This window comes from Neovison vison, chromosome 9, assembly GCF_020171115.1.
Source record: "Neovison vison isolate M4711 chromosome 9, ASM_NN_V1, whole genome shotgun sequence".
Lineage (NCBI taxonomy): Eukaryota > Metazoa > Chordata > Mammalia > Carnivora > Mustelidae > Neogale > Neogale vison.
The window spans coordinates 84,719,902-85,873,334 of record NC_058099.1 but is presented as its reverse complement, the minus strand read 5'-3'; the positions used below and the strand labels follow the sequence as shown (position 1 = coordinate 85,873,334).

Genomic DNA, 1,153,433 nt, shown 5'->3' with positions numbered 1-1,153,433 from the left:
TGCCCCAGAGGCTGGAGAGTTAGAGAGAAAGAGAGAGATTTCATTAAGTAACTGCTGGACTGCATCCATGGATCATTTATTGGACCCAAATATCTCTCCTAAGGCCAAAATTTTTAATAATTTTAAAGTCACTCAATTAGAGAATTGATTCCACTTACAATAGCACAAAAAACCATAAGATACCTTGGAATAAACATAACCAAAGAGGTAAAGGATCTGTACCTAAGGACAATTGAGTGCAGGACAGAATACTCATGAAAGAAATTGAAGAAGACACAAAAAGATGGAAGACCATTCCATGCTCATGGATAGGAAGAATAAACATTGTCAAAATGTCTATACTGCCTTAAGCAATCTATACTTTCAATGCTATTCCAACCAAAATTCCACTGGCATTTTTCAAAGAGCTGGAACAAACAATCCTAAAATTTGTATGGAACCAGAAAAGACCCTGAATTGCTAAGGAAATGTTGAAAAAGAAAAACAAAACTGGGGGCATCACATTGCCTGATTTCAAGCTTTACTACAGAGCTGTGATCACCAAGACAGCGTGGTACTGGCTCAAAAACAGACACACAGACCAGTGGAACAGAGTAGAGAGCCCAGATATGGACCCTTAACTCTATGGTCGAATAATCTTTTGACAAAGCAGGAAAAAATATACAGTGGAAAAAAGACAGTCTCTTCAATAAACTGTGCTGGGAAAATTGGACAGCTACGTATAGAAGAATGAAATGACCATTCTCTTACATCATAGACAAAGATAAACTCAAAATGGATGAAAGACCTCAACGTGAGGGGCAGGAATCTATCAAGATCCTAGAGGAGAGCATAGGCAGCAACCTCTTCAACACTGGCCACCGCAACTTCTTTCAAGACACGTCTCCAGAGGCAAAGGAAACAAAAGCGAAATTGAACTTTTGGGTTTCATCAAAATCAAAAGCTTCTGCACAACAAAGGAAACAGTCAACAAAACAAAGAGGCAACCCACGGAATGGGAGAAGATATTCGCAAATGACAGTACAGACAAAGGGCTGATATCCAATATCTATAAAGAACTCCTCAAGCTCAACACTCACAAAACAGATAATCATGTCAAAAAATGGGCAGAAGACATGAACAGACACTTCTCCAAAGAAGATATACAAATGGATAGCAGACACAAGAAAAAAATGTTTGCCATCATTAGCCATCAGGGAGATTCAAATCAAAACCACATTGAGGGGGCACTTGGGTGGCTCAGTGGGTTAAAGCCTTCAGCTCAGGTCATGATTCCAGGGTCCTGGGATGAGCCCCGCATCGGGCTCTCTGCTCAGCAGGGAGCCTGCTTCCTCCTCTCTCTCTGCTTGCCTCTCTGCCTACCTGTGATTTCTGTCTGTCAAATAAATAAATAAAATCTTAAAAAAAAATAATAAACACACATTGAGATACCCCCTGATACCAGCTGGGGAACCCTCATACACTATTGTTGGGAATGTAAATTGGTGCAGCCACTTTGGAAAAGAGTGTGGAGATTCTTCAAAAAAAAAAAAAAAAAATTAGAGCTTCCCTGTAACCCAGCAATTGCACTACCAGGTATTTACCCCAAAGATACAGATGTAGTGAAATGAAGGGCCATATGTACCAATGTTCATAGCAGCAATGGCCACAATAACCAAACTGTGTAAAGAGCTGAAATGCCCTTCAACAGATGAATGGATAAAGAAGATGTGGTCCATATATACAATGGAATATTACTCAACCATCAGAAAGGATGAATACCCAACTTTTGGATCAGCATGGATGGGACTGGAGGAGATTATGCTGAGTCAAATAAGTCAAGCAGAGAAAGTCAATTATCATATATTTTTTTAAATTTTATTTTTCACTGTTCCAAAATGCATTGTTTCTGCACCACACCCAGTGCTCCATGCAATACGTGCCCTCCACAATACCCATCACCACCCTTCCAAAACCCTCAGTTTATCTCTCAGAGTCCATAGTCTCTTGTGGTTTGTCTCCCCCTCTGATTTCTTCCAACTCACTTCTCCTCACCATCTCCCAATGTCCTCCATGTTATTCCTTATGCTCCACAAGTAAGTGAAACCATATGATAATTGACTCTCTCTGCTTGACTTATTTCACTCAGCGTAATCTCTTCTAGTCCCGTCCATGTTGACACAAAAGTATTCATCCTTTCTGATGGAGCCTTAATACTCCATTGTATATATGGACCATATCTTATTTATCCATTCGTCTGTTGGAGGGCATCTTGGTTCTTTCCACAGTTTGGTGACAGCAGCCATTGCTGCTATGAACATGGGGTACAGATGACCTTTCTTTTCACTACATCTGCATCTTTGGGGTAAATACCTAGTAGTGCAATTGCAGGGTCATAGGGAAGCTCTATTTTTTTTTTAAGATTTTATTTATTTATTTGACAGAGAGATCACAAGTAGGCAGAGAGGCAGGCAGAGAGAGAGAGGAGGAAGCAGGCTCCCTGCCAAGCAGAGAGCCCAATGCGGGACTTGATCCCAGGACCTGAGATTATGACCTGAGCCAAAGGCACTGGCTTAATCCACTGAGCCACCAAGGTGCCCGGGAAGCTCTATTTTTAATTTCTTAAGGAATCTCCACGCTGTTTTCCAAAGTGGCTGCACCAACTTGCATTCCTACCAACAGTGTAAGAGGGTTCCCCCTTCTCCACATCCTCTCCAACACTTGTTGTTTACTGTCTTGTTGATTTTGGCCATTCTGACTGGTGTAAGGCGATATCTCAGTGTGGTTTTGATTTGAATCTCCCTGATGGCTAATGATGGCAAACATTTTTTTCTTGTGTCTGCTATCCATTTGTATATCTTCTTTGGAGAAGTGTCTGTTCATGTCTTCTGCCCATTTTTTGACATGATTATCTGTTTTGTGAGTGTTGAGCTTGAGGAGTTCTTTATAGATATTGGATATCAGCCCTTTGTCTGTACTGTCATTTGCGAATATCTTCTCCCATTCCGTGGGTTGCCTCTTTGTTTTGTTGACTGTTTCCTTTGTTGTGCAGAAGCTTTTGATTTTGATGAAACCCAAAAGTTCAATTTCGCTTTTGTTTCCTTTGCCTCTGGAGACGTGTCTTGAAAGAAGTTGCGGTGGCCAGTGTTGAAGAGGTTGCTGCCTATGCTCTCCTCTAGGATCTTGATAGATTCCTGCCCCTCACGTTGAGGTCTTTCATCCATTTTGAGTTTATCTTTGTCTATGATGTAAGAGAATGGTCATTTCATTCTTCTATACGTAGCTGTCCAATTTTCCCAGCACAGTTTATTGAAGAGACTGTCTTTTTTCCACTGTATATTTTTTCCTGCTTTGTCAAAAGATTATTCGACCATAGAGTTAAGGGTCCATATCTGGGCTCTCTACTCTGTTCCACTGGTCTGTGTGTCTGTTTTTGAGCCAGTACCACGCTGTCTTGGTGATCACAGCTCTGTAGTAAAGCTTGAAATCAGGCAATGTGATGCCCCCAGTTTTGTTTTTCTTTTTCAACATTTCCTTAGCAATTCAGGGTCTTTTCTGGTTCCATACAAATTTTAGGATTGTTTGTTCCAGCTCTTTGAAAAATGCCAGTGGAATTTTGGTTGGAATAGCATTGAAAGTATAGATTGCTTAAGGCAGTATAGACATTTTGACAATGTTTATTCTTCCTATCCATGAGCATGGAATGGTCTTCCATCTTTTTGTGTCTTCTTCAATTTCTTTCATGAGTATTCTGTCCTGCACTCAATTGTCCTTAGGTACAGATCCTTTACCTCTTTGGTTATGTTTATTCCAAGGTATCTTATGGTTTTTTGTGCTATAGTAAATGGAATAGATTCTCTTATATCCCTTTCTGTATTTTCATTGTTAGTGTATAAGAAAGCAACTGATATCTGTACACTGAATTTGTATCCTCCCACATTACTGAATTGCTGTATGAATTCTAATAGTTTGGGGGAAGAGTCTTTTAGGTTTTCCATATAAAGCATTATGTCATCTGCAAACAGAGAGGGTTTGACTTCTTCATTGCCAATTTGAATACCTTTTATTTCTCTTTGTTGTCTGATGGCTGTTGCTAGGACTTCTAATACTATGTTGAACAAGAGTGGTGAGAGTGGGCCTCCTTGTTGTGTTCCTGATCTCAAAGGGAAGGCTGTCAGCTTTTCCCCACTGAGAATGATATTCACTGTGGGTTTTTCATAGATAGATTTTATGAAGTTGAGGAATTTTTCCTCTAGCCCTATACTTTGAATAATTTTAATCAGGAACAGATGCTGTATCTTGTCAGATGCTTTTTCTGCATCAACTGAGAAGACCATGTGGTTCTTCTCTCTTCTCTTATTGATTTGTTCTATTGCATTAATTGATTCGTGAATGATGAACCACCCTTGTATCCCAGGGATAAATCTCACCTGGTCATGGTGGATAATCTTTTTAATGTCCTGTTGGATCCTATTAGCTAGGATCTTGTTGAGAATCTTAACATCCTTGTTCATCAGGGATATTGGTCTGAAATTCTCCTTTTTGATGGGGTCTTTGCCGGGTTTGGGAATCAGGGTAATGCTGGCTTCATAAAGAGAGAGTCTGGAAGTTTTCCTTCTGTTTCTATCTTTTGAAACAGGTTCAGGAGAATAAGTATTATTTCTTCTTTAAATATTTGGTAGAAATCCCCAGGGAATCGGTCAGGTCCTGGCCTCTTGTTTTTTGGGAGGTTTTTGATCCCTGCTTCAATCTTGTTACTTAGATCTTGGTCTATTCAGGTTGTCAGTTTCTTCCTGATTTAGTTTTGCAAGTTCATAGGTTTCCAGGAATGCATCCATTTAATCTAGCCTGCTTAACTTATTGGCATATAGCTGCTGTTAATAATTTCTGATGATTGTTTCTATTTCCCTGATGTTTTTACTTACTTGTGGAACATAAGAAATAACACAGAGGACATTGGGAGAAGGGAAGGAATATTGAATTGGGCTAAATCAGAAGGGGATACAAACTGTGAGATACTGTGGACTCTGAGAAACAAACTGTTTTAGAGAGGTTTTAGAGAGGAGGGAGGTAGGGGGATGGGTGAGCCCAGTGATTGATATTAAGGAGGGCAGGTATTGCATGGAACACTGTGTGTTATATTCAAACAATGAATTATGGAACACGACATCAAAAACTAATGATGTAGTGTATGGTGACTAACATAATAAAAAAATGTTTACAGATAAAAAAAGTATTTTTAATTGCCAAAAAAAATAATTTTAAAGTCACTAAAGTAAATATAATGTTGAAAATTGTACCTTTATTCTGACCACCACAAAACGTTTTTTCTATCACTTTTGTTATGTCCTCTTTCACTCTTTGAACACATATTTTATGTAGTTGTAATTATAGCAATCATAGTAACTTTATATTCTGCTTTTTCAGTTAATAGTACATCATAAATATTTTCCATGCTGTTACGTAGTATTCATAATTATTTTTAATGACTTTATAGTATTCTATGCTCTTAAACTACTAAATTGATTGAACTATTCCCCTATTGTTGGATTCACAAGTTCATTTAAATTCTATAGCCAGAGGTAATAATGGCAGTAAATATTTTAACATTTATAGCTTTATGCTGCATTTTGAATTACTGCCATACGATGAATTTCTAGAAGTGGGTCAGAAAGTAAAATGGCCCTCCCAATTGCTGCTGCCATGGCAATGACTGAGCCTGCCATTTTCCCCACAGCCTCACCAGCAATGGCAATTAGCTATTTCCAAGTAGGTGGGATAATTTAGAAGATTTTGATGCTATCTGAATGTGAGTTATGTATTTTTATTTCACTGATCATTTGAAGTATAGTTCATTTTAGAAATAACAAGGAATACTTTAAACAAATAAACAAACTTGTCCTCTACATCATTCAGTCTTCTACCCAGCCAATTCCCAACCTTAACACCTAAGCTGGGTCCTAAGAGTACTGAATTTGGTAGCGGATAAAGCAGTTTTCTTAGCTTTCTGCTGTCGTTAGAAAGTGATGCAGCACGTTCTGACCTTGGCTCAATGCCCTTGAAAGACCTGGGTGATGTTTTCATTGCCAAGATCTCAGTGCACCATTGAAAGACATCCTCTGCTTAAAAAAGTGGAGTAAGTGAGTAAGAACATGGCACAAAGATGAAAGCGGAGACTCATTATCCTTAACTCATTCTAATAAGAAAAGATGCAAACACAAGTCCAAATTCGCACTAAAGTGAAAATCTACACTTTCCTCTGTGGAAAACCATCACATTGATTTTGTTTTCTTGTGCCATTAAAGGTCAGAATGAAAAATACCTCGCCCATTAAGATTGTCCCATAAATAGGCTAGGTTTTGCTGAGAGTAAGAATTTTCCATAAACTCTAATATCTTATTCAGCTTCTCTCCTCTGCAAACATAAACAGCTTAAAACTCTATGAACAAGCCCACAACAAAGGGAGGACCACAGGGAGGGCCTTGACAATATAATTCATAGGGACAAAAATGCCTTGATATATAGTGTTTAGACTATGGGAATTATTGTATAAAGCTGATAGTTTTGTCATTTTGCTCAGCACACACATCACTTTACCTGAATTCCCTTTGTTTATAGGGCATAAATAAGATGTAAAATGACACCACTGAACATTGAAGGGCCCATTCAGGGATTGCATTATATAAGAGGAAACAGACAGATGAGACCTGAATCAATGCTCATGTTTCTTCTTCACGCACTAAATAAAGACATCACCAGAGCAGTTACTATGGGATACAATGCCATATTTTTTGTAATTAATGAGTAAAGTGCAAGGCCCAGAGAGAATTCTTGGGAATCTGAGTGATTCTAGAACCCTTCTGTGCCATAACTCACCACCTTACATTTTCAGGTGCCTTTGATGTTTCAAAAGTAGTATGTATACTGGGGTCCAGAGTTGATTTTTTTTTTCCTATATGAATTCTTGTTTTGTGGGTTGTAGTCTCTTAGAGTTGTGTTAGCCCAGAATAGCTTTTGTAGCAATAAAAGGTGATTTTATTGACGGTCTACTTTATTGCTACTGAACACAATGTATTTATTATCTCCCTTTATCTTCTCGGAGGAAAGTCTCAGAGAAAAAAGGAAATCCCTGCAAATCTCTGCATTCCAAGAGTACTTCAGTTCACTGAGAGCTCTGTGGATAGCACATTCATATTCATAGAGAATTTCGAGCTCTAGAATTGCCCAGTTTGAGTGGGTAATATTAATTTCCTTTTTTCGATAAAGACGGTATCCTTCAGCAAGGCAAAAGGATCATCCAGTTAATAAATAGTAGAAAGACTCACTGTTCCCTGTTCTTGTCTCTACAGCAGCATAGCTCCACTAGAAATAAAAGAGCATCTGAGACTACAAAGCAAGTTTGGGATAGAGGGTTACAATCCATTTCTCTCCATGTTCCACATATCACTTGTTGTTCTTCAAACGTCAGCTCTTCAAACGTCAGTCTATCTCTTTGTGGATAGATTCTTTCTGAATCTTTCCAGCTTCTCTTTCTACCCACCTTGGAATAGCAGGAGGTAGATAAAGGCTGCAGACCGAGTTCACAGGCAAGTTTTAATCACTGTTTTTGTATAACTGAAGGCGGGTGGCCAAATAGGTCATATTATAGTCAGTGAAAATGGGTAATTCCTAGAAAGAGTTCCCAAGACAGAAGGGCCAAGAAGGATTGGAATTTGCTTATATCCCTGCTGACTTAAGTCCATAGATTTGTTATAAAATGAGCATACTTTAAAAGCTCATTTTAATACTTTACCTGCAGAACAGAATTCACCATCATCCAGCTTTCTTTTGGATCTGGGTAAAGAGATTTATTTGCTAAATTGCCAAATGGACTCCATTAAAAGGACAATTCCTTGAATTTAGTGTCTTTTTTGATTTTCCCCAACCCCCTTTCACCACCTCTCACCCCTCATAATATTGCAAGAAAATGTCTATGTGTATAGGACATGAAGTTCAGGAAATTTCTCTAAGATATTTTTGTTCATTATTCTTTGCATAAAATGTACCACAAATGTCGTGAAAGAATTGAAATGACAGTATCATATATTATCAACCTTCAGTGTACAATGTCTCGCCTGTTTTCTGTGGGTCTCCTCTTTATTTTCTTCACATCGTTGAGTAAGGTGAAGGACAAAGGTGTGTCATTAGAGAAAACTTATCTTAGCAATTAGCAGTGGTAGAAAAGGAAATGTCAGGGAGAGAAGGAAAGTGCAATAACATTTAACAACTAGCAGCAACTTCTGGCAATATGAGACCAATTAAGCCCTTTAAGGGTCTGTCATTCTTTGGTCCCCACAGTTAGTTCTGCCCAGGCAAAAAGAAGGGGGCAGTTTAGGTAATTATATGGATAATGTAAAAACTCTCTTCAGCCTTTGATTTATTCCTTTGGGAGGGGGGAAATAAAAAGAAAAGTTGGTTTTTAACTTTTCCTTTCCACAAACATCCATATTGCTTGAGTGTGTGTGTGTGTGTGTGTGTGCATATTCATATAGACTGGGCATATCTAGTCCTCCCTGATATTAGGGGTAGGATGAGTAGTGTATATATTTGTGTTGGCCAAGCTGAGAATATCCTCCTCCTCCTCATCTATTACATCATCGTCATTTTTTTAAGAGGATGAGAGATCATGTGCATGAGTGGGGGGAGGGACAGAGGGGAAGGAGAGAGAGAATCGACCCCAGGCTTCATCCCAGGACCCTGAGGCCATGACCTGAGCCCAGATCAAGAGTCAGGAGTTTAACTGACTGCCCACCCACATGCTCCCAAGCTGAGCATATCATATACCAGCCCCCTTACCTACCATATGCATTTCCCTTCTGATATTGGAAGGAGGGAGTCGGTGACGACAAGGATGTCAGCAGTTATCCAAGAAGAGTAGCTAGAGCGGTTTAAGTTTTTTTCTTTTTTTCCCTTAAGCTGTTAAGACATCAGCCCATCCTTCAAAGATGGTGATTCTAAAGGTTTGATAATATAAAGGAATACAAGTCAGTTGCCTTTTCCAATTATTTTGAATAAATAAGTGTTAACAGAGTTCATAGCTCCCTCACAGCTTAAGCTTTTAGAGGCTTTGTTGACAACTCTGGAACAATTTGAGAAGAAAAAAAAAAAAAAACCAACTTTGTATTTCTTCAACAAAATAAGGAAGATGGACTCTATCTTCAGGGCCTGGGAAATACATACAGTATTTAGAGTAATGGATTTACTTCATGTGGGTGAGGATATTATTTTCTTGTTCTTATTTTTCCTGATTCTTAACTGCTGAGATAAATGCATGTTTCAGCATTATCATTCAACATGCCATAAATCATATTACATTATGTATGACTGGTTGGAATTATTGAATAATAATCAAAGTAGACACATCCAGAATGCCAGGCAGAAGCTTTCCAACCCAGCCTCTTATTTCCTGGAGCTTGTGTGGACTAGAAAAGGCAGCAGAAATGGACCAAAAAAAGCAAGATAAGTAGGGTCAATGAATAAACACCCCATGGGGGTAATGGTACATTCAAGGATTCATGATTTGTATTTCTTATGAAATTTTCAGCATAAAAAATTAATGTAGAAATGGTCATAACCTTGAAAAAGCATGAGCGTCTATGGAGGATGTGGGGAAAGCTCTCTTAGCTTCTCTCCTGTACACAGACCATTGTAATCTACCACTAAATGATGTAGTTGACCTGAAAATTCAACATAAATTAAACATCTAGGAGAGATTTCCAAGTAATAGAAATTTTGAAGGACCACTCTAAGTAGTGGACTCTAACCCTTGGCAATTTGTTTCGCTTGAACAGTTATGAATTTAAACTACTTGGTTTGACCTAGGCTGTTGTCTATGATGTTAAGCTTTTAAGATGACTTTCTGTGATCAACTCCTGGCCTGCCCTCTCTGGTGTGTGTTAGAAGATGGGTGTTCACCATAAACAAATGAGAAACCCAGGGTTATTTTATTAATAGCAGGGTAAGTGTTCAATGTCCTCTCATTGCCGGGATTTTCTGGCAAGTTGAACATGTGGCCTATTCCAGGAGACTCAGTGTCTCCTTTTCTGACCAGTGATATAGATAAGGATGGACAATCTGTCAGAGAACAGGATCTTCTATGCTTGACTCATGGAAAAAGAAACCGTCATATTATTGAGCACCTACTCTGCTCTAGGGTCTGGGGATAAAATGGCAAGCAAAAGAGGTCTTGTCCTTTACCACTGCACATCTTATAATCTGGGCAGGGCACACAGGATGGAAGTATCATTCTTGATGAACCACTGACCAGCAGGTTTGCTCCTGAGTACACAAGATATCAGAGTCATATGGTAGTTTTCTTAAATCGCCATAGAGATATTCCATGCTCTCTTCTTTCTCTGGATTCAATATTAAGCATGATCTACACCTGTAATTATCAAGATGATCCCTAGATCATAGCAGCAGCATCCTCTGGGAACTTGCTGGACGTGCCAATACTAGACCCCTACCCAGATTCACAGCATCAGAAATGCTGGGGTTAGCATAATGGAATTTGTCTTTAATAAGCCTTGCAGGCGATTCTGAAGCATGCTAAAGCTTGAGAAACACTGTTCTAGGCTAATGCTTCCCAAAATGAATGGGTGTATGAAACTCTCGTGGACCTCAGTAAAATGAAGACTGAGTTAGTAGAGGACTCTGAAGTTTGGAGGATTTCTAACATGTTCTTAGGTGATGCCAGTGTGGCTGGCCTGGGCAGCATACTGTGAATAGCAAGGCTTTGGGATCCTTGTTGCTATGGATATGTGTAGTTTGGGGAGTTTTAGCCTGGTGGTGAATGCCTTCCTTCCTGAAGAAGGAAACATTAATCTTCTTTCATCTGGGCACCTATAGACATTGGAATCTGCTTCTATTACATCAGTTGTTGTTTTCTACTGTAATTATTTGTGTATAGTTTTCATTGGTCCTTCAACTTGCTGAAGGCAGGAAGAATACCTTTGTTTGCAGCTGTAAGTGCCTAGCATAGGGAAGACCTCTGAGGATGGGTGATAGAGTGTGATTCTGGTATCTACATCCACTGGTCAATAGCTTGTCAATAAGACACGCATTAAAACTCTTCGCAAGTGACTTCTCTATTATTTATTTGGCAACCTTCTGACAGTTGTTTCCTTTCAGTTTATGAAAAGCTAGTTAAATCCACAAGGCTGAGATCTTCCAAGCACAGCCAAAGTAAGATGAACCTTTTTTGTCTTAAGTGGCTCTACGTCTACTGGAGAGTGGGAGTGACATAGAGCTGATTTTGGTCTGGCTCCTGGCGAACTCTGGCTAAGGGGTTGTCATTAGCTTTCCTTTTGAGTTAGAGATTGTCAGTCCCCAGGGGAAAACCTGGTTTCAGTATGGAGAGTTTAGCATTCTCTCAAAAAGACTACTCTCGTTTTACCCATGACAGAAGCTGGAATTCTTTTCTCCCTCTGTTCCGAATAATTTGGTGAATATTGTGGATTATCTCATTTATGGACTATTTGTCCTTAGTCAGTTCTTGATAAGGATAAATATTTTTGACTAGCTTGTGAAAATATCTACTATCATATTCTAAAGAACCCAGGCTAGGGAGGTCACCTCTCCATTGTACCATGTCTCTCATGTGCTCAGAGGAATTCCATCAAACAGTGTGAAGACAGATGTCATTGCGCTAATGGCACTGGGACAAGGCTAGGGATATCTGGTAATATGCAGTTCAAGCAATTTTCTCTTCACCCAAAGGGAAACCTAGTGGGAGGATTAGATCACTCATCTTTGGAGAAAGCAAGGTGCCCATTAAAAGGGGCCAGTTGCTAAGAATTTAGTGAAGAACATAAAGTAAAGCTAAGTGGTGTAAACTTACCGATCCCAAGTTAAATGCATGTTAAAGGCTTAAAAACATATCTTCGCTGATACAAATAGATATTTACTGCAGTTACACATCTCAATATATCTCATAAGGTTCTCTAACACTAAGAATGGTACCCACAGTACTATTTATCGAAAGACCTACATAAACACATCTTTCTTCCACGTACTGCAGGAGACAATAGGTCATATTGCATTTTCATTAGATGTTTAATTATCATAGACCTTCACAAAACATTTTATCTGTGACGTCTAAATTCATTTCACTTGGGATCACAGGAGTTTGTCTATTGGAACGATTTTTGGCGAACTCTGGCTTTAAATTAGGACCGTCTGGGTTTTATAGATCGAGTAGCAAGTAGGAAATCTATTGTGCCATCCAGACCACCAGGACCATAAATTGATTCAGAACTCTGGCCCCACGGAATGTATTCCTCTCTGGACAGCTATCCAGAGACTGCGATAAAGGGGCCAATTACCTTGTTTTGTAGCCCTTCTTTCTCATTGCCAAACATTTCTTGTTTAAGTTCATATTTTAAAACAAAATTTTTGCTCTTCATGTAAAAGAATCATCTGACAGAGCATGGTTGCCGTTGTCGAAGGATTATCTTGCTCCCGGGGGATTTATCGGTCAGGATCTGAACCTGAAAAAACAGATCTAAAATCCTGTTATCACCGTTTTCCTATCTTTACCCTCAAGGCAGGCAGCTGGGAACTGAAGAGGTAACCTTCTTTCTGGAGTTTCTAAGCAGGGTCTGGAGGCAGGAAGACTTCTCTTCCTTGAAAAATGTGTGCATCCTATGTCGTAGGAAAAGGCAAACTAACAACAAAGAGATAACACTTCACCGGAATAGTGATTGTGGTCAGTAGCCACTGACCACACCAAAGGCTGGCAAGGATGTGCTCTGAGAATAGTCTTTAAAATTTAAAAAAAAAAAATCTTTTTTTAAATCTATGATAATTTGATTTACAGCCCAGAGAATTAAGAACGTGTTTAATTATGAAACAAAAGGATACTAACTGCAGATCCTGCTTAGTCTTCAAAGGGTCAGAAAACAGGGTGATTAAGTTTTAGTTCTTAAAAATGATGGATCCTGAAGATGAATAGATATCCTGTTCTAACCTTTTCCAGAACAGGCTCCAGGCCAGATGGCTAAGTATTGGAGGGGCAAAGAAAGAGACGGCACTCAGTTCTGGAAGACATCCTCCATCCGTCCATTCATTCACTCATTCTGAGAGCTTCTGTTGAATCAACAAATGAAGGAGTGCCAGTTAGGGGGCGTAACCACATTCTGCAGGCCTGCTGAACACATCTCGAAGCAGCCTTTTCCATATGAGGGCACCTTAGCAAAAAACCTATCTAGCCTTTAGGGAAAACCAGGAAAGCTAGCAGCTGCTTCAATTTGGGCAGGCTCTGATGATTTATTCTGATGCAATAAGCAATGGAATCTAAATGAGGTAAGGGAGGCAAAGAAATCAGGAAAGAAAGTTTGGCATCTCTGCCTATCCGGAAGCCTCCTCTCATCGTTAGTGTGAGAAAAGGAAATGGTATTTTTATTTTCATTAAAATGCAACAAGCATCAAAGTCAGAAAATAGATCATCGTTTTCTCATGGCTAGAAGCATACAGAAGCAGATGAGTAGCTACATTCTGCTGGGTGTTACTGGGGCTCCTCTCACACACATCCACACCCTGCTGGGAGCTCAAACTTGCAGGGAGGAGGAGAGGAGGTTGAGGGCTGGCTTGGCCACTTTCCAAGCAGAACAGGCAAACACCCAGCTAATTCTGGAAGACACTTCCTTCCCCCTTCCTTCCTTCCTTCCTTCCTTCCTTCCTTCCTTCCTTCCTTCTATGAGTCTGTACTGAGTATCTTCTATGTACCAGGGCATTTATTAGCACTGGGGACAAGAAGGTGAGCAAGGTTTGGCAACACTTAGGTTGCTGACAATCTTATGGAGGGGACAGAGAATCAGTGGCCACATATAAGAGCTCTAAGAGTGTATTCAGGAGGGATGTTCACTTCCGACTTGGGGAGTTCAGGGAAGGTTTTGTACGGGAGGTGGAAACTAGGTTGATATTCAAAGGGTGAATAAGCCAGGTGACACCCCAGTTGTGTGGACAGAAGAGGGGAGCAGGGGAGCAGAGAGAAAGCCATGAATGATGGCACCGGAAGAGCTCACAGCATGTTCAGAAACTTGGAGGAGAAGGAGGAGGGAGCACATTGGGAAGGAACAGGGAGTGCAATGTGGCAGACACCTGTTCTGGGAGGAGGAAGATGAGGCTGAAGAGAGAAGGAAAAGACCCTTGTAATCATGGGAGGGTGTTTGAATTGTACCAAGGAGTCTCAAAGCCTCTGTTCCGGATGGGTTTAGAACATTTGCATTATGTGGATTCCATGGAAAAGAGGTCACACCACACATGTGGTACCTCTCCATTAGGCACCAAACTTTGTTTATATTTCCCTTCACCCCAAATCAATGATCAGTTTCTGAAGGGCAAAGAACAGGTTTTGTAAATCTATTTCCCAATAGAAAAGAACCTACTGGGGATTGCTATGTCGAGGCTGGAACCCAGGCAAAGACACCTAGGCAAAAACCTTAGTCACCTTAAAATAAGGCAACCACCAAACCTGCCAACTTTTTGTGGTTTCCAAACCATCAGCGGATAATAATCACAGTAGGTGAACAGTGCAGTAGTTGGTTCTTTGGACAAAGATGCACATTTCAAGGCATTTCACTGCCCTTTTGATACATTAATAAAAATAATGATGCTAGGGATTCCTGGGTGGCTCAGTCGGTTGAGTGTCTGTCTTTGGCTCAGGTCAAGATACTAGGGTCCTGGGATCAAATTCCACATCGGGCTCCCTGCTCAATGGGGGAGCCTACTTCTTCCTCTCTATCTGCCAGCTGCTCCCCCTCCTTTCACACACATACTTTCTCTGACAAATAAATAAATAAATCTTTAAAAAAATTATAACGATGCCAGTTACCAAAGCAATGTCAGTGCATCAATGCCAGCCTTTTTAGGACAAGGTAACCATTTTCCACCAAATGGCAAAATTACGAATCAATCCCTAGCAAAATTTTTAAAAGGTAACTGATGATGGTGAGGGATGGCAGCTGTGCTTGTGGTGAGTGTAGCATAACATGTAGGGAAGCTGAATCCCTGTTTTGTACACCTGATGCTAATGTGACTGTGTATGGCAACTCTACTCAAGTAAGAAAAATAAATAATAAAGAAGGTAACTGTGGGGGAACAGTTATAATTTAGAAATCATTGACTATCATGTAGGGAAAGGAAGGAGGATACATAGCAAAAGCCTTAAGAGAGCAGGAAGCTGTTTGCATGAAGGGTCAATCATGTGCTCGTTCAGACATTTATAAAAACCATTTGCACAGGTGATAAAGATATGAAGACCTATAAGGCACTGATGCTGCCCACCAGCATCTCACAGGATAGAGAGGTATGATGTGGGGGCGGGGCCAGGGAGGCCAGTCATTTCAACACAGTACAGTAAATGCCAAGGCAAACACAAGCCAGAGGTACGGAGAAAGCATGGGGGAGGTAAGTGAGGTAAGTGAAGGAGCCTGGGGTGTGTAGTAGGTTGGATGATGCCCCCCTCAAAGGTGTGTCCACCCAGAACCTTATTTGGAAAAACTCTTCCCAGATGTAATTAAGTTGAGGATCTGGGATGAGATCATCCTGGATTAAGGTTGGTCTTAATCCAATGACAGTGTGTCCCTAGGATGGACGGAAGAGGAGAAGATACAGACATGTGGGGAAAAGGACATGCAAAGATGGAGGCAGAGATTAGAGTCTTATTTCCAAAGCCAAGAAATGTCAACAGCCATCGGAGGAAGGACTGTCTTCTGGAGGTTCCAGAGGGCGCGTGCCCCTCCCAGCCCCTTGATTTCAGACTTCTGATCTCCAGAGCTCTGAGAGAATAAATTTCTGTTGCAATAAGACACCCAGTTGTTGGTGATTTGCTGCAGTCGCCTAGGAAACTAATACAGGGCGGAAGCTGGGAGACGTCAAGGAACACTTCTGGAAGAGATCATGTCTGAATGAAGTCCTGAAAGCGGAGCTGGAGTGAGCTGCTGAAATGAGCTGGGGGTGGGAACAGGAGGAAGATGGAAAAGCGGTAGGGGCGGAAGGGCACGTGATAAGGTGTTCAACGAAGGTCGGAAAAAATTAACGGAGGGATCTTGAAAGTATACTTCGTCCGATCATCTCATGGTTGAGCTGACATGGCCACAGAAAAAAAGGATTCTACCTACATATATGCCTCAAAACAGTTTCTGTGGATAAAGAAGTTTGAAAAATGATGTACGTACTACCTGTAATTTAGAGACCCAAAGTCCACCTAAACATATTGACAGCTCAGGGAAAGCCTGCACTCTCTTTCCCTTAGAGTTTCAGTCATCTTTGTCTTGGTGCATCTGTGTGTAAAATACCTACTAACAGCTCAGGCCAAAGGGTGCTTCCTGAGCATGTGCAGGAAACAATGATCGTGTCTGCGGGATGCTGGGGAGAGACCCTCCACCCTTTCCTCCTATAAAACCAAACTGTCAGGGCTCTTTTCCTTTTTTTTTTTTTTTCTTGTAATTTTAAAAATAATTTTGTAATTATGTGATTTGGGAGAGCTAACCATAAATAACACTGTAAGTTTTTGTACTTTGTAGTTATCATTTTGAAGGGTATTTCTTTGTAATGATTAGGAGACTAATCATTTGCTCTGGGGACGTTACCCTCCAAGCTGTGATTCCTCAATGACACCTTAGAAAGTGTGAAGAGCTGATCCTTTCTGCACATTGGGTTTAAATCAGGACTAGTGCAAGTCCAGAGAAGAGGGAGCGGAGCGGGTCAACCTCAAGGTAGTGATGTGGGGGATGGGAGGTGAGAATGTGGGCAGAGAAGTTCTATGAGAGCAATACTTCTCGAGTCTCCAGGGTCTGGCCTGGCTCCCAGACACCCACGTCATCGCTAAGTGCAGTTTGTCTTGTCGCTGTCTCTCTTCTGCCCTTTTATTTCTTCTTGTCCCTAATCTTCTGACTTAGGGCCACGCAGGCAGCCCCTTAAGGAGATCTGAGAGAGCCATCTCCATGACTAAGTCCTGGAGCAGAACACGTGCCTGGGTCCCGGCCATCTGCCCTGGCTGTTCCTAGGATACTGTGTTTTTCCCTCGGGGTGGCCACAGGAACACGAATGACTTTCAGAGGATGACCTTTTCGGCTAAGTTCTGTTTGACCAAAGCAAATTGCAAGCATGCATTGATTAAGCCAGAGATAATTGGGGGGAAGAAAGGTTTTATTTAAATAACAACAACAAAACCCCAAACCAAGGGGTGCCTGAAATCTACACTTTATGGTGGTGAGTTTAAGTGGCAATTCAGTGATGCCTGGCACCTGGGAGCCGCTCGTGAGCCCTCCCAGATCAGGCTCCCCAGTTTAGGTCACACTGGGGCTTCTGGAATCTTACCCAAAAGCAATATACAGGAAGAAATTTCTTCTGTGACTAACATTCAAAGCTATTACAATCTGATGTGTTCTCTTTCTCTCTCTCTCTCCTCTCTTTCTCTGGCTTCGCTTTAGCTCTGTGCTTGTTTGTTTTATAGATTAGGCCTGATTTTAAAGTATCTGTAAATCTTTCCCTAACTAAAGGACAGCTTGCTGATCTGTATGCAAATGATATACTCGCCTGCCTTAAAAATTTAAGATTGACTTTGAATTGACCCCGTGCTTTATCCCTCAGCGGAGAAAAATGAAAGGATATTTATAATACCTATGGACATTGTGTACGATACCAGTGGGAGTTTTCTTCAACAGTAGATGAATAACAGAAACATGGGCAGACTAAAATGGGGCAGATATATGCAAAAGGCAGATTGAAACTGATTTAGATAGCCGGGTATTACTTACCTTAGCTCTCGGTGGCTTCTCCTATGCAGATACTGAAAATTCTATAATTTTCTGTAAAAATAAAGAATATAAAACAGAAAAAAGCACACAGATAACATACCAGTCAAGCCCACAAAAGTTTATAGTACAAATTTCATTTTTTTTCTGCTAAATATATCGTAATTTTGAAGACAATGTAAGCAATTTTTCCAGTGACATTTTTCCCACCTGGGGGCAAGCCACAAAACTCTCACTCAGGTTGGAAATGAATGTGTTTCAAAATACATACTGCCCTGCTCATCCTTCCTCACCATTAACAGAGACTTTCTTTGTTTTATTTTTTGCACTTTTTTCCCCCCACATTGTCTTAAAAATTAAAACAGAGCAGAACATTGACCTGGGATGAAGTATGGATTTTTTTATGCTTCTCTCAAACTCAAATTTTATTAAGGTTATTGAAAATAAGATCACTTCACTTAAAAATGCCAAAGAAACCCAAAGGATAAAATTGCATGAGATTAACATACCTATTCTTATCCTACAACAAACATATTTCATTCCAAACCTCAGCGATTTCTTGGACCACACTATTTCAGAGCTGCATTTTTTAGTGTTTAGTTTTTATTTCCACGGTAGCCCAGTAACTGTCCTGTGCTCTCAGATGAGAATGTTGAAATTCTCCCAAGTCACTGCCGAAGTGGCTGGGGCCAGGGTCTTCATATCCTGAGGGTTGCATATTAAAGTTTTTCTCTAGGAGTTTTGGATTCGTTGGCTCACCGTGGAGTGATAGAAAGTCTGAGCCTGAACATCCCAACAGGACCCAAACTTCACAGAGGGAATGATGAAAGACAGTGCTCTCTTTTCTTTGCCCTTTGTCTCCCTCCATGACTTCCTGCTCGCTTCCCCTCCAGAGAGCTCTTTTCTCTTCCTTTTATTTATCAGGAAGCTCTCTGATAATCAGTTTCCTTCACTGGGGGGAGGCTCTCAATAAGTTTTTTGTTACTGAATGAATAAATGAATGAATGAATCTTTTTCTATATTAACATATAATGTATTATTTGCCCCAGGGGTACAGGTCTGTGAGTCGCCAGGTTTACAACTTCGCAGCTCTCACCGTAGCACATACCCTCCCCAATGTCCATAACCCCACCACTCTCTCCCTCCCCCCCTCCCCCGGGCAACCCTCAGTTTATTTTGTGAGATTAAGAGTCTCTTACGGTTTGTCTCCCTCCCAATCCCATCTTGTTTCATTTATTCTTTTTTATTCCAGTTCAGAGAGACAAATTGTAAAGAAAGATTAGAAAGGGTTAAATGGGTCATTCAGTATGAACAGATCTTTTTGGCAATAAAAGAATAAATAAATCACACTTTCATTTTTGCAACGCCAGTCTTTTCTTCATCAGGCAGGTGGGAAGAAAGTGGTTAAGTGAAATGGATACCTGTTTTAGGAGAAGAATAATGACTGGCGAGAGGAGAGAGATAGCTAGAACCTTCTGGTAGAAATCGAATTCCTTCAGTTCCTTCCCACCTGTTCTGGTCTGATGTCATTAGTGAGGGCAAAGGATGATTCAGGAGGGAAATTACTAGGGCATGATGATGTATTCTATAGCAGGAAGGAAAGAAGTCAAGGTGGTTCTTGGAAATTAAAAAGATCAGTTCATAGTATGCACAGAAGTAAAGGACAGGTCCCTAAATTTTGTGAGAGAAAGGTTCTGGGTTTGGCAAGCCTGTTGCATTTCCAGCCCACTCTGTACAGATCATGAAGCTACACTTCCTTGAGGTGGGAGCTTAGCCTCTTGGTTGAGCTAATTTGGACCCAGAATAGCCTTTCCTCTGTCTACTGGTGGTTTTCTCGAGGTAAATGGAAGAGAACAGGGAATCACCAAGGGGAACTAGGTCATCCTCTGTATGGGAAAGAACTTAGGATTCCTCTATCCATGTTGTGCTCAGTAAAGGAACATAAAATTCCTTTGTGCTTCCTTCTGGAATGATGATCCCAATTTGTTCTGTCTTGTGGGTCACCATGTCCTTATTGGGAGAGGTGAAAAGGTAAACAATGTGTTGCCTTTCCTCAGGGTATTTGTATTTTATGGCATTTCTTTCATTAGGAAGTGAGAGACTTTGATCTCTGTTAATGGGAATCTGGCATCATTATTGAAGCACAGAGAAATTAAGAGGTTTTACCAAGGCCTTCTTAGCTCTTCCCAAACAGAATCAGGGGGCCACCTTCCTACTCTGCCTGTGCATGGACTGTTAGGAATAGAAGGGTCGGGTTCAACCTAAAAGAGATCTAGAGGCTCTCACTGTGATTCTACATCTTTTAACCTTCAAGAAAGATAGGGAAAAAAACCACAACAAAACAGCAGACCCAAACATCCAGGAACCAATTTGATGGTCACAGCCAGGACTCAGTATTGTGAGACGCTGGCCTCGAGCTCACAGCCCTACTGTGTTGTTCTCCTGTAGGGACATACACCATCTCAATGAAATGCCAGCATGAGGCAAGTTCCCTTTCAGCCCATGATCCCATGAGAACATTCAAGACTTTGTAATTGTGTCAGATGCACAGAAAAATAAAATCACTGTGTAACTCACAAAATACCAACCATCCCCTCTGTTGGCTAATATGGGGAGCGGCCTCTTTTATACCAAGTACAGCTTGCTCGTCATTCTAGCCTGCCCTCCCTAGAGGTAAGAGGTATGTTTTGAGAGAGCCAACCGTAGAATTGTCGCCATTTTCAGATAGCCTCCAATCCTAAGAGAGCACCTGCTTCCTTAGTCTCTCCTTCAGGTGACCATAAGCCCTTTTTAACAGTCTCTTAGTGAGACACTCACAGTTTCTTGTGGTGTCCACTCTCCCTTGCGAAATAAACCCCTCAGCTTAGCCATCCCTAGGTGTGTTCTTGGTGGCCTTTGGTTGGAGTGAATTGACATTCCGCTGTTGCTGAATTAGAATAATTTTGTCTTTTGTGGAAGGCTTCAGGACTTCAGGCAGAGCCTTGCACATAGCTAGAGCTCATGACACAAACCAGATAGAAGACTGACACAGGCTATATATATATATATCAAGAGAGAATACTATATATAGATAAATATCTATATATAAATAAATGTATATTTATATTAAATGTATATTTAACATGAATATATATAAAATACTATATCTATAAAATACTAAATTTATATATATAATAAATACTATATTATAAGTGTATGTTTTATATATATCTATACATATATATATGTATAGATATATATATATGGACTCTGATTTGCAAATAAAAAATAACTCACTAAGGTAATAATATAAGGTGGGGAAAGTCATTATCTCATCTAATGAAAAATTCCAGGGATATGTCTGGCTTCAAGAAAATCTGTGTCGGAGACACCGGGGTGGGATAGTTGGTTGAGTGTCTGACTCTTGAGTTTGGTTCGGGTTGTGATCTTGGGGTCATGGGATTGAGCCCCATGTCAGCTCCACACTTAGTGCAGACTCTGCTAGAGATTCTCTCTCCCTCTCCTTCTGCCCCTCCTACTCATGCTCTCTCTCACTCACTCTCTTTCAAATAGATAAATCTTTTTTTTTAAAAAAAGAAAGCCTATGTGAATGAAGGATAACCTGACATTTGCAGCACCCTGGATAGACCTTGAGGATTTTATGCTAAGTAAAATCAGTCAGACAGAGAAAGAAAATACTGTATGGTATCAATTACACGTGGAATCTAAAAGAGCGGGCTTGTAAAAACAGAGAGTCAGTGGTGATTACCAGCAGGTAGGAGTGGGGATAGGAGAGATAGTGCTTACGGGTATAATCATGCAGTGAATAGTAAATAAATCCTACAGATCTAATTCACAGTGTAGTGAAAGTAAACAAAAATATTGTATTATAACCATCAAACTTGCTGAGAGACTAAAATTTAACGATCTAACCACTAAAAAGAAATGATAATGATATGACGTGATAGAGGTGCTAATGAGTACTACAAAGGCAGTCGTGTTGCAATATATAAATGTATTTATTTTATATAACTGTATACAAACATGTCGGATACCTTAAATTTTCACAGTGTTATGTGTCAAATATATATCAGTAAATCTGTATCAAGGCTCAAAACAACATAATGAGAAATTATTTCTCTCCGTCTCTGTCTTTTTTCTCCTACCTTGGAAATGTTCATCTTTTGGGTCGGTTCTCATAAGCTTGTCACAATGGATCAGGATGCTGCGTTGCTTACTTGGCAAGCCTAGGTCTTGGGCTCCACCCCTGTATCTCGGAACGATGGAGCAAGAGCTGAGGCGAGGGCAACTGCCAGGCTAATGCTCATTGCACATTAAGATCTTACAGGGGAGATTTGAGAGGCAGCAACTGAAATCTTAGGCAAAGAGGGTTTGTGGAAGGACAAGCCTTAGAAGCTGCCTTGGTTAAATGAAAACTCCAGTCTTGCCCACATCTGTATAGCACTGGTAGAAAGTAGAATTATAGAACTGGGGGAAAAAAACTTCAGGGAAGCTGTGGAATTTAAGAGCAAGGTTTTAATGATTCAAGTATAATTGTATGGAGCCAGTGTTTTCCACTGAGAAATGAATACACACACAGTAAAACAGATTCTGTGGCAGCAAGGAAAAGAGACCTAGCTTTTTTCTGCTGGCCTGCTCACCCTGCCACTCTCCACTGCTGTCTTAGTTCTTCTTGCATCCCAGCAAAAGATATATCCCCCGGGCAAGTCTTTCCTAATCCATTAAACTAGGTTAGAGTCCCTGTGCAATAAATGTCATCCTTTCCCTGTCTTGTATAGCATGTATCATAGTTTGAGTCTTAAATGTATTTACACGGTTGCTTGCTCCGTATGCCTTCCCTGTCAGACTGCAAGCTCCATGAGGGCAAGGTTTTTCCCACCCAGTGTCTTATTTGCTATGTATAAATTGGATATTGATTGATAAATAAATTCATAAGCACAAAATCCCCGATGGGGTGCTTTTCAATACTACTGTGCTCTTCTAATGAAGATTGTGTTATCTTCCTAAAGGTAATGGACGGTGAACAGGTGTTCATCCACATCAGAGAAATATGAGGCCTACATCATGACCTAAGAACAGAACAAAGCCCTCCAGCCTTAGGATTTGGAGAATCATTACGGAATGATTGGAGTTTCTGTTCTTGGCAACACCGTGATGTCTCAAGATACCTGAGTTCAAAGCTTGCATGTTCCATTTCAGGTCAGTTGAGCAAGAACCAAGTGAATATCATTGTTCTTATATGCATACTCAGCTTCTCATAGGTACTAATGGCTTTTGGACTGTTTGTAATCTCTAGTCCTAGTGACATAGTTCTATAAAGACAGACATCTTCTATGTAAAGTAAGACATCTTCTATAATGTGATTTTCAGACCATCGCGGGGGAAGTACAAGTTTCTGAATTTCCAAATTGTCAAAGAATATCTTTTAAAGTACAATAAACTAAAAGTAAACCGAAATAAACTATCTATATCTATCTTTATATCTATAAGCTTAAATTTTTTTTAGGTACAAAAAACATAAAATTACTTTGTCTGGTTGATAAAACAGAGTTTCTAGACACTCTCCACTGTGTATTTTTTCTGTTTTTCAGGCATTCTTACTTCTTCTATAACCAGTGTCTTCCTGTTTGCAGTGGCAGGCAAGTCTCAAGATGTGTATGACTCTTCTGGAAAACTATTGTCTCTCTCACCAAATGAGTCTGTGAAGGTAAGAAAATCAGTATTAGCAGAAAGCTTTCTATTTATACACCATAATTTGAGGCAGTAACAGACTTGTTACAGTTCAAGGACTCCACATAACTGTTCTTTAAAGTTTCTATCAAATATGAGATATTCAAAAATGCAATGAAAAGCACTAAAGAGACCTAAAAAGGAGTGTGAAATGAATTGTCACAATTTATATTTGATCATGTTTTCAAAAGCCATATCTGCTTTAAAAAATAAAAGACACATTTCTTTTAAATCCAGGACTTCCAGAACCATTACCCTCAAATGTAAGTAAAAAGAAATGGATTGACCAAAGCATTATCACCTATTACCCGCTTACAACAAATATCAGATCTTAAGAATGGTGGATGTGATAGTGTTAGTGATTTTGTTAACTTGTGACCATGATGACGGGACACTTCATTTCATATCATTGGGCTTTATAGATGAAATATACCATGGGGACGCAATCCGATTTCCTTTGACAGTCTGTAGAGAAGGAAGGATCTGTTGGAGAACTACATTTTCATAATTGTGAGATTAAAAAAACCACACATACAAACAGCGTCCAAGTTCTCTAGCACTGGGAGACTGTAAAACTTGATTATTGCAAAGGTGGATTGGCATATTAATTAAAAATAAGACTGACATTTGAAGCATATTTCGGATTTCATGGCAAATTTCATCATTCTAAATATAGGTTCAGATAATTATGACACATTTGGTGCTAAGCTATTTTAGAATTCAAAACACTTCCATCTTGGAATGGTTGCTGCAAATCAGGGTGTTTGATCAAGCCTGAAAGAAAAGAGAGCAGATTTAATATTCCAGGTCTCCTCATATTCTGCTTTTAGCTCTTATTTTCTGTGCAGGTTAAATTGGTAGAGTTATGCAAGGTGATGGCATTTTGAGTGCAAATGGATTTGACATTTTGAGTGTAAATAAGAATGGTTTGTCCTCTTGCAGTATAAGTCACTCCTCACCAGCAGTGAAAATAAAGTGAAAACCACAGAAATGTAGGGTTATTCATTTTCTTGCATATACACCAAGGAATTTTATATTCATTTATTACCATGAACATCATTTTACCCTTTGCTTTTCCAATTTATTGCCTCATTACAGGGATTGATAATGATATTTCTTCTGAATGACTATTATAGACAGACTTTTTCACCTATGGCTAGGAACTAGAGATATATTTCACCTTCCCTTAAGGTGGTTTTCAGGTGGCACTCTTGTTCTTCCTTAGGTACATAAAGATTGGAAAACTTTATGATTATTATTATTTTTTTACCCTCATGGTCTTATTGGAGTAGAGAGCAAAGTGCGTGTCATGCAACTTAATTTTCTCTTTCACTTTAAAATGAGACAGAAAGAGTTGGGGGTGGAGCCGGAGCAAACTGAGAAAAGAAGAGTCAGAAGTTCAGGGCTGGAAAGAACCCTGAAATCTAGGAATGCTACAATAATGCCATCCAGCCCCTCTCAACTCCTTGTACAGATATGGGCAGTGAAGGGCAGGGAAGGTAATGTAACTAGGTTCACCATGCTATTTGATTGTAGAGCTGGTCCTACAAAATAGGTCAAAACCAGATGAGTTGAATGTGTCATTTCGCTCTCCTGAACTTCAACTTCTCCATTTATAGAATTCAGCTGTTAGATAAAATAATCTCCAAAGACCCTGCCAGCATGAATGTTTTAAGAATTGAGTTGTGAGATGTGCAGTTTTAGGTCCTGGTTCTTCCTTTTTACAAGTGGAGTGATCAGGAGGAGGTTGCTCAAGGTTGCTAAGACTCAATTTCCTTGGCTCTAAGGTGCGGGCTGCAGAATTAATCCAACACATATTTGTTGAGTTTTTCTCTTGTGTTGAGTGATGAGAACCCTGGAATGGGCAAGGCAGAAATTGTCCCTATTGTTGTGGCATTTACATTCATCCATTAATTCATTCACTTATTCAAAAATGTCATTAAGTTCCTATCATCTGCAGCTAGTGTGGTAGGTCTGGGATGCATCAGCAAACATGTGTAGAGTTGGGGGCGGTTGGCCAAAAAGCCCCAGCAAACAGCAATAAGTATAACGAATGAAACAAACATGAAAATGAGAGAATAGTAAGTTAGGAGCGAGGTCCTTTATAAGGAACTCGGGGGAGGCTTTCTTATAAAAATGACACTTGTGCTCAATCTTAAAGACAAAATGAAAGTATGTAGAGAGGCAGAGAAGAGCCTAAGTGCATCTGAGTAACAGAAAGAAAGTCAATAGAGATAACGGTAGAATGAGATGACCACTGGGGAACTATTCAAAGGCCAGGCATGCAAGGCCCTTAGGTTTGGTTATTCTGAGTTCAAGCAAAAGCTACTGAACTTGACCTGATTTATGTCTAGAACATCTTCCCAGCCATTTGATGAAGCATGGATTGAGGGGCAGGAGTGCAAGAGGAAGGTCAGTCAATGGCATGTTGAGTGTCTCAGGCAAGAGGTCATGAGCCCTGGCCTACAGTGGAGGCAGGGAAAGCAGGGAGATACAACTGACTGGGAAGCATCTTGAAGGTAGGAAAAAGCGGAATTCACTAATGAACTCTCTGTGGGAATTGAAGGAAATGGCAAAATTAAGGATGTCCCCGTTGGGGACATAGGTTTAGGGACGAGTATCAGGAGTTCCATTTTGGCCACCCTGTACTAAGATGTCAGTAAAGCCACAAAGAAGAGTTGTCAAATAACAAGTTTAGAGCTCAAGGAGGAGGGCTGGCTGGAGACAAGTTAATATGGGCCCCATTAGGAAAGGTCACAAGAACAGGTGTGATCACTAGAGACAGAAGAAACAATAAAATGGTGTCGTTCTGAGTCCTAGGGAACTCCGTGACTGGGAAGTCACAAGAGTAGGTCCCACAGGAACAACCATCAGAAAAAGTCTGTAAGGGAAGGGGAAGTAAAGACATTGTGTTTTTTGGATCTATCAAAGGAGCGCAGCTCAGGAAGGAGGGGAATCAGCAGTGTCAACAGTTGTCAGAGGATCTTGGAAACAAGCGAGAAACATCCATGAGACCAGGCAACATGGTGTTTGCTGGTCATTTGAAACAGGGAAGATTGAAATTGGAGGAGAAACGCGCTCTGGAATAGAGAGAGTTATGCCACGGGAACCGAGGCAGTGGGAATAACACTTCTGAAAAGTTGGGCTAAGAAGGGAGCAAAACTGAGGCAGTAACAAGACAGATGGGAGCTCAAGGAAGGTTTCTTCTGCTTTCTAAAGCTGGAAGGTGTTACACACACAGTGTTGGTCTCCTGATGGTAAATGGCCAGTGGGCGTGGGGAGAGGGTGGTGGTGTGGAAACTGATGCTCTAAAACATAGAGCAGGGACCTGCGAGAAAGGAAGTCCCTGAGAAGGTGAGAAAGGGTGGGGTCCGGAGCACAGAGAAGCTTAGCCCTGAGTGAAGCACATGTTGAATGGCCAGAAAAGTAGGTACGGTAGATGGTGAAGGCTCTTTGGGGCTTTTCCTCATCTCTGTGTTGGCCTCGCAGGAGAGAAGACTCCTAGGAGTGTACAACAGAGCTGGGATCACCAGCTTTTAGGTTCAGTTATCAGTAGCTTCCTGAAGGTAAAACAGCAAATTTAGGGGAAAGCATTCTTGGCAAAGGAGATTTAACCACAAAGCCAGGCCGGACAGGGCAAAGAACTTTGTAAAGGACATCAGAAAAGAGTTCTCCTGTCTCTATCCCCCTCCCACTCCTTCCCAAACACTCTGCCACTCAAAACTATGTCTTCTCTTGAATGCTAAGAGGTGCAAACCCTTGGTGAAAATTTTGGCAATGCTTAACACAAGTTCATATGCATTTGCCTTTTTATAAAGCACCCCCCTCCTTTGGGAATTTTAGCCAGAAAATACACTCTGCCAACGTGGAAAAAAAAAACACCACACATGCAGAAGATTCATCCCTGTGGCATTGTTTATATAAACAAAATATTGGAAACAACATGTGTCCGTTCTTAAGAGATTAAGTGAATAAGTGGTAGGATGTTCACGAAATGGAGTACTCCGCAGTTGTGAGTGAGAATGAGGACGATCTCGCTGAGCTGATACAGTGATTTCCAGGATATGTTGATAAGTAAAATATAAATATGTATTTTTTTCTTGGTAAGAAGTTATACAAGATGTATAAGCCAGAAGCAAATGAAAATGACTATGGGAGGTGAGTGGGCACAAAGGCATAGAATTGGACTAAAAGTATGATCTCTTTGAGAATAGCCTTTTATTTACTTTTGACTGTTTAATTATGGAAATGTTTAAAATTTCTTTAAAAAATAATTATGCAATGGAAGGGAAGGAAGGAGATAGGAAGGAAGGTTGGGTATGGGGCAGTGTGAAGTTTGTAAAGTAAGACACAGCTGCAGTTTTTGTCAATTCTGATTGTGGATTCTCTTTCTTATAAATCAGTCCCCATAGCAAGTGCTCCAGGTATGTTCCTAATTTTCTTGGTTTAAAAATACTGGATCAGTATTGTCCTGCATCGTCCTGACCCAAAGAGCAATTTAGTTAGGCACAAAGTGTAGGCTGTCATTTATTGCCATATTTTACTATAAGTTAGTAGCATCACTATCTTAAACCATACCATATTAAGTAGCTCTCAACACTCTCTCGTAAGTGGCATTTGGCCTCCTGGGTCGGAGCCAAGCAATGACATGGTCTTTTCTGCCTCTGGTTTTCAGGGCAGCCTGAAAGAATGACCCTGGGAAAGGTTTCCAGATATTAGGGGGGACATGTAATTCTCTTAATCTAGAAGACCAAACTGTTTCTTTTCCTGAGTGCTGGAAATGGTCAGTCAGTGTGACAGACCTCCTCATTCATTCCAAAAGTAATTGTATCAACTTGACATAATGGCTTGGGAGGTGGGTCGACAGGAGAGTAATAGGATTTAAACTCCAATTCTTCTCAGCAGCTGGCTAGGATTAGCAAATAGAGATAAATAGAAGCCCTTTGCTATTTTTATAAATCACAGCTTTGATAAAGGTTTAGATTTGAAACATCTGAAATTTCTCCAGAGATGACATATAAAAACTACTAGAGGAAGGGTACAGAAAACTGAGATTGGGTTAAGGAATCTGACTCCCTTTCTCAGACAGCATTTGGGGAAATGATCTTCATAAGGTTTTATTATTACTGATCACTCTGTCTTTCTCTTTGGGCATTTGTCAACAAATTGCTCCAATAAAAGTACTTGTAATAAATCCCATGTGTTCTGTGGATTCATCATCTTATAAATGCCATCCTTCTTGGAGATACGCAGTTTGGTAATTTGTAATGACTGTAATTTCAACCGTGGCCAGCAGAAGGAAGGAGAGACATCCTCATCGTCTCAAAGTAATGACTTAAAGCTACTATCCTGAAGAGCTTCGTGGCTCTGTGGTCTCTATCTTGTTTCGGTGTTTATTAGAGTGTGCTCAAACTGGAGAGGGGATAGTTAAGTCCGAGAACTATCTCAAATCAAGAGCTGCTGAAGCAAAATTTTTAATTCATGTTGAAGAAGAAAAAAGTTAGGGGACACATGCTAAAAGTATTCAAATATTGGAAGAGAATATCATTAAGAAGAAACAGACAGATTGTATTTCCAACAAGGTTGAACTGTTAGTATTGGTGTGGGAGGTTACATGGGGGCAGACTTGAATTTAATAGAAAATGAATTTTCTAATATTGTCCAACAATGGAACAGATTTCCCAGAATTAAAAATATCCAAGTAGAGGCTAGAGTACTTTCTTTTTTCTTTTTTTTTTTTAAGGGAATTTTTTTTCCAATTTATTTATTTTCAGAAAAACAGTATTCATTAGAGGCTAGAGTACTTTCTGTTGAGGAAAGTAATTTTGTAATTTGTTGCTCTCCGATACCTCTTATCCATTTTGAGCCAATTAATTCATTAATTTATTCTACATTCATTCAAGTACTAATGATTATTAAGAATTATTGTAGAAATGATGACAATGACAATGGATATGGTACCTAACCTCACAGGCTGGCAGGGAGAGAGACAGTTACCAGATAATCCCACAATGAGTACTTGGGATGAGCGTCATGAAGGGAGGGATGTGGTCCAATAAGAGGGTATGAGAAAGGACACCTCCTGAACTTGGTGCTGGTGGAGTTGGCAGTTGTGAAGGTGTGCTGCTTGAGGAGAAAGTTGGAAGGTGAGTAAGAGTTAAGTCTGGTGTGATGGGAAGAGGGACAGGGAGAGAAAGGGAAGATGGAAGAGATTCCTAGGACTGTGAAAAACATTTGAAAAGCGCAGTGGAAGGAGAGATTATAGGTTGTATTTTTCAATCTTTCCTGACTGGAAGAATGACTTGAAACTCTTTTTAAGTATATCACTCTCTAGGCTCTTCCTGTTGAGGTATCATCTAGTGGGCTTGGAAATTTTAACTTATCTTATAACTTGAGTGATTCTTGTTATCAGGGAAGTTCAGACATGACATTAGTAGGGACCTAAAAGAAGGCCATTGTGGCCGTAGCATGAAGACTGAGGGCTTGTGGGATGTGGGGCAGCCTATGTCAGTGTGTTGGTCGTTATCCTGAGAACATTAGGGAGGTTTGTAGATTTGGTAACTAAAAATTGAGGGGATTTTTTTTCTTAGAACTTCCATTGTCTCCATGAAAGAAGGAACAAAGATGGCTGTTCACACATAGGGTATGGCTTTGTAGGCCTTATCCTCGGTTTTGGGAAAAATTGTGAAATGAGAGGGCCAGACCAGTTGGCTAGGAGAAATAGGTAGGATTGATGGGCACTGTTAAGGGCTCACTTGAGGCTAGTGATTATGGATTTATAATAATAACAATTTACTTTATGGTGTTCTTCCCCAGTAATTGTCAGATGTGTAAGTGTGAAAGCCTGACAGTGGGGTTGATCCCAGGTTGAATGTGACAAAATGCAAAGGCACAGAGGAATCTGAGATAACAATGAGAGTGGTTTTGTTTTGTTTTTAAAGATTTTATTTATTTCTTTGACAGACAGAGATCACAAGTAGGCAGAGAGAGAGAGGAAGAGAAGTAGGCTTCCCATTGAGCAAAGAGCCCGATGCGGGGCTTGATCCCAGGACCCTGGGATTATGACCTGAGCCAAAGGCAGAGGCTTCAACCCACTGAGCCACCCAGGCGCCCCAAGAGCGTGGTTTTGAAATAAAGGATTATAGCATGCAAATTGGAAAAGGAGGGAAGTGAAGAGATTAACAGACTGGAGGACTGCTTAGCAGAGAGGGGTCAGTAGACTGGAGGTTCTGGTAAATCCAAAGTGGGAATAGTTGGGAGTGTGCGGTCAGGGTCACAAGGTCATGTGCTTAGATTCATGATGTGAAGACAGAGTGGTCTTATATAACGTTGATATCCACAGTGTGATGGGGTGGAGATAGATTTCTTGGGGCTGAGTGGAGGAAATGTTATTGGGAAAGAGGCAGCCAAGTATATGCAAGCGAAAATCCTCTCATTCCTGGCACTATGATACAAGAAAATTAAGAAAGGAGGAGGGGATTTTGCTTTAAGACATGACTTGTTGATTACTTTCACTCCGCTAGGTAATGCCTGGGTAGCTACAGGTCAGGGAACTGTTAGGGTGATGAGGCTGCCTTAAGTCTTCACAAACCACAAGAAACTTAGGGGTCAAGATAGCAATGTATCAGACCTGAAAGCCAACAGAAGCCAGGAGGATATAAATACTAAAGAACAAAACATGGCAAGTGGCCAGAAGTTGATAGGGACGGTAAGCATCTAGAAGATCCATAGATACTGAGAAAAATCAAAAGAATGATTAAAAAATAAGCAGAAAGTCAAGCACAACCAGGAACTGAGGGGAAGACAAGATGATGGGGGAACAGATGCGGCACCACTGCAGTGAAGGAATCACCCTGCTCTATCTGAGTTGTGTTATTTCCCCGTGACCCTGAGACAAACCAGTTCAGGACGAGTCTGGCCTGCACATGGTCATAAGTGAAAACAGGTAGTTGCCGGGAATGCCTGGTTGAAAGAAATGCTTGAAAACACATGGCCCTTTGTCTTTGAAGATGGGTTAGGGTTAGGGTTAGGGTTGGGGTTAGGGACTATACATTGGGATTTCCAGTCAAAAAGAAGAGTTTCTCCCTATTGTCTCTTCCCTGGTGGTGGCTCATGAGCTGCCATTGCCATTGGAAAATAGAATTGTCGTGCTCACAAGTCCAGAAATAATAGGTCTTCAAGGATCCATCAGGTGGGAACTAAAAATCAAATCAGCACACTGGTTCTACCCTTGCACAAAACCAGTGGATCCAAAACTGGACTGCTGCATGAATTTTAGATGATTCATCTTGAGAAAATATGATGAAATGGCTAAGCAATATTTCATTTTGATGACCCAGGCAAGAGAGTGACCATATTTCAGAAAGCCTTATGGTAGGCCCTCATTTTGTGCCTTGTAGTGCAGGCTATAGTCCCTGCAGCCGATGTGGTAGGCCAGTCCAAAGATATACCCCCATTTTAGATCCTCCCCTGATATTTAGGACTCTGGAATTAATTAATTAATTAATTAATTAATTTAAAGATTTTGTTTATTTATTTGACAGAGAGAGATCACAAGTAGGCAGAGAAGCAGGCAGAGAGAGAGGGGGAAGCAGGCTCCCCACTGAGCAGAGAGCCCGATGCGGGGCTTGATCCCAGGACCCTGGGACCACGACCTGAGCTGAAGGCAGAGGCTTAAGCCACTGAGCCACCCAGGTGCCCCAGGACTCTAGAATTTCTATCTAAATGACCTTGACCCTATTTTCAGAGCCTGGGTAAGTCTATTCCTTTGGGCTTTGCTCCTAAGGGAAAAATGGTTCCCATGGTGGGTATAGCCTGGACTAAGTAGTGACTAAGGATGGCTGTTTGTGGAGACTGAGGCTGGCACTTACACACATGGCCTGGGTGTCCACATGTATGGGAGCAAGTTTGGAAAGGAATTGGCAAATAAAAAGGTGGGAAGAATGCCAAGGGCCTTGAACTGGGAGCCATTGGGTCTCAGAAGTCTGAGAATTCCAAACTCACACCTGGCCTTTCAGGTCTTACAAAGTTCTGTTTGTCACATGAGAAGAACAGAGTGTGTTTTATTTAGCAATCTGTTAGCTCGATTTATATATTTGAAATATTGAGGAAGAGGATACATGGACCGCCATTTGTACTCTGCTTAGGCTCCAAATATCTGGGAGAGGCTTAGGCTTGTGCGTACAAATCACTCCAACTTTTTATGGCCTCCCATTGTAACACTTCCTCCTATCTGTTTATGTATCCATATTTCCTTCTGGGCATTTGTTCCTCAAATCATGTCTTATTTATCTTATTTATTCCCAAGGCTGTAGCTGATTATCTCTTGGCACATAGTAAGCACCCAGTAAATATTTGTGGAATTCATCAACAAAGGATATGCAGTTATGGAAGTTCTGTGGCTTAAAGGCAATTTTCTGGTAAATCCTTTTTCTCTTCTCAAAATCCCAGGGTCCCATCCTCTTGCTTCATCCCTATGGACACTGCACAGTAAATATTTCCTACACAAAGCTTAGTATCTTGCTCTATGTTACATGTGAATCTGGGGGGTGTGGAAAGTTTATTCCTAACAGGTGGTACCAGAACTCCTCTTAGCAAGAAGAACTGTCTTCTTTTGGAAAGACACCATGAGAATCGACTTTGGTCTTTGCCAGAAAATGTATTAAAGACCCACCAGCTAGGGCAAAAGCGTGATAGGGAGAGGAAATCACTTTGTACAAGAGAAGTTGAGACATTTGGAGTTGTGGGGGCCAATCTGGCAAGGAGCGGGGGAAAAGAAGAGAACAGCCAGTAGAATGTTAGGCCCAAGATGATATAACCCCTTTGGGCACCCACCTTTACCCATCTGAGTAAAGATTTCTAGTTTTCCAAAAGCATGGTTAACTTGACTCCTCCTTCTCTACCCCGAAACTGAAGAGAGAACTACATTCTTTTTTTTTTTTTAATGGTTAACAATTTTTTTTAATTTTTAAAATTTTTAATATTTTTATTATCTTCACTTAGCCATCATATAGTACATCTGATGTGGTGTTCAATGATTCATTGACTGCATTCTCCGTTGCAGTGATATGGTAGAGAACAGAAGCAACATGCCAAAACGCAGAATCCCAGAGATCGGGATTACTCTGAGAATAGAATGTTAACATTCTTGAAAATGTACAGAACTGCCAGGGAGGGTTTTGAACTTCTGTGGGTTGTGGAAGGGGCAGGAGTTCCAGTCGTATCTAGATTGTGAGGTGTATTAACCACAGCTTGTATGTTCTGAGTTCTGATGCTCTGACATCCAAGGCTGTGCTGATTCCGGAGGGACTGCCTCTCCAAGAGCTAGCCAATTCCTAAAGGGAGTAAATAGGTTGCCCATAAGGGTATCTTTTATTTATTTTGTTAATGATTTTATTTATTTATTTGAGAGAGAGAGAAGGAGAACAAGTGGGGGCAGGCAGAGGGAGAGGGAGAAGTAGGCTCCAGGCTAAGTAGGGAGCCCAATGTGGGGCTCCATCCCAGAACCCTGAGATCATGACTTGAGCTGAAGACAGATGCTTAACCAACTGAGCCACCCAGGTGCCCCCATAAATGTGTCTTTTAAAGGTAAGCCACAATAAGGGCTCTTGCCAACAGATCCCCCCCCACCCTACCCCCACCGCCACCTCCAATCAATCCCGGTTCTTTCCATATGGGCCCCCCATGATGTGATATGCAAGCTCTTCTTGGGATCTATAATTATAACAGATTTCTTTTCAGTGTCAGTTGTCTCTTGATCTGATGGCCTTTTCATACATAAATAATAATAAATCATGGAGTAACTGGTACTTGAACCTCCCCCAGTGCAGTCCCTTTCTCCCCTATCAGGACTGCTCCCCACCTCCTTCTGGTGCTTCCCGGCAGTTTGCCATACACACAGCCCTCACCGTCCCAGGGAAAACTGCTCCTAGCTTGCCAAGAGGATTCCGGAGAAATTTATCTCCATCTCAGAGGACACTCCCAGTTCCCTAGATTTCTTTTGAAACCATCAGTACTTTTTACTTACAACAATACATGTTGCAAGAAAATTTTAGTTGCAGAATTTATAAAGTGAATGAATTAAAATATGCATATGAAACTAAATGCCGTGTTTATTACTTTATCACTGTATTTTAGGGTCTCCTGCATGAAAGCCACAGAAGTCTCCCCTGGCTAACTTAAAAGGAAAGAAGTTTATTGGAAAGAATTTTAAGGGATTGGATCTGTATGTCGGGGATGCACAAGAAAGGCCATTAAGGTAGTAAAGCGTATTTCTTCCTTTAGAAAGAATTGAAGCAAAGGTTGGAGAGCTAGGTGAAGATCTTTGGAAAAGACAGGGGTCAGTAGTTCTGCATTGTGGTAACAGGAGCCCAAGGAGTCTCTTCAGGATACTGTGACAGGCATGCATCTGCTCTGTCCCTTTTCAGGCTTGTGTTCACATCATTTGAGATCCAGACCCTTGGGAAAGCATCCAATTACTTTCACCTGACTCATGAACCGGCCTCTTGGCCAAGGCATCTTGACTGGAAAGGGGTAAGGGATGGTCTTCAGACAAAATATATTTCCATAGCCAGAATCTGAGGCAATGGGTTTGTAAAACAAAAACCTCAGGTACACGTTCTAACTTTTCATGCATGAGCATGTCATGGACCTTCTTTTATGGCGCCTGCAGATTTAGCCTTTAAATAAGGTGCAACAGTTTCTGAATATGGATGAAATAACTAGAGGTCAGAACCTCTCTTAGCAAGGAAAGTTATCTTGGACCTTCCTCTCATCTGTTTAGCCTAAGCTGATGCTAAAGTACAGGGTTTTTAGTCATCCCTTTGTTTCCACCTGTTCCGCAACCCCAGTCTCTAACCTGGCCCACGAGGCTTCAAGAGGCATAGCAAGCTGACCCCGCCCTCAAAACTACATTCTAATTTGGAGCCAACCTCTCCTGAAATAAAAATAGGTTTGCATCTGGGGGCCAGGGCTATGGAGTTTGCTTTCCGGGTACAGTTAGGGAGAGCTCAATCTGCAAACTTGCACCTGCTGGCTATTTCCATACTAATAACTCCTCTTTCTGAAGCCCCTTCCATGCATTAGGCACGTTACCTACTTGCTCTCTGTTCCTTCTAGCTACCCCGGGAGCTAGGTGCTGCTGTCCTCTAGAGACCTAGAAACTGAGGCTCAGCAAATGTTAACCACTTCCCCAGGGTCCCAGAAAAACTGAGCTGGGATAGGAAATCAGGTGCCTCCCCATGCCCAACCCCTGGGCTCTTTCCGCGCAGCTGTGCACGAAAACCTAGATTCAGCAGTCCCACTCAGGCATCTGTTTTTTAGTTTTCTCTTAGTGTTTGTGGACCTCTCTGTGTCCAAATTTATATTGAAAACACTTCTGAAAGTACAGAATGTTTTGTGATTATCTCTGAGCCTCTGAGGGCAATCATCATGGTGCTTGACATGAGGTAGATGTTCTCTCTCTCACTGTCGTATTCTCTCCTCTCTGTTTATAAACATGTGCACTGGCCTGCGTGCGCACACACACACACACACACACATGCACACACACAGATTGTTGGGGGGAAGTGAGTTGTTTTAGATGATATAAATGGTCGTTGAGTCTTTCCACTTTCTGAAGAGCCAATTTCTAAAACTTAATTACTCTGCCATCTCTTCCTGGAGCAACTATCCAAATGAAAAGACTGCAAAGCTGAATGACTCCTCTAAAAAGCATAGAGAACCAGACTTACAAATCTCTAAACTGACTACAAATGTTCCCTCTGTAGCTCATCTACATTGCTCAGGTTCAGGGGGCAAACCGATGTGGCTGAAAGTCTTGAAAGACAAACACTTAAGAGTACAGGAAGAGCATTTCAAGGAGCCAGGAAAAAAAAATTCTAATCTCTGCAGAGTAGAATAGGTCTGTGCAAATTAAAAATGAGGTGAGTGACCTTGGGCAGGAAGAGAAGTGTTAGTAAGAGCCAAAAAATGAGAAAAAGCTGAAATGTTCATGACTTCACTCAGTCAGGTAACAGAGGTTGAAAAGAGCCAATGAAGACTAAGGAGGCAGGAGACAGAATCATTTGAGCAGAAGTATGGGGCGGGGGGAAGTACCTTAAATGTATTTGAATTCTGGAGCATCTGAGTGGTTCAGTGGGTTAAGCCTCCAACTTTTAATTTCAGCTCAGGTCATGATCTCAGGGTCATGAGACCGAGACGTCAGGCTCCACACTCAGGGGGAGTCTGCTTGACATTCTTTCTCTCCTTCTGCCCCTCCCCCTGCTCACATGCTCTGTCTCTCCCCAATAAATAAATACATTTTTTAAGAAATGTACTTGAATTCTAATTTACAGTGCAACCTTTCACTTCTCACCAAGAAGGAATCTGAAATAATTTTGTTCTCTTTTTTTTTTTAACCCAAAAATTTGCACAGGAAAATAGAATATCAGAATTAAGGAAATTTTTTTCAATGACTCAGAGCCAAACCTTCACGTGATAAGAATAAAGGGATTTAAAAAAAAAAAAGAATAAAGGGATTTGAATTTGGGACAGAGGAAGAGAGGGAGGGAGATGGAATTATCCAACTTTTTTCCCACTCTCTGTTTGGATTTGTCCATAAAGATGCGTTATTGATAAATCCTATGGAAATAAGCCCACTTCAATACTTCAAAGGACAATTGTTGAAGAACCTTTATTTATATGAATTTGAGTTCATGTGTGCACTTAAATATATGGGCTTTTTAAAGTCTGTAACTTAAATGCCTGGTTTTCTTGATTTATCGGGATAAGTATATTTCATCTTGATTAAAAGACAGTTCCCAAACTGTCTCCCATTCAAAAACTAGCTGGGAGATTTTTTAAAATTGCAAATTCCCAGGCCTTCCCTCCCCCTCAGAGAGTCTAAATCATTTGGGTTGTGGTTTGATCCTAGATTCTGCACTTTGAAAATAATCCCAGATGCTTCAGATATAGGTTCCTAAAACTATACTTGAAAAGAATATTGGTTTATGTCAAAGCACCAATAATAGGAGGAATGACACATCCAGGTGTTAAGTATGTTTATAGCAAATTAATCTGTTTTCAAATTAATTTTTGGTCTTTGTAATTTGTGATTGTTGAATGGGCTGTGTTCATGGATATGGTATAATAAAATATAGGAAGAGGCATTTGCACCTTAAAACATAGTGTTCATGGCTTGGATAGCAGTAAAGAACCCACAGTTGGGACAGTCAGAGAGCTGTGGCCCAGTCCACTTGAAATGAGGGAAAGGAGGGCCCAACCATATCCCCTTCAATTTCTTGCACATTTTCACTTAATAATGACACAGTTAAATGATTCTCAGAGTGTTGATGGAAATATGTTTTCACTGGTAGACAGTGCTTCAATTTGTTTACAAACAGGTTCTTTTAGTTACAAGGAAAGTATTTTTTGTTTATGTGAAGGTAATCACAAATGTATAGGCTTATAGCTGAGAAACAATACCATCAAATGGACCAAATGAGATGTAAGTAAGGCTTATTAGGTATAGTCTGAGTAGAGGGTCTTTCACACTAAGAAAAATGGTCAAAATTTGCAGGGTAAATTCAAACTACAGGACAATTTTCACATTTTAGAAGAGAAGAAAGCACGATGGATTCTTATGATTTTTATTATCCTTACAGTGGATTGACCCACTTGGTGAAACCATTTTGTATGTTCTTCAAAAGGATTCTCTAATTAGTGGGAATGTTCCTTAACACTTGCATGGATTTTCTAAATAAAGTCAAGGTCACTATCATGCTAATCTAATCTTCTAAGTTACGAATCATAGTAAAAAACAATACTTAATACTAATGTACTACATAATTTAATGTAAGTATTTTAAAATTAGGTATTAAATTAGGTATTTTATCATGGTAAAACTAATAAAGTATATAATTACAAATGGATAAATCTATTGGTTCGGACTGAAAATCTGGTCACTCTTTTAAAGTCAAAACTAACTCAAACCAGTTCTAACTAACCTATACAATTACACTTTTAACCACTCAGTTACTTAACTGCCTCATCTCCCGTGACTTTTCATCAATGAACCTCATCCTAAATCTTGCCACCATGAAAAGTTGTATAGGCTCTGAAGTTTCCATGTCAAGCAAATCATTCTCGGACACCATGACTTATTCTTCCAGTTATTCCCAGTAGGTCCCTAACTGTAACAGTTCTTGCCTTGGTTGATACCTCTGCCCCTTTACTCCACTTCCTCTCCTCTAGCCCTCTTCCTGCTGTCTCTATTTTCCTCCTCATTCCATTTGGATTCCATCCTTAATCCCTCACTGTAGTTACTTCCTTAAAAACATCTTCTGTTCACTTCTCCTCACTCCCTCCCAATGTGTTCATGTAACAAAATCTCAACCTTGGTCAAACCCAGCTTTCTTCTTTTTTACTTCTATGTCTATCCTGAAGGAACAGGGTATTTGGGGGAAAATCACAATATGGCTGGCTGGCATCATCTCAAATCCATGACTAGAAATCCAAAATGGGTACTGCTTGGCACTCCTGTTACAATGCCTTCATGGAGCGTGGCAGGCTTAACGAATAGGCTTCTCTTCACAGGGACAAAGCAGAGAGCTTTTTAATTTCTCCAGCCACTGCTTTCCAACCTAGTAGGTAGGATCTATGTTCTCTACCCCCTGATCTCGGCTCAGGCATATTCTATGCTGTCTGACCACTTTCAGTCATAAGCAGACACATTCTCAGCTCAAAGGAAAAAGTGTAGTCCAGTCTAAATGACAACTCAAGCTTATCACTCGGTTCAGAGTTTCTCCTATTCCCCAGCTCAGGACGAACCCAAGCGTGTAGTTTTTCAGTGGGGAAGAAGAGCATAGTGTGCATTTTCAATGTCTCTTCACCCTGCTCTTCCATTTCTTTTCTCCCTGCCCTCACTCCCACCCCCAACTTGTCATGTTTCTTCTGGCTCCTGGAGACTCAAGATCAGGAGAGGATGAATGAATTGAAAATAGGGAAGGACCTTATCACTCAGCTCAGGCTAAAGGAAGTTGTTGCTTGTCTGCCAGTTGACCTCTGTTGGGTCAGGTCTTCAAATTGCCAGTTCTTCTGTTGTCTGTAATGACCCCTTCCCCCAGCAGAGGGAAACCCACCACCTCAGTCTACCACCTCAGTCTCAACACCCTACCACCTCCACTGCCTCCATGACAAGAGGTAAGAAAACAGCCTTTTATTTTTTTCTTTCTTTAAAGATTTTTAATAATTTATTTGAGAGAGAGAGAGAACAGGCACGAGCAAGGGGGAGGGGCAGAGGGAGAAACAGGCTCCCAGCTGAGCAGGGAGCCCAATGTAGGGCTCAATCCCATGACTCCTGCATCGAGACCTGAGCCAAAGGCAGACGCTTAACCAACTGAGCCACCCAGGAGTCCCTTTAAGCCTTAAGTGTCCTGTGCCTTAAAGGCAGAAAATTCTTTGAGCAAAAAATGCTATAAGATATTCATATCTGACCCCCCTCTATAGCAACCACTCATCTTCCAGACCAAGGTACCACCCTTGGTCTGCTGGATCAGCACATTTCAGGATGATCACTCTACTGAACTCTTCTCTTGTGCTCTCATCATGAATAGGTGAAAGCCAGAAGCAAGCACCTGCTCAAGACTTTTGGCTCTCTCTCTCTCTTTCTCTTTTTTTCTCTTTCTCTTTCTCTCTCTCTCTTTTTTTCCTTGAGACTCCATCTGATGGCTCCCTTGGGGCCCTACAAACCTTCTACTGCCTATGGGAAGGCAATAAAATTAACCTAAATTGATTAATTATAAACTCCTTTTCTCTAAATTCCCTTCCAAACAATCCTCCTTTGTGAATTTTTTGACCATGTTATATAGGCTGTATAACATGATGATTACTAGGCCATTTTGTTACTTCTCGTAAACCTTTCATACAAGTGTCTAGCAGACCCTCTCTCAGCTTTTGGGCTCTAAGTGAAACTCAGAAATAATAGGAAATATCCCATTTAAAATCCTTTTACCTCTGTAATTTATTTCCTTTAGTCCCTGAGATGACTATTTTATGCCTTTTCCTTTCACTTTGTATCTTGTACTCATTTTCTTTCATTCCCTCTCAGCTGTTGACTTTGTCTCACACTTTGTTGAAAGAATAAATATCATGATAAGAAAACTAAATAGGCAAATGTAGCCATATTCTCTGTTCTCCTCTTTGTTTCCAGGAAGAGGTCTGTCCTTTCAACTAGAGTTGATTGTGGTAAAATTTCTGAGGTTATCAGATTGGAGAAGAACTTTTGTAAAATTTGTCTTGGAAAACAAGAATCACAGTGAAAATAAAGGAAGAGTTACTGGAGCTGGAAACCCAGCCACCGAAATTTAGAAGACAAGATGATTTATATACAGATCTTTAAAAATACTCTTCTATTGTAATACAATGAAATTATTCCCAGCTTTATTTTTTATTTTCAGAAACATTAACACAGGCATATGTTTACTGATACCAGAAGATACAGAAAGATCCTCATCTGTTGCTATGCCTTGAGAATAAATAACAGTAGTCCCCAGCTCAACTAGTTGGAACAAAAAGGGAAATTTAATATGTCACATACAAACCATGTCAAGATAGGGCTGTCTAACCCACAGCTTGGTGATGTCATTCAGCACTCAGTTTCCTTCCAGGCCCTGCCATTCTGTGGCTGGTCGTCCCCTACCCCCAGACTAACTTCCTCTTATTCTTGAGATAACTGTATCAATCCAGGCATCAAATTCAGACATGTCAGCTTTGAGAGAATGAAGAAGATAGCAATCTCCTAAGAATCCTCCCTTCATATGTCATTGGGCATAATGGGACCACCTGACTCCCTCTAGTCCAATCACAGGCTAGCGGCATAGGATGATCATGATTGGTTGGACTAATGGGGATTTCCCCCTTACTCAGCCATAGATTGTATTCTCTCAGGAGTAGAAATCTGAATTCTGTTTGCAAGGAGAGAGGCACATGAATGGAACTCCTCCAGGTTTAGAAAGCACTTAAGCATCAGTATCAAAGTCCACCATCCCCTCCCCCCATTACTGCACATTATTCCCCAAATGCATTTGTTCAGCGATATTTATTATGTACAATAAGCCAGGTACTGTTCTAGGTACTGGGGACACAGTAAGAAATTTCAGTTTTTACTTCTCCTTGTGTTATTCCATATGCTAAATTATATGCTTATGGTACAGTTTCTTGATATATCAAATTTAGGCATTGTCTATTGACTTCCTGCCACGAATCATAAGGATTTAGCTATTTTATATCATTAGCCATCTCTCCTACCTCTCTCCATATATATATGGTACCTATTTTCCCCCCTATTTTCAAATAGGAATTTATTTTTTTCTTTTTCTTTCTTTGTTTTGTTTTTTGTTGTTGTTGTTGTTGTTGGGGTTTTTTGTTTGTTTCTTTTGTTTTTGTTTTTTGGTGGTTTGTTTGTTTGTTTGTTTGTCATCGTGGGTCTTGAACTCATGAACCTGAGATCAGGACCAGAGCTGAGATCAAGAGTAGGAAGCTTAACTGTCTGAGCCACCCAGTCTCCCCTCAAATAGGAATTTAAATCTGTTTTTTTGTTTCTTATTTAATAAACCACAGATTAACACTCATTCACATTCTCTCTCCTTCTCAGCATTTAGCATTTATTGGATTCCTAATAGCAATTTGGCAACAGAAATATGAAATCTGTCTCATGTCTTTGGGAGTTTTCCAATGCTCTTTTTAGTTGCTTTTAATTTTCACCCTTTGGTGCCTTGGGGTGGCACTCCTTTTCACATTGCTTGTTTCTCAGTGAAGGACATCGAAAGAGTGAAAGGCTTAATATTTCATGGAGACCCCAATAGCAGAAGCAGATGGCAGAAATCTGAGGGAAGGCTCTCTCTTTATGAACAGTATCTCTTGGCTCCCAAATTCATAAAATAAAATCATTAGTGCTCTCTCCATGATCCTCAGCCTCTTGTACCCCTACAGCCTCCATTGCTATGTCTTTCTTTTAATTATGGGTAATATTAAGAATATTTACATTTTATGCCCTTTCTCTTGATTTATCATTGTTGATTCTAAAAAGGTAAAAATCAATAAATAATATATTATGACTATGTAAATATGTTTTGCTGCAGACTCAAAGAGTGTGCCCAGATTTCACGTTTTTTCTCTATGAGTCAATGTCATTACAAGGCAATTATTCTGGTTCAAAGTTTGGATTCTCTCTCTTTTTAAAAATAAGCCATCAATTACCTTATTATATTATCAAGTCACACTAAGATGTTAATCACACAGTATAATTTAGAGCTTCCCAACGAATGATTTCATGAATGCATTCCAGGTCAGCCAGGTTCTCCATCCCTCAGCCCGCAGGTCAGCCAGGGGGACCCAAGGCTCAAGGTGTACAAAGAAGCTGGCTTCTATGGACATGTAGCCTTCTCCCTTTACTTCAGTGTATCTGATGTATATTACATATCATCATTTTTTTAATTCGTGGCATGATGTGAGAAAGGTTGAGAGGCACTGGACAACTTTTTTTTTTTTTTAAGATTTTATTTATTTATTTGACACACAGAGAGAGAGATCACAAGGAGGCAGAGAGAGAGGGGGAAACAGGCTCCCTGCTGAGCAGACAGCCCAATGTGGGGCTTGATCCCAGGACCCTGAGACCATGACCTGAGCTGAAAGCAGAGGCTTAACCCACGGAGCCACCCAGGCACCCCTGGACAACTTTTAACATTTTATTTCCCGCCACAGAGATCTCCTAGAATCAGAACTTTGCTCTATTTCTGTTGCAAAGTTACCACCTCAGGACTTCCCTTCTCTGGTCTCCTGGGTTAGATTGATCATTTTGCTGGATCTCATATTTTCTTCTTTCTGGGTTTGCTCTCTCATTTTTTCCAAGTGTGAAAGATGTTCTGAGGCAATTTCCAACGTGTGTGCATGGGTTGGGGGAGGGAGTAGTTTCCCACATATCACCAATGTACAATTCTCTGACACCTGCTGCGTGTACTACAAATCAACTCAATTTTGACACTGTCTACTCAGAGATAGTATCAGTTCCCACAGGTTAAGGGCTCAGCCCCACAAGCTGGCGCCCCACCCCATTTTCAGAAGTCAGTTGCAAGTTCAGCTTGTCACCTGGGCTTCTGACCAAGTGGCCATAGAGCAAAGGTTCCAACAGCCTTCTCCTGGGATTGGATTAATTTGCTATTATAGCTCCCAGAACTTGGAGAAATCTTTCATTTACTAGATTATCAGATTACTACAAAAGGATACAACTGGGGAATAAATCAATGGAAGAGATGCACAGAGCAAGATATGGGAGAAGCGTGTGGAGCTTCCATGCCCTCCCACCATGTGCCAGTCTCCCTAAATCTCCATATGCTCATTAACTTAGAAGTGGTCCAAACTTCTCTTTTTGTTTTTTTATGGAGACTTGAGCTTAAATCATAGGTCATTGGCAAATGATTTGCCCTCCAAAATGGTTTGACCCCCCTCTTCCTCCCCAGCAAAGTCAGTGGGATGGGACTGAAAGCCACAACCCTTTAATCACATGGTTGATTTTCCTGATGCCCAGCCCCCTTCCTTAAGTGCTTTCCAGAAGTCACTTCATTCACATAACAGAAGACACCTTTATGCTCTCATCATTTAGGTAATTTCAAGGGTTTTAGAAATCTGTGCCAGAAACAAAGACAAAGACCAAATATATATTTCTTATTATAAATCCCAATATCACAAGCATATCTTCAAATTACTACTAAGAGGGTAAGATTTGTCTATATATCTTTATACTAGAAGGTAGATTTGTCTATATCGTTATTCTGCCTTTGTACATGATTGATAGTTTGACTGAATATAGTCCTCTCAGAACATTGAGAATACTGCTTAGTTTTCTAGCATTTAATTGTTGATGGACTTTTTTTGTTTGTTTGTTTGTTTGTTGGCTGGTGGGGATTTGACCTGAAACCTTCTAAGGACCCTTTCTTTATTTTTGATCTTTTGAAATATCATGATGGCACATCTGTGGGTTTCTTCCTATTCATTTAGCTGGACACTCAAGAGGCCCATTCAATAAAGGTACCCTTATTCTTCTTTAGCTATAGAAAATTGACTTCTTCTATTTCTTTGAAATATTCTCTTCCATTTTCTCTAGTCAGTCTTTCTAGAACTTACATCAGATAGATATTAGGACCCCTAGATATATCCTTATTGTCATTTTTCTTTATTCTCCTACTTTTCTGTCTCTCTTTGTTCTGTATTCTTAGAAATTTTCTCAATATACTTTCTAAACATGGCTATTAAGACCCTAGAGCAAAATCCTTCTTATCTGAAATTTGGGAGTGTCCAAACATAAAAGCTGACTCCTTATCTGTTTAGCCTAAAGCAACACCTTCTAGCCGGCAAGCCCCACTCATGTACACAGAGCTTTTTCTAATTTTCTGGGAACTCCTTTTAAGCTATTTGTCAAAAATCACATGATATATTTTGAAAAGTTATTTTTAATGATCTACAATCCAACAACACAGTTTTGTATTTTCACTTTTTTTTGTTAAAGCATGCCTTGGAAACTACCCGATAGGCACACAAATTTGTTATTCAGCCATTTGGGTCACTCACTTTCCCAGTACTCTACCAACATTTTGAATTCATTTGGTGTCTTATGGGTTTTCACACCCTGGAGCAGTGCACCATATAGGATACGGTGGAATGTATGTCACTCTTCTGTAAAGTGGAAGAGGGCATTTGTAAATGGGATGGCTTGACTGTAATGTGTTCCCAGTCCATTCAATTTCAAGAATGAAAATATGTGAAGGGTGAAGATCCAACCTGATTCCCTTCAAACCATTCTATCCGTTGGGAAGTCTTGTGAACTCCCAGGGGTAACAGCAGTCCAGAACAGTGCTGAACTATGGGATCTCAGTTCCTTTTGAGCCTTTGATTTTCAGAACTACCAATGTTAGAAGCTTCAAAAACTTTAAAGAGGGTCTCAAAAAAGTAAGTGTAAACTGAAGACAAGAAAAATATCTGTGGTTAGGAAGCCTGATAGACTAAGAGGAGTCTGCACAAAAGTGAACCAAATAAAACCCAAAGTTCCAATCTGATTAAAAATGGAAATTGGAGGTTTTAATCTATGAGAGGACTATTTATTTTTGAGAGGGCTATTTTTGTGCAGATTGTCTTTTTCTGCTGAAATAGCAGGCTGATCTCTTATCTGAGCATCTTAAAATCATAATGAATTATCATTAAATTATAATTGTTTTTGGAAGATTCTGAATAAAGGTGGGCTGGCAGATGATTGTTTTGGGTCAGTGGCTTTCAATCTTTTTAAACACAACTCCCAGTAATACAATTTACAGTTCTATGATTGAAATGGGAGTTCTGTCAGAAAAGAAGAAAAAGAAGATTACACTTAGAATGTGAGATACTCTCTGATATTTTGTCTTCTCTCCTCCATTCTTCCCATCTTCTAAAAACAGTGCTGGTCAGGAATCACCAAATCATTTATTTCACAGTCCAATAATGAGGAATATCTGTAGTCTGGAAAACATTGCTGAAAGGTCCTCTGAAAAATAATCTTAGATCTTTGTATTAAACCTTTATTTTAAAACAATCTTATAAATAAAAGCACACATGTATTTAACTAATCTCTGCTTAGGAGAAACCAAGCTGTTCAGACTCCAAGGACAAAACCAAGATTCTTTTGGTGACACTCTTCAGTGACATTCTTTTGGACCCACTCCAAATGTAGGCAAAGCATCTAGGATGAAATAGCCTCTTGAATGCGATAAAACAACAGTAAATAAGAAAAAAAATAGCCTAATAGAGAATCAAAGTCTCTTAAGTCAACCTTTTAATTGATGTAAACCTTCTGTTCTAGGATGAAAGAAAGTAGGGGCGGGATGGGGTCGGAGGAGGCAGGGATTGGGAAGGAGCAAGATTTAAGAGAATGGGTGATGTAAGTGGAAAGTTACTGGATCTTCTTCACACAAATGATCTTCTCAATAGAGTGCTAGATTATCTATGTGTTCCACACATCTTGTAACTGATAGCTGTCCTCATTTGCCCTCTCTCTCTAAGAGGAGAAATATGCGAATTGAACAAAGACATCAACTTCCTAAGAATGTGCTATTGGAGTTGGCTGGAGCCTATGAGGGTAATGAGAGAACAAACACATCATTAGGACGCAATCCAAGCAGCCCAAGTAAATGAACACAACAGAAGAGGGCTGGGAAGACTGCTGAAGACAGGAAATGGTTTTTAAAAGAATGGGAAAATATAAATATCCAAACTACCTATTACTCCAAGAAAAGACTTTGAAAGTTTGTTTTGTTTTGTTTTAGCAGTAAGGATAAAAAGAAAAGTTAAAGGTAAATGGAACCAAAAAATTTCTGAGTTACATAATGCTATCACTTCCAAAGAGTTAAATGAGATTTATTACCTTGAAATGTTTCATGATTGAAAAAATACCCAGTGCCTAGGACTTTGAATTCTTACAACCCCTGGAACTATGAATAGAGAACTTATTGGTAGGATCAAAAATAAAAGAAATAAAGGAGAACATTATGCTAATATCCATGGGAGAACTGAAGTGACTCTAAATGAATTCCTGAAAGGAATTTCCTTGGGGGAGCTTTTAGACCACCCAAAACCAAAGTCTAATCCAGACCAATTAAATCAGAGTTTCTGGCAATGGGACCCAGGCGTCAGCATTGTTTAAAGCTAATGAGCAGTCTAAGTTGAGAACAATTGCTCTAGACCCTTCCTACTCTCAGTGTGGTCTGTGGACTAGCAGCAACAGTAGCCCCTGGAAATTTCTTAAAAATACAGAATTTCAAGCCCTCCCCTAGACCTGCAGAATCCAAATCTGCCATTTAACAGGGTCTGCAGATAATTCTTGTGCCTGTTAAATTTTGAAAATCACGGATTTCAAAGATACACGCTATTAAATTCTGGTGTCTCCTGCTTCCTTAATGTTTAACTGTTTCTTGTTTGGTGTTGACTTACGTCATAGTATTTGGAATGAGCCAAACAGCAGCACCTGCTTTTTTTGCTGTTTCAGACTTCTCTAATTGCTCAGCATTGGTGCTCTAATAGTTAAGACCTATAGTGCCAATTCCTGTCTTGATAATAATTATAAATATCTTCTGCAAGTGGGATTTGAATGTTGTTAGGATGCTACATAGAATCTAGTGTGCTTTGCAGACATCCATACTCTGAACAAATTTTAGTATGCTAATCCTATTTATTTCTTCTTTAGATTAAGCATCAATGTTAACATTAAGACCTTGCTCTTGCCTTCTGCCTCTCATGGTTTTCTCTTTTTGTTTCTATTGCTAGCTCTAAACAGAACCCTACTCTGAAACCAAAAGAATGGTTGTGGGGGCAGTTGGACTTTTTTACTTATGAGATTTCTCCTTCAAAAAGGTGGCAAGAGTTCTGAATCCATAGAAAGACCTGGATGATGATGTCACCCAACTGGTTCTGTTTACTGGCTTTCTCATATGTCTGAGTTTCCAATGCTTTTTTATTTCATCTGTCTATCAGTATACTGGAATGGACTGATAGCCATTAAAATAACTTCCAGAGTAGAAATCACCCTTCATTGCATGGCAGATGACCTTTACAGCAGCAGCTCTGCCTGTCTCAGAGTCCCTGTCTCTGGAATGGGACTTTATAAAGTCCCTGCTCTAGCCTTCCTTCCTTTCTTCCTAGCTGTATTTGATTGTATGTCACCCATAAAATTTCATGTGTCATGCCCAACTGAACTCCAACCCTATTCATATGGTAGATGGTCAAAGTATAGTCATCTCATGTTCATAAGAGTTGTAAGGAAATCTCAGAAGAATTCTGTATATAGGGACAAAGAAGCAAAAAGTGAAAGAAGAAAAAGCAAAAATGACCTTTACTAAAGCAGAGAAGTCTTTTCCACTCTATTTCTGGTGAACCTCGACTCATTCCTGGACATATTGTTGGATTGTCCTTGTGCAGACATACTTTGAAATCCTGGGGGAAACATCTCTGCAGGCGCTAGAAATGGAAGCCTTAAAGGATTCTACCATGACTTGCTCCTGTAGTCATAAAGTGAATTTAGGGACACGCACAACTCTGGCTCACTGAAGAAGAGTCAACTTCTGAAAGGGAAGATATGAAATTTCCCCAAAAAAGAACATAAAGATTCATATGGCATTCAAATCATAAGAACAAGATATGTAGTTGGTTTAGAGTCAGGAGCTTTTAAGCTGAACAGCTGTAACCCATTTGGGCAGTCATGCAAAACAGAAAGTTGGCAAACCAGATAGTCTTCTCAGACATTAAACACAAGATGCTTGGGGCCAAATCTTGTGATTAAGAAATCAAATGTTTTCTTTTTTCCCTTCCAACCTGTTCTCAGAGTGTGGAAAGTTATATGATTTTTCTTCTCTGACTCTGGTTTTGGTTATTGGGAACTGCCTATCTCTTCAGCCACTGGAGGTCGACTCAATCCAGTCTAGTCCAATCCACTCCACTCCAATCTAATCTAATCCAGTTTGACCTCGCCCACCTTTTTGGGGGGAAGACCTCTATGAACATCAAGAATTTAAGTGCACTGGGGGCTGATAGACCAGGTTGTCTGCAGCTCAGCTCATAAAGTATCATGGCACTGGTGCAATGCCTCTGCCCTTTTGCTTCCACTTAAGACCTAGAAATATGGTTTCTAGATAGTTTCCTGCATCCCGATAATGCTTTATAATTCCCAGATTCTGTAAATTACTGATTTTTCTAATCTACTCATGCATGACCTGTTGCCTGTACCAAGTAAGTGTAATCAACATAACCTGCTTTCCATCTCTTATCCTAAGCCTGCCTCCTGGCACCTGCCTCTACCTCTGTCCTTCATTTCAGCCTTTCAGGCTTCATTTTCTTCTCCCATGGCTTGGCCTGGTAGAGACTGCTTCCTTTAGAAGGTTTTTCTTTAAAGTACACAAGTAGAGATATGTATAAGCATCTGATGAAAGGCTTTTGTTCAACTTTAGCTCCCAGTGAAATATGGAGACAGATATTCAGAGCAAAAGAGAAAAAGGTAAGATTAATGAGAACAAACATCAGAGAAATGACTTCACATCTAATAAATATTGAGAACCTGCTTTGGCCACAGATGAACATTTGTGTATTTTGATTCCAATCTTTTTCTAGTCTACCTGGGGTAAACCAAACTCCCAAGAGGCCTGGAAGGAGAAAATAGGGGGTCGCAATGAAAAGTAGCTGCTGGTTCCTAGTTTTCATGAGGAAAGGGGTGAAACCAAAGACTCTAGTCAGCAGGCAACACCCAGGATGGTCCCACTGGTTGTTCAAATATGGGACTACTATCCTACTAACTGGTAAACAGCCATTGCCCCACTTCTTCCACCCACTCCTCTTCTTTGCCCTGGTGACCTGACTGCTTTCCCAGGTTCCTCTCTTGCCTGCAGTAACTAAAGGTCTAACATTTTGATTTGTGGGTCTTGAGCTCCATCTCTTGTTAAATATGGTGGAAACTTTTGGGGATGATCACTCTGACTTTAGTAGGAAATGAATGCTTAGAGGATCTTGGGAACAAATAGGAAAGAAAATAATCATTTTGGATCATCTTAGGAAGCACTGTGCTTATAATTTGCCTCCTGAGTTAAATTCCTTAGGGACTGCCCAGATTCATCCTACTTCTTTTTCATTACCCATTCTCCTCACTAATTTCGTATTTGACTATTTTTCTGGTGACCGAGTCTCCCTGTCCCTCTGTTCTCCTTGCCTGTCTTCATTAGTGACAGTATAAATTCCTTCTTTGATGTAGTGACCTCAGTCACTTTTCTGGACAAAAAATGATTGGTTCCAAGTCTGATGAATAGATTCTTCTCGAATGTTCCCTCCGTACCACCATGCAGTCATGTGCCGGTTTCTGTGCTGTAACCACCAGAAGCAATCACATGCCAGCAAAGCCCAGCACCTCCTTCCATTGTTCCCCACCCCAGATAGTATCGTGCTGGAAGAGAGAGGGAACTTTGGAATTAGATAGACCTGAGTTTGAAACCCAACTTTTCATACTACCTGAGTTACTTGAGCAAAGGGCTGAAATTATATGAGGCTGTTTTATTTTTATTTTTGGCTGTTTTTATTTTTGTTTTTTTTTAATCTATAAAATAAAAGTAAATCTACTTTATAAGGATGAGAAGAGGAATAAATGAAAGGATACTGTTGTAGTGATCTGCTAATTTTCTTGGTCTGCTGAGCATCTCTTTAGGGAATCACTCTTCCTGTTCTTATTCTATGTGACTTGGCAATAAGAATGACCTCATTACCTAAAGGGCCAGGGTTCTGTGTATGGGTGTATGACCCATGTTTAGTTCTGTGTATGGGTGTATGACCCATGTTTAGTTTAAAATCTTTCCTGAGAATCTGATGAAACAATCCACAAAAAGGAATTTTCTTTTCATCAGCATGCTTTAAATAGCCCATTGGAAAAAAGAATTATTTTTATGAGTTTTATCCAACGTGTTATGTATTTTGAGAATAATGGTTTTAGTTGTGTCCTGCTCCTTGTAACCTTGAATTTGGATATGCATAGAAAACTTCAAGTTTACATATAATGTCATATCAGTATATGATTTAGATCTCTAAAGCAGTTCTTGATAAATGGTAGCTGTATCAGATCATCTTAAAGTGGCATAGAAAAGTAGAATTTATAGGTTCATGTGTCATGGGGCTACGATGGGGCACTGAGATAAAGAACTGGTCTTGGAGATGCCGGGAACTCTGAGAGTGTTATCTCTGCTTCCCAAATACCCATTTGCTTTATGATCCCACTACAAGTAAGTGATTAAATGCGGACAAGGGTAAGACCAGAGGCAATGTAAAGCCTTTACAATCTCAGTTTAGCAACTCCAGAAGAAAGATAAAACATATTCTCCTCTCAGTGTCTGTGAAATGTCTTGCCCCGTCTTTGAAAGGCAAACCCCTACAACGTTAAGTTCTGGAAACTCAGGTCGGTCTACTTTGAGTCCCTTGATCATTGCTGAGCCAATTTGAGGTAGGTGAATATATATGCGTGTGTGTGAGTGTGGTGCACAGTGTGATTCATACATTCACTAAAACTGTAGGAGGAGAAAGATAGCAGCTCCCCAAAGATAGGATGTATAATTACCAAAAGAGGGGTGGGAAGGGAAGCTTGAGTAGACCAAACAGTCAGTATCTGCTACCGATAGTATCGTCATCATTGATGTCATGATCATGATCACCTTGATTCTTACATTATCTTTACTATTATTAGCCATCACAATCATCACTATGATTACTTTTGTCAGAAGTATATGCCTATCAGTGATTGGCTGCCACACTGACTTTCAGGGAAGGGGGACATTTGAAAGCAAAGGGAAATGGGCTTCCTACAAGGTAATGGTATTTCGCCCTTCGACAGTAAAAATTGAACGGCTGTCTCTGACAACAGCGTCTACAGTTGGCATCCCCCTTTTTAAGCAGGAAAAACCACCCTTGCTAACTTACGGCAAACATTATTACCAATTTAAAACTAGTGGTGTTGGGGTTGAAGCTTCATGAGAAAACATTTTGCTTTATTTTTAAAGATTCTATTTATTTATTTGAGAGAGGGAGCACAGACTGAGAGTGAGAGAAGTCCCCGCCACAAACAGAGCATGACATGGGGCTCAATCCCAGGACCCTGAGACCAAAGGCAGATGCTTAACTGACTAAGCCACCCAGGTGCCCCCAAAATCATTAGCTATGCAGAAATATCACGGGCCAAGTGCTCCTAGAAACCATGACTCACCTAAAAGACATTCACATCCCTGGTGCACTTTGTGGCTACTTAGCGAATATGAATTCAATATGATTCTTTAACTGGGAGAGCAAAGGCAATATCTTTTAATTGTTCATTTTCTCTATGTCATATCTTCAGTAATAAGGTACCAGAAGGGATATTTCTGGTTGTGGTTGGATAGTATTAATCCATGTACATTAGAAGACATTCTATGTCTATAGAAATAGAAATATCTCTATTTCTCCATTTTCAGCAGCAATGTTTATTTGATTTTATTTTGTAATTGGCTTTATTAAAAGTAAGAAAAAATAGAAAAATCTTTTGTAAAGTACATAAAAGTTGACATGACAACCAATTCTAGTATATTGTGGATTTGGTAATTCAATAAATGCAGACTTATACTTAGGCAAATTCACAAAGAATTTTATATAAATTAGAAAGTCATTTGGAGCTTTTATGGCTCTTGGTGATAAACTGTATTGAATCAGCTTTTGAAAAAATAGATTTTTGTTATTCTAAATTGCAAGCATTCGGGCCTTCATCATTTCGTATTAACATGCTATCCTTCTTACCAGATGCCTAGTACTTAATAACATTCATATTCCCTATTTTAAAGGGTCTGATTTTTTTTTTAAACTGGAGAGAGAAGTGGTAAAATTGCTAAAATTACATTCTGATTTTATTTTTAATTTTTATTTATTTTAAAGATTTTATGTATTGAGAGAGAGAGAATGAGCAAGAAAGAACATGAAGAGGGGAGGGACAGAGGGAGAGGGGGAAGCAGACACCCTGCTGAGCAGGGAGCCCAATGCAGCCTAGACTCCAGACCCTGGGATCACAGCCTGAGCTGAGCTAAAGGCAGCTGCTTAATCCACTGAGCCCCCCAGGCACCCCTACATTCTGATTTTAGAAACAGAGAAGACAGATATTGCCAAGTGCACGCCCTCCCTGTCTATCTTTGAATCCACCCTGTGGTAGCCTCACTAGATTTAGCAAATAAAAGTCTAGAATGTTCAATTAAAGTTGAATTTCAGATAAATAATGAATTTTTTGGTATAAGTATGTCCCATGCAATATTTGGGACAGACTTTTGCTAAAAAATTATTTGTTGTTTATCTAAAATTCAAATTTAGCTGGACATCTTACATTTTTAATTGCTAACTCTGGCAACCCCACAATAAAGGGCATTACCTGACTTCTCCAAAACTATGTGCCCTCCTATTCTTTTTAAATGTGTGTTCCTGCTAAAATACGCGCAAGGCACAAGATCCCAAACCCATTCATTCTAATGTATAAACCCCGATGCAGTCCTTATGGCCCATCTTAGCTGGCTGGTTTTCCCCCATAGGAACAGAAATCTGACTGGAAACCAGCATTTAAGGGAGGAAAATTTTTCCTGGCAGTCCCTTGAGGTTACATAGCACATCATACAATAAACCTGCTTCGAGAATGTCTTCTTTCCCCTGTGTCTCTCCCAACTCTGAAGAAGTTCTTCCCAAACTTGCTTTATCCCTCCCCCGGACCTCCCAACCCCCGTCCCACCCCAATTATGTTCAGTCATCTCCTCTTCTCCAGGCTCCTGCCTGTGGTGCCCTCACACGTATCCCAGGAGATCTGGAGAAAGGAGGAGGTAAAAGGGAGGAAACTCTATGGGTACTGGTTTATGTTAACATACCTTCACCCTTTATACATATACCAAACACTACTACAGATGAAATAGTGGTAATTATTTGATTTACCGGGAAGTCGGATGAAATGTCAACTTCTAACTTGTCCTCTAAAACTAAGATGATCTAAATTTCTTAAAATATACCACCCCTCAGCATTGTTTGCAATGATATTGTCCTTCAATGTCGTAAGTGATGATTTCTAATGTAACATATGAAGTGAGAGCTGCCTTCCTTCTTTTTCATGGGCAAGGTCATACCAGAAGCCCAGAAATTATTCCATGCAAGCAGTATTCCACCTTCTGCCCTCCCTCAGGATAAACTGAGCTTGTCTACAGTAATTTCTCGGCATTTTCATACCCACCCACTTATTCGGCTGCCATTGTCCAGCAGTGTTTCCCCCCACTCATCATCATAACAGCGTATCAGTATTTGATGGGATTCAACAGAGCCAACCCAGTTCTGTCATTTCATCCACTAAATTCATGAGTCCAGGCATCAGTATATAGTGATACAATATCCGGAAGCCCATTCTTGCTGGCTGTCATCTGTATGTTGCGTGGGTGGGTCAGCCCAGTTTTAAGCTTTGGAAACAGATAACACCCTATATAGCAAAGCAGATGAACTGTGATATTAATAGTGGATTCCTTTGCTCAAACTTGCCCCTGACATTTTTCTTTCTAAAGTTTTGTACAATCTGTGCCTGGTGGCAGTCAAGTACAGGCTTCAGAATAGCTATTAACCTTTCATTTGACCTGAATAAAAAAGGATTATTTCTGGGTGTGGAAAGAAAAAATGTTTACTTTATGTTCCTCACATTAAAACACCCACACCACAGCCATACCACAACAACCAAGGAAATGCAGGCTGGTAAGCATTTGTTGGGATGAATGATAACAGCAATAATGATAGTAATTTAATATTAGCAATCGTATACCCCATATTTGAAATTATTTGCCTAATGTATTTTTTCAATTTATTTATTTTCAGAAAAACAGTATTCATTATTTTTTCACCACACCCAGTGCTCCATGCAAGCCGTGCCCTCTATAATACCCACCACCTGGTACCCCAACCTCCTAATGTATTTTTTCTTTTTTTTAATTATGTTCGGTAGCCAACATGTAATACATCATTAGTTTTTGATGTAATGTTCAACAATTCATTAGTTGCGTATCACACCCAGTGCCCATCACAACACGTATCCTCCTCAATACCCACCACCCAGTTACCCCTTTCCCCAACCCTGCTCCCTTCTGTAGCCCTCAGTTGTTTCCCGGAGTCCAGAGTCTCTCGTGGTTTGTCTCCCTCTCTGATTTCTTCCAAGCCAGTTTTCCTTCCCTTCCCCTGTGGTCCTCCCTGCTATTCCTATGTTCCACATGAAATAAGTCAATCAAAGAGAGACAATTATCCTATGGTTTTGCTCATACTTCACATAATCTCCTCCAGTTCCATCCATGTTGATGCAAATTACATCCTTTCTGATGGCTGAGTAATATTCCATTGTATGCTGAGATGTCTTTCAACAGATGAATGGATAAAGAAGATGTATTTTATTTTACTTTTTTAAAGATTTTTAAATTTATTTAACAGAGAGAGAGAGAGAGAGATCACAAGCAGGCAGAGAGACAGGCAGAGAGAGGGGGGGAGGTAAACTCCCCGCTGTGCATTGATAGAGCCCAATGTGGGGCTCTATCCCAGGACCTTCGGATCATGACCTGAGCCGAAGGCAGAGGCTTAACCCACTGAGCCTCCAGGTGCCCCAAGAAAACGTATTTTAAACACTTGTAACAGAGGTGCCTAGCTGGCTCAGTCAGAAGAGCATGTGACTGATCTTGGGATTTTAAGTTCAACTCCCACATTAGGTATAAAGATTAATTCAAATGAAATTTTTAAAAATCCACAAAAAACAGTTGTAAACTAGAGAAAAATTTAAAAATGTCATTTTTAAAAATACTGTACTGCTAAAGGTGAGACTATCCATTTGGAGAATAAAAAGATGATTGACTGTAATTGAAAGTAGAAAGAAAGTTATCTCCTCCCTTATATGCAATTTCCCATTTTGTAAATGATGCAGTTCTAATTTTGTAAATGAAATAGGTACCATCTACAGAGTAGAAAAACATCCAGCTGAAAAAACTGCTAGCTTAGCCAAATAATATTTAAAAACACAGGATAGCATCAAAAAATGAATTCTTTTTATTTCATGGACCTCTTCCACATTCTCAATCAACTATTTCCCCAAAATAGTTTTATAGTTTAGTAGGTTTATCACAATTGGTTCTTCCTGCGGTTAAAAATACCTCTTAGGCTGGAATATATATTTTCATGGTGCAAAGATATTATTTGTCTATGCTGATTTTATCTTTCGGAAGTATTCTAGAAGGAGAATCTGATAGAATACTGAGCCATGTGTGGACTATATTGATGAGGCTCACATACTTTTGAAAAAATGTTAAGCCCTAAATTTAAAAATCCAGACCCCCCCAAAATGTGCATATTGATTACAACTACATAAAACTATTATACATATTAGCAAAGAATAAAAATATATTTAAGGGGTAATAATCTAATGTTCATTAAGAGTGTAGATATACGTATAAAGTTTGGCTTGCAACAGTTTTAAAAATAAAGCAGTTCTAGGAGGGAAAGTGCCAGGACAACACTTAAATTAAAATAAGGTTTTGGGGGCGCCTGGGTGGCTCAGTTGTTAAGCCTCTGCCTTCAGCTCAGGTCATGATCCCAGGGTCCTGGGATTGAGCCCCGCATCGAGATCGCTGCTCGGCAGGAAGCCTGCTTCTCCCTCTCCCACTCCCCCTGCTTGTGATCCCTCTCTCATTGTGTCTCTCTCTGTCAGATAAATAGAAAAATCTTAAAAATTAAATAAAATAAAGTTTCATACTATAAAAACATGCATATGTAGCTAGAACAATTCATTACTAGGGACATATTAGGGATCTAGTGTTTTTATTCTTTTTTTTAAAGCAACAGCACAAGATTAATATTTTAAATATTTCCTTAGAAACAAAACACCAGTGGCCTCCCAGATATCATGTGCCAATTTTCCCCTCTGAACCATTTTTACAGACAACTTACAACCTCCCTAAATTATGGGTTTACGTGGAAAAATAAGGGGTTGTTATATAATAAGGAAGCTGACAAATCTTTAACCATAACAGTACTAGTTATTGCTACTGTAATTTATGCATAGATACTGATTCTAATTAAGTAATAGCAGAGGTTGCCTTTGAATTTATGAGGCTATAATCAGCTCCCTTGTGCTCAGTAAATGCCACAGCTACAGTCTGTGGTGTTAATTTCACACTACAGTGGGAACTAGTGGTTGTTGCCAGATATACCCATAAGTCACAGGCAATTTGGATTATTACTAGAGTGTGTGCTGCATCGAAAAATGAACTAGTTCATAATCACTTTTTAAAGTCATTATTGAGTGTTTGTGTATGATAGGTCTTCTGACATTGATGAGGCATGGTGCGCTAACTTGTCTTTCCCTGAAATCGTCTCCAAGATAAAACAAATATGCTGACTCCTCTGGAAAATACTAATATAAGAAGCTCCCACTTCCTTGGCTCTCTAGCTGTTTCTCGTACACGAGAGCTGGAAATTGAGGACTTCTCCTATTAAACCGCCCCGCGTGTGGTGTTCTCCAGAGGAAAGCACCTGATACCAAAGTCATGAAATCCTCAAAGGGAGATGACCCTGATCTGATAGAGAAGATGTATTTTATTTTACTTTTTTAAAGATTTTTAAATTTATTTAACAGAGAGAGAGAGAGAGAGATCACAAGCAGGCAGAGAGACAGGCAGAGAGAGGGGGGGAGGTAAACTCCCCGCTGTGCATTGATAGAGCCCAATGTGGGGCTCTATCCCAGGACCTTCGGATCATGACCTGAGCCGAAGGCAGAGGCTCAAAGGGTCATCTCCCTTTGAGGATTTCATGACTTAATGTGATAGGATTTTCTAAATGCCACGAGCTTGCTGACAAAACTATGTTCTGTTCCCTTCCAATTTCCTGAAGCGGGTGTGAACCAGAGCATTCTCACTGTGAGGTTTAATGGTAGGCTTGCTTTCCTCAAAATACCACAAAAAAGACAAGAAGTGAACAAAAGAGCTCATATCAACACAGCCTCCCTTTCTTCCTTTTACCTTCTCCCTTCTAGTTCAGAGGAGTGACTCTTGGCAGTTGGGCTTTAAGAAATTCCACCCGGCACTGTACCCGACTCCAGACCTGACTGTTAAGTCCACAGCCCCGGCTTGGTTGTGATGGTCCCACAGAGAAGAGCTATTGACGATGGGGTCTTTGCGACGGAGTGCGGACTGTGTTCATCCCAGAGGCAGCATGCTCTGACTGGCTGCAGACCACAGATTTCAGTTTTACCTACGTTCACCTCATTTCCTAAGGGGCCCATTAGACTCCAGGGCAATGGACAACATAGTAGAGGACCATGTGTCCTTGTTACGGGACAGGCACACAGGGCAGGTGCCTCCCCGCGTGATGATGTTTTCTGCCTGCCACACAGTCAGGATGCCAGGAGACATTGAAACTAGTCAATGAGTTTCACTGCTTCATTGTATTCTTCCAAATAAAAGGACACAAAATATCAGACATATCCTGTACCGCTCCCCATTATTTGCCGAGAGAGGACTCTTCAATCGTCTGAGAGATCCTGAATTCCTGGAGTCGGAGGGGCTCCTTTGGTGAAGGGGCTTGCATGGGAAGTTGGTTTCTGAAACCAAGAGCCTGTGGAGGTAATAGGTGTTATAAAGAGGGTGTGTGTGTGTGTGTGTGTGTGTGTTTTCTGACCCCCTTTTTAACATCCCAGGGGCATAGTTTTTGGTCTCATAGCAGCACAAAATCACATTTCTTCACTTGACTTGTGACACAAAGGGAAAGCCTCTTTTCTAGTATTGTGTGGATCCCTCCCTACTCCAGATACACTAACAAAGCTCAGGCCCTCAGCTTTAAGAACAGAAAGGCTTTGAAGAGAAAAGGGCCTTTACTGGACCTTCTCCTCCTTCAGTGCAGGGCGGCAGCCTCGCTTTCCGGAAGGAAGATGCGATCTCTACTAAATCTTGCGTAGGAGCAGACCTGGAGTCACTGTCCATCTGTGGTGGCCGTGGCAGTCCGTCCCCAGGAGAATGTCCTGGGAGGAGCCCTTGGCTGACACTTTCCATAGCCCTAACTCTGCATCTGCCGTGGGCTTCGTGCCAAGGCCATGGTCTCCCAAGTGGCCAGGAGCAAGTGGCAGGCGCACCAGCCAGGGGCCTGACACAGGTCTGCTATGATGGGCAGCAGGTGCTCAGGGACTCCTCAGCTGTGGTCTGTGGCTCACCCAGCTCCGTCCACCTTCCTTTCCTCTCTTCTTTCACTGCTCTCAGACTTACAGCGGCGCCCTCTGAAGGCTCTCTCTTTCTACTCCCACTGCCCTGTCCTTCACTGGGCCTGTCTCCAGACATTGCCACCTGTCCCTTGAGAGGCCACATCTCCCCTGGACAAGGGCTGCGGGGCGTCAGATAAGAAAGCTTCCCTCTTGTTTGGGTGCCTCTGGGCTCCTGTGGCACTCGATTTCATTAAAGCCCCTTTTATGCCTGATTGTCACTGTTTAGCCATCAGGCTCCTACTAGTTTTTTTTTTTTTGTTTGTTTGTTTTTTAAGATTTTATTTATTTATTTGACAGAGAGATCACAAGTAGGCAGAGAGGCAGGCAGAGAGAGAGAGAGGAGGAAGCAGGCTCCCCACTGAGCAGAGAGCCCTATGTGGGACTCGATCCCAGGACCCTAGGATCATGACCTGAGCTGAAGGCAGAGGCTTTAACCCACTGAGCCACCCAGGCGCCCTGAGCTCCTACTAGTTTACAAGCTTCTCCAAAGGAGCTGTGTCGTTTTGGATCTGTGTGCAGGTGCTCATTTAAATGCTGCACCAGGGAAGAGAGGGAGAGAGGCAAGGAGCGAGGGCTGGAGAGGGAAGGAACACAAGATCAAGCAGTTAGGCAGCCAAGGGGGCAGGAGACAGTGACTCCAGGCTCCCTCCTTTTTTTGCTGACCTTAGAGGCTCACAGTGTTTGCGCCTGTGAGTGTGGTGCTTCCTAGTTGGTCGCTTCCCATCTTAGCGTTCCTGCATTCTTTATTTCTGTATTATTTGTTTGTTGAGGAACCCATTCATTTCTTGCAGTCTCACTATTGAAATCGTCTTTGTTTTTGGGTCTTCTCCTGGCCGCCTCTGCCCACACAGAAGCTTTCCAGGCAACAGCTGGTGGTCTGAGGTCCCTCCCCGTAGCTGACATTGACAGCAGTTTGTCCTTGAGAACGTGATCTCATGCGCCAGGGCGCTGCTCCAGAGGGCAAGAACGTCTTGTTTTGGATTAACAGAAAAATATATAAATATATCTTCCAAGTAATGCGTGGTCCCAGATGGAAAGGTAGATAGCAACACATCTAGCATGAATGTTGATGATGTCATCACCCACATGAGCCGTGGAAGAGCTAGGGTTCCAACCCCTTCCCTGCTCAGCTCTTCTGGGGGTGCTCAGCAGTGTTCCACGGACTTCCGCAGACCTTTGTGTGATATTTCTCTCACTGTAAAATAGACCTTGGAGATTTGGAAAGGGATTCATTTGCTTATTAAGATTATTTAAAACTCAGACTAGCAGGAATGAGAACGATGCTGGTAGGCATAGCAAAATTACACAAGTGCCTGTTTTGGCTCATCTGGCTCTCAAAACCTGCCTTCTTGTGGACTGCAAGAGTGAGCAGATACAGCCAGAGGCAGGGGGACTCTGCCGAGGCATCCACTAGGTGTTAACAACCACTCAAACCACCCGTGAAATCCTTCCTCTAAATTTTCTTCTTTTAAATCTCTTCCTCAGTTAGAGGTTTTTGCTAAGCTTAAATTTTTTTTTAAGATTTTATGTATTTATTAAAAAGAAAGCATGAGGTGGGGTGCAGGGAGGGTCCAAGGGAGCAGTCTTCCCACTGAGCAGTGAACCTGTTACAGGGCTCGGTCCCAGTACCCCAAGATCATGACCTGAGCTGAAGGCAGCCACACAGCCGACTCAGCCACCCAGATGACCCCGTCCCAGTTTTTTTTTTTTTAACTTCTAGAGTTCTTAGTCTTTCATATTTTTCATAGTCTGCATTAACAGCTAAAATTATCCTTTGCCATATATCTTTGACATTAAGGAACACTTTGCCACTGTCACCCAGATTGGAATTTTATGGAATCCTAAATTTGTAAGGGACGAATCAATTATTAAACTCGGTGGCTCCCAAATTTTAGTGAATAAAACATCCACAGAGGGAGCTTGTTAAAAATTCAGATTCTGATAAGGCCTAGGAATTTGAAAATTGGGGGATGAGTTATAACTCCCGTATAGTGCAATTCACTCCCCTGAGGTGTACTGTGTGATGAATTTTGGTGATTGTACACAGACATGTAATCCCACTGCAATCATAATGGACAACTGCTGCATTACCCCACCAAGTTTCTCCCTGCCCCTTTGCAATCCATCTCCCTCCCCCTCCCTCACCTTACCTGTAGCCCCTTTCTCTGCGACCAGCAGTCCGCTTTCTTTCCTGCAATTTCGCCTTTTCTGGAATTCCATATAAATGCAATCATGCCACAGCTAGCCTTTTGTGTTTAACTTTTCTCCTTTAGTATGATGTTTGAGATGGCAATTTACATAGAAATTCTAGAAGAGTCTGTGCAGGGTGTTTATGGCCATACTTTGAGAAACACTCGTCTGGTCCAAACTTCTTGTTTCATAGATAAGGAAACAGAGGTATAAATGTTGGTGGCTTATCTGAAGTGAAATATTACTGAGAAATTGTTAGAACTTATATCCTTGGAAAGCCTTCCTTGAATCAGTGTTCCTCTGCTTTCCTTGGATGAGATATTACATCTTGAGAAAGTACATTAACAATCACATCCTAAAATACTCTCCTTCTTTTGGATTCGCTCGACTAATGATATGATGTTCAATGCATGACTATCCTTTCAATTTTCTTCTGCATTAAAGGAAATTATTTCCAAGTCTTTCCTCAAATTAAGAAATATTTACCAAGAGATTATGATTTAGTAAAAAAATAACTTCACTATTCTTGAGAATAGTACATTTGCTTTTTGTACATAGTGAGATGCAATGAACAAGATTCCTAACTTCTCATAATTGAGAGCTCTTGGTTTTCAACTTGACCTCAAGTATCCGCAAGGTCCTCTAAAAGAATTGTCTGACTAAATAGACATTTCTCATCCACCTATTCCCATGTGTCTGGGTTGGAAACCTGTTGTGTTGATGTTGAGAGCTAGTTTTCTGGATCCCAGGCCCCTTTGGGGATGTGATGAAAGCCATGGAGTCTCCTGGGGGAAAGAGACAGAGGGACACACAGGCAGGTAATAGAGCAGCTAAGAAGAGGACCCAAGACCAGGCAAACCACAGTCAAGGAGAAAACTAGGAAGGTCCATCCAGGACTAGGTATAGCTCCATGGGATACTCCAAGACTTTCAAAGCTCTGTAAGGGTGTCCCTGCTGACTGAGTCCTTTGGTCTTGGAAATTCCAGTTCTACCCCATCAGAACTATGTACAGGCCTAATTTTACAGAAGAGGAAACCAATAATCTGTGAAGACAAAAATTTGCCTAGAGCCAGTGCCTAGCTTAGTCACACACCCAGTTCCTAGCTTAGCCATGAAGCCAGTATCTAGCTCATGACTTTCACTCAGTTGTACTCCATCACCCGTCTATGCTGCCTTCGCTGTTTTCTCTAGAACTGGATGTAAGAGACCGATCTTGGGTAGCACATCAGCAAGCGATTGTTTGTAGGCAGGATAAAAGTCTTCAGAGCCCTTATCATTTGATCATTTGTCCACAGGGCCATTTTAAAGGCCTAATGATAGTTTATGAGGCTATTTCCCTTTTTTGTTGCTTCTCTAAAAAATTGGAAGTGCAACCAGTGCCATAAAAATAAAATGAGTTAATCTTCCTTCGAAAGTAGTAAAAGAAAGAGGAAGCAACCAGAATATATCCTGTAGAGTAAGCAGATGATTCTAGAGATAATACTCTTGATTTTCATTTAAGACTTTCTTTTGCTAGTCTTCAGTACTCTAGAGTGGGCATTTATAATTTATTGATTCTGGACCAGAGTGCTCAGTCTTTGTCTTGCAGAGATCTGTGATCTCCTATCACACCCCCAGGTTGGAGGCAAGATGAATGATCTTATAATGACTTGCTCCTATAAAAATATTCTATAATCTCCTGGGAGCTAAAAAAGAAACGTGAATGCTAGGAAAATAACTCGAGGGTGTGAATTATCTTTATAATTCAGTTACACATTTATATATAAATTTGTACATTGCAATAAAGATTAAAAACGAGGAAGAATTTCTACACAAGACAAAACACATACTAAATGTATGTTAAAGTCCTCAAAATGATCAAGTTCATCTATAGTTCTTGGTCTTTCTGCTGAATCTCTCAGTGAGTGGCTCTGACTACATTCTTCCCTCTACTTTGAATTCCTTCCCTTTTCTTTTCATTTACAAAACTCTAAACAGTTCTCAAACTTTAATTTTAGTATCACCTGCCATGACTTCCTGAGCATGTTAAACAGTTCTCAAACTTTAATTTCAGTATCACCTGCCATGACTTCCTGAGCATGTTAAGTTGAATGTACTTAACTTCATTAAAGTACATACCTTTGGGCACCTCAGTGACTCAGTGGGTTAAGCCTCTGCCTTTGGCTCAGGTCATGATCTCAGGGTCCTGGGATCAAGCTTCACATCGGATTCTCTGCTCAACGGGGAGCCTGCTTTCCCCCCCCCCACGCTTGCTTCTCTGCCTACTTGTGATCTCGCTCTCTCTGTGTCAAATAAATAAAAATCTAAAAAGAAAATGCATACCTTATTGTATTATCACGTTGGCTTTCCTGTTTGTGCCCTTATTAGACTGTGGGGGGACTATCTTGCTCATCTTTGTGATCTTAGAATCTAGGACAGTGCCCAGCAAGCTGTTGATATTCAGTACCACTAAAGACCACAGAATGAATGCATGCTATCCCCTAGTCCTTCTTGTCACTGGGTCTACCAACCTCTAGTTCACTTTCCTACTTTCCCCGATAGCTTTGACATTTTGCATCTTTTCTTCATTTCACTTCCTCTTCTCTAATTATCACCCTGAGACACTTCCATGGGGTTGATACATCCAAGATCCTTGATATGCAGTCAAATGGAATTTTCATTCTAATTATATTTGATGAATTCATTCCCATGACTCAAGAATGGATCTTCGTTTTGCCAAAATGTCCCCCTTCCAAAACAGCAAATTCTAATAATGCTGTCTATGATCTCAATTTCATATCCTTCCATATTTATTCTTTCATTCCCATTATACCAGATTCCAAATATGTTAGGAATTCCAGTCCCTTTCTCTGACCTTTTTGGCTTATCCTTAAATACGATTCTTTCTTCACCATGTCCAAATTTATGATCAGTCACTTCAGCTCATTACTCACCCACAACTGCACCTCTTGTCACCTTCTACTAATCCTATCCCAGAAATCCTTAGTCTAAACTTTACAATGGACTTTTATTCTTCTTATGTTGGGTCCACTAAATGTTGTTGGAGAAAGTAACATAGCCTTGCAAAATTATTGCCTATGTGAATGTTGGTATCCTGTATGTCTTCAGAACTACCAAAGAATTTCTTGTTCATGAGGAGCTATTGATTTTTAAAGTCTTAGCATTATGTTAGCTTCTGGTTTTAGATACCTTTTACACAAAATGGCTAAAATTTCTTGGCCTAACCTTTCCTGTGGGCCCTCAACCACTTGTTTTACCCCAGATGCCACGCAAAGATCTGCTTTATTATGACTCTTTCCAAGTAATACTTCAATTGACATCTTCACATGGGCCCAGTAACTCACATCCTGTCCTGGGGCTTCTCTGGAGACCTGCTAGCATCCAGATATTCTTGAACCCAGAGTGCAGGGGAGGTAACACCCTCTGGGACAAAACTCTGACCAGTGAAGATAGGAGTTACTAGAAAAAAAAACCTTATCTCTTTATTCTCATTCCTTCCCTGGACTGTCCTCAGTAGCGCACATGGCCTTCAGCAGAGGGACCTCTGGTGTCACATAATCTGTTGCACTTGATGGTAAGCAGTCATCTCAGTAATGTGCCTTCTCATGCTTGTTCTTACTCCATCCCTGCCTCGCTTCCCTTCTTTTCCCTCCCACTTCCTTGGAATTGTGCCACATCACCCCCAGTAAAGTATTAGAAAAGAAGATTTTGCCCTAGGCTCCATGTACTGGATAAACTGGCTAGAAGACTTTCTATGTCCTATTACTTTCATTCTCAAAAGAAAACTTGCCGTCTATTTCATAGGGAGAATAGAGAATACTAAGTGTGAAAATTTTCAACTTTCTTTATATGTGTAAACTTAACGATCCATTCCCATGTGTTTGTCTCCAGTCTCAGAGAAAAGATATCCTTTCTCTAATAGATGTCTAAATTCTTTCACTGTGCTTTGGAGACTCCTTCCCCTTTCTCCAAGATCGAGATGTGACCCATTTACATTAGAATGTCCTCCTTTCTTTAATTTCATAATTTCAAGATCTCTTTTTCTAGAGATCCTTCTCTATATGTTCTGTCCTTACCACTTACATGAAACCATCCAAGCAAAGGCCACCAAATATTTCATCATTACCAACTCTAATGGACAGCTTTCAATATTAATTTCCCTCAGATTCTTATCTATTTAATTTATTTTATTTTTAGGTTTTTATTGCATTTTCAAGTTAATGAACATACAATGTAAGGATTTAATATTTTCAAATATCACCGCTGTTCATTACAAGTGCCCTCCTTAATCCCCATCACCTATTTCTCCCATCTCCCAACCTATTCCCCCTCTGCTAACCTAAGTTTGTTCTCTATAGATACAAGTCTCTTTTTTGGTTTATCTATCTCTTTCTTTTTTTACCCTTTGCTCATTTATTTTCTTTCTTAAATTCCACATGAGGGAAATCATATGGTATTCGTCTTTCTGTTACCAACTGATTTTGCTTAGCATAATAATTTCTAGCTCCATCCATGTCATTGCAAATGGCAAGATTTTATTCCTTTTAATGGCTAAATAATATTCCATAACATATATTCCTATATATATATATAAGAATATATATCACATTTTCTTCATCCATTCACCAGTCAGTGGACACTTGGGCCACTTCCATAGTTTGGCTATTGTAAATAATTCTGCTGTAAACATTGGGGTGCATGTGTCCCTTTGATTTAGCATTTTTATATTTATTGGGTAAATACCCAGTAATGCAATTGCACAGTCTAGGGTAGTTCTATTTTTAACTTACTGAGGAACCTCCATACTGTTTTCCAGAGTGGCTGCACCAGTTTGCATTACCAGCAACAGTGCAAGAGTATTCCTTTTTTCTCCACCTCCTTGCCAACATGTGTTGTTTCTTGTATTGTTGATTTTAGTCATTCTGACAGGTGTGAAGTGATGTTTCATTGTAGTCTAGGTTTGAATTTCCCTGATTATGAGTGATGTTGAACGTCTTTATGTGTCTGTTGGCCATCTGTTTCTGTTCTTTAGAAAATGTCTGTTTGTCCCTTCCTATTTTTTAATAAAATTATATGCTTTTGGGGGGTGTTCAGTTGTGTAAGTTCTTTATATATTTTGGATACTAACCCTTTATTGCATATGTCACTTGCAAATATCTTCTCCCATTCCATAGGTTGCCTTTTAGCTTTGTTGATTATTTCCTTTGCCGTCCAGAAGAATTTCATTTTGATGTAGTCCCAATAGTTTCTTTTTGGTTTGTTTTCCTTGCCTCAGGTGACCTATCTAGAAAAAATTTCACATTCTTTCATTCCTTAAACTCTTTCTTCTTTTAATTCCAGTACACTACTTTCCTAAATCCCAAACCTGATTTCTGGCTGTTCTTTCTGAGATACCTTTCTGGCATCATTTTTCTGACCACATTTAAAGCAGATTTGTGAAAGTTTTCATCATTCTCCCCAAATTCTTCCCATTCTCCATTGTCCTTCACTCTACAGACTTTTCCAACGGAATCACATCCACTGCCATGATTCTAACTGATGATTCTCAGTTCTCTTCTAACCCAAATGTGTGTGTCAAATACCAGGACTACATTTCCAACAGTATAATCAATGTCTTCATCTGTCAAATCAACTCAACATGGCAAACTTCTCATGTATATATTGTGTTCATTTTACCTACAGTGCTGTTCCCTGCAAGGTCTGCATGTCAAAATCCTTTTCACCCTTCAAAACCCACTTTAATGTCATCTTCTTCAAACCTTGCCCGGTTCTGTCTTTTGGCTCCACTCTGGTGAATTTCTTCCAAAAAACATTTATTGGTAATTTACTATATGTCAAGCGCCAGAGAAAGAAAAATGAAAGCAGCTCACACACCAGCAGAAAAATTCAAGTTCCCCTAGTAAAGGAGACACGAGAGCATCTGGTTAAGGCCATGGTTTTCCGAGTGTGATTTGTGGACTCCTGGCGGGGGGGATGGCAGAAGGCCCCCTGTTACTCTCTAAGGGGGTCCACAGGAGAAAGACTATTTTCATAATAACATTAAGACAGTATTTGCTTATCTACCATATTGATATTTGTACTAGTGATATAAAAGCGATTGTAGATAAATTTCATGATGCCTTACAACGAGCCAAGAAGAGTAGCAGTAAAGTAGTTGCCAGATTCTTCACTTCCACCCCCTCCCTGTAGAAGAAAATGTGAATTTCATTTGAGAAGTTCTTTTTGGAATAATAATTTTGTAATTATTAATTTTAAATCTCAACCCTTCAGCGTAAGTATTTTTAATAGTCTGTGTGAGAAAATGAGAAGTACACAGAAGGCACTTCTGCTGCATACTGAAGGATGATGGTTATCTTGAGGGAAAGCACTTGTGCAGCTGTTTGAGTTGTAAGCTGGAGTAGCCCCTTTCTGTGAAATGCCATTTTTACTTAAAAGCCTGACTGATGAGCAAACTGCAGTTATTGAAATGTTGTGGGTATTTGGCAAATATTTTTAAAAAATGACTGAGTGAGCTTGTCTCTTATGGAAAACAGCTGACTGTATTTCTTGCTAATGCTGAAATTCATGCTTGCAAGTGAAAATGAGAATTTTGGAACACATATTCACCTTTAAGTTTGACAGGTTCCTAATAGTCAAAGATTTTTTTTTTTTGGAATGGTGGTGATATTAACAATGTGATTTTTTAAAATATTACATGAGATGTATCAACGTTTGGAAGATCTGAGTAACTCAGGAAACCAGTGTTTTCCCAATGACCAATTCGTGATGTTAGCAAATCATTTATGGGTAAAAGATCCTTTCAAAGTCAAAGACAGACAAATGAATTTTTAATTTCAAAGAGTACAAAAGTTCATTGAAATGGTTTTAGATTCTGCATTGCAACTAACCTTTAAAAAACTACAAGTTGGCAAGCTTTGATAGAGTATTAACAAGAATACCCACAACTATCTGAAAAAGGTATTAAAATACTCCTTCCTCTTCCAACTACATATCTGTGTGAGGCCAGATTTTCTTCATACTTCAGCTAAAACAACATATCTATGGCAGATTGAATGCAGAAGCAGATTTGGGAAACCAGCTGCCCTCTATTGTGCCAGACATTAAAAAGATTTGCAAAAGTATAAAACTATTCTTCTCATAATTTTTTCTGGTTTTAGAAAATATACTTTGTTAAAAAATAATTTTCCAAAAAAGTGAAAATCATGACTTTCATACAGGTGTGGAAATGAACACAAGTTAGAGATCTTATTCTACTTATTAATCAATAAGGGATCCAGATAGATAGGACAAACACCTCAAAAAATAAGTTAAACTCTAATTTATATGGAGTAAATATATGTTGAATCGAATTGTAAATGGAAGCAAAATAGTTTTTTCAATCTAGTCCTTATCAGACAGGTCAGATTTTGCATGTCTACATAATTTACGCACTTATTAAATAGCTTTAAGAAAAATGTTTAGAGTTTGATAATCCAGAACAGATATCCTTTGGATAATGCATAGATTCATATTGAAATACATTTTTCTCAATAAATTAATATCCATTTAAAAATGTTAGTTGTATCATCAAGTGGGTTTGTTATTTTATTTTATTTTTTTTTAAAGATTTTATTTATTTATTTAACAGACAGAGATTACAAGTAGGCAAGAGAGGCAGGCAGGGAGAGAGAGGAGGAAGCAGGCTTTCTGCGGAGCCGAGAGCCCGATGTGGGGCTCGATCCCAGGACCCTGGGATCATGACCTGAGTCGAAGGCAGAGGCTTTAACCCACTGAGCCACCCAGGCACCCCATTGTTATTGTTATTTTAAAATAACACAATAAATCAATATTTAACCATTTTTCATTATAAATTTGCAATGTAAATAGATAAAATAGAGAGTTCCCATATAAACAAAATCTCTCTAGGGGACCTCAATAATTGTTAAGAGTATAAAAGGGTCTATGACCAAAAAAATTTGAGAACCACTTTGGTAAGAACTTAAGAAATTACTTAACCCTCACATCTGCATGCTTACTGGTATTAGGAATGCCTCAAAGGTCATTCAATCCTGTATCTCGTCTAACTTCTTCCAGAGAAAACTGAGCATGTTCCCTCCTCCCTATCCCTCCCTATCCTCCTCCATATCCCTTACTGTTTGCTGTAAGTCAGTCATTCCAGCCACTTAAGGCTAACCAAACCCATAATGCCTTGCACCTCTACAAAGGCTGTTGGTAAAATATATATTACTCTGGTCATCTTTCAGTCCAACTTTTCCCTAACCCCTCTATCTTAACCCTTTCTAATGTCCCCTAGGCTCATAGTGAATGAATTGTTCTCTTTTCTTGACCTCATCATTAAATATTTTCTCATGTCGTGTCCATGCTGACACCATACCTCCCCTCCAAGTGCTGCTTCCCTGGCAGCTTTATTGAGTGGTAGCTCATCATTCTCCACATAGCTTAGAGTCAGGAGGCAGCATGGGCATCCTCCAGACCATTAATCTACCCTTTTATGCACAAAACAGGTTTATTTGAAGCTAATACCATCCACCCTCTTCTCTCATTGCCATTAACCCCCACTTCTCATTTGTTCAAAGTTCCTGAACACTTGGTCATGGACCGAATCTTCTGATCTAATTTGTTATCATTTTCAATAAAAACCCCTTCCCGCTTTGTGAACTTTTCAAGTTTAAAGACCTCTACCCCATTTCCATGATTATATCCCCAAACTTGTCATCACCAGAAATGATTCCCCTCTAACCAAATCTCACACTTCCGATCTGTCACATAGTCTTCTCATTCCTTCAGTCTCTTTTTCTCCCCGAATCTGTTCTTCAGTTTCTTTGCCATCTCACCTCCCTGTTCCTTCAACTCTTCTCTTCACGTCATCTTCGGTCCCTCCAACCGTGAGGCAAATTATTTCAGTCACTCTCTTGCCAAAGTCTTTGATTCTCAGTTTCTCTTTTCATCTCTTACGTGCCCAGGAGATTCCTAATTTTACAGATTTCCAATGAGCTGCCTTTTCTTCTCCCACTCGCAGAGTGCTATAAGTGAAGGTTGGTACCACTGCAACTTCCTATTCTCTAATGTCATACAATCTCCAAAGATGTAGGTGTATACATTTTCTGAGTCAACATTCTCCAACTTCCACATGCTTCCAGACCTCTCCACCACTGCCTTTTCCTTCTGTGCATCAGGAGTGTGTTATGGCCTTCCTTTGTACATGCGCCGTAAGAAGAGGCCATCAGATGAAAACCCTGCATTTCCTGCCACTCCTCTCACAATTGCATCCATATATGTCTCTGCTTTCTCTTCTCTGGTCCTAGTGAAAGAGTCAGAAGGTGTTCTTTCTGAAGTTAATCTCTCTGCCTACAAGATGGGGCAGACAGGAGCAGTGCCTAGAATTGAAGGATGTAGCCAAACTCTAGTGATCCCACCAGGAAGAGTTCAGGAAGTAAAGTCCCTAATCTCACTTATTTTCTGTCCTTCTCTCTTACTAATGCTTCCTGTTGACAGAAGCCAGTTGAAAGCCAAAAGGCAAGGGACCTCATCCATGCAATCCATATAATGTCAATCTCCCAGGATACAAGGCAGAGGAGAGAAGCTAGAGAGTAAATCTAGAAGGTCAAAAGAAAATATCCAGCTATCCTCCTTCCTTAGGGCTGGGAACTGAGAAGGACCTTCTAGCATTTTGCACTTCAGTGGAATGTGATCCCCAGAACACAGCCAGAGATCCAACAAGTCAATGTGTAAGAGGTAGGAGAGCAGAGAAGGTTGAACTAGGACCCTTGTTCCACACTCTTCTTTCTTTTAAAATATTTTATTTATTCGTTTGATAGAGAGAGGGAACACAAGCAAGGGGAGTGGGAGAAGGAGAAGCAGGCTTTCCATGGAGCAGGAAGCCCAATTCAGGGCTTGATCCCAGGAACCTGGGATCATGATCTGAGCCAAAGGCAGATGCTTAAGGACTGAGCCACCCAGGTGCCCCATTCTTCTGTACATTAGGTTCTCTGGCTGGAAAAGAGTTTGATATTCTTTCAACAGTACCCCCAAAAGGGAAGACAGCACCCTCACACCTATCCCATTGTCTGCTTACCCAGAGCCCATGTGATGGACATCCTATGGATGTGTCACACATCCCTTTGCCTTAATCCACCCTTGGGATATGGAGACTTTTGCATTCCTCCATAAGAAGGAGGGCCCAGAGGATTCCACCTGTGGTTCAGAAGGTTCAAGTAGCAGTTGAGTAAAAAAAAATTATTTACCTAAGGGTTCTTTTTGAGACCACCTGCTCCCATCACCTACAGTAGACGGTTGGACTACATGTATAATGGATGAGTTCAGAGAAGTAAGATAATGAAATTTGCCTCTGGTTTCTATTATAGCGAATTTGACTCCACTAAGCTCTTCTTGCACCAGATCGCATTGAAGCAGCCCTAACTAGTGCAGCAAGAGATTGCTTTTGACATCAAGTGTATATGCTGCCATTTGTCATAAAAATTAATCTGTATTCAGTCACCGTGCATAAGATACTAAACCAGAAGGACTTCCAAGGTCTGTGCCTTGTCATAAATAACTATGTCCAGGCCATGTTAATGTCATACTTAACATTCTGTGATATGATTGAGAAGATGAGTATCTCCCTTTTTGATTTAGATTTGAGCTTAGATTGGGTAGGTTTGTGCCGGAATCTGCCAGATCTAGATTGCAAGCAAATCCCCTTCTCTGAGTTCAGAGCTAATCATGGGAAAGGGAATCACCCCGTGAAAATGAGCTGAGCCCCCTCCAAAAGGCCTCCTCGATGCTCCTGTTTCTATAGGCAAATTACCCACCCAGGTGGTTCCCAGGCCACGGAACCCCCCCCCTCAACGCTCACCTGCTGTTTTTGAGCCTGCGATTTATCACAACTCGAAATTTATTAAAAATGTACCGTCCGCTCTTCAGAGAACAAATATACGAAAATCTGGTTTCTGAAGATATCAGAACCATTTATTTTTGAAGTTGGCAGCACTGGCTGTGAACATTGCTCCAGGACCGATCTCTTGGGGGAAGGAGGAGTTATATATTTTTCAGAACAAGCTTTTCTCCTTTCATCCCCAAGAAACAATAAAATATTAACTATGATATGAAAAAATTAAAACATTTTGAAAAGGAAAGAGAAAGCCAATCCCATAGACTGGCTGGCGACCCTGGCAGGGAGCCTGTGTGATACTAGGGACAGGGTTGGGGGGTGGGGAGCTCTGTAATCACTGCTCCTGCTCCTTGCTCCCCTGCAGCATACCACCCCCCAAGCTGGGTGACTGCTCTAGATCCTCCCTGCCTGTACAAGGGACTGGAGCCAGTGGGGCATCTTTGAGGCTGCTGTCCCAGTCTGGCCAGCACCCTCTAATAGAGAACTAGCTGAAGAGTGAGAAAGTCAGTCACCCGGAACAGGTGGCTTAGTTCTACAAAGACTTAAGGGAGGGGGCACCTGGGCGGCTCAGTGGGTTAAGCCTCAGCCTTCGGCTCAGGTCATGATCTCAGGGTTCTGGGATCGAGCCCCACATCAGGCTCTCTGCTCAGCAGGGAGCCTGCTTCCTCCTCTCTCTCTGCCTGCCTCTCTACCTACTTGTGATCTCTATCTGTCAAATAAATAAATAAAATTTTTTAAAAAAGACTTAAGGGTCAACTGAGTTACTCACTGTGTGGACTTGGAAAAATTACTCATCTTCTCAGAGATCCATTTCCTCATCAGGAAAATGAGGATAATAATATCCACTCTCCATCTGGAGGGACTGACTGTAGTCATGAATATCAAGGACCTGGCTCATCATAATCCCAGTAGCAAACACTGATACATACTTTCTCTGGACCAGCTTTTCTCCCAAGCGCTTTAGGTATTAACTCATTTACTCCTAAGGTGACCATATGACATTGGTATGATTTTTATCACCGCTCAACAGATAGACTGAGGCACAACAAAGCTCAGTACCTTGCCCTTAAACACACTTATTAAACCCAGAATCAAGATTCAAACCCAGGGAGTCTGGTCCTGGCTGTCAGTTTCTAGATGGGTACTCTTCATGTTAGAAGAACCTTTCATGGTTTCATGCTCATTTCCCCCTCACTGTGGTGACAGCTGGGGTTTTCCTTCCCCTGGAAACGAAAGGGAGTTTTGCTTTTGTTATTTTTGTTTAGATGTGGCTCCCGCGAATTCGAGAGAGAACATCTTAGGACTCTGGATTTCTTTTTTGCAGAGAATGCCCTTTCTTTTCATAGTCTAAGAAATCCAACCCACCTAAGACTGACACTATTTAAGTCCACTGTTCCAGGAGAGACCTGCTGATTTAGTTACAGTGATGGCCGGACAACTGGCTGTTTAAGGACTGTCACTTTTCATCAGGTTGTCAGGGAAATTGTGGAGACGTTGTCAAGCTGGAGAATCACAGATCGTTAAGATGCAAACCCAGGGTTATGAGGCTGTCAATGAACTTAGACATCAATTGCCAATCAGCACCCTTTACTTCCCAAAAATGAGTCACTGTTACCTTTGTAGGTGACAACAAAGGGACACCATGTTAAATCAAGTCCTTGGCCTGTCCTGATTTACGTATGAGTCTTGTTCTATTAATTAATGTATTTTTGCAAATGTGAATGGGACAGTCATCAGTAAATATTTATGAGTGATTCAGAGAATTAACTGAAAACTGCATGGGAGATTAATTTTGTAAAGAAATTTAAATGATATTTTAAACTCACAGAGAAAAGTTTCTGCTTTGGAAAGTCGTTTTGTGTAATGAAGCTTTCTTATAGGATGGAAATATGTTCTGGTTAATGTACCTATTCAATATATTCAAGTTTTGGTATGATGAGGTTTCTTAAAATGAGTTATAAAGGAGGCACACATGCACCCATACACATATACATAAAAATTCATTATATTTATATAAATTATATATAAATATATTATATATTTTGTATAATATATGAATATGTATTATATTTTACATATGTATATGTATATGCATATATATGTGTGTGTGTGTATATATACATCTCTATATATAAAATCGGCAACGGTACACAAGGCATAAGTCTGAGCCCTGGAAGGGCACTGGGGCTGGAGAATGAAGTTCCCACGGGGCCTAGCAGTAGCTACCTGCGAGTGGTGGGCAATAATCCAACAGTAATCAGACACCATCTGTGATTGCCTTTCTGTTTAACATCAAAACCTTACTGAATATAAATACTCGCTTTCTCCCATCACCATTCCTTCCTTTGCCACACCAATCTCTCCCAGCAGACCCCAGAGTTGCTCTCTAATCAGCTCATTTCTACAAAAAAAAAAAAGAAAAAGAAAAAAAAAGAGGGCATGCAGGTAACAACTTAGAGGGAAGTTGAACTTTTCAAGTGTCTAATTGTAAACCGTACAATCACATATCAACAGTGATATAAGTAGGAGGTCAAGCAGACAAATCTTAAAGTCCTAAACTTTATGGGTTTATCAACAGTTCAGTCTGGTTACAATTTTTAATGCTTCTAATTGCAGCTCATGATGCAAACATCAGACCAACATATATAAACCATATGAGCATAGTGCATTTGAGAAAGCCCAAGGGTGATTTCTACCCACATGCATTTATTTCTCAGATGGTCCTGTCTGGCTAATATATGATTCAGATACTATATTCACTTGTGGTGTCTTATTTACATAAGGAAAAGAAACAAATGAGATGGGGTTGGGGCTTGATGAGAATGGCTGCGGAGTAGGACGGATTGGAATCGGTCTACTGGACTCGAAACTAATTTTAGGTCATAGAATATCTCCGTTTGGCAGCCAACCCTGAAAAGACATTTACAAATTCTTCTCTGTGACAAACACCATTTCTTTTCTTTCCTTTTCTTTTCTCTTCTCTTTTCTTTTTTCTTTCTTTCCTTTTTTTTTTTCAAGAAAGAGAAAGAGAGAAAGAGAGAGCGCGAGTGAGCAGGGGGAGGGGCAGAGGGAGAGGGAGAGGAAGGAAGAGAATCCAAAGCAGACTCCACGCCCAGTGTGGAGTCCACCACCGGACTCAATCTCACAACCCTGAGACCCTGACCTGAACCAAAACCAAGAGTCAGAAGCTTAACTGACTGAGCCACCCAGGCACCCCCACCATTTATTTACTTTAAATATTTAGCCAGCACACATTTCCTGTTCAGCTAAAGCATGAATTGTGTCCATCTATGTGGAGGAAAAAGGTATCACTGGGTAAGGATTGGTGATTCCTTTTCCCTTCCCCAGGTAGGAGTGCAGCCAGTGTTCCCTGTTACCATTTTCAGTCCTTTTATTTTCTGGGCGGAGACAAGGGAAAGCAAAAAATTCATTCATAAATAGAATAAAATAGACAGGAAGAACCGAGAGGCTTTGAGTGCCCATTGACTGTAAAGGCCAGAGCAAAGAAAAGTCAAACACATTAAAAAAAAAAAAAAAAAAGAGTCAAAGACTTGTGTGAAGTGTTTGATCTGAGTGGGGGTGGGTGGAACCTGTGGAAGGATCAAGGGGGCCAGTTATGGTGGGGAAGAGGATCTTCATGGGGAGTGAGTCCGTAGAGCTGAGCTTGGATTCGTGTAAATGAGGTACCAGTAGCACAGGGAAGGGGGAATGATGGGCAAGCACATGGAAACATGGGAAAATGGTGGGGGTATAGATGTGGGAACCCCCAGCACTTAATAAATCAATTTTGTTGGGTAATATCCTTGATGTTATCAGGTTTATCTAAATTAATGTACTTAAGAGAAAAAAGGAAAAGGATGTTCATTCCAAGAAAAAAAAGAAGAGGGAATGTGCATTCCAATTCAAGATAGACTGAATACAGATATCCCTCCACAAGCTACATTTACATGAATATAAAAACGTTTAAGGTGGGAAAGAGAATGAGGAGGAAGATACTAATAGATGGCAGACTTTGTGAGATTTCTAGAAGATGGAAAGTGGTTGGAAGCCTGTAGACTTCCAATGAAACAGAGGAGAAAATCCACATCCCAGAATGTACTATGAGGGTCTGCAGTGAAGGAACGCACCCCCCTGCCTGGAGGGGATACTGGCTTGGTCACAGGAATGATAATGACTTGGTCTCATGATGGGGTGAACAGAAGGAGAAGGTTGCATGAACCATGGCCATTGCTCTTTCTCTAGAGATACTAAGTAAACCAGGCAAAGCAAGGAGCTCTCCGGAGTGTTGACGTCTCAGCAGGAGATGTTTCTCATTCCCAGTCCTTTCAGGGAGCTCCATGCCCACTTAGCATAAAGCTGGTCTCCCAGCTTGCCCTGCCCTTAGACTCAGATCACTCAGAAGGATGCCCAGGCAAGAAGAGGTCTATGCAGGAAACAAATCTGCTTCCTGAGAGGAGGAGGAAGCACACACCTTCATTAGTAACATGTATCCTCTAAATCAAGCACGTGAGGAAAACAGTAACATGAAAGACAAAGGCCACAACAATCAGAGAAAATTGACATAATTCAGAACACAGGGGACTTTTACAAAACTTTCGAGTGCCCTCAAAGAAATCTGAGAAGACCCTGGTCCTAAAAAACAATTAAATAGCTGTTGAACAGAAACACAGAGTAAGTAGCAGTGCTCAGAAATTCTGTGTAATTCCTGGAAGATAAAGCAGAGGAAAGCTACAAACAGGCAGCAGAAAGACAAAAACAAGATAAAAATGAAAGAAAGTTGACAGAGAGGCTTCATTTAAGAAGTCTGTCTTCTGATTCGTGGAGGTTCAAGAACATAGGTCTTACCACAAGAAAGGTAAAAGTTCTTTTAAAAATTAATCGAAACCTGTCCCAGAGAGAAAGACAGACACACGTATTTAAATTGACAAGGCATAGTGAAGGGCAAGTGGGATGAATGGAAAAGAAAATTCCTACCTAGAGACATCCTCATGGAATTTCAGAAGAAGAGGTTTAAAGAAAAGTTCTTAAGCTTCCAGAGAGAATAAACTTGGACCTCAAAGGAAAGGGAATCAGACTGGCACAAGACTTCCTATCGTCACTTGCAGATGTTAGAGGACAATGAGGAAAAAGTTTCACTGTGCTGAAAGAAAACAATTATCAACCTAAATATTTCTCATGTGTTCCTTTTTTAAACTGATGTAATACTCGTGATGAGATACATGAATATTGAGTACGGAGCCTGATGATTTTATGTGTTACCATCATCCAGATCAAGGCATAGATGACTTCTATCCCCCCAGAACATGCCCCTCCCTGTCAATACACATCACCTCCTCCCTCAGATTATCAGTATTTGATTTCTATCACCAGAGATTTACCTTCCCTGTTCTTGAAAGTTACAGAAATTTAATCCTATCATATATACTTTTTAATGTCTAGCTTCTTTTAATCAACATATATTCTGTTGGGTATAACAGAAGTTCATTCTTTTCTATCTCTGAGGAATTAAATTCTATTGTATTATTATAGCATGGTTTACTTAACCCTTTTCCTTTTGGTGGCCATTGTACTGCTTTAGTTTGAAATCATTATAAATACAGCTATGACAAACCTTCCTACACAAGTTCTTGTGAACTGTTTGACCATTTCTCATGGGTTTATACCCAAGATTGAAATTTCTGGGTTCGTCATAGGTAAGTTTATTGGAAACCGCTATACAGTATATCAAAAAATTTTATCCCCCATCAGCAATATAGTTTGAAGTTCTGGATGCTCTACATCTTTGCCAATATTTGGTATTACCAATCTTCACTGTGACTTTGACTTTCCCTGATGAGCATCAATATTGATCAACTTCTCACATCCTTCTTAGCCATTTGGTTATCTTTTTTTTTGTGAAGTTCTTATTTAGCATTGGCCTATTTTTTAAGTTGGGTCGATTGTCTTTTTCTTACTTGTTTTTAGAAATTCTTTATGGATTCTGGATCTTTTTTTTTTAATATGTGTATTGCATTCTGTTTTTTTTTTTAAATATGTGTATTGCAATTATTTTTCCCTAGTGTGAAGCTTTATCCCTTCACTTCTTTATTTAACCTAGGATTCTGTATTTGGTCAAACTGTCCAGTTAGTATAGAAGGAAAAAAAAAACACCTTTTTTTAGATGTATATATCTCAGGATCTCCTATGATTTTTTTCTTATAAAGTTATTTAGGGATAATCTCTAAGAAGACAAGGGTGAAAAATTAAGAAAGAGAAGGAGGTAATATTTAAGAAACAGTAGATCCCAGGAAGACGGTGATAAGATGAAGATAAAATCTATACAATGGGCTTATTCAGCAACTACTTCTGACTGGAGAAGGAAAATTCAGAGTCCAGGGAAAGACATTTCTGTGGGGGGGGATAGATGAACTCCATATACTGGACAGCATGATTGATAATCTAGGTAAACCTGGGGATAAAGTGAAGTGCATCATTCTCCTATTAATAAGAAAAAAAGCAATTAGAAAGTTCAGGATGTATGCAAGAAATTACCATTCAGCTATTACAAAGTGAAATGTATAGTGATTTTCTGTGTGTGAGTGTGTGACATGTCATGATTTTAAGCATTTAATTGGTATGAGAACAGACAATTCGTTTGACTCAAACAATTGGAATATAAATATTCTCCTTTAGAAGGTATTTGCAAATGACATATCCTATAAAAGGTTAATATCCAAAATATATAAAGAACTTATTAAATTCAATACCCTAAAAATGGATAATCCAATTAAAAATGGGCAGAATACATGAACAGACATCTCTCCAAGGAACACATACAGATGGCAAACAGATATGAAAAGATGGTCAACATCGCTTATCATCAGAAAAATGCCAATCAAAATTACAATGAACTATCAATGGCTAAAATCAACAACACAAGAAACAACAGGTATTGGTGAGGATGTAGAGAAAAAGGAACACTCATGCACTCTTGGTGGTGGTGGGAATGCAAGCTTGTGCCATCACTGTGGAAGACAGCATGGAGGTGCCTCAAAAAGTTAAAAATAGAACTACTTTATGATTCAGCAATTGCACTACTAGATATTTACCCAAAGAATACAAAAACATTAATTCAAAGGAAAAGGAATACATGCATCCCTGTGTTTATAGAGGCATTATCTACAGTAGCTAAATTATGGAAACAGTATTACAATGGAATATTACTTAGCCATAAAAAGAATGAAATCTTGCCACTTGCAATGACATGGATGAAGCTAGAGGGTATTATGCTAAGCGAAATAAGTCAGTCAGAGAAAGCTAAATACCATATGATTTCACTCATATGTGGAATTTAAGGAGCAAAGGGGGGAAAAGAGAATGGGAAACACAAATCAAGAAACAGACTCTTAAATATAGAGAACGAACTTTTGGCCACCAGAAGAGAGGAGGTGGGGGGATGGGTGAAATAGGTGATGGGGATGAAGGAGTGCACCTGCTGTGATGAGTGCCCTGTGTTGTATGGAAGTGTTCAATCACTGTGTCGTACATCTGCAAGTAATAGTACACGTGTGTTAACTAACTGGAATTTAAATACAACTTAAAAAAATATTCTCCTTTAATTGGCTCGGGAGTTATGCCATTAGACTTTTGAGAGAAAAAAATATAATTCTAGCATATCGCTTGGCTCTGTAGTCATTGGCATTTACATAGTTATGATACCATAAATCCATTTAAAGATTTTATTTTTTACTTTTAGAATCAACCTACTTAGACAAAGAGTGGAAGACCTATTTATACTTGAAAACCATTGGAAACATTAAAAATCCTGATGTACAAAATAAAAGTATACCTATAAAAAAAGACTAGAACAACAATATTCTTATGTTTAAAAAGGAGTTAGAGATACTAACAAGGTTGATGAAACAGAGGTAGGCAAATGTGTTAGAATGTGAGCTTGTGAAGGCAGGAATCTTTCTTTTCTTATCTTTTTTATCTTTCTTCCTTTTTACCTTTTTTGGGGGGTGGGGGAGATCTCTTCACTGTTCTATGACTGGCATCTAGAGCCATGCTTCACACTTAATTTGCCCTTAGTACAAATTTGTTCAGAGGAACACATAATCCAGGTTAGGAATGTAACAATTAGAAAAACAAAAGTAGATGCTGCCTCATACTTGATTTCTACCTTATATTCCACTCCTTAAGAAGCTCAGCTTTGTGGTTCTTGACCTTGATCTAACCCCTGGGAAGACTTTTTCCCATGTCTCTCAGTTTCCATCTCTGTAGCCCACTGTCCCATCTCAGCTTCTGTCCTCACACATAGCCCAGCTCCATTCAATCACCAAGAATTCAGCCTCCTTGACAAGGGAGTTTGGGTAGAGGTCACCGCCCTACTCGAGGTCTCAGTTTTCAGTGAGACAGTGGCAGGACCTAGAGGCTGGATATATGCCCAGCGGCTAGCACCTGTACCATAAATAGGGCGTGACAAGTATTCAGGATAAAGCCTGTGCTTCTGAGGTGTTAATGTTGAAAGAGTCTATCTAATTGGAAAAAGAGAAATTGGCATCGGTTGAACCCATACCTTTGAGTTGCTAGACTACTTGCTATCGAGAAATGAGGAAAATAGCCAGAGTCTGCTTGGGCTGCTGTTACACACTACTTTGGATCAGGTGACTTAAAAAACAGATACCTATTTCTCCCTCGTGTGGAGGCTGAGAAGTTTCAGATCCGGATGCCAGCAGGATTGGGTTCTGGCTGTTGCTTTGCAGATTTCCACCTTCTCACCGTGTGCCCACATGTAGAAAGAGTGAGCTCCGGTCTCTTTGTCTTCTCATAAGTCTGCTCATGTCGCCTTGGGATCCACCTTCATGACCTCTTCTAAACTGAATTAATTCCCAAAGACCCCACCCCCAAATACCGTCATGTTGGAGGTTAGGAATTCAACATAGTACTTGTGGGAGGACACAAATATTCACTCCGCAACAGCTAGCAAATTGCAATGTGATTGCACTATCCTTTCCCTTTACCCTTGAGACAAGCTTGTTGCACTGATCAGTTTGAGACTTAAGGACGAGGTACGCATCTGCAAATCACTGGAAAATGTCAGACAAGAAATAGAATGTTTACGAAGGAGATTTCTAATTGTGGTTTTCCCTCATTTACAAAAATAATATAAAATTTAAATTTAAAAAAAAGGTAATAGGAAGCTGGAGATATTTGAGGACTTGGTTGTGTTATGGATGCTAAACAAGTTAGAATGAATAGATCCAAATCTACTTAAATCCTGGGCAAGCAGTCTTTCCAGTGTAATGCCATTTCCCTCATGTTGCCAGTGATCAGCCTTAGGTGGCCAGAGATAAAGTGTTTGATTTCCTTTGGCCAATTTATTTATTATTATTATTATTTTTAAAGATTTTATTTATTTATTTGACACAGAGAGACACAACTAGAGAGGGAACACAAGTAGGGGGAGTGGGAGAGGGATAAGCAGGCTTCCCACCGAGCAGGGAGCCCTGATATGGGGGTCAATCCCAGCACCCTGGGATCATGACCTGAGACGAAGGCAGACATTTAATGACTGAGCCACCCAGGTGCCACTCCCTTGGACAACTTAAAATAGAATCATGATTTTTGCCATTTCTATCTAGAAAACCTTAAAAAATTACTAAAATAATTTTAAAGAAAGTCAGGCTGATGAACATCACTGAGAAAGTGTCAAGATCATTGTGAGGACCTATTTAGAAACTGTCCCTGCTCCCCTTCCCCCAGGGGATTTACAGGTAACAAAGCCCAGATACAAAGGTGGGTCAGGCCAGGTGGAGACATCAATCAGTGGGGGGCATGCATACTGTCTCCCTGGTTACCAAGGAGTATGGGCGCGCCCTTTGGGAGCCCTTTTGGCGCCAATCCCAATCAAGGTGTAATAGGCTGGTTCAAATGTCTACTAGGGTAAATTTTAACTCAGTTGGTCACCTAGCATCACTGTGGAGTTTCCTATGTGTGTTACAATCTCATTGGCCACCTCTGCTTGGCCAGGCCCGACCGCATGTCCTTTGTCCTTAAAAGCTAGTCTGTGAAACCGAGAAGGGTCGCCCTCTCTTGTAAGAGGTGCGGCCCCGAACGTTCGGTTAGATTCTTGATGCTTGGCGTGAAATAAAGCTTTGCTTGACCTTCGCTTTGTATCAGACTTGCTCCTTTAATCACGGACCCATTATTGGGGCATAACAATCATAACAAAGCAGGGAAGAGAGAAAGCTACATTGATGGAAGGCACAATCTCATGAAAAATGAGGAGCAAGAGATAGTCTCACATTGTAATTCATCAAGTATGGGTTATTTAGGATGCATCTATATTTTTAAAAATTATTTTTAAGGGGGAGAGTTATTTAATAACACTCTACTACTTTTTTATTTTTTAAAGATTTTTTTTGGAGAGAGAGAGAGAGTGGGGGAGGGGCAGAGGGGGAGAGAATCTTAAAAAGATTCCCCACTGAGTGAGGGGGGGGTAGGTAGGGGGGAGAGAGGGAGGAAGTCCAACACAAGGTTCAATCCCAGGACCCTGAGATCATGACCTGACCCAAAGTCAGCCACTTAACCACCTGACCCACCCAGACACTGCAACACTCTGACTTCAAAAATAACTGGGTTGAAACCAGTAAAATAATCCATTTCATTGGGTTGTTCCAAAAAATTATCCATTTCACCAAATTCATTATCTTTTATTAAACCTCTTTGAGTGAACAAAGGAAAAAATCTCATATAAGAAACAAAAGAGGGGCGCCCAGTGGCTCAGTGGGTTAAAGCCTCTGCTTTTGGCTCAGGTCATGGTCTCAGGGTCCTGAGATCCAGCTGCACATGGGGCTCTCTGCTCAGCAGGGAGCCTGCTTCCTCCTCCCTCTCTGCCTACTTGTGATCTCTGTCAAATAAATAAATAAAATCTTTAAAAAAAAAAAAAAAAGAAACAAAAGAAAAGGCTACATACCTACATAGGGTATGCTTTTGTGTGCCATAGAATTCTGGAAGGCTCTGCAGAAAAGGGCCCCCAGGGCTGCCCCTAGGAAAGGGGAGAGGAATCACTGGGGAGAAGGCTGGGAAGCCAGCAGTTCATGCTATCTGCTCCTTGGAATTCTGTACCATGTGCATACATTACTTATCCCAAAACGCTGGGCATAAAATATATTTTTAAAATTAAAAAAACAAAAACAAAAAACAAATAACGAGTTGAGCTTTTTTGTTTGTTTGTTTTGTTGTTTTTTTTAAGTAAAAGTTAGAGAACACGGGAACCTGTGTTGCTGCTTCTCGGACTTGGATGCCTTCAGGTGTCCTGGTGAAATTTCTAGAGCCATTTGGTCCAAGCAGCTGAGAAGGAGAGCCCTGGCCCCCACTGTCACTATGCTGTTTGCTTTTTTACTTCCTGCAGCCTTGACCCGGCAGCGTGCAGAGCCCGAGAAGAGCATGCTGCCCCTTCTCGCGGGCGAAGTGCTGACTTGCGGAGTTTTGTTCTTGGTCCTGTTTTTTCAATAAAGAAACGGCTTCACGCTTCACACACACCCCCCCTTTTTTTGGAAGTCCACACAAATGTCAAAATTGTCTTCAAAATTCCAACTATAAAGTTAACACGACCGGCAAGAGGGGAAACCGTCTGCTTCCCAAGCCTTGCCCTGACTATGGATTTTTCAAGCATGAAGCATTTAATAAGGCTTCCGCGTGCAGGATTTCATTTCCTTCAGACCAGACGCTACCTCACGGCTTCCGCACGCCGTCCCCTTGGCTCCGAGCGGCTGCCTGCCGTGGGTAACCTGCCCAGGCTGGTGGCCGGCCTCCCCCCATGGCAGCTGGCATGTGTTAGAGAAGAGATACAGCCATTAAGCTTCTAAAAAGCGGCATGGGTAGCCGCTTCTCTCTAAAACCATCAAGCTGCGTGTTTATGCCATTAGGGACAGTAGCCCGGGACCTGCTCAGAGGTCCCCCCCCCTTCCCGCCCCCTAGATGTTGAGGAATGCTGCCGGTGGGAATTTTGAATTTTTGAATTTTGGCACTCCTGGAATAGCAAACATTTTCTTTTCCCTTTTCCGCTTTCTTTTTTTGGATCCCAAACAACAAATACTAGTTTTGGGGTTTTGTTCTGTTTTGTTTTCTTCTAGGAACCAGTCCAGAAGTTGGAGATGAACCTATGACCCTTTTGCCCATGTGTTTTGATGAAGTGTTGGATGGATGGTGGTGGAGGGTGGCCATTTCCAAAGACAACTCATCAGGAAAGGTGGTAACTCAGCGTTTTTGCAATTGACCATGAAAGCTTGAAAGGCACGTCTTTATATAATAGTGCCAGGAATTACAGGCTTTGCTCTAAATGCCCACAGGGGTACAGCTGAATGCAAGGAATCTCTCATTTCTTCTGGTTGTATCTTTCTTCTGTTTGGATGGGCCGCAGCTGGGCCCTGTACTGCCTGCATTATATCCAGGACCCATGCGGTCAAATGCATGGTCCAGAGTCAGAGGTATCTATCACTCTGCCGTTCCACCTACTGCTTCCCACGGTGTGGAGGGCGGGTGGAGGGGAGGAAGAACTTGACAGCTGCAAAATGTGGGCCCACCTGGGTGGGCAGCTGCGAAGAAAATGTAAGTCTGGTGCTGCTGGTGTGGGCAACTTTGTGTGTGGTTTTGACCCTTGCCACGATATCAGGGTTGGAGTCCGCTTGGGTGAGGCCTGACTTTGGTTCTTAAAATAAGCAGCAAAGTAGAAAGTTCAGAATATAAAGAGAGCAGAGACTCTGTGATTATCCAAAGGGTTTCCTGCTTCACTTTGTTTAGTTCTCTGCTTATAAGATGCTTTCCTCTATTCCTGTCATTTTCCTTTTATTTTTCATCACCTAAGATATAGACTGACCATCTTCTTTTGAGGGAAAAGAGAGGGTTTTGGCAACAAATTCGTATCTGTCTCAAAGTTAGGGTGGGTAAGAGGGGGGCCTTTTGTCGCCTTTTGTTTGCATTCCTTTTGGGGTGGAGATTGTTAAGGGTGGCAGTCATCCAGTGCTGTTGACTCTTTTTAATGTGGCTTTCCTGGGTGGGTCTCTGCTTTTTTTCAGCAGTAACAATAAACAATAACAAACCCTCAGTCTGAAAAGAGAAACCTCTCCCTGGGAATTTGCCACCATTCTACCCCTCCCCCACCGCCTCTGTTTATTCCAACATTGTAAAACTTACCTAAGTACAAGCAGATCTGCCTGTCCCTTTACTTAGCCAAAGATAATGGTTGCAATTTATAAGTCCCATTTGTTTCTCAAAAGAGAGGGAAAAAATCACTAGTTTTACAGCAAGTATCCCATATTTCATGGAATAGAATGTCAGTGACAATGGGAACCACCCTCACTTATAGATTGCTAAGAAAGAAAAAAAATGCTATCAATTAGATTTACATATCGTTTTTCTCTTGCTTAGAGTTTTTATTTTCTTCTTAGTGAAATCTGTTTTAGAGCTACTTAGACTTAGCTTATTATGATATAGCATAATAAGTGCATTTCATGTGCACTCGTAAAAAGGAGAACATAAGCAAATGAAATTGGTTAAGGCATTCCTAAAGCTTCTTGACATTCAGATGCTGTTTCTTCTGAGAACATTTTTACCCAAAGCCGCAGATACTGTGATTTTCCACATACTATTGTAATCTGTGGTATCAGACATGTTGGTGATGCCACATTTCTTCAAAACCATCCTCCATCGTCTCCACAAATTCTTCCAAACCCCTGATACCCACCCTGCTACTTTGGATACATCCGTGTATACCTTGGCTGCTTTCCCCCCAACTGCCTCCTGGCCCACAGAAATTAGGAGATTACCCGTTTTGAAGGCGTAAAACATGGGGGGGTGGGGGGATCGGTGTCTTGGAACTAACCCTTTGCCCAGTACATTAGGATATGTCAGAGATCTCTCAAGTATTATGATACATCGGGATGGACATGTAATGATCTTTTATATTTATATGCCATGATCGTACAAAGATGGTTAATATAGGGTCCTGGCCTTTATGAACCTTGCAACAAAGTTAAGAAACAGACTTAAATGCAGTAGTTACAATATGGTATGACCAGTGAGACAGCTGAGATATACATACTCTGTAGTTGTTACAAAAAAAATAACAAAGATCTCTGTTTGGGAGAGCTGAATAGAAAGGAGATGTACACCTCCTCTTGGGATGGGTCAAGGGCTTGCCTGGTGGAAGAAATAGCTTGCATTCTTTATTTTTTAATTTAAATTCAATTGCATTAACATGTAGTATATTATTAGTTTCAGGGGTAGAGCTTAGTGATTCATCAGTTGCATGTAACAGCACCCAGTGCTCGTTACAACGGTGCCTTCCTTAATGCCCATCACCCAGTTACCCCATCCCACTCACCTCCCCTCCAGCAACCTTCAGTTTGTTTCTTAAAGATAAGAGTCTCTTATGGTTTGCCTCCCTCTTCTTCTTTTTTTTTTTTAAGATTTTATTTATTTATTTATTAGAGAGAGAGCATGAGAGGGGAGAAGGTCGGAGAGAGAAGCAGACTCCCTGCTGAGCAGAGACCCAATGTAGGACCCGATCCCAGGACTCTGGGATCTTGACCTGAGCAGAAGGCTGTCGCTTAACCAACTGAGCCACCCAGACGCCCTCGCTCTTTGATTTTATCTTGCTTTATTTTTTCTTCCCTTCCCCTCTGTCCGTCTGTTTAAGTTCCTCATACAAGTGAAATCATATGGCATTTGTCTTTCTCTGACTTACTTTGCTTAGCATAATAAACCTCTAGTTCCATCTACATTGTTGCAAATGGCAAAACCTCATTCTTTTTGCTAGCTGAGTAATACCCATTGTATATATACCACATCTTTTTTTTTTTTTTAGTTTATTTATTTATTTGACAGAGAGAGATCACAAGTAGGCAGAGAGGCAGGCAGAGAGGGAGAGGGAAGCAGGGTCCCTGCTGAGCAGAGAGCCCAATGCGGGGCTCGATCCCAGGACCCTGAGATTATGACATGAGCCAAAGGCAGAGGCTTTAACCCACTGAGCCACCCAGGCGCCCCACACACCACATCTCCTTTATCCATTCACCTGACAATGGACATCTGGGCTCTTTCCATAGTTTGGCTATTGTAGACATTGCTGCTATAAGCATCAGGGTGCAGGTGTCCCTTTGAATCATTACGTTTATATCCTTTGGATAAATACCCAGTAGTGCAACTGCTGGGTCCTAGGGTAGCTCTATTTTTAATTCTTTTGAGGAAACTTTTTTTTTTTTTTTTTTTTTTTAAGGTGAGCCTCACACATGTCTTAGCCACACCGCACACAGGCAGAGGGCACAGCCTGAATAGAACCACCGCCGGCCCCCTCTGCCTGGTGCTCTTGGGTTGTTTACCATGGGAAGGCCATCACCTTTGCAGACCTCGGCAGTTTTGTGGGAACAGGAGGCACATTAGGACTTCACTAGCCGACCAGGAGGAATCAGAGGAAGCTGGAAACATGTGGGCCGGGCCAACAGGGCTATGTGCAGCTGGCCCTGAAATAAAGTAAGCCACAGTGCACGTGACATCAGCCCAAGGGTGTGGTGATCTTGGGGCTGACACTGAAGAGATGATGGTAATGTTTCCTGGCAGACATGCTGCTCTGCCTCGCCAGCAGCGGCATTGTCTTAGCAGTGAGGCCCCGTCAGCAAGTGCAAGGGAAACACGGGTTCTTCCTTTGAGCCACGAGAGGAGTCACACCATGGTGACGGAGGTTCCCACGTGAGAAAACTGGAACATACTTCAAGGATCAAGATAGAAGCCAGTCCTAGGGAATTCCTAGGAGGACTTCGACATGTTGTTCAATGGTCTCATTGAAGTCAATAGCTCGCCCCAGGCATACTGTCTTCATGCTGCATGACTAAGTCTAGAACTTTCTTCTGCATCCCACCCCATAGGGGATGAGAGACTTCTAAGAGATTGCCAGGCTTACTCAGGATTGGCCCAGAGAATTCCTTGAGTAAACCTATAGGGAGTATGTCTTTATCGCTCCCAGGGAGTGGGGAGACACATTTTGCAGAAGGGATATGAGATTCCAGGGTGATAGACAACTGCCAACATGTATCTGGCTTGAGGATGGTGATGGAGTCCTTGAGAACCCAGTGGTACCTGATAGGAAGGGGGACTCCTTCTCCCATAGACTTAACCTCAGAAGAAAACAGAATGTGTGCCACAGCTTCTTTTCCTCAGTCAGAGGCTTGCAGAAGGAACTATCTGTGGCTACAACTCAACTTCCTTCCCAGAAAGTTCCTCTCTCTCTCTACTTTTTGTTTGTTGGTTGGTTGGTTTGTTTGTTTTGGTCTGTGTCTGACTTTCATTGGATCATAGCTCACTAGTGGGTAGGGTTGTTGCATTGAGAATGGCTGAACACCAATGAGTGACTAATGTTTTCCTCTGCTTCTGATGGCAGTCTTCGCAGGGCAATCCCCTGCTCACATTTCTGTTTCCTGCCTTCTTCCCTGGGGCTCTCTCTTCTCAAATGGTAGGGTCATCTGGGCAGTGCTCCTGACCCACCTCACAGAGACATGTGGGAGCAGGGCTTTTCCGGTGTAGAAGGAACCCAAGGCCCCTCTCTTACTGCTTTTCATCACCAAGAGCCCTGGTTAGCAAGAATTTTCTGAGGTATCTGGGCATCTTTCCTTCTGTTTAATACATTTTGCAACCAACCTGGAGAACTAAAGAGATGAGAAATTGAATTTGAACCTTGACACATAAGCTCAGCCTTGAGACCTTAACACCATGGGCATCAACCTTGATCAGTGGTAGGTACTCAATAAATGTTTGATTTTATAAAGAAATTTAGGGGCCTGTGTATCATCACTGCATTTCTCCATCTGCAGAGCTAATTAATGTTCACATTTTCTCCTCAGTTAAGCCAAGGACCTCTTCCTTGTCCCAGCAACTAAGAGTTGCCATTTGGCAATGTTAATTCAGTCAACGTGTGCAGCGGCCATGTTTCAGACCATGCTACAGACTATTAGGAGTTATTTTCATTCACTAGAATCCAAGATAAATAGTGCATCTTCTGCCTTTTGACAGTAATTGTTTGTTTAGAAGAAAATTTTCTAGGCTAATGTGGCATGAAAATAAAATTTTAAATCAGAAAATTTTGCACACTAAGGAGGACTGGACAGTACGGAGTTGGAAGGGAGCAATGAGTCACCTGCCATTTGGGAAACAGTTCCCCTAAAGTGTACCAGTGCCATCTGATCATAATTTTGGTGCAATGTAACATTATCTTCTATGATTAGTGGGCTTCCTACTTGAAAGAAGTATCCTTTATATTAATTACATATAAAAAATGAGATCATTTTTTTAAAGGAAACAGAACACAGATTTTTGTTTGTTTGTTTGTTTGCTGTGACAGTGTCTTCCCAAGAGTGCCAAAAGGTTCCTTTCATTATAAAAAAATACCTCGAATTAAAGTTTGGGAGTCCGAAAGAAAGATTCCATTGGCTTGCGTCATCTACACATTACAAAGCTGTTAGACCAAATTGATGTTTCTAAAAAACTGCGAATAGTTGAAATCTACTGAGCAATCATTTTTCTTATTTGTCTGGGTGATAATAAATAACTGAAGATTTAACTCAACTTTGGATTTTTGACTCATCATTGGATGTTACGTAAACACAAGATTAATTAAGAGGAAAAAGGGTGGGTCTGTGAAATACTCTGAATATACAAATGGTTAATCTACTGTGTAGTTTTGGATAAGTCAATTAAATTTGCTAGGCCTTTGTTTCCTCATCTGTAAAATGAAGGGGGTAAACTAGAAGGCCTTATGGGAGGTCCATCTTTTGGTTTATTAGCCTTTCTTTACCTTCCTTTTCCCCTTACCTTACTTGGGAAAAGATGTCTGTAGGTCGTAATACTGCCAAAGAGTTGCAACTAGTGTATGCTTTCCTTTTATTCAGACATTTATTTCCATCCCTCTTATTTTATTGGCTCTAGTTTAGAGTAACAACAAAATGTAGATGAAGTGCTTCATGTGCATGAAATAACTTCAGCCAGAGCCTTACTGCTATTTAACATATGGTGTGTCTTTGCACAAGGAACTGGACTTAAGCATGACATAAGGGCTGGTAAAATGACATTTGCACACACTATGGAGAGGGAAAGAAGGAGCTGTGCACCATGGAAGATCCTGTTATTTTATCAGATGCTGTTGTGCCAACATGAAAACAATACAAAACTGAGTTCTCACACTGTTTGGCTAGGTACGCCGATCTGAATGTCCGTTCTTTTATATACCATTTCTGTGTCTATAATTACTGGTGAAGTGCCTTCTAAACATGTAGTTCTAGTTTGCATATTGTGGTAGTCGTCCTCTAGGGGGTCCCCCAATTGAGGGACCCCTCAATTGGGGGACCCCCGTCATCACCTCCCCCACTAAGCAGGGTTGACCAGTTGTAACCAACAGGAAACTGTAGTGGTGTATGACTTCTTAGGGTGAATGGTAGAAGACTTGTGTCCTCCACTGTATGTTCTCTGGAATTATTCACTAGGGAGGAAGTCAGCCACTGTGTCAGCAAACACTTCAGTAGCTTTATGAAAAATATACACGGTGTGATATTGAGTCCCGCCAACAGCTGGTACCAGCTGGCTGGTGGTTGGATGAACCATCTTGGAAGCATACCCTTCAACACTGGTTGGTCTTTCAGATGACTGCTATCCCAAGCATCATATTTATAGCAGCTACAAGAGACACTGATCAGAACAACCCAGCACTGAGCTGAACCCTCTAGAATTCCCGAGCCACAGAAACTGTGTGAAGTAAATATTTATGATTGTTTACAGATACCATCTTGGGGAGGGGTGATAGCCTGTCATAGATAACATAGATAACTAATATACAACTCAAAAGAAAAAGGTGGTAGGTATTATTTTTGTGGTCACTTACTCAGATGTGGAAAAGCAAAGAACGTTTCCGTATTTTTCCATAAGCCAATTTAATCTCTATCTTAAATTTCATTATGTCTGATTATGGGGAAAAAAATAACATGAATCCATTCTGGAATAATTCAGTAACTTTGGATCTTAACTCAATTAATTTAGGATTTTTCCTCACTCTCCCATCTGCCTAAGAGTGGCACCTGTGTCTGGGGGATAGTGACTTACCTAGTGTCATATGTCAGAAGTGTGTAGGGGTATCTTCTCCCTTATCTTTGTAATATGTCCTCAGGGGCATTCACTAAAATATTAATGAAACACTTAGGTGACTATAGGTGTATTACCAATAAGAAACACAAAAGTGGACTTCTCAGTAGTCTTTCAAGGTCAAATGCTCTTCACTGTTTTATTAGTTCTAATATTTCATTAAAATCCAGGGGAATTGTACAGAGCACAGAACAGACCAATAAAGTCTCACTTAAAATTCCGTGGCTTCTTGTGGAGTTAGAAGGCCAATGTTAATTTAAATGTGTCGACTCTTTCGAAAGTCCGTCCTTTGTTGGGTGTCATGGGCTCTCCATGAAGTTTTAGTAATACCCCGAAGCTGTTCTGGAAGTGTAGAAAGGAAAAGAAACTACTTCAACATTAGTTGGTTCTTTAAAGTGAATGATATTTTGGGGAGCTTTCTGCTGGATGCCTCAAGCTGCCTTCAATATTTTAAAACATTTTTTTTTTTTTGTTTTTTTACTTGCAACTCCTTGGAGTAATCTTCATTGTTCTCCCCTTCAGTCAGAAAGGAGTGAGTGTGTTGGATAAATGATGGGTAAAACATAGCAGGGACAGAAATGTGGGTTCTTAGCACCCAGGACCGGAGGTGCCATACAGCGACTCACATCCTTGGGTAGGTAACACTGCAAGACCCTTAAAAATAAATTACCTGTTGGTGGGAATGCAAGCTGGTGCAACCACTCTGGAAAACAGCATGGAGGTTCCTCAAAATGTTGAAAATAGAACTGCCCTATGACCCAGCAATTGCACTACTGGGAATTTACCCTAAAGATACAAACGTAGTGATCCAAAGGGGCACGTGCACCCGAATGTTTATAGCAGCAATGTCCACAATAGCCAAACTATGGAAAGAACCTAGATGTCCATCAACAGATGAATGGATCAAGAAGATGTGGTATATATACACAATGGAATACTATGCAGCCATCAAAAGAAACAAAATCTTGCCATTTGCGACAACATGGATGGAACTAGAGCGTATCATGCTTAGCGAAGTAAGTCAAGCGGAGAAAGACAAATATCATATGATCTCCCTGATATGAGGAAGTGGTGATGCAACATGGGGGCTTAAGTGGGTAGGAGCAGAATCCATGAAACAAGACGGGATAGGGAGGGAGACAAACCATAAGTGACTCTTAATCTCACGAAACAAACTGTGGGTTGCTGGGGGGAGGGGGGGTTGGGAGAAGGGGGGTAGGGTTATGGACATTGGGGAGGGTATGTGCTTTGGGGTAAATTGGAAGGGGTGGTGAACCATGAGAGACTATGGACTCTGAAAAACAATCTGAGGGGTTTGAAGTGGCGGGGGGGGTGGGAGGTTGGGGTACCAGGTGGTGGGTATTATAGAGGGCACAGCTTGCATGGAGCACTGGGTGTGGTGAAAAAATAATGAATACTGTTTTTCTGAAAATAAATAAATTGGAAAAAAAAATTACCTGTGACAGTTGATCAGGACAGATCCTGCCGTGTGGCATGTCCCTTCACCTGGTATACTCCAGAAATGAACACAGCCGACCCTTACATTACAGCTCATTTGAAGGCTTTCTCTTTATCTCCTAGCCTTTGTTTCTGTCCTAGAATTTAAACGACTTTCATCATGTTGCGTGTTCACTGGTCTCCCCGGGATGAGGTCCTTTCTTCGGAGGAACGACCTCAGACACGCTCCTGCCATGCAACTCCTCTTCTATTTTTTTTTTTTTTTTCCTGATCTTACATTATCTTCTGTTTTTATCCTGGAGCCAGCAATTCACTTGTTAGCCTCCATAATGCTCACATGAGCTGAAGGATAAATTAATACATCGAGGGGACATTAATGTGAGAGAGTCTCTCCTTTTGTAAGGGATAAAATTTCATGGTCCATTTGCTCTTTTGATTTTTCTTGCCACTTCCTAAGTTCAGGGTCACTGTTACTTGTGAAGAAGTCTGAGTCCTCAGACTGTATTTACCATGCAGGCTCTAACTGTATTTCTTTTTCTGCCTTGAGTATTTTGCTTTTTATTTATTTATCTATTTTGGAGTTGCTTTATCCTCTTACAGTATTGAGTCTGGATTCATTGCCTATATTTTGTATGTGAAAGCAAGTTATAAAGGAATGTCATAACATAGTACAGAAAGGGATGAAGGAGAGAACAATTATATCACACCCTGAAATGAGGATCAAATCAAAGAAGAAATGAAGAAAGACTGGTGTGATAGGAAGCGTTATAACAAAGACCTTAAAACGAGATGATTCATATTGTAGTTCGTGTCTAAAAAAAACAAATATAAATTCTGATGTTTAAGGCAAGCTGTAGAAGGCAAGGAATCTAAGGCGGACAGTGAATGGAATTACTGTGGTAACTGATGACATCCTGAATTCAGGGAGCCATCAATTATCTTGTCCCTTTGAATTTCCATTGCAGCATCAGGAGCTGTCGGTGAAATGTGTTCTTGGAGAGACAGGCTATTCTATTTAAAGTCAGAAAATTCTACTCCATGAACAAGGACATGCCCATTCCCCCCAAATAATGTTCACTGTTGTATTTCAGAAACATTATCTTGTTTTGAAAATATTTTTATTCTCTCTTGGCTGTATAGATACTATTTGGACCCATGTGGACTGGCTTTAAGTCAAGGGCCCATGATGGACTCTGTAATCAGAGATTTTTCTCTTATCTTCCAAACCAGAGTCTTAAAGTGGCATTTTTTTCCCACATAGAAAGACACTCTGTCAACTCTATTACTTTCATCCTCAATATCAAAAGTATCTGGGGGTGCCTGGATGACTCAGTTGGCTAAGTGACTGCCTTCAGCTCAGGTCATGATCCCGGAGTCCTGGGATTGAGTCCCACCCACATCAGGCTCCCAGCTCCATGGGGAGTCTGCTTCTCCCTCTGATCTCCCCTCTCATGCTCTTTCACTCTCTCTCTCTCAAATAAATAAATAAATAAAATCTTTAAAAAAATAAAAAAAGTATCTGCCGAGTAGCTATTAACTTTTTGTTGTCATACAAATCCTATAGTTAAACCAACAATACCTAGTCTGTAAAACATAGCCTGGTGGGTTGTTTATACCATGTTAGTGTTTGTATCTGTGTGTGTGTGTGTGTGAAAATAGATGGAAAAACCTAAACAAAATAATATTGAGCAAACATCAGTAGCACCTAAAGAAGCTATTACATGATGGATATAAATGAGTTGATCTCAGGAATGACAAGAGGGTTTTCAAATTAGAGAAATTATAAATGTAATTTACACATTAATGAATTATAGAAGAGAGGCCATATACTGATCTGAGAGCAGAAAAATCATTTGATAAAATACAGAAGATATTCAGGTTAAAAATACCTTAGCAATCTAGCAATAGAAGAAAATATTCCCAGCCTAATAAATATTATTTACAAATACCTAGAGAAAACTTCATTCTTAATGGAAAGATATTGGAAAGACTCCCTTTAAAATTAACACCAAAACAAGGATGCTTACTATCACCACATACATGCAATCATTTCCATAAGACAAGAAGAAAAAAAAAAAAAAAGGAATAAGACATGCATTATTTAAAGATTAATGATTTACGTTATTTATTAGAATAAACAAGAGACTGAGGCAAAATAGAAATACATAAGATCAAGATACAAACATTAATTGCATTTTTAAAATACCAGCTAACCGTTATTTTAAAAACTGCATGACATTTAAAATAGCAATGAAAACATATAAGATCCTTGGAAATCTAACCAAAATTGTGTAAAACCTGTCTGAAGAAATTAGAAAACTTCGTGGAAAGACATTAAAGAAGTCTTAAGTTGTGAAATTTATCAGGTAGATAGGTAGAAATTTCCAATATCAGAAAATTTTAATTCCTCCTAATTTGATCTATGGAGTCAGTGCATTCCAGTGTAAACAAAAAACAGAAACAAAAACAACCTCAATCGGATTTTTAGAGACACTTAAGAAGTTTCTAAAATGTATGTCAAAGAACAAAATTTCCAGAATACACAGTAAGGCAGGGGGAATTATCCCACACCACATCAATACTCGTCAGAAAGCTTTTCTAATTATGACATGTGGTACTATTGTATCTTCTGTTACAAACAGAAGAGAAAACCTAGAGAAGACACACACATACACACTTATCAATACTTTATATATTATAATGATATTATTTGATAATGTTGCGGAGACAGTTATCAACGTGGAAATAATAAAATCTTGTCCCTACCTCATACCATATACAAGGTCATGTATATACAAGATGCAGATGGGTTAAAGGCTTATATGTGAACGGCAAAACTGTGAAGTATTGCAAAGTAAATACAGGAAAATATCTGTTTGATTTTGGGATAAGGGAAAAACTTCTTAAACCAAAAAGCATTAACATCAAAGAAAAGACTGATATTTGCCTGTAAGAAAATTAAGAACTTTGGGGTGCCTGGGTGGCTCAGTTGATTAAGCATCAGACACAGGATTTCAGCTCAGGTCATGATCTCATGAATCATGAGAAGGAGCCCCCACCTCTGGCTCCATACTCAGCACAGAGCCTGCCCAATATTCTCTCTCTCTCTCTGCCTCTCACTGCCCTCCCCCTGCCGCACTCACTTGAGTGCTCTCTTTCTCAAACAAATACATAAATTTTTTAAAAAATCAAATTACGAACTTCTTTCAAGTATATGATAAAAAAGTGAAAAGATTAACAGAAAAATACTTGCAGTGAATATAAGCAATATTTAAAAAGATTTATACATTAAAAAAAGAAAAAAGAAACAATTAAGTAGAAAAATAGGTAAATGACAGGTATATCCCAGAAAAAACCTGAACAGCCAACAAATATTTCAGAAGGTGCCCAACCCCATTAGTAACCCAAAAAATGCAAACTAAGATCATGATGAAATGTAATTTTCCATCTACTCAATTTCCAAAAAGTAAGTCTGAAATACCAAGTGTTAGCAGGGATATGGATAAATGTATGTTTTTTTCTACTGCTGGTGGGAATGCAAATTAGTCAGCACTCTTTGCAAACCAATTTGGCATTATCTTGCAAAAATAAATGTTTCCATTGGTTCGCCATCCAGCAATTGTTCTCCTGGGTACATGTCTCTGGAGAAGCTTACCTATGTGAACCATGCTGGGAATAAGAGTGATCATGGCAGCACTATATATAAAAGAATGGACTGGAAACTTTGTAAGTGCCTCTCTACAAGAGAAGAGAATTAGGTCATAGTCACACAACAGACTATTATGCAACAAGATAGATGACTCTTTAAACATAATAGTGAGTGAAGAAAGAAGTTCTAGTAAATGATATAAATTCATAAATTTATTGCTATAAAGCAAATAAATAAAAAACCCTACACCAAACTAAACAATTTATAGTTTAGAAGGATGTATTTATGGTTATATTGTAAAACTTCTTCATACAAAACAAGGGAATGATAAATGCAAAACTCCAGCCAGTGTTTATCTCTGTCAGGATAGACAGTGAGTTGAGACAGCAGAGAAAAATATTGATAGAAGCAGTGATTCTGGAAAATTTCTGGTCTTTGGTGAGGTGGAAAGTTTAGAGGAGTTTATTTTATTATTATGTTTCCATGTGCCAAGTATTACAATTATAAAGTTTAGGGGTCATGCAAGAAAAAAAGATATAGGACAGTAACATTTATATACTCCTGATTATATTTTTTGAATTTTAAAAATGAAGAAAGATTATTTTGCAACAAAAAGATATGGTAAGAGTAGAAGAGCCTTAATGTAATTACTAAAAGAAAAAAGCCAATCTGAAAAGGCTGCCTACTGTATGAATCCAGAAAAGGTAAAAACAGTGGGGCCAGTAGAAAGTTCAGTGGTTGCCAGGGGCTAGAGGGGAGGGAGGGAAGAACAGGCAGAAAACAGAGACTTTTTAGGGTAGGGAAACTATTCTGTAAGTATATATAGTTATATATAAAAATATATACAATATATTATGGATTTATAGCATAGTATTATATGGGCTTTACTATTATAAGCTATATTATATATAGCTATATTATGGGCTATAGTATTATAAGCCCATAATACATTGTATGTAAAATATATGTATTTTTGAAACTATATATATATATATATATATTTGAAACTATGATGGTAGATACATGTCCTAGTACGTTTGTCTAAACCCACAGAATGTACAACACTAAGAGTGAACCCTAATGTAAACTATGGACTCTGGGTCTTAATGGTGTGTCTGTGCAGGTTCATTAGTTTTAACAAATGTATCACTCAGGGGAGGCATGTTGATAATGGGGAGGCTGTGGGTCTTTTAGGACAAAGGGTATCCTCTGTAATTCCCCTCAATTTTTCTGGGAACCTCAAACTCCTCTGAACCATAAAGTTTATTTATTTATTTATTTATTTATTTGCTTTTTTTATTGTTATGTTGTTAGTCACCATACAGTTCATCATTAATTTTTGATGTAGTGCTCCATGATTTATTGTTTACATATAATACCCACTGTTCCATGCAATCCATGCCCTCCTTAATACCCATCACTAGGTTAGCCCATACCGCCCACCCCCCCTTCCTTCTGAAACCCTCAGTTTGAAACCCTCAGTTTCCTGGAGTTCATATTCTCTCATGGTTTGTTTCCCTCTGATTTCTCCCCCCTCAGTTTTCCCTTCCTTCCCCCAAAGTCCTCCGTGTTATTGCTTATGTTCCATGTATGAGTGGAACCATAATTGACTCTCTCTGCTTGACTCATTTCACTCAGCATAATCTCCTCTAGTCCCATCCATGTTGATGCAGAAGTTGGGTATTCACCCTTTCTGACAGCTGAGTAATATTCCCTTATATATATGGACTACATCTTTTTTATCCATTTGTCTTTTGAAGGGCATCTCAGCTCCTTCTATTAAAAAGAAAAAAAAAAGAAGAAAGATTCTTGAAGGGAAATAAAGGGAGAAAATATCAAGTTGTCCTTAGACATCTCACAGTAGGACTCCCTGTCAGAGACAGTGCAGCAATAGCCGCATAGTCCTTTGTGAAAGAAACGTTTGGCTCAGTCATATTACCAGTCAAGTTCAAATACAAAAGGAATTCTCAAATATGAGAGAAGTCTAGAAACAGCACTCATGAGTAGGAAAAAAAAAGTTTACTGGATGCCAAAATCCAGCCAACCAGAGACGGAGTAAAGAATTCAGGTATGGGGGCCTGGGGAGGGGGGCACCTGACTGGGTCAGTCAGGAGAGCATATGACTCTTGATGTCAGGGTTTTGAATTCGAGCCTCCATGGGGTGTAGAGACTACCTAAGTATTAAAAAAAAAAAAAAAGAATTCAGGTATTGGGAAGTCATTGTAAAGAGCACTAAATCCATTTAATATGGAACTAGGAATAAGAATAATGGGAGGGGGGCCCTGGGTGGCTCAGTGGGTTAAGCCTCTGCCTTCGGCTCAGGTCATGATCTCGGGGTCCTGGGATCAAGCCCCGCATCAGGCTCTCTGCTCAGCGGGGAGCCTGCTTCCCCCTCTCTCTGCCTGCCTCTCTGCCTACTTGTGATCTCTCTCTCTCTGTCAAATAAATAAAATATTAAAAAAAAAAAAGAAGAATGGGAGGACCATGATCACAAAACATAAAGCTACTGTTAAAAGCTCTGCCCACCCTCCCTACCATTGCCAACAACCAATTGAAATGAAAAAACACAACGAACAACAAGTGCGATGAGGGAGGGTAGCAACAGCAATGCCCCCCACCCCACCCCATTTTCTAGCAGGGCTTTGTTAGCCATTAACTGGCTATACACACACACACACACACACACACACACACACACACACACCATGGTCTTCATGATGGGACTTCTTAATTAAAAGGATTTTTTAGGGGCGCCTGGGTGGCTCAGTGGGTTAAAGCTTCTGCCTTCAGCTCAGATCGTGATCCCAGGATCCTGGGATTGAGCCCCGCATCAGGCTCTCTCCTCCTCAGGGAGCCTGCTTCCTCCTCTCTCTGCCTGCCTCTCTGCCTACTTGTGGTCTCTGTCTGTCAAATAAATAAAATCCTTAAAAAAGGGGGGGGGATTTTTTTACAATTAATGCCCAGAGTAGTGAAGGAAGATTTCTTGGTAAAAATTAGCAATTCTTTTTGCTTTACCTCATATTCTTTTTATTCTTTGATCAAGGAAAACGAATCACTTCTCATTTTCAAAATTCCATGTATAGCCTTATCCCATTTTCATCAACCAAGTTCTTTTCCTCTGTCTTCTAATATATCTTCTGTGATTTCTTCTGTCTCTGTAGATGTTCACCCAGGAACACTGGTTATTTGTGGTGTTGGTATTCGAAGTGACTGGTTGCTTTCTTTTTTATACCTTTCTGTATTTGTTTGAATTATTTATGGCATAGGTTTCATTTTTTAAGATGATACTGAAGTAATTACTTGATTATAATTTGTTTTTGCTAAATGGAACAGTGAGCCATTTGAGGATTTTTCACTATAGTGGAATAATTTAGGGTTGTAATAATGTGTAAAATGGCAGTATCCTTGAAATAAAGAAGTGTGTCTGTATTATGTTTATATCCCTCATAACACCACATGCAGAACAAATGCTCAATAAATGTTTCTTAAACATAATGTTATATATTTTTTTCTATTTTTCCTTTAGATTTGAGAAGAGCCAGAGAGAAAACACCCCCAAGAAATCATCACATAAACACTCTCCTAAGGAGATTCTCTTTGAATTTCATTTGCTGTGTCTCCTCAAAGCACAGCTACAGTTTGTCCACAGGTAAATACTACACCGTCGTTAGTCGTCTTTTAGATCTACATGCAAACAATTATTTTATTTATTGTTCATTAAATGATTCAGCAAATAGTCACTGAGAACCTACTATGTGTAAGTACCTTTCTGTGTTACACATATAGCAATGAGTCAAAGGATGGATTATTTTAGTAAGAGAAGACGGGACAAGGGGCGCCTGGGTGGCTCAGTGGGTTAAGCCGCTGCCTTCGGCTCAGGTCATGATCTCAGGGTCCTGGGATCGAGTCCCGCGTCGGGCTCTCTGCTCAGCAGGGAGCCTGCTTCCTCCTCTCTCTCTGCCTGCCTCTCTGCCTACTTGTAATCTCTCTCTGTCAAATAAATAAATAAATAAATCTTTAAAAAAAAAAAAAAGAGAAGACGGGACAAGAAGCAAATCGATAAAAATATAACTTCTCATATGGTGATAATGCTATGAAAAATAGTATAGGTAAAAGGAGAAAAATGACAAGGTAGGGGATATAGGGTGTCCCAGAATCTTTCTCTGATAAGGTGACATTTGACCAGAGACATGAGTGACCTAGAGGAGTAAGGCACGTAGATGTCTTGGTGAGGATCCTTCCAGACAAATGTTGGTCAAGCGCAGAGTATGAGGCCTGATCACAGGTGCTGGCCTGAGCAACAGAATGAATGGGTAGGTTCAGGGAGATAAAGACAGCTTTGGTGGGATGGGTGGGGCAGGGGTGTATGGGAGGGAAGAGTTTGGTTTTAGATGTGTTTAGTTTGAGATGCCCTTTGGCCATCCAAATGGAAGGGGTGAGTAAACAATTGGGTGGATGAGTCTAGAAGCCAAAGCACATGTTGAGTGATACAGATTGAAGGTCAAAGTACATGTATAATTACATTAAAAATACGTACAAAGTCAATTAAAAGAGTCACCTTAATGCAACATAGATTAAAATAATAGTAAATGTTGCTCCCTAACAAATCACCTGCTGATTTTGAAATGTAATATGAATTGCCAGAGCAGTTTTTTTTCTAAGAAAGACTCTTTCAATTTGTGTTTACAAGAAGAAAGGCATTGTGTTCCGAGCTGTGCTGTGGTGGTTTTTCTGCCCATCATCTGAAACAGCAAAGCAGGGGCTTGTCAATGAGGCACCAGCTGAATGGAGGTAAGATCCTTTGCCTCACTGAATGCCGTGCTTGATGACCTGGCTTTGCACAGCGTCCTGGTGTCCTCACTGGTTTCCAGGCAGAAAGGTTGTTCAGGGTGAAGAACTCCTGCCTCGTGGGAGCCGTGAGGCTTTGACAAGCAGGTGGCTCCCCCATCAGACTTTCAATGGAGCCAGTATGCCAACAAGGAAATTCTGCCAGTTAGTAAATGATGGTGGGCTGTGGGGCAAGTCAGGACAGGACCCAGGAGTGGTTTCACCATCAGACCTGAACGTTCTATTCTCTCTTCCTTTTGCCTCATGGTCCTCAAATGCCAGTGTTTCATGTTGACCTTGGTTTCCAGTGGCTTTCCCCTGGCCCCGGCAAGGCCTTCCCCCTTCTCTCTGTCATTCAGTGTAGCTCACACTGAGGTTGGAGATCAATAAATTTCAGTTAGGCTCAATGTTCTGAAACCTGGCTCAAATCTGCTTCTAACAGCCACCTAAACTTGGGAACTTGTGCACACCCAAGCAACATGGCACCCTGAATTCAGAGTATGCTCTATTCTAAGTCTTCCTATTTAGAAAACGAGCATCATTTGCACGTCTCATAAAGATCCAGTGATATATGTCTCACGAAATTGTCATCACAAGGATGTGTAAGTAGAGGAGATAAATGATACATAAACATTACTCATTTGGAATTGAGAGGCTATACCTATGTCCCACATGCAGACTTTATAAGTAAAACCCAAGTGTAAATTGATGTATGAAAATCTCAACTCAAATTCAATGCCCCCTTCCCTCCCCACTCCATGGTGAGTGGCAGTCCCAAGTCTTTCTCCATGATTTCATGAGATCTTTGATTCCTCACGGTTTGCTCTAGCTCCCTTGGGTTCTGTCTCTCTTTCCCCCCACATCCATTCATACTCCCCAGCTGAATCCTTTCTCTGGTTTTCGCCAAAAAGGACTCACTCCCACAAAGCATCTGTGGGTCTGGTAGCTTTCCTAGAGAGTTCAAAGGGAAGGGGGAGGGGGGCCATGGTACGCTACACGATTTTGGTCATCTTACCAACTTTATCCCTCCTCTCTTTCCCTCCTGCACCTTGAAGGCCATACTCCGTCTTTACTGTGGTCATAACAAGGTTAGGTTCTCACTGAAAGCATGGCCTATGAGTACCTCCACTTTCACAGCATGTAACAAGTTTACCTTGTACATTCTTTGAGTCACAGTGAACTGTCCAATATCTACAGCTCACCAGGATTTTATGCCTATCGGTATTGCCATCATCACATGCAAATAGGGCTCACAGACGCACATATTCCACAAATGTGTGTCCTCTTTTCTTCCTGGACCTTACCGACAAAGCACAAGTTTGAAGACAATAAGTATTAAGAGTTTCAAGACTGCTTTAGCAGCACTCCAACTAAGTATGTGAACCCCTTCTGAGTGAGGTGTCCTTGACTACACAGATTGCAAGCCCACGAAACACGGGGCTGGAAGGGGCTCTCCCAGTCTGAGATGAGATTTCGAATTTCTGCAGCCCTGGGTGAGATCAAGCAGAACCCTACGGGACACCAAACCAGAAATAGTCTGCCACACCCCTCCTAGATATCTGGCCCACGGGGATTGTGAGATAATAAATATTTATTACACAGGAATAAATAACGGAATCAGAAACAGTAAAATGCAGACTCATAGATTCTAATTTGGGGTCAGGCTTTAGCTCAAAGTAAGCAATTTTAACCATAATCCCAACCATCAGGAAAGAGCAAATCAAAGCCACAGTGAGATACGAGTTCACACCCACTAGCTGGGCGACACTGAAAAAGATGCTAATAACAAGTGTTGGCAGGAATCAGAATCTTCATGTACCGCTGGCGGGAGGTTAAAATGGTGCAGTCACTTTGGAAGCACTCTCCAAGTCCATCAAAGTGTTACACCTAGAGTTACCAAAGGAGGCTGCAAGTCCCTTCCTTGATTTGTATCCAAGAGAATTAAAAGTAATGTCCACAAAAAATCTTGTATGTAATGTTCATGCCTGCATTATTATTCATAAAAGCCCCCAAAGGAAAACAACCCAAATGTCTATCAACTGATGAATGGATAAAAGATTCGATAGCTCTAAACAAAGGAATATTATTTGGCAATTAGAAGAAATGCAGGGATGCTTGGCCGGCTCAGTCAGTAGAGCACACAATCCTTGAGCACAGGGTTGTAAGTTCGAGCCCCACCCTTGGAGTGAGTTTACTTGGGAAAAAAAAAGAAAGAAAGAAATGCATTACTGGGGCACCTGGGTGGCTCAGTGGGTTAAGCTGCTGCCTTTGGCTCAGGTCATGATCTCAGGGTCCTGGGATCGAGCCCCGCATTGGGCTCTCTGCTCAGCAGGATGCCTGCTTCCTCCTCTCTCTCTCTCTCTGCCTGCCTCTCTGCCTACTTGTGATCTCTCTCTGTCAAATAAATAAATAAAATCTTTAAAAAAAATTTAAAGAAATGCATTACTGATACATGCTGCAACATAGCTCAACCTTGAAAACCATGAACTAAATGAAAGAACTCAGTCACAGAAGACCACATATTTTATGACTCTGATATATAAAATGTCCCAAATAAGCAAAATCATACAGAGAGTAGATTAATAGTAATTTTTGCTTGGAACTGAGGAGACTGGAGAGTGATCCTAGTGGGTAGGGGGTTTCTATTAGGAATGATGAAAGATGTAGAATTGATTGTATGATGGCCGTGTAACTCTAAGATGCTAAGAATTACTGAGTTGTGCTCCTTAAAGAGCTAAAACTAGGGGCGCCTGGGTGGCTCAGTCAGCTAAGCATATATCTTTGGCTCAGATCATAATCTCAGGGTCCTGGGATCAAGCCCCAAGTCAGGCTCCCTGCTCAGTGGGGAGTCTGCTCCTCCTCCTCCCTCTGTCTGCTGCTCCCCCACTTGTGCTCTCTTTCTCAAATAAATAGATAAAACTTAAAAAAAAGGCACTAAAATGTATGGTATGTGCATTATATCTCAATAAAGATGTATGATTTATATTTATATTATTTATAAAATTTATTAAATTATTATCTAAGATAATCATCCCTAGTAATTCTAATGCTGTCAGTCCAATTTTTCCCCCTCGAGAAGTGCCCCTTTTAAAGGCAATATTCATTTAAAACAAAAAAGCTTACCTGTAAGAGTCCTGAGTAATTTTCTCACGTTTACCGCTCCCAACTTTCTAAAGAGAAACAACAACATGAGACAAGTGAGGAAAAACTTGGGAGAAGACAGATCTTTAACGTCAAGTCTGAAATGACTTTTAAAATATCCATCTTTCTTGGCGGGGAAGAAAAATAGGGACAGCAGCAGTAAGGATTGAAATGAACTCTTGAGACGAGAACAAGGCTGTCAGAAACAGAAAAGCATTAATAGTTCCTCTTCAGAGTCTGTATAGAGGAACTTTAATTTCTCTATGAAGTGGTTCTTGTCCTTGTTCTTAAGGGGCCCTATCTGGGCCTGGCGGCTGAGAGTGTCGTTCATCTTGCTTTCTCTCTGAGGATCATTTGAGTCTCTTCTCGTAGCTGGGACAGGATGACAAAAACCAGGATGTACCTTATAATTTCTGTGAAAGCCGTTTTCATTCTAATTTTGTGTCTTGGATGCCTAGCATTTCGCTTTTTCTCTGCAGAGCTTGCAGACATAGTAATTATTTAATTGTTCCTGTCCTATTTGTCATAGACAGTATTCGAGCCCTGTGGCAGCTGAAGCTGAACCCGCCGAGAAAGAGAAAAGCAAGAGGGTCTCTGCTCCCAGGATCTTCCTTCCGTCTTGACGGATGCATAATCCTCCCTTTCTCTTATAAAATGGGGAAGATCAAACCATTGCTCTGTTTCCACTCTCTCTTCCTTAACCATAAGAGCTGAACTGTTAAAAAGAAAAAAAATAGTACGGTTTTTTAAAGAAATTTGACTTCTAAACATTTTTTTGACTTCTACGCAATGTATAGAAACACTTGAATATATGTCTGTGAGCATATATATGTACTTCTCACATAACTCATAAATTTAGAATGGAATAATTTGATGGAACTTCAAAGATTCCTTCTTAAGCATCTAAGGAGACCCTGAGCACCAGGAATGGAGGGACCGTGCAATATTTCTGTTAGCGTGAAGCTAGATTGTGCCACATTGCCTGGAACTTGGCTTGTGGTCAGTAAGTGCTGGAGTTTACAGAATTTCCTTGGGAGCTTCCCTGTTTCTCCTTTGGCACGTCTCTCTTTGTTCCTGTCCGTCCCAAGTCACTCCTCTCCAGGAGACTTTGAGGACTGCTTTGTGTGGCCTTGCCTGTAACCTAACTCCCTCCGTGGCCAGACGCTTTATAACAGAGTCTCACTACAGGTCTTTGAGCGCTGTGTGCCCTGAGTTGCAAGGTAGCAAGACTGTTTTTTTTAGGAGCAGCTCAAATGTACTGATTTTTCAAACTGTCTTGCTGGACGAGGTGGCAGATCTCTGCAGAGATCTGCTGGGTAACTGACATTGAGCTGCGGTGCCATTAATTGGAGGAAAATTCTTGGGTCCTTCCCTGTTCTGCTCCAGGAAGCTGGCCATCTGGAGCCCATGCGAGAGTCTAGTGGACATAGAAGGGGAGTAATAGTGAAGCCACAGAAAGGAAAGAGCCCCAGCCATCAGCATGAGAGTCCCAGGAACATGCCCTGTTAATTGGTTGGGTCTGCTGATGGAGCCAGGAGCGAGGCCGGGGGCTGTGAGGCTCCACGGAGCCCAACATGAGGAACTCCCCATCAATCTATGAACATTAGGTGCCTATAAGCCTGCAGGCGAAACTTTCCACTTAAAGACCTTTCATTCCCCATGAGGAGGAATTCCACAAATGGGTTTGTTCTAGAAATACACAAAAGACAAAGAAGGACAGAGCATGTTATGATCAGGAGCTAAGATTGGATTTTCTCTGCATCTGTTTCTTTTTTTCTTTCTTTCTTTCTTTCTTTTTTTTTGTCACAGAGAGAGAGAAAGCACACACAAGCAGGCAGAGTGACAGGCAGAGGCGGAGAGAGAAGCAGGTTCCCTGCCGAGCAAGGAGCCGAATGCTGGACTCAACCACAGGACCCTGGGATCATGACCTGAGCTGAAGGCAGACGCTTATCTGACTCAGCCACCCAGGTGTCCCTCTGTATCCGGAACTAAATGTGACCCTCAAGAGTTCTATTCCAGTTGGGAGAGGCCTGGTGATTGGCTGATTACCCATTTCCCGAGGTAGGGGGTGGTGTTAAATCTCTAGCAATGGAAAAAAGTACCACCACTTCCTAGTAGGGTAATCACGTGACTTGCCTTGGCCTTTTAAAGCCTTTCCTCTCTCTCTTAATTCAGGAAAACACACAGCATTTTTGCTGCTAAATTCTAGAGATAGTCTATTTGAATGATCAGGAAGAAATGAGCAGAGTTCATAACGGACAAAGATCACTTTGATTATAAGGGCACCTCAGAGCAAGCAAAAACAGCAACAAAGCATGTTTTTATCACCATAAGAGCACAGGCTCTGAGGGGCAAAAGATAGTCTAGTTTTTGCACGGATTTCCACACCATGCTTTGCACTGCACGAGGCTGGCTTCAATGTGTCCTTGTTTCTCTTCTGAGGAGCCCTTGATCTCTGGTTTTTCACTGAGACCCTGGAAGAATTTCCCTGATCCTGACTGAGGGAGTAAACAGAGCTGGATCATTTAAGACAACAAAATGGGCCCTGAGGGACCAAACTGCTTGACTAAACCAAGTCTTTGGCCTTGGTTTGAGGATGATGGTAATGTTACACTATTAGCTTCACTTTTCCAGTTCAGCTCTAATAACTTCCATTTCATCCATTCTTTGGAACACATTGTAAAGAACTGGGCTTTGAGGTCAGTAAATTGGGTTTAATCCCCATTGGACCCCTTCCAAATTGTGGGACCACTGACCACTGACCCTACCTTTCCAAGATTCAAATGACTTCTCCTACAAAAAAGCTATATGAATACGGTGGCAACAGTTCCAATGAAATAAGCTAGAAGCTGGTATAATGGACTGAGTTGTGTCCACATTAAAAGCCATAGGTTGATGTCACAACCTCCCCGCCCCCAAGCTCTGAATGCCATCATGTTGGGAGATAAGGTCTTTAAGGGGTTGACTAGGTTCACCGAGACCTCTTAGGTCAGGGCTTCCATCCAATCAGACGGAGCGTCCTTATAAGAAGAGGAAGAGACAGTAAGGAAGATCATGGGAGGACATGTCAAGAAGGCAGCTATCCCTAAGCCAGAAAGAGGCCCTTGGGAGAAATCAAACCATGGGAAGACAAATCTCTGCTATATAAGGTACCCACCTGAGCGAGCTTATAACGGCAGCCCTAGCAAATTAATACAACTCACTACAGCAACTGTACCTTAGTCCCTTTTAAATAAATAGTAGCAATTATTACCATTCACCAAACATTGATTGAACACCATGGTTGGGTGGGGGGAGGGGACAGTTTCTTTCCAAAGAAGCTCCTGGTCTGTAGGGAGATAATTATATTAACAATTAATATATTATAATGTGATTAATAAGGTAAAGAATATTCTTTACTTGTTCTACAGTTTTCCTCCTTTTCCAGACAACTTTACTTAATTTTATCAGGACATGCTACTGGTCCTAATTACTCTTTTCTTGCCGATTCTTTTCCCATTCCACTCTACCTGGACCCAGTACTCATTTCTTTACTTTCATTATTCAAATCTTATTGTTGTTGTCATTGTCGTAATTTTTAGACTCATCACTGTCATATGGCCAGATAATTCTAATTGTTCTGAGTAGCATCTGAGCCCATCTATGGATATGGCTAAGAGATGGCTTTCCTGGCCACTCACTTGCATCAGGTTTCCATGACAACCCAAGTTTCCATCAACAGTTTTAACTTCTGTAGCGCTAAATGCCAAGGTGCGTTTCCCCTCGCTTTCTCCATTACTCTACTTGAATGCGATATTTTACTGTGGGTTGCTCTGTAATTTTCTCTGTGCGGTTCCAAATGAAAGGTGTTTGGAATATGCAGGTGACATTCTTCTTAAACATTAAATTAATTTTACCTAGTATGGTCATTTCGATTCTTGACAACAGAAGACAGGTGTGCAGGAATTCACGAGCTGAAATTACCCTTTCTCTGGCTTTGCACACTCACAGGGTCACCTTCGCATCCAAGGATAATTGATGGGTGTGTCACAATATTCATTAAAATTATGACCCATCTTGTCACTTGGAAGGGTCTGACACATATCCGGGAACAAGCCTCTATTTTTGGCCCCGCATGCCTTGTCTATAAAAGAATTATTGTGGAACGAGAAGCCCAGAATGTCTCTTAGCTCAGAAACATTCTTATTCTGCTCGTTCTCTTTCTAAACTGAAGTATCAATTTTTAATTATTTCTTATTCTGGAAAGCTGGGAATGATCTTAGCTCAGTGGCTTCCCCAGGAAGTCCCACATGAATTCTGTAGCAATTTTTCCTCTTTGGAGTTTTCACATGTACTTTGTAGAACTACTGCCCGAGGGGAGGGTGAAAATTAAAAAATCAAAAGAGCAACTATATCGATTTTCGGGGTGAATAGAGGAACACAGGAGCTTAAAAAAAATAGCAAAGGTCTTGAAGCATGTCAAGAAAATGCAAGAGATCTCACTGGATTCCTTCTAGTAGCCATGCAGATAGAGGTATGAAGAGCTAGACCATAGAGGGGGCCGAAGAATTAAATCAAGGTTGACAAGAATCGGGGCTTGCCAGTGTGAAGATCTCCAAGGAATAGTTTCTGTGTTCCATGGCATTTTGTCTTCGTTGAGGATGGGACTGAGGCTTTGGAAAGAACTATGGGCTGTGAACTAAAAAGCAAACCACTCCGTCATGGGTTTGTCTCCTACCTGCATGAACAGAGCTCTGGAGTCTTCCCTCTATGTACATGTTTTGCCTCTACATCCATGTCATTGTATCTAGAATGTGCCAAAAATTGTAGCCAGTGTGCCAGGACTTTCTACGTGAGGTTGGAAAATGAGGCATCCTGAGAACCAGAAATAATGCAGACTTGTGACCCAAAGGTCAGGCACGTGACTGTATGTATGACAAAGATTTCAGAGGTAGGCAAGTCTAAACGGCTGACCTTCGCACCCAAGGGCCACCCAAGGGGGACTGTCTCATTTGGGGTTTGTTGCATTTGGTCCGTCAGCATCCTACTTTACCGCAAGCTACCAGTAACAAGGCTCCATCTCAGCTTCCGTTCTCATGGGACAGAAGGAATTCCTCCACTGGCTTTCCAACGAGGGGGCCAGGAGTGTCTTAAAAGAAGAGGGGAGGCCAAGAGAAGGCATGAAACCCTAGGTTGCGCCCCTTTCAGAGCACCTGTTCTGACTTGTGAAGATTAACTCCACTATCAATTCAAACGGATTCAACCCAAAGGAAAAGAGAATTTGGATGGAACCACTTGAATAGTCAAAAAAAATTCAGGAGTTGTTGCATGAATTTTAAAGGGAGCTTGAATTCCTTCAGCTCCTCTGAGGATTGCTTGGCTTTCTGATGCTGTTGCCCCAGCCCTTTGGAAGATAAAGTGAATGTTCTGGAGAGACGGTGTGTGTTCTAGTCTCTGAAAAGTTGGGTTTTATCTTTGTATCGCATACCGCTGTGCATGAGAATAAGGAAATCAGTCTTGCTGTTGTAGCTACAAATCAAGGAAAAGGTTGGACCACGCACCTCATCAAGAAAGATATTTATTATACCTGCTGCTCCTAACCAGTTACCCCGGGTGCATATCTAATCCTTTTGTAATTCTTTCTGCTCTTAGCGTCTAATTTTTTTCCTTTTGTAGATTTACACTGGATCCCTCCCTTGTGTTCTTGGAATGTTTCTTTGTGTGTTTATTTCTGAAGGACTCGTAAGGAGTGTGTGAAGTAAAGTCAGAATACTAATGCTGCTTATTCTATTTTTACTCAAACATAATTTTTATTCAGGCTGAGCCTTTGTATTTTGCTCATTTTTTTTTCCTCTCAAATTCACAGCTAAATCTGTTAATCTCTTTTGTGTGTGAATAGATCTCCTATGGGAGATTTAGTTACCAACTTGAGAAGGACTAAAGCTTTTAAAGTTCCGGTACCTCTTCATGGCTGTGAGTAGTCCTAGTGGATCTGCCAAAATTCCTAAGGAATTTCGAAGGTTGTTCGTTGCTTTTAGGACACCAACTTCAGGTGAAAATACACTTGACATTTTCATTCACTGGCTTCAAACTACATTATGAGGATCTCATTGGGACCCCATGATGATTGTGGATGGACAGTAACAGTGCAGTTGGGCACTGAACTTGGTCTCCTCCTGACTTTTTACATCACTGGCATCATCTTAATTATTCTCCCAAACTGGTTCTTTCATTATTTATTCTTTGCTAAAGAAGCCCAGTAGGAAGTGAAGGGATTTTTATCAACATCCATTCTTTTCTTCAACCAACTTCACCAAGGGTCATTTTTTCTCCTTCTGCACTTGTGGTCGCTCTTCACTTTAACTTTGAACACCACCCAACCGAAACATAGGCTTTTCCAGGCTGAGGACCCATAATTCAGGGCCAGTAGTACACAGCTCCCAGTCAGGAGACAACTCGGCGAGAGATGAATGGTCCAGCAGAAGGACAATTACCACTGAACAAAGGAAAAGGGGGCCGAACGAGTCGCTATTACGGCAGCATTAGATATATTAAATGAGGCAAGCTGTCTTGCAAGCATAGATCTTCCCTGGCATTTTTCTTTGATGATTTATGATATGGTTACATTGAGTGTCCTTGTGGTCTCATATGCAGTCGACATTACTTTTATTTTCTTTTTTTCCGAGCTTCATTTCATCCCACAGAGCGCAATCAAAGAAAGCCAGAGAGGTTCCTGTTCAGTGTGCTGTCCTCCATTTAAGCTAGGTCCCTTCTGGTTGTAAGAGAAAAGGGAATTTGGATTGGTAAATTTTATCTCATAGAACAATGATAAACAACATGAGACTATTCTCATCTTTACTTCAATACTACTCCTCAACCCCCAGTGTCATGTGATATTTTCTCTTTCATGTTGTTTTTCCCAACTCTAAAAACCAGAGTTGAACTAGGTATTGAAATCATTTTTGACTTCTTTATGTCTTTGACTGAGCCAAATACATCATTTTCAAATACATCATTGTATCATTTAAATTCCAATATCCCTAAGAGATAGATTTAATCACTAAATCCATTATAGAAACTTGCACACATCACATACTTAGTAACTGGCAAGATCAGAGTGCCAGCCGGAGCAGTTCAGATTAAGACTCAAAAGCCATATAATTTCCATTACATGATGCTGAATTCTTGCTGAGTTTTCTTATATAATACACCTCATTACTAAAAAGAAGATAGCTTCTATGCCAGTACCTCATCCTGGTCACTCTTCCTCTAAAAACTCAAAAACCAAATTAGATTTTTTTCTTTTCTCTCTGGCCCTTAAGCTCATTCTTTTCCCAATTGAAGGATTATAGCCAAGCATCAGGATAAAGCAGGTCATTTTAGGACAAAAAGGAAAGGACTGTGTTTATTTTAACTAATGTAGAAACATTTCATGTTCAATTACAAGTCACTATTTAAGCCAAAGGGAAAATAAAAGTTATTGTTTTGATGACCCTACAGTGACATTATGAAAGAAATCATCAAATCACTTGACTCACAAAGAAAATGGCATCCTTTCACCAGATGGATGGTAGCAGCATATAATCAGAATTCTGAGATCAGATTTTGCCCGACTCTGGAATGAAATTATGGGTTTGAGTCACGTTTGTTTTTAGTTTCTTTCTTCTTTCAACTTCAAAGATTCTTCTAGTCAGTGGCTCAACATCCAAAGTTTAGGAGTTTCTTTTTCATTGAGCAAAAGAGAACATTTTGTTTTGTTTATTGACTCAGTACTAACCACTCCAATTAGTGTTACATTTAATAGTATAGCTGGATTTTTCTCATGACTTAGGTCGGATTCTTCTAGAAGCAGACTGGGGGCGAGCATTTGAGAAGAAGGAGTTTATTTGGGAGATGAGCCCAGAAAACACCAGTAGGGAAGTGGAGAAGAGAGACAGGGAAGGAAATAAAGCCAATAAAGCCTGTGTTTATGAAACCAGTTACTAGAGTGAGCAACTGTAGCTGGTGTTACCTTATAAACCATTTGTGGCAATAAGTCACAGTAAGTCAACAGCAAGCCCAGAAGTTAAGATACAGACAGCATTTATAGGCTTTTCTAAGAAATATTTTATTTATTTATTTATTTTAGAGAGAGTTGTGGGGGGGTGTAGAAGGGGAGGGAGAGAGTGAATCTCAAGCAGATTCTGTGTTGGTTGCAGAGCCCAACGTGGGGCCCGATCTCACGACCCTGAGATCATGACCTGAGCTGAAACAAGAGGTGGACGCCTAACCAACTGAGCCACCCAGGTACTCGCAATATTCATAAGCTCTTATAGCAAGTTTACATTGCTGATATACATATAGTTTTTATTGCATTTTATAAGGACATGGGTCAGAAACAAGCAAAAAACTGGTACCTCACAACTTATGGGTTGAGAAGCTTCAGTAAAGAGCAGATGTTACCGAGTTAGCGCCCCAGGGCAAGGGAGCTGTGGTGTTTGTACACCCAGGGAAACCAGTCTTTTGGTGATGCTCCTGGAAGCTTTGATGACTCACTTTCCCCAGTCTGCTGTGTGTGGGCACAGGAGGCAAAGGAATGTGGGTGCTGGCTTATGTAGGCTGAATAGGGCACCAACCCCTGCTATTTTTTTTAAATTTGTACTGAAAGCACTTAGTAAATTATTCTAGAAGTAATAACATGGCTTGTGCATGGAAGGGAAATGGATCTGTGAGACTGATGTTTATTAGACATCCTTGAGAAGGATTCTTATTTTCCCTGCTCTTGACATTTTCTTACCACTCTCTGGGAAGACTCACACATTATTGATACGGTTATGACCTAACTTCTTACTCCCTTCCCTACCATACATTTACACCCTATTTCTAGGGATTATTTAGGACTTTAAGAGTGAGCCCCTAGGGGGTTCTACTTCCAGTACGATGAGGGGACGTCCTAATAGAACAGTCCCACACACTACACATGTGGGCAAAATACAACAACAACAACAACAACAAAGGCTCTAGAAAATGAAGCAAGGAAGGCAGACTTTGGAGAGGAGTTAACACTTGGGAAAAGACATAGGAGCATTTTCTGGTTTTACAGACTTACCCTCAGGCAGGCTGTGACTTGGTGCAGGGAAGCTGAGGTGAGACTGTTTTTAATCTGAATATAACCAACTCTTTCCACTAATTAACATTAATATAATAATACTAATTTTATAATATCAAATGTATTATTATTATTGTACTAATTATTTTTATTGTATTATTATATTAAGATAATATTTTGCTTTAGTATAATAACATAAATATATTAATTATTGTATTAATATTATATTAATATTAATAGTGGTGATAGTATATTGTAATATATCATGTATATTATATATAAAATATATTATATAATTATAACATAATTGTATATTATATTATAATATTAATATTATAACATAAATAATTAACATTATTCTGGAAAATATTACCAAGTCCATAGACTCCACAATATCACATCCATCATGTCCAGAACGTGACTCAAAATGATTAAACAACAAACCAACAAACCAACCAACCAACCAAGGAAGTGTCACCCATAAAAGGTTATTTATGGACAAACCGCAGGATACCCCAGATGTTGGAATTGTCAGGAAAGACTTTAAGTGAGCTCCTATAATTATGTCCAATGAGGCAAGGGAAAATATTCTCATAGTAAGAGAAAAGATAAGAATTCTCAGCATAGAAATAGAAAATAGAAAAGTAACCAAATGAAAATACTAGAACTGAAATAATGGAGTGTCGAGGTTTGTTTTTTTTTTTTTTAAATAATGGACTTAATTGGCAAAATGGAGAACTTGAATACATAAAAATAGAAATTAGCCAAAATTCCCATATTTGACGAAAGACAAAATTTACACATTCAAAAAGTTCAACACTGTCTAGTCACATCATAGTACATGGGTTTTTAAAAAGATTTTATTTATTTGAGAGAAAGAGCATATAAGGTGGCGGAGGGGCAGAGGGAGAGGTAGACTCCCTGCTGAGCAGGGAGCCCGACACAGGGTTTGAACCCAGGACCCTGAGGTCATGACTTGAGCTGAAGGCAGCTGCTCAACCCACTGAGTCACCCAGGCGCCCCAGTAAATGGATTTTAAAAAACAAGGAGAAAATCTCGAAAATAGGCAGAGTAAAAATAATACATATATAGAAGTACAGCAATTCTAATGAGCTCAAGCTATTCATCAGAAAACATAAAGACAAAAGACAATAGAATGGCATTTTAAAGTGTTGAAACAAAACAAAATAAAACAACACAAAACATGGAAATCCAGAGCTCAGTGTCCAACAAAAAGTGATTTTTCAATAAAGAAGATAAAATAACCCTTTCAGATTAAAGAAATCTAAGAGAGTTCACTGCTGACAGAACTTCAATACAACAAATGCTAACAGAATCTCTTTAGTCTGAAGGGAAATGATATAAGAAGAAAACATTGGTCTTTGGAAGGAATAGAGGATCAGATGGCCATGTCTTAGTAAACATAAAATATTATTTTTTCAATTTAATTTTTTAAAAATAAATAGGACTCTTTAAAACAAAACATCATAACGTTGTTTGTGGTTTTAAAATGCACTTAACTATTAAATGTACAAACACTGTGGCACAAAGTTTGCCAGGATTCAAAAAACTTATGTGATTTCAAAGTTTCTATGTTTTACGTGAAGTAGTTCAATAACTTTGAGAGTTAGGGATGTGTAGTAGTATGCCCAGAAAAACCACCAAAAGAATGTAGAGTTACAATGCCAGTGAGTCAAAATGGATTTTTTAAATAATTCAAGTAATTCCATTTATTGATGCCATCGAGGTCCGTTCGCGTCGTTTCAGTTGGCAGGATTCCCATCCCACCTTTCTCATGACCTCCTTCTTTCTCGTTACCAATGATTGGTTTCAAAAGGAAAATATGTGTTAAAATTTCCTAAAAATGGAGAGCAACATCAAATGCCTTGGAAACCAAAGAATATTTGCTTATTCATAATTTTGGGGAGAGCCTTCAATAAACTCATTTAATTTTGTTTTATTTTAGATATTTGTCCAGGATCTATGAAGTATATGTATTAAGCAAGGGTATTTTTTTTTTTTTTTTGGCAAAGTATCCCCTAGAACCAAATTGATTCAAAGATGGGACTAAAGATATTTCTTCTTATTATCTATACATTTTTAGTTTTACTGGAGGGGAGTAGAGTTGAATAATAGCTAATATTTTGAGCTGATGAAGTAGTTTGGGGGAAAGCAGAGCTTTCCTGTCTTTACATCCCAGATTTAAAAGGTTCTAAATATAAGCCTTAACAACCCTCTTGGACATCAGCATGAGCAAGATAAAGTGAGTGTCTTTATTTAGTAACTAAAGCTCCATCGTTTGGGTTTGAGCAAGTGACTTTTTGATATACTACAGTTTATTTTTGGATTTTAGATTTGATATTAGATGTAAAGTTGAAACTGCAGGTGCATGGTGCTTTATAATTTTTACACGGCGGCATCAGGAAACTCTTCTTTAGGACAAGAGATACCCAGATGTGGACCGTGTTACGATCCATCAGCTGTCAAGGGCAGTAGGATTTGAGGTCTCAGTGACTCTGGGGGTGCATTCGAATTCTCAAGTCAGGTGGTCATTAATTCCAAGTTTGTTTGACTCTAACATGGGGGTTTTCGTCATCACAGTAGGAGTGAGTTTTTCTCCACTGCCTTCCATTTCTCCTCCCCAAACACCCCTTCTCTTCAGGCCTGGTGGTCTCCGTCCCGGGGACATTTCATCAGCTGTCCCTTACTTCTCCCCAGCTCTTTTGTGTTCCCACGCTGGCCCTGTGGTAGACAGGCAAACCCAGACATGATTAGCAGAAGCAGCAGGAAGCAAGGGACATGTGCAGTGAGCAGTATATAAAAAGGACCTCCTTTACCTTTGAAATATATTGACTAAGGAAAGTGATAGCAGAAAGGTTCTGAAGGGGACACCAGGATCTTATACCCATATGTCAGTAATCACTGAATTGGGAGGAATCTATTTCCTGAATTCTAGTAGTCTGTCTTCTGCAAGGTTTTCTTTTACGCTTTGACCCTTCCTCCTTTTTTACTGACACTGCTTCCTCGTGTGAGTTTCATTCACAGACAAAACTTACATCTCCTATGTCCTCGTCCCTTGGAAGCCTATGTCTGGTGTTAGCTACCATGACAAAGAAATACCAGCAAAGAGTGTGTGTAGTTAATGTGTTAGGTTTTTCTCAAGTCAGTCTGCTCACAGGAGAGCAGACCATTGAAGGATTCATCTGGAAGCTTTCATGAACCTTGATTGTATCAGGGAAGAAGGTGCCCATCCTGTCTACTTTCAGGTGTTAGTTTGAGGACTTTCAGCTCCTCTTCCCACCTCTGCTTCTTTTGTCCTCTCCCAAGTAACACAACTACCCAGTATAGCAGCTGAAAGGGCAAGGGGAAGATGTGAGCTGTCAAGGGTGCCCTCTTCGGAGTGGGACTGACAGCAGATGCAATGGCAGAGGCAATCCGTGAACAATGTGAGAGTCCCGAGTCCTGCGAAGTGCAGGTCTGAGTTTACAGAGCTGGTGTTGGCTTGTGAACTTGAAGATTTACCAGGGGTGAAATCTGAAACTGAGGGCGCCTGGGTGGCTCAGTGGGTTAAGCCTCTGCCTTTGGCTCAGGTCATGAACTCAGGGTCCTGGGATCGAGGCCCACCTGGGGCTCTCTGCTCAGCAGGGAGCCTGCTTCCCTCCTCTCTCTCTCTGCCTGCGTCTCTGCCTACTTGTGGTCTCTCTCAAATAAATAAATAAAATCTTTAAAAAGAAAAAAAAAGAAATCTGAAACTGATCCTGTAAGAGAAGGATGGGGAGAGACCACCAAAAAAAGGGGCAGACCTCTCCGGATTGGTGGGTGATGGTTTTAAGAAGCAAGGGAATTTACATGTGAGGCTTATCTTGGGAGGCAGCAGGGTAAGTAGATCTCCACAACGGCCAACCAGAATCTTCAGAGTTTCTCTAAAGGCCTTACCAATGATCCAGTCATCTACACAGTTTTTTCCAGGTGGTCTCAACACTGCATTACTCACTCAAGGCTGCGTCTTTGGAAATGGTTCCCACTGGGGGAGCAGCATGCAGAACATATATTCCAAGGACAAGGGAGGGAGAAAAGAGCCTCCAGTTGCCAGGGTCTAGCACAAGCATCACCTGGTTGTCATGTTCTCTCAATGACCTCCTCCAATGGCAGGTAGGGGTTGAGTTCGGGTTCAAGGTTAAATCTGGAGATTGCCAACTACAATCCTCATAGCAGCAATGCATCTAGTTTTCCGTATTATTGAATTATTTTCTCTGAAAAAAAAAAAAAGGAAAAGGGTAAGGGGAGGGGGGATGATACCCAAAGAGAATGAGACTGGGGAGGGTTCTTGGCAAAGTAAGAAGGGGACATAAACAGAAGAACCTCTTGGACATTCATATTTCTCAGCAGACCGATAACCAGCATTGTTTTGGAGAGCAAACCTTGGCAGCTGAATTTCAGACTGGTAAGGAACATTGACTTTTCAGCTGTACCAAATGGAAACAACATACCCTCCAGTCCTCAGCAGTGGTCCAGCTGAAAGCAGGTGCAGTCCTCTGTCATCTTGTCTCCGTGTGTGAGAGGTCGCAAATGCCTCCAACACAAGACAGTGGTCTTCAGGGCTTTGTGAGAACAGACTTTCTGCTGTAAACAGGTTGGATCTCTCCCCACTTCTGTACTGAGCTAAAAATAAAACTACCTGACTTCTTTCAATCACTGGTGGCCAACTGCCTGCCGTCTCTTAGTGGAAAAGACTGGGTAGCAATACTGACAAGTGTTTCCTGTGTTTTTGATCAAAATGGCCTGGATTTAGATTTTCTTTTTTTTTCTTTTTTGAATTTTTTTCCAATTTATTTATTTTCAGAAAAACAGTATTCATTATTTTTTCACCACACCCAGTGCTCCATGCAAGCCGTGCCCTCTATAATACCCACCACCTGGTACCCCAACCTCCCACCCCTCCGCCACTTCAAACCCCTCAGATTGTTTTTCAGAGTCCATAGTCTCTCATGGTTCACCTCCCCTTCCAATTTACCCAAAAGCACATACCCTCCCCAATGTCCATAACCCTACTCCCCTTCTCCCAACACCCTCCCCCCAGCAACCCACAGATTGTTTCATGAGATTAAGAGTCACTTATGGTTTGTCTCTCTCCCTATCCCATCTTGTTTCATGGATTCTGCTTAGCGAAATAAGTCAAGCGGAGAAAGACAACTATCATATGATCTCCCTGATGTGAGGAAGTAGTGATGCAACATGGGGGCTTAAGTGGGTAGGAGAAGAATCCATGGATTTAGATTTTCAACTGAGTATTGTGCTTCTGTAACAGAGAGCTCTAAGCTCTCTCCTATCCTCCTGGATGTCTTCTGGATATTCCAAGCGAAGAGAAGAGAAGCACCAGGAATGGATTTATGGGGGATGGCTGTCACTATGACTTCAAAATGCAAGTAATTTACTAATGCCCTGTGGTCACGTGGGAGAGGGAAAGACGGGTGCTAAAGAACCACAGCGGGACTTGATTTCCCTTTCTCCTCTGGGAAGCTAGAAGCCCTCTCCCTTAGCATGGCTAAGAGGAAGTCCTTGACCAACTGGGCTTCTTGGTATGGATTCTGCCTATACCAGGTCAATACATCCTGTGTACGGTGTTGCTAAGACATCAAAAGTCTATTGATGGCCTTTAACCTGATCACATTGCTGACAGAGCCTGCCTGTGAGGTTCACCCAATTCACGTCTGTTGTTCTCCCTTCCCCTCCTGTCTCCTTACCTGCTCTCTTACCATTGGTCTGCTTACCAACCAACTGGCATGTTGGAGATAGTCCTGCCTCCAAACATTTGTTCACACCACCTCCCATCCGGACCGCCTCATTCATTCTCTTTGTTTCTCTCTTTTTCTCTGTATGTTCTCTGCTTCTCCCTATTCTACTCTCTCTCTCTCTCTTTTTCTTTTAAGGGTTCAATTCAATCCTCTCTTTCTGTGCCAAGCCTTGCTTTCCCTGGTCCTCTTTAACTTTGTTCCCAGAATGAGGTTCATGTTCTCACAGTATCGGCATCCTGTGAAAGTGTGTTAGAGTTGCAAATTCCCTGGCCCCACTCTAGCTCTACTGAATCAGTCTGCGGTTTAACAGGATCCCCAGATGATTCCTATGAACATTAATTTTGAGAGGCACAGTTTTAAAGCAGCTTCTGCCATTTGGTCATTTAGCAGCTGTCTTCCCAAATAGGTCCTAAGCTTCTAAAGAGAGTGACCATTGGTTCTTGTGTCCCAAGTTCTATGCTCACTGTCTGATGGTTGGTGGTCATATAGTCACTCAATAAAGTACAGCTAGGCACTCCGGGGATATTAATACAATTGGATCACTTCCTATTAAATGTTTTCTGATACAGCTTCCTACCTAAATTCTATTGCCCTCGGGTCTCTACACCAACTAAAGCAGTGGGCTTTGGTGTTTTCGAGGAAAGGGGGATTGCTCTTTGACTGGAAGACTGGAATATTTTCTGAGTATATTGCAAGATGATCAGTTAGAGTTTCTAAATTTCTTTACTTTCCCATTTGCACACAAGGCCTAGCTAGCTTAGTCATGGAACCCTACTATAAGCTATATAGTAGAGAAAATTGAAGGTACCATGTAAGGCAAAGGAACTCTGCCAGTTCCTTCCAGTCTCAATGGATTATGGGAAGAAGAAACTGTAAGTAGAGGAAGAGGTCCTGGAAAGGAAGGTATTTTAGGTAAATCAGGGGGAAATCTAAGAGCAGAGATGGCTTTATTACACTTCCTATTTGTGACTATGGAAGCAGGAAAGGCCACAAGGCCAATTTGCCCTGTAGGGTCAGAGACCAAATGGGGACTTACCACTCCAGGGCTAAGGAGGCTTCCACTAAGTAAGTGGAGATGTCTAGTATGGAGGAAATAGACCTTGAGGTACATGAGCAGTGGTGACTAAGAGGACATTCAGGGACAGTGTAAAAAAACAACTATAGATTTAAATAGGAGCTAATGCATTAGTCCATGGTCATCAAAGACTAAGGGTCCTTTTTAGCTTTCTGCTTTACCATCCATTGCTTCCTTCCATATGGTCCAAGATGGTTGCCCCAGCCCTAGTCATCATGTCTGCATTCCAGCCATTGGGAAGAAAAATTGAGGAGGGCAATTACGCACCCCTAATGATATACTCAAATGAAGTTAAGTGAGCAGCTATAATAAAAGGATTGTTGACAAGAGTGAGCAAAACCAGGAGGAAAGTAACTGGTTACCTGGGACTATCAATTGGGAGAGTTGTTACCATGGGTAGACTTGAAGGGACAGGGAGATGGAGGAGTAGGTATCTGCATATACAGAGAGAGCTTTAACTATCATGAAGGGCCATCATACAGAAGGCTTAAATACAGCATGCCCACTTATATCCTGGCACAAACAGAAGAATTTTTTTTTTCATATTACTTTAAGCCCAACTACTTTGAATGTAAATCTCTCATTGAATATATCCTGGAGACAAAAAGAGCTGCAAATTTGTCATTAATACATTTGATAATGTTAGAGTTATTAGTATCCCAAACTTTCTGCCCTCCCATCCTTGAAAGTCTCCTCTTGGTGTCTCCTTGGATGGGCCCAAATGGAAGTCAGAGATCAAGAGGGCCCATTGATGTATTCTATAGAATTCCATTTTCCAGGGAAGAAAGCGTGATGGAGAAGGGTGTAGAATTGATTTGGAGGAGAACAGAGCATACCCAGTGTATTTCCTCTCATTTCTATAGAACTCTGAGCTTTTCATGTCACTGGCTTGAATTAAGCCACGTGACACATGGAGAATATGTTTTTAAAATCAGGTTGGCTCTAATAACTGCTAAATGTTAGGGTTCTTATTTCCAAGGAAGAAGGTCAGAACAGATTTGAGGAACCAATAATCAGTTTCTGAAATATAGATTATTTCCTGATATGAAAATTATCATGGTACATATGTCTACCTGTGGCTCTTAAAGAAATCGACATTTTTTAATAGTGACAAATACTGTTTTGCTGTTAAAACCATGTGTGCTTTCCATTGGCTACTCAAGTATCCTGTTTTTGGATCTAACTAGTACCTTATTTTAGAGGCGGAGAAAAAGAATTAGGAAGCCATTTCCAGCTGAATGAGAAATACTCTTTGGTCTACTGGAAAGACACCGCTCTCCATCTGGCCCCCCTTGGTCATCAGAACTGCTTTTCAATGAGCCAATGAACTGGATGTCTCTGTGACCATCCATCATCTTTATTCAGCTGGAGATTACATATGGTGCAATGTGTATGGAACATAGAATTCCTCCCACATCTCATGAATTGTCTGCACTCTGTGCTGGCCCACACACCCATTTAGCATTCCCCTTCTCACACCATCAAGATAGTCTGGCTCATGTCTTTCTTCCTCTTCTACTGATACTCTCCATACATCTTCCTGTTTGTGACCTGAAAGGTTAATTTCGTACCTACCACAGGAAGAATCAGCAGGAAGATTTTAGGAAGAAACTTCATGCTCTGTGGGTGGAGGTTTTTGTTTCTGAATTTACCCACTGTGAGAAATAGGAGCTGGTGTTCCAAAGCCCTCCATTTGGAGTCATTGGTCTTGGGCACTTGACGATCATACACACTGTTATGTTGGAAATTCAGCCAGTAAAGCAGTTCTCCAAAGACCTTACCTGAAGAAGGTTTGATCTAATGTGATCTTAACAAGCATGAGGGAATTATTTAGCCATTTGATAAATTATTTCTCTATGTCCTTTTAAAAGATACATTTAGTAGATAGTCAGGCTTAACAATTAATTTCCTGTTAAATTAAAACTGCCACAAACCAGAACGTAATTCTTATCTTAAAAGGGCTTATGCATGCATTTGGAAAAAGGGAAAGGAGAAGATTTATAATAGGGTAGAAGTTGGGTTCACTGACAAAAAGTCAGCTAGATCTGAAACTTTTTAGACAAATTCAACTTGGTTCACGAGAGGTGCAGAAAACTCAGATCACTTATCTTTAGCTTTCCCAGTGTTTAGAGAGGAGCAAAGTCAGGAGTAAACATCCCAATGGTGTACGTGTGATGAAAATTGAGTCTCATTTTCACATGATGGCCGGTGTACATGCTGGAAATCAAACTGCGACACAAGCTCAAAGTCAGAAACAATAAACCAGCAGAGGTGAAAATAAATTGTTTGTCCTTTCTTATTTTCTCCCCGAGACTCTATAATAAGCCATTATTTTTCTTCATCCCATCTTCCCAATTTTTGTTCCTCATTATTTTCATAAATTAATAGAGGAACATACCAGCAGCATCTAAACTAATTTGATCTTACGGTTGCACAGAAGATAAATAGCCAACCGACGCAAGAGTGGTTCGAAGGCCATCCCGCCCCCTTCCTGTAGTCCCCAATGAATCATTTGATAAGATGCCACCAAACCAGCCAATTCAAGAGAAGAGTATTAGTGTGGACACAAAAGCAAGAAGTTCCGGGAAGACTATTAGCCAAAGCGGGTCTGCCTCCCACACAGTGAATGCCTCCATTTCAAACAGTTCTGAATTACATATGACATGCCGATATGAGGTTTAAAAATGGAAAAGATGAATTTAACTGGCCTCTTTCTAAAACCACACATACACACACACACACACACACACACACACACAATCAATCAATTGTATAGAACCTTATTTCAACCATACTCCTGTTTTTGCCAAGAATAGAAAAGGACTAGAAATAGAAAAGGGGGTAGGGCCCTATGGGACTGCAGATGGTAAAATGTCCTGAAAAATAAGGCAACAGCCCCTCCAAGGCCATCAAAAGAGAATAGGGAAGATGGAGAAAGGGTATTTCTAATCTACTTGATTTACTTGATTGGTTAAAAAAAAAAAATCTTAGAAACAAAGAAAATTATAAAATGACACCAGTTAACAAATCAAAGAAAGTGTCCTGACCACTGTGTAGGACATGTTAAATTTCTAAGGAAGTGCCTGGCAGCATCAGATGTAGCTGGGCTGGGGAAGTGGTTGTCTGGTTATTGCCAATAGACTCCACCTGACAGCTCTTAAATGTGGTGACGTAAGCACACTCTCAGTTTTATTTATTTTATTTTATTCAGTTTGAGTGTCAGAAACTCCAGGGATGCTGAGTCATCCAAACTAAACTCATAAATGCTGGTTCATTAGAAACATAATGATAATTTAAGAGCTTACAAAGAATAGAATAACTCTCACAAGGGGCAGAATTATTCATTTTAACCTGGAGGCCCATAGTCTTCCTAGTAAAAAACCATGTGAAGAGGCAAAGAAAATTCGAAGGGTTGTTTCATCTACATGGAACGTTAACTATGGAATACAGATGTTTAATGTCATTAGAAATTGGGACCCTCCAGCCTCCATACACACAACAAGGGTCAACTGCAAAAGTGGATGTCTTCTTGCTAGACACTGAGCTTTTTTGGACATCACTTTTCTGACTCTCAGAAGAGATGAGTAATTGTTGATTTTTTTGAACAATTTGTAATTGTACATCAACAATTTGTAGTTGTTGATGACTTCTTGCCCTCCCTTCCTACCTCTCCATCTCTCTTCTTACCTTTGCCTTTACAGTTGGGTTTAATTTAATATTGAAGTTAATCTCAGATATGATCTCTTCTCTACACTGGCCCACTATGTTTTGAATTTATATCTTATGTCTCAAAAGAGTATCTTCATTTCCAATGTCAGAGGCTTTTCCAACTGTTGAAACCAGAGAGACAAGCTCTCTGAAAACTGGGCTTGAAATGGTATCCCACAGCCCTAGCAGGGTACAGAAGACAGGCGACACACTTGAGACATCGCTGAGCTATAGCTCCATAACTGAATGAATAAACCTAAACTCCAGATACCTTTGGATTAGTCAGGATTCTACAAGTTGCAAGTTACAGAAAAGCATCTAAAAAGTTTAAAACCAACAGGAGAATTGTTGGTTCTCATCATGGCAAGCATTGAAGTTTATGTCATTGATGATACAGAGACCCAGGGCATCACGTCACCAGACTCTTGCTTGTTACCTGTCACCACAGCTCTACTGTCTCCCTCTGAGGATGACTGTCAGCACTTAGAAATTCAGCCCCTGGATAGCTTGCAGTCTGATCTGCTTGATAACACAAGACAAGTTCTGTTCCTATTACTTGAGAGACTGGGTTCTCATAAATATCTGATCAAAATTAACCTACTAATTCTATTACTGCTAGAGCCAGCTGTGGAAAGCTGAGGAACCAATTGTAAAGGACATTATTAAGGAAAAGACACAGAGGAAAGAGGTAGGGTTAGTGGATCTGGACTTGTCCTTTATTCACCTCCAAGGACTGGGGGACCCACCCAGCTCTGTGAATATGATTAGTGGTCATCCAGATAGACTGTCTCTTTTTCAATTAAGTGTTATCATCTTTATGCTACTTCAGTTTATAAGCCATTCATTATTTAGATTTCTTTTTTCAGCAGGAGCCAAATGCATAAAGCTAATATGGCCCCTCTAAATTGTTTACAATGTATTTAAGATTGAAAGCAAAGGGTTTTCTATAACTTTAGTCTATTATCTAGTCTATTATCGTATCATCATGGAGCTTGCTATATTGATGTTTGTGTGGAAGTCCCATGATAACGATTTTTACATATGTATGAAAACAAGAACAAACCACTTTGAGGGAGAAGCTTGTCAAGTTTAATCTTGTTTCCTATTTGGAGTGATGTCTCATTCAGGGACCATGAACTTGACAGTACTATTTCTTTATACAGAAAGCTTCAGAAGGAATCACATAATAAAAACCCCAATTTTATGAATAAAATTAAAATCAATCATCCTTGGAAGGCATTATTCAAACTGATTACTAATCAGAGCAAGTAAGGAAAATGGATCCCATGGTGGATAATGTTAATTTTTTTCTTTCTTTTCCCATCCCAGTCAAATACAGCTTGCTCTTAAAAGTATTTGTCTAAGATTAAGATGGAAGGTTAAACTCTGTTGTTGAGGGAAGACATTGATTTAGGGAACTATAACATTCCTTAATTTGTCAAAGTGATGCTATGCTCTGCCATCTTTGTGTTTGTCCTACAATAGGATAGAGATTCTTCCAGTTACAATTCAGAGGGAGTGAAAAGTGTCAGCTTTCCCTCAGGAGGGTAAGCAGTAGTCCTGGGCCTCCCTTAACCAAGGAAGGTGCTGGGGAAGTTCATCCTTTGAAGAGCACTCTTTAAAATTGACTGAACTCTTGGATATTCATGGGAACTGGCTATCCCACTAAAATAATACTGAAGATTATTTCCTGAGCATATATATGTCAATCAGAATATAAGAAGCAAATAGATGGTACACCCCAACTGAGTAATTTAAACAAAATTTAATAATGGAATGTTGGTTCACAACCTCCAGATGTAATTTGAAACTGGCTCCAATATGCAGAGGGCAGGAAAGACTGAAGAAAGGGGAAGGGTGCTTCAGATTGGTAAATGGCAGGTTTAAGAAAAAAGAGAACTTACATATGAGGCTTGTCTTGGTTGGCCATAAGATGAGTAGATCTCCACGTCTGCCCATCAAATCTTCAAAGTCTATGTAGCAGCCTCAACTAGGTTCGGTCAAGTATACCATGCAGATAGTCTCAATACCACATGACTATCTGAAAGCTATGTCCTTGCAGAAAGTTCTAGAAGTGGGGAATCCAACTGGAACCCACATTCCAAAGACAGAGGAAAGGGATGAGGAGCCTCCAATTGCCCAGATCCAACTCTTGGGTCAACTGGCAGTCAAGTCTTCTAGATGACTTCCTCCAAAATGGAAGTATTTACCTGGGAGTAAATGTCATGGAAATGGAGAGAGTACAATACTTTGAAGCTAGTAACAGCTTCCCTTTGCTTTCCCTTTGACTCTTCCACCCCAAATCCAGAAGACCTGTGTCACTTTGGAGGTGGGATTAAATACACTGACTGGTATTTCATCCATTTAGAGATCTGCTTGCTTAGTGTCAAAGATCAAAACCTTTTCTTTCAAGCTTGGAAGCAGAAGAAGGATGGGTTAATGTTTAAACACAATCTGTGCCTCTCCCCAACAATATATGTACTCATCACTCATTTCTGGATATCCCTAGTCTTACACTGAACCCCTAGTTAGTCAAGAGGATGATGGTTTGTTATGCTCAATCTATATACTTTCCCCCAGGAAGGTCCTTCCTGGCCGGACTGATCTTTAAACTATCATAGTGGAGAATCTAGAAAAAGGAAAAAAAGAAGAGAAAGGAAAGAGTACATAAAAAGAAGATTTGGAGGGATTTGGGAGGAATCCCAAGTGGAGGAAAGGAACTGTGGTATGTGAGGGCAGTGTTGAGAGCAGAAAAAAAAAAATGGGAGGTTTACATAAGTATGGCTGGAAATTGTGTCCTTTTTTTGGTGTTAAGAGAAACATATAAAGGACATGAGTTATTTTTAAATTGCTTTTGATCACATGAACTGTGCTCTTTTAACTCCAACTTCACTCTGAGACTGAACCACATGAATCACATCACATAAGCATTCCTTTCTCTTCTTGAAAAGGTATCTCTGTCTCTCTCTCCTCTCACTTCTTTCTTCTGACTTCTCCCCTTCTTCCTACCCAATTCATCAAAGTTTTTTTTTTAAGTAATTTTTATGGATTAATAGACTGTAGGCACTGGGATATTATTCTACCCACAAATTTAGACAATGGTGATGAAACACAGGCAATTTGTCAGATATCTGGTTTTAAACTTTTAGCTTTTGAGTATTAACTGCCATCTACTATGAGCTATCTACCACAGTCCTATCGAATTTTGCTAAATTTTTCCTGATTCTACCCCATTCTCTCCTCTATGAACCCACATACTCCAAGGCCCTTATTTCATCCTGAACTTATTTCCAGCCCCAGCCCCGACTGGACCGCATTGGCAGCCCTTCTTTAGACAGCATGAAGCATGCTTGCATTATAGTTTGCCTTCATTCCTAAGGCTGCCTTAGAAATCACCATAAAACAGACAGCTTAAAACAACAGAGATTGATTCTTTGAGCGTTCTGGAGGCTAGCAGTCCAATCAAGGAGTCAGCAGGGCCAGGGCCATGCTCCCTCTGATGGCTTTGGGGAAGACTCCTTCCTACCACTTCCCAGCTTCCTTTTGGTGCCAGCCATATTTGCTCTTCCTTGTCATTCCAACATCCGCCCCCATCTTCACATGGCCTTCTCCCCTCTGTGTGCATCTCCTCTTTGTCTCTCTTCATCTGCTCTCCCCCCACCTTTTTTTTTTTTTTAAGATTTCATTTATTTACTTGAGGGAGAGAGTGTGAGCTGTGGTAGGCACAGAGCTAGAGGGACAAGCTGACTCCACGTTGAGCACAGAGCCCAACCCAGGGCTTGATCTTACAAACCTGAGATCACGTTCCAAGTTGACATCAAAAGTTGGGTGCTTAACTGACGGAGCCACTCAGGTACCCCTTCTGTGTATCTGCTCTTATGAGGACACCAGTAATTAGATTTAGAGACACACTACACAGTTTCATACCATTCAACAAGCACATCCTTTCCCTTCACCCAGAGACCCCACACCAGCCCAAGATTGCCAGCTCCATTGAGTCTGTGGCCAAGAGTGGACAGAGAAGTTAGATTTGTGCAGTGACCCTCTGGGGTCAGTGTCAGGCTTTCAGCTGGCTCCAACATTTCAGCAGTGCCTTTTCCAGAAAGGCATTCATTGCATGGGCTGTGGGGACATATTTTGGTATGAGGGTGCAGCAATTTGACTTGGTTGCAATAATGGGTTTTAAAAGTCACTGAGATTATCCAAGTACTCAGACTGGGCATATCAACTCTAAGGCACAATCCAGTCCATCCTTTTATAAACACTTGAGAAAACATGGACAGATTTCCTTGAAAATGGTTTCAACACTTTGGTCCTAGGAGTAAAGGAAGAGCCTGGTTCTTCAAATCGCTTTGACTTGCTGACACCTTCCCGTTCTTAAGGCTGCCTTATAATGCAAATTTATGGAACTAGATTGAACTCTAACACAAAGCCAGAAAAAATGATCAAAGGGGGAAAATAGAACTTACCTCTTGCTATGTAGACCCTGAAATTGAAAGGGCAAGTATAATCCAAATTTTAAAAATTAATTTGCAAATCAAAACAGAAGAGCAATGCCCTAAGCATTTATTTTTATATAATAATTCACATCCTGTAGTTTTTTTCCCAATTTATTTATTTTCAGAAAAACATTATTCATTATTTTTTCACCACACCCAGTGCTCCATGCAAGCCGTGCCCTCTATAATACCCACCACCTGGTACCCCAACCTCCCACCCCCCCACCACTTCAAACCCCTCAGATTGTTTTTCAGAGTCCATAGTCTCTCATGGTTCACCTCCCCTTCCAATTTACCCAAATTCCCTTCTCCTCTCTAACGCCCCTTGTCCTCCATGCTATTTGTTATGCTCCACAAATAAGTGAAACCATATGATAATTGACTCTCTCTGCTTGACTTATTTCACTCAGCATAATCTCTTCCAGTCCCGTCCATGTTGCTACAAAAGTTGGGTATTCATCCTTTCTGATGGAGGCATAATACTCCATAGTGTATATGAGATCTTAACACGCCTCTTTCAGAATTAGACAGATCATCGAAGCAGAAAATAAATAAAGAAACAAGAGCATTGAATGACACACTGGACCAGATGGACCTCGTAGATATATACAGAACATTCCTCCCTAAAACAACAGAATACTCATTCTTCTCAAGTGCACACGGAACCTTCTCCAGAATAGACAACATACTGGGTCACAAATCAGGACTCAACCAATACCAAAAGACTGAGATGATTCCCTGCATATTCTCAGATCACAAATACATAGCCATCCAAGCCTCCCTCAAAAAAATTGAAAAATCTAGAACACACCAGCTGTCTCTACACCTTAAAGAACTGAAGAATCAACAACAAATCAAACCAACTCCACACATAAGAAGGGAAATCATCAAGATTAGAGCTGAGATCAATGAGGTAGAAACCAGAGATACAGTGGAACGTATCAATGAAACTAGAAGCTGGTTTTTTGAAAGAATCATTAAGATCAATAAGCCACTGGCCACACTAATCCAAAAGAAAAGAGAGAAAGCCCAAATTCATAAAATTATGAATGAAAAGGGAGAGATCACAACTAACACCAAGGAAGTAGAAACAATCATCAGAAGTTATTATCAACAGTTATATGCCAATAAGCTTAGCAACCTAGATGAAATGGATGCATTCCTGGAAAAATATAAACTACCAACATTGAACCAGGAAGAAATCGACAACCTGAATAGATCGATATCTAATAACGAGATTGAAGCAGTGATCAAAAACCTCCCAAAAAACAAGAGCCCAGGACCTGACGGATTCCCTGGGGAATTCTACCAAACCTTCAAAGAAGAAATAACACCTATTCTCCTAAAGCTGTTTCAAAAAATTGAAGCAGAAGGAAAACTTCCAGACTCTTTCTATGAAGCCAGCATTACCCTGATCCCCCAAACCAGGCAAGGACCCTACCAAAAAGGAGAATTTTAGACCAATATCACTGATGAATATGGATGCTAAGATTCTCAACAAGATCCTAGCCAACAGGATCCAACAGCACATCAAAAAGATTATGCACCATGATCAGGTGGGATTCATCCCTGGGCTACAAGGATGGTTCAACATTTGCAAATCAATCAATGTGATACAACAAATTAATATGAGAAGAGAGAAGAACCACATGGTCCTCTCAATTGATGCAGAAAAAGCATTTGACAAAATCCAGCATCCGTTCCTGATTAAAACACATCCTGTAGTTTTGAGTGAGACCAGAGATGTTTCTGGTTGCTGACTTGAGTTTCCTTGACATGTCACCATAGCCTGGCTTGGGGCCCATCTTGTTGGGATTTTGTCTTGATGGTTGCCTTGCAAAACCACTGGGAAGACGGAGATGTCCAATATAATCTGTATGGAGTAGTAACTAAAACTAGTAATCTCATAAATTTAAGGCAGGGATTGTAAAATATAATGTGTCTGAAGCACCAAGCAGGTAACGGAAATCCAAGAGGTGAGCAGGATGAGGGCTTTGGTGCTGGGGAACCCCGGCTTGGGGCAGCGGCTAATCATTTTCAGTGATGGTCACCCACATCAGAACGTGAGTTTCAGTACCAGTAGAGGCAGATACTAAAATTCTTTAAGGAAAACCAACCATTTCAACTTCCCTATAAAATTCCTGCTTTTCAAAACATAGGTGACTGGTTACAGTTTTTTTGTTTGTTTGTTTGTTTGTTTTTTTCCAATTTATTTATTTTCAGAAAAACAGTATTCATTATTTTTTCACCACACCCAGTGCTCCATGCAAGTCGTGCCCTCTATAATACCCACCACCTGGTACCCCAACCTCCCACCCACCTGCCAATTCAAACCCCTCAGATTGTTTTTCAGAGTCCATAGTCTCTCATGGTTCATCTCCCCTTCCAATTTACCCAAAAGCACATACCCTCCCCAATGTCCATAACCCTACCCCCCTTCTCCCAACCCCCCTCCCCCCAGCAACCCACAGTTTGTTTCGTGAGATTAAGAGTCACTTATGGTTTGTCTCCCTCCCTATCCCATCTTGTTTCATGGATTCTGCTCCTACCCACTTAAGCCCCCATGTTGCATCACCACTTCCTCATATCAGGGAGATCATATGATATTTGTCTTTCTCCGCTTGACTTATTTCGCTAAGCATGATACGCTCTAGTTCCATCCATGTTGGAAGACTGGTTACAGTTTTTTAAAAACACCGTCCAGGTAAAATGTTCATCATCACATCAGCTATAAAACCTCAATTACGCAAGCACCCACTGATTTTAAATTTTCATTCCGAGATTAAAGAGGAAATATCTTTCACTGGAGGAAAAAAAAATAAGCCCAATGAACTTTTTTATCAGGAAGTCTGTGTTTTAGACAAGGAGACTTAGTTTGTACTCAAAACTCTGTCACTCAGAAACTCAAAACCCTTGAGCAAGTCATTTTCACTCTTGGGACCTCCATTTTTTTATGTTGGACCGAATTTGCATGGTTCCATTGATTCTGTTTACTCTGCGATTCTTTGTTCAAGGACCTTGAGGACAAATACGGTGTCCCTTCCCCCCAATATCTCGCACAGTCCCTGGAGGGGAGTCGGCACTCAGTATTTGTTGCTCAAGGTAGGACTACATGTGTGAGTGAATAAATGACTGTTATCTCCATTTTTAAGATGAGTAAACTGAGTCCCAGAGATGCTGAGTAATGTGTCTAAGTTCTTCCTGTTAAATACGGTGGAGCCAGGACAGAGAGCCTTCTCATCTGCCCATAAGATAGTCAAAGGAGTAACACTGAATGCAGGACCTGAGGTCTGTACCAGATACAAGTCCCTCTTAGATTAGATCAGATGGCCAGCGTTCAGTTTGGTCCAGCTCCTTGCTACTGGTCCCTTTTTTCATAGTCTTTATTTATTATTATTAATATATACTTTACATGCAGTAAAATCACTTGGTATTAGTGTATGGTTTGGCAAATTATGAAAACATACAATCATACAACCATAAATCAAGATAGACAATAGTTCCATTAAAATTATACATGTATTAGGTGCACATAAAATCCTTCAACTGATGTTCACTATTTTTCAGATGTTTTCCTCTCCATGTTTCACTTTGGGTCATTTCTATGGCTGTATCTTTACATTTACAGATATTTTCTTCTTTACTATCTAAATAAAAGATAGTATCTTCTTTACTATCTTTTGATCCCATCCTGTGTCTGTTTCATCTCAAACTTTGTGTTTTTCTTTTTTCTTTATTTTTATTTAAATTCAATCAACTAATGTGTAATGTATTATTAGTTTCAGAGGTAGAGTTCAGTGATTCATCGGTCTTATATAACACCCAGGACTCATTATATCACGTGCCCTCCTTAATGTCCATCACCCAGTTACCCCATCCCCCTATGCCCCTCCCCCTCCAGCAACCCTCAGTTTGTTTCCTTCCCTCTCAGATTGCATCTTGTTTTATTTTTTCCTTTCTTCCCCTATGATCCTTTGTTTTGTTTCTTAAATTCCACATATGAGTGCAATCATATGGTAATTGTCTTTCTCTGATTGACTTATTTTGCTTAGCATAATACCCTCTAGTTCCATCCACATTGTTGCAAATGGAAAGGTTACTTCTTCCTCCTCTTCTCCTCCTCCTCCTCCTCCTCCTCCTCCTCCTCCTCCTCCTCCTCCTTCTTCTTCTTCTTCTTCCTCTTCTTCTTCTTCTCCTTCTTCTTTTTGACAGCTAGGTCGTATTTCATTGTACATATACACCACATCTTTACCATTCATCTGTCAATGGACATTCGGCTTCTTTCCATAGTTGGGCTATTGTGGACATTGCTGTGATCAACATTCGGGTGCAACTGTCCCTTCAGATCATTACATTTGTATCTTTGGGGTAAATGCCCAGTAGTGTGATTGCTGGTCATAAAGAGCTCTATCTTCAAATTTTGTTTTTTTCATACCAAAGTTAAATTTGTCTTTTTAAAAAAGATCTTCTATAGCTCTCCTTACCATGCTTACATTTTCTCTACCTTGTTGAGTATGTAAGTTTTAGTTGTAGTAACTGTTTTAATGTATTTGGTACTTATTTCATCCTCTTTGTTATTTATGGGTCAGTTTTGATAAGCTACTTTTTTCTTCTTATTATGGGTCACATTTTCCTTCTTTTTTGAATAATTGATAATTTTTGATTGGATGATAGATGTTTTTAATTTTATCAACCTGGGTGCTGGATATTCTTTAATTTAAAAACATACCCATGAACTTTGTGCTGGGATCCATGTAATTCAGTTGGAAATTCTTGAGTCTTTTTCAAGTTTGCTTTTGGGGGGTGCCGCATGCTTTATTGATGGCACATGACAAGATGGGGATCCTCAAGCCCCTCCTCTTTTTCAGAAGATCTAGGATGAATACTGTGTAGAGGTCCCAAGATTCTCAGTGTGTTGAGGAAAGTGTTGGGGCAGGGACTTCCCAGCAGCTGAGGGTTTCTCTCTTTCTCTTGCTCTCACTGGGGCTTGTGGTCTGGGGATTCTTACTCCTTGGAGGCCATGTAGACCATTAGGTCCACACCCCAGTTGCTATAGCCAAATTCATGGTCATACCCAGAAATGAGCTTGACAAATTGGGGGGCGATGCCAGCCCCAGCATCAAAGGTGGAAGAGTGCATGTCAGTCCTCAGTGTAGCTCAGAATGCCCTTGAGGGGACCCTCCGATGTCTGCTACATTGTCTTCTTGGTGTCATTGTGTTTGGCATCTTTCTCCAGGCAGCCGTGGGATCCATGATTGACACATTGTGGGTGGGGACATGGAAGGCCATGACAGTGAGCTTCACATTCAGCTCAGGGGTGACCTTGTTTATAGCCTTGGCAGTATCAGTAGAAGTCTTGCCTTGGTGTTGTCAGTAGAAGCAGGGATGATGTTTAGCCCTTCAGCCATCATGTTGAGGCTTGCTCTCCAAGCTTTATAGAGCGGGAGCAGAGGAGCCCTTGTCATAGGGCAGATTTTGCTCCACTATTAAGGCCAAGGCATCCTGAGCACTTGGCCCAACATCACATGAGTCACAAGGTTTCTACTCGGGTGGCAGGAGCAGACTCTATCCCAGATCTGTGTAAGCTTCGGGGTGGCTCCACCTACAAATTTTCTGTTAGTTTTTCCCCTGGCCTCACACAGTTTCCACACACACACACATAAACTGGTTAGAATGCCAATGTGCAGAGTTCATGTTCCACACTGTTCTGTGTTCTCTGATACCTGAGCTACAAACCTTAGCTGCCTGGACCTTCAGAAATGCCTCCTCAATCTCCCAATTCAGAAGGACTTCAAGACTCTACTTGGGGGGCACCTGGGTGGCTCAGTGGGTTAAGCCTCTGCCTTCAGCTCGGGTCATGATCTCAGGGTCCTGGGATCAAGTCCCACGTCGGGCTCTCTGTTCAGCGGGGAGCCTGCTTCCTCCTCTCTCTGCCTGCCTCTATGCCTACTTGTGAACTCTGTCTGTCAAATAAATAAATGAAATCTTTAAAAAAAAAAAAAAAGACTGTACTTGGGTTTTCCTTTCCCACAATGGGGCCTGGAAACTGTCTCCAGGCAGCAAGCTGGGGTAATAGCACAAGCACAACTCCCCTTCCTGTCTCCTCTCTCTCAGAGACCATTGTGCCACCCCGTGTGCTGTCTATAGTCTGAAAAACATCTTCCATAGATTTTTCTGGCTATTTATTGCTTAAGAGTGTGCATTCAGGAAAGGAATAGAAATCCAGTCCTCCTTATTCCATCTGGGCGGGAAGCAGGCCATTGGTCTCTTTTTGATTTTCCCAGCCTCTTGTTTAGCCCTTCATGAAGGGGATTCTTCAAATGTCTCTTCTTCTTCTCTTCCCTTAACAATGCCAACCTCAGATTTCCTTCCTGGTCACGTCGTCTCCAGTTCATAAATAAACAGGCAACGGGAATAACTTTATTATTTTATTTCTAGTCAATAACCATGGGTAATTCACTTTTTCAATTGATCTATGTTGCTTATAAATCCCCACATCAGCCCCTTCTTGAATTTTGTATCGATTTCTGGCACAAACACACATCTCCAGGAGCTGCCGGCCTGTCTCGGGTCCTGCTGTGCTCCCAGTGTTTGAACTTGCTTCTTGATGTCACCTGCTGCCCCATTCATCTCCAGGGGCTCTATATTGCTCACATTCATTCAGATTCATTCAAAAATTATTTTGGAGTGCTCACTGGTCCTGTGTCAGACCCTGGGAATACAGAGGTGAGCAAAGAAGCCATCGCTCCTGTCTTCATGAACTTTATAACAAAGGGCATAAACTATGATCAAATATCCATATGTTTATCTGTAACAATACAACTTTAAAGACTTGAAAATGCTGTCCAAAATTGTTTTTCAAGCACTTCTTTTTCAAACCATAGCTGAGTAGCTAAAAAAGAGAAAAAAATGACAGGCTTGATAGAAAGATGGTGGAATGGCTCTGGAAGAAGCTACCATAGGAATCAAGGCCCACAACCCTACTGTCATCAGAACTGGTTTTCATCAGGTCACAGGTGAAAGGGGGACAGAAAAATATACCTAGAGCTCAAGAAGGGGCTCAAGCAAGAGCTTCAGGTTAGGAAGTTTACAGACAGTGGACCCCAAGGAGTGAGCCTACAACATGAACCAGCCAAACAAGTCTCCTTCAGGCTCAGCCTTGGCTGGCTCTTCTGGAACAGGAAAACTAAAACGGGCTACTCTGAGAGGCATTATGACAGCCTCCAATTTCCTGATATTGGTGCTTGCATTTATTTTTTTAATAATTTTTTTATTATGATGTTCAGTTAGCCAACATAGAGTACATCATTAGTTTCTGATGTAATGTTCAATGATTCATTAGTTGCATACATCACCCAGTGCTCATCACAACACATGCTCTCCTTAGTGCCCATCAACTGGCTAACCCATTCCTCCCACCCGCCTTCCCTTCTGTAACTCTAAGTAACTGGAAGGAACCTAGATGTCCTTCAACAGACGAATGGATAAAGAAGACATGGTTCATACAAACAATATTACTCAGCCATAAGAAAGGATGAATACCCAACTTTTGCACTGGCATGGATGGAACTGAGGGGATTTTGCTGAGTGAAATAAGTCAAACAAAGAAAGACCATTATCATATGATTTCACTCATATGTGGACATGATGAATAGCATGGGTGCTTTCATTTAAATGTGAAAACAAAGATGCTCAGGCCAAAAATATAATTTGAAGTATAGCCAGAAGATTGTAGATAACATAAATACAAATGACTGCTTAACATAGGGCAAGATGATGAAAGATGATGAACTTTGGTCATAATATAGTTACACAGAGATAATGCTTTGTAGCTATTGCGTTGGTAAAGACACCAAAGTGCTTCCTTTTCCACTGCTGGTGAGGCTCTGGAGCAGCAGACATTGTCACAGACCACTGATGATCTGACAAAACACTTTGATCCTGCTGAAGGAGGATAGCTGGTAAAATTCACATCAATCCTGTTTGGGGGAATCTATTCCAAAGATATGTCAGGAAAGAAAGTACAAATTGATGTCAACACATGAGTAAAAGTTGCAGCTCAATTTGTAATAGAGAAAGACTAGAAACAACCTAAATGTTCGTAGAGCACTAGATGAATGAATGATTATAGGACAGTACTAAGAAGATAACTGAATATCAAAAAAAATTTGCTGTATGCTGTTTATAAGAAGTGTACCAGAAATATAAGAATTTAGAATGACTGAAAGTAAAGTGATAGCAAAAGATATATAAAGCTTGTACCCAAACCCACCAAGATGCCCTTCAACGAACGAATGGATAAGGAAGATGTGGTCCATATACACTGTGGAGTATTATGCCTCCATCAGAAAGGATGAATACCCAACTTTTGTAGCAACGTGGTCGGGACTGAAAGAGATTATGCTGAGTGAAATCAGTCAAGCAGAGAGAGTCAATTATCATATGGTTTCACTTATTTGTGGAGCATAACAAATAGCATGGAGGACATGGGGAGTTAGAGAGGAGAAGGGAATTTGGGTAAATTGGAAGGGGAGGTGAACCATGAGAGACTATGGACTCTAAAAAACGATCTGAGGGGTTTGAATTGGCAGGTGGGTGGGAGGTTGGGGTACCAGGTGGTGGGTATTATAGAGGGCATGGATTGCATGGAACACTGGGTGTGGTGAAAAAATAATAAATGCTGTTATGCCAAAAATAAGTAAAAAATAAATTTAAAAAAAAGATGTATAAAGCAAAAATCTAGGCCCAAGGAGGGAAATAAAAACATTAATTTTAGATAAAATAGAATTTGACAAACTCTTATAAGAGATAAAGATCACAGCATATTAATAAATGATTAGTTTCACTGGGAAGACATAACATGTTTAACTTTGTATACACCTAATACTATAGCTTAGAAGTATGTAAATCAAATGTACAGAACCCAAGGAGAAATTGACAAATCTACCAGCAGAGAACATTTTAAACAGCAGACACACTAACTACTAGATCAAACAGAGAAAAATCACAAGGATTGGGGCTGAGATAGGTACTTTCATTCTAGTATGTGGGCTTATTTTTCTTCGTTTAAATAGTCCTTTGCTATCCAGAGTAAGAACTATATTTCCCTACTTTCCCTGACACTCAGGTTCAGTCTTGTGACCAAGGTCTTGCTAATGGAGAAAGAACAGAAGTTGTAAGTACATCTTCTGGGTCCTACCCTTGGAAGGAAAGGGCCAACCACCCAGGTGCCTCTTTTTCTCCCACCAGCTGGCTGGAATGAAGATGTGAGGGCAAGAGCTTGAGATGGACCATGAGGCAAAGGTCATGTGTTGAAGGAAGAGCAACAAAATAGAAGGAGTGTGGGCCCTGGACACTGCAAACACCTCAGATGGCTTAAGTGACAACTGTCATTAACGAGGAAAGTAAACTCCTATCTGCTTTGAGCCACTGTTATTTGGGGTCTTTGATACCATATCTACACGATGACAAATACAGATTTGATCCCTGGAGGTGGAGCTGCAGAAACAGAATCTAGCTGACATGTGCTGGGAAGGCACACTGCAGGCTTGCGAGAATGAGCACATGGCAGGCTGAAAATGTGGGCCCTGGGGCAAATCACTTGGTAAATCTGTCTCCTCAGATACTTTGGCAGGTTTCTCACATGCTGACACAGCCTTCCCCCTCAGTTCCTTTATTTTGAGTGACTTCAAGGTAGCTGCCAATAAGTTGAAGCCGAGCAGGATTGGCAGAGCACAGAGATCATTAATAAAACTCCAGAACTGTAAAACTGCTCAGATTAGTGTTTTTTGACCTTGTTCACATCATGCGCTCAGAACATAATATAATATTTGTGTGGCCCAGAGGGGCACATGAATGAGGTTACTCAGAGCCAATGGTGACCAGTCTGCATACTCCCCTCATCCCAAACAGAGGCTCCGGGGAGCAACTTATTGGATGTGTTTGTAACCAAATTTGTGTCTAAACCGTATGCCCGGCACACTGCTTGAATAGCTCTGTGTTACATCAGATCTTTGACTGTGGTCATTCCAACATGGAACTGGCCAGAAGCAAGCAACCAAAAAAGCACAAGGGTATTTGGCCAAAGAACCTACAAACCCAGCCTTCAAATATCTGTGCTTGTGGACAATTCCACAATTTCCAAGGCAATTTCCAAGCATCTGTGCCTAGACAAGGAGGGATTGCCTGCAATAACATGGCCTAACCAAGAGGACACACTTCCCAGTAGCCGCTTCAATGTACCACTGGACACATTCATGACAATGCTTTATTGCTTCACCCCTGGATGGCAAACATTGTGAAAGGTTACCTTGTTATAAGTCTTTAAAATGTATTTCTATCATATATTCTTTTTATATGTATGATGCATTTCACAATGGAAAAAAATTTCATTTCATTAAAATAATTGGAAATTTGGAAGGGCTTTGAAAGTGGTTAAAGCTTCCATGGCGGGACAGGAGAAGAGTCATCAATTGTTCCTATCAGGCTTTCTGCAACTGTAACTGATACTCATCGTGGTCATTCATTGAGCACGTGAAGGATTTCCAAATAAATACTTTTCTTCTTTCTTAACATACAGTTCACTGGGTTAAGAAGAAGTCAGTTTGTCCTTGGAAGTGGTTCAGCAGCAACCAAAGCTGAGTTGAGCACCATCTTCTGCCCCAAAGCACATGTTGAGGTCATGTGACACCCACAAAGAAGCGGGCATTGGAAGAGCACCCCTCCCCTAATTTGGTTCCCAACTTCTTTGGTTAGTTACCCTGGAGTCATCTCCAAGAAGCAGATTTTTAGTCCCTAAAAATAATCAATGGTCAGAAGAAAGCACATGGGAAATCGCTGCCTTAAGCATCAAGGAAGGTAAAGTCCATTTGCTTGGTATCTCTCATCCAGTTATGACTCATTCGTGGAAAAGTTTAAAATCCCCAAATCATTTCTCATGCTCCTGTGGAATGGGGGCCCGGATGTTCTAGTTAGCTGAATGCAAAATTCTCTTATGGTGAGCTGGGCGGTGTGGTACCACTTACCATCCCTGGTGGAAGTTGGTAGATAAAGTGTGTTTACAGTGAGGGAACATATTCCTGGCCAGTCTGTTGACATGAAGAGCATGTCATTAAGACAGCAAAGAAAACAAGAAAAAAAACCTGTATTTTATGTGGTAATTCAATTGAATGTGGCCGTGGGCCTATGTACATGGGCCCATGTATGCGGACCCGGGCAATTACCGCCACAGCAAACTAAGACGATCTATCATTTATTAGGTGCCCACTCTGTGCCCAGAATGTTGTGAGGCACCAGAGCCACATTCTCTGTCATTTTTACAAATACTCTGTGGCAGAGGCTTTATTATCACCATCTGACGTAGATGGGTTCATAGATGGGTTCCGTATCTCTCCTAGATCTGAGGAACAACTCTAGCTTGAAGCAGAAAGGATAGAGCTGTGAGTTCCCACCCATCCTGGAGGGAGCACTCAAAGACCTTTGCTGTGATGGTGCTTTTTCCACCTGAGTCAAAAGGTAGTGTCTATTCCTAAGTATTCCTAAGTAACTTATCCAGCATCTTCATCAGCTTATAGGGTTGAAACTCTCCCTCATTCTTTCTGATGTGTCCCACTGTTGCCCTTCCCCACATCTCTTTGTTCTGTATTTGGTCCTCCTCTGTTGGGTCCCACTTCTCCTTGTACCTTAGGTCCAGCTGCAGGCTCCTTGCCTGAGTTTCTGCTGTCATTACCTTGGATGGTCCTTCACCTTCCGGATGGAGCTTTCTGGAAGCCCTTGTATATGGTCCTCAAAAGGATGGGCCTAGTGTCAAGGTCTTTGCTCCTTCCTCTCATCTCATTCTATACTAACAATCTAGAACTGCCCTAAAGGTAAAGTCCAAGCTCAAGATGGCTTATGTAGCATGAGAGTCCATTAGATATCACTTTATTGTCTTACATTACGTCTACTGTAGAGAACTCAAAAGAATGAAAAACTAAGCATTCTTTCCATTCCTCTTCTGAAAGGACAACCAAATGTTTGTCTTTTGGATTGCTTGTCCTATTAATAGTAGGGATTAAAAATCCCTTTGTTTCTCCAGAATGTTACCAAAAATACCCTTGAATGCCTTTGTCTGGAAGATTTGGGTCTATGTAAGAGAAAATAGAAATAGGTACTTTGAGAAAAAAAAATTGTGACATAATCCTAGAAAGAACCAATTCCAGCTTCTGTGAAGCTGGAAGTACAGGTGAGTTCTGGCTTCATGAATGGCAGGGACCAGAATTCTGGTCCATAGGGCATGGTAGGTCCTCAGATGTACATGTGTTCTGGAATATTAGGCCCTGAGAGTTGCCTCTCAGGTTCTATGGAAAATATCCCTGTCTCTGTAGCGTTCATCATGGGTTAGGGATGTTTATGGTATTTACATGGGAAGAACCTAAGCCAGAGAGCACTGAGAGCAGCAGCTAGGAGAGCTGAAACATCAGAGGTCCCTCATTGACTTTGCTAGAACATGAATATTCCAGAATATCTGTGCACAGGGGAAAGAAAGGAGCCTAGAAATGTGACTGAAAATAGCTATTCCTCAATCCTTAGCAGATCAAAACTAAGCCACCTTTTAAAATTTAGAGAATATAGAGAAATATGATTTTTCCTACATCTCTAGAGTCCAAATTTACCTCCTCAGTTTTACCTTATACATATAGGAAATTTTATTTTATCTTACTCTGGTTTAGTTAAAAATTTTCCAATTTTTCAAGCACACCATGAGTTTCCTTGATACTGAACCTTTGCATTTATCAGGACATCTACTTGAAACACTTCTCTTTCTTCCCACCCCCAAAAGATGCAAGTGTGTGTGCGTGCACACACACACACATATGCACACACTCACCAGTGTGCCTTTATCCTTAGGTGAACAGAAACTTGGAGTTGGACCATCTAACCCCAAGGACGATGGCAAGCCTGCCCATTTTGATCCATTTGTGTAACTGATGAGGGATTTGTACTTGCTTAATTTGGTCACTGCTAAATGCAGCATAGAAGACTTGCACAGAAAAAATAAAATTTTGTGTAGCCCTGATTTGGAAAGGAACAAAAGTGCTAGCAGAGTTAAAAGAATCTTACAGAGAAATATGTTTCCAATCAAAGCTGAGAAATACTGCAAACCAAAAGACTGTCACTTGCCTTTTATTATAAATCTGATACACTAGCAAAGGCCTTGAATTGCTCATCTCTGGTTACAAATCCATAAAATAGTCCTCTCTGAGGAGCTATTTCAACCTTTTTTATATAACACTCATTATAAATTAATTCTCCCTGACAACTAACTAGGGAAATATTTTAATCTAGATAGACAAAAATCATCCTCTTCTAAGAAGCTTCTGTAAATTCTATGTTGTGTTACTAGAAATGATTTCATTAAGGTTCAGGACTGATTTGCAAACTAATGTTGTTTTGATGCATCTAATATACAATATAGTTGCCGGGTTTATCTACTGAATTGGTTCCTCTTGGCACAAATTACATTGGGAGTAATCTTAGGAAATGATTGTGAAATTGAACCTTGTTTCATGTTTTGATTACCTGTATTGTTATGACTTTCTCCCCTGAAAGACTTGAACAAACAATTAAATTTTTCTTGGGAATATATTGAGAGCAAATATTATTCTGCTGGGCAGACCCATAAGCGTAAAATGACACAAATGCTTCCAAGAAAACAAAGACAACACTGCCCGCCGGAGGTCTGTCTTCTTGTCAGAAGCTTATAGATTAGGTTTGCTACATTAAAAGCAAATAATACATATTTCAGTCAAGGAGATATGGAAAGCAGAATTATATTTCTGTGTTCTGCACATAAAACATCAGCAAATAATTCAGTGGTTGCCAAAGAGTTGTTTCTTTGGGTAGGGATTTTGCCAGCGTGTTTTGTAGCTTTGCAATTCTCTTGAGCCAAGTGATAAAGGTGATAAATGTCTATTTTGAATTAACTCCTGTTACAGTGAAGTGCCTGTTGATCCGAGCCCTTTCAGTCATGACAATTCAAATGTATCTCATCCTTTTTATAAAAATCTGGGCAATCCCTTCTTGCATAGCTACAACTGACAGGAATTACACTTCCCTGGAGGTAAAAGACTGATGGGAATCATTGATTTCTGAAATACTGCTGTCAGATGGACACTCTGCAGTCATTCGGTTGCAAAGTGGCTCCCTGATTCCCCCCCAAGCCTGTCCCCACCCCCGTCCACCCCCCATCCCCCTCCACCCCCGGCTTTGTGTTCTCGCCATCCATTCTGTCTGAGGCTGTCTTTGGAATGTACCACAAAAGGAAAAACATGGATGTTTCTATCTTCCTGAATCTATTTATGAAATAGGTTTGTTTATAAATAGAATGTGACCATTATACTTTCCTAACAATATATTGTATCATAAAAATGCTTAAGAGTTAATAAAACAGGAAATAGCAAATGTTGGTGAGGATACGGAACAAGGGAAATCATCTTACACTGTTGGTGGACATGCAAGCTGGTACAGCCAACTCTGGAAAACAGTGTGGAGATGCCTCCAGATGTTAAGAATAGAGCTACCCAACCACCCAGCAATTGCACTACTAGGTGTTAACCCCAAAGATACAGACGTAGTGAAACAAAGGGGCACATGCACTCCAATCTCCACAATAGCCAAACTGGAAGGAGCCGAGATGCCCTTCAACAGACGAATGGATAAAGATATGATCCATATACACCATGAAATATTACGCAGCCATCAGAAAGGATGAATACCCACCATTTGCATTGACATGGATGGAACTGGAGGGGATTATGCTGAGTGAAATAAGTCAAGCAGAGAAGGACAATTATCATATTGTTTCACTCATATGTGGAATGCAAGCAATAGCATGGAGGACCATAGGGTAAGGCAGAGAAACCTGAAGGAGGAGGAATCAGAGAGAGAGACAAACCACAAGAGACTATGGACACTGGGAAACAAACCAAGGGTCTCAGAAGGATGGGGGCTGGGGGCTGGGGTAACAGGATGATGGATACTAAGGAGGGCACATGTGATGAGCACTGGGTGTTATAGGTAACTGAAGAATCGTTGAACATTATGTCAAAAAGTAATGATGTCCTAAACAGTGGCTAACTGAACATAATAAAAAATAATTTAAAAAAAAAGAAAAAAAAAGTAAAATTAAAAATGAACACATCAAAAACTAATGATGTACTATATGTTGGCTAATTGGACATTAAAAAAAAAAAGAGGAGAAAACCAAAAGATCATCTTTCCTTAAGTGTAGGTAAACTCTGGCCTTAGGAGGGGATGTGACTTGCCAGTTAGTAGATAGAAGAACCTAAATTGGAGCTTAGCATAATATGGGGTATACAGTAGGTGCTCCATCAGTTTTTGTTGAATTTAATTGACTTGGAATCTATTTTTTTAGGTCCTAGGTCAGCATAACGAAGATGAATTATCACTCTGGAGATGCTTCAGATGACCAGGAAAGTTTTCTTCATTCAGGAGAAGAGGTCATGTTCCTTGAATTTACACTATATGCCAAGCATTATGCTCAGGGCTTTACATGTAGATTTTATGCAGTTCAATCAGATATATTTTTTATCCTGTTTTTTTTTTTTCCTTTACTTGAGGACGCCAAGGATCAGGAAGATTAAGGAAGCTGGCCAAAATCATCAAGCTAGTGAAAAAATGAACTGGGATTCCAGCATGGGACTATCTAACTCCAGAGCTTTTCTTTTTTTCTTTTTAAACATTATGCTTTAATCAAGTGTTTTTATTAGCCAAGCTAAATAACTGAGTGTCCACAGAATGTCTCCAAGTAACACACATGATGAAATACAGATCTGATAATATGAAGAGCATTGAACTGAAAAATGCATATACAGTAGCCTAATTTGACTTCCAGTCCTAGCAACTTGGCAAAACAAACTAATTCATAACTCTCATGTACGGCTTGTTGGAGAGCTGTATGAGTTTATTTTTTAATGGGATAATCCCTGAGGCACTTAGGAAATCACATATAATCACGCAGGTGTGTGTGTGTGTGCACGTGCACACACACATCTGAAATTATGACCGAGATAGAAACCATTGAGAAATAGCAAGACCTGAAAAAAACAATAAGCAGGTATGAAGAGAAATCAAGCTAGAATTTCTCGAAATTAAAAACATAGTGGTTTCAGTGAAAACCCCAATCAACAGGCTAATTAGCAGATTACACCTTGCTGAAAAGAGATCTGGGCAATTTTCCAGACAGTGACTCAGAGATCTGAAGAGTTGGAACAAATGTAAGACAGTCAAAGCACCAGAGAGTATGTGGTGAGAAGGTCTGATGTTATCTACTAGGAGTTAAGGAGAGAACAGAGAGAATGAGTATTGCCAATCTCCAATAGAATATTTAATAACCAGTGGTTGGATACATTTCTAGAACAGATTAAAGACATATTTTCAGGTGGAATGCAGTCATAGGTTGTATAACTTCTAAATGAGTCTGGTAGAAATGGGAGGGAAGAGAACTCAAGCCAAAAGAAAAAGGCAAGACAGACAGCCAAGAAAAAAAAATTAGTCAAAAATACAAGATAATATGCAAGAGATAAATCCAGATATACCATTAATCACAGAAAATGTCGATGAGCTAACCTTGCTAGTTCTGACAGTCTCAGTTGGCATTAAAAAAGTACTGTTATATTCCATTTTTATAAATTCTTTTGCTATATTCTATTTAGAGAAGACATTGTGAAGATAGAAGATGACAAAAAGAAAAGCAAAAGGATATCCAGAGGAAGTGCTAAGCACATATTTTTATAGGGAGTGATGGTGCATGCCTTCACATGAACCACAGCCTAAGGCCATGGACCACATGGACAGCAGCTAAGCAGACAAAAAAATCAGAGTTGTCTCATCGACTTTTCTGGAAGGTCAGTACTTCACAATTTATGTATAAGAGAGAACAAGATCATTGTATTATTCCTTCTCCAACTTATTTTCTTGAGTTAGATGCTTAGCTCATTAATTTTCAATCTTCAAACTTTGTTTTCAAATATATACATATATATATTTATTTATTTGCTCTAAGTTTTTCTCTAAGTACTGTCACATCCCATTAATATTAATATGTAGTGTTTTATCGTCAGTTACTTCTAAACATCCTAATTTCCATTATGATTGTTTTTTTCTTTTGAGAAGTGCAAATTTCAATTCCCCAATATTTGGGTGTGGTTCTCTTCCCATTTTTAAATTATATTTTATATGGAGGTATAACTTACATATAGTGACAAAAGAGGCATAGTTCTTCATGAAATGTATATTCTAGTAAGGTGAACTAGGTAATATACAAATTTAAAAAATAAGGCAATTTCAGATCATAATGCATCTATAAAGCTGATAGAAATTTGAGATTCAATATATATATTAACAGATAAAAGGACATGCACAGGGGCACCTGGGTGGCTCAGTTGGTTAAGCTCTGATTTGGGCTCAGGTCATGATCTCAGGGTCCTGGGTTCGAGCCCTGCATCAGCATCTGCACACCAGGGAGTCTGCTTGTCCCTCTCTCTTTGCCCGTTCCCCTCTTGTGCTCTCACTCTCAAATAAAGAAAGAAAGAAAATCTTTTTTTTTTTTTTTTTTACAAAAAAAAGGATATGGAAAAATGTGCAGTTAAGCAACCTAGCTGTTATTGTTAGGTACTGCAAAGTTATTTAACCAGATGTCTGTTTATAATGTCGCACCAACTGCAGTGACACTATTGATACCCTGGCTTTATCTCCTCAAAACTCAAAAATTCCAGCAGGAGCCCATAACTACAAGCAGCTGAGAGCTTTCCCTTGCTCCATCGGTGAGAGAAAGGCTGGAAGTGCTGGGGGCTTAAGGATGCTAGATGTAGCCCTGCATCATGGATGGATGAGAGAGAGTCAAGACCCTAGCTTCCTTGCTCCTTGGGGGAGACACGGGATGGAAAGCATGTTCTTTAGTATCTCGAGGAGTGCCCCAGTGGGACCAAGCCACAACTGCTCATGGTGGAAACGTACTCTAACACACATGTTCTTTTTTTTTTTTCCAATTTATTTATTTTCAGAAAAACAGTATTCATTATTTTTTCACCACACCCAGTGCTCCATGCAAGCCGTGCCCTCTATAATACCCACCACCTGGTACCCCAACCTCCCACCCCTCCGCCACTTCAAACCCCTCAGATTGTTTTTCAGAGTCCATAGTCTCTCATGGTTCATCTCCCCTTCCAATTTACCCAAAAGCACATACCCTCCCCAATGTCCATAACCCTACCCCCCTTCTCCCAACCCCCCTCCCCCCAGCAACCCACAGTTTGTTTCGACTCTCTTTCCTCTCCCGTCTCATTTCCCCATCCTTTAATGGTGCTCCTAAGACTTCAACCGCGAACACCAATTAGCAGCTTGGAAGAGTCTAGTGTTCTGAAAGGAACAGCTTGAGGACAGGCTTCTTGAGCCATTGGGCTGCTGTCATAGTTTCATGACCTACTTTGCTTTTACCAGAGATTAGAGGAATTTATTCATATTCACAAAATGAAGAATGAGAGACAAGGCAAAAAACAAATTTTATCCCAGCAGAGACTTGATGGGCCCTCATGTTACTTTTGGAAAACCTGGAACATTTAAAAAAAAAAAAATAAATGTCTGTGGTCTATAAACCACCTAGTCTATGGTGTTGTTACAGGAGTCCAGACAAAGACAAGGGGTTTTCTCCATGGGTATTCAAGGGATTAGTGGTTAGAATTCAGAGTCCTTCAATTCACTTTGGAGATTAGATAGACAGATAGGGCTGGATCTAGGTAGATAGGCATCTATATATGTATATACCCTTATTTTCCTCAAACTGTAACTGAAATTTAACATTTCATTTAGTTGTAAATAGGCAACATACCACCCAGTAGAATTGGCAGCACCTGTGACTTTGTAACCTGTAAATACTGATGTTTCTTTGTATCACATTATAATTATTTTGCCTTAAGATATTTTCAGTCGGGATGCCTGGGTGGCTCAGTTGTTTGAGCAGCTGCCTTCGGCTCAGGTCATGATCCCAGCGTCCTGGGATCGAGTCCCACATCGGGCTCCTTTCTCGGTGGGGAGAAAGAGCTCTTTTTATCTAATAAGTTATATATATATAACATATGTAATAAATAGTATACTTATTTGTTTAAATATTTTTATAATTTTTTTGAGAGAGAAAGTGTGCACACACATGAGCAGTGTGGGAGTGTGGGGAAGGAAAGGAGGCAGAAGGAGAGAGAGAATTTTAAGCAGGTTCCCAGTGGGGAGCCCCACTCAGGGTTTGAGCTCCCTATCCTGAGATCATGACCTGAGTCAAAATCAAAGTCGGATGCTTAACCACTGAGCCGCCCCCACGCCACCATAACTGTTTTTTTGTTTTTTTTTTAAGCTTGTATTTGATGTCCTTTGGAGTCCTATGTATTTTATTTATGCATTTAAAGTATTTCTTTTCTGAGAAGGGAGCCATAGGCATCACCAGACTTCCCAGGAGTTCAAGGCGTAGAAAAGAATAATAATGCCTAATGGACACTGTTGTTACTCATTTCCCAGTTTGGGAAACTGAGGTACAGGAAGCCTAAGCAATTTGCCCAAAGTCAAAGGGCTGATAATGAGCAGAGCCAGGATGGCAACCCACGTAATCTGGCTCCAGAGTTCATGACCTTAACCAAGAAAGACCCTGTGGCTACTTCTCTGAGGTCCTAGCAGAGTCTCTCTACTAGCTTACGGAGGGACCGGGTCTACCCGCAAGGACTGTCCGCCCCCCACCCCCCCACCCCCCGCCGACAGAGCAGAGCAGTCAGGTGCGCAGTTGAACTTTTCATTGGCTTCACCTGTACCATCCTGCTTGTTCTGCCTTTGCCTAGTTCTGAGTCCCCCTCGGCCCTCTCAGTCCTCTGCTTTCCAGCCACGCTGCGTTCCTCCGCCCGACGCGTTTGAACTGTCTTTCCGCCTTGCTGGACTGCTCTTCCTTCATTTCCTTCTCTAGTCCTGGGACCTCCGGTTCCTGTTGCCGCCTTGCAGAGGGCTTTCGGGATTAGGTACCAGAGTAAGTTCCGATTTTCTTCATATATTTTATATGTCGACCCTTTGTTGGTGCTGGGTATTGCAAATGTTTTCTCGTAGTTTGGGGCTTATCTTTTCACCTACTTAACCTAATCATTCCGTAGGCAAAATTGTTAGTTTTATTTATTTTTTTTTTAAAGATTTTATTTATTTATTTGACAGACAGAGATCACAAGCAGGCAGACAGGCAGGCAGAGAGAGGGAGAGGAGGAAGCAGGCTCCCTGCAGAGCAGAGAGCCCGATGCGGGACTCGATCCCAGGACCCTGAGATCATGACCTGAGCCGAAGGCAGCGGCTTAACCCACTGAGCCACCCAGGCGCCCCAAAATTGTTAGTTTTAATGAGTGAAATTGATCACTTTTTCTTCATAGTTTGTGCTTTTTGTTTCTTAAGAAATCAACCATTCTCAGGGCACCTGGGTGGCTCGGTAGGTTAAGCCACTGCCTTTGGCTCAGGTCATAATCTCAGGGTCCTGGGATGGAGCCCCACATCCGGCTTTCTGCTCAGCAGGGAGCCTATTTCCCTCTCTTTCTCTGCCTGCCTCTCTGTTTACTTGTGATCTCTCTCTGTGTCAAATAGATAAGTAAAATCTTAAAAAAAAAAAAAATGCAATCAACCATGCTCTTCCTCCAAGGTCACAAAGATAATATTTTTGTGGTTCTTCCCAAAGGTTTTTATCTTTTGCCATTCACAGCTAAAGCCTTGATACACCTGAAATCAACTTTGGTGAAATTGCCAAGTAGGGATTCGATTTATTTTCTCTATAAATCTGAAACTTTTCTTTTTTTTTTCTTTTGCTTTTTTTAACATCTTAATTTTATTTTTTTTCAGTGTTCCAAGATTCATTCTTAAAAATTCTTTTGTTTTAGAATATTTAAATTACAGAATATTGTATTTCCTAGCAATAAAACACGGGGTGTTTAATAGCGAGAGAAACCCTGACATTCTCTGGGAAGAACACATCCTAGGTTGTGGTATAAGGGGATGAAGAAAGCACATTTCTATTTTATATTTTCACTAAGTACTTTCTATAGAAGTTCCAACTGACCAGTTAAGCACTTAAATTATAAACCCCTTAAAAAGGAAAAGATAAGCTATATGGAATTGGAGCCATGTCTCTCTGCTTTGGATACTATATCTTAGGGCAGTCTCACTTAGCATTATGTTCAACCACTTGACATTTAAGTTCCAGGAAGTGAAACTTCTGGGAGACAAAAGATCAGGAGGAATGCGTGGGCACGCCTGCGTGCATCAGTCCGTGTCTCTGTGTGTTTATGTTGGGATTTCTGTGTTTGCATATGTACGAAGTAAGGGAGCAAGTGCAGAAATGGCAGTGAGGCCCTTTGTCCTGAAAAAGGGACCTCCCCCTATGTCCCACACAATCGAGGAAGAGCGCTAGTATCAGTGCATGCTGAGATTGTTGCTTTTATAAACTCCATTAGTTCAGCAGGTCGCCCCAATTACTCATGTCAGGGTTAGGGAAAAGAAGGGAAGATGGAATGAAGTGGGCAACTGGTAGAAATTCCTGCTAGGGGATCTGCACGTACAACCTTGATAATTTGTGGGTAATTCTTGGCACACAGCAAGACGTGTTGGGGCCCTGACTGTGGACCCAGGAATCACTATAGATGAATAAAAAGTCACAGCTGAGCATCTAGAAAGATAACTGGCTCCTAGGAGTAGATGATTATAGCTGTAACCTCCCTACTGGAGAATCAATAGCACAAGTATTTTAGTCCCTTAATTGGGCTTTAATCTGAAAATGGCACAGCAAGACTTTACATTTCAAAAGAAACCCAGAGGGGGGAAAATCCCCTTTTTAGACTCCCAGGGAATGAAACAGGATGATTGCCACTCATTCTCTTATTAGGACTCCCTAGGTACTATGCCTGGGTCTAATTCTTAATAATACTGTAGGACAACAGTTAAGAGCTCAGACCCTGGGATTCCGTTCCTGTACCCCCAATTTGTTACTTGTTTATTCTTAACAAAAGACTTTATCTTTATGCCTGAGTTCCTTTATCTATCAAAATGAGGGAGTAAATCTACCTCGTGGAATTCTTCTAAGGGTTAGATGATTGAATATGTGTTCAATGCGTGATCAGAGCCTGATTAGTAATATTACAGCAAACTGAGTTAAGAAAGAAAATGCTAGCTGCTTTTCTTTCCTCCTTGCTACTTCACCTCCAGGAAAGGGACTTGACATTTTGTTTCTCTAAAATGTCCCCAGAGGGGGGAGTGTGGTAGATGGCACTTTTGTTCTCAATTCTTTGATGTTTCTCCCAGTGGGTAGTTTAGTTTTCCAGGCACCAAGTTGACCATGTGATGTGTTCCAGAAGGTACACTGTGATACATGCAGCTTCCAAGGAAACCTGAAGGGTCATGTCATGGTGTGAGGTTTTATGGCTCTTTTTCTCATGAAACCGGGTAGGGCCAGCCCCAACACCTGGGTAAAGAAGATAAGAATTAGAGCCATCTCCAACATGAAACTGACAAGAATCATGGTGAAGAAATAAACTTTTGTGTTTTGAGCCCCCTGAGAGTTTGTTGCTGCCATATAACTTGCTGCGTGAGAAAGAGGAGAAGGGGAAGAATGTAGTTTAGGTAGAAGCAGAAACAGTCAATCTGGCGGAGAAAGAAATTGTCCAACCCAGGAAAAAGGTGTTTTCTCAGGGACCCACACCTACTCCTACCCTGTCATTTCTCTGCCTTGAATAGAAGACCGACCTGAGAAAAACAAACAGCTTCATGCCTTTTAAGTAGGAAAAAATGTGAGTCTTATGAGCTTTCAGACTTCAGAAATGAGCACCCATTTTGAAGGCATCAGCCACATTTAGTTATCTACCTAACACCACAATGTGGTGGAAGACCGTCATAGATCTGAAACTGTTGGGGTCTCCCTGAAAGATCTAGACTGCATAAGCCCCTATTCCAGGGTTTTAGCCTAACCCTAATGGGAACAAGATTAGAAATTTGATTTAGAAGTCTGAACTAATGTGGTATATCTTGCATGCCGTTGTGGTAGTTATGGGTTCACACCTGCTGTGTGTTCTTGGTTCCAGAGACCTCACTGCTGTTTTAGGGACTTCTTTGGAAAAAGAGGAGTACTCATTAAAACATTAGCAAGTAGATCTACAGGATATTTAAGCAATAACTGAATTAGGGACCATGATGGCATAATCCCTGTGGTGATGAATTTCTAACATGGCAATTTATTACTTTGGATTAACATACAACTATTATTTTGTTGGCCGATATCTTTATCTCCTCCATTTTCTAGAGAATTCTTTGAATTATTGACCTATGTCTGCCCAACCTGAGGGGCTTGCTTTTTAATTTCTGAATTGTGTTTTATCATCTGCCAGGTTCTTTGCCTATTAAAATAATCCTAAATTCATTTATTCTGTGGAAAGCATTGAACTATTGGCTGTGTATGAGGATATTCCTGGTGAAATAGAATGTTAGTAGCAGAATTCGATAGTGGAGAAATCTCATTAACCAGAGCCAGTTCTCATCAGCAAAGAAGCACACTATTATTTTTTTCATCTTTTATCTCTCTGGTCTTATTTTAAAATACTTTTTTGACCCTGCTTCTGCTGAAAGCCACTGTACCATTTTGCTAACTTCCTTTACATCAAAGCACCTTCAGAAATGTGTTTATTCTTACTCTCTCCCGTTCTCTCACTCCTCAGTCCCACTGCCACCAGGCTTTTCCCTTTCGCCTGACTCCACCCAGCCGCTCTTAACAAAAGTCACTGATGGGGGTGCTGGGTGGCTCAGTTGGTTAAGCGTCAGACTCTTGATTTCAGCTCAGGTCATGATCTCAGGGTCATGAAATAGAGCCCCATGTCGGGCTCTGCACTGAATGTAAAGCCTGCTTGACCTTCTCTCTCATCTCTCTGTGCTCTTCCCACTGCTCCTCCCTCTATGGGCTTAAAAAAGGAAAGAAAGAAAGGGAAATTCCTGATGACCTTCATGTTGTTTGATCTGCTAAGGACCTCTTAGCCTCACCCAGCTTGACCATTACCTGGCTCCTTGAGAACCCATTCCCTTGGTTTTCCTTGTGTGAATTCCTCTCCCTCTTCTCTTGCCACTGGAATGCTGCCCATGAGGTCTTAGCCCATGAGTTTCTCCTCTCCCTTTGTGGACATAGCATCCAGTCTCAGAATTTCAGATAACCTCTTTACGCTGATGATTCCAAAATATTCATTGTCAGGCCCGGATTCTTCTCCTGCTTTGGACTTGTATATTTTAACCTCCTTCTTAAGATCTTCTGTTAGAACTCTTATACACATCTCCAATTTATCCAAAATCAAAATTCAGGTCTTTACCCATAAAACTGATACACCTATAATCTTTTCCATCTCATAAAAATGGAAATGCTCTTCTTCCAGTAACTGAGAACAAATACCTCAGAGTTTCCTCTGACTCCCTTCTGTCTCTTCCTGTATCTAATCCATCAGGAGATTCTGGTGGCTCTACCTTTAAAATATATCAAGAATCCATCTGTTTCCCATCACTGTGGTGATCTAGTCTCTCACCATCTATTGCTTAGAAAATCACTGTTGCTCTCTCTTTTTTTTTTTTTTTAAGATTTTATTTATTTATTTGACACAGAGGGAGAGATCACAAGTAGGCAGAGAGGCAGGCAGAGGGAAAGGGGGAAGCAGGCTCCTGGTTGAGCAGAGAGCCCCATGCAGTTCGATCCCAGGACCCTGGGATCATGACCGGAGCTGAAGGCAAAGGCTTTAATCCACTGAGCCACCCAAGTGCCCCTCACTGTTGCTTTCCAACCAGTCTTCCTACTCTCACATTTGCCCTTTCCTGTAGTCATCATCAACAAAGCAGCCCGAATGGTTCTGCTAAACTTAGAACAGATAATCTCACTCTTGTGCTCAAAATTGCATTGTGGCTCCTCATTTCCTTCAGAATTTAATCCGCAGTCTTGACAATACACAGCAAGTGCTGCCTGTGCTTCCTGATCTTTCTGACTGCATCCAGTGTCCCTCACTCCCTCATTCACTCTGATCTGCCACCTTGTCCTTTTCACTGCCTTCTAACCACATCAGACACATGTGTGCCTCAGGGCCTTTGTACTGACTGTCCTTGGTGTCTGGAATGCTTTTCCACTGAATATCTGCCTGGCTCACTCCACATTTCCCTCAAGTCCTTGCCCAAATGTCTTCTTCTCACTGAGGCTCACTGATCCTCATAAATCTCTACCCCTCCATCTCACAGTGTAGCTCTCTCTGTCATTCCTGGTTTCCCTTACCCCTTCTTTCTTTCTTTAGCCAGACTACTTCTCCCATTCTGACATACCATACTCTGTCTCAGTGATCATGTTTGTTTCTTATTGTTCACATTCCCTCCGGGGAATGGGAAGCCAGGAAATCCTGTCGATTTTGTTCGGTGAGCATAGTACCTGATACATATCAGATGCTCAGTGAGTATTTATTGAGTGAATTAGTAGGGAGTGAATGCAGTGCAGTGCAGTGGGCTCGTGGTCACAGGGCAGAGCCAAGTGGCACTCAGGTTTGACCCGTACTGTAGCAAGGTGGTGCCCTACAGTTAGCATGAGCGCTTGCACAATGTTGACAGTGACAGTAAATTAAATCAAATTTTGCACGTGAGGGGACTTGGTAACCCCACCTAGTGCTGGACCTGGACACGTGTGATAAAGTCTGTTCCTTAACTAAAAATACCTGAATAGAGAAGATGATAAAGAAACACCAAAGTGTATCTGAGTGAATTTAAAATTTCGTCCCCCATAAATGCAAGCACCCATTTTTTTTTCTTTTTTTCATACAGTGCCTTACTGATCATCACAGAAACAGGGAAACGAAATTATTTTCTTCTGGGGAAGGCAGGGTCTTTAGAAGAGAAGCACTGTAATTATCCTAATTTTTAAGGTTATTTAATGCACTGCAGACAAAGTGAAATCGTGCATTAATTTTTGGAAGAGATGGTGATAGAGTTATTTACTTGCTACAAGTTAGACTTTTACATTTAATTCCGTTCAGTTCAATTATTAACATTTTCCTTCGGAGAGATGCAAAGTCCCTTAGTTATCCAGGAAGCTCTTCCCAAGCTCTAAGAGTTAATGTTCTGAAGGCTGGCTGAGTGGCCACAGGCCCGTCATTCACGGGACATGAAACCCTATGGCAAACCTCTAGCTGGGATAAACTCTTTAATATTCAGATCATAGAGTTGCTGTCTGCTTGGCTTTGGATATGGAATTCACAGAAAAGGGCCCCAGAAGAATTCACAGTGTGACCCATTACCTCAACCATATCTACACTATTGCTCTCCGCTTCATAAAGAATTCCAGGGAGTAAAGGGAAGATTCTAGGTTTTCACACCTTCATTCGCTTATTTCCTGCTATGGTGGCAGTTCGGCAGAGATCTGGAAACTCAGTAAGGAGAAAGCTCGCTCTTGACCAAATTAAAAATTTTTCTGACTGCTTGAATGTGTGCGGTTTGATCTTCTTGCTTTTATTTAGGTCACTAACTGAAATTGGCATTTAAAATGTCATAATGTTATAATTAATGTTAATTATAATGATAATAACACAAGAGCCAAGAGTGGGACGGGAAGGAGTTCTGCCGTCCCCCTTTAGGACGCTCTCCTTAAAAGCAACCTGTCACATTCCTCCCCCGTAGCTGTGGCCGCAGTTCAGTTTGATCCAACAGTTAGCCGAAGTGGACACCTCTCATGGGCAGAGCTCTGAAGTCCTTTTTTCAACCCCAGTCCCTCATTAATAGGTAACCCCAGCAGCCAAAGAATGCATCTTTCTCTCCCTCTCTCCTGGCCTGCCACCTTTGACCAGGCATGAACTATTTCTGTCCTTTGCAAATGACATACTAGAGCCCTTGGCTCTGAAGAGATGGTGGGCGGTTGTTCTGTCATTGTTGTTGTTAAGTGTCTTCATGGAGAGGGTATCACAGAAAAAAGATCTGGCAGGAACATGTGTTTGTGGATGCTTTTTATAGCCCACATTGGGAAAAGGAGGAGAGCAATTCAGGATTGCAATTTACATCTGAATTATTTATTTATACGTTAAACACAAGACTCCCTGGAAGGAGCTTTGCTTACAACTCACACAATATGCCAAGATGGCCGAACCCATGCTAGCATGCTTTTCCTTTCAGCAGATGGTCAGGCCAGTGGGGTAGCCTCCTACTCAATCCCAGGTGCCAATTCCATTCCTTGAGTTTCTTAAGTGGATCCTAATCTTAACTACTCGCTGTGCCTGAGACACAGATCTGCAGTAAACTTGTCTGGATAGAGATTTGTTTGGCCACTTGCTAACTTCATGACTTTGGACACATGGCTTCATAACTCTAAATCTCAGTTTTCTCATCTGTAAAATAGGGGTCTTGATAACTCTTACTTCATAGGGTTTGTCTGGAGGACCAAATCTATTTGTGGAATCTGGTTCAGTGCTTGGCATAAATAAATCTATAAATACTAGCTCTTATGATTGTTTCTCATTGGTACCATGGAATAGCGACCTTGAGGTAATGTTCATAGAAAAAAATCCAGAGTTTGGGTATGTGCTGTAGATTTTCTGATGTCTGCTTCAGTTTGGGTTTACCCCAAAGTAGGATCTAAAGCCAAGATTGAAGTGCAAGTGACTTATTTGGGAGGATGATATCAGAAAATAGTGAGGAAGTAGGGGAGTGATACAGGTCTAAAAGCTGTTGAAAACAAAAATTTATTGTATAATATGCAACAGTGTAGATTACAGAATGTTATCTCTTGTTTCTCTGGAGAACCTTATCTAATACACCACCCTAATCGGGGCACCCAAGGTTAGTGTCACCAGTGATAAAATGTACTGACCTCATAAAACTCTTGACCCAATGCACTAGGAAGGACACAATGCCGTTTCTGGGGTATTCTTGCCCAAAATGCATAACCTCCTTCCAATGACGAGACCACAACAGACAAACTCAAGCTGACGTTCTTTCAACTTACAAGAGATAGTATCTCTGAGCCAGAAAAGCAAGGTTTTCTTTTGAGGTCCTCTAACCTCACTCCACAAATTCAGGATTTCTTATCCTGGTCCACGTATCATGCTTTTTATCTTCTGCCAGAAGGATCCCAGTCTGAGATGAACCTTTTCAAGGGAATCACTAGAAGGGGAGCCTCCATGCTACTGTCTCTTACCCTCCCTCCCCAGCACTGCACACAGTTTCAGGAGCCTTTGGCAAAGTAGGTCTGGGGTCGTCATTCTATACTATTGATGACCAACTATTATGGTTCAAACTCCGGTGCAACTCCTTCCCTAGAGACACAGAGCACCAGGTAAATGGGAAGAGGTCCAGACCTTCTACTCGGAGCCCACAGGAGCATGGGCCCTGTGATTAAGTCTAGCTCTTCCAACGAAATTTCCGCCTTCTGGGGCATGAGTTACATTGCAGACAAGATGACCTGTGTTTAGATTAAAAAAACTATGCCGCTACCATGCCATCTTTCATTCGATCAATGGTTTTTAGGAAGGTGAATCTTATCTCTAGAGGCAGCACTGAATTCCACTGAGACCTCTCAGCCCTATGGGTCAAACCTGGAGATTCAGACACAGCTACTGCACATTTTACTTGGCTATGTCACGAGCCCCTTCAAAATCACTATCAGCCTCCTAAAACATGCTTTTTTCCTGTTCCCTCCTCAAGGAATTGGAAATAGAAGAATCATTGACTGAGGGACTCAGGCTGGGAATGTCTCCATTCTCCTTGGACCATCCCCCCAAGCCCCTTACTCCTGTGTACACTCACTCACAGGTTCTGGTGTTTCTACTGTGTATATCTACTCCCCTCCACCCCCACTATCATTGTCCTTGTCCATATCTCACCTGAACTAGGAAAATAGCATCCCAGTGAAACTCTAGACAGTTCCTTCTTCAGTCCTCCTTCATTTATACATAGCCAGTTTGCTATGTTTCACACACAAACCTGATCAAACCTCTCTCCTGTTTCACACACAAACCTGATCAAACCTCTCTTCCGCTTGCAACCTCTTGGTGCCCACATTTCCAAAGATCTGGTATTGCTTACCTTCTAAGCCTCATTTGAGTCCATTCTTCCCCCAACAACCTGCCATTCAACTTGACCAAATTTCTTTCAGTTCCTTGAATGACTGAGGGTCTGTTTCACTTACAAGGTGTTGCACAAATATCTCCTCTGTCTGGAGTATCCCCACCCCCCCATTCTTCACCTGACCAACTGTTGTTCATCTTTGGATCTCTGTTCCGGTGGGACTTAAAGTCTGACCTTCAGATCTGAGTGGATTCTTTTCCTGTGCTCCTAGCTACTTTGCCTCCAGTTATCACTTTATTTGTCTATAACTCCCAGTAGATTAGGATCCCGAAGAGAGAAAAGCCCGAGTTGGCATCACTTTGTACAACGAGCTTAGAGCACAGTATCTACTGTGTGGTAAGGGTTCAACAAATATTTGCTGAATGAATAAATACACGAATTGCGAGAAGTCATTGTCCATAACTCCTGATTCCCTTTATCATTACCAAATAAACCTCCAGGCAGTCAACAATAGTATCAAGTCAAGTGCTGATTGCGGAAACCAAGTTTCTGAGCTGAGTTCTAGGGGAGATGACAGTTCTGTCCCTATTTTCCTCCCTTTCTTCTCCTGCTTGGTATTTCTGACATTCCTTGGGGCACCTGGGTGTCTCAGTCGGTTGAGTGACCGACTCTTGATTTTGACGCAGGTCATGATCTCGCAGTAGTAAGATCGGGCCCCAGGTTGGGCTCTGCACTCAATGTGGAGTGAGGTTGATATTCTTTGTCAGCCTTTGCCCCTCCTCCCTGTTTGCGTGTGTGTGCGCTCTATCAAAATAAATAAGTAAAATCTTAAAGGTACCGGTGCCTTTTTAATTATATATATAATCCTTTTAAATAAAGAAAATTGTTAATCCATGCACCCAAAACAACACTTTTCTCTAGACTTGTTTTTCCATCTATCACAGTTGTGATCACACTGTATTGTTTTTAAGAGTACTATTCATAAACAACATCTTAATGAACGTATCACGTTCTCTTATTTACCCTGAAACCATGAGCTGAAGTCATTCATCTTGTGATTCAATTGTTAAACTATCTTTCGGAACACTAAAGAAAATTTAACTGTAATTAATAGGAGCCTGAATTTTCCAAAGAAAGCTATCCTGTGCAATATATTGCTCTCAGCTAGGATATTTACTGAATTAATAGTTTCCTAGAACTGCTGACCAAAGAGTCCTCTAGAATTTTTAAAGAAACCAGAGTATTAGGTTCCAGACCTTTTCATTGCTGTAGAATTCCCCAAGATGGATGTGGGTTCTGTTGTGCCTTTATGTGTCTCATGAGATGCTAGAGTAGATGGGAGTCCCAGAGTCCAGAGTCTAGCCCTCTCTAAGTTACCCTGAATTACACAGTAATTGTTACACAGTAGCAACACTGCTTCCTATCTCTGAGCCTCACGTTTTCTTACCATAAAGTGCTGATTCTGTTTCCCGCGCTATCTACTCCAGGGGAATATTGACCAAGTTCAAGGCAAAAATAAATATATATGTCTGCCTGAAATTTACACAGCCCTACACCAATGTAAGGCATGATTAGTCTCAGATAAGGAGCACAGATCTATCATTCCTCTTTGTACGGTTTAATCAACAGCATCAGACTCTCCTTGCTCCTTTTTCAGTTACAAAGTTAAACCAATTGTAAATGCCTTTGAGTGAAATTTTAAATCAAACGGCGGTAACAACTCACAGTGTAGGCAAAGCCTTCTATTTTGATAAAGTCTCCGTTTTCTGTCTTCTGAAAATAACATTTTGGCAAATCACTAAAATCTGTGGGAAGACTGACGCCTCAGAAAGCAGGCAGGAGCTGGAAAATGGTAAGAGGCAGGCTGCCGGCAATCGGGAAATTCTGTGCTCCTCCGTTTGGATCCAGGGCTTTCTCGAATTCTCTCAAGCTACTTTTGCAGTGTTTGGAAAGATTAGCTGCTTTAACTTAAAGACAGTATTTAAGGACGCTGAATGTACTAAAAGTATGTAATGATCTAAGGAGTGCTTACGAGTTTTTCATACATTTCACCTAACATACCGACACAGGTTGGTAAGTAGAGTCAATCTGATAACCGTTCTACTCACCACTCTGTTTCTTAAGTATTTGCACATGAAAACTCGCTCTGGGATCAATATTTGATCATGGTTTTGAGTAAAACATTAAATACTAAATCTGTCCTGTGATATAACAGACAGGTGGAGGGAGGGAGTGAGTGATGGTACCATAAGACCTTGGAGGACCCTGCATTCTCGTGGGAGTGGGCAACGCATCATCGTGGAAAGAACATAGGATGGGGAGTTCACTAGACAAGGTTTGAAAGGTGGACTCTGCCCTTGCTCACTGCGGTGACTTCAGGCAAGAAGGTCCCACTCATCAGTATCCATTTTCTCATCTGTAGAATGGGAATAATAGCGCCTTGTCGGTGGAGTTGGGACAGACAGGGGAGATGAAGAGCTGGCCCGAGGCTGGTGTTCGCAACAGAGGAGTCATAGGAGCTGATGTTTCATGCCTCTCAAGGACCCTCTGACTTTACCGTCTGTCCCCGTGTGGCAACTTGTATCCTCTTTTGCAGATGTGCTGACAAGTTCAGGTGTCCCCTCCCCAACCTGCTTCACATAGCAAGCTTTTGTCTGGCACCCCACCTATCGCTGAGCTGTGATTGCATTTCCCTTCTGTTCACAGGGGGAAAGGAAAGGATTGTAAAATAGGTTCAGAGATCAAAAATAATAGTAAAAGTGCGCGTAGCATGGGTAAAAAGCAAATATCCATTCATGGAGCCCAGCAGAAGGAAAAGCGAGTCTGGCGCCTGGAATTCCATTGTCTGCTTCACCTCACCGCGTTTCGTGTGTTGAGGGTCTTCCAAATGTCCGAAATAGTGGACATTGTTTCTAGCACTACTCTTCCTTCACTGTCAGCATAATACTCCATTTAATTTTGTTTGGATTTTTTAAAAAAATATTTTTTTATTAGAGAGACACAGAATGTGTGTGTGCACACACGTGTGAGCGGGGGAGTGGAGGAGCAGCGGGGGAGACAAGCAGACTCCCTGTTGGGGGTGGGGAGCAGTTCCACGCCGGCCCCAGGGCCCTGAGATCATGAAACCTAGAGTCAGATGCTTAACCAGCCAAGCCACCCGGGCGCCCCTAATTTTGCTTGACTTGCTTTTCAGATCTAGCACCATTTCCTTGGCCAGAATTACCCTGCGTCTCTCCCCTCTCTCTCCTCCATCTGTTTCTATTCATTTCCCCCGGGCTATGACTTACATAATAACATCTGTGAAGGCTTCCGGCCTGCCCCAAACCCACTTGCTTGGTCATTCCTTCCTCTGCATGCCTCAATTTCCAAATCTGTGAAATGGAGGTGATAATTATACCTGTCGCATGATATAGTCCTGGAGACTTCATACTACAGCACATAGAAGTCATTTAGCAGAGTGCTCCTGCTTTAAATACATGGTGGTTTTAGTATTAATATTTTATCATGACCCCAGCATCACTGTTGACATTGTTATTACTTCTGGGTGCCTGTGGCATTTCTTTATATTTGGTGTTTGTTTTCTTCTGCCTGATCCTGGAGGAAACGACAGGTACATCTCCTCCAAGATGGTGTGTACTGCTTACAGAGAAAGACTCTTCCCTCACTGCAGACCCAGAGCCCTGTTGGTGCCTGGTGAAGAGTGGACACTTACTAGATACTGACCAGGGTGGGGGTGGGGGGCAGACAAGTCCGTTGTTTCCATAAAATTTTTTTTAAAAGCTGTCCTTGTTTGTGTAAATTTAGTTCTCACCAGGAAAGTTGTCTTGAGCATGCAATGTGATTAAAAGACGATTTTCCTTTTCCTTTTTTTTTCTTTTTTTTTAAAATCAAATGGTTAATGGTAAATTGGCTTTTCCTCTTGCAAGGCAGTTCCTGGAGACCGAGGATTTAGGGGGGGAAATGTGTGATTGTGCAAACTGGAAATAACTGGGCTCTTAGACCCCGAGCTATGTCTCACCATGGGGGTTAGAGGGGCACCTCAGGAAGCTCACTCAGGCATAGAGGTCCCTGAAGAACCAGGCAGCTGGGTGCTGTTGGACTCAGGGCTGAACAGTCTTAGAAAAAAAAATTGTTTGCCTGGACTTATTAAAACATCTCAGTCTTGAGAGTTTATCTTTAAAGAGATGGCACCATGGTTGGAGAAGTATTTCATGCACTAGATTGTATTTTTCCATGCAAGCCCAATTTGCAGGGGGAGCAAGTACAGTTTCAGCACATTTAGTAGTGAAGGCCTGAGCCATTCTTCATTGGCCACTTTTTCTTTGTTTGAAACTTGAGGGAGTCAGAAGAATCTGGCTCTGGCTGGAAGGGATGGTCTATTCAGGCTTCTAGTGGAGGGTGCTCTCTTCGGGGTTTTGCTGGAGACAGATCTACTGTTTGGATCTCAGGACTCTGGAATCTTATAGTTGGAAAACTTCCTTACAGAAACTACTAAGAAGGGCATTTTAAATTTGTGCCCTAAAAATCAATTGGGGTTTCAAAACTTGAATGGAAAAAATTGCTATCTCAAATTTTCAAGTGCTTTGAGAAGCTGGGGACTTAGATTAGCTTTTGGGGACAAATCATTCTTTCTACAAAGGCCATTTCTACAGACTTTTGGGGGTGAAAAGGAAAAGTAAAGCAAAAAAACAAAAACCCCAAAAAGTCTAATTCCATTAAAATACCAAATTTATCATAGTTGCAAAGCTTAACCTCTAGATATCACTTCCTTTAGGATTTCTTTTTCATAAATGTAGCTGAAGATTGGATTTCACCTGAAATTTGCTTTTGAAAGATGTTTTCATACATACACATGCACACACGTGTGTGTGTGTGGCATTTACCCACAAATAATTAGGATTGAAACCGTAAGATGATAGGAAGAATTCTGGGGCATAGTTTCATCTCATGCCCTTGGAAAAAGTGTAAAGACACTGGACTTTGCTGACACCCAGTAGAATCCTGTATTAAAGTTGTACGCCTCGACCGTGTGATTCCAAACCAAATTTCCTAGATATTGATGAATGTCCTGATCCTGAATATTTGTGATATGACAGAAAATCTGGAAGGGGCTCTAGAGCAAAGCCAAGGGTAACTACCAAGGAAGGGGGGATTGCTGCTTTATTTTTTAATGAAAGAAATGAGCATCCCCAAAGCCTATCATCTCATAAGGGAAGGGATCTGGGGTGCAAAGGGAGCTCCCAGAAAGCGGACCTGAAGCAACCATTGTGGCCTGGAACACCCCAGGGAGGAGGGGCTAGAACTTCTCTCCCTTTTTTACCCCCTCCCTCTTCCCCTCCCCTCTTCCACTCTTCCACCTCTTTCTTTCTCTTTCTCTTTCTGTTTCAGGAGCACGTGGCAGATTTTCTTTACATGGCAGCAGCTTCAGTGCTGGGCTGGGAAGCATCCCAGAAGGGTCATGTCTAGTAGCTGGGCTTGATTATATAGGAGATGTCATTCTTCCATTTTACTCAAGTTTTTGGTAATATTTTGCAAAGGGTTTTAGCTTGGTTTGGGCAGCACAGTGTGGAGTTAGCTGTGTCCATGCCTAGCGCGTGGTAAAGACAAAACGAGCCCCCCCATCCTCACTCCCACCCCTGTTCCTTCATCCTTTCTTTTTGAAACCATTGCTGTCGGCCGCTGTTCAAGGAAGAATTGGAGTCTCAGAACACCCATGAGGTGACTGGAAGCAAAATAAGAAGTGATCCATGGCAGAGGAGAGAGCAATGATCTGGAACCAGTCAACAATATAGGCACACCTGTTTCCCAACCAGATGGCAAGAAATCCTTACCAAATGGTTGAGAAGATTTGTTCAACTCAGTTTTGTCTTCGGATTATATTACCTTAGATGTTTCATCGGGCTATCAAAGAACTCTGCCTTTTATCTTCGACTCATGATTAACCAGATAACAGAGATAGTTTCTTCTATATGCATCTTAGACAAACACAGCTCTCAATAAGTTTTTTAAAGATTTTATTTATTTTTTTGTCATCGAGAGAGAGAGCACGTGCATGCCCACAACCAGGGGGAGTGGGAGGCAGAGGGAGAAGCAGTTTCCCTACAGAGGAGCCGAAGGCAGACACTTAACCAACTGAGACATCCAGGCATCCCAGTAATTTTTAATAGAGTTATCACTATGTGTCTAAGAATATGCTAGGATTTTGTGCACTAGAATGATATTGTAGATGAGAAGTATCATTCCTGTTGTTTTGGAATACGACTCAATACTAAAGTTGAAAACAAAAAGGACCGAGTGCCTCATAATAATTCCAGATAATTCCTCAAGTTTTGGCAATGAGACCTTATCCCATAGGTTTTCTTGAGAGACACCATTTTGGCAGAATGGATAGTGTAGCCACAGCCACAGCCAACCATGCAGTCAGTTGTGGAATGACTGGGAAGGTAAAAAACGTTTGGGGAAAGTGCAATATCTCCTTCTTCTTTCCTCTTCTTTCTTCTTCTTCTCCTGTCTTTCTTCTTCTTCCCATGGAGTATGAGAGAATCCTCAAAAGTGCCACCGCACCCTCCTTGAAGATAAGAGGAAGAACTTCCAAGATAACTGCTTTTGAATTTGGATAGTTGCTTCAGGAAAGGGGTACACCTTACTTCATGATGGTGTGTCTCTCGAACCGTGAGGACTAGCGATCTCTCCAGAGCAGTGGGAAGACCACTAGAGGGTGTGGGACTGTGGCATGGACACAAGCAGTGTCACCTGTCTTACTGCGGTTAGGGATGGAAATTATAAAATACTGCAGACTCAGAGACTTAAACAACAGGAATTGATTTTCTCACATTTCTAGAGTCTGGAGGTCCAAGGCCAATGTGTTGGCAGGGTTGGTCTCTTCTGAGGTCTCTCTCCTTGGCTTGCAGGTGGCCACCTTCTTGCTGTGTCCTTGTGTGTCTTTCCTCTGTGCACACATATCCCTGTTGTCTCTTCCTCTTCTTATAAGGACACCATCATGTTGAAGTAAAGCCCCACTTTTATGACCTCATTTAACCTTAATTACGTCTTTAAAGGTTCTGTCTCCAAAAACAGTCATCTTGGGGGGTGGGGCCTCAATGTATGAATTTTAGGGAAACCATTCAGTCCATAACCCCATTCCTTTTAGAGTTATATTCTCAAGAAGCATAAAAGATGAATCTTTCTTCCTTTGTGCTTTCTAAAATTGGGGCCACAGATTGATGAGCCTGGAGGCTCCGGACAACTCAGAATGTTCATAGTATAAAAAGGGAAGGTGCAGCTATCAGAAACCAATGACATAAGTCCACCAGCTGGACATCAGAGTTCTCAGGGGACCCCCGATCCCTAGAATAACTATTTGAGAATCGGTCCTTAGTGATCAAGATTTGTTAAAAAAAAAAAAAAGTCACTAAATCTTATAGAGTTTATAGACAGTGAGCTAGATCAACCATGACAATTATTAGAAAAGGAACATAAGTCTTGCCAGGACAGGCAAGTAAGGACTTTTTTTTTTAACCTTTATTACTCTTCTCCCTAACTATACATCTAAGAGTTGGTTCCCAGAACGGTAAAAGTACAGCCAGTGAGTCCAGATTGGTGTAACCTTAGGAATAATTGACTCTATGCCCAAGTGAATAGAATCCTTCATTAATAGCTCAGCAGAATATATTTTAAATTGTAAATGTATGAGTGTAAAATTTTGAGGCAAGAGCCCTAAATGACATGGAAATCAGCATTATTACTATAGAGCAGGGATTGGCAAACTACAATGCATAAGCCAACTCCAGCCAATTACCTCTTTTAACTTGTTAAAAAAATATATATATATGTATGTATGTGTGTGTATATATATATGTATATACATATTCACAGCCACAACAACAAAAAACATTTAAAGTTGCTGGAAGTTATCCTAAGGGTGTGGACCAAATGAATGAAGGTTTATTCAAGAAAATTAACTAAATCTCAATTAAAACAGCAAGAATTTGCAACACTTGAGCAGTGACCCACTCCCTCCTTCCTCACTCCAAGTTTAGCTTGAAGACATTTCACTCTGAGCAAGTATGACCAAGAGGACAGGGCTTCCTATTCCCTCATCAGTTAAGGAACACAATATCTTTCCAGGAGGTACAAGCCACCAGAATTGGTCATTACCTCTGGATCCAGGTTGCATGTACTAAATTCCTGGGAAGCGGGGCCAAGGGGTCAGGTCACTCTTTCTCCACCCGGTCCCCATTCACAGGACAGAGGCTCTGCCACAGGCATAGTATGCCATTTCACCCTTAAGCTACAGGTCCCACTCCATAAAGGACAAGTTGTCATCATGACTCAGAGCTCTGTTTGGAAAGCAAGAATGTTATTCCTGCCCCCAGCTCTGAAACAGTAGCTCTGAGTTTTGTGCAAGGAAAGAAGCAACCCTTAAGAACAGAGAACTCTGAAGCTCTCCTCAAAGGAACTGGCTTTATTTGAAACAGGGTGTGGAAAAAGTTTAAGTGGAAGGGTGCTCTTGAAAACAATGGAGACTTTGGTGGTACAGGACTAAGAGGCTGATAGCTCTGTTAGAGCAGCAAGTTAAACCAGAAGACTGCTAGTTTACCAGCGAGAACCAAGGAAAAATCTACCTAAGAAAAGCCCTGTTGGAATTGGAGCAAACCTCAAAGTCTGGCCTTAAAATCTGTCCCTGCAATGAACCCTGAATTTAATTGGATCAGACTGTGGAGCTGTTTATGCCAGGGGCATTGTCAAAGACGATAGGACGATCAGCTGGCAAGCCTAATAGCTGGGTGTGATACCAGACCAGGCCAACAGCTTAGCAGTAAGATCAAGAGAAGAGACAGTCCAAAACCATCAGAGGCTTCACACTGGGGTGGGGCGGGGGGGGGAGACAGACTTCCCTAAAATAGTCTAGCAAAATCACTAAAATAATAAACAAGCTAATGAGAAAAACAAGCCCTTGGGGAGATTAGTATCAAAAGTCACTATAATATATTACCCAAAATGTATAGTTTTCAACAAAATGATTTTCAGAATGAAAATAAACAGGATAGGGCACCTCGTGGGTTCAGTCGGTTAAGCATCTGCCTTCAGCTCGGGTCATGATCTCAGGATCCTGGAATGGGGCTCCCTGCTCAGTGGGGAGTCTGCTGCTCTCTCTCCCTCTGCCCCTCCCCCCTCTTGTGCATGTGCTCTCTCTCAAATAAAATCTTGAAACAAAAAGGATAAATGTATCAGAGGCAAATAATAAAATTATATTGTATTCTCTGCTAATTTCCTTACTCTTTAATGTAATTGAATGTTTTCCCAGGAATTTTTATTAGTATCAGTTATTTTATTCATTGGGATGTGCAAGAGGGTAAGTAAGGGGGAAAATGTCACTAACTTGACATTTAGATGAAATAATCTTATTGGCTATTTTCCATTTCAAGGCAAACTGTGTGGTAGAGAGAAAGGTTGCCTGACTTCATGTGGAAGCTGAAGTTACCTGCCTTTTCCCTTTTTGTTTTGAGAATGTAGCCTATTCATTTGAACATGGCTATCTCTCTTTTTCAGTGACTTTTTTGGGTATCATCAAATTAAAGTATCATTCATTTTTCCATGGAGATGATCAAATATTATCTGGCAGATCTCTAGCTTTCAGTCACAGATGTCTTCTTATGACAGAGGTGGTTCTGGGCCAATTTAAATATGTCATCTACTTGTGCTTCCATGTCAGTTCTACATCGGGGTAGAGCCACCAAGGAGAAGAAAAGGAAGGGATGAAATCTTTTCACACAAGTGCAGATATGGAAGATCTCTATGGCCAACACCAAATGCCAGATTATAAGGGAGAAGGAGGACACGCTGGACTCGTCTAAAATCTCAGGGTCTTAAAAACCATGTCCTCTTGTCAAAGACACATAGCGATAACAAAGGCATAGTTATAATAAATGGAGGTATACTAATAATTATATTTTCAAGGTCATGCTGCCAGCCAAAGGAAGAATTGGAAATGGATTTCTGACACTGACTATAATATCTCTTTTATTTACCTCAGAAAATTTTTTTTTCCTCCTCTGTGATGAATGAGGAAAGAGATAGAAACATGGGAAGGCTCATCGGAGGTTAAAAAACCCAGGAAGGACATACAAGATGAAAATCCTTCCTAGTGCAGCTGTGACAACAAGACATCTCTTCAAGTCAGTCCATAAAGAGCCTGTGATAATTCAGAGAAATTATTTAGCATTCGGGAAAACATTGCCATGGAATGATGGAGGGGTCTGGCAGGAGAAATTGTCAAAAGACTGGCATCAATCACAGTTAAGTGTGGCGTCTCGGCTGATTACGTGTACCCTGCAGCGAGCCTGCCAAAACAGATCTCTGACATAGCGGTGACACACTGATGGGCGTCTGAGAGAATGATTGATAGGGTGGCCCGCCAGCATCTGGGACTAGGAGTGGATTGATACTGCTGAGTGTTTTGAAAGCAGAATAATTCTTTGTGGTCCAGGCATTAATTCCTTGACGCTGAATGTGCACAGTGAGAAGGAGGAGACGTCCTAGGGCCTGGCTTTCTGTGTGTGAGCTTGTCCTCATTATGCTAGAGACACCAAGTTTTAGAATGGCCCAAGATTGGTCTAGAGCAGCCCAAGAATCCACAAAGAAAAGCCTTTGAGAATTTTTCTCCTCAAGGGCTATGAAATATTTATTATTTTCTTCATACTTGAAACTCAAGACTAACAGCAAGTACCACAGGTTTAGTGGCCTTCATATACTAAATTCATATATTATTTCAAATCTAACACCTAATAAGCCTAAGAGATTATGTAACAGCCAAAGGAGCAGTGATGATTTGGTTATGAACCCACTGTTTAGAACAATTTGGTTTTCTAAAAACTTGGAGACTCAGAAATAATAGTTGAATTGTAATATGGTCCTATTATAATAATAGTTCATCTATAATAGCTTGCTACCAACTCCATTCACTTCAGTCTTCCCATTATGGGGCCAAACTTCATTAGACCGTCCATGTCATGCACGTGTGGGGAAAAAATATTTATATGTATGAATTACTCACATACCTATTAACCGTTGGTCAAATTTTATCAGTCTAGATCACTACTATCCAAGAGAAATAGAATGGAAGTCACAAATACTAGTCATATAATGTAGTTCTACATTTTCTAGTAGCTATATCTTAAGGTAAAAAAAAAAAGATGGAATTTAATAGTAGGTTTTATTTAACCCAATGTATCTCAAGTTTATTTCAACACATGATCAGCATAAAAAAGGAATTACTCAATTTTTTGTCCTATGTCTTCGTATAGAACCACTCTATGTGGCCACATTTCAAGTGGTCAATAGCTGTTATGTGGCTAGTGGCTGCCATACTGGACAGCGTAGCTCTTGTGACTGAATGACTTGGCCTAACAGATCCAATTCCCTATATTCAGGCCACACATCTACTTTCTCAATTCATATGTCCATCTATTAACTGAATTCTTTATTTATACATGTTCTCAAAAAATTTGAGAGGAGCTCACATACCTTTAAATATCCACATCATCGGGGCGCCTGGGTGGCTCAGTGGGTTTAGCTGCTGCCTTCGGCTCAGGTCATGATCGCAGGGTCCTGGGATCAAGCCCCGCATTGGGCTTTCTGCTTAGCCGGGAGCCTGCTTCCTTCTCTCTCTCTCTCTGCCTGCTTGTGATCTCTCTCTGTCAAATAAATAAATAAAGTCTTTAAATAAATAAATAAATAAATATCCACAGTATCAACCTGTTCTTAGGCTGTGATAATCTCAAACTTCAGAAACCCTCGCTTCAACCTCAAGTTGAGACCCCTTCCCCTACTGGCTCCGACTATGTAGCATTGCCACAGTGATTCTGCACAGCCCTGAGAAAGTTGTTAGCTTCGTCCACTATTTTTACAATCATCTTACGATTCTCCAATCGTATGTGGCTGACTCAAAAAATTCTCACAAAGTGAGCTTACGATCTAGGTAACCATCCCCCAGATAAGAAACCTTCCAAACACCCAAACCCTCTTCACCATCCTCTAGTCACTGTCCCTCCAAGGTGACCACTATCCTGACTTCTAACACCACAGACTAATTTTGCCTGTTCTGAACATTACACATGGGAACTCTTCTAGGGCTTACTCTCTTCTATCCACTTTCTTTCAGTCACACTGTGTGTGTGAAATCCATCCACATTGTTGGACTTGGGTTCAGGGCTTCCATTCTCATTGATATAAAGTAGTCCATTGTCTGACTCTATCAGAGCTTATCCCTCTACTCTACTGTTGATGGATATCTGGACTGTTCGGTGACTGACTACTACAAATCATGCCACTATGAACATTTCTTCATGTGTCTTTTGGTAGAAAAAAAAAGTGTGTGTGTGTGTACATGTGTAGAGTTGCTGGATCATAGTACATGGTTCCTGTGGTAGGTAGAATAATGGCCCCCTGAAGATTCCAGGTCCTAATTCCTGAAACCTATACATTTTGCCTGTAAGGAAAAATTATCTTTCTGGGTATGACTAAGTGAAGGACCTTGAGATGGAGAGATTATTCATACACACCGGGGAGAAAGAGGGATGAAGACAAGCAGCGATTGGCATGATGTAACCACAAGGGGAAGAATGTGAGCAATCACCCCCTTCCCATCCCCCTACCCCTGCTGGAGGCTCTCTTCCAGAGCCTCCAGGGGAGATTGTAGCCCAGTGGTACTGATTTCAGACTTCTGGTCTTCAGATCAGTGAGAGAAGTCATTTCTGCTGTTTAAAACCACACAGTCTGTGGTAAAAAAAAAAAAAAAAAAAATTTTCAGGACACTGTTATGCTCAGTAGTTTTCCCAATTGATGATTTTTTGTTTGGGGGGGGGTCATAGTTTTCTAATTACCAACAATAGTAAAATGCAAAAAACAATCTTTATAGTGCAAGATTTAAGGGAAAAGAGTCTACCATTACCATCACCGTGGGGGTTTTTTGTTTGTTTGTTTTTTGTTTGTTTTTTAAATCAGAGGGTCCGGAAAAAAAAATACTCTAAATATAATATGCTAAAGGACACTGATGAAAATTTTGGTAAACTGTCTACCATCCTCTGTAGATTGTCACAAAAAATGGACTCTCTTAAAAGCAAACAAACAAAACGAAACAGACAGACTAGGTAAAAAACTGAGATGGATTAAATTCAGAATTGCAAGATAATCTGAATTGTGGCATGTTAAGTAAAATGGCAAATGGTTAGGTGGGAGCACTCTACCATCCTTTGCAACTTTTTATGTAAATATAAAACCACTCTAAAATAAAACATTTAGTTAAAACAATCAGGGAAATAGTAAACAGAAAATTTTAAATGCTGCTCTAACTGGTAGGAATATGAGAGATGGGATTATCGGTCAGCATACTGTCAAAAATACCAGCACTGTTAAGTCGGATATTACATTTGAGTATCCATTTTATCATGTTCAATATATAATCATTAAATATATCATTTTATGTCTTAAAAGTTCTAAGTAACAACCTTAAAACAGTACAAAATAGTAAAGCAGAATAAAAACACCCAGTTGATTCAGTGAAAACCAGATCTGATGCTGTAGAAGGAAAACTTGAATATGTTTCTGTGAAGTAAAATGAAGAAAAAAAGGTATGAAACATCCTACATACAGAAAATGAAGAGCTGGAACCTAGAATGAATGCAACAGCAAAAAGAAATCTTTCCTGTGTTAAGGGAAGGGTGATGTATTGAACAAGCTCACTCCAGGCAAAACTAAGAGACTTATTTCTAGATTCAGACTGAGAAAATTTTTGAGGTACAAGGGTAGAGACAAAATTCCTTACTGGTTAGTCAGGCTGAATTTTTTTAAAAAAAGACATTTCTAACAAAGAAATAATAATCCATTTATCATGAACCTCTTCTCAGTAACATGGCATTCCAGGAAATAATGAAGTAACACCTGGAGTCCTAGGAGAAATTCTGTGGCCCCCAAATTACATAATAAAAAATTGCCGTACTTAAACGAAGACAACAGACAGGCATCCTCAGATATTAAAATGTCCCATATAGGCTGCCCACATACCTATCTTGGGAAAAGAACTACTAAAGTAATACCGCAGTCAATGACATGAAGCAAAGCCAAGGACGCTAAAAAATGAGAAGTCATAGTGGGCAACGTTAATATTTAAAAATGTCTGAGTAGTGTAAAGCTGTTTAAAAAACTGAATGCAAAAACAAGATAATGATTTCAGGAAAAGCTCTATAATGTGTAAAAAACAATTTTATAACTATTACCTAGCTCTTAAAACCAAAATGTAAGATCTGGAGTTCAACCGTATACAGGTACATATACCAGTGCCTCCTAGTAATTTTCCCTGCTGCCATCCCTCACAGCACCAATGCCTGGAATCCACTCATCCCTCCCTACCAGTACAACCTCAACACCACCACCTGCCTCAAAGACCTTCAGAAATAATCTTTGGATGTTCTGTTCTCTATCTAAGTCACTTTAAGAAGCTCAAGTTAAGCTCATCTTTCTTCACCTGGATACTAATCCCCACACACCTGTGTAAATTCCATAGAACAATTCAATCTTCTATTCTCAACTCCGCAAAACCTTTCAGTGTCTCTCCATCCTTACCTACTCATCCAGCTATTTCCATAATGATTTGTTCACCTCTTTATTCAAAGACCTGATTCTCTCCTGGGGACACTGCTCCCTATCATCCCTCTTGAAGAGTAGTTATTTTCTCTCCCACACCTGTCAAGACCACTGGTGTCAGGGATATCTATCCTGATATCTTCATTCCTTGAAGAGTTCTTCTAACTGTCACCCTCTCCAGAATCAGTCTTGTCATACTCATTGATGGCATCAGTATCCGGATCTGTGCAGATCCGGTCAATAAACTTTCCTTTAATGTTGGAAATGTTTTATCTTCTCCACCATCTAATATAGTAGCCACTAGACCACAAGCACTTCACATGTTAAAAGTGCAACAGAGGAACTAAAGTTTTAGTTTTATTTAATTAGTTTAAATAACCACGGGTGCTAGCAACTGTCGTTTTCAACAGCACAGACATCAGTGATCATTTCAATAATCAAGGCTCTAACCTTAACCCTAACCTAACCCTAACTCCAGCACCTGCTTTCAAACTCTAGAACACATCATTATCAATAACTGTTCCTCCTCCAAAAACTTGATATCCCATTCACCAACCACCACTGTCTCTCTCTCTCCAGCTTATTTCCTCTGGTATACTCATTCCAACAACTGTACAAAGTCACTCGGGTGTGTATCTCCAGTGCCCTTGCCTCTTGCCATTTTACTGATCATACAGAGCACTGCCTCTAATTAAATTCAGTTCTCAGCCTATTCCCGCTGGCACTCGGGTGAACGTGGCTGGTGAAAACACACAACCACATGACCCGTCTCACTTTGATTCCATATCCACCAATCTCAAGAGGGCTTTTCCCTCTCTTGTAGTCTTCCCACGTTTCTGTAGTCCATTCTTTCTCACTCTCCAAGACAATAATGTCACGCCCTCTCCCAGCTCTGCCAACTTTCAACACCTCCTCTCACTATTTTGATTCCCATGGTGCTGAGAAAACAGAAGTAATGAACACAGAATTTCTATAATGCTTCCACCAACATCTCCCCCAGCCCACCTTCATCTGTCCCCAAATATTCTGCCCCTATCTCTAAGTTTCGTTGTGCCATGGATTTCAAACACTGATAGCAATCATCCCCCAGATCTCCTGCATCATTAATTTTTCCCTCTTTTCTGGATATTCTCCAGAGGATGCAAACAAGCTAGAAGACCTCTCACATTCAATAAATAAGTAAAAGCTTTGGCTACTATTTCCCTTCAGCTCTAATCACATTTCTCTGTTCTCTTTGACAGCAAGACACCATGATAGAATGGGTTGCACGTGCTGTCTTCACATCATCTTTCCAGTTCCCTCCTGAATCCATGTTCACCAGGCCTTTGTCTCTACTCTATTCACTAGGGGAGCTCATGTAAAGGTATATGGGGGCCTCAAGTAGCACAATTTGACTCTTACCCCCTTAGTTCTCCTCATTGTTCACTTACCAGCAACATTAACATAGCCTTCCTGCCTTCCTTCGGAACACTTTTCACTTGGCTTCTAGGAGTCCTCTCATTCTTGGTTCTCTTGCCCTAAACACTGGCCTCTTAGTCTGCTTGCTGGTCCCTCCTCATCCCCTCGACCTCTAAACACACAATTGCTGCAGAGTTGACTCTTCTGGTCTATTTATACTCATCTATCAACTGTCACTACAGTAGCACACAAATGTGGTATCATGACTTTAAATACATCCAGGTGTTGATGAATCCTCTAGTTTATTTTTCCAGCATAGAACTTTCCCCAGAAGTCTAGATTTGCATTTCCATGGCCTGTGTATCTGATTGCCTGTCCAGCATCTTCACGAGGATGCCTAACAGGCAGTCCATCTGTAACGCACTCAGCATTGTTCCTCCCATGGTGTGTACCAACTTAATGACAATACTTTCCTCTCCGTTGTTCAGGGGAAAATCCTGAGAGTAAGTCTTGAATCCTGTCGCTTTCTGTAGCCAAAACCCAAACCATCAGCAGATCCTATTTGCTGCTTTGCTTTCAAAGTTTGTCTTGAATCTAAGCATTTGCCATCTTTGCCACCACCCTCCTTTATCTAGATGACCGTGATAATGCCTGGCTGTCACTCTTGCCAGCCAAAATTCGCTCATAGACATAATTATACTTTTTCTTCCCCCCCCTTTCCTTCTTCCTTTCTCTCTCTCTCTCTCTTTCTTTCTTTCATTTCAATCCCTTTTATTTTACCCATTCTCCCACCCATCCCACCTCTGGTAACCACTAGTTTGTCTTTCGTATTTAAGTCTGGTTTTTTGACTCTTTTCTTCTTTGTTTCTTTGACATCATTATACTTTTTTAAAAAGATTTATTTATTTATTTGACAGACATCAAGAGGCAGGCAGAGAGAGGGGGCGGGGAAGCAGGCTCCCTGCTGGGCAGAGAGTCCAATGTAGGGCTCGATCCCAGGACCCTGAGATTATGACCCGAACCGAAGGCAGAGGCTTTAACCCACTGAGCCACCCAGGCACCCCAACATCATTATACTTTTAAAACAAAAGTCAGATCCAGTCACTGCTTGCTCACCTCAAATTCCACATGGCTCCTGTCTTACGCAGAGTAAAGATCTTTGGAATGACCTCGAAGGCCCCACTCCTGTCATCAGCTCTGACTTCATATTCTATAAGTATCCCCTCTCCTCTAGAGCCAGAGTATCTCTGTCTCCACTAGCTACCCTGGCTTCTAGCTGTTCTTCAACAAAAGTCTCTAACTTCAATGTTTGCTCATAATGCTCTTACCCACATGATTTTCTGCCTTTCTTCCCTCTGGCCCCTGCTTAAATGATGCTTTATTATAAGCCCTCCCTAACCACCTTTTAAGTCATTTCAGCAGCTCTCACCCCTTGACAATCTACACCCCTTTCATTCTGTGTTATCGTCCTTCATAACACATGTCACTCTGTATCTAGATCTTATGTGTATCTATATCTGAGAGAGGAGGAGGAAGGGAGGGAGAGAGAAATACTTAGTTCTAAACACTATATGTTTTATCATGCTCTGTTTCCTGACATTATTGGCAATCAGTGTATTTTGAATGAAGGAAAAGAAGCAATAAACAAAGAGAGAGAGAAAAAGAGAGAGAAAGAAAGAAGGAAAGAAGCTATAGAGAAAGAAGAAAGAGAGAAAGAAAAGAAAGCTAGCCAGGCTGAGACATGGTGGGGTAAAGGTCATATGGGGGGATGGAACAGAAAGCAAAACTTCTTAGTGACTTTTACTTTGATGTTGGCACTTTATACTTGATTCCTACAATGAGACAAATAATATTTTCAAATTGTATTTTTTTAAATATTGTTGTATACCTGACACTAATAACACATTATCAGCTACAACAAAAAATTAGTAGTAACCATTAGTAGAATCTAAGATAGACTACATATTTTTCATTGAAAAATATGAAAGCAAAAGAATAAAAGAGCCCAGATAGCAAAACAATTTTAATGAGATAAACTTTTTTATGAAGACAAAATAATCTCTCATCAAATAAATCCCATGATTGTTTTTTAAAGGAGAGACACACAAAATTCAGCTATGAAAATAAGATAGATGAAGGTCTATCAGCCAAATACCATTTTAAAAGCAGGTTTTATAATATTAATATTGGACAAAATTGAATTTAAAATAAAAGCATTAAACAGGGGAAAGAAAGTTCCTTCATGATGATAAATGACATGGTATCAGCTCTGTGATTAGGTGACTGAAGATGAGAGCTTCCGGGCTTCTGCGCTGGTGCTCTCTTTCGCTCTCCATCTCCAGCTCTCACATGTTCTCTCTGATGAAACAAGCTGCCCTCTTGTGAGATGCTTTGCAGAGAAGCCCAGATGGTGAGGAGGTCTAGGGGGGCCTCTGACCAGTAGCTTGCAAGGAACTGATCCTCCCCATTGGGTCCTTAAGATAACCGCAGCCTTGCGAAAGACCTAGAACCTGAAGACTAAGTCATACGCAAATGCATAGATTCTGTGAGATAAAAATGCTGGTGTTTTAAATCATTATATTTGGGGCTGCTTTGTCACACAGCAATAAATAATACTTGGGTCAGAAAGAAAAGACTATTTGAAATTAGTAACAATGAACATATTTTATATCAAAACTTATAGAATAATATACTCTGAACTAACTGGAATTTAAATTGAAACTTAGAAAAGAAAAAAGATAAAATAAAATTTCAACTTAGGATATTGAAAAAAACTTATGGAGTATAACTGTAACTACCCAGGGAAACATTTATAGTCTTAATTTTTTTTTGTTAAAACATGATAGAATGAGTGAAAATAAAGAACAAAGTATTAAACTCAGAAGTCCATTAAAAGAGCAAAAAGTAAACCTAAACAGGTAAACCATTTCCAAGGCTACTTGAGAGAAAAAAGATGTATATAGCATTAAGAATGAGAAAGGCAGGGGCACCTGGGTGGTTCAGTCAGTTAAGTGTCTGCCTTCAGCTTGGGTCATGATCCCAAGGTCCTGGAATCAAGTTCCACATCAGACTCCTTGCTTAGGGGGAAGCATGCTTTTCCCTCTCCCTCTGTTCCTTCTCTTTCTCAGAAAGAAAGAGAGAGAGAGAGGGAGGAAGGTGGGCAAGTTACAGTCACCTGGTGGCCTTAGCTGACACTGGAAACTCCTTCTGACCATTCCTTTCCAACATAAAGAAGTGGGGGGAGAAAGCATAGAAGCCAGATGCATGTAACAAATTAGGAAAGACCAAATCTGGAGTGCCTGGGTCATTAAGCATCAGCCTTCAGCTCAAGTCATGATCCCAGGATCCTGGGATCGAGCCCCCATCAGGCTCCCTGCTAACCAGGAAACCTGCTTCTCCCTCTCCCACTCCCCCTGCTTCTGTTCCCTCTCTCGCTGTGTCTCTCTCTATCAAATAAATAAATAACACCTTAAAAAAAGAGAGAGACCAAATCTCTCAATGTTATAAATGAAGAGGAAAGAAGATGGTGGCAAAAGCCAGATGGGTCACAGGGACAACAGAACCTAATACATGGACCAAATTCCTGAGGTTTCAATGCCTGCCTGGATGCAAGAGTCTAGTTTTAGGCTGAGCTTTCAGCAGGAAGACAGTACTGAACTTCCTGCATAAAATGAGGAATGCAAAAGGCCAGCCTTTCTATGAAAGTAAAGTATTTTACTTTACTTTCATTGAGTACCCCACAGGCTACTCAATGGGTATGACATGGAAACCTGTCATCCAGCCAAGTAGAAAAAGAATCTCATGCAAGGGATTGGAACTCTCAAGTTTTCTTTAAAAAAAAAAAAAAATGGGTGTAGGGGCATCTGGGTAGCTCACTCAGTTGAGCATCTACCTTCTGCTCAGGTCATGATCTCAGGGTCCTGGTATTGGTCCCCATGTGGGGCATCTGCTCAGTGGGGAACCAGCTTCTTCCTCCCCAGTTCTCCTTCTTCTCTCACTCTCTTAAATAAATAAAGTCTTTTAAAAAAAAATGGGCGTAGGAACAAGTTTGCACTCTACACAATGGGAGGGAATTCTGAACTAAGAAATGCACATAAAACTGGTCCAGAGAGGGAAACTATTTGGACCCCAGAAAAGGCAAACTCGAATGTCCCATAGTGACACTTATGTAAATTAAGTAAGATTCAATGGTCTATGCTACAAAACAACCCTTTTCCATAGCCTGAAGGGGACCTCACACGCAAAACTTTCAGAAGAACATCAGTAAACCATCCACTATAGCAAAAAGTTTATGGACAGAATAGATAAATCTAGACCTCAGGAACTATAGATAAGGGAACACTCTAAAAAACGTTTATACATACGTATATATTATATACAATTGTACCTGAAATTTCTATTTCTTGCTTTATCTCTCTATTTTAGAAATATGTGTGTGTCTATAAAATTAAGAATACACTGAGTATTTGCAAGTGACAAATCTGATAAAGGTTAGTACACAAAATATATTAAGAAAATATATTAAGAACTTAAACTATATTAAGAACAACTCAACACTCAAAAAATAATCCAATTAGGAAATGGGCAGAAGATATGAACAGACATTTCTCCAAAGAAGACATACAGATGGCCAAAAAACACATGAAAAGATGCTCAACATCACTGATCATCAGGAAAATTCAAATCAAAACCACAATGAGATATCTCCTCACATTTGTCAGAATTGCTAAAAATCAATGCAAGGAACAACAGGTGGTGGTGAGGTTGCAGAAAAGGGGACACCCTTGTGCACTGTTGGGGGAAATGTAAATTGGTGCCCCGACTCTGGGAAATGGTATAGAGATTCCTTAAAACGCTGAAAATAGAATTACGCTATAATCCAGCAATTGTATTACTGGGTATTTATCTAAAAACTACAAAAACTAACTCAAAGGAATTCATGAAACTCTATGTTTATTGTCACATCATTTATGGTGGCCAAGATATGGAAGCAGCCTATGTCCATTGATAAATGAACGGAGAAAGAAGATGTGGTATATGTATATATACATATATATATATGTATATATGTGTAATTATATGTGGGTATGTATATATATGTGTGTGTATATATGAAATATTTTTCATATATATTTATGAATTAATATATATTTAATATATATTAATTAAAATTTCTTAAAACAAATATTTTAAGAAATCATTTATGAATTCATATTATGAATTTATATTATGAATTATAAACTCATATATATGTATGTGTATATATATATATATATATATGAGAAATATTTTTTAAGTAGTCTCCATGCAGGGCTTGAACTCATGACCCTGAGATCAAGAGTCAGATGCCCAACTGATTGAGCCATGTAGGTGCCCCTATATGGAATATTATTCAGCCATAAAAAATGAAATCTTGCCATTTGCAACAACATGGATGGAGCTAGAAAGTATAATGTTAAGCGAAGTAAGTCAGAGAAAGACAAATACCATATGATTGTACTCCCATGGAATTTAAGAAACAAAACAAACGAAAAAAAGGAAGAAAAATACGGAAAGCCAAACCAAAAAAATAGACTCGTAACTTTAGAAAAGAGACAGATGGTTACCAGAGGGGAGGCGGGTGGGAAGACGGGTGGGTGAAATAGGTGATGGGGATTCAAGAGCGCGCCCGTTGTGATGAGCACAGGGTGGTGTACGGAAGCGGTACATCACCATATTGTACACCTGAAACAAATATAACACTGTAAGTGAATTATATTGGAATTAAAATTTTTATAAATAAACTTATGCATGGCTTGATATATAAAATATTCAGAAAGGAAGGAAGAAATAAAAACTACAAGGAATTTTTCCCTTTTTTTTTCTTTTTTACAAACAATTTTATAAACAATTCACAAACAGATGAAGACCATAGACTGGAAAAGAAGAAACCCTCATTATATGCGTTGAAGAGACGATTGGGCAGCTGAAGAGAATATTAATGAAACCATTGATAATTAGAAATCACCAGGAAGTCATAAGAGGTGTAGAGATCGAAATTATTAAAGAGAATAGAGCAAATAATAAGAAGCTTTACAATATACCTAAGGGAATTTCCAGAAAGAAAAACCAATGGAGAGGCAGTAATAAAGCAATAATATATGACTAAGAGCAAATCACCTCAGAGAAGAGCACACTTTCCAGATGGAAATCCACAGCAGATCCACAGAGGAGACACCAAACTCAAATCCTAGCAAAAACTTGGGAGGAAAAATATAAAGAGATGACTCATACGAACTATCAAGGGTAAAAGATTCATGATATAAACAAGAAAAATTATGAGATGGACAGCAGGCTTTTCATCAGTAAGTATAAAAGTCAGAAGTTAAAGCAAGGACATCTCCACAAATCTGAGCGGAAAATACTCAGCTATATCACATTCCCATCAGCCGTGTATGAAGGATTCTAATTTCTCCAGACCCTGATCAATGCCTACCTTGATTTAAAAAATATCATTAATGTATCTATCCTAGTGAGTGTGTAGAGTATCTGATTATCCTTTTGATTCATGTATCCATAATGACTTGGTGTAGAATATCTTTTCATGTACTGTTGGCCGTTTGCTTATCTTCTTTGGATAAATGTCTATTCAGATTATTGCCCAGTTTTAACCTGAATTATCTTTTTAGAAGATTTATTTATTTGAGAGAGAGAGCATCAGGCAGTTGGCAGAGGGAGAGGGAGAGAGAGAATCTCAAGCAGACTCCCCACTGAGCACAGACCCTGAAGCAGGGCTTGAGATCATGACCTGAGCCCAGATCAAGAGTCAGATGCTTAACCAGCTGAGCCACCCGGCCCCCCAAACTGAATTATCTTTTTATTATTGACTTGTTAGAGTGCTTCTATTTTTGTACAAGTCCCTTATTAGATTTACAGCCTGCATATATTTTCTCCCATTCTGTGAGTCTTTCTTGTTACTTTCTTCACAGTACCATTTGAAGCACAAATTTTCATTAAAAATTTTTATTTATTTATTTATTTAACTGACAAGAGATCACAAGTAGGCAGAGAGGCAAGTGGAGGGTGGCGGGGAAGCAGGCTCCCCGCTGAGCAGAAAGCCTGATGTGGGACTCGATCCCAGGACCCTAAGATCATGACCTGAGCTGAAGGCAGAGGCTTAACCCACGGAGCCACCCAGGTGCCCCTGAAGCACAAAATTTTTTAAGTTCAGAGGAAAATATAGTGTATTGATTTTTTCTTGTGCTTTTAGTATCATATTTATAAAATCGTTCTTAACCCGGCATCACAATGATTTACTCTTACATTTTGTACTAAGAGGTTATAGTTTTAGCTTTTACATTTAGGGGTTTGGTTCAGTTTGAGTTAATTTTTGTAACTGGTGTTAGTGGTCCAGCTTCAGGCTTTTGCATGTGGCTCTCCACCTGTCCCCACACTGGTCGTTGAAAAGACCATCCTTTCCCCTATTGAATTGTTTCGTTACCCACGTCAAAAATCAATTGACTGTAAAGGGTGAGGGTTTATTCCTGGATTCTCAGTTCTATTCCATTGATCTCTAGATCTGTCCTTACACCAGCGTGACACTGTCTTCATTGCTCTTCCTTTGTAGTAACTTTTGAAATTGGGGAGTATGATTTCTCCAGCTTTGTTTTTAAGATTTTTAGGATTGTTTTTTAATAATGTTTTAATAATGTTTAATAATGTTTTTAAGATTGTCTTGCCTATCTCATTCCCTTACATTTCCATATGAATTTTAGGGTTTGCTTTTTAATTTCTGCAGAGAAATTGTGTTAGAAATTACATCGAGTCTGTAGATCTCTGTGGGAAGTATTGCTGTTTGAAAAATATTAAAATTCCCGATTACTGAGCATGGAATGTCTCTTCACTTACGAAGGCTCTCAAGATTTCAGTGCACACATCTATACTTTTTTGTTGTTTATTCCTAAGTGTTTTATGATTTTTGATGGTTTTATAAATGACAGCTTATTAATTTCATTTTTAGATTGTTCACTGTGCATAGAATTACAATTGATTTTTTATATTCTGTATCCTATGGTATGATCTTATGGTAATGTATCCTATGATCTTATGGCAATAGTTTTTAGGGGATGCCTTAAGATTTTCTAAATGAAAAAAAAAAAACATGCCATTTGCACATAGGATCATTTTACTACTTCTTTTCCAATGTGGAAGCTTTTATTTCGTTTACTTAGTTGCTCTGACTAGAACATCCAACATAATGTTGAATAAAAGTAGGAGGAGCAAATGTTCTTGTCTTGTTCCTGATCTTAGGGGGAGAGCATCCAGTTTTCCACCAGTAAATATCATAGTTAGTTGGGAGTTTTAAATATATAATCTTCATGATTTTTATTAGATTAAGGAAGTTCATTTATATTCCCAGTTTGGATTTTCTCAAATGCTTTTTTCTGCATCTATGTTTTTCCCCTTTATTCTGATAATAGGGTATTATTATATTAATTGATTTTTGTACGTTGAGCTAATCTTACCTTTATGGGATAAATCTCATTTGGTAATGGTGTGTGATGCTTTCTATATGTTGCTGGATTCTTAACTGAGATTTAGACAATTTTCTTGAATGAAGATTTCCTCATTTGCTGTTTATACTAAGACAATTTCCAAGGACTTTAAATTTTTGTGTTTTATAATTTCCACTAAATTGTTTTACTGAGGAAAGGGTCCACCAGACTCCTTAGTCTGTCATTCTGAAAGATTCCATTTTAATCTTTTTTGTTTGTTTGTAGTATTCAGTTGTATGATATACTAAAACATTATGTGTGTTACTTTATGGATATTGGATTTGTTTCCAATTATTGTGGTTACTACAAATTTTCTGTTTATGTCTACTGAAGCAAATGTGCAAGAATTCTTAAGGGTATAAATATATATATTTACTTTCTCTAAGGCATATACATCTTTAGTTTTATGGAGTGAAGTCACATTACCCAATTTTAAGTGATTGTCATGAGAGATCTCGACATTACTCCCTTTCCCAGCACTGGGGATTGTGGGGCCTTCGTGAATTTTACCAATATGGTGGATGTGAAATGGCATTGTGTTACACTTTTTGTTTTATAGGTTGGAATGCTAGTGAGGTTAAGCATTTCTTTATGCATTTAATGAATGTTTTTACTTCTGTTTTTCTATCTACACACACTTTATTTTTCTATTGGGTAATTTGAATTGATTGATTTGTGTTTTCCATTTTGGAAGTCTTAAATCCTTCTCTACACCAAAGTCACAAATGTATGCTCATGTACCTGTTTCTATAACATAAGCTTTAAAATTTGACCTTCACATTAAAATCATTAAGCCACGCAGAATTAATTTTTGAACATGGTGTGAGTTAGGGATTCAATTTCTTTTTTTTTGTTTCCTGCTGTTTATTTTGTGTTTCTCCTTATGGATAATTCATTTTCTCAGAATTTATTAAATAATCATTTTTTAACCCAATGATCTGCAACACTGGCTTTGTGATACAGTGAGTTTACATATATACTTAGGTCTGTTTCTAGACCCTTTATCAGACACAGTTGGTCTATTTGTCTATCCTTAAACCAATATGACACTATATAAGTTATTATAAATTTATAATAAGGTCTTTATAATCTGGTAGGGCAAGTTCCTCTGCCTATTTATTCCTCAAAATTGATTTGGCTGTTCAATGAGACTTTTATAAATTATACAATCATGTTGAAAAGTTCTAAGAAAAATTCTTTTAAATTATGATTGAAGTTACATTCACTCTCTATATTGAGTTGGGATAATCACTTCTTCCTATGCATTAATACAATTTTCTCAATTTGTACATTTAAAAAATGTAACTTAGCAAAGTTTTTAATTTTATTTTTTACCTTTTGGAAATACTGTAAGTTTCTTCCTAAGTTTTTGCATTTTTGTTCTTTTTCCAAGTTGTATATTTTAAGTCTGTTTCCTAACTCTTTGTTACAAGTTAGAAATGTCATTGATTTTTAACATATTGATCTTTTATCTGTTAACTTTGCTAAACTGCTTTATTGGTTCTACTAATCAGTCTCTTTTGATTTGGGGGCACATAATTATGCCAGCAGGACTTAATTATAGATTCACTTTATTCTTTTTCAATCTTTATGCATTTTATTTCTTCCTCTCTATTTCCTTCACACTCCTATGAAGTGGTGATAGTGGGCATATCTCTATTCTTGATTTTAAGGAGAAATCTTTTATCTTTTCGTTATCAAGCATGATCTTTGCTGTGAAATAGTCATAGTTTTTCTTTTTCAATTTAGAAAGTTACCCCTGTTCCCAGTTTTCCTGCTGACCAAAGGATAAAACTGGGATTCTCAGAAGTGTTTCTCCTTGAATCTGCTAGTGTGGTGAATTACGTAACTTTTGTAATATTGAACTAATCATACTTTCTTGACATGAAACCAAGTTATTCATGATTTATTATCATTTTAATTTATTTCTGGGTTTTACTTGCTGGTATTTTTATTTCATCCACATTTCATGAGTGTGATTGGCCTGAAATTTTCATTTCTTGCATTATCCTCATGTCTGAAAATCATATCAAGTTTATAGCAGTCTCACAAAATTAAAGAAGTTTCCCTTTGTCCTATCCTCTAGAAGCATTTGTGTATATTTTCCATCCTTGACCCTACAAGATTTGTTAAAACTTGCCTATATAACTTCCTAATAAGGCTTTACATTTTTGAGTGTTCTTTTAATGATCAGAGCAATATTTTATATTTTATATTTCTTTTAGATCTTTTATGGATCTTTTATGGAAGTTGTACTTTCTCAGAATTTGACTATTATGCCAAAATTGTGTAACTTTATTTCTATAAAATTCTTCATAATATTATTTTCTTATTTTTTAAAATTCTGTTCGCTATGCAGTTGTGACCTTTTTCATTTCTTATTATCCTTGTTATTTTGTACTCCCTTTTCTTGATTACTCTTGCGGGATGTTAGCTAATCTTACTATACTTTTTGAAGATCTATTCTTTTCATAGATCTGTTAACTCTGTTCATCTTCTCTGTTCTGTCTTTTCTACTTCATTAACTTATGCTCTTATATTATCTTCTTTATTCTATACTTTTTGGTGTTAGTTTTGTTGTTCCCACTTTTTTTTGTAAGATTTTATTTATATATTTGACAGACAGAGATCACAAGTAGGCAGAGAGGCAGGCAGAGAGAGAGGGGAAGCAGGCTCCCTGCTTAGCAGAGAACCGATGTGAGACTCGATCCCAGGACCCTGGGATCATGACCTGAGCTGAAGGCAGAGGCTTAACCCACTGAGCCACCCAGGTGCCCCGCTGTTCCCATTTCTTAAGTAGAAGACTTAGCTTGTTAATTTTTAGTCTCTCTTAGTTTTTAATATAAGCTTTTAAGACCATCAGTTTCTAAGTTCCACTTTAGTAAAATATTTCAAATTGTTTATAAACAGAATATTCAATGTCATTCATTTTTAAGAACTTTTCATCTTCCATTGTGATCCAATGGATTTAAATTCCATTGAATTTAAATTTTTAAATTTCTAATTACAAGAGGTGTTTAAAGTTACTTAGATTCCTACTGGAAAAAGCCATCTTTCTCCTCACCCATCAAGGATAATCCTGTAGGAAATGCATGTCCTTTGTCCTTGAAGACTTCAGATCTTCCCCATTGCTGCTTCCCTTTGCTTTCTTTAGACTGGATAAAAAGGTATCTCTCTGCTGACTTCTCTCCTTTCTCAAATCCCCATCGCAGTCATGAGAGTGTATGTAACCACGTGTCTTGAGGTCCTCAAGGGTGTCTTTTTCACAATTTCTTATCTGTTCTCTACTGCCCAGTGTCACCATCACGGTCAAAAGCTATGCCAGAGCCTGAGAAGCTCTGGGCTTGTCCTGATGACCTTCCACCTTGCTTAATGGGTTGTACTCCCATCTTTTTATACTTTGAAAAGTTTTTCAACCTGCTGTGTTTTGTCCATTCTTCTACTGTGACTCTGTGGCTTGGATCCTGATTAGCTCAACCTCTCTAACTGCCTTCATTCTAGTTTGATATATAATTAGAAATGTCCGTCTGCCCTCTCACCCCCCACCCCACCAGTACATACTTTGCACTTTAATTTAGTTTTCACGGCTACTCACTAATCACATGCTTTCTGTGCTTCATCTTTAGTCTTGGTCCTAGGCTTCTATGGCTTATTCCTTGCAATTCTCCATAACTACATTCTTTTGTTCTTATTTTTTCCCTTTATTTTTATTCCTTTATTCTGCATGGCAACTAAGTGCTTGAATTTTAATTTTTTCTTAATTCTAGTTTGTACTATTAGGATGTGCTAAGCAGCACCTCAGCACTTTAAAAATATTTACTCAGTTAATATTTATTACTAATCCAGGTTATAGGTACTATTCCTATCATCCCCATTTTATAACTGCAGTAACTGAGGCAGGGTGAATAGATGGTTCAAGGAGAAATTGCTTATTAGGTAGTAGCACTGGGATTTGGGTACAAGTGTTCTGACTCTAATAGATCTGCTCTCGAATGTTACTTGATGGTGCCACAGTGAAGCGCTCTCTTGAACTCCCACTGAGACTTACTTGTCTTGCTACCATGGCACTTGAAGGAGGCTGCCTTGCTTTTAAGTTAATTTAGTGTGTATCTCCTCTACAACGTCATATGCTCCCCAAAGGCAGAGAATGTTCTCATTTTTTCTATTCCCAGAACAAACCGTCACTAATGAGGTTGTGCACAGAGTAACCATTCAGAAAGTGTTTATGGAGTAAAGGAAGACTTTCCATCAAGAGACCCCTCAGAACACAGCAACAGTACAGAGATAGAGCACAGGACTTTGATTCAGGAAAACAGTTAAAAATCTGGCTCTGGAGGCACCTGCATGGCTCAGTTAAGCGTCCAATTCTTGGTCATGATCTCAGGGTCCTGGGATTGAGACCCACCTCAAGCTCTGCGCTTATTTCAGAATCTGCTTCTCCCTCTTCCTCTGCCCCTCCCTCCGCTCACTCATTTACATGCACACGTGCTCTCTCTCTCTTTCTTGTCTGTCTAAAATAAATGGGTAAAATCCTTAAAAACAATATGGCTCTAGTATTTGATAGCTATGTGACCTTGGACAAGTCACCTTACCTCCCTATCTTTGATTCTCTTAATGAAAAACAGAAATAAATTCATCTCATTGATATGACCTCGACATTTGACTCAACCTATGTTTTACCTGAATTATTATATTCTTCATCTCTTATTCTTCCCTTTCCCTAAACTGTAGGTCCATGAGTCACTCCAACACTCTTCCCTCCGTAATTTTACACAGCTCTGCACTGTCACATGGACTTACTTCTTCACCTCTCCCACCTGGAACTTCATTACATGTGCCGGAAGTCCGTAAGCATCCCAGGAGCAGTGACTATTTCTGATGTGTCCAGTGTTGTATTGGACTCATGCTAGGCACCTTGGTTAGCCAAGGAATTGGGATCTCTTTCTCTTTTGGTGGCTGGTTAGAGTTGGCCACAGGAGAAACTTGCATGATATGTGGGGGACAAAATGAAGCAGCAGTCATTATTTTCAGAAAGACTTCTTTGCAGTCACTGTTGGGGAAGAATGCACAGAAACCCAGCAGTTCCCACCTTGTCCCGACTCTCCTCTGCTCTTCATCCAGTCCTTTCCTGGCCATGCTGGCAAAATGGTGGGCCAGCCCAGCCCCAGATGCTTGACTCAGAGGCAGTGGTGCTCCCTTACTCAGTCTCTTGTCAGCAACAGGATACGCTCAGCTTCCCTACAAGTTCTATCTTGTCTATGTCAGTCTCTAGGTGAATTCAATCGCTAATATTCCATCTGCTCCTTTCAGATGTTTGCTTTCCCAGCAATTCCCACATTTGAAGAAGGTCTAGATACACATGCAGTATCTCTAACTTGTCTGGGGTGGGGGGGTAGATGAGGGAAGGATGATACACAGCACAGAGTAGATGCCCCCCAAAATATCTGTTTGACCCCGAAGATCATGGATACATCTTAGGACTATATTAAATATCAATATATTTTACATGACTAAATTAGTATTTGTTAATTTTCAAAATGGAATAGGCAAGAACCAGAAATAATGGTGAACTCTGATAAAGAGATCAAAGGGACAAGCAAACATAGTCAATAAACTTTTATGTGACACAGTTGAGCCCCAGGAAAAGATAGCTAAAATCTACAGATTTCGATAAAAACATGGGAAAAATGCTCACTCCATAAAACTGGTGTAGGATACAATTAAGTCAAGCAACAACATCGTAAAGTGACACTTCCCTATTAATGCTTTCTGAATGATGTCAAAATAAAATTTCTGTGGAGGTCATATATGCATAGATTTCATGCCAAGAGGGTCAAACTGTGTCCCCTGTTTTCTTATATTCTTCTACCAGTGGATCACATGGAAGACAGATATCTGAAATAGGAGAATTCAGTACATTGATTCGTTATTCTACATGGTATAAGTCTTCTGCAAATTCTATTTTAAGACTTCACTGAAGACTTTCCTTCCCCTTTCTCTCTTTTTAAATTTTAACTGCAGTGATACCCACCCAGACGTTTGATCCCTGAACAAGTGTGATGTGTTCAGGAGGTACACTTAATTAAATGAGGATTTAACAGGAGTACTGGTGTGTGACTTTTCTTTTTGAACTACACAGAAAAGGGAAAGCCAAAACCTATGGTAATGTGACATTTAAGTTGCAAATTCAAACTGAAAAAAAAATTAGGAAATGCAAAAGTTATGGTTGTCATAGTAATTCTAGCTAAACCACAGTACACATAGTGTATTTCCTGTGACTCATTTACACTACAGAGTCTTCTATATTACCTCTTATATCATATAGTTTAATGTTACATGGTGCGTGATTCCTGCTAACATATGCATGGATAGGAACACAAAACAAGCTCTCTTTTTTTGTTTACATAGTTTGCTTTGGTTCACATACTAGAGACTGAATTTGAAGGCTGTGCCTAAATAGGTACTATAATTTACAATCGTGGGTATAGTTTATTTACCCTGTCTTCCTTTCCCATCACCTGAACTTGGTGTTTGGACTAATGCAGTCAACAATAGATGAGATGATCTCACTGGACTTCATCCGTATTCATGTCAAAGCCCTCCAAGGTGAAAATGGAATGTTAAAAAATAGACAAGTTGCCGAATTCTTTACCGCGGTTGACCCTTCCATCATTCCTACATCCCACTTACACGTGGCCTACCAGGGACTTGCAAGTCCCCTCCAGCCTGGATAGTGTATAATTCTATGATTCTCCCAAGTTACAGATTTCTTTCTCAAAAAACACCCCATCACTTCTCCAATCGCTGTTCCACTCTCCTCCTGATGAATACTTTTGAAATCTCATTTATTTTTGTAAGACAAGACAAAATTGAAACATCCCCTGGGCAACAAATAATAACATGCATATCCTGTCTTTTTTTCCCTCTGCTAAAAGTTGTTCATCTTGGGCCAAAACTTGATAGAAAAGCCTAGATTTTTAAGAATAACTTGAAGGAAAATTATTATAGTTCATACCTTCTGAGCTTCGAAGCATCTCAGCCAAGAAAGTGTGTAACCCTAAATACACAATTTGGGGTCCATTTTATCACACAGATCTAAGTGAGGGAAAGGATTTTTCAATTTCCCTGTTACTTTTAAGCATCGTTCCAATGAAACTTTCCCTTCTTCTTTTTTCTTTTTTTTTTTTTAAAGATTATTTATTTATTTGGCAGAGAGAGAGAAAGTGCACAAGCAGGGGGAGGGGCAGAGGGAGATGCTCCCTGCTGAGCAAGGAGCCAGACTCAGGCTCCATCTCAGGACAGCAGGATCACAACGCGAGCCAAAGGCAGACGCCAAATGACTGAACCACCCAGGCGCCCCAAACATTCCCCTCTTCTAACGGGATATAGATAAGAGGACAGGTGCTCCAGATTATACCAGATCCAGCCCATCTGCTGTTAACCTTGGCATCCTGTCCCTTCATATGACTTATTTCAGTGCATTACAGTCCTGTGTTTATTCATCTCTCCCCATGTAGAGCTCAGAATTCCGAATTTAGCCTGTTCCTCTGTTTTGCACACCATTGCCACATAGTAAGCAAGCAGATAAGTATTTGTGGAATAAATTCATTAACGATTTAGGATATGAGAAACCTCTATCTTCCCAGCGCAGTGGCTATTATTGAGTTCATGGTAAACACTTAGTAAATTTTTGATGAAGAAAAGGGGAAGGGAATTGGGACTGGAAGCCTCTAGCTGCTATCTGAGATGAGCAGAAAAGTTCTTGAAGACATCCAAGGGAGGAATGTGGCTCCAGAGGAAATCACAGCCATTAGCGACCACCAGATTGTTTGCTATTTTAAGAATGTAACGGATTTGGCACTGGTTTCTGATACACTGGTGCCTCACACCCCAATAGTCATGGCCATGTCTAAATCCAGTGTTTGCTCGTGCAGCGTTTTGCAAGTCTCAGCTGATAATTGGCAAGAAAAACCTGCTCGGATGTTGGGAAACGCCATTTGTCGTGTCCAGGTGTTGGCTCCATTGCAGCCATTTTGTTTTCATCTACCCCATGTTGGCTCTTAGTGAGATGTGCCACAAATTGAAAGAGCATTCCAGACAAAGAATATACTGAGTTACCATTGTCCCCAGTGACCTCGGACTGTGTTTGCAAGTGTTTGCAAATCAAGAGATAAAGAACATTTTTAAGAAACCTATTCTGCTTGGTGAGGGCTAGGGAGTCAAGCCAGGAGGTGGACACAGGTAGGGAGTTTATTCTTCTTCCTGTGAAAAAAATCCAGATGCAGTCTTGGCTTCATTCTAAGTTTGTTATAAATATATTAGATACTTCTTGAATTCCTCAGTGTTTCCTTGTACTTCCATTAACTCATTTGGTCCATATAACAGCATTACACGTCGGTAATACTGCTCTTTGCTTACAGAACATCCATCCCCACTTCCCCACTTTATTCTACAAAAATAATACATGGTTTCAGGGGAGGTGGCAGTGTGGCCAGCCAAATTAGTAAATGCCCCAGCCTCCTTTTCATAGTCATATGATGCATTTCTGTCCAATGAGATACAAACAAATTTTGGGATGGGCTTGCATGACCAAATGATAATAAGGTAGAACAATCTAAGAGAAGACTTTTATCCTTTACCTCTCTTCTTTTCCCTCATTCTGCATGAAATATGAGTATCTATAGGTACAGAAACTATCTTGAAGCCGTGAGATTAAAAGTCACCATGAGATTAAAAGTCACTTATTTGCTCTACATTGTTAAGGATGATGACACAAAACTAAGGAAAAAGTCTAGAAGACCGATGTTCTCCTGGAGCCATTGCTCCAGCCCTGGACTATCTACCTCTGACTTTTTGTTTCCCTCAAAAAATAAACACTATTCGAATAAGTCACTGAACTACTGAACTCACCCTGTTGTGTGTAGATGAACTCAAATCCCCAGTAACAATTGCAGGGTCATAGGGAAGCTCTATTTTTAATTTCTTAAGGAATCTCCACACTGTTCTCCAAAGTGGCTGCACCAACTTGCATTCCCACCAACAGTGTAAGAGGGTTCCCCTTTCTCCACATCCTCTCCAACACGTGTTGTTTCCTGTCTTGCTAATGTTGGCCATTCTAACTGGTATAAAGTGGTATCTCAATGTAGTTTTGATTTGAATCTCCTTGATTGCTAGTGATGATGAACATTTTTTCATGTGTCTGATAGCCAATTGTATGTCTTGATTGGAGAAGTGTCTGTTCATATCTTCTGTCCATTTTTTGATATGATTATCTGTTTTGTGTGTGTTGAGTTTGAGAAGTTCTTTATAGATCCTGGATACCAATCTTTTGTCTGTACTGTCATTTGAAAATATCTTCTCCCATTCCATGGGTTGCCTCTTTGGTTTTTTGACTGTTTCCTTTGCTATGCAGAATCTTTTGATCTTGATGAAGTCCCAAAAGTTCATTTTTACTTTTGTTCCCATTGCCTTTGGAGACATATCTTGAAAGAAGTTGCTGTGGCTGATATCGAAGAGATTACTACCTATGTTTTCCTCTAGGATTCTGATGGATTCCTGTCTCACGTTGAGGTCTTTTATCCATTTCAATTTTATCTCTGTGTATAGTGTAAGAAAATGGTCGAGCTTCATTCTTCTACATATAGCTGTCCAATTTTCCCAGCACCATTTATTGAAGAGACTGTCTTTTTTCCACTGTATATCTTTTCCTGCTTTGTCGAAGATTATTTGACCATAAAGTTGAGGGTCCAGTAACAGAGGTAGGTACTATTTAAAATCCTGTCTCTATAGTGCAGAAATTAGGCATAAGGTGGCTTAGTAACTTAGCCAAGATCTCTCAGGAGGTGGACAGACTAAGGTAGGAGCCCAAGCCAGTGGCTCCTGGACACTTGCTTCCAACATCTTGACCTGAGCTCATTCTGGCTTGGTTCCTACAGATCTCCAGGGCCTTTGCACATTCTTCAAACTTTCACCAATCACCCTACTTCCTTCATTCCAATGTAGTGAAAAACAAAAATGTCATTGTCTGCAACAGTCTTCACAGCATCTAACCTTAAGATAGAGGAAGCTATTTCAGAAAGAAAGCACTTGTGATGTTTCTCTCTTAGAGACGCATGAAAGCTTTAAACAAAGCCCTAAACTAACAGGCTGCATATCTGTCTTGCAATGGGTTTGGGCAAAATAAACTACAAGAATGAAAACGTCTTTCACTCTCAAGGGCTAAATCACTGTCTGTCATTAAGATGGTGTAGTTCTCGGGGACGCCTGGGTGGCGCAGTTGGTTGGACGACTGCCTTCGGCTCAGGGCGTGATCCTGGAGTCCCGGCATCGAGTCCCACATCAGGCTCCCAGCTCCATGGGGAGTCTGCTTCGCTCTCTGACCTTCTCCTCGCTCATTCTCTCTCACTGTCTCTCTCTCTCAAATAAATAAAATAAAATCTTTAAAAAAAAAAAAAAAAAAAAAAAAAAAAAGATGGTGTAGTTCTCAGGCAATGCCCAGAGACCTGAGGTTTAGCTGTCAATCTTCAACCCTCATGCTCTCAATCTTTTCTGTCGTAGCAGAGTTTTAAGTGGAGATGCATAGGTTCTGCCTCTTGATAAAAATTGTTTTAATTGCTTATTAAAATTTGAAATGTACAAGGCTGAAAAGAAGAATGCAAATGTTCTCTTAGCAGCCTTTCTTCCAAGAAAGCCCACAGCCCATATAGCGGTAACTTTATCAAACAGAACATGGGAGGGGGACAACAATGTGCTTAAAATCTGAAAATAGGCTTAATTCACCCACTGACCTTGAGAGGCATTCCAGAAAGTAGTCATTTGCCTATTTGAATGAGAGCCTTTACAATGCAAATTATTCTCCTATTCAGATAGAAAATTTCTGAGTACTGGGATGAAATTACAGGTGATTTTGTCAGAAGTACCTTAGAGCAGCATTTCTCAAAGGCTCTAATGGTCGGATTTAAGAAACACTACATTTTGAAGAGATTCACAATGTACATTTGCATATTGAAGTCTTTGGAAGTTTCTGCAACACAGTCAGGTTGAGCATTATTCAATCATTTAAATACGTTTGGGGGAAATATTAATCTACACAGAAATTGGGAACATCCCATCTTTACCTTCAGATTAATGATTATATTCACATTTCTTTAATCATCCTCCATACTCACCCCCACTCATAAAGCCTCTGGCTGTGCAGGCATGTTAAATCAAGTACTAAGGAATCGATCACAGTTTTTGCAGATTCTGGATTTGCAAGTCTGCCTAGTCACGGAAATTGATCTGTAATCCTCAAATCACACTACTCAGGCACTTTTGTGGTCATTTGCAGACACAGAGAGGAAAGAAAATGGTCACCCAATGTGTATGTCACCAGTTGAGGCAAATGATGCAGAGCTTTCCCTTCTTGTTTTAGTTCTGGTATTGTAAACAAGTGTCCTTTTTTTGGCCATATACTTAGCACTATATTTTTTTCATTCTTGTGCTTTTGTTGGTGACTTAGCTGTTTAAAACAGCCCCCACTATTATAATGCCAAAGGGATGTCTATTGTTCCTCAGGGCAAGAAGGCTGTGATGTGCCTTACAGAGAAAATATGCAGAGTGCTTCATTTAGCAGTTAGTTATAGTACTATTGGCCGATGCATAATACATAAGTATATATATTATAGATATAACAGTAACAAATCAGTAATGTATAACCAACTCTGTATTTCTCCTGTGAACAGTGGTTTTGGTATTCATTCACTCAGCGTTTATGAAAGCTTTATAGAACATACCTACGAGAAACAACCAGAGTCTGTAGAAGGTTCATAGTTCATCAATTTCTTTAAATTTTTTCAAGCATAAGAAGAGAAAATTAATAAAAGAACTTTATATGTGATGCTCCTCATCTCCAGAACATTTTTATTTAGGAAAAACAGTGATGGAAACAAAACTAGAACATTTACTGAGTACTTGCTCTATGCCAGGCACCATTTTCAGTGCTTTGCCTGTCTTACTTCCTGAATCCCCAGGACAACCTGGGGAATAGGAACACTTGGGAATCCATATTGAAGAAATAAAGCACAGAGAAACTAAGCAAACTGGCCATAGTATAACAGTAAAATAGCAGAGTTAGGATTTAAACCTGGGCCGACTCCAAAGCCATGCTTAGAAACATGATATTATGCAGACCGTGTAAAGCAAAGGAGGCAACGGGATGTATTTTGATCAAGATCTAGAACAAAATCATTTAAAAAAAAAAAAAAAAAAAACATTCTGTTCAAAATGGTGAATGCCTGCCTGAGGGTGAGAAGGAGCTGTTGACAAATGTTGGGGGGTACGATGGGTTTTTTTTGTGTTTCTTTTGTGTTCATTTCACTTGCACAGAAGCCTGATGGGAGCCCTGCAGTTGCCAGAGCAGGAGTGTAGAGAGTAAGGGAAACAAAATGTGCTTGGTAGCCGGGGGCTTGGGGAGAGGTGGAGAACCATGGAGAACCAACAAATGAAAAGCCCAAGAATGAAAAAGGAACCCGTTTAAGTAAAGCTTCTTATGGCCAACTTCGAATCTATTTCTCTCTTTACCCCACCTAATAAATTTCTGCCCTTCTTTGAAATTTAGCTAAAACTTATGTACTAATTGGTCTTTGTATGTCATCGCCCACCCAAATCCATCATTCTCTTTGTCTGCACTCCCCGTGGGCTGCACGTGTCTCCCCGGCAGCGTCGCGGTCCTGCCACTGAGGGAAGAGAGAGCTCAGGCATTTCTTGCCCACTCCCAGGGGACCAAAGTGTCCCAATTTGCCTGGGACTTTTCTGGTTTTAGCACAATTCCCCATCCTGGGAAACCCCTCAGCGCCAGACACACCTGTCTGGTTCAGTTGGTCACCCTGCCTACCCCTCCCTGCTTGGGCGTCGTGTCTCTGCAGTGACTGCGTGCTTCTGTGACTCAGCTCCCGACAGTATACCTTCCCCCACACCTCTCTGTTTCCAGTCTCACTGGGTTCTAGTTAATTTATTTCCTTTCCTCACCCTGGGACCCAGAGCCATGCTCTCCACTGTTTTTTTCCCCTAAACCCCGTCTGCACCCCCATCAGCCATCTTTCTGTGAAAGTCTCCATCTGAGCAATGGGGAGTGAATTCTGCTTCCACCATCAGGCGAGAGACACCTTCTCTCAAGACCTAATTCACAAGTGACTTCTCATCTCCTTTCCCTCCCCTCCTAGAGGGCTCTGTCATGCTAGATATGACCCAGCATTATACAGTGACTTGAAAATACTTGTTTGCACTGTGGATAGAGGCTATACCCAGCACACCTCTGTGGCCTCACAACACTTAGCACAGAGCTGGACATGTAGGGCCCAGTGGTTCAGCTTCCTTGTTGATAAGTGCATGTCTGATCGCAGGCGTGAAGGACCCACAGTGGGGTTTGCGATGGAGAACCACATTGGCGGCTCTTTGACTCCTGCATGGCTCTTTATTTTGTAGTCTTGATTAGGTTAAGATGTTTTCTTTCAAAATTGGCTATGACCCAGTAGAGAAATAGGAATTGAAGGTTGAAAGACAGTATTTATTGTAGAGGGTAGAATGATGATCCCCCTAAGAGGTCACGTCCTAACCCTCAGAACCTGTGAAAATATTATTCTTTGTGGCAAAGGAAAATTAAGATTCTAATGAGTTGACCTTGAGATGGGGAGATTATCCTGGATAATTCCAATGTTATCACAGGGTCCTTAAAAGTGAGAGAGAGAGGAGGCAGGACACAGTATCAGAGGCTGAAAGAGACTAGAAAATGCTACTCTCCTGGCTTTGAAGGTGGTGGGGGGAGGGGTACCACCCAAAAACTGTAGGGGACTTCTAGAAACTGGGGAAGGTAAGGAAATGCATTCTTCCCTTCAGCTTCCAGAAAAAACATGGTCTGACGGACACCTTGATTTCAGCCCCCTGAGACCCATTTTGGACCTCTCCCCTCCAGAACCAGAAGGTAATTAATTTGAATTATTTTAGGCCACTAAGTTTATGGTAATTTGTTATAGCAGCGTGGGACACTGATAAAGTCAGGTACCAAAAAGTAATTATGTTGTGTTAATGCATTTGATTTCATAGCCAAATCTTACAGAATTAAGGAAAAAACCCCAAACTTTCCCCATCATTTGAATTGTGTCTTTAACTCTATAATAGGCATAATCAGTAGTAATAATTTACATAGTCTAAATTCATAGTCTTTAAAAAAACAGTTGAGAAATAGCTGATGATTGTTACTGTTAGAACATCAGCTTTGTAGGATATTGTAAACAGTTTCCTATTTTTTGACCCATACATGGCTACCTAGTATCTCTCTTACAGATTTTTCCCACTTTAGCCTGAGTTGTTTTTGTCTTTGTTTTGTTTTGTTTTCCTGTAGCTCATTGCCAGTTAACTTGCTAATTGGGTCATTAACTACTCAATTCTCCCTGGGCCACAGGATGAAGTCCAAATTCTGGAAACTTATATTTAATCTGATCACCAGAGGTGTTGCTAAACATCCTACAGCAAAGAATTCTCTGACCCAAAATATCAAGAGTACTGAGGTTGAGAAACCCTGGTCTAGATCATTCACTGTGTTCTTTATTACTTATTCATTTGTCATTTTAAAACCAAACCTTTGGGAAAAAAAAAAAAAAAAAACAAAAACCTTTGCCGAGTATCTACTGTGCGCTAGACTCTGGGTAACACTGGATTCTAGGAACTTCGTCTTGTTGATGAGGCAGTCGTGTTAACAGTTAAAGTCACTAAAAATCATAGCATTGGTGTAGTTACTAAAATATAAGCTCTAAGTGGTCAAGGAAACCCATTGCTGATACATTCCTAGCACCTCATAAGTTCACAATATTTGTCATCTGAATTAAGTATTCAATATAGAAGAGCGATACAGAGGAATCTATGGGAATCAGCAAAAAGGATTTCTGTCCTAAACTTAGAGAGAGGGTCTAGAATAAGTATCCTGGAGAGGATTGTCCAGGCCAAGGGGTGGGACAGAGTGGTGGAGGGATAGCATACTTGTATTTATCTTATTTATCAAGCATATTTATAAATATACATAAAGTTATTTGCCATGCATATTTATCAATTTCTTAATCTACAAAATAGGAGAGTTCTGGGAGAAAAGAGAAAAAAGTATGTGCATTAAATTCTTATAAATTTCAAATTCTATCAAATAGCTTAAAAAGTAAAGAAACTAGCATAATTATTGGGCAATACACAATATTTTTGTGATGGTGAAATTTGTCCCCATATCCCAGATCTGCTTTTTATGCATAATTTAACTTCTATAGGTATCTAGAACTAGAAGCTTTATTTTTTTTTTAAAGATCTTATTTATTTATTTGACAGACAGAGATCACAAGTAGGCAGAGAGGCAGACAGAGAGGAGGAAGCAGGCTCCCCGCTGAGCAGAGAGCCCGATGTGGGGCTCGATCCTAGGACCCTGAGACCATGACCTGAGCCGAAGGCAGAGGCTTTAATCCACTGAGCCACCCAGGCGCTCCGAGAACTAGAAGCTTTAAAACAGAAAAGAAACATGAAAGAGATTCTGTGGCCGTGAGACAGTATTAGGCTGTGTAATTCATGCCTATATCTTGAATTCCCGAAGGAGAGGAGACAGAAAAGATTATTTGAGGAAGTCATAGTTGGAAATTTTTCAAATTTGGTGAAAACTAAACCCACCAATCAAGAACTCAGTGAATCTTAAGCAGGATAAACACAAAGGAAGAGATGCTAAGTAGTATTACAGTCAAATTGTGGAAAACTAGTGATAAGGAGAATCTTTTACTTGCTGGTCATCCATTTTCTTTCATCTGTAAAATGGGTACAATACCCAGCTTGTATTTTTAAAAGAATATTAGAAGTAAGGTGTGTAAAGTAAACAACATGTACTTAAGAAGTCCTCCATGACAGGGTGATTTTTCACAAAGGCTCAGGAATGACCTGAGCCCAAAACTCAGCTCTGCCAACTTTGCGATTTTGGACTACGATAACCTAAGTGCTATGTGCCTTCTTTTTCTCACTGGTAAAATGGGGTTATAACAATCCTACCCATACCTCATAGGAATGGGGGATTAAATGAGATTATAGCTATGAGATAAAACAATGCTTGAACATTGCTAGCATTCAATAAATGTCAGCTACTATTGTTCAATGAGAAGCAAGCAATCATGCTGTAGCCATAAAGTCATATCCTCATCCCTGCGCTGTGCCTGCTGCATCCCAAACCATGGGCCCTGCTCCAGGCTCCTGACTAGAACACACACTGTGCTTCAGGAGAGGGAAAAAAAAAAAAATCAAGCATCACCTTGGGGAATAAACTTGCAAGACCAGGCAGAATCTAGTTTCCCTTAGGATCTCCTGAAAGATGGTCTATTTTTGCATCCAGCAATTTTTTTTTTATGAGACTAGTCTTTTAATAAAGAGTTCTTTTTCTCCCTCAAAGAGTGCAGAAGAAGTTAAAAACTATAAAGTAATATTACTGCTGAAATAATGGATAAAACACCATCCCGTGGAACTTAGAGTCATCACTTTTGTCCTTGCCAGCTCTCAGAGTTTCTGAATTGTAGGTTTGCTTTGAGTTCTCTGTCAGTATTCATCCATTGGGATAAAATGCCCCATGTAAACAAACATACAGATAAAAGAGAATCAACATCCCTCTTTGCACAAGAAAAAAATGACGGCTAATTCACAAAAAGGGAGATCTGCCCATCACTCTGTCACCAAGATCCATCTTGCTTTGTTGGATTTGGCATCTTAATAAAGTCCTTTTATCTTAAAAAGACTAGGGTCTAATTCAGGAAGACCTTGTTTAGGGTGTCATTTCGAACTTATCATTTCATATCAGCATGGGGCAAAGGGGTTTGGATCAACATCTCTCTTCCCACTGATTTTACTGACAACATTGAGACTCTCATCTGAGAGGAAAGCAAGTAAGTGCATTTATTGACAGCATCTAAATAAGACAAGATTAGTGGTTTTGCTGGGGAAATGAAAACGACTCGACTTTCACAAAAGCCTTTTGGAAACTGACTGCTTGTAACTACATACACTTGACACTTGGAGTTATTCCATCTTCCTCCAAAGTATAGGCAAACTGTCTTAGTCAACATTCTTTTGACGGCAAGTAACTGACAGCAACCCAAATTTACTTGAGGGGAAAAGAAGTGCATTTGTTGGGAAGTTAGTGAGTTCTGCAGAATCCAGAAGAGACTGGGACCATCTGGTGACTACAGCCAGAAGTAGAAAATGAACAGGAATCCAGCTGTCTCTTCTCAGTTATCTCTGCTTCTCTCAGTATGTCTTTGTTCTTCTCTCTTGACTGGGCAGTGTTTCACCATCTCCTCGTACACAGTAGAAGGGGCCACACCTCCAGCTCCCTCACTTACAATCACATGGAGTCCTGTCCACGGGCAGAAATTAATGAGTTACCTCTGAATCCCACCTTTGACTAACTCGGAGTCAAACCTCCATGTGGAGCTCAGAACAGATGTCTTCTGGCCATCTGATAAGCAGGGTGCATGTGGGGACATAGCTTGGGGGACAGGATTATATGGCATAAGCATGGGTATCTGGACTTCATTTCTATAAGGAGTGAGCGGGTAGGTCTCAGAGAAAGGAGATATTTAACAGATATCCCTGCAAACATGGGAAGAACTGGGTTTTGTTTTATTTTACATATAATAGCTGTAAAAGAAGATCATGTCTTCTCTGTAAAGAATTCAGCTTATAGGGGCACCTGGGTGGCTCAGTCGGTTGAACATCTGACCTGATTTCAGCTCAGGTCATGTTTCCGGGTGGTGGGACCAAGCCCCGCATGAGGCTTCATGCTCAGCCAGGTGTCTGCTTGATATTCTCTCCCTTGATCTCTCTCTGTTCCTCCCTGAGCTCATGAGTACACTCTAAATAAATAAACAAACAAATAAAATCTTAAAAAAAAAAAGAAAGAATTCAACTCTTTTTTTTTTTTTTTTAATAAAGAGAGAGCACAAGTAGGCAGAGAGGTAGGTAGAGAGAGAGGGGGAAGCAGGCTCCCCACCAAGCAAAGAGCCTGATATGGGGCTCGATCCCAAGACCCTGAGATCATGACCTGAGCCAAAGGCAGAGGATTAACCCACTGAGCCACCCAGGTGCCCTAACTCTTTTATTTTCCTAAAAATCACAGCATGTAAGGGAGAAGACCTTACCATCCACACTGGCCCAGCCTGAGTGAGGCCTTTGTGTGTGGACAGGTGACGTGAAAGAGGACAGGGCTAAGATCCTTAGGAAAAGACAACTTGCTCTCTCTGGGTATCCTGATTGTCCTTTTCAATTGCCAAACAGCACAGAATTTTTTTTTTAAACAAAATTCTTTCTGCAGTTACTGGGAATTTGAGTCCAAACCTAAATATTAGCAAAGATAAAATTTTATCTAGAACTTTGTACTGTTTATTTTTTAAAGCATTAAAATTTATAGCTGAGCCAAAGTTGGTTTAAAGTGTAATAAAACATGGGTTATTCCCTTGAGATAATACCTTGGGAATATACAAAGCAGTTGATAAAGCCTGAAGGCATTTTCCATCTTGATGTGTTGACTTAATGGTGAATTTAAACTTTCCCCACAGTATTTTTCAGAATTTTATTATGTATTTCTTGGAATTATGTATCATCTGCCTCCCTCTCAGATTTTTATCCTAAACTCATTCAGTTCCCTTATAACTTTCCATTTTCCATAGCATCTATGATGATTCCCAGTCTCTCCTTTATGTAAATATCATTTATATGATTTATGTAATATCATTTATGTAAAAAAAAAAAACCCTACATTTTAGAGACATAGATTGAAGTCTGGTGGGATAAAATTGCCTGATGTCTGAGGTCTTCCTTTAAATACTTCAGCAGAGAAAAGCAAAAATCAAAAACGTATTGATGAAGCTAATGTGGCTAGGCTTAAATAATAGGTATACAGAGGTGTATTGCACTATTTCCTCTGCTTTTGCCGATATTGAAAATTTTTGACAATAGTAAAAAACATCATGATCTACTTTAGTCATTTTTCTGCTGTTAGAATTCCTCCATGACATTCCTGACGATGTGTTGTTAACCTCCTGTTTCAAAGTCACCAGATGAGGGGATTCATTATTCGCTAAAGCAACCCATTCCATGTTGGGACAACATGTTTTGCACTGTGTTAACATTAACTGAGCTGAAGGATCTCTTACCCAACACTTTTACTACCAGCACTGGAAAAAAGTGGTCAACATCAGCTTTTTTAGAACTTTAGAAATTAATGAAAGGCTTATAACAACCCAGGGATAGTTTATTCAAGGAAAAATAGTTGAATATCAGTAAGAACAAGCTCTGTGACATTTTAACTGGCTTTCTCCTCCTTTCCCCTCGTTGGTTTCACAGCAGCCTTGAAAACCAAAAATTCTACAGGCATGTAAATTCAGACCAGTAGCCTAGAAGCCTCTGGAGGTGACAGAAAGGTATTGAAAGTGCTCCAAAGCCCTACTTCCAGGGAATTGTCATTTTTGGCTCTTCCCTGGAAAACTATACTTGAGTGGCTTGTCTTTATTTGACCTGACTCAGAGCTCTGCCCATTAACAATAGAACAGACTTTCCCCTAGTGGTGACAACTGTTTACCATTCAGCGGCATGAGGTAGGGATAACAGTTGGGGCAAACAGCAAGCTGACTGAAGACAGTTGAGAAACTGGAGAATAAGATGTCTATAAAGAGGTTTGAAAATCCCCCACGTATTCTCTGGAATCTAGAAGGTCACACCCATGTGTAGGGCCGTGCACACATGCCCCACATGCAAACCCATGAAGGACCTGAGAGCTTGGTGCATGCTCAGGAAGGACCCAAGAAGGCTTTAAGCACTCACACATATGGCTGACTGTGGGACTCTTCGGGCACTGAGTGAAGGGTGAGGCAGAGTGGTTAACAACTTGGGGACTGAAACATACCCTGATATATACAATGAACCCCTCGGCAATGGCTGGGAGGCTTGTGGATCGCAGGCCTTTAAGGAAATTTCTATCCAAATATTAGTTGGACCACTAAGGCAGCTGACCATTGCTGCCACCAAGCAGAGATCTCAGCAACCACAGAGCACAAAGAGCAAAGACTTCACAGAACTATTCCAGAAAAGTCACTGAGCGATAGCAATGGCAGCAATTATGACAACAAACTCAGGGGTGGTAGCTGAGAGCATCCAGTTTTCGACAACAAATTTTGAGATAAACAAGAAAGTATGGCACCACAGCGTTGGGAGATCAGTCAATAGAAAGCATCCCTGAGGAGGTCCAGAAATTGGACTTACTGGTCAAAGACACTAGGTTAGCTATTATAAATATGTTCAAACAAAACTCTAATGGAAAAAAAATTCTTGAAATGAATTGGAAGGGAGCTGGGATTAGCTTACAAAGTCCTATTCCTCCCTTATTCTTTGTTTCACTTGCATAAATTCATTGCTTGACTTTAAAAAACAAAATGGGACTGTCACGGTAAACATGTGCAGGCAACAGTTTGTTAAGTTGTTATCTGCCACGAGAAATAAAATACTTCTGAAACAAACATAAAGCATAACATGAAAATTTGCAAGATTTAAAAAGATGAATGTGAATTACTTACCATTCAGCAAATTAAAAAACCCTCTCTCTCCATTGGGCATGTCATCCTTCTGCCCAATAAAGAATTTTGCAGTCCACATTTCATACTTCAGTATTTGGAAGCTTGAGAGCTCCTGGCTGAATACACCCTTTGAGGGGCAAAAAGTGTCTAGATAATAAATAAATAAATCCATAGGAGACATAGAAAAAATAACATCCGCTTGGAAAGAATATCCAAAATTAAGAACATCTCCCATATTGCGAAGTCTAGGAACTATTACTGCACTAACTTCTAGGGAGTTGTGTTAAATGTCAGGGTGCCCATGTGCTGAGGCAGTTTAGGTTTTTTTTTTTATTACTTGAGAATTCTCATTTCCATATACAGCAAGCCAGGGAAATAAATACAGCGTTGATTGATTTTTCCAGGAAAGAATGTGCAATATGGTGTAAGCACATTTCTTGTTTTTCTTTTCCTGAATGGAGTAGTTCTGAGAAAGCCACAAGGAGCTAGAGGGAGTTAGGGGAGTTGCTTTGTAATTCCCCTGTGTGAGCCTCAGGACTCATTAGAATGGAGAGTGTCCTTGCTGCCTCCCACCTGTGCTCTTTGAGATGGAAGGTGTTCCTTTCAGTCTCTCCAGCGATCACTCCTTCCACTGAAAATTTAACAGATAAGCTTTCTCCAGTGAATTGCCACCTAGCTCACTGAGATCAAAATTGAAAACTACAAAAACGGTATTGCATCCTGAACTTAATATGCCCAAAACAGAATTACTGATTTCTACCCCCTGTCAAACCTGTTCCTCCCCCAGTTTTCTCCATCTTGGTAAATGTCACCACAAAGCATCTAACTGCTTCGACCAAAACCCAGGCGATGTCTTTATTCCTCCCTTTCACCTCCAATATCCAACCCATCCTGGAGGCTTATTGGCACCAGTTTCCAAACATCCCTGGCATCCATCTATTTCTCCCTCGACCCATAGCTACATCTGAGTACAAGCTGTTACTTTGTCTGCAGTGGCCTCCTATCCTAACTAGTCTTCTTGATTCTACAACTGCCCCACTGTGGTACCCTCTCCTGAGCTTCTAGATAGGTCTCAGCAGCCCATAGCATTTTACTACACAAACCCAACTCCCTAGAAGCATCCTATAGCTATAAAGTATCCTGTATGTATAAAGTAAAATCCAGTCCGCTCACAGAGCCCCATTTCCTTAGATTCCCTGCCCTCCTGCCCTGCAACTGCCCATCACTCACTAGCTAGCAGCCTTCTTTCTATTCCTCTAACACACCAAGTTCATTCCTACTTTAGATCACTGCATTCCTGAAACATTCTAGTCATGCAGGTCTCAGCTTAAAAATCACCTTCTTGGATTATCCTTAGTGGTGACTAGTCTACCTTTCCCATCGCCTTGTATTTTAATCACAGTACTTATCTTTATTTAAAATGTTCTTACATTTTTATCTCTGTGAAATGTAAGCTCCCCAAGAGATAGCTTTGTTTTGTTCCTCACTGTATCTTCAGATCCTAGAAGACTGCCTGGCGTATAGTAGGAACTCCATAAATATTTGTTTAGTGGTTAAATGAATTTCAGGATTGCATTTACTGGGTGGTGCAGAGTTTCTTAAAAGCTGCTCACCTCTTTTCCACAAGCATTTTTTTCAACGCCTCATTACATGCTAGGTGTGATGCCAGGAGCTAGTGGCATAAAGCCTAAAATTCAACATTTGCATACCTTGTGCTCAGGGTTGGCCAACTGGGAGCCCTCAGGAGATTATGATTGATATCAAATGTTCAATTTATTATGCCCAGATGAGATTACTACAGGGAATATTTAATATTTTGACAGTTCTATCAATATGGGGGTAGAGACTATTCACGTATTTAAACACAGAATTGCAGTGAAAGAAAATGTCAGGTCATTAATAATAATATATCAGTGTATTATTATAGTTCATATAATGATGAAGAAAATAGACTCAGCACAGACCATTCCTAAACTGATGGTGACCCACCATGACAGGAAAGCAGCTGGTGGCCTAGTGAATGTCCCACTCACTGGGATACCAACTGTCAGCTACTGTGGCATTGACTCAGTCCTAAGGACTGACTCCAGGCCAGATCCTGCTGTTTGAGATCTAGAACCTTGACCAACCTGTGCAGTGGGCTGTGTCAGGCAAAGGTCTATACCAGGTTACAGGCTATGATATGGAATCAAGGCATTTCACTGAATATTTCTGCCCACAAGTATGGACACCTACAGAGCACCAGACACTCCGCAAGGCATGGGAGATACAGACCTAGCTAAAACTTAAGTCTGGTGAAGCTGAACTATGGTTTATCTAGTGAAACCCAGCGCTTAACTCTCTTAATGATGCTTCAACATTCTTTGAGGACTAATTTCAAAGTACTTTCGTAATAACTTTATAAATTATTAAACATTTAATTCATTTAAACTTCATTTAATCTTTTTCGATTTTAATTCAAGTGTAGTTAACATACAGTGTTACACTAGTTTCAGGTGTGCAATATAGTGACTGAGCAGTTCCCTACACTACTCAGTGCTCATCAGGAAAAGTAAACTCTTAACGCCCTTCACTTACTTCACCCCCTCCCCCAACCCCCTCCCCGCCAGTTGTAGTTAAGAGTCTATCTTTTTTTCTTTGTCTTGTTTCTTAAACTTCACGTATGAGTGAAATAGTATCTGTTTTTCTTTGACAGGCTTATTTCACTTAGCATACAAGTCTCTAGCTCCATCCATGTTGTTGCAAATGGCAAGATTTCATTCTTTTAACTGGTGAATAATATTCCATATACATATATATACACACTATGTATATATATATATGCATATATATAGCATATATATATGTGTGTGTGTGTGTGTGTGTGTGTGTGTATCACATCTTCTTTAGTCATTCATTTAGCCATGGACACTTGGGCCGCTTCCATAGTTTGGCCATTGTAAATAATGCTACAGTGAACATAGGTGTGCATGTGTCCCTTTGAATTATTAGTACTTTCGTATTCTTTGGGTAAATACACAGTGATTGCTGGATCATAGGGTAGTTCTACTCTTAATTTTTTGAGGAACCTTCACACAGCCTCCCACAGTGTCTGCACCAGTTTTCCTTTTTCTCCACGTCTTTGCCAACACTTCTTGTTTCTTGTGTTTTTTTTATTTTAGCCATTCTGACAAGCGTGAGGTGGGAGCTCCCTGTGGTTTTCATTTGCATTTCCCTGAGGATGAGTGATGCTGAGCATCTTTCGACGTGCCTAATGGCCACTGGATGTCTTCTTTGACAAAATGTTTGTTCATGTCTTCTGCCCATTTTCAAACTGGAATCTTTGTTTTGGGGATGTCCAGTTTTATAAGTTCTTTATATATTTTGGATACTGACTCTTTATTGGATATGTCATTTGCAAACATCTTCTCCCATTCTGTCGGTCACCTTTTAGTTTTGTTGGTTGTTCCTTTGCTGTGCAAAAGCTTTTTGTTTTGATGTAGTCCCAATAGATAATGTTTGCTTCTCTTTCCCTTGCCTTGGGAGACATATCTAGAAAGATGTTATTATGGCTCATGTCAGAGAAATTACTGCCTGTGATGTCTTCTAGGGTATTTTTGATTTCAGGCCTCACGTTTAGGTGTTTAATCCATTTTGAGTTTACTTTTGTGTAGTTTCATTCTTTCTATGTGGCTGTCCAGTTTTCCCAACATGATTTGTTGAAGAGACTTTTTCCCATTGTATACTCTTGCCTACTTTGTTAAAGATTGATTGTATAATTGTAGGTTTATTTCGGGCTTTCTATTCTGTTCCACTGGCTTGTGTGTCCATTTTTTTTCCCAATTTATTTATTTTCAGAAAAACAGTATTCATTATTTTTTCACCACACCCAGTGCTCCATGCAAGCCGTGCCCTCTATAATACCCACCACCTGGTACCCCAACCTCCCACCCCCCGCCACTTCAAACCCCTCAGACTGTTTTTCAGAGTCCATAGTCTCTCATGGTTCACCTCCCCTTCCAATTTACCCAAATTCCCTACTCCTCTCTAACGCCCCTTGTCCTCCATGCTATTTGTTATGCTCCACAAATAAGTGAAACCATATGATAATTGACTCTTTCTGCTTGACTTATTTCACTCAGCATAATCTCCATTTTTTTTTATCTGTACCATACTATTTTGATTACTACAGCTTTGTAGTATGTCTTGAAATCTGGGTTTGTGATACCTTCAGTTTTTCTCTTCTTCTTTTCTTTTCTTTTTTCAGTAGGCTCCATGCTGAGTAGGGCTCACACTCAATGTGAGGCTTGAATTCACACCCCTAAGTTCAAGACCTGGGCAGAGATCAAGTCAGATGCTTAACTGACTGAGCCACCCAAGCACCCTTGTTTATCTTCTCCAAGATTGCTTTGGCTATTTGGGGTCATTTGTGGTTTCATACCAATTTTTTTTCTAGTTCTGTGAAAAATATTGTTGGTATTTTGGTAGACATTGCATTAAATCTATAGATTGCTTTGGGTATTTGTTTAATCTTTACAAAATCTCTGTGAAATTGTCATTATTGTCATCCCCATTTTAAGTGTTCAGGATGCTGAGATACAGGGAGATGAAGTTACCAGCCCAAGGTGATACATCTACTAAATGGAAGTGTTTTGTTCAACACCACCAGCATCTCTGTCTGACTCAGTCCCCCACCTCTTCTCTGTGAATCCCAATCATGCATCTCACCCTGGATCTGGACTTCCATGTCTGGAAGTTGACCTCTTTGACCTGGTATCCTTATAACTTTCTCCTCTGCTTGTTGCTTTGGGTAACATCTCAACCCTTTCTTGCCAGGAGTCTGAACTAACTTTGATTTGTATACAACAATCCTCCTCCACCCCCAGTGCCAATTTTCATCCACAGCAACTATCCATGGGCTCTGAAGACTCGCCAGATGGTCTGGTTGTTTTCCATTCAGTCATTCAACAAAAATCTGGGATGCTGTGCCCTGAGAATGTATCTTAGACAATGCATTCGTATAGAAAATAAAGTCAGCTCTACAATCATGGACAAGTATTTTCAGTCTCTGCAAACAAGCTGTAATTGAAATGCAAGACTATCGTCTTCTCCAATAACTTAAATTGCCAAAGGGATACCATTCCCAGCACAGCGGAGGTGAGAGCAGCTCTGGAAACAGACAGCACTCTACAGTGTGGGCCAGTTGGGGGGCAATTGCAATTGGTCTTCTCAAATTTTTAACACTCTTCTACTCCATTGCCCTCCAGTCTTTTTAACGAGGTATTTGTGCATATTTGCAAGTATGTGTCTGTGTTTTCTTTTTACATTTAAAGGAAATGGCTATGTACACTTGTATTTGTGACAAATAGGAAAGTCAGTCGGCAAGTGATTAAGAGCCCCATAATGAGTCATAAATATTACATTTCTCATGAAACATTTGGCACTCTGCAATGTTGTTTCCCAGATAATGCGCACATTACCCAAGGCCTTACCAGCTTATGAACCACAGGTTAAGACTGCAGTAATGGTTGATCCCTAAGTCCTCCCAGATTATAACCTCCTGTCTCCCAAGGGACAAACACTCAGAGCGCCCCTCTCCCCGGTATTGTACCTAGCTGACAGTCTCACAGGAGAGAGGCACAAGAGGTGCCTGCATGCACCTTGCTGTCCTTATGATCCAGCTCTACCCTTGCCATTGTTCTGACCTGTTTTCTAATCATTTGGCTTGGAGTGGGAGTGCTTCCTCAACTCTCCTGGGGCTCCTTACCACAGAATCACTGACCTAACCTTTGTCTCCGTGCCCTTGCAACATGTCTTCTCACCGCTGTTGCCACCTGGAACCTTGCATGTCTGTGAATCTCCCTTACCAAATGTCACCTGTCATGGTTCTTCTTGAGGCCAAAATCCTGTTGGGCTGCCCACATGGTATCCCTGATCTGTTTTTCAGCTCTGCTACTCATGTCTCAGCTGTCAGGGGAAACTGTTTACTGCCTCCAGTGTCCCTGTTTGGAAAGTGAGGGTCTGCATGTGTGTGGGGGGGGGAGTATTTTTTCAGAACAGTTACTTGAGCACACTAATGTTGTATTCCAGTTGTTTTATTTTACAACTTTATTTTACATCAGAGACTTGGAACCCCCAAGGTGTTGGGACAAGGTGGGTCAAATATAACATCATTCCATACCTTGAATCAGTACTCTCCTTGGCTTATGCCCTATTGCTGAATCTGGTGCAACCTGTAATCTACCACCTGTTCACCTTCTCCAAAGCATCCAACACACCTGAAAGCATCCAACTCTAATCACAGAGTATCCAAATATTTTCCAACACCCCAGGGAGATTTTATCACAGTATTTAACACAAGGTCACTCTCCTTTGCCAACTTGTGACTGGGCAAATTAAAAAAGCATAGGATTTTAAAAAAATGGTTTTGATAGTAGGGAAAAGAAGGCTGGATATGGAGTGGGATAGCCAGTGCTGAGAGGCCAGAAAAAAAAAAAAAAAAAAAGGAAATAATTACTCCCTCCAGCAGGCCAGTGAGGAGACTGGAAGAAACACCTAGGCCAGAAATTAAAGCAAATGTAAAACTAAAGGGCCAGGCCTTAGTAGATCAAAATCTTGGACAGCCAAGATAAAATATGGCTCAAGGGCAGAGCAAAATGGAGGTCCAAAGCCAACTCACATGGTTGGCATGGAGGATATATTCTTTTTTTTTTTTAAGGTTTTATTTATTTATTTGACAGAGATCACAAGTAGACAGAGAGGCAGGCAGAGGGAGAGGGGGAAGCAGCCCCCACCCCCAACTGAGCAGAGGTCCTGGGCTCGATCCAAAACCCCGAGATCATGACCTGAGTCGAAGGCAGAGGCTTAACCCACTGAGCCACCCAGGCACCCCTGGAGGATATATTCTAAAAGACAAGAAAATCTGCACACAATGACAATATAGCAGAATAAAAATAGCAATAGCAGCATCAGGAAAGGGTCTGGGGACCAAGGCAGTCAACTTTCTCAGACCAAACTGTCTCTATTCTCTTGCTCAGTTGAAAGCTAATCTCAAGGAAGCCTGACCTGAAGACCTGTGGGGGAATGGTATCAGCAGATAGCAAGGGGCAGGATGAAGGCTGTTATCGAAGAGGTAATTCCTTTAAAAGAACCATGACATCAAGGAAGATAGAGAGGTGTGCATGTGTGTGTGTGTATGTGTGTGTGTGTGTGTGTGTATTACAGAAACCCCATAAGCTCGTGAACAAGTTAGGTTCAGGAAATTCCTAAATCCAGGGACTCCCTAGGCTCTTCTTGAATCCACTTAATCTGAATCCACATCCAAAGGGACAATATACATGTGACATCCAAAGGGACAATATACATGTGACCACTGTCATTATCTATTATTGGTGAACAGAGTAGATAAAATTTTTCTCTGGTTTGCCTCCATAAAATTCCCAGGTCGAAAATCCCTAAATAGACAAACTGCTTCATGAACAAAAGCAGAGTGTGGATGGACAAAAGCCTTGCCTAGAAAGTGAGTGATTTGAGCATTTGGGTCTTTCTTTCCTTTCTAAAGACACCATTGTTTAGCTTTTGTGCATCAATCACATTCAGCAAGCATTTACTGAGGGCTCATGATGAGCCAGACTCTGTGCTAAGCAGCCCGGGAGAGAGGAAAAATAGGTCAAACCCTACTTTCAAGGAGCATCCAATCAAGTAGGGGAATCAGTCAAGTCATTGTTTTGCAAATAATTGTCTTCCATATTATAGGTACCCCAGTAGGATCTAAGAGTCTTGAAGGATGATTTGGTTTGCCAATTTGAGAAACAGTTAGAGAAAGCATTTGAAACAATACATGAGAAATGCATAGAACAGAGACTTTGAGATAAAGATGGCTGATTGATTACATGCACTTAGTTTCACTCCCCCCTAAAACCTTCTAAAATTGCACAGAAGAGATTTTTAAGGCATACACCCACAAGAACAAAAGAGAATGGGGGAGGAGACATCACTCACAGAACTTTGGAATCTGGAAAGCAGATAAGTACAGCTAAGAATACTAAATCTTAAGCTGGAAGTGGGGAAGCCGAAAGAAAACCGATTTCTTCCACGAGACCTACTGAAGGTGCTCGAACTGATTGCCGCAAGTACCTCGGGAACTAGGCATGGTTGGTGGTACAAAAAGCCAGAGAAAAGCTTGTTTAAGAAGGGAGTCTGATCCTTCCTCCCACTCTGTACCGTCAAGTACTAGCCCTCCCCCATCCTGTTCCTAGTGAGCATCAACTGGAAAGTTTCTAACTGGGAGATACCAAGCAGAGTCAAGGGTGAAGGTACTGACTCACCGAATATTGAAAAACCCAACCCTCTTCTTTCGGTTAATTTCAAGAAAGTCATCAGACACATTGAGTCAGTCCTACAGGATGCTAGAGCATTTCTCTGTGAAATCTGTCTGGCCCCAAGGAAAAACCTGGTGATGATGACACGGTATCTTTCTAGCCATAGCCCCAGACAGGAAGGTCTACACTCTACTGGCCTCACAGCCATGCCCAGACAGTCCGGCGAGCTGGATAGTGCCTCAGTCTGTCGATGTGAACACTCCCAACTCTATGACCAAGAGAAATAAAAACACACATCCTCACAAATGCTACTACATGGATGTTCATAGCAACATTATTCCTAATAACCAAATAGTGGAAACCACCCAAATATCTATCAACTGATGAGCGGATACATAAGATGTGGTATATCCATATACTGGAATATTGTTCAGAAATAGGCTAAAGAATGCAGTAGTGACACAAGCTACAACATGAATGAACCCTGAAGACGTTACGCAAAGTGAGACATCAAGTCACAAAAGGCTGCATATTGTGTAATCCCATGTATAGGAAATGTCCAGAATAGGTACATTCATAGAAAAAGAAAATAGATTCATGGTTTCCAGGTATTAGAGGGAGATGGGAATGGGGAGTGGATTGTTAATGGGTAAAAGGGTTTATTTCTTTGGGAATGTAAATGTTTTATTATTTGATAGTGACAATCACACAACTCTGAGTATACTAAAAGTTACTGAAGGGTATGTTAGGGCTCATGAGTTCTATCTCAATAAGCCTGGTATAAATACATATGCACACACTCCACATACATGAACAAAACCAGAATTGCCAGACATCTGAGAAAGGACCTAATGTAGGACTTCCCAATTAGATATATAATACAAACTACTTATGCACCTTAAAATTTTCTGGTAGCCACAATAAGTAAAAATTAATTTGAATATATTTTATGTATTTCAGTATATTTCAAATATTATTTCAACATGTAAGGAATATAAAAATATTAAAAAGATATTTCCATCCTTTCTTGCATTCTAAGTTTTCAAAGTCCAGACTATTTTTCACATGTACAGCACGTTGGATTTTGGATTTCCATTGCTCAATAATTCATATGTGTTCTGGCTACCATAGTAGAGAGGATGAGGCTCCCATGAATCATATAGACCAAAATAAATGAACAGAAATAGAATAAAAACCTTAGAAAAAAAACCTTAGAAACTACAGGAAGAAGATGTTTAGAAATAAACTACCATGGGGCATCTGACTGGCTCCGTCAGTTAAACATCTGACTCTTGATTTCGGCTCAGGTCCTGATCTCAGGGTCTTGAGATCCAACCACCACCCGCTTCACACTCAGCATGGAGTCCGCTTGGGATTGTCTCTCCCTCTCCTTCTGCCCCGCCCTCCTGCTCTCACACACCTGTGTGCATTCTGTCTCTAAATAAATAAATAAATAAATAAAATCCTAAAAAAATCCCCTCAAACTATCATTAAGCTCAGGGAGGTAAGGGATTTGGGTTCCTTAAACAAAAAGTACAATTAAAAAAGAAAAAAAGGACAAAACAAAGACTCTTGGAAGTTTTAAATATGATAGCAGAAATTAAATATAAATGCTTAAAGATAAAATTAAGGAAAAATCCCTTATGGTGGAACAAGAGAACAGAGCTCAAACATTAAAAAAAGTAAGAAAATTAGAAAACTCATCATGGAGGAGAAATTAAAGGAATAATTCAAAAATATTTCCCAGACTAAAGAATTAGAGTGTCCTGATTGAAAGAAAATAGTAATTATATATAAATACACAATATGCAAATATACATCTACATGTGTGTATACATATATAGACTATATTTAAAATTTTAAAGTGATTTCATTTCCTATGACCTTAATTAAATCTTCATGTGATCACGACCTTTCTAGAATGAGTTATCATTATAATTATTATTTTAAAATATTTGAGCTAAACAGCATTTTTATTTTACAAATTTTAATAAGTAAATATATAAGAAATCAAGTTTAAATACAAATGTTCTCCAATGAGATAACTTAGGTTGTTTTTTCTCAATTAGTTCATGTATCTATGGATAAGAAATGGCTTAATGCCCAAATGAAATAAGGGTTGCCATTGATTCTGTACCCATTTTTTACCATGTTCACAGAACTATATGAAATGGACTTTTCTTTTTAAGCTATGTCACTTTATTTTTTGAACTCCTTCCTGGTTATAAACCAAAGTTCATGCAATCTTCTAACATCAAAAGTTTTTTTTTTAAATGATGTACCAGCTAGAAATTTAATTGACTCCTTTAATTTTGTGAAATGTAAAAAACTGGAAATCTGAATTGCAAAAAATAAAATTTACAAGTTAGACACTTGCGTTAGCCATACACTGGCTAATATTTCAGGAAATAGTCTTCATCCAAACATTGAAAATTATAATTTATTACAATTAATTATTATACTTATTAACTAATATCATTATTAGTTATAATATTAATTATAATATAATTACAATATATAATTATAATATATTAATTATACTTGTTACTCTTCAAATTAAAGCCAAATTGTTTAACTATGGAAAGAATTGAGTAAAATCAAAGCACTGTAGTTTTGCACACTTTCACAATTGCATTATTTTTGATAAAATAGCTTTATTTCATCGTGAGCTTTAAATATACCTTCACCAAAACCCTGAGCTATAGATTTTGCTTATTCAGATTATGGGAATTCTCTACCAGGTAACTTGTTTAAGAAGGCTGACTTTTATTTTCTACTCAACAGCCATATAAGACCTATTTTCCATCAGAAAAAGGGTGGTCCTGTTTTTTACCTGCAGTAAGTGTAGTATTAAGGTCTTTAGGGAATGTTTTTTAATAAGCAAAGAATAATAGACCACATCTTGCAAAATACATTACCAAAATATTCAAGATTAAATCATTATAGACCTAATGTAATTAATACATCTATAAGTTTTTAAGATAATAAATCAATATCTATTACTCATTTTCTACTTAGAATATAAAATATTGCTAAAATTATGTTATTTATGAATCAAGAAGTATGATAAAAAGGCATAGAATTTAGTGAGTATTTTTTGCTACTTGGCTTTTAGGAGTGATTTAAATAAGAATCAAATTTTAAAAATTAGAAATAATACCATTTACATACTAGGTACTACAGTCAAACTTTTATATACTTAATAAAAGAGCATATATTGCTAAAAATTGTTGATTGGCTAGCATATACTTTTTTTAATAGGAAATGGAAATACTAAATATTTTGGGGGGTAGAGTAAAATAAAGATTTACTGTATTTGAAGTAAATATTTCAAAACACTTTTGTTTTGTTTTGTTTTTTTCAGCATTTTTTTTCAATTTATTTATTTTTAGAAAAACAGTATTCATTATTTTTTCACCACACCCAGTGCTCCCTGCAATCCGTGCCCTCTATAATACCCACCACCTGGTACCCCAACCTCCCACCCCCCCGCCACTTCAAACCCCTCAGATTGTTTTTCAGAGTCCATAGTCTCTCGTCGTTCACCTCCCCTTCCAATTAACCCCAACTCCCTTCTCCTCTCTAACACCCCTTGTCCTCCATGCTATTTGTTATGCTCCACAAATAAGTGAAACCATATGATAATTGACTCTCTCTGCTTGACTTATTTCACTCAGCATAATCTCTTCCAGTCCTGTCCATGCTGCTACAAAAGTTGAGTATTCATCCTTTCTGATGGAGGCATAATACTCCATAGTGTATATGGACCACATCTTCCTTATCCATTCATCCGTTGAAGGGCATCTTGGTTCTTTCCATAGTTTGGCGACCGTGGCCATTGCTGCTATAAACATTGGGGTACAGATGGCCCTTCTTTTCACGACATCTGTGTCTTTGGGGTAAATACCCAGGAGTGAAATTGCAGGGTCATAGGGAAGCTCTATTTTTAATTTCTTGAGGAATCTCCACACAGTTCTCCAAAGAGTGGTAATTACTACTAAAAGAACACCTCACAATTTTTTAAAAATTTCTTTTCAGCGTAACAGTATTTATTGTTTTTGTACCACACCCAGTGCTCCATGCAATACATGCCCTCCATAATACCCACCACCTGGTTCCCCCAAATTTCCACCCCCCACCCCTTCAAAACCCTCAGGTTGTTTTTCAGAGTCCATAGTCTCTCATGGTTCACCTCCCCTTCCAATTTCCCTCAACACCTCACAATTTTAAAGAAATTACATAAAACTTTCATTCAAGTTTTACCCACTGTATCTTGAAAATTTGCATGGTATTAGGAAATATTGGTGGTATGAAGAGAATCAATAATACCAATCTGTCCTGCCTCAGCTGTTGGAAGGTGCTCATTGTTTTCAGCTCATTATATGTTGTAAGGATAAGTATGGAGAAGACTTGAAGCAAATTTGATTTTAATGATTTTTTAAGCTGTTTTCAGTGTTCAGTACTTTCTGCCTCTTTGCTTTGCTCTTATGGGACCTTCCCTCAGAGCTACTCAGTTTCCAAGAACAAGCCTTACCCGGAAGAGCAAAATGTGTAAGACAGGAAGTCCTCCCAGGCAGCGATGCCTAGATTGGTAGTAAACAGAGTCTCCTCCTTTACTTGGTCCTCTTGAGGTTCCCAACCCAGGGAATGTTTATGGATGGATGAGAAGAAATGCTTTTATTGTGTCAAACGGGAGAAGAGTTTTTGGGAACTCAGATGCAATTTCACCTACTGAAATTTTAGGAACTTGAAGGACTAAAACTGAAAATCTAATTCTGTGCCTGCACAGCCCTTGGGTGTCTGAATTTGAGGTCCACTGGCCTCCTCCAGTGTACCTTAGTGATGTCTAAGTTCAGGTAATGGTTCTCCGTGTAACGTTGGCTATTTGTATGGCACGTGACGCACAGGGATCCCCTCACTTCTTAACTTACCTGAGGTTTCCTCCAAGAACTCTTCCAGAGGACCTCTTGAAGGCTTGACCCTGAAAGTCGCAGTAAGCAGTGATGGGTTTCAAACTTGGTCTAATCAGTCTTCAGAAGCCTGCACTAAGTTGTCTCTGTTAAGGTACAGGAAAGGGTAGGGCCTTTCAAGCTCGTTTGGTCACAGTCACTTCCTGATTAGCGCATGAGCTGAAAAAGGACCCATTGTGAAGTGCCAGGATCACACTTCCTGTGTAACACAATTAGCAAGCCCTCCAAGGAGGTCATTGTGACGTCCTAACCCCATCTTGATCACTGTTCCATGGACTTCATTTACAACCTCAGAAAACGCTGTTAAAGATGTTAGTATAGGTAGTTTGAATTATTTTGCAACCTTAATCATAATTTTCAAATAATCAGAAATTTAATATAAGATATTCTACTTTTTATGTCTTCAACTTTAAAAAGGAACATTTAGCATTGTTTCCATTCATTGATTCAACACATATTTAGTAAATTCTTGTGTACCTGGCACTCATAGTAAGACATGTGGTTGCAAAGGTGAAAAGAAGATAGGATTGTAAACTGTAGAGTTGGAAATCAAATTAGTGGTTGCCAGGGAACAGGGACAGGGGTGTGTGTGGGGGGGTGCATGCCACCCTAAAAGGGTAGCACAAGGGAGTTCTTGTGGTAGTAGAACAGTTCTCCCTCCAAAGATATTTATAAAACAAAGGTTGGCACATTTATTCTGTAAAGGACCAGATAGTAAATATTTTAAGGAAGTTATATTTAGACAAACAGTATCAGAAACCAAAATTGTTTGTTTAGTCTAAGAAAATCTGAAGAGCTCTATAGCTATGCACAGAATCTTTAGCTCTGAATCTACCATCCTAGAATTGGAACTGGGTCCCTGGTAATAGGCAAAGTAGTACACAAGTCTGTGAGAAATGTCAAAGAGGAGGAAAAGGAGGGAGAACAGAAAGAGTCCAGCAGAAGTGAACTCTGAATAGGCTGACACAATAGGAAAAGGAATGATTTACATTAGGAATGGCAAACTATGGCTTATGGGGCAATTTGGCCCACTGTTTGCTTTTGTAAATAAAGTTTTATTGGAACAGAGCCACATTCATTCATTTGTGTATAGTCAGTGGCTGTATTGGCACCAAAACAGCAGACTTAAGTAGTTGTAACTAAGATCATATGGTCCACAGAGCCTAAAATATGATCTGGTTCTTTTAAAAAAAGTTTGCTGACCCCTGTTTGACTTTGACCTTGGACTCTGCAGCTTTCAGACATTATATATCATTATGATGTCATTATATGTACTTATATGCTCTCTCAGATATCATAAGCATAACATGGGAGTTATATAGAGTTCATTCATTCAGCAGTTTACTGCAACTGTTAAAATTTTATATAAATTATATCTGAAATAGAGAATGTAAAAACTAATCAATATGATACAATTAAAGAAAAGTAATTGGCAGAAGAATAAATGTAGCCAAAAGCCCTATAAAATACAAATACTTCCGTATGCTTATAAAAGAAAATACACATTTTTTAATACTTACAGAATAGAGGCCATTGATATGGGCAAAGCTATAGGGCATTATCACCTGCTGATTTTTACCTTTCTGTTTTATTCTGATTTTGTGCAAAGTGTGTTGTTTGGTGATTAGAGAAAAAGAGCTCCTGAGAAAATAAACAAATATCATCAAATATTGACCATCTGGGTGTGAGGGGATGACTCAAAAGAGGTGAGCAAGGAATTAGGCAGCACAATAAGGTTATGCTAAATTCTGAAAGTTGTGTGGTGGGAGGCTTGAGTGTTCCAAGGCAGCTGGGCATGTTGGAATGGAAAGTAGAGGAAAGAGTGAGTGGAGATTATGGATTATTAGGCTGGAGGAAAAGAAGAATCACTAGGTGACTTTATAGACCCAGTGAATATAAAGAAAAATAAATTTCAACAAATAAGATAATAAGTCTTTAAAATATGTTGACGTATCAAGTAATTGCTATATAATATTGGACCTGAGTAAAATTTGACAGCTTTACTTAATCATCAGTTTCTGAAATAACAAGATTGCAGCTTACTCATTTTTCTTTTGTTTTAATGAACTCAGTTGGCTTCCAAGACAATATGCACATTTGATTTAAATAGTAACTTATTCTTTTGACTGAATTATTCTCTTCAGTACCTTGCTAAGCAGAGTTTCTTGAAATGCCCCTTACAGATTAAGAGTGAGGCTAATTGACACTGACATTAAGGCCAATGTCAAGAGAATTATTTCTTAAGCCACTGTTGACTTTTGTATGTGTTGCATTCATTTTCATTACCAATCCTTGCCTTGTTTCTGTAAGAAAAGTTGTTCTACTTTTTTATTGACCTATAAAGTTGAAATAGACTTCAAAATTAGTGACTAAATTAGTGCTGAAAGTCAAAATTTCACTCGGTTATGTTGGTGGTGGGTATCATCAATGGGGAGCTCACCATGTAACGATTGTAGATTTGGTCTAGCAGCTCATAAACTTGCACATGTTTCCAGTGTGATCAATTAAGAGAATAAAAGCACTGAACTGACCTGTAATACATTAGAAAGAGACTATTCTTTAAGAAAAATATAGTTATTTTAATCCAGATAAATTTCTTGAGATCAAATTTTTAAAAATTTCTTTTCAGCCACACTCCAGTCTTTAAGATTGGTAAGCTGTGAGCTTTAAAAATTGATACAGTCAAATATAGACATGTTAACCACTTAGAATTTCTTATAATTTAAAGACAGACTGGTTAAAACTTAATATAACATTCTATATGAAGAAACTCGAAGAGAAAGAAAATTAAATGGCCAAGAAGTCAAATTATCTCTTCTAGTTACAACCTTAGGCAAAACACTTGATTTTCTGAAATTCAGTTTCCTTATCTGAAAACACCTGAAGGATATATTCCTCATTCTTCCTCAACTGTGTGAAGGGCAAGATAATAATATGTGTGGAAGCACTATACAAATGTCAGGCTTTCTCAACTTTCTGCATTGATCATGCTGAAAGGTATTCAAAATAGAATCATGCAATGGAAAACTCCATACCTATTTTCCAAACTATAGAATAATGAAATTTTGGAGCTAGATGCCATCTTAGATATCATACAGTGTTTTCTCTTCACTGTTTGAAAATGCTCCTCCATTCTTTGCTTCCAAGTCACCACTGTCCTGATTTTCCTCCTACTATTCTGATATTCCTTCTTCTCAGGCTCCTTTGCCTGCACATCCTCTAGGATCAGACTTTTTAACATTAGAGTTCATCCAGATGCATCCCCGGCCCCTCTTCTCTTACATTACGCCCTTTCCTGAGCCCTGGTTTCTGTCTCCATCTGCATGCAGGTGTTTTCTCAGATTCTATCTCAAGGCCACACCTTCACCAGCACCAACCCAATTAGCCAATTGCTTGCTCTGTTACCTCAACTAGACATTTCCAACAGTTCAAAAAACCTTTCCAAAACTGACCTCGTCGTCTCCCAGTCCATCTGTTCTCCAGATTCAGCCCTCTTTTGACATGCTTATCTCAGTGTATTTCAAGCCAGGGTTACCAGTTGTACAAATCAGAACCCTGGGTGTGATCTTGGTGATTTCTCTCTCCGTTACTTCATATCCAAGAATGCGCTTTCAGCCCCGTATACTTTGCCTTTAAAACCTATCTGCAGGGGGGCGCCTGGGTGGCTCAGTGGTTTAAGTCTCTGCCTTCGGCCTGGGTCGTGGTCTCAGGGTCCTGGGATCAAGCCCCGCATCGGGCTCTCTGCTCAGTGGGGACCCTGCTTCTCCCCCTCTCTCTCTGCCTGCCTCTCTGCCTACTTGTGATCTCTGTCTATCAAATAAATAAATAAAAATCTTGTAAAAATAAATAAATAAATAAAACCTATCTGGGATCGGTTTGCTCCTCTCCATCTCCACCCAGTTCCATAAGACTCTCCTCTTTTACCTGAACTACTGTATGAGCCACCTCCCTCTTCTCTTTTAACCCGTCTTCCCACTGCATCCCAAATGATACCTATAATGACTCTCATGTCAAGCCTCTCATTAAGATCCTCCCACGGCCCCTTTGGCTAAAGACAAAAATCCACCCCTGTAGGGTAGGTTCTACGTCATCCGTCTCATCTACCTGCGGAGTGCCATAGTATTTCCTTTTCTCTCTAACCATCTGCCCTTCAGCCATTTGACCTCCTTTTGAAATGCCAGTCCTGGGACACCTGGGTAGCTCAGTTGGTTAAGCGTCTGAGTCTTGATTTTGGTTCAGGTCATGATCTCAGAGTCCTGAGATGGAGCCTCACATTGAGTTCCATGCTGGGTGTGGACTTTGCTTAAGCTTCTCTCACCCTCTGCCCCTGATTGCACTCTCAAAAGAAGGAAGGAAAGAAGGAAGGGGGAAGGGAGGGACGAAGTGGGGGAGGGAGGGAGAACTGCCACTCTCTTTCCAGCCTTTGGGACTATGAATAGACGTTCTCTTTGCCTTGTACTGCTGTATCCCACCAATTTACCCAGAAAATTCTTATTTAGTCAGCAGATGTAGATTGACCGTAATTTCCTAATGGAAGTCTTCCTATAGGTACTGATTAGCTCTATTTGTCCTTCAGAGCATTCATCATGGGTTGTATTATATGTTTAGTGTGTGTGTGTGTGTGTGTGTATATATATATATATATATATATATATATATATAAAATACACATGCTTTTTGTTGTTTCATATCAGTAATTGCTGGACTGGAGATATGCAGAACCATGTCTGTTTTGTGTTCAGTGTAAGCATAGTGTGTGGTACTCTGGAAATATTTCTTCAGTGAGTGAAAGAGCGCTTAGTTCCTAATCAATCTAAACTTCCCTGGCCCTTTTTTTGATGATGATCATTCCATGTATGGTTAAAAAATATCGCATGGCAGGACATTTCACTTTTGAACCCTAATAATTGCAGAGTTTTAAAAGTAATAAAACCTGTCTCCCCAACTTCTACCAAAGAGTTACAGTTCTTCCCAGCAGGATAGGAATAAACAAGCTTACCCTCTTCTTATCATTCTCCCTGAGCTATTGGACAATATTAACTGTGAATTATTTATTTTTAGATTAGATCTCCTTTATTTTTTAATGATTCCTTTTGGACAGGATTCCTGGGCCTCTCATAACTCTGACTGGCCTCATCTCTGGAATGGTTAAGAAAATGGATTCCTGAGTCATATTCATGTTTGAATCTTGGTGCTGCCCTTTATTAACTAAAGAAAGTTCAGCAAATTTCACAGCTTTTCCGTGTTTCCATTTCTTCACTTATAAATGGAAATAATAATAGTATTTACTTCATAGGACTGCTAGGTGGAATAAATGAATGATTGTATGTAAAGCTCTTAGAATGGTGCCTGGTAAAGAATTAGCACTCTTCAGATACATAACAATAATAATAGCCACCGACAAGATAGTGTCATTTACGATTGTTAAAAAGTTGACTCAGGCTTTGAGTGAGTAGACAGATATGAGCTGTGAGATATAGAAATTAACATAAGACTTACATGATTGTGGGAGGAGCCAGGAAATGAAGGTCCAAGGAGCTGTTGGGAAATTAGAGGAGTCACATATCCATCTAAGACCCAGATCACCTGACTGCCCGAAGGAGTGTCACCGAGAGGGAGCTGTGGAAACACCTACGGAGGGGATGGTGGATCAACATTCCAGCCTCTGGTGATGGGCTGGCACCACCACTGCTCAGCAGGGTCAGTAGTCAGGAAAAAGAACTAAATGCAGAGCAGGAAACAAGGACAACCAGTCATCCCTAAGTCTCCCACCACATCCAACACCACAAACTTCAGAGAGCAATGGCTGTTTCTTGGTTTATACCATTCAGATCTAGAAACAACTTTTTTGGCCAACTCTAATCATGCAGTGAAGAGAATGTTGGAAACTGTGTTCTGTCATACTCCAGTTGACAATAAATGACAGCACAGTCCACGGAATTGCTGTGGTTTTACAAATTCCCTCTTAAATCCCCGCCAACAGTAGAACCCAAATAGGACACAACAGCAGAGCTGTAAAAGTGGAACTCCTAGAGCCACCAAATTTACACGTCAGTCACGTGTACATGTACATGTCAGTCACGACACAATAGTTTGTTAAAGTCATTTTGTATCTTGATTCTGAGATGTAAATATTAGCTTGCCCTCCTATATTTGTTCCATATGCAAACTAATACGCATATATTGCATGATGGGGGAATGGAAGGAGGAAGACCCTGATTAGAATACATCTCTATAGCATTTCTTAAAGCGATGTTCTACGGAACATTAATTCACAAGACTTTTAGGCCAAATATTATATGTAATATTTTCTTCTTCATACCTCACTAAATAACTTAGGGAAGCAATGAATTTAACAAAATATACAGATTGCTTTGGTTCTGATGATCCCAGAGACTCTCCAGGTAATGCATATTATAAAGCTCCCCATTCACCTGCTTTTCCTTGTTCTAGGGAACTGAGACTTGGGCACCAAGCAAGGGTATCATAATTCTGGCATTTGCATTAGCAACCAGGCTTAATTTTTGGTCTCTCACTCACCCAAACACATAGACACCTACCTCTAGCTCAGTTTATCCACCAGAGCATCTTGCTTGGGACCTACCTGATCTACTCTGAAGTGTGTGTGTGTCTGTGTGTCTGTGTGTCTGTGTGTGCATGAATATATATGTATATATGTATATGTATGTGCATGTATATGTGTGTATATGGATATGTATGTATATGAATATATGGGAAATAAGGCTAGGATTTATCCCTTCTTCCTCAGAAAACTTTGAACTTCTAGGTAAATTGGGCCATCTCCTCCCAGAACCAGCTTTGTATACCAAGGACCTAGAGATGTGTCAGTATTAGTCAAGTAAAAAAATGAAAAGCACCTTAATACTGTGATTTGTAAAACTAAGGGACCACTTACGTAGCTGTATTCTGAATAAAAAGGTCTTTTCCGATGGCTTGTCCCTTCTCCACCCATAGACAAAGGAGAGGCTGGGATTCTTGGTATCTCTCTCAATCCTATTTAATCTCTGCTTTGACCATGGCCCACTTATTTACTTCCTAGGATTTCGAGGATCCTTAAGTGAAATAATCTACATTAAGTTATGTACTATGGTTAGCATAGTTTGTGGAAGGGAATAAGTGCTCCATAAAGGGGGGCTATTATCATGACTGATTATTTTAATCTTCCTAATTACCTTTAAGCATCATAAGGACAGGGACTAAGTCTTACGCTTCTTTTTATCCTCCTAACAATTAACACAGCATCTGGCTCATAGTTGCCTTTATAGATATTTATTGAAGACATGAAGTTGCTTATTTCACAGTTTTTATTTTCCTGCGTACGCCCTTGTATCCCCTCAGTCCCATTTGGCTAAAGAAACCATTGCAATTTGAAACAAACCTGTATCATCCTCAATCCAAATTCCTCTGAAAAAACCCACCCAAAGTAGGCAAAAGAAGAGTCTGAAAATCCCTCTTAGTTATGGCTACTGTCTTGGAAGACCAATTCCAAGACTCAGTGGGACAGCTGCTTAGAAAACTCATCTCTTTGTCTGCTCTGTCACATCAACTTGACGTTAGTGCCTTGATGGTTTCAGTGAATCCTATCAATTTCAGGTTCAACTGCAGCCTTTTCCAAAGACAGCTCGTATTGCCCTAGGCTGCTTCTCCTCACTGTCGAATGATGCTTTGATAAGGAAAGGTTCGTCCTAAATGGCATCTGATAGCAGTGAAGATCACAATCCCACTTTGGAGCCCAGAGCATACCTGCTGACATCCAGCGCTGTTGTCAAGCAGGCAGTATGGGAATTGGAATGGCAGAAGAGAAGTGCAAGCCTTTGAAGGAGGCTGGGGTGTCTCTTCAAGACAGTGCTGTCCAGTAGAACTTTTTTTTTCTTTTTTTGTGACAGACAGAGATCACAAGTAGGCAGAGAGCAGGCAGAGAGAGGGGAGGAAGCAGGCTCCCCGCCAAGCAGAGAGCCTCGATCCCAGGACCCTGGGATCACGACCTGAGCTGAAGGCAGAGGCTTTAATCCACTGAGCCACCCAGGCACCCCTCCAGTAGAACTTTTTACAATGATGGAAATGCTCCCTGTCGGTCCTGCCCAACAAGGTAGCCACTACCCACATGTGACAATTGAGTCTTTGAAATGTGACTGTCACAACAGAGGAATTGAACTTTTAATTTTATTCAGTATTGACTAACTTTGATTTAAATTTAAACAGCCACAAGAGGGTTTGGCTACCCGTTTGGACCCAGCAACACTGAGCTATAGGATGTAGCCCTTCAAAGGATAAGTAAACCTTCCCCGCTGCTCTGTGCAAAGGCCTCAATTCCTTCTTCATCCGAAAAATGAAAGCGATGAAACTAATCTGTTATGTCACAAGATTTTTGAAGAGCAAATGAGCTAACAAATGGGAAAAGGAAAGTCCTCTGGCAAAAATGATTTAAAAAATTTGATGGTGATAAAAATAAAATCTTCTGCCAATGCAAGGCATAGATAGATCATATCTATCATATATCAGAGATGGATGGGTGACAGCTACATAGGTAAAAGACATGTACAGTGGAAGAAAGCCTAAAAGGCAATTGTTATTTTTACAAATTTGGACTTCCTGCTTCCTGTAAGCCTTCTTTTACAGGGGGGAGTTCATGTTCTTCTGAAGTGGCCGCTTTCAGCCGGAACCTGGAAGTTCTCCCAAATTAGAAAAAGAAGTAGTTTGTATCACATTGTTCGATATGAGGTCTGATTGCCTGTTTCTGGGAACTAAGGAAGAACCTTTCAAAACCTCACACAGCCGCGGTAGGGGAATGAGGCAGGAAAGGCAGCAGGGAGCGCGGTGGGCGCGGAGCCTGGCATGGGGCCGGCGTGTGAGGCGCAGGTGTTCGAGCACGACTGTGGGAACTTGGACGTGGAGCCAACATGGCAGAATGGGGGCGGGGTGGGGCTGGGAGGCAGGTGCCCACGAGAGAACGCTAGAACACACGGGAACAAACGCGGGAAATCTCACACCAGAAAATGTATGTGCACACTTCCCATTTCAGTGAGTACGGATTATAGGCTTGGCCTGCGAAAGCCAGAAAACCGAGAGCCGTGACCTACTCACACCTCAACCACAGAAGGGCAATTCAGACGCTCTATGGCATTTTATCTAGACTGGCTGACCAGTGTGGTAGTGAAAAGGCATAGGTGACCCTAGAGCACTTGAGTTCAAGTGCTGGTTTGAAGTGAAGTGGGCCACGGGTATAAAATGTCTACCGCATCCCAAAGGCTCAGCGCGAAATATAATGCAGGATACGTCATTCACGATCTCTAACACTGATTACATGTTGCAGTAACATTTTCAGTATATTGAGGTAAACACAATATTTTATTGTGTTTATTCTCCAACAGCCCTGAAGTCCAGTATTCATCTTCTAAGACTAAAATCGAGGTGCACGCAGGGTTGCATCCTTCTGGAAGCGCCAAGGGAGAACCTGTTCCTTGCCTCTCCAGTTTCTAGAGGCTGCCAGCTCTCCGGAGTGTCACACGTCATTCCCGGGCTTACAGCCACATCACACTAGTCTCTTCCTTTCATCATCACATCTATTCCATAGTCACACCTCCCCTGCTTGCCTTTCTAAGGACACCTGTGATTACCGGAATCATCCAGATTATCTCCCATTTTAAGACTCTTAATCACACGCACAAAATTCCTTTTGCCATATAAGGTAGCATCTTCATTCAGACTCCCACAAATAAACACCACCAGAAAAATATCACCTATTTAATTGGTGTTATCCATAATTTCTAACTCCCCATTCAGTGTTATCACTGTTAATTCATTTCTCCGTGTGCTATTGAGAAGGTGGCAATTTGACAGAATTTGGAACTAGTGACATACGAACAGTTTCCAGAGCAAATGACATTCTTCTGGGTGTAATCTCATTTCCTCATGTACTATAGACTTGAAATTTTCAAGAGCAGGGCAAGGTGGCAAGCGCTGTCTGTCTTTCTCTTGTGAAATGCATCCAATTATCCTCATTTGTAGGTGAGATGACTCTCTGTTAATAAAAAAATACAAATTATCTTAATAAATTGGAAAATTTCACAAGTTGAGAAATGTCACGCCATGCGCGATATTTCGGATATTCTTTGACCCCTGCAAACCTCAGCAGGTGACTAGGAACGAAGCCCAAGTTCATCTGCATATAAAATGTGCACATGGATTTAAATATCCCAGGCAAGCAATAAACACTTCCTTCAGATAAAGTAGATTTGGAAGTTTTCTAATGAGTCTGGCCCACTCATTTTATAGATTAAGAAAGTTGATCTAAGATCACAGGACTGCAAAGCACTCTTAGGTGTTTTTTATTTTTATTTTTTTATTTTTTTAAAAGATTTTTATTTATTTATTTATTTGACAGACAGAGATCACAAGTAGGCAGAGAGAGAGAGAGAGGAGGAAGCAGTCTCCCCACTGAGCAGAGAGCCCGATTCGGGGCTAGAGCCAGATTCGGGGCTCGATCCCAGGACCCTGCGATCATGACCTGAGCAGAGGCTTTAACCCACTGAGCCACCCAGGTGCTCCTCTTAGGTGTTTTTTAATCTTTGGAGCTGTGGAAGATATTTGAGTGTGGACCCACAGATGAGAATGCATTGTTTGCTCTGTAGATGGGAGATTTTGCCCTAAATACCCACAACCCCCCCGCCCTGGGTGTCTTGTATATAGGCTCTCGCATCCACTTACACTGTCCTTCTGCAGGGCCCCTGAGTCCTGCAGAGATGATGGGGACAGGCACTAGACACACTAAGGGGAACAGAGGAAAGGCAGCCTGGATGAGTCCTACCACAAGATCCAGCCTGCAGTGAGATCAAATGGGGACTTTACGAATGGGCCTCTTCCTTTTGAAGACAAGATCAGAGAAGTCTCTTAGAGTGATGGACCCAGGTCCCCTAAGTAGTTTGCAACAGCAAGAAGCAGAGCCACAGACTGCTTTCCAAGCCAGGACTCTGCCGAGGCTATATCCATTTCTCAAGGCTTATGGTTTGCTAATAAATGAAGATCTCTAAAGCAGAATCACAGAAATTATGTGATTTCCTATAGGTTGACATCAAAGAATCAACATAAAAAAAGTTATAAGGTTCTTCTCAAGATAAGTACAGGATTTCTATATATCTAATTATAATTCTATGTATATCATATATAAGACCCATAATGTGTTATAAATCATATGTATATTATAATATTATACATGTGATATATAATAATATGACAATACAGGAAGTCTTTAATATATATTAAGTATGTGTTGGTTCTTACCATCGTAGTCTGGGAAGGAGTCACAGTTTTTATTTTATTTATTTTTTAAAGGCAGTTTATTTTAGTTATTTTTTAAAAGATTTATTTATTTAATTATTTGAGAGGGGGAGGTAGGCAGTGCAGAGAGAGTCTTAAGTAGACTCTGTGGTAAATTCAGAGTCCGACACAGGGCTCGATCTCATCACCCTGAGATCATGACCTGAGCCGAAACCAAAAATCAGACCCTTAACTGACTGTACCACCGAGGTGCCCCAGGAGTCACATAATTTTAAATTATGTGATGATAGTCTTCTAGTCATACCATCACTGTAATTTTGTGACAGTGCATATAACTTCGGGTATTGTCAAAATTTCACTATCTTCCATGAGAGGCCATAGTTAGAATCAGGGCCATAAGACTTTTGAAAACACTATACAATACACAGAAAAAGGTCTTAAAGAGAAACGCATCAAGCTGCTTAGTGTGGGTGACCTCTGAGGGGGGAAGTGGGACCTGAGGTTGGGCATACCTGCTGGTTTCTCTCTTCATATTCCCTGAATTTCTTTTCTACAATCAGTATAATCCTATATCCCATGTATAAAATTTTTTTTTAGTTCAGAAACCATCTTATCTCATGTATACTCAAAAGTACGGCAGAACCTAAGTCTTGCTAGGGTGGAATCATACAGAAGATTGATATGCTGCGGACACCAGGGAAGGAAATAAAAGGTCATCATTGCACCATACGAAATAAAAGGCAAGGCATAAAACGTGCCACATTTTCTTTATTGAAAGATTCAATACATAAAAATTAGGATGAAGTTCATTTCTACCTTGTGCTAAATCCAGCCTCTCAAATAAGTAAGTGAAAAGATTTAAAAACACAACAGTTTATTAACAGCATGGTAGAAACGAGCCTCGGGGAAGATGTGGAACGCTCCCGTTTCCTAGCTCCAAGGCCTCTGTTGGAAAGCCGTTCTGGAATGCAAACCAGTGCTGTAGTTAGGACTAGATCAAGTCACTCAGCCCATCGGTGGATGGAGACATCCCAATCCAACTGTCAGTCCTACACTCACCAGTCAACTGAGGTTGGGCAATTTCCAGATCATAAGCCTTCTGAGAGGAAAAGCATGGGGCGAGAGGAGTGGGAAAACGGGGTGAGAAGAAGACGGGGGTGAGGGACACCTAGGCTCAGCTATGCTTTGTGAATTTTGACAAAACCACACCACACCTCCCCTGCTTTCCTCACAGATTCGTTAAGGGGGAAGGAGTGGGATCATGTGGGGATGTCACACTGCAAATTCTGGAAGCATTCTGTAAATATGTTTAAAAATGTTCACCTCCTTTCCCACTTTCTGTAGTTGAAATTGGTTTCAATTGTGTTATTCTCTACAGAGCTTGGTAACCTACTCTTTCCTGAATAAGATAAAAGTTTTCTGAAGATAGTATATTTTGTCCCCAGATCCTGCCACCAAGAAGGACAAGCTGTTATCTGGTGAAAGGGGAAAAGGAGACAGAGGGGAAAAGAGCACAGTTTGGGACCTGAAGGGAAGGCCTCGGGTTCAACCCCTAGTGTTGTCAGGTTAGACAGCTCCGGGCAGCTTCCTCTGAACCACAGCGTCCGTGAAAGAGTTGGCACAGTAATGGTTAAATGGAGCAATAAGCAAAGGTCCAGTAGGTGCCTGGGAAATGTTTGTTTCCATCCCCATTTAAGAATCTGGTGACTTAGGAAATCTCCTAGACAATCATAGAAAGACAAAGCACGTGACCCAACAGTGGCTTCACAGCGTGGGCTTTGCATACCAGAGCAGCACTCAACACGTAGACTCCAAGCTCCAGAATGACCAACAGGAGCCATCACGGGCCACAGCCCTGGCAGCTTCCAAGGCTCTTCTTCTTTTGGACAAGCACTCTATCTTCTTGAGTTTAATTATGCACAGTTTTGGCTCTCCTGTAAAAGACAATAAACAGATATTGGATTCACTCTTTTCGAAGAACAAAGCTATACATCTCTGCAGGAACTAAGAAAGAATTAAAAAGGAGAAATAATTTTTAAAAATTGGGAGCTTGTCTCTTTTCCTACCCCAAATCATATTAGACAATTTGGTCGTATAGTCAATAATACTGTAATAACGTCGTCTGGTGACAGATGGTGAGCACCGTATAACACAGAGAATCACATGGTCACCATGATGCACACCTGAAACTCATGTAACACTGTTGGCCAACTGGACTTCAATTTAAAAACCTCCAAACAAAAAAACGAGTGAATGAGACTCGTAGGCATTGCCAGCCAGTACATTTCCTCTCAAATCTCTCAGCATCTTGTAGAAAGAAAAGATGGTTTAAGGTGGCCTGGAGAGTGTGTGAAAGTCCAGGAAATGGGGTCAGGAGACCCAGGCTCTGGACATCAACACACTGTGACTCTGGACCACAGCTTTCTCAACCAACCATGACAGTCAGTCTTCAATTTGTAGATTCAAAGATACGCAGGTCCTGTCCTCACTATCCCTTCAAAAAAAAAGTTTGGTTTTTTTTGTTTTGTTTTGTTTTTTTGAAGGTGCTTTCTCATCTCTTCCCTTGATTACACCCAAGGCTGTCTTACACTGTGGTTTAAGCTTTGGCTGGGGCAGAATTTACCTTCTGGGAGTCTTAGAAAATTAGGTAATCCCTCTTAGCCTTGGTTTTATCACCTCTAATAAAGCAAAAGTAATACTACAGAGTTCACAGAGGTACTGTAAAGTTTAATAAGTCAATTAATATAAAGGCCTATGTAGTGCATGGCAAATAGTAAACAAACATTAGCTATGATTTGCCATTCATATTAATTCTCCAAAATATTCCTTGGAATTTCTCTTTTCTTATGACTTCATTTCTGCACACATGGCCTGACTCAGCTGTTTAGGAATATAAAACAGCTTTTCCTGTTTCAAAATTTAAAATGAAATATTTTTAAATGTGTATTTTGTTAGTCGGGTTTCAGGAAAAGTGTCTGCCCCATATGTCACATTTGCCCCCTTGTTGGCTGAATTTTGACCATGTAGAATAGTGCTTTCTGAGCTATATAGCATAGATAGGTGATTGGTTCTGTAGTGTTTCAACACTCTGATTCTAATCTTTTTTTCAACGGCATTACAAGCACAGAGTGAAGAAACGTGGTTGTTTTTCTTCCATAAAACGGGATCACTTGACATAATGGTCCGTGACTTTAGCTTTCCAGCTCTAAAATATCTGGGCATACTGCTGTTAAAATAGATGTCAGCTAGGTAGGGTCTCGAACCTGAGCCCTACCGAGGAGGCTTTGCCCTGGTGGGAATGGGCTTGTCTTGGGTTTCACCTGAAGAAACAACCAAACAGGAAGGTAGCCTGTATTTCTCACAATTCCAGGTTACTTCTTTGGGGGTAGAGGGTAAGATTGGGTTGAGGAGACTCTTTGATGTATCTTTCTTTGTGACAATTGGCAGAAGATGAAAAGAAGAGCCATGCAGTTTCTCTCAACTCATTGGTCAAAGACTGATCCTAAATGGAGAAGGATGAGCTCAGAGATCCATTCTGTCCGCCAACTACCAACCTTTGGGGAAATGTCTAACTGAGTCTATTCCAGCCCCTCCAGCTTAGTCCCTGCCTCCTTTATGAAGTCTTCCTGGTCCCATACTCAATTTAGTCCTTATTTATTGTCTTTAATAGTTGGCTTTACCAGTCTCAGTAAATAGTAAGCTCCTTGGGCGGAAAGGAGCTTCTCTCTCTCCATTGTGACAAGCATGGTCCAGACTGTACAGTCAGTGCTCCAAACTGATCTGCTCTGACGTCACAGCCTGTGAACCCAGACTCCGTACTTTCTTAGCCCAACCCAGAGCAGTGCTTGACACAGTACACAGGCAATAAATAGTTGCAAATTCTCTTCTTTTTGAATAGAATTTTCCAGATTACCTTTGCCAAAAGCTTTCCTTCCCCCTTCCCAAACACCACATTGAGATAGATCTCTGCTTGTTGTCTCTCCTTTGCTTCTGGATTCCCAAGTTCTACAGAAGCTTATCAAAGGCTGAGAACTCAAGGGAGTGCTTTGGGTCAGGAGTGGTCACAGGACAGGGTCACATTCTGCCTGCTAGCAGCGTTTTGTAAATAAAGTTTTACAGAAACACAGTGGTGCCCATTGTTAGGTAGTGTACAAAGCTACTCTCCAGCTACAGAGACAAGGTGGAGTAATGGAACCATGTGGCCTATAAAGCCCCAAATATTCACTGTCTGGCATGTTATAGAGCAAGCTTGCCAACCCCTGCTTGAGTTGAAACTATAGAACCTTTCAGTTGTTTATCAGTTTTGAAAAGGATAAGGAAGAGAAGCTCTGGAAATTGCCAGGTACAGAAAATAATAATATTTAACGACAGTTTCATAATAACGGGAACGCTGGTTGGCATATATTGCAATAGATGCATATATACATACGTAAATATGGATTTATAAAATTCTTTCTTGTATGTAATCTCATTTGATTCTATTAGCCTCCAGATGAGCTAGATAGGGCAATCATGTCCCCATTTCACACAAGAAGAAATAAACGATGTGTTCTCGGGGGTAAAATCATTTTAAAAAATTGGTGCCCAGGGCGCCTGGGTGGCTCAGTGGGTTAAGCCGCTGCCTTCGGCTCAGGTCATGATCTCAGGGTCCTGGGATCGAGTCCCGCATCGGGCTCTCTGCTCAGCAGGGAGCCTGCTTCCTCCTCCTCTCTCTCTCTCTGCCTGCCTCTCTGCCTACTTGTGATCTTTCTCTGTCAAATAAATAAATAAAATCTTTAAAAAAAAAAAAAAAAAATTGGTGCCCAGTTGGGTCTTTCTGTCATACCCAACAGCAACAACAACAATAATAATAGCAGCAGTGCTTTCCAGCCTTATTCCTTCTTCCCTATTGAGCTGGTACTGGATGATCTCCAACGCTGGGCGCTGGGGGGTGTTGCTTCATCCAGTACCCCAGCTGGAGCACCCCAGATCCTACTACACAAGCGGAGTTGACTCTGTGGGCCCCATTGTCTGAGGTGGCGCCGCCCATGCTCCAAAAAATACTTGTAGAATGAACAAAGGGTCGTGAATTTCCGTGTTTCCCCTGGAATTTTCTCAGTTTCGGTGTTTTCCTATCGGAAGAGTGGGTATCAGCTGGCATTTCCTTCATGTTTTTTTCCAAAGGTACCCCAATTCAGTGTTTTATTACAGAAGATTTATGACTTTGGGTGGTGTCATAGCTTCCCACAAGGAGTACATACCAAAGGTGTCATGCTTCCATCTCTGTATGTGAAAACAGAAGGGGGCCAGAACAAAGCGAGGACAGATGTTATCACTATGTCCTCCTCAGTGAGTTATGAAAATCTGAATGATCCCATTCCAGGAACTGTCAATGCCACCCACCCAGCCCCCCCCCCCCGCCATTGACTAGCTAATGGCTCCTAGCGGTATCTTAGCCAGGAAAAAGGCTGATTAGCAGAATATATATATATATATATATTTATATATCTGATATTGTGCAGAGCAAGGGATTCCTAACTGTTCCCTAGAACGTGAGGTCTGTTTTGCAGGTAGAATTAAACTTTGGACATTTCTGTGAAGTTAGAGCATGCTTCAAGACCCTGTTTACAGCAAGTCTTCTTTCCCAAATTAAATGCCTTTCTTGCTTTCCTTTCTTTTCTTCCTCTCCCTCCTGCCTTCTTCCTTTCCCCTTGTAAACTCAAGTTTACCCTTTCATCATCCCCCATCTGCTGTGAATCTGTGATTAACGCTTTGGAGAGTTTAGGGCCTGAAGACAGATTGGAAAGTCAAGGACCTTGGACTCCAGTTTGGGCTGGGGTTTTAAAAAGCTGTGGGGTGTTCAGCAGGTCACAGATTATTTCTTGGCCTCAGCTTCCTCTGTTTCAAAACAATGGGGCTGCCCTCGAGGACCTTCCAGGTCCCTTGGAACTCTCAAAGACTCCGCTATGTTAAATGCAGTCGGAAGCACACCAGAAGCAGTAATACGGGTGCTGCCACCTTTGGGTGGAAAACATTAACTAACCGCACCAGACACGACTGTGAAACCAAAGATATTTTATGGAAACGCTCCTGGACGGCAGTCCCAAGCCCAGTGACTAGTTCCTTTTTTTTTTTTTTTTTAAGATTTTATTTATTTATTTGCGAGAGAGAGAGAGAGAGAAAGTGAGAGAAAACACGAGAGGGGAGAAAGTCACTGGGAGAAACAGACTCCCCGCAGATCTGGGATCCTGATGCAGGACTCGATCCCTGGGCTCCCAGAGCATGACCTGAGCTGAAGGCAGTTGCTCAACCAACTGAGCCACCCAGGCACCCAGCCCAGTGACTATTTCTTCCATGTGATTCCAGGTCATACAGGCCTCCACCCTTTAATGTAGAATTTCTGGCATAAACCAGTACAAATTTGATTTTTGATGTCATTTCCTTACATATATTAAAGCTTTTCACCCTGATTAATGTTCTATGGATTTTCTTTTTCATGGTACAAAAGTTTCCATAGTTTCAGAAAGCTTGGAGTACTTTGGTTTATAATGCATTCTAATTAAATGATTGATTAGCGAGTAATTGACCAACCCCAAAAATCCATTATAGAGAAACAGAACAAAACTGTTGGCATTGGAATAAAATTAAGTCTGGATTTAAGGTTTTGGGGTCATCCTACTTTCTAACTGTGCTCTCTGGGAAGTCACTTAACTCTTCTGTGCCTTCCCATCATTGTTGAGGGGTTAAAAAATATAGTGTTGTAAAGTCCTCTAGCAAGGTTGCTGATGCTTGGGAAATAGTCATTATACAGGAGATAGAAATGGCCGTTGGTGGCAGTCTGTGATGTTGAAATCAAAATGGGCTTTGAAGCCAGAAGATTGGTTTCAATCTCTAGCTCACCCACCTCTCGGTTTCGTGACCTGGCATGGTTCACTGGACATTTCTAAGCTCGTTTCCTTCTCTGAATAACAGGAATCAAGACCTTCTGGAGTTAGATGAGGTTTATAGGATATTACTGTGGATTGAATTGTATTGCCCTACCTAAAATTTGTATGCTGAAGACCTAATGCCCAATGCAGATATATTTGGAGATATATAGAAGCTAATTTGGAGATATATAGAAGCTTCTTTAGAAGCTAATTACAGTTAAAGGAGGTCATAAAGGTGAGAGTCTGATCTGATAATATTAGTGTTGATATAAGAAAAGACACTAGAAAGCACTCATATTCTTTTGCTTTCCTCCCTCCCCCACACCCTTCCCCTGCCTCTCTCTGGTGCATATGCACTGAGGAAGGGCCAATGTCAGCAGAGAGAGGTATCATCTACAACTGAAGAGAGCTCTCACTAAACACCAGCCCTGCTGGCACCTTCTGGAGACTGGTTTGGTTTTGCTCCTATCTGTAGAACAGGGATAATAACGGTATCTACCTATTTGGTTTGTCGTTCAGGTTAAGGGAGGTGATCTATGTAAATTAGAAAGTGTTCTAAGTTACTTTCTACTTCGCTTCTAAATCACTTTGGTATATTACTTCTTTCAACCTGTGGTTTCACTAGGAATAAGAACTCTAGTGGATTAATCTTATTAATGGCCTGGCACAAAGAAGGCATCAACTTATTAAGTAATTAATTCATTTAAAAACAAGCGTTGATCACTTACTATGTCTTGGCACCGTTCCATATGTGAGAGGCACATCAGGGAATAGGAACACTAAGTGGGGGGGGGGCGCCCAGAACACTAACCTTAAATTTATTTATTTTTTCTCTTTTTGAGGAGACAAAAAGCAGGATTTGGGGATTCAAATTTGGGAAAAGCATTTATGCAATTTGAACTCAAACGGTAAATCAATATATCACAGGAAATTCAGGATTATTTCACTTAGTGTTTAACTTGTTCAAAACAATCTTCTTTCCTTCACTCTTGGGTATAGAGGAAAAAGTAGGTTATGTCATATTTAAGCTTTTTTTTTTCTAAATTGAGACTCAGGTTGATTTAGGTGACCCACAACTTTCTCATTTATTCAGAAATTCTGTGCATCGGCAATTTTCCTTATCCAAGCCAGTCTCCCCCCACACAGTCTTCAGCTCGCTGCGCACGGAGCATGAATTCAACTTTTGCCAGGAGACAAGTCTCCTGGTTCATTTTGGTTGGCAGACTCCACCCCTCGCCAGGCTTTGGCATCTGGCGCGGGTAGGAAAGGTCTCAGCATTGTGAGTGTAGGAAGGGTGGGGGCCCCCAGTGACCTCACCCTTTCATTGAATGAATAGATCTTTCCCAGATAACAACTGCTCTGAAACATGCCAGCCGGAAGGGAAGGGCCAGTTTCCGAAAATCAGCAGTGCCAATACCCATTCATTCAATCAGGGGCCTCGGTGCCCTGAGAAAATCGTCTTCTCCACCATGGCTTGTGCTGCTTTCTACTTTGTCACCTCCCTGAGAGACGTCTGGAAAGACGGAAACACGGACATGGTTATAATCCAAATGAGCAGAGCCATGAGTCAAAGGAGATTTGTTTTCGTGTTCCTTGACACGGCTCTGTATGAAAGAGACAACAGCAATGCTCAAATACTATGGTCTTTGCTTCTCCTTGCTGGGATCCTATTGCCAGTTTAATTTCCTCTCTGTGTTTATTTTTGACTAACTCAATCAGCAGCGCAAAACAGAAGCAACAGTAAGCATAACGCTTTGTAAATGCAAAGGCTCTGGGGTGGGGGGAGCCACTCGCCTTCTGGTATCACGTGAGCCAAAAGAAAGTAAAGGTGGCCCGTGTGTTAGAATCCTTGTTTGTTTTCTCATCCTGGGAACCGTCTTCCCCACCATTTCCAAGATTACGTTTCCAAACAGAGTCGACTTTACAAACAAGCCCGGCAGCTAGATGGACTCAAAGATTGTTATCTAATCAACTTGAAATGTATCCATTCAATTTTTAAGGAAATGGAGTGGATCGGTGGTAGAGCACATCCGGTTCCAGACTTCAGACAGACCTCGGGGTCAGACGTTGTCAGCCTCAAGTTCAATAACTATTTGCTCAACCTTTAAACCAGGGGGAGAAGCTAGGACCGCAGGGCTCCAGGGCCAGCGTCATAAAAAAAGAGTTGCATTTTCCCACCTCCATGTACAGTCGGGCACATATAATTAGACAGGAGAAGAAGCTTCCCGCAGTCACCAGCTCTGTTTTCCAAAAATAAAGGCATAACTTTCTATGAACAAAAAGAATGTGCTCCCAGTGAAACATCTTTGTATTGACAGAGATCTGCAGATGGAGGCAGAAGTAAGGCAGGCAACAGAGGGAAGCATTCTAATGTAAAATAAGCTTTATGTTATTAAAATCATCCATTTCTCTAGCTACGTCATGAATATTCATTGATTCCCTACCCTTTCTGGTACTCGAAATGAGCTGCTGCACAGTTGCTGTTGAAGGAACACAGTCTCTTCCAAATCTAGAAGTTTCAGGATCCAAAAGGCAGCTCTGTGAAGGGGGGCTCCCCATAGTGAGAGCGGCAGTGAGGGGGTTTGAGGGTATGGAGTGAGGGGTCCACCTCTGGGTCATCTCTGGGCTTGACCCCGCCCCCACCTCCAAGAATTTACTTGGAAGATGTCCCTCCAGGCTCCTAAGAAGAGGCCGAGTTTGAGCTCCCTGTCTTTCCACCCCAAAGGATCCTCCCCTTCCCAATGTTTATTTCCGCAACTCCTTGTTTGGGGACGGAAGCCCCTCTTACCAATTAGAGATCAGTGGAAAAATGCAACAACTGCCTGATTGTGGCCTGTGCTTTACCTCCAGTGCAAATCAGTTTGTCAACAGACCAGGGAGAAAGACTTCTCTATCGCTTGATCAGCTCTTCCTGGGGACACTGGTGTTTCTGAAACCAAAACACCATGCTTACCCCCAAACCACCTGCCCGATGCTGCACACAGAGTTCCACCTCTCTGAATTTCCATTTTCCCATCTACTGAAACAGCTGCCCCCCCCCTCCTCTGAGGCTGGGAATGAAATCACAAGGGGCAAAGCGCTTTGGAAGAAGTCACATAGGGTGCGACCCCAGGGATGAGCCCCAGTGACAGTGATTACGAAGAGCAGGTGCCTCCACTCTGCCCCCGCAGGGCTTGGTACCCTCAGACAAGGCATGGCTGTCTGTCCAGCTCCTCAGCCCATTAGAACTGAGTCTAGGTGGCTCAGTCGGCTAAGGGTCTGAAGCTTGATTTCAGCTCAGGGTCAGTCAGGGTCCTGATCTCAGTCAGGGTCCTGAGATGGAGCCCCGAGCCAGGCTGGGTGTGGAGTCTGCTTACAGTCCACTCTCTCCCTCTGTCCCTCCCTTTAATTAACTAGTTAATTAGTTAATTTTTAAAAAAAGAACTTACGCTCCAGGAAAGCCCATTCTTTATGTTGTCGCCGTATCACTGGGCACCCAAGGACTCTTTGTTGGAGAAATAAAAAGAGTGAAGTAAAGGTTCAGACATGCTGCCAAACTGTTTTCCTGTTTGCTTAGTATTTAATAACAACAGCCTAAGGCATTTCGTGTGCCAAAACCCTTACCGAAATTTAGTGGGAAAACTTTTCTGCTAACTCTTAAGAGTGTACCTTTGAAAAATTATTCTTTGCCATGCTGTGTTTTCATGGGAGTAGAGACATTATATGATAAGCATATAAACTTCAAAAAACCAGAAACAGTGCACAAAGGTCAACCTTGTGTTGCTGTTCTGCAGGGGAGAACACGTGCCCCTGGTACAGTAATGGCGGCATCCGTAGGCTGGCAATGGTATGCTTTGCCTCTAGGCAACACTACCTCGGTCTTCTCTTGGTGGACCTGCTGCATGCCTGCATGCCCCCTGCCATTCTGACTTTTGCTGAACAAGGAAGGCTTTCTCTGTGGAGCCACTTAAGTGGGTGTTGTCATGTCACCCTCTAGTGGCTTCTGTCAAAGCTCCAAGAATAGGGAAGAAGAGGAAATACACAGGGATTGGGGTCCTAGAGCTGGAAACTTGACCAGACATGAAGGTAGGAAGTACTTACATGCCATAGGAAACCAACAGAGCAGTCCCTTATATGCATTTAGGAAATATCGAGCATCTACTGTGTGCAGGACTGGGGACACGAGGATGATCACCACCAAGCTGGCGGTTGGGTAAAGAGATACTATTGTCGGGGGAACAGAATGAATTAGGAGGTGGGAATTTACTTTAGCTGGATTGTTTCGCCTTCAACCAGTTTGTAGCTCTAACCAGGTCCTGAAGGTATAACTGTTAATAAATGGGTACTATTTTATGGCTAATATCAGCCTTATATATATATATATAATTTCCAACTGGGTATCTCCACCATCACTAATATATCTAAAACCAAATTTTCTTCCCAATCTCCCCTTCTTCTTTTATGTTCTGTCTCCAAAATACGCCCAGTGGTCCGACCCAGGGGCCTGCAAGTCAGCCTGGACTTGCTCTCACTCAGCCCTCAGCCCGACATCCAACCAGTCACTGAGTCCTAGAGCTAATGCCCCTGCTCTTTCCCACCACCTCTGGCCCTCTCCCCCTTCTCCCTTCTTTCTTAGCTTCAGTGGTAAAAGGGATTCCTAACTCCTACCTCCCTGCCTTTAGGTTTCTTTCTCTCTCTCTCTCTTTTTTTTTTTTCTCAATGCATCCTCCACAATGTTGTTAGAGCAATCATTCCGAAATGCATATTTAATAATATCACTTCTCTGCTCAAAGCCCATTGATGGTTCACCCTGAATTTCAGTTTAACTTTCAAAGGCACTAATTTAACAAGCAGGGCCTTTCCTGATCTGGACCATGACTGCCTATCGTCACTTACCCGCTGGCCCCCCTCCTTTTCCCACCACTCCCTACGCACAGCACATATGCGCTGTTTGCTCTTTGACCTGTCCAAATTGATTTAGTTCTGTTCTCTGAACAGATTCTGCTGTTTTATGTTCCTGGACATATCACATGTAGTTCTTCTGCTCCAAGTATGCGCTGATCCCTTTGGGTAATTAAAGATCACCTAGTGATCTTTGCCAGCCCAGTCAGGCTGGTCTCTAAGGAGTCTTCCTGGGCAAGCAGTCTTATGGAGCTGCCTCTCTTCCGGTGCCAGGGAGCACTGTGCTTCTAGGTCCTGGGAGTGATCACACCGTCCTGGTCTGTTTCCCACACGGGGTTATGAGTTCCTTGAGGGAAGGAACCATGCTTTAGCCAGCTTTCAATCACTAGGTCTGGCACAATGTTTAGAACAGAGGGAGTTCTCATTAAATATTTGCAGAATTCATCAATTATAAAATGAACAAATGTATAATAAATAGAAGTTTTCTATTTTAGAAAGTTAACTTTAAAATCTAAGGGACATTGGTTTCGACAATGCACTAGGATTGTGTACATGTTCTTGTTGGAAAAGCTGGATGGAAGGTATACAGGTACCCATTGTACTATTTTTTATAACTTCTTATGAATCTTAAAATATTGAAAATAAAACAGTATTTTTTTAAAAAAATCTAAGGAAAATAACAACTCCACACAGCATTTAACTTCCTATGAATTATTCAAAAATCAACACACTTTTAAAAAATTAAAATTAGTTCTATTTTCTCCTAAAGAAGAATGGGCAGCATCTCTGAGAGTCTCAGGAAAACCTAGAAGGCATTTTGGTCATTGTCACCTACTCTTCCCCTCCTCCAGCCAGCCAGAGGCTTTGGTAAATGTTTTGTTCAGAGACAGCTAATGATACAAAAAGACTTCTCTCTCTTGTCATCTGAGGACAAGAACCAGGCTCAAAAAAAATATGTGTGCTTTACCAACCGAATGTGGCTATGTACTGGGTACGCCATTGACAGCAACATTAGCTTTGAAGCTTTCCAGAGGTGGGAGCCTGTGCATGTTTTTTACTTATCCCCCAGACCCCTGTCCCAAGGGCTACACTGGGGTCCTTGGTCAGAACTTTGCTCTCGGATATAAAAGGGTTTTATTGGGCTCAAAGAGGAGACCCTGGAAGCAGGGAAATTAGGTGGGACTGGAAGCAGGGGTCGGATGACATTTTCACATGGTTACATGCTGGCTTACATCACAGCTGTCTGAGTCAGCTGCGACTGCTCTAACAAATCCCATAGAGTGGGTGGCTTAGGCTCTGAAGGTTTATTTCTCACAGTTCTGGAAGTTGGGATGTTCAAGTTCAAGGTGACTGCAGATTCAGTGTCTCCTGAGGACCTGCTTTCCATTTGCAGATGGCTGCCTTCTTGCTCTCTCCGCACAGGGTGAGAGAGAGCGTCCCTCTCCCGTCTTCTTACGAGGGCACTAATCCCATTCAAGAGGGCTCCACCCTCCCGACCTCCTTACCTCCCAAAGGCCCCGCCTCCAAAGACCACTGCATTGAGGATTAGGACTTCAACATGGGGATTTGGGAGGGACCCAAACATGCGGTCCACAGCAATGATCTTGCCTTCCCCTGTAATGACACGTGAAAACTGCATAGAGAGAACCGCAGCGCAGAGCAAAGCAGAAGGCAGCCCTGAGAACGGAAGCATGGTGAGAACAGTTGAAGGGAAGCATGCTCTTCCAGGAACATTTGGCTTATCCTCCCGGCTAAGTCCTACGAGATGGTTAGGTTATTAACCTCATCCCAGGAGCTCTTCCTGGTCCCCTGGCATCCACTATGCACACAGAGACTGGGTGCAAACCCTTGCTTGCACGTGCCCAAGCACGTGCTCCCCCAGCACCAAGCATTTGCTCTCCTGGTGGGATCTGTGGCACGTGTGGATTAGAGTCAGTGGCTCGCCTGCCTGTCTGCCCGCTCAGCTGCGATCACACCTGTTGAGGACAGGGACGCCATGTTGTATGGCCAGTGCTCTCTGACACAGAAATAGCTTCTGCGTAAACAAAATGCTGTGGCCGTGGTGGGGATTCAAGGGACCAGGCTCTTCTAAAACTAACAATTCTATCTGTGACCCTGCATTTTCCTGTCACTTGTATATTTTCCACAGAACTAAAGCGAACTGTTTGGGTTGGCAATATGAAATCCAACGTGTGCATTGAATCCACTGAATGTTTACCTAAAACGCTACCTCTCCCCCCAAAATAATAATCACTGCTGGAGGTTTTGATAATTCTGTATGATTTCACCGGAAGAACACTTACCTGTTGGCAATGTGCAGTGACTGGCCAACCAGCCTACGCTTCTGATGGCCTTGGACAATTATCAGGCATTTTTCCACCGGGGATGGTTCCACTGTTCAATACAGAGAGATAACATCGAGCACACTTTGGAATTCATGATTTCCCATGCCAAGCATAACCTACATCGCTAGTATGTTCTTTATCTCCCTCTTGAAGATGAAAGCTGCTTCTGTGATGTGCACCTACACAGAGCAGATGTTCCCGCTGGCTTTACATAAACAAACAATTCTCCCAAATCAAGACCTGTTCCCACCAGTGCTGTTAATTCATCTCTCCGTTAATCAACAAATGTCTATTGGAGACCAGGCACCCTTCCAAAAACTGAGAATACAGCAGTGAACAAAACAGAGAGCCCTGCCTTCAAGGAGCTGATACAATGCAAGGAGTAGGATTGCACTGGTTGAGAAGCATACAAATAAAATTATAAGAAATATCCAAGGTAATAGAGAAAGGATTTCCTGCCTGAAGGAAGTAACAGTTGGGGCTTTGCTTTATTGAGTGACTGGCTCAAGGCCAGAGAAAGCACTAGTTGTGAGGATTATTATTGGAAAGAATTTGTTGTAATTAGGTAAACCAAGTACTATTAACTCGGAGCTACAGGGATATGGAAATAGAGAACTTTATTTGAAATGGCATTGGCAGCTATGGGATTTTGCCTAGGGGCTGCGATGGGATTTAACATAAAACTGTATTATTTGGCACAAAAGGAATTTTCCCCTCTCCCCTGTTTGTCTCCAAGGAGCAATAGGAGTTATTTAATATATGTAATGAAGTAAAAACTTGACTAGTTGAAAGAAAATTAGGGCACATTTGTTTTTCTGTGTCAGCCTGAATAAAGTAACTCATTAGTGGTCAATCCTATCCTAGAACCAGTACACAAAGGTGAGAACTTGCCACAGAGTCAAAGGTCGAGCTAGGTGTTCACTATCAAGGCCCTCTACCTCCCGGTACCATCTGTATAATATTTGCCTTGTCTGCACACCGCCTATACTATCACTGACAAAAGGCTCTTCTTTAAGTCAACTCACATTTTTACTTAAATTTTTCTTAAGGCAAATTCGATGTCACCATGGGTAGAAAACCAATATCATTGCCATACATGGAATACTATCATAAAAAACAATAGAATCAATCAAGCAGCACCATTATATTCTAGCTAGATAGTGTTGTCTAGCTAGACAGTGAAGACTCTGATTCTTGAGGTCTTCTCTTACATGGTTAAAATGAGAAATTGGCAACGGTTAGACCAGCTTCAGAAGCATCAGCCTGAGACTGAGGGATCTTCCTTGAGGCCATTAGAAGGAAGGCCTGAGAACTGAAAGGGAGTATCTCTTCTCCTTCTGTCATCCAATGTTATTATCATTGTCCATGCATAAGCTAAAACGATATCTTCATTCTATGAATTCAAGACTCTTTGAACTTTGGGAACTGTTGAACTTGATGACCTTGAGAAGGCCTTCCAGCACAGTTCTTGGAGACACACTTTCTAGTCAAAGGCAGGGCGGAGAGATGGCATCTGAAGCCCGCCGGTTCAGTCTGCTGTTTCCTCTCCCAGCCTAGCCAAAATGTCACGGCCCATGTTCTGTCCTCTGACTCGGGGAGGCATCTCAACCACCTTCAGCCCGGAAGGCTCTCTTTAACAAGACAGAAAGATAGAGAAAAGATGAGAGAAAAAAGGGTGCAATCACTTACCAGGATCTGGGTGATCCAGGACAGATGGAGAAAACTCAGATCTGCTGCTGGACCTTGAGTTCACCGGACACCCAACATCCAGGTATCTGAGAACGTCTCTTGTGGAGGCAGTATGGTGAAATTCAATGAAGTATTTCACTCTCCAGGCAGATGTTTGGAATTCTATAAACCGTGCTCCCCCTCCCCCATTGCCTTCTGCACCAGATTACTCTTGGCCAGAATTACTTGTTGTCACGTACACGCCTTGAGTCCTATATATAGTCCCAGGCACATACAACTCTATCCCAGGGCCAGGTCACCCTTAAGATTGCCAGGCTGTAAAGAAGAAAAGAACCACCGAACAGGCCTTGAATTCTTAATGAAGCTGAGCAGGGAAGTTAGGACCATTCTTTTTTGTTATATTTGTAGGCTCTCCATCAGTGTTTTTGTTGACTGCCCCCGTTCAGTCTAAATAGTCTCCTGTTTTGCTTCGTTCCAGCAAGGAATTAGTCTTGATTTAATCTCAGCTTAAAAAATTAATGACCCTTTTAATCTATCTTAATTGTTTATGTAAGACCGTTTAGTTTGGGGTGCTCAAATATTATGGTTTGCCTAAAGCATTTCTTTAAGACAATACATGGAATCTCTGGGATTTCAGAAAGAGAACTCCCTCTTGTGGCAAGAGCAGGTTTTGCAACCAATTCTAGAGCGTCTGAGCTGGATGCTGAAGAGCTGGAAGATCTCATCACCTCCTCACTCCACAGCTGGGGTAACCGAAGTCCAGTGAGGACAAGTAACTTGTCAGTGTTTCTGTCTGGTTGGTGACTGATGCAGAACCAGTACCCAGGTCTCCTGTCTCCTGATCAAGAGCTTTTCCTCTCTATTTTAGAAGTTGACAGAATACCATCACTGGTGTGATTTCTTCCCCCCCAGGCTTCGCTTCCTGCTGCCTCTGGATGGAGCCGGAGGAGAGGCAGTTCTCGGTTTGGGTGGGAATTGTTCTCCTCCACGTGACAGCTGTTTCCTGCTGAACTTTCTCTGTGAGGCAATTACCCATTTCTCAGAGATGACCTAGAGGCTCTGTCCCTTACAGCGGACACTGGTTTGGCTCCTAAGACAAGGACTCTCTCCATCTCTCTGGAAACAGCTATCACTGTGACCAGGCGGAGGCTGCTGCTTGTCTAGTTGTCTTTCATAGGTTTCTGGCATGTTGTGGCCAACGGGAAGGGGCAACACGGCCCTAACGGACATAGAACGACACCACCACAACCCCCCTTCCAATAAGGGATAACATTTGTAAGGACTAGAAACATGATGGAACTCTCTGGAGCCTTGCTACTCAAATTGTCTTGGTTTTTTGTTTGTTTGTTTGTTTTTCTTTTGTTTTGTTTTGTTTTTAAAAAAGCACATTCTGACTGAGTAGACCTGGGACACAAATTCCGCATTTCTCACAAGCTCTCAGGAGATGTCAGGGCTGCGGGCTCATAAACCACATGCTGATAAGCAGGGCTGGAGTAAATGAAGTTACCTACCAAGTTGTAAAACACAGGTCACAGCCCTCTTTTGTTCTGTGACTGGATGCAACTTGAAAGTCACTTATCAAAGTGAAGAAAATTACAACCTCTTGGGGCCCATAAACTAGTGAAGAGAGAGCCGTCCCCGACATAGCCGAATCCATACAGATTTTAGTCACCACTGAGTGGAAAGCAGGACATTAATTCTTGGATCCCCAAATACACTTCTTCTCCCCATGCTTCTTACTTCAAAGTCTATCATGTAACCTCAAGTCTACAAATCAGAGAGTTTCTGCTTAGAAGAAGGCCAAGTCTGGCAGATCTACACCCTCAGGCACTACTCTCTCCTGTGACTACCTTGTTAGGTTTCCATGAACAAGAGATCTGTTCCTCACAGGCCTTCCCAGTAAGAGCTTCCATCGGGCTCTGTCTGTATTGCCCACGAGGCAAAGAAAAGCCAGGAAGTGAAGATCTGGAAAAGGAACAAAGCAGCATCTGAGGACCTTAAGGGATACCCACTGGGGAAAGAGGAAGCTGACCAGTCCAAAAAATACCCGGATATCACACAACGATTCTGGCGACATCAGAGAAAAAGAGCATCTGTAGTTGTTCACCATTACTTTTCCTTTGACTGACTCGCCACATGGAGATAAATATTTCTCAGACTTATAATATTTTGCATACATTAATTATGGATCATAGTCTTGAGTTTTCCATCTATTATAACTAGGAGAAATGATGAGACTTCTGGAAAAGCAGCTCTAATCTAGTTCTGAGTTGATTTTGTAAATAATCGCTTGGAGCAAAGCAAATGCCAAGACTTCTTGTCCCCCCCGAGGCAGATGGGTAGCCCTCCGGCTGGGCAGCATGCCAGCGAAGCCTCCATTACTGTCCCGGTCAGGGGCGCTGGGGAACAGCCTCCAGGGTGGAGATTTCCAGGGAACAGGTTCACTGGGGAAGGCTATGCAGACCGTCTCCGTAAGGGAGTTGCAAAGCATTGGGAAGCAGGTTCAGTGGAGGGAGAATTGAGCTGCAACTTAGTTACACCAGAGGTTCAGCTGATCCCATGTGGGGCACAGAAGCAGGGAGAGCCCTTCAGAGATGTTCCAGATTAGAGCGAAGGGACCATGCCTTTCTACCTGCGCAGACTGGATATAGACCACCCTTGGGGAGGGCACCCCTGGATGGGGCAGCTTCCTTGGGTTGAGGTAATTCCTAGGAAGGAATCGGGTATGAAGGGAGCCTAAAGGAGCCAACAGTCTTGAAAGGACACTCAGAGAATGAGCGACTTGGTCCCGGAGGGGTGGGGTGGGGACAATCTGAGCAGCACACCACACCATCGGCTCTAGTGACCAGTTGCAAAATTTCCCCTTCTCATTTATGAAGGCTACTGATGTCTGGGGGCTGCTATCTTTCAGCTTTGGTGGGGCGGCGGGGGGAGGGACAGGCAAGGGATTGGTCTAACAAAGTAGAATCATCTGGGGCAACTTTTCAAAATGTCTATGGCCAATTCCCACTCTCTGGATCAACTGATTTCTTTTTTAAAGATTTTATTTATTCATTTGACGAAGAGATCACAAGTAGGCAGAGATGCAGGCAGTGGGCAGGGGGGAGGGAAGCAGGCTCCCTGCTGAGCGGAGAGCCCGATGTGGGGCTCAATCCCAGGACCCTAGGATCGTGACCTGAGCCGAAGGTAGAGGCTTAACCTACTGAGCCACCCAGGCAGCCCCGGTTGAACTGATTTTAAGGTTCACACAGAGTAGAGACCTCTCGACCTCATAGATTAGACAGTTATTCTTAAATCTGAAGGGCGATAATGTCCCTTCACACGTACGTGCAGTGGCTCAGGATTACGTCTGGCTGGCAAGACCATGAGCTGTGAATTCCAGCCACTGCCGCTCCAAAGGGATTAATTAGAGATGTCTAAGGTGTGTAGGGGAACGAAGCGGCCAACATAAACGTGAAGGCTGCCACCACAGCCATGGTGCCATCCCCCAGCACTTTGCAGATGAGTTTTATTGGCAAGATTTTAAAGGTTTGAAGCTTATAGTTTGTTTCTTTTTCGTTCTGTAGCTCGGAGTTTGTTTCTCTTTCTTTTTATTTTTGGTTCAATGTCTGCCTTTGGGTCCTTGTATAAAGGAGACTTTTATCCACCTCGCTCTTGTAATCCCACCAGTTTTGGCCAAAGTACAGTGGTAGTTAGCCTTTCATAGCAGAACAAACTATACTTGGACCTCATTCAGATCATATTTCCCCAAACGTAGCAGTTATGTGCTACAAAAATAAAATTCCAGCAATATATGCTCTCCTTTAAGATACCAACTTTATAAAGCCAGTGTTCTTAGGATGTGCTTTCATGTGGTGTGTTCGTGGTTGTGTGTGTTTACTATATATATAATAGTTATTTTGTTTCATGAAAATTTTCGAATACAAAATTGAAATTTTCCAATAGAAATGTAGATAGAATAGCTCATTTGACTTTTCCTTATTTATCACCTAGCCTTGACGGTTATCAATACATTGTTTTTTTTTTTTTTTCATTTATACTTACAATTTCCATCACCACTCCCTGGCACCCCCCCCAAAATAAAACCCTAGATTCTTTTGAGGCATATCCGAAGCAGATCATTCCATTCACAAAACCTTAAAAAGAGACATACTTTTAAAATTCCTATCAATATTACTTTTATCTGCACATCTCCCAGAATTGATGTGAGCCATCAGTCTGCTCCGGAAATGAAAGACTACAGAATTATTCATGCAACAGGCAGATACTAGGCACCTAACACAGGCGTGTTACTTAGGATAGAAAAGAGAATTGGACATGCTGTTTGCCTTCAGGAGTTTAAGATCAGTGCGTGTATGTGCACGCGCACTCTTGGCGCACGCGTGTGCATGTGTGCGCGCATGCGCGTGTGAGTAGGTGGGCGTGTGGATGGGTAGCTGGAGGGAGAGGCAGAAATAGAAGGTGTAGGGTTGGCTACAGTGTGGTTTGTTGCAGGCAAGGGAGGACACGGTTTGGGGAAAGGCTTTTTACGAAAACGGATTCCTTGTGTGAATCTTGAAAGTTTATCTCAAAGTAATGATGCAAAGGGTGAAGGAAATTCCAAGTAGTGGGAAGAACACTGTGAACATCCTGACTTGTACAACATGCGAAATGCCTACTTGCCCATCTGTTGAAATGGCTCTATCCAATCAGCTCCCCAAAGGGGCCGTTTGGCATCACTCTGACGTTGGCTACAGCCAACCACTCCTTTCTCCAGAAGGACCCTCTGAAATGAATCTAGTCTCAAAGAGAGGGCAGGTTTACTCATCTGTGACTTCTGACAGCATGCACTAGGATTTGTATCTTAGATCTCTTCGCTCACCTAGAAAAATTCTCAGTAGATACAACATGGAAGGGGACATATGTGCATCTGGGCAAATCAGAAATCATCAACTACGGAAGGTGACTCTGTGCCATAATCCCTGCATGATATTACCCAATGGGTCTATTGGATTTGAGTATTTGTGGTGGAACGTGGCAGTAGATAAATGTTGGTTGGCATGCTAACAAAATCAATGAAATCGTCTCTAAATGTTGACTTGTTCTTTTCTCTTATGTGCGCCAATGAAAAATTGTTAAAAATACTTGCAGGGACAAATTGGAATACCACTGGATGGTATGTATTTAGAGGTATTTTGGTCTATGTAAGTATTACATAGACTATGATATTAATAAAAATATCATCTACTCCTAATCCCTATTAAGAAACCACTATGTGAAATAACTTGCTAAATCCCTTTTTATAAATGATTTAATCATGCATCTGCTATAGACTTATGAAATAGATCCTAGAACTATACCCATTTTACAGATAAAGATACAGACAGAAAAAGTTTCAGGAATTTACTCAAGATCATAGAAGCAGTAAATTTGGTGTTAGCACCTAGGCAGTGTGATTTCAGAATCCACAGTGTTAACACCATGAAATATACCTTCATTATGAATTTTTTGACATTTTATGATTTCCATGTAGAGTCAGGCTATGCCATGGATCATTATGGGACTGTGAAATTTTCTCTGTGAAAATCACTTGATTTTGATAACTTATGACCAAAAAGATGTACCTGTATACATATGTTAATACAGTATTATCTGTAATATAGTCCCAAATTGGAAATGGCTTAGATTGTCCGCAATAGAATAATGGTTATGTGGTGTGTATATACTGTATGTGTGTTGTGTGTGTGTGTGTGTGTGTGTATGTGTAATGTATCCATATGATAGATCTTAGTAGCCATGAAAAGGTATATTGAAAAAAAATAAATGGGGAAATAGAATATAATGGATAGAATGGAATATAAAATAGAATATAGAAATATGGAAGTAAAAATAAATTAAAGTAACTAAAAATGTTAAATTTGGATAGAACTGCAGGTGTGTATATATATATATGTGTGTGTATGTATATATATGTGTGTGTGTAAGACACATAGGTAATTTAATATATATTGGATATTATCTATATCTATACACATTACATCTATATCTATCTGTTTATTTATCAAGAGAGGAAGATAAAGAGAGAAGACGGGATTAAGACGCACATATGCCAAGATAGTGATTAGTAGTGTTTTAGGATGGGGAGGTTATGGCATACTTTTATTTATTTTACTGTTTTCTACAATAAACTTATACTGATCCATTCAGAGAAAATTTTTATTCATGAGGATGTCTACCTCTACCCTTGAGGTATTTAAACTTTTGGTTGAAAATGCGTCCTAAATATAAGAGAATCATACATTTTACAAACCATACTTGTGTTCCAATGCAACTGACATTCCATTTTGTTTTGGGAGGAAGAGTCAAAGAAATCTTAATATTTAAATGTTGTGATCAGCATTTCTAGTCTTGCCTTCATCTTGGCCCGTTTCTAAAGGATCTTAATAGAAAAGAATGATATATTTTCACTTATGTCACCCCTCTTCAAGCTCCGAAGGTCTTTTCCTCATTGATAGTTATCTGTCATAGTGAGCAGCATGATCATATTGGCAGGAGGAAACATTAAAACAAAAGATGATTAGAGACTGCAAAATATTCTGTACTAAATAGCACACTGCTGCGAAATATTACCCAGCTTCCTTCAATTTTACATGGAGTCATACTTCCTTCATGCCTCCTGCAACCTCAGAACCGTCTTCTTTAAATAATGCAGTGAGGAAATTAAATAATTAAAGCTGCAGACAAGAAGTATTAAAGACTTTACCAGAAAAGGAGGGAAAAGGACAAAGAAAGAAGTTCAAGTTCTCAGAGAAAACACTTGAAACTTTCAAAGCATCTGCTATTTAAAGAGAAAGCCCGTGTGAAGGAGACCTGAAGGGTTAGGGGAAGTGGCTTTTATTTATTTTTTTTGGTTAGGCAGGAAATTGGTGATTTTTGTTGATTGTCTCATTTGAGTCAGGCCTCTGGTGTTATTGATTAGATTGCAGAGTTTCGAGTAAATTTTAAATTACAGACCCATCAAGCATCCTTCCGGATGCTGGGACTCATTGGAAACATGTCCTTGTTCTCTGGTTATTATAGAAGCCAAAAGCTGACTTTGGGCGATATTGCTGGCAGACTGGCAACCTTTATGGGCAAAGCTCATGGTATTCCATTTTCCTACCCAAGCTTTTCTCCATATATTAAGAACTAGATTACTTTTAATGGATTTTACATGTCTCAGAGAACTGACCCATTTTCCCTAATTTGATCGAGAATCTAGATCCTCATACTTTGCTCAGAAATTGACTTTTATATTTAAGGGAAGACACAAAGTCATAAAGAGTCTCATTGACTGAAGAGGGATTATTTGGTGCTTTTCAGCTTGGAGAGTTGGAAAACTTCAGTCAAAGGTATAGAAAAATTCTCAAGATACCCAGTGGCACTGAGAAGTGTACCAATGACCAGAATCCTGTGTTAAAATTGACCTCAAACTCTGTTTTCTCCCTGAAATCACCTAGACCACTCCAGTAGCATCTTCCGAATTCCCTCAACACCTCTTAGCATCAGCACTTAACGCTGACAGTCAAGCAAATTAAATAATAACAATTCACCAAATGGTTTAGAGCTTTGTGAAATTGTGGCTTCTCTATTAGTCATTGATCACGGCACCTCAGCCAGTGTTAAAAATAAAAAATCTGCTGAGTAAATTTATAGATCTTATTGGCTTTATTCATCGATTTATGAATTGGGGAGCATCCAACCTAGCAGATAGGAAAAAAGCTCTGAGGGGCTGTACAAAATTAGAGATATTTATAGGCAAAAGGGAGAAGGAACAAGGTAGTCGTAAGAGACAAATAGTGGTTGGTTATTGCAAGGTCATTTTCCTTTAGGGGACGGCAGGGGTTTATTAGGCAGATGACGTAACTAATGCTGATAGGGCGATTCTTAATTGGTTTAAGATTTCATTTCTGGGAGACCTGAACCTGTAATTAAGTCTCAGTTTGTTGATGTGGGGCTTGGCTTAGCAACGTCATTTTGGACCTGTTGTCTTTAACATCAGTATAGACTGACTGATAGGCGGACAGAAGTATGGGTGGATGAACAGATAGATGACTGGATGGATGGACAGATGGAAGCATCAATATTGTTAGTCAGGGCAGTAGATTTGGGGAATGCTGTCAGAGCTGAGATAAAAACTAACTTATTCACTGTACTTACCAAACCACTTCACTTGTTTAAATTACATGCCTGGTTCCTGTAGAGTTTGTGGCTACAAACCATTCCCTAATTTTTGGAATACGGGAGACTGAATGGATGTTAATCCATCCTAAGGAAAAAAAAAATCTAAAACACACACAGCCTTTATTCACGAAGATATTCTCTGCAGTACTGTTTACACCAAGGAAAAATTGGAAACAATTTAAGTGTCTTATACTAGAATATAGTAAATTATGAGGCATCAACCCAATGTAGCATCATCATTAAAATGCTAATAACAAAGACCATAGAGATATATTTATAGAATACATTATGTGAAAAATGCAGAATGTAAAAGTGGGTATGTATCGTGTTTTTAACTGAATAAAGATACAATTTTCAGACCAATATGAGGAGGGAATGCCTAAATATGAAAACAGCTACGTTTCAGCCATGGAAACGTTACTATATTTTTCCTGTTTCCAAACCACTCTAAATGTCTTTCTATTGTTATTATTTATGAAGAGCACAGTGATGGAAAGTAACATGTCATGAGTAGACAAAGTGGGAGAGAACTTGGAACGAGAGAGCTATGGGAAGAGGAAGGGATACCATGGGGTGAAGAAGTGAAATTTGCCATGCAGGAAAGAAGGAGATTCAGTTCATGCTGCCCGTGGTGAATTTCACTGTGGTATCAGACCCCTAGCCAGTTACTTTTGCAAGCATCTTTGTCTGTGGCTCTCAGAGTCCTACTAATAATTATGTGTGTTGCCTGTATGTGTGGTAGGAGAACACAAATGTTTGAAACCGCTTTACACGTACAATTGATGTAAGGAGAGGGAGGGTCCACTTTTACAAATTCACCTTTGGCCATCTGGTGATTGCTGACTGAACCACTTATGAGACAAGCCTAAGCTGGGATCCTTACAAGGATCCATTATAAGCAGACATTTTTTTTTTTAAGATTTTATTTATTTATTTGACAGACTGAGATCACAAGTAGGCAGATGGCGGTGGCGGGTGGGGGGAAGCAGGCTCCCTGCTGAGCAGAGAGCCCGATGTGGGGCTCGATCCCAGGACCCTGAGATCATGACCTGAGCTGAAGGCAGCGGCTTAACTCACTGAGCCACCCAGGCGCCCCTGCAAGCAGACTCTTATCATGAATTCCAATAAGACCTAGCAACCGCTTCTGATAAAAATGATGACATTTCATCATGAGTGCATCGCCATTACTCACCTCTGTAGTTTGTAGGATATGGATAATTAGCAAGTGAAAAGAAGAGTTCTGAATTCAGTCTGGAAAGGAGTAAAGGCTTTGGAGACACAACCCATCATACATACACGTGCTTCCTAGAAACTTATGGGGCAGTGTTGATTCGGATCTGCATCTGGGGACGGGACTGAGGAGTGATTGGACTTTGAGGTGAAGAGAGGTGAGGGGGGTGGAGAGAGGTCACTGCAGCTTGATGATGAACTCAGGAAGCCCTGGAGGAAGGCCCTTGGCTTTGAATTCTCTAGTCTCTCTTCTCCATGATCACACAATTTTCCACGGCAAAGTGACTGACAAATGCACAGGGACAGAAGTGTATCTATTGGAGGGCTCACCCCTGGAGAGACCTTGCTGTGCCTCTGGGAAGGGTGAACTTGGCCGGATCTGGAACACCTGGATTCAGCCCACGTGCTCCCACTGACTAGCGGAGTGCAGCTGGGACAGCATTTCAACTCCACGGTGTTAAGATCGTGACCACGTCACTTGGCGTGTCACCGTGAGGAATGAACATGATAATAACTAGAAGGACCTTTGGAAAGGCTATGCAAAGCCTGTAGCAGTAAGGCTGTTTTAACAGTGGTCACCACAATCACCTTCTAGGGCACAGTTCATCCTACTGATGCGGTGGGATTACTTTACCCTTACTATAGAGATTTGCCAATTTCCTCGTTTCCTTTTGATCCAGATGTTTTCAGGGCATTTCACTTTGAATTTGGAGAAAGGAAAAGGCCTGTTCCTGTCTAGACTCCGTTTGGCAGAGAGTTTATCATTAAACATACAGAGGGCATGACTAACAGGAAAATCGCGGCTCTTCAGGCCCAGTGTAAGTACAGGGCTATTGGATAATAGAATATTGATTAGATTATTTGCTCCAGAGTCATTAATTTCCACACATAACTGAAGCACGTCTGGAACTTCACATCTCGCAAATCACAGGACTCCATCGGCTAAACTCAGAGCTCCCCCCCACCGCGCACACACAGACTTAGGTAGTAAAAGTGTCTTCCAAAGTACCCTCATTAAATGCAAAATGAATTCTGGGTGGATCCAATTCTTTCAGTTCGCCCAGGATTTGGCCTTGAGTATTTCACTGACCTTTGGGTGGTCAGTTTTTTGAGTTTTAACTTTCCTCCTCCATCTAGCGCCCAGCAACGGGTTCTTTTGTACCTAGAAGTCTTACCTTCCCCCAACCCTTAGGATTTTTTTCCTGATAATGGCTTAGCCCAGTTTTACAGAACGTCACTAAGTTTTGCATTGCTGACATTTTCTGCAAAATTCTTTTATTTTTCGTTTTGCTGCCAAAATGTCAAGATGCAAATATCCTATGAATTTGTCAAGTTGTATCTGTATGGGCACACACACACACACAAATGTATGACAAAGACTAGAATAAGAAATGATTAATGATACCAAATATATTGCCTGTTCTTTCTACACAGGATTCAGTCTGCGCTCACCCTTCACCAGAGCTCAAACCAATGCTCTGATTATTTTCTTAAATAAACAGCAATACAATAGTATAGAGAAAGATATTTTCCTTACCCCCAACTCTATGATGCATAGTCTTTTCATAAACTGGGTCCCATCATCACTCACAGAAGGCGATATTTAGCATTTACATGGGAAATTTATATTATAGTCTTACTGAGTACATCTCTGAAACAGGCTTTCACTGTTCAGATTTGGAGAAAATTGAAGAGAGAAGCCTGCCTCAGGGTCTCCAGTGATGTAGTGGACTCTCGATGCTTGATTTTCTGGGGAAGCCAACTAAGTCATAGGACTTAAAAGAGTAGCACTTGCCAGAGTTCAAATAAGAGTCAGCTTTTTCTTTATTCAGTCTCTGGCTTTGAGCTGTCACAGGGAAATTGTAAACACAGAGCCAAGGAAATCTTACACTTTTTAAAATTGGAAAGCCCTGAAAAGCTTCCTATTGAATTGTATTCCACCGCCTTTAGAAAAACAAAATTTTTATCAATGAATTATTTGTGAGTATAAAATAACCTTTTTGAAAATGGAACGTTGCTGTCATTCTATATACAGAGTAGGAAAGACTAGGGGCGGCTCATTGGCATACGTTGAAACTGAACTCCTTCTGTTCCTGGTAAATTATGGCAGTGAGGTTGCGCCCTAGACTAGCTCACTGAGAACTACCTTTACCATGCATCTAAGGGTTAAGGTGAGAAAAGATATGTTTCTTTCCAGTACATTACTAAAATCTGAAATAGGGACAGGGAAGCTTGTTAGGGAGGTGCTTGAATGATTAGGTCCACAATGGTTTTGTAGTACCTGCATCCTGCATATGCCATGGGAAGAATGAAGTTGTGTCATGCATAGTGACTTGGACATACAATTTCTGGAAATGGTGGAATGTAATAAGCATGAAGTATGTACTTATGCAAGAGATTTGTGAAATAATTTTATCATAATTTATCTTGCTTCAGATAAACAAGTAAAAGTCATACTGAATATGTTTTGAATTACAATGTATCATTTGGCATCAACAAATTAGAGCTACTGCCCAGACTCCAAAAAAAAAAAAAAAATTAAATTCATAGGGTCCATTTAACTTGGTCTTTTAAAGCAAGATCATATTATTAAGCCGGTAGTTGTTTAACTCCTGATGCTCTGAGAGGTTTAAGAATAAAAATAAAAGCCAAGAAAATGTTTTGGGAAAAAAGGGTCTAGAGGCACCCCAAAAAGATCAAGTCTTAATACTTGGAGGAGGGGCTTCTACCGTCGATATAGGATTGATTCCTTTTGGTGGGGGAGAAGTTCCAAGACCCTAGGCTGCGTTTTTTATTTTCTCCCCACCCTTTCTGTACTGGCTTTTCTCGGGATTAGTGTCTAAGGCGAGAAGTGACATCACATCCATCCATCAGCTCCATCCTGGAGGGGCCCTGCTCTGGGATCGGGGCAGAGGCTAGAAAGTGATAGACAGTTGGTGTCACTTTAAGCTTTGCTTTCAGCTGACAGCCTTTGGGAACCAGCTTGTCATTGCAGGATGTAAATGTCTACAGAAGAGGGCCAACTACACCCATGGAAATCCACTTCAAACAGGTCAAAGAAGCCTCCTGAAATCTGCCGGGTATTAGCACCCCATTAGCTACGTATTTCGCCATCAAGACAAAATTTAGTCCCGAGTTAACTCCCTGTTGTGGCTCCTGTGTGTCGCGGATGACATTGTTTAGTGGTGGTGGTGGAACACCTATGAAATTGGAGACATTAAGTCAAGTTTTCATTCTATTGAAAGTTATTTTATTAACCCTGGTGTGCCAGTCGGATCAAAGTCAAACCCAGGTTCGCTTTTGGTCCTCGCGGCCCTTCCTTTGTTTTATTTATATTATTTCATGCATTGCAAACTTATTTTCCCATGATAGGATTGCTGTCTTCCAATTTAGTTTTATATTGGCCTCAGTTTTCTTCTTTATTAAATAAAGAACTTAGATTCTCTGATATGTAGGTTCTCTTTCAGCTCTGATGCTCTAGGAATGAGATTAAGGCCTGAAATGTGTTTGGCTCAGTGCCTGGCATATTACTAGTCCTTAATAAATGGTAGTTATTATTACCATTTATTATTATCATTAAATCTGACAAATTTTCGCTGCCAACCCTGAATCTGATATACTGGAAAACGGATTAGAATCTCCATAAATTTGGTGATTCTTCTCCCAGGCAGCGAAATTCCCAGCGGCATTTTCCCCCCCTTCTCAGTCAGCTCCCAACTGTCCATTACCAATTTATTATTGATTCACAGAATCTCAGATTAGAAGAGCCCTTAAAGGTCAATTTCCAGCCCAAGGATGTAGCAGAGGAAGAAATGAGGTGTCTCATCAGGCAAGCTCTTCCCAGAATAATTCTCGTTCGTAGCGTTTCAGGATGAATCCTTACAGGGTTCTTGTTCACCTCTCCTACGAAACTGCCTGGATTTCTGTTCATCGCCTTTCACGGCAATTTTGCTTTAAAGCCGTGAGGGACCTTGGCGGAGAGGCCAAACACTAGTGGGCCCTCATTATCAAGTAATATGTTGTTAAGTATAAGGCAGAGTTAAACTTAGAACTGCCTGATTTCCTGCTATATGGCACACTTGGGGGGAAGAGTCGAGGGTCAGACTTGTGGAGCTACTCCTTGCATACAAAAAAATCTTGGATTTAGCTTCTTTGCCAACCTTAGGGATGGTTTCGCACGAACCGGTTCTATTGTATTAGTTCCTTGTTGCTTTGGCTACTGAAGCGTTGCGAGCAGAGTCAACTGTGAGAACCAGCAGAGCCGAACGTCCTGAAAGATGATGGTTTTTTTTTTTCCTGTAGCTCCTGATCCTTATCTGGAAGATTCTGGCTCTAATCAAGGAGGCTAATGAGTTCATGAAGGCAGATCCCAAAGCCTTGGCATGAATTGCAGCGGGGCTTCTTGGGTCTCACTGAAGTCTAAGAATCACACTCTTTGTAAGTGAACTTAGCGAAGGGAGCTACAAAAGTGATGGAGAAGACGATGAATGAGTCTACGCTCAGGAGTTTGAGTTGACAGATGTATGGGGTCCCAGATCTTGTTTATTTCTGGAACAGAGCTGGGGTTTTCCCTTCCAAATACATACGCTTCCAAACGAAAGAATATACCCTTTGAGCAAAGCTAAAATGCTGGCCCAGGGATCGGTTTACAAAGCAGAAAAGAGGTTTGCCTGTTTCCTACCTCATTTTCCAATTCTGTCTCACGTTCAACGCAGTGAATGCTGTGTGCGTGTGCCAAGCTGGGCATGAGTGTTCATTGGAAAGAAAAAGGGAAAGACACCACGGAGAAAAAAATAGCAAGGAGTAATTTTGCTACTCGGAGGAAACAACACCCAGGCCTCAGGAGACCAGGCTCAGGGATTCCCTCTTCATTTTATTCAAAAGTGGAAGCCCAGGGGGCAACATGGCTTTCAAAGAGAAGCATTTTGGAAGGCAGCTATGCTCACCACTATACCACCAACGCCTAAAGAAGAATGGCACCAGAGTCCCTGAGAAAACCACAGGCCATGCTTCCAGCTTGACTCCTGGTGTACCTTGTGAGGTCCTCACAGGGGCCACCCTCCTGGGGATCATCCCCAGACGGGCTCTCCCTACCCTCTGACAGCTAATGTCCCCAGTTCCGAAGGGATGACTGACTGATGTACATTGAGATTTGGATTTTGATTGAGCTCTTCCCATCCCAGAGGCTTCTGGAAGAATCATCCAAAGCCTGGGGTTGGATGCAGGTGGCCTGGGAGGCAATGAACAGTGATCTAATAGATTGTACACTTTCTGGATTCCAGACCGGGAATGGAGAAAGCGGTGTGAGCAGAGGGACCGGCGGGTAGCAAGACCATACTGAAACCGGAAAGCCCTGGCATAGAACTCATGCTTTTCTGCCTGTAAATAACAGTGACAACAATAGTAATAAACCACATCCAGAGTTATTCAGAGCCTGAATTCTGCTAATCCTTTGTGCTCCATTTACTCTCCCTCCTCCCCTTTCTCCAAAGTCTAGCACAATGCCTGGCAAGTTCTAGGTGCTCAAGAGATGTGCCAAATCAGTCAAACAAACAGAATAAACTCTATGTCTTTCTGCAAAATGTTTGAGCTTTTCTGACCTTCCACTTCATCGGTTAAGGAGGGGGTAATGCTATTTGGTGAGTCTGGTTTCAGGATCCGATAACATGGCATTCCTTATGTGATGTGTAAATTGTCCTAAAGTGGTAATGAGTTACAAACTGATGAGTTACGAATTTCACTTTTTGAATTTGATGAACTTTACATTTATGAATTTGAGTTTGCTGGTATGGTTCAGCTGAAGGGAGAAGAGAAGAAAGTGAAGCCCTAGGCAGATAAAAGAATCATTACCCACAGCTAGAGATGGGGATTGGTTAATTAATCTCAGATACATTTAACCAGTGCTTAAGAAGAAAAATGTTGGTGGGTTGGGAAAAGGAGGTGGAAAAAGGAGGTGGGTGGGAGTTAGGGTATGGTGAATACTGGAAGCCAATTGAGCTATTTACAGAAAGCATACATTTCCTTTTTCACGTGAAATCATCTTGTGGCACCAAATGAGGCAGGGAGGTTGTTCAGCAGAATCAGGGTTAATCCGAGCTCACTCCAGCCCACTTCAGTCACAGCGCTGGAGAGAGCCATGGAGCCGACGCGGGCCCATATTTCATCTGAACTTCCTCTGTGGTCCTTTTTATATTGAAGTCTCTCACTGTTACAGGGCCGCGCTTGGAAAAGTTGGAAAACTTTTGCCTTGGTGGAGAAAAAGCCGCCCTCATCAGACTCAGTGGAACGAATGAATGAAGTTATTCCCTTGGCCCAACGTCTCCATCCGCTTTCATACCAAATATTCTTAGAAACATCTTTGCTCAATTCCGGGACTGGAATTTTACTCTCCCGTGGCGTTGCCTCGTATCAGATGCACAGATTTCGAAAGTCAGCAGGCAACAGACTTGGCTTGGGAGGCACCGGGGTTGGCTTTCAAGAGTCGATGCGTCTTACGGACCTGTGTGGTCGCTTCTCCCGGGAGCAGAGCGAATAAAATAAACAGTTGCTGAAAAGCATGAAGAATTAACGAAGTGAAAAGCTCGGGTTATTTGTTCGGCAGTTGGCATGCCAGTGACCTTCCTAAATACTTCGTTGTTTAAGGAGGTTCAGAGCTAGGATGAATGAATCCTGGGGCGCTTGACTCGCACCAACGGGTAGATCTCCTAAATCTTTCAGGAAGGGGCGGCAAATCGATTCAAATCCAAGGAGGAAAGGAAGAGAACGGGGCAGAGCGGCGACACCGGGAGCTCTGCTCCCAGCGCTTCGGAAAGACTCGCTTTTGCAGCCCGAGACCCTTGGAGGTTCCAGCCCCGAGAACCCGGCGGCGCTAGGACCTGGTTGGTGCCTGGCTGCGGCCGCTCTCCGGCGGGCGGAGAAGGGAGAGGAGGAGGGGGCTGTGAGAGAGGAGGGGTGTTAGGGGGGCGGGGGGAGTCATTTATGCAGAGCAGGCGCTGCTGCCATTGCCACTCACACTCCCCGCGCGCCGCTCGGAGCTGGAGGGAGCGCAGGGAGCGAGCTAGCGAGCGCTCGGAGCCCAGGCCAGCAGAGGGGGCGCCCGGCCACCGTCTGCACCGCCGCCTCCGCCGCGCTCCGGGGCCCGGGGAGGAGCGAGGGAGACTCGAGAGCCCAGCCGGCGAGACCTAACTGCGGGAGGGCGCCCGCCCCACTCCGCCGCCTCCTGCGCGCGAGCCGGGGAGCCCCCGCCGATCGCCCCGCGGGCCGGAGGGCAGGGAGCACAGGTCCCCGGAGCCCCAGGGATGGTCTAGGAGCCGGCGCGAGGCTCGCCGTCTGCTCCCAGCCGGGGCTCGCCGCCTGCTGCGGATCGGCCAGGGGCTGCCGGGGTCTGCGCGCCGCGCCGGCCCAGGCCGGAGAAGTTAGTTGTGCGCGCCGCTCCGGCGCGGAGTCCGCGAGCGAGCGAGGGAGGCGGAGAGGCGCCGCGGCCATGGGCTGGGGGAGCCGCTGGGGCTGCCCGGGACGCCTGGACCTGCTGTGCGTGCTGGCGCTGCTCGGGGGCTGCCTGCTGCCCGTTTGCCGGACGCGAGTCTACACCAACCACTGGGCAGTCAAAATCGCCGGCGGCTTCGCGGAGGCCAACCGCATCGCCAGCAAGTACGGATTCATCAACATAGGACAGGTAACGGCAGGCTGGCCCGGTCCTCGGCCCTGAAGCCGCCGGGGCTGGGGGGAGGCCCGCGCGACCTCGCGCTTCTGGCCCCCTCCTTGTCAACCCCCTTCCCCCTCTTCCAGATGTGCTCTTGCAGCTGTTGCCCTAACTCCTGCCCGATTTTTTTTCTCTCTCTTTCATACATACATACATACACACACACGCACACACACACACACACACGCACACACTCCCCAAAGTTACCGGGGGTGGTTTTGTTTACTTGCTGGTTTTTTTGTTTGTTTGTTTGTTTGTTTTGGCTTTGGTTTTGGTTTTTTTGCAAGCCACAAGGCACAGGTAGGGTTTCTGGAGAACTCCGGAGGATGCATTCCCTGGTGGTGGTTTCAGACCCGACCGGATCTTTTGGGCTGCGAAGTCCGGGAACCCTGGTAGCCTGAGCCCTTTCGGGGGGTAGGGGGGTGAGCGCGCTCCTTGCGGTTCCTGAGAGCCAGGGTGAGGACAAGGCGAGGAAGGGAAACCTTTCCTGCTCAGACCTGAATTTAGCCCAGAAAGTAGTTTGCTGCTGTTGGGGAGGAGAACCGCTGGGCTCGGGAGGCACGGGACGCGCGGGGACTGGAGCGGGGACTGGAGGAGGGAGGCGGAGCGAGGGGAAGAGAGGGCCGGACCCGGCGTGAGCGCAGATCTGGGGGGAGACCTCCCGGCTTCCTTGTCTCTCTCAGGGGATCCGCGTGGGGGGCTCTCGGATCCGGGTCGAAAAAGGAGATGGGAAACTTCCAAGGCCCGCTGACTGGGTTCTGCTCTGGGGGAACTGGAAGCCTCCCCGCGGATAGGAACGTGCGGGGCCCAGAGGTGACGGCGTGGGGCGAGAGTTGGACCGGCCGCTGGGCGCGGGGTTTTTGCAGGGTACCGCTCCCGGGCTTTCGGCAGGGCTGCCCGGCTGGGGAACAATGAATTAAATGGGATTATGAGTATGACTGGAAAAGGAACAGATTTAGAGGTCCTTCCGAGCTAAGCGGTGTTGGCTTCCCCGCTCTGCTTCCTGTAAGAAATGGGAGCGGAGAGGGCTGCGTACCCGGGTCCCAGAAAGTGACCCGATCATCCCGCACCAGCTCCGTACCCACACCCCTTTCACTCATTTCTCTAGGCTTGGCTGGAGGCCGGGGCTCTGGCCAGACCTTGGCCTGACTCTGCCTGGGGGTGGAAGGCGAGGGTGATGGGGCACCTTCGAAGCCGACCGGCTCTCGAGACAGCTCCGGATGCACGTGCCCTGCGTGCTCTGCCAGGGCGAAGGGAGGGGAGGGTGCTGCTCGTGCCCCGGGGCCAAGAAGGCACAGATGCGTTCTGATGCCATCGCGCTCCTTGGCCAGGAACCAGAGCCCTGGAGCACTGCAACCGTCGGCTGCCTGGGGTATGCAGCACTGAGCCTGGCGGCAGGGCTGCCGTCACTACATCTGGAAGGAGATAGGGAGCGCTGGAGGGTTCAACGGAGCAGGAGCCTGAGGTTTGGGGCTTGGCGGGTCCAGAGGGAGGATGTGTTCCTGAGAAGCCAGTCCTGTGGAGGGCTGAAACCAGGGCAAGGGGCAAGGTCCTTATCTACCTCCACCACGCCCCCTACACCCCCCCCCCCAAGGTCTGTATCTCTCTCTCTCTCTTTCTCTCTCTCTCTGACACACACACACACCCCTGAGGTCTGTATCTCACATACACGCCCTGAAGGAAGTAAAGGAAACCAGCCAGATTTTGTTGCCTGAGTGCCCAGCAGAGTTCATCCCGATGGTGTGTTAGGATTCTCCTAGCTTCTTACTTTGTCAGAAGAAAATAGAGTATCTTCCTTCTTTTACAGGAGCTTCAAGCTGAGTGCTGGGTTGTGTCCCTGGTCTGGAACTGGGAACCCTAACAATGAATGTGGTCTCGTTAGTAATCTTTCTAGAGAAGCATCTCTCAGGTCCAACGAACAGGAAGCATCTCCCATATATGAGACATAGTTAGAAAATAAGGTCTTGGATATACACTTTTTTGGTAATGGGCAAAATGAGCATTTGGGGTGGCTGTTCCCCAACATCCAAGACCGTGGAGAAGTTGACCCGCTCAGGATCACCCAGCTAGGGGGCAAAACCATGATTCAGACCTAGGACTCTCAGGCCCAGTCCTTCTCCTGCATGAATCCCCCTTTTAGGGTATCTCCCCAGCCCACAGGAGGAAGGAGGCACAAAGTAACATTCTGAATTCTGATTTAGTGACTCAATAGATGGGGAGCAAACATTCAGTTTTAATTCACAGACGCTTAGTTCAAACAGACCTGTACTTGGTGACTCTAAGAAGCTTCATGACCAGCAAACGCAGAAGTACCTGTTTCTTAATGAACTCATTCAATAGAACTTGGATACTGCAGAACCCAGCAGAGTGAGAGAGGAGGTTCTGTCCCTGAACCCACTTTGAACAAGCAGACACTGTAGGGTCTCGTAACTTCACCTGACTGTGTTTTCAGGGGGCCCTCCAATGAAGAGCTGCGGCTTTTTATCTAAAAAGTAACGTGAAGAAACTTTCCATGCAGATGACCCCAACACTATTTATTGTGGTTTTTACAAGGCCAGTGAAGAAATTTAGTGCTTCCAGAGGTTACGGAGGACCCTTGAACTGATGCCATAACCAGGGTAAAAAGGTCAGCAAGTCTTACAGTGTGAAGCATTTTCTCTGTAGATCAAAGGGGAGTAACCCTATGCTAAGTCTTCGGGGCATAAATTGAGTTCACACCTGCTCTATCCATAGACTGTTAGGTCCAAACTAATACCTTATTCTTCCTTTACTGTTTTGACCTTTTAACCCTTTAGACATCCTCTTGTTATTCTTTCTTTCCATCAGTAAACCCGTTGAGGTTCCATGGAGGCTAGTGACTTATTTGCAAATGTCTCTGGAATGTCCTCCTGGTTTTACCCATTTGGGCTTGGGGGTACCCACCTCATGGGTCACAAATTGGGACTGAGACCTCTTTTTGTGACCGATGTCATTCAATATCTTGGTGGTGTAAATTAAAAGCTTTAGTGTAATCTTTCGGGGGATAAGGTAGTGAATTTTTGACCACCATAAAGGTACAGTTCTTACTACTCAGAATTTCTGTGTGATGTTTTCTATAACATCTTAGCACTTAGAACGGCCAGAGGTAAAATGTCTGGCCTTGAGATTTCTACAGAAAAAAAATAGGTGTGCCTCTTGTGCTCATGAAAAATAGAATATGTGGGGTAACATGAGGGCAAGCAAGCAAACAGGTAAGAAGGGCTCACTCCACTTCCCGGAAGGGAAGAAGAATGAGCCTTATCTTGTTGGCTGCAGAGATAGCATTATGTTTTGGGAGGTTTTCCGCCCAACGTTAGTACTTGTGAATGGTGATGCCTTGAAAATCTGAAATGATGTCATAATCAGTAGTAGTAGTTGTCATCACATAGGTGTGTATCAAGTTTCACTCAGTGATTGATTTGCTAGAATGCCCTGCCTTTCTTCCCCTGCAGACCCTAACTGCCAGCCTTCCTAGGCTCCAGTAGGCCCTGCCTGTTGGCCTCACACAGAGGGAAGGCAAGCCTTGGTCCCCCCTCCCAGATGGCTGACCTAACTCTTTGAACTAGCAGTATCGTGGGCAGAGGGTAGCAGTGACAGAAAGGAATGAAGACCTGACATCAAATTAATTGTGAACCTTTGTGTGGACTAACTCTACCAACCATGGGGCTTAATTTCTGGTTGTTTGAACTCAGGGGGAAGGTCCCTCATGAAGGTTGTTTGCAGTGGGCAAGAGCTGTTTATCCTTCTGTGAATTGCATACAATCCTGGATCCCAAGCTGAGATTATCAGTAGTGAAAAGCTCTCTTCAAACTGTGTGACTTACCTTGAGCAAGATTCCAGAAGGATAAAGCCAGATGCAAGTAATACTGGGGAAATATTTTACCTGGAGTTCCCATTGGAAGCAGAGACTTGGAAACTCCAGGAATGCCCCTTGCAAGGTCTTTGAAAGCAGCAAAGTCCGTGAACTTAATGGAGCCCCTCTTCCTCCATCTGTAAAATGATGAATCTGTAGACGGTAGGCTGAGTTGACTCTGCATCACTCAGTGCCTAGGTAGGTTTGCAGCAAAAGATTTTTTGAATTGGAGTTTGAAATCAGTGAGACTCAAACTTTATTTAGGTAGGGCGAAAAGAAGACTTTTTTTTTTTTTTTTTTTAAATGGGAGATGCAAAATGTGACGATCAGGAAAATAAATTTTTAATGGTTGAGTAAAAAGAGCTAAATCAGAGCTTTGTAGACAGGGAAAATGGTTTTCCATTTCAACTAACAATATAAAATACTTAAAAAATAGTTTCTGTTGTACTCTAAACAATTCTGGCTGATTTCCCATGGTGGTGGCTTCCTCCCTGGTTGATCCTTTTTGTAGCCCATTAAATGTTATAGGATAAGATCGCTGGAGATGGAAGACAGGGGAGAAAAATATCTGAAGACTGATTATTTTAGAAAGCACGTTACCTTGGTACATTATGTGAGATTGTATCTGAATTTGAATTTGCATTTTACTTCTGAATGTAGTTTGTATGAGGAAAGTTAGAAGCAGCGTTTCCCAGATATCTTCAGCAGGAAGGGCTTTGTTCAGAGCTCTGTGGAAGGCCTCCCTCTCTGATGTTTAATTCTGACCCGCGGATAACATGGGATGATTGAAATGTTGGTAAACAGCGGCCGGTGGGTTCTGGGTGCATACGGATGGCATTGCAAGCAGGGACACGGCCCGCCTGCCTGGCCGAATGGGAGCGGACCATGCTCCCCCTAGTTGAGTTTTTAGGCACATTGTAAACAGCCAAAGAAATTGAGGTGGGAATCCCTCTGGATTTGCACGGGGCGGCCCTTCACACCCAAGAACTTCAGCCCTGACCTCCGCTAGCAGCTATCATGTGCTTCGTTCTCATAAGCAGGAGAACCTTTACTGGAGGAGGAAAAAAAAAAAAAAAAGCAATTCAGAGAGCTTCGCCCGATGATGGTGGTTCTGTTGCATTAACCTCATAGGCCAGGAATGGCTCGTATGTGGCCCTTGGGATTTTCAGGATCTATTGGAAATGAAAAACTGCATTTTTGTGCACCCAAAGGCAGCTGAATTTGCCTTATCACAGTCTTTCATGAGCTGCTATCCAGAGGTCCTAACCTTAAAGGTCAGCCAGAAAAGCAGGGTAGTGTGCTGGGAAAATGGCCAGCCATGTCTGACTCTTTGGTTAAGGGAGGGAGTCCTGACCCAGAAAGCTCCCCTGGGCAGGGAGGGGTATTTGCCCTGTCTGTTCCACTTATGTGAAGCAGTGTCTGGGTTTTTCCCCGAGGCTGAAGTATCTCCAGGCATCGCTGTGCCTTGAGACTTGATCACTCGGCTAATTCAGGTTGGAATCAATGATAGAGAAGGCTTTGGCTTCCTGGATGGGAAAAATGAATGCTTACAGACCTTCATGCATGCAAAAAGATAGTATGCAGATATCCGGACACGTGCATATCCATATGAATGTATATATCTTAATTTTTATTTTTACCCAAGTAAATATGCACATCACTAGAATGGAATTGCTCATGCGGTATTTGTCCAGTTTGAACAGATTAGATGTCTACATCTAAAGGTAACGAGAAAGGACAATCAGTGCCCATAAACTCTTCGCTGTGGGTTAATCCCTGCAGGGCAATGAGGTCAGGAGGAAAACATGAGTGGGAGTCAGCGAGTTGGAGGGCTCTTTCTCTCATTAACCAACTCGACTCTCATTGCCTCCTTTTTCAAAGAGGGGACCCTGACCCTAATACCTGCTCCAGCCAGCCGGCGGGGTTGCTGAGAGATCACGTGCCTAATAAGGAACACGGATATACAAAGGAAATAAGACCAGGAAGCATCAGGTAGTTTGCAGGGCCTCGAAGGAGATGCAGAAGCTGCTCGAAGGAAAGTAAGAGCTTGTGGTTGATGCAGGGCTCTGTAAGTGGAGTGACTGGTGATTTTTTAGATTCTTGAGCTTGCCCCTAGGGATCTAGTGGGGGCTGCAAGGAGATGGGGTCAGTGTTGGTCCTGAGCCTCCCTTGAAAGGACAGTGATAGCTGTACTTTGTCCCTGAGAGCCATGGACAGAGGTATAGGGCGGGGAGAACAGACTAGAAATTCAGCCCGCTAAGGTCCTCCATTTCTAGGTTGGGCAGCTTTGTCTATAAGGTACAGACCGCATGGAAGAAGCGGAAAAGTCAAAGCACGGTCTTTTTTTCTTATTGAAGTATAATTAGCATACGATGTTCTAGTTGTTTCAGATTTACAACATGTTGATCCAACAATTCTGTCCGGCGGTCAGTGGTCCCCCGGATAGGTGTGGTCACTGTCCGTCAGCATACGACATTATTACAATATTACTGACTATATTCCCTGTGCTATCCTTTTGCGTTTGACTCAGATGTGAGTACACATGGAGGAGTAATGGAAAATAAAATTGAAATATAGGAATATGGGAATACAGATGGGACTCTCGTAGGTGCCACTGTTGAAAACCCAATCTCCTGCTGCAGGAAATAATACTAATAAACAATCAGATAAGGAAACAGACTGTTGGTTTACACAGATCTGCGTGCCATTGGATGTGGTTCTGAAAACAGCAGCTGAGCCCTGGGTGCAGATTACCTGATGAGTGCTTTCTTCATGGCAAAACCTATCCCGACCTAAACTGGCATTAATGAGAGCATCAATTTGTTGTTGTTGTTGTTGCAGAAATACATTAATGAGTTTGTTTATGAGAATGGTGTCCTTGAGGCTGGCGGAGGCGTATATAATACGCCTATGGGCCCTATTGTACATGTCTCACCTGGAGAGTTCTGAATTCTGAAACATTCCAGATCCAAGAGTTTGTAAAAGGTGCTCGTGAGTCTGTCCAGCTGCAAGTCCAGAGGTAGTGCTGATACACAGGCCCTTTCCCCAAAGACAGCAAAGCTCCTACGATTCTTACGATCTCCCTTACCTGCTGTTGAAATTAACCCTGAAGAAGACTCTAGTTCTTCCTGAAATGGTCATCTCTCTACTCAGAGGCCACAGACTTTGTCCACCGGGATGGCCATATGGGGGTGAGTCACCTTGGATCATGTCTTCACCCTTGAAGTGAGGGAGATTTTGACCATTGATGGGAGGGACAGTTCCCCAAGGGAAAAGGGGGCGTACTTTTTCTGGGGAATAAGGGAAAGCGGATGCAGGACGTGAAAACTTCCCCCTTCAGATCGGGTTCTATAAGGCTTTAAATGCTTACGCTAGGGAGTTTCAAGTTCATCACATCATCACGTAGGATAAAGAGTTGGGTTGAAATTCCCTGAGAAGAGGCAATAACCTGCCGCCTCAACCAACGTGGGAGTCCCCCGTGTAATATGTGAGACGTTCTGTGCTTTCCAGGAAGCAGGACATTTTTACTCACAGCTGTCATGCAGCGGAGGACGGATATGAGTGGGGTCACAGGCCGCACGTATGGGCAAAGGCTGTTGGCCGTGATGCAGAAGCTGGAACAATGGGAAGAGAACAGCCGTGGATCCTTGCAGGGTCGGACTCAGTATGGCTCGGGAACTAAGCGGAAGTGGAGGATGAGGAGGAGGGTGAAGGTGAAGGTAACTGTCAAGTTGATGGTCACGGGACCAGGAGGACTGGTTTATGGGGTCGAGGCGGTCTGCAGGAGCGCTCGAGAACCAAAGGATGGGTTCAAGCTCAACGTTGTCATTCCAGAGAAGGGCACGCAGGTAGAATGGGATTGCTAAGGGCTACAGCATGAGGAGTGGAGGGTCGAGGGGGCGGCAGACAGAACTTTATGGGAATATCTCCTCTTAGGGGTAAAGGGATAAAGGGATATTGAGGGTCATGGGGTCCCCAAAAGTACAGCCCAGAAGCCACGAGAACAGGTATTCCCTTTCTAGGCTGTGCACTAGTGGGAAGAGCTGTAGAGAGAATCTGGCCTATGGGACCTGAAAAGTGGCTTAAAGGTTTGGTGATGAGGAGGTTAACTTGATCCTGGTGCCCAAGCTTGGTTGAATGATGAGGGGGAACTTGAGGATGTGGGACAGGAGAGGAAATGAGTATAGAAGTTTCTTATTACATCTGCCTCCATACCTGTGTTCTTGCCCTGTCTCTGTCTCATGGATGCCCCGGGGTAGCTAGGTCACAGGTCTAGTACCAGATGGGTTTGAGTCCTAACACTGCTGCTTCCAAGCTGGGAGACCGTAGGCAAGTGCTTTAAGCTCTTCATGCCTCAGTTTGTTCGTGTGTGAAAAAGATCCGATAGTATTTCCGTCGTAGAATCGTTGAGAGGATTAGCTAAAAGCAACTGACGGCAGTGCCCGGTCCATACTATGCGCTCGGTGGATGTCCCTCATTATATCTTGCTTTTTGTTCTTCACCAAGTGATGCTCAGTCTCTATATATGGTTTCATCCTGTTGTTCTCACTTAACATTATATTGTGAGCCTTTCCCAGGGTTACTAAATAATTTTAGACAAATTTTAATGGCTCCATAGTTGAAGGTATCCTACCATGTTGTAGTTAGTGTGACGGTACCTCCTGTTTTTCCTGGGATGGTCCTGGCTTATGCATTTACCTCCATTAAGTCTTTTCTAATATCCCCTTTTCCTTTCAGACATGTCTGAGTTTGGAAGAGAAATGATATGGTGACCCTAATTGTGTGCATATTTGTGTGTATGTGTGTGTGTGTGTGTGTGCATGTGTAATTGCACATCTTTTCACTAGCTGGGAGCCGGAGCCATGCCCCGGTCCCGTTTGTGTCCCCAGCACCTAGCGCGGTGTGCACGTGGGATAGGAAGGGCCACGCAGGAGCAATAGGTTTGGAAGACAAGAGGAGCTCAGCCCTCCCTGTGCCTCGAGACTAAGGAGGACCGCAGGCTGAGTGGAAGACGCAGGGCAGTTCGAGTTGAGGAGGAAGGGAACTATGTGTTGAATAGCTCAATCTTCTAAGTCACTTCTGAGGTGAGGGCCACTGGCAGAGACCGGGAAGAGCTGGGGGACGTTGGTGCCCAGCAGCCCCTGTGCTTCGAGGCATGGTGCAGAAATTCTGGTAAGAAGCCATTAAAAAAAGGATCAGATCGCGCCATTTGTGACAGTGGGGGTGGACGTAGAGGTATCCTGCTAAGGGAAGTGAGTCCAGCGGAGAAAGACAAAAACCATATGACTCCCTCGTATATGGAATTAAAAAAACACCAATGAAGAAACAAACAAAAAAGCAGAAGCAGAGTTATGAATACAGAGAACAAACCGGTGGTGGTTGCCAGAGGGGAGGGGAGAGGGATGGGCAGGATGGGTGAAGGGGAGCGGGCGGTGCCGGCTTCTAGGGGCGAAGTGAAGAAGTCACAGAGGCGAAAGGCACAGCATGGGGAACAGCATCAGTGGTGTCGCACCAGTGTTGCACGGTGTGACACCTAGACGAGCCCAGTCCCTACCCCATGCCCCTGAAACTAATGGAACCCCGTGTCTCCACCATGCTCAAACTCAAAAAGAGTCATCAATGAAGAGTGACTATGAAAAGATGAGCCGAATCGCCCAAGAGCAATGAGGGTATTTGCTGCTTGTACTTAGTCACGGCTCGGAAAGTAGCGGTTGACTATGACTAGTGAACAAAGGAAGCAGTCCTTACTGTTCTGGGCTTTTGTCTCTCAGAAACCTGAGATCGGGAAAGGACAGAACAGGGAATAAGCGTTTGCCCGTGTGAGGGAGAAGGGAGGACATCGGCGGGAAGCTGCGGGTGGGGTCGGTACCGGGGACAGAATCCAAGGGCTCTTGGATAGGAGCGGGAGCACGTTTGACATGGTGCAGCGCAGTGTCTAGGCTTTGAGCAGGGCGGAGGGGACCAAATAGGCCACTGGGTTAGACAGAATCAGCTGGGATAGGCTGGGATGCTGGAAGTCTTACAAGTTGGCATAAGATGAGGATTCCAGGTCATCTTGCCGGCATACTCCCGAGGCGGGGAAACATGGGGTTTGCCCCACACTGCAATTCTCCTTCAATAAACTTAGGTATTATCTCTATTCTACCCATCCGTGTGCTATTATTTACACTGGAGGTCCTGTATCAACTTAAGGGATAAAAGACAGACACCTGGGTGATTGCTTTCAACTCCCAAATGAGTCTTCCTGTATTTGATTTTAAAACTGAAGATTGCATTGAATGTCGACTATAGAGGGAAGAGTGTCAATGGGAAATGTGAAACCAGAAGTAATATTTAAGGATAATTTTAAGATGGCATATACTTGGTTACATTTTATTTTTGCCTCCACCTTAAGTTGTCATGTAGCCACTTCCATTATAATAAATAATTATACCTATAACTTATTCACATGTCATGGATTCTGCCCTTTTAATATATAGAGTATAACAAAGCTGTGTTCTGAACATGTCTTTTATTTATTCTTAGTCCACACTTTATTGCCCTAGAGGAATAGACATATATTTTTAAATATGTTTTAAAAAATTATTTATAGATTGTTCTCTAATATATAATATTTTTAGATTGTTCTATGTAGTGTTAGATTAATCATGTTTGTATTCTTACATAACCTGATCATTAATTTGGGGTTAGCATCACAAAGGAAGCATTAAATTTCTATTTAAATCCATGCATTATCTAAGAGGTTAACTCTGTCTTGGAAAGATCACAATGTGGGTCCCCTACCAGCATTGGAACTAGTTAAGTTTTATTAAAACCAAGTCCTTTCCATATATATATGATATACATCTATATTTGTACTAAGTACTTAAGATCTGATATTTTTGCAATAAGTGCTTCAGGTCTGGTATTTCTCTACTCTGAGAAGCTCTTCCAGCTGTACAAATATCCCAGTTCCCTCCATGTCACTGTTCCCAGGCTTGTACCTTGTTTTTACTAGTTGATGTTTCTCAACCAAAATAAAACTGGGCAGTGCTCTCTAGCTCAAATGCAGTGCAGGGAGGGAGACCCTTCTAGCGCCTTTAATCTTGTAAGCAGATATCCAGAACTATAAGTTTAGACATTTACTGCATACTCGTTGGCCTGTTGTACTTACTTGCGTTTAACTAATACCTTTTTTTTTCCTGTGTGTATGCAACCCCATTCATCAACTTCAGAGTTTTCCAAGAGAAAACTGAATTGTAGGCTGTTTAGGATTTATTACAGCCTATCTCCCAGCAAATCCTTTTTTCTTTCCTTTTGCTTTTCCTTTTCCTTTTTTTTTTTTTTTTTTTTTAAACTCTGGGGCATCTCTCTGTTTGGTTAGTGCTCTTCAGCCAATTTGCCAAATGCTACATTCCTTGAATTATCGTAGGATGATGTCATTGCTTGTGGGACGGATGGACACTGTTCTGAGAACCAGTAAGTGAAACCCAAGACAGAAGACAGGTGACCTGCATTCCCCTCGAAGTCCCGTCCTACCACTAATTTGCCATACACTTATGGGCTGGTCTGAGGCTTTCTCTGCCCTAAAGAGTTGGTTTTATTCATGGCTTTATTTAAAAAATTGTTACTGAAGGACACACCCGAGGAAGTGAAAAGGCAGACCACACAATGGGAGAAAATATCTGCAAAGCATACCTCATAAGAAAGTTCGATCCAGAAGATGCGCTCAGTAATAGAAAGGCAAATAGCCCAATTAAAACATGGGCATAAAGGATCTGAATGGACATTTGTCCCCAGAACATCTACAAATGGGCAATAAGCATGTGAACTGTATATAACATCAGGGAAATGCAAATCAAAACCACAGTGAGGTACTAGTTTACACTCGGATGGCCTTGACAGATAATCACAAGTGTGTGCAAGGATGTGAAGCCATCAGAACCCTTGTACATGCTGGTAGAAACATAAAGTGGTAGAATCAATGTTGGAAAACAGTCTAGCGGTTCCTCAAAAGGTCAAACGTAGAGTTACCAAGTGACCCAGCAATTCCACTCCTAGCTCTATACCCCAAAGAAGTGAAAACCTTTGTTCCCACAAAAACACTCCCAAGTGGAAACAACCCAGATTCTATCAACTGATGAACGGTTAAACAAAATAAACAGAACTTTATTTTGCAATAAAAACGAATGAGGTCCTGATCCATGCTATAATATGGATGAACCTTGAAAGGACTATGCTACATGAAAAGGGCCAGTCATAAAAGGCCACAGACAGGGGCACCGGGGTGGCTCAGTGGGTTAAGCCTCTGCCTTCAGCTCAGGTCATCATCTCAGGATCCTGGGATTGAGCCCCACATTGGGCTCTTTGCTCGGTGGGGAGCCTGCTTTCCTCTCTCTCTCTGCCTGCCTCTCTGCCTACTTGTGATCTCTCTCTGTCAAATAAATAAATAAAATCTTAAAAAAAAAAAGCCACAGACAATGTGGTTCTGTTTTTATGACATGTCCAGAATAGGCAAATCCAAAGAGATGGAAGGTCTATTAGTGGTCCTATCGGGCTGGAAGGGTTGATGAAGATCGGGTAATGGCGGGGGAGGGTATAGGATTTCTTTTGAGGTTGAGAAAAAAATGTTCTAAAATGAGTTGTGGTCATTTTCACACAACTCTGAAAATAACAGAAATATTGGGCAGTGAATTTTAAATAGGCGAAATCTATAGCATGTGAAATAGGTCTCGATACAGCTGTTAAAGATTGTTACAGAGTGCCTGTTGCTTATCACCCAATCTCAGAGGCTCGGTGCTGCTGTCTTTGCCACTGATAAAGTACCTGCTCATGGGGAGCTTATGGGAAAGTGAGGGGAGACATATAAGCCAGTGGTGAAATGAGTAGAACGATATCAATTATGGTAAGTGTTGTTGGAAAGCAAAACGCAGTGGTAGGGGCAGGGAGGCGTTCTGTAGACCCGGCCGGTCAGGGGGGCTCCATGGGGAGGAGACTCTTGAGGCAGAGACCTGAATAGTAAGAAGGAACCGACTACCTGGAAGTCGGGGTTGCGGCCCTGGCCCTGCAGAGGAGACGGCCAGGGCCAAGACTCCTGAGGAACAGAAAGCTGCTAGTATCAGGAGAGTCTAGTTAACAAGTGGATGAGCTCGAGGTTGGAGAGAATGATCTTAAAGCTTATTTAGGGGATGCCTTGTCCCCGTTGAGAAGCCACCAGCAGCTCCCGTCTCCTGCTGTGTTCAAACAGTTTTCTTCTCTGGGCTTTTCAAGGCCTCTACCCACTTGTCTGAGATCCTTTTTTTTTTTTTTTAATCATCTTTCTTGTTCTGTCCCTTAATACAGCCAACCTGGACTTCCCAGTGTTCCCCAGGTATGATGCTCAATGCTTTCCTGTGTCTGTGCCAGTCTTTCCACGTGGAATATTCACCTGGCCTCCTTGCTCTTCTGGAAATCCTATCTCCTCTTCTTGTTCTCTCTCTCTCTTTTTTTTAAAGATATTATTTATTTATTTGTCAGAGAGGGTAGAGCGTGTACAAGAAGGCCAAAGAGCAGGCAGAGGCGGAGAGAGAAGCGGGCTCCCTGCTGAGCTGAGAGCCCCGTGCAGGACCCGATCCCAGGACCCTGGGATCACAATGAGAGCCAAAGGCAGTCAGTTACCAACTGAGCCACCCAGGTGCTTCGGCAAGCCAGGTGCCCCGTTCCCAGAGGAAGGCACATCTCCGTGTCATCTCTTTGTTATACCTTGCTCTGAAAGTATAGGTAAAATGTAGATAGAGTTTGCCTAAAATTCTCTTAGGGAATTTAGTATAGTTTTTCTTTCTTTTGCCCCTCCACTCTTTTGGGGGATTTAATTATTATCCTGTATCATGCCAAGTGGTCTCATTGTGTATAAATAATCATTAAATACCCGTTGAATCCTGAAATATTTTATAGACATGCAATACATATAAAGTGAAAAATAAATCTGAACTGGAGAAAAATTACAGAAGAATTCTAGCCAATCGATAAAGATGGCTCACAGCGTATGGTATAGTCTAGGAAGGACGATGAGTAGAGAGTGGTGATCTAGGATTGATGAGTCATTTGTGTGTGGATTCTAAAGTCCTGGGCTTCCTGGGAACTACCCTAAACCTTATCTTTAAGGGTTTCAGACCGTAGCACCATCAGCCGGGTCATTGCTTGTGACCTTGGCTTCCGTGAAGATTCTTGGTGTGGGAATCAGAGTACACTGTGTGACGTTGTCCACTCAGAGCTGAGTCTCAGATCATCCTACGACTGCTTCCCCATGGATCCCAGGGAACCTCAAGAACCCTGCCAGCTGTGCTCATCTTCCTGGGGGAGGCGATTGAAGTCCTGGGAACCTCAAGAACCTGCCAGCTGTGATCATCTTCCTGGGGGAGGCGATTGAAGTCCTGGGTCTCTTGGAACGGGGAGAACAAACCAGAAAGTTCCCCCAGGGGAAAAAGGGGGTCTGTCCTTAAAAGGCCATTTCAGATCGCAGGCAAACTGTACTGTTCGTGTGGAATTGGTGGACAGTAGCAAAAATAGGCAGATTTGGTGCATAGGAGTGTCCTAAAGCTCAGGATAATGTAAGCAGTAGAATCTTTTGATGGCCAACGTCTCATGGCAGGGCTCACCTGGATTGGCCATTTTGAAGGACCAAAATGCCAAGCGAAATTGGCATGGGAGATCTCAGGCTCTGCGACAAAGAGGCATAAAATTAAGCCCTGCAGCTTAGTCCTTAAGGAGTGGCTTCAAAAATATCCTTGGAGGCAGGATGTAAGCTCAAGACAAATAGAGCAAATATCCATTGGGAATTAATCCCATTGTAAAAGGAGCACTCCCTTGTCCGGATGGCATGGCCAGAAGCCAGTCTCTCCATCGGAGATGGGTCTCCCTTTCTGACCTTTTCACTCTGATAAGATCTAAGCCTCAAATGACCGGTCCCTCAGGCCTACATAGAGGGAAAGGTGAGTTGTATTTTCTGGGTCAGATGAAAGGGAAATGGGAAAGTGCAGTGTTCTCATGCTGTTTATACAGTCCTAGGGTGGCACTCTTCTCTCCTCTCAGTTGGGATGGTCTCCTGTAGCTGGGCCCCTTGTTACTTCTTGTTGGTACTATTGCACCAGTCCTACCCTGTCCCCATTGTCTTCTCCTTCAAAGCTTTGCACAATTGGCAGAGTCATTTTCTTAGCACCCAATCTGGTCAAAAAGATTACTTCTTCCTCTTCTTCCTTCTCCTCCTCCCCTATTTGAAACATAATTCAGCCTGCATACTTCGTCGTTCTTTGCACATGAACTGCTACACCTTACTCTTCTGTCCCAACTCATGTCATTCCTGCTGCCTGGACATCCTCCTGTGCAGTGCTCGCTCTGCAAAGCCCTTCTCAGATGGAATCAACTGGAGTAAAACTGCCTGTGGCTAGAACCTCCTTCCTTTAAATGCTCACTGAAATTTGTTTGTTGCTTTCCCCTGGCATTTGACATATTTAGATTGCACTCACTGTGTTTATGTGAGCATGCATGCGCATGTGCTAGATAGCCATCTCCTTAAAGACAGAATTTTTTTTTCTAGTTTATCTTTGTTTTGCATATGGCACCTGGAAGAGCCCACACTACCGTTAAAATACCCTCAGAAAAATATTCTGAAATGGATAAATGGCGGTGTGTAAATAAAGGGGGAGGATAAATCGAAAGTGTAGCAGACATGAATATGGTCCATTGAATGTTTCTGTCGCTCCTCCTAGCCATGTGATAAGATTGTACTTCCCTATTTTTGGTGGCAAGGCAAGGCCGGGGGCAGGGGGCAGTGTAACCTCTGCTGGCCAACACTGAAATGTCGGAAATGGGAGCAGACGTGACATGTTTCCCTTCTTTCACAGTGTGTGCATGATTTGCTGTGATCTGCAAAGCTCCAGGTGGTGGATGCCCCATTAGCCAAGGGTCCTTATGGGATCTGATGAACAGCACTTCGCCAATGCCTGGTGGACATGTAATATGAACCTGAAACAAGCCTTTGTTGTTTTAAGTCACTGAGATGCATGGGTTCATTTGTTCCGTGCTGCGGAACCTTGCCCACTCCAACTAATGCAAAAATTCAATAGCTTTTCTCCTTAGCCTTGCACACAGCATAGGCTACTATGGAGGAAGGAAAAAAGATAGTGATCGTTTGGATAAGATCCCTGTGACTCACTGGGAAGACCTCAGTGGTCTCGTCTACATTTTCCTCATTATGCAAGTGATAATTAGATGGGTTAAAAAAAAAATCAGAAGCCAGCTATTAGGTTTTTCCAAATGTATGTGTGTGCTTCTGTTGCTTAGAGATTTGCACTTCCAGAAAGAAACCCTAAAGGTACCAGAGCTTAATTGCACCGGCTTGCTTCTGTCTGGCCTCGCCAGCTCTCTGGATGAAACTCGTTCCGTGGGTTCAGATGTCCTGGAAGGCTCTTTAGAAAACGGAGGGTTTGTTCTCTTCCAAGAAGATGGAAACTTTGCGTATTACCGTTCGTCTTTAATCTTTCCCCGTGACATGAAAACAATGTGCTACCTTTGTAGCTCAAATGATTGTTTAATAGGGAACGTGCTTTCTGCTGGCCAGTTGCGCTTGCTTCTGCCTTCTTGGGGGGCCACACTGTGCCTTCAGAATTCTGACACCCACTGCTTAAGAGTCCACTTAAATTTGCCTCCCCGTTCTGCTGGCCGGGATGCCTCAGTTGTCAGAGAACTGACCTCACCAACGTGGGTATCTCTGTGCTTCCTGATTACGTGATGTGGACACAGCGGGGAACATCTGATGTTCCCCGAATTTTCCAACTGTTGAAACGGATCCAAAGCAGCAGATTTTTCTTCTTTGGCAAGACAGAATTGAAGCACCATGCAGCGATTTGGTTCGCCGATTTGCGAGCTGTTAAAAATCAGAATAACTTACGACGAGGAGAGTAAGGTCTGCATAACGTGAAAAATATTCTAAAGGTCACATGGTTGTTCGGTCTCAGACAAGTGAAACCCCATGACACTGGGATGATTTTGAATGTATTTGAAACACCACATGTGGACACGTGAATTTTTTTTTTTTTAATTTTTGCTCAAGTAGTCTGTTACCAAAGTAGTCAGAATCTTACTTAGTTCACTCCACCTTGGAAGAGACCAAGGTTATCATGACCCCAGAAGGTCCTTCTTCTCCTGCCTTCTAATCTCTCAGCCATGGAGGTCATCCCTGGCATTCACTTCCTTCATTTGTCATTGTTCCCTTTGCCATCAGTCCGGCTTTTAACACTCAGTCGCAGATATTTCAGAATAACCTCCCTATGCTAAGTACTCTTCTAAGCCCTGGAGATGTAGCTCGGCACAAAAATCTCTACTTGCTGGAATTTCAGTACTCCTAGGAGGAGTGTACAGTCATATGTGAGCTTGTGAATGGACTGGTAGGTTCAGCTGCTGGGTCAGCTAGAGCCTGGCTGGTCTCAGATGCCGTCACTCCCATTCCTGGTGACCGATGCTGGTTGCTGGCTTGGATTGGGGAGTGGATAACTGGCCACATGCCTCCCATTATTCATCCCAGGCTGGCTTGGGCTGCTTCTTCCCATGAGGACAGTTAGGTCCCCCAGTAGCCAGAGAGGGGGAATCCTTACAGTGTGAGCCCTTTGCAAATTTCTGCCTGTGTCTTCTGTACGACCATCCCTGAAGTCAAAACAAGCCATGTGACCAAGCCGAGCTTCAAGAGGTGGAGAATTAAAGTTCACTCCTTCCCAGGGAGAGATGCAAAGAATGTGGCCATATTTTGCAATCTACCCCAGGGAGATTGATAAACAGCTGAAAAGAAAAGCATAAGTATGTCCATTGGCAGCAAGTGCTGTGGACAGAAAGCAGGGAAGGGGGAATGTCTGGACGTTTCTTTTTTTTTTTTTTCCCACTTGTAAACAGAATGCCTAGGGAAGGTTTTCATGGAGAAGGTGATGTAAGAAAGTGATGTGAGTAAGGAGCCAGAAGAGGTGAGGTAAAGAAATGAGCCTTACATATATCTGGGGGAAACACAGTCTGGTAGAGGACCCAGCCAGTGCAAAGGCCCTGGACACAAGAGAGCCTGTAGGAACACCAGTGCTCCCCTGAGTCAGGTAGCAGGTGGACTGGGAAGTCATGGGTTGGGGAGTGGGCTGGAGAGTGGAGATGGATCCTATACATTGGTGCTTCTCACATCTTAATGTGCATGGAAGTCCCTTGGGGATCTTGTTAAAAATGAGGATTCTGATTTAGTAAGTTTGGGATGGGCACCGAGGTTCTGTGCTTCTAAAGGGCTCTTGTCATTCCTCATGGCTGCTGTCCCTGGCCCGAGGACCACACTTTGAGGAGCGAGCCTGCAGGTTTTTGCAGGCCAAGCATAGTAAGCAGTAGGTTTTCTCTTAGGGGATAGGAGGGCTGTCAGGCAGATTTGAGCAGAGCTCTGACCCGTTCTCTACTACTTGATAGGAGAAGGAAATGTTTACATACAGACAGTGCTGGGAGATGGAGGTGTCATTCAACCCAGTGTGGAGGAGAACATTGTCTGAATTTAGCTTACTATAGGTTCAGTCATCTGAATGTCCTTCCCTCTTCAGGGCTACGTCCTGACACTCCATTGGTAAGTAAGTAAGCAAGAGCTCTATCTCCGGACGCCTCTTACCCTATCCCACTCCCGTACCAGATCTGTTCTAGAATGACCAGGCTGTCTCCTGAGAGTCACCCAGATTCTGATCACTGGAGCCGTTCTTACGTGGCCATTTCTTTCCCTGATTCTCAACCCTGTTGACTCTGGTTCTCATTTGCTGGCCACACATTCTGGTCACCTGGGAGCCTTTGCTGATCTCTAACTGGCCTTAAGTGGGGTCTGGGCGTCGGTATTCTTAAGTATGCAGCCAGGGTTGAGAACAAGCCCTGGGCTCACTTCTTCCTGGGCACCTGACACATGGGCGGATTCCCCACAGCTCACTCAGGGCCTCTCTTTCCCTCAGAGATCCATTCTCTACCTGCCCCCCTCCGCTGCCCCTGCCCCCAACCCCCAACTCTGGCCTCAGCCTTCGATTTTCTCATTACCATCAAAACACGTGAAACATTAGCCCATTTTCAACCCCATTGCATTTTGATGATTCCAGCCTCACTGCTCATATTTTGTTAAATTACAATCTATCTGTGTTCAGAAAGGGGGATGATCTTTGTATAGACACACATATACGTAGTTTCCACAGTGCCCATTTTTGTGCTTTTTTTTTTTTTTTTTCCATATAATGGCTCTCAAAGGCAATAGGCACATCACAGACCTTTAAGTGAACTCTAGAATCTTACCCAAGGAACAGGATCCCAGGAACATGGGCCAGAAGATCATTTGACTCCAGGTTTGATGTTTAAAAAATAACCCCCAATGAGCTTATGCATACAGTTTTGTGCTCTGGCTGAACTGAAATACAATGTCCATTTGAAACCTTCCATCTCGCGTCTCATTCCTGCACTGTTCATGAGACGTATACTCCTAATGAATGTGCATTGCCCATTCTAAAACTATCCGGTGAATTGCATAGTTAGATTTTTGTATTAAGTAAATATGCTCCATATTTTAGCATTTTCTTTATCTTATAATACAACAGGCAGCTCAAAATATGGAAGTGGCCCAGGGTCTATCTTAGCCTTTGCGAGGTCCTTCTGAAACCCGATGGGATTCCTGAGAATGCTTTTTCCCTCCCCTTTGAATTCAGTAGTGTATATGTCTTATTTGAAGGTCCTGCTTGTTCTTTAATGACTCCGTTTTCTAATCAGAGTAGGAAATAAGGAAAAATGAAAGGCACTGCAAAATATTATCTGTAAATTGTATCCCAAACTCGCTGTATCATCATGTACCCAAGAATGACTTGTCTGTGCATCATTAACTTGTAACCGATTTAAACTAATTATTAACTCAACCAGATGGGTTTACTTGAGTGTTATCATAAAGGGCTCTGTGATGTGAGAGGATGGCAAAGTTCCATAAAATTTATTGCTTGAATCTTGCTGGAACCAGTGTTCCACTAAGGCACTGCCTTTGTCCTCACATCACCGTATCGTATCTGATTATTCCTTATAGTTGGGAAGGAAGTGCGTGTGAGGGGCATAGGGGTGTATTAATTAATGGTAATTTGCCTTGAAGGAAATGCCACTCCAACATTCTGTGACTTGAGAAGGGTCCGAATAACGTCCCCTAAAAACTGTAAATGCCCCTTACGTAGTCAGAACCATTGGATTGTAGAATTGTGGGCAGTGGTGTCATGCACACCTCACTCCCTCCCCCTTACAAAGAGGAAAGAAACTGAAACCCAAAGAGAAGAGGCTTGGATAAGCAGGGCACTTGGTGTTTAGCAGACCTGGGTTCTAGTGTCTTTAAACTCCGGTTATAAAAGTGACCCCGCGAGAGTTGCCTTATTCATTATGTAGAGAAGGTTTTCTAGTCATCTTTTGTAGGATATATAGAAATTTCTTTAAATGATTATTGCTAAAAAATTTTATATTTATCAGGGACTCTAGGAGAGAGAGAGAGAGGCATGTGGGAGAATTTTGTTAAGGGAATTAGAATATAGACATATGTGGGGTATGAGCAAATAAGTCGATTTGGGGGTCACTCTTTTCTCTCTAGTTCTGTGAAAACCTGACTATCAAACCCTTTTTATTAAACTACAGTGAAGGGAAATACTAACTATTTTTTCATGCCTTTGATACAGCAGAATGTCAATTTTACCATTGAGTAGGAAGGGAAATGATTGATCTAATGGTTAAACTAAAGCATGAACGTTCTCAGTGGGTCCCTGGAACCAGAGAACTCTTTGCTGAGGAAAGTCGGAAGGCTCATTTGGGGAAAGGTACGTGTAGTCATCACTTTTGCAAGTAGGAATATGGCCAGCTTATAATGGGGGTGCCTTTACCCGTGACTGCTGGCTAAACTCAGTGTTCCTTGGCTGATCTTGACTGCCTTACGGGATTTTATTAAACTGTGCAATGAGGGGTAAATTGCTTCATCCATCGTGGTGAGCATATAAGTTCCTTTTATAGATCTCTGGAAGTTATGCAGTAACAAAAACAACAGAATAGAGACGTGCCAGCCTATCTAGTGGGGCCATGGTAAGAATTGAAATTAACACGATACATTTGAAGTGGGAGTAAATGGTTGTGGCCACCCAGAACCGTTCTCCACCCTGAGTCTTTATCACTTTAGTTTATTGGGGCTTTAAACCTATTTCACAACTTAGCTACAAAATGTTGCCATGTTGGAACTAAGAGGGAGGAAAACCATGAAGCCCTGTTCTTCTTCTAAATTGCCTGCATCTGTTTGAGGGATACAAATGTAGCGAATCAGGCAGTATCCAGTGTTCGGAATAGTAAAATAATTCATGGATTAATTTTCAGTCGTTTAGAAGCCTCAGATAGAAGGTGAATATATATTAAATACACTTTTTCTTCGTTTATCCAGATATGAGGTATTTGTCCAGATAAGTGTATGTCTTCAGTTACTGCAAAAATCTGTAAACATTGCAATGATTCTTCCGGCAAAACACTGTTTTGGGTTTATCTTTTATGTCAACAGTAAGTACTTAGGAATGATAGAAGAGAGATAACTTAAAAGTCAATCTACTGCAACGAGTACATTTTCTTAAACATCACTTCTACCTTTCTATTTTATGGATACAAACATTTACTTGGTAGGCATAATAGTTATTTCAACTCTCTTTTTGGGTTTATTGGACATACATTTAAGACCCAGCAGGCTGCCGAGATAAAGGTCAATGGACGTTTTATGGTAAGAAAAAAAAAAATTAAAAGCTTGGCACATTAGCCAGACTCAGGGATTGTTGAGGTAAATATATTAATCCTAAAATTAATCAGGTTGGTGTTGAACCTTTAATAAAAATTGAAAATATGACTCCTAGTACAAATTATGATATTCTTTAAACTACTTGGGTTTGGTATAGAATAGTGAAAACGGCACTGAGCTTGGCATCACAAAAACCTGGTTTCCATCACTTGCCTGTAGTAAAAAGTTGGGTAAATCCCTGAATTTAGCTGGGCCTCTGTTGTATTGTTTGAAAAATGAGGATAGTAATTCTAATTTCACGGTTTTCATTCACACACTCACTCATTCATTTTGTAAGTGCTTAATGGGCCCACTGTGTGCCAAGCACTGTGATGGGTGTGGGCAATATTGCAATATTTTAAAAAGTTAGTAAAGAAATAAGCAACTTGACCAGAGAGAGAAACTGGGAAGGTCACTCAGTAGGGAGCATAGAGAAGACTTTTTCTGATGAACTGTTGTTGGAGCTAAGATCTAAAAGACAAGAAAGGATTAGACAATAGGAGATTGGAAAAAAGGGAATCCCAGGGAGATGGGGTAGCAGGTGCAAATGTCCTGAGGCTAAGTAGGAGAAGGCTAGTAAATGAAGAGGAGGTGTTAGGAAATGGTGTTAGAAAGGTAGACAGGAGGCAGATCTGATAGCTCCTCATGGGCCAAACAAGGACATTTTTTATTTTACTATGAAAGTAACAAGAAGTAACTGGCCAGTTTTACCAAGGGGTATGACATTATCTTAATTACCCATATAAAACGATGTACGGAAAAGTACTTTAAAGATGGAAACAGCATGTGAATATAAGCAATTAGTGTTACCTGGGATGGAATGAGACAAAAATATGTGACCCAGTGAATTATTTATCCTGTTTACAAGGTTGTAAAATTCTTCAAGTGGGCAGTGGGGCTAAAGCATGCAGATAATCCAAAACACCAGCATTCTTTTTTACATGTTTCAGGACCAAGTGTGTGTGTGGAGGTGAGAGGCAGTAGATCTACCCTTGTAGTATTTAGCTTAAGGCAGTGTTTAGATTTTGTTACCTGTGACCCGTGTATCAACTGGTGAACTAGATGTCAACTGAGAACAAACAGTGTAGGAAATATTTTACCCCAAGTTGATTGAAAGGCTAGATGGTCCGTGTATGCAAAATTATGAATTTGTAGTTTTTTTTTTTAAAGATTTTATTTATTTATTTGAGAGAGATTTATTGAGAGAGATCACAAGCAGGCAGAGAGGCAGGCAGAGAGAGAGGAGGAAGCAGACTCCGTGCTGAGCAGAGAGCCCGATGTGGGACTCGATCCCAGGACTCCAAGTTCATGACCTGAGCCGAAGGCAGTGGCTTAACCCGCTGAGCCACCCAGGCGCCCCAAATTTGTAGTTTTTTAATATCATGGACAGATAGTGTTAATAAAAGAGGATTCCCAAGAGGAGATGTTGACAATTTAATGGAAATAAAGCCTTGTTTTATAAACGGAGCAGATCTGTGGATATAATTGGCCATATTGGGGACAACTTTATCCTCTTCTCTGTGCTTAATGAACCTTTATTCGGATTGCTGGAAGTAACATTTTGCTACAAAGACATCCGTGGAGATAGCAAAACCCTTTACTTGAGGAGAAAGAAAGACCTGATCTTTGTGCCTGAAACATGTACTGAAAATTTAGAAATCATTGTTGATCTTCCTGTTTGGAAAGCAGAAGCTAAGGAGAGAGTGTCCATGGAAAGCAGAATATGACAGGACCTAATGGTTATTGTCGGACAACTTTTAATTTTTAATAGTTATAATTATTAACATGTATATCACCTGTGAAATTTTAGTTCCAAAACGTTACTCACTTGGCTCTGAAATGAACTGATCTATCACAGATAACTACACCTCTCTTAGTGCTGTGAACATTATTAATGTTTTTAATTATCTCCCAGAATTGAGGTTGGATAAAATTCTACTTAAAATCCAATTTTATTGTAAACTGAAATTGGGCACCTCACATTATAAAAGGGTGAAACCTAGAATTAACCCCCTTTTTAACTATAGAGGTTGTGCAGGCTTGTGGAAGGCTAGGTTTGGCTTTATCTTGACTGCGCATGTCAAGAGAGACAACAATGTGCTCATGTCCTATTTCAAATGTTGCTTCATCATTAGGGGCCCCTGGGTGGCTCAGTAGGTTGTACCTCTGACTCTTGATTTTTGCTCTGCTCATGATCTCAAGATTGTGAGATCGAGCCCCATGTCAGGCTCTATGCTCAGCGTGGAGTCTGCTTGAGGATTCTCTCTCCCTCCCCATCCCTCCCCCACTAGCACATGCACAAGTACTCTCTCTAAATAAATAATAAATAAATAAAACCTTTAATAAAAAATGTTGAATCAGTCATGCATGGTGGCCATTTCCTCGTCTCTTCCTCTTGAGTTGGTTGAACAGGGTGATGACTGGATTCTGCTTCAGGTTGGGGGTGGGGCACGTCAGTCTGCCTTTGTACTAGATTTACAGGTGACACCAGTCCCACTGCTTTGATGCTTCGAGTCCCAGAGCCACACTTGGAGAATCACTGATTCATAGATTTTTGCTTGCTTTCCAACTGTGTATTTTAAGGGTGTGGTTAATAGCGCTCAGGAGACCCCTCTGAGCCATTTATGTGTCCTTATCTTTGTTTCAAAATCACCAGCCATATTTTCAGAGGTTACAGTCATAGTTCATTTAGCACAGTCTGTCATGTTCTGTTGTGACTGAGTTCATCGTGTTAGTGGAAAGCAGTACTTGACTAAGAAATGTCAAAATACTTCATCCCTTTGATAAAGCTTTGTATCTTCTGAATGATTCTTAGGGTTGCTATAGGTGTTGTGTAATTTCAAGAGTGGAAATGGCTGCTGTAGTTTTAGGAAAGCCTCTCAATTGAGGAAAGTCAATTTGATCATATATTTCTACCCAAACAGCTTCTTAACTTTTTGCTTTTTCATTTGTATCACCTTTCCAGTAAACACATTTTGATGTCTGAGCTTTTCCTTATGGACTTTAAAGAAAAATGGGACCAGGTTTCCTGAGATGTCATTGCATACAGTAAAATTCAAGTACAGCCCTGTAATTTTTGACAAATGAATGTAGTCATGTAATCATCTTCATAATAGAGAACTATTTTGTCACCTCAAAAAAGACTTTTGTCGTACTCCTTTGTAATCGGCCTCTTTCCATTACCTCTAACTCCTGGCAGCCATTAATGTAATCTCTGGTCTATATGGCCTTTTCTAGAATGTCCTATAAATAGAATAATATAGTATTCAACCTTTTGAGCCTGGCTTCTTTCCCTTGCTATAATGTGTTTGAGTTCATTCCTGATTAATTAATCAGTAGGTTGGCCCTTTTTATTGATGAAAAATATTATGTCGTGTGGATATACAAGTTTGTTTGTCTCTTCTCCAGTTGTAAGACATTGAGTTGTCCTACTTGCTGGTGATTATCACTACAGACACTACAAATATTCAGGTACAAGTTTTCGTGTAAACGTAAGGTTTTGTTTTCCTTGGGGACAACATGTAAGAGTGGGGTTTCTGGGTCATCTAGTAAGGGAATGTTTACTATTTTATGAAACTACCAAACTGTTTGTCAAGGGTTCCCAGTAACCATGTATGAGCCCTCCATTTACTCACATCCTCACTGTCGCTTGGTATTGGCATTTTTCCTCTTATTTTCTCTATTTTAACAGATGTGTATCTGTGGCATCTTTTAATTCATATGACCTGTCCACAGGGGCAGAGTCTCATGAGCTATAAAAATAGGACCTAGTCTCTGCATCTGCCAAATGCAGAACTTCTCGTCTGGCTGGAAACCATACTTACTTTCCCTCTGCCATTATGTTATAGGTGACAGTCATTTATCACCTGCTCTGTGCCCAGTTTGGGGGTCACTACCGTGTAAGTGCTACCTCTGTTAATCCCTGAGGAGGACCAAGATGGTGACAAAGCATCCATGAGAAGCCATTACAAAGATATGAGGGAGCTTATCCTCCTAATAATTTTTTTTTAATAACTGGAAGTTTGTAACTCTTCATTCCCCTTATCTATGTCACCCACCCCACACATACATCCCTTCCAGCAACTGCCCATTTGTTCTGTGTATTTAAGAGTTTGTTTGTTTGCTTTTTAGATTCCACAAGTAAGTGAAATCATATGGTATGTGTCTTTCTCTGTCTTTCTTATTTCACTTTGCGTAACACCTTCCAGTTCCATCATGTTGTAGCAACGGCAGGATCTTATTCATTCTTCCGGCACATCTTTATCCATTCATCCATCAGTGAACACTTGGGTTACTTCCGTATCTTGGCCATTGTAAATAAGAATGCAGTGACCGTGGGGGTGCACCTATTTTTTCAAGGTAGTGTCTTTGTTTCCTTCAGATAAATAATCAGAAGCAAAATTGCTGGATCATATGGGGTACTATGTTTAATTTTCTGAGGAACCTCCATACTGTTTTCCACAGTGATTGCACCAATTTACATTCCTACCAAGAGTGCAGAGAGGGTCCCTTTTCTCCATATTCTGCTTACATGTGTTATTTCTTGTGCCTTTGATGCTGTGCATTCTGACCGGTATGGGGTGATCTCTCTTGGTGGTTTTGATTTGCATTTCCCTGATGATGAGTGATGATGAACTCCTTTCCACATGTCTTTTGGCCATCTGTATGTCTTCTTTGGAAAGAATGTCTCTTCGGGTCCTCTACCCATTTTTTAAAATTGGATTTTTTTGTGTGTGTGTGTGTTTAGCTGTATAAGTCCTTTATTTATTTTGGATATTAGCCCCTTATCAGACACATCATTTGCAAATTCAGTAGGTTGCCTTTTTGTTTTGTGGAGGGTTTCCTTCACTGCGCAAAAGCTTTTTATTTTGATGTAATCCCGATAGTTTATTTTTGCTTTTGTTTCCTTTGCCTGAGGAGACATATCCAGAAATATGTTGCTAAAACTGATGTCCAAGAGATTACTGCCTATGTTTTCTTTTAGTAGTTTTATGGCTTCAGGTCTTCAATCCATATTGAATTTATTTTTGTGTATGGTGTAAGAAAGTGGTCCAATTCCATTCTTTTACGTATAGCTGTCTAGTTCTCCCAGCACCATTTGTTGAAGGGAGATTGTCTTTTCCCCCTTGTATGTTCTCACTTCCTTTGTCATAGGTTAATTGACCATATAGTTGTGGGTTTATTTCTGGGATCTCTGTTATGTTCCATTGATCTGTGTGTCTTTTTTCAAGCCAGCACCATACTGTGTTGATTTGTAGTATGTCTTGAAATCTGGGATAGTGACACTTCCTAGTAAGTTTGTTTTGTTGTCTTTTTTTTTTTTTTAATTTTTAAATTAAGGATGACAAAGCCATTAACTGTCCTGAATACACTTAGGCTCTATCACACGCGTTTTGAATGCTCACAGCTTTTACACCCAGAATCTTCCCTTTTATGAGTAAACTATACCCTTTAAAATGCTGTAAAGCTCAAAATAGACTCTATTTACCAATATGATAAGATGTTAGGATTTCTAAATCTGGTTATACTAAATTCATTTTTCCAATTTTTTTTGAAGATGAGGAGGGCTTTTAAAATAATTAAAGAAATGAATTAAAAGAGCAAAGCATGCCAGTTACACTAGGACTAAAGTGAAATTAGAGATTTTTCTCATTTAAATGTATTTTAATTAATTAGATAGAAATATCTGAATGGGGATTGCCAAACTCAGAGTAAATTGTTCTGTTTCTGCAGAATCTGATGATTGGGTTAGAACAGTAATTCTTCACCTTGGTTTGTGTATTAGAATGACCTAGAAAGCTCTTTAAAAAAATACCGAGACCCTGGCCTTAATTCAGACACTTAAGTCAGAAGCTCTGGGATGGGTGTGGGAGGGGCAAACATGAGTATTTTATTTAGGGCCCATATAATTCCAATGTATGGCTGGAGTTGAGAGTCATTGTATCTAAAGAGAAGATTTACCATTCCAGGAGTAATTCCAGAAACGTTTCCACCTATCAAAATACGTACTCTTCTCTGTTTGTTTCCATATATGTGGAAAGGCTTCAAGTTGTGCAGGTGGTCAGTAATAAAAAGAAACCAGACCTAAAGGCAGGCTACGTGTGCTCCCTCTCCCTCAGCCTCTCTTGGATGATTTCCTTTGTGGGCGTACGATGTGTGTCTTAAAGCAGGTGGAAGAGCTTAAATATTAAACAATAACTTCTTTTAGTTTCTCCAGAAATTACTTACAGATGGGTTTTGAAGAACTTCATAGAAAAATAGCTGATTATAAATAGCAGTAATGGATGTTCTTATCTGAGGAATGTACAAGGACTATTTTACATGAAGGACGTAATTATTCATTGTGGGCAAAAAGGGACTGGAGAACATAAAAGCCTGATGCCGTTTACAGCTCATTCTTAAAGAACTGTTAAAAACATCATATATGTTGGATGCTGAACCCAGTTGTGATCTCTAATCTACTAATAGGAAAAACTGAGTTTCTTTGGGGGAAAGTACTCTGAATACAGAAGACGTAACTCTCAGACTTGCAGTTGACACAGTGAGGTTGTCGGAGTCAAGTCAGAAAGTTCTCTACAGGGCTGTCTGGGTGGCTCAGTCATTAAGAGTCTGCTTTCGGCTCAGGTCATGGTCCCAAGGTCCTGGGATCAAGCCCCACGTTGGGCTCCCTGCTCAGCAGGGAGTCTGCTTCTCCCTCTGCCTCTGCCTGCTGCTCCCCCGGCTTGTGCTTTCTCTCTCTCTCTCTCTCTCTCTCTCTCTCTGTCAAATACATAAATAAAATCCTAAAAAAAAAAAAAAGTTCTGCATTTTAGCAGAGGCTTTGTTTTGTTTGCTCTGTCGGCAGCATCTTCGGATTGGTGCTTGGCATCTCATACACACTCAGTAAATACTTAATGTCTCAGCAGGCTGTGAAAGTACAGAGTAGAATATAGAAAATGACATTTAATATTCACATTGACACTGACACTTAAGAAATTAAAAATAGAGACTGGAGGAGAATCACATTAAAAAGGGTTTCTGAGGACTTGTTTATTGACCAAGTTCATTCTGCTACGAACAGTTCAATTTTAAGTGACTTTTCAGTTAGAAGAACATCACCAAGAGAAGTCACGGGGTCATGGACTGCATCTGGGGTCCAGCATAACCTGGAATTAACATGTGTTCTCTTCTGGGCTCCAAACTTTCTGGGGAGGTGTTATACATGTTGACTTGTCTAGGAAAAGCAAGACCTGGGAAGACTTCTTGCATGAGGTGGAAAAAAAAAAAGGAAAGACTTGGATGTTCAGCCAAGAACAGGGAAGACTGAATAGGGATGTGTTGTCTGTCTGGCTTGGACTGGAGAGTTTGACCCTTCTGGGTTGGCTCCACAGGTTAGAACCAGGAGTAGTAAGTGGAGTCAGGCCAATTATCTGGGAGAAGTTTCTGACAAATGGGCTACCCCAGGAAATGCAGTGCAGCAGACCAGTCTGAAGAATGATTTCTACATGCAACGGAGTGAGTCAGATTAAAATCCTGCTAAGGTTATTTTTTGTTTTGTTTTGTTTGTCTTGTTTTGTTTTGTTTTTCCAATTCTGATATTCTGTGATTTATTTTGAGGCAAGTCTCATGTCCCATGTGAATAGCGGGGCGGACTGCAGATTTCTCACTTGAAGTTGGGAAAAGTTGTTGCTTACTCTGTTTTCTCTCGCTTGCATTTCCTTGGTGAAATTGTATCTGTTTCTTGCTTGCTTGGGATTTGGAATAGAATGTTTTTGATAACTCCCTCTTAAGGTGAACTACAGGGACTGAGAGTCTCCCACACTCTGCTGATCGGGTAGCTGTAGAATGAAATAATGAGGCCTCGTATTACTGAGGGCAAGGAGGTGGGATGGGGTGGGAATACTTGAGTATGCCTATTGAATCACATATGGTAAATCAAAAGTCTTTGAAATACATTTTAAGCAGAAGTCAAAGTGTTATAGAAAAGGATTAGATATTTGGAGTCAGACTCAGCTACTTTTTCATTTGGGCACATAACTTACCTTTTCTCGTGTTTGGACTCCATTTCCTTCTCCCTAAAATTAAAATACTTCTTCCTTTGTTGGAAAGATTGGAGATAATGTAGGAAAGCTTCAGTAAGTGGTAGCTTTGGTTATTAGTAGTGTTAATTACATGATGGCTTAGAAGAAATAAGTCGTTTGCTAATTCTCTTTTGTTGGGCAAATATCCTGGTTTTCGGGTTTTTTGTTTTGTTTTGCTTTTGAGCATTAAACTTGATAATGCTAAAATAGGACTTACCAGAGTGCTGGGGCAATATTCAACACTGTTATTATATTGGTATAGTTATTTGGAAATTGGTCATTGAATGCCCAGAGGGTCCCGAAAATAATGAAATATAAATTGGCCCCAAATATGAATAGTCCAACTTTATTTTCTTTGCTTCTCATGGATGTTTACTGAGGTGCTAGTTGTACCATCTAGTAGTTCCTTGTTGCTCCCATAACAAATAACCACCCACTTAGTGGCTTCCAACAACACAAACCCACTATCTTAGAGTCCTGGTGGCTGGAAGTGCTAACCTACAATGAAGATGTCCTCAGAGCTGCGTTCCTTCTGGAGAGTCTAGAGAAGACCCATTTCCTTGCCTTTCCAGCCTCCAGAGGCCAACCACATTCCCTGGTTTGTGGTTCCTTCTTCCACCTTCAGAACCAGCAGCATAGCCTTTTCAAATCACTCCCTCTCTCTTTTCCTCTCTTTATTTCTCCCCCTGACCCCGCATCTCTGCTCTGCGCTTCCATCTCTCTGTCTGACCTCTGCTTCCACGATCGCATCTTCTCTGACTTTGCTGCCTTCCTCTTATAAGGACCCCTGTGATTACACTGCATCCACCCAGATAATCCAGGATAATCTCCCCATCTCAAAATCCTCAATCACAGCTGCAAAGTTCTTTTGCCATATCCAGTGACGTAGTCCTAGATTCTGGGTATTGGGATGTGAACAAATTGGTGGGCGTGGGGGGGTAGGGTATCACTGTTCAACCCATCACTTGCCTGCAAATCTCAGAACACAGATTGTACATCTTCCTTGAGCACCCTGATTTAAGGAAACAATTGTCATAGGGCTCTGCCTATGATTCATATACTCTGATGCCATTCTCTGAAGACCTCTCCAAAGAGCTCAAATGCGGAGCCCAAACTGTAAGGAATTCAGGAAGAAATCAGAAGTATGCTCTGAACGATTGATCGAAACTCAAGTGTAGGAAAGATAGTCTTGATGTAATTTTGTGGCAGTCTATGGCCCAGTGCAATGATATCTAAGATGTGTGGGGCCAAGTAGTACTTGTGTAATGTGAAATTCCCTTTGAACTTACAAAGATATGTCTTAAATGGAGATATGTCTCACATGGAGACACGAATGTAAGTCTCTTCTGCATATGCTCCCAAGTCGATAGAACTATCCCTAGAAAACATCCGCTCTATGTACAGCTCTTAGGAATATAGTTTTCTGGGTCTCCCATCCAAGTACTAGCCAGGCCTGACCCGGCTTAGCTTCCGAGATCAGACGAGATTGGGCACGTTCAGGGTGGTATGGCTGTAGCCTAGTTTTCTGGATAATTGAGATCTCTGGGTAGCTGTGGTTTTATGTATTATTTATTTACTTAAGATTTCAGTCATTGTAGAGAGAGCACACACGTGCAAGTGGGAGGGGCAGAGGGAAAGGGAGAGAGACTCCCAAGCAGACTCCACGCTCAGCAGGGAGGCCGACTCAGGGCTTGAGATCATGACCTGAGCAGAAACCAAGAATCAGATGCTTAACCGACTGTGCCACCCAGGCACCCCTGGTTACCTGTGGTTTTAAATTCATCCTTAGAAACCTTTTATTTCAAACATCTCTTAGAGTAGTTAAGAACATATGCTCTAGAGTTAGGTTACCTGGGATCCTCCTTTGCAAGCTGTGTGGGCCAAGGCAAACTTAAACTTTGTGAGCTTCTGCTTTCTTGCATGTAACATGGCCATCATGATACTTATTTCCTGCTGTTGTGTGATGAGGACACTGTACAGTAATGCTGGCACTTAGTCTGTGCTCTGTAAATATTAGCAGTTCATCACGTATCTGCTTTTACTTGCCTTCTCATTTACTATTTAATGAATTCAACAGCCTTGTTATAAATACCACTTTCGTTGAGTGATTCCAAGAGGTCATTGACTATGAAGGGACAAGGGAGGGAACTAAGAAACATAAAAGTAGATTTTGGTGAGTAAGTGGTTGTTGGTGGTCGGTTCTTGAATTTTGGACATGTTTACATATGGTGACTTAATTCATTCAATGTTTAATAAGCACAAAGTGTCTGTTACATTATCTGTTAAAGTTATGTCTCAGGAAGGGTCATAAAGAAATGAACAAGAAACTTTCCCAAAGGTTTAGAGATGTGCTCACTATTGTGTTAATTTCCCCCAGGGCAGAGGCCATTCACTCATTCTGCACCTTTGTTGGGTAAGCCTGTCTCCGTTAAGAGGAGCTAAAGCTAATCCATCTGTGAGTCAAATAAAAATCCTTGCCCTTAGGGAGCTAACATTCTAATGGGGGAAGACCAATAATAAGTGGGATAAATAAAAAGAATATATAATATGTTCATGGTGAGAAGTGTTACAGGGAGAAATAAATCAGGGAAGGGAGTGTGATATGCAGGACATGATGGCAGTTTTAAGTTGGGAGAGGGTCAGTGAAAGCCTCCATGAGAAGGAGACATTTGACCGAAGATCTGAAAGCAGAGAGAGCGTGAGTCATAGAAATTTTAAAGAGTATTTCAGGCAGAGGAAAAGCAGGGACAGAGACCCTAAGGTTGGAGTGTTCTTGGTGACTTTGAGGCAAGCATTCATGGCCAACCTCTCTTTGGTTCTTTTTTGAATGTTATAGAGTCTGGGACACAGAAGGGAAATGACTATAGTGGTTTTAATATTCTTAGGAAAGCACAGAAGATACATCACAGTCAGTATTTAAAACAAAGAGAAGCAATTTATCCAGGTGCTGTGTCTACAAGCACAAATGGAATTCAGCAAGTTAAAGTTTCCGACTTTTCTACGTTGGGCTTCGGAAGAGGTTAGTCTGCAAGAACGGTGGCCTTAGTGACTTGGTTCTTCCCCATCCCACCCAAGGGGGTGGGACAAGGTGCAAGCTGGGAGGTAAATTCTAGCCCCAGGTAACTGGGTTCTTGAGTTTTCCAGTCTGTCAGTCTACAGAATGACAGTAGAGGGGAATTTATAACTTTCCAAATCACCATTATTGATGTTTAATTTACCTACCTCCGAATGCAGCCATTTTCGTAGAAGGCCGGATGAGTGTTGAACAATGTCTGTACTCCATGGTGTGCTGATGAAATGAAAAGTAACGTGTCAGGAGGGAAAGAAGCCTTTATTTGTAAACTTTGCCAATTTGTTTGATAGGTTAATATTTCCATCATTGTTGATTTCAAGTCATCAGGGTGATGTCATTGGACAGGGTGTTGGGAAGATAAGAAATTGGATCTTGTAAGTCTACGATGAGCTGGTTCCAGCTCTTGGAAGCACTCATTACCCAGTAATTACCACTATAAGAAAGATACTGAATATTCCCAACATTCCAGATTTCTCCAGGTTTTCCCAGTCAATCCCTACTCCACACCCAGCTGGTCACTCATCTGTCTTCTATCATCATAGATCCCCTGTCCTAGGATTTCACACCAGTGGAACTATACCATGTGCGTTCTTCTGCGTCAGCATCATGTTTTGATTGTCGTGTTGTCACGTTTATCAACAGTTTGTTCCTCTTTATTGCAGCTTGTTCCACTGTATGGATATACCACGATCTATTTCTCCAACTACCTATTGATTGACATCTGCATTGTTTCCAGGGCAGGAGTGTTACTAAGAAAGCTGGTGTAAACATTTGTGTATGAGTTTTGTTTCAAAGCAGGGTTTCCTTTTTGGGGGGGTAAATATGTAGAAATGAATTGTTTGGGTCATGAGGAGGATGTGTGTTTCATAAGAAATTACCAAACGATTTTCCAAAGAGGTTGAACCATTTTATACTTCCGCTGGCAATGTGTGAGAGCTCCAGTGCTCTAGTATCTCATCAGAACTTGGCATTGTCTGTCCTTTAACCTTAGCCATTCGGGGGCGTGTACATGCTTTTATGATTTTAATTTGCACTTAAGCATCTTTTTTACATGCTTATTGGCTGTTTGTATATCTCCTTTTGTGAAATATCTTTTCAAATTTTGCCCATTTAAAAATATTTCTGGAGTGGAGATAAATAGCTTTTCAAAAGGGAGTTTGGAATTTGGATAAATATATAAATATAGGGCAGGAGGGAGAACAAGGCAGACAAGTTTTATGGAGGTGGCCACAGGGCCCTTGACCTTGCTGCTTCATAATTAGGGTGATCGAATTTGATGGGGACTGCTCAGTTTAAGTATTGAAAAGTTCTGTATGTCTCTGGAAATACTTCAGCCCTGGGAAAACCGACATGGTTGGTCACCCTATAGAACAATGTGTGAAAGATTTTCCAGCTATATACCTGGAGTCATTAGACTAGAAGGGATTTTAGTCACAAGCATGGGTGAGACGGTTGGTGGTGAATGTATTCAGAAAGGCCACACAGCTTCTCATTGGGGTCAAAGCCATTGTAAGTCTTCTGGCTCCTAACGTGGCTCAGAATTCAATAGCTCCCTTGTGATGTAAGAATTCAGGTACACAGAGAAGGTTCCCTCTTCCTAGCAGAAAAGCAAAAACCCTCCCATAATTGTTTTCTGACAGTGATTGTTGTTGGAAATTAGAAACACAGTGGTCTCATTTATTTGGCTTAAGTTTTAATTTTCTTATCAAATGCAGTTGTTCCTGAAAGAACGGAGACATTGAGTTTTAACCAGTCATTTACACTTTAGTACAAAATAATTCATTAAAAAAAAAAAAAACTTTTCTAAGAAGAGTTTGGTTTGCAAAAGGGTCATGATAGGAAAACCCTGGGCACAAGGGTGGGAGGCGGCCACTAAGGAAGAAAAGGCACAAACGCTTGACAGAATTGGGAACAAAAGATGAAATTTATCAGCTTACTGTTGTATAGAATCGTGTTGTGCTGATTGGCAGGGAAGAGTGTTTTGTGTGTGATTATAGAGAAAAGGAGCTTAAGAGGGTCAAGAGGGAAAGAATTATTCTCCTTCCTTTATGTGGAATTAAGAATAAGGTTCAGTTTAGGCCATTCTCCTATTGATTTTGTACTTCATATATGCTAATGGCTTCTGATTTATTTATAAAACCCCCCTATGTTAGTTACAAATTGCTTCTTGTTTTAGCCCTTGTTGGTATTAGGTAACATACAAACACAGTCATCTTTTGTTTTACATTACCCTGGAGGAGCTGGGTGGAATGTCAGGTTATAGATAATATTACTGCTTTGTTTTCATACACTGTCTTTCTTTTGAATAGCTCTCAACATGTTATGACATTTTTCTTCCTAATGTTTATTAAATGCCCTCAGCGTGCTCAGTGCTGTTGAAAGAATATGAAAGACACAATTCTCACCAATAAGGGACATGCATGTTAATAGACAAGAGACATAAACACGCTTTTAAATATATATATTTAGATTAAAAAGTGTGTATAACTCCACAAGGTGACAGATTATTTTGTTTGAATGATGTAGAATGATGGAGCTAACATGTGCTACCCTTAAGCTGTTGTCTTGCAGCAAAAAGGAAAAAAAAGACTTAGGCAAAGCATGTAGGAGAGTTCTTGGCATAGCATTGATGTTGATATGATATTATTATTCTGATTTACTTCAGAAACTATAATATTAAGTAATATTCAATGTTAACTATTACTGTTTCTTTTCAGAACAGAGGGAAGCCCCTAGAAATTTTAGACAGGAGTATGACCGGATTTGCATTTTCTGGCCTTTTTCTGGCTGTGGTGTAGAAAACAGATTTGAAAGAGGAGGTTGGTGCATACGGCTCTGAGAGGGCTGGAAACAAGTGTGTTCATTTAACAGGGGGTCAGAGCACAGTGAGTCACCCGGGTGCCTGGGCCTCACTGGTGCCCATAAGTATTCATGACTCAGGGGGTACCTAACTTGGAGGGTCTCTAAGTTGTATGAGATTGTGTAAATGAGCAGCTACTTTTCCGGAAGTTTTGATCTCTCCAATTTTAGATTTAGTAGGGAGCCTTCTGCAGAATCCACTTAGTCATTCTACTTTGGAAGGCATTCAGTATAGACTATTAAATAGCCTGTAGAATCATTCGAGAAGACAAAGCTTTCAGAAGTGTTCCCCAATGCCACCTGACAGAATAGGCCTCCCCAAGAGTTGCTGCTTCATCCCCAACAAAAAAACCGAGGCAGGAGGAAGCTACTCTGTTGCCCCCATAGCTCTTCTGTGATCTCTTACCAATTTATCAACAAAACAGGATGTTGCAAAACAAATGCGCAGAAAGCTATCTGCCGGCATGAAGACCTCTGCCAGCACAACCGCTGAACACATAAGGGCCCCCAAGAGCCCGCCCCAGGATGCTTTAGTCTGCCTTTGATTGGCAGAACCTTAATCACATCAGAACCCTGGCTGCGTAGAGTGGAGCCCTTTAGCTCTGCAGTGCAGAGAAGCTCACGGAAGGTTGCTGGACCGAGCCCACCTGTGGGATACACCACGCAGCAGCAGCGTAAGCTCATGTGCTGGCTAGCCATTCAAGCAGGGATTTACATCCCCCCCTCCCCCGCCCCCAGCCCGCCCCTTACCGTCCTAGCTGTGTAGGTGTGGGCACTCCCCGAGCTCCCACAACCTCATTGATCAGAGTGGAGGTGACGATCGTTATCTTCTAGGGCTCCTGGGAGAATTCAGCTAAATACAATCACCTGCAGAAGAGCTGGGCGATGCCTGGCACATGGTAGGCCTTTAGTCAATGAGCCGTCACTCAGTCTCTGACTCTGTAGAGGAAACAGGACCCCTGCAAGGTGGAGGTAAAGTAGAGCTTCCTGCTGGAGGGATCTCACGGCCTGGAGAAAGGTGGCCCTGGTACCAGTCACCCAGACGTTGGGAAGTGAATTTGCCCCCCGGAAGAGTAGGTGCCACCTGTGGGTGCACGCTATTTCATTTCGTTGCTACATCTTTCATTTTTAATTAGTTTTTTAAATTTAAGAAATAATACATACACATAAACAATGAAAAGAAATGCTCTCTGTAGTTCAAGTATTCTTCTTGAGATATCCTGTGCATATAAGCATATATGTAGTACAGATTCTTTCTTTGTTCTCCTACGTAAACGGGGTCGTATTTTCTCCCTCCCTCCCTCCTTTTCTCTATTTCTCTCTCTCCTTCCTTCCTCCCTCCCCCATCCGTCCTTCCTTCCTTCCTTTTTTCTTTCCTTCCTTCCTTTGAGATCAATTCTTTCAGCTCATATAGATCCAAACACCTACTGATTATAGCTAGTTGTTTGAATTATTTTGCTTTACAGAATTTCTCCAACATCCATTCTTATACATAAATAACTGTATCTGTATAATTACTGGAAGTGGAAAAGCTGGGTCAAAGGTTGGGTACAGTTTATAATTTTACTGATATTACCGAATGACTTTCGAAACAGTTGTCCCAAGGAGTGCTCTTTCCCAGTCCTACGTATGCTGCGTTTGTGCCTACGTCCTCGCCAACTGTGTATCATCAGACTTTTTGACGTTGGCCAGTTAAGATGAGGAAAGTCAAGAGGTGATACTAGGTAGGGCACACCAAGAGGAATTCTGACCAAGGGATAGAGGTAGGGGATTGCAGGACAAGAGGTGAGAGAAAGTAGGACTGAAACTTAAATTTAGAAGGGAAACCGATAATCGCAAACTGCATACCCAGCAAGGCCTTGACCAGGCAGTGCACCTGTTACGCTGCTCAGTCCTTATAACCACACTCATCCGTACACATTTTTATCCCTCATCTGACTCTGATACCCAGTGTCCGTCCACTGTGCCTGCTATGTTCTTATTTTACAGGAACCAAAGCCCAACATAGTTCAGTGATGTATCCAACATCCCAAAGCATGTTAAGTCAGGATGAGGGTTCTGTTTTCCAGCTTCGTACACACTATGTAAGTCCAGGATTCCAGTCTTTACCAAAGAGGCCACAAAGGATCAGAATTAAATCTTCAGGACATATTTCATCCACATTTGAGTTTAATGGTTCAGTTGAATTCAACTATTTCCTATCATCGAAGAGGTTCCATTGTAGTTGCATGGGCATGGTCTGAAACTCATGGACCATTTGCACACTGGTGATAGGTTCTGTATAAAGTTCTTCCCCAAAGATTTTATGTCCCTTTCCACAGAAACTACTGTGTTTACCCAAGGAGCACTCTTGACAAAAGCTACATGAGATGAAAGCTCTAAGCTCCTTGGGATTTTAAGATTTTCGTATAAAGGATTACACAGCCCATTGTGAATTCTACCCTTAGTCCTCTGGAATCTTAAAATTGGCCTGTAAATCCCTCCTTGAAACCCTCTTGGACACTGAGGCTATCTGTGGACATATGTGTCTTCTTCCTCATTGTTTGCTGCTGTTTCCGAGTTCCCGATCTTTTCTGTGTATATCTGGGCAGTTTCCACTTGAGTTAAAAATGTGTGACTTCAGACTGTCCTATCCAATGATAATTTGAGTCATTCATTTAGAGTGTAAAGTCCCAGGTAGGGGGTGACTCTTCAATGGCACAGAAGCTGGGTCAGTCATCCTCACTGGAGAGATAGAATGATGCTCGAGAATCGATGGAAAGAAGGGAATTAAAAAAATAAACATGTTATTTGGAAAAATGAAGCTGGGCCATTGAGTTTTTTTTCTTTTTCTTTTAATTAAGAAAGCCAACTTTTGTATGGTCCCCATTGGAAACCATCCTGTTGATGGTCATTCTTTTAGGGCAGAGCCATGGTGTTCTGGAGAAATAGCCCATTTGATGTATTTGGGCAAAGCAAAGAAGGGGAAAAAAAGTGTCATTGTCAAAGAGTAGAATTTGATGGAATTTGAGGGCTGCAGTGATCTTAGAAGTTAACCAGCCCAGGGGTACCTGGGTGGCTCAGTGGTTTAAAGCCTCTGCATTCGGCTCAGGTCTTGATCCCAGGGTCCTGGAAGCGAGCCCCCCATTGGGCTCTCTGCTCAATAGGGTGCCTGCTTCCCTTCCTCTCTCTCTGCTGCCTCTCTGCCTACTTGTGATCTCTGTCTGTCAAATAAATAAATAAACTCTTAAAAAAAAAAAAAGATGTTAACCAGCCCAACACCTGGTTTTATAGGAATGGAAATGGAGGCATAGTAAGTACATGGGATTTAGCTAAGAAGCCAGTTCTGAGCAGTGTCACCCCGAGCGAGAACTAGGCTCTTCTGTCTTCATTTGCTGTCTTGTTCCATTTCCATGTATGTGACCCACATCTGATAATCTGCTGAGAGAACCTGATTATCTGGGCTTTTGTTTGTTTTCTGAAAGTGCCAGTGACTTATTTTCAAAGCTATCCTGAGCAGACTGAACTGTTTTCAACAAAAGGGAGGGGTACGCAGGTGAGCAGATGAGTGTGTTGAAAGAAGTGGTTGTGATCCACGGGCTTGCGCTGGCTTTCCCCAGGTGGCTTAGCTGGTAGCTCGGGTATGCCATCTTCGTCTGGTTCCAGATACCGCCGCCCACTTGTAGTTTGTAATAAACGGACAACTGCGATGTCGTTATACTGCCGACTGAAGGCAGGAAACAAAGCAGTGTTTCCTTTGTGAATGACCAACTGCTCAGGACTTATTTCAAATTGATGATATAAATAATCTAACGAGGTCCTTCATTGTACATTTCTCGAAGCAAACAGAATGCAGCGTGTTTTTATAACCAGATCGCTATTTGATTTTTTTTTTCTCTTTCCCACATTTGGATATAAATGGATATAGAATTACTTAAAATGCTGCATATAAATTAAACATTAAAAGGGAGATACAGAGAGCTAAGCTGTCCCATTATAATCTTGAGTTCCGCAGTCACTGCCTCAAGGACACTCCATTTCATGTCACATGTCCTTCTTTGGAAAAGTGATCACCAAGGTTCAAGTAACATTTAAGCATAGAGGCAACTGCATAATTTATGGACCTTTTGGGTTTTTTTGTTTTGTTTTGTTTTGTGTTCTTATTTTCATGCAACACAGGAACACAGAAGACTCTTTAATTCCGACTAACTCCCTTTGCGCTTCTCCTCCTGTCTTTGTAGATCGGGGCCCTGAAGGACTACTACCACTTCTACCATAGCAGGACGATTAAAAGGTCAGTTCTCTCGAGCAGAGGAACCCACAGTTTCATTTCAATGGAACCAAAGGTAAGAAGAACCAGCTGGCGGGGCAGGGGGTGGACCAAGAGGCAAAAGCTTCTGCATTTTTCATTGGTAATAGCACACCAGCAACTGATGACCAGCACGAAGACTCACGTTTCGGGAGCCGTCCTGTTATTCTTGGATCTAGTGTCTTGGCTTCCGCTTCAGACCAAAATAGATGAGGGCTTGATTTTCACCAAAATGCCATTATCATTCCACTGGTATGACAGCCCAGGGGGATCATGAGTATGGGTTCTCATGGAGAAGGGAGGAGTGTGTGGAAGGGGAGATATCGATTGATTCGGATGTGTTGAAATAATCAGAATACCACACCATGTACTGATTTGCGTGTAGATCTGAGGGTCTAGCCGAACTCCATAGAGGGGTCCCTAACAGAACCCTTAGGTCAGGTGTCAGGTCACCCCGGATCCTTGCAATCTCAGCGGATGCTGGTAGAGCCATGCCTCTGGCAGCCCGAGGACTAGATCATGTCGGGGACGGGAGGGATACTGAGCACAGAAGGAATGGAAGCTGGCTCCTGATCTCGAGGTAGGGCTCATCAGGTCACTTTCTTGCACATTGTCTTTACTCCTTGCCTTTGGGGTTATATAAACAACATCCCCTTGGGAGTCCCTAGAAGGAGATGTGATACATCTACCTTCTCCCACTTCTTTCTAGAGAGGCGGGGCAGCTTCAAACTGGGAGATAGGAAGCGGAAGGGTGTTGTTAGGGACAGATCAACCAGTAGCTAGCAGCTAACGCTCAGGGCGAGTTACACCCCTGTCCTTGTCAAGTTAGAGGAGGGCACTGACTCTGAGGGGGAGCTAGTTGGCCCCCCAGTTGTCGCAAGTAAAATGGAGAGCAAGGCAGCTGTACCAGCCTGCCCCAGTTCTTCTGTGGGCTCACTGGTGATTACTTATTCATTGGGAAGGGATTTTTCCCCCCACCCCCATTATGTTTTGGATTTGCCATATGAACTCATTTTCAGATAAATTGGTGAACAAGTCCCTACAAGTGAGCACAGCAATCTCACCTAGAGATACCACGAAAATTGTATTCCTCATTAAAGCAAAAAGTCCTTCTTTGCATTAATATGCAAATCAGGTTTGCCATTTGGAGTCCTGCCCTCTCTTATGTGCCATGGTTGGCCTTGTTTAATTTGTTTCTGGAATATTATCACATGGTGTTCATGATTGTGAACTTGGATCTCGGTGATTCGAGAAAGCACATTGCTTGTAGGTCCCAATTTTCTATAACCCAGTTTTGGGTTATAGGAACATCCCCTAAGACTTACACTCCGGTAGCCTGAGGATCCCCCCCACCACCCTCCTTCATCTCTATTCAGACTTGAATGTCTCTAGAAAAGCAATCTGTTGGAATGTTCTTGAATTAGCTGAATTTTTGAAGCAAAGTCACGTTTTTCATCTGCTAAACAACTTATTTCAAAGCTTTCTTGAACTTTGGTAATTAAAATGATTCCAATTTCATACCTCATGTGTGTAGTCAGTGTGAATTTGAGAAACCAAGTGCTAGTCGGTTTGGGAGGTAAGAACAGAATGTAATGAGGTATTGTGTTCGTAATGAAGTATTTACTGCTGACTAGGGAGCTGTTTCAGTCTTTAATGTCATCTTGGGGAATCTTGGTCTACTTGTCCTCCTCCTCCTCCCTTTCTTCTTCTTCTTTTATATTTTTATTGATTTTTTGGGGGGTGCAGAGGCAGAGAACCTTCAAGCAGCCTCTTCGCTGAGCATGGAGCCCGACACTGGGCTCGATCCCATGACCCATGAGATCTCGACCTGAGCTGAAACCAGGAGTCAGACACTTAACTGACTGAGCCACTCAGGGGGCTCTCCCTGGTCTTCATTTCTGTTCCTCTCGGTGCATCAGATGCTTATGCGGGATCCCCCAGAGACCTTGGGCACTGGCGCACATCATACCCGGAATGTATGCCCTCCCTCCCCCAGTCCAGAGAGTAGGGCCGTTTCAGGACAACTCTAGGGCACATGCTCAGTTACCATTCCTCCTCAATAAAGAGACTACCCCTTGGGAGAACCATATCTTACTCTTTATTCGGATGCCTCCTGCCCTTCATTCCCACCTAGCCATTTATACAATGCCATAATCTACCAACTTGGCGGCTGGAGCACCCTAGTGGGGGCTGTCCCTGGTTTCTCTCAGATACTTCTTATGGCTCATTCACTCATTGACCATTTCTTGAGCCGTCAGTATATGGCAGGCCCTGTACTAGGCTCTGGGGCTCTGGAGACGTAGCGGTGCCCTGGGCGAGCTCACCACAGGCTTCCAAAGTGGCTGTCAGGGAAACCAACAACAATCCGGTGCTTCTCAGGTGTTGGGGATGGGGGAGCAGATGGGATGGAGATGCACTATATTCCTCCTCCTTCTCCAGCTCCGTCCTTGGAAAGCTCAGACCCACTTGGGTCATTATTACTGTTTTTTAATCTTGAAAAGATTTTTACTTGGAGAAGTCATGGAAATGTTGTAAGGAATCCCTATGTAAGCTTCCCACATTCCCCAAATGTTAATGTTTGTGTTTTACATGTTACCATGCTTATTTGATCATATTCTCTCTCTCCTCTCTAGACACACACCCACACCCACACCCACGCACATGTACATGTGTGTGTACAAATCTATGTACATAAGTTTTTTTTTTTTTTCTGAAAATGTGGGAGCAAGTTACACACATGATGCCCCTATGACTTTATGGATTTCACTGTGTATTTACTCAAACCAAGAACATTCTGTTATTATAAGCACAAGTACAGACAGTTAACATTCTGTAAAAATCTGGATATTAACAATGATTTAATATTATTATCCAGTCTACAGATTTCATTCAAGTTTTGCCAGGTGTCTCTTTTCTGGGCGAAGAACACATTTAGCCGTCAATTTGTTTGATGTCCCCTTTGTAGACTGTGTCAGACTTCTTCTCCTTTTCTTTTCTTTCTTTTTTTTCCTTTCAACAACTAACACTTTTTTACTTTTAAAGATTATTTGAGAGAGAGAGAGACAGCATGCACACATGCAAGTGGGGGGAAGGGCAGAGGGAGAGAATCTCAAGGATATTCCCGGCTGAGTGTGGGCCCATCACACGGCTTCATCCTGGGACCCTGAGATTATGACCTGAGCCGAAATCAAAAGTCAGATGCTTAACCGACTGAGCCACCCAGGCGCTCAAACAGCTAGCAGTCTTTCTGAAGGTTACAGGCCTGGTATTTTGTAGATTACCTAATGACGTGTTTAATTCAGGTTTAGCAAGACCACCAGAGGAGCGCTGGGTTCTAAGCACATCAGATCAGGAAGTGCGTGATGCCAACTTGGTTCGTTACTCGTGATTTTAACTTTGGTCCCTTGGTGGTGACACATGTAGCGTCTGCCAGTCTTCTCTACATTAAAATGACTGGTTTCCCCTTTCTATGAGTAAGTGTTTGATGGGGAGATACTTTGAGACCACGTGAATGTGTGTGGGCTGACTTTGTATGTTTCACTCCCGGCGGATCCCACGGGGGGTGTAAAGCTAGTGTCTGTGTGACTTGCTTTCTTCGGAAGGTCTTCTTTTCTCGATTGTTGGGTGGGTGTATGGTGGATGGTTAGTGTGCCAGAGTAGAGACGCGTGCGTGATTTGGGTGGTGGGACCGTGTGGAGTGGCTTGGTGGCAAACATTGGTGGTACGGCGAAGTTATTTTTGATTGTCCTTTTCTTAAGAAGGGGCATAGGGCATACCAGTGAATTGCAGGGAATACACACGCTAAACGGATCCTGGCTTTTACTTGCCGTAGTAAATTGCACGTTTGTTTGGTTTTATCCTCTGCTTTTGTTTTTATTTAGAGGGTTCTAAAGAAGGAAATGCAGAAGTGGCCAGAAGGGTTGTAAGACCAACCCTTCTGGTGCTAAGAAAATTCTGTGGTCAGTGGGGGCACATGAGCCTGGAGAACAAGAATAGCCTGGCTTCCATATGTTAACATTATGTTATGATTAGCTTTTTAAATGACAGAGATGCACAGACTTCTAAGACAGCGTCACTACTACAGTAATAACAGTTTTGCAGAAAATGTTGGTGCCGTGTTACAGCGACTCGACCAGTGAGTCTACAGTATTCGTATCCATACCTTTCTTTTTAACTGGCCAGCTTTTTTCTCCAAGAGACCCAAGCTATATCTTAGAAACAATGGTTTTGAGTTAATAGTCTCAGAAGCCTCTCATTAATCTGTTTAGAAATCTTTGCCAGCCCTGTGGGATTTGGTCAAAGAGGCTGTCATCTGTGGATGGAAGTTCTTTTTTTTTTTTTTTTTAAGATTTAGTTATTTATTTAAGAGAGAGAGGGAGGGTACGCGTGTGAGCAGGGGGAGGGGGTGCCGGGAGAAGAGAATTTCAGGCTGACCCCCCCACTGAGTGTAGAGCCAGATGTTGGAGCTTCATCTCATGGCCTGAGATCACGACCTGAGCCGCAATCAAGATTTGGACACTTGACTAACTGAGCCCCCCAGGTGTCCCAGAATGGAAATTTTTTATAGTTTTTGTGTTGCTCTTGCAGACATGGGCACAGGGTGGAGGTGATATTTTTCATTTTCTTCCTTACCCAGAGTAGAAAAGCCAGAATCTGAATTTTCCTATTAGAGTAAGCATTTAAAATTTTTTAAAAGTAAAAAAAAAAAAAAAAAAACCAAAAGCCAAACAATAACAACAACAACAAAAACCCATGCCACTAAGTTCGGTCCTCATGTCCTGTCCATGTGTAATTTACAAGTATAGCTCCCTTTGCCCATTGGATTTGATCCTGAAAGCTCTGTCCTTTCAGTCTTATTATTTTTTCCAGCCATTTATCTGAGTTCAGGTCTGTTGACTGGTCAGTTTTTGTCCAAATCCAGGTTAGAATCACCCTCTGCTATGGAGTAAGGAATATCCACCTCTCCTGTCTAGTTTTTCCCTGAAGCTCATATTTGTTCAGCTGCCCCATTGCATGGCTGTACGACTATGTATGTTATTGTGGAAAGACTATTCCTATGATACTATTTACTGCAGAATTGTAGGATCTTTAGATTGAGACTTCTCTCTTTCCTAGCCAGTGTGGGCGTCCCTTCCAGTGTGCTGCGAAGAGAGATTTTGTTCAGATCTTTTAAACATGCCCAGTGACGGGCTTCAGTACTAGACAAAGCAAACACCGCTATAATTGAAGAGATTTAACTTGGTGAATTCTAATCGGCTTGCCTGTAACATCTACCCGTTGGATCTTTTTTTTTTTGCCTTCTGGACGTGTATATAACAGTTCAGTAAATATCAGAAGCCCTTTGCTTCTTCTCCAGGAGCAGCAATTGTGCCCCTGTAAATGTGGCCCAGAGTTAAGTGCAAACCTTTAGCTCACAGAGCAAGCGCCTATTCATGACTTTCATCCATAAGCCATTTCGTCTGAGAGAACTTTCCAGCAAAGCGTTCAGGCATTATATAGCAACAAAAAAAAAGGGGGTCTGAGGAAGGAGTGCTTGGATGTAGTTAGCAAGATTAGAGGGAAATCAGCCCTGGGCAAGAAGACCGGGAAGCTGAGTTTCCTCACTAACCCAGGCTGGTACCTCTTGTGCCCAGGACTTGGTTTTCCGATGACTGGCATTTTCCTCTTGTTGCCTCAAGAGTGAAAGACCTGCAGTCCCATGATGGAGGAAGGGTCCAGAAGGACCTCCTTCCGCCTGGCTGCCATGTTCCTGAGGCGCTGCACAAATGCACTTCTCAGTCAAACCCCATCTCCCCCATGGACCCACTTTGTAATTTTGGAATATTCTAGCTCCACTTCTGATTGATCTTTAATTGATCCATGGAGACCAGGGCACCTGCCTTCCCTCCTGCTCTTCGCTCGGAGCCAACCCAGTTAGAAGTCATTCACATGCACCCGATCTCCTAGCGGAGCCTCGGAAGGAAAGAAACCTCATTTACTGAGAAATAGATGCTCAGAAGTGTCTGACCTCTGCCTTCCCTGGCTCCAGGCGTGAATCGCAGCCACACCTTTTTACCGAGAAGATTCCATCGGGCCTGACGCAGCTGTGGGATTTGCCTTCACCTGAGTTCCGGTGCTTCCTGTGGGGGCCACGCTCCACTTCCTCCCGCCCCGCCTGCCCTCATTCCGCTGCTTCTCCTGCGAGCTGTTTGCTTTGGCAGGTTAATTTTCCACTCTTTGCTTTTAAATGTGATAATAACTTAATGCTTGGACTTTCTTTTGTGAAGTGCGGTTTTACCATCTCACGTTCCTGGGTGGGTGCTCGCTCAGCCGTGTGGGATGACCCCCGGCGTGTGGACGTAGAATGACGGTAGCTGTTGTCTCAGGCAGGCCCCCGAGGCCTCGTGTTCTCAGCATATGTCATAACCGTGATCATTGCACGTATGCCCCTCGGGATCTCAGTCCTGGGCACAAGAGGTACCAGCCCGGTGAATGACAGTCACCAAGTATCCTGAGAATGGATTCTTCCAGAAGCAGCACAAGCAGCGTGGGCTCACATCCAGCAATGCCCGGGGAGGACACGGACATGGCAGTCAAGGGGGCACAACTGGGGACTGTCTTGTTCCAAACTGTCTTCTCTTCACCACCTTTCCAGCTGTGTCATGTAACCATTATAGCGAAGTCCCATCTGGTTTTTGGTAGCATTTCTTTATCTTTGAAAACCCTACTAGGGTGCATATATATTCTTGGCAGAAGCGTTCCAGTTCGCAATCTTTGGCACATTCATGATGATGAGATGGCCAGGAATTTGAGGAAGGCAGAAGGGGGTAGGGGGGTGCAGAGTGGACTATGTTCCCCACTGGCCCTCCTTTCCCGTCTTGTTTCCAGGTCTTCCAGAGGCCTGGATTGTCAGAAAACCAGGGAGTCAGAGTGTATGCTGCTGGGTCATCTGATGCAAAAGTTTCGGTCAAGACCCAAATCCCTTATAGGCAGGAGTGAATTAAAAAAATAAATAAAATTCTCAGCTACTTTGGAAATGTTGCCAAATCTTTATTAGAGAGTGCTTGGCAGGACTTCGTTTTCAAAGGTTATAAACTCACATGCCTACGGTGGGAGTGCAGATCATAAGAATGAGTGAGATGGGCCAGATAGAAAGTACTGGGGCAAACAGCAAAGCAGAGAACCCTTGCTGTGGGGGGAGGGAGCAGGTGCCTCTCTGCTAGGGCCGCTAGTCACTTGGGCAGGCTGGTTTGGTTCTGCCCCTTCCGAAGAACTGGCCAGTCTGGATGGCGGCGTCACATTTCCCGATTTTAAAGGTTGACAAATAATTGGAAAGTTTGAAAATATTTGTGTGGGCCAAAGACAACGTGACCGAGAGGCATCCTAACTTGTGACCCCTTGAATAGGCTGTGTTGGGAGAAAGGGACGTCACAGGACGAAGGCATGGAAGATTCCAGCACTTTTGTAACTTTGCCTGGGTCTTACTCTCACCTGAACACCAGCATTTGTTCTGTTGGTCATGCTCCCCTGAGTGGCTCACATGTGATTTTTCTTAGTGTCTTCCTCTCCAAGTTGTAATATGAGGATCTTTTGGGCATAAGGTCACTCAAGCTCTGTAGCAAAGGGTCCTACCACCGAGGACAGGGTAGAGGGCTCGTTCTAGCTTCGCCTGAGCTTTGCCCCCTTTTCCACTGACACCTGTAACGTGCTGGGAGAAACAGTCTTTTTTTTTTTTTTTTAAAGATTTTTATTTATTTATTTGATAGACAGAGAGAGATCACAAGTAGGCAGAGAGGCAGGCAGAGAGAGAGGGGGAAGCGGGCTCCCCGCTGAGCAGAGAGCCCGATGCAGGGCTCGATCCCAGGACCCTGAGACCATGACCTGAGCCGAAGGCAGAAGCTTAAACCACTGAGCCACCCAGGCGCCCCCGGGAGAAACAGTCTTAACAGGGAATGAAGGTTGCGGAAACAGGGTAAGTCGAAGAAAAGAACTAATGAAAGTGATGGCCGTGGGAAAATAGTAAGAGAGATTTGACAGAGCAGAGGAGGGTCGCTATGGATTTTGCGTAAGTCACGTCAGCCGCTTGAAGGAAGGGTACCATATATAAAATCTTTATTATTTTCTTAGATGAGATAGTATTTCCAGATGTCCGAATCTAAAGAAGTAGATGCTGGGTCTAGAATACGGGAGGTGATGACAACATTCTGAATTTCTAATATTGGGCGGTCTTACCTTTGTTCTGGTTGCTTCGTTAATAGGATACCAGAGTCTGGGTGGCTTATAAACAGCAGAAATGTATTTCTTTTAGCCTTGGAGCTGGCAAGTCCAAGATTGAGGTGCCGGTCAACTGGGTGTCTGGTGAGAACTCACTTCCTGGTTCACAGAGAACCGTCCTCTGGTTGTGTCCTTACCCGGCAGAGGGGTCAGGGGAGCTTTCTGGGCTCTCCTTTATAAGGGCGCTCGTCCTATCCCTGTGAGCTCCAGCCTTGTGACCTGTTCACCTCCCAAAGGCCCCACCTCCTAATACCAACACATCGGATATTAGGGGTTTCAACGTTTGAAGTTTGGGGGTCGCAAATGGGTTTTCAGAAGGGAATTTTGGAGCCACAGGACATGCAAACCTAAGGGGTAAGTGAAAGCAGTAAACAAGAAACAAAAGCAAGCAGCAAAAACACAACCCAGAACCATTTTAATTGCCTGGCTTAGAAGGGAAATCATACTGGTCCATGTATTTATTTTAATGAATGCAAGAGTGAGTAAGAAATCTAATTAGAAGATCAGCATTGAAAAGATCTGATTTGTTAATAAGTGCTTGTAAATTTTGTTTCTGTGCTCAGTTCTGCCAAATGTCAATCAATTCTCACAACACTGAAGGAGGCAATATGGTGTAACAGAAAGACTCTTTGAGTTTTTGGTTCCAGCTCTGATCTCTGTAGGGTCATCCCTTAGTTGTCTGATTCTCCCCCACATTAGAACATCCATCATTGTCCCTGAATGCACACAAACAGAACACTTGAGAAGTATAGTGTCCAACACAGTATAATGAATTATACAGCACAAGGAGAGATCAAAGGTATGGGTTAAATCCTTGTAACAAAGTAGTAAGTAGCCAATAAAGTGATGTTCTAAGTCTGTACGTACTGATAAGGAAAGTTCTTCAAAATGAGCCATATAAAAAGAACATCTAAGAGGTGTTCTCATTTATGTTTTAGGTTCAAAGGACAAAAAAAGGACCTGTGTGTATGTGGGTATAATTCCATGCAAGGTAGTTTTGGAAATGACTGAAAATGACTTCCACACCGTATGCTTTTTTTTTTAAGCTTTTATTTAGTATTTATTTGACAGAGATCACAAGTAGGCGGAGAGGCAGACAGAAAGAGAGGAAGGGAAGCAGGACCCTGGGATCATGACCTGAGCTGAAGGCAGAGGTTTTAACCCACTGAGCCACCCAGGTGCCCCACTGTATGTTTTTAAAAAAAACTATAGTGTATCTGCTTTTGTTGACATTCACAGTGCTTTGATATCTCAAATCCCATGGGTGTATCTCTAGCCTCATCTGAGCCTACCTTTCCTTTGACATGGTCAGGCATTTGCTCCTTCTTGAAAAAAAGGACTCAGTTTCTTTCTTTTTTTTTTTTTTAAAGATTTTATGTATTTATTTGACAGAGAGAAATCACAAGTAGATGGAGAGGCAGGCAGAGAGAGAGAGAGGGAAGTGGGCTCCCCGCTGAGCAGAGAGCCCAATGCGGGACTCGATCCCAAGACCTTGAGATCATGACCTGAGCAGCGGCTTAACCCACTGAGCCACCCAGGCGTCCCAAAAGGACTCAGTTTTTTGAGGCTACCTTCTTTCAGTTTTTTTCTTGCCTCTCCTGCACCTTTCATCTTTGTCATTGATGGCATCCCTTCCACCTCACCTACCAATTTTGGAGAGCCCAGGGCTCACTTTTATGCTGGTGTCTTTGCTTCAAATTTATATCTCCTTCTCTCATCCACCTGACAACCCAAATTAAATGTCTAGTAAGCATCTAAAACAGAGTATGACACAGACGATACTTTTCATTCCTACACATCACCTTAACCCTCAGCTCTTTTCTTTCCAGCGAATGGCGATTTATCCAGTTGCTCAAGCAAAAACAGAGCGGTCTGCAAATCTGTGGACTTTCCTCTCCTGCACCACCATGGGTCTGGTCAGTCCTACTGTCATCTTTGATCTGGACCACAGCAAAGGGCTCCATTTCCACTCTTGCTCTTCTCCGCAGTCCTAGTCCACCGAGAGTATGCCTCCTAAGATACACAAAGATCAAATATTTCAATGACTTGCTATTGATTTGAGATTAAAATCTAGTTTTTTTGTAATGATCTTCAAAGGCCATCCTGATCTGGGCTCTTCCTACCTCTTCCTACCTCCCTGAGCTAGTTTTTGAAATGCCTCCCTTTTGCTTATTACGCTTAAGTATCTTAGCCTCTCTACCTCTCAAAACACTGAACTATTTCTCTTTTTCCCTTTGCCTGGAGTGCATTTCCTTTGGGCTTTTCCTGATGGTTATCTCCTGACCTTTTACACACCAAAGCAAAGGTCACCTCCCTTGAAGAACCTTCCCCAGTCCCCCTTCCTAAAGTAGACCTTCAATCTCATCTACCCACCAACTGTCTAGTTATGTCTTGACATGCCTTGACATGTGGCTTTCTTCTTTGTTACCTACCAGAATGCAAAACCATAGCTGCTTTATTTGGTTGTTGTTGGTTTTCCCCTTCCAGGATATAAACTCAGTGGAGGCGGGAGCCCCAGGTATCTTGTTAGTTGTGGTAATTTCTTGACAGTATAGTATCTGGCTCATGAAAGATGATCAGTAGAAGAATGAATGGATGGATGATATTTGAATATTAATTTTTATGACAGATCAATGATGGAGACAATAATAAAGCTATAATCTGTGGTTTTTCTCTTAATTTTGCTAGAACCTAAATCCTCTTATGCTGGCATGCACAGTACTGGCTCATTTTGCTGCAGACCTGGGAGCAACCAATTGGACCGGCTATCTGTTATCAGAGCCATTGGCCAGGCTTGTGATATTTGGATTCTGGTCTTGGCTTTCCTGCTAGCTCAGAGTTGCTATTAGCTTGTCACTCCTCATTGAGCTTATCTCACTTATAAAATCACGAAGCAGATGAGCTACTTTCTAATGTTCATTCCGATCCATTAATTACCATCTTGAACCAATGTCACTTATGATTTTACTGCTGGTCCTCAGTGCCCACTATGTGCCCTTCTCATATTCTCTTTCTAGTGTCTTTCCAAACTTTCTTCCTCTTCATTTCTCCCCAGGATTTAGAATATTTCTTAGCATGTTTAGCTTTCCTCCAAGACACCGTTTTACCTGGAAGAGCTGATTGTGCAGTGAGACTTGAGATGAACCTTGAGGTTAGACTTAAGGCAACACACATGATAAATGAGGAACAAATAACGTTGCTTCTTTGTGGTCATCGTACACGTGGGTCACTGATATAAGAGTTTGATAACGGGAATGATCAGGATCATTGCTGATGTACATGGATTTCAGAAGAAGGCCATATCGAACCGCAAAACGTGGTACTTCATACAAGTTCTTCTAAAGGAAAATGGGATACCTTCTGGAATGACAACACCATAGAACAAATCTTTAAAAGCCCGGCCGCACAAATGATAAATGAGCAGTATCTTCGGAGGGTGGTCGTAGGGGTATGGGTAGGAGGTGGAAAATAGTAGAGGCCAAAAATAAGATCAGATTGAGTCAAGGGTGGGCCCAGTTAATGAAAATTGTTGGTGGATACGTAGATTCTTTTTTTTAATACACTGGCAAAGCTAAGTAAGCATTTTCATATCTGAGCTGTCAGGCCCAAGCTGCCATTCCAGGGGAAAAAAAAAAAAATGAACAAAACACTTAAAAAAAAAAATGAACAAAACAAAAAACAAGTGTAGAAGACCAGCAAAGCTAGTAGCTGAGTAACAAGACTGTGTCCTTAGTACGGACTTGCTCGGCCCCAGCTCAAGGGCAGCCTTTGCTCTAGGTGGAATGTTTCAGTAACTTGTCTTAAGATGGAGACAAGCTTGGGCCGCCTGGGTGGTTCAGTCTTTTCCGCATCTGCCTGCAGCTCAGGTCATGATCTCAGCGTCTGGAATCGAACCCCTGCATCCAGCTCCTTGCTCAGTGGGGAACCTGCTTCTCTCTCTCCTTCTGCCTCTGCCCCCTGTGCTTGTGTTATCTCTCTCTCTCTCTCTCTCTCTCTCTCTCTCTCTCTCTCACAAATAAATATGAAATCTTAAAAGAAAATAAAAAAAGATATAGACATGCTTTTCAGATTTACCTTTGAACCAGTGGGAAACCCCTTTTCAACCCATCTGTGCACAGAGAGAAAATGACACAGTTGGAGCTTTCTTGAAAGATCGGGGGAAAAAATGTGGTGATTCCTTAACACAGGGAAACCTGAAGTCCCCCGGGAATGAGGCAGCATGAGAGAGAGATCAGACATCACCCATTCATTTGCTTTCCCCATAGATGGTTTTGAGAGCTTATTGTGTACAAGGTGCTGGGCCAGACATCAGAGATAAAACGGAAAAAGCAGAGGTAGTTCTTGCCCTCGGGGAGCTTACCATCTAGTAAACCTGGAGCCCAGGTCTGAGGCCAAAAACCTAGCTTTCAACCTCAGTTTTGATCCCCATATGCTGGCAACTGTGGAAAGCTGAGACTTTTGACAGCATCATTTAACATATTTTAAAAGCTTTTCACTAACTCATATCAAGTTTATATTTACACCTCGGGCTGCCAGAATGAAAAGAACACATTTTAACATGAGCGTGACCCAAATACTGCATGGGCCATATCTACACTAAAATAAATTATTCGTTGTGTCATTGAAACTCAAATTTAACTGAGTATTTCGTGTTATTATTTAGTTATTCCAGCAACCCTAGTTTATACCTAAATAATCTTGAGATTACATTTAGGAAAAAACCTAGTGGTTCTGAGACAAGAACACATAGTGAGGCACAGCTAAGATTGGCAGAGACTGACCAAAATCCCAGTACACGTTCCCCTCGTAGCTAAAAGTGGAGCGTTCCGAGGAACAAAATGGCATAAAGCGAAGGACCAGTGAGCATTCATTTATATGGGGGGAAAAAAAACACTGAGCATTTCCAGACCCCAAAAGTAACCCTTCATACGCTTTTCTGATGCTTTGGGCAATGTCTTGCTAATAGATGCGCAGAGTAAATGGAGATACAGGTGCTCCCAGACCTCGTTCAAAGCTGCGGTGGCCAGCTTGAGGCAGAGGTGCTGAGTGTGGGTCCCCGGGAAGGAGCTCGGCGGTGCTGGGCTTATGGCTTGGGGGGTGCTCTGCCTTTATAATGGCTTGCTGCAAAATCACCACGTAGCTCTAGGTTTGTTTTTTGTTTTTTTTTTTTATAAAAGTGAAGATACTCTTTGGATTTCTTCCAATTGGCAAAAACAGGTATGAATGTAGGTCTTTTGCAAAAGCAAAGGGGAATGGTGCAAACTTTTGAAAAGTCGGGGGTACCTGTATCTCGTGACCGTAGTATGTTGGGGCATTTTGATTGGTTTCCCAGCTTATAATAGTACCTGTAATCCAGCCCTCAAATTCTCCCTGCTGCCCCGGCCCAGTGATTGCTTCTTTGTTGTTTAGTAGAAAGGCAAAACCTCTATAAGAGAGAGAGAGAGTGTGTGTGTGTGTGTGTACACACGCGCGAGTGTGTGTGTGGGGTCGAGCGTCGCTATGACTAACCTGGGAGCCGTCACTACAAGGGCATTCTAACTGAGAGCATCAGCCTGATCAGCTCTCCGCTTTTGGGCTGTGTGATTGTAAACAAAGCAACACAATTTGTAGATTTCTAGATTTTGGAAATTTCAAAGCAATGTCGTTGTAGCACTGTGCCTGCATGGGGACAGTTCCAACTTCATAGGCATAAGCTCTAACCGGGGTATGAAATTAACTGATAGGAACAGGGTCAGAAGTCCAGCCTGGCACAAATCTGAGAATGCTGAATTATCCCGAGAGAGCAAAGGCTCCCCGTGTAGACCTGATAGCAAGATGAATCACCAGTCAATAAGTTGGCCTTTTTCTCTTTGATGATTCCATAGCTCAGAGCATGGGGAGCACTGGGATTACATCACTGAGCATAAAATTATAGACCCCTCTTCCCTCTACACCAGTTCCTGCATCATGAGTGAATTCGGTGGCAGGGAATTAGGATTCTGTAAGGGTTGGTTTTCTCCTATCATCAGTGGATAAGTAGAGCCCATGCTCAGCCTTGTGTGTCTAATTCAAGTTTGTCGTGGAACAGACCCTGTGAAGTGACAGGCACAGCTGTGCATTTGTGGCAACATTTACAAGCTTTGAATCTGAATAATACAAAATAGGATGGGCGTGGAGTCATAAGAAAAATGATAGCTCACATCTTTCCAAGAGTTGATGGCATATATTGTTATTAAGTCTTTAAAAATCCTCATTAGATGGCATGTATATTTTAGTTCTTTAGAATGGATTTTTTCTGATGTCATGACCACAGTTTTCAAGCGCACAGCAAAATTAGAGAATTCAAAGTGCACACCCCTCTCCTTAGCATCTAGATCCACGATTACCATTACTTCCTTCATCATGTGTCTCCACACCTGCCCGTCTTTATTCATCTGTTAATCCATCTCATTTCTCGAGGCATTTGAAAGTACGTTGTAGACATCTGCCTCTTCCTCCTAAATACTTCAGGGGGCATGTCATTAATAGGCTTGTTTTTGGTTTCTTTTCTGTTGATATAAAATCTGCATATGGTGAAACTTACAGGTGTTAAACACAGAGTCTTCAAGGTGTGACCAGTGCGTACACGTACGCAACCGGAACCTCTGGTAAGATGGGATTATTCCCATCACCCCATAAGCTTCTCTCCAACCCCTTTCCTTCTAGTCAGTTGTCTTCCCCCAGAGGCTACCACTGTTTGGTTTTTTTCCCCCACCATCAATTAGTTTTGAAGGGCTTTTTAAATTAAGGCACAATATACAGAGAGTAAAATTTGTCTTTTATAGGGTGCAGTACTGTGAGTTTTGATAAACGTATAAAGTCGTGTCACCATGAAGTCAAGATCTAGAACACTGAAAAATTGTCACCATCAAAAATTTTCTTAGGTTCCTTTATAGTCAATCCCTCCCCCTATCCCCAGCTCTGACAAGCACTCATCTGTTCTCTGTCCTATAGTTGCCCTTTCTAGAACATTCTATGAATGGACTAATATAATATGTAGCTTTTCGAGTCTGGTTACTTTGACATAACCTGATGCATTTGAGAGTGTGTGTCAGTGTTTGTCAGTGGTTTGTTCTGTTTTTTTATACTGAGTATGAGTACGATGGAATACTGCGTAGTATTCCATTGTGGGGACAAATCCCAGTTTATCCATTCACCAGATGAAGGACATCTGGGTTATAACAGGTTTCAACGATTACGAGTAAAGCTATTACCAACTGAATGGAGTATGTTTTTAAGTCTGGAACAAGGCAAATTTGCCACTATGTAGGTTTTGTATTTACTTGTTAATTCTTAGTCCACTCCCAGAAATAAGACGAATGCACAGTCTGGGTTGCTGGAAGTGTGCACTGTATGACTTGGAAGGAAATTCAGTTCTCTCGCTCCCATGCAATTTGCAGATTGTAAACCCAGGTCATCAGTATGCATTACATTTGCCATTTTGACTCTGGGAACCTGAATAACATTTCAGTAACTCTTTGAATTTCATAGTTTAAAATGTCTGTCTCGTGGGTGTTTTTTAGTGTGTTTTTTTTTTTTTCTTTCTTTCTTTTTTCCAAGGGGGTTTTGCATATTTTTCTTTGCTGGCAGGGAAAATGTTTTGATTTAACAGTTTCATCTCAGGAACAAGAATGTATAATCCAGGGGTACCTGGGTGGCTCAGTGAGTGAAGCCTCTGCCTTCAGCTCAGGTCATGATCTTAGGGTCCTGGGATCGAGTCCCGCATCAGGGTCTCTGCTTAGCGGGGAACCTGCTTCCCCCTCTCTCTCTGCCTGCCTCTCTGCCAACTTGTGATCTCTGTCTGTCCAATAAATAAATACAATCTTAAAAAAAAATTAATGTATAATCCACCCTTCTGTTTCGAGCACCAAAGGTAAAGTTTTGAGGGTGAGGAGGCAAGAAAAGCGAGACTGGGGAAAAGGCGTATGAGAGAGGGGAGGGCTTCAAGAAGCATTAACAAGCACCAATAAATATTTTATCGAGTCGCTATGTGGCAGTGGTTATACCAGGTCAAATTGCCTAACAGTAAGTCAGGTGGGTGCAGGGTTTAGTGAGCTGAGTGGAGGTTGAAGGGATGTATTTCACTGTAGGACTGCGCTTGAGTTTTGGCCCGAAATCTGGAGCCAAAAGTGAGAAGCCGCTGCCAGGTGCCTGCTGGGATGAGACCTGTCTGTCTCTTCTTGCTTCTCGAATTTTCTGTGAAAGCAGAAACAGCATGGTAGTTTTATTTACATGCATGCGCATGCATGTGTGTATGTACAGACACCCATTTATAATAGAGTTGGGGATAATAAAAGAAAATATTTGCTTTGTTCATTTACTCAATTATTGAACAGAAATGGATAAGCATCTGTCAAATCCCCACACTCTGGAAACTGTAAGTCAGAATAATCAGATCTTAATAAAAGAAAAAAGATGTGGTGTTATCACTGTGGTAAGAGTTAAGGGTAGAGATGGAATTTTACTCAAGAGCTTTTGTAAAACCCTGTGGGATGGGAAGCTTCCTTCTCCTCTTTAAACCAAGGGTAGGAAAGTTCCTGAGTCAGTCTCATAAACCGAAGGTAGGAGAAGGAGATGGTGATGCAGAAAATACTTTTCAGCATTGCACGGGAGGGTATTAAAATGATAAACTTCAAATGGTAACATAGTGACATTATAGAGCATCTGAATGGTGTGGCTAAAAGATCCACCGAAGCATAGAAAACCAAGTGATGGTGCAACATACCTGGTATATTGTTTCTAAAAAGAGGCCGGATTTCTTTTTTTCTCCCATGTAAGAGTTTGTGTGAGCGTTCTGAAATTATCATCACAGAAGCATTTTTCTTTTTATGTCCATTATTGTTCAGATTAGGTTCATCAGTCACTTTAACATGCAACTGACATCAATCATCTGTCTTTGTGTTTGTAAACCGTTTTGTGGCTTATGAATTTATAAGCACATAAGTTGGTTAATGAGCCTCCTGGGAGGGAGGGGCGATGCATCCTTGAACGTCTCCCTCCCCCACTTTCTGGTGTCCAAGAAAGCTGATGAAGCACTGGGGAAAACACTGTGGCACTTTATCCTTATTAGAACGATAGCTTTGTTACAAAGTTATTGAGTTACTGTGCCTTGGCTTCTTTCAAGATCAAATTTACTCATAATTGCAGCTGGTACAATGGCAATTTGTTACACTTAAAATGCTTGGCTCTCCAGAACATCACTATTAAGGAGAGTTAAGTGGGGGGTTGGCTGCAGGATCAAGTGGATTTAGCACTCAGGAAGACGGAAGGGGAGTGCAGGGTACCACTCGGGAGTGCGCAGCTGCAGACTCAAGCCACCTCACAGGGAGTGTGGCCTCAAAAGATGCCCTACCCTTTTGCTCTGGAGCTTTCTTGACAGGAGACCTGATGGGTACAGCCCTGTCCATGGAGAAAGGAAAATTATGAGAGGACACACTTTACTTAGTACTTTACATAGTTCTATACTCAGTACTGGCTGACTACACATCTTTGAAATGCTGTCTATTTGCACATTCTATCAGAAATTCCTTCCTTCCTTCCCTCCATCCTCCATCTCTCCCTTCCTCCCTTCTCTCTATAGACATCTTTCTTCCAAATATTTTTAAAATTCTACACTAAATATTGACTGCATCCTAAGGCAAAACTCCACTGTATGGTTCATAGTAATTCAAAATACATAATTGGAAGGAAAAACTACCATGTGTGAAGCCCTGATGCTGTGCTGAGCTCTGGGTTATGCAGTTCCTGAGCGCTGTCATTTGATGCTCTTCACAAACTTGTGAGAAAGGGGCGCTTCTTTCCAGGGAGCAGACCCAGAAAGACTAGGTCACTAGTCTTACCAAAGCATAGGCTGTTTTCCTGCACCAGCTTTCTCTTGCCTTTGTCTTTCTTCTTTCTGACAAAGATACAAAGTATGAGGGTAAAAAGTAACTGTTAAGGAAAATTGACGTACTTTTGGCTGGAACTCTCAGGCATGGCTGAAAATCAGCTTCCCTTCTCCCAGCCTTGAAAGCCTTTTTCACCAACACCCATTCTTAAAAGTCATTTTTAATGATTTAAATAATGTTAAATAGGTTAAAACACTTCAACTTTAGTCGCAAACTGTAGCTTCCAATCAATTTAACAATAGCATTTAACTGGAGCTGGGGTACCACGGCTCTAAAATTCAGAATAAAAATCATCACAATAGATAATTCCTGTGTACTTATTACATGTTATATATACTAACTCAGTGTTTCTCAATCTTTGTTTCATTACTGCCCTGCTAAGGAGAAAATTTTAATTTAATTTAAAATGAATGAAATTAAGTTGAATTTGAATTACATTTAATTTCTCCATAATGAGAAAAATTAAATATTAAGAGGTACATTTTTGTCAGGCAAGGTTGGGCTTTAGAGGATCACAGGCCGTTATAATTTTCTAAGATTTTTTTCACCATCTAAGCTAATATCCCTCTTGTCAAAAATGCGTGCACTCACTCAAATCATTTGATGCTCTGATCACCCTGAGAGTTCGGTGCTCTTAATTAGTCTTTCCATTTTACAGATGAGAAAACAAAGACCCAGAGAGGTTAAGTAACTTGCTCAGGGCGGATTCACTAACAAGTTGCCAAAGCTTTCAATTTATGTCCTTAAGCACTGCAACCTCTTACCTCTGACTCCCCGGTCATGCATAAGGCAGTGATGTCATCAGCAAACACGTTTTATACAGTTGTTTCCCCCGATCCACCGGAAATATGTTCCCAGACCCCCATCAGTGGCCGCCTGAGATTGCAGATTGTATCAAACCCTGTATTTACTGTGTTTCTTAATATAGGTACACTCCGGTGATAAAGTTTAACTGATGAATGGGGCATAGTAAGAGATGAACAATAACCAACAATAAAATAGAACAGTGCAACAATGTATTAGAATGAAAATTACTTGATTGTGGTCTCTCTCTCAGAAGGTTTGGTTGGATCATACTTCCCTTCCTTGTGCTGATATGAGATGATAAAATGCCCATCTGGTGAACGGAAGTGAGGGGAATGACACAGGCATTGTGGCTTAGCATGAGGCTACCGCTAACCTTCTGACAATTTCTCAGAAGGGGGAGCATCTGCTTCTGGACCCCCGCTACCTGTGGGTGACCAAAACTGGGGAAAGCAAAACCACGGGCAAGCGGGGACAGCCGTATTTACAAAGCAGTAATATGTGATCTCAGTATGTATCTGCGTGTGTCCTTCCTGGTTAACATAGAGTCAGATTCTGGCCTTGGCATACTTTGTGATTCTCCATATGAACCCTTTCCTCCTTACCCTGCCTCAGCCCTTTCTTAAGTTCCTCGCAATGTTCTCTGCTTCAATCTTCCTGATACCTGTGGAGCGGTGAGGGCTGTCACTCTCGTTTTACAGAGACGTCAGTGAGCTTCGGGAAGCTGCCCACAGTCGCGGCCGGGAAACTCCTGGCCTGGGCAAACCATCCAGACTGGTCATGTTCCCAGGCCCATGTGTCTCCTCGGTCCTTTCTGGACCATCTTCCAGGGCAGCCTCGGCTCTGTGCTCATCACACATTTGAAAAGACGTTAATGTCCCTCAAATGTTTCTTTGAGATAATTCTAGATGCATGGAGGAAACAGTGTGGCTCAAACTGAAGCTTCTGTGAAAGTCAAGCGATTCATAGTAACAATCGTGCATAACTGAAGGTACAGACTGCAGAGAAGTATTGGAACTCCCGGTTGCAGGCATGGCCGTCTGGAGCTCAGTTAGAGAGGAAAGCAAAACACTTTGGAACTTGGGCAGGATTACAACATAGATGCAGTGGTTTGTTTTTTTTTTTTTTTCCCCTTGGTGGCCTGCCTCCCGTTGGTCTCCCCTCCGTCCTTTGCCTTTCCGTCTTTCTGTTCTCCGCGCTCGCATCGTCTTCCCACCCTCTCGGATGGGCTTTGGAAGCCTTCGTTCACAAGAAGCTGTGACAGGCCACTCATAGCTTAGGCAGAAATGAAAGCTTAGGGGTTAAAATATGAAGGGGACAGTTGAGACTCGGAGCAGGGAAACTCCTCGGAGGGCCTCACTGAGCCCCTGGCATCCTACCCAATGGCTGATGTCCACAGACTCGCCCTAGGGCTGTTCCTCGGGTTCTGAGTCACACTGAGTGTTGGTTTCATGGGATTTCCTGTACCCCCACCTTGCCCGAGACCCGCGCGCCTGTGCTCAGGGAGGCCCACCTTCCTCTTCCGGTTACGGGGCCTCATTTGATCCCGAATCTTGATTCAGTCCCAGCAGAAGGATGTGGGCCGAGTGATGAGCGATGCGGCTCCTGCTCTTGGCTTCTCGGGGTGACTGTGTTGGTGGTCTTGTGTGCCTTAGTTTCTCCATCTGTTTCCGTGGAAAGGATCATCACATTCTTGGAGATCCCAGAATGGAATGTGCTGTATAAACATCCGGCAGTGTTGTTACAATAAATAGCAAATTAGTGACTCTAGCTTAGATTTCCTATACTTGATGATTTGTGGGTGGACCAAAGAATCAGAAATTGTTGCTGGAAGGAAAAAAAAAAAAGTACCCTCCCTCCTATCTTCTCACAGAAATAGAATTGGAGGATTTTGGCTACCATATGCTGAGAAACACAGTCCTGCTTCTCCCTATGGAAGGCTGACATGGTGTTTCCAGTCGAGTCTAGAATCCTGCTAATTATCTGGCTTGTTGATATCTGCCTCAAAGGTTCTAAACTGTCTAGCTTGTTGGTTTTCTCCTTCTAATTTTTACAAATCTCATTTTTTAACTTAAAATATTCTATTCAAATACATTCTAATAGTAATGCTCGTAACATTTTCCATTAGGCAAGAAGAGCGGAGACTCTGTTTAATGGTCTGGTTTCCTCATGGAAACAGTCATATACATAGAGAGTAATGATTGTTTGCTGGTGGCTGTATGGTGAGACGGTCTCTCTCAGGTAATTTTGTTTTGAGAGATTCTGTTCCCATTGAGCGTCTCACCAAGGATCTGGGAGCGGGCGAGCCTCCTCCTCTCTTACCTGACAGGGAGAGTTTATGAAGCCAAAGAAAGAACAGTGACTTCCTCCCTGAATTCCAGATCTTAGATTTCCCTCATGCTATATGTGGTCATTTATTAGGAATACTAATATCTGCCCTGTCTGTCTAAGTGGGTTGTTGTGGCTTTCTAATGATATTTAAAACTGCTTGGTAAATTCGAGAAGATTATGTAAAAGCAACACATTATCGGTGATTAAGTGTAAGGTCTACATTGGAAAGCCCTACTTTGCTTTCTGCGATGCCTGAGCAAGAACAAGCCCCTTGTTCTAGAATCAATTAGCCTTTGCCCCGGTCCAGGCTCCACGGTGCTCAGGACCTGCCCGTTGCTTGCTTCTGCCCCAATGGGGATACGGGGAGATTCGGGAGTGGGAACCGGACACAATTTATGAGGACGTTTTCAGCAGACTTTACACTTAAAAGTGGTCTGTCCAGCCTGACCGTGAATGACTGCTGGAAGAAATTCTGCTTTCTGAGTATGAGTACCCATGTGTATCTACCAAGCACGCAGCTTGGAGACACGTTGTTCAGGAGAAAGGCATGAGCTTCAGAGGCCAAAAACTTGTGGCTACCCCCTAGGTAAGTGTCATGAGCTTCAATCTGTGCCTCAGTTTATTCTGTCTCACAGGGTTGTTTTGTAGATGAATTGAGATCATGTCCATGGAATTTTCTTCTTTCCATGGGAGACTGGACCCTTGATTTGGAGTCAGAAGAACTAATTCTATTGATCGCTCCATTGCACTGACAAAGAACACTGGGGTAAATGACTTTAGCTCTAGGAGCGAAAGTTTCCTTCTGTATAAAATGGAAATGGTAATAAGATCTCCCAGTGGTAGGAGGATTGCAGGTTAATTTCTTTTTTTTTTTTTTTAAGATTTTATTTATTTATTTGACAGAGAGATCACAAGTAGGCAGATAGGCAGGCAGAGAGAGAGAGGAGGAAGCAGGCTCCCCACTGAGCAGAGAACCCGATGTGGGGCTCGATCCCAGGAACCTGAGATCATGACCTGAGCCGAAGGCAGAGGCTTAACCCACTGAGCCACCCAGGCGCCCCTGCAGAGGTTAATTTCTGCAAAAGGCCTGTTGTAAACTTGAAAGCGGTATGCTAATTCATTTGTTGATCCAGTCCACACTGCACGTCTCCTTTGGAGTCTGGCTCACAAGGAGTTAGCAATCTAGAGGCCAGAGAGTGACAACAAGGATGCCGTTAGGCCCCTCATAGAGGTATGTCCACAACAAGGAGGAACATGGAGAGAAGAGTTGGGGATTCTGCAATAGCTTCTCAAGGGAGGGGCGACCCTGGAGCCAACCCTTACGAGATAGAAGTTGGCTGGTGGACAAGAAAATTTCAGTGGTACAAGGACATTCTAAGGGAGAAGACGGGCAGAGTTTCAGATGTGTGACCAGAAAGGTCATTATTTAGGCCGCATCTCATTTTGGCTAGAGATTAGGCATGTGTGTATAGGGCGAGTGGGGTGGGGAGGGGAAGGGGTGGATAAGGCAGGTGCTCTAGGGACGAGGTCTCAAATCGCTGCTCATTCAGGGCTGAAGAACTTAGGCTTCATCTTGCATGCTGTGGGGTGTCCTTTTGTATATCTGCGACTCTAGAATTCCATGTTCTTATAGGAGGTGATGCTGCTGAGTCACCACGAGCTGTGTGTGCAATCTGCTACCCTCCTACCGACCGAAGGATTTGCATTCACCTGGTTAAGTTTTTGTTTGGCATTCCATGTCCAGCTGTGGTACACATTCCAGTGTGGCTGGTCTTGGGGCCAGCTTGGTGGCCATGGACAGACTGAACTATTTGCCAGGTGAAACTTAAGAAACCTGATGAGAGTCCTCCCCCACTGATGTCATATGCAACAATAAACATTCAGCTTGGAAGCTCATTCATTGGGCACTTGGTGTGTGCATGACTTAGCACTGGGCTAAGTGCAGGGGAGAAAAAAGAATGAGTAAGACAAGGTTAAAGACCTATAGGAATGATACTAGCCTTTTATGGGGCACTCAGTATGGGTCTGGTGTGGTTGTAAGTACTTCACTTGTATTAACTCATTTCAACATTCCAAAGCCCTCTGAGAAGTGTATTGTATTCCCTATTCTCTATAGGTTGAAATGAGGGCTTTTGTATACACGGTCCATTTTTTTTTTTAAGATTTTATTTATTTATTTGACAGAGAAATCATAAGTAGCAGAGAGGCAGGCAGAGAGAGAGGGAGGAGGAAGCAGGCTCCCCACCAAGTAGAGAGCCCAATGTGGGAATTGATCCCAGGACCCTGAGATCACGACCCAAGCCGTAGGCAGAGGCTTAACCCACTGAGCCACCCAGGTGCTCCACACAGTCCATCTGTAGAGGAGCTGAGATTTGGACTCACACGTCCAGCCGCAAAGGGCGTGCTCCTGCTCCTACTTCTGGTGGGCCATGGACACGTGTATACAACCAACTCTATGGGAGGCAAAGACTGAGATGGAGGGAGATTGTAGGAAAAAATTATATAGGCTAGAGCTAGGGTCCTTTTTCAACTGTAAAATCAGAATCACGCTGACAAATCTTTGTTTTGCCCTCATTTCTTAAATCAGGTCAGAAGACTCAATCAGAGCAATTGTCACATTCTAACAAGCTAGCGAATTGGGAGAAATGGAGGGGTGGGGCGGGGAGGAACGGGATTAGTCTGAAACAACCAGAGGTCAGGGAAGCTCAGTAGACCAGATTTATGTGGGATTGAAAAATCTGAGAGATCTCCCAAAGCCCTGTGGGCAGCTAATCACCGAAAGGAAATGGAAAAAGAAGAAGGAGTGGGGAAAAAAAAAAAAAAAGCGCATCAAGGCAATAGAGAGAAAGTATCAGAGAAAAATGTTAATATTCAGGGGAAATAAAGGGCATGTGATCATGGGGGAAAGATATGATTAAGGAAAGACTGCAGCAGAGCAAAGGGAAATTTAAAACGCCCAAGACTGTAAATTGAATTCTGTTCGTAGAAAGGCCAGTTTAGGCTTTTTATATCTCACAGGGTTCTGTTTGTGTGTTGTTCCCCCAAGTTGGATTTAGAGAGGAGAAGGTCAGAGGCAAGCATCAGGTGCACTCGGGACTCCAGCCGTGCTCTGCTCATTAATATCCAACAGCTGTTTCCCAGGTGCCTGCGAGGAGCTTGGTTCTCTGGAAGCTTCCATGACACATTAGAACCTTCCAGAATTTTGAGAGTGGAAAGAGATGCAGATGACATCAGGACCCGAGGTTTGAACCGCAATTGTGCCGGTCCTGATGATGAATAATTTTAAAACTTAGCCTTGACTCCGTGACTAGGAGATGTGTACCTGTGTTTGATACAATTTGGATCCTTTAAAGGATCGGTTTTATGGAATCTAAATACAAATCAGGTATTTGCAGTGGAGATTTGGTATCCATGTCGAGACATGTTGTGTGAAGCACATACCCGATTTCAAGGCCTTGGAACCGAAACACAGAACGTAAAACGGCTCCTTGATAATTTCTCTTTTGCTTACATGATGAAGTGGTAACAGCTTGGATGAACCGGGCTGAAGCAGAGTATTACAATTTATTTCACCTGTTTCTTTTTGCGTCTTTAATGTGGCCCCTAGTGAATTTAATCTCAGCAAGCACGTGGCTTGCATTCTCTTTATATTGGCTCGCCCTGGTTCGGGCTGTGTTTGCCACAGACAACAAGCATGGAGGCCGTGAGGTTATGGCCTCAGCAGAGCACAGGGGGTTCCTGTGGGAAGATGGACGGGGAAGAGATTCACAGAAATAATCAGCCTGCATTCGGACTGTGGTAAGTCCTGGGAAGTGGATAGGCAGGGGTTGTATGGGTCTGGGAGGGGGCGGGAGATGCCATGTTTAGAGAGTGCGGGGGAGGGGGTGGTGGGAGGGGGGGAAAGGGGGTGCTTCTAAAGGAATAATTGAGCCTGGAAGCCTGAAGGAGAGCCAGGAGAGATCATGAGTGTTCTTAAAAGAGGTCTTTGCTCAGGGCCTTGAAGGGTGGGCCTCTCCCGTGCTTCCCTGCCCTCATTCAGAAACCCTCCTTGGGCTCCCGGGTCAAAAGGAGGATGTAGAGAAAGCCGCTGGCTTGTGACCAGGCCTGGCAAGTCGGGAGGCTCAGGTCCAGCTGGGCCAGGGGCCGGGCAGGCAGCCAGCACGTGGGCCGAGAGTCTGTTGGCAGATTCGTCATCCGGGAGCCTGCTGGATGTTCAGGGCTCGGAATGTGACAGGGTGGCTGTTCCTTAGGAATCAAAACCCTTCCCGTCCTGACTGCTGGGTATTCATGGCAGAATTCCTAGCAGGTTTAAGTGGGGGTTGTGTGTGTGTGTGGGGGGATGTCTGGCTCAACTTGGGTAAGGGGTGGGGCACCCAAGGACACATCCTTGTTGTTCTCTGCTCCTGGAGGTCTCAGTGGAGATCTGGAAGTGGATGGAGAAGCAGCGCTGGGGATGGGCCCACGGGATCTGCCCCATGTGTAGAGAGGGGCTCTATCAGCAGGTGCCAGGGAGCTGGGAAGACCTCACCCCCGAGGTGGCTGAGCCTGAAAAAGGGACCAACAGAGGCGATGAGTAGCAACCGAGTTCTGAATGAGCCTCTTGACAGATCCGGCTCGGGTCCTGCCTCGCTTTGTGTGAAACAGGGTGTGTAGGCATTCATTCAGTGGGTCCTGGAGGCAGATCTGGTCGGAATCCTGGCTTTGCCAATTCCCGGCGGCAGGAACCTGGGCAAAGCACTGAACCTTGCTGAGTCCCAGTTTCCTGGCTTCCACGAGGCCAGCCAACTTACTAGGACTGTTATGGGGATTACATGATGGGATTTATAGACCGCGTCTTACTCATAGAAGGTGCCCGGTAAATTGTGGCTGTCGTTATTGGCACTGTTTTCATTATTCACCTTTCTCTTTTTCTGAAAACACGACCGTATAAAAACAAAGTTTAAAGTGACGGTGAGGCCGTGGCTCACAGGTTAGCGTTTGGGGAAACTCGATCTGACACAAGAAATCGCCCTGCTAACACCACTCTGGGGGAAAAATCCTTTAATCCTGGCTCTTCTGGGCCGCAGACTTTGGCAAACCCACAGAAATCACAGCTTTCCTCTGCGCTCATTCTCACATTTCTAGTTCTAACAATTGACAGTGAAAATCTAAGGCGCTTTTGTGTTTATTGGAGGAGGAACTGTAGAGGGGCATCCTTACCTGAATCGTTTTGTTGACAATGTCTGCTGCACGGGGCGTCCTGACATTTACTTCCCGTGGTCCTTAGCCAACATAAAGAAGCATAGCCTGGGTGCCAGGCTGGGGAGGGGCGGCTCGTGTAAGCGTTTGCTTGAGTTCGTTTTTACTTTTGGTTAAAGAGTAATTCAGCGATCGTGTATCATCTAGTGGAAAAGCACGGGCTTTTCAGTTGACATCCCAGCTCTCGTATCCATGTGGGTAAGTTGGGACAGTTCGCTGGGCGTTTGGAATCTTCAGTGTTCAGTCTGAGAGATGGGCATAACATGCAGCCTTTTGTTAAGAGGATTAGAGGTGAGGGGCGCCTGGGTGGCTCAGTGGGTTGAGCCGCTGCCTTCGGCTCAGGTCATGATCTCAGGGTCCTGGGATCGAGTCCCGCATCGGGCTCTCTGCCCAGCAGAGAGCCTGCTTCCCTCTCTCTCTCTCTGCCTGCCTCTCCATCTACTTGTGATTTCTCTCTGTCAAATAAATAAATAAATAATCTTTAAAAAAAAAAAAAGGATTAGGGGTGAGGTAGGTCGAGTGCCTGGAACTGTTAACTGTGGATCTTGGCAAGCAAATGAGAGGACACTGGGGGCTGTTGTTCTCCTCTCTCGAGGGAACACGCTTAATGGTGCCTACGGTGGGATGCTGTGGGCCAGGATACCAGAAAAGTCTTAAATTCCGTACCCAGGAAGGTCACCTCGTAACGGGGGAACGTCCTCTGGCAAGAATACCAACAGGCCAGGGCTCTAAGAACTTCTATCGCAGTGTTTTTCTTTTTCTTGATATTTTTTACCTCAAGAGAGTGAACGTTTATTGCTCAGCTAATGTGTTTGAGAACATTGAGACCATTCTCCGAACACTCTGCCTGACATTATCTCAGTGTGCCTGAATATTTTACACCCATCTTGAGAAAAAAACAGTGACCTAACACTTGTGTTGAGAACACGAGTTGGGGAAAAAAAATGCCAACATTGGAGTGAGTTCTTGGGTGGGTAGTGTCACCCCGCCAAAAATTGGCTTCACTAAGCCCGGAACCTGGCTTGTTTGTCCCTGATATTGGGTGGTTACTAGGTGTGTGCATGTTTACGAGTGATTGACGGAATACGGCCCACAAATACCAGTGCGTGACTAATAACAGTAGAATTTCAGTTTGATGAATGCCATTATTAATTCATGGTTCATTTCAACTTCACATATTAAGCCCTCACCACATACTTAGTGTCCGTAACAAGGCAATTTCCTTGTAGGCCCATATTCCGAATCAGTACTTCATTGCCAGATTATATAAAGCTAAAAGTTTGTTTTAAAGAGCACCTTTGACATTGGGGAAGGTATGTGCTATGGTGAGTGCTGTGAAGTGTGTAAACCTGGTGATTCACAGACCTGTACCCCTGGGGATAATAATACATTGTATGTTAATTAAAAAAATAAAAAATTATAAAAAATAAAAGTAAAATAAAGAGCAACTTTGTCTCTCCTTGCCCGTATTTGGGGAGTGGGGGAGGGTGTCCTCCGTATTGGTTCAGTGATCCTACAGGCCAAGCATCCAGTGTTGGGCTGTGTAATGGTGGTGAAAAGGCAGGCCTAAGAGGAGAAGGACCTTTCTTATCACACAAAACAAGGATAACCTTGCTTGGATTCAAGTTCCTCATTTGTAAAATGAAGGATTTGAGCTTGATGATCTCTAAGATCCCTGCCCAAATGGTCAAGGACCCATGGCAGAACACAAGAAGTGAACTAAAGAAAGCCTACCGTTGGCCTTTGTCTTGTGTTTATTGGCGACTTCTTTGGTAAGGCTATTTTCCCCATCCTTAGATGTATGAATCAAAGACTAAAAGGTGTAGAAATCTAGCTGTTTGCTTTTTTTCAGTCATGGATTCCAGAATAGGAGGGAATTCTTGGGAAGAACGGTAACCTGAACTTCCCAGCTGCCTCCCGAGGGCCCTGGAGTCCCAACACTGATGCGGTTTGCAGTTAGGGAGCAGACTGCAGCATGTTGAGGCATGGAGGACTTGTTGGAGAGACACGGCAGGGCGTACATGAAGTACAGAAACAAGAGCCAGGGCTTGCCCTGTGAGGCCATGTTGGCTGCCCTGGGCCCTAGTATCCGCTAGTGCATCTAGAAGTTACTCTAAGGTAATGCTTTGGGGGCATATCAGCCAGTCCTGGGGCAGGACTGGAACGGCCATGGTTTCTCACCCTGGAGAGACAGAAAGGAGGAATTTCTCTAGAGTTCTTTATGGAAGTCAGCCTCAGCAGGCGGTTTACCAACTGGGAACTGGCCACAGCGCCTGTCGGGCATTGTGGTAGGGGTGATTGGGGAAAAAAACTCTAACTATCGAATCCTATTCTGGAGAGTATGGGGTAGCTCAGAGGTGAAACATGACCTCACACTTGTCACTCCCCTAGACCGTGGTTTTTAAATACTTACTTAAAATGGGGTATTTATTGAGTACACCACCCCGAACCAGAAAACGCTCCATCCTAACCTTGTGGGAATGTGCTCTTGAAAAATCTCCTTTCTTGCTCTAGAGACTGTTACGTTCGTAGTGGCTTTATGGATTTCCAGACAATTCAGTGAATTGCAGGTGGACCGACCCATGTTTCAACTCCCAGCGTGTCCTCCTGACCTGTCGCTAAACACAAGACAGTTTTGCCCCAGACTGATGGGGGTGAGGGTGTGGGTTGGAAAGGAAATATTTTCTATCATCCCTACTGTGTGCCTTGCACATTGGGTCATAAGAAGATGAGGTGAGATGGGTCTAGGCCCTCTGGCAGGTGACAAAGAAAGTGTTGCTTCCTAGAATTAAATCTAGAGCCATCTAGTTTTGTCACCCCTATTTCTTCACAACAAATACTGGGAAACCACTCATGGCTGCAATTTCTTTTATGTAAAGGAAAACTAGTCCTGTCCCTACCTGGCTTCTGGTCCTCTTGGTCTGCGTCCTAGCCCGCCTCAGTAGACAGGAAAACTCCAAAGGGAAGGGGGTATTTCCCCTTGAGTCTTGCTATACCTCTAAGGTGACAAGTGTGAGCCACAGCCCTGAAGCAACTAAGAGGTGCTTAGATGGACAGATTTTACCAACAGCACTTGAGGATGAGGATTCCGGGTTTCTGTAGGGTCGACGCACTTCCCAGAGCGCAGTGTGAGAATATGCTGAAGCCTTGAAAAGGTCACAGGAACGGACATTTGAGAGAAAGAAGGGACCGAGGGGAATCTTCTGTTGCTAAGACATGTGCCCCTGGGTGTTAGAATAAGCCCACCCACTGGGCTGTGAGCGATGGAGGGCAGAGACCAGCCTTCCAGTTAATTGTCAGCAATTAACTAAATTGTCTTCCCTGTTCCGGGAAGGCAGAGGCTTGCTGGTGGAGTGACTGATAAACCTGTGCCAGGCGCGTGACAGGTGCTCAGTGAAGGAGCGTTGAACCAAACTGATTTGAAAGTTGAGCAAGGATTACCTGTATCATCAAGGGTTGAAGTCAGTTCTAGGAACTAGACCAGTTCCCCGGAAGAGGCCTTGACTGCCAGTCTAAGTATGGTACAAAGTCCTCTGTAGGAATAGACAGATTAATTCACTTAGCAGGCACTTCACATCCCTGGTCCGCCAGGTGACCTGCCAAATGCCAGGGACAGCGATACGGAAAGTATGGTCTCTTGCTTCTAGGAATGTGTGCTCTCATGGAGAAAGCCGGCAAATAATTAAAATGCTTCTTAATTGTAGTTGTGGGAGAGAGAACCAGGTGCTCAGAAAATACCATAGAAGGAAAGATGCCCCCACCAAGCAAGGTGCTGAGATGAAGGGATTTACTTACTGAGGTCCTCTGTCAAGTGCTTGGAAGGTGTAAGAAACAAGGGCCAAACTTGATAGAAATCCCAACAGGAGGATTCGGGATCTCAGTAAGCAAGAGAAGACAAAGTAAGGGTCTAAGTTAGGCTTAATGGCTAAGGAAATGCTGGAAGTGGTCCGATCTGATTTTCTCACGGAGACGGACTTACCAGCTCTCTTGTCAGTGGTTGGGACCATGTGGAATAGTTTGTGGAATCCTTTGTGACCTTCTTTGTTGTGAGCTTATTTACTTACTTATATTACCGCAGACCTCTTACGTACATTGCTTCTTTGAACTTGGCTTTGGAATATTCGAAGACATCAGTGTTCATTAGGATTCTTCTTTGAAGGATCTTGAAATCTACTTTGATGAGAAACATCCTGGCTGCCCTCCGTGGACTTCTGACATCAACATAGCTTTCCTTGGCTCCAGTCTTCAAGGCTACTGCTGATGACTCCGTCAGAAGAAAAAAAAAAAAAAAAAAAGTTGAAAATTGATCTGCATAAAACAATGAAAATTCCTAAAACAGCTTTAATTATTATTTTTTTAATGATCTGGTTGCCAGCTCTTGAAGGTTAATGCAGATCATCCTAACACTAGACAAAATATAGGTCTAAAAATTTCAGAGACTGCATAGAATTTTACTAACCAAAGGATCTCCAGTCCTTTGAGAGTCTTCTTGGGTTACTATATTCGAGACATGGCCCACTTTGGAAGGTAGAGAGGAGTGGGCCTAGAGCACTGATTGGAGCCATTGCTTAACACCTCCTTCCCCCTTTGCTGGACTTGGTGGCAACTTTCTCACCCCTCGGGTCAAATCCCTCCTCTGATTTTAACCTGTAAACTCGTAGGGAAGGAAAGTGAAATCAAAGAGGTATAGGGCGGGATAAGAGCAGATCTCCTGACTTCTGGTCCGGTGTGCCTTTATAAAACTTCATGCTCAGTGTCACACTTGGTCATATGGGACTAAATCGAAGCCTGCAGCTCTTGGGCTAATGAAAGAATTCCACTCCTCAGGGAGCTTCATTTGGCACAGCAATGCCTTGGTTGCATGGTGGGTATTCCCGTGCCGGGAACTGTGCTAAGCATTTGACGTGAAATCAACTCATTTACTCTTTGGATCCAATTACCTTCCCCATTTGAGGTCCAAAGGTTAAGGAACTTGTCTGAGGTTAGCCTGCTTTTCAAGGGATGAGCAAGAATTCTGAAACACGGGCTCCTTGGACTGTAGAGATCCAACTTATTTATTTATTTATTTATTTATTTTAAGATTTTACTTATTTATTTGACAGAGGAAGAGAGATCACAAGTAGGCAGAGAGGCAGGCAGAGAGAGGAGAGGAAGCAGACTCCCCGCTGAGCAGAGAGCCCAATGCGGGGGCTCCATCCCAGGACCCTAGGATCATGACCCGAGCCGAAGGCAGAGGCTTAACCCACTGAGCCACCCAGGCGCCCCCCGAGACCCAACTTTTAATCAGTAACCATCACGTCTCCCTTTGTCTCATGTCATCTTGTGAATTCTGTTTAATTCAGAGCAGCGGGGTAACTAAGGCTTTTAGTCGCGATGAGTTGTTTTTGTTCTTGTTTGTTTGGTTTTTTAATTTGGGAAATTTTCAGACCTTGAACTTCATGTGCTCTTAAATTATAAGTCAGAAGGTGCCCTTGAGGGGGAAAAAGAGGATTTTTGTCATCATTGCCAGTACTGGGCTAAGAATTCTCTTCCTGATCCAGATTTTTTATTTTTCACGCATTAGATACTTCAACTGCCATTTGCAGACTCAGTGCATGTCTTAACCCATTTTACAGTGCTTCTAGCTGAGTCACTGAAGACCTCTGCAAAATTCCTTGGGTGGGTCATAAAAGCTCCAACATGACTCTGTTTTCTATCCTCTTTCCCCTCCTTCCCTCACCCTTCACCCAGGACGACCTCTAGTATAATAATGGGATCAGCTTTGACTAAGCTCCAGGCATAGAAATGTTGTGACAGCCTAAAGGAAAGAGAAGAAGATGTGCCCCCAATGTCTTCCATCAGCCATATACTTCAGAAGGGAGCTGCTGTGCTTGGTGGAAACAGACCAGGGCATGGGTTTACTTCATCAGAATGGTTTCGGGTCCCTTACTATCCAGTGACTCGACTTCCCTGTGCCTCAGGATCCCCACTGGTTAAATGATGATCTTTTCTTGGGACATGTGGGTGGTCTAAAGAAACAGTAGGTAGACCCTATTTTGTACAGAACACGAACAAAAGATCAAGTAGTTGTGCTTCCCAAATCATTGTCGCCAATGATTTTCGAGACCCATTGGAAATCAAAGGACTGGAAAAACCTACCACTGTCTGTGTGATTTACCCCTTCGCTCAGCACACAATCCCTTCCTCGGTTTCTCCTGAGCCTAATCCTGTCTGAAAATGTCATAAAATTGTTTCCTTCCTCTTTCCAGTAAGAGTAACTGAGGGCTTGCTTTTCTGGTTTCCTTTACATATGTGGGGCTGGGCCAGCAATGATTCCTGTAAGAGCCATGAATACAGTCCTTCCTCTCTAAACCCCATGTGGGGCCCACTCTGGGCAAGGCACCGCGTGGCTGCTGTGGGGGTCGAAGATGGTCTGAGGCTGCCCTGGCCCTCTTGGACCTTCAAGCAATCACGGCGTAATCCTCAAACTCTCTCTGGCTCGGAGGATCGCAGTTGATCCTCTGCCTTCCCTCACCGGGACACCGAGCTGCTAAGTGTCACACTCAGCGAAGTCCCAGGAGTGCGCTCGGGTGCGACAGTTTTGATGGCCCGTTCCCCGGTAGCCAAGACTCGGTAGGGTTGCTGGGAACTGTGGCCCAGGCCGGCTGCCGCTCCGGTGCCGAGAGCCTGAACGTGCCAGAGTGGAGCTCGGCGGAGGTGGGGCCGGGGGGTGCCTAGAGATGATTGCTGACAGCCCCCGGGTGCGGTCAGTGCATCACGTTTCCATGAACATTGACACAACAGACTCCGGGGTGATGCATCCAAAACACACAGCGGGGAAGAAGGAGGCTGGATGGGGGAGAGCCTCTGCTCCTGGGTCTTCACGCTGAAAATGTGTCAGGTTTGATGACAGTGATGAAAATGTGTTTTCTCTCTCCTTCCTCGAGCCTCAGCCCCGGGGCTCCTGTAACTGACTGTGGTGGGTATGAATTACGAGCTCAGGGAGAGGGAGGCCCGTTGGAGTGACTTAGCACTCCTCTGCCACGTCAGCGGGCCACCGGGGAGCTGGGAGCCGGCTCTGCCTCGCCTTCGCGGGGGGCAGGTGGAACCCCCAGCCCGTGCCCTCCTGGATCACATCCCGTGCCAGATTTTTAGGGGCTCTGACCTGCAGGTTTTGTCAAGTACCACCTCACTGGAAGCCTCCTTGGTGGTTTCTGAGGTGAGAGAATGACCCTGAAATTGAGAAAACATTTGGTTTGCTTTGGGCAACGGGATCTAGGTGGGAATATGCCAATTCCTTTCCCGTTGGGCCTGGGGATTTTGGACCGTGTTTTCCCCTGAGGCTCAAAGGCAGGCTTCTCCCCTACCCTGACCAAAGTAGCTGTTTGCTAAATATTTCAGGGGGAGATGAGGGTATAGAAGATCTGCCACAATTCCAGTGCTTTTGTTGCAAAATACCCCTGCCCTCCCTGCCAAGTATAAGGTTAAGAGTTCTGGGGGCGGGGGGGATGAATATAATAGAAACCCAAGTCAGACACCCGCTCCAAAGACAGACCTTTCTCATTTCTCTGTGCTGTTGGGTGGGTGGGGGGGCCACCGTGGGGGTCTTGATCCAGACTTCTCCCGACCTGTGACTTCATACTACTTACTTACTTATGGATTTTTGAGCTCATTTTAGGTTTAAAAAATGTAGATGAACCTCCAAAGAACATAGAACATTTAAGCAGACCTCATGCATTTGCCCCTAAAATTACATATTTATCTTCTAGCAGCAGGGGGAAGAAAAGACATCGACTTTTAATCCAACCCCCCGTTTGATTCATAGCTAGAGCTCGCCAACATAACAATTGGTACTTTCTTGATTTCCGAGATTTGAAACCTTGACAATGAAGAGATTTAAAGAGAAAGATTAAAAATCGGAAGCGACCGGAATATTGAGAATGCCTCACATTGAAAAAAGGAATTCAGTGGATGAAATGAAAACTTGGGGTACCCAACGGTGAAGTTAGGGGGCTCACCCTCCCACGCCCTACTCCGAATCTTTCCAGTATGGTCCCAATCCTAGAAACAGCGTTCATGGAAATTTAGAAACAAATGCCATTGTTATTTATATTTAAATAGCTAGGAAAACAAGTCATTCTGTGCAGTGGAGCTGCATTAGTCACTGGGGAAGAGTTTTTCTCCCCGCGTGAATAAAACTTTCAGGATCCTTGTTTGTGAGCCATGGAATGAAGAAGCAAGACGCTGACATACTTTGGAGACTAAGCAGATCACCCCGTGTCCTCTGCATGGAGAAATAATGACTCCCTTTCCTTTGCCAGATTTTGCCTCTTTTTTGACTAATCTCAGCTGAATCGAACAATTTCTCCACTCTGTGCAAAATAATGCTCGTCTTTGTATTCACTTGATAGGCAAGGGCATTCAGTCTTCGTAAATGCGGTCTGGGAATATCCTGACTGATTGATACAGAGTTGCAGGATCGGTCAAAGAGAACCAAAATCCGTCAAGTGATTAACACTTGGTGGTAAGGCAAAATTGTCACTCTTTCAGGTGTCCCCACCTTCCCATGTGCTAAGGACATGAGAATGTCCTAAGAATGAGATGTAACTTGTCATGTCAAATAGGTTTTATTCCATTGCCTTGGCTTTCAGATTGCTTAGAGGATGATTATTCAAAAAAACAAATACATGGAGAATGAAGTCATGCCACTGTATTTTTAGTGCAGTGATAATCTTGATCCTAGAGTGAAGCTGGAGGGAATTATGTGCTGTCCCAGTTTAATCCCGGAATTAAGATTGCATTTAATCAAAAGTGTGAATTTAACCCCAGGTGGCATTCAGACAAGTAGGATTAATTTTAGATACTTTAGAATTCTATTTCCTTGTAATACTTTTAAGCAATCAAAATTGTTTTCAAATTGCTTAAATTAATTGTCCTAAAGTTCCAAATAGAAGAAACTGAAATCCAAGTTAGAATATGCAAGATTCTGGGTGCCTCGGGGGCTCAGTTGTTAAGTGTCTGCCTTCGGCTCGGGTCATGATCCCAGAGTCCTGGGATGGAGTCCCACATCGGGCTCCCTGCTTGGCGGGAAGCCTGCTTCTCCCTCTCCTGCTCCCCCTGCTTGTGTTCCCTCTCTCGCGGTCTCTCTATCAAATACATAAATAAAATCTTAGAAAAAAAAAAAGAATATGCAAGATTCTTTTGAAATAATTTTGCCATTCAACAAGTCCTCTACTGAAATCACATCACCGCATGCTCGGTTTATCTGTACGTTTATCTGGGTTTATCTGTGAGTGCGTACACACACACACACACACGCGCGCGCGCGCCTTTTTTTAAATTTTTTTAACAAATTCTGTTTTACCCATTAGAGAGCATTTTGGTATGACTAGGAATAGGAAGCTTTTTTTTTCTTTTTGTTTTTCTTTGAGAGGGCAAATTAAACTTGTCTCAAGAAACAAGTGCATTACATTTGAGACAGATATAGAAGTATCTTGCCTTCAGGGGATTTTAATAATGTTTAAAGGAGGGACACATCAATGAGGAAATGAACCTGAAATGTTCTGAGATTATCTTTCCTAGAAAGGTAAAGGTAAAACAAATACAATATGTTATCATTGGAAGTCGGCAAGAAGCTATTGACGATGTTGCTGTTGATATTATTACTGGTGACCAGGATGGGCAAAGCCTTAAATATTAATGTTTAAAAATAAGCTTTCTTTAAAGAAATAGGTCCTAACATTTTGTTTTCTTATCAGTTTCTTACCTCTTATCACTTATCTTTGAGTTGGTTTCAAGTCATTGCCTTCATCTTTGTATTTCTCCCTCCATAAATACTTTTAAAGATTTTATTTATTAGAGAATGAGAACACGAACCAGAAGGGGCAGGGGCTGGAGGGAGAGGGAGAGAGGGAATCAAGCAGACTCTGTGTTGCGCATGGAGCCTGATGTGGGGCTCGATCTCATGACCTGAACTTAAAATCAAGAGTCAGATGCTTAATCAGTTGAGCCACCCAGGCGCCCCCATAAATGCTTGTAAAATCACACTTTGTCTGCTGAGTGATCTGACTGTGGACTAGTCCATGCCCACTAAAATGTGGGAGACTTACTTTATCACTGGGAGAAAGTATCACTAGCGCTCTGGACCCATCAAATTTATTTAATCTTTGGGTCTTTCTTGCAGGTTGCGGGATGATGACTGGTATCCTCAGTAATGTTCCAGGTTCTTGACCTTTGTCAGCAACTACTTAACTCTTTTAATTGTGGACCCTTTTTTTGTTGCTTCTGAGATTTAGACTGGGGGTGGGGGGATGATCCCATCTCAAAAGATCAAAGTCTATAGAGCAGTAGGTTCCAAGCTGGGGGTGGGGGTGGTTGTCAAACCAGGAAGGGTCCCATGATACATTAAAAATACATGGAATTTGCATGTCAAGCCTGGTTTTTCTCAATATACCTTTAAAGGTTTTTACATTGTTCCATATCTGGTCAAGTTGAGATTTTTAAGAACCTCACTTTTAATTTGTAATAAAATTTTACAACTTTTTTTTTCAAAAAAAGTCAATAAATAGCAAGCACCCATTAATAAAGTTCTTAATAATTTAAAAAAATGGAATTATATATAGAAAGAACACATCCTTCATTAATGCCTTAACATCTTCTTCATTCCTGGCAGCATAATCATTCCTGTGCTACCACCTAACTGTTGAAAAACAAAATATCCTATTATACTTGGTAGGATTAAGCAGATAAACCTTTTTTTGTACTCTCTCCAGTTTAAAATTTCTGGATTTTTTTAAAATAACTAGAAAACTTAGATATACTGAAAAATGTATTCATGCCATGTGAAAATACAGTCCCTCCATCTCCTACTGCTAAACCTTGCCCTTCGTACTAGGGATACTAAGACCTAGTTCCTTTCTTCCAAGGAAATGGGAGGAAACGTGCCATTTTAAGTCCTGCAGAGCCTCCATTTGTAACACTTACTATTTTGAGTCACACAACAATTTTAAGACCTTTTACCTACGAAAATAGAGAATGCCAGAGTTTATTGTGATTTGTCCCGAGTGGCCAGGCTAATGACGGGTGGGTCTACCAAGAACTCATGTGGCCTGTTTTCCCATCTCGGGTCCCTGCACTGCTGATCTGTGGCATAATCTAGTTAGTGCAGCTCTACCCACTGCATGTGTAAAGAACACACACTAGATACTTCTACGGAGAGCCCCAGCAATATTACTTTGCTTTTAATGTAATCTGCTTCAGTGTTAAATTGTTTTTGCAAGGTTTGTCCAACAGATAGGATGTCCTTTTTCAGAGTTGCAGAGGTGCTTGCTGATAATGGCTGAGGTGGCCAGATTAAGTAACTGTGTCTTCTGATACCTCATATGATGTTCTAAACCTGCTCCTACACCAAATACCATTTTCTGCCTCCTGCCCTTCCCCTGTACTTGAATAGCTCATACTTGGGACACTTTCTGCCTTAGAAATCATTTAATAGTTTTTCTGCTGTTTAGAGGACATCGAACTTGTGACTTTTTACTGTACGATGGAAAGAAAGGTCAGAATCTGCCTTACAGCCCCTTATTGGATGGGTTTATTGTGATGAGCATCCCAAGCGTACAGTCCATAGATGTGGGCAAGGGTGTCCCCTGATGACTTTCTTTAGGCTTCTTTCAGCTGAATTTGTTCCCATCAGCTGAAAAGGTGGTGAGTCTTCAAGGACATGCCTACCTTGAACCTGTGTCACTTCTAGATCCTATTTTGTTGTCCAGAACCCCAGAACTAGTTGATCCGATGTCTGGGAATCCGCTTCCATGACCTGTGAGAGCCTCATTCTTTATCCACTGGAGGGCGCAGTGCACTGCTGGTATACTTGCCCCTGGGCCCGGATGGATGGCCATGGGCATCTGTGGCCTGTGGATAAGCTGTAGACAAAAACACAGACTTCGGGTCATTCCAAGTCTTTTGCATGAATGACTCCTGTTGCCTGTAGTATTTTCTTTGGAGCCATTTGTATGACTGGGTTCTTACTCAGAATTCTATTAAAATTCTATTAAAATCCTTTCTCGACCACCTTCGCTGTAATATCGCCCTCCTTGACAGTCGCCAGCACTGTATGCTAATTACTTTTTGTCCTATGAAAGTCTGTTACATAATCTTTTATTTATTTATGTGCTTATGCTTACCTTTCATTAGAATGGAAACTGCCCGAAAGTGGGAAATTGGTTATTTTGTTCGGTGCCATACTATAGCAGTAGCTACTTTATATAGTATTTTTGGAGTGAATAGACAAAGGGTCTAGAAGGTGAGAGCAAATTTTACTACTTTAATTGGATGCAACGTTTATATTTTTGTTCCACGTGTCCTCTTATCAGAAGTGGGGAGGGGAAAAAAACTGGAAACAAGTTAGGAAATAAAATGTTGAGAAGCATGTGCGCGTTAGTGGAATCACTTAAGGCGCAAAGTAGGATTCCGATTCCCTGAAAGTAAGTAACGTGGTTAGACCAAGGAGGCAATGAGTTTTCCACTAAACAAAGAGTGCGGTGAAATTGATGACCCACTTCTGAAAGTTTGGTGCTGTTGGAGGAAGCCAGCTAATTGGAAAATGTTACAGCAGTTAAAGTTTCTCACTTGGGCCTGTATTGTCTTCAATTACACTCTTCTGAATGCACATGCAGTGTTTATTTCACAACTTTCTTCTCAACGACCTTCCAAAAATGGTGTGATTCCTCGTATTCCCAGCTAGATGGTTCTCTAATATAAGACTCTGATGTTCACAGTCATTAAATGGGTTTCAAAGTGCCTATCTCAAGCACATCAAGTAAAATCCTCCCTTTTGTTCACAAGTAGCTCTCTAAAATAAGCAGGCTCCAAGCAATTGGTTTGTTTTTTTTGTTTTTGTTTTTGTTTTTAAAGTATGGCTCGAATGAAATACCGATGTCAATATTGAGTAACTTGCTAATTACTGGGTAGGTACTAACTGGGTTAAGGCTTAAAAACCACAATACCCTCGTTTAAGCACATACTTTTATTAGATTCTTTGCTTCTTTTACTGGTTAACTCTGAATTCATGCCATGTTTAAGAGTTTTAGAAAAATTTCGGAATATGCTGGCTTCAGATTTTAGGGTTTGGGAGTGACTTGTCAGTACTAAGTTGTCTTCATCGACCATTCTCTTTCACAGTGAACAAGTACAGCCCTCGTGCACTTAACTGATATATGTATATATATTTTAATCAAGGCAACTCTGTATATTTTGTTCTCAAACTCAAAGAAGAAAAAGGAGGGGAGAGATCAGTACATGCTCTTTTTTTTGCACCCTGTTTTGTCAGTGGTACTCAAAGAAGGGTACAAACTATGGAATCCTACATATTTTATTTCCTGACAACTGCTTCATCAGATCATGAAAGGAATAATATAATTTACTACACTCCTTTCTAAATATTAATCTCATATCTTCACAGAATGACTTAAGATCATTTATCACCTGAAGCACCTATGTACCTTTATTGCATTTTGCACAAAATTTTATTCCCAGTCAAATTGTAGAATAGAATATATAGATAAAATTTCAAAGCTAGAAGGAGACTAGAGGGCATATTTTGTCTGTCTTCTCTCATTTTACAGATAAAAGAGTCCAAGAAGATTTTTGCAAGGTCACACAGGTGGCCGGTGGCAAATCTCACAGTAGAAGCCAGTTTCCCCAAATTCCAACCACTTTTTTTTGTTATTTATCTACATTTTCCCAATACGCACCATCTTAAAACATTATACAAAGTCATTTGAGATGTTTTTTATATACTATTTTTCTCAGGCCTTCAAAAAAATATGTTGTAATTCATACATTTGGTCACATTTGAGACCATCGGACTATATGAGAGTAATCAACCAATACAATGTGTGTGTGTGTGTGTGTGTGTGTGTGTACACAGACATAAATACATATTTGGTGGGCAGCAAAGCAAAGTTTATTGCACGATAATATGAAGCTCCTGAAGAGGGTTGCCCCCATGGAACTTATTAACTCAAAAGAAATTTTAAGTTGTTTTTGTAGCTAACATATTCACGTAGTCCAAAGGTAACAAAGTATTAAAGGGCATGTACTTAAGGTTTCCCTTCTATACCGAGGGGTTTTGTGTGTAATTACCGGAGAAATGTAAAGATTGTAGTGTTTTTCATAGACTGTGTCTGTCTCTCTCTTTTTTTTTTTTTAAAGATTTTATTTATTTATTTATTTGACAGAGATCACAAGCAGGCAGAGATGCAGGCAGAGGGAGAGGAAGGGAAGCAGGCTCCCTGCTGAGCAGAGAGCCCAATGTGGGGCTGGATCCCAGGACTCTGGGATTATGACCTGAGCCCAAGGCAGAGGCTTTTAACCCACTGAGCCACCCAGGCACCCCTGTGTCTTTCCTTTCATTTCAGGTTGTATCATGGAGACTGTTTTCTGCCAGTACATAACTTAGTTACATTGTCTTTTATGGTTGCAGTGTACTCTAATGTATTGCTATGTCGTGATTGATTAATCTCTTTCAGCATACATTCAGGTTGTTTACAACTTGCATTTACTACTAACAGCGCTTTAGTAAATAGCCTTGCATGTTTACATGTGCAAATAAATATGTAGGATAAATTCCTAAAAGTAGAAGGACTTCTTGTAAAACTTTTTTAGATCTTGTCCAATTACATTCCAAAGAGCTGGACAGATCTACATTCCCATCATCCTTACATGAGCGTGATTGTTATATCGTGCCCTCACTAGTAGGATGTTATTTCTTTATATTGTTTTATCTGAAAGGTAGAAAAGTGATGATCTTGGTGCAGTTTTCATTTACTTTTGTCTTTATCTGTGTGAGGCTGGGCATATTTTTATATGAATAGTTTAGTTTAAGAAACTATCTTTTCAGAGATGACTGTACTCCTATCCTTTGCTTGTTTTCCTCCTGAATTTTTGTCTTACTGATTGCATAAACTCTTTATATATGACAGAAATAGCCTTTTGTCCATAGTACAGGCTGGAAACTTTCCCCATTTGTCTTTTCAGAGATTACTGTGTTCCTATCCTTTGCCTGTGTTCTTACTGAATTTTTCTCTTATTGATTATAGTAACTCTTTATATATTAGGGAAATCACCTTTTGTCTGTAGTAGGAGCTAGAAACACTTCCTGTTTGTCATCTGCCTCGCTTTTGAGTTTTTCTTGGCCATGCCATGTTTAATTTTTTACGTTCTTAAATGGATCACTTTTTCTCAATCACTTTTTAAATTCGCATTATACTTCAACAAGCATCTTGCACTCTAAGATGATTTTTTCTAAATCTCCCATGTTTTTCAGGATACTTTGATGATTTTATTTGTTTAGTTTTACATTTCAATATCATTCATTTGGAATTCGTCCTAATGTAAGATGGTAGCATGATTTCAATTTTTATTTTTCCCTCCCGTGGCTTCTTGTTGCAACATCACTTATGAAGTAATCTGTTTCTCCCCACATGATTTAGGACAGCTCCCTTATCATGTACTATATTTTCATATATTTGGGGTCAGTTTCTTGACTTTCCACTCCATTAAAATCTATTGACGTTTGCTACCAGTATAAGTTTTAATCATTAGTTTTAATATATTTCCATATCCAAAGGGCTGCCTCCTCCCTACTACAAGGTACACTTTTAAAGTGGCACCTTTTTAAAAAAAATTCAGCCTTATTGAGGCATAATCAACATAGAAAATTTTAAGATATTTAAAGTGTATATTGTAATTATTATATATGATCATATATGTATATAAATATATATACATTTATATGTATAAAATATAAGGATTTCCTCCATCTAGTTAATTGACGTTTATCACCGTGTGTGTGTGTGTAGATATATACTAATTATTATTATTTTTTTTAATTTGGTGAGAACATTTAGGTTCTACTTCCTTGCAGATTTCAATTATAGGACCCAGTGTTATCGACTCTCATCAGCATTCAGTCTTCAGTCATACACTAGATCCTGAAAAATGACTCCCCTTCCTGTTGAATGTTTATACCCTTTTACCAACCTGCTCCTGTTTCTCCCACCCCTCAACCTCTGGCAAATCCCTTTCTTACTCTTTCTACAAGTCTGGATTTTTTTTTTTTTTTAAAGAGTCTGCATATAAGTGATGCCATGCAGTATTTGTCTTTTTTTGTGCTATCACAATTTGTTTTCCAAATATATTTATATAATAACTTCCATAATCTGTATTCCTAGAACCTCTTTTTTATCCTATTTCAGAAAGTTGTTAAGTTGCAAAATAATGGGATAGGAGCTCAACTGAAATGGTTGGGGGAGGTTAGGTTTCCCAGAAGGATCACTTAATGTGCTTTGCTTGACACATGAAATCTGATGAAAGAGAACCCCTTTCGACAAAGATTCTGGTGAGGTGGATGCCCGCTGTTCACTTGGGTCATATGGGGAGGAGAGCTGTATTGGTAGAGGGAGGGAGTGTCCTTAAAACCATGGAGCGCACGTATGTTGAAGTTCATGGAAGATACACTGATGACTTCAGAGGTCCTGTGGTTTTTATGGTCTGGATTAACCGTAGTTCCTTCATATACAAGAAATAGAACCTTCCGAAGTTAAACCAGTGGGGGAAAGGACACAATTTTCATATTTTCCTGGGCTGGCCCTAGTTTTATGAAGATGAATTTCTAAGCATCTTTTCTATGCATTGGGGCTTCTTGGCAAAAAGCGAAATCTGTGTAATGCATTACCTCTGAGCTTTTTCTTAAAGGGCTCGAGGACAGACATATGGATAATGGCTTAAAAATAGAAAGCTAGTCTTTCCAGTCATAGAAATCTTCCGATCCAAGAGGTGCTTTTCCCACTTTCCAAAATGTGTAGGGCCGTATACTTACACTCATAAAGCCCCAAGACAAAATACATGATATCTGACACTTAAAAAAAAAAAAAAACCCAGAAAAAAAACACTGTACTTTTCTTGACTATTTCAGCCCTGTGATCAGACGGAGTGACTTGTAGTCAGATCTAGATGCCAACGTACGTACCACCTTCCAGCCACCAAGCCTGTAACTAAGCACTTTTGCTTGGCTAAATTACAGAAGGGATGCTGTTCTGTAAGATATTTTGTTCTATTTTTGAACCTGCAGTTCATCTCGGAAAATGGCTGTCACTTGGTTTTCTCACATACTTATCCCACATTTGTCTGTGTGTACATGTGTGCTTCTGGGAAGCGCCGACTTCCAGGGTTGTTGCCGAAACAATGATACACCACGAGACGCACCCCTACCCGCCACCCCAGCAGAGACTTGTTCTGCTCTCCAGCACTCTCTTTGGAGTTTCTGGTTTCTGGTTTAGGTGCACATCTAGGTGGCGATTCAGAATTTATGGAGGCTCCGCTAGGAAAAGCCACTGCCAACGTAGGAGTAGTTCGGAAAGCGTTCCATCTACACAGATCTGAAGGCTTCTTTTACCACGCGCGCAGTCATGTACAAGTTGAATCTCAATTGGGATACGCCTCAGACGGCAACGTAAGGATTGCACGTAGAATCCGCCTGGTCAAAATCTTCACAAATGCTCGAATTAATAGAGCGAATTAATAGAGTGATTCATGATGATAACTACATTTTTACGAAGTGGAGAATTGTGAAATATTCGCTAAATCTTTTTTTATTTTTTTAAGATTTATTTATTTATTTATTTGACAGAGTGAGATCACAAGTTAGGCAGAGAGAGGGGGGGACGCAGGCTCCCCGCTGAGCAGAGAGCCCAACTCGGGGCTCGATCCCAGGACCCTGAGATCCCAACCCGAGCTGAAGGCAGAGGCTTAACCCACTGAGCCACCCAGGTGCCCCAGGAATATTCGCTAAATCTTTCTTGGTAAAATGTTAAGTCCTTCAAAGCCAAAGACTATTTTTGTTCGTCTTCATATTCCCAGCACAGTGTCGATGCCGAAGACACACTTAATGCTCATTGAATGAGTAAGTGGGCGAATGAAACTCCTTCCATAGCAAGATTATTTGAAAGGAAGAGATTAAAATGTTCCTGGAAATAGAAAAAGCGCATGCATGCCCGTGCGTGCCGCTCCACTTTGAGAAAGAAACTGATTTTTTTTGCCTGTATTTTTAGAAGCCTGGTCACTTAAACATCACCCTCTTCATTGAGAAAAAATTTTACACGCACTGTTAATGCCACATTAGTCTTGATGTGATTTCTAAAGAGCAGTCTCTCGAGTCCAAGGAAAAAAATGAGATCCTTCTTTGCTTCCCTCACAACTGTGGCCCAGTGGTTCAAAGAAAGATACACAATCCCTTCCCCCCGGTGTGCACAGGTGTCTGTGTTGGGGGTGGAGGTGTGGAGAATGGTTCAGTGCTAGGGAGTCCCTTAATTCACATTAATTAAAACAGGAGCAGAAGCAGCTTTCATTTTCCTAGAATATTATTTTTCATTTATTGGCTTTTTTGCTGTCCTGATAATGTTGCCTAAATTACCTGTTGCAGAAGGCACATAGATGATGCTTAGCTGCGATCCTAATCATAAATGGATTTTTTATTTATTTAGGAGGCCGTGTGATTCCATTTGCTTTGTTAGTGCTATAACTAGGAATTGGCTATTTAAATTCGTCTTGCGTACCAGAAGTCGCGTTGAATATATTTCCCGATATGAGAATCCGAGGAATTTATTAGCTTGGCTTTTGGCCTTAGTACCTTGTGTCGAGCAGTGCATTTCGAGCCCGTTAAATCCTCCAGCGATCTTTTATCAAGTGGGCAAAAGTGGTTTGGAGACTTTGACTCCATGGGTGGATGTGGAATCGCTAGTGCACTACAAAATCTCCCTGCCCTCAATTTTTAATCCCTTTGTGTAGAGGCAGGATAAATGGTGGAACAGAACATTTTAGAGTATTCTGGCGAAAATGGCAGGAGCGATCGAACACAGAAAAGAACTTAGAAACAAATTATAGAAGGCCACCAGGGCTAATAGGTCATTTCAGAGGCACCGGTCAAAATAGAACATGCTTGGGGCACCTGGGTGGCTCAGTCAGTTAAGCCTCTGCCTTTGGCTCAGGTCATGATCCCAGGATCCTGGGCTCGAGTCCGGCATCCGGCTCCCTGCTCAATGAGGACAGAGAGGCCTGCATCTCCCTCTCCCTCTGCCTGCTGTTCCCCCTGCGTGTGCTCTTTCCTCTCTCTTTCTGACAAATAAATAAAATCTTAACAACAACAACAAAAAAGAACATGCTTAGTTTTATGTTGCCATGGTAATGACCTGTTTTTTAAAAAGTGCCCCCATATGTAGCCCTAACGTTTAGGTTACAATTTGGTATTAAACTCAGAAGTGCTCAATTGCTTTGCTTCAGCCAAATTTGTGGCTAAATATTCTGACTTGCTCAAGGGTGGTAGGTTTGAATTTGAGCTGGCACAGAGCCTTTGGCTCCGGCAATTGAGTGATTTCTCCTATTTTGTGCCAGAGACAGTCTAGGGCTTTGGGGCTTTGGTTGTCTTATTCCCCAAATATTGCTGTTTCCCCCACACCATGTTGTAGAAAGCCATTTCTTTAAAAAAAAAAAAAAGTGATCCTAGAGCATTTGATCCCAGGATAGGTTTAAAATTTGCTGTGTAATCCCAGAACATTAAAAAAAAAAAAATGGGTGTAGTATAAGGCAAAGGTCATAAACTGTGGCTCATGGGCCACATCCAGGCTGTCCTTTGCTTCTCTAAGTAAACTTACTGGAATGTCGTCCCATCTGTTCATTTATGTGTGTCTGTGCTGTAGGACAGCAGAGATCCTATGACCTGCAAAGCCTAAAGCATTTTTGACCGGGACCTTTCTAGAAAAAAGTATGTTGATCCTTCATAGAAGATAAAGGGAAAAAAAATAGTATAAAAATTAACATGATCAGTTGCCTGGGTGGCTCAGTGGGTTAAAGCCTCTGCTTTTGGCTCAGGTCATGATCCCAGGGTCCTGGGATGGTGGAGCCCCGCATCGGGCTCTTTGCTCAGCAGGGAGCCTGCTTCCCTTCCTCTCTCTCTGCCTACTTATGATCTTTGTCTGTCAAATACATAAATAAAATCTTAAAAAAAAATTAACATGATCAATTTGCAACAAATTTTGAATAAAATACACTTTCTGAAGAAGCTAAAAAGTTAGCATGTTGTTGAGGGATAGGGATGACCTGTCATTAAAGACTAGAAAGTCGACCTGTGTTGAGAATAAAGGCGAAGGAGGTCTCCGGAGACTCGGAGCCCCTAGATGAGCATCGAGCTGCCGGCCCGAAGTCTGTGACTTGAACAGCCTTGGCTCAGGAGGGGACCTGCCCCCGACTGTCATTTGTGTTGTGCGAACCCTGGTGGAACTTGAACACTCACCACATGTCCTTCTTCTTGGCAGGTGGAGTGGATCCAACAGCAAGTGGTAAAAAAACGGACAAAGAGGGATTATGACTTCAGCCGTGCCCAGCCGACTTACTTCAACGATCCCAAGTGGCCGAGCATGTGGTATATGGTGAGGCCTGGCGGGGGGGCAGGGTCATGCAGGGGACGTCTTTGGGGTCTGGGAGGACACAGAAGCAGTTCGAGGGGACGTTTTCCTGTTTCCCGACCCATCCCATGAGATTGCTTGATGGCTCATGCTGTTTTCTGGATCTTTTTGGAACTTAGCTCTTTGGTTCTAAGAAGGAAGAGAAGGGATTTGGGACTTACAGAACTTCTGTTTGAGAGCTTACTCTGTGTGGCTTTCTAAATCTGAGCCAGGGGATAGAAGGATATACTGAGGTGCAGAGAGACACCCTCAGACCTACCAACAATCCCGTTCTTCTCTGATACCCATTTTCTCTGCCTTGAAACCAGGCTGGGTAGTGGATACCGGCTCCTTGGATTTATTGAAATGACCTTGCCTGTAAGTAGCAGATTCTTGACTTAGGTCATCTGATAGGTGCCTGCCCACTGGAGATGATCGTTGATAAAAGCTAGGGAGAATAATATTTTAAACTAAGGATCAAATGAGTTGGAAAGTGAGTGTTCAGTGGTTCAAGCAAAAACCATCAGTGAGGGGAACGTCCCTAAGTGTGGGGAAGAGCAGTCCGCCTGTCCACTTGACCTTGCCTCCTTTGAAGACCTATGTCTTTAGTCTCAGGGTTTTATGGTCACGGTCACGGAGAACTACGTTACTTCTTCATGAGATCCCCATGTCTCCAGTTTGCGCTGAATTTATGTTTTGTGGAAGTCTTGATGGCTCATTATTGCCAGGGATTTCTCCCCTCATGTATTTTAGTTTTTGAAGTCCCGTCTCTCCTTCCCTGCAAATCCATAGCATTGTGTGAACCTGTCTTATGCTTTCCTGCCTTCACCCTTTTCATTCCGTCTGCCAGGGGGGCTCTTCCTGCCCTTCCCCACCACCTTAGCGGGCACTGGCCCATTCTTCAGGACACGCCCGAGGCCCCCGGCTCCCAGTCTCCGTTGTCCTCCCCCGTCTGCTCTTTCCTTCCTCGGCTGTCCTGGGCCTTCTGTCTCTGCTGCACATGGCATCCTTCCCTTGGCTCTTTGTTTCCTAGCTGTCAATATTTTAATCGTACTCCTCTGTTACACTGGGCGAGGGCTGGGGTCTTCTATCCCCCAGATAACCTGACCCAGCACCTGGCAATGCCAGGAATTTGTGCTTATTGTGAGATGGGGGTGAAAGTGGCCAGTTTCTCCCCATTCCCCTTTTCTCACTCTTACCTAGAAGTGGAGGGTTGTGGCAACGTTTGGGACCCAAAGAGAATTTTACATAGAAGACTCTTTCAGACATAACAGAAAAAAAGAGAGGAGGGAAAGACAGAGAGTTCCCTAAAGCTAAGTTCAAAGGGACGTGGGACTCCAAATAGCCTTTGAGTAGAAATCACCTGAGGGGACAGTAGGACACTTGACAGCTCGTTAGCTCCAACACCAAGGAAGGGTGTGCCGCATGGGAAGGCATCAGAATGACCGTTGTCCAGGCTGACAAATGCTAAGAGTGCAGTGGGATTAAGAGGCAGGATGGAAGCGAAGTCCCTGTCCACTTCTGTTCATCAGGCCAGGGAGAGGCAGACTGTCCTCACCTTCCATTTCTTCTTGCAAGGAAGAGCCAGACGGGACATTTGCACATGTCCCACTGGATGGTTCACACGGACGGCAGCTTTCCCTGACCCTCTCATCACTCCAGAAGGGCAGCCTGGGATCTGGTAGGAACCATGGTCAAGGCATAACATGCTGACCAGCCCATAGAGTGAAATCTCTACCCACTCCCCAAGAACCATTGCTCTTTCTTTGGAAGTATGAGAAAAGGTTGAGGGAAGAGCTTTTGCCTGGGCATTTCAAATGCTCGGTGTTTTTCAACACCTATTTAGTAATTCAAGTAGGTCACATTTTTATGGAGCCCTTCTTGTGTGCCAAGCAGATGTGCTCCTACTTTGAATATGTTTGTAATGCAGTGTGAACAAAAGTATGTGTATGAATATTGGTCGTTTTCAGAGTGAGGAATCGGTAGCTCCTGAAATTTAGACAACTTGCCTAAAATCACACAGCCTGAAAGTGGCAGAGCAGAGCTGCCAGACCTTTAGGCAGGTGGACAGTGTCTGTGGGATCGACACGGCCTCCTTCCCTCATGCTCTGCTACTGACGAGCACTATCAGAAGAAAGACCCTCTGTTCCAGCCTTCCAGGAACTTCTATCCATAGAGAAATGGCTGAAATTCAAGACGGAAGGGGGTGGGTGCCATGGCAGGTGGACAAAGTCTCTTGGAACAACTCAAGGGTTAAAAAGTTTCCTATTAAGTAGTTGCTTTTCCCTTAACAAAAGGGATGGGAAATCAATCACACACCTTAGGTTTATCTGTCGGGAGTAAGGGGGCAGAATGAGAACCAGAACTTCAAATCCGCCAACCTGGATGCAGATCCCCATTGCTTCACCCACTGTGTCCATGAGTGAATCTCTTTAACTCGCCTCAACTATAAAATAAGCGTAACTGGTGCTTACGTATTGGTTAGCTATCGCTGTGTAACAAATCACAGAACATAGTTTTTGAAACAATCGCCTCATGGGTTCTGCGGGTCAGGCACTCAGACAGGGCCCAGCAGTGATGGCTTCTCTTTCTGGTGTGTCTGGGGCTTGAGCTGGGTGACTCAAAGGCTTGGCCACCGCTGGAGGATTCACTCGTGAGTGGCCTAGTTATTGGTGTCACCACACGGCAGCCCTGGTGTCCTCCTGAGGTGGTGCTGGCTTCCTCCAGGACAGGTGTTCCGAGAGATCATGTTAGAAGTGGTGACATCTTCTTTCATCTAAGCTCAGAAGTCACAGACTGTTTCTTCTGGAATTTTCTATCGGTCGCATGTGCCAGCTCTGACTCAGTGTGTGAGGGGAGTGTGTGGTGAGGGCGTGTATGCTAGAAGGTGTGAGGACTGTTTGGGAAGCTGGTCACCACAATTAAATGAAGAGAAGCCCTTAGCACAGTGCCTCTTTGGACACTAGAAAGCCATCAATAAATCTTAACTGCTATTGCTCTCTGACCTTTTAAAGTAAGACATGCTGTTTCCTTTTGTCTGTTGTTTAAACTGCCGCTAGTCAAGGAAGCGGGGGGATCCTGTGTCCAATGGGAACTCTTCAGAGCATTCTGGTGACCTATCAGTGACCCAGCTGAGGCAAGGTGCTGATTTTCTTCTTCCTTTTGCTGAGCCCTGGGCCCTACTGCTGTGTTTCCGAGGGCTGCTTGGCGAGTCTCCATAGGGTCCTGCCTTCTACTCATTAGCCTGGGCCTGGACCTGTCATTCTCTATTTATCACAGGAGAGTGGAGATTAAAGAATGGCATGAAGTGTGCCTGAGTGTCTCTTTTAATTAATTTAAAAGCTTTGCTCCTGTTGCTCCTCCCCTTGGAAACCGGTGTGTGAAACCATTATGTCTGGCCTTGGGGCTTGGGCAATTTATGCAGGGAAGTGCACATCTACATCTATAGGAGTTGGTTACAGAGGAGACGATGGCTGTATAATTACTCCTCTGTCCTGAAACACGGTGCTCAGGATTCCCGGAGCTGGGAGGGCCCGATCCTAAAAACAGCACTCATGCTTGTTACACTGATAGACTTCCTTCCGTACCACTCTTTGTCTGGCAAAGGGGGCAAGCCCTGAGGATTGAGAAAAACAGGATTTGTGCTTCCTATGAAGGTCAGTAAAGCTGGAGAGGAATATATAAGCCCAAAGGAAGCTTGCTGGGCAAAGCACCCCTTCCAGAAGTTTCTCTGGGATCATGTACATACATGCAGCCTCTGCTCCTTGGACTTGGAGCTGTAATTCTTGCTTACAGGTCTGCTACTTCCTTTGGAAGAAACTAAAACTTCCTGAGTAGCTTTTTCTAACTTATCCAAGCTTGGGGCCACCCATCGGAGATCCTTGATGTTTTTGGAAGTAGGCTCCAGTGGTGGGATTTCAGTCAGGACGGAGACGCGCGGTAGCTAGGTCAAAATGCTGTGTTACTCAATGCCTGGAATCTGGTTTGTAGGAAATGCTCAATAAATGCTAAGTAAATCAACAGTTGAGTAAACTGAACTAAAAGCAAATCTTCGATGATCTCCATAGCAGAGAAGTAATGGCTCACGCTCATTGAGTGCTTAGTATGTGGTAAGCATATTGCCAAACCTTTGCGTGTATCCTCTTACCACCAGTGTTCCGGTGAGCTAGGGATGAGTACTGTCCTTATTTTACAGCTGAGGAAATTAAAGAAGAGACAAATTAAGTAACTTGTCCAAAGTCACCCTATTTACCAGGGATAGGCCCTGGTAGGCAAACCCCCTGACCACAGAGGCTAGACTTCTAACCTTGACATCCAGTTTGCCCACTGGCAGGGGTCAGAATCATCTGGAGGGATTGCTGCCCAACTCTCCCACACTCCTTAGCCCAAATCTGGAAATTTGTGTTTCTAACAGATTCCCAATGTTTGCTGACATTAGAGACCCGGGACCCCTTTGAGACCTCTTTGGTCTCCCCTACCTCAAACATGAGTGTTATACGAACACAGCTGGCTTCTGTCTTCCCGTCCTCAGCTGGGGTAAGGAGGGGGTTTCACACTTAGGGGCACTTTAAAGCACACTTGGTCAATTCAATTTGTTTTTTCTTGATCTACCTTTTTTGTACAACATTTTCTATTTGGGAAGCCAACAGCTTGAAAATACTCTTGGCTTATATATTCTTTCAAGATGCTCCACAGACAAAAAGGTTATCTGACAGGAAAGGTCATGAAGATCTGGCCAAGTCGTTCAGAATTCAGTATAACAGAATATCTATCTATCTATGATTTTATTTATTTGTCAGAGAGAGCACGTGAATGCACAAGCAGGGGGAGTGGCCAGCAGAGGGAGAAGCAGGCTCCATGCTGAGCAGGGAGCTCAACTAGGAACTTGATCCCAGGACCCCAGGATCATGGCCTGAGCCAAGTTAGACACTTAACCGACTGAGCTGCCCAGGCACCCGAGAAATGCTTTTAATGTACCCATTTGGTACAATGGATCATTTTGATCCTACTAAAGAAAATTCAGTGGGGCTCTAGAGACAACAGGCTAAGTAAGGATGCCCCCCTCAGGAGTCTAGAAATGCCTATCAAACCCATCCAGGGGGTTAAATATTTTTTAACTTATTGTAAAGTATTTCTGATACACAGAAATTGTAAAGAATACCACAAGTGCCTAACCACCCATTCCCGAACTAAGGACTAGAACATGATACTGTCGAAGCCCCTTGTGAGCCGGGTCCTGAATAGTATGCCTTTGCCCCCCATGGAGTGAGCGCAGATGCTCGATTTGAAGTACGTGGGGGCGATTCCCCTTGTGGGCAGCTGCTTCTCTCTGTGGGAAGAAGATTCAATTTGCAGCAGATTAGCATTATTGGAAATCATCCTAAAACACCCATTCGTGGATAGAATTCGACACTTGGGCTCTTGATGACTAGTCCCCAGAAGACTACCTTTCTGTGAAACTTGGGTGAAAACTTAAGTTTGATAGAAAAGGTCTTTGGTTCATTTTTGTCATGTAAATGTTTTATTATGTCAAGAAATTGATGTTGCATTGTAGGATATCTCTTGTCTGACTTCTGGAACTATTAATCTGAAAAGAAGAGAAAAAAAAAAGAAATAATAATGATTTTAGACAAGCCCGTAGTAAATAGCGTAAATTTTTATTTTTTTATTTATATTTACCTTTTTTGCTTCTGCTTTATGGAAAGCAGGCTCAGTTCAAAAGAGAAAAGTAAAGAAGGGCTTGTGAAATCTTGCTCTTTGACTTTCAGACTCCAGTCATTAGTATGACTGATATTCTGAACTCGTCATGTTAGTTAGCACAGTAGAATTTTATGTGATGACTCTGGGGTGGCCTATTTAATATGCATTTTTCAAGCCAGGCTGTAATAAATGGGCTCACTTTTTTGATGTACCACCTCAAGATTTCCTGAAAGCTTGCTGGGTGGCTTTTCTGAGGCAGGGGTGGGGGGGATTATATTTGTCGATCAGCGGAGTGAAAATTAGCTGAGTTTGACTATGCATGTGGGGCAGATCTGCCAAAAATGATGAACTAGCTAGGATAGTAATTGTGAAAAATGATTTTAAGCCACATGATTCGTTCTCAGCCAACTGGATGGTATTCAGTACTCCAAGAGTTTGGGACATTGCTGTTTCTGTGGTTGGCACACATTTTCCTAATGATTTATACTGTCATTTGACTCTAATAAAATCTGGTGGAGTTTGTGGCATTATTGTCCTGGCAGCTTGGAAATCATCCTTTTAAAACACCCCATTTAGCGGGTTTAATTGAAAATGCAACATGGTGCATATCGGCGACCATGTGGTGCGTCTTGCTGCAAACAGGAGGTCTTCTGAGAAAGGACGGACTCCAGCCAAGCAACAAATGAGGTCCTGATAGGAACTAGTGGGGGCTGCGACACAATTTTGGTACTTAAATTATTTCTAACTCGCTCTGTGGCCTGCAGAAAGGTATTTTAGATCAACCTTAGTCCATCTGAAAAAATGAGCCATGTGGACTAGATCTGTTTTCTTCAGTTCATTCTTGCTTGAACGTTCTCCAGTTCCACACGGCAAATTGAGCTGACTCCTGGGTGAAGGGAGACCACACACCACCCATGGGCCCATGTCTTGATTTACAGCTCAGATGAATCCCGTGAACTCCCAGTTATTACGGACGATGCCTTGGTTTCCATGATGACTTCAGATTCACTCTGTCCCCTCTGTTGGGGGTTCCGCAAGACCACCCCAGGTTTGGTGATTCATGAGGAAGACTCTCATGATTCAGCATATAGTCTCACTGATGGCTGTAATTTATTTCAGTGAAAGGGTACGATACAGAATCATGAAAAAAAAAAAAAAAAGCCACATGGAGCAAAGTCCAGAGGAAACCAAGCCTAAGCTTCCAAGAGACTTATTTCAGTGGAGTCATCCAGGAAGCACTTAATTCCTCCAGCAATGAATTGTGACATGACTTGGGAGATGTTGCCCACCACAGAAACTTATTAGGAACTCACATCGAGGAGTTTTTATTGGGGGCGGTTGTATAGAAATTCAGCGCCTCCCATGTACCCAAATTCCATGTTCTCAGAAGCTATGTAGCGTAGACCATATCGTTTGCATAAACACTTTAGGCACAATGAAACATTTTGTTGAAGGAGCAGGGAGAACTCTACCCAAATCCAAGTTCCCAGATGCCAACCAAGGATATTTAGGGGGCCAAGCACACAAGTGGATGGGTCAAAGAGTAGCTCCAGCTTTATTAAAACTTTGTGTTCGGGCGCCTGGGTGGCTCAGTGGGTTAAGCCTTTGCCTTTGGCTCAGGTCATGATCCCAGGGTCCTGGGATCAAGCCTTGGCTCCAGCTCTCTGCTCGGCAGGGAGCCGGCTTCCCCCCACCCCCACCCCGCCCCCTGCCCTCCGCCTGCCTCTCTGCCTACTTGTGATCTCTCTCTCTGTCAAATAAATAAATAAAATCTTTTAAAAAGTGTTTATAAAACTTCGTGTTCACTGAAAAATAAATTAACACTAAAGAAAAAGACTCCTAAGTATTCCTTCCCAAAAAGCCACCTAAATCCCGAGTTTGGTCCGTACTTACTTTACGGACTGGAAAATCCAGCTGAATCAAAGTTCTTGTAGTTATTCATTCATTGACTCATTGATTCAGTCATTCCGATTTAGCAGAGATACACTTTCCTCCCAGCACTTAAAATAATTCCAACACCAAGGATAAAATGGTAAATAAGGTGGCCACTTTAATGCCTTCTTTAATGAAGAGTAAGTGCAGTGTTTTATGGGTAGAAATTTGGATTATTTTACTTGGCCTCATCAATTGATGGTAGTCTGCAGAGATTGACATAGCAGAACTCTGTTGCTTCCTTATTATCGTGACAATTCAGGGGACTTCATGTGATGTCACCATCCCCCGTGATGGTTGTGATGGAAGTTCCTCTATTAGGAATAGGCAGTTAACCTATAATAACTGGTCATAGTGCTTCTAGAAGAGGCCAGTAATTGATCATGATCCCCTTGGGAGAGAAAAATGTTTCAGCTAATCTTCATTCTTGGCAGGTGCAAAATATGACAATCTTGATGAATTTCCTTGAGTAAGTTAGAACTTAGCCTGTACTGGTCACTTATCTTCTCCGCTTTATTTTAGAAGAGTAAAAATACGTGGGTAGTCTGTTCCTGCGGGCCCCACTCTAAGGTGATGAAGGGTCTGTTCACAGAAACAAAGTTGTGTTTATCAAGATTTTAGGCAAACCCTTTCTTTAATTAGTAACTCATTTTCTGTTAGAGAGCAGATAGTCACCGACCCTTGAGCTCACCTAATCTGTGGTTGTCTTCTTAATGGGTTGAAGACAGCTTGTTTTATCAAACTGTTTTCTCTGGATTCCTCCCTTCTCGTTTACTTTTCACCCCGTGGTAGAGCTCATGCCAGTAATTAAAGCATACTTTTGGCCTATTTTACTCCTCTCTCTGCCAATAAGTAGGATTCTCTTAATAAGTACTCAATAAATGTCGTTAGAAAGTGAGGAGAGGGTCAGTGGTTCAGCCTTCATCTGAAATTTTCCAAATTCATAGGACGGAGCTGGCTCTTCCTAAAAGATGATGATGATGTCTTCAAATGTCCGTGTTGAGCAGTCAAATGCTACAATTATCTGAGGCATCTGGAATGCTGTTTTTCCTTCATTTTGGTTAGCAGTGAACTTGGCCTGGAAATTAGAAGAGTAAAGAAATAATTCTTAGCATTGCAGGGATGAGAAGAATCAAAACGCCCCAGCTGCCTGGGGAAGAGGAAAGTAATAACTGTCTTCAAATAGAATACACATGCACATCAATGTGATTTTTCCAGTTTCTCAAGTGTGAGAAAATCCTTGGTAGACTGTCTCAGCCCATGGGATAGGATTCTGGGCTAGCAGTGGATAATCCAATATGGATATGGTACAGGCCGAGAGACTCACTGCCCAACAGATGAAGGCAAATCACAGGGAGAGCGGTAGATTGTACCTAGAGATTCCAGAAAGAGGATTTGATTACTTAATCGCGTAGGTCAGAGTCAAAATTTGGTTCGACCAAGGAAAGAATGCGTTCAATGATTAATCTTTCCTTGATTAAAAGGAGAAGGAGAAGAACCTGGTAGATAATTTCTTCCTTTATGCTAAGAAAAAAAAAAAGTCAGTTTGGATGGTGTCTATTCAAATCCTTAGTATAAATTTACAGGATAGTCTTTAACAACTACTTGAAAGAAATGTAGCTTTTTTTTTGGGTCTGTCTTTTTTGGTTTCCTGGTGAGTCGACTTGACCCTTGTAAAAACCCTACTGGGATGCAAGTTCTGATCTAAACAGACTAAATTAGCATGTCTGAAGTAAAGAAAATTATGCCCAGGTAGCTCAGGATTGAGTTCGTTTAATGATCTCTTTGCGTGGTTTCCGGAAACCGAGTTAAATGAGTGTTTCAAAGCCTGATGTTTGGGGTTGTTACCTAGTGATAGAGAAACCATTTTTATTTTTCAGGGAACTAAAAGGAATTCACCAGGGCTCCCAGCAGCCCTAAGTTAAGCATAGCAGGGCTACGTAAATGTGGTTTTAGATCATTCCTGTTCTGCTGAAATGTTTTCTATGCCTGTTCTCATTTTTCTTTTGTGCCTATGCCCCGAATCCCAGGCCCTTCTGCTTCACATCCGTGCACACGACCTACATAAGCGCACAGAGACCAGTGCTGTGCATGTTTTTGCAATTAGGAGTCTGAGTCAGGTGGTCTTTAAGAAGATGCGGGGGGTCGGGAGGGGAGTTCACAGACCCCCACATTGGAATGAATCTGAAAAATAACTCGATTCAGCTCATGTTCAATACCCACTTTGTATATTTTCACTAGCCAGAAGAGTACGCTCCTCAGCTAGCCCTTTCTTCCCATAATGAACAATTTAGTTCAACAACACTTCCTTGCACTCAATCAGAAACTGACGTCCCTGTCCCTTTCCGCACTCCTAAATTCCAGGTCGAAATTTCAGGTTGGGGATCACATCTGATTCCTATTTCCCTAGCTTTCACTGCAAACGGTACAGACACTTGGTGGAAATTAAAAGCAAAAGTGGAGAGAATGATACAATGAACACCGTGTCCCCATCACCAGTTGCAATGATGATCAACTCAAGACCAATGTCCATTCATTTATTGTCCCCGCTACTCGATTATCTTAGAGCAGTTCATACACTTCATTTCATCCCTGAATATTATAGCATGTATCTCTGTAAGATAATGGCCATTGTTTCCCCACAATACAATCATCCTATCATTATCACTTTCAACAATAATTTCTTCATGTTCTCAAACACCCCATCTGTTTCGAATTTTCTATGTGGCCTCCTAAGTTTTTGCTTTGTAATTTGCTGGAGTCAGGATCCAAATAGGGCTCATGCCTTGTGAGGGGTTGGTACTTCTCTTGAATTTCTTTGATTCTACAGTTTACCTCCCTTTTGAAAATTTGGGGTGGGGGAGGAAGAATGTAGGTTATTTAGAAGCCAGTGTGGCCGAGATTTTGTGGGTTGCGTTTTCGTGGGGTCCTTGAGCATGTTCTGTTGCTAATCTAACCCCTAACTTGCTAAGGAGTAAGAGGGAAGTAAAGGCTCGATCAGATTCAAGTTCAAATCTATTTTTGAGAGGGTGAACGTGAGACTGAGCATGACCTCATTGGTGTGTGTGTCCCCTCAGCAGGTGCAGGGTGTCTGCCTGTGATCTTAGCAGCACTGTTGCCTAGATCCTTCCGTTCTTTCTTAGGGTTTGCAAAATAGTGATCTTCCCTTTCCATGATCCCTTCTTCACTTAATTGGCCGCAGTGCTTTCATGGAGTGGGATGACTCCTCAATTCTTTGGCATCATGACCTATAGTTCCTACAATTCTTTCATTATTGGAGATGACTTTCCTAATGTTTGCTGAAAGCTACCAGTAAGTCTTTTTTTTTTTTTTTTAAGTTTCATCACAAATGTGTGGATATAAATATATGTCATGGGTTTTATTTCATGGACATTATAAACCTTGTTCTTGCTGAAGGTGCCCCATCTTTGGTCAGTGAGAGCCTATCAAGTTAGCTCCTAGGTCCTTTTGACATGATCCCGGTAATCTTTTTGTGTGGTATGACAAGCTGTTCCATACTCAGCTTGTGTGTTTCCTGTTCTAGACATGGAATCAACCATTTCTCCAAAGACCTCGTGCTGCCCCCTTTTCTTATCTTTTATTTTATTTTTTTAAGATTTTATTTATCTGAGAGAGATCACAGAGGGAGAGGGAGAAGCAGGCTTCCCGCTGAGCACAGAGCCCGATGAGGGGCTTGATCCCAGGATTCTGGGATCATGACCTGAACCGAAGGCAGACATTTAACCGACTAAGCCGCCCAGGTTCCCCACCTATTTTTAATTAAATTGATATTTAGAGACCACAATATGATTCTGAGATTCTTACTAGGAAATGTGCATTTTTATGTGTAAAATATACCCTGAGTTTATACAGATAGATCTGATTTGAAAGCCATTCTACAGAGTTTATTTACCCCCATGAGTCTTACATCTGTATCTTTTCCTGGGCTGACAATTCTGTTCTCCGTGACGCCAACCGAATTCCCCACAGCTTTAAATCTATTCTACCATCGTAGTAGTTACTTTTTTTATTAACATGTTTTAGTTTATTTCACATTCTGTCTTGCCATTGGAAGAATAGGAAATATTACAAAGACATGCATTTCTCTAGCTTGTACAGGCAATAGATGGAGAGGAGTAAAACCATCTGTTCCAGCAACCTGATGTCTGGGAATTAATATTCTATTTTGAAGGAATGAAATTAATTTTACTATGTCTATGCACAATAGCGTATAATTATTTCCCCTAATGTGCCTACTTTAGAAAAGAGTATATTAAACGTGCCATTCTTTATTAGTTTGAAAGAGGAAGTAAAACAGGACTAGAAACATTTCTAATTGTAGAAGTTTGTCCAAGGAAATGAAAGATTAAAGAGATCCGTAATGATCAAACCTGATTCAATCTGGACAAGAAAAAGGGAATGTGCAATGAACAAATCATTTAAACTGTTGTACACACTAATGAACATTGAATTAGTTCTGTCCTCCTAGGACTTAAGAACGGGGAGTTACCACGGACTGTTCAATAAAAGCATTAATTCAGTGTGAAACAGAAGGGAAAATGAAGGAAGGGAACAGGAAAAGTAATTCCCACAGAAAAAAGTAAATTGGTAATGATTTTATTCATTCAACAGCATTTATTGAGCTCCTCCTATGTACCAGCCATAATTCAACCTGCGGGGGATCCAAGTATGAAAAGATTGTGTGCTCTGCTCCGTGGCCAGGTCATCAGCAGACGAAGCAATCGCTAAATTTCTGTGCTAACAGTATAGGACAGGCACGCATGAATACTGTGGGGACCCCTCCAGGTATATTTAAGCTCTTTGATATTGAGTTACAATCTTCCATTTCAGTACCTAGGTCTCAAATTTCTAGTGTGGAAATGAAGTGATTGAGATTAAGTGATGGCACACAATAGGATTTCTTTTTCAGGCAAATGAATAATTGCCACGGTCATTATAAACCTTATTTCTGATGGAACACAGCTTTTAAGGGTGGCTGATATTTATCTCCAAAGTCAAGTGGTCTGGGACACCCTGGTCTGAACAAACTTAAAAATGTTTCTTTACTGCAGGACTTCTCAGAGCTTTTATTATCCTAATACATTTGTGAGTTGGTAAGAGAGGGATGTAGATGTAAATAAATAGTTGTTTCTCTAATTTATTTGACCCACGAAAATATTTATATATATATTTTAAAGATTTTATCTATTTGACATAGAGAGAGAGATCACAAGTAGGCAGAGAGGCAGGCAGAGAGAGAGGAGGAAGCAGGCTCCCCGCTGCGCAGAGATTCCCAACATGGGGCTCGATCCCAGGACCCTGAGATCATGACCTGAGCCGAAGGCAGAGGCTTTAACCCACTGAGCCACCCAGGTGCCCCCCACGAAAATATATTTTAATGAAATGTTTCATTTGCTATATTGTTTAAACTGTAAGTTATCAGAAAATTCAGTCCAGGCTGAGGGAAGGAAAAGTAATAGAAAAGAAGGAATTGATGGGCTCATGTAACTTCAGACTGACACGCCTCCCGTAATCCAGGAGCTAAAGCTGCTATCTAGGACTCTGGTTCTTCCTGCCACTCAGTGTAGCTCTGCTCTCTCCACTTGTTGGTTTCATTCTCCACCAAGCTTTCTGCTCATGGTTACAAGATAGCTGTCAGTAACTCTCAGTTCAGATCTATTGGAACAATGAGAGCTTTTGCTCTGATAATTCTGAGAAAAGTTCTTGGGGGCACACACCTTCTTGTCCATCTCTCCTTTCCGTCTCTCCCCCTTCCCTAGTCTATTCTTGTTTTCTGACCAGTGAGCCTTGTCTGCTCGTTGGACACCTTTGGGACAATGTGACTTAGAGGGAGAGCAGAAACTAAACAGCAAGAATAAAAAATGTGACGCTCTAGGAAGGAGGTCTCTCCACCATGTCCAAAATCATGGGGCATGGGTGGGCATCCTTGTCATGCATGTTCCATACCCAAGTGAAGGCAGCTGTTGATACAAATCCCTCACCCAACAGCTTAAAGAAGAGACAGCTGGCATGCCTCCTCAGCGAGGGCGCAGCATCTGAGGGCAGTGGGTGGTCTGCGGGACACTTGGCATCACAGCCACTTGCCTCCTGGTACTGCCAGATGCCAGCTGCCTCTCCCTGGATCTTCTCGAAGTCTGTCATTATGGCAGGAACTCCTTGCTTTATGCCCTTTGGAGCTTCACAATTAAAAAAAAAAATTGTGCCTGTAGTACTTTCTCCCCAGTGGTTCACTTTGATAAATTTGAAAGCTACACATAAGTTGAATGACTAGTAGGAATGTGTACATTTCATTCACCTTGATTATTACCAGAAGTTAACGGTCTGTCTCTCTTCATACACACATGCACACATTTTCCCTGAATTCTGAAAGTTGCAGACATTATAAAAACATACCCCTTAATATTTCAAAGAGCCTTTCCTAAGACTACTTTCCCATATAACCACAATATCATTCTTCTCACTTCTATGAAAGTGATCTTACCCAATTTACTATCTTCAGATCTCCCCAGTGGTCACAAAATATATTTTTGTCAATCTATTCCTTTTGATCCAGAACTTAGAATCCTATATTCCCATTATTCATTCCATGTCTTTGTTTCTTGTAATCTAGAAGGTTCCCCTCCCTTTACTGGGGGTGGGGAGTCTTTCATACTGATGGTTTTGATGAGTCCATGTTAGTGATTGTAGAATAAGTCACACTTTGGATTTGTTTGGGTGTTTTGTTTTGTTTTGTTTTTCAGGACATCAGGGAGGCTTGACCATTTTTGGTACAAAAATTATCCGGTGAAATTATACCCTTTTCAGTGCTTTGTGTCAGAAGGGTAAAAGTTCTATTTTTGGTAGTGGTAAATTTATTTACTTGGTTGGTGGAGGTCTCTGCTAGATTTCTCCATTGTAAATGTATATTTTGTCTCTTTAATCACAATTTTGGGCAGTACTATTTCAGGTCTTGTGAATATCATGTTGCCAGTCAACTTCTCCCCAAGACTTTAACATCCACTGAAGATTCCTGCCTAAATTGATCACTAGGTCAGTGGTTGCAAGATGAGCCTTTTCTAATTCTGTAACCCCTTCTTCATTACTCTTCCTTTTCAATATTGTTAGGAGCGCATGGATTCTTTCTTTTTTCTTTTTTTAAAGAAAAATCTTTTTTAAAGATTTTATTTTATTTGACAGAGAAACAGGCAGAGAGAGGGAGAAGCAGGCTCCCTTCTGAGCAGGGAGCCCGATGCGGGACTCGATCCCAGGACCCTGAGATCATGACCTGAGCCGAAGGCAGAGGCTTTAACCCACTGAGCCACCCAGGTGCCCCAGATTCTTTCGAAATTTAATGACTCATTACTGACATGATTTCTTTTTGGTTCTTAAAGTGTGCCAAGTTTGAGGAGCGGGTGACTTTTCCCGTTGACTCCTGTGTCGTTTGGGAAGTCCCCACTCCGGTTTGCAGTGCTTTCTTCCTCTGGAATGGAACAACAAAATGTTCACTTTGTATTTTCTCTACCTCCGACCTAGAGAGACCCATTTCTTCAAGTAGATGGTTTCTCTAATTGAAGAATGGTATTTTCAAGTCCAGATTTGGGTAGTAAGGGGGTCCTTCATTCTAGGCCCCTCATCAATGGGCAGGGCCTAGAGATCTGTATCTGGAGTGTCCTCGTTCTACCCCAGGCTTGATACAGTAGCACATATGCACCCACTGTGGGCCAGTTTTAGATTCTGTCCCCTCTGTCCCGCAGGGAGAATTTTGGTTCTCATCAGTATAATAAATGTACTACTGTACACAGAAATGGTACTGAAATTACGTTACTGATAACACTGCCAACAACAGACTTAAGTAAAATTCAAGATTTCTTTTTGTTGTTAGAATAAATCCCATAGAAACAACACAGTCAGGCTACTGGAATCCAAAGTTGCTTGAATAAATACTTTCCTCCTCTATGATTTGATCATTAATTTGAGATAGAGCTAGGTTAATCTGTTTCTGTTTTGTTCCATTTTAGAGCTCTCTCCCCCATCTTTGTAGATTTCATTTTATTTCTTTTCTTTTGGAACATGTAAAACATATGGTTCAAAGTAAAATGCATAGGATACTGTACATGCATTTTTTTTTCTTTTTGCTTTTATCAATTCATATACCCTAGAAATCACTCTGTATTAGTTCATAGAGATCTTTTTGTTTCCTTACAGCTGTATTGCAGAAGAGTTACCATAATTTATTTAACTAGACATCAATGAATGCAGTTCAGTTCTTTGCAATATTTCGTTTTTATAAGTAACTCCATACTGGGTAACCTTGCGCGTAAGCTATTAGAGTTTTATTTTCAGAGTAAATTCCTAGTTATGGGAGTGCTCAGTCAAAAGGCAGAAGCAAGTGTGCCTGGTGGCTCAGTCGGTTAAGCATCTGCCTTCCGCTCAGGTCATGGTTCCAGGGTGCTGGGATTGAACCCCACTTCGGGCTCTCTGCTCCTCAGGAAGCCTGCTTCTCCCTCTCCCACACCCCCTGCTTGTGTCCCCTCTCTCGCTGTCTCCCTCTGTGTTAAATAAGTAAATAAAATCTTTTAAAAAAAGGCAGAAGCAGGGGTTAGAGTTTGCCTAACCAGCTCTCCCTCCCCCACCAGCATCCAAGCCGGAACTAGAAGACTTTACATCACCGTCAGTTCTATTTAGGAGGACCTGCTCCCCTTATCTGACTGTGCTGTCACTCATGATCTGAGCTAATTTGGGAAGTGAGATTTCTGTGTATGTTATCTGATTTTAGGATTACAGTGCCTGCCTTGGCCATTCCTTATTCTTTTTTTTTAATTTTTTTTATTTTTTTTTATTTATTTAACAGATAGAGATCACAAGTAGGCGGAGAGGCAGGCAGAGAGAGAGGGGGAGGCAGGCAGAGAGAGAGGGGGAACCAGGCTCCCTGCTCAGCAGAGAGCCCGATGCAGGGCTCGATCCCAGGACTCTGGGACCATGACCTGAGCCGAAGGCAGAGGCTTAACCCACTGAGCCACCCAGGTGCCCCCGGCCATTCCTTATTCTTAAACATTGGAAATACTCTGTTTTAGGAGTTAGATTCTGTCTTATGAGCCAATTTGAACATATTTTTTAGTGGTGACCTTTAAGCTCATTGACATTTTTAAATATGACCAAAAAGTCTCAACTCCTTTATAGTACTTTATATATATCTCTATCTATATAGACATCTATAACATACATATGTGTTTTATATGCATATACATTTTATATACATACACAAATATATATTTAAGGCACATATATGTTTTACACATACATTTTATATACATATATGTATGTTACTTTATTATATTATTATATTCATATATGTGTATTTAATCTGTAATGTGTTATTTTTACTGTGTTTCCTTGTATGGTTTTTGCTCTTGTAAAATAGCTTCTGGTTTGGGGGAATGTTTCTATTATTTTAGGGATTATTACAAATAACATTTATGTGCTCTCAGTTCCTGTTTTCCTCCTTTAGGCTCCTGTGTTTGGATTGTCAACTTTAAAGGATATTCTTCAGCTCTTACGTATCCAATGATTCATTAGTTTATTCTGTTTTATCATTTCTATTTTTTTCTTCTTCCATTTCAGTTCATTTCTCCTGCTTTGTCAGAGCACGCACCATAAACTTACTTTTCTTCCATCCTTGTTCCTACTGTTGCTTTTGGTGTAAGATTTACAATTAAATATATTTCATGCTCATTGTCAGTTCTTTTGCCTATTGTGTTTTGGTTGGATAAAGCATACCCTTTGCTACACTACCTAGAAAGCGCTTATTAATGTCATACTCCCTAAGTTCTTAATTATATAAAATAGTTTTTGTAGACTTGATACTTGAAAGATACCTTGATTGATTGTTTTTTACCTTGCTAGTGACTGTTTTCTCTCTCTCCCTCTTTCTCTCTCTCTCTTTTTGATCCAGAGACACAATTTTATTTTTCTTTTAGAGTAGTGTTAAAAATTAGACACAGTTGTAAGTATATTGGATCTTCTTTGCCTATTTTCTTTATTAGTTATTTGCCCTTGGGTCCTTTTGACCTCTACTATGCTGTATGTTTTATTCTTTTTATACAATTATGTGTTTCCTCAGTGCTCCTGATTATAGCTTCAGTTGAATCCATTTTCTGCTGAGTTTTTTTTTTTTCCTATCCGTATGCTTTTAAATTTTTAATTAGAGCTATATTCTCATATCTGCAGGTTCAGGTGTTACAGTTTTGTTCTGTTGAAGATTTATGAGCAGGATTTCACTAAGCTGGAATATTTTGATTCCCTTCATATTTTGTTCTGTAGAAACCTCGTGTGGATATTTGTCTACTGGTTTCCATTCATTTTGAACTGTTTCATTTTCTGAGACCATTAGTAGCAGCTGTGTGTAGGAAGTGGGAGTTCGGACAGCTAGTTAAGTTCTACAGTTCAAGAGCACACTGGCCTTTGGCAGGCTTTGTTCACCTGTTTTGATCAAAGTTTTTAAGAGGAGATGATCTTCTGACGTTCTTTATTTTTTTTTACTTCTTTCTATCTTTTTCTTATCATCTCCTTCTCCATCAAGTCCTCAAAGAGTGCCCCTTCCCACAAGGTGCTCCCTAGTACCCGTAAGTTATGCCTTCCAAGACAGCCATCTCTGCTCCTTTGCATTTTGAACCCTAGCCAGGCTTCAGATCTGTTGTTTCCATTCCTCTACTGAAGATGAAGCTTTCTGGTTACGTGGTACTTGCATCTGTGTTCTACCACCATTGGGATCCTGCTGCCTCCTTACTCCACATAGGTGCTTTTTGAAGGAGCTGTGAAGAGATTACAATTTAGGTGGTTTTCATCATCTTAGTCAAGCCAGCATTAGATTCTTGGAGCCTATTCTGGGTATGAAGAAAATGGAACACTCTGTTTTTTCTTCTCTATGCATTCCTACTCTGGCAATCTTAATTCTTCTCTAGGAAACACAGAGGCAATTGGTTGAACTAGGAGACATCATAATCAATAATAGACAATTATTATCATCCTACAAAGTTTCCTTCTTTCAGAGTTGTGGTACTAAAGGTTGCCAGATTTAGCTAATAAAAATATAGGAAACCTAGTGAAATTTGATAAATAGTAATTCAGATAAATAATGAATAATTTTTTAGTATGTCAGGTTAAGGATGGGTCTGATACTGATGGGCTTCTTCCTCTTGTGAGGAAAAGCTTGTTGTGACTTCCTCCTTCCTTCGGCATGGGATATTGGTGAGATATGTCAGATGTGAAGCTGTAGCAGTTTTCTTGCAACCAGGAGGCACTTTAAGGGGGCAGAGGTCAGCTAAGCATGGTGGCTGAAGAGGCAAGATCCTGGTTCCATAGTGATACCATTAAGCTGCTGTGCCAAACTTGGAATCCCCTAGTACCTGATTTCTTGAGTTATAATTAAGTACCTTTCTGACTATGATTCATTAGGTCTTCTTTTCTTTGTAGCTGAAAACATTTCAAGTTAATAGAAACTCATTCCAACTAGAAAGTAACTGCAGAAATTTTAAAGGTTAAACCCATCTTTTTATAGGAAGTTTTATTTTTTGTTTGTTTTAGTTCTCAGGCTCTTGGGAACCGTGACCTTTCACTTTATCATTTATTGGCCTTTTCTTCCCTCCTACTAAAAATATGGAGAAGAGTAGGTTTTCTGTCCTAGCCATCAAGAAGCCATTTGAATCTCTTTAACACCGACTTAACATCTTTCAAGATCCTTCTCCACTTTCTCAATGTTGGAAATTTCTCCCCTAAATCAAAGGTGGAAACATAACCGCTGTTAGACATCGGGGTGTTTGGGACCATGACCAACTGTGCAGTACTTATATTAGTTCTCTATGAAGAGCCTCCTAACTGAGTAGATAGATATGACAACAGATGTTTGGGAAACTGTGTTGTAAGATACATAGTGTAGTCCTGGCGTGTGTGTCCATGGAAAGTGCAAACATTAGTGTAGAATTTAACTGATGAAACATTCCTCCCATTAGTAAATGGAGGGGGAGAAAGTGACCTGTGTTACAGGAGCAGTGTTCTAAGAGTTTACCCTGTGGTGGGAGTTGCCACAGAGAAGGTCTGGTGTCCACGCCCTGAAAATGAAGTTGTCTTACTATGTTTGTATAGTGCTTTCCTGGAATTACTATGTTTCTCCTAGCAAAGAAATTCTGCACGATGCTCTTAAAGCAAGTTGTTTGGTTAGATTCTTTAAAGGATTTAACTTTTTTTTTGTTTGTTGTTGTTGTTTTGTGAGAAGAACATTTGCAATTACCCTTCCTAGTGTAGGATAAAAATGACTTTGTTTTCTTCCTCATTATACTTCTGGGTCTGGGGAGAATCTTCACCCGGTCGAAGAAGCAATCTTTTCTGTGGGCTCCTTTATTGAGTAGCTCATCAAATGTATTATGGAATCCTTCATCTTTTCTGCAGCATCTACTGCTTGTGCCATAGTGGAGGAAGCACTAGATTTATTATTGGCCTGTCCAAGCAAAGTGTTTCCTGGTCCTTACAAACAACTTTGTAGATTTTATTCTAGTTGGCGTCTTTAAGTAAACATTGAAAGCAACGATGTCAGGTAGATTTGGACAATTATTTTGACTCGGTCTAGAGGGAACAATATTAAAATGGGCTTTTCGGTAGCTATCTGAATTGATTTTGTTGATTGTCAAAGGCGAGATTGTTTTTGCTTGGCGGTAAAAATAGATTTATTTTTCTCTGGACCCATCACAGTAATAGCACATTTCACACTCTACGTTGCTGGGGGTTCTTTGACTTGGGAAATTTTTTGTTCTTAAATTTGTATTTGGAATGGTTTTTGTTTTGCTTTCGTTTTCATTTTAAATGGCATGGGTCCGGAACATCAATTTTGCTCTGGCATACTCTTCTCGGGCTGGGGTTTATTGCCTCCTCCTCATAAAGATCTCTTTTCAAAATGAAGTTTCTGTGTTCATTGAGTAAAGGTCAGCTTAGTAATAGCAAAATGGTTGAAAAACTCGATGTATACATTTAATAACACATTTCCCTTGATGTTTTCCAAAATCTCTTTTGTTTCTTCTGTAACTAAGACCATAATCTCTCATTATACTGTGTGTCTCATTTATCTGTTTATAATCTGTCTACACCAACTTGAATAGAAACTTGGTGAAGGCCAGACCCTGTTTTCTCATTCCCTGGTGAAGACTCAACCTCCAGAAAACCGTTGAATTAGTATTGCTTGGGAAGTTAAAAACAAACTTATAGAACTTAAGTGAATGAAAGAAATGTCTTGACAGTTAACAGCTGTAGAGAAATGGTATAATATAATTGCCATTCCTCTGGCTATTATGGGATAGCATCCTTATACAATAGATACATGTCCTTTGGAAGGACTTGGAGATCACTCAACCGGGACAAATAGATCTTAATAACTAGTTGTTACACATAAGGTTGAAGATTCTCCAGCTGTTCACGTGAATAAAGAAGCCATTGTAAATTTCCACATCTGTCGAGCCTTCAGGGACCTACAGCCCCAGGGATGTCTGGCGGCATCTGAATGGGAGGCCCCAGTTAGAGCCACCCACCCAGCAGACCCTCATGGAGCACAGCACTACAAGCCATAGTAGTTGGGTTTTGGGCCATTAAATTTTGGGGTAGTTGGTTTACACTGTGTAGGAAAGAGAGAAAGTGGACAATACAACCTGCATTTATTGATACTAATGACTTTCCTCTTTCTAAGCGGCATACTTTTTTGGTTCCATTGTACATACCAAGCCTATTCCTTGATCATATAAAAACATAAGGACTAGATGACACTTGGAGAATTCATGTTACTAGGAAAAAGAAAAGATGTGTAGGTGTCAACACAGTCTCTTTGGCTTGGTGGGAAAGTGTAGGGGAATTGCGATTTGGTCTGCAACTGGTTATGACTCTATGGGTCTTGACCACACTTTCTCTCCAGATACAATTGCTTGATTTTTAAGAATAAGAATTTGACACACTGATATTATTATTCCATCATTTGGGAGTTTCTATACAATTACTGCAGGTTTCTTATAGAAATAAATGTATTTGAGGTAATGACTTATTAAAGTGTGTGGTGAAACCCTTCAGAGACTTGAGAGTGTTCAGAAAGTTGAGTCAGTAATCTATCCAGAGAGAAACAAAGCTAAAAATCCAAAAGGCTGTTTGAAATTCCACGTCCCATTAGTTTTTATATATAATTCCAACAGACCACCAAATCTTACTTGTCCTTTAATGGTATCCACTTCAGTGCCTTTCCTTGAGACAAAAATTAGGGCAACGAGCCACTGTTAAAGTTTAAGGCCAAACTTGTGCTGGTCTGTATGTTAAATTTTGACAAGTTAAGCTTATGGTTTTTTTGTTTTGTTTTGTTTTGTTTTATTTTTTATTTATTTTCAGCATAACAGTATTCATTATTTTTGCACCACACCCAGTGGTCCATGCAATCCGTGCCCTCTATAATACCCACCACCTGGTACCCCAACCTCCCACCCCCCCCGCCCCTTCAAAACCCTCAGATTATTTTTCAGCGTCCATAGTCTCTCATGGTTCACCTCCCCTTCCAATTTCCCCCAAGTCCCTTATCCTCTTTATGAGGAAAGTTCAAGTGGTTTTTACTCTGGAAGGGGAGGAGCTTATATAATAGTTCTAGACATCGCTTGAATACGGGAGGCTTCACTAGTCTCTCTTTTTCTTCCATTCCTCTGTATCCTCTTCCACGTACATATCATGTGACTCGGTCTCGATTGACAACTTCCTTTCGGAGCATCCAATCTGTGGAAATTTGGGGAGGCAACTTAGTGAAGCTGAAGTAGCTTTTATTGTTCCGAAGTTCTGCGGAATTCTAGAAAGGGGCGCATCCTTCATTAAAACTTTGACAAAAGTCAAAGCGTGGTAGGACTTGTAAGGTTACCTGCATGTATTACTTATTTGTTTTCTGTCTGTCCATCTGTACATCCACACATCTATTTAAGAGAAACCATTGATGTGGTCAAACCTCACCACAGAACAACGGAGGTTTTGGGAGGATCTTGTATAATTTTGTCCCTGTTCTTTATTAGTTTTTGTTTTTGTTTTTGATTGAAAAATGGATTTTTTTCTCACCTTAAAAATAGCTGCCACTACCATTATTTTTCAAGACAATATTGCCAGTTTTAAAATAATATATATGAAGAGACATGACCCTTTAAATATCTTCAAATGATACTCAGATTCTTTCTCCCTGACCTTAAATGTCTCCAGTATTAGAAATAATTGTTTTCTGTTTTTCCTCCAAATTTCTTTTGTGATTTTGAAAAGATAGGGGCGCTTGAGTTGTGAAGTCAGTTGTTACACTTACCCGAACCATACTACATTTTGCTCCTGGCAGGGGGAAAGTCCTGCAATCTCTTAACTCCTCTTCCTGGGATCTCAGGAAAAAAAGTAGAAAAATTTTCTGAGCCAGATTTGTGCATAGAGACCCAGAAGGTGAAGAGTTCCATGCCAGCAGAATTGTGTACACAATGTAAACAAAGAAATTACATTTTAGAAAGAATAAGGCTCCCTGCTTATTGATGTTCACATAACTATTAAATAATGCTACTCCATTGCTTCTAAAATTCATTTTCATGAGCTCCAACATAGAAATTGTTTCTTGGCTTTATAGGCGCTTAGGGAAAACATTTTAATTGAGATCATCCTTAAGTAAACACAACTTAACTAATTTACTAATTGCTCCATTTGAGGCAGGAGGAGTGCATTACAAATTCTAGGTTCTTGATTCACAGTCAGCCAGAAAGAAAGGCATTTAGTAAAACTGAGTTTTGCCTCAACTCGTAGAAGAGTTTACCTCCTGACCAGAAGGCAAGACCATATTAAAAGTGAGCCACTGACCCAAGACTGGAGAAGAGTCAAGAAGTGCTTACATCCGTTGTGCCATGTGTTGGTAAAGGAAACAGACCTGTACCCTGAGCTTCTCTCTGGCCTGGCGAGATCTCCCATCAGGACTGTAAGGGAATAACAGCGCGTCTGTCCCTGTGTTGTATCTCTTCTGAGTTCTTCTGCCAGAACTACTTACTGAACGCCATCAGTGGCCCATTAGCATAATCAGGACCCTCAAGTGAATGTCTTCTTTTCTTCTCCCATAATTCTTTGTGAAGTCTTCAGTCCCTGCACATTTCCTATGTGGTTTCTTGAATCTTCTCACTGGCAAAGTTGAATCAGCAGGTGCACCCTATTAGGAGTCCATGTGTGGAAGACCAAGATTTCTAGATCCCACTTGAACATTTTCTATTACCTGTTACCTGCATAACGTGTCTTAACTATGTAGATTACCTTCTGCATTTTACCCAGTTTACTTCTGCCTTCTCTGTTCAATAAATACAATCTTAACAATGATTGAGTATTTCTACCGTGAACTCTAGAGGTTACAAAGACACAGAATACAGACGCTAGTTCTTCAAGAGTCTTGTCATTTCATTGTGAAAATAAAACCCATATATCATCAGAGATTTCTGGTGTGAGTGCTCAGTGGGGGAAGCAGGGAAAGCCGGGCTCTCTGAAGGAAAGGTTCGAACAAATGCACAGCGATCCCAGAATTCACCTTAGAATCCCATATGTGATGCATTTACGTATCCTCGTGGCTGTTCCTCTGTGATGTGTCTGTGATGACACAGACAACCCTTCTCTTCCACGTAAGTTCTGCCAACCGAATGCTCTGGTTTTTTCCTACGTTTCTGGGTTCAGCCTACTTCCTTCAGACAGATAACCTCATATGCCCGTTAGCTTTTGCTGTCTAAAAACCACTCTCAAAACGTTGTGCTTTAGAAACACAGACATTTATTGTTTTTATGATTCTTCACGTCCTCCGTTGGGGCTGAGCTCAGCTGAGCCACTCTCTGGTTTCTTATGGGGTCACTCATGACTCCGTGCACCATTCTGGGTCTGCTGGGGACTCAAGAGTCCAGCGTGGCTTTAGCTGGCGCAGCTTTCCTCTCTTCAGTGGGGTCACTCATCTTGTAACAGGCCCCCTTCTCTTGCTCATATGGCCACCGGGAGGGGTGACAAGAGAGAGAGCGTGGGAGGTGTGGGACTGGAACGCTGTCACTTCTGTTACGTTTTTAGGGGCCAAAGCAAGGCGCCAAGCCAGCCGGAAATCGAGGAGGAAGGAATACCCTCATAGTTTGATGGGAGGAATTCCAAGTGCCACAGGTGTGGGGGAGCGGTGGAGAATTATGTCCATTTTAGCTTCAAACACATCTGATGATTACCCCAAATTTTGCTAAGACCATCCCATTTACACAGTATATGCTGCCTTTAGGCATTGTTTAACTTTGAGGCAACAAACAGCACTAGTGTGCTCACTGCCAGATGATGAAGTGACTTGAGGGGCGAAGATGTTAACGTTTTATAGACATGAACAGATTTGAGATGGGAAATAGCCCAATGCCAGAATTGTAGGAAGAAATCACTTGTGGATCTGAACAGAAACTTGAGATCCACGTATCCGATTGTTACAGGCTACTGCTAGGGGGGTGTCACTGTAATTTCCATATTTCTAGAACAGAAGTCGGTATTTTCATTCCCTAACCAAACTTGATCCCGTGCTGCTTTTCTCAGGAAATGATCCTACCATTTTCTATGTAGCCCAAGCCACCCATCTGATGATTCTTGGGTTTTCTCTCTCTCACCATATTCAGTCATTGTTACTAACAGTAACTCTTTGGGATACCTATTTAGTAAAACATGCTGGAGTGTTTCCTATCTCCGCTAATCTCGGCCACTGTCCTCTCTCCCTCAGTAGAGCTGTCTCCCAAGTAAATGGTCTCCATGCTCTCCTTCATGTTCTGTAGGACCCACTGTGACTTCTTAAAACTAAATGTTCATCCAGTTGGCATCCAATGACTGAGTTTTTACTATGTATTAGACTCTGTGGATACAGAAATCAAGGCAAAGTGACTGCCTCTGGGAGTCTATAATCTGGTGTGGGAGATGTGATAGAGACAAGTTGATAGATGACACAGTAATTAGGAGTGCTGTGAAGAAAATGAAATCAGCGTCAAGAGTAGAGAGTGACACAATGCTATTTCCCATCGCTGGGTTAGGGAAAGCCTCTCTCCGGAAGTGATCGTTGAACATCAGAGAGGGAACTGTGTGGATACCTGAGTCAGTGTCAACAAATAGCAAGATTTCCAAACCTTGGGAAAGGAGTAGGGTTGGGATGGAAAAGGATAGTTAGTGGAACTGAATGAGTAATAGGGCCGGGGAATGGCTTCCCATCAGTCCGTGGAATGGATTTGGTATATTACTGGAACTGTGAGGGGAGGGGTACCTGGGTGTCTCAGTGGGTTAAAGCCTCTGCCTTCGGCTCAGGTCATGATCCTAGGGTCCTGGGATCAAGCCCTGCATCAGGCTCTCTGCTCAGTGGGGAACCTGCTTCCTCCTCTCTCTCTCTGCCTGCCTCTCTGCCTACTTGGGATCTCTGTCTGTCAAATAAATAAATAAAATCTTTAAGAAACTGTGAGGGCAAAGTCAGTGGAACTGGAGAATGATTGGCCATGTTTATTGAGAATCACTCTGACTTCGTTTACGGCCACTTACAACGACCACTGCTGCATGGAAAAGAAGCTATAGAGGAATAAGAGGTTATAGTAGCTTGAATCAGTGTGTGGCCATGAAGATGGTGGGAAGAGGTCAGGTTTCAGAGTTCTTTTGAAGGATCTGCTGACGGGCGTTTGCAAGGAAGGCAAGGAGGCCCAGATGGTGTAAGCTGGCATGGGGAGCATGGAAAATCCTGGGTACGAATGGTTTTGCAGGAGCCAGAAGGAGAAATCAAGTGGTTTTCTTGGAATTCGGTTTGACATACATTTTTTTAAATTTATTTTAAGATTTTTATTTACGAGAGAGAAAGCATGGGGAGGAGCAGAGGTAGAGGGACAACCAGACTCTGCACTGAGAACAGAGCCTGATACGGGGCTCGATCCCAGGACCCTGAGATCAGGACCTGACCCGAAACTAAGAGTCAGACACTCCAGTGACGGAGCCACCCAGCGCCCCGCAGTTTGAGATGCACTTCAGACATCCAAACTACATGAATCCCTGTCTTAAAACCCTTAAGTGATTTTACACTGAATTGTGGTAGAACTTCAACTATAACGAACAAACAAACATGGCTTGTAAGAGCATGTACAGCCTGGCCCCCGTGTCTCTGCCATCTCATCTCATTCTACTTGCTCTCCTCCCTCGCTTCTCTTTCATCTGTACGTGGCCGTGGTACCGGGTTTCTTTCAGTTCCTTTACTGCTGGAGTCTCTCTTTGATTGTTCTCTCCCCTTCCCCCGGATGAGCACCTCCTCTCCATCCCTTACCCCCCCACCCCAGTCAGCTCCTCTTTGGTAGCTCCGCTGAAATGTCACTTTCTCCAGGAAGTGCGCTCAGCCTCTCCTCACCTCCCCCGGACTAAGCTCCATGTTCCCACGTCTTCAGGCAACCCTCATTCCGGTGCCAGGCAGGTGTTTTTGTGAAATTGCTTGGTGGTCACACAGATAAGACTTGAAGGACTTGAGCACAGGCACAGTGTCCGAGCCCCCGTAGAGCGACCAGAATGTAGTGAGAGCTTGATACAAATATTTTTTAGATGACAGGGAAATAGATGGAAAGCCTAAGGTTGGTTAGGGAGGTAGAAGGTCCTGGATCGGGGCCAACAGCCTACACTTCAAGACCCTGTGAACCCTGGGGGGCACTGCGGCAGAACTAGAGGAAGAAAAGAGGAAGGGGCAGAGGTTTCAGACCCAGGCTTCCAAAATCCGAGTGTTTTTAGACCTGCCGCATTCGAGAGCGGTGTGAATCCTGGCCGTGCAGCGGGCTGTGCATATCAAGTGAAGCTCGGTCTCAGGGTCTCAGAAACGTCCAGTGAGTTTTAGGGCTTTCGGGTTACCCTTTAGCAACAATGCTGGGTGACGCAGCTCAGACCCGTTCTCTGAACACGACGACGGGACATGTAGGCGTTCTGGGAAGGAGAAAAGATTTGTTTGTTGGCTTCTTGGATTTCACTTCGATACGTATCTTTAGGACGGGAAGTTTCTAATTCAAGATGCGTCAGGGGCGACCAGATGCAAAGAGGATCCCACAGTTCACACATGAGAGAAACGGCCGCTCACCTAAATGCACAGACTGTCCAGTGATCCTTTGGCAGTTCTGCCTCAATGCTGCTTCTTCTTCTTTTTTTTTTTTTTCCCCAAGACCACATATTTTTTTTTTCCACAGTGGTTTCAGCTTCACAGTAAACTTGAGAGGAAGGTATAGAGATTTCCCCTATGCCTCCTGCACCAACACCTGTGTAGCTGCCCACATTCTCACCGCCCCCCATCAGGGTGGCCCCTTTCTTGTACTCGATGAACTTACACTGATGCGTAATCACCCCAAGTCCATGGTTTGCATTAGGGTCGCCCTTGGGATTGTACCTTCTGTGGTTTGGGACCAACATGTAATGACCTGTATCCAGCACGGGAGTATCCCGGACAGCATTTGCACAACTCTGAAAATTCTCGGTGCTCCCCTTACCCTTCCTCTCCTCCCCAATCCCCAGCAACCACTGATCTTTCTACCGTCTTCATAGTTTCGCCTCTTTCCACAGTGTTCTATAGTTGGAATCTTTCGGGGTGTAGCCTTTTCAGATCAGCTCCTTTCACTGAGTAATTTAAATTTCCTCCATGGCTTTTCATGGCTTGAGAGCTCATTTCTTTCTAGCACTGAGTAATGTTCCACTGTCTGGAACACAGACAGTGAACCACAGTTTGTGCATTCACCTGCTGAAAGCCATCTTGAGTTTCTGAAAGCTTCTGAGTTCTGGCATGTGTGAATAAAGGTGCTGTAAATAAGCACCCGTTTGCAGTGTTTTGGTGTATGGATATGTGTGTTCAACTCCTTGTAGTAAATGCCAAGGAGTATAACAGTTATATGGCAAGAGTCTGTTTAGTTTTGTAAGATGCTGCCGAACCGTCGCCCAGTGTGGCTGCCATTGCCTTCCTGCCGTGAATGAAAGTTCCTGTCGCTCCACAGCCTTACCAGTGTTTGACAGGGTCCGTGTTCTGGATTTTGGCCATTCTAATAGTTGTGTGGTGGTATCTGATTTTTTTTTTAAGATTTTATTTATTTATTTGACAGAAAGATCGCAAGTAGACAGAGAAGCAGGAAGGGGGTTGGTGGGATTCATGCTCCCTGCTGAGCAGAGAGCCCAATGCAGGGCTCGATCCCAGGACCCTGAGGTCATGACCTGAGCCGAAGGCAGAAGCTTAACCCACTGAGCCACCCAGGTGCCCCTGGTATCTCATTTTTATTTGCATTTTTCTGCTGACCAATGACATGGAACATCTTTTCATAAACTTATTTGCCCTCTGTATCTCTTCTTTGGTGAGGTGTCTGTTAGGGTCTTTGGCCCATTTTTTGAAAAGATTGTTTGCTTCTTTATTGTTGAATTTAAGAGTTCTTTGTATGTTTTGGACATATCCTGTTTTAGATGTGTCTTTTGCAAATATTTTCTCCTAGTCTGTGGATCATCTTCTCAATGTGTTGATATTATCTTTCACAGAGCAGAAGTTTTTAATTTTAATGAAGTTCAGCTTTTCAATTATTTCTTTCACAGAATGTGCCTCTGGTGTTGTATCTAAAAAGGCATCCTCATACCCAAGGTCATCTAGCTTTTCTCCTGTGTTATCTTCCAGGAATTTTAGTTTTGCATTTTACATTGAGGCCTCAGATCCAGTTTGAGTGAATTTTTGTGAAGGATGTAGGGTCTGTGTCTAGATGGACATTGTTCCAGCACCATTATTATCTTCGGTCCGTTGTAGGGCCCTTGCTCCTTTGTCAAAGATGGGTTGGCTATACTGCCTCAATTTCTTGATCCCCAGTTACCAGTAGAATTTTTGGAACTAATTTTTTCTCTCATGTTCCTCTGTCTAGGCATGTTTTGTACCCCCATAGCCTTTCTTCTTCTTAAGTTCGCTGTTTTCTGATGTTTCTTGGGTGTTATGTGGGACATCCTTGAGATTTTGTAACTGAGAAATGATCCTCTGTCAAAATGGTATTATCGTAAATGTGAACCATGGTTCTGGATGGGTTGGAATACTGGTATAAATGTGTGGAGTTTAAAAAAAAAAATGTGTGATGATTCATAGGAGGCCAGCTGACCCATGTAACAAGGAGGAGTTGGACGCTGTTTTCTACTCGCACGTCTCATCCCTAGTCTCTAGACCTGCAGCCACAAATGTAAAATAATCAGGTCATCCCAGCTAATCTTACAAAGGATCAAGTGCCCCCCAAAAATGAAAAGAAAAGAAAACAAAAACAAAAGCAAACAAAACAAACAAAAAAGAATCAAGTGCCCTTCAAGTTTGTCTGACCTGCCTTTCCAGACAATGAAGAAAACCGTTATCGTATTATTTTTGTAGTAATCTCTCTCTGTCTCCACAATTAGTGTTCTTTTCTAAACTATCGGGTACACTCCTGCCTCCTATGACTGTGTTCTCATCAACAAAGGATTGTAGTAACAGCAGCCATTTCTTATGTACTTTATCTTCTTTAATCTTTATGGCAATTCTCTACATTCAAACTATAGGTCAGGTTTTAAGAATGTAGGGAACTTAACAAACTCATGTAGCTGGAAAGTGGTGGAGGTGGGATTTAATTTTTCTGATAACCTCAGCTGTAGTAGTTAGTTGCTATGCTGAGTTTCATGTCATTAAAATAGACTGGGCTTCTTTGGAATTTCTGGAAAATCTACAAATTGAGTAATACTCCTTGAATAATTGGTTGTTAGAACTGTTTTGGCCAGGGACAGCTTTTTTTTTTTTTGCCCCCATATGTGTGGTAAGAAAGGACTTCAAGTCCATCAAATTGAACCATAAACTGAATAGTACATGTCGCAGGGCTCTAACTTAATAGAGATTTCAAAAATCTATGAAGTCATCCTTGGTTTTGGAGTTATAGAATTTCTACTTCATGTATCCCAAGAAGAACCCATCAGTTTATGGCCTCACAAAAGTCCAAAGTCCAATATCTCTAGCTCACCCTGAGAAAGAAGTCAAGGAAAGACCTTTTCCAAATAGATGCATGAAGAAGTAAAATGATTGTCTGAAACTGTGAAGGGGACAGCTAGACATAGGTACTTACCAGTACCATCTGAGAAGCAGATGTCAGATCCATTGGAAGGGACACTTTCATCTTAAAGGGAGCAAGGCTAACAGTGGAGTGAGCCATTTCCTGTGGTGTTTTGGATATGCCTTCTGAGAGCTCATGTGAACTTACTGTTGCAGATTCAGGAATTTTGTGGAGTGTGATAGTTTAAAACTCAACATGATGTGGGTATTTACACCATGGAAATTGGCAAACACTACAAATAAGGGATTTTTTTTTAAAGTTTATTTAGTTTTTTTAGTAATCTCTATGTCAAATATGGCGCTCGAACTCACAACCCCAAGATCAAGGTCATATGCTCTTCTGATGAGGCAGCCTAGACCCAAAGGAATTTTCTTTCTTTCTTTCTTTCTTTCTTTCTTTCTTTCTTTCTTTTTTTTTTTTTAAAGATTTTATTTATTTGACAGACAGAGATCACAAGTAGGCAGAGAGGCAGGCAGAGACAGAGGAGGAAGCAGACTTCCTGCCAAGCAGAGAGCCCGATGCGGGGCTCAATCCCAGGATCCTGGGATCATGACCTGAGCCAAAGGCAGAGGCTTTAACCCACTGAACCACCCTGGAACCCCCCCCTTTTTTTTTAATGAATCAAGAGGTACATGGGTGGCTCAGTCCATAGAGCCTCGAATTCTTGATTTTAGCTCAGGATCCTGATCTCAAGGTCATGAGATGGAGTCCCATGTTGGGCTCTGCACTCAGTGCAGAATCTGCTTTGGATTCTCTTTCTCTCTCTCTGTCCCTTCTCTTTCTCTCTCTCTCTCTCTCTCTCTTCTGTCTCTCTCTCTCTCAGTGAATGAATGGATGAATGAATTAAATAAAATCTTTTAAAAACTGATTTGCCAGCACAATCTTTGGCTATTTAGCAAAGAAGTGAGCTCTCTGTCACTGCAACTAAGAAAATAGAAACTTCACGATTTCCTGAAAGATATGTTGGAATATGTGGAATTAGGGAAAAATTAGGTCCCTGTGGTCTTACTCAGCTGTGTTCTACCTTATCCCTTGAACGCACTGATCACAGCGCTAAGGCAAGTGAGATTTGTGATTTGAATGCCTTTACCGATGCTCTCTTGTCCAGCACCCACTCCTAACCTACCCCTGGCTTCACACATGTTTCGCCTTCCGCTAAGCCCCTTCTGTTTTAACTTCTAACAGAAGAGTTTCCATAACCCTGTGGTCTGGTGTCAGACTGTTTCCTTTTGAATCCTAATTTTAATATTGACTAGCTGTGTGAACTCTGGAAGGCTACTGAGTCTGATTAAGCACCCCCCCTTTTTTAATCTGTTAAAAGTAAATGGTAGGAATACCTCCTTCAAACTGTTGTTCCGAGTCTTAAATGAAGTAATTAGTCCAATGCTTGGCCATGATAAGACTCTTGTAGGTGTCAGTTCTATTTCCCCTAAGGGAGTATCGATTCTGGGTTTTGTTTTTTTGTTTTGCTTGCTTTTTTTTCTTTAAATTTCTTACACCTCTTGGACTGCAGCTTCTACGAAGACTTTCAAGTATATATACACTGTACTAGGTTGACTAGCTATGTTTTTGAATTTGTCTATAAAACAGAATTTTTATGTATTCTGCATTCTCACAAAGCATGTATTCTCAGAAATGCAGTCTGTGGAGCCACTGTATTAATAATAACAAGAGATGTTTTCAATGTTAGTGCATGAGCTGTTGGCAGCATATAAATTGGCAGTCCTTTGAAGACCCTCAGAACTTGGAGAAGTTTAAAAAGAATGACATTGAGAGTCACCCCCCATCCTCCCCCCAAGAAAAGGACGGCAAAAACTTAACAAAAGTGTTTATTTTTAGTAGAAACTGTTCTTTCATTGAGCAAACACTGTGATGTGTTCATGAAAACACAAGAAAAGCAGACACACCCAGAGTGATTTATTTTTTTTTATTTTTTATTATTATGTTCAGTTAGCCAACATAGAGTACATCATTGGTTTTTAGTGTAGTGTTCAGTGGTCCCTTAGTTGTATATAACACCAATGCTCATCACAACACGTGCCCTCCTTAATGCCCATCACCTGGTTACCCCGTCCCCCCCCCCTGCCCTCCTCCCTTCTTTAACCCATAGTTTGTTTCCCAAAGTCCAGAGTCTCTCATGGTTTGCCTCCCTCTCTGATATCTTTGTCTTCAGTTTTCCCTCCCTTCCCCTATGGTCCTGTGCGCTGGTCCTTAAGCAGAACAGCTCATAACCCGGGTATGGAAAAGGTCATTTCTAGAGCCCACAGAGCAAACTCTTTCAAATTGCATTCCCAAATAAAAGCTTTTATGGATAAGGAAGTGAGAGACGCAGGTGGCAAGCATCGTTCCTATTTTCCATTTTGTGTCATTTCTCTAAATATTTAGTCACTTGTGCATAGGCCATCATTGAAAATACAGTACATTATTCAGAAACGAAGGTGCATACATTTACTGTAAGTATTTATATATACTGAGCGTATATGTGGTTTGCATCATCTTCAGAGATCCTGGAGGCTCTGAGTGGACTCTTTTTGGATACCGGTCTATAGACCACATATGTGGGGACACCTTTCTGGAAACTAGCCTTGAGTTCATCTCTGGCCAAGATCTTCTCAACATTGATTGACTATGTCTGAGGAAATTCGAACTAACCTATGTTCTTTTTGCCTTCGGGTGATGCTATAGCATAGATTCCTGTCAAGGAAATAGAGCCCAGTTTAGAGACCATTTCAGTGAGGCAGTTAAGGAAGTGATTAATTCATTCTCCTCTTGGGTCATTGTTGACTGGCACCAGTATATTCCATAGTCTTTGCTCTCTGGATACCTTAGGTGTGTGAAACAACCACATCAGAAACATGTTTGGAAGGCTCGACCACTGGAAATGTGTGTTTAAAAAAAAAAAAAAAATCAAAAGAAACAGACTCATAGATACCGAGAGCATAACTGTCTGCTGGTCGCCAGGGGGGAGAGTTTGGAGGGGATGTTATTAAAAGGTATAAACTTTGAGTGATAAAATAAATAAGACACAGGGATACAATGTATAGCATAGGAAATATAGTTAATAATATGTAACAATTTTGTATGGTGACAGATAATAGCTAGATTTGTTATGATGATTGCTTTGCAATATATATAAATGTTGAATTACTATGTTTTATTGTATTGAAACTAATACAATATTGTATGTCAACTGTACCTCAATAAAATTAGGAAAGAGAAGATACTGTGTCCATCCTGACACCAAAAGGTCAGTAGACGGTGAAACTGAAAAAAAATAAAAAAAAATTTAAAAAAAATCTAAAGATCACATTCAGAATTTAGGATTCTGATTTAAGGGTCCTCTGACCTTATTACTCATTTGCAGGAAACACCCCAGGCCCTGATTTCTTTTTCTTTTGACATGTTGGCCACTTGCTATATTAGATGATCTGAATGAATTGGCTATTTCCCCTCCTTCCCTTTCCACGTTGGCAGATGAAAAGAAAAAAAGATGGTACAAAAATATTTAATCTGTTAAAGTCGGTTTCAACAGGGGCAGAGGTGGAAGAAAGAAACCTAATTGCTTCACTTTTAACACACATGTTTTCCATAGACGGCTGGTTTTCTTCAATTTTCATAATTACAATTTCAGGCAGCATCCCTTCACTCCAGGATGGCTATCCCATTTGTGGGTTACCCATTTCCTGCACATTTCCTTCCTCCAGCCCACCTCTTGGCCACATTAACATTGCTTCATGTCACAAACGATACCACAGGTGGCCAGAACAGGTTCTGAGACAGGGAAAATGACGTGGAAACCTGTCAAGGTTGTTTTCTGTTACATTAAAGTGTTTGGTGAGGAGAAGCCCACACTCTTGGCCAGAAGGAGACTTCTGGAAAACGTAGACATTTCGGAAATCATTTCTTTCATGATTATCTCCATTAAGTAAGCATTAGCTGGCTAGGCATCCCTGACAAGGGATGGAGCAGCGAGCATCACAGCAGCTGTGAACTTGGAAATGAGGTTGAGGATATGCCCTCACTTCTGGCATGTGATCTGTCAGCCCAATATTTACCACAGTCCTAGGTTAGACTTGGTTTAATGCATAGTCTTAGGGGGCTTACAGTCAATAAGACAAAATTCACATACAAGATCCAATAGTCAAGAGCAGTTCAGAATTTATTAAGGGGGTGGATTTATTAGGGGGTTGGATTGTATAGGACAGAATGTGTGTGTCTGTGTCTGTCTGTCTGTCTATATCCTTGAGTTCAGGGATAGGATAGAGACCAATGAGTCGGCTGAAGTCCATGAGAAGTCTTTGTGAGAAGAGGTGTAGGAGCTGGGCTACGCCTGGAAAACTGGGGGGAGGTGGAGAGAGTGGAATCTGGGTCAGTGTCGTAGTAGAGTGAATGTGTGGGTGTGTGCAGAGCCTCAAATGCCAGAAATAAGTCAAGAAGGTGAGGAAAAGATACAGATGTTCCAAAAATATATAAGCCCTCATCCTCCATGAAATTGCTATTACCTGCGGTGAAAAGTGGGTACACCCTTTGTGAAAATGAATCCTTGAAACTGTCAAGTGTGTTGATAACATTGGATGAGAGGCAGTCTCATTTGGAGAAAAAATTTACAAATTCTTATCAGAGGCTGTTAGAGGCATCTGTCTCTCATTAGCACCAGATTTTGATGGATGACGTTCGGAAAGAGATGAGCTTCCATTGATTTAGGTTGTTGTTGGAATAAAAGCCCAGTCATGTCTACAAAGCCCTGGATGGTCTGACCTCTCTTCTGCTTCTGACTGGTTGTCTTCCAGACCATTCTGTCCCTCATTCCCTGAGCTTCAGCCATATACCACCTTCTTTCTCTTTCTTCGGTGTGCTAAGCAATTTCCCACCTTATGTTACCCTGGCATTGACCGTGTTCTCTCCCGAGAAGAGACGAATGTCTAGGCTCTTGGGCAGAGCAGCTCCTTCTCACCATTAATGCATCAGCTCTGATTTCACTTCCTGAGACCAAAGAGTCGTGTGCCCTGGTCCCCTGGCATTAGTCACCATATCACCCTCTTTCATTCCTTTAAAATCGAAGGAGGGCTCTGAATGGTATCTCTCCATTAGAAGGCTCATTAGGACAGGAACCTTACATACCTGCTTCCCGCCATACCCCAGCGGGTAGCAGGTGCTCAGGAAACTGAGTCAGGGGCAGTGGGGTCTCCATTATACTCAGAGCCTATAAAGCTGGCATTCTTTCCCACTCCCGAAGAGCTGGACTGTTACAAAGGCAGCAAGAAAATGGAGAATGGTAAGGTCCGGGGTGGCCCATGTCATGACAGCATTAGGTTACAGCACGTTTTTTCTCCTTTGTTCCTCTGTGAAGTCTTAGGAACCTGGGAAACCATACCCCTTAGGGATATTTCAAAGAGGTGGACTTGGAGGGGTCATTGTGTGGATTGGATGAACGTTTGTCTAACAGAAAAAGCTGCTGGTTTCATGCATTTCTTACTATGTTTATACGTTGTAGCCACTGTGGAACCAAATAACTCTGAACCTAATGAGCTAAAACCCGATGTTTCTCCATACCGCTGGCCAAGTGTGCCCGCCCCCTACCTGACAGCTCTGGTTAATTCTGTAAAAGGGATATGACGGGTCTGTTACTTTGTTTCTCGTTCATGGGTTTCTGACTGAAGCCTCTCTCTGGCTGACACCGTCCAAAAGCGACCCGAGTTCTTAGCTTTGGCTTGTTTGGCTTCCAGGCGCCTGGTTAAGAAAGGATCAATTGGGTGTGCTACCCTTGCCTAGTTTGGGTTTATGAATGAAATGTTACAATGTGGGCGTCTGGATGGCTCAGTGGGTTAAAGCCTCTGCCTTCCACTCAGATCATGATCCCAGAGTCCTAGGATTGAGCCCCACATCGGGCTCTCTGCTCCATGGGGAGCCTGTCCCCCCGCCCCCTGCCTGCCCCTCTGCCTACTTGTGATCTCTGTCAAATAAATAAAAATCTTAAAAAAAAACACAAAACAGAAATGTTACAATGCCTTTTTACGTGCCATTAATACGTGCTACGATAAAATGACACACCCCCAATTGTGCCACTGGGATGTAATTTATTTGACTCTATTTTTTCTAAAGGATCTATGGCATTAGGACAGGGCAGAGCTGGCAGAAGATTTCTGTCCCACTTGCCTTTTCCACATCTACCCTTCCCACCTTCTCCTGTTACTATGCTAGAGACCCGTGCTCCTGCTCCGTAGGCCACCTCCGCATTTCCATTAACGCGCTCCATTACCTCCACACGGAGGTGATTTTCCCATCTTCCGATGATTAGTCCTCCATGCTAACTCTTCCTCCTTCTTCCTCAGCACTGCAGTGACAACACACATCCCTGCCAATCAGACATGAACATCGAAGGAGCCTGGAAGAGAGGCTACACGGGAAAGAACATCGTGGTGACCATCCTGGATGACGGCATTGAGAGAACCCACCCGGATCTGATGCAGAACTATGTGAGTGTGAGCTGTGGTCGGAACCCCTTCCCTCCTGGGAAATAAGGGTGCATGAGTGATGATGGTCAGGAAATAAGGATACTACTGAAAATCTCAGCTAACGGAGTAGGCTCTGCATATTGCTTCGTCTTATGAAAAGACGTGCCCTCTGAGTACAGGGAGCACGAGCTACTGCTTTCAACTTTCCAATGCCTTTGATGTTCTGATGACACAAAGCAGGGGATAAGGCGGCAGAAACCCCACCCCATCACCCTCTGCTCCCAGTAATGACGGCTCTTCTCAAAGCCTCAGCCTCGCAGCCATGCAACGGGCTCTGTTTCTCTTAGGGAGGAAAACGTACTTAGAACATTTCTCAAGTTTTTCTACTGGCCTTTCTCTCTCTTTTTTTTAAAATTCTTCTTTTTCAAAGGATAATAGTGATCAGCCTCCTACTTGTCCTAGAAGCAGTCACTTCCCTTTCTTAAGAAGGAAGTGTGATTCCAGGACTCCAAGAGAACGTAGGATGAGCCCAAGACCACAGAGCAAGGAAAGTGCTGACACTCAGTACTTTGACTGAAAATCCTGGTTTTGATACCCAGGGCCCATGGAACATTGGGGTCAATTTCTGTCCCTTGGGTCTCTGGGTCCCCTCTACCACCATTGATATCTACTGCCCAGAAGAAATGTGTCCATGATCTCTCTAAACTCTACGCTCTAAGCTCATTCCTTCCATTGGCTTCTGCTTTCTAAGTTCAGTTAAGAGTGCCATAATTATCTCTCAGTATGCCATTCTCTGTCGGCTCCAAATTTATTTCCTGACACCTTAGTGTTCTGTCTAAAATACAGAGCATGGGGACACCTGAGGCCTCAGTCGGTTAAGCAGCTGCCTTCAGCTCAGGTCATGGTCCCAAGGTCCTGGAGTCAAGTCCTGCATCGGGCTCCTTGCTCAGTGGGGAGCCCGTTTCTCTCTCTGCCTCTGCCTGCCACTCTGCCTACTTGGGCTTTCTCTCTGACAAATAATAAAATCTTAAAAAAAAATAAAAAGTAAAATATAGAGCATGCAACAATCCCCTGTTATCTGCAAATATAACTCTGATTCCCATGACGGCTTGGCAGAAAATCCCGTGGGTCCTACTCACACCCATGTTTTCTGACTTCCCCTCAGACCTCTTATGACAGCTGTTTCCACCCAGAAACACTGATATCACTGAATGCCACTTTAACAATCCCCTCACCCCGCCTTCCTTCCTGATTCCAAAATCTGGGCTGTGTCAAGTGTCCCTAAATTATATTTCATGTTGATACTGAAAAAATTTCTCTTAAAATTGGTGATTTTCTAGCCAATTAAAGTTTCCTCTCCTATTCCTGGAAATACAAGCAGCTCTAAATCATGGTGAAGTCTACTTTGCTACCCTTTACAGGAGTCTTACTGACCCCAAAGGAGGAAAGTCACAGATCGGGGTGGGAAGCTTTGCCCCGTGTTTATGGAGGGGACCCATAAGGAATCCTGAGCTACATGATTGGGAGGACCCTGTCTCTGCAGATTTTTGTCTTCTATATTGCCGTTCATGGTCATTAAAGGAGTGACTTCAGCCAGCCCAACCCACCACCCTGTGCCTGAGCTGGCAGAGAATGGTGAGGCAGGCCCTGCCCCGTGGTTCCCCCTGCCCAGCGGCACAGACGACTTCCCATCCTGGCAAGCTTGCTGCCTCGGTGGACACAGAGCAGCCCTGGGGGATGTTGTCCTGGGCTCACTCAGAACGGACCTAACTTTCCTCAAGGCCAAGTTTCAGAGACAGGGATATGATGCCTCCTTGAAATCTAATATCTCTCCTCATCTCCATCTCCCTCAGCATGAGAAGGTTTAGTTTCTGGGCACCACGGGTATCCCCTCCATGTCTGCTCTGGCCCCACTCCCTCTGCCTCTCCCTCTCTTTCTCTCTCTCACCTACCGCTCCAGCTTCTCAAACCATTTAGAGAGAGCTCCGCCATATTGTTTCCAATGTTCCTTTCTCATTCGCTCAGGCTCACTTCTTTCAAGATACTGACTCTCAAATTAATTTTCCTGAAGAGACTCCACTTTATCTTTGCAAATAAAACACCTCCAAGCCACTTCTTTGGTGCCCGAGAAACTCCACTGGCTCACAGTGACCCATATTTCTGACCCACAGAGACCTTCCTCCACACGAACCCCCAGCGTCCCCTCACACTTGAATCTTTCCTCACAGTCTTCCATCCTGTCAGCTGTTTCGTGTCAAACATTCAGCCAAGAAACTTCACAAATTAATTTTTTACAATGACATACTGAAACAATTTCCGCTAAATTAGATGATTTTTCCCTAAGGTTAAAAAGAGAGAAAGAAGGAACTGCAAATTCATTTCCTTCTCATTTGAACAAAATGTTTGAGTGGCTGCTCTCACCCTGCCTCCAAGCACACACAGGCATCCACAGCGTAGAATTTGAGAGCTAAAAAGAAATTTCTGTTCGTCTCCTCTCTTGATAACAGTAGAAGCTGGGGCCTGACGGCTGCAGTGAGTGAGGCCAGGTCGAATAAAGAACAGAATTGTGGGGACCTCTCTCCCAGCAGAGAAGTCTTTCTGGTCATACACAGTGTCGGTTTTTTAGGGGTGTTCCTGCCCCCACCCCCAACGAGCTAGGAATGTATTTAATGAAACACAGACAGCTTTAACCTAATTGTGATTGCATTCTTTGCCCCTTTCATTTTTATCCTCCCTTGAAACAGAATTCTCTAGAACATATCTGTATGGTGAGCAGTACCAATGATTGTCAGTTGTCCCGTGTTGGATCTGGTGAAGTGTAGAGAAAAGCACATTGGATGGGGTCAGGGGCACATGGCCTGGGCTTGAGTCTTGGTTCCACAGGCTGGTATGCTTCATGCCTTTGGCCAAGTTATTTAGCCTGTCTTAAGCCTCTCTTTCCTTGCAAGTAAAATTAGTCGGTTACACTTGATACCATTCATGCTCTAGTGACCAGTATGGCAGGGTGGGGGGTGGCCTGTGGGGCCACCTTTGTATGAGAAGCAGGGACTTACCTACCACCTTTGTATGTCCAGTGGATTTTGCATAATTTCTCCCACTATCAGACTCTTCGGTACTACACATTATTTCGAGAAACCAGAGCCTTTGATAAAGCTAGAAAACAAGGATAGCATTAACTTTCACTAAAACTGAAATCAGGAGTTACCCTAAAGCGTCAGAAAATACAAAACTTTCTAAATTAGTCCTACCTACTGTGATTTAAATTGGAGTAAAAGTATAAGCCAGTAATTTGTTTTTGGAAATGTAGAAAATCGAAAGAAAGAAATGTGGGAATCTAGAGATGTTTCACAATCACTTTTAAAAGCAGACAGACCCAGCTTTGGCTTCACAGATGCTTTTGCCTCATTCCGAAGCCTTGACCTACAATAAAACTGTGTTCTTTATTTTGGTTGGGGCAGAGGGTCACTGGTTATTAGTAAAAAGTCTGAATTACAGACTCTTCTATAATAGTTACAACATCTGGAACCAGACAACTCTTGCCTGATGGAGATACGACGATAACCCAATATAATAAATTTCTAATACTGATTTTTAATTGGCTGGCCAGTTATTTGTGAATTATCTTCCAAAATCTTTGAATTACCAGGAATTTACACACTCCAGAAATGAAGCAAGGAACAGAGAGAGAATCCCTGGAAAATAAATCACTTGGCTTCTAGAGAGTCCAAGAATACTTGGTGGTCCCTGGGGACCTCTTCAGAGGAACTGGGTGAGAGGTCAGTTCCAGAGATGAGGGAAAATGTGTTGGCAACAAGCGTCTGGGTTCTTCCTTGGTCTGTGGAGAGTATGTCTTCACCTTAAGGAAAAAAATACAACAGTGATTATTACTGAACAAGGCATCCTGACACCATCGAACCATGAATGTATTATTTAATCTAATTACTCTCTTGCAGAAATGTGTTTAAGAATGCATGAGCCTTCAGGTTAATGGCTAATTACTAAATGTCTGTCTCCTCCTCTTGTTCTCTCCTCTGTGGCTGTAGGATGCCCTGGCAAGTTGTGACGTGAATGGGAATGATCTGGACCCAATGCCTCGATACGATGCAAGCAACGAGAACAAGTAAGGCCCAGCTGAAGGGTGGGTGGCTGCCAAGGAGTTTTGTTTTCTACTCTTGCCGAGGGAAGGATTTCCTTAGAAAGCCGTGGTAACAAATGATCTGTAAATTTGCTCCAACGTGAACAGGGGTCTTTCCACGGAAGCTTCTGGGTAATCAAAAGGGGTGGTCTCCATGTCACAGAGATCCCTGGGGAATGACTCAGCATTTCCATATCTTGAGGGCACAGCTGGGGAATACTGCCTCTCATGAGGTAATTGGCCCCTGAACGGTTTTGGGGGATGGGGTCTAAAGGGAAAGGCAAAACAAAGTATACCCCCCAAAAGTTACTTTATTGGGTTAAATTCAACAAATTGGGTTGACTCCTTTGCTTGAGGTCTCTGCCAGGGGCTTTCTTATTAGCTGCTCTGTTCTTCTATTCTGTAGTGATTGTGTTTTCCACTAATAGATGTGAAATACCTACAAGGTTCACCATGTACAGAACCCTTTCTTATCTTCACATTCAAGAGTCCTAGAAACCCATTTGAGCACTTTTCCTCTCTCCAATCAGTACAGTAGTGCTTGTGAGAGCAGATGAAAACACACATCCATTTGATACCATGGAATATCTTAACATTCTTCAGAAAGTAAATGGGAATGGTTTTTCTTGCTTAAGATGACCCAGATTCTTTAAAGGATTAGTAGATATTTCTAATCTCTAGATCACATTAGCTTTTTTCCTTTTACTGCAAACCTCCTCCAGGATAATGCTATGATTGAAATGCAATCATTTTGATTTTTATTTCCATGTTTTAGTCTGGAATCTCAGAAGTAGCAAAAAGGGGTGTTTTGCCCATTTTTTACATACGATTTCCAGCCTGTGTTTTTCTTCAGGAAAAAATTTCTCAGCAAGTATGATCTGATTAACTAACTCAATAAGTTTAGCTAAAATCATCTGACCTAGATAATTGTGACTGCACGTGGGTTTCTTCTTTGTCTTTTTTTCCTCTTTTCACCATCTCCAAAGAAGCCTCAAGAAAGTTACTGTGGAAAGCGTGCCGTTTGCTAATCATTCAGTAAATGTTACAGATCAGATTCAGCGGTAAAAGCATTAGTGCATAAATTGATTTTGATAGAATTTTTCAGAGCCTTCTAAACAAAAAAGCAAAGGAGTCTGAATTAAACTGGATAGCTTTCTCTCAGTCCTGGCCATTGCTGTCCAGATTACACTGTTTAAAGTTAATAGTGACTGTCACACCAAGGGTTATAATGTGAGTCAATGTGAACTAATGTATTTAACCTAATTTGTGAACTAGCCTGAAACAAAAAGAAGCTTGAAGCTTCTTTTTTTGTCGTTTTTTAAGATTTTATTTATTTATTTGACAGAGATCACAAGTAGTCAGAGAGTCAGGCAGAGAGAGAGAGAGGAGGAAACAGGCTCCCCACTGAGCAGAGAGCCCAACATAGGGCTCGATCTCAGGACCCTGAGACCATGACCTGAGTTGAAGGCAGAGGCTTTAACCCACTGAGCCACCCAGGTGCCCCAAAGCTTGAAGTTTCAATACCAAAAAGTCACCACTGATAAGTTTCGCTATACAGATCATTCTGCTGTTATGAATAACAGCAGGCCTCCCTAAACAATACTTGCGCTCTGCAAACATAGGCCTCCCTAAAAATACTTGTGCTCTGCAAAATCTAAAACCGCCAAGTAATAAGACTGTGAAATTTGAGCTCAGCCCTCAAAGACTTCATTGGTGATGCACACACAAAAAATGGTAGGGACCTATTGAAAAAAAAAAAAAAACTTGGTTGTACCCATGTTAAATGGTTATGAGATATGTAAAATTATAATAAATGCACCACTTTATTTAGAAAAACACCTGAAGTTTGCTTGTGGAAGTGTGTGCACAGTCCGTCTGATCCTACTCCCACGGCTGCTGCTTTATGTGCAAGAGAAAAAAAGGAGGGGGGAAAAGAGATGAAAATTTTGAAAAAGAACGAAGAATAGGGAGAAAAATTAATCCATTGTGAGGAGAGGGGAAAATGAAACAAAGTGGAGGACACCCCCTCCTGCCGCCCCCCCCCCCAGCAGCCTTGGGAATCATGGCAACTTACCAGTCACCCTAAGGTGGAAGGTGAGGTCCTTGAAACCAGGAAGTAGCAGCTTCAAGTGTGGACAAGTGTGGAGCACGGCGCTGCTCGGGTGTGTAGTTGTGCGAGTCTGTATTCCCAGGGCGATGCGTTTTCTACATTCACTGAGAGTTTCTAGGACCAAATTGTGCGTCGCCCCATGTAAATTTCACACGACGCTTACGCTGCTCTCCAGTACCTCAGTGGTATCGGGAGAAATCTGTGTTTCCGAGGCAAGCCTTAAGGAGAACTGTACGATACTATATCCATGAGTTTGCTTTATTCCACCAACATTTCTAGAGAGCAAAGAGGGACAGGAAAGCTACAGGAAAGACTCGATCATGTTCACACCCAGGGTATTTTGGGGCAGGAGATTGAGGGGCAAGAGCCGCTACAGGTAGAAACCAGAAACAAATCATATCCTATGGGCCATCTTGTCTGAATTCACATGGGGCGAGTTTTTGCATTGAAACTCTCTGTGGTGATGGTGACTGTTTCCCAGGGTGTGTCAGACGTGTGACGAACATGGCGAACCACAGAGGCTCTGCTTCACAGAGACCGCTCTTGGAGTGTTGACTTGGATGGCTTTTTACAGGCTGCCTTTGAAAAAGAGTATCCTTTGCAAGGATTCCTTTCAAACTTGGCCCTCTCCAAGACCTGTTCTCAAGAAGCAGGCCATGGTTCTGCTCGCTCTGGCTTACTCTGGTGTGCCCTGTTTTAACCCCTTCCAAGTATGGTCCAAGGTTCATTGAGTACGGCGTGGGTTTGGTTCTCGGAGCACACGGGCATTGCTCCTGATATGGGCTTGCCTTTGTAGTCTTGACAGTGAAATATGGCATTTCCAGAGGTACCCCACCAGCATTCCCTACCTCTGTTTTAGGAGCGTGACCTGGGACAACAGATGTCCCTTTACCTCCTCTCAGGAGTGCCCCCTGATTTTTTCTTGGCCAAATGCAAGCCATGTATTCTGGCATTTGGGGTTAAGATATCCTCTCTGCTCATTAGACCATAATTATAGGTGTGATTGATGGGTCTGTCTTTAAGCTAGATAATTCTGTTGGAATAGAAGTCACTTGGCACCAGGAAATTAGCAGTGACTTTGTAGTTCAGAAGAGCTGACGTTTAGTTTAAGGTCTCCTGAATCAGCTTTATAATCTTTGGGCCTGAGTCCTCTGAGCTTTCCTCCTTTTTGTTGTTGTTGTTTTTAATCTCTTAAATTATTATAATAATACTTCCCCAGTTTAGCAGTAAAATACCTAAAACACCAGATGTACAACTGACTACGTATTAGGCGCTAGATAATTTATAATTATGATTATGGCTGTTACTATAAATTATGTGTTCTATTCCTCTATCTAGTTCTTGATAAATAATTGATTGAAAATCACGGTCACCTCAAAATATATGTACCTATGAATATTTCAGATTTAATGTAAGACTTAGAGGTCGCTATCTCCGAGGTTAGTGGTTTCAGTAGGTTTTTCTGCTGCTTTAGGTGGCAAGGGCAGGGACTCACTCAGTCTACAGTAAATCTGCTTTTCTGTCGTTCCATTTCCCCACCTCCTAGAGCAGAGCATGAGTCTTTGAATCTGGTGCCAGATAGCGAAGGGGAGAAATTTCTAATCGTCGTCAGAATGAAGTGGTTCAGGCATCTGCTGTGTGAACACCTCCTCTTTGTGCGATCTGACCAGTAGGATTCAGAGCGTATCTGGAATAATTTCCTGCTTAGCTACATCTGTTCATTCATTCCATGGCACTCCGCGAGATCCTGCTTTGTGAAGGGCTCTGTGTTACAAGCTTAGGGGTTACGGGATGAAAAAACTTGGGCTCCGACCTAATGGATTTAATGGGGAGATGACTTGAGAAGCCCTAATGCCAGATGGGTTTTAGTACAACGAGAGAAAGCACCCTCAAAGCTCCATGCCAGTCATCTCTTTTAGACTGACAGGATTCCATTTCTAGGGCTAAAGCTATTTATTGGGTGACGGAAATCACTGCAGAAGTACAAAAGTTATAAAAATTCCTTTTTTGTCACTCTTTCACATCTCCCATAGAGGTGCATAAAGAAATAGCCTCAGCAGAGGAGACCATAAAAGCTGTCCTTCCGTTCAGCTTTGCCTGCGTTCGTATTAGCTTGTCGAATAAAGGTGACTGTATTGTTCTAGGCTTAAAATAGAAAATGCCTCCCTACAAATGAAAGAGTCTCCTGGCATTTCATACCACTACTCCTATTTCTGATAAATGAATTATTGATGTCTGTGTTAGATCTTCCCTTCCCTAGGTTGCTTCTTGTTAAATGTTCCCTCCATTTAAAAGTCATAGCAACATATTTAGTGGGAGGTGAGAGCACACATTGTATCTTGAATGGGTAATATGTGGGCCCAGAATCTAATTCCTTTTGAAAATGAACCAATCCATAGGTAGAAGACTCATTTTTTAAAAGGACTTAATCTTTTTTTCATTTTTCTTTCTGATCTCTATTTTCAGGAAGATTTAAGCAGAGCAGATGGAAGCACATTTTTTCTGGTTCTTTAGTCTCCTTGTACATGTCCTTTCTGGTTTTAAGAATGTCACCATGTGGTAGAAACCAAAGTGCGCGTGGCCTTCTCTTCCTCTTACCTGCAGATGAGGACTGTTTTCAGGAGACCGTGTTCCCAAGCAAAGCCAATGAATGTAACCAGTGTTTTCTAAATATAAAGGAAATATTTTAACTCCATTCTAGAGGGGAAAGAAACTAGATCTATGACCTTATCTTTCCATCTATAACCTTAACAGTTAGAAGCATTTTTATTTATGTAAATTTTTTTAAATTCAAGTACAATTAACATACAGTGTTAAGTTAGTTTCTGGTGTACACTTTAACGACTCAACAGTAGAAGCGCGTTCTTAAGTCCCTTTATCTCTTTGGCCCATCGCCTTTACCTGCCTCCCCTTTGGCAACCACCAGTTTGTTTTCCGTATGTAAGAGTCCGGCTTCTTGTCTCTTTTTTTTTCTTTGTTCTTTTGTTTGTTAAATTCCACATGAGGGAAATCATAAGGTATTTTTCTTCCTCCGACTTAATTCCCTTATTAGCATAATACTCTCCAGGTCCATCTAAGTTGTTGCAAATTGTAAGGTTTCATTCTTTTTTATGGCTGAATAATATTCCTGTGTGTGTCTATGTGTGTGTGTGGGTGTGTGTGTGCGCGCGCATGCACGTCTTTGTGACATCTTCTTCATCCATCTGTCAGTGGACACTTGTACTACTTCCATATTTTGGCTATTGTGGATAATGCTTCAGTGAACATAGAGGTACGTGTATCTTTTCGAATTAGTGCTTTCATTTTCTTTAGGTAAATACCCAGATGTGCAATTACGGGATCATATGGTAATTCTATTTTTAATTGTTTGAGGAATCTCCATACTGTCTTCCACAGTGGCTGGCCCAGTTTGCATTCCCACCAGTAGTTCACAAGGGTTCCTGTTTCTCCGCATCCTCGCCAACACTTGGTATTTCTTGTCTTTCTGATTTTAGCCGTCCTGACAGGTACAAAGTGATATTTCACTGTTTTGAATGTGTATTTCCCCAATGATTTGTGATGGTGAATATGTTTTATCTTTTGGCTGTATCTATGTCTTCTCAAAGCAATCTTCAGATTTAATGCCATCCCTATCAAAATACTAACATTTTTCACAGAACTAAAACAAATAATCCTAAAATTTGCAACGAACTAAGAACAACGACAACAACCACCAAAAAACCCAAAGAGCCAAAGCAATCCTTGAAAAAGAACAAAGCTGGAGGTTCACAATCTGAAATTTCAAGACATACTACAAAGCTATAGTCATCAAAACACTATTGCCCTGTCACAGAAATAGACACCGAGAACAATGGAACCGAACCCAAGAGCCTAGAAATAAACACACGCTTTTATGGTCAGTTAACCTATGACCTAGGCACCAAGAATATACAGTGGGAAAAAGACAGTCTCTTCAACAAATGGTAAGGGAGAAACTCAACAGCCACATGCAAAAGAGTGAAACACAAAAATTAACTCGAAATGGACCCACATGTGGGACCTGAGACCATAAAATTCCTAGACAAAAACCTGTTAAACAATTTGTCTGACATCGACCTTAGTGACATTTTTCTAGGTGTGTCTCCTAAGGCAAAGGAAACAAAAGCAAAATTAAACTATTGGGACTATCCCAAAATAAAAAATTCTGCAAAGCAAAGGAAACCATCCACAAAACAAAAAAGCAGGCTATTTATAAAAAGCAGGGAAGATATTTGCAAATGCTGTATCCATTCAGGGGTAAATATAAAAAAAATATAAAGAACTTACACAACTCAACCAAACAACTAAAAAACAATGAATGGAATTAAAAAAAAAAATAGAGTACCTGAAGAAACATTTTTCCATAGGAGCCTTATTCCTTTATACCCAGGATTTAGCCAAACACTTCAGATAAAATTATATTATAGCTAAATAGTTCAGAAAAAAATCTGCCAAAGATGAGCAAAGCCAGTATCAGTGGCCGATTTATTTTTCCAAACATTTCCAATATTTTTCCTCTAGTCTTTTTGCAAAAGAGCTCTATAATAGACTACACAGTAGTTACTTAATCTGTGATTATCAAGTGAATTCACATGACATTGACTACAATTGTACATGCTAGAGGCTTAATGTACCTAAAGCAGATAGTTGTGAAAAATACCTGACCCTTTTTTTTTTTTTGTAAGCATACACTCTATGTCCAGGAAGGAACACACTGTAAATATTTTAGAAAATCTGTTTGTCACGTGGCGTCATGATGCAATACTTTGAGATCAGTAGAATTTTTGACCTATCTTCTCGATTCTGGAAAGTGGCTGGGTCTGGGGCCTCACAAAAAGTTGGAATAGAGCCGGTAAAGGCTTCTCTCAGCCAAGAAAGCAGCCCACCCTCACCAGCCGTCGGTCACCAGCCCTGCTTTCCTCAGCATGTTAGTCCTCCTCTTCAGTATCTTGCCCAAGACTCACACGCCTCCATCCCTCCCTCCACTCAAGCTGTCTGTTGGTTTGTCCCTTCTCCCACCTGCCTCCTTGTAAAATCTCCTCAATGGTTTCCCTGTCTCTAGGTTCACCCCAACCCGCTCTATAAGTAATTTATAAATATAAAATATACATTATAAAAATAAATTATTTTTATAAATAAATAATTTATAAAAATATTTTCTATATTCTAAAAATAATATATAATTACATAAATTAAAAATAAATAAAAATAAATAAAAATATATAAATATATAGATTTTTAAAAAATTCTTTAATGTCTTGACATTTTTTTGAAAGTACAAGACATTCTGTCCCCCACTCCACCCTCATTAGTAAGCCTGCTCTGCCCCATGTGTCCCTTCCTCTCCTAATGTATTTATCATCCCTGCAGGACTTGTGGAGTTCCCTTCATGTGCTGCAACAATACAGCCTTCTACCCATCTGCACCTGTGTGATCCCTCCTCCCCCTCTGGCTCCTGTGACTTCCCCATGATGCCTTCTCTCACCTCCCTCATCTGAGCTAGATACCCTCCTGTGCATTGTCAAAGCACCTGTGAATTTACTGCTTTTATGAAACCCTGCACGTTATAAGTTGGGTTGCCTTTACCAAGATAGAGAAGCAAGAGGCAAGAAGAGATATGGAGATTTCCAGTGTAGTTTGGGGTATAAAATATTTGTTAGGGGGCGTCTGGGTGGCTCAGTGGGTTAAGCCTCTGCCTTTGGCCCAGATCATGATCTCAGGGTCCTGGGATGGAGCCCCTCATCATGAGGCTCTTTGTTCAGCAGGGAGCCTGCTTCCCCCTCTCTCTCTGTCTGCCTCTCTGCCTACTTGTGATCTCTGTCTGTCAAATAAATAAATCTTAAAAGATCTATATCTGCTACGTCTTACAGTAATTAGAAGATTATCAACCTTGATTGCTTATATAGATGAATTAGTGAAATGTATCCCAAAATAGTAACTATTAAAAAGGTGATACACACACACACACACACACACACACACTGGCTTTTGTGCTGAGTTCTTCTTCTTCTTTTTTTTTTTTTTGACCCTCCTCCCTGCTATGTATCCCAGAAACCTGACCTCTAAGGACTGTATCAACAGACTCCCTTGTCCTCTGGCTTCCCATTGGATTAGGCCAATGGAAGTTTCAAGTAGGAGATCATTGAGATACTAAAGAGTAAAGAAGGAGTATTTCTTCTCTGTGTCCTCCTCACTGGACCGCTGGGGACTAGCTAAATGCCTGAAGATCCTAGCTAGTGACCATAAGACTGACTTCCTGAGGATTGTCCTTTATGGGCATCAGTACCCACTGATTCCCCACAACCCCTTAGATCTAGGGGTTTCTGGGGCACCTGGGTGGCTCAGTGGGTTGGGGCCTCTGCCTTTAGCTCAGGTCATGATCCCGGGGTCCTGGGATTGAGCCCCGCCTTGGGCTCTCTGCTCAGCGGGGAGTCTGCTTCCTCCTCTCTTTCTCTGCCTGCCTCTCTACCTACTTGTGATAGCTCTCTCTGTCAAATAAATAAATTAAAAAAAAAAAAAAAAGATCTAGGGGTTTCTAATTCAGAACACTGCACTATTCCCTATTGGTTTCTCCAAGTCCTGCCTGCCTCTTTATGTGAAGTCCCTTGAGTAAATTATTCTCACATTACCCAGTGTAAAAATGCCCAGTGTTTCCTGATCAGCCCTGACTGACACAGGTATCTGAGTTTTTTTAGCCTGGTATCCTTGGTCGACTAAGAGAAATAATGTCCAGGCATTTCCAGGAAAGAAAAGAACTAGATTCGCAGGAGGTGTGTAAAGGGCTATGGATTTTTTAATGAGAACTAATAAATACAAAAAATAGTTATCTAATCTAGAACTCCTCTATACCTATCACTTGAAGTATAAGTATTAATTTTTATAAAACAATGCAGTAATTATTCTAGGGATTAGAACTGTTATAAGGCAGGATTCAGATCCCTTTGTTCTTTGTCGATTTCAGTGTGTTCTCCTCCAGGATTTGGAGATATGGTCTCTTGGGGTTCTCAGTAACAGTTTCAATAAAGAGGCTGATTGATGCTATAGGTTAAAATGAGGTTTGGGTATAATTTATGCAAACATGAATAATTGACATGAATAATTGATAGTTGCTTCAATTTAAATTTCTTATTTAAAAAAACAAACTCACAAATTCCTGAGGCCTCTAAAGCAGATGGAAATTGCTGTAAGGGAAAGATAAGTATCCTTTTTAAATAATGGATTAAGAATTTGAGCAGGGTTCCCAGACAGGTGTATTTATCTATCTTTCTCTTTTCCTTTTCTCCTCTGACCTCCACCTTGGATCTTTCTATTTTCTCTTCTTTCTTTAAACCCTGAAATATGTAAAATTGAGAATACGAAGACCTTGAGAGGTCACTGTGAGCCATGCATTACGTGTCTTATTCAGAGCCCTGGCGAAGTCATCCAAGACGCTCCAAGTGCGTTTAGCCAATGGACACTCGTGTTAGATGCTGAAAAAGAAGGCAAACTCTGGATTAAAAAGAGCCATGACCTGCTTATCTCACTCCATGTATGGATACTAGAAGAGACTGAAAATGTTGTCAAGCTGCAGAGTGGCTAATTGTTCATTTTAGTATTAACAAGATATTATTTAAATATTGATCATCTTCCAATTCAGATCAAATGCTTTCTAAGTTAAGGACTCAAGTTAGAATTTCTTCCTTTTCTTTTTTTTGTTTTCTTTTTTCTTTCTTTCTATTTTTTTTACTAACTGAAAGGGATGTCGTAATTTTTATGTTTGAGCAATTCGGCTAATTATAGTCGAAGCCTATTGTTCCGATGGCCTTAGGTATGTGTGTTTGATATCAGCAGTCAGGTGTGTATTTCAATTACAATCCTCAATAAAAGGTGGAAAGGCAGAAAATAGATCTTTAAGGTCAGAATATATTTGATTTGTTCTCATAAAATAGGTCACCAATGAAGGCAAGGTGAGAGAGATTAAAAAAATAATAATAATAAAATAAAAGTCCTGCTTTTAGATGGACTTGGAGAAGCATCCCTATCAGAGACTCCCTTGCCCACATCAGGATGTCAATGTCCCTGGCCGACTCAACCAAAAAAAAAAGATCTGAACGTCTGCGGGGTTGCTCCTTGACTATATTTGAACGTGGTATAAGCAACTGCTCATAAAATTAACACACCTGGTTGCTCTCTCAGTGACTGTTCACTGCAGCCCGTGTTCAGAGCGAAAGTCGAGAGAGATGGAGTAAAATGCCTAATGTCACCCGGTGACAGTCAGAATTCGAGCTCATTTATTCCTGCAGCATCTATTTACCTGTGTAGCTTAATTAATCTGTGGTCAAGTAGGTGAGAAATTAATTCCCGTGTTGAGCCTGTGCTTCAGTAACTTTACTACTTTGGGAAAACTGTCATCACTGGAATGCTGCACTACGGCGCTCCGTAAATATTCAGGAGCTTGGCTCTCCCAAGTCCTGGTATTCTGAGCCCTTTCTCCGCAGAGAGGGGATTGGGCCACGAAGGTCATCTTGTGTACATAAGTCTTGGAACAAGGGACAGAGATAGTTTATTACAGATCATGATTGTATAAGCCTGACTTTACATTGGATTTGTTCTATGGAAATAAATGAAGGCCACTTAAATGAATCTGGGGGCTATTTAGTCACAGCTTGCTATAGCGAGGGACTCAGCCACCATCCCTTGAAGGGACACAAGGGCAGACACATGACTGGGAAAGCTTTATCTTTGAAAGAAAAGGAAAGAAAGGGGGAAAAGGAAGGTTTCAGATATGTTCTGATCAGGGTTTGGCATGGAGAAGACACAGCTAGAATCTCAAGCAATTTTAGTTCTCAAACAATTCTGGTGTATATTGATAGCTTTGAAGGAAAATTGAATGAGACCCAGGTGGTAATAATGTAAATAAATGTTTTGGGAAATTAGATGAAATTGTCAAAGGTATGGGTGTTCCTAATATTATTAAGGTGGTAAATAAGTAAGAAATAAGGTAAAATCTTAGTCTAATTCACAGAGGGCAGGAGTTAATTTTCACATCTCTCTATATGGACTCTTTGAGGTTGGAATCACGTAACTAACAGACACTTTCCTGAAATTTTTGTATTTAAATGACAGCCCCAAGAGAGTGCTCTGGAAATGTGGGCTGTGCAAGATTCTCTGTAGGAGGGCAAGACTGAGCCCAAGTATATCAGAAGTCTTCTCCTGCCTTAAGAAGGGTGTGGGGTCTCGAGGATGTGTCCTGCTTTGGGGAATTGTGGTGAATCATTTTGCACCTAAAAATAGCTTGAAGAAATTGAGAAGAACGGTTGACGACTGGAGGTTTTCCAGCAAATTCCCCTGAATCCCCGTTTTCTCTGCAGCATGTTCTCATCACAAGCTGCCATCTCATGAATTTTAAAAAAGACTGACCTTTGTTAGGAGAGTTTACCTCTTCCTATTTTTAGATATCCCCACACCATCTGCATATAATTTACATATGCTAGTAAATGCATTTGAATTTGCATGAATTGCAGATAAAATACCTTGTGGTGACACCCTGGGCAGAGATCAGCTGACTGCTAAGGATTTTCTATGACCTTTTTGCTCTTGGTTGGTTATGCTCCTTCTGAGGTTCATCCTGACAGGGTCACACTCCCTCCCACCCCCATCCCCAGTACCAAATAGAGACTCATCCCCCCCACCTCCCCCCCCCCCGCAGTCCCACCTCTATCAGGCTGTAATAGATCCCTTTCTTTTCTCACCATCCTGATACCTTGGTCTTCCCATAGGCACCCCGCATGATGCTGTCTCCATACGGAGGAGGCATACATCTGCCTCGAGCAATGGCCCCAGTCTTGGCACCAATTTTATAGTTTGTACTGGAGGTGACTCGACTTGTGAACTTAAGCTGTTCGGTAATCTTAATTGCAACCCTTGTTGTTACTTTTATTGAACATCAACTCTTCCATAAAATTTATTTATTTTTCTTCGTAACAGAATGATAAGTCCCTTTCATGATTTTCAAAGGAGTGGCAGTATAGGACGCAAAAACACTTGGTTGTGTTTTGTTTCTTATCCATCCATCTCGTGCCTCATGTGGGAAGTATCGGGGTGATGCAGCAGAGCTTCTGAGAAGGAGATGTGGTTTGAGTTGAGAAGAGCAAAGAGTTAGAGCCCTTGGGTTTGTTGACATTGAATTCAAATGGAGACAAATGGGGTCTTCAAGTGAGGGGCGATCTCAGAAGCAGCTCCATTAACAACCGTGCATTTGCCTGATCATCCACACTTCGAGGTATATCGTTCTTGGGGCAGTAGAGGCCCCAGTTGTGATTAGAATATTTCCCACTATGGAGATGCCACAGCAGCTGTGGACGAACTCTTCTGAGGGTTGAATTTTTATCAGATTCTTTGGTTCCCTGTGGGGAGTAATATTAGTTGCATTATCATAGTGGAACCAAGTTCCATAGTCTGGCAATATGGAACAAGAGCCTTTTCAGTAGTGTATTTATAGGAGTGTTCATTCAAATTTGTTGAAGTCTTTGTAGCTCAAATGCACTGAGATGGTACTCAGGGAAGCCATTGCAAATTATGTGAATGTCCATTCTTTCATGTTGTATGATCTCGCATACTATTTTACATCCATTGATTCCATTTATCCTCATCCAACTTTCTCATTGTGTTTCTATGAGCTTTTGTTAGAATCCCCATTGTAAAACTGATTTCAGTTATAGGGGATACTAGCTCATGTTTAATCCATCCTGGTTGGAAAAAAAATACTTATAACTGTTATGTTTTATCTTTGTCTTTGATTAGGGAGATTCTTCTTATGCTAAGTAAACTTTGTGAAGGATCCGTACTCCTATTCACCTATTCACCTGTTTTTCTTACAAGATTTATGGGTTTCTGAAGTCTATGAGAATATAACACATTTAGATTTCTAAGATGTATATGTGGAGTGAAACAGGACTATGTATATGGGGAGGGAGGTCCAAGTAACTGCTTGCTAGGTAAGCTGTTTAATAAAATAGAATAATCCTTTTATCCACTGAGAGGGTATTTTGAGCAAATAACCTGTAGAACTGAGCCTGTGCACACATGGACAGATTATACATGTGGTTCATACTGGAAAAATTTCTGTTGTTATTATCATAATTTTAAAATTATTTGGCTTTCTGTGAGCAGTTCTATAGCTTTGAGAAGTTTGGTACATGATTTGCGTGGGGGATGCGGAGAACAACTCCGTCTCCCTAGAAACCCTTGACTTGTTGTGCCTTGGGCTAGAAATTCAGCAAATTCTAAGTCGAGTTCAGTGGGGGTCACTATATGTTTTCCATGAGAGAATGAGAAAAAAGAGGAGGTTTTCTAGGTCCCTCAAATGACATTAATCCTTCCGAGTCATCTCAGAGCTCATTGTCTCGAATACAGAGGAGTCGCCTATAAAAATAATTACTTATCTAGAGCTTTATAGTTCACAAAGCATGCCTACACATAGTCTCGCTTGACTTGTAAAGTTTTCATGTCAGAGAAATAGTAGGTAATTGTTTTGGAGCCCCGGTATCTGAATTCTTTACATAGGAAGAATTCTCTGTCTCAGTGGAGAGCAAAAACTATTTTTCTAGCATGGCAGCTGAAAATGGCGGATGCTATTAACTTGGTCAACCTTCCTTGCTCTATTCTAGGGTCCAGGCCAAGGGATATTAATTCTAAATCAGTACCAGCTGTGCAGGCCAGTGACCTCAAGGCCAGGGAAGCTCTCAGTCATTTACCTGGGTTCTTCTCCCTGTCCGTCCCTCTCTCTCTGAGCAGAGCAGCTGGGTTTTTCTTCACCCTTATCCTCCATCTTGGTTACTTTGTTCTCCTAACAATTCTGAGCTTCCCAATATCTTTTTAATAAACTACTTTTCTCCTTCACTCAGCCAGTTACAGTAAAGACGCTGTAATTAAATCTCATTATGGTTGCCCCTCCTTCCAGAGGAAGAAAGTGAAATTCGAGGTAGATTCACATAACTTGTGAAAGTGAGTCTGGCTTCGAAACTTATGTTCTCTGTATCACATAATATACTCTAATTTGGAGCGTGGTACTAGATGTTCTTTTTTTGAATACAGTATTCATAAACAATAGACACTTTTTAATTCATGTAAATGTAGTAAGTTGAGAATTTAGTGCTTATTTTGTGGCATATAATTTCATTCAGAAAAGACTTTTTGAATACTTAATGGGAGAATAGCATTTTGCTTTGGTTATTTCTTAAAAATCAAACTAGTGACGTAGTGATGGTATGTAGACATTGAACATTGATCCATCACTTAACGAATAAGGTACAATAGGTAATCCAGTAGCCACGATGTGGACTGGAGACCACTGGTCTTTGAAAAGTATTTCATGGAAGCCTAGATTCTGTTGATGAATCTCTCAGATTGCCCAAGTGTCACTCAGGTGACTATATGGAATGAGTAGAGCCCTCTGTTCCTCAACCAAGTCACACCCCTTTTTAAAATCTACACCAAAATCTATTTTGGGTTGTTGGATTTCTCCTAAGGTTATATTTGAAGTAACAAGCTCTGTTTATACAAAACAAACCATGGTAAACCAGTGCTACAGGCCAGAGGAGTGGGTTTGGAGGGAGTGTTACTGGAGGGAAGCAAAAATTATAGAGAGGGCTTCTAGAGGGGGTAGCATTTGACGTGGGCTTTGGAAAAGGACTGATCGAAAGTAGTAATCATTACTGAGAGAATGTCTCTAATGGCCGAAAATGTCTCGGTATTAGTGAGCTCCTTACAAGCTTTGGGATAAAAGGCATCCTCTTGTTTGGCCATTTTGGGTTTGGTTGTTTTTTTGTTTTTTTTTTTCTTTTTTGTTAAAAGAAAAATCCACACATTTTTCATTTTCCCTAGAGCCTTTCTTTTCTCTAAAACTCAAATCTGAACATGTTTTCCCTCTACCTTCAAACCCTTTATGACCAGGTCTTTAGGTGTGTGCAGAGAATTTATAATAGATCCATTGTCTCTTAGCCTCACCACCTAACACTGCATAGCGCTCTCGTTTTAACTAATCTTTTCACAGCTCTCTGGAAAGAGCATGCTTCATTTGTACTGGAGACTGGTGACTCATAAGTGGTTATGTTGTTAGCATCCTACCATGCTTATCGGTTGTTAAATAGATGTAATCTTGATGTGCATTGTGGCCATTACTGGTTTAACCCAGTTAGACGCTGAGAATTGCTGTGTCCCGGCTCTGTGGTGGGCTCACTGTCCCCTTTTCACCTGAGAAGATAGGGAAGCAGAAAAGGCCAAGAAATGTAAAACACCATACTTTATGGTTAAAGAATCTAAAACCAGTGTCCGAGATAAAGTTTTGAGTGAAATTGAATATGTTCTTATCCTTATAATCCAAATTATTATGCAAAATTGCCCTGCCATTTTTGGGTTTGTTTCTATTTGTTTTAAATAACTATAAATAACTAATTGTTTCAGTAACAGGGAAAACCCTCTTTATACCAAGTACTTGTTGCAGGTATTTTCTGTGGCTAAAATTAAGAAGCTTCTGTTTAGACTTAAAAAACAGAGTGCTGTTTGCAGGGAAATAAAATATTGCAGATTACCTGAGGCAGTGTTTATTAACATCAACTGATTCTTATTCTTAGCCAACAGAAAGGAAATTATAAATTAATTAAACTTTGATTTAGGTTTTAATTTTCTTTCAGGTGTTGTGTGCAGGCCTTTCTTGAAATAAGGAGGTAAATCAAGTAGTAGAACCTTTAAAAAATGTTTTTACTAAGTAAGTTTAGGATGAGAAGGTAAAAATGGGCCATGCATATAATTACTGATAAGCAAAACTTCTAAGATAATTCTTCGACAGATTCGAAACTTAGTGAAAATCAATTTCTTTCTCCTTCTGTCTCCTTACATATACACAACAAACACACACATGCACACCCCTACTTTCTTACTAAAATTGCATTCTCATTAGCTGTAATGTGGATCTTAAAAATTAAGGTCAAAACCTTAAATATTTAGCATAAGTAGGAAAGCAGTCAGAAATAATTGAACCACTTAAGGAACACCTTCAGCTCTAAAAGTTAGCTGAAAACTTAGAAATAATAATAATCATGAATGAATTGTGCATACTCGAAAAATAGCAGTGGTTGAGGTCAGGCATTTCTGCATATATTTATCTTGTACTAATATGAGAAGATTAGAATTGAGGAGATTAGAAATAGACATAGTGATATTTTTTAATTGGGGTTACAAACTGGAAATAGGAAAGTGTGTCTGGGCAGGAGGATTATGAACATCAAAGTCTGAAACAGGTAAATACGCTCAGTGATTGTAGGGATGACTTTGGCCAAGACTTTTGGCCACTGGGAGACCTAATTGTCTTCTGCATATAAAATGAGGACGAAAGGAGCTGCTTGGAGTTTGCTTTGAGAATTGGAGATAATGCTTTCTGAATGTTGAGGATACCATGAGCCCAGCTAACCTTCATACCAACTGATGGTATTAGAGTTAATGTAAAGATTTTGTCACCAGGAATGCCTAGTGACAGAGCTGCAAGTCAGATGAATCATCGACACTTTTCATCCTGTTATTTGTCTGGAGGAAATTATTTCCACCCAATTTAGAACATTTATATTCTACATGTGCAAACAGTGGGAGTGGAATCTGGATTTTTTTTCTGGCAGAGGAGGACATGGGTCTGAAATTCTCCTGGAAAGATTACATGGACCTAAGAGTTTCAGAGATCATCTCTGCTCTGTTACTGTTGGCTAGCTCAGTGGTCTTTTCAAAGTGAGGTTTTTTATTGCGGGGTTCCAAAAAAATGGAATACTCCTTCTAAGGAAAGAAAATGGACTACAGTACACTCATTCTCTGTAAATCTCCATATCCTGCCTCATGTGTTTGGTAAGAGAAGATAGAAGAGGAACATGATCGTAAATTTTGAAAAGAGTTATTAGATCTAGTGGATTACTCCAAACTTTTCTTAATAAACACCCTTTAAAACTCATTCGATATTCACATTTTATTATAGTAGTCATCTATGGGACTTACTGCAATTCATCCTCTAAGGAGTGACCCAAAAAACACAAATAAATACTGTAATTACTGTGATATGGGAAGAGTCGCACCAGTAAACCAGTGCTGAACTGCATGCCCACCCAGACATCTCTGCGTGTTCTTGAGCTTAAACTACGCTCTTTGTCCGGATGCAAGAGAAAAGTTTTAAAAGAGTGATTATTTCAACATTCTTGTTCAAAAATTTGATCTACCTTGTTTTCACCAGTTGGTGACTAGTTTCCATGGAAATAGAAATGGAATAAGCATTCCTCATTTTAGATTCTCAGCTGCCCTATGCCAACTGAGAGCTGTAAATGCCATTTGGTTAACAGCAAGGATCCAGAATTCTTCCATTTTAAAGTGGCAGAGGGAGAGGAAAAGAAAATGTTTGCCAAGTCATTTTGCTTTTCTTCCTCTGAAAAGGACACAATTTGATGATCGTCTGAGATATTGACTGACAGTTATCAGACACTTACAAGGTCTGGTAGTGCCTCTTCTGGCTAATCAATTTAAATGTCTTTTCTACCCTTCACAGAGTTCCTTACCTCATTATGATTTAACTGGCCTGGGGTTGCCTTCCTGGTTGTCCACCTGCTGTTCCAGAGATGGGCCCTGAATAGGAAAGTGGTCAAAATGTCAGAAAGAGTTCAGTGTTCAGTGTTCTCCACGATCTATGACCTGAAGGGGCAAAAAAAAAAAAAGAAAAGAAAAAGAAAAAGAAAAATATCTATTGGTAGGAGGAGTGAGTAGGACACAATTCACAAAATCCTCCCTCATGAGAGAATGTCAGTTCATTTTGCCATTAGGATTCTCCATCTCTGAGCAATTGTCACCTATGCTACGTGTTCTGGAACTTTTCCATGAGGGAGATAGTGGAGAATATTATAACAGAGGCTTTCACATAAAATGTTTGCCTATCAATACAGTTGTTTTCTTTTGTCTTGTTTTTTTGGAGCCTGAAAAGTTGAATCAGTGTAAATGCTACAATAAAACTTTAATAACCTTAACCCATGATATTTTCTTTTCTATTTTAAGATGTTTAGATAAAAAATGGAGCAGCGCTGAGACTCTAGCTGTTCAACATCACCCAGCATGGTTCTATGAGCACACTTCTCTTGGGGCATAGAAGGAGTTTCTCTGTGTCCCGAAGTCTAAATTTAATAAAGGAAACCAGACATAATGGCTTCCAGCCATGGGCTGCCCCTGCATCTCTAAGTGTGGTCTCACACCTAGCCAAAGCAAGTAATGTGTCAACTAAGGAAATACGATCCTTATCCGAGGCTTGCGAAACTGCATGAATACTGCGGGGGGAAATTGCCCAGATGCTAGGCATGCAGTTCAGGGCCTGACATCTTCTATTATCACATTGTGTTCATGGGGGGATATCACCGCGAGAAGTGTTTTGGCATAAACAGCTTGTGTGCTCCAATGTCTTGGGAAAGAAGCATTTAGGGTACAGAAAGGAGCCTGCTTAGAATATACATTGAAGTTCAGGATTACAAGCCAAAAGGGATATGACAGGGACTGCGTCACCTCTGTGACTGCTTCTGCTTCCCAGGATAGGGGAGCCGGTTCCTGGATCTCTTACTTAATCCACAGCTTTCCTGCACTGGAGAAGCCATGCGGGGAGGGGCTCAGTACAGAGATAAATGGGAGATGGGGGAGAAAACATTAAAAGATGAATCCACTCAAATTGAGGCCAGAGTCTTGTAATGAGTGATGAAAATGGTGTTTTATTTTAAACAATAAAACCCAAATGATGAAAATACATGGAGTTTATTACCAACAGCATATGTAGCTATAGCCACTCTTATGTCAAACAAAAATGAATCATGTTTAAAGTTGTAGTCTTTCTGTAATACTACAAAATTCGAATTTTAGTAGTCATAAATGGACTCATTTATAAAAATGTTTATCAGTTTTCTAAGGGCCATTTGGAATCATTTTATTGACAAATCATTCTCATTTAAAGCCACTGTCCCATTGCCAGCCTTGTTCCATTTTTACTAAATCTCGCTCTTCTGGATTATTCTTCGACACAGCTTTCAGTGCGATTAAGGCTGCTCTGAAACTCACTGATTGCATGAAATCCTGTGTCTTTTGAAAGTTCATTAGGCAATTGATTTGCTTGATTTGCCTTGTATTGTTTGTTTGCATTTTATGTTTACGCAGAGAGAGAAAATTCTGGCACTGGGAGAGGATAGGGCTGCTTGAGTCAGCAGTAATTTCATTAGTGATGGGGTCGGTCGTGAGTTATCTTTTTTACTTATTTAGTTAGGAACCTAGTAATTATGATACCCTTTAAAAAAAAAAAAAAACCTCATGGGCAGTGATCCAAAAAGCTTCAAAGATGCAACTTCTGAGCCTTCTTCTCAGGAAGGGTCTCAAGTCATCTTTATTTTGTTCTACCCCACTAAGTATATGCATGCCAGAGGACGTATGTGTGTCCTTCTGTAAACATAGGGTGACTTCACTGTTGCAGAAACACTAGGACTCAGTATTGGGGGATTTGGGTTCATGTTCTTTGGCAGTACGCTGGCTCTATTACCTTGGTGAAGCCATTTACCCATAAGAATTTCTATTTCCTTACCTCTGATGTGTGGATAAAGGTACATATGCAAGATTATTGGAGAGAGCAAATGAAATATGCAAACCTAGGCAAGTAAAACTACCTGGCAAGTAATTAATAAGTCATCGTTATCACCTTTATTGATTTGATGTTTGTTTTGAGAGAGAGAGTATATGTGGGCACATGAGCAGGTTTGGAGGGGTTGCAGAGCAAGAGGGGGAAAGAGAGAATCTTAAGCAGGCTTCTTGGAGCCTGTCGCGGGGCTCGATCTCATGACCCTGAGATCATGACCTGAGCAGAAATGAAGAAGCAGACGCTTAACTGGCTGAGCCACCCAGGCGCCCCCTGACTTGCTGTTTCAGTTGCTCATTGGATTATGCGTTCTTTCAGATGGAAATTATTACATCAGTGGAGATGAACCAATAATAAGTTATATTTGTTAAGGTGATTAATTTACATAAAACAGCATTCAGTGTGAATATCAAATCAAAGGAAGTGGAGTTAGAGAAGGCAGAAGCATATGTTTCTTGGTTCCCCAGAACTCATAAGGAGCGAGGACTATATTTACCCTTCATGCCTAGAAACCACAGGTTAGCAAACTACTGGCTGTGCGTCAGATCTGCCCGGTGACTCTGAGAACGTTTTTTATTTCTTCAAAGGATTAAAAAAAGGGTGGGGGGAGGCGGATTATGTGATGGAGACTGTATTTGGCCTTGTAAAGCCTAGAATATTTACTATTTGGCCCATTACAGATGTTTGCCAACCCCCACTGACATACTCAGGCAAACACCATCATCATAAAAACCCACTCTTTGTGTCACGCCCAAGTAAAAGGTTAAATCGATAATTAGGGATGTGCTAAATCTACGCTTTGGGAGGGAGGCATTCCTTTATTGTTGTTTTTGTAGTACCCTAATTTTGAGAACCTTCCAGTGTGTAAGGACATGACTCGGGTGAGCTCTGCAAGGAAAACCAGGAGCAGCTATCAGTGAATGGAAGGGCTGGCAGCCGCTTGATGTAGCTGAGCTGAAATGAGGTCAGCTCAGTGAATATAAGGGGTGTAAGTTTCCTGTCTTTACTTGAGGACCCATTTCTCAAAGTGCCAAGAACCCCGGGACCACGGGCCACCAGACTTCTCAGAACCCTGAGTGTGCTGCAAGAAGGAAGACCAAGGGAGCCCTCTTGGATCCTTATTCTGGAGCCACAGTTTACCTATATTTCAGACAAATAGGATTATGTAATAATCACTTCTTTAAGATCCTTCGTCCCTGCAAAGGAACGCTAAAGTCTTCAGAAGTGTTTCGACAGTCTCGAGCTAACTGAAGTCAAACACTTACAGAATCACCTTTTGCTATCAGTCAGTCAGGAACAGATTCTGAGTAAAACAGCAAACCTTTTTAGCCTGTTTTACAGTGTATAGTTATTGAATGATATCTTTACCAGAATAATTGAGGAAAAACAAATAGAAGCAGAACCGTTAAATTGATTACCGCTAGGTGAACGGAGACTTGTGAATTATTGCCTCTTATTCAGGATTTCCAGGCCATGGAATACATTGAAACTGTATTATATCATGCCTATTTTTCTCACTATTGATTCCTTAGTGACTATTTCATTCCTCAGCATGTGGTAGGTACTCAATAAATATTTGCTGAATGAATGATTCAGAAAAGTTAATTAATTATGGGCCAGTATATGGGAATAGTCTCATTATGTCTAGTTAACTAGGTCATTATAAGAATAGTCATAAAAATGGAAGTTTACCTATATATAGGAAGGTGTCAAGTTGAAATATTGTCTAGGTAGAGCAATATTCTAGCATTTTGGTCTCTGATTTTTAGGATTATAGGGATGAGATGGCTCTCGGCATACATTTGGAGAAGAGAAATATGTATGGAAAGAACTAGACCACAAGAAAATCAAAATTATAATTTGATACAGGCCATTATTTCTTTCATTATCTTTATAGATCTTTCTCTAGTCTCTCAGCGTATACACTCAGTATATACTTCATATTTCATGCTTTGGTGAGTTCTAATTATGAAATTTCCTTTTAATTATGATGCTGCAAAATTATAGGAAAATCAGTTCAGGTGGAAGGAGGAGAAAGTTGTTTAGATTGCATACCAAGCATTTTCACAAACACCAACTTCAAGCCAGAACCCTTGGAGCATAAATTCCTATAACACTTTGTCCATAAACCTTGATTAGCATGGACCTCGGTACTTGGTTAATTACTTGCATAAATCTTACGACACCCCCATCCGTGGTCATAGGTTCAATTGGTAGTCAGTTGAACTCCTAGACTATTAGTGGTCATTAGGAAGATAAGAATATAATGTACCTGTGGGCTAACATCAGCTGTACTTCTCTAGCAAGGGTGTTCACCAGTCCCCAGACTATTTTCTATTCCTCTTCTTTCCCCTCGATGCCCAAATGACACCTCAGTTGTACAAAAAGAGCCATGCGAGTGGGTAGAAAAGTCACTTTGCCTTAAAAGCCCTATGCTATTAGGAACAATGCTGTTCCTATAAATAGCCTATGGGATCCAAGGAAAGCCATATCCAATTTCTAGAGTCTCCTCTTGGAAGCCCAAAGCCCAAGACTTCTTTTTTTTTTTTTTTTTAAAGATTTATTTATTTATTTGGCAGACAGAAATCACAAGTAGGCAGAGAGGCAGGCAGAGAGAGAGAGGAGGAAGCAGGCTCCCTGCTGAGCAGAGAGCCCGATGCGCGACTCGATCCCAGGACCCTGAGATCATGACCTGAGCAGAAAGCAGCGGCTTAACCCACTGAGCCACCCAGGAGCCCAAGCCCAAGACTTCTCATCATGTATCCAGCATCCTGGCCACAGACCTCTCAGTGCATGGTCATTCACCAAACAGGGTTCCTTTTTACCATGAGCAGTGATCCTTGGTAGCTGGTATCTCATCTTTGCCCAATATCAAGGGGGACAGAGCTAGAAAGTTGAACCAAAGTAGTTTTCCCATAGAAAAGGAAAAGAGGTTTTGTTTGTCCTTTACTCAGAATCTTCTCCACCAAGACCATGAGCACCACAGCTGCAGATGATTCAACTGCATGTATCCCTGGCTTAGAAAATGCTTGGGACATAGGATGTGAATTATCTGGGCTTGAGAAAGGAAGGAAGGAGTGAGGAAGGGACTAATATTGTTAACTAGAATCTTTCTTGGGAGGTACTTTGATAATTTTCAAGAAAACATTCCTGACTGAGTTTATTCTTTCCATAAAAAGAACGTGTTACAGTTCTGTTTTCCAGAATTATAGGTAGTACTTAACCCAGGAAATTAGACAGATGTCCAGTGGAAAAGATCGGCATCACGTTGTACCCTCTGGTTCTGAGGAAGAGTTGGAAGCTCCAGATCCACATTTATGAACTTGGAAGAGAAAACACTTGACTCCATGCTCACTGAGAACAAACCTAAAATGAATCAGCAGGAATGACTAATTTCTGTCTATTCATAGTCAAAGGGTAAGGGAGACAGTTTTGCAGTCTTCCATTTGTGGTAGAAAATGAAAGCAAGCTGTTCCCAAAGTTCTAACTACATAGAGTGAAAACTAGTAGATCTGAGTTTCAGACAGTAAACAGAGCCCTCTCGTAGAAGTTAGCCTGGAGAGTAGGGTTGTCAGCTCTTAATAGACCCAGTGGAGGAGAAGTAGCAGCATGCAATCACCCGGGAGTATAAATAAACACAGACAATCTGAATTCATAGAAAAAATTTCATGTATGTCAAGAAAAACTAATCATTAAAATTTTAAAAAGAACTGAAAAGCATGCTAGGTAAATCTATAGAGAACTAGTGAGCCGAGAAAAAGGGCGTCATTCCCTCATAATTAGTAGATTTCATCAACAAGGATCTCATACCCTGTGGCTTTGATGATGGTGTTGATCTTTAAGACAAGGGTAGGAAGAGAGTTATGCTAATATGAAGGTGACTGAGATCTTGGTCGGGACTAGATACATACACTTGTATGTGCTTGTCGTGGGTCTTAATGTACTTCAGTCCATGCAACTTTATATTTGAGAAAGCAGAAGTGAGGTAACAAACTAGATTTTCCGACAAACCAAGCTATTTTCTCTTTGATATACAGGCTGCCATAGTTAACAATGAATTCAGGTAGTAATGAATAAGCTGTTTTCCTAGGCTGGGGCAGACAGAAGGAGGAGGGGGAAAGAAAAGATGTCAAAGGTCTGGGCTGGAAGAGGGTAAAGAAGAGGGGACGTGGCAGAGGTAAGAGAACACTTTTAAAGCCGCATTTTGACAAGTACAATAAGTATCTAAACTGCAAAGGAAGACATAAAAGTTTCACTATCTGCTGATGATGTGATACTCTATAGAGAAAATTCTGGAGACTCTGCCAGTAAATACTAGAACTGATAAATGAATTCAGTAAAGTCTCACAACACAAAAGTAATATAGAGAAATCTGTTTCATTTATATGCACTAATAACGAAGGGGATAGAAAAAGAAATTAAGAAAACAATTATAATTGTACCAAAAATAATAAAATAGCTAAGAATAAACTTAAATAAGGAGGTAAAAGACCTGTACTCTGAAAATGATAAAAAACTAATGGAAGAAATTTGAAGATGACACAAACCAATGGAAAGATATGCCATACTTGTAGATTGGAAGAACCTGTGTTGTTAAAATGTTCATACGGCCCAAAGCAATTTACAGATCTAAAGCAATCCCTATGATAATACCAATGTTTTTCACAGAACTGGAGCAAATAGTTCTAGAATTTATATGGGACCACTAAAGTCTCTAAGTAGCCAAAGCAATCTTGAGAAAGAACAACAAAGCTGGAGATATCGCAGTCCCAAATTTCAAGATACACTATAAAGCTGTAGTAATCAAAAGAGTATGGTACTGGCACAAAAATAGAGATCAGTGGAACAGAATAGAGAGCCCACAAATAATAAACCAATGCTTATATGGTCAATTAATCTATAACAAAAGAGGAAAGGATAGAAGATGGGGAGAAGACAGTCTTTTCAACAAATGGTAGTAGGAAAACTGGACCATTTTCTCACACTATAAACATGAATAAACTCAAAATGGATTAAAGACCTAAATGTGTGTCCCAAAACCATAAACTTCCTAGAAGAAAACATAGTAATTTCTTTGACATTGGCCTTAGCAACATTTTTCTAGCTATGTCTCCTAAGGCAAGAGAAACCAAAGTAAAAATAAACGTTGAGACCACACCAAGGCAAAAAGCTTTTGCACAGCAAAGGAAACCACCAACAAAATGACAAGGCAATTTACTGAACAGGAGAAGATATTTGCAAGTGATATATCTGATAAGGGGTTCATATCCAAAATATGTAAAGAACTTAACACCAATAAGCAAATAACCCCCCAAAAATAGAGGACCTGAATAGACATTTCTCCAAAGAAGACATACAGATGGCCAATGCACACATGAAGAGATGCTCAAAATCACCAATCAGGGAAATGCAAATCAAAACCACAGTGTGACATCCCCTCATACCTGTCAGAATGGCTAAAATCAAAAAAGACAAGAAACAGCATATGTTGGCAAGGATGTGGAGAAAAAGGAACCCTCGCGCTCTGTTGGTGGGAATGCAAGCGGGTGCAGCCACTGTGGAAGACATTATGGAGGTTGTTAAAAATTAACAATGAAATTACCATATGATCCAGTGATTTCACTGCTGGGTATTTACCCAAAGGAAGTAAAACACAAATTCAAAAGGATACAAACACCACTATGTTTATTGCAGTATTATTTATAATAGCCAAGATATGGAAGCAACCCAATGGTCCATCAATAGATGGATGGATGGAGATGTGGTGTACACACACACACAATGGAATTCTATTCAGCTATAAAAAAGAAAGAAATCTTACCCTTTGCAACAATATGGTTGGACTTAGAGGGTATTATGCTAAGTGAAATAAGTCAGAGAAAGACAAATACCATTTGATTTCACTCCTATATGTAGTTTAAGAAACAAAAGAACAAAAGAAAAAGAGACAAAAAACAGACTTAAATCTGGAGAACAAACATGGTTGCCAGAAGAAGAGTAGGAATGAATGAAATAGATAAAAGGGATTGAGCGTGCACTTATCGTGAGCATGGAGAAATGTATAGAATTGTTAAATCATTATTTTGTACACCTGAAACTAGTATAACATTGTGTTACTTACACTTCAATTTTAAAAAAATGAAATAATTTTAAAAATTTATGAAAAATCAAAAAAAATGTTAAAAAGTCAGTATACTGACCACTAGGGTTTTATTTATTTTATCGTCAGTATTTTGTGTTCTGACTAAAATACCCATCTTGGATTATAGCCAGTATTTCAAATAACTATAGATTCTTCAGACCTACAATCATTTTTAAGTTTAAAAGGATTACAAATCTCAAGAGATTGTGAAAAGAGTACAAGACCCCCATACCCCTTCATCTAGATTCCCCCACTGATGACAACTTATGCAATTACAGTGAAATACCAAAACCAGGAAACTGGTATTAATACACTCTGCAGACCATGTTCAGATTTCACCAGTTTCTGTGTGTACTTGATGTGTGCCTGTGTATGTATGTGTCAAACTAACAGTACATTTAAACCTCTCAAAAAAATCTGCTTTTTAAAATCCTTTGCTGGTCATTGACCTGTGATATATCTGATGCCTTTTAGTAGTGGCCTATTACTAGTTAATATTATAAAATGTATTTTTTATTCTCTTGCCCATAACATATCTGTTCCAACTTTGGAACAGTTGAGGAATGCTAACGTTTATTAATTTCTTTAACTATTATGTATCTCTCCTTGAAGACAGAGGAAGATTCACAATGTCTTTAGCTAAGTATAAAGGCTGTGATCGTTTAAAGTTTATGCTGAAGATTCTTCCAGTATTAGGCGATCAGAGTGTCTCTGAATATCTTGTTTTATGTAGCTCTTGGTTATTGTCTTAGTTGAAGCTGCGATAATGGAGTCCCATAGAGGGGGTGGCTGAAATAGTAAATACTTATTTTTCACAGTTCTGGAAGCTGGACAGTCCAAGATTCAGTTTCCAAGGAGGGCTCTCTCCGGGCTTGCAGAAATGTGCGCACACAGGATGGAAAGAAAGAAAGGAAGTTTGTTCTCTGCTGTTTGTAATCCTAACATGAGGCCTCCACCCGTGTGAGGACCTAAAAGCCTCCCCAAGGCCCCAGCTCCAGAGACCAACACACTGGGATTAGGGTTTCAACATATGAATGGAGGGTGGGGATGGGCACAAACATTCAGCCCTTAGCAATTATTTTGAATGAGTTTTTCTGAATTCCTTCCTTGTATTAAAAAAAAAAAAAAAGTAATATTATGGAAGCCTCAGGGACTGCGTATAATTGTAGTCACATCAGAAGCTAGGATTTTAATTGTCTCACAAAAACCCATCACCAAAAAATGGAATGGATAATTTCTTTTTTACTTTTTAAAAGTTTTAATTTACCTTTACTTTTTTTTTTTTTCTAACATGTTTCGTGAGCTTTAGTAAAGCTTTTTGCTAAAGACAGGGCCGTAATCTGTTTTCTGTTCTTTTCCATTCTTCTTAAGTTTTCATTTTTAAGATTCCTGGCATTTCCTCCTTCTCACTCAAGGTGAATAATTTATTAGGGAGATTCTATAAAATATACTGTCAAATATCCTGTCATCAATAGTAACGAAGGAATAAAGTCGCCACTATGGCATGGAATAAATAGGAGAGCCAACAAAGAAGTCGTGAAATCTTGGCAGCCATTCAAAGGCAGGACCGTGGGCCCTTCTGACTTCTGCTGGAACCACGGAAGGACCTCACATAAGGATTCAGGAGAGCTGGATCTAGTCTTTGCCCTGCCATGGTTTGTACCTTCCAGTCCCCATCTGACTGCTGGAATTTTCTCATTTGTCAAACTAGAGAAGTGATACCTGTTTTGCTTCAGAGGGTTGAGGTGAGAATCCATTGAAGTTCAAATACTTAGAAATGGATGGCGTGACGTAAGCACAAGGTGGGAATATTATCAAGAACAATGCGAGCAGTCAGAAACAGCAGTTCGAAGTGATAGTTTGGAGAACACATCAAATACATCATTATTTCTTGCTCTCCCTTTCTAAGGGAGCCTTTGAAATGGAAAGTTTTCACTTCCATTTAAGCAAAACCAAAATACACCAAAGAGAATGGGCACACCAGATGTCAAAAGGGAATTTCTATTCAGTGAGGGGGTAGACCGAATCCATGAACAGCTGAAGATGTTTGTTTCAAGAAGGAAATGGAATAGAAAGTCTTTAAAAAAAAAATAGTTTTTCTCCAACTTGTTGTTGCTCAATTCAGACAAGTGTAATTTTGACTTGTGAGCAATGAGGAAGCAACGTAGGGGTAGACATTTTCCATGTGTCCTGATGTCTCAGATTCGTTGCTGAGCTGACTTGCATCTTCACATCTACAGTAAAGCTCAAGTACGTTAATATTTTCATCCCCACTCATTTATACAGAAGAAACAAAGTTCACAAAGCAATGGGACTTTGTGACTAGTCTGGAGCTAGGAGAAAGCAAGAGAATACACGTAGGCAGTATTTTGGGGTCAACTACAAGTTCATATTCTGTACTCACTTCACTTCACTTGTTCGAGTTCACGATATTATAGAAATGAATTAGCAGGCACTCTCTGATCTCATTTTCCTTGTTTTCAATCACAGAGCCCAGGTAAAACTTCTAAGATCTTTAATTGCAGTGGTTTATTGTTGGGAACAGATGATGTAATAGATGAGAAGAATTGGAATGGTAGAACAAGGACTCTCATGATCTGTCAGTAAGATGCTCTTTAAGAGCCAAACAGTTTATTCAAATAAAAATTATGTGACAGAGCATTCTGTGACTTGCTAGGGCCCTGGCAGCAATGCCAATATGCTTAAGAGAATTGGAGAAGCGGTGCATTTTTCACTTCCTAGTTTGTGTGCATCTCCTTTTTTTTTTTTTTTTTTTCTAATAATGTCTAACTTACTTTGCCACTTGTCTAAATATCCATTATAATTTACATCATTGGGTTATCTTCTGGGGTCTCAGAAAAGAATGTGTCTTAGCAGTAGCATAAACATATACAAAGAAGCTAAACAGCTAACTAACTAATTTTCCAAGGGGTGTTAATGTAGAAGTTGGCTAGTAAATTCCTATCCAGGTGCATGCAGGTCAGAATGTAATAGAATGAGCCTATCGTTTTTTGGACTAAGATCTACTGAAATGGTCCTACTTATACTGAAAATACTCTAAATGCTCATCCTCTATTGTCTCTGAAGAAAAATACATCTGAAGCAAAGATGTTTGTCTATTTTGTGACTTTTATAATTAATGGACATCACGAATACACTTAATGCTGACCACCCTTATTCTTTAAGGAAGAAACTGAATCTTGTTCCTACACTTGAACAGGTCTTGATGATATCCATTGTTCGATGATCTGTTTTAAATCCATCAAAACACTGAATCCAACTAAAGTACAAAAATAAAAAGATAACTAGTACTTTCCTTGGAGTAATGATCATGGTCATCTGAAGAGAGTGGGCTATTTAAATGTAGTTGAGTTAGCAATTTGGACCCTCAGTTACAGCATGTTACAGTCTATTAGTTTAGTGATATTTAAAATATATACATCAGCAATAGAGTGATAACTCCCCTGTTTTCCAAAGATGGTTCATCATTGGTCATGATATAGAGCGGTATACAGAAATCTTTGCAAGAAATGTTTTTATAAGGAAATAGTCACTCTTTCTCTTCACATAGGAGAATTCACTATATATTAATGATGCACATAATATGTGGTTTTATTCAATTTTAGGAATACAGAGCCAAGTTACTTCTTATGTTTTAAAAATATTATGGTAGAAAAGATATTTAATTAAATCTCTCCTACCATAGTACATCTAAAACTCCTGGGAAAAAAAAATTTTTTTTTAAGATTTTATTTATTTATTTGACAGAGAGAGATCACAAGTAGGCAGAGAGGCAGGCAGAGAGAGAGAGGAGGAGGCAGGCTCCCTGCTGAGCAGAGAGCCCGATGCGGGGCTCGATCCCAGGACCCTGAGATCATGACCTGAGCCCAAGGCAGCGGCTTAAACCACTGAGCCACCCAGGCGCCCGGGAAAATATTAAAGAATTTTTTAGTGCATGGTGGGGCTAATGGGACACACAGAGTATTTCTCTGTGAAAGCTTGGATCTGTAAAGGGCGTAGGCAATAGGTGGACACTAGGAATTTTCCAGAGTGATCAGCTAAACCCAGCCAGCCTGGAGCTGGATTTTTAAAAGCACAAGGATGGCAGTGAAGTGAGAAAACACTTGTATAAAACAGAACCCTTGATGCATCATCTAGTCCAGCCTCAAAGAATTTACAAAGATAAAAGCAAACAACATGACCACCTAAATGGACTGTTCACCCACCACATGGGGAAAACATCACCATGAAAATAATCCAGCAGCAAAAAGAACAGAAGTAGATTGAAATGTTTGAGAATTATTACATATAATTCATATATATCAAGAAATGTATGTTTCAGTACACAGAATTGAACAGGTTTTTTTTTTTGGAGAAACTATTCAAATTAACCAGGTGGGTTTGAAAAAGAACTTCAAAAAAAAGTAAATGAAACATATAACACTTAACACGAATAATGCAATGATGGGCTAAATAGCAGGTTAGGCAAGGCTGAAGATAAGTGAAATACAGAACTGAGCAGATTATGGGGAGAACAGCCTAAGGAGAGAAAGCTATGGGAAATCTGAAGGTGAAATGGAAGATTAAGATAGCTTTCAAAGGTAGCAGCTGAGACTCTTGATGATTTAAGCATTAAATCACAGGTCTAGGAATTCTAAGAATTTTTAAAAATTCAAACATTCAATGTCTTATGAATTTTCAGAGTAGAAAAGACAAAGAGAAGATCTGAAAAGTGCCCAGAGAGAAATAGAATGCCAAGATGGCTGATTTCTCATCAGAAACAACAGAAGCTTGAAGATAGTGGAATGGCATTTTTGAAGGGTCATTAATCTAGATTGCTATGCCCCAGTATAATTATTTTTAAAAAACAACAGTAAAAGTCAATTTCTAAGGCCACCAAGAGACTCCCTGATCGATGCATTTATACAATATTCTTCAGAAAAAAAAAAAAAAAACCCGCGATCCTAGAAGGAGTTCTAACTAAAAAAACAAATAGAGCAAAGAATATTTGTATATCTAAACAAACGTTGATTATTCAGATTAATGACACTAATGGGTTAGTTTCCAAAGTCAAAAATTCCAATGTATAACTGTAATCATGGGGATTTCATGTGCTAAAGAGTAATCACATTTAAAACATTCTAGTCTGTGGGACACTGGGGTGATTTAATCAGTTAAGCATCCGCCTTCGGCTCAGGTCCTGATCCCAGGGGCCTGGGATCAAGTCTTACATCGGGCTTCTTGCTCAGTGGGGAGCCTGCTTCTCCCCCTGCTTGTGCTCTCTGTCTCTCTGACAAATATATAAAGTCTTTTAAATAAATAAATAAAACATTCTAGTCTGTATCGTTTGGAAAAAATTGAAAAACGTATTGATGACTTTTAGACTTTGTGAAGTTAGGTATCCTTAAGCAAATAGCAAATAGCTACAGTAAGCATTAATGTAACAATGGGATTTAGTCTCTGTAAATGGACCTATTCTTTGGTTAAAGACAAAGGTAGCCTAGCTTCAACAAAATGTAATTATATTCTATTTATAAGAGATATAAGGGGCGCCTGGGTGGCTCAGTTGGTTAAGCAACTGCCTTCGGCTCAGGTCATGATCCCAGAGTCCTGGGATTGAGTCCCACATCAGGCTCCCTGCTCAGCGGCGACCCTGCTTCTCCCTCTGACCTCTTCCCTCTCATGCTATCTTTCCCATTCTCCTCTCTCATTCAAATAAATAAATAAAATCTCTTGGAAAAAAAAAAAAATACTCAAAATTTTGGGGCACCTGGGTGGCTTAGTTGGTTAAGTGGCTGCCTTTGGCTCAGGTCATGTTCCCAGGGTCCTGAGATCAAGCCCTGCATTGAGCTCCCTGCTCAGCGGGGAGCCAGCTTCTCCCTCTCCCTCTACCTGCTGTTCTGCCTACTTGTGGTCTCTCTCTCTGTGTATCAAATAAAAAAAAAAAAAAAAAAAAAAAAAGAGGGAGGTATAACTGATAAGAACACAGAATGCTTAATAGTAAAGGGGACAAAGAGGTATGCAATTTAATTATTAGCCCGGTTATTAGCCTGGTTTCTTTAACTTTTGTTTTGTTTTGTTTTTACTGCAGGAATCCCAGAGTTTTACTGCATTTTCATAAATAGTTTCACTAGGAAGATTTAATCATTCCATTCTAAATAAAATAAAAATTGACAGAACTGCAGAAAACAATATCAAATCCACAATACAATGAACAAACTTGTCATAACAGACTCAAATAACAATTGGAGAAGGAGAATCAGATCCTTATGATCCTGTAGCACTTTTCTTAGTTAATGATGGATATAGTGAAGTTTAAGAACAATGGACTCATAAAGGGAATTTGACATGTGAAGAAAAACTAACTTACACCATGAAATGATATGTAATCAGAGACTAATGAAGAATCATAGTAAATACTTGCTGAGCTCAGGGGTACAATTAGTAGTTCAGCTTGTAATTTACAAAAGAAATCTTTTTTTTTTCTTTTAAAAATGGATCATTTTTTTTTGATGATGAAAGGGGTATGACCAGATATCAGTAGGGCAAAATAATTACGAGTGCATCAGAATTAATTGCTGTGTGGAACACCCTAAACTTGTCATAAGTACAATTGCTATGTTCCAAATAACACATATGGAAATGTATATACAATAGCTATGATGGGAAAACCATAAGAAATTTTGGGCAAAAGACATAAACGATTATTTTCAAAGCAAGAAATAGAAATAGCTAATAAATATTTGAAAAGATGGACAATAACAAATGTAATCTGAGGGGATAAAAAGAGAAGCAACAGTGAGATAACATTTTTCATGTCAGATTGGCAAGGATGAAAAGATTAAAAAACTCATACCTAGGGATTTATAGACATGGGTCTGTTCAGATATTTTCTCCATTCTTCATAATGTCATATGAGTAGGCTTATGGTCTTTTTTTTTTTTTTTGGTCATGCATAAAAATATGTTTTTTAATAATATTTATCCGTCTTGCAAAGGTTTTTTTTTTTTGAGGTTTGGTTTTATTACTTTAATCTTCCATTAACAACTTGACAATATATTCTGCGCTCTTTGATCCAGTCATTCCACTTGTAGAATTTATCCCAAGTTATCAAAGTATATACATTTTTCATAGCCTTGTTACTCTCAGTGAAAAACTGGGTCAATTTCCAAAAATCAAGCACATGAGAAATAGATTATAGGTGGGGTACCGTTTAAAAGATGACAGGGGTAATAGCTTTTAAACAACATACAGGCTAATATTGACATAGTAAGATAAGTATGACATTAGTAAGTGGACTAAGCAGAACATATATTTCTGTTATATGAACTTGCATGTGTACCTATTTGTAAGCAGTCACTCATTTACAGTTGTACAGATGGTAGTCCCTGCCCATGACAAGCATGGTCTATGCTGTAAAATAAAAAATAATGACATAGTATTTGGGGGACCTGAGTCTTAGTCACTGTTAGGCTGATTTCACTCTATCTCTTTATATCTTAGGGCCTCCTTAAGCATCCCCATCTCTAAAAATGAGGGTGAGGGATTGAGCCTTGGACTTCATTAGCAATGACTAATACACCTGTAGCGGTTGTCATATGCCTCATATCCCTGTTTCTGCATCCAGGGCAGATAGTAGCCACTAGCCCTAGTCTCCTTTTCCTGGGCTCAGCCAGACCTCGGGATTCTTCTCAACAGAGCGTTAGTTAAACATTTCTAAACAGATTGTACTTTGCACTTGGAACTTCTTTGCTATCCTTGCATGTGATGGTCTTAGAAGTCCTTTCAACAAAAGGATTTTTTCTGAGGAACAAAGTCGCTGTGATGTGAAATAAAAGGAATGTTTTCTAGAAAAAGGCGTCTGCTTTTCTGGTAGCCGCATTTTTAGTGGTGGAAACAGGTGAAATAAATACTAATGATACATTTTATTAAATAACAGATTTCATGTCATTTATATAAAACAAGTACCATGGACTATTTCACGTTGTTTGCTCGTACAAAATCTTAGAAATCCAGTATATAGTTACAGCACATCATATTTTAGATGACATTTCACTGCAGATACTTGATCTCTACTTGAATTTACAGTAAGAAGCAGATTCGCATATACTGACTCTCTTAAATTTCGTAATAATCGAATTGAGTGCCAGTTCCTTAATTAAAATTAAAGTTGAGATAAGGTCACCTAAGCAGCACTTAGTACTCAATAACCACAGATGGTTGGTAGTTACCATATTGGACAATGGAAGTTTAGAGAATACAAAGAAACACACTATTCGAGTTTAACTTTCAAGGAGATTTCCTGATTGGGAAATCAAGGTATGAGGAATATATATATCAAGCAGAATCCGAAACAGAATATAATTAAAAGTTGGCAGTGGGTAGGCTAAGGGCTTCTTGGGTAGAAGTTCCAGAAATATCCACAGCTTGATGCAGGCTTCATGCCGTTGGAGTCCAGCTGGTGGAGATGACGTGGCGCGTTGGGAAGAATGGAGTGTCTTACTTGAACACGTGTGTGTGTTCTCCCTGCAGGCATGGGACCCGCTGTGCTGGAGAAGTGGCAGCCGCAGCAAACAACTCTCACTGCACGGTCGGAATTGCTTTCAATGCCAAGATCGGAGGTACGGGAAACACATGTGGGTAGATGGAGAACTCTTTAGAGCTCAAGGCAGGGCTGCGTTGGCCAAGCCGCGTTCAACTCCTGCCGAAAATGACCATCTTCACTTGTGTTATTAAATAACGTTCAGGGCTTTTGAAGCAGTACCCCTCTGGGGGTGCGAGCACAGATGTTTCTTGATTTAAAACAGGCATGAAGAACATGTCCAGTCCTGAATTTGGGGTCATTGACATCTGTCCCAATCTATCCAGTGGCTGCCTGGGTCGGAAAGAACTGATCACCTTAATATCAGCCCATAGTGTCTCTATGGAGAGAGACATTCTGAAAGTAGTGTCAGAACAGAAAATCCTTTTTTTTTCCTTTTTCCTTAAGTTTTACCGAAAGTTCCTTTTTAATGGAAATTAAAGTGGGAAATGCTATAATCCCCTTTTGTAGACCCATAATAGAGCAATAGAGTTGTTGTTGTTAATCCCAGATTATGTATGTACATTACACACACATGCACAAACTCAGATGTGAGTATGCCTACCACAAGGACCTGACTAAGGGAGTATCAGCGTAGGGTAGGCCTTGACAGAAGCAAACGCCTTCATATTTGTAATCATCCTTGTCAGCTGTCACCTGATACCACAGGCACATGGTAAGAGACAGGATAGATCCTAGTGGCTCGAAGGTGTCCCCTAGGAGGTTTTTCTAACCAGTGTTGCAGATGAATGACCTTCCTGGTAACTAGACTGACATCTTCATTTCCAGTACACTATTGTTGCCAAGTGGTATATAGAATTGGACTTGAAATAAAAATAATTGTCCTTCCTAGAGTAAATGTAGAGATCTCGTAACGTGACATATTGAGGGTATTTAGTAACGGTGCTAAGAAAAGGTTCCTGACACTACCTCAAATATCAGTGCTCAGTGCATTTGACCTCTTTTTGTCCTTTATTTCACACTGAATTCTTAGAGTATGGCAGCTTGTTAACCAGTAATTAGCTGTACTCTGAGACCATCTGCTGTGCGTCAAGGGGAAGTTCATGAGGGAGCTAAGGAAAGGAGACAGAAACTTCCCCTGAAGAACGATGAGGGTGCCGGACACCCTTGATAGTCTCAAGAGTGTCCAGTGACCATGGTAGCTGCTAATCAACCCTGCTTGCTGTCCCAGACACAATACACAGAGTCCCTCACATGTACCAACACACGTCCATGTCCGCGTCCTCCCTCTCCCGTGCTAACCCAGCATTCACTGACCTTGAGGGACTGAAGGAACAAAATCACAGACAAGCTGCCGATCTCGCCAAATAGGGCTTCAATAAGAAAATGAACGGATGGCAGTGACTCACCAATGTTCTGTCATCCCCCAAACAGGAACCTTCTGAATTATAAATTAATCGCTCCCCCCCTCCCGGTCCCAAAGCATGAAGGCGTACAGTCAGATAAAGAAAAATGGACCTTCCATCTTAAAACTTGAGGAAACAAAAATAATTACTTGTTAATATTTGGTCAGAAAAGGAATATTACCCTCTAGATATAATTTCATCAAGCTTTTTTTTTTTTTTTCCCCAGACTTCCATCAGTTGCGTGATCTAGAAATTACACCTAAATATTGTGTAACTACTCTGTGTTGGTGTTTGGAATTTCCAGTTAGGTTTTTTCAGGCAGTGGTACAACCCAGTGTTTATTTCTTTGCACCGATAAAATACAGTTGATCCTTAAACAGCACAGGTTTGAACTGCATGTGTCCACTAAAATACATTTTTTTTAGTATATATGATACAGTACTATAAGTGGACTATGCTCTCCATAAGATTTTCTTAATAACCTTTTCTTTTCTCGAACTTACTTTATTGTAAGAATATAATCTGTCATGCACATATCATATAAAATATGTGTTCATCAACTGTGTATGTTATCAGGAAGGCTTCCAGGCAATAGTAGGTTATTAGTAGTTACGTGTTTGGGGAGTCAAGGTTGTATGTGGATTTTTAACTGCATGGTGTTGTGGGAGGGTTAGCGCATCTAACCCTGAGTTGTTGAAGGGTCAACTGTAGCTCCATTTTATCCTTTGAAATAGCAAGAAGTAAAAATGGAGGGCATACGAAATAGTTCTTGTTTTCAGTAAAAACCGTGCAGATGAATTTTGAATATTCATGTCAAATTAAACCAAACCAGTGGCTGCTTACGACCCAGTACACACAAAGAGTATCCAGCTGGACATTCTACTTCCCTAAAACAGAGTGCTGAAAAGCCTTCTAAGTACAGTTTCCTTTTGGTAATTTTAAAGTAATGTATTTATAACCCTTATGATCCACGTCACTTGTCTATACATCGCCTTTAAAAATCCAGAGGTCTCAAGGAAATGACAGTCAAGAGATATTACAAGCAAGCGCAGTGTCTTTAGGGGCGCTTGGAGGAAATGTAATGTGTCCCGAGTGTTGGCTTCCACTGTTCTTTTAGAAGTAATTATTCAAGGGTATAGTGACCTATCTGTCATGTAGCTGAGAAAGGTTCCCCTGGAAATATGGCAGAATGTCACCAGTTAAGTGTCGTCTGTCTCTGGCCTCATGGTCATTTTTTCTGTTTTGTATGTTTGCAAATTTTAGAGTTTAAAGTTAAACATTTTTTTAAAGCACAAAGAAGGTGTAATCTTTTCAAGAATTTGTTGATTTTTCCACTAGAAGTCCCACCTCAAACCTCCTAGTATCAAAGCTGCCTGACTAGGGGTTTTATTATTTAAGCCCCATGTGTCGGTGGCCAGAAAAACTTGAAATCCCGCTAGAGAACAAGATTTTTCTAAGGAGGAAACTTGAGCCGTAAAGATAGTATTGTAAAATAATACAGCATCTCAGTGGTGCTTTTTAGCTTAAGCTGAAGGAGATCTATGTTTACTTCACAATTAGATGTTTCATTGTTGTTCAGAGTCTCCAGAATAGAAGGCAGAGAGAAGGCCTGACATTTGACGTGTAATTTATTCTTGAGTGTCTGTGTCTATTTTTTTCCTGTTAAGGTTAATAACAAATCCCTGTCTGTCTGGCGGGAATATACGTAAATGAAGATTAATGACCAAACATGGTTAAAACACTTTGAGAAATAATTGATGTGTTACATGCACAGAGAGCATTCTCATTTATTATTTGACTTATAAATAACTTGGCAAAGAAATAATATATTAAGTCACATCAGTCTCACAGATTAGGAGATAATATTGAGAGAGGAAATTAGACCAACCTAACTTGGCAGCTTTCCAAATTTTGTCAACCCGCTAAGGTCAGAATGCTTTATACCAATTATGAACACAAGTTACCTAATAAAGAGAAATTTAGGGAAGATGGATTGCTTGAGGCTCTCTGTCAAGTACTCTCTGAAGACAGGGATAAAGAGAAGGGAGAGATTGTGGGATCTTTAAAAAAAAGAGAATAATGGATTAAAAAAAAAAAAGGTTTTAAAGAAGTTTTGTTCTCTCATGTACGACGCAACTTACTTTCTCTCCAAGAAAATTTTGGAAGAGTCTGCATTATCTTTTTCAGGGGGGAGAAGGTGCTCTCTTAAGTGTTGATTAAATGTTGATTCTTTGCCCCCCAATTGCTGTAATTGGAATATGTCTTGAGCTGTCTGGGGGTTCTATACTGAATGCTCTATTCAAGCTAATTCCCTTCTGTCTGGAAGGGGTTCGGATGCTGGATGGAGATGTCACGGACATGGTTGAAGCGAAATCGGTTAGCTTCAATCCCCAGCACGTGCATATCTACAGTGCAAGCTGGGGCCCGGATGATGATGGCAAGACCGTGGATGGACCAGCTCCCCTCACCCGCCAAGCCTTTGAAAACGGCGTTAGAATGGTAGGTTTTCAAAGCACCGTGGTTCATACTTTGGCCTTCGGTGATGGTTCTTGTGGGAAACCGTCTCCGCAACTGTGGGTTCCAGTTCTTGGGTCTAGAGGAATGGACAGAGTCCACAGCTGAGCCAGAAGACAGGTTTATAGAAAGAGGGACTGAACCCTTAGTATTGTGTGTTGCATCCGTTCTGCAAATGAGCTAAGAGCTAGAGTTTCCCCTGACAAGAAAAGAGGTGTATTTGGCTGCTTAGGTTTGCTCAAAGGAAATGCATCCGTTCATATGTGAATCTTGCTTTTGATGCAGTAAATTCTTAGCTCTGTGAGATGGAAGAGAAATGAAAATACTGAATCTCTCCAGCTGAGGTCATCCAGCAGTGCCCTTCTGGGCCTCTCCCTTTCACACACCCTTCCCAGGTTTCACTTCTCTCCCAGGACAGTATTCTTGTTATCCTGGCTCCCAAGTTCCCAAACCAGGCGACTCATCAGCATTTTTCTTCATTTCACTGAGAAATTCACACACCCCTCCTCCCCTCAAAAACTGACCAGGTAATCTACTGTAATAGAATTTCTCCTTCAAATTACCGCTCTTAAAAAAATCCCATTTTATTTTCATTAAATAAAAAATAAGGTCACCCTCTACTTGTAATCACGGAAGGAGGAGCGCTCCGTCCGAAGAACTCCTTTCTGTTTCTTACTTGTGAATGAAACCTTGGGTGATTTAAAGCATGCATTTTAATCGTGATCTGGGCCCTTCCTCCCTTTCCTTCATCATCTCTTTCTACGTTTTCTGTAATGGAAGCGCAGTCGGCTCTTCCTATCCTTTACCGTGTACCGTTTTCCCAGCCTCATCCCTATGCTCTACGATTATACAGCCCATTCTCTTCCACCAGCAAGCCTCCGTTAAAATGCTGCCTCTCCCCAGAAGCCTCGTCCCTGCCCGAACTAGAACCAAGCGCCAGCAATCCCTACCCTGCACCCACCAAACTGCGTATTCTTCCTGGTGTCACACAAAGTCATGATCATAGTGTGCTTTATGTCCGTTATTCTGGTCTGTGTCTTCCTCATTAAATTCTGTGTCCTGGGATAGCAGGGCTTATGCCCATCTTGAGAGGCTTCGCAAAACCCACAGAGTGCACGGAACTCTAGGGAGTGCTCAGTAAATGTTTGTTGAATTTCATTTAATTTACTACAAATTACGCCAGCCACGGGACGGTTGTGCATTTAGCCCAGATCTGGGGTGATGGAGTGTGTGCAGCAGGTTAATGCAGTGTTGGCACTGCATTAGTAACCCTGCTGCTTCCACCCTGGTGGGATTGGTGCTGGGGTGAACTCACAAGACTAAGCCAAGCTGTCTCCCGGTTCTTTCTTTCTTTCTTTTTTTTTTTTTTTTTTTTAAGATTTTATTTATTTATTTGACAGAGAGAAATCACAAATAGGTAGAGAGGCAGGCAGAGAAAGAGGAGGAAGCAGGCTCCCTGCCGAGCAGAGAGCCTGATACGGGACTGGATCCCAGGACCCTGAGATCATGACCTGAGCTAAAGGCAGAGGCTTAACCCACTGAGCCACCCAGGCGCCCTCCCAGTTCTTTTGAAACAGACTGGAAGGGAAGCTTACACACTCGTTCAGAATATACTTCCTAACTGAAAGATAGTTCAGGCTTGGTTAAGACATCCTTTCTAGTTCTGTCCATTTTTAGGTACTCGAGAGCCCTTTAAAGCTATAGAATAGTGTTTTAAATTGCTTTGCCTAGAATTTTCCTTTCAAGGTGTCTGAACATCAAATGAATGTGCTCTAAGTAATCTGGAGATTTCATTACCAAAGCCCTAGACTGCAGAGTAGTATTCTCTCCAGGCCATCCACAGAATGGTCATTCAAGTGAAAGAGATCAAACTTAGTTCATACTTAGTTTTTGGATCGTATGTGTATGGCTTTTGATAAAATAAAAAGAGTAGGCTGGGATTTCTCATTGGTATAATGTATTAGTAATTAGTAATTACTAATCTCAGTAGCATACATATTGAGATAATGGGGACCGATGTTTTTCAAGTTTTTGCTAAGAACCCTCATTCAGTGGTAATCTCATCTGGAACTTCAAGGTGTAAAACAAAAATCTGGTACTTCGGTAGGAGGAGGAAAGGGTTAAGAAAGATCATCTGAGGAAGCTGTTCAAACTTATGGGAAGATTATATTTAGAAACCGTTGTGAAAAAAAATTACTCTATATTCATTATTAAGTACTAAAGTAACTCATGATTATGAAAATAAATCCTACTACAAAGATGAAATTAAAAACAGATTCCCCACACAAATAGATAACCATTGTTTTTGGTGGTTTTTTAAAAGATTTTATTTATTTATTTGTCAGAGAGAGAGAGAGAGAGAAGTGAGAGAGAGAGAGACTGGGCATAAGCAGGGGGAGCGGCAAGCAGAGGGAGAGGGAGAAACAGGCTCCCCATTGAGCAAAGAGCCCAATGCGGGGCTTGATCCCATAACCTGAGCTGAAGGCAGACACCTAACCGACTGAGCCACCAAGGCATCCCCTAGATAACCATTATTAAGAGTATGGATTCCACCTTTCCCTACTTCCATGTGCATTTCCACAGCAAACAGGGACCACTTGCCTCTATGTTGCTGTTTTTACTTAACTGTGTGTGACAGGCATTCTTCCAGGGTAATTCATGATGATAGAACTCTTTTGTATTATAATGTTTCACCCTCTTTGGAATATGGTAATACCATAATTTATTCAACATTTCGCTGAAGATCTTTCAAGGTTTTAATCTAAAAAAGGTGAGGGGGCATTTAGCTATTCATTTTTTAGAGTTAAGGTAGTAACAAAAGAAATAACTTTTGAAAAACAATAGACTATTCTCTAGCTGCTGTCATGGCACATACAATTATGGAAGACCAGCAGCGACCCATTTAAATGTGTTTAGATTATTGGAAAAAAAAATTAAAAAAAAAATGTGTTTAGATTAACAGGATAGAGGTTTAGTGTGTTTACACGTAGGCTTCGAACTCAACCAGCCAGAGTTCCGGATCTGTCATTTACTGCTTTCTGACCTGAAACAAATCAAACTACCTCTGCTCCCATTTCCTCATCTAAAGTAAGGCAATAAAAGTTCTCCCAGAGATGTTATGAGTGTTAGATGATAATGCTGCTAAAGCTATTGACAGAATCCCTGGAATATAATAGGTGCTTAAGAAATACACTTTATAGGTATCTGTGCATGTAAATATACATATTTTTTTTCAGAGAAGAGATCATGTCCTTTCAAAAAACTTTCTAGTTCTCCTCAGTCCCCGAACCTTGTGTACCGTTTCTGTACTACAGAATTCTAGATGATCCCATAGAGTTACTTGTAGTGGTGGTAGTTAAGTATAGAGAAATCAGCATAGACTTCCTGTGTTCTTGCCTGTCATAGGCTTTTTTCTTTCTATGTCTGTACTCACCTTCAATTTCATTTGCCCTTAAAGCACCTCTTCCATTTCGAGGTAACCTCCTGATACACAAATTCATTCTACTTATCTATGTTCGTCGTCTTGAATTTAATTTATATTTTCCCAAGGGAAGTTTCTCTAAATATCTATGAATATATAATTTAACATTTTTAAAGCAGTATATTAGCTTTCCAGAAGAAAGAAACGTTCCACTTCTTTATTATCGAGCACCAGATGGCACAGTACATTCTATAGTCTTCGAGATTTTATTCTAATTCGTGTTCTTTATATAATTGTCAAACATATAGAAAATGATAGGATGAAAACTTTATACAAAGTTAGATTATAAAGTGCAACTAAGAAATGAGTGATTTATTGGCTGCATGACTTAAGGAATGAGGGAATAAATAACTACTAAAATAAGTCCCTCAGGTAGCTGGGTAAAACCCTGTGTGATCGCTTAAAGTCACTCTGGCCTGTTAGGGTTTTAACTACATCACTTACAAAAATACAGGAATTTGACATTTATATATTCTTTCTATAAAATGTAGTGAGCTCCCACTTCCTGTACCACATGGATAAAGCAATGAAGGCAACATCTAAGTTTTATATGCAACACATGAAACTCTGGACATTCTAGCAGCAAGACAGGAAACAAACATCGACACCATCAAGATGATAAGCTAATGATAAGTGTTAGAAATGGGAAGAATGGGTGAGGGGGCAGGACAGAATTGTTCAGGAGGATAGAGAGTCCTTTCTGAAGAGGGGGGCACATGCATTGGGACACAGATTGTAAGAGGCTAGTCCTGTCGAAGGAATGAGTTCTGCAGAAGGAACAGCAAGAGGAAAACACCCCGAGGGGAGGGTGATTGGGGTGTGTTCGTGGAACAACATGCGGATTCAGGTGATGGGAGCAATGTGGGCGGAAAGCGGGCGGTAGGAGATGGTTTGGAGAGGGGCGGAAAGCGGGCGGTAGGAGATGGTTTGGAGAGGGGCGGAAAGCGGGCGGTAGGAGATGGTTTGGAGAGGTAGTTCAGGGCCGGCTCCGCAGGGCTTTGTAAACCATGGAGGGTGTTTGCGATCTATTCCATTGCGGAAAACGCTCCGAGGTTTTCCAAGTAGTGGCCCGTTGGGACCCAAAATTTTCAAAGGTCAGTGCCGTACAGGGAATGGACTCTGTGGGAGAGGGACAGGGAGGCGGGAGCGGAAGACTGAAGTGGTCCAGGAAAGAGGTGATCGTGAGCCGGACTTGGGGGGAGGGGGCAGCAGCGTCAGGACAAGTGGGGGGGGGGGTGGCAAGCAGGAGAAGCCTACATATCACACAGATTTTCACAAAGGAAATATATTTTGTTCAGGGGATCCAAGTATTGATCACATCCACTCCTTCTGCTTGCTAATCAGAAAATGTAGCAAATATTGGATTTCAAAATGCTCCCTGCTTGTTTTTCTATAACACAAGTATTGGGTTCAGTAGAATGTAACGCTCTTCAAAGACTAACAGAATCAGAATTGATTCAATTTACAGCCTGAGACAAAACTGTGTTGAACAAATCAAGTTACAATTGACAACTTGCTCTTTTCCCCAGAGACTGTATTTTAGTTGATGCTAAGGAGCTGTAAAATTAAATGCAGGAATTAGAGGTTCATAATTTGAGTTATGTACGATTAATAACGATGAGGATACCAGTAGTGGTAGTCATCCTAATAGTAATGATCCTAAAACACTCAACTTTTGTCAGTCTGTTAGCATATGGCCAGTCCTCTGAGCCCCAAAATAGATACCACGTTTTTTTCAGTTTTGTTTTTTTTCAATGTTCCAAAATTCATTGTTTATGCACCACACCCACTGCTCCATGCAATACGTGTCCTCCTGAATACCCACCACCAGGTCCCCCCCCCCGCCCCCCTCAAAACCCTCAGTTTGTCTCTCAGAGTCCACAATCTCTCATGGTTTTTCTCCCCCTCTGGTTTCCCCCAACTCACTTCTCATTTTTAATCTTCACAGTGGTCACCCAAGATAGGTCCTATTCTCCCCAGTTTTACAGAAAATAGATACTCAGCAGGGCTAAACAAGTCAGAATGCGGGCCTCAAAGCAATCGAATAAATTATTTTGTGTGTCATCATTTCCGCTTTATTCAGCACAACCGACCTCCTTGTACCATCCGTGACCGCATAGCAGAGCTTTTCCCCTGTTACTGTGGTGAATGAATTTCTCACCTTCTGCCTAATTCTACCTCCTCCATTTCTTCAGCGGATGCCTCAGCCTCTCGCCTCCACTGAAGACGCGTTTCAATCAGTCCTGTCTTCTTTCATCATCGAAACGTCCCTCCCCTGTGTGCTACTGTTGTCCACATCCTGTCTGTTCTTTCTCAGAAGACAGAGGGGAGGCTCTCTCTGTGGTTTTCTTCTATTTTTCCAATTACTCATTTCCAGAAGCCATTGTCCATACTTGTCCTCTACAAGCTCTTTTTCCACTGTCCCTTGAAGCCACTCATCAGAACCCTGACCCCTCACTGCACCGCGACTGTTCTTGTCAGGGCCACCGTGACCTTCCTCTGTGAAACCCAGGGCTCCTCTCTGATCCATTGTGTCATTTGTCCTGGTAAGGAGGCCTGCCTGCTTCTTCTGGTCCGCAATAAAATACACACGCTCCAACCCTTCACACCCCTTTTCTCCTTCTATTTAGTATATTTCCTTCTCTTGATGATGAATTGTCCCCCACCCCCCATAAAGGCTCGGAGACAGAATGTTTTGTTCTGTGCTAGATCCCAAGGACCCGCAAGAGGGTCTGTTGAGTGATAGGTGAGCAAACTTGGGTGAATTCCATGCCCATTTGCTGTACATACTGAATGAATTTATTTAAGGATCACACTTGCACTGGTTTTCTTTTTTTAATTAATAATATGGAAATGAGTTACTAATATACATGGTATATTCTGGTGATTAATACGCGCAGACCATGGATTTAGACCTCTCCGGTGGGTTCCAGTATGTTCTTAAGCATGTTCAAGTTAATTAGCCTCTCTGAGGATCAGTTTGTTCCTCTATAAAATGGAGCTAACTGCTAGTAATCACTTTATAGAACTGTTGTGAGGATTGTATGATTAATGCCTGTAAAATACACAGCAGAGTTTCTGGAACAAGTGAAGTCTATAATTATGTTATGAGTCTTCATCACTATCACTTCTGAAAAGGCCAGGGTAATAAACGTGAAATGCCAGTGATTGTGCAGAATACTGTAAAAAGCCTTAGTTGTCCAAAATCTCTGGGTTAGTGGATTAATTCATTTCATATTTCTGAGTGATCCTTAAAGAAGGTAAATATGACTCTTGAGAGTATTATTAAGGAATGACTAAAATAAATGGGACAGAATAGCCAAGAGATTTTTTCTGAATTCTATTCCACAAAACACTAATTAATGAAATACCTCAAAGAGGGGTGGGAGTGGGTGAAGGATTTTGCTATCAAATAGGCTCAAGAAACACTTATTTCCTCCCTTTCAAAACTTGAAAGATATAAAAGGCTCTGAGAAGTTCCGCAGTAGAGATGTGTGTAACTTGATTTACTCAACGTTCTAAACTTTACCCCAAAGCTTTTATTTTTGTGACTTGTTTTGAATTGGTGTTAAATTTAATTTCATTTTACATTGTTTGGAACTGCTTCACAAAGATTCAGCGAAATCCATTAGACCTTAAGAAACAGAACATTAGAACTGGAAACAGTTTGAGTGGCGGAATTGTTCTTACCAACATTTGTATGTTTGTTTCCTGGTAGATGTCACTCCGGTTCACTCCATCTACCTTCCTAAAATGTGTGATTTCTTCTTTTCTTCATCCAGTAAGTCTTTCTTTCCTATCTTCCTGAAAGTCTATGGAATGTGTCCTCTTGTCCTCACAATTAGAACCAGAATCTCTCAGATGGCCTTGAGCCCACAACATCCTTCCAAAGCTTCCATCCTCCTCGCTTGAGCTCCAACTTTCAATTCAGCATGAGCATTGCAGCCAAAGAAGTATTTTTTGGTATGTAAATCTTGTCCTTTGTCTTCTCTTTAAAACTCACTTCTCCCTAGGATTGATGAAGAATATTCTAAGCTTCTTAGAAGGCCACAAAGGTCTCTCACCATCTTTCCAGGGGTCTCAGAATCGAAATCTTAAGTGTCATCAAAGGGAAGGACCATTGAAATGTTACTCTTGTTCAAACTGACAGAATTCCACGTACCACGGTGAACCTTTGGCCTGCCTCCTCAGCATGCTTGGCAAAGACTTCCTTCAGGGGAAACGCTTTGCTTTGTCCACCCAGAAGGTTCTAAATAGGAAAATGGTTTTATAACATGAATGAGTCCGTTGACAGTGTTTCAGATATAAGTGACCCGAGTCTTGGTATCAGAATAAGAAGCTAACTGCCTGAGCTTTTCTTGGATAGGCTCTCTATTCATTCATGTATTCCTGATTGCATTCAGGAGACATCCACCTTGGGTGATTATCAATATTCCCGGTACTTTGTGAGCTGGTAGTGAAAGAAGAATAGCACCAAGCTGTTGCCTTTGGGAAGCTCACCATGTAATGTGGAATAAATGTTTTAAATAAAGTGTAAAGCAAATTCCCCAAGTCCCTTCAGTGGCTAGAATCTTGTAAACGATGAGGAGGACAGATTACACAGCACATAATTACAAAACTTTTTGTGTTCAGTCTAGTTGCCTTGCAGTCATTTTTCTTTTTTTCCCCCCATTTGGGTTATTAAATTTATTAATACTTGGTACCTTTTTACATTTGTCAGCAGATATCTCGCACACTGACAGCTTTTCAAGATTTCCTGACAAGGGTATTTAATAACATCCTTTAGAAAACAAGCAAAAAATTAGAACTGAATCTCTTGCTTTTTTCATAATCACACAACCCTTTATTCAGATTAGCAGTACTTCCCTTATTGTCTTAATCAAGAAATCGTTCTCGAGTCCCCATTACATACCAAGCACTGATTTGGCATTTATCTTACTCAGAGCTGGAGAAATCATGTGGTTCATTGCACATATTCTAGAAGCATAGAGTCTAGATTTCACTTAATTACACTATCTACAAGTATACTTTCAATTCCAGATCCTTTTTCTTTGGGATTATCCATGAAAGCCTTCCAGGGCATTCATAACAGAATCAATGTCAAGGGTGGGGAAACAAAATCGGGGGAAATCCAGATGACTGGCCCCTAATCTCCCTTCATGCCATCCTCTCTGTTTTCCAGATGGAAAGCAGGACATTTGATGAGCATCTATTACTACATGCCTGGCTGATGAGCCTCTTATGAAATCTCTGGTTAATGTATCCCTTTCCCATCATCAATTTCCTTTTCACTTTACCAGATAAGACACCTGATTGGATATTTGGAATATTTGCTGAAAACACAGAGTTTCTTTACAAGACCCTGACCCTTATATGCTCATACGTGCACATACACACGTTTCCCCACCCTTAAATTAAAGGCATATGTTCACCAGAAGAGGAGAGAAGTATAATGAGCTCGTATAATAAACGCAGTAATAATAATCATAATAAAATTAACCAATTCCACTTGGGAAGAATATATTTTTATCTGATACACATCTAGCTGTAGCAGGCTTGGTACCAGTTTGGATTTTAATAAATGACAGATTGCTGTTAAATTAGTTGGCAAATGTTTTAAAACTTTGGAACAGTCTGTGGATAGGCAAAGATAGACAAGAGTTTATTTAATACTGGCTCCACGTAATCAAAATTGACTTTAACTGGGGTTTGTTTTAAAAATCCTCCATTAGTATTTAACTGTATCCTGGTGGAAACTCTGTTTCTTTAGGACTGTAACAAAGCTAAGAAGGGATTTGCCAAATGGACCCAACCTAAGGTTTTCCGCTTTGGAAACAAAGAATCGTTTGTCTCTGTAAATACATATGTGGTTTCACATTCTGTAATCTTGACCAAGTTATCTGTTATCCAAGGATCAGATTTCGATTCCTATGTTATTGTGACCTATATATACTGACATATAGGGAAGGATGTGAAGCCCTTATCATAGGCATCATCCTACTATAGTCTGGATGTAGGAACTTACAGGGAAAATACAAAAATCATACAGGGATTGGATTAGGGTAAATTGAGGTCCAGACCAGTCCTGAATTTCTGTGATTCAAAGCATAAATTTAAGAAAGGTAATTGAAATTTTCTTTAACAAAACTTGGAAGTAGTTGGGATTAAAAAAAAAAAAAAAAAGCCACTGTGAAATAAACAAGGATGAATTGGACTGGGTTGATAATAACAAATGATTTTAAAGTACATAGAACTTTTTTTTAACAGATTTTGTTCATTTGCCCTGAGCTTATGGTTCTCCTCTTTTAAGAGGAAGACAATCAGACTTTAATATTCAGGGTTGTAAATGTTATGAAGACTTAATTCTGAGAACCACTTGGGTTAGGAATAAGGATGCTCTTCATGTGACCTCACCAGTTTATAGACTTGGAAACTAAGTCTTAGCAAAGTAGGCAACCTGACCATTATGAAGCATGAGTGTGGCCCTGACTCGGTCTGTCGTCTTCACCACCATGTTGTGTGAATCCATTGCTGTCGGGTGTGTCATATGGGCCTGTCTGTGTCCATTCTTTCTGTCAATGGTAGCTGTCATTATGGTCATGGAAGTGGACGCTACCACAGGGACCTCTCGCTTTCCTGAAGACCTGGGAAGCATGGTTGGGACAAATTGACTTGGCATATTCTCAACTTCATTGTATTGTCTCTTTCTCGTCCTCCCCGGAGACAAGCTGTGACAATGTAGAAAGTACTGACCTTCAAGTCACAGAGAGGTTGAAATCTTCTTGGTTTCCCTCCAGTGTTTTGACCCGGGTTAAGTTACTAAGTTATCAGAGCGTCTGCTTTCCTAAGGAAAAAAAAACTATGAAAATGCCCCTTTGTGAGCCCTCATAAGACTGGCTGAGACCACACATATGCAGTGTTCAGACATACTGCTTGTCTTCTCCTCAGAGGAGAGGCCATGTTTGATGAATCTTTAAGGACCTCAGTATCTACCACAGAATCTTGTAAATAATAGAAGCTTAGTATCAAGTGTCATCTTTTCAGAAGTGTGATTTGCTTTCACTGATATCAGGATTGTGTTTATGGGAAGAAACTATGAAGGGCTGATTTTCTGTGTTTCAGAAATGTTATGGGCTGCTTCACAAAGACTGAGGCTGTGACCTTCAAACCCCCTGGTGGGCTTTGCGGAGGGGTCAGGGGACAGCTTGCTTTCCCTTTCCCAAGCTGGGAGTTGGGACCAGTCCACCATGGTCAAGCGTTCTGTAACTTAACATAGAGAAGAGTAGAAACCCTTCATTACAGCTAGAGTTTCCCTCTGTCTTCCTTTCCAAATAACTTCCCAAACATTTGCAATAAATTCCTTTCATTCCTCTGTTGATAGTAAATACTTCTTTATTCTCTTTGAAAGGAATCTTTCAAATTTAACTCGTTTAATAGAAATTTAAAGGTATGGTATCTTCCTGGGCAGTTTCATAATAGGTACCTAATATTAATATTGGAAATGTCTTTCTCCATTTCATAAACCTGTCTCTGCTAAAACAATGCTGAGCATGATTTTGCCTTTGCTCTGGGATGGTCCAAGATACAGAAACTTTTCTCACATATGCTGTCTTTTTCTCCCCAAAATGGGAATGCGGGAATGATGGGTGTACCCAGAACGGCTGCATGGGTCTGATGGGGCGCCTGGGTGGTTCAGTTGGTTAGACGGCTGCCTTCCATTCAGGTCATGATCTAGGGGTCCTGGGATCAAGCCCTGTGTCAGGTCCGCTGGTCAGCAGGGAATCTGCTTCTCCATCTCCCTCTGCCTCTCCCCACCACTCATACTCTCTTTCAAATAAATAAATAAAATCTTTTTAAAAATTATTTAAAAAATTATTGTGATTAGTTCAGAGAGCATATAAGATTCACAGGTATTGTTATAGCGGGTTGGAATGAGGAATTGAGAAACATAATTTGCATGTTCCTCCTCCGAGCCAGCTTTTGAGGCACCCCCAGCCATGGGAAAACAGCTTCAGCAGGGCTTAAATCTTGGAGGCTGTGGGAGTGACCAGAAGTAAATAATAACCTGGATTCGCTGAGTTTCATTGAGTCCGATGAGAAAAACAAGGCCTGAGAAAAAATGGAGGATTGACCATTATGAGTTGACCATAGAAAAAATATTAATAGCAGACAATTATTTGGGAATTTTTGATTTGGCAAATGGGAGAAGGCAGGAAGAGAAAGGAGTTTTGTTTTGTCCAATCCACTACCGTTCAGCAGGTTTCCCTAAACCATATTATTACGCACTTTTAGGAACACTCCCGTTGCATTCCTAGTCAGTGGGGACCAGCATTTCAGTCGAGGTGGGAGTGGACCCATCTAGTTCTGACTCTGCCAGCTTCGTTTCCTTCATTTTCCAATGTAGGAATTTAAAATTTCGATGGATGAACCTCTCATGGGTCCAATTTTAAGTAATATCTATAGCACATGATTCAGCTCCAAATTTTCATTATATAAAGTTACTAAATGTACAGACTATCTAAAGGATCATAGGAATACAATTCTTTGCATGAAAACATATGTATTTCCATTAGTAAACACACCTGGTTTTTATTTCCAGGTAGGTAGATCCAGAAAAGGTAGCTCTTCTACCTTTTCTCCATGAAAGACTGATTTTCTTTTTCCAGTTATACTTCACAAATAAAGCGAAAGAAGTCCACACTGTTGTAATACTGTTGTTGGAAGCCAAGGACCACACTATTGTGCACTTTGGTGATAAACTGTCAAAAGCTATATTATGTGTGCAAACCCTCAGTGTTAACATTCTGAGGAAGAGGCAGCTCTAGGACAGGGTTGGTCCTACCAAGCCTTTAATGAGTGGATGTTCTACTAAATTTATACTCTGGCAGATAGGGTGGATAAGCAACTCACTTTTTAAAAAAATTTTTTTTCTATTCACATGATAAACATAAATGTAGCCTTTTATCAGGAACCTGAGTCTGGGGAAGTTATGAATTTATAGAATTAACTAATTTTTATGTTTATTTTGACCATTTTTTCCAAAATTCCAATTTTTCCAAATTCCTTTTATAAAACTGAGCTAAAGTCACCTTTAGATTCCCTGAGTTGAGGACATCAAGCTGCTCGTTCAGGTACTAGAATGTGAACAATGTTGTAAAAAGATGTAGCTTCTAAGTATAAATGAATTTATCATTTCACCAGAAATGCTTGCAAATACCATCACCAATAGTCAATTCCACAGTCACAAATTGAGTTCTCTATTCCTTATAAAGGGAATTTGTCTACCTTTGGTGTGTTTAGAAAACATATAAGAGGGCTTTTTGTTAAAATAATATGATTGCTAATAACTGCATCTAATATTTTCAACATACAAAGCCTACAAAACATTTAGAAAATGCTTAGTATTCACAGATGAGCCACCCATCATGTACACAGCAAATGAGAAGAGAGAAAACCTGACTAGGGGTGGAAAAGATGGGAGAGGTTGAGATGAAGGGGAAGAGAGGCTGAAGTCCTATCACACAAGAAAAGCTAGGAAGACAAAAAATGGGGAGAAACAGCTTACATTCACAAAAGCCTCCTTCACGTCACTTTTAGTACTTTAAAACTGCATTAATGACTGCATATGTATTTTCAGTATTTTTCAATCATCAATCATGCTTGGACAGGGTAAATAGCATAGAATGAGAAGAGTGAGGACCCACCCCCAGAGTGTTTTTTGTAAGTCAGTCTGTCGATGTTTCGACAGTCCTTCCGCCAAATTGGATTTAGGGCTACATGGCAGCCTGGGGTGTGGACATGCTAAAGTGGGTATGAATAGATTAAGAATAGCAGTTGGGGGGCGCCTGGGTGGCTCAGTGGGTAAAGCCTCTGCCTTCGGTTCAGGTCATGATCTCAGGGTCCTGGGATCGAGTCCCGCATCGGGCTCTCTGTGCGGTGGGGAGCCTGCTTCCCTCTCTCTCTCTCTGCCTGCCTCTCTGTCTACTTGTGATCTCTGTCTGTCAAATAAACAAATAAAATCTTTAAAAAAAAAAAAAAGGAATAGCAGTTGGGTTAGGCACTGGGGCCCAGAGAAGGTTGAACATCAGCAGGTGTTGGCTATCAGTTGAAATCGTCTTTGGGAAGAGTTGCTATGCATTTTCAATCCTAGAACGTTTGCTTGGAAATGAGTGGAATTAGTGAGCTGCTGGCTGCAGTCCAATTACCAAATAAACCATCATTGATGACAGTTTGGTTTTTCCTGGAAGTAGTTCTTCTGTTTCACTTAATGATTCTGAGAGCACAAGAATGAAATATTCTGAGAGTGGAAGTAGAATCCCAATGACACCTGTATACTCTCTACATCAGGCACTCTGACTCAAGGAGTGAGTAAATCATACAAATAAGGGTTGCGCTTGTGTGTTTTCTGGGTGAGGGAAGACAATGCAGTAGAGTCCTCACTCTAACAAATTTAGGACTCTGGCACAGTATAGACAAAGCAGCACTTAACCTTCAGATTCCTCACCCTCAGAGGACCCTCTTTTTACTCTTTAAGAACATCTCATTATCTGTCACCTTGGATTCCCTTATGTTTTGGTGGGGAGTGACCCACTGTCTTCCCTGGATCCAGATGAGTCTTACCCGGAGCTGCCCCTTGAACAATGTGGAGATGAGGGACACTGTTCTCCTACACAATCCAAAATCCATGTGTGATTTTGAACTCCCCCAAAACTTAACTACTTGATCAGTAGTCTTATTGATAGCACTGTCAATTAACATGCATTGTGTATGTTATATGTGTTACATACTGTCTTCTTATAATAAAGTAGGCTAGAGAAAAGAAAATGTTATTAAGAAAATCATAAGGAAGGGAAGATAAATTTACACTGCTATACTGTATTTATTTTAAAAATTAACATATGAGTGGATTCGTACAGTTCAAACCCAAGTTATTCAAGGGTCAACTGTAATTAATTTTCCTACCCTAATCCCCATCCTACTTCAAGGAACTGATCGAAGAAACAAGTCACAGGGTTTAGTCTTTCCCAAAGACGTCTTACTGAATCTGTATCATGACTACATTTTCTTGCTGCATTCCCAAAGAAGACTTTGTCCCACCAAGTTCCACCAAAGTTTTCTCCAGGCATTGAGTGACTATCTGCTCCTGCCATGTCCTCAATTATGGCTTGTATTTCTTCTTGGATTACTTTTTAGGTCACTGTTAAGATGCTTTTGTTTTCATGTGAATCATCTGTTCTACAGGTGATAATGATTCAAAGGATTATTAACTATTAATTTTAAGAAGTAATACATATTTTAGAATTCTGGGACATTTCATGTGAGAACTAGAAAAACCTTTCGGAAGTGTGTTGTCATCTTGCCTTTATATTATGTTTCTAGATCAGACCTATTTTTGTTAGTGAACCTGCTCTGTTGAGGAGCCAGACTGATTTTGTTAAAAAGATGATTGATTTTGTTTAAAAAAGATAAACAGTTCTTCATATCTCAGCTACCACATATTATAGTTGTCCTTGTTGTTCCTGTGCCTCTTCTGGTCTCAAGCCCCTTTATCTCTTATCCGAGTGTAGAAGAGCTTCCTGGAGGGTGATACTCTTTTCTCATTGAGAGAACGAACACCCAAAAAAGATGGCAAGTGGAATGGTAAAGGGCTTTAGTAATTGGGTACGCAGGCTATGCTTGGAAGATGTCACAGATAAAGGAAATTTCCTTATCATGTGTTGTATCATCTTGTCGCTTTGTGTTGACACATACAGATCTGCGCCTTCTGATCAGTGTCCTTGGGACCTCCATCCTCTGTCTCTATCACATTCTGGTGATATGACGGCTTACCTATTACTTAGTGTTACTTGGTTTTCTAATCTGTAAAATACATATCTGACTTGCTGGAATTGCTCTAAATTAACTAATATTTGTGAAAGTACCAGCACAATGTCCAGCCACATTTTTTTTCTTTTTCTTTTTTTTTTTTTTTTTGTATTTCAGAAGTCTCTGGTCACTTATTCATGCCCCTGCAAGAATTTTTTTTCACTTATTCATGCCCCTTCAAGAATATTTTCTAAGTGATAGGGGAAAGAAAGTAATATTAAAATTCCAAATAAAATCTAACTGCATTGGCTGGAAAATTATCACAGCATTTTAAAGAAATGTGGTTCTCTCAACTCTAGATTTCAAAACCTGGCTTGGGACATAGGACTTAATTGGTAACACAGCATAAAGTAGCCTTTTCTGATCTCCAGAAACACAAGAAATTCAGTTCCTATCTAGCCTTTAGTAATAAAACTATGGGCATTGTAAATTGATGTTTGTAGGGCATACATGAGAAGAAACACATGCAGAATTAAATACGCAATGAAAAAGTATAGAGTTTGGCCAAATGGGTCTTTTATGGATTTCACAATATATTTTGCCTTGAGTTTACTTTTAACTTAGTACTCAACTAAACTGGAAGATTTTTTTTTTTTCACCCAAAGCCATATTTAAATACCCAGTTGCAATCACAATACTTGAAAATTTCATTTCCTACACTTCAGGAAAATATGTGTCTTAAGACTCTTTACTGTTTATTCTACTCTGCCCACCTTCCTTTCTTCCTACGTCCCACATTAGGATTTAATTCTTCAATTACTCTGAATTTTGGAGAAATGTCTAGATTCTCTTTTGCCACATATGTTTTGATTTTCTGAATATTGCACTCTAATGGGAATCTGCTGTGCATCTGTAGTAAATAAATCTTTGAATTGCTAATTGTTTCAGATTAACCCCATAGATCTTTAGCACAGATCTTTATGGCATTTTCAGCCCACAAATTAGCCCGTTTATTTCTGGGACTTTAATCAGAAACCCTACACACATGCACAAGGGTCAGAATGCCCGGTGGATAGTGTAGCAGTGGTGTCTATATATTCTGTTGCTTCCTTGCGGGGCAGGCCACCCTCTATCTCCCCCTCCCCTCTTGTGTGAGTCAGCTTGCAATGCCATAACAGAATACTGCAGACCGGGTTGCTTAACAACAGAAATGTATTTTCTCGAAGTCTGGAGGCTAGAAATCTGGAAGTCCATGATTTCAGGGTGCCAGCAGAGTTGGGTTCTGGTGATAACCTCTCTCCTCAGCTTAAGAGACAGCCACCTTCTTGCTTGTCTCCACTGTATTTAATATAGTCACACTGGGGGTTATAGTGTCACCAAATGAATTTGAAGGGGAGGGGACGCAACTCACTCCATAACATACCTTAAGGACAATGCCAGTTGTCTCCCATGGGATTTTCCAGATGCTCTCTCCCCATCTCTCCACAAACTCTGTGCTCAGGGAAAATGATCCATATGACTTCCCAGGTCCTCTGGTTTCTGGGAGAAAGATGGGAGAGAAGAAAGAGATAAGGGTCTCAGTACATATTCCCCTGGTCCCCTCCCAGCAGGGTCAGCAGGGGTTGGTATGTCCCCTCGTCATGTCTCAACTCCTGTTAGCCCTTCTGTTTCCAGTTCCCATGACAACCCCTCCCCACCACTCCCCAGCTTTCTATCCTATGGGGGGTTGGGATAGTTATTGATCTCATACTGTCCTTTGATGTTTCCTTTCACCATACCCAGTTATAAAGTAATTCCCTCAAATTATCTTTGATAGAGGGATATCACTTCTTATCTGTAAAGGGCATTTTCAGGGCAGTGGCAACCCACTGTTCTTTCAGCCATTCATTCTGTCAACCCAGCCAATCTCCAGAGGACTCCATAATAAGTCCTGTTTCCTTTACAGTGGTGTCCCCTCTGGATGCCGCCATGATGGAATAACTTGTGGTCCTACTTCTGAGGGAGCTCCAATCACGTTGGGATTTCTAGGCAGAATTTTGCAGCTGAAACTATGTCCTTTTCCTTAGAATGCTCAGGACCATACATGCCTCCTTTCTTATCATTTTAATCCTGCAACCAATCTGGAAAGAGGTTCGAGGGCTGGTCTGCTCTTAGGTTTGAAAGCCAGACTTCAATGAAGAGATTGGAGCTTTGGCTAAAAATAATACAGCAACCACCAACCAGCCTTCTTTTTGCCCAAAAGAAGACCGTTGTTGAGGGTGAAGAGCACAGGCTTTAGCTCTAGTTGGATTTCAAGGTCTGGCCCTAGCATTCATGAACATTTCTAAGCCCCAGTTTACCCATCTGTGAAATGATATAGACTTAAATCGTGCAGAATAATGTTTGTATCATGCTTGGCGCATAATAAATGTCTATAAATGTTAGTCTCTTTAGTGCACAATGAACCTTCTGTGTGTAAAACCTCTTGTGATCATAAAGTAAAAATTATCTTTTAAGAATTGGCCCTGTGTTTCCCCTCGTAAGAGGGGAATAAATGCATTTGTTTCTGTTTATAAAAATTGCATGTGGTCATGGAAGGATGGTATGAAGAAGAAAGAAAAAAAAATCCTTCCTAATCTTACCAAACAGAATTAAGTTCTGTTATATTGTCACTTTATGGTAACTTTATGCATTTAACTTTATACACATTAACTTTTTAAACACACCACACACACACACACACACACACACACACATAGAGGCACACATACATTCTTCTTCTAAACTGAGACCATATTACATCATTTTGTGTCCTCCATTTGTAATTACATTGTCAAAACTACCTTCTAAATATTTTCTTATTAAATATTCTTTTAAAACTGAGTACGTTTTTAAAGATCTTTTCAGTGAATTTTACACAAAGGCACCCAGTCATGATTTTGAATGTGTGTGTGTGTGTGTGTATGTGTGCACGTGTGTGCGCACACCAGACGTGCTTTTTCGTGGTTTTGTGGTTCTTAATCTATTATCTGTCCCAGTGCTGTTTAAACCAGGAGTGGTTTTTGCTCATGTCTTACATTCTGTGGACCTGTCAGATAAAGCTACAGTGTGACCACGTCTTTGCCAGCAACACAGGCCCTCAGTCTGTGATAGAGAGGTTCTATATTGGTGATGAATTGGACCCTTCCTTCTCTGGCTATGATGTTCTCTCTCTGAGGTGAGGGTATGAGTCAGTCACTAGAGTTTCTCAGTCTGGCTATCCACACCATAGTGAGCAGTAATTCCTTCTAGAGATTTACAAAGCATTGAACAAAATCCCTCATTTATGATGGCTGAAAAAATTTTGCATCCTTCTGTACATTTCCTGAATAGTCTGATGACAGCCTGAAGGATGGTAAACCAGACCCAGCTGTCAAGTGGCAGTAGTATCCAGAACTTTGTCTCCCTCTCTCTTCACAAATTTTTCCCATTCCTGTGCGATCATATTGCATTTTTCCACATTGAAAGACGAAAAGAAATCCACGTTCAGGTCAACCATGTCATAAATATTCTGTTTCTTGAGATTTTGAGGTCAGAGACAGTTTATCAAGGATATTTCAAATTCTTTCTCGTCTCTCTTTCTTTGGCTCTTTTACCAAAAATTCCAATACCACATCCCAAGCTACTTTCCTTCCACCTGAAACCATAAAAGCCAGGGCCTGGAAGCAAAAAAGAGTGTCTGCCATCACCAGCTAGTGATTTTGGTTCCACTCCCTAATTACCAAATGATAGATTTGGCCTGTGTGTCCTTCAGGGTGACTTCCAGTTTTAAAAAGGTAAAATTTCTGAGGGATTCCATTCTACCTATTCAGAAAGATACACATCACTTTGGCCAACTTCTCTCTTTTCTTCTGAAGATCTTATCTTACGGAACTAACTAGTCCTTATGCTTCGGTACATCTATGTTCTACTTTGCTTCTTCTCCTTAATTATTTTATAACCTCAGGAAACACTGTGGACGGATGCCACATTTTGACATGAAGACTATAACCCCATCTCCTAGCTTTGTAAGAAAAATTTCACGGATTGGGTGGAAGAAAGTATCCTACCATCAAATATGTTTGGGGAAAAAAGCATTGGATAATATCTCCCATAGAGTTTTGCAAAGAACAATCACTGAGTTCTACAGTAGGGGAATCTGTTTCATTTTGCTTAACTTAGAATTTCCCAAACATACTTAATCTTGAAAAATTTTTTTTTCATCTCGGGAAGCATCCATTAACATCTTTCATAATTAGTGTCCATTGCATACATAGGGGAGGCACAGCTCTGGAAGGCTCATTGTCCCTAGTTCTGCTCCTCACCAAGAGTGTGACCTAAGGATAGATCACACTACCTCTCCACTCCTCATGTTGCTCATATGTTGACTGAGGGAGCAGAAGAGCACCATTTCATGTGGAAGGAGACTCATAGCCCTAGTATAGGTCTGTAGTAATCACAGCTAATGACGTGCCCACTCTGTGGTCTGGCTGGGGGGTTCAGATTTTGTCTTTCCACTTCTAGCTAGATGACCTTGGGAACATTTCTTAATTTCTGTAGCTCAAGTCTTTATCTGTGTACTAAGGACAAAATCATACCATTCCCACAGGGTTATTGGAAGAGTTGAGTCTGATTCATGTAAAGCAATTACAATTGTGCCTGGTCCGTGGTGGGACCTCTTATTGTCATTGGTACTTTTGTGACCTCTATGACTGTGGCATGTGAAAAGGATTATTTTAGGGTTTTTGTTGGGATGTAATTGACATGTAACATTATATTCAAGCATACAAAATGCTGCTTTGGTATTTGTATATATTGGGAAATGAATACCACAGTGAGTCTAGTACCATAGTCTTTCACGATGCCGAGTTATATATTTTTTTCCAGTGTTGAGAATTTTTAAGATCTACTCTCTTATTTTTATTTTTATCTTATTTTTATCTCTTTATTACGTATAAACAATACAGGATTATTAACTGGAGTCCCTGGGCTATACATTACATACAGATTACATACAGATTTTAGTTTCTGAAAGCAACTCCTCTTGGGTCACCTGGGTGGGTGAGTAGTTAAGTGTCCAGCTCTTAATTTCAGCTCAGGTTGTGATCTCAGAGTCATGAGATCGAGCCCTGGGTCAGGCTCCACGCTCATCACAGGGTCTACTTAAGATTCTCCCCATCTGCCTCTCCCCACCACCCCTGCCACAGGCTCATGCTCTCTTTCTCTCTTTAAAAAAAAAAAAATATATATATATATATATATATATAAATATAAATATAAATATAAAATATATATATATATGATAAAAAGCAATTCTTCTGACCTCAAAAAACAGCCTACATCCAGTGCATTACTAAAATAGCATCACACCCCTCCTACAACTATTTGATGTGTCCTGTTGCTATTGCTCTCTGCACTTAGAGTCTGTGATCTGTGTCTTCTGTCATTTAACTTTTTCTGTTCGTGAACAGGGGCGGAGAGGCCTCGGCTCTGTTTTTGTCTGGGCCTCAGGAAACGGTGGAAGGAGCAAAGACCACTGTTCCTGTGACGGCTACACCAACAGCATCTACACCATCTCCATCAGCAGCACGGCTGAGAGCGGGAAGAAGCCTTGGTACCTGGAAGAGTGTTCGTCCACACTGGCCACCACATACAGCAGCGGAGAGTCGTACGACAAGAAAATAGTACGTAACATTTGAGTGTCCGTCATGACTTATTCATTTATCTTTCCCGGTGAAAGACCAAGGAAGAACCATAAACTCATCTGCACAAGCAGTATACAGAAATAGACAAGTAATATGTGGCAGTCAGCTGCAGGCTCAACCCAAGTATTAAGTGTTCTCATTCCATCACCTGTTCATTGGTAACTCGCTTGAGGAAGGTTCTGGCTTTTCGGGTGCGTCTGATGGAAAATTTCAAACACCTTTGCTCTTGATCATAGTTTTATAAACTGTCTCAGGGTTTGTCTTTCTAACGTGGAGCTAGGCTGCTTCCCTTGATACTTTTCAGCCGTGGCTGAGACCCTGCTCTCAAGTCTTAGAGATTCATGCAAATCTGGGTCACCTCTGACTTTCGCACAGCGGTGGAGAGACAGGTGATATGGTACAACTTGCTTTGTGTAGTGCTTCCTTCACATCCTTCTAGTTCTTCTTGATTCCTGGTTCTATGTAACTGTCATGTGTGACTTCTCAGCTATCTTTTTTTTTTTTAAAGATTTTATTTATTAATTTGACAGAGAGAAATCACAAGTAGACGGAGAGGCAGGCAAAGAGAGAGAGAGAGAGAGGGAAGCAGGCTCCCTGCTGAGCAGAGAGCCCGATGCGGGACTCGATCCCAGGATCCTGAGATCATGACCCGAGCCGAAGGCAGTGGCTTAACCCACTGAACCACTAGTTGCATATTTTTGATTGATTGAAGTAGAAAGTGCCTACCTGTATGCATATCCCATTACCCCTATCTTTCCCTAATTCCTCCCCAATAACTGGATTCAAAAACATGCATTGGGAATGCCTGGGTGGCTCAGTCATTCAAGCATCTGCTTTTAGCTCAGATCATGATCCCAGAGTCCTGGGATCGAGTCCTGCCTCGGGAGGTCCCTGCTCAGTTGGGAGCCTCCTCCTCCCTCTGCTTGTTCTCTCTCTCTCTCTCAAATAAATAAATACAGTCTTAAGAAAAAAAAAAAAAACCCACATGCATGAGTCCACCTTTAAGTACCTCCATCATTCATTAGTGAACATGACTCTGCAGTACAAAGTTAAATGTAAAAGGAGAAAATATGGTGACAAGTTTCACAGTGTCCTGGCTTTTGTAATGAAAAGTGACATTCCATGTTTTACCTTCATTATGAAAATGTTATAATCCAGGAGTACCCCTTATGCTCTCAGATATGCTGGGTTCTCAGTACTTAGGGTCACGGTCCTCTAAATCTGAGTGGCATCCGTCAGTTCTGCATCATAAAAATCCTGATGGAACTCTCTGGAGTAAGGGTTCTCTTCCAGTACCTCTCAGGTCTGAAGGCAAACTTGCCATTGCTTCAAAGCAAATATGCTCATTGACTCTTGTTTTTGCTTGTGGGCTGGTTGCCATGGAGGGGGAATTGTGAAGTTCATAAAGGCCTTTCTTAAGAGAAATGTACAATCCAGCGGGCAAAATCTCCAAGGAGAAGGAAGCGTTTTCTGGGTCCTGGATGGGAGAACGCAGTAGGGACAGAGGGACCTCAAAATCCTTATGTGAGATTTGCTCCCCAGCCCTGACCTTCCTGGGCCCCCATTGTGCTAGGATCCTGTGATCGCTGCCTCCGCGACGACAGATGGTCATTTAAGATTTTCCTGAGAAAGGACAGAGTGATCCAGTCACTGGGTGAATCCAGTCCGTCATAATAGACTTCACTTTCTTTTTTTTTAAAAGATTTTATTTATTTATTTGACAGAGAGATCACAAGTAGGCAGAGAGGCAGGCAGAGAGAGCGGGGGAAGCAGGCTCCCTGCTGAGCAAAGAGCCCGATGCGGGGCTTGATCCCAGGACCCTGAGATCATGACCTGAGCCGAAGGCAGCGGCTTAACCCACTGAGCCACCCAGGCGCCCCAGACTTCACTTTCTCCGGACTTGCTACTTCTGATACCAAAACCTTTACGGACTCACTCTATATATTTAACTTAAACCTGTTTCTACCTTCTGTTCCATCTCTTTCTCCCATGTTCATCACAGCAATCTGTTAGTAATTTTTCTCCATCCGGTTCTTAGAGTCTCTTTATTTTGTGAGACTCCCCAGATCACCATAAATTGGAGAGGAAGTTTGATAGTTCTTCCAAGCTAGAGTCTCTGGCTTCAGACATGTCTCAGTGGCTCAGTGAACCTCACTGAGTCTTGGTTACGCCATCTGTAGAATGCAGGCAAAACCCTTGCCAGCCTCATTGATTTTGGGGGAAGATGAGGTGCTGGACATAAGGGACTCACGCCGCACTGGCGCAATGAACCACTCAGGAGTGGCCGGGGCCACTGTCCCCTAGCACAGTGTCTCATTCTGAATCCTGGGAAGCGAGGCTGGCCGTTTTTCCAACTGTTGTTAATCAGGGCTCTCGTGGCACCTCTGTTTTTCCAATCTACAGAATACTGCGATCTGCACCACCTACCCCGTAAAGAAAGGCACTTTGAACATGAACATGTTAACGGTTTGAACATGAGTAGTTGGCAACGATGTCAGGCTTTTCGGGTCCAGCTGACCCCTTTTCCTCCTAGATGTCAGGATGACAAATAATCCTGCATTGTGCCTGAGACCTTTTCTCCAGCAGGCTTTGAACCAGATGCCCGCTTCCTGGCCACGGCATTGTGATTGAGTGTTGCAGAAATGGCGGCGTCTGTCTCCCTTTGTTCTGGAGCTCCCCCCCCCCCCGCTATCCATTTCCTCGTGCCATTGGCAGCCTCTTCGGGAGAGCACGCTTGTCATGTCTTATTTGTAGAGCACCTTTGTGATTTGACCCAGGCAAATGCCAAGGATTCAGAAGAGAGGAAAGATCTCTCTGCTTCTGGAAAAGCACTTTGAGTAAATTTCACTTGCCTTCAACAGAATGTCTTGTCATGGTATGTAAGCAGGAAAACCTTGCCCTGGGTTTCCAAACAGCCAGATCTCTGTCTCTTGGTGTCCTGCCCCTGTTATTTGTACAGTCGTGGACCTTGGTATTTCATTCATGCTTTAACAGATCCACATCAGTCATGGCCTTATGTCTCTTTACAGCGAGGGAAGCATCCAAAATACCAAGACAACTACAACAAGAAACTCCCCATAAGCTAAACAGAAATCTTTTGAAATGCCCGGCTATTGTAAAGCCATGTGATCAAATAATATGGTTTTATTAATAATAATGCATACATCTTATTCCATGTTGAATACATCATACATTGACCGTGATGTTAAAATGCCATAAATATGCAATTTTGGTTATTCCTCCAATTAGTAGCAGGTATGGCACTGTGCATATTAAATGGACCATCTCCTAGTATCCTCAGAACTCTGCCCAGGATGACCAGGTGCCGTCCTGCCTTTAAAGATGAAGAAGAAACTAGTGCCAGAAAGGGTGAAAGAAAGCCAGGCAGGACGTGGTAGAGCCTGGGTTTCTAGCCACGTCAGGATGGACACCCATGTCTTGTCGCCGGCACAGGGTCATGCTCTGTGTTCTTTCAAAGGACGCCTGCTCTGGCGGCGTCCACTAGCAATGGCGCTGCTCTGGCCCACGTGGGGTTCTTTTCACAGTGACAAAATACACACACACACACACGTATGTATGTATATGTGTGTGTATGTATATCTGTGTATATATCCGGAGAGAATAGGTAGTTATCTGTTCTTTTTCACTACTGGGCGGATTTATTTTAATTCTCATGTTGTAAGACCCTCTCACAATCCCCTCAGACCGTCCGTCCTCTTGCAAAAGCCTGCAGCTCTTCGCCAGTCTGGATAGCTGGGTCCTGGGGCAGGATGTCAGCACTGAACTCCTCCAGGTTACGCCTTTTGTGTGACCTCCACGCCAGGGCTCTCTGTCTTGCGGCGAGGGTCCTCTGTTCAGGCACCGTTCCCCCCAGATAGCCCTTAATTTATGCCTCTTCTAGAGCATCAGCTCAAGGAGGATTTTCTTTCCCACCTCCCTTAAAATCAGGGCACTCCCATCCCCGACTCAAATTTTTATCTGTTCGATTTTCTTCCTCGTGTCCTTGGAACAATTTAGGACGTTGCACGTTTTCTTGCTATCTGTTTTGGAAAAACAGATTGGAAACTGTTTGTGAAACACTAGATTGGAAACTACGTGAGGTTGAAGACTTTGCCTTGTTCCTTCCCAGAGCCTGAGCTGAGTAAATATTGGTGCATAAATCACCATCAGACACTAGGAAGGATGGGACCTTCCCGAGTTGTTTGTATAGCTACAGGAAGACAGGAAGATGTTCTGTTTCTTTAAGAGAAACTCCTTCTGGTGGGTTGGTGAAAGGCAAGCGGTATTTGACGGTAAAATATTTGGCATAGGAAATGGCCCACAGGACTCTTGCTACGTGATAAAGCTGTACCTACAACCTTTGTTCGGGTCAAAGGGCATCAAAGGTCCCGTCTGTCACCCTTCACTGCGTCCTGAAATCTCTCCCTGGTTCTGTTTGGGGACTAAAGCTTCCCTCTCTCCCCAGCCCCTCCTGTCATGAAATGATCTCTTTCTTCGGGGACTCGTTCAACCTCTGCCCTTTTTCCTCTAGTAATTTGTCTTAGGGCTTGGCATGTGGCAGGGTTCGGGTTCCTCCTGGGAGGGGTCTTGTGAGCCAAGGGTTGAGAATATAGGCTGCGCTCAGCCCTCTCCTGACGTCATGTTATTTTTTTGTGTTCAAAACAAACTTGCCGCCTGGAGTATCTCAGGCTTGGACTGAGCGACCAACTCCATGTGGAGGAATGCTCTTATTGCTCTCAGGGCGCCTAAGCAGCTACGCGTTTTCTTTTTTTGCAGAAACATCTCGCTCCCCACTCCCGCCCTCCCCCGCCACCCCAGTCGTCATTCCGTTACAGCTGCCGTTCGCGCTGGGGTTGATTTCTATCATCTCTCTGTTTCTTCTTTCGATTTGAGAAATGTTATTATTTTTCAAGCAGAAGACGAGCAAACCCAGATATCTGTAGTGCGTTTGGAAAGTTGGACACGTCATCTCTAGCGAATGTTAAAAAGAAGAAAGGACAGGGGCACCTGGGTGGCTCAGTGGGTTAAGCGTCGGCCTTTGGCTCAGATCGTGATCCCAGGGTCCTGGGTTTGAGCCCCACATCAGGCTCTCTGCTCAGTGCAGAGTCGACTTCCCTCTCTCCCTCTCCTGCTCATGCTTGCTTTCTCTCATTTAGTTTCTCTCTCAAAAAATAAAATCTTAAAAAAAAAATTAAAAAATAGGAAAGGACAGTTTGTTCCTCAAAAGTTCTAATTTCCACTGTGGCCCGAAGGAGAGCGTCGATGCCACTTGCTGATGGGAACTGGATCTCAAGGTCAGTTCCACTGCCATGGCCGCTGGTGGTCTGGAGCGGCCATCTTGGCTTTCACGGACGGCTACCCCCTGCGACTCAACCTTTCCTTTTGGGGCCGTGTCAGGATTTTATCCTCTCCCACTTACCCATCTCTTTAGTAGCTACGCCTCCTTGAGCAAGTTGTTCCCTCTGAGCCTCCCACTTCCTGAGTTAATAGTGTACCTAGTGTGCAGAGGTCCTGTGGCTTTAAATGTAGTTTTATGCACACACATGCGTATGCACACATGTAAACACCTGTTGTGTGTCTTCCCCCCTTGTCGCAAGTGGTGATGGTTTTCTAAGCCATCCAGCATGAGGTAGCAACAGCGGTGGTGAAGAAGAGCTCTACTTTAGGCCCTGGATTACACGTACACACACCTACTCTTTTGTAGGTGGCTTCTAAGTGTATGTGAGCTTTATTTGGAGATTTGACCAAAACAAACAAACAAACAAACAAAAAACCCAACAACAACAAAATCTTAAAGTCTTTCTTAATAATTGAAGGGCCTTCAAGTAGAGTCTGAGGGAGCTTGATGTTAATAATTCAGCTTAGCCGATAAATACTGAGCTTCTGCTCCCTACCTAGCACAGAGCTGAACATGATGGAAATGCAAAAATCATCGAGGATGGCAGACTTCTCCAGCGACAGTGGCCTCACCTTTGTAAGCAGAACCTCCCATTTGCATGTCTCCCCTCCAGATTCCCCTAGCAACACGGGGCTGGAGTGCTGTGTGGCCTCTCCTCAGTCAGGACTGCGTTTTAGACCAGACTTTGGTTGAACCCAGGGAGCATGAATTGGTCCTCCATTGCATTTTATTTTGCCGTGCTTAATAAATCAGCTTCTTCTGTTTTATTCATTGACACATTGAAGATTTATTTTCTGCCTTCATTCCCCCATCGCTGTGTTTGAAACAGCTTTTCTGGCACATTCCTCATCCAAATCAAACTCCACACCAGAAACAAATTCAACGTAACAGACAGTAGAATCATTTCATGTTTTAAAAATATCTGCTCGGTTGCTCTTTTAACAGCTAGGAGACAATATGGCCCCTTCAAAATAAAACCGATCGCAAGATATCAGGGAGATAGAAACTCTTAACTTCAGGGTTGCTATTAAGACTCGTCACTCATGGCCAAAGTCCGCCTGAGCTGAGGTTCCCTGGAGAATTTCCTCAACAGGCTGGAATAAAAGAACCAATCAGCCCAGCTAATGAAATGTGAAATATTAGGAAATAAGAGCTTAGGATGAGAAAAGGCCAGGGTTCTGCTCAGAGGGAGTGAGCCTAGATCTGAACGACGCCCACTCCTTCTCACCAAACACCGAGGACATCCCTAACGCGCTGGCGTTCCCCAGACCGTCTGCTCTTCATCCTGAGACAGGCCAAACATCTAATTTGCTCACCAGGATAGCTTTGATCTGGCTTGAGGCCTGGTGTCCTCTCCCGTTTCCCCCACTCTGACAGACAGGGAGGATATTTTCTTGAGCAATCTGAGAAGTTGCGCAGAGGAGAATTCTGTTTCTGATTTGGTAGTGAACTGGGGAACCTGGAGCGCGCGAGATGCATCTCCCGGGATCAAAACCAAATTCCGAGACTTGCTTTAAAATGGAATCGAAACTTCCAGGCTTTCATTTTCCGTTCTCACACGTAGAGCCTCCAGCCTCCGTGACGCGGGCCGACTGTTCCACGCAACTTGGCTTTTAAATTATGCTGTCAGGGTTTGCGTGCACGCGTTGTGATTAATGGGGTCCCCCATGTGGTTCCAGTTTTGGGGACATCATTTTTCTTTGAGACTGCGTTCTCCTTGGTGGTCTTTGCCTTTTCGTTCTAAAGAGAGACCTCCAAATTCCCTGATACTGTGACTTCTCTTAATGATGAAAAGCCTGCCTTAGATTAATTTACGCCTAAATATTTCCACCAGGGACAGTAACTTCCTCTTGAAATGACCCAGCTGGAATTTCCCCTGAAAGCAGGGTGAGAAGAAGGGAGGGAGGGAGACTGCTTTTGTTTCTTTCCTCTCCGTTCCTTTTTCTCTTCCACCCTCCCCGGCCTTCATACCTCACCCCCTTTTCGCTCTTTTTTTTACTTCTTAGGTTTCCTTTAGATAAAGTGCTTGGAAAATAAGTAAATAAAGGAGAGCCCAGCACCGGTTGGGAATTCCACAAGCGTGGCCATACTGAGAGCATGTAACATGTGGTTGGTGTTTGTCTAGAAAAGTAAGGGGCGGCTTTTTATTTACGCATACAGCATGTACATCTCTCCCTGGGGATTCTGTAGGGATGAGCCTTCTTCCTGTTGTGGACCTGACATCCCCAAATTTTTATCATTCATATTGGACGTTGGTGGGAAGTGGCGCTCTATTCGACTCAAAAACGTTACACACACTTGGGGTGTTTATCCTGGACGGGTTTCTGTGACGGCAAGGGTCTGGTACAGCTGAAGGACAAGCAAAAGGAGCCAAGTGGGAAGACTTCGTGAAAAATCTTGAATCCAGGCACAAGTCATTGAAAAGAAAGAGAATTTGGCCAAGGAATGTGACCATGAGGGTGAGGTAAAATGAGAAGAATGCAGGCAGGGCCATCTCTCAACAACAGAGGATCTGGAGGCTCGGAAACAGACTGTTTCTGGGGTGTTTATGCCTTGACGTACAGACCAGGACTTTGGAAAACAAGGCTGCGCGTTGACCAGCAATTTCAAATGAAGTAGACGTCCCTTTAATGGCCCAGTAGTCCCGCTTCTGGTCACGTAGTCAAAAGAATTGAAAACAGGATTGTGAAGAGATGTCTGCTTCCCCGTGCTCTTGGCAGCATTATTCACAAGAGCCAAGAGACGGAAGGCACCCAAATGTCCACGGACGAAGAAAGAAAATGTGTAAATACATACAATGAAATATTATACAGCCTAAAAAGAAGGAAATCCTGCCATGTACTACAACAAAACGAGACTTGAGGACATTATTCTGAGTGAAATAAGCCAGAACTCACTCTCTCTCTCTCTCACACACACACACACACACACACACACGTGTGCGCATGCACACGCAAAGACAAATACATACAATTATGTTTATATGAGGTACCTTAGAATAGTTAAACTCATAGCAACAGAGAGTAAAATGGTGGTTACCAAAGGCTGGGAGGAGGGGAGAATGGAGAGTTGTTTAGTGGGTGGAGTTTTTTATTCATACAAGATAAAAATGTGCTAGAGAGATCTTTTGTACAACAGCGTGCATATAGTTAACAATACTATACCCGACCCTTAAAAAGTTGTTGAAATGGTAAATTTGTGTTACATGCTTTTTTACCTCAACAAAAAAACAAACAAACAAACAAAAAAATAAAAATACCTTTTTAAAGTCAATGAATAAAGATTCAGAAAGTTTCTTATGCAGGAGTGGGTAGGGCTCTGTTTACCCAAACATCTTATAAGCATCCAACACGAAGGTTCAGAAGATGGCTAGTTAACCATGTCTGTTCATCAGGAAACAACCTCCCTGGCTTGCCAGACACACTGTGGGGGCTCTCGGCCACCATTCACTTACTTAAGAAAAGACGGTTAGGCTTACCTCCTCTTTCCCACCACCATGTCTATGGCTCTCTATATTTTTGTTCATTCTGCCACTCCTTGGGTATCGGTGCCTCTCTGGTATGGATGGTCTGGTGACATTGAAAGTGTCAAAAGGAACAAAGAAAAGAGAACTGTTGGCCCTGTGTGAAACTAGGTTAGCTAGCTTGTCAACATAGAGCTATACCAGATAATTAAAGAGTCCATTCATACATCCTCAGGGGACTCTGAGGAAACTATTAAGGGAAGGCTCATTTCTGAAGACTTAGGCAGCACTTTCTTCCTGTGAAGATCAGATTTCTTTCCAAATCAACCAATCTCCACACTCCTCTGGAAGGATACACCTTAGAACCACAGGACCTTCAACTACCTTTGTCCCCCCACACCTTTCTGATGAACTTTCACCTCAGTTATCCTATTTGTCTTGATGCCAAACAAAGCTTAACCGCTGTCTTCCAGTAACTTCGAGATGGGCTCCAGCTCACCTCACGAGGCTTGTGCATTCCTGGCAAGAGCAATGCCTGCCCCAAGGAGGCAAAAGTAGACAGTTATTGGGGAGGAAGGGTTTTTTAAATCTTAGCTATTTCACAGGTTTGCAAAATCTTAACCCAGCATGTTTCATTTGTCTTGTGAAGGAGAATCTCACTTCAGCTTTTTCTCCCTGAGTGAAATGATCATGAAGGGGAGGTTTAAAAGCAGGGCTCTTGCTGATAGGAATGTTATTCAGCCGCAGCTGAAGTAAACTGGATTCAAACCAAGAGGAAAAAAATGATCCAGTTCTCACATTCTGATTTCAAAAATGGAGAAATGGCGAAATCTCCTTCTGTAATATACCGCCAGGCCCTCAGTGGGGTAACTTCCCCTCAGGCACCCTGGGTTCAACCTTGTTTTGGGTATTCGCGTTAAATCTTTGAGGAGGTCTTGGCTCTTCCCTGCATCATTTCTGTGGTTGCCAAAAACCCACGTTCCATCGATGGCAGAGCACGCCTTTGCTTAAAACCCTTGCTTCTCCCAAGGTATCTGTTCTGGAAGGGCAAGGCCAGACCATGTGCTTTCATGCTTCCAATGCCTACCTCAGCGTCTGGTGGTTGCTTCAACATATCTGATCATGAAAAATGTTGGGGTCATGAAAGAAATTTAGTTTTAACTAGAGCTGGATCTGGGGTGAAGCAAGCGGCAAGCGGGGGTTTGGGGGGGAAAATGGAAGGGCGCACAGGCATAACCCCTATGTTCTAAGCCAAAGACTCGCCCTAGTCCTGACCCCGGTTTTAACAGAAGTGGAGTCTGATTTCCAAATGCTTCTCTTTTCAAAGTTGATTTGCACAGGCGATTCTCTAGAAGTGATACAGTCACGGAAGTACAGGAACAAGGAATTTAAAACAACTGTTTCAACACCCCCCTCCGTTCTACTTTTATGAGGGAATTTCATTCTACTTGCAAGTGACTCCCATGGCCCCAGAACCCTAAATTTTTCATTTCTGTCTTCTAGATTACTACAGATCTGAGGCAGCGCTGCACGGACAACCACACTGGGACCTCGGCCTCGGCCCCCATGGCCGCGGGCATTATCGCACTGGCCCTGGAAGCCAAGTAAGCCTTTATCTCCCTATGTCTCCACTGATGACAGCCCCTCATCTCAAGGACCACTTACCCATCCCCTACAATAGAATCCCTAGCACCAGAACCCAGAATAGAAGAACCTTCTAAGTCCCACCTTTAAAACGCCAAAGATGAGGGTTTTAGCAAGAATTGTTTTCCCTATATTAAGAAGAAAAAAAAAAAAAACTTTTTTTTTTGGTTTTTATATCCTTAAAAAATCAAACTGTGTAATTACTTTATTATGGAGTCATAGCGTAAGCGTGCCAGTTGGCTCTGACACTCTTGCCTTGTTGAGGTTTTTATTCTAGTCTGGGAATGTTCCTGGGAGTCTCAGAGCAGTCGGGGCCCCTTTCCCTGAGGAACAGTGAGGCAGCTCAAATTACAGGACAATAGCGCTCCCCCTGGGGGACAGACTGTGTCCAGGTCTTATGACAGAAGCGCAGGGACAGGAAGAACCCATTTACCTTCAGTCCTATTCAACACGGTCAAATTCTGTGTCTGAAAGACCCGTTTGAAGAGGCCCCTTGGATGATGTGCGGTCGGTCTCACCTTTCTCTAAACACCAACAGATTTTTCTCTCTTAACTCTTTTGGAATTACTGACCTTAATTCTTTTAAAACCTCATACAGTTCTACACTCGCTTAAAATCCAAAACGTCCAGAAAACTGGAAGCTCTTTGCACATTTGACACACAATGTCCTCTCATGGCAAAGCTTGCCCTGAACTGGTGTGAGGCCTTTTACAGTCTTTGTTGTGGAAAATTCCTACATTTTACCGCAGAAATATGAATGTATTTGATTACAAGGTGCTGGCTCAGACCCCCCCACCACCACCTCCATTGGAAGTTTTGTGTAATAGGTGCTCTGGATGCCATATCTGAAAAAATTTTTGAATTCCAAGCACAACAGGTCCAAAGATTTTAGAAAAGGGACTGTGGGCCTACACTCTGACCCCTCCTACAAGGGGACCATAAAAGCAACTGAAGTAATAACATAAGTGTTTTTCCAAAAATAGCCTTGCACCTCTGCCTGAGGGAGGAAGGGAAAGATCCTTCGATTTAGTCCTACCCTGACATACAGCAATAGTAGGTGACCGGAAAAGAACGCAAAAATCATGACAAGACTCGGTACTTCAATAAGAAAGGTTCTGGCTTGTTCTCAGTACCTTTACAGCTGCTGCTTTTTAAGGCAGGGACTGGGTGAAGGCTCTCGGGCCTTAAAGTAATATGGAAAGTGTACATTATAAACCATGGAAAGCCTTGGGGTAAGACAGGCAGAAAAACAGAGCTTTGGTTGTGGGCTGCTGTATCTGTTCAGACCACTATCACAAAATACCATAAATGAGGTAGCTTATAAACCACAGACAATTTTTTCTGCTTTTGCTGGAGGTGTGGAAATCTAAAATTGAGATACAGGCAGATTCAGTGTCTGGTGAAGGTCCATTTCCTAAGTGGGTCCCATGGTAGCAAGAAAGGGTGAGACAAGGGAGCTCTCTGGGGTCTCTTAAAAGGCTACTAATATCACTCATGAAGTCTCCACCCTCCTGACCTAATCACCTCCCAAAGGCCGCACGTCCTAGTACGATCATGGTGGGCAATAGGTGTCTACATATGAATTTTGTGGGGACAGAAACATTCCGGACATGGCAGGTGTCGTATCTCTTCTTAGCCTCTTGCCTAAGCATTGGTGCTAAGGGAAGCCTAGCTTCCCACAGATGTTCGGTTTTCTTCCTTTTGGATGAGGTTAAATATTAGTCATTTCCGCATATTCTGTCTTTTAAAGATTTTATTGATTGATTGATTGATTGATTTGTCAGAGGGAGAGAGAGAGAGCACCCAAGCAGGTGGAATATTCTGTCTTTTAACGTGGTGGAAGTTCAGGTGTAGCAAAGAACTTGCACTTACCCTGTTACATTTTACTGGGCAGTTCTGGCCCCAAAAGTCTCCATTAACGGTCTGTTTTTAAGATGGTCACTGTTGGATTTTTGAAAATATATTATCTTCATCCTGAAATTCTGGGGTGTTTCTCGGGAGTATTTCCCGAGGCACAAAATACCGAAGGGAAAGAAAAGTCTGCATCTCCCCGCTGCCCCCCTCAAAATGGTTGTCATCTCAAACTCCGCATCCAAGGGTCCTGTCTGTGACTGTGCACTTGTAGACGTGATACTCGGTTCCTCGGGATGCTGCTATAACACTAATATTTCAACAATTCTTTTGAGCACTATTTAAGCTCAGATGGAAAATCCTTAACATTTATGCCCCAAACAGCCCACTCAGTTAGAGAAGTTCACTTTGGGGCTGGGAACACTCTGAAATTCTTAGTCTTTTTTCTCTTTATCTGCATTTTGAGCATCTTTAAAGACTCATTTTTGCCACAACTGTGATGGGTGGAAGGAAGTTTGCAGGATATACTCTACCTGGCAAAATCGACTGTAGGTTAAGATTTTAAGCGGTTCAGTTTGATCGTGGGGCCAAAGTAGATGGCCAGTAATCTGATGAAATAAGAAAGGATTGGCCTTGCTCTTAACTCCGTTGGCTTGTTCTACAGGCCAGTCTTTGCCTCCGAGTGAAGGTGGAGGCTAGGAGAAAGCCGTCTGAGGATTAAATGAAAGGGTCAGACATGATTGACCTACAGGGATCCATAATTTCCTCCCACATAAGGAAAATGTACCTGGAACTAAAAAATGGGAGCCAGGAGCTCCGCCAACCTCACCCACTCCGCAGCCCCCACACCCTTTCCCCAAGATCTCCTCTATCCTAGTACTTTCTTTTTTTTTTTTTTTTAAGATTTTATTTTATTTATTTGAGAGAGAGAGACAGTGAGAGAGAGCATGAGCGAGGAGAAGGTCAGAGGGAGAAGCAGACTCCCCATGGAGCTGGGAGCCTGATGTGGGACTCGATCCTGGGACTCCAGGATCACGCCCTGAGCCGGAGGCAGTCGTCCAACCAACTGCGCCACCCAGGCGTCCCTATCCTAGTACTTTCTAGCAATACTTGGACCTTGGTATCTGGAGAGTCTGCCTCTCCTCGCACAAGCTGAAAAGCCTCATCCACAAGATAGTCCCCTGTAAGAAGAGAGGAGAAAAAGGCAGAGTGAGGCAGTTATGCCCCAGGACACTGCCGCACCGCAGACACGCATCCCCTGCGCAGGTCAGTGAGGAACGAGACTCAGGGCTGGGATGAAGAGCCACGGCACGGGCTTCGGTCCCTGTTGACTGGCATCGCCCAACCTTCCATGTCCTGGAGGGAAGCAGCTTCATTTCTCCGAAGGTCACTAGACTGCAGTATCTACTCAGGGAAAGCTCCCACCTCCCTGCTCCCCGCAGTCTGATTTCTCCGCACCTGCAGGTACCTGCCTGCATCAGAGCAGTAGATCTCCCTTTGGAGCCCCTTGAAGCGTTGGGCTCTCTGCCTTTCGGATTCTTCCTGCTCCTCTCCCCTTGGAGATTTTCCCAAAAACCAAATGAACAGAACCCCCCCCCCAAAAAAAAAACACCTTGTTAGGAATCTAAGAGGAGAGAAGACAAAAACAGATGCAAACCACAGAAACAGACAAGCTTCCAGGGCACAGATCTCTTACCCCAGCCCGACAAAAGCTGGGTCATGAGTTAACTCGGCTGTGAGGGTTCACAGGACAGACACCCCTCCCCCAACCCCCGGCCCAGGCCATCCTTTTCCCATGAATGTGTAGGAACATGTGTCGTAATAGACTCCCCCATAGCACACTCCAGATCTCAGGAAAAGTGAATCCTCCCAAGACAGGAGGGATTTGGAATGGCTCTAAAACTCTGCCGCCTTTCCTGCTCTTTCTGGGTTTGAGCTCTCCTGCCTCTGACGCCTGATCTCCAACTTTGCCTTTCTAGTAAACAAGGTAGTTTCCTTCCCTCCCAAGGACACGGCCTGGGTGCCAAAAGTTGTATATTTCTTAGCTTTCTAGAAATCGTAAGCAATTTCAGAATGAGAGATAAAACTGCACTCTCTAAAGAGAGGGGAGAAAACGTCTTGTGTTGGGGTGCTCTTGTCCTGTGTTAGTTCAGTGGTTTATGATATTTCAGTTATTTGGGTTTTGTGGCGTTGGAAGGAATTTTCAGGTTTTTCAGCAGAGTGTGAATATGTAATCAGTGATTAGGAGTGAACTAATGATCATTTGGGCTGTTGCTGCTTCGAGTAATGTCTTTTTGTACAGTGTAACTCGGAAAGTTCTGGTAAAATGAGTGTTCTTAAATGAAGAAAGTAGTGAAACATGACTAATGGTTTTAGGGGAGCAGCCTAGAAGAACACCAGGTCACATGTAAAAGCAGCCTTGCATCTTGACACAAATATATATATATATATTGCTGGTCCTCTAGCCTCTGGGAAGAGAAAGACAGTTGTTAGTATATGATGTTTCCTACCAAATGGTTTATAAAATAAAAATTGAAATAATTGATGTTCATAAAAAGATACTGTTTTTAAAGACTTTATTTGATAGAGAGAGAGAGAGAGAGAGAGAGAATATGAATGGGGGAAGGGCAGAGAGAATGAGAGAAGCGGACTCCCCGCTGAGTATAGAGCCCAACATGGGGCTCGATCCCAGAACCTCAAGATTATGACCTGAGCAAAAGGTAGAGCTTAATGAACTGAGCCACCAAGGTGCCCCTACTATTCAGTTTCTTATACTATGTTTTACTGAAAGTTTCCCTGATCTGAGTCTGTAAGTATTAGCAAAGAGAAGCTAGTTTACTGGAGTCTTTTATATGTTCAATTACCAGCATTAGCTCGGGACATTCAGAATTTAAGTTTACTAAAGAGGGCGCCTGCTTCCCTCTCTCTCTCTGCCTGCCTCTCTGCCTACTTGTGATCTCTGTCTGTCAAATAAATAAATAAATAAATAAATCTTTAAAAAAAAAGAAAGAAAGAAATCTTTTGGCCTTAAGTTGCAAATAGGTCTCTCATTAGAAATTTGAATAATATATATTCAGCAATCAAGAACTGTTGCACAATGAATGGTCAATAAAAGGGACTGAGTTGGGTAGAAATTTCTCAAATTATTTAGGACTCTGAGAAGGAGTATAACTGACACACAGAACATTCCACTAATCCTTGTTTTAAGTGACCCGGAAGCATTTTCCTCAGATTTCAGATCTCAGGGGCCTCAGGAATACCTTCCTTTGAGAACATCTCATCTCACATATCTGGACCTAACTTCAGAGAATACACAGATTAGGGTGGCAGAAAATACACAAATTCTGTACTAGAAATATACCTGAAGTGTATGAAGCATTTGCTGCGTCTGGTACGCTAGCTTCACGGGCACACAGACACATGTCTTCTTATAACCTGTTTGTTCTCTCCTAGTTCAGACGTCCCACTGGAACATATCATAGACATATTTGTAGAACACAGGTTCTAGAATGTATCGAGAGAGGATATAGCATTAGGTAACTTAGTTAATTTGTTGTTGTACGACAGATGTTTTTATATGAATTCTCTTCCAAATGAGGCTTAAACCCCTTGAGAAGAAGGGTTGTACCTTTCGGTCTTGATTTATATACATAAAACAAATATCTGATAGATACTTAAAAAAAAAAAAAGCATCATGCTACACGCTAAGTGAATTAGGCAGGACATAATTCAGGTATTTGCAAAACCTGTTGCTTGCTTTCAAAGGGAAGCAGATGTACACTAACATATATGCATGAATTGTTTACAAAAGCCAGTGCAATCATTTTGGGGGAGTGTGCAGGATTTGGCGGAAAACAGAAATGGCCAGCCTCCATGATCCAATTTGGAACTTTGGCTCCACGACGCTTTCATATCCTCCGTGACATCTAAGCACAGTGTTTTGCAAAAGGTCATTTCCGAACAAACATTAGATCAATCCATCTAGTCCAGCCTTCTTATTTTTTGTACCCGGGAAATGAGGTGAGCAGCATTGCTCAATTTCACATATTCATTGTTTTTATCTTTTAGTTCCTCTCATTGGTGTTGATTAAGTGACTTCTCCCCACCCCACATCAACTCATCCCTTACCCAGTTCACTGATTGTTCCTTAGAACTGGGCTTAACACGGGTAAAATAAAGGCATGATGTTATTCCCTCCCTTCGCTTCCAAGAAAAGTCCCTCTACCTTTGATCTTTAGTGAAAGGGATAATGGAAGACACAGAAAGGTCAGTGTGTGAAGAATTAGAGATGTGTTGAGCCACAAGATGATTCACACCATATGCTGTTGATTGCAGAAAAACCATTCTGAAAATTCTCTTCTCGGGAAATTCAACTTACCATCTGCATTTCTTATAAACCTACAAAGTCCATCTATATAAATGTTATGCCGTTCCTACTGATCAACCACTTTATGCCTTTGCTCTGCCTTTCATTATAACCTCTGTCTTACCTATGTATGTTTCCAATGGAGGAAAAATATGAGGGAATGCCCTCAAATATTTGCGATTCAATTACTGAAAGAAATCCATACCTGGGACCGTTGAGATGGTGCCTGGAGTTTTTAACAAGCTGAGTTAAAGTAACTAATGGAGGGGCTTCAAAGTTCTAGAACTGACCATTGTGCAGGGAGCCCACATAAGAAGGACTTGATAGACATAAACATTTCTAATTATTGGGGTTAGCATCTTAGGCCTGATATCTTATAAACTCTTCTTCTTTTATTTTTTAAATTAAAAACATATTTCAGTATAAAATGTTTCATCAGAAATTCTCCTAAGGGCCACATTCCCCTGTACAAAATTCTGCAGCGGGCAGGAAGGCAAATGCATTTGGTTATTGAGGTAAAACAGCAGAGAACGTATCAACTCTTAGCTTTTAGGAGGATTTTCTTATTTCACTTGGAACTTCAGATTCACATGTACAAAGAGTGAGACTACGGGCCAGGAGCCCCGATTCTGTAGAATGACATCCTTACAGGGTAAGGATGGAGTTAACACGCTCTCCCGCTTCCCCCACACTCAGAGTTTCTGGAGTACTATAATGTTGTAGTTTGGGCTTAGCATTTAGCCGAGGTTTCTGGCAGGAAGGGTTGGGATCGGAGCATGAGGAGGGTGGGGAGACTTAAAATAAGATCAGGGGAGAGAGCTGAAAAGGTTTGTGAGGTAAAAACCGCGCACATTTCCACTTGAGGCCCAGCGGACAGAGAAGCAATGCACAGTCCTGGATGATTCCCTATAGTGAAATAATTGTAACCAGACCCACAGAGCAGTTACCGCGGGCCTTCTGCCAGCACTGTGCTTGAAAATAGCTTTGTTATGTCTACACACACACAGACAATACACTGTGTCCTCTAGCACTTTTCTAGTTCAAATTATGTGGAAGCCAATTTTCGCCGGTCTCAGCTCTGTACCTACCTAGTGGTTAATGGCTTAAAACAATGCAACTTCCAGGGGTGTCCTGTATTGCAGGGAAAGCCCTGGCCAGGAGGCTTCTTCAGCCTGTATTGTCTTGAGATTAAGCCTGATATTTTCTGTCCCCTTCCTGAGATGAGGACACGGGGGAGGGATGGATAGTTGAGTCACCCAGAGACTGAACTGAAGACAGAGAAATCATCAGGTGATGGTTAGCTGCTGCTTTTGCTTATATTTTCAAAATTGTAGGATTCACTGAACGTATTTTGCTCTTATCGCTGTAATAGTGAAGATTGCTTCTTAAGAAGAGTAGTTCTTGGTTCAGTTGCGATCGCCAGCATTTTTCCTTGCCAGGTGTCATATGTTACGTTAGAAGTGTCTCATGTTGTAAGTATCTGATTTGTGATTTAACCTAAGCAGGATCGCTTTAAGATTGAAGGTAGGGGGCGCCTGGGTGGCTCAGTGGGATAAGCCGCTGCCTTCGGCTCAGGTCATGATCTCAGGGTCCTGGGATCGAGTCCCGCATCGGGCTCTCTGCTCAGCAGGGAGCCTGCTTCCTCCTCTCTCTCTCTGCCTGCCTCTCTGCCTACTTGTAATCTCTCTCTGTCAAATAAATAAATAAAATCTTTAAAAAAAAAAAAGATTGAAGGTAGGAAAGACCTTTATGGTGTCTTCTGGGACTTGACTCATTTTATAATAATTATATCTATATCTTATATCTTATATGCCAGGCTCTCCACTATCTTGACAAGAATTCCATCCCAAAGGACCCTATGCCTGAGAATTCTATAAATATTGATACCACTTTGAGAAAATAGCAATGTAGAAAGCTTCTCTTGGTTGAAGCCTAGGGTGGGGGCAATGGGGTGGAATGTGTGAGAAGGGATTTTGAAAGGAAACTTCTAATATCATTTTTCTCATCTCTGAAAGGTGTGTAAAGAGAACGGGGGTATTGGTATCATTGAGCTTAGATGGAATCATCCATTCATTCTGTAGACCTATATCAATGGTCTACTCATACGTTCCTACACTAGACATTGTGAATTGAATGGTGGGCTGGCAAACATGGAATTTTGTCTTCTTTGGCAAAGCAGTCTATAACAAACAAATATAATAAACTTATAGATGATAAGTACTAAGAACAACACAAACAGAGTAGAATAGTGGAGAGTAATTTGATGAAGGGAACCATTTTATCTAGAGTGATCTTGGAGAGACCTTTTGGAGAAGTGATGTTTTAGCTGAGACCTGAAATATATGAAGGCTCACTGGTAGAGAACTGGATGGACCATTGCAGGGAGAGGGAGGAGCAAGTTGGGAAGACCGTGTAGTTGGAACAAGGTTTCTGGGTTTGAGAAATGGGAAGATAAGTATGGACACTGTGAGCTGAAGGTTTGGAAGAGTCCAGATCCCAGAAGGCATCATAACAAATAAGCATGACTGAGATCTATGGAGCCTTTTAAGGATGGAGAAATGATTTGATTAAAATTTTTAAAGATCATTCCAGCTTCTCCATGAAGAACTCTTGGTGTAGGAGCAAAGCAGGTACCATTTTGGAAGCTAGTACCATAGTTCAGGAGAGATTAGGGTAGCCTGGTCAAGGTGATGATGATGGAGACAGAAAGAAGTGGATAGATCTAATGTTCATTCTGCAGGTACAGCAAACAGGGAATGAATTAGAATAATGTGCTTTGGGGGAAAAGAAAAACTCAAGGCTGAGGTCTAGTTTCTTAGCGGAGCTCTTGGGTAGATTATATACCATTTATTGAAATAGAGACCCTTTATTCTTTCCATGGGATTCTGAGAATTAAAAGAAGCATAAATACCCATGGGACTAGATCTCTGGGCCTCCGGGTCTTGCAACGAGACCCATAGCCAGTAGCCAGTTTCTCTTACAATTACTGACTGCACTTTGGTGCATCGGCTCCCCCAGCAATTTATTTCTTCTTAGAAAATGCTTTTCACTAAGATCATGGTGGCTATAAAGGACTGAAACCATTTGCATTTTTAAAAAGAGAGAAAATAAAGAATATGGATTTATTTACATTATAAATTGCTCATCTACTGCTCTATCCTTTAATTTTAAAAGGGTGATAATAGCAAATTGACTTTTATGCAGTTACCCCATTAGATTGCTTAGAAAACCTAATGAGCTAGTGGGTTATTCAAGAAATATCTAAAATTCAGTATTTAAATTTAATCCCTTAAAGGTTTGTGGATTTTATTCATTGTCAGGAAATTTTTATTCTTGATAATGTCTATGGTAACACCCTAAATACTATCAAATATAATTTTTCTTACTAAGAATAAGAGTAGCTCCCTTCCCCCCAACCCAGGATCCATTATAGTTTCATACCATAGTTTGCTAACTTAATCACTTTAATCAAAGCATATTTCAGTTCATTCTGCAAAGTGACTTACTGTATGGCTTCATCAAATATAACTCTCTTTGTATTTGAACATTCTCAGATATATTCCTAAACTCTATATTGAAACCCAGTTAGAATTCAACGCTATTTTTATATTGGGTCTTCTTGAGTTTTGAATCGGTCTTGTATACAGTCACATTGTCGTAGCCTATAATTTTTTACTTCTAGGGTATTTTTGTGTCATTTGTTCAGAAGAGAATAATTGTTCCTAGTGACACTATTGTTATTCTGTGTTTAGCTGATCCCAGCATTCTTTTTACTCTGTTTTTGTAGAATCATAGTACATTTTGCCATCCGTAGGACAGAAATGTAGAGAAGTAGAAACGACAGACTGGAAAGCATGTCATTTCACTAGCATACAAGATTTATGCATTCTGACCTCAACAAGTCAGTGATGGTATTTGATTTGTCAAGAGCTCAAAGCAACAAACTCACAGTGAAATCTGGGATACTAGAATGCAACCTGCACACAAAGAGAAAGATATTTTGTGTGTCGAAGACTGGCTAATTTCTGGCCATCTTGGATTTTCTTTTCTCCATTTGTGATGATTCTGAACCTTACTGAGTAACCATATGGGTGACCAAGGCAAAGTAAACTTCTATGATCTTTGCATATCCTGGAAAAACAAAATTCTGTGAAGCCTGGTAGTGTCTTTCTAACCCATAAAGACATAGTACATTTGAACGTGACATGCTGCATAGGAGACAGAAGTTTCTTGTTGCCTCAGTTGAGTGTGGAAATAGTGCATCAGAGTGCAAAAAGGTAAAATCAAAAAATAAAATGATGAAAAATAAAAACAGCAGACAGCTTTCACCGATTGCTTGTTCTGTGCCAAGTACGGGGTGGTGATCTTTTATGGGTTACCTCACTTAGTCCTCAAACCAGTGCTGTAGGTAGGCTATTTCAGATGTGGGAAGAGGCTTAGAAGTTTATCCAGGTGAAAGGGGTAGATCTAGAGATGGAATTCAAGGTGACGTGACACCAGAACACACTATTATACCACATCACCTTTCCGCTGTAAGAGCTATAACAAGATATGCTTTATTGCAAATGGCTGCTGGGCAATACGAGGGCCATGAGTACGGAGAAGGATGTCAAAACTTTGAATAGGGATGATTTAGGAGGACTTTATAGAAAAAAAGGAATTCAAACTATACTCTGAAGATTATTTTTTCAGTTTTAGTATGTACGAGTCATACAGAATCTTGTTTAAAAATGTAGATTTTGAGGTCACCTGGCTGGCTCAGTTGGGAGAGCATGTGACTCTTGATCTCAGGACTGTGAGTTCAAGCCCCAGGTTGGGTATCAAGATTACTTAAAAATAAAATCCTTTTTTAAAAAGCAGATTTTGAAGCTCTCAATATAGTTTGGGTGATTCGATTACAAGGGGTCCATAGACCACAGGAAGAAACCATCCCCCTGGCCCGTCAGCTGTCTTGAAAGTGAAGATGTGCAGTAGCCCCAACAGAACCAAGAATAATATTGGGCACATAGTAGGCAATCGAATATTCATTTAATGAGGGAATGAATCCGTGGAGAGAAGGAAGTCTCCCTTTAGTTATTGAAAAGTATGAATTAGGTATCTGTTAAGGTAGCTGTAGATAGTAGGGTATCCATGCCAACAAATTTAGTTTTAATTCCAAATGTTGATTGACTGATTCAAGAAATACTTAGAGTCATGCTTGTTACCATCATCTCTATTTTGAAACACCTTCTTCCCCATCTTGGAAGCTGAAATACACATATAGTCCTTGTTGGAATCTTTGGCATCAGAATTCTGATGTGACTCCATGTGTGTCTGGCACCGTGCGTAGAACTAGAATACATCTGTGAGCAAAACCTGGATGTTCCATGCGAATCTCCCAGAAATGGTACTAGGTTTATCCCAAATGCATGTGATGCTTTGAACCTGGCTCCCAGAGAACATGCATTCCAGCAAAGGGAGGCATACAAATTAATTACATCTGACAGTAGGTGCTATGAAAGAAAAAAATGAAAGATGATATTGTGATAGGATGTGCTGATGGGCTAAGGGTAGGGAAGGGTCATAATGGCAAATAAGGGAAGGATTAGGGAGGGCCACCAATGAGATGACAGTATTTTTGCTGAAAGTGAAGTCATAAATGTGATCCAACTTACACTTGGTTTTTTTTTTTAGTTTTCCTGATTATTGTTTGATTGTAGCATTAACTGAGTTTCACCCTTTCTTATCCAATGCTGCTTGACATCATGACCAAGACTTAGATAACAGAAGTCCAAACGAAGAAGAGAAATAATCCATATTTTTTATTTCTACCAATATTTAGAAATATGCTTGTACATGATTGAAAACTGGACATCCCTTCAAAGTTTAAAATTATTCATCCAGAATCCAGTGAAGGCTTTAATTTGTCTTTTTAAAAGACAGTTAGTAATCTGTTTTTGACAATTGTCTTTTTTAATTTAATTTTTTTTTTTTTAAGAGGGTGGGTAGGGACAGAGAGAAGGGGAGAGAATCTTAAGCAGGCTCCATGCCCAGTATGGAGCCAAATGCAGAGCTTGATCTCAGAACCCTGAGATCATGACCTGAGCCAAAAATCAAGAGTTGGATGCTTAACTGACTGAACCACCCAGATACCCCTCAATTTTCTATTTTTGGTGGGCATGACAGTTTATCTGAAAAAATTGATACACAACCAGGGTATTTTGGGAGGAGGGAAGAGAATTGAGGGAAATTTAAGGCAGGCTCTCAGAGGAGTCTGCTTGTTATTTGGCCATTGGAAACCTTTTTTATAACCGACTTGAAAGAATATAAGAGGGAGATTCCTAGAGAGAGTATGATCTGGGAGTGATCATATTAGTCAAGCTGTATTCTTATTCATCGCTCTGAATTTAGGTGCCATTGGAGTTGACATCTAATAGCCTCATTACCATAGCAGATGTATTCCATTTTATAATTTTCATTGTGCTAAAATTCTCCGTTATAGGTAATACCTTACCTGAAATATAAAATACTTGTGATCAGTTTGTCTGAGAAATCATAACATTGGAAGGTTGCCCAGAGCCCATCTGGTCTGTAGAGATGCTATTTAGTGAGAACGTTCAAGGATCACTAGGCAAAGGAGAATAATACTGGTAATGTAAAGTAAGTTATTTTAAAAATAAAGGGCTTTTTTTTTTTTTTTTAGTTTAAAAAAAATTAAGTGGCTTATTTGGAAATTAAGCACTATTTTGGTATAAAATTTTCTTAATTGTATGAAATGATGCTGTCCTTATTCAGCGAAATTAAGTTACCAGCCTTCCACTGATTTCATTTGCACTAAAATATTGAACACTGAAAGATCCCAGAAGAGCAAACCTATCTCCACCAATATTGCTAGCAATAGAACCATTTAAAAAAAAGATAGATTGTTATTACTAAAATAATACATACCTGTTGTAAAAAAGAGACTATAAAGAGCATAGAAATATAGAAGCAAAAATCAAAACTCTCCCTACACAACTTTGAACAACTCAGCAACTTTTTTATGCTTGAATAGTAAAGTAACTCCATAATACTATGATGCCCATTACAAATATTCTTAATGTATACAATGTATTTTTTGCAACAGTATTTCCTACTTTATTGTCTTCAATCTGCCTGTCACCTTCCCTTCAGATCCTGTGTTCATTTTGTCTTCCTTCTTCCATTAGTTTTTGTTGTTTTTTGTTTTTTTGTTTTTTTTGTTTTTACCATCTGTTTTACCTACCTAATGCTTTGTCCAACATAAGCAAGCTTAGAATCAAGAAGATTTTAGGTCATTGTGGATGTCTATGGCTACTTGTTGGAAATTGGGTACTGAGAAATTCCTGAATTCTAGGAACTAAAGTTCAAATTGAGTTACAAAAACATGGTTCCAAGCCACTCAAAACGGATGTGATGCTGTGAATCCTCTATAAATCACGTACCAATTTTTTTGTTAATATTTTTCTTATCAGTATATGCTCTATATATTACCTCTGGCCATAGTTATTACAAATACTTTATCAATTTGTCATTTGCTTCAAGTTTGCTTCAGATTGTTTTGACAGATGGGACTTTTTTCTTTGTTCTTTCATTATTATTAGTCAATTCTCTGTGTCCTTGATAAATTCTTCAGTTAGTCATGACTCATCTTTTTGTACCTCCTGAAGAATGTTACATATGCTTATAAAAACTATGTATGCTTTCCCCCTAAAATGATCCCAAACATATCTATAGCAGAGGATATGCTGTACCCCAGGGTAATCCATGGATCCCAAGTTAAGAGCTCATGTTAGAAAGTCCTTTCCTATCTCAATTACCAACTTCTATTTTTCATCTAGGGTTTTCTCATTTCATTTTTCAGTAGAATTTATTTTGGCATTCAGTATGAGGATCTAAGTTGAATTTTTATAGAGATCCATTTACTCGATGCCATTTCTTATGTAATCCATCTCCAAAAACAATTTGTTTTGAATTCCAGTCATTGAATTTATCAAGGTCTCCCTTGAGTTTTCTGTTTATTATTCTGTCAGTTCTTTTGACATTTCAGTTTCATTCCACTTTTTTAAATTTTTCTTTAAGCGTTTTTACCTATTTATTTTTCCAGGAAAAATTTAGAACCCTTTTGCCATGTTGCCCAAAACAGTCTGAGTGACAATTTATGACAACTGTGTGAATCTGGGCTTCTTTGTAACAGTTGGTTTTCGCATTCAAGAATATCTGCCTCTGAATTATTCAGATCTCTCTTTTATTGGCAAAATAACATTTCAGGCTTGTCTTTCGTTCCATACTTTTTGGGTTAGACTTATCTTCGGAATGGCAAATATTTGTATGCTTTGCTCTTACCATTTTGCCCTTAACTAGTTATTGCTCATGTTTAACACATACAATTTTTTTGTATATTTTTCTTTTCTCTAGCCCCTTTAATTCACAGTACGTTGTAACTGATTATCTTGTTTTTTGGTGTATGTGGGGAGGGTTATATACATGGCTTCTGGCTATAGTAATACTTATCTCTGTTCATTTGAGGGTTTTTGGTGTTTGTCTTTATTGTACAAAGTAGTCATTATGACTTCAGGTTTTGGAGTAGGCTGGCTTCTGTTCGACCCTTCCTCCACCTCATTACTACCTAGGTAACCTTCAACAAGTGAAAATTGTGTTTCTTGACCTGTTAAATTTCGGTTTCTTCACCTGAAATTTGGGGTAATTACCCAGAATCACCAGATTGTTGCCAAGATGAAATAAATTTGGGCATTTCTAAAGTATTACAAATAGGGAAGCTGATATAATTATGATTAGTGTTTCTATTATATTAGTTAACCATTTAAAATATTAAGTATTAAGAATGACAATAAGCTTTCATGTCTAGGTCCTGGTTTTCTCTGGATTTTATTTAACCTTTGTTTCACTTTTTGTTGATGTGTGCTTTTCTTCACATGGCTCTGGAACATTTTTGGTTTTACTGAGGTTTTGTTAAATATGGAATTTGGGTCTTTTCTCAGTATCTGTTGAGATTTTTAGTATCTAGATTCTCATACTGAAATCATTTATGGGATTTGTTAGAATAATAGATTTTAAAATATTATTTCTGTTTATATTATGAATGAAATTTGGCTTCTTTAGTATGCTATTGGTTTAGTATTAGAATATTTTATATATGGCTTTGTGTTTATTTTCCTGAGTGACATTTATAGTTTAACTGAATAATGTGTGTGTGGGCGTGTGTGTGTATGTGTGTGTTCTGTATTGTTACAACAGCTAGCTAATATTAATTGTGTACTGATGGAATATAAAGAGAATCTTGTAAAGTATTCTTTATTTTTTTCCCATTTATCCCTCAAGTATATGGTAGCATAAGTAGTAAACGAAGAGGGAAGCTTCCTAATTCAGATTGACTTGACCTGTCTGTACTCTGCCTCTATCTCTGCCAGATTTTTGTTTTTTTGTTTTTGTTTTTGTTCTAATATATCAAGTGATGTTAAATTCACAAACCAACTGTGAAATTTTGTATCTATTCTTTTCTCTGGAGACACTTGTGATCACTATCCTTGTAAATTTGAATGAAACCATCTGTCCCTAACTCTGAGAGGTAATTCTTTGATACATTTTTCAGTTTTAATTCTTTCTACCTATATTCTCTAAAACTGTGTCCATTTCATAAGATGTTCAAATGTGTTAATTAATAATTGTATATAATGATAATGATAACTATGATATAATGGCATATTTTGATACTTATAGCATAATATATTTTAATATATCTAATATTAATATACATATTATATATTATTTTCTTTGTTAGATGTTTTGTTGCTATTATTTTTTTCAAAAGGCCAGTTCTTGAATTTGTTCATGAGTAATGCTGTTTTTCTTTTGTCCTTTTTTTTTTATTGTGTAAATATCTTTTCTGTTTTCCTTAGGATCGCTTTTCATTCTCTTGTTAATCTTACTGGATGAATCATGGTTCATTTATTTCTCCTTTTATATTAGTATGATTTTTTTCAAAACTGCATATTTACCTCTGAAGACACTTTTGGCTGACTGTCATTACTTTCTAAGGATATTTGGGCTACCTCCTTGGTAGAATGACAATTGAGAATAGTACTTTCAACTGTTTAACAAACTTTGTTTCTCTTGTTATTGACCTTTTTCTCCATTGTATGCTGGTCAGATAATGAAGCTAGATAATCAACCACACTAGTGGTGTGTAAGGTATTGTTTTTCCTTAGGGCAGTTGAGATTTCCTTTTGGCTCAGTGTATCAGCAACTTTTTCAAGGCTCTTTGGTGGATCCATGAATTCTTAAGAAAAAGAAATAACTCTTTGTAGGAGATATGTTTTAATATTATTAAATTATATCTACTATATAAACAAATCCTTTATAGTCTTTCCCCTGAAATAAGTGGATTAAATTACCTGAATAGTAAACTGGGTCCCTCTGTTACTTCTTTTTTCTTATGGTCTTTGATCCATACATTTTGATGAAAACATTTCATCCTGTTAGATAGTTATTGTAGATACTACATTATCTTTTAGCCAAATTGTACTTCCTTGTTCTTTTCAGTATTTTTATGTCCAGTATTTTTATGTCTAAAATGTTACATCATTTGCAACTAATCTTTCCATGCATACATTCACGTGTGTGTTGTGGAAAAATCTGTGCCCTATCTTTTTTTGTTTATACATTTTATTTTCTTAGGTTAAAAAATGATTTTAAAATAATGTCAATAAGTTTTAGATACCATTTTTAAATAAAGCTGCTATTTAAAAATAAATATATCTTGTAATTAGGGACTTACCCCTTTGACTCCTTGCTATATGAACTTGGTTTAAATTTACTTTACTTGCCCCACCTGTACTTATTTCTGCATGTTTAATAGCATAATCTGGATTTATGCAACACGCTGTTTTAATTAATTTATTTCTTACTATTATTTTTTATTTTCTTTTTTGAAGAATTGTGTTAAAAGACTTATTAAGTCTCCCCTTTGTGTTTGATTTTTGAACCCTTAGAAGGTCTTTCGTAACAACAACATATTGTAGGGTTTTTAATTTTGATTTATGTATTCATCAGCTGAAACAGATCTTGAAGTTATCTGTTTGCTTTATTTTGGTTTTCAGAGCATGTGTTTGTAGAGAGGTAGGTTAGTTGACTTAGTCAGTCCTACCAATGTGTGTTTCTGCACTTACTCATAAAGGACAAGAGCATAGTAGAAAATTCTTGGGCTTGTTTCCCTTCAGTGGTTTTAACTGTCCTTTTTCATTGTCTCCTGTAATAAGCTTTGCAGGGAGTCCTAAGACAGAAATTCTGTTTTGTTTTAATTCCTAAATTGCTTTAAGGATACTTCTCATTTGTGTTTGAAATTACCTATCTGCACACAGACACATACATACACTCATACGTATCAGGATGAGTGTCGGGGATGCAATTCTTAGTATTTCCTGAAACCTACCAAGTCCTTTGAGCCTCCCTTGGGCATTTTTAATCAAGTAAGATTTTGATGACTAACAAAGCATACCACGGGCTTCAGAGCTCAAGCCCTGGAGCCTGAGACACCCGGATGCAGAGCCGTGTTCTTGCTCTCACTGTGACATGACTTTAGGAAAGCCTCAGCTTCCACATCTGTAAGAAGAAAATAGTAAGTTGTTGCCCTCATGGGGTGATTTTGTGTGCATTACTGCAAAGCACCAGTAGAACAGCTGGAAAGAGGTAGTAAAGACAGTGCCTATTGGTCCTCAGGGGCAGACAAAGCTCGTCTCTTGAAGTGGGTTTCTGTTTCCTGGCCTCCAGATCTGACATCTTGTCTTTCCTTGTCATCACTTCATTACTTTCCTTGAAAACAAACAAACAAACAAACAAAACTGGGGGGATATTCTTCCATTTGTAGTCCGTATCATTAACCCCATTTTCCACACTTTCAGTTCCACAGGAACAGTGGACTCTGTTATCAGTGGACTCCCTCTCCTGCAAACTTCGCTTTTCCTGATACTACTGTATGTTCTTTCTAGTACTTCTTTCTCTCAGCTTCTATTTTGTCATCTACACTTACCTTCTGTACTGATGTATTCCCTTTTTGTTCACTCTCTTTTCCATGGGCTCTATATTATTTTTCTTCTTTTCCTTTCCCTTTTCTTCATTTTCTTGTCCCTGTACTTCCTTCTTACGTTTCTTTTCTTTTTTTTTTTTTTTTCTTTTTCCTTCCCTTGGTTCTTCCTTGGTTCCTATTTTTGCCCTTTTTAAAATTACTCTCAATGAGAAACTCTGGCTTCAGAAAAGCTGTGCTGCTATCCCTGCTCTATTTACCACCCAAGTACAGACCTATGCAAACTTGCCCTTGAAGGATGGGGTGATAGACAAGACCCAGTGGTCAATTCCCAGGTCCTGGTGGAGATCCATCCAGTGAGGAATGCCTGGGGAGGACAGGATCTAGGCAGAGGCTTGCCGGCAGCGCTCATTGGCTTTTCCCCCCTGTGGTCCCTCCTCCAGTCAAAGTGGGCGGAGCTGGAGTGGAGAAGAACCAGGCTCTGGAGTCAGCCCTAGCTAATCCTATGACCCTGAGCAGGATTCCAATACTTTCTGTGCTTTGATGTCCTTATTTGGGTGATAAAAGTAATAGCATCTCCTTGGATTGCCAGGAAGAATAAATGAAATCACGAATATAGTACTTCTCACAGTGTGCCTGGCACACAGTGAACACGCAATAAGTGCCATGTAGTACTCGATAGTTTTGGAGATATATATGTTAGGAATTACATTCGGTACCAAGAAAGTATAGTGGGTACAGCAGGAAATCCACAAGACCTTGGTTCAGAAACTCAAAGCTACCAAAGCTGAATCTGCATTATTCTCTCAATATGTATATATGTATGTATGTGTTTACTTATTTATTTTAAGGATTTCCTAAAAATTTGAGAGAGCATGTACAAGTGGGGAAAGGGGCAGAGGGAGAGGGGGAAACAGACTCCCCACTGAGCCACCCCAGGCACCCTTCTTTCCGTCTTTTCTTAATGGCTGCTGCAGCTCTAGCCATCATTCATTTTTTTTTTTTTTTAAGATTTTATTTATATGAGAGAGAGAGAGAGTGCAAGGAACTAGCAAACTGTCCAGTGATCAGGGAGCCCAATGTAGGTCTTGATCCTGGGACCTGAGCCAAAGGCAGTCGCCTAGCCAAATGAGCCCCCTCACATCCACATTCAGGTAAAAGTTGGAAGGAAGGAATGAAGGATAATTGGAGAATGCCCGTAGGAAGAAAGACAAGGCTTTCTCAGAAATACCCAATGGACTCTTACTTATGCTTTATTACTCATAACTCTATTTCTTGTGTATCCCCTCCCTACTGGGGAGTCTGGGGGACATGATTTTGGCATCTCACATGAGGGATAAGGGAAGCTATAAAAAAGAAACTTGGAATTTCTAGGACTTGAGAGTCTAACAATAGGGACAGGAGAGGTAGAGTTAATGCTTGAGCTGCCTTGAAATTTTAAAAAGGAGTACAGGTCTAGTAGAGAACCATGTGTGTACTTTTTTAGGCCATGAGTATCTTGGGTCTTTAATTCAAGAGCTAGATGGGGAAACAAGGGTTAACTTTTGGAGTGTGTTTTGTCATTTCTCCCCACCCCCCTCCTTCAGGTGATAAGTCAGCTCTGTTTTCTTAATGTAAAGTATGGAAACGTTAAACAATAAACATCAGCCATAAGGTTACTTGAAATAAATTTCTGTTATAGATTTCCGTTAATCTTAGTTGATCTTTCCCTCAGTGTGTGTGTGCCGTGCATAAAACTTTTAAAAAATATTTTCTGTCATGGTTGACATCTAATAATTAGAAAGACTGCTAGGAGTTGACATGATAAACCAGGAGTTTCTAAAATAGAATAACATTTACTTAAAATTCTAGACAAAATGCATACTGATTTTCATTGAAGTTTAAAATGCAGGTGAGCATTGAGAATCCCTATTTTAACATATGCTTTTTTGATAAGCAGGTAGAAAGGCATCACTTTAATCCCTTGTATTCAAAAGGGAAAAAAATGAGAGAAAATGCTGTAATTTAGGTTAATAGTGGTAACAGAGATGCAGCCGAGTATTTATGACGCCTGTCCAAGGGTTCGACTTCTGGCTTTTGTGGCAGGAACTCTGCAAATCCCTGAACTCTGGTAGAAAAGTTTCAAAAACACTGCCATCCTGCAGTTCAGTTAAGCAAATGCGTATGTGCAGTCTTTCATCCTAACATTTGGTACCATACATCACACCAATATTCCCTGAAGAACCTTCCACCCTCCTCTACAACACCTCAGTGGCCAACCGTCAAGAGGAAAGATGTTTCCACAAATAGGATTTGTTACAGTCACGCTGGGTCCAGGTTCTTGTTTCCCTAACCAGTCAGCTTGCGGCCTACACCACGGGCTCATTACAACCAGATGCTTCTGTCAGATCTTAGTGGCGTTGCTGGTTCACTAAGCGCAAGTAGACCAATGTGTCAAAAATGCTATTTTGCTCACTTGCTCATTACAAGAACTAAAAAATGTACCATCCAAATTTAGGAATAGAAGAAAACAGCTTAATTAAATGGATCTTCATCAAATGGTAGGATAGACTTCAGGTGGTCCTTCTGAATCGTTTTAAGATGAGAGATTGTGTGTCTCAGTCCATTGTGATGACTGTTGTCTTTGGGAGTCTGTCATGTACCAGGCACTCTGTATTCATTACCTTGAGTCCTCGTAAACAGCCTGTAGAGTGTGTGTTACTGTTGAGAAAACAGAGTCCCTAAGAGTGTCAGTACATCATCTAGCGTTCCAGAAGACTTAGGTAGCAGGTATGATTTACCCGAAGATTTCCTGACTCTAAAGCATCATATTCATGTGTCTACGAGCTATGTTTCTTATTATTTTTGAGAACAAATTTAAATGAGAAATAAAAATGTGGGTGACAATGTCTTCCTGCAGAATTAGGTCAGTTGACTTGGAACTGTATATTTATTCATGCTGAGTGCTGGACAACCTGCAAAACTAGCAGAAAAGGGAAAGTGAGTGCTGTCCTCCAGCTTCCTTCCCAGGCTTGGGTTGCTCACACCTTGACTTGGGAGGAAGCTCTCATCTTGTCACATTTTATCTACTTCAAAACATTTCAAAGCTTGGAGATGAAAATGAGGGTCACACTTGGATTTGAGGCTGCAGGGTACATGAAGAGAGAGAGGATTTTAGAATGGCCAGGATTTACAGCCTCACTGTTGGAGGGAATTGAGTGTACTTACACCTTCCTGTTGGAGGGAATTGAGTGTACAGGGAGTAGGACGGAGTTCCACTATTGTGGAACTCTCAGTCTATGTGACCTCAAGTTAGCGTACCTTTGTGTGACCATTCGTCAAATCATATTCCCTAAGAGTTTAGGTAGCGAAGTATTTCAGGGAAAGGATTATTGAGCTGCAGAAAACTTAATTGATGTGTTTTTGGTGTAATGACAAATCCTGAAGATAAGCCGAGATATATAAAGGAAAGAAGACAATTCAATTTCAGTGGCAGCATATTCTTTGTCAGTTAGGGACTTCCTTCCCTAAAGTGTGTTCAGAGACCCAGTTTCTGTACCTTTGGTTTATACTCACTTGAGGTAATCCGTGAATGATGTATATGAAAGAGTATAATATAAATTTGACTTGGATAGTCCTCAACCCATCTTCTCTTTTCTTGTATCTTTTCTATCTCAGTTCAGGTATCGATGGATCATAGGTAGGTGTCTCAGTGATAACAGGAGAAGTCATATTTCCATATTTGGATGGAGTATTAACTGTTTTCTGTTAGCACACACAATTTTAGGCCTGGAGCTTTTGAATTCACATAGAGTACAGGGTCTAGCACAACACAACAGAACAAAAACACGTTCCCATTAGCAGGACCTACTCCTCTTTGCAGTGGGACTAATGGTCTGATGGTCCTTTTGGTGGATTCATTACCTGGCGAAAGAAGACTGGTTTCCTTTGTTGGATGGTCAGTATTTTATTCTAGAACCATCATTGGCATGCACTCGGTATAGTTCCGAATAATGTTTTTACCAACCTCCATGGGCTTCAAACACTTTCTGTCTCATCTTTCTTTTTCCAGCTCACAATGACTCTTTCCCCATGATTGCTGATTTATTTAGCATCCGTACAGTGACATTAATTTTCTGGCTACTTGTTCTGGCTACATTTCTATTTTACACCATCTTAAGGAACAAAAAACGAGACTGTTTTTTGTCTTGGATTTTTTTGTTGAATATTTAGTCAATTGGATGATGGCTGATGGGTCGTACAGTTTCCCCATAGGACTGGTTCATGAAGTTGCTCATCACTCATTAGACAGAATCACTCTTCTGTGTAGAGAAGATTGCCGCATTCAGGAAATAGTTTTCATTTTCTGGATTTGCTGTTGCTGCTCGAGTTGACAAATTCTCTTTCTGTACCAAGATGTGTATGTGTTGTACTTTTCATCAGTTACCTCTTAACTGCCTGTGATGATAGGTCCATCTGGGGGGCTGGGGGGTGGGGGAAGATTATTTCTTGTTTCTTTTTAGTAAACGCAGGTGAGTCAGTCACGGAGGCTCCAAAATTGGTCCTTTTTTTTAAGCACCTCCAAGTATAGATTTGATTTCGGACAGTTCACACATGTGTGGAATTAGCTGAGAAAACTCATGGGGAGAAAATTTGTTTTGTTTTCATTTAAGTGCTAGCAGTTGAACTTAGGAGCCCAACAAGAAGCACTGGACAAAGTGTCTTTCTTGGGATGTGTCTTCCTTCTTCTACATGTGCTGTTGGGGCCATGAATACTTCTGAATACGCTCAGAATGAAAATAGAACACCAGGTAGCAGTCGTGTCACTAATAATCCTGTTTTTGCTGCTGGAAACTAGAAGTGTTTGAGATGGGGTTCAGATGAGCTCCCCGACTGGAGGAGTATTACCCAACCAGACTATAAACCACATCAAAGTGTGAGCATGTCAAAGAAGGTGGCAAGTTCATAACCATAATGTTAAATGATACAATGTTGTAACTTATAGTAGAAACGTGTGATACTGTTATCAGAATAATCTGATATGTCCCACTTTGTTATCTTTCCATTTACTTTAGAAAGAATGGGCCAAAGTTAAGGTTCCCAACCTAAAACCCAGATTAAGACTCGAGGATCTCCTGAATTTGGTGGCAAACGAAAATCCGCCAACTGAGTTGAGAGAGGCGGTGCAGTTATAACCATATGTGACCACGAGGACATGACATGCTGCACTCGGCTTCCTGATCTGGTTGTCAGAGAGCCACCCAAGGCACCGTTCCACATTGGGAGTTGGGGGGAGGGTTCCATCTGGAAATGGCGTTAAATAGTAAGTGAGACCAGAGGATCCCCAGCCCACCAAGTGCAGCTGGTTTGAATGGTAGCCCTACCACCAACTACTGTGTGTAACTCTGAGTCTCCATTTTGCTATCTGTGAAATGGGAATGAAAGCATAATCTCTGTTCATTGGATGTTTAAGATTACACAGTAATAATGCGTGTAGAACATGCACGACCTGGCCCTGGCCAAGTGCTCATTGAATGTTGGTTATTAACTGGAAGCCCCTGAAGGGGGCTAGCCAAGATTTGCAGGCATTTATAAACGTTACCCTTCTAGTATATATTGTGGTTTAAAGGTAATTGTCAATAATTCCAGGGAGGAAGCCTAAGGGGTGGGGGGGTATGTGGCCTAAGTCCTGTGGTTTTTAATGGGCTCAGGCTCAGAATTGAGAGGACCTGCTCCTTTCCTCCTGGTTATACTTGTGGCCTCTTGATTTTCATTTGCCCCCAAAGCTCTTGGCGCTCCATCTTCTGTTCTTGGTGGTGAGAGAGGTCTTGGTGTTCAGAAGTCAGGGTAGTGTGCCTCCAGGGTAATTGGCAGAAGGGGGGCCATTTTAGGGGTTCCTACTTCACCATTGTGGCCTGGAAAGTTCCCCACACAAGGCATACAGCCTTCTCTTTGCTTTCACTCAGCTCAGTATATGACATTCTAGAAGTTTCCTAGTCTGACTTCACTTCTACGAATCCCTGAAAGCATAAATACAAATAGGTCATAAAATAGAAATCAGACTTCCCCCTAAATACAAGCCCTCTCAGGATACCAACAAATTAACCTATGGCTATTTCCTGAGCCACTAATTAGTTACCCTCCCACGGGTAGAAACACCATGGAGGCAAAAATTCCTTGGTTTCCTGTATTAACTTCCTTGCTTTTGGCGAAATTCAGGAAATTTTGAAATTAAATGATTTTTGAAGTTGTGCATTATCAAATGTCAGAGTAAAATTACCTGAATTACACCGTTTCCGTTTCCGGATGTTGATTTCTTCCTTCTAATTACAAGTACTCCAAGAAGAGCTAGTTTTTATAACCCAGCATGAGAGCAAGTAACTCGCGTTTCTTCAGGCTGATTTCCTGAATCGGCCTGAATACAACTGCTTAAGGCTCGAGATAAATGGTCCCTGTTCTGTCATCGTCGTCATCATCATTATATTTTACGTGCTAAGTGTCACTAGGGAAATGGTCTCCTGATGGTCAGACCTTGTGCTTGATCTTTCCAAAGGAATCTTTCCCTGCTGATAGGTAACATAGGAAACTTGTTTCATTTCTTTTTCTTTTTCTTTTCCTTTTTTTTTTTTCGTGGTTTTCCATAAAGAGTAATATTTACAATGAGGATGTTTTATCTATGTGTTAAATGTTATTTTAAACTCATTCAGTTGGTTTAGACATATTTATCAAATCCAAGTGTACTTTTAGGTATCTTGCTGTTTGCTCATGAGAAAAAACAAAAAAAATATGCTTGTCCATTTGAGAGGATTATGCTGTACCATAAATAAGTGGCTGGAAAGTCTTTTGAGACAGCTTTTTTGTTGTTGATTTTTGCCCCTCTCCCAAATAACTACCCTGGGAAAGAGAAAGGAGATGAGATTTACATCTCCGGCAGATCAGGGAAAAAATCTTAATGTGACCCTAGCTTTCAGAATTATCCCTTGACTGTTTTCCTAATTTTTCTGACCATGGTACATGGTCTCTACTGAATGATTATGAGGGTTCAGTATCAATCAGCAAAGGGCCAAATCATGCTATTGGTTTTTAGAAGCAAAACTTATCCACCTCCTGGGCCCCATCCCACAACCTCCCTCCCTTTCTCTAGAGTCGGTGCATTGTCAGGTTCTGAACTTGGTTCCTAACAAGTGTTGTGTAAAACAAAACAAATAAGTCTGTTTCCCTTGTTCTTATATTTTTAAAATTCATAAGGTTGGGCTTCAATTTCCTTGTATAAGTTACGTTATGAAAGCAACCTCACATCCAGTCTTGCTCCCTCTTTGGAAATGGCGGTAGTGTCTCTCTTATTTTTAATCTGGGGGCAGAGCAAAATGATATCCAACTCTATCATACTTTTTTCTCTCCCCATCTCCTTTATGTTCAGGCCACCACATGGGAACTCAAAACTAAGTGGCTCAAAACTTAGCAGAATGTTGTACTGTCCACCACTTCTTGATGGCTTATTTCGCACCAAGAACTAGGTTAAGTACGCGCCATCACTTTCATTTCATCAGTACAATGAAGTAAAGTAGATATTAGCATCTGTGTGCTAAACAGGGAATCTGAAACTTTGAGAGGTCAATTTCACATAAGTAGGAAATGAAAAGTCCAGAATCTGATCACTGGGCCCCCACTCTCAAAAACACGAACGTGGTAAATGTGATGGGAAAACATAGTAGAAAATAAAGCAGTGTCCTGCTCCATCACCGAAAATCAGCTGTAACTCAGATACCAGGTTTCCCCTCCTCCTGGGAGATGCCAGCGTCCATCTGCGCGCATAGGAGGGCTCATAGGGATTACCACGTGCTCCTGTCACACCTCAAGGAAGATAGCAAATCATCATCCCCCTCCCTTCAATGTTCTGACCCAGCCCTGGCAAAAGGCCTTCTAAAATGAAAGTGGAGGATGAGAAGCAGAGTAACTATCCAGCTGCGTGATAACTGCCATATTTCCCAGTTAAGTAAAACATTGTCACCCTGACATTCAAGACTGAAATGAAGAGGCGTCATGATGCGAATTTCATGCATGCTTTGAGTCAGATGCCTTCCAGTGTGTACGTACTCTTTGAAAGAGAACAGGAGTCCCTGCACCTATACCTGCATTTGCTTTCTGTATGTTTAGGAGTGGTATTGTGGTTCTCCAATGAAAGCGACTTCTGCTCCAGGTCTTTGGGCTCTTGGGCTAACAATCACAAGAAGTAGGTATCCAATAACTTAATACAATAACTACTTATTGCAGATTAAGTGTACTCCCATAGCTGTGTCTTGGAGCCCAGCTTTGGGCTCTGTACCGAATTCTTTCTTTGAGAGCATTGACACCTGGGGACTCGGTTCCATTGAGGTTTTTTCCTATATCCCATACATCCATGCAGAATACTAAGTTCTTCATTAAATTACAAATCAATTGCCTGGCGATATAGCTGGACAAGGAATGTTCCAGAAGACTTTGGTTTTTGACTTTAGCTGATAGTAATTTTCAGATGACGATGCAAGCTTCCACACAATGTACGACCAGGCCAGAATTGGGAGCCATTTTGTTGAGGAAACTAAAAATCCTCACCCTTTTAAAAGACTGAGTGACAGCGACTAATCCCACATTATTTCCTAAATTCAAGGTTACGTTTTCTGCCTCCCCCAGACTAACGTCACTTCTCCACGTTGAGAAAGAACCGCAGCGGCATTTGGCTTCTGTTGACCCTCCCGCCCCCAAACCCAAATCACTGACCCTTTGTTTTTAGTACTTTGCCATTTTGCTTTTGCTTTTTTAATTTGCTTGTGACTCTCTGCTTCCCCCATCTTTTTTTTTTTTTTGGTACAATGATTCTTACCTTGTCTTTCCCCAGTCCGTTTCTGACCTGGAGAGACGTGCAGCATGTTATTGTCAGGACTTCCCGTGCGGGACATTTGAACGCTAATGACTGGAAAACCAATGCTGCTGGTTTTAAGGGTGAGAATTTCTTTCATATTCTGTCACAGGCAAAATATTTTTATTTTTCCCCCATTTTAAATGGAGAGCTGGAAGTAGAATCCCTCCAGAGAAACTTGAAATTGTGTGCTGACACACAGAGAGCTGGCCCTTGGAGGAACTAAAAGGCAGATGGATTTTTTTTTTTTTTTTTAAATTCAGACAACACAGAAAAGGCAGATTTCCTTGGCTTCCCACATCATAGGTCAATTTCTTAAGAGACAACTAACTTCCAAGTGTAGTCGACCTGTGGGGCTTCTAGTTAGTTTGGGGTTGCTGTCATTGGTTACCTGAGTGGTGTTTGTAACAATGTATGTGAAACATCCTCCTCTTCTATAGTGATAACTTCCGTTTCAGTAAAGACTGGTATATTTTGTTCACTGTTCGTTTCTAGGCCATGCTTGCTCTGTTTTTGATTTTGTTTTCTTAAACTTCCACCAACAGCTAACTCTAAGACATTACTTTATGCCAATGAAAAGTGCTTATGCAACTTTGTAACATACAGTCTTTATACAATTATACACATCATATCACAAGTGCTGTTTTTCCGGTGGTTGAGGATTATAGTTCCCTCGAACTGTCTTACTAATGGTGGGCAGTTTGTCATCACCCATAATAAGCGTTATAACAAAAAGAAAATAATCACGTAAGGCAGATGTCCTAAAGTTTCACGTGACTTAAATTTTAATCCACTAATATGTTATAGCAAAGATTACTCTCAGTCATATCTGCAGACTTAAATTTACTCCCAAATAATGTTGGTATCATTATATATCCCTGTGGATGAAAACTAGTATCCCATACCATGGGGGATATCGGCTCAATAATTGAAGTTCTGGTCTTCAGGTCTTTGGTAACGTGTCAAATAATTCTGGGCAAGTCATTTAAGTACTTTGGGCCCTTACTTCCCCATCTTGAATATTTTAGAAGCTGAATAATATTACCTACATACGATTTCTTAAATATGATTTTAATATATCTTCAGTGAGTTATATCCAATGTATGCAAATATCCATGCTGTAAATGTAAAATGTAATTTTAAAAATTACTTGTATTTATAGTCTCATGTTTAGCCAAATGCACCAGATAACCAGTGTCCTATAAAGTATTTCTTTGCTTAATATCTTCACTGAAGACGTCACTCCATGTTTAGAAAAAGAAGAATATCCCTCTGTTTTTGAGTAGTAGGAGACACCTCTCCTTACTCTTAAACTATATAATGTAGCAGTGTTCAGTGAGCTTTTAATCTAAAGAGTTGTAAATCCTTGTTGGAATCACATTGTCTGAAGCTCAGATCATGATACTAGATCCCAAAATAGCAATTGCTTCACGTGGCATCAAAAACATGTGAGATTTCAGTTGTTGAAGAAAATCCAGGATGTGCTTTGCCATAGGATGTTTCTTTTTGACGAGCGTCCGCCCCCTCCCAAGCTCTTACTTTCTAAATCCTTGAGGCTGAGAGGGAAGAAGGAAGAAGGGACCAAAACATAACTTAGGCTGGTTCAGGGCTCTGCAGTGAACTTTTTAGAAGAAGGTCACAGACGAAGCACATTGACCTCCATGAAGCTGAGGAATCAACTTTAACCCAAATAAAAGTCTTAGTTTTACTTATTCCTTTTTGGCAAGTTAAAAAGAGCAAATGGTTCTAATAAGAAACGTAGCTCTTTTGAAAACCTCTGTTGGTTTTGGAGAGGGGGAAACAGGATTCAGACTAACTCCCCAGATCCAAACCTGAGTCTGAAGGGGGCTCTACAGTGCTCTGGCAAGGAGGAAAGAGCATTTTACTATTGCACGTGGCAATATTTAGTATACGGTTTCACCCTTCTCTTAGCTTGCTGCCAAGAGTAACAATTAAAGTTCGCTTTTTCATAGATGAATTACCCTGAACGGTCTGGACTCCCAGTGGAATTGTTTTGTAATTTTGTTGATGGCAAGCCCCATATTTCATCTAAACATGATCAGAATAATTTTTTAAAGAGCTATATTCTTCCCTATCCTAAGCATTACCATCCCCTCCCTGGTGTCCCACAAATAAAAGTGATTAAGGCAGAGGCTCGCAGGAGAAGCCACGTGCTTTGGGGAAGGAAAGGATGCAGGTCATTGGGATAGAACAAAGATGGGCGACTTTTTATGAAATAAGAACTGAACAAACCAAAAAAAATAGCTAATGCTTGGAAGGGCTTTATGCAATGAGAGCTTCATGAGAGCTCGTATTTTAAATGAGGTCAGCTAGTTTTTGCAGCTTAGCAGGAACACATGGCCACACATTTCTCCTTAGACGGGAGAAGCCCAGAAGTTCCCTGCAAACAGGAGCCTGTGGCCACTGGCTGCTCTTCTCTGTGCCACTTAAGTCCTGATGCAGAGTGAGGTGTGTGCCTGAAAGGCATCCAAACACATCTGTGCTCCCCGGGGCTTGCTTTTGTTCCCTTAATGTTGAGCAATTTAAGTTGTTTGAAGAGTGTTTAAAAAACAAAAGCAAACGTGGAAAGATAGAAAAAAAGTGGGGGGGGGGACGTGAGAAGAGTTTCAGGGATGGCTTGGTAGGTGCACGTCCGCACTGGGGATGTCAATATCAACTTGAGAACTTCCTTCTGCCGCTGAGAGTAGCAACCAATTCGGTGTGGGGGTCTTGTCATCGATACACTCGATAGTCATCACTGATCATTTCAGAGAAGCCAACACCCTAAAGAACAATTCCTCACCAGACCCTGCCAAGTCCTGACATTTCTGCATGCAGGGTCCTTACATTTCTTCAGACAGAGCCATATGTAAGACAGCCCAGGCAGAGAGCAGAACCAGATGATCGAGCAGCTGGTTGGTGTGGGCCTCTCTGCCAGGCAGGCTTCATGCATTCTAATCCACATGTGCTACGGACCTGGAAAATGCAGCTGCTGGCTTCCTTTTGACGGGCACAAGGGAGGAGGTTAGCCTTGAAAAACCAAGAAATGTGGCTCTCTGCTGACTCATCTGTATGTTTCTCCAAGAGTGGGATTACCCTGAAGTTACATGCTGATGAGTTAGATACACAGAGTTTCCTCCTCCTTTTTCTGTGTTCTCTTTATAGGAACATGCTATAAACCATCAGATAGATTAGCTCACAGCTTGAGGGAACACCTCAAGCTGTAAGTTACTCATCAGTATTTTTACGCTAATTGTATCTTAATTTTTAACAATTTTAAGCGAACTAAGATGATTCTTTCTGCTTTGTAAATAATAATAATCACTTATAGTTTAATTAAAAGGTCTTTTGCACATGATCTGTTTTTCTAAGTAATTGTAGTCCAAGGAATGCATACCTATGGAAACTGACTAAACATTATTTGGATGGTTCATTGTGTGAATAATTTTAGCTAAATTTCATACACATTCTGACTTTAAACTTCCTCCAGAGATAGTTGCCTTAAAAATGAATAAATACCATGCACTTATCAAAGAATCTCCTTGAGGTTATTCATGAGGGTAGGAAAGTATTTGTATGAGGCCAGATGAACAGATGTGATATTTGCCACTAGAAAACTGAAATCCGAATTCCCGTATTCTGCTACTGATCAGCATTTGCAATGCCAGGAGATGGCTTTAGCATTAAATCATTTATTCGGGTTCCCACCTCCCCCCCCCCAGTGTTATTTCCTTTTTCTTTGATGCCTTCCTTTCCCTCTTATGAAAAGTCTTCTCTAGTTTTTTGGTGTTTTGTTTTGTTTTGTTTTTTCTTTTCCATGCTTTTTAATACCCCGTCCATGCTCCTTAAAATGCACAAATCAGCTGTAGAAGCAAGGGCTTTTTGCCATTTGAGCGGTTTTCTTCACAGGACTTAATTCATGCAGTCTCTTCATGTATTTATTTACAAATACTTGCTGAGTACCTTCAGCACACCAGCCCAACACATGAGGTACACCCAGAAAGAGGAAGCAAGCGGAAATGTCCAGGGGGACCCGTGGCATTGTCTAATCCGATCTGGCCACAGAATGACTTACGAACAGAAACAGAAATTACGCTGCACTTTTCTTCCCTTCCGTCAAGCCCTGATGATCTGCCAGGTCATGTTTATAAGTAAAAAGAGTCAATGCAAACTTCCCTGGTCATCAAAAAATGCAGCCTAACCTCCCCAGGAAAAGGCATCTGATGTAGCGACTATTCGTGGCAAGTCACAGATATTTTGACCAGCTCTGTTTGTGCATAGAGGATCCATGGACCAAGCCCAGCATTCGCATTCTTCTAGAATGGCTCCTGTGATTTCAGGAAGCACTTAGCTCTTTGTTCTACCGCTTTAAGCTGTGGAACTTGCAAACCCACCTCTCCCATCTCCCTCAGTTGCCTGGGCTGTGCCCAGCAGGCTGATCCTCCCCTGCCTCCTCTCCCTTCCCCCACCTTCAGACCTGTGGTTTGTGGATACTCTTACTTACAAGACCATTGAATGCATGCAACACTGGTGCTCTAGTTATTTTCAAAGTGTCTGTATTTGGATTATATGACTGTATACAGTTAAACTCTCTTAAATTTAGGAACAGGAATAGACATCAGATAATAAATTAGGACCTTCTGTCATCTTTACTAGGCGAAAGAATGAAAAAAATGTCATTGAAAATCAAAAATGACAACTAAGTGAGCGAGGTTACCACGCCTTCCATTTCACTGCCCTCCCAGACTATGTAAGTCTCTCTTTTTCTACCAGCATGTTGCTGAAACCTCCTCATCCCCACTGACTCTTTCTTTGACCACCACTAAACTACTAGACTTTTTTTTTTTTTTTCATTTCTAACTGATTTTTCCCACCATGGGAAAACAATTGACAGTCTAACATGACTTCTTAGCCTCCAAGGCCCTAACTTTTAATAACCTTTATTACCTTTAATTGCCACATTTTATTTCCACTGGCAGGGCTGGTAATTTTAAGATGTTCCAATATATTTTTAATACCTACCTGTCTTGCTTTCAGTTTGTAACACTTATTAAAAAGAATTAGCCGTGCTGAAACCATTAAGCATGCCATGTGTTGAATTGAAACTAAAGGTTTTGAAATGTGTTCTTTTTGGAGGGTGTGAAGTGATTTCTGATGGATTACCGTTTGAAAGGGTAAAGCTATATTTTATGTTATTATTTCACTGCACAAATAATAGTTCATCTTTGCCACTTAGCACGTTCGGGAGATGTTGGTTGTGATGAATAAAGCTACATAATGCGCCTTAATTGGTAATCTGCACATCACGTTTTTGAAGAAAGGTCAAAGTGAAATGTTACTCACCTGGTCAGTGTCAGGGGTGGTATTAGAATCAGATACTTGATTCCAGTCCCCATCCAACCCACAGAAATAAGTCATTGAGGTCTTCTCTTCTAATGCAAAGAAAAACAAGAGTAAATACATTTGATTCTATGGAATAAAATGTGCTCATTGGAAATACCCCCTGATTTTCTTTCAAGATTCCATGTTTTATACTGTTGTACTCTGTGAACTCAATTTCATTTAATATGATTAATTAATATGATTCATTTAATATGAATAATTGAAGACTTTCCTTTTCCTGTTTACTGACCATTGAATACATGAGCTTATCTTCTCGCTCATTCACCAAAAATAAGATGTGAAACCCGTAATTTCGGGATTTTTTCTTTAGCCATTTGTCTGGTAGATGATTTACCTAAATATCTACCTGAGAACAGCAATACAGAACACCTGACAGGAAACTGTTTGATCACTGCTTAATCTAGAGTCCTGTATCCAAAATATCCACTTGTCCCCTCAGAGGGTTCCACTCATGCTTCCTAAACATGGTAGGTTTAAAAACGCCCTCGACCAATGAAAAATGGTGTTTTCTCCATGTTGATCTTGGAGCGGTGGCATTAGGTTTGTTAGACTTTGGGGACGTTTTGTTCACTTGTGTTTTGCTTTCTCATCTCGAAGTACGTAAGTTTTAAATGCATGTGGTTTCACACTTAAAATCTGTCTTCAAAATGGAATTAAAGTGATGGTTGCTCTAAGTGACTATTATCTCTCTACCAGATATAATTAGTTAATGAAGGGAATTATGTGTGGAGTAGTTTTGTGGCTTTGCCACAGTCTTAAGAACCTTTAAATTCTAGTAGACAGTCTGTTATTGATATTTTCTGTGGCCTTTGAGGAAGCCAATTAAAGTTTCTGTATCTTGGTTTTGTAGAATGTGGGTAGCTCATACCAAACATAATGAGAAGGCTGAGTTGAATAAGAAGTGCTTTGAAAATGGAAAACACCAAACATAAAAAGAGTCCTTTAAAAAGGGGGGGGGGGGGTCTTAAGTATATATTTTCACATGTCACAGCTTCCTGCTCCTTGAAATGAGGATACAAATATAGAACTATGTTGTGAATCAGAATGCTCGGTTGAGGTTGAAATTAATTAAATTACCTTGAGTGGGACGAGAGAAAAAATGAATTAAGGACTTTGTAATAAAATCATCACTAATACATCATATACTTTTTAATCCCATAATCACATATCAATATGACTGTAGTATAATCATATATCAAACACAGCTACACTTAAGTTCTTTTTTGCAAATGAACTTTAATGTTTAAATGTCACCTTGGCTTCAACCTACTAAATCTTAACAGTTGTAATTAATTGCTTCAACATAGGAACTAGTGATAGAAAACTGATTGTGGCCATCAATGTCCTACTGACTCTTGAGTCATTAACATACAGTATGCAAGCTGTGAGCATAAAATATTATTTGTTAACAATATGCAAAAGCTTGTACACTCAGAGAGAGTCGATGTCCCTTTTTGTGTCATCACCTGATGAAAATCAATTTCACTAATTCTAATGAGGCTGGAGTTCCTCAGGTATTTTTCAGAGTCTTCCTTCAGTGTATAAGTTTGGCTATTAATGGCCTCCAATCTTGGTATTTTGTGGTTACAACTGATATTCCAGGCAAAGATAAAAATCATCAAGTCCTAAACCTGATGATCAAAATGCCATCAACCAGGGCCAAAGCTATTTTCAAGCCAAAAGTGTGTTGTGACTAAAAAGTAATGAAATGGATTTCTGTGAAGCGCTAATAATTGGATTCTGACTCCAGTTACAAAAAAAGATACCCATAAAGGATTTAAGCCAAGACTGTCTTATCAGAATACATATACCCACACAGACACATTCTCTTAGAAAAGTTTTGTTGTTGTTGTTTTTTGTTTGTTTAGAAAGGCTTTTAAAATTCAACAACCGTTTTCTTAGTTGGAGTTTGGTGTTTGTTTAAAACAAAGCAAAAAGCTCACTCAATAGAGTGCTTCAGAACCTGGGCTCCCAAGTCAGACAGCCTGGGAATGGTTCTCAGCTATCTAGACAAATAAATAGTATATCTGGTCATCTGTATACATTCTTAAACCACATTATTAGAGTAAGTTTACATATAATAAAAAGCACTATTTTAGGGCACCTGGGTGGCTCATTCGGTTAAGTATCTGCCTTCAGCTCAGGTCATGATCCCGGGGTCCTGGATGGAGCCCCCCATCAGGCTCCCTGCTCAGCAAGGAGTCTGCTTCTCCCTCTCTTCTGCCCCTCCCCCTCACATGTTCTCTCTTGCTCTGGTCCCTCGCTCTCTTTCAAATAAATAATCTTAAACCACACACATGCCATTTTAAGTATACACATGTGTATGCCCATGTACCTCTCACTGGAATCAAGGATAGAACATTTCCATCACCCCAGAAAGGTCATTCGTGCTCTTTCTAGTCGCCTACCCAGCCCCCCATCCTGCCCGAAGCAACTGGTATCCTTTCTGTCACTAGAGATTATGTTGTTTTTTGTAGACTTTTATATAAGTAGAATTATTCAGACATGGTTCCTTCCTCTCTGTATAGTATTTTTGAAGTTCCTCTGAATTATTAGTTATATAAGGAGTTAATTCCTTTCTATTGCTAAGTGATTGCCTATGGTGGAAATGTACCACAGTTTATTTACTCGTTGAGTTTTCATGGATGACTTTGTGGTTTCCAGTCCAGGGTTGTGCACTGAGCTGGTATGAGTATCTACATACAGGTCTAGGGTGTGGAGAGACACAGCTTTGTAAACGTGAGACAGTCAGAAAAACTCTAGTTTAAACAATGACCCTGAGGAGGGAGCTGCGCACGTGTTTCTAACCAGCTATGTAAAGCTTCAGACAAGGCAGGCAACTTAGACAAAGATTTGGTCAAGGAAAAAGTAGGAGGCCGTCAGAGCTGGCATGTGTGGCAAAGGGAAGGCTGAAGAAAACAGTATCATAGACAGAATTTGGCACAGTTCTTCATTCGTAGTTTGCACGGAGCTAGAACTGCCATCTGTAGGTCAGGCATCGTTCTCATGTTTAATATTGAATTAATAAACATTAATTTTCTGTTAAGACTTTTGTATGATAAAAAATTGAGCATAGAATGTGTGGACGTGCGTCAAGCTGTGGCCATTGAAATGAGGTGGGGGTAGCTTAGCGATGCAGTGAGCTCCCCTCCCACTTTCACATATTACACACCCTGCTTTATATTCGTTTTTTTCTTGTAACTCATCGGTTCTCTCGCCACATATCTTTTTAGTCTGATTTGAGTTATGGTTTTCATTTGTCAGTGATTTTAGTGGATGATTCCGGATGAAGGGTTAACTTCCTTGTTTGTGTGCTCTGTTTTTCTCTGACTACTTGGATTTCAATAAATGGGCTTGAATATTTTGAGAATATTTTGAAAAAAAAAATAACCTGCTGATCGCTAATGAATTGTATTAATGACACATTTATAAACTCGATCAGAGACATAAATAACTATAATTAGAGGGCAGAAGCCTCTGGAGCACTTGACTTACCATTGGCAACTGAAGCTGGTCTGAAATAGGTTCTGGGGTGGCTACATGTTTTGTTTGTTTGCATTTCTCCGAGGATTGGGATTAAACATGGATGAGACCTCCACGGGGAAAATAACAGTCACGGGGAGAAGGGAGAGGGACCAGTGTGTATAAAGGGGCAGATGAGGTGTGATGAGGAAAGGAATTGAAAGGAAACTGACAGCAAAGCTACTTGAGTCCCACAGTTAGGAGTTCTTGTTTCATTTGAAGAACATTTTGGAGACATTGCAAAGTTTTGAGAAAGTGAGTTGGTCATAGTAATGACGCCCAAGCAAGCTGATTCTAGTTGCTTGTCTGATGTCAGAAAGAGTTTTATTTCTTAAACTGATGGTATAAATCCATTGGTCCTACGATATGTCCTACAAAATAGCAGGTTAGGTAAGAAACCGATTTGCTAAAATGGGTGTGAATTCTCTCGCGGCAATCATTTTTTATTATTTTAGTATGCGATTGTATATTCCTGACCTTCAAGGCTGTGACATTCATTGAAATTTTTGATCATCTCTTGCCTTCCTTCTAAATGAGGGGAGTTCTAGAGTTGAGATATATAATCATCTTGGCTAATTTTTTTTTTTTTTTTTTTAAAGAAGGGGAAGAAATTCTTTTTGAAGTGACTCTTTAATAAACCCAGGGCAAAATGTGTGAGGACAAGATGGCTCCTTGAAAAATGTCAGGCCAGTAATTGTGCTTCCAGAAAGCCTCACACATCCTCTTTGACCAGAATCTTTTCTCGGGTCATCCTCGTTCACCGTGACCTTCCGAAAGCCACTTAACTTCCAATATTCAAATTATTTTTCATAAGCAGCTATAGTCTTTGTATTCACCATGTGACTTTGCAGAAATTTAAAGCAAGCAAGCAAGCAACATAATTCTGGGCTAGCCTCTTGAGTTGCTCTAAGACGGGTGCAGGTTGTGTGACAGAAGCAGTGACAGTTTATAAATGACTTTTGCTTAAGGTTTACATGCATATATTTTTTCTTTGCCATGAAGCAAATTTAGAATCATTGTCTTTGATCCTAGGAAACTGCATTGCTCATTTGAACCCACCAGAGGCTACCACTATATACTTTCTTAATGTACTCTGCGAGATGGTTCTGTCTGGAAATCATTTGCTTCTTTTCATGTTGTAGCCTCAGAAGTATCCTCCGAGCCATGACAGAAGATCTGCGTTCAGCTTGGTTGTAGAATTTAATATCGTGCATCTCAGAATTCCCTGTCGAATTCCAAGCCACATTTGGCTAAGGAATCAAAGCAGATAGACAAAAATGTAAGAAATATCTGGGGTTGTCTGATGGGCTGCCATCGTTGGTTGCACAGGTTATTAACTGCACTAGGGAACCAAACTTGAGTAGAGATGGAAATCCAGCCTGTGACCCAGTCACCAAGCTGTGTGTCCCAGAGGGGGATGATGTCCACCTAGAGAAAGAATTATCTTTCTCTAGTTCATGGAGATCCCACATGGCCAGCCATATTGCACAGAATTCCACTGTAATTCCTCTCAGAATTGTTGGAGGCATGAATATCTTTTAAAAGATACTGACCCAGAGATGGTTTTGTTCCTTCTCACCTTCAGCTGTTGCTTCAACCTTGACATTGACAAAACCACCAATAGCAAACTAACTCAGTGTTGCTAGAGTCAAATAGAGCCTTCCAGTGCCCGTGATGATTTCATCAGAGCTCTCTAGACAAAGTTCGAAGTAAAATTTTAGAATTTTAAGTGAGTGTGAGTGCTAAGTACAAATCCTTTATTCTTTTCATGGTCTTTTTACCTTCTTTCATTTTTGTGACCAAAAATGATTGATGCTTCATGAATTCAAATGTATAATCACTTTCATTTGGGGTCAGTAGAAGATTCATATTCAGGGTGAAGCGTCCTTTTGAATATTGACAGACAGGGTCTGCCTGAGCATAGACATAAAGCAGTGGCGAAGGCTTTCTTCGAAGCTTCTGTGATTATCATCCAGCTGTCATGTGAAGGTGCTCGCCACGGACCCTCTTGTCTCCCGTCTGTGAAATAGAGTTTTAAATGTGAAAGGAGCCATGTGATTGAGGCACGCGGGAGAAACTCTGGTAGGAACTTGTACATATCAGCTTGGACGCCGATGTCAGTCTTCCCAGCGTAAAGGGCAGCACCGGTTCTCTGCCCCGAATCCGACTTGCCTGGGACCACACTACGTTGGTGGTAAATAGGCACTGCATTAGCTGTGAAGACCGGTTCAGGATCCATAAGGGAGCCTGAGTAAATAAGAGGAAAAAAGGGCCTTCTGATGACTCTTTTTAAAAGATTTTATTTATTTATTTGAGAGAGAGAGAGACAGTGAGAGAGAGCATGAGCGAGGAGAAGGTCAGAGAGCGAAGCAGACTATGGTTTTAGTAAAGATGGCATAGCCCATCCTTCCCCCCTCCCCAAGAGATCTTTATGTCGGTGCCAGTGCCTGCAAAACAAACCAGACCCAAAGACTCAAGGAAATCCTGAAAATGAATCCTGCCCTCTCTGTACAGGGTAACTTCCTTAGGCCAGGGCATCCGGCAAGGTATGGTTACGTGCCGGGCGACGGCTTTGCAGAACCCATCTGGATACATCTGTGAAATAAACAGATCCAGACTTTTTTTTTTTTTTCTCCCCTTAAAATCTCAATTCAGACTCTTTACACATGTTCACATCTTGCTAGCCTTAGGCATTTCAAAGCAATTAAACTTGTATCGCACATCCCGATAATGGCTTCAACAGGCTTCGTTTTATGGTGTTAGAGCAGAAGACATGGTACATCCAGAGTCTTCCTTGCAAAAGCCAGAGAAAAAGGGTGTTGTGATCGCTGCTGGATGTTAACAAATGTGAAGTCGTTCTTTGCTACTTGGTGCTGTTCTGCCACCTGCGCGTGCCTGGCTAGCTCTAATTTGGGAAAAAGAAAAAAAAAAGTTTAGGCTTGACTATAAAATAAAGGATCTTTTCCGTGTTAGTAATATCTTCACCCTCAGAGAAAATCCCTCATAGACACGACTGAAGGAGGTCATCCTCAGGAAGATCAGGGGAAGGGGGTGTGGGCCAGATGTTAACTTTCCCCCCAATCCCCACATACATCTTTTTCTGCCCAGGATATTTTACGAGCTTTGAAGAAGAGAGCCGTTTTCATGCTGCTGACTTGCAGAAGGCAAAGAGGGTAAAAATGTTCCTGTGTGTGTTTGTGGTAGACAGAGAGAGTTGTGACAGAGAAAGCTGTGAGATTCTCTACCCTCTTTGCCACCTTGTCATTCTGAGGATGATGCTAGATTTGAGAAATGAGTTGCAAGAAATACTATATGTCTTATAGACACGTAGTCTGCCGTCATCGACAGATATGTATGTGATGCAAAGATTCTGAACACTTGGGATTGAGTCCGTGTGACTTTGGGCAAGTTCTTTTAATGTTTATGAGGCTTACTTTTTCAGCTGTAAAATGTGAATAGTACTATCTTGCCAATAGGACTGTTGTAAAGATTTCATTAGTTAATATGTAATAAAAAGCATATGTGAGATATTATTTTTACCTCCCATATAAAATTTCTTCTGGGCATCTTATTTTGGGAAGCATGCTTGATACATTAAATGTTCTTCAACTATAGAGAAGGGAAGATTAGTTAAAATAGCGAGATTTAAATGCATTAAATAGAACCTTTAGAGCATTTACTATTTTTCAGCATTGTTACTGAGCTTGGTGTTGTATCTCTATTCTGTCAAGCCCAGATTCTGGCCTGGGAATGAACAGAGTTTAACTCCTTGAGTGATGTGCCTCCGAAGAAGGAACTATGTAGAGCAACCCATGCTCAATGAGTGAGGGATATCTATAGGTTAATTAAGGGAACTTATTTCCCTAAAATATCTCTATAAGGGAAGCCAAAATATGTGTAGTAACCCATATGAAAAGACATTAGCATGATTTACCATAGAGTCAACCTTCATTTCTTGTGCTGCTAGCTTGAGGGGAAGGATATTAGGAACGCTGTCCCCAGAGACTCGGACCCCGTGTTGGAGATTAGCCTAATTAACCAGACTTTATTAACTGGGGTTCCAGGAGAGATGCTGGCCCTAAGACCCTCAGGGAGTGGCTCTCAGGACCAACATCAACTTTATCTGGGAACTGGTTAGAATCTAATGCAAATTCTGGACCTTAATCTCTTCGTTGTTGGTTTTTTGTTTGTGTTTTTTTTTTTTTAATTTGTATTTAAGTAGAGCTGACACACAGTGTTACATTTGTTTCAGATACACAACAAGTGATTCAACTTCTCAATACATTATGCTCTGTTCACAAGTGTATCTGCCGCCATATGCAATTACGTTATCACTGAGCGTGCTCCCGGTGCCATGCCCTTTGCTCCTGTGACTTATTCATTCCCTCTCTGGAAGCCTGAGCTCCCACTCCCTTTCCTCCCCCCTCCCTCTATCACCCATCAGTTTGTTCTTTGTATTTATAGGTCCAATTCCACTTTCTGTTTATCCATTTGTTTTTTATACTCTGCATATGAATGAAACTATATGGTATTTGTTTTTCTCAGTCTGATTTATGTCACTTGGCATGTTGACACAGATGGCAAGAGCTCATCCTTTTTTATGGCTGTGTAATATTCCAGTGTGTGTGTGTGTGTGTGTCTGTGTGTGTCTGTGTGTGTCTGTGTACCACATCTTCCTTAGCCAGTCATATATCTGTGGACACTTGGGTTTCTTCTATAATTTGGTTATTGTAAATAATGCTGCGATAAACATATGGGCACGTATGTTTTTCTAAATTAGTGTTTTTCCTTTCTTTGGGTAAATACACAGTCGTGGAATTCCTGGATCATGTGGTATTTCTATTTTTTAAATTTTTTTAGGAACCTCCCTACTGTTTTCCACAGTGGCAGCACCAATTTCCCATCCCACCAGTATGTCACAAGGGTTTCTTTTTTTGCCACCTCCTGGCCACCACTTGTTGTTTTTTGTGTTTTTTTACTTTAGCCAATCTGACAGGTGTAAGGTGATCTCATTGTGGTTTTGTTTTGCATTTCCCCAGTGATGAGTCACGTTGAGCGTCTTTCCACGTGTCTCTTGGCCATTTGTATGTCTTCTTTGGAAAAAATGTCTATTCAGGTCCTCTGTTCATTTTTTAATCAGATTGTTAGGGATTTTTTGGTGTTGAGTTGCAGAAGTTCCTTATATTGGACATGACTTTAAAACCACTAATCAGTGGGACCCTGCAGTGTGGGCTTCCCCAAGTCCTCTGGGTGATTCTGATGCTCACGCTAGTCTGGGAACCACTGACCCAAGTCCTCCCCTGCACATAGTGAATCACCTTTTTTTCCTGCACGTCTAAATGCTACCAGTCCGGCGCTGCCCTTAGAAGACATGAAAACAGAAGGTCTCAAATCATTTCTTTTTCCAGAGTTTGGATAGGGAATCCTAAATCTGAAAAGTGCCTTTTGTACCCAACTGCACTTATGCTTTTTTTTTTTTTTTTTTTGCCAATTGGACTGTAACCCTCTGTTTTCAAATTTTTTATCTGCCCCCCCCACCCTTGGAAGAAAAACAAAAACAAATAAACCTTTTCCATCATCCTACTGCCTTCATTTGGTCCTCCCTTATACAACTAAAAATTCCCAGCAAGTCCTCTGAATTAGCTGCTTCCTTACTGGTGAGCCCCTCTGTAATTCTCTGCAATCTTGTTTCCCCTTCCACCTTTGAAGTGAAATTACTCTGTGAGACTTTCAGCCATCTCCTGCTTGCCAGATCAGAAGCCTCTTGTTTTTCTGTGAGGTATCCTGCTTTTGATCTACCCAATCCACATCGCTTCTCTTGCCTATTGTGATGCAAAGCCAGAGCCCTTGCTCTCAGACACTATTGATGCCTTTCTCTCCCTTCCTTTACCTTTGCCATTCCCTAAAGTCTGTGGCTTGGAGAGTTCTGGAGGGAACAGTGCACACTCTCCCCGCCTCCTCTCCATCCCCCCCCCCACCTCTTAGTTCCTCAGCTTTTCTCCCCCCATCTCTGCCTTCCTTTCAGTTACAAGGATCACCTCCTTATTAGTGACTTTCAGTTCTACGTCGTCAACGTTGTCTCCATCCGACCAATCTAAACTCTCTCCACAGGGCTCCCCCTATGTCATTGCAAACTCAAAACTCCAGACACAGGATCTTTCAGTCATCTTTTACAAAACAACTTCTCCCCCAAAATGTACCTCGGTCATCAGCGGGGACTCTTCTCTAGATCACCCTGTTCACCATCTTCCCTCTGCCTCTCCTCAGTCTGCCACGATGTGGGCATTGTGACATTTCATTGCCTCCTCCTAAGTTGACCTCTTGTTTCGGTCACTGTGTCCATAACCGGCTTTATGATCCCTTATACCTGCCCCCTTGAAATAACCAGTTTCCTGCTTCCTTCCTTCTAGCCTTTCATATCCTATATACCAATGCCAGATCACTCCTTCTAGAATATATGTTGAATTAATGTCATTTCCTTGATCATTGGCTACTCACTGCCTGAGGTCAAAATCCATCCGTGGGTTTTCAGGGCCACACAGCTTTCTTGAGGAAGCCACCATTCCAGATAACCTGCTTTCATTACCTAGCCCCAAAGATACCTCCATGAATCCACATCTTACTTCAGGACTGAAGAACCATCTCAAATCTTTTTCTTCTAAGAGAAGAGACAGTCCTCATTAATGGCCTATTTTTTTTTTTTTTTTGAGAGTTCACAGGCATTTCCATGTTACTGTCCCTAAAAATGATTTGAGTCTTATGTAAATGAAAAGGAATGTTCAGGAGAAGCCTTACATAGTACTTGAAACTTAGAAAGGTAAGTGGTAGCTTTCTTCCTAATGAGATGGTGACAATCCCAATCGCAAGGAATAACCTCTTCTTTGTTGTTCCTCTGCTTTGTGTTTTGCAACCATCAAAGCAATAGTGGAAAAAAAAAAAAAAAAAAAAACAAGCAACAGTGAGTAATGGCTCAGTATCACAGGAACCATGGATGAAATAACCCTGTCTTTACAACCACTGTTAACCACTACCTGTAAAAAGGCACTCACCGGAAATAAACATCAACCAGAATTTCTGTTCCTTCCTTTTATGAGACTGTAAGGACAAAGCAAATATAAAGGAAAATTACATGAAGAATTACCTAAAAATAATATGTAAATGATTCACAAATATGAATTTTGGCTGCCCATTCACCAAGATCTTAGGGTGGTAACTGTTGGCTTAAGTTACACACCAAGAAGATCTAGGCTGGTGAGCTAATAAAGGGTCAGTCTAGTCTTCAATAAGCTTTTACCCGAAGACTTGTGGAGTACATTTTAGATCTTGTTTTCGTCTCTGTCCAAATGATCTTAGTTTTTGAAAACAAGCACAGTTGTGATCCACGTGGACCCTGGGATACATGGCTAGCTCTCTCCAAGCTGCTAGAACATTTTCCTACCTCCGTTTGAGAAAGACTGGTCAATTATCTTAAGCAAATGACTTGCTTATTATAACCACATTGGAAGCAAATTAAAAGGGAATGGCCAAAGAAAAGAAAATAATTAGACTTTTTTCTCAAAATAGAAAAGGGCCCTTGAGAGAAGGCTGGCATATCTCCATAACTCTGTAAATTAAAAAAAAAAAAAAAAAACTAATAGATATTTTTACATATGCATATGTGACAGAATACTTCATGTGTCTATACACCGCATGTAATTAAGTCCATTGCACATGGAGAAGGGCTCACCAGTGTTTTCCTCAACCCTTCTTACTCCGTGTCTGTGCAGTGAGGAGCCTGTCAGACTCCTGCAGCTGCTGACCCAACCCATCCCTCGGGAAGCTTTGAAGGGCAGACCCCGCAGGCAGCCAGGTAGCAGTGTCTGGAAACTTCCCACATGCAAGGCCTCTGCAGCGCCAGTGACGGCTGGCATGTTTGGAGCTGGCTGGAGTTGTTAGTAGAGCCTGAGATTTTAGGAAGAGCGAGGGAAAGATAAAAACAAGCCGTGCGGGGCGCCTGGGTGGCTCAGTGGGTTAAGCCGCTGCCTTTGGCTCAGGTCATGATCTCAGGGTCCTGGGATCGAGCCCCGCATCGGTCCTGGGATCGAGCAGGGAGCCTGCTTCCCTCTCTCTCTCTCTGCCTGTCTCTCTGCCTACTTGTGATCTCTCTCTGTCAGGTGAATACATAAATCTTTTAAAAAAAAAAAAAAAAAACTGCGCACAATAAGGCAGGTGTCGCTCCTGCTCCTCCCCCCCCCCCCCCCCCCCCCGCAGTCTGCATTTTGCGCCACGGGACAGAAGAAAGCGCTGTAACTGTCGCTCCGGCTTTCTAAGAAGCTTAGGTACCTTTCACCCTGAAATCTTTTAAAACAGTATGAAAGGAAGAGACTGATGTCGGAGAAAGGGATTAAGGAAAGGGATATTGTGGGTAATTCTGGAAGCGTCCTTCCATCTGTCTGCGATATTTAGGTGTCGAAATGCTGATAGAGGACTGAGGAGCTTTGCTTCCCACCTTTTTATCCTCAGGAATCTTATACTTGATGTTTTCCTATTTTGCTATTTATTTTTACTTGAAAAGGGCAGTCCTTCAGCGGCCACCTAAGGCAAGTGAAGTGTCATGGGTCCTCTCCTGTTTCACCCCCTCCCCCCTATTTCGCACATTTGGCTTGGTTTGATTAACTGGCTCCAAGGCGGGAGGTGGGTGGGGGGTGGCTCTGGAGGGGGTGGGGGGGGGGGGGGGGAGTCCCTGGTGGGAGCAGTCACCTCAGAGCAGGTGGTTCAGCACAGGGAGGATCAAAGAACCCAAAGGTGCGAGGCCTCCAAGAGCTGCGGGGCCTCTTTGATCCCAGGGTGGAGGCTCCCCCCACACAGATCAAGCAGTGCCCCTCAAGACAGGAATTTGCGGAACTCCCTTTCAGTCTGGGGGTTTACTTATAGGTAGAAGAGAACCGCAGCAGCCCGAGGGCGAGGACACCCCCCCCATCATGGTTGGCTCTCAGCTCCCCCCCGCAGTCTGTTCTCACCCCCCCTTATTTCCTGCCCTGTGTTTACCACGAACGCCCATCCCCTTCTGACCACCCACCCCACACACCGCCCACTCTGGGCTTGCTGGTTTCCTCCTCGCCCTAGGAAGCCCCATGCAGACCTGGCCATCATTTTGTCCAGGAGGCTGCGTTCTGGCCCCTGGAATGTCCTCCCTGTATCTCCACCTGGTTGAAAAGTTACCAGGTGACAAAGCGCAATCCAAATACCACCTTCCCCTCCTGGGTCACCTTCCTGACTCCAAATTTCAGCTCACGTGTATCCAGCACTTTCTCTGCACCAGGCTCTATCAGGTTCCTTCATCGCCATTGTTCGTTCCTTTGTTTTTAACCCATGGATTTTGTGCGCTTTTCAAGTCTTGTTACTCAGTCGGTGCATTTGTCTGTCTCATGGTGAAATCGTTAAGTTGCCCTTATCTCGTGCCTGCCTAAGAATACGTATCATTTTTTCTGTTTCTTCTGGGCCCTCACCGAGGTGACTATCGAGTAGTTGCCTTACACACACGAGTGTTACGGTAACTAATCAGATCAGTTATTTGGATGTATTGAAACTGACCCTTTCTCATAATCAAATAAGGGAACCTAATTGACCAACTGTGTTTCATATCTTGGTGATCATGTGCATCGTAACCAATATAAATAGGGTCCAACATGCCCGTTTACCCTCCGGTCACTCAATTATTGGTATTAAAAGATAGGAAAGCTCAAAAGCTTAAAAAGCAAAAAATGTTTTTTAACCAACCACATCCTTCTAAATATATCTAAACGTAAATATAAATAATAAATCGTTATTTATTTATTACTAAATATAAATAACTAAATCGTTATTTTTAGAGTCAGCATGAACTTTCCATTTGGTATAATATTAAAAAAAAAAAGAAAGAAGGAAAGATAAAGCTTCAAAATAACTCACTCCACTGGGTGGCTCAATCAGTTAAGCAACTGCCTTCTGCTTGGGTCATGATCCCGGGAGTCCTGGGATTGAGCCCTGCCTCAGGCTCCCTGCCCAGATGGGCGTCTGCTTCCCCCTCTCCCTCTGCTGCTCCTCTTGCTCATCCTCTCTGCTCTGCCAAATAAGTAAATTTTTTAAAATCTTTTTAAAAAAGATCTTTTTTGTCCTTCCTGGCTCCAGGAAGGACACTCCACCAAAAAGACATAAAAGTATCCCAAGGTTCACTCACTGGTTATAGCTTCCTGTGCTCTGGAACTTTCCCTCCCCCCCCCCCGCCCCCCGCACCCCACCCCCCCCCGGAGCTTTCTAGCTTTTCTCTGGAATTGTTAAGGCCTCCTAGCTAGAGCTGTTGTTTCAGCTAAGTGTATCTGCTTCCAAACTGTGCAGTCATTTCCTTATGTGCTTAACGATTAGCTTCCCTCAGCACTTCTGGTCTCATCAGAAAGTGGAAACACACCTGCTGGAGGACATTATCTATTTTCTTGCCTTCTCTCGTTCATCTAGCTGGTGCAAGCAAGGGGAGCCTTCAGATTCCTTGGAATAAAAACTAGCTATGCTTGGGGCACAAGACAATTCCACTCTTCTTGACTTATCTGCATAAACAGTCGTGCAGCCTAATGAGGCAAATAGAATGTTTTTCAAGTATTGCAGATTCCCTTTTTTTCAGCTTGCCCGGCATCATTCTGCTTTGTGAAATCTACCTCAATAACTTTGCCTCAAGATCTTTAATTATTCTGTAAACATGCTTTGTTCCCTCGATAGCTTTCTAAATATTGATTTTTGAATCTTAATTAATGTTCTAACTATTAATTGAATGTTTGCTGCCCACACTCGTAGAAATGAAAAATGCAGTTTGAGCTGCTTGGATTCCTCCTCACACCATTATAGTATCTAACTTTATAGAGTTTTGCATTTTACACAAAGCTTGCCCAGAGACAGCTCTGCTTGATCATCATAAAGTGATTTTCAGGCTCAGGTTTTACTCTGAGCTTGGCATGAGAAACACGTGCAAATAAAACTAATTTCAGTACGAATGGCCATAGCACTGCAAGTTATTCTCCTGGTATATTTACTATGATCATAATTTTTTTTAAATGTGAATATTGGTTCTATACTTAAATAAATATGGTGTGTTAATGATGACTTTACAGAAGTCGGTGATAAAAAGAACAAAGCTCTAGATTCCCCTTAAAATTCTCACGTAAACACTTTATGCCGCTTAGTAAATTAAATAAAATTTCTCCTCTATCAGTTGAGTTCCTTCACTTCACAAGTATGCATAGAAGCTCTCCTCTAAGCACAGGTGCTCTGCAGACACTGGTGGCTGTTCCCAGTAATGGTGTGATGGCCAACTAACTTGATCCAGGTAGTCACCCAAAAAAGATCTGTTTTGGGGGTACCTGGGTAGCTCAGTCAGTTGGGCATCTGCCTTCAGCTCAGGTCATGATCTCAGGGTCCTGGGATCGAGCCCCGTGTGGGGCTCCTTGCTCAGCTGGGAGTCTGTTCTCTCTCTCCCTCTGCCCCTCCTTCCCATGCTCTCTCTTAAATAAATCCATAAAATCTTTAAAAATTTTTTAAAAAAAGATCTGTTTCTGGATTTACAGGTCATTTTAAAGTATGAAAACTCTGTATTCTATTTTTTAAATTGTGTCAGTTATAATCATATCTTTAAAAAAAAATTAATGCTTCCGAACTACTTAATAGCTATTTCCCTGGTTAACATCATGCTTTAAAAGAGTTTATCCGCCAACATGTTCTTTGTGCGATTATTTTCTCATTAGTATTTACTGAAAACCAAACAAGTAATTGCCAATAGAATACATGGAGTTGGTATATAGCCAACATCACAACCCCTCTTAAAAAGATACACATTTATTTTCTTTTTTTCTTAGGCTAGGTATCATGACTGTGGACAAATACATGATTTCCAGTATTTTAAAATACAAAACATCTCCATGACCAAATAGGCTTTACCGATCTAATGGAATTCCTTCATTTATTAATATTCTATTAATAGGATTTTTTTTTCACTTCACCTGCCAGTTTGTAGTTGGACTGGAACTAGCCAGCCTCTTTTCTGAACATCTACTTGGGATAGATGTATGAATGGACATTGTCTCTGGAGGGTAGGAATAGACTCAGAAAAGGAAACAAATTTAGAGCCTTTATAAAGACTCAAGGTGCTTTTCTACTTAACTCAAGTTTGTTTCTCCGGCTTGAAGCATTTGTCGTATTTGATGACTCTGGGTGTTAATTTAGGTCCTAAGGGTTGTTAGGCTGACAGTTACTGGGGACGGGGATGGGGGGAGGCAGCAAGAGCCCCTAAGCCAGAGTGCAGGCAGTCCCCAACCCTCCCCAGTTCCTACCCAACCTCTTCCCCTCTCCGCTCATGCCAATCAAGTCTTTCATCTTTTTTCCCTAAACTGAGATCAAATGATAAGTTGCGCTACTTTAAAACCGCTTGATACGATCATGGGGATATTTGGGTACTGGGCAGAGTCAGAGAGCCTTGCATGGCAATGTTCGTTTGGCAATAATTTCAGTCCCTTTAGGGGAAACAATGCCTTGAATGTTCACGATGAAATGATATAGATCGTTGCCTGTATCGATGGTTAAGTGATAAGTGAGAATCTGGGATATCCATGAACTTGCATAAGAAATGTCCACAATTCGGTTTCCTTAAGCCCACACTTGACATTCCTCCTATAAAGCATGGATCACTCTGACTCTGTTTTAGTGAAGGAGGTGAGATCGCCTCATGTCATGTCCTGTAACTGAAACTAAGTTGTTGATTACAGACCTGCTAATACACAGTTACCAATCTGTCATAAAGTTATTGATGAGTTTTTGCTTTCTTCATTCTTTTCTGGCTGTATTTCCAGGTTTTTACAATACATATACATTTCTTTTTAATCAAGAAATAGTCATTTATAATAGCAGTTACAAAAGTACATGTATGAGAATCCCACAAATATTCTTGCTATCCCTAGGTCAGTTTATTCAGTTTCCTTCAGTATGTCCTGTCCAGCTGAGTACCTGATATTATAATAGCCCTTACATTTGTATAGGTCTTGATGAAGAGTTTCTCACGTGGGACAAATAGCAGTACTTAATCAACTCAGTAATGGTGACAGGATAGACAATCATATCACAAGGAGATTGTGGGTTAGCTGTTTTTTTTTGCCAAGAATTATGTAATTAGCAAATTGCAAGGATAAAGCAGTATTTCCTAATCCTAACACAGTTTTCCTTTTTTATATGCAGTCATTTCTTTTTTTTTCCATATGTATAAATTTCTGCTAAGTCCCATGAAGCATATGAAGAAATATAAGTCCTAGCTCCTGTCATCAAGCAGTTTGCAGTGTAGTTGGGGTACAAAAACATTTGCTCATGGAATTAGCCGTTCAATTAATAAGACATAAGTAAAAAGTGCAGTGTGTAAGACAGTGTCTGGCACATAGAAGGCACTCAAGAAATGTTGGATGGATGCATGAATGGGTGGCTGGATGGCTAGCTGGGCAGAAGCTCAGACAGACGGACAAATTTATTAGAGTTATAGGGACTAGTAAAGAGAAAAGTTCCTTCATGACAGATGGCTGAGTTTCAGTAAACGTCTATTGACTTTCATTGATCAGAGGATATTTTAAGGAGAAGATAGGCTAGCGAAGCCTTCTAGAACTTGGAAGTAGAGTGTGACCCTGCAGAGAGCGGGAGGGAGGGAATTCCAGGCCAGGGTCTCAGCATAAGCCAAAGCAGTGAGGCAGAAAAAGCAAGGTATGACTGGGAACGGTAAAGGAATGACCTTCCTAAGCATAGATTTTGGTGAAGAGGTTGTTTTGCAAGTAGAATGGGACTCATCATAGAGTGTCTTGAATTTCAAGTGCAAGTACTGAAATAATCCATAAGCATGGGCAGCAACAGATATTTTCGTGTAAAATAATATTATACAGAAAATGCCTTATAGGCAACAAATCTGGCAGCAATAGGACTTTGTGTTAAATATAAAGATAAGAGATGGTTTGATACCGGGTGGAGATTTTTAAGTATTGGCTGGGATTTTAGAGTATTTTTTAGAAAGAACTACACATGTGGATATTGCTGTATCATCATTAAAATATTCCTATATGCAGGAAACAGAGGGTCACTGGAGGGATGGGGTGGGGGTAACAATAAATTAATTTTAAAAATATTCGTGTATGTGACTGAAATTTCTGAGACCATTATGTCAAATGCAGATTTAGATCAATAGGTATTCTTACTGAGAACCAAAAGATTACGACATTGGAAGACACATCTAGAGGCCTCCAAATATTGCATGCATAAACTTTAATCCATTTTCCCTATGCTGGAGGAAAGGTAATAATTGTTGTCTTCCGAGATGTCCGGCCTTACTCCTGGATATGTCAGAAAACTGGCATTTCTTGCATGTTCATTCTTAGTGTGCCAAGAGAAGGTGTAGACACTGTCCTTTTTCCTTAAACCTATTCATTATGTTACAAAATTGATGAGGTCATCGCTTAAAGTGGTTACCAGGTAAGGCCTTGGAGCAAAAGTCAGTGGGTTAGAATCCAGCTCAACCACAGCTGCTTGGTCTTGGTTCTCTCTCTGTTCCTCAGTGTCCTTGTACCATGAATGACGATCACAATAGCACCAGCATCTTAACATCTTAACATCTCCATGATGTTAAGTTACATGGAAAAAGACAGGCTAGTGCCTGCCACATGGTAATAATCCATACACGATAGTCCTGTTACGAGTCCTAATACATCATCGCTGAATAATCAACATCCATTTTATGACCTTGTTAGGTTTGTTCACATGTGTTGTTACATTTGTTTTTTGCTTCTTTTTTTTTATCATGGCTAGAAAGAATGCTAAGATCCCATGGGGATATGTCTAGGCTCTTGGCCGGAACTCAGTATAGACAGCCTAGGTTGATTCTAACTTCCGTGAAGCTGACCAGCCTCTTGCCTCCCCTAGTGAGCCACCTGTATGGATTTGGACTGATGGATGCGGAAGCCATGGTGACAGAAGCCGAGAAGTGGACCACCGTTCCCCAGCAGCACGTGTGTGTGGAGAGCACAGACCGGCAAATCAAGTAATACTCATGGCAAGCAGTCAGCATAGCAATTTCCTGAAAGGGATCAGGCTGGCCCGAGTGCTCTAGACAGCCTTTGTTGTCTATGGAAGCCGAAATCTTGTGTTGTGTGTGTGGTTTTTTTTTTCCTAGCGTAATTATAAAATTCTCATAGAATGTCTAGGATGCTAAGCTGTTAAATCCACATAATAGGATCCAAGGATCCTTAAAAGCATCTTGCAACAGGGGATTTGGAGGACCCTTACAAATGGGCATTCTTAAGGTTTCTACTCGGCCAGTATTTCTATTTCAGGGTGCAAATGTTCTCCCTAAATCAGTGTACTCCAAAATCCTAAAGTTGATATTCTGGAAACTGAACTCTATAACATATAATTACAAATTATATTTTCAGTATAGTATATAAAGATAACAATAGGTTGGAAGTAAAATGGATAGAAAATAAGAAGTAGGGGGCATATCTTTCCTATGGTTCAATGACCGCCTCTGAGACAGAGAGTGAAATTCAAGCTTTGACCATGAAGGAAGAGGAAGAGTCCCCATAGGAAGAACAGCCAAAAACAAACAAACTTCAGGCACAGTCTCAGGAATCACCCCCAACTTGAACTGTTGTCAGTGTGACCAGAGCCCCGTGTTCAGGGGGAACAGTGGCACAGGAGAAAGCTAGTGAAGAAGCCAGGCACGTTCAGGCCAGAGGAAAGGTGTGCCCTGTGAGTTATAGAGCAAGGAAGTGGTAGACCAGGGATTTGAACCAAGGTCATGGTAACCCCCGAGCCTTCCCCATATCGCCATGCCCTCTAGCAGTAGTCCGAAAAGTATATTCCACAGATCGGCAACATCACTGTCACCTGGGATCTTGTGAGAAATGCACGTTCTTGGAGCCCCCTAAGCCCCACTCAATCACATATTGCAGGCAGAGGCTCGGTTCTCTGCGTTTCAACAAGGGGATACCCTCAAGTTTGATAGCCCTCCCTGCATGAAGATAAAAGAACCCCACTTCCCCCATTTTCTCTCACTGGCATCTTTCCCACTCTCTGATAACCAGAGTTAATCCTTGAAGGGACCTTGGGTGATGGCACTGCGTCCTTTAGAAATCAGCCACCACCGGCTCATGTGATGTGGCGTCATCATTCCGGGCCCACAGTTCTACGCAGCCCAGCCCCTCCAGTGCTCTGCTCACACTCAGTCTTTCTCTGTTGCAGGACCATTCGCCCCAACAGTGCGGTGCGCTCCATCTACAAAGCTTCAGGCTGCTCCGATAACCCCAACCACCACGTCAACTACCTGGAGCACGTCGTTGTGCGCATAACCATCACCCATCCCAGGAGGGGAGACCTGGCCATCTACCTGACCTCGCCCTCGGGAACCAGGTCCCAGCTTCTGGCCAACAGGTATGGTGATGGCCTCTGGCCACTGGTGCATACAGGTGACACCAACACTCCGCTGTTTTGGAAGGTAGAGAGCGTCACCTGCTCTTGACTCAACCCTAAGAACCAGCTTAGGGGGCACTTAGATATCAAGATGGCACAGTCAGAGCTTTCACTGCCCATACATAAATGAAGGAGTATGGGGTGCCGGGGTTGTGGTGGTGTCCAACTCTTGATTTCCACTCAGGTCATGATCTCAGGGTCCTGAGATCAAGTCACATGTTGGGCTCTGCACTCAGCAGGGAGTCTGCTGGAGATTCTCTCTCTGCCCCTCTCCCTTCACCCCTCCACCCCCCAAAATAAATAAATAGAATCTTTTTTTTTAAATAAGGGATGAAAAACTGCCTAGAATCTGTAGGAATGGGACAGTGTAACATTTAATACTTGGATAATATTGCAGTGATGCCACAAAAAGAAGGTCACCTGTTGTTTTTCCTAACAAAGAATTGCAGAGCACTACCTCCTTAGGCCTTTGAGATTGTCTCCCCTGCCCTTAAACATCTACTGGCGTTTGTTACAGATTAACTGAATTCTCTGGCCCAGTCCTTGTCCAAGGTTAAAGGAAATTCCATGTGATTGATTGATAAGATTTAATTTTTGTTTTTTGGGGTTTTTTCCCCCTAAGATTTTATTTATTTATTTGACAGAGATCACAAGTAGGCAGAGAGGCAGGCAGAGAGAGAAAAGGGGAAGCAGGCTCCCCATCAAGCAGAGAGCCCAGCACAGGGCTCAACCCCAGGACCCTGGGATCATGACCTAAGCCGAAGGCAGAGACTTTAACCCACTGAGCCACCCAGGCGCCCCATTCCATGTGTTTTAAAACAGGTGTGGGCAAATTTTTTTTCTGCAAGGAGCCAGTTAGTAAATGTTTTGAGCTTTGCAGGACATGTTTCTGTGGCAACTGTTCAACTCTGCCTCAGAGCAAAAAAGCACCTAGGCCATGTGAATGAATGGGTGTGGCTGTTTTCCAATAAAGCCTTATTTACAGAAAAAATAAACAGGCAGCAGGCTGGATCTGGCTTGAAGACTGACTGTAAAGGTTAGCCCTTTAATCGTGATTGCCCAAGAGGGTACTCAGTTTCTTGTCTTAGCCTCTTGCCTTTTCCCTGCTCCCTCCAAACACTGATCCAGGAGGTAATTGCACTGCCACGATCCTGCCCAAATTCCAGAATGTTCGAGCAACCAGTTTTCTTTTGCTGCATAGGTTTTTGAATGGTTGGGAGCATGGGTAGCAGGTGCTTATCAAAAAGCGGGACGCCTGGGTGGCTCAGTTGGTTGAGCGGCTGCCTTTGGCTCAGGTCATGATCCCAGCGTGCTGGGATGGAGTCCCGCATGGGGCTCCCTGCTCAGCGGGGAGCCTGCTTCTCCCTCTGCCTCTGCCTGCCACCTGTCTGCCTGTGCTCACTCTCTCTGACAAATAAATAAATAAAATCTTTAAAAAAAAAAAAGTGGGACCTGAATGGGGACAAGTCAGGTTGTCTTATACACTTTGTTCCCTCTGTGGTTCTAAAATATAAACCACAGCTTCTTTAATTTGATCTTTTTTCCTCTGAGACGAATACTTAATGGGAGCAGAAATCTTATCCTGAATGGCATATATTTGAGAGCCAGTCTTTCATGCAGACATAGCCCCTGCCCACATAGCCAGGTGACCGTGGCAGGGGTGGTCTTTGTTAGGGCTGACCATAGGCCAGCGGGGTTGAGAGGCTGGGGCTGATGCAGTCCTACAGAACCTAAAGCGAGATTGAGCAAGTGCCAGTTGCTTTGCAAAATCCCCAAATTCATCTGCTCTAGGACTGTGAGAACGAGAGCAGTAGCAGTTCTGGATGATAATATCTGGGCGTACAGAATCCGAAATCTTCAATTACATTTTGCATCTGTGCTTGGCAGACTTGTCTTCTTTAAAACTTCACATCCTCCATCAGTGCACGGGGAAACGTGGGCTTAGGGCTTGATGCAGCGCAGCTTTGCCAGAATGAGGGGATGCAGGTGCAAAGAGGGGCAGGCTGCTCTGGACTCAGATCCCTGGACGTGCCACCCGTGCCCTCCTCCCACCGCAAACCCGGGTCTCAGCTGCTGCCTGCCAGATGCTTCTTTCCAGTGGGCGAGGCCTTCCCGTGCATGGTTCCGTGATCAGGAGGTCACACCAGCTGCTGCTACTGAAGCGAGGGAAGACCTTTTCCCCTGTTTTTCTTTTTTTCTCTTTGCCTTTATTCGTCTGCGTTAAACTTGAACGAGTACGCAGGTGAAACACGGGGGCGCAAAGGTTTGCTTCACGCATGTGCGGCTGAGACGCCTCCAACCTCCTCTGTCGAAGAGAAAACAGCCCCTTCATGGTCGCTGTGGGCTTGGAAAATTCAGACTTTCTGGGCCTTTCCTGCTTCTGCCGTTATTTCTAGTTGGCCTCAGCCCGGATGACTTCAGTGTGGAGGCTGATAAGCCAAGGAGCTGTGGACCCCATCACTGCCTTTGGCGGATTATCCTGCGCAGGCGCAGGCTTCTGTCCAGCACGCATGCGCAGGCTTCAGTCCTGCACGCATGCGCAGCGGTGGAGCCCCTTGCTTTGCCCTTTGCAAAGTGCAGAACCCAACACTGCTGCTTGGCTTATGTGGGAAGGAAAAAAAGCAGGTGTTTCAGATACTCAGTGACCAGCAGTGGGGAAGTTGACCTCAGTTTTCCCCATCAAAACTCCTGGGAATGCAGTTGCTACTCGACGTGGATCTTCTGTGTCTGGAACGTTGTCTCCAAGGGCTGGTCTTTTGTGTGTGTGCCATCTCGTTGCTGAAAGGAAGGAGGTGGATGGACCCGGGGGCCAGAGGGCCTGGAGACACCCCAGAGATGTAAAAGATGTTATGAGTTCATTTGTCCGCGGTTCCTCGATCACATCACTCTGAGCAGCTGATCCCTGAAGCGTAAAACAGTGGCACCCAGTCCCAGAAGCACGTCCGGTCTCTGAGGCCAGACTCCCCTGCCCTTGCTGTGCTTGATGCCTGCAGCATTCCTTCAACTGAAGTAGCTATGGAGAGAGAGGTCTTTGTGGCATTTTCTTTCCTTCCTGGCATGTTCTGAAGCTCTCCTTTTATGAGACGAAGTGTCTACTCAGAACCTTTTAGTCTCTGACCTACGGGCCGGAGTCCTTGTCCCCTCACCTTGGCCCTGTTTCAAGGCCCATTCCCTGGATTGGTTGCTGAGGACAAGCAGCATAGGAGAGGGGTAGGGACGGGCCAAAGGGAAGGCCTGCTCCCCTCCTGGTGGCCTTCACGTTGGCCTGCAAGGCAACAATACTTCTACAAGGAAAGGGGGCTAGGTCAAGTTTTGGAAGGAAATTGTGTGTCAGAGGTTATTAATGAGAGCAATAAATGGTACCCCAGTTGGACACTTAGCTTTCTTTCAAAGAAGTCAAGATTTCTAAGGAGGACCACGTTAAAGCAAAGAATGGCATGTATCTGAAAGAGACCTCTTAAAGGTCACAACAGGAAGTTTCTGGAGTGAGGGGTCCCTTGAGACGAAGAGGCAGAGCTAAGGTGACCCAGAGCCATCCCCGCGTGTTTCAGTGCTGTTTATCCCCACCACACAGCAATTCCTTGGGCATCGATTTTCTGCGAGGTCACTGAGCACTTGCCCATGTGGGCCGTCTGGAACCCCTCAGTGCCTCCCCCGTCCCGGCTGACGGGCACTTGCTAGAACTCCCGTGGAGAACAGCTGTTGGAGGAAGAACACTTACCCAAGCACCTGCAGGCAGCAGCGTTCAAAACTAGTCCAACGTGAGCGTGCCCCATTAGCCCAGCATGTGAGCACCCCTGGCAAGCCAGGTTGATAATTTAGGGGGTGGGAGCGATGAGTACACAGAGCAGGCCTGGAGTGGGCAAATGGTTAGTTTCTTCTAATCCCTTTGTTTTCTCCTGCCCTCCCACCCTCCCGGTCCTCCTCTTGGCCTGTGCACCCTGCCTCGCAAAAAGTCGCCCTGAATAATCACAAATGATTTATTTCAGGGGAGAATCTGGAGGTCTTGAATTGGGGGGTGGGGGGATCTAAGTGGGCTTGGGCTCCTTTAACATGTTTTTAGACAAGCATAACTTTAGATTAGCCTTTTTTTTTAATACCACCACATATTCAAATTCTGCCTTGCAAAAGTTTTGCCAGCTTCATGAGATTCTTCCTTCAGCTGCATTTGTTAGAATTATGAAAAGCGGTCTTTCTCCCCGTAAGTATCCCCTTCCCCCCAAGTCAGTGAGTTGGAGATTTAGTGTAGCTGTATTGGCCCTCTGTTCCAAATTTTGGCTTCTGACTGAAAGCTGAAACTTTGCCTTTCTTTCTAAATTTGATTACAGACGAATATCTCTGCTTCTAATTATGGTCTTAAGTAGAGAGAAGGTACACTTTCGAGTCTGCAAAGCCTATAAGCTTCTATAATTAACTGTGTTTAAATGTGGTGTTTATATTTGAGTCATTTCTGTTGCTGCCCAAATGTTCAATGACAGACTATTGACATTCGTAAAGGATCACGCCATGGAAGTGCATTTGTGGCTTGCAGTAAAAATTACACTTTGGCAGTGGAAATTTTGCATTCCAGTAAGGCCTCCCCATAAGAATCCTCTTCGTTGCTCCAAAAGAAGGTACAGCCTTTGGAGTTAGAGCTGGGCTTGTCTGGATTTCACCAATTTCTATGTTTGACTTTGAAAAGTGAGTCTCTCCACTAGAAAACAGATGCCAAGGTTAGGGTCCACCTCACACGGTTGTCACAAGTGTTGAGTAAGATCACTCACAGCAAGTCCTTAGCACCACTCCTGGAACACACAGTAAGCACTTAGTGAGTGCTAACCCTGATTTACACTGCCCAAAAGTGCCCAAAAGTGCTGCCCAAAGCACCTGATGGAGGACTCCATCAGACACAGATGGCTGGGCCCCTCTCCCAGAGTCTGATCCTGTACGTCTGGGTGAGGTCCATGCATCTGCATTTCTAAGAATCTTCCAGGTGATGTGGAAGTTGCCTGTCCACAGACCACATTTTCAATAGTACTGGTTTAAAAGATCACCCAGCTTTTCATACAACATTCTTGTTATGTTCGTGTCCTCAAAAGACTTGCAGGCAGAACGCTGCTGGGTGCTGTGTGAGTAATTTACAAAGGCGTCTGTAATCAGAAACAGATACTTAGATAAAAGCTATCCACTCTTAAATGGAATAAATCTGCAAGATTACAAGCATACATCATAGATCCACAACAAGGCATGCGTGTTGGGCCCGGTCCTAATAGTATGCAGGTTGAAAGTCTTTTTTCTTAAAAACTCATCTTTTTAGTGTTTCAGGTCTCTAGAACTAGTCCCTTTCTCTCTCAGCCTTTCTTAAAGAAGTAATTTCGATGAGGAGAGACAGAAAAACTCAATAGTGTATTTTAAACACCCTATTTCAGAAGCAAATCATTTAAAACTTGCAAAAGCCAAACAGCTAACGAAAATAAAAAAACACATGACAATTAAGCCAAATGAGTGCTTCGAGCACTCTGTAAGTCCTACGTGAAGTTGCGATAAAGCACTAAAAAGAAAATAATAATTAAGTAATTTCAGGGACAGAGAAAGAAAAAAAGGAAACTTCTAAAAATATCTGTCTAAAGTCTAATTCTGTAGTGAACATAAATACTGTTTGGGGAGTAGTAGATGATTCTGAAATTAAGATCCATTTATAACTTGGGCAATAATTATATGATAACACATAGCTGTCAGTACTTATAAAATGTCTTGTTATTTAGTTGCCACAACAGCACTGAAGAATGTTGTAGCCTTGACACATTGGCTAGACTCTTTAGCGAAAGGGGGAAGAAAGCTTACACTAATTATATGAGTTATTTCCTGAGTTAATTCCTCAAAAGGATGTACTATACTTAATGGCAGTCTTTTCTACCAGCCTTCATCCAAAGTAATTTATTTGAAAGCCACTCACAGGGATCGGGCTGTGGGGCACCATTTTAATAACTGGATGCGTAACTTGTGCTGCCACAGGTGTATATCATTTCATAGAGCACACGATTATGAAGTCAACTTCGATGGATAGGCCACGGGGGTAATTAGTCCAGGCTTCTGCACACTGGTCCTGCTTTGTGGACATTTCATCCATGCTGATAACGTTGGCATGTGTTGGGTTTCTTCACTGTTGGCCCGGCACAGACATTCAGACTGGGCATTGGACTTTTTAGCTGATAAGTGGAGACCACACAATTAGAATCTCTTTAGCTGGTGTCCAGTGTGGTTGGACGCTTGCTTGTCTTGAGCAAGTGTGTTGTTTGCAACACAAATCGGATCTACTACCAGCGTTACCTTTTGTTACACACAGATGAAGCTGTGTTGTTCACTGTCACAATGCCAAAAATTGGGACAAGTTTAAGTGCTGAATCGGAAGAAAATAAAGAACGGGGTGAGACTAGAAACATGAATGGTCAGGCTAGTCTATCCAACAGCAGTCATCAGTGTCTCTATTTCTTTCCCCATCAACTCTTTCAGCAAAATGCAATGATCGTGTTTGGCTGCATTTTTAATTCCTCTCCTCAACTTTTATGTCCACATGAAATTAATGGGCATTCAGCTCTGTATAAAGGGAAGAGACTGGGGTGGGAAACCGCTTAGCCCGATAGACAAAAGCCCATTTATATTCTGGCTTTGAAACACTTATTTGAATGCTGATTATGGGTATTTCTTCTTGGCACCCAGTTTATATTTAATTTGGGTTCCAAATGTGATTTAAAAGTGATTGGCAGCAATGGAATGATTTTCAAAGGTGGACAGGAAAGGGTGGAAGGGGAGAAGCACAGGGTCTGCTAATCCAGCAGTCAAATAATTGACCCGTGAGTAATTAGAAGTTGGCTGGGGTTGTGGAAACAAGACTGCCCTTCATGTGATGGTAGCCTCAAGTCTCCTTTGTAGTTTTGGACGTGCGGCAGTGAGCCAAATGCTCTGTCTAAACTGTTTGGGAATTGCTTTTAAGTTTGGCACTCTTGGAAAGGTATTATGTGACAAGTTGTTGCTCCAGTGCCCTCAAACGGCACAATGGCTTCAGCGATCTCAAGCCTAAACTCTGTGGGCTGAGAAGTGGTTCTAGTCTGGTTTCTGCTTCCACACATTTCTACATCAACACACTCCCTTTTGTAACATAAGTCTGAGAGGAGAGGCGATTTGAAAAGCCTCCTCCTTCCCCACCGCTGTTTCTCCTTTTCATCCAGCCTACCCCCCCCCCCTTAGGTTTATGTGAAGGGCTCTCTGTATGTAAGTCAGTTATATAATGGGCCAGCAATTTCTTCCTGGCCAAGTCTAGTTTTAAGCCATCCGCTTATGAAGCAGGCCCTGTGGTGGTAGTGCATACATTATAGGATCTCCACAAAATGTACCATCCCTAATCTAGTGAAGCTCTTTAATAGATCTTTCATACTAGGAAGATATTCATCTAAGGAGCCACTATTTCCATGCCTGTTACCATGAGGGTAAGCCACCACATTCAATATGGCTCTCATTGAAATGCCACTCCTCTCTTCAGAACTAACCCTTACACATAGTCTACAGATATTCTAAAAAGAAAAAAAGGGGACTCTCACTCTTAGAAGCTTTGAAAATCACTTCCTACTGTGAACCCCATTATGGAAATGAACAAAACATATCTGAACATCCCAGACATCTGGGATATTCTCCAGTAAAGAGATCTGTTGGACCCTGCCTCAGCCTTTCTCAGATTTTCCCCAGTTTTCTGACCACGAGACACTTTGAGAATGCTGATAAGTACTTGCCTTTTTTCTTCTTCTAAGTTCTGAGGAACACATGGAGGTGATTTTTCCCATTTATCATGTTTCTCTAGAGAAAACTGCCAAGTGTCCGCCAATTACATGATATGCTCCTGTTATGCCAACTACCCCTTCAGTTTCAGGATCCAGTTGTCATTTTAGAGGGATCCTCAAACATATTGAAAGAATGCTTTTGTATGTAAAGAATTAGAATTCTAGTATATTAAATTATAAGGAGATTAAACTGGTTGTTTTTGGTTTCAGAAGGGCACTTTTTCTCCCAATGGGAAGATATACATAGCATGCAGATTATACCCACCAATTCCCTTGGTGAGCATGAAATCAAACTGAGGAGAGTTGATTGCATGTTCTGAATAGCCATCGACATCCAGTTGCCATGAACTTTGTCTCCATGGAAGGACAGATATGTCCCCAAAACAGGACCTGGCTGCTCCTAAGACCATACTAAAGATACTCTTGCTTCCCTATTTGCCTCTCTAGCTCTCGAGTTCTTTCTCTAGACACACATAATTTTTTAAGCTTTATAAAAAAATTTTTTTAAAAACTGTGTCTTGCCCTGTCTTTAACTTTTTAACCTTCTATTGTCCCATCTCTATAGAAATCTTTTTCTAAAAGTAGGTTGTACACTCCACACAGGGCTTGAACTCATGACCCCAAGATCATGTTCCAATGACTGACCCAGCCAGGCACCCCCTATAGAAATCTTCTTAATATTTCTTTGGGTCATCAATTCTATATAATGTTGCCTAGATAAGTGACATGCCTCTTTCTTCACGTGCTTGTTTTATACATTATCTATTGACGTTTCTTTATTCTTAATGAGGATTCTGTTTTCTTCTTTTCCTTCATGTTTTGTATCCCTCAGGATTACATCACAGGAAATAATGCTATTTCATATAGCTAATATAGGGAATTTAGAGCTTAGAAAATCATTAGAAGAGCTAGAAGAGCGGAATGTAGGCTGAACTTACAGGCAGGACTCCTTCACTGGTTAAGAACCACTGGTTAAGACCCTGAACAGGGTCTTTTTACTGAGTCCTAATTTATGAACAATACAGTTCACTTTTTAATGTGAGTAATTTAGTGATGAATAATGCTCTATATCTATACACCATTATTTTCAAGATATAAAACAATTCCGTCACTCCTGGAACTTCCACTATGCCCCTTCTTCCCTCCCACCCCCTGGCACCCACTGATCTGTTTCTGTTTATGTTGCCTGTTCTAGAATGTCCTAGAAATTGAATCCTACAGCACGTAGTCTTTTATGTCTGACTTTTTTCATTTAGCTTCAATGCTTTTGAAATTAATTCATGTTGTTGCATTTATTAGTAGTTCAATAGTTTTTATTGCTGGGTACTATTTTGTCATATGAATATACCAGAACTTGATTACCCATTCACTAGTTGAGAGACATCTGAGTTGTTAACAGTTTTCAAGAATTACAAATAAAGCTGCTGTGAACATTCATGTGGAATTCTTTGTATGAACATATGTTTTCACTTCTTGGGTAAATGTCTGGGAGGGGGATTGTTGAGTTACACGGTAAGAGCTACCAAACTGTTTTCAGAACAGCTGTTCTGTTTGGCATTCCCATCAGCAGTGTAAGAGAGTTTCAGTTGTCCCACACCTTTAATACTTGGTATTATCACTCTTATGGGTAGAGTCATAACCTGGTTTTCCCGATACCCAAATGTTTACCCCTTCCAGAGTTGCTATTACAAGGCCACCACTGTGTCTGTTCTGCCTGTGGTAGAATGATGACACGCATTTGGGTCTACTCATTATCAATGTCCAAGAGGAAAATGGCCTCTAGTATTGAGCTGAACCTGCTGATGGGTACAAAAAGATCACTGATCATGGTCTTGCCTTGACCTTCACTGGATTCTAAATAATATAGAAAACAATGCTTTCTGGTTATCTCACAGGCTTTTTGATCATTCTATGGAAGGATTTAAAAACTGGGAGTTCATGACCATTCATTGCTGGGGAGAGCGAGCCACTGGTGACTGGATCCTTGAAGTTTATGATACCCCCTCCCAGCTGAGGAACTTCAAGACTCCAGGTAGGAACTCCCTTTTCTATCATTTGGTTTACTCTGCAGAAACAAGTGATGGAATCTATTTTGGCCTGGAAGGTTTTTGCATTTATATATCAACATCATCCTTTCTCATGTGATCCTATAGTTGGAGTATCTGTACATATTCCAGTTCTCAGTATTACCATTTGAGGGGTAATGATTGAAGGCTCAAAGAATAAATGTTTTGATCTAAGTACAAGATAAAATGTGACAGCTATTGATTGACACTTCAGAATCTATGCTCCATCTAACCAGCTTCCCCCAGAAGCAAGCTTGCCTCATCTAGAGATGGTTTCCTTAATTATCTGTTCCTTTGAATTTGTTCTAAAATTAATTTTTAGTATACACAAGACATTGAGCTTGGCCTGTGCAAGCTATGCTGGTTACCAGTAAAGAAAAATGAATGTTGGTATTCTGCCTCATGTGAGCCTAAGAGCTAAGGGAAAGGAATACTTTCTAGATGAGTAAAATGTAGAAATCATGATGTTAACAGAAACACATGGCCTGCCTACATCTTCCTGCTAAAATATGAAGCTTGTTTGTAACACAAAGTAAGGGAAAGTACAAATGTAGTTTGGGGCGGGAGACTGAAGATTTTCACAGCACCTCTGTCGTCCACAATGGAGCCCTACGTAGTACTTGGTTCGGGGACAGGTGATCTGTTTCACAATCACCCCAGCTCCCACCCAGCTGTGGACGCATCTGCAGTCATCTAAGAAATCCATGCTTCCCAGTGCTCTCTCTGTGCAGCCCATCTCAAGAAGATCCAGGCCTGAGGGCTTGTTTGGACTAATGGGTATCCAGTTCTAGCCCTCTCCCAGTTGCAGAAGAAATTAACCCAGACATTCCGTAATTCATTGTAAGGGTGTGTGTTACTCAGGGAATTGTGTGCTGCATAGGGCAAAGGAGACACACAGCAGAACAGAGGAATGGAGCAGCCATTTGCCTTACTTTTGCCCACCGGTCAGGGAAAGGTACTCATTCTGAGAGATCCATTTTTGGCCATGCATTTGGCAATCTCTTCTCCTTAATTCTGTGATGGGGTTCCTCTGTGTTGCCCCAGAAGACCCACACTCAGGTGGCAAGGTCACAACGAATCGGGATATAAGATTTATTAAAGGGTATCCAGTTCCAGCTCTCTTCCAGCATGCGTCATGAATAGAATGCTGCCAAAGTGTGATCGAGAAAGCAAATGTTGGTCAACAAGGCAGGATTGAAGGAAACCATTAAAATAAACTAGCCCCTGGTTTCTAGATGCTTTCATTGGTTCCTAACCTACTTAGTCCCCAGGAAATTTCTTTCCCCTCCCTTCCTCCTTCTGGGCCTTGCTCAGTGTTCATGTGATAGAGATACACTGGGTTGTGGCATTCAGGGGCAATGTGGCTTGGTGACTTGGCTGTGCTGCCCGACCCCAGTGGATCCATTGGCAGGTGACATTTGAGGGCTCTTACGTCTCAAGAGATCCCAGGGAAATCATCACTGTCCAAATACGATAGCTGTGTACCAAGGGCAGTGAAGCCTTAAGGCACAGACATAGGGGTACACTATCGAGAATATAAGACTGAAAGTGACAGTTCTTTACTGTCACAACTCTAAAGAATGTTGGTGATAAAATGCTTCTCCCACAGCAGCAAACACCCCCTAGGGGCGCACACTCCTGGTAGACCTGGTATTTATGTGCAAGGGTCAGCGGCTGTGAATGTAAACCTCTCTGCCTTCCAGGAGTTCAGACTTCCTCCAGAGTTGGTGACGATCATCTGTGCTAGAGGCTCTCAGCAGTAGCTAGATAACCTAGAGTTGTCTCTTTCCCAGCACTGGCTTCCTCTTAAACCGTTTAAGTGTTCGTGTGTACTTCTAGTCACCTCTAGGCATTTTACTGATATTCTTTTCTGCCGGAAGAGAGATAGCCTAATGCTATTACTGACCTGGAGTCAGGAGGCTTTAATAAATTCACACAGTCTTTGGATATCCTTCCTTTAACCAACCTTCGTGTTTAGGATTAGTCACAATATTGAAAAGGGACTTGTACTTCTATGTGTGGACATGTATTTCTTTCCGTGTGTGGGCATCATTGTTTCTCTGGTGTACAGTCCTAGGGAAGGCTTCTCTAATTAGTGAGGGTTTTTTTTTAGTAAGCTGATAGAAATTCAGTTAGAGCCTTAGAATTTTCTAGCCCAATTAAATGGTAGAAATCATTCCCAAGTACATAGGTTCCTAATTCCGAACTGAGCTTCTATCTCTTTGTTTCTTCCCACTTGCTTATTATTAAAGCACATATTAAGGATTTTTTTTTTAATTGAAATGTATTTGACACACAACTTTACATTAGTTCCGGGTGTACAACATGGTGACTCGACAAGTCTGTGTTAGCTCGGCTCACACAGGTGTGGCTACCACCTGCACCACACAGCGCTATTACAGGACCCTTGACTCTTGTTTCCCGTGCTGTGCCCTTCGTCCCTGTGACCCATTCATTCCATAACGGTAAGCCTGTACCTCCTACTCTCCTTCTCTGATGTTGCTTCCTTCCCTTTCCTCTCTGGCAACCACCAGTTTGTTCTCTGTGTTTATGAATGAAATCGTATGGTATTTGCATTTCTCTGTTTCAGTTTTCTCATTTAGCATAATCCCTTCTGGATTCGTCCATGTTGTTACAGATGGCAAGATCTCATTCCTTTTTATGGTTGAGTAGTACTCCACTGTGTGTGTGTGTGCGTGCGTGCGTGCACAGGTGTGTGAGCAACTATGTACATACAGCATATCTTCTTTATCCATCCATCTCTCAGTGGACACATAAGTTGCTTCTACATCTTGGCTATTGTAAATAATGCTGCAATAAACATAAGGGTGCATGTATCTTTTTTAAAAAGATTTATTTATGTACTAGAGAGAGAGCACACTACTGTGGGGACAGTCAGAAGAAAGAGAGCAACTCAAGCAGACTTCCCGTTGAACATGGAGCCCAATACAGGGCTTGATCCCAGGACCCTGACATCATGACTCAAGCCAAAATTAAGAGTCAAATGCTCAACCAGCTAGGCCACCCTGGCGCCCCTGCATCTGTCTTTTTGAATCTGTGTTCTTGGTTTTGTGGGTAAATATCCAGTAATGAAATTTCTGGATCCTTCGGTATTTCTGTTTTTAATTTTCTGAGGAACCCCCATCCTGTTTCCCAGAGTGCAGACTGCTCCGGTTTGCATTCCCACCACCAGTGTATGAGGCTTCCTTTTTCTCCACATCCTCGGCAACACTTGTATCTTGTCTCTTTTATTTTAGCCAATCTGAGTGGCGTGCAGTGATACCTCATTGTAGTTTTGATTTGCGTTTCCATGATGATTAGTGATGTTGAGCATCTTTTCGTGTGTCTGTTGGTCATATCTGCGTCTTTGGAAAAATATCTATCTCTCCAGGTTCTCTGCTCATTTTTCATCAGATTTTTTTGTGTGTGTGTGCCAGGCTGCGTAAGTTCTGATACATTTTGGATATTAACCCCTTATCAGATATTTCATTTGCAAGTATCTTCTATCCACTAGGTTGTTTTGTTTTATTGTTGGTTTCCTTTACTGTGCAAAAGCTTTTTAGTTTCGTGTAGTCCCAATAGTATATTTTTGCTGTTGTTTCTTTTTCCTAAAGAGACATATCCACAAGTATGTTACTAAGGGCAATGTTTGAGAAATTACTGGCTGTGTTTTCTTTTAGGAGTTTTATGGTTTCAGGTCTCATATTTTATGTCTTTCATCTTTTTGCGGTTTATTTTGGTGTCTGGCGTAAGAAAGTGACCCAGTTTCATTCTTTAGCATGCAGCTGTCCACTTATCCCAATACCATTTATTGAAGAGACCATTTTTACCCCATTATATATTCTTGACTTCTTTGTTGTAGATTAATTGACTATAGAAGTGTGGGTTTATTTCTAGGCCCTCTATTATCTTCCACTGATGGATGTGTCTGTTTTTGTGCCAGGACCGTAGTGTTTTGATTACTCCAGTTTTGTAGTAGATCTTGAAATCTGGCATTGTGATACCTCCAGCTTTGTTGTTCTTTTCTCAAGACTGCTTTGGCTGTTCGGGGCCTTCAGTAGTTTCACACCAGTTTTAGTATTATCTTTCTGGACACTTTAACAATATTAATTCTTCTAATCTATGAGCGTGGACTCTTTTCCCATTTGTTCTGTTGTCTTCAATTTCTTTCATCAGTGTTCTACTTTTTAGACTCTAAGTCTTCCACCTCCTTGGTTACGTTTATCCCTAGGTGTTTTAATTTGGTGCAATTGTCAGTGGGATTGTTTTCTTAATTTCTTACTGCTACTTCATCGTTAATGTATAGAAATGCAGCAGATTTCCAAATATTAATTTTGTATCCTGCAACATTACTGAATTCATTTATTCTAGAGTTTTGATGGAGTCTTTAGGGTTTTGTATTTATAATGTCATGTCATCTGCAAATAGTGACACTTTTACTTCTTCCTTACCAATTTGTATGTCTTTTATTTCTTTTTAGTGTCTGTTTGCTACAGCTAAAACATCCCAGTACCATGTGTTGACTAAAAATGGCAAGAGTGGGCATCTTTGTCTTATTTCTGATCTTAAAGGAAAAGCTCTCAGTTTTTCACCATTGAGTATGACATTAGCTATGGGTTTGTCATATATGGCCTTTATTATGTTGAGGTATGTCCTTCTAACCCCACTTTGTTGAGAGTTTTTATTATGAATGGATGTTGAATTTTGTCAAATGCTTGTTCTGCATTACTGAGACAATCCTGTGATTCTTATGTTATTATTGTGGTATAGAACAGTGATTGATTTACAGATACTAAACCACGGTTGTATCCATAGATTCAATATCCCCATGAATGTCCTTTCACTGTATTGTTGAATTTGGTTTCCTAGTATTTTATTGAGGATTTTTACATCTGTGTTCATCAGGGATTTAGGCCTGTAGTTTTCCTTTTTTGTAGTGCCTTTGGTTTTGGTATCAGGGTAGGATACATAGGATGTATTTAGAAGCTTTCCTTCCTCCTCTTCTTTTTTTTTAATAGTTTGAGGAAAATAGGTATTAACTCTTGTTTGGTGGAATTCACCTGTGAATCCATCTAGTCCTGAACTTTTGTTGTTGGGAGATTTTTTTTTTTAATTGCTGATTCGATTTCTTTACTACTAATTAGTCTGTTCAGATTTTCTATTTCTTCCTGACTCCATTTTGAAAGAGCATATGATTCTAGGAATTTATCCATTTTATCTAGGTTCTCCGATTTATTGACCTGTACTTTTTTGTAGTAGTCTCCTGTAATCATTTGTATTTCTGTGATGTCAGTTGTTACTTCTCTTTTATTTCTGATTTTATTTATTTGGGCCCTCTCTTCATTTTTCTTGACAAGGATGGCTAAAAGTATCAATTTTGTTTATCCTTTCAGGGAACCATCTCTTGGTTTCACTGATCTTTTTATTGTGTTTTAGTCTCTATTTCATTTATTTATACCATGATTTTTATTATTTCCTTCCTTCTACTAACTCTGGGCTTTTTTGTTCTTCTTTGTATATTTCCTTTTGGTGTAAGGTTAGATTGTGTATTTGATATTTTTCTTGTTTGTTGAAGTAGACCTATATTGCTATAAAATTCCCTCTATGAACTGCTTTGTTTCCCAAAGATATGGAACCACTGTGCTTTCATTTACATTTGTCTCAGTGTATTTTTTTGTTAACCCATTGGTTGACAAGTAGCATGTTGTTTAGCCTCTAGGTGTTTGTGGTTTTTTCACACTTTTCTTCTTGTAATTGGTCTCTAGTTTCATACTATTGTGGTCAGAAACACAGGATGTGATCCATCCTGGAGAATGTTCTGTGTACACTTGGAAAGGATGTATATTCTGTTGGTTTTGGACAGACTACTCTATACATCTCTTAGGTCCATCCGGTCTAAGGTGTCATTCAAGGCCACTGTTTCCTTATTGATTCTCTGTTTGAATGATCTGTCCATTGGTGTATGTCTGGTGTTGAAGGCCCTTACTATTGTTGTATTACTGTCAATTTCTTCTTTTATATCATTTTCTGTGAATTTTGTTGCTCCATTGTACATAGTTATTTACAAGTATTATATCCTCTTGTCCTCTTGTTATAGTTTTGTGTTAAAGTCTATTTTGTCTGATATACATATTTTTACCTTGGCTGTTTTTATTTTGTTTTTTTCCTGCTCTCATTTTCATGGAATATCTTTTTGCATTTCTTCACTTTCAGTCTATATATCCCTTTAGGTCTCAAGTGAGTCTCCTGTGGGCAACATAAAGATGGGTCTTGTTTTTTTATTCATTCCACTACCCTCTATCTTCTGATTGGAGTATTTAGACCATTTACATTTAAAGTAATTTATTAATAGGTATATACTCATTGCCATTTTGTTCATTGTTTTCTGCTTGTTTCTGTAGTTCTTGTCTCTTTTCTCTTGCTCTGTTTTCTTGTGATTGATGACTCTTTAGAGTGTTATGCTTGACTTTGTCTTTACTTCCTATGTATCTCTTAAAGGTTTTTAGTGGGTGTGTACCATAGGGTTCATATATAACATCTGAAGTATATAGCAATCTATATTGAAAATAGCTTGTTTGAACACATTCTAAAAGAGTTTCATTTTTACTACCCCCTTCCACATTTAACATATATGCTGCCATATTTTACATCTCTTTATTTTGTGATTCCCCTTCACTAATTTTTTTTAACATACAATTGACTTTACTACCTCTGTCTTTTATCCTCTATACTGGCTCCATAAGTGATGGTTCTACTACCTTTATTGTATGTTTATTTCTACTCATGAAATTTTTCCCTTTCATAATTTTCTTCTGATTATGGCCTTTTCAACTAAAATGTCCCTTTTAACATTTCTTGTAAGACTGGCTTAATGGCTATGTTTTGTTTGGGGAAACTCTATCTCACTTTCATTTCTAATGATAATCTTGCTAGGTAGAGTACTTCTGGATGTGGAGTTTTGTTTTGCACTTCAGATATACCATGCCACTCTATTCTGGCATGCGATTTTCTGCTGAAAATCAGCTGAAAGCCTTATGAGGTTTACCTTTTGCATAACTAATTATTTCTCTCTTGCTGCTTTTAATATTCTCTATCTTTAATCTTTGCCATTTTAATTGTTATCTTAGTGTAAATCTCATTGATTTCCTCTTGTTTTGAACTCTCTCTGCTTCTTAAACCTAGATATCTGCTTCCTTCCCAAGGCTAGGGAGTTTTCAGATATTATTTCTTCAAATGAGTTTGCTGTCCCTTTCTCTCTCTCTTTTCCCTCTAGGATCCCTATAATGTGAATGATTGATTGCTTTATGTTTTCCTAGAGTTCCCTTAGCCTATCCTCATTCTTAAGCTTTTGTTTTCTATTTGCTGTTCAGCTCAGATGCTTTCTGTTACCCTGTCTTCCAGATCACTGATCCATTCTTCTGTATCCTCTAATCTACTATTGATTCCTTATAGTGTATTTTTAATTTCAGTTAGTGTTCTTCAACTGATTGATTTTTCTATATATTTCCTGCCTCTTTGTTGAAGTTCTGAGCTCTTCCACTCCTCTTTAGTCCCCTGAGCATCTTTATGACCATTATTTTGAACTGTTTATCAAGCATATTGCTTATGTACATTTCACTTTGTTATTTTTATGAGGCTTGTCTGGTCTTTCACTCTTTTCATTTGTCTTCTCATTTTGTTTGGGTTTCTGCATTTGTTTCTAAGAATTAGACAGAAGAGCTACTTACCCTAAACTAGAAGGACTGATCTTGTGTATGGTCATCTGCTTTGCAGACTGTATGTGCCTGGTGACTTTAGCTGGCGGCTGGAAGTCCCAGGTCACTCCAGGCTGGGACCACCCTAGTGGACTGGCCTGAGCTGTGTCAGGGTGGTCCTGAGGCAATCTGTGCAGGAGGCACCACAGTCTAATAGCTGAAGCTGAAATGGGTACCAGCCTGGGGATCATAACACTCTGTGCAGAGGGTATCCTGGCAAGATAGCTAATACTGAAGTGGACATGGGCTGGGGTAGTCCCAGTTCTCTCCACACAGAGAGTGCTCCAACAGAGCAGAGGAAACTAAAGTACATGTAAGCTGAGGGGGGGTCACACTCTTTGAGCAGAGAAGCTGAAGTGGCTACAAGCTATCGGGTCCCAGGGGTCCTTATGCTGAGGGGCACCTTGGGAGGACAGTTGAAGCGAAAGTAGATCCAAGCTCCATCTGAAGCCCAGAAGGCTCAGACCAGGAGATCATGGGGCACCCTGCATCAGGGAAGTCCTGGCAAGTTGTAAGCCAACTTGTGGGGCTAGAGTATTCCTGGCTACTTGGCACATGTGTCACCTTGGTGAGATGGCTAGAGCTATCGTGAGCACTGATCCAGGTATCCCAGTGTGCACCATGCTGGGACTGCCTTGGTGGGACAGCTGGGGCTGATGTGGGCTAGCGGTTTGGGGTTTATGGAGGTAGTAACTGACAAGGGCATCCAAACCATGTTCCTGTCTATGCTATCAAGGTGGAAGAGGAATGCAGACCATGGCACTCACCAGCCTCTCTGAGCCAGAGGGAGTTCCAGCAGCTCCCACAATTTGGCTGAGTTTCAGCTGGATCCTTTATATTCCAGTTCCTCTTTTAAATGTTTAAAAGTGTGGGCTAAGGGCCCAAAGCTCACTAAGGCAGTAGAACAGCATTGGCTCTAGACCCTGCTCCTCTCTGTGCTATCACGGTGGAGGTGGGAATGCAAACCGTGTCACTCACCAGCCCCTCCAACCTGGAGATACTTCCACAACTGCCCCTGCGTTTGGTGGAGTTCTAGGGCTGGATCTTACATGTTCTAGTTGCCCTTTTAAACTGCTGCAATTCATGGTGTTGGGGGAGGGCAAAGTCCCTTCATGACTCTGTCTGCATCTTTCTTGCCATTCTCTTTGTGGTCTATCTTTTCTTGTATGGAACGTGTTCAGTCAGCACTTAGTTCTACTTCAGGAGGAAGAGATTGAGTGTGTCTGTGGAGCTGGTGAATTCAGGGTCTTCCCACATCTTGAATTAGAAGTCCATAGGAAGGATTTTTTTTTAATCATTGTCTTTGTTTTATTAGACATTAGACCTATCTTGGGTTTTCATCCTTGGGCAGACTGCACTTTTATACAACATGTACAATAGATTTTTCTCATTCTGTATTTACACAGTGATTTCTTAACAGAAAGTTGCATCATCAACTGCAAAATCTCCTGAGTAATTTAGCAAATGGAAAACATTGTGATAAGGGAAACATGATGGCCCAAATATGGCAATATCTGATGTGAACTGTGCTAGATTCTAAGGAAATAAGATTACATAATAAGTGAAACATAAAGGGATGAATTGCCCAACAAGTATGTCCCCAGTGGGCTTACAAGACATTTCAGAAAGGACACAAATGGAAATAATCAATTATGAGTCAGCATTCTTACAAGTATTATACAAGGGTAAATTTTAGATCCAAACTGATCTTAAGTTAAATGAGCCAGGTTTTAGGGTGACTGGTGGATTGGATTTCCGATAGTGTCCTTGCATTATATGCTCCATTTGTATACCTAAGAGTTGCCAAAGAAAAATGTGTTCTCTTTTGCATTGCTATGTAAAAGCAAGCGGGTCATGAATTTCAGTTAGACATTCATTTCTTGCCACTACTTAATGTATAACACTTGGAATTCTGAGACTGAATGGCATCCTAATTATGAAAAGCATAGTCATTAACATGTAAGTCCAAGGAAAAGCTGGCAGAAGGCAAACACTTATAAACCAATGGTCTGGCCCAGTGCAAATGTCAAACAACAATGAATGTGGCATAGAGTATGTTGATTTTTAAACTTAAAGGTTCTAAACTCTTGGAAATAAACAGGAAGTTTGTTTCATATAATGGTTTAAGAACGCTGCATTTGGGGCACCTGAGTAGCTCAGTCAGTTAGGCATTTGACTCTTAATTTCAGTGCAGGTCATGATCTCAGGGTCATGAGATCAAGTCCCACTTTGGGCTCCTCACTGGGCATGCAGCCTGCTTAAGATTCTCTCTCCCTCTCTCCCCTCCACCACCCACCCCTACTCGTGTACTCAGTCTTTCTAACAACAACAAAAAAAACAGCATTTGGCTTCTGAATGGCTTTTCTTTTTTTTAAATTGAGATATAACTGATATGTAACATTTTATTAGTTTCAGGCATACAACCTAATAATTTGATATTCATACGTATTGCAAAATGATCACCACAATAATTCTGGGTTTTCTTTAGATTCAGCATACAAGTGAGATCATATAGTATTGTCTTTGACATTTCAATTCACAGAAGGCCCTCAAGATCCATCCATGTTTTCACAAATGGCAATATTTCCTTCCTTTTTATGAATATGATTCTACCTTATTATTACCACTGATAAAAATACCACATTTTTATTATTTATCCATCAATGGACACCTAGGTTGTTTCCATATCTTGACTATTTTGAATAACATGGGAGTACATATACTTTTACAAGTTAATGCTTTTGTTTTCTTCAGATATACCCAGAAGTGGAATAACTGAATCATATGGTAGTTCTATTGTTAATGTTTTGAAAAACTTCCATATTGGTTTCCATCACAGCTGCACTGATTGACGTGTCCACCAAGAGTGCACAAGGGCTCCCTTTGCTCCACATCTTCACTAACACTTGCTAGATCTTGTCTTTTTAGTAATAGCCATTTTAATAGGGGCAAATTGTGGTTTTCATTTGTATTTCCTTAAGTGGTGATGTTGAACATCTCTTCACATACCTGCTGGCCTCATGTATGTCATCTTTGGAAAAATGTCTATTCATATTCCCAACCCATGTTTTAATCAGATTATTTTTCTGATACTGAGTTGTAGGAGTTCTTTATATGTTTTGGGTAGTGACTTCTCATGAGATAACATGATTTACAGATATTCTCTCCCATTCAGTAGGCTGGTTGCCTTTTCATCTTGATGGCTTCCTTTGCCATGCAGAGCTTTTTAGTTTAATATAGTCTGACTTATTTTCCTTTTTCTGGTTTTGCATTTGGTCAGATCCGAAAAAATTATCACCAAGACCGATGGCAAGGAGCTTATGACCTTTTATTATCATTATCATTATTATTATTATTACTGATTCCATTTCTTTACTAGTAATTTCTGATTAGATTTTCTGTTCCTTAATGCTTCAGTCTTAGTGGGTTATATAAGTCTAAAAATGTACCCATTTCTTCTAGGTTGTTCATTTCGTTGGTGTGTAATTGATGATAGTCTAATACTTTACATTTTCATGGTTTTTATTTTTATTTTGGTTATAACTTCGCATCTTTTTTGTTTTTTTAGAGAGAGTGTATGACCTGGGGGGTAGGGCAGAGAGAGAGAGAGAAAATCTTAAGCAAGGTCCATGCTCAGCATGAAGCCCAAAGTGGGGCTTGATCCTACCATCCTGAGATCATGACCTGAGCTGAAATCAAGACTTAAATGCTTTTGATTCTCTCTCTTCTGGGTGAGCTGAAGTATAGATCTGTCCATTTTGTTTACAGTCCTATGTTACCAGTAAACATAAGTCCTGCTGGCCACCAGTGCCAGCAACCAAGAGGTGTCCCCTGGCAGGCAGCCATAAAAATTTGGGTCCCAGATGAGTACAGGTTCCTTCTGGGAGATAATAGTGAGTTGGAGCAAGACTGAGGGAGAGAGCCAAGATGGTGCCCACTGGAGAGTATTTCAGTAGGACCCTAGCTGTATGTAAAGATAACCAAATAAGCCTCTTTCACAGAAAGCCGTGCTTTTCAATTGGCTGCCTCTGCCTTGAGCCTTGGAACTGGTGGGTCCACACAGGCAAGCTCTTTAAAAACTAGTCCATTCACTATAGCCTTGTGGGTCTCAAGCCCTATTTGTTTTCAAAGCTCGAGGTCTTGGGGACTCATCTCCGGTGCAGATCTTAAAAATTATGGTGGCTGATATGGGATTCAAACCTTCTTGCTTCTTGCAGAGAAACTTTGTGGGGTTTTGAGTCCTGATTGTGGGTCACGATGCCTGGGGTGGGGTTTATTGCAAGATTGTGTCTTGTCCTCTCTTACCTGCTTTCATGTGGGTTTTTTGTTTGCCTCTTATGTGGGAGCCACTCAGCCTGTTGGTTTTGTTTTCTTTTTCAGAGATTGTTCCCTATATAGCTGTAGTCTTGGTGAGTCTGTAGGAAGAGGTGCCTTCAGGATCTTTCTACACTGTCATCTGAAACTGGAACCCCCAGATGGGTTTTAATAGCCATCTGTACTCCAAGTGCCTTTGAGAAAATTATCAGCCTCTATGCCTGTTTCCTCATCTCTGTACTGGGAATTCAAGTGCCTACCTCCCAATTGTTGTGAACATTGAATGGATTCAAACTTAAGTTCACCAGTCTTGGGGCTGTGGCAGAACCCCATCCCCCACCATGCCTGGATTCTCTGTATCTGGCTGAGTGGAGGAGGGACCTTCAGGGAGGTCCTGCTTCCTCCTAGCACTCTTCCATGTTTTTAATGGTTTTTGTCTTAATCACTTTGGCTTATGGTTGATTCTTTATGTGAATCTTATTAAGCTTAGTGACCTGTAAGCAGTTTTTAAAAGAAGTAAGGACTAAAGCAAAATGTTCCTTGAGAACCGTCTCTGCAAAGGAGTTAAAACCTGTGGCTCCTGTCTCAAGGCACTCTTGACCAGAAAATGGTTCATTGCAGCACTGTCTGCTAGAACATTCTGCAGTGGTGGAAATACCTGTCTTTGCGCTATCCATTGTAGTGGCCATTGGCCACATATGGCTGTTGAGCGCTTAAAATGTGGTATGACCAATAAACTAAATTTTTAAATTTTAAGTAGCCTAATGTCTAGAGGGTATCAGTGGACAGCTCAGGTCTATAGCTTAGTATAGTGAAGTATTATTAAGATTAAATGACTAATTCAGTTAAATGGAACAAAGTTGTTTTGTCTTTTCTATAAAATTTTTTTAAAAATTTAAATATGGTATTTATATGTAGAAAGACAAAGTCCTCTGTAAAAATCTGGGGTTCTCTTTTAAAACACCCATAATTTGAAATCAGCCATTGGTCCAGCTATCTGAGAGGCATTCACTTCTCAGTCTTATAAATGCTGATTAAATGAAGGCTTATCCTATAGTCAGTACGTATGTGATATGTCAGTTATTCTTCAACTGGTGGAAAATGTGCAATCCTAGCTATGCACCTCATGCTAGGATTCATATGAAAATGCTTAGTACAACTCTTTTGCTTTTTCTTAATGAGAAGGAATGAAATTGTAAAGCTCAAGAGTGAGTATGGGGTCATGCTATGATTTCATTTTTGTTTCTCAAGGCAAATTGAAAGAATGGTCTTTGGTCCTCTATGGTACCTCCGTGCAGCCATACTCACCAACCAACGAGTTTCCTAAAGTAGAACGTGTCCGCTACAGCCGAGTCGAAGACCCCACCGATGACTACGGCACAGACGATTATGCAGGTGAGCTGGCTTCCAGCGGGGACAGAGGCTAAGGAAATAACTCTCGTACATCACCCCAGCATGCACAGATCAGCTTCTAGCGATACTCTGATATATTTTCTTCCATCTTCTTTTCTAGTCCTCCCCAAATATTTGCACGTGTATATTCACACAGCACTGTTGTTTTCTTCAAAGCAAGAAGCACACTATAGAAAGTTTTCATATTCTTTTTCTTTCTCTTGTGGTTATTAAGAGCATATTTCCCTGGTGTCACATATCCTCACAACAAATATTTAAGACAGCATAACAGTCCATCCCACGATTGTACTACATTTAATACATAATCTGGGATGTGTAGTTTGCCGGGAGTTTTACATTCTTTTAAATAAGGTTTAGATGAACATCATTATTTTATCAGTCCTTGTTTATATCTTTAATGATTTTCTTAGAATGGAGTTCTGAGAATTACTGCATCAAAGGGAATAATCGGTTTGCGAGCTTGGATACATTTTATCACATTCCTTTCCAGACAAGATGTACCAGTCTATGCTGGGACCAGCTGTGCCTTTATTATACTCCTTCCTGCCAAAATGGAGAAGAAAAAAGTAAAAAACAAAACAAAAAACCAGAACATTTTAAAAGTTTTATAGCTTTATTAGTAAATCATTTTTCTTCCTTAGTTCTAGGAATTAAACATAATTGTATTGTACCCATTTTTCTATTTAAATTGGCACCAGTTTTCTTATGTCTCACATTTTTCCATACAGTAGTTCCCCCTTATTTGTTGTTTCCTAGTAGTAATACCACTACTACTAAGTAGTATCCCATTACTAATGGTCAGGAAGCCGATGATCTTCTGGTCAGTAATAGCTTTATGCTACATTACCCTGCCTGTACCAGTGCCCTGACTTCATTTCATCATGCAGGCATTGTATCATCTCACATTGTCACAAGAAGATGGATAAATACAAGATTTTATAGCATATTGATATAATTGTTCTCAGTTTCTCACTGTGCCTAATTTAAAAATTTAATGATATCACGGGTTTGGATGTATAGGAAAAAAGCATGGTATATATAGGGATTGGTACTATCCTTGGTTTCAGGCATCCACTGGGGGGCTTAGAAGCTATCCCCTGCAGATAAGTGGGGGGAGGAACTATTATATTTCCTGAAAACATTTCCTCAGTTATTGCTTGCTTCCAAAATGTAGTTTTTGTTTAGTGTTCTTTTGTTTTGACCAAAAAAAAAAAAAAAAAAATTGGAGGGTAAGGTTTATAGTTTCAGATCCCACTTGTATTTTTTTAAAGATGTTTTAATCTTTAAAATCAACTGAATATCCACATCCATTTTTTTCTAATCTCTGCTTTTTACATTTGGCCATTAATTCATCTGGAACTTATTTTGGTTTATGATATATAGTATGAGATAAAATTGTCTTTATTTTCCACATAGACTAACATTATTGGCTGGGTTATCATCCCATTTTTAAATATTTATTGGAGAGGGACAAGCAAACTCCCCACTGAGCAAGGAGCCCGACCCTGGGCTCAATCCCAGGACCCTGAGATCATGACCTGAGCTGAAGACAGATGCTTAACTGAGCCACCCAGGCACTCCAGGGTCTTTCCTTTATAATAGTAGAATAAATTCTTAAACCAGGGTCTTTTCTGGCACCCCTGTTTCTGATTTTTTAATCTTAATCCAGTAACACCCATGCTATATTTTACTTTCTGTTGAAATATTTTGTTTTCATAGTAATTCTTAAGTCCATCTCTAAAGATTCCATTGGAATTTAATGTGAATTTACATGCAATCCCATGGGAAGAATTGTTTAGGTAAGAATTACTTTTATAATATACAAGTTTTTCCATCCAAAACACAGACCGTGTCCCATTTTACCAAAATTTTTTAATTTTATGTTCTATTCTTCTTTTTAGTGTTATTCCTACATATTTTGGGGGTCTTGTTGCTGTTATAATGGAAAAGATGCCATATTCTCTAACTAGTATCTGCTGGTATCTAGGAAATCTATTGGCCATTGCATATTTATCTTCTATCAGGCCATTCTGCTCAACTTTTATTAATTATGTTTTAGAGTTGATTTTCCGGGGCAGTTATAGGTATTAGAGCCATTTCATCTGTATTTTTTTTTTTTAAAGATTTGATGTATTTGAGAGTGGGAGCACAAAGCAGACTCCCCGCTGAGCAGGGAGCCCCACGTGGAGCGCGGTCCCAGGACCCATGAGATCATAGTCTGAGCCGAAGGCAGACACTAAACCAACTGAGCCACCCAGGCGCCCCTCTGATTTCTGTCTTGCTGCACTGACTGCCATTTAAAGGAGCATTCAGTGCTCCTGGGATATGACATAAAACTTAATGAACTAAAGATAGAAGTACTTCATTAATCACCTTAGCAGAATATCGTAAACATGCACATAGTTCCTTTTATTCTCAATAGGTACTATCCCAGAGTCCATCATAAGCTGGAATAATTCAAGCAAGCTGAGCTAACCGGAGCTCGGTCGTGTTAGATTATCTCATTTTGTTTTGAGCTTGTAGCATTACTATTCCCGTGATAACTAGCAAACCATTTCATCTTTTCTGTTAGGAGAAAGGACATCCAAAAACATAAACTGAGCCTAATAACCTGTTGCTATATGCCTCCTGGTAGGTTTCCAATTCACATTCTGGGAATCTCAAAATTCTGAACAAATGGTTCTCTATCTCTGTGGTTTTTCTCATTACCTCTCCGAAATATCCACACTGGCACTTGAGAGAGAACAAAGACAATTATTTCATTATTACCCTGCAACCTAAAATGCTAAACTGCATCTGGGACAGTTTAAGATTACAAAAGAAACAGCACAGCCTGTGAACTGGCCATACAGAGCCCTTTGGCACGTATAAAGCGTAAGTTTAGTGGGGGGCTGGTTAATTGCAGAAATCATCTGGTGAAAATTTAGGGCCACCCATGTTTCCTTTTCTTCAGAGCTGTGACTTTCACCTTCATGAAGAAGTCATCCTGGCTAAAGGCACAGATGGCATTATCATAACCAGATCCCTAGTACTGTTTCATCAAATTCCAGGGGCTGTAGGACCCACAGCTGGCTGAGTTCCAATCCTTACGTAGAGACACTCTCTCCTGCTGTATCATAGCAGAGAGCTCATAGGTCCTAAGTTACACTAGCTCTAGAATTCAATTTAGAGATCAGTTTTAAGGCTTGGGAGAACACAGGGGAGCTGGATTAAGAAGGCGGACCCATGTTGATAATGTTGGACAAGCCACTCTAATTCTTAAAAAGTCTGTTTTCTCACCAGGTAAATGAGGGTGTTTGAATACTAGATTTTTCTCTGTCATTCCTCCGAGGTTCTAACATTTCAGTAACCGTAGACCAGATCCTGTAATGACCAAAGGAGATCAAGGTTCAACAGTAAATCCTTTTGATTTAAATAAGTATGGTTCAGATATTTCTGACCTATCAACTTACTAGTTAAAATCATGTGAATTTTTAACTAGAAAGGACTTGAAGATTACAAGCCCAAATGTCCTAAAGTACGGACAACAAGGAAAAAGGGGGTTCATTCAAGCAAGCAAAAGGTCTAGCTTAGGTCATTAGGAAGCTTTTCATCAGTTATAAAAATCTCCCATCTTTTTGGCATTTTTTCTTCCTGTGAATTCTAACTCTAGACCAAAGAATAGGTCATGAAAGATTAGTAACCTTCATCCTAGGTCTGGAATTCTTTAAGCTTGCTTGCATTTTTTAAAATGTATGTCTAGTTTTCTTTTGTTGAGTCGCCCACCCGCCTGTGGGTAGGACACAATTTTAAATCTGGGCCTTAAGTACCTGCTTAGTAATCCCAGACCAGACACTGATAACCTCGCACCAGATGCCATATGATGTTTCTTGCTGGCTACAGCATCTCAGAGGTATTTCGTGATTTTAATGACCATGGGCAAGCCAGACAATCTGGTCCAGGCGTGGAATAATCAGCTTTTTTTCTTTTTTCTGTCAACAGCTTAACTTCTCATTTTTCTGTAAATCCAACATTTTTATCATGATGCATATTTAATTGCCATCAGCTCTCTTCCAGTTGCCACAATGACATTGATCATTGGAATTCTGAGATACGTGTTCTCTCCCACAAGGCAGCCATATGTGCTTTTTTGAAGCCCAGGCCATGACTGGATTTTCATTCCTGATACTTAGGTAATTGAGGTTTCCCCCCTAAAACACCAGGAGTTCATCTCCATGCACAGAGCCATAGTACACATTATTCCTCCTCCTTAAAAGCTCTCACTGCATAAGGAAGAAGAAAAGTCTCCTTTTATACCAAATTCAAGGTAAAACAGACCTGTTTTAAAATCATGTTTTCCGAGTTTTTTTTTTTTTTTTTTTTTTTCTTCTAAAGGTCCCTGTGACCCTGAGTGCAGTGAGGTGGGCTGTGACGGGCCAGGACCGGACCACTGCAATGACTGCTTAAACTACTATTACAAGCTGAAAAACAACACGAGGTAAGAAGCAGCCTGAGTCGGATCCCCCTGCTGTGTGCTCCCAGCGGTCCCACGGGCTGCCCTGTAGCCACGTCTGCTGATGTTCTCCTCCCAGGACCCAAGCTCAGAACAGAGGCCGCTGCCCTAGCCACCGCCTCCTGGTCTCATTCCAAACGCTGAAACCCATACTAAGTGTCCCTGTATGCTGTCCAGCTGCAAAGGTCTGTACTCACATTTGGAAGGGCCGTAGGGGAGCGGCTAGCTCCACACAGGACTGCTCTTCCCTCTAGACCTTTCTGTCCATGGACGTCTGACGCTAGAGCTCTGTTGGCCCTTCCTGAAAGCGCCAGCGTGCGGCCCAACAGACGCTTTCCCGCCTTCCTGTGTGGCGGAGGGGCCGGGCCCTGCTCATCCCTCCCTATTCCACTCCGGGCACTGAGGCGGACCTGCTTGGTTACTGGAACTCTGAGCCCCCAGTTTCTGCTTGAGTTGTGCAGATCTGTCCACAGGGAGGCTCCTGGGGCAGTGATGGCCCGTCAGAGGCTATCTGCTTCAGAGCCTTGCCCCCCTTTCCCTCCTCCTTCAGGGAAGACTTACTACAGGAGCTGACTTGCCCTGAGTCCACACTTCAGCCATCCAGACAGACCCAGACACGTTCTAGCTCGTGTGGACGCGCATGCTGGCATTTCAGTTCCTTAAAGGAAGGGCCCTTGGCTACTGCAGGACCTCTCATTGCTGAGACCAGCAAAATGCCTGACATTTTACTTGGTACTCAGTAGTAAATATTTGTTGAATGAATAAACAAAGAGCTATCCTTCAGTTAAGGAAGTTTTTTTTTTACTGTATCATAACCAACCAAGTTTAAATATATTAATGTAGACAATAACCCACAGCCACTGCCCCTAGCTCAGAGGATCCATAGGACAGCACACACGAACAGAAGTAACCCCTTATTAGCAACCTTTTTTGTATAAAATGGTGGTTCCCACATAGTTTCCCTCAACCCCATGCCATGACCTTCCTCTTGAGCCTGTAGTTTCTAACCATCATCCCCTTTAAAGAGCTAGTCCTGAACCTGAAAATGGTTTGGACCCAGACATGCCTTCCTTAGCGGACTTGGTATTGGGAGGCTGCCTTGCTGCCTGAGCACCCTACACAGGAAAGAGCTTCGACCAGCAGAATTTGGCTCTTTGGATATGGTGTTACCGTTGTGTTTTAAAAAGGATTTTTGAGATCCAGGCAGCTGCTGGTTGAGCATCTCCCAGAGTGCCTAGGACTCCGTCTCTGATGATGCCGCCCTTCTTTCCTATCCTCCCACAATGCAGGATCTGTGTCTCCAGCTGCCCCTCTGGCCACTACCATGCTGACAAGAAGCGATGCAGAAAGTGCGCCCCCAACTGTGAGTCCTGCTTTGGGAGCCACGGTGACCAATGCCTGTCCTGTAAATACGGATACTTCCTAAATGAAGAAATCAACAGCTGTGTTCTCCACTGCCCCGATGGATCATACCCGGACCCCAGTGAGTTGATTTCAAATATTTGGGTTTCAGAGAGGAAATAGAAGGTTTTCATTTGAATGACATTAAGAGGGAAATTGAGGCCTCGCTTATATATAATAGGATCTAACCAGGTTTTAAGAGAACACGTTAGAGTTGTAAAAAAAAAAAAAAAAAATTTGTGTAAAAATGCTTATAACTAACTGTCAGGAAGTCCTCAGGCCCCTCCCCTGATTCAGTGATTTGCTAGGAACACCCACAAGACTTACCATGTAGTTGTACCCACGAGCTCATAGTTACCATGTAAGATCAGGAAGAGGTACATAGGACAACGGACACAGAAAACCAGCACTAGCTTCTGAGTTTTCTCCGAGGATGGATTTAAATCCCCCAGCAACAACGGGTTACAACATGTGTGAAATGTAGGCTACCTTTCAGTGTGGGAACCTCCTTAGAGCCTCATGCCCCGGGCTGTCGTCACGAAGACACGGTCTAGCTGGCACATACCCAAATTCCAGGCTCCTTCAAGGAAAGCAGATGTTCAGCATAAACCATATTGTTTGTACAGTTTACGCACCCTGAGCCACTCTTACCAGTTAGGATGGTGGAAACCCTCCTGAAACCCAACTCCTAGATGCTAGCCATGGGCCAGCTTCAGATGCAGGCTTTCAAAAGATAGCAGACGAGCCTGCTCTTTTCTATACGGTAACCAAAGGAACCAGGCCGGTATGGTATCAGTGTTATATTTCAGAAAGTTTAGAATTAGACATGTGTCAAAAACTACTAATGAAGGGCCATTAAGAAGGAACCCTTTAAAGTAATAAATGGAGTCAAATGCTATCAGGTATCCCAGCCCACTAGGAAAGGCAAAATGAAATCCATTTGCTGACAAAACTGAAGAATTTCCAGAGCGAGTAGAGTAGGAGGATCCTGAACTCACCTTGTCCCTCAGAGATAACAACTACATTTGTTCACCTAATTGAAAGGCACGTGGAGTCTGGCAGACCAGACTGGCTACAGTTAACGGTAGAGAGAAGGCCACCTTGAAAAGGGTAGGCAGGATGGAGACATAGTTGGAAATCACACCCCGGGGGCCACTAACTACAAACAGGATGGGACATCACGAGTGTGGGATCTGACTCCACACCGGGCATGCCCAGCCCTAGGAAGAGGAGTCCCCCCTCCCACCACGTCTGGCTTTAGAAACCAGGAGAGCTGAACTCTAGTGGGCCTTAGTTCCAGGAGAGCCTGAAGGCAATAGGAAATGGAGTCTGCATCATCCTTAAAGATCCAGCATACTAAACAACTCAGCCCAGACAGCACAGCAGAAGCAGTTTGAGAAGTGCCTGCGGTTATAAGTGAAGGAGATACATTGACTAATCTGTCCTGAGTGGATGAGTCTGTCCCCGGGCAGGGAGGCACAGATTATTTCTCTAGAAAGTGCTGGTAGATGGCCTTCCTGTCCCCAAGGCCTAGCCAGCTGGATGTTGGTGAAGGTAGCGCTGACACGCTCTGTCTGCTTTGCTACAGCGCTGTGCGCTCTTCCCCATCCACACCAACGGGCAGTCCTCCCTTCAGAGTCCTCCTGCCCCACCATACCCACTGGGAGGTGCCACTCCACACGGCCTCACGCCCTGGGCGGTGGAGAGAAGCCGCTCTCACAGCGCCCTTGCAGCCCCCGCAGTGGAGCTCACCGCGGGCTGCGTAAGAAACAAGCCCTGCCCGCGAGTGTAGCCGTCACGGAGCCAGAGGGACTACGTGCAGACAGCTAGGCTCCCTGCTGGCCCAACTCACCAAGCCTGTCGCTGGTTTAGACCGCCCTCAGCCCTTCCTGGACACTGAGAGCAGGCAAAGGGCATCACTGCGGCGGGCTGGGCTGAAGGCAGTTGCAATTAGCCACGATAAGGAGGCGCACAGAGCCCACACAGAGGACACCCCTGGAATGCCTGGTTTTCTGGGAACCAGGGTGTGGCTGCACTATAGGCACCACGGGAGTTCTTTTGAAAACAAGGCCACTACTTTCAAGACCAAGAGACATAGCTGACCATCCTACTACATTAAAAACAAACACCCAGAGACAAAATGAGATGGAGGAATATGTCCCAGATGAAAAAGAGACAAAATCACAGTAAAACTGCCAAATGAAATGGAAATACACAATATGTGTGACAAAGGATTCAAAATAATTATCACTGGGATACTCACTAAACTTGAGAAAAGAGCCAAGGATCTCAGTGAGACCTTTAAGAAAGAGACAGAAAATGTAAAAAAACAAAAACAAAAACAAAAAAACAGAGCTGATAAATTTAATAACTGAAATAAAAATACACTAAATGGCATGCACAGTAGCTCAGAAGATGCAAAGGAGAGATCAGTGGTATGGAAGATGGTAATGGAAAACAACCCAGCTGACAACAAGAAAAAAGAATAAAAAATGAGAAAAGGTTAAGGGAACTCTGTGGTGTCATCAAGCATAATAACATGCACATTTTGGGGATCCCAGAAGGAGAAGAGAGAAGAAGGGGCAAAAAACTTTTTTGAAGAAGTAATAGCTGAAAACCTTCTTTCCCGAACCTGGGGAAAGAAGCAACATCCAGGTCCAGGAAGAAGAACCCCTACCAAAATGAACCCCCAGAGGTCCACAGCAAGACACACAGTAATTAAAATGGCAAAAAGTAATGATATAAGGGAAGGCAAATAAGGGTATCAGCTGACTTTCAGCAGAAACTCTGTAGGCCAGAGAGGAGTGGCATGCTTTATTCAAAGTGCTAAAACAAACAAAAAAACCTACAACCAAGAATACTCTACCCAGAAAGTACAGAATTCAAAACAGAAGGAGAGAACAGTGTTTTCCTGAAGAAGAAAAGTTAAAGGAGTTCATCCCACTAAATCAGGCTTACAAGAAATGTTAAAGGGAATTCCTTAAATGGACAGAATAGGCCATCGTGTAAAGAAAAAATTATAAAAGCAGAAAAATTTTTGAGGTAAAAGCTAATCAGAGTAAAAATAATCACTTATAAAGCCACTGTGGAGTTTAAAACACAAAGTAGTACAATCCATATCTAGAAAAATTAGACAACGGAGATAGAAAATAAAACCTCACATAAAACATGGAAGTGGGAGTTAATTTTAGTAGTTTTACAATGTGTTGAACTCGAGCAACCCTCAACTCAATATAGAACCCAGTGGAAACCACAACTCAGAAACCTGTGATATACACAAAGAAACAGAGAAAGAATCCAACAATATCACTAAGGAAAACTGTCAACTCACAAGGAAAGTAAGCAAGGGAAAAAGGAAGGAATCAGGAAGAACTCCAAAAACTACTTTCAATGTAAGTAAACTAAATACTTCAATCAAAAGACATACAGTGAATGAATAAGAATGAATAAGAAAATATTACTCCTCTATATGCTGCCTACAAGAGACTCACTTCACACGTAATGACACATACTACAAGTGAAGAGAAGAGAAAACATAAGCAGTGCAAATTGAAGTGGAAAAAAGAACTCAGGGTAGCAATACATTCTTTTCAAGTGCACATGAAACATTCTCTGGTATATATAACATGTTAAGCCATAAAACAAGTCTCACTGTATTTAAGAAGACTGAAATCATATCAAGCATATTTCCCAACTTAAATGGTATGAAAATAGAAAGCAATTTTACAAGAGAAAAATGGAAGGAGAAAAAAAAAAACACAAATACATGGAGGTTAAACAACATGCTAATTAACCAAAGTCAATGGAAAAAAAAAAGATGAAGTCAAAAATGCATGGAAAAAAAATGAAAAGACAATAGTCTAAACTCTTTGGGAATTAGCAAAAGCAGTTCTGAGAGGGAAATTTATAGTGCTATTAGGGGACTCAAAAAAAACGAGAAAAATATCATGTAAAGAACCTAACCTTAGGCCTAAAGGAACTAGAAAAAGGAGAAAGGAACTAGAAAAAGAACAAATTCCAACACCAGTAGAAGGAAATAATAAAGATTAGAGCAGATTTAAAAGAAATAGAGACCAAAAAAAAAGAAAAGATAAATGAAACCAAGACCTGGTTCTTCAGGAAGAAAACAAAACTGATAAATCTTTAAACAGACTTATCAAGAAAAGAGAGAAGACTCAAAGTCAGAAATGAAGGAGGAGAAATAATATCACAGAAATACAAAGAATTATAAGAAAACATTGAAAAATTATCTGCCAAACAATTGGACAATCTAGAAGAAATGGATAAATTCCCAGAAACCTACAATTTTCCAAAACTAAATCAGGAAGAAATAGAAAATTGGAGGAGACCAATTACTAGTAATGAAATTGAATCAACAGTCAAAAACTCCCAACAAACAAAAATTAAGGACCAGATGAATTCACAGGTGAATTCTACAAAACATTTAAACAAGAGTTAATACCTATTCTCAAATGATTCCAAAAAACAGAAATGGAAGTAAAACTTCTAAAATCATCTATGAGGCCAGCATTCCCTTGATCCCAGAACCAGACAAAGACATTATATAAAAAGAAAACTATGGGCCAGTATCTCTGATGAGAACAGATGCAAAAATCCTTAACAAAAGAATAACAAACCAAGTTGAATAGTACATTTAAAGAAAAACATTTAGGATGATCAAGTGGGATCTATTCCAGAGAGGGAAGTGTGGTTCAATATCCACTAATCAATATGACATCACATAAATGAGGAAGAATAAAAAAAATATGATCATCTCAACAGATGCAGAAAAAGGATCTGACAAGATACAACATGCATTCGTGTTAAAACTTCTCAAAAATGTGGGGTTCAGGGGAACATACCTCAACATAATAAAAGCTGTATTTGATGAACCCACAACTGACATCATACTCAAAAATGAAAACTGAGAACTCTTCCTCTCTAACACAAAAACAAGACAAGGATGTCCACTCTCACCACTTTTATTCAACATAATATTGGAAATTCTAGCTGCAGCAGACAAGGAAAAGAAATCAAAGACATATGAATTGGTAAGGAGGAAGTAAAACTGTGACTATTTGCAGATAACATGATACTATACATAGAAAATGCTTAAAGACTTCACCAAAATACTACTGGAACTGATAAATGAATTCAGTGAAGTTTCAGGATACAAAATAATGAAGTAGCAAAGAGAAATGAAGGTAACAATCCCATTTGTCAATTGCACCAGAAAGAATAAGATAACATGGAAATAAATTTAATCAAGGAGGTAAAAGACCTGTATTCTGAAAACTGTAAGACACTGATAAAAGAAATTGAAGATGACACGATCAAGTAGATAGATACACCATGCTCATGGATTGGAAGAATATTGTTAAAATATTCATACTACCGAAAGCAATCTACAGATTCATTGCAATCTCTATCAAAATACCAAAAGCATTTTTCACAGAACTACAGCAAATAATCCTAAATTCTGTATAGAACCACTAAAAACTTTGAGTAGCCAAAACAATAGTGAGAGAGAAGAACAAAGCTGAAGGTATCACAATCCCAGATTTCAAGATCATCTACAAAGGTATAGTAATCAAAACAGCATAGTGCTGGCACAAAAATTAGACACAGATCAATGGAGCAAGATAGAAACCCCGGAAATAAACAACATCTATTTAGTCAATTACTCTATGACAAAGGAAGCAAGAATACACAATGGAGAAAAGATGGTCTCTTCAGTACATGGTGCTGGGAAAACTGGCTGAATGCAAGAGAAGGAAACGGCACTACTTCCTTACCCCATACGCAAAAATAAATTCAAAATGGAATAAACACCTAAATGGGAGACCTGAAACCATAAAAGTCGTAAAAGAAAGCATAGGCCGTAATTTCTGGAACACTGCCCTTAGCAACATATGTATGAATAGGTCTCTTCAGGCCCAGGAAGCAACAGCCATTATATAGGAACTTCACCAAAATGAAAAGCTTTTTCACACTAAAGAAAACCATCAACAAAATAAAAAAGCAACCTAGTGAATGGGAGAAGATACTTGCAAATGATGTATCTGATAAGGGGTTAATATCTAAAACCTATAAAGAATGTATATGACTCAACACCCAAAATACAATGCCATAAAAAAAAAATGAGCAGAGGATATGAATAGAAGTTTTTCCAAAGAAGATACACAGATGGCCAACAGACATATGAGAAGATGTTTAGCACCACTCATCATCGGGGAAGTGCAAATCAAAACCACAATGAGAGACCCCTCACACATTTTAGAATAGCTCTCAAGAAAGGACACTAGACAGTATCAAGAAACAAATTGCAACAAGTGTTGGCAAGGATGGAAAGAAAAGAGAACCTTTATGCACTGCAGTGGGAATGTAAACTGGTACGGCCACTGTGGAAAACAGGGTGGCAGCTCCTCAAAAGATTCAAATCAAACACTGTAAAATCCGGGAATCCCACTATGGGAATTTGCCCAAAGAATACAAAAATGCCAATTAAAAATAATATATGCACCCCTATGTTTATTGCAACATTATTTACAATAGGCAAGGTGTGCAAGGAACCCAAGTGTTCACTGATGGATAAAGGATTATCCATTCATCATACACACACATACACACAATGGAATAGTCAGCCATGAAAAAGAATGAAACTTTGCCATTTGCAACAACAGGCATGAAGCTAGAGAGTATAATGCTCAGTCAGAGAAAGAGAAACACCCCAGGATTTCACTCTAAGAAGCAAAACAAATGATCCAAGGGAAAAGAGACAAACCCAAGAAGCAGACTCTTGACTATAGAGAGCAACGTGAGAGTTACCAGAGGGGGTGTGAGGAAGAGTGAAACAGGTGATGGGGATTAGGGATATACTTGTCCTGATGAGCACTGGGAGGTATACGGAGGGGCTGAATCACTGTATTCTACACCTGAAACTAATATCATACTATTAACTACACTGGAGTTAAAAACTTGTAAAAAAAAAAAAATGTGACATACACACACACACAGTGGAATATTACCCAGCCATATAGGAGAGTGAGATTTTGCCATTTGTGACAACATGGATGGAGCTATAGGGTATTATGCTAAGTGAAATAAATCAGACTGAGAAAGACAAATACCGTAGGATTTCACTTGTATGTGGAAGCAAACAAACAAAAATAAAGACCCTTAAATACGGAGAACTACTGGTGGTGGCCAGAGCAGAGGTGGATGGAGAGATAGGCAGAAAAGATAAAGGGGAGGTACGAAGTTCCAGTTATCAAATAAGGAAGTCACGAGGTGAAAAGTACAGCTAGGCAGTATCGTCCATAATACAGTGACAGATGGGGACTGCAGTTACCGTGGTCAACAGTGAATAATATATGGAATCATCAAATCAGTCTATTCTATATCTGCAACTAATATAACATTGTTAATTATACTTCAATTAAGAAATGAATAATTTCCTACCAGGCAATACAAATCGAATTTGAGGGGCTTCTTCCACACAGAAATCTTTTGCAACAAACAAAAATCTGTAAATGAACACATCACTTCACTTCAGGAGTCTGGGCCCTAATCAGTCATCATTAGGAAACAAACAAAGGTACATTCACCGGAGAATTAAGTAATCCTTGGGCTTTCCTACCTATTAGTGCTCCGGTAGCGCCCTTCTGCTTTATTTCTGAATTCTTGGTAACTAACAAGCGTGTCACACCATGGTGCATGACGACGCTGATTATCTCCTGTTTCTGCACGGCCTAAGAAAGAAGAAGACCCAAGTGTAAATGAGTGTAAATGAATAAGAGTTGTGTTTCAGAAATCAGGCAACAGTTTTCTTAAGAAGTCAGAGTCCCTTGACTCAAAGGCAAGCATTTTTTCCAGAAGGCAAATGGAGTCTCACCTTACCCTATAGAATGGTGGGTAGGATTTCCGCGTAGTTCCTTTTCTCCCAAATTTGGAACATGAGCGTCATCCTGATAGAGAAAGGAAAAATAAGAGTGGGGAGGGGAGTGTGAGGGATCCCCAGAAATAAGCAGTATTTCTTGTTGAAAAAATTCAAAATTCTATCTAGAAGGCAGAATCTTGGCAAAGAAATTTGGTCTGAGATGGTGCATAACAAGATAGAGATAACTGAGAGTCAGTCGTGTCCCCAGAGCCTGGGCCGTTTGTAGTGAAGGAAGACTGTTCAGACAGCGGCTTTGCTCATACGAGTGGTCTCTGCTTCCCTCTCCTTCTGTGTAACTGACTTTTGTTATATTTTCCTCCTCAAGACATAGTGATCAGATATGATCATGACTGGTAATAATTACTGCCGACACATTTACAGTGCTTTCCAATTCATATAGTTCCCCTGAGTAATTTCATTATCCCCTCAAGATAGTTACCTGAAAGGTCAACATCACTGTAATGTCTGTGGAACAGAGACCCTGAACTTGCCCACCGGAAATACTAAAAGCAGAATTCAAATCTAGGTCCTTGGACTTCAGATCCTGTGCCATGTCCAGGAATCTCAACAGCAGAGTTAAGGGAAGACCATGTGGGGACTACCATAAGATTATAAAGCACTTCGTATTTCATGGGGAAGGGGAAGGGAGGCTCAGACTCGAGAAAGGAAGTGGACCTTCAGGAGGTCATTATAGGAATCCATTAAAGTAATATTCCTCCATGGAACCTTGAAGAACACCAACATTTAAGGAGTAGGTGGAGGACAAAAAGCCTGTGAATAAAGCTCATTCAATCCTACACATACACGTGGTTATAATTCACTTGCAGCTCAGAGATGGTATTGAGAATCACTGTTTTTCACTATTGCATAAGCATACATTTGCCATTTTTTTCCAATGGGGATTGATCGGTCTTTGGGATTAAATAGGAAAACCATATTCATGGTGTATTTGCTCTAATCCAGTAGATTTCCGTTCTCCAGAACGGAGACGTATCTGAACTATAATAACATATCAATGTCACAGCCACTATGAAGTATGCAACACTATTCTAGACAATACAAGAAATACATCATCAACCCTTATCACCCTGCCATCTTTAACGCAGATTCCCTTTTCTGGTGGCATTCTTCAGAGTGGTCCTACACACTGTGAGCATGGGGGTCCACCTTTCCATCCCACAGCCCCAAACACTGCTTCTCAACCCTCATCCTAGCGTTGCCCCAGGGTCTTCGTTAGTGCGCTTGTCATTGTCAGAAATTAGGCAACTTTTGTAGCAACATGGACGGGATTGGAAGAGATTATGCTGAGTGAAATAAGTCAAGCAGAGAGAGTCAATTATCCTATGGTTTCACTTATTTGTGGAGCATAACAAATAGCATGGAGGACAAGGGGAGATGGAGAGGAGAAGGGAGTTGAGGGAAATTGGAAGGGGAGGTGAACCATGAGAGACTATGGACTCTGCAAAACAATCTGAGGGTTTTGAAGGGGCGGGGGTGGGAGGTTGGGGGAACCAGGTGGTGGGTATTATAGAGGGCACGGATTGCATGGAGCACAGGGTGTGGTGCAAAAACAATGAATACTGTTATGCTGAAAAGAAATTAATAAATATATAGAAATAAAAAAGAAGAAGAAGTTAGGAAACCCCACTTGGGGGAGAGAAAAAGAAGAGGGGAAAAGCCAATCAGCTTTTCAACTAAGAAGTCAATGGGCTGTGGTTCCTTTGTCTGCAAAATGGCAGACGTGAGGCATGTCCCATCCTGCATTTTCCTACCTTTGTTCGCTTTGCCGGAAAGTGAGAGCAAACGTCCAGTGTGGGGCTGTTCATGAAATATTCGGCTCAAGGCCATGTATGTGTACTGTCTTGTACATTAGCAAACATCAGAACGCCTCCACCTGCTTTTATGGAGTCCAATGACCAATTGATTTATAACTGTTACTTTTGTGTGTATGTGTTGTGTTGTTTTGTTCTGTTTTTAACAGAGAAAAATCTTTGCCGGAAATGCAGTGAAAACTGCAGGACATGTACTGAATTCCACAACTGTACAGACTGCAGGGATGGGTTAAGGTAAGAGAGTGGAGGATCTTGTTAAGTCACACAGCCCAAGGGGTTTCTCAGAATAAACACAATATGTACAAAAGTAACCCTCTTACCATCACCCTTGGTTTGACTCCCATTCAAACACCTGATTTGCTATTTGCATTATCTTTACCAATATATGTGACAAATTGGATGCCATCTTCACTAAGGGAGGTTCACACACCAAGGAAAGTTCTCTTCAGAAAAGATGGCTCTGATACACATAAATAAAAACGGCTTTTTGAGAGGCTTTCTCCGTGCTTTTTGGCCAGCACAGCGCCCCCGTCAAGGATTAATGTGTAGGTAATACCAATGAATTATATTTAATCCTCCTGATTCATTCCTTTGAGGGTCAGAAACTCTTCCCTTATCTGTATTATTCTCTCCATATAGCCAATCATGCTCTTATCTTAAGTACCTCAGGCTTGGTTCCATTATGCTCCGGTATGCACATAGATTTAACACCTGGCGATGTTTTTCTGAACTGGATGACTTGCTCATTGCTAAAGCCAGATATCTGATAGCTTCCGCAAGAGAACAAGACACAGCTCACAGCTTCTTCCTAGTTCCTTGTTGTAGGAACTAGGTAGCCCCTGGATTTCCACAGAGAAGGTCAGACCATCCTCTGCTGGGTAAGGAGTTAGACCCTGAGTTTATAGAGTACCTGAGATCTGCTGCATGCAGATCTTTTTTAAGTATTGAGAATACCTCTGTTTCTGTCATTAATTGGCGAGTGAACTCAGCAGGCTCCGAGCAGGTGATTCTTTATATTTAATATCAGAGCATCGGGGCACACGGATGGCTCAGTCAGTTAAGCATCTGCCTTCAGCTCAGGTCATGACCTTGGGGGTCCTGGGGTTGAACCAGAGGAGTCTGCTTCTCCTTCTCCCTCTGTCCCTCCCCACACTCCTGCTCTGTCTCTTTCTCAAATAAATAAATGAAACCTTAATCTAAATAAAAATGATATTCTAATATATATATTTTTTAACTCTGGGGTTTTTTTCATAAACGCATTCAGTAGTAATTGGCTTAGTACCTTTCATCTCAAGACTTCAGGCCTTGAGAAATATCAGTCTAGTCAGCCCCCTAATTCTTTTTGGACAAGGAGCAGAGACAAGAAGGGAGACAAGGTCGATGTGGCTCAAACCCTCTTCAATTAGTCAGCTGTGGGATCCTGGCCAAGTCTCCGAGCCACTCGGAACTTTAGCTTTGTCATCTATAAAATGAGATACTAAACCCTACATTGCTGAATGATGAAAAGCATCAACTGTGATAATATTTGTGAAATACTTATTCCAGTAACAGACACGTAATTGGTCCGTGAGAAATAAAAGATTATTTACGATTATTTTCTATACAGTTGACCCTTGCACAACTCAGGGATTAGGGGCCCCAACCTCATGCAGATGAAAACCTCATATAAGTCTTAAGTCCTTAAGTTAGTTACTCTTAACTACATAACTACCAATTACTACGGTTGAAAAGAAATCTTACAAATAACAGTTAATTAACACATTTGTGTTCTATGTATTCTACACTGTACTCTTATAAGAAAGTAAGCCAAGAGAAGAGAAATGTTAGGAAAATTATAAAGAAAATACATTGGAAGGGGAGGTGAACCATGAGAGACTATGGACTCTGAAAAACAACCTGAGGGTTTTGAAGGGGCAGGGGTTGGAGGTTGGGGGAACCGGGTGGTGGGTATTAGGAGCATGGAGCACTGGGTGTGGTGCAAAAACAATGAATACTGTTATGCTGAAAAGAAATTTAAGAAATAAATAAATAAATTACCAAGTGGTTAAAAAAGAAGAAGAAGAAGAAAATACATTTAGAGTACTGTATTGTATTTATAAAAAAAAAATCCAGTTAGAAGTGGGCTCGTGCAGTTCAAACCCATGTTGCTCAAGAGTTCAGTCAACTGTGGTTCTTAGGGAACATTTTACAGAGTTCATTACCCAGCGCTCTCCAGTGGAAATACGAGAGCCTTTTATGTTCATTTCATTTCATATATGCCCGTAGCCACATTAAAGGAAGTAAAAAAATATGGGTAACATTTAAAAAAATATTAATCAAATCCAAAATATTACTGTTTCAATATGTAATCAATAGAAAAGACCTAGCGAGATGTTTTGCATTCTTTTTTGTTGTTATACCAAAATCTGGGGTGCATTTGATCCCGGAAAGTACAATGCACATCTCAACTTGGACAGTAATTTTTTATGAGAAATACTTGCTCTGTACTTGGATTTTACAAAATTTAGTCAAAGGATATTTTATATAGCCAGCTTTGTGCCAAACTTATTCAGTTTTGCCAGTAACTGAACCGAGGGCCAATTTGTAAAACGTAGACTGAAATTAACTAAAAATAAATAAAGTTTAAAGTCCCATTCCTGGGCCATACTAACCACATTTTTAAGTGCTCGGAAGCCACAGGCACTGAAGCATGTGGGACAGCAGGCTTCCAACCCAGCTAATGGATCACAGAAAGAAGCCAGGTGTCCCCTGTACCAGGCAGGTTAGCCACACCACCACTGTATTTTGGAAGCACCAGAGAGCTTCGGGGTACACACAGTACCTGCTCTCTATTGCACAGCCCACTTCCACTCATTCCCTCCTCACACAACGCAGCCTCTCTCTCAACACACGCCAACCTCAGAAGGAATGCCCTTTACTAGAAAAATGAGACAGCTTTTTTTTTTTTTTCCAACTTTGGTAAGTTTTTTGGTGGTCCTATTGCCTCCCACAAAAGGATACATTTGATACAATGTCCTTTTTTCCAGTTCCATGGGAAGGGCAGAGATTTTCTCTTACTGGCTCTTTAAATGACATGGCTCCCTGGCCAGTCAGGTCTGTGAAAGGAGTACACTTTGAGTTACGCTGCCCTCTGTGTCCTTGAGACTCCCTGCCCTTTCCTTAGAGGCTTTGAGGGTTGACCATTTTGCCTCAAGAGACCTATTATTTAAATTATTATTACTATCATCATTGTTTAAAGAGTGGCTAAGAACAAATAGAAATACATACACATAAAATACTGGAAGGAAGTGGATTAAAATGTTAACAGGACTGTTTGGGATCTGTTTTTTATCTGTTTTTGTTCATTCCAATAGAGAAAAATAAATTCTACTTTTCCAAATTAGTGTGATTCAAATACAAAGCACAGTCAACTAAGGTGTGCACTGGAACAATATAGAGTCTCGGAGAGTAAAAACCATTTGAACCTGTTGCTTAGATAAAAACCATTGAACCTGTTGCTTAGATACCCATCTTGTAGGATCATCTCTTTGGTGACATAGGATTACAGGTGCTAATCTGTAGCTGCAATCACACTATTGATTCAGTGAGCAATATTTGTAGATTAAAGGTCCTAAATTCTGTTTTTTTTTTAAATTTTAAGAACTGATCTATTGACTATGAAAGCTATCATAATCAATATTAGAAAAGAGAAAAAAATACGCATTCCTCATTCAACATTCTGGCAACTGTAATAGATACCAAGAGCACCAGAAAGAAAAATAGGGTAGAGAGAACACCTGGAAACAATAATACAATTAAGAAAAGTTGGGATGTTTGGGGAATCAACTGTACAGGCAGGTCATTTTACAACGTTATTCATTAGCATTTAAAATAAATCAGGAAATAGAGGCAAAGTGTATTGCAGTCATGTGGTTCTGATGGGAACCAGTAGAAGAACTAAAACCAGAAATAGAAACAAAAGTAGCTACTCCCAGGAGACAGGCTAGCTAGAGATCACTGTGCCCTTTATTCAGTTGGAACTCATGTTACCCCGTGTTCCTACTGCATTTTATAATAACAAAACAACTTTTAAGTTTATTACATCATAGGGCTGGCTATCAGAGTTGTCAGACGTATTGCTAGGTAATGAGTTTTGTGAGTAAGATCCTTTTAAGCACCCCCAGGGTGGGGGTATTTAAGGTGCAGAGCAAAGAAGGGAGGCGCCGGCCAGCCTGACGATGGAGAGAACGGTCCACGGAGCTCGGAGCACGCATACAGGCTCGGGACATCGTCATAGGCGCAGAGAAGCAGGATAGGCATCGGGAAGGAGAACAGAAGGGGTGCGCAGTGATTTCCCCTGCTTGGAAGCTTGGCCAAGCCATGGGTCTCGGGGAGGTGCGGCAGCATTGCACGGGGACCTGGGGCGTCATGACCTCGTTGCTTCGATCACAGCGTCCTTGTGTCTGTCTTCAGCCTGCAGGGGTCCCAGTGCTCCGTCGCCTGCGAGGACGGCCAGTACTTCAACGGCCACGACTGCCAGCCCTGTCACCGCTTCTGTGCCTCCTGTGCTGGTATCTTGTCCCCTGTCCTGTGGTTTATTCCTCTGGCTCTGGCTTGGCGCCTGTTGCCCTGGCGTCAGCCGTCGCTCCCGCAGCCCCACCGGATAGTGTTAAGGCAAATGCCGGAGAAACGCGGTTCTCCTCCAGGACTCCTGCCCGGATTCTCAGAACGCCAGCCGCGGGCAGTCCCTCCCTGGCGCTACCCGGACGCATGCCGGGGAGACCGCCGCCTCCTCCGAGGGCATTTGATGGTTTTGGCAAATGGGTTCAATTTAAACGGGGAGTGAGTGCTGTTTTGTTTTCTCCCCACAGAATGTGAGGGAAAGCACAATACGAAATTGCGACTCTTAAAATAACATCCGTGCCCTTGTCACCAACCACGCAGGCCACAGCCCACCGTGCGAGCTGTTCTGAGATTTTGTCTGTTTCCCGCCTCTGTCTTGCTTTCAAGGGCCGGGCGCGGACGCGTGTGGCAGCTGCGCCGAAGCCTACTTCATGGAGGACGGGCGCTGCGTGCAGACCTGTAGCCTCGGCTACTACTTGGACCGCTCGGCAGAGAACGGACACAAATCCTGCAAGAAGTAAGTGCCCCGCGCCTTCCGCCCAGCCCGGCAAGGACCCAAATCGTTACTATGCTGATAGGACTTCCCAGGTTCGTCCTGCGGCCTCTGTCCTGCAGCTTTCACCCAGCTTCTCTCGAATGCTTCGTTTCTGTCCCAGGAGCACTTTAAAACCTTTAAAGTTGGGGCACCGGGGTGGCTTAGTGGGTTAAAGCCCTCTCGGCTCGGGTCATGATCTCACGGTCCTGGGATCCAGCCCCTCACAGGGCTCTGCTCAGCGGGGAGCCTGCTTTCACCCCCCCCCCACCCCCGCCTGCCTCTCTGCCTACTTGTGGTCTCTGTCAAATAAATAAATAAACTCTTTTTTAAAAAAACTAAAATAAAACCTTTAAAGTAATATTTCGGTTTCAAGTACAGTGCATTCTTCCATTTAAAATCCGTCTACCTGCTGGGCTTTAATGTCGGCAAAGGTAGCAATTACGGTAACCAGATGCTTCTGGGCCATCTTCCAAGGGGGAATTGAGTTTAAAACGTCCGTAAGAGGTGGGTGGCAAACATCTTTTCTGGAGCCTGACGTGAAAGCACGACCTGTACGTTTCCCCCTAGATGTGATGCTAGCTGCCTGACATGCAACGGTCCGGGCTTCAAGAACTGTACGAGCTGCCTCAGCGGGTATCTCTTAGACTTAGGGACGTGTCAGATGGGAGCCATCTGCAAGGACGGTGAGTACAGACTGTTCCTTTCCAGCCTCGTTTTCTGTTGAGATCCAGTATATTTCCACATAAACTCTCAAGCATGAGTCAGCTAGAATGTGCCCAATGTCTTGCTGGCATTCATTCATCTTGAATTCATACCCTCGGTGGGTTTTGGTTTGGGTTTATTTTTTTTTAATTAAAAGAAGTCACCTTAGTTCCACTGGCCAAGATGGCCCTAGTTATGTTTGTTTTGCTTGTTTAATTAGCAAACTTTGTGGGTTTAACTTTAGAGTTTTAGGGGTCACAGCAAAATTGAGCAGCAAGTACAGAGATCTCCTCTATATGCCAGCTGACCCCCTGCAGCACACACACACACACACCCTCCCCCACTATTAGCGTCCTACACCAGACTAGTTACATTTGTTGTAATCAGTGAACCTTCACTGACACCCCATTATCACCCAAAGCTCATGGTTCACATCAAGGTTCCCTCTTGGTGATGTACATTCTATGAGTTTGGACAAATGAAGAAGGATACATATCCACCACTGTAATAATCATACAGGACACTTTCACGGCCCTAAAAAGCCTATGTGCTCCGCCTTTCCCTCCCTCCCATCCACCCACCCCAGAACCTACTAATTTTTTTTACTGTCTCCATAGATTTACCTTTTCCACAATGCTATATCCTTGGAATATAATAGGCAATATTTTCTAATTAGCTTTTTCATGTATGTCTCACCATATGTACTTTTGACCAGATGTTTTAAAATACCATGTACATGGAGGTTTGTATCCTGCTTTTTGTACTAAGTGTTAGACATAAACATCATCCTATGTTTAAAAAGTCCTCAGAACCTTCATTTTTAATTACAGCATAAAATTCTATCATGTGAAGATGCCAGTTTATTGCCACTCCTTTTTGGATTAAATTTTTGACAAGTAAATTATAATCAAATGGTACCTGAATCTTTTATTCAACCTGAGAGGCAAGGAATTAATGATAGACCCAATGTAGAACTTAAGACTTCTAAGTGTTGGTCCATTTTTTTTTTCTTTGCATATGTGGTTCTCAACTAAAAATGCCAGGACCACACACCTTTCCTGAAGATTCCTGGGAAATTGGTCTGAGGGTGCTATCTAAGTATGGATATTTTTAGAAACTTCTCAAGTGTTTCTGATGTGCAGCCAGATTTGGGAATCTCTGGCTTACTCCATTCCCCCTGACAACCCAACAAATGCCAAGTTCTCTCAGTTTTCTAGCCTCAGCTTCCTGAATGAAGCTAAATTATTCCAACTTTAACATTCTGTGAACTTTGAGTCTCGGTATAATTCACATAGAGGGGGCCCTAAAATTTGAGTCTGGACTTTATGCAGACACACATCTCAGTGACCTAGAAAGGCATCATTTTGAACCACTGTTATTTTTAAGTACCTTCAGATTGTTTGAAAATAGAATAATAAAAAACTCTGTACTTGGAATAGTCTTCCCGGACAAGGGCATTTCCCTTGTTTTATTCTCCGCCTTCCTTTGAATGGGCCCTCTTCTAGAAATTTTACAAGAGGTAGAACAGTGCTGTAGTTGGGAGAGTATGGATTCAAGAGTCAGAATACGGTCATTCCTTTCTGGGCTCCAGGTCTTGGGCAAGTGATAAACTTCTCTGGGCCTCGCTTCCCTCGCCTGCAAAAATGAGGCGGCTAATACCATTGACCTTGTATGGTCATTCTAAAACTTCCTATGAGGAATTTCAAAAAGACATCCGAAAGAACGCGGCACGTGAGGAGACGTGTTAGAGCATCATCAACGGGCTCATTTCCACAGAGCATTATAGGTGACTTTGTGTCTTCATGGCTTCTTGGCCATAGGATTAATCCAGCAGGGACAGGCCAGACCCACTCAGGCTCTGTGATCTCACCACACAGCGCAGGGATACAGGGTTGGGGTGATGGCACTTTACTTTAAGTAAAAAGTATCACTTTTTACTTAAAAACATGGTACCATACCTGGATCTGACCAGAATTTTGAAGTTGGTGACAGGAAATAGGAAGATTTTCTGGACTCAAAAGATCCACAGACACTTGAATTTTCATCCACAGCACGCTGCCAGGCATGGCCACGTCTGTGATGCTTTAACTGCCTTCTCTCAACCATGCTAAACCTGGGATAAGTTATGCCAGATGGCACGCCAGTAGAAGGGGTGCGTTCGGGATTGTGGGAAAGAGTAGAAAATGAAGAACCGTCTCTTGTAATGAGCCCATTTTCGGTCAGCTAAATCACAAAATCACCGATGGCTCACCAGGCTTTTCAAATCACGTAGCAATTGCATTTATGAGTTTGTGATTTATTCTCTTTCAACTGTCATATTTCAATGATTCTAAGACATACTTTTTTTTTCTTAACATTTTAACATCCCTGAAATCAGATGCATCTTATAATTTATGGCAGCTTGCAGCCACTTTTGTCTGCTAGGTTGATGTGACACAGCTGTCCTTGCCTGTGACTTTGTCACGGACTTAGGTACATGGTTACTACTACTTGTGTTGAACTGAACTATAGTTTGGAATAGTTTCAAATAATTGTTTAATAATCAAAGGAAGAGTTTCTTTATAAGCACAGCAACAAAACAGCCTGTCATAAAACGAATATTTAACTAATATTTCCATAAGCATAACATTAATATTCTAAATGAGGAGGCTCTTGGGTCACCATGTAGTAAGATGCATGAAGCACGTTCTTTTCTCGATAGTACGTAAAATAATGGTGCATCTTAAATCCAGTGTCTTGGACTCAATGAAATATAGTATAAATGACTGTATACTCTCTGCTCTAGGTAATTCTGAGAAGACAAATTCCTTGCTTATATTGTTATTGATTTCTAATTTATTCTTTTTTTCGAATCCTTTTTTTTTTTTTTCCTTTTATAAATGGACACCAATCACATTCACCACTGGACCGCAATCTCTCTCCTTGAAAAACAATGCTGTTGACTGAAATCACTTTGCGTGGACCCAATTTCCTCCTTGTTGACTGCTCCTCAATGATCTCTTGCAATCCCCCATCTGCCTCTCTGGCCGATCAAAACCTTCTTCCACGTGTACATCATGCTGCCCTCGTCCTCACCTCCCCCTCTGTCTTGCTGACTTCCTGGAAAAGCAACGGAAGAGTCCTGGGCCGAAGGAGGCTTCTGTATGCTAGTGAGAAAGAACAATCTGTGCCAGAGGAAGGTTCTTCAACAACTTTGCTGCAAAACATGTACATTCCAAGGCTGAGCGGCCATCTTAGATTTCTCTGTTCCTGTAGACTTATAGATTACTCCATATTATTATTAAAAAGAAAAAAAAAGAAAAAAAAAAAGCAAGCCACCTCTCTCTTTTTCGCTCTCTTTTTCTCTCTCTCTCAAATTTGTGCAGGGAGATGGTGAACTGTTTTGTCAGAACTTAAATGGAAAAAAAAAAATAAACCTACAACAAGCCTACCTTTTATACCTGGGTGTTTAGTGCTAAACAGCCAGAACCACAGAGACAGTATTGTATGACCAAAGCATTTGATGCCAAAATTTGACGTTAAAGTAATGATTTGATTTCCTGCCCTGGTTTTGAAGGTCCATTTTTTTTTTTCCCTTTGCATTTACTTGCTTGTTTCCCCTTTGAGACACCTAAAAATACCTTCCAAAAACATCACAAGAGCAGACATAGATCAAAATCAAAGAGAAAGCTCTTACATCTGTCATTTTTCATGCTTGAGTCCACCATTGGGGGAAATGACAGCAAAGCGGACCTAAGGGCATTAAGAACATCCCTCAGAGTTGTATTCAATGTCGTTTGTCTTAGTTTTTCACAGTTGAACATTGATCCTTTCCACACATAATTTACTTCATGCATTACGTGCTGGTTTTGGCATTATACTCACTTGAGAAGTCTGCTGCACTGGTTTCATCAGATAGACTTGCTGCTATTGGCCTTGGCTTTGCAGATTGGGTTATTTTACACACAGCTGGTCAAATGGGATCACTCCGCATAGTCAGATTGGTGATGGACACAATGCAAAATTACACAAAATAGCTGGGCCTCATCCAGCTCCCCTGAAATCTGGAGTGTTCACTTTGTAGACCCTGCACAATCTCCTGGTGCTATATGGCCATTATCCCCATAGCATTTTTTTTTTTTTAAGTCCATCAGAAATTCCATTTGTTGTGATGGGAAGCATTTTGGATATGATGCGGGAAATTTCTTCCTGGAGTCAAGTTTCTAAAAGGTCCTGTATTTTTTAAGAAATGGAATTATTTAAATAATATTTAAGCTCGTGCCCAAGTCGGCCGGGCAACGTTTTTCAATGGTGCTTATTAGAAGTTTTATCATTTTGTCATTTTCATAAAATAAAACTGGAAATTGAAGATGGGTGGCATGATTGTACCCTTCTGGTTCTGTTCCTTCCCATTCCTCTGTCCCTCTATGACCGTGCTATGATACATCTGTCCACTGGATGTCAATGAGATCGTCTGTTTTCTTGGAAATATCCTCACCGGTTTTCTACAACTCTTAAGTACATCCTGGAATCTAGCAGACTGAATTATGTGAAAACTATTTTGGATCAGTGGTTAGAAATGATGCCTGATCTTTTTACCGATTCTGAGTTTCTCTGTTTAGGGAAGGATAGACTCATATCAGTTTTCTTCACTTTTCCTATCAAAACTCCATTGGTGACCTCATTTTCTTTGGGAGTGACCAGCCATCTTGCAGGCTTGATGCTGTGAGAGCCTCACTTCCCAGATGTCACTGGCTTCACAGCTGAGAACAGGGATGATATCAACAGGAATTATTGGGGGAAGAAGCTGGGAAGTGGATGCTGAGATCCCCACCCAAACAACAAGCTAGGGAAAAGCCTACCTTGAAAATATTCATTCCTAGGCATCAAAGTTAAAGTCTAATCTAAGGTGAATAATTTGAGTCTAATGACCCTCCCTAATAGCAATATAGTAACACTGAGTCACAGAATGATTCATCAGTAGGGACTCCATTGATTTTGCTGAGCAACTTTCATTTTCCTAACACTGCAGGTCCTTCTGACCTGAAGAAAGTAAGTTAATCCAGGGGATGGCAGATAGAGTCTCACACTTCAAGTCACAGTCTCTAAATGGACAAATCTAAGCGCAAGCCGAAAGCAAAGTCAAGCAGATGGCAAGACCAGATTTGCCTGCAAAGGAATCCATTTGATTGAACCAGCCCGTTCTAGATGAGGCACAAAGTTACTACGATAGGAAAGATAAAAAATGATGTCTGTGTTCTTAGACAAATAACCATCAACAATGTCAGCCAAATTCACTGAGGTCCACCAATGTGTGTTCCATTCCCACCGACCATGCAGGCGCACATCATGGAAATACTGGGTTAACTACTAGTGTGTTACTGCCTCGTTATTAACTAGGACATAATGCTTTCAAAGTTTAAGTTAATGTTATATATTATGTATAAATATATATATTCATAATGAGATATATGTAATGGATAGTACAAAGTTTGGAGACTTAACAAATGCTCTAACCTTCTGGAGACAAAAGTCCTATCTTCTGTTTTCTTTTGTCTTTTTTATTCTTAATTAGTGATCCACTGTTAAATCCAAATCCACTTTTACTGAAAAATACTGTACATGTGTAAAATGTTCAGTTGTTTTTTTGTAAAATATAGTAGAATGGTTGTAATTGATACTGGCCAAAATCAATGTTATTCCATATTTTATTTTTTCTATTAAATTAACCTAAGTTCCTGTTTATCTGATCTGTTCCTACCCATGTGTAAACATCTCTGAAAGGGTAAGAGAAGGAGAACCTTCTGTTTTCACACAGAAGCCGAATACGAAGGAAAGGATGGAAGGGAATGGAGCATCTAAATAAAGTTGGAAAGGCAGGGGTGAGCAGAGGACGCAGTGGAAAAGGAGAGACAAAGTAAGAGCAGTCTAAGAAAGGAAGAGGTTAGACTTGGTCCTGAGTGAAGGTTATCTCCCATTTTTAGAAAGCAAGTGGAGAGAAAGATCTCTAAAAGCTTGGCACACTGGTTAGCAGATCCTACAGAAGCCAGCCCCAGGATCTGGGCCATCTGGGCTCTTGGCCTGCGCTTCCCCCAGGATATGGACCGCTGCACACTCACTAGTGGGTGTCTGGAGAGGTGGGGACCAAGGGACTGTGCATGAGGTGGTGGGGGTGGAGCATGAAAGCTGTTGAAAGGGGAAAAGACTTTGTTCAATTTGCTGATATCCTGTGTGAAACTGACAGTGGTGTAGCCCCAGCTGCGTCGAAGCTAACTTGGTCTAAGATCTCCAGTCCGTGCCATGGCGTGGGACTGTGTAGTTGGCAAAGACCCATCGTGGATTACAGATCTTTGCGAACCCTGCCTGTGAAGCAGGCACTAGCTCTGAAGGTTCAGTGCCCTGCCTTTTGGGAAGAGAAATGAGATATCAGTGCAAGCGACATGGAAATTGAACTCCAAAGAGGTTTAGAGATCTAGGGCTACAAGATGGGGGAGAGAGCCCCTGCTGTCATGAAATCGCATTATGAGGATGGGCGGCGGGGACTCATTGTACTGAACTCTTACTATGTACAGCACAAAGAGGGAATATAGAGTATACGCATACTGATGTAAATTCTCTTAATTCTCACAAAAACTCTAAAGTAAAATATGCTCAGTTTGCAAACTATCACTACCTTCTGTTTACAAACCGAAAAGCTGAGGCAGATGGGCTTGAAATAGGTTGACTGGGATTACACAGCCAGACAGAACAATAAAAACAAAGCTTAGCAGTAAGACCATTAACATTCGTGAATTCTAAGTCTGAGATGAATGGGACACTAACTTGTCAGGTTCAGGTGGCAGAAATTCCTTTGAACTGAACTGGTCAAGGCAAGTTTCGTAAGGTAAGTGGACCTAGGACGGGTTCTGGAGCTAGGCAGCCAAGACCTGACTAAGGAGATGGGACTGGGTTCTGGAGCTAGGCAGCCAAGGCCTGACTAAGGAGATGGGACGAAAGCAGGAGGAACATCACTAGTGAACTTCCTACGGAAGAGAGGGTTCAGGGAAGCAAGTCAACTGTCTTAATGGTTTAATCTAATTGCTACGAAGAACAGTGACTCAACATCCAACGGATTAGTCAGGAAAGATGTACATTTCCACGCTTTCCAAAAAATAAGTAGCGTGCCCATCCTCAGCCCCCATACCCACGGCAGACCCTGCCAGTCACCAGTGTCCAACCACCAGTGTCCACCACGGATGGATCAGACCTGCCTCGCTTTTCACCCCAGCGTTGGGGGCTTCCCATCATGCTGCTGAGCTCTTCTATCGGACTCACCATTTGCCACTCAACACTCTACCCTTCATTATGAGGAACCTGCCAGTTGTGTGCAAGCGAATTTCAGGTAGTGAAAGTAGAAGTAGGCATGTATCCTTAACTCTTTTCCTGTCACCCTTCAGCTTCACGCCAAGAGAAATGACAGACGGCAGCCTGATGCATTTGGAGAAAAGTGGAGGCAACGTTACACTACGGCCTGCCTAGCGCAACCCTCCCTCCTCCTGCCACCCTCTAACCCAGAATGGTAGAGGGAACGTGAAGGCCAGCGGCAACTGGGCCCTGGGCCCCAAATCAGTATACGTCAAAGACACAAAGCAATAACCTGCTTCTGGCTGACTGCCATGTCCAAATGTTATTTTTGTGGCAAATCCATAAAATCCAAAGTTCTCGGTAGGATACTCCAGAGCCACTGACAACTTTAGAAGGGCACAGCCAAGCGGGACTGAATGTAGCTGTGGCTCATGGGAGCTGCTGGGCACTAGAAGCGGGGCTGTGACGCATACTGTCATGTCTCCTCCTCATGGGAGGCGGACATCTGGCCCAGAGTCAACTCGTGGGCAAGAAGGATGCATTGGGCAGCATCACCGAGTCTCAGAGGGCCAGTCTGGGACCTGGAAATGCCAGCAGCTGCTTTCCACTCTAACTGCAAAGAACTTAGAGGGATGTTTGTCTTCTTTCTGACTCATTTTCTCACAAGATCTTCCCTCCACCTGAGACAAATCTGAGGGCCCAATTGTTGCCTTTTCAAAGCCAGGGATCAGGCAACAAAAGATATGTTGCATCCCCGCTTTGAAAAATTCCCAGAAACATTTCCTGGGGCCTAAAGTGTATGATCTTTTTTTATTATTATTATTTTTGGAATGAATACATGATTTTAAGAATCTAATATTTTAAGGCAGATGGAGTTTTACTGAAATTGCTTTGATTTGGCCCAAAGACACTCAGAAGCCAATGGAGATTAACTTCCTGATGCAAGATTCACAGCTAGTGAAGGGTGTGGTTGGGAATGGATCCCACATCAACCTGCACAGAGCTGCCTCCTTGCCAAGAATGCCAGAGGAAAACACTACGTCCATATTACATATACTGCGAGGCAGGGGTTAAGAGCCCTTTCTTGACTACAGGTAGAAGACCCACTGGCTCCCCTGACTTGGCTTTTTCCTCTTTATGAGCTCAGCTTAATTGCTTCCAAGAACAGGAAGTACCTGTCATATACAAGCTATGAGGTCCTTCTTGCCCTCTACAAGCTGATAGCCTAATGGGGGGCACAGACCCAAAAACACATCATGGTAATAGGAAGCTATTTAAGTGCCTTTAAAAGGGCATAAAAATATCATGGGGGCCGTCTAGTCGAGCAAGCTCACTTTCCCAATTAAGTGCTAAATGTTCCCTACCCTTGCATGAGAAGTTTCTAAGGGCTTCCAAAAATAGCATGCTCCATTAAAAATACAGTTACCTCTGAAATGTGCAAAAGCAGATGAGGTTTTAACTAAAGGTCTACTAAATGCAACATGTCAAACTAGTCAGTTGCAACTCAGCTCTTGAGGAACCACATAGAATTAAACTTAATGTAGGATAAAGGTGAATTTTAATATGTATGACATGATACAGGACCTACAGAGGCAGGAGAACCTAGGAACTGTTGGGATCTTAATATAACCCTGCAAAGGAGGTAAAAATTCACTATTCATGCTGGGGGTGGGGAATTCTATATACACATATTTTTTATATATATATATATATATATGTATATATATATATATATACATATATATATATATATATATTCCTGCTCACTTCCCTCAGATTTCTACCTGTAGTTCCAAATAGCTATGGGACATTCCCCTTCAGATAGCTAACAGGCATCTCAAAATTAACATGTCCAAAGCAGACTTCAGACTGCTCAATCTCCCAAATATTATTATCTCCAAATGTCTCCCACCGCACAAATGGCATTACAACCCATTATTACAACAGTTGCTCAAATCCAAAACCTAGTAAGTCTTTTTTTTTTTTTTTTTTTGCCCCCAAATCCAATCTGTTAGTAGAGCCCCAATAACCGCACCTTCGCCATAAATCTCTCAATGGCCCACAGTTGCCATTCTGGGTCAACCTCTCCCTCTAGGACTACTGCAGAAGCCTCCCAACTGGGCTTCCTGCTCCTTTCCCCTCCTTTCTTTTTCTGTCCTGTCCCAGCCCCTCTGCACAGAGCCAGCAGCGCTATCACCAACACAAAATCTGAGTTCTCCCCTTTCTTCCAATTTGCTCAGGATCAAATCTGAGCTCCTTACTCGAGATCTTTCTCATCTCTTCTCGTACCTCTTCTCCCTTGCTAATCTGTTCCAGCCATAACAACTTTTCTGTTCTTCCAACAAAACTAACATGTTTGTGCATGAAGACCCCTGCCCTTCACTGGGCTGGTTTCTTCTCACCCAGCAGGTCTTAGTTAAAAATGGCTCCCTTGGAAAGCAGCTCCCCCTGCCCACCTTTTCTGGTCTTTCCATAGCACTTATCACAACATGACATTCTGTGGTTCATTTACTTGTGTACTTGCAGCCTCTCCCACTAAGACGTCAGCACCGTGAAAGCTGGGGCTTTGTCTGTCGTATTTGCAGCCCTAGCCGGTATGTGTAACACAGTGCCTTGCTTGATAAATGTCTGCAGATTGAATGAATAAAAAGGCTTAAGTGAGAAATGACATTTGACCCGAGTCTTGGAAGATAAGCAGGAATTTGTAAGTCAATGAAGGTGAGGATGTTGAAGAAGGATTCGCTGGCCAGAGAACTGGTTCAAGGACACAAAACCATTAAAAGGGTCTGGGGGCAGGGCAACAGGTAGGCAGGGTAGGCAGCAGGAGGGTGGGGATAGAAAGATCACAGAGGTCAACTTACAAAAGCCGTGGATGGGTTATTGCCCTCCTTCTGGATCCTTGACAGAGTCATCACCCCTCTTTCCAGAGAGGCTAAATGACTTACTCAAGGACCCCATCCCGTCAACTCATGGCCTCCTGCCAACATACTTGGAGAACATTCGTTCAGACAAAATGCTAAGGAGATCATATTTGCTTCAGTCCCCAGAGGACTAGCTACACTGAGCCAGGTAATAAAGGGACAGGGAGCTAAGCAGAGCTCAGCTGTCAGAATAGCTCACATGAGAGGAGGCAGCCTATAGCCTCTTTTCACTGTGACGTCCATGGTCAGATCAAGAAATTTGTTATGGTTTGTAAGACTATATTTGGGGATAAGGGTCTGCTCAGAATCCTCTTCTCATTCTAAGAAAAAAACAAAACAAAAACAAAGAACTTTTCCCTCTAAATTACCTCCTTGTCAAGAATGCCAGAGGAAAAAACTAAGCCCATATTACACATACTGCAAGGCAGGGGTTAAGGCCCCTCCTTGACTGCAGGTAGAAGAGCAAAAGGGAAGAGAGCAGTGTGCTGGCACCTTTCTTCCCTAATGATGAAGATAACAACAATAACCCCCACATACAGAGTGCGTCCTATGTGCTAAGTTCTGTGCTGTTTGCTTTGAATGGGTTATTCCACCAATTCCTACCAATAGCCTGATTTTCTTCTCTTTTTACAAGTGGGAAAGCAGGAGGAGGTCAATGCCTAAGGCATCCCATTGATAAATGGAAGATCTGGGATTAATTCAAACCCAGACAATCCAACATCAGAGACTCCAGGAAAAGTACAAGAGCCAAAGAAGATGTCTGTCAAACCTTCCTTCAGGTTATGACCATGAAGCTTACATGAGGATTATTTATTTTCACTGGGGATGTCTGATTCAGGACCCCCTGCTGTCTCCTATGAACAGAGCAACATTCTACCCAAGACTACACACATGGCCACACAGCATTTTGTGTGAGCCAAGTCGGGAGTGGATATCAATATCATGATGAGAATTACTAGCGACCAATGGGCCATGTGGGCAAAAGAAATTAGACTGGACCTAAGGGAAATGAGGCAGTGGCTGTTAAGAAATGAGGACATGCAGTCTCCTTTCATGCTAATTTTTCTCTGTCTGGGAAGCCATCATTAGCATTTTCTAGTCCCAGATGAAATGACAAAGAAATAGAATGGAGATATGGGGAACAGAGTAAAACAAGACAACGTTGAAATCATCACATAATACAAATTCCCTGAGCTCCTTCGACAAATTTGGTAAAACAAATTCCTTCCAGGTGGTATTACACAAGACTTTCTTGCCACCTGAATCTTAACTGTTATCATAGCACCTAAACTATTCAGAAAATGTGAACTTTCTGTTATGTGTAAGAAGATGATCTGTAACTGACCTGTGTCAATGAGAAGAGCCACAAACATGATGGAAACCGGGAATCATCTCGACCATCTCTCGCAGCTCCCCCATCTGTCCCATCAGCAAGACAACTCTCCCTCCAAAATATGGTTCAGATTCATTTTCTCCTTTCACTTTTACTGCCCCCAACCTAATCAAGCTACTTCGAGGCGAAGCTACTTCTTACCCGGACTATTGCAAAACTTCCTTTCTAGCTTCATCTAATGCACCCCCTGTGTCTATACTCCCCCATGTTCCTACTTTCTTCTAATCTATTCCACAGAGCAGCCAGAGTGCCCTTTTTAAAAATACGAAGTTCACACAAGGCTCTACTGCTTAAAACCCTCCCATGGCTTCCCATTCCACCTTAGATAAAGAAGAAATACCTTCCTATGGCCATCAAGTCCGTGGTCAATCTGAGCTACCCGACTTCTCTAAATCTCCTGCCATTCCCTCCCTCCCATTGTATTTTCCAGCCACACTCACTTTCCCTTGTTTTTCTATTCTGCTTCGTGGCTCCGATCTTTCCCACATGCCATTCCCCCCACTTCAATGGTAGCCCATTCCTAATCATCTATACTAGTACTTACATAGTAAGTACTAGGCTAGTACTTACGTATTTGGGCCTCAATTTAAAAGGTCACTTCTTCATCTTCTGAAGATCTCCTCATTATAAGCTCTCATGGAAGCCTCTACTTTTCTTTCCTATCAATTACACATACCTCCTTATTGTAGGAGCATCTGCTTGATGTATGTAATGCTCACTACAAAGTTTGTTCCATGAGGGCAACGTCTGTAAATGCCTCATAGAGCATAAAGCTAGCAAAATGTCTAGCATAGGGTAGGTGTTTGATACCTCTTTGGTCAACAGATGAATAAGCCAATGAATGAATAAATAGGAGAATAATTGAGTAAATGACAGGGACGCAACCGTCCTGGCCCAGAAACTGAGACAACCAAGTTCTAATCTTGAATTACATCAGTGTAGCTCTCCATGTGTCCATACCTCAGTTTTTCCCATATTCATCCCTACCCTGTGAGCTGTTCCAACCCTTCTATTCAATAGGAAAGGGAAATCCCAGGAGATTTCATGGAGATTCTGTCGCTGGCCCTAAAACACATGTAACATCTCAGGCACACACTCAATAAAGCTAATGATTTGGGACCTTGCCACCAAAGGCATACACTGCAACAGAAGCTGTGAGTTGGCTAGAATGGTAGCAGGGCTCTGAGGTGTCCCCCCCCCCCAAGATTCCTGTCCGCTTGTTATTCACTGCTATGAAGGTACTTTGCAGCTGGAATTAAAGGTGACTATCAACTAACTTTATAATAAGGAAATTATCCTGAATTATCCGTGAGGGCCTAAGGTAAAGTCAGTCAGAGGGATACAGTCAAGGGAAGCCAAGAAGGCAGAGGAAAGAATTTGATTCAAGATGTGAGAAGGAAGTGACCTACAGTCACTGGCTTTGAAGATGCAGGAAGGAAGCCATAAGATAAGAAATACATGCAGCTTCTGGAAATGGAGAGTTAATTCCCAGCCAGTGGGTGGCAAGGAAACAGGGATCTCAGTCCTAAATTCTGCCACTGACACTGACACGAATGAACTCAGAGCAGACACATTCCCAGAGCTCCCAGAAAGAATGCCACCTATGACACCTTGTTTCCAACCTTGTAAAACCAGAGCAGGGAAGGAGTTGAGCAGCTGTGCCCAGACTGCTGCCCTACAGAACTGAGAGATAATAAATGGTGTTGTGTTAAGCCATGACAAAATGGTCACTTGTCATAGCAGCAATCAAAAACTCGTACATATTTGTGTATCTTCATAGCTGAGGTCTGAGGGGCAGGTTTCTGGTTTGTCACACATTTAGGGACCTACTTAGATGCACTCCTGGGACAGAGGCTAGTGGATGTCATCTTTGCATTCTCCCTCTGCCTTGCTTCAGATGGCTGGTATCTCCTGGAAAGGAATCTGTACACTCGTCTGGTGCCCTGATTTTTATAACTGCTGCCCAGGGGATACCTCTAGATCATGTGGCTCTGGTAGCCAGTGGCACTTACTCTTACATTCTCAAAAGACTGTATATATTTGCATAATTTAAAAGTTGCTGCCTGAGGGTCTGACTTTCAATCAATATGTGCTGACTGAGATTCTCCCCTTTGGGATCCTGACAGCTATTGGCACACCCTCAACAACTGAGGCTTAGTTTCTAATTAAGAGTCTGTTTATATATAAAAACAGCCTATAAAATAGGCTGTTTGGACCATCACAAAGGTTTGAGAAACAGCAAAAATCTAGGGCAGACTTGAATGATAAGTTTCATCTGCTACACAAGACCACTTCTTCAAGAATAGGAGAGGTGACTGCTTTATCTTACGCAGAGAAACTAGCATGCAAAGTCAAGTCAATGAAAAAACAGAGGAGTACATTCCCAATTAAAGAATAGGATAAGGAGTACCTGGGTGGCTCAGTGGGTTAAGCCTCTGCCTTCGGCTCGGGTCATGGTCTCGGGGTCCTAGGATTGAGTCCCACATTGGGCTCTCTGCTCAGCGGAGAGCCTGCTTCCTCCTCTCTCTCTCTCTCTGTCTCTCTCTCTGCCTGCCTCTCTGCCTACTTGTGATCTCTCTCTCTGTCAAATAAATAAATAAATAAATTTTTTAAAAAAATTTAAAAAAAGAATAGGATAAAATTTCAGAAAAAATCCCTAACAAAATGGAGATAAGTGATTTAACTGATAATAGAGTTCAAAACAATAGTTCCCAAACTGGAAGAATGGATGAACACAGTGAGATCTTCAGTAAATATATGAGATTACCAAAAAGGAAGTCACAGAGCTAAGGAATATAATAACTGAACTAAAAAATGCAACAGAAGTTTTCAACAGCAGACTCTAAAGCAGAAGATGAAGCAGGAGAAACAATCAGTGATCTCAAAGGGCAGTGGAACTCATTCAATTAAAGCAGCAAAATGAAAAACACACTAAAAAAGTGAGGCTAGCTTAAGGAACTCATAGGACACCATCAAACAGACCAACATTTGCATCACAGGACTCCCAGAAGAAGAGAGCGAGCAAGAGCCAAAAAACATATTTCCCAAAAAAAAAAGTGGCTGAAAACATCCCTAATCTGAAGAAGGAAACAGACATCCAGATCTAGGAAGCTTAGAGAGTTTCAAATAAGATGAACTCAAAGAGATCCACACTGAGATGCATTACAATTAATGAGTCAAACGTAAAGGGAAGGTAAGAATCTTAAAAACAGCAAGAGAAAAACAAGGGACATGCCAGGGAATCTCATAAGACCATCAGCAGATTTTTCAGCAGAACAGAGTGGCATAATAAATTCGGAGTACTGGAAGAAAATAAAACTTCCAACCAAGGGGCGCCTGGGAGGCTCAGTGGGTTAAAGCCTCTGCCTTCGGCTCAGGTCATGATCTCAGGGTCCTGGGATCAAGACCTACATCGACCTCTCTGCTCAGCAGGGAGCCTGCTTCCTCACTCCTCTGATTCCCTCTCAGCATGCTCGTGAGCTCTGTCAAATAAATAAATAAAATCTTTAAAAAACAAAACAAAAAACCTTCCAACCAAAAATACTCCACCCAGCAATGTTTTCACAATTTAAAAAGCAATAAAGAGTTTTCTGGATAAGAAAAACCTAAAGAAGTGTCTCAGCACTAAATTGATCTTAAAAGAAATGTTAAAGGGACTTTATTAAACTGAAAATAAAGGGCATTAATTAGAAACAGAAAAACCTATAAAAGTATAAATCTCATTGGTAAAGATAAATATATGGTAAAATTTAGAATAATCTAGTGTCACAAAGATGGTGTATTAATCACTTATAAATCTAGGATGAAGGTTAAAAGACAAAAGTAGTAAAAAAAAAAAAAGACAACTATAACAAAAATAATCACTTAAGGGATACACAAGATAAAAATATCTAAATTGTGACATCAGGGCTCCTGGGTGGCTCAGTGGGTTAAAGCCTCTGCCTTCCACGCGGGTCATGATCCCAGGGTCCTGGGATCGAGCCCCGCATTGCGCTCTCTGCTCAACAGAGAGTCTGCTTCCCCCTCTCTCTCTGCCTGCCTCTCTGCCTACTTGTGATGTCTGTCAAATAAAAAAAAAATTGTGACATCAAAAACAAATCATGGGAGGGACGGAGATAGAATATAGAGTTTAGGATGTTTAAACTTAAGTTTCTGTCAGTTTAAAATACAGTATTATAAATATATGTTATTATATATAAGCTTCATGAAATCAAACATTTATAATATAAACACAAAAGACAGAAAAGGACCTAAGCATACTACTACAGAAAATTATCAAATCATACAAGAAAAGAGCAAGAGAAGAAAAGAACAGAAGAATTACAGAAGAGTCAGAAAACAACAAAATGTCAATGCATATACAATTACTCTAAATATATACAGACTAATTTCTCCAATCAAAAGTCAGAGAGTGACTGAGTGGAGAAGAAAACAAGACAAACTCTATGCTACCTACAAGAAACTCACTTCAGATAAGAGGACACATACAGAAAGTGAAGTGATAGAAAAAGATATTCCAGGGGCACCTGAATGGCTCAGTCAGTTAAGCATCTGCCTTCTACTCAGGTCATGATCCCCGGGTCCTGGGATTGAGCCCTACTTCGGGCTCCCTGCTTCTCTCTCCTCTCCCCTTACCCCTATCCCTGCTCATGCTGTCTCTCTCTCTCTCAAATAAATAAAATATTCTTAAAAAACATATTCCATGCAAATAGACACCATAAAAAAGCTAGGGTTGCTACATTTATATCAGAGAAAACGGATTTTAAAAGACTGTAAGAAGAGACAAAGGAGACCTCTACATAATGATAAAGGAGTGAATCCAACAAGAGGATATAACATTTGTAAATATTTGTGTACCCAAAAGAGCATTTAAATATATAAAGCAAAAATTAGCAGACCTAAAATAAGAAATAGTGATAACACTAATAATGGAGGAGAGCAAAAGATCATAGGAGATTACTATGAACAATTATACACCAACAAATTGGGCAAACTATAAGATATGGAAAAATTCTTAGAAACATACAACTATCAAGATTAAATCATGAAACAGAAGATCTGAACAGACCAATTACTAGCACGGAGAGTGAATCAGTTCTCAAACACCTCCCTACAAAACAAACTAAATGACCAGACTGCTTCACAGATGAATTCTACCAAATGTTTAAAGATTTAATAATAATCCTTCTCTAACTCTTCCCAAAAGCAGAAGAGGGATTACTTCCAAACTCGGGTTATAAAACCAGCTGATAACAAATCAGACAAGGAATCCATAGAAAAGAAACTTGCAAGCTAATATCCCTGATGGCTACAGATGCAAAAATCTTCAACAAACTATTAGCAAACTGAATTCAACAACGCATTAAAAGGATCATACACCATGATCAAGTGGGATTTATTTTAAGGATGCAAGTATGACTTAACATCTCCAAGTCAATTGATGTGATTCACCACATTAACAAAACAAAGAATTCAAAAAATCATATCATCTCAATATCTGTATAAAAAGCATTTGACAAAATTCAACATGCATTCTTGATAAAAACTCTACAAAGTGAGTATAGAAGGAAGATACCTCAACATAATAAAGTTCATATATGATAAGCTCTCAGCTAACATCATATACAATGTTGCAAAGCTGAAAACTTTTTCTCAAAAATCAGGAATAAGACAGGATACCCACTCTCATCACTTTTATCCAACATGGTATTGGAAATCCTAGCCAGAGCAATTAGGCAAGAAAAATACTTAACATGTATTCAACTGGAAAGAAAGAAGTAAAACTGCCACTATTTTCAGATGACATATTATATACTGAAAACCCTAAAGACTCCATGCCAAAAAACTTTCAGAACTAAGAGCCAAATTCAGTAACGTGTGATATACAAAATCAGTATACATAAATATATTGATTATACACTCATAGTGAAGTGCTGGAAAAATTAAGAAAACAATCCTATTTATAACAGCCTCAAAAAGAATAAAACCCTTAGGAGTAAATTCAACCAAGCCTTATATGCTGAAAACTATAAGACATTGATGAAAGAAATTGAAGATGGCACAAATAGGAAGAATTAATGTTGTTAAGCTGACCATGCTACCCAAAGCAATGTATAGATTCAATGTAATCCCTATCAAATTCCATTGGCACTTTACACAGAACTAGAACAAACCATCCTAAAATTGTTAAGGAAACACCAAAGACCCCAAATAGACAAAGCAATCCTAAGAAAGAACACAGCTGGAGGCATCATGCTCCCTGATTTGAAACCATATAGTATTTATACAAAACTATAGTAATTAAATAGTATAGTAATTAAAACAGTATGGTATTTCCATAAAAAGCAGATATATGGATCAATGGAACCCAGAAATAAACCTACACATATAGGATCAATAATATTCTCACAAGAGGCCAAAGAATATGCAATGGTGAAAAGATAGTCCCCCTCAATAAATAATGTTGGGAAAATGAGGTAGCCACATTAAAAAAACAAAAAACAAAAAACTGGACCACTATCTTACACCATATAAAAAACTCAAAATAGATTAAAGATTTTAATGAATTTAAGACCTAAAACAATAAAACTCCAAGAAGAATTGCTAAGCTCCTCGCTAATGGTCTGGGCAATGATTTTTTAATCTAACACCAAAGTAAAGGAAACAAAAGCAAAAAATAAATGGGACATCAAATTAAAAATCTGCACAGCAAAGAAAACCTCAACGAAATGAAAAGACAATGTACTAAATGAGAGAAAATATTTATCAACTATATATGTGATAAGGGGTTAATAAAGTATATATGTGATAAGGAGTTAATATATATATAACGTATAAAGAACTTATATAACTCAAAAGCAAAACCCACAAATCCAATTTAAAAATGGGCAGAGGGGGTGCCTGGGCGGCTCGGTCATTTAATTGTCCAACTCTTAATTTTGGCTCAGGTCATGATCTCAGGGTTGTGAGACTGAGCCCTGCATTGGGCTCCACACTGGGGGTGTGGAGCCTACTTAAGTTTCTCTATCTCCCTCTGCCCCTCCTCTCCCCAAAATGGGCAGAGGACATGATTAGATATATCTCCAAAGACATACAGATAGCCAAAAGGTACAAATAAAGGCACTCAACATCACTAATCATCACGAAAATGCAAATGAGAACCACAAGAAGATATAATCTCACATCTGTTGGAATAGCTTATCAGAAAGACAAGAAATAGCAAGTATTGGTGAAGAGGTAGAGAGAAGGGAATCCCTACGCACTGTTAGCGGGACTGTAAATTGGTGCTGCTACTATGGAAAACAGTATGGATGTGCCTCAAAAAATTAAAACTAGAACTATCCTATGACCCAGCAATTCCATTCCTGGGTATATAACTGAAAGAAATAAAATCATGGGTCACCTGGGTGGCTCAGTGGGTTAAGCCTCTGCCTTTGGCTCCGGTCATGATCTCAGGGTCCTGGGATGGAGCCCCACATTGGGCTTTCTACTCGGTGGGGGGCCTGGTTCTCCCTCTCTCTCTGCCTGCCTCTCTGCCTACTTGTGATCTCTCTTTGTCAAATAAAGAAATAAAATCTTAAAAAAGAAATAAAATCACTATCTCAAAGAGATATATGCACCCTCATGTTCATTTCAGCATTATTTAAAATAGCCAAGGTATGAAAGACACCAAAGTGTCCACTGATCGATGAAATGGATATAAGAACCATGGTGTAATATACAATGGAATGTTATTTAACATAAAAAAGAAGAAAATCCTGCCATTTGTAACAACATGTGTGGACTTCTAGGGCATTGTACTAAGTGAAGTAAGTCAGATATAAAAAGACAAATACTGCATACTCTTTTAAGAATTTATTTGTTAATTTGACAGAAAGAGCAAGCGCACACATGCACGCATGCACAAGCAGGGGGAACAACAGGCAGAGAGAGAAGCAGGCTCCCCACTGGGCAGGGAGCCAGATGCAGGGCTTGATCCCAGGATCCTGGGACTATGACCTGAGCCAAAGGCAGACATCCAACTGACTTGAGCCATCCAGGCTTCCCCAAATACTACATATTCTCACTTAAATATGGAAAACCAAAAAGAGAGAGAGAGAGAGACTGAGCACTTAGATGTGGAGAACAAATTGGTGATTCCCCGGGGGTGGGGGGTGGACTAAATGAAGGGGGTCAAAAGGTACAAACTTCCAGTTAGAAAATAAGTCAAGGGGATGTAATGTACAGCATGGGGACTATAACTAATAATACTCTAGTGCACACTGGAAAGTTGCTAAGAGCACATCTTAAAAGTTCTCATCACAAGAAACAAAAGTTTTGTAACTCTGTATGCTGATGGGTACTAGACTTATTGTGGCGATCATTTTGCAATAAATACAGATATCAAATCATTATATTGTATACCTGAAGCTAATTTTATGGTTTTTTTAAAAGATTTTGTTTATTTGACAGAGAGATCACAAGTAGGCAGAGAGGCAGGCAGAGAGAGAGGGGGAAGCAGGCTCCCCGCTGAGCAGAGAGCCCGACGTGGGGCTTGATCCCAGGACCCTGAGATCATGACCAGAGCCCAAGGCAGAGGCTTTAACCCACTGAACCACCCAGGTGCCCCCTAATTTTATGTTGATTAAAACTTCAAAATTGTAATTATAAAAAATAATTTTTAATTGTAAAAATTAAATTAAATTAAAATTTTAAAAATTTAATTAAAAATTAAATTATAAAAATTAATTGCATTTTAATTGTAAAAAATAAAACTAATACCATTAGACCAGACCTCTCAATCAAAATATGCACTTTTGCAAGATCCCAAGATGATTAGCAAGCACATCGAAGTTTAGGAAGCCCTGTCACAGATGGATACTGAATTTGAGAAGCTTTCTCTTGATTTACTGAGAGCCACTACTGCAAACTTCATGTTCTTAAATAGTGGACACCCAGGAATTAGGCAGTTGAGTATCCGTCTTTGGCTGGCCACTAACTGAGAGAGCTGAGGCAAGTCAGCGGCTCTTTAAAAATTTTTTTAAATTAACTAAGGCTGATCCCCAGCCTGTAAGCCTGATCAACCAGAGCTATTAGGCTGAAGATGTGAATTAGCAATTTGTTTATAGGGGCCCCAAACTGGCTTTCAGCAGTTGATCAGGTAACAAAGTCTGTCCAGACATGAGTAAACTACCCAGCCATTTCTCGACACAATATTAACAAACTGAATTCAACAATACATTAAAAGGATCACACACCATGATCAAGTAGGATTAGTTCCAGGGATGGAAGGATGGTTCAATATCACAAATCAATCAACATGACACACACATTAACGAAAATAAGGATAAAAATCACATGCAATAACAGAAATTGGTAAAATTCAACATCTGTTCATAATAAAAACAATGTGGATATAGAAGGACAATTTCTCAACACAAAAAAGGCCATATATAATAAAACCACAGCTAACATTATACTTAACAGTGAAAAGCTAAAGCTGTTCCTCTAAGATCAAGAACAAGACAAGAATGCTTACTCTTACCACTTTTATTCAATATAGTATTAGAAGTCCTTGCCACAGCCATCAGACAAGAAGTTAAAGGCATTCAAATTGGAAAAGTAGTAGTAAAACAGTCACTATTTGCAAATGACATAATAGGATATATAGGAAACCCTAAAGACTCCACCAAAAAAACCTCTAAGAACTAATAAATAAATTCACTAAAGTTGCAGGATATAAAATTAATAATCAGAAGTTTGCCGCATTTCTAAATGGTAATAATAAAGTAGCAGGAGAAATTAAGAAAACAATCCCATTATTAAGAACTGAACTAGTGTGATGAGCACTGGGTGTTGTATGGAAGTGTTCGATCACTATATTATACACCACAATCTAATTTACACTATATGTTACCTTATTGAAATGAAAATAAAGACTTAAAGAATAAAATCCCATTTACAACTGCATCAAACAGATAAAATACCTGAAAATAAATTTAACTATGGAATAAAAGACCTATACTCTGAAAACTGTAAAACACTAATGAAAGACACAATAAGTGAAAGGATATACCATGTTCATGGATTGAAAGAATTAATATTGTTAAAATGTCGATACTATCCAAAGCAATCTATGATTTAAAAGCAATCCCTAACAAAATACCCATGGCATTTTTCACAGAACTAGAACAAATAATCCTAAAATTTGTATGGAACCATGAAAGACTCTGAATAGCCAAAGCAATCTTGAGACAGAACAACAAAGCTGGATCTCCTCTCCCTGCCTGCCACTCTGCCTACTTGTGCACACTCTCTCCCTCTCTATCAAATAAATAAAATCTTAAAGCAAAGGGGGCACCTGGGTGGCTCAGTAGGTTAAATGTCTGGCCTCAGTTCAGGTCATGATCCAAGTGTCCTGGAATTGAGCCCTGCATAAGGCTCTCTGCCCAAGAGGGGGCCCGCTTCTCCCTCTGCCTGCCACTCTGACTCGTGTGTACATGTTCTCTCCTGTCAAGTAAACAAAATCTTTTTTTTTTTTAGAAGTTTATTTACTTATTTGACAGAGAGAAAGAGACAGCAAGCGAGGGTATACAGCAGGGGGAGTAGGAGAGGGAGAAGCAGGCTTCCCACCAAGCAGGGAGCCCAAAGCAGGGCTTGATCCCAGGACCCTGGGATCACAACCCTAGCCAAAGGCAAACACTTAATGACTGAGCCATTCAGGCATCCCTCAAATAAATAAAATCTTAAAAAAAAAAAAAAAAGTAGAACAACAATGCCAGAGGGATCAAACTTCCTGATTTCAAGCTATACTATAAAGTTATAGTACTCAAACGATATGGTATTAGCACAAAAACAGACTCACAAATCAATGGAATGGAACTGAAAGTCCAGAAATCCACACTTAATACAGCTGATTAACCAAAGACAAAGGGAGCAAGCATATATAATGAGAAAAAGACAGTCTCTCTAACAAATGGTGTTGGGAAAACTGGACAGCTACATGAAAAAGAATAAAACTAGACCACTTTCTTATACCATATACAAAAGTAAATTCAAAATGGATTGAACACTTAAACGCAAGACCAGAAATCATAAACCTCCTAGAAGAAGACACAGGCATAAGCTCTTTGACATCAGTCTTAGTAATATATATATATTTTTTGGTTGGGTCTCCTCAGGCAAAGACAACAAAAGCAAAAATAAATGGAACTACATCAAACTAAAAAGCCTTTACAAAGTGAAGGAAGCCATCATCATCATCAAGAACAACAAACCAGCCTGCTTAATGGGAGAAGATATTTGCAAATAGCCTAACCAATAAGGGGTTAATATCCAAAATATATAAAGAATCCGTTAAAAAATCAATAGCCTCCCCCACAAAAAAAATCCAATTTAAAAATGGCCAGAGGATGTGGACAGACATTTCTCCAAAAAAGAAATCATAGATGGCCAGCACATGAAAGCATGCTCAACATCACTAATCATCAAGGATATGCAAATCAAAACTATAATGAAATGTACCTCACACCTGCCAGAATGGCTATTATCAAAAAGACAATAAATAACAAGTATTAGTGAGGATATGGACAAAAAGGAACCCCATGCGGTACTGATGGGAATGCAAAACGGAACAGTCGCTATGGAAAACAGTATGAAGTTTCCTCAAAAATTAAAAATACAACTACCATTTGATCCAGCAATTCCACTTCTGGGTCTTCATCTCAAGAATGGGGAAACACTAATTTGAAAAGATATAGGCACCCCTATGTTTATGACAGCATTATTTAAAATAACCAAGATAGGAAACCAATGTAAGTTTCCACCAGTGGGGACACCTGGGTGGTTCAGTGGGTTAAAGCCTCTGTCTTCAGCTCAGGTCATGATCCAGGGTCCTGGGACTGAGTCCCACATGGGGCTCTTTGCTCTGCAGGGAGCCTTCCTCCTTCCCTCTCTGCCTGCCTCTCTGCCTACTTGTCATCTCTGTCTGTCAAATAAATAAATAAAATCTTTAAAAAAAGTTTCCACCAGTGGATAAATGGATAAAGAAAATGTAGTATACATATACAATAAAATATTACTCAGCCATAAAAAAGAAAGAAATCTTGCCATTTGAAACCGCAGGGATGGACTAGAGGGAATTATGCAAAGTGAAATAAGTTAGAGAAAAACAAACACTTTTGATTTCACTTACATGTGCAATCTAAAAATCAAACAAAACAAAAGAGACTCAAATACAGAAAACGATCCAGTGGTGGCCAGAGGGAAAGGAGGGTGGAGATGGGTAAAATAGGGGAAGAGGACTAAAAGGTACAAACTTCCAGTTACAAAATAAGTCAGTCACAGGGATGTAATGAACAGCATAGGGAATGTAACAACTTTGTACAGGGATAGATGGCAGCTACATGTACTGAAACTAATATGATATTGTATGTCAACTACATTTCAGTCAAAAAAAAAAAAAAGAAAGAAAGAAAGAAAAGAAAAGAAACAGCCAGCTCACCAGCAAGCTCTGCCTTAGTACCATTGGTGCTCACTGAAATCAAGGCACTCTCTCCTTATGACCATTTTCCATGCCTATTCTCTTCAACAAGTGCTCCCATTAACCATATTTTTGAAAGATGGACAAGTATGAGCCATATCCTTCTCTGCTTCCCTTACTGCAGATTCAAATTTATCACTGGAGGTCATGGTGACGAATGGCACAGCATAGGGAATGACACCCTAATGACCTCAATGACACCCTAATAGGGTTGTAGGGCAACAAATGGTAGCTACACTTCCTGTGGGCACAGCATAACCTATGATCTTGTGGAATCACCACACTGTACCCCTGAACTAATGGAACACTGCGTGTCAACTCTACCTCAATTAAAAAAGAGAATACGTATCATTTACTGATCACCTACTTCAGGTCAGGCCCTGAACTACGCCTGCTGGGTCCATTATTTAGCAATTCAGCGGGGTTGCCCCCCTCTTCAAGGTCAGGAATCAGAGGACTAGAGTGTCAATTGCTCCCTTCCCATCACGTGATTAATCACACCTCTGGCTCTGATTCCATCCCCCTTCCTCTAGCAGCACAGCTGCCCTGTTCCTGTTCTTTCCACATCCCAGGCGTCCAAATCCTTCCAGCCAGGCAGATCTCCCACTGTCCCTGCTCTTTAATGTAGTTAAGAGTGGATACTGGGCTGAACCTAGGTTAATTTACTAAGTAAGTTTCCATCCATGTCTGTCTAAAGGAGTCTCTCTTCATTTTTTTTTGTTGTTGTTGTTTGTGTGGTTTTTTTTTAATTTTCAGAAAAACAGTATTTATTATTTTTTCACCACACCCAGTGCTCCATGCAATCCATGCCCTCTATAATACCCACCGCCTGGTACCCCAACCTCCCACACCCCCGCCACTTCAATCCCCTCAGATTGTTTTTTTTTTCCAAGAGATAGTTCAGTGTTACAATGTTAATTTACAATGTTAAGAGATAGTTACAATCACAGAACCCAGAGGGAGACTACCTAGATTCAAATCATGATACTGTCAGTTACTAGCTGTGTGATCTAAGGAAATACACTTAATCTCTCTGTGCCGCTGATTCCCCATTTGTAAATAAGGATAACAACCGTATTTCTCGTCTAGGGACGTTGTGAAGACTGACTTACAATGACTAAAGCACTCAGAAGAGTGTCTGTATGTATTAGACCCAGTACTTGTCATTATTATTGCCTAAGCTGAAACTGGACTCATCCTTGATCCTACCCTCTTGTTCTAGAACTATCACCAAATCCTGATCCTTGTACTTCTTCAAACAGATCTGCCCTCCATCCTTTCCACTAACACACAATGTTAGCTACCATCACCACTTGCCGAAAGCAATCTGCGAACAATTCTCCTGTACCCTCTTTAGCCTCCGGCTTTCCAAAGAAGCCAAAATGGTATTTTCAAAATGCAGATCTGATCACAACACTCTCCTGCTGAAATCTGTTGCCTTTTGGATAAAGACGGGACCCTTTAAGGTCTATAACACCCCGAAAGTTCTGCCACACACCCCTCATTCTCAATTTCTTCTCCCTCTCCTGGTCCTCTTTCCTCCTTCCCCTCCCCCTCCCTCCCTTCTTCTCCCTCTCCCTCTTTCCCCCTCCCCCCTCCCTCCTTCTCCCTCCTTTCCCCTCCCCCTCCTCCCTCTCCCTTTTCCCTTCATCTCTCCCCCTCTGTCCCCTCCGTGCACTCTGGCCTCTCCGTCCTTCACATTTCCAAGTCTCTTTTTACACCAGTCTCCGCAGGAATTCCGTCCCCACTCCCACCCTCCATACCCTCCTCGCCCAGTTAACTCCTCCCCTGGCACTGCCGGTGTCACAGTTTTACATTTGCTTCTGTGATTATTAGTATCTCCTGAGCCACCTGGGTGGCTCAGTCCATTAAGCCCCCAACTCTTGCTTCCAGCTAGGGCCATGATCTCGGGGTCCTGAGAAGGAGCCCCAGGTCTGCACCCAGCAGGGAATCTGCTTGAGGTCCTCCCCCTCTCCCTCTGCGCCCCCCACTCATGCTCTCTCTCTCAAATGTCCGGCTCCCACCCCAGACTGTAAACTCCATGAGGGCAGGAAGGACATTTGCTTTTTCTCACCCATTGTATCCCTCACACTTAGCACAGTTACTGGCCCATAATACTCGCTTCCTAATTAGTTTCCGAATGAGTCGAAGAATGAATGGACGGATGACAGCACTGAGGCACAACGGTAAAGGCGGGATAAGTAAGGCTTTGGTGCCTCCGTGGGTTTGACTCCAGCTTGAGGACAGAGAGGATAGGATTACATGAGGTAAGACCAAAAACTTCAGTCCCTGGCTGGGTAACTGTCAAGCAGATGTACCCTTTGCCGGCACATTGCGAACTATGTTGGAAGCAGCTGAGTGAGCCCAGAGGAACAAATGGCCGCAAACAGTCTTTCTCCATTCGCCCGACTCACTGTTATTTCTTTAGGGCTACTTCCAAGAAAGATTTCATCTTGAGATTCTTTTCCTCCCATCAAAATATGTACACCTCAGTTTACTACTATCTCATGACTAGGTTAGACCTTGCTGTTCCTTTGCTTTTAAGCAGCCCGCCACCTCCCCCTCTAGCTCTGGGGGAATCAAACACGCTGAGTTAGAATGGAGACCCATGTACACTGCTCCCACAGAACACAGCGTGAGGAGGTGGCCAGACATCTACAGGCCAGGAGAGCTTTCTAGGGGTGGACTGGGGCAACGTGACCTCTAATATCTGTACCAGAAAAGAACCTCAAAGATAGATCATCCAAGAATGTCCAAGGTTGCCAAGTGAGGCTGGGAGAACACAGAGGCCTGAAACCCTCATCCGGAATCTAACTCAGGCCCTGCCCATGCTGTGATGGGTGTCCTCCAGGCTTCTCATCATTAAAGTTCATTCTCTGGTGCGTAAGCTCCAAGAACACAGGGACCCTATCTAGCCCCCAGAATTCCAGATACAAGCAGGTGCTTTAAATATGCAGCTATGATGTCAGCAGAAACGTCAGTTTCCTTTTGTTGCCTGAGGCTAGCTAACAGACAACCTGAAAACAGAAGACAGCTGATGGGTATTGAGTCTTACCAAGGGTTTCAGGTCAAAGTCACTCTAGGCAGTCAGAATTTCTCAATCTGTGCTGGATTCCTCCTCCTCTCTCCAAAGCCCTCCATCAAAACACCTTATACCTTAGCCACTGTTCAGGATGGCAAATCTGGAACGTTCCTGTACCCTGTACATTGGCCAATTTCTACTGCTTGTGCTAAGTGGTGACTTAGAGAAGCAAGTGGCCTGAGCCTGGGCCAACATGGCCATCATCCTTCCCAAGGACACCAAGAAGAAGAGCAGAGAGAAGTGGCTTCCAGCTACCTCTCTCTGGAAGTGTCCTACCTACAAGGGCAATCCTGAGGTAAGCATCGGGGCCCCTCAGCCCACCTTACAAAAAGGTAACAAGGGTATTGCATGATACTATTCCCGCAAATTGGGTCCCACGTGGCTTTCTGCCCTGAGACTAAGAAGTTAAATGAGACTCATCCAAAACCACACAGCTCCTAATGGCAGAGCTCCCAGGTCAAGACAATACATCTTCTATTCCCGACTGACATTTGGAATCTCAGTTTATTAGTTTCTTTAGCTGCTATAACAAATGACTACAATGTTTGGCTTAAAGCAATACATATGTATTGTTCTGGAAGTCAGAAGTGAGCAATGGGTCTCATTGGGTAGAAACTGTGGGGTCAGTCGGACCCCTCTCCCAAGAGTAAGAGAACATTTCCTTTTTTCCCAGTTTCTAGCACTGTCTGCCTTGCATTACTTGGCTTGTGGCCCCTTCCTCCATCTTCAAAGCCAACATTTGCATCTGTAGATAGATAGGTCTCTACTGAGGTCATTACTTGCCTTCTTCTGCAGTAAAGTCTCCCTTTACCTCCCATTTTTAAGGATATTTGGGTCTACCTTGATAATCCAAGGTTATCTCCCCATCTCTCATGATCTTTAGCTTAATCATATCTGCAAAAAATCCCTTTTACCATGTAGAATGTGACATGCGTAGGTCCCAAGGCTGAGGACCTGGCTATCTTTGGGACCCCTTATTCAGTTTAACACCCTCACATAGACTGCCTAACCCTCTGAGCCATCATTAGAAAAGTAGAAATAATAATACAGCTTTGTGAGAAGATTGCTATGTGGTACATTTTAAATTACTAAAGAAATGTACACTGGATTGATAAATGGTTCCTGCTACTCTTTTGTTACACTAATTCATCAGCTCTATTCATCTACTCAGGTTTTCTTGAACACTTACTATATGCCAAGTCGTGCTTTAGGCACATGGGATGTAATGTAATGAGGAACTTTGCCTTTATGAGTTTTATAACATGACCAAGACAGATAATGCTACAGGAAAATGCCCTGATGTGCTATGAAAAGAAACGCAAGGAAATGCTCTATACACATGTCACGGAGTGGGTAGTCAGTCCTCAGGACAGGAGGCAGGAATCAAAGGATACAGCTGCAATAAGGGACTGGAAAGGGACAGGAAGGTGCAAAATAGCCTAGAACACCTGGAAAGTTCCAGGAGTTTCTCCCTACTGGAGCCTGAGTGCGAGGAGCTGAGGCACAGTGGGAGAGATGAGCTAATAGTGCAGCCCAGGGTTGAGTGTGAATGCACCATGTAAGGATCTGGATGTTATCATGTGCGCAGGGAGCCCTAAAAATTATAATCAGCCCCCTTGGCATCCCATCTCTTGTGGATGTGGGGGCTTCTAGCTGGACACCCTGATGGCTCTAGCTTCCTGACAGACACCAAACTTGGCAGCGTTCTCTGCAACGCAGTACTGGTTGAAGGGCCTCTTGCCTGTCCTTCCTTCCCAAGATCCTTTGTGGACAGATTTTCAGATTTTTATTTTTAGAGCTTCTTGTTACGGTGAGCCATTATCTCCCCTAGAATCTCTGCCAGCCTATTGAGATCGTCAATTCCTAAAATTCTTCTTATACCCCTGGATCCCATTTAACCCCCTACTCTGTGATTCTTTTGGAGAAAGTTCAAAAGATAAATTCATTGTATTATTAGTATATTAAGCACAGCGCAATCACTGTGATCACCCATGCAATGTTGTTCCTTTCAACCCAAATGGTTTTGCTGATAAAGGAGATGTGAATTGAGCGAAGAATGTCTGCTTTCCTCCATGCAGAAGCCCCAGTCTCCTTCACCCCTCCATCCTATCTCAAGCCTAACACCCCTCACTAATATGCTTTTGTCTACTGGTGGCCTTTTCTCCACAAACTTTAATAAACTGGCAGGCACTTCTGTGCTGGAAAGACAGTTTGCATTAAAAACTGGATTCACAGCAGGCAATCTGCCTGGGGAGCACATGTCTAGGAAAGCAGTCATTTTTAACTAAGGATGTTACAAGCCTGGATAGAATAGGGCTTGTGTACTTGAAGCACCAATGTCTATCCTACTGGAGGCAAGATCACTGTACTGCATGTTGGTAATTAACCTTGTCAACTAACCTTCAGAACGACTCCAGCCTAATCACACTCTTCCGGCGTTCTACTGCTGTGGGTTCTGGATCCTATTACACTCAACTACTTACAACCTACAACCTGCATTCCCATTCCCGCTCCTTGCCGGCACCTTCCTTTGCTTGTTCTCTTCCGCCTCCTTCGCCTATGGCTTATATTAGCTTCTAACCACACTAACTATGCAAAATGTGCCAGTTTATTGCATTTATCATGCACTATCTCCTGTGCTGTAATGTCAGCTCCACCAGAAAGGAAACCCGTGTTTTGCCCAGTATCGTATCTCAAATATATGGGATAGTGCCTGGTGTGTGGTAGGCACTCAAGAACCATGTTGACTGTAGGACACCTGGGTGGCTCACTGGGTTGGGCAGCCGACTCCTGATTTCGACTCGGATCATGATCTCAGAGCCCTGGGATCCAGCCCTGTGCCAGGCTCCCCCCACAGCAGGGTATCTGCTTGGGGATTCCTCCTTCCTCTGACCCTCCTCCCACTCACACGGTCTCTATAAATCTTTTAAAAATAAATACATAACCATGTTGAATGTTCATGAATATATTCCCATGGAGCTATCAGCTACCAGATAACTCGTATGCATTCCCAACTCCAAATGTATCCATCTATTAATGCACCAAAATGTTGTAATCACTTTTTCACATAGCAACTAGTGGTCCAGATCGTGAGAAATTATTCTTGATCTCAGAGAACACCTAGCTCCAAGGAGGAGACACATGTGGGCAGAAATATCAGTTGATATGTAGAATAAATTACAAATATGTATAAAGCACTAGAGAGCACAGGAAAAAAATTTAGCTGTGTAATAGCATGGAACAAAAGATTCAGAGAAAGCTCATAGTGGAGGCAGCTTTGGGTTTTAAAGGAGTAGAAGTTTTCTGGGAGAATAGAGAAGGGAGTAGAAACAAACAAAAGGGATATTCTAAGTGGGAATGTACATGATGGGTGTGGAGAATTAGAAGTTCCATGGGAATGCCAGAGCCTAGAGATATACCTCAGTTATATGTCTCACACTTGAGACAAAGACTCAAGTACAGAGGTTTATTTGGGAGGTGAACAAAAATGCCAAGGGTAGGGGTGTCTAGGTGGCTCACTGGGTTAAGCCTCTGCCTTCAGCTCAGGTCATGATCCCAGGGTCCTGGGATCGAGCCCCGCATCGCGCTCTCTGCTCAGCAGGGAGACTACTTCCCTCTTTCTCTGCCTGCCTCTCTGCCTACTTGTGATCTCTGTCAAGTGAATAAATAAAATCTTTAAAAAAAAACATGCCAAGGGTAGAGTGAGAAAGTGAGAGCAGAAAGGAACAATAGCCGATGAAAGTTACGTTGTCAAGCTAGCTACCACAGGGGTGACAAGAACTCAGTTCTCAAGGGAAACTCTGGAAAATGGTATGGAACACAGGCCTCTGTTATCTCACTGGAGGGGCAATGGAGCTGTGGACTCCAATCACCAAATCCCCATCACCAGCTGAGAAAAACTTCTAGGCATCAGCAACCTGGTTGTTCTAGCCGGCCATGTGGACTCATCAGAGCAGGCTTCTGGGGCACTGGAGAAGGTCTCACACTCTTCCAAGCAGGTGCTCTTCCCGGAAGCTGGTTTCTGCACACTAACATGGTAGAGCCCTGTGTGTTGGGCACCAAAAGAGTCTGCTGCAGCTTACAAGGGGAAAAGCAGGAGGCCTGGGTGGCTCAGTTGCTTGGGCATCTGCCTTCAGCTCCGGTCACAATCACAGGGTCCTGGGCTCAAGCCCCACATCAGGCTCCCCACTTGACACAGAGTCTGTTTCTCCCTCCCCCTTTCTCATGCTCTTGTGTTCACGCTCTCTAGTAAATAAAATCTCTCTTTTTTTTTTTTTTTAAATGAGAGCAGCAGGGGAGAGGCTAGAAACTGAAGCAAGAGCCAAAATTTGAAGACACTCATTCTTTGGGGCTTTATTCTGTACTGAGGGAGCAGCACTGGAAAATCTTGGGTGGGAGATTGGTATTAAGTTTGAATTGGTGAAAAATCATTCTGGTTACAGAATGGGGGTGAGATGGGTAGAGCAGATAACAAGCCAACATGGAAGAGAAATCCCCCATTTGAGATAGGATTCATGCAGTGGTGCTGGACACAGGGAAGAGAGGACAGAACTCAAGATGTTCATAAGACAGAGTAGACAGAAATTGTGAGATTTGATGTAGGGAAGGTTGCAGCAGAGAAGTTCCCTACGCCGGCTTTCCTGAGTAGATGGTTGGAAACGCTCCCTGAGATGGGGAGTGGAGTAGGGATACGGGTCCCGGAGTAGGGATACGGGTACCGGAGTAAGATGCTTCGTCTTGTGGGGCATGTGGAGTTAGAGATACCTGCAAAGAATACATGTACAGAGGCTGATGGGCCATGGATACAGAATTATTGAACTCAGGAGACAGAGCTGGACTGTGAAGAGCTTGCCAGGTATTTCCACTTTATGGAAGATAATTCGGACACAGGGAAGCAGAAGACGTTTTGGAATAGAGAACTAGGCATTTACCTATGGGAGAAGAGTTCATTGAATATTACAATATCCTTCTAATAGCAAGTCCTTTCCCCACCTAGAAATGGCATCATCGATGGTATCTGGGTATAGCTTTGCCATTATTTTTTGCATCGTCTCACAATGATGGTCCCCCCCCCCGCGCCCACCGCACCTCAGGATAGTTGGATAGGAAGAAAGAATAAGACAAATTGTGTGATTTGGGGTAAATTGTATAAACGCTATGGTTGGCTTATTCATTGGGGAAAGGGGACCTCCTGGGTGGAGATCTGCTTGTCTGAAGAAACTTTCAAGGACTTTCCAAACCTTGCTCTTGCTCCTGAACATTAGAAGTTATCAAACTCAAGCCCTTACCTCACTAGGCACTTAGCCTGGTTGGTAGAAGACACTCCCCCTGGAAGAGGGAAGCACTGCCCCCCACTAGCATGCACTTTTACCCTGATCATACTACTTCCTCCTTTATGAAAGACTTGGTTACCGACTGAAAACCACCTTTTAGTAAGATCACAAAATCCAGATAAGCAACTGAAACCACTGGGATATACGCCCCTTGTGACAATTTACCTTCCTTCTGCATGGGTTTTCTGTCTGAGTGTCTATAGATGCATGACTTTTCTGCAAAACAGTCATCCTGGCCACGAATGGGATGGCCCCTCCATAGGAATGCATAGGTGATGACATTTCTTTCACTCTTTTGGCATCTCAACAGGACACTCTATCTGGTAACAATGCAACAAGCTCCCGCTGGTTTATGGCATGGCTGTAGGCGGAATGGGCTGTGAACGCGCGCACTATATTTGAGTTCATCAACTCTCATTACGCGGGTGTCACAGAGGGAGCCCAGCCGCTTGATATGGAGCAGGCCCAAAAAACAGCCACTGTCAAGAGAGTGCCTGTGGCATGTGTATAAACATAAGAGCCATGCCAGGAGTTGCAGTTTCAAAACATCTGCCAGACCGTCACAATCAGCTTCCCTCCCATTCTCAGACCATCAATACTACCATGGTCTCTTTAGCCACTCAGGTTCAAGTCCATGGACTGCACTCCGCTTCTTTCGTCTCCTATATGCAGTCATCATGTAATCAATAATAGTAAGAGTATTGATTCATCATTTATTATAGGTCAGACAGACCCTGAGCTACGTGCTTGCAAATGCCTGATCAGATTTGGTTGTCACAACTTCCCGAGGTAGGGCTGTATTTGTGCCATTTTGCAGCTGTGGAAAGGAGGGTCAGAACAGGAAGCCCAATCACAGTGCCGGAAAGTGGCAGAGCTGGAATTTGGATCCCGCTTTCTCTGCCACTCAACTGTACTCCATTCCCTTCCATGGAACATTAAAAGTCTTATGTCCCTTTCTTTGATGAGGCACTTTGAAGATTCTAAAACACTGTCACAAGCCATATTGACCATCCAAACAGACCAGAGTACAAAACAGGACATGGACTGTCACCACTGTTGCAGATGTAGGACTCAGTTTACCTGACTTGCTCAAACCCATCCTGGTTGAGCCTTGGACACGGTTTCTGACTTGTTTTTCTATTCCCACAAATACTGTGCTTTTCACTTTGAGCAGCTGTTACTTTCTTTTGAAATGACCAACGTATGAAATTCCCTAGAAGGACAGTTTTGGCCTTATACGGAGACGTTTCTGATGCAGTTCTCCAAGAGCGGAAGAAGCAGTAGTGAGTTCTCCATGCCTCTCCATTTTCACCCAAACACTGGGAAATCACTAGACTAGAAGGTTATTGAGACAATTAAGCCTGATCCCTGGGAGGGAGGGGAAAGGAGGCCGCTAGAGCAGATGTGCTCCAAAGCTCAGCCCTCCCTGAGATCCTGGGACTATGTTCTGTGGGAACCACCGTGTCATGGCCATTTTGGTTACTCTAGCTCCATCCCCTCACTCTGGCCTACTGAAGCCATCTCCTAGCCGAATTCCCAGGGGTCCCTTCCCATTCATCCAACTTCACTTCACCAGGGTGATCTTCCACCAAATGTATTCCCATCACTGACTCTTTTCTAACATGGCCAATGACTCTCTTCGGCCAACCACACCCACTTGATGCATCTTTGTCTGATGTTCCATGGCCTATCTCCATCCTCCCTCCAAACTCATTTTCCATTTGCTCAAACTCTATTTCTGCTTGTCAATACAATCCCTGGCCTGGGTCAGAGACATCATGCTTATTTCCACCTCCAATCCTTTGTTCTACTCTCCTAAAATATTTTCTACTTTCCCCTTGTCCGCCTAACCATATCCACTTTTTTTCAGGCCCAAGTCAATTTTGTTTCAGTACAGAGAACTTTAATGAATTTCGCCCCCCTAAACACAAATCAAGTCTAGGAACAATTTTCTACTCATGTAGCAAAGCCATGGGGACCCCCAAAAGAACTAGAAATGGCTGCGTCCTCTGGGAAGACTGCAATCAGAACCAGCTGCTCTGTGCAGCCATTAGATTTTGAACACTTGATTCTACATCAGCTTATGTTCCTCGATATGTGAGCCGAATCTGTCGGTCTCATGAAGCGTACACGCGGAGCTCTTCTGACACAGCTTCCAGAAAATAACAAGCAAACAAGCTACGGGTTGCATGAGGGAGAGGTCTAGGTCGGCCTATTCTGAACTTATCCTGCAGTCACTCAGACACACACACACACACACCCCAATTATTTGGATTTCCAGCATAGTGGAAAGTACACACGACACCTGAAGTCAGACAGACCTGGAATGAAACCCCATCGCCACCACTTTCTGGGGAAAAGAAGTGGAGCAAAACCCCAGTTAGACGGGTAGAGCGTGACCTTGAGAGGTTAGGTCCCAGCTCTGCCACAAGAATCATCATTCATCTAGTAACTCGTTGCCTCAACTTTTACAACAGAAAAATGAGGCCCACGGTGATCCACAATGCAGCCCATGGGGTTATTATTGTAAGGAGAGAGGGCATCTGTGTAAAGCGTTCAGGACAATTCATAGCATATGGGAGACACGAAGTGCTAGCTATTCTGATTAGCACTAATTCAGTGACCTTGGGCCGATGAGCTAATTTTCCGAACCTCAGTCTTCTCATCCTTATGAGAACAGTTCTCATCACTCTAAGCTGTCTGGAAACATGGAAACACCAAGGGCACCTTCGTGGCTCAGTGGGTTAAACCACTGCCTTTGGCTCAGGTCATGATCCCAGGGTCCTGGAATTGAATCCCACATAAGGCTCCCTGTTTCAAGGGGAACCTGCTCTTCCCTCTGCCTCTCTCTCTGTCTGTCTCTCATGAATAAATAAATTATTTTTAAAAATGTGGAAGCACCAAGAAACCACCTAGCTTTCCCAAAGAAGATTCCCTTATCTCTGACTCAAGGCCTGAGCTTCTAATCACCCAGCACCACAAGGAGATCTTCTTGGCAACCGTATCTTTCCATCATTCATGCTACCGTAGAAAGCGCTTGTTTTCATCCCATAGAAAATGTGGGCCTCTCACAAATTCATCTTTAGAAAATTACAACCTCATTACACTGAAAGATTGCATAAGCAAAAGACCATTCAAGCTCTCCTGAGCCCGCAGGCAGCTCTTCCGCAGCCCATCCCTGCCCATCTCTGCAACGGGAGAGAGGAATGAGCCCTCTCTGGGAAAGGTTTGGGGCCCCAGGCACATCACACCGTGTAAAATCAGGTTAAGATGAGTATCAGGAACAATGTTGAAAGCAAAAAGGAGTCAAAGCAGGTCAGACAGCCCCTGCGGGGAGTTTGGGAAGGGGAGGAGTGCCTGACTCACCACTTCTGCCTGCACAGATCATGGGAGCTGGGTTGCCAGGGAGCCTCAGACTTCTGAGCTCTGGACACTGAACCCCGCCTTGCTGCCTGGCAGCTGTGGACCTGAGCCAAGGGCTGGGCCCTAAGGCCCTAAAAAGGGGGCCCAGATCTCTGCCTTGACTACCTGTTCCCTACAAGTGTTGAAGAGCCCCCAACCCCTGGACAGCAACGTAACCAGAGCAGGAAGGTGCTATGGTCCGTTGGGGAGATGCCAGAAGTCTGCTCGGGGTGAGCCAGGCGAAAGAGAGTGGAGGTTAGGCCAAAGGGGCAAGACTTCGAACTTACCTTAAATACTGAGGTGTCTGCCTTCCAGCCAATCTGGTTCTTTCCCCAGGGGAGCTGAATTGTTCTGGAGGCTCCTATAGACTTCCTCGAGCTGTTGGTCTCTGGTGGAATGCAAGGGGTTTTTGCGAGGTCCTCCTCTCTTCTCTATAGGACTTCTGTATGAGTAGGTTGAGAAGGCAAGTTCTCGGGTCTAAATGGTGGAGGGATGCAGGGCTTAATTCACTGCAGAGCCAGGCTCTCTGTGGCATGACTGGGTGCAGAAATGCACACTGGGCACCTAGAGGAGATAGCAAGGCATTAAGGCACAAGGTTAGAAAAGAGCACACTGAGTCATAATATTTTGGAATTTTCTGGTAGGGTCAGAACTGTCTCATATTAATAATGCTTGGGGTGCCTGGGTGGCTCAGTGGTTAAGCCTCTGCCTTCGGCTCAGGTCAGGATCTCAGAGTCTTGGGATCAAGCCCCACATCGGGCTCTCTGCTCAGCAGGGAGCCTGCTTTTCTCTCACTCTCTCGCTCTGCCTGCCTCTCTGCCTACTTGTCAAATAAACAAGTAAAATTTTTTAAAAATAATAATAATGCCTAAGAGACATCTCTCGGGTTTATGTTGAAGTTGTGCAAATTAATTCATAACCAATTCCTGACCACTGTGTTAAAAGCAGAGTAAAGACCAGTTAAAGTCACAATTCTATGTTATTCCTAAGCAATGTCACCAAAAGGCAAGGAGGGATAATCCTGGGCAGAGGAAGAGCTGACCTGCCTTTTCTGTCAAATATTGGTTTGGGGTGCCCACAATTTTTTTTTACTAAGCTAATAGTTCTAGAATTGTGGACTTGGGGTGGAGAATGAAAGGACAGAGGGTTGCCATTTTCTTGGCTAGAACAGACTGCACTTTGGTCCTAATCGTACAGGACCACACCTGTTGAGTTGTTAAAAGTTAACAAAACGGTCGATCCAATTGGAGTCCATTCTTCTAAGTGACCCCTGAACCGTGGGAGAGGAAGAAAATCTTTTCGAGATATTTATGTATTTATCATGCAGTTCTAAGCCAATCAGAGTAGAAGGCAGGACATGATCACCTGCTCTTAGGCAGGTAAAGAACAGGGAGCTACGAAGTTTGGGGCAGCTGAACTTGCTTTATAAAGCTGGAGAAAAGATAAATAAATTTTTCAAAGCCACCCATACAGTAAGAAGGGAGTGGAGTCTTGGTGCTCTCTCAAGGTTTTTTGTTTGTTTGTTTGTTTGTTTGTTTTTTAAATTCTCTTGTGCTGCTGATACTAAAGGACCTGGTTGTGCTCAGAGTAGTTGCAACAGCTAACTTTTCCTGAGCACTTACTGTGGGCTGGTAGCTTTCAAAGCACATTTTTTTACATATTAGCCAATTTAAAGCTTTGGACAATTTTATGACACAGCTGTGATTATTTCCAGTTGAGTGACGGAGATTAGATTGCTTTGCAAGCTTACAGGACTAGCACGAGGAAGCCCTTAAGATTTACATCGAGGACAGCTGGTTCCAGGTACATGCACTTCACCTGTGTCGTGTTTCTCCCCAGGGCAGGCAGAGCACGACCCACAGTCATCTAAGCACGTGGGAGGGAGGTGGGGTGGAGAGGCAGCATTCAGTGATAGGGCCCAGGGAGGTTTCAGTCCCAGATTCCATGCTCCGGACAGAACCTAAAGTTCTAATGGGATGCAAACCATGTAGAAGGAGGTCGCTAGGCAGGAAGCACCTGGGACTCTGTCTCCTACACCTGGGGATTTGGGACCTCCTGCCTCACGGCTCCTCCACCCACCCCCTCCCCGCTCACAGAACACACACACTCACAACCAAACAACACTGCCCGTTTTCATTTTCACCTGCTTATGTGCTCCCCTCTCACTGAGGGGAGGAAACTGCAGCTTGTCCCAATGCCCCCCCTCCCACCCAAGTGAGGAAGCGCGGTCCATCCTGGGACACTCACCTAAAGGAGAAGCAGGTAGTCAGTCCAAGCATGGTACCAGCTCCGCAGTGGGGCCAAGAACCCCGTGTCCTGCACTTGACTCGGTGTAACTCCGCCAGGAGGAAGGAAGCCCCTTGTGTCCCAGCTCACAGAGGCTCACCTACGTCTCTGACCGAGTCGTACCTCAGCAGCCTGGAAAGGGCGCTGCCGGGGCTCCAGAGGGCAGGAAACGCTGCCTCTCCGGGCTCTGGTGCAGGGAGGCTAGTGCGGAAGGGCTGCTTATAAAGACGAGCTTGCGTGGGTGGTAACTTGCAGCTGAGCTGCATTGAGAGGTCGTGGCTCTCCATCCACAGGGTCAATAACAGTGGTTGCCCCCGTTGCTATCACCAAAGGCAGCCAGTACAGTTTTCCAGTCCCTGCAGGGGGGTGAGGTAAGGCACAATTTGGGATCCAAGCAGACCAGGGTTTGAACGATGTTCTGAGAGAGAACATTTTGATGCCTAAGTTGCTTATTTGGTCCAAAGGGAGTGGACAGCCCTCCCCCACCTTATTATTGGAGGCTCATGAGAGACCATCGAGTACCTGATAATTATCACTAATACTCTGAAACCCACTGTGCTAGGTGCTCAGGTCCATTTTCTCACTTGATCCTCACCACATTCTCTAAGACAGGATCCATGGTACAGGAAGAAGGATGTCAGGGAACTCTGTGACTTCATTACCATCAGACAGCTGGAGGAGGAAGCCCAAATCAAACTCGGAGTGGGGATGTTCCAAAATGTGTGTATTTTCCCAGCCCAGTGCTTCCTACAATGCTGGTACCCAGTGGGCACCTGAAAACTTAGTTTCCTTTTTTTATGTCCACACTTGGGCTTTTTAAAAAAGCACAGTTTGGTTACTCTCAATAAAACATATGGCATCCCGATAATCAAATGCTTGCTCAGTCACTAAGGGGCTGAGGGGTTCTGGGTGCCTTGCTCATTCAGACCTGTCACTAGGCAAACCAACAGAGCTCCTAGAAGGCAGCTTCCACTGCCTGTGAGTGGGCAGCGTTCATGATGACCCAATAAAACACTGAATGTCAATTACCAGCTACAGTCAATTACCAGCTAAGGGCAGAGGGAGCCCTAGGTCTCGGAATGCAAATTCCCTGTCTTTCCAGGAGCTTCTCTTTTCTCTTAATTAGCATTTAGGCTGCACTGTTTTAGACCCGCAGGCTGGCTGTGAGGAAAGACTAAGGGAGTGTGGGAGAAGAAACACGAAGCCAGCTCTTCCAGCAGCGTGTGGCTACAGTGGTAGAGCAGAACGGTAATTTGAGGATGTTCTCTCCCCTGGGGTCCTGGCAGAGGGGAAGGGACAGCAGCTACTTTGAAAGGTTTAAGAGCAAGTAATAAATGAGGGCTAGGGAGGCTCTTTTGGTCACCATAGAAGTGAAAGTGGGTGGTAACGAGTCCCATCCTTATGCCTGTGTTTCAGGATTCCCTCCACCACAGGGAACATTTTGAAGGTTTTAAGCTCCTCGGGAAGGCCTTTGGGCTTTAACCAATCTGATCTACTTGCTGGGACCTTGTTCAAGCATGTCTGGAATGCCCAAGGGTCCTATAGTCACCTGCCATCCTTCATCGTTTCTAGAGGAGGATGTGAGATAGCGCTTCGGGCTCCACAGCACAGTGCTCACGGGGGTGCACACAAGAGCTCTGCCCATGGCCTGATCTTCCAAGTCATTTGCTTTCTCAGTTAGTGTGCTTCAGTGCCTCTCACCCGAGGGTGACCTCCCTCAGGTTATTAGCAATGTTTTCCAGAAAGTAAACGAGTTTTTTTTTTTCAAAAGATGGTCACCTACTTCTGTGTATTGAACCCCCAAATCCTCTCACTGTGTGAATGCATCAGATACTGTACAGTTTCCCCCAGGAGAGTGGTCCCGCAGCAGCCACAAATGGCGGGAGCACTGGGGGATAACATCACACCCAAGGTGTAGGGGGATTGAGTGCACTAGAGAACCTGCAGAAATTCTAGGCTCACTTGCAGGAATAATGAAGACAGCCCATCAAATAAAGACTGGCAAGACATTTACACACCTCAGATGGGTATAAATGGACTCTGTCTACCATACCATGCTCACGGGGAAGTACTCATGATTCTACAGACTGGATGATGGGCTTTATTTTGTTTAATTGCAGTTAATAATCACACTCACGCCATTTGTCCCTCTCGTCTGGTTTTGCAACCAACTGTTCAGTGTTTTAATTTTGTCATCCTTAAGCTAGGATTTGGATGGACTTTCCATAAACATAGAGGCAATGCAAAATTCTCTTAGTGGAGGAACAGATCTACAGGAACTAATCCATCTATACTAGATTTTCATATAAATTGGAGGACCTGAGAGAGGTTGCTATAATTCTGGTTATAAGCTATTTCTGAGGAGACAGTTTATTTTGTTTTGGGACAGCAGTTAAGCAGTACAGAAAATCCCTGTGCAGAGCTCCCACAAACTATTTTACCCACTCCAAAAAAAAAAAAAAACATCTTTTGGTTTCCTCATAGGAGCTTCAAACCTAGTGGACAGAAAAAAACTGCTTGTAAAATCTCAATCCAATAAATAGAATTGCCTCTTAATAAATAGTGACCATTTTATCAGAGGAAATAAATTCGGAGGGCATATTCAATCATTTAGTAAACCTGCTTTGTGCACTGTGCCTGCTCTAAGTTCATTTGTTTTCACAGTGAATTCCTTTTTTTTTTTTGGTCCCACAGTGAATTCCTTTTTGATACCCTTACCTCACCAAGTGGTTTAGATGAGGTTTGTGCTCAAGTTCTTTCTTTTTATAAATAGCAAAACCTACTTGGAAAACCAAAAAGGGAAATGAATCTGTACCAGGAAAACACTGGAGAGAGGGCATGGCCTCAGGCTCAGACCCACCTGGGTCACAGCCCAACTCTGTCCCTTACCTTGCTGCATTAATTTACGCAAGATATGGCATCTCTCCGAGCCTCAGTTTCTCATTGATAAAAGGGCTGTTGTCTGGATTAAACATCCCATAAGAATGGCACTCGTAATAGGGTAGTTGTCGATGGATGGGAGCCTGTGTGAGCGCTGTATCACCACTGTAGTCAGGTATGTGGGCCAAGACTTCACTTGGGATGCATTTTTTTTAGCAGCCTGACTGTGGTCAGGGCCCAAACAATGGTGGACATGCAAAGGATCAGCTCTTAATTTCTTGCTCCTCAGACAATGTGCAGGCTAAAGGAAATCAAACGTTTGCAAGTGTGTTGGATCCACAATTTAGGATCCATTCCTTTTTGCAAGTGTCAACCCATGGTAGGGCAGGGGCCAGAGTAGCATTTAGAACATCCGCAAAACCATGCAGGTGAACACCAGCATCTAAGAATAAAAGGAAAAATAAAAAAGCAATGGGACTAGGAAGGATAATTTCTGTCCATCAGAAAAGCCTGTGGGGGAGGGAAAGCAGAAATCACAGTTGAGAGGACAAAATAGAAAAGCGGTGGCCCCAGACATCTCCGGGCTGTGGAAACAGCCTTCTAGCTGCTTAATGTTTATTCTGCATTTGTTTCCCCAAGGGAAAACAAAAAACCAAAAACCAAAACAAAACAAGAAAGAAACAACAGTGTTCCATCAACCGCGTGTCTCCATTCTGATGGATTTACCCATGTATCCATTGATCGTCATTATCACAAGACATCTCCCAAGATTCAGTTCAACAAACTGGCTCCCCCAGGTGGTTGGTGCTCTTTGGACTCATCCCCAAAGGGCAGACAATCCTGAGGTTTTTGGTTAAAATTAAGTATTGACCTTGTAAGGAACAAACTCAGTGTGCAGACTTCTGTGTGTGTGTTGGGGAGGAGGGGAAATATACATAAGAGATAAAATTTACTGTTTTAACCCTTATTGTGTGGTTCTGTGCCATTAATTGCGCTGACATCATAATGAAACCAACACCACCATTCCTCTGTCTCCAGAAGGTTTCCGTCTTCCCCAACCGAAACCATGTACGCATTAAGCAACAACTCCATTCTCCCCCTCCCCTTAGCCCCTTCCAACCCCCATTCTACTTTCTGTCACTCTGAATCTGATTACTCTATGCAACTTATATAAATGGAATCATACAACATTTGTTCTTTTGGGACAGGTTTATGTCACTTAGCGAATATTTTCAAGATTCATCCACGTTGCTGCACATGTCAGAATTTCCTTCCTTTTTAAGGCTGAATAATTGTGTAGACTTATAAGTAAAGCCTCTGCGGTCTCACTTTATGGCCTCATATTTTGAGACTTGCTGTAAAATGTCACACTCAACAAGGCTTTAAAAACTGAATTATTTCATTAGTATATAACTTGAAATTACTACTGAGTATTTATTATAGCTGGTGAAAAGTAATAAATGCATGGATTTCTTTTCATGAGAACTGTCTTCACACAGCAGCATCTTAAGTTGGAAACTGGGTATTGGCATCCTTGCAAAGAAATAGTGTTACTTGATTAGTGCCTGTAGCTGTAGAGTCACGAAAGTCACACACTGTGATTCCAGGCATCTGAGTGAGAAAACACATACACAGAAGCCTACAGGTAATTCAGTATCCAAGGTGGCTCACCAAAATCACCAGCTCAAAACCACACACGGCTGATTTCTCATCAGATGCTCTTCCCATTTTCTCTTATTAATCACCCTTGCTAAAAAATTGTTCTCCACTAATATCATTATCTACTTCTGTGTTTATTCATTTGTGTGTGTGTGTATGTATTTGCCCAAATATTATAACATATGTGGCCCTAATCCAAAAAAGATATTACAAAGTGCAAAAGAAAGCCTAGCATTTCTGCAGGAGAAATGGAAGTTCTCCTGGTCACGTCTGCCTAAAAATTATTATTATAATGAGTCGTGATCATGTTTGGACTTAGATTTGCAAACACAAACATGTTGTTCAATGTTATCAGGAGGAGAAACAAGCACAGCAAGCCACTTACTCATAAATTTTTCAATGGACAAGTATTAATTCCTAAACTGTGTCTTCAGTTTTTGGGACATCACCTCTTTCCCCATGAGACATCACTTCTTCCATGTCCTTTGAACTATTATAGGATGGGATGAGAAAGGGATGATTTTTTTTTTTAATCACAGTAGAAAGATAATTTGGACTGAATAATAGATGAAGACACCAGAAGGAAGAGCTTGTAGGATGAAGTGGAGAACAAAATATTGGCCCTTGAAGTCTGTGCTAAAAGTGATTTTTTCCAAGAATTTTGTATATCACGCCTGTCATAAACATTTAGTTTCATTGTGCAATGAAGACAGATGACAAGAATTTGCTGCTCCAGCAACCCAAAAAAAAAAAAAAAAGAGAGAGAGAGAGAGAGAGAGAGAAAGCAACTTCACTATGTCCTTGGAATCTGCCTTTTTTTGGTTTCAAATGTGCAGTGGAAAACTTGGGCCTGGAAGGGCTGGGGCTGGGGACAGTTGTTTATGTAAGTAATTGGACATCTACATAATTATGGAAATCAGGACAAGTCCCTCTGTTCTCATCTGTTCCAAAGCCAGGACTTGCTCTAAAGTTAAGAGGCATGCAGGCTTGAGAGAAATACACAGCTTAGCTGTCCTATGCTGACTCACGTAAACTTCAAGGTTATGAGGGTTTTTTTCATTTTGTGTCCAAATGGTAGAAGGGGAAAACATGTCTTCAGAATCAGTTATCTGGGAAGAAAGGTGCTTGGGCAGTTCTTAGGTTAGGGAGAATTTTTGTAGATCAGAGGATGATGGGAGATGTGAAGAAATGATTGAAGACAGAGGGGGAGAAGCATCCTCAAGAAAGGTCCAGAGCACTAGATGGACAGCTGACAATGGCGAGGAGCAACATACCTTCCACAGAGAGAAAAGACAAGTGAACAGACAAAAGGCTGATATACAAGATCTATAAAGGACTCCTCAAACTCAACACACACAGAACAGATGATCATGTCAAAAAATGGGCAGAAGACATGAACAGACACTTCTCCAAAGAAGACATACAAACTGGCTAGCAGACATAGAAAAAATGTTCATCATCATTATCCATCAGGGAGATTCAAATCAAAACCACATTGAGATACCACCAGTTAGAATGGCCAAAATCAACAAGAAAGGAAACAACAAGTGTTGGAGAGGATGTGGAGAAAGGGGAACCCTCTTATACTGCTGGTGGGAATGCAAGTTGGTGCAGCCACTTTGGAAAACAGTGTGGAGATTCCTTAAGAAATTAAAAATAGAGCTACCGAATGACCTGCAATTGCACTACTGGGTATTTACCCCAAAGATACAGATGTAGTAAAAAGATGGGCCACCTGTACCCCAATTTCATAGCAGCAGTGGCCACAGTCACCAAACCGTGGAAAGAGCCAAGATGTCCTTCAACGGACGAATGGATAAAGAGGATATGGTCCATATATACAATGGAGTATTACACCTCCATCAGAAAGGATGAATACCGGGGCGCCTGGGTGGCTCAGTGGGTTAAAGCCTCTGCCTTTGACTCAGGTCATGGTCTCAGGGTCCTGGGATCGAGCCCCGCGTCAGGCTCTCTGCTCAGCGGGGAGCCTGCTTCCCCCTATCTCTCTCTCTCTCTGCCTGCCTCTCTGCCTATTGTGATCTCTGTCTGTCAAATGAATGGATAAAATCTTAAAAAAAAAAAAAAAAAGGATGAATACCCAACCTTTATGTCAACATGACAGGAATGGAAGAGATTATGCTGAGCGAAAAAAAGTCAAGCAGAGAGAGTCAATTATCATATGGTTTCACTTACTTGTGGAATAAGGAATAACATGGGAGATGGAGAGGAGAAGTGAGTTAGGGGAAATCGGAGTGGGAGATGAACCATGAAAGACTGTGGACTCTGAGAAACAAACTGAGGGTTTTTGAGGCGAGAAGGGTGGAGGGCTGGGTGAGCCTGGTGGTGGGTATTAAGGAGAGCATGTATTACATGGAGCACTAGGTGTGGTGCATAAACAATGAATCTTGGAACACTGAAAAAAAATAAAATTACAAAAAAAAATACAAGTGAACAATCACAGAAAAGATAGAGAGGGATTTTGGCATCGAGAAAAAGGATCCTAGAGAATCTCAGTATCTTATCAGCAAATGAGGTAGTGAGGTCACCTTCTGAGAAAGAGTGAGAAGAACTTGGGTCTTGGGAAGTTTTGGCCTAGCCCCAGTAAAAAATGCAAGGGGCTACTGGACAGATGAATGGAAGAGTGATCAAGCAGGTAAGCTAGAGTCATAGTGGGTCATTAGAAGGGTGTTCTGGAGAGGTTATTTGAGATCTCGGAGACAGGGTGATTTGAAGTGACGATTGTATCTAAGGTGGCACTTTTTGAATGCCAATCAAGGCCATTCCAGCTGAGCAGATCAAGTACAAAGCCAAGGTATCAGTGCCACCTACTGGCTTATGGAAACCAACGAGGAGGCAAATGAGAGATCTAGAGAATTCTAAATTTTCACAGTACTCTCTGAAAAACACTCGCTTGACCTAGCCATGTATCCTCTGTAATTAGAAAGGATGCTTTGGGCATAGATATGGAATAACTCCCAGAACCATCTAAATAGCATTTGATTTAGCAGAGCAAGGTGCATTTAGCTTGAACTCCTACCCTAGCAGTGGATCTAAGACACCATGGAGATTAAGGTGGATGGATTTCAGGAATTAGGAAAACCAATCGCTGTGTTGGTTCCTACAGGCATGGATGCCGAGGCAAAATAACAGCCGTTGCCTCTAGGTCTAGCAGAGTCCAGTGTAAGCCTTGCTCTTCTGTTCCAATCTAGTCTGTCTAAGGAAGTAAAAAAGTCTCCTGGCTAGCATTTGAATTATAACTATCTCTTTACAAATAATTCTCCTCAAAAATCTTTGAGAACCCAAGAGCAGGTTCTTTTCATTTTGTATATCTCTAAATTTCACCTAATACCTAGCACCTAGATGTTCAAAGAATATCCACAGAATGAATGAATGAATGAAGAATCTATGATCCTACATTTCTCTAAGAATACACTTTCTTTGGGTTTAGAAGCCTCTGGGAAATCCATCCCTCATTGTTGTTCCATTCAGGGCACACTTCTGAAATATGTGTAGCTACCATTCAACTCCATAAACACAAATGACAAGCATTGGCAAGGTAGGCAAGACCTACTTCTTCCTAGCAGGTCTGTCCTAGATCCTCTGCTCACTTTCCTGCTAGCGTCTGGACTGATAATTACTGCTCAGTTAGTTGTGGCAAAGGTCACACTATGCCAAAAGTAGAAGAGATTATAGCAAGGACAGTAATTAAGAAGTGGGATGGGGAACCTGAATACATAAAAGGCCGCATAAATATGCTGCCTCCATTGAGTGAGATAGTCTCAACTTGAAATCACCCACTCCTACAAGACAGAAGTCCCAGCCTTTTTTTTGCTTTGGAAACCAAGTTTTCTTCCTGATGGCCAAGAATGCAACTAGTCCATTCTAATATCTCTGTGTGAATTAGTAAAAGGCATCTCCTGCAGAGGCAGAAGCAGCGAACACCAGAGTGCATGGTTTGATGAGATGAACTTGGGCTGGATGTCTGTGCACTTCTCTGGGGCAGTCACCTTGTGCAATGAATGAACTGCATGTTTACATCCTTTGCCCCAATTAGGGATGCACTGTTTCGGGCTTCCGGCTCCTAGGAGTCACTCCCGAGTTAAGAACCATGGCTCCATCCTAAAAGTTATATACCAAATTCCTTGGCAACAACTGGAAGACAAAGAGAAGAGCAAAGTCTAAGATGGGAAGGGTGTGCCGATGTTAGATAATTGCACTGCTCTGTATATGTCCTTTCCCCTTTAGTTAACAAAACTAAGAGACTACCTCTACATCAAAAGACAAACCCTACCTACTCTTCATTTTCATTTTTGTGGTCTGGTGTAACGGAAAGAATTATGTACGTAAGGTTTACCTCTCCCAACTGCATTAATTCAGTAAAGCTATGGGGCAATGCAGAGGGGTGGACTTTCCTCCATTCTCACCAGTCAAGTCTGTGTTTCCAAGGCTTCAAAGCAAATACAATAAATCAGGCAGCAAACCTCAGAGTTTCAGTAAGACGACTTGGTTAAACCATGCATGAGTAACTGGTACCTCACTATTCTGGCTGAAGCCTAGGTCAACAATGTTCAGATATATTTACAGGGGGTGGGGTGATTCTGCTGAAATCTGAAACTATATTTTCTGAGCATGATCAATTTCCAAACAATATCAAGTAGTTCTTTGGATCAGACTGAAGAAATTTGTCGATTTCTTTTAGGACAACGGGAGGGGAGGACGTGTGTAGCGTTGAGTAGAGGACTGAATTCAATGAGCAGAGACCCATCATTGGTTTATCACTAGGTTATCACCTCCAAAGAAGTTAGTCTGTCTCCACCATCTTTACTAGGACAGTAATTTCTTAAATGGTCATAAGGAGTTTGTAAGGTTGGACTTGCTTCTGTAGAAAGTCCTCCTATGTGTTTTTCCTTGGGAGAGATAAACTTTCCAATTAAATGAAGAATTCTCTGGCTATCTCTTCACTGTTACTCTTTCAGGGTGAGATGCAGCTCACATCTGTCAGACGTTAGCCAAGCCTCAACTCCCCTTCTTAACCAGTTACCGCAACACCCCCAGAATGGCGGGTGGGTCCTGCTTGTTGCTTGACTTGAACCAAGGCTGTAAGTGGGTTCTCTGGGGTCCAGGAACCTTCAGCCTTTAAGAGAAAAGTCAGAAAGGGATCAGTAAAGGGGTCCTGTGAGAAGCCCCCCTTGGCTTCTCTCTACTCATAAAATATGTAACACGTGTTGACTAGATCCAAAATTATGTCATTGCCTCATAAGTTTTTGAGGTTCCAACTTCCAAGGCCCTTGGGAGAGGAGCAGTTGTTATTGTAAGGTCAGGATTTAGGAGCGGCAACTGAAGCCATTCAAGGTCTCCTTGCCGTGTTGTTTCCATTGCTTTTAGGCAGCCACAGAGAGATCTGGCTGCTCTCAGACTGACAGCCCAGGCAGCACTGCCATGTAGGAATGAGATAAACAATTGGATTTTTTTCCCCTAGGAGAATATATTGATGAGCATGGCCACTGCCAAGTCTGTGAAGCCTCGTGTGCCAAGTGCTGGGGGCCAACTCGGGAAGAGTGCACTGACTGCCCCATCACAAGGTGAGTGACCTCCCAGTATCTTCTGTGGTTGGGAGCCCATGGGTGGCAGGATGGGGAGAGAAGGTGTTTACCACCTTAAAGTCACCCCTTGGGTCTACAGGAAAAAGAACCAAACTCCTTCTCATGATACAAAATCCCTCCATGGTCTGGCCATAGAGCCAGCTCTGTAGCATCTTCTTCCCATGATGCCCTGCTCCCTGTGTAAGAAACAGTTACTTGGACACTAAAAGGGCTTTCCCATCAATGAAAATGGTGTCTTTGATGGCTGCAATTGCATCCCCTTCTGCACACCCATCGTCTCCATCTGCTGATCAAACAGCTCCTCATATTTCTAGAGTCAGTTCAAGGATGAACTGTTCCATGAAGGCATTTTGACCACTTTCCAGAATTGACTTCTCCTCCTCAAGTTCCTCTGGGCTCTGTATAAACTTCCATGAGCACCTGCGACATTTTAAGACATTAATTTACAAATCTCTATCTCTCTATAGAGGGGCTGTATTTCGAGAAGCCCCATGAAATACTCATTTTGTATCTCCATTACCTATCACAGGGCAAGAAAAATAGTAGGCACTCAATTAATGTTCGGTAGCTGAATGAATGGGGAAATAACAAGCATCTGAACGGAATGAGAATCTGCTAATACACTGGGAATTTCTAGCATAGAGCGTTGGAAGACTGTTGTGTTTTTAGTCAATGCTCCTCTGATTGGAGCCCTTAATACTTGTTGGCTGACTGAGTGTTTGAATGCGTAGCCCCATCACTGCTCTACTAAGTGCCTAGGAAGCAGGATCTCTCCAGACCAGTATGATGAGGCTGCTTTGGCGGCAGATAAGTCCCCAGGATGGACATTCCCTCTGCTTCATACAACAGTCATTTCACCTAATTCTTCCTCAAGACTATAATCCCCTGAGCAGGAATTGTGGTTGTATTTATCTCCCTAGTCCCCCCGCCCAGTGATCAACACACAGGAATGATTCAAGAAATAATAAAGTGTATAATCAATATCATGGGCTTGGCTGTCCAGATAGCTTCCTTTGGAAGAGAAAAAAGGAAGGGGGGGTGGAGGGAGGCAGGGAGACAAACACCAAAGAAGTCTTAAGAATTGTCATTGCTCACTATGGCAACATTTTCCAAGTGTCTCTTTTAGATATCTATGCCTCTACATATTGGATTTGCTTTCAAGCAGCTTCAGGACACACTCTTGGTTACAGACATCATTCTGAGTACGGGTCCTGCTTCTCCTAACTCCTCACCATATCAACAGTCAAGCCCTACTGCATGTTTGGACATCTTTGAACTAAAGGAACTTACTAGCATTTGTTTACTAGGGCTATTACCATCCTCCGGTGTATACTGCAAAAGTCAGGATTGTCCCAGGTTCATCAAAAGTCAGGGAAAAACAACAACAACAACTCTACTACCATAAATAGCCATGAAAAATACTGCAGCCCATTGGTACATTAAGATCAGAGATACAGTTCCTGGGACATTGGGGTAGCACAACTGGCAATAAGCAGCCCATGGTTTAGCTTTTAAAGAAAGAAAAGCATGCTCATGGATCTTGAACTCTTATGTGTTCTCCTACAGAAATCTTGTTTCCCAGGAAGAGTTTTCTTCTCCTCTCCCTGAGCACTCCATTTCACTCATCTCTCTTCCTTGATAAAAATTACTTGCAAATATGTCCAAGAGAGGGCATCATATCATGGCAATGAACTAATTGACTTTTTTTAATCTGCATTTTACTAGAAGAGGGTTGAGACGATGAGGAGATAAAAACTATTTGGAAAGATGTTGATGTTGACTGAGTTGTTCTTAAAAGACAAAAAGTATTTTTCTTAAGTATCTTCCAAAGCATTTTCTTGAGTGGAATCAGATCCCTTCAAGATGGTCTTGAGCACCTGATCTATGTCCAGCTCTGAGTTAGGTCCATGAAATCTCAGAGGTAGCTCAGGAGGTCAAAGTCAAGGGTTGGTGAAGTGCTCAGGGGCCAGCTTTAACACTCTAGACCTGAAGCAAAAGCTGCAACCGTGGCGGGTTGGGGGGGCTAGCTTGATAGAAAGTAGGGCTGTAGGGGACATGGCCACTCCAGAACCATGGAAGGAGGAAGCAGAGCTACAGCTCCGGGGGGGAATAAATACCCCCAATCTCTCTCTCCTCCCACCCATAGATCTGCTGGTGACTTCCCTTGTCTGGAATTAAGTGGAGGCCAATGGGAAACACCACTTACAAATGGGAGGAGTGAGCCTGGGGAGGTAGGGTCTAGTTGACATACTTCCAGAACATGGCACGACAAATAATGACAAAAAATGGATCTGAGGCAAGGGTAAGGAGAGAAACAGAATACCCAGGACAGTTGATCTGTCCAAGTTTCTTCCTGGTCTTAAGCTTTTAGATATCTCTAGTCCTGGCAGAAAAAAATCATCCCTAAGGATGTCTGTTTTTTTTAAGTTTTTTTTTTTTTTTTTAACTTATTTGAGAGAAAAAGAGAAGACAGGAGCAGGAGGGAGGAGCAGAGGGAGAACGAGAAGCAGACTCCCCACTGAGCAGGGGGCCTGAGGCAGGGCTTGATCCCGGGACCCTGAGATCATGACCTGAGCTGAAGACAGATGCCCTAATGAGCCACCCAGGCACCCCCCAAAGGAGTTTTTATCTAGGAAAGAAGTATTCATATTGAAGTTATAGGTTTGCTTCAAAATGGTATAGGAGGGAAGTAAACCGATGGGGATATAAATAAGATTGGCCATGCAGTGAAACTGTTGCAGCTGAGAGATGAATACAGAGGAAAGGGTACTTTTATGTCTTGTATATGTGTTTATTTTATATATATTTAATTTATTTCCTTAGTAAAGTTTTTAAAAATAACATAACCCCAAATGTTTTACAGAAAACCAAACTTTTGGAAGCCCTCTCTTTGTATTCTAGGTCTCTCTTTACATTTCCATTAACTCTTGGGCTTAGCTCCTTGGAGAGGATTGAAAACTTGGGAGGCAGGAAGAGCCTCCTCTGGCACTGCTATCTAACATGCAGAGCCCCCAGTGCCATGGCCCTCATGGCCCTCCTGGTCCTCCTGGCTCAAGCTGGCTTCCCAACCCAGTCCTGAAGGAGTCATAGAGTCAATGAACCAATTAAAAACATTAAAAGTTACCTCTGTTCTGATCTACCCTCAAATGCTTTATTTGATCTGTTTCAATGAATTCGTTGCGGGGGGGGGGGTGCGGAGAGACTTTTTGCCAGATTTCATTTTGTTTTAACATTATCTCTCTGTCCCTCTGCCCCTCGCCCCGTTCACTCTCTTTCCCTCTCAAGTAAATAAAACCTTAAGAAAAAAAAATTAAAGTACCAAGAAAGTAGATTAAATGCCCTTGTGACGACGTACTTGGGCCAAACCAACAATCAGCAGAGGATCCACTAAACCTGATTTACCATCTCATCTCTTCTAGTTTGTATCACACACACACACACACACACACACACACACACACACCCCGGATGTCGGAAAATGTAGTGCCAATATGGAGAACGTTACCTCTGCCCAGCTCACTAACACTCGGTTCTGCCGACTTCTTCTTTCCATAAGCCCTGGAATGGTTCACTGGTTATGAAAAGGCTAAAAGCACTCATGAGTTGGGGAAGAAATGCCTTCCCTGCAGAGATTAGCTTGCCCAGTTGTCTCAGACATCCAGAGTGGGTGACGGGCGGTCCCAGAAAGGACTTGAGTTGGCTTTACAGGAAATTGTCTTCAGCCCCACAGAGCCCAGAGCAAGGTCATCTGTTCTCCACTGGGGAAAATTGTTAGTGTCAGTGGAAATCTGAGCCACCTGAGCTGGTTCTTTTCTCAAGTTCCTTAGCAGTTTTCCTTGAAGGGGGTTGGCTTGCAGGAGATGGTGTAATTCAGTGCCTTTATCTAAACGTGACTGTTTTCCTTCTCTGTTTTGATCTCTAGAAAGAATCACATTCTTACAAAAAACTGTACTTCACCTTCGCTTTCCTTAGAGTAGACACGAAGGGAGATGGTTTAAAGCACCATTATGTGCTTGGTACTTTCTTAAAATTAAGCACTCAAGTCAGAAAGGCTGCCCCATGCATATATTAAGATGAAAGTATTACACCCTCGGCTTCACCCCCAAGTCTGCTGCCCCCACTTTCTGGATGCTTCTAAACGGTTCCCATCATTGAGAGTATTAGATCACTCATCCCAAGAGAAATTATTTCCCCCTAAATAAGTTCATCAGCTCTTTCTATAAAAGGCAAAAATGATGACATACTTTTCATTCCCTTTGCAGCGGAATTCAGAAGGAAAAAAAAAAAGAACCCTCACTAATAAACATTCCCATTCTCCCTTCTGCAGAGTATCTAGCAGCTTCCTTGTTTAAAAACCTCAGAAAGCTCTTACACAGTTTTTCTTAAAGGGAGGTTTTGGGTTTTTAACTAGTCACATCCAAATGATTCCTTGAAAAATCTAGCTCAGATGCCAGAGCCGGGGTGGGGCTGGGATATTCCCAGTCGGCACGAGCGCCATCAACTGAAAGTCTGGGCTGGTAGCGCAGCCTTCTCATCAGACCCCATGGCACAGGGGATCTATTTTGACATAGACAACCAGATGTGCATACGCGTCTGCTCGGGGCTGGGACTCCATGCCCTGCAGTGGGCCACAGGCCTTGTTCACTCCAGCAGTGCTCAGTATGGTGACCAGAAACCAAATGGCGGAGAATGCAAGAACGAGGTGGCTGTCTGTCTTATGATGTTGGCGCTAATCCCACTGTTGCCAACAGATGCAAATGACGCAGACTTTCAGGGTGTGGAGACGAGATGGAAGATGTCAAGCAACACCCTACTCAGGTTGCCTTGCTCCCCTGCCGACCTCCACAACCCTGTGACTGAAATGGCCCATCCCCGGCTCAGGGATGGCTCTAGCTGTGAAACAGTGGGACTTAGTCACGCCAGTGCACCCCAGGCCTACGCCTGCCCTTCCATGGGAGGTCCGGGTTGGGAGGTGGGGGGCGGAGAGAGGCAGCAGAAGGAGAAAGGAGCCCTAGCTTTGCGGACAGGCCCTCCGCTCTCTCCGGTGGGGATGCCAATGTTATACCATCGGGGATAAGTGTGTGCTGCATGGTGAGTTAACCTCCCAACTGAGACAGTAACTACTGCTGGGAAGAAACTTGAACTGATCCAATTGGACACCACCTGTGTTAACTTAGGGCTCATTTAGCAAATTCCACAGTCATCCCTACTACCAGCAGCTCTCAAACCGTGGTCCCTAGACCAGCGGCATGCGCATCGCCCCGGAGCTTAACAAATACAAATTCTCAGCTCTTTCCCCCATACTGATTTAGAAAGACTTACTGATTTAGAAACTCCGGGGGCGGAGCCCCACGGCTCACTTCATCAATCCACATTACCTATCTGACTCTTGCCCTTGCTAAACATTTTGTATTTTTCTGAGCAAAATTTCTGGATATGATTTACTTCATCCTGTTTGCTCTTGGGATTACTTTGCCAAGGAAGAAAAGAAGCAAAACTATGAAAATATCAACAGTGACATTATGATATGTATTTTATGTGTATAAAATCAAAGATTTTAGGAGCCCCCATTCTAACTCATTCGTGGTGCCCATGTAGGTGTTTGCAAACAAGATGAAAAAAAAGCCGGTACATTAGGCATCAGGAAGCCCTTGCAAAAATGGTGTGCAAAATCAGAGTTCATCGATTACTTTGCCTTGTGCATGGATCAAGTTTATAAGTAGCACGTAAGCTATGGGACCATGCTTCGTTCTACCCCTTTGAGAGCCCTTGATGTTGGCATTTCCCTTAGAAAGTGTGCACATGCTGATAACCAAAGGAAGAGTATTTTCTCCAAGGCCTCTGGATGCAGAGGCCCATTTAGTGTCTTGAAATTTTAAAGACCTCCATGTGACTGTTGACTGGGTTTGGCTGGGGCCCACAGTATGGGTTTAATCCCTGCAGGCACCGGTTAGCTTATTTGGAACCAGACTCAGGACTGCATCCTGAGCCAGTTTCCAGCATGCCTGCTGTTGGGTCCAAACCTTGGGCCAAGGATGGGTACGTGACTAATATTCCCCATGTTCTAAGATGATCAATCCCAGGCATCCCCCTTGTTTCTGGAACAATGAAACCAAGTCTGTGCAGTGAAACATGAACGCCACATGTTCTCATACTTAGAGCCGTTCCAGAAAGTCACCCTTATAAACTCTGAAATCTGTTCTTCCTCTAGGACTTTTGACAATGGCCGCTGCGTTTTCAAATGTCCCTCAGGGACATTTGAATTTCAGAACCAATGTCATCTATGCCACCACACCTGCCAAGAATGCCAAGGAAATGAGCCTTCCAACTGTACTTCCTGTGGAGTAGGTGAGGAAGTCTGGCTGTTCTCTTCTTCCTTTCTTCAAACCTGTTCTCCCCCTGGTTTGACTCAGAAGCTTCAACTCTGGGGACAAGGGGTTGATCTCAGAAAGCTGTTCGCTGGGGAGCGCATACAACCTTGAAGTTTCTGCTTCTTGTCAGGAAACGAATTCACATTATCATAGACACAGACTCACTGTCCCTAAGGAGATGAGAGAGAAGCTAAGACATGTCTTTCCGGAGAAGGAGAAAGGTCATTCAGACATGATGTCAGACATGAGACCGTCAGGAAAGCTAAGATTTGTTGCGGTGAAAGTGAAAAGTGAGGATGTTAAGGGAGACACATTCAGTCTTCAAGAGAAATATTGAAATAGAGGCTGTGTCAAGGTTTCCTCAGCCTTGAGCTATTTTATTGAGAAGTTGTCAGAGCCCTACTGTAGGAACAAAGGAATTTTTTCAACAAAAATATTGTTTTGTCTCAGCTTTAACAGTTCAAGTTTCCGCTGTCATTGGATTATATTTCATGATATCAAAGGTCCTCTGCAGTTTGCTCTTGACTCCTTTCCAACTTCCCCTCATATGTCTGTCCCCCACTTTTACCTCATGTGGGCCAGATTCGTATTTTATTTGACCTTTCAACATTTCAGCCAAATTTAAAAATTGGGAAATTTCAAAGAAAACCTTGGTAGTTTGTTTTGTTTGTTTTATTTGGTTTTGTTTTGGTTTGTTTTCTCTGAAAACTTGGAGCACAACACTGGGCAGCACTTGGCCTACATTTGCCAAAGGACTGGCGGGAGGCTGCTCTCCCCACCACTCCCTAGTGTCTCACTGATCCCAAGGCCATCAGTTACCACCACCTTCACGCTCACACGTTGTTGTTTTTTTCCTGGTGGAAAAGAACTATTTATCTTTATTAAAATAACCAAGAAATATGAAGACTGAATTGAGAGTATCATGCATTTGTAGGAAAATGGGAGATAACACATTTCTCTGTGTAAACTAAAATTGTTTTTTTGTGTTTGTCATGTAAACAAGGTAGAGCTATGTCAAATTTTCTCTCTGGTCTGCTCCTTCTGTTTCTTTCCTCATCTATAAGATGATGATAATGGTTTTCTACTTTTAAGATAATGAAAATAAAATGAGGTTAAATGAGATAAAATAACAAAGCACTTAAACAGGGCTGGGCACATATGAAGTACTCAATAAATACTAAATTCTACCCTTACTATCACCACTACTACCACGCACTCTTATTGTTTGTACCTACTTACTCCTGTGGGCATGCCAATTTCCCTCGCTGTTCAAAGACTTCACTGGAGATGTTCCTCACTGTTATCTGCCTGACCTCTATTTATTTTGTAGGTTTCAACATCATTTCCTCAATGAGGGCTGTCCCAATTTCCTTGTCTCGGATGGGACCTTTCTATAGGTGCATCCTTGGAGCTTCTGCTTACCCCTTCACAGGCATCCTCAATCTCGATAGCTATCTTGTCCATGAGACTCTATGTCCTATAAAAGCAGTGAATGGTTTCTACCTGAGCACTAGCTTTGAGCACTGGGACAGCACGCAGCGTGCACAGTATAACTGAATAAATGAATGGTTCAGTAGCAGGTCAGTACTAGCAACCAGAGTAACTGGTTTCTAGTTCCTAATTTGTGACTAATGAACTAGAAGACATTAATCCTGATTCTTCACCTCTTTGAGTCTCTCTTTGTTAATTAAAAAGAAATGGGGCTAGGGGTGACACATAGGCAAGACAACATCTAAAAAATTCCCTTTCACATTTAAAACACAGTGACTCTTCATGTATAGTCCAAAATTAAGGATTCCCTTGAATACTGAACAAATGTCTAGAATGTTCTATGCATCCTACAGTTACTTGGGCCAATCCACACAAAAGATGCTTTGACACTTCTCTGTTGTTTTTTGTTTGTTTGTTTGTTTGTTTGTTTGTTTAAAAGTCTATGTTTACTCCCTATCTTAATAAAAGTTCACCTGTGGAAGTTACTACACATAGTGGTCATGGGACAAGACAATAAATGGTTGTATGATGCTTGTCTTCAAGGAGTTGACAGCCTAACAGAGGGATCTGTGCTAATAATGGATTATAAACACAAGAAAATATTAAAGACCAAAGGAAGGAAGGAATCCTACCACAAGTCAGAGAAGAAACATCCCCTTCAGCTCTCATGAGAGGGAAGGCCTTGCCAGAGGGGGCATTGTTGAGTGGCTCTGATTTCCCTCCTCTGCAGAGCATGTCGTCCCTAGGACATATCTGAGCACCGCCAATACAGGAAACAGTGGTAAAGACAAGGGATCTCTGACCTGAGGCAGTTCCATACCAACAGGCTTTGATACTGAGGGACGCTTAGGTGGCTCAGTCAGTTGGGCCTCAAACTCTTGGTTTTGGCTCAGGTCATGATCTCAGGGAGTTGCGGGCTCAAGCCCCGTGACAAGCTCCACATTGGGCACAGAGTCTGCTTGAAATTCTTCCCCCCTCCCTCTCCTTTCCCCTCTGCTCCTCCCCTTGCTCTCTCTCTCTCTTTCTTTCAGATAAATACATAAGTTAAATCGTTAAAAAAAAATTAAAAGGCTGAAATCCTCTGGCTACAGGGTGCCGCCTACATGTGAGTGCCTCCCAGCAGTTCACAGAAATTTCACCTTTGCTTAATTGTAATTTTGTTAAGATTTAGGTCTGAATCCTTTTTGGAAATACAGACCTCCAGCCCTGGGAGTGAAGATTGCCTCTAATGTTCTTGTCCAGATTTGTCCTCTACGAAATGGAACCCAAAACTAAATTTGACCAATCACATAACAGCTACAGTAAGAAAAATGTAAATTTGACCAATCACATAACAGCTACAGTAAGAAAAATGTTGAAGTAAACTTTATAAAGTTTATTTTCAGAATCTCTCAGCCTTTTTTTTTTTTTTTTAAGATTAGGATTTTATTTATTTCTCTGAGAGAGAGAGAGCATGAGCAGGGGGTAGGTGCAGAAGGGAGGGAGAAGCAGACGCCCCGCTGAGCAGGGAGTGCATCGTGAAACTCAATCCCAGGACCCTGGATCTGACCTGAGTTGAAGGCGAACACTTAACCGACTGAGCCATCCAGCGGTTCCCTCAGCCGTGTTCACAGGGGTCCACATTCTCTTCTAGTGAAATTAGCCGCTCTAGAAAGAACTAATTGCTCTTAAGTATAAATGAAAGCCAAGCTCAGAGTTCCCTGCACTTTCACTCTTGTCTCCTATTATCACATGAAAGGTTTGCACCTAACAAAAATATCAGCCCTTCTGTTACTAGAACCAGCTTCTCTTACATACTGTCACAATAATTTAAATTCTGAGACTCTAGTCAAGTAGCCAAAAATGTATGCATGGTAATTTAAATCCGTGGGACATCCAAATTACCAGTGAAAACTAAAACTGCCACACTACCCAGGCTATTAGAAATTTGAGCACATCTTGGGGTAATTTTAGACCAAACCTTGGGAAAATCTGCCCATGATCAAGGCATTTAAGTTAACTCCTTTACAGGGTCCGTGTATTTTAAATACCAAGACCATCCAGATCTGTTTTATTTTTTTTTTTAAATCAAATGGTAATACCCAAAGTGGTTAAAATAACAAAGCCATGTCTGAACAATACAAATGGGATTGGAGAACATTTTCCTCTGGTATTGAAACCCATCACTGTTAATTTTTATTTTTAAGATTATTGATCCAGTCGGTTACGTTAGAAAAATGGGAATATTGCTACATATTAATGCACTTAGCTACTCAATCATTCCTACAACAAATACATACTTAGAACTCGGTATATGCCAGGCTGTCCCCAAAGCCTCTGGATCCTGAGGTTACGTCATGTAAGGGTGTAGGGGACGGACAGCAATGGCTGAATGGAGGAGGGAGTAACTTCTCACTGTTCTCCTCAGATCTTCCTAACTATATCTCAGAAGTTTGGCCCTTTGAAAAACAGGATCTTTTCTGAATGAGTCTTGGTGGAAATGGGGTTTGCTAGGGTTTCATAAGGTGTCTGAGAAGAACATAGCTTGGAATGTTCGCCCTTTTGTGGTGTCAAGATTCCACGTTCTACCAGGTCAGGGGTTTGGGCTCCCTGTCAATCCCCAAAGGCACATGACATCCCCCCAAACACTCTTCTTCCCTTAGAGGAGAATGTTCTTCCAACTCAAACTTGGAGAGGGCTGACACTTTGTTGCACCCCCCTAAGGAAGTCCTCTTTATTGCCTTTGTCCCATGGGAACCAGCAGACTTCCGGTTGGAAATCACAAACACTACAGAGCCCATAATCCAAGGGTGTGATTTTTAAACTAGATTTGAACTAGGGATTTAGTTAAGGACAAAACACTGGGTTAGATTATTTGAGAGTGCCATGTTTAGGGAAATACTTGAAATACAGTATGTTTAGGGAAATACAGAAATACTTGAATGCTGGCAAGGACTATTACACTGATGTTAAGATTCTGCTCTTGCAACATGGGGAGAGTGATATCTTTAGCCACAGATTCAGCAGCCTTGCACCTTGAAGGTCAATGGTTCTGGATCTCCACGTAGAGTATCACGAGTGAACACTAGCCCTGGTTATTTGGGGAAACACAAGTCAGCTGTTCTGCAGAAGCAGGAGCATATGGGAGACTTGATCCAGAGAAGACAGATCCCTACACACATTCAGCACAAAAAAAAAAAAAAACTCCAGGAGGGCGAGGGCAGGGGACCTCCAGGCACATTTCGTTCATCTTGCTTTATGTGTATATAAACTGATTCTAACACTTTGTCATTCAGTGTGAGTTTATAATTGGTTCAAATTTTCTATTCCCTCCAAAAGCAACTTCCCGTAGTCTCGTATTAGACATACTGCTAATTCTTTCCATGTAGACTCCAATGTTGACAGAAGCTCAGGACACCCAGAAATCCATTTAAGGAGTCAAAAAGGTGACCGTCATCCTACGCTGTCATCGTAGGAACTGGCAGCCGTGCAAAAATTCAGACTTTTGGACAGTTAATACAAGTGTGTGATTTTGATAACTGAATTCATAATTATTCTAAAAATCGGGACTCTCACAGAAACCGTTCTATCAGGAAGCCTTTTTTTTTTTTTTTTTTTTTTTTTTTTTAGGAAGCCTTTTTTTATTCTCATAGGATCCCCATAGCTCCCAAGTCTGAGACCCTCCACAGAAACCAAAAGGAGCCCTTGGGAAAGTTAAACACTTTCTGATTCATAGTTACTCACAGAGTGTGGCTTCTGCTTTTGCAATGACATCCCAGATAGTAGTCCCGACTCATTCAAATGTATAAAATACTGAAAAATTATTCCCTGCAATGAAAACTTCTCGACCATAAGCATATAGATTTTGAACTTTTCATTAAATGCATTCTTATACTCCTGGTCCCCTAGAAGCCAAAGTACTCAGTTACATCTTTCTTTTAAAATGGGGCACCTAGGTGGCTCAATGGGTTAAAGCCTCTGCCTTCGGCTTAGGTCATGATTTCAGGGTCCTGGGATCGAGCCCTGCATCAGGCTCTCTGCTCAGCAGGAGGCCTGCTTCCCTTCCCCTCTCTCTGCCTGCCTCTCTGCCTACCTGTGATCTCTGTCAAATAAATAAATAAAATCTTTAAAAAAAATTTTTTTAGGGTGCCTGGGTGGCTCAGTGGGTTAAGCCTCTGCCTTCGGCTCAGGTCGTGATTTCAAGTCCTGGAATCGAGCCCCACATTGGGCTCTCTGTTCAGCAGGAAGCCTGCTTCCCCCTCTCTCTCTGCCTGCCTCTCTGCCTACTTGTGATCTCTGTCTGTCAAATAAATGAATAAAGTATTTTTTAAAAAATTTAAATCTTAGGTTATATTAGTTTCACAGTTAATTTTGTACATTTTTCTTCTTTTTGGTTGCCCCTCCATCTGTTCAGATAAGCACGGCCAGAAGCGCTTCCTGTATCAGGGGGAGTGTTGGGAGAGCTGCCCAGCAGGCCACTATCCCGCCGAGGGGCACACGTGCCTGCCCTGCTCAGACAACTGTGAACTTTGTCACAGTGCACACATCTGCACACGATGCATGGATGGCTACTTCATAGTGCCCAGCAACCACACCTGCCAGAAGTTGGAGTGTGGACCAGGTAAGGCTGCTCTGGGCCAGTCTTACACCAGGAGGCAGCATGAGGAGCTCTACCTCGGGATGGCTCTGAGATTTGAATTGACCTCCTGGCTTTAATGTTGGCACCTGGGATGACTCTGTGTGACTGTATGTCCAGTGGGGACACTGATGGCTGCTCCTCCCTCTTCCTCTACACACCTTTCTCTGGATCTCTTCAGACACATTCCAGAGACACAGTAATGCAGCTGATCACAGAGACACTGATATTGAATCAAGGGTTTGTGGGTGGGGTATAATGGAGAGGAAATCAAATCAGAATTTGAAGGTCCTGACCAACAATTTTCTCCTTTCCTATTACTAGTTATGAGACCCTGCGCAAAATCAGTCTAATTTCTCTATGCCTTTTATTCTTCGTGTGGGAAAGGGTGACCATTGCATCAAGATGGTTGCTGTGAGAAGCTGATGAGAATAAGCTTACCTAAAGCTACTTGAAAATATGAAATGTCCTATAAATCATATGTGTTATTGCTACCGCCCAATTTTGTATCTTACATGGGAAGGAGATTAAAAAACAGAACTTAAATTTTTTGTTCTTGGGGCGCCTGGGTGGCTCAGTGGATTAAGCCTCTGCCTTCAGCTCAGGTCATGGTCTCAGGGTCCTGGGATCAAGCCCCGCATCGGCCTCTCTGCTTAGCAGGGAGCCTGATTCCTCCTCTCTCTCTGCCTGCCTCTCTGCCTACTTGTGATTTCTATCTGTCAAATAAATAAACAAAATATTTTTAAAAAAAATTTTTTTTGTTCTTTTCCATGTAAGAATGTTACAGATTTTCTCTGCTCTGTATAAGAATTATGCCTGGTCTGGTGCTAAAAAGAGCTCCAAGATGTTTCTAGAATAATTAAGGCATTCATTCCTTTTTCTGCTGTATGTTCACTAATGTAGTATAGGATTTAAGTCTTGAAAAAATAATTTGGGAAGGCAGATTTTTTTAAAGACAGAGTCTGTTCACTTATATACCCAATTCCATATTCCCAGAAATGGAACTTATTTTTTTAATAAATAAAATCTACCATCTTTATGTCAAAACTAGTTGCATGGCATACAGCCTGACTTACTCTGTTTGTACCAATCAATCTGATCCAATCTATTAAATGAATGGAAAGAGATTAGAAGGGGGATTCAGGGTGGGAGTGTAAAAAGACTTTGAACTCATCTCTTTCTACAGATACTATAATTTTATGGCTACATGCCGAATAATTTTCCTCCAAAAAGAACCTGAGAACTAGATAAACAGCACCTCTAAAACTAAAGATAAAAGAGACACATCAAGGGGAACCTAGGTGATTCAGTCAGTTAAGCACCGAACTCTTGGTTTTAGCTCAGGTCATGATCTCACAGTCATGAGATCAGGCTCTGTGATGAGTGGGGAGTCTGCTTCAGATTCTCTCTGCTTCTCCCTCTTTGCTCCTCTCCCAACTCACTTGCACTCTCTCTCTCTAAAATAAATGAAATCTTTTTTAAAAAGAAAGAAAGACACAACAAGACACAGAAGAAATATTCAAAGAAATAATGGTTAGAAACTTCTCTAACCTGTGGAAGAAAACAGACATCTAGGCCCAGGAATCCCAGAGAATTCCAAATAAGATGAACCCAAAGAGAACCACACCAAGACACATAATTAAAATGGTAAGAGTTAAGAGAGAGAATCTAAAAAGAGGTGCAGAAAAAAGATTTATTTAATGTACAAAAAAACCTCATATGCCTATTAGAAAAATTTTCAGCAGAAATTTTATAGGCCAGAAGGGAGTAGCAGATTCAAAGTGGTGAAAGAAAAAAATTCCAACCAAAAATTGTCTACTTGCAAAGGTTATCCTTCAGAATGAAGGAGAGGTTAGGAGTTTTCCAGATAAGCAAAATCTAAAGGAGATCATTACCACTAAAACAGCTTTACAAGAAACAGTAAGGAGATTTTTCTAAACTAAAAAGAAAAGACACTAATAATATGAAAACATATGAAAGTATTAATCTTACTGGAAAAGGTAAATACATGATATAGGTAGTAAATAGTGAATCTATCACTTACAAAGCAAGTTTAAGGTTAAAAGACAAAAATAGTAAAATTAATTAAAATTAAAATAATTATGGATGCATAAAATTAAAAGATGTAATATATGTCATCAAAATTATAAAATGTGGAGCTTTGGAATGTGTTCAAAATTAAGATGCTGTCAACTTTAAAAAACCTCTTATATACATGGGATATTATATGCAGACCTCATGGTAACCACAAAGGAAAAAGACCATAGCAAATATTCAAAAGAAAACGAGGACACTAAAGAAGGCCACCAGACCACAAGGGAAGAGAGGGAAAAAAGAAACAGAGAGGAACTTCAAAAACAGCCAGGAGACAATTATCAAAATGACAGTAAGTATATACTTACCAATAATTACTTTATATGTAAATGGACTAAATTCACCATTCAAAAGATACTATATAACCAGAGCTATCTTGAGAAAGAAGAACAAAGCTGGAGATATCATATTCCCTTCCTTCAAACTGTACTACAAAGCTACAGTATTCAAAACAATATGGTGCTGACACACCAAAAAAAGAAAAAAAAAGAAAAAGCAAATAGACATGTAAGTTGATAGAACAGAACTGAGAGCCCAGAAATAGACACATGCATATATGGGCAATTGATTACGAAGAAAGAACCAAGAACATACAAAGGAGAAAAGAGTCTTTTCGATAAATGTTGCCAAGAGAACTGGTGAGCTACATGCAAAAGAATGAATGTGCACCACTTCATTGTACCATACACAAAAATTAACTAAAATGGACTAAAGACTCATCTAAAGAAGACAAACTGATGGCCAATGAGCACATAAAAAGATGTTCAGCATCACTAGTTTTTAGGGAAACACAAATCAAAACCACAATGAGATACCACCTCATACCCATTAGAATGGCTATTATCAAAAGACAAGAAATCACAAGTGTCAGAAGAATGCAAAGAAAAGGAAACCCTCATACACTGTTAGTGGGAATGTAATTTGATGTAGTCCCTGTGGAAAACATATGGATATTCCTCAAAAAATTAAGAATAAAACTACCACATGATTCAGTTACAACACTACTGGGTTTTTATCCAAAAAACAAGAAAACACAAATTTGAAAATATATACTCATCCCTGTGTTCATTATGGCATTTACTATAGCCAAAAACCTGAAAATAGCTAAATGTTCACCAGTAGATGAATGGATAAAGTTGATGCATTAAAAAAAAAGAATAAAATGTTGCCATTAACAATATGGATGGGTCATGAGGGTATTATGCTAGTGGAATAAATCAGAAGAAAGACAAATACTGTATGATTTCACTCATATGTAGAATCTAAGAAAGAAAACAAAACTGATAGATACAGAGAACAGACTCATGGTTACCAGAGAGAAGAGGGTGTGGGCTGGGAGAAAGGGCTGAAGGGGGGCAACTATAGGGTGATGGATGGTAATTGGATTTTGAGGGTGATCACTCTGTGATATATACAGATATCAAATTATACTATAGACCTGAAATACATAATTTAAAAAATACATTAAGAAATACTCAGAAAATAAAAATGTGATCTTGGAATTTTTTTTTTTAAATTATAGAAGAAAGTGGGGGGACACCAGGGTGGCTCAGGTGATTAGGCATCAGACTGTAGGTTTTGGTTCAAGTCATGATCTCATGGATAGTGAGATCAAGCCCCACACTGGGCTTCATGCTCAGTGGAGAGTCTGAGATTCTCTCCCTCTGCCCTCCCCCAATTTATGCACACAGATGAGTGGCAGGGGTGGGGGGGCTCTCTCTGTCTCAAATAAATAAATCTTTAAAAACAACTATAGTGGGGCACCTGGGTGGCTCAGTTAGTTAAGCATCTGCCTTCAGCTCAGGTCACAATCTCCAGGTCCTGGGATCAAACCCTCCATCAGGCTCCCTGCTCAGCGGGGAATCTGCTTCTCTCTCTCTCACTCTCTGTACCTCTGTCCCACCCCTGCTTGTTCTCTCTCTCTCAACTGAATAAGTAAAATCTTTTAAAAAAATTTTTCAAAAAATTTTTCAAAAATCAATTATAGAAGAATGGAAATGAAGGGGGGAAAGGATTTTTTAAAAACGTTAAAATCACTGAGACAGTAGAACTAAAATAAAAAGTAAAAGTACAAAATAGAGAAGAGGGAAGAAAAATTCAGGGTCAACCCAGGAATTCAAATAATTTAGGTTTTTAAATAGTAAACAGCAAAAACAGAATAGAGAACATTAACAAAGAAAAATTTCAGAAAATTACCCCAGAACTGAAAGGCATGAATTTCCAGATTGAACAAGCCTTCTGCATAACAGATTTTAAAAAGACACACACCAAGGCACATTATTGTAAGAATTTGGAAAATGGATTTCTATTTTTGGCAAAAGGAAAACCCTATAAACTCTTATGAGTAAAAAAGCAGGTCATACAAGAAGGATTGGCTATCAGAATGACAACTTCTCAACAATACTGGAAACTAAAACATAAAAATGGAACAAAAACTTCAAACTTCTGAGAAAAGAAATCATTTCTCTTTTTAATCCTAAATTCAGTCAAGCCATGAGTCATGTGTGAGGGTTAAAAAAAAAAGTATTGTCATGCAAGTTTTCCAAAACTTTACCTTCCATGCATCCTCTCTTGGGATAATTACTTGTAAAGCGTACATTCCACAAAAAAAAATAGCACAGGAATTTGAAAATATAAGGTCCAGAAAATGGGGCATCAAAGGAAGACAGGGATGAAAGGAATCCTCAGGATGACAGTAAAAAGATACAAATACAAAGGAAACAGTGAACAAAACAAAAAGGCAACCCACGGAATGGAGAAAATATTCACAAATGACACTACAGTCAAAGGGCTGATATCTGGGATGCCTGGGTGGCTCAGTTGGTTAAGCAGCTGCCTTCGGCTCAGGTCATGATCCCAGCGTCCTGGGATCGAGTCCCACATTGGGCTCCTTGCTCAGCGGGGAGCCTGCTTCTCCCTCTGCCTCTGCCTGCCTCTCTGTCTGCCTGTGCTCGCTCTCTTTCCCTCTCTCTCTCTCTGACAAATAAGTAAAATCTTTAAAAAAAAGGGGGGGGGCTGATATCCAAAATCTGTAAAGAACTTCTCAAACTCAACACCCAAAAACAGATAATCAAGTCAAAAAATGGACAGAAGACAAGAACAGACACTTCTCCAAAGAAGACAAACAAATGGCTAGCAGACACATGAAAAAATGCTCATCATCATTAGCCATCTAGGAAATTCAAATCAAAATAAATTTATTATTTATATTATTATTTGTTATTTAAATAATATGGATGTGGAGAAAGGGGGACCCTCTTACACTGTTGGTGGGAATGCAAGTTGGTGCAGTCATTTTGGAAAACAGTGTGGAGATTCCTCAAAAAATTAAAAATAGAGCTATCCTATGACCTGGCAATTGCACTACTGGCTATTTACCCCAAAGATACAGATGTAGTGAAAAGAAGGGCCATCTGTACCCCAATGTTCATAGCAGCAATGGCCACCGTCACCAAACTGTGGAAAGAGCCAAGATGCCCTTCAAAAGACGAATGGATAAAGAAGATGTGGTCCATATACACTATGGAGTATTACGCCTCCATCAGAAAGGATGAATACCCATCTTTTGTATCAGCATGGATGAGACTGGAAGAGATTTTGCTGAGTGAAATAAGTCAAGCAGAGAGAGTCAATTATCATATGGTTTCACTTACATGTGGAACATAAGGAATAACATGAAGGAAATGAGGAGAAGGAAATGAAAAGTGAAGCGGGGGCAATTAAAGAGGGAGACAAACCATGAGAGACTGTGGACTCTGAGAAACAAACTGAGGATTTAAGAGGGGAGGAGGTGGGGAGACAGGTGAGCCTGGTGGTGAGTATTAAGGAGGACACATACTGTATGAAGCACTGGGTGTTATACAAAAACAATGAATCTTGGAACACTACATCAAGAACTAATGCTATATAGTGACTAACAAAACACAATAAAAAAAATTTAAAAAACAAACAAAATAAACTAAGCAAGAGCTGGGAGATTTCTACTTGTACAGTTGAGGATGAATTAAGGACAGATACTGTAAAAATACAAAAGAAGCCAGAAAAATAGCAGCATAAGAGAAAACAAAAAGGTATACAAGAGCCCAAATATCATCAAAATATGAATAGTATAATCATACTATAAATATTACAAACACTATAAATACTGAATATTAATCAAGCAAAATTTATCATTTGGGAGGATGGAAAGTATGTCTATGTCTGTTGGAATTGTGGTGAAACAAAGCTAGTCTTTACCACTACAGGTAATGCCTAAGAATAAAATCAAGAGGTAGGTAGCATCATAATCATGTCATTTAGACATTTGGAGGTTAAAAACAAAGAAGCAGCTAAACGAATTAAAATTCATTGTCTCTGAGAAAAGGAAAGGGCAGAAAACAAGTTACATGCCAACATATTTTCATAGCAATGAATGCATCACCACTCAGCAAGAATGAATCGTTATTTCTCACTCTTCCTATATAGGTGAAGTTCAAGACCCAGACTATGAAGAATGTGTGCCTTGTGAAGAAGGATGTCTGGGATGCAGCTTGGGTATGCCACATTGTTTTTGTTGCCTTAAGAGTTGACATAGTTTTTTTTTTTCTCTCTTTTTTTCCACACCTCTTAATTTTTTCAGCAGGAATGTCATTGTTACCACCAGTAAACCCAAGCTTAAGGAAAGGACAGGCATCTTTTCCTCTGGTCGTTAGCTGTCTGGCAAGGGATACCTTCAGCAACCATGTTTCTGGCCACATAGGATGTGGCCTCTCCTTGGCTTCTCAGGGTCACAAATAAAGAGATGAACCATGGTGGGAGAAAGAAACTCAAGCAAAGAAGTGCCTAATTAATCTAAGTTATTTGGCATGTTATTCACAAACCCCCAAGTTTGGGGGTTTTCCTTTGCGGAAATGACTCCATTGGCTGAAGCCTAAGACAACTCTTTGAGAAGAAAGCAATGCGGTGACTGAGTTGAAACCCCCACCATACAATGAACAGTCCTCAGTCTTCTGTATCATTCTCTAATTCAAATCGCTGATCCCTTTCTCCCCATGCATGCCTGGTTTTCCTGTGGCAAGGAGGAGACGGACAGTCTGTACAACACAGAACCATTGTAATGGATATAAAATGAAATATATGGAGGCCACCAAATTCCAGGAATGTATCTTAATGTAAATTTAATCAAGATACTGAAAATTATTAATGCTTGGGTCTGTAGATCTTTGGGAGGAAACCCAAGCTAAATTAAAGACAGAGTAATTTCTGTTCATGGAGTTTCTCTATGACTGGCTAACTCCTCCTTCTAAAACTTTAATGTGCACACAAATCGCATAGGGGATTTGTCAAAATGCAAATTCTGATTCACAGGTCTGGGTCGGGCCTGAGAATTACCTTTCTAATAAGCTGCCTCGCGAAGCCAAGGTTTCAACAAACACTCATGAGGTTGCAAGAGGTCCGGCTGTGCCAGGATTAAGTAGACTTTTTATCAACTTTACCTAAAGGATTTCCTTGAATTCTTAAATATTATACATGAATTATAATTTATCTGATGGCTGTCACAGATTCTCTCTGCCCTCAATGGAAAGATGCATTTTTCTAATATCATAATGAAACAGAGATTTTAGAAACTTGAATGCCATTCTCCCATTACTTTCCATTATGAAGGGGGGCATATGTTATTGGAAAATAAAATCTAATAATGAAATCACACTTAGGAAGGGGTTAACATTTAGAGCAAGAGATTTAAAGGCAAAAGTGCTAATTTTCTGGGAAGCAAAAATAGACCTAAACAGACGTAATAAAAGTACTAAAATTGAAAAGATAAGCAAATTCCAGAGTTATCTTGTGAAGTGACAGGAGGCGGTCTTCCTGGGGGCAGGGATAAATGTCCTGACTATCTTGAGTTCCCATTTGGCCTATTCCAAACTATATTCGTCCATTAGATTTCATATTCCAGCTAATTTTTGTGGTTTCCTTTTGCACCTTTGTTGTTATTGTATGTTGTGTGAACATGCCAGCATCTTTGTGTATCACAGAGAGAGGTGTGATTGTGTGTGTGTGTGTGTGTGTGTGTGTGCGCGCCTACCGTAAAATCCCCAAACTGGGAAACAGTGACAACCACAGTCACTAGGGATCTACATTACACCCACCCTTTGCTTAGCTGATGTAGCTCCAGACAAGACCAAGTTCAGCAAGTGGAAAATAAAATCCTTATTAGACGTAGGCCACTTGGGGACTTAAAATCCAAAAAAATCAACTTGCAAAAAGAGGTAAGTTAGAAAGTTTGATTCACTCTGCAAAGTGCTACTGAAACATTTAGTTCATTTACTCTTTTACAAAAATTTAATGGCTTAAAATGTGTTGAGTGCTCCCTGCAGCACCGGGAATTCCGAATTGAGATGGTTGTGATCCCACTGTAAGGCCCTCTCTGGCTGGGCCATGTAACCTGGAACTAAATCTTGTACAAGGCAAGCTGCCAGAATACAGAGAGGTACAGTGTTCTGTGGGATCACAGGAGAGTGCCTACGACATTCTAAACGCTGCTAAATTCTCATTTTAAATTAGAAATTTTCTCTTATGTAGTCTCTATACGTTGGACCTTGTGAATTTTTAGGTTGCCCTGGCTGAATTCGATTATCACCTTATTTGCGGAGTCTTTGTCACTTTTTGTACTTGGGTTAAATCTCTTTTCTTGCTTCCCATTGTTTCTAGGCCAGCAATAATATTTTTTACAGCTGATCTGTATAATATTTGGTGCATACATACCCTTCTGCCTCACTAAACTACTTAGCATAAGCTCTATGACTTATACACTGTGCTACGAAAAGAGCTAGCAGCAGGCCTAGGATATAATAAAGGTACAATAAATTTATCATGTACAATGTTTGTTGAACTGAATTTAGAGTTGCCAAAACTTAAAGTGGAGATGCATGGCTCAGGATATCAAGGGATCTAGAAATGAGGTTTTCTCTATTCAAACTTTGTGGGCCAAGAAGGGGAAATAAATCATATGATAAAGAAATAAATCGTTTTTCATAAAATATTAGAACTATAAGGGAGATTTGAAGGGGACACAGCTTATCAAATTTCATTATTTTAAGATACAAATATGAATTTTAAAAGATATGAATAATTTACCTTAGATTTTCCCAAGAGTCTTCTTGTGAGAAGGGATATCACCCTTTAGAAAGAAAGAGCTCCGTTTTCTTCCATTTTAATAGATTCATCTTTGAACCTGAGCTAGACAATCTCTAGAAGAGTTACAGAAAAGTAAAATCAGTTGCTTTGAGACATTTCTTCTATATCATGTAAAGGTGAGTTGTTGGAGATGGTGGAATTTTTTTTCTGAGTTTTTTATTCTTTTTCAGATCTTTGGTGCAACTATAGATTAAGATTTTTAACACCCAATATAAAAGAACTCAAATTCCAGACTGACTCTGATTTTGTCTAGTTCCTGGGTGGGGATATTTATTATTTCAAGGGAAGATTACCAGAAAGAGAAGAGAAAAGGAAACATGATCAAAAGCGGCTATTGTATTTTAAGGAAAATATTGAATTTGCTTTTCTAGGAAAAAACAGGGGTGTTTTTATTATTATGGGGTTAGATTTCTCTTCTTCTTTGAGATATAACTGACATAGAAAATTATATTCATTTCAGGTGTACAAATGATTCAAAATTTATTTACATGTGCAGCGATCACCACAATAAGTCTAGTTAATAGTTGTCACCTTAGAGTTACAGACTTTTTTTCCTGTGATGAGAATTTTTACAATCTACCATCTTAACAACTCTCAAATATACAGTGCACTGTTATTAACTATAGTCCTCATGCTACACATTACATCCCAGGATTTATTTATTTTATAAGTAGAAGTTTGTACCTTTTGACATCCTTCACTCTCTGCTTCTGGCAACCGCCAATCTGTTCTCCCTTAGACTTCTCTTCTTGATTAGGCTGAAAGCAAAGAGAGCATTTTATATAACACCATCATGCTCCGAGATGATTGGATGAGAAATTCTGTCTTTCTAGCTAGTATCTTGAATGGAAATTTTAAGATAAATCAAAGTTTTCTAAATTATATTTCTTCATTAATTTGAGAGAATAAGTAAAAGGAGTCATTTTTACTTAATACTTAAGGTGTGGGGTTTTTTTTGTTTGCTTTAATTTAGGGGCTATAGTAATAGGTATGACACTTGACTATAACCTAAGATTTGGGGTCCATACTTATAACCCTCTGACTTAATAATTGATCTTAATCCAGTCACTAAGATCTGTTTGCTTCCTTACCTTGTCAATAAAATAGACATCAGTGTGCCTTTATTTTGGCTTAGAAGTAGGTGATAAAAATCCCTTCATTTTCACCCATTTAAATGGCTTTAGTCCCTACTCTTGGGGGAAAATATACACAAATTTAAATTTTTTAAGTGCTTGTAATACAAGAAAAAGGCTATAAGGATAAAACTGTTCCAAAAACAGAAGAGGAAGGAAAGCTCCCAAATTCATTCTATGAGACCAGCATTGCCCTAATACCCAAACCAGACAATAAACTACAAAAAGCAAAAAAAGAAAGCTATAGGTCATTATCAGGTCGTTATCCCTAATAAAGTACCTACAGAAGTCCTCAATGAAGTTGTAGCAAACTGAACTCAACAATATTTTCCTTTATTTTATTTATTTGACAGGCAGAAATCCCAAGTAGGCAGAGAGGCAGGCAGAGAGAGGGTGGGGAAGCAGGCTCCCTGCTGAGCAGAGAGTCGGATGTGGGGCTCCATCCCAAGACTCGAAATCATGACCTGAGCCGAAGGCAGAGGCTTAACCCACTGAGCCACCCAGGCGCCCCTGAACTCAACAATATTTTCAAAGGATCAAGTGGGATTTATTCTGAGAATACAAGAATAGTTCAATATTCATAAATCAATCAACTTGATAATCACATTAACAAAGTAAAGGATTAAAAAACATATGATCATCTCAAGAGATAAGAAAAAGTATGAGACAAAATTCAACATTCATTTGTGATAAAAACTCTCAACAGAATGGGTTTATAGGGAACATACTTCAACATAATAAAGGCCATATATGAAAAACCCACAGCTAATAGCATACTCAATGGTGAAAACTGAAAGCTTTTCCTCTAAGATCAAGAACAAGAAAAGAATGTCTACTCTTAACACTTTTCTTCAACATAGTACTGGAAATCCTAGCCCCAACAATTAGGAAAGAAAAAGAAATAAAATGTATCCAAATCAGAAATGAAGATGTAAAACCATCACTATTTGCAGAGGACATGATGCTAGATATATAGAAAACTCTAAAGATTCTACCAAAAAATCTGATATAATAAATGAATTCAGTAAAGACTCAGGATATAAAATCGATATACAGACATGGGTTGCATTTTTATACGCTAATAACAAAGTAGCTGAAAGAATTTAAGAAAACAATCCAATTTATGACTGCATCAAAAAATTAAATACCTAGGAATAAATTTAACCCAATAGGTGAAAGACCTGTACTCTGCAAACTATAAGACAGTGATGAAATAAAGTGAAGATAACGTAAATAAATGGAAAGATATTCCATGCTCATGGACTGGAAAACTTAATATCGTTAAATGTCCATACCACACATAATACTCTATAGATTCAGTGAGATCACTTTCAAAATACCAACAGTATTTTTAGTAAAACTAAAACAAATAATCCTAAAATTTCTATGGAACCACCAAAGAACACAAATAGCCAAAGTAATCATGAGAGAAAACAAAGCCGCAGGTATCGTGCTTCCTGATCTCAAGATATACCAGAAAGCTATAATAATCAAAACCGTATGGTACTGGCACAAAAAGAGACACAGAGAGCAACAGAACAGAATAGAGAGCCCAGGAAAAGACTAACACCTAGATAGGCAATTAGTGTATGACATAGGAGGCAAAAATACACAATAAGGAAGACTCTTCAACAAACAGTGCTAGGAGATCTAAAGCTCCATGCAAAAGAATCAGAGTGGCCACTTTTGTACACTATACATAAAAATAAACTCCAAATGGTTAAAGACCTGAAACCATCAAGCTCCCAAAAGAAAATATAGGCAGTAGTCTTTTTGACACTAGCTTTAGCAAAATATTTATGGATATATCTCCTCAAGCAAGGGGTACAAAAGCAAAAATAAACCACCGGCACTACACCAAAATAAAAAGGTTTTGCAGAGCGAAGAAAGCCATCAACAAAATGAAAATGCAACCTGCTGAATGGGAGAAGGTATTTGCCAATCATACACATCCAATAAAGTGTTAAAATCCAAAATACATAAAGAACTTATACAACTCAATGCCCAAAAAACCCTCAAACAATCCAGTCGAAAAAATGGCCAGAGGACATGAGTAGACATTTTTCTTAAGAAGACATACAGATGGCAAACAGACACATGAAAATATGTTCACCATCACTAAGAGAAGCAAATTAAAACTAGAAGGAGCTATTATCTTACACCTGTCAGAATGGCTACAATCGGAAAGACAAGAAGTAACAAATGTTGAAGAGGATGTGGAGAAAAAGGAACCCCTGTGCACTGTTGGTAGGACTGTAAATTGGTAGAGCCACTGTGGAAAACAGTACAAAGTTGCTTCTAAAAATTAAAAACAGAACTAGGATACAATCCAGTAATTCCACTATTATTTATCCAAAGAAGATGAAAATACTAAATGTAAAGATATAAGCACCCTGATGTTTACTGCAGTATTATTTACTAATAGCCAAAATAGGGAAGCCATCCAAGTCCATCAGTAGATGAATGGATAAAGATGGTGTGATGTGTACACACACACACATACACACACACAGGAATATTATACAGCCATAAAATGAGCCTTTGCCATTTGTGACAACACAGATGGACCTAGAGGATATGACACTAAGTGAAAAAAGTCAGAGACAAATACCATATGATTTTAATTATACATGGAATCTAAAAAACAAAACAAAACAAAAACAGACTCATAAATACAGAGAACAAATCAGTGGTTGGCAGAGAGGAGAGGGTTGTGGAGTAGGCAAAACAGGTGAAGGGGATAAGAGGTACAAACTTCCAGTTCTACAATAAATAGGTCACAGAGAGAGAATGTACAGTAGGGAGTATAGTCAATCATAGTGTAATAACACTGTAGAGGGACAGACGGTGACCACCTTTGTATCATTGTGTGCATCGTGTAATGTATAGAATTGTTAAATCACTGAGTTGTGCCCCTCAACTAATATAACACTGTATATCAACTATACTTAAATAATAAATATTTTTTACAAGATAAAGCTCATAAAAATCCAGTGCCAAATAAGGGGACAGACATTCATAGCAACAGAATCTAGAAGAGGAGGGAATATCTGGGCCCTGAAGTGGTCAAGGAATGCTTCCAAGAGGATGGGAGTGGGAGTTTGCATGGAATTTAAACAGCTAATAAGGCAGAGCTGCATTAGGGAGGTGATTTCAAACTGGAAAGCAGTGGAAAAAGGTCTGGAGGGGAGAATTTTTGCCATGGATTTTAGGACAACGAATGTACCAATTTTGCAGAAGGAATACAATATAGCTGCCCCCCACCCCCAGCCACAGATTCACATTCCATGGTTTCAGTTTTTCGCAGTCAACTGGGGTCCAGAAGCACACGATCCCCCTTCTGACGTGTTGCCAGAAGGTCAGGGGTCACCTAACGCTACGTCACGATGCCTCTGTCATTCTCTTCACTTCCTCTCACCACATCGTACTTTATCAGAAAGGGGGAGTATGGACCAGTAAGCTATTTTTAAGAGAGAGAAAGACCACATTCACATAGCTTCTATGATAGCACATTATTATAATTATTCTATTCTATTCTTAGTGTTAATCTCTTATGATGCCTCATTTATAAATTAAACTTTATCCTAGGTATGTACACCTAGGAAAAAACATAGTACACCTAGTGTTTGGTTTTACCCATGGTTTCAGGCATCCACAGGAGTCTTGGAACATATACTCCACAGATAAGTTGGCGGGGGGCGGGGGTGGTTACTGTTAAGTAAATATAAGAGAATAAACAAAGAGAAGTTTACAGAAGTGGTAGAAAACCGTATCTTGAATTCTGGATTAATGAGTTTAAAACTATTCTGTGGCTAAAGGGACCAATTAAAAGTTCTTTAAAAAGAGATAGAGAATGTTTTGCAGAAGTGTCTTAAGAAGATTAACGTGGTAACATGTTAACTGTGTTCAGGATAACTGAAAGGGAGAATGACAGTAGGCAGAGAAATCAGCAGAAGATTATTTCAGAAATCTGGGTAGTAAGTCACAGGAGCCTGATCTAGGGTAACAGCCAGGAAATGAAGGAGAAAGAAGTAGGTTCTAAAAATCATGTGCAACAAATTGCCCTTAAGCATAAAAAGAGATGCTTAACCTCATTCATTTTACAGGAAATGCAAAGTAAAACTACCATGACATACCATTTCTCACATGTCAGCTTGGCAAAAAGTCATAAGCTTACAATGCTTTATACAGGCAAGGCTGTAGGAAAACAAACGCTCTGGTTTATTACTGGTAGGAAGAATATTACAACAACTGTGGCAGGAGATTTGGCAGTCTAGAACACAATTACTTATGCATTTATCCTTTCCCTACAGCATCTCTTCTGAGAATTTACCCTGAGGATACACATCCACAAATTCATAACAGGATATTCACATGTAAACTCTCTGTGGCATCATCTGTGGTAGTAAACTATTTGAAACATCCTAAATGTTCAAGCATGGAGGGCTGGTTTCATAAAGTAAGGTACACATGCACTAGGGAGGGCTGTGTGGCCATAGAAAGAGCAAAGAAGGTCTGTATGAACTGACTGTGATTTCACTAGGTACTGTTAAGTGGAAGGCAAGGTACAAAAAACATACACAGTAAACTACCTTTTGAATAGACATGTGTGCTCATATACATTTTTAACTACTTTTTGAATAAGAAATACAGAAAGAATAAACCAGAAAGGGATGCCTGGGTGGCTCAGTTGGTTGGGTGTCTGCTTTTGGCTCAGGTCATGATCCCAGAGTCCTGGGATCAAGTCACACATTGGGCTTCTTGCTCAGCAGGGAGCCTGCTTTTCCTTCTGCCTGCCACCACCCCTGCTAGTTCTCTTTCTCTCTCTGACAAATAAATAATTTAAAACACTTTTTAATTAAAAAAAAAGAATAAACCAGAATACCAATGAAAATGTTACCTATACAGAAAGAGGTGAAGGAGATGGAAGGCAAGCTACTCTAGGTATATCTTTGTATAGAGTTTTCATTTGAATCATTGTAACTAGTTTACATATTCATAGGAAATGACAGAGAAATTAGTGTGAATGGTTCCCACTGGCCAATTTGGGATAATTGGATCATCAAAACATAAGGATGATGAAGAATCACAATTCAATTAATACAATAATCTATGCAGCAAAATAATATTTAAAGAAGAGAGAAAGGAAGATTTAGGGAAAATAAAGGGGAAGGCTCTTTACAAGAGTTTCAGCTGGCTTGTATGCAAGGAAAGAAGTAGAAAATTATCATTTTACATGCCCTAGTGTATTGACTCAAAAGAGAGTCATCAGTGGATGCTAAAATCATTAGATGAAAAACGAAACAGGATGATTGTAGAGAGTCCAAGTACTTCTACAGTTAATTACAATGGAGGGATTTGCTGGTTACCAACTTAAGTTATTATACTTGGTATGGTAAGTTCCACCCAACTTGATACCATGTATTTCCTGCTGTGATACATTAAGGGTACACAGCATTACCTAGTATCCTTGACAACATTACACAACATTACTTAGTATCCTAGTATCCTTGTCTAGACCAATGCTTCTCAACTGGAGGCGACTTCGACCCCAGGGACATTTGTCAATGTTTTGAGACATTTTTGGTCGTCATGACTGGGGCGTTGTTACTGGCATCTAGTTACGAGCATCAATGATGTTTTTAAACCTTCTATAATGCACAGGACTGGCCCCAACAACAAAGAATCATCTGGTCCAAAATGTCAATGCTGAGGTTGAGAAACCCTTACTTCACTTGAAGATCACTAGCCTGAAGATAAATCCAGAATGTGGGATAGTGATAAGGCAACTGACCCACACTCTTAAAAAACAAAACAAAACAAAACAACAACAAAAACCACAACAGAATGAAAAAACAGAAAGGGGATTAATCCAGAGAATAAACAGCCAAAACAACTAAGAAAATGTGTAAATATTTATCGGAGCCTGGATTTTTAAAGTTTTTTATTAAATGATTTTATTTATTTATTTGACAGAGAAAGAGATCACAAGTAGGCAGAGAGGCAGATGGAGGGGGGCACAAGGAAGCAGGCTCCCTGCTGAGCAGAGAGCCGAATGCAGGGCTCCATCCCAGGACCCTGAGATCATGACCTGAGCCGAAGGCACTGGCTCAACCCACTAAGCCAACCAGGTGCCCTGGATTTTTTTTTTTAAAGATTTTATGTATTTATTTGACAGAGAGAAATCACAAGTAGATGGAGAGGCAGGCAGAGAGAGAGAGAGGGAAGCAGGCTCCCTGCTGAGCAGAGAGCCCTATGCGGGACTCGATCTCAGGACCCTGAGATCATGACCTGAGCTGAAGGCAGTGGCTTAACCCACTGAGCCACCCAGGTGCCCTGCCCTGGATTTTTAAAGTTTAAAAAAATATATTTGGGGGACCATTAAGAATATCTGAATATAATTGAATAATACTGAATTAATATTTCCTCAGCTGTGGCCATTGTGTTGTATTACATAAGATCTGGTTCTTTGTGTAAGAGACAGATGAAAAGGTATTTAGGGATAAAATGTCATGATGTCTACAAATTATTTTCAAATGGTTCGGGGGGAAGATCTAGCTAAAGTACATAAAATTATTCATTGCACTATTTCAGCCATTCTGTAGCTTAAGAAAACCATTTTTTTGGTTTGTTTTTTTTTTTTTTAAGTTGGAGGAATTAAAGTACTCCATGCTCTGTCAGCTGAAAGGATGTAGAAACTAAGACATCTGAGTAGCAATGAGCACATTACGGGTCCAGATTTTGATTTCCTAATACCAATCTCCAAAAAAGGACATTGAGGCTCATGGAGAACTGGCTGATTCTGGGTCTGGGCAGGAAATATACAAGATGAACCTGCAGCATCTTGTAGTGATAGAAAATGAGGAAGTCCTCCAAGAAAGAAGGACTCCACAGTGCTGGGGGGTATCTCAAAGGGACATAGGGAAGACCTGAAAGAGTTCCCAAGAGCCAAAGTGGGAATAATTTGAGCAATGATTAGAGTAGTATTAGCTTATAAACCAAAGTATAAAATAAAAATTCATGAATTTTATCAATATAAATAAATAAATGGTTGAATAAATAAGTAAATGGAGAAGAAGGGACAAATCTTCAGGGCAAAAGAATTCCAAGTAACTTATTTGGCACTCCTCCCTCCAGGAAGTGGGGCATAACTCTCCATCCCCTAAGTGTAGATGTCACACAGTGACTTCCTTCCAAGAATGTAGCAGGGAAGGGAGGAGGGGAGAACTTTATAGTGGAAATACCTGGCAAGCATTACCTCATCCTTGGGATCAGGTCAACAACAATAGTGTAAGATTAAGGGTGCCTGGGTGGCTCAGTGGATTAAGCCGCTGCCTTCAGCTCGGGTCATGATCTCAGGGTCCTGGGATCGAGTCCTGCATCGGGTTCTCTGCTCAGCGGGGAGCCTGCTTCCTCTTCTCTCTCTCTCTCTCTGCCTGCCTCTCTGCCTACTTGTGATCTCTCTCTGTCAAATAAATAAATAAAATCTTTAAAAAAAAAAATAGTGTAAGATTAATAGCACACACCCAGTGCGCCTGGGTGGCTCAGTCGGTAAAGCATCCAACTCTTGCCTTCCGCTCAGGTCATGATCTCAGGGGCAGGGGATCGAGCCCTTCGTCAGGCTCCATGCTGAGTGCCAAGTCTGCTTGCCTTCTCCCTCTGCTCCTCCCTCTGCCTGCACACTCTCTTGCCCTGTGTCAAATAAATAAATAGATAAAATCTTTAGAAAAAAATTAGTATATACCTTTGATATGATGCCATGAGAATGGCACTTCACCTCTGTGGTCTTCTACCCCAAAACCCACACCCCCAGTTTGATCATGAAAAAAACATGACAAAGCCCAATAGAGAGGTCTTTTGTCAAATACCCAGATGGGTACTTCTTAAAATCTGTAAAGGTCATCAAAAGGTCAAGTCTGAGAAACTGTCACAGTCAAGAAAAGCCCAAGGAGACAAGACAGTTGTATGCAATATGGTGTCCTGGAGGGCATCCTGGGATAGACAAAGACCCGAAGTAAAAACTAAGGAAATCTGAGGACATTATGGACTTCAGTTCATAATAACCATGCCATCATCATAAAGGGTAGGAGACAACTATTTGACATGTTGGAAATGTCCTATGTCTTGATTATCAGGGGTGATTATATGACCACACATTTACCAAAATTCATACAAAGGGCAAATGTTACATTACAAAAATATTTCAATAAATCTGACATAAAAAGCACAAGGTTAGAGTAAACCTATTAATCCCCCTCTTTCCTGTCCCTCCATGGCCTAACTGTAACAGTAAGCTAATTGCTATAGCATTTATAGTATGCTTACCTAATGTTCCAGGTACTATACTAAATTCCTTAAGCATATTTCCTCTTTTAACTCTAAAGAGTAGATGTCATCGTTGTTCACATTTTACAGATGAACAAATTTAGCTTTGAACAGTCAAGCAACTTGTGTAAGGTCATGGGGCTGGTAACTGATAAACCAGGAATTGATTCTGCAAAGCCCGAGACCCAATCCCATGTGTTTCACAACTCTTCCACCCATACCACCAAATGCTCTTCTCTTCTAATTCTAGAGAAAAGCATATTAGTATTGGGCTCTATGGAATCATAAAAAGATAAAAGGAAACCTTACTCCCTGCCCCCTCCCTCAGTTCTACACACAACAACCATGGTACTTCACTGGGCTACAGCGTTACACCCAATGACATGAGTGAATGTCCCAGTCAAACAGTGAAACTGTTGATTATAGCTGTGGAAATTGAAGTGGGGTCGTTGTTCACCTGAAACTGTCAGCTCTGAGGACCTACATATGGAATGTTCTGACACTGGGCAGAGCAGACAGGGGAATCCATAACTGAAAGTAGGCAGGCATGCTCTCAGTTAGCTCCAGATTCTTCTGCTGCCCTTAACCTCCACAGTTTTATTCACCTCCACAGAAACTCCTTCGCTCTTTGACAAAACTAGGTTCCAGGAGGATACAACCCTCTCTCCTCCACATGAATATGAAGTGTGCTCTCTCCACCCTTTCCCAGATTAAATTCAAACCTCAGGTCCAGGAATTAGAGAACCAATCTCATTTGCCCTTGCTACTTTATCTTTCAATGAAGGAGTGATACCTCATTCATAGAAGAAACAAATGTCTGAGACAAGAAGTTCAAGTTCTAGTTTTCCAATGAGGCACACATATGGGGTTTTTCAAATCAGATACCGTGATCACGGATCTCTAGTTCACTTGTACCCATATCGCCCATTGGACCTCTTCCAAAAATGTTCATGGAGAAAAATACAGTATCAAACACTTTGAGTACCTTCCAAACCAAAGGCACCACCCACTGTCCGGCCAACCTTAGTGCATGTGCTTCCTAGATCAGCTCCATGGCTAGTCCAGGATGGCTCTGGTCTTTAAAAGGCCAAACACAGTCCAGCTTCAGAAGATGGACTGGAATCTAAAAGCACTGTCACCAGTTTGCTGACAAAAAGAGAAATGAGCCAACTCCATTAGACAGTCCTGCCTTTAAAAAAAAAAAAAGCATAAACTGCTTGTTTTTATTTTTCATGAGAGCCTCCCTCTCCCCACATTTTCTAAATAATACCTCCTTTCAGAAATGAGGGTTTTGAAAAAAAAAGAACCTTAGAGGCACAGGTTGAGCACCTGACTCCTGATTTCAGCTCAGGTGACGATCTCAGGGTCGTGAGATCGAGCCCCCCGTCGGGCTCCACGCTCAGCATGCAGTCTGTTTATCCTTCTCCCTCCCTGTCTGCTTCTTCCCCTCCCCTCCATCAAATGAATCAATAAAATCTTAAAAAAGAAAAACCTTAAAAAAGAGAGAACCCAATGTTGGAAGAATTTGCAGCAGTTCCTAAGTGCCCTCATCTCTTACTCATCCCACCTTTCCGCACTAATTCAATTAGCAAATATTCATCGCACAGTTCTGTGATCACTGCTGTCCTATCCCTTGCTCCGTTTATCCCACAAAAAATAGGGCCATACACCCTAGTGTTTATCAAGCTCCATCACCATTTAGCGCACCGCTAAACCCTTAATGTTAGCTGATGTGTTCTCACATCTATGATCTGTGATTTCTTCAGATGCAGAAACTGAGGAGTGGGGAGGTGTTGAAACTTGACCCATTTTATGCCTGTAGAAAGTCAGAGCAGTTAGATAGCCCCAAGCAACCCGTGCATAACTTTGTTTTACTCTGTTGGCTTAGAAACGCTTTGTCGCAAGCACAAGCTAGGATAGGCAGGGTTGTGCCCTGATCACAGAGGACCCCCAAATCTCAAGAACTTAAAGCAACAATGGTGTTTTTCACTCGTGCCGCCTCCCCATTGTGGGTCAGCTGGGAGCTCCGCTCCTCACGGTCGTGAACCCAGGACTTGGGTTGGTGGAGTACTCACTACCTTGTCATGGCAAAAGAAAGTATACCGGCTCTTAATGCTGTCCCCAAGATGTGGCACTTGTAACGTCTGTTCACATATATTTTGGCCAAAGCAAGTCACGAGACCATGCCTGAGCTCACGGGATGGGGAGTCCCCATCTTGCCATGTACCTGCCAAAAAGACAAACACTAACACAGCGAACACCCTGGTGATGACGGGGACCGTGGCTGGTGTGTGCTGAGGTCTCACATCATGTGTTTGTGCACGAAATTGTCCCCAACATGTGCCTGCTGTGTTTTCCTGATTTCTCTCTTCTGTCCCTCTGGCCTTGCCTATTATCTTCCCTTGGCAGGGTCTGTCTTTCTCCTTCTATCAAAGGAATTCTTTTGAAGGAGTTGCTATTTCTTTTTTAGCTGATGGAGTCTCTTAAAAGTATTCTGCTCTCACTTCTCTGATCCCTTGGCAACTGAAGAGTCAAAAAAAGGTCCAGTGATGAGTGACATGTGGTCAGTGGGTGGTGAACTGTCTGCTGAAAGGAACTTGACCTTTCTTTACCCCAGTCTTTCAAATCCCCCGTGTGAGAATAACAATGGGCTAGTACCCTTGCCTTTATCTGCTGCCCAAGGAATGTGTCCATATGAGCCCAGTCTTGGGGATTTGGACAACTTTCTTTCATTTTTAAAAATCTGGTTCAAGAAATATTTGCTGAGCATCTACATCAGGCTAAGATGGGGATATGAAAAAGCGTAAAGCATGTTCTCTGCTCTCAAAGGGCTCGCACGTAGATGGGGAAGGCCAGTGGCTCTCAGCCCTAAATGAACATTCGAATTGCCCGGGGAGCTGTAAAATGCAATGTTGGGACCGGCTCCCAATGTTTCTGATTTCATCGGTCTAGGGTAAGTCGCAGGCAACAGTGTTTTTTGGAAACTCCCCAAGCGATTCCAATAGGCAATCAGAGTTGATTAAGATGGGGATATACACCCGCTGATGAAGACGGGCATAGAAATATATTATTTCAACATGCTTAGAATGCTTTGCTGAGAATGGAAGCTGGAGCAGAGGCAAATACACTGTAATAATTATAACTTATTGTCAACCTCATGCCAGGTGCTCAGCTATGTGGGCACTTTGCAAGCACGATATTTATTTAATCCTCTGCACAATCCTCTCTGTTTGAAATCCTTCTCTCCCTTTTAGAGAAGAGAGCACCGAGACCCAGGAAGTTGATGTCACTTGCCCAAGGTCACAGATCAAGCCAGTTTTAGAGCCAAAATCAAACTTGGGACTATATAGCTCCAAACTCACAGACACCCAAATATTTGCTCTTTTTCCAAAGTAGACTGCACTCAGACACCGTGTTCCGAAAGAACATAATGACAGCCACGGAAAGGTCCACAACCTGCCATATTTGTTTCGTTCCCGGTTATACTCCTTTGTTCCTCAGCTGCGCCCCCAGAAGTTTCCCCCTGCTCCCTGCCCTATGTTCAAGTTCACATTCTTCTACTTATGAGGAACAAGAAAATAGTGGCGAGGTATTCTAAGTTCAATTCTAGAGCCATGAGCTCATCATCTTGGCTCTTGGTGTTATTACGCTGTTTTCCCCCAGAGCCGGGTATAATCAAAATTCCTCCTACTTGTTGTGTAACTGACCTGCAAAGTCGAGCTGCAAGCCAAGGCTGTCTGGATCACGTATGCTTGCACAAAGAGAATGGAGCCAAGCACTTCTAAAACAAACCTAGCGGAAAAAAAGCACAGAGTGTGGCCGAGCACAATATACAGGGCGGAGGGTTTCGGAAGACAATCTACCATTCCTGAGAGCTATGTGGGGTTCGTGGCATTAGACTTCCAATGACTGGGGGTCTGGGCAGTTGGGATGACAGAATGGATTTCACCCTTCCAGAAGTATCTAGAAACCAATGAGAGTGTCTCTTTTGCATGTTTAATCGTAACAAGTTGGAAAGTGTTGTCAAATTACTTTCTTTTGGTGAAATACGTTTGATTTTTCTAAAATCCTTTAGCAGTCAGGATCTCAGCCTACGTCTCTATCAAGTTCAAAACAAAAGGAAAAGAGACCTGCAGTAATGACTAGAACTTTGGAAGGTTGGGTCTCACTTGATTTTATAAAAATGTGGAAAATGGAATCTGAAATCTTAGGATCTTTTTAGCTCCATCTTTCCCCTACCACAAAATCTTTAGGCAAGCCGTATACTCTTTGGTTTCTTAATCCCATTCTGTTTTACGAAAGAAACCATCTGTAAGTTGCCCACCTGCTACCTTCTCATAAGGCCATAGAGATTATAATGAAAACTAAAAGGGTATCATGACCCAAGTTCTTCAAAAGAGAGAAACCAAGAAATACCAAAGTAAATTTTATTTGCTTTCTCTCCATTTCTGCCTACTGTCTTTCCTATCATATCTGCCACCCTGCAGGGGCCACACCTCTAACCTGTGTGTTGCTGGGTCATAAGCACTTAGAGTAGTGCCTGTCACTGGGTGGGCACAGCGCAACAACGTGGCTTCGGTGCCTGTTGTTAGGGCTCCTCGCTTCACCCCATGTCCCATCTCCCTATGCCACTGCCCCTTAGCCATTTCAAGTCCTTTACCAGATGGTAGCAAGAGCTTCAAGCTCCACTGGTTAAGGAGAAAAAAATCAATTTAAGCCACAAAGCAGACACCGGAATAGCGAGAAGCCGAGTGTGGGTGAGGCAGGAGCATCTGCATATTGGTACCCAGCTGAAAGGCAAGTCTCCAACCAAGAGTGAGGCCAACAGTGAATGTCAGTGAATTGCCTCCGCACCTCTAGAGTCTGAGATTCCAGCCTTCCAAAAGTCAACGGGAGTGTAATTTGGTACAAGTCCAGACTCATCCTTTCCATGAAGTCTCCCTGCAACTCCCACCAGACAAACCTTGGCTGCAGCCCTACCGACAGCCTGCAGCTCGGCTTCCAGCACCATGGGCCAACCCAGGGCGTGAGCAGCAGAATGGGGACCAAACAGCACAGCATGCCGGAGGAGGCAGCAGGCTCAGGGATGGGGTCTGGGCAGGGCCATGCTTCATTTACCAGCCCTTGGCTAAGTACCCAAAGGCAGAGTATGGGAAGGCAGGGGGTATCCAGGCTGACATCTCCAAATACTAGTCATGTTCCCACTGGTGATGTTGCTGGGTCAGTCAAGCCTTTTTACCTCCTAGCTGTGCCCATGGCCCTCTGTAGAAGCCAAGGTATTTCGGGTTTCTTTTTTTCCAATTTTTTTCCCCATTAAAAACAATATTCTATCTATCTGTAAACAACCTACCACTAGGTGAGACACGTGAATGTTGTTTTGTATGAAACAGGCAGGCAATGCGGAGAGATGCCTGCCCCGGGCCATCAGGGACTGGGAGGTCCATGAGGGCCCTTGGGGAGCAGCATTTCCACCTGAGGAGCCCACCACCTGCAAGGAAATAGATCACCAGAAAATCCAAGGGCAAGTGTTGCCTCCAGAGGGGTAACATGTATTCTAGAGATCCAGAGGGTGGAATATTAGAGTAGAAAACTTTCTCAATCTCTCCAATGTCTAATTTGAACCAGAAAAGAGCTGACAGCTTGATTTACCATCATGATAGAACTTCATGCCCTAAAATAATTGCTAGAAACCTGGATGTTCCACCAGAAAAATGAATCAAGCTAAACTGTGATCTCCATATTACTGTGTCCTCTACAATTCAGTGTTGACATTGAGCCTTTGGGTGAGGTCGGAAGGTGAGCCCTGAAAGAAAGAGGAGGCTGTCTGGAAGGGGTGGTCATTGGAAAGCTCAGGACAATCGTGCTAGCTGTCCAAGCCAATTGTAAAATTGCAGATTTATTATGTTTAGCAGAATGCAGCCTGTACATTTGAAATATTATCCCAATGACCTGGCTTCCACTTAGAAATCTTCTATGAATTGAAACAAGTGAATTAGGGAGGCCTCTTGCCTTTAGCCCTGAGGGTCTGTGGGAGGTGAGTCAAGAACCATTTATAGTAGTGATAAAATACTATATTTGAGGCTGTAAAAATTTGGCATACAAGGTCTCGGTTCAGAAGTAAATTCGTTTTATGTGTTCAGCAAAGGAGTAACTGAAAAGTTTTATAAATGGGAAGTTTGACCTACTGAGATTTCAAAATAAAATCTGCCGATTACTCCTCGGGACAAGGTATAGTGAGTACCGCCCTTGAATGTTAAAATGCAAATCAGACCCATGACGTCAGTAAGAGCATAACTTTACCATGGTACGCATGGCCAATGGCAGTTACCCAAAGCCATCGTCCAACTGTCCCATTACATGCCCAAATGGGCATCAGTGGGATGGGTCATTTGGGAATTTAGCAAGTAACCAGGAAAAAGCTTTAGAACCCCATCCAAAGAGCAAATACAAAATCTGATGGGTCATCAAGCTTTTGCTTTTCCAAGAAGCCCGTGATCCTATACTTGGGAATTCTATGGCTCCAGCTAGAACTGGTAGATAATGCTTGACACTCAACAGATGTGTGCTTTACTCAAAGAAGCCTTACAGATTTCATCTCCTCCACATCTCTGACCTCGTCACTACTGATCTCTCCCTGTCACTCTCCAGACACACAGGCGGGTCCTGATCCGGATTGCTTCTTGCTGATTCCTGCTCCCAGACCCTTCACGAGCTGTTTCTCCTTGACCTAAATTGCTCTTCTCAAGATATTAATGTGGCTGGTTCCTTCCCATTGTCCCGTTGCAGTTCAAATATCACCTTTAAGAGGTTTCCCTCCAGTGCCCAGTCTAAAGACAACAGCATCTCTCTCTCCTTCCCTTCCTCCTCCTCCCCTGACCCCCAGGCCCCCCATCCCTGCTCCCCAATATGTCAATCACCTTATTTTAATTCTGGCACATCATGCACAATTAGGTGATATTTTAATTTTTTTTTTTTGTTTACTTGTAAAACTTGCTCTATTTCTTTCTTCACTAAAATGTAACTCCTGGGCAGACAGAAACTGTTCTATTTCTGTATAACTCCTAATCCTAATCCTGCCTGCCCCACGTAGACGCTCAGTACATGACCTGTGACCCCATAAATGAGCAGACTCCTCCCAGGTACACTGTGGCCCACAGTTTGAAAGAGCTTGTGGAGGGCAGAGGAGCCCAGTCCCTAGTCCCAGAGCTCACTTTAGGCAAGTCATTCCCACTCCTCTCTGGACCTCACATACTCGTCTAGAAGCAGAGGGACTGGACAGGATTTGTGGTCTGGCACCTCCATGCCATGAAGCTCTCTCTCCCCTCTCACCCACTACCCCAAATTTAGCCCGAGAGACTTGGCTGTCATCTTCAATAAACATTTAAATCCTCAAGTTAGTTAAACCCCATGACGATGAATATGTTCCCTTAACCACAAAAGGAACTTAAAGATGCGATTAAGGTTAGAGATCTTAAGAGGGATATTGTCCTGGGCTATCGAGGTGAGCCAGAGCTAAGCAGATGGATCCTTGAAAGCGGAGAAGTTTTCCAGCTGCAGTCAGACAGAAATGAGAGAGCAGAAACCTACCATTGCAGTTTTAGGCTCCCTCCCCTAAAACGAATGCAGGTGGCATCAAAAAGCCAGATGTGGCCCTCTGTGGACAGCCCGCCAAGGCATGGATCTCAGTCCTACAACCACAAGGAAATGAATCCTGCCAACAGCTCGAATGACCAAAGAAACTGATCTTTGGCGAAAGTCCCCCAGAAAGGAACCCAGTCTTGCAGCGACTCTGATTCTAGCCCAGCGAGTTCCATTGGGAACTTCTGACCCACAGAACTGTTCTACAGCACATCTGCAATGTTTTAAGCTGCTGTGTGGTAATCTGTTCTAATAGCAATAGAAAACTGTTACACTCTTAAAACACATAACCAAGTGAATGGCACATGGCCAGGCTTAACAAACACCAGCATTTCTTATGAATATTATTAACGGCATAATTATCAATATTGTTTTACTATCTCAAGAATCTCTTTCTGCCTTGATGCTGAGCTCTGAATTCTGAAACTTCTCATCCTGTCTCTCCTGGAATAGCTTCCTTTTAGTTTTTTGGGGAACTGGTCACCAGCTTCACAAGCTGCGTGTTGTGCTAGAATTGAAGTGAGAGCAAATTTCCTGAAAGATGAAGGCAGTAGTGCGGATTAGACTCCCCAAAGATATCTGGGTAGGGGCTACTTCGGGATAGGATGCCTTGAAAAGGACACCATGTGACCTATGAGTAGTTTGACTGGGAACACTTAACCTGAGTGTAGACAGGAGGAAATATCAAGCAAATGCCAAAGGAGAAACACGTTATAAAAAAAAAAAAAAAAAGGACATGTTGCCTTTTTAAAATGTCAGTGTCACAAAAGACAAAGACGAGCCAAGGACTCGTTCCAGATTAGAGAAGACTAAACAGACAAGGGGGCTAAATGCAATATGTGATCCTAGAATTGGGCCAATTGAAAAACAAAAATGGAATATAGACGGCAGATTACATAAGAGTATTTAGTAACATTAAATTTCTGGAAGTTGATGGCTGCACTGTGGTTATATAAGAGAATGTTCTTAGTATTGAGAAATAGGCACTGAAATATTCAGGGGGAAAGAGCCACAATGGGTGCGTCTGACTTTGAATCAATCAGAAAGAAAGAAAGAAAGAAAAGAAAAAAATAAAATAAAAACCCATGCAGAGTGACAGCAAGTGAGCAAATGATACAGCAAACAGGATGAAAAAGTAATTAGTGAATGTGAATAAGGGTTAAGGGTTTTATTCTTCTAACTTTTCTGTAAGTGTGAAGTTATCATCAAATGAAGTGATAAAAGAGAAACCAGTCAATTTTGCTGCCCAGTAAAAAGAGAAGGAATCATTAACAATAGTGCCCATTTGAGCCACATTTTCTTTTGATTTTTCCTTCCAGCTGCACCTCTCTTATTACGACTGCCTGTTTTTTCAGACATTTCAAATGTGTAGCTTCCAAAATTAGCCTAAGACTGAAAATTTCCTCAAGCTTCCCTTTAGGCATATTAAATGTATGGCCTGGTCAAAGAAAGTACAATTTTCAAATAATCCGCTACTTTAAGACGGGATAGTTCTGAGACCCTGGAACGCCAGCTTAGAACAGCTTAGTACAGGGAAATATTCCTATCGTAGACCCAATAGACATGTTTCCCCAAAAAGGTGGCCAGGCTGTCAGCAAAAATGTTAGATGAATGAAGTAAACAGCCGATCGCCAAGAGCAACTGCACGTACTGACACGTAGACATAATTGACTATAATGGGTCCGAAGGAGGGAGTGCCCTGGCTTGCATAAATCACAGGTATGTCTCAATGTTCCTAAATTGTGTGTCTATTTCATTCTCATTGAAAATAAGCCCTCCCATCTTTTACAGTGTTGGTAAAGCCCAATGTTTTTGTAGAAACTGAATCCCATTCTCCTCTATTCACGTAACCAAAGTATGTGAGCGTTTGAGCCTCCTGTGGTCATGCCAGTCTCCCTACCATCAGCGCCGAAATTTTTAGAAAATGCCAGAGATTCCCAAAACGTGTCAGTGCTTGGGAAAATTGCCTCATCACCCGCAATGAACACTCCCGCACTTAGGCACGCACGTGCACATCTAGCATTTGATAATGTCTCGTTCAATAGCGTCTCAAGAACCAGGAATGAAAATGACCGCGGCTCTTCTACAAGGTTGGTGGCTTCTCTCACGGCGAAGAAAGAAACCCACAGCATGCTCATCTGTGTAATTGGTGACCATTAGAAAAATTGGGAGACCCTCTTTCATTGCATCCCTTGGCCGAACAACGTAGCCCATCTGGAGCATAAAAGCTCTAAACCTAGAGAAAAGAAACAGCACAGACGAGCAGCTTCCGTGCACTTTCTCCATTCAGTGGGGGCTAATAAGGAAAAATGCTGAATTACGATGATTACCCGTGCCTTGAAAATAGCTTATCACCTGCCAATATGAATGGAGGGCCCCTGCAGGGCTGCAAAATGACAGCAAGAACAATGGCCTTGGGGACAGAATCTGTGGAGCGTCTGCTTTGTGGTCAGCCTGACCAAATGGAGCTCTTATTCTAAGTGGCCCCTGCAGACTGGTCCTCAGGGGTTCCTCTCCACGGAGAAGAAAAATAGAGGAGTTCCGCCGAACAATCAGACCCATAAAATGTGAAAGAAAGGAAAGACGGAGCCAACAATTATCCAAAGAATCAGACGAGATACACAGCCAATCTAAGTTATTTCATGGTGGGACCGAGAGCTCCCCAAATTTGACAGATAATCGTCAACCTGCTTGTTACTTGTGTTATTGTGTAGACTTAATCATACTGTGAAATCTCTCTTGTTTTCAGACCTAAGTGCCGCTGGAATGCTGTTCAAGTGGTCACATGAGGTTCATTAGGAAGAAGAGCTTGGCTTTGCGGGGACTGGGTGTTGGGCTGTTCCGAGGAATCTTTTCTCTGTCAGCACAAAGCTCCTGTGGGAAGACCACTGTAGACGCCCCGGTAGAGCGTTTCCAGCCCTGCGAGCCCGAAGCCCCCCAGACATAATGTCTCAGTGGTGGCCTGCCTCACTGGCAGGTGCCAAGCTTTTATTTTTATTATAATAATGGCTTCATTTCCCCATGAATCATTTAGATTAAGTATTACCACTGCCTGAGTTCTCTTTTATGGACAACTTTTTGCTTTCCTTCCGGCAGCATCAAAACCACCAGGATTTATCTTTTGTTCTCTTTGAGAATGGCTACTAGAAGAAAGGGCTCTCAAAAATTTGAAGAGTATTACCTTTTTCCCAGTAATTTATTGCCCACCCTCACCAAACCTACGTACACGCTTATGGGTACACACACACACACGCTTACACCACAGGCGTAGCATTGTTCTAACATGGGACTGGAGGGGTGGATAGAGTCCCTTTGTGCTGGAGACAAGGACACGTGCCATTTATTACTTGGAGGGGGGCAAGGAACATAAAAATGTTTCTAATGTTTCACTACCTTCTAGGTAAATCAGTGTTGGGCTCATAGTACTGCTTCTAACATTCTTCCATCTTGTTCTTAATTTCTAGCTCTCAGATCAGTCTACTCCATTTGAAGCATCTTGAAAAGCTGCGACTTTTGGAGAATGTACTCTGAGGGTCTCTCCCTTCTTCTTGCCCATCCCATCCCCCCACACACACACACACTCTGCACTTGGCAATATGTTTCTCTATCCCTAAAATTAATGCCCTTCTTATTTGAAGTAGCACACAGGGTGTTTTTCAAAAAGCTCGTAATGACAGAAGTTGGTATAACATTCACCTGTATGGGTCTGTCCAGTCCTGGGTCATAGTAGAAAACATATTTCCTGAGTACTGAGTGTGTACTCCATTCTGCAGGAGACAAAGAAGCCATAAAACATAGTTTTTTTTTCCCAATTTATTTATTTTCAGAAAAACAGTATTCATTATTTTTTCACCACACCCAGTGAAACATAGTTTTCATCTTCAGAGAACTTAAAACACCAGACTAGTGGTCAGTAAATTGGATTTAGTTTTCGAGCTACCACTAAAGATTTTTTGGTTTTGGTCAAGTCCTGAAAACCCTAGATCTCAAAATCTGTTTAGAAAGAAAAAAAAACAAAAATGGGAGGAAGTGGAAATTGAACAACATCAAGGGTCCTAAATTCAAATACCTACTGGGGCCAGCCAGGGATTCAACGCCACAGGGGATACCCATCCAGAAGCCATCTATAACTCAGCCCACCAAGTGCGGCAGGCAGAACCTCAAGTATCCAGACTGCCATGAGAAGTCTTCTGACTTCTTTGAATCAGGTATGGGTCAACGTTGTGCTCGCCAACAAAACATTTCTGCAAACCAGTTAGCAGTTACAGGCAGAAGACCTTCCAGGTCCTTCTTTCTTGTTTTATATGATGTTTGGAGTCATCCAACAACTGGCATGCAAACCAAGTATTCAGAAGGGCAAATGGACCACAGGAAAGATGGTCACTGGGTCCCTTGGGCCATCAAATGATTACAAATTGTGCTCATCATTCATCACTGTTTCAGCAGCTCCAAGTGTTACTAATGAAAATCCAGATGGGACTGCTGCCTTTTGAGGAGGAGAAAGAGGAAGAACAACGAAAGGAAACAAAAGGGAATTTTTAAGAGTAAAGCAGCCCTTCCGGGTGATGGTGTGTGTAAGGAAGAGGAAGAGGAAGGGTTCTGTAGAATCTACCCCCTGACTCTGGAGATTCAGCAACTCCCCTCCCCCACAGCTGTTAGAAGGGAAAACATAGAAGTAAAGAGAAAGGAGCCATCGAAACACACCTCGTGGTCCAGAGAAGCCATCCAATCACATAGGAGAGAAAACAGAGCAGTGAGGAACACACCAAACATAGTGAAACTCTCAGATCAAGGGCAACATTTTTGAAGACAATGATTTGCAACATCTGTGAAGTTTTAAAAAGGTAGTATCAGAGGCAGAGTCTCCAAATCTAGGGGGAAGGAGAGATTCTCTGGTTGGTGCCTCCTGATTAATGAGTAAAAAGTGATCCAGTTGCCATAGTAACTGGAAGATACACAAAAGAAAACATCTCCTCTTTAAAATAGTCCTGATGATGAATAGTCAGAGTCTTTAAAAATATCTTTTTTTTAAAATGTAAGAGGCTGTTTTCTCTTCCCCCCTGTAAAAGCATATCACAGAGGATGGGGCTGTGTTTGTTTCCCCAGATAACAGGACTTGCTTACACAAGCCTGAGTTTGCTTACACAAACCAGCAATTTGGGCAAAAAGTAATGACCAGAAAATATGTCTGTTGGAGAATAAATTGTTTTTCAGCAGTTTTGTTTCTGTTTAGGCAGCAAGGGAGACAAATGTTTGTTGTCTTGGCTTTCCTTTTTCCTAACAATACGTTTCATTGGAGTTTCCTTGGATGCTGAGAATGTGAAATGCACCTAAGCAGAGTCAGGAAATGAAGGGTTAGGCTTTCTGTAACCTTCTCTTGTTGTCTAAATGGAGAAGTAATAAAAAATATGACTTCGGTGGGACTGCACGCTGAGTCCCTTTGCCTTCTCCAGCTTGGCTCCCGCTGTCCTGGACACTTATTTCAGGATCCAAAGCATTGTTCTGTTTTGCTCCAGGCTGCTCAACTTTGGCAGAATATCCAGAGTAGATTGGAGAGTCCAAGCAAGGTCTTGAAATGAAAAATGTAATGATAAAATATCCTGGGGACCCTTTTCTGTAGGCTGTGGAAGGCTCTTAATTGAATGATTTGGGTAAACGGTTGGTGCAAAGCCCAGCTAAGTGTCCCAAGCCCATGGCCTCGATAGTCTTTAGCTGATGATGTGATAAGGCTTGTACTAACCAGTAGAGGGGTCAATGGACTTGAGTAGCATGGCAAGGCTGCATAATATGGTCTTTTAGAGAGGGTGTATATATATTTTAAGCAAGGATATGTAATCTTAACTAGACACAGTGTGGAGGAGGCTAAGAAATCATTTGGAGTTCAAAGGAATGGAAGTTTCCAAATCTGCATTTGTTCTGTAGGACCATGGACAAGGGACTGAGGTCCCCTAGGGCTCAGCTTACTCATCCTTAACATGAGGAAGTGGGACTACTGTCAGGTCAGAAAACATATGCTACATGTTGTCATCTCCCACCTGTGTCTTCAACACTCCTGACTCCTAAGTGATACGGCTCAGAATATAGCATCATCAGCTGCTCAAGCCAAAATTCTAGGAAACTCCGTTTCTCCCTCTCCCTCTGGGCTTGTTAAAAAAATAACTCTTTCCAAGACTGAGAACCAATGAGCACTAAGACAGGGAAAGGGGGGAGCAGGCTGGCACATAGAGAAAAAGATCAAAGTATCGACTTGAGTACTTATGAAGCTAAAATGGTGAATTCAATCTCTGAACAGTGAGCTTCCGACCCTCCCGGCCCTCCCTGCCCTCCCTGCCCTGCAATAAACTTGCCATCTCACTCAGGCATGGAAAGTTCCTTCTCTCAAATTCACGAATCATGGAAAATAAAGCATTCCTCTTTCCATTAAAAAGAAGCAGGTGAATGAGATGGCTACCTAGCTGAGTTCCTGGGACCAGACGAAACTAAGGTCTCCTACTCCTCTGCCATCTTGATTTCCAGAATCCAGAAGTAGGTGAATGAGAAAGGAATGGTAGTTATTTTCCAAGTATTTCAAGAATCCAAACAGAAACAGAGGGGGAAATGCTGTTTGTAAAATATTTGTTGTATCACTGTATTAGTTTCCCAAGGCTCCAGTAACAAAGTACCCCAAAGTGGCTTAAAACAATAAACATATTTCTATTTCTTGGTGTTCCAGAGGTCAGAAGTCCACACTTAAGTAGTCAGCAGGATTGATTGCTTCTGGAGGCTCTGAGGGAGGATCCTTCCCCACCTCTGCCTAGCTTCTGGTGGTTGCCAGCAAGCCCAGGCATTCTTTGGCTTGTGGCTGCATCACTCCAATCTCTGTCCTGATGGTCTCATTACATCTTCCTTCTGTGTCTATGTGTCTGTCTTCATACGACCTTCTTCTATGGACATCAGTCATTGGATTTAGCCACCCCAACCCCAATCCAGTGTGACCTCATCTTAACTTCATTATACCTGCAAAGACCCTATTACCAGGTAAGGTCACATTCATGGCTACCAGAGGTTAGAACTTGAACATACTGTTTTGGGGGACATAACTGAACCCTCAACAGTCACCAAATCATTTCCACTTCTCACATATTTTCCCTTCTGTCCCCTTGGAACCATCTCCACTGCTACACTTGAGGCCACCCACATAGCTTACCTGGATAATGCAATCATCTTCTCACTGATCTCCTCTGGTCTTTTTCTTCTCTTTCACTCTTGAAATCCATTCTCTATGCCACTACTACCATGTTCTTTCTAAAATTTAAACCTGATCATTTACAACCATCTACAAATCTAAGTGATTTCTCATGATTCTGGGCAAAGTCTGTCCTCCCAAGCATGGCATAGAAGCTTCTTCATAACCCAGCTTCTTATCTTTTCTGTCTTCCCTTCCCTGTTTCTTCTTGCTTCCTCATTACTCTAGCTACCCTAAACCCTTGGCAACCCACTTTGTATCTTTCCTATTCCTTTATTTTAATTCCTGTGTGTTTTTAAGGTCAGGGCAACCATGCTGTATTCTGACAAGATCTTGTCCCTCCCTCTGAGTTGCTTCAAGGGGGTATCTAATGAGCCCTTTTACTAGAGGAATCATCCCCAGAGATTTAGTTCTCTCTGCTTTCAGGTCTTCCCAGATGGAAAGAATTTACTCTCTCTCCCTCAAACTCATTTTTGAAGTTCACTAAACCTTCATTTCCTTAAGGAACCATTCTGCAACTGCACTCTGCTCCCCATAAAATCCTGGTTTAGGTATCACCGTATTTCTTCTTAATCAGTAGTTCCCAATCCCATTAGTAACACTATATAGCTTTCGTGGGAATATTCTTTGCCTTGCTGAATTCCTCTGTCCCCTGAGCTCCCTATTGTAGTAGGAATTAGTCATCACTTTAGCCCTAGCAAAAGTAGGACTCAAAATATATTTGTGAAAGAAACCATAGCGTGTGGGCATAACACATAGGACTAGGACTGCTGAGATGAGTAAGATATATTTCCTGACCACGGCAGATCACTCACCATTTACCATACCCCAACATGACCAGAGCTGCAGCGGCAACACAAATTTTACCAGAAGCTCAAACAAAGCAAAACAAGAAAACATGGATTCTTCCAGAAGAACTACAGAACTCAAAAGAAACAAATATGGGTGACTGGGTGGCTCAGTCAGTTTAGCGTCTCCCTTCAGCCCAGGTCATGTTCTCCCAGGCTCAGGTCATGATCCCTGAGATTGAGCCCCACATTGGGCTTCCTGTTTAGTGGGGAGTCTGCCTCTCCTTCTCCCTCTGCCCCTTCTCCAACACTCATGCTCTCCCTCACTCTCTCTCTCAAATAAATAAAATCTTCTTAAAAATTCTTCATATTCTTATGGCATCTAAGCTAAGCCTAAGCCTAAGTTCCCTTCTGGCTCTTATATTTTATGATTTCAGGTCCTTCCTCAGAATTCTGAAGAACTTTCTGCCACTGTTTTAGTGTCCTTTTGAAACGACTGATGCTGCTTGATACAACAAATTTCCAAGTCCTCTTCTCACAGTATTTTCCTTCTTACATACTATGACTATGCCTCTTTATCCTTCTTCACAACCTAAGAGCTGTCTGATTTTTTTGGTTATTCTGCTATTTCACTATGATCAATCTTCTTGTAGATTAAAAAATAATAATATATGTTTATGCTTATATATGTTTAATGTATGTTTAATAATACATATGGTTAGTTCTTGGGACCAATGATTGGTATCTTTTAATAATTCTGGAAAATTCTCAGGCATTCTTTTTTTCTTTCTTTCTTTCTTTTTTTTTTTTAAAGATTTTATTTATTTATTTGACAGAGAGAGATTACATGTAGGCAGAGAGGCAGGCAGAGAGAGAGAGGAGGAAGCAGGCTCCCTGCTGAGCAGAGAGCCCGATGTGGGACTCGATTCCAGAACTCTGGGATCATGACCTGAGCTGAAGGCAGTGGCCTAATCCACTGAGCCACCGAGGCACCCCATCTTTCTTTCTTTTTCTTAAATACACCTCTTCCCTATTCTATTATTTCTTTTTGGAACTTTGACATGTTAATTTTTCCCATCCTAACTTCCTTGTCTCTTACTGCTCTTTCCTGTTTTCTACCTTTTTGTCTCTCTGAATTTTCTATCTTTTCTTTGTATCTATCTTTGAGACCACTGATTCTCCTTCTGCTGTGCCTAATCAATTGTTTAATATGTCCATTCAGTTTTAATTTTGAATTTTTATGTCTTCCACTTATAAAGGTTATATTTGCTTCTTTTCCAAACTGGTAACTTTTCTGTTTTCAAGATGTTCTTTTGTTTCTTTAAAAATATTAAATGTTTGGGGGTGCCTGGATGGCTCAGTTGGTTAAGCATCTTCCTTCAGCTCAGGTCAGGATCACAGGGTCCTAGAATCAAGCCCCATGTCAGGCTCCCTTCTCAATGGGGAATCTTCTTCTCCCTCTCTCTCTGCCCCCCAATGTTTTCTCTTTCACTATCTCAAATAAATAAAATCTTTTAAAAATATTAAACATTTTTTATTTTTATAATCTGTGTCAGATCATTTCAAGATTAGTGGTCTCTGTGGTCTGATTCTGATGTCTGTTATTTCTGCCAACTTTCTCTCAGAATGCCTAATTTCCTTGCTTTTAAACTGTGACCAATTTCCTTTAAAATTTACCTGTGAAAATACTTTGTGATCAGAATTGAGATTACATTTCTCTAGGGAGAATTTGCATTTGCTGCCACCAATTGCCTTGGGATGCTATCTACTTAGGACTACTTTAAATTGAATTTACCTTTTGAGATGTTCCCAAACACACAGATAACATGAATTCAGATAGCCCAAGTGAGATCCAGGTTATAGTTATAGATTCTTAGAGAAGTTTTGTTGTTAGCTTTTAATCTACTCAATGTCAAGGCTAAGACTAAGATGATGTTTTTCGCTGTCCCCTTCTCCAGACAATTTTATTCTTCATTCATCCTTACAGAGAAACTATAGTCCTTTGGTTCCCATTTCAGTCTTATATTTTATCTGGCAACCTTAACTATAATAAAAATGCTCCGAATTTTTCTATTCAAAAAGAGAGATAAAGGCTAATTAAGTGGTAAGAGAGAAAGAGAATCATAACTTGGTTTCTTTCAGGCCCCAAGCAAATATTTCTGTGGTATACTAGATTAGAGGTTTATCTATTCTGTATTTTGCCACACTGCGGTTTCTTCTCTAATTAGCTTTGCTAATTACTGTCTCCTCAACAAATTCCTTGAGGGCGGGGATTGCCTTTCTTGTCTGTATATACTCCTCATAATCACCAAAGCAGCGTATGGACCTTCCTACAGGATCAGCTAAGTATTTGTTCATTGCTCCTACACCCATCCGCCTGTTGACTCTTCCTCCTTTCCATCCACCCAAGTACTCAAGCCAGAGCCAGGGAGCCATCCCACTTCCTCACCTCCCACATCATATCATCTGATCTTCTCAATTTTTATCTTTTTAGTTGCTCTCAAATCTGATTTATCTTCATTACTGCAGCCACCGTCTGAGTTTACACCTAACCATTTCTCCTGCAGTATATTCCTTAAAAGAGTGTTTCTCAAATGTGTTACATGGAATCTGAGTTTTGCAAGATTTAATGGATATAACCATTTCCAGAGTTAAAGAAGTCATTTTCCATGCAGCACCCACGGTGATCATTTTAAGACATTCAGATCACATCGGATATTTTTTATAATGTTCCTCATTACTTTTAGGTTGAATGTAAACCTCTTAAGCCTGGCCTATAAGACGACATTTGATCTGACCCTGCCTATGACTTTAACCTTATCTCCTGACTCTCTCCCTCTCTTTATCCACTGTAGCCCCACTGACATTTTCCATGTTCCTTGAACAGATGAAGCTTTCTTAGCCTCTGTCTGAAACACTGCCCTCAGAACCCATATGGCTATCTCCTTGTTACCATGCCCATCTCCACTCAAAGGTCAATTCCTGAGAAGCTCTCTCTCCAACAAGCCTATCTAAATCAAGACCTCTCATTGCCATTCTCATCTCATCACTCTCTAAGTCTTTATCTGATTTTCTGTACTTATTTATATGTTTTTCTTCTTCATTCATGTGTATTTTTGGAGCTTCTGCTATGTGCGAGGCAAATACTCATGGTACCAAGGTACAGGAAAACAAAATGAAACGACCTGTCCTCATGGAGCTTGCATTTTAGTAGCTGTTTCATGCATTTATTGAAGATCTGCATCTTATTTACATTATGATAATTATCTAATTTTCCTTCTTTTGTCTATTTTCCCTCCAAAATATAAGCTCCAGAATGAAGGAATGAGTGAACAAAGAGCTGTAGTGAGCAGTCCTCATAGGCACTCAGCTGTGTAATTCAGCCGTCACCTCCACCTGTTAGTTGGTTGAGAAAAGAATGGGAATCCAGAAACAGCTTTCCTATTAGGATATTCCATTGTTGGAACCAAAGGACTTGGTAAAGACTAGAGCCCAATAGAGAACAGAGCCCTCTTTTTAGCCAACATTTGTAGACAATGATTTAGATTATTTATTCTGGTCTCTCTACTACTGTGTCCCTCCAGGGGGTTATGCCCCATTGTCAGCTGTACTATTTAGATTATTGCCAATTCAAATATTTATTCATTGTCCTTGGACACCAGGGAGGACAAAATGATTGAAAATCATCAACAGTCTCCCTCACCAAGTACTTTGTATCCTAGCACCATTGAACCTTCCAGAAAAATCTTCTGTTTTGGCAAAGCTGGTCAAAGGGTCTGTTCTGTATGTGAGTGTTAATTACTTGAAGCAGTTCTGAGTACCAGGCCTATCTGAATTACATACTTTTTAGTGCTCTTTGGGGCCTCTAACTAGTTGCACTCTGTGGGCCTATAAATCTCTTACCCAGTCATTATTTTTGTGTGGAATGAAGACTGTCAGTGTCTCTCTTACAGATTTGTACGGCGTCATCCAATAACTAGTACATATTTACTCTGGGAAATATGCATTATTGACAACGTGCTTAATTAACTCCCCAAACAATTTAAGTATTGGCTGCTTGTAATATTGTCTCTCCCTTCAAGGGAACAGTAGTACATCTTAGTAGGGGATGGACACTCTACTGACATTCCAACAAGGCCATGGATGCCCATAAAAAGAATTGCTTAAGAGCGCTTGGCCCAATGACAGTGCCTCATCCAGTTGGCAAGTCTTGGGGCAGAGCCAAGAATAAGCTCATTTCCTAATGATCTGCCTCCTTTACGGAATCCTATCAGAAAAATATTTCAAATTAAAGGTGAATTTTTAAAAAGGAGTTTGTATAAACATCTGCCATGGTTTTAACCAAGCCCCATGGAAGATCTGTCTTGCCCTGGTGATGGAGCATTAGGAATTGCTAAGAAACAAAATGGAAAGATGAGAAAATGGAAGCATGCAGAAAAGCAAGAGGAAATGAAGAGTGTGACCAAAAGTCCAGGTCTTTGGGAAGAAGGGTCTGTGGAGAAGCCCATTTCCAGAAGTGTGGCACAAATGATGCTTGGAGCTCATAACCTGAGTGTGCACATTCTTTCCTTAATAGAATTTTTTTTCTAAGTCCATAGCACACATTTATTAATATGGAAATATGTACATGTACACATAAATAAAGTCAGAAATAACTACTACAACATGCTAGCTTTTTTTTCTGATTTTTGATAGTCCTCTCTGTACATACAGATCGATATGCATACATAATATATGCATATCTAGATATGGATTACCTTCCCTATTCACATAGCCTGTCATGAAAATGTTTCCATGTCATTAAATATTCTTGAGAAACAAAATTCCAGTGTATGAATGTACCATATTCATACCAGATGAACTTTCACGTTGTCTTTCTTAGCGACAATCACTGGTTATTTCAATCCAGAAAGTTTTCTCCGGGGAACACATTAACATACTAGAGCTCTAGAGGGTCACGGAAGGATGAGAAAAATGGAATCAAGCCACATCATTCAAATGAGTTCATTAATATCTATATTTTAACTTATCTGCCGACCCCCCCCAAAATGCCAGGTGAACAAGTTAATTGGAATCATAAAGTTTGTCTATAAATATAGAAGGGATGGAAGCTAAGCACAGGAAGTCCTTATATACATGCAGATGTGTGAGCCCATCAGAGAACCAGTCCTTCCAGTTACAACTTTAAGCGATCAAATATAAAACATATTTCTGGAAATTTAGTATATGAATTTATAACCTCAGAGCTGGCATTGTGTTTGGTATGGCTTAAGTTACTCATCTCCCAAAAGAAGTATGCAAGACGACCCACTGGCCTGGAGAAAAAGAACTTTTATTTGCAATCATTTTATTATCAAATTTTCTACTTATCTTTCTACCATATATTTTTAAAATGTAAAATGTTCATGCACTAGCACACATAAATAATTCACACACACACATACATGCATTGCAGGCACGTACTAAATTTTCAAACCCATGGGGTGATGAATCGTAACAGTATGGACATTGCTACTTTAGATTCTGTAATTAGGGAGCTTATAGAATATTTGGGGCTAGAAACCTATAAAGAAGGGGCAATACTCTGCCTAAGTTGGGAAGCACTGGGAAAGCATATATATCCCCAAACCTGGTTGAGCCTAAAATATAGGTGATTGGAACTGGGAAGGTAAATGAGCCAAAAGGTTGAAGTCATGGGAAAAGCCAACACCTAGGGCATGATGAATTTTATGGAACATTTAATGGATGTGGCCTAAGAGGTCAAAGCAAAAGGAGCCTAATGAGTCAGTGCCGAGGAGGGACTGAGGTAGGGGAGAACCCAGGAGCCTCCGAAGAGGGTAAGTTTAACCCGCCCGTTAGTCTAGCGCCCTAGGCACTAACTAGTAGGTCTGTGCAGTAAAGGACCATAGAACACATCAGTTTCAACAGGCAGTGGTAGAGGGAGGCCTGGGGTATGGAAGAAAGTTCTAGAAACCTAAAAATGAATCTTGAAAGACATACCACTCTGACATTAACTTTTCCCCCATGGTTTTGCAAAGAGGCCATTCTGCTTTAACAATATACCTGATCCCTGGCTAATTCTGGCCAATCTAGATTATTATATGATAAAGCATTATTCTTTAAAAAACCAAGTCTTTCGTCGCCTTCAGATGAAAAATAAACATACAGTAAGATTTTAGAAAAAGCAAATTAGAGTCATTTTAGCTTATCTGTATCTTTAATTGTGTGGCTCCAAGTTTATGTTAACCATAAACAACAAATTCTTTTTCTCTACACATGTTGGAAATTTGGTTCCATTTCAGGCTTAAAAATCTGTCTTTTCTGGTGCGTTTTGTAAGTTACATGTCCATAACCCCTAATGTGGCCTGGTCCATCCGCATGCAGTGGTGAAGGCTACAGGAATTACTAAGAACAGAATAACACGGCACCGAATGTCAGGTGCCCACTGAAGGCGGAGTTGAGAGCAGCCGTCAACACCTCCATGACAAGAGTGAGTTTCGCACGAGCCCCAGCTCTGATAAAACTAAGGAAACCATGGAAAAGTGACACAGAGGATCACAAAGACAGAGGGGACACCGTGGTCCCGCCCACCCCACCCCACAGAAAGGACACGATAGACATGGGTTTCCTGAAGAAAGGCAGGCTGTCCCGTCATCTTGACGAGGCATCTTCACACACATTCTCCTTGGGGGGGATGTGAGCCGCCGCCAGAAACCAGTAACTGTTTCTGAAGGCTTTTTTTTTTTTTTTTCCAAATGTGTGAGGCTGTCTCTGACTTCTGACTGATCTTGCCCCATGCCCTCTCGAACTATGTTCTCTCAGCTCTAAAGTTTAACAACACCAAGTAAGCAGATGCGTTTAAACACCCCACTTGGAACACCACCTTCTGAGACAGAGCTCTACGATTCTAGCTTGTTTGGACTCTTCTACCCCGAACCCCCAACACACACAACACACACACACACACACACACACACTCAAACACACACACACTGGAAGAGCCTGGAAAATTCACCTTTCTCCTTAAGCCAACGCTCCTTACCATTCAAATGCCAACTTGACTTAGAGTCAACTTCTAGGTTTGCGACCCTTACCTTTCCTTAATCCCCAAACAGCTGCCTCGCAGTGGTCAAGCTAAATCCCTTTAGCTTATGTCTGACTTGTGTATCTTCTGGGGTGGAAAATTTTTAAAAATAATTCTTATTCTTTGGAATAACCAGTAATAATGAGAAAGACTAATGGGCATTCATAAGCTGTTCTAAGACATATTTCCTGTTCTATGCATTATTCATTTATGCAAACTACAGTAAAGGTACCAAACTCGCCGTGCATCTGGGCTGGAAAGGTCCCCGGACTCAAGACTACATTGGTATGCACGTTTCCGAGGCTTGCTTCTGTTTAACATTTTCATCACTGACCTGCTTAAGGGAGCAGAGAGCAAACTCATTAAATTCCTAGATGGGAGGGATGGCCAGAACGTTAGAGAACAGGATTAGAATTTCCCCAGCCCTTGACAAATTAGCAAAACTGTCAGAGTCAAATATGTTCATCAGAGGCAGGCAGGGAAAAGTAAGCCGCCCAACGTGAGCTAAGTAGTAGCCGCTTATTTAGGAACAGAATGGAAAAGGATACAGATGCAAACACAGATGCACAGCAGGAAATAAACTTATACAGTGGAAGCCCTAGTGTTCTCCAGGGCCTTTGCATACCCCCTTAAAATGGCCTGTGGAGACATAAAGGCCCATCTGCAAAAGTTCTAAGAATTTCTGTGAGCTTTTCTTTCTCAAGGCACCTCTGGTTTCAGATTCCTTCTATCATGCAGCCAGCCTGCTTTGTGGTTCATTTCCCTGTTCGGCTCTGGTCTGGTCACCCTGTAACAAACCGTGTCCTCACACAACAGACACAAAAACCATTTCCCTACTGTGAGCAAATCCTGGCCTCCTACAGAAGGGTCTGGCTCTGTCCTTGGCGGTCTTGACTCTTGTTCAATGCCTCCTGCGGCAGGGCATGGCTGAATCCGGCCCAAGAGTGGGTCATACCTTGCCAGCCCCTGCCAGACTCGGTTTCGGAATTTTTACCTTTTGAAGAGTCTTAGCAACCACCTTCTCCAACCGCATCATTTTACACCTGCAGAAATCAGAACCCAGAAGGCAGAGCAACATTCATGCAAGTTCACAAGGCGGTTAAGCCAGGGTTAAAACCCCAAACTAGAAACTAGAGCCAAGTTCCCAGGCCAATACTCTGTCTGCTGCATTATCACGAGGCTATCTCCAGAAGGTTCTGTCAATGTCTGATTAAATGGTAGAGCCTCTTACAGAAATTTTTCCATAATAACTTTCGGTGTAAGGCATCAGCCACATAATGTGTAATACACCGTCGTGTTGTCTTGTAACACCCCTCGGAGAGCCCAGGATGAACATCTGGCTAACGAGCTGAGCAAGGGGGCAAACTTTGTGAAAACCAAAATAGAGCCTAGAGTAAATGAGAAAGGAAGGCTGTGCACAAAGTTCAAAGGACAAAATTTTGTTTCGTTTAAATAAAGTTAAAGGTCACATACAATCCTCATGTACAAGAGGAACATTCTCAAGAGGAGCGGTTGGTTGTCCATCTCCTCTAAGAATGACGAGAACAGAACTGGAGTAGGACAGACACCTTGCTGGAGGTCGCTCTGTGAGTCACCGGAATTGCCAGCCAGCAGGAATCATAGAATTCCCTTAACAACTGGATCCGGGAACCGGCATCTTTCAGGGAGGGTTACGAGGAAAGGAAATTGACTGAGTGATTCGCAAAGCCCTTGCGCTCTCATGAAGTCCTTCTCGGAGCCAACAGGGACACATTGAATCATTGTACTTAATGAGAACAGGACAGTATCTTCAAGAGGTTTGTGAAGTACCCAAAACAAAGCAGACTCTGTATTGGGGGAAAAAAATTGTCCAGATTTCAAAGGAGCCTCCCAGAAGACACTCCTTCACACTGGCCGGCATTTGGGGTAGCTCACGGAAAACCTGCCATTCAAGGTCAGGAGCCCGCTGCCCCTTCCAAATATGCCTTTGTAGATACGCTTGGTGCCTCTCCCTCGGTAAAGGGCAGGAGGGGCTTAATGTGGATGCTTTTCAATCCGCAGTTTGAAGACCAAAGAGCTTGGGACTCTACTTCCTTGAAAATCAGAATCAACCATTCCTGAGACTCTTAGGCTACTAGCTTTGAGAAAACTAAATCACAGCATACGTCATGCTATTAATTAAAAATGGTATAATCTGGAGGCGCCTGGGTGGCTCAGTGGGTTAAAGCCTCTGCCTTTGGCTCAGGTCATGATCTCAGGGTCCTGGGATTGAGCCCCGCATCGGGCTCTCTGCTCAGCGGGGAGCCTGCTTTCTCCTCTCTCTCTCTGCCTGCCTCTCTGCCTACTTGTGATATCTGTCTGTCAAATAAATACATAAAATCTTTTTTTAAAAAATGTTATAATCACCTGGCGATTCATAGACCTGTACCCCTGGGGATAAAAATATATGTTTATAAAAAATAAAAAATTTTTAAAAAATGTTATAATCCGTGCAAATGTCATTTCCAGAGGTTCCCTTTCATGAAACACCTCCAAAACATTATTTGTCTCAAGCCACAAATTTTCCAGAGCCCATTTGCCAAACGATGAACTCTTGGTAATTAGTATGTCTCATTATTATAATTTTCTTCCAGATAATCCAGGAACCTGTACATCATGCACTACGGGGTATTACATGTAAGTCTGGCATTTATTTTTTCATGGCACTAACTTTTCTGCAGTTTAAGCAATACTGACTTAATCCTCAATCCAGTGATTAAAGCAAAGAGGCCGGGCAGCCAGAAGCGATTGTGCCCTGTCAGGCTATTAATGAACAATTCTTGGATTTAGCAATAAGAGCCCAGCTGTTTTCTTGCCTCCAAAGGAGGCCCTCTTTTTCTTGGTCCTGGAAGTCACCCAACCTGACACTGGTGTCTAGGAATCTCGCCATGGGTTACCAGTTTTCAGACCCTGCAGTTCATGGACAAACCTTAATGATAGACCTGATCCCAAGCAAGCTATTTCCAAACATCTGCATAGAGACCTTGGCCTTAATGGGAGTCAGAAAATCCAGGATGAAGCCAGGTACTTTATGAGCTCTGAATCACCCCCTGGGTAACGAGAGACACAGAGCACTAGGTTAAATGAAACACAGATGAGCAGACACTCCCAAAGTTCTCCAATTCAACACTACAAGTCAAAGACGGGAGGTCTCCATGCCGCCTCCCCTTCCTTTCTTAGTTGGCCTCCTGGGGCACACTGGTTCCTATCTTGGAAGAAAAGCAAAGAAGGTAGGGGAGAAGAAAAAGAAGGCCCGGATAATACATAAACTATGTAATTCTTCCCTGTGACACTAAGAACCGGGTGATGGCCTCACCCACCCCCAGTTCTTCTCTTCACCTTTCCACAAACTCTCTTGCCAGGGACATGAGATTGACGTTACTCTCCAGAGGAAGAGATTGAAGGTCAGAGAGGCTGTGGGTTTCCTCACCCTACACCACAAGCCAGCGGGGGCGCGGGGGTGGGGGAAGGGCATCCAGGTTCAGGTCACCGCAACTTAAGTGGGCTGGTTCCTCCTGTTACCACACTGCCTTTCGCCTCTAGCACCTTTGAGGGATGGTCGTGGGTAGAAAAGATGCTGACAGAGGTCAGGAGCTTGGGAGGGAAAGGGGAGCCCAGAAAGCTGAAGCTTATCACAAAGAACCAGCTAGCCTTATCATTACCTAAGCTTATTGTTTTCATTCAACTCTGGTAGAGTAGCCTGATGCTCTCTATCCGAACTCTGTCTGTGTCTCCACATTCCCGACCCTCTGATTTAAATTACTGCTCCATGAACAGGGGAGGAGGGATGGAGAAGAGGCCCCAGACATGATTGCTGCAGGGTAGAGCAGACGAGTAAAGGAGCAGAAAGCCATCTGTCAGCATGTTCATAGCTGGCCTTTACCCACAACACAGCCCGCCACAGACCACCCCAGGCAGAGACGAACAGCAGACATGCAAACACTCTTTGGTGAGGACACATGGTCGGGGGCACAGAATGTTCCTCGAAGAACCGAGGAAGGAGAACTTACTCAAATAACCACCATGCAGAAGTGGGTGAGGGGGGGGGAAAGGCGTAGGTGAGGAATTCTCCTCATTCTCTGCGTCTCTCTGGTGTAATTGCATCCTTCCTCAAGCTGACAAGACAGCGCAGCCCTCCACCTGCACCTGCTTCCCCGGTCCCGACCCTGTTCCACCTTGTAGCCAGTCCGATGAGCCGCGCCTGCGCACCGCTGGCCACTGATGAGCGGGTCCCATAAAACCCTTGGAGAAACAAATACAGGAAGGAACAAGCCCAGTACCCCTGGGGGTAAAGGACACCATGTTTGTTTCCAGAAACACACAAGTATAACCCTATAGAATGTTTTGTAACTTTGAAGATAGTGAATAAAACATTTTATCATAGAAGGTGCTAATGAAGAAATACAAAGCTTTCCGTGGCTACTTCATTGATGCTAGGAAGTTCCCCAAAGGGCAAAGGTCAGCCCCTTCAAACGGGCCCCTAATTCAGTGGAGTCTGGAATACAAAATTTGGGGTGGCTGACTGGCTCAGTGAGCTAAGCGTCTGCTTCGGCTCAGGTCCTGACCCCTAGGTCCTGAGATCAAGAGTGTCACATTGGGCTCCCTGCTCAGCTGGGGGGGGTAGGGCAGGGGGGTTGGGGGGGGTTCTTCTCACTCTGCTCCTCCCCCACTTTGTGCATGCTCTCTCTCAAAAATAAATACATAAATAAAAATTAAAATTAAAAAATAAGTTTAAAAAAATGAGATACAACATTCTATTGTAGAATGAGAAGGGACAATATCCTTAAAAATATAAATACATAAAACCTAAGCCACTTCATTCTTAATATTAACAATCTAGCTTTTTAAAACAAAATAATTAAAAAAAAAATCTAGTAGACATTTTGGTAAGTTACTTGAACTCAACACTGAGCTGTTTCCAAACGTCCATGTGGAGACCATGTCCTTAATGGAAGTGAGAAAATCCAGGATGAAGCCAGGTACTTTGTGAGCTCTGAATCACTCCCTGGGTAATGAGAGACACAGAGCACTAGGGTAAATGAAACACAGATTAACAGACACTCCCAAAGCTCTCCAATTCAGCTCTACAAGTCAGAGATGGGAGGTCTCCACGTCACCTCCCCTTCCCATTGCCATGTGACGGAACGAACAGATGTTCAAATCCCAGGCCTGACTTTGACTATGTATGGGACTCTGAGCCTGTTACCTCGAGACTCAGTTCCCCTATCTAGAAATTAAAGACATAATAGCTACCATGTGGGAATCGCATGGAGGCTAAAATGAGGACTTCACGCACCATCAGTACTCCATAAACACTGGGACCCTTTTCCTACTCCTCTGCTCTTGACAGCTGCCCTGATGTTGGGTCCTCGGGGTCCAGAGGGAAGTGGCCAATGACGTGTTTGGTGAGCACACAAAGACCAAGCTTTTGTCCTTGACACCCAAATATCTACACCTGTTAAAAATGACATGTAGACAGATGTCAGGATATTAAATTCTGGTGGTAAAGATAAACAACATCGATGTACCTCGTGGAGGAAACTCTGCCTCCTCTCCTACGCCCTAGGTTTGAACAGCACTGCTACAAGACCTGTCCTGAGAAGACCTACAGAGAGGGATCCGAATGCAAAGCGTGTGAGACCAACTGCGGCAACTGTGACCAGCGTCAGTGCTACTGGTGTGAAGAGGGCTTCTTTCTCCTGGGTAAGCCTCAGGTACCACCCGAGTGGTGGTACACAGGAAGGACAAGGCTCCCGAGCCCCACCCAGGAATGAGAGCACTCGCTTGACCGGTTTCACACTCTTCCTGTGCCTCTTGTCCAAGGATGGATTTTAATTGGGTTTGAAAATGAACATTAGCAATGTATTAGCAATACCTCCATCTGCTTCTAGTACTGAAGTAGAGTGCCTGTCGCTCATTACTGTCCGACATCGCCAAGCTGATGGATGCAAGAGTGAGGGGGGCAGGGGCGTGGTACGTTGAAGGTAAATGCCTTAGAACGAATCACCTAGAATATTCAGAACCATGACTCTTTCCTGGGGACTTAATCCACACTATATATCCCTAAGCACTGTTAAAGATCAACAAGATCCTTTTGTCTTCAGTTTGGGTCTGACGGTTGTGAAAGAAGCACTCTAGGGGTCTTCCAGGGGAAGGAATACCGGCCAGAGGCTCCCGAATTTTTGCTGGATCAGCCCCCACTGACCTCCGTGGTTCTATACGGAGATTTGTTTGATTCGTGCTTCTCCAAGGCCCTGAGAATCCAAAGTTCTTTACTCAATGCCCTTCACGCCTTCACCCCTGGAGCAAACTTACATGCTTGGTTAAAAGCAGACTGACGTGTTGGATTGAAGACATGTTTCTTGGTGGAAATAAGCTGATGCCAGTTTGGTTTCTTTAAAAACAAATGCAAACAAAGACTGTTCCTGAGTTTCCCCTTGGCCTGTTTAGAACCCAGCCTTGCACAGGGCGCCCAGCCGAGCCCGCCAGGCGCCCGCCCCCCTGCTCCCTCTCTGTGTTCTCCCGCAGACGGCTCTTGTGTCCGGAGATGTGGCCCTGGCTTCTACGGCGACCCGGAGCTGGGACAGTGTGAGCGCTGCCACCCGGCCTGTGAGACGTGCACCGGCTTTGGACACCAGCAGTGCAGCAGCTGCAGGGGAGGACAGCAGCTGCGGCAGGGGACGTGTGCGGGGCCGGCCCGGATCCAGGTGGAAGGGAGATTCTGGAATGGTATGTGCAGGAGAGAGAGAGAGAGAGAGAGAGGAGGTGTCCAGCCACCTTCTCTGCCTGTCTCCTTCCCTTCCTCTTTAACCCTTGCCTTTGGGATATCCTGAATGAGATGAAGGCACGACTGTGAACCAAAGCTTGGAGTCGGAGAGGGGAGGAGGCTGTGGTTGGTGGGTGTCTGACTTGGAGGGAAACCCGAAGTGCAACTTAATGGTTGGTGTGGCCCATGAGTTCCTGTTTGGTGGGGGAGAGCTCGGAGCAGGTAAACGGAGTCATGGAGGAGAATGGTCCAACGGCCATTGTCTCAAAGATCCAGAATAGCTTCTACCTAAGGCAAAGGAGAAAGACTGGCAAAGGTGGGCTTTTTCAGTCACACAAGGAAGAATGACCCTTAAGAATTAGAACTTAAGCTGAGCCAGCCCATCTTTCCAGCTGCTGCTTAGAACTTAGCATCATTCAAGCTTGCCTTTTAAAAGTCCCCCTCCAGGGGCACCTGGGCAGCTCTCTCAGTTAAGCAATGGACTCTCGATTTCGGCTCAGGTCATGATCTCCACGTTGGGAAATCGAGCCTGGAGTCCAGCTCCCTGCTAAGTGGGGAATCTGCTTGAGATTTTTCCTCCCCCTCCCCCAGGAGCTCATGCTGCCTCTCAAGTAAAATAAAATAAAAGTCCCCCTCCAGCTGCAGATGGGGAAAGTGGGGATTTTGATGGGGGCAGGAGGGAGGGTGTGGGAGCTTCCTGTCTAACACTAAAGGTTTGCATCTGCTCATCCCTACCTGCGTCTTCTGTATGGACTTCCTCACACTGGAGCCAAAGTCACAAACTTCCTTGCAAGGTAGTTGCAAGCTCCAATGACCTCTCTGTGTCTCCAGGGGTTAAAACACAAAACCCTCTTCCTACTGGAAAAATCTGACTCACATTCTATGAAGAGATGCTCACGAAAACAAGAGATGCGCTCCGTTTGATTTCGAGGCAAGGATTTATTAAAAAGGTCATTTCAGTACAGCAACAGTGGAGGTCTGCTCAGGATACGACTTCGAAGGGCCTGGGGCAGGAGAGAGGCTCTCGCTGGGTCCACGGAGGGACATCCATGGCGACCGTCCACCATGACCGTGGCACATATGAGACTTAAAGGAAAAGCAGCTCAGGGACCATCACAAACCCAGCAGCCAAAGGACACGGAGAACACGGGCCAATTTCAGAGACATAGCTGGGAAGAAAATCATTCACTCCAGACTGGGATATCTTCCGTGAATTATAGCTGGACCCAAAGGCTGAACACGGGTTTGTCTGGCATTCAGGCATTTAAGAGGCAGTGTAAGCCAAGAGGAAAGTCATCTGGTGCTGTGCTCCTAGCTCAGAACATCTGTATTTTATCTGGCATCCAGATGATGAAAAGGGCCGGAGAGCCAAGAGTCAGAGAAGATTTGATTCCCCAAATGATTACACGTCCCTTTCAACTGGACTACGCGCTCTACAAGCAGAAATCAGGACTTGATTGTTCCCCTCTGTCAGAGAACCACACCCAGCCCTCTGCATTTTCTACTATCAAAATATACTGTTTTTGAAGAAGAGAAGGAATTAGTCCATTTGGGGATTCAGCACTAATAAGGCATTCGGGAAGCAGATGCGAATGCTTCTCATGGCCGGACAAAAGCAATCAAGTCAATGGCATGGCCGCACCTTTCTATGATCTAGGAAATCAGACCTGCAGACTACTCACAGGGAAGAAGGACTCATTCTTCACGGAGCAAGGTACGGCTGGAGCTCAGCTTCCCAGGCAGAGTTTAGACACCACTGAGGTAGACAGTAAGTGAGAAATGGACTCCATAAAGTCCCAGACTCGAGTATTGGAGCCAATGCCTACAACTGTACCCTGACTTCTAGCTCTTAAAACAGGAAGCAAAACAAACAAACAAAACAAGATTGGGTGTATAATAGGTGGGCAGAAGTTTCCAGAAAACAGTCGCTAATTAGCCATCCCTTTACGATGATGCTAAGCAGGTTGCAGTCATCCTGAGTCAACTCTGTGGGAGCCCAGACAATGTACAGAAGGATTTGAAAAGAACAGAGCTGCCTAGGGGCTCTCAGCAAGGTGGTGCTGTGCTTTTCAACATGGTCTTGGAAACACATAAGGAAGGTAAAATGGGACAAACTTCAGTTCACCCACACCACCCCCCAGCAGAAACAATCAGCTTTTCTTTGCCTCCAAAGACTACGACTGCCCCCATTGCCTTTGCCAGCATGTGGGGAGGAAATAGCCTTAAAATAAAAATCCAACTGGACTTCACTGAACCCCTCTCTTAATAAGGTGGCTGCTCAGAATGAGAGGACCATCATTCTTTGCTAATTATGCACACGGTGGGACCACCTCCTGCCCCAGTCTGAGGATGGCGAGTTCCCTACACGTTGGACCATGCCCGGCAAGTCCTTCAGCCCAGGCTGAGTAATGTCCAAAGATGGCGGCCCAGCTCTGCTCTTCCTGCCAGCAAAGAATCACTCGCACCAGAGTACGGATCCCTCCCAGATCCCCTGTTCTAGTCAGTAATATCCTCTGGAGATTCCTAGTCCAATAACCCCACGTGGCAGCCACAGACCCAATGTGAAACAGGCCACTAATGGCTTCCACAGTGACCCGGGCATCACAGGGTGACCGTGGGTGAAAATGTTGGGGCATTCAGCTGCCTTCCTGAAACCACTGTTGGGAATGGAAACGGTTTACTCTATGACTGTTAAATCATTTGGATTCTCTTAAGTGGTTTTCCCCCTGGTGGTGCCGGAAAGTCCTAGGAATAACTCCCGCACATTTCCCCTACCCACCTCTTTCCATCATCGATGAAAACCGTGTTTGTAGCAGGCTCTAATGACATAGTCCGAGGGTAGTTTAATCTACAAAGCGCAGATGCGGGGAATTAACTTTTTATCTTTGACCACATCCTAACAATTTCTCACCAGCCTGTCTTTTGATCTTGATTCCTGTGCCCTGAGGAAGCCTGGACTCCCAGAGTCCCTCACAAACACTGAGCCATGTGCAAAAAATAAATCTCAGCGGTGGGGAGATACACTGCCTGTGTGTAACTGAATCTTCGAGAGCTTTAAAGATGCCACGAAAATCTGATTTTCAGAAGGACTTTGTAGATATATACAGTTGCCTCGCTTATAAATGAGGACCTCATTTTTATTTAATTATCCAATCAGAACTCAGTGAAGAAAACCCGGGACTCTGGATGAGGAAATGACTAAACCTTTGGCCCACAGGATCCCTGAAGGAACCACACATCTGAACTTGCCTTGATTGTAAAATACCCAGAAATTTCGATAGGGGATCATTAAACCATTGGCTATGATGGGCGTATTTACCACGGAAATCAGCAAACACTACAAGTCAAGTTTTTTGTCTTATGTTCCAAAAAGCCATTTTACCGGTACACCACTGCTTTGACCTCAACCAAACTATTTTAAAATCCAAATTAATTACAAAAAGTCTCTCTAGTGGATATAGGCTTTAGAGATAAGCATACCAGGATTCAAACCCTGGCTCTGCTCTCTACTAGCTGTGTGACCTTGAACAAGTTACTCATTCTGTCCGAAACTTAATTCCCTCGACCATAAAATAAGAACATGGAACTACTTCAGCCAAGGTCATTCTGAGAATCAAATGCGAGAACACACATAAAGCTCCCAGGACTGAAGAGGACACAATAAAAGTTAAACTACTCCCCAGCCCTTTAACCTGACCCAGTTTTAACGCAGGAAACACTAGTTCACTTTCAAAACAGTCTTCCTTGCCAAAATCAAGTATTTTGGGGGGTGTGCTAGATTGGGGAAGAATAGTCCCGAAAAGAAGGCAGCAAAGAGTGGTAGCTGAGATGCCTAGGAGCCAAGCAAGGTCCTTTATATCCTGTGTATAAAGATGTCCATAGCAGCTCCATTTATAACAACCCCCCAAAATTAAGTGGATTTTGTTTCATCCAAATACATCACCCATTTAAAATAGTGTATACAAAGACATTTAGGAGCAAGAGAATATGACTATAAAATTTATAATATCAAATTCAGGGGTGCCTGGTGGCTCAGTCGGTTACGCATCTGCCTTCAGCTCAGGTCGTGATCCCAGGGTCCTAGGATCGAGTCCCACATGGGGCTTCCTCTCCCTCTGCCAGCCGCTCCCCACCCCCTGCTTCTGTGCTCTCTGTCAAATAAATAAATAAAATCTTTTTAAAAAATGCAAAATGTAGGATCGGTACTATATACAGAGAAGACGTAAACGATTTCACACACAAACACAGACATGATTCTACTCCCACATTCAATATGAAGATGGGAAATCCACGTGCTCATGTCCACCCCACATTTCTGGGTGATAGGCAACAGTAACCTTCTTTATCTTTCTTGCATTAAAAAAATGAAATGCTTTTTTTTTTTTTTTTTTTTAATAAAAAAGAGCCCGGGCCCACTGAAAGCCCATCTTCGGCGAGGAGCCTTCCACAGAAGCGACGGCGGAAGTTTCAAATCAAAAGAGGTAACAGGGAAAAAGGGAAAAGACCATCACACCACATCAAAAGCCTCTGTGACCTAGAAACCAACCAGAGAAGCTGAGCTATAAGGAGCAAATAGGGGTGCAGAAGTCCTCAGACAAAAACAGGAGGAAGGTGGTAACCACAACTTGGTGCTCAGAGGCCAGAGACTGGGAGGAAATTCAGCCGTGAAGCTTTCTGGAACATGTAAGGGCGTTCCTGATGTGCTGACTGGTTATATCTGGAGAGGCGCTCAAGAAAAGCCTCTGTCCTTGCAGATCTGTAATAGCCTGGAAAAGCACCTTTGGCCTTCCCGGTCACTGCTGTAGTATTTGAAATAGCAGAGATTGGGGGGAAAAAAACCCAAAAACAAAAACTAAATGGTCACCAACGGTTACCAGTTAGAAAAATGAAGTTTGATATACCCATGCAATGGAATGCTGTGGAGTCACAAACAAGAATGAGGGGGTTCTTTATGTGCCATGGCCCCCAAATACATTATTACCAGAAACAAAACAAATGTGATAAACAAGGTGAATAAATACAGTTTATATAGAAATGATGGAGGGATGCTTTATGATATATTCCCTTTCTTCAGTTTTGGGTTTTTTTTTTTAACTGTGTGAGTATTGCTTATTTTAAAGTTTGCTTTAAATAAAACTCCTGTTTTATATTGTTTAGCTATAGTCATTTCTAAAGGACAGACACTACATTTTCTTGATCAAGGTGTTTTGTTTTTTTTCCCTTTGAGGTCTTGTCCAGTCCAGAATTTCTGGAGTGGAAAAAAAAGAAAAACTATGATCAAAGTCAAGTACTTGTGATTAAGTCACTAATCTTTTAGGATAAAAACCTGTGGCTGGCAATGATCCCTTGCCCACACTTAATTGCTGTTAACTGTGTACAGAGCACCCTCTGGTGGACATACCCTGACATTACAGAATCTTTGTATCTAGTGTGTCCCAGTAAAATCTCAAGCTGCCAGAATGTGAGAGATGCGTAATTATAAATACATGTGTAGATATATTACAAAAATGTGAGAAAAGTCATTAAAACTCATTTCTAAATAAAAAACTTTAGTATAAAAATGATAAAATCGGGGTGCCTGGGTGGCTCAGTTAAATGTTTGCCACCTCTTGCTCAGGTCATGATCCCAGGGTCCTAGGATAGAGCCCCACTTCTGGCTCCCCTGTATGGGGAACCTGCTTCTCCCTCTTCCTCCGCCCCTCCCCTCCCCTCTACTCTTGTGTGCTCAGTCATGTGCTTTCTCCCTGTCTCAAATAAATAAATAAAATCTTCAGGGCGCCTGGGTGGCTCAGTGGGTTAAAGCCTCTGCCTTTGGCTCAGGTCATGATCCCAGGGTCCTGGGATGGAGCCCCGCATCGGGCTCTCTGCGCAGTGGGGAACTTGCTCCCCCCAACCCCGCTTCTCTCTGCCTGCCTCTCTGCCTACTTGTGATCTTTGTCTGTCAAATAAATAACAAAAATCTTTAAATAAATAAAATTTTAAAAAAAAAGATAAAACAAAAAGTTTCAAACCCTGAGTCAAAAAAAAATTCAACCCCTGGCCTAGACATATAATAATATTAAAGACTGTCAAGGTGTCTGGTAAATATTATTTTGCTATTATTTTTTAAGAACTGCTCTCAGCCATTATGTTTTTTCAGTTCCATTGAAATACAACTGACATGTAACATTGTCACACTTAACGAATATAATGTGATGGTTTGATATATGTATATATTGCAGAATGATTACTACCATAAGGTTAACACACCCACCAACCCCAGTTACCTTGTGTGTGTGTGTGTGTGTGGCGAGAACTTTTAAGAGCTAGTCTCTTAGCAACTTCCCCAGATACAACAGTATTAGCTGTAGACACCATGTACTTAATCGTCTTACAACTGGAAATTTGTACCTTTTGGTCCCCTTTCACCCATTCCCCCACCCCACCCCAATCCCTGGCAACCACCAATCTATTGTAAGAGTTTGGTTTCCTTGTAGGTCCACGTATAAGTGAGATCGCAGAGTATTTGTCTTTTTCTCTCTGATATATTTCGCTTAGCCTAATGCTCAAGACTTATCCATTTGTTGCAAATGGCAACATTTCCTTCCTTTTTATGGCCAAGTGGTGCTCCTTTATACACATACAGCACATCTTGATCCATTCACCCATCTATGGACACTTCACTGGTTTCTGTATCTCAGCTCTTGTAAGCAAGGCTGCAATGAACATGGGAGAACAGGCGTCTCTTCAAGACAGTGATTCCATTTCCTTCAGTTACATACACAGCGTGGAATGGCTGGATCGTGGGGTAGCTCCATTTTTCATCTTCTGAGGACCCTCCGCACTGTTTGCCACAGTGGCTCTCCCCACCTCCAGCCCCACCCCTCACTTGTGACCGGTGCACAAGCGTCCCCTTTCCTCCACGTCCTCACCGACGCTGGCTATGTCTTCTCCAGCCTCGCCCGGCTGATGGGTGAGAGATGCTCTCACACTGCAGTTTTGATCCGCATCTCTCTGGGGATTAGCGAGGACTGATGTTGGCAAGGGACCTGTTGCTCACTCTGCCGCCTTCTCTTTTGGATTAAGTGAGGCTGTCAGGTTAAAAAGGCCTTCGGGGAGACAGTTGGTCTTGTGGAGCCTCCTGTTGTCTTTTGCGGGAATCCTGCGCTGGGCTCTGCTCTGCCCAAGGCTAACTGAGCTCTTAACAGCTCTGCCCAGGTAGAGTGCAGCAGTGAGTCAGTCTCCTGGAAAACCAAGGCATGTTTCTCCTTCCAGACTAGGAAGAGAACTGCCACTTAGCGTGGCAGGATGATCCTTTATGTCTATACATGTGTATCCACCTCCATGCCAATCTGTCTACCTCCCTACCTGGGGATCTAGTCTCCTCAGTAGCTAATCTCAGCAGCTTATTCACCATGGCACCTTCGGAGAAACCAAGCACTGCCTCCCAGGGCCACTCCAGGTATGGAACAGGGGAAGAAAAGAGAGAACTAAAGCCGAAGCTTGGGAAATGGGGAGGTATGTACCCAAGGAGGAAACTGGGAAGAAGGAAGCAGGAGGTCTAGCATTTACTGAGCCGCTGTGTATGTGTGTTATACAGTTTCCTTTCGTCCCACGACAGTTCTATAAGGGAACGATCATTGGCTCTCATACTAGAGACGTGGAAAATAGGATTCTCTGAGTTTAATTCCCGTATCCATGGTTACTCTCCCAGAAGTGGCACAGCTGGGCTCTGAAGGCAGGTGTGCCTACAGGACCCACTTTGTCAGACCGACTCTCGGAAGGGCTGGAAGGAGCCAGAAGCAGGGGAGGGGGCAGTCATAAGATGCCAACAGTCGACTGGGGGTCCAGATCATTCCTATCCCACATCCTGAGCTAGGTCTTTTTTTTCTAATTGTCCCCCGTGAGACTCGTGCTGATTCCCAAGCAGCTCCTGAGGTTTGGTCAAGATCTCATGTCCTCATGGAGTGATGTCAACAAGGCTGTTCTGTAGGTCTTTGAAATTGTCCCGCGGACTTGCTGACTCTCGGGAAAAGCCTGGTCATCGAAGGAGTGCTCTTGGGGGGAAATGGAGAGAGAAACACCTCCCATGTTTCCCAGGTGGATGGGTATTGAGCGGGGATGGCCTGCTTACCACCCGACCAACCAGAAAACTCGCAGGTGGCTCCATTAGTGAATGTTTAATGATGATTTGAGAGATCAATTTAGGTTTGCATTCCACAGTGGTCACTCTGAAGAACACAGAAACCCAAACATTGACGGATTTTGAAACCTAGTTCCAAAGAACAAAAAAAAAAAAAAAAAAAAAGGAAAGAGAGGAGGGAAGGAAGGAAGGGAGGGAGGAAGGAAAAGAAAAAAAGAAAAAGTTACTCCACAAAGACACAATGAATTCTGTTATCATCTTGGAGTGAAGAGAAATGGTCATCTAAGACTCTTGGGGAAAGAAGTGATGACCTTTAACTAGAAAATTCTTTCATGACGCATGCCCACAAGCCCATACTCCCACAGATTTTTAATATGTGAAAGAAGGAACACCTGTTAGATTAAACAACCCCATTGCATTTAAGGCTATCCTGTCACTGGAAGTTTGCAAACCATGTCTTAATGATCAATTGAAAGGAAGAGAAAAAAAGAATGAAATACATGAATAAATGAATAAAGTCCACCGCACGGGTGATGAGTGGGCACCAGAGTTTAGCCAATGCAAAACTGAAGGGATTCTATTCTGGGCAGGAAGATGAGATGACGCATGAGATCCTTTCCAACGCTGTAACACTGACTTCGGGTTTCTGTCCCTACACAGACATTTTGAGAGGACACCAGCCTTGTCATCCTTCTTGTAAAACCTGCAATGAGTCTGCGACGCTGTGCACTTCATGTCCAAAAGGTCAGTGTGGAATATGACAGGAGGTGGCCGTGGCCCAGACACTTCACTGTCACTCATGTGACATCTTTATGTAAAAGCTTTGCAGGACTTGATCCAGTTCTCACTGTTCCTATCACAATGGCTCCTCTGGGAAAATGCCAGGACCCAGACAGTGACCTCTAAAAAAATTGGTATTCAGGGGCACACGGCGGGTTCAGTTGGTAGAACAAGAGACCCTTGATCTCGGGGTTGTAAGTTTGAGTCCCATGTTGCATATAAAGATTACTTAAAAATAAAATCTTAAACACACAAACACACACAAAACTAGCTTTCAAAGGACCAAATAAGAAAGAGAGAGAGAGAAAAGAAAAACACCAGTGTTCTTATCCAAAGGTATGATGAAGTTATCTGTTGATCTGGCCACAGAATTTTCTGGGTCTCTGGGTATCGGACATTTCTAGAGGTTCCATTACTCTTGAAAGTACATTAGCCAAAACAAGAGAACTGAGGGTAGAGATTCTGGGGGAGGGTAAGTACCCTACTTCTTCTTTCCTTCTTCATTTCTGAATTTAGGGGAGAAAAAAACCCAAGAACGACTTTTTTTTTTTTTTTTAAGGTTTGTTTAGTTGACAGAGAGCGTGAGAGAGCGGGGGGGGGGGAGGGGCAGATGGAGAGGGATAAACGGGCTCCCCGCTGAGCAAGAAGCCTGATGCGGGGCTCAATCCCAGGACCCTGGGATCATGACCTGAGCCGGAGACAGACGCCCAACTGACTGAGCCACCCAGGTGCCCCATCCAAAATACAACAACTTAACAGGTCAACAGATGCACTGCTTCATCGTCCGTAATAACAAAACATCAGAAATAGCAACTCCCCTGAATTCGGGGGATATTTTATGAACATGGTTCATTAACAGTGAGAATTTAAGAATTACAAGTGACCATGAAAGCAGTCTTGGTGTTGGAAGGCGCAGTGTTCATCGTGAGATGGGATGCAAACTTTAATATTTCAGGTGTGCCCTGACTCTACCCCTATGAAATATAAACGTTTACAACCAAAAACTGAAGGAATTTTCTTGGGATTTGGGAATGGAGAGTGATTTTTACAAAAGTTTTCTTCAATAATGATGCTATCTGATTTTTTTCAATTAAAAATAAGTAAACAGACCGTCCACGCCAGGTGGTGCTGGATGGAAGAGTTGCCACTGGGTTAGCGGCCTAGCAGGAGAGGCTTCCAGAAGCAGAAAAATATACTCTAGAGGGCTGCACGTGTGCCTTACATGTGGACAAAGGTGTTAACAGACCAACTGGACAGAAGGAAGCCCCCTCGAGATCTGCACCAGTATCAGTAGGAGAGTAAAAGGCAAGAGGGCACCTGGGTGGCTCAGTCAGATAAGTATCTGTCTTCAACTTGGGTCATGATCTGGGGTCCTGGGATCAAGTCCCACTGCCTCTCCCTCTCCCTCGGCTCCTCCCCACCCCCATTGTGCGCGCTCGCTCTCTCTCTCTCTCTCAAATAAATGCGAAAAACAGAAAGAAAGAAACGGGCAAAACCTCTGTTGTTGATTTCCTTTCTGGTGATCAAACTGAATGCGGGAGACCAAAAATCACTCATAAGTACTTGCGATTGTCAGAAATAGTCAACATCCTTGGGTCTTTGCAGAGGCTCCAAAAAGGAGTTTGGGCTGCTGTGGGTCATCCGTCCTTTGTGCAGACACAAGTGCCCTTGGACCAGACACAGGATGACCTTCTGTCCACTCTGCCTTCTTCCCCGGGTTTCTAGGCACATATCTGCTGGCCCAGGCCTGTGTCTCCTCCTGTCCCGAAGGCACGTGGCCCTCGGCGAGGAGTGGAAGCTGCGAGAACTGTACAGAGGACTGTGTCTCCTGCTCTGGAGCCGATCTCTGCAGAAAGTGCCAGACATCACCAGACTTCCCTCTCGTCCTCCACAAAGGCAGGTGCTACACCAGGTGCCCTGAGTAAGTGTCCCTCTGTCTTTCTCGTCCGGCTCTGGTGCATTCCCCTATGGCATTTGGAGGGCAATTCCTTCTTGGACCAGGAACACCTCCCCATCCCCGGTGACAGAGCCTAGGGATGTGTCCCCCTGGACTCTGAATGACATCACTATTGGCCATAGCAGCCAAATAGGGCTGCAAATACAGGAATCTCTTCTTAAATGTTTGCAGTAGGTGAGGTGTGAGGTATAAATAATAAATACAGAATCAGACCTGCTAAATTATTTATTGATTCCTTATGGTTTCCTCAGTCCTTTATAATCCCTTTTCTCTCCCCATCAATGGTTCCACCTCCAGGATGTAAAAAGGAAGTGGAAACGGCACTTGGAAAACTCCATCTGGGAACTTCCAGTGACGAGCAACATAAATTCTAAGTAGAATGACTGAGACAGTGTGGGGTTTTTCATTGCATGAACCAAAAAGCTTAAAATCCAGCACTGGTTACCTCAGCGACCGACACTTCGTTAAAGACCCACAATCTTTCCATTTTGTTCTTGTATCTTCTTCAGCGTGCCATCCCCTGAGCCCCTGAGCCACGCTGTCTGCCCCATGTCCAAACCTCACCACCCTACACAGCAACAACCAGAGACAGAAAAGGGCACGTTTCCCCTCCTCCATCTCTTTTCCAAAGGAAAGAAAACCGACTTCCCTTCACATCTCATTAGCCAGAATGCATCCCTTCCATGCTCCAAAAATGATCTCTGGCCAGAAGGATGGAAATAGAAGGATCAGTTTCGGCTACACAAGATCACCCCGAACACCCAAATAAAATCAAACACTGACAGCCCGGAGGACTGGAAAGAGGGAGGCGAGGAAGGAGTCTGGGGGAGTGACCAACAGAATCTATTTGGACGAATTAGAAATTTCCCACTGTTTAAAGGAACTTGATGCTAGAGTTACAAGACCTATGATAGAAGTAGCTCATTAGTTTCTGGATCCGCTAGTGAGGCAGATCCTGTAGGTGCAAACACCAGTCAGGGTACTCGAGAAGCCTCCAGGCTAGTGGAGAAGCCAAGCATATTCAATTCTGTTCTGCAGATAAATAGTTCGCATCTGCTAGATGTAAGAATTGACAGTAGAAGCTTAGTTATAATCAACTGAAGGTTCTCCATGTGGTCCCAGAAAGCTAAGATACTACTGTATAAGGGAGTCTGGTCTTAGCTTTCATCCGGATACAATTTGGTTCCCTCTCTTCTATTGAACTACTACTTCTCCGATTTTTCTTCTGTAAAACTACATAAGATAGGTAAACTTGATTCACCCCTGTCCTATTTCTTCCTGAAACATTCAGTACATTTTTGTTTCCTGAATAAATACAAGAAGGGCTGAAGGAATGAGGAAACAGATGTGAATGAGTTCATTAAAACGTCAGGTCAAGAGGCCGTATAGGATGCCTCATGGGCACTGATTCAAAAAGGACTCTAGTAGATGAGTTATTTGCTACAATTCTTCACCCTTCCATGGACCTATGGCCTCTACTTATCACTTTGCAGCAACTTCCACAGACATTGAATGGACTGCCTTGATCTTGACTTCGGGCAAGTTCATTTGCTTTGGCCAACGGGTTGTTAGCTGAAGGGAAGCAGAGCTTTACAACCTGTTTGCTTGGATGAACTTGCCCTCTTGTTCTCTGTCATGGCTAAGAGAAGAATGTGCCCCAGGAGGTCCCTGTGCCAGGGAAGATAAAGAGACAGGAAGACCAGAATTGAGGGTTACCTCGGGGTGCAGCCTCTGTCCCCCAGAGTACACGCCTGAGTAGCACGTACCGAGAAGCACACAGGCTTCCCCTACAATGACATATGCCTCTTTGAAAACAAGCTCAGCCTAGATCTGCCCTCCCACAGACACACGGGTGATGAGTTTGGGGGTATTTTGCACTATTATAGCAACAGCTGACAAAACAGAATGAAAACTGTAGAAAACACCTGTAATCGATACCTAGGACATCGAAGTCCATATCCTCTACACTGGTTTGTGATTTTCCCGCTTCTGCATGTTCCAGCTCTTTCCTCCAGCTTTTTTCTTCCAAGGAATTGTCTATATTTTCCTCATCTTCCAAATCTATTTGAAAAGTTTGAGGTTTTCATACTTCCTGTGTTCACCAGTCAGTATTAATCTATGGCACGATAATGTAATCACCAAGAGGTCTAATATATACAGACACCAGACTCCACCTGAAAGAAAGTCAGTCATAGAAATATATATATTTATATATATATATATATGTATATTTGTAGGATATGTTTGTGCTGTAAATATCTTTGACACTGTGTTCAAACATTCTACACGTGTGTTTGGAAGAAGCCCCTGGAGACTGGCTGAGAGCAGCCGAAAACAAAAGTGGTTCTAATTTTATAGGGCATTAAACCTGAGCTTTTTAAAAGTAACTTTTTAACTTAATTATAAATGAACATTTTATATTAAAGACTAAATTCAGTAATTTAGTAAATGAAATTTTTTCATTAAAAATGTATTGGATAAAAAGCATTTTCTACTCTAACATAAGGCTCTAATTTTTAAAAAAGGAATAAAGAATAAAAACCAGGGGTGCCTGGGTGGCTCAGTGGGTTAAGCCTCTGCCTTAGGCTCAGGTCATGATCTCAGTCAGGGTCCTGGAATCAAGCCCTGCATCGGGCTCTCTGCTCGGCCTGCTTCCCTCTCTTTCGCTGCCTGCTTCTCTGCCTGCTTGTGATCTCTCTGTCAAATAAACAAATAAAATCTCTAAAAAAAAATAAAAAGGGACGCCTGGGTGGCGCAGTTGGTTGGACGACTGCCTTCGGCTCAGGGCGTGATCCTGGAGCCCCGGGATCGAGTCCCACATCAGGCTCCCAGCTCCATGGGGAGTCTGCTTCACTCTCTGACCTTCTCCTCGCTCATGCTCTCTCTCACACTCTCTCTCTCTCAAATAAATAAATAAAATCTTTAAAAAAAAAAAAAAAAAAAGATCTCGTTGTTAAAAAAATAAAAATAAAAATAAAAATAAAAATAAAAATTGGGAGACAAAATAGGGAAACCAGAAGGTGGCTGAACTATGCACACATTAACAAAAGTAGCTTTCGGGCGCCTGGGTGGTTCAGTGGGTTAAAGCCTCTGCCTTCAGCTCGGGTCATGATCCCAGCGTTCTGGGATTGAGCCCCGCATGGGGCTCTCTGCTCGGCAGGGAGCCTGCTTCCCCCCTCTCTTTCTGCCTGCCTCTCTGCCTACTTGTGATCTCTGTCAAATAAATAAAATCAATCTTTAAAAAAAAAAAAGTGGCTTTCAAACCAACCACATTCACAAGGACAATACCGATCCTATTCATCTTTCTTTTCCCAGATGTGACTTCTGACACCTCCTTCCTCCGTAAATCTGACCGCCTCGTTCTGCCCCACCGTGGCAGCCGCCCTCCCAGCGTCTACAGTCACAAGCCCTCTGCCAGCAGGCATGACTCATTTCCCCAGCTGGAAAGTGTCTCCAGTTGTGCTCTGTCTTCCCCACAGGGGCTTCTACGCAGAAGACAGCACATGTAAGCCCTGCAGCTCTCCTTGCAGAACCTGCGAAGGAAATGCCACCAACTGCCACTCTTGCCAAGGAAGCCTCACCCTGCACCAGGGAGCATGCCGGGAAGCCTGCCCCGAGAGGCACGTGGCCGTGGAGGGGGTGTGCAAGGCTTGCCCTGAGATGTGTCAGGACTGCATCCATGAGAAGACGTGCAAAGGTATGTGGGAGCATCCCAGGGGAGTGTGGCTCTCCCAAGCCACCGCTCCTGGGGACCGACTATGGGGATGGGGGAGGAGGTGTCCATGCAAAATGGAGGGAACCAGTCTCCTTACCTTTACTGAAATAGATCCACCTCCCTGCCCATCACTGAGGAAATCAAGGTTGTGATTAAAGCCTCGCCATTACAGATGCTTCAAGCAAAGACAAATGAAAGCCCTGCTTCTGTGGGATTTCTCCCACACAAGGGTCCTGAGCACTTAGGGGTCATCTCAGCTGCTGGAAATCCAGACAAGAGCCCGTAGTTCCTGCCTCTTTGCGCGCAAAATCTCATAGGGAGGCTGATATTAAGGAAACAGAGGGAGCTAGAGAATTGCAACTGTTATAAAAGGTAGGAAAGAGAAGTTCAGGCGAAGACAGTCAGACTCGGGAGAGCACTCTGGCTAGGAATTCTTTCTCGAGAATTACCTCCAAGACGGGCTGATCTCCTCCCCAGAGTAAGACCCATTGAATGATGCTGTTCCATCAAAGGGATTCTCTTGGTGTGACCCAAAGTGTTTTCTTGGTTTTCCCCCCCAAATAAGAGAATGAAGACAAATGAAAGAAACCCACAATGCATTCCTCCCACTGAGTGATTATGTGTATGTCGCCGGTCTACCCTACCAGGGAATGAAAGCGTAACTAATGCAAGAATGTTGAAACTGCTTTTGCACTGAATACAGCCCGCATTTCAGGTTTTCACCAAAACCTCCAGCATCTCTTCCATAGCTGGTCTACCCCATCACTGCAATTTTTTTACACCTCTAAGGGGCAGATCATTTCGGGCTGTAAATCCAACACCAGGCCACCATATATGGTCTTCTCTCCCAAAGCTTAGAGACATGAGGCTTGGCACGGGGCACACACATGGGACACGGAACACTCTAGTAGGAGTCAGTGGGGTCTGGACAGGCTGGCCCACTCCAGAAGGAAGGAATTCCTCTTTCCCGTGCCCGAGGGGGTAACTTGCTGCTTCCAACTCCCTGCAGAGTGTATGCCTGCGTCCTTCCTGTACCAGGATGTGTGTCATCAGTCCTGTCCCCGCGGCTTCTACGAGGACACACGCGAGTGCATCCCCTGCCACGAAGACTGTCTGGAGTGTAGTGGCCCCTCGGCAGATGACTGTGACCTCTGTGCCGAGCCATCCCTGGTTCTCTATGATGGACGGTGTTTGGACGAGTGTCCAGTGGGAACCTACTATGAGAAGGAGACTAAGGACTGCCGAGGTAAAGGCTTGCACGAGTCTGACCAGGCATCCCCAGGGCACCCGCCACGACAGGGGTGTCTGCTGAGACAAAGCACGTGTTGGGGTCTGCGGGGTTCCAGCCCCAGAGCTGTCATCCCACCCGTTTCCCTCCGGCTCAAGAAAGCAGACTTTTGAATCTGCTCTAATTCATTATTAATTTTAAATGACTCGTTCATCAGCTTTGACCAGGTAACTTTTCTTGAGAACAAGTCAGGCTGACCCTCCTCCCAACACAGGCTCTGATCCGAGATCAAAAAGAACTCCCGCGTGAAGCTTCGCAGCAGACACGAGCCTTCACAAGTCACCCACAATGGAAGTGTCTTGGTTTTTTTTCTTTAAAGATTTTATTTATTTGACAGACAGAGATCACAAGTAGGCAAAGAGGGAGGCAGAGAGGGAGGGGGAAGCAGGCTCCCTGCTCAGCTAAGAGCCCGATGCGGAGCTCAATCCCAGGACCCTGGCTGGGATCATGACCTGAGCTGAAGGTGGAGGCTTTAACCCACTGAGCCACCCAGGCGCCCCTGGTTATTTTTCTTAAACCTTGAAGCTGCTAAGGGGCGACAGCAGCATAGGGAAAGCTGTGCCTCGGGGGGCGGGGGGGGGGTGTTCTTGGTGCCTCTTGGATCCCTCATCAGTTTGCTCCCTGTGGTGACCCTCCTTGGTTCCTCACCTGCTTCAGCAGGTCCTGCCCTGGGACACCTGCCACACTCAGCGCATCAACCCCAACCCGTTCAAGGCGGGATCTGCTCTCATTGATGCCTCCTTATGTTTTCCCTAGGTATCAACGGTTGGCCACAGAACAGGAAAAATAAATGGTCTATCATTAGAATTCTCCATTAAATGAATGTCCTGGGCTAACCCCTCCAGAGTCCCAGCGATTCGCTCCCGCTAGGCAGCCAGGGCTAACTTGGCCCATGTCGCCACCAAGCAGGCACTGTTAGGCAGCTCTGCAGAGGTGGTCCCAACAGCAGCAGGAGCTTGAGGGTGAGCGCCTGGGGCAGGAGAAACCCGGGGCAGCCATGTTCTAGAACACACTCAGAAGAAAGATTTCCATGTCACAGGACGTGGGGATAGAGCCGACTCCTGACAGCTTCCTGCTCCAGCCCTGGGATCTGGATCCACCTCGTTGTGGGTTTGCTGTAAGGCACCCTTTAGTGTCCGTGCCCCCCCAGGAAAGACCATGGACTAGAACACGGTAGAAGACGGGGCGGGAGAGAGGTTGGGGCCAGTTTCCTAGAGAAGTTCAGCAACTCAGCCAAAGGCTGCCATGCCATCGTTCATGCCTGTTCCTGGACAGGAACTGAGGCTCAATTTATGGCCTTTCTCTGGCGTTCAATAATACTGGTGATTTGCCATACAGAGAACTTTGTGGGCCTCATTTACTTGACTTACCTGACTTAATTTTCTCATTGAGAAAGGCCCTTGGCTCCCATCCCTAGTTGCCCATTAGAATTACCAGGGGAGCTTAAAAAAAAAAATACACACACATATATATATATTTATATATTATATAATAAATATATTAGTTATATTTAATAATATGGTTATTATATATTTTGTTATATATAATATATATTTATGTTATATATACTATATAAAGTAAAATATATTTTATAATATATTTATATATTATACAGTAAAATATATATTTATATATTTTAATATAGAATATTTTTATATTTATATTTAAATTATATATAATATGTATATAAGTATAAATTATATTTAAATACATATTAATTATATATAAAAAATAAATATTTTCTATTTCATATATATATGGATGTCTGGGCTCCCCTCAGACCAACTCAACTGTTGGGAACTAACTTGAAGGCTCTTCCTGCAAGGCAATGACTCCTTCCACCAGTCCCAAGTCAGGCTGAGGGAAGCTGGTACTAGAAGAAATAGAGTGACCACCGGACTTTCCAGAGAGAAGAAATAAAGGACCTGACCTGAAAACTTAAGATTTAGGTAGATGTGGAGAAGCATCCAGAAGTAAGAAGGATCTCCTCCAAGAACCACAGGACTTGGGATCCATTTGGATCCCCCAAATTATCCTCTATGAGACAGCAGAGGCACCTCTAAGAATCCCACACCTATCCCAAGGCACTGGGGCAAAAATAGCAGGAGCTCTGATTAAGCTCCCCAGTTCAACTCCTAACCCCGTCCATTTCCAGCCAAGTGACTTGGTACCTTCAGCTTCAATGTCCTGCTCTAGGTGTCTATTCTATTCAGTAAACACTCATTGGGGGCCTCCCATGTGCTTTGAGCACATGGAAGACAGACCCTAAAAAATAAGTCAAAAGGAAAAGTTAGGGCAGGGGAACAGGAAGTTGGGCAGGATGGAGTTGAAATTAGAGCAAAGGCAGCCTGAAGATATCCAAATATGTATCGAGAAGAACCACTCAGATACTCTAGGCAGAGGGAACAGCAATGGCTAAAACCCCAAGGTAGGAATGAACCGTTTTGATTTTAACTAACAAAAAGTTACTGAGTGCCTGTTACAAGCTAAGTCCTCTCACTGGAATACAAGAGGCCTTTTTTTTTGATCCACAGGTTATTACAATACATCCCAACAACTGTTGTTCGTGATAAGCGCAGGGTGTTCTGGAAGGATTAATGGAGGACGGCAGTTAGAGTTATGGGGTGAGCAGGCCACAGACCGGAGTGTGACCACACCCTACAGAACTGCTTATTATTCTGTTGCAGTTCTGGTAACTACACTGAGTCTAATATTTCTGGATTTGGCAAGCAGGGGTTCTCTAGATACTACAGAGATGAAACAGCCATTTTTCTTCTCATTTGACAAGAATGCTCTACCCAGAGTCCAAGGGCTCTACCCAACTTGGTGGTGCCCCATGCCCTAGTCCAGAGTCCTAGAAATCTCTGAAAGGAAGGAGGAAGAAGTGTGAACACGCCTTCCAGGTACACCCTGATCCTCTCCCCCTTGGTCTTGTGCCCACAGACTGTCACAAGTCCTGCCAGACCTGCTCATCCCCCGGGACCTGTGTGACCTGTCAGGAAGGTCTTCTGGTCAACCACCACGGGGACTGTGTGCCTCACAAGCAATGCGCTCCCTCTGAGTACTGGGACGGAGAGGCTCCAGGATGCAAGCCCTGCCATGCCAAGTGCTTCCACTGCACGGGGCCTGCCGAGGACCAGTGTCACGCCTGCCTAAGGGACCATCTTCTTCTCAGTGAGTCACGTGTCCTCTGAGGCGGGCTCTCTCCTCCCCTGCATCTGGGAAACTACCTTCCATATCACCTGGCACCCAGTAGATGTTTGGTGTCTTTCTAATTTTTCACTTCCTATTTGGAAAATTCTCAAAACTACAGAAAAGACAAAAGTACAAAGAACACCACACATGTGCCCTTCACCCGCCTCGCCCACTGCTAATCAGATACCCCGTATGCTTCATCATTTGTGAGCTCGCTTTCATCTCTTTCAACGTGTGTGCCTACATCATCCACAATAAATTTCTTCCCGACCATCTGGGGATGTGATACACAGAGCGTGGCTCCTTTCGCATAAATACTTTAATATGTATTTCCTACAACTAGGGATGCTTTTTGACATAGCAATGGTATGGCTGTCGATGCAAGTGAATTTAACTTCAGTACTTCACTATATCACCTGTTTTATAATTTTGGCAATTTCCCCTGAGAACAGGATCCCGTCTCCAATCAGGTATTGCTTTCAGTTCCTGGGCCTCTGTAGCCCCCTTTAATCTGAATCATTTCCACAGACATTTTTTTCTATAGAATACTGATGATTTATTTTATTATTTTTTGAAGATTTTATTTATTTATTTGACAGACAGAGATCACAATTAGGCAGAGAGGCAGGCAGAGAGAGAGGGGAAGCAGGTTCTCTGCTGAGCAGAGCCCGATGCAGGGCCCGATCCCAGGACCCTGAGGTCATGACCTGAGCTAAAGGCAGAGGCCCAACCTACTGAGCCACCCAGGAGCCCCTAGAATATTGACATTTTAGAAGAATACGGTCCCTATCCCTCTATGGGAGTCTGTGTGAGGTTTCCCATGACTAGATGGAGATGATGCTTTCTCAGCCAGAATACTCCACAGGTGATGTCATGTCCCCGTGGAGACCCAGGATGTCACCTGCCCCTCACCCGTGATGCTGTGGTCACCTGTTCAGAGTGCTGGCCAGGGTCTCTGCTGCTTAGTTACTGTTTTCCGTTGCGAGTAACAAGCAGTGTGTGGAAAGACACTTTACAATCATGCAGATAAGCAGCCCCTCATCAAAACTTCCCCTGGGTTTTGCATCCAGAGATAAATGACTCTTCTGAAATCTGGTGTGGTCTGAGGTTAGCTACCTCCAGCAGATCATACTGGAAGGTTATCACTGATGTGAATCAATGCCCTCAGGTTTCCAGGTGACTGGGCTGACACACGTATGCAAGAAAGAAAATGAAACAAAGTTCACTCAGCTAGAAGAAGGAGCAGTGGAGGGGTGTGGGAGAGAGGGAAGGAAGAGATGAATGTATTGATGACCTAGAAAGGGTTAGCATCTGTCTCCCTAACCCAGGAAACCTGAGAAGCAAGACACTCTCAACGACATTGTCTCACTCTTCCTGCATCCTCCCCTCCTGCCATGGTGAACCATGGCGAGCACAGAGGAGGTTTTGCAGACATGCGACATACTTGATACCAAAACAGACTCTTTTCCTTCCTTGGCAGACACGACCTGTGTGCAGGACTGTCCCGAGGGCTACTACGCTGATGAGGACAGCCACCGATGTATCCCCTGCCACAGCTCTTGTAGGACGTGTGAAGGGAGACACAGCACACAGTGCCTCTCCTGCCACCCAGGCTCATTCCAGCTGGAAAAGGAGTGCCTGCTGCAGTGCAGGGAAGGGTAAGGCGCTCAACACATGCTTCCCTCGTTTAACCCTAAAACCACTCCAGGCAGCACTACCAGCAAACCCATTTTGCAGATGAGGAAGCTAAGTTATATAACACCGGGTTGAAGTCTTAGTGCTAGGAAGAAATAAAGATGAGAGCCCACCCAAGATCTACTGATCTCTAAAGGCTTTCAGCTAGAAAGGCACCTGGCTGGCTCAGTCCATACGGCATTTGACTCCTGATCTTAGGTTCACGAGTTTAAGCCTCATGTTGGGTGCAGAGATTACTTAAATAAATAAATATCTTTAAAAAAAAAAGATTTCAGCTAGTTCATAGTAATGGACGAGGACACGGGAGAGGCAGAGTGACCCAGTGAGATAACATGAAGGGTCGATCATCAAGTTAGAATCACGGGTCACACATCGTTACCAATTTGAAGGTAAAGGCAGAGGCAAAGCATTCTTCCCTTAGAGAAGTCTGAAACCATAAATATAGGTTCTTCTTCTTCTGCATTAGGATTTGTTCTGATCAGATTTAGGTGAGATCTAACCCAGGTATGCGGAACACCAATTTTACAAAGGGAAAATTTTCAATTAAATATTCCCACTTACACGCCACAAATGCTCCAACCTCCTACACCCCCATAAATCTACAACGTACAGGTTTAGGTGCCCTAAGCAACCCAGACACATAGATGTATCCTCCTAAAAGCACGTCACAAATAAGAACTCTATAATTTTTTTGCTAGGAGAAACTTTAAGTGTATTTATCAGAAGGTCTGATTCCAGCATATTTGAAAGAGGATTTGACGGGAGTCCTCCTTTTTCTGCCCCTAGGAATCTCCAGTACAGAGAAAGATGTAGATTACAGGCCCATTGCTGATTCTTCCTTCCCAGTCAGTCACCTAAGGCACTGAGGGTTTTCAGACCCAAACTGAAAGGCTATCCCCTTGGACTTTCCCCAATGCTTCTGCCCAGATGAGACCTCACACTTCTTTCCTTCAGCTCTACAGCAATTCCTGCCTGCACTGTGTGCTGAACCCTGCCCTCATCCATTCACTCATTCATTCCACACATGTTTGATGAAGAACACCTTGGATGTAAAATACAAAGATTTTGACCTTCCAGAATTGATCCTTCCTGGGGCGTCTGGGCGGCTCAGTCAGTTAAGTGTCTGCCTTCGGTTCAGGTCATGATCCTGGGGTCCTGGGATTGAGCCCCGCATCAGGCTCCCTGCTCAGTGGGAAGCCTGCTTCTCCCTCTCCCTCTGCCCCTCCACTCCTACTCATGCACGTGCTCTCTCTCTCTCTCTCAAATAAATAAATCTTTAAAAAAAAAAAAGAATTGATTCTTCCTATATATTTCTTACCAAGAAAATTACAAACCTGGGGAAAAAAATCTCTTATTTTTACACATATTACTACAATACTCAGCACAAAGTCACACACTTCAGCCCTCAAAAACACCAGCCGTACGGATCCATGAACAAAAGGCCGTACCAGACAAGAGCAGGGAGGGGGCCACCTGGCTTGGCCTTTCCTCTTCATTACAGAAAGTGCCTGAAAAAATCTGGATCCAATGAAAGGAATCTCCATCTCCCTCAAACCAAGTCATTAAACATTTTTATGCACAAAAGGGTATAATCCTGTCATCTAAATAGTTGTAGACCATCAAATTAAGAAGATAATTGTTCTGTTGTGAAGTATGTGAAGTTACCCACTGGGAAGAGAGGCACGAGTTGCCATAAATTTCTCTAATGAGGAATGAATGGGATATTAATGAGGTATAAGTGGAAATATTTAACAGAAATGGTTCCTTGTACAAAATCAGTGTTCCACACACATTGGCTCAACCTCATATTAAATCTCTTTGCCTTGGAAAGGCAGGTATATGATCCTCTGAACCCTTTACCCACACACATGATTTTTTGTGTGTTTAACCTCAGAACAGGTTTTTTTTTTTAAAAATATTGTATTTATTACTTTTGAGAGAGAGAGAGAGAGAGAGAGAGCACAGACAAGTGGGAGGGAGGGGCAGAGGGAGAAGCAGACACCCTGCTGAGCAGTGAGCCCCTCATGGGGCTCGATCCCAGGATGCTGGGATTATGACCCAAGACGAAAGCAGACACGTTACGCCACCCAGGCACTCCGGTGCTTTTCATCTTAGAAACAACCTATCGACATTTCTAATATTAGTAAAGAATATATATGCTGCTTTGAAGTTTACAAAGTATTTCTACTCAGAATAAATTTTTATACTATGATCTGGTTCTCCAACAATACTCAGAGATTGACTTATTCTCCCCATTTTACAGATGAGAAAATAGAGGCTCAAAGATGTTAAGTGACTTGCTGAATGTCACAAGGCTACTAATACACAGTGGGGCCAAGACAAGACGTCAGATCTTCTGACTTCAAGTCCCTGTATTGTCTGTGTGGGAAAGCGTGGGTTTCACCTTTTCCCGTGGCTTTCCCTTCCCATCTTCTGTGGCCTTTATTGGCTCTTCAGTTCCTGGCTGATGCTTTCTCTGTCCTCCCTTCATCACTTGGTCTCACCCAGGCTCCCTGACTGACTCGGCTGCAATTTTCTTCACCTGATGGCAGAAGGTAAAACAAGGCCTGATTTGCTACAGGCTGGGCCACAGAGATACAAATGTCCTCACTCAGGTCAGGGACAGGTGGCAAGAGAGAGGCGGACTCGCACTACCTTGCCCTGGATTTAGTTTCCAACGACTTTCGTGGAACTGAAATAAACTTTAGGGAACCCAGTGTGGCAAAGAGTCTCAGGTCAGAGAAGCCAAGGGCAAACCGCTGAAGTTTCTAGAATAGCTTCAATGTGCCCGTGTCCAGAGATACCAAGAAGGGTCAGAGGATGTCTAGAAGTTCACCTTTGTCAATGATTTCTTTTCTCTCTTCTATCTTACTCGAAATTTTTTATTTACTTAGCCCTGCTTTGTTAGAGTGGTGAACAGGTAGGTTCAAATCACATGAGCCCACTTCACGAGCAGTCTGACATTAAGCCAATTGTCTGAATTCTCTGAGCCTCAGTTTCTACTTACACAAAATAGAGATGCTGATATCTAAATCATAAGGTTTGTTTTGAGATGTAATCATACGATTCATAATTATCACAAATATGTGTGATTCATGATGTGCCACGCGCTACCCTAACAATTTTCTTGACAATAACTTGTTTAATTTTAGCTAGTAACATTGTCCCATATTACAGACCTGAGACAAGAGATGGTGTGGGACTTGCCCAAGGTTGCACAGCTCGAGTGGAATTGCTTGGCTTTGACCCCATGCAGTTTGTTCCAGAATTCGGGCTCTAGCATCTTACTTTTAGGTTCAATGAGGTGAAATAACGCCTATGAAGTCCCGAGAGAACTACCATGTACTTAGTAAAAAGTTAATGAACAGTGATTATGGCTATATTTAGCCTCCAAAAATTTTTTTCAGAGGTTACATCTATTATGATGTAAACACTAGCATCACTCACGTCATTTTCTATTTTAAGATAGATTTTTTTAAAAAGATTTTACTTATTTATTTGTCAGAGAGAGAGAGAGAGAAAGAGCATGTGCATACGCAAGGGGAGAAGGGGAAGCAGACCCCCGGCTGAGCAGAGAGCCCGATGAGGGGCACGATCCCAGGATCCTGGGATCATGACCTGAGCCAAAGGCAGACACTTAGCTGACTGAGCCACCTACGCGTCCCTAAAGATAGGAGATGTTTTTTTAAAATTATGAAAGCAGAAGAATCACTCAGAGGGACACTGAAAACATCTTCCCTACGCTGATACCATTCAACAAAACTTGAAGCTTGAATTTTCGGGTGGAGAAGCATATGGTTATAGAGAAGGCAAAAGTAGTGAAAAATCATTGCAGTTCAAAAGAACTAAGATAAGTTCTTGTGTGTGTGTTACCGAATTTAATACAAACAGCAGGGGAGGGACTGTAGTGCCCCATTTAAAGATAAGAAAACTGACTTATACTGTTGTACCCCATTTAAAGATAAGAAAACTGAGTCATCAGATTTATTAGTCTCATTACAGGCACACCTTGGAGATCCCACAGTTCACTTCTAGACCCCTGCAATAACATGAATATTGCAAGAGAGCAAGTCAAATGAAGTTCTCGGATTCCTGGGGCACATATGTAAAAGTTAGGCTTACGCACTACTGTAGTCCATTAAGTGTACAACAGCATTACGTCTAAAAGAGCAATCCACATACCTAAATGAAAAAACACTTGATTGCGAAATAAGGCTAACCGTCGCCTGAGCTTTCGGCAACCACTGATCACGGATGACCATAAGAAATATAGTAATAATGAAAAAGTTGCAAGGATTACCAAAATGGAACAGAGACAGGAAGTGAGCAATTGGTATTGGAAAAAACAGCGCCCAAAGACTTGCCCCAAAGCACCCGCAAAGCATGACAAAATGAGGTGTGCCTACAGTAACCTGTCCACTGAGGAACGTTAACGAGTAGTCTTAAGTCACACAACTCGGAAATGAACACTGTGTGACTAACCCGGCTGTTTCTACCACGCCCAGGTTAAGAGCAAAGCCTAGTATTGAGTGTTCCGTGTGCCCGCTTGGTTCCAGGTATTACGCAGAAATCTCCACGCGGCGGTGTGAGCGGTGCAGCAAGAGCTGCAGGACGTGCCAGGGCCCGCGGCCCACCGACTGCCTGTCTTGCGACACGTTTTTCTTCCTGCTCCGCTCCAAGGGAGAGTGTCTTCGCACCTGCCCTGAGCATTACTATGGGGAGCAAAACACACGGACGTGGACGTGTGAGAGATGCCACCCGACCTGCGACAAATGCAAAGGTGAGGGTGTGTCTGTCATTTTGCATGGGTGAGTTTGGGAAGATGAGGATTCCTCTGGGCCTGGCCCCTCTCTTCTCATCGCCTGGAGAGCGCCGTCCTGCTGTCTCTTCGGACCCTCCCATCCTTCCAGGTCCAGATACAGGCATCGTCTCCCCCAGGAGGGGATTCCCACCCGCTCTGCCCTCCTCTGCTTGTTGAACTTGGAATCTGCCTAGGGAGTTTTATTTTTATTATTTCAACAACTGCTTAAGACGTCTGTCTCCAGCTAGCCCAAGCTCCGTTCTAACCTCCCTGAGACTTCTCTGTCCCAGAGAACCCTAGAATCAATGTGTCCCAGAGTAAACACAATCTAGGCTTCCTCTAGTAGTCACTCTTGCTGTTAATGGACCCAATGTCCAACCAATACCTTAACGACATCCTTCCCTTGCCTCCTGCTGACCCACCTGCTTCCCAACAAAGGTAAACGTCAAGGTCTGCTGATTTTCTCTCCGAAGCATTTATGTACTCGGATCTCTTTTTCATTTTTACTCTCCTCATTTTCCATTCTCAGCATCTCTCAGCCGACTTTCTGAAGTACCACAATGTGACTTGGACTCTGGTTTTGCCACCCCCCTTCCCCAGGTCACCCTACACAGTAATTCCAGACCGATTGAAAATTCCCGTCTGCTGGGTGTGGAAAGATAATCAGGATGTATTGCTCTCAACATTGAAGAAATACCTCTTACAATGTTTTAATTGTTTAAACCTATTAGGTTAATATTGGTAGTTGGCCCAGTGTATTTCCGCTATCCTTTACAAAATTATCTTGGCTATTTCCAGCCCCTTTTCTATATAAATTTTATACTCAGTCACATTTTATTTAAAAAAAATCCCTTGGATATTAATTGGCTTTACACTGAATTTATTTGGGGGGAGGGGAATGCATCATTATGATCCTGAGTCATCACATTTATGAACATGGTCTATTCAGCAATCTATACATTTACTTGTTGTCCTTCAATAAATCCAATTTTTTTTTTTTATTTTTAAAAGGTGATTCAAGTTTTTCCCCAGCCAGTCATTTTAGCTTAGGACCTTGCCTCTCCTTCCATGTATTATAGAACCTAGAGCCACTCAGCGCCACCAAACACGTCATACTTCCATGCCTCTGCACCTTTTGTCTACGTGCTTCCTCTTCCTGGAGAACAACGCTGTAGGGCATGCTCAACTTCGAACACCCAGTTTGGGCGTCATCTACTCTGGGAAGCTTTTCCTTTTGGAGTTGGGGGGGCTTTTCTTAATCCTCTCAGAAATGCTCTTCCTTACTCTTGATTCTGTAACAGACTGTTCTGTAACAAGACGGTTTTATCATAGCTCTTTTTACATTAATTTTAATCATGTCCATCTCTCCTATTAATTGTGTGACCCTCAGGGCTGGGACTGTGCCACATTTATTTTGTATACTCTGTTCTAGTCTAGACTGTAACACATAGTAAACGCTCATTTACTGTTTGCTGAAAGAACACAAAACAAACACATCCTGCAGTCTTTTTGCAAATTGGAAAATTTGCTATTATTAGAGATCCAAATGTTGTGTCTCCGCCCTTTCCTCTGATCTCCTTCTTGGGAATTCCTTATTTAATGTCACCCAAACTTTCCTGATCTCTATGTTTCCCACCTACTATTTCATATTTTTATTTCTTTGACTCTCTGTGGTTCATACTAGGTTAATTCCTCAGTACTTCATTCCATCCCTCCAATTTGTTCTCTGTATTTAGTTTGAAGTTCAGCTCATCTATTATTTTAGGGTTTTTTAAATTTAAATACCTTACTTTAAACTTTTAAAAATATTTCTTCTTTATACCCATCTCTCTTTTTTTTTAAGATTTTTTATTTATTATTTGACAGAGAAAGAAAGATAGCGAAAGAGGGAACACACAAGCAGGGGGAGTGGGAGAGGAAGAAGCAGGCTTCCTGCTGAGCAGGAAACCTGATGCGGGGCTGGACCCCAGGACCCTAGGATCATGACCTGAGCCGAAAGCAGACGCTTAATGACTGAGCCACCCAGGCGCCCCTATACCCATCTCTTTTTGTTTCATTCATGTTTGTGTTTCCTAATTTATCCTTTCTTTGTCGATATTATGTCTTTTTATTCTTTTACTATCTTTAATATACTGATTTTTAAAACTTTGTCAAAATTCTCTATAAAATTGGTATTATTTTAAGTAAACTCATGTTCTAATTGTCGATTGTGTTTGTCATCTTAATGTTCATTTTCTCCATATATTTTGGATATTTGGTCTTGAGATCCTTTTGAATGGGAAATTTCATCCTTCATCCACCCCCTTTATCCCTACTCCTCTCAGCCTAGTAGTTTTTTGGTTAACTCGGCCCCTGCCCCCCACCCTCAAACTGAGTCCAGAGATAGGACATCCCAGCCTTCCTGAAGGGGATGCGGAGGACAGGGCAGATCCCATCAGCAACCCAGCTGGCATCCCTGGGGAGTTCCTGGTCTGGAGGTGAGGTCTTCAGGGGCAGTGTCCCCCTCTCACTCTTGTTTTAAGATCTCAGCCTGGGTTTTGGCCCACATCTAACAGGAAGCACTTTTTAGTTCCTATTATGATAGAAAAGTTAAACTCACAGACACCATCCCTCCATTAGTCTCAGAGCAAAGCAGACGGGCGGCATCAGTCAGACAACTATTATGTATTTATATTCCTTTTCTGGTCCAAAGTGATTTCATCTTATTTTTGAGCCCATCTAACCTTTTATTTATTTGTTTGTTTGTTTGTTTATTTTTGGTTCTGTTTATATTTATTCTACTATTTCAGTCCGTGGAGTGTACGGGTTAGGCCAGAAGCTGAATTCACATGTGATTTTTTTGATGTAGGTGTGTTACTAATGGACAATCAGATTCTTGGAAGAGCACCATGCCCTAAACTATCCTTCTGCTATACAAATGCCTAGGGGTCGGGTATAGTTAGAGTGTTTGTTTTGGTTTTTGGTACTTAGTACTGTTAGATGAAACAAGCAAATGCCAGCCTGTTACAGTCTGCTTCTACTCTTGCTTCTTTTCCCTTCCAAAATGATTCATCTCGGAGCAGTTAGTTGACCCCATAGAAACATCAAGAATGGAGATGAGAAATTCAGCTCCTTCCCCACCCTGGGAGAAGACCGTCAGCCACCCTTACTGTCTACCCACAAAACTGACCTTCCTAAGTACTATCTTGATGATATTTTATTTTATAATAACTTCTCCCCAGGTGCTTCCCAAGTACATAGGAATATAGTCTTCTCCAGACTGAAGGTGGCTTCCATTATCACTATGCCTTAATGCCCCCCCAAATCTACTTCTCCTTCCCAAATGGTTTTCCTGAACTCTAGTTCCATACATCCAGTTGCTTGCTAATGAGCTGCTCCACATTTCAAACTTGAAATGTAAATGCAGTTTTCTCCAGCCCCCTCACCCCATCTCGACCCCTCACGAACACCTTCGCTCATGCTCTTGATGAACGGTTCCACCACCTACCCAGTTGCCTGAGGCAGTAACCTGGTCAGATTACCCTCTGATCCCCCTGTCTCAACCCTCACATTCGGTTTGTCCTCAACTCCTGTCCATCTACGCCTATCTCTTAACTCCCTCTCCCTCTCTTCGCTTTGTAGTATCAGTGCCTTAGTTCAGACTCGTATCTCCTCTAAGTTATTCACCAATCTCTAACTGGCCCTCCTGCTTCCAGTATTAGCCACTGTATACCAACCAGTCCTCCATTATGTTCTCAGATTGATCTTTCTATGTGACAAATACCATAATAATACTTATCCGCTTAAAACTGACTCTCCCTCGGCAGTGCCTGCGTGGCTCAGTTAGTGTCCAATTCTTAGTTTTGGCTCAGGCCCTGATCCTGATCAGGGTCCTGGGATCACGCCCTGCATCAGGCTCTGCACTCAGCGAAGAGTCTCCTTGTCTCTCTCCCGCTGCTCCTCCCCCATGCTCGCTAGCATTGTATGTCTCTCTCTCAAATAAATGATAACATCTTTTTAAAAAATGACTCTCCATGGATTCTAGGATAGAATCTTAACTTAGTTAACTCTGAAAATGAGGTTCGTCGTCTTGGGCCTCACCTCACCCCTCACCACCTCCTCCACCACCCTCTAAATCCAGATGTAGTCAGTTTCTGTAAACCTGAGCCAACCTTGCCCTTTCTCTTTCCGCAATACTTTCCCCAGTCTGCTGTGCCTTTCTAACCCATTACAGTCAATATTTCCTCTACAAAGCCTTCCTTAATCCCTCTATTGTGTTCCTTTAGTACTCTACATTCATCCATCTGCTTAGTTATCCAACCAATGTTTCTCCCAGTATGGCCCAGACAAAGGTTCATGCCCTGGAGCCCAGAGGGCATATTTTATGTTATTTATTCTTTTTCTCTGTCTCTTTAAACTGAGATCCTCAAAGGCAAAGATTAATACATCTCATTTGCCTTTGCTTTTTGTTTGTTTTTGTCTTTAATCAATTTATTTACTTCTTAGACAGAGAGAGAGATAGAAAGCAGAAGCAGGGGCAGAAGGAGAGGGACAAGCAGACTCCCCGCCGAGCAATGAGTCATGCACGGGGCTCGATCCCAGGACTCTGAGATCATGACCTGAGCAGCCACTTAACCGACTGAACAACCCACCCCCCCATCTCACTTACCTTTGTATGTCCAGCACTCAGCACGGTCATAGAGATGGGCAGGGACAGCGGCCAGTGGCTCCAAGGGCACTTCAAGCAAACGGTGATGGTGCCGGGCAGGGAGGCCAAGCTTGCTGGGCTAAGGCCACCTCTAGAACAGTCCATGGACACATATGAGACAGAGGAGCTCTGTCCTCTGTAGGCCTCTATTTCCAGCCCACCATGAAGGTGACCATCAGAGTGGCCCTCCAAGGCTGAAGCAGCAGGGGAAGTCCATCTCCAGCAGGCAGGGGCTGGAAAGACTTAAGGCCATGGTGCACAATCTCCAGTTCTCCACTCTGCGATTTCCAAGGACACCATGGACCTCATCTGCTTGGAGGGCAAATTAGGCAAAAATTGGCTCACGTCTTTCCTGGCCTGCCTCCATGGCAAGGTCATTAAGCTTGGCAGCTTCCCTCAAGTCCGCAAGGTGCACGCCGCCAAGTTCAAAACCAATTTCCCCACATGCCAGGGGATTCTTTCTCCCATGACACAAAATTAGAGAATGAAATGCTGCCGGAAGGGCGGCCGGGCACGAGTCACCCGGAGGGGCCGCCCTGCAAAATGCCTAAGAGTTGGCCCAGAGAGCAGGTCATGGTCAAGGTGCTTGAGAAGGTGGGGAGATAGGGGAACATGGACATCCCCGTGCTGGACCCACAATAGGAGGAGATGACAGGCCGGAACTTCCACACCTTCAATTTCGGGGACACCTGAACCCCCAGGCCAAGGCGCATGCCGCGAGTACGCCTGTGGGCTTCATCCAAGCGCTGGGCCGCCTGAACCTCCCGTGGAAAGGCGAGAAGTGCCAGGCCACCGCCTGCTCCAGAAGGTTCCTCTGGATTCCGAACACCTGAGTGACGCGTCGCCGAAGAAACAGCAGCTCGAGGCGCAGGAACTTTAGGAGCTGGAGGAGCAAAGACAATAAAAGCACCAAGAGAAAGAGGCCGAGGAGAGGCACAGAGCCAAGGAAAGACAAGGGGAGAGAGAAAGAAAAAGAGAGGAGACGCTTCCCAAGAGGAACAGAAACAGAGCGGCCGTGAACTCCGCCCGAGTCAGAAAAAGCTCGGGAAGCTACAAGCGGAGAAATTAAGAAATTGGCAGAGCGGAAGCGACGCTCGGCGGAAGCCGCGTGGGCCGACGGTCGGACCAATCGCAGAGCTGCTAGGCCGAGCCCGGCACCGCCCACGGGGCGTGGCTGATATCTGCAGCTCGGAGCCACATGTCTGGCTCTGGGCTGCCACCTGCGTGTTTTTCTGAACCGTGGGGTCAATGTCACAGCCCCCCGCCCCACCGCTTTGTTTGGGCTGCTTGCAACCATACCTCCTCCCCCCAAAAATAAGTCTTAATACGAAGAAGGATGGCAACAACAACTTGGAATATGCAATAATTTTTAAGTTATCTTGGAGTGACTACCAGTAACATAAACATTAAATTAATCTTAGCTACAAAGTGCTTAGACTGGTGGACATCTAAACTAGCCTGGGACTGGTCACGTGCTATCCATACCAGGCCTGGAATTTCTTTTAAGTAACTCACAACGCGGTGTATCAGCACTATCCAAATAAAACGTAACACAAGCCATACATACATTTTTAATTTTTTTTAAAGATTTTATTGATTTATTTGTCAGAGAGAGAGCAGAAGTACAGAAAGCATCAGGCAGAACAGGGACAGTAGGCAGAGGGAGAAGCAGGCTCCCCGCTGAGCAAGGAGCCCAATGTGGGACTCGATCCCAAGACTCTGGGATCATGACCTGAGCTGAAGGCAGACACCTAACCAGCTGAGACACCCAGGTGTTCCCATATGCACATTTTCAAATGTTTCAGTGCTCACATTTTAAAGAATAAAAATAAATGGGTAAAATTAATTTTAATAATATATGTATTTAGTTAACATATCCAAAATATAATCATTTCAACCTGTAATCGATGTAAAAATTGAGAATTTTATCTGCGAAGTCTCCACAATCTGATGTTTCTTTTGCACTTATAGCAAAGCTCAAGTTGTCCTAGCCACATTTCCAGGGCTCGGTAGGGCTCAGTAGCGCAAGGGGTTAGTGGCTACCATACTGGCCAACACAGTCTAATTTAGAATAATGGTTTCAGATGGTATTTTGGTGGGAGACCATCTTCTTCAGAGGAAATCTTGGGCTGGATCCTACGATGCAAATGGACCTGAGCAGAGCCACTCAGATTGGAGTGGGGAGCCCAGGCAAGAGCCCCAGAATGCCCTCCTCTGCCCCTCATACCACTCCCAGGCAGTTCTGGAGGCAAGTCCATGAAAACTCTGCCATGCTGTAGCTCCCACCTTCCCCTATCTGCAGCTGACTCCCATCTTTGAAAGAACTGGCCTTCTGAACACACTTGCATTAAGTCACCATTCATTTGTATTCTCTTATTTTCATTCCAGAGACACCTATAGTCACTGCTCAAAACTTCCAGTTAGAATAAGTAAGTGAGGGTATACATTAAATTGGGGGTACGGTGGGAGGGTGGTGGAAAGTTGGCATTATCCCTAGCCATATCATAGTAAATATGGTGCTGGCTTTCCATTAGATTTTCTGATACTGCCATTACTGGATGTGTGGGCCTTTATTCTAACTAGGATTGCCAGATAAAACCCTATATCCTGATGTGCTACATCTGACAACCCTGATTCCAATGTCCTAGGGCATTGCAGTGGGCTAGAGCCCTTGGGTTTTTCGTCAAGACCAGGCAACAATCATTAGGTTATTTAATGTCTCAACCTTAGCCAACCAAAACAGAACACTAGCTTTTTAAGAAAAAAAAAAAATTGGGGGGGGGGGATTGTAGAAATTATTAGTGATCTTGTAAGCACAGTCTGAAAACCTATAAATATCTTTAATTGGGTTTGAGATTTCCTCAGTGGATTAAGGATGATGGTTCTGAAGATTCCCGGTCTCAAAAGTTCATCAGCACATCCAGAACATGAAATACTATTCAGAGCCAAAAAGGGAGAGCAATTAAGCCACAACAAGACACAGAGGAAGCATAAATGCATATTACTGTGTGAAGGAAGCCAATCTGAAAAGTCTATAGATTATAGGATTCCAACTGTGTGAGATTTTGGAAAAGGCAAAACTATGGTGGAAACAGTAGAAGGCCAGCGGATGGTTGCTAGGGGTGATGGGCAGAGAGAGATGAAGAGACAAAGCACAGAGGATTTTAAGGCAGTGAATAGACTCTGTATGACAGTCTCATGATGGATATGTATTCTTATACATTGGTCCAAACCCACAGGATGTACAACAGCAAGAGAGAACCCTAAGGTAAACTAGAGACTTTGGGTGAAAATGATATGTCTGTATAGGTTTATCTTTGGGTAAGAAAAAAAAAAAAGTACCATGCTAGTGAGTGTTGATAACAGGGGACCCTATGCACATGGTAGGAGCAAAGTCCACAGGAAATCTCTGTGCCTTCCCCTCTATTTCGCTGTAAACTTAAAATTCCTTTAAAAAAATAGTCTTACAAAAGAAGTTCATCAACACATTCTACCTGATAATGTACGCAAAGGATGGCTGATCCTAGCTGGGTGCATCTTGCAGCTGTTCTAAGGCCTCCTCCTCCTGTATTTGACTTGAACCCTAGATGGGCCTGCTGGAAGGCTTCCATGTGTGGGGCTCACTGTATGTACCATCCTACGCTCACCGTGCCGCACACAGCTGGGGCTGCTTAGTGAATCTTCCAGTTTTGCAAGATCTAGATTACAAAACTGGGGGACAGGTTTGCTCCTGGGTTATAAACTGGGTGAAAAAAAAGGATGGATTCCAAGGTACCTCCCTAAAACACTAGCTGTCATACTACGAAATGAGGAGACACAAAAATTACAGGGAAAATTTTGTAACCTAAATAAGCAATTTACCAACTGGATTGCATTCATTCAAAGTTGACTGCCCAGTGGTATCTATCAGAGTCGTAAAAAAAATATGCCAAAGCACTGGACAGGGTATGGGTAGGTGACAGATAGTCCCCCAAGGCCTTATATTACCTTTGTATGCAGTTGGTTCCTCCATAATTATCTCATTCTTTACCTTTACGCATTTAACTTTTTATTTATCCTCCTCGCAAAATTGTTTGAAATAAAAATCCATGTTGGTAGCCAAAACCAATGTAGTCTTTCCAGCTTCCTCTTCCTCTGTGGAATAACACCATGGATGTCCCCAGGGGTTGCTCTGTGTTGCTGAACTCATCCTGTGGGGGTCAGTCCAAGGCAAAGCTAGTAGTGAGTTCTGAATTCTAAGGAAATCTCAAAGCCATCTTTATAGGTCCCACAGTTGCTGCAGATTCTTAGAAGCAATGACAAATGTAGGTTGTTAAACTTGGAAACAATAGGAAAACAATCTGGAAATTAACAAAATGCCTTTGGCAAAAGACTCTGCATACCCAGGGTGTATGGATTGTGCAATAAATCAATATAAGGAGATATAACTGGTGACAGGAAGTGCCTTTGGGATCGCCCAGGTATATATATCCAATAAGGGGTTAATATCCAAAATATATAAAGAACTCATACAACTTAACGAAAAAAAAAACCTGATTGCAAAACAGGAAGAAGTCTGGAATAGACATTTTTCCTAAGAAGACATGCAAATTACCTACAGTCAATGAAAAGACATTCAACATTACTCATCAGAGAAATGCAAATCAAAACCACAATGAGATTTCTACCTTAGACTGGTCAGAATGACTAATACCAAAGAGACAAGAAATGGCAGGTATTGGTGATAATGTAGAGAAAAAGAAACCCTTGTACACTATTTGGTAGGAATGTAAATTGGTACAGCCACTACGGAAAACAGTATGGAGATTTGTCAAAAATTAAAAATAAAAATACGGTATGATCCATTTTACTCAAAGAAAATACAAACACTAATGTGAAAAGATATATGCATCTTAAGTTTCTAGCACATTCCTTACAATAGCCAAATTACAGTAGCAGCCCAAGTGTCCACTGATAGATGAATGGTTGAAGACGATGTGGTATGCATATAATGGAATGTTCCTCATCCATAAAAAAAGAATGAAATCTTACCATTCATGACAACATGGATGGATTTAGAGCATACAATGTTGAATGAAATAAGTCAGACAAAGAAAGACCAATACCATATGATTTCACTTCTACATGGAAGCCAAAAAAAAAAAGATAAATGAACAAACAAGTAGATTTGTAACTACAGAGAACAAACTGGTGGTTGCCAGAGGGGCAGGGGGTGGAGTGGGAGGACGGGTACAATAGTGAAAGGGATTTGGAGGTATAAACTTCCAGTTATAAAATAAGTAAGTCACAGGGATGGAAAGTACAGCTTAGGGAATATAGTTAATAATATTGGAATAACGTTGTATGATGGCCAATGGGACAATACTTGGCGTGGTGGACATTTCATAATGTACATAATTGTTGAATCACTGTTGTACACCTGAAACTCATATAATATTGTATGTCAACTACACTTCAATTGAAAACTTAAAAATAATAAAATGGCTTTGAATTGGTGTCACTACAGGCAGCCCCCACACTAAGAAGCTACTGGATAATAAAGATTTATTCTCTAAACTGTTGTTCAGAGCTCAGAATTTTTCTCCATAGAAACACTATATGATGGAGCTCACTGATCAGACATGAAAGTTGATTTAACTACTAGTGATTGTGAAGGACAGGACTCAAGGATCTACTTCAAATTCAACTAACCACTCTGTACAGTATTCTTCTCGTGGGAAGACCTATATCAAGTTCCAACTCACAATGTCAGGCACATTCCATGTCCCCCATCCACCTCCTTGCTCGTTTTTGAAATTCTCAGCAAAAACTCCAGGACCTTCCTAATGGAATGAATGAGAATTCAGGTCTCCTGTCTCCAAATCCTTTTTGGAAGTTATCCCTTAATATCTGAACAAAAGGTAATGCTTGGGCCAGTCATTCTTAGAGTCTCTGAATTAGGAGAGTAGGGTGTTACCTCCACAAAAACGGAGCCTGTAGATTCTGACCTCCTCTACTTGGTGGGTCATAAGGGGCTAAGGCAGAGAGTATGATTGAAAGAACATTTACTATAGGTCAACAAGTGTGAATTTGAATCTTGACCATTATCTATGTACACTTGAATGAATGACTTAACATATCTGGGTCTTACTTTTCATTTATTTTAAAAAATAATAAATAGGGGAACCTGAGTCCTCAGTCAGGCAAACATCTGACTCTTGATTTCAGCTCAGGTTATATCGGGCTTGCGAGATCCAACCCTGTGTCAGTCTCCACACTGGGCGTGGATCCTGCTTGGGGTTTTTTCTCTTTCTTTCCCTCTGCCCCTCTCCCTATCTGTCTGTCTGTCTCTCTCGAATTAATTAATTAATAATAGTAATAAATAAATAGCATGCCAAATTTTTGGAAAGAAAGCTTTTAGCTTTCAATAGAACTTCTAAGGAATCCATCCTTCCCAAATTAAGAACAAGTGGTCAAAAGGATCTGCTAAATTCTTTTAGCCCTGCCTTTTAAATTCTAAGTCTAGTCTTTCTTAGAAGCTGCCTGACCATGATTTCCTCACCAACTGAGTATCAGGACCCTCCAAACTATCTGCTATCATTCTCCTCCTTCATATTAGTTAAACAATAAGCAGAATGACAAAAGTTTTATACCCTTTCTACATGATTTCCCATTCTCCAAAAATCTTTCTTTTTGCTGTCATCAAAGATCTATCACTTGGCAACCCTCCATTTCCAAATGAGCATTTACATTGACTGGACTTCTAGGTCTTCACTTGGTGTCTTGCAGAATTTCCCACCCCCACCATCTCCTCAATCAATCCATCCTTCTACTTCAATTTGCTTGACATGTTCCTTGCTCCTAAGAGTTTTGGACCCAAGATTGGTTGAAATCTAAGGTCAGCCCTCATAATTTAGGATCACTTTATTTTTTTTTTCCTTTCAGGAAAAGGAGCACTTAATTGCTTATCCTGTGTGTGGAGCTACCATCTAGCTGGAGGAATCTGCGCCTCGGACTGTCTGGTGGGAGAATACAGAGTGGGAGAGGTACTGAGAGTTGGGCAGGCTGTGCCCTCCTCCATTTCTGCAGAGGTGTGGGAGGTCTTTCTGGGAAAATCAGGAAGTCTTACAATTCCCATGCTTGCTCTAGTTTTATAACCTTCTACCACCGCATCACAGAAGGGTGCTACCCACCTGTAGCCTTCATCTCCAAGTAACTGAGATGGCTTAAGATAAATAATGGGGAAGTTAGATAATGAGGACCTCAGATTTATCTCTACATTCATTGCTCATGATCTTAAAAGTTTCCACGCCACCTAAGAATATCATATCAGAGATTTAAAAAATATTAGGGTGCCTGGGGGCTCAATCGGTTGAGCATTGGACTCTTGATTTTGGCTCAGGGTCATCATCTCAGGGTCCTGGGATCAAGCCCCAGGTCAGGTTCTACGTTCAGTGTGAAGTCTGCTTGAGATGCTCTTTCCTTTTCCCTCTGGTCCTTCCCCACTCAAGCCCCCCCCCCAATAAATAAATCTTAAAAGAAAGAAGAAATATCTTCTCTCCTACTGCTCTGCTATCTCACCTGAAATGCCTGAATAATGTCAAAACTACACAACTGCTGCGGGCCTTCCATTTCCTCCACCCTGCATAGTGTATTAAGAGAGATATATTTCATTTCCTTGCCTAGAAGCCAGGGAAATTCTGAATTCACTAACTTCTTGTGCTTCCAGTAGAAACTAAGCAAATCTCTCCATGGTGAAATTAACATGACCCAACATATTCACATAGGAGTTCTCTTTACATCCTTCCACCTTGGAGAAACTCCTCAGTTTCAGAGAGATTAGATAATTTGCGAACGATCACCTGGGTAGTTAAGTAACAACTTGGGATATTGAACCCAGGGGTCCTGACAGCTAACCCAGGATTTGGTAAGACAATCACAGCTGAGACAGGACCTTATCAGCACCTGAAATGTGCTCAAAGATTCAACAAAGGAAATTTCCATTCCTTTCTTTTCTACCATACCACCCTTCCAAAGCACGGAAATAAAACAGGAAGACATCGACATTTTTAGCACCACTGAAGCAGCCTCTTTTCAGGAGGGAAGCCACTTTCTCCTTATCTCTTAGTTCACTGTTTTAGCTAAACAGTCACAAATATTATGATGGGGCAGGGTCACACGCGGCATCTAACAGCACAGAGGCCAAGTGGACTAATGAGTGCAGGTGTCGGGTCAAAGAAAACCCCAGGGCAGATCTGATGAAACGTGGAATTTGATGGGTCACCTGTGTTGGTGACATTGGAGCAAGGTGCTGGGGATTCTCTCAACTAGGACAGCACAAAAAGAGGGTCCCTGCCCCTCAGCTGTCTGGGATGTTGCCATGTGGGAGTGATGACCATGTTGACAGTCTTTAAAGAGAAACTAGGAACTGATTTACAAGTGAAATATCCCAGTTTTGAAATGTGGGCAATGAACTGAAAATTTTATAAAGGGTGAAGGTCCATTTCGTAATGAGCCAGACACAACTTGTCCTTGACCAGGTACAGCACATGAGCTGTCTGTTCTGTAACTTGAGCAGTTCTAGAAGCCTGTTCTCTCACTGTTGTTACCAGAGGATCTCAGATGCAGAGACCCAGCAGTGGTTTCCCCCAAGTGCAGCCAGGTGGGTCTTTCACCTTAAACCGTGAAAGTGGACCCAGAACAAGCTGTCTTTCTTCTGTCCCCTACATGCCTCCCTTCCTCATGGAGACAAGATGGAACTCCCACCTGAGAACTCCAGTGCCTTGTTGATTCCTCCACACTCAAAAAGAATCTCCCAATTGTTCTTACCAGGGGGAGAAGTTTAACTGTGAAAAATGTGATGGGAGCTGCGTGGAATGCAAGGGACCTGGCACTAAGAACTGTACGGTGTGCCCTGCCAACCTCGTGCTGTTTGTGGATGACGGCCGTTGCCTACACTGCTGTAATGGGTCCAATTCCTCTAATGCCCAGGACTGCTGTGACTGCCGGAACACCACAGGTGAGCTGAGAGGAAGAGCAGCCTGCAGAGGAAGGGCCTAGACTCCAGAAGGGGATGAGAGCACAGGGGAGAGAGGATAGAAAGTTCTGGAGAACAAATAGAGCGATCTTTTTATTGAATGTCTGCTGTGTGCTTACCATCCCCAAAACTTTCTGTCCATCAACTCATAGAAGTAGATCCTTTTAAAACTTTTTTAAAACATTTATTTATTTCAGAAAGAGAGTGTGAGAGCACAAGTAGGGGAGGGACAAAAGAAGAGGAAGAGAGAATCTTCAAGCAGACTGCCTGCTGAGTATGGAACCCAACTCGGGGCTTGATCCAAAGACCCAGAGGTCATGATCTGAGCTGAAATCAAGAGTCAGCCAGTTAACCAACTAAGCCATCCAAGTGCCTCTAAGTATATTTTTTGAAAGGAATCTCTACACCCAACCTGGGGCTCCAACTCATGACCCCAAGAGTCTCGTGCTCTATCTACTGAGCCAGCCAGGCACGCCTATAAGTAGGTATTCCTAATCCCCTTTTGTAGATGAGGAGACCAAGATTCAAAGGGTTTGATTAGCATGTACAAGTCCACAGCAATGTTAAGGGATCATCTGGAGTTAGACTGTTGGTCCTTCAGACTGCAAAGCCTGCATTCTTTCCTCTACCGTGCCGCCTCTAAGACAACTCGAGTTGGTCTAGAATCTCATCTTTTAAAAAAGATTTTATTCTACAGAAGAGAGAAAGCGCGCACACACACACATGGGCACGTGAATGAGGGGAGAGGGAGAGGGAGAATCTCATGCAGACCCCTCACTGGCGTGGAAGCAGACTCAGAGCTCAATCTTATGACCCTGAGATGATGACCTGAGCAGACAACAAGAGTCAGACCCTTAACAGACTGAGCCACCCAGGTGCCCCTAGAGTCCCTTCTTTATAAACTTACTATCTTCTTTTTCATTCTTCTCTCCTGGGGGGCAGGGGAAGGAAAAGAATCAACTAGCAAAGAAGCTGATGTCAGTGTTACCTTGATTCTGCTATAGACTCATTCTATGGAAGTTAGCCCAAATCTGGGGCTCCCCTTAGAGACTTAAAGCATTTTATTTATTTTTTTTAAAGATTTTATTTATTTGACAGACAGAGATCACAAGTAGGCAGAAAGGCAGGCAGAGAGAGAGGAGGAAGCAGGCTCCCCGCCGAGCAGAGAGCCCGATGCGGGGCTCGATCCCAGGACCCTGAGATCATGACCTAGCCAAAGGCAGAGGCTTTAACCCACTGAGCCACCCAGGCACCCCGACTTAAAGCATTTTAAAAATGAACATTCGACAAAGGCTAAAAGGAAACAAAATTCCTTTTACCAATTCCCAGGTCCTCAACTGCCTCCTTCTACCAACCCCATCCATATGTATATATGGGTACTTGGGCTTCACAGGCCACAAACTCAGAAAGATCCCAAATGGAGTGATTCCTTCTTAAATAAATAAATAAATAAATATTTAGTTAGTTAGTTAGTTATAAAATATTTGTATTTATGTGTTTATTATTATATATTTTTCTTCTTAAAATACATTATCTTGGGACGCCTGGGTGGCTCAGTCAGTTGGACGACTGCCTTCGGCTCAGGGCGTGATCCTGGAGTCCCGGGATCGAGTCCCGCATCGGGCTCCCAGCTCCATGGGGAGTCTGCTTCGCTCTCTGACCTTCTCCTCGCTCGTGCTCTCTCTCACTGTCTCTCTCTCTCTCAAATAAATAAATAAAATCTTAAAAAAAAAAATACATTATCTTGTCCAGAAGCAGATCATTCCCTTGGGGTTCAGATGTATCCTGGCCTGACAAAAAGACATCAAATTTACATGAACCTGTCCATGTATAAGTGAAGAAAAACTCGGACCCATACTGCTACTGGCCATTTTTTAAAAAATTTTCTTGTTAGCTTTTTCAATTAAATTCTAAAATCATCTTTCCCAAAACGAATGATTTCCTTGTTTTAGCTTTCCTACCCCCACAAACACCTGGTCTCTACAGCCTCTCATACATAACCACCGTCAGGGCCTGATTGCCTAATATCCACGTTACGTCAGCTAAGAGTAATAACCCTCATTACATCAGTGGCTTTAAATGAAACCAGAAGTGGGTGCACACTGGATGCAGAGTTTCTCCAAGACTGTTCCAACTAACAGCAGTTTAGTCAGCCTTCCTGGGCTTTCTGTGGCACTTGAAGATCCCCCTGGGACAACTCTACAAAAGTCTAAATACTCTTGATTACCTGCTCATTTTTTTTTTACGGAGACACTCTGCTCCTTCAAAGAAACCAGATCACAGAAGCTGACCCTGACTCTGCAGACTTGAGCCTGGAGAAGAGAAAGACAGGACTGCATATGGCGCCCCAGTACCTGAAACAATCTCGAAATATCTTTTATTGATTCTCCTGCCCTAGGCCATATTTCTCTCCAAGCACCACACACAGATTGCTTATCCATCCCTCTGGTGCTTTAATATTTCCTCCAGGGAAAAATTCTGTGCTGATATTGTTAATGTCAAAGGCAATTATGATAGTGCTATTATGTTAGAAGAGGAAATTCTGTTCGATGGGAAAAATCCCATGAGGATGAAAGTTTGGACAAAACAGGCAACTTATTTATCAGTAGCAAAAAGAAAGGGAGGGGTGCCTGAGTGGCTCAGTGGGTTAAGACCTCTGCCTTCAGCTCAGGTCATGATCCCAGGGTCTGGGATCGAGACCCGCATCGGGCTCTCTGCTCAGCGGGGAGCCTGCTTCCCCCTCCCCTCCGCCACCTGCTGCTTTGCCTACTTGTGATCTCTGTCTGTCAGATAAATAAATAAATAAATAAATAAATAAAGATAAATACACAGTGGTGGTGAATCAGACCTAATTGACCAGTACGTAATAAGCAAAAATAATGGCCCCTCAAATAACTGGCAGCAGAATTACATCCATTAAGCTAGTGTATATTATACACCTAGAATCTCATAAAAGAATCCTGGGGGCAGACTCTGGTGGTTCAAAAACCACTTACGGAAAACTTACCCTGTATTTCAACTTGCACATCCAACAGAGCCTGCTAGTTTTTTCCCCAGTTCTCTCATACTCTTTCACTGGTGGATGAACAACAGGGGGACCACAGGGGACAGGGTTCTCAACTTTAGAAATCGTCGTTATGATACAAGAGTCTCCTACCCTCAACTTGGTTGTCAGAATTTTAAGAAGTTACGTCTCTTCCTATCAGAGTAGGGCTACAGAATGCATGACCCCAAAAACACAGTTGTCAGAGTGTATGCCCAAATGTCTCTGGTCCCTAGCATGCAATCTGGATTCCTGGGTTCAAATGTTAATTGCTCCACAAACAAGCTTTTACCTCTGGCAGGCAACAATTCAATCCTCTCTGTGGGTCTCAGTTTCCTCAACTGCCAAGCAACAGACTGACCTAATTTTTTTTTTTTTTGTATCATCACATTGCGTTCTACTGACTGACTAGAGTCATTCAACTTGGTATTTATTTTTTTTTAAAGATTTTATTTATTTATTTGACAGACAAGAGATCACAAGTAGGCAGAGAAGCAGGCAGAGAAAGAAGAGGAAGCAGGCTCCCCACAGAGCAGAGAAACCAATGTGGGGCTCGATCCCAGGACCCTGGGATCACAACCTGAGCAGAAGGCAGAGGCTTTAACCCACTGAGCCACCGAGGCACCCCTCAACTTGGTATTTAAAACAAATCTCCAGGGGTCCCTGCGTGGCTCAGTTGGTTGAGCGTCAGAATCTTGGTAATTAGCTCAGGTCTTGATCTCAGGGTCATGAGTTCAAGCCCCATGTTGATTTCCACACTGGGCACATGGAGCCTACTTTAAAAAATAATAATAAATAATAAAACAAATCCTATTCTCCAGCTGATTTACCTTTTCTCTATATTTAGCTGTGAAGAGTCTGTCCTGCCAGTCTTCAGGTCATTTCCTGGGTTACTTACATTAATGTGGATGTTATCTAGATGGGATACTCCACCATCTTCTCCAGAAGTCTCACCTAATTAATTTCTAAGGCCCCCCCACAACTCTAAAAGTCAATGGTTTGGGGGCACCTGACTGGCTCAGTTAGGTAGAACAAGTGATTCTTGATCTCAGGATTGTGAATTTGAGCCCCATGTTAGGCATAGAGAATACTTTAAAAAAAAAAGTCAATGGTTTTATAATCTTCTCTGCCCTTGAATATTGGACCAGGTTGAAGGGTACCTGAGGAAAGGAATCAGTCTTAGAGAAAGTCAGAGGTGAAACAAAAAACAGAGCATTTAGCCGTAACTGAAGCACGGCCCAAGATGGAGTATTTTATTAAGAAGGAAATAGAAGAATCAATTGGTCAGGTTAGATAGCTGGTGACTGACTCATTAGGTGTGAGGGGACTCTATGTCTCAAACTGATCTTCAGCCTAGAAGGGTTTGTTGAACTCGTCCGACACAAATAGGGACTCTCAGGAGGTACATGGTAAAATTCTGTAGAGTGTTGTGCCCTCTAGGAAAATCAGAGGTAATGATTCTGCCATTTTAGTTTTCAAAAATAAAGCAAAGCTTTTTACTTCAGAAGCTAGTTTTCCTCATTGCTTTTCTTCTCTCCCATGCTTCTCCACTCTGCTCTTTCTCTGGGGTCTTCTTCCAACAGAGGAGTGTATCTTTCAAGCAAGTGACATTGGGCCTGCCAGTGAACATACCAAGATAACCCTGCTCATCACCTCCTCCATTATGCTGGTGCTTCTGCTCGGGGCAGCTGTGATCGTCTGGAGGAAATCGCGGGGCCAAGTCCAGCCAGTGGTGAAGGCCGGCTATGAGAAGCTGGCCAACCCTAGCAAGTCCTATGTTTCCTATAAGAGCAGCCATAGTGAGAACACCAGCTTTGAAGAGGATCAGGTGATTGAGTACAGAGACCGGGACTATGATGAGGATGATGATGATGACATCGTCTACATGGGCCAAGATGGCACTGTTTACCGGAAATTTAAGTATGGGCTTCTAGATGATGATGATGAGGATGAGTTGGAATACGATGATGAGAGTTACTCCTACCAGTAGACAAGAGCCCCCCACCCCAATCCTGCCCCATTCCACTCACAGGCATGCATGTGAGTGTTCTAGTTTGGGGGTTTTATCCCCATACAGTGGGCTGATGTGTGGGTGTTTGTCTTGTCTCTTAACCATGAGTCCAACTAGAGTATGTAAGAGTATGTTAAGAATGCTGAAATAATTTGTTCTTCTTTTGAGTGGTTAAACTCAGTTAACTATAACTGAGGAACAAGGAAAAAATTCAGAGAGATTTCCCTCAAAATAATAAATCAAAATACAGGAAGTTTAAAAACAAGTGTGATTTGTACATTTCATGAGATTAAAAAAAAGTGGACCTTTTTTTTCTGTTAGGAATTCTGTTTCTCAGCTATCCTATGTAGATACTTGCTGTCTTCTAGGATTCTGGTATTTCTTTAAATGATTTGGGGGGTTGGGGATGGGGAGACAAAAGAGTTGTTTGTCTTAGGGAATCTTCCTCCCCTGTTAGTGTCATCTTTAGGCAAAGGTTGGTTCTTTTTGGGTCATCTAAAGAGGGTCCTCCTCCTGCTACTTATCACTCCCCTCCAGACTGCCCCTGAGGAGAAGATGATACTACCTGTGCTAAGGGGGTTCCCAACCTACTTAGAGATGAGGAAAGAAAAGGGAGTCAGCATCAGAGCCAAGGAGGCCTGTGCTCGCTGGGCTCTGGTTCTTCTGCAGGAATCCACAGCCAGTCTGTTCTAGGGACGAGCAAGTTCGGGCAGAACATAGGTAGCAGCAAGCCAGCAGGACAGAAATCATTACATTTCCAAGAATTGCAGCATTACACCCTCATAGTTTTCTAAGAGCTTCTGCGGTGGGAAACACCCACTAAGACATCAAGTAATAGGAAAAATGGTAGAGTTAACCTAACATAAATGGGGCTAAAATGACAAGAACTGCATCCACTCTGGAAAAACAAACAAACAACTTTTTAGCTTTCATTGACAGCCTGTCATGGACCTGAGAACTCACGGTAGAAAAAGTTGGAAGGGATTCTAACATGGAAAATCCCAACGCCCTGCTCACAAGTGTTATCCCAACCTTCTAGCACTCTCTACCGCTAGGATCCATTTCTAGACATTCTAGGCTCTCCTTGGTCCACCCTCTTGTCAAGTACAGGTTCAGGTTTGTGCACTGGGCCATTTTCTACCAACAGTAACACAAAGAGAGGGGCTCTTACCATGTGAAATTACATAAACCAGGTTTTACGGATTTTCTTGTCCAAGCAGAAGTTACAGGCAGTGCTGGGAGGGGATCACAAAAAAAAGAATGACATTTTCAGACGACAACGCTGCTCATAAAAACATTTATCACACACCTCCTATAGGTATCGAGATAATTCCTTTAAGAAAAAAGTCACTTCACTTAGTATCAGGACTTCATGGGGTTGGTACTGTTACTACCCTATTTTTATAGGAAACCTAAGGCTTTTGAGAGGTTAAGTAAATAGCCCAAGGTCACAGAAGGCTAATCGGGATTCCAGCAAAAAGAATGACCCTAATGGCATATACTTAATAGCTATGCTATACTGGCATAAAATAAGAAGCAACCTAAATATAGTATAAAAGGGTGGTTATTATTTTATTTCATGATATGGCCACTATATTATCTTTACTAAATTCATGCATTTTTCTTTTCTTTTAACATAATGTATCACTGACACAGGAAATCTCAGTGAAGAAGCCTTCAGAGTACTGAAGGCCTCCATGTTTCTTAGGGGAGTGCTCTTAAAACAAAGGTTGGCAAACTTTTCTCTGGAAAGGGCCAGATAGTAAATACTTAAGGCTTTGCACAATGATCAGCTCGGCCATACGGCACCAATGCAGCCAATCCAGAACAAATAAGTGGGCCACATTCCAATTAAACTTTATTTATGGGTGCTGAAATTTGGATTTAAGGCAATTTCCACAAATCATGAAATACTGTTCTTTGATTTTTTTTTTCTTCCAGAACTTATAAAGGTAAAACCATTCTTAGCTCGGGGAAGTTAAAAATCAGGTAATGGGCCAGAGTGGCCAACAGCCTACAGACTGCTGACCTCATCTTTTAAAAAAAATCCTTCAAAGAAAATCCTTAAGAACCCATATGTATTTATACACACATGATATGTTTCCAACAGTTTGATCATTTAAAATCATCCCTTCCAAATCTATCATCTGAAGTTCTGATAGTGCCCTTTTTGATTCTTAGAAAATAAAAATGGATGTAGGATAGCCATCATATCAATAAGAGACTTCTTTATCCCTTCCTGTGTAATTACAGAATGTAGACTAAGCAAGAGTAATTTTGTTCATTCTGTGTTGGTTTTCTTCCCTGGTAATTCTGAAGCCCTGATAGACTGAATTGTACATTTCTTTGTATAGCCTGGAAACGGTTTTCCAAGAAAAATCTGTGTTTATGATACACAGTTAAAGATTAAGTTAGGTCGAAATGACCTTGAATACCAAGAAAAACTGTGTTGTTACCTTGTGTGAGCCCCAAAAAAAAAAAAAAAAGGCCTGTGCTGTGTGTTGGTCCAGTTTAACATCTTTCCTTCCTTGTTCTTGGTCATACCACCTTATCCCGGGGCTTCTTTTGAACTGTGCTAACAACTATCTAAAAGATAAATATGTGGTTGGAAACAAACTCACTTTTTGGTTTTCTGTTTGCAAATAACTTGGAAATATTGAAAGGATCCTTATAGACTGGAAATGCACCAAGAGGCTGAACAAGGGCTTGGAAAGTTCCAGTTCATAGACAGCAATTTTTAAAATTGGACCCCAAATTAAATCAAGACCAGATAAATGCAATGGGGACTGGCTTATTCACAGCCTATTTCTGAGCCCATTGTGGGCCTGGTATTCTGATTTACCAAGTAAGAGACACAAAACAATGCTGTTTGTTTTAAAGATTTTTATTTATTTATTTATTTGACAGACAGAGATCACAAGTAGGCAGAGAGGCAGGCAGAGAAAGAGAGAGGGAGGCAGGCTCCCTGCTGAGCAGAGAGTCCAATGCAGGGCTCAGTCCCAGGACCCTGGGATCATGACCTGAGCCAAAGGCGGAGGCTTTAACGCACTGAGTCACCCAGGCGCCCCAACAATGCTGTTTGTTAAGAGTGCTGTTTTTCCTTTTTATCCATCTACCTCCAGTGACTGGAGCTAGTCATAGCTGTTATGAAACTTCTTCCTGAAGAGCAGTCCAAACCATCTGTCAGCCCCACCATCACTGACTCAGTTAGGTTCCCAGTCTCTCTCATCTGGACCTTTCCTGCTTCCTCTTTCAGGAATTTCAGCCTTTTTTTCTCTCAATTTACCCCCTATCCCTTTAGCAAAGATCCACCAGATCTCTGGTCCACCAGGCCATTACCTCCAGAGCTCCCCACCATTCATGCTGACTTTGACCTTCAAAACATTGCAAGACAGCCACTGCTCTCTCACCAACCAGTGCCCACCCCTCCTTATTTCTCAGATTCCCCATCTGTCCTGAATTGCTTCTGAGTTCGCCAGGACCACATCCTAGCACTTCCTGTCCTTGGGAACACATGGTTCACTCTCCTTAGCATATTCTTCCCTCACCTTGACCAATTGGAAGTTTCCAACCCTCCTTTAAAATCATGTTCCCTTCTTAAAACCTCTCTTGGGCAGTCTCCCTTGACCACCTTGAAGATGAATCCCAGTCTCACCTCTCTGCCACCTAGATGCTCCGTGTGTATAGCTTTTCATTTCATGTATCAGTATCTACTACTCAATTCTGTGAGGCGGCTACACTTCCCATTCCAGAACCTAGCACAGTGCCCAGAACTTGGTAAGCAATCAGGAGCTCTTGGTGGAGTGGAGCTTTAGGAAGACAGGACTCACATATATGAAACAACTGGACATTGATGATGGTATTGAGGGCAGGGTTAAGTGGGAAGGGGGAGGAGAGGTGGTGTCGGTTAAGCAGGAGGAGTACAAGGTAACTGCAAATTAGAGCCTGTGGGGGAGTGTTTCAAGGGAGAGATGTGTGCTTTGACTTGATTTGAAAAAGAGAATGTAGAAGGTCTCCCTCAAAATATTCACTGGAGTTAATAAGTAGCTTGTCTGACTTTCCTGATGATAGTAGTGATAAGATTAATTTACCAAGTATACATTAAGAATCGACCATGGGGTGCCTGGGTGGCTCAGCTGGTTAAGCATCTGCCTTTGGCTCTGGTCATGATCTTAGGGTCATTGGATTGAATCCCGGATCAGGCTCTCTGCTCAGTGGGGAGCCTGATTCTCCCTCTCCCTCTGCCTGCCACTCCCCCTGCTTGTGCTCTCTCTGTCAAATAAATAAAATCTCTTAAAAAAGAAAAAAAGAATCGACGACGTGCCCAACATTGTTCTAGATGCTGGGAAACATCTAGATGCTGGGAAACACCAGCAAGTGGAACCCATCAGATCTTGGGTCTTAAGGAACTTGCGATATAGCTGGGGAGAAAATAATTAATCATAACAATACAACTATCATTTTTGATGCCTTCTATGTGCCAGGCATGGTCATAGGCACTTTTTTCATTTGATCTTAATTAATTTTTACAGCACAACGACTGGAGAGCAGTAATACGATCCCCCTTTCCAAAGGACACTCAAGGGGCCATCAGTGTGTCTGTGAGTGGTCCAACTGGGTGGGATCTGAGTTGAGGACTTTCCAGTCCCTATTTTTTTCTGCTCTACCACTCTGCTTGTAAGGGAATCAATCCTTGGATCTCTCCTATTTGGAGATTCATTTTAACTGCATGGAATTTGCCAAAACGACAACTCACCCGATGGTAATGCCAGAGAAGTATGAAGGAGAGTCCGCAGCTCAGGGGCATCATCTCACCCAGAGGCGCTGTGAGCATCAAGGAGGAAAGAGATTATTTTAGGTAATCGTACACATTAACTATATATAAGTCAACACATTAAACTCAAGATAAAGACTTGGGTCTTTACTGCATACATTTGACACTGAAAGAGACATTGCAACATCTGTTCAGAGTTGAGGAGGTCTGCTTCAGAGTTCATGAAAAAAGAAACTGAAGCGTCTTACCCAAACTTAGATGCCATCAGTTGAAATAAACAGTGGTCGGCATTTTGCACCAAAATGTAATACATGTAAATAGACTGCGTTTCAGAGAGAAACATAAGAATTCTGTCAATGTGACTGGCACAGGCTTTGATTCTAACTGATGATCATCACATATAAACAACATCTGGTAATAAATCAATATGACCAAAATTTAAGGATGTATTTGAGGTTTCACACTTAAAGCTACCTATGTCCACCCTGCATTGCTCTCAACACAGGCCAAAAAAAAAAAAAAAAAAAAAAAAGGCGGGTGGGAGAGGTCAAAAACCAGTCATAAAGATGAGAAAAGATAAAAGGAATGACGTCTATTTTGTTTATTCTATTGTCTTAGTGCCCAACACACCCAGTGATACAAAGGCAAATATTCACTGAGTGCTTCCTGGTATAAAAATAATTACATATGTTTGGGCCTTCTGGACTCAGAGTACACACCAGAACTGGGTCCTGTGGCCACATTCAGCTGTAAGGAAGGCTTGAAAGCAAAACTCAGATCAAGAGTAATGAGATCCATTACCTTGTTGGGTTTAGAAAACTCATGACTCATCTTCTGGGACTTTGCTATCCACAGTGAAAGTTTCCCCTTATCAAGGAAGAGGAGAATAGGGCAGTGGGGCTGTTAGATAACCTAATAAGAGCGTCTCCCACTCTAACAAAGGAGTACGTGGAAAAGAGCTGATCCCAGCCGCCAAGGGAAATGATAGAAGGCTAATGAAATCATTCTGTGGAGCAAACATGTGTCTGTAAAACAATGAGAATGCCAGAGCCCAACAAGATGGAGGTTGGGAGGATTCCCCTCTCTCTACATTATGGTAATCAGTGGAGCCTCCTCTCTGGCTAGGAGAGGGATTCTGCACCAAATAGAAATTCTGCTGTATCCTTGAGGCTGCTTTCAGTTAAAAATTACAGAAGGGTCAACCCAAACTGGCTTCAACTCCAAAAGAAATTAGTGGCTCATTTAATCAAAAAGCCTAGGGTTTACCCCAAAGATACAGATGTCGTGAAAAGAAGGGCCATCTGTACCCCAATGTTTATAGCAGCAATGGCCACAGTCGCCAAACTATGGAAAGAACCAAGATGCCCTTCAACGGATGAATGGATAAGGAAGATGTGGTCCATATACACTATGGAGTATTATGCCTCCATCAGAAAGGATGAATACCCAACTTTTGTAGCAACATGGACGGGACTGGAAGAGATTATGCTGAGTGAAATAAGTCAAGCAGAGAGAGTCAATTATCATATGGTTTCACTTATTTGTGGAGCATAACAAATAGAATGGAGGACAAGGGGCGTTAGAGAGGAGTAGGGAATTTGGGTAAATTGGAAGGGGAAGTGAACTATGAGAGACTATGGACTCTGAAAAACAGTCTGAGGGGTTTGAAGTGGCGGGGGGGGGTGGGAGGTTGGGGTACCAGGTGGTGGGTATTATAGAGGGCACGGCTTGCATGGAGCACGGGGTATGGTGAAAAAATAATGAATACTGTTTTTTCTGAAAATAAATAAATTGGAAAAAAAAAAAAAGCCTAGGGTGGGATTGGGTACTACTGGCAATGAGCTCAGCCACAGGCTGCAGGTACTGGACAGTCTCCACTGCCCCTCTGTCCTTTGCTGTGTTGGCCGCTTCTCACTGCAGACTTGTCCTCAAAGAGAGAGATTTTTCATAATCTTGGGTCCACATCCTACAGGAAGAAGGCCCCACCCTACCCCAGGGCAAGTAAAAAAAAAAAAAAAAGTTCACAGTATCTCATCAGTTCTGAAAATGTATTTGCCAGTTTCTGTAGTGTAAATACACCCACTGTGGCCAATTTCAAGGTCGAATGTGATGTCCCTTGATGTGGAGCCTGGAAGAAATGTGAAGAAGCAAATCCTTACGGTATTTCTGCTATTCAGAGGCATGAGAGACAAAAACAGCGTCGGGAGTGTAACTGATAGGAAAATGTAACATGATCGGGAAGTGAGGAGTGGGGTATCTGTTACCTGTGTGTCTAATACAGCTTCTTCAATTGTTAGTTTTAGAACTGAAGTTTTAATAATTGCCAAGTCTAACAACTGACTCAGAAGATTCCTGAACAATTAACAGCTGGCTTTTGTAAGCCCGGACAAGCCAGCTTCAACACACCACTTTTCTTCTTTTTTTTCGCACCACTTTTTTTAGGTAGTATCTTTCCCTCTGATTTCTTTCTCTGTCAAATCTCCTAATCAGAAATTCCTGTCTTGTTTCCCTATTAGTTCCCCCACTCCAATGCCATCAGGAGGCAACAAAATAATGACTTGTTTGCTCGTTTCCACCAGCAAAGAAAAACTTAATGATAATGTTTTAGCAAAGACTTTAAATTAAGCACACGATTCTGGAGTTCCGTCCATTGCTACCTGTAGTAGACATGGACTGCCTCATGTAATACTTGGGACAGAGTGAGCCAATGTACTCATTTATATTACTGCATGACCAACTACCACAAATACAGCAGCTTAAAATAATACACATTTATTATTATAAGTCTTTTTTTTTTTTGAAGATTTTGCTAATTTTAGAGAAAGACAGCATGAAGCAGGGGAGGGAGGGAGAGGGAGAAGCAGACCCCCTGCTAAGCACAGAGCTGTATACAGCCTCAATCCCAGGACCCTGGAAGTGTGACCTGAGCAGAAGGCAGACACTTAACCGACAGAGGCACCCGGATCCCCCGAATTTACAGTTTCATAGGCCAGAAGTCCAGGTAGACTTGACTCGGTTCTCAGCTTATAGTCTTACAAGGGCAAAATCAAGATGCAAGCCTCTTACCTGGAGGCTTTGGAGAAAAACTCCTTTTGCAAGGTGTTCGGGCTGCAGGCAGAATTCAGTTTCTGGCTGGAGGTCAGAGGTCCTCACTTACTTTTCTGGCTACTGACCAGGGACCACGTCCAGCTCCTGGAGGCCACTCTGGGCTTGTGGATGGTCCCCAGCCCCTTTCAAAGCCAGCATCCATGCACTGAATCCTCACGCTTTGATTCCTTTGAACTCTCTCTTGCTATCGGCTGGAGAAAACTCTTTGCCTTTTTTTTTTTTTAAGATTTTATTTATTTGACACAGAGAGAGAGATCACAAATAGGCAGAAAGGCAGGCAGAGAGAGAGAGGGGGAAGCAGGCTCCCTGCTGAGCAGAGAGCCTGACGTGGGGCTCAATCCCAGCACCCGAAGATCATGACATGAACCGAAGGCAGAGGCTTAACCCACTGAGCCACCCAGGCGCCCCAGCTCTTTGCTTTTAAAAGGCAGGTGTGATTAGGTTAGATCCACATGGAGAATCTCCCTTTGACTTTATTATAATTATTTTTTATATTATTATATATAATATTATAATTATACAGCATAATTATAGGCATGAGATCTCACCACATGCACAATCCTGGGGATCTGAGTGGGAAATCTTTTTTTTTTTTTTTTTAAGATTTTATATATTTGACAGAGAGAGAGAGAATATAAGCAGGGGGAGTGGGAGAGGGAGAAGCAGGCCTCCGGCTGAGCAGAGAGCCCAACATGGGGTTCAATCCCAGAACCCTGGGATCATGACCTGAGCCAAAAGCAGACACTTAAGAACTGAGCCACCCAGGTGCCTCTTGAGTGGAAAATCTTGAGGGTCCACTTTATGACTCTGCCTACCATAAAACTCTTCTGGCAATCAGTTTAGCAAAAACTTTGTTGAGTCTTTTCAGTATTTTTTCTATTTGAATCCACTAAGTCCTTACTAGGAAATACAAACAGTACCAAAGCATTTGTAAAAAAAAAGTTTTGCTTTTGTTTATAATTTAAAACTAGTTTACAGTACTCTAAAAGTAAGTTTATAAAGACTACACAAAATAAGCTATAATAGTTAATAGTGACATGTAATAATAAGCAAGATATAAAAGTTTATATACACTGCCATTTCAAGTAGATTTCTAAAATTAAAAACCTATGTGGATTATGTAAGCTGAACTGTAGAATGCAAATAAACATTATCTGCCCCCAATGAGTTTAAAATTAAGGTGAAAAAAAACAAATATGTGTACAAATAATGACAAAGTGAGGGACAGTGCAAACAATGCAATGATTCAAGGGGGGAAAAACCTACAGCAAAATCATTAGAACACAGAGACTACGAGAAAAAGCAAATTGATGCCTTTACGTACTTTTTTGGGAGAAAAGCTGAGGGAGGTGTTTGGGAGAATAAAAGTGTCTGTCAGTCTCAGTAAGAGAGAGCACTAAGTCTCTATCTCAACTTTCCTGTCCTCTCTAAAATGACCGGCACGGTGGGGATGCCTGGCTCGCTCAGTCGGTAGAACCAGCAACTCTTGATCTCCGGGTGGCGTGTGTGAGCCCCATGATGGGTGTCGAGATTACATAACAAAAAATAGAACAGAATGATAAGCACTTCTCACATGAATTCGAACTCGCAGCTCTATTACAGCTACACGTGATAAAGGCCATCAGTCCTCCTGCAACCCGGGGGTTAGCAGAAAGGCAGCACAGACCTGGCAAGCAGAGACTGTATTTGGGGGACCCCACTTTCTCTTCAGATCATTTCCCCCTCATGTTCATTTCTTAGGATCCCAACGAGCCTCAGTGGGAACGTTGCACAAGTGTCCACAGATTTGGCTCAGGGCCGGCCCCCCAAAACTATGCCCTCACCTCAGTTTCAATAATTACATCTCATCCTGTCCTTTTGTAAACTATTCCTAAATAGGAAGGCCCCCCCCTTTTTCTTAAACCTTTCCCCAATTAGACTCACCATGTCTGTATTCATTTTTATATAGACAATTTGGCATAACAGAAATACCATTACTTTGAGAGTTCAAGATTCCTGGGATAGAATTCCAGCTCTGACCCTTCCTTGTGTGGGATCTTGATCAAGTTACTGACACTCTGATTCCTCACTATGGGTGAGGAAACTTGAACACCAGACCTCGCAAGGCTGCCGTGAGGAATGAACAACATTACATATGCAAAGGGCCTGGTATACAGGAGGGGTCCTATAAATGCTAACTGCCCCCCCACTCCCTCCCATATCATTTTACTGGCAGTGAAAGCTTGTTAATAGTCTCCCTCTCATGAACCCACATTTTGAAAGGATTTGTGAAGCAAGATTACATGAGGGAGAGAAAAGAGGACCTAACCTGCTCTACACACTTAATCTGGAAGCAAATACACACCAGCTCAGCACTTTATAACAATGCTTTGGCAAAGCAAGCACGTTGGATGAGTGGTTTTAAGTAAACATATCATAAACCGGATTGTCTTACTTGATTTCTCAACAGACAGGGAAACAGGAGATTGTTCTTTCAGAAACCCCAGGAGTGATTTACTCCCAAGCCAGGAGGAAATCAAATCCTTTCCTCAATGAAATGAGGAAAGTTCTGGTTAAAGGGCCATACATGGGGCACCTGGGTGGCTCAGTGGGTTAAAGCCTCTACCTTTGGCTCAGGTCATGGTCTCGGGGTCCTGGGATCGAGCCCCGCATCGGGCTCTCTGCTCGGTGGGGAGATTGCCTCCTCTTCTCTCTACCTACTTGGGATCTCTCTCTGTCAAATAAAGAAATAAAATCATTTTAAAAAATAAAATAAAAGGGGGACCTGGGTGGCTCAGTTGGTTGAGCAACTGCCTTCAGCTCAGGTCACGGTCCTGGAGTCCCGGGATCGAGTCCCGCATCGGGCTCCCAGCTCCATGGGGAGTCTGCTTCTCCCTCTGACCTTCTCGCCTCTCATGTTCTCTCTCACTGTCTCTCTCTCAAAATAAATAAATAAAATCTTTAAAAAAATAAATAAATAAAATAAAATAAAAGACCATATATTCAAAACATGTTGGTCAAATACATGACCTCTAATGAAATCTGTTCCTCTCTCTACACCTTCTCTTTTTCTAAAAAGCAACCAAGCTCTACCCCAGAACACTATTTTGTTCTTGTTTTTTAATCATCTTCCACACTCAACACGGTGGTCGAACTCATGATCCTGAGATCAAGCGTCGCGCGCTCTCCCGACTAAGCCAGCCAGGCATCCCCACAGAATAGTCTCTTAATAGAAATCCTAGGGACACCTAGACTGTCTCAGGGAACCCACGCTCCTCCAATAAACCCCTTCTTTCTCCCCAAGTCATTACAGAGTCACGGTGGACTTTGCTTACGAAGCCAGGAATCTTGGGCACGTGCTGAGAACAGGGGCAAGGACGGACAGCCATCCAGTCTATTTCTAGGTCACTTTGCCTGTGAGTCCATGTAGAAAAGTTTACAGCGTTTGAAAGCAGGCCTGTCCAGACGGTGGGGCTGAGAACTCATGCATGTGTCCTCGCCTTTGCCTCTGCAAAGTGAGTCGAAGACAGCCTGGCAGGCATCATGGTTCCCACTGCACATGTCGGGCCAATGGACGCCCAGCAGTGAGGAGCTGTGGTGTGGACCTCAGACGTCAGCTTGCAACCCGGGCTGTAGCCACAGGCCAGGCCAACACGGGAGATCCTAAATCAGGAAGCCGTGAAAGTCCCCAGTCCGGGCGCCCAGAGAAGGTCCACAGGGTTCCTGCTGACACTCGAACCGCATGGGTTGGGACCGCGTGGGTCCACTTTCACACTAAGTACCAGACAGTATCCTGAATAGGTTTCCTCTTAGATTTTCTGAATGACGCCTTCCTTTCTGGACTTTTCTTGTAATACAGCATTTAACACATGTAACATACGAAACATGTTCAGCAACTGCTGATGTTATTGGGTAGGCTTCCAGGCAAAGGTAGGCTGTTAGTAGTGAAGTCTGGGGGGAGTCAAAAAGCACAGGTGGGAGTTTTGGAGGCGTGGGCGAATGGGTGCCCCAACTCCAGGGCTGCCCAGGGTCAACTGTATTTTAGCCTGGGTTCCAGACTTCAGGTCTGGGGCTGGCCAGCTTCTAAGCGGGGGCTAGAGCGGTATTTTCAGTATTGATTTGCTCCTGCAACAAAGGAACACCGAAAGCAAACCAAATTGCTCAGCAGCAAGTGGTCGGGCAAAGAATCCTTGACAAAGGGGTTTTCAGTGGGACTTTGTGATGCCCATCCAGGGCCTGTAAGGGACCTTGCGGGATCTCGGTGACCAAGGCTCTAAAGACGCTGTGTTCCCCTCTCTCTCAGCCTGGGATCGGAAGCTTTATTCCCCACAATCCTTCTGGGCAGACTCCACCAGAGTCCTTTATTGCTTCCGTGACTTCCCTTTGGAGCCCAGCTGTAGAACATCTGGCTAATTTCTCCGTCCTGGTTTTCCACTGATTTTCACTTTTAAAGAGTTGTTTGCTGTTTGCCTGTGAGACCAGTTTCGCCCCCTGTAGCAGATCTCCGGTGGCCTTAGATAAGCTTGGATCTGTACGTTTAGCTTGTGAGCAGGAAAGGACCTAACTCATGGGAAAGTCTGTTGTAAGCGGGAAGATGCTACACCCAAGTTACCCTTCGTCTGTTCACCTGTGCAGTCACTTCTTGGGTAGAAACTGGAAGAAATCAAACAATAATCCTGTGGCCAACAATCTGGAGGTGGTTTTTCAGAAAACTGAGTGGCTGCATAATCCATGGGGCCCGGCGTAAAAATTAAGAATTTTAGTGAGCAGCGGAACAGGGAATCCAAGCCTGGGGCCCTTGCCCTTCGAAGCCACAAGCCCTATACAACGGCGCAGGTGGCTTGCCCCTGACGCTGGACGTGACTTCGGTATGTCTTCAGAACCACGCAAGCCTTGCCAAATATATCAGTTACCGCATCCGCCTCCAACCGCCAGGAGGTCTAAGAATTTAGATACAAAGGTGGAAGGGTTGGAGGAGAGGGAAGAAGAGCTCTTTAAGATCTACAGAATACAGAGCTTTAAGGAAAAACCCAAGGAAGATGGCTTGGTATAGAAGGAGAATAATTTGTTTTCAGCCATAAGAAGCTGCATTAAAAGAGAGCTGCTCTCCACTCTCAGGCCCTCCCCATTCCCACGGTAGCCTGCGTGACACTGGCCATGTCGTCTCAGGTCACGGGTATGGCTGTACCTCCTGGACTGTAACTTATAAAACCGCACACCACCAGCTCAAGTGGAAACTTCTCCTGGTGCCCTTTTTTTTTTTTTTTTTAAGATTTTATTTATTTATTTGTGAGAGAGAGAGAGAGAGAGAGAACACAAGCAGGCAGAGTGGCAGGCAAAGGCAGAGAGAGAAGCAGGCTCCCCACTGAGCAAGGAGCCCAATGCGGGACTCAATCCCAGGACTCTGGGATCATAACCTGAGCCGAAGGCAGTGGCTTAACCCACTGAGCCACCCAGGCGTCCCACCAGGTGCCATTTTTAAAGATGGTTCTTAGGGGGGGCGCCTGGGTGGCTCAGTGGGTTAAGCTGCTGCCTTCGGCTCTGGTCATGATCCGGCATGGGCCTCCCCTACAGGCAGATGTAGACACCTTCCAAGGCAATGGGTAGGGAGGGCTTTACTTGGTCCCAACTCAACCTTTTCTTTTTTCCTCCTGGTTTCGACTCCTTCTGGGCTAAAAATGAAACCAAGAAAGATCCCCCACCCAGTCGGTTGGTTCATTTCCTCTGCAAGCTGCTCTGGAGCCTTCTTCACCTCTTAAAGGTTAGGAGGGGGCGGAGGAAGGGCTGGTCAGGCTGACCCAGAGTGACCTCCCTCGTCTTGTGACATCAGAGCCCTGTTTACATAGCCGGGGGCCTGGCACCGCAGGAAGGGAGGGCAGAAACCACAGCACATTCCCCACTCTTTTTGCTGCTGGCATCTCAGCTGCTCTGAGACAGGGAAGGACGAAATCTGGGACTCTCCTCTCTCATTTGGCACCATCTGTTTCCTTTCTCCTTCCTTTCCGGAAAACCCTTTTCAGTAAACACAGTGAAATAAAACACCAGAAAATATATACAAGAGCAAATTCATTTTTTCCTGAAATGCTGGCTTTTGGAGACCTTTGGTATCTGCAGGAAAGTCTCCAGTGATGCTTTTTCTTCCACCATTTGGAAGGTACTGGAAAAAAAATGAAGGGACGTGATGCTCCTTTATTTACAACATCGGGGTGAGGTAAGGAGAGTCCGTGATAACTTCTCTGGAAAGGCACTCAAACACCGTATTTCCCAGAGACCTCAAATATACCAGGAACACCATGGAGGTGAGGAGGATAAAGTCAAAAAAGCTGGAATTTCTGTGGGAGACTGCCTGGAGGTTCCCCGGAGTCATGGACATCAACTTACTTCACTTTGTACCCCTCGCCCAAAGCACGGTCCTAGCACACAGTAGCTGCTCCATAAATATTTGTGCATACGTTTTCTGTTCACGGAAAGCATTGTCTACGGTTGACCTAAAGGAGATTCTCTGCGTACAATCTAAGGAAGAATTCGCTGTGTCCTTAAAGTTGCAATGTTATCTTTGGCCGGGGGAAGAAATAACCACCTCGAGACAGTAACGACACCTTGTTTTCCCAACGATGAGAGGCACTTTGCATGCATTAATTTGTTTAATCCTTACAGTCATCATAACAACCCTGTGAGGTAGGCACTGGTCTTATCCCATGGCACAGATAAGACACTAAGCCACAGGGAAGTAAAACAACTTGCCTGGGGCTGTCAGGTTGGGTCAGTTGGTTACGCCTCCGCTCAGGTCAAGATCTCAGGGTCCTGAGATCGAGCCTCAAATCGGGCTTGGAGTTGGCTTCAGATTCTCTCTCTCTCCCTGATCTCCCCAGCCGCTCTCTCTTTCTCAGATAATAAAATCTTAAAAAAATAAAAATAAATGACAATGACTTGCCTGTGAATAGAAACTAGCTGAGAAGGCTTCTTTCTCATTTCCCAGATGGCAGCTGCTGATCCCTCCAGAAGGAAACACAAGGAGGGCAAATTAAAAAAGGGACTTTCAATTTTTTTTTTTTTTACTGCAATCCACAATAAAAAATAAATAAAGTTTACACCAACACCTCTTTATAAAACTAAAGGAAACGTTTGAGGAAACCATAATTATCCAAATTATATTTTTCATCATACTCTAATAGTTTCTTTAAGCTGACCACAATCCACTAATTTGATATCACAATGCATACTATTTAAGAACTCAAGACATGGTGCACCTGGATGGCTCAGTTGTTAAGTGTCTGCCTCAAGTTCAAGTCATGATCCCAGCGTCCTGGGATCAAGACCTGCATCAGGCTCCCTGCTGAGGGGGAAGCCTGCGTCTCCCTCTTCTGCTTCCCCTGTCTCTTGTTGTACCTCTCTCTGTCAAATAAACAAATAAAATCTTTTAAAAAAATAAAATAAAAACCAGGCACAGATAGATCATAATTTTTTTTTAAAGATTTTATTTATTTATTTGACAGAGAGATACAGCAGATACAAGTAGGCAAAGAAGCAGGGAGAGGGAGAAGCAGGCTTTCTGCTGAGCCAAGAGCCCAATGCGGGGGCTCAATCCCAGGACCCTGGGATCATGACCTGAGCCAAAGGCAGATGCTTAACTGACTGAGCCACCCAGGCACCCCGATAAATTTTTTTTTAAGCTGTATTCGGTAAGAGCCCAGCCCTAGGCCCAGCTTGGCTCTCTGAGCTCACTGTGTTTAAAGGATTCCCTCTGAATGTTCCCTTCTGGAGCAATTCAACTGCAATGTGTGTGGTAAGCCCAAAGCCCCCTTTAGGTCTCTCAGACCCTGGGCTTCTGGAAATCCTCCTCTGCCTGTCTTCTGGGTCACTTCTGGGTCACAATCCAGATTGCCATCTTAGATGGGGCCCCATCAGATTTATCTCCAGCCATATCTGTACATCTGGTCCATGAGAAGTACACACCACTGCTCCCTTCCCTCACCCCCTCTCTTGAGAGTGCAAGAACCATGTTCTCTCTCTGCTCTGTTGTCGACAGCCGATCTAGCCACAGATTCTCATACAATCCTTACATCCTACCTCCCGACCTAGGAAACACAAGCTCTCTGCTTGATGCAACTGAAAGGGGTCCAACAGAGTATACTGAGATCATCTCTAAATGAGCCTATCCCCCCCTTCCTAACTCCACTCCCCTATAGGGGGGAGGGTGACCGACAGGACGGGCTTCTCTAATTTTCTCAGCACGACCTGGATTTTCTAGGACCTAGAATTGGAAAACGGGGGAGTTGTTTTTAAATTTTTAAATTTTATTTATTTTTAAATTTTACCCTCGATGGCCTCTTCCAAAAGTATAAAGGAAAGTTCCATACTCACATGACCTCACAGATGGGTGGGCTCCAGGTAAGTGGAGGGAATGGAAAGAGAATGAGCAAAGGCTTGGAGTCTGGAAGAGACAGAACTCGGGAATTTCTAGGGAACATGAGCTGCCTGGGGAGTGTCCATTTTGACAGAACTCTGTGGGGAACAAGAGACAGAGGTCAGTGAAATAGCCAGAGGTAGCCTGAGCCGCTTGCCGGGGAGGTGCTGAAGGCTAAGGTCCGGATACTCTACCCTAACATGAGTCAACCCTCCTGGTGTGGTCTGGGACCAGGACCCCTGGCACAACCCTTTTCCTCCAGACTCAGAGACCTCCCTCCTATCCACAATGTGCCAGTTGGGTTAATGCTTATGTGTTTGTCAACTTTCTGCCTTTTTGCTGTCTCGATTAAAAGTCTGATCTTAATTTTGCTAACTCTATTCTGTGCCTGGAACAGTCTAGCTTGGCAAAGCAAGAGCCAAGCAAAAGATGAGCTGCCATGTTGAGCCAAAGCCGCTTGGCCGGTGGACCGGGGGATCGTTCCTGCCCACCACACACAGTTCCCAGGGTCCCACGTACACAACTCCCATAGGGCTAAGCCCTAAGCGAAGACGGTTTCCCTCTTGAAATGGGTTGGACTCCAACAACTCTGAAACTTTCTTCCTACACAGCTTGAGTTGGACTGAGTTGATGTTTTCATTTCTTTATTTGAAGTATGGCAACAATATCTAACTAAGACGGCTCAGACTTATTGCGAAGAATGTTGAAATGATGTAAGGAAAAGCACACTGAACTCCTGTTGCTACAACAGTTCAAATTCACCTCTGGTCAGTAGAGGGAATGTAACCACTCGTATTTTGACTATGGTGAAATACAGGGTCCTTACTCCTATTCTGAATGCTCGATGTGTACCCAGTTATCGATGTTTGACTTTTATTTTTTTTTAAATTTTTAAAAAATCTATTTATTTGACACAGAGAGAGAGATCACAAGTAGGCAGAGAGGCAGGCAGAGAGAGGGGGAAGCAGGCTCCCTGCTGAGCAGAGAGCCCGATGCGGGACTCGATCACAGGACCCTGGAATCATGACCTGAGCCGAAGGCAGAGGCTTTAACCCACTGAGCCACCCAGGTGCCCCTCGATGTTTGACTTTTAAAACCATGCTCTTAAGAAAACCCAAGATATCCTCAGTGTAGTGAAACTATGGCAGAAACAGGTATTTCTTTATTATCCATCCTTTTGCAAGACTGGAAAAAGGAATGAAGAAACTTTCATCAAGGGCAGGGAATCCAAGATAACACTTCCTTCCATCTTCTAAAACTTGGGAAGAAGTACTTGAACGAGTTCTGTAAGGAACGGTAGAGAACAGGTCTAGCTCGCCGGGCTCCGGGCCAGGGAATGTGCTAGTTTTGAAATATGGTGGAAATCTCAGGATAGTAGTATTAAGTTTTGTTGGGTTTGGGAGAGAGTTGAAAACAAAACAAAAAATTTCATTTGACAGAAGTTCTGTACTGGTTGGAGAACCTTTAATAAACTTGAAATTCCAGCAAATCTGCCAGCCAAACAACGTCTCAGGCAGCCGGAGAAAATGTTTTTTGAGTTCTCGGAAGCCTAAAGGGACCCTGAGATGAACTTGGACTTCCCACAAGTGGCTCTGTTAGCAGCAGGTATTTGTTTACAGGGATCCAAGCAGAACCCACACCAGGGAATCTTCTCAGTGCCCCACAGGGAGTGTGACTCTTCTAGGACTTCTATCCACCAGCTTCCAGAAGAGTGCTTACTGGCGCCATCCGGTATGTGCACAAAATGAAATTGTTGACATTGTAAAAGAGAAAGTGGGCCTTGACGGAGGAGGCGCAAGTGAGCTGATCCATCCAAGCAGAAGTTGAAGCATTTCTTAGCCATGGAGGCCTTCCATCGAATGTAAACCACAGAGGTAGAAGTTCAAAGTACTACCTTCAAGTGAGGAGGGCGGAGATCCCCTTGCTGGCCCAGCCCCTGGAAGCTCTAGGGCTCTTCCAAGAACACTCTGAAAATCGGGGTTCCTAAGAGTATCACTAGTGAGACAAACACTAGCCCCAGGCTTCCTGCAAATCAAGATAAAAGTGGAAACACTACAGATTATGTATTTTTTTCCTTTATATAAAAGAAATAAAAGGTTCTAGGAGCACGGGAGTGGTGCAGTCAGTTAAGCATCCAGCCCTTGGTTTTGGCTCAGGTCATGATTTTGGGGTCGTGGGGTCGTGGAACTGAGCCCCACATCAGGCTCACTGTGCTCAGTGCGGGATCTGCTTGAGCTTCTTCCTCTCTCTGCCCCTGCTAACACGCGCATGCGTGTAGTGCTTTTTCTCTAAAATCTTTAAAAAAAAAAAAAAAAGTGTTTATCAGTCTCTCTGGAACATGATAATCTGGGGATGGGTGCAGGAGAGGATGAACAGCAGGTACTCAGATCGTTTCCTTCCAAGTTAGATAATGCAAGTGGAGACTTGTCTTTTTTTTTCTTACCATCCATTAACCCTCGTTATGTTTAGAGAATTCACTTCCCACTGCATCAGCCTTGATGGAAAAAGTGCCTCTCTCTGCAGGAGTTTAAATAGGTACACAGTTTTCCAGCCTACCCTTTGACCGAAGCTCGGCCAATCAGATGATAGTCCCAGAAAGATTGGGGCGCCCGGCTGGCTGGAGTGGCTCACACTCCATCTTGGGTGTCAGGGTCGTGAGTCTGAGCCCCATGCTGGGTGTAGAGATTACTTAACTGAGCCACCCAGGTGCAGAGGCTCCTTAAATAAAAACTTCAAAAAAAGAAATTATTAAATCACAGAAAGATGAGTCTTGGGCCAACAGGGCCCGCTACGTGACCGAGGCTCCGCTGGTGCTTGCTGGGAAGCTGGGGCACACTCGCCCCGTGGCAGTGGCACTGTCCTCGAGGAACCAGCTCTCATGTGATTTTGACCCCGGTTCTGCTCCATCTTTACTCAGCTCCATCTTTACCCAGCGTCCAGCTTTCCTGTCCACCCTGAGTAACCCATCAGTCTTCTAAGTAACTTCACCTCCTGCTTAAATCAGCCAGGTTCCTTTTTGTTACTTGCAACCAGTTAGATTCCTAAACAAAACGGTTAACATAGAAGGCTGGGTCTGCTATGGGAAACACAGAAGATCCTACAGTGCAGTTATATAATACTTGGATTTAACTTAAGAGAATTCAACTATAAGACTCACTGGCCAAGAGCATGAGAGAGAATAGCAAGATGCCTTTTATTTATTTAGTTATCCTTGCCTGCTCGAAATCAACCAAGGCTTCTACTGTCCCAGGAGGCGGCCCTGGCCAAGATGCAAAGTAACATAAAAGAATTAAATTTTAGGTTTGAGCTTCAAAAAAACCCAGGCTTTAGCAATTTAAAGCTAAGAAGTGTTCATGGGTAGTTTTGACTTTTCTACCTGCCTATTGGCCACGCTTGCTGACCACCTAAGTGTTTCCTAAGATGAGGCTCTCCCACAGACAGCAATAGTGAGTGCTTAAGACTCCATACAGGGACTGGCACGCACCCCTTCCCCACACCCTCCGGCAGCTCTGCTCTCCCCCTGTCCTGGGTGACCCATGGAACTGGTACTGGTTTTCAGCGCTGATCTTAGGAAACGGGTCAAGACTAATCTGGAGGATGGCAGTTTGACAACTCAAATCTAGTTCCAAAGCAAAAAATTACAAGTATTTTATAGGTGATGCTTTTGTACCTTATTCACTCCCAACCCAATGGCTCACGTCTGTTTCGATTAGAGGAGAGCGAGCGGGAGACAGAGGAGGGGGGAGGAGAAACAGGGGAAGGGAGAGAACAGGGAACGAGGAGGCCATCTATTTTAAGCTTCACACCAGGGTTCCTCTGTCTGTTCAGGCTTCTGTAACAAAATACCCCAAGACTGAGTGACTTTTAGAGGACAGAAACTTATTTCTCACAGTTCTGGAGACTGGAAGTCTGAGCCAACATGGTTACGTTCTGGTGAGATGCTTCCTGGGTCGCAGACTGCTGACTTCTCCTTGCGTCCTCGTCCTCACGTGGCAGAAAGAACGAAAAGTTCTCTGGAGTAACTTTTTCTAAGGGCAAGTCCATTCATAACAGCTCTACCCCCAGCAAAGGTCCCACCTGCTCACACACTGGGTGCTAAGACTTCAACATATGAATTTGGGGAGGCGGGCACAAAAAATTAACTTCCCATCCAGTGCTGGCATCTTGTAATCCTCTACACCTTCAACTAACAGAGTAAACACATAAATTCACCTGGACACTCCAGATTTGAAGACATGAATAACCACTTTAAATCCATGCCTATCCTCCCCAGGTTTTATTTGGGGGAGGGGTGATATTTATTATCCTGACATTGATTTTACCTCTGTGTATCCATATATCAACTTACCAAGTCATAAAATTCAAATATGTGCAATTTGTTGTCAATCATACCCTAATAAAGCTATAATGAATTTACTTAAATTAATATATGGTGTTACATTAGTTTCAGGTGTACATTATACTGACTGATTCAACAATTCTGTACATTAAGTGCAGTCACCATCTGTAATCATACCTTATTAAGTATATTTCCCTGTGCTATACTTTCCATCTCTGTGACTTATCCTAGAACTGAAAGCTTGTACCTCTTAATCCCCTTTGTCATCCCGCACCTAACTTCCGTCTACCCAATTATAATTGACCCTTATTTTACCAGTTTTTAACACTCATTTTTTTACACATATTAAAGCCATTTCAAATTCTATCTGATAATCCTTCTACCTGTCACGGTAGAGCTGGTCCTAGAATTCGTTTCTGCTCTTGCTTCTGATGGCATCTCTTCACGGGGCACATTTATTTCCCAGCTCGGTGTCTGACGGTCAGACTGGATCTCCTCTGTCAGCCTCACATCCATTTCGCAAGTCAGGGGAGTGGGACAGGGGGATGGGGAGACAGGAAAAGGCTGGCACTTTTACCAGGAAAGCAAAACGGTCCTCCTAAATTCTAAGCAATCTTCCGGCTTACGTCTCCCTGATCCCAGCTTACAACAGCAGCCACGGCTGCAAACGCGTGAGCCCCCACGGTCCACAGCACTGGAGAGCAGCCCTGGAAGAACACGTGTGTGTCCCCGCATACACGAGACACAAGCGGGAGTTCTGAGGGACTCTAGTCACCAAGACAGCAGAATCCTGTTATGGAGCAGGAGTTATGGAAGGGAACTCAGACTTCTATTCCTCCGGCTCTTAGGATTAAAAATATAATGGGGACCCTCGCCCTCAGAAAGTAGGCTTTTGAGAACTGACACCCTATGAACAGATCGCTCTCTGGGGCGCGTGGGAGGCTCCGGTGGGTTAAGCGTCTGACCCTTGATCTCGGCTCAGGTCGTGATCTCAGGGCTGTGGGATCCAGCCCCGTGTCTGGTTCTGGACTCAGCGTGGAGTATGCTTGAGATTTTCTCTTTCTGCCCCTCTCCCAGCTTGTGCTCTCTAAATAAATAAATAAAATCTTAAAAGAAAAAAAAAAAAAAAGAAGAACAGAATGCTCTCCCAATAAACCTGTGCTGCAGGCATCAATAGGAGCTTGTTGAGGCAAAGCCCCTGGTTCTAGAACTACTATGCAGGCAGATTCCCCCTCCAGCGGCCCCCGGCATCTCGCCAGTCAGGCCCTCAAACACACCGGCAAGGGACCACCAGGCGGCCAATGAGGAACCTACACACAGACAAACTGACACGGGGGAAGAAACATCACTTAGATAAGGTTTATTTCAAGGCCCGAAATCAGATTAATCAAAAATGGTACTACTGCCATTTCTTATAATACATACTTAATATAAAACTTTAAGAAGTGTAGACACTATTGGCTCTTACACCTCACAATATATGATTTTCAAATTGTAAGGTGACAATATCAAACTTCACACATTTAATGAGGACATAATTAGCAGCGGGCTATTCAAACACAAACCTGTTTTTACACTTTCCATGTCTGTTTTTATCTTTGCTTTCTAAAGCCACTAATAACTGTGGCTTCTTTCAAGTATAGCATCTCTAACGTTAAATTATATTTTCTCAATCTTTTTATAAAAGAAAGTCACATACGACCTTGTTTGCCGTAAATTCATAAACCAAAAAGCAAAACACAATCCAGCTAAAGATATCCACGCTTCCCCTTTCTCTGGATGTTTTAGGTGTTTTTCCAAATACTTACATTTTTCTTAAAATCTGTTCTCTATGCAGATCAGGGAAAATGATTTATAACAAGTTACTTTTAAAATTACCTTCTTCATACTTCTGCTCTCCTTCCCCACTCCAAATCTGGTGCTTAAGTGAACAATAATGCCATGTACTGTTTCAGAGGCCAAAACAATCTGTAATCTTAATCTCCTAAATACCCAGTTTCAACTTTCTGCCAAATCAGAGTCTCAAGTAGCCGAAAATTATTTGTTAGGAGGAAGAAAAAATGCACAGTATAGGATTATGTAACTAAAACTTAATTATTTATGCCTTTCCCCCAAGCTACAAGCACTGTTTAGGATTGAATTGCATTGTGCGTACACAGATCCAACAGTTTACATTTGCTCAGGAATATGTAATTACATTAAAAATAAATAACTTTCATAATTTAATTGGCTCTTAAATGGTTTCCCCAGGGGGAAAAACAAATGTTTTGTATTCTTTAAGAAACTGGTATATACAAATGAACGGCTGTGTGCTCAGTTAAACTTGAGGAAACCTAATGAAGTTTTGGTGATATTTTTCCCAAAATGCAATACAGGTATGCACTTAATCACTTTATATAGTGAAGGGATGGAATGGTAGATATAGATGCAATCTTTTGTCTAAATGAACAGTTAGTTGTAGGGCATTCTAAATGGGATAGGAAAAAAAAAGACATGGATAATTTTCCAAGGAAAAAGAACCAAAGTCAAGAAAAATATTGAACATCTGCTCTTAAAACGGAGAAGTGTCATACAACACAAAAATGAGAGCTAGAGATTAGAAAAACACTCATTTTACCGCTTCAGGAGGTAAACAAACAAATGATAAGGAGAGGGAATCTAGACCAATTAGAACTGAGGCAGCTGTAAAACAAAATGAACACAGAGCAGTGATCTGACCTCATAAAGGAAATGACTAACCACAATGAAACTTCACACAAGAGAAAAAAAAAAATTCACATGTCTACATGTTTGCAACAATATATTAATGCACAAAATATCAAAAATATAAAGTCTGGATTTTTCCCCTTCAGTTTATAATCAACTCTCACACCTCTGTTGAATACATTTACTTTGCTAAGCCTGCCCTACTGAGCAGCACACACTACACAAGTATATATGTACTAGTGGGCACCATGAGAATTACTAGTTCTCAAATCTCATGACTTGCCTTTTTACCCATACTTATATACATTTTCATTTCCATTTTAAGACACTTAAGACCTTTCTAGTGGTACATTTTAATCAACATATTACATCAAAAAGAATCCTGATCTTTAAAATGAATCACTTTAGTACTATAGCATGATGGGTTTGATTTGAATGGTTGAAACATAACATGGTAAAGACACTGTACTGTTTAAACTAATTCACAGCTGTAAGAAAATGTCTGATTTTCAAAATATAATGACGGAGAAGTTGTAAGCAGTAAAATATTAGAAAACAGTAAATGAATAAATAAGAATAAGGTGATTTTTTATCAGTGGCCATTCATTATTTTGCCTTTAGGAACCTGGAAGAAATTGTCTTCTTTGAATTTCAAATGTTCTGGTAAATCTAGTCGCTTCTTAGCTTCCTCAATATCAGCTTGAATTGCTGAAATAAGGGACTCTGCAGAGAGAACAGAACAGGGAAACAATGAAAAACTGCTGCTACACTCTTACTACCCCTTGCTCGGACTCCTAAGAACCCGCAGGCTGGCAGTGTCTTTAGCACAGAGCAGCTACACGTAAATGTTTGTTTCATCCCTTCTTCCAGACGTAAGTAAAAGTCAATGGTCTACAAAAGACGTACCTGATCTTCTTGCAATTTCTTAGAGAAGGGCATTAGCACGAAGCTATGTCACAAATACCAAATGGAACAAATACTCGTGATCAAGCCTCTTCGGTATCCACATTTACCAAATTCTACAGTAGAACTGAAACAGCCACACTATACTAACATACTTGATACCACTTGCTTCAAGTACTGATTTAGTTTCTTACACGTCAAGCACTGCAAAGCAACGATTACTCCTCTCAGCATTCATTCTCACTTATTCCTTAAAATATGAGAAGGGAAAAGATTTCACTAACTTCACACTGTTGGGAGAGAAGCAGCCAGTCTGGTGGGTTTGAATCTAGGCCCCACCACATACTGATGTGACCCTACGCAAATTACTTAACCCCTCTCTGCCAATTTCCTCAACTGTGAAGGGGGCAAAAGAATTCCTCATATGTTTTGGTGGAAGTGAAACATGTAAGGCACAGAGTAAATGCTCGAATGTTCTCTCTCCTGCCATGCTGTTACTGGGAGAAGCAGCAGAAATAGCTCCAGTAATACTTCAGAAGACCTAAGCACAACTTACCTAAAGAATCAAAGTTCTTTTCCGGTCTGAGGTAGCCAACAATGGCCACATTGAGGATCTCCCCATAAAAGTCCTCTTTGAAGGTATGCATGATATGAGTTTCCTAGAGTTAAGTAATGTGAAAAAGATTACCATGAAATTACAGAGTTTCTGAAATTTGAAATATATCTCCACATTTATGGTGGGCATAACTTAAATGTAACAATCAACCCTTAATAAATTTTTATTTTTATTTTATTTTTTTAGTGCAAAAAGGTGATTTTATTAAAGCATGGGGACAGGACTCCTGGGCAGAAAGAGCTGCTGCAACCCTTAATAAATTTTTAAAGACAGGTTAAAATCTAAGTGCAGCTTTTTCCCAAATTCTTCCATCAGTTCTGTTCCTGACCCTGACCTTACATATAAACATTGTAACTAAGTAAGGCAGATGTTATACCATAAATCTGGTATGATTTGCTGTTTGTATACTAAAAAAAAACAAAAAAACAAATAAAAAAAGAAGGTTGTGGGGGGCACCTGGATGGCTGAGTTGGTTAAGCATCTGCCTTCAGCTCAGGTCATGATCTTGGGCTCCTGGGATGGAGCCTCATGTTGGGCTCTCTGCTCAGCATGGAGTCTGCTTCTTCCTTTCAATCTCCCTCTGTGCTCCTTCTCTCTCAAATCATATCTTTAAAAAAAAACACAAACTAACATGCAGGGGTGCCTAGTTGGCTCAGTCGGTGGAGCACACAACTTGATTTCAGGGTTTGAGTTTGAGCCCCACATTGGGTGCACCCACACTGGGTGCAGAGATTGCTTTTATTTTTAAATAAAATCCTTAAAAAAACTAACATGCAAAGTGATTAAGTCTTATCAAGGCAAAAAAACCCATAAAAAGCAAAAACAAACACCCATGTCAAGACACTGCCATGTAAGGAGCAAAGTGTTAAGAGATGTTACTATTAAAAGAATCATTTCTCTCTCTGTCAAATAAATAAATAAAGTCTTTAAAAAAAAAAAGAATCATTTCTAAGGTTAATCAGGATCCATATGTCTGTGACACACACCATGTTACGGAAACGTCTGAGGGTTAGGCAGAGCTGAAGACGGACATGCAGGCAGAAGAGCCAACGTAGGATCCTGATCAAGGAACGATGTTGACAAATGGGTACAGGACAGGCGGAAACAAAACGGTGGAGGAGGTAGATGATAATCTATAATCCGAATTCTAGAGACTGAACTAGGGTGGATGCAGAGAACTTTAAACCATCTAGAAACGTGAAACTTAAGAGACAGAGGCGTATTTTGTGCAGGACTTTAGAAAATCTAATACATGAAGTGATACTTAAAACAGAAACATCAACACTGATCTTATAAAACATCACCGAGAAAAATGGTAAAGATGTCTACTCTTCCTAAATTCATCTATATATTTCATGCCACTCCTGTCAAAATCCTAGTTTTTTTGCTTTTTTAATGATGGAAAGTATCACGTGATTCCAAAATTTGTAAGGAAATGTGGAAGGTTGAAATTATCCCTCCAAAATCTTGAAAACAGAAGTAGAGGACTTACACAGTCAGATAGCAAGACCTATTATAAAAGCTATGGAAATAAAGACAGTGTGGTAATGACCCAAAGACAGACTAGGAAACCAAGTCTGTATGAGCACATTTTAGACTCACACATATCAAGTCACAGGGTTTATGATCAAGGTGACAGTGCAGCACGGTCATGATAAAAATGGTATTTCAGTAAGTGGGCAGACTCAATATCCATATGGGAAAAAATTAATTTTGACCCTTACTTTGCCCCATACTCAAAAACCAATTTGATGAGAAAAGTTTAAGACAAGTTTTTAGAAGAAAACAAAGAAGAGTATCGTAATGACCTAGAGTAGGCAAGGTTTCCTTAAATGGGCTATTAAAAGGCACTAATCATTAAGAGAAATGATGAATTAGATTATATTAGCATTAAGAACCTCTGTTCTTCGAAGACACCACACCATTACAACAAAAAAAAAACCAATAGAGAAGGCAACAATATTTGCAATACATATGACAACAAAGCAATCAGATCTCGGACATACTAAGAACTTTTTAAGTTAATTAAAAGAACCAATCCATTTTTTTTTAAAGGGGAAAAAACTGAAACAGGCACATCATAGATGTCCAATATTGGCAACCAAAGAAAAAAATAAAACCTGAAAAGTATGAACATCCTACCAACAGAAAACTGAGTTTCTTCTAATTCTGGCAGGACTTGGGCTTCCTACAGTCATAGTCCTGTTACCTGAAATTTGTCATAGAATAGCTTTCCCTCTCCTTTCATTTCCTCCCCATCTATAGAAAATGATTTTGTATTCTCTCAGTAGTTCTTTTCCTTATCTATTCCAAATAATTCCCACATCCTTAATACTCAAAAACAAGAGATACTGAACACAATGTTAAGCAATTCTGGGCTATTTCTACAGTTTGTACCAGAACTTAGCCCTATGGTTTTCCAACTGTGACACGCTTCTGCAAACTCTTCAAGGGCTAAATTTAGATCTACTCTGTTTTTCCACACACTTAACCTGATCAAGATCCAGCCCTATCTAGCATATTAAGCTCTTAAGTGGCATGGGTACTGCGAAAAGAACAGAAGGGTACACCTTCCAAGTAGTTTAAGAGGGGGAAAAAAAAAAAGCATCACCTTGCAATTTTATTAGACAGCACCATCTATGGAGTAAGCAGTTCTATCTCAGCAGCGTGAGCAAGTAATTAAAGGGTGAAGGAACTATATTAACTGTAGCAAGCGCAACTTTATCTTTCAAACATGCTCTTAAGTAATTCGTTTGTTTTTTTAAGGGGGAATGTAGGAGAGGGAAATAGAGAATCTGAAGCAGACTCCATGCCCAGCACAGAGCTGACAAGGGACTCCATCTCACCATGTTGTCATCATGACCTGAGCCGAAATCAAGAGTTGGATGTTCAACCCACTGAGCTACCAGGTGCCCCAAGTAATTCACTTTTGTCTCCAGTGGAGATAAACACATGGACAGCTATGAAAATTAATATTGCAATTATGGCTTGAAACTCCACTTTTTATTTTCTATGTGATTTAAAAAATAAATGCATAAAAATATTAGTTTTTATTGAGCACACAATGTATAAGGATATAATTTGTGAGTTTTTATGTACTATTAAACTGTCATAAATCCAAAATAGATTTTGTAACTGTAGAAAGTCACATGCACTCCTCGCGGTAACCACAAACACACACACACCAATTCTATAGAAAAGACACAAAAGGAAATAAAGGAATCAAAATGTGTCACTACAAAAAAAAATTAAACAAAAGGCAGTAATGGAAGAAATAACAGACAAAAAAGCTATAAGGCCTATAGAAAACAGCAAAATGGTAGAAGTCCCTCCTCACCAGTCATTAGCTTAAATGTAAATGGACTGAACTTTCCGATGAAAAGGCAGAGATTAACAGAATGATCAGAAAGCACAATCCAATTATACTCGCCCTTTGACAAGGGACTCACTTTATTTTGTAGGAGATTCACTCTGAAAGTGAAAGGATGAAGAGTTAATCCAAACAGTAACTCAACACTTCACTGGAAAATCCTTCAAGAAAACTGCCAAAAATTCTAGTAATTTGGACTATGTTGAGTACCACTGATGATTTCTATGTGCATCTAAAACTGAGTATTACGTTAAATTACTACCCCGTTTTCAGAGACAGTCCTAAATATAATTCTTACCATAGACTTTTTTGTATTCTTGTAGTATGGGTTCCATCCTATGCTCACCACCATCTTATGAACGTCTCCACTTCCAACACTGGCCCAGCCATAATAAATGCCAGTGGATACATCGGCTGGAAGATTATCAACTACTTGTTCCGGAAAATTAGCTAAATAACAGAAATAAATGTTCTGAGTGTTAACAGTTTCATAGCAAATATTTATAAAAATCGCACGAAGGCTAGCCTACATCATTCCGCTCATAAGTTTCCTGGAATCCTGCCTATGACTACGAATCCCACCATTCTATAGTCTGGCATGGGCTTCTTTTCTTCTCTTCAGGTGGCAAGGTTAAGAACAATTAAATGTATACAACTCTCCAAAAAACAAAAACACCGACACACACACTCTTGAAGTAGATGAAAACAGGTGCATGAACAGCTGTGTGTTGTGTTTATTCCCCCCCGCCCCTACCCAGACCTGGTCTTTCTTAAGGAGGTTCAGAAGCTCTTCAAACGATTCTTATTTTCAAAATAAACACGGCTAGGTCCCAAACTCAAAGACAGGGACAACTCTGGTATGTATTTTTAAGAATGAATTATTCACACAGTCAGGTCCTGACTACTGAAAACCGATGTAGACAGACCAAAAAAAGATACCTGATTCTCATCCAATTGCTAACCAGACATACAAAGAGAACAAAAAAATTGGAAATTTAACCAATCTGGTTCACATTACGTTTCCTAATGGGGATGACGCGTGCCATGCCTGGCAGCTCTAGCTTGGTTGTATAAAGAGGCGGGAAAGGGGGATCCCGAAACTCAGCTCGGCTTTCTGCCCTCACGCCCCCCCCCCCCGCAGCCGGATCCCCGGTAACCCCCAGCCACGGGTAAGGTCGGCTTCCTCAATCTGACCAAAGGTCCTCCGGCTCAACGAAGCAAGAACCGAGCGAAGGGAAGGGCGTCACCTCTGCCGGCAGCCCCAAGTCCCGCGACGTCCCACTGGACCCAAGCCCGTGAGCCGGGGCGGGGAGAGGGGCCCCCGCGACCTCCGGCGCTCACCTGTGGGGATGCCCAGCTGCTTGGAGCCGCGGCCGAAGCCCCGCACCACCTGGCCGCGGCAGAAATACGGCAGGTGCCTCATGACTCCGTCCGCTTGGGGCTCGGGCTGCGACCCGGTCTGCAGGTCCGGCGAAGCCGCCGTCGAAGCGGTGCCCGGAAACCCCGGACCGGACGGGGAACACGAGCAGGAGCTGGGCTGATGCCCGAATTCCCCTGCGGGCGGCCCGGAGAGCAGGCACTCAACCGGCCAGCAGGCGCCCGACGACACGCCGCAGGGAGTCCCTCACCGCACTGAACCCACACAGAACGCCAAGCGACTAAAACCCTGCGTCTGCCCCGGAACCCGGCGACGGCAAATATAAATGCGGACGTGGGTGGGAGCGCCGTGGGTCAGCGTGGAAGGGCTTGAGCCCGCCCAGCGCCGCAGGCCTGCGCACACTTCCTCTGCCAGATACCTCGGAGCCCGCTCGGCTTCCGTAGCCCCGCCCCCGCGTGGCCCCGCCCCCGCCGTGGTCCCGGAAGCGCCGCTCCGCCGCTCCTGTGCTTCTCCCGGGGCTCGGGGCGCTGGAAGCGGTGGCCGGAGTTCGTCTTTCATCTTGTTTGCTGTGCTAGTACCGTTCTCGGACTATCCCGAGTGTTTCTTTCCCCCTCCTCCTTTTTATTACGATCCTCACGTCACAGACGTTCTTCAGCTTCTTGGCAACCGCGAGCTCGATGGTCATTCGTCATCCATTCGTTCTTTACACGTTTATTAAAGTTCCAAAATTCCAGCTCAAGATCAGCGCTTCGTAGAGGTTTTAACTGTCTGCGGGAAACGGCCCTCGTCTCCCCCAGCGCGCCTGACCGCGGTCTCAAGTTCTGCCGGAATGCAAGCGCCGAGGAAGCAGGTTCTGGTCTAACGCGGCAACCCCCGCGACTGGCGCGAGGTTGCAGTAACGCAGTTTTCTCTCAGGAGGGGCGCGGCCGCCTGCCTAACCCTCCCTCGGGGGGGGGGGTAACCCTGAGAATCCAGCAAACCCGACAAAAGGCGTCCTCTGTACCGCAGGGCCAGTCTGGGGGCCTCCTAACCCTCGGAGCTGTAAACATCACGTAGGGAAGCAGCTCAAGGGAAATTTCAAGAAAATCACAAGGGTCGGTCACAAGGTGCATCCTCGTGTTCTTGAGAAGAAAGTTGTAATTGTTCTCTTCGCTTTTCTCTGTGAATCTGTGTGAAATCCTGTCCAGACTTTGCAGTCCCTTGTACCTTACATGTATGTACCTATGATAATGCTTACCCAATGTTAAAATTACATCCTGTCTGTACGGGTACCAAAGGGGTCATTGTTGGCAAGACCGTCATATGTCCCTAAGACGAGTGTAGCGCGTGGTTCATAGCAGACACTCCGTGTATTTGCAGAAAGAACGAATGAAGAGCCCAGAGTGTGCCAAACACAGTGCACGGTGCTGGGGGAGCAAAGGGGACCGAGACAAGTTCTTGGCCCTCGGGGACTCAGTTTAGTGAGAGAGACTGGTGAGCCTGACTCCAGTGCTCTGCTGTCAGTATTTCCAACAGAAGGCCCGACAAAGTGCTTGGAAGGCAGCCCAGGGAGCAGACCTCACAGAAAAGATTCGTTGTATAGTTAATAGTTAAGAGCACAGGTGGTTGAGCTAGGTAAGCCAGGGTTTGAATACAAGCCTTGCCTCATTTAATTGCTGGGTGACCTTGGGCAAAGCACACTGTCTCAATCTAAGTGTCCGTATCAACTAAATGGGAATATTAATAATTTTGTGGGATTTAGGTGAGCCGATGGATGTACAGCACTTAACAAACTGCCTGGCCTGTTGTAAAAATTATCATCATCATGGATGTCTTCAGTGATACAGCAAATAGAAAGGCCTGGAAGGTAAGAGCCTGATAAAACAGATCTCTACACCCCAGAGTTGCAAGGAGGTATGGGAATGAAATGAAATAAGATAATTAAATGAGTCATGAGAAAGAAATGAGGAGGGGTGGTTTTAAGAATTAAATGAGATAATGCTAGGTAATTTACATACTATCTTATACAATCCTCACATCAGTTTTGGAGGAAAGAATTAACCCCAATTTATAAAGAGTGAAAAGGGGGTTTTGGAGAATTCCGAAGATGGAGCATTTAGGCCCCCCCCCCTTTTTTTTTTAAATCCTGTTGGCTTTTCAGTGACTGGGCTCAATTACTGTGTAATCAGCATAAGCTATGGAAGGGAGCAGCCTGATCCTTTTCCACTCCTGCTCAGTAACCCTCGGTGACTCCCCCATCACTTTAAAAATAGCCTCTCAAGAGTTCCCTTCAATCTGCCATTGAGTTTTATCCCTAAAGTTCTTTACTACTTAAATCAGACCTCTGTATAGAGGCTGCTTTTAGGCAAATAGGCGTAGAAGGGGCCCACAGCAAGCACCTGGCTGGATACAGGCAGGTCCATGGGGAAACCTCAAAATATCCACAGGCCCTAACTCACCAATGGACTACTTACTTAGAACCAGGCACAGTTACCAAAAAAGGGAAAATTCCTATGTCATCCTACCTCCTCACCTTCCCCCTTTAAATGCAGCCCCCTACCCACGGCCTCCTTGCAGACAGCCTCTCCTGTGTGGTCCTACTCACCACTCTCCTGTGGTGTATTAAGTAAATTTCTATCACCTTTGTTGTGTCTGGTGTGAATCCCTCCACAGTCCTCACCACTGGCTTCCACCCAGTGGATCACTGCCCCACATTTGGGGCCCTGCCTAATCAGGAGAAACATCATGTTTTGACACCACACCCTGCACTCCACCTCACTGGCCAAAGAACAGGCTTGCAACAATTCAGGTGATTGTTCTGTAGCCTGTAGGGTACAGGCTTTTTCCCAGTCATTTGACTGCAAAAAGACACTACCCAGCATTCATAGTTCCCATTGTATACATAAATCTACAGTTGAAAGTGTGTGTGTGTGTGTGTGTGTGTGTGTGTCTCAAACTTAGTGCTTTTAACTAAGTATTCAAAATATATCTTTTGTTTCTGTGTCTGAGCTGTTCTAACAGCATCCTTTCTGCCCCCGAGCAAAGAGCCTGCTTCTCTGGTGTTGAGATGTGTCTCTGCAGGAAGAAAGACCACAGGTAGTAATTGGGAGTGAGTAGAACTTAGAAGAGGTGAAGGGAAGAGACAAGGCCAACTCTATGGAAACAATAATGAAATGAGTCTAAAGAACTCTTAAAATTTGGCAGTAAGTAAACAAACAATTCAATTAAAATGTGGTCAAAAGATCTGAATAGACACCTGACCAAAGAAGATATCAAGATGACTAATAAGTGTATGAAGTTGTTCCACATTGTGTGTCATCAGGGAATTACAAATTAAAACAATAAGATACTGGGGTGCCTGGCTGGCTCAGAAGAGCATGTGACTCGTGATCTTGGGGTTGTGATTTTGAGCTCCATATTAGGGTGTAGGGATCATGTAAATAAATAAAACTTAAAAAACACAAAATAATAAGATACCACCACACATGTATAAGAATAGCCCAAATCCAGAACACCGACAATGCCAAGTGCTGGCTAGGATGTGGAGCAACAGGAACTCTCATTAATGCAGGTGGGAATGCAAGACGATGCATTTTGAAAGACAAATGGCGGTTTCTTACAAAACCACCACATGAGCCAGGAGTCACGCTCCTTGGTATTTACCCAGCGGAGTTAGAAAAGTATGTTCACACAAAAATCCGCTCCAGCTTGCCAAAACTTGGAAGCAACTAAGATGTCCTCCAGTAGGTAAATGCATAAATAACTTGTGGTATATCCATATAATGTGATGTTACTCAGCAATAAAAAGGATCGAGCCATGAAAAGACATGGAAGAAATTTAAAGACATATTATACTAAGTGAAACAAGCCAACCTTGAAAGTCTATGTATGACATGATTCCAATTATATGTCATTCTGGTGGGGGCTAAACTTTGGAGACGATAAAAAGAGCATTGGTTGCCAGGGCTTAGGAGGAAGAGAGCAAGAAGTAGGCAGAGCCACAGAGGATTCTTAGGGCAGTGAAACTCTTTGTTACTGTAATAATGGCTATGTGACATTATGTATGTGTCAAAAAGCTTATAATGCTACAACATGAAGAGTGAGCCCTAAGGTAAACTATGAACTTCAGTTAATGATGATTTATCAGTATTGGCTTATTAGTGATAACAAAGGCCCCACACTAATGCAGGATGTAAATAATAGAGGAAACTGTGGGACAAGGAGGAGGTGGAGAACGGGCCATATGGGGGGAATTTTCTGCTTTCCATTCATTTTTTTGGAACCCTGAAACTGCTGTAAAAAATAAAGTCTATGTTTAAGAAATGCATCTAAAAAGGACTGACCTTTAAGTCTGACATCAGAGGTCACAGCCTCCATATCTAAGCAGTCACCAAGTGTTCCATGACCCATCTTTCCCCCTCACACCTGCTGAATCCAGGTCACCGCCTCTCACCTACCCACTAGACGCAGCCTCTTTTCCATTCTCCCAGCCTTAGATTTGACCCCATATAACCCCAATCAGTTATCTGAGGTGCAGTGACATTTCTCACATACCATTCTGATCAAGCCATACCAGTGGCCTTCCATGCTTCTCATTACCCTAGGGTCAAGTCTAAACAAAACCATTATCCCTCCCTCCGCTGCTTCTGCCTTCATGCCTCTCCTGAACTATTGCAGGCCCTCTGACACACTTCTGGGCCTTTGCACAAACGGGCTTCCTAGCATGAACCAATGCTACAGTGGACCAGAGAGGCGGGAGAGCCCCCACGAATCAGGCAAACTAGAACGTGCTTTCCAGAGATAAGCCTTGAGCTGGACCCTCAAGATAGCTGTGAATTGGCTAAACGGAGGAGGAAGGAATGGTGTCAAGCTGGAGCAAGCTGCCTTAGTCTCCTTCCTGAGGCAGGAATGTGCACTGTGCACACCAGGGTAGGAAGATTCTACACGATGTGACAGAGATCTGGAGTAGGTACAAGGGGACCCCAGCTTTACCACTTCTTTAGGCACCTCAATTCACCTCTGTGTACCCCAGTTCCAGACTGTAAGATGGGACTACTAACACTGGCCACCTCATAGAGCACTGGAAAGACTTCAGAGTTAGTATGTGAAAAGCCACTAAGTGTCTCATGCATAGTAAGGCTTTGGTATTAGCTATGCTATTAAGATCACCTATTGGGTATTAAGGAGGGCATGTGTGTGGTGCATAACAATGAATTCTGGAACACTGAAAAGAAATTGAAAAAAAAATTTTAAAAATAAAAAATATTTTTTAAAAAATCACCTGTTGGTCTGTCGTGTAGAATTTATTATAAACAGACCACAGTACAAATGAGCTGGTTGAGGGGTACAGTGTCTTCAGAATTCCCCCCATGAAAACAGACATGTAAAATCTCACACGGAATCCTTATATGAAAAAGAAGCAGAAGTAGTATTTTATTGCCTCAAATGTATTTTGGAGTTTGAACTTGGAAAATTTCCTTTATATGGTATAAATTTCCTCCATGAGGGCATACAACCATGCTGACAGCCTCAAACACATTCAACTTGGGATCATATCCCTGTATATGCTTTTATAACATGACCAAGGCAATATTATTTTAATATCATCTTAATAATATTATCTTAATATATAATATTATTTTAATAATATTGTGGGAATGAGATTGATAAAATATTTACATGGAAATTTGGAACAAATATTCTGAAACCTCTAGAAGCACACAGTTTGCAAATTACCAATCTGGCCTACCATTTTGCAGAAAGGGAAACTGAGACCACGTAAGCCTGGGACTTGATAAACCCCAAAGAATGGAAGAATCTATAAAATACCAGGAAGTCATCCTGTCCAGAATTCAGCCTTCAACAGTGGATCTAAGATCACCCTTTCTGGGAGAGTTAACTCATCTCCTGGTCTTCAAGACTCATCTATCCCATAACAAACCATAACGAAATGTTTGTTTAGGTGAATATATACAACCCTCTAGGAACCTGGGTGGCTCAGTTGATTGAGCATCCTTCTCTTGGTTTTGGCTCAGGTCAGGATCTCAGGGTTGTGAGACTGAGCCCTGCCCCTCCCCTTTTTAGGCACCATGTTCAGCTGGGAGTATGCTTAAGATTCTCTCCCACTGTCCCTTCCCCTGCTCTCGTGTGCATGCGTGTGCTCTCTAAAATAAAATAAAATAAAGTAAAATAAAATGCACCTTCCAGGTAGAAATTTACAATTATCAATAGTACTAGCAAATAATTTTTATATGTTTTTGGACCATAAACGTAATTTTATCTTCTAGCCAAATGGGACATGAATATTTCTAGAAGGTCAGACCCTAATGTCAGGCCAGGCCTGGAGGCCAAGAGCTGACATGAAAAATCAGGTTTAGAAAAATTCACTCCTTCACTCACCGTGCTGCTTCAATAGGGTACACTCCAAATAGAGACTGGGATGATTACTCATGTTTTTTTCATACAGTCCACTCAGATTTGAGTATCCACTGCTCTTTATGATTTTCCTGTACTTTTTCTTAGTCAATAATTATTCCCTCTGTAATTGGGACAAATACCGTTTTAAATTCTCCCCGTGAGGAAAAACAAAACAAAACAAAAAACAAAAAACAAAAAACCCAAACCAAGAACTAGAACACTTCCATTCCTCGTGCACCCACAAGGGGACAGGCTACCACCTTGCTTTTCCCTTGGTAGACGTTTGCCATGAAAAATGCAAACAAAAATTCAAGTTAATAGATGAACCATGAGAGACTATGGACTCTGAAAAACAATCTGAGGGGTTTGCAGTGGCGGGGGGGTGGGAGGTTGGGGTACCAGGTGGTGGGTATTATAGAGGGCACAGCTTGCATGGAGCACTGGGTGTGGTGAAAAAATAATGAATACTGTTTTTCTGAAAATAAATAAATTGGAGAAAAAAAAATTCAAGTTAAGGAACTGCACTATACACTGGAGAATTCTATATGCTCTAGAAGAGTTTGGCTTACTCACTGCTTCATGCACTTGGACCATGACCGTGGCAATGTCTCCTCCATAACAGAAGTATCTGGTAACAGATTGTTTTAATTTGAAAAGTTATGATTTTTGAAGCTTCCTTTGAATCTATATTTCATTAAGAAGTATGGGGTAGGAGCACCTGGGTGGCTCAGTGGGTTAAAGCCTCTGCCTTCGGCTCAGGTCATGATCTCAGGGTCCTGGGATCGAGCCCCGCATCGGGCTCTCTGCTCATCAGGGAGCCTGCTTCCCCCTCCTCCTCTGCCTGCCTCTCCGCCTACTTGTGATCTCTCTCTGTCAAATAAATAAATAAAATCTTAAAAGAAAAAAAAAAAGAAGAAGAAGTATGAGGTGGAAAAAAGAAGCCAGAATTATACAGTGAAAGAATTGAGACTTCTTTCCCATCAACAAAACATTTGAAATTATATATTTGGTACGATAATGGTATAGAACCAGAAGATATGCCAGAAATTTCTAAGAAAAGGATAAGAAACACTTCTTATTCTTCAGGTCCTGGAATATTTTCACAATAATTAGTAAATACATTTTAGGGTCTGGATGGAAATTTCCACTTCTTTGAAAACCTCTCCTTGTAAGGCAGGATGTACTCATCCAAAACATGAGCCAACCTTCAGCTGCGGTGCGACCTCCCGCTCCGTGTTCTCTCACCCTCATGAGACCTCTGCCACATGACGACCGCAGCAAAAGCACCCATGCTACTGAAAGGAATTACATATTTAATCATTTTGGTTTGTCTCTGCAATTACCGGTGTTTCCTTTTTCCTTTTTCACCATTGAGATATGCCATTTTTATTCTACCCAGAATACAAAATAACAGAGCTGCACTGAAAAATTCTCTAGGTTTGTTTTCGGTCTGGATTACAGCTGTATTTTGAAGAGGGGGAAAAAAGTGAGACACCCGGATGGTTCAAGCAGTTAAGCATCTGCCTTCGGCTCAGGTTGTGATCCCAGGGTCCAGCTCAGCGGGGAGCCTACTTCTCCCTCTGCTTGCCACTCCCCCTGCTTGTTCTCTCTCTGACTCTCTCTCTAACAAATAGCTAAATAAATTTTTCTTTTTTTAAATAACAGACTTTGTTTTGGGGGTGCTCGGTTGGCAGAGTCAGTTAAGTATCTGGCTCTTGGTGTTGGCTCAGGTCATGATCTCAGGGTCATGAGATCGAGGCCCATGTTGGGCTCCACATACTTAGCCTCACGTGTGCGTACTCTCTTTCTCAAATAAGTAAATCTTTTAAAAAAGAACAACTTTGTTTTTTAGAGCCACTTTAGGTTCAAAACGAGCAGAAAGTACAAAGAGTGCGGGGGCTACCCCCACCCAATTTGCTCCACTATCAACTATCAACAACCCCTCACCAGAAGGGCCCATTTGTTACAATGGATGAACCCACGTCAACATCACTTCCCCATTGGCATTAGGGTTCATTCTGGATGTTGTACATTCTATGCATTTCTGACAAGTGTAAAATGATATATATCCATCACTGTCATATCATACAGGGTAACTTTCACTGACCTAAAAGTCCTCTCTGCTCTGTCTACTCATCTCTCTCTTCCTCCGACCCCCAGCAACCACTAATCATTTCACAGTCTCCATACTGTTGCCATTTCCAGACGTCATATGCTGGAGTCATACAGGATGTAGCCTTTTCCTCTAAATTTGTTAAGATGTATTTTATGACCAGAATGTGGTTCTTGTTGGTGCACATTCCATGGGAGTTGGAGAAGTTGTACATTCTGCTCTTGTGGGTGGAAGGAGTCTGTAGACGTCAGTGAACTTAGTTGATTCATGGTGCTATGGAGTCCAACCAAACCCTTACTGATGTTCCGCCTGCTGGATCTATCGCTGATAGATGGTTGTTGAGGTCTCCAAGCATAATGGTAGATTCATTCATATCTCCTTAAAGTTTTATCTGTTTTTGTTTCGTGTATTTTCATGCCTTTTTGTGAGGAACATGTGCATTAGGGATTGTTATCTCTTCTTGGATGACTGGCCCCTTCATCATTATGTAACACTTGTCTTTCTTCCTTATAATTTTCCTTGCTTTAGAGTCTGTTTTGTCTGGAATTAGTTCAGCTACTTCCATTCTCATTTGCTTAATGTTAGCATGGTATTTATTTCTATATTCTTTTACTATTAACTGATATGTGTCTCTATATTTAAAGTGCGTTTCTTCTAGCCAAAATATAAGAAGTTGGTTTTTGACCACAATTTCACTTGTACATAAGCATATACATATATATGTATATGTATAATCAAATAAATTGTTGCTATTATATTTGGAATAATTATTTGTTTGCTCAGTTAAGAATAAGAAAAATAAGAGGCAATTCACTGGCTCAGTTGGTAAAGCATGGGACTCGTGATCTCTAGGTTGTGAGTTCGAGCCCCACATTGAATGTAGAGATGACTTAAAAATAAAATCTTAAAAAAAAAAAGAATAAGAAAAATCAAAGTTTTTACTTCTATTTTACTTTACTTACTTTACTTATTCTTCCTCTATTGGTGTTTTTTTTTTTTCCTTTTGACACTTCAAATATCTCACTCCACTCTATTCTAACTTGCGTGGTTTCTGAGGAAATGCTTTTTCTTTTTTATGCATATCTAAGTTTCTGGCATATATAATTTTCCTTCTCTTTAAAGAACTTCTTGTAGTATTTCTTGCCAGGTAGATCTACTGACAACAAATTTCTTCAATATTTCTGTGTCTGACAGTCTTCACTTCTCCTACACGTTCGAAGGATAATTTCACAGGATTCAGAATTCTAGGTTGGTGGTTTTTCCCTTTTGACACTTTAAATATTTCACTCCACTTTCTTCTAACTTGTGTGGTTTCTGAGGAGAAGTTGGATGGAGCTCTCACCTTTGCTTCTCTAGAGGAAAGGCGTTTTTTTCCTCAGGTTTCTTTAAAAAAAATTTTTTTTTTGGTCTTTTTTGCAGTTTGAATATGATATGCTTAGGTATAGTTCTCTTGACATTTACCTTGCCGGGTGTTCTCTGAGCTTCCTGTGGTTTGGTGTTTGACATTAATCTGGGGAACTTCCCAGTCATTATTGCTTCAAATATTTCTGCCATTCTTCTGCCCTCTTCTCTTCTGGAAACCCCATTCTGCATAGGTTACATCTTTTCTGGTTGCCCCACTGTTGCTGAATGTTATGTTTTAATTTTTTCCATCCTCTTTTCTCTTCGTTTTTCAGCTTTGGAAGTCTGTATAGACATATCTTCAAGCTCACACAGTCTTTCCTTGGCCCATCAAAGGCGTTCATTTCTGCTACAGATTTTTCATTTTTTTTTTTTTTTTAGCTCTAGCATTTCTTCTTAATTCTTTCTTAGAATTCCCATCTCTCTAATTACATTGCATACCTCTCCTTGCATGCTGTCTACTTTTTCATTCGCGCTCTTACATATTAATCTTAATTGAAGTTCACTTTCTGGAAATGCTAACACCCCTGCCATATCTGGGTCTGGTTCTAATACCTACTCTATCTCTTCAAACCAAGTCTTTTCACCTTTGGCATACCTTATAATTTTTTGCTGAAAGTAAGACATGATACACTGAGTAAAAGAAACTGCTGTAAATGGGCCTTTAGTAATGTGGTGGTAAGGTGCAGAGGGCAGGGAAGCATTCTGTGTGGTCCTAGGATTAGGTCCCTGCTGTTTTAGTGAGCCCCAAACTAAGGTTGTTTAGCAAGGTTTGTTACGTAGATGACTTCCTATTGGTAAGAGTTGTTAAGATTCCTCCTCTTTCCAGCACAGGAGAGAGAGAGAGACATCTTTACAAATGGATTTTTTTTTTTTTAAGAAATACATATTTCCTTTATGAAAGGAAACCTGTGTCATGTTTGTTTGTTTGTTTGTTTTTAAGATTTTACTTATTTGAGAGAGAGAGAGCACAAGCAAGGGGAGAAGCAAACTCCCTGCTGAACAGAGAGCCCAACATGGGGCTCCATCCCAGGACCCTGGGATCATGACCTGAGCCAAAGGCTGACGCTTCACCAGCTGAGCCACCCAGGTGCCCCTGTGTCCTGTTTTTAAAGCTTTCCCTGTATCTGCTGGCTCTCGATGGCCTTTAGCTCAAAATAATGCATGTGCCAGAGAGGCATATTTTTGGGGTGACATATTCTTTTATTATTCTTTTTTTTTTTAAGATTTTTTAAATTTACGTGACAGAGAGAGAGAGAAAATGCACAAGTAGACAGAGAAGCAGGCAGAGGGAGAGGCGGAAGCAGATTTTCCGCCGAGCAGAGAGCCCCATGCAGGGCTCAATCCCAGGACCCTGGCATCACGACCTGAACAGAAGGCAGAGGCTCAACCCACTGAGCCACCCAGGCGCCCCTCTTTTACTATTATTCTTAACAATCTATGCATTTATGAGAGAGAGAGTGCGTGCATGGGCCAGTTGGGGGAGGGGCAGAGGAAGAAAGAGAATCCTATAGCAGACTCCGCACTGAGTTTGGAGCCCAATATGGAGCTCAATCCCAGGATCCCAAGATTATGATCCAAGCAGAAACCAAGAGTCAGCTGCCCAACCATCCGCACCACCCAACACCCCGGGAGCGGCATATTCTGCTGCCCCTCACTGTGTAGACTTCTCAAAGGAAATTGCTGACACACAATTATACAACTCTAGGATCCCTGATCCAAATCAAGCTTAAAAATAGAATATGGAGAAGAGGGAGGATTTATGAAGTGGTTTATTTATTTATTTATGAAGAGGGCTATTGTGGCTCTCTCGGAATCCACTGCTTTCAAAGGGATGAGCTGTTTCGAAGTTTGGGTAAGGCATGTGACTCAACAATCAAATCAAAACCAGACTGAGAACGTGTCCCGTTAGTGGCGTGTGGCTGAGCCTCACGCACCTGCTGAATGTTCATCCTCACGCAGGAAAGTGAACTCTATGAAGCAAATTTTAGATGGGCCAGAGGAGGCACATAGAAAGTTTCAGCCCACCCCCAGAGTCCTTTGTACCCAAAAGGTCCGATATATACAGAACGTTTAGATACATGCACAACTTCTTACACAAGAAACTGATTGTATTGGAGGGGAAGTAAAATGAGAAGGCAAATAAGTTTTTCACAGTGCATATGTTTCCTATCAAAGTCCATTTTTAAAATTTTGCTTAATTTTCAAAATGTGGTCCTAAAAATAAGCTGCCTGAAGAATATATGTAAATACGTACTAAATCATATGTACTAAATCAAAGTAAATGTTCTTGAATATAAAATTGTATGCATTGTTATGGAATCTTGTGTGAGTCCGCAAAATTGTTTGCTGCTTATGTTACCAGCCAGTATCACCTGGTAAGTTGTTATCAGGTGTTAAAAAAACAAAATTCAGCTGAGTAACTTTTAAAGGTCTTACTGGCTGTATTCAAGAATCCATGAATCAGGCACCATCCAGTCTAGCAGAAGGAAAGCATCTCTGAGGAGCTGAACAAAATGCAAGAATTCTATAAGCAGGTTGGAGCGGGAACAAGGAAGTTACACTGGGCAAAAAAGCAAGCTGGTTATTACAAAATCACTTTCCTTTAGGGAATGGCCAGGGTCTCTTAGGCAGATGACCTAATTAGTGCTGAGCAGGCAATTCCTGAGTAGCTGGTCTAAGAGAACCAAAACCATAAGTTAAGTCTTGTTTTGGTGACAAGGGGCTTAGCATAAGTGACTCCATTCTGTCTCGTCTTTAACATGGGTAAACACCAAAGTAAGTTAGATTTCTTTCTGAATGAAATTGGAATACTTAGTATTATAGCAAAACTGTTTTATAAATCAGTGTACCAATTTTAATGTTTCTCTTTTATAGTTAGAAAAGCTCTGACTTGAAATATACAGTTAACAAATTCATAACATCAATATGAATGAGTTGCTTAATTAAGAACTTGGTGCTTTTTATCTCATTTGGTTTTCATATACACCAGACTGTTCTGATTCCTCTAGCAATATTCATACTATAATTCATCAGTACCAAAATATAAACTGTAATATATAGGTTAATTAAATTAACTTCCTTACATTAGCAGGATGAATAAGAGATTTATGTTAACTCTGTTATCTTAAATTGTAGCATGATATCAAAAGATTCGTTTGATGTAAAATTTACCTGCATTCTAAAAAGTTTACTTGACTGCTCTAAATTTCTCAGGAAATTTCATGAAAAATGTGAAAAGATGGGGCATCTGGGTGGCTCAGTGGGTTAAAGCCTCTGCCTTCAGCTCAGGTCCTGATCCCAGGACCCTGGGATGGAGCCCCGCATCGCACTCTCTACTCAGCAGGGAGCCTGCTTCCCTTCCTCTCTCTCTCTCTCTCTGCGTACTTGTGATCTGTGTCAAATAAATTTTAAAAAAAGGTGAAAAGAAAGTGGTCAAATTTCACTCATAACCTTGGGGCTTTGCTTAGAAGATTGAGCATTATTTAATGAAATGGAAACACGTCTTCACTTTGTAAATAGTAGAAGAGTTAATGAGTAAGGTACATAGATACCAAGAATAATTTAATATTGTGTTCAAGTATTTCTCTCCACCCTCTTCAAAACAAAGAAACAAAACAACACAAAAGCCCTTGGGATTTTCTGTATGTCCTTCCATTGTGAGTTCCTTGTCTCTGCCCTGAAATCACTGTTGTTCAGTGTTTTGAGTTCCACTCCCATGTTTCCTCTCCTGCATCCTGGCAATAAGAGGGGATTTAAGCCATCACAGCCACCTCATATTTATCTAAAACAAGGCTTGCAGGACTTCCCTTCTGTTTGTTTACATCGTAATGTAGACACTATTAAGACTTTTTAGTTTTGAGGAGAATGAGAATGCTTCTTTTGTGATACTTAGCAATTAAGAGGGTATGAACCACAATTGTGTAAGCCTGACAATTCACAGAGCTGTACCCTGAAACAAATAATACATTATATGTTAATTACAAAAAAAAAAAAAAAGGGAAGAAGGTATGAACCACATGTGGTCACGAGTCTGTCCTTTACTTGCCTTAAGTCTAAACAATGGGGTAAGAAATTATTTTCTTTGGAATCATTTATAGTTAGCTATTGTTTTTTAATTTTTTTAATGATTATTTTTTAAGGTTCTATTTATTTATTCACGAGAGACAGAGAAATAGAGGCAGAGAGAAGGAGAAACAGGCTCCCTGCTCCTCCTATACGGGACTCCATCCCAGGACGGTGGAATCATGACCTGAGCCAAAGACAGACGCTCTGCCGACTGAGCCACCCAGGCGCCCTTCAGCTGCTATTGTTAAAAAGCAAGCCAAGAGGGGCGCCTGGGTGGCTCAGTGGGTTAAGCCGCTGCCTTCGGCTCAGGTCATGCTCTCAGGGTCCTGGGATCGAGTCCCGCATCGGGCTCTCTGCTCAGCAGGGAGCCTGCTTCCCTCTCTCTCTCTCTCTCTGCCTGCCTCTCAGTCTACTTGTGATTTCTCTCTGTCAAATAAAAAAATAAAATCTTAAAAAAAAAAAAAAAAAAAAAAAAAAAGCAAGCCAAGAGGCCCCAAATGAAGTCACTTATGCTAAACCCTGTGTCACAAAACCAAGATTTCATTCAATTATAGTTTTGGCTCTCAAAGCAATAGGATCTTAAACCAGTCAATCAGGAATCACCTGATCAGCACGAGTCAGGTCAATTGCCTGATAAACCCTTGCCATCCCCTAAAGGAGAGTGACCTTGCAATAACCAACCTTTGGTCGAATAGAACTCCTTGTTCCTCCTCCTTTCTGCCTGCTGAAGTCTTTTGTTTCGTATTGCTCCTTCGAGCTTTCCGTCTGCAGGACTGGATGCTGCCTGACTTGAATGGACTTTTTGCTCAAATAAACCCTAAAGTGTTTATTATGCCTCAGTCTATCTTCTACCACCATGACGTTTCTAAAATTCTTTGCCTTAATAACTACAAGTAAAATCGAAGGAATTTTCTCCCAGCTCCTCTTCAAACTATAAGGTAGGGGTTACTGTTTATGGAGACGGCAAAAGTAGCATGTGGAAGCAAAAGGCCATCCTGGAGGCTGTCACAGGTGAAGGATATTCAACAAAATGCATCCTCATCCTTGTTCACACACCTCGGGGCTCATCACAGTGTATTTTCCCAGCAACTCATGGCAACCCAGCAAGATTATAAAACATGTCACATGTTTATTATTCACATGTGCGACTGTTTTGTGGGTTCCTGCTTAATCTGCATTAGCCCAGCGATCTCTCTTTTCACTGTCTGTGCATAATCCCTGTAGCCCCCGTGGGCTTCACCATCTGACTTAAGTAATTAAAAAAAATTTCATTTATTTATTTGACAGACAGAGATCACAAGTAGGCAGAGAGGCAGGCAGAGAGAGAAGAAGGGAAGCAGGCTCCCTGCTGAGCAGAGAGGTCGATGTGGGGTTCGACCCCAAGACTCTGAGATCATGACCTGAACTGAAGGTAGAGGCCTTAACCCACTGAGCCACCCAGGCACCCCAGACTTACCTAATTATTGGTTGATGCCTGGCACAGGGTTGTTGCTTAAATATTTGTTGAATGAACGAATGAAACAAAATAATAAATTGTAAATAAAGTGTAAATTGTTTAAAATGTAATCAATGGTTTCCATCCAGATCGTATTGTTACACTCTCACTTGCATTTATTCCAAATGTAACTGAGCCCTAACATAAAAGGTACTGTTTAGAAATAACATCTTTTAAATGTTAATTTGTTTGAATCTGTGACATGTGCACATGGTATAAAATTGGAAAGGTAAAAATCATAGAGTGAAAAGTAAGTTTCCACCATCACCACTGCACTCTGGCCTTGAGCCACCACCAAATTTTCCTTTTTCCAAATCATCTCAATTACCAGTTTCAAAAACATCTTTCTCTCTCTTCTTTAAAGTAGGTTCCCTATCCAACATGGGGCTTGAACTCACAACCTCAAGATCAAAAGTCACATGCTCCACCAACTGAGCCAGCCAGGTGCCCTGACAAAGAACTTAATGAATATGGGGCGCCTGCGTGGCTCAGTGGGTTAAAGCCTCTGCCTTCGGCTCAGGTCATGATCTCAGGGTCCTGAGATCCCCACATCGGGCTCTCTGTTCAGCGGGGAGCCTGCATCCTCCTCTTTCTCTCTCTGCCTGCCTCTGTGCCTGCTTGTGATCTCTCTCTCTGTTAAATAAACAAATAAAATCTTAAAAAAAAAAAGAACTTAATGAATAAAAGAATCAATAGATGTGTCCCCCCAAATTCGCATGTTTCTTATATATCCACAACAAGAAAAGAATGGTTAATGCTCCTGATTTTTTTTTTCATGCTTCCATGAGATGGGTATTGCACAACTCTGATGGCAAGGAGTTTACTGAGATAGAATACTTTTGTTTGTTTCTGAAACAGTTGATCAAAGACTTGTTTTCGCTCAAATCTGACCAAGCTGATTCACAGTCAAATGTATCTTCTTAGAACGATGTTTTGACATTTTCATTTCTACCTTGCATTGGGCACAAGGTGGTACACATTCCAAAGTGTGGTTTACCTTTGAATCGAAGGTAACGGAAGTTGACTACATAAACATTTCTGAATTGTGATGGTTTCTAAGGAGTCACCAGGGGTGGGGAAGAAACAAACTAGGCTGATTTCCCAATCTTGTGAAATGAATATCCATCCTCACTGATAAGACAAAAATCAGCCTCTACTATCTTGTTGAGTGTTATGGAAAGCATCCGGTAGGGCGCCTGGGTGGCTCAGTGGGTTAAAGCCTCTGCCTTCGGCTCAGGTCATGGTCCCAGGGTCCTGGGATCAAGCCCCGCATCGGGCTCTCTGTTCAGCAGGGAGTCTGCTTCCTCCTCTCTCTCTGCCTGCTTGTGATCTCTGTCTGTCAAGTAAATGAATAGAATCTTTAAAAAAAAAAAAAAAAAAGAAAGCATCTGGTAATTCAATACTTCAAATGTTTGTTCTTTTTTCAAAAGCTAAACAGAACCTGTAAAACAAAGCATTTGTATGCAGCAAGTGCTCTGAGTAATACAGAACTGGGTGACAGGTAGCTAATCTTTCTTTTTTTAGTCTATTCAAAGTGGAAAGGCCAGAAGCTCCATTTTCGTGTTAAGGCAAACATGATTCATTTATCCCACCTCAGAAAACAGTAAAAGTGAAATCAGCCAAACTACAAGTTGACAAATTTTGACAAATCAACAACCAAATGTACTTTTTTAGAATTTTCAATAAAAAATGTCCATTGAACCACCATAAAAGTTCACATGAAAAACATGACCGAAAGGCTAATAAGAGACAGTAATTTTATTTTTATTTTATTTTTAAAATACTTAATGTTTACCCATAGTACAGGCTATCAAGTTTAGGCAACTAGCTAAATATTTAAGAAAAAAATGAAGTTAGCTCTATACTTTATAACATACACTAAATGAATTCTATCTGAATTAAATATTTAAATGTAAAAAAATGTTGTGTTTACATGTAAAAACGTATGGCAAAAGTAGTGTAATTTTTTTTTCTTTTAAAGATTTTATTTATTTATATGACAGACAGAGATCACAAGTAGGCAGAGAGGCAGGCAGGGAGAGAGCAGGGGAAGCAGACTCCCTGCCTAAGCAGAGAGCCTGATGCGGGACTCGATCCCAGGATGCTGGGATCATGACCTGAGCAGAAAGCAGAAGCTTTAACCCACTGAGCCACCCAGGTGCCCACTGTGTATGAGGTATTTAGATATTACTAAAACTTTCTGGAACCCTCGACGTAGGAAAATATAAAGGAAAACATTGTTTCATTTGACTACATAAAACTTCTGCACAGAAACAAAATCCTTATCACCTCTCAACTAAATAACTACTGACAAACTGGGAAAAACACTTTTCTTGAAGAACCTTTCTTGGCCCAAGATGGAGGGAGTGGCTTCTGCCCAGAGTGTCACGTCCTCAGGTCAAAACTTAAATACTTTTCATTTTCCTGTAAATGCTTGGATGGACCAGAGACAAAGTACAGCCAGGAAGCCAATTCACAAATGCCAGGCCAACTTTGTGCTCCATACTTACTTATTGTTCTTTCTCACTCTAAACAAGGTTGACTGTATGGCCACCAGCTAATTAGACTTAATTTTTCTCTTCCTTACTCTTTATTCCTTATCCCATAAACACTTCCCGCCTTCTGCCTTATTCTGCGGTTCTCTAAAAGAACACTCTGCTTCATGAAGTGCTAAATAAAGGTTATCTGTCTCTCCTAAATTGTCTTCTTCAATAATTTTCTAATAATATGCAAATTTTATGACAAGTAACACTGAAAAGAAATAAAATAAAATGAAAAAAATAAAAAAAAATTTATGACAAATAGTGTAACATATAATAAATTCTTATAAAACAATAAGCAAAAGTCCCAATAAGAGAATACAATAAAAAAAAGCAAAGGGGGTGCCTCATTGCCTCAGTCTCAGGGTATGTGACTCTTGAACTCAGTGATGTAGTTTTGACTGTAGGTGTGGTTTGGTGGGGTGAGGTGCAGAGCCAGTGGCCAAGAAAGAATTCATGAGACACCTTTGGTGCAAAATGGTGGCTTTGTTAAATAAAGCACAGGACCCGTGGGCAGAAAGAGCTGCTGTACCAGGTTTGTGAGGAGGGACTGATTACATCCTTGGGACTGGGGGCAAGGAAAAAGGGAGGTTTTCAAAAGAATTGCTGTATTAGGGGCACCTGGGTGGCTCAGTGGGTTGGGCCTCTGCCTTCGGCTCGGGTCATGGTCCTGGGATCCTGGGATTGAGCCCTGCATCAGGCTCTCTGCTTGGCGGGGAGTCTGCCCCCCCCCCCGCCTGCCTCTCTGCCTGCTTGTGATCTCTGTCTGTCAAATAAATAAATAAAAATATTTAAAAAAAAAAAAGAATTGCTGTATGCTAAGAGGACCTACAAGATATTGGAGGTCTTGCCATTGTCAAGTTAAGGTTGTTTTTCCCTCTAGTAAAATATTAACATTAAGACAGTTTGGGAGCTTCCTTGTGGAAGTTAGGTTATTGATAAAAATCCTTTTTTCCTCCTAAATCACTATGACATTTGTAAACTGAAGGAGACTTGAGTCTTGCAGGACTCTGTTCTCTATAAATTAACCATTTTCTCCCCTTCCCTTAGCTTCAGGGCAGCCAGGAGTGCCTGAGGAATGTCACACAGGTCCCATCTAGGAGTGGGGGTGGGATGGGCAGGGGTTGTGGAATGTCAGCTTGTGCTTTGTCCTCAGCTAGCCTTCTGCCCCCTCACCATCAGGATCATGAGTTCAAGCCCCACACTGGATATAGAGCTTACCAAAAAAAAAAAAAAAAAAAAAAAAAAGCAAAGGAAACAAAGACGAAATTTTGCAAGAGAAAACTTCAGTTGGATAATATGTTTGTGAAAAAATGTTCATTGTTTGTTATGGGCTGAATTGCATCATCCCCAAAGTCATACGTTGAACCTGTAACCCTTGATATCTCAGAATATGACTTTGGGGGGATAAGGTTGTTAAAGAGGTAATTAAGTTAAAACGAGGTGATTAGAGTAAGCCCGAATCCAATAAGACGGGTTTCATTGTATGAAAAAATTTGAACAGATACACACGGAGGGAAAACCACATGAAGACACAAGCAGAACAAAGCCATCCACAAGGCAAGGAGAAACACCTTTGATGAAACCAACTCTGCGGACACCTCAGACTTCCGGCCTCCATAATTGTGAAAAAATAAATTTTCTGCTGTTTAAGCCCCCTAGCCTGTGGTACTTTGTTTTGGTTGTCCTAGCAAACTAATATACCATCACCATAAGCAAAAGAATGCAAATTCAAACAACAGTCGTAACTCTCAGATTGGCAAAGAGAAATTATCAGCTGTATCAGTCAGCGTTGATAAAACAGTCATACACTGCTAGCCATTGTATAAGCTGGTATTCCTTCCTGAAGGGCAATTTGTTTATTTATACTTAAAGATTTTTATTTATTTATTTGACAGACATCACAAGTAAGCAGAGAGGCAGGCAGAGAGAGAGGAAGGGAAGCAGGCTCCTTGCTGAGCAGAGAGTGCGCTGCAGGGCTCAATCCCAGGACCCTGGGATCATGACCTGAGCTGAAGGCAGAGGCTTTAACCCACAGAGCCACCCAGCCGCCCCTGAAGGACAATTTAAAAACAAGTATTAGAAATTTTTAAAAGTGAACACACTTTGACCCACCAGTTCTACTTCTGAGAATGAGTCATACGGAAATAATCTGTGATGCACAGAGAGGCTCACGACAGCCTTCTTCAAGCATGTGAAAAATTATAAATCTCCTAGCTAACAAAAATTAAGGATTACTTTAAGAAATGTTAGCTCCCGGGCGCCTGGGTGGCTCAGTGGGTTAAGCCGCTGCCTTCGGCTCAGGTCATGATCTCAGGGTCCTGGGATCGAGTCCCGCATCGGGCTCCCTGCTCAGCGGGGAGCCTGCTTCTTCCTCCTCTCTCTCTCTGCCTGCCTCTCTGCCTACTTGTGATCTGTCTCTGTCAAATAAATAAATAAATAAATCTTTAAAAAAAAAAAAAAAGAAATGTTAGCTCCTGAAGCTGGAATATTAACAAGTTATTAGAATGTTATTTTTGTGAATGAGTTAGAAACATACGTTATTAGTTCATTCAGTGAGTGATTTCAAATATATAAAAATAAACAGAATAATATTTTGATAATGTTCATATTCTGACATACTTGCTCTGATTATTTTAAAGAAATAACACATCACAGATCCAAATGAATGACCTTTGTGCCCTTCCTCAGCAGTATTTTTCTTCTACAATCATCTTCATCTCCTAAAAGGTAACATTTCTTAAAAATTAACACCCAACATTTTATTTTCAAGATCCATTCATTTTGTATCATGTAGCTCTAGCTCATTCCTTCCAATTGTGATACAATATTCCATTATATGAATACAGTATAATATAAATTTGTCTTCTTTTGGTGATTCACTTGAGTTTTTCCAATTTTTTTCCTATGACATATGCAAGGCTGCAGTGAACATTTTTGTGCATATCTCTGTGGGCACATCTGTGATGTTTTCTCCAAGGTATATATTTAAGATCTGAACTGTGGGACACTAAACAGATGCCTCTTTAATTTCACTATATATCACCTCAATGCTTTCCAAAGTGGGTACTAAAGTTAGACTCCCACTGTATATTAGTGGGTACTAAAGTTAGACTCCCACTGTATATTAGTTAGTCTTTGCAGTATCATAAACCATTCTTTAACTCAGTGGCTTAAAACACAAACATTTGTTATTAAATGCCTTTCCCAAGAGCCCTACATTGCATATACCAAGTAGTGAAATGTATTTCTTCGTTACAATTAGAAATATCTTCACTCTGAAGAGAGGAAGGTGTAGTCTGGCAAGACCTTGTATTACAGCCCAAGTATGCATAGAGATGTGTGCTTTTGATTTAAACTGTGGGAATTTGTGAGGCAAGAGAATCCCAGCGTTTTATTTTCTTTTATTTACCTTGAAGGGGAATATTTTTAAGTAATGGTTCAATGGTTTACAATAAATGTAAAGATGGGAACATTTGTTTGCCAAGGCCTCCAATGCCAAGAAGACTACCTGAGTTTCGGCCAAGTGTATCCTTTCTCGGGTCCCATCCTTTATTAGGAATATCTTGGCCTTAAAAATGAAGAATGGCAACATTCCATTGAGCTCCACGATATACAATGGTTAGTGCATATACATTTGTATAGTCCCCCAACTGCCATTTCTGCTCACTTAATCCCAAAAGGCTTCTAGATGACCAGGGGCCTGGGGGAGGGGTATACCATGGCATCTGTCAAGGGACTGAGAACAGGAGAAGTCACCCCCTCCTACAGGTGGAATACACTGAGTGTCTAGCTTTGGTTCCATCTTGCCTTAAGGATGGCTCCATTGCTGACAGCATTCGTGTTTTAAAATAACATACACAGGGCGCCTGGGTGGCTCAGTGGGTTAAGCCTCTGCCTTCGGCTCAGGTCATGGTCTCAGGGGTTTCAGGTCCTGGGATCGAGCCCCATATCAGGCTTTCTGCTTGGCGTGGAGTCTGCTTGCCCCATCTCTGCCTGCCTCTCTGCCTACTTGTAATCTCTCTCTCTGTCAAATAAATAAATGATCTTAAAAAAATAAAATAAAATAATATACATACACATAGGAAAAAAAATTGGAAGAATATATATTGGAATAGCTCAATTGAAGGAGTGGAATCACAGGTTATTTTTACTTTCTCTAATCTGTATTTTTTTTTATAAGATTTTGTTTTTAATTAATTTCTACAGTCAACCCAGGGCTTGAACTCACAATCCCAAGATCAAGAGTCACATGCTCCACCAACTAAGCCAGCCAGGAGCCCCTCTGGCCTGTATTTTCTAAAATGAACAATTACGGGGCGCCTGGGTGGCTCGGTGGGTTAAGCCGCTGCCTTCGCCTCAGGTCATGATCTCAGGGTCCTGGGATCGAGTCCCGCATCAGGCTCTCTGCTCAGCAGGGAGCCTGCTTCCCTCTCTCTCTCTCTGCCTGCCTCTCCATCTACTTGTGATTTCTCTCCATCAAATAAATAAATAAAATCTTTTAAAAAAATAAATAAAAAAATAAAAAATAAAATAAAATAAAATGAACAATTACTACCATTAGAAAGAGATTAAGAAAATAAATTTACATGTTAAAATATTTTGGTAAAATCCCCAAAGAGCCAATACCCACTGGGTGTACTGCAACTCCCTTCTCTCAGTCCCCCACAGACTGCCCTCACTTTATATGGAGGCCCTAAATGGGGTGCCCAGGAGACCTAGCAGGGTTCCACTTGCACTTCTGACCTATTGTATGCAGATCTGGGAGTTCCCATGACCCACTCAGGTTTGAGGATTTGTTAGATCAGTTCATAAAACTCAGGAAAGTAGCTATGCTTATGATTAGAGATTTATTACATAGGATTCACATAAGGTGACTCTGGGAGGGAACACAGAACTTCCTCACCCTCTTCGTCTATAATCAGGGCCACATCATCCTCTCCACACATCAATGTGTTCACCAAGCAGAAGCTCCCGTGAGCTCCTGTGGCCAGAATTCTTATTGGGGTTTCATTATGAAGGCATGGCTGGTTTAATCACTGGCCACATAACGAAACTCCATATGCAGCCCAACTCACCTCCCTAGAGATCAGGAGGTTGGGCTGATATAAAAATCCCAACCTTCTAATCAAATGATTAGTCTTTCTGATGACAACTTCCCCAACCTGAAGCCATCTAGGGCCTGCAAAGGGTTATCTCATTAGCATACCTAAGACATGCCTATCACTCAGGAAAGGGTTTCAGAAGCTCTAGGCCAGGAACCTGGGACAAAAGTCAGACAAATTCTTTAATAAGCAGCATAAAATAGATTACATCAATCCAAAAAATATGTAAGCAATCAAAATTAAAATTGTCTAGTGAGAAAAAAACAGTAACTGAATTTTAAAAAGTTTAGTAACTACTTTCATATTATCTTTCATGTACCAGACAGAATAACATATGCTAGATTAAATAACATAAGACTGGGCCCTTCTATTTTTTTCTTTAAGTAAACTCTACACCCAACATGGGACTTGAACTCATGACCCTGAGAACAAAAGTCATGTGTTCTACTGCCTGAGCCAGTCAAGCATTGCCCCCCTTCTATTTTCTAATGGCAATGACTCTTAAGTAAGTCTTCCATTTCCAGTCCTTCAGTAAAACTTACATCCCTCAATCATTGTGAAGTGCACAATTATGATGTCAGGAATAAGTAGGCTAGAGAGAGTTCCCTGAACCATAGGTCAGCGGTCATGTTCATGACCCAGTGGTACCAAGTTCAGCCCTAAAACAAACAAACAAACAAACAAAAAACTATTTTGGTCAACTTGGGTTGCCACAAGAAGATACTACAGACTGGGTGCCTGAAACAACAGAAATTGGTTTCCTCACATTTCTGGAGGCCAAGGTCAATGTACCAGCCCACTTGGTTTCCGGTGAGACCTTTCTTTCTGGCTCATACATTGCTGTCTTTATAATAAATAAATAAATGCAATCTCTAAAAAAAACTTTTAAAAAGACTAAAGGTTTAAAATTTTTTTTCAGGTAATATTAGATGGTTACTATTTTCTAGAGCACTGTGCATGTACAGAGAGAGGGAGAAGACTCTGGCAGGACACTGGTCCTATCAGAGTTGGACCCAAACTTCTGACCTCATGTAATCTTAATGATCTTTCCAAAGATCCTATCTCCAAATGCAATCATGTCATGGGGTTAGACTTCAATATATTAATTTGGCGGGGGGAGACACCATTTAGTCCATAATAAGTACTGGACCCGTGAGTGGGAAAGAACTCCCAAGATCAGGGTTGTCACAGAAGAGGATCTTACGTTTACCAATAATTTCAGCCCCCAAATTGCTGCCTTTAGTAATAAGAATTTGGCAAAGTGCTCATTAAATAGTTCCCACACCTGTTAAAAAGATACCTGTGGGGGCTCAGTGGGTTAAGCCGCTGCCTTCGGCTCAGGTCATGATCTCGGGGTTCTGGGATCGAGTCCCGCATTGGGCTCTCTGCTCAGCGGGGAGCCTGCTTCCCTCCCTCTCTCTCTCTCTCTCTCTCTGCCTGCCTCTCCATCTACTTGTGATCTCTCTCTGTCAAATAAATAAATAAAATCTTTAAAAAAAAAAAAAAGATACTCGTGAGATGAATTACGATAGGGTTCTCCAGAAGGTGTCCCTGACGCACAGCCTTCCATAAGCAATAGAGAGCCTGGGACGGTCACAGCTTCCCCTTAAAAAGTTACAACACACAACAACATACCAAAGACAAAAAGTTTGGGGCACCTGGCTGGTTCAGTTGGTAGAACATGCAACTCTTGATCTCAGGGTCGTGAGTTTAAGCCCACATCAGGGGGAGAGATTACATAATATTTTAAATAAAAAAAAAAAAAAGAATATGGGCACCTGGGTGGCTAAGTCAGGTAAGCGTCAGACTCTTGATTTTGGCTCAGGTCATGATCTCAGGGTCATGGGACATGACCCACATTGGGCTCTGCGCTCAGCATGGAGTCTGCTTGTCCCTCTCCCTCTGCTCCCCCACCCCCTCCCTTTCTCTCACCATCTCTCAAATAATAAATAAATAAATGCAATCTCTAAAAAAAAAATTTAAAATGACTACAGGTTTCATTTTTTTTTTCAGGTAATATTAGATGGTTACTATTTTCTAGACAAATTGCTAGGCTGTGAATAATTCAGGGAGAACAAGGGGGACCTAAACTAGCATAGGAAGTTCAGGCAATAGGTTGGTTTTGTTGTTGTGCTTCCCAGTTTTTTTTTTTTTTTTTGGTCTGGTTTTATCAAGATGAAATTGACACATAACACTGCCTAAGTTTTAGATGAGAACATAACAATGTGATATATGTCTATATCGTGAAATGATCACCACAGTAAGTTTAGACATCTATCATCTCACATACTTATGGTTTTTTTCCTGTGAGAACTTTTTAAGACTTTATTATATTTTTTTGTCAGAGAGAGAGAGAGAGCACAAGCAGGGGAAACAGCAGACAGAGGGAGAAGCAGGCTCCCCCAATGAGCAGGGAGTCAGCATGGACTCGATCCCAGGACCCTGGGATCACTACCCAAGCCGAAGGCAGACGCCTAACCGACTAAGCCACCCAGGTGTCCCAAAGAGAACTTTAAAGATTTTTTTTCTCTTACCAACTTTCTAAAGCAATAGGTTGTTGAATCCTGGCTCAAAATGCCACCAACGTGGGCTGTGGACAAACCCAGGCTTAGCTGAATGTTCGTCAAGGTAAGGGAGTTTGCTATTGTTACAGACTCTTAGTAGCTTCTCAGGAGGTTAAGGGCAAAGGCAGGATACTTACGAGGTTTTGGGGGTCTGGATTAAGGTGGTTGTTTTGATGGAGAACTTGATCAGGATAAGGGAAGTCTGTGACATCACTGTTTTGTATGGTGGACACACCAAGGTGAGAATTAAGAGTAAACAATCTTTACATGCTATCTATCTTCCTGAGAAAGTCTATTTACTTTAAGGAAGGCAAATTGAATAAGCTGATGTTTGGATTAATGGGTTTTCAGACAGTTCCTGGAACAAACAATAAAACTGTTTCCCATTTCGTTTTTCTGGTTAAGAATTTCCTGGAATAGGGGCACCTGGATGACTCAGTGGGTTAAGCCTCTGCCTTCTGCTCAGGTCATGATCTTAGGGTCCTGGGATCAAGCCCCACATTGGGCTCTCTGCTTAGCAGGGATCCTGCTTCCCCGTCTGTCTCTCTCTGCCTACTTGTGATCTCTCTCTGTCAAATAAATAAATAAAATCTTTTCAAAAAAGAAAAAAAAAAGAATTTCCTATAATAGGAAAGTCATACTAGTGCAGATGATAGGCTGTTGAATGTGTAGGTAGTAAGTTATTTCAATTTCTCAAAAGAAAGCTCTTTTTTTAAAAAAAAATTTTTTTAATTTATTTGACCGAGAGAGAGAGAGAGAGAGAGAGAGAGAGAGAGAAGATCACAGGTAGGCGGAGAGGCAGCAGAAAGAGGAGGAAGCAGGCTCCCTGCTGAGCAGAGAGCCCGATGCGATGCGGGGCTCGATCCCAGGACCCTGAGATCATGACCTGAGCCGAAGGCAGAGGCTTTAACCCACTGAGCCACCCGGGCGCCTTTTAACTTCTTGTAATCTAGTATTTCACCGACTCAATTGAGTATGACATTTCCTTTCTCGTAAAACCTGTTAAAAATTTTTTTAAGATTTTATTTGAGAAAGAGAGAGCAGGAGCTGGGGGGAGGGGCAGAGGGAGAGGGAGAATCAGACTGCCCATTGAGCAGGGAGCCTGTTGTGGGGTTCATCCCAGGAAGCTGAGATCATGACCTAAGTGAGCTGAAGACAGATGCTTAACTGACTGAACCACCAGGAACCTCAAAATCTATTAACATTTTAAAGAACAGACCATAATAAGTGCTAGAGCAGGAAAGAATTTCTATGAGACCATTACGAAGCAGGGGTTCTCAAAGCGAGATCCCCAGACCAGCTGCGTCAGCATCACTTGGGAACTTATGAGACCTTGGCCCCATCGACTAAATCAGAAACTCCGTGGGTGGGATCAGCAGTCTGTGTTTGTCAGCTTCCTGCAACTCGGGTACCAGCTCAAGATCGAGAACTGATGCCATAAGCCTTCCCATCCCTGAATTCCCTGTTCTGTTTTCATTTTTCTGCCCAGTGCAGAAGGGAGATCTAAGGGTGTCTAAGCAGGGTAACACCTGGCATTGCTTCAAGGAAATGATCCTGGAATATATGTCTATATGAACTTGGTGGAGAGAACGGCAAACCCAAGTCTGTAAAATCTGTAAACCCCTTTCTTTCTTTTTTTTTTTTTTAAAGATTTTATTTATTTATTTGTCAGAGAGAGAGGGAGAGAGAGCAAGTACAGGCAGAGGCAGAGGGAGAAGCAGGCTCCCCACCGAGCAAGGAGCCTGATGTGGGACTCGATCCTAAGACGCTGGGATCATGACCTGAGCCGAAGGCAGCTGCTTAACCAACTAAGCCACCCAGGCGTCCCAACCCCTTTCTTTCTATGTGATGCCTACTCTGATGTCCCATCATCTTCTCTGGGCTCTTCCAAAACCAAAACTCTCCTTGCACAAGGATTAGCACATCCGTGAAGAATATAAAACTTGCTCAAGATTTTAGAGCAGAGCTGGAAGAACGGGGCTGGATACCTTGATAGAAGGATTTTGTTTTTACTTTGTTCATTCATTCATTTATTTTAGGGGGGGAGGGGCGGAGGGAGAGAAAATCCTAAAGGTGACTCCCCGCTGAGCACAGAGCCCAATGTGGGACTCGACCCCCAGACCCTGAGATCGTAACTTGCGCTGAAATCAAGAGTCCAAATGCTTAGCTAAATGAGCTACGCAGGCATCCCCACCCCAGATTTTGTTTTTAAAATAATAAATCCCCCCACCCTCACCCCAAAGTGTCTCTTTCCCCAAACCTCTCTTACTGGCTTGGCAACTCTTGGGGGGTCTTTCTCTTCCTGCTCCTCCTGACTCCACATCTTTCTGACCTTGGCTCCTAAGAGCAATTCAGTTCATTTCCTACAGAAGTTTTCTAAGTATTTACTGCACCTACAAGTTAATACCAACTTTAAAGAAATGGAAGGAATGATATTGAGGCTGAAGACATTGTTTGCTTTGTGAACAAGAGCTTCTCCAGTTCCTGGTCTTCACCAAAGCTGTGCTGAGTGAGTTTGGTGGGGAGGACACCTTGGATCCCCACCTTGGTGGGGAGGACATCTGAATTACAATGGTGTCATGTTTTCAGTTTGTTTGGGTCAGATTCTGGGGTCCCTCTAGGATTGGTGTTTCCACTTGGCCGTGCCCCCTCTTCGTGTGGTTCGGGTCCTACACTTCGCTCTTCTGTGCCCTCCTGGTGGTTATTGGGAGCAAAGCCCAGCAGGAAGGATAAGGCCATGTCTACACACGCAGACTGTGTTGCACATCTGTATAATCTGGGGAGCATCTAAAAATGCTGATTCTCAGGCCACACTCACGTCCCCCCTGCCCCCACACACACACCAACCTAATCCTTGGTACAGACTCCAAGCACCAGAAATTCCTAGAGCTCCCTAGGGAATTCCCACAGACAGTGAGTTCGGGGACCCCTGGACCCTGGCCAAATGGCTTACAAAATCACACACTATGCTAAGATATTCTAATCGTTTTGTTCAAAAGCACTTCAAATAACTGAGAGTAATATTTTCATCACACTCTGTTTTACTGATGGGAAATTCAAGACACCTGCAAAAAATGTGACTCATAGGAGGATGGCCACAGGTAAACTGTTGAACCCCTTCAACAGTTAGAAGGCGTGACCTTCTACCAGTCCCTGTTCTGGTTAAGGCACAAGATGTGGGAAATGCTATTATTAGTCTCTGAGGTTTCCTGGGACCAAAAGAGTCTATAGAATCTTAATGCTGACGCAGGAAATGTGAATGGAATCATCATGCATTAATTTCTGAATTAAGGCTTTATACCTAAAAAACCCAGTGCCTGAAGAGGTAAAATAATCATCATTTTTCTTAAATTAACAATATGGTTTTGGTTTTATTTTTTAATTTTAAATTCATTTAGCCAACGTATAGTACATCATTATTCCAGATGTAGAGTTCAATAATTCATCAGTTCCCAATAGTACCCCATGCTCATCACATCATGTGCCTTCCTTAATGCCCATCACCCAGCTATTCTATCTCCCCATGTGCCTCCCCTTCAGCAACCCTCAGTTTGGTTTTGGTTTTAATAGTAAAATCTGACGAAGAACTATGGAAAATGCTCACATATGGTCAGAATCAACATCAAATAGTTTAACCTTATTCCAAAGCAATTCACACATGTCATTCCAGGAATGTTTCTGTTCACCGGCTCTGGCTTGAAATAAATGTCATAAAATTCAGACCAAAGGCACTGTCAGGCCACAGAACCCCCATCTTGATGGTTATAGAATATTTAAATCATAATGGGGACAGTATAAGAGAAAATGGGTTGATAGGGATAGAGTTTTTATTTTAAAAATTCATGTTTTAAATTTAATTTCCTGTATTCTAAAAAGATTTTATTTTTAACTAACCTCTACATCCAAATTCCAGGCTTGAACTCACAGCCCTGAAATCAAGAGCCGCATGCTCCCCAGACTGAGCCACCCAGACACCCCAATTTCATACATTTAAGGAAGCTTTTTTTTTTTTTAAGTAAGTTTTTTTTCTGATGGAGTGCTTTTAAGTTGTAAATTACTAACCTCATCATTACCATCATTGGCCAGTGAAAAGAAGTCCAGGGATTAATTTGAGCAAACCTGTATTTTAGTTGCTTCTGTTACTTCCCTATTTTGCTTTCCACAGCCGAACAATTTCTACCCTGGAACAGGCAGGACAGAAGACACTTCCTGGAAAGGAGAAGCCATTCGATTTGGGACGATTAAAGTGGAAGCCTCCTGTCAACCCCACTGAAAATTGGTTTTATCTGGACATTACTTTGTCCCAGAAGAGTTCGCCCACCAGCCTGCCACTGAGTCCTGAAATTCTTCCACCACCAACTCAACCCTTAGAATAAAATGACATCCCCCCCCTCGTCATAGGTCTTGTGAGTTCCCCACTCAGCACCCACTCCTCCTTGCTAACCTAGGATTGTCAGATAAAGCAAAGAATGCCCAGTTAAATCCCAATTGCAAATAAACAGCCAATGATTTTTAGTATAACTAGATCCCACATATTACATACCTACACTTTAAAAAAAATTGTTGTTTATGAGAAAATCAAATTTAACTAGGCATCTCATCTATTTATTTACTAAGCCTGGCACCACAATGCTGATCAAATGGAAATTCTGTTTGGGGCAGCAATATGAACATCGGCAGACATTAGATCACGATTGGTCTAAATCAATTGTGATTATATAGTCCTCACTTTCCTAGACTTCTTGCAGCTGGGAGTGTCTGTGTGATCAGCTCTGGCCATTTGGACATTAAGGGAATTCTGAGAATGTGTAGGGTGCAATTTGAAGAAAAAAAAATTTTTTTTTCTGGCAAGAGACATGACTAGTGGTGCCATCTTTGCTCCTCCTTCTTGCCCAGAATGCGAATCTGATGATGCTTGGCAGTGGCAGCCCCATCCTTGTTGTAAGGGCAAGCCAAGCCAACTGGACAATTGTAGAGACATCAGTGCTGGTGACATCAAGTCCTCAAAGTCAAGGCCAGTGGCTTCTGCTTCCAGAGACCTTGCTTGTAGGAAAGACAAGCCCTTCCTTATATAAATCACACCTGTTTACTGTAACTTACAGCTGGAAAAACCCTCCTGAAGAATGCAAACATCTAAGGACAGGCACCTTTTTATGCATACCTTGATGTGAAGTCATTTATTGGCACTGACAGTTGGCTCGCTGAGAGGGAGTTTTCATCGAGTGGTCACTGAAAGGAACCATCGGCTTGGAGCAGGAGGCACTGCCCAGAGAAAATGGTGGAGGAGATCCTGCCGGGCAGGAGAAACTCCCTTACAGAGCCTTTGCCTCTCAGCAACACTGATCCACAGGGCTCTTGGCTGATCTGGAATGAGCTGAGATTCCTGAGGAATTCTTGTAGATTTACACCTGGGGGCGGGGGAGACAGAATAATGTCCACACCCACATCCCAATCCCTGGAACCTGTTAGTATGTTGCATTAATTATTGCAATACACTAACATTAAGTACTAATGTTAGTATATTGCATTAAATATAGTTAGTATGTTGCATTAAATATTGCAATACCTTAATTGCCCAGGGGAATTAAAGTAGCCAATCTGCAGACTTTATGAAAGGGAGATTATCCTGAAGTTGCTGGATGAGCCCAATGACATCACAGGGTCCTCCAAAGAAGAAAATGAAGGCAGAAGAGGGAGACAGAGAATCAGAAGGAGATGGGAAAAGAGTACCAGATGTGCGAATGATCTAAGACACGACCGACCATTGCTAGTTTGAAGGCGGAAGAAGGGCCCACAAGCTAAGGAATGTGGGTGACCTCCAAAGCTGGAAAAGGCAAGGGAATGGATTCTTCCTAGAGACTCTAGAAGGGAATGCAGCCCCACTTACAGCTGGATTTTAGGCCAGGGAGACCCACATCAGACGTCTGCCCTGGAGAACTGGAGGCTAATAAACTTGTGTTGTTTAAAGTCATTACATTTGTGGTAAATATATTTATTCATTCACTTATTCCCTTATTCATTCAGCAAATATTACTGAGCTCCTACTTTGAGTCAAGCACTTTTACAGATGCTGGGGATATATTAAGAATGAAACAGATTAAAAACAACCTCTACGGAGCATTTGGGTGGCTCAGTCATTAAGCATCTGCCTTCGGCTCAGGTCATGATCCTGGGGTCCTGGCATCGAGCCCCACATCAGGCTCCCTGCTCAGTGGGGAGTCTGCTTCTCCCTCTCCTTCTGCACCACCCAGCTCATGCTCGCTCTCTCTTGCTCAATCACAAATCAATAAAATCTTAAAAAAAAAAAACAAATTAAAAAAAAAACCTCTATCCTCACAAAAAGCTTTCTATTTATTGGAGGGGGAACAGGTTTCTTTTTTTTTTTTAATTAAGTGAAATCTACTTGTAATATGCATTTTAGATGCTGGAAGTGCTCTTGTGGAAGAATACCAAGGTGACAGCAGACAGAGAGAACTAGGGAGGGGTGTTGCCATTTTAAACGAGGCGGTTCATGAAGATAACATTGCTAGGTTATGCCCAAGCCCAGGCTGGTACAAGATGCAGGGGGCGGAATGCGGAGCTTGCTCAGCAGAGCGGTGGCCGGTAAAAAGTCCCAGAGATGAGACTATGCTCGGTGCTGTCTAGCGGGAACAGGGAAGCTTGTGTGCCTGGACCGGGGGCAGTGAGGAGAGAGACAGAAGATAAAGGCAGAGAGTTTGTGGAACCAGTTTTATATTGGCCACTGGGAAACCTCTGGCCTTTACCCTGAGTCCGGAGCCCTAATCTGCATCTGAGAATGATCCCTCCTGTTGCCAGGTACCTAACCGGCTGCTGGGGCATGAGGGGAAGTGGGGACACCTAGCAAGGAAGGGGGGTGGGGGAAGCATTTGTTGATGGAGTGGATCTAGTCCGTGGGACATGGAGAGCCAGGGCAGGGATGATGCCCAGTATTTGGCCTGAGCAACTGGAGGGGTAGGGCCATGAACAACAGAGTCGGGGGACAGCAGAGAAGCATGCTGGGAAGACGAGGCACTGTACATTGCACGTATCTGAGATTCTGATCTAGCCGCCAAGGGCAGGTATCAACGGAGTCCTTGAAAACATGCATCTGGAGTTCAAAGGAGAGGTCCAGACTGGAGATGAAAATTCTGAGGATGGCCGCGTTAAATACAGGTATCCTGAACGGCCTGAGGCTGGGTGAGTTCACAGGGGAGGACCGTGGAGAGAAAGGACTTTGAGGCTATTGAGGCCTCAGTCTGGAGGCTCTGCAGGGTCACAAGGCCTGAGAGATGAGGAGGAAGCAGCAGACTTGGGCAGAGTCACAGGAGAGAAATGGGGAGGATTCAATCCCCTGCTGAAGAAGGGGTTTCAAGGACAATGATTTCCTGGAATGCTTCCGACCTCTCAGCATTGGAGGAGTTGGACAAATGCCTACTGGATTTAGGAACAGATGGGATCTGTGATCAAAGGAGCGAGACTGATACAAAGCGAAGGTGAAGCAAAGCTTTATTTCACACCAGCATCGAGAATCAAACCGACCGGCCGGGGCCATCTCCTATGGAGAGAGCGACGACCCCCAGCCTCACAGACTAACTTTTATAGAGCAAAGGCTGCGTGGTTAAGCCTGGCCACACACAGGTGGCCAATGAGACTGTAACACAGAGAAAGTGGCGTAGTCATGTTAGGTCATACGTAGGTGGCCAATTGAATTACAATTTACCCTGTAGGAGCTGTTTGAACTAGCCTATCACTCTGGTCAGAACTGGCACCCAAGTCTGGCACCCAAAAGTCAGGGTTTACACTCTTTGGTGGTTAGGGAGGTAGTATGTGTGCTTTTTACTGATTGGATGTCTCCACCTGCCCTGACTCGTCCTTGTATTCTGGGCTTTGTTATCAGGAACTGGCCAACCGTATTTTACTGGTTTCCCTGACTTGCTTCTAAGTAAGTTCCTCGGGGGGGGGGGGGCAGGGTCAATTTACGTTTACTGCACAAAAAACAAAATGGCTGTTTAACCGAGATGGAGTCGCTCTGGCTAAGTAGGCCCTTACAGAACAACTTGGACCTGACTTTGACAAGGATGGTTTTCCCTAGGGACACCGGAGGAAGCAGCTGGATGAGGGAGGGTTTCACAGAGTTTGCAGACAGCAGACACAGCCAGGCTCTTCCAGAAATACCCTTCGCCATCCTCCCCAAGAGGTTTATGTCCCTTGGGCCCTCTGCACTGTTCTGGAGATGCCAACTAGAAGCCTGTGGAATGCAAAGGCCCAGGAACAGCTGTGGCTGCTTCCTACTGGATGGCTTGGAGCGAGGGGGGCTCATACTGGTCTTCAGAGAAGCAAGGTCAGTGAGCTAGATGAATAGCCACCCCGAGTTCCCTTCTGTGTTGTCTGTGATGGCTGGCAGCTCCGGGCCCAAGAGTTAAGACTCTGGGACAGAGACCACATGGCCCACAATGCTTACAATCCTTTCTACCTGGCCTTTCCAGGAAAAGTTTGGCAAGCTTTGCTCTAAAAGAGAAAGAGAAAGAACGAAGGAATGAGGAAGGGCTAAAGAAAGAAGGGGCTCTTGAAAAGGTCTTGAAGAAGGGAGTCGTAGCAGAGAGGACTATGGGGTGGTTCTCATACACGAAGGCTGGGAACCCAGCAGCCAAGTAGAGTTGCCTGACTAGCCACAGAGACATAGACGTCTTTACTTGCTATTTTATGAAAAAATGTGCAACCACACACCTGAGAGAAATGTAAGATTGAAACTATGTACTTCTGTTTGTACCTGTCACCATGGACAAAGGCAAAAGAGTGACGCTCGGCTGTGTTGGCAAGTATGTGGGAAAACAGGGAATTGGTTGCTGTTGGTGAGTGTACAGTGGTACATTTTCTATAGGGGAGGCCTGGGCCTTCAAGTGGGATTGTTCCATCTAAAAAAATCTCCCTGTAAAAAAATAAAAATAAAAATAAATTAAAAAATTTTTAAAATCTCCCTGTAAAACAGACCTTCCATTCAGCTCTGCAGTGATGGTTCCGGAATGATCTGGGATGATAAACAATTCCTGTTACTGGCCCAGCAGGCAACTGGGGTCTCCAGAACATACAGGAGGTCTGGGGGGGCATGAACCTTCTTGTGAGTGCAGCAAAGGAAATTTTTCGAGGACCTGACTGGATGCTCACCCCAGCAACAATGTCCAGTTTATCCTTCGGGCAGAGAGGGCGGCTGAATTTCCAGCTCCCTGTGGTCTTCCTAGAGTTTGAAGAAGGTCTTAAAGAAGGGAGAAATAACATCGCTGTATGCTGATAAGGAAGATTCAATGGAAAGATTAAAAATTAATGTTGCAGCAGAGAGGACAGCTGGGGAGTGTTCTCAAGTATGACAGAAGGGTGGGGACACTTCTGTCTTTCACCTACGCGTAAGGAACTTGTTCCCTCCGCTGTGTCTGATGCATTTCTTGCCAGTCACCTTCACCTTTGAAGGTAATGACTCAGAGGGTAAAATATATCAACTTTTTAAATGCGGATACATTTTGAGCAAGCAACAGCACTTCTGCCAACTTATCCTACACATCTATTTCAGACATGAATGAGGTTCTTCACTGCAACATTCTCTCTAATAGCAAGAAACTGGAAACAACCTAAATACCCATTAAGAATCTACTTAAACATCATGGTACATCCCCTCTACTGTGCAGACATTGAAAAAAAAGAGAGAGAGACTTTACATAAACTGATGTAGAATGATTTCCAAAATTTTATGTTAAGTGAAAAAGAGGTAGGTCAAGAACAGATATGTTAAACAGGTATTGATAAATTTCCCTCAGTGTGGTTCACGGGTGAAGATAATTGGTGAAAGGTATCATCAGAGTCAGGCAAAAGATAACACATATGATAAAATGTCCAGAAAAATCTCTGGAAAGATATCAGAGGGAAAAAAAAAACAACCACCACCAACTGCCCTAGAACCTTCAACAGTGATTACCTTGTAAGGAAAGTGGAGGGGTGGAGGCTATACCCTTTTATATGTCTTTGAATTATGAATGCATGAATGGCATTCAAAAAAGAATATATTGAAAAGAATACATGTTTTGATAGAAAAAACAATGAAGGGAACCCTTATTAAATTCTTAAGTAAGGGAAGGGCATAACAGGATCAAAACCGTTTTAAAGATTAGTCGGGGGGGAATTGTTACGCACTGAATGAACTGAAGGAAGAATTACAGTGGAGACCATCAAGTTATTGAAGTATCCCACACTTGAGGTGTTCATGGGTCTAGACTAGAGAGGAAATAAAAGGAGGTTAAGAGGCTGAGACCAGACCATTTGGCAGATGTCAGAGAGAGATCTGCTTCAGCTTCATATGAAAAAGAGAGGTCTGAAGATGGGAGCTACTGATGGTGGGGAAAAAAGGGAAATTACCTATCATGATGGGGTTTACACAAAAGCTGGACAACTATATGATAAAAGTATCGTAAACATAAGTCAAGTGCTCAACAGTGAGTGGGACAGACTAGACAGTGCCAAAGATCTCTGGCCAACCCTGAAATTTCATGACTTTACCAGAAAGGCTTAGGGATACCCAAAAGTCAGCAGCAAAGGGGGGAAGGAATCGGAGTAGTGACAACACAGTTTTGAGGGACAGCAGGACATTTGTCATCTTCAAAGAATAAAGGTCGTAAACAAGGATGAGGATGCAAAGATTGGGTAGCAAATGGTGGGATCTGCTGCTGAGGTGGGAGAGCCATTGGATTTCACAGAGAGATGGAATTACACCAAGTCTTCACTGCGCTCTGTTATTGCAGATCTATTTAAGAGTAGTTTTCGGGGCGCCTGGGTGGCTCAGTGGGATAAGCCGCTGCCTTCGGCTCAGGTCATGATCTCAGGGTCCTGGGATCGAGTCCCGCATCGGGCTCTCTGCTCAGCAGGGAACCTGCTTCCTCCTCTCTCTCTCTGCCTGCCTCTCTGCCTACTTGTGATCTCTCTCTGTCAAATAAATAAATAAAATATTAAAAAATAAAAAAGAGTAGTTTTCATAGTTTGCAGGTGGACATTTGAGGGATGTGATTTTTTTTAATGGTGAAAGTGGACACAGAGGAACAGAGTTTGGAAACACCGTGGTTAATAGAAAGGAGAGTCAAGACTCCAATTACACACATGCTGTGCTACTAAGCGATCCCATAGCCGATGGATGTCTGGTTCATTTTTTCAGTCTTTTCTGTCTCTGTGATGAGTTTTCCATTCCTATTCCAGTTTCTATTGCTGTCTCTTCAAGTACACTAATCTTCCCTTCTTTCATCTCTAATCTTCTGTCAACTCCAGCTAGTGTATTTTTTCCATCTCAGATAGATTTCTGATCTGAAGTCCAATTTTCGATGATCCTTGTTGCTCCCTATCATGCTCCATCTTTCTTCTACCTTCTTGAACAGATGGGATAGATTTATAGTAACTCTTTTAATGTCCTTTTATCATCATTTAGAAAGAACGCTTTCTATAAATTGATTTTTTTTTCCTCCTTATTATTATGGGTGATATTTTCTGGCTTCTTTGCATGCCTAGTAAATTTTGATTGAAGGCCAAATGTTATACATTTTACCTTGTTGGGTGCTGGTTATATTTTGACTCCTACAGATATTCTTGGCCAGGGGATACCTGGCTGGCTCAGTCGGTAGAGCATACGTCTCTCCATCTTGGGGCTGTGAGTTCAAGCCCCACGTGGGGCATATATATGTATTGTTCTTCTTGGCCTTTTTCTGGGACACAGGTTAAGTTGCCTGGAAATAGTGTGATCTTTCTGAAGCTTTCTCTTAAATTTTGCTATTCAGGATCAGAACTACTGTTCTTCTAGCACTACCATGTGCTTTATCTAATGTCTCTTGAATTACAGTTTCCACTCTGGTGGTGGAAGCAGGAACTATTCTCTGCTCTCTGTGAGCTCTAGAGATTGTTCCCTCTACTTCCCCCAGAAGGTTCTTTCCTACTACTCAGGTAGTTTCCTCATAAACATGGAGTCCCAGATGGAGACTTGAAGACCTTCTGCAGATTTTTGGAGTTCTCTCCCTATGTTGTTCTCCTGTTTCTCGTATTGCACCTGTGGAGTCTAGCTACCTTGACTTCTCTGACCTCCTTGAGCCATCTCTAGATCTCAGGAGGCCTGCTGAGCTCTACCCGAGTTACCCTTCCTTGAGTGTACTGGTGGCCTGGAAACATTCTCAGGGGAAATCAAGGGCTCACCTCACCTTTGTCTCCCATTTTTCACAGGTCACCATCCTGTGCTGCCTGATGTCCAATTTCTGAAAACCATTAGTTCAGAAATAATTTGAATATATTCTGTATGATTTCTTATTTCAAATGGGAAGTGTTAACACACAAAATTCAACTGAGGAAATTGTGAAGACCTTATTGGTTTTATTCAATGGTTTATCAATTATCAATTTATCAATTTTCAATAGTTTATCAATTATCAATAGGACAGCCTCCACTCTATTATCTAGAAAGGATCTCTGAGGACCTGTACAAAATGAAAAACTTTCTTGGCTGAAAGGAGCAGGAAAAGAAAGTTAAACTAGGGGGAAAAAGAAAAGTTTGTTTGTTATCACAAGGCCACTTTCCTTCAGGGGAAGTCAGGAGTCTGTCAGGCACATTACCTAAGTAGGTCTGATTAGATGATTCCTGATTGACTGGCTTAAGATTCCATTGCGGAGAGAGCCAAAACTGTAATTAAGTCTTGTTTTGGTGACATGGGACTGAGCATAACTGACTATTCAAATCCTGTTGTTTTTAAGGGAAGGTAAATCTGATCCCTGTTACTCCCTCTTGAGTGTAAAAAAGAACTTTACCAAGATCTTTATTTTAGATAATACTAGCTAAGTGTTGAGGATTTCTTTCTGTGGTAAAAATCGACTATATTTACTTGTCTCATCTAATATACATAAAAACCAGAGATGATTTTCATCCTGTTTCTCCACTGCTCAGTCTACACAGTCGGTTTTAGATTCTACCACCAGAGGGCACCTCGGCTACATGTTAACCTCTACTTGCAAATCAGTATTAAATAAATAATTTTATATCTGGGACATTCTTGTTCATTTAGTAGGAGAATTATAGCGCCAGGCTTGAAATATGCTATGAGTCTATCTGATTCTTTTGTCTCCTTTAACAGATGTCCAGGATACAGCATTCATTTGTTTCTGCTCTACATTCTCCAACCCTTTCCCCTTCCTATGCTGTGCCGGGACCTTGTAATTGTAAAAATTCCCCACAACTGGGGCACCTGGGTAGCTCAGTCAGTTAAGCATATACTTTTGGCTCAGGTCATTGATTCCAGGGTTCTGGGATGGAGTCCCACATCGGGTTCATTGCTTGGCGGGGAGCCTGCTTCCCTCTCTGCCTGTAGCTCCCGTCAAATAAATAAATAAAATTAAATTTAAAAATTTCCCACAACTTCTCCTAGGGTCCTTTCATCTCCAAAAGAGTACATTTAGTGTCATGGCTGCACCATCCTTTTCCAGGTGGCTTCTAAGTAGGAAACAATGGAATCTAGGCATATTTCCAGAAACCTGGACTCCCTCTGCTCCTGAAGAGCTTATCATCATTGCAAACTCCGTTGTGTTCAGATCCTCCCCAATATTTGCTCTCCCCTCTGTTTACCCTTCTAGTTTTCTCAAACAGGTATTTTTTAATCAATTTTATCGAGGTATAGTATACATATGAAGGAGAACAGAATTTGTCACCCCACCATATGCCTCTTAGAATTAAAAATTATCTTGGTCTGGTTATTTTTGAGAAACAGCAGATACAGGAGTAGCTCTGAAAAACCTGTAGAAGCTATCTTTTGTAAAAGATATTTACATTTATAAGGGAAATCACCATCTGTCAGAGTCTCTCCCTCTCTGTACCAGGAAAACAAAAATGACTGAAACTATAGAAACGGAGAAGGCAGCAACTTCAATCTACTTAAAAACCTTACCTCGGGGCACCTGGGTGGCTCAGTGCGTTAAAGCCTGTGCCTTCCACTCGGGTCATGATCTCGTGGTCCTGGGATTGAGCCCCTGCATTGGGCTCTCTACTCAGCAGGGAGCCTGCTTCCCCACCTCTCTCTGCCTGCCTCTCTGCCTACTTGTGATCTCTGTCAAATAAATGAATAAAAACAAAAACAAAACCAAAAACAAACAAAACCTTACCTCATTTACTGTGCTTTTTCTGAAACTTCCTATAATTACCCTCCATCCCTGCAACATCTTTTATCTTTTGCTAGTGATGGCATTTAAGGGGATGCCTTGGCCCATTTTAAGGAGTTACCCCATTTTCTAGGGTATCTCCTGTCAGGGAGGAGAAAATTTTACACTCTCCTTCAAGGTTCCTCTCACTGGGCTAAATTAAAAAGTGACATGAGACATATCAGAGAAAATTAAACTTAATTTTGTATGTCTGGGAAATCCACATAGACATAGACAGGCAAAATGAGGTATATATGTCTCCCTGAACTCAGAACAAAGGTAAAGGAATCAGATACTTTAAAGGGAGGGAATGGAATTCACAGGAAAATGGAAAAAGAATTCATGTTTGATAAACAAATGTCTGCTGGAGTCCTCAGAAACAATGGGACATGAGGGTGAACTTGGACAAACAAGCCCAGCTAGGTTCTGCCCTACCATACCCAGCTCATATTATCATGTAGATATCTGTGATGATAACTCTCTTCCCAGAGGTCCTCTAAATTCTTTTAGGCAGAATGCGGTGAAGTCTAAGTTTCTTTCTGAGTCTTTTGGGCTTTGAGTGTTTTCAGCTCAGCCTGATCTACATGCCAAAAAGGTCTGTCTTGGGGTAGCTTACCCTTGGCTCCTACAGGAGGTATACAGGTTATTAAACTTGTTTGTTTTCTCTCTGTTAACCTATCTTGTATTACAGGGCTGTCTCAGCCAAGAATCTAAAAGGGTAGGGGGGAAATTATTTTCCCCCGTACCTATGCAATATAATACATCCATTTTAAGTGGATACTTCAGTGAGTTTTGCGAAACGTATGTACCCATGTAATCAGTACCATGGTCAAAATAAAGAACATCTGAATGATCTCAAAAAGTAAGCCCACTCCCCCCAGTCCCAGATAACTATTCCCCTTTCTGTCACTAGATTTACCTGTTCAAACTTTCAAATATGTAAATATGAATCAAACAGTATGTTCTCTTACATATAGGCCTTCATCTCTCTCACAATTACTCATTACAACTCTCACAGGCTCTTAAGAATGAATGTTATGGTTGGGGGGTGGTGCCTGGTGGCTCAGTCGTTAAGCTTAAGCTTAACGTTAAGCTTTGGCTCAGGTCATGATCCCAGAGCCCTGGGATTGAGCCCCACATTGGGGTCCCTGCTCAGTGGAGAGTCTGCTTCTCCCTCTCCCACTCCCCCTGCTTGTGCACGCTCTCTCTCTCTCTCTCTCTCTCACTCTGTCTCTCTGTCAAATAAATAAAATCTTAAAAAAAAAAAAAAAAAAAAAAAAGAACATTATCAGGACACCTGGGTGGCTCAGTTGGTTAAGCTGCTGCCTTCGGCTCTGGTGATGATCCCAGGACCCTGAGATCATGTCCGGCATTGGGCTTCTTGCTCAGCAGGGAGCCTGCTTCTCTCTCCACCTCTGCCTACCTCTCTGCCTGCTTCTGCATGCAGGCGCTCTTTCTCTCTCTCTCTGACAAGTAAATAAATAAATATTTACCAAAAAGAAAGAAAAAAGAATGAATGTTACCCTGTCTCCTGTCAGTCTGGTTATTATCACTTTTTGGAGGCCCCCTCAATCATTCAGAGGAAACTTGGATGGCAGAGGACAAGTTTTCCTTCCAACAGCAGTTACAGAAGCCTATATCCATATGTCCTCATCAATATTAGGCTTATCAGTGTCCCCCTCCCCCGAGCCCCCCCCCCCCCGTCTGCCTCTCTGCCTACTTTTGATCTCTGTCAGTCAAATAAAAAAAAAAGAAAATGTAACTTTTGCTTGTATACCATTGCATATAGTTTCTTGGTTTTGACTCCTAAATTTGTTTATATCCTTTGCTGGGCACACATTTAATATTTTTAATGTATGAAGTCCATCAGGCTTTTTCTGAGACTTTTGGCTTTGTCACCATTCTGAGAAAGGCTGCCTGTTCCTAAATTTTTTCTTTTTCTTTCTTCCTTTTCTCCTTCTCCTTCTTCCTCTCCCTCTTCCTCTTCTTCTTCTTTTAAATTTTAAGATAGGTTTTATGGGTTTTACAAACAAATTTCAGCTTTCATTCGGTGTGGAATTCGTATGCTTGGAAGTCAACCTTTTTTCCCTAAACAGTACATTTATTACTGAATTTGCTTTCTCCATCTTCATGCTTTGAGAGTGACACCATATCTCTTACATCTTCCTCCTGTTGCAGTCAAGGGAATTCTGCTGAATTTTTTATATGATCCCAAACTAAATCTGTAGCTTCTTTCAAAATAAACAATCCAGATTTCGGTAAGGAGAGACTTTATTCAAAAGGAGTACTGCAAGGGAGTATGGGAGGTTTGTTTCATCATCACTGCTTCTTTAGAGCATGAGCTCTCAGAAAGTTCAGCGTTGTCATGTTCCCCTTTGGTTCAAGATGAATGAATATGATTTATCACTGAACAGCTCACAGGCCATCATAAACTTCCTGAGCAGAGCAAGTCAGGGGCTAAGGAAATAGTTTCCCAAGGCCTCTTGCTGGTATTATTCCTGCAAAATTGGTTGAACCATTTGTTGAGACGTAGTTACAAAGATCAGACTCTTAAAAGAGGGATGCTTACAATGGGGAAAAAAAAAAAAGAAAGAAATATTAATGGTAAAGGCCTAAGATATTAGTAGGTGAAACTCTTACTATGGAAGCACTGCTTGTTGAGTTCCTGAAAGCTGAGATGACAGTGTGCTCGGTGATGTTATCCACAGGCTTGCTTTCCCCTCCTATTTCCCCTCATAGAAGGGTATGTGTGAGCTGAACATTTTGCCAGACTTCCTCACTGCCCAGGCATGGGGAAGAACCCAGCCCACTCATGCGGTCAAGTTATGGGGTGTCAGTTTCCAATGCTTCCTGAGATCTTGGTGGAAAAAACCAGCTACAAGGCAACCTAGAGTCCTGATAAATGTCTGGGCAGTCAGGTTTTAGTTCTTGGTCAAGAGGGAGGGAGATGTTGCAGGACAGTGAAGAACTGAAAGTCTGTAAGGGTTGACGATTTGTACAAGGTGACACGATCTAGTCCAGTTTATAGGTAGGTAAGGGAACTGGCCTTTCCACAGTGATGAAGAAACCGGTTAAGTCTCCACCTGACGAGAGAGTTTGTACAACCATCAGCGGACCTGCAATTTATAAGATGTTCGAAATAGATCAATGAATGGAACCAGAATCGGGTCACCCAGAATGATGTTGCTATCGTTTTCTACTAAAACACAAAATTTCTCTCTACGATCATATCCTTTTAGAGCCAAGGTAACCCTAAAGAAAGATTATTCTTGACCACAAAATAAGGTTGCTCTCTTTTTTTTTTTTTTTTAAGATTTTATTTATTTATTTGACAGAGAGAGATCACAAGCAGGCAGAGAGAGAGGAGGAAGCAGGCTCCCCGCTGAGCAGAGAGCCCGATGCGGGGCTCGATCCCAGGACCCTGAGATCATGACCTGAGCCGAAGGCAGCGGCTTAACCACTGAGCCACCCAGGTGCCCCTAAGGTTGCTCTCTTTAGGAATGACCTGATTATTTACAGAGGTACAGCAAGAGTGCTAATTTAGCATATAGACCTTTGTACGTTTGCTTCTCTGGAACTTTTTAATAAAGAATTTCAGGTTGGACTTGTACAAACATATTAAGGCTAGGAAGCCAAACCATGAACCTGTCATTATATTTCACCTGCAGTATCGATAGATTTGGGCAAATCCTTCTCTTCTCAATGTTCCCAGACCTTCTCGGGTTCCTAGGCCTGCCAGGAAGTAAGAGTCCTTATTCATCTGTAAGGCTAGAAACCTGTAAGCCAAGTATCAGGCTAGATTTTCCCAAGAGGGTTTAAGCATTGGCTCCATAATAAAGTCCGTATCAGATTCTTCTAAGAGTCTAGTAAAGGAGCAGTATTTGCAAATACGACATTCCAGCCAAAGCCTTGTTTTAATAACCAATGTTCCCAATTGTATCCTATTAACAAGGAAGACAGACTGCACTGAACCTAAGCAAGTAACTACATTGCCACGAAAATAAGAATATTCAGTATGACTTTTTATTTTTTTTTTAAGTACGTTTCATGCCCATCACAGAGCCCAACGTGGAGCTCAAATTCACAACTGTGAGATCAAGACCTGAGCCAAGATCAAGCGTCAGGTGCCCCTCAGTAAGAGATTTTTAATTCCGAAGGTGACAGCAAGGGGAAGAATGAGAAGTTTCATTTCTGTCTACGAAAGCATAGTCTACTAAATTGTCATGAGCTATAGATAATGGGGAAAGAATAAGGGGTTTTGTATATCGGGAAAACATAAACATTAAAGCATCGGTGATATTCCAAACAAAGGTCATAATCCTCATCAGATCTTTATTCAGTGCCAAGTAATTCATTTCTGATCTCGGTTGATAGTCTCATGAACGCAGCTGGTCCCGCACCAGAGCTCAGGAAATCTCAACTCATACCACCAGCATATTCTCGAAGTTATTTAAGTGATGCCATCAGAAGTTGTGCCCAAGAGTACCTAGCTGGTGGGGTCCCTTTCCACCAGACTCTGAGACAGTCCTTCTTTGTTGAAAACAAAGCACTCTGGTCTGTAGTTGATTTCCAAGCACTTTGGGGGAAGCATCAGAGTAAAACAAAAAAACTATCAGTAGATGAAGAAGTATGGAGAATGGCCAGGGTGTACTCTCCATCCCACTGCTGGCTTAGGCGGAGGGTGGATGAAAGCTTGAAGTTGTGGGGAAGGAGGGAAGCTTGAATAAGGTTTCATCAAGTAAAGCGAGCAGGGCACTTTGTGCTGATCATTCAGTGGGGACAAACGGCTCAGCTTATCATTTCTGAGACACAAAGGGAACCTGGATGGTCAGTGTCTGACCTTGTCATAGATAAACGAGGGCGTTCTCCCTGAGTCTTAGCTGTGTCACTTGAGGGAAGGTGATGATTCTTCGCAGAAAGCTAGTTCCCGGAACACAAAGGGGTGTGGGTGTGGGAGTTTCTCGAACCATCACTGTCTTCTGGGAGCACAGGATTAGGGTCAAGTTCAACGTTTCTTATTTGAGTTGTACTTTTAACAACAATTTTATTATGATAAATGTTGTTAAAGATATATTTATTTGAGAGAGAGAGGGCATGGCAAGGGAGAGGGGAGGGGGAGAAAATCCCCCAGCAGACTACCCCGCTGAGCATGAGCACGAGGAGGACCCCAATCCCATGACCCCAAGATCATGACCTGAGCTGAAATCAAGAGTGGGACACTCAAAGGACTGAGCCCCGCAGCATCCTTATGATATTTTTAAAAAATGTATCACAATTGAATTAATCATCAGTATAAGAGCTCCATTTATTAGCACTCCCCTACCTCTGTGATACAAGGATAGTTGATATTCATAATCACGAGTTCTCTCCTTCCGCTGGCTATTAAGGAATGTCTAAGGTACTCAGTTCACTGAGGCTGTAGCTCTGTGTGTTTTCTATTAAGGTTTTGCCGATCACGGGTGTTTTGGGAGACACGGAGTCAGAAGGGAAAAGGGACTTGCTCCTTTATGTTTGCTTGCCTGTGCCTGCCATGGTCACCCGGCAATGTTCCCCCCTTCCCTCCACTTCCCCTCCCCTCCCTCCAGCAGTTGGTTCTGATTTCTAGTATTTAATCCACCCTCTCGGGGATCTGGCCTCAACACTTGCCTTTGGAAAATATCACCACCAGCTGGGTACCACCCCTTCCTTACAGGCCCGAGTCCTAGCTCCCCAGGGGCCTTCTGGTAAGCAGGCAGCTCTTGGTTTCTGATACCAGCTCCTTCTCTGCAGCTCTCTCTGAGGCAGCTGCTTCTGCCCTTGCTACCTCCCCGTTACTGCGATGGTTCAATGGTTCTCTTCACGCCTGTTTAACCAACTCCTTCACTTCTCTGTAAAAATCTCTGCTGGGACACTGGTTTTCTGAAAGGCCCCTGACAGATATGCTCTGAAGAGATCCAGAAAGACCTTGTGGACTACGTGTGTAGATTTATGATAGGCTTATGCTATTGTGGTCACTAAAAATAAATCATCACATTTATGGGCTACCCACCATACCCAACTGACCGGAAAGACGTAGTCAAAAAGTTAATTTATAAATCCACTCGTTGGGTCTTGAAGTTAATTTTACTCTCAAGACCATATTACACATTAAACTTAGATGATCAAATCAATCCATCAATCCTCGTGATACAACTGAAGACGATGCTCCCAATTGTGTTAGGGAACAGAATTAGCACTGCTTGGGTGACGTACAGTCTACATTCCAACTATTAAGCCAGTAACAAATTTTAGTCATCCTTTTTTTTTATTTGAATAATACATAAATCAATATATCCAAAATAATGATCATTTCAACGTATCATCAATATTTAAAAAGAGATATTTTAAATTATTTCTTCTTTCATATTAAATCTTCAGAATCTATTGTGTATTGGACACTTCCCACACATTTCAATGGAGTCTAGACACTTTCAAGGGCTCACTAGCCATGTGTGCCTTGTGGCTACTACCTTAGACAAAACAACTGTTGATTTTATGCCAAAGAGTAGAATTGCTGGGTCATAAGATATGCACACTTTCTTTTCTTTTTTAAGCTATAAATCTTTAATGGTATGAGTAGACAACGCAAAAGCAAGCAATTTGATTACCCTTTTAGAAATTAAAAGGAGTTGTTCTTTCAGACATACCAGGAGTGTTGATTAAAAATCAGCTTAAAGGGTGCCGGGGCATGCAACTCTTGATCCCAGGGTTATGAGTTTGAGCTTAACAATAAAATCCTCAAAAACAAAAACAAAAACAAAAACAAACTTAAAATATCCTTGATGTGAGCCCAGGAAAACAAAACAAAAACAACTAATCAAGTGGGGATTAAAGAAACACGGTTAGCCCAGTGGAAAGAAGTGACAGGTTTCGCTTCAAACATTGAATTAATAAAATTCATGAATTTAATTTCATAATTTATTATGAGGTTTTTCACAGTTCTTTTGCCTTCTCATTGTCTTAAGTCCTTAGTTAAAAAGGTCATCTGGGTTAGCAAAAGATGGAGAAAACAAATTGCAATTACCTTTTTTCTAATTCTGACCAAAATGCAAATTCTGCACAAGATATTTTGGGTTCCACTTTGGTTTCCAGGATAAAAATATAAACCACAGTTTAAAAGGAACTTTGGTTCCACTGTCCTCAGTCTTGCATATAATGACTATAAGAAAATTACTTTTAAAAATTTTATTATTATTATTAAGTAAACTCTACCGCCAACCTGGGGCTCAAACTCATGACTGGAGATCAAGAGGCACATGGTTTACTGACTGAGCCAGCCAGATGCCCCCCAAAATTGCTTTTTTAAAATAAATTAAAGCAATATATTCCAAGATTGTCACTCCATGGCGGAGGAATCTCCTTGGCGAAGAGACAAGATTTACCGTCCCCCAGGAATCTTTCACCAGCTCTTACGCCACTGTCACTAATGACCCAAGTTAACACCCCAGCACAAGGGTGGGAAGGGGACTGAGGAGTCCAGAGCATGCTCCCCAGAACATTCCAAAGCCTTGAAGAGAAAGCTGGGGTCCCCACAAGTGAGGGGGGTTAACAGGAAACCAATATGCTAATTTACGATTCACTTATAAGGTACGGCCCGCCCGGGTCCCACCCTTCCCTGCCCCACCCCCACCGGGGTATTTAACCTCCTCAAATCCGAAGCCCCAGAAGATGAACCTCAGAGACTCTGTGGTTTCCTCCAGGCCAGCCTGGCCCTGCTCTCTGCGTTCAGGACTCTCCCCTGTGCAGTGACCTTTCGTAAGAATGAGGGACACCAGGCAAGCCTCCAGCTGCACGGAAACCTCCCTACTCCGAGGGTCTCAGATTTGCCCTACGACCCGGGCAAGACCTGGTGGGTGGGGAAGTGAGCAGGCACGTCCGCCATTCATTTACTTCCAAACACGTGCGCTGAGTGACTACGTGATGTCTGCTCTCCAGGAGGACAAAGTCCAAGGGGGAACCCGCGGTATTCCTCTGCTACCAAGGACACCGTGTCAGCTTCTTTAAGCGACAGCCCTCTGCGCCACAAGGTCGGGAAAGAGGGGTGTTCTACTTCGCACGGCACTGTGGACTGTTTCCCAGTTTTTGTCTTAGTTTTTAGGTGAAAACACGTGAATGCGATGAGTTTTTAAATACTAAACTGAACAAAAGACATGGGGCGGGGGAACCAAACCGCATGGTCATTTCTAAACTTCACGTTATATACAGAATCTTTGACTTTAGCTTTTTTTTTTTTAATAAAACACTGAAAATCAGAAAAGCTGTACTTTTCGCGTTTCCTGCCTCGGAGGAGAAGGCAAAGAATCTCGAAGAAGACCCCACTTACTCACCCAGCCCTTGCGGAGTTCGGGGAGCGAACGGGAGGAAGCGCACGAACACCGGCTCTCCGCCCACACCTCGCTCAGACCCAGAGGGCGCGCTGTCCCCGGCCAGGAGCCGCGCCGGCGCCCCCCTCCCCGCCCCGCCCCGCCCTCAAACCTCGGAGGTGGGCGAGGCGGGGGCGCTGGGGGGCGGGGCCTCACGGGGCGGGGCCAGGGGCGTGGCGGCCGGGCAGCTGGCGGTGAGGCAGGAGGCGCGGTCCGCCGGCGCAGCTTGCGCCGGGAGCGCATCGGGTGGCCAGTGCGCGGGTATTTGGGGTGCCGCGCGGTAGCGCACCGTAATGCGCCCCGGCCGCCACAGGCTTGCTGCAGGTAACCGATTCCTCCACGCCATCCACTCCGCTCCCGGCAACCCGGATCGCCTGCTATGGCGCCCGGTGGCGGGTGGAAGGATGGGAAGGATGCGAGGGAGGGAGCCGGCTCTCAGCCAGGGCCCCGCTGCCCCGGGGGCGGGGTGGGGGGGTTCCGCTTGGGAAGAGGAAGCTGAGCCCTGGCCGGAGGGAGTGGACGCTCGGTAGGGGTGAGCCGGGAGCGCGTGTGCGCTCTGGACGCTTTCCCTGGGCCGGCCTTCTGGTTGGATCCGTGGAACCCAGGGCCAGGACTCCGGTGCCCAGTGTCACCTGGAAGCCACTTTGTTTCTGGCGTCTTTCCCCCTGGTCGGGGTAGCGAGTAGAACTGAGAAGTCGGAGTTGGCTGCGGGCGTGGATGGGCAGGAGAGCGAACAGTTACCGCTGTCTCTTGGGTGCCAACTCCGTCTAATCCTTCCCGTAGCCCTGCAAAGGGGCATTATTACCCTCATTTTACCGATGAAGAAGACGACACTAGGATGAGAAATGACTCGCCTTGGAGCAAGCGACTGGAAAGGGACTCCGAAGTCCCCACCCCAGCCCTCGGCTTCTCTCTTTCCTCCTGCCCCCTCTCGGTCCTTACCCCGCGGGTGTAGGAAACTTGCGCTGCTGGGTCTGTTTGGAAAACAGGTGATCGTTTCCCTCCTAGGTTACTTTTTTTTTTTTTTTTTTCCGTTAGTACTCCGTTTCTGACTCACATTCTTCCAATTTTTGGTTATTAGCTTTTTGAAGTGAAAGCAGCCCTGTCTCACGGCTCTTTTTTTCCTTGCAGCGCATTCCCTCCATGCCCAGCGAGCCCCCGGCACCCGCACCGGCCACACACTTCTTTCTCACCGTGGATGAGGTCGCCCGCAGATCCGGCTGCACCTTATGGGCTGCCCAGGTGGAGGTAAGGTTTGTAGCCACCGGGCAGCCGTGGCACCCTTTGCTTGATTTCCCTTCTGGAGGGAAGAGAGTCTTTATTTAACAACTCGTAGGACAAGCGGCCAACTGGGAAGGATATACGAGGTTCAGAGAAAGCACTGGTTCCTTGAGATGAGAACAGGCTACAGGTTTCTGTGACCCGAATTTGTAGAGTGGTAGGTGAGGCATCCGGTCAGGGACTTGTCCCCTGCTCTGGGCACTCTGTCCCCCTTTCAGAGCTGTTCTGAAAGGCAGATTTGTTTTATAGAGTGGAGGAGAAGGGATGAATGGTTTTTAAAGATCAGTGTAAATTACCTGCTAGGAGCCCAGGCAGTTCCAGACAGGCTCCCCTGCGAGAGGATACGGTATCTGAGCTTGGTGGGTATCTGCTATTGTCTAATGGATTTTTCGCAGCCATTCAAGATGTGGTTTGGGGAAACTGAGTTCTTAGAAGTGGCTAACTCCTCAATTTTTAAAAACTGTAATATACTGTAAATTGGCTTTTACAAAGTTTTATCGTTAGGTGGAAGAGGCTGATACTGGTTTCTACTTCTTGGGGAGGATTTGAAGGTTGCCATCAGCTCATCTGCCCTTCCTTCACTGGCCCTGGGAAGGACCCCTTTAGCCTGGGCCCCAAATCTCTAGTGGATTTCATCCTTCATTAATTATAATTCATCCCTGACTGATTATAAGACCACTTCCAACCATGTTAGTTTTTTGTTTGTTTGTAACTTAGTTGCTTAACATAAAGAAAAATGTCCTTGAGGATTATCAACCATTTACAAAATCAACTATGTTACAGGGACTGATCAGGTAATGGGTGGGAGATTTAAGGGGGGCTTGGCTGGGCACAGGTGACCTAGGGAGGACCTCCTAAAACAATCTATGGGGATGGCCATTTGCTCCCCATAACCCTGCAGGGATTCTGACCCAGGGTGTCTAGATCTTTCTTCCCTCCCCCAACTAGCTGAAAAATCTTTTTCTTTTCTTTTTTTTTAACAAAGTAAAACCTGATTTAAATATTGTCTTTTTTTTCTTTTTTCAGACACAGGAACCAATCAGATTTGGTTCTTGCGTCATTCGTTTTCAGATCTGTCTTGGAAACTTCTATAGCTGGTGATTGCATTCTTGAGGGGAATGAAAAATTCTGACCTATGATGTAGATATTGTGCACTTGTCATAAAACGAGGTGGTGGGAAACCGAGATTAATGCTGTTGAAATGATTTCTTCCAATTCTCAATTCCTGTTTTCCATGAAGGATGCGGTACTGCCACGGTGTAGAGGAGCCTTTTATGGGCCAGCCAGAAGGGATTGTGTCACTGCTGCTAATGGTCATTCTTTTTTTTTTTTAGTTCTTTTTTTTGTAAATTTTTTAATTTTTTCAGGGTTCCAAGATTCATTGATTACGCACCACACCCAGTGCTCCGCGCAGTACATGCCCTCCTTACTACCCACCACCAAGCTCACCCAACCCTCCACCTTCCTCCCTTCCAAACCCTCAGTTTGTTTCTCAGAGTCCACAGTCTCTCATGGCCATTCTAATGAAAATTTATTCATGGTTCTAGTTCAGGATGCCAAATGCCTAACTCCCTGACTTAAAAGAGGAGTTCCCAAATGACTGTTCTCATGGGGACTATCTTCACTCTTAACCACATTGGCTTTGACACCGGATGCAGCGCTTAAGGTTGTTGTGTTTCTTTGTCGCCCTCTGTGGCAGAGGCCACTTATGTTGACATTTGGGCCAGTTAAGCTTTTGTTGTGGAAATTGTCCTGCGTGTTGTGGGATGTGCCGCAGCATCCTGGTCCTACCCTGTAAATGCCAGTCGTCCCCTCCCTGCAGTTAGAACAACCCAGGTGTCTCCAGATGTTGCCACACGTGCCCTGGAGGATGGAGTCACCCGGCTGGGGAAAAGAATGAGCCAACATTTCAAATGCTCTCGATGTTTATGAACTAAACTGTAGATACAATCGAATGTTAAACTTCTAGTGACTAGAGAAGCTATCTGTAATGTCTAAACATCTACATTTTAAAATAGTTTTATAATAAAGATGACTAAACTAGTGTTCTCTGTGAACAGCCCCATGTGCCCTACCAGGGTATATCTCCAATGAAATTTTGGGTGTTCCGTGTGGTTGTTAAATTTCCAAAGTTTTTAAAATAGTAGAAGCTAAAAAGGAATTCTAGAGTGGTTTTCATTTTTCTCCATTTATTTTACCTTTTTAAAAAAAAGATTTATTTTTATTTGAGAGAAGGAGGGAGCAGGCTGGGAGACGGGCAGAGGAAGAGGGAAAAAGCCTAGCAGACTTCTCACTGAGGAGCCCGATGCAGGGCTGGTCTCCCGACCCTGAGATCACGACCTGAGCAGAAATGAAGAGTCCGATTCTTAGGTGCCCCCAGTTTTCTCCATTTAGTTTACTTGATGTCTTTTAATTTTTTTTAAGGTGATAAAATATTAATGAACCATGCTTACTGATTTGGGAAAATTGACACAATTCCTAAGAGAACCACAAGCAAAAATTTTAACGAGACTCACTGTAGATCATCATGTTCAGAGTAGAATTTAGTTTTAGAAACCATAAAAAGAGGCCGCCTCGGTGGCTCATTGGGTTGAGGCCTCTGCCTTTGGCTCAGGTCCCAGGGTTCTGGGATGGAGTCCCACATTGGGCCCCCTGCTAGGCAAGAGCCTGTTGCCTCCTCTCTTTCTGCTTATTTGTGATCTGTCAAATAAATAAATTAATTAAATCTCTAAAAAAAAAACATAAAAAGCTTTTAGCTAATAGCAATAGCTAAGACAACCATATATTTCTGTAGTCTGAGAAATTCTGATTTGATAGAAGAGAGCCCTACATTATACACAATAGATTCATATCAAAAGAAGAAAATACACTGAATATTTTTAGACCTTAAGTTCCGGAGGTTGAAAACACAAAGCCTTGGTTAAAAAAGATGCGTCCTTAGATAGGGAATGGCAATCCGTTGGTTCCCTTCTAGAAATCAAACTTACTTGTTAAGATTCAGGATTGGCAACATAATTTTTGAGGCCCATGTTTAAGAACACCATGAATGCCGGGTGCCTGGCTGGCCCAGTTGGAGGAGCATGTGACTCTTGATCTCAGGGTGGTGAGTTCGAGTTCCACACTGTGTATAGAGATTACTTAAATAAAACTCAGAAAAAAAAAAAAAAGAATATCAAGAAGACAGCAGACAGCTTGAGTATTAGGTGAATCACAGGGCCCTGTGTGGCAGTACAGTTTGCATACCCGTGAAGTTGACCCTGGTTCCTTGTTCATATCAGAAGAGGATTGCGATCACTAATGCAAATCCCCGGAGAGGTTACTGCTGCTCCAAAGCAACTGAGAATTTCCGACTCACAGACTGTACTAATATTTCCAATCAGGAGTCTGCACGTATTCGGTCATCAGTACGCTAAATTTACTAAGAAGGGGCACCTGGATAGCTCAGCTGAAAGAGCATGTGACTTCTTGACCCCAGGATCACGAGGGGAGCCCCATGTTGGGTGTGGAGAATACCAAAAACATAAAATAAAATAAACTTTAAAAGTTAATTTTAAAATGTACACCCGTGTCTTTAAAAAAAAAAAATTCCTCCCATAAATTATTTTTCTTTTGCTACAGAGTTAGCCAGACTGTGTATGGGGGGGTGAGTGGGTCCCTGAGCAACCTGTTTCTTCAGGCATTCATTGAACAACTTAGTGAGCACCCGTACGTGACAGGCATTGTCAGCTCTGACCCTACGGCTGGGAAGGATGGAGGGCCCCCCCCTTTCTGAGCCTTCCAGCTCATTGGGTTAGAGGACGGGTTGGAGATAGACCAGCACATAGTCCCACAGGCTGTCGCAGTTGTTGGTGGGACTCCAAAAAAGCCCACAATGTCCAGAGAGCATCTAACCTGAGGACGTCAACTAGGGGAAGAGATTACTTAGGGTAGGTCTCCCTAGGAAGTGATACTTAAAAGATGTCCTGAAAAATGAATAGGAAGTAGTCAGGTGAATTAGGAGCCTGAGTTCCATGTAAGAAGGGTTTAAGACCAAGGCAGAAATATGGCTGTGGGGTGAGGCCTCTTGGGTCATTTTTAGGACTGAGTTTCCATGGAAAGGTAATGGTAACCTTTTGAAGGATGTTAAATAGGAGATGAGATGAGTGATTAAGTTTAGATTTTTGAAAAGATCATCTCCATGGCTGTGTGGAGAATGGTTTGCAGGGTTAGGCCGGGCTGGTATCTTTGGTGCCTTTGTGCAGACTGGAAACGATGGACTACTTTGTCCCAGCTAGACTGGACCAAAGGCCTCAGGCCCTCAGCCTGTCACTTTGCACACATACCCTGAAGAGAGGCAGGCTGGGGTGCAAAGGTAGAGTGCAAAGAGCTGTTTGCTCTCACCCGGGCCTTTATGGTACTTAGTAGAAGCCGGACACAGGGCTTGGGGGGAGGAGGGAAAGGGAGAGAGATTGAGTTTTGTAGCTAAAGTCAATATCAAAGTGGTGATTATTTGGATGTGGTTTTTGGACAGTGTGATATGGAGCATGTTTTGAAAGTTTCTGGCATAAATAACTTGAGTGGGATGGGGTCGTGAAACCATTCCCAATGTTCGAGAACCCCGGGGTGAGGGACGGAAGGTGATTCCTTGGGATAGATCTTCCTTGTGAGACACTCGAGTGGAGACCAAGGAATTGACATCTGGACTCTTGAAAGAGATGAGGTGGAAGGAAGCCCCTGTTGGGAGCTGTTGCGTGTGGGTAATCATTGCATACACAAAAGATCATCAGAGGACGGGTGTAGGATAAGATAAAGGGGCTGGCCTGGAGAAAAAGATCATGTGTTTGGAAGAGGAAGAGCCACTGGGTACAGTGACTGAGAAACGAAATAGACATGCGGAATACGGAGGAAATGTGGGGTCTGTGGTTTCCTTGCATTTCTCTCTTTCTCCTTTTCCATTTGAGACTGGGGACACCTGAACAAATTCTAATGCTGCTGGGGGAGGGGAGAAGCTAAGCCTGTGGGAGTGAGAAACCCATGACTGAGCCTGGTTTCAAAGGAGAAAGAGGCTGGATTCCATTACACAGGTGGGGGGTGGGGGGTGGTCTTTGATGGAAAGAGGGCAGGAGAGGATGGATTGTTGGCCTCAAAGTTGAGCTCTCTGAAGGAGGAGGCATGCCGGTCTGCTGAGTTGGGTGGGTTGGAGAAGTCAGCTACTTTGTAACCAGTGTTCATCAAGCATGTTCTAGTGCCAAACACTGGTAGATTATGAATGATGATTACCCTTAGGCTCAGCCCTGATAGACTGGTAAATAGAGGTTTGGTCTTTGTCTCTGGGTTCTGATGCCCTTGGAATTTCCTGAGGGATTGGGATGATAAGAATGTCTTTTGTTATTCATCTAAAGAGCTCTTTTCCACACCTGCTTATGCTAATAAGGTGGCTGAGGTGTAGGGGGGCCCTAGGTAGCCTCAGGATGGGGTGGGCACCAGAAAGAACCAGTAATTAGAAGGTTGGAGCTTTTAGCCCCACCCACTGGCCTCCGGGGAAGGGGGAGGGGCCTAGAGACTGGGTTGCAAAAACTTTGATCAACACTATTTGGAGAGCTTCTGGGTGGTTGAACCCACCAAGTGGGGAAAGTGTGGGTACACCAGGAGCAATCCAAAGTCATGGTGACATTTTCACAGTGAGAGGGGTGATCGCTTCTCAGAAGAATTTATGCTACAGAGGCACATTTTGGAAAGAGCTGTTTGGGAATGTTTTCACTGTAATGTAAACATGTTGCCAAGAAATACGGTAAATCTGCGGCTGGTCAAAACTCTTTTCCAAAACTAAAAACCTAGAAGAACTTGGAAAAAGAATTGTCTGACAGAATCTTTGAAGTGAAGAGTATCAGTGGGTTTTTAGTCCATTTGTTAGATTCATAAAAATGTGGCACCCCCTGACTAGTTTGCAGGGACGAGGATTTGAGAACTACCAGCGGAATCTCACCAAAAAAGACTTTGTCAAAGTATCAAGATTTAGGCAGCAAAGCCCAGAGTGTTCTACTGTTTCTCCAGTGGGTATGTGTCACCCAGACAGCCATTAAAACAAAATGTTAGGCTGCAGGAAACTGGGAACCAAGACTTGACAGGACTCTATAACAAGGTAATTAACCAAGAGTTTTCAAAAATAAAGCGTATTTAGGGGCGCCTGCGTGCATGGCTCAGGCATTGGGCTCCCTCCTCGGTGGGGAAGCAGCTTCTCTCTCTCCCCTTGCCCCTCCCCCCTGCTTGTTTTCTCTGTCTCTCAAATGAATAAGATCTTTCTTTAAAAAATAAAGCATATTTAATCTATTGCTTTCATTACAAATACTAATATCTATTTGTATTTGTACCATGAGTGATTATACTTATAAGCGTCATTTCCTCTTTTCCCCATCTTTTTAGTAATGTGCATTATACAGTGGTACATAAAATTTTTTAAAGAAATATACCCATCTAGATGGGACTTACTCTAAAGCTTTTTCTCTTGGTGTTTGCCCTAAAAAATGTATAAACTTATCATTAAAAACTGAGGCAAGGTGCTCTCCTCCCCCTACAGCAAATGGAGAACTGGATTTCCTTATAAACTGTAAAACTACATCTTCCCCATGATGTGCTCCTGCAGTTGATTTGTGGAAAATACCATTGCTACTGTAGCTTCTGTTGTGAAATTGAACAAATACAGAATGTATGCGTGTCTTGTTTCTCTTGAAATGCGTACCTTAAACTTCCTTTAAATAATCCACTTTGAATGCTTTAAAAAGAAAGGAGGAAAAAATAAATTTCCTGCCCCAGGACAGGTGAATCTTATTTCCACACAGGCCTTGTGGTTCGCGTTCTTGCCTTCCCTAGCCTGGACTCTGCTGTTGACAGAGATCTGCCCCAGGCACTTTTGGATCTTTTGGGGAAGCTGACAGGGGAGGGCCACATTCTCCTCTGCAGGTATGGGTGGGAATTAAAAAGCAAGTCTGGGGCCACCTATGCCCTTCCGAGGGCTCTAGCTGCCTCTCCCACAAAAGGTACACCTGGGTGACAGCACGGTCATGGGTTGGCATCAAGTAATCCTGAATTTTCTGTAATCAGCAGCTGGACCCAGGAATGCGCCTAAGGCAACCTCCTAGATGATGCGACTTGCCAGGGTCTTTTGTCCTTCTGAGTTTGTGCCTGACAGGCCTCTAGGATGCCTCTGTTCCAGACACAAAGTCGGAGCCCCCCCATCTCATCTCTGTTTACGCTTTCTGCATGTTATGCTAATCAGAGTCCTTCAGTCTACTTAGGAAGATTCCTTTCCAACACGGCTGCTAATTAACAAAACACCTGGCTAACCAGGAGAATTCCTAAAGGATGTGGTGTAGTCGCTGCCCCTGCAGTGTGGCCATCCCAGGAAGGAGTCCCCGTTAACCTCTCCTGCCCCCAGGGGGGACCCTCAAAGTGGTTTCTGGCCAGTCTCGCCAGATGCTCTCCTGTTCCTTTCAGTGCTACAGTGGATGCATTGTTCCCCAAAGAGTTTTTACCTATATTGATCAAGCCTAGAATTTCCCTCAGAAGGCTCAGCAAATAAGCATGTGTAGATTCCTTGAGATCAGGAAGATGCACTATTCATGACTACTCCCCGCCCCACCCCACCATAACCCAGAACCTAGGATTCTGTTTTGTATAATAGCTACTATGTGTGGAATTAAATTGAGTGCATTCAGCTGTTTGTCAGGAAACTTCAAATACAGTTTCTGATTGTGGAGGTCTGAAAAAAGTTCCCTCTAGGCATAAACTAAAGATTTGAACAATGTCCAGACAGGAGAAAATATTTAATAATAATAGTGAATAAATGGCTAATGTTTATGGAGGGCCCATGTGTCACATACAGTGTAAGCATATGACAGGTTTGCTCCCTTACTCTATAAAAACTCTAAGGTACACATGGCCCTAATCCTATCAAATTGCCTAAAATTATTGTTATTATTTACTATTATTTTTACCAGCAAAGAAGCCGAAGGTTGAAGTTGATGGCATACAGAAGTCTGAGTTGCTGGGTGATGATGACCAGTTTTTGATCTGAGCAGTTTGGTTCCAGAACTAAAGTCACTGCTTCTAAGCTCTCCTTCTCACATGTAAATATACTCAAGAGAAAATACTGAGCAACTGGTAGTCAAAGAAATACAAAATGAAACCTCAGTGAGGTACCATTAAACAGTTGTGATAATGACAAAGATAATTATACAGTGGATGAATATATGACACATAATTAAGATAATTATGTAGTAAACATAGAGAAAGGGGTGCTCAGATATTACTGCTGGCCGTATGAGTATAGTCCATTTGGAAGGCAATCAAAAGCAACAGAAATTTGTAAGTTTTGGAAATCCTTTACAAAGCCAAGAAAAAACAAATTATGCGTATCTTTAAAAGGGTTCATAGTTCTTCTTTATATCATTTGGAAATACCTTTAATATCCAACCACGAGACACATACTAACTGTGGCAAAAAAACCAATAAAGACTCTTCGCTGTCCATTAATAGAAAAAAAAACAGAACAGAAATTTGAGTCCCAGCTGCTGTTCTATCTATGCACAAGCGTAAGTCAGGAGTGTCCCTGGACGGGCCTTAGAAGGGAACTTGAAAATGATGTGTAAGTGGACTGAAACTGTAAGTGGCTTTTTGTTTGGAAATTATCTCGAACTGTAATGCTTTGCCAGCGTACTTAACTGGAGCTTGTGTTGGAGGATTGGGGCCATTTTCTCTTTGCAATTTTAAAAGAAATACCTTAAAGTAAATTAAAAACTCAAACATTTTCAAAAGTGCTTGAATGAATACCCCACCCCCAAACAAAAAGAGGATCACGTAATAGTTTTGGGTTGGTCTGTGCTTCTCAAATTTTTCTAGTGCACATTGATACTATGTATGGAGCCTTGTTTTTTTAATGGGTTTATTTTATACGTGCTTGAGTGTAGCTTCTCTGTGGATGCTGTTTCTTAAAAAAAAATAAAAAAAATTTTTTTTTTTCCCCGTTTCATTACCTAGAGAATTCATTCATTCCTGGCTTTGGAAGTACTTTCTTTTTTTTTTTTTTTTTTTTTTAAGATTTTATTTATTTATTTGTCAGAGAGAGAGGGAGAGAGAGTGAGCACAGGCAGGCAGAGAGGCAGGCAGAGGGAGAAGCAGGCTCCCCGCCGAGCAAGGAGCCCGATGTGGGACTCGATCCCAGGTCGCTGGGATCATGACCTGAGCCGAAGGCAGCTGCTTAACCAACTGAGCCACCCAGGCGTCCCTGGAAGTACTTTCAAATTCAACATACATACCTAAATGTAGTCTTTCGTACAATGAAAACGTTGCATCAAGTTTGCCGCTCAAGTTTGTGCATCCACTTCAAGGGAACAGTTGGGTCTTAGATGGTAAATGGGTCCCTCTATCTTAGGACTGAAGCCCTCAGGAGGAGAGTTTCTCATAGTCACACCCACAGGAATATTTGGAAGGTTCTGGGGCTGCGTGGAAGGTTTAGGAAGCAGGGCAAGGTGTGATTTGAAGCTGTTAATAACCAGACCCAGTGTTCTGCGCCGCAAAGTGAGACTGCTCTGTTCCTTCTACCCTCTGGGGACTCAGCCTTGGGCTGAACACCCTGCCACCTCTGCCCTGCTGGTAAACGGGAACAAATGACCCAATTCAAAGCAACCTAAAGCCTCAGTTTCCTTGACTGTGAAGTGAGAGGAAAAGTATCTACTTCCCGGGTTGTGAGAATTGAGACAATGTATGTAAAATGCCTGGTGCAAATTCTTGCTAACTCTTCACTTGAACCATCTCCTTAATCCCGTAGTAACTCCCATTGTGAAAGCACCATCAATTTTTTTTTAAAAAAAAGATTTTATTTATTTATTTGACACAGAGAGATCACAAGTAGACAGAGAGGCAGGCAGAAAGAGAGGGAAGCAGGCTCCCTGCTGAGCAGAGAGCCCCATGCAGGACTCGATCACAGGACCCTGAGATCATGACCTGAGCTGAAGGCAGCGGCTTAACCCACTGAGCCACCCAGGTGCCCCCACACCATCAATTTTAACATCTGCTTTTTTTTTTTTTTTAAGATTTATTTATTTATTTATTTGACAGAGAGAAATCACAAGTAGGCAGAGAGGCAGGCAGAGAGAGAGAGAGAGGGAAGCAGGCTCCCTGCTGAGCAGAGAGCCCGATGCGGGACTCGATCCCAGGACCCTGAGACCATGACCTGAGCCGAAGGCAGCGGCTTAACCCACTGAGCCACCCAGGCGCCCTTAACATCTGCTTTTAAGGAAATAAAATAAAAAAGGAAACCACCATAGTAGTGAACACGTCACATTTCAAGTGCCTATCAATTTCCGAAGCTGTCACGCAAGAAAGCTGGTCTTCAGGCTTGTGTACTTACAGCCTGATTAGTATTTTGTCTTGTCCTGGATCCTCCCTCTTGTCTTCCACCCTGGACAGTCACCGTCTCAGCCTCCCCTGTCCCCGTGCACCACCCGCCTGCTGAGGAGCAGCAGGCGGCCATAGGAGTCAGGAGTTGGGGACCCCTAACCAAACCCCACAGCCCTTGTGCACAGGTGAAGAGCCCCAAGTGCAGAAGGGAAAGGTCAGTCCTGAAGACAGGATGAGCGCCATCCAGGATGCGACCGGAGGTTTGGGGTTTCTCGGAAGACACTCATTCTGTCTGACCTGATGCAGGGGACTCAGAGTTCATGGAATTCTCCCAGCGCACCGTAATTGAGAGCATTTTAACACTGTACTCTAGTTTCCTTAGCCGGAAAACACTTTGAGCTTGAAGGCACATTTAACAAAAGCATCCGCAGTCTGCTGGAGTCTTTGTTTTTCTCGTTCTTTTCATTTTTTTTCAAGTTGAATAAGGCTTTGGTAGACCCAGGGAACAGTGTTGTGGAGAGGGAGTGGGCAAGGAGCCTGAGACGAGATCCGATTACCGGGAGCTCACTGAGAAGTGCTTGGAACAGTGCAGAGACGGGATTATGTGGAATTCAGTGCTGAAATAGGAGATGATGGTGAGAACACCTGTTTATCCAGCAACCGCCACATACCAGTCTCTGCAAGGTGGTAGAGAGGTTTTCAAATCACCCCCATCCCAACCGGGAGGGTATTAATGAGTCACTTTTCAGATGAGGAAACCAAAACTTGGAGAGATGAGGTGGCTTGCTGAAATCCTACATTAGAACATGACATAGGATTTATTGTCTCTTCTGTTTGACTTCACGCAGCTGTCTTTCTCTGTGCCCCCCATCCCCCAGCCAGTGAGGTTTGGTCTCACAGAGACCAAAAGGAACCACATTGCAGGAAGTTAAGCTGGATTTTAATATGTTAAAAGAGCACTTCTCATGTTTCCTCATGGGTAGCTTTATAATTTTTTTGCATAATTAAAAGAGAAGATCTACTCTGATGATCATGATTTGCCTGCCAAAGATCCAGACACATGCTATGACCCGGAATTTTAGGACTTCCTTTAAAAAAGGAATCTGGTATTTTGGATTAGAATTGCTGGGACATAGGAAGCATTTAAAGCCTGGAATATTTAATGCTGGGGTTGTTCAGAAGACCCAGGACCTATGGGCGGCGTGACGAGCAGATGGGACACAAACCAGGGCTGTTGGTAAGCTCTGTCTGCTCAAGAATTGATCTGGACAGGTGGCCGAGCCAAGCGTATGACCTCTGTGCCCTAGTATTCTCACCTTCAAAATTAAGAGCAGACAAAAGAAACTTGAAAGTACCTTTCAAATCTAAAATTTTATTTCCGTAAGACTTGGTGCTCTCTTTAGTATTCTAAACCACCCACTATTCTTTTTTAGTTGTTTGTTTGTTTTTTGTTTTTAAAGGAGAGGACAAGGTTTATTGCTCTTCAAGTGTGGAATTTTGAAGTGAACAATAAGATCTTTTATACTCACTTTTGGCCTGGGGTGGTAAGGGGATTGACAGTTTCTTAAAAAAGAAAAAAAGAAGAAAAAGAAAAACGGGAGCTAACTGGTTGGCTCAGTCAGTTACGGGTCTGCCTTGGTCTCGGGTCATGATCTGAGAGTCTGCTCTGCCTCTTCTCTTGCTGCTTATGCTCTCACTCTCTCAAATAAAATCATTAAAAAAAGAAAACAGAACTCTCTGTGTGTGTGTGCGTGCGCACAGAAGTAGGTATATTTCGTTCAAGTCTACAAAGTCCACCTCTACAGGTGAACTATTGCAGTAGAGGACAGTTTTTTCCCATCTCAAAGTTTAGCCATTGCTCACGCATTAAGGAAACAGGAGAGGAAAGCTGTGAAGGCAGTAAGAAACACCAGTCTTCTGAGACGGAGGCAGACAGATGATCTTTGTTCTTCATGTCCAAATTTTCATGACACTAAACTCAAAAAAGACCCCTTTTTGTATGTTCAAACAACCTGGTTCACTCCTCCCAATGCCTTTATAACATACATCCTTTAAGGTCAGTCTTCTCAATTTAAAAAGCCTTTTCTACGTAACATTCTACCAGTACCTACCTACTCTGAAGGTCTAGTCTAGTTGTAAACAGGCTGCATGTTTTTAAAAATCATAATAAAGGGGTTTAGGGGCGCCTGGGTGGTTCAGTGGGTTAAAGCCTCTGCCTTCATGATCCTAGTGTCCTGGGATTGAGCCCCGCATCGGGCTCTCTACTCAGCGGGGAGCCTGCTTTCTCCTCTCTCTCTGCCTGCCTCTCTGCCTACTTGTGATCTCTGTCAAATAAAATCTTTTTTTAAAAAAAATCATAATAAAGGGGTTTAAAAAAAAAAAACAAACTCTTGAGGTTAAAACTGTCAGGGAAAATTCAGTGGCATTAAGTACGTTGGTGTCTCCACTGTCTATTTCTAGAACTTTTCGTCATCCCAAACTCTATACCCAATGAACCGTAACTTCTCCCTTTGCACACGTAGAACCCTCAGCCCCTACTCTGGTATACTTTCCATCTCTTATGAATTTGATGACTGTAGGTGCTGCATATAAATGGAATCATCCCGACTTACTTCACTTAGCTTGTCTCTGGGGTTCACCTATGTTGTAGCGTGCAGTAGAATGCTTTCCTTTTCCTTTCCTTTTCAAGGCTGAGTAATATTCCTCAGTGCATCCCCCATGTTTAGCTTATCATTTGCTTTTCCTGGCTACTGATATAATGCCTTAATTCTGGTACTTCTGTACAATTATGGGCATTCTTTTGGCTTTCAAGGTAGTGTATAAAACTTGTAAATCCGTATGTTTCTTTTTTTTTTTTTTTTTTAAGATTTTACGTATTTATTTTAGAGAGAGAGTGAGAGAGTGCGAGCAGAGGGAGGTAACTCCAGGGGTCTCCATGCTGAGCGTAAAGCCTGATGCAGGGCTTGATCACAGGACCCTGAACTCATGATCTGAGCCAGAACCAAGAGTCATGTGCTTAACTGACTGAGCCTCCCAGGTACCCCTATATATATTTCTACCACTGAAATATACATTTGAAGAGGATTCAAGATATCAGGAAAGCATGTGTACTGATGGGTGGGATCAGTGGGACATTTTTTGCTATGGAAAATACAAATGTTGATCTGAAGGACACATAATTCCAGAATCCTGTTAGAAGGGATCAGCTTGGGGCACCTGGGTGGCTCAGTGGGTTAAAGCCTCTGCCTTCGGCTCAGGTCAAGATCCCAGGGTCCAGAGATGGAGCCCAGCATCATGCTCTTTGCTCAACAGGGAGCCTGCTTCCCCCTTGTACTCTCTGCTTCCCTCTCTGCCTACTTGTGATCTCTGTCAAATAAATAAAATCTTAAAAAAAAGGCGAGGGGACCAGCTTGATTGCTACATTTCCTCATTTCCATGTTTGCTTTAGTACTGAGCTTGGAGGCAGGGTCTTCAAACCCTGCTTCAGTCAGCCACAGGCCCCACTCCGATGGCTAACGGACACAGATGTCTTGATGGGGGAAGAGAAGTGGCCCACAGCAAGTCCACTGTAATGTTCTGTGGCAATTGTTGTCTGGCACTGCTTTTTTTTGACTCCCATTAACACAATGTACATAGCTTCTTGGGAAAAGGACTAAGCCGGGCAAATTATTGACCTTCTGCCCTCCCGAGCTATCATAAGAATCTGCCCTCCTGAGCTATCATAAGAATATTCTAGAGAGCCCCAGATGAAGAGCATTGGTCTTTGGCCCCAAACATTCAGAGGGTGTTCACGTGTCTAAGGGAGTAGGCAAAGAAAAGGTGGCGTTCCGAGAACAAACCACAGGTCAAGTCTAGTCTCTGTGGTTTCTGTACTGTCTTCCTTAGATTTACAAAGGAAGTTTCCAGAACAGTTTCTGTCTTGGTTCTTCCAGATTTCCAGCCATTCCGGGGATGGTTTGAACATTTTCATGATTACCGAGCAAGGCTTACTGGATGGATGAGGTGCCCTCCAGGGCAGGACAAAGGTTTTCTACAGCATCCTTTCCCTCTTCTTACATTCTATCTAAATCCTACCCATTTTTTTGTGGTTCAGATCAGCTGTAATCGAGGAAGCCTTCCTGGAGCCTTTCTTTTCCTCTTGGTGGACTTACAGCTTTTGGTTCTGTGGCAGAGACATGGTGTAGTGTAGCTTGCCTGCCAAGCCCGTAGGCAGGAATGGTGTCGGCTACTTCAGCCCCTGGTTGTGCCTCCAGGGGAGAAAGCAGTGGGGACAGACAACAGTGCTATTTCCAGGAATGAATGAAATGCATGAGTTAGATTCATCCTACTGTAGTATAGTGAGTAAATGGGGAAAAAAAAAAAAACTATAGAGTTTTTCTTGCCATTAATTCAGGCAGAGAGAACTCTTCCCTCCCTCCCTTCCTTTTCTTACTTTCTTCCTTTCCTTCCCTTCCATTCATACTTCTTTCCTTCTTTCTCTCTTTCTCTTTTATAGGCGACCTCACAAATAAAACCTAGTTTTATTTAATCTCATCTAATTTAAAATTAGGAGCAGGTCATTGGGAAACTTCCACTAATTCTACTACGTATTTTGAGTTTTTGCATAATTATTAAATACGCTTTCATATGGGGTTAAACAGCTAATGGAATTGTAAAAAGTAGGTAGAAATGGAATTCCAGTATCCATTCTGCTTAGTGAGCTTTAAAATACTTATTTTTTTTATTCATTATGTTTAAGAACCAATCATTTTGTCTTTCTAGCTCTTAATTTTATCCCTACCTTTAACATTTTAGAAAAGCGGTAGCCTTTCTTTTAGTCAGGGTTAAATGCACATTGTTTTGAAAAACGCATGCTTCCCCAAGAGTGCCAAGAACTAAGAAGAGTCTATGATTTGCCCCTGCTTGGAAGTCAGCAAGTCTGGCATTTTTCCTGTGGGTTTCCTGAGCCCACGTACCCACAGGGCAGGTGTAGAGAACTAGAAACAACTCCTTAAGTAGAGAGGAGAGATGTTAATTAAATTTTTTAGCAGAGGAACACGGGCTTCCTTTGGAAGAGACTTGCACTTATTCAACAAACATGACTGGGGTATTCTCTGCGGCGTGTTCTGTACCTGGCCCTAGAAGATGGGGTTCTGGAGGAGGGAGATGTGCTTTCAGGCCTCTCCTCCCTTAGTCACACCGTCTGGCTTTAGTTATAATATCTTATTTCATGTGGAAAGCCCCCTCTCCAAAGGGCACAGGAAATGGGGTCCAGTGCCAGTCCTAAAAGGTTTTTTCTGTCGCCCATGTTTCCGTGGCTGGAGCCCAAGAAAACTCTGGAATGAACTCTGGGAGACAGTGACCTAAACTGTGGAACTTGGTGTTTTTAATCACTGTCCTAAGTTTTGAGGACCCCAAGAGCTTCTCCTAGTCAGTCTGGAGGAGCAGACGCTGTTGGGGTCTCAGGAGCTTGCGTTAAGGTGACACCTCAGAAAATCTTGGCACCTTGCTGCAGTGAGTCACGGACACAGCCAGGTGACCTAGCAGGTTCCCCCAGATGGGGTGAGGCCATGGAGACACAGGTGGTGGAAAGAACTCCACCCAGAATGGCAGGAAGTAGCCTTGAGATCTTACCCACTTCCTGTTCCTTCCCTTGGCTGCTTCAGGATGCTCTTCGAGTCCCAGGCCTCTGCGAGCCTGGAACATCTTTAGCATCAGTCACTGTAGTGGGTATTCTGCTTCTGTCCCAGCAGCCTCTGCATCACAGGATAATAGTCCTCGGGAGTCCTTGAACTTGAGTCACAGACTCAAGGGGGACTGGAGGCCAGCTTCCTGCTGCAGAAGGGCCATAGGTTGCGGACCCTGACTTGGCCATCCAGCTGTTGGTTTAAGCATACCTGTGTGGTGTGCGTGCGTTTTTGTTTTTGTTTTTAAGAAAAAAATGTTTCACTATTAAAAATGAAACAATAGGCAATAGGTAGAGGGAATTATTCTTGCATAGAGTAGTTTTGTTTGGACTTAAGCCAGAATGACAGGTGGAAATGGTGGAGGAGAAAAGGGTTTACCTTTTGGAAATCTACTCTTTCGTTTTCTACAGTTCACTCACCTGTCCGCTCTAACCTTACCCAAGGTTAATGGAGCTACCCAGTGCAGGGCCCTTTTTATCTTGCCCCTTGTCTGGGAGTCTAGAGAGTAATTAGAGGCTGAACAGGAAAATCCTGATTGTTCCTAGGGATGTGTCCGTATGTCCATATGTCTATGCAAATTCATGTAAATAAGGTAAATCCTACTTTGTAGTCTAAATATGTTCTATCCTATTACTTTATAATAAAAATATGTATTATTCCTTTCTTCCACCCTCTTCCTGCTTTCCCTTATTATTATTATTATTACTACTACTATTAAAAAAGAATTTAGGATAGTATAGCCTGAGCCACAGGTCGCTCATTTCTTTAATTTTTTTTTTCATTTTCTTCTCTATGTAGTGAAATTCACTATAACTAGGAAGTATGTTATTGGAATGAAAGTCATCTTTTGACATTGGCTTATTTAAAATACTGAGGCTTGGGCTAGTTCATCTAGTTCTTAGTTATTATATCATAAGGTCCTCTGTGTCCTGACCTATTCCAAACAAATCTAGGTTCGATGATCACTGGGTTTTAGACTCCTTCCTTGGATGTCCTCATGTACTTTGTGAAAACAGCCCCCCACTCCTCCTTCTGTCCTGTCCTTACCGTGGTGAGCTGTTGAAGACGAGAGAGAGGTGGGTTAAATTAGGCAGAGGCCTTTTGTTTGGAGCAGCAACATCCGTTATGTGATGCTGGGCAAAGTTTCTTCCAACAACCATCTTTCCCATTGCTCTGCCCTCCTAATAAGGTTTCAGGGAATCTCAATTGAGAAAACTGTGTTTGCATTAAGACCAATGCTCTTCAGAGCTAAGCCACAGAGCACAGTGATGGCTTTTTGAATTATTGCAGGTCTCTGATTTCTTTGGAGGCAGTAATTATCACCCAACCCTCTCCTGTTTGCTTTGTTTTCAATGTAGTTATAAATTCACAGCCCAAATCCTGGAGGCTGTTTAAATCAGTTTTCAGTATGCTTATTCCCATTAGTCATTCCATCAGTTTCTTCTTAAAGACATGTTTCCTGGAATCGTTTGTTTGTTTATTTTAGAATGAGAATGCATACATGCCCTGAAACTCATGCCTGCAACATGGGGGAGGGGCAGAGGGGGAGGGAAAAAATCTCCTGCAAACTCCTTACTTAGCTTGACCGGGGACTTGACCTCACGACCCTGAGACCATGACCTGATCTGAAATCAGGAGTCAGTCACTTTGCCCACTGAGCCGACAGAGCCATCCTGTCCCGGGGCCTTGTGATCTGCCCTAGCCTGCTACAGTGAAATCTGTTGGCCTGTGGTACAGTCTAGGATGTTCCTTTACTGTCATCTTGGCATGTACCTTTTCTGATTCCTGTATTTTCTTCTTAGTTTATACTTAATAGTTTTTGGTTTGGGGGGATTTTCTTTGTCAAAAAACAAAACAAAACAAAAACAAAAACAGAGAGCTCTAGTAGGCAGAGAGAGAAAGGGGAAAGCAGGCTCCCCACCAAAGCAGAGAGCCCAATGCAGGACTCGATCCCAGGACCTGGGATCACGACCTGAGCCGAAGGCAGCGGATTAACCCACGGAGCCACCCAGGCGCCCTGGTTTTTGTTTTTTAATGTAAAATCTACCCCCAAAGTGGGGCTTGACTTTTAAAAACCCTGAGATTAAGAATCATGTGCTCTATAGACGGAGCCAACCAGGCACCCCCATACTTTATTTAGTTTTGATGGAGTTCTTCTTCTAGTGGCTTCCTGATGTAAAGTGCATAAAGGTAAATATTTTGAGACCTTACCTGTCTTAAGATGTAAAATGTTTTTTTATTTTACCCTTAATTGACTTAGTAGTTCATGTGATTTAATGAGTTCTCCTCAGGAGTACACTTTCCAGCATTGTTGATGCTGTTGCCATGATTTTCATTTTCTGAATCCTGTCTGTGAGGTTTATTTTCCCCCTCTGGAGATCTGTGTGGTATTCTCTTTACCGTATTCCAGTATTTCATGATTCAGGAGTGTGTCTTGGTGTGGATCCGTTTTTACCCATTGTGTCAGTATTCCAAGGAATGTCAACCTGTTGCTTCTTTGTGAGAAATAATATTCAACCATTTAATTAACTGATTGCTTCCTTCTTTTCTTTTCTTTTTTTTTTTTTTTTTTTTTTTTTTTTTTTTTTCTTTTTTCTGTTTTCTGTTTTGTCTTTCTGGGGGTCTTGTTATTCATTCAGAGACTGGCTCTCCTGGTCTGGTTCTCTAAATTACCTTTTTCCACCATTTCAACTTCCCCATCATTTGGCTTGCCTGTTTGCCTAACTAACTCCTGGAGAGTTTTCCTCAGCTTTCTTTTCCAACACTGCCATTGAGTTTTGCAGTTTTTCCTATCATGTCATTAATTTTTTAAGAACTCTGTTTTATTTGCTATGTGTTCCGTTCGTGTAGTTTCTGATTTGTTGGTGTCCCTGCTATGAAGCAAATCTCCCCAAATGTAGTAACATGAACGTTTCCATTTTATTTTTTGCTCACACATTTTGTGGGTCAGAAATTCAGAGAAGAGTTGAGTGACCATGGGCTGGAGTGTCATCTGGTAGCTTCTTCGCTTACGTGTCTGAGCTGGGCTGGGTTCACCTGGAACTAACTGGTGGCTTGGGTACCTTACACTCTCTGGCTTAGTACTATATGGAAGCTGATTCCAAAAGGAAGCCTCTGGAGAACAGATTTTCTAAGAAAACTTGTTGGAAGCTGCTTAGTATTCCATGACCCAGCCTTGGTGGCCACATCGCCTCACTTCTGCCAATCTCTACCAGTCAGTATAGTCATAAGTTTGTCCAAATTCAAGGGGAAAGAAATTTTGACTATTTCTTGATTGGAGAATGGCAAGGTCACATTGCAAAAGAGCATATGGGATGGGAATATTGTTTTGCCTGTTTTCGGGCCATATAATCTTACTGATTGATGGAATGCAATTTATTTTCTACTCTCTCTGGGGATATCATTATTAGTTTTCTTATTCCTGTACACAGTCTGTTTCCTTGAACATTTGGGGAAATTTCTAACTTAAGCAATGTATTTAAGTCTTGGCCTGGTTGGATTCCTTAGTAAATAAACTCCTGCATTGGCTTGGCGGTCAAACTTCTGGGAACTGATAGCTGGGAATGGGGAAGGAGATCTCAATAGCTATTGTGTTTGGGTTCACTCAGTTCCACTGTTTCCTGGTTGGAAACCCTGCTTTCCAGAATGCCTGGTGTGCCCCAGCCTGCAGAGAATATAAACCTGGGCTGGGGCCAGGTTTCAGGGTAGAGAGAGACCCAACTGCTTTTAAATAGCTGCTGGTCAATACTGTTTTGTTTTTGTTTCAAACATTCTCATCCCGCTCTGGAATCTGTGCTGCTACCGTTTCCCTGAACCTTTTGAAGATTCTGTCACAAAAATAGAGCCAGTTCTTTCTTTCCCTAACTGTCAGTCTGAGATTCTTAGATCTGCTGAATCGGTTACCTTGTGACTATCTGCTTTTCAGATTCTATTTGCTGCCTCGTCACTCACTGTCCCTGAGGACATTTTGTCTGTCCCCCCCTCCAATGAGTACTCCGTTGCACCCTAGTCCTGACCAGCTGGAACTGCTCATTTTATGTTGGAACACTTCTAGAGACTAGAAGGAGGAAAGGCAGCAAGGAATCTGAAAACTTGAACTCCGCAATAAACCAGCCAGACTACTGGATATTGATAGACCACTCCACCCGACATCAACAAAAGACACACTCTTCTCAACACATAGAACATTGTCCAGGATAGACCATATCTTAGACCATTAAACAAAACCTTGGAAGTATGATTGCCATGTAGAGAGATCAGCCTCCCTTCAGCTTTGTAAGAAATGGCCAAACCACCAAAGTGATTGTACCATTTTGCCTACATGGAGCTCATGGATATGTAGATTAATTTTTTTAAATAAAATTTGGAGAAGTTTGCAGCATTATTCAGATGTTTTAGCCCCCCCCTTTCCTTCTGCAAATCCTATTATACATTTGTTGATAATGTTTAATGGCATCTCACATGTTTCTGGAGCTCTGTTTTTCCTAATTCTCTTTTCTTTTTGTTCCTCAGACGGGATGCTGTCACTTGACCTGTCCTCAGTTCTACTGATTCTTTCTTCTGTCTGTTTAAACCTAGTGTTGAGCCCTTGTAGACGATTTTTCAGTTCAGTTTACTGTACTTTTCACTTCCAGATTGCTTTTGGGGTTTTTCTTTATCGTTTTCTGTCTCTTTATTAAAATTCTCATTTGGTTGTCTATCATTCTCATATTTTCAGTTCTCTAGTTCTTTGAAAATATTTATGACAGCTGACTTAAAGTCTTTGTTAAGTCCGATACCTGGGCTTCCTCAGAGACCGTTTGTACTGACTGCTTTTTTCCTCTATATGATCTATACTTTTGTTACTTGACGTACTCTGTAATTTTTTGTTGTTAAAGGGACATTTTAGGGGTGCATGGGTGGCTCAGGCAGTTAGGCATCTGGCTCTTGACTTCAGCTCAGGACCATGAGATGCGCCTTATACTGGGCTCCATGCTGAGCATGGAGCCTGCTTGAAATTCTCTGCCTCTCTCCTGCCCCTCACACCCCCATCCTCTCTTGCACACACTCTCTCTCTCAAAGAAAGAAAGGAAAGAAGGAAGAAAAAGGGAGATTTTATAATGTGCCAACTCTGGAAGTCAGACCTATGCCCCTGCCCTGCCTCGGGTTTGGTGGTGTTGCTCTTTGTTGAGTGACTTTTCTAGATTGGTTTTCAAATGTTTGTTTTCTTTGTGGCATGAGGCCACTTAAGTCCCTAATCAGTTTGCTTGGAGATCAGATGACCTAATGACTGGACAGATTTCTTCAAATGTCTGAACCAGTAAGGAGCAGGAGCTGCCTACCGACATCATTTTGTTTATGATCTGTTGTTTTAATGGTTTCTGTGCTTCAGTATTTTTGCAGAATCGCCCCACATTTCTTGCTAATACAGGTTGGGAGTCGGGTGGTGGACAAGGTAGTTGGAAGAAGATGAGATAAGCCGCTAACTCAATCGAAGACTGAATGGGCCAGTAAGCACTGGGAATCTTCACTGTAGAGATAAAATATATTGGATTTTCCAATGGTATTGGATCATTTCACCGATCATTGCACCCACTTTGGGACATGTTGCTAGAGTTTTCTTTGGAAAAGCTTGACCCAAATTGCAAATATTTTCAAACCTTTAGCAGTACACAACCAGCATTAGAAAAACAAGTAAGATTGGACAGGAAATTTTAAAAGCAAGAAATGAACCAGCCATAATTTTTGAGGGGAAAAAAAGTGAATACATAGGATTAGATTACCAGCCTGTTTTCTGAGTGTGTGTGTACTTACATGGGCATTACATCCCTTCACACATTTCCCTTCTCATTTCACAGATTTTTTTTAAAAAGCTTCATGGGACATAGCACCGTTGCTGAATGCCTCGTATATATATAAAAAAAACCTGACTGCAGGAAAGGCACTCTCCAAACACAGTATGTTACCTGGAATCTGGAAACTGAATGAGCCAGAATTTATTTTTATTTGTATTATTAACATTCACAATTTATTTCCTAACAAAATATTTAAAAGTTCTAGTGCTGATCCTGGTATTAAAAACCAGTTTCAAATCTCTGTGAATCTGGTATGGAGATGATCAGTGGTATTTGGCTTTTTTGTTAGAACTGTAGTACTTAGGGGTGGCTGACTGACTCAGTAGAGCATAGGATTCTTGATCTCAGGGTTGTAAGTCTGAGCCCCAGGTTGTAGAGAGAGTACATAAAAATCTTTAAAAAAGAAACAGTAACATTTATTATAGAACCAATTTCCAAGTTATAAAATTGATTTTTTTAAGATTTTATTTATTTATTTGACAGAGATCACAAGTAGGCAGAGAGGCAGGCAGAGAGAGAGAGGGAGAAGCAGGCTCCCCACTGAGCAGAGAGCTGGATTTGGGGCTCGATCCCAGAACCCCAGGATCATGACCTGAGCCGAAGGCAGAGGCTTTAACCCACCGAGCCACCCAGGCGCCCCTATAAAATTGATTAAGACAAAGTATATTTTGTAATATTTATAAACATAATAAAAATGGGTTGGGTTTTTATATTTTTTTATATTCATTTGAATATAGACAGTAGGTATGTCATACATTATAATTTGTATACAACTGTTGTTTCTCACAAACATTAATTGTTATTGCAAGGCTTTGTCTCTGTTTTGGACTGTGTATGTCTTCTCTTCCTGTGGTGACTGGTATGGACCTGAACTAAGAGAGATTCCAAACAGACCCAAATCTGGCCTGGTTTCAGCGGGGCCTTCCCGGTTTAGTTTGAAAAGTCACTTGACTTGCTTTCCGTTCAGAGATTCTTAGAAGTCACAGCTGTTTTTGAACTTCTCCATAAGAGGACCTCCAGCCCTAACTTAGTGAAGAGCAGGATGAAGCTGATCTTTAAGTATCGGGGGCTGCTGAGGCCAGCTGATGGACATTAATGGAAGTATCAGGAGGAACCCAGATACAGTAATGATTTTGAGGCGGGGGTGCTCATTAGAACTGGCAGAGGAGGAAAAACTCCTCTTACCAACTGTGGAGAGTGCAGTAATGGTAGCCTAGGTCTTCAGCTGTGATTTTGTACCTTAATTTTCCTGAAAGGTAAATTCCCAAGTAGTATCATGTAGGATACCTTAGCATATCGTTGTATTTCTTCCTTCCTTCGTTTCTTTCTTTTTTTTTTAGATTTATTTTTATGCCATCTCCATACTCAACACAAGGCTTGAACTCAAAACCCCCAAATCAAGAGTCGTATGCTCCACTGACGAAGCAAGCCAGGAGGCCCCTGCCCCCACATTCTTTTTTAATAATCTGGTATTACTATTACAGGCTGTGGGTTTCCTCTAACACTACCCACTTCTGCTGATTGACCAACGTCTGACCTGATAGCAAAGAGGATGCTTTTTAAACCCGAGATGTCGTAACAAGACTGTATTTATATATGTTCCTTCTCCTTCTCTTTTAGTGCCGTTCTCCATCTCAAGATGCCTTTGCAGTTTTGATAAATGCAAACTGACAGCTCTCAAGGCCACGACAGGAGAGGAATCATGACTGCCTGAAGCCTGGAAGACTGCCCTTACTTAAGGACAATCTCCGATTGTTGTTTGAAATGCTGAGAAAGTTGCTGCGGAGGAGACTTTTCTCTTATCCCACTAAATACTTCTTCCTGCTTCTCGTTTTTTCCCTGGTCGCCTTCTCTGTTTTAAGAATTCACCAGAAGCCTGAATTTCTAAGTGTTGGACATTTGGAGCTGGTTGGAGAGAATCCTAGTAGTAATATTAATTGTACCAAAGTTTTACAGGGGGATGTAGAAGAAATCCAAAAGGTACAGCTTGAAATTCTAACCGTGAAGTTTAGGCAGCGCCCTCGGAGGACAGCCAGTGACTATATAAACATGACCAGAGATTGTCACGCTTTCATCAAGGCGCGCAAATATATCACGCAGCCCTTCAGTAAAGAAGAGGCAGAATTTCCCATCGCATATTCTATAGTGGTCCATCACAAAATTGAAATGCTTGACAGGCTCCTGAGGGCCATCTATGCACCCCAGAATTTCTACTGCATTCATGTGGACAGAAAATCAGAGGATTCCTTCTTGGCCGCGGTGCTGGGCATCGCGTCCTGCTTCAGTAATGTCTTCGTGGCCAGCCAGCTGGAGAGTGTGGTGTACGCCTCGTGGAGCCGGGTTCAGGCCGACCTCAACTGCATGCAGGACCTCTACAGGATGAGGGCGGACTGGAAGTACTTGATAAATCTCTGCGGTATGGATTTTCCTATTAAAACCAACTTGGAAATTGTCCGGAAGCTCAAGTCGCTAATGGGTGAAAACAACCTAGAAACCGAGAGGATGCCATCCAACAAAAAAGAAAGGTGGAAAAAGCATTATACGGTTGTTAACGGAAAGCTGACGAACACGGGGACCGACAAAATGCAGCCCCCTCTTGAAACCCCCCTGTTCTCGGGCAGTGCCTATTTTGTGGTCAGTAGGAAGTACGTGGAGTACGTGCTAGAGAACGAAAAAATCCAGAAGTTTATGGAGTGGGCAAAAGACACCTACAGCCCCGATGAGTATCTCTGGGCCACCATTCAGAGGATCCCAGATGTCCCGGGCTCCCTGTCCTTAAGCCAGAAGTACGACATGTCTGACATGCACGCGATCGCGAGGTTTGTCAAGTGGCAGTACTTCGAGGGTGATGTTTCCAAGGGTGCCCCCTACCCACCCTGCAGTGGCGTCCACGTGCGTTCCGTGTGTGTATTCGGAGCAGGTGACTTGAACTGGATGCTCCGCAAGCACCACTTGTTTGCCAACAAGTTCGACACGGACGTTGACCTCTTTGCCATCCAGTGTTTGGATGAGCACCTGAGGCATAAAGCCTTGGAGACGTTAAAACACTGACGGTTCATCTGGGGCAACTTTAGAACTAAGAAGATGCATGTGTGAGATGCACCCTGATTCTTCTGCCCAGCAGTAAACAGAAACTGTAGGGGGCGCTCTTCGGGTTGGGGACTCTGATTGTGAATGTCCCTGAAGCTGAGGGATTTCTGCCCAGCTCCATGGGTTGGAAATGTTAGGGCATCAAACGTTGACCTAGAGTTAGCATATGGAGCTAGAGTAGGTTGGGGGGCATTGTAGGGGGCAGGAGCCCAAGTAGCCAGGGATGAGGCTGAATGCAAAAACCAGCCTGTTCCAAGAACTCAGGGACTTAACAAAATGACCAAGATTTCGTCTGTGCCAAAATTACTTTGAGAGCTTTAATTATGACAGTTTTCTTGATTTGAATAAATATATAGCAACAACCCGTTGTAAAGATATAATTTATCTTGCAGGTTTTATTTGGTGAAATAAAAAATTGACTTTAAATGGTCCTTGTAAATAATTTACTTTCTGCCGTAGTGTTGTGCTGTGTAGCATGTCGGTATGTGTCCTCTCAGGGAACTTGAAAAAATGGGCTCAATTGAACATGAGTATTTCTGATTTTCACTTCAAACAACGTATGTACGTTTTTAAAAACAAAAGAAAAAGTGGCAACGTCTAGCGTAGTTGAGTCTAAGAATCATCTTAGCTTATTAGAAAAGATATCTTAAGTTATTTAAAAAGGTAAGAGATCTTTATCATTAGTTTCCACAGAGAAACTCAATTTTCCAAATACCGTGTCTCGACTCACCCCTGCCCCTGCCTTCTCAGACCCTGCCATCAAGCTATACAAAAGCTTGTTTTCATAGTGCCTCAGTATAGAAACCAAGACAGAAAGGGAGTAGTATGTATGGGGAGTGGGGATCTGAGATAGAAAGGGTGTAGTAGGTATGGGGAGGAGGAGGAGAGTCGGCCATATTGGGGAGATTTCTGAGACCTGTGATGAATGTTCTAGCAGTCAGTACTATCTCCAGATAGTAAGGCTGTTGTTCTTGGGATCCATTTCTGTCCATCTTCCAGGAATTTGCATCTTAAGGTCACCTATGTCTCCATTTCAAAGGACTGGCTGGCTTCTGCTGTCCTTGATTCTTCATGTTACCATCCCCTTGGGCTGTAAGTTTCCTTCTTCCTCAGAACCATGAAGAGGAAACCTGTGCTGTTTGTTGCACGTCTGTACTTGAAGGCCTGACAGTCCTGAGGGAACATCAGGTATGGGGCAGATTGTCCCACTGTTGATATTCCCAGGCTAAGGTCTCTGCAACTTTTCCACCAAAAGACAAACGATTGGAGGCTGCCTTTGTGCTAACTCCTATCTCAAAGTAAATGAGGATTAGAAAGAAAACATGTTCTTTGGCTAAGCTGGTACTGTTCAGCCAGAGATCTAATGGGAAGTGGGATGCTCTATCATTTAGCTGAGGCTTTAAACAATCAAAACTATGTACTTTATTAGAAAGCATAGCCAGTTGAAGTGATCCAGAAGAAATTCATACAACAAGCAGCTTTTAGGCATACAACTGAGAAAATATTTTTTATTCCTTAGAGAATATTTTCAGTTTATGGAGAGAGCTTTCTTCTACCAGCCCTCCTGAAGGAAATTTTTTTTAAAAAGATTTTTATTTATTTGACAGAGAGAGATCACAAGTAGGCAGAGAGAGGGGGGAAGCAGGCTTCCCGCTGAGCAGAGCCCGATGGGGGACTCGATCCCAGGACCCAGAGATCATGACCTGAGCTGAAGGTGAAGCCTGAACCCACTGAGCCACCCAGACATCCCCTAATGAATTTTCACATTTCTAAAACCTTTGTCGTCATGTGTAAACATGCAAGTCGGTAGATTGCTGTGTTTTGCATGATTAAATAGCACAGCCAGTGTTGGACCAAGGAAAACCTACTCTGAAAAAGCAAAGATGATGTCCATGAGAGCATAGGATGAGTGCCGTCTCTCTTCCCTTCTTGTTCTTAGATTGGATGTCCGACGTTTCTCCTGTGCTCTCTTAGCAGAAGGATTTACCTAGAGATGGGTCCTTTTTTTCTGTAAAATTAGTGGTATTCATTGACAAATACTTTGTCTATGTCTTATATTTTTACTTCATTCACGGTGTCTTGTTTTTTTGTTTGTTTTTTTTTAATTAATTTATTTATTTATTTGACAGAGAGAAATCACAAGTAGACAGAGAGGCAGGCAGAGAGAGAGGAGGAAGCAGGCTCCCTGCTGAGCAGAGAGCCCGATGCGGGACTCGATCCCAGGACCCTGAGATCACGACCTGAGCCGAAGGCAGCGGCTTAACCCACTGAGCCACCCAGGCGTCCCCGGTGTCTTGTTTAATGTGTCTTGTTTCATTTCGTATTTTGAAAATTTGCAAATTTACAGGAAAGTTAAAAATAATAGTCCAGTGAAACCATATAATCCTCACCTGGAATTGCTGGTTGTTAACATTGTGCCCCATTTGCTTTAAATGACACGGATTTTGGAATTTAGCAAAAATTGGAGATGAAGTCTATCTTTTCAACTTACAAATATCCAAGGTTATTTATCTCAACATTTATTGTAGCCTGAGTACACGTGATTTACATTTAAAACTGATAGGTTTTGAGAGACTTTTCTCTACCCTCGATATAAAAATTAGAGTCATTTCCCCAAGTCCCACACTAAAACTGTGGACCTACTGTCTTTTAGATAGTTGGGATACCCCAACATTCTAGAATGGCACTTGGTGAAATATGTCTGAACATTACCCTATTGCTAATGCCTATTATAGGGATTATATACAATTTGTTTTTTGTGACTTTCTTTTATACATTTTAGTATAACCTAAAGCAAATAAAATTCATACTACTGGGACATGGAACACCTGGTTGGCTCAGTCAGTAGAGCATGCAACTCTTGATCTCAGGGTTGTGAGTTTGAGCCCTATATTGGGTGTGGAGATTACTTAGTAGAATATTTAAAAATAAAATAAAACTACTGGGATAAGCAATTTGAAAAAAAAATTAAAAAGATGGCTTCAGAAGGAAACAAATGCAAGTTGAGAAAGATAGAAATTATTTAAATTGTTTACTATATGTCCGTCATTAAACACTGCTTTTACTGTCACTTAGGGTTTTAATGTAGGGAATTATAGGAATCCTTCACAAAACAAACTACAATTTTGAGATGGAAGGTTTATTCTAGTTAATGAAGTACAGCATCAGATTAACATTACTACTTCACGAAATACAAGAGTTGCCACAAACAGTTCTATTTTTAGGGAGTTACCTAAGGTCTTCCACACCGTACTAAACAACTGCTAATCTTGCAAATGTGAATTTTTACTCTATCCCTTAAGGTTTTTCTAGCTGGTCTAAGAATCAAATGGGCATGAGACTGATTAATTAGAAATTAAGAGTACATCAAACGGGTGCCTGGCTGACTTAGTTGGTAGAGCATGTGACTCTCGATCTTGGGGTCTTTAAGCCCCACGTTGGGTAGGGAGACTACTTTAAAAAAATTAAAGGAAAAAAATCAAACTACATTTAATAAATAGCATGTATACCTTCTGTGTACATGGGAGAGACCAGGGAAAACAGTGACTCCCTGTGAAGCCATTATCTCAAACATCATCTCTAGCTAAAGACACAAGATGCTGGGGGTGAGGAGACTGTTATGGGAAGTTGCCAGAAAAAGCACAGTAAACCAGGGTAAGGATTCTACACAGATTTAAGTCCAGGCCTTTTCCATGGAGAACAGTTTCTAGAGAGTTAGTCTCCACCCTCCCCCCGCCCCGCCCCTTCTTGGTACTGAAGGAAACAATTTTACAATGGATATTTCTCTTGTATATATAAATGTCTCTTAAAAGGGTAACTTCTCCGTTTTCAGAGTTTCTCTGGAGTCTGCAGTCTCTTAAAAATAATCAGCTTCGTGACATATGGGTAGCTCAGTCAGGTAAGCAAGCAACTGACTCTTGATGTAGGCTCAGGTTGTGGTCTCAGGGTCCTGAGATCAAGTCCCACATTGGGCTGAGGCTCTGCACTGAGCAGGGAGTCTGCTTGAGATTCTCTCCCTCTGCACCCCCCCAATAAAAAAATAAATAAATCTTAAGGGGGGGGGAATAACCAACTTGACATATACGCCAAAGAGTATTATTGTCTCCAAACGGATTTATGTCATTCATTGAACACAATTCACTCAAAAAACATAAATAGATATTCTTTTGTAGTTATTTAGGGGAAGAGGAAGTCCTGTTCCATGTTTTAACATATTTCACCTGTAGGGTCAATTAAACTGGATTTTCGTAATTTGCTTAGGAAAATAAGTTACTTCTCACGAGGTTAAATATAAAACAAGTGCAGCACTGTTTCATGGCAAACATGGCTCCCATAGGTTTTCCTCTTTTGATTTGGGCATGACAGTGCATTACTATTCCTATCACCATTAAAATCAGCCATTCAGAAATCAATGCCCTGTCTCCACAAATTACTCTTTTTTCCTTAGCGACCAGCACTTAAATTTAGTAGTTGATGTGGTCCTTTGTAACCAAGAAATGTTGTGTATAAGGAATGATTAAAAACATTCATTATCCAGGCAGAAGTGTCTTGAGAGGAAGAGGGTGTGGCCATGGTAGAAAATTTAACAGATTATGCCAGAAGATTCAGACTAGCCCTTTACAAGGATGCAATGTCTGTTGATGGGGGAAGGGCACCTTTCCATTCAGATCCAACTCAATGGACACAAATACTAGCAAGATTGTTATTTACTGTGGTTTCCCGAGGGTGCAGCCAAGGGAAAGGGACCACCTCCCCCCCTCCCCCAAAATACTAAGTGCCCGCTCCGAAGGTCCTCTCATCTGATCGGTTAAATCCTGGTACCCTTAGGCTTCAATGTAGATGAAACACACTCCAGAAAGAGGAGAAGGGGATTAACCTTAGATCTGTAACGCTTGAGACTTTTAATGTATATCCTTCATAAGCCTGCTTGTCAAAGATTTAATTTTTAGGGGCACCTGGGTGGCTCAGGGTTAAGCCTCTGCCTTCAGCTCAGGTCATGATCCCAGAATCCTGGGATCAAGCACCGAATCGGGCTCTCTGCTCAGCAGGGAGCCTGCTTCCTCCTCTCTCTCTTCCTGTTTCTCTGCCTACTTGTGGTCTCTGTCAAATAAATAAATAAAATCTTAAAAAAAAAAAAGATTTAATTTTTAGTATGTGCTTTCCTAAAATTTTCAGGGCTTGTCAACAGAATAGTGATTTTATCCTTTTTGATGCAATAAGATTGAAACTAGAAATGACTTACAGCTATTGGGAAAGAAAAGACTGTTTTCATTACTGCACATTGTATCTTTGTCCAAATAGAAAGCCCAAAGCATCTTGTCTTGGGATTTTTATGAAATTAACCAGTAGATCCAGATAACTCAGAAATTAACAGGGTTTCCATATTCAAGCAAAAAAAAAAAAATAATAGTTTTGCCGGATAATGGGATTGTGTTAGAATTTATCATGGTAACAAGCTCAGTAAAATGTTCAAACTTAAGACGTGTGTGGGACCATGGAGGAACACGATATTGCGTTCTAAGACAACAAATATTTTAAACATGTCCCTTCCCAAATCAGTCTGATAAATGGAAGTCCAGCCATATTTTCAAATGTTAGTAAAACTGTTCTAAATTTCATCTGAACGAAAAAACGTACAATAGCTTGGAGATGGCACCTGCGTGGCCCAGTTGGGTAAGTGTCCTACTCTTGGTTTTGGCTCAGGTCATGATCTCAGAGTCGTGGGATCGAGCCCCATGTCAGGCTCCAGCTTCAGGTTCTCCCTTTCCCTCCACCCCTCCCACTCATGCTCTCTCTTTTGCAAATAAATGCATCTTTACAAATAAAATAATAGCTAGCAATACTTTGAGAGAGGAAAGTAATGAAGTCTTGGTGGTTTTTTTTTTTTTTTTTAAATCAAAGATTTTATTTGAGAGAGAGAGGGAAAGCACACTAGTAAGGGGAAATGGGAGAGGAAGAACCAGGATTCCACCGAGCAGGGAGCCTAACCTGTGGCTCGATCCCAAGACCCTCAGATCGTGACCTGAGCTCAAGGCAGACACTTAACTGACTGAGCCACCCAGGGGCCCCTGAATTCTTGTAATACTAGATATGAAGCCATGTTTTAAAGCTAAAAAATTTTAAAAGTGTATTACTAGTTTACATTTGAAATCTCAGACCAATACAGTAATAACTTGGTAATATGTTAGTTTATGTATAATATTGAAAGTAATGGAAACTGCTTAAAAGCATAAAGTTGAACAAAAATTAAGATGGTTGCATTAATACTCCAGCGAAGCTCGATTTTTAAGTAAACTTTCCCCCTCTTCTGCAAACTACCTCTCCTCCCTTCTTAGCCTTTTATTTCAGGAGCCTGGTGCCTCCCTAAAGACAGGACAGACAAGGCTGGTACCATGTACACAATTGCTGTCAAAACTGGTTAGATCCTCTATTTCCTTATTAAAACCACCCCCCAACATTCTCCTGCTCCCCAGCCCTTTGGCTTACAGTTTTTGAAGGCCATAGCTTGCTGCAGCCTCCTTTGCCTGACAAAGCAATAAAGCTATTGTTCCTCTTGATCCCAAACTGTCTTCACATTTGAGTGCTGAAGCACAGAGTTTAGTTTTCAACAACAGAACCATCAAAACACAGGAAGGGAAGGACAAATTTACTTTATTCAACAAGTAGGTCTTGGAGAACATTAATCATAGCTTCAGAACCTACACCAAAACCCAGGTGGATTAAGAATGAAACTACAAGGGCGCCTGGGTGGCTCAGTGGGTTAAGCTGCTACCTTCCGCTCAGGTCATGATCTCAGGGTCCTGGGATCGAGTCCCGCATCGGGCTCCCTGCTCAGCAGGGAGCCTTCTTCCTCCTCTCTCTCTCTGCCTGTCTCTCTGCCTATTTGTGATCTCTCTCTGTCAAATAAATAAATAAATATATTTAAAAAAAAAAAAAAGAATGAAACTACAAGAACATATCAGTGATTATCCACACACGATGGGATTTTCCAAATAAAACCAATGGGCATATTCCTTACAGAACAGATCATACATTTAACTTCTTCTTCTTTTTTTTTTTTAAGATTTTATTTATTTATTTATTTGACAGAGAGAGAGAGATCACAAGTAGGCAGAGAGGCAGGCAGAGAGAGAAGGAAGAGGGCTCCCTGCTGAGCAGAGGGCCCGACGCGGGACTCGATCCCAGGACCCTGAGATCATGACCCAAGCCAAAGGCAGCGGCTTAACCCACTGAGCCACCCAGGCGCCCCAATATTTAACTTCTTGATTGCAAAAGGCAATCAATCAGATTTGGGAAATTTGCCTACAGTTTTTGAAAGAGGGAGCCTGAATATCGTAATATGGAAATAATTTATGCTAATATTTTAAAAACAGCCTTATTGGGATAAAAATCAATCATATATCCTACAATTCACCCATATAAAGTTTAAAATTTTTTTAAAAGATTTTATGTATTCTTCTGAGAGAAGAGAGAGCACAAGCAGGGAGTGAGGCAGAAGGAGAGGGAGAAGCAGTTCCCGCTGAGCTGGCATTTCGGACATGGGACAAAGTCCCAGGATCTAGAGATCATGACCTGAGCCAAAGACAGATAGATGCCTTACCATCTGAGCCACCCAGGTGCACCTTGGTGGTTTTTAATAGAACCCTCACAAATAGCTTTAGACCATATTCATCACCGCCAGAAGAAACCATATACCCTTCTGGGGTCTCTCCTCATTACCCCTCAATTATAATTAGTATAATTATTATTATACTAATAATATATATTTTTTAAAGCATTAAGATGCCAAGAGTAAAATTAACAAAGGATGTTATAATCCACAGAAAGTGAAATACAAATAGCAAATATGAAATACTGAAATTCAATACTAATAATCCAAATAAAAACAACTTAAACTTTATATATACACCAAACTAGCAGGGTTTTTTTAAATGAGAGTTTTAATATTCGTTCTCATAATTATGAGACTATGTTAAGAAACAAGCTTTCCCTGCAGGGAGAAATGTTAAAATCTATCCAAAAAGCAGTTTGATCCCATGAAAAGCCCTTAAAAGCATTCAGATTCCTTGATTACTTGCTCACTTCTTGGAAAATATCCTAAGGGAATAATCAGAGGTCATGATCCACATATAAATGCGGTGCTAGTCCATATCCTTATTGGGGGTGAAATGTAAAAATACATAGAACTCCAATATTAGAGAAATAACTGTGTACTTTTTTTTTAAAACATTCATAAAGCAGGGTATTGTGGGATGTTCTTATAGTATACCTAGTGCCGTGGAAAATTACTATTAATGAAAGTAAACTGGAACACTACATCTATATTCTCAATCGTGGAAAAAAAAATGATATTGAAGAGAAAGGAGCATTCGGAATTTCCCTGAAATATCATATCCTGATATTCTGAGAGCAGTTCCTTCCAGCTCTATAAAATTGTTGCTTGCCAAATGTTTATTTGGAGAACTTTCCACATATGCTTTGCCTTAGGGAACCTTACTAACAGTCTTCACCCCCAGCCTTTATTGGGGGAGGGAGGAGCCCACTTTTGTCTCCATTTCTCTTTCGCCCCCAAATGTTCTTAGCTTTAAGCTTTGGTGCTTAGCAATGGGTCCCAAGGCCTTATCCTCTGGGCAGCCCTGTAAGACACTCTACCTATCTATCCTGACTGGAGAAAAACTTTTTGCAGTACTCACCAGAAGATTAATTTAACCAGTCCTATAGGGCACTCAGCCAGGCTTCAAGATCCCAGGACACCTAGATTAGGCCCCACTTTGCCTGCAGCTCCTTTGAATGTATATATGTAACTTCGTTATCTAATACCAGATAAATGATCATTTAATTGATCTAATTCTTTCCGCTGCACACCAATGCAAAATGAAGGTTCCCTTCAGCAGGTGCTCTTAAAAATATATGCCCTAGTGTTATCCGTCCACCCACTGAATCAATGTGGGAAGAAACCTGGATGAACAATGTGGGTACAGAAGGAAAAGCTAGTTAACTTCAGAATTTGGTACATTTCATGGAAAGGCTCAACTACCTTCAAGATCAGCTAAGAAACAGAAACCAATTTCTTTTAAAAAAAAATAAATAAAGTATTATGTTCTTTGGGTTTTGTGGGGTTTTTTAAGGATTTATTTCTGCAAAACCAATCACTAGCTTAAATATTACTGGGTATTTATAACTTATTTCTTTGTCCTCAGACTTATTAGTAAACTTTCTGGCCCAGTCCGAATTCTTTCATTTAACTTATTTCAAAGGAGAAATAGTTTTGGAGAAGCTTTATCTAATCCCCAACCCAAAGAAACATGCCCCTTCAAATATGTCCCTTAGAGACCATTGAGTTAATGACAACAGCTAACCTTCATCAAGCATTTCCTTGCTGCATGTTCTAGGCACCTGGCACCTTCTTTCACGTCACAGCCACCTTGCGAATGGATGCTACTCCTGGCCCAGTTTACAAAAAGGGCAAAGAAGTGTATGAATCTGTAATAAATGGCATCTACACTTTGAGTGTAGTGCTTCTTCAGGCTTTAAACACACAAACACGGGGCACCTGGGTGGCTCAGTGGGTTAAGCCTCTGCCTTTGGCTCAGGTCATGATTCCAGAGTCCTGGGATCTAGCCCTGCATGGGGCTCTCTGCTCAGCAGGGAGCCTGCTTTCCCCTCTCTCTCTGCCTGCCTCTCTGCCTACTTATGATCTCTGTCAAAGAAATAAATAAAATCTTAAAAAAAAATAAACACACAAATGCACTGAGGAGTAAAGGGAGGAAGCACGAAGAATTCATTCTTGAGTCTTGCTGAATCACCCCACCCCCCACGAGCTCGTGGAGAGGGGAACAGAGCAGAAGCAGGAAGTGTGGTGACGATCAATCCAAGTGAGGGCCACGCCCGGGAGGAGAGGTGGGTGAGAAATCCTAAACCAAAATAGTCCTGAAAGTGGCAGGAAGAGCCAGAGAAAGGCATCTGGAGGCCCCAGAAGGGCATGGTTTCAAGAAGTGCTATCAGTCTTAACATGCTAAGGCTTAGGAGTTTTGGGAAGGAAAGGTTTTGGTATAAAATATATGGCAGTCATCAAACTCCACAATTTCCAGAACCCATCTAAGTAGGCAAGCCTTGCTTCTCTAGCTAATGTAATAAATACATCCCTTCCCACCCCAACACATATACACACACCAGAAGGGGTGTCCTCAGGACTGTGAGGAACCAGGAGCTTATTTGGCTGAGGCCCGTAGGCCTGTAGGACTGGCTTTTGTGTATACTTGAGGACAAGGAGGGATTGTAAAGGGAGTCTTACCCTTTCTCTTCTTCTTCTTTTTTTTTCAAAGATTTTATTTATTTATTTGAGAGAGAGAGAGCATGAGAAGGGGGAGGATCAGAGGGAGAAGCAGACTCTCTGCTGAGCAGGGAGCCTGATGCGGGACTCGATCCCAGGACTCCAGCATCATGACGTGAGCCGAAGGCAGTTGCTTAACCAACAAAGCCACCCAGACGCCCTTGATCTCGGTGACCAGCCACCCCGATTTGCCCAGAACTGAGGAGGCTGCCGGACTCAGGATCTCAAATGCTAAAAACCAGGATGAGTTGGTCATGGGACCGGTGTCTTTCTCTCCATATCATCAGGAAAATGGACATCAATGCTTTGAGAGTAGAATTTATCTTTTCTTGGTATTGGCATGTCAGAAACTGGCCTATGGCAGGCACAGAGAAAAGAGGGGATTGGGGGTGCTCAAGTAGGAGAGAATTGTAATGGAGTCAGGAGCATGGCATGGGGAGTACATAGTCTTACACAAGCTGAGAAGCCCAACCCAATCTTCCACCTCTGAGGGGGTCTTTGCGGGCAGGGTTTGTGGATGGGTAGAAATCAGAACAAGCCCAACAAAGCTGGCTCCAATGGTGACATTTCACTGCATATACTGGAGGACAGTATACTTTGCATATACTTTGCAGGTTCTCCTTTGGAAAACCCTTCTATGATGTACCCAGTTACTGAGGTCACCAATGCGAGAGGCATCCCTGAGCTCCCCTCTCTCCCCCTAGCCTGTCACTAAGGTCTCTCTTCCAAAAGTGCCTTCTCAAACTCTCCCCTCTCGTCCTCAAGCCCTGTTCAGTTCCTTATCATCTCTCACCTGGAGCATTGCCACTTTCCAAGTTGCCTGTTCTTAAATGCTGGCTTCCAGAAAATATCACCCAACAATCTGGTCATAAAACAGAGTGGAGTCAATTGCTCACGATAGTAAAGGAGAGCTTCTCTCCCCAGGTTCCGGGTAGCATCTCAGAGGGAGAAGAGCCAAGTAGGGCTATTTATGAGGCCTTAGATTCTGGTTAAGTCGAGTCTGACAATGTGGGATCTTGGGTAATGATAGTAATAACATAGTCTAGGATTGGAAGACAGCAAAGGTGAAGCAAAAAGTTCAAATGGTCTTAGGGTACAATCTGCCACGTGAGGCTTTTTATTTATTGCAGAATTGATGGGTCTTGAAGATGTTCCTGGAGTGGAAAATAAAGTTATTTGCAACTTATACCTCCCAGGGCAAGAATTTTCTAGAATAGTAATGTTATGTTGGTGAAGATAGTAAACTGTGTAGGTATAGTTGGTTTTGCCTCTCACCTCCTTACCTCACCTCTCACTCTTTCAATCCAGTAAACGCAAAACAACAACAACAAAAACAGGCATAGCAGTAAATACTGAACTGTTATTATGTGCCAGTGTCCTAAGCATTTTATAGATATTGGCTCATTGAATCCTCCACAGTCTGATGGCAAAGGTACAACTGTCCACATGATACAAATGTGCGAATGAAGCAACTCATTCTTTTTGGTGCCAAATAATAATTCACCGTCTAAGTGTACCATGGTGTGTTTATTCATTTACCTACTGAAGGGCATTTTGGTTGCTTCCAAGTTTTGGAAATGCTAAAGAAAGCAGCTATAAACATCTGTGGGCAGGTTTTGTGTGGACATGAATTTTCAATTCTTTTTTTGAAAATACCAAGGAATTGCTGGGTCATGCGGGAAGAGTTATGCTTGGTTAAGTAAGAAACCTCCAAGCTTTCTTCTGGGTGGCTGTACCAGTTCACATTCCTGCCCACCACGAACGAGAGTTCCTGTTGCTCCCCATCCTCACCAGTGTTTGGTGATGTCAGGGTTCTGGGCTTTTGCCATTCTTGTACGTAGGTAGTAGCATTTCCAGTTTTACTTTATAATTCCCTAATGACATTGACCTGGAGCATCTTTTCATATGCTGATTTGCCATCTGCCTATTTTCTTTGGTGAGTTGTCTGTTCAGGTCTCTTGCCCATTTTTAAAATTGGGTTTTTGGGGTTTTTTAAATTGACTTTTAAGAGTTCATTGTATATTTTGGATAGCAGTTCTTTATCAGATATGTCTTTTGCAAATATCTTCTCTTAATCTGTTACTGTAAATTTTTTTAAGAGAAAAAGACATGTTATAATGTTTAATCAGTAGCTGATACTTCTTTTTGGGAACAGGGACTGTACCTCATTTTTGTGTTTGTAGGCCTAGCACAGAGCACGATGTACAAGAAATGCTCATTAAATATGCAGTAAATGAATAAAAACAATTAATTTGCTTAATCCTGATATCCTTCTTAAAGAAAACAGTCTCCTTTTAGATATATATTTTCCTCTCAAATTGACAGAACTCCTAACAGTAGAAGGGAAAAAACATAAATTTACTCACAACCATCTAACATTTGGCTGAATTCAGCTTGTTTCTATTCTCACTGTAAAACACAACCTTCCTGAAAATGGAATGCGGTACCTGAATTAAAGCATTCTCTCTACCCCCCACCCCCACCTCCGCAAATATCTCTCTTCAGGAAATTTGATCTTTCGTAATCTGGTGTTATTTCCTCAATGCCTGCAGATGTGACTGAGGTAACTAGAGAGTAGGACCAACCCAGCATGCGCGGTCAGAGAGTTCAAGTCCCTGGCCTGTGAAGGACGTTCCTTTCATTCGTTAGGGGAGAGCAAGTGGGAGGAGGAGGCGGCGGTGCACGCTCGTGGGTCCCGGGATACATTTTTTGCCAAGCCATTTAGACGCTCTACAAAGGGGGTCAGGGTACACCTGTTTCCTATAAAGCTGGACGACACTTTGTAGGAGGTGCAAGCAAGGAAACGGGGATGGATTAAAAAAAAAATAGGGAAGATGTGCATATGCATAATCTCAGGGGAAAAGGGGAACCTGGCTGGCTCAGTCAGTAGAGGGTGGACTCTTGACCTCAGGGCTGTGAGTTTGAGACCCACATGGGGTGTACTGATTACTTAAAAAAAAAAAAAAAAAAACACCTTGCAGGGGAAAAATGCAAGCATTCTTCCCATTGATTTGTGACAACCACAGATACTTCTAGATCCTGCCACATGTCCTCTGGAGGGCAAAGTCATCCCTGCATGGGAGCCACTCATTTATAGGAAGAATTCAATTCCCGGCACTGTGTCTGGGCAGAGTGTCTCCTGTCTGAAAATTCATTGAGTAGGTATTAGATTTGAGCTAATGGTAAACCAAAAAAACTCACCGTCGCCACCAATAGATAGGTGTGAAGATGACTGGATGGATGTAGGATGTCTCGGTAGGTAGATGTTATTTCTCTTAGGAATCAGCCAGTATGTAGAAATATACATCATCTAAACTACTTCCTGTCTAGCCAATCACAGGAGGTGAAAGGATCCTTGTGGGAGGGCAGAACAAGTAGTCCACCGTTGGATCCTAATGACCAAGACAAAAAAATGGTGGTGCCTATCAAAAATAAGACGGGCTTCCAGAAATCTGTGGAAACGAGTTATATGAATGACCCTCAAATACTAGAACTGCTTCAGAAGCAAGTGAAGAGGTTGATAAAGATACAGAGGTCTTGGTGGCGCCTGGCTGGCTCTGTCCGTGGAGCATGTGACTCTTGATCTTGGGTTTGTGAGTATGAGCCCCATGTTGGGTGTAGAAATTACTTAAAAAAATAAAATCTTAGGGATGCCTGGGTGGCTCAGTGGGTTAAGCCTCTCTGCCTTTGGCTCAGGTCATGATCTCAGGGTCCTGGGATCGAGCCCTACATCTGCTCTCTGCTTGGCGGGGAGCCTGCTTCCTCCTCTTTCTCTGCCTACTTGTGATGTCTCTCTGTCAAATAAATAAATAAAATAAAATAAAATAAAATAAAACTCCTTTAAAAAAATAAAATCTTAAAAAAAAAATGCAGGTTTCTGGGCCACACTTTATATTTCACAATCCATGAGGATAAACCATGTACAGCTGATTCTTGTTCTTCTTGGTAAAGTCACTGCAATAAAGTTCAATAAAGTCACTGCAAACACTAAATTAACAAAGATTAAGCTACTGCTGCAATGGGAAATATGGGCTTAGATTCCCGAGAACTTCGGGTCACAACATTTTCATCAACTGGCCGTTTGCATTAACACCGGTTTGTCCACCAATGTCTTGTGAAACAAAGCCAGTCTCCTCGGTGATGAAAATTCTGCTGTCCTCTCACATCCCTTTTCCTATAAAATACTAGCAGATATTTAAAAATTCTTTTGAAGCCTCCTGATCTGCAGAACAAGCCTCTCCTGCAAGTTGGACATGTTTTAGCCTTGTGGTCTTAATGAAATGCAGGATGTGGGCAGCGCTCGCACAGGAAGCTTGACGTTTCTTGAGTCCAGGTAATAGGACTGCAGATCTCTTTGGCTTTTGGCCTCATGAAAATGCTGCCCACTCTGTGCTTTTTTTTTTTTTTTTTTTGGCCACATTTCCCTCTTTTCCACAGCTTTGCCATGCAGAGCAGGTGGTCCTCCAGCACTTTCTGGAGCAGCCCCTACCCAGCTCGGCCAATTCACTCTTCCTTTCCTGGATGATGTTGAATCATAAACATTAAACTCAAAGCCAACAGCACTAAAACTCATGCCTAATGGAAGCTTCTTCAGCACGTGTATTTTCTCTGTAAAACTTAACACCACTTTCTTGTGCTTAGAAACGATAGACAGTACTTTAGAACTGTACTGGGGGCCACTTTAAATGATAAAATCACCAAGAAAATGAAAAAAATACCCCCAAATGCACAAAATTGCAAAAAACCATGGCTCTAAATTGACTGTGAAAAGGACACTTGTTCATAGTATGGAAGCTGAACTGGAAGACAGAGCCTCACCTCACTCCACCTCAGCTGGGAATGTGTGTATTGAGTAATTAACATTTTTTAAAAGATTTTATTTATTTATTTGATAGAGATCACAAGTAGGCAGAGAGGCAGGCAGAGAGAGAGGTGGAAGCAGGCTCTCCGCTGAGCAGAGAGCCTGATGTGGGGCTTGATCCCAGGATCCTGAGATCATGACCCGAGCCAAAGGCAGAGGCTTAACCTACTGAGCCACCCAGGCACTCCTGAGTAATTCACATTTTTTGCCTCTCTGTAGATGAGGGGAGTGATCACAGAAATGCCACAGGGAATGATTTTGGAGTTACGAATTTACCAAGGATGCAGATTTGTAAATAGGAAGTTCACAAATACTGAGGATCAATGGTGTCTATATTTCTGTCAAGCTCCCTAAGGTGTGGTACACAGCCAATTGAGGAAACTCAGAATTACATATTGATGAGTGTGAAATAGTGTGTTTATTTGGTATTCAATAGGATACAATTTTCTGAAGGGACTCCACCCTGGGACATTTGGGTTTCTTGGTCTGCCCCAACGAAAGACGTTTTTAAAGCTATCCCTAGGCTTTATGCTACACGGGTGGCTGTTGAGATTTCAATGGAAAAATCATTTTTATTCTTTCAACCACAGATAAGCGGAGGGATTTTTAAAATATTCTTTAAGGGGTGCTTGGGTGGCTCAGTCAGTTAAGTGGATAACTTGATCTCAGCTCAGGTCTGAATCTGAGGGTTGTGAGTTCAAGCCCCGTGTCAGGCTCCACTCTGGGTGGGGAATCTACTTAAAAAAAGAATTAAAAATTCTATGTATGGGAGTCCACAAAAATTAGGTTACCACTGCACAATTAAGATAGGAAAAACAGCTCAGCTGAGTCTTTTCTGGAAAAAGGCAACAAAACCTATTGGGATGGACACCAGTGTACAATGAATATTTCTCTTTATATTTGATACTGAGAAGAACTGAAATACTATGGTGGGGTTTTTCTCTTTAAATTGAGAAGAAATGATCAAAAGATACCATGAATATGACATCTTCCTCTAATTGTTTTCAGGATTTCCATAATCACAATTACTCTGGTGACTTTTTGTGCATAATTTGTTATCCTGTAGAATGTAGGTGTCAGGGATTGTGTTGTCTTCTCCATCACCGTATCCCTAATAGCTGACACAGGGACTGGTGCATAGCAGATGTTCAAAAAGGTTTTTAAATAAGAAGGAAAAGAGAGGGTGCCTGGGTGGCTCAGTCAGTTAAGCTACTGCCTTCCGCTCAGGTCATGATCCCAGGGTCCTGGGATCAAGTCCCGTATCAGGCTCCCTGTTCACTGGAGAGCCTGCTTTTCCCTCTCCCTCTGCCTGCTGCTCTGCCTACTTGTGCTCTCTCTGTCAAATAAATCAATAAAATCTTAAAAAAAAAAAAAAAAAGAAGGAAAAGAGGAAAGCAAATAAACATTTGTGGAAGACTCCTTGAAAGTTGAGCAAGTTGATATCCCATTTCTTTCTCGAAAACCTATATGGTAGATATTTTTCACCCTATTTCACAGATCAGAAAACTGAGACTCAGAGAGGCTTTGTAACTAATCCCTATCACCTCATCAGACATCATTAGTCACCAACTGCCCTTCTGTCTCTCCTTTCTTCCTGCAGGAACACAGTCCCTACCCCCATTCTCGCATGCTTCAGAGGAAGGCCAGCCCAGCCCAGCCCACATTCCAAGTTTAAGTCCTGATTAATTTTAAAAAATCAGGGTAGAGTTGTTCCCTTTGTCAATGATTAGTCTAGGAGTTCTGACATATGACTCAGTCTGGCTAATGAGAGGCAAGGACAGATCTGCTGTGGGTCGGACATTCAGAAAAAGGTTAGAAACTCCTAAGGGGACACTGGAAAAGATTTTCTGGATTTGATACCTTCTGGATGTGACGGAGTCATTCCATGACCTGAGATGGCAACATGGAGAGATCCAGGAGCCGGGGAGCGGGGGTGGGGGGGCCCGCGGGGAATCCTTAATGACGTGATCAGACACTGAATTAACTAGTTACCCAACCTCTGAACTTAGCAGGTTGGAAAATGAGCTTCTTTATGTTTCAGGCATCCTGAATCAAGGCGGGTATTTCCAGGTAAGGCCCCGCAAACTGATATCACGTAGCTAAGAAATGGCAAACCCAGATTTCATCCCAGGTCTGGCTCTGACGTCTGTGTTCTTTCCAGTCTATTCCACTATCTTTTGGAAGGTAAAATTATACAGAAAAAGGAAACTTGTGAGCCCTGCGGGGGAACTCAACACTGGTGATTATTCTAAATCATTCAACTGTCTGCTATAGCACATTCTTCATAGATTAGACGATAAATTTATTCACTGCACAGTTGTATACAAAGTACAACATAATGCTTAAATATATTTTAACTTGTATTTTCTTCTGTAACTGTCTCTATCTTTCCTTATGAATCATAAGTTCTCTGAGGGCAGTCTTCCTGTCTTGTTTTTCCATACATCAGTACTTGTCAGTTTCCTGTAAGTTCCAAATGATAGAAACACAAAGTAAATTAACTTAAACAGTGAAAAGTGATGTTCTGGCTCCAGTAAGCAGACCACAAGCGTGGACGGGGCCTCATGCATGAATGGACCCACGCGGGAGTGGCTTGTGACTCATACATAATCGGCCTCTGCAATTTACAAGGCTCTCTCTGGAACTTCGTGCCCTGCTCCGCTGGGACCGTGACTGTTGGTCACTTCCAAGTCAACAGTCCCACGGTTCCTGACAAGTGAGCAAAGAAAGGCTCCTCTTCAGCTTCTACAGAAACATCCTGGAGAAAGCTCCTGATTGGCTGGGCTTGGGTCACGTGCCCATCCCGGAGCCAGTCACTATGGGCAGGGGTATCACAATTGGCCCACCCCAGGCTGTGGGTCAGCTTCTGTGTTTAGAGAGATGGATATGTTAAAGGAAAAATTCACAAAGGAAAAGGGCCACCTTGTTCTCTCAAGGACTTCTCAGGCTCTTAGCGGAGTGGTGGGTAAACAGTGGTCACTGCCAATAGCTAGGGGACTAATAGCCACAAATTCATGTGTCACTGGTCACAAATAAGCACACACCCCACAGGGCACACATGCCATGCTCTTTCCAAAACTCTGTGCAGATACCATGAGGAGACCTCCAGCAATATTTTATCAATTTTAATTGTTTTGAGAGAGAGAGAACAGGGAGAGGGGCAGAGGAAGAGGGAGGGAGAGAAGCTTGAACAGGCTCCCTGCTGAGCACAGAGCCCCACTCGGGGCTTGATCTCATGACCCTGAGATCATGACCTGAGCCTAAGCCAAGAGTCAGAGGCTTAACCAACGAAGCCACCCAGGTGCCCCCAGCACCAGTATTTTAGAGCCGGGAACCTTTTACTCTCAACCCTTCTGCTCCCACGCCCAGTCTTGATGATTGCCAGATAGCGAGGACCTGCCCCCACACCCCCCACAGAAAACGTAGCAGGGAGAAAATTCCACATACCAGCTTGCACACGTAACTGTTCGCAACACCGAGCAGCCCAGGCTCCGGTCACGAGGATTTGCCTTCCTGCTTTGGGGCTGAGGATTCTCTTTTGAGCCACTAAGCCCCCCAGCGTTTCTCCATGGCACAGCCAAGCCGGCTCCATCGCCAGCGAGGGAAAGACGCGGAGCGGGGGCAGCGATCACCGTGGAACTTGAGTGACTTGGGGGGTTGGGGGGGTAAGGGGACATGGGTTGGACGTAACAAAGTTCCAGGGAACATCAGTCCTACAGCTTGCCTACCTTTGTGCCAGTTGTAAGGGAGGCAAGGAAGGGAGGAAGCCACCCCTTCCTTTTTTTCCTCTTGTTTCCACCAGCTGGTAAATAACACTATAAATAGTGACGAGCTAGAAGCTAAAAGTGCTTGATCCAGCCCAGACAAGGATGCCGAATTTCTTAGCCAAGCATGGCTCGTGGCAGTTCTAAGACACTTTCAACAGTGGAAGCTCAGAGTCGTTAAGAGTTTTGGTTTGTTGATTTACTCTATACACAAATCGCCTATCCATTTTATCATTGAAAGAATGGTTATTATTCACTTTAAATGAGGTATGCGAGTGTTGGTTTCTCCTTCGCTGGAATGCTAGTACCGGTTAAGCAAGAGGGGGTCAATATCTCTGCTGATGTGGAGATCACCTTTGACGTGAGAAGGGACGCCAGTAAGGGCTTCTCTATGCCTCCATGGAAAGCAAACTGAAGAAATCAAAATAATAAGAACAGTTGAGGCTCATCTCTTTTCCCTTTGTGTTCCTTTCCTATGGCCATTATAACAAATCACAAATGAGCGGCTCAAACCACCCCTAGTCCCTAGGGTTCTGGAAATGAGCGGTCTGTGATCAGTTTCACTCAGCTCAAGTCAAGGTGTGTCTTGGGCTGTTTCTTCTGTGTCTCTAGGGCAGATCTCTCCCTTTTCTGCCTTGGCTGGATTCCTGGCATTCCTGGGCCGAAGGCTCCCTTCCTCCACTTTCCCAAAGCCAGAGAGAAATTTCTTCAGATCTCTTCTTCTTCTGTCATCACGTGACCCTTTCTCCTACCGACTTCTCCCGAGTCCCTCCCATCTGGAGGCTGTGAGTACACCAAGTCCACTCCTGATAATCTGCGATCATCTCCTTACCTCAAAGCCTTTAATTGAATCACACCTGCAAAGTCCTTTTTAGTGAAAGGTAACATCCTTATAGGTTCTGGGCTTTAGGATGAGGGTGTCTTTGGGGGTCATTGGTCATTATCCATCCTACCACTCCTTTTTACTACATTAACAATATAAATTGAGAGAGAAATTATAAATCAAGAGATGTTTTTAGATTAGTAAAAAATATATATATATATGATTGAAAATGTGTTGCAGATCAGGCATTCCTTACTTAGCTCTAAAATTTTTCCCTTAAAATTTTGTTGCATAAAAAATACACTAGAAAGTTATTTGTTTTGTTTTGTTTTGTTTTTAAGGATTTTATTTATTTGTTTGAGAAAGAGAGAAAGAGGGAGCAGGGGGACAAAGGCAGGGCAGGGGGGTGCGAAGAGGGAGGGGGGCAGAAGGAGAGAGAAAAGCAGGTTCCCCTCTGGGCAGGGAGCCCAGGCTATGGGCTTGGGACTGGGGCTCAATCCCCCGGACTCCAGGATCATGACCTGAGCCAAAGGCAGACACTCAACTAACTGAGCCACCCAGGCGCCCCTACGCTAGGAAATTTAAAAGGTTGTTGGACGTATAATGTACATGTAATAAAATCTGTACACTCTCAAGATAGTTGAATTCATTTTGTATATGCATTTCTATGCCCAGAAACTGTACCCAGACCAAGACAGAGAACATTTCTAGTCTGACAGAGGTCTTGTGCTTGTCAGTCAGTAACTGCCTTCACGCCTCTATTCTAACGGCTCCTACCCAGGTTAGTTTTTGTCGGTCCTTGAACATACAGACATATGAGCTCTTTTATATTTAGCTTCTTTCGCTCAGTGTGACGTCTGTGAGCTCTCTCCATATCACTTGCAGGCAATAGCAGCTTGTAGCTTATAGCTGCTGCTTTTAATTACTGTGTAGAATTCCACTGCATGAATACCTAACCGTTGATCAATCTGCTGTTGATGGGTATTGGGTTTGCTTCCACTTTGGAGCCATTAGGAATAAATCTGCTACGATGTATTGCTGAACATTAGAAGAAGTTGTTGATGGTGCAAAAGAAAAGAAATCACATTCTCAGGCACTTCGACATTTGAAATCTCACGGACTTTGAAATTTGGGTCACCCATTAAAATAAGGATCAAACAGGGGCACCTGGGTGGCTCTGTGGGTTAAGCCTCTGCCTTTGGCTTGGGTCATGATCTCAGGGTCCTGGGATTGAATCCTGAATCGGGCTCTTTGCTCTCTCTCTCTACCTGCCTCTGCCTACTTGCAATCTCTCTCTGTCAAATAAATAAATAAAAATCTTAAAAAAAAAAGATATGGATCAAACAGGTGGGGCTGCACTAGAAGTCTTCCCCACCCCCGTGAGTGTCAGTTATTTGACCTTTGCACTCCCATGTCCATATTTGTTTGTTACTCTCTCACCTCCTCACCTGGAAAATATGACCTTGAACAAGTTCAGAAACTTCTATATATACTTCCATGTAAACATATATATGCTTGTATTTGTTTATATAAAAGGAATTCTACAATTCTACTCTACGAAATGTTCTGTACCTTGTTCTTTTTACTTGTTGACAAGTTTGTATATGTTTTGATAACTGTGTGTAAGGGTTATATAGCATGGATAAAATAGAATTTGTTTAAAGAGTCTCTCCTGTTAAAGAACTTTTAGGTTATTTCCAGTCTTTTCCTATAGGAGATAATGCTTCAGTAAATACTTTTTTGTATTTTGGTAATTGGTTTAAAACATATCTACAGGACTTATAGCAATATTGCTATAGGTTTAATAGTATGTACTTTTTAAAAAAAGATCTAATCTGCTAGGTGGAAAAACTGATGACTGGGATTTCATTATGAGTGAGACTTAGGTTTCTTTTACTTTATGTCTGTTAATTCTTTTGTTAGAACTTTTTTTTTTTTTTAAAGATTTTATTTGTCAGAGAGAGAGAGTACACACAAGCAGGCAGAGAGGCAGGCAGAGAGAGAGGAGGAAGCAGGCTCCCTGCTCAGCAGGGAGCCGGATGTGGGACTGGATCCCAGGATCCCAGGATCCCAGGATCATGACCTGAGCCGAAGGCAGCAGCTTAACCAACTGAGCCCCCCAGGCATCTCTTTTGTTAGAACTTTTAACTATTTTTTAATTTGATTGCTTTATACTCAATTTTTGATTTATGAAATCAAAAGAGACAGCCTTAAATTCCTATTCATTAAGATTGTTTTGTTTCAGGGTACCCGGGTGGCTCAGTGGGTTAAGCCTCTGCCTTCAGCTCAGGTCATGATCTCAGGGTCCTGGGGTCGAGCCCCGCATGGGGCTCTCTGCTTGGCAGGGAGCCTGCTTCCCCCTCTCTCTCTCTGCCTGCTGCTCTGCCTACTTGCAATCTCTCTCTCTGTCAAATAAGTAAATTAAAAAAAAAAAAAACCTTAAAAAATTATTTTGTTTCATAAAAACAAAGTACAGTTTTAGCACTAAGGATATTTATCCCAGCATCGTTGATATTTGAAATAATCTCGATACCCAAATAAAGGGGAACAGCTGCATAAATTCATTCACCCACATGATGAAATATTCAACAATCATTAGTGCGGTGGTGTGGACCACAGGTTTCAAGATGTACTGCCCAAACCAGTAGCATCAGCATCAACTTGTTGGAAATTCAAATTTTTGCACCCCAGCTGCCCAGCCTCCATATTCTCCCTCTCTCCCCCCAGGACTACTGAAGTTGACGGTAGGACGTGGATGGAGACCAATAGCCTGCCTGTACCCAGCTCTTCTGATTCTGATGCATGCTCACGCTTGAGGGGCCCTGGAGTAGACAAGCATTTATTCATGTGAAAAGAAGTCCACAGTATAAGTCAAATAAATACAGTTGCAAAGAGTATATACAGCGTAATCTCAGTTTAGAGATATTCACACATATATATGAATGTATACCAACAGATCGGTAAAGATGCACATTAAAAAGTTGATAGTGGTTATCGCTGGGCAGGGACATTACAAATGACTTCATTTAAATATACATTTTTAAAATTTTATTTATTTGAGAGATAGAGCAAGCAAGGGGAAGGAGAGGGGCAAGCAGACTGCTGAGCAAGGAGCTCAATGCCGGGCTCAAGTCTCACAACCCTGGGATCATGACCTGAGCTGAAATCAAGAGTCAGACGCACTTAACGGACTGAACCCCCAGGTACTCCTAAAAATATTTTATTTGGACTCTCAAATGTTTCTACAGTGAACACATATTACTTATATAATTTTAAGAAAGGATAAAATAAATGTTCTCTATTTGGAAAGATTTGGCAGATCAGAAGGACCAACCTGTGCCCCTGAGTTTCACTCCGCTCTTGGGGGATCTCCTCATTACGACACTGTCAACCAACGGGTACCCCGAGAGCACCATTTTCCTTCTAAATCTCTCATGCAGACAGAAACAAAATTGCCTTTCTTGCTCTCCCTTCGTATGACTGGAATTTTCAAAAACACCTTGATAACCGAAGATGAATTGGCCAGAAAATAGAAATAAACATTTCAGTAGATGGTTTCAGAGCCTAGCAGCACTACCCACTCATTTTTCCATCTCATGTTTGGCAGACGAGGTCTCTCTATCCTGGCTCTTGGAGCCGGATCACTCCATAAACCCTCCTCATCCAGATTTCTTCTGAGGCTACAGTCCTAACTTCACGTCCAAGGTGAGGCTCGCTCCCAAGTTGCTGCTGGGACTTGTGTCAGACGTAATAGATGCACTCACTCGTCATGCGTGACTCTGACTTTAAGGGAGTCTGAGCCAATGTTGATTCTCTGCCAAAACATGCAATTTCTCTGTAACAGATGCAACCTCATAGTCCTATCGGTCCACAAAAAATCAGGGGTACAAAAATAAAACTTCCATTTGAAGTAAGTCAGTTTCGTGTACAAGATCACCGCTCTCATTTCCATTTGAAAGAAACATTTAATTTTGTTAATTCTGTTAAGAAAGGTTTAAAATTCTGTGAGTAGCCTAATGATTTTTCTAGATTCTTAAATAGATAGCCCATTAAGGATGTGCCTTTTCCAGAGGTTTTTCTTCCTAATCTCCTTCCCTCTCGATTGGTTGTAAATTCATGGACTCTTTTGCCGCTGTCAATAATTGAGAATGAAGATGTCGTCAGCTCATTTCTGGGTCTTGTTCTCTCAGTCCTAGGCTGACCTTCAGCTCACAGTGTTTCTTTGGCAATTGTGTGTGATCACCAGGGCGCTCTAAGTGCAGATCATGGCATTGGGGCCCATGGAGATGCCACCATGTTGCAGGCTTAGGCTATGGTTTATTTTAAAATACTTCAGCATAGCAGGACACCTGGGTGGCTCAGTTAGTTAAGTATCTGCCTTTGGCTCAGGTCATGATCTTAGGGTCCTGGGATCGAGCACTGCATTGGGCTCCCTGCTCAGGGGAGAGTCTGCTTCTCCCTATGTGCTCTCTCTCACATGAATAAATAAAATCCCTAATAAAAAAATATAAAATAAAGAACGCCTGGGTGTCTCAGTAGGCTGAGCCTTCTCTGCTCAGGTCCTGATCTCAGGGTCCTGGGATCAAGTCCCACATCGGGCTCTCTGCTCAGAGGGGAGCCTGTTTCCCCCTCCCCACCTGCCCACCTGCCTCTCTGCCTGTCAAATAAATAAAATCTAAAAAACAAAACAAAACAAAACAAAAACATATATATATATATATATAATTAAATTAAATTAAATACTTCAGCGTATGCTCTGTGCCATTTTGTATCCACTTTCCAGATTAAGCCAAAACCTAGAAGGTAACCCGAAAGGCACAGGCAAGGTGTGATCAACTAGGATTAAATTAGAAACAATTACAGTCCAGAAGAGGCTTCATCAAAGCAGCATTTTGGTAATTAGCGCAGGGGATGTCAGAAAGGGACTTTATTGGAGAAACTAGTAATTTAGTTTATTAATAGACTGAATTATTTAGCATGATGATTCTTAGAAATGAGACCACATTGGGGATGTTAAAGGGATTCAAAATATGAGAGCTGGAAACACCTTAAGGAGACCCCTCATATCTACAGAGGGTAAGAATTTGGGAAAACCTAAAATTTGTCTTGATCCCTGGGTAGTTGCTCAACTATCCCTCTTACATAGCAAGATTTCTGAGTGAGAGCAGCTAGAAGCCATAGACCCTGGAGTCGGCGGCTTGTGAACATTTCCAGCAGTGTGCGATTGAGTCCCCCGCCCCGAGAGGTACAGAGCTAGAATCCCATTGAGTTAACAGGACAGTATACACTCGTTGATGACTGCCAGCCCATGTGGGTGTCATAAACGTCTGTCCGTGGGGCAGAGCTTGGGCCTGTGATTGCTTTCTGTGACCTGACAGTATATAAGGGTGTAGTTAAATTTCACTTTCTCAGACTTCTTTAGTGGCTACTATTTTCCAGCGAAGACAGCCTGAAAGTTGGATATGACCAAACTGGCTGAAGTTAGTTCACAAGGAGATGATCCTTCCCCAATTCCCAATAAGGACAGGGAGTCCTCACTCTTCTGATATGCCTTTCATCTTGACCTAGGATCCCCAGGTAAGGTCTTCTTCTCTTTCATGCATCACTCGAAGGCCACTATAATCTTTCACTTACCATTCATGAACCTTGAAATATTTGGCTTGGAGCCTCGTAGGAAGGGAGCTGCTGTAACTTCTGTGGCACAAAAAATTGCATGTGGGAAATCATATCAGCTAATATCACATGTCATCCCTAATACTTTTTTTGTTGTTGATGATTTTATTTATTTATTTAGAGGGCTTGCAAGCAAGGGACAGGGCAGAGGGAGAGGGAGCGAGAATCTCAAGCAGACCCCCTGCTGAGTGTGGACCGTGACTCAGGGCTCCATCTCATGACCCTGAGACCATGACTGGAGCCAAAATCAAGAGTGGGAAGCTTGGGACACCTGGGTGGCTCAGTGGGTTAAAACCTTTGCCTTTGGCTCAGGTCATGACCCCAGGTCCTGGGATCAAGCCCCGCATCGGGCTCTCTGCTCTGCAGGAAGCCTGCTTCCTCCTCTCTCTCTCTGCCTACTTGTGATCTCTGTCTGTCAAGTAAATAAATAAAATCTTAAAAAAAAAAGTGTGGGACACTTAACCCACTGAGCCACCCAGGCACCCTCGTCCCTGATACCATTAACATCTACACAGAAGTTAAATACTTAAAATAACAAGGGACCAAGTTCCCTCAATCACACCACCCAATGGTTATAATAAATCTATTTCTGTGGTGTTATGGATAGCTTAGGATTAAAAATATCCTTCTTGTGCCCTATTCTCTATCTTGCAGGACAAGGAAGGCTTTCCTTGCCCTAATAGTTAAAAACCAACCAACCAAATTAAGAGCCGCTAAAGGGAAAGTCCTGGCTTGGGAAGGGCTGCATCCATTCCTTCCAAGCTGTTTCAGGGTCTCCAGTAAGAATGCATGTTGCTTTGATGACTGGGAGGGAGGCAAGTGGTCAAGGGGTCAGAGCCCCATCAGCTGCTTGAGAACATGCCCCCCACACCGCTGGCTTCCCCAGGCTGCAGGTTAGGGAGAGCTAGAGCATACGTCATTAGTAAGAGCATTTCCAGCAATCTCAGATTATTGGTTCGTCTTCACCCTGCTTTCTTGGGCCATTTCTTAGAAGATATCCGAAGCTACTCTCTCACTTGGGTTCAACATCCAGCAGGATATTTGCCCTGTTTCTTTGCTGTGGGTCTAGAACCATCAGTTGTACATCTTCCGTTACAGATCATGGATCAAAATTAAAATAAGTGCCAAAGAGAAGATGTATTAGAGAAATCATATACTGTATTAATAATGTTGGTAAAGGTTTGTTTCCTAGGTGTGTCTATGTTTGCTTTTGAAATATTTGAAAGTCAATATTTATTTTTGAAATATTTGGCTTTGACTATATAGAAGAAAATATAAAATAATAAATGTAATAAATATATAAAAATATATATTTATATATGCATAAATAATATAAATAAATATAAATATAATAAAAATAATACATGTAATAAAAAACAAACATCAGTGTTGTAGGGTCAGCACTGAAGTGGGTGTAGTTTTTTTTTTAATTAAAAAGAATTTATTATTGTTATTTTTAACACCAGTATAGTTAACACATGGTATGTGTATATTTTCATAAGGGATGGAAACTTTGGGGGTAAATGTCTCTGGATGTTAGGACAAGAGACAAGAACAAAGGGGGAGGGGCCGGCCGGTGACCAGTTTCCTTGCGCAGGCGCAGAGACCAGTAACGAACCGGAGTTGCTCATTTACAGCAAGACGTGGAGGTGGCTCCAGCGTCATCCACGCTTGGACACCTCAGGGGTGAAGAGTCAGGGAACAGCACTGGACAGAAGACCTGAAGGAGATGCCAGTGGAACACTGTCACATTGGTGTGACATTTCCTGATGTGGCTTCTTGGCACTGGAATTAATAATGGGGTAGCACTAACAAATCCAGCCCCGTGACCCAGCAAGTGGAAAGGGGCTCCAGAAATAGCCACGGAAACTTCGAGATGGGTGCTGAGATCCCGCAGCGCTGTGGATGGGGCCCACCCAGCGGGCGAAGTCAGTGAGCATTGTCAGTGCTAATGTAACTGAGGACATTAAGATCGTGTTTTCTTAGGTCTTGGAGCCAACATATTTAGTAACCTCTGGGCCTGTTAGGACTTTGGTTGGCCCTCAGCCCTTTTGCCACCTTCCTCCAGGGGAAAAAAAAAACATTAAAATGACATTGTACAACTTCATGAGCGTAAAGGTGAAGATAACTGAGCTGGATTCATTATAATATGTTCATTTTTTTCTTCTGATTTTGAAAGAAATAAAAAGTAAATCATTTGTGTGGTTTTCTAAAATATTATGGGGCCCAGGCACTTTGCCCACTGTGACTAATGGATGCGCTGTCCTCTGTTTTTTTCCAGCAGCTTCTCTCCTCTTCCCTCGCTCACGGCCCCTCCTGACTACACTGGTTTCTATCCAAATCGGCCGTTTCGCTAAGACTGGAACACTTCCTGTAAGTTGGCTAGGTTTGGTCTTTTGCCAGATAGTTCAATTAAAAGAGGCTGTCATTAAATTATCAAATTGTTTTCTACAATGGATTTGCCACTTTGAAAAGAAAGATACCAACTATACACTGAAAACAAGTTTTCTTACAAGTAGGAAGCTATGGTTTTCTAGAAGTTCCTGGGCACCCACGCTAAGGATTTTTAAAATTTGTTTCCCAAATCCCAAACCCAGGTTGTTTGTGTGGGATTCAGGACCAGGGAGCTCAGTCCTGCGGACCTCAGTCCTGTTATATTCAGAAAACATGGAAGTCAACAGAGTCAACCTAATTCTCCCACCAGTGTCCCCCACACCCAACTCCCACCCTGGGGGCACCAGTTCCTCCTAGATGGGGATGGGGAGGTGCTGCCGGAATGTGGGTTTTCAGATAAAAAACGAAGGAAAATAAAAACCCACCAGGTTTTCAGAAAAGTGCATTTCCCCTAGATTCTGTGTTTGTCCTCTGCTCTCTCCATGTCATTTGCATTATAGGTGGAAAACGTTAGTGGATAGGGCTGATTTCTTTAGGAGAGGGGGACATCAACCCACTCCTGGCCAAGTGAAGAAAATGAAAGAAGAATATTCTTACACTCACCTAGAAATGTCAGCTAGGAGTCAGAGAGAAATCGCTGTCGTTAAGATCAGCCCCTAGGCCATGCAGGAGCCAGACACTAGGGCTGCAGCAGTGTGCATTGGCGCCAGGAGGGAATCATCTAGCAAAGCAGAGCTCAGCTCAGTCGCTGCCTGATCCTTTGAAAAGCATTACATCGAGGAGGCCCTGCCTGCCTGGTCTCTTGCTATCTCTCTCCAGCTTCATTTCCTGGCCACATAGGACTTTGGCACCCAGTGGCCTTCACCCTTGTTGCACCCCCCCACCCCACCCTCACCCCCCCACTGCATGGAGGGGAGAAGATCTGATGGAGAGATTTTGACATAGCGTTTTCTTTTCAGCATGGTGAAATACACATGGCATAGAATTCACCATTTTAACTCACATTAAGTGTATAATTTGGTGGCATTAAGTACATTCACAGTGTTATGCTTGACATAACCTTTTGATGCAGGGGACTTTTAAAAATATATATTTAATTTATTTATTTGAAAGAGAGAGAGAGTACAAGTTCGGTGAGGGGCAGAGGGAGAGGAAGACTCCCCACCGATCAGGGAGCCTAATGCAGGGCTCGATTCCACGACTCTGGGATCATGACCTGAGCCACCTAGGTGCCCCTGATGCAGGGGACATTTTGAGGTAGCCTACTTGAAGCTCTAATTTCTCCCAACATTTTTATTTTTAAAAATTCCCAAAGAACAGCCATTCACCTAGATTCACCACTGGTTCATATTTTCCTTCATTTCTTGCTCTCTCCCACTGTGTATACTAGTCTGGTTTTGCTGAAGCATTTGAGATTAAGTTATAGATACTAACCACAGGAGTTTGCATAGACCCCACAAGTAGAGGGGACAGTCCCCAACAAAACTGCCTTCACTTCAAATGTCAGCTGTTAATTCAAGAGATCCCCAAGCCAACCACACTTTGACCAACTGGCTGTAAATTCAAGGGTTTGTAAGACCCCCTTAAGTTCGATAATTCACTCTAATGTCTCATAGAACTCAGAAAAGTGCTGTTGTCGGGAAGGAAAAATAATTTTCCTTCTACCCTTCTAGCTTCTTGGCCAAGACCCTCCTTTCCTCCCACACACACATAATAAAAGGTTAACAAAAAAATAACAGATGTTTAATAAGTGTACCTCCTGTAGACACAGGAGAGACCCAGAATTAAGTAATTCCCCACAATGGCCCAAGCCACCGTCTTAACTATTATCTCCAGCTAAAGAACTAATGAAGATGGAGGAAGTACCAGCTATGGGAGGTTATCAAGGAAAGCACGGGAAATAAGGGTAAGGTTGTTAAGGAGATCTAAGTCTCTGCCTTCTCCATTGGTAAGTGTTTGTAGAGATTTAGTCTTCCTTCTCCTCTGGCAGAGAGGGGGCCTCCCTTAGAAATGGAGATTTCCTTTATACATATAAGCATCTCTTACAAAAGGGTAACTGCTACTTGGTTTTCAGAGATTCTCCCAAGTCTATGTTTTTAAGATAGTATCCAGCTCAGTATAATCCTTAAGCCAGAGGCATAATTTGAGATGGAAAATTCTGCTCCCCTTCACAATACTTGTTATTATAATTTCATTATAAAGAATACAACGTAGGAACAGGTAAATGAGGAGACCTATAGGGTAAGGGCTGGTCTTGAATGCAGGGCTTCTGTGCCCTGTTCTGGGGCATTAGTGTGTTCACCAGCCAGGAAAGGTCCCTGAAGTTCAGTGTCGAGATTTTTTTGGTTGGAGTTTCATTATGTAGCCATGCTTGATTGAATTGTTGGCCACAGGATTAAACTCCGTCTCCAGCCCTCTTTCCTTCCCCAGAAAATGGGCTGCTTCAACGTCTTGATCCTCTAATCATGTGGTTGGTCTTCCTGGTAACCAGCCCCCATCCTGAAGCTATACAGGAGCCCATCACAAGTCACCTTGTTAGGGTAAACTCAGGTGTGATCCAAAGGGTTCTTAAGTATCAAGGACGCCTCTGTCGCTCTGGAAAAGTCAAGGGCTTTCGTTGCTCTATGCCAGCAACCAGGGAGCAAGACCAGACAAATGCTTTATTCTGCAACAGCCACCTAGGTTATTTTGTTTATTAGATCATGAGGCACATAGTGTTCATTTGTCCTATCATATCTGATAACAAATTTGGTAATGTTTGCCGTGTTTCTTCTTTGTAAAGGTATTTTAGCCTGTGTAATTAACAAGTAATATTATGTCTAGTATCCAATTTCTCCACAACTTTTCATTCAAAAGTTTTAACATTTATTGATAATTATTGGCTGAATTAGCTACTGAAAAATGGTTATTTTCTCATTCAGCAGTATTATTTACAATCATTGGCATTTTTTGGTAAAAAAGAGCCTTCTCTTTGTCCTCTCTGACTTCATGTATGTTTTAAAATAATGTATCATTATGAACTCATAGGTTCTGTAACTCTTATTTTATTTTATTTTTTAAAAGATTTTACTTATTTATTTGACACACAGAGAGGGATCACAAGTAGGCAGAGAGAGGGGAAAGCAGGCTGTCCGCTGAGCAGAGAGCCCGATGCGGGGCTCGATCCGAGGACCCCCAGACCATGACCTGAGCCAAAGGCAGAGTCTTAACCCACTGAACCACTCAGGTGCCCACTCTTATTTTTATGCTCAAATTATCCCACGTTTCACCAGTGAGAGCCCCTTCAAACTGGCTTCGTCTTTTTTTTTTTTTTTTTTGAGAGAGAGAGAGAGAATGCACACATAGCAGGGTGGAGGGCAGAGAGTGAGAGAAAGAATCTTGGGCAGATTCCATGTTCGCTTGGAGCCCAAGGCAGGGCTCGATCTCATGACCCTGAGATCATGACCTGAGCCAAGATCAAAAGTCGGATCCCTAATCATCTGAGCCACTCAGGTGCCCCTCCTGTTGTCCCATTTTGAGCATTTACTTACTTTCTGGCCCAACATGATGTTGATGTGGTTGCGATGATTTGGGGTTACCATAAGCAGCCCATCAAACAACTAAAACAACCATTAATTGTCACATAGTAGGTGAGAGACGCGGTCTTTCTTTCTCACTGATACTTTCTCCCTGAGACTTTCTGCATCGCTGACCTCATCCTGGAGGTCCCACATAGGCAGGCATCTGGACAGGGAGGGGGAAGAATTAGTGGCCATCAGACCCCAACAAAGAGATCACAAATAGAAGAAAACAAGGTCACCACACTTGCTGACCCCGAAAGGGCGGCTACACAGAGCTCCCTAGCTTTGTGGGCCGCCCATCAATCAAACAACTATATTCATGTCCCTAATAATGGCAATCACTTTCCATTAGTAAAGCTTAAAAATGTATACTTCTTATTGTAGCCTTCCTTATTTTGATGTGTAATAAATATGTATTTAGTACCCCCTGGGAGACTTACCGGGGTACAAAGGAGAGAAGGAAATTTTGGCTAAAAATGACTCCTTATTCTACTAAGAATTATCAGTCAAATGTGTAGGGATTTTCTTTTAATGGAGTAATGATCACACTAAAATGGTCTATAAACTTTTATGATAGATTTTTCTGAACAAGTAATATAGTTTTAGAAGCTGAATTGGTTCTAATAGCTTTTTAAAAAATTCATACTGTTCTACATACTATATATTCATTCATAAATAATTTGAATAATACAGCTGAAAATGAAAGTCTCCAATAATTTGAATTTCTAGGTAGAAAATTGTACAAGCCAGGCACACAGGGATGGAGGGGAACAGAATTTCTCAACCTTCACACTAAGGGTATTGGTGTTGGACAACCCTTTGTTGTGGGGGGTGAGAGGGGGTCCCCAGGAGGGGCACCATAGGATGTTTAACACCACCACTGGTCTCTACCCTCTAGATTCCAGTAGCAAACCCCCGCTTCAGTGGTGAGCACAAAAAATGTTTCCAGACTTTGCCAAATGTCCCCCGAGGGGCAAAACTGCTGCTGACTGAGAACTACAGGGTTGGGGTAGAGAAGCTCTATTGCATACTTAACTGGTAATAAAAACAGTAATTTTAAAATCTACACATTTTTGTCAAAACAGAAGTTTCAAAATATTCCCTTAATAAAAAGAATCCTATCAAGGTGACTGCCTCAAAATGTCTGCTCTAGGCTGGTCACTGGTATTTTAGGTCACCTGTAACAAAATAACTTTTTTTTCCCCCTCTCTCGCTTAGTTTATCTACTTACTGAAGTAATGAGCTCTTGAACTGGCCACCCCTTGCCTTGATGACTCCGGCCTCAAATCTCCATCTAAATGCCACTTCCGGGCGCCTGGGTGGCTCAGTGGGTTGGGCCGCTGCCTTCGGCTCAGGTCATGATCTCAGGGTCCTGGGATCGAGGCCCGCGTCGGGCTCTCTGCTCGGCGGGGAGCCTGCTCCCTCCGCTCTCTCTGCCTGCCTCTCTGCCTGCTTGTGATCTCTGTCTGTCAAATAAATAAATAAAATCTTTAAAAAATAGTAATAAAAATAAATGCCACTTCCTAGGGCATTCTTAATTCACACTGATTTCCATACCCCTATTATATGTTCCCATAACTTCCTGTTCTTTCTCTCGCTTATTACACTCTCACATTTGGAATTATCTGTTCGAGGTCTATCTAGCCTAACCGACCTTGAGCTCAACAAGGACAGTGCGGAGGTTGATTACTACGTCTTGTAGAGTCTGACATTAAATATTCATCAAAGAAATATTTTGAGATTAATTTTCTCTTTGGCTCCAAAATTTCTTCCAATCCATAAACTCAGTATAATGCACCCTTTTGATTCTAAAAGTGAAGCAATTTTTCAAGAAAAAATCTCTGCCAGACTTCCCTCATGTCTCATGCACTTGAATGGGTCACCGAGCCTGAAATAGGTCATTGCCACGAGGAGTAGAGCTGGTATGGCAGACAGTTTTTACAACTTGCCTCATGACCTATTAGTGGGTTGAGAAATCAAATTTAGTGGGTCAGAATCATGTTTTAAAAAAGAAAGAAAATAAAAGAAACATATCAAAGTATAATGCACATTGTAAAGGTGGATATTGTTTTTTTAAGCATTTCTTCAATTTTCTGTAAAAAGTGTAGAGAATGTTTATGTGTGCGCTGGGTTGCCAAGTGGAGTTTTTTTTTTTTTTTCTCTGAGTTACAGCCTAAGAAGTTTGTAGTCTCAGATTTAATTCTAAGCTGGGGATAGAGCCACCCTCTTTGACGGTGAGAGACCTGAACAGAATTTAAGTTGATTTTTTGGGGGGTGGTTTTTTTAATAGATTGTATTTATTTATTTGACAGAGATCACATGTAGGCAGAGAGGCAGGCAGAGAGAGAGAGGAGGAAGCAGGCTCCCTGCCGAGCAGAGAGCCCGATGCGGGGCTCGATCCCAGGACCCTGATATCATGACCTGAGCTGAAGGCAGAGGCTTTAATCCACTGAGCCACCCAGGTGCCCCCAGAATTTAAGTCTTATTAGGAAGAGAGGAAGAGTAGAAGTTGAATATTCACAGCAGCAGAAACTGCTACATCTCCTGTTACCTTTTTTTCCTTCTCTCATGGTGAGTTCTCCGTATTTCCCCACTCCAGTTAATGAAAACACTCCGTTTTGTGTAAGTCAAAGGATCATAGATATTCATACAAGCATAAATCTTCTATTGTTGTTCAATTAGGAGGAACTACAATACGAAAGAAAAATCACTGGTTCTCTGTTGGAGATGGGCAGTACAAACAGGAACAATGATCCCTGACAATAACTGCCTGACTTAGGAAACAAGAAATTAGTTCTGTATTTCAGATAGACATTAACAGCAAAGTAATCTGACAAAACAATGTTTGCACCCATTAATGCAATCTCCCCACACTGACGCTACCTAAAACTGTTACATATAAATGAGGTCCCAGCTAATTGATTGTGTAAGCTGTTAGCCCAAAGGTCTGTGAATTTAGTTTGGTGGATTCCCAGAATCAAAACCTTTGAAGATAAGAAAGGAATTTTGTTGTGGAATACTGTTTCTGGGCACTTGCCTTGTTAAACCAAGTTCTTAAACCTTCATAGCAACGAAGAGACTTAATTTCAGTCAACTTAGAATTCATAATTTCGGTAGGGGAATCCTTTCTAAATGTCAGATAACAAAGACATTTCACAAGCTTTAGAGAGGGCAATTAAAGTTTACAACTGAACATGGAGGTCAAATTTCTTAAATCCATGAGTCAGATTTCTTCCATCGAAACCTGTGAGGTTGTGCGGGCCCCTGACACATGAAGACAGTCTTGCATTCTGCCCCATGTTCCCTTTAGGGCAAGGATGTCCTGAGTGACCCCCCCCACCCCCAGCTACTCACAGGACAGGAAGAGACTGGATTTGACCAGATAGTTCCCAGATAAACGCAATATCAAATGAGTCTGTTTCTAATTCAGTGGGAGGTTCTGCAACAAAAGCTTCTTTTTGCTTTGGCTGTTTTCTTTACTGGAAAATTCATAGAACTTACACAACCAGCCCATTGACTCGTGTATGTGTAGAATAACCTTCGAGGTACATTCTTTGCATCATACCTGGTTATTAGGAGCCAGTTACATTTTTGGCTGAAGATCAGATTACTCAATTGGTAGATATAAAGGCATGTTTGTTTCACCTCTGCACGGAAGAATGTTTAAAGTAGGGAGGGGGCACGTGGGGGAACCCAAAAACAAAACAATCCACTCTAGGATCTATTTTATAAAGTAAAATAAAAAATCCCCCTTTTCTCCTTCCAGATTAATCTCGATGCCAATTAACTTTTGGAAACTTACACATAAACATTTACTTAAACTTAAGGTCACGCTGCACCTTAGAAGAAACTGTGAAATTCCATCTTTGATGGACACCACTGTTAACCATGCATTTGCTGGATTTCATGGTAAATCTGAGAGGGTTTTCAAAAAGTTCAAAGGTCTTAAAATGCAGTGTAAGAAAACTACAGAAGTATATAGTGTCTGTCTTCTAGATTCATCCCTACTCTTGAGAATTCTGAACAACTTTGCATTTCCCTGATTAGCTTCTGTGGTATTTTCTGCCCAAACAATTTAAACAACCTCCTCCACTTCATGGTTGCTTTTCTACCCTGGTTGGAGGTGTCCAGTATGGCCTCAGCATACCTTGGGCTCCGGTGTTAGAGAATTCTTCCAACCCAGGTCCATAGGATCATAAACACCAAGTCTGGAATACCATTGCTTGTCAGAGCTAATGACATTTTTAGGGGTGTTTGGCTTAACAGGAGGAGGACTTTGGGAACCAAGGGAATGGGGGAGGGATACACAGAGTAATAATGGCTAGAGTTTATTCCCTGCTTATCATGTCCCAGACACTGAATGACATTATTTCAATTTTTTTAAAGATTGGCTTATTTATTTTGAGAGAAAGCAAGAGCATGGGAGGCAGGAACAGAGGAGAGAGAGAGAGTCTCCAACAGACTCTGCACTAAGCGCCAGGCAGGGTGGGGGGCTTGATCCCGTGACCCTGAGATCACAACTTCAGCTGAAACCAAGAGTCATTTGCTCAACTGACTGCATCACCCAGGCATCTCCTGAAAAACAGTTTACATATATCATTTCATTTGAATCTTCACCTGTGACAAAGGTATTATTTATCCTTTAAATATCTTAGAGCTCAAGTCAATTGACCAACACCATGCATCTGATCTACTCTTCCTCTTAGCCTTCTTGAGGGTGAAGATCTTTTGTTGCTCCTCATTGTATCTTCAAGATTCAGAACGAGGCTCCTCAATAAACATTTACTGAATGAACGAATAGATGAACAAGTGTATTAATCAAAGTAAAAGAGCCAGGATTAAAATGTGGGTCTATTCTGACTCTCTTGCCACCGTATTGCATAGGCTCCTCACAGAGGAAAAATGGCGGTCTTTCCGGCATGTTGGCTTCTCAGGGGACCTGTCAGCTCCTCTTGCTGCATGTGGGCTGCAGAGGCCCACAGATGGACAGCAGCCAACATCTGCCAACTCTGGCTTCTGATTTCTGTCTCGGGTTTCTTCCAGGTATTTCCACCTAGACAGCCTTGTATTTTGCAAACTTTGAGCCTTCTATTCCAGGGAAATGATAAATGTGGCATCCCTGAGAAACAAGTTGGTGGGAAGAGTTGATAGAAGGAAAGGGAAACCCAGTCTCAAACCTAGACACTCCACGACACATCAAACTTTTGACAGTCTCAGTCTCTAGCATCTAGCATCTGGCTTTTCCTCTTTCTGGTATTACTGCTGGTGGTCAGCAAGCCCTTCAACTTGCTGAGAATGAGAATTAGAGGGTGGAAGGAGCAGGGAAATCACACAGTGTGAATTAACATCCAGAGGAGAGGGTCAGAAAGAATACCAGTAATAACCATAATCCTCGTGGTTGACAGAGACAATACTGTTTGTGTTGTCAGTGGCCGGGCTAGTGGGGAAAGGGAAAGGATCATGGCATCTCCTTCCCATCTGAGACTTCTCCACCCAACTAGGAAACTTTGCAGTCTTCTATTGAGAATTCCATGGAGCAGAATGTGGAGATTTCTGGGAATTGGTTGAGTTTCTCTCTAAAGCAAAACATGAAGCTGAAGTGGAAGAAAAAGTGTAGCAGAGAAGGAAAAGGGGCCAGGGCTCCTGGGGCTTGGGATTCTAGCTTGGGAAATGCTGTCAGCACCACAAAGGGAGAAACCAAGCTCCGGGTGTGGGTTGTGTGGAGGAGGCAAGAGGCTGCCCATTGCAATGGAACCCTGTTTGGTGCCAGAGAGCTGTGTGTGAATTTCTATCCTATCAAGTACGAGTTTTGTGATCTTTTTGTTGCTGTTGTTGTTTAAAGTTATTGTTTGTTATTTCTCGAATGAAGGCGGAGCTTGAACTCAACACCCTCTGATCAAAAGTCACATGGTCTTCCGACTGAGCCAGCCAGGCACCTCTGGTTTTGAGTTGTAGCCTGAGTCTCCCAGCATCCCTGAGCAGAGCCCATAACTGCCAGTTTGGTCCAGAAAATCAGCATAAAATGTACTCTCTAATTGCCTTTGTCCTTCTTGTCTGGCTGACAGGTGCATTTTACTAACAATATGCCTTCCTGGTAGCCTTCTATTTTCATTATTCTTACTAAATATATGTTCTCTCTGTTGTTTCCCTGCTGCTGAAGCAGCATGTATAATGTCAAGAAGCATACGGACAAGTATTTTGGTCACACAATTAAAGAGGCCATTATTTAAAGATTTCACCTTCTTTCTAATTCTGGTTCCTCAGAAGAAGCTGCCTTAGGCACCCTTCTTGCATCACTTCCTTCCCCGAAACTTGGTTTATTCCCCTGCATACAGGAGGATAAACAATCTTCCCTTAATATACATTAGATTCTAAATAAACAGTGCCTGTAATAATGATGGTAAGGATCACAGGGGTTCCGTGAGGCTGAAGTCTTTCAAAAGCAGAACATACTAGCAGAACACATTAGTCTTCTTCAGGAATGGTCAGGTGCTCCAGCTATCCATACAGCAGGAGAGCTTTCCTCTTTTTATTGTTTTAAGATTTCATTTATTTACTTAGAGAAAGAGAGAGTGAAGGGGAGCAGGGGGAGGAGCCAAGGGAGAGGGAGGGACTCTCCAGTAGACCCTCCACTGAGCGAGGAGCCCACACTGGGGCTTGATCCCACCACCCAGAGATCAAGACCAGAGCCAAAACCAGAGCAGATCAAGACCAAGAGTCAGACGCTTAGCTGACTGAGCGCCCCCAAGGCACTCCAAGAGAGAGCTTTCTTCTTGGACAGCAGAATTGAAACCCGAGTTGCCTTCTGTAGCCACTGTCCTGTGAATAACTGTTTAGCACATGGTGTTGAAAAGTTTTAGCACTTTTTTGCACATTTTTATGTCACAAGTTTACACCTGAAACACAATCTATATACTCTTTAAGAACAGCTCTTCTGACAGGATAGTTTTAGGGAAAGACACACCCACCAATTCACTTGGCACAACAATTTCTAGTCAGAGAACACCTTTGTGTACCTCGTTTGGGTGGAACCCTGACATTTTGCTTTGCATGAGTGAGCCAGGCAGGAAGGGTGAGTGGACAGTCTCCTCTAGGACCCTTCAGTTCCCTTATTCTTGTAGAGTTTTGCCAAATGTTTCAAGGTCATCTTGGGTTTAGTCTCTCTTTCGCTCTACCTCTGTTTTCCAGTGCTATAATCTTATTTTTAAGTGCATGTTGAGTGTCAGATAACCATGAAACACAAAAGTTAGAAAAACTATGCACAATTATTTTTTAAAGAAGAATACACATCCCAGAGGATGACCCCTTTCACACTTACCTTCTTTTACCCCCCCCTCAAGACTTTTCTTCCTCAAGACTTTTCTTCCTCAAGGACTAAAATAAATTTTTACTAATTTACATTTCCTATACAGTACTTATTGACTTTCAATTGATCCTCTATTATTTAGACTTGAGTTCAATGATCTATCTATTTGTGGAAATCACTTGGATATCTTGTTTGAGTTGAGATAGACCATATCGTAATTTACTTCCATTAAAATTCCTGGAAATATTTTTTCATATAATGGCTTCTCAGAGCAAGAGGGTTCATTAGGATGAGTTGAAGTCATTAGGGGTGAAGGATAGATTGAAGAGGTAAATAAAAAGATTTATGTTGTTATGTTATGTTCTATCAACTCCAAGGGCTGAAGCCTTTGTGAAGGGAGAGCACAGATAGACCATAGAGAAGTCTCTCCGCATAAGAAAAACACAATAACCTAGATCAGAACACACTCTTGCTATTCCTCCTACCTCATTCATCTGCTAGCCCTTCTCAATCTCTTATACAGTTTCTTCCTGCTTTTCCTGACCTCCACAAGTGAGGGTCCCAGGCAGTAGTGTGCTGGTTAATGTTTAACATTGGCTCCATGGGGAACAACTACAACAAAAAAAACCCTGGGGGGCTGCGTTCATCAATGTTCGCAATGCAAATATTTCCACTATGGCTGATTTCCAACCGTGGGCCCGCTGTTACTGATGGGCATTGGGAAGAGTTGTGCTCTACCAACTCCCACTAGCAATGAGCGTCAGTTCTAGCTCACCACTGGCCCTCGGGCTTAGCAATCTGGTCCTTTTCTTTATTTGTAGTGATTTCCTAGGTGATCTCACCAAATTCCATGGCTTTAAATACCTTCCATATGCTGATGGGTCCCAAATTAGATCTGATGCCCAATCTCTCCAATTTGCACATATTCCTATCCAACTGTCAACATGACAGCCTCATGTGATGTCTAATGCATGTGAAATTTAACAAGAACCAAACAGAACTCCTGATTTCACCAGGGCTCACCTCCAAGTTTTCCACCGCATCAGCAGACGGCATCATGCGCACCCCACCTCTCAATTCTAAACCATTGTCCTGGACTCTTTCGTTCTCTCCTCCCCGACACCCAACTAATAGGTCTTATTAATCATGCTTTTATGATTTTCCCCAAATCATACTGATGCGTATGTACCATCTGTGATCTCTGCCAGGTAATCTAGGCAAGATTTCTCTCCTGGGGTAACATCCCTGCCTCCACTCTGTCCCTCAGTAGTCAATTCTCTACCTGAGGTCAGACTGACCTCAGTCAGACTGAGCCTTTTATTTAATTTCTTTATTTTTAATTAAAAAAAAATTTTTTTTTTTCTGAAAGAGAGAGCTACGGGGCATTGGGGAGGGGTAGAGGGAGAAGGAGAATCTTAAGCAGACTCCCTGCCTGGCAAGGAACTGGTCACTGGGCTCGAACTCATGACCCTGAGAGCATGACCTGAGCTGAAAGCAAGAGTTGGGCGCTTAACCCACTAAGCTGCACAGGTGCCCCCCAGACTGAGCCTTCCAAACAGAAATCAGATCCCCTAACTCCCCTGCTTAACACCCCACCCGCACTGCAATGAACCTCCCATCATATTCAGAATAAAATTCAAACCCTGCCACCTCCATGAGGCTCTCCTCTTCGTCTGGCCCTTGCTCACCTCTCTACTCTCAACTCCTCCCACTCCGCCATCTGCTTGACCTGCTTTGGATGCACCTGCTTGCTAGCCTCAACACACCCGCTTATTCCAGCTCTGGACATTCACATCTGTCCCCTCTGCATAGAAGTCTTTCCTGAGGGGCGCCTGGGTGGCTCAGTGGGTTAAGCCGCTGCCTTCGGCTCAGGTCATGATCTCAGGGTCCTGGGATCGAGTCCCGCATCGGGCTCTCTGTTCAGCGGGGAGCCTGCTTCCTCCTCTCTCTCTCTCTGCCTGCCTCTCTACCTACTTGTAATCTCTCTCTGTCAAATAAAATAAAAAAAAAAAAAGGAAAAAAAAAAAGAAGTCTTTCCTGAGAGCCTTCTCTGTATCTTCCCACAATTCCTTCACCCCATTCAGGTTCTTACTCAAATGCTACCTCTTAAGGGAGGTCCTCCTTGATTATCACATCCCAAGGAGATACATCCACTCTCCTAACCAACCTATACCTCCAGCTTCTTCCCATGCTTAATTTATTTTTTATTTTTTATATCTCTACTCCTAACCTGGGGCTCAAACTCAGGACCCTGAGATCAAGAGCCGCGTGCTTTCCCGGCTGAGCCAGCCTGATGTCCCACTGCGTTTAATTTTTCTTTAGTGCCCTTATCACTACCGCGTTTCTCTTTTTTATCGGTTTGTTTCTATCAAGGCAGGTGTTCTGTTTTGTTGAGTGCTATATTCTCAGCACCTATACAGGTACCTTCCATATTGGAGATGCTTAATAAAGACTAAATAAATCAATATCATGATAAACGGAACCATGAACTCCCGCACAGCTTACTGTATCAAGGGTTGCGAGCTTTTTCTGTAAAAAGCCCGATAGTAACTATTTTAGATTTTGTGATGTCATAATTACTTAACTCTACATTTGCACCATGAAAGCAGCCACAGACAACACTAAGAAATGAACATAAAAACAGGTTCTGGTCCAGCTTCGCCCTTTGGGATAGATACAGCCTATGGACTTTGGTCTAGAGGATGATGACTGGACTATTCTGCTATCTTCATTAACATGACTTTGCTATTCCAGGCCTTTCTATTCCGGGAAATTCTTGCTCAAGATGATGAAATTTGCAAATAAGCTCAGAAAAGCCCAATTAAGTGAACATCAGACTGCCCCATCTTTCACTGAATAGCGTCGAAGGGCAATTTTCTCTGCAAAATCCTTTAAAACTGTCACCGTCCCCCTGACTCCCCTGGCTGTGTTTACCCATCCTAAAACATTACATCACAAACCTGTGTTGAAAAATCTGCCTTCCACCTCATCAATACCCCTGCTTGGCTCTCTGGCTCTCAGAGTTGCTGCTAAAACGATCAAGGTGATGACCATCTCCGTGAGAACGCTGAACAGTAGCCTCAGAGCTATTTGCTGGTGTTTCCAAGGAGTCAGCCGTAATGAAGGACAATCCCAGAGGAGGTTACCATGTTGTTTCTGTTAGTTGTGCTATCACGACTTCTTGGTCCTATAATTAGAGGACATGTCCATTCATTTACTCATTCCACAAATATGCATTGAGATCTTATTACACATCTGCCCTCATACCAGCCAGTCTTGATAGGAGTGTCTAAGTACAAATCAAACAGCTTTGCTCCATGTCCATATGATAGGAAAAGGCAATCTTTTCCCCCTATGGTGAAGGACTTCCATGTTTGCCTTTTTTGAACCTTAAAAAAGGATGTCACCTGGGATTTTAACAGGGAAAGAAAAATGTACTCGTTAAAAATGAGGACTTCCGGGGTGCCTGGGTGGCTCAGTGGGTTAAAGCCTCTGCTTTCGGCTCAAGTCATGATCCCAGGGTCCTGGGATCGAGCCCCACATCGGGCTCTCTGCTCAGCAGGGAGTCTGCTTTTCTTCCCCTCTCTCTGCCTGCCTCTCTGCCTACTTGTGATCTCTGTCAAAAAAATTTTTAAAAAAAATTTTTTTAAATTAAAAAAAAAAAATGAGGACTTCCTGGTTTGCTCTAAGCTTTTTCTAGCTCTTCTCCAGTCTCTGAAGTTTGCTGCTCCAGTCTGCACTAGTCGGTAGCTAGTGGAGCATATGGCCAAGAGTTTTCTGGAGGAATGCCAGGCACGGCTGAAACATCAACTTTCTGACTACTGGTGGGGAGAGGGGGGAGCAGCCCTCACTGCCATCATCGTCCATAAAAACTCTGGAATTTATTTGCACAAAGAGCTCATTGAGAGCCCAGGGCTCTGCCACAGCCATTTCTTTATTCTCGTGGAGGAAGCCTCAGAAAAACCAGCTTGTGCCATTTCTGCAAATGCAGGGCTCAAAAGCCTGTGCCTGGTGGGGAATCAGCAGGCCCGGCTTCCCACATGGGTGGAGGCCACTGAACAGGCCTGGGGATAGAGCCCAAGACTCGAGTCAGGGCCTAACTCTGCCAACTGAGGCAAGCCACCGAGCCACCCAGGGCCTCCCTGTCCTCATCTTGGACGTGCAGATGGGAAAAAAGTAGCAGCTCACCTCCAGGCAGCTTGTGTTAATCAGCTGAGAAAACGGAGATGAAATCGTGGTCTAGACTCAGAATCTCATTGCCGATGCCAGACATTCTTTCCAGAAGGCGGTGGTTGGGGTCACCATTTTAGGAGTTCTACACAAGATATCCGCCCCCCCAAATCTTCTCAGGAGTGCCGCGACTTCTTTTCATAGAAAAGCCATCTTTATTTGTTCTATTCTGGTTTGGACCCTTTTAAAATGCAAGCACCTCCTAGAATGCGTCATACATCAAAGTAATCCACGGTACAACACACGGGGCTTCTCAAATACCTGCCTTTTCTCAAGAGGGATCAGGTGGCTAAGGATGGATAATGACAAGAGATTACTAAAAAGGTGGGGAAAGTCATTTTTAAAGGGAGGAATGCCCACTGAATAATAGAATTGTAAGAGCCTGGCAGATTATAAGGACCCGTGCCTTTTGAAGTGAAACCCGAGGCTGGTTCCCTTTATGTAAAACAGAAAGTGACAAAGCTCCTCACCCACCATGGTGGCCTCATGCTGATCGTCCTCTGTGGGATCCCAGGGCTCTGAGGACTAGAGTTTGGAAATCTCTCTACTTAGCCTGGACCCCATCTATGGAAGGTTCCAGAAGAGAGGTGGAAGTATGGCCACTCTGACTTTCGTGCCCATGGCTCTGCAGAGGAATGAAATAAGCAACACGGGAGAATTTACCATATGCCAAGCTCTGGGCTAAATTATGTACAAGAGCTGATTTAATCTCCAGAACAAGCTTGCGAAGCAGTTAGCATTTTCCTTCCCATTGTACAGATGGGGAAACTGAGGCTTGGGGAGGATTTTTAAGAACTTTGTAAGAAAGTCAGACAGAGGGCTGGTATCCTCCACCCCATCTTCTCTCCTCCATCAGACTGTTTCTCTGAAGAGAACTTCTCTCCCCGACGCTGATCACCGCAACGTCATCAGGAATTTCTGTAGATGCTAGGTTTGGATTTCAGTGGAGTTTCGTCTGTGACACCCACACATTTAGTCTGGCTTCATGTTTTAGAAGAGAAAGAGTTTGAATTAAAATAGAAAGTTCTATTTCATGGGTGTAACAAGCAAGCATGCCGTCTTAGGCATGAGATGAGGCTTAATTTTCCTCCGATGTTGCCAACTCTGGGTCGTGTCTTTTTTTTCTTCGCTAACGTAGCATAAGCTTGCTGAATAGAAGACGAGGGAAAAGTTGACATACTACAACGAACACCCCACCACCTTAACATGTGACATTCAGACGGGAGCGGGTTTCTAAAAGCAAAATAACACGGAGTCCATCAAATGTGCACACAGACACACACACACACACCCCAAATTTAGCTCACTGTGGAAACTTTTAAGTGATCTCTAGAAGAAGGGAAAAGAAGGAAAGACACCAAATGAATAAGCACATTCTTCTGTCAGTTTAGACAGCATGAGAGAAAAAGTGAAAAACATCTGATTCCCTCACGAACAGCTAACCATATTCGTATTAGTCACCGGTAAAGTCATCATTCATTGGGTTGAGACAGCTAACAGGATTATAAAGATAACAGCATTTTAGAGCTCCCAAACTGCTCTGGGATGAGCCTGCCTCTCTGAGAGATAGGAGATGGGGAAAGGGAGCCACCCGTGGGCAGGGCACCTGCTGGTTTGCATGGGTTGCTGGTCTCCTTTCTGTCCACTTGCAAAACCTCCTTGGAGGACAGAGGTGTGAACATTTGGCTTTGGCATGAGATGTTTTCTTGAATCTTTTTTTTTTTTTTTTTTTTGGTCACTCAGTTTAGTTTTTATCTGGCACTTTTTCAGATATGGGTTTTTCCACTTATTTATGTTCAAATTTGCCGTCTTTTTAAAAGTAGCTTTTGGGATTCCAGTCTGTGTTAAGAAGGAAGTCCTTATCAGTACGCTGTACAAGCCTTGGGCTCTGTTTTGGTTTGCATTTGAGACTTTTTTTAGGCGTTTGTGAGAAGAGAGTCTACTTTTATTTTCTTTTTTGCGACTTGATAGTTATGCTAGCAATGTTTATTAAATAACCGAGTCTTGGGGCGCCTGGATGATTCAGTCGTTAAGTGCCTGCCTTCGGCTCAGGTCGTGATCTCAGGGTCCTGGGATCAAGCACCGCACTGGGCTCCCAACTCAGCAGGAAACCTGCTTCTCTCTCTCTCCTCCTCCCCCTGCTTGTATTCCCTCTCTCGCTCTGTCAATTAAATATTTAAAATAAATAAGTAAATAAATATTTTTAAATAAATAACCCATTCTTACCTCCTTGAGTTGAAATAGCACTTTTGTGGCAGACACACACATACACAGTTATGTATATGTACACATACACACATATGAAATACATACTGAGATCTTTCTGAATTCTCTATTCTGTTCTACTAATCTCTATTTCTCTGCCATATTATATTGATTTTATTATCATGTCTTTAATGTGTCCCCCCCACTTTTTTTTTCCCCATATATTCCTGGTTCTTCTTGGGCATTTGCTCTTCCATAACAAGTTTAAGAATCATATAAGTGTTTGCGGTGGACTAAGTACTGTCCACTCCTCACCCCACCCAATAACTTCATCCACCACCTAATCCCTGGAACCAGTGAATGTTACTGTATTTGGCAAAAGGGACTCTGCAGATGTGATTAAGGTAATGATTTTTTTGAGATGGGGAGATGATCCTGAATTATCCTGTTTATCCAATGTCACCCCAACAATCCTTATAAGAGAGATACAGGTGCAGTCAGAGTTGGAAGAGAAGGTGAGGAGATGACAGAGATTGGAGCCGTGTGAAGCACACTGGAGGAGGGAAGACCAGCCCGGGAACACAGGTGGCCCCAGGACCGTGAACAAAGCAAGAAAATGGATTCTCTCTTCAAAGTTGCCAGGTAGAACCCGGCCTGCCCACACCTTGATTTCAGCCCTGGGAGGCTGTGCGCTGCTGACCTCCAGAACTGTGAAAGAATAATTTTGTGTTGTTTTAAGCCACTAAGTTTGTGCTAATTTGTTACAGCAGGGATAGGAAAGGAAAAGTGTTACAATTGAAATAAAATTAAGTCTTTATACGAATTGGTGAAAACGGACATTTCCGTGGTATTAGTTTCGCCACTCAAGAACATAATTTCTCTTTTCATTTGTTCAGACCTGTTTTATTTTCTTTGATAAAATTGTATGTAATATAAAAATTAAAAATATTAAAAATAAAAAGGATATTCTCATTGGGTATTTGCTTCTTGCTAAATCTATTCTGAAATAGTTCATATTTTGCTGTTGTTGTAAATGAAACATTTTTGTTTCTCCTTCTATGTATTAATGTTAGGATACGCAAAAGTGCACAGATTTTTAAAAATATTATTAACCAAATTATCTTATTACCTATACTTGAGTCTCTTGGGTTTTATTGTTGTTGTTCTATGTCTTTTCTTTTTTTTTTTTTTTTCTGTTAACCATCATGGATCTTTATTTTATTTTTTTTCCCAATTTATTTATTTTCAGAAAAACAGTATTCATTATTTTTTCACCACACCCAGTGCTCCATGCAAGCTGTACCTTCTATAATACCCACCACCTGGTACCCCAACCTCCTACCCCCCCCCCCCGCCACTTCAAACCCCTTAGATTGTTTTTCAGAGTCCATGTTCTATGTCTTTTCTTATTTGTATCTTTTTTTTTTTTTTTTTTTTTAGGAATACAATCCTATCATTAGCAAGACCAAATATTAGGCCAGTTTTTTAATTTAATTATGTTAACAAGTTTCGGATCTCTTCCAAGTCAGTGTCTAGTCATAATGATATGATAGGGAACATCCCTGTGTGTAGTTTAATTAAAATGGGTTTAGCCTTTTGTAGTTTAGGATTCGGTCTGCCAGTTTGGTCAATAGCCTTTATTATTAAATCATTTCTTTAATTCTTATTTTATTCAGTAGGAAGGACTGCAACTTATTTAACACATTTTAAGCACCTAAAGATATGATCATCTGGTTTTCCTCCTCAAAGGACTGATGTAATAGATTGTGTTGCTAGACTTCCTGGTACAGAAACGCCCTTGACTTCGTGGAAGAAGTCATGGTCTGCTTTTTAAAATTCTTTTCCTTTTTGACACGTGACTGGTTCTATTTGTTAATATTTTATTTAGATTTCTTGAATCTATATTTGTGAACTTGTCCATAATTTTCAGCTTTGGCTTACCTCCATCAGCTTTGACTTAGTTTATTTTGACTTTATAAAATTAATTGGAAGCTCTTCATCCTTTTCTATGGCTTCAAGTAGCCATAAAAGTACTATCAGTCCTTTCAAGGTTAGATAAAATTCAGCTAGAAATTCATACCTGGTGAATTTTCAAACATTTGTATTTCTCTCCTTTCCCACTGAACTTTCAATGCCTTAGTTTTTTTTTTTTTTTTTTTTTAAGATTTTATTTGGGAGAGAAAGAGCAAGAGAGAGTACACCATTTGGGGCAAGAAGCAGAGGGAGAGGGAGAAGCAGACTTTCCCCTGAGCAGGGAGCCCTAAGCAGGGCTCCATCCAGGGACCCTGGGATCATGATCTGAGCTGAAGGCAGATGCTTAACCAACTGAGCCACCCTGGTGCCCCTAGATCTTATCTTCAGAATTTAAGAATTTTATTGGGAAGAGCCTAAATGTGTGACTTTTCTCACAGGACCCTATTTCCCTAATGACTAATGATGTTGAATGTCTCTCCACGTGGGCATTGATCACCTCTCTTCTTTGTAGATTTGTTTTTCTAGTTAGGTTATTTGCCTTTTTGATTATTGCATTTTTTGTTGCTTGATTGAATGTATGGCTTCCTAACATTTTCTTATGATGATTATCAAAGGGATACATTCTTTATCTTTCATCAGGAGTTGGAAAAGTACTTTATGACGTTGATGTAGTATGGCAATCTGATATTTAGGGCTGACCTAGTTTAAGAAATTAATTCTCAGATGTCTAAATTACATTTTGAAGGACTTTCTCTAGAAGGCTTTTTTAGCATTGACTGTAAGGAAATTAGGGTAGGAGTAGTCTAGTTAAGAATCTGTTACTCTAATGTAGGTGGAAGGTGAAGGTGTTGGGACCATGATGATGATACTGAATAGGATTGTAAGTGATCAGGTAGAATGAAAAGAATTTGCCCCTGGAATGAAGGTAGGAAGGAGAGAAAGAGAGGAGTCAAGGAAAACTCTTAAGTTTTTTGTCCTGAGAAGAAAGGAATCATTTACTGAGTTTAAGATGACTGTAGGAGAAACTGTTTGAGGATGAATATTAGAGTTGTTTTTTTACACGTCAAATATGAAATTTATTTTAGATATCCCAATGGGGATATTGAGTAAGAAGTTGGCTCTCCTTGCTGGAATTCAGAGGTAAAATATTGGCAGGAGAGAAAAATTGGGGACTCATATCAGATAGATAGCATTTAAAATCATGATCCCGCAAGAAAATGTGGTATATACACATGACGGAATATTATCCAGCTTTGAGAAAAGAAATCCTGCCGTTTGAGACAACATGGTGAATCTAGAGAGCATTACAATAAGTAACAGACAGAGAAAGACAAATATTACATGGTATTTCTTATATGTGGAAGAAAGCAAGGAAGAAAAAAAATTCTTAAAAACAAAGTAGAAAAGTAGTTGCCAGAGGTTGGTGGGGTGGGGAAACAGGAAGAGGTTGATAAAAGGATAGAAACTTCCAGTGATCAGATGAATATGGTCTAAGGATCTAATGTGTGGACAGGGTGATCATAGTTGATAACACTGTATTATATAATTGAAATCTGAAGTTTGCTGAGAGAGTAGTACTTAAGCATTCTCACCAAAAAAAGAAAAAAAAAAAGTAAAGTTGGATGATAGATGTGTTAACTCTACGGGGGGAAATCCTTTCATGATGTATACATATAGCAATCTGTGAGGTCCACCTTTAATATCTTACACTGTGCAGTTCTCTTTGTCAATTATATCTTAAAACTTGGTAGGGGGAAGGTCTTGATACTGTAGGAGATTACCAAAGGAACGAGCGTTGAAGAGAGAGAAAGATCTGAGGTTGGAGAAGGAGGGTCCAAGAGCAAAAGTATCTGAAAGGACACGGGTGATACAGGAGAATAGGCAAGAGCCAGTGACGACCTAACACCAGATTATCAGGGCACTGGGTGGCTCAATCGGTTAGACATCCAACTCTTGATTTCGGCTCAGGTCTTGATCTCAGGGTCCTGTTCAAAAATTACATTATTTCACCCTACAGAGTGCTCTGTATCCTAGACTCAAATATAAGTGCTCTTACTATTTCCATATTCAAGATACTGTCTTTCCCTAGAGCAGTGCTGTCTCCCTGGAGAGGAGTTCTGTGTGTTCACATTCATGCTCCTCTCTCTGCGTGTTGGTCCCCTCAGAGGACTTGTACTTTTTTTTTTTTAATTGGCTCTTGGGGTGGAGATCTAGCAGTTTCCGTACTTTACTGGGAGGCACTTGCAGAAAACTTCCCTCTGTTCACCTGCTGTATCAAGGCAGGCAGGTGCCAGACCCATTCTTTCCTTTTGATCTTTTTAAATTTGCTCAGACTTGACAGTGGGGACATCCCAACCCATCCACTGCATGGCTCTCTAACATCTTAGGTCTCAGGAAGAACTGGCACAGTCATGTAGTCAATGTTAACTATCTGGCCAAGCTCTTGTTGGGATCCTCTTTTCTCTGACCCTCACCCAGCACTCTGGCCCGGTGGTCTGGGGAGTTGTCCACTCATGCAGGTAGAGGACCTATATGTAGGTCTCTTCCTTCTCCCGACCAACCCCTATGAGTGCCAGGGCCTTGCATGCACCCAATATCCTATAGGCTTCAGCAGCCATATTATTCAGAAAGATCAGGAAGCAGAGAGCTAGCCAATAGTGCAAATGGGAGATCTTTCATTCCTTCTGAGAGGTACTTGGGTGGTCTCCTCACTTCATGTGTTTGGTAGACATTTGTTGATTATTCACCATGTACCCAACACTGTACCAGTTTCTCAAAGTATGTGCAGCAGAATGTGAGCTGGGCGGCATACTAACAGGTATGTCCTGGAAAAGCTGCCTTTGTGGTTAGTTGGCTTAAAGACTTAAAGAAGGGACCATGGGACCGGTCATACCGTTTTCGATACCCATGGAAACACTACCCCAGGATGCCACCTTTCAGAGAGATCTGTGTTTTCTGATGGTGAAAACTTTTCTTGAGATCTATTTAACAGAACACATCACGAAACCATTGTTTCATGGAACTAACTTGGGGAACTATTACATTCTGGGGGTGAAACTCTACGAATGAGTATTTATGAAATCCATTTTCCAGTCCAGGCTCTTTGTTATGCATTTAATGTATATCAGTTCATAGTTTCTTCATGGGCAGTCCTGAGAAGTGGATAGGTCCAGGAAACGGAAACTCCAAATAATGGCAGATTTGGAATTTGACCTGGGACACTACCACTCACCTCTTCCCCAAGCTATTAAAAATCGCGCAAAGGACGTTAGAAATCATTTTAAGTATGGCTTATGGTTGTGTGTGAACCATTTCAGGAATCTACTCCAGTAAGAGCAAACCATTTCTAGATTGCCACAGGATCACAGTCTTTTTTTTTTTTTTTTAACTATTTCTTTTCGTAGAATTTAAAAGAGACATTCAGTGCGCCTGGGTGGCTCAGTGGGTTAAGTCTCTGCCTTCGGCTCAGGTCATGATCTCAGGATCTTGGGATTGAGCCCTGCATCGGGCTTTCTGCTCAGCAGGGAGCCTGCTTCTCCCTTCCTCTACCTGCCTCTCTGCCTACTTGTGACCTCTCTCTGTCAAATAAATAAATAAAACACTTAAAAGAGACATTCAGAAGGTGTTGGAGGGGTACCTGCCTGACTCAGTCAGTAGAACAAGTGACACTTGATCTTGGGGTTGTGAGTTCGAGCCCCACATTGGGATAGAGTTTACTTAATTAAAAAAAGGAGGGGGGGGAATGCCTGGCTGGCTGAGTTGGTAGAATATGTGATTCTTGATCTTGGGGTTCAAAGTTCAAGCCCCATGTTGGGTGTAGAGGTTAATTTTTTTTAAAAAAAGATTCACTTTTAAGTAAACAACAACAGTAAACAATCCAAAAGATGTTGGAGTTCTTCTTTTAGAATCAAGCCTAAACAATATGTATCCTAGTAGTGCTAGCTGCTATAACAAATATAGACCAAAATGGTAAACAAGGACTCAAACACTATAAAAGTTCATTTCTCAGTCCATGATGGGGTTTCTGGTTGTCAGGGGGAGTTTCTGCTCCATACAGGCTTGTAGGACTTAGTCAAATGAGAGCTCTGCCATTTTCAATGTATTGTTTCTACAGGGCACCTGGGTGGCTCAGTCGGTTAAGCGTTTGCTTTCGGCTCAGGTCATCATCTCAGGTTCTGGGATCGAGCCCTGCCTCGGGCTCCCTGTTCCCCGGGGAGCCTACTTCTCCATCTGCCTCTGCTTCCATCTTCGTGAATAAATTAAATAAAATAAATTTCTATAGCCACACTGGTGACACGGGGTACTGCCACTTTGGTAAGCCTAAAAGGGGAAGAACATGGAGGAATGTTGGGCGGAGATTGCCTCTCCCTCAAGCCCTACTGCTAGAATTCAGTTCGGGAGGGCACAGCTCACTGCAAAGGTATCCAGGAAATGTCACCCGGTTGTGTGCTCAGGAAGAAAAGGAATCCAACTTTGCTGAACACCTAGCAGACTCTTACACCAACCGCTGAAAGAGATACATACCAAAGCTTTCCATGAGCTTCTTTTTAGGAACTACTTATAATAATAGCCTGAATGACAATGATTTGAAAACACGGGAAAGTGCTGGGGCGGCTGGGTAGTTCAGTCAGTTGAACAACAGACTCTTGATTTTGTCTCAGGTAATGAACTCAGGTTGCCGGGATGAAGCCGCAGGTCAGGCTCCATGTGTAGTGCACAGTCTTTTTGTCCCCTTCCTTCTGCTCCTCTCCCCACTCTCTAATAAATAAATATAAAATCTGAAAAAAAAAGGGAACGGGCTGTCAAATCAATATCAGGTATTTACTGAATACATAAAATGTGCAATGTACCGTGCTAAGAGTTTTATATCCATAATCCCATTTAGTCCTCTCCTAATCCCCAAGACAAGGGACCATATGGACTCTCTTTGGTACAGGAGGAAACTCAAAGTCACAGGGTGGCAGAAGCCGGATGTAGAACTTGGTCAGTCAAGTTCAAAGCCTGTGCGTGACCTCTTTGCTACACTCAGAAAACATGGTGTGCTAGAATTGCAGCCACTTAAAAAGGAGGCACAAAAAAGACCCAGAAGTAGCACACAAAATGCATAATAGGCATTGTGTCTGTGTGGTGCAATTTTTGTTTTCCTCTCTTTTCCAAAACTGTGCCTAAAGAAGCTTTATCTTCGTTCAAACCTTTTGACTAAGAGGACATTTTTCTTTAAATGAAAGACCAATTTTTCCCCAATTACAAAGTAGTAGGTATAAAAACAAATAAGAAAAACCACTCTCTCAATAGTAATAAGAATGAGGTCCTTTCCTTTTCCTGGAACTTGCTTTTGTCCAACCTCTCTGGGACTCATCTGTGGTTATAGACTAAGAAAACCTTTCTTGTTGTCTTCTTTGAAACAGGTGTGGCTGTACCTTGTTCTCTGAGTAGCTTACTGCAAAGGGCATTTTATTTACTCAGAAAGGGACCATTGTGGGAATCCTACTACTTAATATTTTCCCACCCCCACTGCAATGCATCTCTCTTGATGTAGTATCTTTTTCCTTTCTCTTCTGTTACTGCTCTTCTTAACACTGACAACTACTATTGTCTAAAGCAAATTTTATTCTGAGCAATCTCAGACTTACAGAAACTGCAAGAATGGTACAAAGCATTTTTGTCCCTTGAGCAATTTGATAGTAAGTTGACTACATGACATGGTCCATGGTCCTTGCCCTGTCTAGGACCGTGAGTATTTTCAGAACAAGGACATACTTTTACAAAAGCACAATACACCCATTTAAATCTTCAGGTCATTTTTACACCATATCTATCTATTCCCCAGACCCTATCTGGGTTTTACCAACTGTCCAGTGGGTCCATCCCAGCAAAGGGTCCATCAGAACCCCTGGTTGTATTTTGTTGGCAAACACTTTAGTCTCCCCAACCAGCAACGATTAGCCTTCTCTGTATTTGACTTTGACTTTGATGCCTTTGCAGATTATAGTTCTGTTATTTACAGGCATCATTCCCTTTGGGTTTGTCTGATACAAGGTTTACCTTAAGTCTCCTTGGCAGGAATTTCTCAAGGGATGCTTTCTTAGGCATCCTGTCGGGAGCATACAACTACCATCTTCCCTGTGACTGACGACGCTCACTTTGATCACTTGATGGTCATGTCCGTCACCTTTTCCAACAGGAAGTTACTCTTGGCCCTGCTGTAGTGAATACCTATTTCGTGGGGGGAGATTCTGTGGAACTATCCCCTTTTTGTTACACTTGCAATTTATCTGTATCTTGACATTGCTAAGGGTTCGTGGTCTCATATTTTACTTAAGAAGTTATAATCCATCATCATGGCAATTTATTTTGACATTGAAGTTTGCTTCTTTGTCCTTTTGATAGGTCTATCACTTCCTTGCCTACCGGCCCTAAGTCCAATCTGTAAGTTTCCTGCCTCAGTCCTGCAATCAGCCGTTTCCCCCAGGGTAAAGAACAGGATCGAGAATATGAAACATAGATTGTGTTGATCGCTATTAGAGGCCCTTTTAGCAGACAGAATTGCGGGATATATGGGAGTATATAGCTACACACAAAGTTATATAGGTATATACATATGTGTATACATGTGTACACACATTTTCATCTGTACTTAGTTTTGGGTCTATCTCTCTATGTCTCTATGTTGAAAACTCTAAGCCTACCCTCTGACACCCACTTCCCATCCAACACCACCCAGTTTTTGCTTTTTCCACATTTGTGACTCCTGGTTTCAACAGTAAGAAATTTGACTCCCAATATCCTTGAATCTCGTTTGCTCTGTCCCGCAGTATAAAACCAGTGTCTGGTCACAGCCACTGCTCCTCGTGGCTCTGAGTATGTCCTCCTCCTCACCCTACCCTTGCTCTGACTTTGCAACATCCCTGTGGAAAGCTGTTCTCACCCCCTTTAGACTCTGCTCCCAATCCCCTCATCCCACTAGGGTATGGATCCCCTACATGGGACCCATGTGGATTTAGCTGCCCTCTGTGCCTCCCCAGACAAGGGACCCCCCCACTGTGGCAATACCATCCTCACCCAGCTGGGACCCCGAGTCCACACGACAGGTGCAGGGCACCCTCCTCAGCCGGACTCCCCACAGCCGAACAGAATTTACCACCCTAGAATATACCTCTGTGGCATTAGGATTATTTTAGGTTTTTTCTAAAGGATTTTATTTGGCAAAGAGCAGGACAGAAAGCAAGAGAAAGCCCAAGCAGGGGGAGCAGAAGAGGGAGAGGGAGAAGCACGCTTCCCATCAATCAGGGAGCCCGATGCAGGGCTCGATCCCAGGGCTCTGGGAACATGAGCTGAGCCTACGAAGAAGCTTAGCTGACTGAGCCACCCAGGTGCCCCTCAGGCTGGTTATTGCTAAGAAAGAACAGACACTGGAGAAGCTCTGAAAACTGAGTTGATAAGAGACATTTGTGTTTATTAGGGAAATCTCCATTTGTAAGTGTGATCTTTCTCTGTGGACCCAGAAGAGGGGGAGACTAGATCTCTCGCTCATCAGTGGAGAAGATACTTAAATCTGCACAAAGACCTCACCCTTGTCTGCTGCCCCTCCGCACACCGGAATCAGGTGCTGGACGCTTACAGCCCTCCTCCATCACCATGACAGACCCGGAGTCCACTCTTAGACTTGATCGGAAGCACAGAAGCTATTTCAGAGATAGTGTCCGGACACGGAGTTGAGGTCCTAGTGACTACGAGCTTCCATGGGTAGGGACCAGACTAGAAGTCAGGAGGCCAGCATCTACTCCTGGCCTTGCACTTTGCCGGTGCTGGGAAGCCTGCTATAGCTCCCATAGGCTTTCATAGAAAAGCAGGGATAAAGAAATAGAACGGTTAATAAATACAATGTCTAAAGAGTCTCTTTCTCTGCAAACATTGTAATAGTTGTTGGGAAGATAAAGGGAAATAAAGCCTTCTGAAAGGTTTTGAGAAATATAAAAACCCAGGCAATTATGACATTTTATAAGAAAAATATTTGTCAAGAAATATTAATGTAAGTTTTTGGTAAGACAATCGTATTTCCTTTATGGCTTACAAAATTGATGTCACTAAAATATATCCCAGGGCACGGAGCTAGAAATGTGTGCTGGAGAGACAAAATGTGGGGTACCCCTGTGCAGGTGGGGGAGCATGGGCTGGACCTTGTGGCAAGCAGAGCCTGTAAGCTTATGCGATGAGCTTGGAAGAATTTCCAATTTAAGTTAACAGGCATCTTTATTGACCATTTTATCATAAACTTAAAAAGAAAAACCCTATTTAAGTAATCTCTACACCCAGTGTGGGGCTTGATCTCATGACCCTGAGATTAAGAGTCACGCGTTCTTCCAACTGAAGAGGCAGGTGCCCCAATTTTATGATGAACTTTAAGAGCAAGTCTTCCTTCACTGATAACCCATCCCCAAATTAACTTCTCTTTGTTTATCACCTCTGTGGAAATTTCCTTTGTGTATTAACACCATTGTAGCAGCTTCTAGAACTTCCTTTTTCTTTTACTGTACAGATATGTGTAATATCCAACTAAACCATCTCCTATTTCAACAAAAGAAGCCAACTAAGTGGGATCTTGGCATCTGAAAATTCCTTGATTTTCCAGGCTTCCATTTATGCAAAAGTAATGACATTTTCCCATAGTTTATGAATGAAATCCTTCTTTGGCATTTTTGATAGTCTAATACATACTGAAATTGCTTCTCACTTATTCTTGGAGGCCACAGTAATGACATAAGAAGCACCACCAAACCAATAAAGGACCCTGAGGCCACCAGCCCTATATTTATTCCATATGAAGACGGGATTCTAATGTGGCTCTATGTTAGAGGGACTTAGGTTCATTTTTGAAAGATTCCAGAAAAGCCACAGAACGAAATTCATTACCTTTCAAAAGAATACATAGGGTCAAAGGCTGGGAAAGGCAGAGTTAAGAAATCCCCACGCTAGAGAAAGCACAAGGCAGCAGAGTATTGCAAGGAAGTGGTCAGCGCTAGCAGACGCTGGGGCAATGAGGTTGAGCAGAGGTGGAAACTGACTCATGGCCCCTCTTCCATTTGGGTTTCTGCGGCCGAACGTCTTTGCAAAGTCCCCAGTTACTTCCGCCCTCCTGTCGTGACTGCAAGGGATTTCTCAGCGGGTTGTACCTGGGAGAGGCTATGCAGGTAACAGCTGGACGGATGAATGGGACAAGGAATAGGGTCACCCCAGGGTGATCCAGAGGATCCGTGTGTGTGCGCACACGCACGCGAGGTGGGGGTGAGGGGGTGGGAGGTGGGGGGCCATCAGTTTCACCTGCATTGGACATTTGAAGGGGAGTTTACCCTCCTGTTTCCTCACTGACCCATTCATTGCCTCAGGAAACAATTACTGCACTCACAGGATTGGCAAATGATTTAAACCAAAGTACCAGACTCCCTTAAAAAAGATGCGTAGGGCAAATTAAAAAAAAAAATACCCTTGAATTACAGAGATGGAAAATTACTGGTTAGTACATGGTGGCTCAAATATCTGTTTATCCTGATTCTCTCTCAAGACCCCACGAAAAGGACTATGAATGATTTTAAAGCACAAATCCACAAAGGTGAAGAGCAGAGGAAACAGCTGGAAAAGGGAAGGTGGAAAGCCAGTGGGTGAGTGGGAATGGGCGAACGAGCTCAAAGAAGCCCAACCCAAGGTTGGAGGGGTGGGAATGGCCGCAGCCTTGGTCTTCTAACCCGCAGGTGCGAGTGGGACACTCCCCTCAGGAGAAGCTGATCAGCACGGAAGACCTAAGACCCTAAAACAGATCCCACAGCCTCTTCCCCGTGCCCCAGCATCTCACTTCCACACCCACAGAAGGTTCCTGAAAACTCACACCACGTTCTGGGGACAGGATGTGCCTCTCAGGCTGCCAGCCCCTCGCTCTTCCTTTGGCGGCGGGGGGGACATTCCGGACTGCGTGACCCACACAGACTCAGGTCCTGGGTGGCCCTGAACTTCAGGTGCCCTCCCTCCACCGTGGGCTGTTCTCTGTCCCTCCTGGCCTCACTTCTCCACCTCCACACCAGTTTCCTGAAAACTGAGTATCTGGGGGAATCCTCTAACAATTCAGAAAGCAAAACCAATGCTTGGTTTTTTTAGCTGACAGTCTATATGGTAGCTCGTTTCTCGTGCCCTGCTTGTGCACAGACGTCATAATGTGCTGTTAGAATAATACTAAATGCACAGAAAGGACGCGTGCATGTCTGTGCTTGTTTCAATGGAGAGCTAAAAGCCCCGGCTGTGGGTCTCGAAGTTCCCCCGAGGAGCTCTGAGCACCCCGTAGGCTCCACTGCTGGAATCGGGTGCTGGAGTACAGAGTTGAGATCCAGTCCCTACTGTCCAGGAGGCACAGGCTAAGGGAGAAGTCAGAGAGGAGGGGGAAATGCTTGACTGGACGGGGTGAGAGAGCGGGGTAGAGTCTGCCCAGCAGGCGGACTAAGCTCACCAGGCTGGAGGAGGAGCAAGACGTAACATTTGCAGAGGGGGTCCGGCTGGCTGCAGCCGAAGGAACAGCATTCCCAACAGAGGGCACAGAGAAGGGGCCACATGCAGGACACGGAGGATCTCCTGAGCCGGCTGCAGTGAAGGGGAAAGTGGCCAGTGGCCGGGAGGGAGGCTGGAGGGGGCCTGGGCCTGGCTTATCATGCCAAGGAAGCAGAAGGATCTCGAAAGAAACCGGGACATCATTGAAATGCCTCGGTGATTTCACGTAAAGAGGAAACACCTGATGGTCGCCGTATGCTTTTCCTTAGTGGCTGGATGCCTCCCCCCCCCAACCCAGTCTACCCATCTGTGGCAGGAATGAAAACGACTACCTCTGTTTTTTTGTTTTTTTGGTTTTTTTTTTTGAAAGGAAACCATGTGGGCCTGTGGGACCGGGTGCTGTGGGAAGATGCGGGAAGCTACCTGGTCACACTGTGATGTGTGCCTTTAAGAGTCCCCCTCACTCCCAACAGCCCATCAAGACGGATACCCACTTTTATTTATGTTTAAGATTTTATTTGACAGACAGAGATCACAAGTTGGCAGAGAGGCAGGCGGGGGTGGTGGGGGGGGAGGCAGGCTCCCGGCTGAGCAGAGAGCCTGATGTGGGGCTCAATCCCAGGATCCCGGGATCATGATCCGAGCCGAAGGCAGAGGCTTTAACCCACTGAGCCACCCCGGTGCACTGATCCCCACTTTTTGCACCTGTTGCTCAGTAGCAACACTGACCGAGCCGCTGAGCTGCTGTCCTCCTTCCTTCTGGGACTTGTTCTCCCTGGGCACTGTCGGCAGTAGTGCTTGCTTTTTGCTCCATGCCAACCCCAATGTCTGTTCTGATTTCTCTGAGGCAACTATCCCCTCTTCAACAGAATGCAAAAATCCGGGTCCTGCGCTCCTCTTGAAGAGGCCCAAAGTCCTTGGGGGAATCGGTCTCTTAGGTTGCCGTGCCTCCGGGGGTGGGGGTGGGGGGCAAGTGGCTCAAGCTCCGCCAGGTAGGTCTTGGTCGCAGGGCTTTGAGTGGTAAAGGGCAAATAAAGGCGAAGGTTCGGGAAAGAAGAGGAGTGGATAATTTTGTTACTTTGGCTTCCAAAGGGATTTGGAAGGCAGCCGCTTCATCGTCCTCCTGCCTTGAAGAAGCAGATGGGGGGTCAGCAACATGAGGGGATTTTCCTCAAGTTACTCTATCAGGAAAGCATGAGGCTTCCAGGGTCTTTAGGGAAGAAAAAAAAACGAGAAGGAGGGGCAAGAAAGGGAGATGCAAGTCTAGGCAAACAGGAAAGCCTGCGGCTTTCCCCCCAGACCTTGGGGGGTTTAGAGAGTCACTCAGGGCCCCCTCATGATCCTTTTGTTAGGTCCTTTGGAAATCTGGGAGTCTGGGCTTTTAGACAACAGCTTCTCTCTTTTTAAAATTTTGTTTTAAGATTTTGCAGAGAGAAAATGCACAAGCAGAGGGGGGAGGGGCAGAGGGAGAGAGAAAATCCCAAGCAGACTCCTTGCTGGGCACAGAGCCCAATTCAGGACCCTGAGATCATCCCCTGGGCTGAAGTCAAGATTCAGACTCTTAAACGACTGAGCCATCCAGGCGCCCCTTAAAATACGAATCCCCTCCACACGACCGTTACTGTTACTTGTATACCCTGAGCTGTGAGCGCATTGCTTTCCCCCCCACCATGGATTCCTCCCCCAAAGCTCACGAGATAGGGGATAGGGCAGTCGTATTTTGCAGAACATCCTGAGTTCCAGGGAAAGACAGAAAAACAGGACTTGAACCAAGGCCTAGCCAACTGCGAAGCTTCTGACGACAGAAAGTGGGGACTCTCCAGCCTGAACCCGCCCAGCTCCAGGACCCAGAGCAACAGAGAAACGGAGTACAGGAAGTGAGCTCTTATATTCTGGCCGAGCTCAGCCCACTCCGCTCTCTTCGCCTGCAGCTTTTTAAGCAGGACTTAACTTCTTGAACCTGATTTTGATCTGGCTTTGGAAACGCAGCTGTCTCCTGATGCAACCAGCCCCCTCTCCATCTGGTGGATTAACTAGCTTTTCATCTCCTCCTCCCTCCCTTGGCCCGCGGGTCAGCAGGCTACTTGATAGCACCTTGGGCCAGAGAATCAATGGATAAGAAAGGGAAAAGGAGGGAAACTTAGCTCAACTCTTGTTACCTGAGGCAGCCGCTGAAACCAATGCCCACAAAGGGGGTTTTGTATTTCCCATGAATTTAAAATGTCCTTGTCACTCATGCTACCGAATGTCCCGAGTTGGTGATCCAAAAGAGAATGCAATCATTGTGCAAGCAGGACAGTGTGCAAGGAAAAACTTGGGAGCACACGGTTTTGTGTTAAAACCTCAACCTCAAAGAGGTAACTACTCCGCTGCCTCTTTGCTGCCCTGCCCTTGTCTTAGTTGTGGGTGGGGGAGAATGGAGCTTCTGAAAAGTCCAGGACATTTAGGAGGTCCCAGTCGAGGTCACACACGACCCCCCACCCCTGCCATGGGTCTCAGTCACGCCCCCTCCTCCTCTGTGGGCCCCTGAGTCATGCCGCCCTTCGCCCTTCTCTCTGTCAGTCTGAGTCACGCCCTTTCTCTCTGTGGGTTTGAGTACCGTCTCCCCCCTCAGTGGATTCCAGTCATACCCCCGTCTCTCTGTGGAACCCAGTTGCACACCCACTTCCTCTGTGGACCCGAGTCACACCCCCACTCTCTCTGTTCGGCTTCCTCACTCCCTGCTCTAGCTGGTCCTTTCTGGATGCCTTTTCCAGTTCTTGTCAGGAAGCACATAAGCTCGGTTTTAAACTTGAGATCTCTGAATGTTAGAACGGTACTGATAAATCGTAAGCAGTGACTTGACCTTGAAAACTTGGCCATTGGGCTTAATCATGAAGCTTTGGAGGAGAAGGAAGCCATTCCCATTCGGGGAGTAAGAGGTGTCTTTTCCAAACTTCTTTCTTTTCTTTTTTTCTCTTTCTTGTCTTTTTCCTTTCTCTTCTTCTTTTTTTTTTCTTTTTTTTTTTACTGCTCCCCCACATAGGAGGAGGAGAGCCACTGTTGTGTAAGAAAACCTCGTATTAGCCTGCAAACTAGTGGTATGCAGAGAAGCTTTGCTCCCGAACGGAGGGGCACTTCTGTGTTAGCTCTGGGGTAACTCTGAGGTTATTTCTGAGGTTGAAAGTGAAAGAAGAAGTTTCCTAATTCTGACCTGATTTCTTTGCTCAAATTATTATTCTTAGGAACTATGAAAGAGTATGTCAGAATTACATTTTCCATTCCCTTTTCTCCTCTTCTTAAAGATATTCTGGGGTGGGGGTGCCTGGGTGGCTCAGTGGTTAAAGCCTCTGCCTTCGGCTCAGGTCATGACCCCAGGGTCCTGGGATGGAGCCTCGAATCGGGCTCTCTGCTCAGCAGGGAGCCTGCCTCCTCCTCCTCTCTCTCTCTCTGCCTGCCTCTCTGCCTACTTGTGATCTGTCTGTCAAATAAATAAAAATCTTTAAAAAAAAAAGATATTCTGGGGTGGGCAGAGGTTAAAATTATTTTTCTAATTTTTTTTTTAAGGAGGCTCTGTGTCCCTCTTTTTGTTTTTAATTTAAAATAAATTAATTAACATACCTCATTAGTGTCAGAGGTAGAGGTAAGTGATTGACCAGCTGCATATAATACCCAGTGCTCATCCCAGCACATGCCCTCCTTAATGCCCATCACCTGGTTACCCCATCTCCCCCCACCTCATTTCCCTCCAGAAACCCTCAGTTTCTTTCCCATAGTTCAGAGTCTCTCATGGTTTGTCCCTCTCTCTGTTTTGTTTCTTAAATTCTGCGTATGAGTGAAATCATATGATATTTGTTTTTCTCTGATTGACTTATCTCGCTTAGCATAATACCCTCTAGTTCCACTTATGTTGTTGCAAATGGTAGGATTTCATTATTTTTGATGGCTGGGTTATATATATGATATATATATATCATATAGATATGTGAGATACATATTTATATGTATCTCACATCTTCTTTACTCATTCATCTGTCAGTGGACTTCTGGGCACTTTCCATAGTTTGGCTATTGTGGACATTGCTGCTATAAACATTCGGGTGTATGTGCCCCTTCGGATCACTACATTTGTATCTTTGGGGTAAATACCCAGTAGTGTGATTGCTGGGTCATAGGGTAGCTCTATTTCCAACTCTTGGAGGAACTGCCATACTGTTTTCCAGAACAGCTGCACCAGCTTGCATTTCTACCATCAGTGTAAGAGGGTTCCCCTTTCTCTGCATCCTCACCAACATCTGTCATTTCCTGACTTGTTAATTTTAGCCATTCTGACTGGTATGAGGTGGTATCTCATTGTGGAAGGAAATAGTCAACAAAACCATAACATAATGGGAGGAGATATTTGCAAATGTCTTATCAGATAAAACGCTAGTACCCAAAATCTATTAAGAACTTTTCAAACTCCACACCCAAGAAACAGATAAACCAATCAAGAAACAGGCAGAAAACATGAATAGACATTTCTCCAAAGAGGGCGTCCAAATGGCCAACAAGATGCATGAAAAAAGGCTCCAGGTCACTCAGCATCAGAGAAATACAAGTCAAAACCCTCTGTCTTTTGATTATGAAAAATCTCAAACTGAAGTAGAGAATTGGCACTTTGGGCAAATTCAAAACTAACAAAAGCAAGGAAATAATGGAATTAAATAGCAAAGGTGGAGGAAAAGACTCTTGCTTCTGAATTCTCAATAACAAGAATACCTCCCTTACATACTGATGCGTAAATTAGCAAGACTTTCAACTTTTGAGGGTCTCTGCCTCTGGCCCAGCCCCTGGGATCTGCTTCTGTAGTTTCTTCCTTGGGATTATATACAAAGGCCTTGGAATGAAGGCAGGTGAGCTTGACATTTCAGTAAATCCTCATAAATAGGTTTTCAGAAAAGCCAACAGGCCATGGGTTGCTAACATCCTGGTAGAGCTGGATGCAGACCCGTAGGAGGGATGATGGAGGGCCAGGCAGACCAGAGGAGACATTGCCACTTAACCCAGCCAGGGAGGAAAGTCAGCATCAAGCTAGGGAGACAGAATCTTCAATGGTCTGGACTACACCAGAGCCAGAGCTTCTCAGAAGTTAATGCTCCCACAGACCACCTGGGGAGCTCATGGAGATGCAGATTTTGAGTGAGCTGGGGGGTGGGGAGCTGCCAACATGCACTGCTCCCCAGCTCACAGGCACAGCTGGCTTCAAGCTGCAGCCTCTGCCCACAAGGTTCTGAACTTCGTTAGATGCTCACTGTGACCTTGACATTCCTTTTTTTGTTTTTAAAGACTTTATTTATTTATTTAAGAGAGAGAGAGGGGAGAAGCAGAGGGAGAGGGAGAGAGAATCTCAAGCAGACTCCATGCTGAGAGCAGAGCCTGATGAAGGGCTCAGTCTCACGACCTTGAGGTCATGACCTGAGCTGAAACCAAGAGTTAGTCGCTTAACCGACTGAGCCATCCACGCGCCCCTTCAAATTCTTCCTAATTTAAACTTGAACCTGTGTTTTGTGAGTAGAGTCAGGTGGTACGGGTAGCCAGCACAAGTGAGGAGGAGGTCCTGCAGGGCAGTGTGAGTGTGCCCATCCCCCATCACTGGCTGCCCTATTTGTGTGTGTATAATGATGGAGATGCCCGGGAGTACAGAATCCTGGTGGGAATTCTGCACATCTCAAAGCAAGTACAAGGTAATGCTACAACTGTGACTTAGGAAGGTTGGTGGTGCTGGAAGCCTTAGAACCAGAATTTTCTGTGACTAGAGAAAGAAAGAAATGTAGTTCTAAGAGTCATGATGACTAAGAAACCCTAACATACTCTTTCTGTTACGTCCCTCTCTTAGCCAACCACTTATGCCCAAAGTGATGCCACGCAAGGAAAGAAAAAGCTCCTTTTCCTTTCAGTTGTTCCTTCTTCCTCAAGAAGCAGAAGCTGGAGATCGTTGATAGACTGACTATGAGCTCATTAAGAAGTAAAATACTAAGAATAGTTGAGTGGCTTTGTTCAGTGTTTGTTCGGGTGAGAACACAATGAGAATGCGTGTACAAGTTACAAAACACAGGTGGTGTAATTCTGATGATTCCACGTATGAATTAACTTGAAGTTTCCATTTAAAACTGGCATTACAGGATAAAAAAATGAATGGGAAATCCATGTGAGTTAATTTAAAATCTAAATGTTTCTTTTCTTAGAATGACATTAAACAGCAAATCTAAAACATCACTAGTTGAGAGGCTGTGGGAGACATGAAGAAACTTCATCCTTTGGTACCTTCTGTGGTCCTTTTTTCCTTATTCTGAATAAGGCACCCAGAGTTTTACTTTGTCCTGGGCCATACAAATTATATAGCCAGACCAGCTCCTAGATGATGCTGATGTTCTTGGCATTTTGACATCCTCTTGACAGACCACATTTTGAGAAGTGAGAGTCTATACTGAGGTTTTGAAGCCAGAAAGACTTGGTATCAATTCTTGACTCTACCAGTTGCTAGCTGCTTTTGTGATCTTAGGTAATCCTTAAAGGAATGTGTAGAAGAAAGGCGAAACATACCTTTATGGCTTATCGGTAATGACGGTCTAACTTGGTATGTGATATTTTTGCTCACATACAATAGTTTTCTTTTTTTTTTTTAATTTTATTTATTTATTTGACAGAGAGAGATCACAAGTAGGCAGAGAGGCAGGCAGAGAGAGAGGAAGGGAAGCAGGCTCCCTGCTGAGCAGAGAGCCTGATGCGGGACTCGATCCCAGGACCCTGAGATCATGACCTGAGCCGAAGGCAGCGGCTTAACCCACTGAGCCACCCAGGCGTCCCACAATAGTTTTCTTATCTGTATTATGTGGATCATAATTCCTTGCAGGCAGGAATTCAAAAAACAACCCCCTCCTTGAAACTCTTCTTGCCGGGGGCAGACCCTGGAGCTGAATGAGGGGTCATCCCTCCTCTGCTATAGTTGGTGGTTGATCTTTTAGTCCCTCTGCTTGGCTATAAGCTCTTTGAGAACCGGGTCATGCCACGGCTCTGTCCTGAACCATGACCACACAGCCAACCTCAACCACGGGCAGTATCAATATTCTTAAAACGCAGATGCTTAATATTGAATGAATACATCTTCTCTGCTTCAACCAAGCAAGGTGCCATCATTGAAGTACAACACGTTCCCTCCAGTTTCCTGCCATCTGTCCCAATATTAAGAGTCTCCCTTCTTTTTTTCCTATTTAGATCATACCCTTCCAGGGGTAGCTATGTGAATTCTTACTTTGGGGCTCTAGAAGACTCTGACTCTGTTTTCCCATCAGCCTCTTGGTGACGCTCTCCAGCGGCATTGACTTAACTTCTCTTGTGAATGACTCTAGCCTTTCCAGGCTTTCCCACTACCCAACCAAGGGAGAGTCTGTGTATCTGAGAATTCCCCGTGAAAATCCTGTACCTCATTCCGATTGGCTGCGTCCTAACCCAGTTGTAGTGGCTCAGGTCACACTAGGGATTGGGGATCTTAAACCTGACATGACCTAAGCTACTCACTTTGACAAGAGGAAAGCCATTTCGTTGATCCATTTAGGGCACTTCCTTGCTGATGTGCCTTTAATCCCAGACAAATAAGACCCCGCGGGCAGAGGGTGATCAAACGGTTATTGGCAGACAACCTGAATGCTCTCCATCCTCCCTAGGATGGCTGTTAGTAAACATTTCCTCTTCTAGTGGCTAACTAGGCCCTTTGAGAGAATAGCTCAGCTCTCTCATTTTAAATATAAGGAAATGGGGCCCCATGGGGCATAAGGGAGGGCCCTGCTCAAGGTCACACATCTAATTAGTGGCGAAGTCCGCACCAGACTGTGCTTCTCCCAACACAGTTAGCTCTTAGTCATATACCCTATTGCCTTGTGGAGCCATTGGAGGTTGCCATATTTATATATTTTCTCTCCTTGTAGACGCTGACTTTCCAGGGACCGAAGATGGTGTCCGCCTATACTGCAGCATTTAGTTCAGGATTATAATGAAACTTAGCCAAGGACTATAAAATATTAAGCAGCCTCGATAGTATTAGTGGAATGAGCAAAAAATTGTTTTTTATCACCAAAGTGTCAAGCAAAAGCCAAATAAGTTAAACAATTCTTTTTTTTTCTTTAAAGATCTTATTTATTTATTTGACAGAGAAAGATCACAAGTAGGTAGAGAGAGAGAGAGAGAGAGAGAGAGAGGGAAGCAGGCTCCCCGCTGAGCAGAGAGCCCGATGCGGGACTCGATCCCAGGACCCTGAGATCATGACCTGAGCCGAAGGCAGCGGCCCAAACCACTGAGCCACCCAGGTGCCCCTAAGTTAAACAATTCTTATTGGTAAGTTATGACTGCCTTGTAATCAGAGAACGTTTTGTTTTTCCTTTAAGTAGGAATGATACAGGAATTTAACCGACAAGTCCCAGACTTGGGAATAATTTCTGTATATCAGTTCTTTATAACAACTATATAACTTTTATTTTATGTAGGTATCCTCTATCAAGCTATATTTCCTCTTTAAGAAATTACCTGTATTAAAAAGAGAAAGGAACTTGTAATTTTCAAAATGTATAGAACTTTTAACTATTGTCAAGTTTTATCTGTGAACTGAGAAATTAGGTTGAACCTGCTCCCAATTCTTGTTTCCACTTTTCCAAAATATTGCTGAAGTGAGATTCCTCTCCAGCAAATGGAGAAACAGAAGGAGCTCCACATCACAAACAACATTTTAAAAAAAGAAATTCCTAAAGAAGAGATCTTTGGCCACCGTCTGAGGCCCCTACTGCCTCGGGCACCCGGCATGCAGAATGTGCTAGAAATGGAAGCGGAGTATCTGCGGGTGGGGAAAGGGCGCAGAGCGAGGCTAGATGGTCTGACCCCTCACTCCCAGGGGCTGCCTGTACCCCCCCTGAGCCAAAGACATCCTTCTTCTCTTTCCAGTGCCGCATTCCATGACTATTGTTGGGATCTTGGGGTGGGGGAAGGCTCTGGGCAGGAGAAGGACTGGGGATCCCTCAAGCTGTGTTAGGTCTGAGGGCTCATGAGATGTCCCTTTGAGTAAGACAGAGGGGTCCCTGTGAGGAACAACCACCAGAGAAAAGGGCAGGTGCGACCCAAATGCTCCACGTGGACGAGGACATCCCGGAAGAGCCCGCTTAGTGTTTGCCACACCAGGTGCTCCAGGCGTCGGCCGTGGGGTTGCCATGGCCCATGCACCTGCTCTTGTTGGCCTTTCTGTTCCCAAGGAGTTGAATGTCCTGCTTGCCAGCAAGTGACTCTGAAGTGTTGCCACATGGTAGCCTGACCTCAGGAGGCTGGGAAATGATCCCCCCCTTCCCTTTCTCCCAAATTTGGGGTCTAGCAGCCTCCACCTGCTGCTTACAGGGCCTCTGGAGAGTGGGTGGGAAGAAGCTCCTGCAGGAGGAGATTGGGGGAGAAGGGGTGCACGGGACCACTGGGGACGCCGTCTCCACGGGAGGCCAAGCAGTCTCCTGGACCTCTATCTTCCCAGTTTGGAACACTTGCCAGGAAGGGGTTGACCTGAGCTAGGACCCACTGTCTCTGGGGAAAGGGTGATTAATCTCTTCCCTTCCTCCCTGTATTTTTTTCCCAGCCTGGCCTGTGTCAGCCAGGGTCCCTGTACCGTCAGGTACAACCTGCCTTGGCAGAGCAGAGAGACGCATCAGGAGGAGACCATGGGAGAAAGCCTTGGGGTGAGTGATGGAAAATGGTGCAGTTGGGAACTTGGCGGCCATGGACTTGGCCTGGCACCTGGTCCCTTGCAGGGCTCCTGGCTGTAGCTGGTGTCCCTTCTGCAGCCACCTGAGGAAGTCCCCTGTTGAAGGTAGTTGTATGCATACTTTCCATCAAGCTTGCTGCAGAATGAGCAGGTCTTCCTGTGCCATGGGAAGGTGCCATTCTTGCTGTGCCCCGGGATACCCCAACTCCCCTGCCAGGGTCCCCTCTAACTTCAGCTTCCTCATCTCTGGCCTCCACCAAGCACCCAGCCCATCACTTTCCTTTTCTTCTTCCTCACCACAGGGTGTCTCTCTGCCACTGGATCTCGATTTCTTAACGGCCTGGTTCTCACCCCATGATGTGACATTTCCTTCCTAGCCACAGAGCTCGCTCAGATGCTAAATCTTATTACCCAACCAAACTTGGTCCCTGACCCAACCTCCTTACCTAACTTCATCTTCTCAGGTTCCTAATCTCTCACCTATTGAAAGAGCCATAGTTGTGTTTGTTAGCCAGCAAATGGGGGGGTGGGGAGGGCAGCGGCCCGGCCTGGACCCCTTCCCATTATTGCCATGGGTTCCAGTTTGCTTCCCCAACCTAGAAAGCCTAGAAGCTCTTGGTGTAGGATGAGGGAAGACCCAGCCTCTGGCCTCTGGGATGGAGGGGATTGCCCAAACCCTACAACCAACCCACAAATCCCCACCCTGGGCTCATCATGCGAGGGCCCCTGAGTCTCCCTTGGAGCCAGGTTGGCTGGACTCTGGGACTCTGATTCCAAGCTCTGAGCAGGTGGACTTAGGTCCTAAGCTCCAAGTCAGGGGTCGGCCTTCCAGGCTCCAGCATAAGTGGGTAACGAGAAAGCCACTGGAGCCTTCTGACAGAGGAACGCTGCCCTTTCTACTTGGAGGAATGCAGAGGAGCCGGCAGCGTGGCTTTCCCCGGCTCCCCCGGACTCCTCACCTGCCTGAGCTCTGAGATGAAGGTCCTAGAAAAATAGCGAGTGGGGAAGGTGGACAGCAAGTGAGCCTAGAGTCTGGGAGGGCTCACTTCGGCTTTTACAGTCAGGTCAATGACATTGTAATCCATCATTTCATTTGTCTTTCGAAGTGCCTTGTGATTTTTCTGGAAAACTAGGCATAGTACAGTGGGTAAAGGAATGGAGGAAAACGGGTCTTCAGTGGGAGGTTTCGTCAGAGACATAACACGCCTCTGGGAAGGTGTTGGGCTGTGTTCGCCGTTTGATGTTCCCGTCCGCGGCAGAGGCTAACCTTCCCTGGCGTCTCTGTTTGTGTCACCCCTGTTGTTTCGGGGGTCCCCCTAGAGACTTGTTAAATACAGTCTGAGACACATAGTTCCTTCTGTTGTATTCCCCTGTTAGGCAGGAGCCCTACGGGTAGGATGGTGAGGTGTGGGGAAGGAGGCAGGGCTCTGCCATCCTATGATGAGGACCCTGTCTTTAGCGAGCCTGTGACCCTGGGTGGTGCCCCCCGCACCCCCGCCCATTGTGTGTCTCCACCTCACTGTGTTTTCTCCCTTAGGTGAGACGGGAAGGCTGGCAGGGGAGGGCCTGGAGCTGGATATTTTCTCTTTCAGGTCCATTGGGCTCTGGTAAAGCCGCAGGAAGTTAGGCTCTCTTGAGGGCAGATCTTGTAAAGAACAAAGTCTTCTGGGTGCCCCCTCCCCTCCCCTTGCTGGAAGCAGTAGGGAACTTTTCTCTGATCTTTGCTGTCAATCTGATAGGGCTCCTGGAGACAAAACTCATGGTGGGGTGGGGGTCCCCCTCCCATGACCCACCCCCCAAGAATGTCTAACTCTCAGCCTCCTCCATACGGAGCCTCCAACAATTTGTCAGTCACGGTTTAGGCCTTTCTACTCTGGTGGTGTTTCCCTGCAGGCCTCTACTCCCAGGCTTCGGCTCCAGGAAAGCAGGATTCTCTGTATTTAGCTCTCTGTCCCCTCAATTTTAGGGTGGCCCTCGGTCCTATGACCTCAGTGCAATGGGATAGAAGAGTTGCTGGGGGTTTTTTGGTTTTTGTTTTTTTCTTGTGTGGTTAGGAAAGACAACTTCCAAGCTCCTTCCATGCTGGCCTGGAAATTGGAAGCCTCCCCACCATCATTTAACTAGATTTTTCCAAAGTGAAGTTAAGAGGTACTCAGTTAACATCCATTAGGCATGTGACTCCTCTGCTGGTGATTTTCTCACTTTCCCGAAGCTCATCAAAGGGGAGGTCGTGCACTAAAACACCTCAGAGACTGGCTTTGGTCCCCCAGGAAGTCATTAGCGGATCCCAAATTTTGCTTCTTTCCGTAGTCACCATCAGACAGGATTTCCGTACCCAGGGCTCCTACAAGACCTGTTCCAAGGGATGAGAGGGCGGCAACCAGGAGAGATGCCCGGGTCCTACTCTCTTTCCAGCACTGGCCTTTTCTCCCCCTTCCCCACTCTTGCCCATATGGGAAAGTAGGAGGGTCCCCAAAAGCAGGAAAGCTCATTTGCTGAATAAAGATGGAGCGATCAGGGTGCCTGGGTGGCTCAGTGGGTTAAAGCCTCTGCCTTTGGCTCAGGTCATGATCTCAGGGTCCTGGGATCGAGTCCTGCATCCGGCTCTCTGCTCAGCAGGGAAACTGCTTCCCATCCCCTCCCCTCTGCCTGCCTCTGTGCCTACTTGCGATCTCTCTCTGACAAGTAAGTAAATAAAATCTTAAAAAAAAAAAAAAAAAAAGATGGAGCGATCAGGACGGACTTGACTACAAAATGTTGTCAGATGTGTTGTGGATGCACCCGGGGTCCACAGCGTGGTATCAATCCAGACTCTGTCCTCCGTCTTATACAGACTCTGCAGGGAGTGGTGACATTGAACACAAAGGCAGTGGGGCTTCCCAGGGTAACACACATAAGCCTTCCCCCACCCCCACACCCATGCCCGTTTTAGGGGTACGCTATGCATGAATGTGTGAGACCTTGCTGGTCCAGACCTGCACAGAGTCCCCAGCGCCCAATTTCTTGGACCTCAGATCACCCCCTGGAGTCAGGTGCTGTGTGCGGGGCTCCTGTTCCGGAGGCCCCCCATCATGGAAGGCTGGAGTTCCCCAGTTGCACCAAATCTCCAGGTTTTGGCCAAGGTCCTCTGGTAGAGGAGGGAGTTCTAGCCTTTGAGGACTTTCCATTTATCCCTGGAACCCCAAAGCAGAACCAGCTTGTTTTCTTCTGGCCAGAGGAACAGGTTTGGGTTTCTTTAGGAACACTAAGGGGCATTTTAGGGACTCGAGGCAGCTGCCTCGCCGCAGTTCCTGTGAGCATTGGACTCTGTTCCTTCCTTCCCCTGGAAGGAGGGTGCGGATTGTCACGCAGTGTAGGGTGTGTGGCTGCTCTAGCCTGTGGAGGAGAGCGTGGTCTGTCAGTGACATGATTTCCCTCCGTGATTCTTGCTAGACCTCCTTACGGCTGCCCGTCATTTGCTCGTGCTTGTCACAGGGTAATTCACTAAGCAACTTTCTGCTGTTTCCTACTTCCTGCCAGGAAAGACTTCCAAAAGGAGGAAAAGGCAATTTCACCCTCTTTTCCAGAAAATTCGGTGCTACTGCTCTTTAGGGCGGTTTATTAGTTATCTGTTGCTGTATATTGAATTATTCCAAATCTCAGCTTCTGAAAACAAGTGACACTTATTCTCTCACAGTTTCACTAGGTCAGGAGTCAGCTGCCTCGCTGGCTTAGGGACCCTCCCAAGACTGAACCCAAGGTTTTGGCCAGGGTTATGGAGTCATCTCAAGGCAGATCTCAGGGAGGAACGATCTCTCCGCTTCCAGACTCGGTCATGCGGCATTTGGCAAGCCTCGGGTCCTTTCTGGCTGCGGTCCTAGCTATCGGTTCCTTGCTCCGCAGGATCCTCTGTGGGGTCGCTCACAGAATGGCCTCGGGCTTCCCACGGAGCAGTGCGGGAGAAGGGGAGAGAAAGCAACCAAGAGGGATGTGACTGTTGTTTGAGAGGCTAATTTCAGAGCAGTCATTCTATCCCTTGTGCTGTGTTCTGCTTCTTCGGGGGGAGTCACTAGGTCCAAGCCCCCAACCCAGGGGAGAGGGTGACACAAAGTGAAAATACCCGGAGGCGGCCTGAGGGGGAGTCCTCTTGGAGGCTGCCTACTGCCAGTTGTTAATTCGCACGTGTGTGTGTGTGTGTGTGTGTGTGTGTGTGTGTGTCCCAGCCCAAGTCTGAAGCTCCACCGCATCCATGGTACGACCTCGTCTAGGCTTCCATGTGGGAGGGGGATCTAGGCGGAACAGAGCATGCAGATGGAGTGAGTCACCAGGATGAAAGAGCAGCAGCTGCCCAAGATGACCGTGGCTCCAGGGACCGGAAGGAAAATGGGCAGAAGAATCCACACGCATCCATGCATTGTATGCAAGTGCCTGAGCAGGAGCAGGACGTTTTTGTTTGTTTGTTTGTTTGTTTGTTTGTTTAAGATTTATTTATTTATTTGACAGAAAGATCTCAATTAGGCAGAGGCAGGCAGAGAGAGGGGAGGAAGCAGGCTCCCCGCTGAGCAGAGAGCCTGATGCAGGGATCTCAGGACCCTGGGATCATGACCTGAGCTGAAGGCAGAGGCTTTAACCCACTGAGCCACCCAGGTGCCCTGGGAGCAGGACTTCTGATGGGGTGAGCGGATGCATTTGCTGGGGGCACCGAATATCAAACAGCTTACTCTCAGGCGCTGGGTCCAAGGCTCTAGCTCCCCCAAATAGCCAAGAGCCCGTGGAGCTGCCTGCTTTTAATGGACCACATGGTCTCGGGCAGTGACTATCCCAGCAGCAGCCATGGTAGACCAAAGACCAATCTTACCTAGGTAATTTATTTATTTATTTATTTTTTAATACTAAAGACTCAAAGAGCCCCCAGTAATGAATGACTGGTATGAGGAGTCTTTTCATCCTAGTAAATGGAGGGCTAGAAAGAATTTAATTTAGAAAAATTAAGGGGGACGCCTGGGTGGCTCAGTTGGTTGGACGACTGCCTTCGGCTCAGGGCGTGATCCTGGAGTCCCGGGATCGAGTCCCACATCAGGCTCCCAGCTCCATGGGGAGTCTGCTTCGCTCTCTGACCTTCTCCTCGCTCATGCTCTTTCTCACTGTCTCTCTCTCTCAAATAAATAAATAAAATCTTAAAAAAAAAAAAAAAAAAAAGAAAAATTAAGGTATATGATGTTTCCTTTACCTTTGCATTGTAAAAATATTTTATATTTATTATGTATTTAATCTTCATGACTCTTTATAAGTATCGTTCATTCCTTTGATGGAAGGGAACATTGACGACAGAGCAGTGACTATCTGCTGTTCAGCTGGCTAGCACAGAAGCAGCAGCGAGACCTCTAGAACCTTCTTGTATTGTGAGAAATCCATTTACCTGGCTTAAACAAACCAAAAAAAGAAAAAAAAAAAAAAAAAGGAAATCTATTGCATAGAACCGAGAAGTCCAGGATTAGGGCTACAGTCAGGCTGTGGGGCCACCGCCATGCTCCTCCCCCTCTGTTGTTTGTCACCATTGCTCCATGGTCTTCATTTCCAGGATGTCTGCCAGCAAGTTCCGACCCAAAGTCTTCCAGATCCAACTGCCCCAGAGAACACAGAGATGCTCACTAGAGTCTCTGTGAAATCTACCTGTCATTTGGACTCCTGGGGGACACAAGGCCCTGCCCCTAATCTCTCACTGGAGAGATGGAATTCTCCCCTGGGCGAGGCCAGGCAGCATACCCATCTTGGACAAGGAGGGTCGGAGGGACAATTCCTTCCGTGCAGGGGCTGAGACTGCAGAAAAGAGATCATTTCCCCAGAAATGCATATTATGCAGTCAAGACATGATTGATTTCCACCAGTAGAAATGATCACTACAAACATGGCCTTATTGCCTTATTGGATAGTATACTGATTATATACAGCTATTAGCAAATTCAGGTGATCGTACCTAACATACTCTGTACTACCCCGCTTTTTCCTCCACTCCACCAGTCTTAATGTCTCACGTAACGTGATTCCTTAATGGTCAGAGTACGTCTTTGTCACATTCATTCTAAATTTGTGTGAAAGTCTCGTGTTTTTTTCAAAAACTGTATTTTAGGAAGTGCAAGGCGACTACTTGTTTCTTTTTTTACAATCCTCATATTCTTTTAAAACCACGATAACATGCATCCTCAGGAAAACTGTAGCTTTAAATGTGCCAAACATTTCAAACAACTTGCCATCCAGGTTAGTCAGACTTGAACCTGGATCCTCCAGCCCCCCGCCAAGCTGCCCAGACAGACACCGTGTACAACAGAGATGAGTCAGCCTTACAAAGTCCTGAGCAAACCGTAGGTGAGTGGGCAAAACAAAGGAGTGTTGTTATTCTAAGCCACACAGTTTGGGCTTCATTTTTAGCAATAAATGCGTGGTACGAAAGGGCTTTCCTTTAAGTATGTCTTTGAAAACTTTATAGCAACCTCATGTTAGATTAAAATTCTTTAAAATATGTATTTGGGGGAAAATTTAAATTAGAAATACAGCAGAGTTTCTATTAGTGTTTCCCTTACTGATATCTTAAGCAAGTTTTAATTTCCGAGTCTTCTAGCGGTCAAAGACACACTAAAGGGGAGCACTAGGGGGAAGGCTGGTTTTTTTTCTTCAGAGCCCATCAGTCACTCCAATGCTCCTCAGGAATGACTTGGGAAGACTGACATTCCCCATGACCTTAGAGAAAGCTGCATTTTTGGAAGGCTGGCCCTGTGTCTCTAATGAGCTTGAGCTTGAAGACTCACTTTGACATGAATAGGCCACGTCAATCCTTCAGCTGCCTTTTCTTTATTCTTACACATGTGAGTGCATGAAACTCGCATGTCTGTAAGCCAGACTCTAGGTCTTTCTGTCCCAAACTATCAACTAGAAGAGCAATGAGAAGCAGAAAGCTCTTTGAGAGGGACTTGTCTTCTATCTCAGCATAATCAATTGTTCTTTTCCTCTCCAACATGGGAGAAAGGAGTGGAACAGGGAGAGGAAGAGGCTTGTGGTCAGAACGTTAAGGCTTGGTCAGAGCTCAGAGAAATACAGCTGGTTGAGCTTATGACTCTGGTCTACTGCCCAGCGCTGTATGCAAATGCCTTTAAAGGCTGGGGACCCCATAGTGGCCCCTCTTCTCAGAGAGTCTCAAGGAGAAGAATGTTAGGGTAGAGAGTATAGCCACTGACTGAGTTTGTTGCTGAAACCTTTCTTGATTTGATACTTACAGGCACAGGAATAGTGTTTGAGCCTAATGTGTCCTAGGATAGGTTATTAAATGTCAAAGGTATTAAGAAAAATTTTCTTATCAGCAGAATAAACCAAGTTTGTATAGTTTTGTATTGGTTCTTTGCCATCATTATAAGTCATTCATGACCATTTTTTTTAGTCGAGAGATACTGATTGGTAGAAGACAAGGAGGGGAAGAAAAACTGCGTCTCCTGGTATCACCACCTAAACACAAGCATAGATAACATTTTGGCAGAAACTTAATGCTTAATATGACATATTCATGATCTCGTGGTTAGTGAGAATGGTACTGGGACCTCAACACAGAATCAATGGTCTTTGCACATCTGAATCTTTCTGATGGTGGTCACTGATAGCTCTTGGGGTCATGGTTATACATCGCTGGCACTGCACCTGGTCTTCTCTTTGATGTTTACATTGCCATGAATTCCATTTATTTGGATGTTTCCATCTCCTGCCTTCAGCAGGATTGTAGGACAATGGTCCTACAGTGAAAGTCAGAGAGAAACTGAAAAATGGTTCCAGATTGAAGGAGACTAGAGAGATGTGACAAAATGCCACGTGTGATTCTGAACTGGATCCTTTTGCTATAAAGTACCTTTATTGAGACAACAGGTAAAACTTGAATGGCGTGTGTGAACTCAGTGGTAGTCATGTTTCAGTGTTAACTTCCTGGTTTGAATAGCTGTGTTGGGTTATGAAAATGTCCTTGTTTGTAGGAAACACACCAAACATTTGGGGGGTGATGAGGTGTTATGTAGACAACTTCTCTCTAGAGTTTGAGGAAAGTAATTTTTTCTACTGTTCTTGCGAGTTTGAGATTGTTCCCAAATAGTAAAAACCAGAGGTAAACCAAGCAAAAATAGGAAATGAAAGCTGGGAACGAGCTAGGGGAGGAATAAGCGAGATGGACTAAAATAGCTCTGGGAGAAGAGGAGGAAGGATTAAGGAGAATTAGTCTATTTAGAAAAGTGGGTGGGATAGGAAATAAGATGCTGACATAGTTGACAAAATCTAGAGGGCGGGTTGGCAGTGGATTGGGAGAAGTTGGCATGTTAACAGAGAAAAGGCTGGTTATGTTGAAAGATGAAGAAAAAAGAGGAAGGGGAAGAGAACTAATATTTATCGAATGGCTTCTCTGGGCATTTAAATCCCATTTAACTCTTATATAACCATGTAAGATGAGAGTTTTATCCACATTTTTAAAAAAATGAGTAAACTAGAGCTCAACGAAGTTAAGTAACTAGCCCAAAGTAATACAGCTGGTAAGCAGAACCAGGGTTTAAGTCCCAGTATGTGTGATTCCAATGGCAATGGGGATGGTAGGGAAATGGTCTTATCAGATCAGAGAAGGGAGAGAATTAAATTTTCTTTTCCCCCTCTAGGGATTGCAATGGGCACAGAGACCGAGTAAGAAAATGATCATAGGGGGTTGGAGGTTGGGACTGAAACCAGGATGTGAATAATCTGAAGAGATATGTTACTTGAAGTCATGGGAAGATGGCAGAAGAAAATAGAAGCACTGAGATCTGAAAAGATATGTTACTTGAAGTCATGGGAAAAATGATAGGAAATGATAGGAAAAAAGGAAGAAAAGGAAAAGATTGAGAAATATAATTACTTGTAGATGAAAAGAGACAGTGGAAATCAAAGAGGCATTGCAGAAGGCTTGAGGGATAGAATAGGCAACTTCTAAGATGGTATCCAATGATCTCTCCTCTTGGTATTCATACCCTTGTGTCATGTTCTCCCCTTGGGTGTGGGCTGGATCTAGTAACTTGTCTAAAAAATAGAATACAGCAAAGTGACACGACATCACTTTGGTGATTAGTTACAAACAATGATAACTACCATCTTGTGGGCAGACCCTTGTTGGTTTCAATGAAGCAAGTGGCCATATTGGAGAGGTCCAGGAGTCAAAGAACTAAGGGCAGCTTCCAGTTATCCGCCATCAAGGGATGAAGGCCTTAGTCCAACAGCGCTGGAGGAACTGAACCCTGCCCACAACCACGTGAATGAAGTTGGAAGCAGATTCGGTCCCAGTTGAACCTTGCCTGAGCCTTGGGTCCATACTGTGATTGCAGCGTGTGGGACTTGGGCATGGAGCACCAGCTAAGACGTATCTGGATTTCTAATCCACAGAAACTGTTGTTTCAGGTTGCTGAATTTTGGCATACAGTGATTGTTCATTATTCGAGGATTCCACACTGCAAGTTTACCTCCTCACTCAGATTTATACGTAACCTCAAAATCAAGACTCATGGTGCTTTCATGGTTATTTGTGGACATATGCAGAATAGTGAAAACTCTGGGCTGCCTGATGTGCACGCTCCCAGCTGAGGTCAAACAAGGCAAGTTTCTGCTTCTTGTTCCAGTCTCATACAGTAAACAAGTGTCCTTTTCATGCTCAATTTAGTGCCATGTTTTGTGCATTTTTGTGATTTTTGTTGATTTCACTGTTTAAAACGGTTCCCAAGCACAGAGCAGAAACGCTACTGTTCCTAAACACAGGAATGTCTCTGTATGGAGAAAACTCACATACCAGATAAGCTTCATTCAGGCATGAGTTACATCCAGGCTGTTGACTGTGAATTTTGTGAATATACATTAAAGTGTATTGATGCAGTAACACACACTGAACAAGGTTGTATTGATCAGTTCACAAAAACAACACGATCAGCGGCTCACAGGAACCTGACCCTGTAAGTGAGGAGCAGTGGGTCAGCATTCGCTAATTCAGCATTCTCAGTGACTTTATAGGACAGAACTACCCCAAATAAGGAGAATTGAGTATAATTTGTTTGGCAACAAGAGAGAACAAAGATAGGTGAAAATGGGAATTTAGTTCATCGATTGAAAGTGGAAGACTTTCACGAGGAGGTCATGATCAAGCATCGGGGTGGAAGACTCTTACAAGGGGTAAGGCCAGAGAGATAGGAGTTGGCAGTGAGGAGTGTCTGCCATCTAAGTTAAAATGATCATATATGGCGAAGAAATAATTTGGCTGGCCCAAGAGACTTATTTCGGATGAATGTGAGTGAAACTCCAGAGAAAGATTAGCCTCGCACAAGTCTCTTTGCTCTGTAAAGCCCACAGCAGGATGAGGAGTGGTATGTACAGCCAAAAGGTTCCAGCTCAAACTCTCTGTGGTCCTACAGGGCGATGAAACCCAGGGTGGCTCTTGACAAGCACACAGACGCTGCCTACACAGGGAGATGGTGCAACTGCAAGAGAAGCTGCGGAAGAAGCAGCCCTTAGGAGACGCGGCGTGCCTTGACACAGCTTTTCTGTGACTGGGGACTGAAAGCTTAAGATTTTATTTTATTTGCTCTTCACTTCAGCGCACAACATACTCTTTTTTATTTTGGTTTTTAACGAGGCTCCCAGCTTCACCCTGGATCCCTCCTCTCGCGCCAGTCTGTACTCCAATGAGTGTGCTAAATCCCGACACAGGCATGCATCTTGCAGAATACGTAGCGTTGGTGTTACATAAAGGCCCTATTGAGTTTTTTGAGTTGTATTGAGTTGTTCTTCCTTTCTCCACTCTACCTTGTTAGTGTGGCTCTATGGATGTGGGGTTTGTTGCTTTCAACCAGCTGTAGAGTGTCACTGAAAATACTCACCACATTTCTACTCATCCTCTCCCCCAGTGCTGGACTCCTAGCCGGCCCCCAGTTCCCACTCCCATAGTTAGGGAAAAGGGGGAGACGAATAGAACAGTTAACCTTCCAGCAACATGCCCTTCATTTTGAGACCATAGTCACGTCTCTATCTCCTCTCGTCCTTCTTACCTTCACTGGGTAGAGGACAATATCCACTCATCGGGATAGTGACTCATTCCTGCATCATGAGAACATGCAAAGTCTCACTTCCTGTAGAGCAGCTGCTCATTTGATTACTCCAAACTCTCTTGGAGAGGCAGAGGAATACATTTGCTTATTAGATTTTTTTTTTTTAAGGTACAGGGCTAATTCCCAAGTCTGATTTTGCCTGAAGGCTGTCGAAGAGTGTGTGTGTGTGGCTGGCAGGGTGGGGGAACCCAAACTAAAACTTAAATGCCATTTAATGTACTTTGACTTTAAAATTAATACATGCCCCCCAAAGGCCAAGGACAGAGAAAGGAGAAGTGGACACAAATCAAGGAACCACGAAAGCCAAAATTAGTACTGTCCTCAAGGACCAAGAGCCAAGCTGTACTGACAGACACATGGTCTTCGGCAGAAGCAAAGCTAGAGAAAGACTCTCGCTGACACAGAGAAAAGAAAGCCCGTGACTTGCGGAATCAGTTTTTATTTCTGAGTCATACAGAGAGGCTATATATATATATATATATAATTTTTAATATGGTGTTGTTACATATCTTTGTATTATGAATCCACGTTATTTGGGGATAAATTATTTTTTTATTTACCAAAACAGACTCTAATAGATACTTTATTCTGAGCAATCTGATACATGGTAGAAAAACTTTCAAATATAGAAAATATTAGTTTGTGCACATCTAAATGAGTCTAAGGGAGCAGACTACGGAGGCATTGTGATTAGAGGAGGCATAAACGTGATGCTGTAACCAAATACTGAAAATGACAGCTTAGTAACACAAAAGCTTAGAGTAGTGACTTCCCACACATGTTGGAGCCTGTCTCAGGAGGTGAGCCCTGAGAATGCAAGGGCTAGCTAGCTACTGATGTGAGTGTTTACCTCTGTCTACCTATCTGCCTAGGGATTCGTTGTTCAGGATTCTTCTAGAATTCTACTTACTTGGACAGAATCTACAGAGTGGCTTTTCTCTAGCACGTGCACTTAATGCATCTTTTTAAGAGACTAAAATGGCAGATGCCTATCGGAACGGCGGTGCAGCCCACAGAACAGCCTGAACAAAATCAGTGACTGGGAGAGAGGTTCACGATTTCCATGTAGGAAGATGAAGCTTCCAAGAGAAGACCACCTGAGTAGTTCCCCGTGAACAGGCTAAGACAAGCTCAAGCGAAATGTGAATGGTGAGACCGTTGCCGTGCCTGGTTGACTACAACAAGACTCCCCTGTGAGGAGCTCTGTGTCCTCAGGATTGCACCAACTAAACACAACCCTGCCTTCTTCAGGCCTTTCTGTGGTTAGGGGTGCTGCTTAATTCATTCTCCAAAATGGGACACAGCTGAGCAAAAGGGAGCATTGTCAGTAACCGTGCTAGGCCAACAGCGGTCTGGGGGTGAACGTTGCAAATGTTAGGTCACTGGTCTTATGTCAACACTGAGCTCCAGGAGAGGCATAATGTGGGCTTCCAAGGGTGGAGCTGGGCACAGACAGAGCATATGTTCGAGGGCTTTTCTATTGGACAAGACAGAGGTCAGAAGGGAGGATACCCAAAGAACACAGTTCCACAAGATGTTTGGCTGAAAGGGACACAGAGGGGAACTCGGGTAAGTATGGCTTGTGGAGGAAGGAGCGCTGCCTGTGTGTATGCGCACACATCTGGAAGGTGGGTGGGAGGCAGACACGAAGCGAATGGTGTCAGCCACATCCCATCACCTGAACAAAGAGGTCTACCTCAAGGCATTTGAAAATGCAGGATGCCCAGGACTCAAGTGCCCTGGACGTCTCTCCTGGAGGTAGCCACCCCCGCAGCCCATGCGGGAATCCTGGTCTAACTCTTTAGAAAGGAAATAGTTCCGGCTTTGTGGGCCTCCTAGTCTGCTGTCTCTGCTCAGCTCGGCGGCTGCTAGAGGCAGAAGTAGCCCCAGAGAGTTTGGGCACCAATTCGTGTGGCCGTGTTTCCCTGGATACGGAAATCTGAGTAATTTTCATGTGTCCATAAAATATTAAAAAAATGTTTTTCGACCCCAATGTGAAAGCCATTCCTAATGAGAAGGCCATGTGGAAACAGGTGGTGCGCTCCATTTACCCAGCCTTTTCCAACCCCCCTGCTAGAGGCCCGCGGGTCTGAAAACACGTTGGTATTTTAAAGGGCGTGTGAAGACTCCGCAGAGGAACTTTGCAAATGAGAGGCCACACTCCTATTTCCTGTTAAACCTCCGATCAGATGAAAGTGACTGAAAGCAGCCTGCTTTTTGTAACGCCCGTGAGCGAGAACTTGAGATAAATGAAGGTTCCGAAATAATGAATTTCTGAGCAGACCACCGGACACTCGAGTCCTTGCATGCCCACGGAACATTTTGAACCAAGTTGACAGAGTGAAGCACAGAGAACGAGCAAAAAACGCCACCATCCCTCCTCAAGCTTCTCAGCGTTGAGGTCTTCAACGTTCGTAGGAGAAATGATGATTTTTAAGAAGGCCAATTCACAGAAAACACGACGCCTGATTTGATAACTAAAATAAACCTGATGTGAATTAGGAAATCTGGGTCCCTTAGAGACGTTAGAGACCATTCACGGGGCAAGACTCAAGGGGGCACACTCAGCTGATGGTGACTTCACAGCTGAATCTGGTTCCGGCTGTGTTAAGCGAGCTGAGGGTTTTAAAGGCGGAGTTCCACGGGGGACCACTTGCCCGGGGAGTGCCGAGCCCCAGGTGTTTTAAACCTAAAAGGATCACCAAGGAGAAATCCAGCTCATCTCCAGAAACGAACTCGCTCATGATTACGAGCGGACAGAAGGTATCTGATCTGTCAAGACCAGTCTGAGAGAGGAGATACCGCGCACCAAGGGTTGACAGGATATTGGAACGGAGGCTCCTATTGTCTTGCTAAGGTTCAACTGAAATCTTTGAGGCACGTAACTGGCAAAATAGGAAAATACACACAATTTCATAAAATACGTGAAGAGTAAACAAATTCCCTTACTGTTTTTTCCCCTTAGAAATTTAGAATGGCACCAGGTAGTGCAAAGTGGAAAGAAGCAGCATTCGCCCCACGTCCTCAGGGTGGATGGGCTGCAGCAGAATCGTAAAGCAGGAGAGAATCCTCTTCTTCCAAGCACGGCCAACTACGGCTTTCCTTTTAGCTTCAGGTCAATACTTGGGTGGGGGGAGGAAAGGAAGAAAACAAAGAGAAACTCAATACAAAACATTTAGGGATGATTTGGAGTGGCAGGTTTTTTTTTTTTTTTTTCTCAAAGGACTTACTGAAAATAAATCATGCAAGTTTCTTATGCCAGAAGAACCTGGTAAGTCACAACCTACCCCCACAACCCCCGTTGTCAAGGCTTTCTCTAAAATGTGGAATCTGTTTTTTTTTGTTTGTTTGTTTTTTAACAAAGCTGTTTCTGGAAGCATTTTACGCCTCTTGAAATGATCTAGGGAGGCAACAGACACGTGTGAGGGCTCGTTTCTGAAGTAGACTAGGGAACATTATTGCATTTGGGGAATAAAGGGATCTACCTATTTCTAGTAAACGGCCTTCTCTTGTGGGGCAAATCTGCCATCTGCCTGAAATAAATAATATCTGATAAGTGCTGCATTGCACGAAAGGGGTCAACAATGAAACAAAAAAAAACAACAAAAAATAAAACAAAAAAAAACCCCAAACAAAACACCAAATAAAAATCAAACCACAATGCTTTCTAGAGGCAAAGAATTTGTTTCAAAGGGGTTAGCCTACTTGATCGAGATGGATTCTTATAACCGAAGATAAGGTTGTTTTTAAGAAAGTCTTGTGGGTTCCCAGTTATCTAGAAAATAACTTGAAGACCTCCTGGGGCCACTCTCTGCTGCCTGTTAGTGAGCCTGTCTAACTTCCTGGCACCTACCAGAGAAGCAAGCTCTGGCCAGGATGCTCCAAAGAAGAATTTCAGCCATGAACAAAGAAAAACACCCTTTGAAAGCGGTGATATGGGAAAGATCTGTGGATTTCGCGGGGACCTGACTTCCTGGCCCTTCCGTCTGCACACGGCACAGTCTCCTGTGTTTTGCTGGTGGGATCTGGAGCAGCTGACGGGTTCCCTCGTGCAGCTTTGCAACAAAGCCACTGGTAGCCCAGGCTGCCTGCCCGTTTAGTTTACAGGAGTGCAAAATGGCTTTCCTTTGAAATGCCCTCAATGCTCCCACTTATTAGGTGGGGCCTTGGCCGAGTTACCTATTTTTTTTTTTAATATTTTATTTATTTGACAGACAGAGATCACAAGTAGGCAGAGAGGCAGGCAGAGAGAGAGAGGGGGACGCAGGGCTCAATCCCAGGACCCTGGGATCATGACCTGGGCCGAAGGCAGTGGCTTAACCCACTGAGCCATCCAGGCACCCCGGCTGAGTTACCTATCTTTCCTAAATGTCTAGGTCTGTATCTGTAAGATAGAGTACTCCTACCGCTCTCAAGCCTTGCTAAGGATTCAGTCTCAAGTGTTTTCATTTGCGAGGAGGAGTAGGGACTTTAGCTGCAGCAGAATACTAGCGGTAGTGGCTCAGGGTATTTTGGAAAGGGGCCCTGATAAAAATCCAAGAACAAACAAACAGAACACTTACACCAGGATGCCCGTTCTGAAATACCTCGTTTTCCACTTTTTTTTTTTTTTAAGATTTTATTTTTAAGTAATCTCCACATCTATTGTGGGGCTTGAACTCACGATCTCAAAATCGAGGGTCACATGCTTCACTAACTGAGTCAGCCAGGCGCCCGACGCTGACTTTCTGGTAAACCTTCTTGGGTTCTAGAAATGTATCCCTTCAACTCTTGGTAAACAAAAAGCTGAAACACAAAAACCTATTTACGCAGTTTATGGAAGAAGCCAGAGATAGTAAAAAATGGAGGATTTTTGAGTAAACACAGGAAACCACATGATGATTAATTTTTGAGACATCAGTTGTCCTGCGGGACCAATGAAGGTACCAGCAATCCTCCTAATTGAAGCTTCTCCAAGCAGTACCACATCCCCTGGATCGGATACACTTTTTATTTATGTAAAAATACCTTAAAAGCATACACAAGTTTTAGGACACAAACGGACAAATAGTATCCAAACTTGAAAGTGGAGGAGACAAGCACCTGGAGATACTTTTGAAAATAGAAGTCTTTGGGGGAAAAATTTACCTTGAATCAGAATTACAATACAAAAGGAATATTCCTCCCTTGTGGGCAGGGGCTGAGACTTCTATAAGCAACTTTCAGGGAGACATAGAAACTACAGGCCGTTTTGGCTTCTCAGATGTGTCAAACGAGGTTCCTCAACAACGTATCTGACAATATTGTTAAATGCTCAACACAGACTCCTGTGTTTTCTGTAGGCAGATGGGGTATAGGCGTAACTTCGCCAACTTTCTCTAAAGGGAGAGGAGAGGGCCGCATTTCATTTGAATCTTGGCTTGACTGAGCGGCTTGAAACAGCCTTTACAGGTCGTCCATTCCATATATTCGCTACAGAAGGGGTAAAATGCTTCCACGCAGGAGCCAAAGGTAAATGAAGCCCCTTATTCTTATACTAACGAAAGCCAGAAATCCAGGGCTAGAAGTGAGAGTAAGAACTTCTTGGCCACTCTTGCCCCCCAGCCTGGATCTTCCCCTTTGCGCTGGGATCAGGTGCCCGATAAAGACCGGGCTGCAGACAACGGAAGCGAGGTGGAGTCTGTTCTAAGAAGTGGGAAGTAACATTACCCTTTGCAGCATCCCCTCCCTCACCCGTGCCCAGCCCTGCCATGAACCCAAACAGAAAGCAGTGCTTTGCCCTCCCCGCAACCCCATGAGCCCTACATACAACCAAGGAGCCGAACACACAGGACAGGCGGAGGAGTGGGTAAGCCCGCAGATGCCACAGCCTGGGCCGCTGAGCAACAAGCCCTCCGCGCGGGCCTAGGACTGCAGGCCTAGGGCTCTGCTCTAGGGGGCGCTGTTTTGCGGCGGGAGAGGAAATTTGCGGACGAATGAAGGTGGCCAAAGGGACTGTTCGCGTCGCAGAACTTGGGTGTGGCAGTTTGCTGGAAGCAACTGCTGCCTTCATCTCAAAGGGGTGGGACAGGTGAAACCTTCAGAAAAATAGCTGTGAGATTTCCAAAGGTCCCCTTATGGGGGCCCTTACTCTTTTGTGGGGACCTTCTCTCTGGGCTTTTGGTCCATAAACTGCCTTAAACTGTCAGGTCGTCGCAGCCCCCCACAGAGGGGCTGCCCTATGATTTTCCATCCTTGCTTCGGACCTTGAGGGAAAGGAGGTCCAAAGAGAACACAACACAGGAGCAGACATGTTTAAGTCCCATCTTTGCCCCTCCTGCATTCCCGGGAAGGACTGCGTTCAATTCTCCACAACTCAGATCGGATCAGCAGCCCTGGCCGCAGGGCCAGGTTCCCTGGGAGCAGCACACTGCAATCCCTGAAACTGACAAGTCTGTTCCCTTAGGCAACTGAGTTTGTCCTTCTCCAGTCTACCCCAAGTTAGATCAGAGGCTGCACAGCCATTCCAGAAGGATGACCACCTCTCAGATTTCAAACCCCTGGCTCTGGAACGACAGGCTCCAATTCCCAGCTCTGAGACATTTTTCCAACTGTAAAACGTGGGACAGGTCCGACCATCTCTCTACGCCACTCTTTCCACAGCTGTAAAATGTACCTCGTAGGCTTATCTTGAGGCTAAAAGTCAGGTGACCCGCCTGAGGCTTTTCACACAGACCAGGGCTAGGGGTCAGCACTCACTAACCTGTTTGATTTCCATTTCTCCCAGGATGAGGCCACCTGGACTAGCTCATTCCTAAAGCTTCATCCAGACTCCACTGTCTCCTGGAATTTTCTAAACAAGGACCTCTTCTCCCCCTCCACCAAAATAGGAAGTTCAAAAGGAAGGGCCAACTTTCACTAATTAAAATAGATGATGTAATTCAGAAAGCTGAGTTGCATTCCTCCTGCCCAAATGCTCTCACATCTGGCTCTAATATTCCTTTTCTGCTCATTTTTGGATTAGAAAATGGAATGCCAACTAGATTTAAACTGTCTTTGAGGAATGTAATAGTGATCACGAAAGAGACGGTGTGAAGCTGGCACACTTCTCTTATAAGGTTCTGATGTGAGAAGTAGAGAACCTGAGAGCCGAACATCTGAACAGAGTTTACCCAATCCTTGGTGTATTTTTGTTTTCTTTCAGAGCCCAGCCATACAAGGCTACCAGTCACCACACAGATGTTATGGATGGTGAATTCTTACTCCTTCTCCATGGAAGACATTTCTGGATCATTGTAAAGGCAGCTAGTTCTGAGTGCAAGGAGAAAAACAAAATAGGGAGCAGGTAAACATTTTCTGCACTGTTACCACTTTGAAAGCACATGATGTTGTCTCATTGCTAATGTGGAACAAAGCTGCACCTGATTCTTTTACCATTGGTTTTGAAACGTAGTAACGGCCCATGATTTAGAAGCATAAAAGGAAGATTGAAATTCCAAACTGCTCCAGTGGTCTCTTCTGGTCTTGTTACTTTTTCCAGACTTTTCAATCTGTCTTATTCAGACAGCATGCTATTGCAAATTTTTATTTGAACCCAAATAACACACTTTATACACAAAGGACAGTCCCTCTCAAGCAGCCTAATTTTATTTGCACACGAAAAGTTAATTTTCACTTTGCACAAGAATGAGGATTTTCCTAGACACTAGAAGAAAAAATGCCAGTGTCAGCTTTCCCTGTTACAGAGAAATAATAGGACACTTACTACTACACTGCCGAGCTGTGTTTAGGTAATAGGAGTGAATCCTAAGATTAACCTAAACTGGATGTGTCCAGAAAGAAAAATGTAACTATATGAAATAATGAAATGAGCTTTCTTATGATGTATGAAAGTGTTTGTGCTTTTGGCATAATATTAGTTGCTTCTGATCTTCTGTATTGGGATCGCTTCTGGGCCTTTTGACTAAGATCAAGTGTAGTATCTGTTCTTATCAGTTTGATCTTCTGTATTGGTGGGACTCAAATTTCACCATGTGTTTTATATTACTTTCTGATTAGTACATTTCAACTTTTACTTTCACCCCTCTGGTCATATTGGATTGGCAAACAAACTATTTAAAGAGATTTTATGATCTTTTTCTTTTTAAAAAACATTTTACTTATTTATTTATCTGAGAAACGGAGAGAGGGAGAGAGAGGAAGCGAGAGCTTGAGAGTAGGGGAAGGAGCAGAAGGGGAAGCTGGGCGAGGAGGAGAAAACTTCAAGCAGATCCATGCTCACCATGGATCCAGACCTGGGGCTTGATCTCAGGACCCTGAGATCATGACCTGAGCCAAAACCAAGAGTTAGATGCTCAACCGACTGAGTCACCCAGGAGCCCCTCTACGCTCTTTTTAAATGAAAGAGTTCCTTTTCTAATGTGAATTCTTTCATTAGATAATACATCTGTTTGAACATAAGAGGGTCAGTGACTCACATCAGGCATTTAGTTGAGATCATGGAAGGCGATCTCCCTGGGAAGGACAGACCGCCTCCCTCCCCACCCCCAACCCTTCTCCCTGGTGGTCAGGTATTTTTATGGACGTTATTTGGTAACTTGAGTGAACAAGGACAGTGAGGCAAGTGTTGAGAGTAGGCTAGAAAACCTAGCGAAGCTGGAATGGAATCAAGAAAAGGCATTCTTCTGAATCTAGCTTTTCTGGTTTTTTTTCTCTTTTAACTTTGCGTACTCCTTCCAATGAAAACAGCAATTTACAATCCATTTAATACTGTTGCTCAAAGGCGGCTGATGGATTCTTTACCAGTTTCAGAATAAGCATGGCTCTCTATACACAACTAGTCCTCCCCACGTATTTTCCTTCCTGTACAGATGTCAAGTTTTAAGGAAAGCATAACTCAGCGTGAAGAAATCACCTTCTGAAAGTCAGCTAAGAGTTGGTGTGTGAGTACATGGGGGAAAGGTGAACGTTTGAAAATAAAGCAAAACAGCAGAAAGATATGTTTTGTTCCCTGACAAGGAAGATGTTTGCCTTTGGTTAGAACCAGCCTGAAGCTTTTAAGCAGAGGTCACGTGGAAGGACAGGGTGTGTCTTAATAGAAAGAACCTGGGTTACCGGGTTTCTAGAACCTAACCACAGGTCGCAGTGATCATGTTTTCTGAATCCCCAAATCATCCTACAGAGTCTGTCCAAGGACGTGGGAGCCACTTCAGAGGCCGAAAGGTAGTTTAGTTGGTGGGCCGAAATGGTTAGGTTTACAGGCACCGCAGTCCTCTGCGGGGCCAAAAGAGTCAAGTTCTTTCTCCTTCCATTTTCAAGTGGGCAAATGTATTTCAAGTCCTCACGCATGTAATGTCACCATCACAAGAAGGAGGATCAGCTAGAGGGGGGTTCAGACAGGCAGCTTACCCACGGAACTACTAGCAAGAGCAAAGCCTCCCAAGAGGTGCAGATTCTTGGAGCGTGCAGCCTTGGCGTCCCGGGAATGGGTCCGAGTTACAGACTCTCGGGCCTGCCAACTGAGGAGCTCTGAGCCGAGCCCGGGGACACCGTGTCAGAGCAAGTGCTTCAGGTGATTCTGCTGCGCAGTCAAGTCTGAGAACCACTGCTCTGCGGTGATGAACTTAATTTTATGCACATTCATCAATTTATGCAACAGAAATTTACGGGGCATCTATTATGTACTAGGCATGCTTGGTGCTTCTGTCGGGAGGAGATCAAGTCATCTCAGGCCCAGCGGTCACCAAGTGGATGCCTGGGGAGGGAGCGTGAGGGGGTGGGGAAGAGAAGAGAGGGAAAGATTGGAGAGGACGGAAGAGAAAGCTACACATGAAACCCAAAATGATAGCAGGAAGGGCAGATATATGGAGGGAGGGAAAGTCTATCGAAGGAGGCAAGATTTATGGTAATAAGGAAAGAACATAGCAATATGAGTTTATAATGGGTTTGGCTGGAAAATTATTGTTTTTCCTCTCCTCAATCTTTCCTCAATCTTTTTTTTTTTTTTAAAGTTTTTATTTATTTATTTGACAGAGAGAGGTCACAAGGACACAGAGGCTGGTGGAGAGAGAGGGGGAAGCAGGTTCCCTGCTGAGCAGAGAGCCTGATGCGGGGCTCGATCCCAGGACCCTGAGATCATGACCTGAGCCGAAGGCAGAGGCTTTAACCCACTGAGCCACCCAGGCGCCCCTATCCTCAATCTTTAGTTCGAAAACACCTCCTTAATTTTATAAATAAGTTATCATCCTTAAAAAAAAAATTGAAAGAGAAACTCATTGCTCTTTCTGTCTCTGGGGAATCTGCTGACACCATGCAAATTGAGTGCAGATAGATGCTAACAGGGCCCGCTATGCCAACATCTGGGTCCTTTGTTCCTAATTTTTTCTTTTCTTTTCCAACTTCTGGTTTGAGTCAAAGACTGAGAAGATTCTGTTAGAGTAGAAATTCAAATACTTTTGAGTATTGTTAAGTGTAAGCCGGTGTCCGTTATCTTGAAAGAAAACTGAAAGGTAGGAATATTTTAATAGGAAACTACATTAATGCCAATGTTTCTAAGGCAAAAATCTTTCCTTTAATTAATTAACTAATTAATTAACTTCAGTGTTTTTTTTTTTTTTAAGTGAGCTCTATGCCTAATGCAGGGCTTGAACTCACAGCCCTGAAATGAAGAATAGCTTACTTTTCTGAGTCAGCCAAGTTGCCCTTTTCCTCGAATTTTAACCTGAAAGACCAGCTCTGCAGACAAATAATTCTAGAGATTACCTGCACTGAAAATGTGCTGTAGGAAAAAAAAAAATCTCAATGGATTGTTCTCAGGAGGAATGGGCATTTATACTCATACAGAAAATAAAATCTTATTTATTCAGAATTTGTAGCGTTTGGATGTTGCCTGGGTTTCTCTTTTTGCAATATCTTTTAAAACGGGAAATAGCTATAGAATTTAACATTGTAAGCAACATTTTAAATGGAGAAGCTTTAATATAGTAAACATTCCAAATAGTGCTTGTCTACATTTGACACATTGGGTCAGAAAAATCCAAGTTTTTGAACTTGGAAATAAGAAGAGGAAATTACTGGGTTTTCTTTCAAAGCAATGCTGAGTTGATTCTTTGTCTATGGGCTATTTCGGGGCAGAGGTTAACTTGTACAACTTTTGTCCAACAGAGATGCAAATAATTTCTGTCCAGTGAGGAAAAGACAATCCTTACAGTTTATTTCCCTGCTGGACACTGATCCATTTTGTATCTAAACTAGTAAATTTTTTTTAAAGATTTTATTTATTTATTTGACAGAGATCACAAGTAGGCAGAGAGGAAGGGGGGGGCAGTGGAGAGAGTAGGCTCCCTGCTGAGCAGAGAGCCTGATGTAGGGCTCGATCCCAGGACCCTCAGATCATGACTTGAGCTGAAGGCAGAGGCTTAACCCACTGAGCCACCCAGGTACCCCTAAACCAATAATCTTATCCTAACATTCCTTGATAAATCACCCAATGAAATCTAGTTTCCTAAACGTTCTTTGAACTGGTTTTAACATTTTGCTGGTTCCTTCATTAAATAATTAGTTGAATAAAATTACTGGCATGTATTCATTTCATAGTTGCATTAAAGTTAAGATTTTGCCTTTCTGAAAATTATACTTTAATAATAGTGAGTAATGATTCTTTTCCTATTCATCCAAGTAGCTCAGAAGCATTGTTTTGTTAAGCAATACTTCCAAGTCACTAAATAACGTGCTTAAAAAAATCCTGGAGAGTGGCGAAACTGGTTCTAGAAAAATATTCCAAATTTTGACGTGTCATCATGTCCCTCCATTAGTATGAATTAGTGAGCTTTTTGTTGGCCTCAAAATATCTAACAATCATGTGATGTTATGTTATGTGGCAATGCCTGTGATGTGTTCCTGGGCTGTGGTGCCAAAAATTTCATGTACATTAAAAAAAAAAAAGAAAGAAAGAAACCACAGTAACAAAGGCATTCCTTAAGATGACCAAGATCCCAGGGGAAAATAGATGGTGGTGGGAATACCAGAAATTGTATCTATCGTGGGACAAAGGGAACATTTCAAGTGCAGCATTATTTTCAGGATGCAGGAATAAAACACCAGGCATGCAGGTCCTCCCAAATCATTCCTGAAATGCAAGCCAACATCACGCCAGCTGCTGAACAAAAACCAAGTCTTACTTAGCTGCTTCTGATGCTTCTCTCAGTTCTTCATCCAGTCTGCACGAGCAAAAATTATCGGTGTAGAAAAGAAACAAAAAAGAAGCAAGCACAGCGTGAGAGAGTCACCCGGCAAAGCGGAGCCAAACATAAGTGGAGCATATGTGCTTTTAGAAACCATCCTTTGGAGCACCGAGACAGGCTCCTCCCATTAGACATGGTGCCATGTCCTCCCCTTCGGTGTTTCTGTGTGTTTACTTTGTAAAGTCCTTCCTAAACGTAGATATACAAGTTGCAAAAAGAGATGAGAAACATGCGGGCTGGATAAAACCAAAAACATCCACATCAGTCTGTTGGGTAGAGTTAGAGCTTTAGCAGCCTGGGCCAGGTCAAGGGCAGATCGGATTTAGTGGGTTTCGCTTGCAGATCAGGCTGACCTCAACAGCTTTACACACAAGACAAAGACCCAGAATGGTAGACTACAAGGGACGGATAGAATGACCTCTTGCTCTGGTAGCATGTTGAGGTCACCCACGAGGAGGACACTGGTGCACACACACAGAGGGTCCAGCGAGAACTGTAGCTCGGGAGATTTTACCTCACACTTCTCTTATAAGATCTCTCTTCATCGTACCTTACGAGACAAAAAATGAATGCATTGAGGAGAACGAGCACACAGATGGAGAAAATGTCAGGTACGTGATTTAAAGAACAGTCAACACACAAGAGCAAAAGCCTAACTCCCCTCCATGCCCCCCAAGAATAATCAAATTGCCTTTGGGGAGTAGACTTATTTTCATTGGATATAATCGATGATTCAGAATTCGGAATGATAGACAGCCAATCCTCATTATTTGCAGATACTGTGTTTGCAAATTGGCCTACTTAGGAAACGTTTATCTGTAACCCCAGAATGCACACCGTGGCACCTTTGTGGTCACGTGCCGACTTTCGCTGATGGCAAAACATTTGAGCCCCTTACTGTGCACGTTCCCAGCTGAGGTTGAACAAGACAAGGCTCTCGTGCTGTCAACAAGCATTCTATCGGCCATCTCTTTAGTGCCAGGTTTTCCTTGTTTGTGCTTTTTCTTGGTGATTTCGCCACTTAAAATGGCCTCTAAGCATAGTGCTTAGGCACTGGCTGGTGTTCCCCCGCATAGGAAGGCTGTGAGGAGCCTTATGGAGAATGTGTGTTACAAAGGCTTTGTTTAGGCAGGAGTTATGGCACCATTGGTCGTGAATTCAATGTTAGTGAGTCAACAATGTATATCAGATACGGTATCTTTAAACAGAAACACAGAGAGAGCAAGGTTATGCGTTAACTGGCTCATGAAAATTCACCAGATGCTTGCAGAAATCTAGCCTCGGATTTCCCCTAGGAACAATGGTTCGGTATTTGCCACTCAGGGTTCTAGAACAGCACTGCCACAAATAACAAGAATTCACTGTAATCAGTGACGAGAAATCAGATTCAGATTGGGCACGTTTTTCTTTCATTTAAGCCCTTTGATGACAGGCTCCAGCCTAGCTGAATACTGGTTTTGGGACTGGCCAAGACCAAACCCCCTGAATGTTACTCAGTAACAGGAAGGGGCCATGGCTCATATCAATTTGAAAATGGCATAACGTGAAAATGAGACAAGGGTGGCCGGGAACAGGAGTGGCAGAAAGGACATGCACAGAATACAGATTGCACAAGACAGGAGAAAACATGGAGGTTCGGGGAGGACACAGATGGTTGTCAATTTCTTCCAGACAGAACCCTTCCTCTCGAAGAAACTTCTCCTGAACGGGAACCTTTGAAAAATGATGGGTGGCGATGAATGAAAGTGCCCCGGACATGTTTAACTTCTCCTTTAAATGGTCCCAGAGGATCGTCCCTTACAGCAACATCAGTGGGATAAATAACATTCTGGACTGCCAACTGAGGCCAGGAGGCTTCCTGAAGGCATTACATTGTCATTCAATCCTTGGGACCTTTCTATGCATCGCCCCCTACCTCCCCATTTTCTGGGTGCTGCAACTGAGACATGGAGTTTTAATAGGTTGCCTGAAGTCTTACAGACTTCCGGGGACAAGAGGAAGATTCAGATCTAATGCTAAGTCTCCAACACCCATCCCTTCTCTTTTTCCAGACACTTAACCTCCTGAGCCCCCCAGATGCCCCTCCAGTTACTTTTTTTTTTAAAGAGTAGGAGTAGCTCTAGAGATGGGGATGCACCTTTCTGAGGCAGCAGGACAGAGCGGTGAGGTAGACTGGGTATGGGAGGCCCAGAAGCTGACGAGCATCGAAGCCATGGTTACAATGATAGAAACACTGCTTGATTTGGCTGAGCCAACGGGCAGTTCTGAGCCAAATCACTATCCTGTGTTCACCTCGAATCAGCACAAGGAAAACCAAATGCATTTGTTTCTGAGCTTTGACTTCAGATAGATACATTAAGGGAGGTCAAGGAAACTACTAGAAAAGGGGATGGGAATTCCGGTGCCAGGCCAACCTAGGGGTGAATTCTAGTTCCATCTCATCCTTGCTCCTACTTACACTTTGCCTAAGTAACGTTTCTTTACTATTAGATTCCTCGATGTGTAGAAGGGGGTTTACTGTGGAGATTAAACACAAGCATGTCTATGTCCGACAGAGCATTGCCACTAAAGGCGAGTCCTTTCCTTCCAATTTCTTTTCCTTTTTTTTTAATCTAATTTTTTTTAGTCAAGGGACTCTTTTTTGGAAGTGCAAATCGGGAGGCCCATTTTGCTACCCATCTTATGGAGGAAGAAGGGGCCAGGGTTGGGGTGATGGTATCTTTATATGCTCTTTTTGAGCTCATGGTTAAATTCCTCCCATTTTTAAGCAAATAAAAAAAAATGAGTGAATCAGACACAGTGGAAGAAAAGCATGATCCACAGTAAACAATGGTTCTTTGCAACAATGAACCAAAAGGAGGGTTCATTTGTCAGTATCCCTATTTTTAAGTCTCAGCTCCAAGTGGTTGGTAATAAGTGGTTACTTACTATTTTCACAGCATGATTCAGCGACCTTCAGTCTCCATGCTTGTTCCCGAGAGGCGGCAGCTACAGTACCCTGTCCTGAGGAAGGGGTCCTCCCTAACCACGCCACCTACCACTCTGCCTTACCTTTCACCTGAAGGGAACCGTGAAGGAAAAGGATGTAGGGCAAAACAGGAAAACGGTAGCCTCCCCCCTCCCCTTTTCCCAGGGTCACGTGGGTACGTTCCTTTCTCTAAGGCGATACAGAAACCAAAGCAATGCTCAGACCCAGCGGTGTCTGTGAGAGTGGGAGACACAGGTGACAGGTTCACGGATGAATGTTAACTTCACGCCGTCCCCAAAATGGTAGCAAAATTCAAGGTGAAGTGAGCAAAAATCAATAACCCCCAGAGAAGACTGTGTGAAAGGATCTGAAAGACTAGAACAGTTCTCTACAGGCTATGAGAAAAAAAAAAATCTCTATCTATTGGAACACACTTAATATATATTTTAAATAGAAGATCATGTCATTTTCCTAGTATTCCACAAAGTTCTTTCCCAACCTCCCTCTCCAAACATGCAGTATTTCTTACCAAATCTTGGAAACCATCCAGACTTACTTGATGATGCTTTCTGGAATATGGATACAATCCATTGGGATCAGCTCACTGAGTTCTGATAAGCTATTGACATATTTAATTTTACTGCTGAATTTTGAACTAAAAAGAGAAAAGAAAAGAAAAAAGATACCATTAGTGGCTACTACATCCCCCCTAAGGCTATTGCTTCTTGCAAATCCTGAAAAATGCAACACCTTGGCTCAGCAGTTACGATAAAGAAAGACTACATATTTGAGTAGCTACAACATGCCAGATACTGTTTTAAGTGGTTTATATTTATTAACTCACTGATTTCTTCTTATAGCCCAATGACGGAGATGCTATTCTTTTTCTGTCTCTCTCTCTTTTTTTTTTTAAAGATTTTTAAAATGTATTTATTCGACAGAGAGATCATAAGTGGGCAGAGAGGCAGGTGGAGAGAGAGAGGGGGCAAAGCAGGCTCCCCACCAAGCAGAGAGCCTGATGTGGGGCTCGATCCCAGGATCCTGGGATCATGACCTGAGCTGAAGGCAGAGGCTTTAATCCACTGAGCCACCCAGGTGCCCCTTCTTCTCTGTCTTTTAAAAAGATGCTCCCGGTGGTCTTTTTAAATTCTTTTTCATTTATTTTATTTTATTTTTTTTAAGATTTTATTTATTTATTTGAGAGAGAGAGACAGTGAGAGAGACCATGAGTGAGGAGAAGGTCAGAGAGCGAAGCAGACTCCCCATGGAGCTGGGAGCCTGATGTGGGACTCGATCCCGGGACTCCAGGATCACGCCCTGAGCCGAAGGCAGTCGTCCAACCAACTGAGCCACCCAGGCGTCCCTTTTTCATTTATTTTAATTAAACTCTGCTGCACATAGGGCTGAACTTGAACTCACAATCTTGAGATCAAGAGTCACATGCTCTACTGAGTCAGCCAGGCATCCCATTATTTTGTTTTTAAAGATAAGGAAACTCGAGACACAGGGAATTAGTTAAGTGTTTGCTCAAGGTCTCACCTTCTGTAAGTGGTAGAGGCTGGATTCAAACCCGGGCAGTTTGACTGGAGTCTACACTCATTTTTTTTTTTTTTTTAAGTTTTTCTTTTAGTTCCAGTTCTTTAACCTACAGTGTTAAATTCATTTCAGGTGTACTATAGATAGAGAGATTCACGCTTCCATACATCACCCGGGGTTCATCGAAAATACCCGCGCTCCTTACTCCCCATCACTGATTTCACCCATCCCCCGCCCAGGGTCTACACTCATAACCATACATCGCAAGGCGCCCGGTGGGCTCCTGCCACTCTCCATAGTCATTGGCTTATGGTTTGTTTGGCTTTGTTTGCTTATTTGTTTTTACCAAGCAAAAATTTTTGTCATTGGTTCTTTCAGAATTTACCAAGGTTGATCTGTTTTTAAAGTATATGTAAACTCATTTACTTCTTAAGGTTTTAGCTTAAATATTGTTAGTTTTTTTTCTTCTTTTAAGTTTTAGCTGGAGAGTTCATGCCAGATGTTCCAGTGTTCAAAAACATGTTCTGTAGCTGAATCTGAATTACAAACAGCTCTCATCTAAACATTATGTTAGAAGTGTGTACATGTACAGAAAACAACATGAAATACCGCTGACACTGATCTAGGAATTTGCCTCTGGGAAGGGAGGGAGGAACAGGAACTGGTTGTTGTTGAAGGAAAAACTTGATCTTATCCTTAATAATTGGATTTTTAAAAAAGATTTTATTTATTTATTTGAGAGAGAAAGAGAGTGAGAGAGAGCATGAGAGGGAAAAGGTCAGAGGGAGAAGCAGACTCCCCATGGAGCTGGGAGTCCGATGTGGGACTCAATCTGAGATTCAGGGAGCATGTCCTGAGCTGAAGGCAGTCACTTAACCAACGGAGCCACCCAGGCACCCGTGATTGGGTGTTTTATAAGAAGAAGGCATTTGTGTACTATTGCAAACTAATTTTTAAAATGGATCATTCCACTCGAAAGGGAACTTGACCAAGCCCTGAACTTTCTTGAAGAGTTCCCTACGAAAAGGCCTCCCCGTCTACTGACCTTGCTGAGCCGTCTGCCCCTCCCTCTCCATTCAACGACTGTGAATTCTAGAAGGAAGCAACTGCAGGGTCGTTTCTCTGTTTCTCTTTCACATGTACTTGCAGCTTGACCCTGGGCCACTGGCTGTGACTTGTGAAGAACTTTGTCTCCACACAGTCACCTGTAGGCTGATAAGTCGTGGGTGAACACACACCACTTGCTGTGTGAGGCCTCTTCCTTCCTCTGGACGTTCTGAGCTAAACTCAGGTTCTGATAAAAGACGGTGTGGGGGGCAGGGGGAGCCTCCAGCTCCAGGGTAATGTTCACTAGAATGTACAGCTCTCCAAACACGCCATATTGTCTCCTTGGTGTGTCTGTTCCTGTCTGTTCTGCCTGGGTTCAGCTAATCAGTCCTGTGGTTCTACCTGGGGTCAGCTAGCCAGTCCACTTGGTTCTTCAAAGCTCACCCTGATGGCTCATTCTTCTGGAACGCCTCTCTTGATGCAGACTCTCATCTACTCTCCCCATTACCCCGGACTCACCTGCGCCCTGAGCTACATGCCCATCCTGCTTCAGTGGTACCCTGCACTGTAACTGCCCCCCTGTCTGCCTATGCCAACTGCCCTGAGCTTCCTGAGGACAGCAACGGAGCCAATGAATCTCTCAATCTCCACTTCACATTTAAAAAAAAAGAATTTCCCATCTACTTCTATCATAGGGAAAGACCTAGAATACATCTTAGTGACTTCTTTTTTCAGGTCTAAGAATTGGCTGAGCTGATACAGACCAACTCGCAGGGGGGTCCTCAAGGAGGGTCTCACAGGATGAGACTGTAGGCTACAATGTTGTTGTTTTAATTTTATATTATTTATTTGAGCGAGAAGCAGAGTGAGAGAGCATGAGAGGGGAGGTCAGAGGGAGAAGCAGACTCCCCATGGAGCTGGGAGCCCGATGTGGGACTCGAACCCAGGACTCCAGGATCATGACCTGAGCCAAAGGCAGTTGCCTAACCAGCTGAGCCACCCAGGCGCCCCCCCCCCGTAGGGTACAATGTTTAAATGTTTGAAATGTGTTTTCTTTACAGGGAGGCGGACAATTGGGTTCAAAGCCCGAGTCTTTATTACATTAGACCTGGGGTTGGCAAACTATAGCCCATGGGCCAAAGCCAGCTTGCTGACTGTTTTTTTGCAGTTCTCCAGCTACGAATGGTTTTTACATTTTTAAAAAATATTTGAAAAAATATCAAAATAAGACTACCTTATGGCATGTAAAAATTTTTAAGAAATTCAATTTCAGTGTTCCTGTATCACGGTGGCCTGGAAGACAGCCACACTTCCTTATCTACACGCTGCCCGTGACTGCTTTTGACCGAGCATAGGAGCTGAGCAGCCGTGACTGAGACCAGATGGCTCACACAACCTAAAATGTGTACCATCCGATCCCTCACACAACGGGTTGGCTTGCTCTTGCTGTAGACAATTTACCTGACCTTCCTAAACCTCAGGGAGGTTTCCTATATAAAGGAAACAGCAAACAGGCCCTGCTTCCGAGGACAGTTGCTATAAGTAAATGAAATAATGCCTGCAAATACTTGATAAATGTAAGCCACTGTTTTCTGTAATTTACCACGATACTATTTGCTGTAATTTTATTATTGTTGCTAGACTTATTATCTTGAAGCTCCCTTCAATAAATAAATAATTCAATAAATAATATTGAAGGGAGCTTCATACATATAAATAATAATAATTCAAATAATAAATAATTATTTTTGGTATTCTTACAGAAATATTTGGTTATTTATCAAGAAACTTATTTGTATTATAGCTATAACGCCCAGACTATTACATAGATGTCAGTGAATGAATACAAACACTAATGTTTTCTTTTTTTAACCCATTAAACTCAAAAATTTTTTTTTCTATTTTTAAGTAATCTTAACATCCAAGGTGGGACTTGAACTTACAATCCTGAGTTAAGAGTCACATGCTCTACTGACTGAGCCAGCCAGGCTTCCACCATTAAACTTTATTTTTTAATATTTTATTTATTTATTTGACAGAGAGAGAGAGGTCACAAGTAGGCAGAGAGGCAGGCAGAGAGAGAGGAGGAAACAGGCTCCTGCCTGAGCAAAGAGCCTCATGTAGGGCTCGATCCCAGGACCCTGAGATCATGACCTGAGCTGAAGGCAAGAGGCTTAACCCACAGAACCACCCAGGCTCCACCATTAAACTCCACCATTAAACTTTTTATAATTCTTCAGTGTGCATTGATTCCTACACCCCTATCAAAGCATCGTCTATTACTAAAATAAATGTTTTTTTGTATGCCTTACATATTTCATATCATTTTTAAAAGCAACTGAACAGAGCTTGCTTTGGCAGCACATATACTAAAAGCAATTGAACACAGTATGGTAAAGAACTAAACTTTGCCAGAGGGAAACTAGGTTGAATGATGTCTCTCAATTGTTGGCAGTAGAAGACAGAAATGCTGTATCTCAGTAAATGCCCAGTGAACAAAAGGATGGATCTGGAAGGCACAGGAAATTCTACGTAAAAAATGAAGTTTTTAAGCTTTCAGTTGTTTTTTTTTTTTTTTTTTTCCAGAAGTGATCAGAGTGTTTCTTAGAAATTCATTAGTAACTCTGAAACAGAAAACTTTCAATTGATCTATTCTGCATCCGGATGTTGGGTAAGACTGTATTTTATCCGAAAGCGCTCTAGGGAATACATACTGTCCCTTTCATTTAGCTGTTCCAAGTCTTTTTTTTTTTTTAAAAAAAGATTTTTATTTATTTATTTATTTGTCAGAGAGAGAGAGAGAGAGAGAGAAAGTGTGAACACAAGCAGGCAGAGTGGCAGGCAGAGAGAGGAGGAAGCAGACTCCCTGCTGAGCAAGGAGCCTGATGCGGGGCTCGATCCCAGGACTCTGGGATCATGACCCGAGCCCCAGGCAGCCGCTTAATAGACTGAGCCACCCAGGTGTCCTTAGCTGTTCCAAATGTTACCACATTATGAGGCGTGTTTTATTTTTCTTTACTTCCCCAAAATGTAAGGTTATATGGTATCTAATACAACAGAGATGGTGAATAACTATTCATGGAACCAAGAATCTTCATAGGACATCAAAACAAGCTCTCAAAATGGCTGCCCAGCCTCTTTCCCTAAGTTTGCTGGCCTACATGATATTTGTTCAGAAGAAGAAGAATCAGGACAGCCATTGCTTCTGATTCTGTCCTTGGTTTGTCTTTATTTTCCATTATTGTGTGATTCTGCCTTTTCTATTCTCTACAAAATACCACTCACTTTAAAGGTCTTCTGTACCCATCTGGAATGTGGCATGGAATTCCCACCACTTCATCTGTGTTATAGCAAGTAATAAAGAGGTAATGTTTTGTGATATTGGTGAAAATTAGTCATTATAATAAAATAATGCTCATTCTTACTTAAGGTTTCTTGCTAGCTAGTCCAAAATATCTTTCTAGGAAAGCCAGAGGCAAAATATGTCTTCCTAAATACTACCTCAGTTTATGAATTCATATTTATGACATATTTTAGAAAACCACTAGTAGCACCTCTACTTTTCCTATAACAACATACCTTATAAAAGGTCGTGTCACAGCAAGGATTGTTCTGATGAACCAAGATGGATGAACAATGATGAATGATTTCAAATTCTTCCGCAACCTGTTTTTTTAAAAAAAGTTAAAAGAATTACTCATAACCCATTTCTAGCAGGAGTTAAAACAGAAAGTATATCCCCAAATAAGAATATTTTACTATTAGAGAGTTCTAGGTAAGTTACTATTACCTGATGGGAAGGTACAGAATGACCATGATTAATTAAAAAATACTTTCTGAGATCCCATTTGTAACTTGTATGATGCCAACCTCATGTTCCCATAGGAATCCACATAAAAATAGAACGGTCGTATTTCCAGAGTGCTTAAATGTAGAACTATCGTGGTATATTTTTGCTTAACAATGCTTTTCATTTTTGCCAGCATTATCTTTACTATTTTGAAAAGAGCACACTCTTACCAGCAACTTAGCCAGTTAATTGGACAGATGAAGCCTTGGTGTCTTCTTTGTATTATGAAACAACTGACAGTGTATCATGTAGTTATCCAGCCTTCAGGTTACCATTTTGACATTCTTAACATTTGGGCATGCTTTTCAACATTAGCAATGCTACTTTATAAATGTTTAGATCAGTAGATGGACCTTCATTAATATAAGATCATGCAAGGAGCCACATCTAAGCACATGCCACCCTTATCAGAGACACCGTTAAGTTTGTAGGTTTATGACAATTTTCCTGTGGTTGGGAATATAACATATTTTGTTCTAGTTGAGCCAGTACCGATGGAAGTAAAGCATCTTGGGGAAAAGGTGCACCAAGGCACCAAACGGACTAGTGGTTAACTTGAATGATCAGCGAATAATGAAATAAGAGTATGACCGTTGCCCAAACCAAAACAGTCCCCAGACACAGAAACGGTATCAAGGTCAAGTGAAACTTGTGGCGAAACTTGAAACTTGTCACGTGAAACTGGCTTACCAGCATAAATCGCACGTCCCTGTGGCCAAGAGATGTTCCCTACAAACATCTACAAAAATTTAGAATAGACTTGGTCATCAGGTTTGAGATGACAACATCCAACAAAATCTGGATTTATTTCAGATTTGGGCCATCGAGGGACACGTCTCTTAATATTTTTATACATTTATAATTCACTATCTGCACAATTGAGTATTCCTAAAACGTGATCACATTCTTGGTAGATGACCGGGAATTAGAAATGGGAGTTACCGAGGAAGTCAAAACAGGGATTAAATACTGGAGCCCACATACCGCCTGTCAATCATCTGGTAGCATTTCTTCATCCAGCCCAGCCCTGGCATCTTCCGTCTTGGGGTTGCTCCGTTCAAGTACACGATCATATAGTCCTCAGCTACCATCAGCTCTAAAGTACTTATTACATATCTGATCACAGGAAGGAAGAGGAGTGTTTTCATTTCCCACGTGAAACAGTCATCTTATTTATACTCTAATTATAGGACTTTTAAATAATAGGGAGTATGACATTGAACAATGGTTGTGCTTATTACCTCTTTACCTTGAAAAGATTGCAGTTTCCTAAGATTATCTCTCTGAGAGTGAGCATTGCTCATTTATTTGTACGGTTATCTTTTTTTTTTTTTTAAATGCAGGTACACTAAAAAAATGTGTGGGTTAGAGCCTAAATTTCAAAAATATCGACAATGTTATCATACACCAAGGGCCCAAGTGAATGACATAAATGAATCTAGGTTATCATCAGCCTCAACAAGAACATCTTATCAAGGAACAAAAGTAACACTTTACCCCAAGGAAATGTTACAGAATTTTAGAGCGCAGGCAAAACTGTGTTTTGTTTTGTTTTCAACTCATTCTGCTGACCAAAGAGTTCTTTTAAAGGTTTTAGCCTCTTGAGTAATATTCCTTGACAGAGATTTCATTGACTTTTCATCAAAGGCTGAGAATATTCTACATCCTCTGTCTCCTCTTCTTAAAGATGCTCTATCTGACATGACATGCCCCAGACATTCACTCCAAGCACTTTGTCAGAAGTATCACTCACAGGAAAAGATTTTCCATGACATAGTGGTAATCCGCCCGACTGCTGTCTGGCAGAAAACAGGCAGCAAACACAATGATGGCATTTAGGCCGTCCCCATAGTAGCCTGGGGGACAAACAAAAAGACATTTGTAACCGGCTGAAAGCTCTTAATAAGGTAAAATTTAACCTAAAGGACAAATCTGGAAGCCTTGACAAGTGTGTGTAAATAGATGTAATAGGTATAATCTTTGAGTATTTCGTACACTATACTTCCATAGGTATAAACACATAAACTTACTTTTCCGTAAGGCGTATGTTCTATAGTCTTACATATACAGTGTGAATATATTTGCAATAGTATATCCACTTATTATGGACAATTATGTGTTGCACATTGTCATGAACAGAAAATACAAACACTCAACCTACCAAAGGATGGGAATTTTGACTTACAGATTTCTAATTTATATAATACTTCTGTCCTTTACTGGCCGAGGGGTTCTGTTTGATTCTCTTCAGCTTTTTTTAGTTTTAGACTCTGGCTAATTTAAAGGGAAAGTTTAGTCACCGAACCACAATATAATCAGAGGCATGTACTCCAGTGACCACAGACTTGTGGGCTGAGAAGGAAGCACCTTTATTTTGATTTTTGAGGACTGGTTTACTCGCCTGTAGCATCCCTAGGGTCTCCGGATTCAACAGATACTGCAGGCACACACGGAAAGTTTTGGCCAGGCCTAAAAATTCAGAGCCCTGTCTTTTTAAAAAGGAACAAACTCGTAAGAAGAGCCTGGTTAAAGCTGACCTCTCTTTGAGTTTTATGAAACTATACGCTTTGGGGAAAACTTGAGAATTTCTTCCTGATAACATGGACAGGGAGCGGAGGTGGAGGTCTACTTGCTTTTGGTGCTGGGAAGATAAAAGGCAAGGATGGAACTCCTAAGAGTCAAGGAAAATGTAGGGACCTCTCAGGATACTTTCTGCACATCTGAAAGCTCTGTCCCATTCTTTAAGCGCTGTTTTCCCTTAGAGCTCATCTTTGAAACTCAGGGCAGCTGTTGGTCAAATCCCAAAAGGTAATGCATGGAATCGCACATGTCTTTCAGGCTTAAAAATGGAAGCAATGCACCATTTTCTTTCTTTCTTTCCTTTCTTTCTTTCTATTTATTTATTTATTTATTTATTTATTTATTTGAGAGAGAGAGAGAGCGCGCACGCAATTGCATGCGCACCAATTGGGGGAGGGGCAGAGGGAGAGAGAGAAAATCCTAAGCAGGCGCCTCGCTCAGCGCTGAGCCCGGCCACCGGGCTTGATCTCACGACCCTGAGATCAAGACCTGAACCGAAGTCAAGAGTCAGCCACTTCACCGACTGAGCCACCCAGGTGCCCCACTGTGTTTTTATTTTTTTTAATATCCCTTTTTCAGCACTTGGCATTTCTGTCCTATAACTCAGTTCTGGATTTCAGGATGATTAAGCAGAGATTGCCTTAGAGCTCTGAGGAGGCGGACAGGACACACCCGCCAGCCTGATCAGAACTCAGTGCGTTTCATTTTTTTTTTTTTTTCCAGGACTCTAAATACCCCTCTGGTGATTACACGGCAGTAAACTACCGGCCGGATAGGGGCTTGGATGGGCTTAACTCTTGAAAAGCAGTTTAATAAGCTGTTCTCTACAACGACAGAGAGCACGACACTACCACAGAAGAGGTGGGGGAAGAGTGATACCAACTAAAAATACATCCAATTACGGGTTTGTGTGTGTGACTCATCTGAGGCGGTTGTGCACAGTGTTTACACTCTATGTCTTAGAAGATGCTACCTAGTAAGTCTACACCTGACGCGTTTTTGCAAACCCGGACTGGGGTCGCTTCCCTATGGATTATCAGACCAAATGACTGCATTTAAGAAGATTCATCACCGAATGAAATCCACAAAGGGTAAGGTGACTTCGCTCTGCTAAGGCTAATACCACAAAGGGACGCAATTCAGACTCAGCACAATGACAAGGACCAGGTCCATTCAAGGAGATGAGGGACGTAATGAATCCAACTAAAGAACGAGTAGAGAAGCATCCTTTCAAAAGCATCTTTGTAGCCGGAGCTGCCTGGCCCCAGGGTGTCAAGGTAATTTCAAGATCATGACCACTCAGCTACTTTGATTTCTTTTTCTGTTTCTGGAGAATTCCTAAGAAATTTTTTTTTTTTTTTAAAGGACTGTCTGAGGTTTACAAACAGTACTTCAGAAGTCATTAAATGGCATTTCAGCTTTTTGTTTCAATGTGCCTGTCCTTGGAGCGCTGGGGTGTCACGTTCGTTCAGGGTCACGTGATCGAAGGAATACTGAACGATCAGCTCGCCACTTCATTGGTCACTGGTCATTATCTCCGTCAGGAAAGCCTCTTTCTAGAAAACTTCCTGAAGTTGACAAATGAGGGTGGATTTTTGTGCTTTTGGGCAGAGGAGCTATAGGAAGGGAGGAAGAGGCAAAAGACAGAGGAAGGGAACAGGAGGAGGTAAGACGTAAGAGATCAGAAGGAACTAGAAGAAAAAGATTTCTTCGTGGATTTCTTCACAGCTGCCTTCAAGGGGGTCAGCTAAGCCAATGTCTGTGATAAATATGCAGCTCACTCAGGAGAAGTTGGCTTCCAGCAGCTGAGTAATTCATCTGAAGTTTTGTTTTTTTTTTAAACACGTATTTCACCTGACTCTCTGCTCAGTGACCAGGAGGTGAGTTCGGGGTGTGAGTGCAGGGGTGCATGCGCGATCCCACCCCGGGGCCTCGTGAGACCCTCTGCGGCGGTGATGCAAACCTTACCTGAGGCAGAACAGAGAGGAAAGGGACGTAACACAAGTTTGCTGGCCAGCAAATGGAATGGAGAGAGAAGGGAAGATGTCACAGTCGCAACCAACACATACACACACACACACCAGCCTGCAATTCTTCGCCTCATTCTTTCCGGGGCCATTTGTCCGGGAACACTGCGGAGAAGTTACCTGAATCTCCTATAATGAAATAAGAGAAGTAAAGAAACAAGAAAGGAAACTTCTCATTATAATGCTTTGGTGTGACCATCCTAGGTTATTTAAACGCATCCTCCGTTCCAAGGTCCAAAAAGCCAGTTTCTGGCCTCCACGTGACCCCACACTATCCTCCACCAAACCCACCCAGACCTCTCTTTGTTCTTTTATGGAGGCAGATAACAGGAATATTGCTCATGGGCTCATAGGAGGTGACATGGGCTTTGAGATCACCCTCTTTTGACCGATGAAGTAGTCGAGGCCCCAGAAGTTAGGTCATGTACCAAGGTCACAGAGTAATTAGCGGCAAAAACAAGTCTTGAACCCTGTTCTTCTATATTGCACACAAGGTCTCTTACAACAGCTCCTATTGAGGTCACTAAAGCCAAAGGCTGATTATGTGTCCCCGCACGGCTCTCATGCCTGTTCCCAACTGGCAGGGACGCTTGGCAGAGCCTGGCTTTGTAGTCAAGTGAGGCAGCGATTTTCACCAACCCCGTCTTGCAGTCACGATGCACAGGGCACAGTGCTACTGTCCCTTTCCTGTTGGCCTCAGTGGGAAAACCTCATCAGAGCAAAATGCCAGACACCCAGATGAGACCCATGCCCACGAGGACGCGCTCCTTCCTAGCTGCTCGTCGGAAGCGTCAGAAGCCAGGATCACCAACGCAGTGGACTGGTCTCTGCGGAGGACTGCCTGAGGACCACTAAAGCCTAAGAAAGTGGCGTCAGCTTCCAACACAGCAGGCTGAGCTTTGGCAAATTCCGAAGTCAGAGTCTTTGTCTACCCAGCACAAAAGCTGCTCAGGGGGTGGGAGGAGGGGGCATCTGGCTCCCATGCCGCCCGGGTGGGTAGATACAGCCTGAGGGACACTCATGCAGGCCAGCGCCTGGAGAAGGCGGGGGCACAGCTGGGAAGAGGAAGGCGGCCTTTGCTTCCACACAAGCTGGACAGTCACACGGACAAAACTGAGCTCGCGGACACAGAATGGAGGGGGAGGGGAGCGGATGCCAGGGAGGGGGTGGCCGGGAGGCAGGGCACAGCAAACCAGGTTATCCTTGAGGGGTGGGCGGGATCGTCACAAAGAGTGTGGGAGGCAGAAGCAGTGGCTTGGTTTTGACCCCAGTGTGTTGATGATAATCACTCTTTTCTGATTTGGGCACCAGATCAGGGGATGGATGGGCTCAACCCACCCCCCCCCCAACCCACCCGCTTTCACCCTGGTTGGAGGAACAAGCAGGTGCCTCCAGGAAACGGGGAAGCCATGAGGTCCCTTCTTCACAATGAAGGGGGTCTTCACATAGACCCGAGTGGCAAACATTGATGCGAACTATCACCAGATGACTCAGATTTCCTTCGACTTTTCCTCGAGTTTTTGACCTTCTCTTTTGAATGGGCACAGGCTACTTTTATAGTCGGCCTCTGTTTTGTTTTCTTTTTAATTCCAAAAAGCAAACAAACCAAAAATAGCCGATGGGTGGTGCTAAGGAGGGGTGAGCTTCTGGGAAGATCCAGGATGATGTTCAGGTTGTGGTTTTTGTCATGAAGATGAAAGGGTCGACTCCGGGGCCCGGGGTCTGTCCGCTTGAGCAAGAGCAGGCCAGCTCTCATTCTGTGGGGCTATGGAAAAGTCTCCCTTAGAGGGAACTGTCTCCAGCCGCACAGCGGCTATCATGGGGCCATATTACCATTTCAGGTCACAAAGCGTGAGCCAAGGCAAAGGAAGGTCACGGCCAGGGGTACCTACGGGCATTTTTCTTTTGCTCTCAAGGTGGGGGTCCCTGGCCCGATGCTGATACTTACGTGGAGGGAGCAATGCACGGGTGGAAAATGGAAAATCGGCTGGTGGAGGGAAATTTGACTGAAAAAAGGAAAATGTCCTTCGGCTCGTTAGAAAACAAAAGCTATGGGTTTAATGCAGCACCAAGATGCTTATTTCCCTGAGGAAACAACAATTGCCTTGTCAGCTTACGCTTTTTCTGGAACAGCTGAGTGTTTAGGGTGGAGCCTCAAGCCTGCAGGAAAGGAGCGCATGCAGCAGAAAAATAAATAAAAAAGCCGTTTTCTGAAGTTGCCAACATTAAATGTGTTGCTTGTGCTCATCTGACTTTTTGTGACTCCAAAATTAACCAATGTTCCTGGTGCTCCTAAAAAGCACTGGAAATACGGAACACGGGTTGTTGTGGGTTTTTTTCCCCCTACCCCTCTCCTTTGTCCCTCCCTAGGCAGGTGGAGGCTTTCACCGGAAATGCCTGCTGTCAGGCCCGGATGTGAAGGAGGCAATAGAAAAGCCAACTTCAGGTACCGGACAAATGACCAGGCTGAGAATGAAGAGATCTCTGAAAGCTCCTAAGAGGATTCGAGAGACCGTTTTGTTATGAGAAGCCCCTCCAGGGTAGTGATCTTACTACAGGCCATGGCAGTAGAGACTCAGAAGCTGTTCAGTTAAATCCTACAGTGAGTGTAGTCGCCGTCCGTCACCACGTGAAACTGGTGCAATATTACTGACTATATTCCCTGTGACTCTGCATTCCCGCGACTTACTTATTTTAATAAGTGGAAGTTTGTTGAGAATTTCACAATGTATATGTAAGTGTCAAATCACTATGTTGTACACTTGAAACTAATATTGTGTGTTAACGGTAGTTCTATAAACAACACCCTACAACTGACCCACATGAATTCCAGACATTATTAAATTAGACAACTACAGTTTTCAAGAAATATGCCCAGGAGATTATAGCTGTCAGATATGTGGTGTGAAAAGCAGTTTTTACATCAGAAAGCTATTTTTTACACAGGCTTTGCAATGTTTATAGAGCTGAGTCTGAGGTAGTGTACTTAGGTCTACAGTCCCCTGAATGTTGATTGCAGACTAGGGTTTTGTGGATGTCATGATGCAGAGAACCCTAGTTTCATTTTCTAATTAAAAAATATGGCTGCCCTGGTCCCCGCCTCCCCGATTCACAAAGAGCTTGACTACCTCCGTGAGAAATGACTCTCCTGTAGGGCTCGATGACCTTCATGTCGATCCGCTGCTCCTGTTCTCCGATCACCACTGTCCTCCACAAGCGGTTGTCCTCTCGTTCCTCTTCCGCTGTATACTCTGGGATAGACTCTGACTCTTGGCCAGAATCTTTGTTAGATGTGGAAACTTCTGGAAGTGAAGCACAGAGGAGGACTGAAGAGTAAGACGCCACAGCTGAGGCAGTTCAACAAGCTATCTCCTGACAGAGCCACCCCCAAGGGTACTTCCGGTTTGGCATAACTCTTACAGAGCTGAACACCATCGTGACCACGTAAAGGATGTACGGAGAAGTCTTATTTATTAATGGATTGAACCACCAAGTTTGTGCTAAGGCCAAGTTGAGGGTGGGGATAGAGCTGCCTTGTGTCAGTGGACCAAGGGAATATAGGCTGGTACCAATTCATCCCTGACCATACAGGTTGAAGACTAGGGACCTAGTCTTCTCATGGGGTAAAAGGCAATTTATCAGGCCCAGATAATTTCATTTTCCTTGGGCCACATATCCTCGTATTTGCCAAGTGGTTAGTCTCTTGATGATACCCCACTCTAAGACTCTTAGAAAGGAATTGAGCTCCTTTCCCTACTGGGAGCAAATTTGGGCAGAAATACAGTGTTCCTTCCAATGGATTTTTCAAAATATGCTGCAGAAAGATTTTACATTAAGCAAGAAACAAACAACTGTAGACCAGAAATGCTCCAAGGCCAAACATTCAGAACACTCCTATTTTGTATTGCACGTGGCAATACAAAAGTCCACCGAACATTCTTTGGAGAAACACCTACTACCCACTCTCGAGCACCCAAAAAAAGAAAAGAAAAAGCAATAACTATGTTAAGCCTTTTTAAAAAAGAATAAGCAGCAATTGTTTTATGTTTACTTCAACTACTCCTAGAATATAACAGTGGTTAATTCTTGGTATGTTTAAGTAGTCTGAAGGAAAATATTTCTATTCCACAATAATTCTGTGAGATATTATCATTCTTATTTTTCCATTCATGGGAAAGGGCCTTTGATTTATATTGTACTTTACTTATATTCATTCCATGGCACTTTGATAAGAAGAGGAGTAATACTTCATCAGGTATCTACCATGTGTCAGGCATGGTAGATATCCCAGTAGGTATTATAGGTATTATAGTAGACATGCCTGTGCAAAAACCGACTTTGAGTTAGTTTGCTCACACTATACCCTAAATATGTGACTGCCTCATTCTCTTTATTTTATCATCAGGCTGGGAACTGCTTGGGCCAAGAAAGTGCCAGAACCACCTTTATTACTCACCTCCACCAACCAACTCCATACTTAGCTTGGAAACCTGCTCAGAGCACTCAGGGAAAATTGAGGTGAATGGTAAATAAAGGAAAGCTTGGACAAGTTGCTGAAAATATAGGTAGTTGGTAAGAGGACCACAACAAAGCCATTATGTTCTGGAAGACTCCTCAAGACACATTCAAACGTGTCTAATTACCTGTGACTTAGAACAGCAAACTGAAATTTCAGCTGGGAAGCAATCCTAGCCCTTCTGCCAACACTAACAGCTACTACCACCTACAGAGGCTGCCTCCCTCTGCGTTCCCACCAGTGCTCCTCATCTTACTAAGGACAGAAAGCGGCAACTTTTGGCTTCAGACCAACTCTACGTCACTGGTGCAAATCCGTCCACCTGCACTGGACTCCCAGTGTGGAATCCCTTCCTGCTTCTCCCTTCCTCTTGGCTGAGGGCCCCTGGATGATTATCTTCTCTCCCTTCCCGGGACCCTGTTTTCCATCTGGTCTCTGTGCCCTCAGAACTCGGGGCTCTGATGTGGGCTCGTCTTCAATGTTCCTGCACATACATGCTTTCCCTTACTTACCACTCGCCAGCCCCTCTTTATCCTCATTTGGGACTTTCCAGCCTGCTCCAGCTTAACACAGGTGATCTGTGTGGGGTGACGGGTTTTCTGCCTGCTTTTACTGAGTTTACTTTATTTTTTAAAAAAACCCTTATTATGTTGTATTCTTTTTTTTCTGGTTATGAAAATAAAATGTTACTAAAAGTTCAAACAATGCAGACATTGTCCATCAAAACTGCAAAGATCTCCAGGGCCACTCTCACTCATTACTGTTTGCTGTGTGTTCTTTTTATTGTGTACATGCACACAAGCTTACCCCCACCAAAGTATGATTAGTCTATATATTCTGCATGTTTTTTGTTTGTTTGTTTTTAAAAAGCTCCATACCCAGCACAGAGCCCAGTGTGGGGCTCGAACTCACGACCCTGAGATCAAGACCCGAGCTGAGATCAACAGTAGGATGCTCAACCAGCTGAGCCACTCAGATGTCCCTATCTTGCTTTTTTTATTTTTTTTTAAAGATTTTTATTTATTTATTTGACAGAGATCACAAGTAGGCAGAGAGGCAGGCAGAGAGAGAGGAGGAAGCAGGCTCCCTGCTGAGCAGAGAGCCCGATGCGGGACTCGATCCCAGGACCCTGAGATCATGACCCGAGCCGAAGGCAGAGGCTTAACCCACTGAGTCACCCAGGTACCCCTATCCTGCTTTAAAAAAAAAAAAAAAAAGATTTTATTTATTTATTTGAGAGAGAGAGAGAGCACCAGAGAGCTAGAGAACTTGAGCATGCGGAGGGGTAGAGGGAGAGAGAGAAGCAGGCTCCCTGGAGCCCGACTCGGGGCTTGACCCCAGGACCCTGGGAACATGAGCCGACTGAAGGCAGATGCTTAACTGACTGAACCATGCAGGTGCCCCCTTGTTCTGCATATTTTAGACATAATTCTTCTGCTTTACTCTAAATCACTCCATCCCCATGGCCATCATTTTCTCTTTTAGAAAATGTCAGGACTCATTTAATTTATCCTCAGGGCCTCCAAATTTAACTTTTGGTCGATGCCCTCTTCATTGAGAAATGCTTGATTTTCTTTGTCTTCTTTCCTTAATAACAAGCTTTTCTCCCTGGTGACTGTTGAAGTCAATTAAGCCCTGGGGAAGAGGCGACTTGAACGTGTTCCTTTGTCTCTCGGGATGATTTAGTGCACAAGCTCCCGCATGTGCTGTGGTGTACCGACCACCACAGTGGGGAATCCATCCTCGGTGTGCAGTATGGGCTCCCTGGAGGTGGGGTCCACTGGAGCCTCCAGCAGGGACCTGTGTCTTGGAAAGGTGACCAGCTCTCCATATTGTGAGTGGACACCGATAATGTGAACACTCTTTGCAGACATTGTCTGAACTTGATCTTATTAGAGGAAAGCCTCCTGTATGCAGTGAAGGAGATCTTAAAGTTGTTTTAGTGACAAAGAGCAGGAAGGCAGTTAATTTGATGGTAAAACCCAGCATTCACCAGTACAAAGAAGAATGTTTCTTACAGACCACACCCTACGGCCTCAGATTGCTTGTGGGTAAAACAAAATAAGATGAACGCTTATTTTAGTTAGAGCTGGTTTATCCATATTTAAAACACAGAATCGATTTTATAAGCAGATTACCTGCTGGCTGTGAGGGCTGTGGAACATCGTAGGTGGGGAAGTTAAACGAAATGACTGTCCGATTGGGAAAAAAATAGTGGAACATCTTATTCGCCTTGTAAACTGTGTGTTATTAGGGGTTCTAGGAAAGGTGGCTTAGGGGTACCTGGGTGGCTCAGTCAGTTAAGCCTCCAACTCTTGAATTTGGCCGAGGTTATGATCTCGGGGTCATGAGATGGAGCCCTGAGCTGGGCCTGGTGTGGTTTTCTCTCTCCCCAACTCCCTCTGCTGCCCCCTGCCTCCCACACATGCTCTCACACACGCGCTCTCTCAAATAAGTAAATAAATCTTAAAAAAAAAAAAAAAAAGGAAAAAAGAAAAGGTAATTTAAATGAGGTCCTTAACCATCACTTAGGAGCCTAGGAAGAAAAAAATATAAAAGCACATGAGTGTTTCTTACAACATCCTTATCAGAAATATTCAGGCTAGAATTCTTTATCATTTTTCCATTTCCCCTATGAAATGCTTTTGCTGAGATCCGAGTTACGGTAAAAAATAACTGAGGTGGGTTTGGAAAACAGAAATAGGTCATCATTTTTCTCACCTTTGGATAATTTTAAGTTCCTAGGATTAGTATTAAATAAAACATTTTTTTAAAATAAAAACGCTCTGATCTCCCTTAATTTGAGATTGACCTTCTAAATCCTTCAGTATCTACATATTTTTGGTATCTTTGAAACTTCAGTACCAGAGGAATTCAAGTTTTAATTATATTGGTACTTTGATATTTTCCAACTATTTGGACACGACTATTAAAGAAAACTGCCTGGAAGTGGAGACCGATTTAATGTCTTTTGAGAGTGAGATTCAAATTCGTTTCATAAGCGAAACCACACTGTGGGCAAATAATCTGCCAGAAATGCTTGGTCATCAGCTACAGAATGAAACAGGCGAATGGTATGAAAGTTCTTCAAGTGCCTGGTAAAGTAAGAGCCTTGAAGTCACAAAAGTGGCTGGAAAAAAGGGCATGCACCACACTGAGGATTAAAATACTTAATATTGGGGCACCTGGGTGGCTCAGTAGATTAAAACCTCTGCCTTCGGCTTAGGTCATGGTCTCAGTGTCCTGGGATCGGGCCCTGCATCGGGCTCTCTGCTCAGAGGGGAACTTGCTTCCTCCTCTCTCTCTCTCTCTCTCTGCCTACTAGTGATCTCTGTCAAATAAATAAATAAAATCTTAAAAAAAATATTTAATATTTATGAAGCACCTAGTACAAATCCTAGTGCACAGTAGGCACTCTGAAAGGGTTTACTAAAGAAATCACTGAGCAAACATTTTGAAACACTGTGCCTCCCAAACTCCAATGTTGTTTAAAACGTATACACTTGGTTTCAAACGCTCCCAGGAGAAACCTGCAAACATGCAGCTTTCAAGCCCTGATTTCATTCCGTGGGACTAAAATGTACTCACTTCTCTTGTAGAGTCTGTTATCTCTCGCTGCCTGTTTATAAAATAAAGCTACTCAGATGCCCTCTGTGTTTTCCATGCTTAATGTTTCTGTTGGTTTAAAACAGCATCTGAGGATACATCTTCCATGTGAACATCAAGGTGGGCTTTACCATGCCACTTCCGTTAAAATTCTGTCCTTTGAATTTAAGCCCTAAATGGAGGGTTGTGGTTGCGAAACTGGTTCTTTCGACAAAACTCTGTCGACGAAATAAAAGGAACTCTGTCAGCCAGTGGCAGCTTTAATTACCGGTCCCTTCAGCCACTGCCACTTTGCTTGGCAGTTTTGCTATTTATAAACATAAAAGGTTCAGATGTGGTGTGACACGGTTCTCTCTAGGGCAAAAGGGAAGTGCAGGGGGTGGGGGGAGGGGCCAGCTCAACCCACAGCTGTCTTCTGCTGGATGGGAGGCAAGGCCCGACTCTTTCTTGCAGGAAGGTACTAGCAGCTCAAGGGCTGGGGCAGCTGGGGACCACCGGTGTGGACGGAGTAGCTGGGGAAGAGTCTGGGCATGGGAAGAAAGAAAACAAACTCAAGACCTTTCCCCTTCTCTTTGTGGGCTTCCGCTTACAGGGCCAAATACCCGGATGACTGCAGAAATTCGAGAACACAGCCTCCGCGCAATATCAAATCTCTCCTTAAACAGAAGACACTGTCGCACAGGTAGCTCAGCCATTTCCAGTTCTTTTGACTGGAGGAAGTTAAGGCTTGTCCCCTGTCCAGGCAGGGTCTGAATCCGTGCTGGTCATGGTGGTGGTCCCAGGGGCTCAATGATCATTGGTTGAATTAATGAGCGAATTTGATGAATTTCCTAATTATGTTCTCCCAGGAACGACACTCTGTGCTAGGGCATCATTTCATTGTGGCATTGGTGTTTTGACCGTAATGATTTTCCTAACATATAAAAAGCAAGGGCTGTGTCCAGGATACTCTGGCTTTGAAATTAAAATATTACAAAGTCAAAGATACCACCCTGCAAAATAGAAACCATGGAATGCCATTTTATAAAGCAAATGCTCTGTATTTGGATATAATTTCTTAACCCATGTTACCGAGCGAGAGAAAGAATGAAAATGAGGCTGATATTTCTGTCAGGAATGTCAGTGTTTGACCCAGCAATGCTTAATTTTCTTCCTTTTTGTTCTTCACTCCGAGGCCATCCCACATTCCTTCCTATTTTGCTGGAGATAGAGCAACGAGCATAATAAAGGCCCTGCGCTCACAAAGCAGATGTTCTAGTGGGAAGGAGAAGATAATGAACATAAACCAAATACTTAAATGATAGGATTTCCATTACTGACACGTGGAAAATAAAACAAGTAGACGTATTATAGTGACTCAGGTAGAAAGCGACCAGGTTGGGAGGTGAGGCACTCTTTTGGTGACGGAGGTCAAGGAAGGCCTCCTTGAAAGGGTGACGTCTGATTAAGAGCTGAACAAAGAGAAGGAGGCAGCCATGAATGACCTTCCAGGAAGAACATTCCAGACAGGGGGAGCTTGTATAGAGAAATAGTAAGCTCTAATTTCTCTGCTCCAGATTCAATTCTCCTTCTCTGCAAACCCATTCCCAATTTTCTTACAATACGGCATGGAATAGTTTTCCCACAGCCGCCGGGCCTAGAAGAAGGCTTGCCAAGAATAAGCGTTAAAAAGAAGATCAGAGGCTATGTATGACCTCTGTGAACCACACCTGTTCTGTTATACTCCATACGGCCTAACACAGCCACCTATGACCTGAGATACAAACAGAAGCTTCCAGAAATCACAGGAAGGAGCCACCAGCAACAAAATGGGAGGTTTGTTCCCAGGGCCCCTTAGATAATCTTTCACTTTTCACATAACTTTGGCCTTGACCACTGGGCCACTTACCATGCCCCGTGTACTCAAAAGAATCTGCTTCGTCAGGGGTATCGAGTTCATCCACGTTGATATCAATTTCATCCGGACTGTCCAGGTTATCATCAGAGAGAATAGAGCCTTCACTTTGATCCAGAGAAAGATTGATATTTGGGGCTGTGAGTTTGATTCTCCGAGGATGAGCGTCGTTAAGATCCAGAGAATTAGGAGGTTCTAAAGAAGAAAAAAAATAGGAACATCAAGTACTAGACCACATACGCGGCTGCCAACAGTGGGTGTGAGAGCCCCAGTGAAAAACATTTTTAAGGTCCTCCAGCAAAGGCACACCTGCTAGAAACCTGACATGGAATTTGGACCCCTTCTTGACCAGCCAGCCTCAAGACTGGCTCATCCCAACCACACCAGCCCTGGCCACATAGAAATAAAAAGTGGGAGCCATTGCTAAAGGAGCAGAAAACCAGTTTTCAGACCTGCCCTGTTCAGGTTTGAGAACTTGACACTGATCGAACAATGGATTGAATTTTTATGATGCGTAAGAAAAACAGCTAAGCATACACGGTTCTTGTAGACTTCGCTCCTATGGAATGTAGGATAAGAAACTGATCTATTATGCTCATGGGCACTCTCAAAATACTTCTCTGTAATTCCTAACAACTCTGTGTATGACCTGTAGTGAACTTTCTTTGACTGGCATTCTATCGTTGTTGTTTTTTTTTTTCTTTTTAAATAAAACTGAAGTATCTTCCCAAATTACATTATTTGCTCAAGAAGTCACTACCTTTTAGGCTAATATTTCTTGACATTGGTTACTGTATCATAAGTGACAGTCTTCATATGGTAAGGCTCATGGAAGTGGCTCCCACCCCCTCAGTACAATATGCATCCTCCCCCTACTGTGACTTTCACTTAATGGAAGTAGAGCTGGAGAAGTCATTTTTAACCAAATCAACCCCAAATCAACAATGGTAGAAATTTAGTCTAAAAATAGAAATTTTAGGATTCACTACCACAAAATTTCTGAAAGGCCATCTGGTATACCCCTCAATTCTGGAACTGTTATTCTAGTCTTGTCCTAAGGAAAGTGATTCTGTTTCTTTGTCAATAAAATTTTTTCTCTGCATAGAACATCACCCAAACTGTGTTCCATGTAATGCTTTTATGTATTCTACTTTAAAAAGTTTCTATTGACCGGTAAGTTTGAAAAACATTGGGTTTCGAAATGATAGGAATTCTCAGAGCAGTGCTGTTCAGAAGTTTTTTGTGATGACAGAACTGTTCTATATGCTGTTGAGCCCTTGAAAGGAAGCTCGTGCAACTGAAAAACTGAACTTTAAAAGTTTATTTTAAATTTCAATTAATTTAAATAGCCACATGTAGTGAACCACTACCATAGAGGATAACCATAGCCTTCAATACCTGTATCATTCACAAGTGCATTATGAAACTTTAAAGGGGTGCGGATATATAGTGGTTATAGGCTTATTTAACCAGAGAACATTTAAAAATAATTATGTCACATGACTGGCATCTTGAAAAATGCACTTTAAATACTTGGACCGAAAAATAAATAAATAATTGACTCGCTTTTTCCTCCTCCATTCTAGGCTTGGCTGATAGCATCAGGGTTCAGGGTCTTGGCATGATCCTGAAGCTGGTATAGTGCTCAGGAGAGAACTTAGTACTAAGGAAGGGTGAGGTGAAACTGGAAATTTAAAATTCTTCTTATATGTGCCTTGAGCTGGAAACCCGTGGCAGGCAGGGTTTTTGTTTGTTTCTCTGAATAATCAGGATACCGAGTCTTCTTGACATCGCGTTTTTCATTTTACACATTCTCACACTGAAGTACAAGTGCCCCCCAGAGGGCACTTCGGTGTTAGTTAGAATTTGGTATCCTGATAGAGGACAGCCTCTTGTCACACACTGGCTGTTACAGCCGTGGCCCGCGAGGTCAAAGGCAGCCCACACTAGCAAGCATCAGTGTTTGAATCAACTCAGAGATTAACCAAATCCAGCCTAACACCCTCCTCACACATATTTTTTTCTTTTCTTCACTTTTATCACTGACATCACAAGTCAGATGCATAGGAAATGGTTTTCTCACTGAATAATGACAAGGCCTGGATATAGACAAGGGCTGAAGGAAATGAGCAAATGTTCCTCTCACCAGGCCTCATGTCTGTAGCACTGGGGCTCGGCATTCCCTCCTCAAAGGGGATGTCCATGCCTACATCCTCTGACGGCAGTCTGAAAAACAAAAACAAAAAGCAAAGCAGGGTGTGTAAAAATTTGTGTGGGATTGAATTTTCTCAAAAAAGGCAAAGCAGAGTTTCCAGGATAACCTTTTCAATTTGCTTGAAATAAACCCAAGTATGCGTACTGAAGCCAACATAAGTGGCCCCGTTTAGAATAAAGACTTTTCTGCAGTTACTATGAAGAACCATGGGTACCTGTCTTACTCTGTATACACAGCAAGCCATTTCTCCTACTAACTCACACAAGTAAGCACACACCAAGGGAAGAATCAGAAACAGGAAAAGCAATTAACATATAAAATATACTTACGGTGGGCATCGAATAATACTTTTTCAACAAAAGAGGCAACACATGTGCTTTGGAGTAAAGATAGAGCTGACTTCGTATATAACTCTTCCACTGTGTCAGTCTGAGCTCATTAAATTGTTGTCAGCAGAGGAAAGCAGAGTCTGCTGGTCTCTCTTTACCAGTAAAACAGAGATACACCATCTACCTCACTGAGTTGCTGAAAAATTAAGCAATAAATGTAAAGTGCCTAACATTCATAAGAAGGCACCAACTGATGTTATTTTCTATCCTTTTCGAATATTTAGAGACTTGGTGTGAATTCTATGTCAGTGAAGACAGTTCTGGTCATGAGATACCATCTCTTCTTTCTAAACAGTACTGAGCCCAGGACTGGTAAGCCTAGTGGAGGGGAACAAGAAAATATTGGAGAAAATTGTGACAAACGTATATGTTCTCATGGGAAGCTGACCACTGATCACGGTGAATTCCCCTTGACCTGTTTTTACCTCCTGTTCCTTGGTCAGTACATCCCCGTTTATCATGAGAACCTATTTTTCTTCTTGATGCCCTCCATGTAACTTCACTCCTCTAGGGTGAGTCCTTGTGATGTAGGCACTAATCTAATTTTAAGCATGATAAACCTTTGCGTTAGTGTTCTAAATTTAATCTCTTCCTCCTTATTGTCGACACTTTCCTCCACTTGAATGTGGGTCTACCAAATCTGGAATTTGCTTATCTGGATAATCAATCTCCAGGCTCCACGTCGAAGCTCTTGTGTCAGCAAAGCACGATGATGAAAAAAAAATTCTTGGTCTCTAGTGAGACGTAATGCTTCATTTATTTGACAAACAGGCAGTGAATACCTACTCTGTGCTGATCATATAGAGGAACAAAACAGATGAGCCTCTTTATTGTGGAGCTGGGACGACAAGGTTCAACTAGTGACCATTGCTCAGTGCTGCTCCCTGAGAGTGAATGGCCGCGTGGTTACTCATCCAGCCCAAAGAGTCCTTCAAAAACACAACCTCAGGAAGTATCTTTCATCATACACTTGCTGGGGCTTCTGTCCTGTGTGTTCTCTAAAATGAATCCTGCACCCCTGGAGAAGGACAGCGGGCAAGAAGTTGGTGTGTAAGTCAAAGACAAAACCGTATGCGCAGGAACAAGATTGGCGGTGTCCAACAGACACCATCCTGGGTGGCAGCAAACCAAATTATCTAGCCATAGAGGTGTGGTGGTGAACAAAGAGAAGATCTGGGCTAGGCCCAGGTTTGAAAGGCCTGGGACCCAGAGGGATGGTTTTCCAAGATGCTGCAGTTTTTCAGATTTTCTTGCAATGATTCCTTGTCATGTGATGTAAACTGTGTCTGTTCTCCTTGACATACACCCTTCAGTACCTATAAAGTAGCAGACTTGAGGGGCACCTGGGTGGCTCAGTGGGTTAAAGCCTCTGCCTTCAGCTCAGGTCATGATCCCAGGGTCCTGGGATCGAGCCCCGCATTGGTCTCTCTGCTCAGCGGGGAGCCTGCTTCCCTCCTCTCTCTGCCTGCCTCTCTGCCTACCTGTGATCTCTGTCTGTCAAATAAATAAATAAAATCCTTTAAAAAAAAAAAGTAGCAGACTTGATTTAAGAGCAGCTGGGACCCAGTCTCAGTTCTATCACTCACCGCATGTTACATGACAAGTTATCTAATCTTCCTGTGCCTCAGTTTCCATACCAATAAAAGAGGGAGAATGTGTGATGCCTAAAAATAACACTAAAAGGAAACAAAGTTATCCATTAGTATTGTAGTTCTTTTTGCCATCTAGTCGAACTGCCTGCTGTGTGAGCCTTGAAGCTTCACGAGGACCGGAACCATGTCTGTCTCTACTGCTATGTGTCCAGCACCTGGCAGAGGCCAATACGCAATAGATATGTGTTGAGTTGAATTACTGAGCTTGAAATTACCTAAATGTCCATGGACATTATTTCCTCTCGTCTTCTATGAGTCAACCTTAAAAAACAAAAGGCCATCTTAGCTGTACCTACTTCATGGAGCACATAAGGGTGCTAGCCTTAGCTCAAAAATAAATATGAGAGCTTTAAAATAAACGGATAGCATCAGTCTCAAATTTGTGTAGGTCTTCTGTGCGACAAGATGGATGGACATAGAGGGTATTATGCTAAGTGAAATCAGCCAGTGAAAGACAAATACCGTATGATTTCACTTGCGCGCGGAATCTTAAAAACAAACAAAAGAAAGAAAGAAATAAACAAACAAAAAACCAGAAACAGACCTATAAATACAGAGAACAAAGTGGTGGTTGCCAGAGGGGAGAGAGTCAGGAGATGGGCAATATGGGTAAAGGGGAGTGGGAGACAGAGCCTTCCAGCTATGGAAAGAAAAGTCACGGGGATGAAAGGCCCAGCACAGGGAATATAGTGGCATTGTAACAGCACTGTATGGGGACAGATGGCAGCTACACTTGTGGTGAACATGGCATAACACAGAATCACTATGTTGTACACTTGAACCCAATGTTGTGTGTCAACTATACTTCAATTAAAAAAAAATTGTAGGTTTTGTTACTCTACGTAAGTTATGGGCAACATCATGAAATAATTGAATGAATCCTAGCTATGAGGTTATAGTTGTAGGTTATAATTCTATGTTAGTACTAACAAACCGATTAGCCCTGAGAAACTTATCCAACCCCCTTTGTGATTTTAAATGGAGACAATAAATATCTAATATCACAGTGACTGTGGAGAATAAATACACTTGAGTACTCCATAAATTACAAAGCATTGACTAAGTTTAAGGTAGTACATTCCCTCATTTTAGACATAGTGTCAGGATTAGGGATTTAACTGAAGGATGTGTCAGGGTTGGACAAAACATAACGAAGATTGCTACAAGTTGGGTATTAGCCTAGGTAAGAGAAAATTTCAGTATGGCATAAATCTCCATAGAGCCTGTAAGTGCCCTTGAACTCACTGACGTTAGTGAATAGAGCCTTTTTCTCTCACCACTTTTTTTGCAACACAGAGCTGAGACCCTATTAAGAAGGTGCTGGAAAGCCACTGTTGGCATGCATGGGGGAAGGGAAGCTGAAGGTTGTGGTCAGGGGCAAGCAGAGAAGAGGGACTCCCACAAACCGTGGATATCACAGAAGGCCATAGGGGCATTTTAGGAAACCCACAGGGACAGATAAGGAAAGCTGAACCAAAATAGCCTGGAGGCAAACCTGGAAGAAACGCAAGTCGTGTTCATTGTAAATACTTCTTCAACCACATTCATGCCTTGGGTCCGTAAATATTTATAGAAATGACATGGCCAAGGAGAGTTGTTGGCAATTGAGCAAAATGGAGTTTTAAGATCAATAGTGTAAGCCTCTCGGGATCTATTAGGTAACAAGTCAGTCCAGAGTGAAGATAAATATTTTACCTTATCCATCCATAGCCACTATTTAATTTGGGGTTTTCTGTATACAGAACGGAGCTACCAAAGAGGCTGAGGGAATTGTAAAACACAAATCCGACTCTTCTGGGGCTGACCTCCCAAAAAGATGCTCAGCTCCATGTCTCCATCTAGAGGATGGATTCGGAACTGTTTATTTGCAGAATGGTTTTATAATCCTTACTGCTCTTGACCAAATATTTCTAGCTCTTGGCCTTCTGGGTACACGGTAGAATTGTACTTTCCTGTCCTCCTTGGAAATCAGGGTGGTTGGGTGATTTGCTTTGACAGATGAAGCGAGAGTGGAAGTGGCAGGTGTGGTGTAGCAGGTGTAGGGTGGAAGAATTAGGCCTGAGCAGGAGTGTGGGTGCCGTGGGCTGCTCCCCGTCTAGATGGCTGAGTTGGCGCTCTGTCAGGCCGCAGCCAAGTGGCTGTGAGAAGCAGAGGGCCCTACTTGAAGCTCATTGAATATGTATGAAGAGAAGAATTTTTATCGTGGTTTGCCCCTAAAATGTTGAGTCTGTCACCATATCCTAATCCCGCCCATTCCGACCAGCACAGCTGGCCTCTATTACTGGTTTTGAAGGGATTATCTGACTCATACTCTGCCCTAATTTGGGAAACCCATTTCCTCTATTCTCAACCTAGGCTCATGCTGATGGTACCTATCTCGTCTGGGTTACTAAAGCACGAAAGAATGAAAGAACGTTTTAAAAAACGAGAACAAAAGCTCAGAAGGACATCAAATGCTTTCAAGTGCTTTATAAGCTTGAGTATTTATATATCATCTTTATGGTTTTTCCATCTAGAACCTTCAATTCACTTAATGTTTTTCTTTAAATTGACTTATTTAGTTAAGTAAATTTATTGAGAAAGGAACATTTGCATGACTTGTATATATAGAAACTTAAAATCACTCACCTAGAATAGTTACATAAATTAAATATAATGACAATAAAACAATGTTATTAAATTCAAGGAAGAAAACGTGGGCTCTGACTCTGAGACTTTCTCTCTTTGCTAAAATAAATAAATAAATAAGCAAAAATAAAATAAAAATCAGAAAGTGTCTGGCAAAGTGTAATGCCATGTATCATTATAAATACAAAGAAATGCTATATAAGCCCAAAAAGTAATTAATATATTTCCAAGCTTGAAAGAAATGAAACGAAATCCCCAGGTGCCAGAAACAGTGTTACTCCAGAAAGCTGGTGAAAAAGTAGCTCACAGAATTTTAGATTGGACACAGGTTTGAGAACTCCCCAGGAGAAGTGACCTCCAGGTACTGGAAGAAAGACCTAGACCAGAACTTCTAAATAAGGCACTTATTTTAAGGAACTTAAAAAACTTTAAGGAACTTAAAGGACTTAAAAGAACTTAAGGGAACTTAAAGAACTTAAAGGGACTTAAAGAACCCCCTTAATGAAAAGGGGATGAGAAGAAACTCTGGTCTCTGGCCTTGGAAAGCAAGTCTGTCTGGAATCTTGGGCAGACTATGAAGAGGAACCTATGAGAATTAGAGACACTACTTGTATGCCAAGCCTGTTTCAACTGGTATCACCTGAATGATGTAGGGAACCCAAGTCAAGAGATTCAAACTAAAATTCATCTAGAACCACTGAAGGCCTAAAGCTCTAGGGTTCCAGAAGAATCAAATGTGAAGTCTCTTGGTAGTGTTAGTTTTACAATCTGGGATTCCCTGGAGATTCACTTAGGAGAAAGAAAAAATCCTCAGAAAGATGAGCTCACACCAAAAAACCAAAACAAAAAATAACAACAACAAGAACACACACACACCAAAAATCCAAACCATAAATTACACTAGGGAAAAAAACACCATGAGGGATTGCCATCAGATTCAGCAGACAGAAAAATTAGCAATACAAGTACCCAGAAAAGGAACAGTATGAAAGAGATTCTAATGACTCAAGAATAACTTTAAAACCTTTGTTGTGAAAGCACTGAGATTTGGGGCTGTCTGTCATAGCGGGTAATGTCACTTACCCAGAGCAGCCATGTTGCTTTTAAAAGAAACATCTAACAATAATGTATAAGTGCTGACAATAAAGTGACATAAAAAAATGTCAGGAAAATACTAACCACAGGAAGCCAAGGATCACAATATTAAAACCAAAAGAGATATATTTTTAGGCAGAAAAGCATTCTTAAACCTGAAGAAAGTTATTATTTTGTGATAAAACAAATTATTCTTCAGGGGCGCCTGGGTGGCTCAGTCGTTAAGCATCTTCCTTTGGCTCAGGTCATGATCCAGGGTCCTGGGATGGAGCCCTGCATCAGGCTCTCTGCTCAGCAGGAAGCCTGCTTCTCTCTTTCCCACTCCCCCTGCTTGTGTTCCTCCTCTCCCTGTGTCTCTCTCTGTCAAATAAATAAATCTTTAAACAAAACAAAACAAAAAACAAAAAACAAAAAACCCCAAATAACTCTTCAGAAGATGTAATCATCTGGAGCCTACATGCTTTCAACAACATAGTCCCAAAATAAAATAAAAGTTGAATATAAATTACAAGGAAAAATTGATTTCATGAGGGAAAATCTATATATACTTCTCAAGAATTTATAAATCAATCTGAAAAGATGCATAAAGATATACATCTGAACAATGTAATAGGATAGCTTGATCTAATGGACTTCACTCAATAAAAATACACCATATTTTTCAAATTTATAGAAACTGACTATAAAGAATGTCTCATAAAACATCAGAAGTCAGGATCACACGTACCATAATCTCTGCCCTCAGGGACATACATCTAGAAACCAATCATGAAAAGACGATTTGGAAATTGAAAAACACATTTGTAAGCAGGTGACCACAAAGCTCTATGAATTAAAATTTGTGAAGGCAGCTAAAGAAAATCCTAGAGGAAAATAAACAGCTTTGAATTCAGATCTTAGAAAATAAAGTGGACTGAATGAGCTGAGTTCAACTCAACCCAAGGAAGTTGGAAAAATAACCATGCTCTTATGGGATTCAGTGCTGTATGTATTAAATCTGTGTACCACCTCTCATGATCATGAACACCACCAAGTTGGGGGAACAGTGACAGAAATGGATTCTCCAATCTGAACATGGGTCCCACATGCATTTGCTGATTTTGTGTTTCTGGTACTTGGGCTTCTTCCGAAAAGTTAGCATTCAGTACCATGGCAGGCAAGACACCCCCTAGTGGAGAACCACAGACATACAACTCTCGGACAAAATGAAATGCACCTTCATAGACCAGAGAAGTACAGAAAAGTAAGTACAGGCTACATTTCACATCCTTCCAGTATTTCTGAATCTAGAAGGATTTAATTTGTGTTGTAGGATTAGCCATGCCTGACATCAGGGGCTTTTTAATATGAAACGAGCAGCAAACCAAGACTCTGGTACACATGTCTCTAGCATTTCTAAACAGTAATGTTTCCCAACAGGCATATATATGCCCAGCGGTAGGCAGCAACCCTATTGGAGAATAATCATTCTTACAAGATGGACTGCTAAGAAACGTGGCTCTGAAGAGGTAGGGTAGCAAGTTAAGGTGTTCACTGATTGTTCTTTGGAGAAATATCGGATATATTGAGGAAAAATGATTATATATAGAGAAAGTTCCTTTATGTTAGAGTTCCTAAAATTCTCCTGGCTTCCTTCTAGTCATATAAGATCTACTGGACTGATAAAGTTGCTTTCTAGAAATGGCGATAAAAAGAAGAAAGAAAAACCAAACAAAACTTTTCATGAGGTGCCTGCCTTCCTTTGTGAAGTGCATAAATTAGCCCTTGAAAGCCCAACAGTTGGAGGACTGCCATTTCAGGATTCTTGTCTGATAAAGGAGGCTGCACAATTTAGGGTAAGAGTATTTGCCACTCTGTGAACCCTCGGCGCTTACCAAATTACTAACGCAGGAAGCAAGCCAGAGGCTGCCCTGGGGCTTCATGCCCTGCTTAATCAAGCTGATCCCAAGAAAAGGATGGGAGCTTAGGTCCACAGGAAACTGGGTTTGAGCCCATAAAATGAGGCTCTGGGCAACAATGACCTGGCTTCCTTGACCTAGACCAGATAAGTGCTGTGGCCCCCAGAAGCCAGCCAGTCAGGGCAGATAGGAAAGGGGTGATGACAGGGAAAGCAGATGACAAAGTAAGGCAGAGAAGCACTGGGCATTCACCCAAAGACTGACCTCTCTAGGGATTTTGCAGAAACCCACACACCATGCCATCTGTTCTCAGCTTCTCAGAGGAGCGGGACACAAAGCAGTCTCCTTACCCAGGGTCAGATTCTGAAACTCTGCAGGTAGCAAACATTATTCGTAGTGCAAATGACCCTTGAATAAGTTCTTGAGGTGTTCCCTAAATTGTAATATATGTGGTTAAAATCCTTTGTGTATAAAATCATTTACAATAAATCTTACGGACACTAAAGTTTGAGGAACACTGAGCAGGAAGAGAAGGAGGCCGTAATACCATTTCAACTGTATTCAGCATCTCCTCCACACAGACCCCGTACATCCTACACTCTCTGTGGTGGTTTTTAAAAATGTCCAGAAATTCCTGGATACTCCTTGCAAAAGTTGGAGCCCAGTTCCTCTTCCCTTCCGTTTGGGTTGAGTTTAGCAACCGCTTCTAAAGAACAGAATAAAGTAGAAGTGACAGTGTGTGACTTGTAAGAGTAGGGTCCTAAAAAGCAGTGTGGCTTCCTCTTTGCTTTCTTGGGTCACCCACTGGGACAGGTCAGCTGCCATGTGGTAAGGACACTCAGACACCCCTATGGAGAGCTCCATGTGGCGGGGAACTGAGGCTTCCGGGACAAATCCAGGAAGGAACGGAGGAAGTCTGCCCACTGCGATGTGAGTGACTCACCTTGGAAAAAGCTCCTCCAGTCCCCAACAAGCCTTCGAATGACAGCAGCCCTAGCCAGTGTCTTGAAAGCTGCTTCCTAAGAGACCCTAATCAGAACCACCTAGCTGATCACTCTTGGATTTCTGACTGACAAACTGTGAGAGAATAATATTTGTTGTTTTATATTGCTGAAGTTTGAGATATTTTAATATACAGCACATCCCAGTGAATGTCTCTATTACCTGAGCACCCAAACCTCCAAACTAGCATTCATTCTTACTTGCCCTTCTTTTTAAACCATTTCCCCTCCCATCCGGTTGACCAGCCCATCCTGTAGATTTGCCTCACATCTCCTGTCCATTCTCACCAATGCCACTTACACGAATGCATAAATGCTCACGTCTGTTCCTTCCTTGTAGGAACCTGGTTCCCTTTTTCTTCTTCTGATTTTTACTCCCCACACCCTCCAAAGCATTTACTGAATCTCCTTCTCAATCTAACCCTCTTGTTTAAATCCCTGCAGGGATCCCCACTGCCTGAAGGAAAGGGTCACGAGGTCTTCCTGCTCTGCCCCGCCCTCCCCCATGCCAAGGGAGGGCCTCCTCTCCTCTTGCCTACTCCCTGCTTGGCTCTGCTAATCTTGCTTGTCTTCAGCTACTCGGCTTGGACATCTCGGTCACCGATCTCACCCCCAACCCACACAGTTGGGTTAGGTTATAAAGCAGAAAAGTAACTATTGAATAAACGCCTTATTTAGACGTGAAGATGCCCACTCTTCTGGAAAGTGCTTCTCAGTGTCTCATATCGGAACTCGGTGATCAAAATGCTCTACTGACAAATCACTTTTGTTAACAAGTTCAGCTTTCTTCTAAACAGAATTTTGGAATGTTACTGTCTCTTACACAAATGATATGACAAAGAAGTAACTGCTCTAACACAAGCAGGAGGAGCTCACCTGGTGGCCTCCTGTGTCCTCCACGTCAGCAACATGAAGCTCCCCCCTGACATTAGGAGGACCAGGTTCTTGTAGAGGGTGGGGAGAAGTGGACAACTGTGGGTCTTCCGAATTGAAGCCAGTCTTGGGTGTGCGGGCCAATGGCTTCAGCAGATGGCCAAATGATGGCATCCTGGGCACCAGCCCCTCCGACCCTGCCCACCACCCCCCTCACCAGCTCAGCCCCATCTGGAATTCATCCATTGTGGAGAGGAGGCTGCGGGCGCCTTCTGCCCTACCCCCTATCCAAGGAAACAGGCTCACAAGGCTTCCTCTCCAGTCACAGAGCAATGCACTGGGGGGCACTGACTTAGTTTTATTTCCTTCCCCTCAGACGTTCAGGAGCATGTAGACTCTGGCACAGAGAATACGGATGCGAGCCTACAGAGATACTCTTCCAACTGCTGCTCAAGTAATCATATTTGCTGATCCACAGGGTGTAGTAGAGGAGTGAAGTCTGACTTCTCAGAACTGGGCTCAGCAGAGATTTTCTCTAAAGGGCCAGACACTAAAAGCGTTAGGTTTTGCGGACCATACGGTCTCTGTGGCAACTCCTCAACTCTGTCAGAGCACAGGGCGGGGGAGGGAGGAAGGGGAGGGGATAGGGGGTCTGGGGGGTGTGGTGGGCAGCCATAAGGAATATGTAAATGAAGGGGTGTGGCTGTGTTCCAATAAAACTTCAGGGACCAAAAGAGGTGGCCCAACTGGACTGGACCTGGAGGGGACAATTTGCTGAGCCCTAGGAAAACAACTTGAATAAAATTGCATTTCTCAAAGTTGGAGGAAAAAAACCATATATATATATATATATATATATATATATAAATTGTGAAGTTTTAATGTTTTGTGCAAGTGGCACAAAATTATGTGTGAGTATAAAGAGTATGAGCTGAGGTAGTTTGGGGCTTTATTTATCAAAATGAAAAATAAATGATAAATGCAGATAGCTTTCAACCAGCTATTCCAATGGCAGGAATACACAGAGCAGAATATTCACAGATGTACACCATGACATTTGTAAAAAGATGTTTACTGTAATAAAAAATGTGTTTTTTTGAGTAGTATGAATTTGATGGTGATATAAACATGAGCTAGTTGAAATTCTCCCTAATTACTGCTGTCCCAACTGTACTGTTTTCATCTCCCTTCCCCACTTCATGTTATCTTGTCACTTTCGGTTATTGAAATCCAATTCAGTTTAGAACTGCTCATTTCTCATCTTAAAATCTTTCTCCAAAGCTAAGTGTCAGGGAACTCAGGATAGGGAGGGCTCTTCCCCACTGCCTTCTCCTTTGGTACCAGAGACCTGGCTTGACTTCATTTTCTTCATTCTGTCCTCAGCTCCTGGCGCTGCCTTTGGCTGGGGACTTTTCACCTTGGGTGGCATATTAATCCGCTGTGGAGGTTGCCATCACAAAGAACACAGCAGATTTCTCCCAATTCTGGAAACTAGAAGTCCAAGAGCAAGGGGTCAGCCAAGTTGGTTTCTTCTGAGGGCTCTCTCCTTGGCTTGGAGATGACTATTTTCTCCCTGTGTCTTTACATGGTCTTCACCTTTATGTGTGTCTGTCTCCTTATCTCCTCCTCCCCTTCTTTTTTTAAGATTTTGCTGGGTGGCTCAGTTGGTTGGGCAGCTGCCTTCGGCTTGGGTCATGATCCCGGCGTCCTGGGATTGAGTCCCACATCGGGCTCCTTGCTCGGCGGGGAGCCTGCTCCTCCCTCTGACTCTGCCTGCCATTCTGTCTGCCTGTGCTTGCTCTCTCCCCCTCTTTCTCTCTGATAAATAAATTGAAAAAAAAAATCTAAGATTTTAATTAATTAATTTAAGAGAGTGAGAACGAGAGAGAGAAAGTGTAGGGGGGGAGGGGCAGAAGAAGAAGGACAAGTGGACTCTGTGCTGAGCCCGCCCCGAGGCTCACTCCCACAACACTGAGATCATGACCTGAGCTGAAATCAAGAGCTGGGTGCTTAACCGACTAAGCCACCCATGCACCCCTAATCTCTTCTTATAAGGACATAGACCATATCAGATTAGTGTCCCATTTTTAATGACCTCACTTCAATTTAATTACCTCTTTAAAGACCCCCATCTCCAAATACTAGGGATTAGAACTTCAACATAGGAATCTGGGGCGGGGATGAGTAACAATTAAGCCCATAACAGGTGGGGTGCTACTGAATGACTCAAGCCCACTCTGCCCACCAAGCTCACCCTACCCCACCCTGCCATGACAGTGCAGGTCACTCTCTGCCACCTTCGTCAGGGCACACACCCAAGTCCACTGCCTATGTAGACCTCAGACTGGGAGTAAGAAGACAGTCTCCCTTGTGGAAGGTTTTCTCAATCTCTACCCCTGATTCTCTTGCAGCAACCCTCACTTGGCTTTGGAGAGGCAGAAAGGGACTCCCCCCACTATTCCTGACCAACAATGACTTTTGAAAATTCCCTCACACTTCTCCTCCCCAATCTTCCACTCATATGGGCTGGGGTGATGGCTGACCTTGGCAAAAGTGGGTCAATTTTTAAGAGGCCTTGGGGGAAGCATCCAATCCAACTGCTGAAAGCACCCTACCATCTCTTTCTTTGGGAAATGGAGTACTGTGCACCACTGTGCCCTAAGCTTTGGATCCAAGCTGTCCATTCACTGACTAAAGGAAATTTCTACTTAAGTAATTTATTTTTTTAAAATACTATGAGGGATCATCTAAATGCCCATTAATAGATGAATAATTGAATATAGCATGAAATTCATCATGGTATATCAATATAAAAAAATTTCTAACTTACTGACATGGAATGGCACCTCAGATATATTTCATAAATAAATATATTTCATAAATAAATCAACTCACAACATGGTATGTTTAGAAATGACAGCATTCGTATAAAGTTATAAACATTTATACATATTTTTGGGGATAGATAATATCTAAAGGAACAGAAATATACTATTAATTGCAGCTACCCATATGGAGTAGGTACGGGGAGAACAGAGCTCTTCTGTGCTGTTCCAGTTTTTAAAACACAAGCACGTGCCACATTTTAAAATAAAGAGGTCATTTAAATATAATTAGATGCTATAAGAGTTTCTAGAAATCTTCTCTTGGGCAAAGTCAAGTTAACGTTAGAAAAATTAAGTGCTCAGTAAGGAGTCACTGAGCTGTTTATCAGTAGCACTGTTCTGCTGTCACATCCCACTGCCATGTTACCAGGATCTTAATGTTTTCCAAAATAAAGTGTAGGAGGCAGGGACGCCTGGGTGGCGCAGTTGGTTGGACGACTGCCTTCGGCTCAGGGCGTGATCCTGGAGTCCCGGGATCGAGTCCCACATCAGGCTCCCAGCTCCATGGGGAGTCTGCTTCACTCTCTGACCTTCTCCTCGCTCATGCTCTTTCTCACTGTCTCTCTCTCAAATAAATAAATAAAATCTTTAAAAAAAAAAAAATAAAGTGTAGGAGGCAGCAGGCATAAATGAAAACACAAACCATCAGCATCACGGAAGAAGGGCGGAGAACACCAGCCTCCCAGCAGCCTCCTGGGATGGGGCTGCCACCGCCCCCTCTGGTCGCCTGTCTCTCCTATCCTCACAAGTACTTCCAAAGGTCTGGTCTGTGCAAGCAGCGGGGATATGAAAATAGCTAAGACACAGACCCGCCGCCCACCTTTTATGGGACCTGCGGAGTCATCTTTTGCTGTAGGTCCGTTCTCATTTATTTAATTCCACCCTTGTTTTATAGTCTGCATCTGACTTCTGCCCTTGTCATTTCACTTTGGCTCCTTTGATTGCTGCTCTGTTTCCCTAGTGTTCTCGCTTTTTTGTGTTTTAGTCTTGCATTTTGTTTCCTTAAAAAATAATTTTTTTTCCTCATTGAAAATCTCTATCTGAAATTTTCTATTTATTTAAATTTCTATTAATTTTCTATTTATTGAAATTTCTACTTCTATCTGAAAATTTCCCTATTTCCTTTATGTTCTTTTCCTTAACGAAAAAGAAAAAAACTTGATTCCACCTTGCATCTCTCTGCCTTCACAAGTCTTTATACTTTTGTGGAGGTTTTGTTTTCTGGTTTTTCGGGGTTTTTTGTTTGTTTTTTAGATTTTTTCTCTCTCTCTCTTTTTTTTAAAAAGATTTACTTATTTGAGAGTGTGATCACGAGCAGGGGGGAAGGGTAGAGGGAGATGCAGACAGCCCTCTGAGCAGGGAGCTCAATGTGGGACTCGATCCCAGAACCCTGGGATCACGACCTGAGTCACCCAGGCACCCAAGTCTTTATGCTTTTGACATTAACACTGATTTGGGGTAGCAACTCTCTAAGTCACTGTTGTTTCTGGTTCTCAAATGAAGACACTGAGGCAGAAAACAGAGTCATTTCCTTCTAGATGGGCCGTCAGATCCTAAAGCATCAGTTGGTACTGTGCTCCCCATAAAAACCCAGGGGGCGGGAGCCCTACCGGGCAGCCTGCACCCAGGAGCCCTTGTTGAATCAATAACCTGATGGGTACTCCACTGTTCTGTGCCTTTCGTAACACTAACCTATTTTCATTTTCTGGATTTCCTTCCTGATGGTTCAATGTTTCCTTGCTTTCCTCCAACATAAAGTTCCTTTATCTTTTCATTCCCACCCAGTCACTGGCTGTGAATGACAAGGGAGTCACCTCTCAGACCTCAGTGACCCCAGGAAGCAGGCTGTGGCAAGATACGGGCAGATTTCTGGAATCCGCTCTTGCGATCAGTTTCCCACGAGCTCAGGCCCGTGGCTGATAGGGACACAAGCTGAAACGGACGCACGGGAAGGAGCGGGACCTGAGCGTTCCAAATGGGCCCAGTGGCCAAAGAGACACGGAGGGGCCGCTTCTTGTCATCTTTTTAAGCCACTGCTTCCCAAAGCCTGTACCCATAGGAGAGATTCCACAATCTACGGAAAAGGGCCTTGTGCCAGGGAAGTTTGGGAAATCCATATATTATACCCTCCTCTTGAGACTTGATAAGGCACGTGAACCAGCTCAGAATAGATTCTGAGCTGTCCTACAGAAAATAAATCTGCTTGATTTTGTGTACCTCACAAAGGTAAACTAAGGAACCGTTCTCTTCCTTTCCTCTTCTTTTTAACCCTCTCTCTCTCAATATGTTCACGCAAAGCAAAATTTCAGCAGCACAGCTCTGAGACCCAACCCAGCGTGAGAAGTAGGCCGCTCCACACATCTGGGACAGCATCTACCAAAAGCCTAGCAAACATGGCCAGTTACTCCTCCTCACTAGCAGCTGAGGCAGACAGCCTGCCTTTGAGTCCTGGCTCTGACCTTTTGAAAAGGGGGACCTTCATAGATACAAATGAAGTATTACTCGCTCATAAAAAAGAATGACATCTGGCCATTGGCAACGACACGGACGGAGCCAGGGGGTATGAAGGTAAGCAAAATAAGTTGGTCAGACAAAGACAAGTACCTATGAGTTCACTCACATGCAAAATGTAAAAAACAAAACAAACAAACAGAAAAAGAGACCAGCAAAAAACCAGACTCTTAAATACAGAGAACAAATGGGTATCGTTGCCAGGGACTGGGGTGGGGGGCGGCGATGAATGACAACGGGTGCCCTTACGGTGATGAGCACTGAGTAATGGAGGAATACGAAATCACTGTATTGTACGCGTGGTGTCCTTATAAGAAGAGGAGATGAGGACACAGACACACACAGGAGGTAGACCACGTGAAGACAGGGAGAGAGCAGGCCCCCCCAAGCCAGGGAGAGCGGTCTTGGAAGAAACCAGCCACACTCATACCCTGATCCTGGACTTCTAGCCTCCAGAATTGGGGAAAAAAATTCAAATTTTCTCACTGAAGCCACCTGGTTTATGCTACGTTGTGACGTCAGCTCAAGCAAACGCGTCTAGGATCTGATCTCCTTCCCCCGCACTCCTAGTTTCAAGGAGAATCTTAGCTCTAGAAGGGCGTATCAGGTCCTCCATTCATCCCTTCTCCTAGAAAGCCCTTCTACTGCTGCCTGACAGATTTAGAGGGAACGAGAGAAGCCCTAGCGAGGCCCTCGAGACTGAGACAACGATTCCATCACCTTTACTTACACATGTCCCACTGCATTGTATAATTACATTCCGTGAACCTAACTGACAGGATTTGATTAATTTCATACTCTCCGGAGGGACGTTTTTCGGGTATCTGCACGGGTATCTGCACAGCTACGCCAACTTCACAGGGAGATCTGATACATTTAGCTATTTCTTTAAACCTTGGTATGTCTTTATTGTGAAATGTACACAGCTATTTAGGGAGAAAATGTGCTTATGCTTTTGAATAATTGTTCACAGAATTACAGCATTATGTGGGATCCCCGAACTCTGTTCCATGTATCACTCCCCATTTCCTCCTTTCCATGCTAGTGAATAACAGTTAGTACCGGGAGATTAAAATGAACAGCCCAAGACCATTCACCTACCCCCCGAGCTAGTTAGAAACAAGCCTTGAGCTTATAAACTGGTAAGTACACGAAAAATGTGGTGACAGCCTTTTTATGCCAAATCTTGTCTCTGGCCTTGTATCAAGGACATGATCTTTGATCACCCCTGAACTTAGCCCAAGGCACAGAGAAAGCCTCCCCATGGCTAGCCCACAGATAGGGTTTTGCTGAATCCCAAGCTTTCTGTTTTTCATTTATCAACACTAGCCTTCCCATGGATCAAAAATCTCCAGCTACCCTCTCATCTCCGTGTCACCTGCCCTCCTAACCTACCTCTCACACAGCTGCCCTCTCGAGATCACACCAGGCTGCCTTCACACCTGTTTTATTTTAGGAAGCGCTATTTCTAGAACTCTCGATTTCATCAACGCTTCCTGGATCTTTCTGGGAGTCAGATGTAGAAAAAAGTATTAGCTAAGTAACGATTTTATTCCTCTTTGAATAAAAGGTTCTCGCTTCATGGGCAGTGGTGGCTTTCTAAATGCGGCTTCCATACCAGGTTTGGACTATATCCTGCTACAGGACGCCTGTGCTCCCTTCCGAATTTTGCACTGGAAGGGACTTTGAAGGATCTCTGTCTGCAGGTAAAACCAGACCTAAACATTCTGACGATCCACCTGGAGGTTTCCAAACTAGCTTCCCACAAGCTTTGATGGAAGTAGCTTCTACGGTACTCAGTTTTTACTCAGTTTGTTTACCGGGCTACGCTTTTGGGTAGGAGTTCGACAAACATGTGTGCCCTAGAACCATGTGGAAAGCATTAAACTAGTCTGGGGAGGGTACATGACAAAAAGAATGGTTCAGACACAGATTTTGCCCTTAAAGAATTTAAAATCTAAGAGGGGAGAGAAGAAAAGACACACTCAGGTTCACACAAAACAGCACAAGGGGAGTCAAAGCCACGAGACATAACCGGGAGTTTCAGAGGCAAGAGTAGCCCCTCTGACCAAGGGCAGAGAGTCCAGGAACCCAGAAGCTCCAGATGAGAGGTAGTGTTTGGGTGGGACCTGGTGGATGGGCTGGGGAGGGAGAGGGCTTGACTGCATCTGAGCGCTCCTGCTTCCTTTCTCCGCCCTTTGTCCTCAGCCCTCACACCCACAGTCAGGATCTGTTCTGTTTTCCTCTTTATGACAGAATCTTCTTGGAGCTTATCAGGGGCACCGATGGGCCTAATTCCTGTCTTCAAACTAGGAGTTCACCTGTCTCTTCTTGTAAGATTAGAGTCGGCCATAGTCCTGCAGGAAAGAGGACAACTAGAGGAAAATGTCACCATCCCCTTCACGTCCCAGCTCAGTAGGGAGAGCTCAGTAGATGCAGAAGCTTGGGGCCTGGGCTAAGTGCCGTCACTTAGCAGAAACCATGGGCCAGCATGAGACCATGACCTCGTGCTGGGTAATCAGACGTGGATTTGGCCTTCTGCAGGTGCCTCCATCCAAGCCGGCTCCGTCTTGCTTGGATGGCGGCCATCACGCTTTCTTCACCTTGCTTACGTTAACCCGAAGCAAGTGCAGCAAGGATACAGGCTCCCAGTCATGGGGAATGGCATGGTAACCTATCCCCAGATGAGCCCACTCTTCACCAGGCACCTCTCCCTCAATTTTCAAGCACTCTAACCTCTCTTCCACATCTGCCCTTCTGGGATCGCCTCCCTTCTTTCTGCCTGGGGCAGAGTTCCAGCCTCTCTGATGTTGCAGGTAGACAACCAGCTCCGGCCTTGCCTCCCCTCTCTCCCACGCCCGTGCTGTCCACTGCCAGTCACAACACCCAGCCCAGAAATCTCTGGCTTCCCACTGCCAAGACACATAACACAAACTTCTATGTTTCACCCATAGGGCTCTCCAGCATTTAGACCAATTCAGCCGTGGGTCTCCAAATGCTCTACCTTGCAGGCAAAATGAGCTCCTAGCTCCCCAGTCTTGCTGACAGCTCGCCTGCCTCTACAGCTTGCTTGCTTTATATTCCCTTCTGCTGGAGGGCACATTCCTCCCGATTACTGAATCCACTTTATTTACCTATTTATTTATTTGACAGCGAGAGACACAGCAAGAGGGAACACAAGCAGGGGAAGTGGGAGAGGGAGAAGCAGACTTCCCGCCAAGCAGGGACCCTGGGATCAGGACCCGAGCTGGAGGCAGACACAATGCCTGAGCCACCCAGGCGCCTTGAACCTACTTTATCCATGAATCTTGTACTTGCCCCTTTACAACCAAGGAGAAAGACCAAGGCCCTCCCACCCTTGAGGGCCCAGAGCTCCACAGTTATATCTCTTATGGAACTGACTTCCTTCTGCCCTTTGCAGGCCATTTGTTTCCTCCCTTCTTCGCTAGAGTGAAGGTTGCATCTTGATTACTTCTGCAACACTCAGTCCTGAGGGGTAGCATCTTGTCCATAAGGAAAGCACAAGCTCTGAGCACAGTTACACTTCTAAGCACAGTTACACTTCTCCCAGACTTTTTTGCACCTTTCCCCCAAATGTTTAAGGGTTGGAAAGCAATTAGGAAATGCCACCTTATTCTTAAAATAGAAGACTGCTAGATTTTTTTTTTTTAAGCCCTGAGAACTTCGAATGCATGGACTAGATTTTGCTAGAAGCTTCTGATAAGGCTGAGAGGAAACAGCACAAGATCAAGAGCTAGGCCTCTGGGTCCGGATCCCAGCTGCCCAACCACTGACGGTGACCTTGAGCCAATCCCTCACTGTAACCGGGCTCATTTTTTTTCCCTTTGCCTGTAAACTGAAGCAGTGAGTGAAAATAAATTCTAAGATTTACTTCAGTTTCTCTTACCCTACCAATTGAAACTTGGGTTGTAAATACAGAGACTCAGCAAACTATCAAAAATAGTAGACAAATGGCCTGCTGGAGCCCTCAAATGATAATGTGCTTGGACAGGGGGCATCCACTCCTGCCTTTTATCCTACACCCGTCTTGCACACCTATCCCCCCAACAACCCCACGATTCCTGCCATTATTAATGTAGAAGGACCTGCAGCCTAATGTTCTTTGTCAGCTCTGACACAGACAGGATACCAGGGACAGAATCTGTCCTTCGCTGATTTTCCCTCTGCCCCTTCTCCAGCTTGCCCCTTTCGCCCCAGCTGCACTATTGACTGGAATTGATAAAGAACTGAGAACCCACCCCAAATTCAAATACTACTCTAGAAGGAAGTTGCTTTTCATAAAGCCTCTATTTACCAGACCTTTTTTTTAAAAAAGATTTTTTATTTATTAATTTGACAGAGAGAAATCACATGTAGACGGAGAGGCAGCCAGAGAGAGAGAGATAGGGAAGCAGGCTCCTTGCTGAGCAGAGAGCCCGATGTGGGACTCGATCCCAGGACCCTGAGATCATGACCTGAGCCGAAGGCAGCGGCTTAACCCACTGAGCCACCCAGGCGCCCCTATTTACCAGATCTTGAGGCAACAGAGAAAGGGCAGGCAATTCCAGATTCGGTAAAAAGAAAAAAAGAAAAAAGAAAAGCTTTTATGTGCTGTGGGTGAAGTCAAGTTTTCCTGTCATAAACTATATTGAGTATTTGAACCTACAGGCCAACCCCACACCTTGTGTTTTCGCTAGCTAGGAAGTATGAAGTCTAAAGGTCAAGGAAGTATTATGATCCTTTAATAAGAGATTAAAATTTTCCCTAGTACAGAGCCATTCAAGAATGAAAAAACAAATGGGATATAAAGAAAATTCACTGGGATATACCAAAGAGAGCCCTTGCCACGGGAAAAAAAAAAAAAGTTAATTTGGCTTCATAGTAATAGGAAGGAGACTCTGGCTTATTATCCTTAAGTACCTTTAAAGCTTTACACCTTATTAGGACAGAAAGGTTACTTTGCGTTACAAAGTAAAATCTCCCTGAAGACGTTTAAACACTGCTAACTGCAAAGGACAACAGCCTCAGGTCGTTTTTATCTGTCTTTGAGTTGCAAAACAAGGTTCAAGCCATTTGAAAGTACAAACTTTCACTATCGGAATATGTGTCATTTACCAGTAAAGACAGGGTTTTCCTCCCAGATAAGAAGTCCCTTATCAATTAAGAGAAATTCATGGGTCATTTTTTTTTATCACCAGGAATTTTAATCTAATGATTCCAGATTTTACTTTCTGCAAATATGATCAATTAATATTTAAGAATACTTTTGTCAAATTGAACATTTCAAAGTGGTCTCAGGCAGTGGCAGTTCCCATTTCTCTCTATGGCTTGGGGCCGTCATCCAGGAGGAAGTAAGCCTGGAGGCTGGGCTCGCTCACAGGGCGGTTTGCGTAAGACTCACACCACGTCAGGAGTTCATGTGAAAGAAGGGGGCGGTTGACACAGAGGCTGTCCCTCTCCCTTAAATCACCAAGACCAACCAGTACTTTGATCTCAGGAAGAATCATACTTGATTTAAATCCCTCCTAGGTGGGAGTCTAGTTTTTTTTTTTTTTTTTTTTTTGCTTCCACAGAGGAATTTAATAACCCATGTATTTCTTGTTTGAAATTGACCAGGTAGTCGTTTTGATTTAGTTTCTCATATAACTTGGTTTCTCAGTGAAATTGTGATATTCTGTCCATAGTGTATTTTATCTCTGGATTTTGAAAAGGTGGGAGAGAACAATACAACAATACAAGTCCATTTTGGAGGATGACCTATTTCTGCAGCTTAGAACTTAGGTAAGATTTAAAGATGACAAGACTCATTCAAAAAAAAGGAGAAGTGTATGTTACCAGCTTTGGCAACTATAAGCAATGATACAAGAAATAAATATGCCAGGAAGTAAGAAATAAATATGTACCAGGGCCTCTCTGCCTGTCAAACAGACACCGTCATACCCATTAGGCAAGAGTCCTCAACAGTTTCCAAATTGTCCCTTCCTTCGATGTTCTATCTCCATTTTCATCATAGGACGGAAGGCAGAATGTTTAGAGCTGTTACAGAGTCTGGGTTCCCTAATGACCTGCTCGCCAAGGGAGGAGCAGGAGATAGCCTGGAAGACCCCAAGCCTTCCCAGGCGGGGTTGATACACAAGGAAAGGCAGCCGCCAGCTGTCTCTGGCGAGGGGCTGGGCAGAGCCCCGCATCCTCTCCTCCTCCTCCTCCTCCTCTCTCCCCTCCAACTTCCCAGCAGCAATAGACAGGTCCGCGAGAACGACACTCTCCATTGCGACGTGTCCTGCGGACACCCGGTCCTCCCAGAGCCGCACCGGGACCCACCTACCTCCTGAGGATGCGGCGAGGCCGGCTACCCGGAGGGCGAGAAGGATGCTCGGTCGCAGCCGCTCAGCATCTCCCTTCCGGAGCGGTTAACTGGGAATACACATTCGCCTCCATTTTCTGGTCACGTGATCCCTGCCACATCTAAATAAGGATGATCACCTGCCTCCCAGATCGCCCAGTGACCTGGCGGGCACCGGGCGCTCCCGCGAGGGGGGGATGGAGCCGGGGCCTCGCGGAGCTGCGGTAGGGAACACAGACACTCTCTCACCCAGGTTGTGGAGTCACAGAAGCCCCCTTAGTATTCGTCTCTGCTCCCCAAAAGTGCTCCCAGCCCTGCTCCTGAGTGAGGCTGGATGCGAGTGGGCTCAAAGCACAGGTTGGAAGGAATCTAGTTCCCCTGAAACATCTTAAAAAAAAAAAAAAATAAATCCTGTAGCTTCACAGCACAACACAGTAAGATGGCAGCGTGACTATTTCCTTTGCATGGACAATGGGTAAGATCGTAATAAATGGACTTTGGAAGCAGGGTCAGACACATAAACAAGGCCAATCAAGGTTCCAGAGACGGTTATGATGTTTGCACAAAATCATGGCTGTTGGCAGAAAGAGGCGTGGGGCCATAACGCGTGTGGGCTTTGTGGTCAGAGGTCCTAGAGTTTGAATCTAACTTCTACGATTTATTAGCGAATTCCGACCAGTTACTACAGTGCCTGGTGACTCAAACCGCTGACTCCCAGGTGGATAATAAGAATACCAGCACTTTGAAGAACGATGCATCTAGAAATCTTAAAGAGTCTAGGTGAAAATCCACTCACAGTAAATGTTAGTTACTAACAGAATCATTAATTCTCAAAACGCTGACAGAAATATTTGACAGGTAAAGTCAGTGAAATAGGAAGGAAAAGTTTCATGCCAGTTTCATGCATTCCTTTCTTTGCTTGTTTGCTCTTCATTAAAAAAAATATGATCAGACAAACCAAAGAACTGTGATCACCATCAGGCAATATGTCAAAGCAAAAAGTAACTATAGGTACCGTCCTCAGAACTGGATTGCTCGGAGTTCCATGTTACATAACCTTTCAGATTTTTTGTTTTTGTTTTTTCTTTGGTGGGGGCAGGGCTGGGGGGAGAGGCTATGATTGGGGGATAGGGCCATTTTAGGTACCAACAAAAGAGGAAACCATTAACAAAATAGGAAAGTGAATTACTCTGCTGAGTACTGGCTGAATGCTTAAGAAATGTTAGCTCCTGTTCTTAGTACTTAAAATGATGGCTATTTCTTTCCTCACCATGGATGCTGGGGGTGGGGGGATGGCAGTGGGAAAGGGAGAAAAGAAGAAGCAAATTTTTTTTTTTATCTTTATTTAAACTGAAAGCCTTACAGGGGCACCTGGGTGGCTCTGTTGGTTAAGCATCCAAACTCTGGATTTCGGCTCAGGTCATGATCTCAGGGGGTCATGAGATCAAGCCCTGCTTGGGGCTCTGTACTCAGCACAGAGTCTGTTTCCCTCTCCCTCTGCTCTTCCCTTTCCCCACATCCCCTGCTTGTGCGTGCTCTCTCTCTTTCTCTAAAATAAATAAACTAAAAGCCTACAAAATTATTCAGGCTTATGAGCAGTTATGACAGAAGTTCTCAAGTGCCGTCTACCTCTCAGTCCTGGAGGAGGACCAAAGAGGGGTGAGCATGAGGAAGGTGTGTCTTTGGCAGGGTTACTGACCTGCAGAGGTTCAGCAAGAGTGTCAGTGCATTTCTCAAAGCCAAGATGAGCCAAAACCGTCAGGGAAGCACAGACAGCTTTAGAGCTGGTCTTACCCTGGGTGTCCAGGCTGATGGCTAAAAACGGGGCTCTGATCTTTGTGAAGTGCTGGCTCATTACAAGGACTTCCCCTTATCAGCTGGGAAAAAAAAAAAAGCCGCTGGAGGGTACAGAAAGAGGAGTTAAGTGTTATAGAACAGACACTGTAATTCAATCTATTTTATAATCTGTTTTTAAAAGTCAGCAGCTGATATGGAATCTGTTCAATCACAGATATCTTTAAAAATTTAAGAGGCACTTCATTAAATGGGGGAAATGTGGACATCTGTTTTCAGCAATGATGTTTCCTTTAGTCTTGTAGGATGTTGTCTCAGCCTGTGCCAGAGCAAAAGAGCCCTAAGTCAGAGTCAGCTGGGCACTTGAGTAAATGTATTGTTTTATTCACTGCGACGTTGCGGCAGTTACAATTATTTAAAAAAAAAAAAAAAGGAAAATAATTACTGCTTAAACGCATGAAGTAGCATCCTGATCATTATATAAATGAAAAGGGGGTGGTAGAGTCCAATTCTCCAGGGGAGTTTCATTTATGCTTTGAGAGCCCAATACATCCAAATCATTATTTAATAAATTAAGGTAAAAAAATAAGAATAAAAAAGGTCTTTGAAGATATATATTGTCAACAGCTACGTCAGTTGATGGTATGACAGATGACTAAGCAGAAGTATTTTTCTCCTCTGGACAAGCTGGTATAGGCACAGTTGACAGGTGCACCTCCTTTTCTCCATGAGGCTGAGGGAAGTGGTAATAGCACTTAAGGAAACCGAAAGGCTTTGAGAATCTTGGAGGAACTGTATACCGGGAAACAAGGACACTCAAGATAAGTAATTATGGTCTCAATTCCAAAAGAAGAGGAAAGATGATTTTTTGCAACATCTGAAAAGATGCATATCCCTGTTATGAACTGAGTGCGTCCCCCATCGAGTTCATCTGCTGAACCCCCCCCCAACAATGTGATGGTATAAGTAGGTGGGGCTTTGGGGAAATAATTACGATTAGATGAGGCTCCCCCATTGTGAGTAGAATTAATGCCCTTCTGAAAGGACCCCTGAGAGCTTTCTTACTCTTTCCGCTGAGGAAATTCTGCTGTGGGGATACCAGGAGAAGGTGGCAGTCTGCAACCGAGGAGAGGATTCTCATCAGAACTTGACCTTCTTGCCACCCTGATTTCAGATTTCTAGCCTCCAAAGCTGAGAAATAAATTTCTCTTGTTTATAAGCCACCCAGTCTATGGGAATTTGTTATAGCCTGAATTAAGTCATGCCCAAACTAGATTTACCACGTGTTCCTTGGAAAAGGAAGCAGCAAACACCAGAAATGCTCTGTTTCATTAAAAGCAAATTATATGGGAACAACTTGGTTTTCTTTGCCATTCGTTCAATCAGGCCATATTTCTGGGGCACCTAATAAATGGCAACTGCTTTCCTGGAGAGCACATTCTCACATGTGGAGACAGAACAGAATCCACTAAGCAAATAAACAGAAGGGGGCTCCTGGGTGGCTCAGATGGCTAGGTGTCGGCCTTTGGCTCCCGTCATGATCTCAGGGTCTAGGGAGCTGGCTCCATATCAGGCCTACTTAGGGGAGAGCCTGCTTCTCTCTCTGCCTCTCCCCCTGCTTATGCTCTCTCTCTCAAGTAAATAAAATCTTTTAAAACAACAACAACAAATAAACAGAAGAAAATAAATCAGGGCAGTGGGAAGAGCAGGGTTCTCAACCCTGGCAATACTGACACGTAGGGCTAGATAATCCTTCGCCATGAAGGGCCCTCCTGTGTGTTGTAGGACACGTAGCAGCATCTGAGGCCTTTACCCATGAGAAGCCAGAAGCATCTGCCCCAGAGTGACATGGTGTGTGTAGAAGGAAGAGCTCTCTGGGGAGCATGAATGATAAGAATAAGCCCCATCAAGAGAAGTCTAGACAGAGAGTACAGCTGGCACCAACTCACTGACTTGGAAAAGGGTCTGGTGGACAAGCCCGGAGACTGATGGAAAGAGTACTCGGCCAACGGAAATGTAAGCAGCAACCAGGACACACAGGGCCTTACAGGTGGTAGTTAAGAATCAGAATTGAATTCCAAAATGATGTTGGATGGTTTTAAGAAGGTGGGTGGTGAAAAGATACAGATGTCATGAAAAGAAGGGCCATCTGTACCCCAATGTTTCTAGCAGCAATGGCCACGGTCGCCAAACTGTGGAAAGAACCAAGATGCCCTTCAACAGACGAGTGGATAAGGAAGATGTGGTCCATATACACTATGGAGTATTACGCCTCCATCAGAAAGGATCAATACCCAACTTTTGTAGCAACAAGGACGGGACTGGAAGAGATTATGCTGAGTGAAATAAGTCAGGCAGAGAGAGTCAAGTATCATATGGTTTCACTTATTTGTGGAGCATAACAAATAGCATGGAGGACAAGGGGAGTTGGAGAGGAGAAGGGAGTTGAGAAGGGAATTGGAAGGGGAGGTGAACCATGAGAGACTATGGACTCCGGAAAAACAATCTGAGGGGTTTGAAGGGGGGGTTGGAGGTTGGGTGAGCCAGGTGGTGGGTATTAAGGAGGGCACGGATTGCATGGAGCACTGGGTGTGGTGCAAAAACAATGCATTCTGTTATGATGAAAAGAAATTTAAAAATAAATAAAAATTTTAAAAAATCAAAAAAAAAAATAAAAAAGAAAGTGGGTGGTAAAAGGAGGATCTTGACATCTGAAAGGCTCCCTCAAGCCAGTGAGTGGAGTATGGATTGTAGGAGCTGCTGACCGGAGGGGATAGGAGTGGAGTGGGCCCACCAGGGCAGGGCTGCCATGGAAGGTTGAGTAGCGTGCGCACGTGTGTGTGTGCGTGTGTGTGTGTGCGCGCGCGTGTTGGACTCCATCTTCCATAAGTTTTTGATTTGGAGTTGATCAACATTTTGAGAGGGTTTATGGGAGAGAATTAAAAATTTTCCTGCCAGGCCGCTACCTAGAACAAAACTCTCTTAGGCTGACGATTGAAAGAAGCCGCAGCCCTTAACCAACAGTTAACATGGCGGGGGAAGGTAAGTAACCCTCATTTCTTCCGTTGGCACCCCCTGGGTTTCTGCAAAGCTGGACCCAATCTTGGGGTGACTCTTTGACAGCGCTTGTCCTAAGAGAGCTGTCCCCTGGATCTTGGAAACAGGTCCTCTGCTGCCCTGGAGGAACAGTCCAGGACCCTGCGCGTTCACAGATCTGAGCACACTTTTCCGAAGCTGTGGCTCTAGGGCTTGCTAATCAGCCAGCGGTCCGGGCTTCACTCGCTTACTTTCTCCCTCTTGCTCTTGGCCCCAGGGGGCTCCCTCCCACTCTGAATCCCGCTTGGCTTTGGGGAACCTGGTGGGAGTTCTCAGGGAGGAAGCGGGAGGCATGGAGCTGCACTCCTCCAGCTTCCTCTCCGAGGGACTGCCCCCCAACTCTCCGCCAGGGCTATCCCCACGAAAACCCCGACATTCTTGTTCTGAGTTCTGGAAAGCACCCTCTCGTTGCACCTGAGGCCTAGGAACGAGAACAGCCGTCCCGTTTCCATTCCTGAGCTACTATACCGTTCCTTGTGAGCGCCTCACACTTCCCCTCCATCTTTGTAAATACTCCCTTTATGAAATATTTCTCGAATTATCCTCATTTGAATGTGTCCTCTCTCTCCTGCTGGCTCTCTGACAGACTGACGTATCTGGATTTTGTAAGCCATGACTTCTCCTCTTCCTCACACGCCATCAATTTTCATGGAGGTGTTTTTTTTTTTTTTAAATTCCTGACATCAGTTTTGACATTTCACCATTCCAGCTGGAGAAATACCTTGGATTCTTCCTCAAACTAGAAGCCAGCACAACACAAAAGGGCTCCTCTGTGGGTGTTCCTCCCACAGGACAGCTGACTTGTACCACCTCGTCTTGGTGCTCATGGCCTTCTCTGGCTATAAAATCCTTTACCACAAAATACCATATCTATAAATATATGAGGAACGTAGATGTACAGTGAAGGGCTTTGATTCCCTCACCCCCTCTCGCCTCTGGCTGCTCGAGTTGGCCCCACAAACCACAGACGGAGGGCAGCCCACGGACAGGGCAGTAACCGTCACGAATTAGCTGTGGCGTGCAATGTGCTTTCAGGCATGGGAAGGCCTCGGTGGGTCACATGACAGAGGGAAGAGGCAGAGGCAAGTTCTGCTCAGTTATTCTCCAAATAACTCTGGGAATGTTGGTTATTAAACGTGATGTACTTCTCAGTAGGCCAACGGGAGGATAGGAGGAAATATGTCAACCTATAGAATACACGGTAAAAAATGACTGCTTTGGCCTCTGTGTCGTATCCACAAGCAATGGGCGGGAAGGGAGAAGACAGAAGTTCAAGTCCTTATGTTACCACAGTCTCATTTCTGGATGACGTTAACGGCTCATTTACTGAGCTGGTTGATCTATGAAGTTGGGATAATAAAATTCACCCTGTTGAGCTCAGAGGGTGACTGGTTGGACCAGACTTATCTGAAGTCTGTTCTGGGTAGGGCTGGCCAGAAGTGGAGACATAGCAGGGGGCTAGTGGGGAGACATGGGAAAAGAAAACATTTTTTTTTTTTTTCTGAAAAGGAGACTAAGGCCTGAGTTAAACTGCAGAGTTAAAGAACTTTGAATATATTTATCAGCACCAAGCCACCAAACATAACACACCAAGTGATCAAATATAATTACAAAAATAAATGAACACAGAGTCAGTGCCAAGTTTGGTCTTCCAGGTTTGGTTCAGGGCAAAGCCAAATAACCGTGAATAAACAAGGGACGGCTGTCATTTATGGAGTATGGGCTGGCCTGGGAGAAAGGGTGAATGTTTGGAACTGGGATGCAGCCCATCCAAACAGCAAGACCCAGGGAGGGGGAGGCCTGTGCTCAAAGAGCCCGATTCTTCTGTGAGCCCAAACATAACGTTACCCAACCCCGAGAGAAAGAGTTGACAGATTATTTCTTTACCCGTTTTTCATTTTCAGCATTTATATGGGTTTAAGACCCAATGTACTAATACCTCAACCCTAAGTCCCAGACAGAAAAAGGCTGGCTTTAGAGGGTCTTGTGAAATTGTATAAAGGCTTAATGGGGTCGCTCACAGGGAGAAAAGGGAGTTATTTCCCACAGTCTTGTCAGACAGAAGAAAAAGGCCAACATTACTAATTTAAAAAGAAAGAATGCACAGAGATGACCATAAGAAGCAAGTTGTGAGGAATACGACAGCGATTGTGTTTGGAGGTCATTTTAGTTTCAGGGAGAACCGAATCACAGAGCTAGAAGACAAGCTATAGCTCCATGGATACAAGGATTGGGTTTTCTCTCTCTCTCTCTCTCTCCCTCTCTTTCTTTCTTTCAAGATTATATTTATTTAAGAGAGAGAGAGTAAGAAAGCACAGAGGAAGAGTGAGAGGGAGAAACAGACTCCCACCTGAGCAGGGAGCCCACTGTGTGGCTTGATCCCAGGACCCTGAGATCATGACCTGAGCCAAAAGCAGACGCTTAACCAACTGAGCCACCCAGGTGCCCCTGGGTAGATTAGGTTATTTCTAAATACTGTTTCAAAAGCACATGTGCCAGAGCTCCCCCTCGTCCGCCTCCCCTCTGCCTCCCACTGCCCTGCCCCTCACCCTTGCGTGTATCTACAACAGTTGAGACAAGCAGAGTCAGTTTACTTCCTCCTCCTGGACATTATTTCCATTTATCACCCTGCACAGCTATTTCCTTACCCCACACCCAGAGAAAGCCAATATATTTGTATATCGATCAACCCACTTTTGTATAATTTAGAGGGTGGTGAGTTTACAAATGTTAATGGTTTCAGTTCACTTAGCATGTATCTAGTTCAGGCTTTTGAATATAACCTAGAATTATTAGTATTATTTGTCAACTTGATGAGGCAATGGTGCTGTTATTTGGTCGAACACCAGTCTAGATGTTGCTGGGATGCTATTTTTTTAAGATGTGATTAACACAGACTTTGAGTAAGGCAGGTTATCCTCCAGAACATGGGTGAGCCTTGTCTAGTCAGTTGAAGGCCTTGGGAGCAAGATCTGAAATTTCTCAAAAAATAAGAAACTCTCCTCAAGTCTACAACACAGACACTCTGCTAAGTTTCCAGCCTGCTGTCCTGCAGAATTCAGACTCAAGACAGCAACAACTCTAGCTTGAGTTTCTAGCCCACTGATCTCTCCTATAGATTACAGGCTTGCCAGCCCTTAAACCTGGGCAAGCCAATTCCAATTCCTTAAAATAATTTCTCTCTCTCTCTCTAGATCAAAGATAGATGGATATCTCCTACTGCTCCTGTTGGTTCCATTTCTCTGGAGAACCCTGACTAGTACGTAATCAAATGACCCTTTTCTCCCACGAAATTCTTGCAACCATGCCTTCTTTAAAAGAAACCTATAAAGGGTTCTTCATTTTAAGAAGATAGTGTGTGGAGCAGATTACTGTGCAGATGTTCTCTGTAACCCCACCAGAAAGATCGGGCCTATTCATTACTGTCTTGGGAGTTGGTGGTGATCCTGGGCTGGTGGGTGTAGAGCTGGGGGATGACCAAGGTGTTGGCAGAGCCTCTGGGAAGAGGAAAGGTGGATCCTAGGAACCAGAACACAGCCCTGCAGATTCTAAGGGGGAGTGTTTGTCTCCCTACACTCCACAGTCCTGTTAACAAGAGCCAGTTGATGAAGTACAAGGAGAAAAGCCACCTTATGAGGCGTCCTTGCATTTTGGAAATATGGCCTGCAGCTCTCAAACCAGGGTGGGCACTTGAGTGAGGGGGTGCGGTGGGGAGGGCTAGAAGTCAATTCCTAGCTCGTATGTCATATTTCGTATACTATCTGCGTATACTATCCACATATACTATCTCTTTTTGAAGCCCAAACTTTTTTTTTTTTTTCAGGACAGTCTTGGTTCTGCCCTATGACCAAATTCTATGTCAGAAGATGTTTCCAAATTTTTAGTCAGAAAAATAGGACTATCTCATATTGCCTGGGTGACTATCTTGCTGTGTCCATGGTTTCCTTCATCTCCCTCTTCCTAGACAGCTCAGCTGACCTCTTACCCTCTTCTTTGCCTTTCCACATTATGACTTTCCTGTAATGCCCATCTTGAAATACACCTCTTAGGGCCACATTATGACTTTGTGGGGCCTTAGGCACTCTTACTTTCCCGGGCTCTTTCCTTCATTAAATAAAGATCCAGAACTTTCTTTTACATCTGCATTGGTAGGAAAAAACACATAATCTACAAAGAAGTATAATAATTTTTTTCTTTAGATATTAAAAGAAGCTCAAAGTTTCATGTAGGCCCTTTAAAAGTATCAGGGGCCCTGGGTACCCTACCTCCTGATGTGGATGGATAACAAACCGTTTCTTGTTCCTCCACCATAAAAGTGCCCAACACAGATGCCTCCCCTCTTAATTTACTAGCAGGAACACACACTCTGAACATGGAAAGACTAAAATTCGAATCGCAGCTTCTTCAATTTCTAACTAGAAACCAGACGAAGTGATTCAACCTTTCTTTCTTTTCTTTTCTTTTTTTTTTTAAGATTTTATGTATTTATTTGAGAGAGAGAGAGAGCGAGTGCACAAGCAGGAGAAGAGGCAGAGGGAGAAGCAGGCTCCTCACTGAGCAGGGAGCCCGATACGGGACTGGATCCCAGGACCCCAGGATCATGACCTGAGCCAAAGGCAGATGCTTAACCGACTGAGCCACCCAGGCGCCCCTCAACCTTTCTGAACATCAGTGTTCTTCCTTGTGTAATTCCTGCCATGGAAAGATGAGGTAGTGCACACGGGGCTCAGTACGTCGGCCATGGCGAACGCTCATGATAGCTATGTATATTTACACACACGTTGGTCATCAACTACTTTGATTTACATGTTACACTATTATCTCCTCTTCACCTGTGTTTCATTCTCTTCTTAAACTAGAGGACTGGGACCAGTGGTCAGACCAGTGGTTCTTCAACTTGAGCATGAACCAAAGTCACCCGTATTAAAGCACAGACTGCTGGACCCCAACTGGAGTTCTTGATTCAGGAGTAGGGTCAGGAACGTGCATTTCTAGCAAGCACCCAGGTGATTCTGAGGCTGCTGCTTTTATTAAAAAAAAAAAAAATTAAGTAATCTCTACTGCCAACATGGGGCTTGAACTCGCAACCCCCAGATCAAGAGTCCCACGTTCTACTGGCCGTCACCTGGGCGCCCCAAGGCTGCTGGTTGTAGGACCCCACTTAGAGAATCACTGTTTGCCACAGCTCCATGCCCTCTCAAAATCGAGCACAGAGAGACCTTTCAAACATAGTCGAGAGTAAATTATTTACACAAAAGGTAATAATACAGATGCCGGTGGGGAAACTCTGCCCCCTCCCCAATTGTGAGAAAACTGTCATTACTGCAGGGGCTGAGCAGAAAAATATGAGCAAAGAAATCTGCTGGCAAGAGAGGGGGCTGGTGGCACCAGGGAGCAGTCTCATCTGCTGGACCACAGGGGCATGAAAATGCAGACCAGAAGCCAAACCATAGCTCAGCCAAGGCAAGGCTGCCGGAGTTCTGAGCTCTATCCATAACAACACCAGCGGGGCTGCTGGGATCCATCTGCTACCCTTTCTATAACGGATCTGGGGCCTCTCTGGAAGGAAATAGCTTGACAGGAAAAAGGAAGATTTGGCCAACTGAAAAGGTCTGGATTTAGGAAACTGCCCTTAAATATGAAATTTTAACTCTTTAAGGCCCTTTAAGAACCCTTGATTTACCCCTGCTCTTCCTTCTTCTTTTCTTATTCCTTTCGGGGAGAGAGAGGAAATTTGTGAAGACCAAAGCTCTTGAGGACACATTCTGTTTACTGGCAAATGAGGCTCCTGCGGATGGGAACTTGAGGAAGGCCTGAGGTCCTCCGGCCCAAGCCACCAATTTCACGGAGGAAGAAATTTAAGCCTAGGGTTGATCCCAACATACATGGCCAGTCACGGCAGAGCTAGGCTGGGATCCAGATTCTTGGACTCACAGTGAGTTCATGGTAGGCATAGTCCTTTAGGCTCCCAAAATGAGTAGAAAAAAGAGATCTTTTTTCCACTACATTTTAAAGAGGAAACAAGGGGCGCCTGGGTGGCTCAGTGGGTTAAAGCCTCTGCCTTTGGCTCAGGTCATGATCCCAGAGTCCTGGGATTGAGCCCCACGTCGGGCTCTCTGCTCTGCAGGGAGCCTGCTTCCTCCTCTATCTCTGCCTGCCTCTCTGCCTTCTTGTGATCTCTGTCTCTCAAATAAATAAATAAAAATAAAATCTTAAAAAAAAAAAAAAAAAGAGGAAACAAGATCTTCCCTTTCAATTTGTCACAGTTTGGCCTTTTGTCCCTGGGAGCAAGAGGGCTCCATTAGGACAAATGAAGAGAAATGAACAACCTTTCATGGTGTCAACAAGGGCCTGGGGAGCTCGAGGGCAGAGATGACATCCTCTTCTCTGACGTTCTGTCTTATACCCACTGGCTACCCAGAAACTCCACACAGAGCAGATTCTCAGACCCCATGTGGTGAATGAATGAATGAATCCCTAGTCTGATGGTTGTTGGCCAATTTTTCAGCCAGCTGGGTAGTGAATATTTCACACTAAGATTTTGAGCCTGCTGTGGCGTCTCCTTAGTGAGCCCTCCTCGTAAGTTAGCTGTGACATAAAACCAGACTTGCCCTTTGTGTGAGGCAGGCAGCGTGTCTGCTGGAAAAGTACTGGCTCTAGAGGTGAAAAACCTTAAAATCCAAGTGTTCCCTCTGGTTACTTACTTCAAGGCCCCCCCCCCCCGCCGAGGTGTGGAAAGGTAATAATACCGACCACATCAGGGTTGTTGTAAGTATTAAATGAGAAAATATAAGCTAAGTATTTGGTGCTCTATGAAAAAATTGTTAGTGCCCTGCTTTCTCTGGTTCCAACTGCTTGTTTAAGAGTAATATAGGTATTTTGTAGGTAGAGTAGGCTAAGTGTCAGAAGGGTAAGTACAGACTCTGGATGGAAACTGAAGTGTTTTTGTTTTGTTTTGTTTTGTGACTGAAAATGGCCACAAATCATCATTATCTTTATGTTTATCTATCAGCTGTTTTTACAGATGCTGCTTGGCCATACCTGGAAGCAAAGCTCCCATCATGTAGTTGTTCTTTATATTCCACAATCCCTCACCATTTCCCCAGATTCTAATACAATATTTTTCAGTAAAAAAAAAATAATAAATCGAGCTTTCAGCTTACCCTTTTGGTCTCGGTTTCCTCGTTCTGGGCTCCAGAAACTCTGTCTCCTCCTCCATTTCTGTTTCAAGGATCCTGTTTTTCCGAGAAGGCTGAGGTGGAAGCATTTCCCATTCATTGTCATGGCGGATGGCCTGCCCTAGAACCGCGTCTGGGCCAGCTCTGCCTCGGCCCTTGCTCTTCCGGGATTGGCTGCCCAGACCAGGGGCCTCTTCTAGTATTAAAGATTCCACAGGCTTCATTCCTCCTAGAACCTGTATGTGGGGGCCCTCACCTAAGCCACAAGGGGAGGTCAGCTCTACCACCTGGCCAGACCCTCCAGGCCCTGAGTTCCTAGCTTCCAACGACTGATCGCCCCCTTCGCTGTGACCCAAGACCATCCAGCTCTGGTCTTGCCCAGGGCTCTCAAGAGATGATCTCTTATCACCTTTGGGAGACATTGTCTCTACAGAACCATCTTCTCTTTCACTGAAGGAGACCGGCTGACAGGAATCTGAGAGGGCAGCTAGCGGTGTTCCCGGCAGCCCTGTTTCTTCAGGACCTGTGGGAAACTCTCCTGATTCGCATGTGCTTTCTCGGGCTTCCCAGGCCTCAGGTGTTGGGGGTGAATTTTCTTCATGGTTTACAAGTATGTAGTCCATGTGTAGCGCGTGACGATCTTCATTCTTCTCTCTGGACCTTTCTGTCCTGTATTCTGGTGTTATCTGCTCAGGCTCTTTGATAGGAATTACTTTTTCTTCTTCCGACTCTGACACTCCCTCGCTGGCTCCTAGAAGTGTTAGATGAAGGCGAGAAGGGGCGAACAAGGCAGAATTAACACATTATGTGATGTGTGATCTTTGCAAATGATCCATCTAAGGAGAGATAATTTAAGATATCTATATCTATATCTATATGTTTTTTGGGTAGAGCTGTTTTATTTTCCCAGGCACTCTCAAAGAGAGGTATTATAAAAACAGCAGACATTTACTGCAGTTAATGGAGGATTTGGTTAAACATACATTGCAAATGCAGTTAGTTCCTCTTTCTACCCCCTTGGTAGGAAGAGCTTGGTTTACAAATACATTAACTGAACGAAAGCGGCATGTTCCGGGAGTGGGGGCGGGGGGAGGGGGCAGTAGGGTGGGAGGGTGGAGGACCACGTTGTTTCTTACCATTTGGTGGTCCTATGTCTCCACCTGCTGGTGAATCCGAGTTATCTGTTTCTACTTCCCAGTCGATGTTCGATGGAGACCACTGGAGGTTGGAGTGGGCTCCCTCTGGCTCAGGACCTTCATGAATATGCAGCACAACCAGCTGTCCAGGCTGGCTGTTTGGGGTTTCTTCATGCTTTTCATTGCTTTTTTGCTTGGGAAGGGCAGAAAGCAGTATCTCGGCTGTTTCGCTGCCCAGAGACTCATCCTTGGGGGACCCGGCCTCCTCTGTTGATTGGGCACCAAGAGCCGGTTCTGTGAGGTAGGACAAATCAAAGGGCGGTGTGTAAGGTGCCAGCGATCGCTTCAGAGCGTCTTCTTCCAAGGGAGGGTCACCACCATAGAGAAAATGCTCGGGCTCTTTCATTAAATCCTCATCGATATTTTGGCCCATGACATCATATTCAAAATCACCCCATGAGGCTTCGGATGAACAGATATCTTGCTTCCCCGCATCCCCGTCAACTGGCGTTTCGGGATTGCCCTCTGATAATGTCAGTTTACTCATGTCATCTATCGTTCCCGTGGACGTGTTAAGACCTGAGGCGTCGCTGAAACTGTGGTCAAAGGCAGCTTCGCTTACATCCAGGCAAGTGTCTGAGGCCAGCAAGGCGTCAGGACCAGCAGGAGAATTCTCGGTAGCAAAGGGCTGCTCATGGTCCAGCAAGGCTCCTGCATCTGTCTGGCTTTCGGGGGGAAAGCCCTCTGACATCGGCGAGCTGTTGCTGTCCACAGTTGGCTCGTGGAGAGTTACACAAATACCCGTTCCCACGTTTTCGATCATTGGGCTTGTCCTGTCTGCAAGCTGCAGATTTGGTGCTGGATCTGGGGCAACTCCTGTCTCAGATGCTTGGACATCTGTATTATTTCCACCACTGATTTCAGAAGGTTCTGGGGAAGCTTTGTGAGAGGCAGGTGGAGATGAGCCCCTTGTGTCCACCAGATCACTGACTGGGGGCAGTGGAATCACATCTTCAGAAGATCGTTCCGGATTGCTTGGGACAAATTCCTGCCCAGGCTCCGGACCGGGTTCTTCATCTGTCTTTGGCTCAGGGAGATATAACTCACCAGCTTCCCCTCCGGGCCCCACTCCAGCCTGGATGTGCTGCTCTGTGTCTTGCTTTGCTTCATAATCATGACATATATCAGGGCTGTTGGAAGCCTGAGAATTGCTGTCAGGGTCACAGTGAGTCAGTAGATCTGGATTCTCACCATCTGCTTTCAAGCTGAAGGGCTGCTTAGCATCCATCCACAAGTCAGGCGAAGCTGAGACCACTTGCCCACCCTCTTGGAAGTTGCCATGTAAAATATCTGGAACAAACGTGCCTTGGGGGCCCTCACTAGGGGTACAGACATTCCATTCAGAACCCAACTTCTTTATCAACTCGGTGGAAGAACTGACAGTGGGGAAATCTTTTGAGGCAGTGGTTGAATTTGTTATTTCATCCGGGTATGATTTTCCTTCTTCCCACCAATTTGTTTCTTGACACTCAACCATTGAAACGTTAGACATCACAGGTCCCTTCTCATCTGTGTGAGTAAATGTTGGGTCCGGCTGACCCCAGACGGACAGCACTGCACTCTGACACTGCTGATCTTGGGTAGGTGTTTCCGAAGTCGGTTCTTGACCGGCAGAAGACACAGAGCTTTGCTCTCTGGAATCCTTCTCTTTAATTTGGTCCAGTATTACCAGCTGGCTAAGCTGATCAGCTTCTGGGTCTGGCTGCCTTGGTTGAATGTTCCAAAGTTGCTCATGGGAGTTCTCCTCATTGCTATCCAGGAAGGGTGACTGAGGTTCCTCAGTGAAAGGATTGGTACATTGTGTTTCCATGGGTTCCGTATCATCCTGCATGGGTACCCCCCAGGGACTCAAGTTTTGGTACACTGAAGAGCTCATCTCTAACACGCTACTTGAGCTAGGTAATTCCCTTTCCGATGTACTCTCCATTGGTCGTCCTCCTTGTAGAGAGGAGTTCCACCACTCAGTGCTCTCTGCTGAGAAGCCAAGCATTTCCAATTTAGAATAATTCTCATTCTTCGATTCGCTTTGGGGGGAGATTTGCCACAGGGTATCTCCCATCCTCGCCATTTCCGGAGATCTCATCTCCTTTTCCACTGCTGTGATCTGCAGTTCAGTCTCCTTCAGTGGCGAGAAACTCCAGTGATCGGGGCTGTTTGGTTGACTGTCACAGAACGGAGTTGACTTTGTTGGTTCTGAACTGCCTCCATAGGCAGAAAATTCATCACTGGGATCAGCTGTGGCTGAGAACTTATTAGGGTCATTCAGTGAATCCCAAGCCCTGGGTTCACTCTTAGCAGCTTGACTAGTGCCCAGATGCCTCTCTTTCTCCCCTGACTCTTCATCCCCTATGCTGTCGTCATCAGAGCCTGAGCTTGTTGCCATGAACCTGGCCTCCTCTGGCTGCAGAGTTTTAGAAATGTCATGCTCGTTTTTCTCCTGACAGCTAACCACTAGATTTCCTTCTTGACAGGCACTGGAATATTCTGAATATTTGCCTGTTTCAGGGCTGGATAAAGAGGAAAAGGAATCGCCATCTAAGGAGTCATTCCAAATCTCTAAAAATTTAGGAACCTTGTGATCTAAGCTCTTTGCCAACCTGTCCCTTCTGGTTTTCTCCAGGTCCTGCATTTCAGTAATTACTTCTACTTGACTGTCAGTAGTAATTAGCGCAGATTCTTGGTGATTCTGTTGGTTCCAATCATCTTGCTGCTGCTTCTGATGCCTTGTAGTGGGTCCCTGGTCCCAGGAAAGCAATGCAGCTGAAGAATCGTTTAGGCCAGGACTGGATGCGCTGGAATGTGTGTACTCACTAGAAATACTATCTCTGCGATAATTTCCTGATGGGTCAGCTCCTGAAGGGCTGTCTTTGGTACTTTCAACTTCAGGATTCTTAATTATCTCAGAACTTGGTAAATTGACCTGTGTGTTAGTGTCTATAGAGGCCTCCCAAATGTCAAGGCTTTGGGGACATTCATGGGGTGACTCTTGGTTCACTCTCTCTGGTTCCAGAACATTACATTTTCCAGTTTTCTCAAGATCCATTTCAGGTAAAGACACAGTTTTTGTTAATTTCAGCCCACCTGAAATCTCTGTGGTTTCCCCCGAATTTCCGTAATCCACGAGGTGCCTGTCACAGGTCTCTTGGACCTGCAGGTCTGTGTGACCATCACAGGGATCCGGATTGTAGGATCCGCTCTTGTATTCTAAAACCTCCTGGGGCTCCTCATTCTGAGGACTGGAAGTGACTGAATGAGAGCTGATTTTGCCCGATTCATTGCAGATTTCTTGATGTGGAGATGCCACGGGGGAAGAGCATTCGTGGTCGCTTGGCCCTTTTCCAGAAATCTCCGAGGTTCTATCTAGCATCTCCTCCTCACTGAGGCGTTCCCTAACAACAGCTCCACGGGCTTCCTCCTCACCTTCGCTTTGTGCATAGTGAGGACCCTTCCATGGATCTGAGTGTGCAACATGTCCCGGATTCTCAAGGGTGGCTGCCCAGGAGGCTGCATCCCTTGGCAGGGTTCCTCTGTCCGCGTCCTTCTTATCAGGATCATGTATTCCTGACTCGTTGGCTCCAGAAGCTTCTAGCACCTCTGGGATATAACTGTCCTTAATTTTTTCTGATGAGTTGGGAGTTTTGGGAGGTGACTTGTGTAGTTCAGAATCTGTAACGTACGGTGGGCCTGGTATCATTAACGAAGACATGTCATTATCTCTCATGACGGAATCCCAAATATTATTTGCGATGAGCTGCCCACTTTTTTCATTCAAGGTGTCATATTCCTTGGCAGGAGGGTCCTCGCCATGCTCAGAAGAGGCAGGGAGTTCCCAGTCCGCCTGATTTGCTTCCTGATACTCCACACCCCACGGTTCTAGCTGTCTCACGGAAAATCGGGTCTCAGGTTCAGGACCTTCAGCCGTGTATCCCTGTGCTTGACCTTCGCTGGAGATCGCCACGCCGGCACTGCAGTCATCCCAGTCCAAATCATTATCCATATCAGAGATGGTCGCAGTGGACTGCGTGTCCTCCAGAATCACCCTGTTCCACAGGTCGAGGCTGTCGGGGACCGCCTGGCGGGAGCTGGTGTTGCTGTGTAGAAGCGTGAGCTGACGGTTGGTCTCGTTGTACAGCTGCATCATGCTGGGGTCATCGTAACTGGACAGGCTGCTTTCCCCAACGTCATCATCCAGGGAGATGTTCTTATCATCGGTGGGCTCAGTCTCAAGCAAATCTTTATCGGAGTTATGGGTGACATTTATTGAACAACTATTACCTGCATCAGGGGAACCCCACATTTCCAGGTTCCCGGGACCTGAGCTAATTCGATTCCTAGGTGGCTGCTCTGGGGACGGAGGAGGGATTTCAATTTCCCTCACGGCGGAGTTCGCATCTTTTGACTCTAAGTCTCCTTCTTTGGCAAATGACTTGTCTTCTGTTTCTTTTTCATCTCCAGCAAATGTTGGTGACGTGTAAGAGTCAGACGTGGAGTAGTTGGTGTCCAAGGGGGAAGGCACGGAATCTTCCCCCATGTTGGATGCGCTGTAATCGGAACATTTATATAAGAAGGAATCTTCCCACGGTGGCATGGCGTCCGACCCGCCTTTTTTGATACCCTCCTCAAAAAGATTCCAGGAATCAACCTTTTCATACACCTTCCCCTTAATTTTTCCATCCACTAAACCATTCTGATCCTCCTGTGTTGGCTTAGAACTATTCCACGCATGATCCAGACTGGAGCTGGGATTCCCAGATATAAGGATATTGTCCCTGGGGTTGTGGTTCTTCTGGCCCCAGATTTCTTCATTCTTTGCCTCGCTGGGTGAATTGTCTTCTGAAGAAAAAGAAAACCCACTTTTTGCCATGGCCCACTGGCTCGGGTCCCTCACAGACGGCGTCTCACCACTGGTTGGGTGCAGGTGCCAGGTACTTGCCAGAGCTTTGGCGCCATCTTCTTTACCAAAGGCCCTCCAGGCTGGGAACGACACCGCAGCGGCAGGGTCGCCGTCTTCTGTGGGATTACCCCACGGCTCTGGCATCGCTGTGGGAGAGCGATCAGAACGCCACAAGGCGGCAAAGTCTTCTATCAGGTGATTTGTTCCCTGAGGAGAAGCATTTGGCAAATTCAATTTCTCCGAGGGCACGTTCTGAAACTGCAAACTGTCCTCATTTCGGTCTTGAATATTATTGCTGCTAAGCCCAGGCTGACCGAACTCAGACTCCCAGGGACTTGCCTTTGGGAATTCGAGACTCTTTGGTTGAAATCTAGAATCCGAGGCTCTCCTATCTGCTGGGGTTGGCTTATGATCTTTCCATGACTCGGGGCTCTGGAAGACAGACTCCTGCTCACTGGAACTCCATGCCTCTCCAATATTTTTAGAGTCGATTTCCAAACCACCCCACCAGCTGCTGCACCTCGCACGGGTCTGAGGTGGCCCGATGTGACCTGTGTTTATTGTTTTTTGGGTCACATTATCTGGATAGAGTAGAGTTGGTTCTTCGGTAGATGGTGAGCTTTCTACAAAGCTATTCATAGGTGTTGGTGGGACCCTCTTTCCAATATTTTTTAGCCTTTCTGGTGAAGGAGTTTTATCTCGCACAAAACCGGTCAGGCTCAAATTTCTTTCAGAGTGATTCCGGGGACTATCTTGTCTCTGACCAAACTCCTCATCAAATTCCACAAGGTTATCTTTGCCAGCCCCTGACAAAAGCGAACTGGATGAATAATTAGACATGTCCATCCCTATCCCACTGATTTCTTTAGGTCCGGTGTGGGGTTGTCCTTCTGATGAATCACTATTGGGGAAGAAGTCGTCTGCGGGAGAGTAGTCTGCGGAATGGGAAGACGGCTGGGACTGCCCAGAAGCCATGGGCGCTTGATCAAAGTTGAAGAGATCAAAAGATTCGCTGTGTTCTCCGGACCGGGTGTGCTCTTCAGCAACTGCTCCTTCGGGGATGGGACTATAGGAGTCAAACCCTGGGAGAAGGCTGTGGTGAGGCCCCGCGCCTTCTCCCACTGGACTGTCATCACTGAGGAAAACTGAGCTCTCCTTGGACGAACGGCTGCTCCTAATGGTGGCCAAGCCACTATCGGGGCTGACGAGGTCTAAGTTCCCATCCACCTGAGCCTGGTTAGAATCGCTCAGATCTGGAGGGTTTTCTATGAAGTTCACAGAGCTGGGCTGTGGCTCTATGTCGGAGCCATACAATTCCATAATCCCGGAAGATCCCTGGGACAGTGGGGCGCTTCCTGCCACAGCTTCGGTCGAGGACGTCCGGCTGTTGGAAGCCATCTCTGGACACCTCCTGTTGATGACTTCCTTGACGAGAAGAACCACCTGATCACAGGTCACCAAAGGGTTCTCCTGCTGGTACACCAGGATCTCGTCGCAGCCACATTCAAAGGGCTCCAGCTCTAGGCAAGGGTTCTGGCATTCCTCCAGCTCGCAGCAAATCTGTCAGGGAGGCACAGGGGTTCGTGTGAGCACTTAGGCACTCTGCTCTTGGCAATCTGTCTCTCTTAGTTTTTCTTAATATAAAATTAATCTATGCGCATCATTCTACAAAGAAGATCTCAAACAACTGAAGACCGCATAATGTAAGACACGGAAAACCCCACTTAAAATACCGCCGCCTCTTTCTACAACCCCATCAAACCCACTTTTCTTTTAACTCAAAATCCCGCGGCTCAGTGTTGTTTGCTTCTGAGAGTTACAGGTTACGAGATTTAAACCATTTAAATCCTTTCCTTGGTGTAGCACAACATCATCTTCCAACAGGAGTGAAACTCAAGCTCGCGAAAAGCCGAGATAACGCTGGTTGCTGAGAAGCAGTGGGGGTGGGGCGAGTATGGGCAGGAAGGGAAATGGAGCAGGAGGAGGAACCCAGGACCTTTTTTTTACCTCCTAATGCCTTTGCCTCCTAAGGCAAAGGAGAAAATAAGAAAGAGAAAGCTACCGGGGGTGGAGCTTTCCAACAGCCTATGAGCCCCAACGATCTCTTCCTGCCCCCCGGAAGCATCGGCCTGGAGCCCAGAACAGACAGAGCTGCCCTTGGAGGCCAAGAGAAGGTGGTGAGAGGCTGGAACCGGGCCGCCCCTCTATGATTTTTAGGAAATGTCAGGGCTATTTTGCCCACTGGGCTTTTGAAATGGCCCCACAGGAATAGCTGTGGTGAGAAAAACAACACGGAAAATAACTAGGGAGATCACATAGATAGTGACAGTTACTCACATTTATTGTTTCCACACGCCAGGCGCAGTTCTAAGGGTTTTATGTGCACTATCTCCTTTCTTCCTCAAGATAATTCTGTATAAGGTAGGGATTTTTATCCCCGTTTTGCCAGTGATGACACAGAGACGTAGCCAGGTCAGATACCTTGACCGACGCCATGCAGGCGACATGTGGCGGAGCCATGCTGTGAATTCTGCAGAGGCTGACCCTTAACCAGCTGTGGTCCCATGGACCCAGAAGGTTTCCTCTAGGGTCGTCGTGACCTTGTGTCGGCTCAAGAGCGGTCTCTCAGGTGGCGGGGGGTGGGGGGGTGGGGGGGGATGGGGAAGAGGAGAGACACGCCCAGCCGGCTGGGGGGGGGGGGCTAATCCCTTCACCAGCTCATCCACTTCTGTCTAAGATTAACCAGTTTTTAAACCGCTAAAGCGATTTGAAAACCACCGTATTGGAGGCTTAGGAGGTGTAAGTCAGTCCCTAGGAAACCAGTGACGGGACACAGAATTCAGCTTGGAAACCCAGTGCGGAGTCAAAGCTTTGAAAAAGCCACAGGCTGGTAACACAATGCGCAGGTGTGTGAGGGTCAGAAGCGGGGGGGTTGAAAAACACATCCGGCCGGAGCAGAGAGGGGCTCCTTCCTCTTTCACACTTGCAGTTGGGAATGCACAGAGGAGTCCGTGAGCATCTACAGTCACATGCAGTACAACCAAGACGGATCTCTTGGGGGGACTGCAAGGGAGAACGCAGAAGGAGAAAGAAGTCTCGCCAGACTTTTTAAATCATTTTTTAAAAAAAGGACCAATCGTTTCCAGGTGGAATACCCCAAAAATACCTATTTTTTTTAATCATTGGGTTAAAAAATTCAGTGATCAACCAAGAGGAGCTAATTACCCAGTCAGAATTTCAGTCCTTAGAGACAAGCCAATTTTGATCAAAGCATTAGATCAGTTACTAAACACTGGGCCCCCAATAGGTATTCAGACGGGGACTTAAATTTTTTTTTTTTTTTTTTTTTTTTTTAGGTATAACCAAGTAGCAGCCCTCAAGGAAAATATCACCCCAGGAGGACTTGCCTCTCTTTGGGTGAAACAGATACATTCTTTTTCTCTATGGATTTGGTCTAGAAGACAAACAGATACGGGGATCTTTTAAAAGGCCCCATGTGGTCATGGGGGATAAGTCCACGATACCGGTGTTGTATCATGACCGGTGGTAGCTACACTCATGGGCACAACATAACATACAGAGTTGCTGAATGATGATGTTCTACACGTAAAACTAATGGAACACGGAGGGTCGACTGTACTGCACTACAAAATACATTTAAAAATTAAATTAAATTAAAGGCCTTGTATGGGGGGGGTGAAGGAGGCCAAAAGGTACAAGCTTCCAGTTACAAAACGTAAGTCCTGAGGATGTAACGTACAGCACGGCGACTACGGTTGGTAATACCGTATTATATATTTGAAAGTCGCTAAGAGAGGGGGTCGTAAAAGTCCTCATCCCACAAAAACATTCCTTGTAACTACGCCTGGTGATGGATGTGAACTAGACTTCGTGGGGTGTGATCCCTTCACAATATGCACAGATATCAGATCGTTATGTTGTATCCTGGAAGCTAATATAACGTTATATGTCAATCACACCTCAATTTTTTAAAAAGGACCAATATTGATCTCACCGCCAATTCTGATTAGGTGATTTTTGGATGACATAGCCTCAAAACTGAAAACAACAACTCTGAAAAATCTGAAATAGAAATGCATACATATGTATCTACATACATAAATGGCCCAATGTGCGACATATCCCCAACATTTCTTGAGGACCTTATCTCTCTGGTGCATTTCCTTGAGCCGCTCATCGGTGGTGCATTTCCTTGAGCCGCTCATCGGTTCCCCAGTCCTGCCGCATGTTGTGACAGCCAGCAGGTTAGGAAGCAAATGGGTGGGAGTGAAGGAGGTCCTTACCTGACTGCACAGCTCGAGGTTCTGGGAATACACAGCGATCTGCCGTCTGGGCTGCTCTTCCTCCGACAGGTAGCTGGCCAGGAGGATGAGGACATCAAAGCCGAACTTGTCCGCAAATGCTTTCAAGTCACTGCTGATATTGCTGTGAAACATACAGTTCTGAAACAACAACAGGACCGTTGATGTTAATGTCAGACGGCCTCGCCTCAGCACTTGTGCCACAGATTGGTCCGATGTTGTGATGTGTTGTGACAGGTATTTCTTATCAGACACACAAGTTGGCAAACTTTCATGCTATGGCTTAAAACATCCTTTGCTTGTTTGTTTTCCTAGCCCAAGGAAGGAAGGAGTCTTCGCCAGTATTTTTTATTTTTTTAAGAGAGAGAATGGGAGTAGTTGTGCATGAACAGGGCCGGGGGTGCGGGGAGGAGCAGGGGAGGAGGTACAGAGGGAGAGAAGTGGGGAGAGAATCCCAAGCAGACTCCCCAATACGGACAGAGCCCCCTGGGGCTCCATCTCACCCTGAGATCATGACCTGAACTGGAACCAGGAGTCAGAGGCTTAGCTCACTGAGCCAACCACGTGCCCCAGGCATCTTGGCCATTATTCCGATAATTCAGACAAGTAACAAATGTCTTAAGAGTTTTTTCCTAAAATATTTATTTAAACATTGGCTTTGTAAAAAATACTTTTCCTTTTATTGTTCACAGGATTAGGAATAGCTGCTGACAATTGCTACAACCAATTGCCAGAAAAATAGGAGGAAGTTATTGTTGTTTTTTATTTTATTTTTATTTTTTTATTGTTGTTTTTAAAATAACTATTATCCAATGATAACTATGATGCCAAGAAGCATCCATAAGATGACTCTAGCTAAGTTAACTGTACGCTTTTTATTCCAGTGTGGGAGTGTGGAGATTGATGGAAGGGCTATGATATCAGATCTTCTTGCTCTATGTGGTAGCTAAGAAGGGATGAATCATTGTGGAAAAGGAGCCCATGACCACAAACCCGCGGCTCACATCATCTCCGAATATGTGCTGGCCTTTTTCAGTTTTATTAATGGCAATGAGAACCACTTTGTTGGCATAGTTGTTTCTCTTTTTTAAAGGAAGGAACTGAAGACCAGACACTAGCCCCTAACATAATGCCTGGAATATACTAGTTGCTCAAAAAAATATTTTTGTCTTTGTTTTAAAGATTTTATTTATTTACTTGAGAGAGAGAGAACAAGCGAAAGTGAGCATGGGCAGTGGGATGGGGGGAGCACAGGGAGAGGGGGAAGCAGACTTCCAGGGGGAAGCAGGGAGCCCAATATGGTGCTCAATCCCAGGACCCCAGGATCAGGACCGAGCTGAAGGCAGACACTTAATGTCTGAGCCACCCAGATGCCCCTCAAAAAAAATGTTTTTGAATGACTGGAGAGAAAGACACAAAAAATCAGCCTTTGCTACATAATGCTCTATCACAGCGCATATATATATATATATATACACACACACACATATATATATACACACACACACACAGTAATTAAATATAAATATATATGATATGTATATATCACATATCTGATATATGATATATATCCATATATATGTCACAGACAATCGACAGTTGACTGCACCACTCAGTTGAAATCACCACAACATGCACTCAAGAGAGACGAAGAATTCTATTCATTTTTGTTCTGATATAAAAGGTATCAGAACTGTGTTTGCCACTGTAAAGTATTTTTTAAAATATTTTGTTTATTTATTTGACAGAGAGAGAAAGATCACAAGTAGGCAGAGAGGCAGGCAGAGAGAGAGGGGGAAGCAGACTCCCCGCTGAGCAGAGAGCCCGATGTGGGGCTCGATCCCAGGACCCTGAGATCATGACCCGAGCTGAAGGTAGAGTCTCAACCCATTGAGTCACCCAGACGGCCCAACCACTGGTAAAGTATTAAAGTGGCACGGAAATATGTACCACAGGAAGTGGAGGTGCCACGTACACCCTCCCCAGATAACTGTGACCAGGGGCCAGACAGTTCAGTGCAAAGAGATGAGGGCATTTCCCGTGCCCAGCTTTATGTTTGTATGTGGCTGTTCTTTGAAACTTGTGGATTTCATATTTGTGGCTCAGATTATTTACTGGCTGCTTAAAATATCCAGTAATGGATATTGAATGTCAAAGTCTCTGAGGCCCCGAGAGGCCACACGAGACACCTGACAGGTGTGGGAGCCCACCCACCATCAGCTTCCACACCTCAAGGAGTGATTGTTGCCTACTTTTGCAGCAGCCGCTCTCACTAGGCGTCTCCAGAGAACACTGCCCTTTTTGGGTACAAGGAATTGCACCGGGGAGTTGACAAAGCTCTCAGGATACGTTGTTGGTGAATACCAAGGATCTATTGTACTGACTTGGTAGTGAAATTTAGGATGTTCAAATACAACAGCTTTTGCAACATGTGTCTCAGAAAGCATACTGTCAGTTTTCATGCTTTTTATTTATTGTGCGTGTGTCATAGTAGCAATCTCTAGATACTTAAAAAATAAATTCACCCACAATAGAAGTAGATATTTAAAATGATATATATTTTTAAATGGACCTTACATTATACACAATGCACATTTAATAAACGGAATTATCTCAAATCATCACTGATCGTGTCCCTCAAGAGGACCTCAGTGCTGAGCTTATTGCTGTCATGAATTATAAAAGCAGTTATGGTCCTGAAGGAAAACAAGAATGGACAGCAGCTACCTACGTCTTATCTCCTACATCTTCCAGAATAACGGTGTTGGCCAAAAAGCTTAGCAATTTCCCTTTCAAAATATTTTTTTTCGGTATGTACAGAAAATCCCCCGCATACAGTTATAAACTCTTGAAAGAAGATACAACACTTCTTAGAGATTTTTCACAACAATTATTACGAGACTCCCAGCTAGGTCACTTGAACAAAAGAAGGCAGGTTTTACTGGTAGCTGAGCCCAAGAATAGGATGCAGTAGATTCAGCATTATTCAAAGCCATAGTTGTGGAACATTTGCTATTCCAAACTGTTGGCTGAACTCCAATCTGTTTGGATTCTTCTGTGTACAAATGACAGCTCTAGGATCTTTTGGGACTCAAGTCCAAAGGCTTTGGCAACACCAAACGTCTTGTTAGGGATGCTGTCTCAGGCCATGCTCCAGACCTACTGAAGCAGAAAGTGCATTCTCCAAAAATCCCGGGTGATTCGAAAGCACATTGAAAATTGAAAAGCCATTTCAAAAAGGGAGGAATATATTTTTTGATATATTTCCTTCTGCCCCTTTCTTTGGGTTCTTTCAATGCTGTCATTTTCCTGGGACTTTTAACTCACACCTCAGTTCCTGGTTCCTCACAACACCTTCATCATAAAAATCACCCCGGGGTGGGTGTGTGTTTCTGAGCCACTTTGCTGGAATATCTCATTTATCGGGTCGAGGATTGGGTCCAAGATTCTGTATTTTCATGATGTGAAAATCAAGTGATTCTTCGAATCAAGCCACCTCTGGGTGGCTCCCAAACCCATACGATCATACGAAGTGTTGAAAAAAACAAAGATTCGCGTGAATCACTTGGGCGTGTTTCATGTTACTCTACCTCCAAAATGGCAGTCGCCAACAACTATGTCCTGTCTACCCTCATGTAACGGACCAAACCAGAGTGGATCTTAATGGCTTTAGGAGTGTGTCAGTAAGATCATGTTGAAAACAGCACCAAACAAGGGAGTGAGTGAGAATCTTCAGGAATCGGGGAGGCAGAGTCTGTTTGTTCTGCTTTTATGCCGGTGTTATTTGCATAGGAGATAATTTATTATTGTCTTCTAGCTACGCAGGGAGTCATGTGCTACGGTAGCTCTTATGTTGCTGACAAGCGAGGCTGGCCCTGAATAAACAGCACTTCATCATCAACACAACCCAACTGTAGATACAGGTTGGCATTTTATTCCCCGCATCTGCCTTCCACCTGATAAATTACTGTTTTAGTTACATGTATACAAATACTATTTGTTAATCTGCTCAAATGTCTCCAAAATGTCTCTTCTACCTTCAGTTAAAATTATATACATACACGTATGTGTATCTCACTCACTTTGCCAACGAAGAGCTCCTATCGTAACTTACCACCCCCCCATGTATGATGGTCCCCATCATACAATCTTCTACCTTAGCAGCAGGACCCCAGCCTGAGACTGCTGCTAGGAATTTACAAAGTTACTCTGCTCATCGTTATAGCTGGGAACTAACTGGCTGGCACCAAAGCCAGCCTATTCCAGTACCTCAACTGGGAGGAATGGGAAGTGCCCCCGTCACTGTCCTTTGTCATCCATGGGTCCAAAGATTCAATCATTAAACATTTTTAGAGGTCATGAGTACTGTTGTCCAAGTACTCTCTAGTTTTGGAATGGGTTGGAAGAGCCCAGAAGTGTGGGGAGAAAAAGGCTTTATTATTTGAAGGTGAATTTGATGATCATAATGACCAAGAGCAGGGAAACAGAAATGAGATGGCTCTACTTGAACTCCTGTCACAACCGAGACAGTGACAGTGACAGTGTCCAGGAGATTCATTACATTTGTGGTTGAAAGTCTGCAGACAAACGTGGTAGAAAGTTACATTCTCTCAAACTAAAATCCTGTTTTAGTTCTTATTCCATCGCTCTGAAAAACGGAGTCTTTGTGCCATGTGCTGATCGTCGTAGTGGATCACATGAAATAAAAGCGATGTCTTGTAAACATTTGAGTACTGAAATGTGGCTATTCCCTGAGAGAGGAAAACCCACTCTATTACAGTGCTGGTATAGTCCTATCCTCTATTGTCTTCTGAAGCCCTCTGTCCCGTTTCTGCCTCCATCGTTCCATCAAAACTGCTCTGCTCAAAACTACCGATCACAGGGCACCCAGATGGCTCAGCCAGTTGAGCATCTGCCTTTGGCTCAGGGTCCTGGGATCGTGCCCCAGCATCGGGTTCCTTCAGCAGCGGGAAGCCTCTTTCTCCCTCTGCCTCTGCTTGCCACTCCACCTACTTGTGTGCTCTGTGTGTGTGTGTGTCAAACAAATAAATAAAAGCTTTTAAAAAAAGGAAAAAAAAAAAGTACCAATCGCTTCCAAATGGCAATACTTTGGCCACTTTTCTGCCTCTACTCTACTTGACTTCTCCCAAGAATTCCGCGAGGTTGACCCTCCCCTTTCCTTGAAACATGTCCTTCCTTCCTTCACTTTGCTGTCATATTACCCTTGTTTTTCTCTCAGCTCCAAGGCTACAACTAGGTCCTCTCTGTGGTTCCTTTTCCTTTTGAACTTCTAAGTGTTCAAGCCTCAGACTGTGTCTCACACATCTTTTTCTTCTCTATGTACACATTCTCTTTGAGGATCTCATCCAGTGCGCTGGCTTTGAAACAGTCTGTCTACCAGGGACAACCAAGCCGCATCCACCTGAACTCTACCCTTGTCTATCCACGTGATATTTCCACGTAAATGTCTAATAAACATCTCAAAAAACAAATAAACACCAACCTCGACCTCAGTTTGCCCCATATCATTAAATGATAGCATCAGGCATCCAGTTAACTCAGCCAAACATCTGGATATCACTGATTCTTTTCTTTTCTCATTCCTCGTCAATAAATCCTGTGATTTTTACTTCTGAAACATGGTTCGAGTCCAAACACTTCTCTCCATCTCTATCACTGTCCCAGCCACGGTCACCATCATCTCTTACTTGAATAGTGGCAACAGGCTACTGACTGGTCTCCCTCAAGCTGCTCTTGTGTCTTACGATCAGTTCTTCCTGCTGCACCGAGAGAGCGTTTAAAAATGTAAGCAGAGGGGCGCCCGGGTGGCTCAGTAGGTTCAAGTCTCTGCCTTCGGCTCAGGTCACGATCCAGGGTCCTGGGATTGAGCCCTGCATCGGGCTCTCTGCTCAGCGGGGAGCCTGCTTCTTCTCTCTCTCTGCCTGCCTCTCTGCCTACTTGTGATCTCTGTCTGTCAAATAAATAAATAAAATCTTTTAAAAAAAAATAAAAATGTAAGCAGAATCATGACACTTCGCTTACAGCTACTCAAAAGTTTTCAGGGCAACTGTTATTACTTACTATCATTTTATTTATTTTTTAACTGGGAGGAGGAAGTCTTAATGTCCTCAAAATCAAGTTCTTATAAGTTAATGGAAAAAAGTAAGCAAAACAATAGAAAAACAGTTGACCATATGACATTTACAATTGAAATACAAATGCCAATAAATATCTGAGCTCGCTGATAATTGTAGAAATCCTTTGATACTAAAATATTTCACATTATCTTTTCCTATTATTGGCAAATACCTTCTAAGAGGCATTCTCATACACTGTTAGAAATACATTTTAAAGAAATAATCAGATACTCACATAAAAGGTTTATGGACAAAGGGTTGTTGCTTTAATAACTAAAACTTAGAAACAGTCTAAATGTCCAACAATAGAGAAATGGTTACATGAATTATGAAACAGTCACACAAAAGGACAGACGCTGTGCTTTTACAGATTTTGGTATAGGAACTAGTTATTCCTATTAAAATTTCTTGCCTTATATCCTTTATAATATATATGAACTTTCAAGTGATAGTCACACACATTTTTAAGTCACTTAAGTGACTCACATATAAAATTTTTAAAGGTGATGGGATTGAGGAATTTACACAGAGTTAAATGTGAAGCAAAGTCATTTAAAAAATGATACAAGATTTAAGAAATGGGTAAAGAGTGTTTATCTTGTTACTGAAATCCTTATTTTTTAAAAAATATTTTATTTATTTATTTGACTGAGAGAAAGAGAGAGAAAGCACAAGCAGGGGGAGCAGTCGAGGGGGAGGGAGAAACAGGCTCCCCACTGGGCAGGGAACACGATGTGGGGCTCGATCCCAAGACCCTGAGATCATGAACTAAGCCGAAGGAAAACGCTTAACTGGGTGAATATTTAATTCCAACTTACACTCAGTGAATGAGCTTCTGTTTCTCTATACACAAATAACAGCTTTTAAAGGATCAAAGGATTGCATGGTGATTTCTCCTTCTGCTAAGTCACCAAGAGTAGAGCCTGCTCCTTCCTTACCACTGTTTCTCCTCCAAGGGCCACCTGCCCTTCTTTAGACGTTACTCCTCATGCTAACACTTTCTATGTAGGTCCAGCATTCTGGATTACATACCTAATCCAAAAACAGTTGTCTCTCTCTTACAAATTATAAATGAAATACATTGCATAAGCCTTTTAGTAAATGCAATAAATTGTTTTCTAATGTCAAGAACAAGCTATGCCAGGATTTATTACATTTGAGATTTTTTTCATCTTATAAGAAATAGAAAAATCAAGTGAGCAGGTATTTTTTTTTTGCAGGTAGGATAAAAATCATGCCCAAGATGAAAACAGAAGCATGTCGAGCTTCATTTTGGGGAAACAGCGAGTCTTAGAAACATAGCTTGACAGTCCATAACCACCTAGCAAGCACAGTGACCAGCATGGATTGCTGAGTTACTGAAATTTAAGAGTATAGTTTGACATTTATACTCTGCATGGATTTATTTCTAGACTGAGGACTATTTTTTTTCATCAAGATATAAGAAAAATGCTGAGGTGTGTACACAAATGTTCTAACTGAAAGCTTTATGATTTATGCTACCAAAATTCCATTATGATGTTTAAAATATTCAGCAATAATAAAGTCTGATAATTTTGACAGGAAAATGATTTATGAGAACACAAAATGCATAAATTAAGAGATTTCATTTATTCTGTTTTTCAGCCACTCTTTAATTGGTAAGCAAAGATATTTCCCATGTTTTAACCAGATGTCATTTAAAAAAAACCAAAAAGCTCTATTGTTCTTATTTTTATAAGCTCACCAAGGCATTTAAGTAGTAAAAACTTCACTGGATCTCTTAAAACTATATTATGCATCATACTTTGAAAATAGAGTCTGACAGTACATAATATTCTTCATAGCTAAAGAAAGAGCTCTATTGTAAAGAGATTTTGTGAAAATTAAAAATGCTACATTATATAAATGAGTATATAACATATGTATCAGTGTGATTTTCATCAAAACCAGCAGTGAATTGCCTATCATGATTTAACCAAGCACTGTGTCTACCTTAAGCCCCCTGTTACATGCTTTGCATCATCTCATCTAAACTTCAAGATGCCCTGATGAGGTGGGTAACATCATTTCTGTTTCACACTGGGAGAAAGGAGGCTCTGAGGGGTAAAGACACTGATGTCACATGGCTGATCCAGGTGAAAAATGGGAGTAGAACCCATGATCTGACCTCTATGTTTTTCTTGAATGAGAAATTCTTCACCACCAAAGATACTACTAACGAATTCTGGTTTTAATTTAACAAAAAACATTTTTTTGCCCCTTCCTCTGTGACTATGTGACCACTCACCCTCATTATTATACACAAGCAAGTCACACCCCTGATTTTAACACATGCTAATAATAATGAGTTGTTTACATTTTTTGTGTGTGTGATTCAATATTATCAAGCCTTATGACCAATTTCCAGTTTGTCATCTACTCTCTGAACTAGAAGTGTGGGATGACCATTAACTGTATGCATAGGCCTAAAAATGAAAACTCACCCAAAGAAACTGCTATGAAGAAAGAATGTTTTGACATTCTTACAGCAATATGTACTTCTGAAAAGTTGGGCATGCATGTGTATGCAGAAAACCTAGAAAGCGGGAGAACTGGCATGGTCACAAGTTACCCAGAGTTGCCCCCATGTAGTTTTGCTTTCTTTGGTAGCTTCCATGCATGATGGAAGAATCTCAATTAACATTCAGGATATAAAAACGTTATCTAGGGATGCTCCCAACATTGTTTCTTCTGCTCAAAAGCCCAAAGAAACCAGGAATTAGGATTCACAGGATGGTAATTTTTATGATATATAATACATTTATAATATATATTATATATATAATAATATATATAAAATACATGAAATATATAAACTATAATATAATGTATAAAATAAAGAAGTAATTTTTAACCACGAGGGAATGGGAATCTTAATAGGAAGTGTGAAAATTAATTAAAGGGGATAAAGCACAAAAAAATTAATAAAGGGAACCTCATTTAGAATGATGTCAGGAGGGCAGCAGGGGAAGCTCTCACTTTTTACCACTTGTTATCAATTGCAGAGCCAACAGGAAGAGACTGAGGGCGCACATAAACACTACTACCCAGCAGGAGCAAGAAAGGCCTTCCTTCTGCCTTGGTAACAGCCCAGCCAATGAGAGACTATCACAACTCAGCCAATGAAAAGCCATGATACTTCAGACTCCCAGTTTACTCCAATGGGCTTTATGTTTCCAACAAATGACCTTCCCTGCTCCCCCCTCCCTCTATAAAAGAGTGTTCCTCTGCTTCAAGGCTCTGACTTGCCTATGGTTTTCCATAGCTTGCTTGACCTGGATTGCAATTCTCTGCTACTCCTGAATAAATCCTTTTTGTTGGTAAAAAATCTGACAGTTTTAATTTTTAAGGTTAACAGAAGAACTTATGATACCACCATCTCTTCAAGCAAAGCCCGCCTATAAAGGCATAACCATCCATGACAAAATGATTTGTCAATGTGCAAATAGATGCTTCAGTGTAGGTCAAGCACGTCATAAGTATTAAAGAAGAAACCAAAAGTCTTTTAAACAATCACCCTCGTAAGGTCATCATTTGGGTCAAAGAACTCAAGAAGAGAAGGAGAGTGCGCATGTTTGTTGAAAATAGAAAATTACTGTTTTCATGTCATCAGATAGTTATTACCTCCTACAACCATATCATTAATGAAGAGAAAGAGCTCGTGAGAGAGAGTGAGGGAAGGGGAGGAGGAGGGGGAAAGAGCTCAACAGGAATCACAGGTTTAAATGAAGAACCTCCTAAAATGGAGTGGTTTCACGTCAACCTGAAATTAAACAAGTTGAAGTCTTGCCCAATCCTTACTGTCCCCATCATAAAGAAAACCAATGTTAGAACCACAAAGAACTGCCCTGAAGAATGATGCTTATATACTATATTCCATAGAGGAGATGAAGGCAGACACTTACAACTAGTTAATAGTAGATTGAATAAGTGCATGTGGGAAGGTTCACAGCCAATTAAATATAAATAAGTCACGATCTCATTAACAAGGTCAGCCTAATTTATACATTCTTTAAGGATAGACCCATAATCATCAAAACTTTTGATACAATATGGATGGAAGGATTCAGCAGGAAAAGGGCTACACTGTTGTTCCCCTCGAAGGGCCCCTTTGTTAGAATTTATGTGTGTTTATAAGCACTTCTATATGGGAATGAGTAACTCAGGACCCATGTGTAATGGAAAATCCACTCATTAGTCATGCTTTATTTTTGAAATGGTGGAACCTGGGCAACACTCCAGCTACCAGATAATAATACTGAATTATTTCCACAATTGTGTATAGATGTTAAAAAAAAATTCCTGTTGGCTTGTTTTGAGCCATGAGCTTGAAAACTTACAGCTTTATTTATTTTTCTTTGTAAAAATAAATCATCTAGTTTGAACAATATTTCGAGAAAGCAGGAAACCTTCCTTCCTCGCTGGGTACCCTTTTCTGATTTATGGAAACCACCAGTCAAGTCTCTAGAGCACTAGCTGTACGTGTACATTACACACACTTCCGATGTTTCTAAGCTGTGTCAATATTAACCTGACCAAATGAAGATCAAACTGTCTCTTTTGTTCCTCACGCTCCTCACATGGGGAGCACAATATGCCTCTTGTCAGAAGTGCTTCATCATTTTGGCTCAAGGAAACTGTCAGTACAGTTTGGGATTCGTTCTTCATGGGCAGATATCCTGATGGGTCTAATGAAGCCTTTCTGCTGACAACTCATTTGCTTAAAATACCCAACCATCACCAAGTTTAAGTGGAGGAATATGGTTGTGTCCCCTTTGCTATCACCCCAATGAAAGTAATTGTTTTGAAGTCTAAACAAATCAATGTTATCCAGGCACACGCCTCTCCCCACTTATGTATGTGTTCTTGCTAGTTTCCATTTGCTCACTGATAAACTTTATGACATTCTTAAATTGGAATCTAATAGGGTAAACACCAATCTTGGAGCACACATGCAGAGCCAACAGTCTGTGTGTACCATTTGTTGCAATCTAAGCTAATTACCAGAAACCCCCTCCTGCAAACAGATACACTCTGGGGTGTGTGGTTTTATTTCCATTTGGAGACGTCTGTGTGTGGGGATCTCAAGGAATTCGTTTTCAGGGAAGGACACTGTATTGTCATGACTTTCTTGGTCCCAAGTCACAGTAACTTACACTGACTTCAGAGAAAGGAAGTCAAAAGGATCTGGGAGGTGTTCTCAAAAAAGCAAATGAAGAACTGGGAGTAAGTTGGGAGGAGGCGGGGGTTTGCTGGGGATGTGCTTCTTTGTTCTCTTCTGGCTTCCTTCTCCTCTTTTGTGACCAAATAGCATCTTCTGTGTGCTGGGAAACATGAGCCCAGTGTAGACCCTTCAAGTTTAGTCAAGGTTCATTGTCTCTTGGTTTTGAGTTTGAAAACCACAGGGAAGGAATTCTGGTTGTTCCCACTTGGGTTGGGTGCCTAATCCTGCACCAAGCAACTGAGAGAAATTGGAAAGACCACAAATACCGATATGGCACTCATCATGACAAGAGAGATGGGTAAGAGTCATTTCCTGGAAGAGGAGGCTGATCAGGTCAACACACAGATAGGCACCCTAGCTATCAAGCTCAAAGGACTCACTCTCTCTCTCCCTTTCACACACACGAGATAATTTCCCAAATCCCCATTTTCCTTCTAGCTAACCAAGCCCCAGTCACGGACAGAGATATACAATGCTTGGAAAGTTAACTTGAGTCAAATGATTTAGCTGTTTCATTTCATGGTGGTTTGGACCCCAGTTAAGAGAGGTATTATAAAAAGGAGTGACAGAGCAAATCTATAAACATGTTAAGCTTATGATATGTAAGTTATGCTTCATCAATCAAAAATACATAGCACCATCAATTGAACCCAGGAAAAAGAGGCCAAGCCTCTTTCACCTTTACCCTTTCAGGTCAATGTGAGGAATCCCCTTTCTGGCCCCAGAGGTCTTCAGATGCTCTGATCTCCCTTATAATGGTCAAATTTCCATTGCTATTTGCACCATACATGTGAGACACCAACATGCTTTAAATACAAATGAGAAATGATCTACAGCCCCCGCCTGTAAGGCAAAGCATATTTAGGGACAGTTGTGTGTATATGTTATCATTTTATACAAGAGTTATTTATAGAAGGGCTTTAAGCAGGCCAAATGCTGGGGGGGGGATCTGAATTCATAACAGGTAAAAAATTAATAACTTCAGAGCAGGGTTTCTCAAATTCAGCAATGTGGATATTATGGCTGGAAAAGTCTTCGTCGTGGGAGCTTTTCTGTATATTTCAGAGTTTTTAGCAGCATCCTGGCCTCTACCCACTAGATGCCAGTAGCAAACTTACTCCCCGAGTTGTGACAGACATGTCTCCAGACGTTGTCAATTGTCCCCAAGGGGCAAAAAAATGCCCTAATTAAGAATAACTTCAGAGAATAATATTTGGGGAGTTTTTCAAACTTAATAACTCAAATCACACCCAACTTTTTCAGAAACATTACTGCAAAAAGCAAGACATATCATGAATTTCATCTGGTTTACGTGGGAGAAAAAAAAATTTCAGGGATGAGGACATCTACATGATTACATTGCACTCATCAGCCAAATGTTTGCTTTTTGTAAGTAGGCAAAAATTAAAAATTTCCATCAATTGTCTTTTAGTTTATATTAGTATGCTTGTAAAATAAACAGCATTTTGATTCTCTCAAACAAAGGAAAAGCAGGATGGTTTTCTTAAAAAAAAAAAAAAAAAAAAGCCAGATTTTACCGAAACATCTATTTCCTGTACCAGAAAAACAAAGTTTTTCTCTGGGTATTTTCCAGAGATTTTTTTTTAGTTTAGAAAAATTCTATAAACCCAGGTCAGTAATGGGTAAGGCATTTTTATTTATTTATTTATTAAAAGATTTTATTTATTTATTGACAGAGAGAGATCACAAGTAGACAGAGAGAGAGGGGGAAGCCCGCGCCCTGCCGAGCAGAGAGCCCAATGCAGGACTTGATCCCAGGACCTTGAGGTCGTGACCTGAGGCTAAGGCAGAGGCTTAACCCACCCAGGCGCCCAGTAAGGCATTTTTAAACACCATACTTATATTTGGGATGCCTGAAAATGATATAAAGACTTCTCTGTTAACTCAGTTATGGTATACCCCAAATATGGTGGGTCTTGAGGGCAATGCAACATGTCTCGGGCATTGTGAGTAGTCCATGAACGGCCAGCATCCATGTCTGATAACAGGCTACAGGGAAAAAGTCATCAAAATCCATTTCTGAGCCTGAATTATCTGAACCTGTATGTCTACATTACTAGTTCTTAACCTTGGTTGCACCTTAGAAAAACCCAGGGAGATACACACACACACACACACAAATACAAATACTCACACCCCTCCTAGTGATATTTAAATTTAATTGGTTTAAGGGAGGGGGGCTGGGAACCAATATATTTTCCAGAAAGTTCCAGCCTTTTTTCTAATGTGCAGGTCAGGTGCAGAATGGTGGTCTATACTGATATAAAGAAACAATTTTCAATTCATGCCCCGTAGACATAGTTCCTCAATCAGTGGTTCTGTTTCTATTCTCAACCCATTGAGTGAACTTCCATAGTCACTGCGAAAACCCAAATTCCAAAAATATATGTTCCCATCTTATTTGTAAAATAAGTAGATCTAACTCTTTCAAATGAGTGGATATGAAAATTTGATGGGTTTTGACATCTGACAGCCCAGAATTCAAATCCTAGCTCCACACCCTGTTATCTCCGTGCCTTTGGGCAAGTTACTGGATCAGGCTAAGCGTCCATTTTTTTCACCTGGAAAATAAGGGGAAAACCTACTTTACAAAACGAGCTAATCTCTACAATGCTTGGTCTAGGATCTCTGACAGTCAACCTTCTGGACGCGCTAGGACAGCCTCAGCAGGACTGACAGCTACAATGATTTAACCATGAATTTATCTGTCAATTAGGTCAATGAAAATTACCCATCTTTTGTTAGAGTTTACAAATTACCTCTTTACCTTATGTAAGTTAGAAAGAGTCCTGTTCTAAGATTCTTTTGTTGTAGCCCATTGTCTACATTATGTGAGCTCTCAAATTACTGATTGGAAAAAGGGGAGGGGGTGGGGCACCTGGGTGGCTCAGTTGGTTAAGCCACAGCCTTCGGCTTAGGTCATATTCTCAGGGTCCTGAGATTGAGCCCCATGTCTGGCTGCCTACTCAGCAAGGAGTCTGCTTCTTCTTCTCCCTCTGCCCATTCCCCCTGCTCACCTTCTCTCTCTCAAATAGACCAAAAAAAAAAAAAAATTGTAAAAAAAAAAAAAGAAAGAAAGAAACGAAAAGAAAAGAAAGGTAAAGTTTAGAGAAAGTGCATGACCAATTTGCCAGATGGCATAATGGTCCAGATTGATGGAGAAACGGGTTCTTCTCCAGGTTCTGATTTTACTGAGTGGTCACGGTACATTGATGGGTCTTAAACTTGAGCTGTGTCACATTCACCCAGAGGGCTTCTGAGAACAAACATCTGGGTCCCCCTCCCAGAGTTTCTGATACCATAGATCTGGGGCCAGTTGAGAATCGTCATTTCCAGTAAACTCGCAGGTGATGTCGATATGGCTGGCATAGGGACCACATTTTGAGAACCACACCTTGATCCAAAACAAGACATTTTCCCTTTCTGGACCTCAAACTCCTACCCTGAAAAAGGAAGAGTCTATTAATACAGTCAGAAAACTCATTGTTTCTACTGTCCTTGACTCTTTAAAAATAAAGCTCTGCAATAGGAGACTTCTACTTGTGTTTTCTTTTTTCTCTTTCTTTAAAAAAAATATTTTATTTACTTACTTGAGAGAGGGAGCAAGCAGGAGCGGGGGCTGGGGGGCACAGGAAGAAGCAGACTCCCTGCTGAGTGGGGACCCTGACACGGGGCTGGATCCAAGGCCCTTGGGATCATGACCTGAGCTGAAGGCGGACACTTAACTGACTGAGCCAGCATGCACCCCGCTACTTAGGTTTTTATGTAGTCTAGCTGATAGGATTAAGAAAAGTTAATTGATTAAAAATTTGATTAAAGAGGGATTTTTTTTTATTTTTTAAAGTTTTTAATCTCAATTTTAGTTACCAGTGTTCTATTAGTTGCAGGGGTACGATGCAGTGATTCAACAATTCGACATCACCCCCGGCTCATTACAAGAAGCGCCCTCCTTAATCCCCATCACCGCTTCCGCCCATCCCCCACCCCACCCCTCCGGTAATCCGCAGTTTGTTCTTCCTAATTAAAAGCCTGCTTCCTGATTTGTCTCTCTCTCTCTTTTGTTTCCGCTTTGTTCATTTTTTAAAAAAGATTTCTACTTATTTATCTTGAGAGAGAAAGTGGAAGTGAACGTGAGTTGAGGGCGGCAGAGAGAGAGAGAATCTCATGAAGACTTCCCTCTGATCTTACGTATTCATTTTTAATCAACGGTGGGCTCGATTTCATGACCAGGAGATCATGACCTGAGCCAGAATCAAGAGTTGGATCCTTTACCGACTAAGTCACCCGGGCGCCCCCTCATTTGTTTTCTTAAATGCCACAGGAGGGAAATCCCATGGTATTTGTCTTTTTCTGACTGACTTATTTCACTTAGCATCATACTCTCTAGCTCCAACCATGTCATTGCAAAGGGCAAGGTTTCATTCTTTATGTCTGAATAATATTCCATTGTGTGTTTGTGTGTGTGTGTGTGTGTGTGTGTGTGTATACACACCACATCTTCTTTATCCATTTGTCAATTGATGGACACGACACTTGTGCTGCTTCCACGGTTTGGCTGTTGTAAATAATGCTGCAATAAACATAGGGTGCATGTATCCCTTTGAATTCGCGTTTTTGGATTTTGGGGTAAATACCCAGTTAGTGTGATTCCTGATTGCAGGGTATTTCTATTTTTAACTTTTAAAGGAATCTCTATACTGTTTTCCAGACTGTGCACCAGTTTGCATTCCCACCAACAGTGCAGGAAGGTTCCCTTTTCTCCCTATCTTTGCTATCACCTGTTGTTTCTTGTATTGTTGATTTTAGCCATTCTGACTGGTATGAGGTGATCTCTCATGATAGTTTTGATCTGCATTTCCCTAATGGTGAATGGTGATGAACATCTTTTCATACGTCTGTTGGTCATCTGTATGTCTTCTTTGGAGAAATGTCTGTTCATGTCTTCTGCTCATTTTTAAATTGGATTATTTGTTTTGGGGGGTGTTGAATTTTAATAAGTTCTTTATATATTTTGCATATTAACACTTTATCAGATACGTCATTTGAAGATATCTTCTCCCATTCCATAGGTTGCCTTTAGTTTTGTTGATTGTTTCCTTTGCTGTGCAGAATCTTTATATTTTGATGTAATTCCATCAGTTTATATTTGCTTTTGTATCCCTTGCTTCATGAGACATATCTAGAAAAAAAGTTGCTAAGGCTGATGTCAGAAAGGTTACTGCCTGTGTTCTCTTTTAGCATTTTTATAGTTTCAGATTGCATATTTATGCCTTTAATCCATTTTGAATTTATTTTTGTGTACAATGTAATAAAGTGGTCTAGGTTTTTTTGCATGTTGCTGTCCAGTTTTAAAGAGGGAAATTGAGAAATAAATGTTTTGTAATGAAATAAGATTAATTTCATTGATTTTGGATGTAAGATTATGTATTCATTTTTATTTATTTGTTTATTTATTTATTTTTAATTTTTAGCATAACAGTATTCATTATTTTTTCTATGTATTCATTTTTAATCTTTCTGATTTGGGTCAAGATCTTTTAAAATATTTGAGCCTAGGTCTATAGGAGTCTCCCATCCTCTTTGTTGTCTAAGTCATACATACGAAGTATAATGTTCAATTTCTGATTTCAGTTTCATTAAAGTAGGATAAAATCTTATACATATGTGAGATGATCCAAATGTAGACTCCTTCTTCCTTGTTACGGTCCCCTCCTAATTTCTGATAGCCGTACTGCCTTAATTCGAAAGCAAATTTTCAATGACAATATGTTTCATTTCACTGAGCCTTTCTAAAGCATTTATCTTAGAAAACATGATCTTTCCTCCTCCTGTTTCAATTTATTTAAAGTGTGCGATTTTATTAACCGGTACAACTGGTATAAACAGGTTTGGGAACTAACACAGCCGATTCTCGGTAAACACTGAATTCAGTTAAAGGAGATGCACAGCCTGTGCATTCTGCAGAATTTTCAGTGGGTCTGAAGCGTTCAGCTGAGGTTATCAGTCAGTACATAGCACAGAGCATGATGGAGAATGTGTCCAGTTCAGCACATTAGTTCAGGGAAGATCAAGAGAGCTTCCACTATCACAGGCAAGATGTACAGCCCTACCTCATCGCTCAAAAATACAGATTTCAAGTCCTAAGATATAGCCTCTCAAACTTGAATGCAAGTCACCTGGGAATCTTGTTAAAATGCAGATTCTCAATTAGTAGGTCAGGGATGGGGACTGAGATTCGAAATTTCTACAAAATCCCAGGTGACATCTGGGCTGCTGGTCTGTGGGCCACACTTTGAATAGCATGAACTTAACCACTGTGGTTAGAAGCTAGAAAAGAGGAGGGGTCCATCCTGAAAGGAAAAGCAAAAAAGGATGATGCTAACAGTGAATTGGAAAGAAATACTGACTATTCTTTTCCTTTTATTTATTTATTTATTTATTTATTTTTGAGAGAGAGTGAGTGAGACAGAGCATGAGCAGGGCTGGGGGGCAGTGGGGAGAGGGAGAAGTAGACTCCCCGTCAAGCAAGAAGCCTGATGTGGGGTTCCATCTTGGGACTCCAGGATCATAACACAACTTTAGAATTTTCCTGTTTCGTTGCCTTTCATTTGCCTTCACTTCAGAATCAGGACACTGCTAATGCTTTCTTATTTCAGACACAGCTGCAAAGACAAGGAACCCAGTTCTCCATAGTCTCTGGTCAGCAGGCCCAGCTTGGTTAAGAATGTGCAGCGGCTCGGTTGTGTAGTTTGTCTGTGTCTAGTTTTCCCTGGGGCTCGAGATGTCTATTCATGAGGCTCACAGAGAGCCTCAGTCTCTCCTACTTCCGGCTTCCGACATGTCTCTGGAACACAGCTTCTCCTGAGGTGGACTGAATGAGGGAGGAATAGATCTCCAGCGACCACAGATACATGTGTGTCAAACTAGTTGATGAACAGGGACCGTCGCTTGGGTGGTTTCTGTGCCCCCCTGAAGTACCTCCTTATGACGGTGTCAGAAGTAGCTCAATGAATAGATCGTCCAGTAAAAACTGTCAGCATTTCTTTAAGTCTGGATAAAACAGCTTAAAATCTCAAAGGCAGATGTTTGACACAGTGTATGAGGTAGTGGCCATGGGTACTTTCACATTTGAACACTGATCCTTTCGATTAAGAACTGAGATAAGGCTTCTGGGCAGCTTTCTGCACTAAGTCTGACCCTCCACCTGCTGAGGTGGAAACAGGTCTTCAAAACTACTTCTCAAGATAGATTGGGACTACTGCTTCTCTTTTCATTTCTGTCATTATATTGATTTTTAAAAATGGTTTATTTTAAAATCCAGTTAGTTAACATACAGTGTAATAATAGCTTCAGCTGTACAGTATAGGGATTCAACACTTCCCCTACGATCCCCGGTGATCATCCCTAGTGCCCTCCTCCAACCCCATCGCCTGTTTACCTGTCCCTCCCCGCTGGTAACCACCAGTTTGTTCTCTATAGCTAAGAATCTATTTCCTGGTTTGCTCCCCTCTCTCTCTTTTCCCCCCTTGCTCGTTCGTTTTGTTTCTTAAATTCAAGGACACAGTAAACAAAACTAAGAGGAAACCTACAGAATGGGAGAAGGCATATGCAAAGGACACATCTGCAAAGGGGTTAGCATCCAAAATACATAAAGAGCTTATAAAACTCAACACCCAGAAAAGGAATAATCCAATTAAAAAATGGGCAGAAGACATGTATAGACATTTTTCCAAAGAAGACTTACAGATGGCCAACAGACACATGGAGAGATGCTCAAGATGACTGATCATCAGAGAAATACAAATCATTTATATTTTTAAAATTTCTGAAAGTAGCTAGGCAGCTGGATAGCTGGGAAAATGACAGTAGGGTCATTTCTCAACCTGCTCAGAGAGGCCACTCTTATTCTACCTGAGTATATCAACAGGTAGGGGTCCTTGGGAGGGGACAGAAGCAAGCCTTTTGCCTTCTGTGTAGCCGGGCTCAACCTCTTCCCATACCATTCCAGTGCACACATACAATAGCACTGCCTCAACATCTGAAGAACAGACAGCAAGCATCTTTAAGAACTAAAATGATATTGCTGATCAACAAACTTGCTCCAAACTAGAAACCTCTCATTTGTTACTTCATTATGTAGTTTCTCAGGAATCTTCATAAAGCCACAGATCCTTCTTTAAAATTTTTAAAAGACTTATTTATTTCAGAGAGAGAGAGAGCATGCGAGAGTGTGTGTTGGTGAGGGGGGCAGAGGGAAAGGGAGAGAGAGAATCCTCAGCAGACTCTGTACTGAGCGTGGAGCTCCACAGGGCTTGATTCTCACAACCCTGAGAGCACGACCTGACCCAAAACCAAGGGCTGAATGCTTGAAGATGCCATCCAGGTGCCCCCTTTCTTTAAATCTTTTTTTGCCTTAAAAAATGTTTATTTATTTATTTGACAGAGAGAGAGATCACAAGTAGGCAGAGAGGCAGACAGAGGCAGCCGGTGGGGGACAGTGGGGGAAGCAGGTTCCCCGATGAGCAGAGAGCCTGGTGCGGGGCTCGATCCCAGGATCCTGAGATCATGATCTGAGCTGAAGGCAGAGGCTTTAACCCACTGAGCCACCCAGGTGTCCCTGAGCCCATATTTTCTAACAATTTTCCATGCCTGCTCTCTTTATCATTTTTATTTTTATTTTTTTAGAAGATTTTATTTATTTATTTGACAGACAGATCACAAGTAGGCAGAGAGGCAGGCAGAGAGAGCGGGGGAAGCAGGCTCCCTGCTGAGCAGAGAGCCCGATGCGATGCGGGGCTTGATCCCAGGACCCTGAGATCATGACCTGAGCTGAAGGCAGAGGCTCAACCCACTGAGCCACCCAGGTGCTCGAACATCATCTTTTTTTGAATCACTTCTCATTCTCTTATTATAATCTAAGGAGAAATATCAGAAGCCAAATTTCGATGTTGATGAAATGATTTTGCAGCCTCATGGCTTAGTAGAATGTGTTTGTGTGTGTGTGTGTGAGAGAGAGAGAGAGAGAGAGAGAGAGCTTTTCAGAGACTTTATACATTTATTTTTGCAAACAGTATAAGCAGTGTGGTGGTAAGCATTCAGGAGACTTGGTGTTGGTGTGTGAACAAAACTTCCCCATACTGCACAGTTAGGAAAAATGCTGCATGATGTGCCTTACTCCATAGATCATCTCTGGTCTGGTCTCTAAAAGAAAGAGGGAGTCATGGTGCTAACTCCTAGAAGGACAAAATGAACAGGAAGTTGCTACGTAGCTTATGACTGGCTTCAGCCTTCAGCTTCCCAGTGTCTGAAAATGGCAGCAGAAGAGGTCTACATGGAAGCATCCAACTGCCCAGAGGTTCTGAGAACCGTACACCGTCCTACCCTCTACGATGACCCAGAAAAAGGTCACCATGTGTGGCAGAGCATCGTACTTTATGGAAAAGGTGCAAAGTGGAAAGGAGAGCCAAGTCTCACCAAGTTAGGCTGTCATCGAGATGAGCCTAGGACTTTTCTGTGTAGCTGGAACCCTTCTTGATGAGATAAAACTAAGAAACATGCTTATTTGTAGGCTCTCTATAAACAGAAGCACAAGGGGATACCTTGTGCCTTTTCTTCCTTATTTAAAGGTAAGAGTCTGTAAGTAAACTGCCAGGTGATGAGTCTAGGAATTATCAAGCTTTGGCGTTTGGTTGCCTCCAGCCCCATCCTTTCTTGAAAGGGGCACAGATGATCACTCAAACCAAGCTCAATATTGAATCACTGGCAGAGCTTGACTTTACTACTAATATCTGTGAGGGCAGAAATTTATATCAACTACGGGTTGCTATCAGGCAACCCGTAAGGGTGTAGAGTACAAGACCATACAAAGATATTACAGATCCCATAGTCAGAAACCTCACCAGGAGCTATCTCCTTCAGCAACATAGCCTCAGGTACAAATTTACATGCAATAATTCATATTCTACCAAATAAATCCCAGGCAAACAGAGTAATGCAAAAACACATTTCCTGCTGTCAAGAAAATTTCTGGCAAAATTAATCAACCATTCATCCATTCAGGCTCTTTGCATACCCTTTTGTCAAGGAGGGAATACTAAGAGATTTCTTTTCTCTTCCACGCACTCATTTCAATGAATTGAAGAATCCATCAAGCTTGAGTTGATTTATTGAACTGTCTCTTAGCTCAGCAGTACAACTACAGCAAATGAACTGGCAACTTCTCCTAAAACCAGCCGCGATTCAATTCAACAATATCCGATTTCTTTAACTCTTTGTAATTCCACATTTCACGTATTCTTGCATTTGAGCCCTATGCACGTTGGTTTTCACTGTATTTCTAAACAATACAAATTTTGGATAAAACCTTGCACAATTACAAGCACTGTTTAGTGTTCTGATGGCAGTTATCGAAGCATATAGATTCTAGGACCTCTTCCTCTAAGGGGCTGTAAAAGCACATCGCTATTAGGTAGTTCAAAAAAAAAAAAAAGGATTTCTTTAAAGATCTACAGCTTTTCTGCAATGCGGACTGTTGGTTCTGGTAATGTTTACTGTTAACACTGACGGCCAGTCACTTCGGTTCAAAGCACTAAAGACACATACATTTCTTGTTTTTGTATTTATTTTAACCATTCCACCAGGTGAGGAGAATCACTACAAGAAGATATTTAAGGCGTAAACATCAGAGAGAAACCCAACCGATGTTTCAACACGGGTTTTCTCACCGAACCTCGTCCACTGAGCCCCATGGACTCCATTTATCACATACAAGCTTTGCATTTTTCTTTGTAAAGACATATGACCTTTGCCTATTAGATTTCATTAATGGAGCACCAGACAAGGCTCCTTTGCACATGGCAGGATAGAAAGCTCCACATCCTCGCCTGAAGGATGTGCGGGAACGAGCTCATCTTCAATCTTTGTCCCTGGGAGGCACTTTTAACACCTGCCAACCACAGCACTATCATCAGAAAAGCATTTAGAGATTTATCTTCGGGCTGGTAATTATAAGAGATAATTTGTTTGGAGTATGGATAAAGTTGGTCTAGCATAAACAAACTAGAGGCTCAAATTACATGACGAACATCATTAACTATTGATTTAACCACTGCGGGTCTGCAAAGCTCAGCGACACTCTCTGAAGATGGCAGGTTCCCAAGCGACAACTCTGGCCTAAACATTCCGGGGGAGCTGAGGGATATGTTTCGGGGCCCGCTCAGAGTCACCCCGGCTTTCATCGCTCTCCTTCTTCAGTTCTGCGTAACCTCGGTTTAGAACTCTGAACATTGGACATGGTAGACCGTCCCATCTCAGAAGTCAAGGTGTTTGCTTCGGGAAGGTGTTTGTAGGGGGATGAAGTCAAAGTCATGTGTCCCAGACCACATTTTACCTTTCACAGTCTTTCATATGTGATCTCAGCAGAGCCTTACAGTCACCCTGGGAAGTGGGCAACGCTTGCTTCTGAGCCCATTTTATAAGGAGGAAAGTGAGAAGGGAAGAAGCTGAGCATTCAAGGACCTTGACCAAAAGACATTATGAATGGACTCCTTAGGATAGTCCGTTATTATTATCCTCAGGAAAGACGTGTGCATCGAAGTGCCTCAAGAAACCAAGAGCAAAGCCATCCACTTCTTTGCCTTTAAGAAGATATTTGTGAGTTTGTAGCTAAGATGTGACTTTGCATATAATCCTATTTTCTGCAGAGAATATCAACTTGCAGGAATGAAGCAGGGACCCACAGGTGAAGAGAAACTCTCGTGAGCAAATACAGAGAAGAGAGTAGAGTAAATGCTGGAATTCTTGGTTGGGATACTGGCGGTATTCAACACTGCTCTGTCTTTATGTGTCTCAAAGGGGAGAGTTATGGCCTCATGCTCTCGGTTTAAAGCAATGTCTACCCAATAAGTGATACTACTAATATTCTTTAATGCCATCATTAATAATGGCAACAAAAAATTCTGCTGAGCCTTCCCCAAATATAAGTCTTAACAGAAATCCCTGGGGATATACTTTATAAGTCCGATTTTTTTTATTTGGGAAAGGTAATATGATGCCTACGATGTATACTATGCTAGGACGGCCCCCCTAAGACACACAAATATTTATGCAACAAAATGTAGATGGTGGGATCAGGACCATAAATACCAGGTTAGAGTTTGCTGTCAAACATTTTCAAAAACCCTAGGGTTTTTCAGAGCTTTCTGGGTTTCAGAATTGCAGAGGAGGGATCATAGACCTGGACTATTTCTCAATAAAATGTTAAATATTGAATATCCATTGTTCAGTGAAAAGAGCAGAGATCACTTCCAATTACGTGCTGAGCTAAATTTAGAATTAAGCTTTAAAAGGTCATCTAGTTGATCATCAACCTGAGTCAATTCAAAGGAGAGAGACAAAAGGCATTAAGGTAAAATCTCATTAATATAAAGTCTACTAATTAATTCAAATGGTGGACAGCTCAGAATTTACATTTGCTTTCTCAGTGAAAACATTTAGTGGTTCCCAAATGCTGCAAGAGAAATGTTGTATTTAAAAACAGTTTTTAAAAAATATATATATAATTAAATATTTTTGCTATGAATTAAAATTAAAATTTTGCATTTAATTAGAAATCTCTCTTAGCTAGTGACCCGGGTAGATGGCTCAATAGCCTCTCGTTGTCAGGTTATCGGTTGACTGATTCAAGCTTTCTGTTTCTGAAAGTTAGAATGTTTATTTTTATTGAAAAAATAATCTCTAATTCACATCTCTCCCTTGTTGTTTTTTTCTGCATTTATCTAAATTAGTGAGGTTTGAACTTCGTATCAGATAAATTCTTTTCCTGGAGCTGGGGCTGTGGATTTCTGGTCAAGCCTTAATGACTCAGGTTATACTCATAAGATTTTTTTAAAAAATGATTTTATTTATTTATTTGACAGACAGAGATCACAAGTAGGCAGAGAGGCAGGCAGAGAGAGAGAGGGAAGCAGGTTCCCTCCTGAGCATAGAGCCCAATTGGGGGCTTGATCTCAAGACCCTGAGATCATGATCTGAGCCGAGGGCAGTGGCTTAACCCACTGAGCCACCCAAGCGCCCCTCATAACAATTTTTGAAGCAATTTCTTTACGTGCGCAACCCAGAGTATTCCATTCAGCATGTCCCGTTTGTTAAACACATACAAATACGGCCTACAGGTGAACTATAGCTATAGGTAGTCATCACATTTCCATCAATTGAGGTTTTAGATCAACTATGCTAATTGTATTAGTTCTCAGGTCCTGAGGTGTTTGCCAGATAAAGGGAATGAGGGTAGAAAATGGACCAGGTAGCGAAAGGGTTCCAATCAAAGACCCAGAGATGAAGGAAATCATGCTTCCTGATAAATCTCTGCTATCGCAATTTTGCTTTGATTTGTTCTTCCATCTGTAATTTTCCTCCACCTCTTCCACACCTGTTGAGACCCTTAGTCCGTCATAAAACAAACCCCAATTATTTCCGGTGGGATTATTTTTATATTTAAAAGACATGACAACATTTTTCTTTTAGTCGTCTAATGCATGTATTGCACACAGAGATGTCTGTGGTAATTTTGAAAGCTAAAGGAGGTATTTGATTTATGCTAAGGATAGATAAATTGGAGAACATAAGCAGATCTGCCATGATTCTGGTAGATTGTTCTCATAAACATAAAGAGGATAAGACTATATCATGTAATGTTTAATCTGTTTCCTGCTCTAAATAAATAAAAGCAAACATAAGTCTAATTTTGTGAGGTGGTTTTTGAGTTGAATGAGATTTGTTGTACCACTTCGTCCTCTTGCAAAAACGAAGATAAATAAATATGGAATTTTTTAAAAAGTGTTAGTTCTCAGAAATCACAAGGCTATAGTAGTGCTCTCTCCTGACGTTGCTGAACTGTGCTTAGTGTGATCACAAAAACAGTGTCTTGGAATAAATGCCAGCTAGTAGATTCCTGACCAGAATCCCAAATCCAGAAAGCATGTACAGGCGCCTCATATGCGACAACGCGACAAGGGTGGTGTTGCAAACTCAGTGGGAAATGAACATTTTGACTAATAAATGGTGTCAACATAATTGATACCCTTCGAAGAAAGAATGCTAAAATTAAATTCCAGATGGATTAAAGAGCCTTATGTAAAAATACTGGATAAAAAACTACTTGGAAGAAAATCAAAGGAGATTATTTTTATATTATGGTATTCAACAGAGTTTATTTTAAATACTAAATATTCCGGGGTGCCTGGGTGGCTCAGTCATTAAGTGTCTGCCTTCAGCTCAGGTCACGATCCCAGATTTCTGGACTGAGCCCCATATTGGGCTCCCTGCTCAGCGGGAAGCCTGCTTCTCCCTCTCCCACTCCCCCTGGTTGTGTTCCCTCTCCTGCTGTGTCTCTCTCTTCAGATAATAAATTTTAAAAATCTTTTAAAAAAAAGAAACATTAAAGAAATACTAAATATTCCAAGACCAGAAGCAAAAGAGACATATTTGACGACATAAAATTTATCTTAAAATTGTCATAAGGCTAAAAGATAAATAATGAACTGGGAAAATTACTTGTAGTACTTGTGACAAGCAAATATTAATCTCTAACATACATAACCTTCAAAGGAATCACTAAGAAAAAAGGCAAATAACCCCACTGAAAAATGGCCAAAGGAAATAAACTTGCAATTGAAAAGAGAAAAAAAAGTAAATGATTAATGAATATAGGAAAAAAGGTTCAATCTTACAAGTAATAAAGGAAAAAATCAAGTTAAGCAAAAATCAGATACCAGTTTTAATATCAGATGTCTAAAATTTTATTTTATTGTTTTGAAGATTTTATTTATTTATTCGACAGAGAGAGAGACAGCAAGAGAGGGAACACAAGCAGGGAAAGATGGAGAGGAAGCAGGCTCCCCGCTGAGCACAGAGCCTGATCGGAGCTCAGTCCCAGGACCCTGGGGTCATGGCCGGAGCGGAAGGCAGCGCTCAACAACTGAGCCACCCATGCACCCCCAGATGTCTAAAATTTTAAAGAGAAAGAAAATCTAGGGCTGCTAAGGATACAGGAAAACAGTTCTCTCAAGTAAAACTGGTAAAAGTGTACATTACAACAACATTTTGGAAAATAATCTGACATTGTTATTAAAAAGAAACATAACGGGGCACCTGGGTGGCTCAGTAGGTTAAAGCCTCTGCCTTAGGCTTGGGTCAGGATTCCGGGGTCCTGGGATCGAGCCCCGCATCAAGTTCTCTGCTTCTTCCAATTTCTCTGCCTGCCTCTCTGCCTACCTGGGGTCTCTTTCTGTCAAATAAATAAATAAAATCTTAAAAAAAAAAAAAGGAACATAACTATGAGTCAACTATATATACACCATACATATAGTATATATAATATATAGTTGAAATATATATATTGTATACATATACTATATATAAAGATATATATATACTCAAACTATATATAGTTTGAGACACATTGTACAAGGATTGTTAGCACAGCATTATTTTATAGTGGCAAAAAGTTAGCAATAGTCTGACTCTCTAAGGGGACAGTCTCTCCCCCTAATAGGACAGTCATGCCCCATCCAGCCACGGAAAGGAATATTGCTTGATATTAAAAGACTGAGTTAGATATAGAGCTTTATGTGACATACTGTTAAAAGACAAAAAAAAAAAAGAAAATTGTGGAATAATGTATATGGTATAATCCTACTATATACATTGAGAGAAGCACATATTGGATATTTCTATACATATATACTTCCATATATGTGTCTGTATGTGATTGCATAACTTCGACTTTGTTAATTTTAATCATAATGGGGGAAGGTAATTGAGGGTGTAGGAGTATGTGTTTCTTTATGTATTTCATGCCATTATTCTTAATAAAATAAGCATATATATTTTTGCAATTTAAAAACTAGATAAAGGGACAATAAGAGAATAACAGAAAGAACTATGAGATTGTCTTTGCTCTATAGGGTAGAGTCTGGATAACATGCCCAAGTTTGTCTAAGGGCACCGATGAGCACTTGTAGTTAGGAGAGTTAACTCAGCTGCCTTTAGCAACTCATTTGTTAAACAGTCAGTTCCTTCTGAACGAAATACAAGTCATTATCTACCCAAACAAGAAAAAAACTCTGCAGATGTGTCTCCTATGCCAAGTTCAGAGGCTGTGTTGTTATAGTCGTTTATTCAGTCGGCAAATATCTGTAAGATTTAAACTAGAAAACCATGTTCCAAGGTCAAAGCAATAAAGGAGGTTGAAGTTAAAAGCACTGAATGAGTGATTAGGAAAAATTCCTTCTGGAATAAAGGATGGACCACAGAAGATTTCCATTAGTGGGGAGATGCCTCACTGGTGATGGGCTGGAGAGCAAAGGTCTCGTGACTTGGGGTCTCGTGACTAGATGGGCGTTTTGTCTACCCCATGGATGGGGTGGTCTCCTCTGGCGACATTCCATGCCTCTGCAGAGCTGTCCCAAATCACTCCCCTTGTACACTCAGTGTTAAAACTAAGCAGCCCCCATACCCATCCCGCTCTAAATAAAGATATGAAACTAAATTTCAACTCGCTGAAACTGTTAACATAGTTTACAAAGGCATACCCTAGCCTTGTCACCCAAGTTCCCACGATGTTCCCTGCATGGCGGATAATCTCTTTCTTCCTTTCCCCGTATGTCACTCTGACACCTACCATGAGCCCGTTTGTTCATCCTGCTTGGGACAGACACTCCGACTCTTGACAGTTTGCAAACCCATTCACCATCACTATGCCCCACCCATCTGCCAGGGCTCCGAACCACTCTGCCTTGGACCTCGTTTGCAGAGAGCAGATCAAAGGATGCTGCCCACTGTTCTCCAAGAACCTCTTTAGTTGGTCCCTTGTAGTTGGGCGGGCTTCACCTAGAGGGCGCTGTTCTCTAGGGGGACGCTCTCAAGTCAAGCCCGACTCTCCCCACCAAGTTCTCTTGACAGGGCAGCCGTTGCTTCGGTGAGTCCTGATTTTGGCTTATAGTTCTACCTCCTAGCAAAGAGGACAGAAAATAGTAGTAGGTACCTGCTGTTCTTCGTCTGCCCTGCATCTTTTCTCTCCTTTTGTTAGCAGATCCCTCTGGCCACAGGAACGGGCAGGGGATCCAAACCAGAGTCATCATAATAGCTGCCTCTCATTACCCCTGGTGAAACGTAAAGGGAAGAGGCATGTGCCCCTACAAGCAACATCCAATGTCTTTCCATGTAAACATATTATTTATTTATTTAAATTATTTTAAAATTTATTTGCTTAACTAGAGTCATATTGGTTTTCTGTCTTTAAAACCAGAATCCTAATAATTGCAAAAGTTAGTATCTATGGAATCTTCAATGTGCCAGGAATTGTACTGGAGTCTTTAAACACATTGTCTCATTTTAATTGCTCTTCCACAATAATCCCATTATCTTGCCCATTTTGTAGGTGAGGAGACAGAGAGGCTCAGCAGGGACTAGCAACTTGCCTAATGTCACACAGGGAATCAATCAGTGGAGCCTCCCTTCACACTCGGTCCTACTGCGCTCTCAAGTTTTTGCCCTCTGCTGTCTCTGCCCTCTGCTTCACCACGTGGGTTTTCATTCAACATTAGTTCCTGGATGTGGGAAGAAACTTCTCCAAGGGAAGAAAACCAATCAGTCCTCTTATGAAATGGAATCTTGAAAGAATTCCTTCAGCAATACTGCTTTACAATGGCAATAAATCCCTTGGAGTCAGTGGGGGGCGGGGGGGGGGACACTGTTTGAAGAATCTTTCATCTTCCTTAATTCCCACCCTTTTCTCTCCACACTCTTCACCTGGCTGGTGCTAGGAATTCTGGTCAACGGCCAGACTTTTCCTATCACCAGGAAGGCCTTCGTCCCCCTAAGAGAATGAAAAGGAATCTGGATATCTGAGGAAGTACAAGTTGGTACCAGGATCATAAGTTAGGTGCCCCTGTCTGCCCCACAAGGCATTCCTACCTTCACTGGAAAAATAATGTAAAGCCCCTGAAAGGATTTTAACAAGGAAGCAGGGTACAGCTCGATTTGCATTTTAACGGGAAGGGCACAGAGACGATTTGTTTTTCAAGATCAGAAGTTACCTGCCCATGGTTCCCAAGAGTCCCCTCCCAGGGCCAAAGCTTGCTGTGGCCAAAGCTCACCAGGAGTGAATGGCACTGAAATCCAGCCCACAACCCCCCTCACAAAGTCATTTTGTGGGGTGGGACTAAGGACGGAAGGAAAGGGCCTTTCCCTAATTTGCACAATGTGCCCGTGGGCTCCTTGCAGTCCAGCTGCTATAATTCTGGAAAAGACAAGACAAGATGCTGAACGAAGGCAGTGGCAATGAGATTAGAGAGAAGGGGACAAGTTCCCATCGGCCTCATGGGGTCTGAGGTGCTTATGTGCATGATACCCGTCAAAAGACATCCTTATGTGACTGGAAAGTAACTAAAGGCTGGCTCTGAAAATATAATCTGGAAGTTGCTCCTGCACACCCAAAGGATCGTCTGCAGAAGGTGGACTGAGATTGCGTCTCTGCCGTAAGGTGCAAAAGGCATCGTTACTTACGGAGCTGTACTAGAAGGCAAGTCGAAAGTTCCAGGAAGAAATGATTAATGTTCAACAGAAGGTCCCTCCTGGATCAATCTGCCAAGCTTATTGGCTCCACACACATGAGCCCACCTAAATCTAAACCCATAACATACACGTAATGCAAGAGAAGTCGAACTTGCCTCCTGCCTCCCAAATAGCCTCTTCTCATGCACTCTGCTAAGCAGTCTGGATGGATACAAACAGCTGTTCTTTGCAAGAATGCTAGAAATTCTTCACTGACAGATGGCAGCAATTCCCTAGGGTGTATACACACACACACACACACACACACACGCACACACGCACGTGCACACACAGACAGAAACTTTAGTAAGGTCAATAACACTGATATTCATCAATGGAGTTATTAAAATTTAGAGTCAGAAAGGCCTGGAATTGAAAACCTAAGCTTGTGTTTTTTCTGGGCTTGATGCCAGCAGGTTTTATTTTGGCAAGTTGCTGTGAACAAAAATGCTTTTTTTCCATTTTATATTTCCCTTTTAAAGAGTAAGAGATAATCTGTCACTAGCTCAGTAAGTGATGGTTCTATATACCTTAGATTCCCCTCTGCTCTTGTCACAGAAACTAGAAGAACTTTAGCTCTGTGTCTTCTTGGGGGTCAGACCTGAGAAATCCATGACGGAATGTGCAAAATGTTTGTTTGTTTAAACCATACTGTTTGGAAAAGTCTCTCATAAAAAGTATTGCTAGACATTCTTACCGATCCCTCCAAACTCCAGCCCAAATGAATAACCAAAAACGTTTCATTAGATAGTTGTTAGGATGGAAAGAAGATATGAATATTCAGATCATATTCTTTATGAAACTCTATGCATCAAAACACTGGTGGTGGTTTTCAAAACAGTGGACTTTTCTCCCACTATTGAAATGTAGAGAACTACTGAATATCGACCTTTAAAAAAAAAAAAGAAACAAAACCATGATACTATTTGGGAGAATCAATGAAATTTCTTTTCCTCAGGGAAGGTAGATTGGTTGGATTCTTCCTAGAATCACATAATTTTAGAACTAAACAGAGAGCAAAATTAAATGATAGGTGTGAGATGGGCCCTAGAGTCCATTTAATTTAATCACCCACCCAATTATTAAATTTCTTCTGCCTCATTCTGCCAAGTGCTTATGAACACCTGTCCAGATGGGAAAGTCATGACCACCTGAGCTGACTCAGTCCACCTCTGTCTGGATAGGGCTACTGGACAACTGTCCCCATATACAGAGGCAAACTGTTTCCTTAAACATTTTCTTAGTGGCTTGGGTCTCCAAACAGAATGCTGGTAACAACAATGAATATTGGAGTGTTTATAACAGGGAGACACTGCTTTGAGCATATAACATGAATTAATTTATTACTCAAAATCATCCTTGGGGGACGCCTGGGTGGCTCAGTTGGTTAAGCAGCTGCCTTCGGCTCAGGTCATGATCCCAGCGTCCTGGGATGGAGTTCCACATCGGGCTCCTTGCTCGGCAGGGAGCCTGCTTCTCCCTCTGCCTCTGCCTGCCTCTCTGTCTGCCTGTGCTCGCTCTCTCTCCCTCTCTCTCTGACAAATAAATAAATAAAATCTTAAAAAAAAAAAAATCATCCTTGGGATAAGTTAGTATCGATGTTAATATCATTCCCAGCCTACAGAGGGAGGACACTCAGGCCCAGAAGGGTTAAATAAATTTCCCAAGACCACATGCTTTAAAAATGACAGATCCAGGATTTGGAGTCAGGCATACTGATTCCAGAGTCCAAGTTCTATACTTTAATAACCAAAAGTTTGGGTAACTAAATCTTTGAGAATGTTTGAAGAAAGCCATTGGGCTTCCCCTGAAAATTCTAGTTTAAAATAAAAAAGAGAACTGTAGCTTTTAACATCATCTGTTAGTGAGATTTTTATTACTTATTTGAGAGAGAGAAAGAGATCACAAGTAGGCAGAGAGGCAGACAGAGAGAGAGGGAAGCAGGCTCCCCACTGAGCAGAGAGCCCAATGCGGGACTCGATCCCAGGACCCTGAGATCATGACCTGACCCGAAGGCAAAGGCTTAACCCACTGAGCCACCCAGGTACCCTAAATGATCTATTAACTCTAAAAAAAGTATTACTTTTCTTAAAAGTATGTTTTTATGTATATTTCTTACTAGAGGATATCATTAAGGCAGACCTATGGGATTACGTTAGAACTGAGAACAGTCTGCTTATATAAACCTATGTCTGCACAACAAAACAATAGCACCCTCACTCTCTGTCATGAGTTAATAAGGAAACTTACAGAACAGCCAATCCAAGAGTCCTCCCTTCTGGATGAAGGTTAGAACTCCTGAGGGCCCTTTCTGACTGTCCATGCCCACCTCTCCCCTGAGGTTCTGATCCAAATGGCGAGGGGTCGACCCAAGCACCAGTAGTGTTTTAAAGTTGCCTGAATGGTTCCACTGGACCTCCGGGTTGTGAACCATGGATCAGTGACTGGTTGTGTTTCAGGCTGCAAATCTATAAAAGGTTCATGTGGCCATTAACAGGCGACGGATAGGATTGGGACTCGGGGGTCGCGACTCAACAATCTGGAATTGTTCCCAACTTGCCCTATTGCCTGCATCTTTCCCTAATACCTAGTTCCTTTAAGAAAACAACAACAACAGCAACAGCCCTTGGGAGTGGGAAAGATGCATGTGTGAGTGAACGACAGAGAAGCTAGCTTCAGGACCCACCAAAGCGGGGACCACCCAGGACCTGCTGATCTGGCGAAGAGAAAGAAGCAGACGAACAGGCCAGTTCCTGGCACATTACTACCACTCCTGTCAGCTTTCACTCTTCTACTCACGAATTAAAATGTCCCAGAACATTCCTACCTTACCATTTCCACAGAAACACTCTAGCATATCCCAATGAATCATGGGCTTTTCTTTCTATACGGGCAAACATGAGTATCTTTTTTTTTTTTTTTAATACTCTTAAGTAGCAGAGCTCTCCTGGCAGGCTGTGTACTTACCTCTAATTTCATCAGTTGTAGAGGACATTTCATAAACTGATTATTTTGGTTCTAAAATTCCTGTTAAAGATTTATAGCTTTTCCTTCTCATTCTTTCTTTTTTTTTTTTTTTATATACTCCTTAGGGTTTTCTTTAGTTTGTTTGTTTTTAATATTTTTAAATTTTTTTATAAACATATAATGTATTGTTAGCCCCAGGTGTATAGATCTGTGAATTGCCATCCTTACTTGTTTTTACCTATTACTTGTTTTATTTGTTCAGCTATTTAGTAAACAGATATTCATTGAAGGCCTTCTGTATTTCCTGACCTGGATTTATTTTTCCTCAATGCGCTTTTTAAGCCTGAATTCATATTGTGTATCTGATTATTCACTTTGTTGTCCATCTTCCCATGCCCCCAACAGAATGCTAAGCCCATGAGGACAGGGAACTTTGTTATGTGTATGCTGTGTCCCTGATACCCAAAATACTGGGGGCCCATGGAAGACGCTCAACAGATATTTGCTAAAGGAATTAACAAATGAGTGAATGAGTGAGTGAGTGAGTGAGTGAATGGATGAGAAAATGAATGGATGTGAGAAGTGAGAAGATGGATGGATGGATGGATGGATGGATAGATGGATGGAGGGAGGGAGGGAGGGAGGGAGGGATGGAGGGATGGAGGATGAGTGAATACCCATGCCAGAGTCTCATGATATAGAAAGTGTGTTGAACAGTGGGAACAGAGGGGAAAGAGGAAGAGGGAGAGAGAGTGTTAAGCAGACTGAGCAGAGCACAAGCCAGGCAGAACTCCAGGGCTGGATCTTAGGACCATGAGATCAGGAGCCAAGCCAAAAATGAAGAGTCAGATGCTTTACCCATTGAACCACCCGGGCACCCTCAAGATTACTGTTCTCTTTCTTGCATATGTTAAAAAAAAAAAAAAAACTAAAGCTCTCAATTAATAAAAATCTGAATTCTAAGACTTGAAGTCCCAGACTCCAAAATTTGGGAGAGAAGTTGCTTAAGGGGCACACATTAGATGTTGCTAAAAAGTACTTTAAGAAATTGATGATGCGTAATTTTAAGTAAATCCATATTTAAAATTAATGCTTTGTGGCACCTGGCTTGCTCAGTTGGTTAAGCGTGTGTCTTCCACTCAGGTCATGATCCCAGGGTCCTGGGATTGAGCCCCGCATCCATGATCGAGGGTCCTGGGGATGGTCTCCTTGCTGGGGGGGCGGGGGTAGTCTGCTTCTCCCTCTCCCTTCTGCGTGTCTCCTGCTTGTGCTCTCTCTCTCTCAAATAAATAAAACAAATTTTATCTTAAAAATAAAAATAAGATAAATAAGATAAACCAATGCTTTCCTACCTTCATATAAAATATTGATAAATATCATTTCAGTGAGAATTATATGACAGTTAATCTAAAGAAAAAAGTGAAAAAAAAAAATCCAAAGTCTTTGGCACCTTCACTGAGGGGACAGATAACTCTCATCCTCTCAAGCCTGCCTCTTCAACTCGAACGGATGTTCAAACACCCACGGTCTTCTTACAGTGCAGCTCTTTTCAGGGTCTTTTCAGTGAAAATCTCAAAAATCCCCCAGTTGATGAATGGTCTAGAAAGTGCACGTGCCAAAAGAAATTGCTTTTTTCAGACACAAAATGACATTGTGATTTCACTCACTGGACTCATAGATCCGCCCTGATTTCTCTTGTGATCTGCGTGTGAGCCTTGATCGCAGGGGCACCCAGGCCCAGGAACTCCAGGCTTGGCATCAACCCGCGCCAAAACAAATGATGAATAAAGCCCCTGGAGACCGCTGCTTCGCTCGCCCGCCAGATGGCGCTGCTGCCCCATTCTTCCCCCCGCGCCTCCGGCTCCTCCAACTTCACCCCTGCGTTGGCGCGCGGCCTCCACCCTGGGAACAGCTGTATTCTCTTTGACAATACAGGCCTTTTTTTCAAAATCTCATTAGACAGCTAACATTTTCGGCCGAGTTTCTGTCCCGAGGGCCCTGGGGGACTCCTCAGAGTCTGGCAAGGTACTAGGATGAGGGGAAACCCAGGTTGTTAAAAAGGGGGAAATAGGGGGCCCGCTTACAAAACAGCTGTGAGAAGACCCTGGAGGGGTGGCGGGGGGGGGGGTGTCCTGACGCTGTCTAGGTCCCCTCCAGTGATACTTAATCTGTACTGTTTGCAGCGTTTCTCAGGGCTGGATTAGTCTGCGCAGGCAAAGTGTGTAATCGGTATTAATCTCTTAGAATGTCACTGCTACCGCCCATCAATCTGCATAAATTCTACCACAAAACTTTAGGAAGAAACGCTATTCAGAGCAAATGATGCATCAAATTCAAACAGGCCATCAAGATTGCTAATGGATTTTAATAGCAGCTATTACAGCATAATAGTATTTTCCCAACAGCTGTTTGTTGATACAATTCTCCGTTTACAGGACCTTTATGTCCAATCCCAGGAGATGGCCCGCCATTCATTTATAATCATTTGGTTCCACCTACAAACAAATGCTACTTTATTTGCATTTGGAGACCGTGAATGGTCTGTCGATTTGACCCACTCCCACCTCATTCAGCACAACCAGCAGCGAATATTACAGAGTAATTAGTTAATATTTAGATGCACTAACTACTGCCAGAATAAATACTGTCAACTGGTGAACTCAAAGGGAAGATTTTTTTTTTTTTTTAAGATTTTATTTATTTATTTGACAGACAGAGATCACAAGGAGGCAGAGAGGCAGGCAGAGAGAGGGAAGAGAGGGAAGCAGGCTTCCCCCCCCAGCAGAAAGCCCGATGTGGGACTTGATCCCAGGACTCTTGAGATCATGACCTGAGCCAAAGGCAGAGGCTTTAACCCACTGAGCCACCCAGGCGCCCCGGGAAGATTTTTGTTGATTGCTTGGTTATATTCTGAATGATGCTAGTTGTTGCCAACTGCCTTTTACTCATCCCTAAGCGAGGAATGGGCCCACATTGGAATCAAGACAGAAATTTTTGAAACTACGGGACGCATTAAACCATCCTGGATTTTTCTGCTGGAGATGACTAATATTTGAGAATACCACTAAGTCACAGCCAGAGGGAAGCCCTTGATTGGCAGGAATAATTGCGATAAGAATCAAGGAGAGGGAGAATGTATCTGTGAAACTTCAAGCTTTGTTTCTTGTGGAATGATCGAGAGATGATAGCACTGAAAATAAGTATTAGCTCATGGGTTCACAAAGAATCATGGGAGGAATGCGTTTAAAATGTAAATTCCTGGCTTCTGCCCCAGAGGTTTGAGGAAGGGCGCAGGAATTCACATTTTAACAAGCCCTCCAGGGGATTCTGATGCTGGTCATCCGCAGACCACACTTTGAGAAAAGCCAAGAAAAAACAGCGTCTGGTTATAAAGTCTAATTTTCCCCCAAAGTCTGAACACGCCTTTGGGCTTTAATGACCTCAGAAGTACATGTTTTTAAAAGTACATAAAACATGACTTGGAAGTTTAGTTTATTCCTTTTACACTTATTTAATTCTGCAAATCTGAAAAAACATTATTTTTAATTGCAGCTTTTTCTTCTTCCAGTTACGTTTGCAAACTTCAATCAGAAGATTAAAAGAAAATCTAATCTTCAAGATTACTCAACACTTAACAAAACCATCTAAGTGTAAAAGAAAGGAAAATAATTGTATTTCCAAATGCAGGTCTATGTTTAAGTTTATAGAGGGGCCGTTTCTGATACCATTCATGTGTACAACCGCCCCACGGCTTTTGGCGTGAACTGTATAGAACTTCCTTAGAAGCAGGTTTGATGAAACTAAGTAGGACTGAGCCCTCTGTCCTGTCTGGCCTTTACTGGTTTGGTTTCAGAGGAATACACATGCATTTACAGTCTGGCAGGAGCTGGGGTGATCGCTGGATCAGTGCTGCAGAGTAGCAGAAGAATGGAGTGGGACCAACCAGGAGAGGGAAGGAAGGCTCTGCTGAGTCAGGGTACTTGGAAGGGAAGCAGACATCTTACATCCCACAGAACTTGACAAACCCCCACCAAAAGCACGTTCACCAACATTATCTCATTTAACCCTTGCTATCCTCAAGCTCAGGTAGTATTTTTTCCATTTTACAGATGAGAAGGCTGAGGCCCCAAGGATTTTCTGTGATCTGTCCGGGGTGGGGGGCAGGGGGATCACGGGTAGCAAATGGCTGAGAACTCAAAGCCAAGGCTCTGACCCTTCTCTATGCCATGGCTACCCTTGAGGGGGTCCGGTCCAGGCAATGAAGCCTGGGAGGTCTCAGAAAGTTCAGAAGAAGCAGGTGGACAAGAACTGCAGCCCCACTATGGTAAGGAGCAAGGCCGAGCCGGAGAAGCAGACCAGATTGGAAGAACAAACCCCTCTGGGCTAGAGGCCGCTGAGCTGAGGGGGCATAGGGAGAGCTCTTAGCTATAGAGGCCCTGATGCTTGCCTCTTCATCTGGGTCTCACTCCCTGGAGACAACCACAGGAGGCGTCAGGGAAACAATGCGTTGGAAGCCTGCCTCTATCACAGAGTTCTTGTGTGACTGTGAACTCATGGTTGCATCTCCTTTGACTTTGAGGCCCCTCCTTGATCCAAGGAACATAATAATAATAATTACTTTTCAGAGTTGTTATAGATTTTAAAGACGTTCATTAAAATATGACCATGTACTTGGCAAAGAGCTTGGCCCTTGGATCTAATCTGGCCCCTTGGTGGAGAAGTGGAGCTGGCTTCATCCCCCCAGGATGGAGCCTCTTGCTGTCACTGCAGCCTCAGCACCTGCTCATGGTGGGCCTGCCATTCATTTTTCTGAATGAATGAATGGATAGTCAGGATCGACTCATACTCTTCCCATGAGACACCAGCTACTTCCTTGGGGTCCTTAATTCTATTACTGTTATAATTTTAGAATTAACCTCTATAAAACTTTCCATCACTCCCCCATATCAGTACCAAGATTTTTCTTCTCTTGTGTGACCACTGTTCTCCTTCTGACGAATAATTCTAGGTTGTATGCTTGTGAGTTCTGCCCAAAACAATTGAAATAACCTAAGTGCTCTTCCTGTCATCTCTATAGTGAGCAACCAGCTTAGTCTTCTCAAATCTTACCAGGACTTTAGTCATAAGTCCCCAGAAAGTGCCCCAGCAATCCACATCATGGCGGAAGCCTACCTCTCCCGCCCTCGTCTCCTATTATGTTCTTCCAGATTTACTCTACCTAACCAAACTGAACACTCTGGCTTCCCAAACATAGCCTAGGTTTACACATTCTTACCTAGCAAGAAACTTGTTCATAACAAGACTCAGTAGAGGTTCGCTGAATTTCATCAAACCCCATTGAATAGAATGGCCTGAATCCTTTTGCTCAGAATTGAATATGAACCAGAAGCTTCAATGGGGCAGTGTTAACTTGCTCATATCATCCTCATTCCTTCCACCATCAGCCCTATCTTCTGTAGGACCCCCTTTTCTTTCTTCAGGAGCTAAAATACATAGACTGTTCCAGAGTAGAAGGTAGTATCAAGAAAGAGGACATGAGTCTATGGGGAGTAGTAGCTTACGGTTGTGTCCGTCACACATATCTCACAGAATTAAGTGGTATTTTTACTAAAACTGCAAAAATTCATCATACACACCATCTCAAATCTATGTTTGGAGTCTTAAACCCCCAAATGAACCAAAGACTTAGTCTACTGAATTTATGGGAACTCTCATTTTGTAGACCTGAGCTGGGTGTAATTTTATCCTCAGGCATTGAAAACCAGGGTCAAATGACTGCTTTTCTCTTTTGTTAGAAGGGTTTTTTGTTGTTATTCTTGCTGTCAAGTTTTTTATCTTAGACATTGTGTTTTTGGTCACTAGGTGGCTCTGAATTTCCATTGGAAAATAAAAATCCAGAAAACATTGACAAAAATAAGCAATTCTTGACAAATACGTTATAAATACTTCTTTCAACAATTGTTGACTTGAGAACAACGAGGAAGGTAAAACACACACACACACACACACACACCAAAAAACACATAAGCTCCAAACAGCAATATATATATTTGTCCATCTACCTTCACTAGCTTTTGAAATACATCATCTTAACTTTATGTGAAATTATAGCTATTGCACTGGTTATAGGTACAATTTGAAAAGACTCATGAACTATTATTTAAGTAATGTTACTTTGAAGCTATAACAAATTATATGTCCTATGTGGTCAAACAATTGATTCTATCTCATTTGCAAGGAGACTTCAAATTATTGTCATATAATTTTAACTGCTTTAAAATTTTTCCTAACCATACATTAACAGCCTGTGAAAGGTCTGGAACAAATTCTGAAATCATTTTTAAGGTTGATAACTGTAATTAAAAAGAATGGTTGGAACAAAGATCTTTAAGCCAATCTGGAAATTGCCATACTTGGTGTTGTTGGAAAGAGTGGTTTATGGCTCTAAATTCTACTTCATCCATAAAAAATAGCTGCATTTGAGTTGTATAAGGGCAATGCATTCCCAAATATTTAATGGCAATACTCCCATAATCTCATCAAAAAGTGTATTAAGGGGCACCTGAACAGTTGGTTGAGCATCCGATTCTTGGTTTTGGCTCAGGCCATGATCTCGCTGTCGTGAGATGAAGCCCCAAGCCCGGCTCCTGCTCAATGCTGACTCTGCTCGAGATCTTTCCCCTCTCTCTCCTTTCCTTCTGTTCCCTCTGCTCATGCTTACATGCTCGATCTCTCTCAAATACATTTTTTAAAAAGTGTATTAATGCAGGAAGAAGTCATCCAAAGTCATCTCTATTAATAAAGAAAGTGGGAGTGGCGGGTGGAGAAATGTGGGGAAAGAATGACTATCACTGGAATAATCTAGGTGTTGTCTACTTGGCCCGAGCTTTCTGGAGGAGGCCTATTTTTAAAACCCATGTGCAGCACCTAGTTGTCCTGGGTCAATCTACAGATTCCAGGAATATTGGTTTCATCTCTTAACAAATTCAGGAAGAGGCTGTGAGATGCTCATGGTAATTTTACTCCCATGCCCTACCCCCCTCCTTTCCAAAGCATTCAAGTTTTTCCCATTTCTTTGAAGCGTTCAAAATGCAGTCTGTCTAGAGTGGCTTTGCATCCTTTCATCCTGACTCCTGTATGTAGGTATATGTTCGTAGGTACACGCCAGCTGGAGACAAGACCAGACTGAGCACCATGAGCTCCGCTGCTGATGTGAGAGAAGCCTAATGGGTAGACTGGTTTTCCAGCAGTTTGGAAATCTTGTTCCAGGCAAACCACACAGGCACTTTTCGTTACATGAAAGATAAAGCCCAGACAGAGCCATCTCAAGTGAGAGCAGCAAACACTGGACATTCACTTTCTGATTTGCAACGTTTTTTTGATAGAACAGCCTGTGTGACATACGTCAGTCACCTCCAACGGGTCCACCACGATCCCCTCCTTCTCCACCTGACAAATGACTTTTCCTTCAAGGCTTATCTCAAGGGATTTGAAGACTGAATTCTGCCAGGGCACGATTAGAGTGTAGGATAAAGCATTTAGGCGCTGGAGTTTAAGGCTATGTTAAGTCATTTATTGGTTATGAGTTCTTGAGCAAGTTACATAATTTCAGTTTCTTTGTCAAACAGGACAATATGAATATTGGCCCCCTAGAGCTATGTGACTTTTTAAAGATTTTATTTATTTATCTGAGAGTGCGATAGAGTGGACAACAGAGGGAGGGGCAGAGGGAGAGGGGGAAGCTGTTCCTCGCTGAGCAGGGAGCATGAGGTGCAGCTCAATCCCTTCTCAGATTATGACCTCCGCTGAAGGCGGACGCTGAATAGACTGAGTCACCCAGGCACCCGAGTTGTGTGAAGTTTAAACAAGTTCCTTGAAAAGGACAGAGTATGTGCCTGTTATACTGTCAACCATGTAGGTGTTGATAAATTATGTGGGAAGCTCAAGAAACGAAATGCACTGTAACTTAAGTGTTGGCCACTACCAGGGAGTGGTCACCCCAAATTCCAATTTATTTACTTTTTATTTTATTTATTTGACAGACAAAGATCACAAGTAGGAAGAGAGGCAGGCAGAGAGAGAGAGGAGGAAGCAGGCTCCCCACTGAGCAGAGAGCCTGATGTGGGGCTCCATCCCAGGACTCTGGGATCATGACCTGAGCTGAAGGTAGAGGCTTTAACCCACTAAGCCACCCAGGCACCCCCCAAGTTCCACTTTAAATATGGTTCCTCACTACTCTCTCCCAGAGAAAACCCAATCGTAACATTTAGAACATCTACCAGTAGTTCACAGTTGACTTGCCCAATTCCTATAATGGGCTGTCATGGAATAAAAATAATGAACCTATGAGGTTTCATATTCCCCATCCCCAATGCAGCTTTTAGATGTGATCTCCTTAGCTTTCCTGCCTCCCTTGCTCTTGCTAAAGAGTGAAAGACTATATACCACGTTGGTAGCCATTGGAGAAGAACAGTTGGGGTGGAGGGTGTGTTGCATGTTACAGTAGTGATGGGATATGCTGCGGGTCCCAGAATGGAAAAATAGAGTGGTGAATGGGAAGATGGCACAGGACCAGGGAAGGGGACAGTGTAGGGTAGAGGAGGATTTATTCTGTGGTTACATAGTAAGCGGTATCCATGAGTCAAGGAGTCAGAGAAGAAAGGCCTCTTACCTTGGGCTGTATGCTTGGAGCATGTTACCTCATTTGAGAGATACTATCCAAGACGGGAGTTCTTGTTTGGACTAGGCTTCACTAGAAGGACCTGTGGATATCACTTCATACGGTTTATAAGACTATGTGTTAGGCAAGTGTAGGGTCAGTGTCCTTATTCATTAGTATCATTTATTTGCTGGTCTACAGGGCAAACATTTATGAACAATTTCTCTGTGCCAGGCACTGTTGTAGGCACTGATCACAAGATAACTAACAAGACAGACCATGCCACTGCTTTCATGGACTTACACTTTACTACACAGAGACATATGGGAAATAAATCAATCAAGCAAAAAGATAATTTCTAATAATGGTAAATGTCCAGTAGTATGTCATATAGTGTGATGGGAAATAACAGGATGGGGTAAAAGAGAGGTTTAAATGGGGATATCGGGCAGGTGATAAGATGACATATGAGTGACACTCTTGAATGATCAGAAATGGCTAGCTCCTTCCAATTCTGAGGTCAGTTAGTTCCAGAAAGAAGAATCAGCAAATGCAAAGGGCTTGGGATCAACCCTGCAGATAAGAGAAATAGAGGTATGGCTGGAGTGGCAGCAGCCAAGACAGGTGCGGGCAGATGTCAGTGGCAGGTATGTTTCCATTACACAGAGCTTTGTGGGTCCCGGGAATGAGCTTGGATTGTATTGAGAGAGTTATGGGAAGCTACTAGAAGTTTAACGTTGGAGTGAATTTAAAATCTATGTTTAAATTTGGGTTTTATACAAATTACTCCGGTCATTATGTAGAGACTGGGCAGCAGACAGGTAGAAGCAGGGACACCAGTAAGGTTACTGTATTGGCCATGGAGATAGGTGGTGATGGGGCCCAGGCCTTTTGGGATTGGACAAGCCATTGCCTGGCCTCCACGAGATCCTTCATGGAATAGAAGTTGATAATAGGGAATGTTGTTTCATTCACCACTCGGTTGCCAGTATCTAGACTAGAACTTGCATATAGAAGACACTAATTAAATGCTGTTGAATGAATTTATCAAGAACAAGAAGAACCGTGCAAGGGAGAGTTAGGGGAAAAGTCAAAAGTTCTATTTAAGATGTGTTAAATACTAGATACCTACTAGCCATCTCAGTGGAGATGTCAACTCCGGCAAAGGTAGAGATACAGGTTTTGAGCTCAGCTGCAGATGAACATTTGGGGATCACTGACGTCTGATCTCCTATTTGTCTCCTAATCCCTGCTTCTTCTGCTGACTTCTCTTGCTTCTCCTCTCCTAATATGGGGAACTTGAAGGATTCATCAGCTTTCTCCGTGTGTATTACACAGTCCCTCATGAGTCTTTAAGTGAATCCAGCCTGTCCAGCACAGCTCTAGCAGTGATCCAAAACCCAGCCAGTGGAGGTAGACTCTGTTTCCTGTATTCCCTCAGACACTCTTCCATTTACCCCTGAGTCCCTCCACTCCTCCCTTCTTCCCTGGCTTCCAGTGCTCTTGGTTCCTCGCTTAGGCTTCCGAAAGAGCAAGAGCATCTGGAGGTAAAGATGAGTTACACAGTCCCATTTCTTGGACCTTCTGCATTATTTCTTGCAAGATTTGGGAACCACTGTCCAGCCACACGCATCCCAGGGCAGGTCCTAGGAGGTCCTACCACCTTGAAGCTCTACAAGACTTGTCGGCCAACCCAACCCCGCTGTCCACAGAGCAGGATCACACAGGCACGATTCTCTTCCTGGGAACACTGCTCACCCTCAGACTTGAACTAGCATCTCGGTGTGAACAGACTCCCGATCTCTACCTCCAGCCAGCACTTCTCGTTTTCTCTCAGATCTTCTACCTCCCTTCGGCTTGCAAAGGAAACCGAAGTTGCAGCCATCTCGTGAAAGACCCACTGCAGAAAAAAAATGTGTAACCCACCTCCCCCGGCCCTGACCACTTCCTCTGAATTTCTTATCCTGTAAGTGTGGATCTCCCTCTGATTTGATCATAAATCAAAGGACATTTGTGTGGGATGACAATGCTGCATGGATTTCATGCTTTGCAAAAAGAACCTGTAAAGCTTTACTTTGGACAATTCCTCCTACCGAAAACATTTTGCTTTGTCAAAAATTTTAATGACAGAAATAACACAGGCTTGTTTTCACAAGTCAAATCTTCCAAAGCTGTTCAGAATGCATTTTTTCTCTAAGCATGTGGTAAAGATTGATTGAAGTCCTACTGTGTGTTGGGCACTCTCCCAGGAGCGAGAGCTACAGAAGGGGACCAAGGCCCTACTCCAGGTAAAGCTCATGGGAGCCAGGAGATGGACACATACGGTAGCAAGGTCGCATGGCAGGAAGGATGATGAAGAAAATGAAGTGGGATCAGAGGGAGGGATTATTGGGGAGGCTGCAGGGAGCGGTCATTTTAAGCAAGAGCGTTCAAGGATGGGGCGAGGCAACCCTGAGCAGAGTCCTGAACAGCCGGAAAATGTCTACATCAAAACAGTTTGCAGCAAATTGCATTATTTTTAAAATCTGTGAAATGTCCATTCAGCAAATTGACTTTCAGAAGATTCAGCAAGTGCCAGAACACAGGAAAACCAAATCTAAATGTCATTCCGGCTGGCCCAGACCCAAGTGTCTGCTAATGTATTCTGGTGTTGTTTCCAGTTGTTTCTGGACGGGAGAAGCCCCCACAGTCCTTGCCCTGCCCACAAAGGCCACAGCCCGCTCAGGTGTGGTTTGCTGACTTGATGCCCAGTGAGGAAGGAAGGGCCACTCCAGCAGACTTGATGACAAGGCAGCGCCAACACTCACTTTGTGACAAGGACAATACAAACAGATGCGACTCGGTGGGCTTGTTAGGAAGCTTTCAGTACACTGCCGCCCCAGACAAAGCAACACTGCAGCAAATCTGGTGCACAAGGAGTCAGAGAACAGAGAGCCTGGTGGAGGGCAAAGGCTTTTAACCCATGAATCCCTGACCTCCACTCTGGGCTTTAGACCCCGGGGGTCAGCCGGGAACGGCCTTGCCTCTGCTCCCTGGCTGCTGAAGAAAAAGACGTTCTTGTCTGTCGTTTGTTATTTTCCCTCTAGTCTGGGGCCCAAAGGGAATGCTTTTTCCCTGTGTCGACGCCAGTGTCCATTACAGACAGAAGTTAGAGTCTCAGCTCATGACACAGAGATGCCCTCTGAGAAACGGATTCTTTTATTCAATACTCACGATCATCTTGTCAAAAACAGTTATTTCACTTGTTTTAAAAAGTTAAACCATTGGAATAAATCTGGAACCAGAGCGAGGTGGAGGTTGAGCTCACTGAACCTCTTGTTAGAGTTCGTAAGTAGCCTTGAGACCCCGGGAACTACTCGTCTCCAAGCTCTAGTGAATTCTTTTTTTTTTTTTTTCTTTTCAATATTTTATTTATTTGACAGAGATCACAAGTAGGCAGAGAGAGAGAGGAGGAAGCAGGCTCCCCGCTAAGCAGAGAGCCCGACGTGGGGCTCGATCCCAGGACCCTGGGATCATGACTGGAGCCGAAGGCAGAGGCTTTAACCCACTGAGTCACCCAGATGCCCTAAGCTCTAGTGAATTCTTAAAGGCAAACCAAAGACAGCCCGTGACTTCATAGAAGTCTTCTCCCCGGGGGAGGCCAAATGCCACCTTTGATGATGGAAGTTACTGATAGACAGCCACATGGGGATTTCAAATGTAGGTGGCTTTCACCAAAGTTGGGAAGCGTAAGCTAGTCATGCTTTACTCTTTTCCATTAACCGGAAAGGTTCGTATTTGCCCCAGAACCTTCCCATCTGGGGAAAGGATTAATTCATGTGAAGAAGCAATAATCAAATCAAATCAAATCAAATCACCAAAACAATTTCTTAAATCAGAATGTATTATCTAAGATCCCACCACCTTCCCTGGCTTTCTATTACTTTAAGCACATACTTATTTCTCAAGTTAATTTTGCTTTCTTTTCTTTTTAAATATCTGTTCTCTTTTATTTTAATTAATTAATTTATTTATTTTACATAATCTCTGCGCCCCATATGGGGCTCAAACTCACAGCCCTGAGATCCAGAGTCACGTGCTCTGCTGATGGAGCCGGCCAGGCACCCTGCCCTCACGCTAATTTTGCTTTCTTTTTTTTTTTTTTAAGATTTTATTTATTTATTTGACAGAGAGAGAGATCACAAGCAGGCGGAGAGTCAGGCAGAGAGAGAGAGAGAGAGAGAAGCAGGCTCCCGCCAAGCAAAGAGCCCAATGCGGGGCTCGATCCCAGGACACTGAGATCATGACCTGAGCTGAAGGCAGCGGCTTAATCCACTGAGCCACCCAGACGCCCCTAATTTTGCTTTCTTAAAGTGGTCTTCCGTGGTCACTCCTGCAATTCATCAAGCTCAAGAAAAATATTCTGAATTAATATAGGTGGGATTGGAGAAAGAATGAAATAGACAGCTTGCAGTACCCACAAACCTCTCCCACTGAAGGAACACGAGTCTTTGTGAGCCGCGGGAGGTTACCAGAATGAAAAACTGGAAGAAAAGTTGATCTGTGTGGGACAATCGATTCTTGATCTGTGTTGTCCGGCTTCCCAATTGCTACACATTCTCCCTGTGGGTCACACCACACACAAATGAATACACCTTCTATAATTATATGCAACAGTAACATCAGAATCCTGTCTTGCCTGTTACTATGCTACAGCTGGTGGGTAAAGGGAATTTAACAAGGAAACTTACCTAGGAGACCCCATGTGTTAATTAATTTTGGTACAAGTTACCCTACAGAAAGAAGGTGGAAAACCAGTGATGGGATAAAGCAAGGACAGAAAAGGGAATTATGAAGAGAAAGGGGGAATGTATATCGAACGAAATGACTATTTAGAAGACAGGAGATCTATTTTAAGTCTGCAGGGCTAGGAAAGGACAAGTATTTTTAAACTTAATTGGACTGTCTCGAATAATAAACTAGATTATCTACTTGCAAATAGGAAAAGGAGTAAGCTTACTTCTCTAAATCAGAGAGAAATTAAGTTTTTTGTCTTTTTTTTTTTTTTTTAAGCTAAAAATGGAGGGACCAAAGGGTGCCTGGGTGACTCAGCTGGTTGTGTCTGTCTTTAGTTCAGGTCATGATCTCATGGTTCTGGGATCGAGCTTCACATCAAGCTCCCTGTTCAGTAGGGAGTCTGCTTTACCCTCTGCCCCCCTCACCCCTGATTCATGCTCTCTTTCAAATAAATAGGATCTTTAAATAAATAAAGACACAAAAAATAAAATGGAGGGACCAGATGGGATCTAGTGCTTGTGGGGAGTGAAGAGATTGCAGATTATAGGGACAGAAGAACATCAGTCCAAGTCTGTTATCATATGTGAGTGACTTTTTGTCCCTGAGCCTCAAATTCTTTATCTGTAAAATGGGTATGCTAATTCCAGCTCTACGCAGAGGTTACAAGAAACAGAAATAACTTATGTCAGGTTTTTGGTGCACTGTGATCACTCAGTGAATATAAAATAATACTTCAGTCCCAAAGAGGAAGAACTAGCCTCTCTATCACTTGCCAAATGACAGATTAGACAGAAAATCAAGTCTACATGGGGAAAAAATGGCCTTGTTCACTAAACACCCATGAGAAAGGCAGGAGGACTAAGAAGAGAAGCCTTGAGACAGGGGAGCTATAGATGAAGGCATCCAGCTAGAATGCATCTCTTTGCAGTGACAAAGAAGAACATTACTATCAGAGGACCCTTTTATACTTTGTCATTTGGAAAAGCATTTTCTTCCTCTACCCATATTTCAGGTATGCAAGGACGACATTATCTATCTCTACATTTGCCCTGGAACTCCTGAAGTTTTCTTAGGCATAAAACTTGGCTTTATATCATCCCCTTTCAGGCAAATCCTTCCAGGTCTTATATCTTCTGGAAATGCAGAGGGATTGCTCACCTGGTCTTCAGGCCAGTGACACAAGCCCATTTCTGAGATATGCTCTCGCTCTTGGTTCCACCCAATACCAGGTCCGACCCCATCTGTAGTGACTGCCATCACTACCCCAATGCAATTACGTCCGTTCCTAAGAAACATTCCTAGCCCTACTCTCTCTTACACTCTCCTTACCAAAAATTCAAATCCGTTTTCCAGGTACCAGATTTGGAGGAGACAAGAGCCGGAAGGCTGACTTCACTTTTAAACATTGCTTCTTTGCAACTATGAAAAACAACTTCTGGTTTCCCAGAGTAATCAATTCAAGAGAAATAAATTAATGACTCAGTAAATACAAATGGAACATTGATTCAGTAGAACACATAGAGCTGTTTTACAAGGAGTACAATGATGTAAATAATCACAATGGATTCATAAACCCTATTTTCCCGACTTTCAGAAGCTTAGTCCTGATTAATGGCCAAAACTACTAGGATCTTTGTTATTCAGTTCATTGTTCTCTCTGGGTTTTTTAAGTGATGGACTGAAGACCCTTGAGTAATCAACAAATGATGATGATATAATTCCCTTTTGTAATCAAATACAACATATAGTTACTGGCATATAAAAATTTATCACTAGAATAAAGGAGTTTAGAAAAAAATGTTAAGAAGTCCCAGAAAGGGATGCTGATTTTAACCAGAGAATCAAATTTTTATTTTTCTGCTGCTACTCACAAATATCTAAAATGTCCATATGGTTCATTGATTTTATTTTCTTATATCTTGTTAATCAATGATTAACAGCATTCTAAAGATGGAAAGACTTTAACGACATCCCTGATTAACTGTCAGCGAATCCTAGAATCTATCACCCATCATACCTGGTCATCTACCCTTTCTTTGAATGTCCCCATAATCAGAGACCTCACTTTCTTACAAAGGAAACAGAGTCATTCATTTTATTGTTAGATAGTTCTAGTGGTATAAAAGGACTTCCACAAATGGACTCAAAACCTGTGATTCTTGGGCTTTCTACACTGTTGTCTCCAGTTCTGTTTCTTGGAGTAACTTCTTATCTCTAAAAGTTATTTTGTATGATTAAGAATGATCAAACCTGGGGCGCCTGGGTGGCTCAGTGGGTTAAAGTCTCTGCCTTCGGCTCAGGTCATGATCTCAGTCCTGGGATTGAGCCCCGCATGGGGCTCTCTGCTCCGCAGGGAGCCTGCTTCCTCCTCTCTCTCTCTGCCTCCCTCTCTGCCTACTTGTGAGTTCTCTCTCTCTGTCAAATAAATAAAATCTTTAAAAAAAAAAAAAAAAAGAATGATCAAACCTTCCCTGGAATTCGCTTTCTTATTGTCATCATACACTGAAAAGGGGCCTGGATCTTTCTCACACTCAGCTGAGATTCTTGGTACTTGTAGACTATTCCTCTTGTGTCTGGCTGGGCTCCCCATCTGTGGCTGCACTGGCCGCCGGCCAGCCTACTGTAGGACCCTTGTCTTCCCTCACAGCCCCACGGCCCTGAGGCTGCAAACTGCTGAGAGATGAGGGTGTGGGGAGGAGATAAGGGGGAAGCAGGCAGAGAACACGCAAAGACACGCAAAGACCCCAGGCATCTGGGACTGCCAGGGACAAAGGATCAGGGAAAGATTTCGGGGACCTCTTACAAAGTGGGAAAGGGTCTCTCTGGAGGTAGGCTTGGGAATAAAAAGATTTTAAGTTTCTTAAGTGAGTCAAGGCTGAGGAGCACTGCTGTAGCCACTGGTACTTTTGAGCAGAGGACTGTTCAAAAGTGGGTCCAACCTTTTCTAGAAGCAGCTAGCATTCTCCTAGGGCAGAAATGCAGCTTTTCATCAACAAATTCAACAAATTAACTCTTGGCATGGATGATTTTCTCCTGAAGTCTAGAAAGACTAATTGCCTCTGGCTTGGTAGAAGGAGACAATTAAAAACCGTCAGGCCCTGAATGTCTACTGATGGAGAGAAAGAAGTCTCCAGATTAGAGCACAACTGGAACAACGGGATGACTGGAGGTGGGGGAGATCAGCTTGGAGCAAGCTCAACGGCAGAGTGGTTTGATGAAGACTTTGGGAGGGCACAGGGCTGGACCTGAGGTTTAATAATATGACATACTTATTTATTGTATTATTTAACATATTATTTAACAATAATATGAGGTTTACATTATATGATCATAATATGACCTATTTGGGGGTGCCTGAGTGACCCAGCCAGTTACACGTCTGACTCTTGATTCGGGCTCAGGTCATGATCTCAGGGTTGCAAGATCAAGCCCTGGGTCTGGCTCCGAGCTGGGTGTGGAACCTGCTTAAGGCTCTCTCTCTTTCTCTCTCCCTCTGCTCTTGCCCCCTCCTCCAAAAATAAAAATAAAAAAATAATGACCTACTTTGCTCAGTTATTAAAAGAATGAGTTATTTATTCTGTGTGCTCAGAACAATGTCTGGCTTAGCATATATAGTGGAGAATCAAGAAATGTCATGAAGCCAAATTTAAGAAACATCATTTGTTATTATGATTATTGGCTTTCATTCCTTCGACATGAGCTGGTTTGTCTTTACTTGAGCCTCAACCACATTGCGTTGTTAACAAAAGAATTTCTGGTTCTGGACAAAGGCAGAGCACCATGACCCTACATTTCCTTTCTAGTTGACTTCTTGAGCTGTCCAGCTGAGTCAACAGTTACCATAAAGAAAGTTTTAATATTTCTTCAGCGATTCTTTCTCACTTTTGAAGACACTCTTTTGTACAGTTACAATTTTTAAAAGCTCGAGAAGAATGGGAGTCAATAAAATATAAAATCATGTAGACTCCCATTGTCTGCACGGAAGGGTCTCATGCTGACAGGAAACACGTTAGAATATGAACAAGAGAATTAGATGGGCAATAGGCAGAGTAAAAAGCCTAGAAAACAATCTTTCGGGTAGCATCATAATGTTCTTTTGGTTATTTGGTAGAGAATTGAAAAAGAGCCATTACTTCTACATAATCTAACCCGTAGGACTGAGATTCTTTGGGGAAAGATTAAGGTCTCTAAATGTAGTTTTCTTCCAGAACCCAGGTTCTATTTTGAAAGACATCAGAGCCTTTCTTCAAGACCGATAATCCATGGTACGTCTTTGTTACGGAATGGACTTTCAGGGAAAATTTTCAGTTGTCCATCTTTAGTCACTATAGCTCTCAAAATGTTTGACTTTAATAGAAAGTGCTAGAATCTCATATATATTCCTGTGGAAGGAAAGACTTGTGGTATGGACTCTGTAAGGCCTTTTATTCATGATAAACTACAAAGTAAAGAAATCACCATGACAGGAATCTACCACATTGTCCCGGGTGCTCATAAACAATCCACTGTATTGTCTGAAATGACTTATCTCAGTCCTGACTGTGGGCTCAGATTTACTGTACAGTTCATCAACTTCTCAGCATGATGGATAATGAATGTTTCATTTACATCGCTAATTGCCAAGCCATGGTTCCCGCAACCTTTAACCCGTATGCTTTATCCCATTATCACCATATGTCAATATAATTGCATTTAACATTCCAAATGATAAACTTTCTTCTCTACAGAGAAATATTTTTCACAAAGAAATCAGATGAGGGCCGCTGAGAAAACGCAGGTCTATTATAGGAAATAACAAAAACTAACCCCTTAAGAGTAGGTAGATTCTGATAACTACTTCATCTTTGGACAAGAAGCCTTGATTTCACTGTTAGGAAAAACGATGGTAATTTCTCAAGGAGTTACCGTTGTTAATGGAGTTACCGTTGTTAGCCTCTAATTCAACAAATGTGTAAAAAGACATTCCCAAAGTGGTGCGATTAAACTTTCGGGCCTCTGTAATATCTACCCCTCCCCCCAAAAAAGAAAAAAGAAAGAAAACTTAAAAAGAAACAAACAAACAAACAACAAACCAGTTAGTGATAACTACATGATCCATTTACATTTTCTATTTTATCTGATTATGAGCCAATAAATCAATCATTAAATAGTCCCCCACCGCCACGAATTCGGAATCACACACGTTTGTAGAAAGGAGTGAAATCTATCAAAAGATAAAACTCCTAAAGGGGAAGAAAAATTGCAAGACTGTTTCATTGGGCCACCTGTATCTAAGATTTATTTAAAACCAAGGCAAAAGGTGAAGCTAAAGAAAGATGGGTTTTTGTAGGTCTGCACAGTTGTTGGCACGGAGATAACTACGAGAGCTACAGCAGAGTCAGCTTACAGGGGTCCGACGTCATCCGCGTGTGGGTTTATCAGCCAGGCAGACCGCACGCACTGAAGGCTGGGGTGTGCTTGCCACCCCAATCTCTGGGCTGTCCATCTCAGCAAATGATCTCCTACAACCCCCAAATCTTTATACTATGCTCCGGAGATTTACCCATGACACTGTTTTCTCCCTAATCACCATAGCCCATCCATCAGCAAACCTTACTCCACCTAACTCAAAAGTATGTCTTCCCTTTGCTCTACTACGGCTCCACTTTCAAGTCATTGTCTCTTCTCCCGCTGGTCTCTGAGTTCTTACTTTCTTTCCATTGATTCTTCACAATGTGCCCACCTCTAGGTCCTCCGATGGCTTCAACTGTAATTACAATAAAATCCAAACTGTTGACTCCCACCTGGGAGGCCGTGCGGGATGTGACCCGACCACCTCTCCAGCCATCGCAAGCCATTCCCCTCCCCACACTCACTGTGACCCATTCAGTTCCTAATGGAAGTTCCGTCACTTTCCTAAATGTGCTGATCTATTTCCTCCTGCAGAGCTTTGCACTGCTAGTCCTTTGCCCACACACTTAACCCTAGTCTTCTCCTACTATAGCGTACCCTTGATTTATAAGCTTAAAAATTACATTTTCAAGGAAGCTTTACACAACTTCCCCATCTAATGTAAATTAGGTTTTTATGTACACACATATACATATTCTTAAAGGTTTTATTTCATTTATTTTTCAGAGAGAGAGAGTGAGCCAGGCAGGCAGAGGGAGAAGCAGTCTGTCTGGAGCAGCCGGTAGAGGGAGAAGCAGTCTCCTCGCTGAGCAAGGAGCCTGATGCAGAACTCGATCCCAGGACCCTGGGATCATGACCTGAGCTGAGGGTAGACACTTATCCAACTGAGCTACCCAGGCATCCCATGTTATTATATTTTATTATAATTTTATTTACTTTTATATATAATTATATCATATATTTATAATATATTTTAAATATTAAGTAATTAATATTTATATAATCATTATAGTATATAATTATATATTGATAAAATTAATATAAGTATTATAAACAAGTGACAATTATATATATTGATAATATATGAATATATAAAATATATAATTTTATATTTTATATAATTTATATATGATTTTATACAATTTATATAATTATAAGTAAATTAAAAATCATTAATAATAAATATTATTTACATAATATAAGTTATATATAATATAATAATATAACAAATATTATGAATAAGTAAATATTAATAATAAATTAATACAGAATAAAATTAATTATTAATTGGGGCACCTGGGTGGCTCAGTGGGTTAAAGCCTCTGCCTTCCACTCAGGTCATGATCCCAGGGTCCTGGGATCGAGCCCCACAATGGGCTCTCTGCTCAGTGGGGAGCCTGCTTCCTCCTCTCTCTCTGCCTGTCTCTCTGCCTACTTGTGATCTCTGTCAAATAAATAAAAATATTTTTAAAAGTTAATTATTAATTAACATATAATTTTATATGATTGTTTATTATAATTATACTCTATTATATAGAATATGTAATTATATTCTATTTTTTCAGAGCAGCACCCTGTATTTATCTCCACAGAACTCACATTAGCTTGAAATATATGTTTATTTGCATGATTATTTAATGTCTGGCTCTCCCATTAGACTGAATGTTCCACAAGGATAAGAACTGTATTTCCTCTCCTTCTACCCCTACCACTTAGCATATAGCATATAGTACAGACGAAGATGCCAGTGAAAATGTCTTGGTGTTCTACCTTTTACTCTACTGGACACTAATTCCCCATAATCGAGGAAGACAGCAAAAAAATGGAGATGTTGGGCTCAGGATGGAGGTGTTGGGGTCAGGATACAGGTAGGCAAGATAATCAGAATAGACTTCCGGTTCCTTAGAGAAGTGAAATAGAAGAGCTCCCGAAAGAGCTCCCGAAAGAGAATTAGTGAAACAACGCCCTTCACGGGGAGAAGCGTTTGATGTTTTTTGATAATTTTTGAGAGGCAGTAAAGGGAGGTGGTTAAGAGCATGATTCTGGGCCAGATTCTGCTTCTTCATATTTATGTTTTGAGGAAAGATCTTATTCTCTCTGGGATTCATCTTCTTTATTTGAAAAATGGAGATAACCATAGTACTTCTTCCCAGAGTTGTTACCAGGATTGAATGAGTTCATTGTTAGAAGACCCACCCGAGAGTACTTGCCATGTGCTAAGGTCTACAGATGTATGTTAGGTAAAACTAAAACTTAGAATTTATGAGCAGTATAACTTGGTTTGGTGATATTTCCTCGGGTTCTTTGTTTTTCATCCTAATTAACTACAACAAATATTCAGTGTCTCAATAAGCACCAAGACCAATAATCAAAGAGCTAGTCCACTCTGAGTCCTGGCAGTGATGTGGTTTTAGGTTAACAGCCATTACTATCGACTCCTACTATCAGCTACACACTGCTTACACTAGTTCTGTGGGTAGTCATTGCATTAAGGGCTAATGGACATCTTGATGGCTGAAATGAGTTACATGGTAGAATGAGGATCAGACAAGAAACTACAAGTTCTGGTTTTTAACTGTAGCCTTGCCATTACAGAGCTTGTGACCTTGGCTAAGACTCCTCTGAGTCCCCCAGATTATGTCTTCTATTTCTTTTTATTTTTATTAATTTATTGGACAGACAAGAGATCACAAGTAGGCAGAGAAGCAGGCAGAGAAGGAGGAGGAAGCAGGCTTCCCGAGGGGCAGAGAGCCCAATGTGGGGCTCAACCCCAGGACCCTGGGATCATGACCTAAGCCGAAGGCAGAGGCTTTAACCCACTGAGCCACTCAGGCGTCCCAACTGTCTTCTATTTCTTTGCTTTCTTCTAAAATGCCCAAACCAGTGCACATAGTAGGTATTGCACCAATTCAACAGAAAGGCCCAGAGCCAGGAACAAAGTGGACACTTGATGAACATCAGTTGTATCTGGTTCTGCATTCCTTAACCTGCATGCCTGTGACCTATTTAGGGGTCTATTCAGGGAGCTCACAAGAATGATGTGTGGAGGGCCCAGTATGTGCCAGGCACCGCAAGAATAGCTTTACAAACTTTACCTCATTTGTTCCTGCTAACAGCCCACTGACATAAGTGCTAACATTCTATGTGCTCAGGGAAGAAACAGAGCAAGGGCTTGTGAGACCCAGAAGCCTACATCATGGGTAGTTCCTGACTCAGGGTATGGCTGACATTCATCATTTGTCACCTCAATGTGCTGGCATACATTTCCAGGAGGGAAATAATAGGGCCTGGTGACTATCCCAACTGAGGCCACACATCTGGTGCATTTGAGATGACTGATGTCCCTGGAAACAGCAAGATGAAAATATAACATCTGAATTATATACTTTCGTACACTTTTTATTCCCTTTAAGTGCCCCTCACATGAATACAAAAGGAAGCACAGAAATCATTATTTTATAAAGTGACACTGAGCACCTCTTTTTTGAAGAAATTCTTAATGCCCTTGACCTCCTTTGCTCATGTCCATGCTTCCTGGGAGGCTCATGTCCATGGCCTCCCAGAATTCACTGCCCATTCTCTGAGATCTCCTGGTCTGTCTGGCCACCTTGGACTTATCCTCACAGAGTCTGAAATCCTTACATTGGCTCAGTCCCTGTCCTATATTTGTCTTTCACTCTCACATCTTAGGAAGAGGTATAGTGCCACCATCTTGGGACATCAACAAGTCTTGCCCTGCTTCTACTTTCCCTTCCACTTGGGGAAGGACAGTAGAACATAAACTGTTGTGTTCCTTGAAGGGTAAACAGGAAAATCAATCCTATTGTGGATGTTTATTTAACAATGACTCAGGATCGGAAATGCAGTTACTAAGCAAGTATTACCAAGGAGAAAGAGAAAGAGGCAAGAAAATCTTGATGGTTTCACAAGACGTACAACAAATCTAACTGAACACTGTTTTGACCATGAGGTGGGTAAGCAGAGGCTGCAAGAACCATGGTTACAGGGTTAGGATCCTGGCTCTGCCACCTGAACTGTGTGTCCATGACCAAGCCTTTCATATATGTCCTAACCTCCACTTTCTAACCTGCAAAACAAAGACATCATAACATTTGGTCTCTCTGGCTTCTCTGGTGCCAACATTCTCCATTTATGTAACCATATTCATTTTGATGTTTAGCTTCTAGCTCTCCACTGTGGCCCCTCTACATTGGTAGAATAACATTTTCGATTTCATTCAAAGACCAAACATTGGGATGCCTGGGTTGCTCAAGACTTGAAAATGTCATTCCACTTACTATCCATCCAATCAACTTTTTTTTTCCCAACCTGGAAGAACTCAACATTATGTGCAGTTGTGGCAATTTAATTACACATTCTATCTTTCACATCCTTATGCAAATGGTTTTAGTCTTAAATAATCACTGTTGGAGCCAGAAAACTCCTGAGGGACACCACTGGCATTTTACAATCCGAAGATGATTGAGTCTTTTATCCCTCCCCTTTGTTTCCTTCCAGTGGAACGTTTAAATGCTTTGCCTTGCACTAAGGCTCTCCAGGACCTCACCTCACTGTAGCCTTCAGCCTTATTGTCATCACCATCAACGAGCCCTCAATGGGCTCTAGCAAAATCTCTCTAGTTCCTAATTCCCCAGCCACGTCAGTCACACATTATTCCCTCTGACTGAGAGGCTCTTTTCCATCTCCCAAATCTTGACAGATGTAAAGTTTTTAATAAATAGAATATCTGACCTCACGCCAAATAGGGACACTTATCGAATTCACTATCACACAAAACAGAACACACTAAAAGTACAACCTGATTACAAAAGGCTTAGAAAAATGTATGGGTTGCAAGAGCCACATGGGAAATGTGTTCAGGGCTCGGGTCATGGGGCAAAGACACGGAGAACCTTCTAATACCCCACATAATACACTTCATTTCTCCTTCCACCCATACTCCTCCAAGGGTAAACCAGAGAAGGAGGAAGGAAGATAAAGGAAAAACACAGAGAAACAGAGACTAGACTACCGGCTGTAGAGAACACTTTGACAATTCAAAATGGCCACTACGGAATGGCAATGGCTGGTCACTTATCTCAACAACTCTGAGATGTCTTTTCCCCCTGCGTTAATTGGGAGAAATAGGGCACTCTTGTGAGCCACTGTTGAGGTTCGCTCCAGCAATAAAGCATTTCCAGAGAGCTCCTCAGGACTAGCTGTTAAGAACCGTGCTTGTGGCTGTGTGCATGCCAGAGTGTGCCTCTCTCTCTTTGACCCATTATTGCAGATTTAAAAACAAGCATGTTTTCAAATGGCGCTATGAGCTGCCAATGATGTATCACCATCATATCTCATTATTCTCCGCTAAATGTGATAATAATGTGATCTGTTCACATAAAAAAAGTTTGACTTCAAAAAAGCAGCTGGAAATGGACAACCACAATATGCATAAATCTAACTCCTACCATCGGCTACACACTGCTTGACACATATTGTTAGAAGCACCTCGCATTTGCGAGTTCTCTTAAGCAAAATACTTGCATTAGGTCTCAGCTGGGGTTGTGCACCAGGCAGTTGGGGAAATATTCCGTTCTCAGTGGAAGCCAGAATTTGAATTCTCTCATCTTTTAGGAATCATTTACCAGGTCTGCAGAGTATCCAGGCAGCTCAGGTGCTCCCACAGATTTCTCTGAAGTTCAGTCCCTCTTTGTTCATTGATGGTCTGAAGAATGAGGTTATCTTTAAACGGATGCTTACAAGGAAGAAAAAAAGAACCCTAAATGATACTAATGAAAGATCAGATTTAAACTCACATTGGTCAAAAGATACAAGGATACAAAGAACTTGGAGAAATTGTTGTCCCTGCCTCCATGAGCCACAGTCAACAGCGGGGTTCAAGTCACGAATCTCCATCCATCAGAGTTACACTAATGAGCCCAGGGTCAGGAGTTTAATTTTCCTAATCCTGGCACTAGCTTCTGGCCATCTTTGACTCCTTTCTTGACACACATTAGCTTTTGCTTTTGCTTCCCTGTCTTTGTCTTTACCCCCAACACAGTACTTGCAACCCTCTCTTCTCTCCGCTGCTTTGACCTTCTCCACAAGAGTAACACTGACCCTCAGGTCTGTTTCCATCCCCACTACTAACCTGAGTGCCTATACCTGTGTTTATTATCTCCAACAGATACTGCCTATTGGCTCCATCGCCTTAGATTACTCTTAGCTATTTAAAATAAAAAATATTCAAAATCAAACTCATTATCTTCTCTTTCCTTTTCCTCCTAGACTTGCTCCTCTGCCTTTATTATTGATTGCACTGAACAGCATGATCCTCAATGGAGTCATGCAAATGAGAAACCCAGGGGCTCTTTGTAGTACAGGCTTGCAAGGGCTGAGGGGAGATAGTCAAGGAAGCCAGAAGGATGACGGATTACCCTTTGGATGGAAGGGGTTGCTCCTGGACCTTCAAAGTCCTCCAGGAAAGACCTGAGATGCTCACCGTCCCCTGGGCACCTCTGTACCTCCCTTTTCTACCAAGGAGTCACAGAATGTGCTGCCTCTGAGAATTCCAGTTAGGAACTCACACTTTTTATTTGTCCTATCAATTTTTTAAACTTGCTGAAAATATCTTCTTCCAAAATTCTCCTTCCAAACTACTATTTCTTATAGATTCTTTTTATAAAAAAAATTTTATTTACTTTATTTGACAGAGATCACAGGTAGGCAGAGAGGCAGGCAGAGAGAGAGAGAGAGGAGGAAGCAGGCTCCCTGCTGAGCAGAGAGCCCAATGCGGGGCTCAATCCCACGACCCTGGGATCATGACCTGAGCCGAAGGCACAGGCTTTAAACCACTGAGCCACCCAGGCACCCCTCTTACATAATTCTGGCATACTATGTTTTATAGTATGTTTTAACATACTAGATCACTTTGATTCTTTGTTACAGCTACTCTTCATCTCACATCACCAAAATGTTTTTATTCTTTTTATTTTATTATTAGATTGCGTTGCTTTATTACTTATCTATTGTTATCTTATCCTCTTAAGTACCAGTTTATTCAATGTGGTTTATACAATTATCCTTATTGGTGACTTCATAAAATTTGATCACTTGCCATGTTTATTTCTATCTTTTTGGTATATATTTCAGGTTTTCCTCTTGCTAATTTCTGTCCATTATTTTTTTTAAGATTTATTTATTTATTTGAGAGAGAGAGAGCATCAGTGAGAAGGGCAGAGGGAGAGGGAGAGAGTGTCTCAGGCAGACTAAGCACAGAGCTGGAGGTAGGGCTCGATCCACCGACCCTGAGAGCACAACCTGAGCCAAAACCCAACAGTCGGAAGCTTAACCAATGGCTCCACCCAGAGGCCCCTGTTCGTTTCTTTTTTGGGGGTGGAAAAGCCCGCACAGTTCACACTCTCATCCTTTTCTCCCCACAGCCACAGGCACTGATTTGGTTCAGACCTTCAGCAGCTTCCACCTGGCCTGCTGATGGCACCATCCTGAGCATCTCTCCGCACCTCCCCCCACCACCCCCACAGACTCCCCTCAGCAGTCCAGGCTTCCAGGGCTCAGGAGAAAGCCAGGTCTCAGTCAGGGGGTGCCTGAGGCCATTCACAGCCATTCTCCTCATCTGTTCAGCTCAGACAACAACCTTCCACTCTTCCATCCTCAGCCACACTGGCTCCTTGTCATCTCCAGTCACCACACCTTCTTTTCACAGGTGGCCTCACAACACTCTTCGTCTAGGATGTCTTCTGTCCCTTCTCACACTTGGCTCTTGTTCATCCTTCAAGACTCTTCTCAAGAGTCACTGGCTTCCGAAGCCATCCCCAGCAGCTGAAGTTCCCTATGCCCTCACCCAATTTTATAATGTCTGTGCAATCGCCTGGGATAGCCCCAGAACTCACAGCATCCCTTTCTTTGAAAGACTTTTGTCTCCTAAAGACATAGCATTTCCTAAGTCCTCATTTCCTCACTTTTACTGAAGACGTGTGAGTCAAACGGCATGCAGTAACCGATGTTAACTCTAACTAGATCCAGTCCCTTAAAGAGACATAGCTCTTAGCTCTGTTAGCCCAGGTAGAGTCAGCACAGGTAAAGACATTATTTTTAAAATATTACAAACACCTTGTGAACCTGGTTGATAATTACTACACCTGACCTTAAACTCACATTTCCCTTTTGCGAAGCTTCCTGAGGCCAAGTGCTGATATCATGGATTATAGGGTCAGACTTCCTGGGTTGCAAAGTTCCTCTACGTACTAGTCGTAGTCTTTACGTAAAACCCAGTCTTCCTCATCTGTAATATGGGGATGTTGATGACATTTGTAGTGTCTTAAGCAAATACACAGCAAGTACTTAGAGCAATGCTGGACACAATTTAAGCCCTCATGATGGGTTAGTCATTTTGACTATTCCAACTTGATGATGCAAACAACCTGAGTGGGCCTATACCTGGCAACTGGAGATTACAGGGATCACACATCCGATAGTAAGAGGAGAACAGGGTCAGATTAGCAGGTACAGAGGAACTCGTAAATTCCTGGCACACAGCCCACACTTGAACAGGTTTCGTTCATCTTTTTCATTGAACCAGGACCCAAATCAAAGTCTCTGTTTTGCTGTTTTAACTCTCAAAAAAAGATGTGTATATAAGCTTCATGATGGAGTTAAGACAGTCGTCCTGACTGGGCCTCGCTGGGAAGAGAAGTATAAACTTCTGAGTCGATCGTGCCCAGGGCAAGACCCAAGGAAGGGTCAAGTGGAAGCTTGACGCTTCTTCATACTTGCCTCCAGGCTACATTTTCAGATGGACAGTCAGTATATTTATACTTCTGTGGAAAACGTTTTAAATGCAAAGCTTCAAGACAAGTCCCTTACAAGTCCATTGCCACCTTGAGCATATATAAACATCTGGAAACTTCACTTTCAAATAATTCCTTCCACTTCAGTGGTGACTACAGACTGAATGTCTGTGTGTCTACCCCTGCCCTACCCCAATTCATGTGTTGCAAACTAACCCCCAGTGTGATGGTATGAGGAGGTGGGGGCCTTTTGGAGGTAATTAGGTCATGGGGGGGGAGCCCTATGAACCACCTTAGTGTCTTTATAAAAGAAACCCAGAGAGCTCCCTTGCCCCTTCTGCCATGTGGGGACATAACAAGAACTAAAAAGCAAACCCTTGGGGTGCCTGGCTGGCTCAGTCAGTAAAGCATGTGATGGGGCATGAGTTTGAGCCCCACAACTGAGGGTAGAGTTTACCTTAAAATTTAAAGAAGAGGGGGGAGGAAAAAAAAGCAGGCTTTCATCAGACACCAAATCTGCCAGAGCCTTGAACTTGGACCTCTTACCCATTAAAACTGTGAGAAATAAATTTCTATTGTTTATAAGCCAGCCAGTCTATGGAATTCTGTTATAGCAGCCTGGACTAAGACAGTGGTGTTTTGTTCCATCCATTGTCCCATCAGACCTCACAACTCTTTGATGGAGCCAAAGCAATCACTATCATTCCCATATTACTGGAGAACAAAAGTGACTCAAAGATGTCTGGGTTCAGAGGGCTGAAGTTCACAGCAGTAGTAAGTGGTGGGACCAAGACTCAATCCTCAGACATCAAGCTTCTCATCTAGTGGGCTTCCCACAGTACTAGGGAATCAAGTTCTCTTCATTCAAGTTTTTACTCTCGGAGGCTCCCAAAATGGACCTTAGTGAATCAGCAGCAACATTCACAACAAAAAACACTACTTGAATAAGCAGCCTCCCTTAGAAGGCCCACCACCTGAAGTCTACGTGGGAGCCTACCTTCAGCTGGATACCAGCAAGCATCTCCACGTGGTTTTCCCACATGCTCATGGCCGTGAGACTCTAGTCCTGGCCAGTGAGGAGGCCTTCCCGCTTTATCATTGAATGACATTCTCTTGTCTGGGCCTCTGCTCTTCCCTGTCCGCTCACATCTCTGTGGCATCTACTGCTGCGCGAGGTTGGTCAGGGGTGCTGCTGGGAGGAACTCAACTCTCTGGTTCCAAGGATGAGATAATGAAGCTCACGGATGAATGTGCAACCCCGTGTTCATAGGACATAATGTATATGTGGCAACCCACGAACAAGGGTCAAAAAGCAAAGTCAACGTAGATGGGATTACTTCTTGGCTAAAAAGAAATTACGAATTAACTGAATGATTAATTAGTGATAATGCAACTGTAGAACACAGCAGAGTTTGTAGCTGCAGTGACCCCTAGATGGCAATGGGGAATCTTCAACCCACGAAACATGAGACCACCTCATTAGTCACCTCTGATGTCCGGATTCTCACATCTAAGAAGCAGTCCATGATAAAACTCTGGGATTCTCTCCATCTCTTCAGATGTGACTGGATGTTGTTGATATTCTTTCTGTACCCATCAGCGGCAACCCGCTTCCCACCCCTATTGCCAGGAAATCTGCATTTAATTAAATTTAAATCAGTGCAGGCAAAGCAAAGAAAAAAGTCCACAGTCGATCTTATAAAAATAAAGGAGAGAGAGGCTATGTTTTCCCATATTCACTGATTGTGGATGTGTGTTTGCCATAAATTAGCCCGCTGCGTGAATGATGCTGAGCTTCCCATATGGCAAACATCAGATTGAGACACACGAAGAGAAATGATTTTTTATTCTTGAATTAATTCTGTTCAGTTTATTTGGACTGTCATCACATCCAGCTTTCAGGAAACAACAGTTAGAAATCCAACGAGGCTTCCAAGTACAATGAAAGATGGTTAATGACCAAACTTTTTGTAGTCAAGAACTGCACGTTTCATTGTCATTTGGAGCTCAAGTTTAAAAAGATTCTTTTTCACTTTTCTATTTCTATTATTACAAAGTATAATATAGGGCAAAGGTGTGAAGGAGACTGTAAAAATCCATGAGAATAAATATTGAAAGAACCGTAAACTCAACTGTCTTAGATCTAGAGATTCTTACTTCTGATGCAAAATGCCCTTTATTCATTCATTCATTTTTCTAGTTTTCATTTTTGCTCTAGTTGTCTTCCTAAATGAACAACTCAGGAGAGAAAGCAATAATGCTGCTGCCCTTTCATATCCACAAGGAGACTGCTCCCTGCTTACATGGAAAGGTTGTGTCCATGAAGCCTGGTGAGCAAAAGCACAAAATTACAGTCCTGGACGTGTCTCCTTTCTGTTTCAGTTTTTCTGCTTTAAAGTTCTGTTTAGACTGTGGCTCAGACATTTAACCTCAGTGTAAGAAGTCAGGAAACCTTCACAAGCTTCTATTCCTTTAGCTGCAAAATGGGAAGGAGAAAAACGGATCTCCAGCCTAGCGTCCTTGAGAGGATCCCATGTGAAATCCCCACCATAGCCCCAGCCAGAAGCAGGTGCTGAGTTAAATAAATCTCTTCCCTCTTCTCGGCTATCCGTTTACTCACGCTCTTCTTCAGTTCATAGATATTTATAACTAATCTTTGGAATCAAGATTGTCCTGACAGCCATTGCTTCATCCCTTCCAGGTTGACCAGTCCGCCTGACTTGACCATAGGAAACCCATCTCTCCTTGCTGCTCTCTGAATACATTTTAGTCTATGGCATTATAGCCAGAGCCAAAGGAAGGCAAGAACTGCCCCACATGATCTTTATCCTCTAGTACATACAGAAGAAGTATGAGCTAGAGTATATAATAGAATTTTATTATTTTTTAAGAAGATTTTATTTATTTATTTATTTATTAAAAATATTTTATTTATTTATTTGACAGACAGAGGTCACAAGTAGACAGAGAGGCAGGCAGAGAGAGAGGAGGAAGCAGGCTCCCCGCTGAGCAGAGAGCCCGATGTGGCGCTCGATCCCAGAACCCTGGGATCATGACCTGAGCTGAAGGCAGAGGCTTTAATCCACTGAGCCACCCAGGCGCCCCTTATTTATTTATTTAGAGAAAGAGACTGAGCAAGGGGAGAGGCAGAGGGAGAGGGAAAGAGAGACTATCAGTCAGATCCCCCCACTGAGCACAGAGCCTGACACAGGGTTCCAGGTCATAATCCTGAGATCATGACCTGAGATGAAATCAAGAACGGGTCACTTAACCTACTAAACCACCCAGGGACCCTTAAAATCGAATTTGAATACAGGAAACAGTATGTTTTTCATTCCTAGTATTTCATTTAACCCTTTGGTTTCTGTCTCACGGAAGCAGATCATTGGGCATTCACTGGTCATTGCTAACAGGATGCAAGTAAACCACAGGAAAAGGACTCAAGGAGTAGGTGACAGGTTTGGAGGATGAGATCAAGAATCAGACCACCCTCTTTCCACACGACTCCGAAGCTCTAAACCGAGGTGGGGGAGGATGAAGAATCAGAAGGAGAAGGAAGAAAGCTTTGACGCTGGGGCACCTGGAGAAAGATGTGGACAGGACCCCAAGAAAGGGCTGGGGAGAAAGAGGAAGGGAAGGGAGCATCATGAAACACCTCTAAGAGATTTGAGCACCCAGAGTAGAAAACTACTCTGCCAAAGAAGCTCTAACAAAGTAGCCAACATCAATGTTTCCATTCTCTGCATGAAGCCAGGGCAGAAGCAGTGGATTCACAGAAGACTGGGGCAGATCCAGACTAGTGTCACAGGACGGCAGGAAAGGGAGAGAGAGGGACTGCAGATTTCTCCATGTGTCCCACAGTGGCATTGTCTGAGCAAAGAGAAAGAGGCCCAATGTTTGGGAATCTAACACCCTTGTCATCATAATTTAAAAGAATATATGAAAAATGTCTTCAGAAAAAGTATATACTGGGGTTCAAATGCATATTTTACCCATTACTAAAGCTAAATATTTTTTCATAGATGTATTAGCTATTTGTTTAGGACCTTTGTCCATTTTTTTTTTTAACTTTAGGACTTAGCTATTTTCTCATTAATTTGTAAAGTTTTTTCAGACATTAATGATATTATTATTTGACAATGAGTGGCAAATGTTTTCTCAACCTTTGTTTATTTTGGCCTTTTAATGTAAGGCTTTCTTTTCCTCTTTCCAGAGCTGGGCATTATCGTGTCAGCTACTTTGCGAATGCCCGCACTCAGTATGGGCTGGCTCGGTGCTTCATTTTATTGACATTTTCTCTAAAGCCCATGATATCTCTGAAAGGTGGGTCTTCTCCATTTTACAGAGAACAACACTGATGCTTCCGGTTAAGTAATTTATCCAAACTTAAAGGACGAGGATAAGGAATTGCTCAAATCCAAGTCTATTACACCATGCACGGTTTGGTACATCTACATTTATAACATCTAATAAGGGAGAATGCAGAAGGAGCTTTCAGACCATTGCTTCTTAGGCTAGAAGGGGCTGCCAATTCTCTAAGATAAAAAGATGCTCTTTGTGACACAAGGCAATAGATATACAAAGAATAAAGAAAATAATGTAATTAATATGGCATACACCAAGCAATAAGCATGGTGGATATTAATCAAGAGGAAAAGATAAGCTAGGGGCACCTGTATGGCTCAGTGGGTTAAGCATCTTATTCTTGATTTCAGGTCAGGTCATGATCTCAGGGCTGTGAGATTGAGCCCTGTGTTGGGCTCTGTGATCAGCAGGGAGTATCCTTGAGATTCTTTTTCTCCCTCTCCCTCTCCACCTCCCCTCCACCGCCCCCCCCCCCGCCAAAAAAAAAGACAAGCTAAGGTTAGAGTCAGGGGGCTAAGGAGTGATGGATGTTTTCCTGACAGGTCATCCATGACTGAAAAGAAGAATGAAATTACTCAAGCTAAAACGCGGTCCATTGGGCTCAACTAGGGACCATGTCATTAGACTGTTGATAGCTAGGCACATTGTCCTGGAACCTCCTGGAAGTGGCTCAGAATGGTGACCCCCTGATCTCTGACCAGGTTCCAGTCAGGCAAGAAAAAAACTGAGAGGAGACCAGAAACTCTGAGCATCACTTATCAACTACAATAATACCAGCTGAATTGGCTTAGATTTGGAATCACAGAATTTCTTACTCAAAAGTTCTACAGTGGGGCGCCTGGGTGGCTCAGTGGGTTAAGCCGCTGCCTTCGGCTCAGGTCATGATCTCAGGGTCCTGGGATCGAGTCCCGCATCGGGCTCTCTGCACAGCAGGTAGCCTGCTTCCTCCTCTCTCTCTGCCTGCCTCTCTGCCTACTTGTGATCTCTCTCTGTTAAATAAATAAATAAAATCTTTAAAAAAAAAAAAAAAAGGTTCTACAGAGCACATCCAATCTACTAGCCCCTATTTCCAAAGCCAGCCCCTTATTGTTCTTTTATTTTTCCCAAGTTGTTATTTAAATTCCAGCTAGTTAACATACAGGGCAATATTAGTTTCAGGGCTAGGATTTAATGACCCACCACTTACATACAATACCAGTGCTTATGACAAGTGCAAGCCTTAGTCCCCCTCACCTATTTTAGGCATCTGCCCAGCCACCTCCCCTCTGGTTGTTGGGTCCCCCAAAAGATGGGTCCCCCAATAATGGGCCTGTGATTAAAGGAGCGAGACTGATACAAAGCGAAAGTCAAGCAAAGCTTTATTTGGCGCCAAGCATCAAGAATCAAACTGACCGTCAAAGAGACTGGTCAGGGCTGCCCCTTCAAAGAGGACAACCCCTCCCTGCTTTGCAGACTAACTTTTATAAAGCAAAGGCCATGTGGTTGGGCCCGGCCATGCACAGGTGGCCAATGAGACTGTAACACACACAGGAAACTCCCACAGTGATGCTAGGTAACCAATTGAATTATAATTTACCCTAGTAGACATCTGAACCAGCCTATCACCTAGTTCAGAATTGGTGCCCAAAAGGTGCCCAAAGGGCGGGGCCCATACTCCTTGGTCGCTAGGAGACAGTGTGCGCCCCCACTGATTGAGTATCTCCACCTGGCCTGACCCACCCTTGTATTTGGACTTTGTTACGTGGGACTGGTTTCCCAGACTTGCTTTTAAATAAGTTCCCCTGGTGGGGAAGGGCAAGGTCAATTTAAGTTTTACAACAAAATGGCAGTTCAACTGGGGAGGGGCCGCTCTGGCTAAATAGGCCCTTACATGGTAACCAACAGTTTGATCTCTATAGTTAAGAGTTTGTTGGGGGCGCCTAGGTGGCTCAGTGGGATAAAGCCTCGGCCTTTGGCTCAGGTCATGATCCCAGGATCCCAGTCCCACATCGGGCTCTCTGCTCAGCGGGGAGCCTGCTTCCTCCCTCTCTCTCTCTGCCTGCCTTTCTGCCTACTTGTGATCTCTGTCTGTCAAATAAATAAATAAAATCTTAAAAAAAAAAAGAGTTTGTTTTAGAGTTTGCCTCTTTCTTCCCCCCAATGTTCCTTCTTTTTTTAAATTCCACATATAAGTGAAAGGATATGGTATTTGCCTTTCTCTGACTGACTTATTTCACTTAGCATAATACTCTAGCTCCATCCACGTCATTGCAAATGGCAAGATTTCATTCTTTTTATGGCTGAGTAATAATACCCCATTGTACATACCTGGACTAAATACATCTCTTTATTAATTTATCAGTCGATGGGCACTTGGGCTGTTTACATAATTCAGCTATTGTAGATAATGCTGCGATAAACATTGGGGTGTGTGTATCTCTTCGAATTAGTATTTTTGTATTCTTTTTTTTTTTTTAAAGATTTTATTTTATTTATTTGACAGAGAGAGATCACAAGCAGGCAAAGAGAGAGAGAGGAGGAAGCAGGCTCCCTGCGGAGCAGAGAGCCCAATGCGGGACTCGATCCCAGGACCCTGAGATCATGACCTGAGCCGAAGGCAGCGGCTTAACCCACTGAGCCACCCAGGCGCCCAGTATTTTTGTATTCTTTGGGTAAATGTCTAATAGTGTGATTGATGAGGGAACAGAAGGCTGGCTAAGGACAAAGCAAAAGCTGACACCTTGCAACCTTCCCCCATCCCCACTCCTGGGTGGGACATAGGTGACATTCTTTAGGAATCTCTTGTTAATACCTTGCTAGAAGGAAAAACCTTGACAATGACAAGGCCTCAAGGCATCGGGTATTTTATAGGTCCTCTTTAGCATTTGAAAGTTCTATTGAAACCTTCCTTTTTCCTTACCTCCCCCACTCCCATCCTACATAACCTGCCACCCCTCACAACCCCTGGGGCAGCAGCTCTCTCTGCCCCTGGGTCCTGTCCCCGTGCTTTAATAAACCACTATTTTGCACCAAAGATATCTCAAGAATTCTTTCTGGATCATTGGCTCCAGACTCCACCCCACTGAACCTCACCTATATTCTAGAATAACTTCATCATGGTCACTGGAACATAGGGTAGCTCTATTTTAAACTTTTTGAGGAAACTCCATTCTGTTTTCCAGAGTGGCTGCACCAGTTTGCATTCCCACCAACAGTGTAGGAGGATTTCCCGTTCTCTGCATCCTCACCAACAAAGAAAAAACAAGGCACAGAGGGGTTTACATGATTAGCTTAAATTCACCTAGCTAGTTCATCGCAAATCTCACTCTAGAATTCCAATCTTTTAATGCCTACTTTGTGATTCTTGGTTCCATACAACATTCATAGAATCTCAGCAAATATTCCTTCCAGTCTCATTTTCGAAAAGGCATGGGCCTGTAAAGATACTATAAAGCAACCCGGTGAGGGCTGTAGGCAATCACAGAGGGCCTTTAGCTTCTGGACAATGCTCTGCTTGGCCTTGAGCCAATCAAGTTGAGTCTTTAAAAATTATTTAATAAGACTAGCTACTATTTATCGAGCACTTAAAATGTATCAGGAACTACTAAGCACTTTACATATAACTCCTCAAAGCAATCTTTTGAAATATGATTTTAAGTCTCTTTTCCACAGGTGAGATACTGTGGTTCTGAGGAAATAAATGAATGTATTTAAAAAGTAAAAGGCAGAGGCAGAAATTCAGACTCAGGCCACCTGTCTTAACATCGGAATGCACCCAGAAGCAACGTGGTAGTAAAGCACACAGCCTCAGGACATGAGGTGGCCAGGTAAAAATCTCAGTTCTTCTGCCAGTCCTGGTTGAGTCACCTTGAGTAAGTTACATACCCTCAGGCTCCTGCTGTATCCGCTGAGAATACTAATCCTAAGGACCTCATAGAGCAGCCATAAGAAGGAAATGGGACCGGGGCACCTGGATGGCTCAGTGGGTTAAGCCTCTGCCTTCGGCTCAGGTCATGACCCCATGGTCCTGGGATCATGGGGGCAGGGTGGAAGCCCTGCATAGTCTCTCTGCTTGGCAGAGAGCCTGCTTCCTCCTCTCTCTCTCTGCCTGCCTCTCTGCCTACTTGCGATCTCTGTTAAATAAATAAACAAAATCTATTAAAAAAAAAAAAAAGGAAATGAGACCATTCACCTGATGTTTTAAACAGTGTCCAGAACACTCTGAGCATTTGAAACCTATTACCAATTGTTATTACGATTCCCTTGAATTATCAGTCTCTTAATCTAGACCTAGTAGAAGGGAAAGATCCTCTAATGTTCTTCTGTTTGCCATGAAAAAAGTCTCTAGTAGAGACTGGTCGGGGCTGAGACAGTAGACAGGCTTTACCTGGGAATGGGAGTTTAACGGAAGAAATTAAGTGCCCAGGTGGCTGGGCTTCAGCTGTCAGAGGCTGAGAAGGAGCTCTGGCCAACTTCCAGAACGAATTAGCATAAGCTATTATTCCATCCAGGACTCAGTTACGGACATCTCGGGCATACAAGTCTACCTTCTTCTGGATAATGCCACCATCTATGGCACTGGGCTTCAAAGACATCTGTGCACTGTCAAAGCACCATAACTTCATGGTCATGAAGTTGGCAAGAGCCAGATTGATATTGAGAAGAATCATACACGAACCTCCTGCCTTTGGGAAAGATTTTGCCTCATTTCTGCTCCCTCTAGTGTCATTCTATAAACTGCATCTTAACAGACACCACTGGGTCTTGAAACAGTTGAAGACATGCCTCTGTCTCCAGAGAATTTGTGACTCAGCTTGTCTTACTTGTGACCCAATCTGATTTTGAGTTGCCAATAGCCCCTGTGAGAGTCAGTGTAAGGTCTCTGGAAGTGATGCGACCATATTGTCTCTACCTTATGGTTTCTTGGAAACAAGTCTGAGAAAGAGGCAGAGGAAAGAACAGGAAAGGAGCAATGAAGGAAGGAGAGAGAAATGTAAATATTTTGTTCATTTAACCAATATAGACTTTTGGGGTACTGGCTGGCACAGTTGGAAGAGCATGTGTTTCTTGATCTCAGGGTCATGAGTTCGAGCTCAACTTTGGGTGTAGCTATTACTAAAAAAATAAATAAACTTAAAAAAACACAGATTTTTATTAACAGCATCCAAATATGGTTCATTTAAAGAACCACATGTTCCATGTTCTACAACTGATGGTGAATACATCCCATTAATTCAAAATCTCAAGTGTACACAAAAATCACACGTGACTTGGTAATCAAATGGTAATCAGAAATCACTCAGTGTTGAATTACTCACTTCTGCCCAGACTCTGAGTTTCCATATTGAGAGAATGAGACCTAGACAGGTATCAAGACCAGGAGATTACTGTAAATGATTGAAGGATTTTATAAATCCAAGGGAACTTACGGGCTGCTGCAACCCCTGACTTCACAGACGCCTCATTTTGCTTCACTGAGACTCTAACACTTAAGTCTGCGTGTAATTTGGGTAAACAAACTCCTTTTCTCTATAAAAGATGCATGGTCATTAATAAAATGCCATGTAAAGTGATGAAGAAAGCATCATGCTCTTCTAACAGCCACACAAGCCACAAATCCTGCCATTTCCAAAGGAATTTTTTAAATAGCAAGAGAAGGGACTGCAGAAGGTGTCATGGAACTGACTGAATCAATGACTGAAAATAAGAAACTAGGCCAGGGCTGTCGAAGACCTCACTACGGTAATTCCCCCTATATCGCTATGATAAACCCCCCAGGGTAACACGGGGCAGAAGCAGGAAAAGGATGGCGAAGGTGATAGGGAGGGAACAGGATAGAAAAAAAGGATCTGAATGAGGAAAAGAATGAAAATTAGAAGACACCAGGGTGGAGCTACTATAGGAATCAAGGGCATGTACTCTCCTAGCCTGTAGTTTACAGGGAGCCTCCGAGGCGCAGACCTTCTGCCAGGCTCTGGGAATTCACCGGAAGAGACAGGAAACCAAAATTTCTATCCTCAAAGAAAGGCTCAGTATGGAGGAGAGAGCAGGTGCTCATGCCAGAAGCGTCATTCCAGAGCGATCAACACGGATGGAAGAATGTCAGTGGAACTAGGAGTGCCAAGAGGCGGGGCTCCCGGTTCTTCCCCAGGCTGAGGACGGAGTGGGTGGTGCAGCCTTGGGTTGAGGAGTTAGAGACTCCTCCTTTGGAGGAGGAAAAGCCCTGGCGGTGAGCCCAGTGTTGCCTGCGAGAGCAGGGGAGGCGGAGGCGAGAGAGAACCCCGCGCCTCCAGCCTCGCCTGCAGGTCACGTGGCCCGGGAGGCGGTGCCCGCGGCTCCCAGCGAGGTGGGGGGGGCGGAGTCAGCAGGACTTGATTCCACAGGTGACCGGCAGACGCGGTAGGGTTTCCAGCAGGGCGGGCAATGTGCCCCAGCTTGTGCTTGCATCAGTGAACCCGACGGACTGGACAGGGGCTCGTGCAAAGAGGAGGAGGCCAGAAGGGCAGCTTCGCAACATGCTCCAGGGCCTCAAGAAGGACCTGAGCTGCTGGGGAAGCCTTGTGGATGGGACCAGGTGAGGGCTTCCAGAGTCCTTAGGCAGAGGGGATGACAGGACTTGATGGATGCTCCGGCGGAGGTGAGGAGAGGTCGGAGATAGGCAGTGGAGGGCATGGCTGGAAACACACAGTGGCAGAATCCCCAGAGGCAAGAGGTGTCTTCAGGTCAGGGATGCCCACGAAGGACAGGCCCGGCAACAGCATGGTAAGAAAGCAAGAATCTGACCAGACTCCGAGAAAGAACCTGATTCGCCATCTGCCTCCCCTGACTCAGCTGACAGTGTCTGCTACACACTCCATACTACCTGCGCAATCTGTTTTATTATGCTGGTTGGGTAGAAAGAACGCCTGCCCGGTGCCCTTCTCTAGTTATTAAGCTTGCTTCCAAAATGCAACCACACACACAAGCATTTCACGGTGTTACTCTTGAGAGATTGGGTAGAGGGAAAGATTTACTTTTCATTTTGACACTTGGATTTTCTTAAAATGATGTAACTTTTATGTGTCTTATTTTAATAATAATTTAAAAAACCAATAGCAGTAGGAGTTACCTGACCAGAAAGAGGAGTACATTCCTTTATTTTCTTTTTTCATCATTATATATATATATATTTCTACAGATACAGTATATGAAAATCCACAGAAAAAGAACTGAAAAGAAACCACTTACCAAACTGACAATTATTTCTAGTTTGGGAAAGAGGTGATCGGTGGGATTTCCAGCTATGTTCCTTTTTTTTACCCCCTTGGTAATGTCTGCATGTTTTACAACAAAAATACAGTTATGTGCTTATTTATTGCTATTCAAGAGAAATACAGCTAGGTAATTAGTATTTTAAAATTATTTTCCCAAAGTCTGGAGGCTTAGAAGTTATGTGCACCAGTCTGCATCCTTATTTAGTAACTCTGCATTATTATTTATAGAGGTGAAATGTGGTTCTCTAGGCCAATGTCGTGGTTTCATTTACATACGTCTCTTTCACAGAAGCCCTGAAACCTCTCGAGGTACATAGGATCATGAGGGGCCTAGCCACTGCCAGCTAAAAACACAGCAGTCCTTCTTGAGTACATAAAACTCCCTGAGCTTTCCTGGGGATGAGATGATTTCCCAGACCCTGCAAGAGTTCTGATACCGTATCTAGAACAGCATAGAGAAGAAGGTGGTGTATCATCGGGTATTTTAAATAGAAATCCTAAGATATTCATACGTATATAAGCAGGGAATGAAGGAAAATACAGATGGGGACTGTCTGGCAAATATCCTTCTTTCTGACCACAGACACCCTTGGCTATGTTTTTGGTCACGTCTCACTTTTGTTTTGTTTTGAGTCTTGCTTTCTTGCTTGTTTTTATGGATTTCACCCATATGATAAATATGACTGACAGGCACCCTCAGAATGAGATTTCTCTCCTCCTGTCCCACATACGGAGCAAATGGAGCCAAATCTCTTGAGCATCAACAACAATTGCATTGTTAAGATTTTTTAAATTGGAGTAAAAAAACCCATCACGTAAAATTAGCACGTCAACCATTTTTATGTGTACAGTTCAGTAGTGTTGAAAATATTCACATTGTTGTGCAGCCACAGAAGTTCTCTAGAACTTTCTCGTCTTGCAAAATGAAGCTTTGTAGTCACTAAGCAATGACTCTTCTTTTCCTCCTTCCCACAGCCCTCGACAGCCGCCCTTCTACTTTGTTTCTGTAATTGGACCACTCTCGGTACCTCACGTGAGCGGAATCATTACAGTATTTGTCTTTTTGTGCCTGACTTATTTCACTTAGCATGACATCCTCCAGGTTCATCCATTTGTACCATGTCTTTTTAACGCTGAAAAATAATCCTTTGTATGTGTATGTCAGATTTGCTTATCCATTCATCCCTTGCTGAACACAGGTTGCTTCCACCTCTTGGCTGCTGTGAACAGTGATGCTATAAGCATGGGGTACTAATTGCATATTGTAAAATAAGAAATGCTTAGCAGGAAGAAGACAGCGAAAGATTAAGCGTGAGAATATTCTCAGGGACCTTAAGCAGCCATAGAAAGCTCCAGGCCCCCTGGTACTTTCTAATCATTAGAGAGTTCTTCAACTCACAACCAGATCCATGTAGGAGGAGGAGGTTTCCATAGCAAATGATCTGGGTTGCTACAAAGTCTTTCTTTGCTGGGAATCAACTTCCCCTGACTCTTTTTCATACTGGAAATGGTAAGATTCCCCAAGGCCAAGATCAGGAGAGGCTCTGAGGAAAAAGGGATGTAATCTACTGTCCTGCTTGTGGCTAACTCTGGCAAAAGAATCATAGAGTCCCATGAGATCCAGTCTAGGTCACGAGGGTAGAAGACTTTCTATGTAGGGCAATGATATTAAATGTAAGATACATGATATTCAACTGTGCAAGGATCAAGCCTCAAGTGTGCTGCCAGATTTCGATCAGGTGAATGTATTTTTGTCACAGTTGAACACTCAGGTTGTTACTAGTGAGCCTGGATGGAATACTGAACACAGAAAGATGTGCGATTCAGAGTCGGGCAGGGAGGGGGCTAATCATTTGTGAGACATAAGAGGGGCCATGTTACACCATGTTGGACTCCAAGGGAGAGTGTGTGTGTATCAGAAGGTTAAAGAATGCTGACCCGTGAGCACAGTAAGCCAGGGTGGTCCGGGCGGGAAGGCAAATGAGAGAATGGTGTGATTGCTGTGGCTGTCCTTAAGGATACCATAAACTCTGTTTTGTTTAGTAGCAATTGTGTTGAAGTCAATACTGACTTGCTTAGTATAGTTTACAATTTATTTATACCCAAATATGATATGCATAAAACAGATTCCTGCCCAAGCACCTATTAAAAAACAAAACAAAACAAAAATGTGGCAAATAACCTAGAATGTGCTTCAGCAGCATCAGCCAAGAGACCAAAGACTTGGAGATGAGAAGCCCAGCCTCTCTCTGTCTTTCTATCAGAGACATGATTGGTAATTTTTTAGGAAATAGCAAAGCAGTATGCAAATGAAGTTGATGAGGGAGCAGGAGGCTGGCTGAGGAGGGAGCAGGGGCTGGCGCCTTGCACCCCCTCTCCACCCACTCCCCTTAGTAATATGTGTGACATTCCTCAGGCACCCCTGACTGCCCTGAAAGAAGAACAAATGGTTATATTGCAGAGATCACAATCCAGTAAGGCAGGAGTCTCCCTTTGTTTGCAAATGTCCCTGAGATTTACAAACAAAGAAGCTACCTTAGTAGCCCAATTTCCCTAGCCCAATTTCCAAGGACACATAACTCAGTTCCTCAAGCCCTAAATAAAGTTAAATTTCTTCTAAACCCAAACCTCACTAACTAGGACACTTGATAGGAGAAATGTGAAGCTTTATCTCTAGATCTCCAAGATAATGTCGAGAATCATTCCCAAGCATATGGCCCATTGATACACATCTAAAGGGACTCACAAGAAGATTTTTATTACTAGTAATAAATAACCTTTCTCCCAACAATAACTAGCCCCTCAAGGTCCTGCAAACCTTGCTTCCAAAATTCCTTAGAGACTAACATCACCCCCTTTGTCCTCACCTACCCAACTCCTATGTATATAACCAGACACTCCTCACAGGCCCTGGGCAGCCGCATCTCTGCCTGCCCACGGGTCCTGTCCCCGTGCTCTAATAAACCACCTTTTTGCACCAGAGACGTCTTAAGAATTCTTTCTTTAGCCGTCGGCTCTGAACCTCACCCCACTGAACCTCACCTAGGTTCGAGAACTTCATCAAAGTGACTTTTTATGGCCATTTATGGGTGTTATTAGTTTAAATTAAAAATACCTGAATTAATTTTCCAATTCTTGTTCTTTTTAAAACTTCCATCATCACCCCCAAAGAGCTGTTTTGGCGATGGATTGCTAACCTCTGTGAGGTCAGATAACTTCTATCGCAGTCCATGTTTTGGAAAAGGAGGACACTGCACCTAAGTCTTCCAGACATAGAATTCACCTCTGCAGTGAGCCTCTGCTCCTCTGTTCATCTACCTGGATTAATAGCAGATCAAAGGCAATTTTCATCTATTTAAGATCACTGATAAATATCGGACTGTGTGCCTACATCATCAATGAGTGGAAACAAACAGTGAATCACATATGAATACATTACAAAATAGGCTTCACGCTTAACGTTTTTTCAAAAAACACCTCCTGCTGTTGCAAAGCCTTCGCCCCATAAACATCTTCAGTAAAGCAGTGATAAAAGCAAGAATAACAACCCTCAAATGATAAATCGTTCAAATTTAGAGAAGTCAAAATAAGTAGTATTTTCCTTACTAGTCAAATGCAAAGGTTCCACACGTATGCTCGCCCGCTGCCTTATTCCTTGTATTGCATTATACAAAACGGTGATTTTGTGTTCAGAAATAAGTATGAGTGAAAGCTATCAACCAAGATCTAATAGTTATCTAAGAAATATTTTAATTGATATTTCTAAAGATGATAGGGCAGCATGAAGACTGCTTGAAAAGGAAATAATTGGTTGCACGTAATTGAGAAAGGTTTTGCTCCTTTTGAGAATGGTAGCCTCCAATAAAATTGATCAGCAGAAAAGAATATTAGAATATATTTATGCCCCAGTCTACATGTGGAAAATAAAATAGAAAATTAAGCATGGATGCAACAATTCAACATCATGTGGTGGGTGGGTCCTTAATGAAAAGTAATAAAAATTAACTGTCATCACTCTGTAATTTCTTAAAATGGATCATTTGTTTAGAAAGAGTTATTTCCACGGGACAAACATCAAAGCTTTTCTTATGAGATGAGTAACTATTTTTGAAAAATTGTATCAAAACCATTTGGAATCATTCCAGAATCTCATCTGAAAAGAACCGGGTCTATCTTTAAAATCTTACCAGATGAGAATTCATTAAGTTCCACTGGTCATTGTAGAAAGGAGAATTTCCACTACTGGTAAAAAGGAGAGAGAAAATCCAAAGGTGAACTCTTATGGCATTGACCTTACCATATATACAATGAAATTGTTTGCTGTGATACAGAAAATTTCCTGCCACTTTCTATCTGTAACTGTGAACATGGTGAAAGTAAGTCAAGAAGGGAGCAAAGCGGCAAGCCCCTTGCTTAGTTAGCTAAAGCCATCTATACTACATGATGATGAGGATCAGAATCTGACCTAGGGCATCAATAAAACAACCAAGACATGGACTCTTTCAATGGTGCGTAAGCGCTATGTCATTAATCGAGCTTGGATTGTAACAGTCTATTCTTACAAGGTGACAAATTAACCATATGGCTACCTCATAGATGACAGAACCAAAATATATTAAACTCTGTGGGGTAAATATACCCACAGGCAATTCTCATATACTGACATTTTTAATACTAATTGAAGCTGATTGATTTACGTATTCTACGTTTTCAAGTCTCCAAAATGATGTATTTAATGTTTTATTTTTAAACACAATTAAAAAATAATATATAAATATATACATACTGCAAATGTAATACAGATAACAAATTCATTTAAGCCCATTTATGCACATTAGTAACACACCATGTGGCAGAAAGACTAGGACTACAAGAAGACCCCTTGGCGATTTATTTTATATTAAATCCCTAATGGCCTCTCCTTATCTTTGCAAAAATATGCACGAAAGTCCGGACTACGCAGCCATTGAAATGAATGGTTATTTATTTGCTAAACGAGAACCCTATGTTTAATGTTCCTTAGACATAAGGTAGTCTGGAAAAGTCGCATTCCTACGGCTCCATACATCATTTATTTTACATACCCTAACTTCGCACAACAGGAAGTGGAAAAATATCTCTGAACAGCACTGGAAGTTGCTGAGATTTTTGTTTCCGATTCCATTACTGGAAGATTAAACGTTAACATGTTTACTTGCTCTTTTAGTGACAAAAACAAATTCGTGTACCGTCTTGGTGCCCAGCACGGGACATGAATATAAAATGGAAGAAAGTTTGCACATACTCAGAACTAAAATCAAACAATGGATGGATAGCCAAAGTTGAAATTTGTAAATGAATCTTCGTTAAACACAAAAACAAGAAAGCTTCGTGTACCTTAAATTTGTCTGGAAAAAAAAAATACTAATCATTGGAAAGTTCTATCAGGCTGTTCCAAGAAGAAAGCTTTCCCCCACCACCCCCCTTTATATGACATGCTTAAAATATGCCACAAATCTTGGTCCTGGACATATCAGCTTTTAATATTCATGCTGATACCAACACACTTTCCTGTCAAGTATGGTTTAGTTTTAAATCACTTCACTTTGGGTTCATATAGCCAAACGTTGTAAGCCCAGGGACATCCTTAGGAGACAGGCCTTTAAGCAAAAACACATTGTTTGCTCCCTCCTTCACTGCTTTCTGCATTTGGCTTCCAACAGATTCTCATACAGGAAAAACATCAAGACAGTTTTTAAGAAAGAATTCACAAAGGAACAAATAGCCGGCGGAAGGAATGTATGGAATGGGGAAAGGAACACCACCACCTTCCTTAACTCAAGAAAACAGTAACTCATGTTTGTCTACAGGTGTACATAGAGACACACGACAAGCAGGACTCACAACCTGTGAGCGCAGAATCACGCTGTGGGGCTAATTCTTGCCCCGAGCCTGTGAAAAACATCAGGCAAACCCCACAATTTTTCTGGATGTGTTTTACTCTCCAGTAGCAAAGCTTCTGCAGGATTTCAATCCGCAAGATGGAATCTTGATTTAATCGTCAAACTTGGGGTCTTTTATGGAATTAAGCTTCTACCCTCCCCCCTAGGGAGGCCCACCGCTGGTGGGAGGCTGTATGTTCCCTCCTCCGTTCCTTCCCCACTCACCCCCTCTACTCCTCATTCATCCTGCTGTTATTTTGGGCCCTTTGTGGGGCTTGGAAACAAGGAAGTCAGATGAGGGAGGAGGAGTAGAAAAATTATCACTTCGTTGTGACTTTATGGTCCACCTGCGTACTAGAGCTTCCTGCTCTTCACAGGTCGGTCAGTTTCCTTGGCTCCCCAGGGACCGTCAGAGCTCCTGTGGCATCTCCCCTGTACTCCTGGACAGCTGGAATCCATTCCCGTTCCTCGCTTCCCCGGCCCTGGGCAAGATGGCTCCGCTAGCTTTTTTCAGCTGAGATCTGCTCTGTTTTCACTTCAAGTCAGCCCTCTTGGGCAGTATCTATTACAAAATGCACCTGGCCGTCTCTGGCATGTGGCTCAGATCTGACCCATGTAAATATTTCTGCATTCACTTTACTCCCAACAGTTTTCTTGGGTGAAGGCTACTCCACAAAGCCACCTGTTCTAGATCTTTCTGTCAACACAGCCTGTCCACAGGTTTCTCACCATTCAGATTCTGTAAGCAGGAATGAGACATGTGCCCAAACACAGGGTCCTCCCAACTGAAAGGGGCACATACGAGTCTCTCCGAGGGGGTTTTCCAGAACCTATTGTCCTTGGCTTCAGGTGAGGGATTGGTGCCCCCTCAGCCTCAGTCATATGGGATACACATTTATTTTCTCTTTTCAGTCCTTTTATTTCTTTGAAGATAGTGAGAAGCTTAAAAACGCTATAATTAAGTTTCATCTACTTTTTCAGAGAACTGTGTATATCACGGTGTCGCACATTACCTTGGGACGGGTTCTGTACTGCCTTGGAGCGTCTGCTGAGCCTTCTAACTGAATTCAGTTAGGTCTGTCTACAAGCTGTCTTCCTTGTGCCCCTGCAACATCCTGTCCACCGTCCTCCACCTGCTCTCGCCACAACAGTGGCTTTATAGACAGCTTTGAGAGTCTCTTCCAAGCCTCTCATTTCCCACTGGTTTCAGGCAATGGAAAACCCTAACGGGTGCTGGGATCACCTTGAACTTGGCCACTCCTTGGCCAAAGACTCCTCTTGAGGTGGTCCTTTCTTTTCACTCTTCTCCTTTCAGGCTCTGGAAAAGTTCTCCCCTCTCTTCTTTTCTCTTCTCTTCCCTGTCAGAGTAAGGGCGTCAACCCCTGGGGTATCACTCTCTTCCTTGCAGTATCCCTCACTCTGCCTTCAAGTCGATAAAACAGCTCACCGCAAGAGAATTTCCTAAAATTATCTTAATTGAATAGGCCGCCGATTCTGCTGAGACTGATAATGTCTCATTACAAATATATTACCTCAAGATATGCCAACATTATAATATTTTTGAAACTATACTATCCATACACAAATGCAAAATGTGCCCAGTTTCTCTTCCATAAGTGTTTTGAATGATCATTTCTAACCTGATCACCCAGATGTCCTTTTACACTATAATTTCCTATTATTATGAATTCTTGAAAAATGAAAGTAAATTTTTTTGAGGTTTTATTTATTTGAGAGAGAGAGGGACAGTGCAGGAAGAGGGGAGGGACATAGAGAGGGAGAAGCAGACTCCCTGCTGAGCAGGGAACCCAATGTGGGACTCGATCCAGGACCCTGACATCATGACCTGAGCTGGAGGCAGTCACTTAACCGACTGAGGCATCCAGATGCCCCTCAAAGTAAATCTTTATAAATATTTTTAAAATATTTCATAAAAACCTTATTTCTGAAGACCTTTGAGCCTGTAACACTGCAGAAGCCCTGGAACCCTGGTCCCATCCTCAGAGACATGATGTATCATCAGTTGGATCAGTCAAAAAGCAAGGACTTCATTTAATCATTGCCCTCTTCCAAAGTTCATGAGTCATGTGACTTTTCTAATGGGTTTTTAAGAACACTTGATAGGATGGTCTTTATCTGAGTAAGACTCAAGACAACTGAAACCATGAACAAGTTACGAATACTTAAGAAACTCAAGAACTACGAGACAGTCCTGTTTGGAGATTTTGGTGGATTTTCAATGGTCACAAATGATTTCTAGTTCCTCCTGTCTGGGGGTGGAGTCTCTTTCTTCACTCTTTGTCTGGGCTGGCCCCTTGACTTCTTCTGTCCAACAGCCTGTGGTTTGACCTTGGAGCTTGAGAGCCCCCAAAGGGCTTGCTTCCTCCATTTTGAAGGTTCCCGTTTTCAGGTGAAGAAGCCTGGGATGAAAGATCACACCTAAAGAGCGACTCAGCCACCCAGATGTCCTTTCCAACCTTCCCAGCTGAGGCCCAGGCCACCCTACATGACCCAGCAGAGCCATCAGCTGCAGGAGTGAGTTCAGGCAAGACCCAAAGAATCATGAAAAATACTGAACTGTTGTCTTTGAATCCACTAAGTTTTGGGGAAACACAGCCTTTCTTATCTTTCCTGTCAGAACTTCTCTCTCATACTTGATGAGAAACAACAATGATGATGATAACAATAAGCTTATTCTTCTGTGATCTAGAACAATCGGGAAAGAATAAGGACTTTGGAATTAGAAGTCCCTGGGTCGGAATGCCTACTCTGTGGCTGGGGTAGTTCATATTCCCTCCATGAGTCTCAGTTTATCCACCCGTAAAATAAATTTAATAACTACCTATGTCATAAGGAAGGTTTCAAAAATTTTTTTAGAAGGTATCAGAATTTTGAAAGATAACTAACATAAAGCACCCACCTTAGTGCTGGGAACATAGTAGGGCCTCAGTGAATGCCAGTTCCCTTCCTCAGTATCCGTGTATGCACATCCCAAGGCTGGGATCTGAATCAAATGGCTCTAAGCCAATGGAATTCAGAGTGTGGCCAGCAGTGTCGGCATCCCAGGGAACTTACTAGAAATAAATTTTTGAGTCCCACCCCAAAGCTATTGAGTCTGGTATCCTGCATTGACCCATTAAAGCCAATTAGAATTACCAATCATTCATAAGCTTAAGGAAGATGGAAACCACTATATTGAAGTATCAAGTCCATATTTTAGCTACATAGTAGCTGCTCAATAAATGCTTGATGACAGATGACTATGTTAATGGGTGCTTAAGTGGATAATGAAATGAGTGTGTGCATTCAAGCCCTCCTCTTCAACGCTGATGTACCAGGGACACATTATCCAATCTGATGTGCTATGGGAGGAGCTAGTGTTGTTAATGACTGTAGGTTAAGTCGGGAGCCTCTTTGTTTGGGTTCCATGGATACGTAGGTAATGAAATGGGTGTGTAGGTAGAAAATGACTGTTTCGTTTTTAGTTTGAGATAAAAAGAAAGCACTTTTATTGACTTGATATGCATTTTATTTATTTTTCAATAATCTCTACATTCAGTGTGGAGGTTGAACTCACAACCCTGAGATCAAGAATCACATACTCTACTGACTTAGCCAGCCAGGTGCCCCTTAAGAAAGCACTTTTATTTATTTATTTATTTTAAGATTTTATTTATTTATTTGACAGACAGAGAGCACAAGTAGGCAGAGAGGCAAGCAAAGAGAGGAGGAAGCAGGCTCCCCGCTGAGCGGAGAGCCCGATGTGGGGCTCGATCCTAGGACCCCGAGATCATGACCCAAGCCGAAGGCAGAGGCTTAACCCACTGAGCCACCCAGGCACCCCAAGAAAGCACTTTTAAAGGCCAGAACAGATGTACTTGGCATGGGTATTTGAGAAGAAATTGACAATTAGATTTCACAATGGCATCATGAAAAGAATGCTACTCTAATACGTTGGAAGGCAAAACATAGCCACAAGCACTTAATGTCATGAGCTACTTTTTCTAGAAGAGTCTGTCACAATCCATTTATAAAAAGGAAATAAGAAGAGACCCATCTTATAGACCAGTCCTAGAAGGTCAATGAAAATACAATGTATGGTATATAGTAAACACTCAACAAATGTTGGCTACGATTATATTTATTTTTGTAACTTGAATCATTCAAGGTATCGACTAGCCCCGTACTAGGAATAAAATGTGCATTAAAGGATTCATTTGAAGGAATAAAAGAAGACAAGAATAAAGTACCAAATCCTAGTTCTAGCGCCTTAGCTGTTTGCCTTTTTCTACCACTAGGTGACACCACTGACCTATCGTAACCCACTCTTCTCTAGACTTCAACACAGCCGACCTTACCCATCACTGTTGGTTGGTTAAGGAACAAGGAAAAAGAGGTCTGTTCTAGAAAGTAAGTATCCTAAATTATTCCTTTGTTTGAGTCTTCTTATTTCTCTGAATCGCCAGTGGCTGTTTGGTGTAAATTTATTATTTCATTTCAGTGTGTACTGAAAAAGTCTCTGTTACTCGGGGAACCGATTCAGCATTTACCTACTGGGTAGGGAAGGGGCACTCAGACAACCACCCGCCACTGTCTCTGTCTTGTAGAGGTTTCTTCTGTCACAAGAAAAGGGAGCAATTTTCCTTTAGCTACACAGCTTGCTTTTCTGTGACAAGTTGAGGTAATGCAGTAATTAACCATTAAAATATTGCATGTGATTCACAGGAGTGTTACAGACAAACTAATTTAAACCAAGGTCAGGTCTCCAAATCAGCAAAATAACTCTGAAAGAGGGAGAGAGAGAGAAAATAAACAAGAGAAAAGGTAAGCAACAGCTGCTATTAAAAGTAACTCCAGGCAGCTAAAACTGGTCTGAATACATTCCTAAAAATGTAATTAGCCAAATCCTTCCAGAAATTAAACCATCAAAATGACATTAGAGTACACTTAAAATATGTATTTACAGAGAGAAAGAGCAGTCATCCTAGCATCTCACCATGTCCTGAGGGTTTCCCTCCTCATGAAGAGAGATGCAGAGGGAATCTGATATTGAACCACGAAGAAAGTTCAAATTGTCACAAATGTATTTTGTGAGATGCTGGTTCTTAATTCCCTCAGCCGGGTGGAAGTGGAAAGGGAGTGAACTTAATAGGGCTCTTTTGTGGTTTCTTTGTCATCTTATGGGAAGATTGAAGTGACTAGAACCAAAGTCTATCTGTTTGCTTTCCAAATACCAACATTTCTTTAAGGGTTAACAAGAAAGGTGCCTAATTCTACCAATGTCCTGGAGCTCACTTCTCAGAAAGATGGGCATTGATACTTGGGTTCATTCACAAGGTAAGGGTCAACCGACCTCATCCTGCAAAAGGATTTCAATAAAACAGAATTGCCTGCTTATGACTTTTGAAATTCTAGAAATGCACAATTAGTATTTACATAAGATGTGGTGTCATAAGAATTTATTCAGAATGCCTTCTGATAATATGTCCAGTTCCCCAAAGGTGAATGTGAATATAAATGAGAGGTCGCCAAATAAAGTACCAGAAATACCATATGCAATGGACAGCTGTAGGCATTTTGATGACATGTAAAAGACTTTTTTAATTGGCATTTTAAATAATAAATGTGCATCAGGAAGTGACTGGAAGGAAGTGTGGTAATACTCCAGTGGGGACTGGAACAGGGGTTCTGAAGAACAGGTGGACGTATGGAAAAGGGAAGGGTGTGCAAAATCTACTAAGATGAAAAAAGGCAGAGAGCCATGAAGTGGTACAGACAATCCGTGGTGTGGTCCAAAGAAAGTTCTAGAATTCACTAAGGCAGCTGGTGGTTGTTGAAGCTCAGGAGGAAAGTGGCTGGAGAGAACAGGCTCTGTGTCTGTAGCTGAAGAGGGGAAAACAGGGAGGGGGAAGACAGGCTGCCGGGGCAAGAGCCTAAGTCCCCAGCATGTGTAGCGACTGACTGAGGAGTGAAGCCGGGGGTGGCTGTGATGTTTTGTGTCCAAATAGGAAAGGCCTTGAAGACGAATTATTCAATGTTGTTCAAGACTGTACACATGATCTGTTACCTCCCGCTGCCAGGTGGCCATGGCTACTCTTAATCTAAGCTATTATTACCTGGTGGAAATATGGAATAGTAACTGTTGGCCAAAATGTATGAAAGCAGATAAGTAAGCTCTGAATCATAAATGAAGGTTCTACTTTTCCTTGATTTATAGAAAAAAGTCTAGGACTCAATGAAACAGTCCTAAATAACAAAAGCAATTCCCTCCTTGGGTAAGTGTCTCCAAAGGTAGCCCCCTTCAATCTCTTCCCAGTGTCTATGCACATGCTCCTTCTTACATCAAGAACTGGGGTCTAGGGGTGCCTGGGTGGCTTAGTCTGTTAAGCATCTGACTCTTGGTCTCGGCTCAGCTCATGATCTCTGGGTTGTGAGATCGAGCCCTGCATCAGGCTCCGTGCTCAGCTTGTCCTTCTCCCTCTGCCCCTTCCTCTGCTCTGTCTGTCTCTCTCATAAATAACTTTTTAAAAAAGCAATAAAAAAAAGAATTGGGGTCTAATTCCCACTGGTGTACTGGAACTGACTTGTACAGGTTTATGAGGGACAGTTATAAAATTGGGGGAAAATCTGCAAACCCATCATTTGCAAATTAAAAACAGCCATTACAAAAATTAAATTACACATTTTACATTAAATAGGTTGGGTCAAAAACAAAAGTCAAATTCTGAAATGCATCCATTCATAACTATTTTATTATTTGTTCCTATTATCTGTGCTAGTTAGTATAGTATCTGCAGAGCAGAAATACTATATACTGGCAGGCTTATGCACATCTCTTCCCCCTTTGTATAGTTTGACCAATAAAATTATAATAAATGTAAAGTCTATGATTCGATGATTTGATATATGTATGCATTGAGAAAAGATTCCCATAATCAAGTTAATTCATACATCCAACACCTCTCATAGTTAGATTTTTATCTTTTTCTTTTTTTTCCCCCCTCGGTGAGAACACTTAGGACCAAATTCCAATTATACAATAAAGTATTATCAACTATTCCCAATTCTGTTTTGATGATCTCCTATTGGTGCTTTCAAATCAGCCATAGTAAGAGCATTTATGGAAACTGGCAAACACTACACATCAAGGCTTGTTTTACTGTTTCATTGCTCCTCTAGAGCAGATTGGCAAACTACAGTCTGCAGACCCAGTACAGTCTGCAGACCCAGTGCAGCCCGCTGACTGGTTCTGTAATGGCCCATGAGCTAAAGGTTTTCAAACTGCTACTACTTGAATTCCTGTATCATATCCTCAAGCGTGCATCTTGGACCACAGAATCTAACGTGTCTACAATCTGGCTCTCTTCAAGAACCATCTGCCAGGTCTGGACTTAAGAAAAAGTTAAAACACAAGTTAAACTTCAAAGCATGTGGTATCTCCGGCCATCCCATGGTGAAGAGCACATGCCCAAACCCCAAAAAACCCTGAGGACATGATCTTCCAGTATTTAAAAACCATTTATTTGGTAAAGAAGGCCTTCTTGTTGTTAACAATCAGATGAAGTTCAGACAGAAGTCTTTGTTGTTTCACTTTGTTGTTAAGGAAAACAAAAATATCAGCTACATCCCTGGTTGAAACTATACCCATTCATCAACCTCAAGGCAAGAATTGCACAAAAATTAATTAATTCATTTGTGAGATTTAATTGATGATGTGGTTATTTACAAAAAAGAGGAGTTTTCTTTGTAAATTTTGTGCTATACATTTTTTACAACAGTAATGTGTGTGTGTGTGTGTGTGTGTGTGTGTGTGTGTGTATTTTTTTCCCCCAAATACCTACCAGCATACTACTGCTAATTTCCCTTGTCATCAGTCAGGTATGATCTCTGAGGCTTAAATCAATAATAGAAAATGGTAGAAGTCATACTCAGACATTTTAAGTTAGGTCACAAGAATGACAGCTCCCACCCGAGTCTCTCAGAAAGTTGAAAATAGAGCTACCATATGACCCAGCAATCACACTACTGGGCATTTACGCTAAAGATACAAATGTAGTGATCAGAAGGGGCACGTGCACCGAATGTTTATAGCAGCAATATCCACAATAGCCAAACTATGGAAAGAACCTAGATGTCCATCAACAGATGAATGGATAAAGAAGACGTGGTGTATATATGCAATGGAACACTATGCAGCCATCAAAAAGAAATGAAATCTTGCCCTTTGCACTGACGCGGATGGAACTAGGGGGAATCATGCTAAGCGAAATAAGTCAATCAGAGAAAGACAATTATCATATGATCTTTCTGATATGAGGAATTTCAGAGGTAGGGCAGGGGGTTGCCAGGGATAGGAAGGGAAAAAATGAAACAAGATGGGATTGGGAGGGAGACAAAGCATAAGGGACTCTTAATCTCACATAACAAACAGAGGGTTGCAGGGAGTGGGGGGTAGGGAGAGGGTGGTTGGGTTATGGACATTGGGGAGGGTATGTGCTATGGTGAGTGCTGTGAAATGTGTAAGCCTGACGATTCAGGGACCTGTACCCCTGGGGCAAATAATACATTATATGTTAATAAAAATAATCTTTTAAAAAAAAGGGAAGAAAAGAAAGCTCGCTCCTGTAGCATGTCTCTCTGTGTCATGCTGGGAGAAACCCAAGCCAGGTGACTGTCACAATCGAGCCCACATTTCGCCACCATCTGACAGTTCACCGCACAGGAAAGCCCAAGCAAGCACTGCCCAGCTGAACTCAATAAGCCCATAGACCATGAGAAATGCTAACATCTTATTTTAAGCCTCCAGGTTCTGGGGATGGCTCGCTAACAGCAGCACGTAACTGGAACACTGTTTCACCGTGAGGGGGAAAGCAGGGAGAGGGGAGCTGACTGGACCCAACACATCATGATGTCAGGAATCCTTGCAGCCCTGTTTGGTTCCGTGTCTTGGTACAAAAGCAGGTACAAGGACATGTTGGGGGGTGGTGAGAGCAAAATGTAACTAAAAGTGGGGAATAGTAATGAAGAATACACAGCTGCCTTTGCCTATAAATCTGAATCCCACAAAGCCACTCTCTGCTAGAGACGCAGCAGGTAAATAGTGATCGGGGTGGGGCACTGACACTTCCTTGTTCATTCACTACCGATCAACCATATTCAGGCTTCCTGGACCAGCAAGCAGTTCACTTCTGCACGGCTCACTGTCTGCACTGAGCCACAATAAGGCGAGCATCACTTCCATTCCCCCAGCCTCACGGGATCTTATCTCATTATCTTATTCTCACTGCACAGTTGCCCAGGAAGTCAGTAGGGATTTCTGGGCCCGGAGGAGAGGTTTACTCCACACCCAGGGCAAGCGCTCTGTTTTCTCTACCCCCTTTTTTATCCCCTCCACGTAAATGCATTTTTTTGGGTCAGTGTTAACAGGTGAGAAGGACAGAAGTCCAGGGCATGACCCTATGCCCAAAAAAGCACAGGGCTTAATGAGTAACTTTATTATCTTTAAACTCTGGGTCACTGTTTACTCATTCCTGCTGCCAGATGATTGCTAGAAAAAGCTGTAGTGAGGTATTTTATACCATTTAGGGACATAAATACAGAGAAGTATGAGTAGCTAGGTTAAGTGTCGTGAATCATTTAAGTCCACTTGCAATTGGCCAATAAGTGAAACAGAGAAAATGTGTCACCGAAACTTCCACTTGGCTCCAAGCTCACTCAAGCTGTAGATACGAATCAGGATTCCGTTATAAGGCACTTTCAAATAGGCTGCTTTTATAGGCTTTGTTTGGTGTCTTTGAAATATTTTTGGCCATCTGCAGAAGGAGCTACCTACATACAAATTGTAAGGATTCTAAATATGATAAGATTTCGCTGCTTAGTACATTTTGTTTCAAAGACAAAGTGCTGTTGCCACTGATATGATAAGCCATTCTTTAAATAAGGATTTCTTTAAAAAAAAAGATTTTCATTTATTTATTTGAGAGAGAGCACAAGCAGAGGGAGAGGCAGAGGGGGAGGGAGAAACAGACCCCTCCCTAAGCAGGGAGACTGACCAGGGCTCGATCCCAGGACCCTGGGATCATGAACTGGGCCAAAGGCAGATGCTTAACTGACTGAGCTACCAGGGCACCCCTAACTAAGGATTTCTGATTCTCTCATCTCAGTGATGTCTTATTATCAAGAACCGTTGACTGTAGCTCAAAAGGCACGCAGGTCTACTTTTGTGGTTCTTTCATTTCTTTCATCCTGCCACTGTCCTCAAGAAGATATGAGTTATTAGTTCTAAATCACTTTAAGAATGAATTATTAGCTCTCAAGTCACACTTCAGATGCCTCAGACACACTGATTATTAAATTCATACCATGAAAGTTACCTGTGTTTGGCATTTGCTTTAAATCCCTTTGGACCCTTGAGTCAGGTATGAATTGATTTCAACTACCCAGATTTTTTGTTATTGGGAGTTAGTATCTGCTCAAAAGTGATACTGTTTCCTTTCAATAGAAGATCTCTACCACTGAATTTTTTTCACTAACTGATTAGGCTACTCTCCATTTGGAATACCAATTTGGAAAAATTATATATCACAGCGAGACAAACCAGAATACTCATATTCTTGAATTCTGGGGTCAGGCTGAGAAGAAACATCACACTTCTTTCCTCCCTGCATGGTATGTCCTACCCAGCCCCTTGTCCCATAATCGTTGTTCCTATTACTTGTATATAATTGATTTATTTAACAAATCTCTGGGTTAGGGGCCAATAACTACTTTCACTATGAACACTTAGAAGTTAGTTGTTTATAGATCAAAGTTGAAAAGATTTTTATTTTATTTTTTTTTAAAGATTTATTTATTTATTTGATAGAGATCACAAGTAGGCAGAGAATCAGGCAGAGAGAGGGGGAAGCAGGTTCCTCATTGAGCAGAGAACCCGATGCGGGGCTCGATTCCAGAACTCTGAGATCGTGACCTGAGCCGAAGGCAGAGGCTTAACCCAGTGAGCCACCCAGGCACCCCAAAAACAGAAAAGATTTTTAAAAGAAATAAAGACATGAAGGTAAAGAGGAAAGGGGCTTGGTATGAGGAGTAAGGAAAAGGAGAATTCAACCAAGGACTCCTGGGGAGGTCTAAGCTGTCTGACACCCTGAGTTTGGGGCAATCACTGACTCTAGATGACTCACTACTGAAGCCCTGGGTGGGCTCCAAGACTACCACTAGTCTTGCCCTTCGGTACCATATCCCAAGCAGTGAAAACAGTACTGGGGCAGGACAAACCTGGATTTTAGTTCTGTCTCTACATTAGACAAATGTTTTAATCTCTCTACATTCCAATTTCCTCTCCTCCAAGATGGAGACTGTGGCAGAGACTGGCTACTAGTCTTCAAAGTGGTTCTTCTTCTTGAGCACATAGCTAGATCCTGCAGCTAGACGGGACCACATGACCAAGCCAATGAGAGGTAAGCCAAAGTGATGGCCCTCCAAACTCTTCCCCATCTTGGTGATAGGATGGAAGTGTCCGCAGGCATCTTAGGACAGCCACGTTGAACATGATCTCTGAATCTCCCATGGCCACGGGACCAGGAACACCAAAGTGGATCATTACGCAAACAAAAATGGAACAACTTTTGTGTTGAGTCTCTGAGGGCTGGGGTTTATCTGTTATAGATGCTACAGCTGCCTTTACCAGTACAGAGTGATCAGAGCACCCTTGCCTCACAGGCTTCCTGGAAGGATTAAATGAGATAACACTCGCAAGTCCTCACTCTACTATCGGGTACACAGTGAATGCTCAACATCAAACATTAACTCTTTAGCAAGAGGAGGTGGTCGACCTGGACCTAAGAGGAAATGGAGGCAGTTATGACCTAAAAGTCTGGGGGAGAGGTTGCACATGTTTCTACTGGTTAGCCAGTTGGCTCTGAAAAGGCACCTACCGTATTCTTCACGATAATACTTTAGTCAAAAATCATCTATGCTCCCCCCAAATATTCCTACTACACGTTCTATGACAGAACAAGGTAGATAAATACTCTCAAGGTGCTTTCATTTTGATCGCCAAAAGCTCTGAACTCCAGCAATGAGAAATCACATATGGTGCTTAAAATTGGCAAACCAGATTTCGGACTGCTTTGCTTAGTGTTAAAACATGGGTTACAGGGACACCTGGGTGGCTCAGTTGGTCAAGTAGCTGCCTTCGGCTCAGGTCATGATCCCAGCCTCCTGGGATCAAGTCCCACATCGGGCTCCTTGCTCAGCAGGGAGCCCGCTTCTCTCTCTGCCTCCATCTGCCACTGCTCTCTCTCTCTCTCTGACAAATAAATAAATTTTTTTTAAAAATCTTTAAAAAACAAAACAAAACAAACATGGGTTACAGTGGTTCAAGGATGCTTCACTGTGCCCTGAGTAACTAGTAAAAAGTAAAACAGAACTTTTGTTTGGGAAGAGTTTAGCAATGATCTTGGGCATTCGTTCTGCTCTGTGCTCTGAATGCTGAGGGAAAATGTTGGTATTTTTCCCTCTGCAGTGTTCCAAGGTGCAGCTTGGCTGGTAATCTCTACAGGGCAGAATGAGTCAGCGGTCTGAGTCACTTTACCAGAATGCATCCCATGTGCTCTATTCCAGGTTTCAAATAGCAGAGTGTGTGATCATGAGGAGGTCCAGAGCTGAGAGCACAGGGGAGCCCTGGAGAGAAAACAAGCCTGAACACTTCCCTCAGACTCCAGTTCCAAATAAAAGGACACAAAATCTCAAGAGTAGATCCCCACTGTTCCTCATTTAAAGGAAACAGATTTGAAATAAAAACATGTGGAAGCATAATGATGTACTAGAGGTTGGCTAATTGAATTTAAATAAAATTAAAAAACAAAACAAAACATGTGGAAGCAACAGATGAAATGTGCTTAGCAGGCAATAGAATCATTCAGACAGTGCCGTATGTTTTATTCTCTTCAGTTGTCTGGAAAATTATTACCTTTACAAATAGTCTATGTTATGGGTTGAATTGTGTAAACCTCCCCCCTCAACACACACCAAATTTATACAGCAAAGCCTAACTTCCACATGTCAGAATGTGACCTTACTGGGACACAGAGTCGCTGTAGGTATAGTAAAGAGGAGGTCACTGGGGAGGGCCCAAATCCAGTATGACTGGGGTCCACACAAAAAGGGCAAATTTGAACACAGAGACAAGGAGAGAGGAAAGACCATGTGAACATGAAAGTGAAGACGGTTGGTGACACTTTGACCAGCCGAGCAATGCCAGAGACTCCAGCGAAGCACCAGGAGCTGGGTGAGAGGCACGGAAGAGCCTCGTGGCCCTCAGAAGGAAGCCGGCCTGCCAACATGTGAACTTCTCACCTCCAGAATTGTGAGACACTGAATGGCTGTTGTTTGCATCACTCCATTTGTGCTGTTTTGTGTGGACAGTCTGAGCCAACTGATACAGAATATATGCCGGAATGACTCCTAAGGTCATTGATCATAACAAAGAGTCATCAAGTCACCGCCTGCTTATGGTCCCTGCTGAGGAAAGATGCTAACGAGTCACAGCTTTTCAGAGATGCTTAATGGAGGGTTAAACATATTGGATGTTGGCAAGGGAACCGTTAATGGGGTTAACCTCAGTTGCTGTAGTGGTACTTCAGTGGACTGGAAAGATTGGGCCTTTCCTGTTTAACTGTGTAGTAGGCCCACGAGGTAGAATCAGCACTTCATTATTGGTGAAGAATCACAGGCAAAGTCTGTTCCAGTGACGCATATGTTCTGATAGCCATAAATGTTTTTCTTTCTTTCTTTTTTTTTTCTGATTGGGATATATTATTTTTCATTTTTATACTTTCTAGTTTTTAATATGGATTTAGTTCTTGGCCACCTTTATCTCTCCCTACTGGTTCTGCTGTGAAAATGCGGGATTGGAAGCTGCACCTGTGGAAAGCATAACACAATGTATAGACTTGTCCAATCACTAGGTTGTATAACGGAGTGTAGTGTAACCTTATGTGTCAATGACTTCAATAGAAAACAAGATGGAGGACTAGAACATTATCAAAACCACCTGTGTTTCTCTCGCTAATCAAATTGCCAAGCAATGAAAAGGGCGCAAAGGATCAGGTACAACCATAATCAGTGAAGTGAATTCCAGTTTGCGAGGTGTATGCCCCACAAGATGTGTGCTATATTTGGACTCAGAACAATCTGGAGGTCACGTGAAAAGGACAGCCATATCTTCTCCATGGTTCTAGCTTCCAAGTCCTCTCTGTGAGAAGGGCTAGCCCTCCAGCTGTCCTTCAGAGAAGCCCACTTTTTAATGCACTCTTCCTCAAAGTCCCATTCACTCTGACCTCATATGGAGCAAAGTACTGAAACTCTGCATTATTATAATTATTTGGTTTCTGTGGCAGATCTTTCATAGCACCTGTAACCTTGATTAGATTGAAACTGTTCTTTATGATATATACCACCATGAACATGACAGAAAAAGGGTTAGTAGCTTTCTTCTTACAACCTCGAAGGTCAGAGTTAACCCATATGTCAAAGCAGTGGTCTCTACCTCCTAAACCAGTGGCTCCTACTATGTATGTTGTAAGGACACATATTCTTCTGATTTTCTGAAAATTTTTACCTCCCCAAATTAATTGGGTCATCAGTCAAATGAAGGCCATGGCATGTCCAGCTATGCACCTGCAGCATTCCAAAGGACCACTGAAAATTTAAAGAATCCTTTTCCCCCTTTCCCTGACCTGCAATAGAACTTCCAGTGGATTCCTTCCAGTAACAACTATTTTGCAAAGCTGCCTGATCCACTTTTGTACAGCTGGAGAAGCAGTGCTATCTATAAATAATACATGGGCCATACCTTATCTATATGATCTCAGCCTTCAGACATAGTTAGCTGGAAAAAAAACTGATTAGGGGGGAACTGAGTAGACTGTCTTGGAGGCACAGCTAGGTGCTTTGTTTCGCTAGCTATTTATTTAACTTGGAAAGGAAATAAAAATCAGATATCACAGGGACAAAATGCAAACACCAATATGTACTAAGTATTTCTAGTTCCCGAGCATCTATTATATGCCTAGCACTATGCCTGGATATTAAAGGGAGATAGAAGTCAAAGATGGGCCCTTGGGTGGCTCAGTTGGTTAAACATCCAACTCTTGATTTTGGCTCAGGTCATGATCTCAGGGTTGTGAGATCAAGCCTCTGGTCAGGCTCCACTCTAGGCATGGAGTCTGCTTAAGATTCTCTCTCTCTATCCTTCTGACACCCACACCCCCCAAGGGCCCCCTGCTGCTGCCTTTCTTAAAAAAAAAAAAAAAACAAAACTCAGAGATACTATCATTGTGCTCAATTAACTTAAAGAATGGTCTAACTGTGATTAAATAAATACATGAAACCAAGCTCAGAATTAATGGGAATTATGGTAACTATTTTAGTCCTGAGTTGGTCCTTCAGGCCAAACCTTGCAAGAGTTCAGAGCATGGTTATAAACAATGGAGAATTTATAAAAGTCATCATGAAGAAGCTATGTCTTGACATGCTTTGAAGGACAAATGAGACTTAGACACTCATAGGAACTAAGAATATTTCTATGAGAATTTATCTAGATTTAAAGGGTGTTTTGACAGCTGTTTTAAAGCACACAAAATAATATTATGGGGATTCTATCATTATTTTAAAAAGAGGCACATGGGCATGGGATGGGAAGGCTAAGATAGAATTGTATGTAAGTAGGGAGGAGGAAACGCCATGTCACGGGACACCCTGTGGAGAAAACCAAAGTCTCCCCTTAACTGAGGCATTTTTCCAATGGACAGACTAAATAAATAATGTGCATTTGCTCTTCCAAAGACACCATACGATGTTACTAAGGAGTTGCCTCCCCATTTCTCAGTCATCTTTACTATCCCCATTATGCACAAGTGAAAAGCCCTCATTCGGCTGATTAGCATTTAATCTGTGTACCCTTCTTTTACACGTACAAATGTCCTTCTTCCTCCTCCCAGAAGATCATATAGTGTTTCCAGAGATGTACTTAATTGCCTGATTAATTACTGGACCTCTATGTAAATTTCTGTAAATATGATCATTTTATCGCTTATTCAGCTTGACAAACATTTACAGTTTAACAATTCTGACAAAGCCATTCATATACCCCTGTAATATAAAGGTACATTGAAGCTATGGTAAGTCTGTAATAATAAAAGCCTTAAAATAATTTGCTAACTACGGACAGTTCCCTAAGCAATTATAAGATGCTCTATGTTAATTTAGAAAGGAATTCCAAACAAGGCATTTAAAACCTAATAAGATGCCATTAAGTGGAGGGAGGCAGAGGAGGGGGGAGAGGAGACAGAAAACCCTAAGGCTTGAACTAGGAGAAATGATTCTCTGAGCTACTGACCCTTGCAAGATCCATGTTTTCCTTGGATTTCTATACACAAAGCAGATTTCTAATTGAAGGTGATTATCTAGTTACTACGTCCCAAATTGCATGCATTTCTTGTGTTGAGTCACATCAACATCTAATTATGGGAAGCATCTATCAGTTTGAAAGTCCACAGAAACACTTGCGTCAATCTACCAACTACACACAATGAGAACGTTCTCCATACACTACAAGGCACGATATAACCACCAAATGTCACTCTCTCCAGTGACAACAGTCTTCCTCCAGACACTCATACGGATCTATGACCTGAATTACCATGTCAATAACTGGGAATAAATTTTCCAAAGAAATTACAAAGAAAAGCACCTGCATTGGTCTTGGGTTTTCTGAGGTATGGCTGCCCCGTGTATGCCTGCTACTCCCAGGAAATATACACATTGATAGTGTCATCAACACCAGGAGGAACGAGAAAAAGAATGGTGATACACAATTCTAAAAACCAAAAGATGAATTGCTATACAGCAATTTTTATCTCCATAAACTTGAGAGCTCAGTGCCTCGACCCAGACAATATAACAGGACAGAGACAACGCAGACTTCGGCGTGGTGTGTTTCTATAAAATATCATCCCCATTAGTTAGGTTAATTAAGATTAACATACAAGTCACTGAAAACCCCCAAAGTAGAAGAAGGATAATTTACCAAGGAAACACGCAACGACAAGAGTAATAGTCACCCTGAGTCACTCATTTAATAGATTGGAAAAAGAGTTTTATGAATACTTGAGCTGTCACCATTATTACCAAAAATGACATGCATCCAAATAGCTCACAAGGGCCAAAGGACAACTTGTTTTCTTGGAAAATTCCATGGATGACGTGGAGCGGTGCACAGAAAAAATGACAGGGAAGCCACTCACATGTATAATCATCACCAGTAAGCAGACTCTACCCATGTACACATCCAGATGTGAGCGTTTGTGTTTTGGGTTTTGTTTCACGGAGATGAACAAAATAGCACTTGCCTTGGGAATCCATGTTTGCCATTTTTCATTGACTTGGCACAGTGGTTTCATCCAAAATAATAACCCATATTCCTAGTCAAACGTATGCTAAAGAAACATTCAGAGCAGAAGACTAACGCCGACTTCTGCTGCGGAGGTTTGCACACCAATTGCTCAGACGGCAGTTCTGGAAAATCTGTCATTGCCCCCAAAAAACCCAACCGACCAACCAGAGAACCAGACAAAAAAATCATTCCTCCCTTACCTCGAGGGTCATGTTCACGGTACTAATGGCCACTTTTATTTCTCCATCGGACAGTTCCTTTAGATCTTTCAACATTGTCTGTTCAATACTTAAACCTGTATATGAGACGGGAAAACATTATGTTACACTTGGGGACCTGCTCTTGGTAGTATCAAGGGATTATGCGAAGAATTCACATATTCATTTCAATATCCCTCCCCAAGATCTCTTTTGCCCATAACAAGGCAAAAAAATCACATTGGGGGCGCCTGGGTGGCTCAGTGGTTAAGCTGCTGCCTTTGGCTCAGGTCATGATCTCAGGGTCCTGGGATCGAGTCCCGCATCGGGCTCTCTGCTCAGCAGGGAGCCTGCTTCCCTCTCTCTCTCTGCCTGCCTCTCCGTCTACTTGTGATTTCTCTCTGTCAAATAAATAAATAAAATCTTTAAAAAAAAAAATCACATTGGTGGCAATATTTGCACCAGTTAGGATCCCAGCAGGAAATAGAATTCACCCCTCACGATGAAAAAGAAAAAGATTTTTTAATAGCAGAGATGTGGGTGGGGCTGAGAAAATGAGTAAAAGATGGTGAGGCATCCAGACACTGGAAAAGGACAAAGGAAAGAAACAGAGACCTGAAAGTAGAGTCGAGAGGCTACCAGGAACTTACCATCAAATCAGTGAGGAAGCAAGGAAGAAGTGCTCCCGCCTCTCTCTTCTCCTTCCCTTGAACCCCACCCCCCTAACTCTTCTCACTAACCAAACCAAGCCAGAAGCCACAGGACTAAATGCTCAGGAGATAAAAGCCTCCAGAGACCCAGAACAGATAAGAGCAGAGGCTGGAACGGGAAGAGGTGGGCAAAGGAGGAAAACCGAGTGTTATCAGCCAAACTAGCTAAGTCATACCTCACAAGGCCAAAATTTGCTTTTAGGACGGATTTAGGGGAGGTCCCATATATGCTAGTGAAATTTTACTCAAAATGCACCTTTTAAAGGTAACGCACAAAACTACTGTGATTAAATGGGTCACCCTTGTAATGGACTTTGGCCATCAGAGCCGCTGGATTCCGTAAATGATGGGGAGAATAATCTGGAATGGCTGAGTTACCCAGAACTGCACAGTTGAGTCGGGTGACCACTGTGCTTCCACAGAATCTATTCCTGAAAACAGAAAAAGCTCTGGCTTGATAGGTTCCCCTCAGCTCCGTTATTATATCTGACTACGCCTACCTTCGTGGGAAGAAGACACGTGATACAGCCCCGTAGAGCACATACATCCTTCCCAGATACGTGTTAAGACACCCGAGTTGGCTGCCTGCCCTTCCAGCTGAGAGCACTCTGCCAGTCACAGCAGTGTGGGGAAACAGACCGAGTACAAAATACTTTTCTTTGACTCCAAGACTCAAAGGCCACCATCAACTATACTGAACATAAAATGATTTACAGAATACACTGTGATATTAAAACTTGGTCTAGTTTTGGGGCATCTGGGTAGGTGCATTCGGTGAAGCATCCAACTCTTGCTTTCAGCTCACGTCATGATCTCAGGGTCATGAGATCGAGGCTCATGTCAGGCTCTGAGCTCAGTGAGAAGTGGGTTGAAGAGTCTCTGCTTCAGGGCACCTGGGTGGCCCAGTGGGTTAAGCCTCTGCCTTCGGCTCAGGTCATGATCTCAGAGTGCTAGGATCAAGCCCCGCATTGGGTTCTCTGCTCTGCAAGCAAAGAGCCCGCTTCTTCGTGTCTCTCTGCCTGCCTCTCTGCCTACTGATCTCTATCAAATAAATAGATAAAATCTTCAAAAAAAAAAAAAAAGTCTCTGCTCCTTCCCCCTGCATTCTCTCTCTCTCTCTTTTTCTCTCAAATAAATAAATAAATCTTAAAAGAAAAAAAAAAAAAAAAGCCTGGTCTCGTTTTAAAAGTGAATGACAAGGGATGTCTGGATGGCTCAGTTAAGCGTCTGCCTTCAGCTCAGGTCATGATCCCAGGGTTTGGGATTGAGCCCCACAGTGGGCTCCCTGCTCAGCGGGAAGCCTGCTTCTCCCTCTCCCCCGATAGTGTTTTCTCTCTGTCAAATAAATAAATAAAATCTTTAAAAAAAATAAGTGAATGACAAGATACACTACATCCACACACGCATGTTTGTACCAGACGCTTCCGTGCCCCCCTCGTTCCTCCCCAGCTCTTCCCATCGCAGTGTGCCCCAGCGTGAAGCCCAAGCACCAGCCCCTGCATCTCTTCCTGAGGCCTCTTTCTGGTCCCAGAGCCTCCTCTGGGGGAATTCACAGCTCCTGGGACCAAGGAGCCCTGGATACTCAGTATTCCAGTCATGCGCGGGTAAATGCTGAACAGTCAGCAACAGACCTGATTTTCAGTGTTTGCTCATTTCTGGGGGATCAGTCCTTCCATCATGGCAGATTTCACGTTGCCAACTCAACACTGCCCAACTCATAAAACTCCTAAAATTCACCAACCAGCCTCTGGAGTTCAACTGGACAAGCTCCTTCACAGTACTGCGCCCTTCAGGTGGGAAAACACCGAGGCGCCATTTCACACTCTTTCCTCAGGTTCCCTAGCAGAGTGAAGGCATGAATTCCCACCAAGCTAACCCGCTTGACCAACCACGCCAGCTGCTGTCAGTGTGCCCCGGGGATCACCTGCCAAATAAACCGCTTTCCCTCAGGCTCTGCCCTCGGGGGATCCCAAACTCAAGGAGAAAGCCGGGTCTAAGTCTGGGTTTCAATCCTGGCCTGGCCATTTGCCAACCGTGTACGTGACGACAAGAAAGCAAAGCTGCCTCTCTCTGTGCCTCAGTGTTCGCATCTGGAAACTGGGGATATAAATAGCAGCTGACTCTCAGCGTTGTCACAAAGACTCGGTAAGATAATCCATGCCAAGTTACACCAGCAAAACTTTGTATGCCTCAGGCATTCCGTGAGTATCTATTTAGGATTATTATAGAATAATTGAGTCAAGTCTGTCTAGGTAAAGCTGAGATTGAGAGAACAATTTTATCTGCTTAGCTGTCTTCTCTTTTTTTTTTTTCTAAAATTAATTGATTTATGAAATCCCATTGTGCTTGACATTGCTCCTGCCACATTCTCAGAATAGAACCTGCTCTGCACAGGATTTCATGTAATGAGGCATCTGGGGTGCACGTTAGATGCGTGAATGAACCACATATCCAGACACAAAGGCCTCAAAGGAGAGCTTGCCGTACGTCAGCTCGCCTCCTTCCAGGTGAGCTGACATTACGTGCCTGGAAATCTTCCCCAAGCACAAACAATAGGGAAGAAAAGGAAGGCCCACTCCAACTCACTTTCCGGGCCCTGGCCGCATGCCTTCCCATAAACCATCCCTGCTCAGGAGCTGCGACAGAGCTGGGGGACAGCCACTCACCCTGAGCACTGAATTGGGTCTCCTGCAGGATGTTGATAATGTCCTCTCTCGGAGGCAAGCTAGGAAATTTCTCTTCCAGGATAGAGAGAATTTCTTCTTGCTTCTCTGAGATCTTCTCAGATTCCATGGTCATCCACTTGAAAAGGATGCTACCTGAAAGGCATGAATGAAAATGGCCTTAAACTCCCCAGCCGTGTCAGGAAAATCAGTGTTTTTCTAGCCTCCGGATCTATACTTCCCCTTCCAGTTTCTTGCCCAGACCGGCGGCCTCCACAGAGTAGCATTCAAGAGACAGTTTTTAGCAAACTCTTCAGATACTGTCTGCCTTCCCTCTTTGTTCACCAGGTACTCACCTCCACAACTTGACTATAGGGTACTCTGCGGTAGAGTTTATGGAGAAAGGAACAAAATGCATAGCTTTTCCTACACAAACATACAAAAATGGTATTCATTGTTTTATGATTTCAGAATGGAATTCCATAGCAAACTGTTTTAAAATATCTAAATTATTTAATAGTTCCCTTTACTATTCCCTTTAAGGGACCACAGTGAAGACGGTTTCCACTCATAGCATTATTGATTTCACGTGTGAACTTCTTCCCTTTAATAAGCAAATGACTGCCAAGTCCCACTGTCCGCAGCAAAGCAATCTGTCCAGGTCACCACCTGGAGGCCACTCTCTGTCTTCCAGGCATCACACACAGCTTTGAAGTCACCGCTATCTATTTATAAGAATTCACAAGCTAGGTCTCCATTACAAACTTCGATTACAAAGGAATTTGCCAATATGAACAACTAACCTCTGGCAAACTCCTGGAATTTCTATGCACAATCTCACCTTGAAAAGGAGGAGTTACCACCTGTCACGGCCCCTTCCCCTGCTTTCTGATCCCAGGACAACACGGAGCCATCGGGGAAAGAAATGTTCTGGTTAATGATGAATGATTAAATACTCTAAGAGTCCTCAAACTTATGGATTAATCAAGGTGTCACCCTTTCTCTGGCTTTTGTTGTGGCCTTAATGATAATCATGGGGGAGAGAAAAGGAAGGAGGGAAGGTAGGAAGGAAGGAAGGGAAGGAGAGAAAGAGGTGAGAATGAAAAAGGAGAAATGGCATAGTGAGTGAGGGAAAACAATGGCTCATGATCTCGACATCTATCCCCAAACCTACAGAATCTAGAGATTAGACCTTCACTCACCATTAAACATCACGAAAGACCCCACGCAAGTCATCTGGCCTGTCTGTTATCACTTCCCCATTTTAAAATGGAACTAATACTGCTTGCCCAGTTTATAAATTATACTGGGAATCAATGAATATAAACATCAAAATAAAAAGCAAATAATGCCTAATGTATTTAAAGCATTCATACATTCATTCATCCAACAAAGAGCAAGTAAGCACCTACTATGGGCCAGGAGCTGTGCTAGAGGCTAATGATTCAATACTGAAATACAGTAAGTTATGTCCCAGGAAGCTCAGAGTAGTTTAGGGGCTACAAATAAAACAGACCATTTCATTGTTGGGGGAGGGGGGGAGAACTAGCACTGGGAAAATACATAGCACTCTAGATATAGGCCAGAATTTAGGAGTCAAAACAAGTTTTGTAAAGAGAGTTCACCTTAGCTGAGACTTGAAAGGTGTCTTAAGGTGAAGGAAGAGTATGAAGATCCCGGGTCGGGTCGACCATGTGCAAAGGCACTGAGGTGGGAGAGGCTCTGACTGCCTCAAGGAATGAAAAGCAATTGATTAGAACCAGACAGTATGGTTTTAGAAAAAAATGTTGGAAAATTTGGTTGGAGAGTAGACAGGGGCAAGTTCATGAAGGGCCTTTACAGGCCATCTTAGTTTGTCTTCTACATTCTAAAGGAAATGGAGAGGCATTAATGAGTTTGAATCTGTGAGCAGCACGTGGCTGGCTCAGTCAGTGGAGCGTGTGACTCTTGATCTTGGAGTCATGAGTCTGAGCCCCGTGTTGGGCCTAGAATTTACTTTAAAAAAAAAAAAAGAAAAGAGCTTTAAGTAGTGAGAGAGAACATGCTCACATTTATGTTTTATAAGTATCCCTCCACCTAAACGGATTTTTTTTTAAGATTTTTTTATTATTATTATTTATTTGACAGACAGATCACAAGGAGGCAGAGAGGCAGGCAGAGAGAGAGGAGGAAGCAGGCTCCCCGCCGAGCAGAGAGCCCGACGTGGGACTCGATCCCAAGACCCTGAGATCATGACCCGAGACGAAGGCAGCGGCTTAACCCACTGAGCCACCCAGGCGCCCCACCTACCATGCAGAGAATGAATTAGAGCCTATCAGGAGAATGAGAAAGCCGTTTTATTTTTTTAAAGGCCTAATTTATTTGATGGGGGGGGTGGGCGAGAGAACAAGTTGGGGAGGGGGAGAGGCAGAGGGAGAAGCAGACTCCCTGCTGAACAGGGATCCCAAAATGGGACTCATTCTTCCTCGGATCATGACTTGAGCCAAAGGCGGATGCTTTACTGACTGAGTCAGCCAGGCACCCTAGAAAGTGGTTTTAGATGAGAATCAAGGAAAGAGCAGTCAGCATGAGAAGTAAACAGATTAGAGACAAATTATCATTTAAAGGCAGAGAGTAGCCAACTGGATTCTGAGTACACCCTTCAGTCTGACAATTACTGACATAGAATCCAAAACATAAAGATGTTTTTTTCGGTCTTTATTAAGGCAATGGTGAATCCGAATTTCAAAAAAGACCCTCATCTGCTTCTGGCTCTGAAAAACTATGTATCAAGAACAAGGAGAAAAACTAGATTTAAAAAAAAAAAAAAAGCAAGGGGTGCCTGGGTGGCTCAGTGGGTTAAAGCCTCTGCCTTCAGCTCAGGTCATGATCCCAGGGTCCTGTGATCGAGCCCCACATCGGGTTCCCTGCTTAAGTGGAGAGCCTGCTTCCCTCTGTCTCTGCCTGCTTCTCTGCCTACTTGTGATCTTTGTCTGTCAAATAAGCAAATAAAAGCTTTAAAAAATAATAATAAAATAAAAATTAAAAAAAAAAAAAAACAAACACAACAATCGGGCAGGGGGGTGCCTGGGTAGCTCAGTGAGACAAGCCTCTGCCTTCAGCTCAGGTCATGATCCCAGGGTCCTGGGATTGAGCCCTGCATCAGGTCCCTGATCAGCGGGGAGCCTGCTTTTCCCCCTGCCCCCCACCACCCGCCTCTCTGCCTACTTGTGATCTCTCTGTCTCTGTCAAATAAATAAATAAAATCTTAAAAAAAAAATCTGTGATGGTGTCAGACAGTTATCCAGGCGACTATCTTAAAAGTTAAGCTCCTGGAGAGAAGGTAAGTGCAAAAAGGTGAAGCCCACATTCAGTACGGTTTTTCCTCTCTAGGTATTTGCTAATGCCTGAGTTGTAGCCAATGAGATAAGAAGGTTCACATATCTAATAATCATTTCACAGGAATAGTGAGACAAAAATTGAAGTTTAGGGATCTCTACAGAAAAAGAGTCTTGGTTAAACAAACCAGATTTTGAGAGGAGGCCCCTGGAGAGTTATATCTCGGGACAAAGGTTGGAGAACAATGGTCTGCAGGTAAATCTGGCCTACTGCCAGATGTTATAAATAAAGGTTTTTTTTTTTTTTTTTTACAATTTTATTTATTTATTCACAGACAGAGATCACAAGTCAGACAGAGATCACAAGTAGGCAGAGAGGCAGGCAGAGAGGGGGAAGCAGGCTGCCCGCTGAGCAGAGAGCCCGATGTGGGGTTCAATCCCATGACCCTGGGATCATGAGCTGAGCCAAAGGCAGAGGCTTTAACCCACTGAGCCACCCAGGGGCCCCAATAAAGTTTTATTGGAATACAACCACACTTATTAATACCATTTATGGAGATTTTTGTGTTATCATGATAGGGTGAGTAGCTGCAACAGAGACCTATAGGCCTGCAAAGGAAATAGTAAAATAGTACATCAAAGTAAATAGGACTGCAATAGTAAAATATTTACTATCTGGTAGTATACAGATAAAGTTTGCTGACCTCTGCCATAGCGGTAGGATGAAGCAAACATAGATTAGTCTTCAGATGACTGAAATCCTGATTCAAATAATCTCAAACACAAAATATATTAAGTTTATCTGATCCTCTTCTAACTGCCTTGAGGTGCAAAAGTAAAACCTCTCTAGAGCAAAAGAATCTCATCAACCACAGACTCATCATCCCTATGCTTTTCATGTATGTTATTCATCAATCGATAAAGTTACCAGACATTAAAAAATATGATCAACTGACTGAAAACTCCGGGGGGTGGGGGAACTCATGAGAAAAAGAATGGAAATGGAAGTAGAAAGGACAAAAAAAAGTAGCTGGAGAATTATGGTAGAGAGTTAGGATCTATAAATAAACTATTCAAAAGAAATTTTTAAACCGTAAATTTAATAATTGAATTTAAGACTCATTTACACACTTAAAACGTGCTTAATGGTACGCCTGGGTGGCTCAGTCATTAAATGTCTGCCTTTGGCTCAGGTCATGATCCCAGGGTCCTGGGATCAAGCCCCACATCAGGCTCCCCACTTAGCCAGAAGCCTGCTTCTAACTCTCCCACTCCCCCTGCTTGCATTCCTTCTCTGTCAAATAAATAAATAGAATCTTTAAAAATAAATAAATAAAAATAAAACATGTTTAACAACAGATCAGATGAGGAGAGGATCAATAAATTGGAAACTATGTCAGTAGAAAATATCCAGACTGAACTATCCATACTGAAGTATGAAGAGAAAAGGGGGAGGAAAAATACAGAGATGAGTATAAGGGACCCTGGAAACATGGAGAAAAGGTCTAACATACATACAATGGGAGTTTCCCTTGGAAATGAAAGAAAATGGGACTGAAATTATATTTGAAAAGGCAATGGCCAATCACCTTTCAAAATTACTCTACCATTCAGGTTAAACTAGGAACCCAAATCTGATAAATGCAAAAAACAAAAAACAAAAAACAAAAAACAAAACCTCTAGGCACATGACACTAAAACTGCTAAAAATTACAGAAAATGAAAATTTTAAATCGGTCAGAGAAAAAGGAACATGACTGTCAAAGGGACAACAATGAAACCAAGAGCCAACCTCATCAAAAATGATGACAGTCAGAAGAAAATGTAATTATCTTCAAAGTGTGGATATAAAGTGCGTGCTGATCTAAAATTCTATTCTGAGTGAACACATAAAAAATGAAGGCAAAATGAAGACATTTCCACAGAAATAAACTAAAACTGTTTGTCAAGAGAAAACCCACACTAAAAGCAATAGTAAAAGCAGAAGAAAACTACTATAGATGGAAGGAAAGAAATGCCGAAAGGAAAGAAAAACGCTGGAAAATGTGAATATGTGGATAAGAATAAATCAATATTCACTGTATAAAACAATCACAATACCTTTTTAAAAAATATTTATTTATTTATTTTAAGGGGGAGGGGCAGAGGCAGAGGGAGAGAGAATCTCAAGCAGACTCTGCACTGAGCACAGAGCCTGATATGGGCCTTGATCTCATGACCCTAAGATCATGACCTGGTTAGAGTCTTAACCAACTGAGCCATGCAAGTGCCCCAACAATGGCAATAGCTTACATTTCTTATGGAGTGTGATTAAAATACATTCCAACGGTAACAAATTGCAGAAGGAACCAGGTAAAGCCAAAGTGTTCCAAGTTTCTTGGATTGTCATGGAAGTGATTTAAATATCAACTTACATTAGATTTTGATTATATATTAAATCTGTGTTGTATCTATAAGACAATTTTTAAAAATAATTCAGAGCTCACAAGCTAATGAGGGGAAATGTAGTAGCAAAAATACTTTTGCATAATACTAATAAAGAAATGAGGAAATAAGGAAAATGTGAGACAAATTGAAAACAAGCAAAATGACAAACTGAAACCCAAATATAAGAGCAATTACATCCGTAGAGACAATCAGTGCTCAGGGGGTATAGTCTCAGTGCTGCACAACGAAGAACTTCTAGAGATTGAACACACAACTATACGAAGATACCTAACATTATGAAACTGTACACTTAAAAATGGTTAAGATGGTAAATGCAATGTTATATCTTTTTACCAATGTAAAAAAGACAAAGTACTTAAATTAAAAGAGAAAAATTATCAAAGTGAATTTTAAAAGCATAATAGCTTTAAAATATATAGAATATAATAGCAATATACTGTTTGTAAGGACACACCTTAGAAACGAGGGTGAAATGTTGAAAGGTAGAAATAGGCATAACATTAGTCTAAGATACTAATATCAGATGAAGTAGACTACAAGGCAAAAAGAATTACTTGACATTAAGACAATATATTTTTTTTAACTATTAAAGGGTCAACCCTCAGGAAGATAGTCAATTCCAAATTTACATGTGCTAAATACCACCACTTCATCTGCAAAGCAAAAACTGAGAAAACTGGATAAAGAAAGAGATAAAGGCACAGTCACTGTGGGAGATTTAGGACACCCTTCTCAGGAATTCTAAGAACCAGTAGGAGGAAAATCTGTAAAGAGGTAGAATATTTTGGGGGTGTTCACTGGCGCAGCCAGTTAAGCATCCACCTAGGTTTTGGAGGGGCGCTTGGATGGCTCAGTGGGTTAAGCCTCTGCCTTTGGCCCAGGGCATGATCTCAGGGTCATGAGATCGAGCCCCACATCAGGCTCTCTGCTCAGCGGGGAGCCTGCCTCCCCCTCTCTGTCTGCCTGCCTCTCTGCCTACTGTGATCTCTGTCTCTGTCAACTAGGTTTTGGCTTAGGTCCGATCAATCCCGCCATGGCTCCATGTTCAGTGCAGAGCTGGCTTGAGTTTCTCTCTCTCTGCCCTGCACCACCCCCCCAACTCTCTCTCCAAAATAAATAAATAAAAAAGACAGATTATTTGAGCAACATGAATCAGAAACTTGACCTAACTGGCGTATATTGAACACTGTCATCAATAATGGCAGACCTACACTTTCTTGTCTAGCACAAATAAAACATTAAACCCAACTGACTAACTGGAAAGCATAAATCAAGTCTTTTTTTTTTTTTTTTAACACATCTCTGTATTTATATATTAAATACAGGTGGGGGGAGGGGCATTGGGCTCTCCTTGTGCCCTCAGCTCCATTTCCGTTCACACACACACAGAGGCAGCAGGGGTGTTAGAGGTGGCAGCTTTGGGGGAGAATCAAGTTTTAACAAATTTCAAAAGATTGCAGTCACAGAGTTATAGTCTATGGCCACCATGATCATAGTCTGGAACTCAGTAATAGAACAAAACCAGAAAATTCCCAAATATTTGAAAATTAAACAAAGTACTTCTAACTCACGATAAAAGAAGAAATCACCACATAATCAGAATATGTTTTAATTGAATGATAATGAAAATATCACATTCAAATTATCTTTTGAAAACTACTTAAGAAAAAAAAGAGAAGAGTGAGAGAAGACATAATTTACCAAAATGAGGAATGAGATTCTAGTGATACTAAGAGATAAGAACAAACTGTAATAGAATATGAAATTCTTTTGAAAATAATAATACTTCTAAGAAAAACTCAACTTGCCAAAACTGGCAGGAAAGAAATTTAAAATCTGGATGGTTTTGTATCTGCCTAAAAATGAATCCATTAGGGGCACTAGGCTGGCTCAGTCAGGAGAGCGTATGACTCTTGATCTTAGGGTTGTGAGTTCGAGGCCCATGTTGGGGGTTGAATTTACTTCACAAAAAAAAAGAATTTAAAAAATGAATCCAGGGGCGCCTGGGTGGCTCAGTGGGTTAAAGCCTCTGCCTTCCGCTCAGGTCATGATCCCAGTGTCCTGGGATCAAGCCCTGCATCTGACTCTCTTGCTCAGCGGGGAGCCTGCTTCCTTCTCTCTCTCTGTCAGCCTCTCTGCCTACTTGTGATCTCTGTCAAATATATAAATAAAAAAAATCTTTAAAAAAAAAAGAATCCATTAAGTTTAATAGCCACAGTTTCAAGCTTTTAAGAGACATACTAATTTTCACACAAATTCTTCCCAAGAATAGAGAGAACACATCCCAACTTATTTTCTGAACCTAACATAATCTTGATACCAATACCCAATAGGAACATTGCAAGAATAAAGAATTAAAGTCAACTCTCTTTCATAAACATGGCAAAAATCCCTTTTAAAACTAGTCCCGAATCAAGTTAGCGATCTATGATATGTTAATATATAGTCACCAAGTAGGGATTTCCTAGGAATTAAAATACAGATAAACATTCAAAAGTCAATCAATATAATTCACCATATTAATAGAGGAAACAAATCATATGATCACCTCTGGAGATGTCAAGTAATGAAGCTACTTCATAAAATCCAAGATTGAAATCTCAGCCAAGTGGAAATAGTACAAAACTTTTTTAATTTGATGAAGGGCATTTATGAAAACCAAATTAAAAAAGCAAACCTGGTATTGAACTGTGAAATATTGAAAGCCTTCCATCTCCAATCAGGACTGACACAGAGATGCCTGCTATTACTATTTCTATTCCACACTGCACTGTCCCTGCCAGAGCAACAGGGCAAGCAGAAGAAGTAAAAGGTATAAGGAAAGGAAAAGAAGATATAAAAACCGTCTTTTCTCATAGACAATATGTTTGTATATATAAAAACTCAGAAGAACCTATAAATGAGAGGTGCCGGGCATCTTAGTCCATTAAGCCTCTGCCTTCAGCTCGGGTCATGATCTCAGGGTCCTGGGATTAAGCCCTGCGCCGGTCTCTTTACTTGGTGGGGAGCCTGCTTTTCCCTCTCCCTCTGTGCTTTCTCTTTCTCTCTCTTGCTTTCAGATAAATAAAATCTTCTTTTAAAAAAAGAACCTATAAATGAGCTTAACATAGTAAGTAAATTTAACAAGGGCACTTGATAGAAGTTTAATAATACAAAATCTGAATTTCCATGAACAATTACAATTAGAGAATTGAATTTAATAAATTTTAAAAACCTGTAATAGCATCAAAATATAAGATCTTTAGGAATACATTTCACTAAAATGTGCCTGGCTTACAGTCAAACCAAGAATCCAATTTCTTGGATTGGGGGATCTTAATTTTAAAATATATAAAATGGAAAAGCATTATTCAGGAATTAATCTAACATACACTGCACTAAACAGAGTCTTACACAATAATTCCATGAAAGAGACTTTCGACACTGATCATGATTGTGACTTGACAATTCGAAAGAAGCTGCTGTACTGATATAAGTGGGGAAAAATAACTCAGAAAGAGGCTCAACACACTCCCAGTTGTTTTTACTGCAAAAGAATGGCGTATGGCCCAACTTTATTCAATGGATTCATCTGAAGCAAATTTTTCTACTTCACATTAAAGATCCATTTAGCTATATATCAGGATATACAGCAGCTAAAAGCACCTCTTGGCAAAATCAACCCATTTTCGGAGTCAGAGCTGACTTCACTTCCAGCAAATTCTGCAGAACTACAAAAATATTTAAATCCATACACATGGACCCAACAGTGTCCTAGCTATTCATGGGCCAGGGGGGATTAGCAAGAAGCAACAAAGAAAGCAATTAGAATACTACTGTAACAAACATTTCATTCCATTAGAAAAAAATCAACCACAATGTTCTTTGTTCAAAAGAATGGCAAAGTGAAGGACCTCTTGCCAAAAGCAATTGCAGTACATTAATATTAAACATGATCTAATGAAGTCAGAAGTTGTTTGGGGAAAACATTCACCACAGTAAAGGCATACTCTGCATGATAAATTCTTAGCAGAAAAGAAGGGATTTAAACCTCTTTCCTTGTTTCACTTGGGATTGATTTTTTTTTTCATAGTGAAACAAAAATAAATAAATTAAAGAAAGAATAATGGGCGGAGAAGGAAGGAGAAAAAAAGATCGAAATTACAACAGCTCACATTTTTGCCTGAAAAGGGATAAAAAGGAGGCATATTACTCAAGTGCTTAATACTCTCATAAATTTAAAATGTCTGAATTTAAGAAGAAGGCTTATCTTGGCATGGTATAAGAGCTCTGAGTTTGAGAAATTGTTCTGGTTTTATAGCTGCCCCCAAATTAAATAAGTAAATAATAAGTAATCTCTTTCCTCTACCCCCAGCACAGATCTTCCCTCTTCCTCAGCACAACAGGATGGATGAAATTCCCTTTGGGCTTTGTAACCATTTCAGGAGACAGATGATTCACTGGGAGAGGATGATTCCCTCTTTGGGCAGGAGAGGGAAAAAAAAAAAAAAATCTGGCACCGCTCCTTTCCCATTTGACCTCCTTAAAAGGATCTTTTCTGAAGCTGTTAATCCGAGCTACTAAAATAGCAAGCAAGTATTCTTTATTAAAGTTCAAATGGAACTGCCAACAGAAATGAGAGAATGTGTTTCTTAAAAACCTAGGGCAGAGGTTTTCCACATGATGGACAATTGCTGTTACTTGTTTCACTCTTCATTTTGTGGCTCTGTAAAGGCTTTATACAAATAAACATGACAGGTCTTTCGATGGGGGCGGGTGTGTGTGTGTGTGTGGGCAGGGGGGAGGGGTGTGTGGCCTTAATGGAAACCCGACTGGTAATCAGTGCTGCTATCTCCTCGTTGCCAGCTGGTTCCCAGACACACACACACACACACACACACACACACACACACACACACACACACAGGCATGTACACACAAACACAAATCCCTAATGTGATGATTCAGCAATTTCATGGACCTTAAATTTGGCAATAGTCCTCTAGTGCACGCCTCGGGGGAAATTAAAGAACACAGGTTGAGGATTCTGGCAGGTTCATAATCGTGTGCTTTTGGCAAAAACTCAGGGCAAAGCCAGACACCAACTTTAGGCGACTCTAATGGTCTACAGCGACTTTTAAATACATGCAGTTTGCAGCTTGTCTGAAAATGCTAACAAAAGGATCGCAGAGCAGAGAGTGGGAAGGGGAAGAAAAGAAAAAAAAGAAGAGCAAGAAGGGACAAAAAGGAAAGGCAGAAGAGAAGAAAGAAAATAAAGAAAAGAGAATCACGACAGCAGAAAATAGACATGGGGGAGGGGAGAGAAATAAAAAGACATTTCCAAAAATCAAAATCGTTTATCATCCCATCTGAATGAACACATTCTCTTCTTAGACAAATAATTAGAAAGTCATCGATGGAATTAAGTCTGTGTCTTTCCAGATGAACGTGATGCTCATGATCTGAATCTTGAAATTTCCAAGTTTGAAGTATGTCTTATTGAAAGACCACAGCGAGACCTAGCTTTTGTAAGATGTATTAACTGAAGGAAATGCAAATTATGTGGACTTCATTAAATCCCCTGCACAGTCTGAACACGCACTGGCCAGGAGCGAGTCACCTGTTGACATTTACCCGTAGATGTTGTGCCGTGGCCCAGAGGATACAGGGACAAGGGAGATTATTAGAGGAACACAGCAGGTTATTTCTACCCTGGCGACAGAATGCCTACTTCTAATCGGTATATAAATGATCTTTTAACAATGTCCGTAACACCCAGGTTCCACCTCAGTATTTGAATGCCATCTTCTCCCACAAGGCAACCACTGGGATAGATATTTACAGTTTTTAGGATAAGACTACAAAAGATTCTCCTAGGATTGAATGTGAGGATTTATTTCCTGTATTGAGAGAAAAATAGGAACACATAGAGAAATGAGATTTAGAGCAGAAAATCAGATTACTAGACTAACCACGACATTGATTAAAACAACACGTCCGCACTGACTGACTGGGGAGTGGGAAGTTCTGAAATACAGCTCAGTCCTGTATCAACTGTTAGTGCGTAGGTTGGAGGTTGTCTGTGACATGGTCAGGGGTATTTTCCAGAAGACGGATGCAAGGAAAAAATACTTTAGACTTATTTTTTTTTTTCAATAAGGAACTGGTCTATGTATTTGTTTTAGTAATGGTATAAATATCACAATTAATTTGCTTTCTATTTTTTTCAGTGGCTCTAGGAGGCACATATATCACGTTTTGGATTGAATACTATTTTTACTCCATTGATATTTTTATTCTATCTTTTTTTTTTTTAAAGTTTTTATTTATTTGACAGAGAGATCACAAGTAGGCAGAGAGGCAGGCAGAGAGAGAGGGAGAGAGAGAGAGAGAGGAGGAAGCAGGCTCCCTGCTGAGCAGAGAGCCCGATGTGAGGCTCGATCCCAGACCCCTGAGATCATGACCTGAGCCGAAGGCAGAGGCCTTAACCTGCTGAGCCACCCAGGCGCCCCTTTGATCTTATTCCTTTCTTGACACATTTTTGTTTTTCCTGATTGACTTTTTTATTCCTGTTTTACTATATCCACATACATTTTTGTAAACAACTTCAAATACTCTATGTGAGAAGGAAGGACACGAATAAGAAGCAGATACATGATAGATAGATAACCCCAGAGATGAAGAGTGAGACACTCAACCAACCCAGAAATGAAGAGTGAGACACTCAACCAACTCAACCAAGTCCCCTAATACTATATTTAACGTAAGTGCAGACTTCTAATAACAAGGAGAGTATAACTAAATGATTCCACTTATATAATATGCAAAACACGCAAAACCAATCTGTGGAGTTATAGAGTACATTCGGGGGTAGTAAAACTATAAAGGAAAGAAAGAAGTGTGTGCCATAAAAATCAGATTGGTTACCTTCAGTTAAGGAGAAACTGGGTAGTGATGAGACGGGACACAAAGAGGTCTTCTTGTTCTATTTCTTTACCTGGGTAATTGTTAAAAAGATATTCCTTCTGTGATAATTCACTGAACTTTATATTTCTGCTTTGTCTTCTTTCTATATGTGTATTATACTTCCTGAAAAGGTTAAAATAATATATACTGGGGCACCTGAGTGACTCAGTCATTTAAGCATCTGCCTTCAACTCAGGTCATGATATCAGGGTTCTGGGATCGAGCCCTGCCTTGATCTCCCTGTTCAGTGGGGAGTTTGTTTCTCTCTCTCCTACTCCTCTTCCCCCTGTTCATGTTCTCTCTCGTTCAAGCTCTTTCTCTCTCTCTCAAATAGATAAAATCTTTTTTAAGATTATATATACAATTATATACATCTATATATACAGAGAGAGAGAGAGAGAGAGACAGAGAGAGAGACAACCACGATGAAAATAAAAACAAAGGCTTGCATAACAGAACAAGTTCTACTAGGACTTCTTTTTTTAATTTTTATTTATTTATTTGACAGAGAGAGAGAGATCACAAGGAGGCAGAGAGAGGGAAGCAGACTCCCTGCTGAACAGAGAGCCCGATGCAGGGCTCAATCCCAGGGACCTCGAGATCATGACCTGAGCCAAAGGCAGAGGCTTAACCCACTGAGCCACCCAGGCACCCCCTTCTAAAAAAAAATTTTATGTATTTATTTGACAGAGAGAGATCACAAGTAGGCAGAGAGAGAGGAAGAAGCAGGTTCCCTACTGAGCAGAGAGCCTGATGTGGCGCTCAATCCCAGGATCCTGAGACTATGACCTGAGTTGAAGGCAGAGGCTTTAGCCAACTGAGTCACCCAGGCACCCCTCCACTAGGATTTCTAAAAGCTTAAAAAAAAAAATAAAATAAAAATAAGAAGAGGGTTGATTATTGAAAAAGACAATGTCTAAATTCTGGACATTAAGAAGGTTGGAGGAATAGGCAGGAATGAAATGGATATTATCATTTCACAGAGCTAACTAAATCAATAGTCATCAAAATAGGAAGTATATACAGTCATGCATAATCCCTCTTATGACTGTTTTTACTGAGGGTCTATGTGGCAAGCAGTGTTCTGGGAGCCAGAGACACATCAGGGGAGCCGTGAACAAAACACAGAAGGTCTGTTTTCTCATGAAGCTTGCATTCTGGAGTGAAGAGTAAAAGGGAGGAAGAAAGTCGTGATAGAGAAGTAGATAGAGCATTCTAGAAGGAAGGGACAGCTCCCGTAGGTCCTCAGGAGTGGAAAGAGTTTGGTATATTTGAAAGACTGAAGGGCCCCTGTCCCTGGAATTCTCGAAGGGAAAGGACAGGACGGGGGTGAGGCGGGGGGGGGGGGGCAGGCAGATCCATGGCCTCAGGGCAAGCAGGGAGAGGCCATCCGTAGATTTGGGGCTTGGGGATGGTGCTTGGATTTTGGTGTGATGGATTTTAAGCAGGAGATGAACACAACTGGTTTACACTTTCAAAAGGCCATTTCTGACAACTTCATGAACAACAGCTTTTATGGAGGGAAGAGGCAACACTCCGGCGGCCATTGCCTTTGTGGGAGAGAGAGAGAGTGGCAGCTTCAGCGGCATCGCTGCTGGTATCACAGAGAGCGGACGGATTCAGGTGAGGCTGTAGATGGAGAGTCAGCAGGACGGGCTCACGGATCAATGTGGGAGGAAAGGAAATAGAATCACCTGCTCAGGTGGTGGCTGGCATCAGGGGTGGTGGTTGGCAGTGCTGACCTGGGGAAGCTGACATAAAGCAGGGCTGGAGGTAGAGGGAACCACAGAGGTCCATTCCAGCCCCAGGGAAGTGGGTGTCAGTTGGACACGCATGTGAAGAGGTCGCATGGGCATTGCCGATGGACCTGGACTATGCTACGGGGAGGTCTAAAATCTCAGAATGAGATGTGGTCGCTTAAGCGCAGGGTACAGACAAGGGACAGACTCAACTACAGAGAACAAACTGACGGTCACTAGAAGGGAGAGGCTGGGGACTAAGCAGTACACCTGTCGGGAGGAGCCATCGGGTGATGCATGGAAGTGTGCAATCTCTCTTCTCTACCCCAAAACTAATATCACACTCTATGGGAACTAACTGGAATTTAAATAAAAAGCTTAGAAAAAAAGAATATTGTACAGAAAAAAGATGTCCCAGGATGAAGTTCGACAGCGCTGCAATACTTAGACGTTGAACAGATGAGAAGAACCTAATCAAGCAAGACTAAGGAAAAGCAGGTCCAAACTCTGGATCATTAAGGAACACTCTGAAAATTAACCCTTTGTTCCCCCAGCCTAATGGGCTAAGAGGCATCTCCTGAGGGTCCTCTCCAGTGACTGAGGGGATTGCTGGCCCATGGGAAATCTGTCTATAGCACCCCACTGTGCCTCAGCATGTTGTGTTCTAGGATATGACCATGGGAATGAAAGGCCAAGAGTAATCAAATTGAGTACTTGGTTCACAGTAAATTCAGGTTTTTGAGCACAAAGTTCATAATAATATATCCCCCAAAGATATCTAATTAGGATGTTTTCAAAGACCCTTCTTCTAAGCCTCAGCCATCAATATTTAGTCTCACAACATCTGCAAACAGGCATTTTTTCAAAATTCTTTGTGGCAAAGGTGTGCATAGAAATTTTACTTTCCTTCAAGACCTAGAAAAATGTATACATACACTCTAGACATGTGTGTCGAATTAATGATTATGTTGAGCACTCCAAAATAACTAGCTGTTTCTAGAGAAAACTCTTTGGACAGAGAACTATCCATGTTACCAAAATAAAGAATGTTAAAATTATTTAGAGGCACATCAAAAACTCCCATGTGGTTCGGTGATAATACATGATTAGGAAAACTATGAAATCTAATGTTGAGTTTAATGAATATTGCAAAATTCAACTTGGTTCTTTTCTGATACTTACTAAAGATTTAGGAACTTTCTTTCTTTCTTAGAATTATTTTTTCAGATTTTATTTATCTGAGAGAGAGAGAGAGAGCTTGCATGCACGATGGGGAAGGGGCAGAGGCAGAGGGAAAGGGAGAAGCAGGCTCCTTCCTGAGCAGGGAACCCAAAGCGGGGCTCGATCCCAGGACCCTGAGATCATGACCTGAGCTGAAGGCAGACGCTTTAACCAAATGAGCCACCCAGGTGTCCCGATTAAGGAACTTTTACTTCTTGCTCTGAACAACTGAGTTTCCTCTTTAATATCAAACCTCTTGGGACACCTGTAGCAAGCCACCTTCCAGGCTTAGTGACTCTGGACTCTCTCACGACAGTCTCTCTGTCTGCAGTCTTTACACAGAAAGGCACTTTATCTTCTTACATCCCAATGTCTAGGCAGCAACAGAGTGACCTCCCTAATCTGCCAGCTTCCCATAGGATCCCATTTCAAGCCCAACCTTAAGAAAAACCTTCAATGATAAGAAAAACCAAGGCCCTTTACCCTACCTCTGACTCCTGGTAGCTTTGCTAATTAAAACCAACATCACTCATAAAAGGGCCTGCATCCCTACGAATCCCCCAAATCTGAATATCATCATTATTGTGTCACTGACAGCAAAATCAGACCTCTGTACCAACGTGTCACAGTTTGATCTCATTTAACTATTTACAGAAAAGCATGATGACAAGTGATTTGTGGACTTTCTTTCCTATTAAACAATACATGTATTTTTTAAACAATAAATCAAGCTTCTTAGTGTGCAAAAAAATTGAAACAAAATACTCTTCAGCATTTGCCTGCACTGCACATTTGCATTGTCAAACAACTTCCCCCTTGGCTGGGATCCCTAATTACCTTTATTTTCCTTCTGCTCTGTCACAGAGATAAATGACCATATTTATTTGATTTAGTTGAGGGCACAGTGTCCCACAGAGCATTTTTACAGATGTCCGTTGCCAGAAAAAATTTAAAACAGGTTTACTGGGGCCACTGGTTCTAAAATATTCATAGGAACTGTGTAACTTTTGGATATTTTCCTCTCCACGTTGTGGAAGAGACAGGAAGTGAAGGAAAGTGTCCTCAAAGGAGTGGTGTCAACATACTCTTGGTCATCTCTCTTCTTTTTTTAAAATTCTTTCAGTCTCTTAATCCCTGTTTTTCACTTTCTTGTGCGAGATACTTCTGAGAAGAACCCAAGTGTACCATGTTCAAGATGGATTATTGAAAGAAAGAAAGAGCGAGCTTTATACAACAACCAAAGCTGTTCTACATGAGACAACACTAAATTTTTGTGGTAATTCGTGCCACCAAAGTCAACTAGCAACTTCCAGGTTAGAAAGCCCTTTTGGAAGTGGTTTGGGCTTCATGGACGGAGATGAAAAATAGTCAAATGGGAATGGATGATAACGTGCTGGGAACACAGGGCTGAGTTTGGATGGGAAATGTTACAAGATGGCAGCCAACGAGGTGACAAGGTGACTATAAAAGACCCAACACAAAATCATCACTCATCATCAACATGAAAAGTGTTTATTTTGCCTTCCTAGCAGTATTCCACAAACCAAGCATATATTTCAATGTGAGGACATGGATTCTGGCCCTGAGTCACCAGGCTGTGGGGCAAGAATCACCTCTGGAAGATGCTGGCCGGCCGGAAGAGCTCTTCTAGCTCCTCAACAGAGGTGCCGCAGTTCCACTTAAAACTCTCATCTAGTGGAACAGCAAAGATCTCTCATGCCTATTTTTAAATGCACATTTTTAATATGCAGTATAATGCTACTCTTTAACAAACTCTTTACTCCCTGCTTCTCTGATGAAGCTTCCCGTGGTCTTGAAAGGGGTTGTTAACCCAAGAATGGATCACACTCATTCTGCATGAGTAAGTTGAGAAACACTCCATTAGGGCTTCCAGTATTTAACAGAAAGAGCCGTCTCTCACCTCTGAGGAGATGAGCCAGCTGCTCGGTGATGAGCTCAGGAGCCTCCTGGAGGATCTCTTTCACCACAAGGGAAGAGGAAGACTCTTGGAACTCAAGGCCACCATCGCTCTGCTCCACCTGATGAATGACTTTGACAACCGCTGATTCTAAGGTTTTGTCCTCACTGTAAAGCAAATGGAGGAGAGAAACACAAAGAGATATAGCACATTTTCTGGAAGTATGTAACCTCTACTCCCACACAAATGACTTCCTCTCAACAACCTAAAATCTGAGTAAGCTCACATGACTCGGAAGACAGGACCCTTATTCTAGGTGCCTTCACATTCCATTTCAGTGAATTCACTCCCCAAGAGTCTCAGTAGGTAGCCCCCCCACACCTCAGCACTTCTATCTTGTTTTGCTATTGGTAAATGATAATAATAATAGCAATAACCAATAATAGCTAACATTTACTAGGCTTCCATTACTGGCCAGACACTATTATCAGACCAGATAGAATATCACTACATCTTATACTATAAAATGACCCTATGAAATGGCTTCTAATAAAACTCTCATTTTAAAAATAGGGAAATGGAGGCACAAAGAGGCTAAGAAATTTGTCCAAGGTTACAAGGCTTGTAAGCAGACTAGCCTGTGTTTAAACTCTGATAATCTGGTTCCAGAACTTGCACATGCAGTTCCAGTGGTGGAGAAAAGCTATACGGGCTGACTTATTTCCACAGTCATCCTTTACATGAGATAAGGTGGCTTTATCAGAGGCCTCAAGAAAGATGTGAATAAGACTCATGTTGGTCTTCCCATCTCCCAGAAACCAGAAACAAATGAGTGGCAACAAAAGACACAGAGATCTTTATTTATTTTTGGAAAGCATTCTGTTTCATAAACCGTCCTAAAGCTGGAGTTCCCAGCACCGGTCCCAACACCAGCTAAAGTTTTTCAGTTTAGCTGGGAACAAAACTCTTCCAAGGATTCTGACTGACACATACGTTGCATAGCTCACTCCTTGGCTTCTTGCATTACTTGCATTAGTTGGTTTGAAAAAATTAACACATACATTTAGTCAAGTAGGCAATCACCCTGAGCACCAATAATTGAAGTCAGTCAAATAAACTCCCAGTAACTCTCAGCCAGTTGTCAACAACTTATTAATAAATACTCAAAAGAATTTATATTTCAAACAGCATGGGGATAAAAATAGCCCCATGTAGGCAGACTGTTTCCAAAACTCTTTATAACAAATGATTGGCATTACCATGTATGAGTACCTGAATACACTTCCTACAATACCTGAATACACTTCCTACCAAGGGTTAAATAAAAAATTAGATAATTGTACAAGTTCTTCTTTCATGTGTACTCACCTCAATACCCCCTGTGAATATCCTAAACTATTAGCAAATTGGCAAAGTATGCAAGAAAGCTATTGTCTCAAACTCGAGGTGTTTCACTGGTAGTTACCAGTGAAACATTTGGTAGCAACACCGAGCTTCTCAAAAGAGCATCTTTGTGTTGGGTTGGGAAGTCCTTGCAGGCAGACAATTGGGCTCATTCCTCTTTATGTACATGTACATTCCTGCACCAACTGGCACTTACTGAAGGAGGCAGAACACCCAAGTTTAATCCAAACTATTCCAATAACTGCATGTGGTACCTCGGACAAGTCATTTGCAACAGTGGGGTTTCGATTTCTTGTCCATAAAATAACGAATTCAAGCTACGTGAACTTCAGAAATCCATCCTGCTCTTATAGTATTAAATGCTATGAATGAATGAGCCGATGATCAGATGACTTTCATAGATGATGCATATGATTTTTCATTTCACCCCTGAGATATCTTTCTTAAGAACCTTTCAGTTTTACTTCGTGTTTAATTTCAGTTTTCATTACATATTTACAGCATCAATATTCAGGACTGTTTTGTTGCTATAATACACCATCTGAAATTGTTCAAAATGATAATCTTGGTCACTGCTACAAAAACTTTCCACTCAAAGGTGCATATTTGAACATGCATATTTGAAATGCAAAAGTCAAAAGAGAGGACTAGGATAACCCACGCTTTGCCATAAGAGAAGAAAAAATATTCTTTTCCCTCTGATGCCCTCTGCCTTTAATGCAATCTCCCTCAGGTCACAAAAATCCTTTCTCCATCAAGGCCTTGATTCAAGGATCAAACCTCCCTCCAGACCCTTACCTGGCCAGCACGTTGCTGCCAACAAGTGTTAGAGATAACTTCCCTTCATCATTGAGCTGATGCAGGTTAATTTCGTCTCGGAATATGTGGAATGATTCAGAGATATTGAGCTCTTCTAAAATAAACCTTGTCTCAGTGAAATAATTGAATTCGGTTCTTGGTATGTTCAGCACCGGCAAACAGAGAACCCCAGGTGGACTGACCTGCGGAGAAGAGAGTTGACTGATTCACCGCCAGCAGCAGGAGGAGAGAGCACAACTCCATTTGCTTCAAGCCTGAGGGCGACGGTAAAGGGAACAAACGTCTTTGGGCTTTACTCACCCGTATGACTTGCAGAATCAGCTTCTCCAGCACCCAGTTAGCAGAGCATTAGCTACAGGTAAATGGCCCCTAATATTTTTTAATCTCTTGTTATTCTTTTATGTCTTTTTTTTTATTTTTATTTTTATTTTTATTTTTTTTTAAAGATTTTATTTATTTATTTGAGAGAGAGAGAGACAGTGAGAGAGAGCATGAGCGAGGAGAAGGTCAGAGAGCGAAGCAGACTCCCCGTGGAGCTAGGAGCCCGATGTGGGACTCGATCCCGGGACTCCAGGATCACGCCCTGAGCCGAAGGCAGTCGTCCAACCAACTGAGCCACCCAGGCGTCCCATTCTTTTATGTCTTATTTCAACCCCTTTACAATTAAAACACACACACACACACACACACACTCATATGTTCATATGTTCATAAAAACATTCATACGTTTTTATGAAATGGGCAGAAAACTGGAATGATCTCAGCAGGGCAGATGAAGACTGTGGTGATACAGAAGGGCAGATATGTCCCATCTTCATGGGATGCCTGCCATTCAGCTCCAGCTGGTAGCTTACACACAAAAATTCCAAGTCCAGGATAGGTGAACTTTTCAATTACTCAAGAAAAGCTGGAAATCTAGATTTGGGGCTGTTATCGTGATGTGTGTTACCATTTATTTTTCTAAATTGGAAATACTGGGTAGGTTAACAAAAACTCTTTTATGAGCGAGATTTGGCCCACAAACTACCAGATTGTGATCTCAACCCATTTCTTATTTTTAAAATCATATTAATAACAAGTCTCTTATTAAAAAATTATGGTAAGAAGGGGAAATAGGTGAGGGGTGGGAGTTGCAGAATTTCAAGTTCACAAGACACACTTACTTTTCTATAGGAATTTTTTTAAAAAAATAAAGGTGCTTTTAAAAATTACTATGAGTGCACAGTGATAAACCCCAGATGTCTCTGAGAGAAGGTGGGGTTTGGTAACACTGAATTTTTCATAAAGTAAATGGACTTTGTTCTCACATCATCACTAGCTCTATCAAAGCATAGTGCTTATTCTATAATTTCAATACCTTTTTCGTCCATCTCCCTCCTAGCATTAAGAAAGCAGGGATTTGGGGCACCTGGGGGTTCAATTGTTTATGTGTCTGTCTTCAGCTCAGGTCAGGATCTGGAGTCCTGGGATGTCACCCTGCTTGGGGCTCCAGGCTCAGCAGGGAGTCTGGTTCTCCCTCTCTCTTTGCCCCTCACCCCTGCTCATGCTCCCTCTCTCTCCTTCTCTCCCTCTCTCTCTCAAATAAATAAATAAATAAAGTCTTAAAAAAATAAAAAGGAGGCAGGGATTTTTGTCTTCTTGGTTCAGTTCTATTTCCTAGTACATAAAACAGTCTGGCACATAGTAAGCATTTAATACATATTTGTTGAGTGAAATAAAGAAATCACCCACTTCTATAACATACAAAGCACAAGGCCATTCCAGCAAAGTGACTTTTCTCTTACCTGTCAGGCTAATCCTGAATCACAGCTGTGCAATAATCATTAGGAATTGAAGTATGGTAAGTTATTTTCCTTAATAAATTGAGTTGTATCAAACTCCTGATATTGAAACTTGAGTCAAATGCATGTGGCCTGAGGCCATGGTGGGGCAGCACCTATTTTGAGGTTAGGATCAGAACTAGGTTCTAGCCTCAGTCTCTGCTGTGTGACTTGGAGAAAGCCATTTTCCTTTCGGAAACTCAGTTTAACACATCTGTAGAATGGGGCTTCCCTACCAGAGTGAAAAGTTTTTAAATGGAGCCATACATGGCAAGTTGCACAGCTCTACATTGATTCTATGTGTTAATGTGTTAATACTCTCAGAGGAAGTCACCACATTCTTGGAAAAAAATTCAAATGGAGATGCAGACCTTTGGTCAGGGGCAGGACCCAGTGAACTAAGAGGAATGCCCGGAAATAGGGCAAATGCCAGTAAATCACTCTTCAATAATTCCATATTTGTCCCCATGCTGAGTGGAGAGCCTTAGAAGAAGAGAAGAGATCACACATCTCTTTATCCATTTTATCTGTCACAACTACTTTCCCATTCCTCTGGGCTCATGTTATATTCAAGACATTGCAGTAGGTGGTGGTGGTGTTATTTATAATTTCCTTAAGAGTCCATGCCACCATTGGTCTAAAAACCAGTCTGGTTCAGTTAACTCTATGTTCTTGGGACAGGCAATATTTTTTTCCCTAGGAGTCCAAGAGTCCAGCTAATAGGATTAAACAATTTTAAAAAATATTTTATTTATTTATTTGACAGAGACAGATCACAAGTAGGCAGAGAGGCAGACAGAGAGAGGGGAAAGCAGGCTCCCCGCTGAACAGAGAACCTAATGTGGGGCTTGATCCCAGGACCCTGAGATCATGACCCAAGCTGAAGGCAGAGGCTTAACCCACTGAGCCACCCAAGCGCCCCAGGATTAAGCATTTAAATGCATGTCTTGACATAGGCACCTTTATCTCCTTATGCCAATTAGTCTCCCTCATAAATTTCAACAAATTTTAAGACAAATTCGACAATGAAGTCCGTATGTAGAGATCAGAATATTTTACCTGGCATTTTTGTCAGCTGCTGCCCTAAGCCATTCTTGCCACCCACAGCTCATTCTGGAAGACTGGGTTTCAAATGAATTTAAATCACTCTAGATCAGCTATGCACACTCTCAGAGCCAAGGATCCAAACAAAATTGGAATAAAACAAATCAGACTGTGGAAAATTAAAAATTCTGTGAAATTGGAAATAGCACCAAGACACTCATAATGTGTGTTTTTAGACTTTGAGGTGATTCATTATCATAGGCTGATGAATTTGATGAAATTGAAATTTTAAACAATTTATTAAAAGGTCTTTCCACCTCTGTAGGGACATTATAGACTTCACAGAGTACAAAGACTCTCACTCAAGGGAGATTATCGCAAACTGAGAATGACCTTGCTGCACAAGTCAGGGCTAAAAGGCAAGAACAGAATATAGATGTGACATGTGATACCTCTGTCACTGCAAATTCCAGCCAACATGCTGTGTCTCTCATGTAATGTTCATGCACCTATTTTTCTATTTCCAACAGTAAGGCTAACCAATAAGGATGATAAAGGAAAACAAGAAATTCTGACCCTTACTTTTGTTAGTTCCCTGAATTCTCATAAAAGTAAACAACTATCAAACATTTTAAAAAAAAATTTTATTTGAAACCATTGATCTTACTGAAATAATGTTTCACGAAGAAAGTAAATAAAAAATAACTAGACAATGCCTGACGTATAGTAGATGACCAACATATATGTGTTGTTTAATGGATTATAACACATTATTCTCTGCAACACTAAACCAGAACATGAAAATTTAAGGGAACAGGTTCCTCACTTTTCCAGAAAATGTTTGTTCTTATGAGTCCCATCATAATTAAAATACAAGAAGCATAATCTTCTTTCCACTCACCTTGTCTAGAAAGTAAGCATATGTGAAGGCAGAAATGAGAGAATCCAAGTCACACGATTTATGTCCAATAACCACATGGACCTTCTCCAAGCGTTTGCTCCGATTCTGAAACAAATTCAAACAAAACGTCAGAATTTAATGTGCAACAGATCAATATAAAAAAGACATTTTTCAATATTTTTTTCAAACGTATTCCTCAGCGATAGTCACACACAATTGCAGAAATTCATCAATTCATCGTGAAGTTTTAGATGAGGACACAAACTTGCAGAACATGTTCAACATTCAGAAAGGCCCAAATTCTAGTGCATCGTCAGGAACAGAAAAGTCCTGGTGGGTTCACAACCTCCAGAGGTTCCCCAGGTGACATCTGCAAGTGACCTTCACATGTAGAGGACAGGGCGAGACCAAAGAAAGAGGCAGACCCCTCCAGATGGGTAGGTGGTAGTTTAATAAACAAGCCTACTTACAAGGCTTGTCTTGGACGCTTGCAAGATAGGTAGATCTTCACACCCACCTGCCAGAATCTTAAAATTTTATACAGGGGACTTCACTGGGCTCAGTCACGTGTGGTCTCAAAATCACATTACTCTGTCAAGGCTGCATCCTTGGAACAGCTCCCACTGTGGGAATGGTGGACAAAGTGTATATTCCAAGGAAGAGGATGAAAAGCCTCCAATTACCTGAGTCTAGCTCATGAGCCAGCCATTAGTCATGTCCTCCAGATGACCTTTTCCAACAAAAATGTGGTCTTGTTAAGATTATTACAGTCTAACTTGATATGAATTGTGTCTCTGAGTCATAATTTTTTAGTAAAAGATTATTTTGGTCCAAAGGGAAGATCCACAGTATCGTGGTCCCTCTTTATCTGCAGGAGACACATTCCAAAACCCCCAGGGGATGCTCAAAACTGCTGATAATACTGAATCCTATACTCTGTCTTTTCTTATACATACACACCTATGTATGTGTAAGCTATGTAAAGCTTCTAAGCGAGGCAGGGTAAGAGATTAACAATAACTAATAGTAAAATAGAACAATTAGAGCAATATACTGTAATAAAAGTTACATGAATGTGGCCTTTCTCTCTCAAAATATCTTATTATACTGTACTCAACCTTCTTGTGATGACCTGAGATAATGAAACTCCTAGGTTATGAGAAGAAGAGAGGTGAATGACACAGGCGCTGTGACGTAGTGTTAGGTTACTAATGACCTTCTGACAATGTGTCAGGGGAGGATCAACTCCTTTCAGACCACAGTTGACTGTGGGTAATGGAAACTATGGAAAACGAAACCATGGATGGGCAGAACTACTGTATTCTATGTCATGTCCTTATATAAGATATTCTTTTTAAGATTTTATTTTGAGAGTGAGAGAGAAAGAGAGCATGTACAAGTGTGGGGAGGAGCAGAGGGTGAGGGAGAGAGAGACTCTCAAGCGGACTCTGTGTTGAGCAGGGAGCCCAACGCAGGGTTCGAGCCCATGACCCTGAGATTCATGACATGAGCTAAAATCAAGAGTCAGACCAACCAACTGAGCCACTAAAGTGCACCTAAGTTGTTCTTAATTTGAGAGATGGAGTGACTTTTTTCAATTGTCCTTGGCATGCAACACACATTTTGGAAATGATTTATTTTTCATGCCACATTTTGGTAACAGGTTATGTTCTCTCTGCATTGTACTCTGTAGTTTAGCAAATGAAAGCAGTAACATTTTTTCCTCCCCCCAGGAAAGGGATATGATTAGTATTATTGCTCTTAAAATACAATCAGTTGTGATTAAAAGTGTAAACAGTCACCTCTATGGAAGAGAAGACATACTGTTTTCTTTTTCTTTTTTTTAAAATTAACATATAATGTATTATTAGCCCCAGGGGTACAGGTCTGTGAATCACCAGGTTTATACACTTCACAGCACTCACCAAGACATACTGTTTTCTTTCCAGGTTAACTTCAATAGTTACTTAAAATTCCTTTCTAGAAGGCTGTACTCTTTGTGAAATACTGTGTTGGAAATGCCAAAGAAGCGCTTGGTTCTAGAAAGTTCCACAGCAATGCTGTCCGATAGTGATAACTGTAACCTAAATTAACTTCTTTATAGTATGTCAGAGATGGCACATAGGTGTCCTTTCTCTACTTTTCACCCTTTGTTTCAACTTCTCTTTTTAGGACTGACTAGAAAGCCTACTCAATTGCAGTATCACTCAAAGAGGCTATTAAAAAAAAATTACACTGTTCATGACTATTCCAAAAAGCAACTTATTCTTTTTCTACAGAAAAAAGGACAAAGCATTATTTATCAATCTCCTAGGTATTTTACAAATAGATCTATGAAGTTGTTATTGTTAGTATGGGACTACTGATGTCAGAGTCGGAAACAAGTTTTTAAACAACCAGGCTATGGCCCAAGAAACACAATAAAGTAAATCTTGAAGGAGATTAAAGAGTCTATCAACACAGAGAGTGAGAGCAGGATCGATATTGCAGATGAGTCATCTAATATGTGCTACTGCTAAATTAAAATAAACATATGTTTTTTCAAATATATTGAGATACTGATCTTTAGTAAAAAAAAAAAATGACTAGAACGTATGATATAAACTCTCTGAATGTGATTACAATTCCCTCCCCTTCATCACCACCAACTTTAACCCCACTTCCTTCCTCTCCCAGCTTCCTCCATTTAACTTCATAAATGTATCGCTGGCTCACGTATAGCCTTGGGGGTTCTAGCCTAGGCCCAGTTCTCATCTGAAAGCCAGACTACCTCCCCTGTGCAAGACTGTCAGATATTCTAGAGGCACCTAAAGAAATTTAAGTAAATGGAATTATACTCCATTACAACACAAACAAATGCATTAGGAAATCTTATTACCGTAGAAAGCCTTTCTTCCGAGAAGTTTGAAGGTCTAAGTAGACATTACCTCATTTCTCCTCTCAGAACTTGTAAGGCAGACAGTAAGATTAACAATATATTTTACAGGTCAGTGGAGTCTGTGATGGGTCAGGATTATCCCTAGACCCCATGATCCAGTACAGGGAGCCCTCTCCCTTGCCCTCCACCAACCACTCCACAATGCTATAATGACGTCAGCATCTACAAAATGAGTGAGCATGGGGTTGAGGAAGAAAAGAGAACATTAAATATGCATTCTAAATATAGTGAGGCTTCAGACATTTATAACATCAAGATTACCCCAAGGCTGACTTATCTGTTTTCTTATCTAAGTTTGAAACTTCCTGGGCACAGCTGTTCATTCGATACTCAACTTTCATGAAAGACATGGGGAATATAAGAAGAAGACTTGTGTGTCAATTCACTTCCAAGTCTCAGCCAATTATTACTTAAAAAAAAGGAGAAGCTAACTAAGATTGTGAACTCAAAGCATGGTAGACCAATTCTCACAACTCAGGAATTTTCCAAAACTGTGATTTATTCATTCTTGTTCATTTAAAGAGAAAATAGTATTTAGCATCTTACTGGTCAGACTATAGAATGTCCCAGTACAAAATCTTGAGGGTTCTCTTCTCATGGTGCTACATGCCTCTCTCCTAAGACTCTCCTGCCTCTCCTCTGATCTCCCTTCTTCCCACACATCAACCTCCCTCATACTCGTGGTCTCTTTGAGTGCCATTTGCTCCCATCTGCTATTTGTACTCCATGACCCAGGACCAAGGCTCCAACTCTATCTTTACCCCACCACCTACCTTCACCAAAATGTGCCATGCTCGTCCCACACTCTCAGGGACTGATTGGCTTCTCTGTAAGCAATTCCACACTTTCATTTTAAAGAGACCTTCCAGGGATTCTGACACAGTCCCAAAAGATGGCCAGAAATTTCAAGTTGGCTGAAAATACTGGACCAGATAAGAGACATCACAACCAGAGCTAACTTTGATGCCTGCCACTGAGCCTTAAGAATGAGAGGCTCAGGGGCACCTGGGTGGCTCAGTCGTTTGGGCTCCTGACTCTTGATTTTGGCTCAGTTCATGATCTCAGGGTCCTGGGATCAGCTCCACATTGGGGACTTTGCTCAGTATGGAGTCTGCTTGGGATTCTCCCCATTCCCTCAGCCCTCCCCCTGCTTGTGCTATCACTCTCTAAATAAAATCTTTTAAAAAGGTGACAGTCTTGAGGCACCTGGGTGGCTCAGTGGGTTAAAGCCTCTGCCTTCGGCTCAGTAATATTCCGTGATCCCAGGGTTTTGGGATTGAGCCCCACATCGGGCTCTCTGCTCAGCAGGGAGCCTGCTTCCCCCCCCCCACCTGCCTCTCTGCCTACTTGTGATCTCTGTCAAATAAATAAATAAAATCTTAAAAAAAAAAAAAAAAGGTGACAGCCTCGGCCTCAAAAAATCTCAGATGTTCCTAAGTGCTTGTACCCTACCAAAAACCACTAAGATATAATTAAAGTGCAGCAAAAGTTAGATATTATCACAACCATGTACCAAAAGACTTCTTCCTGCTTCGAGGAATAGAACATGAAATTAGTTATGTAAACTCAAACACTAGGTGAGCTCAAGGAATGGGTAGGATTTGGGTTCTCAGATTGGGGGTCAACAACCAGAGAATGCAGGCTCCACTTTCAAGCTTCCCACCACAGATGACCTTGGCTGTGTGAACCTAATGAGAACAGAGGTCAAGTCCTGGCAATAAAGTCTAGGGACGGATTTCAGGTGTGTCCGGATTTCAGGTAATGGAGATCCCTATAATGTCTGGTCTACTCTGTGCCAGTGGTCCCATCTATAGGGGCAACAGTGAACCAGGTTCCTGGAACTGAGAAGGGACTTTTGACCACAGTGACACTCCCTGGATCTGTGCCTCTCCTAGCAGGTCTGTGAACCCTTTCCTACTTCACATCTCCACATATTCATAGACTCGAAGATGTCCAATCTTCATATCTATGTCCCTTGACACAATTCAAAGTGTGGTCTGAATTATTCACAAGCAGAAAAATTATGTCCAAATAAAAGTGACAGTTTTATCAATTCAGTAATTATTGTCTCTCAACTAATATTTGTGCTATACAACAGTAAACTAAACAGACAAAAATCCCAGCCCTCATGGCTCTTGCATTTGAGTTCAAGGAGATATGAAGAGCCAAATAATTAGTTAGTAAGTTGAGGGGTAGGGTTCACTGGAAATGAGGATTATTTGAGGAGGTGATGTTTGAGAAAGTTCTAAAGTGAAGAAGTAGGACCTAAGGATATCTCAGGCCAGTGGAATAGCCAGGGCAAGGGCCCTGAGGTGAGATTACATGCATCTTGTTCAACAAATATTTACTGCCTAGTGTACATATTTTCTAAATGTGACCTTGTAAACTTTTACCAAGAGTGAACGGATCTGGAAAGTAAGTACCCATTCCCTGTTATTGACACAAGCACACCAAGCATTAAGCAATGTCAGGAGACGGAAGATTCATCACTAATGCCTAAACCCAATGCTGCACAAGCCCAATACAGAATGGAATCCTGATAACAGGTAGAAATAGATACTGTACTGCTTTGTCATCTACACTTCCAAACAGATGGGCAGAATCTTTCCTTAGTCAATGTATAAAAGAAGATATATTGAACATGCCAGTATCCCAGATCACAATTCTGATATGCTTTCAACGTGTAATTCTATACGACACGAAAATGAGACTTCTTAATGAAGTTTACTTATCTCTTCTAAAAAGCCAGCAAAATGCCTACGCATTCAGATACAACTGCCCATTAAAAGAAATTGCACTTGTCAGGCAAAAGCACTTTCAAATACACCCACGGAAAGCAAAATCGATTGGAAAGAGGGTTTCCAGGATCTTGCCAGAGGCCTAGGCCCCTCCATCAGTTTCCTCATAGTTATATCCTCTGAGAAACAAAACTGCTCCAACCTATAACTTGACACATCTAAAGTCCCATGATTAACATTTGGTCAACAGCTCTTGTGATACAGTTATGACTTCTCATACCCATCCTCCCCAAAGCATTTTTCTTAAAAATACTATGAAAATATTTTCAAAAACAATGAACTGAAATGAATTTTGTTCTGAAAACATTGCAGACAAAATCTTCAGTTATTGGGACCCTGTCTTTTCCTAACACCCTAAAGCAAGGCATGTTTCTTAGGCCTTCATCCTTAACCAACAAATGAAAAAGCAGGAAAAAATGAAGGCTCTTGATGTATTGGGTTATATCTCCAAAGAAACCCAGGTAAAGAGGAGAGTTGGAAGTTGAGCTAGTGCTTCCTTGACTACTTCTAATTCCAAGTCAATGAGGGGTTTTCCTTCCTGGAAGCTGGCTGTGGGTGGTCCAGAAAAGGGCCCTGGTTTTTCCCCAGGAGACCCCATGCTCCTGCGGCTACCATGATTCTAAGTGAGAAGACAGAGGTTGGGTGGAAGGTGTCACACCTAACATGCAGCTCATGACCCCAAAGGTCCCCAACCCCATCCAAGTCACAGTCACCAGGAAAGCCATGTAGGAGGAGATACAAAAAGGACCGCAGGCAAGTGAGCAACAAGGACAAAGGCAATGCCCAGAGCAACCGGGTCCTCCAAAGGAACCCAGTCAGCTCTGCCAGAAATACATTAAGTCCCATCCCTTGTTCATTCGGTAAACAAACAAGATGGTCTTGACTTGGGCCTGGGTTTAAGATAATATCCTCACCTCCTGAATGTCTCATAATCTCATTATTACCTGGAGAAAATTTGGGGCACAGAGGGAGAGGATGCCAGAGGGAATAAAGGACATGGAATCGAAGTCATTAAAAAAAAAAAGAGGGTAATGCTTATCATTGTGCAGATACTCAGAACACGGGGATTTTTCCTGCTAATTGAAACCCTTAGATTTTATTCTTTACTTTTGCTTATTTTTCCAGTAAGAAAAAAAAACCACATGGAATTATAAAAAGTTAGACACAACAAAAATTAATGAAACAAAGAATCATTGTTAACAACTCAATAATTATGGATTATTTCACACTGTTAATTTATACATATACATTAACACGTGTACTTTATAAAAATGGGGGGCTTCTATTCCCACTCCTTAGATACTTCCTTTTTTTCCACTTAAAAGTCTGCTATGGACCATGCTCCATGATCAAAACTATGAACCGTCTTCATTCTTTTCAGTTCAAGGGTGGCAACTGTATGAACACATACGTGTGTGTAAAATTTCTGGAATCACCATTAAGTGCCTTAAAAAAATCTCCATGATATCACCAAATAGGATACTCTATTTCACTGGCCACCCAGTCTAGTTTCATTCTAACGGTCATAATTAATTTCTCTGGAGAGCTGTACCTCAGGTCATGTCTAAAAGCAAAAACATTTACCAGAATCTGCAAATTCGGGACACAGACATTTTATATTAAATTTTCTCATAACTGTCCTAATTTACTTGGTGACGTACTAGATGAATATGAACCAAGGAATTAGGAAAAGGCAAAAAGCTTTCAATGATAAGACTCTAATGATTTTGAGATAATTTGTCTTACTTACTGATAAAACTGAAACCGAATCCATTCAGATAAGTATATATTGCCTATAACCTCTCCCCTCACCACCCCCCAGCTGACCCTAATCATTTTCCCTTAAGCTGGAGAATGCGCTCTCTTCCTAGCTCTCATTTGGGGACAAATAGGGGCTGCGAGTCAGTCTGAGCACACTCAGTCATCAGCAGCTCAGCTCCAATGCACCTGCACCTCCCTCTGTATTGTCAAAGGCAGAGGCCACTGTGGGTAGGCAGTGGGGGCACCCAAAAGCCAAACCCAGGTCTTGACTGACACCCTTCTTTCTTGGGTGGGCCATCTGGTTCCCGGGTTCCTTTGGGATCAGACACCTTTTAGCTGGCTCTCTGGACACCTTCTCAGCTGAATCCATTCTTCTTCAACCTGTTTGTTGCCCATCTTGAAAACAGAGTGTTCTCAAAAGGAGTGACCTCATATATGGTTTATATACTTCTTCCGGGTCAAAATAATGATGGGGGCTGGATTCGTGCTTGACTTATGGCATTTCATTTTTTATATTTTCCTTCAGGATTCTGACAATGTCCTCAAAGGACAGTTTTGGGGCGGCAGCACCATTATTTTTCCTCCACAGCTTCAACTATGAAAGGTCAAGAATGATCCCCTCTAAGTCCTTACCTTTCCCAAAGAGCCCCTATAGAAATCACCCTACACAGCTTGCCTACATATTATCATTTTACAGACATTCCATTTTGGGGGGAAATGTGTCCATACATTTATTACCAACGGGATGGGACAGCTCCTCAATTTCCCATTTAGGACCACTTCCTTCTAGCTTTAGTAGATGTCCTGTCCCAGAAGTTTGTACTCTATGGTTTTACAGGTCTCCAAATCTCTCAATTTTCCTCTTTTCAGACTCAAGAACTGTACTCTTTCTCATCTACCCACAGGAGCATGCATCCATGAGCCTTTCCTTTAGCTCCTCTGATCTTCTGCTGTCTGTGCCCCATTACTGGATTTAGACCTTGTTATGGATGGAATTGTGTGCCCCCAAAATTCATACTTCAAAGCCTTAACACCCAATGTGATGGTATTTGGAGATGGGGATTTGGGGAAAAAATAATTTTAGATGAAGTCATGTGAATGGGGCCCTCGAGATGAAAGTTCTTTCTCCCCCCCATCTCTCTCCTTCTCTCTTTCTTAGTCACAGGGTGAGTAGGGCTACAAGCCAGGAAGAGGGCCCTCGCCAGAACTCAATGATGCTGGCACCCTGATTGTGGACTTCCAGCCTCCAGAACTGTGAGCAAAAATTTCTCTTGTTTAAGCCATTCAGTCTGTAGTACTATTTGGTTATTTTGTTATGGCAGCCCGAGCAGACTCAGACAGACCTCCAGGTTGGAGTCATTCCAGAATTCAAAACCACCTAGCAGATAACTGAACTTTAGGGAAAGCTTTGAAGAGCTTCTTTTACTAAATGATTGCTGTCAAAGCAATACAAGAGTTTTAAAGACCAAATGAAAAAGAACAGCCTTGATACACATGTATAGAAACCTACCCCATGTCACTGAAGGTTAATTTGTCCTGTCAAATTTACAGTTAATTCATACTATCAGAGTAGTGTTAATTACTGTAGAAAATATATTCATTATAAAATATTTGGAAAATATAGAAACACAAATTCTCAAGACCCAAAGGAATCACATGAACAATTAGTGTACTCTGTCCAACCTTTTTCTGTACTTTAACAAGTGTTCGCTTTTGTAATACTTTGATCATATTACACATAGAATTTTGTAACTGCTCTTTTTCAATGACATTTGAGTATTCTTCTAAAATTCTAAAATGTAAATGGTCAGGGGTAACATGTGTTTGCTTTTCTAACCCCAGCTGCCAGCCTATTGCTTTGTACACAGTGACTGCTCACAACTATTGAAAACCTGAACGATGAAGGAATTATGGCATTTAGCAGACACAGTATTCTTTCATAAGGATCACTATAATATACTTAGTCAATCTTCTACTGCTGTAGATTTAAATTATTTTAATTTTATATAAGATAAAATAAGAATGCAGGGAATATTTGGAAGATAATATTCTTGTGCTCATGCCTAGTTATTTCTTCAGGATAAACTCCTGAATTTTACATTTCTGTGTCAAAGAATGTAAGTGTTTTAATGCTTACCAGGAAGGTTGTAGAAATTTACATTTTCACCTATAGAGATACCTGATTTTTAAGCCTTCGATTCTGCATTTAAGCATTAGCATGTTCACAAGTAAAACAGCATCTTAAAGTGAATTTGTATTTATTGTGATTATGAGTGTTCTACATCATTTTTTTTCATATGGACATTAAAATTATTGTCTTCCTATGAGCTTTTTATCCTACTCTCATTGACAAACTATTAAAATATTATAAACACATTCGACTCTGGCAACATCAATTAGATACTACTTTGTCCTTTGGTTCGGGCGTCTACGGAGCAGTACGTTGCATTAACAATGCAATAAGCATGCATTATTTTATAAGGCTTCATCATTTCCAGCACTGAAGGACGACGCTATACTCTGTGCCATCTTTTCCTCAAGAAAGGAAAATGTGCTTTCTGAAAATGTTGCAATAATATAGGTCAGAATCCATCCTGGTCTCTTAGCTCTTGCCTGGAGTGTATTTGCTTCTCTGTTTTGTCATTAGCCTTGGGTAAAAAGGCTAAGGCAACTTAAATTTAAATCTAAAGTGTTGAGAGTATCATTTGTTAGTATCTTTAGATGCAATGAAATTTTGGTAGCGAAACAGCACCCCAAAAATGATAAGACTAAGAGAGGAGATCCTGAAATTCTCATCTCAAGAAAAAAAATTATAACTGCATGGTGATAGATGTTAACTAGACTTATGGTGGTGAGCATTTCACAACATATTCAAATATTGAATCATTATGTGGTATACCTGAAACTAACACAATATTTACATCAATGTAACTCAATAATATATATATACAACATATAATTCAGTTAGTTCAATTTTGTATTAGAAAAGAATAATAGGGTGCCTGGGTGGCTCAGTGGGTTAAAGCCTCTGCCCTGGCCTCTGCCCAGAGTCCTGGGATCGAGCCCCACATCGGCCTTTCCGCTCAGCAGGAGCCTGCTTCACCCTCTCTCTCTGCCTGCCTCTCTGCCTACTTGTGATCTCTGTCAAATAAACAAATAAAAAATCTTAAACTAAAAAAAAGAATAAAAGATAAGCAATAGAGCAGGAGATATATGCATAATATTTGTAAATTCTTGCCATTAGAAGGGCAGTGTTCCTAACATACAGAGTTCCCACACATTGATTTAGAAAAAGACAAACCAATGGGATGATCAATAAAAGATATAAATGGGCAATTAACAAAAGAAATGAATAAATGAAGACAAAGTCAACCTCACTAGTGGTCATGAAGAGGAAATCAGACCAACAAGAAAATGTCGTGTTTTTTTTTTTTTACTATCAGATTGGCAAGGAATTAAGAGTGTTAACATTCACTGCTGGTCAGAGTGCGCTGCAGTTAGGAATACTACAACCAAAATGGGAATAATTCGACAGTATCCATTAAAATGCAGAATGTTCAATTTTTTTGATCCAACTTTTAATTTTTTTTTTTAGGGATCGAGTCTATAGAAACAAACTCACCAATAATTACGGATATCTTTAAATTCCTTATTATTTAAAATCCCTTGCTAAATAGGGATATTTAACAAAATCCCAAAGAACGTTTGTTAAAGCAGTATTTGTAATGGAGAAAAAGAAAACAAAATAAGAAATGACCTCCATGTATAACAGTTGTTGGGTTTATGGAATATCCATAAAGCAGAAGCTAAGCAGCTACTACCAAACAAGTAAGTCAGATCAATATCTAATAACCTGCAAAGATGTATTCCAATGTTCTTCTACTTCATCCCATTGCTGCTTCTTCCTGCCTGGATCCTGCCTCTCGGAAGAAAAGCAGGATGTGGTTTCCACTTGGGTTAACGCTGCTGTCTTGCTGCCTGCACCAGGATCACTTACTAAAACATTCCCGAAATGTAAATGTCTGAGCCCCACCCCTGACATTTAGATTCATAGGTTGGCAGGAGAGTCTAATACTGTGGTTTGGGCTTTAAAGAAGACCCAGAATGAGCTCCCACGGACTACGCGGTTTCTGTCAACTACAGAATGTATGTGCATTTGGTTTTTGAAAGGGATTGCTTGAGTTGCTCAATTTGATCAAGGAAAATTTCAGAGAGAACTGCTGGTATTACATTATTTAGATTTACTTCAGTTTGGAGGTAGAGAACTTGGGATTCACCCAGTTGAAACCCAGCAGTGTTTTTGTTGTTGTTGTTTTGTTTTGTTTTTTAGTCCGTGGTTTCCAAAGTGAGGCAGTTGACCTGAGAGCGAGGGAAGAAGCCACACACATTCTTAGTTATCTCATTCTTCTAAATTTTGATTTTTAAAAAAATATGTGTCTCAATGTGCCTTAAATGTTAGTGTAGTAATACATGAGTAGAATTCAGAAATAAATATGTGTTTGGAGAATATGCCATCTTCAGCTCCTAGTCACTCATGTATTTGGGGGTTAGCTCTTCAGTATGAGAGGTCCAGTTACATCAGACTGATGGTTCCTGGAGAGCCCTGGAAACATCTCGAACTTCATACCCTCCAGAATGCCCAAGGCAGTGCCCTGTACACACCAGATGCTCAAACCAATATTTGTTAATGAAAACGACTGTATCGGATGTAACAATTGGGCAGAAGAGGGTTTTCAATTTTTACGTCATCTGTTTGCTATGTGCCTAAGAAATAACAGAACTAGGGGTGCCTGGGTGGCTCAGTGGGTTAAGCCGCTGCCTTCAGCTCAGGTCATGATCTCAGGGTCCTGGGATCGAGTCCCACATCGGGCTCTCTGCTCAGCAGGGGGCCTGCTTCCCTTCCTCTCTATCTGCCTGCTTCTCTGCCTCCTTGTGATCTCTGTCTGTCAAATAAATAAATAAAATCTTTAAAAAAAAAAAAAAAAAGAAATAACAGAACTAGGAGGAACAATCTGTTAATAGCCCAAGTGTTAAAATTTATATTACCGGTTCCAGGTAATTCTCTCTCTCCCTTAATCTTAACAGACTCTCATTTGGTGGTGGGATTGATCGATCTCTCTCTCTGTCTACACACACACACACACACACACACACACACACACACACATAACAACCCAGAGCCTTATATCTACTGCACGGTAATACTTTAAAATGATTTTATAAAGTGAAGGATTTTATGAGTACTATGTCATCATTGATTTTCTCCTTTCCTCCCAAGACTTAAAATTCTTGACTTGTGAATCCATTCCACATTCTAATATATCCATATTGTGAAGACATAACTGTTGTTAATAATAATTTTGTTTTTAAACGTCTCCAGCAGTAAGCACAGGTATACCATAGACCTCTAGATCAAAATATGACTTGCTATTAGTACATGTACATCTAGCAGACCCAATTCTGGGCCATAAAGCACCATAGAAGGGCAGAATTGACTTAGCTGTCAGATGTTATTTATGAAAGGCAGAGAGAGAGCCCCAAATTGTGGTTTCAGTCATGATCACTAAATCACTCAGACCTGACTCCTTGTTTTTCACTTTCCCCATGTATGGAAAGAAGAAATGTCCTCTGGACGCAAAGGTGGAAATAGAGGGGGTAGAGTCCTTCACAACTGCTTCTTACCAAAATATCCTGGGAAAACTGAAGATGACTCTTAGCACATACATGACATACACTAAACGTTTCCATAAAACTTTTATAGTAACTAATATCAAGAGCAGAGGGGGAAAGATCCAAAGTAGCAAAAGGTCTAATACCCTTTGAACTCTTCAATTTACTTGTTTTTGTTTTGTTTTGTTGTTCTGTTTTCAGTCTTTCCAAACACAGTTTTCAGGGCCTTCTATTAAGAATACAGAGCCTTCTGGAAAATCAGGTGTTCATCTTTGTGCAGATACAATGCTGGGTGGCTCAGTAAATGTCCACAGCTACTCGCAGGTGCGTTCTGGTTTGCTGTGTCCATCACCACAAATAACCTCTTGAATGAGGTGCTTACAGGAAGCATGGGAAGTGATGCTACCATTAATACTTATGTAGGATTCTGGAAACTGGGGGAGTCATGCACTTCCCTCAGTAGCTGAAGCAGAGCATCAGCACGAGCTAAGGGAATTCTCCGAGATGGAAGAGCGGCCCTGTGTGTCACTCACACAAACCTGCTGGTGCAGCTCACAGCAGCGTCTGTCTCTGGGACAAAGGACTTCTGCTCAGGGAGGAGAAACATCCAATCCCCTGAGCTTCAAAACAACTGAGCAATCAGAAAAAGAAAGAAGAAAAAGATCAAAAAGCTGTGTTTATGGCAGTATTTCTCAAATTTGCTCAGAAGATGAACATTTTAATAATTAAATTCTAGCCTTAGTTTGTGTTATTTTCCTTTTCTTTAAAGTTGTTAGAAGTTGTAGGAATTTACTATTTTGATTAAAATATTTTAATTTTCATTGGACCATTTTTTTTAAGGTTTTATTTATTTATTTGACAGAGAGAGAGATCACAAGTAGGCAGAGAGGCAGGCAGAGAGAGAGGGAGAAGAAGGCTCCCCACCGAGCAGAGAGCGTGATGCGGGGCTCGATCCCAGGACCCTGAGATCATGACCTGAGCCGAAGGCAGAGGCTTAACCCACTGAGCCACCCAGGCTCCCCTGGAATATTTCTTTTTTTAAGATTTTATTTATTTATTTGTCAGGGAGAGAGAGTGAGAGGGAGCACAAGCATGGGGAGCGGCAGGCAGAAGGAGAAGCAGGCTCCTGGACAAGCAAGGAGATGGAGGCGGGACTCGATCCCACGACCCTGAGATCATGACCTGAGCGGAAGGCAGACGCTTAACTTACTAAGCCACCAAGGCATCCCTTTATTGGACTATATCTGATCCATAAATTTTAAATGTTTTTTAACCAGTCCTTATAGAAAAGGGAAACAAGTCTGCTGCTGCTCCATGAGTTCCCAAAACTTTTTTTTTTTTTTTTTTTGGTGAGCCCTCACTCAGAACAGGTTCTCTTAACATGTTCCCCCTCTGAAGCCAGCCTCTGTGCAGCAGCTTTCTCCAGATACTTTAATTATTTCTTCCCTTTTCAGACTGGAAGAGCTGCAGCTAATTAGTCAGGTTTTCTACCCCCATGAACAAGCCAAGATGTGCTCAAAGGACTTTTCCCAGAAGGTTGCTTTTCTGCAGTCAGCTTTTTGTTGTCATAAGGAAGATCTATTGCTTTAATACTCACGCGTGTAGATGTCTCTGTTTGGAACGGACGTCAGGCAGGTGACACCACACACCTGGCATGTCTGAAACCTGCTCAGACATGACAGTAATGAACAGATAAGCGGCTGGAAGCAGGCAGGAGCAGAAGATGCGTTTCCAGCAAGAGGCAGTTATGTGGGTTCACGGGGAAATGTACAAGGGATATGCAGAGCAATTACAGTACTTTGCAAAGATGACACTTTTTAATGATGCCATTATTTACTACACTGTGTGTTTTTCAGTGACAGAAGAACCCTCACCTTCCAGGTGACCTCTTATTCTCTCTCTCCCTCTCTCAAAACATTCTGCAAGATAGAAAACTCTTTTCAAACTGAATAGTAGTTGGAACACAGTAGCTAGATATTCAATAAGGATTATTAAAATACATGTCTTGTAGCACAGGATAGCACAATAGGCTATAGACACAGATGAACACAAATATAGAAATATGTATATATAAATTCTATATTATTCTGCTCATATTTTAAAAGCCTAAGCATGTTAACATTAACTGGGTACTACATTCTGATAAGAAGCATTCCCAATGAAAAGTTTCAAGTCTCTAGGCATCAGACCCTCCCAACCTTGACATAATATGATTTTATGGGTTTAAGTAGTAAACAACCTATTTTTCCATTGCCCAGACTCTTGTCTCTTTGTCTGCTCTCTTTCATTAAGAGAATTGTCAGATGTCTCCATATATAGCCCCTCAATATAGAAGTTTTTCAATAAATCAAGTTGAATTTTGTTTTTGTCATTTTATGGGGCATCTTCAACTGAACAGATTATGGAAAAGGGCTTTAATATGAAATATGTGAACAAATCTTTCTGCCTTAATGTTTTAAATAAATCAGTCGCATAAAAAAGAAAGCCATCGGGGCGCCTGGGTGGCTCAGTGGGTTGAGCCTCTACCTTCAGCTTGGGTCATGATCTCAGGGTCCTGAGGTCGAGCCCCACATCAGGCTCTCTGCTTGGCGGGGAGCCTGCTTCCCCCTCTCTTTCTGCCTGCCTCTCTGCCTACTTGTGATCTCTCTCTGTCAAATAAATATATAAAATCTTAAAAAAAAAAGAAAGCTGTCATATTAGAGAAAGATTGTGTTATTTTAATTCTTAAGTATGTGTCATGTTAGACTTTCAATAATAAAATACATCTAAGGATGGGTAAATGAGAAAGCCTTAAACATATTATGGAACCCTTAACAATACATAATAAAAGTACATCAACCAAAGTCTTTCACCATAATACAGAGCTATCAAATGGCTGACATCAGTTTTTAAAATTTTTTACTCATTTTGTAAAAAAAATCTTTTTCATTTATGGTTATGTTCAATGATGAATTATGTAGAACTCTTGACGACTCACATTTTGTCACCATTTTATTTTCTGAGTAATTTCCTTAGCAGAAGTCTAAAATTCCAAAAACAACCAGAATATTGAATTTTAATCTCTTAATACTGTAGTGTCTGCTCTGAAAATCCAAAATATTTGAAACTACTGAGTAACCTAACACTTCTACACTTGTGACTAATGCGAAGCCACAGCTGAAAGTATAGATGTAAAACCTTTGGAGGTACCAATCTAGGAAAAAACAGTCTCATTACTAATAGTTCTCAATTACTCCTCAACCAACACTGGAGACATGAATCTACTGTTTGAAGACCCAAAGGAGTAGTAACCTCTTAGTAGCGATCTTGGATTGATTAAGAAAGTATCATTTGTCTTCACAAATCCATCAAAGTCCTGTCCTGGGCTCTCCTCCCAAGTTTTTTGTTGTTCTTGGTTTGTTTGCCTCTTTTTCAGAGGCCTGTACCAATGAAAAGTTCTTAGGTCATATTAAATATCAATTCTCCTCAAAAGAAAAATAGAGCCAGACACCAACATTATGGGTGTGTGTATGTGTGTGTGTGAGTGTGTGTGTGTGATGAAAAATCATGTTTAATTCACCTATAACTTGAGATTTTCAGAGTCTCAGAGTGGAAAGGAGGGAGAAAATGTTTAAAAAAAAAAAAAAAAAGGCCTTGAAGGAGCAAGACAAAGATAAAGCGAGAAAGCGAGAAAGTGGAAGCTTCAGAAGGGGAAGGTGGTCCTCTCTTCCCACTTGCTTGGTTGCCAAATTCCAGGCAACTGGACACAGAAACCCAACAGGCAACAGCCAGTTAATAACAGCAGTGACAGCAGAGAACAATACCTCATCGTCTCACAACGCCAGGGGCGTCATTCAACCTCCGTGGGTCGTGCTCCAGAGAGACCCATTCATGCGCACATAAAGTGAACAACCACGAAGTCCTTTCCACAGATGACGCAGTTTCTCTGATCCTGGCATCACTTCACTAAACTCTCAGGAGATCTTTTATCGTCGCCCTGTGACTGTCACAAGGACTGGTCCACAGAGGCTGCCTGAGGTAACTGTCCCAGGGCTGGGATCCCCAACGTCTGTACGTTTGACCACGTCCCTGCCCTGTGGAGTGACAGCAGTGTGGAGCTCCTCCAGAAACCCTGCATCTCCACAGCCACACTCAGTCCCCCCACACTCTACCTCTTAGGCTATGTTGGACATGTTTTAAGAATGACCATGGTCAACTCAATTATCTGGGGGGAAGTGGGGTAAAGGTGGATTACTACAGTAATTTGGAAAAAAAGATCGCTATAGATAATGCCATTGTAAAAAATGAAAATGATAAGCATTTATACGGATGAGCAGAGACAACTGCATATTTAGAAGGCAGCCGTTGCCCCTTCCCTCCAGCAACAATGGACGCCAGGTCATACCTACCAGAGGCCTTGCCAACTGGAAGGTCAACCTGTGGAGGACTGTCTCTGACTGCCAGCAGCCCTGCTGAGAATAAAGCCTCAACCAGCTCACCACCAAGGCCTCCTCAGACCCAATATACCAAACTCCCCCCCACACCCCACCCTGCCGTCTGCCCTCCCTGAGCTTCGCAGCTCCTTGTCCTTCGTGGGCTTTTGGAGAAGTATCTCCTTCCAGGCCATGGAAAGAGACAGGGCAACGAGGCACAAGGACCGGTCTGCCCTCATTTCTACTTTCCCCGGTTACAAAAACACTGTGATAACTTGTACGTTACAGGTCATTGGAAAACAGAGTGTGATCGCAGGGGACAGGAGCCGTTAATTGCCCTAAAGGGTCAGGAAGCATCTGAGAACGGGTGACTTTTGTCTTTTTTCCACGGAAGATAGGTGAGAAGTAGCAAGCTTTCTTCATGCTTCTAAATCAAGTTAAAAAACACTGAATGCAATATTTATGAAACACACCCCCACACACACAATATACCCACACTCACCCACAAACTCCTGCTTGGTTAGAGGTGCATACTGAAGAATTTATAGGTAAATGCCACGATGGCTGTGATTGGCTTTAAAATACCCCAGGAAACAAAAACGTTCGTGTATGGTGTGCAAACAGATGAAACGGACTGGCAGAACATCGATGGTTACAGAAGGCAAGTGTTATGCATTGAGCCTTGTCCCCCCAAAAATTAATGTTGGGGCTCTGACCCTTAGCACCTCAGAGCATGATCTTATTTGGAAATGGGGTGCTTGAAGATGTAATTAGTTCAGAGGGGATGAGGTCATCAGGTGTGCACTCATCCAGCATGACTGCGTGCTTACGAATAGGGGAAATCTGGACAGACAGCCACGGATGAGGAAGACAATGTGAAGACGCAGAATGTTTACAAACCAAAGAACATCTGAGCCTACCAGGTTGGGAGAGAGGCGAGGAGCAGAGCCTTCGCTAGCATGACCTTGCAGACCCCACGGCTGTGGGACAATCGATTTCTGCTCTTTAAGCCACAGTTTTCAGGACTGGGTTTAGGGCAGCCCAGGAAACTACTGCCCTAAGCCCTAGGTCCACTGAGGCTTCGTGATGCCATTCTTTCCGTTCGGGTATAGGCTTGACATTTCCCCTAATAAAACGGTTGAAAAAAGAAGCAGCAGCCTTGTACAGTCTCAGAAATATTAATAATTCAGCTGCACTCTGCGCTAGCGCTCCCTGAGGAAACCACCCAAGCACCGGAATGGCTCTAATATCCAAAAATACAGCTGGTCGCCTCTTCCGGCCAGGAGTCTAATGTCACATCTACAATCCCTTTTCAAGGAATCGCTGGTAAATCTCCCAAATAAGGCGCCAGAGAGCTCAGTTATGCCCCTTGGCTCTTTGGGGCTCCAAACAGCCCTCCTCCGAAACAAGCGTGCAGGCAGCCTTGTGGAGCCTTTGGAAACTGCCTGAAGAGCCAGAAGGGAGAAAAGACTCCGGCCGGCCGTGAGGACCCTCGATGAACGCTCTCCGGCATCAGTTTCCAGCCCCAACGTGCCCAGGTCAGGTATCCTGGAATGATGGCACTTAACACTCGGTAGGCAGGTTAAGAAAAAGTACACCACAAAGCGCATTAAAGAACCTCATAATGAGGGGCGCCTGGGTGGCTCAATGGGTGAAAGCCTCTGCTTTCAGCTCAGGTAATGATCTCAGGGTCCTGGGATCGAGCCCCACATAGGCTCTCTGCTCAGCAGGGAGCCTGCCTCCCCCCTCTTTCTGCCTGCCTCTCTGCCTACTTGTGATCTCTGTCTGTCAAATAAATAAAAAAAAAAAAAAAAAAAAAAGAACCTCATAATCACACGTAAGGGCCACTACACTTAGGAGAACACACGATAACAAAAGCAGTCAGCATTTTCCATACCATATGCTTGTAAATGCGATTCTGCAGGGAACCAATTAAAACTACGCAGGGCTTAGAACACAGACATATGGAACCAAACCAGGCAACTTATCTTGTCACTGTGGTGCTTGCTCAGGACATCGATTAGGGAGATGTGATACTGAGGTATTAGGACACATAAGTGCTTTCTCAATTATGAGGACCAGAGACCAGAACACCAACGCTTCAAAGCCTCTGCCTTGGTCATTGGCATTTCTTCCCGTTTTATTTATTTATTTATTTTATAGATTTTAGTTATTTATCTGTCAGAGAAAGAGAGCACAAGTAGGGGGAATGGTAGGCAGAGGGAGAAGCAGACTTCCTGCTGAGCAGGGAGCCTGATGCAGGACTCGATCCCAGGATCCTGAGATCATGACCTGAGCTGAAGGCAGAGGCTTAACCCACTGAGCCACCCAGGCGCCCCCGGAATAAAACCATTTAAAAAGTGCAGGTGAAAGGGGGAAGTTTAAGGTTCTGAACCGGTGCTGAGTGTTTTTCTTGTTGTTTTTGCTGCTGCTGCTGCTGATGGAGAGAAGATATGTAGATAATATAAAATAAGCAATTATCAAGACTGGCTCTGATGGCCTTTATGTTAAAAATTTAGGCAGAGCTTTATTAAGTTTTCCTGACATTAAAAAGAAATGAAAATTATTTTTTAAATGTAAGGCACATCCACAGGTCCGTCTCGTCTGTAAAAGACAGTTGGCCTTTCCCATCTCATCCCTAGAGCTTCGTTTGACATGACTGCTTAATTTAGAAGGAACAGTTAAGGAAGTCGAATGTATAAATTCTAATATGATGGTTCAAAAACTGTAGGCTCAAGCAATCTCTCAGACACAGAGCACACAAGTCAGAAAAGTGATCAAGGAAAAGAAGAGAAAGCTTATAGCTAAAGGAGTGTATTAATTACCCTAAATGAGATCAGAAAGGGGGGCCGGGAGGGGAGCACCACAGGGCCCAGGACTGTGTTAATTAAAAATAAATAACCACCAAAATATCGGCAACAGATTAAAAACCCTAATTCCACACGCACACGATATGCTTTCATATCAAGAACCCTACTGTAATTGTTTCTTTTTAAAAAGAAATCCATACTTCTGGGGTGCCTGGCTGGCTCAGTAGGTTAGGTCTCTGCCTTCGGCTTGGGTCATGATCCCAGGGTCCTGGGATCGGGCCCCGCATCGGGCTCTCTGCTCGGCGGGTAGCCTGCTTCCCCCTCTCTCTCTGCCTGCCTCTCTGCCTGCTTGCGATCTCTCTCTCTCTGTCAAATAAATAAATTAAATCTTTAAAAAAAAAAATCCATACTTCTTAGGGCTGTGTATCCATTTTTTCCCAGGCTCTTCTCCTACACAACCCTCCGGGGGTTTCAGCCATAGGGAGCCACGCGAGGAGTTGTAAGCTCACACACTGTTTATGACCCAAGTCTTAGCCCTGGCCAGTCCCTCTATCTAAGAATTTCCTTTCCCCAGAAAACTGGGACTCTTCTGTCAAGGTCTGCTCAAACGTTCCTTTTTCTGTGCAGCTTCTCAACCCCTGACCTACACCCCCTCCCCCCACCACACTGGAGCTGTCTGAATCCTAAATCAGCATCAAGAAAGCTATCTGCGAGCACCTGAGGGAAGACCAGTGTTTGCATTATCGGAGTCAGCCCCAAACCTAGCGTCATTCTGTGCTCACAGTAAATAGCTGCTCAATGAATGTTTACAAAGGAATGAATGGGGAACCTGGACCCCGGGGCAATCCCAATTCATAAGCCACAGCCCCACTAACCCTTCTTCTTTCCTATCTCCAGCCCTCTGACATGGATCTCAGACAGGAAAACACAGAAATCACAGGGTGGTCACAAGAGGCATGAACAACTTGTACAACACACAACCCTGATCCCATTCTATATTCTGATCAGGCAGATCTGAAGCAGGACCCAGGTGTCTGTGTTTTTAGCAAGTTCCCCAGGTAAATGAGATGCACATCAAAATTTAAGAACCATCGCTCTCTGACATATTAATAACAGAAATTCCTATTTCCCTGAGGAAGAGAAAATCACTTTCGCAAGTCTGCTTGCGAAACCCATTTAAGGAGAAAGGATTCACCGAGACACAGATGGGGCAGTCTTGGGTTTTAGAAGAAAACTATTTTAGTGGTTATATGGAAATAAAAATATACAATTAATACTCAGAATTCAAAATCCCTTTGGATTTAGCTGAAGTGAACCATAGAGAATTGTGATAGGTATTTCCATACATGGAAGGAGTAGCTTGTTCTGCTTAGCAATAGGAGCGCAAACCATGCCCATTACCCACGTTACCAGAGAGACTGGGGACACCTTGCTGCCCCTCTCCAGGGCCAGGTTCCCTTGAACTTTTCAGGACTTTCCCACAGCAGGCAATGGGTAATGCTGGTTCCATAGACATACCTACATAAACAAATTGCCTTTTTCAAGTTTCCCTCTACTTCCTTTGATTTATCTCTTTTCTGTGCTCCCCAGGGCTCCTCCCCTCATGCACACAGACCCACTGATGCCACTTGGTGGTGGTGGGTGCCGGTGAGGCCTTGGCGCCGTGCCACCGTTTTCAGTGAAACTGACACACAGACCTTCAGTGCCTGCCAATCATTCTAATTCTTCTGTTTCTAATATCGCTGCTACCCAAACATGCCACTTTACGCACTAGTTTTAAAACAACCATTGGATCTTGGAAGTGACTTAAACCCAAGGGGAGGTTTTATATAAAATTACCCCAATGCCTGCCATCTCTAGGATTGCAGCGACTCTAGAGAAACACTAATCAAACCGCATTACATGAAATATTTTTAGGCACGGAATTTAATACAGGTTGACATATTTTAAAAGAAAGTTGTCTCCTCAGGATGCCATAGGATACATAAAGCTTTCAGGGAAAAAGGCAGGAGACTCAGAGTACTAATCCTAACTCTACTACTAACTAGCTGTGAGACTTTACTGCAGACACTCCTGTTTTCTCAGCCTGAGAGCCTCCATCTCTCACAGAAGGAAGCTGGAGCAGACGATCACGAAGATTCTGTTCAGCTTTACTGCTCTAGAACGAGTCTACAAAAGAAGATGGGTGCACTAGGGGAATCTTAAGGGAACCTGAATTTTAAAAGAGGACCTATATATTCTTATCAAAAAAAAATTCAGGCGGGGCACCTGGGTGGCTCAATAGGTTAAAGCCTCTGCCTTCGGCTCAGGTCATGGTCTCAGGGTCCTGGGATGGAGCCCCCAGGCAAGCTCTCTGCTCAGCAGGGAGCCTGCTTCCTCCTCTCTCTCTCTCTCTCTGCCTGCCTCTCTGCCTACTTGTGATCTCTGTCTGTCAAATAAATAAATAAATAAATATTTGAAAAAAAAAATTCAGGGATTGCTGCACTCAAGACTTTGAGGTGACCTTTTATGAACCCCTCCAATCATACTGCCCCCCCAAAGATCTCTTTCGGCTGTTAACTTTGTCCCACACTTACTTGATTAATGCTTTGAAAATATCAAGATACTGGAGTACAGTAATGAAATACGGTCAAATGAATAACCAGTTATTTGATAAAGGAATTTTTTTTTCTACAAATAATGCACAATTAAAGGCTTTGGCGGGGGCAGAGGGGGGTGTGGCAGTGATAAGCAACTGTCATCTTTTGTAAAATCACTCTCAATCACTAAGCCCTGGGAAGAGTATCTGCTGGTGGGTACCCTTGGCTCAAGACAGAATAAAATCTACTTAGGTATAGTGTAAAGATACACTCTGACCCTTAGTGGGATATGGAGCCAGCAGGAAGTGGGTGATTTGCAGTGCTGTGGTTATTGACAGATTCTTGGGCTGATCAAGCTCTTTAGTCAGGCAGAGTTAGGGATCAATAGCCACGTAAGCAAGATGTTGCCGGTCTGCTGAGTTCTCAGAAACTATACTCTGCAAAAGAAAGGTCAGCACCGTGGTCAATCAGATGGTCCTTGAGGCCACTGGAGATGCAAGGCAGTAAAGATTCTGAGCACAATGCGGACTGACCTCAGGGATAGGGCCGCAGGTTAGAGAACCAAATTTTCTCTTTAACTTCCGCCCAAGAGAAGGAGAAGGAAAAGGGAAGGACAGTGAAGCAGTCTCTACTCTTAGGGGGCATGGACATGTATGAGACTCAAATGTGAGAATTCTCTAGAAAGGGGGAGAGTGTCCTGAGCAAGAAGGTGAACCACATGTTCCTATGAAGAAGGAACTGCCCCCTTTGGCTTGGATTTTCTCATCCACGGTAGAGCTGAGCTTCCAGCCACACAATGGAAAGTTACTTAATGACCCAGTATCCTGTGAGTTCCTGACTCCCTAGAGCACTGCTCCGTTGGCAATTTTCTAAGAAATGTAGGGTAGACCACCCACTTTAAAGGATTTCTTATGAGGAATAAGCTTATTAAGTCCTCTTCAGGGATTTTCTCCCTTTATGGTGTGTAAAAGCTGGAGGAAACAAAATATTAATTCCTCTGGGTTTGATTTCGTGACAGGTGCCATTGGGATTAGAGCATTTCTCAAACTCTCTTCTAAAATCATAAAAAGTCCAACTATTTGTCCTGATTAACCCTCACTCACCCATCCTAAAGAGATCCAAACAATTTCTACCACCAAAATGACTTATCAGCACACAAAATTAAGAATTATGAAATGAAATGTTTCGATTTTCTATTGGAGGAACGAGTGACACAATCTTACGTCGGACTGGTACCCCAGGGGACAGTGAGCAAATTCGTGGCTCTTAACCCAATGGGCCTTCCCACCCGTGCTAAACAGGGAGCCAGCAAGGCTGTGTATAGGAAATCATTACCCAAAGCACATTCCAGAGAACACTGACACAGAGTTTGGAAAACACTGAATTTAAAAAAGCAACTGACCCCTTGGCTTGCATTTTCTCATCCACCGTCGAGCTGAGCTTGACATGGGTTTAAACAAATGTTTATCATGGGGCCTTTCAACACTTCGTGTTAGTTCATTGCAAATCTGTGTGTGTGTGAGAGTGAAAGGCAGAGAGAGAGAGAGAGAGGCCCATGTGTTGGGGATGGGCAATATTTAGATAAGGTGGAGAGAGAAGCCTCCCTGAGGTGATGGCTAAGCCCTCAGAGCTGGTGAAGGAGGAGCAATTACATGACTGGAAAGACCCTGAGGTGGGGGAGTATCAGAGAAAAGGATTCAACATTTGATTAAAACAAGGTCCTGTTTCTCATTTCCACTGTAAAGACCATTCAGCCTTTTAAGAACGGAGTCCCCCATTTTAAAAAGCTGTGTATGTTCTACATACTTATAATTCGTGAATCTTGTATTTCATGATGAGGAAATCAGAGTCCTTCAGAACCCTGGGGACCCCTGGGACACCTCCAGGAGGCTCCATGAAGGCAAACCCATTCTCGGTGGAGATGAGAAGACATTACCTGCCTTTTTCACTTGCACGGACAGCACAAACACAATGGGGGGTGAAGCTGCCCGCACCTTAGCGAGAGTCAAGATGTGGCCCTAAGAGTTAGCCCAGCGCATTCTCCTGCTGTGCCCTTCACAGCCGTGACCGTGCACGACAAACACTGCCACCTTCACTTAAGAATATCCTTTATGGGGGCGCCTGGGTGGCTCAGTGAGTTAAGCCGCTGCCTTCGGCTCAGGTCATGATCTCAGGGTCCTGGGATCGAGTCCCGCATCGGGCTCTCTGCTCAGCAGGGAGCCTGCTTCCATCTCTCTCTCTCTCTGCCTGCCTCTCCATCTACTTGTGATCTCTATCAAATAAATAAAATCTTAGAAAAAAAAAAAAAAGAATATCCTTTATGAGGGGCACCTGGGTGGCTCAGTCGGTTAAGCCTGGGATCGAGCCCTGCGTCGGGCGCCCCGCTCAGCCGGGAGCCTGCTTCTCCCTCTGCCTCTGCCCCTCCCCCTCAACCCCCACTGATGCCCTCTTTCTCTCTTTCTCTCTCTCTCTCAAATAAATAAAATCTTTAAAAAAGCAAAAAACATGCTTTATGAAAGAGCAAAGAAATTAAGTTAATTAAATCCCAAGCACTGAATATGCACAATTTTTAATACTCTATGATAAAACTGAAGCGTACATAAAGCATCTTGGGAACATTCCGAAGCCAAGGGCTGTCTAGAAGAAAAACGAGCTGAGTGCTGGTTTGCGTTGTGAGCTGGTTAGCTGCTTCTTATGAAATAATGTTGTTTTGTGACAATGCAGTTATTTTTCATTAAATATTGTTTAGTTAACATGTAATGGGTTTATGTTATTTTTAATGAGTTAATGAATATTTTTAGATGTTTCCATTTTAATTTTCAACGGGGTGAAGATTGATAGAAATAAGACACATAAACAGAAGCTTCTGTCATCCTCAATGACTTTTAAGAGCATAAGAGGGACCTGAGACCAAGAAGCCTGAGAAACCCTATACTAATAAAAGAGCCTTGTTCGCACCTTACATCACACATTCATGGACATGGGTATAAGGGTACACCAGCGATTATGTATACGTTTAGGATATTTTTATGGAGGTGAAACTCACAGAACATAAATGCAGCCATTTCAAAGTAAACAATTCGGTGACACGAAGTACATTCATAATGCTGGGCCACCACCTATCCAGCTCCCACACATATGATCACCCCACAAGCAAACCCAGTCTCTACCCACTGTCCACCCTTCTCCCCCAGCCTCTGGCAGTCCCGTCTGCCATTGGAACTCACCTATTCTGGATAGTTCATACAAGAAGAAACATTTTACAATTGGCTTCTTTCCCTTAACATGTTATTTTCAAGTTACATCCATGTTGTAGCACGGATTGTGTGTACTTTGGTCCATGTGTATATATATTTTTTCCAATTTATTTATTTTCAGAAAAAACAGTATTCATTATTTTTTCACCACACCCAGTGCTCCATGCAAGCTGTGCCTTCTATAATACCCACCACCTGGTACCCCAACCTCCCACCCCCCTGCCACTTCAAACCCCTCAGATTGTTTTTCAGAGTCCATAGTCTCTCATGGTTCACCTCCCCTTCCAATTTACCCAAAAGCACATACCCTCCCCAATGTCCATAACCCTACCCCCATGTGTATATATTTTTTAATGAGCTATTTATCCTCACATTTTTTTGAAATGATCTCCAATTAGAAAAACTTACTCTCACCCAATACGGATGTGCTTATAAGGTAATATCTGTCTCAGTATTTGTGTATTGCAGACTTCAACTGTGCACAAAGGTGTTTCTGTACATAGTGTGAAGCTACAAAAAAATTAGGAAGCAATTCCCCCCCAATACTGAGGTGAATGTTAGTCAGTGTATGATGATTATCATCACTGTTCTCATTGCCAAGTTCATGAAGTGCCTAATCATAAATGGTGGAAAATACTATTTTGTAAGATTTCCTAATAATAAGATGTATTTGCACACATAAGTAATTTTTGTTTATTTAAGGTTGTTGATCTAAAGGGAATAGGAATTTTTTTTAAAAGCTTTAATTTATTCATTTGCGAGAGAGAGCACATAAGCAAGGGGAGAAGCAGGCAGGGGCAGAGGGGGAAGCAGGCTCCCCACTGAGCCAGGAGCCTGATGTGGGGCTCAATTCCAGGACCTGGAGATCATGACCTGAGCTGAAGGCAGACACTTAACCATCTGAGCCACCCAGGCACTCCGAGGGAATAGGAATTCAACGTAGTGGGGTAGAAGTAAATTTTGAGATGGGAGACCTGGGTCAGAACACATATGATGTTCTTTATCAGAAAGGATGCTTCCAGAAACTGACTCCCTCTTTCATGGCCTCGGCTGTCTTGCTTTGACAAGAGGCTGCCTCTCCATCCATTTATACACCTGGCTTTGTTTGCCAGGGATAACTTTACATACCACCTTTATGATTTTTTTTTTCCTATCCAGAGAGCACCTCGATTATTGGCTTCCATTTTAATTGACTCCATTTTTTATATAAGCAAATTTCAGAAGAAAAATGTATTATTATGACAAAATATGGAAAGTCAACACCACTTGCAAATAGAAAAATAATCAATGAATCACCTCAAGCCACCCAAGGATGTACCTTCTAGCATCTTGCTTCCTGTAGCACAAACCATCTCACCTTTTCAATAATACTGTCCAGCCCTGACCAATCTGTTTCATGAATCAATACACTGCAGTCTTGCTTACTTTTGGAAGTTAATATTCATGACTCACTCTTTTCTCCTTGGAAAGGCTAGCAGAAATATGTGTAGCTCTGGGTAGCCCACTAACCACATAGCAGTCGGCAGAGGTCTGGGATTCCAGATAAGTGACATTCTTAGCTGGGGGCTTGTTTAAAACACAAGAACCCAAGAAATTCGGAAAACACAAAATTCTCCATGTAGCTGCAGTATGACTCCTGAGAATAACAGAACAATTGGAAGATATTTTTTTTTTTAAGATTTTATTTATTTATTTGACAGAGAGAAATCACAAGTAGATGGAGAGGCAGGCAGAGAGAGAGAGAGGGAAGCAGGCTCCCTGCTGAGCAGAGAGCCCGATGCGGGACTCGATCCCAGGACCCTGAGATCATGACCTGAGCCGAAGGCAGCAGCTTAACCCACTGAGCCACCCAGGCGCCCCAATTGGAAGATATTTTAGTTGACTTGCCTCTTGGACTCTATCTGTAATGAAAAGGACTCAAGATGCTAGGAGGCACTTGGTAGCTGATTTCCCTTTTCTTGAACACAGAGGTTACCCTAGGGACACAGGTGATCTACACTCTTTGTATGGCAGAGACTGTTGCAAACTGATGGCAAGCATGGTTCCTCCCTTTATCCAAGCGCCTACAGTGACCCCTCATAGCTCCTCCCATCAAGAGAGGGTGTGAGTATATTTCTCTACCCCTTGAATCTGGACTGGCTGTGTAACTTGCTTTGGCCAATAGATGAAAGAACTTATAGCGTGGCTGAGAAAGTTAAAAGTGACAGTGTCTGTGAAATACCTAGCACAGGGCCTGACACATAGTAAGTTCTGGTTAGATGGTAGCAGTGGTCGCTGACAGTGTGTACGCCATAAACCGCATGTTCCAGGACAGCCACTCTCCTCCACAGACTTTGCCCTCCATATATTTCCTTTGCTCTTCTCTCTCCCCCTCCTTGCTTACTTCTGGCTGGGCCCGGATGTTCCAACTGATGGCATATCCAGTGGAAGGGCTTGCACAAAGCATGTGTGGGTTATAGTTCCCCAGAAGTAGAAATTAGCTGGCCCATCCTTGAGTTCACCACAACCCCAAAGATCCACAGGTCTACCCAAGAGCTAAGGATATTTATGGCATAATCTAGTGAGGGCCAGTTTGATCTAAAACATGCCTCTTGGGTAACACTGAAGAACTAAGAAAACAAGCACAATTTATTGAGTGCCATTGGCTAAGTGCTTTGTAAGTATTATCTCATGGAAGCTTTACCGAAATTTTCTGAATTCCCTGAGATAAATTCTAAATTGTCCCCACTTCACAGGTGAAAAATCTGAGGATTGGAGATACAAATAATTTGCCCAATTATGTGGAATGCACTGACTGTAAGGAAAATAAATAAGAGCCCATTCCTAGTCCTGAACTCATTTGAGAGTTATGAGAAACCCTTACCAGGGAAGATTCAGGCTGCACTGACTGTAAGGAAAATAAATAAGAGCCCATTCCTAGTCCTGAACTCATTTGAGAGTTATGAGAAACCCTTACCAGGGAAGATTCAGGCTGACAATCCCCAATCCCATTCCTGGCACTCACTAACCCTACTTCCTGGGGTCTAGCAGGACCGCTGAAAGGAAGATGGTAGAAGGGAAATAGCGACACGTGCTTATTGAGCACCTACCTATTTCATCAGGCAGTGGAGTAAGATTTGGAAGAGGTGAACAGATCTACTTTCCAGCAGCAACCCCAGGCAAAGCTCCTACTGCACCAAGAGGCCACAAAAGCACAGTGAATATGAATATCGCATTGGGAGCACATAGGCTGCTTGGGCTTGAAACCTGGCTCTTCCCCTTCCTGCCTGTTTGAGTACAGGCCAGCTGCTCACCTCACTCTACCTCAGTTGCCCCAAGCACAGAATGGGTATAATTATACCTATCAAACACGGTTATTATGAACATAAAATTGTTTTGTGAATATTTAAAGAATATATGTAGTGTTCTTGCACATGGTCATGGCTAGATAAATATTAAATAAAATTACATTTATGAGTAAACCAAGGCTCAAAGAGGTTAAGAAGCATACCCAAGCTCACACAGCCGAGAAACTGCTGAACTTGACATTCAGACTCCAGGACCCTTGTTCCTTTCCTTTTGTGTTGAGGCTACTCAGGCTGAACTGATGGAACATGAGACAAAAGCAGCCATTCAGACCAGAAGCCTCATTATCTTCCCTAGCAAACTCTCCACGCACACTAACCCGCAAATGTCTACTCATTTTCCCCAACACCAGTCCTGGAGGGCCAAGCCACTGACTTCCAGACACAAGTCCTATGGCTCTCCTCTCTTCCCTTGTCTGGAATTTCCCAGCAGCCTGTCCCTCTCACACAAGCCCCAGGTACTCTGTGGTCACCAAACAAACCGAAGACTTCATATAACAATTAAAGGACTTTCACTCTGCACAATAACTGGAAGGCGAGAACACTTGACCTAGAAATTAATTTCTCCAAGAGAAATTATTACTAGTCTTATCAGGAGGCCAGGAATTTAAACCCCTACTTTTGTGTTGATTTTTATTTTGTTTATTGATAAGTAAATCTTAGACTCAGAAACATAAGTCTGACTGTCAGCTCTAAAATGGGTAGGGTAGTTTTGGAATCCCCATATATATTTTGCAGGGGTTCAGATGCCAAAGTGGTAGAAGTAATGATTATCATCGTCATCATCATCATCACCATCAAAGCAAACATTCAAATATTTATATGTATCACAAAGTTCTAAGAGTTTTACATCTACTACCTCGTATAATCCTCAAGACCCCATTCAGGGGGGGGGCTATTGTTATTCCCCATTTATATATGAAAGAAACTGAGGCACAGAAAATTTAAAGGATTTTGCAAGGCAGTCTTGTTCCGTAAATGCTTCCCTCTTGATCTAGAGGAGTTAAGCCAGCTTCCCCAAACCCTAAACTTGGGACACTGATGCAATGTAAAGTTATTCCAAATGTGATCATGGAGATGACCCCTGCCCCAACCTCATCTGAAGACATAAGAGATGACAAAATAGCTAGCAGATTTTCATTGGTTAATAATATTAAAAACTGCCAAAGAATCTCAGGATTCTTAGAGATTTTTTTGGATGAATATCTACCCTTTGATGTGACCATTAATAGAAAGTAAGTATAGTGTCCAGTGTTCACCTGACAGGATGAATTCTAACTTTAGAGCATGTAGTAGCCTGCAATGTTATTCCTAATCACTAACTTTTCTTACTAGAGTAAGAAGCACAGGGATGTGTCCCCATCCAGTGCCATGAAGCTTGCATTATCTACGGGTGGAGTACACTTCCTGCTCCACGCTCAGTGGGCTTGGCCCCATGACTGGCTTTGGCTGATGAAATGCAAATGTAAGCACCTTATTACAGCTCAGAACGGAAGCTCCAAGAACCATTGTGGGATTCTACCATCCTACCAGCTTTCTTACTCCTTTCTTTCTTTTTTTTAAAGGTTTTATTTATTTATTTGACAGACAGAGAGATCACTAGTAGGCAGAGAGGCAGGCAGAGAGAGAGGCGGAAGCAGGCTCCCCGCAGAGCAGAGAGCCCGATGTGGGTCTCAATCCCAGGACCCCGAGATTATGACCTCAGCCAAAGGCAGAGGCTTAACCCACTAAGCCACCCAGGCTCCCTTTCTTACTCCTTTCTTCTGCCCCAAGAACAGCCTAGCCCAGGCAGTTGTGGCATCCTAGTACAGTATGCAGGACAGACACAGTAGCCCGCATCCCAGAACAAGGAAGGAAGGCTCTTGGAGTCGCAGCTGACCTTCAGCAACCTCTAACACCAGTGAGAAATACACCTTTGTCATTGAAAGCCCCCGACACTGGGGATTTTTTGCTACAGCAGCATGACCTGGTGAAAGGTGACTGAGACAAAACAGGACCCTAAAACGATGCCTAAATGCTCAAAGATGCCGCCAAGCATCCCCAAACAACGTGAGGTTCCACAAGCCACTCTGGGCTCTCCGCTGTATTGAGAGAAACAGAATTCTGTATTAAGGATAAAGGAATTGGACAAGGGTAAAGGGGCTGTAGGAAATAGAGTGTGAACAAAGAGCACATCAGAGAAGCAGGGTGACTAAGCAAAAGCCATCAACAAAGGAAGAAGGGCATAAATAATAAAGGAACAACGTCAGTCGGTAACAGAGCATCCTGTACAAATGGGCACGGACAACAGTGGGGAGAAGCAACAACAATGAAACAGAAAGCAAATCAGCATCCAGATGTTAAAGTACTGCCTGAAAGATGATATTAAATAAGGACAAGAAACATTAAAAATACTGTAGTCAAAGAGACAGAGACCAGACATTGGGGGAAGTTTGATTCAAACATTGTTTCCTGCAGCAAGTCCTTGGGGAAAAGACCTTCCTGAAATAATTCAAAGGACCTGGTGAAGAGCCCTGTACTTCCTAAGACACTGTCACTTCCTTCAGGTTTCTCCTTCTTCTCCCTCCCTAAAGCCCAATAACCTATTTACTCATGGTCCCCTCCACCTCTGCCAGGCACTGTGAACCCACGCCATGAGGCCCCAGTGTTTCGTTCGGGCAAAGCATAAGGAATATTAGATCATTTTAACAGCAACACATACTAGAAACGGGCATGATGTACATGGCCTGTCTTGCGAGTTATTAGAACCGACGGCTGTCATTGTGGTGCAACTACAGAGGGATTCTTCTTCTGTCACCTGAAATACGAGCACTAAAGACAGCTTTCTTCACCTAGATTTTTTTTTCTTTTTTTCTTTAAACTCAATTAGCCAGCACGCAGTACATTATTAGTTTTTGGTGTGGTGTTCAGTGATTCATGAGTCGTGTTTAACACCCAGTGCTCATCACATCACATGCCCTCCTTAATGCTCATCACCCAGTTAGCCCATCCCCCACTCTCCTCCCTTTCCACAAACCCGCAGTTTGTTTCCGGGAGTCAAGAGTCTCCCAGGGTTTGTCTCCCCGTCTGATTTCTTCTCATTCACTTTTCCCTCCCTTCCTCTATGGTCCTCTGTGCTATTCCTTATATTCCACATACAAAGGAAACCACATGATAATTGTCTTTCTCTGCCTAACTTATTTCACTAAGCATAATCCCCTTTGGTCCTATCTATGTTGATGTAAATGGTATGTATCCATTCTTTCTGATGACTGAGTAATATTCTATTGTATATATGAACCGTATCTTCTTTATCTAGTCATATGTTGAAAGACATCTCAGCTCCCTCCACAGTTTGGCTATTGTGGACATTGCTGCTATATGAACATTGGGGTGCAGGTGCCCCTTCTTTTCATTATATATCTGTATCTTTGGGTAAATACCCAGTAGTGCAATTGCTGGGTCATAGCGTAGCTCTATTTTTAACTTCCTAAGGAACCTCCATACTGTTTTCCAAAGTGGCTGTACCAGCTTGCATTCCCACTAATAGTGTAAGAGGGTTCCCCATTCTCCATATCCTCACCAACACTTGTTCTTCCCTGTCTTGTCAATTTTAGCCATTCTGCTGGTGTAAGGTGGTATCTCATTGTGGTTTTGATTTGTATTTCCCTGATGATAAGTGATGCAGAGCATTTTTCCATGTATCTGTTGACCAACTGGATGTCTTCAATGGAGAAGTGTCTGTTCATGTCTTCTCCCCATTTCTTGACTGGGTTATTTGTTTTTTTGGCTGTTGAATTTGATAATTTCTTTATAGATCTTAGATACCAGCCCTTTATCTGCTTTGTCATTTGCAACTATCTTCTTCCATTGGGTAGGTTGCCTTTTTGTTTTGTTGACTGTTCCCCTTGCCATGCAGAATCTTTTTATCTTGATGAAGACTTGATAGTCCATTTTTGCTTTTGTTTCCCTTGCCTTTAGAGACATATCTTGCTAAACAGACGTGTCTTTTATTTCCCTTGCCTTTAGAGAAATTGCTGCTGCTCAGGTGGAAGAGGTTACTGTCTGTGTTCTCCTCTAGGATTTTGATGGATTCCTGTCTCACATTTAGGTCTTCCATCCATTTTGAGTTGACTTTTGTGTGTGGTGGAAGAGAATGGTACAGTCTTATTTCTTCTGCATGAAGCTGTCCAATTTTCCCAGCACCATTTATTGAATAGACTATCCTTTTCCCATTGGCTACTCTTCTCTGCTTTGTTGAATATTAGTTGACCATAGAGTTGAGGTCCATTTCTGGGTTCTCTATTCTGTTCCATTGATTTATGTGTCTGTTTTTATGCTGGTCTTTGCCTTAGATTTTTAACGTCTTAGGAACTGGCCCAATGCTCAACGTGCATCTCTGTCACATTGTGATGGGATCGCACTGCTGCCCGAAGGAAAGTGCTGGAAGGCAGCACGTCCTCTTTACATTACATTTGGGGGCACCCCTCTCTAGATTCCATTGTCCCCTGAGAAAAGCCATGAACAGGGCCTTCTTCCCCTCAGCCTTGCACTCTGGAGCCTCACTACTCAAACTCTGGCCTGGGAACCAGCAGCAGAAGCATCAACTGAGAACATGTCAGAAGGGCAGGCTCCCACGACCCCCCACAACACATGATACTGAATCAGAATCTGCATCCTAACAGGATCCCCAGATCCTGTGACATGAAAGTTTGAGAACTGCGGCTGTCATGCCCACCCCTCCTGAAAGTCACTGTATTGTGCCCCCTGATGAGTGAAAAATGCAAGTTGAGGCTCTGAGGTAAAGAATACCAGAAATTTAGCTCTAACATGCATTAGTTAGTTAGGTGACCTACATCAAATCACTTGATTTCTTGAGCCTCAGTTTCCCCCTTTATGTATTAGGCATAATAATGTCTGTCTCAGAGAATTGCTATGAAAGTCAAATGAAGTAAAATATGTAAATTCTACCCTTGCTTGCTGGCCAAGGGAAGGTTTTGCTGACAGTTAAGTGCCTAGGGGTAAAAAGCAGGATAAAGACGTTTTGAGAAAACTGAGGCAGAGAGAAGGCCCAGTCAGGGATATCAGTCATACCAAGACATCAGCTTAATCTGAATGTTCCTATTTGGTCCTCCATGTTCTCTGTTCTTTTGTATTTTAAAGAAGCAGATGTATACTCACAAAGGAGTTGGATAGCTAGGAGTTGGGGCCCATGAGGATTTACTTCCAGAACCTTCTGCCCCACAACATGCTAATTATTTAGCAGATGTGCATGATTTAACATCTACACAGTAAGATTCTCAGAGTCACTGATTTTTCATTCCCATCCCAACACTCACAAGAAAATACCATCCCAACTGTATTTTCCTCCACATATATTAAAGTTTCTCAACATGACTTCCGTAAAGGAATTACTGTACTATATACAAATCTTCTGTAGACAATAGATTTCTCACCAGAAAAAAAAAAATCATGTTAGGCTTTCAAGACAGCTGGTGTCCTAGATACCTGAGATTTTTATTTTATTTTATTTTTAAAGATTTTATTTATTTATTTGACAGAGAGAGATCACAAGTAGGCAGAGAGGCAGGCAGAGAGAGAGAGAGAGGAGGAAGCAGGCTCCCTGCTGAGCAGAGAGCCTGATGCGGGACTCGATCCCAGGACCCCGAGATCATGACCTGAGCCGAAGGCAGCGGCTTAACCCACTGAGCCACCCAGGTCCCCCTGAGATTTTTATTAATACAGAAACTTGAGCTCCATTCCCTTAAATTTCCTTCCAGTAATGGCTGGCTGTTTTACTTTTTCCTCAGTGCGAACTGAGTGCTTCCTCTTTTGGAAGGAAGATCAGAAAACACAGGCCACCTGGGACATCTATTCATAGGCAAATGTGTCCAATGCCTCTTAACCTCTGTGCACACTGAACTTAGCGGTCATGTGGCCTCCATCATGATACGGCTATACAAAATGCTGGTCCAGAAATATATGTGTTTCTTAGTGAGAGTCTTTTTGAAAGAGAAGAATTTAGCTTAGACAACATTACACTGCACCGTGCTAAAATTACTCCCTATTGCATCAATGTGGGAGGCATTTAGGTCTTTGGCCAGTTAATAAATATGAACCAAATAGGGAAATAGTAGGAATAGGGTAGGGGGATGAAGAGCGAAAGAGAGAGAATTGGCAGAATTATACCTCATCTGTAGCAGGGAAAGATCTTGGATTATAGGCAATTAAATGCTCTTCCCCTCATTGGTTGGAACTCTGAGGCTGGAGTCAATCCAAGCAGCATCCAGTCACCTGCTGTCCCATTACAGCACGTGGGACGATGCCCACAGGCCCTCCAAAGACCCGCCTCGAAGGTTCCTCCTTCTCATCGCACATGACACTTGGCCTCACAGCACCTGTGGAGCTCCGCATGTTTCCACCAACGGCACAATCATTCATCTCACACTTGCAAACTATTCATCAGAACCCACCGCACGAAAACTCCAAAGCCCAGCAGATTTGCTCTCCTGTGTGCTTCCTGAGACACAGCTTCAGGACAACTGTGTTTCACCTTTGGGTATTTTCCACTTGGAAAATTGCCTGTATTCTTACTGGGCCATTTTCTTTTATGGAGATGAATCCAAAACATCAAACTCTCAACGAGAACTTCAACCCATCTTTTGAAAGTGAGAACCAGTTCTTAGTTCATAGATACTGCTGGAAACAAGGGCTGGGAATCAGAAGACACAGACCCTGTGCATCCAGCTGTGCCACTTACTGGTTGTGTGTGCTTGGGCGAGGCTGGATTTCACCTGCCTGGTCTTGTTCTTCTCATCTGTGGTGTAACTATAATGACATACGTCCTACCCACGGGGGACCGAGTAAGACCACACAGGTGAGAGAAGTTATGAAGTGCAACAGTATGTCTTGAATGACCACACCAGGCAATACTGTTCACTACTGTGACTAGTCTGACTAGTCACTGGGTCATAAAGCGCAATCCTTTCTTTTTTTTTTTTTTAAGATTTTATTTATTTACTTGACAGAGAGAGAGAGAGATCACAAATAGGCAGAGAGGCAGGCAGGGGGTGTGTGTGGAGATGGCTCCCTGCTGAGCAGAGAGACCCATGCAGGGCTCCATCCCAAGACCCTGAGACCATGACCTGAGCTGAAGGTGGAGGCTTAACCCACTGAGCCACCCAGGTGCCAACAAGCTCAATCCTTTTGAAACAGAGGATGTGGGGGAAAGAAAAAAGGAACCATGTAGCCTTTCTGGTCAGATTCGACTTCATGGTTTCAAATAAGAGCTCTAACTGGTGTGGTATAATTTGTGCTATGATCATCTTAATTCAGGAGCAAGGCGGCTTCAGATTATTTGCTCAGATCCATATTCTCTTGAGAGAGAGAGATTGCCCAAGCACAAGGGGGGAAGGGGTGGAAGGAGAGGGACAAGAAGACTCCTTGCTGAGCGCAGAGCCCACTGTGGACTACATCCGTATTTCTCAAATTAGCATGGCGCTCTTCCTGCTGTACCGTACAGCCTCTCAAACTTTTCAGGAGCACAGACCTTTGTGTCAAGAGATCTGAAATCTATGCCTATACAATGTTCTAAAGAACAGGTTAACCTTTCAGAACCTCTCTGGGTCTTGAAAGGGGGTGGATTTCATCCAGAAATCAATTTGGAAAGATTCATCAACTTAAAACTTCAAACTATTTAGATCTTTTTAAAAAAAGAATATACCTTTTGCTCCAATAATTACATTTTTGAAAAACTATTTTAAGGACATTGTCCTACACAAGATAGAAAGATTTTTACTACAGAGATGTTTGTTACAGTGTAATTAAAAATGCAAAAAAATAGGAGGGGTGAACAAAATGTTTAACCATCGTATATCTTCTTTATTACACTGTATGCTATGATTTAAGATGCTTATTTGGAATATAATTCAATAATATAGGGACATAGTTAATGAATAATGTTAAGTAAAATAAAAAATCAGGGCACTGAAATGTATGAATATCCTATCTTGATCCTATGCACAGAAAAGAAAGACGAAGAAAACTCCTTGCCAAACTATTGCCAACAGTCACACTGGAATGAAAGTGGGTAATTTCTGGGGTGCCTGGGTGGCTCATTCAGTTAAGAGTCTGACTCTTGATTTTGGCTCAGGTCATCATCTCAGTGTCCATCTCAGGGTCCATCTCAGAGATGGAGCCTTGTGCCAGGCTCTGTACTAGGTCTGGAGCCTGCTTGAGATTCTCTCTCTCCCTTTCCCTCTGACCCTATTCCCCACCTCCCTTAAAAAAAAGTGGATGATTTTAATTTTTATTTCCTTTATGGTTCACTTTTTAGCTTCCCTCCATTTCCCAAATTTGCTTTAACATTTACTTATTATTTTATAAATGAATGAAACCTGACACCTCATACCAGGAGGGTGAAACAGACAAAGCATAAAGTCATTTGTTTCCACGTTAAAGATCTGGGCTTCCGCAAGAGTCTGACCTGTAAAGGTCTGCGATCAAAGTAGCTGACAGTTCCAAAGCAAGAAATCACTAACAACAGACTATGGCTAAATCCTGATGCCCGTGTCCACACCATTCTCCGAAGTGACGGGTCAGGGTATGTCTAGTGTGACACAGTGATCGGAGCGGCTGAATATAAACCGTACTGAAAGCAGAAGTCCAACGAAGGGGCCAGTAGTAATAAGCATGGCTCAGTGTTTACAAGAGTCATCAAAGCTATGTAAATGCTGGCATCTGAAACTACCACTGTGAACTGGTTTTTACAGCAATGTTATGCTTGGTCAGAAGGCTATTTTGGCATGAAATAATTCCACAGAAGTGAGAAATATGCTTGTCCCCCCATGAGGCTCAGAATGACCTAATACGTTGGAAGCCTAATGAAATTTTCAAAGTGTTTTAAAAGCCAGTTCTGGGATGGTATTTTGATCTGCATCACCCACAGCGAGTTTCTGTCTGGATGTTTTTAGAGTGGAGCCAAGAGAGCGAGAGCTTCAGGCCACACTCCAGGGATAGCAGCCAAGTGGCAAGCACACGATCAGTTACAGACCAAGCAAACTGCTTCGTTCGTGCCTGGCTTTATTATGTGAGGGTCTCACAAAACAAAGTCACCATTCAATAATAGAAGAAATATTCCACGAGAGAATGAAATTCTCCCTCCCGTTTATCTTTTCCTATGACCCGTATGCATTTCCTAAGACCATGCTTCTATTTGCCTACAATCTAAAAAGAAAGAAAACCAGAGCACTTGGATGGCTCAGTTCGTTAAGCATCTGCCTTCAGCTCAGGTCATGATCCTGGGGTGGGGGGATCGAGTCCCACACCAGGCTCCTTGCTCAGGGGGGAGCATGCTTCTCCCTCTGCCTGCTGCTTCCCCTGCTTGTTCTCTCTCTCTATCTCTGTCAAATAAATAAATAAAATTTTATAAAAAGAAGAAGAAGAAGAGGAGGAGGAGGAAGAGGAGGAGGAGGAGGAGAAAGAAAGAAAACCAAAGAAGTTCCCTCCAATGAGCTTGGTAAATACTCAAAAGATAAAACAAAATATGAACCAAAGTTTCAGCTTGTATTAGTCCACAAAAATCAGTTGAACTACCATTCACCTTTCCCTGAAAGTATCCCACGCTCCATAAGGCGGCGGCTCTGGGAGTTGTAATAACGTACAACGTCATGACTACAGCTAATACTGCCACACCATATACAGAAAAGTCAGTAAGAGAGTCAACCCTAAGAGTTCTCACCACAAGGAGAAATCTTCCTCCTTTATTCTTTTATTCTTTCTTTTCTTTTTCTTTATCAATAAAAGAAAATGTACATTAGCTGAATCGATCATGGTAATCCTTCTACAATATAGTAAATCAAAACATCAGGCTGTCAATTATTTCTCAATAGAAATGGAAAGAAAAAGAAGCAGAGAGTTTGGGGGGCGTGAGAGACTTGCCCCCTTGCCTCCCTGGAGAAGGGCCCAGCGACACTGCCTTCCTGGGGAGCAGACAGGCATGTGTCCTCTCAGACATACCCGTGGCAGGGGAGCGACTTGATCTGTGCACCTGTCACGACACTTCTGTCTTCCCAGAGCCAGGTGCTGGTCTGGCCGGCCCCACCGGCCACTTGCTGGGGGAAATGTGTACGAAGTGTGCAAAGACGAACAAAGACGCATCTACATTCAGAATGAACTTCAGGCTTCACTCTTCTTTTCCATTTTGGGGAGCAAGACACAAGCATGCACATTTCCCTTTTGTACTCTCTGATTAGTTGATAGATACTTTTCACAGCGAAATAATTGGATCTTATTGAATGGATGGATATCTTTTTTTTTTTTTTCCAAGCCACTTACTCTAAAGTCCTGGAGTTTGTTTGGTTTTTTGGTTTTGTTGTTGTTATTGAGTGAGGGAAAGAAATGGTTTCTGCGAATGGGAACTGTCCCACAAAAACCTTTCCAATAACTGAAAAACCATCAGCAGGTACCCCTCCCTCTTGGGCCATTTTTAAGGAATTTTGGACAGGTTCATGGCCCCTGCTGCAACTTTTTTGTGGAGTCCAGAGCAAGATTTAGTTCTCAACTTGGGATGGGAGCGGGGAGCGGGCTTTCTTGTATCTTCTACATGCCACAGGCCTATTTCTGCCTCCTCACATCAGGCTCACATTTTTAGCACCATCGCCCTCCCTCCTGACTCATGATCCCTTGTTATAAAAACCATGACATTTCACATATCTAGCTTCCCACAAGAATGAGGTCTCCTGTGCCAGCCACTTTTGCAGACAACCAAAGCCGGCCGTCCACGTGACAATTCCTTTCTATTTTTTTTTTCTATTTGAATGATCTGAACTGGAAATTTTTCTGAAACTGCTTGCACGTCCTACCTCTCTCCTTACACAGAACAGTGAGCTTTAATGATCTTTCCTCCTTGATGACACAGGGTTGTCACTGCGAACATCAGCAATGTACTTGACGTACAATGTACTTGACGACTGCCCCAGGTGGAGTGGCACTAATGGAGCGCCTGGGTCTGCTTCTGATAGGTTCCGTTTGATTTTGGTTTTGTTTGTGCACTTCCCTCCCTTGTAAGTTAGCAGCAATTACATTGTTAGGCAACCTCTTCCTCCGTCACAGCGCTCTGAGAAAATCAAGCTTGTGACTATTTTGTCAAAGCTCAAACTAAGTGATGGGGATGATGGGGATGGGGATGATGACGGTGATGGGGATGACGGTTAACATTCGTGGGTCCCTCCTGTGTCCCAGCATTGCTCCTGAGTGTTTTACAGATGTAACCTCACAAATAGGCTCAGAGATAGAGTTTGGGGGATTTCCTGTGAGGAAAGAACTAACTTTAAAGCTATGTTTATTTTTTTTTAATGTCTTTATTTGAGTCTAGTGGACATGCCACGTTACATTAATTGCAGGTGTACAACACACTGATTCGACGAGTCTAAACCTTACTCTGCGCTCACCGCTTACGTCTGTCGCCACACAATGTTATTACGGTATCACGGACCATCGACCCCGCGCTGTGTCTTTTACTCCCCTGACTTGTTCATCCCATAGCTGGAAGCCTGTGCCTCCCACTCCCCTCCACTCATTTTGTTCATCCCTCCAACCCCCTTCCCTCTGGCAACCACCAGTTTGTTCTCTGTATTGACAGGCCTGAGTCCGCTTTGGGTTTGTTTATTCACTAGTTCTCTAGTTCTGTTTTTTGGTTCTCGCACATGAGTGAAATCATACAATATTTGTCTTTCTCAGCCTGACCTCTTTCACTTAGAGTAACACCCTCTAGGTCCATCCATATTGTTGCAAATGGCACAAGCTCATCTTTTTCTGGCAGAGCAACACTTGTGTGTGTGTGTGTGTGTGTGTGTGTGTGTGTTTTCAGTCATCAGTTCTGGCTGCCTAAAGGAAAGCTGCTCCTGTGCAATTCCACCCTCCAGGAGACTAAGGGTTGGCTGATGCCACCAGATGAGTAAATTCCAGAAACAGGCAGTGCTGGGCTTGCAACTCATTGCAACCTGGGTTTTGGAAGGATGTTCTCCCATGCCTCATGATTTCTCCCTGTGTCCTCCCCCCAAATTCCTTTTCTCCTTCTCTTTTCTTCTAGCTCCTTCCAATTCCTCCTGCACCTCCCTTCTTTTCTCGCTCCTCCCCTTTCCTTCACTCCTACATGTGTCCGGGGTATAACCTGCAGCTTTCAGGGGCGTGGCTAAGCGGGCAGACTCAGGAGCAAGAACCAGGCTTGGCACCACTGGGAGCTGTGGCCCGACTCCAGCTCTTCTCCTCGCTAGCTGTATCACTGCAGTGAGTCACCCTACTGTAGACTGATCAGTCAGTCTGAAGGGCCTCCTTAAGGCCTCCAGCAACAGACTCACAGCTACGAAGACATCCGTCAAACCAAAAGTTGGGTCAACCGTCTTGATGGTAAGTAAGGGACAACTGCAAACTCTTTTTGAGATGCATTCTCTTTATTAAAAATTCATGAAATTCCCACAGTATTTCTGACCACGGTAAAAGCCAGTCGCATGCCAATGTTCCAACTAGTTTATCAATCTTTCATATTCCTTTCACACGGGTACGCGGTGAGCAGTGTCTCCCAGCTTGTCCAACCAAATCAGAGCTAGCCGAGCCACATATTTTTCTGTTCTCAATAACATTCGTTGATGACTCAGTTGTCTGAGGGTTTTTCATATAAAACGGTCACCACGAAGAAATAAACCTCTCTCGGGTCAAAGAGGACTTACCATCCAATCCCCCTATAAACCTGTCAAGTTGTTCACTTTTCATTTAAAGGGAATTAAGTGTTCTGGGAGATCAGGTGGGCAGAAGCACTGGAGACTATAAGAAGGGAGTCCTAGAATTGGAGGCGGCTGGTCTGGGAGCGAACTCTAGCTCTGTTTTTCACTGGCAATGAGAACGTGGGCCAACTTCCTGACTCCCTAAAGCTCAGTTTCCTCAACTGCAAAAGGAGAATCATACCCACCTCGCAAGACCATTGTGGACATTCAGTGAAAAAAACAGATTTCTTGGAGGGAAGACAGATTTCTTAGAGGGAAGACAGTTCACCAAATTTTAGGTGAACTAAAAAAAGCTAAGAATTAAGAACTATTCCTGTTTCTATGAAATGTCAGTAGGGCTTCCTGGCTCTCTTGTCCACCAGTGGTCTCTTTCGTGTTTTTATTACTTTATACTGTTCAGCTAGATGGGTGGAGAGCATATTCTCATTTTAGGACATTCACACCTGCAACGGCCCTAAGAGGAGGTGCTACTATTGTTCTCATTTTAAAAAAATTTTTAAAAAAGATTTTGTTTATTTATTTATTTGACAGAGAGATCACAAATGGGCAGAGAGGCAGGCGGGGTGGGGGGGAAGCAGGCTCCCCGCTGAGCAGAGAGCCGGATATGGGGCTCCATCCCAGGACTCCGAGATTATGACCTGAACAGAAGGCAGAGGCTTAACCCACTGAGCCACCCAGGCACCCCGACTGTTGTTCTCATTTTATAGGTGAGAAAACCAAGACTCAGCAAGGCTTAGTAACTAAGGTCGTCTGACGAGTACATCAAAATGGCAAAGTCAGGCTTTGAAATTGGGCATCATGCTCACATCATCAGCCACCATGCCAAAATGCATTTAAGGGAAAGAAGTGATGAGGAAGACAAAAGGATCTCCAAGTTTCCTTCAAATCTAAAAATGCTCAACGAAATTCTTCCCAGACTTTCCTGCTTAGGCCTGGCAGCTTCTACTATGGACTGCATCCTGGACTCCAGGTTATGGGCTCAGGTACAGGAATGTGAGATTACTGCTTATCCAGGGAAGGTACTGGTCTTTAAGGATGACAGCAAAGATACAGTTTTGATTGTGTTGATTGATATCTAATTTCAACTACATGTTTTGAAGCTCCCACACAGTATTTGCAATCATGAAAAAAGCTAATTCCCAAAGGTGAGTAGATAAACTCTAAATTACACCAGACCTGTTGCCCAAACAAGTTCATGATCATAGACATTATTGTAAAATGTATGTTTTTATTCTTGCCAGCGTTCAAAATGATAAGCTGCTTGCAAAAAAACAAACAAAAAAAGGAACAAAACAAAACAAAAAAACACCATACAAACTTAGCAAAAAAAAAAAAAAAAAAACCAAAAAACCACCCACACACACATTAAAACAAGTATAACAAGGTAGAAGCTAAGCAATAAAAATAAGAAAAATGTACTATAGAAATACTAGGCTAAGGAGTAAGCATCAACATAGCTTTGAGCTTCCTGGCAGCCAAAGCTAGAAATAGAAAATGCATGGAGCCAAAGATATGCAATTTTTCTGGACACCACGATTTCTAAAAGACTCTTGCATCACAGGCTAGTAAGAGTACCCAGGAAAGTCTGGTCACACCCCTGAGAGTTCGATGAAGTGGAGGACCGTGGGCACAGCTCTACGACAAACAGCGCACTGGTCGGATGAGGGGTCTGCTTCAGGACAGTGCATGGGCTGATCCCATGCACGAGATCTGCAGGGTCAGGGTTGGACAGAAATACTAATGAGACTAATCTGGAATGCCTGCACCTTTCCTCTCCAGGACTCTGAAAAGCTTCCCTGCCAGTCTCTCTCATGCCATTAGTACTACCCCAGAGGAAGCAGAATCGGCTGCGTGTACCTGGTGTGGTAGCTGGGATTGGGGAAGAGCAATTTCTAGTCTTTGAACCTCACAGAGGAGGATCTATGGCGTGAATCAGCTCCATTTGCTGATCTATCCAATGTGGTTTGCAGAGGCTTTTAGTGACCCATTCCCTTCCTTGCTTCTCACCAATCCACTCCCGCTTAAATTCAACCAGTATTTGCAGATTCCCAACAGTAATGCATAAAAACTAGCCTCATTCGTTTGCAGTAACATTTTGTATGAAATATAGACTTTGTGCAAAGTGCAGGACAGCACTCCTTGATCTTAATGTTTCTCCCCTGTTTCTAGGAAAACCAGCGTAGGTTTGCGCAGACTGTGGTTAGCCCTCCTTCAGACTCTGATCACTTGGAGTCTGCACGTGTCCGTCCACTTTTTCATTTTTATTGAGCCACTATAAGGGGTTATGATTTTGGGACCAGCACAGGCATGGCTCACGGTCCCAAGAATCACCTGAAGCCAGCTGCGGCCCCCAAGCCCAGAATGCTGGAACAACTGACGGGTGTTTGCTCGTCATCCACCTCCTGGTCCCCACAGGTTGAGAGGATGTCCTCCCTCGCCTCTTTCTAAGGAACCGACTTAAGGACTCCCTGACAAGAGATGAGAGAGAAGATCCGCATGTAGCAGTTCATTAAGATCAACTACAAGGGCCAAACTGAGAGCCTACTCTGCTGTTTTTGGGAGGTCATCAGCATTGACGAGACCAAAGAGAATTTCTGTCTGATCTGTGATAACCAAGTATTGCTTTGCACCAGAGACGGCCAAGTACAAGTTGTGCAATGTGAGAACAATCTTTGTGCGGATAGAGGGAGTCCCTCATCTGGTGACCCATGAGGCTTGTGCCATCTGCTGCCGGGATCGCGTCATCAAAGTGACTGATATATACCACTCAGGCTGATCTGGACACCGGCACACCAAACAGAACAGCCAAACGGAGCAATGGGTGAAAAACTCTCCAGGTGCCATAATTGGAAGGCTCTTGTACTTGATTAATGATAATACGGCAGGATTAACTGCCAAAACAAACAACTTCCTAAACATCGGGCACTGCACCAGGCCCTGCTATACAATGGTGAACAAAATCCAATAGACAGACACCTGTTGTTTTACCCCGATTAATCAAACAAACATCCCCAGGAGAGACAGAATGACAAGTTGCAGTAAGTGATCTAAAATCATTACCGCAAAACCCAACGTGGAGTCATGAAGTGGAGGAGGTAGAGAGAGAAGAGGTCCTTCAGGGAGAGGTCCCTTCTCCTCTGAAGAAAGGGTGGGAGTTACTTATGCCACGGAGGAGGAGAAGCCCGAAGACGCCGAGCCGCACCCTGGGTCAGATCCCAAGGTCATGCTGCAAGTGCTGTCTGTTTTCCTCAGAGCAAGAGAAGGGTCCTGAGGCGTACAGAGCTGCAAACGGTGCTTTCACAACAATCTCCCGGGCAGCAGTGGGAGAGCGGTTTACTGGAGACTGGCGAGCCCACCACTGCAGTCATCCGGATGACTTAGGGATGTCTGGGATAAGATGGGTGGGAAGGGGGTGGAGGAGAAGGAAGTTTCCAGCTGGAGAAACTGGGTGGATAATAGTGCCATTGGGTGAGATAAGAAACTGCACAGAACTACAGGCTGGGGCAAATGGAGGGAAGCAGCCACCGTTCCAGGTTCTGTGCTGAGGACTGCTGCGGTAGTATTTTGGCTTTACAACAAATCTGCAAAGTGGGTATCATTATCCCATTTGTTAGACTAAAAACCCAAGACCAGGGACACCTGGATGGCTCAGTTGGTTCAGTGTTGGCCTTGCTCTTCTCTTCCATAAGGACTGGTTGAAAATTTAAAATATCTGTGAGTCAGAAATATTCCAATAAAGGGATGCCTGGGTGGCTCAGTCGGTTAAGTGTCTGCCTTTGGCTCAGGTCATGATGCCAGGGTCCTGGGATCAAGTCCTGCATTGGGCTCCTTGCTCAGAGGGGAATCTGCTTCTCCCTCTGCCTGCTGCTCCCCCTACTTGTTCTCTCTCTCTCTCTGTGTCAAATAATTTTTTTAAATTTTATTTATTTATTTGACACAGAGAGAGAGAGAGATCACAAGTAGGCAGAGAGGCAGACAGAGAGAAGGGGGAAGCAGGCTCCCCGCTGAGCAGAGAGCCCGATGCGGGACTCAATCCCAGGACCCTGAGATCATGACCTGAGCTGAAGGCAGAGGCTTTAACCCACTGAGCCACCCAGGCACCCAAGACAAATAAATTTTCTTAAAACCTAAAACAAAACAAAACAAACAAACAAACAAAACTAAGACAGTGTTGTCAACTTATTTTTTCCAACCCAGACTTTGTAGGTTGAATTTTTCAGAGCAATCTAGTACCCACTTTGCCTCCCAAGATCTCTTAAGAAAAAGATTACCTTTCCCTGGAAACCAAAGCCCAAAGCCACAGGGCTCAGATAGAAATGCACCTGGCACATTGTCAGAGGTTCTGAGTAGGCTACTCTTGAGACCTGGGGCAGGGAAACCATGTACAATTGTGCAGGGTGTGTACTGCTCAAGCCCAGAGGGTATCAGTCATATCAAACTCCATCTGAATGCTGCCTCCTGACTATGTTAGTCCTGCCCCTTCCCGGTTTCTCTACAAAGGTGACTCCATACTCTATGACTCTCCCATAAACCCCAGGGTCCAAACAGAATCAGTGGCCAAGGCAACACCATGTACTTCACCTCTCTGGACCGCAGATGTTCTTTCCATTTTTGCAGCCTTCATCCAAACACAGGTAGTTGCCCCTCACCCTTTTCTCTGCTCAGCTAGCACTCCAGGGAGGAGTGCATGTACAGGAAGAGTGATCTCTGCATCACCATGCCACCACTGCCTACAAGAGCTCTCTAGACCAGCACACCAAACCCCAAACAATGTTAATATCTGCCCAAATAAATGCTACAAATAGAAATAAACATGTTATACCAAAGCTCTCATCTTTTTATCTGGTTAACATCAAATATTCCCAAGTCACTAATTAAACGGTTTCCTTGCTCACCTAATCACGTCCTCCAAGACCCAAGGTGCTGAGTAGCAGTGACTAATTCTTTTTACCTTTGAGGCAGACCAATCCACTGTGAGATTTACACTGAAAAAGCCCAACTCTTCTCCAAAGCCCCTGGGGCTGGATAATCTACAGCCCTTGGTCTGAGCTGGCTCTGGGGCTAAAGAAATCAAGGATTCTTCTCTCTGAAGGGTGGGGGGAGGGTACCACATTCACAGAAGTGCTTTGGATTCCTGGTCTCCTTCCTGCTCACCAACGCTCAGGCAAAGTCTCAAGTGCACCTCGCTGCTAGTGGGGAGCTGATCCCCTGGTCTGTGATCAGCTCAGTTCTCCAAAAGAAACTGCTCAGACAGGGGCTCCATCCATCCCTACTAGTCCTCACCAGGGCAGCCCTTCCAAAGTATCTGCAACAGTCACTTTAGAGAGGCTTTTTATGGACGAGTCCCACTTTCCTTCCCGTAAAGGAATCAGGAATATATTCCTCCAACTTCCAATCAAGACGATGACTCTGCAGACAGGCTGCAGTGTTTTTCTTTCTTTTTAACACACCCCCCCCCCCCGCCTCTATAACTCGAATGTGCCTGCTCATTTAGACTTCTGAATGTGTTTTCTTGGTCCCTATGCCACATACCAGAGAGTCTAAGTTGCCATTTGGGTCATGTGGAATTTCACTCGTGTACGAGTCCCTCCACGTGGTGACTAATACTCGCTGCGGAACAGAGCTCCTCACCTGCAGCTGTCCCTGCGGAAGGGAACAGATGCATTCCTCGGACTGTAGTGGCGACCCTGTCCCCACCCTCTCTTTGAAAACAGCATTCCTGAGACATGGATGTGCTCTGGATCCTTCCAGCGGCAGCTGACACTTCTCCAACCCAACACCCAAGGCTGTCTAGTGTTCTACATCTTAGGGCACGTGGATGGCAGTGACCCCTCCTCCCCATCCATTAGCAGCTGCTTGAATTGCACCAGCTGCTGGTGTCCAGGCAGTGGGAGAGGCTCAGTAGGCAAGTATGGGGACCTTGGCTTCCCACCAGCTGGAACCCTGATGCTTCATTAATTTCATTTCTTCCTCCCAAAGTTCATGGGAACTTAGACCATTTACTGCCACTATGAGGTGGTCTTGGCCTGAATATTTTCCTGAGCTGACCCCTGTGAGAGGGGAGGATATTTCCCAAATCACAGCGTAGAGCGGGCGGGGAACCCTCTTTCCCTCCCTTCATCAATTTTTCTACCATAGAAATGCTACAACGAATAACAAAGACACCACCGTTAGAAATGGCAAAACTAAAAATAAAAGCATAGCTAAAACTTCAGGACAAGGCTGGAACTACAGGATTTGATCTCTGTCCCTATTTGAGCTCTGAATGGGCAGGTGGAAGAAAAGCTAGGTGGGCACTGGCAGGAGAAAAAGAAAATGTGTTTTTCATTTGCGGTCCTAGCAGTGGGGTCTGAACCGGAAACATAGCCGAGTGCTCTCATCAGGGGAATGCCCGCAGGTAAAAAGCATTGCCCTCCCTTTCTTTGGTCAGCATCTCTTCTGTCTCGGCCGTCTTGCTCTCATACTGCTTACTCTACTGTCTTGTTTAATAATCATTGCATTAATTTCCTATTTGTCATTCCTATTTGTCAAGAAGGTGACATTTGGGGAGACCACGCTTGGAGTAAGGGACTACCTCCCTTGCTGACCCCCACCATCAGTGATGGTTATCAAGAAGACGTAGGTACCCGAGCCGGTCCTGACCAGGTAGAAAGCAGGACCCCAGAGAAGCATTTGAGTACCAGGAGGGATCCCACTGAGGTCACACTTGGGATCTGCTTTTGCCATTTCTTTTAAATACAGCATATTGTCAGGATGAAGGGTACGTATCAGAAGGAGAGACCTAGGGGAGAGAGGGCTGGGATTATGCCAGTGAATCTGCCTCAGCTTAAGGGTCCACAGGAGCAGAGTGAACTGTGTGTTTCCCCAGTTTCAACAGAAATAAGCTCCAAACTGCTCAATAAAAATCCAAAAGCATTTCTCCCCCTTCAAAGATTTCTGATCCACACCAGGGCCTGGCCTAGAATGGGGGAGCTTCTTCTCTCCTCACAATGACAAATAAATAATAAATGCTCCTAGTCTGGAGGAAAAATGATGCACACTTTCTCCAAAGTTTTGATCATTGGAAATCTTATCCATGACTAAGAGTTACTCCATGTTGCAATTTAAAATGTCTTTTGTCTATTGGAATGAGCTGGTTCCAACGATGGTGAGGTTATGTTAGGACTTTGGAAAGAACACTGACTACTCCAAACTATTAAAAGATACACATCATGACTACAGAATATCGAACCAAGAAGTCAAGTAGGTAGGAAAAAGCCTTGCCAGCTAGACTTTTCATGCAGATAAGCCTATATTAACTTCTGACTGAAAACAGCTTAAGCAGTTTTCTAAATTCTAACTAATTCTGGTGTAATTGGGCCTAAATGAAAGCCAGCATGATTTTCTTTTCCTTAAAATGTTCTCCAAAGTACTAGCCTGTTTCTTTTAAACAGTACTAATTTACTATGAATATACTTCTCACAAATGAATGTCATAATAATTGACTTGATATTTTTCTCCAAAACAAAGATTATCCTCTAAAACAAAAGGTTATCTACTATGATAGTTAATATTGCAAATTAAGTAAAAATTTTATTTACCTAGAAAATATCATTTGTCAGGAGAAATAGGACACCAAAAGTGACCAAAACACCTTTTCTGTGGCTATGAAAAACCAACTGTGATCTCTGAAAAGAAACCTATTTCGAGAAAAACAAATTAGCAGTAATTGTCCTTCTGGCTAACATAGGGAACCAGGAACAGTATCTCAAGCAACCGCTTCTTTCTCCTGTCTTTTTTTTAATAGTGTAGAGCAAAGTGCTCAGCTAGTGAAGGGACTTGGTAAATTAACTTACCCATTAGTTTGAACGGATTGCTCTGAAATAGGAAATTTTTCTGTTCCAGCAATCGTTCTTCAGAAAGGAGGCAAATCTCTTGCTCACATCAGACCCCACAATCTATATGTTTATTGTTAAAATACATGTTTGAGGTGTGGAACACAGGTGCAGCCTATACCTGCACATATCTATGATGGCTATTCATTTTCATCCACCAACAAAATAAATAAATAAGTAAATAAGTTGGCATGATCGACTTTCCTTTTTGTGCTCAAGTAAAACTATAAGGGGGTCAGCCATACACACAGAAACGACCACCAACTTTCTCAATTCTAAATCCCCACCGACAGTTGACTCTCCAGGAGGCTTACAGTACAAAACAAATTACTTACATTAGCAGTAATCAACTCTGACGGTCTTTTAAAAGATAGAGTTAAATCACTGTAAGAATCACACTTGGGTCTACTCTCCCTTTGTTGTGCAAGCATAAATCCATGATGATAATAATCTTGCAAATATCCTGCCATGTGATGAAGATGTCACCTTAATGCAGACTTTGTATTTTGTCTTCTATGAAGGTTTAAAGGTTAAAGGAATCATAAATCATGCATTTCCTCCTATGCCAGGCCCAGGAAAGGTAATTTCACTGTTCATTAAAGATATTGCTTGTAAATGAGCAGAGGCTTTTTCCTAAGTGTTGAAACAGAAACATTTCCATTATGTGCATTACCGCTATGCTGGAGAGCCAAGATAGTTTGGAATTAGGAAGCTGCTGGAATCTGTTGTTCCAGAATATGTAGCAACTGTCAACACACACAATAAAATCACAGTTCGCTCTTTGGACAGTGGTACAGTTGTACCGGGCCAACGAGCTGGTCTCCTCCCAGGAGAACAATAGTCTGGCAAACCCCACATCATCAGCAACAGTTGGGGTTTCCCCTTCTGCCTCTGCCCAAATTACAGATCTGAACAGGGACTGGGAGACGCATGATTCACGCCAGCACGTCCCTTACTCCTGCACTGGAGCAAGCTCTTTGTGAGGGATGCCTGGGTAAACTCTGCCTTTGCCTGGCACATCCTTCCCAGCCAGCACCCTAACTTCCTTTCTTACGCTTTGCCACCACCTCCAGCTAAAAGCACAGTTCTAAGGGATTTTCTCCCCTCCCCTTTACACTTAGAGGTAACTGCATCTGCAGAAGGCAGGGCTCGTTTTTGAAAGGAGCACCACACCCATTAACCCTCTCGCCTTCAGAAGCAAACTGCAGTTTGGCTCTACCTCTCTCCAGCCTCAGACCAAACGAACCAAAGCTAGACACACAGGACCCAACTTCTGCCAGGTCGACGACCCCCAGCTCAGCACTCTGCCTGTCTGTGGGCGGGCAAGGATTCTGGATACAAACTGCCTGCTGTAAACGACCAGAGTTCCAGAGATTCTTTCCAGGGAATAGCCCTCATACCCTGACAACTAAGTGGCAAAGTTGTTTCTTCCTTCTCTGCTGCAATGCCCTTTCCTCTTCATCAGCGTGCGCGCGCGCGCACACACACACACACACACACACACACACAGATACGCACACCCAGGCGCGCACACACACACACAGAGACACACGCACATAACGTTGCTCCCCTAACTTACCAGTTTAGATTTGGCGCGTTGCAAAAATTCTTCCATGTCTCCGCGAGAGGTTTGGACTAGGCGTACCCGGCGAGGCGTAGAGAAAGATCTCTGCCCGCGGAGAGAAGCGGGGTCTCGGGAAACTGGCCGGCGGAGCGCAGCGACCGCTGCTCCCTCCTGCCGCTCAGAGGCGGCTGAGGCTGTGGCTGCGCCCTCGGCTGTCGCCTCCCAGGGCTCCCCGCCCCACCCTCGCGCCCCCGCCACCGGCTCTGTGCGTCTGACTCTGCCCTAATAAGGAAAGTGGGTGTGCCGCCCGGGAGCCCCAGGGCGCGCCTCGCGCGGGCACTGGCACGCGCCTGCCTGCGGGGCCGGGACTCCGGGCCGGGGCCCGGGGCACCGCGCGAGGGCGGGGGTGTTGGGAGGATGGCGAGGGGCTCCTCCGCCAATCGCAGGGCCCCGCTGCGGCCTCCTGACGTGGCGCGCGGAAAGATGCTGCAACCATGGACAGCGCCCAGAAGTGCGAGCCAAGTGCGAGGGGCTGCTGCAAAGAGAGGTTCTGCCGCAGGCACCGCCGCTGTCAGCCAGGCGAGGTGGGAAGTGAGAGAGGGGAACAGAGGTCCCCGGAAAGACCCCCACCCCCCGACCAGCGCCTCCCTGGCTGGCTGGCACGTTACAGAGAGCTCCAGCGGTCACTTAATGAGCTGGCTCTGCGGACCTGGCCAGGGGATGCATTCAGCTAGATTGGGGGTTGGAGGGTTACTGCTGAGCTAAAAGCAGTGCGACCTTGATGGAAAATAATCAGAAGAGCAGGCTGGGAGGTTGTGCTTGGATGCATCTCTCCTCCTTACCCTCAAAACACACCCATCCAGCAGCAGGCATCTGCAATTCACCCCGGCTAGGTGCCCTTATGTTGGCCCTGGGCTGAAGCATAGTTACATCGTGCTGCGGTCCCCATCTGCTCTCTGATCAGGAGGCGCTGGGGCGACAGAACCTTCCTACTGCGTAAGGGTCTGTGTTTCTACCAGAGCCTCAGATAATTTCTATGCACATTAAAGTTTAAGAAGTACTACAATAAACAAATATATAACTATGATCCTTATCTTAAGCCATGAAGTTTCCTTGTGTGTGTTCCCCAGCCTTATCAAATCCCAGGAATCTTGGGCTTTCTCTCACATCTGGGCTATAATACTTTCCTGCCCTCTCACCAGCCCTCACTGCCTGGCTAACTCAGGCTTCAGCTAGTCAGCTTGAAGATGTGGTCTCAACCTTCACACCCAGGGTTTTAAAAATACTGATTCCCAGGTTCTATCCTGGACCAAAGAGTTCAGTGTCTCCGGGAGAAGGACCACAACAACAGCAACGATGTGAGAGTCTCCAGCTGATTCTAACGTGCAGCCCAGATATGATCATCTGATTCTCAGACTTTAGCATAGATCTGAACCCCTCAGAGATCTATTAAAACACAGATTTTGGTGTTTCATCCCCAGGATTTCAGGCTTAATAGGTCTGGTTTAACACACCCGAGAATTCCCATTTTTAATGGTCTCCCAGGGTTTGCTGATGCTACTTAGAAATTATCTTCTACAGGAAGCCCCTCCAAGCCCAACCTACTCCTCCTTTCCTGCCCCCACAGCGAGTCAGTCGCCCACCCCTGTTCTGCTATGCCAATCTATATTTTCTATTCTACTGTAACTTACTCGATTACTTGTATGTGTTCTCCTCCAGGCTGTGAGCTCCATTAGAACAAGGACTTTGCCTGTCACATTCATGGATGAGTCCCTAACACAGGCCATGTGATACAGAAATCCTCAATAAAAGTACTTTAATAACTAAATGTACATATGGAAGGTTTTTGGCACCCTGTGTGTGTGTGTGTGTGATTATCCAATTATTTTTCATTCAGGAGGACCCAATGACAAACCATCAGCAGAGTCTACAAATCTGATTAAAGGAGAGTGATAGGAATATTAAGTTCCAGTTTACATTCAGGTGATGAGCTGTGTGGAAGCTGCAGATTCTATCTGTTTCTTTGCTGACTCAAGTAATTTAAAACCATCCAGGTAAAACAAGTGTTTTGTCAGCCTTTAAATCAGGGAAGTTGATCACAATTCAAGTAACACTGCTGAGAAAAATTCCCCAGAATCTCTTGCCTCTGACTCCATCGAGGAATTTAGTGACAATCACAAAACAGTTTTATTTCTTTGACTTTTGATTTTAAACATTCTGGGTAGCTATTATACAGCCTGGAGAATTTCTTTAAAATTTGATGGATTTAAATTCTAACATCTAAGAGTTTTTCCTCCGTCAACAATGTACCTACGTAACAGTTCATCAAAATGTATCTCCTCCAAGAGGACTTCCTGAATGAACTACTCGTATCAGAGACCACACACTCAGTGGCATGGAGTAACTTGAATTTATTGTTGGGTAGGTTAGAAGTTTGACACAGTTCTCACCAGGCTAAAATAAAGCTTTAAGGTCAACCAAATTGCACTCCGCTACATTCCTTTCTAGAAGCACTAGGGCAGAATCTTTTTTTTTTTTTTTTTTTTTGGCTTCCCCAGTTTCTAGAAGCAGTCCCCATTTCTTTTTTTATTTTTTAAGATTTTTATTTATTTGTTTATTTGACAGAGAGAGAGATTAAGAGAGCACAAGTAGGCAGAGAGGCAGGCAGGGAGAGAGAGAGGAGGAGGAAGCAGGCTCCCTGCTGAGCAGAAAAGCCCGATGTGGGGCTCGATCCCAGGACCCTGAGATCATGACCTGAGCCAAAAGCAGAGGCTTTAACCCACTGAGCCACCCAGGTGCCCCAGCAGCCTGCATTTCTTGATTGGACGTACCTTCCTCTGTCTTCAAAGCAAATAATGTTGCAACTTTCTGACTACTCTTCCATAGCCACCTTTCCCTCTGACTCTCTTCCTCTACCTTTCTGTTTCTCTTTTTAGGGACCCTTGTGATTACATTGCATCTATTAGGATAAACAAGGATAATCTCCTTGTTTTAAGGTCAGTTGATTAACAACTTTCATTCTTCTTTGCCATGTAACTTAACATATGCACAGGTTTTAACGATTAGATTGTAGGCATCTTTGGGAAGCCATAATCTACATACCATACAATCCACACCCCAAGTTATTTGGTGGCTATCACCTTTCAATCCTCAGTATTTTATCACTCCACAGCAGCCAGAAATCTATGCCTTTAACGAACTCTAATTAGAAACTGCACAGTGGGTTTGCCTGGGGTCTTTGAAAAATACTGCTGCTCCAGCCCCAATTCCAAAAACCCTGAATTAAATCATCTTGGGAGAAGGCCAGGTATCAGTATTTTTTAAAAGTTCATCAGATAATTCTCTAGTCACTGTTGGGAACTGCTGCTGAATTCGCATTCCCCTATCACTCAGGCACAAAATGTAGAGTCCGCTACGATCTATAACTTTCTCCTACCCCTTGTGGCCAAATAGTTCCCAAGTCCAATGTCCTCCATCTCTGAAAAGGCCTCCATCAAATTCCCTCCTTCTGATCCAAGTGCTATCAGCATAACTCAAGGATTTGCATCTAAACCCAAAATCGATTCCTCTTCTCAATCACATCCTTTGCTCTGGTTAATAAAACAATCCTTTCCTTTACTCCTCTTCATTCTCAGGTTTCTTGACTCCTAGTCTCCTCCCATTGAGACCCCTATCTGGGATTTCTTTATTTTGTAGCTAATTATCTTGAGTAGATTCATAGAATGGTTGTTACGGACTAAACTGTCTTCCAAAATTCATATGTCAAATCCCTAACCCCCCAAAGTCATGGTATTAGGACGCAGAGCCTTTGGGAGGTAATTAGGTTTTGATGAGGTCATAAAGGTAGATTGCCCATGATGGAATTGGTGTCCTTATAAGAAGAGGAAGAAGGACCAGCGCTCTCACACTTTCTCTCTCTAGCAGCTGAGGATATGGCAAGAAGGAGCTGTCTACAAGCCAGGAGGAGGATTCTCACCAGGAACCAAATCAGACAACACCTTGGTCTTGGACTTCCTGGCCTCCAGAACTGGGAAAAATAACTGTCTGTTGTTTTACCTGTTGATTTATGGCACTTCATTTAAGCAGCCCAAGCACACTAATAAAGGTAGTGCTGGGAAAAGGAAGACTATAGGGATCATCTAATTCTATATTATTATTTTACTGTGCAAGTAACAAGACCCAGAGTAGTTCAATATTCTGCTTGAGCTAACAGAGCTCCTTCAAAGCAGGGCTAGGGCTCAGCTCTTCATCATTCATTCCTTCAGCTTTATGGATCGTCAACTACACTTAGATGGGTATTACCCCTCACCTGTGATGTAAAAGACAAGATCCGGGGGATGCTGGGTGGTTCAGTGGGTTAAGCC

At 42.3% G+C, this 1,153,433-nt stretch overlaps 4 protein-coding genes and 1 pseudogene across 14 annotated transcripts; 3 read left to right on the top strand and 2 right to left on the bottom strand.

Moving 5' to 3' along the window:
- The first annotated feature begins 260,427 nt into the window (after nt 1-260,427).
- PCSK5 (proprotein convertase subtilisin/kexin type 5) lies at nt 260,428-710,000 on the top strand. 4 transcript variants are annotated; one of them, XM_044265870.1, is made up of 38 exons: nt 260,428-260,619; nt 300,557-300,661; nt 347,504-347,617; nt 384,744-384,887; nt 388,910-388,986; nt 423,469-423,557; nt 427,211-427,383; nt 448,153-448,365; nt 458,751-458,851; nt 486,006-486,109; nt 509,901-510,018; nt 511,218-511,406; nt 521,155-521,291; nt 534,645-534,788; nt 539,181-539,283; nt 540,588-540,781; nt 550,620-550,704; nt 554,923-555,020; nt 555,460-555,589; nt 556,175-556,290; nt 604,588-604,690; nt 610,923-611,059; nt 616,967-617,173; nt 623,747-623,815; nt 661,264-661,306; nt 664,236-664,372; nt 665,198-665,398; nt 669,839-669,916; nt 674,218-674,301; nt 676,063-676,258; nt 679,774-679,991; nt 681,019-681,255; nt 684,241-684,471; nt 685,973-686,150; nt 690,744-690,967; nt 702,600-702,700; nt 704,487-704,673; nt 709,318-710,000. In XM_044265870.1, exons 1-38 carry the CDS (start codon nt 260,428-260,430, stop codon nt 709,722-709,724), a joined length of 5,664 nt encoding a protein of 1,887 aa, XP_044121805.1. In that variant the 3' UTR covers nt 709,725-710,000. The 4 variants fall into 4 exon arrangements, with proteins under 4 accessions (XP_044121805.1, XP_044121806.1, XP_044121803.1 ...); XM_044265871.1 differs by lacking the exon at nt 669,839-669,916; XM_044265868.1 differs by lacking the exons at nt 679,774-679,991; nt 681,019-681,255; nt 684,241-684,471; ... (3 more) ...; nt 704,487-704,673; nt 709,318-710,000 and adding an exon at nt 679,610-679,636.
- A 21,697-nt stretch (nt 710,001-731,697) lies between these two features.
- On the bottom strand, nt 731,698-739,564 carry RFK (riboflavin kinase). The gene is made up of 4 exons (XM_044265867.1): nt 739,289-739,564; nt 738,246-738,397; nt 734,518-734,620; nt 731,698-733,781 (listed from the first exon to the last, which is right to left on the bottom strand). Exons 1-4 carry the CDS (start codon nt 739,368-739,370, stop codon nt 733,651-733,653), a joined length of 468 nt encoding a protein of 155 aa, XP_044121802.1. The 5' UTR covers nt 739,371-739,564; the 3' UTR covers nt 731,698-733,650.
- Nucleotides 739,565-787,785: 48,221 nt separating this feature from the next.
- GCNT1 (glucosaminyl (N-acetyl) transferase 1) lies at nt 787,786-814,199 on the top strand. Of its 3 annotated transcripts, none has more exons than XM_044265863.1 (3): nt 787,786-787,913; nt 788,721-788,837; nt 812,368-814,199. In XM_044265863.1, the coding sequence occupies exon 3, from the start codon at nt 812,512-812,514 to the stop codon at nt 813,796-813,798; it is 1,287 nt and encodes a 428-aa protein (XP_044121798.1). In that variant the 5' UTR covers nt 787,786-787,913; nt 788,721-788,837; nt 812,368-812,511; the 3' UTR covers nt 813,799-814,199. The 3 variants fall into 3 exon arrangements, with proteins under 3 accessions (XP_044121798.1, XP_044121800.1, XP_044121801.1); XM_044265865.1 differs by lacking the exon at nt 787,786-787,913 and adding an exon at nt 788,120-788,578; XM_044265866.1 differs by lacking the exons at nt 787,786-787,913; nt 788,721-788,837 and adding an exon at nt 811,985-812,003.
- Nucleotides 814,200-892,790: 78,591 nt separating this feature from the next.
- Nucleotides 892,791-1,149,259, bottom strand: PRUNE2 (prune homolog 2 with BCH domain). Of its 6 annotated transcripts, XM_044265862.1 has the most exons (21): nt 1,149,085-1,149,259; nt 1,097,302-1,097,406; nt 1,093,516-1,093,718; nt 1,091,317-1,091,480; nt 1,073,729-1,073,881; nt 1,070,356-1,070,450; nt 974,544-974,702; nt 965,286-971,799; nt 964,135-964,900; nt 930,738-930,817; nt 928,586-928,786; nt 921,704-921,877; nt 918,696-918,704; nt 915,722-915,824; nt 914,953-915,084; nt 913,698-913,784; nt 908,092-908,190; nt 905,082-905,117; nt 904,505-904,543; nt 899,589-899,636; nt 892,791-895,489 (listed from the first exon to the last, which is right to left on the bottom strand). In XM_044265862.1, the coding sequence occupies exons 1-21, from the start codon at nt 1,149,118-1,149,120 to the stop codon at nt 895,459-895,461; spliced, it is 9,234 nt and encodes a 3,077-aa protein (XP_044121797.1). In that variant the 5' UTR covers nt 1,149,121-1,149,259; the 3' UTR covers nt 892,791-895,458. The 6 variants fall into 6 exon arrangements, with proteins under 6 accessions (XP_044121797.1, XP_044121792.1, XP_044121794.1 ...); XM_044265857.1 differs by lacking the exon at nt 905,082-905,117; XM_044265859.1 differs by lacking the exons at nt 899,589-899,636; nt 904,505-904,543.
- Nucleotides 900,269-900,391, top strand: LOC122917933 (annotated as a pseudogene).
- Nucleotides 1,149,260-1,153,433: the final 4,174 nt, after the last annotated feature.

Bases quoted from the DNA above. Each gene is read 5' to 3' on its own strand.
- GCNT1 (XM_044265863.1), top strand. From the start codon at position 812,512: ATGCTGAGAAAGTTGCTGCGGAGGAGACTTTTCTCTTATCCCACTAAA.
- PRUNE2 (XM_044265862.1), bottom strand. From the start codon at position 1,149,120: ATGGAAGAATTTTTGCAACGCGCCAAATCTAAACTG. The intron at 915,085-915,721 runs GTGAGTGATACT...TCCTGTGATCAG, and splicing joins GTCATGGAAAATCTTTTCCT to ATATGTAATAAGTACTTTAG. The intron at 913,785-914,952 runs GTATGTGGGCTC...TTAAAAAAACAG, and splicing joins TACCAGATGATTGACAGGCG to GTTGCGGAAGAATTTGAAAT.
- PCSK5 (XM_044265870.1), top strand. From the start codon at position 260,428: ATGGGCTGGGGGAGCCGCTGGGGCTGCCCGGGACGCCTGGACCTGCTG. The intron at 448,366-458,750 runs GTACGTAACATT...TCTGTCTTCTAG, and splicing joins AGTCGTACGACAAGAAAATA to ATTACTACAGATCTGAGGCA. The intron at 665,399-669,838 runs GTATGTGCAGGA...TTAATAAAAAAG, and splicing joins GGAAGGGAGATTCTGGAATG to AGCCCGGGCCCACTGAAAGC.
- RFK (XM_044265867.1), bottom strand. From the start codon at position 739,370: ATGAGGCACCTGCCGTATTTCTGCCGCGGCCAGGTGGTGCGGGGCTTC. The intron at 738,398-739,288 runs GTGAGCGCCGGA...TCTGTTATTTAG, and splicing joins GCAGCTGGGCATCCCCACAG to CTAATTTTCCGGAACAAGTA. The intron at 733,782-734,517 runs GTAAGTTGTGCT...TTCTCTCTGCAG, and splicing joins AAAGAACTTTGATTCTTTAG to AGTCCCTTATTTCAGCAATT.